This window comes from Bos indicus, chromosome 4, assembly GCF_029378745.1.
Source record: "Bos indicus isolate NIAB-ARS_2022 breed Sahiwal x Tharparkar chromosome 4, NIAB-ARS_B.indTharparkar_mat_pri_1.0, whole genome shotgun sequence".
Lineage (NCBI taxonomy): Eukaryota > Metazoa > Chordata > Mammalia > Artiodactyla > Bovidae > Bos > Bos indicus.
This window is the reverse complement of record NC_091763.1, coordinates 57,090,272-58,243,704: the sequence shown is the minus strand read 5'-3', so window position 1 is coordinate 58,243,704 and position 1,153,433 is coordinate 57,090,272. Positions and strand designations below refer to the sequence as shown.

General features: G+C 37.8%; 2 protein-coding genes and 1 pseudogene across 8 annotated transcripts; 2 read left to right on the top strand and 1 right to left on the bottom strand.

The window, feature by feature from the left end:
• Positions 1 to 183,738: 183,738 nt before the first annotated feature.
• IMMP2L (inner mitochondrial membrane peptidase subunit 2) lies at positions 183,739 to 1,140,263 on the bottom strand. Of its 7 annotated transcripts, XM_070787260.1 has the most exons (7): positions 1,140,193 to 1,140,263; positions 1,139,591 to 1,139,663; positions 1,092,367 to 1,092,503; positions 1,056,245 to 1,056,348; positions 484,747 to 484,812; positions 407,509 to 407,611; positions 183,739 to 184,376 (listed from the first exon to the last, which is right to left on the bottom strand). In XM_070787260.1, the coding sequence occupies exons 3-7, from the start codon at positions 1,092,499 to 1,092,501 to the stop codon at positions 184,251 to 184,253; spliced, it is 534 nt and encodes a 177-aa protein (XP_070643361.1). In that variant the 5' UTR covers positions 1,092,502 to 1,092,503; positions 1,139,591 to 1,139,663; positions 1,140,193 to 1,140,263; the 3' UTR covers positions 183,739 to 184,250. The 7 variants fall into 7 exon arrangements, 5 of the variants coding, with proteins under 5 accessions (XP_070643361.1, XP_070643363.1, XP_070643360.1 ...); XM_070787259.1 differs by lacking the exons at positions 183,739 to 184,376; positions 407,509 to 407,611; positions 484,747 to 484,812; positions 1,140,193 to 1,140,263 and adding exons at positions 853,868 to 873,913; positions 874,325 to 874,454; positions 1,139,915 to 1,139,935; XR_011566113.1 differs by lacking the exons at positions 183,739 to 184,376; positions 407,509 to 407,611; positions 484,747 to 484,812; positions 1,140,193 to 1,140,263 and adding exons at positions 964,531 to 965,763; positions 966,398 to 988,368; positions 1,139,915 to 1,139,935.
• Positions 639,359 to 681,048, top strand: LRRN3 (leucine rich repeat neuronal 3). The gene is made up of 2 exons (XM_019958752.2): positions 639,359 to 639,781; positions 678,038 to 681,048. Exon 2 carries the CDS (start codon positions 678,397 to 678,399, stop codon positions 680,521 to 680,523), a length of 2,127 nt encoding a protein of 708 aa, XP_019814311.2. The 5' UTR covers positions 639,359 to 639,781; positions 678,038 to 678,396; the 3' UTR covers positions 680,524 to 681,048.
• On the top strand, positions 1,050,462 to 1,051,791 carry LOC109557433 (HIG1 domain family member 1A, mitochondrial pseudogene; annotated as a pseudogene).
• Positions 1,140,264 to 1,153,433: the final 13,170 nt, after the last annotated feature.

The following is a 1,153,433-nucleotide window of genomic DNA, read 5'->3' as shown; positions in this document are numbered from 1 at the left end:
GAAGCAACAATTAGAACTGGACATGGAACAACAGACTAGTTCCAAATAGGGAAAGGAGTACGTCAAGGCTGTATATTGTCTCCCTGCTTATTTAACTTATATGCAGAGTACATCATGAGAAATGCTGGGCTGGATGAAGCACAACCTGGAATCAAGATTGCTGAGAGAAGTATCAGTAACCTCAGATATTCAGATGACACCAATGGCAGAAAGCAAGTAAGAACTAAAAAGCCTCTTGATAAAAGTGAAAGAAGAGAGTGAAAAAGTTGGCTTAAAACTCAACATTCACAAAGCGAAGATCATGGCATCCAGTCCCATCACTTCATGGAAAATAGACGGGAAACAATGAAAATAGTGACACACTTTATTTTGGGGGGCTCCAAAATCACTGCAAATGGTTACTCCTTGGAAGAAATTAAAATATGCTTGTTCCTTGGAAGAAGAGCTATGACCAATCTAGACAGCATAATAAAAAGCAAAAACATACTTTGCCAATAAAGGTCCATCTAGTGAACGCTATGTTTTTTCCAGTGGTCATGTATGGATGTGACACTTGGACTACAAAGAAAGCTGAGCACCGAAGAATTGATGCTTTTGAACTGTGGTTTTGGAGAAGACTCTTGAGAGTCCCTTGGACTGAAGGAGATCCAACCAGTCCGTCCTAAAGAATGGGATGAAAAGGGGATTAGAGAGGATGAGATGGTTGGATGGCATCACCAACTCTGTGGACATGAGTTTGAGTAAGCTCCAGGAGTTGGTGATGGACAGGGAGGCCTGGTGTGCTGCAGTCCATGGGGTTGCAAAGAGTCAGACATGACTGAGTGACTGAACTGAACTGCTCTTCCCAATATTTTCAATTGCTCAGTTTTGTCGGACTCTTTCTGAGACCATTTACTGTAGCCCACGAGGTTCTTCTGTCCATGGAATTCTCCAGGCAGGAATACTCTAGTGGGTTGCCTTTCCCTTCTCCAGGGGATCTTCCTGATCTAGGGATCAAACCTGGGTCTCCTGCTTTGCAGACACATTCTTTACCATCTGAGCCACTAGGGAGCCCCAGTTTTCATGTGAGCCTTGCTAAACTCTTTTCCATTTTAAAATTATATTGTTCATCTATTATTTTGAGTTATAAGAGTTTTTAAATATCTAGATACAAGTTTTTTTGTCTGATATTTGTGTATGTATATGATGTTTGCATGTGTATAAATATCAGCTTGTATATTCCTGATACATGAACATTGGCTTTTTAACTGGGAAAACTGGCATCTTAAAAATATTGAGTCTTAACAATACTGATACATTAAATTCATATGTATTTCCATTTATTTAGTCTCTTAAGATATCTCTCAGCAATGTTTTATATTTTCAGTATATAGGTTTTATACATGTAGAAAATTATCTGTAAATATTTTATCTTTTGGATGCTATTGGAAATTGTATCATTAAAAAATCTTATTTTCTAGTGTATAGAGTTACAGTTGGTTCTTATATTTTAGTCATAAATACAGTGTCTGAGACCTCAGTAAATTCACTTAGTTTAGTACTTGTTTCGCATTTTTCTTTCTATACATACAGTCTTAGTTGCTGAGAATAGTGACAGTTTAATTTTTTTCTTTCAATTTTATATGCTTTATTTTTTTTCTCTTCTTGTATAATTATAGTCGCTGGAACCCTCAGTGGGATATTTGAGTGCTGAGAGCAGACTTCCTTTTCTCTCCAGGTTTATTGGCATATTACACTGAAATGCTATATAATTTACAATAATGATTGACACATAATGTTATGTTAGTTTAACCCTGTTGATTTGATATACTTATATTTTGCAAAATGATTACCACCATAGTATTAGCTAACACCTCTATCAAGTTACTTAATTACCACTTCTTTTCTATTATGAGAATATATAAGATCTACTCTCAACATCTTTCAAGTATAAAATACAGTATTATAATATTAATTATAAATGCCTTGCCATACATTAGCTCCTCAGAACTTATTTATCTTCTAACTGGACATGTGTACTGTTTAACTAAGCAGACTTTTACTTGCCTTTCTCCCAAACCTGGGGGGCAAGGGACAGTCTTTCACTACTAAATATGGCATTAATGTGATATTTTTCATAGAGGCCTTTGGTCAGATAGAATTTTCTTTCATTCTCCATTTGCTAGTAAACCTATATAAGTGGTTATCCAGTATAATCACATACATTTATAGAGTTAATCATATTTTCTTCCTTTATTCTGTTAAGATAGGGAATAACATTCGTTTTCAATTGTTAAAGCATCCTCAAATTCCTGGAGTAAATGCCCCTTGGTCACAATATTTTTTTACATATATTGTGGGTTCAGTTTTATATTTTGTTAAGGATTTTTGCATTTGTGCTCATGAGGGATAGTGACTTTGTAGGTTTCTCTTCTTGTAATGCTCTTGTCTAATTTTAGCATTGGAGCACTTCTGACTTCATGTGATGATTTTGTAAGTGTTTCATCCTTCTCTATTTTCTAAAATAATATATATATAGGATTAGCATTTTTGTATAAATATTTCATAGACCACTATAATGAGTTATCTGGGTCTGAAATTTCCCTGTAGAGATTTTAATTATCCTTTCAAATTCTTAATAGACATATGGCTATTTATACTTTCTTTATCTTATTTCAACTTTGGTAATTTATATCTTTCCAGGACTTTATTTTGTTTAATGAACTGACATAAAATTGTTCAAATTATACTTTTAATTTCTGTAGTATTTGCATTGATATGCTATCTTTTATTCCCATTATGGGTCATCTGTTTTTTTTTTTTTTTTTCTCGTTTAGCCTAGGTAGAGGTTTGTCAATTTAAATGATTTTTCTAAAGAATCACCTTTTATTTCATTAATTTTTCCTTGATTTTATTTTATCGATTGATTTATATTTCCTTAATTTGCTCTTCTTTTGGAAGCTTTTTAAGATTGACTCTTAGGTATTTTAATATTTAGATCTTTATTTTTGAATATTAACAACACTCTCCTAGATGACCCATGGATCAAAGAAGTCATAAAAGATACTAGAAAATATTTTGAACAAGTGATGATGAAAGAAAACATGTAAAACAAATTGTGAGATACAAATAATGTAGTACTTCTCACAATTTTTTTACATGTTTTCTTTCATCATCACTTGTTCAAAATATTTTCTAGTATCTTTTATGACTTCTTTGATCCATGGGTCATCTAGGAGAGTGTTGTTAATATTCAAAATATTTGGCAATATTCCATGAAATTCTTTAAAAAAAAATAGATTTCTAGCAATCATGTTGTGGTTAGAGAATCTAATCTGTTCAAATATTGAAACAGCTTTTAAGGTCAGCAGATGATCTGTTTTGGTGAATATTCCATTTGCACTTAAAATATAATTGGAAAGGACTGTTCTGTGAATGTCAACTAAATCAGGTTAGTTGATAGTGTGATTCAATTATTCTTTGTACTTACTTTTGAATTACTATTTTTAATGATTCCTGAGCACACTGTTGAAGTCACCGTTCAAAAATGGACAAGCATATTTATGTTATTCCTTCTTAATAAATTGCCCCTCTTATTACAATGAAATTTTCTTTTCTATCCCTGATAAATTTCTTGTCTAGAAATCTACTTAGGTGTTAATATAACCACTCCCAGACTCCTTATGATTAGTATTTTTGTAATTTTCTTTGTTTATCCTTTTACATGTGTCTTTATATTTAAAGAGTATTTCTATAGACATGTAGTAGTTTGCTTTTGATTTTTATTCAGTCCAATAATTTCTACTTTGATTACTTTGCTTCATGTATATTTAGTATAAAATTTTGTATAGTTGAGTTGAAGTGCAAAATAATATTTATTTTCTGTTTGTGCCATTTTCTGCTGTTGTTCCTTTGTCCCTTGGTTCCTGCCTTCTCTTGCATTAATTACATTTTGCCTTTCATTTTATATACATTACTGAAGTATAAGTTATAGCTTTTTTATTGGTGGTTGTAGAGTTAACAGTGAGTGCCCTTATCAGTCATCCTGAGATAATATGATATCCCTTCAGACAGTTTCAGAAACTTAGTTTACCCCCTAATTCTTTCATCCTTTATGCTGTTGTTGTAAAACATTTTATTTCTACATAATTTTGTAATATATTTTTATTTTTTATCATGTTATCTTTTTTTATTTTCTCTCATCCCTTTTATTTTTTATTTATTTTATTGAATGTTGAATTTTATTTTATTTTTTTAATTTAAATTTATTTATTTTAACTGAAGGCTAATTACTTTATAATATTGTATTGGTTTTACTATACATCAACATGAATCCACCACTGGTGTACACGTGCTCCCCATCCTGAACCCCCCTCCCACCTCCCTCCCCGTACCATCCCTCTGGGTCATCCCATCTTTTAAAGAAATTTTAAAATGTGGATATCATTTACATTTACACACATCATTACTGTTTTAGAAGCTTCTGATGATATATGCAGATCAAAGTTGTCATTTGGTACCTTCTTCCTTCTGCCTGAAGAACTTTCTTTACCATTTCTTATAGTGCATATTTGCTGGTAACCTTTTTTTTTTTCTTTTGGCTTTGTTTGTCTAAAAATGACATTTTTTACCTTCTTTTTTTTTTGCTGAGTATAAAACTTTAGAATAACAATTTTCAGCACTTTAAATAAATTATCTTTCTTATTGATAGCATTGTTTTTGAACAAAGCTCTGGTCCTTCCTTTCATATATATATTTGTGTGTGTGAAAGTCACTCAGTTGTGTGACTCTTTGTGACCCCCTGGACTATACAGTCCATAGAATTCTCCAGGCCAGAATACTGAAGAGGGTAGCCTTTCCCTTCTCCAGGGGATCTTCCCAATCCAGGTATCAAACCCAGGTCTCCCGCATTGCAGGAGGATTCTTTACCAGCTGAGCCACAAGGGAAGCCCTTCATGTATATTTAGTAGGTCTTTTTTTTTTCCATGATTGCCTTTAAGATTTTCTCTTTTTGATTATGCATGCCGTTGTATGGCTACTTTATACTTTATTTTTTTATTTCTTTTGAGTCATTGAGTTTCTTGGATCCATGGGTGTATAGATATCAAATATACACTTTTCATCAAATATGAAAAAATTTTGGACAGTTTCTCTTTACATAATTTGCTTCTGCTGACTCTACCTTTTGTCACTTAAATTACATATCTGTCAGACCATTTTAAGTTGTCCCATAAGTCACTTTGGCTCTGTTCAGTTTTTCTCTTAGTCACTTTCTCTGTTTCAATTTGAATATTTTTCATTGCTATGTCTTCAGAAGTACTAATTTATTTTTTCCATCAGTGTATAATCTCCTATTTTGCCTATCCAGTGATATATATGTGTGTGTGTATGTGTGTGTGTGTGTGTGTTTTTACCAGAGTTTGCATTAGAGGAATCGGCAACTTCATGTTCTGATTTAATTCCCTGATAAGTTGGGTGTGGTTTGTTTCAATATTTACATCACTTCTGTCATGTTTCATAATATTAGCTTTGATATCTGGTCATATTTTGATGCTCTTTTAACCTCTGTTTATACTTTGAATAACACAGAGTTATTTTTTCTGGGGATTCGTGGTGGGATCAATAAAACTACTGAGAAATTTAGAATATTGCTTTTTCTGTGGACCATTTCTCTGGGGGTAAGAGAATCAATCACAATAAAAGATTTTCTAACCACATTTATCTATAAACAGAATGTGCTGAATTGGAATAAATCTTGGGATACTTTACCTTGGAAATTCAGTAATTCTGACCTCTGAACTTTTATCTATGAAAGCTTTCCCATCCTCTTTGCCTATTTTAATTATTATCCAGGGCCCAGCTAAAGTTCCATTCTGTCCACTCAGTCTTTGCTCACCACTTCAGTGCACGCTGGTGTCTTTGCCCTCTGAATTCTTAAACCATTTTATGACTTGCATATAATTAATTAATTAGCTATTACATATTATTCATGTAGTGTTCTGTTCCCTGTCTTTACTCTGTGAAGGTAATCACTATTTACTTATTTTGCTTTTCATTCAAGTGTTTATTAAGTGTCTACTCTGTGTCAGGCACTTTGCTAGGAGGTGATATACAATGGTGAATAAAAATATAATGGTATCCACTCTGAAGCAGCTTGCAGTGGCAGGAGAAATATGTGTCAGGCAAAATATACATAAGTGTTTAATAATAAATTGTGGTAAACTCCTTGACAGAAAGGAACTGAGATCCATAAAAAAATATTAGATGAAACCTAATTCACTTTGAGTGGTTAGGGAAAGTCTCACTGTGAAAAGGATATTTGATCTGAGATATGAATAATGAAAAATAATTATCTAGGCAAAGAATTTAAGGAAAAACCTTGTAGTTGTTAGACATGACCTGATAGAAACCTATGGTTTGAGGAGCAGCTTGACACAGGGAAGAAAGTGGAAGTCAGACTGTGGCTAGAGGGCTGCGGCTGCTGCTGTTGCTGCTAAGTAGCTTCAGTTGTGTCTGACTCTGTGCGACCCCATAGATGGCAGCCCATCTCTGGGATTCTCCAGGCAAGAACAATGGGGTGGGTGGCGAGGGCAGCTGACTTTAGTAAAGGATGGATTCGGAAAGGAAGGCAGAAGTCAGATCTGCAGGGCCATGAAGCTACATCATGAGTTAATTAATTGTATTCTTGTAATCTATACAAGCTGCTTGATCACTTTATTCTGAATGAAAATGAGTCCAGGAGGCAGAAACTTGCTTAAAAGGGAGAATCGTCTAAACCCTCAGAGTATAAGGCAAAGGTAAAGGTGTGCTAGAATAGTAGTTCTCAAACTTGAGTGTTCATCAGAATAATCTGTGTGCTTATTAGAAATGTAGATTTCTGACGCTCAGCTGCAGAGATTCTGAGTCAGATTTTCTCTTTTTGTAAGCAACCAAGTGATTTCTTTCTGATATAAGTAGCTGTGATTCCATTCTGTAAAATATAGATATAAGCAGTTAATCTTTTCCTTCAAAAAAAAAAAAAATGTTACAATAGGAATGAACCTGAGTGACACCTCAGTGGAATAAAAGGTATAAGGCAGGTTTGTACTTTGTTGCTGTATAATGGAATATGGATATTAAAGTCCTGAAATATTAAAAGTTCAGCTGTTAAAGTCTAAGTTATGGAAGTCCCAATTTCTTAACATCAATGAACAGGTAGTAACATGTGTTCCCTTGAAGACAGTAACTATGCCTGATAGCACTTCTCACCCTGCCCAGTATTGGCCATAGATTTGGTGATTTACAACTGTTGAATACACGAATGAATGCATTAATGAGTATTTTCCTGATTCTTCTTGCTCTAATTTTTCCCTGCACGCTTATCACCTTGTACCTCACAGTTTGGGAAAGAGGTAAGGGGCTGATAGTTCTAATAAATGATATACTGCTATTTGGAATAATTTAAATGAAATAATGTCTGGAAGAGAGCAATGATTAACCAAAAGAAAATGACCTTCATTCTCTATCCTCATCTCATCATCATCATCACTTCAGTAGCTCAGTTATGTCCAACTTTTTGAAACCCCATGGACTGTTCCCCTCCTAGGCTCCTCTGACCATGGAATTTTCCCAGCAAGAGTGCTGGAGTGGGCTGCCATTTCCTCCTCCAGGGGATCTCCCCAACCCAGGGGTCGAACCTGTGTCTCCTGTCTCTTATGCATTGTAAATAGACTATTTACCTACTGAGCCATCAAGGAAGCCCTATATCCTCATAACACTCCATAAATGTTTCTATTCTCTGCATCTATGAAATAACCATAAAATAGTACAATATACCTTATTTCTTTCTACTTGAACTGTGAGCTCCTCAAGGGTAGGATATAGAGTTACCCATAGTATCACTTTTGGCTAGTGCTAAAATAATTTGTGTTGAGTTGAATTATAATGAAGATATTGCAAATAATTTGGCACCTGGATTGGGGCAATTTTTGAGATAAAGAACTTTCTTAATAATTCTTATATCTGTGCTCTTTTTTCCTCCTCCCAAGTTACAGTGGGATCCAAGGGCACAGATCATTGCACCATTGAGGGGGAAGAGCAGTACTCCCCAACTCTATAGACTTTGGGTGGGTGACAGACAGGGATATATAACAGACACTGCTGCTGCTGCTGCTGCTGCTAAGTTGCTTCAGTCACGTCCGACTCTGTGCGACCCCAGAGACGGCACCCCACCAGGCTCCGCCATCCCCGGGACTCTCCAGACACTAGGATGCTGCATTTGGGTGACCTTGAGACTCATTTAAGATCTCAGATGAACTCAAACTAAAGATATGTTGATTTCTTGACAACTTGGTGCCAAGAGCAATAGAGAAAGTCATTATTAGATGGGGCTTTCCCAGGTGGCACTGGTGGTAAAGAACCTGCCTGCCAATACAGGAGACATAGAGATATGGGTTCAATCCCTGGGTCTGGAAGATCCCCTGAGAAGGGCATGGCAACCCACTCCAGTATTCTTGCTTTGGAGAATCTCATGGACAGAGGAGCCTGGAGGGCTATGGTCCATAGAGTTGCAAAGAGTTGAATACAACTGAAGAGACTTAGCACACAGCACACATTATTGATGGATACAGCCTTCTTAGTTTGTGGATTGAAGAGAGGAGAAAACCACAAGAGTTCATAAAGAATGATCTCATAATTGAGAGCTGGGTGGTCCAAAGCAACAATATTCAGGATGATTTGGGTTTGGATTATCTGAACCCAGAGCTCTAATCTGGATGATGGCAGTGGGAATACAGTGAGCAACGTATGGTGGTGTCCAGTTCATAACTCAGGCAGATGGTATTTGACCAATGGAGATTGCTCCACATACACATGTTAGAGAGTAACCACACTGGAAAGCATGGTAATAGAATGTAGCTCAAGTGAAAATGGTTTGTTAGGACGGAGGCCATAAGCTCTGGTCTGTTTGGGGAAAATCAGGAAACTGGGCAATTTGAGCTAGAAATTATGCCAAATCGGTGTCTAGCAAAAAACTTCTGGTTTTTCTTGCTTCCCTGGTATATTGATATGAGAGTCACTTTGTGTATGTAGACAGCAATAGAATGTGCATAAACATTTCACTTCAGCTGCCCTTGATTTGATCAGTTTATGAGACTGACCTCACCCATTTTGAAGCAGGCTTTAGACAGAAGCAATATTAACTTGCTTGGTTAAGAAGTGCATCGCCTTGACAGCCTTAGTATTATTTTACAGAAAAGCTTCTCGCTCTCTCTTTTTTTTTTTTTTTTTTTTTTGATGCCCCTAAACCTTATTTATGAAGAGCATTTTCAGTTTCCCTTTAAGAACATCTTCAATGGACGATTTTATGTCAGCTGGTGCCTGGCTCTTCATCAGCTTCTTTCTAAATTTAATTTCCCTGTTTCTTTTCCTTGCTCCACTGAGCCCTTCCTTAATTATCAGATTACAGTGTTCAGCATGATTCCTGGAATTGTTCGTTTTGTCAACCAGAAAGAAAACAGACCTTTGATATATGTAAGACTGTGCCTTCTGGTTTAATGATTCTTCAATTAGTGTCCCAGTCAATCTCGGGAATTGCGTCTGAAATAACTGGTGAACCAACTTTCCTTCTTTTCTGCTTCCTAATTCTCTTCCACTGCTAGCTTTATCCATAAATTGTAAAACTGGATTTTGGTGAAATAGTCGTTTAATGTCATGTGACTATCAGATCACTGTTGTTAGCTCTCTTACTCAGTGAGTTTCTTCTAATCTCTTTTTGTGTAGAACTCAGGGTGTACATATCCCGTGTTTTGCCCCTAAGCATGGTGAATTTTAATTTTTTTAATTAGATAAGCATGTGTTTTAGGCTGCTGAGTGCACTAGAAAGTACTTTGGCCAAAAAACAAGGCAGTGTGTCCAGGCTGGCTTCATGGAGGTACAGCCTAAGTAGACTTGTGATGAGAAGGGCCCTGCCTTTGTTGAATGCTTTGGTGTTATTTTGAAATTCTTAACAATTTTCTTTTTCAACTTGTATTTCGTAAGTGCAGTTCAATAGGACAATGGAACATTTGTGTAAGCAGAAGGGATTAGCACAAAATGTGTGCTCACCTTTTGAGCCACCTCATTTGCATATAGTGTTTAGGATGCCCCAGGAGCACAATGTATGAATGCTCAGCAAAACAGAAAGTGAGTCCAAGGGAAGCGTGTGCTATCTGCACCTGAGAAAGTGGGTGAACTGACAGCCTGGGGTTCTGTGTTTTCTATTTGAATCAGAATTTGCTTCAAATGTGAAAAGAAGGCAGAGGTGTTCTAAGAAATATGAACTGTGAGATAATTGAAAATAAGTTGGTCTCTGCCTCCAGCTCCTAGCACAGAGCTCCTTGCTGCTGCTGCTGCTGCTGCTGCTGCTAAGTCGCTTCAGTCGTGTCTGACTCTGTGCGACCTCATAGACGGCAGCCCACCAGGCTCCACCATCCCTGGGATTCTCCATGCAAGAACACTGGAGTGGGTTGCCATTTCCTTCTCCAATGCATGAAAGTGAAGAGTGAAAGGGAAGTCACTCAGTTGTGTCCGACTCTTCGTGATCCCATGGACTGCAGCCCACCAGGCTCCTCCGTCCATGGGACTTTCCAGGCAAGAGTACTGGAGTGGGTTGCCATTGCCCTCTCCGACAGAGCTCCTTAAACCCTTGTGATTTCCTGAGTGATAAGAGTACTAACAGCATTTTTCCCCTTGTATTTTATCTTTGATCCCAATTCCTGACACAGAGCTTCTAAGTTCCTTGCAATTTCTCAGGTGATTGCAATGTCTTTAGTTCTAAAGGGTAATCTGGGAATGTTCAGCTCAACCTCTCACTTTCCAAGAAAAGAAGAGGAGCTGGAGACTGAGTTAGCCATCTCTCACGCCTTTGTGCACAGAAGGCAATGGCACCCCACTCCAGTGCTCTTGCCTGGAAAATCCCATGGACGGAGGAGCCTGGAAGGCTGCAGTCCATGGGGTCGCTGAGGGTTGGACATGACTGAGCAACTTCACTTTCACTTTTCACTTTCCTGCATTGGAGAAGGAAATGGCAGCCCACTCCAGTGTTCTTGCCTGGAGAATCCCAGGGACAGCAGAGCCTAGTGGGCTGCCATCTATGGAGTTGCATGGAGTTGGACACGACTGAGATGACTTAGCAGCAGCAGCAGCATGCCTTTGTGATAAAAATCCCAAGTGTAGGGTTTGGAGAGCTTCCAGTCTGGTAAACATCCATGTGCTGAGAGGGTGGCCCTCCCCTACTCCACAGGGGTGGAAGGTCCTTCCTTGGGACCCTTCGGACCTTGCCCTTGACATCTCTTCCATCTGGATGTTCATCTATATTCTTTATAATATCTTTGTATAATAAACCAGTAAACATAAGTGTTGTCATGAGTTCTATGATCCATTTTCAGAAATTGTCAAACCTGAAATGGGATCATGGGAACCCAAGATCAGATCAGATCAGTCGCTCAGTCATGTCTGACTCTTTGCGACCCCATAAACTTATAGCCAATTAGCCAGAAGCATAGGTGCCAATCTGAAATTTATAATTACCTTCTAAAGTGAAAGTAGGGGGCAGTCTTGAAGAACTGAGCTTTTTTAACCTGTGGGATCTCCAGATAGATGGCATTAGAATTGAGTTAAACTGTGGGACATCTAGTTGATGTTGGAGAATTGTTGGTTCAGGGAACCTTCCGCATATACCAACATGATCAGAAGTGTCAGAGAGTTCTGTGTGAGTTGATGTCCAGTCACTCAGACATGTCTGACTCTGAGACCTCATGGGCTGCTGCACACCAGGCTTCCCTGTCCTTCACTACCTCCCAGAGTTTGCTCAGACTCATGCCCATTGAGTTGATGATGCCATCCAACCATCTCATCCCCTGTCACCCCCTTTTTCTCCCACCCTCAATCTTTCCCAGCATCAGGGTCTTTTCCAATGAGTTGGCTCTTCACATCAGGTGGTCAAAGTGTTGGAACTTCAGCTTCAACATCAATCCTTCCAATGAATATTCAGGACTGATTTCCTTTAGGATTGACTGTTTTGATCTCTTTGCAGTCTAAGGGACTCTCAAGAGTTGTCTTCAAAACCACAATTCAAAAGCATCAATTCTTCGGCATTCTGCCTTCTTTATGGTCCAACTCTCACATCCATACGTGACTACTGGAAAAACCATAGCTTTGACCATGGAGATCATTGTTGGCCAAGTGATGTCTCTGCATTTTAATACACTGTCTAGGTTTGTCATAGCTTTTTTCCAAGGACCAGGCATCTTTTAATTCCATGGCTGCAGTTTGTATGAGTAGTCTAGGAGAAACACCAAGAGTACTTTTTCTATACAATCACCAAGGAAGCGTATCATATCCTTTCTTACTCATGTTACTTCCCTGTATTAGCCAGCCACTTATGCTGAAAATGATGACACAGAAGGGAAAGGAAATAGGAAAACCATAGTTCCTTTTCCCTTCATTCCTTCTAATTTGTCAGTAAACATAGAGAATGTTGGTAGAATGTGTTCATATCAAGAAGTGAAATAAAAACAGTTGAATTTTGAGCAGTATTTCCACTGTTCTAAGAACAACATACATATGCATGTACAAGGCTTCAAAATATGAATTGTGTAATTTTGGTGATGCTGCAATTGAGCTAAATGCCCTTTTATTTGCATTTAAAATAGGCATTGCAGAATCTAAACAGCAAGGGTAAAATTCATGCTAATAATTAAAAAATTTAAGTTCTTCTTAGAATGACATTTAATAGCAAATTAAAAAGTCAGGAGGAAGATGAGGAAGAAAGGAAAAAAGCTTTGTTTTAGCACTTTTAATGGCACTTGGTTCCAGCTTTTTGCAGCAGAAACACGAGATTTTCATTTTACTCTGGGCCCTGCAAATCTTTGGGCCGCCTTGCAGAATGTCCTCAGGCTCACTTTTATTTTTTCTTTCTCTACCATGGATTTCCAAAAAGTGTTTTTGGCTTGAGGAAGAGGCTGACAGACAGACCTCCCTGTGTAAACCCCTACAGTGCCAGGCTATGTCATACAGCCTAATGGCTCTGATCCATGGGAATGGCAATCTTTGTAGAAAGTCTATCTACCAGAGATGGGACCTCCATCATAGGAGAGGTCTTACTCTGTGTCTTTTTGCCTTCCCTCTCTGATCATTTTCTTTATTCACAGTTGATCGTGGCCCCACAGCACCTTGGTTGCCAGACACATTTACAGTCAACAGTGAAGAGGACTTCTTGCTTGTTTGGAATGCTGCGACAGTTCTAGGTTACCAGCAGCTGCTAAGTCGCTTCAGTCATATCCGACTCTGTGTGACCCCATAGATGGCAGCCCACCAGGCTCTTCATCCCTGGGATTCTCCAGGCAAGAACACTGGAGTGGGTTGCCATTCTTACCAGCAGCTAAGAACACATAATTGGACGTTTACAGTTATTCTGGTACAGCGCAGCTTTTAGATGTCAAGCCACTGGCCCTATAATGGTATCACTGTGTGAGTGAGTGAGTGTGTGTGAGAGAGAGACAGAGAGAGAGTAAGCTAGGGGAAGAGGGAAAGATGGAGAGACAGGGAGAGAGACAAAGAAAGTGGAGGGAGACACGTTGTATGTCTCCCTGCAGTCATAGCAGAAGGTTATGGGAGGAGAGGAGGGGAAGAAGAGGGTAAAATCTTTTTCTTCATTCCTACTTCTCTACAAATAGCCATCCCAAACTATGAGACATTTCTGAAAATTATTTTCATCATTTGAAGGCCATAGAGTATATATTCTAACTTCTAAAATGCTGATTTCTTCTCATTATAAAGAATGAAGATGAAAGGGGAAAATGCCTATAATTCCATCAAATATTTAGCCAGTGTTAACATTTCAGTGTATTTTCATTTTGTCTTTTTCTCTCTTCTTTCCTCTTATCTCCCTCTTTCTCTCCTACTTTCTAGTCCTTTCCTTCGTCTAGTCCTTTTATGTATGTATGAAATCCCTCCGAACAAAGTGGCTTTATACTCATTGTATAGCTTTGTCATCTGCCCTTTCCCTTAACATTATGTGAACATTTCCGATGTCATTAACTTGTCTCTGAAAACACTATTTAAAAAGTTGCATCAGAAAAGCGCTTATATAGATGTGCTGTGTAACTTACAAGTCAACCTCTTATAGTTGTACATGTAGGCTATTTGCAAATTAGTCTTCTGTGGTTGTAAATGTATGGATGTCTACATCTACTTAAAAAAAAAATTTAGAGAATGTCATAGAGATAATTTATGTCTATATTGGATTAAACAGTGACCAATCTGGTACTTTCTACAGGTTTAAGATTTTGATTACAGTACAGTCAATGCCATCCGTTGTGTAGTGACAGGGAATTTAAAGTGACCAAAAATAGGATGGATTCAGTCAATTTGATATCTGTGAATAGAATCAGCTTCAGTCATCACAAGATTAATCAGGAAGGTGTTAACATAAACCAATAAAGCAGAGAGACTTCAAATTAAGAACTTTCTATCTTTTAAAGTCTCACCCCATTATCCTTTCCATGCAAGTGCCCTCAGGCTTTTGAATTAATTGTGTGTGGTTTAAGAAGATTTAAGATGAGGGCGATCCACTCAGCAGAGAGCAAAGTTGACCATGGCTATCTTACTTTAATTAATCTCTTTATTCTCTCTCTCTCTCAGTTCACTCAACACCCAAATCAAGAAAAAGTAAAATCGTGTTCTTTTGAGTTGAGGAAACAATTGAGTTACAAAGTAATCTGATACAGAGTGATCAAGGACTGTAAAACTTAGAATTCCTAACAAGTGGACCTGAATTGAAAGCTCTTTTACACTGGCTTTTTCATGCTTCAGTAGCAGACTTTTCTTCAGGTTCCCTGGATCATGCCCTTAACCCCTTGGGGTTGGTGAACATAAAGCTTTCTTCCTTTGACTTACAGCCTAGGCTAGCGTTGTAAAAATGATTGGGTTCAAAAAGTTACTCCTTTTTTAACTCTGTAAGAATTTAAGGCTCTTTTAGAAACCAAATCCTCTTGAGACACCTGGAAAGTGTTCTCATTTTCCATAGCAACCCTTTTATTGCATGTTGCAGACTTGGTTAGTTTATAAGTGCTTTTGCACCTGCAGTCATTCATTTACCTGAAGAGGATTTATTGACTAATTGACTACCTACTATTTGTCTACTGTCTACACCCTCTTGGAGCCTATTCTTTGGGGGAGAAACAGACATTAATCATATGACCAAAGTGAAACAACAAATGTGAAAGATACTGATACTGATACTTAATTGGTGCTATTAATATAAATGTTCATAGTAGAGGATGGTCATCTGGAGAGTAGGCAGTTTCAATGAGATTGAAAGTTGAGAAGGTATATGCCATAGGGAAGGGACAGGGGAAGAAAGAAAATTTCAGAAAAGGGAACCACACTGTCAAAGACTGTGAGGAGAAGCAGTACAGCAAGCACATAAGAGTGTATATGACCTGAACAGATTCACATTTACAAAAGATCACACAGGCTACAGTGAGCTAAATGGATGGGTCTCTAGGTCCTAAAGCTGTGATCTCTGGTTTGGTGGTGAAATCACTACTATAAATCAGCCATGAGATGGCACAGATTAATCATACAAAAATATTATTAAGCCATCCAGTAGTACACTGTATTATTCACAATTCATTTTACTCAAAGATTGAAAAAAAAAACAAAAAACATTGCATGACTAAAATCTTTATAGAACAGACCACATTTGATAGAGAAATAGCTTCTAAGTTCTAATAAGGAAAAGACAAAGCAATTTCAGAAATGTTCCATTCAATAACACAGTATGTCAGATGAGGATGCAGGTGGTGACAAAGACTTGAGAGAGGCATTGCTCTAGATGCTAACGGTACAGAATCACTGCCCTCGAGGAACTGAGAGGCTGGTGGTGCAGACGTGTGATCAAGCCCCTTATGGCACACTCGGACATATTCTAAGACAAATGAGCACACAGAACAGAGTGTCTGCCCCGATGGTATGAGCCATCAGCCAGGTTTAATGCAGGTTGGAAGCTAAGTCTGAGTGCCTAGGAGGGAAAATTCTTGATGTGAACATGAGAAGGGAAAACAAAAATGTCAAAAAGGGACAGAATGAGCGAAGGCATTATGTTATGCTAAGGAAATTTCTCAGTGCTAAAGAGCAGTGCATTCCTCCAGAAGCTGGTTTGGGATTTCATTGTTATGAGTCCATCACAAAATGAGGAAAATGGGGATGATAAAGAGCACACACACGTTTTCAAAGACACAGATTTCCCAGGTACTGGGAATACAACAATGGACAAAGTCTGCCTTTATGAAGCGTATGTTCTACTGGAGAGCCAGCCAATAAATACATAAGTGAAAAGTGTTTTCAAATAGAAGTGCTTTGAAGAAAAGTAAAACTGTATGAAAGAAAGTGACTGGGGGAAGTATTTTAGATACTGTGATAGGCATTTCTGCTGAGGTGACAGTTAGACGGAGACAGGCATGAAGTGGGAGAGTGAGCCCTGCCATTATCTGGACAAATAACTGTTCTTGATAGAGGGAACAGTAAGGACAGATGCTCAGAGGTAGGAACATGCCTGGCGTGTTTAAAGAACAATATGAAGAAGAGGTGAACTGGAGTAAAGGGAGCAAGAAGGAGAGGCATAACATAGGAGTATGAATAGATTGGGCTTCCCAGGTGGTGCTATTGGTAAAGTACCCACCTGCCAGTGCAGGAGATGTGAGAGATGCAGGTCCAATCCCTGGGTCAGAAGATCCCCTGGAGGAGGGCATGGAAACCCACTCCAGTATTCTTGCCTGGAGAATCTGATGGACAGAGGGACCTGGCAGGCTACAGTCCACAGGTTCACAAAGAGTTAGGCATGACTGAAATGACTTAGCATGCACACATGCATGAATAGACAGCTGGGGTCCAGATTATATAGGTCATATCTCTGCATCACATTTTCTTGTAGGAAATCAAAATAGGCCACTCAGATTTTATTCTATGTTGAGAGAGAATAAATCTAGTTCTGTGTTTCCCTGAGAACATTCTATGGAATACCCTAGATAAGAAATGAATTTAAAAAAAAAAATTCCAGTATATTTTAAGGTCCAGCCTGCTGTGTCTTCCTGGGGCAGACTTGGTATGTCTCTTAGATGGTTCTTCTTAAAAGAAAACCTGGGTCAAGGATGTAGCTGCTGATTGTTTTTTAGACAAGTGAGCCCAAGGAACTGGAGTGAAGCACTGGGAAAGGTAAGAAGAAATGTGAAGCCTAAGAAGCTATGTTGAATTGATAGTCAGAAAACAGTGAAAAACCCCACTGGGGTATGACCGATGGAACATGTTATTTCTTTAATGCTCAGCATTATTCTTTGTTAAGTATTTGCCTTAAAATAACATCATGTTTGGAGTCACTTCACATTTTCAGCTTAGAGACAATTAAAACTGCCCAGTCATTGTCCGTGGTCATGTGGCTGCTCACAGACGTGAAGCTGGAGGTGCTGAGAGAATATCCTATGCAACTACCAGTAACTGAGTCATTTTGGGAAAGTCATTCTTTGACTTGGAGCATCTCATTCCTGTTTAAACTTAAAGGGCTTGGACAACTCTTAGATTGCTTTTATTCATTTAGAACTTACATGTTTATATTCTTGCCTGGAGAACCCCATGGACTGAGGAGCCTGGTGGGCTACAGTCCACTGAGTTGCAAGGAGTCAGACATGACTGAAGTGACTGAGCACGCAGCACATTTATATGAATTATTTTTTTAAAATATATGTATTTATTTTTGGCTGTGCTTGGGTCTTCATTGCTGTGCAGGCTTCTCTCCAGTGGCATTTTTAGGGCTTCTTCTTGCAGTGGCTCCTCCTGTTGTGGAGCAAGGCCTCTAGGGGGCATGGACTTCAGTAGTTGTGGCTCCCGGGCTCTAGAACACAGGCTCAGTAGCTGTGACGCACAGGCTTAGATGCTCCACGACATGTGGTATCTTCTCGTACCAGGGATCAACCCCGTGTCTTCTGCATTGGCAGGTGGATTCCTTACCACTGAGCCACCTGGGGAGTCCCTATATGAGTTACTTTTCATGTGCAGCTCCTCTTCTATATTTGTACAGTATTTTAAAATACTTGAGTAAAGTACTTTTAACCTAACGAAGCTTTATGTTGTTAGAACTGGGACATTCACTGAGGGCTTTGTGGTCTTTTGGATCCTGACTGTCTACGGATTGTTGTCCCTCTTAATTTCATTATATATATATGTGAAAATCTCATCAAATGCCATGAATATCTCCATATAAGATATTGATAAACACAGGGCATGAAACTTCTTTCGTATTTTTGCCCCGGGGGAGAAATCTAAATGACAGAAAATATTACATTGCACAGTCCTATGTACTATGATCGAACAAATAATGAAATTAAAACAGGCAGACATGAATATTTCATGGAGGAAATCCATGTATCTAAATATCAAAACAAAGGGAAACAAAATTTTAAAAAATCTTCTATTAAATAGTATAAGATGCAATGGGAGAGCAATTTATTTTTTATGAATAATGGTGGCTAACATTAAGACATAATCCAATAGTTTAAAATCTAAGAATTTCATTAAACATTTCCTAATTGATAGTAAGATTTTTTCAAAAAAGTTTATAGGAGTTTATTCTTCAGAGCCTAATATCTGCCAACCAGCTCACTACTCCTCTAAATTTGGTAAAACTCCCTGTGGAGTAGTGATATGCCACTTTTGACCTCCATTTCAATGGAAGGAAGGATTTCATTAATACCCTTTCTTAACTACTCTAATTAATATGTACAAGTCAAAGGAGTTGATTTACACTACCTGGATTTCATAAAGAAGAGGAACTAAGAAATCATGAAATAAAAGCTTTATCTAAATACACAGGAAGACGCTCAACAATGCATACTAAAAGTGAATTTCTCATCAGGGAGCATCCAGCCAGAACTCTAGTGCCGAGCAATTCCACTGGCAGAATGTGAAGTTGTGTTTTCTATCATCAGGAGGCTCCGCTGAAAAGGGAGCCCAACAAAATGAGAAGAGGTTGAATGAAGGCCAGGTGAAGAGAAATGCAACTTCTCTTTCATAGGGACTGTCTTCAAGTACTCCAACACTATTTAAAGGTATTTCAGTCACTCTGGATTTATTTGAGAGGCTTCTGTTTGCCTCACAAATAAGTAGGAGAAAGATTGGTTACCCTTATTTCTTTTATACCAATTTCTTAGGAATGGCATTTAAGATACAATCCTTTTCTTTTCCCCCTGAAAGTCAGTCTGTGACAAAATCAATCAAATAGACTTAAAAATACTAAAAATTTCCAAATCTCACCTTCATTTTGTATTTAGAATTATAGCAACATCTGCCAAAGAAAATCCTGAATATAAAGAAGATAAAGAAATATGGGCTGTGATTACTCAGTGGGAGTAGAATCGTACAGACTTTATTTTAGGGACAGTCCCTACAGTATTTAGTGAAGAAGCTACTATATATAATTTCCCTTCATCTATCTGCTGAGAACAAAGTTTGTAACAATTCCAAATTCCTCTTCTCTTAGTTCTGTCAACCTCATCTGGTAATCTGTGAAGGAGTCTTAAATTAGTTTTCTGTCTAAGATGATACTCTCCCATGAAATTTTCGGAAAAAATCACATTAAAAACTCATTTGACTTAATTCAAAAAGGTGTGATGCTAGTTGCTGGGGATGATTCATATGGGATGAAAACACGATTCCTTTTCTCATGAACTATACAGCTACACCTAGCAGTTGGAAGGGGATTGTGAGGAAAGGGAGTTGAATCAGAGAATCTTCATGAAGGGAAGGACATTTGAGTGGGTCAGAAAAGGTTTGGAGGGAGAAAGGCTAACTCAAATGAAAGGATCTCAGCAGAGGCAGAGATATTGAAAAGTGTTGACTCAGTTCAGTTCAGTCGCTCAGTCGTGTCTGACTCTTTGTGACCCCATGAATAGCAGTACCCCGGGCCTCCCTGTCCATCACCAACTCCTGGAGTTCACTATAACTCATGTCCATCAAGTTGGTGATGCCATCCAGCCATCTGTCCTCTGTCGTCCCCTTCTCCACCTGCCCCCAATCCCTCCCAGCATCAGAGTCTTTTCCAATGAGTCAACTCTTCGCATGAGGTGGCCAAAGTATTGGAGTTTCAGGTTCAGCATCATTCTTTCCAATGAACACCGAGGACCAATCTCCTTAAGAATGGACTGGTTGGATCTCCTTGCAGTCCAGGACTCTCAAGAGTCTTCTCCAACACCACAGTTCAAAAGCATCAATTCTTCAGGGCTCAGCTTTCTTCACAGTCCAACTCTCACATCCATACATGACCACTGGAAAACCATAGCCTTGACTAGACGGACCTTTCTTGGCAAAGTAATGTCTCTGCTTTTGAATATGCTGTCTAGGTTGGTCATAAACTTTCCTTCCAAAGAGTAAGTGTCTTTTAATTTCATGGCTGCAGTCACCATCTGCAGTGATTTTGGAGCCCAAAAAAATAGTCTGATACTATTTCCACTGTTTCCCAATCTATTTCCCATGAAGTGATGGGACCAGATGCCATGATCTTATTTTTCTGAATTTGAGCATTAGGCCAACTTTTTCACTCTCCTCTTTCACTTTCATCAGGAGGCTTTTTAGTTCCTCTTCATTTTCTGCCATAAGGGTGGTGTCATCTGCATATCTGAGGTTATTGATATTTCTCCCGGCAATCTTGATTCCAGCTTGTGCTTCTTCCAGCCCAGCGTTTCTCATGATGTACTCTGCAGATAAGTTAAATAAAGAGGGTGACAATATACAGCCTTGATGTACCCTTTTCCTATTTGGACCAGTCTGTTGTTCCATGTCCAGTTCTAACTGTTGCTTCCTGACCTGCATACAGATTTCTCAAGAGGCAGGTCAGTTAGTCCGGTATTCCCATCTCTTTCAGAATTTTCCACAGTTAATTGTGATCCACACAGTGAAAGGCTTTGGCATAGTCAATAAAGCAGAAATAGATGTTTTTCTGGAACTCTCTTGCTTTTTTCATGATCCAGCAGATGTTGGCAATTTGATCTCTGCTTCCTCTGCCTTTTCTAAAACCAGCTTGAACATCAGGAAGTTCATGGTTCACGTATTGCTGAAGCCTGGCTTGGAGAATTTTGAGCATTACTTTACTAGCGTGTGAGATGAGTACAATTGTGCAGTAGTTTGAGCATTCTTTGGCATTGCCTTTCTTTGGATTGGAATGCAAACTGACCTTTTCCAGTCCTGTGGCCACTGCTGAGTTTTCAAAATTTGCTGGCATATTGAATGCAGCACTTTCACAGCATCATCTTTCAGGATTTGAAATAGCTCAACTGGAATTCCATCACCTCCACTAGCTTTGTTCGTAGTGATGCTTTCTAAGGCCCACTTGACTTCAAATTCCAGGATGTCTGGCTCTAGGTGAGTAATCACACCATCATGATTATCTTGGTCATGAAGCTATTTTTTGTACAGTTCTTCTGTGTATTCTTGCCACCTCTTCTTAATATCTTCTGCTTCTGTCCAAGGTAAGTGAAACCCAAGTAAGATGGTAGGTGTTGCAAGAGGGCATCAGAGGGCAGACACGCTGAAACCCAATGATAGAAAACTAGTCAATCTGATCACACGGACCACAGCCTTGTCTAACTCAATGAAACTAAGCCATGCCGTGTGGGGCCACCCAAGACGGGCAGGTCATGATGGAGAGGTCTGGCAGAATGTGGTCCACTGGAGAAGGGAATGTCAAACCACTTCAGTATTCTTGTCTTGAGAACTCCATGAGCAGTATGAAAAGGCAAAATGATAGGATACTGAAAGAGGAACTCCCCGGGTCGGTAGGTGCCCAATATGCTACTGGAGATCAGTGGAGAAATAACTCCAGAAAGAATGAAGGGATGGAGCCAAAGCAAAAACAATATCTAGTTGTGGATGCGACTGGTGATAGAAGCAAGGTCCGATGCTGTTAAGGGCAATATTGCATAGGAACCTGGAATGTCAGGTCCATGAATCAAGGCAAATTGGAAGTGGTCAAACAGGAGATGGCAAGGGTGAATGCTGACATTCTAGGGATCAGTGAACTAAAATGGACTGGAATGGGTGAATTTAACTCAGATGACCATTATATCTACTACTGTGGGCAGGAATCCCTTAGAAGAAATGGAGTAGCCATCATGGTCAACAGAAGAGTCTGAAATGCAGTACTTGGATGCAATCTCAAAAACGACAGAATGATCTCTGTTCGTTTCCAAGGCAAACCATTCAATATCACAGTAATCCAAGCCTATGCCCCAACCAGTAGTGCTGAAGAAGGTGAAGTTGAACAGTTCTATGAAGACCTGCAAGACCTTTTAGAACTAACACCCAAAACAGATGTCCTTTTCATTATAGGAGACTGGAATGCAAAAGTAGGAAGTCAAGAAACACCTGGGGTAACAGGGAAATTTGGCCTTGGAATATGGAACGAAGCAGGGCAAAGGCTAATAGAGTTTTGCCAAGACAATGCACTGGTCATAACAAACACCCTCTTCCAACAACACAATAGAAGACTCTACACATGGACATCACCAGATGGTCAACACTGAAATCATATTGATTATATTCTTTGCAGCCAAAGATGGAGAAGCTCTATACAGTTAGCAGAAACAAGACCAGGAGCTGACTGTGGCTCAGATCATGAACTCCTTATTACCAAATTCAGAGTTAAGTTAAAAGTAGGGAAAACCACTAGACCATTCAGGTATGATGTAAATCAAATCCCTTATGATTATACAGTAGAAGTGAGAAATAGATTTAAGGGATTAGATCTGATAGACAGAGTGCCTGATGCACTATGGATGGAGGTTCATGGCATTGTGCAGGAGACAGGGATCAAGACCATCCCCATGGAAAAGAAATGCAAAAAAGCAAAATGGCTGTCTGGGGAGGCCTTACAAATAGCTGTGAAAAGAAAAAAAGGGAAAAGCAAAGGAAAAAAGGAAAGATATAAGCATCTGAATGCAGAGTTCCAAAGAATAGCAAGGAGAGATAAGAAAGCTTTCCTCAGTGATCAACGCAAAGAAGTAGAGGAAAACAACAGGATGGGAAAGACTAGAGATCTCTTCAAGAAAATTAGAGATACCAAGGGAACATTTCATGCAAAGATGGGCTCGATAAAGGACAGAAATGGTATGGACCTAACAGAAGCAGAAGATATTAAGAAGAGGTGGCAAGAATACACAGAACTGTATTTTAAAAAGTGTTGACTAGTTCTACCCAATAGAGAAGAATCTTGATGGTCTGAAGTGTAGAATTTGAGAGGAAGATTTGGGGAATAAAACTGCAGAAACTGGCTGAGGTAAGAGCTCGGAGTGGAATGAAGCAATGGTGTTGTGACTGCAGTGATGTGTGAATGTGTCTAGTTGCTCAGTTATGTCTGACTCTTTGTGACTCCATAGACTGTAGCCTGCCATGATAGTACATGCAAATGTTTCCTCAGAGAAATGGCATGAGCAACGATATGTTTAGGAAGATCAGTCTGAAATGCACAGTAGGGTGGATTAAGGAAAAGAAAAGACTATAGCAGGGAGAATGATTAGATATAAATACAGTGTATGGGCCTGACAGCTTGATTCTAGAAATGGACTTGTGAACCTTGAGAGGTTCTTTTTTTAATTCTAGAGGGTAAAAAGTTTTAAAGATGAAAAGTTCTTTAGTTGCCATCCCCTCTCTCCTACAGATAATTTAAAAAAAAAAAAAAAAATCTCATTTTTTTCCAATTGGCTATTTATATAAAAAATACAGCCCAAATATGTCTTCAACTATTCAAAACATTTGTATCCAAGCTCTGATAAAATGTAGGCCTTTTACTGTTTTTATGGATTTTTTTTCTACTTCAATGCAGAAAGTGTGAAGTACTCTGATGATCACATCTTGTCTTTGTAAAGAAGGTCTCCTTTTTGTCTCTTCTAGGGCTGATCATAGTATTTGAGGTGTTTTTTACACAGTACCACTCAGTGAAAATCATATGTTATTGGGAGTCCAAGTGCAGCAATTCAAGTGACGTTGATTGATTTGATACAGGTTACTATGAAGAAAATACTTCAGCCAACTCAATGTTCTGCTAATATTAACTTAAATGCTGATACTTACAACATTCACAATTTAAGCCTAAGTGAAACATCCCCAAGTTTCATTATGTAACACAATCAAAGAAATATAAAAGATGACTGATGCCCTACGTTTCTATTTAAATATTTGTATGTGGATAATCATTGAACTAAATCTATTCCTGCTATTACAATGTGACATAATCATAATTCCTCAGAAGTTCCTGTTAAAAGACTGGAAGTGAACTGTTAAGCTTTGGCTCAAGGGTACAATAACCTTCACGTCAACAAAAATTAATCATCAATGCAAGCTAATGGAAAATTAAATCTGATGCTCAATACATTACAATTCCTTCCTCATATATCCCATGACTATAGATTTTCTAAAATGGATGAATTTTATATGATGAAATATCATACTCGACAGAAAAACTCTTTTTCTTTTATAACTTTTTTATTTGGGAGTAGAAGTTATCTCATTTCTCCTCTACCTAATTGGTAAATGATTTTTTTTTTTACTATGCTTGAAAATAATTCTTTAATAATTTGTTTTCATAGATATACATGAGAATTAACAATTGGAAATTGGAGAAATGGAGTCAAGTTGTATTTTGTAGCTTATATAATATTTCATTTACTTGTCATAACAAGTGTACTAGATTGTACAGTGTTCTTCTAAAATTCATATCAACCTAGAACCTATAAATGACACCCTATTTGGAAACAGGGATATTGTAGATGTAATCAAGTTGAGTTTAGACTGGGTTCAGGTGAGCCCTAAATCCAATATAACAAATGGCTTTATAAGAAAAGGGAAATTGTGGACTTCAATTGTGGCTCAGCTGGTAAAGAATCTGCCTACAGTGTGGGAGACCTGGGTTCGACCCCTGGGTTGGGAAGATCCCCTGGAGAAGGGAAAGGCTACCCTCTCCAGTATTCTGGCCTGGAGAATTCCATGGATTGTACAATCCATGGGGTCCCAAAGAGTCGGACATGATTGAGCAACTTTCACTTCACTTTCACTGGTGGTCGAATGGTTGGCGATCAGCCTGCCATTGCAGGGGACATGAGCTCGATCTCTGGTCCAGGAAAATTCTACATGCTGTGAGGAAATTAAGACCACTCACCACAACTACTGAGCCCATGAGCTACAACAAAAGAAGCCACATTAATGAGAAGTCCATGCACTGCAACTAGAGAGTAGCCCTCACTTGTCACAACTGTAGGAAGCCTTCATGCAGCAATGAAGACCCAGGACAGTGAAAAGTTAATAAGTAATTTAAAAACGAAAAGGGAAATTTCCATACAGAGACACCCAGGGATGATGCCATATGATGATGGAGGCAGAGACTATAGTGACGCATCTCCTTCCGCATTAAGAAATGCCAAGCAGCAACCACCAGAAGCCAGGAAGGCAGCTAGGAGTAATTCTCCCCTAGGACCTTTAGAGAGGGCATGACCCTTCCAACATCTAGATTTGGAACTTCTAGGCTTCAGAACTGTGAGAAAATAAACTTGCATTGTTTAAACCTACCAGTTTGTGGTAATTTGTTATAGCAGACCTAAGAAACTAATACATCTGGAAAAAAAAAAAATTATCCAAATAGATTAGTAAAGCATCTATGGAGGAAATGAGTATTTCTGACTGCCTAATTTGTAAGAGAATTTTATATAATTTATTGTGTCTTATTTTCATAATAATCTGCAAGGCAGGTATTAGTAGCTGCATTTTAAAAACTAAGCAGACTCTGGATAGGAAGGGAGTTTGGGGGAGAGGGGCTACATGTATATGTTTGGCTGGGTCCCTTTGCTGTTCGCCTGAAACAATCACAACATTGTTAACTGCCTATCAGTTCAGTTCAGTTCAGTAGCTCAGTCGTGTCCGACTCTTTGTGACCCCATGAATTGCAGCACACCAGGCCTCCCTGTCCATCACTGGCTAAACTCTAACACAAAATAAAAAGTTAAAAACAAACAAACAAACTAAAGAGTCTCGAAAAAGTTCAGAACATTTGCCATAGTTACTCGTATCTTTTCACTCAAGCCTTGAGCTCTTTCCTTTACCTCAAGCAGCTTTGTGAAGTGGTACAAACTATTAGCAGGAGTTTCAGCTCCGTCCGAGCACCTCTCTCTGCAGGAGTTAGTGCTCAAAGGATTTGTGGATTTGGTGAGGTGTTAAGTAAGCCAACATCTAATTCTTTTCCAATTCTGAGGTCCTAGAAGAGGTCCACCAGGTCCCTCAGGGTTCTAGAATACCACTGGATTGTAGAGCGCCTGCTAAAACCCAGGCTCCCAACCAAAACGCTTAGGCTGCCTCCATCCCCACAGAACACAGGAAGTAGAGCAGTAGCGCAGCTGGGAACTAGTCACTCGGCTCCTTTAATCCCTGACCACTTTGCTGCATGCTGTGAAGGCACAGCAGGTGTTCTGGGTTGCATTGCCAGTTGAGCTAATAACGTTTAAAAGTCATCAGTTTCTAAATGGAAATTCTCGTATAGCTAAATTCATCTTTATTATGTATGATACCTATATCAAAATTCTTGTATCTGTGTAATATAAAAAGTAACACTGGACTATGAGTCAGAAGGCCTAGATTCTAAGTTTGGATTTGCCATAAATGAGCAAATGGTGCAATCTCTTTACTTCCGTAGCTATCTATAAAATGAGAGAGAGCATGACTTACTCAGCAAACATTTGTTGAGCTTTAATATGGATCAGGTGCTGAGAATAGTCCCCTTAACGGTAGAATAGAGAAGACAGATATGTTGATTGGTGTTAAGTGCTATCTGTATTTTCGTTAAATTTTTGTATCATTTCCTCTCCTGACATTCGGTAATGTTTTGTATATATGAGAAAAACATTTCCTAAACTATAATGTCCTACTGTTGTTTTATTTAACCAGACCATTTCAAACAGATCTTTCTCTCCATTTACTTTTCATTCCCGTAGATATTTGAATAAGAAGGATAGAGCAGACCATAACTCACAGACAAACACAAAGAAAACTGTTCAACATGGGGGAGTTTTCATTTTAAAACCATCATTTGAGTAAGTACCAAGTGTATTTAACTTTGTAGAATAGCCCAAGTAAGAGTGGTAGCAAATGACACACTTCCCAGATCAAAACAAAAGCAAAAAAGAAGTTTTAATCACATCTATGCTGCTGCTGTTCAGTCAGTAAGACATGTCTGACTCTTTGCGACCCCATAGACTGTAGTCTGCCAGGCTCCTCTCTTCATGGGATTCTCCAGGCAAAAATACTGGAGTGCGTTGCCATTTCCAACTCCAGGGGATCTTTCCAACCTAGGGATCAAACCTGAGTCTCCTGCTTGGCAAGTGGATTCTTTACCACTGAGCCACCTGAGAAGCCTTGTCACATCTATAGGCTCAAGCTAATTTACAAAATGAAAGGAGAACTTGTAAAAAGTTAAGTTGACATTTCAAGTCAAGTTGGGCCAAACTGAAGGACTATGATAATGTTTAGAGGACATCTTTCCTAACAGTTCTAAGATTCCTGGCATATGAAGAGATTGAATTTCTGGGTGCCTTCGTGGAGCTAAGAGTAGTATCAGAACAAGAAGGAATGTGAAGGAAAAGTCATCTAGTTTAATTCCTCAGATAAAATGTCTGAAGTCCGGAGTGGTTTAGAGACTTGCTGTGTCTTTACCTCCTAAAAATCCCAGAATAGTCATGAAGAACACTGCACATGCCCATCTGTGATCAGGTTGAATATAATAATCTATTTTCTGTCCATTAGTCTTGTAAGAGGATAAACATTTTTTTTTTCTCTCTTTTTTGGCCACTTTTTACATATGTCTGTACTTATCTATTGAGTATTACACATTTTGGTATAAAATTCAGAGAACTCTTTTAAAACTCTTCCCAGTACTGTTTTTTGATCCTTCAGTCCTACTATTAGGTTGAATTGGATTGAATTAGGTTGTGTTAAGATTGAGTTAGGTTGAATTAGATTAATGTAAGAGATTTTCCCTCCCTCTCTCTCCCTCTCTCGCCTTCCTTCCTTTCCTCTCTTCTTCTGTCTCCTTTCTTTCTGTACAAATGCAATTGTATATATTTCAGAGCTACTTCTTGGCTTCTTTCTTACTTTATATCCATTTTGGGCAGTTTACACTTTTAACTGCTTTAGATTTGATGAAATATCATAAGGAAAAGCTATTAAGATTTTTCTCTTGCCTTTTGATGGAAAAAAATATCAGAAATCATACAGCAAAGTCTATCTTTTTAAGATAGTTTGCCCTATTAATCAGCCCAAAGTATTCAAATGGCTCAGTAGTTGATGGTATATTTTTCAGATCTAAGGCAGTCAGTGACTACATCTAGGCTGGGGTCAGCTTGAACTTACTTCATAAGCCAGTAGCTACATTTCACAGACAGATGAAAATCCAATTACGAAAAATAGCATTCCGTAAAAGGTATTACTTGAATGGACGCAAAGATTGTATTGACTAAATGTTTACATATGTATCCTGGTAAAATGGCATACTGCCAACAAAATGATCTGGCTCTGTTTTCAATTTGTCTGTCTTTGGAATTTCTCTAATCAACTGACTGAAAGATTATTAAAATAGCTGAAGTTTTTCAGCTATGACTGAAATTTTTATTTAAATTCAGATTATAAAGTAAATATTAAGTAATGAAAATGTATATAGATTGCCCAAACCAGGTGGGAAATCATTATTAAACTAGCCTTTGAATATATGTTATGTATATGCAACAAAGTGATAGCAGATTGTAGTTTTTACATCAGTAACATCTTTGCTGCATTAAATGTTTCTAATTCAGAAGGAGAGCATAAAGTTAACCCTAGTAACCTTGGTGATATATGGGTTAGAAAAGAAAATCCAAGGCCTACTGAAAGACTTGAAGATTTTATTATAATTCACATTCAAGTTCTGTCACTTGGAGTGTCAGGCAAAATTCCATAAATTTCAGGATGCTTCATTTTCCTCTTTGCAGAAAAGATTTCATAATAATTCTCACCCACCTATTATATTGTTATTACAAGACTTATTATGACACCTGACACAACATAGGTCCTTAACAAAAGTCTGAGAAACTCTGGAGAACATGTGTATAAAGGAGTAAGTTCAGTTCAGTCGCTCAGTCGTGTCTGACTCTTTGCAACCCCATGAATCACAGCACACCATGCCTCCCTGTCCATCGCCAATTCCCGGAGTTTACCCAAACTCATGTCCATCGAGTTGGTGATGCCATCCAGCCATCTCATCCTCTGTCATCCCCTTCTCCTCCTGCCCCCAGTCCCTCCCAGCATCAGGGTCTTTTCAAATGAGTCAGCTCTTCGCACCAGGTGGCCAAAGTATTGGAATTTCAGCTTCATCATCAGTCCTTTGAATGAACACCCAGTACTAATCTCCTTTAGGATGGACTGGTTGGATCTCCTTGCAGTCCAAGGGACTCTCAAAAGTCTTCTCCAATACCACAGTTCAAAAGCATCAATTCTTCAGCACTCAGCTTTCTTTATAGTCCAACTGTCACATCCATACATGACCACTGGAAAAACCATAGCCTTGACTAGACGGACCTTTGTTGGCAAAGTAATGTCTCTGCTTTTTAATATGCTGTCTAGATTTGTCGTAACTTTCCTTCCAAGGAGTAAGTGAAAGCAGTATGCAAATCATGTGTCTATCCACCTAAATGTTTATCTATTTTCTAAGTATCAAGCCAGACATATATGCTGCTTCAGATCCCCTGTGGCCCTTTTGAGTACATTTTCACTTAATTTCATTTCTGAAGCAACAGCTGGATATCCCTGAAGAAAAATTTAAGGGATGTGTGCCTGCATGACCACCCACACAGATCCAGGCAACACCTGGTTTCTTTGAACTTTCACGGGACCATGTGCTCAAGTATAGAGTTCAGTGATTTGTAGCTGAGGGTAATACACCTATGTCCGTAAGACAGGTAATTCATCCCTTGACTTTTACAATCTCAATAGACACACATTTTATCTTACTTGCTTAACCAAGTGAAAATAGAAGTCAAAAAGGCTGAGGAGAGATTTGTACTGTATTTGAAAACCAAGGTAGTCTGCTCGAGTTTCATAGACGTTTTGTTGGTGCAAGACCTATGACTTCTGAGTCAGAAACTAAAATGTTACAACTCACAGCACAGCAGGCACCATGAGTTTTTTGCTCACACTGGTCCTCAACTCCTTGTCCCCAAGTCCTAGAGGAGTGATTCAGTGCAGGTTCAGGTGGAGGCTGGGTGCACAATAGGCTTGTGTCACAGTTGAGGGACATCAAACTTTAATAAGAGGACTTCAAGCGAATCTGGTTAACTTTAGTCTCAAAGGGAAACATTGTCTGTCTTTCAAGGCTGTTCACTATACAAACATCCTTGAAAAGATAGTGCAGAAAAAAATCCGTTCGTGTCCAGGCTCTCAGGATGTTTAGAAATGGAGGCCCCATTGAGAACTGTGTTGTGAGAGGTCACAGGCCTCCTTCATCTCTAAATACTTCAGTGTGCATCTCCTAAGATTGAGGACATTCTCCTTCATGGCCATATTGCTATTATCACTTCTAAAAAAATTACCATTAGTTATCAACTTTTAAAAAATTTCTTGTTTAATTTCCTCTTTTGCTAGACTCTTTGGCACATGCAAGTATATGTAATGGTGACTAACTCACAAGTATTCTATTCAGAATTCTCTAGAAGCAATCATTTATCAATACATTTAAGATCTCTGCTGTGTCCTATGGCATCATGAGAAAGAACTGAATAGGCAAAACTTGTTTTTGCTAGAAAATAAATAAAATGAAATAATGAAACATGGTTGCAAATACAATAATAGCAACATTAATAATCAGATCAGATTAGATCAGATCGGTCGCTCAGTCATGTCCGACTCTTTGCGACCCCATGAATCGCAGCATGCCAGGCCTCCCTGTCCATCACCAACTCCCGGAGTTCACTGAGACTCACGTCCATCGAGTCAGTGATGCCATCCAGCCATCTCATCCTCTGTCGTCCCCTTCTCCTCCTGCCCCCAATCCCTCCCAGCATCAGAAATAATAGCTGGCATTTGATAAAGCTCTTTTTATGCATTGGGCCCTGTGCCAAGACTTTACATCATTTATTTCACTCATTTTTGTTAGCAATCCCATGAAGTATTCACAAATAAGAAATTAAAGTAAGTTTCTCATGGTCAGTGAGTAAACAGCAGAACCAAGACCTGGGTTCAGGTCTAGATAATTCTACAGCCCTCGCCCTCAACCATTATGCCATCATACCACTCACCCTCCATTGGTGTCATTTTGCCAGTGTGCACTTGCTTGTGCTCCATTAGCACCAATCATTTCCACAAAGCTATCCACCCTTGAACACGGGCCTGTATATCTGTTGACTTTGGTAGCTTCCCACACTATCCTAGAAGCATCACCATATTCAAGACTTTAACAAGAGGGAGGCAATGCAGTATCAGAAGGGACTGTTTCAGGGTCATCAGAGACCTGAGGCCCAGAGTGAAACTTAACCCATTCAAACCCCCACTGATCACCTACTCTGTGGGAGCTGGGCAGGTCACCTAACCTCTGCATGGTGACTCTTCTGTAAGATGTGGATGATGGTGCCACTTCAGTCCTAGAACAAAGTCAAAGATAAAAACTTGTCATGGATGATTCTTCACTTAGCACCTCCCTCTGGGGAGGCCCCAAACCCAGCTTTGTAAAGGGAGAGTAAAAACAGCAAGAACAACCAGGGATGCAGCTTGCTCTATCTCAAGACAGATGAGTATGTATGAGGCCCTAGAGACAGCATCTCATTTGCTCCCTTCCAGCAGCACTGATAATAGGTAAAAACCACAGATAGGAAACAGCATTGTTTATTGGCTGAACTGCCCTGACTCTGGGTGTCCAGTGTCACAGGTGCCCAGTGCTCAGAAACACTCCTGAGAACATCAACTCAAGCATTTCTCTTTCATGACTTTATTCCTTTTCTGTGTTAAATACATTTTAATGAACTCCCCAGCATCTGATCCTGTGGAGTGGATGCAGCCACAATTGACTTAGCCTCTAATTACTGCTCACTTCATTTGCCTCCATCTTGGCTCCTAATACCACAGCCTTAAGACCTGGGAGCACCGGGCAGGGAGGAGTGGGCACTCCCACTGCTATTAGCATATGGGCAGTAGAACTCCAGTCTGAGCCATCTGACTCCAACCATGTTCTGGCCTTTCCTTGTCTTTGTAGTTGGTCACTTTTATCTACTTACAAATTACTGACATTTAGAGGAAGGTAAAAATATCCACATTATCTAGCTACTGCTAGATTCCCCCACCCATTCCTAATATTCAGGGATAGCTGCTTCTGCTACATTCCCCCACCCATTCCTAATATTCAGGGATAGCTGCTTCTGAAGACTGTTCCCTTAGGGGTAATTTCAATCTCCTACAACTAAGGGTCCTAGGAAGTGCCTCCTCAGAGAAGAGTCCCTAATAGAGTTCATTGTTTTCCATGATTGCTAAAAAAATTCATGATTAATGCCAAAATTGGGGTGACTCATGTCTTCTCTCAGTCATACTGGCCTCTCACCATTCCTGAAAATCAGATGAGGAAATCCTTCCACAAGAACCACATAGGGAAATATCATCATAAGTTCCACAAATTTCTTCCATGAAATTCAAGAACACATGAAATATACCATACCCCCCAACACTAATTTCCCACAGCAACTTCAGTTACATACATGCTTGGCATACACTCAATGACTTGAATTCCAGGTATGGACTTTTAAGAGAAAAGTAAGAGCAGTGCTGTAAATTTACAAGTGAAAGTGTGACCATCTAATACTGTAGCTAAATGTTTATTAGACCATACTTTCCTTTATTCAAATAAACTGTTATGTGGAAAGTCAATAGAAAAAAAAATTGAGGAAGAAATGCTCCAGTGGAGACAGGGTGACTGTGGTTCTGGTGATACGCTTGCCCTGTAAGCACTCTCCCATTCAGTTCAGTTCAGTTCAGTCGCTCAGTTGTGTCTGACTCTTTGCGACCTCACAGCACTCCAGGCCTCTCTGTCAATCACCAACTCCTGGAGTTCACTTAAACTCATGTCCATCAAGTCGGTGATGCCATCCAGCCATTTCATCCTCTGTCGTCCCCTTCTCCTCCTGCCCCCAATCCCTCCCAGCATCAAGGTCTTTTCCAATGACTCAACTCTTCGCATGAGGTAGCCAAAGTATTGGAGTTTCAGCTTCAGCATCAGTCCTTCCAATGAACACCCAGGACTGATCTCCTTTAGAATGGACTGGTTGGATCTTCTTGCAGTCCAAGGGACTCTCAAGAGTCTTCTCCAACACCACAGTCCAAAAGCATCAATTCTTCAGCGCTCAGCCTTCTGCATAGTCCAACTCTCACATCCATACATGACCACTGGAAAAACCATTGCCTTGACTAGATGGACCTTTGTTGGCAAAGTAATATCTCTGCTTTTCAACATGCTATCTAGGTTGGTAATAACTTTCCTTCCAAGGAGTAAGCATCTTTTAATTTTATGGCTGCAGTCACCATCTGCAGTGATTTTGGAGCCCATAAAAATAAAGTCTGACACTGTTTCCCCCTCTATTTGCCATGAAGTGATGGGACCAGATGCCATGATCTTAGTTTTCTGAATGTTGAGCTTTAAGCCAACTTTTTCACTCTCCTCTTTCACTGTCATCAAGAGGCTTTTTAGTTCCTCTTCACTTTCTGCCATAAGGGTGGTATTATCTGCATATCTGAGGTTATTGATATTTGTCCCAGGAATCTTGATTCCAGCTTGTGTTTCTTCCAGCCCAGCATTTCTCATGATGTACTATGCATATAAGTTAAATAAGCAGGGTGACAATATACAGCCTTGATATACTCCTTTTCCTATTTGGAACCAGTCTGTTGTTCCATGCCCAGTTCTAACTGTTGCTTCCTGACTTGCATATAGGTTTCTCAAGAGGCAGATCAGGTGGTCTGGTATTCCCATCTCTTTCAGAATTTTCCACAGTTTATTGTGATCCACACAGTCAAAGGCTTTGGCATAGTTAATAAAGCAGAAATGGATGTTTCTCTGGAACTCTCTTGCTTTTTTCATGATCCAGCCAATGTTGGCAATTTGATCTCTGGTTCCTCTGCCTTTTCTAAAACCAGCTTGAACATCTGGAAGTTCATGGTTCACGTATTGCTGAAGCCTGGCTTGGAGAATTTTGAGCATTACTTTACTAGTGTGTGAGATGAGTGCAATTGTGTGGTAGTTTGAGCATTCTTTGGCATTGCCTTTCTTTGGGATTGGAATGAAAACTGACCTTTTCCAGTCCTGTGGCCACTGCTGAGTTTTCCAAATTTGCTGGCATATTGAGTGCAGCACTTTCACAGCATCATCTTTCAGGATTTGAAATAGCTCAACTGGAATTCCATCACCTCCACTAGCTTTGTTCGTAGTGATGCTTTCTAAGGCTCACTTGACTTCACATTCCAGGATGTCTGGCTCTACGTGAGTGATCATACCTTCGTGATTATCTTGGTCATGAAGATCTTTTTTGTACAGTTCTGTGTATTCTTGCCATCTCTTCTTAATATTTTCTGCTTCTGTTAGGTCCATACCATTTCTGTCCTTTATCGAGCCCATCTTTGCATGAAATGTTCCATTGGTATCTCTAATTGTCTTGAAGAGATCTCTAGTCTTTCCCATTCTGTTGTTTTCCTCTGTTTCTTTGCATTGATTCCTGAGGAAGGCTTTCTTATCTCTCCTTGCTATTCTTTGGAACTCTGCATTCAGATGTTTATATCTTTCCTTTTCTCCTTTGCTTTTCCCTTCTCATCTTTTCACAGCTATTTATAAGGCCTCCCCAGACAGCCATTTTGCTCTCTTGCATTTCTTTTTCATGGGGATGGTCTTGATCCCTGTCTCCTGTATAATGTCATGAACCTCCATCCATAATTCATCAGGCACTCTGTCTATCAGATCTAATCCCCTAAATCTATTTCTCACTTCTACTGTATAATCATAAGGGATTTGATTTAGGTCATACCTGAATGGTCTAGTGGTTTTCCCCACTTTCTTCAATTTAAATCTGAATTTGGCAATAAGGAGTTCATGATCTGAGTCACAGTCAGCTCCCAGTCTTGTTTTTGCTTACTGTATAGAGCTTCTCCATCTTTGTCTGCAAAGAATATAATCAATCTGATTTCGGCATTGACCATCTGGTGATGTCCATGTGTAGAGCCTTCTCTTGTGTTGTTGGAAGGGGGTGTTTGCTATGACCAGTGCGTTTTCTTGGCAAAACTCTAATAGCCTTTGCCCTGATTCATCCCATACTCCAAGGCCAAATTTGCCTGTTACCCCAGGTGTTTCTTGACTTCCTACTTTTGCATTCCTGTCCCCTATAATGAAAAGGACATCTTTTGTGGGTGTTAGTTCTAAAAGGTCTTGTAGGTCTTCATAGAACCATTCAACTTCAGCTTCTTCAGCATTACTGGTTGGGGCATAAGCTTGGATTACTGTGATATTGAATGGTTTGCCTTGGAAACGAACAGATATCATTCTGCATTTTTAAGTCTGCATCCAAGTACTGCCTTTAGGACTCTTCTGTTGACCATGAGGGCTACTCAATTTCTTCTAAGGGATTCCTGCTCACAGTAGTAGATATAATGGTCATCTGAGTTAAATTCACCCATTCCAGTCCATTTTAGTTCGCTGTTTCCTAGAATGTTGACGTTCACTCTTGCCATCTCCTGTTTGACCACTTCCAATTTGCCTTGATTCATGGACCTGACATTCCAGGTTCCTATGCAATATTACTCTTTATAGCATCTGACCTTGCTTCTATCACCAGTCGCATCCACAACTGGGTATTGTTTTTGCTTTGGCTCCATCCCTTCATTCTTTCTGGAGTTATTTCTCCACTGATCTCCAGTAGCATATTGGGCACCTACTGACCCAGGGAGTTCCCCTTTCAGTATCCTATCATTTTGCCTTTTCATACTGTTCATGGGGTTCTCAAGACAAGAAATCTGAAGTGATTTGCCATTCCCTTCTCCAGTGAACCACGTTCTGTCAGACCTCTCCATCATGACCACCATCTTGGGTGGCCCCACATGGCATGGATTAGTTTCATTGAGTTAGACAAGGCTGTGGTCCGTGTGATCAGATTGGCTAGTTTCCTGTGATTATGGTTTCTTGTGTCTGCCTTCTGATGCCCTCTCACAACACCTACCATATTACTTGGGTTTTCTTAGACGTGGGGTGTCTCTTCAAGGCTGCTCCAGCAAAGTGCAGCCTCTGCTCCTTACCTTGGATGAGGGGTATCTCCTCACAGCCACCCCTCCTGACCTTGAATGTGAAGTAGCTCCTCTTGGCCACCGCCCTGACCTCGAGTGTGGGGTAGCTCGCCCATTAGTGTGTTCTAAAGAGTTCTGTGGAGCACAGTTTAGAAATTCTTGATCTAATCAACCCTCTGTTCACTTATAAATCACTGAATAGTTGTTGAACATCTACATTACTGATACTCCACTAAGTGCTTGTATGTGTGTTAGTTGCTCAGTTGTGTCCAACTCTTTGTGACCCATTGACTGTAGCCTGTCAGGTTCCTCCATCCCTGGAATTCTCCAGGCAAGAACACTGGAGTGGGTGCCATTTCCACTGAGTTCTTAGAATACGGGAAAAAAAAAAAAAACCTGTGGTCCCAACCTTCACAGCCCTTACATTCTAGAGAGAATTTATTGCATAATTTAATGTGCTCAACATTTTGATTGACTTGTTGGAAAAGACCCTGATGCTGGGAAAAATTGAAGGCAGAAGGAAAAGGGGGCAGCAGATGATGAGATGGTTAGACAGCATCACCAACTCAATGGACATGAATTTGAGTGAACTCTGGGAGATAGTGAAGGGCAGGGAAGCCTGGCGTGCCACAGTCCATGAGATCACAAATAGCTGGACATGACTTAGCAACTGAACAAAAACAAGAAAGATGTTTTGATTAATGTTTGCTTGGCATTTGGGACTGCAGAAAAGCACAGTCTAGGAACTGTAAGGAAGGACTCTCTGTGAAAGTTGATCTGGATGGTTAACTTGTTGGAATAAAACCACACTGGAAACATAAACAGGACCTATAATTTAACTGATTGGTGTACAGTTTAGAATCTTGGTTTTGGAGGTCAGACTGACTGGGCTTTACTCCCAGGCTGCTGTTTACCAAGTTGGTCAACTTGGGCTAGAGTCCCTTAATCTCAGTACTCAGCCATAAAAGGATGATCATACTTGACTCAGGGTGCTCCAAATTATGTCTTCAGAATGCTGGGTCTCATGCCCAGAGCATGGTAGCTACTGAAAAATCTGTCTTCTACCCTTCTCCTGCCTAAAGCATGTGATGTTGATGAGAGAAAAGCTAGTTTCTATGCATAGTGCCACTAAAGAGGAGACTGTGGTTTGTAAAAAATATTTTAAGTTATTACTGTTTCAAAATTTGCCACTTCATGCCCTTTTGGGTTGAAGAATAAATGCTTCAAAGAGTACAGGCTTCTGGAATTGCTACTGACACTGCAGAAAAGCTTTTTAGCATTTAGATTCTTTTACCTATCCTCTAAGCTTGGTTGTATGAGAAGATGCCTGATGTCATGAGTCATTTCTGCAATGTTTTCTTCTATAATTTAAGTGGCACATAAATTCAGGAGCAAAAGTGATCCACAATGAAATGAGATACTAATTGACACACACCCAAAAACACACGCATGCCATTGTTGCTTAATATGAACACATGTGCATCTTCCATTACAGTGCAGTTTAAATTCTTTATATATTTTAATCGTGTCTGAAAGAGATAAAATGGTTGAATTACTATCAACTTCTCTTTTTAAAGAACCTATTTAGAGATAGGTAACAGGTGGAAGTCTTGGGCTGTGTTTCAGACTGAAACAGTTGTTGTTTTCTTTTCAGTTATTCTAAATTTATTTCCATGACTGAAAATAAAACTCTGTGAAAGAGACTTGCCCTTATCTCTGTGTATGCAGAAGATGAGTGATATTTCCATGTTGCTACTTTTCATATTTCTTATGATTGACTGATGAGGATTTCATTTGCTGTTGTTTTTTTTTTTTTTCTTCAGCTCCCATCCATTTGAAATAGATATTGAAAGATGCCCCTAGGTATATCATAATTATTTCCTGTCCACCTTTTTTTTTTTGCCTTCAGGTTTCCATGCATGTCTTTATTAAATAAATGTTTGTAAAAGTAACCTTATCATTCTGATTTTCCACTGTAGATTTGCTAGATAGATTCTTCATCATTTATTATCATCTACCGAACATGCCTCAAGCCTTTTATTTGAATCCAATGATGCTTGCTCAGGGGAGAAATAAATGAACCTACTACTAACAGAAGCTTTAAAAGAATTTGGTTTTCCTTGATACATGATTTCTTCTTCTTTGTGTTTTTCAAGAGGAAGAAACAACCTGTTCTGGAGGGATTTACCAGCTAGATTTTAATTTGCACCTCTTCCCATAGTGCCTGAAATTCACACATCCTCACCCAAGTGTTCTTAGCTATATTTTTAAAGCTTGGCTTAAAATATTCTTTACTTGCATTTTCTCTTCTGCATCTGCTGTCTGACCTAAATGACACAGAACAATATCTTAAGTGGCTGTACTCTCGGGTTCATTTCACAATGGAGTATATTTAGCATCCAGTCCAATGACATTTCAAAACTTCTTTTCATATTGATCTTCCATTTGGGATCATGCAGAAACAGTACAACTGGGTTCATTCTAGCCTGTTCCAGGAAATGTGTCTCCTAAGCATAAGTGGGCAACAAAATACCTGTTTACAGTAAAGGCATATTTTGTGAGTAGTTCATAAACACTGTCAAAAACAGAAAAACAGGCTAATGAAAAATCTTTTATCCCAGAGAATTCTCTTCACTTCTTATAATTTCCACTGGGGATGGTTCTGAGAACTAAATTCATTTACTTCGTGTTTGTCAGACACTTTCACACAGCAAAATTGTGAGCCAGACTTAATTTTAGTTTTCAAGGGTTCATAAGTAAGTACCTGCCCTCAAAGAAGCAGTTTCTTAGCTCTTTCTCATGCAGCACACTCCATTAAGTCTTATTGTTGATGCTGTGTTTGTTGAAAACATAGATAAAAGTCAATCAGGACATCCTTTTAAAAATCTACGTAGACATTCTATTTGTTTGGCAAATCATTCTACAATGAGCCTGTGTAGCCTCTTACAAACCTTGAAGGTAAGATGTTTTTCTATCATGTGATGACATTTTTAATATACTCATGCATATTTTAATGTTTTCTCTTTTATCCTTATACTAATCTGTTCCCTTTTATCCCAATATAAATGTTGAGATAAATAACTATGACTCTCTTTAGGACTTTATACTAATATGCTATGGTAATGAAAGGACACCAGTGGAAAGGAGTATACATTAACATAATTAGGCCCATTCCTTCATGTTGCATTAAATTATGTCAGATTATGTTAGGTGCATACTATGTACTACACACTATACAAGATATGGAGAGACTAGGGGTGCATAAGAAGATTTTTTTCTTCAGGATTTTCTCAGTAAAAGGAGACCAACAAGTGAGTCAACAGTGATCAAATGAAGTGAAGGATGTTTTGTCAGAGCTATGAATTTTTGCTCCAGGAGCACTGCAGGAGTAACTAACTCAGCCTGGGAGTAGCATCTCAGTGGAAAGACAGCTAACACTGATCATTGAAAGACAAATACAACTTTTAGGGACCATTGTGGATAACAAGCTTTAGATGATGTAAACTAGAATCTAGATGCAGTGAAAGAAATTGAAAATATATAGGAGGTAGAGTTGTGATAGATGAGACTGTAGAAAGAAACAAGAGCCATTCATGGAAAGACACCAATTTGTTTTAAAGACTTTGTGTGTTAGTCTGAAAGCTCTAAGGAGGCACAAAGGACAGTCTCTTCCCCCTTCTCTCTATTCCTCTTTCCCTTTCTCCCTCAATCTAGTCTAATCTGGTCTACTGTATTCTCTCCTCTTTCTTTCTGTTTCTCTTATATTATAAAAACCATGCATCATTAGAAGGTACAATCTGAAAAACTTTTTCAAGAATCCACATACTCATAAAACCATTCAATACAGTCACAATAATGGACATATTCATCACCCCCAAAATTTCCTGCTGAAAGTTTGTAATCTGTTTCCTTGCTATAGATTAGTTTGCATTTTCTAGAAGTTTATAAGAAATGACACAGTTATGTATGTTTTAAGTCTAGATTTTCATTCAGAATATTTTTATATTCATCAATATTGTGTAATATTCTATTATATGAATATGCCACAATTTATTTATCTGTTTACCTACTGATACCAATTTGTGTTGTCTTGGTTTGTTGCCATTATAAATGAAGTTATAATAGCTGTCTTAATGTTCTTGCCTAAGATTTCTATCATCTGTATAATACAGTTTTTCATTTATTAATTTTTCTCTTCAGTTCAGTTGCTCAGTCATGTCTGACTCTTTGGCACCTCAGCATGCCAGGCCTCCCTGTCCATCACCAGCTCCCAGAGTTTACCGAAACTCATGTCCATTGAGTTGGTGATGCCATCCAACCATCTAATCCTCTATTGTCCCCTTCTGCTCCTGCCTTCAATCTTTCCCATATCGGGTCTTTTCAAATGAGTCAGCTCTTTGCATTAGGTGGCCAAAGTATTGGAATTTCAGCTTCAACATCAGTCCTTCCAATGAACACCCAGGACTGATCTCCTTTAGGATGGACTGGTTGGATCTCCTTGCAGTCCAAGGGACTCTCAAGACTCTTCTCCAACACCACAGTTCAAAAGCATCAATTCTTTGACACTCAGCTTTCTTTATAGTCCAACTCTCATGTCCATACGTGACTACTGGAAAAACCATAGATTTGACTAGACAGACCTTTGTTGACAAAGTAATGTGTCTGCTTTTTAATATGCTGTGTAGGTTGGTCATAACTTTCCTTCCAAAGAGTAAGCGTCTTTTAATTTCATGGCTGCAGTCACCATCTGCAGTGATTTTGGAGCCCCCAAAAATAGAGTCAGCCCATCTATTTGCCGTGAAGTGACGGGGCTGGATGCCATGATCTTAGTTTTCTGAATGTTGAGCTTTAAGCCAACTTTTCCACTCTCCTCTTTCACTTTCATCAAAAGGCTCTTCAGTTCTTCTTCACTTTCTGCCATAAGGGTGGTGTCATCTGCATTTCTGAGGTTATTGATATTTCTCCTGGCAATCTTGATTCCAGCTTGTGCTTCTTCCAGCCCAGCATTTCTCATGATGTACTTTGCATATAAGTTAAATAAACAGGGTGACAATATACAGCCTTGACGTACTCCTTTTCCTATTTGGAACCAGTCTGTTGTTCCATGTCCAGTTCTAGCTGTTGCTTCCTGACCTGCATACAGATTTCTCAAGAGGCAGGTCAGCTGGTCTGGTATTCCCATCTCTTTCAGAATTTTCCAGAGTTTATTGTGATCCACAGTCAAAGACTTTGTCATAGTCAATAAAGCAGATATAGATACTTTTCTGGAACTCTCTTGCTTTTTCTATGATCCAGCGGATGTTGGCAATTTGATCTCTGGTTCTTCTGCCTTTTCTAAAACCAGCTTGAATATCTGGAAGTTCATGGTTCACGTACTGTTGAAGCCTGGCTTGGAGAATTTTGAGCATTACTTTACTAGCATATGAGATGAGAGCAATTGTGTGGCAGTTTGAGCATTCTTTGGCATTGCCTTCTGTGGAGAAGGCAATGGCAACCCACTCCAGTACTCTCACCTGGAAAATCCCACGGACCAAGTAGCCTGGTAGGCTGCAGTCCATGGGGTTGCACAGAGTCAGACACGACTGAGCGACTTCACTTCACTTTCTCTTCAGTTTGAGTTATACATTCCTGTTTACTTGTATGTCCAGTAATTTTTATTAGATGATAGAAATTGTAATTTTACTTTATTGGTGAGAAAAAAATTTTTTTCATTCTTAAAAAGTTTTCTTGAACTTTATTCTGGGTCATAGTTAAGTTCCATGGAAATCATGTAATCTTTTTGGAATTTGATTTACATCTTTGTTAGGCAGGGTAGGATTAATGTTTACTCAAACTCTTTATTTTTTTTTTTTCTTTTTGCCCATTAATGAGATAAAGGGCTTCCCTAGTGACTCAGATGGTAAAGAATCTGCCTGCAATGCAGGAGACCCAGGTTTGATCCTTGGGTTGGGAAGATCCCCTGGAGAAGGGAATGGCTACCCATTCCAGTATTCTTGCCTGGAGAATTCCGATGGTCAGAGAAACCAAGGAGCCTGGTAGCTACAGTACATGGGGTCACAAAGAGTTAGACATGACTGAAACTATCACTTCAATGACGCAAAAATTTTTCTTTCCTACTTTTTTTGGGTAAGATTTTGTAGGATTTTTCTACTAACTTCTACTTTACCTGATACTCTGAGAATTATGGGGTGTTCTATTCTGGCCCATGGGAACAGTACTATTTCCAGATCTATTTGTGCTGCAAAAAAAAAAAAAAATTCCCCTTATCTTTTCAAGCAACTCTTTCCTTAGCCTCAGATAGTGTCTTTCTATGTGTGTGCTAATTAGAACATTGATGAATACTCAAGGGGTTTCCTCTAAAGATATCCAGAGTCTTCTTTTCAGCTGTCTTTTCTTTAGTACTCTATTCTGTAAACTTCAGTCATACTGACCTCCCTGAACTCTCAACTCCATCTACTTCATTCTGTAAGATCTCCAGAGTTTGCTTGGGTTTCTCCATCTTGGGTCACAGCCTGGAAACACTTCCCAAACAATAGAATTGGGCAATCATAGGGATTAGTCCTTTTGTTTCCCTATCATGGGCATAACTGTTTTGTCCAATATCATGTCCAGTGTTTTAAAATATGTTTTACATATTCTATTGAGTGTTTTCACTTTTTCAAACAGAAGAGTTAATTAGTTACCTTCCTTCTATCTTGGTTGGATACAAAGGTTTTTTTAAGAATGGCAGTGAATCATTTTTGAATTTGAATGCTGACTATAGCTCAATGTGTGAGCCTGCTAAGTCACTTCAGTTGTGTCCAACTCTGCTTCCCCATGAACTATAGCCTGCCAGGCTCCTCTGTCCATGGGATTCTCCAGGTAAGAATATTGGAGTGGGTTGCCATGCATTTCTCCAGGGGATCTTCCCAACCCAGGGACTGAACCCTTGTTTCTGGCATCCCCTGCATTGCAGGCAGATTCTTTACTGTTGAGCCACTGGGGAAGCCATAGCTCAACGTAGATTACAGATTTTAGAGGACACAGGATAAAAAAAAAATTTTTCATAATAATGCAGAAAAAGTAAATGGACCTGATGGCAGAGTGTGGCAGTTGGAACATTAGATAATTAAGAATTTTATAGCCATTTAAAAATAGTTTACAATGACCAAATGGCATGATTGAAAACAAGTTATGATATAGCATTAAAATTTTTAAAGCAGGGTACTAAATCATTTATATATTTACTAAGAAGAAAAAAGAAGCCTTCCATAGAGGTCTATATTTAGGAAAGAATAGGACTAGCAGTAAAACATGGCATTTTATCTATTATATAGTAAAATCATAAGCAATTATATTTCTTATTGTTTTCCTATATTTTCCAAATTTTATTTGATAGCATTACTTTTATTATAAGAAAACAAACTTTTTAAAAAGTTATTTTTAATTGGAGGATATTTGCTTTACAATATTGTTGGTCTCTGCCATACATCAACATGAATCAGCTGTGAGTATTCATATGTCCCCTCCCTCCACCTCCCATTCCATCCCATCCCTCTTGGTTGTCACAAAGCACCTGATTTGAGCTCCTTGTGTCATACGGCAAATTTTCGCTGGCTATATATTTTACATATGGTAATGTATATGTTTCAATGCTACTTTCTCAATTTGTCTCACCCTCAACTTCCCCCCCTATGTCCACAAATCTGTTCTCTATATCTGTCTCTCCATTGCTGCCCTGCGAATAGGTTCATCAGTATCATCTTTCTAGATTCCATATATACACATTAATACATGATATTTGTTTCTTTTTTTTTTGACTTACTTCACTGTGTTTAATAGGCTCTAGTTTCATCCACCTCATTAGGACTTATTCAAATGTGTTCATTTTTAGATATGTTCATTGTTATGACTGAGTAATATTTCATCATATATATGTACCATGACTTCTTTATCCATTCATCTGTCAATGGACATCTAGGTTGCTTTTATGTCCTAGTTATTGTAATAGTGCTGCAATGAACACTGGAGTACATGAATCTTTTCATTTATGGTTTTCTCAGGGTATATGCCCAGTAGTGGGATTGTGAGGTCATATGGGAGTTCTAGTCCTAGTTTTTTAATGAATCTCCACACTGTTCTCTGTAGTGGCTGTATCAATTTATATTCCCACCAACAGTGAAGAGGGTTCCGTTTTCTCCACATCCTCTCCAGCATTTATTATTTGTAGATTTTTTGCTGACAGCCATTCTGACCAGTGTGAGGTGATTCCTTACTGTAGTTTAATTTGTATTTCTGTAATAATAAAAACAAATTTTTTAAGATTTTTAGAACTTAGAATAAATAGTATTAGATACTGATTGATAGTAGTGAATAAGTATGGATCAGGGGACTAGGTTAACTCTTTCATTCTTAATTTGGGACTAGGATGGATAACTAGTCTAAAATGTACTGAGGGTAAAGCAGCTCTATGCGAGAAAATATTATGTTTATATTTGAACCTTTTGAATTTGAAATGCTTGAGGACTATCTAGTAGAAATGTCTAGCAGGGTGTTTTCAAGTTTCTGAAACTCAGAAATAAACCTTTGGGCAAAAATATCTATTTGGGAGTCATCAATAGCATTTGAAGTTACAGGTTTATATGTAGTAACCTAAATGTCATAATTATTGTGATTTTATCATGATATTTTAAATTTAACTCCCTAAATGGACAGAGTGCTCTATTAAAATAATTTAGCAAATGTCATGCCTATTTGCCTTATAATAAACATATATATATATTATATATATAATTATATATAATATTTAATTATATATATAATTATTATATAAAATAAATATATAATTGCTTTCAGCATCACAGTACAGTTGGTTAATTTGATCATTCCCCTACTTTCACTTTTCAAGTATTAAAAAGATTCCAAATTTAGAAACTGAGGAAATATTGTAAGATGATAGTGTCTGCTTAAGAACTTATGTATATCAAACTTTGGATGCCAACTGTATCCTAAGCTGTTTGAAATCAATCAGTCAATGGGTCTGAATCTGTCTAGCATAAGGGTAGGTACATAGTAGAAACTCAATAAATAGCTGTTAAATGTGTGACAAAGACTGTGTAGCAACTGAACAAGACTAGGCTTCCCTGGTGGTGCAGTGGTAAAGAATCTGCCAGCAATGCAGGAGACGTAGGTTCCATCCCTGGGCCAGAAAAACCCCTTGGAGTGGGGGCATGGCAACCCACTTCAGTATTCTTGCCTGGAAAATCCCATGGACTGAGGAGCCTGGAGGGCTGCAGGCCATAGGGTCACAAAGAGGCGGACAGGACTGAAGAGACTGAGCATGCGTGCACAAATGGAAACTAAATATGTACAGAAAATAATGTCTACCAGGCTATTGTTTCTTGATCACTTTTTCTCTTTCCTTCCTTCTTACATGCATTCTCCTTAACCATTTCATGTAAAGACTGAAAAATTGAAACAGGTTGTTTCCAACATTTTATTTTGTGTGTTTTCAAACATATGGTGAAGATCAAAGAATTTTACTGTTACCACACATGTGTCCACCATTAAATTGGTTTTTACTGTCTTATCATTGTTTTATTACATTTGTTTATCATATACTTATCCACTTATCTATCCTTTTGTTAATCCTTACTTAGTTCATCTCATTTCTTGATGCACTTAAAATAAATTGAAGATATCAGTTCACCTTCTATTAAACAGTTCAGCAGAAGTATCTTTTAACTAGAATTGTAAACACGTAATAGTCTTTTTAAGATAAAATCTACGTACAATGAAAACCACGTTAGTGTGCACTTGCTGCTTTTGTACAAGTATACAACTGTGTAACCCAAACTTTCATCAAAAAGTAGAACAGCGCCATCAGTCCAGAAAGGTGTCCCAGGCTCCTTTTCCAGCAAGCCCCTCTGCCACTGTTTCTGAGGCAAGTGGTGTTCTGATTTGTTTCTACTACAGATTAGTTTTATCTATTCTAGACCTTTCTCTAAACAGGAATGCACATATTCTTTTATATAAGGATTCTTTCGCTGAGCACATTCTGAGATTTATGTTAAATTATCAGTGTTTTCATTCTATTTTATTGCTGAATAGAATTTCCTGGTATGTATGAATAGTTTGTTGATCCATTCTCCTATGGAAGGTGCTGAGGCTGTTTTCAGTGCCAGGCTGAAATGATTAAACTGCTCTGAATATTCCTGTGCGTGTTTTTTGGTAGGCATATATTTTAATGTCTCTTTGGTAAATACCTGGAAGTGAGATTGCTGGATCATAAAGCATATGTATGTTTACTTTTTTAAAAAATAAAACTCCAGAACTCCCTTCTCTGAAGTAGTTGTTTTACATTTTAAGTGTAAATGTAACTACAATTAAAAATTAAAGTCGTTATTTTACCACTTTACATTCCCACTGGAAATACACGTGAGTTCAGCCTGTCTATGTTCTTCTTTACCTTGTCAGGCTTTTCCATCTTAGTGGAAGCTGTAGTTGTATCTTGAGATATTTATTTGTGTTTCCCTGATGATTAACAGAGTCCAGCACCTATTCAGATGCTTATTGGCTATTTGTATAATCTTCTGTGGAGTGTCTCTTCAAAATTTTACCCATTTCTTAGGGAGCTATTTATATTGTTTATTGAACTGTGGGAGTTTGAAACTAGATAACAGATATTTGAAAGAACAACGTTTTATGTGTTGTATTTCTCCCTGAAACTAGTGTAGGGTGTTGTGCATGAGTGCTCAAAATATTTGCTACTTACTCGTGTTGCACTGAAAAGGAAAAAAGAGGAATGAGTCTTTCTCTTTCCCTTTACTTAGAACAAAGAAGATAAAGAAACAGTGAGCCCACCTGAACGTTCCTAGTTTTTGTTTTCTCTTTTACTTTAACTGCTCCTAACTCTGCATGTCTATAACTAAGCTTGCTCTTCTTCCCCCTAACTCTGCAAGAGCTACAATTCACATTTTTCCCTTTGACTCTGTGCTAAATACACCCCCTATCTGGTGTTTACCCTTACAACACCCTTCCCCTTGTAGTTACATATCAGAAAAAAGCCAAAGAGCCACCGAACTGCAAGACTCAATTACTGGGTTACTGACCTGGTTTATGTCTGTCTTTGACACAATGCAAGAGGAAGAAATCAAGATCATATCACCTTTGTTCCTCATCACTGACTGCTGCCTCCTTGCCTTATATAAATCCCTGGACTCCACATGGAGCTGGGGGACAGTTGTTGAGGCATGGGTCTACTGTGTTCTCCTCTCCACCGACTGAGAATTAAAGCCACCTTTATATTTCCTCCAAACTATGTCTCATTCAGCTTCAGGGGGCAGAGAAGGCAAAGGTTTTGGCTAGTAACACTTGTAATTTGAAATTGACACTCCTAAAAAGATAGGCATAACCCAGCACTTGAAACTTTGAAAAATGCTTCATATCAATATTGTACCATTTACCATACTCTTCTCTCCACAAAACAAAGAATTTGATTGGCTTGCTCTCCCACAGTTTGACAGATTTTTTTGTTTGTTTGTTTTTTCTTTTTGTTTTTAGTTATCACTTTTGTTGAAGAGAGCACAAGGTAGAGAGAAGCAGCTTTTTATGTCCTGGAGTAGACTGTGCCCGGGGTCATAATTTCAATGCTATTAAGACCACAATCACAGAAAACTAACCAAATTGATCACATGGACCACAGCCTTGTCTAGCTCAATGAAATATGAGCCGTACCATGTAGGGCCATCCAAGACGGACGGGTATTGGCAGAGAGTTCTGACAAAATGTTGTCCACTGGACAGGGGAATGACAAATCACTTCACTATTCTTGCCTTGAGAACCCCATGAACAGTATGAAAAGACAAAAAGATAGAACACTGAAAGATTAACTCCCCAGGTCAGTAGGTGCCCAATATGCTACTGGAGATCAGTGGAGAAAAAACTCCAGAAAGAATGAAGAGACGGAGCCAAAGCAAAAACAACACCCAGCTGTGGGTGCAACTGGTGATGGAAATAAAGTCCGATGCTGTAAAGAGCAATATTGCATAGGAACCTGGAATGTCAGGTCCATGAATCAAGGCAAATTGGAAGTGGTCAAACAGGAGATGGCAAGAGTGAGCATTGACATTTTAGGAATCAGCGAACAAAATGGACTGGAATGGGTGAATTTAACTCAGATGACCATTATATCTACTACTGTGGGCAAGAATCCCTTAGAAGAAATGGAGTAGCCATCATAATCAACAAAAGAGTCTGAATACAATGCTTGGATGCAATCTCAAAAATGACACAATGATCTTTGTTCATTTCCAAGGCAAACCATTCAGTATTACATAATCCAAGTCTATGCCCTGACCAGTAATGCTGAAGAAGCTGAAGTTGAACGGTTCTATGAAGACCTACAAGACCTTCTAGAACGAACACCCAAAAAAGATGTCCTTTTCATTATAGGGAACTGGAATGTAAAAGTAGAAAGTAAAGAAATACCTGGAGTAACAGGCAAATTTGGCCTTGCAGTACAAAACGAAGCAGGTCAAAGGCTAACAGAGTTTTGCCAAGAGAACGCACTGGTCATAGCAAACACCCTCTTCCAACAACACAAGAGAAGACTTTACACATGGACGTCACCAGATGGTCAATGCCGAAATCAAATTAATTATATTCCTTGGAGCCAAAGATGGAGAAGCTCCATACAATCAACAAAAACAAGACCAGAAGCTGACTGTGGCTCAGATCATGAACTCCTTATTGCCAAATTCAGAGGTAAATTGAAGAAAGTAGGGAAAACCACTAGACCATTCAGGTATGGCCTAAATCAAATCCTTTATGATTATACACTGGAAATGACAAATAGATTCAAGGGATTAGATCTGATAGAGTGCCTGAAAAATATGGATGGAAGTTTGTGACATTGTACAAGAGACAGTGATCAAGACCATCCCCAAGAAAAAGAAATGCCTAAAACAAAATGATTGTCTGAGGAGCCCTTACAAACAGCTGTGAAAAGAAGAGAAGTGAAAGGCAAAGGAGAAAATGCAGGATATACCCATTTGAATGAGGAGTTCCAAAGAATAGCAAGGAGAGATAAGAAAGCCTTCCTCAGTGATCAATGCAAAGAAATAGAGGAAAACAACAGAATGGGAAAGACTAAGATCTCTTCAAGAAAATTGGAGATATCAAGGGAACATTTCATGCAATGATGAGCACAATAAAAGACAAATTGTATGGACCTAATAGAAGCAGGAGATATTCAGAAGAGATGGCAAGAATATACAGAAGAAGTATACAAAAAAAGATCTTCATGATCCAGATAACCATGATGGTGTGATCACTCACCTAGAGCCAGACATCCTGGAATGCAAAGTCAAGTGGGACTTAGGAAGCATCACTACAAACAAAGCTAGTGGAGGTGATGGAATTCCAGTTGAGCTATTTCAAATCCTGAAAGATGATGCTGTGAAAGTGCTGCACTCCATATGCAGCAAGTTTGGAAAACTCAGCAGTGGCCAAAGGACTGGAAAAGGTATATTTTTATTCCAATCCCAAGGAAAGGCAATGCCAAAGAATGCTCAAACTATCGCACAATTGCACTCATCTCACACGCTAGCAAAGTAATGCTCCAAATTCTCCAGGCTAGACTTCAACAATACATTAACCGTAAACTTCCAGATGTTCAAAGTGGATTTAGAAAAGGGAGAGGAACCAGAGATCAAATTGCCAACATCCGCTGGATCATTGAAAAAGCGAGAGAGTTTCAGAAAAACATCTATTTCTGCTTTATTGACTATGCCAAAGCCTTTGACTGTGTGGATCACAATAAACTGTGGAAAATTCTTAAAGAGATGAGAATACCAGACCTGAGAAATCTGTATTCAGGTCAAGAAGCAATAGTTAGAACTGGACACAGAACAACAGACTAGTTACAAATAGGGAAAGAAGTATGTCAAAGCTGTATACTGTCTCCCTGCTGATTTAACTTTATATGCAGAGTACATCTGGAGAAGGCAATGGCATCCCACTCCAGTACTCTTGCCTGGAAAATCCCATGGATGGAGGAGCCTGGTAGGCTACAGTCCATGGGGTCACTAAGGGTCGGACTCGACTGAGAGATTTCACTTTCACTTTTCACTCTCATGCATTGGAGAAGGAAATGGCAACCCACTCCAGTGTTCTTGCCTGGAGAATCCCAGGGATGGGGGAGCCTGGTTGGCTGCCATCTATGGGGTCGCACAGAGTTGGACATGACTGAAGCGTCGCAGCAGCAGCAGCAGCAGCAGAGTACATCATGAGAAATGCTGGGCTAGAGGAAGCACAAGCTGGAATCAAGATTGCCAGGAGAAATATCAATAACCTTAGATATGCAGATGACACCACCCCTATGGCAGAAAACAAAGAAAAACTAAAAAGCCTCTGGATGAAAGTGAAAGAGAAAAGTGGAAAAGTTGGCTTAAAACTCAATATTCAGAAAACTAAGATCATGGCATCCAGTCCCATCACTTCATACCAAAAAGATGGGGAAACAATGGAAACAGTGAGAGACTTTATTTGGGGGGGCTCCAAAATCACTGTAGATGGTGACTACCACCATGAAATTAAAAGATGCTTGCTCCTTGGAAGAAAAGCTATGATCATCCTAGATGGCATATTAAAAAGTAGAGACATTACTTTGTCAACAAAGATCAGTCTGGTCAAAGCTATGGTTTTTCCAGTAGTCATGCGTAGATGTGAGAGTTGGACTATAAAGAAAGCTGAGCACCAAAGAATTGCTGTTTTTGAAATGTGGTATTGGATAAGACTCTTGAGAGTCCCTTGGACTGCAAGGAGATCCAACCAGTCAATCCTAAAGACAATCAGTCCTAAATATTCATTAGAAGGGCTGATGCTGAAGCTGAAACTCCAATACTTTGGCCACCTGATGCTAAGAACTGACTCATTGGAAAAGACCCTTATGCTGAGAAAGATTGAAGGTGGGAGGAGAAAGGGATGGCAGAAAATGAGATGTTTGGATGGCATCATCAACGTGATGGACATGAGTTTGAGTACACTCCAGGAGTTGGTGATGGACAGGGAAACCTGGTGTGCTACAGTACATTGGGTCGCAAAGAGTCAGACATGTCTGCGTGACTGAACTGACTGAACTGAAAACCTTGGAAACAAGAGATTTTGCACTCAGGCTCCTACATCCTTCAGAGGATTGGCTGAGTTGTTAGAAATCTCAGAGAAGCCTGAGAGTTTTTTGTGATAAGGCCACAGCAAGACAGAAAGGCTTTTTAAAAAATGAAATTTGCTAATCTTGACTGAATGTGTAATTATAGCTGTCATAAGCAGTGTTACAAGTGGGGCACGCTTTAGAGGAGGAGGTTGGACTATGACAAACATGTTAGGCATTGATGCTCATTCCATAGTGGCAAGTTCTCAATAGAGGGTAGATTTGCTAGCTGGCTTTTGCCTCAGAAGCCTGAAGGACCAAGTACGACCTCATATTCAGTGATTCTGGTCACACTGAGCTGGGGCAGCAGAGCTAGAGGACTGGGTTTAGATGGCTACAATATTGCGCTACCACTTATTTGCTTGTTGGCCTTTGGGAAGTTACTGAATCTTTCTAAGACTCAATTTCTTGAGGATGGGGATGGTGATTGTGCTTATATCAGAGCAACGCGTAAGAACTACTTGGATGATAAATGTAAAAACGCAATTACATGCAGTAAAGTCAGGCAGAGAAAGACAAACATCATATAGCATTGCTTATATGTGGAATCTTTAACAAACGGTACAAATAAGCCTATTTACAAAACAAATTGAGTCACAGATACAGAAAACAAATTTATGGTTACCAAGGGGAGCGGGAGTGAGGGATAAATTAGGAGATTGCAATCGACATATATACGCTGTGTGTGTGCACATTGCATGCTCAGTTGTGTCCGACTGCCATCCCGTGGACTGTAGCTCACCAGGCTCCTCTGTTTATGGGATTTCCCAGGCAAGAATACTGAAGTGGGTTACCATTTCCTACTCCAGGGGATCTTCCCAACCCAGGGATCAAACCTGCATCTCTTGTCTCTTGCACTGACAGACAGATTATTTACCATGGCACCGCCTGGGAAGCCTCTCATATACACAGTGTGCTGTGCTGTGCTTAGTCATGTCTGACTCTTCGCACCCCATGGACTGTAGCCCGCCAGGCTCTTCTGTCCATGGGGATTCTCCAGGCCAGGATAGTTAACTTAAAAGGACCTACTATATAGTACAGGGAACTCTACTCAGTACTCTAGGATAACCTATATTGGAAATGAATCTAAAAAAGAGTGGGTTTATGTATATGTATAGCTGACCCACTTTGCTGTACAGCAGAAACTAACACAGCATTGTAAGTCAACTAGATTCTAATAAAATTAATTTTAAAAAAGCTTGGTTATAGGAATCAACTCTGTAGATAGTAACTACCATTATTACTTTTACTGATCCTCCCTGGTGGCTCAGTGGTAAAGAATCTGCCTGCCAGTGCAGAGATCAGGTTCAGTCCCTGGATTGGGAAGAGTCCTTGAAAAAGGAAATGGCAACCCACACCAGTATTCTTGCTAGGAAAATTCCACGAACAGAGGAGCCCAGTCAATTAGTGTCCAGGGTCACGAAGAGTCAGACAGGACTTAGGCACTAAACAACAACAACAGGCAGAAGTAGTAGCATAACCGCAATCATAGTACTCCTACTTTAGGAGGGAGGTAAACACCAAGCCTTTCCCAACAATAAAAGCATGGTAACTGAGCATTTTTATCTTTCTCTTTAATTGGCACTGACTTAGATAGAGATACACTGGTTCCTTTTGAAGGCTTTCTCCCTCTTCAAGTATCCAAATCAGTTGCCATGGCCACGCTTTCTTCCTCACCACAATTTTAATTCTTAGCTTTTCTCTGCCTTCCTTCCTTTAGAAAAATCAGCACTTGGAGAGTCAGCACCTCTGGTCATTGATGTGCACTGTCAGCACTTTCCCACCCTTGAGGATCATAAAGCCTGGGGGAAATGAAAAACTGTACCTTATCAGAAAAATGCAGAGGCTCCTGTCACAATACTTCCTTCAGGTTTGCAATTAAACCTGGCTGGAGGGGAGAGGGATGTTTTGCAGGAACCAGGGACAGGACTGTGTTTTTCTTCTGCTCATTGAAAGCAGAGACAAGAGAATTCAGAGCAAGTATAATACTTTGAGTGACCAAGAGGCAGTGAGAAGCTACTATTCCAGAGGCTTCTCTGCTTTCTGGGCCAGGGTGTTCATTTGTGACATTGTTGAGACTACTGATGAACTGACCATGTAGGTATCTTTCCTTAACCGCTAAGGAGGTAAGCTTGTTATCTGTAGCTCATGCTTGAAGTTGGGCTCAGCATGAAATGCAGCAGCCTGGACATCCATGTCAGAGGTCAACATGATTCTGTCAGAGTCATGCCACCTTCAAGTGTATGCTCACAGAGGGAGAGAGGAAGCAGGGGTAAATAAGCTTCTGCTAACTTGCTCTCCCAAGTCCGGGTCGATACTGGGCTGTGCCAAGAAATTTTTCCTTCCGGATTCCTTTTGATTCAGGATGTTAATATAAAGCAAGACTCCTCTAAGAACCCAACTAAAAATTATCATGGCCAATAAAGGAAGAGGTTAATTGAACAGATTTCTTCCAATCAATAAAACTGCTAGTAAAATTGTGTTTTCTTTCTTGATATCTTTTAAAAATAATTAAGAGATTTTCTTTCTAGCATTTAATTATGCCCTATAGAATTAGGAGCAAGAAATGCTATTTCCTTTTGTGACCCAAAATTGGCTATTATAGAATAACTATGAGAAAGAAATATTAATATCGAATGATGAAGAAAAGAGTAAATTACATGTTAATTTGGCCCTGTGCTTTCATAGCTTTGCCTGAAGGATTTTCAGCTTAAAATAAAACAATAATTCAGTCATTAATCTAGTTTCCTTCTCCATCCTTTACCCCCTGCAAGGTGGAATAAGATTTACTAAAAGTGATAAAGTTGTTGAATTAAAATATTTGATAAAGAATAATCCAACTGGAAACACAATATCCCAGAAAATGATTTTATTCCAAAAAATAACAATTAAGAACTTAGTATCCTTGGAATTAAGATGATCAAAATTTTACTTGGCATCACTGAATACTTTCTGGTCTATAGTAGGAAAGACTATCAAGGAAAGTCTTTTTGGTGATCAAAACAGAAATGCATTTAGATCTGAAGGAATGGTCAAATTCCATGACAACATTGCATTAACGACTTTGTTTCTGAAGGGCATACTAGAGGCTGCTGGCTGCCATGTGGATGGTATGAGTCATTTATTCATTTATTCAGCATCTGGTGTTCCCAAGATAAAGAAATCTTTGAAAACTGAAGATATAGGAGTGAGACCAGAGTGAGAAAGAGACAAGAAAGTGCAGTTGTGCCCAGAGGTAGTGGAAGCTCTGTTGAGCCTCAGGTCTCTCTTCAAATGCATTATTTTAAAGCTTAAAATACAGGTCTCAAGGATGTAGATCTCAAGGAAAGGGTTATAACGCTTTTATTTCTCTTCTTGGGGTTCTAGTAAGTGCTGTCATTTTTCATTTTACTTTGGTGTTCAGAAAATACTAAATTTTAAATGTACAGTGGCAACTGGGATTACCATTGTTCTTTATCTTGAGAATTCAGGAGAAGACTAATTCCTATAAAAGACAATTTAGTCCAGTCACTCAGTTATGTCTGACTCTGTGTGACCCCATTGACTGCAGTACACCAGGCTTCCCTGTCCATCACCAACTCCTGGAGCTTGCTCAAACTCATGTTCATCGAGTAGGTGATGCCATCCAACCATCTCATCCTCTGTCGTCCCCTTCTCCTCCCACTTTCAGTCTTTCCCAGCATTAGGGTCTTTTCTAATGAGTCAGTTCTTCCCATCAGGTGGCCAAAGTATTGAAGTTTCAGCTTCAACATCAGTCCTTCCAATGAATATTCAGGACTGATTTCCTTTAGGATTGACTGGTTGGATCTCCTTGCAGTCCAAGAGAGTCTCAAGAGTTTTCTCCAACATCAGAGTTCAGATGGTTGATATACTTGTGACATGTTACTCATTTGTTTCATTTGGAAAGAGTGGAGTTTCATTCTGACTTTTAAAGTTTATTGTGGAATTTATGAAAGATTCACAAATACATTAAATAGAATGAAAAAAATCATAATTTATCAGCAATAAATATCTGTTGATATTTTGGTGTATATATACATCAAGCCTTTTAAGTTCTTTGCACATGTAGCCATTCTGCTAAGTAGCCCAAACTTAGTAGAGCATGAATGTGAAAATGTTTGTCTTTCTTCTATTAGTCTCTATCTTCTAGACTATGTGACTGAACCACTTAACAAAAAGTTGCGTAGATTCCAAAACTTTCTGATCATTTCCCTTTTTTCAAGCATATAAACAAGAAGAAGCAAACACAAAAGTAGACCACTGTCTTCTCTAAGTCATGTCTGACTCTGCGACCCAATGGCTGTAGCCCACCAGGCTCCTCTGTACATGGTATTTCCCAGGCAAGAATACTGGAGTGGGTTGCCATTTTCTTCTCCAGGGGATATTCATGACCCAGGGATTGGGTCCAAATCTCCTGCATTGGCAGGTGGATTCTTGACCATTGAGCCACCAGGAAAACCATGTATATATAAGGAGTGAACGTAGTGCATGAAAACATGTTGCTGTACTTTTCTCATTTGCCTGTTCATACATGCTCTTCGCCAGTCAGCTTAAGGCATCATTCTGCTATTCTTGATGGTGAAGTGTGTATTTGGTGGGGTGAGGAAGGGGTGGGACAAAGGGGTACAGCAAGCATTCAGTGAAAAACTTTTCAGCTTCTAACTTCCAAGATAGAATTCTACAACAAAACCCCAAGCTTGAAACCCAGGCATTAATATAGAGAGAATGCTAGAAAATCATTATATTAAGAATCAGGTTATAAGGACTCAGATTATGGGATGTCTGGCACAGTAGAGAGATAATCCCCCTTCTGCCTGTCATGGCCAGAGCATGAGAGAAAATGACATAGGCAGAGTAGGAAATCTAAGAGAAAATCTAGCCCTAGCAGAATCCAAAGTATGCATCATATAGATGGGGAGAAAAGCAGAAGGGGATAAAGTATGTGGCTCCCAATCTCTTTTCCTCTGTGACTTAGAAAGTCAGAAGAAATTCAGATAAATTGAGATATGTCTGGAGTTTTTATCCCAATTCCTGTTTAGAAAAAGATTGTCACAGATGGGACCTCCAGAGATAACCTGGAAATGACCACATCAGGTAAATTCAATTGTGCAGTCTAGTTAGGCAGGAGAAAGGCAAGACTTTCTGGGATGTTCCCAGTTCTTACAGGCCAGGTTTGGGAGCCATACTTTCCCACAGTCCTCTAACAATGTCTGAGAGTAGCTGTACTGAGAGATGGTGGAGCTTCTTTGAAGCTGCCATAGATAGAAGCAAGTTGATTTGGAATAGCTTCTATGACACATACAGTATAGGACAGAGGAGACAGAGCGGGAAGAGTAGAGAACAGAGGCCTCTACCCTTTATCCAGGGCCATGAAGATTGATGTATGATCTTCATTAAGACCAATCAAATAAACAGGGACAAAACCTTGAATTCTGCTTGCAGGATACACAGTAGAAACCATCACTGTGGTAGATGGTAGCACCAAAGGTACACATACCCAGAACTCCCTCTCCCGAGCCACCAGGAGGACACACAAGTCCCATAGATACCACACAGATCATCATGAGCAAGAATGGGTAAAGGAAGGTGGTTTAAATTCCTAACATTTAGCTAAAGACTTGAGCTAATTAAAGAGACAGTTGACATTAGAGAATACCAGACACTAAACCTAATATTTTTTCTACTGCTCAATGTGTGTGTGTATAGGAGGTTTGAATTTTAGACTTCAAATTTATTTTTAGTCCTTCTTGTAAAAAAATGCTATAAAAAATTGAATTTTATTCTTCTGTCTATTCACTATTACAGAAAAAGCTATGTTTAATAATCTCCTAAACATGCATGTATGTATACATAAGCAAGTATGTTGCAAAGATATATTTTCAGATATAGAATTTTTCCGCTAAAGCTTAAATGCATTTTCAATTTTGATATACTTTACCAATTCTTTATAATGAAGAAGAAAGCCTCAATTTTCACTGTTCACAATAGAATATGAGAAGGTCTACCTTCCCATACCCTTAGTCTTTTTGGCAATATCTAGGAAAGCTGAAAATGCTCATAACCCAGAACTCATGTTTAATTTTTGAGATCTTTAAGAGAAAAATTATTCCTTATGTTAACCAGAAGTCATACTAAGAGATTCACTTCAGTTCTTGAAGTGTAAAATGTTTATAATATGAAAATTTGGCTATAAATCAAATGTCCACCCATAGTGATGGGTAGACTATGATACATTCAAATGACATGTTATATAAAAGTTAAGATGAGTGCACTAGGACAACTAGCACAAATTGAATTCAAAAACACATGGAAATACAAAATCATGTTTCAGAAAGCAACACACCATGTGTTATTTATAGATATATATATTACTAAATGGTTACAAAAATTTACTGGAGATGTATTCACCCAATTAATGATAGCAGAGAAATAGAGTTTAGGGTGGGAAGAGAAGGATTGGAGGGAGTGAAAACAAAGATTCTACTTTACTATGTTTTGTTTCTTTTATTATTACATGATATTGTTAGTCATTAACAAAGTAGCATTAACCAATTCTGTGTAGTATATATTATAAATATTGATTTTTTTCTCATACAGTTTTGCATTTTTTTCAAAGAAAGAAATCCAGGTCTCTTGGTTCTTAGCCTGTTAAGAGTACCTTAACCCAACAGCACCTAGATTTCATGCCTATTTATTAAATATTAAATATTAATACTAAACATATAGTTGTTGTTGTTTAGTTGCTCAGTTGTGTCTAACTCTTTTGAGACCACATGGACTGTAGCTCACCAGGCTCCTCTGTCCATGGAATTTCCCAGGCAAGAATAGTGGAGTGGATTGCTACTTCCTTCTCCAGGAGATCTTTCAGACCCAGGGATTGCACCCATGTCTCCTGCATTGGCAGCTTGATTCTTTACCTCTGAGCCACCTGGGAAGCCCGAACATACGGTAGTAAAGCATGAAATTCTAAAGTTCCAAGGCTAATATTAACAACCTCATTCTCCTAGATTGCTCTATTTTCTAGACTATTTTTCTTTGCCTAAGTGAAATTCAAAAAAATATTTTGAGAATGGTTGGTTGTTTTCCATTACATCATATGTTTATTTCCTTTGTACTCTGAAAATAGTAATAAAGCATTGCTTCTTCACACAGTAGGTAGTCATATTCTGACTGATTAATAGATTGAGTGAAAATTTTAAAAGAAATTTGTAGTCAACCAAACCAGTTCTGGACTGGAAACCAAAATATGCTGGGACTTTGTAAAGTGGGTATAGACTCTGGCCTTCATATTGCCTGTGTGAAAATTCACTTTGGAGTTACAAATAAATTGCCAGTTGTCTGTCCTGTTCAATTACATTTGACAAAACCATCTTGTTATACGTACATTGTTGAAGCTGGTGACTGAGAATTTAACCTGAAAATGCTGAAGAGGGAGCCTGCAGAATGATTCTCAGCTGGTGCTCTCAGGTGGGCTTCTTACCAGTGCCTTATTGAGCCCCCCTGTGAGGATGGTATCAGGTTTGTGGGGTCCACAGAAAGAAATGTGTTAATTTGTTTTGTAAAGGAAAGAGCATGGGTCTGTGAAGTATACATGTAGCTGTAACTAACCATCTGTTCCAGCAAACCCTAATCCCCATCCTCAGCTCTGGTGGGCTGCTATGCAAAATAGTGGTCCAGTTTCACACTCTTGCCCCTGGAGTGTGAGAGCTCCTGTTGGCTACTACTTCCTTAGCATTTGACATATTCAGACTTTTAAATTGCGGCAACCAGAGGTATTTCTTTATTGTTTTATTTGCCTTTCCCTCATTACTAATGAAGTGTAGCATCTTAGAAGTTTATTGGCTGCTGGAAAACGCTTCTGTGAATTATAGCTTCATATACTTTCTTCATTGATTTGACCTTTTCTTATTGATTTGTAGTTCATTGATATTCTGAGTGAAGGACTCTTGAGAGTCCCTTGGACTACAAGGAGATCTAACCAGTCCATTCTGAAGGAGATCAGCCCTGGGATTTCTTTAGAAGGAATGATGCTAAAGCTGAAACTCCAGTACTTTGGCCACCTCATGCGAAGAGTTGACTCATTGGAAAAGACTCTGATGCTGGGAGGGATTGGGGGCAGGAAGAGAAGGGGACGGCAGAGGATGAGATGGCTAGATGGCATCACTGACTCGATGGACGTGAGTCTGAGTGAACTCCGGGAGTTGGTGATGGACAGGGAGGCCTGGCGTGCTGCGATTCATGGGATCACAAAGAGTCGGACACGACTGAGCAACTGATCTGATCTGACTGATATATATAGTGGTTTATTTGCTAAGTTGTGTCCAACTCTTGCGACCCCATGGACCTGCCAGTCTCCTCTGTTTTGGGGATTTCACAGGCAAGAATACTGGAGTGGGTTGCCATTTCCTTCCTCATATATATATTTATATAAATATATGTATTTCCAAATGTTCTTACAGGACGTTTAGCCTTGTTTATGGGGTCTAAAGCTGAATTTTAAAATGTTGTTATTGTCAAATTTATCAACTATTTCCTTCATTGATTATGCTATTTGAGCCCTGTTTAAGTTCTTTTCTATGTCAAGGTCACAAAGATAATCTTGTATAATTTCTTCTGGTGGTCTCAAAGGTTTTTATTCTTTGTAGGTTTTTTTTTTTTTTTTAATTAAAGTCTCTAAGATATCTGGATCTCATTTCAAAATACAGTTTTAGATAAGGGTCCAATGGTTCCATATGAATATCCCAATTACTTATGCCATTCACTGAATATCTAACATTTTCCCATGATATTTAGTTCCATTTCTATTATATATACTAGGTTTCTATGTCTTTGGTGGTCTATTTGATATTTGTTATTATTTTGTTCTAAATATACAATTTTTAATAATTTTCATTATCATGTATTCAACCCAGGTACTTTTCAGCAATGTGACTTTTAGTTTCACTCATATTTTAAAATAGTTCTGATATTGGCCATTTCTGATTTAACAGTTATGGAGCAATACAACATGGCTGTACAGGAGTTCTTTGGGGGGATTTGCTGAGACTTTATGGACTACTGAGTGGTCAGCTTTGGAACATTTTCATATGCACTTGAAAATTAGTTGTGTGGAATTAAAAACATATCTAGTAAATACAGCATGTTAATTTGTGTTGTTAAAATCTTCTGTAGCTATAGTAGCTTTACTAGTATTTGAGCTATCAGTTTCCAACAGATGATTTAAAATATTCTGCTTGAATGTCAGATTACTAAATTGCTCCCTATAATTCCATCAGTTTTTTCCTTATATGTTTTGCACAGTGACGTTAGTTGCATAGGAATTGGGATTTCTGTATCTCCACTGCACATTACTTTCTTTGTTATTGTACATTGGGTGCTTATCTTCAGTGAATTTTTGTTGTTATTTTGTTTTGCTTTGCAAGTTGTCTGGATATGAAGTCCATCCTAGATGGTGGTTTTCCATTTCCCTCTATCTGATCCCATGGATTCCATGATTTCTGATTTGTTTTCTTGTTAACTTCTTGGCTTTTGTTCTTAGTTAATTACTTTAGTGTGCAATTCCAGTTTCTTATGGTTGGTTCTACTTTTCATCCACAGCCCTGTGTGAATCATAAGCAGTTAGTTTATTCTCAGAATCAGTTGGTGGACTTTCTCATTTCACACATCAAGTCCCTCTTACTAGCCTTTTGTGTTTCTCAGTATTTTGCTGCTAGACCTGCTCTAGCACTGGGAGTGATTTGGGCTGTTAAAAGTCCTTTTCCACAACCCTCAACATTAGGGTTTCTATGCACCTGTAATAGCTGCAAACCATTTATCTGCACCCTTTGATCACCACTCTGTGTATTTATCTTACGTTCAGTTCCCAAGTTTTCAAGGAACTCTTTTCAGTTTTAAGTTCAGCTATGCATTTTCTGTTTTTAAAGGTAACTTTATTATATTTCATCTTGAAAGTCTATGTGCGTTTGTGTATGTGTGTGTGCATGCATGTGTGCATGGGGGAGAATAGATGATAATTCCAAGGGAGTTAATCCCTTAAATCAACTGCTAAGCTTCAGTCATGTATGAATCTTTGTGACCCCATGGACTGTAGCCCACCCAGCTCCTCTGTCCATGGGATTCTCCAGGGAAGAATACTGGAGAGGGTTGCCATGTCCTTCTCCAGGGAATCTTTCCAACCCAGGGATCGAACATAAATACAAATACATATGAGCATTTTTTTGCCTCTAATTTTAATGAAAAAGATATCATTCAACCATTAATGATTCTTCTGATCATTGGTTCAAAATACATACAATCTAAAGTATGTGTTTTGAATAGTCATATAGTAATGCATAGTGGAGACAAAAAATACATCTACCATTGCTCTATTAGAGGTTTACTTGATTTTATTGTATTACATGCAATGATATAGTAAAAATAACTTTACTTGGTATTCCATATTTGTACGTTTAATCTAGAGTAGATAACCAAAAATAGAATTTCTTGATTTAAATGCGTATATTTTATTTTACTCTGTTTTGGTACATATGTTGTTACTGCTGTCCAGTCACTCGGTCATGTCTGATTATTGTGACTGCATGGACTGCAGCACGCCAGGCTCCCTATCCTTCACCATCTCCCGGAGCTTGCTCAAACTCATGTCCATTGAGTTGGTGATGCCATCCAACCATCTAGTCCTCTGTCATCCCCGTCTCCTCCTACCTTCAATCTTTCCCAGCATCAGGGTCTTTTCTAAAGAGTCTACTCTTCACAACAGGTGGCCAAAATATTGGAGCTTCAGCTTCAGCATCAGTCATTCCAATGAATATTCAGGACTGATTTCCTTTAGGATTGACTGGTTTGATTTCCTTGGAGTTCAAGGGGCCTCTCAAGAGTCTTCTCCAATACCACAGTTCAAAGGCATCAATTCTTCAGTTCTCAACCTTCTTTATAGTCCAATTCTCACATTCATACATGACTCCTGGAAAAACCAATCATTTGACTATATGAACTATACAGACTTTTGTTGGTAAATTAATGTCTCTGCTTTTTAATATGCTGTCTGGGTTTATCATAGCTTTTCTTCCAAAGGACAAGCATCTTTTAATTTCATGGCTGTAGTCACCATCTGCAGTGATTTTGGAGCCCAAGAAAATAAAGTCTGTCAGTTTTCATTGTGTCCCCATCTATTTGTCATGAAGTGATGGGAACAGATGCTATGATCTTAGTTTTTTGAATGTTGAGGTTTTCTTTTTAAAATTAATTTATTTTTTAATTGAAAGGTAATTGCTTTACAGAATTTTGTTGTTTTATGTCAAATATAAACATGAATAAGCCATAGCTTTTTCCCTCTTCTCTTTCACCTTCATCAAAAGGCTCTTTCAGTTCAGTTCAGTCACTCAGACCTGTCTGACTCTTTGCAACCCTATGGACTGCAGCATGTCAGGCCTCCCTGTCCATCACCAACTCCCAGAGTTTACTCAAACTCATGTCCATTGAGTCAGTGATGCCATCCAACCATCTCATCCTCTGTTGTCCCCTTCTCCTTCCGCCTTCAATCTTTCTCAGCATTAAGGTCTTTTCCAATGAGTCAGTTTTTTGCATCAGGTGGCCAAAGTATTGGAGTTTCAGCTTCAACATCAGTCCTTCCAATGAATATTCAGGACTGATTTCCTTTAGGATGGACTGGTTGGATCTCCTTGCAGTCCAAGGGACTCTCAAGAGTCTTCTCCAACACCACAGTCAAAAGCATCAATTCTTCAGTGCTCAGTTTTCTTTATAGTCCAACTCTCACATCCATACATGACCACTGGAAAAACCATAAATAGCCTTGACAAGATGGACCTTTTTTGGCAAAGTAATGTCTCTGCTTTTGAACGTGCTGTCTAGGTTGGTCATGACTTTTCTTCCAAGGAACAAGAGTCTTTTAATTTTATGGCTGCAATCACCATCTGCAGTGATTTTGAAGCCCCCAGAAATAAAGTCTGCCACTGTTTCCACTGTTTCCCTGTCTATTTTCTATGAAGTGATGGGACCATATGCCATGATCTTAGTTTTCTGAATGTTGAGCTTTAAGCCAACTTTTTCACTCTCCTCTTTCACTTTCATCAAGAGGCTCTTTAGTTCTTAGCTTTCTGCCATAAGGGTGATGTCATCTGCATATCTGAGGTTATCGATATTTCTCCTGGAAATCTTGATTCCAGCCTCTGCTTCATCCAATCCAGCTTTTCTTATGATGTACTCTGCATATAAGTTAAATCAGCAGGAAGACAGTATACAGCCTTGACGTCCTCCTTTCCTGACTTGGAACCAGTCTGTTGTTCCATGTCCAGTTCTAACTGTTGCTTCCTGACCTGCATACAGATTTCTCAAGAGGCAGGTCAGGTGGTCTGGTATTCCTATCTCTTTAAGAATTTTCCACAGTTTATGGTGATACACATAGTCAAAGGCTTTGACATAGTCAGTAAAGCAGAATTAGATGTTTTTCTGAAATTCTCTTGGTTTTTTGATGATCTAACGGATGTTGGCAATTTGATCTCTGGTTCCTCTGCATTTTCTAAATCCAGCTTGTACATCTGTAGTTCTTGGTTCATGCACTTTTGAAGCCTAGCATGGAGGATTTTGAGCATGACATTGCTAGCATGTGAAATGAGTTCAGTTGTGCAGTAGTTTGAACATTCTTTGGCATTGCCTTTCTTTGGGATTGGAAAGAAAATTGACCTTTTCCAGTCCTGTTGCCACTGTTGAGTTTTTCAAATTTGCTGGCATATTGAGTATAGCACTTTAATAGCATCATATTTTAGGATTTGAAATAGATATGTGCATTTTCAAATTTTTTTTATGTAAAATTTACATCACTCTCAACAATATTTGATTCTGTTAATTTCTCTATGTCTTTTCAAATCTGGGTATTATTGCAAGTATCAATTTTTGTCAGTCTGATAAGTGGAATATAGTTTCAGTTGGCATTTACCTGACTACCTTTAGGATTGGGCATCATTCCATAGAAGTCATTTGGATTTCTTTTTCTACAATTTGTCTTCCCAGTAAAGGAAAATTTATCCTTTTCACCTTGATCATTTTTTAAAAATAAACCAGTCACTCTTTGTGAAATGATGCTGAGCATGTTCATGTGGACAAATGTGCATGTTTAGTCATGTCAGACTCTTTGCAACCCCACGGACTTTAGCCCACCAATCTCCAGGCAAGAATACTAGTGTGGGTTTCCATGCCCTGCTCCAGGGAATTTTCCCGACCCAGGACCTGAGCCTGTGTCTCCTGCATTGGCAGGCAGATTCTTTACCACTGAGCCACCTGGGAAACCCAATGTGGTCAAATATGTGTTTTTATTTTATTAAATCATATTTCTTATTAAAGAAATTATTTCTAACACTGGTTATTCATATATAAGTTTATATCATTTGATTCCTATGTCTTTAAATATATATGTGTGTATATATGCATATATATTTATGTATATATGTTGTTAAGGGTCTTTTTTGGCACTTCCCTGGTAGCTCAGCTGGTAAAAAATCTGTCTACATGGCAGGAGATCCCTGTTTGATTTCTGGATCAGGAAGATCTCCTGGAGAAAGATAGGGTACACACCCCAATATTCTTGGGCTTCTATAGTGGCTCAGACAGTAAAGAATCCACCTGCAATTCAGGAGACCTGGGTTTGATCCTTGGGTTGGGAAGATCCCATAGAGAAGGGAATGACTACCCGCTCCAGTATTCTGGCCTGGAGAATTCTATGGACAGAGGAGCCTGGAAGGCTATAGTCCATGGGATCACAAAGAGTTCAACATGACTTGATGACTTTCACTTGCTAAAATTAGGGAACAGTATGATGTAGCTCTAGAACTTACATGGGTGGGAAAAAAGGTGAGGGAAGGAGGAAAATGGATGAAAATTTAAGTCTATTCAGGTGAAATAATAATTTACTTTTTGATAGCACCAAGTGTTGTAGTCAAAGTCAGCTTTCTTATTCATAAGAAATAAATGATGCTATTATAATTGACTGCCTCATCAAATTTCCAAGCCAATAAGGGTCCTCTAAATTAGATCAGCCACTTCACTAAGAGCAGTGGTTCTCAAACTAAAATGCATCAGAATTATCTAAAATGTTTATTAAAACACAAATTACTGGGCTCCATACACAATTTCTGATTTAGCAGGTTTAGCGTCATTGTTTCAGGTCAAACAATTTGCATTTCTTATAAGTTCTCAGATGCTGCTGCTGCTGCTGCTATTCCAGAGACCACACTTTGAGAAGCATTGACTTAGAAAAATGGCCTTTAACTTCAGAGTCACCTAGAGAGCTAGGTGACTAGAGTTAAAGATTTGGAGGTCTAAGTCCTCCCAGAGCAGTTAAATCACCTTCTAATTTAGATAATGCTTCCTTGGCTTTATTCTAAAGACCAAGTCCACTGTCAGCTCTTTTAACTTGTGAGGATGGGGAGTGGCCTGACTGCCCAAGCTTTCTGTAAGCTGACTTTCTAATCAGTTTATTCTTAACACGTTATTTTTTAAGCTCTGTTCTTTATAGTTGTTCCCTCTAAATTCAGAATTTCTTACCAGCTTCATTTGGTGGAATAGCTCACACCTTTGTCAGTCTTCTTGTACACGCATTAGAATGTGTCGTGCTTTTGTTTTCAGCATGTCTGAGTCCATTTGGTATTTTAAAAATAGATTTGTTTATATTTGAGACTTGGAGAAAAAATGATAATTAAAGACAACAAAAAATAATAGCTGCAAACATAGGTGCTCTTATTATTAATTCATAAGTGAACTCAGTCTCCAAGAATGTAAATAGTATGTTCAATTATGAACTGGTATAATTATGTGTCCCAGTTATATACCCAGGCAGAGTAACTCCAGGCAGGTACATTGAATTCTCCCAGTAAACCTGGGTTCACTGTTAGAGTAGTGAGATCTATTTCTCACTCTTGTGTGAATTTATTTACCAGGTAGCAGATACATAAGCTGGTGGGTTCACTGAATGGGATCAGGAGAGAGGCAAATATACTCAACATGAACACAGATATAAGAGGCAGAGAAGCTCATTTATATCTTTTAGAAATTTCTCAGCATTTCTGTCCTGTTGATGATACTCTCTCTAGAATCCTAGCATAATTATAAAATTATAATTCTTACATGTTTCCCTTTACTTTGTGATTTGTTGGGAGGGGCAAAGTTAGATTTGTATTCAGTTCACCATCCTGAAAGGAACGAGACCTGGATTTCTGACTTTAATTCTACAAAAACAAAATAGTTCTGTGACCTTGAAATAAATAACTTTATCTTACTGAGTCTGGTTTTCTTTTTTTCTTCTGCAAAAAACATGAAATAGGAGATTTTTTTTTTTTTTTAATTTTTTTTTTGAAATAGGAGATTTTTAAAATTATTTCTAGTTCTAACATTATAAAGTCGAATGATATAGCTCCACCCACTTGTGACAAGTGAAGTCTTACAATGAACTGTTCCCACATCATTATTCTCAAAATATTTATGTGTCTCATTACAGAGATTTATTGTGATCATGCAATAATTCTCAGTCCCCCAGAGAACAATTTGTTTATCTGGTTTTTATAAAAACATTAGAAAGAACAAAAATCACTCCCAAGTCAAAACCAAAATAACAGATAGAGAGTCCCTGATCTCGAGATGCCGTTAGTCAAACAAATGAGAAAAAAATAACCCCAACTCTGTATTTCAATTTTACTGGAATTTATTAATGCATAGATAAAGTGTTTTGTGCTGCATAGTTAAAATTGCTACATCTGTGTCATATATTATCAGAGTTACTGCTGTTACCAGAATACATTATATCATAAACCTTTCTTCTGTTTCCAGGGAGATGAACTGACAGTTGCGTACAGATGTCTCCAGTGGCAGGCAATGATTTTTTGTGTAAAAAGTACATTATGAAAGAACTCCCAGTCTAAGCATATTTACCTACACATAGGTGCACCTTTACACACACATGCACACACACACACACACATAATGCTCATTTCATTAGTGGCAGAGTATCTGAGGAACTTCAACAACAATTTCAGATGCAGCTGTCTTAATCTCCTTCCAAGATATATGCATGCTCAGGTAATTGTCATATGCTTCTGACTTCTAAGGACACCTGTCTTTTTAATTCTTCATGTATGTTTTCTATAGCTTACAGAATAGGAAATACATTTTGTATAAAGGTAAATAATTTTCTCTTGGAAGTTAGTCTTTCATTTTAAAAGTCTTTTCCAGAAGGTAAATAATGAACTGAAACAGTAAGAAATTTGGGGAGTAGATCACAATTAAAGCTTAAAATAGTAGTAGTTAACATTCATTCCCTTTGAGTATTCATTATTTTACTTAGGTGGTTGATACTTTGGGTGTATCTTTGGCTGCAGTATTCAATTTCATTAAATAATAGCTGTATAAATAAGGTCATGATATCTTAAGTTGGGTTCCAGGAAAACAGGCTCTGAGACTGAAATTTGCATGCAGTAAGTTTATAGGGTGAGTGCTCTCAGGAACAATAACTGTGAGGGAGTGAGAAAGGCAGGATGGGCAGAGGAAGAAGTTGAACCATAATGCAGCTACAGCAGAGGTCACGGTCAAGGCCACAGGGAGCTCCAGAGCTGGCAGGGTCCTCCAGAGTTGTGAATCAAGGCAGAGGGGCTGTGACTTCATACCAAACATGGACCAGCCATTGGTTTTGTGCTACCCCTGGGAGGGAATACAACCTTACATCAGGGAGCTCATTTCTGCAAAACATAACTTCCAAGTGAAGAGCTGCGGGTATTTTGTCTGGGACTAAAAACTAACCTTATGAGACAGGTATGGCATAGGAGGACCAGAGATTTGTAGTGTTTTCCACAAATTATGACAGACACGTGAGAAATTTTATAGAGACTGTGAGTATTAATGCCAATGATGGATTTTCACTTAGTAATTACACTGAAGTTTGAAAATGTATTTTTCATGTTTGAAGATTGAAACTTTGCAAATGTATAATTATTTGTATATAAAATATGCTTTCCTAAAGGAGTTCAAAGTTTAAGTCATTATATTTGTTTTATTCAAATGTTTCTAGTAATGAAGTAACAGAATGAATATGCAACCTGGGTAGAGAACTTAAGTATGGAGAATGTATATGAATTTGATCTTTTTACTACATGTGTTTGCAGAGGACATGATATGTTCTCTGTACCATATGTGTGTCTGAAAGACTTTCTGATGGTTGTTGGCTTGATCTCATATTAAGTTTGACTGAAGCAGTCTATATGCCTATGTCCAGAATCCAGCCATGTCTTGCAGGTACACACCATCAACAGTCTGAGACAAAACCCATCACCTCTTGACTGGATTATTGAAGTAGCCTCTTTCCTACCTTTTTCTTCCCATCCTTGCTTCTAACATTGTTTGCTCTCGGCGCATCAGCCTGTGACAATTACAATGCAAGATGATCTAACTACTTTACTTACAAGCCTCTCCTGACTTCCTGTCTCACTCAGTATAAAAGCAGAAGTCCTTACAACAGCCTCCAGGGGCCTGTATGATCTGACCCCTGACTGTTCCTCCTACTCTGCCATCACATGATCTGCTCTGGGCACACTGGCATTTTTGCTTTTCCCTGAACATGCCATATCTCGGGGATTTAAAACTTGTTCTTTTGTGTGTCTGGAGTACTCATCTCCTGATCTTTGTATGGCTTGTTACCTCACCCCCTTTAACCATTTACTCAGAAATCATCTTCTTTGCAATTCTTCCTGGATATCCTGCCTGAAATTTCCATAATCCTTTCCTACTCCATCACATCTGTCTTTTTTGCCTCCTTAATACTTACCATTACTTAGCAAGGTACATATTTTACCTATTTCTCTTGCCTGTCATCAGTCTCTCTTGCTGGAATAAAAATCCATGAGGGCTAAGATTTTTGTCTTTTTCATTTATTCCTCTAGCTGTGGTATTGAAAATTAATGCATAGCACATAATAAGCATTCAATATATTTTTAAGGAATGATAGTAGATTTGAATGAGAATTGTGAGTATATACTTACTGCTTTCATACAGTTAGTCCCCAGTGTCAAGTTACTACGTGACACAGTTAACAGTAGAAGAAGGAAAGACTTTCTATGGGATCTGCCTCTTTTTTCATAGAGTGAGGGTTTCCAGAACAGCAAGAGACCTTCTTTAATTAGTGTTAATTATGCTCTGGGCTTTCCCACATGAGCTGAGCAGAAAGCCTAAAGGAGAGATAGTTCTCTAGACTCATGGAAGCTTGTTCGTACCTAGCAGTGAATCCATCAGACAACACTGCTATCCCATGAGAGTCAAGAAGAAGAAATTTGGGACTGATGAGAACAATAAGACTGTCATATTGCTTATTAAGGGGCTTCTCCAATGTCTCAGTGGTAAAGAATCTGCCTGCAATGCAGGAGACACAGGAGACGCGGGTTCTGTCCCTGGGCCAGGAAGATCCCCTAGAGGAGGAAATGACAACCCACTCCAGTAATCTTGCCTGGAAAACCCCACGGACAGAGGAGCTTGGCTGGCCACAGTCCGGAGGGTTGAAAAGAGTTGGACATGGCCGATTGAGTGCGCACACACACACACTAATGCTTATTAAGAAACTATTTTTCTTTCCAAACTAACTGTTCCCCAGTTCCTATTCAAAACAGCACATGATACTCCAAGGTCAATTTTAAGACGATTAGCTCTAGATCATAGTCAAAGTCTGCTTTCTATGAACTTCTCTCTGAAATGTGTATCTAAGTAGTGTTTCAATGTCATTTGTGACATGAATGTAGCAGAAATTCTTAAGGAAGTTGTAAGAGATATGCCTTAGACTGTCAACTTCTTTTCTTAAAGGATGCTAAAATTTGGCTCTCATCTTGCATTAAAAGTGACTTTTTTGTAACACCATTGGGTATCACATGCAAAGCATGCTTTTCACATGTGATATCTGTCAGTTTTATAAATCCCACAGGATCTGTGCTATCAAATGTCAGCTCTTCCCCTATCATACTTTTAGAGCTTACACAACATCAGAAGATTGATGTCTGACTACTGGTAGGCCACCTCGAGGCACAGGGGAAAAGTGACTGAAAACAAAGAGCATGGCTGTTGACTTTGTTAAGGTGCATGTGAGTTCTACCTTCTCCATGTGTTACCGATGGCCATCATAGTTACAATCACCTCAGGACTCCTAACAATGAGGAACTCTGAGACAACCGTCAAGAGCGCTGTAGGCATTAACCAGTCTGTGGCCTCTTCCTTCAACATCACTTCGGATGCTATTCTAAAGCAATCCAATATAACAGGCTCCCCCTGCAAGTCTGTGCTGACAGCAAAGCATAAGAGATGGCTTACAGTGCAGTACTTCTCGGTCCTGAATACTAAAGATGGAGCCTGCTGCGTATCCTCTCTACTTCCAGCGAAGCCTCAGAAAAACCAGAATAGCTTATGGCCCATTAGGATGCAGGTGGGATAGGATGCTAAGCACCTCATCACTGTGGCTAAGTACCCAAGAGCAAAATCATGATTTATACATTTTCCAGTCTTCTTTGGCTGCAGAGTTTTGAAGTTTGGGGGCTTGGCAGAGACTAGGTTTGGATAAACACAAATGCTGAGGCCGTATTTAGATGTCCCAGATGTTCAGATGTCCTTCCTATTCTCTCAGGAAGGGGACATGAGAAAGCCAATAAACAAGTTAATTTAAAGTAAAAAGGAAAAATCATCAAAAGGCTATCTGGCTTTATTAAAAATGGAATTACATTAAAAAATAGGATTTCAGTGCCCAAGTGTGGCACCAGGATGGGGTGGTCCATTGCCTTCCTGCTTGTGGAGGGAGAGCCCATCCTGGTCTGTGGGCACTGCTGTAGCATCATCACAGCCTATGTGGGCTGAGGGCTGTAGGTCCCTGAGACGGGAAAGGAGGCCCACTGTGTCCCACGTGGCTGCTTGAGGCCTTCTGAGTCTGAAAGCATTGCAGGTAGACATTTGCCCATAAGAAGCTGAAGGGGAATGGGGATGCTCTTTGGATTTCACTCTGCTCAGCCATCTGAGGAGTTCCCATCCCTGTGTGGGATGCCAGCATGTCCCAAAGGAAAGTGAACATTTCACCCAATCTCATGAAAGTTTGTCAGTATAACTCCAGAATCCTAGAGCTTGAGATGATTTGTTTACCTTCTGCTCTCAATGTTTTTCCATCAAATGGACAAAGTCTAATGTGGCCAAATGTGTCAGGGTTCTATTTGAATATTAAGCCAGAAGTAACAGAATGCCCTCTGCCTGTACCAGATCATCTGTTGCTTCTCTACAAAGCCAAGGTTGTATGAGCAGAAGCCACTAACCCCTCTTCCCTCTTTCTCTGTTAAGCCTGTGTGTATCAGAATAGCACAGCTATAGCATTCCCTCTTTTCCCCTAGTCACAATATCTTGAGTGTGGGATGATTAGGTATCTTAATGGCAAAGGGCAGTGAGCATGGAAGACTGGAGACACAAACTGTTCAGAGGGTTCTACACGCTCTATGTGCTTTGGACCAAAAGGGAAGAAAAACATTGACAGAACAGGGATGCTGTGAGGATTAGGAGGGATCAAAGCAAAGCCTGGCTGGAAAGATTTGCTAGCCACGTGACCCTCTGAAGGTGCTAAGAGTTTCTCAGATAAAAAGGTAAGACGGTCAAAGTATCTCTCTGAGAATACTGTTTGTCTCGTAGGCCATTTAACTATATTTCCATGTTACAGACTGTGTGGAAATGATGGGAGAATTTTCCTATTATCTGCACAAAGAAATAAGGAGTCAGTTTTCTAGTATAAAGAGATTAGCTTGCAGCTCAGCTTCCCATGCCCTGCCATTTTATGCAGCAAGCCTAAGGTCTGTCATCCTTGTATCTATGGAGGGGCTCAGCTAGAGTCTAACTTTTCTGTTGAACATCTCACTGTAGCTGCTGATAAAATCCACAAAGGAGACAAGGACAGTCTCATGAAAAAAAAAAAAATTATTCTGTGTATCATAGACCAGGTGAAAGGCAGAGGCATACATTATTCTTTGTCCTGCCTTTGAATTGCTAGCCTATCAAAAGTCCAAAGCTAAAAATTGTATCTGTATTCGTGGTAACTTGGGAATGTTCCTTGCATTGAGGCATCATTTGACAAGGAGATAACAACCTGCATTAAGAAAGTGAGAGCATCTCTTGGGAGACTGGCAGGAATGGTAATGGAGCAGTGTGCCGTGCAGATGAAAATCAACACTTCAAAGGGAGACTGGTATTGAATTCTCTTTGGAGACAGGGTAAAATTCTTAGTAGATTGCTATTGCATTAGTTTTGTTTTTTTTGTCCAAAATCTGATAGACGGTACTAGACTATTGTGGATTCCTCTAAGGCTGGTCTTCCTTTCTTGCCGGGCACATGCCATGCTCATCCCCAGCCCCTGGCCATTGCTAGTGCTGTTTCCTTTCATAAAATTCTTGCCCAGACCATCCTTTCATGCAGCTACCATCCATACTTCGTACTATGAGCCAATGGTAGTTACACTGTGGTAGTTAGTTAACTGTGTCCCACCACTAAAGTAAATTTGTGTGTGTACATATTATTCATGTTAATCCTGATCACAGCTCTGTAAGATAAATACTATTACTATTCTCAACTGACAAATAATTAAATTGGTGCCATAGACATCCAGTAATTTGTCCAAGGCTGTTCAGTTAGTGAATGGAGAAATCCAAATTTGAATCTAGGTCCTCTGACACCACCTGCCATACTCTTAGCCACTATGCCACACTGCTCCCTATGGTAAATCAAGTATCTTTACATGTCCATAAAGCCATAACCATCAATTCCTGTTCATAGCCATATGCTTTCTTTTCATTCCAATTGCATTGTTTGCAACATTCATTCCAGCACTTGACCTTATGTTATCATTGATGATTATCTAAGGTGTTTATTAAAGGAAAATTTTTCCCTATTAGATTACATAGTCTTTAAGAGAATATGTACACCAGGGAAGCCCCAGTATTTTTTGTATCATACCATTTTATTTTTGTATTATACTAGCCTGGAGAAGGCAATGGCACCCCACTCCAGTACTCTTGCCTGGAGAATTCCAGGGACGGGGGAGCCTGGTAGGCTGCCGTCTGTGGGGTCGCACAGAGTCGGACACGACTGAAGTGACTTAGCAGCAGCAGCAGCCTGATAGTGCAAATGCTCAATACCTAGTAAATGAACTAAATAAGTCACTTAATATAGTTGCACTAAATTTATTAAAGGTAAAATAAATACTACAGTCATCATTCAGAGACCCACTTTGCTAAGCATTACAAAATCAAGACCATGGCAACTTTCACCACATGTCTATGATCACCCCCTGTGATGTGTTGGCTGATCAGAACACTATAGAAATTCAGCTCTATTGTGTAGGCAGGGCAAGTGAGTACATTTCTGAACAATTCAATAGTGAATAGGTCAGAGGGCTGTCAAGTTAAGACACTAAAGCGATGTGCTAAAAACAAGCCAGAAGCAATGCAGAAATCAATAAAGACATCTAAGAAATAGCTGGGGTTGACCAGACTTTCTAGGCAGGTCTGCCAGCAAGATGTGCTCTAGTTTATCCATAAACCAACCACTACTACGGAGATAAAACAGAAGAGATGTAACTAGTGTTAGGTTTTCTTTATTGAGACTTAAGGGAGACATATCAAGATAATCGCTTATGTATAATTGATGCTTCTGAGGATGCTGGCTATCAGTAGGCCTGTAGGCTAATTCTGAGCCTCCTGGGAAATACCCTTGGCATGAATCATGTAAGAGGACAGTTTCCATTACAGAAGATGCTCCACAGTCGAGTGATTAAGAGGATTGTCTCTAATATGAGACTGCCTGCTTGAACATCATTTACAGATGTGAGAACATGCACAAGTTATTCAACTGCTCTGTGCCTGCATCTTCATCGCAAGTTAGCATGTAGTAAAAAGAAGGCGTATTGATTAGCTATTTTAAATACGTTGATGCCTACACCTTTCTTAGCACAGTGCCTGGCTGTGATAAGTATGAGCTCAGTAATGAAGAGATGGGAGAGTGAAGGATGTATGTTACAAATGTGGACAGAATAGGGTGTAGCCATTAATTTATTCAGTGAGTGTTTATTGAGAATCTACTTTGGTGGATGTTGGGTATGGAATCTACACGAAATCAACCTGATCCCTATTTATATGGGTCATAAACAAGCAAAGATATAACTATATCATTCTCAATTATGAAGAAGTGCTCTGAAAGAAATCTAGGAGACTGAGATAGAGAGTAATGTAAGAAGATCTATTAATATTTAAAATTGGCTGGCTGAGACAATTGCCTTGAGAATAACATCTAAGGTGAAACTTTAAAGACCAAGAGAATACAATGATGTCAACAGGATAGAGTGGAGAAGTCATCAGGCAGAAGGAGTCCCAGCACATGAAGCCCTAAGGAAGGAAAAATCTTAACCTGATCTCTTTGCTAGATTAGGAAAGAAGGTTACAATGATGGAACCAAGATGAAGAGGGAGAGAGCCACTCAGGGACAGGTTGAAGGCAAGAGAACTGGCAGGACAAGTTAATTCAGAGCTTTGTAGGCTACGGTGAGGAGTTTGGAGTTAATAGGAAGGGTAACAGGAGGTTATTGAAAGGATCCAACTTTCATCTAACTAGATTCAACTTTTATCCAACTAGATCATCTGCTCTATGGTGAATATGTTGCTGGAACAAGAATAAAAGCAGGAAAACCAATCGGGCAGCCATTCTAGTAGTCCAAGCTAGAGATAAGAATGGGTTGAGCTTGGGCATGGATGGAAGCAGTGGGTAAGAAGAGAGGTAGACAGGATTGAGATGCATTTTGAGGCAGCATCTATAGGACAAACACATAAAAGCACATTTATATTTGATATAAAAAGGGATATAGATTGATGATCCCTGTCAAATCTATGTCAGTTTTAAATAGTGTAATATAAAGACAGCTTAAAAGTCACTGTTGATCTGTAGTCAATTGTATTTAAAGGTTTTATCAATTCTAACATGTGCATTAAAAAAAAAGAAAAACTCTCTGAAATCAAGATTATTGTATAATTGAAGACAGATGAAAGGAAATGCTATATCTGTCGTTTATTTAATGGCATGAGAAATTCCCAGGTAACATTTTTCCCATGTGTGACTTTAAATTTATCCATAGATCAGTCTTATGGACTCTGTGGGAGAGGGAGAGGGTGGGGAGATTTGGGAAAATAGCATTGAAACATGTATAATATCATGTATGAAGCGAGTCACCAGTCCAGATTCGATGCATGGTACTGGATGCTTGGGGCTGGTGCACTGGGACGACCCAGAGAGGGGAGGGGAGGGAGGAGGGTGGAGGGTTCAGGATGGGGAACGCAGGTATACCTGTGGCGGATTCATTTCGATATTTGGCAAAACTAATACAATATTGTAAAGTTTAAAAATAAAATAAAAAAAAAAAAAAAATAGTATCCTACCGGTAAAAAAAAAAAAAAATTCTTCAAGCTCAAGCTGATTACGACCCTAAAGCTGTGAAATTTAGTTTCTGATATCAAAGCATACAACAGGGCACAAGAAGAATGGTGTTGTATACCAAGTGTTTCTGCTATAAATTAACTCCCCTCAGTTGAGAAAGTGGGGCAGAGATGACCAAGAAAAAAAAATGTAGCAGAGCCCATAAACTAAAGGCTGTTATTTATTTCCTGTTACAGAATTATTCAGAAATGAGTACATTTTCAAGGCATTTGTGGGAATTGGGCAGTTGAGTCCCCTTGTGATATTTTAAAGTTTCACCCAGAAGAGTTTATCTACATTTATAATAATACGGTTGGAGAAAGAGATGGCAACCCACTCCAGTATTCTTGCCTGGAGAATCCCATGGACAGAGGAGCCTGGCAGACTGCAGTCACAGGGGTCACAAAGTGTTGGACATGACTGAGTGTATGTGCATAATAACACTGTAATTATTTTCTGACTTCAATCTGTATTTTAATTGTATAAAACTGTATTTTATATGATGATTAACAGTTGCCCATGCACAAGCTCACAAGTCCTGTTGATGTAAACCTTTTCCCCTTGCCGCACCATTAGATGGCATAGCTTTCCGAGTGGGAGATTCCACCCATGCATCCCTGCCTAAGAACTCACTCTCCTATGCCAGATGAGCTTTGTGTTTCTGCTGAGTCACTACAGCTGACGGACCCATCTGGCCGGTAGCCGTCACAGATAGAGAACTCATTTTGAACAAATGGACCAAGTGATCCAGGTGGCAGTGAGCTGAAGTGACAACCCAGAGCCAGCCATACACATAGACTGAGTAACCAGCTGTCTCTACTGGGATTTGAAATAACCTTGAAGAACACACTCCCCAGGCTTGGCTCTCTAGCAACTTTTCTCACTCGATGCTACCATATTGGCTTACTTGACAACATTACTCACTCCTTTGAATTATGTTACTAAAGATGCCACTAAAATGCATGTTTCTTAGAACTGTCTTTAGGTTCCTATGCCCTCCCTATACCACACAACCAGCCCCATAGAAAATCATGTTTCTGGCATCCTCAGACTGTCCATAGGCACTTTTCTGAACTCTCACCTAGGTGACTTGCTCTCTGCTTCCTTTTCTATGTTAATCTATAAATTTCAATTTAGGTGTTGTGGTTGACATAAGAACATCTTTAAAGAAGCCTTGAACATCTAGAAAAAATTATGAGTGACTTTTGTTGTTTTAGTCTCTAAGTCATGTCTGACTCTGTGTGTGTGTGTGTGTGTGTGTGTGTGTGTGTGTGAGCCAGGCTGCCAGGCTCCTCTGTCCATGGGATTCCCCAGGCAAGAATACTGGAATAGGTTGCCATTTCCTTCTCCAGGGGATTTTCCCAACCCAAGTATCAAATCTGTGTCTCCTCCATTGGCAGTCCAATTCTGTACCACTGAGCCACCTGGAAGGACCATGAGTTACTCTATCAGAGATAGAGGAAGGAAAGCCACCAAAAATGAGGTACTTGGGGACTCAGATTCAGGCAATAGAGAAAGTAAAGGATGAAGGTGGTGGATTGGGACAGTTAGAGGTTTAAAGGTAAGCACATAGTGGTTGACTGAAGGAAGGGTTGTTTAACACAGAAGTAGATAGGTTAGCTTTACTTTTATCACCATTGGGGCTACGGAAATATTTATTAGAGTTCTACATATAGATGGGTAGTATCTTCTAAAATGTGTTATGTGGAACATCAATCCCATGAGATGCTTTATGAAAACAGGATTCCATGGATTAATAAAAGCAGGAAATGCTGCATGTTCAATTCTCCTCTCAGAAATTCACTTGACATGTTAGCATATTGGAGGCTTTTCATTAAAAAAAAAAAAAAAGTGATTTGACTTGTTTAACTTCTTTTTTCCCAAATAAAAGACTAGAGAAACATAGTTTGATAAGTTGTGCTTATGCAATTTAAAGAGGCAAAAAATAAATAAATAACCTTTATGAGTAGGTATTCAAATAACAAGAATCCAAACCAAAGGTTTCCAAAATTTTGAGTTCTCTGCTCTAATTAACCTATTATATTTATTTAAAAGTTACATACATATAACTATGCAATAATTTATTATGAACATTATAGCACACATAAAATAGAAATCTAGATGAGAAAAATGAGAACAATTGTCATGTTTACTCTCTTTCTTTATATTTTACTGTTTAAAAACATTTTTCTCTTGCCAAAGTATTAATGACACCTTTTAGTGAACAAAGTAATTAAAGTTTTTAAATATATTTTTGATTATTGACCCTCTGGGTTTATATCCTGGTTTAAGAATTATGCTATAGTGAGTCAAAGGGGGGCGGTTTCCAAGTGGAGTTTGTTTCCATATTAGATTTAAGTAATTAAATTACATGAATAAAGGTAACTCAATATATAAAGTAATACAAGTGAAAGATGGCATTGAATTACATTAACTAATACCTAAAAGGTGTAATTATATACATGGGATTGCCATGGAAGCAACCTAGATGTCCTTCAACAGATGAATGGATAAAGAAGTTGTGGTACATTTATATAAATGAAATATTAGTCATAAAAAGGAACAAATTTGAGTCAGTTCTAGTGAGGGGATGAACCTAGAGCCTGTTATACAGACTGAAGTAAGTCAGAAAGAGAAAAACAAATGTATATTAATGCATATATATATGAAATCTAGAAAAATGATGCTGATGAACCTATTTGCAAGGCAGGAATAGAGATTCAGACATAAAGAAAAGCCTTATGGACACAGCAAGGGCAGGAGAACATGGAATGAATTGAGAGAGTAGTATGGAAATATATATATTACCATATGTAAAATGGGCTTCCCTGGTGACTCAGACGGTAAAAAATCTTCCTGCAATGAAGGAGACCCAGGTTCAGTCCCTGGGTTGGGAAGATTCCAACCACTAGTGGTTAGATAGCTAACCACTCCAGTATTCTTGCCTGGAGAATCCCATGGACAGAGAAGCCTGGTGGGCTACAGTCCATGGGGTTGCAAAGAGTTGGACACTCCTGAGCAACTAACACACACGTGTGTAAAATAGACAGCAGTGGAAATTTGCTGTATGACACAGGGAGCTCAAGTCAGGTGCTCTGTGACAACCTAAAGGGGTGGGATGGGGTGAGAGGGAGGTTTCAGAGAGAGGAGACATATGTATGCCTATGGCTGATTCATGTAGATGTATAACAGAAACCAAAACAACACTGTAAAATGACTATCCTCCAATTAAAAATAAATAAACATTTTAAAGCCCTAAAACAAATAAAGGGAAAGGAAAAGTGAGAAAAAGAACAGCATTAGTAATGGTGGACATGGATCCATATTTTAAGTAAGCTTCTAGATTATTTACTTAGTTTGGGTTTCTTGTCTGATCTGGTAATATCATTATAACATTTTCTATGGTATTTAGAGTGCTGTACCCAACTCCTCTCTGTGGAGGTGTCTTATACATGGTTCCTTAGTGGGACTCTTGTAAGACTTTCCAGACATTTCAAAAGGATTAGCATAGATAGAATTAGACAGTATAATTATCTGTGAACTTGGTGTGAAAGTAAAGTAGCTCAGTCGTGTCTGACTCTTTGCAACCACATGGACTGTAACCTACCAGGTTCCTTTGTCCATGGGATTTTCCAGGCAAGAATACTGGAGTGGGTTGCCATTTCCTGCTCCAGGAGATCTTACCCAACCCAGGGATTGAACCCAGATCTCCCGCATTGTAGACAGATGCTTTACCATCTGAGCCACCGGGGAACTTGATATAATAAACTGCAAATCTTCATAATATGCCAAAAATCAGGTGAAAGAGATCTCAGTCATCAGCTATCCTCACCTTTCCTTCAGAGTACTCTAGATACATACATGATCTAGGACCATAGAACTTGGCAGGGTAACAAAGACCAGAACCCATCTGAATATCAAATATTTGCAAAACATTCTTACATTAAAATATGCATTCTATTATACAGAGTGAAGTAAGCCAGAAGGAAAAACATAAATACAGTATACTAACGCATATATATGGAATTTAGAAAGATGGTAACAATAACCCGGTGTACGAGACAGCAAAAGAGACACTGATGTATAGAACAGTCTTATGGACTCTGTGGGAGAGGGAGAGGGTGGGAAGATTTGGGAGAATGGCAATGAAACATGTAAAATATCATGTAGGAAACGAGTTGCCAGTCCAGGTTCGATGCATGATGCTGGATGCTTGGGGCTGGTGCACTGGGACGGCCCAGAGGGATGGTATGGGGAGGGAGGAGGGAGGAGGGTTCGGGATGGGGAACACATGTATACCTGTGGCGGATTCATTTTGATATTTGGCAAAACTAATACAATTATGTAAAGTTTAAAAATAAATTAAAATTAGAGAGAAAAAAAAAATAAATAAAATAAAATATGCATTCTAGCATTTTTCTTCTTCTTCCATCCTCCAGTGGATTGTCTTGCTTATCTTTTGGGCTACATGAAGCTCATTTTGGAGACTTGTCCATATTTTTAAGAATTTCAACTTCAATTCTAACCTATGTCAGGCCTGTTCCACTTCTCAGGAGAGTATTGTTTTTAAGCACATGGGCAGATGAAACCACAAATCAAACTTCCTTCAGCCACCAGTACTCCTTCAGGTGTGTTTTAAAAGCCCCTGGACATCGAGTACTCTGAGTTCATTTTTCAACTGAATTTCACAGAGAAAGATTTCTGAAGGAAGTACTTTAGACCCTTGATGTGCAACCAGATAAAATGACAAGATTGTCAAAAAGGAATGATATTCCAGAAAAGGAGAGGAACTATCAGAGCTATTTTCTCTTACATGACAATGACTTTATCAGACATTATTACTTTAGATTAATGTGTGTGTATATGTATGTATGTGCACATGGAAAGAGGAGCCTGGTAGGTTACAGTCCATGGGATCACAGAGACTCAGACATGACTTAGCAACTAAATCAAACAGAATACCTTTGCTAAAATGTCTGTTGCTTAATAAATCTTGCAATATAAATGGATTTATTTTTCCCCAGAAAATTTAAAGCAATAAGGTTCTTCAGTAAGGCTTGTAAGGAAAGAAAACAGAGATATGCAGTAAAAAATGAACCTCTGATTTATTAAGGGTGGTCTGAGAGTCAACTGTGATAGGTAAAAGAAATGCTTAGTGCAGTGCCAGCCGCCTGCTTTCAATAGATCGTAGCTACCATACCTGTTACATCACCACCTTGTGTTGTAGGAAGATCACAACCCCTTTACAACAATGAAGAAAATTTCCTTTTAAACGAAAGTGATATTGCTATATAATAACAATAATTAAAATTGCAAGCAAAAGTAATATATTCAGCAACACATATTTAAGTGAGAAGTACAGTAGGCCTTTGGGAATGAAATAGGAAATTAGAGGATAGGAATCTTTAATAAAAGAAAGATCAAGCAATCCCCAGGAATACATAGGAAGGGCCAAAAATCTCTTATTAATCAAGTAGGACATTGTGGATTGCCAGTGAATAAAATCTTAATAATTTGCATCATAATAAGTGAAGCTGAGTTATTGGTTTCTAAGTGTCTCCAAGACACTGACTGATTTACTATGTATCACATCAATGATTTTTAAGGAAAATTTCCCAGTGTTAAAATATATCACAGCTGGTTTAAAAATGTTTCCATCTGGCATCATAGTTGGAGTTTATTTTTGTGCTAAGCCATGGATATGATAAAGAAGAGTTTTCCAAATTGCTTGAAAATGATAAAGTGATAGCTAAATGAAAAGAGAATAGCCATCAGGAAGGCAAAAATTTAACACTGCCATATAGTGCTGCTAGGAGTGAAATTCACTTAAGTGCACTGGAAAAACTTTCTGGGGGTATCTGCTTAAGTTCATGGGATGTTGATCTCATGACTCAGAACTTTCACTCTTAGATTTATGTCTGGCAGAGTTGTATACACATGTGCTCCAAGAGACTTATAAAAGAATATTCTTAGAGTAATTATTAACAAGAAAAAACTGGAAATGATCTAAATGTACATTAACAGTAGAACAGAAGGTAAGTTGTGATATATTTATATAAGAAAATACTATATAGCAGTGAAAATGTATGAACTATAGCTATTCGCAGCAATCTGAATGATATTTTAAACACAATCTGAAATGAATGAATGGATCTTGTAATTCCATTTATATGAACTTCCAAAACCTCAAAAGTGATCTATGGTTTGAAATCAGGATAGTTGTTGGGAGGAAAAGGGTTGTATAATGATTAGGGAGACATATTTGTAAGTCATGACCTAAGTGGAGGAGGACTTACATTTTTTTGATCTGTTTTATTTTTTAAATTGAAGCTATGGTTTTTCCTGTGGTCATGTATGGATGTGAGAGTTGGACTGTGAAGGCTGAGCGCGGAAAAATTGATTCTTTTGAACTGCAGTGTTGGAGAAGACTCTTGAGAGTCCCTTGGACTGCAAGGAGATCCAACCAGTCCATTCTGAAGGAGATCAGCCCTGGGATTTCTTTGGAAGGAATGATGCTACAGCTGAAACTCCAGTACTCTGGCCACCTCATGCGAAAAGTTGACTCATTGGAAAAGACTCTGATGCTGAAAGGGATTGGGGGCAGGAGGAAAAGGGGACGACAGAGGATGAGATGGCTGGATGGCATCACTGACTCGATGGACATGAGTCTGAGTGAACTCCAGGAGTTGGTGATGGACAGGGAGGCCTGGCATGCTGCGATTCATGGGGTCGCAAAGAGTCGGACACGACTGAGCGACTGATCTGATCTGATCTGATAGTTAATTTACATTGCAGGCAAATTCTTTACTGCCTGAGCTACTAGGGTTTCCCTGCAGGAGACCTGGGTTCTACCTCTGGGTTGAGAAGATCCCCTGGAGGAGGGCACGGCAACCCACTCCAGTATTCTTGCCTGGAGAATCCCCATGGACAGAGGAGCCTGGCAGGCCCTAGTCCATGGGGTTGCAAAGAGTCAGACACAACTGAATGACTAATCACAGCACAGAATAGTTAATTTACAAAATTATATTAGTTTCAGGAATACAGCATAGTGATTCAGTATTTTTATAGATTGTAATTTATTAAAAGTTATTATAAGATAATAATTATACTATGCTAACTAATATATGGGAGAAGGCAATGGCACCCCACTCCAGTACTATTGCCCAGAAAATCCCATGGATGGAGGAGCCTGGTAGGCTGCAGTCCATGGGGTCACTAAGAGTTGGACACGACTGAGCAACTTCACTTTCACTTTTGACTTTCATACATTGGAGAAGGAAATGGCAACCCACTCCAGTGTTCTTGCCTGGAGAATCCCAGGGACGGAGAAGCCTGGTGGGCTGCAGTTCATGGGGTCACACAGAGTCGAATACGACTGAAGTGTCTTAGCAGCAGCAGCAGCAACTAATATATATAGCTTATCTTATAGCTTATCAATTTTATACATAATAGTTTGTATTTCTTAATCCCATACCCTTAATTTGCCCCCTCCTCTCTCTCCCCTTGGTAACCACTAGTTTATTTTCTGTATCTGTTCATCTGTTTTTGTTTTGCATATACATTTGTATTATTTTTTAGATTCTGCATTTAAGTGATATTATACGACACTTATCTTCTTTACCTTTAGAATAACAGGATCAATACGTGTACATTTTATCTTTGAAAAAAAGGAGAAAGAATACATCCAGATGCTTAGATTTTGTCTAGAGTTCTAGACTTTTAGGTTTTTAGACATCTTGTTCTAGGTTTTTAGGAAATCAGTTGTACTGGATTCTATATCAACTCAGCATCACTGCCAGTGATCCTGGAATTCTCTTGCTCAGAATCCCTTCCCTATGTAATTCTGGATAATAGTATACCAATGAGAGGCACTTGCTTTGGGAGGGAGAAGAAAAGGAAAAACTAATGTCTGCAGTTGTAGAATCACCCAGTTCGGTGCCTTATTAGGTTGCTTAGGCTGTCATAACAAAATATCACAACATGAGTGACTTAAACAACCAGCACGTTTTTTTCCTCTCACAATTCTGCTGCTGCTACTGCTGCTAAGTCACTTCAGTCATGTCCGACTCTGTGCGACCCCATAGACAGCAGCCCACCAGGCTCCCCTGTCCCTGGGGTTCTCCAGGCAAGAACACTGGAGTGGGTTGCCATTTCCTTCTCCAATGCAGGAAAGTGAAGTCGCTCAGTCGTGGGCGACCCTCAGCAACCGCATGGACTCTAGAGGCTGGCAAGTCTAAGACCTGCAGCATGGGCTGACAGGTTGGAGATACGAGAGCCAGTGGTACATGTGAAGTCTGAAGGCAGTCTGAGGACAAACTCTTTGCTCAGGGAGGACAATCTTTAAGTTCTAAACAGGCCTTCCACTGATTGAATGAGGCCCACCCACATTATGAAGGACAATCTGCTCTACTCAGAGTTCAGTGATTTAAATGTTAATCTCATTGAAAAATACCTTCTAAGTTAACATGTAAAATTAACCATCCTACAAATAACATAACTTATGTTTGGGCGTTGATGTCGAATTCCTACTCACAGAATTGGTTCTATGCTTGGACAGGTCTGACTAAAAAGATGTGTTTATCTCATCCCTGTTTTTTGCACCCTAGCTTTGCTTCATCTTTCTACATCTTCTATGAACAATAACAAAATTTCACTCCCTATATGGTGTATGATACTGATTGCAAGGAATATGTCTACAGTTATGAGGTTCACGCATTATTTATAGTTTTCATCAGCTATTTATTTTTAAACCTCCTGGGCAATCCACGTTACAGTAATTATGGCACAGCCCTATGACAAGCTAGAGATCAAGGAAGTGCTCAAACATCTGTGATAACGCCTTCTATGGTTTCTCATTACTGGAAGCACTAGTAAAGTGTGCCTTTATTTTCTGCCTCTGTGTTGTGATTATAAGAAGCATTAACTATTTTAGCCTGTCTTTGACTGAAAAGAGAACAGTTTTTCTAAGATGACTTGTGATTACACAGTCACCCTTTTTTCTTTCTTACTCTCTGAGCCACCAGGGACTTTGCTATATAGTATGGAGAACTCAGTTGTGGTTCTAATAAGAGCAGTCATGGTAACCTGAACTCATTTCTGTCATGGGATGGATTTACTAACTTAGCAAATTAGGAACATGTACTATTGTATTTTTTGTGAAATACTTGTGAACAAGAGAAATAAACGAGGGCTGGTTGTAAGCATCAGTATAAGAAATTGCAGTTGATTGAAAAACCATGAATAAATAGCATTCATTAAGGAATTGATGTCATCCCAAAATGCATGCTGTATGTATGATTTGTCATAATGTCTCTTGGTCTTCTCCGGTTCTGTAATTGCTTTGCCCATGAATGGAGGGAAATGGTTTAAGATGCTACATCCTATTTGGATTTTAATGGGAGACACTACATACAAAAGAGAGTGAGTTAATAATGTTGTGGCTACAGTGATAGAGACAAATGTGGGGGTACTATGGCCGCACTGAAGAAGGTACCTCCTCCACGTAAGCAGAGTTGAGTAGAGAGGTGAGGGCCAGTTGGGCTTACTTCAGTATGTCAATCCCAGTTTGATCCTTAGTTTTTATATTTTGGCCACTTCTTGTAGGTACTTTTAATTGGGTGCCTCTTTTGAGAAAACAATAGGAGAGAAAATGGCAACCCACTCCAATATTCTTTCCTGGAGAATTCCATGGACAGAGGAACTTGGTTAGCTACAGTCCATGGGGTCACGAAGAGTTGGACATGACCACACCACTAACACACACACACATCATTTATGTACTAATAAAACCAAAGCACAACCAAAAACCCTTTCCTTCTCCTCAAAAAACTCAAGGCTGATACAAACATACAAGATTGGAGTAAAGACAATGGGAATATTCAACACTAATATCTGACAACAAGAATGGGGATAGGCTTTTACTTTCTAAATTTCTAAATTATTAGCATTTTCTCTTCAGTAAGCATATATTACTTTGATAACATCAAAAAATAATCTACTTTTTGATTTTGTAGAGAAGTAATCTCTTCCAACCACATATTGGATTAGAGAGAAATATCCTCCTCCCTCAGTAAAAACTCTATAAGCTACTTGACATCTTCCATTTTCTTTGTGTCTGTGGGAGGGTGAAGGTTTGGCAGCAGACAAATCTTATCAGTTTATCCACTGGTAATTGGGATGAATTTTCTAATTAATTTCAGAAACCACTGAAATGTGTGATTCTTTAGAAAAATTGCAGCACTGAGCTATGGACTCCTGGTGACATTTTGTGAACCAAATATTATTATTTTTAATTGATCAGATGCAATCCTTTTGCTTCTTTTTCTAAATCAGAGTGCTTTGTGTGTCTTTGAAGTAAACTTGATAAGCTTGGAACTTTCATTGTGTCTTAATGCTACTAATAGTAGCTTTGCTGAAAACTATTATAAAATGAAATAAATTTATTCAAAGTAATATGTCATTTTCGATAGTTTTCTATAACATCTTGTTTACATTTCTCCTTCTCTTTTTTTGCTTGGATTCACTAGATTAGCACCAAGGAAAAAAATAGATTTGACAGACATATGGGTAATAATTGATGACAGTCAAATGCAATTGAATTTCATCCTTTTGAAATTTATAGGTAGCAAGGTACTATTCACCACTGTTGTGATTTACACAACTTTTTCACTTGACTTAAGAGCTCAGGTATCAGCTCCTTTTCCTTCTCATAACTCACTTCATCTCACACATCCAGAATCTACTTATTACAATTTGTGTGGTTAAAAGCCTTTCTGAAGGAAAATTCACTCGGGCATAGTGACTTCCTCAGGTCCAGTTTGGAAGCCTGGTTCTCCACAACTTCTAGACTAGGATTTCCAATACCAAATGCATGGAATTATGTAATGAAGTAATGGACAACCTCTGCCATATATCTCAGAGGATAAAGCAGAAATCCCAAGATATTGTTGTTCAGTTGCTAAGTAGTGTTAAAGACTCTTTGTGACCTATGAACTGCAGCACTCCAGGATTCCCTGTCCTTCACTGTCTCCCACATTTGCTCAAACTCATGTCTATTGAGTCAGTGATGCCATCCAACCATCTCATACTCTGTCACCCCCTTCTCCTCTGCCCTCAATCTTTCCCAGCATCAGGGTCTTTTCAAATGAGGCAGTTCTTTGCATCAGGTGGCCAAATTATTAGAGTTTCAGCTTCAGCATCAGTCCTTCCAAAGAATATTCAGGACTGATTTCCTTTAGAATTGACTGGTCTGATCTCCTTGCTGTCCAAGGGACTCAAGAGTCTTCTCCAGCACCACAATTTGAAAGCATAAATTCTTCAGTGTTCAGCCTTCTTTGTGGTCCAACTCCCACACCTGTACATGACTACTGGAAAAACCATAGCTTTGACGAAATGGGTCTCTCTTGGCAAAGTGATATCTTTGCTTTTAAATATGCTGTCCAGATTTGTCATAGCTTTTCTTCCAATAGCAAGCATCTTTTAATTTTGTGGGGGCAGTCACCATCCACAGTGATTTTGGAGCCCAAGAAAAAATCTGCCACTGTTTCTACTTTTCCCCCATCAGTTTGCCATGAAGTTTGGAGCCCAAGATATTAGTGGAGACTACAGATAAAAGTCATATGTTTCTATCTTTAGTGTGCCTAACAGTGTTCTCCAGGAAGATGTGTCCAAGTTCTAACACCAAATACCTCTCAGCATGACCTTATTTGCAAATAGGACCTTTATATTGAACACTGCAAGATGAGATTATCCTGGACTTAGGGAAGACCTTCAATATTCTTATAAGAAGGGGAGAGGACATAGACATACAGGGAAGAAGTTTTTGCAAAGATGGTGAGGAGATGTGTGGGGGAGGAGCATGCAGTCCCAAGCCAAAGAACCATTCAAGACACCAGAGGCTGAGGGGCAAAGTGGGATTTACTTCTGGAGCCTTTGGAGGTAGCATGGCCCTATTGACACCTTGATTTTGGAATTCAGGCTCTAAAAACTGTGAGAGATTCCATTTCAGTTGCTTTAAGCCACCAAGTTGTGGTCATTGGTTAGAATAGTCCAAGGAAACCAACAGACACTTTGATACTAGGAAGCAGGCTGCTTTTGTAACAAATATATAAAAATACGCAAGTTGATTTGGAATTGGACAAGTGGTCCACTCAGTTGGACCATCTGAGTGGTGGATCAAATGGTAAAGAATGTGCTTCCAATGCAGGAGACCCAGGTTCAATCCCTGGGTCAAGAAGATCCCCTGGAGAAGGGAATGGATACCCACTCCAGTATTCTTGCCTGGAGAATTCTATGGATAGAGGAGCCTGGCAGGTACAGTTCATAGGGTCCCAAAGAATTAGATACAACTGAGTGACATACTTTCATAGGCTGGAAGAACTTTGATATGTATGATAGAAAAAGCCTGCACTGAAGATCTAATTAATGAAAATAAATACACTAAAGGCTATTTTGGTGAGGGCTCAGAAGGAAATAGAAAGTACAGTAGAGAAAGTGCCTTTTATCTGAAAGGATACTATATTGTCATAAACAGAATGGTGATAGAAATGTGAATGTTGAAGTTATTTCTGTAATGACTCAGTAGAAAATGAGGAACATGTTATTGGAGGTAAGGTGATTCTCATTATAAAGTGGCAGAGAACATGATTGAATTGCATTCTACTTTTGGATGGAAAAGAAATGAACTTGGATATTTAGCTGGGGAGATTGCCAAACAAAGTGTTGAAGATGTGGCCTGATTTTCCCTTGTTTATAGTAAAATGCAAAGGGAAAGAGAAGAATTGAGGAAGGAAGTGCTAAACAAAAAGGAAGCAGCACTTCATAATTTGGGATGTTTTCAGGGTACCCAGGTTGCAAAGGATGCTAAAATGAGGAAATTCATTGTTGGGAAAGCAGACTCTGAAGTGAAGCCCAGGAACATGGCTGGGAAACCTTTGGCTGAAGAGACTAGGTGTGTGGCTCATGGTTCTGCTCAGCCACTTCAGCAGGCACAAGTAATAGAGATGGGGTTATTCAGGAAAGATCTGTGGAGCCCCTCATGTCTAATGATACACAGTAAGCCTATGAGGTTTTTAAGAATGTTGAAATGCTGCCAGCTTGGATTGAAGGGGACAGAGACAGGGATAGAGAGAAGAAGGCTCTGTGAGGATGCACACGGAGACTGGGTTTAGGCCACCACAAACCAAGAAATGCTAGGGGCCGTGTGAAGTTAAAAGAAGCCAGGAAAGATTCTCCCTTAGATCCTTGAGTGGGAGCGTGGTCCAGATGACACCTTGATTTCAGACTTCTGGCCTCCAGAACTGTGAGAGAATAAATTTATGGTGTTTGAGGCCACCAAGTTTGTGGTAATTGTTATGGCAGCTCTAGGAAAGTAATTTATTATCTAGTACTCTTTTTTTCTGATTCTGTCCATGCAGATGAAGGAATCATACACTTAAGCTCTGGCTCTGAGTTCCTTTAACCCAGTCCCAGTCGTATTTATTCTACCTTTGGATATTCCAAAGGAATAAACTCCCCAACCCTCTCCTGTTAACTGTTTCTGGGAACAACATGCAAAGCTTTATACATTGTACAAAGCCTCATTAGCATCTAAATCTTATCATCTTGGCAACAATGAATTGGAGGTCATTTTAAGTGTTTTGAAAGGCTTTTAAAAACATACTGTCATGATGGTGAATAAAAAACTACAGCTTGTTGTATACACATATAGATAGGATAGAGAAATGAGCAGGAGAAAGGGCTGGGAATATTGGAGAAAACCAGTGAAACTTTCCAGTAAATTTTATAGATGTTATATTCACACTCTTTTTACAATATTATATATTTATGCATGTATAATCTTTTTAGCTATTAAGGTTTATGGAACAACAAAGTACTTAATGATAGTTCGTTTCCGCATTCCATCATGTGTCTTATCCACATGATAATTGTAGCAATAATGATTCCCACTCATATTTAACTTCACAGTCTGCAGAAGGCTTGTTAGTAAACTATGTAGCTGATGTCTACAAAAATAAGTTCTTACAGCAGTTCTGTGGTACACAGGGGACTTGTTCTTATCTCACCTTACAAATAAGGAAACTGAGGCCGGACTTTCCAAGTTCATAGAATAAGGATCAGAACATTGACCAGAACCCAAGCCCCCTGATTCTAGTCAGTGATCTTTTGGTTTCTTTCTGCTGACTTCTGAAAAGGTGACTGTAGTAAAGTTATAAGTTTATATATTCTACCTATTCTTATTTTATGATTGAGAATTTTACACCTAAAAAAAAAAAAAAAGTGTGAATCTCTTTGTTTAATGGCTTGCTTTTCTGAACATATGCTTTGAGACTTTTTGCATTGATAATGAAATTAAACAAGGGATGGAGATAAGGTGCATTTAAATTTATTTGTTTCTTTGTCAAACTATGGTATTCTACCAGTAATGGGTGTGGTTTAAGGAGAAAGTGCTTATGCTGTGTTGGACATAGGATGGTGACTTTGTTTTTTTTAACAATCTGAGAGTATTGTATTTTTTTAATGTTATCTAGGACCTATGGGTGGAATGAGATTGACCCAGAAGGGCAATCTGTTATCACTAGAAGGCCAAGGAAACTTCTAGGAAATAATTTTAAAATATTTATACACTGAGTTCCCCTAAATCTTTAAGGAAGGAAAATGAATCAATGCAATGAAAGACCAATGTGTTTTATGCTAGTAATTTGGCAGATGTACAAAGGTCACCATGAATAAGGATACATTTTGAGGGAACATTCAAAAAAGTCCTTTAAATTTAATTATTTAGTTTTTTAAAAAGAACCATTAAGGAACTAATAGTTTAGCTGAATTGATACCTGGAAAATAATCTCCGTCTAATAGAAATTTGCTTCAAAGGCAGAGTGCTTCTCAGAAAATTGCTAAAAATAAAATAAATTAAGCATACCAGAGTCAAACCTATTTTCTCCTTGCTGCTGTTGATGTTGGTACAATCACATATTTCCAGAATAACAGCTACTTAGGGTCCCCGCAACATCAGGGAACTGAAAATACTTAAATACTTGTCTTTGAAAAATGTATACTCAGGAACCTGAAGGCAGTGGTTAGTCATGCAGTGTGATATATTTTTACATACATAGGTAAATGCACATAAAAGCAAGATGAGAACACTGGGGTCATTTGGATGTTTAAATTGACAATATAGACTTGAGAGTCCAGAAATATGAATGTTAATATTGTTGTATCAACCTTGACACACACAATGCTGGAGAGGGAGCTTTTCTGAGATGACTGTGACTACACACACCTCTCGAGTGGGAGGTGAGAGTACCCACTGATCTCAGGAGGGCTTACTTTGTGAGTGTCATTGGGCCTGAAAATGTAGGAGGTATCCTAGGACTGCCCAGAGATACCAGGGATGTGGGGCAATCATCTTGCTTTTCCTTAATTCTAATCTGGGCTTTCTGTCCCTTCCGTGATGAATGACAAGCTGAACATTCTCTCGTTGAATTATTATGCTCCGTAAAGTAAGTGAAAATTAAGAAATGTCAGCTTATTCAATTAAGTCCTTGAGCATAGGAAAAAGAGAGTCAGATCATTTGTGTTCATGGGTTCAGTTGTTTTAAAAGACTGCGTGTGGCCATCCAGGTTTTGGTTTTGGTAGTCATTGTGTAGTTTCGCTTTGCAAAATGATTCCAAGTTTCAAACTCAAAGCCATTAGTGATCACTAGTTGTCATTCCTATTTGAGTATGCCAGTAGAAAAGACAAAAGCCCTGGTTAAACTACCTAAACCAGAAGAATCCAATGAGATTTAGAAATTCCTTTCTCTAAATTGTCTACTATCCCCTCACTAGACACTGAGGCATGCAGCGCTGTGTCATTGTTTATTTTTCTTACTTCTGTTAATCCATCTATCTTATTTTGGGCACAAGGGTATTGCTTAGGGTCTGTTCTCTTCTTTCTGTTTCTGTTTTTAGATCCAGAAACTTCTCTCAAGGGCATGTCCTTCCTTTTTCCCTTTGCCAAAGGTTGATGAGTGCATACCCATACACATAACTCTCAGGGCAGTTTTGCCCAGTGGGTGAGGGGCAAAATTGGCAGAAATGTGTTTGGTAGGGAAAAAATAGTAGCTGCGCAGTCCAAATCACTCTTAAAAGATACCGAGTTGGCTGTCACAGAGCTTAAGCTCCTGATGGACAGAGAATACCAAAAGTACTCATAGAGGCCTATGAGCTCATAGGGAAGACTGACCCTCTTCCAGCCTGTCATCCTGAAGGAACTGATGGGAAACATCCAGAAGACGCCCATGTGCTCCTCTTTGACCTCAATATGTGATGCAAGTGAAGAAGTGACACACAGAGTTACATGTACTGCTATGGAGATGCTTTCCTCCAATATCACAGACACTGTCACCCTCAGAAAATGCCAGTATTACCACACTATGCCCTATATCTGAATTTCTGTCAGTCACGCAAGAAGCCCTCAGTCAGTGAAGAATCTGCCTGCAATGCAGGAGACCCAGGTTCGATTCTTGCACTGGGGAAATAACCTGGAGAAGGAAATGGCAACCAACTCCAGTATTATTGCCTGGAGAATCCCATGGACAAAGGGGCTACAGTCCATGGGGTCACAAGAGTCAGACAGGACTTAGTGACTAAACCACCACCACATGGATGCTCGTTCTCAAGCAGCTTGAACTATCCTGTAACTAGCTCACATCTCCCACTTTTTTCAACCCCCAAACCTTTCTTCTTCACCCACAGGGAAATATCAGTCATCAGAAACATCCCCTTCTACTTCAGCTCTTCTCAGATTATTGCCTTCACCCTCTTTTTCTAAAATCTGGCTCTTTCTAGAGGACACTTAAAGAGTTGTCTTCTCAAGTTGTGGTGGTTTTCTCTCTCATGCCCTTCATACTACTGGGTCTGGAGTTTAGATAATTTTATTTCCTGATTCTTCTCATCTCTTTCAGACCTTTGTTCCTTCTTGTCCTCCAGACCCCCTGATTTCTTTTGAAATTGTTACTAAGAGATTACCCTCTACCCAGACTGGCTGCAGTTATCCAACCAAGCCTCAGATCATTTTTCTTCATTTCTTAAAGATTTTATCATATGATTCACACCATTACTACTTTGTCACAATTTTTGGTGATTCTATATTCATGCAGAAAATCTGATCACTCCTGGCTTTTTAGTTCCTTATTCTCCTTTTTGGCTAGAATCATATTCCCTACTGTATCAGCTGCCCAATCTCATGTGGTTATCCTAGACTTCGTCATTACTAGTAACAGCTCTCCTTCCATAACCTCACTTTTAAGTACCCCACTCTCCAATCTACTCTTCATATCTTTCTAACACATTCCTGCTGTTTCCTTCCCCAAACAATTCATCAACTTATCTGAAGTCTTTAGTCTATGGGTCATATGGATTTTTCATTCCAGACATTTTCTCAAATCTTTAAAATTCTCATATTCCTTCATCTAAACTTAGATTCTGTGGTCCATATTTATGTTTACCTCTTGTTTACATGTTCAACCATTTGGTCTTTTTCATTACATCTTCTCATATGCCTGCATAACCCAGCCCCAGTCACATTCAACTCTCAGTCTCTTCTGCATCTACTCATGTCTGGACGAAAGTACACACAAATATTCTCTTATCTTAAATAAATGCACCTTATCTTCAAGTTGGATCTTGGTTCTGTCCTCTGACTCTTTGAATTTCCTTCGTAAATTTTCTCTTACTCTCCTAGATGACTATTTCACTTCTTTGTCTAACATCCATCTCTACCATTCTCTTCTTTTGCTCTTTTTGAGCTAAAAAAAAAAATTGCACTTTTAAAAAAAAAAATTTTTGTATGCTTAACAATAGGTCTTTGGTTATGGTTTTTCCTGTGGTCATGTATGGATGTGAGAGTTGGACTCTAAAGAAAGCTGAGCACCAAAGAATTGATGCTTTTGAACTGTGGTGTTGGAGAAGACTCTTGAGAGTCCCTTGGACTGCAAGGAGATCCAACCAGTCCATTCTGAAGGAGATCAGCCCTGGGATTTCTTTGGAAGGAATGATGCTAAAGCTGAAACTCCAGCACTTTGGCCACCTCATGTGAAAAGTTGACTCATTGGAAAAGACTCTGATGCTGGGAGGGGTTGGGGGCAGGAGGAGAAGGGGACAACAGAGGATGAGATGGCTGGATGGCATCACTGACTTGATGGACATGAGTCTGAGTGAACTCCAGGAGTTGGTGATGGACAGGGAGGCCTGGCTTGCTGCGATTTATGGGGTCACAAAGAGTCAGACACGACTGAGCGACTGAACTGAACTGAGATGTTCTTGGCTCCTGTCTGTCTCTTTTGCTACATCCTGTAAATCAGTACTACCTCTTGTGTCTATTGTTTCCTGCTGCTGCTTAGTTCAATCCTTTATTAACATCTCACTGGACAATTTGAATAGATTCCTATTGCCTTGCCCTTTCTCAGTTCTCTAGCCCAGACAAGAGAATTGGGTTAAATCAACACATGATGAATACATGCAGATTTTAAGAGTTGAATCTTTTATGAATTCTTTGTTAGGTTTAGCATCTTAGGAAACAGCTTCTATTATATCATATTTTTCAAAAGTTTCATAAGATTACATACTGCTTATTGAAGAAAATTGTGATTTCTTACTCTGGTAATAAAAATCCACAGTGATACTTTCTGATTTATATATCTTGAGGAGTGCTGAATTATTGACGATTTCTTCAATATGTACTATGAACTTTCTCCATTCTCTTCCCATGTATGGAAATTTGATCAATCCTTTAAAAAAGTAAGTGAGTAAAATAATTAGTCATATAATAAGCATCCATATTCTTGCCACTCAGATTGAGAAACTGAATTTACCATCTTTTTTTCTTTTCATGAGTTATTTTAGTTCCCTGAGCAGGGATTGAACCTATGCTCCCTGCAGTGGAAGTGCAGAGTCTTAACCACTGGACTGCCAGGCAAGTTCCAATTTATCATCTTTTATTACAGAATTTTTATTTGTCAAAAGGAAAAGAAATCATTGTGGAAAGAGTAAAAGGGTCCTTAACCACCACCTCTGATTGTGTTCTTCTATACTTTTACTTCCATAGTTTATACTCTTGTCAGTATTTGTGGGTATTCTTCACTCTACTTTTGTTTTGCATCTATATATATATATGTGTATATATATTGGAGAAGGCAATGGCACCCCACTCCAGTACTCTTGCCTGGAAAATCCCATGGACGGAGGAGCCTGGTGGGCTGCAGTCCATGGGGTCGCTAGGAGCCGGACACAACTGAGCGACTTCACTTTCACTTTTCACTTTCATGCATTGGAGAAGGAAATGGCAATCCACTCCAGTGTTCTTGCCTGGAGAATTCCAGGAATGGGGAGCCTGGTGGGCTGCCATCTATGGAGTCACACAGAGTCGGACACGACTGACGCGACTTAGCAGCAGCATATATAGATAGATAGATAGATAGATGGTTGAATGCTTTCTCAGCTTTTCTCTGGAGCAGAGGCAAAGGATGGGGGAGTACTAGGGCAGATTTTTTGAAGAACTTGTCTTTCATATGGGCAAAGAATTTTCTATCCAACTTTTAAGACCCAGATTTACCTGTCCTTTAAGATCCATTATCCTTCTTGTTATGTAGAACTCCAATGCCAACATATTTGGAAATCTTTTTTATGCCTTGTATCATGTGAGGTTTATATATATATGCATAAATATGCTTCTTGATATTGGCATTACTTTTTATCATCTCTGAGACTATCTTTACATCTGCACCTGCAAAATGTGTTGCAGAATATACACATACAGACATTTAAAGCCCCATGCATGCATGTATATGTGTATACTTAATTATATCCCTCTGTTCCCTTTTTTTTTTTTACTTCAAATATAAAAAAATAAAGGAATGAATGATAGAATGGTTGACTAAGGAGCATCTAACGCTTCAGATTCAGTAGGTGCTCATTATCTAAGTGATGTACCATACTGCTAATTCTTCATTCCTTTATTACACATGGCACTAGTAAAAAAGTAATAAAGGGCTCTTAGCTACTTGAAGTGTTCCCATAACCTATAGGAGCATCATTTGTCTTGGTGGCAGCTAGGAAAGGAGCAAAGAACAATTTGTCTTTTTTTGACTCATATTTCCACTTAAATGTAGAGAGATAAAAAGCAAGAGACAGCTTGTACTAATTAGGAGGAGAAAATTTAAGAGAATATTGCTCTTGGCAGTGTTCAAAATACCAAGGTCAAACACGTACATTCTGTAACTCTTTGCTTCTCCACAGAATAGTGTGTTGAGAAAGAGGATTGTATGGTGGCATCTTTTTGGATTCTACAACAAGGGCCTAGCAACATGGAGTCAAAAGATTAAAAGTCAATTTCTTAAATGGTCACTGGGAAACCATAAGATCCTGTTTATTCATTAAACATCGTTCTTAAGAACATTAATCTAAGCCTGAAAGATTAATTCACCCGGGTCTGCTGCTCCCTTGGGGTACCATTTATTTGCTCTGTCACTTAAAAATGGCTTAGACAATGAGGTCCAAGGACTCTTTCTCCTTTCACTCCCACCCCCTTATATATCATATAATTCAGCACTGTCATGACTTTTTGACTGACTTGTGGTTCATTTGTATGGAATTACCAGTTAGTTTCTTGCTTCCATAGAAAACCACACACATATACCTCCTGGAAAAAATCAGTCTGTTCAGTGTCCTTTTTTCATTTGTTGGCAGATTAAGAAATAAAATAGATGTCTGGTAAAGACTAAGATTTCCTATTTTGTTAATCTGAAAGTCCAAGTATGCCCATTAAATTGCTCATCCATGCCATTAATTTCCCAGGAAAGAGTTAATTAGCCAATTTTCTGAAATGTTCTATAAGATCAGTAACACAATACTACTAAAATGACCTTAACTAATTGAAACTAATTTGCATCTGTCAAAATAAATAAAATATGTTTAGGAATGCAATTTCTTTAATTTCTACTGTACATATTCACTAAATTTCTAATTTTGATTTCTTAGGGTCTCACTTTTCATTGTCAGGTGGGGATCATTAAATTCTAACCAGAATTAAAACACATTTACTCTCTATTTGAAACTGTTAATAAAATCTATCAGTCCTCTTTGTTCAGAGGAGACTTTCATTCAATTCCCTTACTGCTTGTTTTTCTATGTGGCAATGCAAAATAATTGCATTATACTTAGGGCAATTATATTTAGGGTCCCACATTGATATGGTTTTGGGGGGTTTCCCTGATGGCTCAGATGGTACAGAATCTGCCTGCAGTGCAGGAGACCTGGATTCTATCCCTGAGTTGGGAAGATCCCCAGGAGAAGAGGACGGCTATCCATTCCAGTATTGCCTGGAGAATTCCATGGACAAAGGAGCCTGGCTGGCTATAGTCCATGGGGTCGCACAGTCTAACATGACTGAGAAACTAACACTTTTGCTTTTCACTACTTTAGGACAATTGCACATTGTCAGGACAAAGCCCTTTTATTTTAATATAGTTAGGTAGACATCTCAACATTGAAGCACAAAGAGAGATCCCATGACAGATGTCTAGTATGATGTTCCTTAAGAATTACATTTTATTCTACAGAGTGTAAGTTCCATGAGGGTAGTAGTCCTTTTTAAGCTTATTCATAACTATATACCATTGCTTTGCCTAGTGCTTGTATAATAAACACTCAATAAATGTTAGCATTTATTGTCGTAAGTCATGCTGCTGACCTTGTTTACTCAGACTAAATTATGCAAATTCTAACATAAATATTGTATATATCTGACCTTCAGTGGTATATGCAAATAACAATAGCCCTGTTTTAGGTGATGTTTTATGAGTGTTTTACTTCTTTTATAAGGCTAATCCAAAGCAGTTGACCTTAACCTTCTACATAAAGCATCGCTTAAAACTATATTTTAGATTCTGTCATAATTCATCCACATAAACCCCACATGTGATAGATTGGATTTTTTAATATAAATCAGGAATAAATAAAATCATGCTGCTGCTGCTGCTGCTGTTAAGTCACTTCAGTCGTGTCTGACTCTGTGCAACCCCATAGACAGCAGCCCACCAGGCTCCCCCGTCCCTGGGATTCTCCAGGCAAGAACACTGGAGTGGGTTGCCATTTCTTTCTCCAATGCATGAAAGTGAAAAGTGAAAGTGAAGTCGCTCAGTTGTATCCAACTTCTAGCGACCCCATGGACTGCAGCCTACCAAGCTCCCCCATCCATGGGCGGGTGCTATTCCTTCCTCTCTCTATAGTTGGAAAACTAATGTAAATCCTGTTTTGGTGGGCCAACAAGAAAAAGAGATTAGCTCGTGACTGAGAGCTATTGCTCTTCCTCACCTCTTCATTATCCTTGGATTCTTCCATTTGAGATACATTGGAATTTTCTCTTCTTAAAAGGCTTTTATTCATGTCTCAAATCTCTGTATCAGGTGTGTGGTGCAACAGACTGTCATTTCGCTTTTTCTTTAGGGAAGCAACTTTTGAGAATACCACAGACGCCAGCTTTTCATGCTATATTTAGAAGATAATTTGCTGTACCTTCTTGGATCGATTTTGCCATCTCAGTTACTTTGTGAGAGATAATTGACATTCTTTGTGCTGTGACAACTGTATGTGATGGATTAGTTCTAGTGGTTGACACTGGTTAGTTTCATATCATTTGCAGAATTTCATAAGCTACAAGATCCAAATCCTATGCAAGACACAAGAGATTTCCAGGAATATAGTGGAACTTTAGTAAAAGAGCAAACATATTCTCTCTTTAAAGAAATTTTGAATCATTCAAAGTCGTGAAAAAGATGAAAACTCAGTAGACTATTAGTAAAACAGTATTTAATGGTCAGCATATATTATAATTGAAAATTTTCAAGGTATAACTGTAACTATTGTGGTACTTTTATATCAAAGCATTAGAGCCTTAAAAGAAGTAGCTAAATGACTTTTAAAGAAATTAATTGCTTACAAATTAGCCTGCAAAAGTTAAAAATTCTTTCAAAAGGATTCATAACTTAGTTATGTTTAAAGGAGTACATGATGGGGATATATTCTGGAGATAATTTTCTCTTATAATCTTGAATATTAATTAAATACTGATAGAAATAGTAGTATCTATTAAAACATTGAATGATAGAAGATGTATCCATAGAGGGATTGAGAGATCTTAAGACTTTGAGTTGTATTTTCTTTCGTAATGACTTATCTAGTTGTTTACCTCCTTACATTTTATACTCTCAAAGCTTATTTTCCTTTAAGTATTCCAAGTTTAGATGTAATGTAAAGATGTAGTCTCTATTTTGTTCAACATAAATATTATTCATTCTCCTTCACTTAAGTGATTTAATTTCTTGTAGCTCCTCTATATTGATCTTATATTGTTATATTTAACCTCACAATGTTTTTTTCACTGATAAGTGAAGGAGGCTTAGTAATATAATCTACATGTTAATGGCTGGGAAGGAATGACTTGAGCCTGAACTAATGTAAACACAAAGCCAAAATACCCAATTGCAAAGTATAATTTACATGTCTAAAATGTTCAAACAATATAGAAATTAGTTTACTAATACACAGACTTATTATTTAAAATGAGTCAATGCCACAATGCCACAATTCATTGATCAAGTTCTAACTGTGTACATTTCCGTTTCACTTTCTAATACACTTCCTAATACACTAATACACTTCCTATTACACAGACTTATTATTTAAAACGAGTCGGTGCCACAATACCACAATTCATTGGTCAAGTTCTAACTGTGTATGTTTCTATTTCACTTCCTAATACACTTACTATTATACAGGCTTATTATTTAAAATGAGTCAATGCCACAATGCCACAATTCACTGGTCAATTTCTAACTGTGTATGTTTTCATTTCACTTCCAAGTTGGCCAGACGATCCATCTTCACAAAACTTAGAACCATCTCTCTATACTTTATGCAAAACTATTTATACTCAGACTTGATGGGTCTTGATTCCTCTGAGTGTCTTTGGGCACCAACCATATTACTCTTTATTGAATCTTGCCCATCTAACTGAACCAAATCACCATAAAAGATTTTCCTTTCAAATACTGTTTATAGTAGTTTTCAACGTAACTTTCCTGTTTCTTCTTATGTATATCTTCTTTACTCCCTCCCTTCTCTCTCCCATGCTTATTTTTCCCTTCCCTCCCTATTTTATTTCTTCTTTCTTTGCTTTCCTCCTTTTCTGTGCCTTTCTTCCTCTCCTATCTTTCTCTTCCTCTCTACCTCCCTTTCTTCATTAGCTCTTCCTTATTCAGTTCATTTATCCTTAGGTCGGGGCCTTTTTGTACCAAGATGTTTTTCCCAAAACTAAATCTTCATTCGCAGATTCCCAGAACTATATACATGGAGTATCTTTTCTGTGTTCCAGGAAACTAGAGATACCAACGTAATCTACTCAAAATTGCAGACTGTGAAATTTAGCCCATGGTAGCTAAATGATGCTAAACACTGATAGGGTTTATTTGCTGAAAGTTCTTTCCTTGGTAAATACTGATTTTCTTAATTTTATAGAACAGTCACTATGGTGAATTTTCCCATTTTTAGGGACAGGTCTATTTTAGTCATCTCAGTTTTTTTTAATTAATGGAGGAGCTATTGCTATAGGAGTCTATTAAATATGTGTTATATAGAGTTGTTTTATAAGATAGCAATTACCTAGGGAAGATTTTGGTAAGAGAACACAGAATTCAGATATAACATGAATAGGTTTTGCAGATCTAATGTACAACATGGTGACTGTAGTTAATAGTGTTGTACGCTTAATTTAAGAGAATAGATCTTAACTGTTCCCCCCACATACACACATGCACACACACACACACAAAACTATGTCAAGTGATGGATGTGCTAATTAGCTTGGTTGTAGAATCATCTCACAATGTAAAGGCACACCAAATCATCATGTTTTACATCTTAAGTGTATATAATTTTTATTTGTCAGTTAAACCATAATAAAGATGGGGAAAAATCGCTTAAGTGTATATAATTTTTATTTGTCAGTTATACCATAATAAAGCTGGGGGAAAATTACTAAATATTAAAGAAGCAGGTTTTGTGGATGAATGAAAAGAAATGTGCTCAAAGAAGTAACTGTGTGTGTTAACTCGCTTCACTGTATCTGCCTGTGACTCTATGGACTGTAGCCAGCCAGGTTCTTCTGTCCATGGGATTCTCCAGACAAGAACACTGGAGTGTGTTGCCATGCTGTCCTCTAGGAGATCTTCCCAACCCAGGGATCCAACCCATGTCTCTTAGGTCTCCTGCATTGGTAGGCAGGTTCTTTACCACGAATGCTAACTAGGTTAAAAAAAAAAAAAACTCTAGAATACAGAGGGATAAGTCTTAATTAAGAGACCATTGTTGAGAGTTGGTATTCTTTATTCATTAGTAAGAACTGGAGAAAATATTTAAGTACTTTGACCTAAAGGACCTAGAGAGAAAGAATACTATAAAGAGCACAGATAGCTACACATACACACACTATCTTACACTTGTGTATATACATTCTATGTGTACATCAAGAAAGCACAGGGGAGAAATGGTGAGTTGTCAGTTGCTGAGGATAGTTTCAGCCTCAGTCTAAACTAAACAGTCAGAATAGACTGGGCTTCCTTAAGAATTAGGAATTCGTATGAACAGAATTAGCTTAGGTGATCTAGCTGTTGTCACTGTGATGAGAATTTAGACTGTTCTCTGTAACTTGCCTGCCCTCAGATTCCTCACTTGGAAAAGCAGGTAAATTTCTACAAGCTAAATATGAGGTGAAACCACCAGTTGACTCTAGAAGTGAACAAAATTCAGACTTCTTAGTTTATCTTACCTGCCCCAAGATTTCTTACCTGGAAAATAAAGCAGATTGCTGTATGCTGAATATAAACTGGATTTGGGGTTAAATCAGCAAATTCAAAGGAGAGGAGAAAGTGATGGGGTTCTAAGGCTTTAGTGATGAAATATATATATATATATAAAATCTTTAATTACTGGGGATATGATAGAAGGGAAATTCTCTGGTGGGCCTGGATGGAAGGCTTAGGTTGGACATGCTTGTAAAGGTTCATTAGAGAAACAGAACTGGCAGGTAACACAAAGCCATTTATGCATTATTTTTGTTGAATATGCCTAGATTTTCTGGATTTGTTAAATAACCTCAGTTTCAGTTTTGGACTACTCTAGATTATTTCTTAACATTATTTCAAGGTCAATTTACAAATAAAGATTAAACATCTATAGAAGTATATTCAACTTTAGGTCTAGAATTTTTCTTTCACTAGTGTATTTTTATTTGTAAAAAAAAAAAAAAACTAGCACAAGAAATCCTTTTAATCTCACATGGGATGAGCAAAATTTGTTTTTGTTAGGACTTTTGAATTGTTACCTAAAAGACTTTATTTTCCTGAAATTTGCATATTCTTTCATTTGCATAAGCATCAAATTTGCATACGCTGCTGTGCTTAGTCACTCAGCCTGCCAGGCTCCTCTGTCCATGGGGATTCTCCAGGCAAGAATACTGGAGTGGATTCCCATGTCCTCTTCCAGGGGATCTTTCCAACCCAGGAATGGAACCAGGTCTCCCACATTGCAGGCAGGTTCTTTACTGACTGAGTCACCAGGAAGCCCCATTCTTTCATTTAGGGCTAGCAAAAGTAGCTAGATACATTACTATGATTTAAATCCTAAGACAAACAGAAAGAGATATTTGAGAATATCAAAAAAGCCAAGAATACATATATGCTCAATTATGGAGATCTTATATATACTAATATTTCTATTCCTTTTTCTATGATTTGTTCATCCTGGAAATGAACTGATAATACTTATGTGTGTAAAAATGATGAGGCAGTAAGTGAGTTTTACTGGATGTTCTTTGCTTCCTCAGTGTTTGTGCTGGAATTGGAACTTCCAAGCCCAGCAATCCTGCCTGTGCCATCAAGTACTGAGAATGACTTGATGACTTTTGTTGTTATTTGCTCTTTCTGTTTTACGCAGACATCATTCTCTCAGACATTCATTACTGCAATATAAATAAGCATCCTTTAAAAGTTAAAGCTTCAATACTTTCATTTGATTAGAAATCCCTTGGCTTGGGGTTGCTACGTTGTGTCTGACTCTTAATAGTGAAAAATTCTCTGGCTATCCAGTGGTTAAGACTCCATGCTTCCACTGTAGAAGGTATAGGTTCGATCCCTGATCAGGGAACTAAAGATTCCACATGTCCAGCAGCCAAAAAAATGAAAGAAATCCCTTAGTAGCAACTTAACCTGGATTGCAGAAGTTGACTCAGCATGAAAACCTGTTTCCACCATTCAGTGCTTGCAACCTATGTCCTAAAAGGAGCACTCAGTTACTAGTACAGTCCTATTTTCTAACTTGGCCGCTGTGAGTCCTTCAATATGAAGAAAGTGCAATGTTCCAAAGAGGAAATAGTGAGTTTGAAATGTATCCATCAAGAGTATTGTAAGCTGCCTGACCAGCTACAGGTATAGAAAAGGACAGCTCCCTGCCGTGCACTCTTGTCTGAGAAAAGAGTTGCTGACATCTTTTAGTCTTTTCTCCATGAGAGTTCATTTCCTTTTTCTCCATCTATAGTGTCTCTAAGATCCACTTCCTAAGAGAAAGGAAAGAAGAAAAAAGACAGGTGTGAAATGCAATCGTAAGCCACATCTTGAAATCTATACTTTACTAGCAAGAGCCTAATAAGGCAGAGGTTCTATGGCCTCCTATCAAGGTTCACTTTCAAAAGGTGACCGGACATGCCTTAGACTTTTGCTACAACCACGATGATCCGACTCATCAATTTCCAGCATCAAAACTGCGGCCCTTTCTCTGATCTCAATAAGAAATGACTGGGAGGCAGCTTATAAAATATAATTGGCAACCTGTGCTGAGGATGAACACAGTAGTTTGCAAACCTTTGTAACCCTGAAGTTTATGACAGGTTGCCTTCCTGTGCTAGGGAGCAAGAGGACACGGGTCATGGTTAAATGCCCTGAGCATAACAAGTCAACCTCACACCTTTATTTTAAACATTACTCTTCCTCCACTTTTACTCATCCCAGTGAACGGAGGCCCAATAATAACCTGGAAACCAATGGTAACTCTTCCCTCTGCCCTGTTTTCTCACATCCAAAGTCTAAATCTTATTATAATTAATGTGTCCATTTATTTCTCTGCAAACTCATGCCTCCTATGTACCTTGCCTGGATTCCTAAAACTGTCCTCAGAATATCTTCCTGGCTTCAGTTCTGGTCCCTTGTGGTGTATACTTCACTAAGTCAGAATAATCTTTCTGAAAGGCAGAAATCCTTATAATTCTCAATGTCCCTATTGTCCTCAAAAGCCCAGAATCCTAAACATCTTTATCTCTCACCAGTCCCCCTTTCTCTGTACTGAATTAAATAGTCCCTGATTCTCCTATTCTCTCCTCTTATGTTTTAACATATGTTCCTGTTTTCTCTGTAACATTTTCTTGCCTTACTGGCTTGCTCCCATGTATCTTTTAAGCCTCGGTCTTCCTTGATTAGGCTCTTCTACTCCTGCCCCTTTAGTTCCTTCTTGTAATCCTCATTTCACATCCCTGTGATAACTGTAGGTATATCTTCATCATGAGAATGGACATTCCATGATAACTGTAGGGGCAGAAAAGGTACCTCAGCTTTTACTCAGCTTTTATTTACTCTCATATGCCCATGACTCCATAATGTTTGCTGAATGAAAGAATGAATTAACTTTCCTACACTCTCTGAGATCCAGGGCCATAAATGGCCAGCTGAGAAGTAGATTCTCTTTTCCTAGCCTACCTGGAAATTGAGAGAGTGGTTGACAAGATGAAGCACAGACGTATCCCCCCAAAAAGGGAATGGGCTTCCACGGTGGCTCAGAGGTAAAGAATCTGCCTGCCAGTGCAGGAGATGAGGGTTCAATCCCCGAGTCAGGAAGATCCCCTGGAGGGGGAAATGGCAGCCCATTCCAATATTCTTGTCTGGAAAATCCCATGGATAGAGGAGCCCAGCAGGCTACAGTCCATGGGGTCACAAAGAGTCGGACACAGTTGAGCATGCATGCACAAAGAGAAGAAATAGATGAAAATTGCTTGTTCACAGAGAAGACTGGGCTATTTGGGGGGAACATTATCCCTTTCCTGGGTTTGACCTGAAAGCTTCAAACTGGGGAAAGAAGTGAACATGGGATAGGAACTTTAATTACAACCTGATGTTTGTAGAAAACATGTAGAATTAAAATGTAGACGTAGTTTAAAAAAAATACTGGGGCAAAGAAAAAAATGTCCTAAGCTTTCAGGAAACCTGAGAAAATACAGGGTCGGCAGAACTGAAAACATAGAATCTTCTTTTACATTTCTTCTCCCATGATCAGTCTTTTAAAATCCCTAATTCTGACCTGCCGACACTTTCTTTCCTTCCTTCCTTCCCTCCCCACTGGCCACACAGTTGCTGTGAGCCTATAACATGCCAGGTACACTTCTAGGTGGGGAGGATACAATGGTATCCACCATTGTAAAAGCAAAACCACCAACTTCATGGAGCTTATATTTTAGTGGAGACAATAAGTAAATAAATGAGTAATATTAATAGAATGTCAGGTAGTGATAAGTGCTCTGAAGAAAAACAAAGCAGACTGAGGCATAAATAGTGACTAGATTTAGGTATGGGGAGAACAGAGGGAATAGGCTATTCAAGACATAGGGGTCAGAGCAGATTCTCTCTGTCAAAGAGGTGTCAAAGAAAGATTGCATTGGGCAGAATTAAAGAGACAGGAGATTTTATTCAAGACTACTATAGGGAGGTCAACCGAAGAAACAGATTGAATTCTGATGACACAAAAGGCAGGAGAATTTTTAATTACTGAGTTGAGCTAGTGGAAAAGCACTAGAGGAGGATATTAGGGGTAGGCAGTCAAGTGATTTAGCCATCTGCGTTTGCTAATTCTCCCTTAGAGAATTTAGGCTCCTGTCCTCCCATAGAGACTGGAAGACAGTGGTGCCATCTTCCATGATGATTCCATATCAAAGGGATGGCTCCCAGGTCCCTGAAACACATTCCTTGGTGGTAAGACTGGCAAGAGGTAGGAAGATTTACACCTCAAATGGGACTGAGAATTGAACACTGCCAGTTTTCTAAAGGGAGAAAGAAGGGGTCTATAGTTAGGAAGAAACTCATGTAAAGCTTAGTCAAGCTAAGAGGAACATTAAAACCATGTTGGTCACAGGTAGCATTTGGGCAGAGAACTAGAGGAAGTGAGAGGGAGAGTCCTGAACAGATCTGAGCAAACACTGGAGGCCAAGGCAAGAGGAAACACAAAGGCTACCAGAGAACATCAAGACTGAGATTGGAGAAGCAATCGAAACAGGCTAATAGGGCTATAGTGGAGTGAGCAAGGAGGGAGCTGGGCTGTGGCTGAAGCCAGAGAGCTGTGCCCAGACCAGACCAGGAAGTTTGGCAGGGAAGAAGTTTGGAATTTACTGTGAGGACCCTGGGAAGGTGTTGATGAATTTAAAGAAGAGAGTTTCATAATCTACACTTAAAAGGACCTCTAAAGCTACTGTATGAGAAGGGAATTTGGGAGTTGGTGGGCAGAAGCAGGGAGACTAGTTAGGAGGCTGCTACAGAAATGTGAGTACAAATCTTGGACTAGGGTGGTAATAGCGGCCTTAGGGAAGTTTAACATACATGAAGATGTATGTTCCTTGCTGAAGAAATAGATAGAGGTAAAAAATAGGATGAAGGAAAGCTCAAAATTTCTGACCTGAGTGACTAGGTGAATATTGTTGCTGCCGTGGGATGGAGAAGCCTGGATAGAGAGCAGGTTTGGAGGCTAGGTGACAGATATAAAATGAATATCTCAGTGTTGGCTATGTTATATATGAAGAGCCAAGAAAGTATGTCATCTAGACCATTGCATATATCACCCTGTAGCTCAAGGGAGAAGTCAGAGATGGAGGAAATTATTTGGGAATCACGAGTGTAGGTAGTACTTAGAGCCAGGCCAAATTTCCTTCAGGGTATGACAGTGAGAAGAAAGTACATTTATTTTTCAAATTTACCTTTATCTGGCAATTCTGTTTACTGACTCATCCCAGCTTTTTTTCCTTTTTTTTTTTTAATCCATTTGGATTAATAGCTCCTCACTCTTTCTTTCAGTAAACATTTATTCTGATGCACCCAGGCTTTCAGGCAAAAGCAAAGCAAGTGTTTTAGTCTGCTCAGGCTGCTATAACAAGGTGCCATAGAGTGGGTGTCTTAAAAACAATAAATATTTTAGAATTCTGGAGGCTGGAAGTCTAAGGTACTAGAGCACAAGCCGTCTTGTGACTCATATAAGGACCATAATCCCTTTCATGAAGTCTCCAACCTCATGCTCTGTTCCAATCTTAGTTACTTCCCCACCTCCTAATACATCAGAGGGTAGGATTTCTACATATGAATTTTTGGAGGACACAGTCTTTCCATAACATATTAAAACATATTCAGCACCCTGAATATGTTTTAAAGAATACATTTGATGTTTGTTTCAAAAGTTTATATGAAATAGGAAGAATCAGAAAAAGCAGAATTGTGTTTGATTTTTATAACCTTTGACTTCCCTAGTGGCTCAGATGGTAAAGAATCTGCTGCAATGCAGGAGAACCAGGTTTGATTTGTGGGTTGGGCAGATCCCTTGGAGAAGGGAATGGCCACCCATTCCAGCATTCTTGCCTGGAGAATTCCAAGGACAGAGGAGCCTGGCGGGCTACAGTCCATGGGGTCATAAAGAGTCAGACACGACTGAACGACTAACAGTTTCACTTTTACTTTTATAACCTCATTTTAAAATTTAGTATTTTTTAGAATATGCATACACTTTGAGAGAGGACACAATAATTTTCAGTCTTAATACTGCCATGGCCAGGCTCTGAACTTGGTATCAGCCTCTATAAAAAACAAATGTCAGCTCATTTTTTTCAAATGTGTTTTTGAATCCTCTTCTAAGCATTAAATAAAACAAAAATGACTGCATAAATTAATAATAACATTGCACTAACTGGTGATGCTTTTACTTCTTTATTAAATTTCTCTTCACAAAGAGAAAATCTCCAGACAATACTTTACTATTGTGTCCTAAAATTTTTTTTTTCACTTTTTTTTCTACACAGTTATTGTTGTTCATTGTTCAGTTCCTAAGTCATGTCCAACTCCTTGTGACCCTGTGAACCACAGCACACAAGACTTAGGTGTCCTTCACTGTCTCCCAGAGTTGGCTCAAATTCATGTCCGCTGAGTTGATGATACCATCCAGCCATCTCATCCTCTGTCACCCCCTTCTCCTCCTGCCCTCAGTCTATAAGGTTGCAAAGACTCAGACACAACCTAGAGACTAAACAACAATTGCAATAATATAGGTAAAGTGATGATTAGCAATGACAATGGACCATGGGATTAGCGATGGAGGTAGTAAGAGTTGACTAGAAATATTTTGAAAATTCAGCTGGTAGAATTTGAAGAATTGTATGTGGATTGAGAGAGAAAAGAGTTGAGGGTAACCTCAAAGTTTTTGGTCTGTACAATTGGAAGAATGGTGTTACCATCTACTGAATGGCTGTTGAAGGAACAGGTTTGAGGATGAAGATAAGAAATTTGTTTTAGAACATTTTTTTTCTTTGAGGTGTAAAATAAAACTAAAATATACTAATATATATTAGTAAAATAAACTAATATATATTTTAAGAGTAAATTAAGAATGTAATTTCCCCCTTGTCATTTTAAAAAATATTTTATTGAAGTATAGTTACTTTACAATGTTGTGCTTCTACTGTGCAGCAAAGTGAATCAGCTATGCATATACATATGTCCCCTCTTTTTTGGATTTCCTTCCCATTTAGGTCACCAAAGAGCATTGAGTAGAGTTCCTGTACTATACAGTAGGTTCTCATTAGTTATTTTTATATATAATATTAACTGTATATATCAACAGAGAATGAGATGGTTGGATGGCATCACTGACTCGATGGATGTGAATTTGAGCAAGCTCCAGGAGTTGGTGATGGACAGGGAAGCCTAGCATGCTGCAGTCCATGGGGTCACAAAGTCAGACACAACTGAGTGACTGAACTGAACTATATATTTATATGTCAATCCCAATCTCCCTATTTATCCTACCCCTCCCTTTCCTTCTTGGTATTTGTACATTCGTTCACAACATCTGTTACATCTTTGTCTCTATTTATGCTTTGTAAATAAGATCATCAGAGAAAAACAAATATCATATATTAATACACATTTGTTTCAGGACATTTTAAGTTTGATATACCTACTAGAACTCCAAGTGGGGTTATCAAGAAGGCAGTTAAATTCATGAGTCTGGAGTTCAGGGTTGAGGTCTAGGGCTATCTGTTTGGGATCATCTACCTCTAGCTGGTGTTTAAATGAATGAATGAGCACCTCAAGATTGATGCTTTCTAACTGTGGTGCTGGAGAAGACCCTTGAGAGTCCCTTGGACAGCATGGAGATCAAACCAGTCAATCCTAAAGGAAATCAACCCTGAATATTCATTGGAAGGACTGATGCTGAAGCTGAAGCTCCAATACTTAGGCCACCTGATGCACAGAGCTGACTCATTAGTAAAGATCCTAATTCTGGAAAAAATGGAGGGCAGGAGGAGAAGGGGCCGACAGAGGATAAGATGGTGGGATGGCATCACTGACTCAAAGCACATGAGTTTGAGCAAAGGACAGGGAGGCCTGGTGTGCTGTAGTTCATGGGGTCACAAAGAGTTGAACACGACTTAGCTATCGAATAACAACAAAGTAGACAGTGTCTAGGGACCAAAGCCAGGGATGTTGCCTCCATGTTTATAATTGGAAAGATGAGGATGAACCTGTCAAGGAGAATGAAAAGCATGATATAAAGAAGAAATTCAGTAGAGTGTTGTCCTGGAAACCAAGTAAAAGAAGCATTTGAACGAGTAATCGACTGTGTCTGATGATGCTGATAGGACTAGAAATAAGGACTGATCATACAGCGTTGCATTTAGCAACATGGAGGCCATTGGTGACCTTGGCCAAGCAGTTTCAGAGCAATGGTGGGGCAGAGAATGTGTTAGCATTAGTGAATATAGAGAATTCCTTTGAAGAATTTATTATAAAGAAGAGCAGATGAAAGAGGTCTTGACTAGAAGAACTGAAGTCAGTAGAGTTTTGTCACTTTTTTTAGATTAGAGAAATGCATGTAATGGCTGAAAACTGGTGGTCAAAGACAGAAGTTTTGATACTACAGGAGAGAGAGGGGAGAAGGGAGAATTGCTAGAGCCATGTCTTTGAGTAGTGAAGTAGGCCTGGGATTATACTCAGAGAAGATGCCCTTAGCTACAACGTGAGACCAAGGGTCTCTCTCTCTCCCCTCCTCTGCTCTTTCTTCTTCTGCTCTTCATCCCAGTCTCTCTTTCCCTCCCTCATTCTCTATATTCCATGTCCACGTCTTCTCCCCAACACACACTTTTTGTCAAAAAATAATTTGAGATGTCTTACTGGCAATTTTAATTAATTGATTAAAATATGAAAAGATGGGGTGAAAAATCTATCAAGAGCTTGACTTCTTCAGCAATAAGTAAAAGTGTTGAGCTTAATATCTAAGATCCCTAAAATTATTAAAATCTCAACTTGCAATATATTAATTTCATAACTTTATTAATTAGTTAACTACTGATTCAAAGATGACCCATTTTTTTATGTTTGACTCAAGTATGTGATGCTGAATCCATTTATTTTTTATGTAGAACATACTATTCATTTTCAAAATGTTTAGGGTAAATACTTTTGATATTCCATCATAGTATGGCTTACTATGATTTTTAAGAATGTTTAATAAGGAATAGATTTGCATGGGATTTAAAACTTTTTCTTATCAGCTTTATTTTTTCTAAATAAAATGAAGTATACAAAATAGTGGTAACTACAAAACTGAATTATACATAAAAAGAAACTACACTTGGAACTTTTAAATAATCTCTTAAACATTTTTATTCCATTATCGTCTTTAACCCTCTAGGAAAACGAAGCTAACGTGCATGATATTGGAATTGAGGTTCCTCTGAAAATGAGAGTGAATGTGTAAATTGTTCATTATATGCTAAAATATAAAATAGATGAATTTTTATCATCCTTATCATCCTTTAAGTGTTCTAAATGGTCCCTCTGGAGATATCTCTCTCTCTCTTTCTTTGGTCCATAATGAGCTGTGAATCCTATTATGTCTCTTAAAAACTTTCACTTTCTATGAATTTTCTGAATTTTCTTACAAACTTAACACTTCCTTAATTTACTGCAATCACAAGAAAAAAAATCAATTTTAGATTTTATTAGTAAAAATTCCACATTGCCCCCACAGATTTTAAAACACATCTGGTATATGTGTGACCCCGACGGGTTCTCTATAGAATGAGTGGACAGTCAGCAAGTCTTTGATTCTATACTCACAACACCCAGTAGAGTGAGGCATATTGCCTCTTTTAAGCATAAAAATTGAAATACTTCAGACTATTTTTGTCAACCCAGCATATAAATGCCAAATAAGTGGTGTCATCATTTCAAGACTGGACTAAACATTGGGATTGGTTCTTAAAATGTGTTCTGTGTCATTTAATGATGTTTAGTGATCTCATTAAAATCAAATCAAACTAAACCAAACGAAAATCCTCCATCAAAGTTATGTTTGAGTCTAGCTGTCACTCTGTTTTTCCCCTTCAAAACCAGACCCTCTCCCGGCACACCGCTCACACTGCTTTCCCCACCTTTGAGCTCTGAATTCCAAACCGAGGGAGGACTTTTTGATCCTTTTCTCTCTCTCACCCTGGCCATTTCATTTTTTTGTCCAAACCCCTCTAACCAAACTCTTCTCCCTTTGCTCTTATGACATTATTCTCTCAGTTTTATTCCTGTGTTTACACCTCCTTTCTTTTCAGGGCTCCCTAATACTACCTTTGCTTTAATAGTGATATTTCTCAGAATTCTTCCTGACCTGGCAAAGGAGTGACCTTAAAAGTGCTGACTGCTGGTCAAAGACATGAGAGCTATAACTTTAATTGACTGACATTTTAATGTATTTAGAACTTTGGTTATAATAGGACAAATATAAAAATAATTGAAAAGGTAGGAAAGCAATAACTTGATCAGAGAAAGCTCAGCATATGATATGGACAGAGTATAGGTCACAGGCCCTAACATGATGTGAAGATAATAAAATGCTTGACAGTCAGTGGCTTGGACCATTGGATACTCATCCCCTTAAATTTTGGAATTCATGATATAACAAGCATTAAATACTGTCCTCAGCTTGATTAGTTAAGATGATAAATGTCTCCTATTAGTGAGTCTTTTTCAACCCTGGAAATATATACAACTAAGAATAGGAATGTTTAGAAGGTCATAGCAATATGTGATTGTTTTTATGATAGAGAATGTGATATTTATTATTGTATATTACTTACACTATTTTTTTTAATTCTTTTTTTTATTTTTAAACTTTACAAAATTGTATTAGTTTTGCCAAATATCAAAATGAATCTGCCACATTACAGTTGGTATTGAAAATGGATAAATAATTATGTTGACTTGTAATTTTAAGTTGAAATCTCTGGCACAAATTGGGTTTGGCTCATTCACTACTCATTCTGAATCTGTTCTACGTATTAAAAATAGAGGGCTAAAAGTTACATTTTTTCACACTCCCTTGCAGCCACAGTTCTATGTATAGATTGAATGCACTTGAATAAGACTTGGATTCAGAACTGAATAGCCTGAGGTTAAGGGAGTCCATTATGGGAAGTCAGATTATTGCAGAAGCATCATGGTTCTAGAGCCAATAGTTGTAGAGGTAGCTTCCTGATTCAGCAGGCAGTAGATTCCTAATTTGACATCTTCCTAATGGTGTGGCTTCCTTTAAGAGTCAACACCAGACTGCATCTTCCTGATTCTTCACCAACCACCTGCAGCAGAAGGAACAGCATCCTATGGTTTTCATTCTCCTGTATTTTTGAGCATGCTGCCTTCTGCATTTAGGAGGCCTTTTCTTTCTCTGCCTGAATCATATAAACTTGGTTTTTCTGACTCAGTCAATATATCAGTTTATTGTGGAAGATTTTCCTAATATCCCTTACCCTCACACCCTGCTGCCCTGGCTGTTAGGTCACCCATACATACATTCTCTTTTATACTTTGTTTATCTCCAGCTTACTGAATGACACACTTCACTACTGGTTTACTTGCCTAGTTTTTCATCATATAGTAAGAACCTTGTGGACAGAAACTCTTTGTTTTTGTTTCAACCATGAAACCCTAGCCCTACATGTGATATCTGACACATAGTAGGCACTCAACACATGAATAAATGAAATAATGAATAAACGGATGACTGAGTGCCAGTCAGGGGCTTCAAATTGCAATTTGCCCTTTTCATTAAAATAGCTATTTCTAAACACATATGTGAAAATATTCCCAAAAGGAAGAATCTAATTACTCTGTGATTCAAATGAAGTAGCAATCTAATCTGCTTTCGTACAGAGTTTTCATGATTATCAGGCCCATAAAACACCATTGAATTCCCTAATTCTTCCTTTTTTGATAAGAGCCCATTAACTTAACTGAAAAGAAAGAAGGCTCAGTGCCAGGTTTTGTTTTGGGGTGAGGCAAACATATAAAGTGTTCACCAAATGTTTGAAAAAGGCATAGCTAAGGTAAAATGAAGATTTGTTTCTTTAGTAACGTTTGTTTTTGGTGTTCAGCAGCTAAAGTCTCTCCTAATCTGTGATCCCATGGACTACAGTATGCCAGGCTTCCGGGTCTTTCACCATCTCCCAGAGTTTACTCAGATTCATGTCCATTGAGTCAGTGATGAGTGTAGGATTTAAAAATTCTGTCTTGTTTGTTTAATTATGACCGAAGGAGAAACAGAACATGGGCTCAGGTGGTTGGAAGAATTTCTTAAAATGTTAGATTCAGAATATAGAAATCTTAGAATTATGGCACACTAAAAAGCAGGATTTTTCATTCACAGAACTTCTGTGTGTGATTTAGGTAATGATTGTTAGGTTTTTATACCAACAATATTGCTGCAGGGGAAGCAGAAAAATGTAATACAAAAGAAAATTTTGGTACTTGTATCTTCTCATTACAATACATGATAAATTGAGTACAGTAGAATTTTAATATCTGAATTTATTAAAATTGTTTATGTCTTCCAAACATTTAACTAAACAGGTATAAAGATAACTGATAATCTTCTAGTTTTTTTATGATGAAGTAGCCAGAATGTTTGTACGTGCCACATTACAGAGTAGTCAGGAAAAAGGCTGAAAGAGTTAAAATAGTTTCACACTGCTAACCCATCTGTAAAGCCAGGTCAAGGAAACCTTTAACCTTTTAACCTCATACAGTCTATAGTACAGTGAAAATCTTGTTTGCAATAACAGAAAAATAAAAAATAAAACTTCTCAGTTTCTGTTTCTTCAGTTCAGTTCAGGGCTCAGTCATGTCTGACTCTTTGCAGCACACCAGGCCTCCCTGTCCATCACCAACTCCCGGAGTTCACTCAGACTCACGTCCATCGAGTTGGTGATGCCATTCAGCCATCTCATCCTCTGTCCTCCCCTTCTCCTCTTGCCCCCAATCCCTCCCAGCATAAGGGTCTTTTCCAATGAGTCAACTCTTCACATGAAGTGGCCAAAGTACTGGAGTTTCAGCTTTAGCATCAGTCCTTCCAAAGAACACCCAGGACTGATCTCCTTTAGAATGGACTGGTTGGATCTCCTTGCAGTCCAAGGGACTCTCAAGAGTCTTCTCCAACACCACAGTTCAAAAGCATCACTTCTTCGGCACTCAGCCGTCTTCATAGTCCAACTCTCACATCCATACATGACCACAGGAAAAACCATAGCCTTGACTAGATGAACCTTTGTTGGCAAAGTAATGTCTCTGCTTTTGAATATGCTATCTAGGTTGGTCATAACTTTCCTTCCAAGGAGTAAGTGTCTTTTAATTTCATGGCTGCAGTCACCATCTGCAGTGATTTTGGAGCCCAAAAAAAGAAAGTCTGACACTGTTTCCACTGTTTCCCCATCTATTTCCCATTTTCTTAACTGGCTGTTATTGGATATAATGGTTTTCATCAACAAACGAAGGAACCACAGTTTCTCATTCAGCATCTTCTAGCTACAGCCATGAATCCACTAACATATGCTCTTATTTTTACTGATGTACACTACTCCTAACATTGCTTTGGGCACTATTCATTCATTTAATAAATACACTTTTTGTGCCTCTTCTCTACCTGGCACTGTTGCAGGAATTGAGGAGCCAGTGGTAGAAAACCAGAGACATAACACTGGCTTTTTTGATTTATAGTTGCCACCTGGAAAAGAGATACATACAAATAATGTTAAACAAAGTAAAGATAGTAATAAGTACTGTGACAGAAACTAACAGAATAATGTAGAGAAGATTAAGAGTAGACATGGTCTTCATGGGCTCCCAGGTCACCACGTCCTTGCACGCTGCTGGGCCTCTCCAGGCTGCCCCACAATTTCCCTGTGATGTTGACAGTGTCCCCTTACCTCATGCTGAACAGAATTTTCTGGGAAGATGAGCTCCAAGCTGTCTTATACTTTGCTTTCTAGCACCTGATGTCCTCCAAGCTCCTTTCCCCCTTAAGAGGCCCTTATAATTATTGAAAGAATACTTAATACCCTAGACTGAAGTATTTGAATTTGCTTTTGCATAACTTGAATTGCTGGACTTTCCTGAGAATACATGTGAATATTTACCCAACTGTTTTGAGACTGAAAGAGTCACTGTGGTAGTCGCAAATAGAGAAACTAGCTCTTCCCCAAACAGTGAATATACTACTTATTTTATGTGGACAAAAATAAAGAAATAGGCAGATAATTTAGGTTTGGAATTTTTACAGAACCCCATTAGCACCATTATATGGCCAATTAACTAAATAACAGAAGTATGGCAGTATTCTGGTTTTATCTCAGGAAAATGAGTTCACGTCTAGGTGCTGGTATTTACCATACTTCCTTTATGACACTGTGCAAATTATGTTTCTGACAGGTGGGCTCACCCCCAATCAATCCAAACAGAAACAAATGCTCTATCTTACTCCCCGGAGACTTTGATGTTAAAATGGAAGTGTGCTGTAGAATTATACATTGATATTGTTTTTCCTTAAATTTAGAATAAACTGGAGAAAGCAATGGCACCTCACTTCAGTACTCTTGCCTGGAAAATCCCATGGGTGGAGGAGCCTGGTAACCTGTAGTCCATGGGGTCTCTAAGAGTCGGACACAATTGAGCAACTTCACTTTCACTTTTCACCTTCATGCATTGGAGAAGGAAATGGCAACCCACTCCAGTGTTCTTGCCTGGAGAATCCCAGGGACAGGGGAGCCTGGTGAGCTGCCATCTATGGGGTCACACAGAGTCGGACATGACTGAAGCGACTTAGTACTAGTAGTAGTAGTAGTAGTAGAATAAACTAATTTTTTATAAGGACCAACTAAATGTCAGGAATTACCCAGTGTAGACAAAACTATCTTTATGTTGCCAATGGACAAAAAACAGAAGGTAAAAAATTTACCCCCAGTCACATTGGTAATAAGTATTACTGAAGTGAATAAATGAAGTCATTTGATAGGATGCCCTATTCTTTTTCTCTTAAATCAAGCAGAAAAATTTACAATGTGACTTGTGCTATATATTTTTTGAAGATTGGTATTCAAATACCTATAGTCAGTGTTCTTTAAGAAGTGGAGATCTGAATAATTTGGTTCCTGCTCTTACCCCCGGGTGGGTCTATTTTCACTTGGTGTGCACACTGTCCTCTTAAAATTTATTTTAAATCAAGAGTTCTTAGATTAACATGAAAGAGTGGATGAATGACCCTCATTTAGAGAGTCATAAATTGGCAAAATTATTTGCAAGCTAGCCAATGTTTTGCTCTTAGAAAGAAGGCTGTGTAGACTCCTGTGATAATTTTCCAAAATATTTGAAAAATACTCAAACAAAGGCTTAGGAATGTTAGTTGGTTTATTCAGTATTGTCTCCAAGGAAACTACTCTCTCTCTTTTTTTTTTTTTTTTTTTTTTGTAGCCTGAGAATGACTGTGTAGGAGGGATCCTGTGAAAGGACCTGTTAAATTATGATAAATATTCATTTGCTCATTTTAGCATCTGGATAAAGACTTTTTTATACTTTGAAAGATACATTCCAAAAAAGACTTTAATTGACTTGGTGAACTATCTTTCTACCAACAAGAAGGATAAGTAAACTGGGGCCATATATTTTTTCATATTGCAAAAACATAAAAAATATCATAAAGGGAAATCAAAGTAGTAACCAACCGGTAGAACTGCTGAGATAGTTGTAATATTTTTTCAAACACTTTAGCAGAGCAATATTGATTTTCTATACATATGTATGCAGAAATATACAGGTGTTTACAGTCTTGGTATAGTTTGTAATGAATTTTAAAGGTGTTGCGAACAACAGCAGCAAAGCATGAGTGATTAGCATTTCAAATCCAAGATGGATAGAAGGTATGATGAAACAGCAAATTATACTTTTTAATAAGTGTATTGTTCTGCTGAAAGAGATTATTATATTCACAGACAGCCAATTTTGTAGTGATGAATTATTGTTTAAAAGCGTTTTCCCTATGATATTTTTGGTAAGCAGTTAACAAATAACTGCTTAGCTGATTTTTATGTATGCATTTATAAATCTTTGCTATTGTTAAATTTCATACCAAGTAAACTGATATGTTTTTTATTGTATATGTACCATCTTCATTTTTTCTTTCATTTGAATTTTCCAAAACAGCGTAATTTTTTCAACCATGAAAGTGAAGCATGATATGAAAAAGATGACAAGGTTGAGGGCATAATCTTAGGGTTATACCTGATGTCCTTTTTAACCAGAAGCTCTAATCAACATGTAGAATACCATTGTCACCTTGTCTTCAAATAGTGAAACATTTGCCATTATTCCCTCAAACTGTGAGTAATTGCAGGGAAATTTTTCTCTTATCTGGCACCTCTTTCAATCTTCTGGTCTTTAAAAGTCAGTCGATGTTGGGCAAAACTAATACAATATTGTAAAGTTTAAAAAAAAAAAAAAGAATACTGGAAAAAAAAATTAAATAAAAGTCAAGGAAACTTATTCTACTTACTATAGATTTTTCCCCCAAAGTAGATTAAGCATAAGAGAAAACTAGCTTGTTTATTTTCAAATTGAAATTAATGAATAGTTTTACATAGTATTGAAGTTTTATGTTTTAAAATTTAATATTCTCATTTTAATTGTTATAACCATCTCAGGGTTCTGGAGTCTATTACCAATAATCATTATGATTTTCTGATTAATCAGTAGTTTTAGTGTTAATCACTCCTATAAGCTGCTTATCTGAGTGATAGGTGAAGGCAGGGATGATTTAGTTATGGAAATGTAAGGTATGCAGGAAGATGGCCGCCAAATAAAATAGTCTCTGTCAAATACCTGAAAAATAAACTTCGGATATTTTCTTTGAAAGGTTAGACAGAATCTAAACAGTTGTACCTTAAAATGTTGCCTCCAACTACACTGAAATTTTAAATATAATGCCATATTCTTGGATGAATCATGCCATCCTCTTACTCACGTCAAGTTGTTTCAGCTTAATTTTTCAAAATACTTCACTTGTAATGAACTTCCATTTTTTTACCTTTGGGTGATTTCTACCTTGAGTTAATAACAGGACAACGGTAATTGTGTTTTTAGTAAGATCTTTTTTTTGTCATGTAGTTTTAAACAGTAATGACTAACATAAGGCGTAGATACTTGGAATAGTTTATAACTTTCTGTCCTCCTGTGTCTTACCAATACCTTTACATTCATATTTATTCACAACTTCCCTCCACCTGCAGAGGCAAGTCTGGAACAAGAGCTATTTTGTCCCGTAGCTTTAGTAAATCTATATCCTACTGAGAAATAAGAAAAAATTAAAGGCAGAATAGTCTTTTGTTATCTGAACACCCTGTCCAATTTTCTCTCAATGTTCTTTTATCCATTTTACTCATTAAATGTCAGTAAATTATCACCCCCACAGAAAGCAATGACTAAGTACAATACAAAAAGGTTTTTCTTTGAAACCCAGTTCTGTATAATTGCGCTTACCTTTGAAGATTCAGGTCTTCAATGAAGATTATTTATTTCTTGGGTAGTAAGGCTTTCTTTTTTGGTCCTGCATGGGGTAGTTTGGAGCTCTTCTGTGGATTGTTGTTCACCTGGAAATATGCTGGACTAAAGTGGAAAAGAGTCCGAAATGCAGTACGTGGATACAGTCTCAAAAACAACAGAATGATGTCCCTTCATTTCCAAGGCAACCCATTCAATATCACGGTAATCCAAGTCTGGGCCCCGACCAGTAATGCTGAAGAAGCTGAAGTTGAACAGTTCTATGAAGACCTACAAGACTTTCTATAATTAACACCCAAAAAAGATGTCCTTTTCATTAAGAGGGCTGGAATTATATGACATCAACAAACACCTGGAGTAACAGGCAAATTTGGCCTTGGAGTACAGAATGAAGCAAGGCAAAGGCTAATAGAGTTCTGCCAAGAAGGCTCATTGGTCACAGCAAACACCCTCTTCCAACAACATAAGAGAAGACTCTACACATGGACATCACCAGATGGTCAATACCATAATCAGATTGATTATATTCTTTGCAGCCAAAGATGGAGAAGCTGGACAAGACAGCTTGTCAGTAAAAACAAGACCAGGAGCTGACTGTGGCTCAGATCATGAACATTATTGCCAAATTCAGACAAATTGAAGAAAGTATGGAAAACCACTAGACCATTCAGGTATGAGCTAAATCAAATCTTTTATGATTACACAGTGGAAATGAGAAATACATTTAAGGAACTAGATCTGATAGAGTGCCTGATGAACAATGGACAGAGGTTCGTGACATTGTACAGGAGACGGAACAAGACCATGCCCAAGAAAAAGAAATGCAAAAAAGCAAAATGGCTGTCTGAGGAGGCCTTACAAATAGCTGTGAAAAGAAGAGAAGCAAAAAGCAAAGGAGAAAAGGAAAGATATTCCAATTTGAATGCAGAGTTCCAAAGAATAGCAAGAAGAGATAAGAAAACTGTCTTCAGTGATCAGTGCAAAGAACTAGAGGAAAACAATAGAATGGGAGAAACTAGAGATCTCTTCAAGAAAATTAGAGATACCAAGGGAAATTTTCATGCAAAGATGGGCTCAATAAAGGACAGAAATGGTATGGACCTGACAGAAGCAGAGGATATTAAGAAGAGGTGTCAAGCATACACAGAAGAACTGTATAAAAAAGATCTTCATGACCCATATAATCATGACGGTGTGATCACTCACCTAGAGCCAGACATCCTGGAATGTGAAGTCAAGTGGGCCTTAGGAAACATCACTATGAACAAAGCTAGTGGAGGTGATGGAATTCCAGTTGAGCTATTTCAAATTCTGAAAGATGATGATGTGAAAGTGCTCCACTCAATATTCCAGCAAATTTGGAAAACTCAGCAGTGGCCACAGGACTGGAAAAGGTCAGTTTTCATTCCAACCCCAAAGAAAGGCAATGGCAAAGAATGCTCAAACTACTGTACAATTGCACTCATCTCACATGCTAGTAAAGTAATGCTCAAAATTCTCCAAGCCAGGCTTCAGCAATACATGAACTGTGAACTTCCAGATGTTCAAGCTGGTTTTATAAGGCAGAGGAACCAGAGATCAAATCGCCAACATCTGCTGGATCATGGAAAAAGGAAGCAAGTTCCAGAAAAGATCTATTTCTGCTTTATTGACTATGCCAAAGCCTTTGACTGTGTGGATCACAATCAACTGTGGAAAATTCTGAAAGAGATGGGAACACCAGACCACCTGGCATGCCTCTTGAGAAACCTGTATGCAGGTCAGGAAGCAACAGTTAGAACTGGACATGGAACAACAGACTAGTTCCAAATATGAAAAGGAGTATGTCAAGGCTGTATATTGTCACTTTGCTTATTTAACTTATATGCAGAGTACATCATGAGAAACGCAGGTCTGGATGAAGCACAAGCTGGAATCAGGATTGACGGGAGAATTATCAATAACCTCAGATATGCAGATAACACCACCCTTATGGCAGAAATTGAAGAGGAACTAAAGAGCCTCTTGATGAAAGTGAAAGTGGAGAGTGAAAAAGGTCGCTTAAAGCTCAACATTCAGAAAACAAAGATCATGGCATCCAGTCCCATCACTTCATGGCAAATAGATGGATAAACAGTGGAAACAGTGGCAGACTTTATTTTGGGGGGCTCCAAAATCACTGCAGATGGTGATTGTAGCTATGAAATAAAAAGATACTTACTCCTTGGAAGAAAAGCTATGACCAACCTAGACAGCATATTAAAAAGCAGAGACTACTCTGCCAACAAGGTCTATCTGGTCAAGGCTATGGTTTTTCCAGTAGTCATGTATGGATGTGAGATTTGGACTATAAAGAAAGCTGAGCACCAACGAATTGATGCTTTTGACTGTGGTGTTGGAGAAGACTCTTGAGAGTCCCTTGGACTGCAAGGAGATCCAACCAGTCCATCCTAAAGGAGATCAGTCCTGAGTGTTCATTGGAAGGACTGATGTTGAAGCTGAAATTCCAATACTTTGGCCACCTGATGCAAAAAGCTGACTCATTTGAAAAGACCCTGATGCTGGGAAAGATTGAAGGCAGGAGGAGAAGGGGACGACTGACTGAGGATGAGATGGTTGAATGGCATCAACGATGTGATGGACATGAGTTTGAGTAAACTCTGGGAGTTGGTGATAGACAGGGAGGCCTGGCATGCTGCAGTCCATGGGGTCACAAAGAGTCGGATACTACTGAGTGACTGGACTGAACTGAAAGTGGAAAATTATTGTCTCTGCACAGAATTCCTCTCTTTTCTGGGCTGTACACTCAGCAAGAGAGCTACTTCCCTTATTTCCCTTTCTTTCTTGTGGATCCCTTACTGGGATCTGGAACTGGAATGGAGATAGCATCTTCTGTCAATTCAATCAAGCTTTTCACTTTTGAGGTGGCTGTATGAGGTTGGTCTAGACAAGAAATGCCTGAGGCCAGTTTATCACTGTAGACAATAGTAACAACAGCAGTTCAGATAATGTTTTGGGTTTGTTGGTTTGTTTGGGACCATATCTTTCATAGTCTCAATGCAAAAAATGCATTGGACAGAATTAAAGAAGGAAGTGAAGTAAATCAGAAAGATAAATGTCGTGTACTAATGCATATATACAGAATCAAGAAAGATGGTACTGAAGAATTTATTTGTAGGGCAGCAGTGGAGAAACAGATATAGAGAAGAGACTTATGGACCTGGGAAGTGGGGAGGAGAGGATTAGATGTATGGAGAGAGTAACATGGAGACTTGCATTACCATATGTAAAATAGATAGCCAATGGGAATTTGCTGTATGTCTCAGGGAACTCAAACAAGGGCTCTGTATCAAACTAGATGGGTGGGATGAGGAGGGAGATAGGAAGGAGGTTCAAGAGGGAGAGGACATATGTTTACCTATGGCTGATTTATCTGAGATTTGACAGAAAACAAAATTCTGTAAAGCAATTATCCTTCAATTTAAAAATAAAGGAACTCTGTTTGAAGAGCAACAATGATTTATGGAGATGATAAATTTGGGAGAGGGGGAACTGAAAATGTCAAACCTCTGGCCTAAAGTTTTTGTAAAAGTATAAAAGAGAATCTTAAACTTGGAATAAACAAGCAGTCCATAGAAAATAAATAAATAAATTTAAAGAAAAAAAGCAAGGAAGACTATTCTGACTCTTGCTATTGGCAGAGAAACTGAACTCAGATCCTCTGAAACAAATGATGTGTTTTTAAGCACTGAAAGTGAAAAGTGAAGTTGCTCAGTCATGTTTGACTCTGTGACCTCACGGACTGTAGCCTACCACACTCCTCTGTCCATGAGATTTTCCAAGCAAGAGTACTGGATTGGGTTGCCATTTCTTTCTCCAGAGGATCTTCCTGACCCAGGGATTGAACCCGGGTCTCCCACATTGTAGGCAGATGCTTTACTGTCTGAGCCACCAAGGAAGTCCTAATTGGTGCCTATCTAAATTAGGCTTCTACCCTCCCACAGAAACTGTGAGCTAAGGGCACTATATTCTAGATGAAAAACATTGCAAAGAGTGGGCTCCAGAGTCTTAGAGAAAGTCATTCTAGGTTATAAAACTAGCAAGAAGATTTTTTTTTTTTAAGGGGCAGAGAAAGAATTGACAATGACAAGTTTTCTAAAGTAAATGTTCTAAGAAAAGAATCACTAGAGGCAGAGATAGGAAGAAGCTTTATCTTAATGAAACTGAAAGAGGAGAGTGAAAAAGTTGGCTTAAAGCTCAACATTCAGAAAACTAAAATCATGGCATCCGGTCCCACCACTTCATGGCAAATAGATGAGGAACAGTGGAAACGGTGGCTGACTGTTATTGGGGGCTCCAAAATCACTGCAGATGGTGATTGCAGCCATGAAATTAAAAGACGCTTACTCCTTGGAAGGAAAGTTATGACCAACCTAGACAGTATATTAAAAAACAGAGACATTACTTTGCCAACAAAGTTCCGTCTAGTTGAGGCTATGGTTTTTCCAGTCATGTATGGATGTGAGAGTTGGACTATAAAGAAAGCTGAGCACCAAAGAATTGATGCTTTTGAACTGTGGGGTTGGAGAAGACTCTTGAGAGTTCCTTGGAATGCAAGGAGATCCAACCAGTCCATCCTAAAGGAGATCAGTCCTGAGTGTTCATTGGAAGGACTGATGTTGAAGCTGAAACTCCAATACTTTGGCCACCTCATGTGAAGAGTTAACTCATTGGAAAAGACCCTGATGTTAGGAAAGATTGAAGTTTGGAGGAGAAGGGAACAACAGCAGGTGAGATGGTTAGATGGAATCACCAACTCAATGGACATGGGTTTGTGTGGACTCCGGGAGTTGGTGATGGACAGGGAGGCCTGGTGTGCTGCAGTTCATGGGGTTGCAAAGAGTTGGTCATGACTGAGTGACTGAACTGAACTGAACTGAAATGGAGGAAAATATTCAGGCTTTTTTAGTCAATGACAGACATAGTTTCTGCTTATACTGCTCCAGCCATGAAGTCTCATTAATTCTCAAATAACCAGTTTAAAAATCTGTATTATTTTGGCCTAAGTTTGAACTGATGTGCATCTCTATGGTCTGTCTATAACAGACATAGAATATAACATATTCTAAACAAGTGAATAGTTGAAGCCAAATGTTTCAAAATATTTAAAATTAATTGAAAAAAATTTAAATTACATTTTGTTCTTAAATTATACCCAATTTCATATCACTGTTGTTTTAGAAATTATAACTCTTTTCTAGTTATTAAAACAAATCCCCTAACATCTCTACTAGATTTTTTTTACCACCTCATTCATCAAAGAACTAGTGATTTTAAAGAGTAATTCTATAACCTCTATTTTTTTGCCTATAAATTAAAAATATAATATAAGCCTGTGATCATAATATAGCTATATCAGATATTTTCAAATATTTTAAACAAAATATTAAGTATAATTTGAAGACAAGAGCAAGTGAGCAACTAGTCTATGAGAAAGTTTGTGTCTGGATAGAGGACAGAATAAATATTGTTATTTTAACTCTTACATTAGTATTCTCGGAGAAGGCAATGGCACCCCACTCCAGTACTCTTGCCTGGAAAATCCCATGGACAGAGGAGCCCGGTGGACTGCCGTCTATGGGGTCGCGAAAAGTCGGACATGACTGAACACCTTCATTTCCACTTTTCACTTTCATGCATTGGAGAAGGAAATGGCAACCCAGTCCAGTGTTCTTGCCCGGAGAATCCCAGGAACGGGGGACCTGGTGGGCTTCCGTCTATGGGGTCGCACAGAGTCGGACACGACTGAAGCGACTTAGCAGCAGCATTAGTATTCTATTAGAAACGTTGTCGTTTTTCATCAATACGTAGGACAAATATTACCCATCAATGGCTAAGTTTGTTGTGACTCTTTGAGTGGAACAAAGGTTTAGTATGTTTAACCTTCCCCTCACACTCTCCCTTAGTCCTTGGAAGCAGCTTCTGTATGATACTCAGCATTCAATATAGTAGTATTTTCAGTACCTTGTTATAAAGAAAAGTTTTCTTTATAAAGTTTTCTTTATGCATGTTTCAATCAGAGTGAAATTCAGGTCCCTGTAGTCTCTTTTTCCCTAGTTTTTTAGCTATATCTTATTGCTCCTAGGGTTACTTATACCTACAATTGACCCTTAAACAGCATAAGGGTTGGGAATACTAATCCTCTGTGTAGTTGAAAATCCTCATAAAACTTATAGCCACCGAATAGTATCTGAGGTTCCTCCATGTCCGTAGTTCTACATCTGCAGATTCAACCAAATTAGGATCATGTTATACTGTAGTATTTTTTTTTTAACTTTTCATTTTATGTTGGACAATAGCCATTAAGCTACTTGTAATAGTTACTATTGAAAAACATTTACAATTGAACCCATGCAGATCAAATCCATGTTTTTCAAGGGTTAACTGTATTTTTTTTTCTTTCTTTGATTATTAAAATATTTTAATCCCATTATCGTCACTTATCAGTTTGATACACATTCACTTACTATATCAAACCAGATAAATGTGTTTTGCATACTTAAAAAGAATTGTTAGTGTGGTAAAATATATATAAATTTTACCATCTTAACCATTTTTTTTCCATCTTAACCATTTTTAAGTGGACACTTCAGTGACATTAAGCATTAATAGTGCTGTGCTACCATAACCGCTATACATGTGTGGAACTCTTTTTATCCTGAAAATCTGAAATTCTATGCCTATTGAATAAGTTCCTATTCCCCTCTCCTTTCAGCCCTTGGAAACCACCATTCCTCTCTCTTTGATTTTGATCACTCTAAGCTCCTCATATACGTAGAATAAAAAATTACTTGTATTTTTGTGGCTGGCTTACTTAACTTGGCAAAGTGTTATCAAGATTCATCCATGCTGTACAATATGTCCTAATTTTCTTCCTTCTTGAGATTGAATAATATTTCATTGCATATATACACACACAAACACACATACATACACCATATTTCACTTATCTATTCATCTGTAGGTGAGTACTTGATTTGCTTCCACATTTTGGCTATTATGAATGATACTGCTATGAACATGGGTTTACAAATATCTCTTTGAGACTGGGATTTTAGATCTTTGGTGCATATACTCAGAAGTGGGATTCCTGAAATATTGTAATTCTATTTTTAATTATTGAGGGACAATCATGTTATTTTTCCCACAGTAGCTATACTTGTTTACGTTCCCACCAATAGTGCACAGACTTTTGCCACATCCTTGCCAACATTTGTGATTTTCTGTTCATATGTATATTGTTATTCAGTCACTAAATCATGTCGAACTCTGTGACCCCAAGGACTGAAGCACGCCAGTCTCCCCTGTCTTTCACTATCTCCTGGAGTTTGTTCAAACTCATGTCCATTGAGTCATTGGTGCCATCTAACCATCTCATCCTCTGTCACCCTCTTCTCCTCTTGCCCTCAATCTTTCCCAGCATCAGAGTCTTTTCAAGTGAGTCAGCTCTTCACAACAGGTGACCAAGGTATTGGAGTTTCAACTTCAGCATCAGTTCTTCCAGTGAATATTCAGGGTTGATTTCCTTTAGGATTGATTGGTTTGATCACCTTGCTGTCCAAGGGACTCTAAAGAGTCTTTTCTAGCACCACAGTTGGAAAGCATCAATTCTTTGGCACTCAGCCTTCTTTATAGTCCAAATCTCACATCCATATGTGACTACTGGAAAAACCATAGCTTTGACTATATGGACCTTGTTGGCAAAGTGATGTTTCTGCTTTTTAAATATGCTGTCTAGTTTTGTCATAGCTATTCTTCCAAGGAGCAAGTGTCTTTTAATTTCATGCCCGCAGTCACCATCCTCAGTGATTTTGGAGTCCAAGAAAATAAATTCTGTCATTGTTCCCATATTTTCCCCATCTATTTGCAGTGAAGTGATAGGAATGGATGCCATGATCTTAGTTTTTTGAATATTGAGTTTTAAGTCAGGTTTTTCACTCTCCTCTTTAAACTTCATCAAGAAGCTGTTAGTTTCCCTTCACTTTCTGCCATTAGAGTGGTGTCATCTGCATATCTGAGTTTATTGATATTTCTCCTGGCAATCTTGATTCCAGCTTGAGCTTCATCCAGTCCAACATTTTGCATGATGTACTTTGCATATAAATTAAATAGGCAAGGTGACAATATACAGCCTTGATGTACTCCTTTCCCAATTTGGAAAACCAGTCCATTGTTTCATGTTCATTTCTAACTATTGCTTTTTGACCTGCATACAGGTTTCTTAGGAGATAGGTAAGGTGATTTGATAATCCCATTTCTTTAAGAATTTTCCACAGTTTGCTATGATCCACACAATCAAAGGCTTTAGTGTAGTCAGGGAAGTGAAGTAGATGTTGTTCTGTAATTCCCTTGTTTTTCCTATGATCCAATGGATGTTGGCAATTTGATCTCTGATTCCTCTGCCTTTCCTAAGTCCAGCTTGCACATCTGGAAGTTCTCAGTTTATGTACTTTTTAAGCATAGCTTGAAGGATTTTGAGCATTACCTTGCTAGCATGTGAAATGAGTGAATCTGTGGGGTAGTTTGAACATTCTTTGACATTGCCTTTTGGGGATTGGAATGAAAACCGACCTTTTCCAGTCCTGTGGCCACTGCTGAGTTTTCCAAATTTGCTGACATAATGAGTGCAGCACTTAAACACCATCATCTTCTGGATTTACAAAAGCTCAGGTAGAATTCCATCACCTCCACTAGCTTTTTTTGTAATAATGCTTCCTAAGGCCCACTTGATTTCACAATCCAGGATGTCTGGCTCTAGGTGAGAGACTATACCATCGTGGTTGTCAGGGTCATTAAGACCTGTTTGGTATAGTTCTATGTATTCTTGCCACCTCTTCTTAATATCTTCTGCTCCTGTTAGATTCATACTGTTTCTGTCCTTTATTGTGTCCATTTTTGCATGAAATGTTCCCTTGAAATGTATCTTTTATTTTCTTAAAGAGATTTCAGTCTTTCCCATTCTATTATTTTTCTCTATTTCCTTGCACTGTTCACTTAAGAAGGCATTTTTATCTCTTCCTGCTATTCTTTGGAGCTCTGCATTCAAATGGGTGTATCTTTCCTTTTCTCCTTTGCCTTTCACTTCTATTCTTTTCTAAGCTCCTTGTAAGGCCTCCATAGACAACCATTTTGCCTTTTTGCATTTCTTTTTCTTGGGGAAGATTTTGATCAGAGCCTCCTGTACAATGTTATAAAACTTTGTCCATAGTTCTTTAGGCACTCTGTCTCTGATCTAATACCTTGAATATATTTGTCACTCCTACTGTATAATCAAAGGATTTAATTTAGGTCATACCTGAAGGCCTAGTGGTTTTCCCTACCTTCTTCAATTTAAGTCTGAATTTTGCAATAAGGAGCCCATGATCTGCGCCACAGTCAGCGCCCAGTCTTGCTTTTGTTGACTGTATAGAGCTTCTCCATATTTGGCTACAAAGAATATAATCAATCTGATTTTGATATTGACCATCTGATGATGTCCATGTGTAGAGTCATCATTTGTGTTGTTGGAAGATGGTATTTGCAACGATCAGTGCATTCTCTTGGCAAAACTCTATTAGCCTTTGCCCTGCTTCATTTTGTACTCCAAGGCCAGACTTGCCTATTACTCCATTTATCTCTTGACTTCTTACTTTTGCATTCCAGTCCCCTATGATGAAAAGGACATCTTGTTTTGGTGTTAGTTCTAGAAGGTCTTATATGTCTTCATAGAATTGTTCAACTTCAGCTTCTTCAGCATGATTGATTGGGTTATATACTTGGATTACCGGGATATTGAATGATTTGCCTTGGAAATGAACCAAGATTATTCTGTCATTTTTGAGGTTGCACCCAACTACTATATTTCAGACTCTTGTATTGACTATGAGGGCTACTCCATTTCTTCTAAGGGATTCTTGCTCACAGTAGTAGATATAACGGGCATCTAAATTTGCCTACTCCTGTCCATTTTAGTTCACTGATTCCTAAAATGTCAGTGTTCACTCTTGCCATCTCCTGTTTGACCACTTCCAATTTACATTGATTCGTGGAACTGACTTACCATGTTCCTATGCAGTATTGTTCTATATAGCATCAGGCTCTACTTTCACGACCAGACATATCCACAACTTCAACTGGCATCATTTCTACTTTGGCTCAGCCTCTTCATTCCTTCTGAAGCTATTTATCTGCTCTTATTAGACATTAGGTTTACATTTTATAAAAAATATTAAAAATGTATAAACATATAAAATATTTTTAAAATGTATATATTTTTCTTTGCTTTCAAAATGACTCAATGTGGAACAGTATTTTTATTTCCAGTGTATGGATAAGGAAACTAAGATACAGAGAATGTTGTCCAAGGTCACAAAGCTAGTGAGTGGCAGAACCAGTTTTGAAATCTAGGCAATCACTCTCCAGATCAATATACTTAACAACAGTGTCAAACAAATAAGTATAACAGTAAATCAATATTGCAATATTTGATAAATGCTACAAAGGAGGGGAAAAAAAAAACAGAATGGTTTAAGAGTGGAAAACATTATGAATCTCCTTGAGAATGGGTAGTCAAGGAAAGCCACTCTGAATGAGAATGTACGTTTTAGTTGATGCCTAAAGCTTAAATACCCACGGGATCACAAAAGTGACTAAACAACTTAGTAACTTGGTGACTAAACACCAGCAACAAAGCTCGAATAGGAGCCATTAGTTGAATGCCTGGGGCCCCAGCAATCCTTTGTAGAAACTAATCAATATAGTTAAACCCCTCCAGCCACCCCACGTTTATCTTGCTCACTTCTGCTTTCATGCCTTTGCCTGGGCCCTACTGTTCTTTCCTGTGTTGTAATTTTTTTCCACCTAAAAATATTTTTTTGACTGAATGTAAAACTTACCTTATTTCTCTAAACTCTTTTGACATATAACAAGTCATGTTCAAGCTACCTAATAGTTCCTTGTCTTATTTTATTGGTAGCTATGTTTATATTCAATATGCCATGCAAACCATTGGCTAGTGACATGGGCCCTCCCTTATTGTGAGGAGTTCATTACCTTTATAAGTCAGAACATGTGATACATGATACACGATACACACCATGTGATCCTTGACATGACTTTACCCTAAGGCTACAGGCTGAACCAGGCCTGGATCCCTGAGCTGAGAGTGATCAGTCTTGAGGCTGGCCTATGAGGAGGTATCATGAGGAATCTCCCTCATTAGATCATGCTTTTCTGATTGCTATTTAAACCAACATAGTTCTTTCTTTGAGAGTTTAAATAGGTAACAGAAATTAAAAGAGATCAGAAGTATTTGCCTAAACCCTCTAAGCAAAGGCAGGAGGAATCTTTGTGAAAACATTTCTGATAATCAAAGTTAGGAGACACAGCTTAGTATAAGACCAGACCTGAGAGAAGAGATAAAGACTTTCTGTTTGATGTAACTGATACTTTATCCTATGTGACTGTCATCTATCCTGTCAGGGAAGTGTGTAATTTCCTAAGTTCTGTCTCATCACAACAAAAATTTGAAAGGATGGATGTTAAAGCCCTTGGCGTGTCAAGCTCTCGGACAGATCAGTGTTACGGCTCATGTTACAGCTCAGTTTTATTTAGAAGATAAAGGAAACTACATCCTTGAGGCATGAGAGCATGCTGACCCAAGCATGCCAACCCAAAAGACACGAAGAGAAGAGAGAGAGAGAGAGAGTGCATGAGAAAGAGCAGGAGAGTGGGAGAAAGGGAGAGCAGGAGAGTAGGAGAGAGGGAGAGGGAGAGCGGGAGAGAGGCCCCTGGCCCTTTGGCTCCTCTTTCTATATGTTTTTTTCTCCTTCCTCTGGCCTGCCCTATGTAAATTGGGCTAGCCAGATGTGCTGTTTGTTCTACCTGAAGTCCTCACTCTGGTCCTTGGACCTTCCTTTGTTCTATTTTCACAGGCTTTTCCCTTTCTTGTCTTTTAGCCACCGCCATTCTGGACTCCTTTTTCCTATTCTAACTACCTGACATTCCCCTCTCAAGAGATATAAGGCCCAATTCTTTGGGAATAGGGGTGTCGAGGTCATTCTGGCTACTTCCTGCTGAACTGGTATGGCGAGGGGCTTGGGCCTCCCCTCTCTTCCTAATCTCAGGCCTCAGAGTGCTTATAGCAGTGTCCGTCTAAGGGTGAGTGATGTTTTCCATGGTCAGCTGTAGTTTCATATATCCTTGTTGAACTGGCACTGCAAGTTGTAGCTTGTTGACCTGGGTAGAGACAAAAGGGGTTAGACAAATGATAATACATGGAGCAATCATACACATCATCAATATGCCATAACAAGGACTAGTAGGGGCATTAGCCAACTCCAAATTCCCATCACCAGGATGGCTTAAATTCCTCCTTGTTAGGGATCAGAAGATCTGTCTCCTGTCTGTTTTGGAGTACAACCCCTGCCAAGCTGTGTTGGCTCTTTAGAGCTGTCCTGAGAAATCTTATCCCCAGAAACTAGATTTTGGGGGTGTTCATTAGAATGGCACTCATTTGTAGTTCTGAATAGGTATCTGAGATCTCCCAGGGGCTCACAGGTGTATTGAGTGTCCTCTTCTGTTTTCTTCCATGGCTTGATTTGTGAGTAGTGAATCCAAGAGTCGTCCTGGTACCTTGACTGCTGTGGGGGTAGAAAGTATTACAGGGTAGGGATCCTTCCATGTGGGCTGGAGTTGAGCCTCTGGGGACCCACATTTCCAGACTTTAATTAGGACTTGAGTCCCTGGAGCATATAGTGGTGACTCCTTAGAATCTTTTGGGTCCTGGTTCACACCCCACAAGCATATATCCTGTTGGAACTGCCCAATGTCCATGGTATAAGACTGGAGGGTCTGAGCCTCTGGATCTAGGAAGAGGTCATTGACATAAACTAAAGGTTTCCTATATAGCATCTCATAAGGACTAAGACCAACCTCTTCCTTAGGGGCAATATGGATGTGGAGGAGAGCTATTGGTAAAGCCTCCTTCCATCCCAGGGAGGTCTCCTGGGTTATCTTTTTTATCACTGATTTTAAGAATTGGTTGGCTCTTTCTACTTTTCCTGAAGACTGAGGCCTCCAGGCACAATGGAGATAGTAAGTAATGCCCAATGCTTTCGAGACCCCTTGGGTGACCTTAGAAGTAAATGATATCTCATTGTCTCTTTGTAAAGACCTGGGCAGACCAAACCTCAGAATGATTTCATGGAACAGTTTTTTTACCACCTCCTCAGCCTTAGTCCAGGTGGGAAAGCCTTCAATCCATCCTGTGAATGTATCTATCATGACTAATAGGTATTAATACCTTTGAGAAACTGGCATCTGGGTGAAGTCCATCTACCAGTCCTCTCCTGGGTAGGCCCCACGTCACTGGACAGGTTGGGCCAACTGGGGTCTTTGAACTCCTTGGGGGTTGTTTAATTGGCAAGTGGGACAAGTGGAGACCACTTGCCTTATAGTTGTTTGGAGGTCTGTTCTTCTGAAGGACCTTTCTAGTAACCTTTGGAGGGCCTTTTCCCCCTAAATGAGTGGTGGCATAAAGGAGTTAACCAACTTTCATTGGAGGTTCCCAGGCAGAAAAAGGAGTCCCTCCTTTTGGAACTACCCCATATGACCTTCTTAAAAACCCTCACTGTTAGCTTTAAGATTCTCATCTTCAGTATATGAAGGAGTTCCTGGCAAATTAGTCTGTGGAACTAAGGTGACAACCCCTATCAGGTCATTGTTCTGTAATGCTGCTCTCTTAGCCGCCTGATCAGCTGATTGGTTCCCTAGTGCCACTTCCGTGCTCCCTTTTTGGTGTCCTTTGCACTGGGAGACTGAAACCTCAGCAGACAGATGGGTTGCCTCTAAAAATCTAAGGATTTGATCACCATATTTGCTTGGGGACCCTCAGGTGATCAAGTGGCCTTTCTTTCCAAATAGCAGCATGTGCATGTAGCACCAGAAAGGCATACTTGAAGTCAGTGTAAATGGCTACTCTTTTTCCTTTTCCCAGCTCTAAAGCTCAAGTCAGGGCTATGAGCTTGGCTAATTGAGCTAAAGTACCTGGTGCCAAAGGTTTAGCCTCTATGGTCTCAAAATTGGAGACTACTACATATCCAGCTCTTCCTTTTCTATCCAAGACAAAGCTGCTTCCATAAGTGTATCAGATTTCCTCAGGATTGGTCAGAGGATATTCCAACAACCACTCTCAGGGTTTTGTCCAGTGGTCCAAGGTTTCTAGGCAAGAGTGAAAGGAGATAGAGGGTGGCTGGGTTAAGAACCTCACAAAGGGATATAGTAAGGCCTGGATTTTCCATCAGCACTACTTGATACCTGAGGATTCTTTGATCAGACATCCATAAATGGCCTCTCCCATTTAGGAGTGTTTCACTTGGTGGCTGATAAAAATACTTTGTTTGCCCCCAAAAGAGAGTTTTAAAGAATCTTCTATCAGGATTGCAATAGCTGCAAGATTTGGAAGGCAGGGAGGCCAGTCTCGGGTGGTTGGGTCAAGCCTCTTGGATAAGTAAGCTACAGGCTGGGGCTCAGATCCCAACCTTTGAGTTAACACTCCCAAGGCTATTCCTTGTCTTTCGTGGACATAAAATTGGAATGCTTTTTCTGGGTCTGGCAACCTCAAGGCAGGTGCTTGAGTTAAGGTTTGTTTTAGTGTAGCCTCTGCCTTCTTTTGAGGAGTTCCCCACATCAGTGGGATTGAATCATCCCATCCCTTTCATATAATGGCTGGGCTATTAGACCATAGTTGGGTATCCAGATTCTACAATACCCAGTTAGCCCCAGGAAAGCTCACAATTGTTTTCAAGTCGTGGGGGAGGGCAACTGGAGGATTCCTTGTACCCAATCAGAGGACAGCCTCCTGGATCCATGTGTAATCTAAACTCCCAGGTAAGTGACCTTTGTCTCAACCATCTGTGCCTTAGCATGGGAGACTTTATATTCCCTCTCTGCCAAAAAGTTTAGAACCTGAATTGCCGTTGGGCATTTTTCTGATCTGGAGAGCAAATTAGTAGCTCATCTACATATTGTAATATTTTCCCATTAGGCCCCAGGTCCAGGTCTAGGAGATCCCAGCTAAGGGCCTGTCCAAACAGGTGAGGGCTATCTCTGAACCCCTGAGGTAATACTGTCCAAGTCGTCTGTTGGTGTTTTTCTCCTGGAGCCTCCCACTCGAAGGCAAAAAGGTATTGGGTTTCTTTAGCCAGAGGTATGCAAAAAAATGCATCTTTGAGATCCAAGACTGTAAACCATTTGACACCGGGTGGGATTTCTCCCAAGATTACTTAGGGATTGGATACTGTGGGATAGAGAGGGACTACAGCTTCTTATATGATCAGGAGATCTTGAACCATTTGCCAGGTTCAGTCCTTTTTCTTTACTGAGAGTCCTTTACTGAGAGTCCTTTTTCTTTACCAATAGCCCACAAGCAAGGAATTTATTTATTAGAGACTGTAGTCCCTCCCGAGCCTCTCTTTTGAGGGGATATTGTTTCCGGTTAGGAAACCGAGTGGGATCCTAAAACTAATGATGAGCAGTTCAGCTTGGTGGGCTCATCCAGGAGTCCCCTGGTCCCATACCTGGAGGTTAACTTTGTCCTCCCATAATTTTTGGTCCCTCTCTATTGGAGAGGGTGTAATGGGTTCTTCAGCAGTAACCAGAAGCTGTGGGGTTCTAGGGGCTGAAAAGCTTCCCATCACAAAGGTGGTCCCCAGTTTAGTGAGTATATCTCTTCCCAATAAGGGAGTAGGGCACTCAGGAACCACCAGAAACTGGTGGGAAAATATTTGTCCATCCCAGCAACAAAGAAGTGTTTGGGTGAATCTTTTAGTAGTCGTTTTTCCTGTAGCACCCAAAATGGTACAGGTTTGGGAGGAGAAGGCTCTGCAGTAGGACCTCAGGACAGGGTAAGTAGCCTCTGTGTCAACCAAGGAATTCTCAGACCTACCTGCCCCATCCAGTTGCACCCTTAGCTCTAGCCCCGTGATGGTTATCTGTGACAGGCGGGCTGGCTGGAGCAGGCCACTTCAGTTCTGTTGAACCATCGTGAGGGAAGGCTTGGTGCTTGACCTTGAGGCTCTTGGGTCCCAAGGGCAGAGTGCCTCCCAATGTCCCAATTTATAGCATTTATAGCAAGCCATTTTAGGAGCCTTGTCATGGTTTGGTCACTCTTTGGCCCAGTGCCCCACCTGTCTACAGATTAGACATTGTCCTTCAAGGACTCTGGGTTTCCCATAGGGCTTCTCTGGAGGGTGGCCAGTTTCTGGGCATCCTTGTCTCTTTCCTTTTCTCCCTTTCCTGGGCCTTGGCCTCCTTCTCCTGTACTCTGTTATAAAAGGTATTGATGGCTGTTTGGACCATCTCATCTAAAGAAGCAGCAGGGTCCTGCTGCTGTAGCTGTTGTAACTTTATTCTGATGTCTGATTCACATTGGGACAGGAATTTGTCTTTTAAAATCACCTGTCCCTCATAAGAGTCTAAGTCCAGATAGGTAAACTTTTGGAGGGCCTCTTTTAGCCTTTCCAGAAAGGCAATGGGTTCTCATTGGGCTTCTGAGTTATTGCTGAGACTGGGCACAGTCCCACAAGTAATAGGCTTCCTTCTATTTCCATGGGTGGACTTCCTTAGGGGTGAGTTTTCTGAAGCTTATCCTACCTAGTACTGTTGTAACCCAGGCATCCCTGGGTCAGGGTGCAGATCCCCAGGCAGGCTGAGGTGTGACAGCCTCGTGCAGATTAAATCCCCAAGCAGGTCGAGGCAGGTCAGCCTCCCAAGAATTGGGTCCCTGGGCAGGTTGAGTTGTGATGACCTTCTGAGAACCCTGGACTGGCAGATCCCCAAGCAGGTTGACGTGTGACAACCTTTCGAGGACCAGATCCCCAGGTAGGTTAAGACAGGTTGACCTCATGGGACCCCTGGGCTGGAGTTGGGTGTCTCCAAGGTCTCCAGCATGACCAGTGCTGGGTAGGGTTAGGGACTGTAATTTTAACTCATTGCCAGTTTGTTCACCGCAGATGGGAATAGATACCATGATGTAAAGCAATCCAAGGCTGTGCCCTGAGACTGGGAACCTGGTGAAATAGTCATGAGCCTTGTCCTTTTACTGCTGTAAGGGACTATAAGTCACTGATTTCCTCCCCTAGTCCTCCATAAGAGCAGGTTAGGGTGTCTCCAATGGTAAACATTTCATTGTTATAGACCCACTTTAGGCAACAACAGAAATAATGACAAAGGAGTGGTTTATCTGGCCTTCTTAGGGGCATTAAAGTATTTTAATAATAGGCTGGGTGGAGCAATGTTGCCTACAAGGGGGTTGTAGGAGTTAGTAATTGGCTTAAGAACAAATTGGTAAGAGGCAACAGACCAGTTGTTCCATAAAAGTGGAGTGGAGATTTGATCTGGGGATATGTTTATAACTTTAGGAGAAGAGTGGTAAGGATTTGGGCCTGAACAGCCTGCAAGGCTAACTGCCAAACATTATCCCTGGAAGCCCATTTGCCTTTGAAGGGATGCCAACAGATGGACTTCTAGCAGGCATTGTGTGCCTGTCGCCCGCCCTAGCCGGTTCACTGAGAGATGCTGTTGTTGTACATGTTGTAGGAAACATGGAAGATGAAGGCCTGAATATCTAGAGGGGTTGGATATTATACAGTATTTCCCTCCCAAGGGTCAGCTATTTTCTGGTTGTCCCTCCAGAAGATTGTAGAGGCAACAACGTGGGCCCAGATTGGGGCTCAGGAAAAGAGCATGAAACAGGAGGGAAGGGGGCAGGGCACAACGTTTGAAAGAATGACATAGCACAAGGGCATAACATAAACCAATGAAAATCAATTGGGTCCAAGATGACAAGTCAAATTCAAGTAAACCTTAATCCCCAATCTGTAAGCTAAATGACACACCCAGATGTGGCAGGACAGCTCCAAGACACTGTCAAAAGAGGGAGGAGTGGGTGGTTCCCCAATGGCTGGGATGATTCTCCCACTCATTAGCATATGAATTCACCCAGCTTGAAAAAACTAGCCAGACCAGGGTCAAATTCCATGGTCAAAGCCCTTGCCCTCTGCAATGGCCCACAACCTGCTGAGTGTGTTTCTCTCTGAATCCTAACAAATCCACCTCTTATCTATCGCTGTGTCTCTCACTGAATTTTTGCAATGAGACATCAGAGCCTGAGCTTCACTAGGTCCTGAAGCCAGGCATCATGGGTTTTGGCTGGGCTCAAGTCCCAGGAGAAAGGAGCTGAAGGACGGGAGGAAAAAGCAATGAGAAAATGTGCCAAGGAATCCCCTTCATAGCCTGCTGGAAAATCTGCTAAATACCTGACCTGTGCTCATAGTTTCCATTGGCCTGATCCTTGGCATAAAGAAGATTAAGGACAGAAGAACCCCCACCGGCTTGGGTAACAGCTACTGGGGCTCAGCAGATAGTGAAGCCTTTGGGACATATTGAGGCGTAGCCTCTCCAGAGTCTCTCAGTTGTACCCACTGCCACTTGCCTGTTCATGGGAGGGTCGAGAAAACAAGAAAGGAGAGATTGTAAAGGAATTAAGATTTTGTTAGGCATATGTCCTTCCAGCCATAGGAGCAAGGACCTCCTACCTTAAACAGAAGTCTTCTGGAACCTGAGACTGAGTTGCTTGAGCTTTCTGCTATGTTTGTTATTCTTTGTCCCAGTTTCTAGCATGCTGGGCTTCTTGTCACTTCCCCTGAGCTGGGTTTTCTTCGTGTTCCACTTCTACTGCGAGCTTTCACCAAGTTGGGCTCCTGCTGTGCTTGGCCTCCTCCTTGCAGGGACTGCTAAGGTTGTTTCAGCCAGATTAAATCTGAGTCACCATAGATGTCAGGGGAGTGTGTAATTTCCTTGGTTCTGCCTCATCACAACAAAAATTTGAAGCAATGGACGTTAAAGCCTTCAGTGTGTCACAGCTCTCAGACAGACTGTGTCTTAGCTCTCAGACAGGTCAGTGTTACCACTCCGTGTTACAGCTCAGTTTTATTTAGAAAATAAAAGAAAATACATCCTTGAGGCATAAGAGCATGCCAACCCAAAAGTCGCGAAGAGAAGAGAGAGAAAGGAAGAGCAGGAGAGAGGGAGAGAGACCCCCGGCCCTTTGGCTTCTCTTTCTACATGTTTTTTCTCCTCCCCCTGGGCCTGTGCTATGTAAATGGGGCTAGCCGGGAGTGCTGTGTGTTCTACCTGAGGTCCTCACTCCAGTCTTTGGATCTTCCTTTGTTCTATTTTCATGGGCTTTTCCCTTTCTTGTCTTTTAGCCACAACCACTTTGGACTCCTTTTTCCTGTTCTAACAACATAACAATTCCATGGAAGGAGCAAGTCATGGAAAGAGCTAAGATGATAGAAAGAAAAGTCCCTGTGCCCAAAATAATCACTACATTATGGCTAGGAACCTGAGAAAGGCCTGGTGAAAGTGAAAGTCGCTCAGTCATGTACGACTCTTTGCAACCCCATAGACTTAGTCCATGGAATTCTCCAGGCCAGAATACTGGAGTGGGTAGCCTTTCCTTTCTCCAAGGGATCTTCCCAACCCAGGGATCAAACCCAGGTCTCCCACATTACAGGCGGATTTTTTACCAGCTGAGCCACAAGGGAAGCCCAAGAATACTGGAGTAGGTATCCTATCCCTTCTGTAGTGGATTTTCCCCACTCAGCAATCAAACCAGGGTCTCCTGCATTGCAAGCAGATTCTTTACCAACTGAGCTATGAGGGAAGCCCTTAGGAGAACCAAAGGAAAGACAAATGTGGTTTCTTGCTGAAATGGCACTTAAACTGAGAATTTGGAACTAGAGAATGGAAGGAAAGATGTTTGCTTGTACATACCATTGTTTTGAAGAAAACAGATTAAATATCTAAGAAATAATATGAGAAATTTGTTATCTGGTCTGTATAAACATAAAATGACAGTAAGGCTGTTGAGAGATGCGTTTAGGCATTCATCACCAAACCAGAACAAGCTCTCTCCATCAGATTCAACAAACATCTTTCTAACTTAGATGGCTAGAGAACATTTCTTTTCAAGCTTAATCTCTATGACTTAAACATTTTTGTCTCTCATTATTTGTGAGCAAGATCTGGGTTCTTGGAGTCATATTCATGGAGTTTGAATGTTGCACTTAAAAAAAAAACAACTACAAAAATTGTCAATCAAGAGAGAACTGATTTTCCTTTCACTGAACATTTTCAAGCAGAATCTGTTGCTTTTGAAGAGATACTATAGAGGTTATTCATTAAGCTTTAGGTAGAAGTTGGATTAATTGACCTCTTAAATTCTTCCTAGTATGTAACTATATTTCCTTGAAACAAGAATTAAAACAGAAAAGGAATTAAATCATTTTATTATCTTTTAGAACTCAAGCATATTAAAGATGATTAGATTAAGACCCAGTCTTGTCCTGATACTTTATTTACAAAGGATTAGAGATAATAACAGCAGCAGCAGCAGCAGAGATAATATAACTGTATGTTTTATTCTACTTTATTTCTCAAAATTAGTGAATTTTATTCCCTCGGAAAATTTTCCAAGTTGATTACATCAGATAAATTTGTAAACCAAGAACTCAGGGGCTTACTAAAAACCTTGGTTTTGTTAAAAAGTGTTAATTCACAACCTCCTTAGGAGCTTCCCTGGTCTTATCTGAAACTGGCCCCTGGACACAGAGGACAGATAGGGACCAAAGAAGGAGGCAGACACTCTAGGTTAGTGGCTGGCAGATTTAATATGCAAGAGAACTTATGAGGTTTGTCTTGGGTGGTTGCAAGGCAAATAGATCTCCATGCCAGCCCACTACAATCTTGAAAGTTTATGTTAAGGCCTAAACTGGATTCAGTCACATACCCAGTCAGATAGTTTCATCACTAGATCAGAGCTGTATCTAGGAGCAGCTTCTGACAGTAGGAAAGGCAAACAGATCCAAAAACAGAAGAATGGGTGAGGAGCCTTCAGTTGCTTGGGCCTAGCAGACCGGTCAAACCAGCAGTCACATCCTCTCAGTGACTTCCAGTAGGAAGTCAAACATAATTTAAGAATTATTTGCTAGATTAAATGTGCCATTAAATTGCAGAAAATAAAATGTGTAATTTACAAAGCTCATTTTTTTTACTCTCATGTTTGTGTTTTAATGTTTTCGTAAGAGCATTTGCACAGAATATTTACCTTCCTTCATAAGAGGAAGCATGATACTGACAGCTATTCTATAATTCATACTTTTAGGAAGTTTGTGAGGATATTTCATCTCTTTCATCTCTGTATTCTCAATAAGCGAAAAAAATCATTGGCAAAACATAATTAAAATATTCAAGCAGCATACCTCTTAGAAAAAAAATTAAAGCTAAAAACCATTGATGAAATACAAAAATACAAAGCATAACCCATTGATATATTAGAACTTCCACTGAATAAAAATGACTAGTATTATTAGGGGTAACATTTAGAGATAGTTAATTTTGTTTGGGGTAAAGAAAGGGATTTATACTGAAACTAGAAAGATACTCATCATGTATAACTATAATGCAAAGCTATTGAACATTATATGGGTTAGAATTAAATAATATACTGGATACAGATTTTAGAAATTGCTTTTTCTTACTCTTATTTGTTCTTAGTCTCATTCTCTCTCTCATTATATTACATACATGCATATAAAGCATGCACCACAAGCATACATAGATACACGTACTTTGTATGTGCACACACACACAAAACTGAAGAACAGAAATGTTTTTGTGTATGTGTATGATAGCTCAGAGAAGGCAATGGCACCCCACTCCAGTACTCTTGCTTGGAAAATCCCATGGACGGAGGAGCCTGGTAGGCTGCAGTCCATGGGGTCGCTAAGAGTCGGACACGACTGAACGACTTTACTTTCACCTTTCACTTTCATGCATTGGAGAAGGAAATGGCAACCCACTCCAGTGTTCTTGCCTGGGGAACCCCAGGGATGGCGGAGCCTGGCGGGCTGCCGTCTATGGGGTTGCACAGAGTCGGACACGACTGAAGCGACTTAGCAGCAGCAGCAGCAGCATGATAGTTAGCTATACACTTTCAACGTTTTCCTGATTTTAGCAAAAGAGATTGAAGTGGCAATCTAGAAAACTAAATTTAACTAGCTCTTAAGTGCAAATCTAGAAAACTAGATGATTTGGAAGTAGGTAAGGATGCTAAAGCTGAAACTCCAGTACTTTGGCCACCTCATTCGAAGAGTTGACTCATTGGAAAAGACTCTGATGCTGGGAGGGATTGGGGGCAGGAGGAGAAGGGGACGACAGAGAATGAGATGGCTAGATGGCATCACCAACTCTATGGACATGAGTTTGAGTCAACTCTGGGAGTTGGTGATGGACAGGGAGGCCTGGTGTGCTGCAATTCATGGGGTCTCAAAGAGTCGGACACGACTGAGCGACTAAACTGAATTGAACTGAAGGAGCATTTGTGGGCTTCCCGGTTGGCTCAGCAGTAAAGGATCCACCTGTAATGCATGAGTCGCTGGAGATGCAGCTTCTATCCCTGGTTTGGGAAGATCCCCTGGAGGAGGGCATGGTAATCCACTCCAGTATTCTTGCCTGGAGAATCCCATGGACAGAGGATCCTGACAGACTACAATCCATAGCATTGCAAAGAGGTGGACACGACTGAAGCAAATGCAAGGGGCGTTTGTAGCCCAGGTAAAAGTACTAGATTTCTCAGGGCCCAATCTTTGAACTCACACTCAAGGAGGAGAAACTGTGGGTTGATGTGAAAGATAAAAGATATATGATACAGAAGCTGCAACCCGAATTTGGGGTTCTAGCAGGAATAGACAGATCTCTGTCCCGTAACTCTAGATCAGTTAAAATAATCTCTTTTCTGCAATTTTAACAGGGTAACCAAGTTTAGTTCCTTGAAGGAAAGACATCTCTTCATCCATAAAGATGCAAAATTATTCTATCAGCAGTAAAGTCTGTAAATGTTACATATATCTATGATATATTCAATGTTATGGCAGAAGTATCCTTGAATCTGCCTATATAAGTTTGGTTTTAGAATATCTGAAATGATTAACAAAAGTCCATAATTGTTTGTTTGTTTGTTTTTGTAGAGCTGAATTTATTCAATGGATCAAATTTGTAAGGCAGACTAGTTAGAACAACTCCCACTTCTCTAAAATCAGGAACAGAATTGAAAACCAAAAGAGGTTCTGAAATGTCTCTACCTGGAAATCTTTTAGGAAATCACATTGCCAGTCCCTTTAGAGAAAGTCTTAACAATAAAGCAGAAGGAGAGAAATTCAAGTCAGGGATTGATATTCATCCTTATAAAGCCCCGGCTGACAGGAATTACTTTTCTTTCCCCTTCCTACTTACAGCTTTGCTGCTAAGTCGCTTGAGTCGTGTCCGACTCTGTGCAACCCCATAGACGGCAACCCACCAGGCTCCCCCGTCCCTGGGATTCTCCAGGCAAGAACACTGGAGTGGGCTGCCATTTCCTTCTCCAATGCATGAAAGTGAAAAGTGAAACTGAAGTCGCTCAGTCGTGCCCTACTCTTAGCGACCCCATAGACTGCAGCCTACCAGGTTCCTCCATCCATGGGATTTTCCAGGCAAGAGTACTGGAGTGGGGTGCCATTGCCTTCTTGACTTACAGCTTTAGTGAGGTATAACTGACAAATAAAAATTAAAATTCTATATTTGAGTTTTACAGTTTGATGCTTTGATTTACATGTAACATTGTGAATAACTGCAACTAAACTAATTAACATTATCAATTACCCAACACAGTTACCAATTCCTTCCTTCTTTCTTTCTTTCCTTCTTTTTCTGTGGTGATAAGAACACTTGAGACCTACCCTCTTGACAAGTTTCAATGACACAGTATTGTATTGCTAACTATAGTCACATTAATGTATATTAGATCTTCAGACTTTTTCATCTTGCATAACTGAAGTTTTGTCAAAAGGCCAAGATTTAGAGTGCCTAAAGGGAGTAGTATTTCAGCTAACTGATTTAATGAGACTTGAGGTAATACAGTCTCACTTGCACAGTGCCCTCCCAATCCACGTGGGCATTGGCATGAGACAGTCTTACTTAGTGAGGATTAGAACAGAGGGTGCAAGTGAAGCTCTTCAGTGCAACAAATGTTGGGCACAGAGTCCATATACTCTGTGGACGGGTGGTGACACTGATGATAAAGACAATGGTGTTACACACACAGGGAGGCTTTACCAACCAAGGGACTAAGGGGCTGATGAATTGCATCCTTGTCCTCTGCTTTATCGGGACAGAATTCCCATGTGGACCAAACTGCTCACCTGCATGTGAGTGCCTTATTGCAAGAGCAAGATCAGATGTGTTTGGTAGAAATGGATGAGATTTTCTGTTGGGTTATAATTCTTCTAAGTCTGCCAACTTTACCTTTCCACACTTTAAGCTTTATGCCCCATTATAATAGCTTGTATCTCTCATTTTAGGATAGTCCTTTAAACACCTAATCAGCTACCATTTTCTCAGTTTCTAAGTTACTTTCTTTATTCTCTTCACAGAATCCCTAAGAATTGCTGAACAACCTACATGGTCAAACAGTATTTCCAAGATTTGCAGTTGCTCGTGAGGTAACCCCTTGGCAATCTATGCAAGATAAATAACTTTCTTCCCTCTGATGTTTCTGTACAGATTCTCATTTTGTGGGAAAAAAAATATCGTGATCAATTTTTGTGGTTTTACTCTTGTTTTCTAAATACTTTTCTTAAAAATGGCCTTCGCATTATAAGATGTCTTTATCTATATAGCATCCAACACAGCTTCATGCAGGTAGTGAAGCTCCATAGATGACAGCTGAAAGAAGGTAAGCAGAAAAGAAAAAGGAAAGGAGGAAGAAAGATGGCGGTGGGTATAAGTGTTTGCTTGTTTTGTGTGGCTTATAGGATTTGGAGAAGGAGCTCTTTTTAAATATATCTCTAAAATATCTGAAATTTCATCATGAATATTTGCTTTTGAGTATTGTACACTGGTACTTTCACATACACCTAGAATGAGTCCTTACCATCTTAGAATTAGTTCAGGGGGACATTTTGTTTTTCCTTTTATAGAAACAACTATAATAATGCTAGAATACCTGCTTGTAAAATGACTATGATCTTGATGTCACTTATAAATATGAGAATTATGTCAACATAAAGGTGAAGTTAGGTTGGTTCATATGTGACCAATTCTAGGCAAAAAGCTGGTGTAGCAATAATTAGAAATTTCTGGAGGAAAAGAAAAATCCATTAGGCTGGATCTTATACAGATAGGAGTCCTTTTTGTTATATTTTAAGACAACGGAAAATGAGCTTTTAACTGGGGATTCCTTTCCAGAAAGCCAAACCTCTACTTTAACCAGCTTTCCCCTTCAGGCAGTTTGTTCATCCCCTGGTCCAGAGCACCACTTTTGTCTGCACTGTCTCTGTATCTGTAAGCCAGCATTTCTACTTCATGGCTTTATGTGACTCTTATATGTCCTTGCAGTGGCCTTCAGTCAAGCTCAGTGCCTGCCTAGCTGCCCAAGTGATCTCTGGAGGTACCAATTATGGTTTAGCTCAGTCTCTGGTTACCAAATAGCTTAGATTTGAATGATCTTCCAACTCTATTTTTCCCACCAGCCCTGTTTCTTTAGTAGGGTTTTCAAGAACATGAATTTTGGGGGAAATACATATTTTGGACTATAGTAGAAATTAAATGTTACCAAGGTGTTAGTAGGGGACTGTGGAATGGTGTTTTGAGGAGAATAAAGGGAAAGGAGAGGTGCTGAAGTTAGAGACAAATAAAGCTGGACTTTTCAAATTTTAAATGCATTGGAATCAGACCAGGATCCTATTTAAAAGGCAGATTCTGATTCAGTAGGTCTGAGAAGGAGCTTAGATCTTGCTTTCTAACAAGCTCCGAGTGATTCTTGCTGCTAACTGGGGATGATACTTGAAGTAGCAGAAGCCTGAAGGACAGGTAGCAATTTGAAGAGGCACCATCTAGCGCTGGGCTACTGTGAAGCTTTTTTTTTTTTTTCAAGTTGTGATGTGTTTTCCAGTCTCCCAAACAAATCAGGATCATTACTAAAATCTTCAGTTTGAAACTAATCAAGAGCTTAAAAAAAATAAAAACGTTTGACGAACACCCATGTTCCTTTTATTTTTCTCAAACATGCACTTAGAAAGCTATGTTTATCATCTGGTTGTTAAAATATTAATACTCAGAAAGAGGTTCTTTCTTTTATCTTGTGTTAGAAGCAGCTTAAGTTATAACCTCCAACTGTCTTCTGGGCTAATGAAAGAGGCAGGAAAGATAACCAGGTCCAATCACTTTTATTGACTAAACAAAGTGAGTTGTCTGCATTACTTTTATTTCTTGACATTTCACTTTTACTTGTCTGGATTCACAATAACTATGATGTGATTTCAGTGACCTTCAGTGCTGCTAAAGGATGCCAGGGTATATTGTAAGTTTGGGCTAGCAATTCAAAAGCAAACAGGGCCTTTTAGAAGTTTAAAAATTAATTTCTTCTGTAAATTAACAATTTTGAAACCATATAAAATGTAGATAGGTGATGCATAGATACATGATTGTACCAAATAAGATCTACTCTTGACAAAAGACAAAATAATTATTTTTAAGAAGGCTTTTAGCTATCATTTGTTGTGTTGTTTTACATATATTATCTTACCCAACTCATGAAAAGTTTATTAGATGTCATTAACCTCATTTCACAGAGGAAGGAACCAAGGCTGGGAGAAAAGAACTAACTCAATGTCACACAGCTAGTGAGTGACATGCCAAGATCTAAACCTAGATTTGCTTAGGTCCAAAATTCATGTTCTTAATCACTAAGCTCTCAATCCATTTGGAGCCACTAAAATTTACATAGAAATTATGTGTGATTTATATGTTATGACAAACAAGAAGACCATGAAATTCTCTTTGGCATGTGTCCCTTCCTCTCTGGCAGTTACCTAAAGTCATTTTTGGAAGTAAGTGGTGTGTAAATTTTAAATAAATAAAAACTTAAAATGCCCTTTACTCACCTCAAAGACTTTCTAAGTACAGTCTGTGTTTTGGAGGAATAAGTCAGTGCCATTAGCCCATGAACCCCTGATGTACTATGAGTCCTTTGGGAGGGTCTCTATCCTGTGACTGTTGAAGCACCTGAATAAATAATATTCTCAGGGTTTGTATTAGCTGTTCTTCACTCTAGCTTTGATTTGAACCACATCATGTGCTATTGGTAAATTAAAACATAGTGTGAGTGTGAGGTAGAGGTTATGTTGGTTCACGCACAATTATGTCTAGCCTGTTAATGTTTTGAAGCAACTGGGGGCAAGCTTCTCAAAATTAAAAGGACCATCTTTTCAATATATGAAGACCTTTTTTAAAAAAAAAGGCACAAATATCTCAAAAATGCCCTCTTTTACAGCAAAAAGTAGCTATTTGCTTCAAGAGTTGCTAGGCTTTCCTCTATGTTCAGCTGTCTGGGAAGCACACATGTGGAGACATTTCATCTTGAATTAAAATAACGTAGTAAAAAAAATTCTGATGAAAAGTCTTTTATCAAAAGTGTATGCCTTTATATAGTGGAAGTGAGAAATAGATTTAAGGGCCTAGATCTAAAAGATAGAGTGCCTGATGGACTATGGAATGAGGTTCGTGACATTGCACAGGAGACAGGGATCAAGACCATCCCCATGGAAAAGAAATGCCAAAAAGCAAAATGGCTGTCTGGGGAGGCCTTACAAATAGCTGTGAAAAGAAGAGAAGCAAAAAGCAAAGGAGAAAAGGAAAGATATAAACAACTGAATGCAGAGTTCCAAAGAATAGCAAGAAGAGATAAAAAAGCCTTCTTCAGCGATCAATGCAAAGAAATAGAGGAAAACAACAGAATGGGAAAGACTAGGGATCTCTTCAAGAAAATCAGAGATACCAAAGGAACATTTCATGCAAAGATGGGCTTGATAAAGGACAGAAATAGTATGAACCTAACAGAAGCAGAAGATATTAAGAAGAGATGGCAAGACTACACAGAAGAACTGTACAAAAAAGATCTTTACGACCAAGATAATCATGATGGTGTGATCACTGACCTAGAGCCAGACATCCTGGAATGTGAAGTCAAGTGGGCCTTAGAAAGCGTCACTACGAACAAAGCTAGTGGAGGTGATGGAATTCCAGTTGAGCTATTCCAAATCCTGAAAGATGATGCTATGAAAGTGCTGCACTCCATATGCCAGCAAATTTGGAAAACTCAGCAGTGGCCACAGGACTGGAAAAGGTCAGTTTGCATTCCAATCCCAAAGAAAGGCAATGCCAAAGAATTCTCCAACTACCACACAATTGCACTCATCTCACACGCTAGTAAAGTAATGCTCAAAATTCTCCAAGCCAGGCTTCAGCAATATGTGAACCATGAACTTCCTGATGTTCAAGCTGGTTTTAGAAAAGGCAGAGGAAACAGAGATCAAATTGCCAACATCTGCTGGATCATGGAAAAAGCAAGAGAATTGCAGAAAAGCATCTATTTCTGCTTTATTGACTATGCCAAAGCCTTTCACTCTGTGGATCACAATAAACAGTGGAAAATTCTGAAAGAGATGGGAATACCAGACTAGCTGACCTGCCTCTTGAGAAATTTGTATGCAGGTCAGGAAGCAACAGTTAGAACTGGACATGGAACAACAGACTGGTTCCAAATAGGAAAAGGAGTTCGTCAAGGCTGTATATTGTCACCTTGTTTATTTAACTTATATGCAGAGTACATCATGAGAAACGCTGGACTGGAAGAAACACAAGCTGGAATCAAGATTGCCGGGAGAAATCTCAATAACCTCAGATATGCAGATGACACCACCCTTATGGCAGAAAGTGAAGAGGAACTAAAAAGCCTCTTGATGAAAGTGAAAGTGGAAAGTGAAAAAGTTGGCTTAAAGCTCAACATTCAGAAAACAAAGATCATGGCATCTGGTCCCATCACTTCATGGGAAATAGATGGGGAAACAGTGGGAACAGTGTCAGACTTTATTATTTTTGGGCTCCAAAATCACTACAGATGGTGACTGCAGCCATGAAATTAAAAGACACTTAACTCCTTGGAAGGAAAGTTATGACCAACCTAGATAGCATATTCAAAAGCAGAGACATTACTTTGCCAACAAAGGTTCATCCAGTCAAGGCTATGGTTTTTCCTGTGGTCATGTATGGATGTGAGAGTTGGACTGTGAAGAAGGCTGAGCGCTGAAGAATTGATGCTTTTGAACTGTGGTGTTGGAGAAGACTCTTGAGAGTCCCTTGGACTGCAAGGAGATCCAACCAGTCCATTCTGAAGGAGATCAGCCCTGGGATTTCTTTGGAAGGAATGATGCTAAAGCTGAAACTCCAGTACTTTGGCCACCTCATTCGAAGAGTTGACTCATTGGAAAGGACTCTGATGCTTGGAGGGATTGGGGGCAAGAGGAGAAGGGGATGACAGAGGATGAGATGGCTGGATGGCATCACTGACTCGATGGATGTGGGTCTCAGTGAACTCTGGGTATTGGTAATGGACAGAGAGGCCTGGCATGCTGTGATTCATGGGGTCGCAAAGAGTCGGACACGACTGAGCGACTGATCTGATCTGATCTGATGCCTTCTAGGATCTATATATGGAAGGAGGAAGCACAGGGAAAACACTGCAAAAAACTTTCCAAGAGTGATGCTCTTGGAGACTTAACTTTACTAGGATCCTTTATTAGAGGTATTATTGTTTTTGTGAGTGTTTTGATCACAAAGTTCTAAGCTAGCGCTGATTCTCTTTTTCCATGAGTCTTGTTTTTTTTAGTGCTCAATTTTGCAAAATGTAATACTGTTTAAAACAAGGTTGTATTATATGAAGCTAGGTTGAAGCAAAGAATGAATAGTTCTCAGAAGTGCATCATTTTTCTTTCTCTAGGAGGTACATGAAATGTGTTGTATGCTTGACTTACAACCACTTTTCTATGCAGCAATCAATAGCTGAAGCATTTGTTTGAACATCTTGTGGGTGAAGCCTAGGAAAAACACTTTAAAGGATGACTTTGTAATATAGGGCATATGGAGTTAATAAACTAACCTTTCATAAAGAACATTCTTGACACCATTACTTTTGACATCAAATTAAAATATTTACATTTAATATTGGATTACTCCAGAAGCCACTGCGCTGTGCTTAGTCGCTCAGTCATGTTAGACTCTTTGCTACCCCATGGACTATAGCACACCAGGTTCCTCTCCTCTGTCCATGGAAATTCTCCAGCAAAAACACTGAAGGAGGTTGCCATGCCCTCCTCCAGGGGATCTTCCCAACCCAAGGATCAAACCCAGGTCTCCTGCATTGCAGGTGGATTCTTTACTGTCTGAGACATCAGGGTACCCTCCAGAATCCATTAAAAAGACTAATTATATGTATGTTACATATATACATATGTGTATACATGTATATGTGTGTGTATGTGTGTGTGTGTATAGTAAAAAGGGATCTGCAAAAGAAAATATTTTAAAAATTAGAGTTGTTCATGAATGGATTGGCTAGCCTTTTAAGCTAGTGTGTGTGCTGTGCTAAGTTGCTTCAGTAGTGTACAACTCTGTGTGACCCTATGGACTATAGCCTGCCAGGCTCCTCTGTCCATGGGATTCTCCAGGAAAGAATACTGGAGTGGGTTGCATTTTCTTCTCCATGGGATCTTCCCAGTGCAGGGATCAAACCTGGGTCTCCTGCATTACAGGCGGATTCTTTTCCACCTGAGCATCTAGGGTTAGCCTAATGAAAATCAGAAATAACACAGCAGTGACACCTATACTGTGTGGGATACAGGATGAGATAAATAAAGAGCTCTTTTCCAAAGTAATAATAGGTATGATTTCTTGAAATTAACTAGATGTTAAGTCCTGCACTAAATTTTTACATTCATTTTCTACCCAAGGGATAGATATTTTTATCTTCCGTAAATAGATAAGAAAAATGAAGCCTAAAGAGGTTAAGGAACTAGTCCAAAGTGATAAGTACCAGCACCAGCATTTGAATTCATTTCAGTAGAACTTCAGTTAGGCCGTGACGTTTTTCAACTTTAAACATATGATTTTATGTGCTCTATGTAATTAAGGTCATCTTTGAGGTGAGATATGAACATTCTATATTTGTTCATCTATTATAAGAAATTTTAAATAGTTGACACAGTATGGTTGATATTAACTTGCTTTATTTCAAAAGGTGCAAAGATAAAGAAATTCAATAACTAAGGACTACATAAGGGAAACTAGAAACTAGACAGTGGCTATAAAATTCCTCAGAGCACAATTGAGAATAAGTATTTTTGCATGAATGAATGATTTGATAGTTTGTGCTAACTCTTTTAAAAGTATTCCCAAGTAGTTCTTAAGATTTCATATTTCAAATAAATTCAAACTGACCTATAATTTTTGCTCAGATTTCCATGCCTTGTTATGCCACTGATTTGTCCTTCACTTTGATTTTTGACCTCGACATAGATTATGAAGCCTTTTAGATTCCTACATTTTTATATATAATAATTGACCATCTTTCATTCTTAGACTCTGCTCTTGTCCCTGTATATTATTTACGGTTTACCTATTCCTCTCTGGTACTGTGTTCTGGACACTTTGTGATACATAAGGCCTCTGTTAACCTCAGGTAAAAGTACTCTGCTTTGAATGAAAGTAATCATCAATGTCGTTTATGGTCTAGGGACTGTTAACAGTTTTATTACAGTTTGTTCAAAGAGTGTGAAATGCATAAGAAATCCAGGAACTTCTTAGGGTATGTAAATATTGTGTCACATATATATCAATTTTGATGATGAACGTTGATATTCATGATAAAAAAGCAACTGGAATTGGAATTTTTCCTAGAATATCTGAATTAAGCACATAGGTTAATCAAATCTACTGAATTATTTGGTATAAAGCCACTACATTACTTATTCATATTAACAAAAATGGAAAAAGATAAATTTGTAATTGATATGTTTACATGATTAGGCTTTACACTCAGGATTCTGAGGTTTTCACCCATAATCATTCAAAAAAATCTGTGATCAGTCTAGGATATTGAAACCATGTGAAGATAGTGAAGTGTTGGAAGTGTTAGTCACTCAGTCCTATCTGACTCTTTGCCACCCCATGGACCGTAGCCCACCAGGCTCCTCCATCCATGGGATTTTCCAGGTAAGAATACTGGAGTGGGTTTCCATTTCATTCCCTCACTAGGGGATCTTCCTGATTTAGGGATTGAACCTCGGTCTCCCACATTGCAGGCAGATTCTTTGCCGTCTGAGCCTTCAGGGAAGCCATGTGAATATAGTGATGTTCATCAAATACCTCACCTGTATTTCCCAGTCTCCTTGAAATTAAATGAGGCCAAGTACATACGGGTTTGGCCAGTGGTTTGGGAAGGAAAGTGATTGTGTCACTTCTGGGCTGAGGTTTTGCATTTCTCTTTCACTGGTATAGGGTTCCAGGCATGTCTTCTGGTTCCACTCTTCTTAAACTTTAATGTACAGACAGATCACTTGGGGATCTTGTTAAAATGCAGATTCTAACTTGGGTCCAAGGTAGGCACAAATACTCTTCATTTCTAATAAAATTCCTAATGATACCAGTGATGCTGGTGTGCAGATCATACATTGCGCAGCAAGACTGTAAATGAAATACTTTCAATATAATAGAAACTTCCCCAGCCAAGATCCCTGAATGACTGTGTGGAATAGAGCCTTACATTTGGCATGTAGTATGAGTGTGATATAAATGTGGTATGAGCTATGCAGAATATCAAAGACAGTGTTTTTTTTTTTTTTTTTTTTTTTGTAGAAATGAACTTTTGTGAGTTAGTATAGATACAGAAGCTAAGTATAGATATGGAAATGAAAAAAATAAGTAATTTGAGTTCACAGGTTCATAAGTTATAGGAAATGAACCACACTAATGCAAGATGTTAATAATAGGGGACACTGTTTGGCAAGGTGAGGGTCTATATAGAAAATCTCTGTATTTTCCACTCAATTTTTCTATAACCCTAAAACTGCTCTAAATATTAGTCCAATTATTAAAATTTTTTGATTAAAACCTCCTTATCCCTCTTTTCCCCACTCCAAAAAATAAACTAATGAATAAATAAAAGCCAAATGCTACTCTGATAATGGAAGTAAAAAGGAAGAGACAAGTTCAAAGAACATGGTTTTCTTAGGAAGGCAATAAATTCAGACAGTTTAAAGAACAACATTCAAATTTTACTGTAGATTAAACCTATTATTCTTAGCCCAATATCTACTTCATATACAAAACAAGAAGAGATTTGTGCAACTATCCTTTTGTAAGAATATATTCCCTCAAAATATTATGAAAATTAAGACAAAGAGATAAAAATTCAGTTAAAGTTGAAAAGAAGTTAACTTTGTTGTGTAAAAGCCTATGTAGAGAAGATGGCAGAGAATAAGACAGGGAGACCACTTTCTCCCCCACAAATTCATCAAAAGATCATTTGAATGCTGAGCAACTTCCACAAAACAACTTCTGAATGTAGGCGGAGGACACCAGGCACCCAGAAAGTCAGCCCATTCTCTTTGAAAGGAGGTAGGACAAAATGTAAAAGACAAAAGAGTTATGGATGGAGGTCCATCCTGAGGAGGGAGTTGTGAAGGAGTAGAAGTTTCCAAGCAGTAGGAAACCCTCTCACAGACGGGTCTGTGGGGAGTTTTGGAATCTCAGAGGGCAACATATCCAGGAGAAAAAAAATAATAATGATAACCCACAGAATATGCGCCTAACAGCAACTGCCATCAAAGAAGTAACCCAGAGGCTCATGTCCACCACCAGCGAGCAGCGGCTGGACAGGGAGGCACAAGCTGCATCATGGGTCCTTAGAGTGAGGACCAGGCCTGAATGCCCTGAGGACCACCTGAGGGAGCTAACTTGAGATAGCAACCCAAACTGTGGGATCGCCAGAGAAAGAAAAAGGAAGAGAGAACTTTCCTACGAAAGCCTCTAATTCGCAGCCTGGCCTGCTCCCAGAACAAAGGATTGAGTGAAAACCAAAGGTGAGCTAGCCAGATGTATACAGGCCCCTCCCTCTGCTGGAGGCAGAGAGGCAGGCATGCAATAGCCAGAGCCAGAAGGCAAGGGGCTGCTGCAGTCTCAGCCCCAGAGACTGGCATCCTCCACCAAATTGTGTGTGAGCAGGCTCCCAGTTGCTAACCACGTCTTCCTGGGGTCCTGGACAGTTGACATCCGCCAGGAGGGTCGCAGCCTGAGATCAGTTCTCAGAGGAGACATACGGCACACCTGAGATGGTGCTCTTACCGGCACACCCGGGAAACCGAGTGGCCGGGACTGGCGAGGTGATTGACGCACAGTTCACCTGGGACAGTGCGCTCACAAACACCTGGTCACCTGAGCTGCCTGGACCTGAGAAGGGAACAAAATGCATGCCCAACTGAGCCTGTGTGCTTGCAGATTACCTGAAAACCTGAGCAGCTTGGACCTGGGAAGTGCACAAAACACAGGGCCCACTGTGGACAGTGCCCCTGCAGAGCACCTTGGAGCCTGAGCAGTGTGGACCCAGGAAGCACATGCCGCCTTGAGCTGGGGCAAACCCAGTGCAGTCCATACAGTGCAAGCACTCCCCCACACACGCCAGCTATATTTGTTTGCAGTATCCTTCCCTCCACATGACACGGCTGAACAAGTGAGCCTAAATAAGTGACCACCTTTCGCCCCCATGTGTCAGGGTGGAAATTAGACAATGAAGAGACTTGGAAACAGAGGAAGCCAAAATAAACAAAGAACACAGAACTGCTCTGGAAGTGACAGGTACAACTGATTAAAACCCTGTAGTTAACATTGTCCAAGTGTTGGAGGGGACCTATAGACCTTGAGAACAAGTACAAGCTGGAACAAGGAACTATCTGAAACTGAACTGACCCCACACTGCCCACAAAAGTTCCAGAGAAATACTATTATCACTTTTTAATTTTTTTTTAATTTAAGTTCTTTATTACTCCTTTAATTTTCATTTTTATAACCTACTATTACCTTACCAAAAAAAGACCCTATTTTAAAGCAAATTTCATATATATTTATATATTATAATTTTGTGGGTTTTTTTTTTTTTTTTTTTTTTGTATTTTTAATATCACTTTTTTGAGAATCTAACCTCTACCCTAGATCAGGGAGGCCTGGCGTGCTACAATTCATGGGGTCGCAAGGAGTTGGACACGACTGAGCAACTGAACTGAACCTCTACTCTAGATTTTTAATCTTTGCTTTTTGGTATTTGTTATCAATTTTGTACCTTTATGAATCTAACCTTCAGTATCCATTTTCACTTAGGGGCGTGATTACTGGCTTGATTGGTCTCTCCCCTTTTGACTCTTCCTTTTCTTCCTCAGGTCACCTCTATCTCCTCCCTTCCCCTTCTCTTCTCTACATAACTCTGTGAATCTCTCTGGGTGTTCCAGACTATGGAGAACACTTAGGGAACTGATTACTGGCTAAATTGCTCTCTCCCCTTTTGAGTCCCCCTCTTCTCATCCTGATCACTTTATCTCCTTCCTCCTTCTTCTCTTCTCCATGTAATTCTGTGAATCTCTCGTGGTGTCTCTCACTGTGGAGAATTGTTTCACCATTAACCTAGATCTTTTATCATCAGTGCAGTATGGATGGAGAAGTCTTGAGGCTACTATAAGAATAAGACTGAAAGCCAGAGGCAGGAGGCTTAACTCCAAAACCTGAGAACATCAGAGAACTCTTGATTCCAGGGAACATTAATAGACAAGAGCTCACCCCAAACCCTCCATACCTACAATGAAACCAAGCTCCACACAACAGCCAACAAGTCCAAAGCAAGACTTCTCCAGCAAATCAGGAGCACCATCCTGAGCATTAAAAGACAGGCTGCCCAAAGCCATGCCAAACCCATAGGCATCCCAAACTCTCTAATGGACACTTCATTGCACTCCAGAGAAAAGAAATCCAGCTCCACCCACCAGAACACAGACACAAGCTCCCCTAACCAGGAATCCTTGGCAAGCCACTAGTCCAACCCCACCCACAGGGAGCAGGCTCCACAGTAAAGAGAAACTATGAACTTCCAGCCTACAGAAAGGGCACCCCAAACACAGCAATCTAAACAAAATGAAAAGGCAGAGAAATATTCAGCAGGTAAAGGAACGTGATAAATGTGCACCAAACCAAACAAAAGAGGAGGAGATAGGGAGTCCACCTGGAAAAGAATTCAGAATAATGATAGTACAGATAATCCAAAATCTTAAAAACAAAATGGAGTTACAGATAAATAGACTACAGACAAGGATTGAGAAGATGCAAGAAATGTTTAACAAAGACCTAGAAGAAATAGAGAAGAGTCAATCAATAATGAACAGTGCAAAATTAAGATCAGAAGCACTCTGGAGGGAACTAACAGTAGAATAACTGAGGCAGAAGATAGGATAAGTGAGGTGGAAGATAGAATGGTGGAAATAAATGAAAAAAGAAAAAAATAAATGAGGACAACCTCAGAGACCTCTGAGACAATGTTAAATGCCCCAACATTCAAGTCATAGGAGTCCCAAAAAAGAAGACAAAAAGAAAGGGCATGAGAAAATACTTGAGAACATAATAGTTGAAAAAACTTCCCTAAAATGGGGACAGAAATAGCCACCCAAGTCCAAGAAACCCAGAGAGTCCCAAACAGGATAAACCCAAGGTGAGACAACCCAAGACACATAGTAATCAAACTAATGAAGATCAAACACAAATATTAAAAGCAGCAAGGGAAAAGCAACAAATAACACACAAGGAGATCCCCATAAGGATAACAGCTGATCTTTCAATAGAAACTCTTCAGGCCAGAAGGGAATGGCAGGAAATACTTAAAGTGACGAAAAAGAAAAACCTAAAACCCAGATTACTATACCCAGCAAGGATCTCATTCAAATATGAAGGAGAAATCAAAAACTTTACAGACAAGCTAAAGCTGAGAGAATTCAGCATCATCAAACCAGCTTTTCAACAAATGCTAAAGGATCTTCTCTAGACAGGAAACACAGAAAAGGTTTATAAACTCGAACCCAAAACAACAAAGAATCAATCTCAAAAACATACAAGCAGCTCATGCAGCTCAGTACCAGAAAAATAAATGACCCCTTCAAAAAATGGGACAAAGAACTAAACAGACATTTCTCCAAAGAAGACATACAGATGGCTAACAAACACACGAAAAGATGCTCAACATCACTCTTTTCAGAGAAATGCAAATAAAAACTACAATGAGGTACCCTCTCACACCAGTCAGAATGACCGCTATCATAAAGTCTACAAATGATAAAAGATGGAGAGGTTATGGAGAAAAAGGAATCCTCTTACACTATTGGTGAGAATGCAAACTAGTACAGCCACTATGGAGAATAGTGTGGAGATTGCTTGAAAAACTGGAAATAGAACTGCCGTATGACCCAGCAATCCCACTGCTGGGCATACACACAGGGGAAACCAGAATTGAAAGAGACACGTGTACCCCAATGTTTATCACAGCACTGCTTGCAATACCTAGGACATGGAAGCAACCTAGATGTCCATTGGCAGACTAACGGGTAAGAAAACTGTGGTACATATAAACAATGGAATATTACTCAGCTATTAAAAAGAACACCTTTGAATCAGTTCCAATAAGGTGGATGAAACTGGAGCCTATTACACAGAGTGAATTAAGTCAGAAAGAAAAACACCAATACAGTATATTAACACATATATATGGAATTTAGAAAGATGGTAACAATGACTCTATATGCAAGATAGCAAAAGAGACACAGATATAAATAAGAGTTTTGAACTCTGTGGGAGAAGGTGAGGATGGGATGATTTGAGAAAATAGCATTGAAACATGTATATTACCATATGTGAAATAGATGACCAGTTCAAATTCAATGCATGAAACAGGGCCCCCAAAGCCAGTGCACTGGGACAACCCAGAGGGGTACGATGGGGAGGGAGGTGGGAGGGGGGTTCAGATGGGGGACACTTGTATACCCGTGGCTGATTCATGTCAATGTATGGCAAAAATCACCACAATATTGTAAAGTAATTAGCCTCCAATTAAAATAAATAAAATACTTTTTTTAAAGCCTATGTAGAAAGCATGACAATGGGAACAGTTTGAAAATATTTTTGTATTTCTCAAAATATACATTCTAAAAGTTAAGAACTTCATACTTACAGCAGTAGGTATGCATTTGAGGTATTATGAATTATGAGATTAACAGTTTTTGAAAATTCTTATTATAGCAGTAATAGATATACTTGGATAAAAGTTATAAAAATGTAGAAAATTATACACTGAAAGCTAAAAGCCTTTTCTACCTTCACATTAAGTCTAGCCCCAGTTTTACTCTTGAGTTTTTGAAGATTACACTCCTGACACTAAATAATACATGTGTATCTCCATTGATTGTCAAATTAAGGTTGAAGATTTTATTATGGTTATATTGCTTCTCTTCTTCCAAAGCTTCTAGTTTTTTTATATTACTATTTTATTTCTGATTGAATATAAATTTCATATGGTTCAATCTAACCATGAGAGTTGAGGGCTCATTTCTATATAAATATATAAATTCACATGTTATATTTCTTAACTTTAAATTGAACATGGACCATAAAATATTTAATTTATAGTCTAAACATTAATAATGTATCTTGGTTCCCTGTGTGTAAAATTAGGAGATTCCCACCCTCATATGCTTCACCTCTCCTTTTTAATCCAACACTGCATGATATTTTTAGCCATGATGATATCTTAGCATGGTTCAAATGGATAAAATTGCCAATCTATTGTATAACTGTAACAAAATCTATGCTATAACTAAATATATCCTGTAGTTTAACTCTATAACTTAAAATCAAATTAATAGATTTTTAATAGAGAAATTCTGCATTTACTCTGCAGTATTTTTATCCCCATAAAATATGTTACAGCATATTTCAAGCATAAATTTAGCTATTATCTCAATTTAAAAAATGCAGAAGTTGAAATTTAGACATTTCTGGTATTAGATAGTTTAGTGGTGGAGCAGAATAAAAACCAAAGTCTGTCTCCCTCTAAATTGTATGCTTTTAACTACTCCATGTACTTAACCCTTTACTTCAAGAACATTTTTTCTGATTCTTTGGTTTACTTCATTTCTCAACCAGCACAGCACTAAAATGTTGGTAATCTCTGAATTCTCTTTCTGTTTCAACAGTGTGTAGCTCTGATTCACTGCTTACTGGGATTAAGAAATAGTTACTGTTTCAGCATTGCTGTAGACTAAGCTTGATACTATGGGACTGAATAGCCCCTTGAAAAGTACAACATCACCACGGTAGGATCACCATGGTAGGATGGTTGGATTTCTTTTTCCTGACGGAACACATGATACACAGTCAAAATGCATCATACTTTTCATAGGCTGTATTTATTGCACAAATATAGCTACAAAATAATTTTTATTGTTTCTACTTAACTTCCAAATATAAAATCATTTATATTTTTCCTTGAGATAAAGGGCCAGCAATATATTATATATTAAATTTTATTAACAGGGACACATTAAATCAATGGTCAAGTTTTGGACATAGGCAATATTGGACCTTTTTGATAATTTCCTATCTTTTAAAAATATTTCCCCTTGATGTTTTTTCTATATCATGGAAATTTTAGTGTGTGTTTTCATTTTGAGATGGAAAATGGAGTAAAATGACAGCAATAATAAACAAAATACAGTTTTACCCATAGGAGATGGGGGCATGGCATGAGCCAGGTGGAGACTCTGTCCAATTCTTGAAAGAGCAACAGCAGATAAGACCCTACCAAACTGACCATCTTAAAATATACATGTGAATTCTGTGTTCTCTTTATAATATAGCTATAACCATTTTAATATAAATGTACACTTTAAAATACTTTCTATTAAATAAAACTAACAACCCAAAGGGGTTCCCTGGTGGCTCAGATTGTAAAGAATCTGCCTGCAATTCAGGAGACCTGGGTTTGATCAATGGATCAGGAAGATCCCCTGGAGCAGGAAATGGCAACCCACTCCAGTATTCTTGCCTGGAGAATTCCATGGACAGAGGAGCCTGGCGTACTACAGTCCATGGGGTGGCAAAGAGTCGGACACAACTGAGCAACTAACATACACACACACAACAATTCAAATGTATGTGTCATATTATGTTGTGTTTTTTATCCCAGAACACTTGAGGTACATTCCAGTTTGAGAACTAGAGAACCAGGGTCAAGAACAGTTTTTCACATGCTTAATCTTGGTTTGCTAAATGATTTTTTATAGAGTCTGTTTCTTACAACTGCATAGCCTGGGTTCCTTTCCCTTTCATATTTCTCAGAGATTCTTTGACAGTAGTCTACTCTTTCCCCGTGATCTTTATCAATGTTGCTTTTCCTAATTTAATTGCATGCCATTTCACATTCCAGGGTCTGTTTATTTTAATGTATTTGTTAAACGAATTTTTTTGTCTTACACCTGTCCCTTCTTTTTTCTGCCATAGCTAGTTTTCCCATTCTTGTCTAGTCTCTATTGTGAACTCTGAGCTTCACTCCTCTGTTGCTAATTAGCTCCTGGAACCCTAGGCTAGCCATTTATCATCTTATAGCATCATGATGCCCCTGGTAGATGCTATCTAGATTGCTCTTTGGTTTATTGCAGTATCCCCACAGTACAACACAGAGGTACAGAAAATGTAATAGGGCGTGATGAAAGTGTAAAACTTCCTGGGAGAAACTACAATGTAGTTAAAAGAGCATTCTTCATATTGGATACTAGCTATAACTTTTCATCTGGCTAAAATAAATCCATACAGGGTTCCCTCAGTAGAGTGTTCCTGTTTCTCTCCCTCCAGTTCTAACTAGCTCCTTACTTGCAACACTCTGCCAAAACAGGAAAAATATTGCAAGACAGTAGCATCGTTTTTTAGATCTACTCTTTTGTTTGGTTTGATAGAAGACAGCTGGAGTCTCATATCTATTTTTGCTTTTAATTTGTTGTAATATCATACATCATATGGCCTCTGGAAAACTCCACTGAACACTCATGAGAGAATAAAGACTGAAAACATCAAATGATGTATTACTATTATCATGGAAATAGATTGGGATGAGGAGATCCCTAAAAAGGTCTTGGGGGTAAATGAACATGTACTGTACATGATCACAGTTTGAGAACTACTGATGGAGAGTATTTAAAACAGTGCCTGTCACAGAGTGAATCTGGTTGAATGAATTAGCTATTATTATTAACTTTATTTCCAAAGATAATGAAAGTACCTAGCTTACATCAGTTCACGTTTTCAGCTCCCCTTGCATATATCGGTTCCCCTATTTCCTTTGCTTCCCTAGTTTCTCTGTTTTAGCCTCTTTCCAAAACTGGAGACTTTCTTATAAGCTGTTCTTTGTTGAACTTTGGTCACCTTTTGAGCAAAACATCTGTTATTTACTCATTCTGATAAATAAGCACTTTGCATTGCATTTCATTATCCCCCTGGTTCTCAAGAGAGACTTGCCTCTCACCTGGGCTTCCAGCTAGGGTTAGAAAACCCAGATCATGAAGTAGGTCTTAATATGTCACCAGAATGAAAAACTGGAAGCACAAATAAGGAGCTACAGTGGACTCAGATGAAGACATAAACTTTGCCCAGGACTGATATACTGACTCTATTGTCTGATACACAGGCTGAGATGGGACCAGGTGGTTAAGAAATGGAGGAAGGAAATGGCAGAAAGGGAAAATAGGCAAGAAGAAATTGAAATGCTGACTATATAATGGAATAAGAGGAAATGAATAATAACATTAATTATTCATGACCTAGGATTAGGCAAAGATTTCTTAGATATGACATCAAATGCATGATCCATAAAATTAAAATAAATTGGACTTCATTAAAAGAAATGAAGATTGGTCTGCAAAAGATCCTGTTAAGAGGGTAAAAAGGCCTCAGCAACTGGGAGAAGAAAATATCAGGCAAATTGCTTGCATATGGAATATCTATTGAGCTCTACCAACTTAATGGTCACAAAACAATTCAGTTAGAAAATAGATAAAGTAACTGAACAGATACTGTATCAGAGAAGATGTATGGATGGCAGATAAACACATGGAAAAATGTTCAACACTGCTTGCCTTTAGGGAAATGAAAATAAGCTATCACTACATACCTATCAGAATGTGTAAAATAAAGAATACTAATACTACTAAACGCTGGTGAAGATGCAAAAAACCCTGCATCTCTCATACACTGCTAGTAAAAACAAAAAAAGTACAGCCACTCTGGAAAAGAGTAAGGCAGTTTCCTAAAAACTTACCAATGAGACCTAGCACTTTCCCCCTTCCCTTTCCTCTTCCACTTCCTTCCTCTTTTCCTTCCTCCCTCCCTCCTTTCCTTCCTCATCCTCTCTTCTTTCCTTCCCTCTACTCTCTTCTCCCTTCTCTAATCAATCCATCCATTAGTTTTGGTTTATTTTATCTTGGGCAGGGAGGAAGGAAAAGAGGAAGGAAGTGGAAGAGGAAAGAGAAGGGGGAAAGTGCTAGGTCTCATTGGTAAGTTTTTAGGAAACTGCCCTATTCTTTTCCAGAGTGGGAAATAGATGGGGAAACAGTGGAAACAGTATCAGACTTTATTTTGGGGGGCTCCAAAATCACTGCAGATGGTGACTGCAGCCATGAAATTAAAAGATGCTTACTCCTTGGAAGGAAAGTTATGTCCAACCCAGATAGCATATTCAAAAGCAGAGACATTACTTTGCCAACAAAGGTCCGTCTAGTCAAGGCTATGGTTTTTCCTGGGGTCATGTATGGATGTGAAAGTTGGACTGTGAAGAAGGCTGAGCGCCGAAGAATTAATGCTTTTGAACTGTGGTGTTGGAGAAGACTCTTGAGAGTCCCTTGGACTGCAAGGAGAGCCAACCAGTCCATTCTGAAGGAGATCAGCCCTGGGATTTCTTTGGAAGGAATGATGCTAAGGCTGAAACTCCAGTACTTTGGCTACCTCATGCGAAGAGTTGACTCATTGGAAAAGACTCTGATGCTGGGAGGGATTTGGAGCAGGAGGAGAAGGGGACGACAGAGGATGAGATGGCTGGATGGCATCCCTGACTCGATGGACGTGAGTCTGAGTGAACTCCAGGAGTTGGTGATGGACAGGGAGGCCTGGCGTGCTGCGATTCATGGGGTCGCAAAGAGTCAGACACGACTGAGTGACTGAACTGAACTGAACTTTAAATAGGTATCTATTCAGCATGTATCAGAAAGAGGTTGGCTTCAAGTAACTGAATTATTTACTTATGTAAGTGTAAGTCTAAATGGCAGATGACTTAAGATCAGCAAAAATTCAATGGCTTTAGCTTCATTTCTTTGTGGTCTTTGGTTTTCCATTAGCTGCTTTCCTATGGCTTTATAACCATACCTCATGATGCTGAGAGGAGGAAACAGAGTTGCTTAGATAAATTCTCTCAAGTGTGAGAACAAACCCTTTCTAGAGGAACCCAGGAAATTCAGCCTTGGGTCTCAATGTTCTGGAACAAGTTATATACCCATTTCTCAATAAGTGCCTGCACAGGAAACTTCCACGTTTGTACATACTGCTGCTGCTGCTGCTGAGTCGCTTCAGCCATGTCCGACTCTGTGCGATCCCATAGATGGCAGCCCACCAGGCTCCCCCGTCCCTGGTATTCTCCAGGCAAGAACACTGGAGTGGGTTACCATTTCCTTCTCCAATGCATGAAAGTGAAAAGTGAAAGTGAAGTTGCTCAGTCGTATGCGACCCTCAGTGACCCCATGGACTGCAGCCTTCCAGGCTCCTCCATCCATGGGATTTTCCAGGCAAGAGTACTGGAGTGGGGGGTCATTGCTTTCTCCGTTGTACATACTAAAACCAAACAATTTATTAAGGTACATGAGACTATCTTGACTGCCTTAGGTTAATCAGAGTTCACCTCTGGATTGGTCAGCCCCCCAATCTGTATATTTACAAATGGTGGGCATAATTGATACAGATGTAGAGAAGAACACCACAGTGTCAGATGCACAACATGTATATCCTTTCCTGTGCACATTTTTAGAGGAAGCAAAGCCATTATACCAATCGTGTATTTTAGAAGATGACAAAAACATTTAAGCTTGCCCTACAAGCTGATATTAGTTCTATTAAAATACTACATTTGCTTATATCCAGCCAAAAAAGTCACATTAGAGAATGAATGTGAAACATTGAGCCATTTGTGACTATTGTAGTATCTATGCTATCCACCTTAGTTCAGTTGCTCAGTCGTGTCTGACTCTTTGCAATCCCATGGACTGCAGCACACCAGACCTCCCTGTCCATCACCAACTCCCAGAGTTTACTCAAACTCGTGTCTATTGAGTCAGTGATGCCATTCAACCATCTCATCCTCTGTCATCCCCTTCTCCTCCCACCTTCAATCTTTCCCAGCATTAGGGTCTGTTCAAATGAGTCAGTTCTTCACATCAGTCGGCCAAAGTATTGGAGTTTCAGCTTTAACATCAGTCCTTCCAATGAATATTCAGGACTGATTTCCTTTAGGATGGACTGGTTGGCTCTCCTTGCAGTCCAAGGGACTCTCAAGAGTCTTCTCCAACACCACAGTTCAAAAGCATCAGTTCTTTGGCACTCAGCTTTCTTTATGGTCCAACTCTCACATCCATACATGGCTACTGGAAAAACCATAGCCTTGACTAGATGGACCTTTGTTGGCAAAGTAATGTCTCTGCTTTTTAATACGCTGTCTAGGTTGGTCATAACTTTTCTTCCAAGGGGTAAGGGTCTTTTAATTTCATGGATGCAGTCACTATCTGCAGTGATTTTGGAGCCCCCAAAAATAAAGTCAGCCACTGTTTCCACTGTTTCCCCATCTATTTCCCATAAAGTGATGGGATGAGATACCATGATCCACCTAGGTAGCATTTAATGTTTTTGACAATTGAGATGTCATGTTTGGTAATATGTATAATATCATTTTTTAGAGTAAGTGTAGCTTTCTGGCTAAGATATCCATCTGTAGTCATTATTGAATGATAATAAAAATTGCTTTGTAATAATAAGGCTAATTTCTAATTCATTGGTTTCACTTTTCTTCATGTAATAATAAATATATTAAAAAAATTTTTGCCTAGATTTCAGTTCTGGTATAAAGTTTGACTAAAGACTTTTTTTCCTTCATTGACTATTCTTATTTAATGACCCAGGCCATCCTTGCTTTGTGATTCAGTGTCAAGACACAGATTTCCTATTGGGTAAGACAACAAATCAGACAAAAGTAGACTTGAGACAGTGAGCTGGGTGAACAAACCTGTATCCACTTGCAGAAAAGCTCTGCTCTCTAAAGATCCTTGTAGTAACTGTGCATACACACATAGACAATAAATTGTGAATGAGACTTGATAAAAGAACACCTTTACAGCAGAAATTGTGATGGTCTTGGAGCTGCTCCAAGGGAATCATGGAAATGAAATGAGATCTTTCTCCTTGTGACTGTCAGCATTTTCAGCATGGTCACCTCCCCTCCCTGTAGCCATCTGTTCTCACCTTACCTCCTGATTGTCTCATTTTCCACTTTGGCGCTACTTCTTCAGTCAGTCTCTCAACTCTGAAAAGAAAGACCATAAATCTAAATGAATAACTTTTTATTTTTTATAAATTCCAGTATTATCTTCTATATTAGTGAGTCATTCTATCAATATTTATTGAGTACTTCTATATACAAGGCTCTGGGAGGTATTTTAGAAAACATAAATATGAGACATAAAATTTCAAAAAGCTTAGCTAGAAATGGCTTGTTTCAGGCTTAAAAATAAGCACTATGGTCACTCAAAGGAGTCAGTGTGAATGCCTACATGGGGAGCCAATGGTATAGAAATGGACCCTATGTGGTCTCGGGCTGTGGTAGGGAGAAAGCTTCTTGCCCCGAATTTTTTTTTTCCCCCCATCTACTACTTGATGCTTGTGTGCATTGTGTCACATAATTATCACTCTTTATAGGTTTGATCTTTACATAACTACGCATTAGCCTTATATCATTCTACCTCAGGGCAAACAATTGGGTATTACTTAAGACCACTGTTTTCTTCCTTTTCTTTGGCAATCAGCGAGTGCTCTTGAAACTGTGCTGCTCCAACTGTTACACTCTCTGCTTTATAAATATCTTTAATGGAGTGGTTTCTTATTCCTTTATGCTCTGATAGCATTCTACATATTTCTCTATTATAGAATATAGAGTGTTTTAGTATGGTTACTTATCTGTACATTCCTCTTCCTTATTATATGGTGAGGGACTAGATACTAAAATAGATATTCAGCCAGGGACTAGATACTAAAATAGATATTTAAAAATGCTTTGTATACTATAAGAGCTTCACAGGTGGCACTAGTGGTAAAGAACCCGCCTGCCAATGCAGGAGACGTAAGAGACCCAGGTTCAGTCCCTGGGTTGGGAAGATCCCCTGGAGAAGAAATGGCAACCCAGTCCTGTATTCTTGCCTGGAGAACCTCATGAACAGAGGAGCCTGGTTGGCTACAGTCCATAGGGTTGCAAAGAGTTGGACATGACTGAAGCAACTTAACACATGTACTACAAAGTGTAATAAAGTAATTATAAATATAAAAAAATGTAAATGTATTGTTTATTACACATATTGTTTATATATGATTATAATTAATGGATTTTATGCCAAAAGAAGATGTTAAAAATATAGAAAGGAAAAAGAAGTAAAAAAATCACTAATAATTGCATAATGGAGATCTTATTTACATATAGACACATATCTACCCAAATTTATATATGAGGACTCTCACACAGACTCCTGGCATCATGCTATGTATGTGATGTAGTACTTTTCATTTTTTTCTGCTAAATGCTTTATTGTGCTCTTCTTACCCTAATGAGTACACAATGGTCTATTTCATAGTTATGTCACAATTTACTTGGACATTTAAGTCTAAATGTAGTTTCCAGTATTTCACAGTATTCAAAACACACATTGATGATCCCTTATTAATTAAAATGTGCTAAACCTACTGTGAGCAGGGTACACCTCTAGACACTGAAATTTATGTACACAGAACTGGGTATGCATTTTGATGATTTTGTAGCATATATTAATAAAATTATAGGCCAAAGGTCATGCTGACATTTTAGAGAGTTGATACCTCTCTAGACATGTAATAGTTAATGCTTTCATAGTGATATATAAGCAACTCCTCTCCTTACTTGTGTAATTTTAAATTAAAATATAATGTTAGACTGACACTTATTATTTGTGATGGAAATAACAGTAAGGATAAGGGCTGAGAAAGAATAAAGTCATTTAAGAGTTGGGAAAATGAGGTGCTGTGAAGGGTTTTATTTCAAGTTGCAGTTTTATTTTGCTTAACCAAAAGTTTGAGCACTTTTCTTGAGTTACTTTTGTTTCTTTAATTTTTTCAGATTTTTTTTCGTACTTGTTTTTAAAAATAAGATAGAGTTATATGTCATAATCTCATACTTATTGTTATGCCCCTTTATCATTATGTTTTTTCTCAATACAAAGTACACTATTAATAATCATATATAATCCTGATATTATTTAGAGAGAATTCTAAAATTCAGTTAGAAAACTTGCTTCTCTTTCTATTTCTCCAAGGTGTTTATGGGTTCTACCCATAGTATGTTTCAGTAATCAGAAATAAAATCCCCTTCAAATGAGATAAAGATTTAGCTAATTTGCTGCCTAAAAATACAAAGACAAATTTGTCATTGAACCAAATTGGATTAGAGACTATATCTTCTTTTTCTCATTTTTCTCTCAGTAATGAAAGAGAAACTCCAGAAGCTATACTTAAAAAGTAAAAGTTACATGAAAGTTTCTCCTTCAGGGGAGGTTTGAAACATACATCCCTTGACATTTTTCTCTCCATCTCCCAGTATTTTTAGTTACTCCAGGGCCTGAAGGGAAACCAAGGCCTAGGGATTCAATCTTAACCATGTTCACATTTGCCAGAGGTCTGCCTTGTGTAAATCTCTTCAAAGAACCAGTGCATTTATTTATTGACTGTATTGCCTTTTTACTTTTTAGTAGATTAATTTAACCTTATACCTTTATTTTTCTTCTTGTTTTGAGTTAAATGCTTGGTAGGTTTCCCCCATACCCCTTATTTTAAATATTATAAACAGAGTTTTAATTTTTTTTAATTAAAAAAATTTTTTTTCTCTAAGCACACCCTGGCTGTATTCATTAATTTTATGTATATTATTTTCATTTAATTATATTCTCAAGTGTCTGTATTTGTATATTTAGGTCACTAACTCAAGAGTTTAAGGACTTTTTTTCTTTTTTGTTATTTTCTTTTTTATTATTTTTTTAAATTTTATTTTATTTAACTTTACAATATTGTATTGGTTTTGCCATATATCAAAATGAATCTGCCACAGGTATACATGTGTTACCCATCCTGAACCCTCTTCCCTCCTCCCTCCCCATACCATCCCTCTGGGTCGTCCCAGTGCACCAGCCCCAAGCATCCAGTATTGTGCATCGAACTTGGACTGGTGACTCATTTCATATATAATATTATACATATTTCAATGCCATTCTCCCACATCATCCCACCCTCTCCCTCTCCCACAGAGTCCAAAAGACTGTTCTATACATCAGTGTCTCTTTTGCTGTCTCGTATACAGGGTTATTGTTACCATCTTTCTAAATTCCATATATATGTGTTAGTATACTGTATTGGTGTTTTTCTTTCTGTCTTACTTCACTCTGTATAATAGGCTCCAGTTTCATCTATCTCATTAGAACTGATTCAAATGTATTATTTTTAATGGCCGAGTAATACTCCATTGTATATATGTACCACAGCTTTCTTATCCATTCACCTGCTGATGGACATCTAGGTTGCTTCCACGTCCTGGCTATTATAAACAGTGCTGCGATGAACATTGGGGTACACGTGTCTCTTTCCCTTCTGGTTTCCTCAGTGTGTATGCCCAGCAGTGGGATTGCTGGATCATAAGGCAGTTCTATTTGAAGTTTTTTAAGGAATCTCCACACTGTTCTCCATAGTGGCTGTACTAGTTTGCATTTCCACCAACAGTGTAAGAGGGTTCCCTTTTCTCCACACCCTCTCCAGCATTTATTGGACTTTTGGATCACAGCCATTCTGACTGGCGTGAAATGGTACCTCATAGTGGTTTTGATCTGCATTTCTCTGATAATGAGTGATGTTGAGCATCTTTTCATGTGTTTGTTAGCCATCTGTATGTCTTCTTTGGAGAAATGTCTATTTAGTTCTTTGGCCCATTTTTTGATTGGGTCGTTTATTTTTCTGGAATTGAGCTGTAGGAGTTGCTTGTATATTTTTAAGGTTGTATTTTTAGGTTTCGAGTTTGCCCTATATGCATGTGTGTGTGTGTATCTTTATGTGCAAATCTGTTAATGGCTAGCTTTATTACATTATTGTCAGAAAAATGTGATTATCATAATTTCCAGTTAGGGAATTTGTCAGTGTTCTCTTTGTCATCTGTTATATGACTAACACTTCTTGGAAATTTGAAAATAATTTTTGTTTTTCACTGGTAGAGATCAGTGTTTGGCCTATGCTTTGTATATTTTTTAAAAAAAATATTTTCTTTAAATTCTATGTATTTCAGTATTCCATTTCTTGGCAAATAAAGATATAGACTATCAAGTGTCCATTAGGGCATGCCTTCTCTAAATATAAAACAACAGCAAATCATTTAATATTTTGAAATCTTGTACTTCGTGTAAAGATGATGATCTGGAAGGTCTGGGTATTAATTTACTGGAGTGACTGCTGTGTGCACAGTGCCCCAGGGAGCTGGCAGAAGAGGAGGGGTGAGGGGAAGAGCCCCGAAAGGCCCACTAAAGGATTGCTTTGCTAGGTTGACTCTTCAGTATTTTCCAAAAGTGATGGGCCTCATGAGATAATAAAAGGAATTAGGACAAAATCTGCTTTTGAGGTATATTTTGATGGAATTTTAATGGAGACTCTTAAAAATATCAATATTTTGTCAAATTTTTGCAGCAAGGAAAACATTCAAACATTTTCTATCACAGTTCTCTACTCACAGTATCTTGAGCTTTCTTCACTATTAGAACTATATATATATATATATATATATACACACACACACACATATATATATATGTATATATTTAGAAACTCCCAGTTTTCTTCCCTATAATTTTCCCACTTTTTTTTTTTATAGCTCACAACTACTCAGATGCTTTTACTTTACAGAACCCTAAACTGTCTCTTCTACAATTATAATATCCTGTTCCATGTGTTCACTGCCAGTTTCTCAAAAGACCACCAGGAAAACCTGACTAAACAAAGATGTACTGCAGTAAGGGAAACTATCATTTTGCCAAAATTGCAGTGGTAACATCTGAAAATAGGGAAATTAGGAAAGGGTGTCTGTGGGAATTCAGGACCTAGGACGTGTCACATAGGATGAATCTGATGAGAGAGACTTCTTGAGATTAGATTATGTGTAACATAATAGCGTTGGATCAATGGTCAAATTGAGGGAGAGTCTCAGAGTTAGTCTTGGTGGAAAAGCTGTTTGGTTGTGTCACAGGTTTAACTTTCAGAGTAGTGTTTCAGATGGGTCATTTTGCTTAGTCTCGGTACTGCTCAACACAGGAATGGACGAGTATGCCTCTGGACCTACTAATGTTTAACCCAGAAATAGGGTGTTACTCTGGTTTTGGTTCTTATCATTCACAATGCATTTCCCAGGTGGCGTTAGTGGTAAAGAACCCCCGTGCTAATGTAGGAGATGTGAGAGACATGGGTTCAGTCCCTGGGTTGGGAAGATTCTCTGGAGGACAGTCTAACAACCCACTCCAGTATTCTTGCCTGGAGAATCCTATGGACAGGGCAGCCTGGTGGGCTACAGTCCCTGGAGTTGCAGAGTCGGACACAATTGAAATGACTTAGCGTACACATACGCACTACTTAAAATATCACCACTGGGAATTGCCTGGTGGTCTAGTGATTAGAACTCCGTGCTTTTACTGCTGTGGCCTGGGTTTGATGCTTGGTGGGGTAACTAAGATCCTGCAAGTGTGGTCCCACCAAAAATAAATAAATAAAAAATAAACATAAAGTGCCACCACCAACTTTCTTTTGAATACCATCATCTCCTCTTTTTCTCTAACAACCTCTAATCTTGCTTTGCTCTCAAGATCTTTCCAGCTGCTCTTTCTCTATACAACCTTTAATGTCCGTTTGCTCTCAGGAAAACTGAAACAGTTTAGGGAAGACAGAGGTCTTATGAGTGAAGGGATGATTTGTAGTCTCAAAAAAGACTTCTTATAGCCCCACAAATTGCCAAAATCGCTCACTTTCCTTCTGACTATACTTCTCAATCTGTTACTCTTCTCACACATTCTTTTACTTTTTCTCTTCTCAGTTTCTACTCACTACTGTGTTCTTTGGATATAAATTCTAAGACCCGACCTGCCCCAAACCACCCACAAAACAAATGAATGGCAACCAGGCCAGAAGAGAGAGTAAAATATTGATTTCAAATACAGTCATGAATAGTAAGCATACTAGAAGCTTTAAAAAAAAAATTTTTTTTTCTTTCATGATGAATTGCTGTTTCTGTTTCCTCTTTTGATTTTTCTTGCAGGTGATATATGAAAGTACTTGGAAAGACTTATTGTTATAAAAAGAGGAGAAAAAGCCAAAATATAAACTAATCCCTAAATAAACAGCACTGAGGTTGTACTGAAATAAATTGCAACAGCATTGTCCTGGTTTTATTTACATGTTTTTCAAGGAAGATATAGAAGGAAAGCAGTTAAGTGGAGAGCCATTGCTTTATCCTTACTATTCTTATATCCTTTTCTCATTTTTAAAAAGTTGAAAATTTTCAAACCTGTAGAACAATTGAAAGAATGATGTAATAGGTCCCAATATGCCCCTCCCTTATTTGACAAATGGAACATTTTTGTAAAATACTTTTACCTGATATACTTCCACATATATCCTAAAAATAATTAGACCCTCCTACATAGTCACAATACATCTATCACCATTGTCATTATATTGATGGTTGGTGGGAGTGGATATAGAATTAGGCTCATTTATCTATTCCACAAAAAATATAGCTTACTAACTAAGTCAGTGGTGCTTGGTGCTTACATTTAATTAAAATTTTAAAAATATAGTAGGAAATTCACGTTTCTTCATTCAATGAATATTTTGGAATGAACTTTCTCTGGAAATAAGATTTGAGAATATTTTCCAGGGGATTTTGATACTCACAGCTAGTTTTGAAAAGTGAAAGCCATATCTTCATTTTTTTTCCAGCTTCATTAATGTATAACTGATAAACATTGTATACAGTTAAGGTGTACAATGTTATAAATTGATATCCATTGTGAAATGATTATCATAATCAAGTTAAAAAGCAAGTAGGACATCAAACTACAAAGTTTCTGCAGAGGAAAGGAAATAATCAACAAAAGAAAAAGGTAATCAATGGAGCAGGAGACACTACTTGCAATGCAATATTTATCTAGTTTTGATTCTCATATGGCTCCAGGGTTCAGAGCATTCTGGACAGAAAGCTTCCTCTCCCCAAGGCTCAGTAATCATGAGTGGAATGACTGTAGATAAAAGAGGCTGAAATATCCCTAGAGTATGCTAATATACATTGAGAAAGAACCAAGGCTAATGAGTAGGAATTATTCGTGAACTACAGGGACACCAAGAAATAGTCACTCCCCAGGAGGCAAGTGAATAAAATCTAAGGGAAAGAGTAGAAAGCAATATCAAATGTTGTTGAAAGGTCAATAAAATGAAGGCTAAGGAGTTGATAGACTTTATGTTGGGGGGCTCCAAAATCACTGCAGATGGTGACTGCAGCCATGAAATTAAAAGATGCTTGCTCCTTGGAAGAAAAGTTATGACCAACCTAGACAGCATATTAAAAAGCAGAGACGTTACTTTGTCAACAATACTTTGACTAGCTTTCTAGTCAAAGCTATGGTTTGTCCAGTAGTCATGTATGGATGTGAGAGTTGGACCATAAAGAAAGCTGAGCACTGAAGAATTGATGCTTTTGAACTGTGGTGTTGGAGAAGACTCTTGAAAGTCCCTTGGACTGCAAGGAGATCCAACCAGTCCATCCTAAAGGAAATCAGTCCTGAATATTCATTGGAAGGACTGATACTGAAGCTGAAACTCCAATACTTGGGCCACCTGATGCGGAGAACTGACTCATTTGAAAAGACCGTGATGCTGGGAAAGATTGAAGGCAGGAGGAGAAGGGGATGACAGAGGATGAGACGGTTGGATGGTATCACCCAGTTGATGGACTTCAGTTTGAGTAAGCTCCAGGAATTGGTGGTGGATAGGGAGGCCTGGTGTGCTGCAGTCCATGGGGTTGCAAAGAGTCGGACATGACTGAATGACTGAACTGAACTGAACTGAAGGAGTTGACTTTGGTATATTAGAGGTCTCTGGTAACCCTGACACAAAAAGTTCTAGTTGAGTGGTGGGGTCAATGCTTGAATGGATTTGAGACAGAGTGTAGGCAATTCTTTTGAGGAGCTGATTTATATAGAAATAAGGCATGCAAGGGAGTGACTGGAATAAAAAGGGGGCATGTGTCAAGGGAAAGGGTTGTGAGGTGGGAGAAATGACAGCATACTGACACGCTGATGGGAGAGATGGCGAGAAAAGAAAAAGTGGTAATGTAGAGACAGGGGTCAATTACTATAGTAATTTCCTCAAGTAGGAAAAAGGGCTTGGGTCTAACAAAGAGTGGACTTATGAGAACTCTTACACATACATTTTTAAACCAATTTGTACTGCAGTCTGAATATATTTTCAAACTTATCTTCCTAGTCATGGATTCAACTTTCTGAAATGGAAAGTTGCATTTAAATGGGTTTATCAGCAGTCAGGAAGCAGAATACATGGATACAGGTACACATAGCCCTCTTAGACATGGTTCTGGCAAGATGCTGAAGTCCTTTTCTTATTCTTTATATATTCTCTAAATTGGAAGTAAAGTCATTAGTTCAGGGTGAGCATTAGGAAAAGATGTAACATCATTCTGAACGGGAAATATAAATTAATCTTCAAAGAAGATGAATGGATGAACTAGATAAATATAGTGGGAAAGGGATAGAAACATATTGAGATTTTGAATCTGGACAGCATTTTTTTAAAAATCCATGACATCGCCCAGAGAGAGCAAAGCTTTGTATAAAGACTGCAGAATTATAGGAATAGGAGAAAATTGGTGAGAAATGTTTTATTCTTGCAAAAAGGATCAGTGGGGTTAGAATGATCCGAGGGGAAAATATGTATGCCGAAGGCTCCCATGCTCTTCATAGAAGTAATGTTTCACCCAAAATAGAGGATATACATGTTGTGAGAAGACTGAAAAGAGTAGCGTAGAGACCTGTGTTGGAGCAGGTCAGTGGGACCTCCTGCTTGTCAGCCCTTGCTTGTTGTGTTTGGAGATGAACCCTCTTGTTAGGTCTTCAGGTTCTTTGTGGGTGGATCTGGACTCTTTGCAACTGGGGATTGGATACCACCCTGTTAGTAGAACTGATTAGAGACTTGCTAATCTTGTGATTTAAAGCATTTAATGTAATGAAAAATTACTGTAGCTTCAAATTAAACGTCAGTAAGATCAAACTAAAAGCCCAAATTGAATCTTATCATGAAAACTATTTAACATAACAAATTCCTCCTGAATTTGATGTATTTTCCCGAGTGAATTTAATAACCTTCCCATTTTGCTCTGCCAGGTGAACATTTCCATTCTATAATCTGTATATATTAGAATGGTTCATAACAGTGTCTTGTCTACTTGAAGATCAAAAAATAAGTAATCAGTTGATTTTGATACTGAAATGCATATGAAGTTTGTTATCAAATTTTAGAAATAGAGATCTTAACCTTTAAAAGACAGAGGTAATAGTCTTGGCTCAAAGAAGAGCTAACCCAAAGACAGTCCTTTAAGCTATACTAAGGAGTCCTCCTCTGTGTGATTGTTCAGTTACTAGGTTGTGTCCGACTCGGCAACTGCCTGGTCTGCAGCATGCCAGGCTCTTCCATCCTTCACTATCTCCTGGAGTTTGTTCAAATTCAGGCCCACTGAGTGAGTGATGCTATCTAACCATTTTATTCTTTCTCTATAGGAATCTCTATTAATTAACCTATGTTAGTTGTGCTAACAGACTTCAACATCTCAATGAATTTACAGAATAGAAATGTGTTTCTTGCTCAACTAATAGTCCAGGGAAAATGTTTCAGTTGTGTTGGCTTTTATTCAGGTGGTCACTCAGGGACTCTCACATTTTCCATCACATGTTTCTCTTAACCTTTAAGGTCTTATAATCATTAGCTTCCCACTGGAGACATGGGACGAGCCTAGAGGAGCCCATGAGAGGTTTTATGTGCCAGACGCATTAATCATTTTTAGTCATAATCTGAGTTGTCAAGAACTCAGAAACTTGGTCATAACTAACTGCAGGAAACCTGGAAAACATAACTTAGTGTTATTTCTAGGAAAAAGAGGAAAATTATTTTGGTGAACTACTTAAAACTTCTACCATCCTAATGAAGGAAAGCAAATCTGACAAAATAAGGACATTGCTGAAGATTTTGTTTATGGGAAGCCAGTTGTAAGAGAGATGCATGAGAGATTTCTGACTTTTAAAATATAAAATTTTAAGAGGTTTATTCTCATGTGTTTAAGGAGAAAAATGGGTAGTACAGGAAAATAGCTTTTGGTGAGAAATTTATAGCTGGAGTCACTTTCACTTCTTGAATTCATCAGGAAAGGAGAGAATTTAAAAGATATTAAGAGATCAAAACCCAAGGTAGAAAAAGGGTATCTCCAAATTATTTTTTTTATTGAGGTATAATTGACATATAGCATTATATTGACTTTAGGTATGCAACACAATGATTCCATATTTCCATGTATTATGAAATGATCACCACAGTAAGTCTAGTTAACATGTATCACCATACATAGTTTTTTCCTAGTGGTAACTTCTAAGCTGTATTCTCTGAAGTGCTCGTATATGTAACACAGTGTAATTAACCAGAGTCACCATGCTATATATCACATCCCCGTGACTTACAGCTGAAAGTTCCTGCCTTTTGACCTCCTTTACCCATTTTATGCCTCACCCCTTCACCTCTGGCCACCACCAATTTGTTCTCTGTACCTGTGAGCTTCTATTTTTCATCTTCTTTCTTTTCCTTTTTTGGTTTTCATATATAAGAGAAATCATACAATATTTGTCTTTTTCTGTATAAATTATTTCACTTAGCATAAGGTTCTCAAAGTCTGTGTTGTCATAAATAGCAAGATCTCCATTTTTTTTTTAAATGGTTGAATACTGTTCCATTGGATATATATCCCATGTCTCTTTGTTCATCTTTCATTGGATACTTAGGTTGTATCTATCTATGCCTTGGCTACTCTGTTAGGGCTGCAATAAAAATGGGGGTGGATGTATCTTTTTGAGTTAGTGTTTTTGTTCTCTTCAGATGACATTCCCAGAAGTGGAATTGTTGGATTATATGGGCTTCCCTGGTGGCTCATATGGTAAAGAATCTGCCTGCAGTGCAGGAGACCTGAGTTCGATCCCTGGGTCAGGAAGATCCCCTGGAGAAGGGCATGGCAACCCGCTCCAGTATTCTTGCCTGGAGAATCCCATAGACAGAGAAGCCTGATAGGCTACAGTCCATGGGGTTGCAAAGAGTCGGACATGACTGAGTGACTAACACAGCAACAGTATATGGTAGTTTTAATTATTTGAGGAACGTCTATATATTTTCCATAGTGGCTGTACCAATTTACATTCCCACCAACAGTGCATAAGAGTCCCCTTTTATCCATATCCTCCCTCTTCTTTTCTTTTTGGCAGATGTTTTATCTGGTGTAAGGTGATACCTCATTGTGATTTTGATTTGCATTTCCCTGATGAGCGTGATGTGAACGTCTTTTTATGTAACTGTTGGTCATGTATGTCTCTCCTTTGGAAAAATGTCCAAGAGGCTTTGGATTTTTTTTTTTCTTTAGCAATTGAGTTTCATGAGTTTTTTTATATGTTCTGGACATTAAGCCCTAACAAGATATATGATTTGCCAATGTTTCATCCCATTTGGTAGGTTGATTTTGCTAAGTCTCCTTTGCTGTGCAGAAGCTTTTAGTTTAATGTCGTCCTACATGCTTATTTTGCTTTTGTTGCTTTTGCTTCTGGTGTCACTTCCAAAAAATCATCACCAAGACCAATGTCAAGGAGCTTGCCACCTATGTTTTCTTCTAGGAGTTAATGATTTCAAGTGTTCAAGTTTTTAATCTATTTTGAGACATTTTTTTGTGTATGGTGGAAGATGGTGGTCATTCTTTTTCCTGTGGCTGTCCACTTTTCCTAACATTTATTGAAAAACTGTCCTTTCTCTATTGTATATCCTTGGTCTTTGGTCATTAACTAATTGATGACATAGGCATGGGTTTATTTCTTGGCCATTTTGTTCCTTTGATGTATGTGTCTGTTTCTATGCCAGGACCATTCTGCTTTGATTACTATAGTTTGTAGTATATTTGTTGTTTGGTCACTCAGTCCAACTCTTTGTGACCCCATGGACTGCAGATGCCAGGATTCCCTGTCCTTCACTATCACTTGGAGTTTGCTCAAACTCATATCGATTGAATCAAAGATGCCATCCAAAAATCTCGTCCTCTGACGCCCCCTTCTCTTCCTGCCTTCAGTCTTTCCCAGCATCAGGGTCTTTTCCAATGAGTCAGCTCTTTGCATCAGGTGGCCAGAGTATTGCAGCTTCAGCATCAGTCCTTCCAGTGAAGAGTCAAGGTTGATTTCCTTTAGGATCAACTGGTTTGATCTCCTTCCTGTCCAAGGGACTCTCAAAAGTCTTCTCTAGCACCTCAGTTTGAAAGCATCAATCCTTTGGTGCTCAGCCTTCTTTATGGTCCAACTCTCACATCCATACATGACTACTGGGAAAACCACAGCTTTTACTATACAGACCATTGTGATATCTCTGCTTTTTAATATATCATCTAGGTTTGTCATAGCTTTTTTTCCAAGGAGCAAGCACCTTTTAATTTCATGCCTGCAGTCACCATCCATAGTGATTTTGGAACCCAAGGAAATAACATCTGTCATGTTTCCATTGTTTCCCCACCTATGTGCCATGAAATGATGGGACCAGATTCCATGATTTTAGCTTTTTGAATGCCGAGTTTTAAGCCAGCTTTGTCACTCTCCTCTTTCACTTTCATCAAAAAGTTCTTTAGTTCTTCCTTACTTTCTGCCATTAGAGTGGTGTCATCTACATATCTGGAGAAGGCAATGGCACCCCACTCCAGAAACTGAGCAACTTCACTTTCACTTTTCACTTTCATGCATTGGAGAAGGAAACAGCAACCCACTCCAGTGTTCTTGCCTGAAGAATCCCAGGGACAAGGGATCCTGGTGGGCTGCCGTCTATGGGGTGGCAAAGAATCAGACCCATCTGTGGGGTGGCACAGAGTCAGACACAACTGAAGCGACTTAGCAGCAGCAGCAGTATCTACATATCTGAGGCTATTGATCTTGTTTCCAGGTTGTGCATCATCCAGCCCAGCATTTCACATGATGTGCTCTGTATAGAAGTTAAATAAGCAAGGTGACAATATACAGCTTCAACGTACTCCTTTCACAATTTTGAACCAGTCCATTGTTCCATGTCTGGTTCTAACATGTCTTGCTTCTTCACTTGCATACAGGTTTCTTGGGAGGCAGGTAAGGTGCTCTGGTATTCCTCTTTCTTTAAGAATTTTCCACAGCTTGTTGTAATCCACACAGTCAAAAGTTTTAACATAGTCAATGAAGCAGAAGTAGATGATTTCTAGAATTCCCTTGTTTTTTCTATGATCCAATGGATGTTGGCAATTTGATCTCTGGTTCCTCTGTCTTTTCTAAATCCAGCTTGAATATCTGGAAATTCTCAGTTCACATACTCATGAAGCCTAGCTTGGAGAATTTTGAGCATTACCTTGCTAGCATGTGAGATGAGTGCAATTGTGCAGTAGTTTGAAAATTCTTTGGCACTGCTCTTCTTTGGGATTAGAATGAAAACTGACCTTTTCCAGTCCTGTGGCCACTGTTGAGTTTTCCAAATTTGTTGGCATATTGAGTGCAGCACTTTAACAGCATAATCTCTTAGGATTTGAAATAACTCAGCTGGACTTCTATCACCTCCACTAGCTTTGTTCATAGTGATGCTTCCTAAGGCCCACCTGACCTTGTACTCTAAGATGTCTGGCTCTAGGTGAATGATCATCATGGTTATCTAGGTCATAAAGATCTCTTCTGTATAGTTCTTCTGTGTATTCTTGCCACCTCTTCTTAATATCTTCTGCTTCTGTTAGGTCCATGCCATTTCTGTCCTTTAGTGTGCCCATCCTTGCATGAAATGTTCCCGTGGTATCTCTCATTTTCCAGACAAGACCTTTAGTCTTTCCCATTCTATTGTTTTCCTCTATTTCTTTGCATTGTTCACTTGAGAATGCTTTCTTATCTCCTTGCTGTATTATCTCTCCTTATAATATATTGGGTTGGCCAAAACATTTATTTGGGCTTTTCTGTAAGATAGTTTGGAAGCACCCAAATGATCTTTTTGGCCAACCCAGTAGTTGAAGTCAAGGAAGATGGTGGCTTAAGTTTTGTACTTTCTCAAGATTGCTTTTGGATATTCAGTGTCTTTTGTGGTTCTATGTAGACTTTAGGATTGGTATATTTCTGTGAGAAACGCCATTGAAATTTGGTAGGAGAAATTTTCTAATTTCAATCTACATGTAAGTGTCCAGTTTTCCCAGTACTACTTATTGAAGAGATTGTCTTTTCTCTATTGCATATTCTTGCCTCTGTCATAGATCAACTGACCATAAGGGCATAGATTTATTTCTGGGATTTCTACTGTGTCTCTTCTTGTGCCAGTACCATACTGTTTTGATGACTGTAGCTTTGAGTATAATGTGAAGTCAGGATGTGTGAAACCTCCAGCTTAGTTCTTTATTCTCAAGACTGCTTTGGCGATTCAGGATATTTTGTGGTTTCACATTTTGGCAGTATTTGTTCTAGTTCTGTGAAAAATGTCATTCATGCATCTTTCATAGGGATTACAATAAATCTATAGATTGCTTTGGATGTATAGACATTTTATTTAGATAATATAGACAGTCTCATTGTTGTTGTTCAGTTGCTAAATCATGTCTGACTCTTTGCAGCCCCATGGACTGCAGCCTGCCAGGCTTCCTTGTCCTTCATTATCTTCTGGAGTTTGCTCAAAGTCATGTCCATTGAGTCAGTGATGCCATCTAACTATCTCATCCTCTGCTGCCCTCTTCTCCTTTTGCCTTCAATCTTTCCCAGCATCAGGGTCTTTTCCAATGAGTTGGCTTTTCATATCAGGTGGCCAAAGTATTGGAGCTTCCTCTTCAGTGTCAGTCCTTCCAATGGGCATTCAGGGTTGATTTCCTTTAGGACTGCCTGGTTTGATACCTTGTAATCCATGGGACTCTCAAGAGTCTTCTCTAGCACCACAATCCAAAAGCATCAATTCTTTTTTAATCTTGGGTATCCTTTAATTATTGTAGCTAGTAGTTATTTTTCTTAGCATTGTCTTTTAACCTTCATACTAGCTTTATAAATGATTCATCTACCACCTTTACATTAGATTATTCTGAATTTTACTATATATTTAACTTTACTCTGAGACTTATACTTTTACATTTTCCTGTTACTAATTAGTACCATTTCATTTTAGATTAAAGTAGTCTAACTTTTCTCATAAAGTTGGTTTAGTGCTGATGAACTCCTTTACTATTTGCTGGTATGGAAGACTCTTTCCCACTCCTTCAACAACTTTGCCAGGTAGAATATTATTGGTTGGAAGTTTTTGTTTGTTTTCTTTCAGGATTTCAAGTATACTGTGTCACATCCTTCTAGCCTACAAAGTTTCTGTTGAAACACCTGCTAACAATCTTGCAGGATTTCCCTTGTATGCCATGTTGTTTATCTCTTGCTGCTTTGATTTTCTTCTCGTCGTTACTTTTGATAGTTTAATTATAACATGTTTTGGTCGCTTTAGGTTCATCTTTTTTGGAACTTCTAGGTTTCCTGCATCTGGGTGTCTGTTTCCTTCCTGAGGTTTGGAAAATTTTCAGCCATTGTTCAAATAAGTCATCTATAGGACCCCTATAATGTAAACATTGGTCTGCTTGATGTCCCATAATCCCTTTCAACTATCTTCACACTTTTTCACTCTTTATTCTTTTTGCTGCTCTGATTGTGTGAGTTCCACTGCTCTGTTTTCAATTCCATTGATCCTTTCTTCTATTTCATCTAGTCTGCTATTGAATCCCTCTAGTATAGTTTTCAGTTCAGTTATTGTATTTAGCTCTGTGACTTCTCTTTCCTTTACTTTCTTATATTTTCTGCCTCTTTGTTGAAGTTCTGTGGTCATTTATTCTCCCATGTTGGTGACCATCTTTATTACCACTATTTTGAAAACTTTTTTAGGTAAATTATTTATCTGTTTCATTATTGACTTTTTCTCAGGTTTTATTTTGTTCTTTCATTTGGAATATATCCCTATTTCTTCATTTTCCTTGACTCTCCATGTTTCTATGCACTAAATAAAACAACCATTGCTACCAGTCTTAAAGGAGCAGCCATGTGAAGGAGATACACCTTATCGTTCTGCTCTGCCTTAGTGCTTGGTTGCTCCTCAATCCTTTGTGATTGTCCCTGCAGTCTGTCTTATATTTAGTGGCTCTTGCTAGCTGAGGATGTGCCAAGACCTATCAACAGAGAGGAGGATCTCAGTCAGCACCTGGATTCAAGTGGTTTGGAAGCTAGGCCTTTATGCAGCAGCTTTTAAAGTATGTAAGTGCATATAGTCCTGTGGGATCACAAATGTAAATCTTACTGTCCTCCAGTCATGCAATCTAGAGGGGTCTCTTGTGTGGCAGTCACAAAAATCAGAGTGTCATACAAGCTTTCTTCTGGAAGATGTTGGCAACCTGGAATGAGGCAGAGGGAGAGCACAGATACGGCATCCACCTACCTCCATCCTGGTGTCCTTACCTCAGAAGGCCCCTAGGTGTGTGCCAAACCAGACCTCTGCACCTCAGACCAAAGTTCCAGGTCAAGCAAATGGGCCACTTTCCCAGAAAGAGTGGGCATCTATTTTAGGCACCCATCTGTGCCTTGCCCGGGGGTGACAATCAGCCAAGAAGTGACTCTCCAATTGTTAGTTCTATGGGACACAAGAATGCCAGCACTGCTGGCCATCAGAGTCAGGTGATCAAAGGGTGTCCCACGAGTGGCAGTCACAAAAAACAAGGGCACCAGACATGAGTAAGGTTCTTCTCTGGGAGATACTGGTGCTCTGGACTGTAACAGAGGGAGAGTGCAAAGATAGGACCTGCCGTCTGAGGTCTCTGGAAAGGATTACAGTCACCTCTTAGACTTGTGTTTAATTAGAAGCCTGCCCCTTGGATCATAGCTATGAATATAAGCTAATAAGCCTCTTTCACAGAAAGACTGGGCTCCTGGGTCTATGACTTCTTGCTGTGCCCTGGGAGTGGTGGACAGTTAATAACTCTTTCTTCTTAATATTTAGAGTGATTGATGGACTCATGAAAGTACATACTAGGTAACACAGTTATAATCTCTGCCAAGAGTTGCATCTTTGAGGAGGTAGCTTATGAGCTGACTTGTTCAACAAGCATCACATATTAACTCAGTTGGTTATATGCTAGATGGTTTGAGAATACAAAAGTAAACAGAAGGAGCATTTGTCTCCTGTCTTAAGATTTACAATCTTGAGTTAATAGTTGGAATAGGAAGATATAGTCAGTCAATAAGGTAATAAGGCTGACAGACAGTTTGCTGAACTGTTAAAATACCAAATTCTTCCATAGCAGGATAAAGTGAAAAGTGAAAGTGAAGTCGCTCAGTTGTATACAACTCTCTGCAACCCCATGGACTGTAGCCTACCATGCTCCTCCATCCATGGAATCTTCCAGCAAGAATACTGGAGTGGTTTGCCATTTCCTTCTCCAGGGGATCTTCCCAACCCAGGGATCAAACCCAGGTCTCCCACATTGCAGGCAGACACTTTACCACCTGAGCCACCAGGGAAGCCATAGCAGGATAAGTAGCAGCTAATCCAGGTACCCCTTTATTTGTTCTTTGTCTCGCCTCATTATCTCCCCCAGTCCCATCTTCCATAGTCCCTGGACTTTCCTATGCTCTAGCAACTAAAGGGTTAATACTTTTATGCACTCAATATTTTACATATAATCCTAGGGGATGCACTTTACCAAGGGAAAAAAGTTACAAGCCTTGAAATAGCAATGAGAATTTGGTAATTTGCAGTTAAAGGCCAGAGTGTGAAGCTTAAGTTGGGGAAGAGAGGGAAGTAGAAAAGAAGAACTCATAAGGATAATACAGATTGATCAAGAGATATTAAGCAGACCTTTTTTTTTAAATGATAATTTTGACCAATCTTAGTGTATAAGTATTCACTGATGTGTGCTGAACTAGCTATTATGATGCTAATGAATTATTATTAGTAACATATGCTCTCAATATGCATATGTTTTTTGTGGTTGCTCTTTCTGTTTCTGCTAGCTAATAATGAGTTTGTATCCACATTTGCAAGATGGTTAATTCTTGTTTGGTATCTTATCTGTTGATGAAACAAAAGCAAATGAGACCAGGCATACAGAGGAGATTGATCTAGAGATGTAGTTCCCATAAGCACAAACCTCCAACCAATGGGAGAAAAAAAAAAAAAAAAAGAAAGGTTTCATAAATGCAGGCTTGCATAAAGAGAATCTACCTTCTTAGCTATACAATTATAAAACCTGTCAGTATTGCCCCCCCACCCCTGTTTAGTAGGTGATTTCAGAACTATAGATAGGAGCACTGAAAAATCACTAGGACAGGAAAAAAAAATCAGACTTGGTTGAAGTGATTTTTTCCATTTCACTCAGAACATTTTACCAAATAGTGGCCAAATACTGAAAAATAAGTTTACTCATCAGTGTGAATAGGCATGAGATCACTAAGAAATTTTGGATTAAAAGTGGGCCAGTAAGAAAGATTTGGTTGTGTAAAAATACTGAGAGACCCGGTTCCCCAATATTTTAATTCTTTACTTCCAAAAGAAAGAATATATTCCTTATTAATGGACTATTACCAGTTTAGTGATAAACACCCAACACAGTACCTGAACAAATCAATGTTTTATTTTTGCATCATAGTTTGCTGTTCTTCCTAGCTGGCAGTCACTGCACTGTAGATACTGTCAATTATAATGTAATTCCTAATGTTTCTTCATGTTCCATCTTAAGAGTAAATGAATAGTTATCTACTTTCATCAAATATTAGTTTTCATATTCTTCCAGCAGAAAGCTCCAAAATCAAAATCTAACAATGAATAGAACATGTATGCATAAAAATCCAAAATGTATCCCCTTTGAGACATTTGGGAATAAAATTTTCATATTTCCAAAAGTCTGCATTTTGGGGACATGAAACAGCATTACAATTTAACACAAAATCAGGTGCCATTTAATACTGTTTAATATTTTAAAACTCTCTCTAATAATACAGATCATCTTAATGTGATAGAAATATTTCTTGCAAGAAGCTTTGCCCTTTTCAGTGTCGTTCTTCTCCATCCCACTTCCTGTGATTGGTGGCAGTGGTGCCTCTCCATGGCAGCAGCTTAGGGGGATCCTTACAGGCAGTCCTCTTCACTCTGAACCAGCAAGCGCTCTGGAGGAAGAACAGACTCTAATTTCTGCCAGCGCTTTGGAGGCCACAGGATATGTGTAGCATGGGCATGCAGGAGTCCTAGGGAAACCTGAACCCAAGAGAGACACAAAGAAAGCAAGAAAGACATTCTTTTATATAGGAACATCATTAACATCTTAAAAGCAGAATTTGATCCAGGTCTGATATTTCATGGAAAGATGATGCTTAAGAGAATAAACACTTATTGGGATTTTTCTAGGTTCTTTATATACGTAAATATGCTTAATACAACCATTTGAGGTAGGTACTGATATTATCCCCTTTTTTGCATAAGAGAATACCGGAGTAGGCTGCCATTTCCTTAAGTCACAAAGCTACCAAGCTACGGAGGCTGGCTTTAGGGCTTAATAGTCCTGCTTTTAGAGGCTAAAAACCCCAGTGAGTATGAATCTGGTTTACATTCTCAGAGTTTCTGCCAGAGCTCCCAGTATCTCAGAGAAACTTTTTTTTGGGGGGGGGGGGCGGGTGGGGGGGGACAGACATACCCTTAAAAAAATCTATATTTTGTTAAAAAAAGAATACTGGATGCTTGGGGCTGGTACAATGGGACGACCCAGAGGGATGGTAAGGGGAGGGAGGACGGAGGAGGGTTCAGGGTGGGGAACACATGTATACCTGTGGCAGATTCATTTTGATATATGGCAAAACCAATACAATATTGTAAAGTTAAAAAATAAAATTAAATTAAAAAAAAAAGAAAAGAAATACTGTCCCACCTACTGGATGAGTAGCAGGAGTTAGGTGTGAGATTGGGTAAGGTGCTTCCACAGACAGTATACAGAACAATGTGAATTTAGTGCTCACGGAGAGAGGTGGGAAACAAGGAGAAAAAAATCCAGTATATGGTCCTTAACTGATGATGATGGTTTGACTCAGGATTTTTTTGAGTATATGATGGTGTGAAAGTGAGATGTGTTCAGTAGAAACAATACTTCCAATTTTGATTTTTCCCAGGCTAGCAATATACAATATGATACTGATACTCTCTTGTAATGTGACACAATGAACTGCAGCATGCCAGGCCTCCCTGTCCATCACCAACTCCTGGAGTTTACCCAAACTCATGACCATTGAATCGGTGATGCCATCTAACCATCTCATCTTCTGCCATCCCCTTCTCCTGCCTTCAATCTTTCCCAACATCAGTGTCTTTTCAAAAGAGTCACTTCACATCAGGTGGCCAAAATACTGGAGTTTCAGCTTCAACATTAGTCCTTCCAATGAACACCCAGGACTGATTTCCTTTAGGATGGACTGGTTGGATCTCCTTGCAGTCCAAGGGACTCTCAAGAGTCTTCTCCAACACCACAGTTCAAAAGCATCAATTCTTCTGTGCTCAGCTTTCTTTATGGTCCAACTCTCACATCCATACATGACTACTGGAAAAACCATAGCCTTGACTAGATGGACATTTGTTGACAAAATAATGTCTCTGCTTTTTAATATGCTGTCTAGGTTGGTCATAACTTTCCTTCCAAGGACTAAGCGTCTGTTAATTTCATGGCTGCAATCACCATCTTCAGCAACCTTGGAGCCCCCAAAAATAAAGTCAGCCACTGTTTCCACTATTTTCCCATCTATTTGCCATGAAGTGATGGGACCAGATGCCATGATCTTTGTTTTCTGAATGTTGAGCTTTAAGCCAACTTTTTCACTCTCCACCTTCACTTTCATCAAGAGGCTCTTTAGTTCTTAACTTTCTGCCCTAAGGGTGGTGTCATCTGCATATCTGAGGTTATTGATATTTCTCCCAGCAATCTTGATTCCAGCTTGTGCTTCATCCAGCCCAGCATTTCAACTGGTATTGTACCCATCCCATTTTATCACATCAGGAGGCACAAAATATTAGTTAATCCCATTGTTGTCATGTGAAGTTTGATCATTTGATTAAGGTGATGTTGATCAGGTTTCTCTATTGTAAATCAGTCATTTTCCTTTTGTAACTAAAAAGTAATTGAGGGGATGATATTTTGAAACATGTAAATGCCCCATATGTTAATAACATATCTCACTGCTCTCTGGAGGAAGATGGTTTCTAAAGCATCTAAAATAATTTTAACAGCATTTCTCATGATGTACTCTGCATATAAGTTAAATAAGCAGGTGACAATGTACAGCCTTGATGTACTCCTTTTCCTATTTGGAACCAGTCTGTTGTTCCATGTCCAGTTCTAACTGTTGCTTCCTGACCTGCATACAGGTTTCTCAAGAGGCAGGTCAGGTGGTCTGGTATTCCCATCTCTCTCAGAATTTTCCACAGTTTATTGTGATCCGCATAGTCAAGGGCTTTGGCATAGTCAATAAAGCAGAAATAGATGTTTTCCTGGAACTCTCTTGCTTTTTTGATTGTTCTTTATTTTTTAAAACTTTATTTTATTGTTTATATATTATTTATTTGGCTGTGCTGGATCTCGGTTGCGGTATGTGGGCTTCAGTAATTGCAGCAGGTAGGCTTAGTTGCTCCAAGACAGGTGGGATCTTAGTTCCCTGACCAGGGATTTAACCCATGTCTCCTGCATTGCAAGGCAGATTCTTAACCACTGGACATCAGGGAAGACCCCCTTGTACTTTAAACCTGTTCCATCTGAAATTAGACATCTCTTTAAGGAGGCTTTGATGTCTTTTACCAAGGAATGCTGTTTAGAAACCAAGACCAGGTGGAGATGTGCTGCTTGCTCCTGGTGGTGTCAATCTATGCCATTTCAGGGGATGGACATAAAAAGCCCATACCACAGGCATCCTTCTCACCTTCCTGCATTCCAAATTTATGTCTCTCTTATTCCATAGTGAATGCTCTGTCTCCCAGTAACAACGTTTACACTACCCTATAATACATACAAAAAGGTAGTTTTAAGTTCACTATAAATAATACCTACAACAAATTTATTCAGTAAAAATCGAGATTTCTTTATAATTATTTCGGTCTTTAAAATAATTCCAGTATATTAGCAAAGTCCTGTGTTCAAAAAAAGCTTGCTTGAATCTAGTCTGTATCCTCCCCAATACAGTTATGTTTCCTTTCGATATATGGTTAAGCCCATTTGTTTCTATTTGTATTCAATTTTAGAGTTCACTTTTGTTATCCTTTTTGATTCAGCTTTATTTGTGAATAAACATTTAAATGGTTCAGAAGGTATGGCATGCAGAATATGCCCCCACACACACCAAAGACGTACACACACCAGTCCCCCAGACATGGTGAATATGGGATATGTCAGGACAAAATGGAAATTAAAGTTACTAATCAGTTGATCTGAGGATAAGAAGACTATCCTATATGAGCCCATGGACATGTGTAATCACAAAGGTCTTAAATGTAGACCAGCTAGGTAGAAGGATCAGATTCAAAGAGAGATTTGAGGATGCGGATGTCAAACAGGGCCATGAGCCAAGGAATGCAGGTGGACTCTGTAAGCTGGCAAGGAAACAAATTATCCCCTAGAGCTTCCAGAATGAAGCCAGCCCTGCTGACACCTGAATTTTAGCCCAGTGAGACCCATTTTGGACTTCTGACCTCCAGAACTGTAAAATTATACACTCATGTTGTCTTAAGCCACTAAACTTGTGATTTATTACAGCAGCAATAGGAAACTAATAAACTAACAAAAATGCACACAGAGAAATTCCAGTATCTGCTACCTTACCTCTCTAGTAGGATAACTATATTAATTTCTGGCTTATCCTTCTTTTCCAGTAAAGAAAACCAAATACACATATTTATCAGTTTTTATCTATCTGTGTATATCTATATTTTTATGTGTACATATTGTGTCTATATATATTATGTGTACATATTTTTATACACACACACACATACACATTATTTCCCTATTTCTCATACTGAAGGTAGCTACTGTTATGCATATTCCCTTTTGATGGTACTTTTATTCTTAACAGCACATCCTGGAAACCACTTCCTATCATTTCATAGAAATGGAGCCTGTGGTTTTTACAAAAGCTCTACCCCCACACCCAGGCAATCCTGATCAACCCCAGGAGAAATCTAGATCTGGGTTTTCCACTTGGCTTCACACCAAGAAAAGGTAAACCTAACCAACTCTAAAGACTTCTAAGTATATTTGGAACATCCTAAGTAACCATTCTAACCAAATTAACTGCAGAAGCCTAGCTCTAAATGGTCTGCCACACTGCTGTTCTTATCTATTTTTGTTCTTGTCTGGGCTCAGCTAAGCTAGAGAACAGCTGGTCTCCATCCCCTCCACAGTAACCCTTTTTAGATTTGATAGCTGCTGCTCGGTTGTCCCTCAAGCCTTTATTTGCTTTTCCAACTTGTTTAACTTTTTTCCTAAGGTTTGATCTGCCAGTCTTTTAACTTGGCTGAACTCTTGCCAACATATTTGCCTGATTTCCTAGTTTTGGAGCTCAGTTTTAACATAGTGATTCAGTTTTTTTTTTCCTTTTAAATCATTCATTTTACCAAAACGTATTATAATTTTATTCCATTTATTAAAGATGCTACTCTCACTTCCGGAAAAAAATGATTCATCTTCATAATTATAAATAATGGTGAAAATTCCCACAGATGGATAATGTCAGTATCATGTTCAAACATGGTATGTGAATGCAGAATATATGTTTTTTAAAGACTGTGATTAATATAGAAAGTGCCTAGTCACTCTCTTAGCTATCTTGTCATATGATCTTTTTTATTGGTATGTACATAGACATGCAAAGAACACAGTGAATTTAAAAGGGCATAAAAATCCAGAAATACATTAAACTTTTAAAAATTATAAGTTCTTTTCAGGTGCAGCTTTGGTGTCCACACATACTGTGTTAGGGGTGGTCCTCCAGAGAAACAACTAATAAGATGTGTGTATATATAGAAACAGAATTAAGAAATTAGCTCACACAGTTATGGAGGTTGGTACGTCCAAAATCTGATACAGAAGACCAGTAGGCTAGGGGCTCAGGAAAGAGTTGAAGTTCAAAGGTAATCTGCTGGTAAATTCTTCCCTGGTTGAGGGAATGCCAGCCCTTTGTTCTCTGCAGGCCTTCAACTGACTGATCTCCAATATGTGAGTGTGACTTATTTAACCTGCTTTCAAAGTCCACCATTTAAATGTAAATTATATCCAAAACGACTCTCATTGAAACATCCAGAATGATGTTTGACCAAATATCTGGGCACTTGGGCCCAGCCAAGTTGACACACAAAATTAACCATTACACCTGACAACTACAGTCACACCTGATAAACATGTCCTCTGTGCTTCCTCAGGGTCACGCACACAGTGCTGACTATACTCAGGGCAGGGTTCCGAACGATCCTACATATGGCCTCATTTAATCTCTTAATAACCCTGATGCAGGTACTACTATTGTCTCTACTTCATAGTCGAGGAAACCTCGGTCCAACCACAGTTTTTGGATATATGCCTTCTGGCTCCGAGAACTCTACAACAGGATTACAATATAATTTATCACACAATATCATTTATCATACAAATGAGAGACTTCTGACAGCCAATGGGGGCACTTTTTAAATTAAGTCAGGATGAAAATTTGTTCAGGACCTTCAGGGACAAATCAAGATATGATTACCCTAATCATACTTCTTGATATTGCTGAGTCCCACATACTTTCCTGTAATAGATTTATTAAAAAGAAATGCACATTATGGACTGAATTGTGTTCCCCCAAATTGCTATGTTGAAGCTCTAACCCCAAACACCTCAGAATGTGACCATATTTGGAGATAGGGCCTTGGCCCTAACCCGATCTGATGGTATGATTGCAAGAAAAGGAGATTAAGACACACAAAGAGATAACAGAGTTGCATGTGGACAAAGGAAAGACTATGTGGGGACATAGCAGAAGGATAGCCACTTGCATGCTAATGAGAGAGACCTTTGAAGAAACCAGACCCACCAACACTATGATCTTGGACTTCTAGGCTCCAGAACTGTGAGAAATTTTGTTGCTTAAGCCCTGCAGTCTGTGGCATTTTGTTATGGCAGCCCTACCAAACCAATACAGACATAAATAAAAGAAACATTGCTGGAAGCCAGTTCCTGAGATAGCCCAATATTCACCCAAAATAGGGGAACTAAGGAGAATGAGAAAAAGGGGGGAAAAAAAAGTCTGTTATTTAGGGGAGACAGAGAGAGATGTTTATGCATACACAATTTTTTTCAATAGCTTAAATACTCTGACGGACCAACCTAATATTTTATTGGTACCCGATTCTCCTGTCTCTTTGCTCTTTCGTGACCCTATGTAGATGTGTCTCCTCCAATAGATTCACAATATTCTTAGGCTAGAGGAATTCACTTTTATAGTAAATTTTAAAACAGAGCACTAAAACTATATTAAATAAAACATTATAAACCCTTAGCAGATTATTGTATTTTTAGTATCTACTGAATGAGAAAATAGGTCCATTTACATGTATTAAGGAGCATTTACAAAACTCTGTTGCCTAAAGATGGAGAATCAAGGATCTAGAATAACAAACAAACAAGTTTGACTGTGTACCCCACCAGCAAAAATACTTGTATTCACATACTTAAAATTATCCATATAATATGTAAATATAAAATATATAAAATTATATCAAAATAATCTATACATATATTAGTATTAACACTCTATAAAAGCAAATGTTAAATAAAGCTCAAATTGTTATTTTTTAGATCCAAAGTTCTACTTTATTTTGTATCCAGGGGATCATTATAAACATCCGCTGTATAGTCCTGCTCCTTCTTTAGCAGCAATCCCCTCTCTGGAAAACACCAGGATTACTAGTTGGAAAGTGATCAGTGTTGTCAGTCAATTGGTTTATTTGGTCCACATGATGCCAAGAAACCACATGGACTAAAATTACAGTGAATTGACTGTCTTTGATTGACTTGGCTCCACTGAGAAGTTATTTTGGCATCTGATAGACACAGCCTTCATGGGCCCAGATTTTGATTCAAGTGCCAGGGGCAGAGATGTGTTACTCTGGTTCCTTTCACTCCTTACCACAGGGCTACAGTTTACAGAACACTCTTCCAGCTTTTGGCTTTAGGACACCCTCCCTTGAAATAAGAGCTTGCAAGAAAAAGCTGTGAGTACGGTGGTAAAATAATAAAAATAAAATCAATTACTTTGTACTGGTCATTGCTGACCAAGGACTAACATAAGCACATAAGTCTAGAGATAGGGCAGAAAGAAAGTGAAAGTGAAAGTCACTCAGTTGTGTCCAGATTCTTTGCAACCCCATGGACCATACAGTTCATGGAACTCTCCAGGCCAGAATACTGGAGCGGGTAGCCTATCACTTCTCCAGTGGATCTTTCCGACCCAGGCATGGAAGCAGTGTCTCCTGCACTGCAGGTGGATTCTTTACCAGTTGAGCTACCAGGATAGGGCAGAGGGGAAACACAGAAAAGAAACTAAGAAAGAAAGAAAATGACTAATCATGCAACTCCTTTTTAAAAAGATGTTCAGAACTAGAACATCTAGATGTTCAGTTCTAGAACAGGGTCAGGAGAGAAATGAGTAATGAGATGAAGCACAAAACTCCCAAGGTTATTTGATAAAAAGATTTTCTGAAAAGAGCAGTGTTTGTACAAGATTAGGAACTACTTGTCAGCAACAAATATTTGTTGAATGAGTGAATGTTCATTAAGGAGGAAGTCTTCAATCTGGAAATGCTACATTTTCTGATCTGGTCATCAAAGAAATTCCCTAACTTAAGAGAAACATCCACAGTTTTCTGGAAAACAATATTATTTAGGCATGAGAGCTTCACAGACGACATGCCACAATGGACTGACCATCAACTAGTGCTACCAAATGACTGTGATACCGTTCTCAATATAGATCTTCAGTGCAGTCTCAAAATAATTTTTAAAAGGTACAGTATGGAATTTAAAAACATACATATGTAATGCATAGATTTTAAATTTTTATATTCACTGCAGATTAAGAATTTTTAAAATATATTACACAGGCAAAGAAAATTGGCTTGGATTGCCTCTGGTGACCCCCATTTACCTCAAAAACAAATGAACAAGATTAGGAAGGAGAGAAACTTATAATGCCTGGTCTTCATTCTCCTGGGATAAGTATCATTGATGTTTTGAGTAATAGACCAGAATCCTGGCTGTTTGTCCTCTTCCACATATGACAGTTTCCCTGAACACAGCATCTGCTCTAGTCTGCTCACAGTGGCAGCCAGGGAACACTACTCAGCGGTGCCCTGACAGAGCACTTCGGCTGTTTCTGGACTGGAGCACCACAAGAGAGGATTTTGTCTCTATACCTACTGCTAAGACCAGGGATGGGACGGTACGTGGAGAGCAGGCCACTAGGAACATGGGGCTGCCCTCGGAGCCAGCTCTTTGGTGCTGTGGTTCAATCTGATGCTGCAGGTGGGGAGTGTAGGGCAGAGTCCCATGCACTGGTGACGAATCCCGAAAGAGCAGGGCATTGTACACAAGGTACTAATCCCCTGGAAGGACTCTAGCTAGATGGAGGACAGCAGAGATCATCACAACGCCAGCCACCAGGAAGAGACATCTGACACCTCGCTCACTGCATCTTGGTGTCAGAGTCATGAAGGAAAACACAGCGCCATCAAGCACTGGATAGAACGGTGTATCACAGAGAAGAGACAGAGCAAGATCGCTTCCTTCATGGGTGTCGGTGACACTCAGCTCCACAGAGGATGCCCCGGCTGTGCAGGGACGCCTTCCTCAGCCTACCTCTGCGGTCACCACTTTCTGGTCATGTCAGTATTACACAACAACATCAGCACTAAAAGCAGTCTCTTCAAAATAACCTACAAGACTGAGAAAGAGAGAAAGGTTGAGGAGAGCAAGATATTTCCCTTATCAGGTAGCATAGAAGTGAATTTTCTTGAATATATGAACAAAAAAGCAGATGTACAGCCTAAGTAAAGCAAACAATTAGAAATAAAGACAGGCAAAAATGTATCATATGGAAAAATAAGCAACAACACTGTTTCAAAATATTATGAAAAAAATATTTTTTTAAAAGTCTGAAGGATAGAAATGCTGCGACCTACTTGATTCTTACACATGGATTAACATATACAAATTTGACATTTCATTAACACTGTCTGATGCAGTAGACAAGGGTCATGAAGAGAGGAGTAGTGGCTTGTCATCCAGCACACATTCCCAAGATGCTTATCAACACAGCACCGAGCAGATAAAACATAGTTCTCCAAACAAAAACATGCAGGGAGACTGCTTCCACTCTAAGCAAGCACTGATGGACATCTACTCCAAGACAAACAAATAACTCAGTGCTTTGGCTGTTGAGGTGAATGAGAGGCAGGAGGGCTGTGTGCCAAAGAATTATGCGGAAGACAAACAAGGAAAATATCAAGACTCCTAAGACCTAAGCAAAAAATATATTTACTAGTAAATGAGGAGAGAAGGAAAACTAGAAAAATGGAGAAGAGGGGAAGCAGTAGCTGATAAAGTAGAAGGCGCAGAAGCAGCACAATGAGAAAGCTTTACATGTGGGGAATGAACCACTTCCATTACCTCCTCCCACAGAGCCCCAAGAAGCAGCACCAGTTATGAGGACACATCGCCATCCAGAAAAGAACCCAGCATTGCTCTTTTTGCTCCTTGAAATGACAAGAGGAAGGGTCCTTGTGTTGGGGAATAGTTCCCTTAGATGAGAACACTTCTCTTCCTAAAGATGCAATACAGGCTTTATACACCTAAAGATGCAATACAGGCTTATACACCTTATCTGCAATTCCAAAATCCAACAAGCTACAAAAATTCACTGTTGTGTAATCTCTAGTAGCAAAAACCAGACGTGACCCAAACTGTTAGAAAACCATACCCTTTATTTTTCCCCTCAGTGTGCCTTTCATAATTTTTGCTCCAGAAATATTAATGTGCTTGATTATAGACATTACCCCAGACTCTACTGGGAGCATTACATTACGGTATAGATATCATTCAGCTGCTGTTTGCACACACTGACACTACCTTCCCAAAATCCAAACAATCTGATTTCTGAAGTATCTGCCCTCCGAGGTTTCAGATCTGGTATTACTGTCTTTAAATATCTGCAAAAATGAATATTTACCAAAGAGGATAAATGTCACCAGAGTTTTGGCTCAGTCCTAGGTGGGATGGGACCCCATCTGGGATCTCACTATCTGACGAGAGAGAGAGAGATATTTAAACAGAGCATCAAAATACAACCCGATAGAGCAGACATAAGGAGGAGCCTGGCAGCAGAGGGTGTGGTCACGCCTTGGGAAGTTTCCTCTGAGCCCATGCATCTAAGCTGCCTCCCAGAGATGCTGGCGACCTCTCTCCTGAGGGTAGATCTTTACCCAATGACATCTCCTGCCAGATTTTTGTCTAGAGCATCCTCCTAATCCTCCATACCCTCCACTGAGGTGCAAATTTGAGACGATGTGATAGGTTGATACAACCCAATATTTTGCCATTGAAAAGGAAAGCCATAGTACTTTACAAAAGATTCCAAATGAGATTCTCTCATCTAAAGGCCTCATTCTAGGACAAGTGTTTTCCTTCATAACCAACAATTTTAACTCTAATCATTTCAAAGCAATTTCCTTGTTCAAGACTGAGCTTCAATCAGAATGCATTTTCAGGTCACTTCATGGCATCTTCACAATTCTGTCTAGATAACTATAGAATCATGCATAATCATTCTAGTCCCCCCTAGACTCTTTGAGTAAGTAGTTAGTTCAATTTTTTTGTAACTATTTTATGCAGAAATAGATACAAAACAGGCCTCTAGGGATATCTCCAGCTAATTTTCATGAATTAATTTCCCAGGATTAATGTTTATGCACCAGTCTCTTCACCACATAATCAAATCACTGGAGTTGAAGTGGTCTAACTCTTTATTTTGCAGCTTGATTAAGCAGGTGATGAAATACTTGAATATAATTTGGAGAGTGAGAAACTCACAGTATCCACAATAAACCACAGTGGAGGATGACTTACTGACGATGCCTTGGATGTTGACTGGTGTTCTCTCTAGTAGCTCATGTTTTCCAGGCTATTTTTATGTAGGAGATAAAACAGTTTGCATAAATACATGCGGGGAGAGGCATAAAAGTCTTTACTGTTGTTGACATTGTTTTAAACCATGCTTAGACCATTGGGCAGACAGCACTGAGACAACCTAGAGGGCCATTGGTAGGAGAGGATTCGGGACAAGAAGGTTTCAATAGCTACTGCCAGCCCTGCTGCCATGGTAGATGCAGCCACTCTCGGCCATGGTAAACTCTGTCTTTCCTGCCAGATGGTGAGATCCTAGATGGGTCCCATCCCACCTAGGACTGAGCCAAAACTCTGGTGACATTTATCCTCCTGGTAAATATTCATCTTTGCAGATGTTTAAAGACGGTAATACCAGATCTAAAATGGTGGGTGGTTTTCTGGCATCCAGCCTCTTTCTAACTATCTCTCCCTACTTCCACCCCTCTTTTATTCCTTTTTTCCAAAAGAAAATGAGGAGGCTTTCAAAACAATGAACCAGAAACAAGAGAAGGTCCATAAAAATGACAGCTCTGAGGGCCCAGATGGTTGCTGTGGAGAACACACATGGTATGTTTTCATCTTCCTGGTGACTCTCGGATAGCTAGCTTACACAACCCTCAAAGGAGGGGAGGGAGAATCCCGGTTTTTTAAGGGAAGCTAAGTTTTTGTCTGAGTAAATTTCTACAAGCTCTCAGACGTGGGCTTTGCCACAAGATACCTAAAGCCTCAAAATGGACAGTGTGCATGGAAGTAGGTTCCACCCAAAAGACTGTAGAACAATTCAATTTGCTGGCAATTAGTTGAATTCTGTTCTGTAAGAGATTAAGGCAACGTCATCTTGTATGTAGTCTAGTTGTTCAGTCTCTAAGTCATGTCTGACTTTTTGTGACCCTATGACCTGCAGAGTGACCGACTTCCCTGTCTTTCATAATCTCCCAGAGTTTGCTCCAACTCATGTCCAATGAGTTGGTCTAACTTATTCCAGTGATAAGTACTTGGATTACCTGGAAGCACAGATAGATAGAATGCCCTTTAAATGGTCTTTTAGAAATATCATTTCTTTCCATTGTGTTTCTGATATACAAGATCTGTTTTGTGTGGTTTGTGGCTGGAGATAATTCCTGACCCCCAGAATCTTGCTGTGTGTCTACAAGTGAGTGATGAGTGGAATTAGTGATCTACTGAACTCTGCCCTTCTCCTCATCCCAGAACAATATCTTAGTGGTCAGAGCTATAACTACTGTTCTTAAATTTAAGCTTACCAAAATCTAAAGAATTGGGTTGACAAGGAAAAAATAAAATACACAGTATGATAAAAGATAACTGAGAGAATGGCCTAAACCATAGCAAAACTGGCTTTTCTAGGAGAAATATCTGCCAGGTATTTGAAGTATTAAAGGTACACATAGTGAAGTAAGATCTTAATGATCAGTGAGACCATTATAGGTGTGGGCATGGTATTCACAGGCAACCACCCATCTTAAGCACCTTTGTGTGTCTGTATCAGTCTTAGAAGCAATGCGTCATCCACTGCCTACTCCCCAAGTTGGGTGGTCCAGATGTTCCTTCTTTCCACTGCCAGTAGCTAAGGGAAGGCACCTGAACAGGGCTCAACCATTCAGATACCCACATCCAGGACTATGAGTGTGGAGTGAGTTAAGCAAAGACACAGGAATAGTAGATTTCTGGCAGAGACAAGAGTGCCATGAAGTACCCAGTGATGCCAGTTGCTGAACCTGTCATCCTGCTCCTAAGTGTGACATAAGGACTTCCTATGTTACTAATTTTCAAGCCTTCTTTCCATCCCATTCATTCAGTGATATCGAATATCAATATCCTTCCTATGACATCTTTTCTACCTAAATTAGTCAAGATGAGTTTGTGTTATTTGCAACCAAGATACCTGATTGATACACTGCCATAAAGATACATGTATAAGAATAATGTTTATAAGTATATTAGAAATTAAGTCTAATCCCCAGTCCCTCAGGTGAGGAAATTTAGGCTCAGAAAAGCTGCCTAGCTCAGTTAGAGTTCGGATGCAGCACTGGCTCCTGGTTCAAAGTTGTTTTCACCATACCTGTCAGTGATACAAAGTGTAGAGCCCTGGAAATCGTAGTGTTTGGCATAGGGCTCTGCTTTCTGAACCCGCTTTTACCCCAGGGAAAAGTGAGGCCTTTCATTTTGTTCAGGGAAGGAAAAAAACCACCAAACATTGCACAGTGAAGTTTGTACACATCCATACCACTCTGTCTGGGAGCTGTTACTGATTTGCAACAGCAGGGCACGTTACAAGTCACTGGGCTGTAAGGAACGCCTGCTGGCAGTGACAGGAAAGCAGAGCTTACTACAGCCATGCAGTTATGTCCACATGCATGAAAGAGCCTGCAAAATGAAGAAATAGGGGAAGACTCTAAAAGATATTCCCACTCAGGGGTTTCCCTGGTGGCTCAGATAGTAAAGAATCTGCCTGCAATGTAGGAGACCTGGGTTCCATCCCTGGGTCAGAAAGATCCCCTGCAGAAGGGAATGGCTACCCACTCCAGTATTCTGGCCTAGAGAATCCCATGAACAGAGGAGCCTGGTGGGATACTGTCCATGGGGTTAAAAAGAGTCAGATATGACTGAGTGACTTAACACTTAACTCCACAGGACTTATAGGTAAAAGCCTACTGTGTGCAAAGCACAGGACATGGTGTTCTAAATGTACTAAGATATATAACCCATAAATCTGAACTTGAGGAGTTTACGACTCAGAGGGGAAGATGGTTGGCACAAGCTTGATCCACAGGATATGTTTGGCACAAGTGGAGGTTGCAGGGAATGAAAGTGACCTGGTGAGTAACACAGGCCATTGAAGGCTCAAGAGGAGTAACAGGGATGGCCACCTCTGACCACAATCTGAGGAAAGAAAAGAAAAGAGTGTGGAAAGCAAGAGAACGGTCAGGAGATTTTTACGATGGTGCTACCGAGAGATATGATTGTGGGTAAGAGAAATGGAGAGAAAGGAACCTTTGGGAATGAAATCCACATTTCCTAGCATGGTGGACCTGGCTCCCCGCTCCTCAACTTGTGCTAGAATCAGGCTTACACCTCCGCACAGCTGCACAGACTGCTGCTTCTGCCTCCTGAAAGGCTCTGTTTCACCCTTTACCTGGAAAACTTCTCTTCATCCTTTCAGACACAGCTTACATGTTACTTTCTCCTGGAAGGCCTCCAGGTCCTCTGCCCAGTCTCCACAGTCCAGACTTATTATGATAACTAGTGATTACCACCCTGTACAGGGAGGGGTATATTTAACTCTTTGTATCTTATGTGGTATGAACTTCCTGAAGCAGGTATTATCTCATATTCTATTGATAAACCCATGGCATGAAAGTAGAAAGAAGCTCAAAAAATGTTGATTGATTAAATAAATGAAACCCAAGAGCATGTGGATTTAGACTGGTTATAGTTTAGCAACTGGTTAGACCTGGGAGCTGAGAAAAGAACAGGATTTGGAGATGGCTCATTTCTCACCTGCTCGAAAGATGGTAATGCTATTAACAATAATAGACAGATCACAGTAGAAGGAGCAGATGTGGGAAATAACAAATTCAGTTTTGGATTACCAATCTGAGGATTCTATTGAATATGATGGGAAGACAACCCAAGTGCAACTGAAAATTCTGTGCAAAAGTCTAGGCAAGGGTAGGAAGTAGACATTCAGGACTCACCCAGTTGTACCCTGGGAATTAATGTGCTCACCTAGAGAAGAAGAAAGACTGCTAAGGACACAGCCCGGGGGGCATTGCATTTCAAAGGTAATGTTTGGAGGTTGTCAGCTACATGCAAGAATCAATACATTTTCTCAAGCAGTAACACATCCACCTCCAGACTAGAGCTTGTGAAACTTTTGCACGAGTAGAGACATACTGTTCTCAGCTTGTAAAAGGGTGAGCATTGAGAAAAAAGCACAGATTAAGGGAAGAAATACTTGTAAATCAGCTTTAAAACTATAGTTACCAGTTTTTTTTGTTTGTTTGTTTGTTTGACTGAGCCTAGAGAACATATAAAGATCTGGGGGTGGGGGGAACTATTAAAATTCTAAAAATGATATTCACCTGGTATAGTTATACATTTGTATATATGTAATGACTCATATGGAATAAATATGTAATATAATAACAGATCAGTGGGTTGATCAAACTATATCCTCTAATGGAAAGAAATGTTTTGTTATTTTTAAACATTTTGTTTTCAGAAGGTAAGTAAAATGCTTTCTAAGAATTTTAGCTGAGTTTTAAATGTGTTTCAGACTGTGTGAACTAAAAATGCTACTTAAATGGCTGTATTATTTATGAGAAATAATACTGTTTATGAGGAATAATAATAAATCTTTTAGTTTAAATATTATGATCTATTTATTTACTTTTATTCAGGTTCACTCCTAAGTGAATAAAAAACAAAAATTTATTGAATAGATCTTTGTCCTACTTTTATTAGTTGTAAAAAATCTTGTTGCCTTCTTGAGAAGACATCTTGATAGTATAGTTTGAATCAACAAAGAAATGATGATACTGTGATCATGTGAAAAGCAGACACACAAAGAAAAAGTTAACTATGTGATGTGATGGGTGTGTTAATTATCTTGGTCTTGGTAAACATTCCTCAGTATATATGCATATCAAACCATTCCATTGTGCACTATAATTATATATTTGTCATGTATTACTCAATAAATTTGGGAGGGGGAAACATATTGGCCCATCATCAATTCTAATATTAAGTCCTGAATATATAGTCCTAATTATTTTGTGCATTAGGGAGAATTAAATTAATGGAGTCATCTCAGCTTTGCATGCTTTGTATTGCTGCTATGATTTTTTGGTTGTTTTGAGCTTCTACAAATAATAGTTGTCTGGCTTTTGTACTTTGATTACAGTAGTTAATTCAGAGAAATCTCTTGAGGACTACTCAACATTCAATCAATAAACATGCTAACACAATGCCAGGAGCTGGGATGCTGTGTGAGACAGCAATTGCAGTATATTGAAATCAGGGTAAGAGTAAACAACATTTAGTCTTTTGATTTTTAATATGCACAGTTATTATCTAAATAACAGACAATATTTAAAGTTGAAGTTTGTATAATGATAGATAATCCATGTCAAAGATGGTGTAGTAGCAATAAGACAAATAGTGGCTGGACTACTAAGAAACAAAAGGAATCCCCAAGAGCTAACTATAGACTATGTGTGAATTATTTACAGAAACTTTCTATATTCCAAACTATTTGCTCAGTTAGCATGAATGATTCTAAGTCATATCTCCTTTCTCTAATATTAGCTGTGTGTGTGTGTATGTACCTTGGAAAGGTGGATAATTTCAATAGTGGCCTAAGGAAATTTAATAAGGAAAAATTTATTTTTCCAGTGCAAAATTACAAATTATCTTTGATCTGGAACTATGCATTATACATGACTTTACTCCACTGACTCAGATAATTGAACATTGTCTAATGTATGAATCCTCTTAATGTTGTACCAAGCAATTTTGTTGTCTTATATGTTAATGTTGACAGTGCAATAGGCTGATATGCACTGTTAAAACTCTAGATGCTTTATATTAATAAATTCATAGATTTATGTTACGTCGTCAGGACTTAAGCCTAAGGAAAGACTGGGCTTAGCCCTTGTGGCCCCAGAGCTAGGTGGAAATATTTGCTGTCTCGGGGTGAGGAACAGAGATTTGGCCGATAATGATGGTTTGCACATATTGGGCGCTCTGTCTTCACGGCTGCTCTGTGCCACCTTGTCAGTGTCAGGAAAGTGTCATCAATCATTACCAAAGTAGGTGGAGTACACAAAACACTGGGAGTAGAGCTTGCCCTGCCTCTGGATAAAGTCTTCTCATGAAGATCCTGGCCTTATTTAGTCTGTCACACATTCAGTGCTGATAGCAACAGTTCCAATTAGCTTTCCCTGTCCTGTTAGTATTCCCTCCCTGCCCTTGGCTGGCTTTTCCATGTCTTAAACTGGAAAAGCCAACTGCTTCATTACTTTAAAAAGAATGTTTAACTTAAGGAGATGGAAGGGATATCTCAACCCAAACAAACCTGTGAAAGACAAGAGTCAAAAAAGATCCTATCTAATCATAAAAAATCCTGATGATTCAGCATCAATAGCACACTGTCCATGTTGCTGGTGTAACATGATACCTGGATGGTCCACGGAAAAGGAGTAGAGTGAACATCAGTAGCAGAGTGCTGAGAGCAGAAACTCTGGAGTCAAGAAATCCCACGGGGTGGGATCCAGACTGGAAAAATCAATAGCTGTTCATCTTTGGTAAGTACTCCATTTCTTTCAGCATTACTTTTTCCATTGTCAAAATGGGAGCAAAAATAATCCACCTTGCAAGGTTGCCATAAGAACTAAAGGGCAGGAAGTACACAGGTCTAACAGAGCCTGTTACATACTAACTACTATGCTAGCCCCATGGTAAATCAAGTGCAGAGGAAGCCTGAAGTATATAATAAAATGATGACAAAAGAGAAGAAAATGAAGTTTGTAATAGCTACATTATATTGCATCCCACTGTTAACCGTGAGTAGCGTCCAAATATAGGTTATGCCTTTGAGAAAAATTGTATTTAGTTAGTTTATGATATTGGTTTATAAGTTCAAAAATTATTGCAAGAATTCTGTCCCAATAAAGTTACTTCTTAGGAGCTCCATCAACAATAGCAATAAACATGGTTGCTGTTATGCTTAATTTTTTTTTTGATACAGGGCTAAACTTTGTAGGAGCTTTTCTATACACTGAGATGAGCTCAATAAAATCAAAATCCTCTGGATTAAGGTAACATCCCTAAGAGACCTCTGGCGCTGGTACAGGCATTTGCAGTAATGAACAAAAGAGGAACAGAGGGCTCTGTTGTTGCTTTAAATTACATGTGTGACAGATCACAGAGAATTGCTCTTAGGTAAATGAGCAATATTTTCTTGATTTTCTCCCAGCTCTTTAATACCAGCTGAATGAAGGTCCCCAGGAAGCAAGCATTTTCTTAGCAAAATAATGCTGCACTATAAATGATACCAGTTTCTGACCATTGACTCATCCCTTAACCTTTGCTGACTTCTGTTTACACAATGCTGTGGAACAGTGAACTTAAACATCAGTGGCCTGTCTTCAGTCTCCATCTTCCTCTGTAATTTTCAGCCCTGCTGATCACTCCTGGCTAAAAGCCACCCCCAGTGATTCGTTCTCTTCCTAGTGCTCTAAATGTACTCCAGTTTTGCTGGCTTGTCATCATCCCGATTTCCTGCATATAGGTATTCCCTGGAGTTATATCTTCTGTCTGTATATGTATTCCCTTGGTAAGATCATTCATTGCCATATCTTCAGTCCCCACCACTCTGTCAATAATCCTCAAATCCCTATTTCTAGCCTTAGCCTCTCTCCTGACCTCCAGACCTGAATCTCCCCCAAACAGGGAGTCCTCATTAGGCAAACACGATGTACACAACATACCAGCTCATCAGCAGTCCCCTCAAATGAGTGCCTTACCCTGGGTTCTTGATTTGGAGATCTCCTTATTGCCCAGTCTTAACTATAATCTTGAAGCCATAATTAGATGTCTGACTTTGCCTCACCACTGTCTTATCAAATTCGTTGCCAGATTCTTCCTTGCTTGAGTCCCTCTGCTCCTTCCTATTCTCACCACTGTCACCCTGGGACAGGTTCTGATTTCCTGTTTCCTGAATAAACACAGCAACCTCTATCCCAAACTCCCCAGTTCCAACCTTGTTTTATTGCAACTGCCATCCATACTGGTACCAGATTGCTTTTCTAAAGCTTGGCTTCCATCAGGTAATTCCCAGGATTATCACACTTCAGTGATTCTTCACTGCCTCCTCATATAAATAAGAGAAGTACAGCATAGCATTCAAGACAATAACAGGCCCACTTACCTACATTTCTATTCTTTTCTCTCACTCTTCCTTTATCATGTATCTCTTGGTACATAAGGTACCATGTACCTCCAGCTCCAAATGAGTTCTTCAGGGTGACTTTAGTGTCCATCAGAGCTTGAGAATTCCTGCCGTAAATTATAACCAAACTGAAATGGTCACAACGATTGCTTGGTTCGTCTGCACCTATGCCTGTACTCTTGCCTCCTCTCAGTATCTTCATCATCGCCTCCACATTCTCATTCTACCAAGCTTTTGACTTCTAGCAACATTTCTTTACAGATTTTTAGAAAAACTCTCTTCCACTCTCAGTTCCATATATTTCTCTCTCATTCAGTTCGGTCGCTCAGTCATGTCTGACTCTTTGCGACCCCATGAATCACAGCATGCCAGGCATCCCTGTCCATCACCAACTCCTGGAGTTCACTCAGACTCATGTCCATTGAGTCAGTGATGCCATCCAGCCATCTCATCCTCCGTTGTCCCCTTCTCCTCCTGCCCTCAATCCCTCCCAGCATCAGGGTCTTTTCCAATGAGTCAACTCTTCGCATGAGGTGGCCAAAGTATTGGAGTTTCAGCTTCAGCATCAGTCCTTCCAATGAACACCCAGGACTGATCTCCTTTAGGATGGACTGGTTGGATCTCCTCGCAGTCCAAGGGACTCTCAAGAGTCTTCTCCAACACCACAGTTCAAAAGCATCAATTCTTCGGTCCTCAGCTTTCATTACCTTATTTATAATTATATAGTATGCCTTTATCTTCCCTAGATGACTGTATGGTCCTCTAAGGCAGAACCTGTGTCTAATATATCTTTTCATTCCTTAAATTACTCTGTAACATTTTATCCATAATGGGCACTCAACACATACCTTCTTCATAAACAAATAATAGAATGTCTAAAATAACCACATTTCCCTAGACAAGGCCAGTTTAGGAAAGAACCACTAACTACGTATGGCTGACAACATGAAGTGCATTTCATAACATTGATTACTTTAAAATATAGATCTTTTATCAAGCATAGACATATATCTTTAAAAATAAACTTTTGAGCTTTTACTTCTTGGAAAAACACCCAAAGTTGTATACATAAAGGATTCTAATTACTACTTTATATAAACAAACTGCCTATGGCATATCATCTTTTTCAAAGATGACCACAAAAGTACCTCACAACCCAAATGCTCTTCTGCAGTGTCATCTTGCCACCTCACTTTCCCTTTAAGAGGTGAAGTCTATTTCTTCATCTGGTTGGGAGTGGGTACCTGTGACTGCTTTGATCAATTCTGGTCAGAGCACTTAAAGTGCTCTGGCAGCTTATGCTTCTTGGAAACTATCTGTCATATGAGAATTGTGACTCTGTGAGATCACCATGCTGTGAGCAGCCCAAACCACACTGAGAGGCCCTGGAGAATGAAATGTCACATGAGAGGAGAGAGGGAGGTAACAAAGAACGCAGAAGCCACCAGACATTTCAGCAAAGATGCTCAAAGTGGGTCCTCCAGCCCTTCCCACTCTAGTTGATGCCACATGAGTCAGACACAAACCACCTAGCTGAGTCTTTTCTGAATTCCTGATGCATAAAATTGTGGGCAAAATAAAATGTTTGTTTTATACCACCAGGTTTTGGCATATCTTGTTACGCAGCAATATATAAACACTACTCATCATTGCTTTAGACACGTAGAGCTGTGTCCATGCAAATGCAAAATTAAACTAGTATGCCAATAAAGCAGCACCTAATCTTACAAACTGATATCCTGTGCAGCCTAAATGCTGAGAAAACCCAATACTAGCCAATTAGTACCAATGCTCCTTTATTATGTCCTTAGCAAAAAATTAATAGGAAACATGAATTTCTTTTGTTTTGTTTTGTTTTGAAACATGAATTTCTTATCTCTAATATTTTCCAAGTCCAGCCTCTATTACAGAGGTACATTAAAAAGTAAGTTAAAAAATAAGCTGTAGAATATCAAAGAAACATAGCTGAAGAATATTAAAGAAACACAAGATGTAGGTAAATAATTAGAAAAGTTGTCAAATGTATTCTGGTAAGTCCATTCTTAGTTTATATGAATTATGATGTATCCCAATACTAAAATTCTAAAGATAGCCATTAAAAATAATTATAGAGCTACACTGGCAGTAAAAATGTTCATAATATGTTAAAGGTAAAAAGCCAAATACAAAACTGTGAAGAACACAGTTGTCTTTTTGTAAAGTTATGCATTTGTCCCCTTTTCTCCTAACCCCAACACATATATTTTTTCCTTCAGGAAAAAAAAAAAGATTAAAAGGACACATATCAATCTGTTCCTTGGACAGCAAGTAGACCAAACCAGTCCATCCTAAAGGAAATCAACCCTGAATACTCATTGGAAGGAATGATGTTGAAGCTGAAGCTCCAATACTTTGGCCACCTGATGAGAAGAGCTGACTCATTGGAAAAGACCCTGATGCTGGGAAAGATTGAAGGCAGGAGGAGAAGAGGGTGACAGAGGATGAGATGGTTGGATGGCATCACCGACTCAATGGACATGAATTTGAGCAAGCTCTGGGAGTTGGTGATGGACAGGGAAACCTTGTTTGCTGCACTTCATAGGGTGGCAAAGAGTCAGACACAATTTAGCAAGTAAAGAACAACAAATACATTCTCTACAGTGACAGCCTGGACCTTCTTTTGCTTTTTGTTGTTGATTTGTTTTTTGTTTGTCATTCAGAGTCCTGAAACAGAACAAACTACCCACAGTATTAGGAAACAACTAAACAACTAAAGTTTGCTGGTTAGCCTTTCCCTGGGGAGGTCAGGCCTTTCACGGCCCAGGCCTTCTATGGAGGTTTCTGTCTCAATTCTCACACACACCTCAGCTTTCACAAACCACACTTCCTGCACTAAGACAGGCCCTATATATAGCTTGGTAACCACCCAGACTGCAACACCTTCACGTGCTGAGTTTACTTCACTTTGTTTTCTCAGTTTTTTTCCTCAAGGTCAACTTTGGTCTTTTTAAGTGTTTATAGAAAGAGGGAATTTAACATTCATTCAGCCTGCCATATTGATGGCCCTTCTTTAATTTTCATTAAAATTGATGGCATTTTCTTTAATTTTGTTATATTGCTCTTGCAATTAATTTAAAAAACCTCAGTTATTGAAAATGGGCTAAGCTTAACATAGTATTTTAGATTCTTATATATAGATTATTAAAGAGAATCATAGCACTTGATTTTAGGAACTGAAAATAATCTTTTTTTAAAGAAAAGTCTCAAACCTGGATGATTATATAAGATTTGTTATTTAATTTTTCTTTTGGTATAGATTATCACTAGGTGTATAAACAGCTCTTTCTAGGAAGAAAATTCTGAGCAATCTTAACCAGTGTGAAAACAGCTAGAAGCAGGAAATTAAAATATTGCTTATTCCTATGAAAGGCAGGCGATTCCATTAGACAATGTCAGTGTGATCAGTTAGTGATTTATTAAACAGTATAGTACAGAGGAACCCATACAGTTCAAGACGTAGGACAGGGTAGGTTTGAATGCTAGACCTGCCTGATACTAGCCATGTGAACCTGGACAAAACTTTTAACCTAATATCAAGAATACATTCTGTTAAAGTTGTGATGATCAGAAAGGCAGAAAGTGCTTAGTAACTCATTTTATTGCTTTTGTTATTGAGAGCAGTTTGGGACTTAAGGGAGATTGGGACTATAAATAGTTTTTCTCAAAATACAGCCCAAGATATCTGCATAATACCCTGCCAGGGTGCTTATTCAAATTTCCACTTTAAACAGTCCTTACTGGTGATGTTTCTCCATGTTTCAAGTTTGAGATCAACTGGTTAAGTATATAAAAGTAACAATTTTTGTGAGAGAATACAGGGCATGTAAAAAAAGAACTGAAGTTCCATTTGAGACAAAGAAGAATGAAAACTAAAGACACCTTTTATGAACTACAGGATGTACACTAACTGGTCTGCTTCTCAAGAAGAGCAAGGGTTTTTGTGTGCTCTAATGCAAAGTGTGGAGAAGGCAATGGCACCCCACTCCAGTACTCTTGCCTGGAAAATCCCATGGATGGAGGAGTCCATGGGGTTGCTAAGAGTCGGACACAACTGAGCGACCTCACTTTCACTTTTCACTTTCATGCATTGGAGAAGGAAATGGCAACCCACCCCAGTGTTTTTGCCTGGAGAATCCCAGGGATGGGGGAGTCTGGTGGGCTGCCGTCTATGGGGTCGCACAGAGTTGGACACGACTGAAGTGACTTAGCAGTAGCAGCAATGCAAAGTGAGCTCCCAGCAGAAGAAAAATCACAGCCATCCCAACCACTCTAGTCCAAGACACCAGCATCTTTTACTAGGACTATTTCCTCAGTCCCCTGGCAGGCTCAAAGGTCACCTTATCAGAGAAGCTTTCTATGACTTCAATATTTAAAATAGCATCATCTGGTTCTCCTTATGCTATGCTACTTTTCTTCACAGCACTTATCAATTGTCATATGTAATTGATAAACTACACATCACAGATTTATTTCTTTGTTTTGTAGATACATCCACTCACTAGACTATGAAACTATGAGAACAAGGACTTTGTTTGGCTAGCTGCTATATCCCTAGTGCCTCGAAGACTGCAGGGCACATGTCAAGAAATACCTGTTGATGAATGAGCCTAGGGAAGCCCTCTCTTTCTTTTGGTTTATTAGAATGGGGAATTCCTAGAGAGAATAGGAAAAAATAGTCGAGTTGGACCAGAAAGGAGGATGTATTGTGGGTGGTGGGCAAAGCAAACCAGTGTCATGAGTTTGAAATGAGGAGGAATCTCACACCAAAGGGAAAGAAAGGTAGAACTTCTGAGCTCCTGGAACTCTTGACAGAAATCAGTTTCTTGTAAGAGACGGTCAAACCGTTCCTCTGGAACAGCAGCAGTAGCAATGATGCAAAGGAAGCTATCGAGACCCTAGCAAGTGGGAGGTCCTCTGCTTATTATGAAGCTTCCCTTTTGAGGGTCCCACAGATGGACTATTATCTCAACCAGGTGCTATGTTTCCTACCTTGGATGAGTATCCCAAATACAACAGACTTCAGACATCACTATTTCTGATGAATGGCCCTGGACGAATAAAAATATAAAACTATCTCCCTACAGATTTGTGAAATTCTGGAATACATAAGATATTAAGCTGCTTTTTTTTTCCAGTTCAAGCTCTGGCCTTTGAAAAAAATCACATAAAAGTGAAAAGCTGGCTAAAAAAGAGAAATATAGTAGAATTTGTTTCTCTGGATAGTGACTTACAATTTTGGAATCATTGGCTCCTAGTAGGGACAGAGCAAAATTGCAAGAAGATGAGAAAGAAAGTGTTTGGCAGCCTTGCCCACTGGATAAAGATGTTCTAAACCCAGATCAAATAAGATACAAAAAAGAACAATAGATGTGATATAGAAAAAAAGAACCACAGTGGTAGACAGTCTAGGAAGTGTCAAGGGAATGAAGGGCAAGGGGAAGGGAAATAAAGTCTAGTATTCAGGCTGATAACTGTGAATCAGAGCATAAATTCTGACACAGGGGAGAAAATGTGATCTCTTAGATATTCTTAAGGCATTATGAGAAAGGTACTCAAGACTGAACACACCATTGATTAAGAGAGAGTGTGTGTGTTTAGTAGTTCCTCAGAAAGTTAAATATAGAATCACTATATGACCCAGCAACGCCTATTCTCATTATATATCCAAAAGACTTGAAGAATGCTCATAGCAGCACTACTCACAATAGTCCAGAGTGGAAACAATTCCCAAACCACCTGAATGGACTATATATATATATATATTTATATGTTGTATATACACACACACACACACATATATATGTGTGTGTGTATATATATATACACATACACACAGAGAGACATACAACAAATTATTCAGTTATAAAAAGGAATGAAGTGCTGGTACATGAACATGGATAAACATGGATAAACCTAGAAAACATTGTGCTAAATGAAAGAAGCCAGACACAAAAGGTCATACAGTGTATGGTTCCCTTTATATGAAATGTCCAGGTGAACCCTAGAAAATATATCATTGCCAGAGGCTTGGAGAGGAGGAAAACAGGGGATTAGTTCCTTAATGGGTATGGGATTTCCTTCAATATCTTAAAAATGTTTTAGAATTAGCTGGAGATGCCAATTGCACAGCATTGTACATGAACCGAATACCACAGAGTTGTTTGCTTTAAAATAATTTCAAATTATGTGAATTTCATCTCAATAAAAAATATACAATCTCAAAGGTGAAAATATATCTTAAAAGTGTTTTTAAAAGACAGTGAAGGGTGGGGAGGGGAGGAAAGGGACTGGCGGGTGGTACATGATAGAAAGAGATATGCTTATAATGTGGGGTACTTCACAAGACTAACAGTGTCAGATCAGATCAGATCAGTCGCTCAGTCGTGTCCGACTCTTTGTGACCCCATGAATCGCAGCACGCAGAGAAAGGCAGAAGCCACCAAATTATGAAAGGAAGACAGTCAACTCAGAAAGACCATTAAGAACAATGCCTTCTAATTAAGAATGAAAAACAGAGACAAAAAACGAATGATGTATTCAGATGGTGACATATACTCTGAACACTGCCAAGGTTAGTAAGGGGCACTCTGTCTCTCTAGGCTAACACTCTAATATAGCTGTGACTTTCAGAAGAAGACCTATGCCATGATGGAGAAAGATGGAAGAGTTAGGATCATTCAGAGGAAGAAGAAAACACTTTTCAAAAGCGGGAACAGCAAAAGCTTCATGAACATTTGCACTGTCCCTTGCTGAATGGTCAGAGATGGGGGTAGGAGAAGAAGTGAACAAGCACACAGAACACAAGGCATGTCACACGCTCTGAAGGCTCTCTCAGCACCAAGGTCAGCGAAGAGGGCTGTCGCTAGACTAGGGCCTGACTGCCAGGCTAAAGAGTCTAAATTCTATTTATTAGTGGGGAGCCATGGAGGTCTGCGAGCACTGAATGACATGAGCTGTGCTTCAGGAAAATTAATCTGGCAGCTATGTGTATGGCTGATTAGAGAAACTAGGGACTCATGGTAGGGTGAGCAACAAGAAGTCGATTCTAATAGTCCAGGCAAGAGGAAATTGTACCTGTACTGAGATAATGGCCCTGGGATCAGAGAAAAGAGACAGATAAAACAGGTATTAGAAAGCTGACTGGAAGTAGGGGACAAAAAAGGGATACTCCAAGAATTCGATTTAGAGAGACCAGGAAGGTAATTTGGTCATTAACTTAAAAAAAAGAAAAAGTAAGTGTTGTAGGTAATTAGATAGAAGGTGGATATGGAACAAACAAGAGTTCCATTTTGCATGTATTATGTTTGAAATGCTAGCAGAGACTCCAATAGATAGTAATAAAGCCTGGGGGAGATGAGAGGCCTGGGAAATAATCATAAAGGTGTTAAGTGTTGAAATGCGATTGAAGTTTGTTATGCAAATGGTTGGTGAGCAGTTGGGGAAATGAAATTAACCAGAAGCAAGTACAAGTTTTCTGCCAACTAGTTATGCCAAATTAACCTCAATTCCTTTGTGACAGGTAGCTTGACTGTAAATCAGAGAACTGTTCTAGACATGGTATATCTTGATTGCAGCTAAATATGTGACAAATATTTTATATCCTTGGAAACATATCAAGGACAAAAGCAGATATAGATGGATTCGTAGTGGATTGAGCAACCGTACCTGAATCACATTGATTATGACATGATTGCAAACACAGGAAAGCCTAAAAAAGCTCTAACTTTACACTAAAATGTTCATTACCTTAAAGAAATGGCTTATTTATCTCATTTAGTGGTTGAAAGGAAACTCCAATAGAACCCTAACAAAACATTTTGTTGGTTTAAAGTGCCATTCCATGGTTTGGCATTTTAACTAAACTTGAACACAGAAAGAATTTCTAAGAATTTATTTAAAATGAGTAATATACCTGTTACTTGTGAATATTATTTGGAAAGAAACTGCTAAACACAGCATGTTGTTTTTGTACAGTGTAAACATGGAAGCTTTCCTGTTTCATGATTTGGAAAGCTTACACATTTTTTTGTTCTAAAATACCATTGCCAAATGAACATATCACTATATGTTAATCTTTGTCAAAATATTTGTTATAAAGATGTTGCCTTTCAATATTTTGAATCATCAGTAATTTCCATATGAGGAATTTATTAGTAAAATTCCTTGAGGAGTCATCAGCAGGACCTGGGTGTTAAGCACAGGGAAGATGAAGAAATTGAGTTTCTATCCAAACTCTCCAGCATAGTCATTGACTATGAGAGCCAATATATAATTTGCAAAATACACTGAAAATAAAGTATTAGAAAAGTGCCTAACAAAAACAATATGTTCTCTGCAAAGAGAAATCCATCATCCATAACTGCTGCTTAGCGGAATAAATAGGTTTAGTCGCTGAGATATTAATGTTATGTCTCAATATAAAACATAAGTTATAGTATCCTTACTAATGACACTTACAAAGCAGTTACCCCTCAATATAAGAGTCATCTTATTTCATTATAATTCTACCTTTAGAATCCAGAATTGTGAAGGATAAATGGATGAATGGATAAGCAATCTTTTCCCCAGTTTAGATACCACTGCAAGATTGCATTTGTAGTATGTGGCAGAGACTGCTACTTGCAAAACCAGCATGCCTCCTCTCCTTATTACAGTACACTGACTTTCTTCCTGTGGCAATATGCCAGTAGAGACTGTGCTACCCAGCCTCCTTCATTACCAGTTTGGTCAAGGAGATGAAAATGGAAGTTAATGTCCACAAAGGCTTTTAAAAGGGGGCTTTCAGAGAATACCCTCTCTCTTACCCTTGACTGTCTTCCTCTTTCTTCCTTTCTAGAATTCAGAAGTGATGGCTGGTATCAGAAGCTTTGAAGCCATAGAAACTGACATAGAAATTTCAGCTCCCTGCCATTAGGACCTAAAGCTGTGCTAAAAGGATGGCAGCGCCAGAAGACAGAGAGCGTTCTGGACATCTTAAAAGTGGAAGAAAGCCAAATGGATTTTTCATCGTATACAGTTAACTTTAACCACAACTAATAACTTCGTGTATCCAGCATTCATCTTTGCACCTTTTCACGCCACCTTTCCAGGCAAAACATGTTGTCTAATTCAAAGCTAGAATGTTTACAATTCATTTAAAGGCTTTTACAAATAACGAAGTATGGAAAGACACCAGCACATGCTTAGATAGTTTTTGGCCTTGTGTCCAGCTAAGCTACCTTGAGAATTCATATTGTTTAATACCTTGAATTCATATTGTTTTAAGTAAATGCTAATGCATGGTAATTGTTTTTTTCTATATTTACAATGAAGGGTGAAGTGCTTTGACAGCTGTCAGTAAAGTGTCGAATAGACTGTGGCAGTGAAAGGTGAGGGGATTTAAAAGCCCTTATTCTTGGTGGTCCTTAACTTGGCATGATATCAAGCTGTTAAAATTGGCACCCACTGAAGAAAGAGTTTACCCTTTCACAGAGCTGCCCCACCTCCTGTTACTTCTCTTTGCCTCAGCTTCCCCAACCCTCTCTCACTTGTACTAAAAGACAACCACTATTGCAGAAAAGCTTCTACCCTAGACCCTGTGCCATTCCCATCTGACTCTTGAAGTACCTGTTCTTTCCCATATCCCATTTAATGGGACCCAGAATATCAGGACTTTGGGCTTTTTACACCAAGAAACATTACTGGGCTCATTCCCTGTGGCAGGAAGAATTCTGAGATGACCTCCATGATCTCCACCCACCCAGGATGGCTCCTCTCCCCTTTAGTGCAAGTGATTTTATTCTAATCAAGAGAATATGGAAACAGTGATAGGATGTCACATCTATGATTATGTGTTATTAAGACTCTGTCTTAGCACACTGGCATGCACGAGATTCTCCTGTGGATCTTGAAGAAGCAAACAGCCATGCTGCAAACTGCTGACAGAGGGCCTTGTAGTAGAAACAGCCTCTTTGACCTAATGGGGCCTCCAATTAATAGTAAGAAGCAAGGCGCCTCATTTTTGGGGGGGAGGAGGGGCCTCTTTTAAAGCCACAGGGAAATGAATTCTAGGAAAAAACCTGAATGAGCTTGGAAACTTGATTCTCCCTCAGTCAAGCCTCCAGGTAAAGGCATAGTCCAGACAACATTTTAATTACAGCCTTCAGAGACTTTGAGCAAAGAATCCCATTAAGTCACATTTGTTATATACATGCAATGGAATATTATTCAGTCATAAAAAAGAACGAAATAATGCCACCTGCCGCAACATGGATGCAACTAGAGATTACGATAGATAGAGACTCATAGACATAGAGAACAGACTTGTTACCAAGGTAAGAGGTCATCCCAACCTAGGGACTGGACCAGTGTCTCCTGCACTGGCAGGCGGATTCTTTACCACTGAGCCATCAGAGAAGCCCCTACTGTATAGCACAGGAAACTATATTTAATATCCTGTGATAAACCATAATGGAAAAGAATATGAAAAAGAATCTATATATAAGTGAATCATTTGCTGTACAGCAGAAATTAACATTGTAAATCAACTATACTTAAATAATATATATATTTTTTTAAATGTTTAATATGGGTAACATATTAGTACTCCTATGTGCTGATTTTGTATGTATAATTTTGTATGTATGTATAATTTTACACCAGTTCAAGTTAGGGGAAACTGGAATTGTAATGTCAAATAAGTATCTGCTAAATATCTGAATCCACTTTAGAGACCTTACACCATATTTTTAAAAGAGATCCAAGTGATTTTTAATAGATCTAAAGTATTATGAAATAGTATCATCAAGGAATCTGTTTTATGAAATGTGGTACATTTTATCTTGAGGCTATTTTGAACAAGAACATAACAAACACTTATATAAAATTCCTATGATAAAGTTATTATATATCTACTTTAATCTACCATACTGTAGTTTTAATAAATTAATTGTAATGATCATTGGATATTTTCTGTATTGTAGTATATATTATGTAATGTGTAGTATATAGTGTTTACTGCCTCTAATATCAGGTCACCATCACTATCAAGAATAATAAAAACTATTGGACTTCCCTGGTGGTACAGTGGATAAAAATCCACCTGTGATTTCAGGGTACATGGGTTCAATCCCTGTACCAGGAAGATTCCACAAGCCGTGGAGCTTCTGAGCCTGAGCACCACAACTACTGAGTCCATGCTCTAGAGCCTATGAGCCTCAATGACTGAAGCCTGTGTGCCTAGAGCCAATGCCCCGCAACAAGAGTAGCCACTTCAATGAGAAGCCACCTCTCACTGCAACCAAAGAAAGCCTGTATGCTGCAAAGAAGACCTAGAGCAACCAAAAATAAATAAAGAATTAGCTGGAATCAAGATTGCCGGGAGAAATATCAATAACTTCAGATATGCAGATAACACCACCCTTATGGCAGAAAGTGAAGAAGAACTAAAGAGCCTCTTGATGAAAGTGAAAGAGAGTGAAAAAGTTGGCTTAAAGCTAAACACTCAGAAAACTAAGATCATGGCATCCTGTCCCAATACTTCATGGCAAATAGATGGGGAAACAGTGGAAACAGTGGCTGACTTTATTTTGGGGGGGCTCCAAAATCACTGCAGATGGTGACTGCAGCCATGAAATTAAAAGACGCTTAGTCCTTGGAAGGAAAGTTATGACCAACCTAGACAGCATATTAAAAAGCAGAGACATTACTTTGCCAACAAAGGTCCATCTAGTCAAGGCTGTGGTTTTTCCAGTAGTCATGTATGGATATGAGAGTTGGACTATAAAGAAAGCTGAGCACCGAAGAATTGATGTTTTTGAACTGTAGTGTTAGAGAAGATTCTTGAAAGTCCGTTGGACTGCAAGGAGATCCAACCAGTCTATCCTAAAGGAGATAAGTCCTGGGTGTTCATTGGAAGGACTGATGTTGAAACTGAAACTCCAATACTTTGACCACCTGATGCAAAGAGCTGACTCATTGGAAAAGACCCTGATGCTGGGAGAGATTGAGGGCAAGGAGGACAAGGGGACGACAGAGGATGAGATGGTTGGATGGCATCACCAACTCAATGGACATGAGTTTGGGTGAACTCCGGGAGTTGGTGATGGACAGGGAGACTGGTGTGCTGCAGTTCATGGGGTCGCAAAGAGTCAGACACGACTGAGTGACCAAACTGAACTGAACTGAAGTAGCAGACATCTTAAATGCTTTAGATAAATTATCTCATTAAATCTAGGCAAAATATGATGACAAAGCATTTCCCATTTTATAGATAAGAAATTAGAAGATTAAAGAAACTAGATAAATTTCAAAAGATAACACCATTGCCAACCAGGATTTAAACCCAAGTTTTTCTGACACCATATTTAATCCCCTATTGTGATGTACCAGCTCGAATATTCTTCCTATACCTACGTAGTCAAATAAACTGTTGCTGAAAGATTTCTAAAGTTTTATTGAAGGATAGTATATGCAGTTAATTTAGGACATGAATTTGGATTCTGTTTTAGCTCACATCTTATTTGGCTTTACTGCATGCATACATATAAAGTGTTGTGTGTGTATACACGTGTATGCATTCACAGAATTTTTTGGTTCAATATTTACCTACAAATAAATATATCACAGGCAATAGTTTCAGGACAAAGCTAATGCAAAACATGAATATTAAAATTTAAGTGACTGGGATTACATTGAATCTGTAAACCAAATTATGGACATCTTAACAATATTGTCTTCCAATCCAAGAATATAGCATATTTTTAAAATTTATCTAGGTTTTCTTTATTTGACAAATATTTTGTAGTTTCCAGAATTGAAGTGTTGCATATATTCTGTTTGGAGAAGGCAATGACATCCCACTCCAGTACTCTTGCCTGGAAAATCCCATGGATGGAGGAGCCTGGTAGGCTGCAGTCCATGGGGTCGCTAAGAGTCAGACACGACTGAGCAACTTCACTTTCACTTTTCACTTTCATGCATTGGAGAAGGAAATGGCAACCCACTCCAGTGTTCTTGCCTGGAGAGTCCCAGGGACGGGGGAGCCTGGTGGGCTGCCGTCTCTGGGGTCGCACAGAGTTGGACACGACTGAAGTGACTTAGCATAGCATATATTCTGTTAAATTTATCTCTGAGTATCTCATGGGTTCATTGCTATTGCAAATAGTACTATTAATATTTTAAAAATTTAATTTCCAATTATTCATTCCTAATATTTAGAAACACAAGATATTTTTATATTGACCTTATATTCCTTAACCTTATTAAACTCACATCTTAGTTCTAGTAATGTTTTCATACATTCCTTACTATTTTCTATACGTATAATTATGTTATTTTCAAAACTTTTTTACATTAGGCTTACTATCTGTATGCCTCTTATGTTTCTTGTAGTGTTTGTAGTATCTAGGATCGCTAATAAACAATAAAACTGACGAGATAGGATATCCATGCCTTGTTTTCTATCTCAGAGAAAAAGAATTATAATGCATTTGATTATGCAATTCTTTATGATTTATGAAAGCATAGTTAACTATGATGTTGCAGTAGGTTTTTACAGATACCCTGCGTCAGAATGAGGCAGTTCCCTTATATTCTTATATTTCTCAGAATTTTTATTCTGAATGGATATTGAGTTTTGTCAAATGTTTTTTCTGCATTGATTCATATAATCATTTGGTTTAGCTCCTTTATTATATTAATATGAAAATTTACATTGATTAACTGCTGAAAGTTATACAACATTTCATTCCTGGGATAATCCTCACTTGGTTGTAACATATTACCCCTTTTTTATATTGCACTAAATTCAATCTGCTAATATTTTTAGAAGGACTTTTGTGTTTGTTTATAGAGACATTGGTCTGTAGTTTTCTTTCCTTGTAATGTCTTTGTCTGCTTTTGATAAAGTAATTCTTGCCTTCTCAACTGATTTAGGAAGTATTTTTCTTCCTCCTCCTCCTTTTTTATATATTATTATATTGAAATATAAAATGAAGTTTCAGAACTCGTTAGTTTTTCTGCTTCACCTTCCCACATATCCATCTCCCAGAGATAATTTCTTTTACTCAGGTGTTCCAAAACCTCACTGTATAGCTCATTCACATTTTGAAATAGATCAATATACAAAATCAATTGACCTTTTAGGAACAACTTTGTAGAACTATAAGCTATGAGGAGCAGAGGGGAGAAAATAAATGATTAGAAATGATACTGAGTTCAGAAAATAAACGATGTTTTCAGATAAGGCTATATGTGAAGAAAGCTACACTCACATATTGACTAGGTTTTAAATAAAAACGTATAATAGTTAAAATCATTGAATTCTAACTATATACAGCAGGGCAGTTTTCTAATTGCTACCTCCTTAAATTCCTAATATTCCCCACTGGGGTTTTCATGCTCTCAAAAGAAAAGAGTCAAAGTAACTATACTTGTGAAATATGTGTAGTGGGAAAATCAACAATTTAATGTGTTAATAACAGCTCCCACATTGCTGAATAAGAAAAATCAAGTCTGAGTTACCACAGATTAGATTATTTCTCTGAGGAGTATCCATCTTTCCTAACACTTCCAAATCTCTCTTACAATATTATCACACCTATTAAAGACCACAACATTTCAATGCAATGTGTAACTATAAACTATTCCCAGTGATGTTTACAGTTCTCTTAATTGCTAAGAGACTCTATCCTAACCACTTTGATATGTGGGGAATATGGCATCTTTGAGAACCACTATTGTGGCAATGCTCCGAAATAGTCCCTTCCAAAGCTCAGGTGACACCAAGGACCATGAGACCACATGGTAGCTACTCATTAGACTATCAACTTTGTCTAACCCAGTTTGTCAAGTTTTTGTATTCTAAATGTCAATTGCTATTCATTTAATTTCTTTTCACTTGCTTTTTGCCAAACTAAGAATAAATTGCCTTTTTTCAAGGAAAAGAAAAGGAAGTAAGACTACTAGGAAGACTAAACTCACAAGTCTCTTAGGGAAAAAGTCAAGAACTGGGGTGAATCATCTTTAAGTTAATTAACCAGTTTGGGAGATTATTAAGATTCTTCCTTCATCTTGTTTATCTAACACTGCTCTTCTGCCCTGAATTTAACACTTGGGTACTCACTGCTGTTTACTTTGATTTTATAGCATCTGCCAATGTGAGAAAACTTTCCAGTAAAGCATTTGCTTAGACCAGATCAAATCACTTCCTTTTTGGGGGGTGGGGGGAAGCTTATTTCATAATCCAATGATAAAAGTCAGTAGTCAGTTTTATATATAATCAGCTCATTATTATTATTTCCATCAGAAGGCATGATAGAGAACTGGAAAGAGATTAAACTAGACATATACTTTCTGCTGTTTATTAACAGGCATTATGAGCGATTTAGTGATGGAGGAATTTATAGGTACTGGCTAAGAAGACAGTTTGAAATGATCTGTAAATGTCTTTCATCCATGCTGATCTATTACCTAAGACAATCAAGAGATCAAGAGTGGCTAAAATACCTCTAACACCTCATAAAACACATTATTTTCAACAGTTGGTTGGGTTAGCAGAAACAGACTGTTAAATGTGTCTAGTAGTGTTCCAGTTATGAACAGAAAGTAAATGTCTTGATTAAATCCCAGACTTAAAAAAAAACAAAAACAAAAAACTGCAACTTTAAACTTACTCTATGGTATTTTTGTCATTTACTTAAAAAACATCATACCTGCCTGCTGTGAACTCATTTGTCTAAGCCCTAAGAGATATTCTCTCAGGTAATTAATGTCACTAACTTGGTATAAGTTTATAAAATGTCTTGAAACAAATGCAAATGGCTGAAGAGGATCAAAGTATTTTCTTCCATTAATTTTCACTGTTATGCTCATCCAGTCATTTTGGGGGGGGAGTCCCAATATTTCTGGTATAAATATTATCAAAGAAGGGAATGATCTATTCAGGAAAGAATAAAGTTTTTAGAAATGTGAAGGATAAAAGATAAATATAATCTGCAGAAGTTTTCTGACTGAGTAAGTGTGATTAAAAACGGAGGAGGATGAAAGGATAACTCCCAAATTTCTGGTATAAGATGATCGTACTGCTCATTGAAATTGGAAACCGAAGATAAGTAAGCATTTAGAAATATGGAATTATAACTCATGACGGATGTGAGAGTCATAAGAACACAAGGAATACAAGTTGGTGAAGACTTGGCTAAGTTCATTTTACAGACTACTTGGAATGAAAAAGAAGGCAGAGGATGAAATCCCACTGGTTGGCAATATCTAAAGATTTATTTGAAAGATGAGGCAGCATCTAAATAGTCAAAAAGGCACAGTCTAAAATATAAACAGCACACAGCGTAAGCTCTCAAAGGGCAGGCACCATGTCTACACCGCTTGTCGTCTAGTTGAGTATCCACAGCACCTTATGAGACTTCCCAGAACACAACAGGAAGTCACTTGTTAAGTAAATTAACAAACCAACCAAGAGATTGATGCTATGAAAACCAAACACACAGAACATTTCAAGGAGGAAGTCATTTACAGTGGTATGAAGATACGACTGTTAGATCTGGCAAATTAGAAAGTCATTCAAAAACCTTATCAAGAACAAAGTCTGTGGAGTGTGGGGAATGGAATCCACTGAGGAGCAGATGCATAATGAAGCAGTGATGTTGAAGACGGGTTTCTCTTTCAAAAAGACTGGCAGAGAAGAGAAGGAATTATTAGTAGATAAAAGAGAGGAGGAAACATTAGTGAGAACTTTAAAAAAAAAATAAGTTGGGGAGATCTGAGAAGGTGTATGTACTGGGAAATAAGCCAAAAGAAGGAAAAACTGAGAAGGTAAAACAAGAGCAAATGTGGTAGCTAGGACATGGAGGGGATACTTTCTACAGCAGAGATGGAAGAATCAGTCTCTGACTGATTCTTAAATAGAGAGGCAAATCCTCTCTATTTAAGTAGTGATTAAAAGTTGAGCGTGAGGCTTCCGTGATCTATACCTCTTATCTCACACCTCCAACAACAAGTAAGAATAGGAACAAATACAGGCATGTTTATTGGTGTAAAAATAGGAAGTTTGAGGGCAATTATTTCTCATATTTTTCACTGAAGTAGCAATGAAGCCATTCTTTTAGGAGGTTAAGGATAAAGTAGGGATTTTGAAGATACTTGGAGCAAACTCTGGTATTGGATTAGGGAAGATAACGGATACATGGAAAGGGCTGCTACTGTGCAGCTGAAGAGGAGATGACATATTTGGGTTGACTGTACCAATCAGCTTAAACAGTTTGGTTTTCTCTAGTGGCATTCAGCAGTGCTGGGATAAGGATCCAAAAGGCAAAGGGCAGGTCTGACAATCCAAGGCGGGACATTGGCAGAGAAGTATGATAGGATGGGTAGGAGCTGAAGAGTTGACAGTGCTGAAATCTACACATTTGAGAATCAGGCTGCAGAGAGAGAAAGGAAGGTGGCAGTGTCTTAAGTTTAAAAGGAGGGGATGGAAGAGATTAAAAGACTTAAAGAGTATGAAGAGGAAGAGGAATTAGAAGGAATAAGGCCTAATATCTGTGCCTAATATCTGGGTGATATTGAACTGTGGTGTTAGAGAAGACTCTTGAGAGTCCCTTGGACTGCAAGGAGATCCAACCAGTCCATTCTGAAGGAGATCAGCCCTGGGTGTTCTTTGGAAGGACTGATGCTAAAGCTGAAACTCCAATACTTTGGCCACCTCATGCGAAGAGTTGACTCATTGGAAAAGACTCTGATGCTGGGAGGGATTGGGGGCAGGAGGAGAAGGGGACGACAGAGGATGAGATGGCTGGATGGCATCCCTGACTCAATGGACGTGAGTTTGAGTGAACTCCGGGAGTTGGTGATGGACAGGGAGGCCTGGCGTGCTGTGATTCATGGGGTCGCAAAGAGTCGGACACGACTGAGTGACTGAACTGAACTGAAAGAGACACAACTGAGCGACTGAACTGAACTGAACTAAATATCTGGGCCTGTGGATATCTCAAGGATGAGAAAGGATTATTCTCCTGAATCCTTCCCTCAAGGAGGGAGAATAAAAGGCAGATTTAACTGGGTTTGGTTCCAGACTGGGTGGGATCTTCAGTGCACTTGGTAGGTCAGCTCAGGGTTTACAGGAAAAAGGCAGAAGCAGCAAGATAGGAGGATGGGTGTAAACACCCTCTGTTAGTCAGGACACACATTAAAAATGTTGACATTTGTCTGGCACTCTTGAATGAAAGAAGGAGGCTGCCTGAAGCTGTCAGTGACTGCTGACAAGGGGTCCTTCTGCCCGAACTCATCCCAAACACCGATAACTCACTCTCGTCTATTCACTGCCTGGGCAGCAGAACACACTTGGTTTAGGAAAATTATGCCTTAGGAAACATTGAAGGTCAAACTCAGGGAAATCAAATAACTACTGACATAGCTCAGAAAGGTAAGGATGAGAAGTTCAAAACAAAGATAATAGGATCTAAATCCAGGCAAACATTGAACTGGACGTGGGAAAAGAGAGCAAGGATAGGCTACAGAGAAAGAATCTATGACTTATGTGCGTGTTCAGTCATGTCCAACTCTTTGCAGCCCCATGGACAATAACTCGCCAGGCTCCACTGTCCATGGAATCTTCCACGCGAGAATACTGGAGCAGGTTGCCATTTCCTTCTCCAAGGGATCTAACCAACGCAGGGATCAAACCCATGTCTCTTGCGTCTTCTGCATTGGCAGGGGGTTTTTTACCAGCTGAGCCACTGGGGAAGCCCTATGACTGTTGTACTGATGGCCTTGACATTTAGAGTCAAGGTGATATTTAGAGTCTGTGGATTCAAGAATGAGTATTCTTGGCGTTAAGTATTCAAGGTGTTAAGAAGTAAGGCTTCTAGTAATTTTAATTACTCATATAATACACAATCAAGTATTATAGGCAATTAATCAGGATTTTTTTTTAAAGAGAGGTAATTTAAAAGCTGTAGAGTTTTTACAAATAAAACAATAGTGCTCGGTGGTGGGGGGTGGGGGGCATTGTTTAAATACAAAAGTTCACTTCTCAACATTTATCCCAACATTTTTCTCTTTGGCAACAGCACAAACTAACATAAAGTTCTGTTAGTCTGGGATTCTTATAAGAATAACCTTTTTTGTGTGTCAGTAGAATATTAGATGCTTTATTCTGCTTGAACATCTTTGAAGGAATGATCAAAGAAGCAGAATGTCATCTGCATTGTCAAATGACCTTGGTCTGTGATCTTCATAGAAAACAAACAGCTTAAATGAAAAGAAGCTGTCAATGTGGCCATATTACAATAACGAGAGTTCATCACATGCTCTATCCTGTGATTCTGAATTATAGCACTCTTTCATGTAGTTACCCTGTAAATCACTAACCACTATTTATGGTATTTCTGCACTTCTGGCCAAAATATCCAGTAAATCAAGTTGGAGATGAAATATTTTTGGCTTAAACTGATTCAATATGTTCTAGCTCCTGACAGCTGTAAAACTCGAGAGTTATTTTACATCTCAGTGTTTGAAATGTAAAAAAAAATCACAATTTTGGATGACCGGATCCACTTCAACCAAAATCCTGGAAATCTCATGATGTCTGTGAATTTAGCTAAAAGAGGCATGAGCAGATACTGTTACTGGATGAAACTCACAGGAGAATCATAGTAAGAGGTCATTAACTAAGAAGCCAAAAGTAAGAGATTATGAACAACAAAATTTTAAGAGAGACCTAAACTGGAATGAAGGTGTGGCTATTACAAGATGCTAAAATACAGATAGATTGATTTATTCTAGAAAGTCAGCTAAGGTAAGAGTCAGAGCCCCAGGTGAGTCTGGCAATTATACTAACAAAACATTTACGTAGAAAGTAATCACTCTTCTTTAAGCCTTTTGTAACAATTAGTAAAAGAAATAAAAGAGGACTAAAGGGATGAGCTCAAGCAAGAATATAAACACTAATGAAACAGTTCAGCACCAATGGGGAATACTGTTATGATTGTTTGAGGTTTTGTAGGTAAAAATGTCTCTGTCAGTATTATTATCTTAAAATAACTTAATGAAGCCACTGGATGATTTACACATACACCAAAACAATTTAAATTCTGGAAAATAAAAGATAATGTAGTCTTTGCTCCACTGTTAACAGCAGAGAAATATACTAACAACCAGAAGTGGGGGGCTGAGCTCATGGCACTTCTGTTCATATGTGAGCAGTCTTGTATTGATGGGAATGTAACCCCTGGAAACTCAGAATTTGTGCTGAATATTTCTGCAATCTTTTAAGTGCATTTCTTTTAGCAGTTATGACTACTATTATAAAACAGCAGAGAAATACTTTTTGATTCTCACCACCCTGTTTTACAGCATAGGCTGAATCCAAAGGTGAACTTGCATTCACAAGTACCTAGGAACTCAGATTTCTCCTTTTGATTCTGTGAAAGTCACTCACTGTCTGACTCTTTGCAACCTCATGGACAGTAGCACACCAGGCTCCTCTGTCCATGGAATTCTCCAGGCAAGAATACTGCAGTGGGTTGCCAGGCCCTTCTCTAGGGGATTTTCCCTACTCCGGGATTAAACTCAGGTCTCCTGCATTGTAGGCAAATTTTACCAGCTGAGCCACAAGGGTAGCCCATGAACTGCTTACTAGTAAGGAAAAAACCTTACAAGATATCTTCATTTCCTACAACTTTTCAAGGTTACTATTGTCCATGTTTTCTACTGGATAAGCTATTTGCAAGGAAAAATTGAAAGAAACATGAATACAATCACTAACAATAATATTAAAAATGACTGGCCTTGACTGAGTACTTCCTACTTGCCCAAGCACTTCACAATGTGCTATTTCATGTAGTCCTTGCAACTAACCTAAACAATCTGAGACTTAGGGAGGTTAGAAGTTTCCCAAGGTCACACACATAGAAAGAGGTGGTGTCAGTCCCTTTTAGCTTGTTTCTGGTATGTGTCAAAGTCCATCTGATGCCTCAGTTCAGTTCAGTCGCTCAGTCGTGTCCGACTCTTTGCGACTCCATGAATCGCAGCACGCCAGGCCTCCCTGTCCATCACCAACTCCCGGAGTTCACTCAGACTCACGTCCATCGAGTCAGGGATGCCATCCAGCCATCTCATCCTCTGTCGTCCCCTGCTCCTCCTGCCCTCAATCCCTCCCAGCATCAGAGTCTTTTCCAATGAGTCAACTCTTCGCATGAGGTGGCCAAAGTACTGGAGTTTCAGCTTTAGCATCATCCCTTCCAAAGAAATCCCAGGGCTGATCTCCTTCAGAATGGACTGGTTGGATCTCCTTGCAGTCCAAGGGACTCTCAAGAGTCTTCTCCAACACCACAGTTCAAAAGCATGAATTCTTCAGCGCTCAGCCTTCTTCACAGTCCAACTCTCACATCCATACATAACCACTGGAAAAACCATAGTCTTGACTAGACAGACCTTTGCTGGCAAAGTAATGTCTCTGCTTTTGAATATGCTATCTAGGTTGGTCAGAACTTTCCTCCCAAGGAGTAAGCGTCTTTTAATTTCATGGCTGCAGTCACCATCTGCAGTGATTTTGGAGCCCAGAAAAATAAAGCCTGACACTGTTTCCACTGTTTCCCCATCTATTTGCCATGAAGTGATGGGACCAGATGCCATGATCTTCGTTTTCTGAATGTTGAGCTTTATGCCAACTTTTTCACTCTCCTCTTTCACTTTCATCAAGAAACTAAAAAAGTTCCTCTTCACTTTCTGCCATAAGGGTGGTGTCATCTGCATATCTGAGGTCATTGATATTTCTCCCGGCATTCTTGATTCCAGCTTGTGCTTCTTCCAGCCCAGCGTTTCTCATGATGTACTCTGCATATAAGTTAAATAAGCAGGGTGACAATATACAGCCTTGATGTACTCCTTTTCCTATTTGGAACCAGTCTGTTGTTCCATGTCCAGTTCTAACTGTTGCTTCCTGACCTGCATACAAATTTCTCAAGAGGCAGATCAGGTGGTCTGGTATTCCCATCTCTTTCAGAATTTTGATGCCTAGGTCCATGTATTTGACCAGTATGCTACACTGTCACTCAGTGATGACACCAGATACAGGAATGGTCGAGGACAGTGATCCATTGGATGTGAGGCAAGGGAACTCTTCTTGAAATGGACTGTGTTTAAAAAACACTATTTGTATGTATTGTGTATGAATCCTGATGTTGTTGGATGGAGGAGAGCATGAGACAGCTGGGAGAAAGAGGGAAGGCCAAGCCATCCCAAAGCAGTAGTTGATTCTACAGTTGCTGCAAATCCAAAGTCAAAGCAACTCCCTGATGGCTCAGCTGGTAAAGAATCCGCCTGTAATAGAGGAAACATGGGTTCAATCCCTGGGTCAGGAAGATGCCCTGGAGAAGGGAATGGCTAACTGCTCCAGTATTCTTGCCTAGAGAACCCAATGGACAGAGGAGCCTAGCAGGCTTACAGTCCATGGGTCGCAAAGAGTCAGACACAACTGAGAGACACAACTGAGAGACTAACACCTTTTCTTTCAAGCAGTACCTAGTATCCCACAGGTACTTTGTATTCTATTACTCATTTGGAAAATCTCATGTGTGAGGAATCATAGTACCATAAGTTATATTATTATCAGGGGGACTAATTATCAGGAAATGAGATTTTCTGGAAAACAGAAAATTCTGACTAGAAAATGAATTGTCATCTGTTATGGACTGAATTGTGTCCTCCCTAATTTGTACACTGAAGTCCTAACAGCCAGTACCTCAGAATGTGACTATATTTTGGTGTGTGTGTGTGTTAGTCGCTCAGTCATGTCCTACTCTTTGCAACCCGCCTGCCAGGCTCCTCTGTCCATGGAATTCTCCAGGTAACAATACTGGAGTGGGTTGTCATTCCCTTCTCCAGGGGATTTTCCTGACCTAGGGATTGATCCCCGGTTTCCTGTATTACAGGCAGATTCTTTACCATCTGAGCCACCAGGGAAGCAACTGATGGCATACTGGATGTTGGGCTTTTCAAGAAGTGATTTACTTAAAATAAAGCCCTCTGGATGATCTCTAATCCACTCTGGCTGATGTCATTGTAAGAAGAGATTAGGACAGAGAGAAACCCAGGGTGCATGAGCCCAGGGGGACAGCCATGTAAAGCAGCAGCAAAAGGGTGGTCATCTTTGAGTCAAGGACAGAGGCATCAGAACAGACCAGTCCTGCAAGAACCTTGATCCTGAATTTCCAGCCTCCAGAGGGATGAGAAAATAAATTTCTGTTTAAGCCACTCAGTCAGTGATATTTTGTTAAAGCAGCCCTAGCAAATTAATACATCATCTATGGGTGACTGACTAGCAAAATAACAATATGACCAAAAAAAACCACACAATTCTAAAACACGGTTAAGGTTATTTGATTATTTAGCAAATATTTCAGTCTCTTATATTGTCTCAGATTTATCTGTAATGACCACCAACTTTCATTTTACCAGCAAAGAGTGGAAACCCTTGCTCTTAGAAAATTCTGGATAACAACTTATTTCAACAAGTATTGATTGCATTATAACCATATGGAAAAGCCTTGTGCTCATAGGAGAAGACTGTATGTAACAGGAGCAAATAAAGATAAGAAAGTATTTCAAATACCTAACAATACAATGCAGGGAGCAGGGCGGAGAAAAAGAGTTGTAAACAACCATAAGAACAAATTAAAGTTCTGTAATAAATGTGAAGACCTAGGGATTTGAAAGCACAGCTGTGTGAAGGATTGATTTTACCCAGGCACACTGATGAAGATTTAGTTGAGAAGACACATTTGATCTGGTACTTCAAAGATGAATAAGATTACAATAGATGAGAAAGACGAGAGCATTCCAAGAATAAGTAGCAGGATAAAAGTATTCTGGAATATTTGTAAAACATAGGGCAATGGTCAAATAAGCAGAATAGAGTGGAGAGGGAGCAATGAAGAAAGTGTGAAAGGGTTTGAGTATTGGTGGACTCTTAACAAGTATTAATAGAAACAGCAGTGGGAGCAGAAGCAGAAACTATTTTAGTAATAACAGGACTAGTTAAGCAGTTAATGCTTATTTAGTACTCACTGCATGCCAGGCACTTAATAAGAGCTTCATGTTCTTTATCTCAATTATTTCTTACAACCACTCCTTAAGACATGTACCATCTCTGTCTTTTAAAATGAGAAACCAGATTCAAGGCAGTTAAGAAACTTGCCAGAAGTAATACAGGTAAAAGTGGTAAGTTGGGTTCAAATAGATCTCACTGACTCCAAAATTCATTTAGTTAATTCACATGAATATTTTCTTTGATATGAAAACTAAGACATCATATAATCCATCTTTTCCACATAGATGAATCTACTGTTTTTCTTTTGTTTGTGTGTGTGTAAGGGGAAGCAAATAGATGTTATATATTGCAATCAGTTTGAAAATATATTCCAACTTGTGTTTTTATAAAAAAAAAGTTTATTAAAAGTTTGAAAGGCAAACTTAAAACATATTATTCTTCTTGACGAGGACATAAAAGCCTATCTTCTGAGTCCTTGCTACAATGATTGAGAGAATAGATCCTAACTCAGCCAGTTTTTCTTAAAATTACCAACTGGGATGGTTTGAAGATGTGGTGAATGCTAGAAGAACAGGGTAGGGCTGTAGAACAGAGAAATGTGTGGGCAAAACACATTCTGAAAATAAAAGCTAATAATTTTTCATTATGGTGCCTCTCAGGCTTCCCTGGTGGCTCAGATGGTAAAGAATATGCCTGCAAGGCTGGAGACCTGGGCGCGATCCCCTGGGTTGGGAAGATCCCCTGGATGAGGGCATGGCAACCCACTCCAGAATTCTTGCCTGGAGAATCTCATAGACAAAGGAGCCTGGCAGGGCGTTGCAAAGAGTCAGACATGACTGAGTGACTAAGCACACACATGGTGCTTCTCATGCCATAAAAGTCTAGAACTTGTTACAACCTGAGCAGTAAGAACTCAAGCTGGAGAGCTGGCAACCTTGGCAAACCTGTCAAAGTTCTCTTTAGCTCTGTGTCCTACTCACCAAGTCTTCCTTAGAAGGAAGATTTCCTGGTGCTAGGACACTGAAATGCATTCTCTAAAAAAAGACATGCCAATTGAAAGCTGAAAAAAACACTTTTATAAGTAATAAATAATAAAATGGCCAATACACTATAGTCTGAAACTTTAGTCATCAGACCATAGATGAGGATGCCAAAATGTATTACAGTGAGGATTTTGAGGTGTTCACAAATAGAGACAGAAGTTATGCATGTGTGTAAACATTCCCCTCCAGGCAACGAAGATGGCTGGAAGTCACTGTCATACCAGCTAATGGAAAAAGCCACCAGCAGTATGACCCCAAACCCTGACCCTAGCTTTTGATCCTTTAGTCTGTATGTGCCTGTCACAGGGCAGTCCTGCTCACAAGCAAACTGAAATCCACGTGCTTAGGAGTGTCTGGTTTTTAATTTTTTGAGATCGGTATTTTCACTCACCAAAGGGAAAAAAAGTAGTGGGTAGTGACTCATTGGGTTTATTACTATTTTTTTATGCTCTTAATGAATCTTTGCCGATTAGCAACTGAAGCAGTACTAGTAGAGAAAGATACTGTCCATATGTCTGGCAATATGTTTTAATAAAATGCTTTCTGTAAAATGTATATGAAAATAAAAAACATTCACAGCATTGAGAGATACTAACTAAAACCTTTACTTTATAGTCTCTGGTTATGGTCATGGGAACAAATGAATTAGAAAACAGAGGTAATTATAGATATAAGCCAGGTAACCCTCAGCTGCCATCTCCAGTGATTCCCACACCTAAGAATAGATGTTTTGGTAACAACAGGAATTTAGGAGGGAAATACTACTCAGCAAATACTTAGCACACAAGTTTGCAAATACTTAGTAGAAAGGGCTTATAAATAATTTATATGAATTATAATAGTAACTAATGTGTTTATGCTAAATTTTGATATCTTAACTTTGACTAATATAATTTCTAATTATTTTGTTTCTTATGCAATTTTATTAACAACTCTCAAAATACTGTAGAACACTTACAATATCTGAAGCGATTTGTGACTGTCAACATATCTTTCATATTTTAAGCAAGCAACATAGTTTGAGATTTATAACTAACAAACAGATTTCAAATGGTCACAATTTGCTTAGTTCAGAGTTTTTGTTGGTACAGTTTTCCATCTGAAATAGACTAATTAGCTAGATCCTTAACCACATCCAACTTTCCCAAACTAAGCTTAATGAAGGGCCAGGGGCTGGGGAAGGGGAGGCGGAGTATAGTTAGAATTAACACTTTAACTCCCAAAATGGATCCTGTCAATGACATCCCTTGCAGAGTATTTCTATCAAAACATTCTACTGGGTTGCACTCAGGAACATTCTGGAACCAAGGTGTCTGTTTGCTACAGTGCAGGAAAGCAATAGGTACAGGGATATACAATAGTATAGATACACTGTTAAAATGTCTTTTATTAATGTTGCAAATTCCCTGAGGAATATTGGTGTGGCCTCTTGAAGGTTGCTAAGGATGAGGGAAAATGTCCTCCACCTTTTTTGTGTGTGTCAGAAAAGAGATAGCTTAAAAATTAGATTCATACAAGAAGGAAAGGTATTCCAATAATTTCACTCATTTTGTAAATGTGGTTTCAGAAATACGGTTCTCACCCCTCAGGTTCTTTGTTAATAACTACCAAATTCACAAGAACTAAACTAAGCCTCCTCCCATCAATAATGGTCTGACCCCTCCCTTTTCAGCCAAGAATTACTAACATTAAAGGGATTCTCTACCTGTGAGTGGCTTATCAAGGCTTGGCAGTGAGATGTTAAAACTTTCACGACCTTGACTTGAGTGAGCACATTTCCAAGTACAATTCATTTAACTGGACCATTATACTGGACGACAGGTCTGTGACTGTGCAAGCAGAATAGTAAAACTCCAAGTCCCTCGGGGTAGACAGAGAAAGTGAGGCAGAACCTGTCTAAACAACACATTTGTTATAACTAGTTGTGATATTTTCAAAGTCTTTGCTTTGAAACTACACCAACTATACCAGGTTTCACCTTATCACTGCTGCCACAAAAGGGTCTCAGACACAGATCAGGCTTGCCTGTCTCTGTTTTATACACAGAAAACCAGAGATGATGCTATGTATCAACAACTGAATCCAAGCTCACATTTTGCATGGACATGTACTCAGCTACCAAAGACATTCTTTTTCTAAATATTTTGCTTTTCTACTTTTTTAAGAAGCCAATATTTGGGCAAATGTTGGCTTTTGTTACTGTATTTACAAAATAGAATATTTTCTTGGTCTAATATTAATTTCAAATATTTGGCAGACTTTATTAATAATTAGAAAATGCTTTTATCTCACATGGTATTTGCCTTCTATACACACATTCTAAAAAGAATATTCTTATTTTATAATATTCTTTAATTTCAATGTTTTAAATTAGAAATGAAACAATAGAAATGTAATAGAAAAAGTCAATAATATATATTATATATATACATGTAATATTACAATGTATATATTTACACACACTTTTATACTTAACATATGTTTGAGTGAGTGAGTGAAATTCTCTCAGTTGTGTCTGACTCTTTGTGACTCCATGGACTATAGCCTGCCAGGCTGCTTTGTCCATGGAATTCTCCAAGCAAGAATACTGGAGTGAGTAACTGTTTCCTTCTCCAGGGGACATTCCCAATCCAAGGATCGGACCCAGGTCTCCTACACTGGAGGAGGACTCCTTACCATCTGAGCCATCAGGGAAGGCTTATATATGTTTACATCACAGTAATAAAAATAAAATTCGATAGCCAATCTTAAAAAAAAGTAACTTTGAGATTTTAAAAGTTAGATTCAACCATTCCACAAAAAGAAGAGGGGAAAGAAACTATTGCTTGCTGACCATGTCTGCTATGTTTGAGCACTGTGTCCAGCAAGAAATACAATGAATGACCTTGAAAGAAGGACTGGCTAGGAGAGAAGTACTATGTTAGCACTAACCTGGGCACCTGTGACAAGGGTGACAGCAAAGCAAAGAAAGCGCTTTCAGACCAAAGATTAAATGCTACCCTTTGGGATAATCCTCAAAGAATTCCCCAAGTGGGAGATATTTAAACTGAATATTAAAAGATGAATAGAAGGGCTACCCTGGTGGTCCAGAGGTTAAGAATCTGCCTGCCAATGCAGGGGACACGGGTTTGATCCCAGGTCTGGGAAGGTCCACGTGCTGTGGAGCCGCCAAGCTGGCATGCCGCAACTACTGAAGCTGTGCTCTGTAACAAAAAGCAGCCACCACAATCAGAAGCTTGCGCACCTCAATGAAGGGCAGCCTCCACTCTATTGCCACAAATAGAGTTAGCCCAAGCACAGCAGTGACAACCCAGCACAGTCAAAAAGTGAATAAATAATTTGTTTTAAGACTAATGGTAGTGGTAGTAGTAATAACAATAATTACATCTATTGCTATTTCCCTTACACAGTTCATGCTATAGGCCAGACATTGTTTTAAGAGTCCTTGATATATTAACTCCTTTAATTCTCACAAATGCTACAAGGCAAGTACTATTATCCCTATAGGTCTTCCCAGGTGGCTCAGTGGTAAAGAATTTGCCTGCCAATGCAGGAGAAACAGGTTTGATCCCTGGGTCAGGAAGATCCCCTGGAGGAGGAAATGGCAGTCCACTCCAGTATTCCTGCCTAGGCAATCCCATGGACAGAGGAACCTGGTGGATTACAGTCCATGGGGTCACAGAGTTGGGTACAAATGAGTGAGCACACAGCACATTATCCCTATTCTTCAGATGAGGAAAGTGAGGTTCAAAGAGATTCAATGACTTGCCCAAGGACACACAACTACTAAATTGTGGAGCTGGGATTTGATCCAGATCATCTAGTTCAGAGTCTGTAACTCACAACTACTATATTGAACTGCCCCTCCTATAAAAGTTCACCAAAGAGGAGGGTCAACAGGCCATCCTAAACAGAGGGAACAATAACAGAGGATGAGTTATGAGACAATCTGCTGTACCTGGGCTGCTTGAACATCTCCTTTGCTATCTGAGTAGATAAGTGAAGTATATAGCAAAGCCTTATTCCACTCACCACACACTGTCAATTCAACTGTCTTAATAAGAGAGAGAGAAAAGGAAGAAAATGGATGAAGAAAAGCACACAAAAGCACGGAAATCCAATTTATCTGAGAGTAAATTATTACACATGTGTATGCACGTTTAGTCACTTAGTCCTGCCCAACTCTGCAATCCCATGGACATAATAGAAGATTAAAAAGAAGAGTTTTGGCTGAAGCACCAAGAAAATAATTAACACATTCCAAAGGAGGAATTAGACCATGTGCTGAATTCCCAAAGGAGGATTCTAAGAGCCAATTACACAATTCTTAAGTGCTACATCCATGTCCAAATTCTAGAGCTGGAAGTTAGGGAGGAGAATTTTGGGGGAGGAAAGGTATTTTAAGCTATGAATTCAACTCTGGAATATAGAAGATATCTCCTCCTCACCTCAGACTGGAGAGAGACTTCAATAGGACCTCTTGGAGACCTCAGTATTTGTTCCCTGCAATTTGATGGGCACAGGTATTGGTGTCTGGCTGATGCATGAGAGTGATTGGTTAATTCCCTTAGAGCAAAAAAGAGATTGCTAAGTCAAGAATCACCAGTTCCAAGCATACACTGGGGTTCCTAATCTTTGAGAGTTTTCTTTGCGATAGATATGGGCATTTTAGAAGAGGGAATCAGAGTGGGTCATATCAAAGAAGACCATCTGGGTAGGGGTAACAGATTCAAAAGCTGGAGAGACCACTGGCTTTCCTGGCCAGAAAAGATAGTTTTGACACAGTTAAAACCATTGCAGCAAGAAGAGTCTACCTAGAACCACTTAAATCTTTCACAATAAAGTTTGCCTTAACCCCCCAAGTTCAGAGAGCAGCAATGCTAGACAACCACTGAAAAAAGTGAAAAGTGAATGTGTTAGTAGCTCAGCTGTGTCTGACCCATGGCCTATAGCCTGCCAAGATCCTCTGTCGATGGGATTTCCCAGGCAAGAATACTGGAGTGGGTGGCCATGCCCTCTTCCAAGGGATCTTCCTGACCCAGGGATTGAACTCATGTCTCTAAAGTCTCCTGCATTGGCAGGTAGGTTCTTTACCACTAGCGCCACCTGGGAAGCTGATGACTAACACTGTGGTATTTATGAACTTTACTATCTTTCCATCCATTCCAGTGCTCCAAATGCAGAGGAGTCAGAACCCAACATCACCAAACAGGATGGAGGAGCAGACAGCCAGGTGGTGAAAGATACTGGAGACCAGAGCAGGGAAAGGGACAGTTCCAGCCTCTGGAGCCCTGAACCTGGAGTCAAGGGAAGCAAGTTTAAATAAAGCTTGGAATATTAAATAGTACATGGCCTGGAGATATAAATGATTAAATTGAATCTGATTTTGCCTAAAAAGTACTACAGGAAATATTATTATCTAAGAATGCCCAGAAAAGTCAGTAGTGTCCAGAAAAGTCAGCCTGAACATGTAATCAATGGGCAAGGAAAGCACTTGCTGCACAGAGTGGATTTAAGGGGATTCAAACTAAATCTGCTTTATCATTACATTTAACAAATTGCACTTAATCAACAAGGCAGCTACATATATGGCAATCTCTGTGTTGAACGTGTGTGCACATGGAAGTCTCCTCACTTCTATTCACAACATAAAAGGCGGCAGAAGGAGCTTCAGGCTCTGGGCTCTAGGACCAATGTGCCTTGAGAACAGAAATAACAACAGTATATACTTCACAGTGTTGGTTGGGAGGATTAAGTGAAGCATATGTGAAAGCATTTACTATAGTGCTTTATCCATAGTAAGCACTCCACAAATGATACTTGCCATGCTAGATGTTGTTACCATTAAGAACAGTAAATGGTTCTTTAAGACACACCTTACCTGTTCAGAACAGCCAGAGCAGGAAGCTCATCACTATTATGTTTTATCTAAGCCCGGGAAATGGCAACCCACTCCAGTACTCTCGCCTGGAAAATTCCATGGATGGAGGAGCCTGGTAGGCTACAGTCCATGGGGTCGCAAAGAGTCGGACACAACTGAGCAACTTCTCTTTCTTTCTTTCTTTAGTTTCTTTTGGAGAAGGAAATGGCAACCCCCTCCAGTGTTCTTGCCTGGAGAATCCCATGGACGGAGGGGCCTGGTGGGCTGCCGTCTATGGGGCTGCACAGAGTCGGACACGACTAAGCAACTCACACACACTAACTACTTGCAAATCAGCAGAAGCAAATACTGCCACTGCCGTTCCTCCCATCCAGCCTCAAAAAAAATAAAATAAAATAAAATAAAATAAAAGTAACAACTACCAATGTTTATTGCCTGCCTGCTACCACCACACACTGTACTCTGGGCTCTGGATACATTCTCTCATCCATCCCTCCCCATATCCTCAGAGGTGGCTACTCTATTATCCCCATTTTTATGATGAGAAACTAGGACTTAGAAAGGTTAAGGACCTTGTCCATGGTAACAACATGTGGTTGAAGACATGTTGAACATGTCTTGAACAACAACCATGTTGTTGAAGCCCGATAAGTAGTTATTGTCAGCATTTTCGTCAACTTACAGCCATCAAAAACTATTTTGCTAATGAAAACTAGTATCTTTAGGGGGCCTGATATTTAATGTGCTACATGTTCAAAGGGATTTCACTAAAGACTACTAGTAACCCAAATTAAAGTGATGCAACTTTTATGAAGAAGCAATCCTTCTTTAGTCATACTGAATAACTATTTCTAGAATATATTGAATATGATGCTGCAAAATCAAACAGACTGCCCTTCAATTTCAAGTGGAAAGTTTTCATGTTAGAACGCATACAAAACCAAGCAGTAATTAAATACATACTACAACTGATGGGTTCGCAATTTAATGGGTATGAATAAGAAGAGGTAGCAATTTAAATGAATTTAAAGCATAATATCCAATCAGGTAAATGCTTCTGAAAAGTCATTTTTATGCCATACCTTCTTTCAACCTCTTAGACTCCAGTCCCTGATATTTAAAATGGGGATTATTTAAATGAAATAAATACACACACACACCCACACACACACACAAAAGGAAAGTATTATATGCATATAGATAAGTTAAAGTATACATATTTATAAAAATTATTTTTTTAGGTATAAAAGGCTGTAAAATGTAAGCATTTCTTTGTTATGAGATATTGCTATTTTTAATATACAGAATATCATCAAAAATTTAAATATAAATATTTAGCTGCCCAAAGGTGTACAATGCTTGACATACAGAAGGTGTTCCAAAATGTTAATTAATAAATGCAGATGCGCTGAGCTCCTTACCAACAGCGGGAACACACCCAGCATTCAGAAATGAGGTGAGCAGTAACCTCAAACATTTGTTATGATAATGAACTCTACCTAGAGCTTCTGTAGTTTAAGGAAAACACAAGAGAGAGAAGCTTACAAAGACACACAGAATATACATTGGTCCTGAATCTGGAATTCAAACTTATGTTTTCGTTTTTGTAGTTTTTTTCCCCCCTCTAAGAGCTTTGGCAAATGTACAAATACAAGCATGATAAGTGACACTAAAAACAATACCTTGCAATAATTAGGTGAAGAAATATTGACATGCTAGAATATTATGGTGTTTATGTCATGAGTATGAGATTGAGAAATCCATTTATTAGAATGAGATAGATAAAAGTGCCATCACTAATAACATATAATATATTCACCATTCCATTGTTATTAAGTACCTACTGTGTACCAGATACTGAATTACAAGAGTGGCCCCTTTGAAGAGTTTTCAGACTAGTTAGAAACACACACAATCAACCAGCAGTTAGGAAAGGGTATGATACCTGCTAGGAATGGGGAAGTAAAGAAGAGGAACCCATGAGAGGGATTTTTTAGAAGAGTTCACGGTGCAAAGTGATGTCAGAGTTGCACCTTGGGGGCGGGGCAAGGGTACCGTAGTAGGAGAACACAGAGGATGGGGAATGTTCAGGGGACTGGACAACATGGAGAATTCAATAACCTGCTAGACTGAGAGGGGGGAGGGACAGATCATAAAACGTCTTAGGAGGTACGACTCCTCAGGAAAAACTTTAAGAATCCTGAATTTAAAACAGCATTGAATACTGAATAAAAATCCTTTTTGTCCAACTTTTTCATTTCTGCTGCTATTATTGCTTAGTCAGTTGCTTCCTTAAAAACTTCAGAATTTAACTAAAAAAGAAAGAGTTTAAGATCTGAAATAAGCCATTCTAAATCCTTTTCTAATCAAAAATAAAGAGATTTTTAGAACTGCTCCTCCCCACTTCTGGCCATGTGTATTAGGATTTGAGAACATGGAAAATGGTACTGATATCACCTTCTCTGAGAAAAAATGGACACGGATTGCAGAAAGGAGACTTTTCCTTTGGCCTTACACTAGTGTGTCTTCATAAACATTTTATACTCTGTCCATGAACACTAGGAACTCATGGAAAAATTAATGTTCCCAAAGCCAAATAATGGGGTTTTAGAAACATGTCAATAGTTTCAATTTATTGATAGATGATGATTTCCTCAGTACTCAAGTATCTAGATTGTCCCTGCCTAATGGCTCAGGGATCTGGTGTGAGAGTTGCTAAATAGAAAGGAGAAACACTCAAGTACAGTGGACTCCAACTTCTTTTCAGTTAAGATTACTGGATCAGTTAAGATCAGTTAAGTTACATATACTGGAGTGGGTAGTCTTTCCTTCTCCAGGGGATCTTCCCAACCCAGGGATCAAACCCAGATCTTCCACATTGCAGGCAGATTCTTTACCAGCTGAGCCACAAGGGAAGCCCAAGAATACAGCAGTGGGTAGCCTATCCCTTCTTTAGCGGATCTTCCCAACCCAGGAATTAAACTGGGGTCTCCTGCATTACAGGCAGATTCTTTACCAACTAAGCTATCAGGGAAGCCCAAGATTGGATTTGGCTGCAAGAAACAGAGCTTCGCTTCAACGGACCCACCCCCCCAAACAGTGATTTAAACAAGATACTAGTTCTAGTTATGCTGGCAGGGGCTAGTGCAACAGCTCTACAGGTTTATCAGGGACTAGTCTTCTTGCATGTCAACTTTCTACCATTGTAGGTGCTAGTGCCCTCGTAGTCCAAAATAGCTGCTGAGATGCCAGGCATCACAGCTGGAGTTTAAGATGTGAGAGAGGAAGAAGGAGAGGAATGGCATTCCTCCTCCCTTTGAAGGAACCCTCTGGGAAGTTGTAAACAATTCTACTAAAATTTTATTTGCCAAAATTTAGTCACGAGGCTCCAACTAACTACAAAAAGAGCCCAGGGAGTATACTTTTTTTCTTTTTTTAGATGTGTCAAAAAGTATCCAACTGAAAAAGTGCGTTTTTCTAAGTAAGGAGGAAGGAAGGAAGGATAGATATTGGAAGGCAATTTTCAAACTCTGCCATAAGTACACATTCGTGAATTTTAAAATGTGAGCATGTAACCCCAGTATATGTTTGTTTATAAATTATATACATATTCTACTATTATTTTATAGAATTTATAAAATCTGGACAAATAATTTTGTTAAAAACTAAAATAAAAATATAAATAAAATGTCCTATACTGTCCTTTAAACCTCAGGGGATTGTAATGTATACATCACTTTAAAAACTACTGCTCTAGGAGGCAATCAGTAAAAACACTTGTATTCTACTGCTTCAGATTGGCAAGAAAATAGTCACAGACTCTAGAAAGTCTATATGGATATAAGTTATCTCCACTGAGAAAAATGATCACTCAGACAGCTGGACTAATTCATTGGCAAGACGAGAAAAAAGTCTAAGTATCACTGTAGGAATCAGAACATTAGCATGCCAAAACACTAGCACTACAGGACAATGTGGAAAGTAGAGACAATATAAATCACTAAGTGTTAGTACACGAAGATTTTGAAGTTATTTTTGTATAATTCCTCTAAATGGGGACTTGTTTCTAAAAATATAATTATACCAGTGTTTTTGGAAAGTACAATGACAATGTGTATCCAAAAGCCTTACAAATGTTTTTACTTCATGAATAAACTTCTAAACATTAATCCTAGGGGAAGAATCTGAGATGTGGTGATATATTTTAAAATAAATGTACAAATAAAGGTATGCACTGAAAACCAGTATTTCACAATATAATAATTAGAAACAGTGTATATATCCAAAAACACAGGTGAAAATAGTTAAGTGAATCATGATACAGCCAAACAATGACCCATTCTGCAAATACTAAAAATTATACTTTCAAAGACTATTATATAACATAAAAATGCCCATGAATATATTCTTAACTGGGGAAAGCAACTTAAGAAATTAGTTTACACACACAGTTCTCCCCTCTTTCTCTCTCACACACACATGTATGTTCCTATCTGGATCACACAGATGAAAGCCTAAATTGAAGCCCACACCTGTTTTAATTTTGCCTAGGGAGTTATATTAGTGATGCTTTTTACCATTATTCATAGTTTTCTGTATTTTCTAAGTTTCCTAGCACAAATTCGTGTTATATTTATATATTCAGAACTCATTATTGAAAATCAATCTCAGTGAAGGTTATCATGACAGAAAACATAAGTATGTAGATACTCAAAGTTAATAGATATTAAATAGAAATCTATAGGTTTATAGTGCTAGACAATGGAGAGACAGATGGCCTCTGCATTGAAGAAAGGGTAGTTTAAAGGACAATTTAGAGAATTAATTTTACTTCACATGGCAGAAAATATCTAAATTATAATTTAGATAGTAATTATTCATATTATGGGCTTCCCTAGTAGCTCAGTTGGTAAAAGAAGCCACCTGCAATGCAGGAGACCCCGATTCAATTCCTGGGTTGGGAAGATCCCCTGGAGAAGGGATAGGCTACCCACTCCAGTATTCTTGGGATTCCCCTGTGGCTCAGCTGGTAAAGAATCCGCCTGCAATGAGAGAGACCTGGGTTTGATCTCTGGGTTGGGAAGATCCCCTGGAGAAGGGAAAGGCTACCCATTCCAGTATCCTGGCCTGGAGAATTCCATGGACAGTCCATGGGGTCGCAAAGAGTCGGACACAACGGAGTGACTTTCACTTTCATTCATATTATAGTAACTGTATTATCAAATAATGCATTTTTGAATTGGAATTTGCAGAGCCTGTATTGTTTCAAAGTAACTTTCAGAGTATTAAGTAAAAGTTAATCAGAATACAGTACGGTGTTTATTTAAACTTATATTAAACAACTGCCATTACACTAAACTTCAGATCAGAGCAAACCTTTCGCAACTAAGATTCAGCTCCCAGAAAGTAATAGTTATACATGGAAAAGCTGGTGGGACCAAATGGTAACCACTCAAATATATCACTAATATGAAAACTTTTCAACAGATAAACACAATAAGGATTACCTGGTTTAAGTTTCCAAGTGCAAATTCAATTTGAAATGATATTGTCAAAAATCTTTATGGTCTAAAGGAGTTTTTTCCCTAACATCTACAAAGAGAATGTACACTTAAAGCTTCTACTCACTGATCTGGGCTTTCAGAAACACATCAATACATGCAGTACATAAGAACCAGCTGTAAGATATTTTTTTGTCAATACAAAGCAAGGTCGCTGCATTATAGGAAGACTCAGCACTGTTTATTTCACTTCCAAAAGGGATTGTTCAAGGGCAAATTCTGAAAGAATGATTCTGAAGAACACTGAAACTCCTGGAAGAGCAGACAACTTTGGGGAAACTCTGAATACCTACTAGGGTATTTTTGGATTATGTTGTAAATAAAAACAAAGAGTTATTTTAAGATATATATTTTTTGCATTTATCTTCATGTAACTAAAAGTCCTTACTACTTATTTCATAACACAGAATTATAAATATCATAAAGAAAATAATAAATCAATGCCAATTTTAGTTATTCACACTGGAAATTTAATATAACACAAAATAAAGAAAACTTGCAACTAAATGCTGACCAAAACCTCAATTCAATTTACTGATTCAATTCAATTCAATTTTAATTCCCTATGTTAGATACCATACTGGTTGATGAGATCCACTGTTAATGCTTCCTAAATAATGTACTTTCTCTCTACAGAGCATATTAATAGGGGATAGAGCCAGTCCAGGGTGAGGACACTTATACATTTACCTCAGGTATCAAATTTAAGGGGCACAAAAACCTCATTAATCAAGATAAACAATAACAAAATATTAAAAAATAGAACTAATGCAAGAAATGCATAATAAAAATATCCTCATTTTAATACAGGTAAGATCTGTCAGAAAACATGTACCAAGTACTACTTATTTTTTAAAAAATTCATGTTACAAATGTTTTCCAGTGCTAAATTTCAAGTTATAAAATAAATAAGTCATGGGGACATAATGCATAGATAGCAAGGTGGCTCTAGTTAATAATGCTGTAATTCATATTTGAAAGTTGATAAGACAGCAGATCTTAAAAATTCTTATCACAAGGGGAAAAAAAATGTACTTATGTATGGTGACAAATGTCAGCTAGACTTACTGTGGTGATCATTTTATAATATACACAAATGTATCAAGTCAGTATGTTGTATACTTGAAACTAATATACACACACACACAATATAAAGTTATATGTCAACTATACCACAATTAAAAAAGAAAATTTAATATTATAGGAAAAATGTTTTTAAAATGAACAGAAGATAGACCTTTTACAAAGATGTCTTTAAGACTTTAAGATCTTCACAGAATTCTCTCTCAAGAACATCAAGATGAAACACCACCCAGAATATTTCAGCTTTGTCCCTCATTAAGAGATGGAAAGGAAATCATGTTTAAGACATGGATCTTCAGAAGAAAGCCATTAACAGAATGTAAAACATTGGTATTTACAAAGCAAATCTCATTCTTCATGAGGGATGGTTAAAAGAAGAGAATTTTTTTTTGTAATTATTATGATACTCCTTTAGAAACATGTATTTAATATTTGGATAACCTCCTTTTTTTCATTGTCTAGACACTGACTTATTTCCCCAAGCCTTTTACAAACAATCTGTTTGAAAGCCAACATCCATGTTACTCTGAGAAGCCTTGAGGAAATAAGATGAAATATACACAAGAAACAAAAGTAAGAACATTGAAGAGAAAAAAGAATAGCCCCTGATAACCAGCTAGTGCTTCAGGAAATTTTCTTTGGAACACTGAACAAGATCTAGCTGTAACATAATACATTGAAATAAGGAAAAGAAAGTACCCCAGAGCTATGGAATATCAAATTAGCAAATCGGGAACTGTGGTATTTAATGAACTAAAGACTAGTTTGTTTAAACCTGTGCTATATTCTTTGAATGAAATTGTTACTTCCAAGTAATTCAGTGATTATATATAACTAAATTCTTCACTTATATTGAATGTTTGAAGATTTTGAAAAGTAAATTAATAGTATTTTAAAATAAATGAATATAGGAATATGACTTCAGAAGATTATACATATACAAACAATATGATTAACTTCTGAGTTGCTGTATTCCACTCTAGATTCTCATATGAAAAATTCTCATCTCCTTGATGAAGTAAGATTATTGAAATATTAAAATGGTTAATTCCTAATTCCATGTCAAATATTCTAAATCAATACTTCTAGAGTTGGGACCTGAGAAATGGCCTTTTTCTTTTTTTTGCCACACCGCATGGCATATGGGATCTTATTCCCTAACCAGGAATCATACCCATGCCCCCTGAATTGGAATTACAGAGTCTTAACCCCTGGATGGTCAAGGAAGTCCAAGTAACTACATTTTTACGAAGGCTTATACATCGAAGGCTTATATGTCAAAGTTTGAGAACTGTTGCTGAGCGTAGAGCTTTAATTTGGATTTTTAAAAACAAGAATGATGGAAATAGTTCATGGGACAAATTTTTAGGTTTAGTACTATAAAATGATCAGCTCCAAAGCATTTTTATAGGATTTAAATTCTGTTTCTTTGATTCAGTTCAACTGAGGTTGACTGATGGTAATTATAATAGCTTGCTTAGGTAATTACAATAGCATAATTGTCCATTACTGCAGGGAAAAAAAAAAAAAAACTAAAAACTGTGTTCTAGTGCTTCAGTGTCTCAGTCTTAAAATGTCTAAATAAAGATTTAAAAAAACACAGAACACTATAATCTGTTAGTGCCTACATTATGAAAGCTTATAAGTACTAATTTCTTCAGTATTTATATGTAAAATTATTTTATTTATATTCTTAAATCTTAGTTTCAATTCTGTTAAACAACAGAAAATGACTGGGACACATGCTACCATTAATGTTGCTATTATTTTCAAGTCTAGTATTTCAGGGTCTTCAGATTCTCAACCCTCCACTGCCATGGTGGCATGGTTATTCTGCCAGCATGAAGATCTTCAGACACATACTTCTCCAACACTCAAGGGAAGCAGACGTGGAAGCTTCAATCAATCATGGAGGTGAGTCTCACCATGAAGAGACCTGGAGAAGAGAAGGGCCAGCTTGTCTAAAGAAGAGGCTGGGCTGAGCATGCATCCCCATCCATCAGTGGGAAACAGAAGGACAACTGAATCTGTAGCAACTCAAGCATTATAGATTATAGACTGTTAATGCCAGAATGGATTTGAGGGGACATATAAACAAGGCCCTTCATTTTACCAGTGAGAAAGTAAAAGCAGAGAGCAGTTAAGTAAATTGCTAGGTCTTTGAAAAGAAAAGATCTTAAGGATCACCACAGTAACACTGTTTATTATGGTCTCCATGAAGTCTCTCTAACCCATAACGGAATATGTGAACTTACTCTTCATAGTAATTACACTCTATGGGCAATGCTTGCTCAATCTTAGGAAAGTTGAAAGTAAAGGGATGGAAAAAAAGACTGCAAATGCTCTCTAAATTGACCACTGTGTGTGTGTGTAAATCAAGCTACTTTTTAAATCTCCTTGAATCTTCCTACCTCACATAGTTGACTTAAGGAGTCAAACTAGCTTTCAGACTATCTACCCAAATGAAAGAATGCTCAAAAAAGATGATAAATGTTAGACAAGGAATAGAAGGGAGTATAAAATGATATAATCCATGGTGGTTTCTCCAAAGAAGACCCATTATTGCTAAGTCACTTCAGTCATGTCCCACTCTGTGCGGCCCCATAGACAGCAGCCCACCAGGCTCCCCCGTCCCTGGGATTCTCCAGGCAAGAACACTGGAGTGGGTTGCCATTTCCTTCTCCAATGCATGAAAGTGAAAAGTGAAAGTGAAGTCGCTCAGTCATGTCTGACTCTCAGAGACCCCATGGACTGCAGCCTTCCAGGCTCCTCCATCCATGGGACTTTTCAGGCAAAAGTACTGGAGTGGGGTGCCATTGCCTTCTCCGAAGAAGACATATGGATGGCTAATAAACACATGAAAAGATGCTTAACATCGCTCACTATTAAAGAAATGCAAACCAAAACTACAATGAGATATCACCTCAACACCAGTCAGAATGGCCATCATCAAAAAATCTGAAAACAATAAGTGATGGAGAGGGTATGGAGAAAAGGGAACCCTCTTGCACTGTTGGTGGGAATGTAAATTGATGTAGCCACTATGGAGACTTAAAAACAAAAACAACTAGGAGCAAAACCACCATATAATCCAGCAATCCCACTACTAGTCATATATTCTGAGGAAACCAAAATGGAAAAAAGATACATGTACTCTAAAGTTCATTGCAGCTCTATTTATAATAGCTGGGACATGGAAGCAATCTAGATGCCCACTGACAGATGAATGGATAAAGAAGTTGTGGTACATATACACAATGGAATATTACTCAGCCGTAAAAAGGAATACATTTGAGTCAGTCCTAATGAGGTGGATGGACATAGAGCCTAGTATACAGAGTGAAGCAAGTCAGAAAGAGAAAAACAAATGCCATATACTAATGCATATATATGGAATCTAGAGAGATGGTATTGATGAACTTATTTGCAGAGCAGCAGTGGAGACACAGAGATAAAGAACAGACATATGGACATGGCTGAGTGGCAGGGAGGAAGGAGAGAATGGGATGTATGGAGAGAGTAACATGGAAACATATATTATCATATGTAAAATAGATAGCCATTGGGAATTTGCTGTATGACTCAGAGAACTCAAACTAGGGCTCGGGAATAACCTAGTGTTGTTGGTGGGATGGGGAGTGATGTTCAAGAGGGCAGGGGCATGGGTAAACCTATGGTTGATTTTTGTTGATGTTTGATAGAAACCAACACAATACTATAAAGCAATTATCCTTCAATTAAAAATAAATTTAAAAGATCTTAAATGTTAGAAAAGAAATAGAAGGAAGTATAAAATGATCCATGGTTTCTTTTGATCAGAACACTTTTTTTTTTTTTTTTCATTTGTTTCAGTTCAGTTCAGTCACTCAGTCGTGTCTGACTCTTTGTGACCCCATGGACTACAGCATGCCAGGCTTCCCTGTCCATTACCAACTCCCGGAGCCTGCTCAAACTCATGTCCATTGAGTTGGTGATGCCACCCAACCATTCCATCCTCTCCATCCCCTTCTCCTCCTGCCTTCAATTTTTCCCAGCATCAGGGTCTTTTCCAAGGAGTCATTTCTTTGCACCAGGTGGCCAAAGTATTGGAGTTTCAGCTTCATTTGCTTATTCATAACCAAAGAGCTGAGCTTCAGTTTTCATTACTGATCCCTGCAAATAGGCACATACCCTCTGACATTTAACTCTTATTGCAAAATTCCACACAATGTCATAATGGAACTATACATAAAGCCCATGCTTCAGTGAAACATAGAATCCTAAACTATCAGAGCAACATGAAGATACCTTGTTTTGTAACAACCATTCATGGAATCATAACTTATTCATGACTGATGGTCCTTAAATGGACATTCATACTGGGACATACCAAGGACGTGTGATAGCATATCATGTTTGATTTTTCAAAGAACAGTCAAAGGAAAATGGTCATAGAGGTGAGTCTTTTGTTTGAAAATGTATGTGTGTCAGTATTTGTGTGTGTGTGTGTGTGTGTGTGTGTGCGTGTAGTTAGGGAAACATGAAGAGAGATGAAATAGAAGAAAACATGGGCAATAGAAGAAAACTTTGTATGAACATGAGCATAATGAACAGTCTTTATTCAGGAGATCTTGAGTCACTTTACAATGGATGTAGTTAGGTAGATGGAGGCCCAGCCATCTCTACTTCCTATCATGAAAGTTTTGGGGCGTTATTCAATCTTCCCAGTAGACTGGCATTGAACTTCTTTCTATAAGATTTAGTGCATAGAATAAAACCACCATCACAGTATTGGAGAAAGTTTTCTGGCTAGAATTTTCCCAAACCTTTCTCCAAGCTTATACATTCCCATCAAATAATGTACCTCTTTCTGAAGCCCATCTTTAAAAAAATGAGGTCAAAGGGTAAAATATATCAACATTCAATTCATAATGCCAGAGAAGAAAAATAATGTAATGGTTTTCCAGTTCTCTTTTGTATATTTTACCATGTTTTAAGTAATCATGATTCAGTTAATATAATTACTGAATATCACTGCTACCCTAAGATGAATAATATCTTATTTCAGAGATGACTGGGGTTAGCTACACTGTCTTTGTTCAGAAAGTCCAGATTTCATAGCCTGGGGATGTAGAATACAGTTTTTCTATCTACAAACTGCATTTTTTGTAGAAATCTGTCAGCTTTACTCAGCAGCTATCTCTACCCAAAGGCCTATCTATTCTGGATTAAATGTCAGTCCTCTCGTCTTTTCTCCCTGCTTTTCTATGGGCACAGAAATAGTTTATAGAAAGTGAAAAGTTATTTTTGGATCTGGTGATATTAGCTTGGATTTTGAATTTTGGAAATTCAGTTTAGGAGTTTTTGCAGTGTACACATCTGCTTTCTGCTCAGTATAAAACTAATAATAATCAAGCTCATAAAATGTTGTAAAAAACTAATTTTTTTTAGTTTAACAAAAAACAAAAGGAAATTTTCAGGGTACCATAATATATTTGCAATAAGAGCCTTTTGCTGGTAATTGGAAGATTCGGCTTCACTTCACTGTTTAATTACCCACAAAACTGTTTATTGCCCTATATATTCCTCCAACAAGAACATAATCCTTTTAATGTGCCCCTCAGAAAACCAGGGAACATGGCATGGGTACAGCACAGGCTATTCTTTTCAAACATCACAGCCAAATTTTAATCTGACCTTCAGACTCTGACAATGCATTCTAAAATTAGTATATGTTTGAACTGAAAGGAGTTATTATTTGAAGCTGAATGACATAACCATGCGGTGCATTGAAACATGTGTAATATCATATATGAAACAAATCACCAGTCCAGGTTCGAAGCATGATACAGGATGCTTGGAGCTGGTGCACTGGGATGACCCAGAGGGATGGTACGGGGAGGGAGAAGGGAGGGGGGTTCAGGATAGGGAGCACATGTATACCCGTGGCAGATTCATGTTGATGTATGGCAAAACCAATACAGTATTGTACAGTAATTAGCCTCCGACTAAAATAAATAAATTTATATTTAAAAAAGACCTAATTAATCATTATACATAAATAATGTGTCAGCAATATTACTTTTAATTAAATATAACTGATAGTTTATACAACTATACTTTTTAAAATTTTTGAGATATTTTGTTTGTAAGTGATTAAATATTGTGTACTTGTGTATATTTATTTAGAGAGATATATTTATCTTTCCTTTTAAAGCTTATAAATAAATTTAATGATTACAAACTACTGATTTTTTGTTTAAAACTTTTTCATAGTCATTAAAAGCAAAATAGGACTAGCTACCTTTCATACTTTCTACGAAAAAATCATTAGAGAATAGTTAATATTATTTACAATATTGTTTAAAAGACTTTAACATTTAAGTATTTTCAATGACAATTGTGCAGTTCTAGACCTGTGGTTTAAATTTATGCACACACGTGCACTTTGTGTAATAGCCAGAATCAAAATGTAGCATCTGTTCATCTCATTTATTTAGCACTGACAATAATATGTGCTGGTTATTGTGCTAGACATGGGGCTAGGGGCTACAAAGATAAGATGTCTCTTCTCCAAAGGAATTTAGAATCTAGTGGAAAGCAAGATATCTAAACCAACTGTTATAATGTGTGATGTGAGACTATCATGGGGTCATTATAAGGTGCTGTGGGAAGAGAGGGAGGGAGGTGGGTTTAGAAGAGAAGCAGAAATTTGCTGGGTTGGATAGACTGGGGAAAGCATTCTCTGTAGGAGGAATAACACTGGGTGCTAAGGCTGCTGCTGCTGCTAAGTTATGACAGTCGTGTCTGAGTCTGTGCGACCCCACAGACGGCAGCCCACCAGGCTCCCATCCCTGGGATTCTCCAGGCAAGAATACTGGAGTGGGTTGCCATTGCCTTCTCCAGGTGCTAAGGCAGGGAGAGACATTAAAGACCATGGAAAAGATTCTGTTCTATATGTGCAAGTCACTTGGGTAAGCAATATATGCTGGTAAGACATCGAGGTCTCAGATAAAACCTTGTAGGATTCTACTTGACATCTAAAGAAGCTCAGGTTTCACGTTATTGATGAAGAGAAAATACTGAAAATATTACATAGGAGACATGGGAAGATCTACATGTAAGAAGGAAAGGATGCATTAGCAGCATAGTAGATAACAGATTTAACAGCATGGTTAAACGCAGCAAGGCTACTCAGGGTACCAACTGTCAAAATGAATGAGGTTAACAAATGGGGAGATGAGAAGCAGATTCAAATATGAGAGGTATTTAGGAGGTGAAAAACAATAGGCTGTGTGGATAATTATATGGTAGGTGAGGAAGTGAGAGAGGTCACCAGAGACTCCTAGGTTTCCTGCAGGGATAATGAGGGATGAAGATACTGTCCTCAGAGGCAAAGCAGGAAGAGCAGGCTGGTGGTTAGAGCGGAGAAGGGAAAAACAGTGATATCTATTCTGAGTGGGTTTGATATATCTATGAGACTTTACAAGTAATGAAATTGTAGTAGGCAGTTGGACTAGACCATGTCCATTTTGAAGCCCAGGTGAAAGATACCGGCTGGAGATAGTGTCTGTGCCTCATCTAAGTGCTATTTTGATCCAGGAGCTACAGACGAGCTTGCTGCAAAGCGTGCATAGTGAGAGAAGTAGGCCAGGCACAGAACTCTGAGAAGCAGTCATTCTGGAATAGACCACAAAGAATAGTAGCTGAGTTCACACCACAGAAATAATCCTTAGAAAACTTGAAAATTATATTCACGCACACATTTCTATTCTAAATGCCAACTGTTCATTTAAGTTAGAGGTCTTGTTTTGATTACTTCCTCTACATAAGAGATTATTCAGATAGATGATCTTAAATACAGAGAATTTAAAAAATGATCCTTTCCAGTGAGAGATACTGGCCTACAGTCAACTCTGGGTTTTGGCTTCTAGAGAGAAGGGCTAGGGAAGGGGAAACAAGCTAAATTAGTAAGTGTGATCCCTTTCTGGAGCTTTTCTTCTTCTCTTTTCCAGGAGTAGCTGTATATATTTACACATGTTAATTGCATTTACTATGTATCATTGAGTGTTTGAGACAAGATGTGCCATATGTAACAAAAGCTACTAAAATCTCTGCCTGGGGAGCTCAAATTGACTGGGGCAGAGAGATGATAAATTAACCAAATAATTTAAATTGTATAGCAAGTGAGATTCGGACAGATGTAGTAGAAAAAATAAAATATGGAAGAAAAACTGGGAATTCAGTGTTGGGGGCAAGGGTTGAAATCAAGACTGGCTTCCTGGGTATGCAGGCGATGCAGTCACACAGGGCCCCAGGTGCAGAAGGGCTCCATGTTGGGTGTAATGTTCCACTGCCAATGTCATAGACTTCTTAATTTTTAAACAAGTGGCCCTTGAAATGATGCACTCAGTCCTGGTTGTAATTGTCAATATGGTGGGTGAGAAAGCCCACTTTTACTGGTATCTTTCCTTTGGCTCACCAGGTAGATTCTCTACATTTCTCTGAACTCTTCTGTCCCAGGAGGCAGACCACATGGACAGTATCAGGGACCTCTTTTGCCCTCTGGCTGTAGATTTGGTTCCAATCATAGGAAGCCCGGGCAGAAGTTCAAGAGGTCATTGTTTCTCTCAAGAGGTCCCGACTACCCACTTCTGTTGACCTAGGTTCTACAGCTGCTTCTATGTCCATCTAAGGCTCTGCTAACCAAGCCTGCCATGTACATACCTAGCTGGTCTACCTGTTCTCTGCCCATACCTTTAATAAATCATACTTAAACTTTTCTCATTTGAGTATGACACGAATGTAATGCCAGTACTCTGACTGAAATATACCTCATTAAGAAGGTGACACTTGAGTAGATCCTGATGAGAGGGGAGTGGAAAGCAGTGGGGCTATCTGGAGAAGACAATCCTAAGTCTTGGAATCGCAAAGGGTCTGCAAACCAGTCTGTAGGACAAATCTGTAGTCTGTAGCCTGCTGCCTGTTATTGTAAATAAAGTGCAATTGGAACAAAGCCACATCCATTTTTGTATGCATTATTTATGGCTATTTTGTGCTACAATGCCAGAGTTCAGTAGTTGTGACAGAAAGCACATGCCTACAAAGCCTGAATTATGTACTGTAAATACCCCACATTCAAACAAGTTCCTTTCAGACATGTGAGTCCAGTTTGTTCATAGGTCCAACAAAGTTAGCCTAGGTACCCAACTAACACAACCAGCTATATAATACTGCACTGTAATGGGCTTATAATGCTTTTCAGACATATGATGCAGGGAGCCAGTGTGAGGAACTCCGCCCATGGCAAAGGTCATGAGGAAGAAGGCTCGGCATACGCAAAGGCGGGATTGAGCCTCAGGAGTCCCCCTGGAAATTCCCAAGCATCTACCCCCAAAACCAGAGTATGCCTACTTTACTGCTTTGTGCTCTCACCTACACCTCTGACTTTACGGGGGGCTGTCCCCCACCACCTCTCTCTGAAAAAGAGTTAACTTACAGCTCCAGTTAATAAAGTTCCTGGGCATAACAAGAGTGTTTCAACCTACAAACTCCTTTGGAAGTTCTCTAGCCTGCCTGAATAGGTTCTTCCAGCCACATGTGATTGTTCACAGCCTCCCAACCGTGAGAGGCATGAGATGTTCTAAACTGTCTAAATACAAATTCCTTTGAGCAGTTAAAAAATTGATTAGAAATTGTATTGGTGAAGGGTTTTTTCACTTGTTGGGCCAATGTTTGCTGCTAAGTTTCCATATCCCTTACCTACTGTGTCCCTGGCAGTGTATTGATTAATATAATTGGTGTATAGGAAAGTAAGTAGTAGCTTTAATGTTTGTAACCTTGGACCCTTGAGTTAATTCTTTTCTTGTTATAACTCACCACACCTTTGCCCTATAGGAATGCAAAATATCTAATGCTTTTGGAGGGCAGCGCCTGACTTTAGAATAATCACCTTTAGAGAAAAATAAGCTTTCTGAAGAAAGGGTCATAAAATGTTAACAGGCCTCCTGGCCAGAAGATGATGTAAATCACCTAAACCTTTGCATATGATAAGTTTGAAAGCCTGGCTTCGATTAGGATCAAGGACTGCTGTCCTTGCATGACTCTACTCCTTCCCCCATTATCCTCTATGCACAACTTAAGGTATAAAAACTACTTTGGAAAATAAAGTGCAGGCCTTGTTCACCGAAACTTGGTCTCCCCATGTCGTTCTTTCTCTCACCTTCTGGCTGAATTCCCATCTGGAGAGTGGAGGCTCGTCAAGCCTACTAATTTTGCCTGGGCTTCTAAGATCTGACCGAGGAGGCCTTAGTGTCCCCTCTCCTTCGGGAGAACGGGAGGGCGCCTGCAGCCTACGTAGGTGATGCGAATTCCTCATCTTGGAATTTTATTAGCTTTCCATGTAAACCAAGTTATTCAGCCTCTTTTCTCCACTGAATTTTCTCACTGAGCTATACTTATTTGATCACTCTTTATATTTTTAATTCTATCGTATCCTGATCACCGAAGCCGTCTCCCCTTCGAAATTCCTGGATCCACCGGGGCTGGACCCCGGTAATATGATACATAAGAAGCAAACACAAAAAATAAAACATTTTTCATCTTAACAGTACAGAACCTTGTAACAACAGCTGGCACACAGCTGGTATCAAATGAATAGACAGAGGAGTTACTGACTGGAGAAGGGAAAGGAGGTGGGAGATGGTAGAGCTGAAGGATCATCATCAACAGGAGATGGAGGGTGAGCTGCAATTTCACTCACACCTGACATTGATTCTGGTTCCTTGCTGGAGCCAGATGTATGTTCGTATCTTTGAAACACTGAAGGTTTGTATGTAGGGGACTTACTGTACTATCTTTTCTGTTACAGATAGCTTGCTAACCCCTGAATCAGGTGAATAGGAAGGAGACCAAAGAGTATGGAGTTTAGTGGTTGATGCAAAGAGTGACAGAAGACAATGTCACAGAAGAAATAGGAGGACAAGTGATTTAGGGCCTCGTTAGTCTTATGAAATGCTTTGAGGGAAGGACTTAAATTTTACCAGGATAACTCTGGTTATTGCCTTAAGACTAGTCTTAAGCAAGGATAAAAGTAGAGAGATGGGGTGGGGGAGGGGACATACTCTTTTAATAAGCCAGAAATGAAGTGATGGCAGCTTCGTAGCAGTAGAGCTGCTGAGAAGTGGTCAGAGTCTATCATAGTCATGATAGAGCCAAATTAATTCACTGATGAATTGAATGTGAAGTGTGAAAGGAGACTGAACCACAGTTTTCTTCCATGAGCAACTACAAGTATGGAGCCATCATGAACTGAGGTGGGAAAGTTTGTGGAAGGGGAGGGGGAGATAGGGTAAGAGTAGAGTGACTATGGCACAGCTCGTGAGTTCAGGGTCAGACTTTGTAAACTTTAAAGTTTGATTAAGCATACAAGTAGCTCTGAGGCAGAAGGACAATGCTTTGTTCTGGGATTTGAGGAAGAAAATGTTTCAAGAAGGCAGGCAGGCCACTGTACCACAGACAGAAAAGGACTCTGGGGCACTGGCCTTTTACGGCCAAGTGCAGCTGCAGGGCCATTAGGATGAGGTTGAAGAAGTGACCATTGAGGTCAACAACTAGGAGTTCACTGCTGACCTTCACAGGAGCAATCTCTGCAGAGTGATGCGGCTACAAGCCTGCCGGGAGCGAACTTCAGAGAGAATAGGAGGCAAGAGGAAACACAGACAGGGAGCACAGACAACTCTCAGTTTGGTAATGACAAAAAGATGAAAAGGAGAAAAGTAGGAGGTTACTAGAGGTAGAAACTAAGAGTTTTTAAGTGATAGAATAAAACCCAGCATGTTAGTATGCTGTTAGGAAGGATCTTATAGACAGGAAGATATTGATGATGCAGGATAGAGGGTAAGAATTATCCTTGTAGGTGAAAGGGGATGTGATCTATTAAGTAAGCATCGGCCTTAGCGACCAGCAGGGAGACAGACATCTCGTGGCCTGTGACACTGAGCTATTTAGTAAATAATCAGTCGATCAATATTGAATTTCAGTCTTCCTACAGTTAAACCTCCTAATACTTTGTGAACAGTTTGGGCATTAGTATATAATCAAGAGCCTGAAGTTCAGTTCACGGTTTTGTCACTGATGAGCTCTGAAGACTCTCAAGCAAGACATCTAACCTTTCTTTGACTTAGTTTGCTTTTCATTAAGAAATACAGTATCTACTGGTCAACATAGTGCCTGGCAAATTAATAAGTTATCTAAATAAACCTTCCCAGGTACCAAATCTCTCTGATTCTTGCTCCTACAGAATTCCATATAGAGAAAAAAAAGAAAAATGACAGGTATTTGTAGACTCAGAGGTCTACACCTGAGTTAGTAAGATCCCCTGGAGAAGGGAATGGCAACCCATTCCAGTATCCTTCCCTGCAGAATTCTGTCAACAGAGGAGCCTGGTGGGCTACAGTCCATGGGTCGCAAAGAGTCAGACACAACTGAGTGACTAACACACGACACACTATGTCTACATAGTAATAGCCACACACAGGTGCTGTCGTAGTGCATTATTGCCATTTGTATATCTTAAATTTCCTCCAAATGAAATGTATTTACTCTCTATGTCATAACACTCTCTATAATTAAGTTTAATTTATGAGAAGACTTACCTTTTACACAAACAGCATATATTTAATCTTCTAGTAGCTATTATTCCCACAAGGCTGTCACACGTTAAGCTTGACCAAATATTTTAAGTACACCCTGTTCTCTTTGGAGACACAGCACAAATATCACCCCCACCGGGAGGCACTCCTGGATCTCCTTGGGGAGAATGCATCCTCTTCTGGCCCCACTGCAGCCTATGCACATCCGTGCTCTGACACCGGCCAGCATGTAATCTGTTGACATTTCTGTCTCCTTTTCCAGATTATAAGCACCTTATCCTGTTCTACCTGTGCTGTCAGTGACTGGCACAGAGTAGACATGAGATAAATATTTGCTGAATGAATTTCATTGTATACACTTCCGAATGGAGGCTGATCAAATAAAATGGCATGATATGCAAGGAAAGAAATGGAGTAAAAGCCTGCTAAGATAGTAGGCTTGTGTAAATGTTCACTAGAAAGGCAGTCTCATAGTACTGCTGCTGCTGCTGCTAAGTCTCTTCATCGTGTCTGACTCTGTGTGACCCCATAGACAGCAGCCCACCAGGCTCCCCCGTCCCTGGGATTCTCCAGGCAAGAACACTGGAGTGTGTTGCCATTTCCTTCTCCAGTGCATCAAAGTAAAAAGTGAAAGTGAAGTTGCTCAGTCGTGTCCGACTCTTTGTGACCCCATGGACTGCAGCCTACCAGGCTCCTCTGTCCATGGGATTTTCCAGGCAAGAGTACTGGAGTGGGTTGCCATTGCCTTCTCTGTCTCATAGTACACATACTTACAATTCAGAGTCTGTGATGAAAAGACTCTAGTTTTCAAGAACTGCTTTGGTAGAGTCCAGAGAGACTTTTTGGACTAGGTTACAATGGCACCCCACTCCAGTACTCTTGCCTGGAAAATCCCATGGATGGGGGAGCCTGGTGGGCTGCAGTCCATGGGGTCGCTAAGAGTCGGACACGACTGAGCGACTTCACTTTCACTTTTCACTTTCATGCACTGGAGAAGGAAATGGCAACCCACTCCAGTGTTCTTGCCTGGAGAATCCCAGGGACGGGGGAGCCTGGTGGGCTGCCGTCTATGGGGTCACACAGAGTCAGACACGACTGAAGAGACTTAGCAGCAGCAGCAGCATTCAGTATTAAAAACAGATTTCTGATCTATTCTACTTCCACTCTTGGTAACACATATTAAAAAGACTTAGGGGTTTATTTTCTTAAGAAAGTACACATATGTCCTTGATCAACCTTTATTTTAGGAGTGTATTGACAACAATGAACTACAGAAGCTATAGATCTAAGACTCTCAAGTAAGAAAGCATATAAATAGAGTTTATACTATGTGAATTTTCAGCACTGAACTTCCTGGCAGAAGGAAGCTGACTTATCACTGTTAGATTCACTGTTTCCCAACCTAGTCGTTCTCTTTCCCTTGCTGTGAGGTCTCTGTCTTCAAATTCTCTATTAGATTTCTTAATGGACAATCTGCTTCAGCACTTTTCTGAGAAAAAAAAAAAAAAAAATAGCTTCATTTCCCTCCACAATGGCAGTTAAACCTTCCATTTCATATGAAATCAAGTGGAGACATCTGTGCTTTGTCATCAAAAAAGTAAACAGTTTTATTTTTCTAATTATTATCTGCTTATCAGCCTTGGAGTAAGAATTCACTTGCCTTTTTGCCACCTTGAGAATTCAGTCTTAATTCCCCAAGTCCAGGCCCAAGATAGACTCGTTACCTTTCTGTTAGTGTTTATCTGCATCTGCTCGGATGTATGCTGTTTATATCCAGTATTGAACCGCCCTTCACATTAAGCTTAAATTAGAAACATTTTTTTCCCAGTAAAGATAATCTATATCCCACTAGTCTTCAGGAAATTTAATCATTCAGCAGTAGATGAAAATGTTTCAGAGCCATGAAGGGCTTTGAAGCTGATGTCTTCCATTATCAGATTCAGTAAATACACTGAAAGTCAGAAATGAAATGCCCACATCAACCACTGAGAAGTCCGAAGCTCTCATCTACTATTCATTGCTTTCAGCTTGTATTGACAGAGAGCGAGCTTTTGCTGTCCCCAAGTCCCAGGAGGGCAACTACTCAGAAGGAATGAAGTGTCTAGATAACAGATCACAATGAAAGGGAGAAAAGAACGCGCTGGTTTTGCTTCTCTCTAGACACACTACAGAACTGGTTTTCTGAGGTTGTTTTCTTTTTGTTCTATAATATGATTATTTGAAAAACCCTCACAGCACTCCATACCCGGGAGATCTCAAAAGGTCTGTTGACTGTTGTAACAGCTCTGACTAAACACCCATTTCTTACGACAAGTGTAGAACGCCACATATGGCGATCACAACCAGTGCCTCACAGGTGTCACGCAGACCCTGAGGAAATCTGGGCCCAGCAGATCACAGGAGCCAGACCTTAAGCCAAACCAGATTTCCAAGTTACATAAACGGGCCTACTGGGGTGAAGGGAAAAGAGAGAGCAAATGTTGCAATGAAACAGTAGCGAGGAAACTAATGAATTAAGAACATTTGCTGGTAAATCACAGAGAAGGGGAACTGGTGATTGCTTTAGCACTGCTCTGTCTGGACAGTTGAGATGCTTAGGTAGTCCAGTGTTTAGCCAATCAGATTTTAAACTGTTGGTCTCTGCTAATATCTCTAACAGTGTAAGAGTCCAGAGGGGACTAAGTGGTCCCTCTGTCTATGGAACACTAGCACTCCACCAGAGAAAGAAGAGACTGCTTAACAGAAATCATGACATCTGGAGGATGGAGATGGTTAATAAAAAGAAAGAAAAGGAAAGGAAAAAAGAAAAGTATAGCCATTCCTCTTTATCCACCTCACATCAAGCCCTCCTGAATAATAAGTACAGAAGAAAGCATTCAAGAAAAATGTAGCCATTCCTTTTTATCTACGTGCTGAATAATAAGTACATAATAAAACTTTCAAGTGATCAGGGATGCCATTTCCATCCCAGAAACATTTTGAACTGTTCACCTGGATTGAGAAATAGAATTAGATGCATTTATACCAGTTGTAAGAAATCTAGAACGATATAATAGAATCCTCCCACATGATATCCAAAATTCAACATATTCTACTGGGAGATCCATATTGCCCTAAAGTTGAAGTAGATACTGCATCCACTAAGCACCTCTCAAAAGACTTTGAATTTTTACAAAAGTAACTCTCTTATTTATCAGATGCTTACTCTATGCTGGGAACACACTATGTGTAAATGGCTAAACTAATTTACACATATTGTCTAATTCCATCATTACAACTACCTTATGGACTACATACAATTATGAATCCAATTTCACAGATGAGAAACCTGAGGCTTAAAGAGTTGAAACAAACACTTAACCATTAATTGGAAGGCTGAGCTCTTAACCTCTATTCTATGTTGACTATCAGTCACAAACTATTCATTTCTCTAACTTCTGACCCCTGGTGTCACAATAGCAATTGTCAGGCCTGTATAACATATCTTGCGTTGTTTGCACCAAAGCTAAAATACTGCTCCTGGCCAGCACTGGGCCTAGCTCCCAGCACCTGACACTCTTCTGAGCTTCTATCTGGACCAAGGTCTTAGAAGCAGAGAACACTTTGAATTCTTCCTGCAATAAAGCTATTGTCTTTTACTTTCCAAAGAATCAGGAAATGTGACAAATATCTGAATGGCTATTTTAAGACATTTTGAATGCTTTAAATGCAACTCATTTCATGTGCCTCCTCATGCAGTTCTAAATTTCATTTCTCCTAAATGCAAAAAAAAAAAAACAAAAAAACTTTTTTTTCAGAGGTTTTATCAGGGAAAGAGACTTTTGGTAAATATGCCATCTTTTTCTTCCATCATTATTATACTTCTAAGTGCTATAAAATGGAAAAAAACACTTGAAATAGAGTACAGCTGAAAATTTCTGAACTGTTAAAATCAAGGGTTTATAAAATGATAAATCCTGATCACTCAATCCATGTAAGAAAAAGGCCACCACTGTCACGGTAGGATCATTACTGGCTGCAAAGTGACAGAGTGCATGGCTGATGCAGACCTTCACTTCAACAGCTTATATCGCCTCAACATCAACTCCCCTTCAGACTTGCCTTGGTGTCTGGGTTACCTTCATTCTCAAAGTCACCTCAGATCTTGCACTTTCGCATCCTTCTTGACCTCTACACAAGCACGGAATCTTATTATTTTTTCTTTTAAGTAGCTTTGTCTGGGAGGGCACAGGTCAGAGGCAGGTCGGTAGCGATGGACTAGTGGGGTCTTCTGGAGGTCTCTACAGAAATCTGATCTGCTGAACTGGGTTAATGTCCATTCGTAATTTGGACAGATGCCCAGAAGCTAGTAGACAGCAGGGTCTTTTAAAAACAACACAATTACAAACACAGAAAGCAAAATAAATAAGTAAATGAAAGTAATGTTTGGAGAGCAAGGGAGACCATAAAAATACATTGTAGTCCATCAGGTATTTGATTTAAATTTTTTTCCCATTTCTATGATTAACCAGGATTTTTTTAAGTTTAATTTTAATTATTCTCTTTTCCTATAACACTGCATGCAATAAAATCATCCTTAGAGCTGAGGAATAGCTCCATGGTAACAGATTCTAAAACATCAGCTCAGGATGGAGCTTTCAGTGTGTGATCACAGTTCGAAAAGGAGGAGAAGGAAATGATGAAATTCCACACTGGTTTTTTTTTTTTTTTTTTTTCCCCTTCCTTGGGAATAATATCCTGTGAAAGAAATCTGCAATCTCAGGAGGTAATTGGAAGCAGGGCAGGGAGGAAAATAGAGTCAAATGGCAGATCATGCTTAAAATGTCATTAAACTAGTTATGGAATTTCTAGCTTTGAAATAAATCCTTTATTTTAGTTCCCTAGAGAGACGAAAATAAAAAGCATTTCCTACTCAATAGAGCAGAAAAGAACTCTCTACCATGATGCCACACTTTTCAGCACATATAGAAAAAGATGAATTCATTCACTCACTCAAAATTCACTGGGAGCCTAGTATTTGCAAACAAATCCCCATGGCAGGTGATGTGTAGAGTCCAAGCCCTGTGGGTTTTTATATGACAAGTTTTTGTGAAAAGCTATTTTACAGTACACCTAGACAATGGAGTATTGCTGCTGCTAAGTCGCTTCAGTCGTGTCCGACTCTGTGCGACCCCATGGACGGCAGCCCACCAGGCTCCCCCGTCCCTGGGATTCTCCAGGCAAGAACACTGGAGTGGGTTGCCATTTCCTTCTCCGATGCATGAAAGTGAAAAGGGAAAGTGAAGTCACTCTGTCGTGCTCGACTCTTAGCGACCCCATGGACTGCAGCCTACCAGGCTCCTCTGTCCATGGGATTTTCCAGGCAAGAGTACTGGAGTGGGTTGCCATTGCCTTCAGGAAATGAGCTATTAAGCCATGTAAAGACAAGAAGGAAACTTAAATTTATATTACCAACTTAAAGAAGTCAATCTGAAAACACTACATACTACTATGATTACAACTATATGACATTCTGGAAAAGGCAAAATTATAGACAATAAAAAGTTCACTAGTTGCTGGTGCAGACGGTAAAAATGAATAGATAGAGCACAAAAGATTTTTAGGGCTGTAAAAATACTTTTCATGATATTATAATGATGGATACATGTTCTTATGGGCTTCCCTGGTGACCCAGATGGTAAAGAATCCACCTGTAATGTGGGAGACCTGGGTTTGATCTCTGGTTTGGGAAGATCCCCTGGAAAATGGCATGGCAATCCACTGCAGTATTCTTGCTTGGAGAATTCCATGGACAGAAGAGCCTGGTAGGATATAGTCCAAGGGGTCACAAAGAGTCGTACACGACTGAGCAACTAAGCACAACATGTTCTTATAACATTTGTTCAAACCTATAGAATGTAGAATGGACTGCATCAACAGTGAACCCTAAGGTAAGCGACAGACTCTGGCTAATTACAAGGGAGTAAAGTAGCTTCATTCTTGGTTTAAAGAAAAGAAAAGAAAGTAACATTTTGGTGAATGATGCGGACAATGGGAGAGCCTTTCCACATATGGAGACAGGGAGTATGTGGAAAAGGAGACTTCTGTATCTCTTAATTTGGTTGTAAACCTAAAACTCCTGTAAAACACTGACATCTTTACAAGGTTTTAATAAACTTTTAAAAAGTACTATACAGAGAATGATTTAAAAGTCCTCATCTCAAATAGTCAGCTGTTCCAGAAGCTGGTCAGCAAAGGTCCACCTGTATGCTGCTCACTGGGAAGATCGCCTCCACTTTAGGATCACTGTGTAACACGGACAAGCAACCTAGTCTGTACACAGACTCAACAACTTGTTTGTCAAGTTCAACCTAGCCTCACAGATTTGGAATAACTGGGCTTAAAGCAGGGGAAGAGTGAATTAGGGGACTATTCCGAATAAGGGCCATTTATTTAAAATTCTCTTCACTGTGGCTGGATAGTGATCCTGCTTTAAGAAACTCAGGATAAATTTTGAGATAGGCTTGAGATATATGGCTAGGTATATGGCTAGATACACAGCTAGGTTGAGATAGACTCTAGGTATATGGATGCTTCGAAAGTGCTTTAGGGTGTTCAACACCATTTGTTCTTCCAATCTTGTTTGCACTATTCATTTGGTTAATGGGTTAGTAATCCTCTCTTTATAGATAGTAGGAAAGCAAACTTCAGCCCAGCACTTTTCTAAATTATTACATCCTCTGAACAAATGGGGTACAGATTAATGAGGTTTTACTCAAAGCTTTGAATTCACATGAGCCTTAAATGAAGCAACACTTCCTTGTTTCCATTTAATGAAAATAACAGTCAAGAAATGTAAATCTGACTTGTATGCAGGGTAACAGAGCTGGATAACTACGTGCCAACATTGAAAACACCCTCAAAGTCTATCCCCTGGCAAAATGAGAGGGCTCTGATCATTCACTGAAAATTTCAACTACACAACCATTTGAAGAGGGACAGAAAGTCACATGTGCTATTTCCCTTTCCTATTTGCAGTCAGGCTTACAATATCACGTTAGTACTTACAACGTTACTGCATATTAACCAAAGAGGGTTTCTGATTTTCAGGATTTTAGTTCATTTAAATCAACTAAGAGTTTCTCCTCCTCTGAAATGCCAAATATTCCATTTTATTTATATCAGCAAAAAGCAAATGAGTAGATGAGATAACATAGTTACACAAAATATTTTTACTCACTACTACATACGAAAAAGATAACTAATAAGGACCAACTGGGAACTCTTTTCAATATTCAGTAATGACTTGGCTAGGAAGAATCTAAAAAAGAGTGGATGTATGTATAACTGCACCTGATGCAAAGAACTGACTCATTTGAAAAGACCCTGATGCTGGGAAAAATTGAAGGCAGGAGGAGAAGGGGATGACAGAGGATGAGATGGCTGGACGGCATCACTGACTCAATGGACATGAGTTTGGGTAAACTCTGGGAGTTGGCGATGGACAGGGAGGCCTGGCGTGCTGCAGTCCATGGGGTCACAAAGAGTCAGACACGACTGAGCAGCTGAAATGAACTGAACTGATGTATAACAATTCACTTTGCTCTACAGCAGAAACTAACACATTTTAAATCAACTATACTCTATTAAAATTTTTAAAAAGATAATAAAAACTATTTTCTACCCTGTCAGCATATCATGTTCAAGCTTTTCAATAACTCTTTGGTTCTGGGAATTCTCTGTATAAGGTGCAATTAATTTCATTTCAACAAAACTTGTGTAAAAAAATGTGAACTTATGAAACCAACAAATACGTATTTTGAAATGACTGCTCATAAAGTAGTACTTAATTACAATAATAAAAAATTCAAATCTAGGAGAAATGAGTATGTCAGTGAAAGAGAATTATGACCTCAAAGAAGGAAAACAAATATCCAGCTTCTTTTCTGTGTTACTAAATTATTTGGGGGAGAAAATGTTAAGATTTTAATTGTAGCATCTCTACCCCTGAATGTGATACTCATGAATCCCTCAAACTCAGAGTAAATGCTACTATTACTTTATTTTTAATCTTCTAGCCAATCAGGATGTTATTTAAAATGGCATAATATCTTTGTGGGTTTTTGTAATGATGCAAAGTGACAATAGGAAGGGACTGAAAACTACACCATTTCAGTAAAGGCTCACATGTGAATTCCAAACCTTTTTTTTTTTCTCTTTAACCTGTAAAATGAAGAAATAGTGCTGACCTAGACATTCTACTGGTATAATCTTAGTCAGCAACCCAAAGGGGAAAAGCTTAATGTCTGTACTGCAATGTAAGATCAAGGTGCCAGATATTCTGTAGATTTGAAAGGTACATCATTGCTACGCAAAACTGGGTAGAATAGTTTCCTCTTCCCTTCATAAGGCATTATATGCCTATAATAAATCATATCACTAAGGTTAATGATGGATAGAAGTTTCTAACTGTAAACGTTATCATAGGAAATTAAATACTTACAAAGGTAAGTGATAGACCTATTTATATCCCAGAAGAGAAGGCAAGATTTCTAATGAGATCCCAAGTTTCCCAAAATTGTTGGGTAGGCTGAAACAGTTATCATAACTCTCAATATATGGCCATTAAAAAAGATGGAGGGAGGCAGTATGGACACAGTTCAGTTCAGTCGCTCAGTCGTGTCTTGACTCTTTGCGACCCCATGGAATGCAGCACACCAGACCTCCCTGTCCATCCCCAATTCCCAGAATTTACTCAAACTTGTATCCATTGAGTCAGTGATGCCATCCAATCATCTCATCCTCTGTCGTTGCCTTCTCCCACCTTCAATCTTTCCCAGCATCAGAGTCTTTTCAAATGAGTCTGCTCTTCTCTGACTTTGTATGGACACAAGAGAAGGCCAAATAGTCTTCAAATGACTTTCCCCAAACTGACATTATCATAATTACTTTTTATTTGAGTACAGATTCAGTATTCAGTGCTTTGTCTATACTTGGGGCTTCCCTGGTGGCTCAGATGCCTATAATTAGGGTATGGTGTCACTAGATGGCAGTAAAGGTTCACTAAGTAAGTAAGTGAAGGTCACTTGGTCATGTCCGACTCTGCAACCCCATGGACTGTAATCCATGGGAGGACTGTAACCTTATTCTCCAGACCCGAATACTGGAGTGGTTTACTACCGGGGATAAAATTCATTCATTCAAGAAATCTCTGAAAGTATCTACTAAACATTCTGTTTATATTATCAATGTATTATATAAATCTTTACATTACCACTAGGGTTGGGAAGATCCCCTGGAGAAGGGAAAGGCTACCCACTCTAGTATTCTGGCCTAGAGAATTCCATGGACTGTATAGTCCATGGGGTCACAAAGAGTTGGACACGAGTGAGCAACTTTCACTTTCACTTTATTCACACAACAAATTACACAATCCTGGAGAACATTTTTTTTTAATTTGAATATTGAGATTTATCTTATTATTGATTTAATCTAATTCCTAATCCCAGGTAGCTCAGCTGGTAAAGAATCCACTTGCAATGCAGGAGACCCCAGTTTGATTACTGGGTCAGGAATTTTCTCTAGAGAAGGCATAGGCTACCCAGTCCAGTATTCTTGGGCTTCCCTGTTGGCTTAGATGGTAAAGAATGCACCTGCAATGCAGGAGACCTGGATTTGATCCCCAGTTGGGAAGATCCCCTGGAGGAGGGAATGGCAACCCACTCCAGTATTCTTCCTGGAGAATCCCCATGGTCAGAGAAGCCTGGAGGGCTACAGTCCTTGGGGTCCCCAAGAGTTGGACATGACTGAGAGACTAAGTGCACACTCACTCTCTCTCTCTCTCTCTCTCTCTCTCTCACACACACACACACACACACACTCATTCTTATATGTTAATCAGAATAGCCTTAAATAACTATTTTGAAATTTTCTTTTGGCCCTTCCTATGATTGATTCTCAAACCTGGGAGCAGTTCTGAAATGGTGTATTTTGGTGTCTAAATCTATTTCTATCAATAATATTCTATTTCTTTGAAGTATTTTTTCCCTATTACCTATTGGATTCTTATACTGCTAAAGTTGTGTGTGTATGCACACACTTTAATTCATCCCACATTTCTTATTTTTCTATGTTTTTCCTTTCTTGGTTCTTTGATTATGTCTTACAATTTCACTTTTTTCCCACTGGTTTGGTAGTTTCCATCTACTTTACATGTACTCCTTTAGTGATTTAAATGGAAATGTAAATATGCCTATTTTATTGATTTCTTCCTTTCCTTCCTTCTTCTTGCCAAAGACCTCTACTACTGAGTGAACAGAAGTGATAAGAGATAACCCTTTTACCTTAGAATGGTATTTGTCACTGGCTTTAGGTAGATACATCTTGTTACAGCCACAGAGCCCCTTTCTATTCTTAGTTTGCTTGGAGAATTTTTAAAATAATGAATCAAGGCAAAATAGCATCAAAGGTTTTCTTTATCTGAGATGACCACATCCTTTTTTCCATTTAAAAAACAAAGATCATGGCATCTGGTCCCATAACTTCATGGCAAATGGAAGGGAGAAAAGTGGAAGCAATGACAAATTTTATTTTCTTGGGCTCCAAAATCACTGTGGATGGTGACTGCAGCCATGAAATTAAGATGCTTGCTTCTGGAAGGAAAGTTAAGACAAACTTAGCCAGCATATTAAAAAGCAGAGACATCACTTTGCCAACAAGGGTCCATAGAGTCAAAGCTATGGTTTTTTCAGTAGTCATGTACAGATATGAGACTTGGAACATAAATAAGGCTGAGCATCAAAAAATCGATGCTTTTGAATTGTGGTTCTGGAGAAGATTCTTGAGAGTCTCTTGGACAGCAAGGAGATCAAACCAGTCAATTCTAAAGGAAATCAACCCTGAATATTCATTGGAAGGACTGATGATGAAGCTGAAGCTCCAACACTTTGGCTGCCTTATGCGAAGAGCTCACTCATTGAATAAGACCCTTTCCCCACATCAGCAGGGAAAGATTGAAGGCAAAAAGAGAAGTGGGAGGCAGAGGATGAGATGGTTAGACAGCATTACTGACTCAGTGGACATGAATTTGAGCAAACTCCAGGAGATAGTAGAGGACAGAGGAGCCTGGTGTACTATAGTCCACAGGGTTGCAAAAAGTCAGACACAATTTAATGACTGAGATTTAGTGACTGAATTGTAAATTACGAATAATCTTACCCAGAGAGGATTAGGCTAAGAACTTTGTAAGCTTCAGCCCTATTATACATATCAAGTTGAGCCTCTATTATATGTTACAAGATTTTCTTGCTGAAGAAAATGTTAGAAAATTGGGTACAAAACAATGTCACATCCATGCCTTTCTGAATATAACTGGTGTAACATATACCACATATACATGTGTATATATATATATATCGGAGAAGGCAATGGCACCCCACTCCAGTACTTTTGCCTGGAAACTCCCATGGATGGAGGAGCGTGGTAGGCTGCAGTCCATGGGGTCGCTAAGAGTTGGACACGACTGAGTGACTTCACTTTCACTTTTCACTTTCATGCATTGGAGAAGGAAATGGCAACCCACTCCAGTGTTCTTGCCTGGAGAATCCCAGGGATGGGGGAGCCTGGTGGGCTGCCGTCTATGGGGTCACACAGAGTTGGACATGACTGAAGTGACTTAGCAACAAAATATATATATATATATATATATATATTCTATTTGAGTAACACCAGTTACTCAGATGCCAGTATAGTCCCTTCAGTTACAGAATGAAATCAGAAAGTCAGAGATATGACATTGTTTTGTACCCAATTTTCTAACATTTTCCCCAGCAAGAATTAGCCGCTAAACATATTTAAATATCGTTACTGTGACGACACCCAATCATCTCACTCAGTCCTTCCTAATTCCTGTTGGCCACACTACCCATCAGAAGGGCTTACTCTTCACCTCTCCCACACACTGCCTCATTTTGTCTTTTTTCATAGTTGAACAGCCTCAGTATTTTCTTTTGCCTCTTACATCAAGCTAACTTCCATTTTTCTTCAACACCAAGTCCTGGATATACTATAATACTCAAGCATTTACGATATTGGAATTTAACAAGTCTTTTAAACTGGTATTCTTACTAGATTTTTTTAAAAAATTGCTTTTGATAGTATTCTGGTTGCAAAGTTGTAAAAGTTTTGAGTGGTCTGTCTCAAATCTATTTTCCCCATAAATGACTATTTTCAGTGTATAGTTTTGCAGATTGTGGGTATTTTTAGGCCCACATATATCACCTTATGGTAGAAATTCTATATTGCTTCGCTATAATGTATTTGCCATATAATTATTGGTTCCAACAATTTTATTAAATACTAGAATTTTTTGTGACTGTATTGGCTATTGAGTTACCTACAAGTGGAACAAATTAAACTTTTCCAAATAACATGGAGATTACATAATTGAATTAACTGGTGAAACACAAGCTAAAGGTGGGCTTGTTCCAACTACTTTTTACTAAATGTATTTGACTCCAATCTTAAGGGCTTTATTTGTCAAGTATTAGTGAAACAATACATTGATAAATGTATGTGACCTAGAAAAGCAGTGTTTCATTTCTTATTTGGGAACAGAAGATTTTACAGTGGGGATGGAGATAGGGAATAAAAATCACACTAATTTTTAAATCCCTTCAAATTATTTTTTAATCCTTATGAAAGTTGAGAATCTACATTTCATTGTTTAGTTCTTCAAGAGAACATGCTTAATGCCCTTGATTTCTAGTCTCCTATAAAGAAAACACAATCATAACTAATTAGAAATTCTGATGAACTTGGAGAGTTGTAATCAGAAACTTTAGGCAGTGCTTACAATGAAACTTCTGGCAGTTTTCATGCTTAATTGGGCCACTGGATCCTGTCTGTGTTAGGGGAGGAAAGAAGGTCTTGTTTCTTTGGCATTTAAAATGATTTGATTAATGATTACCTGAAAGTATTAACATTAGCATCATTACAATACCATCAGCATTTCCTGTTTTTCTTGTGCTAAATATTTATTTTGCAAGATGCAACACTGACCTTTCAGTCTGTCATGTAATTTATTTATCCTATTAAGCCATACTGTTGTTGCTCATGAGTCAGGGAGACTTAACTCAAGGTAACCTTACCTACTACAGGACAGTTTACCTGTTGAAAATTAACCAGAGACAAACAAGCAGACAGGCCTAGAAAGAGACTTCACGCAAAGGTGAAACTTCTCAAACCTAAAATTTTTAAATTTCTTTTAAGATGGGTTTACATTTTTTAAATTTGATTTTGAATTTGTATGTGTACCTCAAGATTTCAGTGCCAACCCTTCTCAGTCTCATTCTTGCCGCCCTCTCCCTCAGCACGACTGCATCCTCTTCCATCTATTTGCTGGTGACTCTCAAATCCAGATATCTCATTATATCTCTTTCTCTCTGCTCAGTTATACAAGAAAAATGCTTGGATATCATCTTGACTCCTCCTCCTCCTTCTTATGCCTATCTAATTAGTCATCACATACAATGTAGAATTGACCCTTGAACAATGGAGGAGACGGAGTGCCAACCCTCCATATGATAGATAAATACTGTATGACCTCATATGTGAAATCTAAAACGTTGAATTCATTGAAACAGAGTAGAATAATGCCTTTCAGAGGCTAAAGGGTGAGGGAAATGGGAAGATGTTGGTCAAAGGGTTCAAACTTTCAATAATAAGATGAATAAATCCCGGGAATCTAATATACAGGATGGTGACCATGGTGGTTAATAATACTGAATTGTATACTTGAAAGCTGCTATGAGATTAGAGCTTTAATGTTCTCTCCTTGAAAATGACAAAATGATAATAATTGAGGCGAAGAATGTGCTAACATTATGTGGTAAACATTTCACAGTATAAAAATGTATCAAGTCATCACATTGTGTACTTTAAATTTGATTTCCCAGGTGGTGGTGTGGTAAAGAATCTGCCTGCCAGTGTAGGAGATGCAGGTTCGATCCCTGGGTCAGGAAGATCCCCTGGAGAAGGGAATGGCAACCCACTCCAGTATTCTTACTTGGGTAATCCCATGGACAGAGGAGCCTGGCGGGCTTAAGTCCATAGGGTCACAAAGCGTCAGACACAATTTAGCGACTAAACCCCACCACCACCATCACCTTAAATTTTACACAGTGTTCTATGTGAATTATATTTCTACAAAGCTGGGGGTGGGGGAAACTTGAAAGGATTCCCTTCAGTTTTTTCCACTTCTTCCTCTCTACTCTTACTGTTCTGTAGCCATTTGGTGTCACAGCGCTCCAGTGCTCGTTCCCCAGGCTTGTGCACAGGCTGCTCCCTCTGCCTGGAGAATCTCTAACTCCATCAGTGCCACCCTTACTCTCTATCTCTCCCTGCTGGCTTCCACTTAGCCCTGCTACCTCTCAATGCAGACATCCTTGCCTGGAGGAAGTCTTCTGCTCCCTCCCAGATGGAGACATATATCCCTCGTTTATGGTTTCAAGTTTCAGCTTCACAGCAGTTATTCCAACATGTTGAGATTGCTTAGCGGTCTATCTCCCTCGCTAGACCATCAGCTTCTTGAAAACTCACATTGCCTAGTCAATTTCTGTTTATTCTGCACCAGTGCAGAGCCTTGATGGAGAGCAGGCATTCAAAATGTTTTCTGAATGAATAAAGCAGCTTTTTAAAGTAATAGTGGCTATTGAATGCTTACAGGTAAAGATGGTTTTATGGAAACAAGAATACAAGTAGGTGTGCTTAAAATGTTTCGAAGAAAATAAACAGAGTATGCACCAAAACTTCTTGTAAATGTCCTGCTATCTCTTTGTCTGATACCACAATTTCTTAAGTAACTCAACATCTTTGATCCAATCTTTTGAATGCATTTTCATTTTCTCAGCACACATTTCTTAAGTGCACACTGTATTCTCCCATTGTTCTCTATTATTTTTCTAAATTATTTTCCTGATTACCAATGCTCTCTCCTTGCTATTTTCTTTACCTTCCTCACTCTTTCCTGGTTGCATTTCCCATTTTACATACAGCCTCTTAACCTCATGAACTGCCACGCTGACTTCTGAACCACTCCATATTCATCTGGCGTGGCAAGAATGACCTCTTGCAGAGAACACTTGCCTGTTCCCTACCACCCTTCATTTGCATATTGGCTTGTAATTTAGTAGTGAACTCATTCCTCGTTAAGACCTCGTCCTTCATTTCCCCACTTAATTTTCCATCTTCTGGCCACAGCATGTTTGTATTTTCACTAAATAAATGCAGAGGTGAAGACAGGCAGTGAAATGCAAATGAATCCATTCTGATCATTTTTGAGTGGGCTCATAATAGGATTTGGTGGAAAATGATGAAATGATTGGTTTAATGCAGAATTTTAAACTGTCGATTGATGTCACTTATCCATGCTATTTCTGGTCACCGTTCAATGTGGATAATTGGAAAGGAAATGGACAGAATGTGGAAATTAGAGAAAAATGAAAAGAAAAGAAAGAGCAAGAAGTGAGAGAGAAGTTAAAGTGCAATAGAGCTCAGCCAAAGACTGAGTGGAGACTGCCCTGGACTTGAAGCAGTTTCCACTGTGTTTTCTGATGGGGAAACAGTGCAAACCTGTGGATAAACATCCATCTAACATTTCACGTATCTGATGTGCTAAGTATGTACTAGACTAAAAATCCAACAGGTTGACTATCTGAACCATTTCGCTTTATAACCCTTCCAGTGGAGATGAGCCACTGAAGACACCCCAGTCCACAAATACTGACACAAATAGAGCCACACACACATACATACCCAACTCAATGGCATATAATTAGCGCTTTCCTAATACCAAAGGGACCTAGAGACTTGCATTTTTAAGAAAATTTAAAAGAAAAAACGGATAGTGCTATGAAGTCTTGGGCACTTACGTAGAGCAATAGCTAACTATTTTCTGTGGAGAAGTCAGGGGATGGAGGGTCTAATCCTTAATTCCAATATAGCTAATGTGAAACCATCTGCATTTATGCAGGGTCATTCCTGCATTAATGCAATCCTCTGAGTGCAATGTGCCCCTCAATATAATGGTACTCATTAGTGAATGTACATTTCTGTGAATATATTAGAAAGTTAAAAAAATTAGCCTTTGTTTATAATTAGAAAACATCAGTGATAATGTATTTTAATTCATGGACTTTTTTGACTACATTAAAATTACAATGAAATACCCCCTCTCCCACCTTCCCCTCAGACCCCATAAAAGTTCAAGTCCTTATACCGGCATGCATTATCTTGTCCCTGTCAAAATCTTTTTGATGTGTTTGGTGGCAGTAGATGTTTTTGGTTATTTATATATATTGTGCTGTGTGCTTAGTTGCTCAGTCATGTCTGAATCTTTGCCACCCCATGGACTGTAGCCCACTAGGCTCCTCTGTCCATGGGGATTCTCCAGGCTAGAATACTGGAGTGGGTTGCCATTCCCTCCTTCAGGGGATCTTCCCAACCCAGGGATCAAAGCCAGGTCTCTTGCACTGCAGGCAGATTCTTTACCATCTGAGCCACCAGGGAAGCCCACATTTACATACACACACACACACACACACACACACACACACACACACACACAATATGGTGAATGTTCCTTTTGAGCCACTCTGTATCTTCAATAGAAGATATTGAAAGTTATGCTTATTTGGGTAATTACTACCTTAGTGGTGTATAGAAAAAGACAATTGTTGGATGACAGAGGTTTACTTGAAGGCATTATATTATTAGGTGGATAGAATATTCCTGGAATATGTGCCCCCAAAGATGATATTATAGGAAAGTTTGGGACTTCTGTGCAACACACATCATTTTATGGTGAAAAGAATATCACTCTGGCAAAATCATCATGTATTAACATCTTATTAACATGCAGGATTTTTAACAAATAAATGGATTATTTGTTATTACAAATTTGCAATAACAAATCTTACAGAGTCAACTTGTTCTTTGTAATATTTACACACTTGCTCCATGGACCTGTGTTATACTTCTGGGCTCCATCAGGGACACCTAAAGTTGGCTTAACCATTGAGACCTGGGCAGGAGACTGAAGGCTGATGGCAAGAAGGGGAAGAAAACATGATAACAGCCAGGGAAACTTCATCTCTGGAGGATCTCAATGGTAAATAACTTGAATTTCCCCAAAGACGGGATTGCTGTTCTTGAGCTTTTAGAGCAAACTTACTTCAGGGAGGAGAAGTTAGGCCAAGAAAGCCTGTGGGACTGAGATACTGGATGAGAATCTCCTTGAGCAGGATCCAGTGGAGCATAACTGTTGATGCTGTTGGTAAGATGGATGAGGGAGATGTCCAGGGCCTCCTTGCTAGGGGGCAGTACCTCAACCAATTTGGCTATATTTTTGAGAAATGAGAAAAAAGCAAGGCTCATCCTAATACACGTCTCTTGAGTCTCCTGCATTGGCAGACAGATTCTTTACTACTGCATCACTTGGAAAGCATATACATACACACACACACACACACACACACATGTGGACGTACATATGTACACACATATATGTACATGTACATGTTTTATATCAGGACTAAGTTTCAAATAACAAGAGCTAAAAAATATTCTTGGTCATCTTGGAGCAAGGTTTCATAAGAGACTATTAAGCAGAAAATGTAGCATTATTAGTCTAGTGTATGTTAGAAAATCAAGGATTTTCAATTGTATAAACAAATGAAAAGGTGAACCTTTCAATATTTCAAGGTCTCTATAACTGACAAAGTGTTCACAACCTGCCTGAGGCTATAATCTTGCAACTGCTTTAAGCAAAGGGCACTAAATATACCTCTTAATAGGCTGAGACAGACAGAAATTTCAGGTGTTTCAGAAAACAGTAAAAATGATTCATTAGATCACTCTGAAGATATTCTGAATGAGCATCTCAACTGAACATTATGGAATACTTTACATTGGGGGTCTTGTCTACAAAATTAAACATCAGTCATTAAATATCAGGTGCAGAAATAGATTACATTTGGAAATTTGGCCAAATGCTATATTGTATTATAATGCTTTAAGATTTTCCTTCAACTATATTTTCAAAGATCCATAAATATAAAAATAACAATCATAGTAAAAAATCTATGATAATATTATTACATCATCTAACCTGGTTGTCCCAAAAGGTATCTAGCAACCAGGCCATCCAAACTGAGAGTTGCAGGTAAGAAAGATCAGCATGATTCAATCATCCATTTCACTTGGGGGTCACACCATTCTGGAGAGCAACCAGGCAATTAAATTTTTTCATTTTTTAAATTTTCTGAAGATTCTGCACTCGTATTTTTAAAACTATTCTTTGCTAGAGTACAAATCATAACATCGGGATCAGATCAGATCAGTCGCTCAGTCGTGTCTGACTCTTTGCAACCCTGTGAATCGCAGCACGCCAGGCCTCCCTGTCCATCACCAACTCCCGGAGTTCACTCAGACTCACGTCCATCGAGTCAGTGATGCCATCCAGCCATCTCATCCTCTGTCGTCCCCTTCTCCTCCTGCCCCCAATCCCTTCCAGCATCAGAGTCTTTTCCAATGAGTCAACTCTTCTCATGAGATGGCCAAAGTACTGGAGTTTCAACTTTAGCATCATTCCTTCCAAAGAAATCCCAGGGCTGATCTCCTTCAGAATGGACTGGTTGGATCTCCTTGCAGTCCAAGGGACTCTCAAGAGTCTTCAACACCACAGTTCAAAAGCATTGGGAAAAATAATCTAAAAATCTCTATGAGTAGCCATTTTAAAAAGGGTAGTATTAGAAACAGATACATTTATTTTCTATATCTTTAGAAATGAAATTATTCCCCTTTTGTCTTTGATAAACTATTGCTGTTTGAGATTTTTTATATTTAACTACCCTTTGAGAGAATACCAAGTTTAAATATGGCATGTATGTCCCATAAAAATTGTGTCTTGAGTTTTGGAGTTTCACCAAGTTCAAAGACAACTAGTCTACAGAAGAGTGGAAAATATTTTGCAAAGGAAAAGAAGGTAGAAGCAGTGATTGGTAAACCTTCAGTTACTAAAACTTTGATCATACTCTTTGGTTAGCTAGAAGTGGAAATTGATAGAGACAGAGTAATGGGGGAAAATAGGTGATTAAATAGTAAATCCTACTAAGGGATCATAAGTAAAGAAAAAGGTATGGGAGACCCCTGTAAGTTAATGATTATCTAGAAAGCAGGCTTGCCTAACAGCAAAACTGAGCGGACTTGCTTAGCAAAAAAAAACCCATGGAACAGAAGCATGAGAAATGACCCCAAACAATAACACAATGGTAAAGAGAGACCCATAACCTGCCCAGTGAGGTCAGTAAGTTAATGATTCCTAATCCATACTCCTCTGTGTTCACTAAAGACAAAATACAGGAAAAATGCAGTATTATAATATTAATAAAACCTGAGATGATTAACAATTTTTACCATATGTTACCCCCCTTCTGTTAATTTAAATAGCACTGTAACAGTCCTGGCTTGACCATGGCAGGACACAAAAACTCCCCCTGCCTGATGTGGAGGAGAAAGTGATCATGGAAACTTGACACATGTTCAAAAATGAGGAAGAAGGTGGTCTTCCTCCTTTCCCAAATTTTCCTTTGATTATAAAATTGTAAAAAGTTCTCAGGGTATCACCCTCTTGCCTACCTGCTTGTAAACCTCACAAGCATCCTATCCTAATAAACCATTTCTTATCTACCACCTTGCCTCTTGTTGAACTCTTTCTTTCCTGAAACATAAAGAATCAGAGCTCCTCGGAACCCATCCCTACCCTGAGATGCATTTTTGCAGTTTCAAAACTGTTTTTCAGCACTGCAAAGCTCACCAAGCAAAGATGGAAAAGGCAAAATTCATATGTAAACATGGTGCAAAGTAAATATCCCCAGCTGCTTTTCCACATCCCACAGCAAATGAAAACCTATAAAAATATTTATTTTATCTTGAGATAAATTGTTATTACTTTTACTAAGATGTAAACAAATTAACCGTCACTACATCATAAAATAATTTAAATCTGTTTCAAAAACTTTTTTTTTTACATTCAGTTTAAACACATATGAATGTATATGCCCACATCTTTAGAGACTAAATTTTAAATTGTAAACAAAAATTCTAAGTGTCAAGAAGAATAGACAGAGTAATGAGGGAAAGTAGGTGATTAAATAGTAAATCCTACTAAAGGATCATAAATAAAGAAAAAAGTATGGAAGACCCCTGTAAGTTAACGATTATCTAGAAAGCAGGCTTGCCGAACAACAAAACTGAGAAGGGAATAAATAAATCATGGAAAATCCATAGAACAGAATATTATGCAGCCAACAGAAATCATCCTTCACTGATTAGTGATAAAAGAAGATGCTCATAGCAGGTAAAATGAAAGATATAAAACTTTACATATTGTATTACAACTTTGAAATAATAATGTATGCATATAGAAAACACTAAGAGGAAACACTAGTGTTAACATCTTCTTGAGAGTGAGATCATGCATGTTTTCTTATACTTTTTTGATTTTTCCAAATTTTTTACTATGAGCATGTAATGCTTAAGTCCGTCATGTGTTATGTGTGGTTCTGATCTAACATTAGCTTGCTTGTTGCTTAAACGTGAACAGTTTCAAATATGAAAATGACAGAGGGTCGAGTTCAATGTTAAGGTTAATGTCACCTGAAATAGAAATATTCTATTTAGATTCCAGGTACATATCTGATAGCAACTGGAAACCTAAAGGAGGTGGCCATTGTATGAAATGTCTTCTAGGCCTGAACTGGTCGAGAAAATGATTAATGGAGAAAAGGCCATGCAGGTTTCATTCTGTCATTCCAAGATATAAAAATATATCTTGAATTTAAACTTTCAAATAAAAACATTTGTCTCTAGTTCAAAGGCACTCCTGGAAAGACCCTCAAATACTTTCCTTTTTGCTACATCTAATGCTATTCTTCTTCATTTGAAAACAAAATATTTAATGTAAAGCAAATACAATTAAAGTAAAGCAGCCACCAGAGATGAAGGGAACTCAGTGTTTTCCTATGGGGTTGTTGTGGGGGGGGCGCACGGTGGGGGGATTATGAGAGCTACTCTTGAGAAGGAAAGGTGTGTCTCCTTTAGTATATTACATCCACACACTACTCTGGTTCTGCACAAGCCTGGGGCAACAAAGTCAAGTTGCTGTTAGAAAAACAAAAACAGGGGCTTCCCTGGTGGCTCAGTGGTAAAGAATCTGCCTGCCAATGCAGGAGACATGGGTTCGATCCCTGATCTGGGAGGATCCCACATGCTGCTGAGCAACTTAGCCCCTGCACCACAACTACTGAGCCTGTGGTCTAGAGCCCAGGAGCCGTAACTACTGAGTCCACATGCTGCAACTACCGAAGCCCCCACGCCCCAGAGCCTGTGCTCCGCAACAAGAGAAGCCGTTGTAGTGAAAAGCTCATGCACTGCAGCCAGAGTAGTCCCCATCACCACAACTCACAACAACGAAACATCTACAGAAAAATAACTGCTTGAGGAAAGAACTTATAAACCTCGAAAGACAGCTAAAAGTCAAACTCAGACAAATAAGAAATTATCTGTATTAATAATTTACAAAATAAATTTCATGATAAATAGTGCCTGTGCATGTGTAAATTATCTTTAATCTATACCATGTGTAAGTTTAATGAGCACGTAAGTACGCCAATCAGAATTCATACCCCAGGATAGTTAGCATCTGAAGATCATTAGCAAGAGTTCACATTCTAGGGATGGCTATGTCATACATTTCAAATATCACCATCTGTACCACAGGGTTGGAGTAATGGTAAAAATAATTATTCTTTAAAAAATGAGTGGTATTTGAGAGGTGGTTTCCTAGAAAGATTACACAGTTCTCTCTGCCCTTCCATGTATGAGATAGAAAAACTCAGCAGGACAAATAGCACTCAAGGTGTAGAACTCCTTTTAGCTGTGTGTCCTTTAATGGAAGACCCTATCAGCTATTTGAGAAAGACGGAGGGCTTCCTGTCTTGCCACCTTAATATCCCTGCATCTTCTTTAGAGGGACCCTTGCATTAAAGCTAATTGTCAGGAGTTCCTAAATGGACAAAGAGTAGACTAGTTTTGTGCCTGCATGCTACTAAAGGTCTGGCAGGGTGCAGATTAACATTGCTTTTATTTTAACATAGGGGTAAAGACCTGTATCTTCCATTTACCCTCAATTTCTAGAAGTCACTGGTATTTAACACAAAAGCCTGGCAACTATATAACTCAGTTCAAGGGTCACTTTCTTTTTCAACATTTTGCTTTTCTCCTTTATGTTTCCCAGCATACAGGCTACTGTATTTATTATATCATACTGCAAAGCATTTACTTTTTTTTTGTATGTATATCTTTTCTGATTGTGTGTTTGTTTCTTTATATTTAAAAGTTTAGAGTAGGGAACATTTTAACTTCATCCCAGGATGGTGCTTTTTAATATTTGTAGCTATAAATTTAACAGTGGCTCTATGTTAAACTTCAGGTTAAAAAAAAAATAGTGAGGGCTTAGCATCACTGGAAATTCCTGGGAATGTCTCAAATTCTGTTCTGTGTGCCTTCTTCTCATTTGCACACCATTATGGGCTGTGGGTTTCTTGGACAAAATTCTGCATCCTTGTGCAAACATCATAGGGGCCCATCTCAGTACATGTGTCTGACAATCACCTGGTCAGGCCACATTTGGAAGCTAAAGACAAAAAATGTATGACTGTAACTCCTCTAGGCTATTGCAACCCCATAGGCTATTGTTTTCCATGAGGGGAAGAATGAGTTTTGTGGCAATATTAATAAGCAAGACTCACTTATTTGGGAGAATTTGGGAGCAATGAAACCTGACACTTACACGTATTTCCTACACTTATTTTTTCCCTAAGAAAAATAGTTTTAAACTTGCTGCTCCAATAAGACCCTGTAAATCACATAGTTTCTTTATCCCATTAATTTAGTGTGAACATTCTATACCAAAAGTAATATTGAGGAATAATGCTGAGAAGTTGGTGATGGACAGGGAGGCCTGGCATGCTGCAGTCCCTGGGGTTGCAAAGAGTTGGACACGACTGAGCTGAACTGAACTGAATGCTGAGAAAGCTGCAGAGCTAGAGAATGAATACTGTTTCTAGAAAAGGATGTCTTACATTATATAAGCTTCATTCTATAAATATGTTTGGCAGAAGTGTCATTCTGCATTATTTTTGCTACAATATGTTATTCTGAGGATCTGTTATAGTGGTGACTTGCAGATCCACTATACTAAAATTTCCATATTGACAGTTACAAGAGAGAAAATAATCTAAATACCAAATAAACTGTCAAAAAGATATGGTTCAGTGGTTGTGGATATAGTCTCTTATTTTAAAATGAATAGATTATTTTAATTTTAAGAGGCAGAAAATAAGTCTTTTCTGTTCTAAGACTTTGACTTGTTTTTCATTTATTGTTCTGCTAGTCTAAAAAAGGAAGTCTAACATTTTATAACTGATGGACAGCATTGAATTCTTTTTCACTGAAACACCCACACTTAAAACTTCTTGCAGTTTTTAAGGCAAGGCTGGGTTAGAAAGAAGATGATGAGAATATGTCAACTTAACTAAGATGAACATCTGGCTTCTAGAGCCACCAAATACAGGCAAAAATGTAGGATGTAAAACATATTTCATTATATGAAAGTTTTCTGATGGAAAAACCTAATGGACAGAGAATCTGAAAGCTTTTGTAGATAAACAAAAATGAAGAGTTGAAATTTGTGTTTCTACATGTGAGTAAATATACATCTTAAAGAAAATAGTTTTTTAAACAGAATTAATAGAAGACATTGAACAATCCAGAATGTTGTCTTCTATTCAAGAAAGACCTACTTAGCACCTGTACCATATATTGAAAGCAGTATTGGTAATATAAAGATGAAGACAATCTCCTAGGATACATATGTACATCATCACTTATTTCTGTTGTAAGTTAGTCAGCTTTTATCCTCATTGCTCTAACTTTACTCTTATTGACCCAGGGATTGAACCCAGGTCTCTTGCATTACAGGCAGATTCTTTATCATCTGAGCCACCAGGGAAACCCCAACTCTTTTTGAAGTTACCATTTTTCAATGCAAAAATAAACTAAAACAGAGCAAAGCAAAATTATTTTCACTTCCTCCATAATTTAGAAGCCTCTGTGACAAAGGTTCTTAAATTTTAGTGGAGAAAATAACTTGCTTGGACAAAAGAACTCTATTGAGAGACTGGGGTGGGACCAAGGAGACTAGTTTTAAACAAGCCCAGGAGAGGGCTGAAACACAGGTGCTATAAAAACCACCAGGTGAGATACAACCACTGCCTTAAGATCTGTAACAGCATGTATTCATTTCCAGCATGTTAGATGACATTCCACAGGCGTACACGGCCTGCACTTGCCTAACTTTAAGACGAAAGAAAGAGCCTGGGGACAGCAATAGAGATACCAGTGGTTTAATAGATGGGCAAGCTTACATGTCTGAAGCAAAATCCTCGAGCAAGGATCCATGTGTGATGGATGGTGGGCAGGACATGGTGGAAGTCATTGCTCCCAAGTGGAAGGGGAAATTTATTACCAGTTATAGGGCAACTGACATCAGGTGGGCTCATTAGATACCAGGAAACCAGTAGAGAGGCACACCCCTCACCACCCCTCTGATAAGAAGAATCACTAGCTGGGACCTGAGGAAAGTGTAGGAAGATCAGTCATGAGCATAGGGTAGGGATAAAGAATCTGCCTGCAGTGCAGGAGACCAGGTTCTATCCCTGGGTTGGGAAGATCCTCCAAAGAAGGAAATGGTAAAATCTTATGGACAGAGGAGCCTGGTGGGCTACAGCCCACTGGGTCACAAGGGTCAGACATGACATAGTGACTAAACCACCACCACCATTGGTGAAGCAGGCACTGGTCAAGCAGGAGATGTACATAAAGCAAGAGAATAGCCATCCTGGGTGGTCTGAACATGTAAAACAAAACTCTGCTATTAAAAAAAAAAAAAAGGTGTGCTGGAAAAGTTTCAAAAACTGGCTCTCAGGGTAGAGTGAAGCTGACTTGTAGGGTCTGCCTATTTCCATGGCGTAAATACTCCCAGCATGGCTAATTTCAAGTGACTGACATGAAATTACTGGATGTGGAATTGGCAAAAGATGCTTAGTGGCACATCATTATGTTCACCAGGTATAACAGTAAACTGGAGTCAGAGAATTAGAAAGTGAGGTTTGGGGAATTTATTACCTTCATTTTAAATTATAGTTATTTTCCAAGTTTATAAAATTTTAACAATGGCTTTTTTTTAACAACCACTCACAAAATTCCTGAAAATTTTTATAATTGGCTCCCCAAAACCAGTATAAGTCAGCTTCGGCACATTGGCTAGACGAGTCATTTTATTTTGACTCTTTTATGTGACTATTTCACATTAGTTTGATAGACATGTAAAAATGAAGAAAAAGATTCTACCAGTTAACCTTATAGCTGCTACTATATGCAAATAAAATCAAGTCAAAGTTAATACTTTTATATGCAGTGACTAACAAATTGTTTTTTTATTCAAACTTCTTTTACACCCAAAAGATACAGGAAGTTACCACAAAGATGGAGGCAAAGCAAATTTGAGTCACCAGGGACTATCCTTACTAATGTGAACACTGGACGTTCAAAGACTGAGAAGGGCATGCCTTGAAGTATGGCATGGGGAATATGGTACTTCTAACTCATGGGCATTTTTGCTAATGTGCTGCTGTACTATTTTTATTTCTATTTTTGCTCATGTGTTAGCTCTAAAACTTTCCAGTAGCCTCCAACCTTTTTGGCACCAGAAACTGGTTTCGTGGAAGACCATTTTTATACAGACCATGTTGGGGGGGGGGGGGGGGATGGTTTCAGGATGATTCTCCAGTGTATTACATTTAATGTGTACTTTATTTCTGTTATTATTACATCAGCTCCATCTCAGATCATCAGGCATTAGATTCCAGGAGCTGGGGACTGCTGCTAAATATGTATCCATGGGCTGTGGTAACAGCAATAATTACCATTCATCTTTCCACAGTAAGGGAAACAGAGGAATACATGTCCTAGGGAACTTTCTACTAAGGAGTTAATAGGAAATCAGAACTTTGAGGTCCAGGTTTTTTTAAGCCACAGGTTGGCTATAAAGGAAATATATAAAATGACTATTTCCTACAAGCTTTTCAGCATGAATACTATTAAGAGCATATCCTCTAGTGCTAATTAAATAAAACTGTTGGTCCTATTTTTATGCCTTTTGTACTGTCTTTAGAGTCATCTTTAATACAGGATTTATCTGGCTGGCCTAGATATGAGTCTCTTTAGGAAGCTCTGTGATCTCCTTGTTCCCTTTTCCACTTCATTATATTTTGAATGTCTTGCACCAAACTTCAAAAACAAGGTTAATACAAATTAGTATTCAGAAATTAAGTGTACTGCTTAATTCCTGAAATTGAGTTAGAAACTGATTCTCTGGATTATTTCTCTATACAATAGATGGAAAAAAGACATTGTGTTTAAAACCCAACTGTTATGGTTTACACTGGTAACAATTCACCATTGGCATAAAGAGGGAAGTACTACTGAAATGAAACAAAACATCTTCCCTGTGTCTTTCTCTGTAAATGTAGAACTCACTCCCAGGTAGACATCAGTAGTATAGTCAGAGGTAAACTTTCAGACTTTGACTGGTCCTGTTATTTTGGACACCTCTTCCCTTCTCATTTCACAATTCTTCAAGCACACAACCTGCCTGAAAGTGAAAGTGTTAGTCACTCAGTCGTGTCTGACTTTTTGTGACCCCATGGACTGTAGCCCACCAGGCTCCTCTGTCCATGGAAATTCCCAGGCAAGAGTACTGGACTGAGTTGTCATTTCCTTTTCCAGGGGATCTTCCTGACCCAGGGTTCGAACCCAGGTCTCCTGCATCACGGGCAGATTCTTTACCATTTGAGCCACCAGGGAAGTGTTAACAACCTGCCTACCCCCTCACAACATCTCTTCCCATTGCCATTGCCCTTTCTGCATTCCCACTGTGGTTTATTCCTCATTAGGAGTCAGTCTATTCATTCTGCCTCCTGAGTTTAGAAGCTGCATAAGACAGAAGCTCCACTAGTGTGGGGCTCAGACAGTAAAGCGTCTGTCTACAGTGCGGGAGACCCGGGTTCCCTGGGTTGGGAAGATCCCCTGGAGAAGGAAATGGCAATCCACTCCAGGACTATTGCCTGGAAAATCCCATGGACAGAGGAGCCTGAGAGGCTACAGTCCATGGGATTGCAAAGAGTCGGACAGGACTGAGAGACTTCACTTTCACTTTCCACTAATGTGGGTTTACTACCTATTAATGCAGGATTTTCATTAGGAGACTAAAGTGTTCAAAGTTAGAGTTTATATGTATTTACCACTTGTTAACCTTGCAAAATGTAAGGATAATTTTGATTATGATTTTATAAGAACTCATGGAACACTCAAGAGGCTTTTAGTTATATATACCAGGTTTAGTATTAATATAGGGCAAACCAAAAAGCTGTAAATTTTCCTCAGTAATGTATTTGACCCTGTGCTACAAAACCCATCCATTTACTAAATGAGCAGTTGAAGAAATTAACTCCTTTCTTTTCTCTAATAATGTAGAACATCTATATTCACTACAGATTTTCACTGAGATTCACAAAGTAAAAATTCTCAGCCTAGTGCAGCCTATGTTTTATTCCACATATTGAAAATATAAACTAAAAAAAAAGTACATTTTCCAAATAATTTTTAAATGAATTAAATGCATTGTTTTCCCCTTAATCTCCAGTTTCAGAGATTGACAAAAAATAAATGGCAAAAATAAATGACCAAATTTTAGTTTGTCATTATGGTGTTATTAGTCATTAATAATATGAAATATCAGTTCAATATATTATTTTTCTTTCTAAAATAAAGACATTTTATAATTTATTTTAAGAAACCTATGCACAAGATATGTTCCTAATATGAACTAAAATATTCATTTTCCACATTCAGATATAATTTAGGTAAGATATAAATGGAACTTATCTGACAACATGCTATGAATTGTCAAAAATCTTCATCCAAAATAAAACAGACCCATATAAAATATTAACAATAGCCTGTGCCTGAAATAAAACTTTAAAGAGATAATTATAAAGCAAGTCAGCCTATCTAATTGTACTTATTTTAATAACAAAAAGTACATATAAAGTTTCACTATAATTATATACCTAAGGTGATCTGCTATATACCCTTAAACTTCTTTGAAAAATTAATAGGCAATCAAAATCAAATTCTTTTTTCCAACAAAGGAGAATGATCACTTTATGCAATTAGTTTAAAGACACCTTCTTTGAATATGAAGTGGGAAAAGATTAGCTTGTTATCCTAGTTTCTTGCTAATCTAGTTGTGGGTGGAAGAGATGAGACCTGAAGATAACTTATAGGGTTGAGTCCATCCTATAAGCACCTCCACTCTGCCTTATTTCTTGGTCATTTCTGGCCTTTAAACCCAAATATATGCAAAAAAAAAAAAAAAGATTCTGAGACATTCACTAGACTTATAATTTATATCTGAAAACATACTTTAAGCCTAAGGTAGGCAGGGTACAAACTCCAATCCTCAGGAAGATTATATTTGCAAAGACAACATACATAAATACTTTCAATTAGAACTAACAATAGTGGGAAAATCTACAAACAGGATATGACAGTCTATCCTGCCACATGATTCTAACAGTTCTGGGAGACTTTACCTTAGCATTTCCAATTTACAGCTTCCTTTCCTGACAAGTTATTTGCTTAAATATATTGATGCAACTTCAATGGGAAAGGGGAAGAGATTAGCAATGGAACCGTACTGGTTCTTTCCAAACTCTTTTTTAAATGCTGTTTTGATAGTTTTTAGGCAATTTGACCCAGTATTCCCCTTAAGGTGTGTTTATTTTAACACGTGATGTCTTTCAATTTTAAAAAATGTATGAGGAAGTTCTATTTATATTGATATAAGCTTAACACTTACGCTAACAGTAGGTACTTAATATGTGCTGGGTACTCATCTAGATATATTTACCTAATTTGTTTTCGAGTACCAGGTCCAGGCTAGAATACTGGAGTATTCTGTTTTCTTCAGGCCAGAGTACTGGAATGGGTAGCCTTTCCCTTCTTCAGGGGATCTTCACAACCAAGGGATCAAACCCAAAACTTGTGCATTGCAAGCGGATTCTTTACCAGCTGAGCCACAAGGGAAGCCCACAGAAGAGGAATAAATAAAGGATAATCATGATTTTTTTCTGGGAGGATATGGACTAGGGGAGGAAGTGTTAGAAGACACTGGGGTTGGCAAAGGGACAGAGAATTTCATAGGAGTATATGGTAATATGTTTCCTTGCTCTCTGTCTTGGGTCTAATTAACTTAAACTCAGCTGTCAGGAATAGACAAAACAGGGAACACCATAACATGCTCTAACTCTGGAACAAATAAATCTCTTTACAAGGACCTTAATGACTCATGAGTCCAATAATTGAAGAATTAACTCTCCAATCTGCCATTCCCCGGATGACTTACTTTTAGGTAACAAAAGTAAAACAGATAATAGTCCTCTTCAGTGATATAATTCTTAAACTCATTCAGTGTTACAGTTAGTGAATAAACACTTTATGGCAAAACCTATAAGCTCCTTCAGCAATGGAAAGGTCCTGTACATTTTTAAGTATCTGGATACACAGACTTAAAACTCATGATATGCAGAAACTTTCATGTTTGCCTTTTAAGACCCTCTCTTCATAATCTTCCTGTGAATGGAGAACAGAAAACAAGTATGCAAAGCTCCTTTCAGGTCTACAAAATGAACAAACGACTCCTAAAGGATAGCATTTAGTCCAAGATGGTGGCGTGGAAGGACATTTGCTCATCTTCTCCTGGGAGAGCTCGAAAATCACAACTCGCTGCTGAACAACCATCACAGGAGAATGTTGGATCCCACCAAAAAAAGATACCCCACATCCAAGGGCAAAGGAGAAGCCCCAGCAAGACAGTAGGAGGGGCAAAACCACAATTAGAATCAAACCCCATACCCACCAGAGATGCTCAGAGGGCTCAAACAAACCTTGTATGCACCAGGACCCAGACACCCCAAAGAGACTGAGCCAGAATGGTAACCGAATGTCTCCTGTGGAGATATGGGTCAGTAGCTAGCTGCTGCAGGGGCAGGGGCTCTGGGTGCAGTACACCTGGGTATACCATACTTCCTCGGGTAGGAGGTCTCCATTAAACCCACCATAGAGCCCCCAGAACTTACAAAGGACTGGGGAAACAGACTCTTAGAGGGCACAAACAAAACCTTGTGTGCACCAGGACCCAGGAGAATGGAGCAGTGATCCCACAAGAGACTGACCCAGACTTGCCTGTGAGTTAGTGTCTAGGACTCTCCAGCAGAGGTGTGGGTCAGCAGTGGCCTGCTGCAGGGTCCGGGGCATTGAGTGCAACAGTGCATGCATGGGAGCTTTTGAAGGAGGTCTTCATGATCTTCATTATCTCTACCATAGTTTGGCCTCAGGTCAAACAACAGGGAGGGAACACAGCCCCACCCATCAACAGAAAATTGGATTAAAGATTTACTAAGCATGGCCTTGCCCATCAGAACAAGACCCAGTTCCCCCCTCAGTCAGTCTCTCCCATCAGGAATCTTCCATAAGCTTCCATAAGTCTCTTATCTTAATTCATCAGAGGGCAGACAGACTGAAAAACACAATCACAGAAAACTAACCAATCTGATCACATGGACCACAGCCTTGTCTAACTCAATGAAACTATGAGCCACACCCTGTAGGGCCACCCAAGAAGGACAGGTCATGGTGGAGAGTTCTGACAAAATGTGGTCCACTGAAGAAGGGAATGGCAATATTCTTCCCTTGAGAACCCCAAGAACAGTATGAAAAGGCAAAAAGATAGGACACTGAAAGATGAACTCCCCAGGTCAGTGGGTGTCCAATTGCTACTGGAGATCAGTGGAGAAATAACTCCAGAAAGAATGAAGAGATGGATCGAAAGCAAAAACAACATCCAATTGTGGAAGTGACTGGTGATCGAACTAAAAGTCTGATGCTGCAAAGAGCAATATTGCATAGAAACCAGGAATGTTAGATCCATGAATCAAATCCAATTGGAAGAGGTCAAACAGGAGATGGCAAGAGTGAATGTCGACATTTTAGGAATCAGTGAACTAAAATGGACTGGAATGGGAGAATTTAACTCAGATGACCATTATACCTACTATTGGGGGCAAGAATCCCTAAGAAGAAATGGAGTAGACATCTAGTTAACAAAAGAGTCCGAAATGCAGTACTTGGATGCAGTCTCAAAAATGACAGAATGATCTCTGTTCGAATCCAAGGCAAACCATTCAATATCATAGTAATCCAAGTTTATGCCCTGACCAGTAATTCTGAGAAAGCTGAAGTTGAATGGTTCTATGAAGACCTACAAGACTTTCTAGAACTAACACCCAAAAGAGATGTCCTTTTCATTATAGGAGACTGGAATGCAAAAGAAGGAAGTCAAGAGATACTTGTAGTAATCAGGCAAATTTGGCCTTGGAGAACAAAGCAAAGCAGGGCAAAGGCTAATAGAGTTTTGCCAAGAGAATGCACTGGTCATAACAAACACCCTCTTCCAACGATACAAGAGAAGACTCTACACATGGGTATCACCAGAAGGTCAATACCGAAATCAGATTGATTATATTCTTTGCAGCCAAAGATGCAGAAGCTCTATACAGTCAGCAAAAACAAGACCAGGAACTGACTGTGGCTCAGATCATGAACTTCTTATTGCCAAATTCAGACTTAAATTGAAGAAAGCAGGGAAAACCACTAGACCATTCAGGTATGACCTAAATCAAATCCCTTATGACTATACAGTGGAAGTGAGAAATAGATTTATGGGACTAGATCTGATAGAGTGCCTGAAGAACTATGGACATTGTACAGGACATTGTACAGGAGACAGTGATCAAGATCATCCCCAAGAAAAAGAAATACAAAAAAGCAAAATGTTTGTCTGAGGAGATCTTACAAATAGCTGAGAAAAGACACAAAAGGCAAAGGATAAAAGGAAAGATATACCCATTTGAATGCAGAGTTCCCAAGAATAGCAAGGAGAGATAAGAAAACCTTCCTCAGTGATCAATGCAAAGAAACAGAGAAAAATAATAGAATGGGAAAGACTAGAGATCTCTTCAAGAAAATCAGAGATACCAAGGGAACATTTCTTGCAAAGATGGCCATAATAAAGGACAGAAATGGTATGGACCTAATAGAAGCAGAATATATTAAGAAAAGGTGGCAAGAATACACAGAAGAACTGTACAAAAAAGATCTTCATAACCCAGATAACCATGATAGTGTGATCACTCACCTAGAGAAAGACATCCTGGAATGTGAAGTCAAGTGGGCCTTAGGAACCCAGATAACCATGATAGTGTGATCACTTACCTAGAGCCAGATATCCTGGAATGTGAAGTCAAGTGGAAGCATCACTACGAACAAAGCTAGTGGAGGTGATGGAATTCCAGTTGAGCTCTTTCAAATCCTAAAAGATGATGCTTTGATAGTGCTGCACTCAATATGCCAGCAAATTTGGAAAACTCAGCAGTGGCCAAAGGACTGGAAAAAGTCATTTTTCATTCCAATCCCAAAGAAAGGTAATGACAAAGAATGCTCAAATTACTGCCCAATTGCACTCATTTCACACTCTAGTGAAGTAATGCTCAAAATTCTCCAAGCCAGGTTTCAACAGTACATGAACTGTGAACCTCCAGATGTTCAAGCTGAATTTAGATAGAGCCAATGGAACCAGAGATCAAATTGTCAACATCCTTTGGATAATTAAAAAAGCAAGAGTTCCAGAAAAACATCTACTTCCATTTTATTGAGTACACCAAAGCCTTTGACAGTGTGGATCACAACAAACTGTGGAAAATTCTTCGAGAGATGAGAATACCAGACCACCTTATCTGCCTCCTGAGAAATCTGTATGCAGGTCAGGAAGCAACAGTTAGAACAAGACATGGAACAACAGACTGGTTCCAAATTGGGAAAGGAGTATGTCACCTTGTTTATTTAATTTATATACAGAGTACATAGTGAGAAATGCCGGGCTTGATGACGTATAAGCAGAATCAAGATAGCCGGGAGAAATATCAATAACCTCAGATATGCAGATTACACCACCCTTATGGCAGAAAGTGAAGAAGAACTAAAGAGCCTCTTGATGAAAGTGAAAAAGGAATGAAAAAATTGGCTTAAAACTCAACATTCAGAAAACTAAGATCATGGCATCGGTCCCATCACTTCATGGCAAATAGATGGGGAAACAGTGGAAACAGTGAGAGACTTTATTTTGGGGGACTCCAAAATCACTGCAGATGGTGACTTAGCCATGAAATTAAAAGACACTTGCTCCTTGGAAGAAAAGCTATGACCAACCTAGACAGCATATTAAAAAGCAGAGACATTACTTTGCCGACAAAGGTCCGTCTAGTCAAAGCTATGGTTTTTCTAGTAGTCATGTATGGATGTGAGAGTTGGACTATAAAGAAAGCTGAGCACTGAAGAATTGATGCTTTTGAACTGTGGTGTTAGAGAAGACTCTTGAGAATCCCTTGGACTGCAGGGAGATCCAACCAGTCCATCCTAAAGGAAATTAGTTGTGAATATTCGTTGGAAGGACTGATGCTGAAGCTGAAGCTCCAAAACTTTCGCCACTTGTTGCGAAGAACTGACTCATTGGAAAAGACCTTGATACTGGGAAAGATTGAAGGCAGGAGGAGCAGGGGACAACAGAGGATGAGATGATTGGATGGCATCACCGAAGTAATGGACATGAGTTTGAGTAAGCTCTGGGAACTGGTGATGAACTGGGAAGCCTGGTGTGCTGCAGTCCATGGGGTTGCAAAGAGTTGACACGACTGAGTGAGTGAACTGAAATGATAGCATAATTTAACTATCACAGTTTTATAAATTATTAAGAGTACTCAATCTGTTTTTAATGTTTCCAATTAAAACTAAAAAAAGCAAAAAAAAAAAAAAAAGTATAGAAAAATCCTGTAACTTTTACATCTTTTTTTTTCAGCATCCTCTGACCACAGTGAACAGCATCTCTGCCCTCCTCCTGCAAATTCAATCTGTAATCAGGACTCTTCATCTACTAAACAACTCCTGATTCCGTCTCTATATACCACGAAGTCATCATCTCTGAGCTGGGCTACTTCCAAATGCTCCTAAAGATTGGCAAGCACTTATATCTACTTTATTTCCCTCACTTCTGTTCTCTGTGATTTCACCAGAGTGTCCTTATAAAAATGTAAATACAGGCATGCCATATTCCTGTTTAAAACTCCTAAAGGTTTATCATTGTATAAAAGCAAAACATCTCAACAAGGTCCTCAATCCACAGGGTTGTGAATCACTCAGAAAACTGTAATAAAAATCCTGATGCCAAGGCCCCACCCTCAGAGATTCTGATGTAATTAATCTGGGGGGTTACACACTGCTATATTTAAGATGGATAACCAGTAAGAACCTACTGTAGAGCATAGAACCTACTGTATAATTCTTGCTCAATGTTATTTGGCAGCCTGGATCGGAGGGGAGTTTTAAGTGAAGTTGCTCAGACGTGTCCGACTGTTTGCGACCCCATGGACTGTAGCCTACCAGGCTCCTCTGTCCATGGGGTTTTCCAGGCAGTAGTACTGGAGTGGATTGCCATTTCCTTCTCCAGGGGATCTTCCCAACCCAGGGATCGAACCCTGGGAGGGGAGTTTGGGGGAGAGTAAATACATGTATATGTATGACTGAATCCCTTTACTGTCCACGTGCAACTATCACAACGTTGACTGGCTATACTCCAATGCAAAAAATAAATAAATAACTAAATAAATAAATAATGTAAATACAATCATGCCATATTCCTGTTTAAAACTCTTTTTAAGGTTTTTCATTGTTCTAACCCTTCAACAGGGTCCCCAGTCCACACACTGTTCCTCATACTTGGCTGCACATTGGAATCACTGAGAAAACTTTAATAAAAATCCTGATGCCTAGGCCCCACTCTCAAAGATTCTGATGTAATCAGCCTAGGCTCGGCCTAGGCAGCTGGGTTTTTGCAAGTTTCAGTGAGAGCTCTCCCGTTAGACCAGGGCTGAGAACTAGTGATCCAGAGTTGCATCATCTGATGTGGTATGGTAGTCTCTTATCACATGTGGCCATTATGCACTTGAAATGTGGCTGGTCTGAATATTGACACGCTGTGACTATAAAACATATAGTAGATTTTAAAGACATCGTAGAGCTACTCTGGTGGCTCAGTGGTAAAGAAACCACCTGCCAATGCGGAGACACAGGTTTGATCCCTGATCTGGGAAGATCTCACATGCCACAGAATGACTAAGTCCATTTGCCGCAACTACTGAAGCCTACTGTGCCCTATAGCCCATTCTCTAGAACAAGAGAGGCCACTCCAGTGGGAAGCCTGTGCACCACAGCTAGACAGCAGCCCCTGCTTGCTGCAACAAGATGAAAGCCTGTGCAGCAGTGAACACCTAGAACCGCCAAGATAAAATAAAAATATTAAAAAAAATAAAGCTGCTGATGCTACTGCCAAGTTGCTTCAGTTGTGTCCAACTCTGCAACCCCATAGACGGCAGCCCACCAGGCTCCCCGGCCCTTGGGATTCTCCAGGCAAGAACACTGGAGTGGGTTGCCATTTCCTTCTCCAATGCAGGAAAGTGAAAAGTGAAAGTGAAGTCACTCAGTCGTGTCCAACTCTTCGTGACCCCATGGACTGCAGCCCACCGGGCTCCTCCATCCATGGGATTTTCCAGGCAAGAGTACGGGAGTGGGGTGCCATTGCCTGCTCCAAAAAAATAAAGACACTATGAGAAACAGAATAAAATGTATCAGTAATTTTAAATATAGATTAAGTGCTGAAATAATATTTTGGAAATATTAGGTTAAATAAAATACTATGAAAATTAATTCCAAGTTCTTCCACTTTTTAAAGTGGCTGCTAACAAAAACTTAAAAATTACCTATGTGGCTCGTATTCAATTTCCATCAGACAGTGCCATAAGAGCTTTATCTAGCACCACACTCCCCCTCTCCTGCTTTGCCCCTCACCTTCTCTTCATTTCTGAGATTTTCCTCCTCCTCACCACAAGGTCTTTGTATGCTCTCTGCCTGAGCTGTATTCTTTTCCTCCTTTTTTCCTGGTTAACTGCAAATTATCCTCCGGATCTCATCTGAAGGGGTAATGGTACACTGGTACACACCCTTCACACAGGCATCTCCCTCACATGCACACATTTCTGAGACTATATAATGTCCATTTCTCTTACTAGTAAGTTCTGTAAACACAGGTTAATATATAATTTTGCATGATGACTCAGATTTAAATATGTGCTGCATAAATGACATAATACCAGAAACAAAAATATAGGAACTGTCACATTAGAAATACTGAATCTACAAAACATTCATCCATGTGCCAGAGAGTCCAAAGTAAAATAAACTTTAAACTTTGTGGACTAGGACAGGTATACTCTTCATTTGTCACAGTGACACCCCGAGAGTGTAAACTAGTTACATATGTTTATATATGTATGTCTATATAAACACACAAATACACATATATACATATGCACATTTCTTTACTCAAGTATACAGGTAAATATATATGTAAAGAAATGTGTATATGTATTTTAATTTACACATACATGCTAAGGTAATTTTGGGCTTCCCTTGTGGCTCAGCTGGTGAAGAATCCGCCTGCAGTGTGGGAGACCTGGGTTCGATATCTGGGTGGGGATGATCCCTTGGAGAAGGGAAAGGCTACCCATTCCAGTATGCTGGCCTAGAGAATTTTATGGACTGTATAGTCCATGGGGTCACAAAGAGTCAGACACGACTAAGTGACTTTCACTTTTCACTTTCAAGGTAATTTTTCATATTTTGATATTGCAAAAAAATCTATTCACAGGTATAAAAATTTGCTTTTAGCATGGCAACAGAAACTGTATTTTTAATAAAGATATTAAAGAAAAATACTACTATCTATAGGAGCAGAAGAAAATCTCTCAAAGAATGCTTCTTGATTCTTCAGAAAGTCTGTAAACATTTCAAAGTGGAAAGCATAATTCTCCAACATTTTAACAGATAATCCTTTTTGCCTGAGTAAAATTTACTCAAGAGTAACCTCCTTCTATGTTCTTTTTCAATGTATATCATTATTAAGTCTGATAGTTTACTGCCAAATATATATATGTGTGTATATATATATATATATATAAAAGTATAAATCCCATTTTATTGTAGTCTGAAGATGTAATGATGACACTCAATGCAAAAAGAAACTTGAACAAGAGCTAACGTGACCCTCATACCCAGTCTTACTCTACAAACCCAGCTGAGGAATCTTAATCAGCTCCTTTCTCTACTAAAGTGAGTCTCCCCTAAGGAAATCCAATGAGGTGTAAGCCTTCTTTATTTCCTTCTTGATTTGTCAGTCTGCCAAGATGCAACTTTTGCTATTTTAAGAGTGTGTGATATAACTCCCAGGAGGGTGATCAAGGCAAAAGTATCAAACTATATAGTCACTGACCTAGTTGGAGAAATACTTTGTCCTATATAATCTCAAATAACTGAATTCAAATTCTCTTTTGAATATCAGAAAATTAACCTTCCAACATTCTACAATAAATGAAATCCAGCTAAATATGATGATTTAGGTCAGAGGTCAGTGAATTTTTTTCCTAAAGAGGCAGATGGCAAATATTTTAGCCTGTGAGGGCCTTACGGTCTCAGTTGCACATATTCATCTCTGTTGTCACGGCATAAAAGCTGCCACAGACATCATGGTAACAAACAAGCATGGCTGTATTCCAATATAACTTTACTGCAATATAGGTGGTGGGCCAGGTTTGGGCTGTAGGGTATTATTAGTTAATTCCAGATTCAAAAGCAAAGTAACTGGCTCTGTAAAATTAACCATGGACTCATCAAAAGGAAACTATGAAGATGACTTTCCAGTTGAAATTTTACTACAGTACTTTAATTCTTAGAGGTTGATGTTTTTTCTTATAACTGCATCTTGCTTTGCAGTTTACATTGTTGCATATTTGTGACCTGATGAATTCTTACGAGAACTTTGCAAGGTAGCTCTCACTGATGCAATTCAATAATTGAAATTGAGGTCACTTACATGAAATGATTCTCTTAAAATCATACAGGCATAGAAAGCAGAGCAAGAAGTCAAACACGGTTCTAATGGCAAGGAGCTGGAAGAGCTCTAATACATAAGATTTTCCACTCGCTTTCCCATTTTATTACTAGACAAATAATCAGAAAATAAATGACTTCTACTATTTATAAAATAGGTAACTAATAAGAACCTAGTATACAACACAGGGAACTCTGCTCAATACTCTTGTCATGAACTATATGGGAATAGAATCTAAAAATGAATGGATGTATGTATGTGTACAACTGATTCACTTTGTTGTACAGCAGAAACTAAAAATTACAAATTGAGTATACTCCAATAAAAATTAACTTAAAAAAAAAAAAGAAGTGACTTCGAAGCAAAGATAGAATCACTGTCTTCCATCCCTTATTAGTCTTTTCAAGATAATATCCTTGGGAAGAAATGCAAATACACCAATGACAGAAATGCGTATTTATCAATATAATGTAACTGTAAACCATATAGGCTTTATTTTATTGTAGCAATGTCTTATCTGTCCAACAGGCTACCACGGTACCTATTATAACTAAAAACTTTTAACGACGGAAATCACTGCAACAAAATGTCTTTATTTTGATCTGTAATAACACTTGTTTGGGTCTGCATAATTTTATCAACTGCACATTGATAGTTCTCTTTGTTCATACATTTGGATCTCGGTTTTCAAAGACAGTCTAGATTCCTTGAAAGAGAGAGGCTATCATAAGTGGGTTTTTTTTTTTTTTTTCACATTTTCCACAAGGCAGCCCAGACCTCAGCACATAAGTCCTTTCAGAAATTATGAACTCAGAGAAGAATGCTTATTAGTATGCTTTATTTCCTTGTATATATTTCATTGCCAGTATATTTTATTACCATCATGCCCCAAAATAAACTCAAAACGGCTTAAAGACTTAAACGGAAGACATGACACCATAAAACCCCAAGGAGAAAGCACAGGCAAAATGTTCTCTGACGTAGACTGTACCCCTGTTTTCTTAGGTTAGTCGCTTAACGTAATAGAGATAGAAGCAAAAATAAACAAATGGGAACTATCAAACGTACAAGCTTTTGCCCAGCAAAGGAAATCATTTAAAAAAAAAAAAAAAAAAACCTAAAAGACAACCGATGGAATGAAAAAAAAATATTAGAAAATGATGTGACACACAGGGGCTTAATCTCCAAAAATACAAACAGCTCACACAACTCAGCAACAACAAAAACAAACAAGCCAATTGAAAAATAGAAGACCATAATAGACTTTCTCCAAAGAAGGCATACAGACGGCCAGTAGGCAAATGAAAAGATGCTCAACATCACTAAATATTAGGAAAATGCAAATCAAAATTAAAATGAAGTACCACCTCACACCAGTCAGAATAGCCATCATTAAAAAGTCTACAAAAAAATAACAAATGCTGCAGAGGGTGTGTAGAAAAGGGAACCCTCCTACACTGTTGATGGGAATATAAGTTGGCACAGTCACTGTGGAGTACGGTATGGAGGTTTCTTAAGAAACTAAAAATAAAGCTACCATACAATCCAGCAATCCCAGTCTTAGGAATATACTCAGACAAAACTGTAATTCAAAAATATACATGCACCGCTACATTTCTACATTGTGTGCTGCTATGAAGAGCAACACTATTCACAATAGCCAAATCATGGAAACAATCTAAATGTCTATTGGCAGATGAATGGTAAAGGAGAAATGGTACATATAACAATGGAATACCACTCAGCCATAAAAAAGAGTGAAATAACGTGATTCGCAGCAACAGATGCAATTAACATACTTAGTGAAGTACTTCGGAGGAGAAACTGGCAACCCACCCCAGTATTCCTGCCTGGAGAATCCCATGGACAAAGGAGCCTGGTGGGCTGCTGTATATGGGGTCGTACAGGCTCAGACATGACTGAAGTGACTTAGCATGCATGCATGCATTGGAGAAGGAAATGGCAACCCACTCCAGTAGTCTTGCCTGGAGAAGCCCAGGGACAGAGGTGCCTAGTGGGCTGCAGTCTATGGGGTCGCACAGAGTTGGACATGACTGAAGTGAGTTAGCAGCAGCAGCAGCAGTGAAGTACTTAACATACTTAGCTAGAGATTAACATACTTAGTGAAGTAAGTCAGAAAGAGAAAGATAAATACCATATGATATCACTAATGCATGCATATATGCTAAGTTGCTTTGGTTGTGTCTGACTCTCTCTGATCCTATGGACTGTAGCCAGCCAGGCCCCTCTGTCTATGGGATTCTCCAGGTAAGAATACTGGAGGGGGTTGCCATGCCCTTCTCCAGGGAATCTTCCTGACCCAGAGAATGAACCCATGTCTCTTAGGTCTCCTGCATTGGCAGGTGGGTTCTTTACCACTGGCAGCACCTGGGAAGTCCAATATCACTTACATGTAATCTAAAATGTGGCACAGATGAACCTATCTACAAAACAGAGAGAGGCTCATAGGCACAGAGAACAGGCTTGTGGCCAGCAAGGTAGGCACATGACAGCTGTGGACGGGAGTTTAGGTGGGTAGATGCAAACCATTCCCTTTATAATGGATGAACAACGAAGTCTTAGTGTATAGCAAGAGAACTATACATAATATTCCGTGATGAATGGTAATAGAATATTAAAGAATTTTAAAGAATATTTATAAGAATATTAAAGAATATTAAAAAAGAACGTGTGTGCGTGTGTGTGCGTGCACGTAACTGAGTCATTTTGCTATACAGGAGAGTTTGGTACAGCATTGTAAATCAACTATACTTCAATAAAAAAATAATAATAAATAAAAACGGAGAAACAACAACAACAAAAAGAAATACCGTCTTTTTTTTTTACATTATTTCTGACTAATATGTTTATTTTAACTACTGTTAAGTTCTCATGCTTGCTCAAATATTGTATGAAGGAAACAGCCACATAAAAAGAAAATAATTATTTTAGTCTAAACAAAATGGCAACCCACTCCAGTATTCTTGCCTGGGATATCCCATGGACAGAGGAACCTGGCGGGCTAAAGTCCACGGGGTGGCAAAAGCCCTAACTTAGCACCTAAATAATAACAATAATGTTTTAGAGTTATTTTTCTAATAAACTGTGTTGAATATAATGCATGGTTACTTGAATCTAAAAGTATATCTTTCAATAAAAAAATCAGGTAAATTTTCAGCTGCAATTTGGCATTTAAAAACATTTACATGCTAGCAAAACATTATAATTTGCAGGAACATCATGCTTTTCTGGAAACACATGAGAGTTCAAATAGAATCTGTTCTACCTTTTTTCCAGAGTGAAGTTGCTAAAAATAGAGTGGGCATAAGCTGGGCCACAGTTTTGTGAAATTGCCATCACTTCACAGGAAAATGGAGGAAATGAAACAAGTCTGCTTTGGTGGGGAGGAGCAGGGAGGCTGCTGTAGATGATGGATGGGCCCTCACCTGCCAGTGCATTAGTGCTGTTATACCAAAGGTCTTTTACAGCTTATACTTAAACTTAATGCTAAGTATAATCTGAATATATGATACCTCATTGTACTTGTATTACTGTATGCAAATATAAATAAAGTTACCACAAATTGGTGAACAATTAATGAGATTCATTGCAGGGATATTTCATCACTGAACACTGTTTTCCTGCCAACTGAGACATGATGTATTTAATTCTAAATGACAACACCTGCTCCCACCTCTAAGTGAAATGAAAAAGCTGCCAAAGGGCATGTTGGGAATTCACTTGCAGACTTCCTTTTAATCAGGCATTTCTCCATAATATTGAAAGCCAAAAACATCATGAAAAATAACACAGTTTTGTAAGTCGATAGTTGAATTTGGAGTGCTCGCTGAAGAAAAGAAACTTAGTGTGTGTATGTGTATGTATGTGTATGTGTATATATATATATATATATATATATATATATATATATATATATATATGATATTCCCTGACAATAGTATTCATTTCTTGTTGTGAAATTACTTTCTTACTCTAAAGGGGAACAAAGAAAAAAAGATATGTATGAAAATACAATATTATCTGACATGACAAATCAATGAGAAGTGACTTATAACAGGAGAGTGGACTGAATGTTTTCATTTGTCATAGTTACCTAGATAACCATGCTGTGAACTTACAGATTGTCTAAGCCAAAGTGTTTCTCTAACATCATTTCAAAATGTTTCAGTACCCTCTTGCCCCAGTGAACTATCAACATGTGATCAAGCATTTTCCTAGCAGGTAGGAGAAGTTAGAGGATGGACAGGTATGTTTTTAAGAACCTTGCAGGACCTTCCTTACAGCTTTTCTCTAGACATTCAGTCCCCTCCCCAAGCCACTGAACTGCTATTCAACATGAGAACTGGAGGGCGTCGGAGGGTACAGAACAAGAGTATATACCAGTTTCTCTTCTAGCGTGTCTATCAAATGAGGATCCGTTTTCCAAAGTCATCAAGTTGCTAAGGATAGTGTAGACAGTATAAGATCTGCTGAATTAGTTTCCCATTAACTCATGCTTTCATCCCTAGACATTTCAAAATAATGTCCCAATTGAAAAGTGATGTCAAAATCACATTTGAACTGCTAATGTTTATAAAATAACTTTAAAAGGCCCTAAGCCAAAACAAAGACTCACATAAAAATAAGTCACTCTTGCATTCATTCAGGAGTCATTCACCCAAAACACATTTTAAAAATATCCTCTACATGCCAGGTTCTAGGTGTTAGGAACAGACAGGCAAAATCCTTGCCCTCAGAGAGTTTACATTCTGACGGGTGATAGGGAAAAAACATCCTCCCATTTGTTCTTTTTTTTAAAAAAGAATTTTATTTGTTTATTTATCTTTGGCTGTGCTGGATCTTCGTAGGCTTTTTCTCTAGTTGCGGAGAATGGGGGCTACTTTCTAGTTACAGTGCACGGACTTTTCATTGCAGTGATTTCTCTTGTAGAGCAATGTCTCTAGGGCACTTCTGCATCTGTGGCACATGGGCTCAGTAGTTTTGGTTCCCCAGCTCTAGAGCACAGGCTCAGTAGTTGTGGCGCATGGGCTTCCTTGCTCTGAAGCATGTGGGACCTTCCAGGATCAGGGATTGAACCCATGTCTCCTGCACGGGCAGGTGACGTCTTTACCACTGAGTCACCAAGGAAGCCCCTCCTGTTTCCTCTTGAACCCACACAAACCTGGTTTTGATCTCCACCACTCAAAAAGATAGCTCTTCAGAGTCATCACTAACTTTCATATTGCCAAAGTTAATTTTTTCTTCTCTTGGTTTCGAGCACACCACTTTGTTAGCAGGACTGGCAACCCACAATCTTCTTGGCTGGTTCCTTCTCGTCTTCCTGACTTGGAACTATGAAGTGGTTTGAGCCTCAGTCCTAGGACCTTCCTTTCCCTATTTATCCCCACTCTGTCTCATTCATGTTTTTAAGTAGATGAATGACTTCCAAACATATCAGCAGCCCAAAGAACCTCTTCAAATTCAGACACTCAACTGCTTTACTTGATATTTCTGCTTTGTTGTCCAATACATATCACAAATAAAATGCTTTCAAATTAATTCTTAATTTTGAGATCTCATACACACTTGCTACTCTCACAGTCTTCCCCATTGAAACAGACTCTGCATTCCAAAGACGGCTTCCTCAATATCATCCATTGCATGTGCCCTTCTTGCCTTGACATGGCTTCCATTGAGTGGTAATGTGTCTGTCCTCTCTTCCTTTAATCTGGGTTGCGACTGCCTTATCTAATAGAATATGGGGAATGTAACATTATGTGATTTCTAAGACTAGGTTATGAAAGTTTCATGTACCTCCATTTGGCTCTCCTGGGTCACTCACTCTTAGGACCTAGCTGCTTTGCTTTGTGGAAGCTGGAATTGCAGATTACCTGCAGAGGCATTCCAGCTACAACAAAGTGGAGGCCCTAACCAAAAGCTGTACATGTGAATGAAGATACTTCCAGATAACTCTAGCTTCCCACCATTGAGTCAACTCCAGGTTTTGAGTCTTCCAAATAGAGGCACCATTTATTGTGGAACAGAGACCAGGACTTCCTCCTGGGCCATGTTTGAATTCATAACCCAATGAACGTGTGAGCAAAATAATATGGCTATTTTATGCCACTAAACTTATTACAACAATAGTAACTAGGATAGATTCACCAACTGCTTAGGAAAAAATCCTTAGAATTGCCTTCAACTTTCCCTTTTCTCATACCCACACCTAAGCTATCAGCAAACTCTATGATATCTAGCTCTTCCTTTGAAATATATCCAGGATTTATGACTTCACACCACTCTCTCTCTCATCTCAACTATTACAGTAGATGCCTAACTAGTCTTTTCTTGCTTCTATTAACACCTTCTTTCTTATACTGTCTACTCTCAACACAGTAGGAAGAATACTCTTCTGAAAACGTAAGATCATGTCACTTCAATGCTCAGAACCTTCCGATGGCTTTCTTTGTTATACAGCTAAAAAGTCAAAGTTCTTAATGGCCTACAAAAAACTCTTCATGAACTGGAACTCCACCACCTTGCTAGCTCTGATACTTCTACTACTCTCGCTGCCTTGATGTTTTATTCTAAGTATGTTGGTCTCCTAGCTCTTTTTTGAAAATATGTGGCATATTCACACCCCAGGGCCTTTGCATTTCCTGTTCTCCCTGCCTGGAATATGCTTCCCTCCAAATAGCCATGTGGCCACGTGGTCTCTATTCTTCTAATACTGATTTACCATCACCTAAACTATTTTACTTTTTTTTACTTATTTTCTGTCTCTCTTCTACATGGAGAAGCTTCCTAAGGACAAAAACTTTGTCTTGTTGAAAACTCTAGTTCCTAGGACTGTAGTAATACCTAGAGATAGCATGAACTTGGCAAGTTAAAGACCATTCCAAGCAGAGGGAAGATCAAGAGCAAAGATCCTGAAATAGGAACTAGCTTGACATGTTAGAGAAACAGGGTGACTATGACAGAATGAATACGGGGGACAGATGAGGTAGCAGAGAAAATCAAGGGCCAGGCAATTTCTTATAGGCTATGACAAAGACTTGTGGGAAAAAGCCGAAAGGCAGTGATATGATCTGATTGGCATTTAAAAAATAAAACTCTTAGGGAGACTGTTCCAGAGGATTTTGCAGTAATTTAGACAAATAAGAGATGACAATGCCTTGAATTATGATAATAATGACAGAGAACTCCAAGGTGATCAGACATATTTTGAAAGCAGAGCTGAAGAGACCTTGCTGGGAGCCAGCATGAGGAACTCCGCCTGTGGCAAAGGTCATGAGGAAAGATGCTCGACATACGCAAAGGCGGGATCAAGCCTCAGGAGTCCCCCTGGAAATTCTTGAGCATCTACCCCCAAAACCAGAGCCTGCCTACTTTACTACTTTGTGCTCTCACCTACACCTCTGACTTTACGGGGGGCTGTCCCCCACCACCTCTTTCGGAGAAGGAGTTAACGTAGAGCTCCAGTTAATAATAATTCCTGGGCGTGATAGGAATGTTTCAACCTACAAACTCCTCTGAAGGTTCTCTAGCCTGCCTGACAGGCTTGTCCGGCCACATGTGATTGCTCACAGCCTCCCAACCGTGAGAGGCACGAGATGCTTTAAACCTTCTAAAAACAGGTTCTTTAGAGAAGTTAGAAAACTATTAGTATAGTATAGTGGGCTGATTAGAAATTGTATTGGTGAAGGGTTTTTCATTTGTTGAGCCAATGTTTGCTGCTAAGTCTCCACATCCCCTGCCCTTATACACACTAATGAATATATAGAAGAAATAAGTATTAACCTTTGATATTAATCATGTTGGACCTTAAGCTAAGTAAATTCTTTTCTTAATTAAAACCCACTACACCCCCACCCTATAGGAATGTAACTTTATCTGGTACCTTCGGAAGGTGGCATCTGTTTTAAGAATAATCACCCCTGGAGAAATAAGTGTTCTGGTTGACTGACCGCAGTCACAAGGAGAGGGTCATAAATTGTCAGCAGGCCCCCTGGCCAGAAGATGATGTAACACCCCTAAGACCTCTGTATACATTTGTATGAAGCAACTGCCTTTAATAAAAGTCAGGACTGCTGACCCCATGTGACTTTTGTATAACATCTCAGTGTATAAAAACAGACCCTGGAAAAATAAAAAATGGGATCAGTTCCTTGAAAGACTGGTCTCCCCATGTCGTTCTTTCTCTCACCTTCTGGCTGAATTCCCATCTGGAACGTGGAAGCTCGTCAAGCCTACTAATTATGCCTGGGCTTCTAAGATCTGACCGGGGAGGCCTTAGTGTCTCCTCTCCTTCAGGAGAACGGGAGGACGCCTGCGGCCTACGTAGGTGACCTAAATTCCTTATTTTGGAATTTTATTAGCTTTCCACATAAACCAAGTTATTCAGCCTCTTTTCTCCAATGAATTTTCTTGCTGATCTATCCTTATTCTATTACTCTTTATATCTCTAATTAATATTTAATTAAAGCTATCATATCCTGATCGCTGAAGCCGTCTCTCCTTCGAATTTCCCTGGATCCACTGGGGCTGGACCCCGGCAAGACCTGATGATCTACACATAAGATAATGAGAACAATCAAAGATTATCCCTAGGTTTTTGCCTTGCAGGCATGTTCGGTAGCTTCAATCATGTCCAACTCTTTGCAACCCCATGGACTGTAGCCCAGCAGGCTCCTCTTTCCATGGGATTTGCAAGTGGTTAAACAGTGGCATCATTTTAGTAGTAGTTTTACTCTAAACAAGGGTCCTCTTTTTATAGGATGAATTCAGCATTGGCAAGCAAGTTCCAAATCAAAGCTCAACTGTATGATGGTTTAGGTCAACAGGAGTTCTAAGAACCAATGCATAAATTCTTTGATTCTCAGAGAGTCCTGGACATAATACCTAAACTTGAATAAAAATATGCCAAGAGATGAATAGAGACCCTCATGTAATAGAGATCAATATGTACCACTGTCTTGAAGAAGCACCCCTGACCCCTGCAAGCACAGATGGCCTAACTGGACTCCCTGAAGACTGACAGGATTGATATGTGGCAGGCAAGTCCTCAAGAAAATTCCACAGACAGATATCTGTCCACAGAGACAAATCTCTTCAGAACACTTACAGATACTCTGGAGGGAAAAAAACAATCACACTAAAATCCTAATACAATAGAACCACTCATATAATAAAGAATTAAGTACTCCCATGTCTTTCTCCCAACATGTACATAAAAGAAAACAAATCTGTAGGACAGCTGCTGACCGGAGTTAAAAAGGAATGTAAAATATTGAAAGAGCATAAGAAGTACAGCTCTGTAGGGAGCACCCATTAAAATGGGCTCTGCAGACTTGGTGCTATCCAAATAGAAAAAGCAAGCTCATCTGGACATCCCTTCTTTTCCATAAACTAGTAGCTCCTTTAACACTGTCATTCAGTGTCCCTAAAATAATTTGGCAGTAACTGTCTCTCTCCTCCAGAAGCAGAAGTGAAAATTATTACTATATCATCTTTAATGATAATTTATATAAAATTTATATATAAATATATACATGTGCACTGGGCATAGTTACTTCAGTCTTGTCTGACTCTTTGTGACCCTATGGACTGAAGCCTGCTGGGCCCCTCTGTCCATGGGATTCTCCAGGCAAGAATACTGGACTGGGTTGCCATGCCTCCTCCAGGGGATTTTTCCGACCAAGGAATCGAGCCTGTATCTCCTGCATTGCAGGTGGTTCTTTACTGCTGAACCACCAGGGAAGCCCATAAATGTATATAAAAATATATAAAACATTTTTAAAAACTATTGATCCTCTCTACTTTGTCCTGTCTATTTTTGAGGTTTCTGGTAACCAAAAGAAAAAATAATTTTATTTTCCCAATTTGGAACTAGCTGAGAGATAGACTAAGAAGATCAAAATGTCAGCTTTTTTACTGATGAAAGTGATCAAAGAATGGGATTTAGAGGTGCCACTCTGGTGATTTCCACTAATATTGCCTAATACCCCTGAACTGCATAGTTCCCAGTGATGTTGGAAATTGCCAACCACTCTCTCAGAGGAGACCCTGGACTTAAAGCTCCCAGAGCAGAGGACCAGAGATGTCTGTCACAGAGAGGAGCCAAAGGGGTGACATAGGCACGGTCATTTTTTTCTGCAAAGCTCCACTGTGAAAAGAAGCCATTCCTCCTGTCCTGGGAGGAGCAAATGATGAGGTGGAGAGAAGAACATATCTTCTTCACATGCATTTCCCTCCTGGACAGAGGAGTGGAAATTACCTCCCTCCATGAAAATGTAAGGAGTTAGGAATAAATGTTCCTTCATCTCACTCTCTGAAATTGGAGTGAACTAAATTTTATCTTTAATTGTGGAGCTGAATTTTTACAAACATCTACATATACTTCCCCCTTTCATTTTTCTTCACATTCATAAATGAGACAGCGGGTTGGGCAGAGAAGCATGAAACCTACTTCTTCCATCTATAGCTTATGGAATTTAGCAAAAAAAAAAAAAAAGGGGGGGGGGGGGTCGTGAGGAGGTACTAGGAAGACAGTTTAACCTGAAAAGTGACTATACTATCTCCTAGGGTTTGTCAGAATTAAATGGAAATAAACTTGAAGGGCTTGGCATATGAGTACTGAATTAATTTTCTTCCTTTCCCTACCTGATTCAGTACTAAGACAGGGATTAAATTTTGTACTGAACCAAAGTCCACATCTGTCTTCTAGACACTGCCACGTGGTTGATCTCCATAGTCATTGGGAGTAAACCTGAGGCTTCTGCGGTCTTGTTTTCAGTGCTAGTAAAAGATTACTTTAAGAAAATACATCTTCCATTGTTTTCATCTAGTGCTTAAATTCAGTCAGCTGTTTCTTTCTTCTTTTTTTTGAAAAAGAAACAGCATGAATCTTTAAAGAAAAAGTAACAAGAGCAAGACAAACCACTACCACAAAACACACCTCCTCAGCATCCTGTGACTATCACAGAAGATGACCATTGCCATCTCCACCTTGGGACAAAGTACTTTCCAGGTTTACGTAGTGGGCAGGTACAAAGGAGAATGTTTTGCTCATAAGATGAAGATCCTACAGAATCATACATATGGAGTTAGAAAGAACTTTATTATAATCCTAACCCTTTAATTAAAAATTTATATTCATATAAAGATAGAGTTTGAATGACTTGAAATTACACACTTAGTAGTCAACGACAGGACTCAGCCTTCTGACTCTTGGCTCCGTGGTCTTATCTCTGGTTCAGACACAGGGAGGAAAGCAGAGAGGATGGGTTCAGGACTCAGGGAGACCAGTACTTTGAGAACAGAGAGGATGAGAAAAGGGATGATTGCAAATAGCAGCTAGAATATGTTGAAAACAAAAGTGGCTAACTTCACAATGGTGTTCCAAACAAAATATGGTTTAGGATTATATTGTGCTCCTGATTTGCTGTTTGTACCCGGCCCTGCTTCTTGTCCTGACCACAGAAGCAAGCTAGTACAGTTGCCCTGGCTGTCGATTCAACATTTATCACCTGATTTCATATTCTTCTACTTACTATGATTAAAAACCTAAAGCAAACACAGCATTTGTAAAAATAAGCATCCTAGGATGGGTTAAATAAGAGATATTGAGCAAGTAGGCCAGAAACAGGATGAGACTTCCTTTCCTGCATCAGTAATGATGAACACTGTCATACAAGTCTCTCTTGAGGACAAGGCAGTGTGCTGACAGAGCTTCTTCCTAACAGCCCTGACAACCAACTCAAGCATAAGCATAGCAGCCATGGAGAAACATCTGCGGAACCAGAAATATGAAGACACATTACATCTATGACCAAAAGAGAAGATAGCTTTGGAAATAAGGGCTCTCTGTAATTCAAGTCTATCCTGCTTTTCAGCCCCAGAACTGAGGCTCTGTGCATTGAATCAGGGAATCAGTCTAAGACCAGTAATATATCTGGGAATCCAATAGGAATTAACTAATATTCAGAAAATAGTGACTAAATTCCAGGGTCTGGGATACAGAGGGCAAGGCACCTTTCTAACCCTCAAGAACAGCACTACAAAGTACTTAGCCTTGCAGTGAGGCAGAGATGGATGAACTTGGAATTCATCCGATGTTTCCCCTAGAAGCCAAGGCATGGAAAGGTAATGAGTTCATGGCAGTGGCTGAAATTGGCAGAGCTCCAGTTTTCTGAATCCTAACTTAGCGCTGTTTTTAAAACTCAAAATGAAAACATACTCTATTTGACCACCCTTTCTGCTCTTCAGGGTCCAAGATCTTTGTTTCTGACTTTTAGAACGAGGTTTGCTAGTCAAAACTTTCTCAGTGAATACCACTGAAACTTGCTCTCATTCTGTGATAGCTTAAAACATAATTTCAACTTGAGAGATTCCACCCAATAATAAAAACAGACCCTATGTTATATCACAGAATACATTTAAAAGCTTACCATTTAAGCTAGGTAAGAAAGAACCTGAACAGATTCTGCATACTAACAGGAATCTGATGTCATAACCCACCACCTTAGTTACTTCATAAGCAAGATCACAGGTAAAAAGACAGCCTTTCTCCACGGAATATTTGATTAAAATTATTGATTTATAGGGTATTACCCCAGACCTCCAGGAAATATCCCGTTTGCAATATATAGAGAGAGTTAAGTGCCTTAAACCACATTGTGCTCAGTCTCTCAGTCCTATCCGACTTTGTAACCCCGTGGACTGTAGCCTGCCAGGCTTCTCTCCCATTGAATTTTCCAGGCAATGCAGTGGGGTGCCATTTCCCACCCCAGGGGATCTTCCTGACCCAGGGATCAAACCCCTGTCTTCTGTATTGGCAGGCAGATTCCTTACCACTAGCACCACCTAGGAAGCCCTAACCCACATTAGCTGCTCTCTTAATGAGAATCATTAAGAGCTCAGCAAATAATAAGTTAATTCATTACAAGCCCTTCCCCCAGAAAAGTTCCCTTCAGTATCTCATTCTCCTTGCTCCCTATAAGTAAACAACTCCAGGTAAGTATTAACATGCAGGAATGTACAGAGCTTGGCTTTTCAATTTCAAAGGTGAAGAGCAAGGTTATCTTTCATGATCCTTTTGCTCAGGGAATAAGTTCTGTCTGCGTCAGTCTCAGCTCATGCAAAAAGAAGAAAAGATGCTATGCAACTTAAATTATCATTATCTTATTTCAACACACTGAAACATCTAAGTGGAAAAAAAAAAAAACAACCTCTAAATGGACCAAGTCAACTAATTTGACTCCTCACCAAAACCACATGATATGCCATAGGAAAAATACCAGAAGCAGCTTGAGGGGGAAAATAATAAATAATGTTAGTTTTAAGAAACTGCCGTTATATAAGGATAAAAGCTAACAGGAAAAGAAAAGTTTAAAAGTTTAGTGTGAATTAAAACATAATTTTCATATCTTTTTTGTCCTTGCTGTAATTCAGAAAAGTAAAATTAACCTTATTTTGAAACATTCAAGTAAATCAAGCCTGAGAAATAGATAAAAAGCAATCGGTTAGATAACACATTTCTGTTGTCCCAGAGTAACTATGTACGTGTGTGAGCTCACTAGGTACTAGTATCTCTCTCTCTCTCTCCAGTCGCTAAGTCGTGTCTGACTCTTGTGACCCCATGGACTGAAGCTTCTCACCCCATGGGATTCTCCAGGCAAGATTACTGGAGTGGGTTGCCATTTCCTTCTCCAAGGTACTAATATAGGAATGCCTAATGTTTTACACACCTATATTTTACATTAGGAACTAATTTATTTATCTGACATTTGTTGGTTACTTACTATTTGAAAGACACTGTGCAAGGCTCTGTCAAGTTATAAGGCAATCCTTGACCTGTTTGAAGTTAAGATCTATTAACAGAAGTAAATAGATTTGTGAATTATATCTGAATGTTTACAATGCATCACTGTATAAGCGTCATGTCTGCCTCAAGAAATGCCAAATTATGGAACATAGTTCACTTGTTTTAAAATGAATTCCTGCATTTGCCTGTGAAAAATTCAATGATGAAGACGACATTTAAAGAATAACTACCATCCCTGAGAATAACAGAAGGACAAACTATGGTTACTTAAGCAAAAGAAATATCAAAGTATAAGGTATGCTTTGCAATTAACCATAGTCTTAAGAATTCTTAGAGGTCATGGAGTTAATGGCTAATTTTATTAAGCAAAATATAAAATATTGTATTTGATTCTAATCCTACTATGACAAAACTACAGAAGAAATGCACACACATTTTAAAGTTTAGGTGCTATAATTAACTATTCAGACATGTGAAAATTCATCCTATTTTAAATTCCCAAAGAAAGCAGGACTGAAAGATAATTACGAGAAGACTCAATCAGAAAACACATTTCTGGTGAACATTCGCCCTCTGCTTGGCTTTATGGAGATACAGAGAAGAATCAGAGGGGAAGCTGCTTGATGCAGGGAATATACCTCTTCACAATTCTATCCATAGTGTTTAGCACTAGCCCAAAGGGGATCATCAGTTAGTGTTCATATTTTTAGGAAATGAACCTAGAGGAATGACCGACTGATTGACTGACTGACTGAATCCCTAACTTGGTCTCAATCTATTCTTAGAAAAATATTGTACCAACTTGCAATTGGAAAGCTAAAAGCAATGCTAAAAAGATAAGAACACAAATAGAAAGGGCTGACAAAAACCACTCAGAGCTGAGGAAAGATGGTTACATCAACTGAATATCATCTTTCTTTCTGAGATCTCTAGCAGTCAAGGAAAGAAGGAAGCAATTTTGCAGTTCTTATTGTCTGGCTAAAGGAAAACACCAGTCTTGAGAGAAAGACATTTTCTTAGAACTATATTACAAGTAAATTTTTTCTTTCTTTCTTACATAGAAGGAACTCTGGGTAACTTAAAGGGCAATGATGTCAAAAACTTCTTGGAGAAGATGAAGAAAGGCTCTTGCTATCTTAATGTATTTTAAGTGACTTTTGATAAAAACTAAAAGAATGGTAATGAAATGTAACCCCCCCCCCCAAAAAAAAGCATTTTTATTGGTAGCTAAGCTTGTTGCTTTCTGGCGATGGTTTTAACATAAAATTGGGGACAATGGAGAGGAGTAAGTGGTGAATATCACCAATCTCAAATGCCAACAGTTTCCCTGAGATTCTATTGGCAAGATATTGGCAAAGAATGCTCAGAGAGAAGACTCCTGTGTTTGTTAATTCAGTGTTTACCACATGTACATCTAAAGCTCAGAGTTAGAAAATAAAGGCCTGAATTTGAGGATGTTAAAACTAGTTTTTAAAAAGGGGACTCTCACTAAAACCAAGTGAAAAGGAACTTTACAGACAATTCAGTACATTTTAAGTGAACAACTTCCTTTTATTTCTGTAAGTCAGGCTAGAATATATTTTTAAGACTAATTTATTGAGGATATTATACAATAAATTAGGACTTTAGGTTTTTTAAAGATGTTAAACATTTTTTTTTCTATTTTTATGTATCAGTGAATGTGTTCTTAGAAGCACTTCATGGGAAGTGTGAATTATCACCCATATTGAATTGTCTATATATTTGTCTGAATACTTTAATAAAGAGGAACATACTAGGATCATGTTTACTCAAGGAACTATGCCTATATATTTTCTTGAAGAAAAAAATAATGATGAGAATTTTTCTTTTTTCTTTACTATCAATAATTTTATTACACTAAACTAAAGGGAGAAAGTGTGCAGGCAAAATCAAAATACCATAGGCCAAGAAGACTGGTAATACTGACGGCTTTGTCTGAATTACCAGTTCTACTGGTTGATGCTTTGCTGCAGTTCATGCAAGAGTCTCTAAAATAAGCAACTTAGCAGTGATAACTGCTAGTCCAACTCCACAGTACATCATCCATGACAATGAGGGTGGATTCTGAAATTCATTTCCATAAAAGTTCCCTGAAGTTGCGCCATAAATTATTTTAACACAAAATTGACCTTAAAGGTACCCTAAAATATTAAATACATAATGTTTAAAATATTTATTAATCATATATTCTTTATTGCAAAGTCCTATCTGTTCAAACAGAATTCATGCACTTGAAAGAGGAGCCTGGTGGTTTCTTCTCTGATCCCTATTTTCTTTTCACTTCCAAGTTTCTAGTTCATTGTGGGTGTTGTTTGTTTCACAAACAAAGCACTTAGCTTTGGAGATCATCATAGAGAAGATCATCAGGAAATGTGAGGAAGTATCAAACCAGTCAATCCTAATGGAAATCAACCCTGAATATTCATTGGAAGGACTGATGCTACAGCTGAAGCTCCAATAATTTGGCCATCTGATGCAAAGGGCAGACTTATTGGAAAAGACCCTGATGCTGGGAGAGATTGAGGGCAGGAGAAGGGGATTACAGAGGATGAGATGGTTGGATGGCATCACTGACTCAATGGACATGAGTTTGAACAAACTTTAGGGGACAGTGAAAGACAGGGAAGCCTGGCGTGCTGCAGTCTGTGGGGTCACAAAGAGTTGGACACGACTTAATGACTGAACAACAGCTAAGTGAGAAATCTGAAGAAACCGATACAACTGTGGATTAGAAACAGTTTGAGAATGAATATGACGTTGTTGTTCAGTTGTCCAGTTGTGTCCAACTCTTTGGAACTCCATGGACTGCAGCACGCCAGACCTCCCTATCCCTCACCATCTCCTGGAGTTTAACAGTGATGCCATCCAGCCATCTCATCCTCTGATGCCTTCTTCTCCTGCCCTTGACCTTTCCCAACATCAAGGGCTTTTCCAATGAACCATTTGTTCGCATCAAAATACTGGCGTTTCAGCTTCAGCATCAGTGAATATTTAGGAGATCTCTCTTAAGATTGACTGGTTTGATCTCCTTGCTGTCCAAGGGACCACAATTTGAAGGCATCAATTCTTTGGCATTCTGCCTTTTTTACGGTCCAGCTCTCACAACCATATGTGACCACTGGGAAGACCACAGCCTTGCCTATATGGACCTTTGTTGGCAGAGTAATCTCTGTTTTTCAACACTCTGTTTAGGTTTATCTTTGCTTTCCTGCCAAGAAGCAATCGTGTTCTGATTTCATGGCTGTAGTTACCATCTGCAGTGATTTTGGAGCCCAAGAAGAGAGAATTTGTTACTACTTCCACCTCTTCCCCTTCTACTTGCCATGCAGTAATTGGGCCAGATGCCATGATCTTAGTTTTTTTAATATTTAGTCTTAAGCTGTACTCTGCTCCTTCACCAGCATCAAGAGGCTCTTTAGTTCCTCTTCACTTTCTGCCATGAAGAGTGGTATTATCCACATATCTGAGGTTGCTGATGTTTCTCCTGCCTATCTTAATTCCGACTTGTAACTCATCCAGCCCAGCTTTTCTCATGATGTGCTCAGTGTATAGATTAAACAAACAGGGTGACAGCAGACAGCCTTGTTGTACTCCTTTCTTGATCTTGAATCAGTCAAATGTTCCATACAGGGTTCTAACTGTTGCTTCTTCACCCACATACAGGTTTCTCAGGAGACAAGTAAGATGGTCTGGTATTCCCATTTCTTTAAGAGCTTTCCACAGTTTGTCATGATCCACACAGTAAAAGGCTTTAGCGTAGTCGATGAAACAGAGATAGATGTATTTCTGAAATTCCCTTGCTTTCTCTATAATTCCGTGAACGTTGGCAATTCGATCTCTAGTTCCTCTTCCTTTTCTAAACCCAGATTGGATATCTGGAGGTTCTTGGATCACATAATGCTGAAGCCTAGCATGAAAGATTTTAAGCATAACCTTACTGTCAAGGAAGACAGAGAGCAAATAATCACACTCCCTCTCATCCACAGCTGAATGGCATGTGCACCTGATCTAATGATGTTTCTTTTCTGTGTAAACTAATTTTTAGAGTTTCCCATGGATCAGTAGAGAATTTCTGAATGGCCTAGTAGGAATGACAACAAAACCAGAAAACATGCAGACACATCTCAAGCAACACAAAATACTAAATCTACAAAATTCATAAAGTATCTCCTGTATGTGCACACCCACAACCCCTTGAGAAATTATAAAAGGAATGAACCAGTTTCTGTCCACAGAGTTGATACACTTGTTAGAATGAAAATATATCTATATAAACCATTTTTCTGATAATAAACTTCCCTAAGATAATACTTGTAAGATTATCATGGTAGTTTTACTCACTGTTACAAAGGACATTTGTATATTTTCTTGAAAACGATGGCAGGCTGGCACCATTTGGCCCCAACTACATTACACCTCCAAGTCTCATGTAGCTGGATATTAACCAATCATAACTTCTTTACATGGTGCAGTTGGTAAGGGTAGAATGCCTGTGATGCAGGGTGAAGAAGTGCTCCCAAGATGAACCTGGTCTGTTCCACAGCTTTAGCCCACTACTTCTAAATGGGAGCCATTGGGCCTAGAACATACCTTAATAGGGAATGTGAATCAAGTATTTTAAAAAATCCTAATAAAACCAAAGCACAAGGCTTACAGTCTATGCTCTGATAGATTCATTTTTTATGTATGGATGGCAGCAGGCTATTACCTGTGACTCCTTTTAGCTTATTTACTTTGCTGTACATAGTTGAAAATGATGCCAGACCTAAGTTTCCACCAGCTTTCTAGATCTGTCCAGAAAAATCAAAGCCATGCACATCCTGACATAAAGCCCACACATGTTACCTGCTATTTACGTAGCTGATACAGTTGCCCTTTTAGGGTTGTCTTGCTGCTGAATCTAATATTCTGCTCGGATTGAGTTTTCCCATATGTTGCTCATGTTAGCTGTATTCAAACTTCCCAAATTAGAAATGAATGCATGTGCTATATATCTCAGTCTCAAACGTGGATTTTTCAACTATGTGCTTGATTTGTACTTTATGCTGTTGAAATTGCTGTTCTTATGTGGACTAACTTGGCTGAATGAGATTCTGAATAAGGACTATAAAAAAAACAAACAGCAATGCCCTTTAATCAGATCCTAGAGCAGGGGTCCCCAACCTCTGGGATCTAATGCCTGATTATATGAGGTGGAGCTGATGTAAGAATAATAGAAATTAAGTGCAGAATGAATGTAATGTCCTTGAATCATCCTGAAACCATCACCTGGTCCCCAGTGCCAAAAAGGTTGGGGACTGCTGTCCTAGAGGATTGGGTAAGAGAATAACTGACATTCCTGCTTATCTATGTTACTTAAAATCTAGCTAGAATTAGAAATTGAATAGGACTGTAGAATGTGAAAATGGACTTCATCTTCAATTATTTCAGCTGCAAACCCTCTGAAACTAATAGAGGAGGAAGGTCACAGTTAGATACAACCAAAGTCCCTTTATGGCTATAAATGGAAGACAGCTAGGCCCTAGACACATGCATTTGTAAAGGACAATCTCCCAGGGTGACACAGCAGGGTTGTCAAGACCTGAAACACAGGATAACAGATACTGGGCTAGTAGCAGATCCTGGATGGCTTTACTTGCTGACTGATAGAATGATTGCCTTATATGTGCTCTCTCTGGCATTGACTCGCTGGGACAGATAAAATACATCAAGTCCATAATCTTAGGATCCTCTTAGTTAATAGTGAGGTCTCATTCTATGCAGCACCCAAGATCACCAAACCTCAGATGTATCTCTTCTAAATACATGAAGTCCTGGGGATACACCACGACTCTGTGATATATATTCTTCATTGCGTTAGGAGTGAACATAAGTAAAATCAAATTTCAAACCAACTCCAAGTCAATGATCTTGCCTGTCTTTGAATCTAGGTAAGATTCCTTGGTCTAGCCTAGCACAGATAGAAAGCATAATTTAGAATGAAAATTAAAGCCAGCTTACATTAGTAAAAATTAGTTTCTGAATTTGCATGAAAGTGGAAGATTTGGGATTAACTTGGTGGTATGATTACATTTGGAGAAGGCAATGGCACCCTACTCCAGTACTCTTGCCTGGAAAATCCCATGGATGGAGGAGCCTGGTGGGCTACAGTCCATGGGGTCGCTGAGAGTCGGACACGACTGAGTGACTTCACTTTCACTTTTCACTCTTATGCATTGGAGAAGGAAATGGCAACCCACTCCAGTGTTCTTGCCTTGAGAATCCCAGGGACAGGGGAGCCTGGTGGGCTGCTGTCTATGGGGTCGCACAGAGTCGGACACGACTGAAGCGACTTAGCAGCAGCAGCAGCAGCATGACTACATTTAAAAGGAATTTTTATTTTAAAGATAATTTATGTATGTAGTTTCATAGGCATAACACCACATTTTTTAATTATATTTTTTCCACATTGTTAGGTGGAATGCTGTAGGTTACTTCAAATTAATATCCCATAGCATTATTTTGTAATTTTATTTATAAGTCTATTGTAAAATATTCAAATTATAAAAAGCTCATCATCTTGGGATACTATAAGGATTAAAACATAAAGAAAAGTATAATAAAATTGTAAAATATGGTCTTCTATTCAGAATACATATTATTAGCATGTTCTTTCTTATGGGCCATAAAACCCACCAACTATATACAAGGTTTCTTTATCCAGTAAGTAGTAATGGAACATCTGCTTTCTACAAAGCACAGCACTAAGAACCATGAGAACATAAAGCTAAAAACCAAAAGCCTGTCCTTGAGAAACATGTAAAGAGAATAAAGTGCAAAGATACATAAGGAGAAATGGTAGAGAAATTACAAGGCAACACGAGCAAACTGCAGGGCCCTTTGTAACAGGACACACTTATGGATTAGTTATGTGTTCAAGGATGACTACAGGTATGATCTTTGCCCTCAGGGAGTTCATTGTCTGGAAGGATAGACAAATGAATATTAAAAATGTTCATTTTTCAATACCACATAATGTTATAGGAAATATGCACAAGTGCAGATTATAAATATTTACTATAAATAATTACTGATTTTCTCAAGATCAGTACTATAGTGCTTTTCTATTGAAGGCTTCTTGAAATAGACAAGTTTGAATCTGAGCCTTGAAAGACACAAGGATTAGGACAGGTAAAAGGAAAGCTCTGCAGCGGTATTTTGGGTGTTAAGAACAAAATGGATAAAAACCTTAAGGCAGGAATTTGTAGTAGGAGCTGTGGAGGGAATGGTGAAGATCAGACAGACAGGAGATGCGGGTTAGAAAGTGGCTGTGAGCCATGAGTTGCAGAGCCTTAGGGATGGTGAGTGGACTTCAAACTTGAATACCAACTCAGAGACGGGACTCAATTTGATGTGCCACAGAGAAACACTGGAGGCTGAATCACTCCTGTTACAGACTAAGGTCTCTAGAAAGGCAGACTCTGAACAGTTTGGTGTTCAGGATGTTTATCAGAAGTGTCCTTGATGTTAACACTTAGGGAGGAGGAGAAATCAGAAAAGCCCAGGGATAAGTCAGCTGACTCCACAAGGAGCTCTGGAGCTGAAATAGCCAGGAAGCCAGGAAAAGTGGTGTTATGTCTTCATATTGCTGCTGCAAGAAGGCACTACCTATGGGCCATTCCAGGAAGAGATGTGAATAGGACCATACAGCTGTCACCAGGGCAATCCCTGAAGTGGCTGACATGCTGGCCACTGGTAGTAAATCCATGCAGGTGTGACTCCTGGATGGACACAGAAATCTTTCTGTGTCCTTTGTTTCTTTTTGTAGGCACTAGTTTTCAGCCTTCATGACCTTCCCTGAGTTCCAGAGAGCAGTTTTTACTCAGGGAAGGGATGAAATGCAGAGACAAGGGAGGAACAGCCTTGTCTACAAAAAACAGTAGTGCAGCCTTGGGGCAGGGTCCTAGGACGGTCCAGATGGTCCTAGCAGTGAAGAACCCACCTGCCAAATTCAGGCGACATAAGAGATGCAGGTGCGATCCTGGGTCAGGAAGACCCCCTGAAGAAGGCAACGGCAACCCACCCTAGTATTCTTGCCTGGAGAATCCCATGAACAGAGAAGCCTGGCAGGCTACACTCCATGGGGGTCACAAGGAGTCAGACACGACTGAAGCAACTTAGCACACATGCACGGGGCAAGGTCCTGGTTCCACCTCAAGGGATACATGTAACAGCATCTTTGAGCTGTTTTATGGAACTAAAAAGCCCTGAGTGAAAGATGTCAGTATTCTTCATTTCAGAGAAGGTCACATTTTGATAGCCTCAAGAAGCTCATCAGGAGAACACCTGAGGCCACAATAATAATAAAGTACAGGCCCTGCACACACCCTGAACCTTATCAACCCTGCCCTTGAGTAGTGTGTTAGTCACTCAGTCGTTTCTGACTGCGACCCCATGGACTGTAGCCTGCCACTGCCAGGCTCCTCTGCCCATGGGATTTCCCAGGCAAGAATACTGGAGTGGGTTGCTATTTCCTTCTCCCAGGAGATCTTCCCAACCTAGGGATCGAACCCAGGTCTCCTGTATTGCAAGCAGATTCTTTATCATCTGAGCTAAGGAGACTCAGGCCTGTCCTTGAACTAGTGCTCAAAAATTCCTCACCAAATCCTACAGTGTTGAGACACAAAGTTTTGAGAGGCACAAGCATGCTGTGTTCCCCTCTTCGCCTGGCAAAGCAATAAAGCTGTTATTTCTACTTCACTCAAAACCCTGTCTCTGATATGCGCTTTGGCACCAGGGCACAGAGGCCAACTTTTGGACATAGGTAGCACTTTCAGCAGCTGGGACAAATCCTTCCTTGAAAGAAAACCTGAGGAGTTATGATTACCAGTTTCATTTAACAGTGCAAAAGGCAGTGGTTCTCAAAGTGCAAGAAGGAGCAACACGCGAAGATGGAAGTACAGCATTTAAGGAACTGAGCCTCCAAATGACCTAAAAGTGCAGAACAAAACTGTCACGCTAGGACAGAACTGTCATGTGAGAGAGAAACAAACCTCTATCATTTTTGTTTGACTGCTTAACCTTTACCCTAAATTGTACATCCACAGCTGTGTCAGAAGAAAGTACTTCTAGTTAAATAAGGAAATTAGGTCATTTATGTCCTTCAAGCTCCTGAACTGCTTGGAAAGAAGTTCAACTTAATTTTCAGTATTATCAGATGCATATTGAAGTATTTCCTATTCGTGAAGATAGTGCAAACTAAGTCGAACCAGTTTTAAGATAGGTAATTCAGATGTACTGTTAAAGTATGCAGGAAGTGCTTTATCTATTACTGACATAATGTCAATTACCTAAAGTTTAATAGAAAACTTACTAAAAATTTTCTGTAAGTAACATTTTTAACACCAAGCCTTAACAGCATGATATCTGATAACTTTTGGTTAATAGTATAAATCACTTCTAGAACATAAGCTTCATGAAAATAATTAATGGTTATTTGTTAAATACACAGAACCTGGAAAATATTCCTGGCATGTAATAGGCATGGTATAAGACTGTAGAATGAATGAGTGTAATTTCTTTTGTGGTCTTAACATTTGTTAAAAAAAAAAAAAGAAAAACAGAACAGATAGCTACAAAGTACTGAAAGATTTTTATTTATCCTGAAACAAACCTTCTCAAAATCAAACCTTCTCAAAATCAACCACAATGAAGTAGTTGTTTAAATTACATAAAGAAAAAAAACTCCATGATTCTATAACAAAACTTTCAGTATTAGACTCACTGATAAAATTCAAGGTTTATGAACAGTTGTGTCATGGGAAAATATAAGCTCCTAGAACTCAAGAAAAATGTAAAATATATGAAATTGTATTTTATTAAATGAACAGTGAGTTCCCTTATAATAATGGACCAATACTGGACTTACAATCCTAGCATGTCTTAAACATGGCTTTTATTATCTACAGTTATGTTTTAGAAATAGTATTTTGAAACTTTTCTTAAATCTACAAATGATTGAAGCGGTATAATGCTAAACCCAGTGCACATACTTTATACCAGGTAAAAAAGATCAAGAAGACTTTAGGTTTGGCATTATCTAGTCTAGGGCTTCAGTCAACTACTCTAGTTGGATCAACCCTTTAAAGTGGGCAAAACTATTAATTCTATAAGTCAGTCAGTGAACCAGTTATCTTTGTTCCATTTTAAGGCCAAAGAATACATTCTTAACTGGGAATTATTGCCATTAGATTGCAGAGGGATCCTACTGAGTAATTTGATAGATAGGTAATCTATAAGACTACCAGGAAAACAGCTCAGCTCCATTGCATATGTTTAAGGCAATGAGCTCAAGTGTCAGTATAAGTTTAAGAGTTGGCTCATGTTCTGGCTCTGTGGTTCATCATTAAGGGTGACTCTGTTTAGACTTCACTATGACATAATTTTTCAGTATGTTTACTGCAGATATTATTTTCCATCCATTTAACTCATAGAAACATTAACAGAATAACATGACAAGATGCATTAAAATAGAATAGGGAATATGGAGGAAAGATACAGTATGAATCCAAGATAGCATTAAACTTATTTTATTACTAGTGAAGATTTATGCATAGTTTCAGAAGTATTTCATGTCTCAGTCATTATTTGTGTGCATTAGAAGATAATCCTCTTCATTATACATTAAGAATGAAGAATTTTTCACAAATTTTCCAAAAAGAAATGGCCTCAAGAAATATATGTCCACTGCAATGTATGCTGCACACTAAAATAGAAGTTACGATAGTAAAATATTTCTTTGCTCAGACATCTGACTGCTAATTTCTGATTAATGTCCTAATACAGAAATATGCTCCAATTCAAATGCTTTTTTAAAATCCCCTCTTCGAATACTCTGGCATATTCCGAGAATGGTGATATAAAAGATGAAAAAATCTTAATCTTGCCAGAAAATATAAGGGAATCTTAAAAAGTAAAAAAAAGTCAGAAAAAAATGTTAAATATTTTCTTAGGACCAATTGCTAGGTAACCAAATAGTCCCCACTCTCTGCATGAGTTTTTAGTCACTGTTGACAAGGCTTGTTTTGGGTCTTAGTTTTATAATTTTTCTGATGTGTACATTAAAGCCAAGTATGGTCCAGTTTTATATATCCCTTGTAGACTCTTACTTTGGTTTCCCTTTTCTGAGCGCCTTTATTCTTGGAGCTGATTCTTCTAATCATCAGGGAGTTCTGCCCCGTTTTAACACTGATATCGTTAGCTCCACTCTAACATGGGATCCTCTTTCCTATTCTCATCTCAGGAGGACATTTCTTTGTTTGGCCATGGAAAACTCAATTTGAAGGGTGTATCTGAATTTCCTGTGTATTAGAAAATCCTGTGTTTGTTTTAACTATCTCCATATCATATCAAACAAAACAAAAAAGAAACAAGCCCCCTACCTCTTCCTAATGATGTCCCTTTGTTAGCTGCATCCTCCTTCTTACAATCAGACACAAAGTCTAATTTCTACCAAGTAAGTATAAGATTATTTGAAATAAGTTACTCAGGACTTAGCATGAAAGCTACTCGTATTCCGCAGTTATTCAGGAAACTTATTATAATACATGTATACATATGTCTTAAAAATGTCTCCATGTAGAAATCTAAATTTATCCACCTAAATTATACCACCTTATTAATCTTAGTTATTTCAGATGTCATCCCACGTAGGAAAAAGCAAATTTTTAAATTTCATATGCAAGTCCTGTTGTCCTCACAAAGCTGACCCCCAGCTACACCACTGATTCATTCTCAACTTTCCTTCAAAACAGATTTAAGTCGCAAGAAATGAGTGCAACTTCCGCCCCAGTTGATGATATGCATTGACTTAATATCCATGTGTTAAGACTGCAATGTTTTCTAAAGCTACACACTACAGAGAGGTTTTTGCTTAAGAAAAAAGTTACAAGTGAGTTAGGTGCAATATTTTCAAGGGGTTTTAATTTCACCTTAAAGTAAGATTGTTGATGTAAGGATGATAAATTGTAAAAATAATGAATTTTCACTATAATAATGACATTTTACTATATGTCTCTCACTCAATTCTGCTTAAAATATATATTTTGACAGAGACAAAAGTGATCTCAAGTAAGGACTGTAAAACTTCATTTACATATGTTCCATTGAGAATAATTTCATTTTTACATTGTGCCAATATCCTGTACACACCTAGGAATTTGGCACGGTGGCATAAGGCTGTATAACTCAGCATCCATCAGGGACTCAGGGTCTTACTACACTTGCTGTCATCCAACATTTCAAATCTTCAGCCTAAAATTATAATAGGCGTAAGGAATAAAGAGTTTCTTTATTTTAGGCAGCACAGTCACGAAAAGGCTAATTGCATCTTCTGAGCTATTAATTGACTTAGCTCCAGGATGACTATATAAAACATATGGTGTAAGATTTTAGCAACTGTCCAGAGCCATGCACAGAGGGCATTTGGCTTCTTTTTGTAGAGAAGAACCGAAGGTAATCCCTTTGCAGCTGCAGTGCAGATGGTTTTCTTTACACCATTTCACTGAATACTAAACAGAAACTGGAAAAAGTTTGAAAACATAACAAACAAACAGCTGAGTGTTAGTTTAAATGCTCTTTGCATCCATCAGAGAGAAGCATTCAGAAACTCTGGATGTTTACCAGATAGTTTGAAAGGAAAACAGAGATGTGAAAATGGAATAAAATGATTTTGAAATTGTACCTAAATATGGTTCTGTGTGGTTTTCTTCAAAGTAACAATATAATTAAATCTCTCTGAAACTTCAATTATGGGTGTCATGATTCATAATCCTCCACATCATCAAAAGTTTAGGTTTCCCTAAAAATATGCTGAGATGAATAAAGCTGAAATCACCTATTGCTAAAGGAGGTACTTGAAAATCATGTCATCTGTTAACCTTCATTCTTGCTCTCTGGTGTGGCAACCTAACATGCTGTCTTCCTTTTAAATTAAAATGTACAGTGCAGCTTGCTTACCATTTCAACTTCACATCATTTATTCTACTGTGACAGAAAGAAAATGCTACATCAAAGACTAGTCAGTAGGGGAAAAAGCAAAGTCATGTCAATGAAGGGGTTTGGCCTGTTAAGATGCTAGGAAATAATAATGGTATATTAAGTCCACTGGAAAGCTTTACCATATTAATACACAAAAAATTCATTTATATGAATGTGCTTGATATTCTTCTAGACATATTGGTTGTTGTAGTAACAAAATATTGTCATATGCTTAGTATTTCATGGGGCTTCCCTGGTGGCTCAGACAGTAAAGAATCTGCCTGCAGTGCAAGACACCCTAGTTTAATCCCTGAGTTGGGAAAATTCCCTGGAGAAGTGAATGGCTACCCACTCCAGTATTCTTGCCTGGAGAACTTCACAGACAGAGGAGCCTGGTGGGCTACAGTCCATGGGGTTGCAAAGAGGCAGATATGACTGAGTGACTGATACTTTCAATTTCATACATAACTAGAATGAACATTGTCAAAATACTGCCACTTTTAGTTTCTAATTACGGATAAGATTATGGCGAGTATTTATGGATAATTTTTCTTAGCTAACTTGTCTCAGATGCTGTCTGGACTTCCTAAAATAAACAACTTTCATATTTAAAAAGTTATTTTAAAAAATGATGTGATATTAATAATAAGCAGGCCTCAATCAGAAGTTGATATTTTATGTAAAAGTAAGTTATACATTTGATAAACAGAATAATTTCCAAACTTCCTAGAAGTCAAGTATTACAATGAAGGTCTCCTCGAAACTGAAATAAACACTGCATTTCTCTAACAGAGCAACTATGGACTTCATCAGTTGGACAGTTCTGGAGTTGTAAACAGCAATATGATTTAGCCAAATTATGTTCTGAAACCCTACTATCCGATGGTATCAAACCTCATGTGACCTAAATGAAAATGAATTCCTCTTCTCCACTGCTCAAGTCTTCCCTATACTTGAGTTCCATAAGGCAAACAGAAATTGCCTTGCATTATGAAAAAAAAAAAAAAAAAAAAGCAAAGACACTGCATGCCAATGCCAGCTCTAAATGGTTGGTCGTTGGTGTGACGTCTTTTTTCCTAAATGTCTGCCATCTGGAGCAGGCATCCTCACTGCTCTGTCTTGCCAGCATCCATCTCATTCCCAACTTCTAGCTAAAACTGTTTTGCATATCCCTTGTTTAGTCCCCTGAATTCCTTTCTTCTCACTTGCTTGCCTTTCACTTAACTTGGTAAAACACTACAATGGCTGCATTTAATTATCTTATCAATGTTCAGCTAAAAAGGACAATACCAAATTCACATATGGCTGCTGCTATCATTTGCAGCCCAATGAGTAAAAAGATGCTTTACATCTGAATCCTTCAACCAGAAAAGTTGTGCTATAACACATTGAAGAAATAATTGGTTCCAACTTGATAGACTATGTTTCCAAAGAAGCTGAGAAGACCGCCTTAATATACTGGGAGGCACTTTTTTAGACACATCAGTTACTAACCAGCCTAAGAGAAATGCTGAAGTGTTGGCATGGGAATGACTGCTTAAGTTTGTGACACACAGCTGCTTGTCAGTCCTCTGGCCCTGAAGAGGGCTTTCATGGGGCTCAGGTATCCTGAGGAAGCTCTTGATTCTCAGCAGCAGAGCCTGAAGCTGGAGGAGAAAGAGCCTATAGCTTGATTCAACTTGAGAATGGGTTAGTCATGATGAGAGATACATGAATCCATTACATAGTACTCGGAAATTACTTGGGTCTCAAATAATATGGTTTCCCTCAAACTAATAATACAATTAAAACAATTAAATCTGTCTGAAACTTCAAATATGAGTGCCATGACTTATTATTAAAAGCTTATGTTTCCCTGTAAAAGCACTGAGCTGGGTAAAGTTGAAACCATTTCCATTTCTATGAAGACTCCAACGCAGAGTACCTTCTATCCTAGGATGAGGAGAGGGGCTCAAGTGCAAGCACAGGAAGCAGAGCCTGGGATGAATGAAGGACATTTCAGACAGGTTTCTTATGACACCACACCCCATATGTTTGGATATTTTTTACTCACTTGGCAGGTTATAATGCTGAGGTAATGAGACCAGTAAAATGTATCAGTTCTTTGTTGGATTATTAGTCCTTTTTCCTAAGGAATGCTATTACTTTTTAGCAATTTTCTCTATTCCTAAAACATTACAAAATACTTTAAATGTTCCATGAATTCCAAAAGGACCATAAGGTTCAAAGGGCAGAAAGACTTTTACTTTGCCAGTTCTAGAATAACCTTAGTGTCTAATAAAGACAATATCACAAAAAACCCTAAAACTCACCTCTACACAGCCTTAATGCCAAGCATCAGTCTAGTGAGAAATGTGATAAAGGGTAATATATTCATAAACAAATAAGGGGTGACAATCTATTATAAATAGCATACTGGGCTTTTTCATCAAAGTGCCTGTATAGATGAAGGGCGGGTGTACAAAAAACTTTATTGTTTATGTTAATCCTTATGATTTGTCATAAGTATTAGTTCAACTCTATAAAAATTTAATTCAAATTGAAAATCTTCCATGTATTTTGTTTTATATATATAGTGTAATATTTATGCTATGTTACCTTTTGATTACTAAAGTGGTACATACTTGTTATAAATAAAGCAAGAAATCTGAAGGGAGTATTATCATGCAAAACTGCTGTATTTACTATTCAGCACCAACTGTCCCATTGGAAGGAACATCCTGGTGTTCCTCATGGAAAAACCACCCATCTCCAGCTGTTAAGACTGTGGTTTGGGTAGATCATCTCCTGGCTTTAGGGTGAACCCACCGAATACTAGCACTCTCATCCTCTGGCCAAAGACACTGGCACGCATATAAGCCAATGACCTAAGCCATTTTACCAAGATCCAACTTTATAACATGGCTGTTGCTTCTGCTTCTATTTCCATTCTCCAGGTATAATCATTGATATCAGTTTGGTATGTTTCTATCCAGACTTATTTCTCTGTTATATATATTTGACAATAAAATAAGCCTATACAGACATATGTGTGTGTGTGTGTGTGTATACACACTGCTATTCATGTATATACGCCTACAAATAAAGTTTCTAAATAGCGTGGTAAAGTGTATGAAACTAATTTACTTTTACTCACATCTTTTCATTTTAGGGCAACAGACATACATTACTTTGCTTAATCACAGCATAATACTCTATCACATAGAAAAGGCATACTTTACATCACTAGTAGGGTATTCTATCAGTGAGCCTTGATAGGAGAAAAACACTGGCTAAAACAATAATCTCATTTGCCACTATCATTAGTTGGCACCTCAGGAATGCCACAGAGAAGGCAGTGGCACCCCACTCCAGTACTCCTGCCTGGAGAATCCCGTGGATGGAGGAACCTGGTAGGCTGCAGTCCATGGGGTCGCTGAGGGTCAGACACGACTAAGCAACTTCACTTTCACTTTTCACTTTCATGCATTGGAGAAGGAAATGGCAACCCACTCCAGTGTCCTTGCCTGGAGAATCCCAGGGATGGGGGAGCCTGGTGGGCTGCCGTCTATGGGGTCACACAGAGTCGGACACGACTGAAGTGACTTAGTAGTAGTAGTAGCAGGAATGCCATAAGATGTAGAAGTAGCCAAGTTGCACAGTGGTAAAGAATCCCCCTGCCAATGCAGGAGACACAGAGCAGGAAGATCCCGTGGGGGAAGAAATAGCAACCCACTCCAGTACTCTTGCCTGAAAAATCCCATGGGCAGAGAAGCCTGATGGACTATACAGTCCACAGGGTCATAAGAGCTGGACACGACTGAGTGACTTGGAATGCATTGCTAAGGGGACAGAGTCCTGAAGAAATTGAGCCTATGAAAAAGGTTAAAGAGACTCAGCAGAACTCAAGGAAAAAGAAAAAAAGATGTCATTTGTACCCAGTCTCACTGCTATCTTCCTCATATTCTCATCTGACAGAGCAGGATCTAACATCAGAAGACTTACTTTCTTTAACAAGGGAAAAAAAAAAATAGAAATCATGCTTTGTTTTTAGTAAAACCAGGCTTACATTAGCCTTGGAATTGAGCCCTAACTCCTGAAATCAGGATTGAGAGTTTGGGATTGAAATCTCAATTGATTCAAAGGAGATGGAAGTTGGCAGTAATGAATGCAGATCTGAGGAAATTACAAGTATGCAAAGACCAAGACCTGGGGGACCTCTGGCGGTTCATAGGTTCATAAGCAAAAATATGCAAAAGGGTTGGCTTTATCAAAGTCCAAAACTGCATGTGTCCATTTAATTGATCATTAAATTAAAAGTTTCCATATGTGGACCATAGCAACTAGTGTATCCTAAGTATTAATTCCTTAGATCAGGAATCATATTCCCTCAATATTCCATACACAAAACATGTTTTTTTTTTATGTACACAGTATATTATATTTAGAGAAGTTACTTAAGATTGATATCTTTTACTCTTTACTTTTTCATACTGATTGAATATTTAATTAACTGCAATGATTTGCTTAAAGACTTTTGTATGAGATTTTCAGTTCCTTTGGGAAAGAAACCACATCTGTTTTATTCTGTAGTATATCTCTGGCATATATGCCATGCGTTTGCCCTAGCCAGTGCATTTTGTTCAGTGTGTTTGCGAGCAATGAGGAGAAAAAGGAGGAGAAAATGGAAAGAGGAGAAGAAATGAGAAAAATGGAGATGAAAGATAAAGAAAAAGCCTAAAGAAGAAAAGAAAAAACTCATTTCTAAATCATGCATATAGTCTGCAATATTACCCCATGAAGACGAGATGTTTTTGCAAAGTAACTAAGAACAGGATGGCTTGAAGGAAGCAGATTACAATGGCTCCCTTTTGTTTTTCATCCATTCATACCTAAAATTCTATACATAGACTATTTCCTTACACATTTCTCCCTTCTCAAAAAGGCAGGTCAAGCAAATGTCAAGTCTATTTTTATTATAGCCAAGTACATGTATACTCACATAAGTGGCATTTCAAATGGTATTGAGTCTTTCCTATGCCAGCTAGAATACTTAATAACCCCCCAGAACACCTAAAGCCGCACAAAACTGAACAAGAGTTATATGAAAACACTCTGAAGTTAAGTGTTTTTCCCCGTATTTAGTACTATCCTCTCTTTTCAGGATTAAGCACATTGTGGAAAAGTTGTCATAAAATCAAAGGATATTGAATGAAAAGAGGTACATGAAGAGGCTTCCTAACTTTTGAAATCATCTTATTTTTATATTTTATTCAATAACTAATTCTCATTCTAAATGGAAACGTCTCTCATTTGAGCAAGAGAAAACAAGGTCAAAGTTTTGTTCCTTTTTGATCCATTTTATCAGGAAAAAGTACCATTTTGCAACATTTACTTCATGTCTGTACTTTGTATGGTAATTCTTAATTGTCTGTAGAGTTTGGATTATCCAAAAACATCAAGTTTAATCAAAATGGAGCTACCAGGGAGAATGGGAGAAAAATGTATTAGTACAGTTAATTGTAGCTCTAACATAAGGAAGCTAAAAATTTTAATTTTGCTTAGAAAGAATAGAAATTCCAAGTGAATACTCATGAATTTCATCATTTCCATATAGATATTTTCCCAATCTAATTTAATATTTATTAAGTCTCTACTCGGAGAAGGCAGTGGCACCCCGCTCCAGTCCTCTTGCCTGGAAAATCCCATGGACGGAGGAGCCTGGTGGGCTGCAGTCCATGGGGTCGCTGAGGGTTGGACATGACTGAGCGACTTCACTTTCACTTTTCACTTTCATGCATTGGAGAAGGAAATGTCAACCCACTCCAGTGTTCTTGTCTGGAGAATCCCAGGGAGGGGGGAGCCTGGTGGGCTGCCGTCTATGGGGTGGCACAGAGTCAGACATGACTGAAGTGACTTAGCAGCAGCAGCAAGTCTCTACTATAAAACATTTTTAGTACATTTTTAAAACTGAGTTCAAAATTTAAAAAAAAAAAAAAACACTTCAAAATTATACCCACAGGGAAGTCATTTTATTGTGCTGTTTCTTCTGATAAAATAATTTCCTCTAAACTACCTTCCCAGACAGAAAAATATTTTCCACACTTAATTCAGAACTCAAACTTATCTTTTATGCTTTTGAGTGTAGATTAACTAAAGGCATTAATCCCCAAAAAACCAAATAGCACTGGATTAGATGGGCCAGATTGGGTTCTCTGTGTTTATACAACTAGCCAGAAAATTGCTACATTTCAATGTCACTTTATCTTTTCAGAACCAGTTCTAGACAAAGAGTCAAGAAACATTGCAAATTCCATTCTGCTTTTCCTCTATGGGAAGTTTTTCCAGTGTCTACAGAAATGATGGTGCTTAATGCCTTTATACAAAATTCAGATTTTGGGGGAAGATAAAATCATTAAGGAGAGCCCACTTGAATTTTATATTTTGATCAGAGTCTTGCATATATTGACATCTAAGTTTATTTCATTATGTCTCAAAATAAATTAAGTAACATTCACTCCCAATTTAATCCTCTCTAAGATTATGCCAGCAAATTTGGAAAACTCAGCAGTGGCCACAGAACTGGAAAAGGTCAGTTTTCATTCCAATCCCAAAGAAAGGCAATGCCTAAGAATGATCAAACTGCCGCACAATTGTACTCATCTCACATGCTAGTAAAGTAATGCTCAAAATTCTCCAAGCCAGGCTTCAGCAATACGTGAACTGTGAAATTCCAGATGTTCAAGCTGGTTTTAGAAAAGGGAGAGGAACCAGAGATCAAATTGCCAACATCCTCTGGATCATGGAAAAAGCAAGAGAGTTCCAGAAAAACATCTATTTCTGCTTTATTGACTATGCCAAAGCCTTGGACTGTGTGGATCACAATAAACTGTGGAAAATTCTGAAAGACATGGGAATACCAGACCACCTGACCTGCCTCTTGAGAAATTTGTATGCAGGTCAGGAAGCAACAGTTCGAACTGGACATGGAACAACAGACTGGTTCCAAATAGGAAAAGGAGGACATCAAGGCTGTATATTGTCACCCTGCTATTTAACTTATATGCAGAGTACATCATGAGAAACGCTGGGCTGGAAGAAACACAAGCTGGAATCAAGATTGCTGGGAGAAATATCAATAACCTCAGATATGCAGATGACACCACACTTATGGCAGAAAGTGAAGAGGAACTCAAGAGCCTCTTGATGAAAGTGAAAGAGGAGAGTGAAAAAGTTGGCTTAAAGCTCAACATTCAGAAAACAAAGATCATGGCATCTGGTCCTGTCACTTCATGGCAAATAGATGCAGAAACAGTGGAAACAGTGTCAGACTTTATTTTTCTGGGCTCCAAAATCACTACAGATGGTGACTGCAGCCATGAAATTAAAAGACGCTTACTCCTTGGAAGGAAAGTTATGACTACCCTAGATAGGATATTCAAAAGCAGAGACATTAGTTTTCCAACAAAGGTCCATCTAGTCCAGGCTATGGTTTTTTTGGTGGTCAGGTATGAATGTGAGAGTTGGACTATGAAGAAAGCTGAGCACCGAAGAATTGATGCTTTTGAACTGTGGTGTTGGAGAAGACTCTCGAGAGTCCCTTGGACTGCAAGGAAATCTAACCAGTCCATCCTAAACAAGATCAGTCCTGGGTGTTCATTGGAAGGACTGATGCTGAAGCTGAAACTCCAATACTTTGGCCACCTCATGCGAAGAGTTCACTCACTGGAAAAGACTCTGATGCTGGGAGGGATTGAGGGCAGGAGGAGAAGGGGATGACAGAGGATGAGATGGCTGGATGGCATCACTGACTGGATGGACATGGGTTTGAGTAAACTCCGGGAGTTGGTGATGGACAGGGAGGCCTGGCGTGCTGCGATTCATGGGGTCGCAAAGAGTCGGACACGACTGAGCAACTGAACTGAATTGAAGATTCATCCACAACTTTGAGAAAACAGTTCTATGTAGCCAAAAAAACATTACCAGAGTATAATATTCTAATAATTAAATAAGATAATGCTTTTGCCTAAAAATGCCATCACAAATCAATAAACTATTTTGGTTGTTAACACATGTCCTGTATTTACCACAAAAGTCTGATTTCTTTTGTCAACAAAAAAATCTGTGAAGTATAGAACTATGTAAATTAAAATTTAATTTCATGTAGATTTCCAGTAATTTATTGCTCATAAAATGTTAATTTCATCATAAATGGGTATTGTAAATATGTAATAAACCAGAAGACACAATGCAGTCACAGTATTTAACTTGCTAACATGCATTTATTATGATGTTTAATCTATCTCCTCCTCATTGAGCTGGGTTCTATGCAGGTTACAGAAATGAAACACATGGTCCTTTTCTTATAGAAGATTAAAATATAATTGAGATGATAGCAAGCCTCATAAAACCACACTGAACCATAATTGCTCAACTGTGAGGTGCCACGAAAAAGTGCTCTGGGAGTATAACTCAGTAAATCAGCAGAGACTGGAGGAGTTCACAGAGGGTTCAGCCGTTAGCTGAGATTTGTGTGGGCCCTTGCTGGAAAGTAGGATGTGGATGAGTGAAGGAAGAGAAGCAGCTTGGTGTCTATATGAGCAAGGCTCAGAGAACTGGGGGAAATAAGGCTGAGGTGGAACTGAGAAAGGCCATCAAGCTGAAGCCTTTGGGGTGTGATTTCGACCTTACTTTGTGTATAAATGTGTGGCATAGGTTTTGACTGATATGCAGAAGTATGTTCAATTTGGAGCAAGTGAAGAGGGCTCAGGAGGTCTGGCAGAAACAAGGTAAATGCAAGGAAAGGGACCTCTTAAATGTGTTGATGAAGGAAGGGTTGCTTTCATCATTTCTTTCTACTCTTTCATCCTTGGGGCAAACCTAAGGCACCAAGATCAAAAGTAACAAAAGCAGGGACCACAGCTGGCAAGGTTGTTAGATATTCATTATGAACTTCTTAAACTACCCAGTTTATTTTTTAAATAAGCAAGTCCTCAATGATTTTACTAAATAAAATGCCCCACTGCAAAAAAAAAAAAAAAAAAAAAAATCCTGGGATTTTAGAGCTAAAGGAGCTCAGAATGGGAACGAAATGAGTGATAGTGCAAATTAAAAGGAAGAAGAGGGTAAAATTTCCAGTTAAGTAATTATAACCAACTCCATCTTCCAAGCAAAGCTGCAAATATTCATTTTCATGGTGTGCTTAAATTAGACTGGATAAAAGTGTGCTCCTTAGATCCATTCCATTTTTCCTCATAATTTCTCTATATCATGTAACTAATTTAGTTGAACACTATTAATTTGTTTTTATTTAATTTGCCATATTTATCTTAATTTTTCATATTTAGGGCCTGACGATTAAGCTATTGTTTGTTTTTGATGACAGAAATGTTTTATTTGGCACCACTTATTACGGACAGATGATAAAAAGCTATGCTCAATTTTTTTTTTTTTTTAATCACCACAGCCTAACTCCTAGAGTAGACTACACAAATCCAAGAAGAATCCAAATCTACTTATCTTCAGGGTACAATACAAAACCTATCTATTCAAGTCTTTGACTAATAGCATTTACATTTATAAATTTCTCTGGGCTCTGCGGGTTGAAAATATTTTATATGAAACTCAAATATTATTAAGTAATATTCTATGATGTTATCACAGTGTTTTTAGCACCTATGTGCAAATATTCAATAACTTTAGCCTGAGGTATAATATTTTAAGTTTGTTAGTTTAGAACACAGGAAATTTTCCTCTGAAAGTATGAGTGTACCTAATAAATCAGAAAAAAAAGATAAAATTGAAGGTGTATCAAGAAATTACTTTATGCTATCTTGGTGTTTTGTTTCCCATTGAATGTTGGGTAGTCTGCAAACCACTACATAAAAACTATTATGTATAATATTATAAATATATATGTACAATATAATGAATTTTATGAATAGTTCATTCTAATGAATGCACACACATACACACATGTACATAAGAGTTAATGTCCAATTTGAACTAATATCCACAAACTTTGAACTTTTGGATATTAGCAAATCATTAATAAAGAATAATATTCATATTATATTGTATATAAAACATACTATCAACTAAAAGTATATGTTTTCTCAACCTTCTCACGAAGGCACAAGGTCCTACTTTAACAAAGAGTGACAACAAGGACGTGAAGCTGAGGAGGACCTCATCTTCAGGCTTGTCTTTCTCTAGGTGATTCCAGGCTTCCTCTTCCCTCATGTACACTGATATGATTATCTCCAACATCCCCTCACTGACTAAAATCGTGCCATTTGATGATAATAAATTATTATGATGCTGCTATTGCCTCTGATGCTGTCAGTTACACACTGTTGCCCAATTATTGGTCAGTCACTACCCTATATACTTTATATGTGCTCAGTCCAACTCTTCATGACCCCATGGACTGTAGCCTTCCAGGCTCCTCTGTCCATGGGATTTCCCAGGCAAGAATACTGGAGTGGGTTGCCATTTCCTTCTCCAATAATTTATACTCATTTAATTTTCACACCAACCTAGGAGGTAGATATTCTGATTATTTCCATTTTAGAAAAAAGGTTAAACAATTTGTAGAAAATTCTTCAAGACATGGGAATACCTTTCCCATGTCCAGACCACCTTTCCTGCCTCCTGCGAAATCTGTATGCAGGTCAAGAAGCAACAGTTAGAACCGGGCATAGAACAATGGACTGGTTCAAAATTGGCAAAGGAGTACATCAAGGCTGTATGTTGTCACCCTGCTTATTTAACTTATATGCAGAGTACATCATGTGAAATACCAGCCTGGATGAAGCACAAGCTGGAATCAAGATTGCAGGGAGAAATATCAACAACCTCAGATCTGCAGATGACACTACCCTTAGGGCAGAAAGCGAAGAGGAACTAAAGAGCCTTTTGATGATGGTGAAATAACAGAGTGAAAAAGCTGGCTTAAAACTCAACATTCAGAAAACTAAGATCATGGCATCCTGTCCCATTGCTTCATAGCAAATAAATGGGGAAACAATGGAAACAGTGACAGACCTTATTTTCTTGGGCTCCAAAATCACTGCAGATGGTGACCGCAGCCATGGAATTAAAAAACACTTACTACTTGAAAGAAAAGCAATGATAAACCTACACAACATACTAAAAAGCAGAGATGCTGCTTTGCCAACAAAGGTCTGTCCAGTCAAAGGTATGGTTTTTCCAGCGGTCATGTATGGATGTGAGAGTTGGACCATAAAGAAAGCTGAACGTGTGCTGCAGTCCATGGGCTTGCGAAGAGTCAGACACAACTGGGTGGCTTAACTGAACTGAAAGGGATTTCAGTTACCAAAATATGTGATTCTTAAAAAAAACCCTGTGAAGAATATTGAATAGTTTTTTTTTTACATTTGCATTTCATTTATGATAATTTTGAGCTAAGACCCAGACATTTAAAAGACCTCCAAAGTTAAGCTGCATTAAATCTCTAACAGAACAGGGAAAGGTATAACTTGTAGCAAAGTCAATGGATTATGCAACACAGCTAGAAACTTCAGATTCCTGACTTCTACTCTTGCCTAAATGTTTAGCATTCTCAAATCCTTTCTGCAATGTAGGTCTCTCTCCTGCCTAAGGAGCTAACAAATCAGAATTGATAAAGTGAAATAAAGTTTATCATTTTCTCCTCAAACCTATTTTTTCTCCTAAATTCCTTCTTTTGATTAATGGTCAACAATTATTAATCCAAAGCAAAATCGAGAAGTCTTTCTCTCTGTTAATCCCACATTGTCACTCATTTCCACAAATTCTACCTTGAAAATATTGCCCAAATCTATTTATATATCTCATTCCCATTGCTATTGCTAAAAGTCTTGAATCATTTGCAGGCTATGAAAGATCCTCTGTGTCTGAGGACCATAAACTCACCATTCTCATTTTTACTCTTCTGTACCCTAGGCATCACCTCATCAAACTATATTCAGAATTCCTTATATTTTTACCACAAGTTCAAAGCTCCTGTGCATAACATTCTCTCTGCCTGGAATTCTCTTGGCTATGCACATTTCCTTATTCTAAACAGTTCCTGCTCTAAGATATTTTTCCTTACCTGTCCCCATCCCCAAATGAATCACTTTCTTTTTTGTCCATGCCCATATTATAGGGCCTTTCATATTGCAGTATTAGGGTAATACATTCCTTCGATGAGATTTAGTTCTAGGTCTTGCATTTTGAATATGTTTAATCCATAAAACAGCATGCAATGAGCATATTTTTTCATTTTACAGATGAAATCCCTGAAATACAGAGATTAGAAAGCTATATAATTCAGAAGTGAAGTCCAGACTTAAATTTTTTTTTATTGCCAAAACTCTATTCTCTTCCTATTTACCACAGCACTTTATTATTTGCTTATATGTCTGTCTGCTTCACTGGCAACTGAACTCTTAAAATACAAGAAATATATCTTATTCATCACCAAGGCCTTAGTACCTGGTACATGATATGGCACTCAACAAATATCTTGTGAGTAAATGAATGAGCCCATGAACTGTTTGACTCACTATATAAAATCTTGTTGTTTTATTAAATACCATTTAAATAGAAATGCCAGTTTCATAAATGTGACTGGTGGGGAAAGATTTTAACAATGTTTATGAGTTTTTAATGTAATTTTTATTGAGTTCCTTACATCCTAACTCATTAATAAAAGAAATAAGGAATAATATTGCTATGCTTTATCTCCCTACATTATTCAAATGCACTTTTTTCTTTCAATAAGATGTTTGGGATAAATTATTAATCTGTTCTTCCAGAAAGGCACATCCATTTTTCACACAATGACCTAAGCCCTGATTTATAAAAATATATTTGCACATACAATCTATAGGTGCAATCATATGTTGACTCTTCAAAAGGCAATACTGGAAACCACTAAGTGATTTTTTTTTTTAAATACAATAAAGTCTGGAATGTTCTCTCTGCTCTTCGCTCTATGTTCTCTTAAGGCAAAATGTATCACTTGTTTCCTAGCCTCAACCTATTGCAAAGATAAATCTATCCTAAGAATAGGGGCCTTCTACTAAGTAAATTATACTTTATGGGACTGGCAATTGTGAGATAAAATTCTTGTCATAAGATTATGAAAGAATGCTTCCTGCCATGGTATAGTACAAAATTAAGTGAATGCTGGCTTATTTGTCTCAGCGGCCCTTCTATACTTTGAGAATAAAATTGAATAGGAAAAGTAAATGCTATGAAAATGGCCAAAAATGAAATTTTGAAAAATTTTAAAGTTTCTGAGGGATATGGAAGACATTTGCTGTAGAACTTTCATTTCAAATACTATGGCTATTCTTTCACAAAAAAAGTAGGATCAAAAGTAATCAGAATTCAACCCTAGAGGTCAATTTGATAAACTCAGAGACAGAATTCTTTCTTGTTTATGATATTTTTATCAAGCTATCCTTCAGTAATTGCTTGGAGAATGTTCTACCTGCCACCACACAAATTCATGATGCTGTCTTTTACTCACCCACCCACTGCTCACAGAGCAAATTACTATAGGTCAGGAGATTTCACATTATCTCAACTAGTTTTCATTACAATTCTAAGTATTATAACCTCAATTTTTTATACAAAAAAAGTGAATGTGTTTAAAAAAAATAAAATTTGGAAAGGTGTGAAATGAAAAATGAATGCCTCCTTCCACCCTTCCTCAACTGCCAATCACTTTTTTCCCCAATAAAACTCTGGTTTCCAATTTCCAGGCATTTATTTCTACAGAGATCCACTAATTATTTACAATGAAGACATATTCAAAATATTTTCCTGCATCCTTTAAAAAATTCTTTAATATTTTAGTATCTTGCAGATATTTTCATAGTTCCGCAGATATATATGAGAATGTCTGTTTCCACCACATCTGCTCAGGACCTCTTCCTATTCTTAAAAATGGAGGAATTTAAAGGGCTTTCATTATGTGAATTCTATCAATCCAAACTTCTCATATTATAAATTAAAATTGAGAAATTAAAAATGTTTAACATTCAATTTTTTCATATTAACCATTTTTAAGTGAAGCATAATTGATGTATAATATTATATAAGTTACAGGTGTATAATATGGCAATTCACAATCTTTAAAGGTTGTACTCCACTTATAGTCATCATAAAATACTCTCTATATTCCCCATTTGTACAACATATCCTTGTAGCTTATTTTGTATCTAATAGTTTGTGTCTCTTAATTTCCTATCCCTGTTGCCCCTTTCCTTTTCCCTCTCCCGACTAGTAGTTTGTTCTCTACATCTGTGGGTCTGGTTCTTTTTTGTTATATTCACTAGCTTGTTGTACCTTTTAGATTCCTCATATAAGAGGTGTCATTTAGTCCTCTTACTTCACCTAGCATAATGCCCTCCATGTTTATCCACGTTGTAATGGCAAAATTTCTTTCCCTTTTTATGTCTGAATAGTATGGAGTGGGTTGCCATTTCCTTCTCCAAGGGATCTTCCCAACCCAGGGATCGAGGAGCCAGGGTCTCCTGCATTATAGGCAGATTATTCACCGACTGAGCCACCAGTGAAGCCATATACATACACGTGTATATATACATGATACATCTGCTTTATCCATTCATCTGTTGATGGACATTTCAGTTGCTTCCATATCCTGGCAATTATAGATAGTCTAAAATATTTTAAATGTTATAAATATTTTTAATTAAAATGATGATTATATATGATATATATATGATAATATGATATATATTATATAATGATGATTATATATTAATATGAATAACATTTTGATGATAACTAACCATAATCTTCATGACTCAGATAATCACGATGGTGTGATCGCTGACCTATAGCCAGACATCCTGGAATGTGAAGTCAAGTGGGCTTTAGAAAGCATCACTATGAACAAAGCTAGTGGAGGTGATGGAATTCCAGTTGAGCTCTTTCAAATCCTGAAAGATGATGCTGTGAAAATGCTGCACTCAATATGCCAGCAAATTTGGAAAACTCAGCAGTGGCCACAGGACTGGAAAAGGTCAGTTTTCATTCCAATTCCAAAGAAAGGCAATGCCAAAGAATGCTCAAACTACTGCACAATTGCACTCATCTCACACGCTAGTAAAGTAATGCTCAAAATTCTCCAAGCCAGGCGTCAGCAATATGTGAACCGTGAACTTCCTGATGTTCAAGCTGGTTTTAGAAAAGGCAGAGGAACCAGAGATCAAATTGCCAACATCTGCTGGATCATGGAAAAAGCAAGAGAGTTCCAGAAAAACATCTATTTCTGCTTTATTGACTATGCCAAAGCCTTGGACTGTGTGGATCACAATAAACTGTGGAAAATTCTGAAAGACATGGGAATACCAGACCACCTGATCTTCCTCTTGAGAAATTTGTATGCAGGTCAGGCAGCAACAGTTAGAACTGGACATGGAACAACAGACTGGTTCCAAATAGGAAAAGCAGGACGTCAAGGCTGTATATTGTCACCCTGCTTATTTAACTTATATGCAGAGTACATCATGAGAAACGCTGGGCTGGAAGAAGCACAAGCTGGAATCAAGATTGCAGGGAGAAATATCAATAACCTCAGATATGCAGATGACACCACACTTATGGCAGAAAGTGAAGAGGAACTCAAAAGCCTCTTGATGAAAGTGAAAGTGGAGAGTGAAAAAGTTGGCTTAAAGCTCAACATTCAGAAAACGAAGATCATGGCACCTGGTCCCATCACTTCATGGGAAATAGATGCAGAAACAGTGGAAACAGTGTCAGACTTTATTTTTGGGGGCTCCAAAATCACTGCAGATGGTGACTGCAGCCATGAAATTAAAAGACGCTTACTCCTCGGAAGGAAAGTTATGACCAACCTAATAGCATATTCAAAAGCAGAGACATTATTTTGCCAACAAAGGTTTGTCTAGTCAAGGCTATGATTTTTCCTGTGGTCATGTATGGATGTGAGAGTTGGACTGTGAAGAAGGCTGAGCGCCAAAGAATTGATGCTTTTGAACTGTGGTGTTGGAGAAGACTCTTGAGAGACCCTTGGACTGCAAGGAGATCCAACCAGTCCATTCTGAAGGGGATCAGCCCTGGGATTTCTTTGGAAGGAATGATGCTAAAGCTGAAACTCCAGTACTTTGGCCACCTCATGCGAAGAGTTGACTCATTGGAAAGGACTCTGATGCTGGGAGGGATTGGGGGCAGGAGGAGAAGGGGATGACAGAGGATGAGTTGGCTGGATGGCATCACTGACTCGATGGACGTGAGTCTGAGTGAACTCCGGGAGTTGGTGATGGACAGGGAGGCCTGGCATGCTATGATTCATGGGGTCGCAAAGAGTCGGACATGACTGAGCGACTGAACTGAACCATAATCTGATCTTTGTATTGAAGTTCAAAGATTAAGTAACCTCCTCTAAAAACAAACAAACATACAAAAAACAGTGAGAGTAATGACTTTGTTTTACATTTTTTGTAAAACTTTTTAATGTCTGTTTTAAGAAAAGACAGCTGAATTTTCATATCTGTATCCAATCTATTGCATTATGCTGTTTTGTTTCAAGTATATGAAAAAAAATTGGCCTCACGTAGCAGCAGGTGTGTGGTTGAAGAGGGAGGTGCACTTCACCAGTCCTTTCACATTGCAGATATTCTTCTTTGACAGCATACCAAAACTCAACCGTGGTAGCTTCTTAAAGAATAATTGCAACATAGAATCTGAAATCCTACCAAAGAACTTAATAATTCTTAATAAGAGAGTCATGACTCTCTTACATTACAATCTATGTATTAGTCCTGAGGCATTAATATACATAATAATGTATATTAACACACTTTGAATTGATCTTTATCTTTGTATGATTTTAACGCATGATTTTGTAACATTGTGCAACTGGTCACTTGGAAAATCCTAGTTTACTAGATTATGCAGATGTTTCAAATATAGTCTTCTTGCATTATATAATAGTTTAAAATAACTTATAATATCACTGATCTTTTCACAAAAGTCCTTAGGAACTAAACAACTCTAAAGTTTATGGTAAAAGATATTGTGCCCAACTCTTTGTGACCCCATGGACTATATAGTCCATGGAATTCTCCAGGCCAGAATACTGGAGCGGGTAGCCTTTCCCTACTCCAGGCGATCTTCCCAATCTAGGGATTGAATCCAAGTCTCCCACATTGCAGGTGGATTCTTTACCATCTGAGCCACAAGGAAAGCTTTCCAAAATTAAAAATGGTGCTTAGAAGCATAATTCAATCATCAGAGACAAATACTGCTGTTGTTTTCCTTGAAGAGTTAAGTTCACTTTATCAACTTTTGGGAAGATATCTGTCAAATACCAAAGTCTGGATAACTATACTGCAATTTATCAGTGATTTGAGCAAAAATGATGTTACCATGTGGGAGAAGGCAATGGCACCCCACTCCAATACTGTTGCCTGGAAAATCCCATGGATGGAGGAGCCCGGGAGGCTGCAGTTCATGGGATCCCTAAGAGTCAGACACTTTCCACTTTCATGCATTGGAGAAGGAAATGGCAACCCACTCCAGTGTTCTTGCTTGGAGAATCCCATGGACGGAGAAGCCTGGTAGGCTGCAGTCCATGGGGTCGCACAGAGTCGGACACGACTGAAGCAACTTAGTAGTAGTAGTAGTAGTAGATGTTACCATGTACAACAGTGGCTTAGTTCAGTTGGCAACTCAATAATAGCACAAGTATCTTTACTCAAGACAGCCATTATATTTCAAAATGCTGCAAAAATAGGTACTTCTAATTTTATCACACAAAATATTAAAAAGGACATTGCACTCAAAGATTGAGACTTAATAAAACTAGTAATTCTACTCCTTCATCCAGGGCATTCATAAATGAAACTGGCATTTTTCTTTGTTTCTGACAGCGTATAATGAAGAAAGCATTAATGCTAGTTCAACTTTGTGCCTTGATTCATGCTAAACCACCAATAGTTTTCCCACCATTGCTTTTGCACCATCAATGAGACTAAGTGAAAAGGGTAAACAATGCCTTAGCATTCTTAAAACACAGTTTTGACAGTCACAAACTTCTTAAAAGATCTTGGGGATGCTCAGTGTTCTGCAGACCATAGTTAGAAAACTGGTGCCTAAATCATTTCTATTTCAAAGTTAAGGAAACTGATACACTAAGAAATCTACATAATGACAAACAGTAAAAACACAACAGGAGAAATTCAAACCTAGGAATTTTAACCCCAAGTCCTGCTCTTTGAGGACTGCAGCACTACTTAGGACATATTGCTGCCAATATTATCACAAAGTTCTTTTTACTGACATTTTGCAGTGGCCCTTTCTTTGCCCTCTGATATTATAATATACACTCATTCATCAAGTATTTAGATTGCTTCTATTATGAGCCAGGGACTGAGCCCCATGATGGGATGCCAAAATGAATAAGGTATTGAGCTCACTTTCAAGGATTTCACATTGACTGGCAAGATAAATGAATAAACAACTACCTGTAATGCAGTGTGATAAATGCTGTAATAGTACTCTTTCCAGCATATTTTGGAGGCACAGAAGACAGAGTGATCAATTCTGTCCGAAGAAGGGAGATCAGGGGCTTAACCAAGAAAGTACATTTGAGTCGGACTTGAAGGACAAATACATCATCTGATCTCTTTATTCACAGAATAGTCCTTCACATACTTGAATACAGTTATTGTGTGTTCTGCATAAGTTTTCACTACTTTGAATTAAGTATTTCCATTGCTTGAAGAATGTATTATGAGGATAAATATAGGAAACAAATCCCCAAATTATGGGATATGTCTTCTGAAAATACATGTCTATCATTCTTTTGCAAATATATTTTTACATTTGTTAACATCCACCTGTAATTAATCATGAGACCCCACTGATTTTGCCTAATATCCAAATAGCTTAAGCCAAACCACAGTTGGGACAAATGCACAAACTGAACAGACTATTCACAAAACGCTGCAACCAGACTTTTTCAGTTATCTTTCCTCTAAGCCAGAGGTCAGAAAACTTTTTCTGTAAAGAACCAGACAGCAAATATTCTATGCTCTGTAGGCCAGATGATCTCTGACATAACTATTCAGCTCTGCCTTACAATGTAAATGAATGGGTGTGGCAGCATTCCAATAAAACTTTATTTATGGAACAGGCAGTGGACCACATATGCCCTCAGGAGAGCTGTAGGAGACTTGGAATCAAAAGACACAGCTTTTAATTTGACCTCACTACTAACCAGCTATGTGATCTTAGGCAAACTGCTTTACTCTGGCCTGTGTTTCTTGTATCATTTCAAGGATCTTTAGATTATATGATCACTAATGGCCCTAAATTCCAAAGAATTACCTCAAAAAAACTCGTGTACCCACAGTATTCTTAATCCATTCCATCATGGAATAAACAGTGTGATTTTGGGTAATATTAATAGAAATGTTTACCTCAAATGAAAAGAGGGCAGGTCTACTTCTCTCTCTAAAAGTTCAATTATGAGTAAAACAATAATAAAATTGTGCAGGAGAAAGCAACCAAGGACCTAAAAACTCTGGAAACTTTAGCAAATCAAATATATTTGAAAGAACTGTATTAAAGGGTAGAAAGCAGAAACATAGTGGACATGATATTCTTCAAATACTTTGTTGTTGTTTTAGTCACTAAGTTGTGTCCAACTCGTTTGCGACTGCATAGACCGTAGCCTGCCAGACTCTTCTGTCCGTGGGATTTCCCAGGCAAGAATACTGGAGTGGGTTGCCATTTCCTTCTCCAGGGGATCCTCCCAAACCAGGAATTGAACCTACACTTTCTGCATTGCAGGAGGATTCTTTACCACTGAGCCACCTGGGAAGCCCTTCAAATGCTTAGAATCAAACAAAGATTAGAACTTAAAATATCCTAGGTCTGAATAATATTTCTGAGTTCTTGGTTCTGACCAATTTTAAATGCTGTGTCTTCTGAACCTTTGCAATATCTTAAGTCTGTGAAATTATTGCTCATAATAATGTTAAATTAACATCACTAACCTCTTATATTTGTACAGCCATTTAGTTTATATATCTTTGTGTAGCAGATCATTTGAACTTCTGGCCCTATGAGATTGGAAAAGGTAAATATCATAGTCTTTTTAGAAATAAGGAAGCCCCAATTCAAAAGGATTGTTCTCCACCTAGAGATTCTTGACATATGTCATAAAAAGTGGAGGGACTAAAGCTAAGCTCCCAGATCAGCTTTGAAAATACATACTAAACACTAAAAACAGACACTCACAAATAATTTGTAAAGCATCACCTCCTTTTTATTCTAGGAGGAAGGAGAACTTGGGGGAGTGGGATTTAGCTTACCAGCATCAAAGCATTGTAAACTTGGAAATAGTTGCCAAGTGTTTCACTTTAGTTTTTAGTGTTCAATTTACCTGGTTGTTCTAAGTGCTTCAAGCAAATGTAAATGCTTTATGACTACAGCTCATAAAATGTACGAGGGGGAGGAGGGGTGTCCTATATTAAAACAACCTTGACTAGGAAGGATTCTAAAAGCAAAGAATATTCCTTTCAGTTTGATTGGCTTCATAGATAAAAGCCATATTCTTATAAAAATAAAATACAAGCAGCTGTGAATAATTCAAATCACTAAATGGCATGAATGGATTAATATTTTAATGTTATACTTGCCTTTTATCCAGACACAGCTTTGAACATAATAAATTTGGTTTCAGAACAAAATCCTCAAAATTCTGAGTTTTTTTTTTAATATGTATAATTAAATTCATCTTTGAAGGCTCCTGAAGGTTGTAGAGGGCAGAAGAAATGTATTTTTATTCAAATAAGCCAATCTGTGGGAGGCCTCCACAGTTCCCTACACAGAAAACTACAAAGAGTTGAGAAAGCAGCAGCAATTCGACGCTCAGTTATCCAAAGAGAAAGACTATCATGGATCAGGAGATTCCTCTCCATCAGCTTGTTTTCCTGGACTTCGAGCATACCAGGAGGGAAGCAGCACTAAGCAAGTCACACGTACGCCTGGTGCTCTTCCCTTTCACTCACCCTTCAATTGTTCACAGATTAAATCAGATTGCTTATCACTAACACCCCAGGTTACCTTCTAAGGAAAAAAAAAGTAAGAAAAGAAAAATTTGTGGAATCCTTGGAAAGGAGAAAGGTACATTTCACTCTTGTGTGGAGCAAGTTGGAGGAATCCATGGACTGACCGTGCATACATGTCAAATGACTTGTAGCAATAGTGCGTGAAACTGCTCCACTTTTTCTTGCAGGCTGCCTCTTCCTAGAACCTCAAGTTCTCCTAAGACTGTGGCTGGGAGAGGTGGTATGCAGCACAATGGTTGCATCTTATGTGGGAATTGGTTTCTAAAATCAGTCTACTAGGAAAAAAAAAGGCTAAAATCAAAATACCCTTGAAAATCTCTTGTATTTTCCTTGAAGTACATTAGGTATGGCTTTGGATACATAATCCATTAATTGTGCATATATATAATGTACTGGATATTATACAATTTACAAGCCAGAAGTCCAATTTGTAGCTGCCTCAAAAAATCCTTTCAAAAATTTAAGGATTAGAATCAGTCTTGTGAGAAACTAATACCATCAGACATGCAAAAAGCCACTCGGGGGTCACAGTCTCCCTAAAAGGAATGGAGGCAAATTATCCCTACTTTGTAATGTTAGACTCCCTTCTCTCTTCTTTCTGTTTTCATTCTCTCTTTCTGCTTTCAGCCATCTCTCTACCCGACTAGGTATAGGCGACTTCAAGTCATCCTGGGCACTAAGGCACTCTTGCTATAACCAATTACACAAACTTAAAACAATTAGATCATATGCAGGCTTGAAACAACACAGACCTTACCTCACAGGTCTGTAGTCAGAGGGTGGGACTGGCTGCTCTAGGTTCTCTGCTCGGGGTTTCCCAGGGTTGAAATCAAGGTGTCCACTGTTTCTGGAGGGAATCCACTTGAAAGCTCACTCAGGCTGTTGGCTGAATTTACTTCCACGCAGCCACAGGACTGAGGTCCTACTTCCTCACTGGCTGTGGGGCAGGGGTCATTCTCAGCTTCTAAAGGCCACACATTGGCCCCGGCCCTTTCTCCATATTTAAAGCCAGAGACAATGGATTGAGTCCGTCTCTTGTTCCAAATCTCTCGACCTCTACTCCTTTGGCTTCTCTCTCCTCTGCTTTCTTCTTAAACTGCATCTCTCTGACTGACTCTCTTGGCCTTTCTCCTGTGATTCTCAAGGCGCATGTGGTTAAACTGAACCCACCTGGAAAAACGCACGTTCCTTGCCCTCTTTAAGACCAGCTGATGATTAACCTTAACTATCTATAAAGTCCTTCCATAGCAGTTCCTAGGTGAGGGTTTGATTGAAAAACATCCTCTTGAGAAGACACTTTTATTATTCTGCCTATACACTGTAAAAACAGATTTCCGACCTCTCAAACACATTCCTTATATACCCTAAATTATATTACACATTTAGCCAAAAGTCACAGGTGGCCAGGTTGGCAATTAAGATTTCACTGCAAAATGAAGAACCAAATGAAAACATATCAAAGAGGACTATTATAAGACATTACAAATATTTGAATTAAACAAAAGAGTTCAAAGAGCAGGTACAAAAATAAGCATGCAATAAAGGAAGACTGACAAAAATTCTAGAGGGAAAGAGCTTGCAGAAGCTTCATTTGTACTCTAGATATTTGGGGTCAGATATATTGAGAGGTGCCCAGATGTTATATTTTGCCAGGTGAAGTCTAAAGTGCTTAGTGCTTTGAAACAAAGAGATCTGTTCAATGCCCAGGTGAAAATCCCTAATTGAATCTAAAGATTCCAGCTGGGGTTTGAGATGCTTCCAAACTGACTTGAATTCAAAAGCACTACGTCATTCTTATTTGGGTATTTGCACTGTACTGTCTTTATCCTGGCATATTCTTGGGTTTTGCTAAATGACATTTGAGCAGAGTCAGCCATCCTGAAAGTCAGGATTCCTAAGAGTTAACATGTCACTTGGGCTTCCCACGTGGCTCAGTGGTAAAGAATCCACCTGTCAATATAGTAGACATGGTTTGATCCCTGGGTCAGGAAGATCCCCTGGAGAAGGGAATGGCAACCCACTCCAGTATTCTTGCCTGGGAAATCTCACAGACAGAGGAGTGGGCTACAGTCCACAACACCACAAGAGAGTCAGACATGATTTAGTGACTAAATAACAACAACAACTTTTTCTAGGCCCAATGGCCAGAGTTTTCACCACTCTCTTCAGCTGACAAGCCAGCGTCCCTTAATTCTTTCATAGTCTAAAAGGGGACTGCTGGTGGCATGTTTGTAGCTTCTCTGTCACTTTACCTGGTCTGGAAGCCAAGGGTTAACTCAGAGCATTGTGAAATCCAAGCGTACTCTGTACATCCCTACATCCACCCAGAACTGAGTTTATATCATGTGACCTGCCAGTGAACCTTGGACAGGCATTTCACGGGTATTTGACACTGACGATGATGAACAGGTCCCCTTTCCCCACAAAACTACCATAAAGCAACTTAGAATTTTTCATAGGAATTCTAGAGACCAAAAATGACTGAGTAATTAGAAAATGGGGGAGAGATTACGTTTATTCTCACCATTTAAAGGATACAACCACATATGATATAAAATGACTTTTTGACCTGAGAAGCTGACTTTGGTAACAGGTCAGTAGGAGAAAGGATTAGACGTGTTTTCTCTGCTTCTTCCAGTGCATTTTCTGATCTGTTTTCCTCTGGAAACTCTACAGATGATGCACAATGCCAAGTTCCTCCCCACCATTCCTTATTGATAATACAAGAGGTAATCAATAAACCTTGAATGGTGCTGCTCTTACTTAACTGAAAGGTCATAGAAAAATTTTCACATTGGAACTCAAAATCATGGGAGATATTCACTTCAAAACAAAGGAAAGAAGATCTCTTAGAAGAACTCTAATCATTAAATCAAAGTATCCTTAATTAAGTACGCCCTTCCACCTACGGGCACTGTTACACCATTTGATGGCATGTCTGATTCCCAGAGGATTCATCAGTTCAGTTCAGTCATTCAGTCATGTCCGACTCTTTGCGACCCCATGAATCGCAGCACACCAGGCCTCCCTGTCCATCATCAACTCCCGGAGTTCACCCAAACTCATGTGCATCGAGTCAGTAATGCCATCCAGCCATCTCATCCTCTGTCGTCCCCTTCTCCTCCTGCCCCCAATCCCTCCCAGCATCAGGGTCTTTTCCAATGAGGATTCACAGTATATTCATTAAGGTAAAACATAATATTAAATCTTCAGCTTTTTCAGAAGTTCAGTATTAGAAAGAAATTTTATGGCAATGGGGTTTCCCTGGTGGCTCGGACAGTAAATGCAGGGGATGCCAGCAATGCAGGGACCAGGGATCAATTCATGGGTAGGGAAGATCCCCTGGAGAAAAGAATGGCTACCTGCTCCAGGATTCTTGCTTGGAGAATCCCATGGACAGAGGAGGTTGGCAGGCTACAGTCCATGGGGTGGTAAAGAGTCAGACACAACTGAACAATCAACACTTTTTAGCAATGGCCATTTATGTGCTCTTTTAATAAAATATTTACATTATCCATTTATTTTATATTACAGAATGCCAAATAGACATATGTGATGTTTCTCCTGTATTTCAATTCTAGCTCAGGAGTTATTAATTGGTATCTATCCCTATCCCCATCTCTGGTTTTAACTGGACAGCAAAGACTCTGGTTTGGTTTGGTTTTAGTTTGAATTTCTTTGGATGGGGCAAACACAATGTGTACCATTCTCCATGGTTCACACCAAGCCTCATCCTCCTTTACCTTCTGGCCTGTGCACTGCAGCCCCTGAGATGAAAGCTCATAAATGAAAGCTCTCTTCAGTTCAACACGGAGAACTAGGTAAACCAAAATATCTTCTTTTTTTTTTTTGCTCTGGTTTTCAATAACTTGAGTTAGGTTTAGTGCTCATCTATATTAATAAATTCATTTGAAGTTGATTCTAACTTTTCTTCCTTATAATTTCATTGCTTGTTCTGAGTTTATTTTGAATTTATTAGATTTTTCCTGCAATTTATAGTTTCAAGTCTTCTCATAAACAATAAATCTTAATTATATTTATAAATAGGGTCTTCCACAAAAACATACCAGATATAGTTGCCTCTGTAGTACACACAATTTATTACAGCCCTTTTCCAGCCTAGAAACAGCCACCAGACATAAAGCAGGCCTCATCTGCCATATTAACACAAAGAAGTTAACAAGGGCTTAAGCCAATATACACATTACATACTTAAGGGGATGAGAACATGCCACTCCAAAACATTCTGATTTGGCTATTGAGTATTTTGAGCTGAAGACACTTAAAAGATAGCAGATGTAGGAAGAGGTCTCCAACCTCTTCCTTTACACTTAAAAGCAGATCATAAAATTTCCCATGGGAGAGATGAACTCCCTGTACGAGGAGAACATTCTTCTCACTGGAAACTGGGAACCTAGAAATGGACCTGTAGAAGCAAATCAACTAAAATAACCCTTGTCTTCCATTAGTTTCCCCCATATATCTCATAATCATATCCCCACAATTTACTGCCCCCATCTGAAACTCCTTTGTCTTATAATTTCTCCACAAATTTATTATTATTTGTTTAAAAAAAAAGTATATAAATTCTCAGTCCTAACTGCTTATTCGAGCCTCCCTTTGTCTTATAAGGAACCTCATGTGCCCATAAAGTATTTAAATGTTTTTCTCATTCATCTATCTTATATCAGTTTAATTCTCAGGCCCAGCCACAGAACCTAAAAGGATAGAAGAAGGATTGTCCCCTCCCACCATGCATATACAAATTAGCGCAAATCAATTTTGCAAGGATGTGTCTAATTGTTCTAGCAACTGATCGTAAGAGGGACCAGTGACAAAATAGCACCTAGGCACAGGAAGGAAGGACGTTTTTGCCTCCTTCCTTCCTTCCAATTGTGTCACCATTATTGTAACAAAGAACTAAATTTTTATGTTTAAAGCTTTTGTAGTTTAGTATTATTACATAATGAAAAACATATCACTGAATTCCAGTCAGGTTGAAGAGAAACTTACAGCATGTGACAGCACAGATTATGAAAACAGTCTAGGGCTGGGCTTGCTTCCTGCTACAGAGAATTGTACAGATTAATAAAAACTTAACAGAAAGCAAAAAAAGAACTGATCACAGTCAGCGGTGGTGAACCTCTCAGATCCTGACTTTGGGAAGCAAAACAGAACACGGTTCTGTGTCACAGGTGCTTTTTGCATCTGCCAGAAGTCCACTCTCTTACCATGTAACCAGTCAGCCTCAGAAGAAGAGATGAGACATAATCACTGAGAGCGCAGAAGTGGCTTCAGTGAGAGCATTCATCTGGAAATTTCTTCCTGATTATAGACCAGTCACATCAGTGCCATGTGGGATCCTAATGTCACTGTATGAGGACCCCAAGAAAGAATAATTACGTAAAACAGATAACTAAGTCACCTCTAGTGCTCAGAGCAGGAAAAGTATTTGCTTCACCAAAGAAATAAAACATAACAAAAAGAAAACAATAAAGAAAACAAATCCTTACTGCTAAAGTATCAAAAAAAATATAGCCAAGGGACCCATCTTAGTAATGATGAGAGAGAACTTCTCTGGATGGGAGTAGTATGACTCTATTATTGTGTGCTGATGAACAAAGGCATTTATTATGTGAGACCAAAGATCTGACCCACCAACCAAATATGGGACATGACAGTACTTTTTACAATTTTTGTCTTCAAAAATCTCAGATTAGCAAGGAAAGACTCTTTGAAAAACTGTCAAGAAGTCTTCCCAAACATCTATAGAGCCTAGGACCAAGGAAAACCATAAAGTAGAGAATACGACCAGGGGTAGCAGAGCCGGGAAAAAGAAGTTAGTTGGTTGTAAATGTCAACTTATTTCCCTGACATATTTTCCTTTGTTCCCCAAAGACAGTTCTGAGCTAAACTTATTAGCTATATTTCTGTTCCTAAATCTTTTTTCTTTCTTTGTGAATTTAACTGGGCAGAAATAATATCTATCATCATTGCATATATGAAACTATATTCAACAAATGCTAAATAATAAAAGATTTAAAACCTTTTTACTATCCTGTGTATTATTCTCAGTGTCTGTTTTTTCTTATTCTTCTCATTTAACAAAGCTTTCTTCAAATGTATCACATTAGGGGGCTGCTGTCTACCCTGATGGGTCATTGACTTTGTAGAGCATGGCATATGGGGAATTGAACATTGTAATTACATTTAGACCCAGGGCAACACCCAATTGTTCACTCTTATTTGTAGCTGGAAGCACCTACAAATGACATGTTTTAATGAATTACAGATCCTGTGGTGAGCTAATAGGATAACAAATCTCAGTCAGTATTGCATCAGTTGGGGTGGGAAGAAGCTGATCTCTTTGTAAACATATAACCTGGCCGAAACAGTTAAGAAATGATAAGGTTGAGTTAATGTTAGTCCTTGTATTCTTACTGCTGTGTCGACCTATTCAGTTGGGTAGGCTGGCTGTTTCCCAGAATTTCTCTGAGGGTAAGACCTGAATTTACAAATATTGCTGTAATTTGGAGAAGAGGTGTGTGAATGTGTGAAAGTCACTCAGTTGTGTCCAACACTTTGAGACCCTAAGGACTGTAGCCTGCCAGGCTCCTCTGTCCATGGGGATTCTCCAGGCAAGAATACTGGAGTGGGTTGCCATTTCCTTCTCCAGAGGATCTTCCCAACCCAGGGATTGAACCCAGGTCTCCCACATTGCAGGGGAATTCCTTACAATCTGAGCTATCAGGGAAGATCTCCCTCATTGCAGGCAGATTCTTTACCAACTGAGGACCATGCATTGCCCTTGCACTTCAGGTGGCTGGTATGGAAGAATGAAACACAAAGCATTAATGAGATTCTATTTTATTTTTGGGCTTCCCTGGTGACTCAGTGGTAAAAAATCTGCCTGCTAATGCAGAAGACTCAGATTCAGTCCCTGGGTTGGGAAGACATCCTGGAGAAGGAAATGGCAATCCACTCTAGTATTCCTGTCTGGGAAACCCCATGGACAGACGAGCCTGGCAGGGTACAATCTGTGAGTCACAAAAGAGTTGGACATGACTTAGCAACTAAACAATAACAATTTTATTTTTACACATCAAATTTGAAAAATGGAAAAGATGGATAATATCCAGTACCAGTAAGGATGCCTAGGAATGCAATGGAACTCATTCACTGCTACTGGCCACGTTTAGAGCTATCACCTTTCTGGAAAGTAACATGGTAATGGAATCTTTCTGACCGAGGAATCAAACCCCTGGTCTCCTGCATTGCAAGCAGACTCTTTACCATCTAAGCTACCAGGGAAGCCCTAATATACATTACAACTTAAAGGTAAAGGTACCTTTTGAATCAGCAATCTAAGGTTAGGGGATTTTTTTCATATACATTTGAAAGAGCATACATAAGGATTTCTGTATAGTCATTTACTATAGTATTGTCAGTAATGGTATAAGACTGGAAGTAACCTGAATGTTGATCAATAGAGGAATGATTAAAGAAAACACGTGACTCCCATATCATGGAATATTATACAAATATTAAAAAGAATGGATTTCATCTATAAGTATTGACATCAGGGGAATGCATGTGATACATTATATAAAAGGAAACAAGTGTTAGAATATATGTATAGTATCATTCCAGTTTAGGGAAAAAAGGGAGAAAAAAAAGAGGGAGAAAGAAGAGTGAAGCAGGCATGGGGTAGGGAAAAAGAAAAAATGAAACAGAAAAGTTAAGGGAAAAGGCAAAACTGTGTTTCTGTGAGTGCTTATCTATCTTTATAAGAGCATGGCGAAGGAATGCTATACTGCAGATAGTTATCTAACAATGGCTATGTTAGGTAAGCATCTGAATGCAGAGTTCCAAAGAATAGCAAGGAGAGATGAGAAAGCCTTCCTCAGTGATCAATGCAAAGAAACAGAGGAAAACAACAGGATGGGAAAGACTAGAGATCTCTTTAAGAAAATTATAGATACCAAGGGAACATTTCATGCAAAGATGGGCTCTATAAAGGACAGAAATGGTATGGACCTAACATAAGCAGAAGATATTAAGAAGAGGTGGCAAGAAAACACAGAACTGTACCAAAAAGATCTTCATGACCCAGATAATCATGATGGTGTGATCACTGACCTAGAGCCAGACATCCTGGAAGGTGAAGTCAAGCGGGCCTAAGAAAGCATCACTACGAACAAAGCTAGTGGAGGTGATGGAATTCCAGTTGAGCTATTTCAAATCCTGAAAGATGATGCTGTGAAAGTGCTGCACTCATTATGCCAGCAAATTTGGAAAACTCAGCAGTGGCCACAGGACTGGAAAAGGTCAGTTTTCATTCCGATTCCAAAGAAAGGCAGTGACAAAGAATGCTCAAACTACTGCACAATTGCACTCATCTCACACGCTAGTAAAGTAATGCTCAAAATTCTCCAAGCCAGGCTTCAGCAATACGTGAACCATGAACTTCCAGATGTTCAAGCTGGTTTTAGAAAAGGCAGAGAACCAGAGGTCAAATTTCCAACATCTGCTGGATCATGGAAAAAGGAAGTGAGTTCCAGAAAAACATCTATTTCTGCTTTATTGACTATGCCAAAGCCTTGGACTGTGTGGATCACAATAAACTGTGGAAAATCTGAAAGAGATGGGAATACCAGACCACCTGACCTGCCTCTTGAGAAACCTATATGCAGGTCAGGAAGCAATAGTTAGAACTGGACATGGAACAACAGACTGGTTCCAAATAGGAAAAGCAGGACGTCAAGGCTGTATATTGTCACCCTGCTTATTTAACTTATATGCAGAGTACATCATGAGGAATGCTGGGCTGGAAGAAGCACAAGCTGGAATCAAGACTGCCAGGAAAAATATCAATCACCTCAGATATGCAGATAACACCACACTTATGGCAGAAAGTGAAGAGGAACTAAAGAGCCTCTTGATGAAAGTGAAAGAGGAGAGTGAACAAGTTGGCTTAAAGCTCAACATTCAGAAAATGAAGATCATGGCATCTGGTCCCATCGCTTCATGGAAAATAGATGGGGAAACAGTGGAAACAGTGTCAGACTTTATTTTGGGGGGCTCTAAAATCACTGCAGATGGTGATTGCAGCCATGAAATTAAAAGACGCTTACTCCTTGTACGGAAAGTTATGACCAACCTAGACAGCATATTCAAAAGCAGAGACATTACTTTGCAAACAAAAGTTTGTCTAGTCAAGGCTATGGTTTTTCCTGTGGTCATGTATGGATGTGAGAGTTGGACTGTGAAGAAAGCCTAACGCCGAAGAATTGATGCTTTTGAAATGTGGTGTTGGAGAAGACTCTTGAGAGTCCCTTGGATTGCAAGGAGATCCAACCAGTCCGTTTCAAAGGAGATCAGTCCTGGGTGTTCATTGGAAGGACTGTTGCTAAAGCTGAAACTCCAATACTTTGGCTATCTCATGCAAAGAGTTGACTCATTGGAAAAGACTCTGATGCTGGGAGGGATTGGGGGAGGAGAAGAAGGAGACGACAGAGGGTGAGATGGCTGGATGGCATCACCGACTCAGTGCACGTGAGTTTGAGTGAACTCCAGGAGGTGGTGATGGACAGGGAGGCATGGTATACTGCGATTCCTGGAGTCGCAAAGAGTCAGACACGACTGAGCAACTGAAATGAACTGAACTGAACCGAAGGGTTTTATTTGATGTATGTATGTCTGACACATGGATAACTGTTGTTGACCCCACCATTGTTTAAGAACAACAGCACAATCCAAAGACAGGGTGATGTAGACCATGTAGGGACCTCCAACTTCTTCTTGGGAAGGAACCAACTTTTAGTTGGATGAAGCTTTAAGATAACTGAAGTGGAATTCAGGTTCAGTCAGTTATTTCAGTCTTTAATCCTATCTTCTTAAAGAATCTTTGAGCACGCCTTCTTAGTAAATGTAAATTTATTTTAAGCCAATATGTATATTCTACTATTAATCAACATTTTGACTTAATTTTTGATGAAAGTAAATAGAAGTAGGTATATTATTTTTTTCTTAATGCATCCCAATGGATCATTCTTTATGTTTCTTGTGAATTGTATACTCTTTGGGATCTATGGCTTTACTGGTCCTAATGATTTATTTATTAAATGCATTTATGAGTTCCATTAAAAACACTGAGGGGCTTCTCTGATGGCTCAGCAAGTAAAGAATCCACTTGCAAGGCAGGAGACGCAGCAGATGCGGGTTCAATCCCTGGGTCAGGCAGGTCCCCTGGAGAAGGAAATGGCACCCCACTCCAGTATTCTTGCCTGGGAAATCTCATGACAGAGGAGCCTACAGGCCATGGGGTGGCAAAAGAGTCAGACATGACTGAGCAACTAAGCACAGCACACAGCACAGAAAAATTGAACAGCTAGTTTGAGTCAGAAAAACATCAAAAGGAGAAATCCCTGTCATCAATTAATGTAGCCTTAAATGTTTTAAGATCTAGTGATTTTACTTCCCACAAGTACTCTAGGTCTATTAGATGTCCTTATCAATATGACCGATTTAATAACACAATCAATGTCACATGAATTCTTCAACAATTCATTTCAGTGTTATTAGCTGTCCCTTAAATCCCTTGATTTAAGCCACTTTAATATACAAACATACAAATTTAAACAAAAGATAGATTAGGAGACGTTGATTCACATAATAAAGGGATTATTTTGTTTAGTGAGAAACAGATCTTGGAATATCTTTAAGTAACTAAGTTCATTAATTATTTTGCGAAATTATGCTATTTATAGATTGACATCAGCAGAAACATCAGGTGAACAAAGTGATATTCATTAGGACATGTAAATAACACTTAACCAATTGAAACAAACAAACAACAAAAGGCCTATTAGACTAATCCAGATTGTGATAAAAAGTGTATAGATTTACCAAAAATCCATACTTATGACAGAAAAGATCAGTCCTTAAAGCATATGTTGGGTGTGGCTCCCTGAACTGCTGCCTTCTCTCACAGCTATCCTTCTACCCAAGTACTCAAATATATACACACCCAGATTAATGATTTGAGAAAGTTCAGTGAAGTTCAAGCCCCAGAATTTAGCAAATATATTTTAGTGTGTTGAAACATTTAAAGATTTCACCATTGTTCCCCATTGTTCACTCATCAATTGAACATCTACTAAGATAGATATTCCCTGTTGGCACACAACCCTCCTTCCCTTGCTTCCATCTCTTCTCTTCCTTTCTCCATCTTTCTCTGTGCCCATAGATGCAGTCTTTGATGGAGTATATTGATAGGCTTCTCTAGTCCCTGGCTGTTTAGGGGGTTTAGTCAGTAATAGGCCAATGAAAAGCATTGTGAAGGCATCAAAGAATGAGGCCGTCTTTCTGCCGGGCTTCAGTTTTACAGTAGCCTGAAGTCCTCTAAGGGCCACAGCTCTTGCCAGCAGTTCTCTCTTAGAGCAAGAAGCTCAGCTACAGCCCTTTTAGATCCTGGTACCCTCTCCACAGTTCCGACCCTCAGGCCTAGGAGTGGTAATAGCTCTCCACTATCGCTTTGTTGTCCTCCACCTCTCATCCCTGCTCACATCTCTATAAATAGTCCCCTCACTAAACACTCCTCAGTTACACCAACGAAATGTGCCATCTCTTTTCATTATGGGATCCTGACCCAGACTTTGACACGTTAAGAATCTATAAGAGTGCTGTTAACACATAGAAATAAATTATAAATTGTTTCTGCTCTCAAACAGTTTATAGTTTTTGAGAGCACTATCTGATATTATTAGTTAAGATTTGCTTAGATAGAGTTGAGAAGGTGAGTGTATTGTCACATTAATGCAGGGGAAAAAGAATGGTAGAACATTGCATGAAATGATTTATTATCTAAATGCTAGCTTGAAATAATTTAAATTTATTATGACAGAATGAAACTGTATTCAGAAACATTATATCAAGACTTTAAAAGATGTCTATCTTTCTATAATTTGTGTACACGCAATGTGATGTTTGTAAAAGCAATGAAAAATTATCTGCCTTTGCCCCAATGGATAATTTCATACACATACTTATGAAAAAATTTCTTGTTTATTTTCTGTATACTGTTTTTTTTTTAAACTTTTGCATACAAGCCCACACACTAAACTTTCTCTCAGAGACTATTTAAAACTATATGGTATTAATGGAACTGTTAATTACACATTTTAGCAATCTGGAGGGGATAAACTCAATTTTGGTAATATTTAATTATAATAAACAATTGGCTGGGTTCTAGCAGTGAGAAGGCACTAAGTGTTCAAGCAAAAAAGATACTATTTAATGCCATTTATTTAATTCAGTGGTTCATTCAATAAAACAGAAAAAAGTAGCACCTTTACACGTATAGTTAACTTTAGACTTTAAAGCCTTGGATTTGAATATCCGTGTCAGAAGGATTAAAAAGAGTATAATACATGCTTCTCAACAGAATAGTTACTTCAAAAATTTCAATTGACAGTTATATGTTCTCAATGTATAAGCAACAGATGAAATGACTAAAAATAAAAAGAGATAGCTCCTCTCCTTAAAATCCTTTCATCGGAAATCTGCATGAAAATTAATGATAGATTACAAAGCAGGATCAGTTCTCTATAGGTATTTATTTTTAGATAACTAGTAAGGCTAATCTAGAATAATTTAGTTTAATTAGACTTTTGACATATATTCCCACATGAATATGTTCATGCTACTTTATAGCTTCCTGGATTTCTTTCATCATAATAAATTTGTCATTCACAGTGCATTTCAAATCAGATTTTACATGACTTCACTAGACATATTATAGAATTAACAAATACGAGAATACTGTTGCTTGAAGTCTTCTTTTAAGAAATGGGGTTTAGGGGGAAATTAATTTTTAGGTAAGAGTTACTGAATGCAAGTTGGATTATATCTGGATTGGCAAAGAGAAGGTGCTTAAGCATTTGCAGAAGTAACTAGAGTGAACGAGTCCATTATCAAATTATATCTAAGAAAAGAATTAAGATTTTGAAATTTGCCTTTGTCCCAGTGGCCTGGTTTTCAAAATGGTATAAACATAAATATATCTTCATTAAAATAAACACTAGGTCAGTAAATTTCAAATTCATAAAGTATATTCAACGTTTTGAACTCTAGAGTCCCAAGTGATATATTAACAGTGCAGACATACATTAAAGCACTTAGCATGAAAACTGTCCACTGTAAAATGGGGCAGAAACACATTAAATATTCTTATGCATCTCAAGTCCAAAAGGATTAGAATTTAGAACATATGTGGGATCAGTAACACAAAATGGATTCAATAGCTTCTCCAATCATTTTCTCATTATTTTGAGTTTTGTTCCCCCTATACTTTTGAATCTAATGAACAGGAAGAACAAAAAGGAAATATTTAAATAATTTATTTTTGTTTATTTGGCTGGAATAGCAAAACACGAAACATGGACTGAACAAAATTAGCTCCTCTGCACTGTGATTCCAAATCTCTATGGATGCAGGGCCAGCTGACCAGATGGTGTGCCTTAGCATAATGCTTTTGAAAAGAGGCGTGAGTTTAGGGCCACAGGCCACAGGACAACAGAGGCAGATTGTGATGGGGAAATGACATATTCAACTAGGAAAGCCTGGGGCTGGCAACTGCTGCTGGGCTCTGAAACCAAAGGGCAAACCACAGGCCACCTTCTACATGCCCCTGCTCTATCTCAGCATGTGGTTGCTCCTGTGTTTTAACCTTTAATTGGGGTTAGAGGGACAAGTGATTTTGAGAGATCAGAGGAACAAAAGAGAAGAGGGAAGAAAATCGGTTTCCAAAATATTCATAACTGGTCATGCAGAGAAAAGGATTTGTGGACAAAGAGTCGGACACGACTGAGCGACTGAAGTCATTCCTCTAAATCACATTGTATACAAAGGGAATTTCTCAACAAAAAATTTGTTCTTAATCAATGAGACTGATTGGCTACCAGTCTGCCTTATGACTAAGACTGACAGAGTTTAATGGAAGAGATGCTTAATTGCAGAAAAGCAATGGAAGAAATTCATTAGCGAAGTCTTGAAACCTGAAAATTATAGACAAGGCAGGCTACCCAAATGGAAATTGAGCAATTTAAGATGTCTTAATTAGGTTCAAAACCAGAGCTTAGAAAAACTTAATTAGCTCTATCGAGTCAGAGAATCAGATAAAAAAATTCTAAGATAAAATGCATAGTCATTATTGGATTATTCATGATGATCTATCTGTACAATGTTGCTCTGGTGATGAGAAAGTCAACTTTTATGAGGAATAACCACAATAACAAAAAGACAGAGGATAGTGAGCACAGACCTTAAATAGTACTGCATTCATTCCTAACCTTGAAGGTTTAAGAAGATGATTTAATAACTGTCTCCTGCCAAATTATCTTAAAGAAATCCAAAAACGGTATGCAGAGGAGAACTTAATTTCAATTTTGTTGGCAAAATATTAGAAGAAAAAAGAAACCAAATGTTCCAATTTATTATTCATTTGAGAGCTATAAATTTACATAAACCTATGATTCAAAGGTGATAATGGTATGCATATGGAGGTGGCCAGCCAAACAGTTAACAGAATTCTATAATTACTAGATAAGAAGCGGTCATTCGGGTTAAAAATAAAGGGTGACTAGAGGAGTAGAGCAGTATTTATAGTAACTACAATCCTAAAGCTTGTGGCTCATTCAGTCGTGTTTACTGGGCAAATAAGTCTCAAGCACTGTGCTGGGAATACATCTTAGAACAAAATATACAAGGTCCCTGACATAGTGGAGACTAAAGGCTAGTAAACAGGATAGACTTTAAACAAAATGACAGAGGTGAACATAAATCACGCATTGAAATTAGCATCATAAAATGTACAAAGCACCAAACTGAGACTATTCTAGGGAAATGTGATCTGGGGAGGGCCTCAGGGAAGCAGTATCCACACCTAGACCTGGAGTTGGAGGGAGGAACAGCTAACAGCTAATTGGTGCCCAGGGAAGACTATCCCCTGCAGAGGGGTCTGGGGCAGCTGAGGACAGTTTCCAGGGAAGTGGGGGGAGGGGAGGAGCGACAGACTGGAGGAGGAGGAAGAGGCAGCAGGCCAGAAAAGACTGTGGATTTCACACCAAGGCTTGGGATCTAAGTGAAGCATGAAGCCTTTGGATGGATTTAAGCAGAAAAGTGACATGATTAGATTTGCATTTTAAAAAGATTGCTGTCACTGCCTACACTGCCTACAGAGAGGTCTCTGGATCCTCAGAGCACACCGGTTAGTGCATTCATTTAATATTCTTTTGAGAAACATTTTTCAGCATCTGTTGTTTGCCAGTTCCCCTGAAGAGATGGGAAATGTGAAGATCAATAAGGCTTGGATTTTGCTTTCCAGAAATATAACAAATTAGTAAATAAATATGGTTTATTAGAGGTAAATGTATATTTAGAGGCATGTATAAAATGTTCAGGGAAACAAGGGGAAAGGATACAAAAGTGATAAACATTGAACTGCTTCCTATAGGGGAAGATATTCCAGCTGATAGCAATGGCAAAACAATGGAGGCATATGAGAGTATGGAATGAAATGGAGACAAACGAAGTTCAGCAATGTTGCCCTTAAGGGAAAAAACAAACAAAAAAAGGATGGGAAAAAGTAAACCTGTGACAAATGGATGGGATCGACGGGGCTATTTTATGTGCCAAGGGATTTGAACTTTATCCTGTGTGCAGTGAGGACACTTGGATGAATTTAAGTCAGACAAGATATTGCATTTTAGAAAGATAATTACAGATCCATGCAAAAGAGTAACTGGAGCAGGAAGGTACTAGTAACAGGAAGAACAGTTAAGAAAATTCTCCAGTAGTTCAGAGGAGAGATGCTGTTACAGACTGAATTTCTATGTGCCCCCCAATTTATATGCTAAAATCTAATCCCCAATGTTATAGTTACTTGGAGGTGCCACTGGGAGGTAATTAGGTCATGAGGGTGGAGCCCCCATGAATAATATCCATGCCCTTATGAGAAGAGGCAAGAGAGCTGAAAAGTTCTCTTTCTGCCAAGTAAGGACACAAAAAGTCATCAGTCTACAATGTGGAAGAAGGTCTTCACCAGAATCTGATCACACTGGGACCCTTGATCTCAGATTTTCAGCCTTTAGAAATCCAGTAAATACATTTCTGCTATCTATAAGTCAACAACTCTATGTTAGTTTGTTATAGCAGCCCAAGATGACTAAGATGACTAAGACATAACCTCCACAATGGAGTGTGGAGATGCCCTGGATGGATAGAATTGCTCTCTCAATTCCCTCACACTTCTATCTTTGCTTCTCCTGAAACCACCTATGGCCAGGAATTTTACTGGAGAGTTACCAGGTTCCACTGCCTGTTCACCAAAGACAACATAAGAATCTCTGGAATCAAGCTGCAATGAAGAGGATTAGAAGAAGAGTCCCAGAAATGGAGGCTGGAGAGCCCTGGGCATAAATTTCCCTACTTTCTCATTTTGTCTAGGAAATTGGGTAGCTTGTGCTTCCACCTCCCAATTCTCAGCAGCTGAAATTTTAAAGTAATGTGTGCCATAATTTTAGTATTTCAACCTAAAATTCAAGAGAGCAGCTGATTCTGTGCTAGAGTATACTCAGATCTCTCTCTCACCTTCTTTTCCCCTCTCTTTTATTCATTGGTCTTATATATTATTTATTTTTATATCTGTCTTCTTTAGCACCTAGCACAGTGCTTCGCTAGTACATAATATCAGCTTACTGCTCATTTAGGGCTTCCCAGGTGGCACAGTGGTAAGGATTCTGCCTGCCAATGCAGGAAACACAAGAGATGCGGGTTTCATCCCTGGGTCAGGAGGATTCCCTGGAGTAGGAAAGGGCTTGTGCTGGTATTCTTGCCTGGAAAATTCCATAGACAGAGGAGCCTGGCAGGCTGCAGTCCATGCGGTCACAAGGCGTTGGACACAACAGAGCACAGCACCACCACATTGTGACAGTAACTGATGAGTGATGAGTGAAAAATTCATGTTCATTATTTATTTTTGTTTCAGTCTTAGAACTTTGGAAAAGTATCAGCTCCACTCCCCAACTCCCAGGATTAGAATTATTTATGGTGAGACCTGATCATTAGTATTTTTAAAAAGCTCCGAGGTAATTCTCCTCTGTAGCCAGCTTAAGATCTCTTATCCTATAAACTCCTGTTATGTCACATTCTCAAATATTGCATTTCTATACATTTAACAACATGGACACAAAAAATGTTGCTTATCACACAGTCAGAAATATTTGTTGAATTATGCCACCATTTAAGAATCAAAATACATACATTGTAACAAATTAAAATTATAGGATTTTTTCAATAAGATTTAGAAAATTTTAGCCAGCATACAGTGGTTTGTTGTAGAAACAGACTCACAGACATAAAAAAAAAACTCGTGGTTAACAAAGGGGGAAGGGAGGAATAAGGGATAAACTAGGAATTTGAGATTAACATATACACACTACTATATATATAAATAAATAACCAACTAGGGTCTACTGTATATCACCTCATTATATAACTAGTGTACTTTATATATACTATACTTTATATATTATATACTTTGTATATACTATATAACTATACTCAATATCTTATAATAACCTAAAATGAAAAAGAATCTAAAAAGAATATACATATAAATATATATATATAAACTGAATCATTTTGCTATACACATGAAACTATTATAATACAACATTGCAAATCAAGTATATTTTAATTTAAAAAAGGTTTGTTGTAAAACTTTCAAAAATGTACAGGATGGGTGGGGAGAATATAATATATGCAAAGCAACTGACTTTCTCCTTGTATTTTTGTACTAGCATTATATATTTTACTCTATATTTCTTTTAGCCTGATTATAATAAATGTAACACACATTTACTTGAAAAAATTTCAGATAATGTAGAATATACCAAGCAAAAAAGTAAAATTTATTCTTTACTGATCACTGTAAAATATTTTGGTATGTATATTTTATAATTTTTTCTGTAATAGGGCAGTGAATGACTCTTGACCCAGAATTAGGGAGCACGACTGAAAGTTGAGGTTAAGGAGATGCTTTGTTCCCAAGGGCATATCAACCCCACAGCTGACAAGGCTGCATACTGCAGGATTCCGACTACAGCTGACCCTTGAACAACCGTGTGAACTGCACAGGTGCACCTGCATCTGAATTTTTCCACTAAATGCATACTACACTGCCACATGATGCAAGATGGGCTGACTCTGCACATGTGGAACCACAGTTAAGGAGGGCCAACCATTAATATAAGTTATGCTAGGATTTTCGGGCCTCCCTGGTGGCTCAGAGGTTAAAGCATCTGCCTGCAATGCGGGAGACCTGGGTTCAATCCCTGGGTTGGGAAGATCCCCTGGAGAAGGAAATGGCAACCCACCCCAGTATTCTTGCCTGATGAATCTGATGGACGGAGGAGCCTGGTGGGCTACAGTCCACAGGGTCGCAAAGAGTCGGACACGACTGACTTCAGTCACTCACTCACTCATGCTAGGATTTTCAACTGAGTTGGTTAGGAGTCAGAGCTCCTAACCCACTTCTACCTCCCAAATGTTGTCTAAAGTTCAACTCTACATGACATTCTGGAAAAGATAAAACTATGGAGATAGTTAAAGGGTCTGTGGTTGCCAGGGGTTATGAGGGGGAGAAGGGTGAATATGCAGAGCACAGATATTCAGGGGAATGAACATATTCTGAATGTATCACAATGGTGTACAGGTGTGCATGCTCAGTGACTCAGTTGTATCTGACTCTTTGTAACCCAGTAGACTGTAGCATCCACCAGGTTCCTCTATCCATAGGATTCTTCAGGCAACAATACTGGAGTGTGTCTGAACCCGTGTCTCTTGCATCTCCTTGCACTGGCAGGCAAATTCATTATCACTGAGCCACCTAGGAAGCCCATCACAATTGTACAGTCATAATATATATTTGTCAAAATTGATATAAAGTATACCACTAAGAGTGAACCCTAATGAAAGCTATGGACTTTGGATGATAAAAATGTGTTAATGTAAGCTGAAAAATAAAATTAGAAGAGAAATGAGAACTAGAAATCATATGTGCAAACTTAAACACTACTTCTTCATTGTGTACATAGCTAAACCATCAAAAAGAAAAAGGGAATACACCCCATGAAAAAAATAGAAAAATATAAGAAAAACAACTTACTAAAGGAAAATGACAATAACAATCACGTGAAAAGAAGTTCATTCTCAGAAAACAAATTAAATAGAAACAAGGAAAACAAAAACAATTATTTTCTGTTTATCTTTTAGATTGATAGCACTTAGGACGTGGATTTGGGCTTCCCTGGTGGGTCAGTTGGTAGAGGATCTGCCTGCAAGGCAGGAGACCCGCGTTCCATCCCTAGGTTGGGAAGATCCCCTGGAGTAAGAAATGGCAACCCATTCCAGTATTCTTGCCCGGAGAATTCCGTGAACAGAGGAATTTGGCAGGCTACAGTCTATGAGGTCTCAAAGATTCAGACACAACTAAGCAACTAACACACACAGGACATTAAGTCTACAAAACAAGATTAAGTTCTGCGATTCCTTGGTAGAATATACATTGCACAGTGGGAAAATTAGTAATTTTTGTCAATAGACTGCAAAATTTAATATGTACATGTGTGATCATTTTGAGATTTCAATTCTATAACTTATGTTAAGAATATAATTTGGCGAGTACATGTGAATTATTCTAGATAGATGGTTTTCATATAAAAATTCATGACAGTAAGAAAAATATTCAACACCTCTTGTAAGCCACTTCAGATTTACTGAGTCCAAGGTAGAAGTGGCAGTACTCAAGCACGCAAATGATGTACAAAGGAAAGCATGTCCCACAAGGAGACTGAACAATGGGAAATGGGAGTCAGCAGACAAATTACTCTCCCTTCTTTCCTTGTCCTGAGACAATGTTTATGTCACCTCTTAGAATATGGTTCTGCAAGACTGAACAATCAATTGTGCTGTATACTGAGCACTGGGCAACTCAATAAATCATCCTCACTTTGTCTCTCCCACCATCCTGTCTCACTCTCTTTTCTCTCTCACTAACCCCCTAGGACTGGACAAACCCATAATGTTATGATACACAAGCCTTTGCCTTACTCATTACTATCTTAGGAATCCTAAGCTAAAGGAAAGTGGAAATTCTCAGTGTCCATCGACAAGAATTTAAATTATGCACAAGTTAAACAGGATGAGATATCTTCAGTTGTATTGATATACAACTTGTATTGATTATATTGAGTCCCAGTTGTATTGATATTTAAAAATGTGTCCCAGCAATATTTCTGGTCTTAAATTTTCTTCCAGAATCTTAGCACTCTCTTATTAAGAGTTGGTGTCTACTTCTTCTAACCTTGAACTTAGGCCCTTGTGAGTGATTGACCAATAAAATCCATCAAGACTGACACAGCTTGGCTTCTGAAGCTATGATATTCAAGGTGATACAGCTTCCACCTGATTCTGTCTGTCTCCAGACAACTGCCTTTTGAACACAGTGACCACTTTGGAAGGAAACTGTTAAGTCAGGTAATGTGAAAGGAATGAGATTTAACCTTATTTGCAATTAAAGATTCCTAGACTCCACAGTATGTATGTATGTAGTATGTACACTCATAAATACATATAGTATTTTGCATTTTCTTTTCCTTTCTATCTCTCACACACACACACCACAGAAAACATGAGGCCTCAGGATCAGAAACAAAGACAGCTTATTAGTCACAGTAGAAGCAGCAACTAGAGCAATACCTTGCTTGAGTTTCCCAACCCCAGTCCTTGCAGGGCGACACGGTGGCAGCCATCTATAATGAATCCATGCAGTGGGGTGCATTATAGAAGACAGATCCCCACACTAGGAAACTCTGATTATAACATAGGGCTGCTGGTGATGTCCAGTCTTCCCCTAAGACGAAACAGACTTTATTTTGGTTCTTTATAAGTACATCTTGTGGGGAAGGGAAGGATAGGATTTTATCTTTACCACCTTGGACTGGGAGGAAGATGTCCCTCAGTTTTACTATCCTTGAAAATCTCCTTATAAAAACATTCTTAAATTGGCTGTAAATGCCTGTGTTCAGAAAAACTGGACCATGTAGAAACATGAAATATTCATGGGGAAATGTCTCCCAATAGAAACCCAGGCCACATGGAGACCACAAGTAGAAAACATTCCAAAGGATGGGCCCAGCCAAAAGCCAGCAACAACTGCCAGACACTGGAGTGAACAAGTTTCTCCATGATTCCAGCTCCCAAACTTTCAGCCATCCCAGCTGATGCCAAGTGGAATGGAGATGGGCTGTCTCCAGTCTCCTGCCCATGACTGGAGATGCTGCTGTTGTTTTAAGTCATTAAATTTTGAGATGGCCTCTTATGCAACAATAGATTATGGAGCAAACAGGGGGAAATGTCTGTGACAAATTTAATTATACAAGTGGTCATAGAACAAAATTATAACTTGGTTTCATTTGAAGATACATTTCTGTGGTGTTGGAGAAGACTCTTGAGAAACCCTTGGACTGCAAGGAGATCCAACCAGTCCATTCTGAAGGAGATCAACCCTGGGATTTCTTTGGAAGGAATGAAGCTAAAGCTGAAACTCCAGTACTTTGGCCATCTCATGCGAAGAGTTGACTCATTGGAAAAGACTCTGATGCTGGGAGGGATTAGGGGCAGGAGGAGAAGGGGATGACAGAGGATGAGATGGCTGGATGGCATCGCTGACTCGATGGACGTGAGTCTCAGTGAACTCCGGGAGTTGGTGATGGACAGGGAGGCCTGGCGTGCTGCGACTCATGGGGTCACAAAGAGTCGGACACGACTGAGTGACTGATCTGATCTGATCTGATCTGATACAAATATAGACATAGAAATAGGAAGAAGACAAACACAAACATATGCAAACACAAAAACATTATGGTCATAAATCAAAATGGTTCATTCTGGTGGAACTTGAAGTTTCTATTTTATACCTATATATATTAGTTGATTTGTTTTTAAAAAGATTTCCACAACTTCCCTGGTGGCTCAGATGCTAAAGCGTCTGCCTACAATGCGGGAGACCTGGGTTCAATCCCTGGGTTCTGAAGATCTCCTGGAGAAGGAAATGGCAACCCACTCCAGTATTCTTGCCAGGAAAATCCCATGGATGGAGGAGCCTGGTAGGCTACAGTCCATGGGGTCACAAAGAGTCGGACACGACTGACCGACTTCACTTTCACTTTAAAAAGATATGTATTAGTTTTATCACTGAGGACAGTGACTGCAGCCATGAAATTAAAAGATGCTTGCTCTTGGAAAGAAAAGCTATGACAAACTAAGATAGCATATTAAAAAGCAGAGACATCACTTTACCAACAAAGGTCTGTATAGTCAAAGCTATGGTTTTTCCAGTAGTCATATATGGATATGAGAGTTGGACCCTAAAGAAGGCTGAGCATGAAGAAGTGATGTTTTCAAACTGTGGTGCTAGAGAGGACTCTTGAGAGTCCCTTGGACTGCAAGGAGATCAAACCAGCCAATCCTAGAGAAAATCAATCCTGAGAATTCATTGGAAGGACTGATGCTGAAGCTGGAGCTTCAATATTTCAGCAACCTGACGCAAAGAGATGACTCATTGGAGGAGACCCTGATCCTGGGAAAGACTGAAGGCAGGAGGAGAAGAGGGCAACAGAGGATGAGATGGTTGGATGGCACCACCAACTCAGTGGACATGAGTTTGAGCAAACTCCTAGACATAGTGAAGGACAGGGAAACCTGGCATGCTGCAGTCCATGGGGTTACAAAGAGTCAGCCATGGCATAGTGACTGAACAACAATGATTAGTTGATTTGTTTTAAAAAAAGATTTATATTAGTTTTATTGGTTAAAAATTGCTTTTGTAAAATAGTGTAAAATAGTTAAACACTTTAACCTCTGGATTTTATGTTCATGAGTTTCTTTTCTTCCTTATATTTTCTTCCATCTTCCCAAAGTTTCTATAAACAGTAGGCATTGAGTGCAAATATAGTGATGTGTGGTAATTAGGATAGCAGTGGGAATGCTCTCAGACAGTAAAAGTTGGTTTCTTTTAAGGTAGAGTGTCAGGCAATTTTCTACAGCATATGAGATGATGGGACCTTTAGGGGACTTTTAAAGAAGAAAATGCTCTCCTATACATCAAGATAGATAGTGCCTCTTCTATCATTCTTTTGACACTTGATCGTGATTATCATGTTCCTATTTTTCTCTTTAGAAGTACCTTTATAAGATAGACAAGAAAATGCTAAAAATTGAAACTACAATTGTTAAAAATAAAATGGTAGACATAATTTTATCAGATTTTTCATGAAATAAAAATTCAACTAGAGTTTCAAAACCAAATAATGAATAAAATTATTTATCTGAGTTATTACACTGGATCATGGAAAAAGCAAGAGAGTTCCAGAAAAACATCTATTTCTGCTTTATTGACTATGCCAAAGCCTTTGACTGTGTGGTCACAATAAACTGTGGAAAATTCTTCAAGAGATGGGAATACCAGACCACCTGATCTGCCTCTTGAGAAATTTGTATGCAGGTCAGGAAGCAACAGTTAGAACTGGGCATGGAACAACAGACTGGTTCCAAATAGGAAAAGGAGGACATCAAGGCTGTATATTGTCACCCTGCTTATTTAACTTATATGCAGAGTACATCATGAGAAATGCTGGACTGGAAGAAACACAAGCTGGAATCAAGATTGCAGGGAGAAATATCAATAACCTCAGATATGCAGATGACACCACCCTTATGGCAGAAAGTGAAGAGGAACTCAAAAGCCTCCTGATGAAAGTGAAAGAGGAGAGTGAAAAAGTTGGCTTAAAGCTCAACATTCAGAAAACAAAGATCATGGCATCCGGTCCCATCACTTCATGGGAAATAGGTGGGGAAACAGTGGAAACAATGTCAGACTATTTTTTGGGGCTCCAAAATCACTGCAGATGGTGACTGCAGCCATGAAATTAAAAGATGCTTACTCCTTGGAAGGAAAGTTACAACCAACCTAGATAGCATATTCAAAAGCAGAGACATTACTTTGCCAACAAAGGTCTGTCTAGTCAAGGCTATGGTTTTTCCTGTGGTCATGTATGGATGTGAGAGTTGGACTATGGAGAAGACTGAGCGCCAAAAAATTGATGCTTTTGAACTGTGGTGTTGGAGAAGACTCGTGAGAGTCCCTTGGACTGCAAGGAGATCCAACCAGTCCATTCTAAAGGAGATCAGTCCTGGGTGTTCATTGGAAGGAATGATGCGAAAGCTGAAACTGCAGTACTTTGGCCACCTCATGTGAAGAGTTGACTCATTGGAAAAGACTCTGATGCTGGGAAGGATTGGGGGCAGGAGGAGAAGGGGATGACAGAGGATGAGATGGCTGGATGGCATCACTGACTCGATGGACGTGAGTCTGAGTGAACTCCGGAAGTTGGTGATGGACAGGGAGGCCTGGCGTGCTGCGATTCATGGGATCGCAAAGAGTCAGACACGACTGAGTGACTGATCTGATCTGATCTGATCTGATGTGTGTTATTTGGCCTTAATATGAAATAGCCAAAGAAACTATAACTTTCATAGTAAACAATAACCACAAAAATGGATTGACTTTAATACATTTTAAAAATGCTGTTCTCACATTAGGTAGAATAATTTTTCTGTTTAAAGGTGTAGGCTCAATATTTACTAAGAATATTATTAAATCATCTAAAAACAAGAGTATATTTCTTATGTCTTGTGTTTAGTTGTGTCATGTAGTTCAGTCGTGTCCCTCTCTTTGCAACCACCAGGCTCCTCAGTCCATGGGGATTCTCCAGGCAAGAACACTAGAGTGGGTCGCCATGTTCTCCTTCAGGGGATCGTCTCAATCCAGGGATCAAAAAAAAAAAAAAAAAAACCAGGGATCGAACCCAGGTCTCCCTCATTGCAGATGGATTCTTTACTGTCTGAGCCACCAAGGAAGCATATTTCTTATGATCATCAATAAATAGTACCATATTCTTAAGATAAAATTGTGTTACTCAGATACTGCATACACATTTTTTTAAATACATGCATTCTAATATTCTACAAGTTTCTAATAATACAAAAAATTTAGAAGTAGCTATCTACGTTTTTCATTTAGCACATTTATATTTATCTTTTTAAAAATATTTTGACAACTGTTATTATCAGTAGGAAAAATAAAGAATATTATACCTATTAGACTAAACCCGTCTGGAATGAATCCTGTGGAACACTTATTCCGAGTAATTTTTGAAAATTCATAAAAAGAATTATGTAGTCTTTTTATTAATATAAAATGCTAGTTTTTAAGAGTGTTCTACATTAAAGTTTATTGTGTCAAAAATAATACAAATGTGTATTTTTTTTGTCCATCTTAACAATGATGTAACTTGAAACATTACTGAATAGTGTAGACCTTGACTAGCCATAGGACTAAACCTTAAATCCCATGACAAGTAATTAATCTTCCAAATTAAATAATAAAAAGTAATTGATATGTGAATACACTATGATTTTAAGATTATCATTTTAAAAACATATCTAACTCTCACAGACTGAAGCAATTTAAGTAAAAATCAGCTAAAAGGAGTTTTTACCAAATGGTCAGACCTCAAACTGCACACCATATTTTTAAAATAAAATGGTTTGCCTGAGTGTCTAGTATTGTTTGCTTACTCATATCTGTTCCCTACTAGACTGTAAAGTTCTAGAAGTCAGTGACTATCTACATATGATTTTGTATCCTAGAGCGTATATGATGCCTGAAATATAGAACAATAGAACCTATGAAGGGACAGTTATGTTTTTAAGGACAGTTTCATCACAATTTAAGAAAACACACCAGGATGAGACAGTTTAAAAAAAAAAAGTTAGTCAATCTAGCAGTACACATTAAGAAGATAACAGGCAAAATACATAAATGTGGTGGAACAAGGTTAACTGTAATTTAGAAAGAAATCTAAAATGATTACCAAAGTTTTCCCTAGGAAGAAATAGATCATAATAGAAAAAAATAATAATAACGGGCCACTAAGTGACTGATCTGATCTGATCTGAAGCCTTTGACTGTGTGGATCACAATAAACTGTGGAAAATTCTTCAAGAGATGGGAATACCAGACCACCTGATCTGCCTCTTGAGAAATTTGTATGCAGGTCAGGAAGCAACAGTTAGAACTGGACATGGAACAACAGACTGGTTCCAAATAGGAAAAGGAGGACATCAAGGCTGTATATTGTCACCCTGCTTATTTAACTTATATGCAGAGTACATCATGAGAAACGCTGGACTGGAAGAAACACAAGCTGGAATCAAGATTGCCGGGGGTAATATCAATAACCTCAGATACGCAGATGACACCACCCTTATGGCAGAAAGTGAAGAGGAACTCAAAAGCCTCCTGATGAAAGTGAAAGAGGAGAGTGAAAAAGTTGGTTTAAAGCTCAACATTCAGAAAACAAAGATCATGGCATCCGGTCCCATCACTTCATGGGAAATAGATGGGGAAACAGTGGAAACAGTGTCAGACTTTATTTTTTTGGGCTCCAAAATCACTACAGATGGTGATTGCAGCCATGAAATTAAAAGACGCTTACTCCTTGGAAGGAAAGTTACAACCAACCTAGATAGCATATTCAAAAGCAGAGACATTAGTTTTCCAACAAAGGTCCGTCTAGTCAAGGCTATGGTTTTTCCTGTGGTCATGTATGGATGTGAGAGTTGGACTGTGGAGAAGGCTGAGCACCGAAGAATTGATGCTTTTGAACTGTGGTGTTGGAGAAGACTCTTGAGAGTCCCTTGGACTGCAAGGAGATCCAGTCCATTCTGAAGGAGATCAGCCCTGGGATTTCTTTGGAAGGAATGATGCGAAAGCTGAAACTCCAGTACTTTGGCCACCTCATGCAAAGAGTTGACTCATTGGAAAAGACTCTGATGCTGAGAGTGATGGGGCGCAGGAGGAGAAGGGGATGACAGAGGATGAGATGGCTGGATGGCATCACTGACTCAATGGACGTGAGTCTGGGTGAACTCCAGGAGTTGGTGATGGACAGAGAGGCCTGGCATGCTGCAATGCATGGGATCTCAAAGAGTCAGACATGATTGAGCGACTGAACTGAACTGAGGTTACCAACCTCAAGTCCTTTATAATAGACACTTCTATCTTCTCTATAATTCTAAAATGTTCAGGATAATAGAGATCTAAAAATGGAGTGATATAGTACTTCAAGTCCAGAGAAGGCACTGGCAACCCACTCCAGTACTCTTGCCTGGAAAATCCCATGGATGGAGGAGCCTGGTAGGCTGCAGTCCATGGGGTTGATAAGAGTCAGACACGACTGAGTAACTTCACTTTCACTTTCCTGCATTGGAAAAGGAGATGGCAGCCCACTCCAGTGTTCTTGCCTGGAGAATCCCAGGGATGGCGGAGCCTGGTGGGCTGCTGTCTATGGGGTCGCACAGAGTCGGACATGACTGGAGCGACTTAGCAGCTGCAGCAGTACTAAAAGGCAGCATAATGCACTCTGTATTAGAAACTGGGCATTCTGGCTCCACCACCACCACAGCCAGTAGTCTGGGTAGAGAGAAGCCAGATTACTTCTCAGGGCTTTGTTTCATAGCGTAAAATGTGCAAGATGAATGAGACAATCTTCCAAACACCCGATTCTACGCTAAAAACCATTCTGAGCAGAAGCAGACTCTGCAAAAGGAAGATAATTCTTCATGATCCTAAAGGGAACATTTGGTATCCCTTGTATCTTTAGCCATCTGTCGATTTACTCAACTTGAATGATATTTCTATTTTCCCAGTCCAAATTTGTCCCTCTTCTTTCTTCCAAAACTCTGCCAACACTCTTCTCCAAGTTTCCTTGACAAACATCCCACCTTTATTTGACCATTATAGTACAATTAGATATGCCACTTCTTAAAGTTAAAATTAGACATGCACTTGTCAATCTACATTTTAATTTATATATGGGCACTTTCTTTACAAATGATGGGAGCATTCAATTATGGGAGCATTAACTAATCAATCAACTCAATGCTCATAAAATAATATGATAAACCCATCAATGGATAACTGTGTTTATTATAAGCTACATTATTTCCTAAAGTTTTAGAAAAAGTTTTGACAATATGTAAAGTTTCAATTTTCTTTTGCCACATAACTCTTTTAAATTTTGAGCCACTCATTTACTACAGAGACCATTCTTCTGATTAAATGTGCCTTCTTCCAAAGCTACCAAATTTATAGAAATTTCAGTTAAACAAAACAAAACAAAACAAAACAGTGAGAACTGCATCAAAACTACTACTTAAAAACACTCATCATCAAGTTTGTTAAAGTGAGATTGTAAGGTAAAGCAACCTAAGGGACTCTACCTTTTAACAGTAAGAGTACTTTTTGTGTCAAGTTTTTTTTTTTTTTTCTTTCTCTTTAGTTCTCAGCTAAAAAGCATGTAAAGATTTTGAAAGGTTATAAGTACATTTACTTAAAGGCAGAGTGATGCCATTGTCAAGACAGGTAGAAAAATGATGCTAATTTCTAGAAGGGAAACCAATCACCTAGAACATGCCATCTAAAAATTAATGCAAGACAGAAGCAGCCATCCATAAGCCTGCTGATGTACAGTGAAAGTGACTTTATTTTATCTGCTGCAAATTTATGCAAAGGAAAAATCAGAGTATTTTCTTGTAAAAGACCAAAAATTACATGGGTCTTGAACAGCCAGCAAGACCTGACATGTCAAATCAGTCCTCTACTTAAGAGACATTGATTTGGAAAAGGGAGAATGTCCATTTTCTTTCTTTCTGGTATAAAAAATAATACATATGTTAAATGAACATTTACATGAAGATATGCTTGGACTGTTGCCAGTTAATCAATAGAGGTTCAGACCAGGGGTTTTACATTAATAATAAAAAAGTAAAAACTCTCAATACTATAGGCCTCCTAAATGCTGATGAAATGCATGATGCTCATTAAACAGGAGTGGTCTTAAGAGACAAGGAATTCTGGGATCTGCCAGCTGTTGCAAGAATGACTCATCATTAATATAACAAAAACCATTTGATATAACAAAAACCATTTGATATAACAAAAACCATTTGATATAACAAAAACCACTGCCTCTGGCAGACATTCATCTGATCCATATTAAATCGCATCATGTAACAGGTCAATGTGTTCAATTGTCTGAGGAACATTTAGCCTCTCACTCATCCTGGCAGACATATCTGGAGACCTGTACAGGGTCATATTAAGGCTTTTTGGATAGATATGGTATGATATAGGTAACACTTTCTTCAAAGATTTCTAAATAAAAACCATCTCTGACTTGTTGTAATTTGACATTTGAATTCATCAGTGACCCAAATGCCAGAGCAAACTCACAATTGTTTCTTGCAGAAAACCCAGCCTTAACTGTAAGAAACCTCTGGGTAGCTGGTCTGTCTAGCCTAGGGTACCCGTCTCACTCTGTAATTCTTGTAATAGAATGAAAGCCCTACCATCTGTTTGATCCCTTGTAGACCTGCCTTTAATCAGTGCTATAGAATACCTGCCATCTAGGCTGTCTTCAGATAGTATAACACTGAGAAAATTGTTACCCAATTCCTATAAAAATTTTAACTCACATAAAAGAAATCTGATAAAGAGAGTCCAAGTGAGTGGTTTGCAAGGGCTAGACCAGTTGCAGTAGAATCCTATCAGGTACCTGTTAAAAAGGTATGCCTGGATCTCATCATGTACTGCCTAAATCAGACATACCAGGAATAGAGTCAAAAAACCTATATTTTTAACCAGAACTGTATTTGACTCTAATGGATACCCAAATTGAAAACAACCAGCCTATGGGATTCAGAATCTAGTCAGTCCTCAGGGTACTCAAGGTTCTTCTGTCTTTGGGTTGATTAAATCTCTGTAGCGATGAATGACAACTTCACTGTATGAAAAATTTGATTTATAAGTGTTTTGAAGTTATGGCATCATTTTTTTATTTTGATAATGATCACAAAGAGTTATGTGATTTCTGCTACACCCTTTGCCATAAAAAATGTTAAGAAGGACACTGCTAACATCACTCATGGTCAACTCTCTTTATAAGAAATGGGATGAATTCATTTTCCTGACTATAAAAACTATGTTACCTATAGTATCTCTCTTTTCTCCTGGGCTTCCAGGAAGCTCACCACCAAACTGATGCTTAACTGCACCTATCACACTCATCTTCACAGCAATAAGTATTGCTTCCTCCCTTTTCTTCTCTGTTCCTTTTCAATGACATCTGTAATATTTTTTAGGTTTAAAAGAAAAACACTCCCAAAGTTCTCTTCGAAAAAGACAGGTATGAAAAAAATCTCAAAAATTATAATGGTTTTTAAATTTTTATCCTCTTTGATTTAGAATATTCATTGGTATACATTTGGGGATGGCTTTATACTATTTTTCTCCAAACATTTATCTGTACAAAAATGTAGGTCTAGATTAGTCACAAGGCATCCTTAGATGCCTAAGAACTTAGTTCCTAAGAACTAAGTCAGTTCCTAAGTTAGTTCCTAAGTTCTTAGTTCTTAGTTCCTAAGAACTCCAGGGAGATGATTATTGCTTCCAAACTAAAGTTTTTGGAACATTTTAGAATAAATAAAATTCTTTGGAATAGCAGAGGCGGAGAGAATGAAAACCAACTATTAACCAGTTTGAAATCTATGGTCCATGACCAACCCAAACTCATGATTAAGAATTCAGCTTTATGTCTTAGAAATACCTAGAACCTACAAGATTAACTGGAATAAACCTGCTAGAAGCCTATACCAATTTGAGAAAACTAAGAAATCACTAATTTCTGCTTTTTGATCATATTTAAGATCATTAGCAGAGAAGGCAATGGCATCCCACTCCAGTACTCTTGCCTGGAAAATCCCATAGATGGAGGAGCCTGGAAGGCTGTAGTCCATGGGATCGCTGAGGGTCGGACACGACTGAGCGACTTCACTTTCACTTTCATGCATTGGAGAAGGAAATGGCAACCCACTCCAGTGTTCTTGCCTGGAGAATCCCAGGGATGGCGGGGCCTGGTGGGCTGCTGTCTATGGGGTCACACAGAGTCGGACACGACTGAAGTGACTCAGCAGCAGCAAGATCATTAGATCAATCATTTTGTATAGTTAGTTCACAACACATGAACAACTGACTGATGTTCTTTTCTTTTATTGTTTCTTTTTCATTTAACTGGAAATGACTAGTGGGTTACTTCCTTTGATTAATGTAAAAGATAAATGTAGAATTCTTTGGACCACAGTGACAATTTCATAATAAAACTGAGAGTACTCATCAAAATTCTGAGAATTTCAAGGTCTTTTTTAAAGGCTTTTATTTGAAAGAACTGTAGTATTAGAGAATTTAGGGCTTTCCAAAGACAGTCTCTTTTCAGTCTTTAATTATGGCAGCCTCGTATCTTTGACACACAGAAAAAATGAAAATGTTAGTCACTCAGTCATGTCCAACTCTGCAACCCCATGGACTGTAGTCCACCAGGCTCCTCTGTCCATGGAATTCTCCAGGCAAAAACACTGGAGTGGGTAGCCATTCCCTTCTTAGGGGATCTTCCCAAATCAGGGATCGAAGCTAGGTCTCCTGCCTTGCTGGTGGATCTTTTGCTGTCTGAGCCCCCAGGGAAGCCCAGAACAACTGGATATCCATTTGTTTAAGGTGAACCTAGACTCAGACCCTACACTCTTCCCAAAAATCACCTAAAAATGGACCAGAGACCTACATATAAAACACACAACTATCAAACTCCTTGAGGATATCATAAAAGAAAATCTAGATGGCCTTAGGTAGAGTGAGGAATTTTTGATATAATATAAAGGCCATAGTCCGTGAAAGAAATAAATCACTGATAAGATGATTAAACTTCTGCTCTATGGGGGGGGGGCGGGAACTGTCAAGAGAGTGAGAAGACAAATCACAGACTAAGAGAAAATAGGCACAAAACACATATCTTATAAAGGACTATTATTCAAAATACAAAAAATAAGATTAAAGCTCAACAACAAGAAAACAAATAACCCAATTTTTAAAAAGGGAAAAAGACCTCACTTCTCAATGAAGACACATAGATGGCAAAGATGCATATGAATATAAGCTCCACATCATATATCACTTTCAGTTCAGTTCAGTTCAGTCACTCAGTCATGTCCAACGCTTTGTGACCCCATGAACCGCAGCACGTCAAGCCTCCCTGTCCATCACCAACTCCCGGAGTTCACCCAAACCCATGTACATCAAGTCGGTGATGCCATCCAACCATCTCATCCTCTGTCATCCCTTTCTCCTCCTGCCCTCCATCTTTCCCAGCATCACAGTCTTTTCAAATAAGTCAGCTCTTCACATCAGGTGGCCAAAGTATTGGAGTTTCAGCTTCAGCATCAGTCCTTCCAATGAACACCCAGGACTGATCTCCAGTAGGATGGACTGGTTGGATCTCCTTGCAGTCCAAGGGACTCTCAAGAGTCTTCTCCAATGCCACAGTTCAAAAGCATCAATTCTTTGGTGCTCAACTTTCTTTATAGTCCAACTCTCACATCCATACATGACCACTGGAAAAACCATAGCCTTGACTGGATGGACCTTTATTGGCAAAATAATGTCTCTGCTTTTTAATGTGCTGCCTAGGCTGGCCATAACTTTCCTTCCAAGGGGTAAGTGTCTTTTAATTTCATGGCTGCAATTATCATCTGTAGCAATCTTGGAGCCCAGAAAAATAAAGTCTGACACTGTTTCCACTGTTTCCCTATCTATTTGCCATGAAGTGATGGGACCAGATGCCATGATCTTAGTTTATTGAATGTTGAGCTTTAAGCCAACTTTTTCACTCTCCTCTTTCACTTTCATCAAGAGGCTCTTTATTTCTTCTTCACTTTCTGCCATAAGGGTGGTGTCATCTGCATATCTGAGGTTATTGATATTACCCCCGGCAATCTTGATTCCAGCTTGTGCTTCATCCAGCCCAGCGTTTCTCATGATGTATTCTGCATATAAGTTAAATAAGCAGGGTGACACTATACAGCCTTGATGTCCTCCTTTTCCTATTTGGAACCAGTCTGTTGTTCCATGCCCAGTTCTAACTGTTGCTTCCTGACCTGCATACCAGTTTCTCAAGAGGCAGGTCAGGTTGTCTGGTATTCTCATCTCTCAGAATTTTCCACAGTTTATTGTGATCCACACAGTCAAAGGCTTTTGCATAGTCAATAAAGCAGAAATAGATATTTTTCTGGAACCCTCTTGCTTTTTCAATTGTCCTTGCTGCTGCTGCTGCTGCTAAGTTGCTTCAGTCATGTCCAACTCTGTGCGACCCCATAGACGGCAGCCTACCAGACTCCCCTGTCCCTAGAATTCTCCAGGCAAGAACACTGGAGTGGGTTGCCATTTCCTTCTCCAATGCATGAAAGTGAAAAGTGAAAGTGAAGTCATTCAGTCGTGTCCGACTCTTAGTTACCGAATGGACTGCAGCCTACCAGGCTCCTCCGTCCATTGGATTTTTCAAGGCAATAGTACTGGAGTGGGTTGCCATTGCCTTCTCCGGTTCAATGATCCTTAGGGAATTACAAATCAAGACAATGGGATACCACTAGACACCTATTAGAGTAGCCAAAATCTGGAACACTGACAACACCAAATGCAGGACAGGACATGGAGTAATAGGATCTCTCATACAGATCAGGTGGTCTGGTATTCCCATCTCTTCTCTTGTTTAAATCCAAACCCCTCAGATAGCTCTCTAACTCGCCTGACAAGTTTACCCGGACTCCTACGATTGTTTACAGTCTCCCAGCCGTGAGAGGCACGGGAGCTTATGATATTCAAATAGCTTAGAGCCTCTCAGAGAGTTAGAAACTGTCAGAATAAAACTAGTAAAAGATTTCATTGATGAGCCAATGCTTGCTGCCAAGTTTCCACATCCCCTGTTTTGTATCCTTGAATGTGTATTAATTAATATAGTTGGTATGTAGAAAAAATAAGTAGTGGCCTTAGTGTTAGCAACTTTAGACCGTTACGGTAATAAATTCTTTCCTTTGTTGTAAACCCACTGCACCTCTGCCCTATAGGAATGCAACTTTATCTAACACCTTCGGAGGATGGCACCAAACCTTAAAATAATTACTCTTAGAGAAAATAAGTCTTACGGTTGACAAACCTTTGTCAAGAGTCATAAAATGTTAATAGGCCTTCTGGCCAGAAGATGATGTAAATCACCTAAACCACTTGTATACGATAAATTTGCAGAAAAGAAACCCCGGTTTCGATAAGGATCAAAGACTGCTGACTTTGCATGATTTCACACCCCCTATTATCCTCTATGTGCAACTTATGGTATAAAAGCCCCTGTTGAAAATAAAGCTACGGGCCTTGCTCACCGAAGCTTGGTCTCCCCATGTTATTCTTTCTTTCACATTCTGGTGAGTCTCCATCTAGAGCGCAGAGGTCCTCTGCGACCATTTATTTGCTTGGGCTTCTAAGACCCACTCGAGAAGGTGCTTAAGGTTGGGCACCTTCTGCTATTCGAGAGGGCGCCTGAGGCCTCTGTGGTCAGAGCTAACCTGATGTCACAGGTTATATTGATTTTCCCCGTAAACCAAGTTACTCAGCCTCTTTTCTCCGCTGAATTTTCCTACTGAGCTATCCTCATTCTATTACTCTTTATATCTTTTATGAATGTTTAAACTAATCGCCAACGCCGTCTCCCCTTCGAACTCCCTGGATCAGTCGGGGCTGGACCCCGGCAGGTATTTTTTCAAATGAGTTGAAAACTTGTTTCCCCACAAAAACCTGCACATAGATGTTTATAGCAGCTTATTCATAATCACCAAAACTCAGAAGCAACCAGGATGTCCCTCACCAAGTGAATGGATTCATGGTAGTACCTCTAGAAATGGAATTTTATTTAGTGTTAAAAAGAAAGGACCTATTAAATCATAGCATGAAAGAAAAATGCATATTACTAAGTGAACGAAGTTCATCTAAAAAGGTTCCACACTGTATGATTTCAACTATATAACATTCTGTTGCTGCTGCTGCTGCAGCAAGTTGCTTCAATTGTGTCTGACTTTGTGTGACCCCATAGACAGCAGCTCACCAGGCTCCGCCATTCCTGGGATTCTGCAGGCAAGAACACTGGAGTGGGTTGCCATAAAACATTGTAGAGAAGGCAAAACCATGAAGAAGAACTGTGCTTGTCAGAGGTTAGGGAGGAGTGAGAGATCAATTTGGTAAAGCACAAAAGATTTTTAGGGCAGTGTGATGCTATAATGGTAAATACATGCTATGATACATTTAAACCCATAGAATGAATGTACAACACCAGGAAGTGCACCCTAATGTGTAAAATATGGACTTTTGTGACAATGATATAACATGTGTTCATTGATTGTAGCAAATGTACTACTCTGGTATAGGATTTTGATAGTGAGGGAGGCTGTGTGTATATGCGGACAGGGAATATAAAGCAAATGTCTGTACTTTCTGCTCAATTTTGCAGTAAACCTAAAACTGCTCTAAAAAATAAACTCTACTAAAAATAGGTATTTTAGGAGTAAAATTTAATGAAAATAAAATCTTAACCATCTCCTTTACCAGGGGCATAGTTTTTCAGTTTGAAACTTAGACTAAGCTTAGTATCCAAGTTATTAGAGACTATTCCTCATAATCATATAGAATTATGCATTATAAACTTATTACTTGATCTTATCTACCATGAACTTAACTGGCTGTTATATATTTAGCCTAAAATATTAATATGAGGGATGTACAAACTAATCCGCAACATAAATCACTGTTTATTTCTGCCTTTTTTATAATCAACATTTAGTCTGTTCAAACTGATTAAGTAGAGTTCACATCAACGTTTAGGTTGGGCAGAATAAAAAAATCAACTGCTGGGCAGCACCATGTTCTATTTTATAGAATAAGCAAAGTAAATAAACTGGATTGGGGAATAAAGGAAAATATAAGAGAATTAAAACACTTAATTTATAAATACATTTCCACTTTCCCTATTTCTAAAATATTCCAGTCATTTGAATATGCTATGACTAGAGACATAAGTTGATAGTAAATACTAATAGTAATTTAAATTAATATAAATACATTAAAGTATATTAATTACTTATCTTCTATAGAGAGACTCTACCTATATAGTATGTTCTTGGATTCCCTGAGATTAGTTAAAACGCAATGCCAAGTTGAAGGTAGTATTTCTTATTGGCCATTTTAAGGTTGACAGACACACAGATTTGAAAAACGCACTTCCTGGAAGCCAAAGAAAAAAGTTTCTTGTTACCTGAAATCATGTCTGTCACTAAGGTACTGCGTCATCAGAAGCGTGGCTCTCAGATTCTTGAAACTGGATCAGGGGTGGTATCATTTCTTATAAAAATGGGGAAAAATAATGTATTCTCTCACTGATGCTACAACTGTGCTGACAATTCACTAATATAGAGATTACATTTATAGTACCTGCCTTTACATCTGTCATCAACAGCTCCAAAATCATAACATGCTCTCTTTCAAACATATTTGGTAAGTGAACTCATACATCCTCCTGGACTATGGCTCAGAGGGTAGAAGCATCTGCTTGCAATGAGGGAGACCCGAGTTTGATCCCTGGGTCGGGAAGATTCCCTGGAGAAGGAAATGGCAACCCACTCCAGTACCCTTGCCTGGAAAATTCCATGGATGGAGGAACGTCGTAGGTTATAGTCCATGGGGTCGCAAAGAGTTGGACACGACTGAGCAACTTTACTTACTACATCCTTGGCATTTCTCAAAGTCATTTTGGAAAAATAAAAGAAAACCTAATAAAACTAAAACAGAGGTTAACTAAATTTCCTTGCATGTTAAAAAAAAAATCAGAGTACTGCTTTCAATTTTGAAAGCTCAAATAGACATACTTGCATGTAATCATTCAAATAATATTAAGGGATAAAAGCATATATAATGAATCCATCAAGTACGCATAGATACTGATACCAATATTTTCTGATTACAAAAAGTTTACAAATTATTTGAAGAGATTTGTTTTATCTCAAAGCCAAGAGAAAAAATGAATGACTAACATCAAAAAATTGTTTTAGGCTGCACTACTAATGGTTTTATGATTGACAAGAAAAGGGTCTACTCCAAGAGAAAGAGAAAACAGATGAGTAAAATCATTTTGGATAATTTAGTAACCACCAATAGGAGGAAATCAAATGTACTTCCACCATTAAAACACATTTTGGTGATTTTCATTAAGCAGAAAAAAATGATTTTTAAAAAATTAGGAGGGCTTTATACACAAAAACTTGGAGCTTGACTGTTGATAATCTGAAAGTACAATTCAAATGTCACCAAAAGCCTGTGCATTAACCATAGGTCAGAAAGAAAAAATAAATCAGAAATATACATTTCTTATTCCTCAACTAATTCTAAAGAGGTTGACCAACAGTAAGCATATTTCTAATTTAAAAAATTAATATAATGACCAAAGCAATATAATATGAAAATATAAGTATTTACTGTAGTATCCAAATGTCGACAGCAGATTCAGAAGACAAGAAAACTGATTATTAATTCAAATTAACATTATTATATGGGCTTCCCAGTGGCAAAGAATCCACCTGCCAATGTAGGAGATCCAAGAGACATGGGTTTGATCCCTGAGTCAAGAAGATCCCCTGGAAAAGGAAATGGAAACCCATTACAGTATTCTTGCTTGGAAAATTTCATGGAGAGAGAAGACTGGCGGGCCACAGTCCATCGGTTCGCAGAGTTGGACATGATTGAACACTCACACAGAGATTACAAAAATTATATCCACATGACCAGCATGATTTATTTCTAAAATGTTTTTAATGTAATAAATTTGAGTATTAACTTATATTTTAGAATTTTTAAATATCTCCAGAAGACCATATATCTTCTTAAAAAATTTTTGAATAGGTGTTGAAACAACATATATTACACATTCATATACACAAACACATGCATGTATGTATGTGTGTGTGTGTGTATATATATATATATATATATATATATATATGGATTTTAATCTACCCACACACCCTAGGTGGGGGAAGGAATTTCTTCAGAAAAGTAGACTTTTAAAGTAAAGTTCAATAGAGAAAGAAAAACCTCACTTTGGATTCTCAAAAATCACTAAATCTTACCCATTATTCCAGCACGTATAAAGAACTCTGCTTTCTAAACACATGAATTTCTTTTACATAGTCTGCTTTCCAGAAAAGAATAATTCTGTAAATGTACTGAATAATAATGCAAAATAATGGCAAACACTGACTTCTTTTCAGGAGAATATGATCATTTTGATCTATTCTTCCTAATTGACTAACGTGATAGTTTGTTCTATATCCTTACTCTTTGGGATTAAGCAAGAATTATGCAAGAAAGTGGAGAAGGCAATGGCACCCCACTCCAGTACTCTTGCCTAGAAAATCACATGGATGGAGGAGCCTGGTAGGCTGCAGTCCATGGGGTCGCTAAGAGTCTGATACGACTGAGCATCTTCACTTTCACTTTTCACTTTCATGCATTGGAGAAGGAAAGGGCAACCTACTCCAGTGTTCTTGCCTGGAGAATCCCAGGGACGGGGGAGCCTCGTGGGCTGCCGTCTATGGGGTCGCACAGAGTCGGACACAACTGAAGCGACTTAGCAGCAGCATGCATGAAAGTAAGATAGCATTCAGACTGGGGGAAAAATACAGAGAAAAGGGAAAAAAGTGGATCTGATTCTAGCCTTCTGAAACCATAAAAAAGGAAAGAAAACTGATATCATGCCTTTCCTTAAAAGGGGAAAACTCATCCATCAAGTCACTTTGGCATGTTAACATTTTGTCTGTTCTTCTTATCTACCTGTGTCATTTCCTCTACCTTCCTGTTAGAATGAAAGCTCCTTGAGGGCTGGAATAGTTCTCTGTGCTCAACATATACTTGCTGTTGCAACACCATTCAACAGAATACAAGCCTCTAGCTTCTGGTTTACAGGTTCAGATTAGTGCTAGAGGTGCTAGAAAAAACTCGTCTGCTACTCATTGCAGAAAAATTGTGATGATGTTTACTCAAATTGATGATTTTCTGAAATGCAGATTTCTCTGGGGGGGAAAATGTCTATCTGTGGCACACTTGCTGTATCTAATCCTCTTTACCTGCAGACAATAATTTTTAAAAATAGAACCTTATTACATTCCCTACATAGACTAGCTCTTTCTTTTATAAGTTATTTTGTATGATGTTGGTTTTATTTCCTAGCATTTATTATAGTTATCATTTTATATTTATCTATGCGATTATTTATGAATAAATCTTGCCCTCTGTTGGCTGTAAACTCTCTGAAGGCAGATACCACTTCTGCCTTGTCTGCCTCCCAGCTCAGCATTTGGCTGATATGCTTCACATATATCAAAATATAAAATTTCCCCCAAAGCAGCCCAGATTACATGAACTTGTATGAATCAGGCCTTTTGGTATGCCATATACAAACACATCGGAAGGATATACATGTGCACTCTTGGAGGGTTATTTTGTTCTCAAATAGATTCCTAGATTGTTACAGGACTATGCTAAATGCCCATTCTTTTGTTTCTTTGTCATGTATCCTAAATCAGCAGCAGTACTGTTCCAAGTGGATTTTCTCAATTCTAAGCCACTTTCAAAAACCCAAATTTAATTTAACAAAATACATAACAGATATGAAAATGTAGGTTACAGAAACTGAGTGTATATACATCCCATTAGAAAAGAAAGCAATGATTTAAAGGACCAACTTTGTTTAATTAGAAAAAGACACAGAAACACATGCCAATCTAATTCATATCTTCTTTTGTGATAGAATTATTCCATGGCTAGGTTGAGTGGCTTGGCCCCTCACAGTCTCTTAAAGGCAAAATGGAACTCTGAGAGATGGATGACAATCCAGTTGGGTGGATTCATAAATGGCTAAATATTCACATCGACTGAGTATGTATTGATGAATGGATAGATAGCAGCTATGACAAGAATTTTTTCTTGACTCATTATTTGCTGATTTTTTTTATCATAGTGAACTAGAAGCATATTTATCTAATTTAAAATAACTAGTGAAAGGAGTGGCTTAGGGACATAGGTTTTGGTGTCTAAAACACTTGAGTTTGAATCTTAGCTTCTCAGATTAATATCACCTTGGGCAAACTATTTGACTTCTTGGCAGTTTAGTTTTTCTATTATAAACTAAATACTAATAACTGCCTTGCAGAGAGTAGTTATGTATGTTTGAGTCCCTAGTACTGTGCAATGCATGTATATAATCAACACTCAATAAATTATTGGGCCTCCCTGGTGGCTCACCTGGTAAAGAATCTGCCTGCAATGTTGGAGACCTGGGTTTGATCCCTGGGTTGGGAAGATCCCCTGAAGAAGGGAACAGCTACCCATTCCAGTATTCTGGCCTGGAGAATTCCATGGACTGTACGGTCCATGGGTTCGCAAAGAATCGGACATGACTGAGCAAACTTCACTTCACAATAAATTATTGTCATTCGTATGATAACTCAAAAAATTAGAGGTATGATTAGATATGAAATAATAAAAGGTAGTGCATAACACACAGTGTATTTGGTGGCTTTTGCTGGATTATACTGAAATAAGAAGTATTGGGAGATAATTCTGCATAGGTCTCTTGCATTATTGCCTATCTTGTAAGCAGAGGCACAGACTGTCTTTGCTCCAGACTATCTTTCAAGGATGTTTGTATAGTAAACAGCCTTAGAAGATGAAGATAACATCCCCCTCTCTGACAATGGGCAGGTTTGCTGACAGTCTTAGAAGACAGAGATAGCTCCCTCAGAAACCTTGGCTGCCATGCTTCCTCCTCTTGCAAATGATTCAGATTCAGGGCTCTTCTCCTGTAACACAGTACACAAAGTTTGTGCTTGTCGCCTGGGCCACTTTCACATCACCCGGTGGAAACTGGGGCTCAGGGAACAGCACAAAATCTGATATTCTGGCTCTTCATATGGCTTTGAATATTAAACTGTCCTTTGTCGCTGAATCAGGAGCGTCAAGTCCTCTGGCAGTGTCCATGACTCTAAACTGGCTAATCTATTAGCTTGAAAGTAGGGTGAAATTTCAACCTTCTGAGGTTCTTAACAAAAACCTCCAAATCTCAGGGGCTTATCGTAACGTAGGATTATTTCTCCTTTCCACAGACACTGCCCACTTTACATGTTGGCTATGTGTCAGTGTAGGTCAGCTTTGCTCTGCTTCAGGCACCTTTTTCTGAGACTGAAAGAACAGCTCCCATCTGGACATGTCTGTCATTAATGGCCCAGGAAAAAGAGCAGTGGAGGAGCCACCTATGTAGCTTTTAAAATATTTGCTTGGTCATGGCGTACATCACTTTCACATATACTCTGCTGACCACAGCAAGTCACGCTGAAGGCCTGGTATTAGTGGGGTGGCAAATTACACTCTTCTCACAGGAAGAACTGAAGTATTCTCACCCCATATGGAAAAAAACAAGGATGCATAAACTTCTTATGGTTTATGAAGGTGGGAGAATGCATAATGGAAACAGTAATACATTCTTCCACATATATATAACACATGCTCAGTAAATGATAACTATGTTAGGATGAGTTATATTAGGACACGACAGACATAATTAGTTATGTTAAGACAAAATAAAAAATTTAAAAGATTTTCTCCAGGTTTCAAAACTGTCTCTCATAGTTCTGTATTATACCTGTGACAGTGAAGAATATACCAACATTCAATGATTTTTGTAAAAAAATCTTGATAGTAGGAAGGGGTTCAACAAGATGGTATATAAATTGGAGTGAATAGAGTACAATGGGTGTGCTTGTGTTCAAACATGTACAGGGACACATAAACATGAAAAACCTATTTTTAAGAGGGATTGAGAGAAATGTTTCACTACTATTACGAGAATAAACATATAGATAATGCAAAGTTTTGATCATGCTGTCATTTAACAATCAAAACCAAAGCTCCTAGAAGAATTATTTCACAAATATGCTTAGCAACTCCTCTATTCCCTCTTGAAACTTTCTGTTGTTTTTCTCAAAATCACCACCAAGAAATAGAGGTATATGAAGGGTTATTTGTAATTTTTCCACTGGATTGTTTCACATATAATCATCCTTTGAGCCATCTTTCCACTACATAATCTCTTTGAACTCATTACCTGTACACTGCCACATATACAGTCTAACTCAGCATGGAATAAATACATCTTACTTTAAGGCCAACGAACCTCAATGAATCAAAAATGACCTTTTCAGTCTCTATGACTAATTTCAAATCATAAGTCATACTTTTGGGATTCTAAGAACTATAGCAAGCAACTCCAGTCTACCAAGTCTTTTTAATCCTTTACTATTGTCTCTTCAATTTAATAATCCCACATGCCTTGATCCATTGACTACATTTGTAAACTGGTTATGCTCTATTCAAGGGATATTTTCTAAATTACCTAAGTGTTTAAATACCCAAATATTTAATATCTAAATATTCATGTTACCACATTATTTATATAACATCATTTGGGATATTCAATTATTTCACTGTTCTTCTCCATGTTTAACATAAGTGTTTTTATTTCAGCATTTGAAATTTATATACTTAAAAGTAGATTTCAGCTACATCCTGTATTACTTATATGAGACTTTAAGGGCATGAAGTGAATAATGGCACTCAATCGTGCATTTGAGTGCATCTGTGTGCCCGTGCATATTCTTTATTTTTTATTCATTGTTGGATCCAGTAAGTACGTATTGAATGAAAAAAAAAAAAAAAAGACAAATTAAGACAAACACTAAATCTGAACCATCTTCTGAAAGTACAAAATAAGACTGAGACTTTTCTGAAATTTTTCCAAAAAGAAATGTAAATATACTTCCTGTCCTTCAGCATTTTCACATCTTGTCTCAACCTTCCAGTATTATTCTTCATCTCATTCTTATCAACAACATTCAATCCACATTTACTCTGAATTCTACTTCTTAATTATAAACAATTGTTTGAAGCTCTAGCTATGGCTGATGTATTTTTACCTTACAAACGCTATTCTCTTGAACTTCCTGCTGGAAGAATGTTAGTAACAGATGGTGGAGCTTCTCGAGATATAAAATGAGACTCTGCATATCAATGCAAATCTGACAAGTGACTTAATCACAAAAGACACTCTCCTTCAAAAAAACAATCATCTAAGCAGCAGTGATGAACCCAAAGAAAAAAGTCATCTTAGATATAGACTTTTCTGTATTTTTCTATTTTCTTTAATTACACAGGCTAACAGTTGAAGCAGCTTGCTATTTATAGTATTTAACTTGATTTTAGCTTCAGTTTTCATGGGGAGCATAAAGCAAGAATCTTGCATTTATTCCTCAGTTTTTTTAAGGAGTATGTAGGCATCAGTGCACTTAAGTATAGTGTAAAAAATTAATACAAGGCAGAATTACATCAAAATCATCTAGGCATGTCAAGGTGCATGAAATATTCACAGTGATGAGAGTAAAGGGATATAGAGAAGGCAAAAGTATCTTTGGAAAAAAATAATTAAGGGATTCTGCCTAGCAGACAGATTTCTATAATCTTTAGATAATATTTTAAGAACATAATTGACACATTTTAAAAATTGCCTTTTCTTTTCCAATAGCAAAGCCTGATCACAAATCCTTATCTGTGAGTATCTATTATATTTGTTGCTTTGGTTCAGACTTAAGGTTCTTTGGGCTTCCCTGGTAGCTCAGCTGGTAAAGAATCCACGTGCAATGTGGGAGACCCTAGTTCAATTCCTGGGTTGGGAAGACCCCCTGAAGAAGGGATAGGCTACCCATTCCAGTATTTTGAGGCTTCCCTGGTGGCTCAGACAGTAAAGAATCCATTTGTAATGTGGGAGACCTAGGTTTCATCCTTGGGTTAGAAAGATCTCCTGGAGGAGGGCATGCCAACCCACTCAAGATTCTTGACTGGAGAATCCCCATGGACAGGGGAGCCTGGCGGGCTACAGTCCAGGGGGTCACAAAGAGTTGGCCATGCCTGAGCAACTAAGCCCAGTAAGGCTCTTTGCTATCATTGTACTTTGGGTAATTTCTTACTGGGGTAAAGAGAAGAAAAGATGAAAACCATTCACTTCAGCAAAAAGCCTAAGTGACAGAAAGGGGACTGGAGGTGAGCACAGTTTTAAGGGTCATATAAGTATCTGGAAGATGAGAGCGAGGATTAAAACAACACAAAGGCAGTGATTGGAGAATATTCAAACTATAAAGGAGGGGCAGAGAGAAGGAAAACTGTCTGAGCCACAGAGCAGAGAGTGCTGTATTCCAGTCACTCAGAGACAATGGGGTCTTCCTTTGTCACCTGAGCTCTCCCATGGGTGCTCTGGCCTCTAACACCCCACCTTTGTGGACATGTTCTGACCCATCTCCTTATTCTTATCTCTTCTTATTCAGAGTCTTAACCATCCTTCCTAAAATAAAACTTGCCACCTCAAAGATTACTCTATGCTGAGAAAAATATTAATGAAGTATCAATACATTATTTTTTGAGGGATACCAACATTTGACTGAGGGTTTTCCAGAGACAAAAGCCTTAAATCTAAAGGAATGAATCTCAAATCTTGGGCATTTCACATCTATCTATTGGTTCCTGGGAGCTTCCAGGGTTCCCCAAATCAAATCACACATGTGGCTGCTGGTTTTCCTGTACACTGGCCTTGAGGTATTTTATAAAATGTTCAAAGGACTCAAAACGAATGAAAAGAACCTCAGTCTACAATTACCAATTGCAAATACAATGATACAGTATCATATACCAAAAAAATTACACTCCTGTGTACACTATTGGTTAAGGGAAATTTTACGTCAATGAGATTATTTTATTCACACCTCCTAAGCAGAAACCTGGGCTTTCCTGGAGGCTCAGTGGTAAAGAACCCATCTGCCAATGCAGGAGACACAGGTTCGATCCCTGGGTCAGGAGGATCCCCTGGAGGAGTGCATGGCAACCCACTCCAGCATTCTTGTCTGGGAAATCCAATGGAGAAGGAGTCTGGCAGGCTACAGTCCATGGGGTCGCAAAGATTCAAACACAACTTAGCAACTAAACAACAACAACAGTAAACCAATAATCTATTCCCATTGTAATTAATTATTATCATAGGAGTGCATCAGTCTGCTTAGGCTGCCATAACAAAATACATAGAGTGGGTGACTTCAACTGCTGACCTGTGCTTTCTCACAGTTCTGGAGGCCAGAAGTCAGAGTTGCCACCCTGGTCGGGTTCTAATGAGAGCTCTCTTCCTGGCTTGCAGAAGGCTGCTTTCTTGCAGTGTCCTCACAGGGCAGAGAGGGTGCTGGTGTGTCTTCCTCTGCTTATAAGGGAACTAATCCATTCATGAGGCTCTGACTCCCACGTGTGCTAAGTCACTTCAGTCATGTCCTACTCTTTGTGACCCTGTGGACTGTAGCCTGCCAGGCTCTTCTGTCCAAGGGATTCTCCAGGCAAGAATACTGGAGTGGGTTGCCATTCCCTTCTCCAGCCAACTCCCATAGATGTTATCTAAAGCTAATTACACACTGAAGGCTCTATTTCCAAATATAATCATATTAGGGGCTAGGGCTTTAACACATGGATTTTGGGAAGACACAATTTAGTCCATGGCAGTGAGAGAACACTCCTTGAAATTTTAAAAATAAGTATGAACAATAAAATTATGTATATGTGGGGAGATTTTTATTACCCCAAATCTTACCATGTTTTTTTAATAAGAACTTCCTGCGAATTTAACTATCCCTGAGTATCTTTTCTTTGGCCTCATCTCTAGATTTCACTTCAGATCCAGTTGAATGGCAAGGCCATTCCTGTGCACATGGAAACAACCACCACTCCAGGTTCCTCCAGGCTTTTGTTTGAAAGCTCTTTAATTTAGTAGGTGAGCCTCAGGCTCTTAAATTTCAAAAATAAGCAGGATTCCACCCAAGTGCCTTTCTCAGAAGCTGGTTGGTTTCTGAAATGCCTGAACTCATTATCCTCATGTTGAGGTTTGCAAGGCAGACATTTCTTAGCCCCTCACCAGCACTGTCAGTCAAGGGGATGTCACCCTGGGAGCTCCCCAGGGGTCTTTAGGGCTCCAGATGAAAATAATCAACATTCCAAGCCAGAAAACACAGCAATTAATTAAAGGCAACTGACCTTCAAAGAGACACAAACTTAAAGCAAAAAGTTTCTAACCCAAGTTCTTTTTATTTTGACTACAAGATTCTTGTGAGTTAAAAAAAAAAAATGTGTGATAGAGAGAAACATGAGGTATTGGATGAGCAAGACTAAGTCAAGCTGAGAAAAAGAACACCTGGCTTATATTATGTTGCTTAAGGGTTTCTTTGTTTTTTATATGCCCGCCCCCAGCCCATTTTTATGATTGAAATAAGAGGCATGAAATTTGTCTATTCAATCATTATAGCAAGAGCAGCTATGTTGGATCAAGACAACCCTCAGAGCTAGTATATCCACATGAACCCAAATCAATCACCCCAAGTGTAACTATAGCCCAGTAGGTTATATCGTTACAATTTTGATCATTAAAAGGATGAGAGGGTGTGAATCATAGTACTATGATTGCATATTGTATTCTAAACTGCACTAGTCTAATCCAGACATGGATTAACCCTGTGAGTGTTAGGATTTGGGCTAGGCAAAGAGAAGAGATACAAAGGGTACTCAGATGTGCTTCACCTTCGGAAAATCTCTAACAGTAGAGAACATGACATATATATGACATAGGGTAGGCACTGCTCTGTTTATGTAAGCAGTCAGTCATCCCTTGTCTTTAAATTAATAACCATAATGCACAGGATACCCCCACTAAACTCTGTATTTGGTGCTTCTTACACATATAATTTTCCTTGAATCAACTAGTCTATCTCCATTATTCTTTCTACACTCTAATCAATTTTTGTTTTGGAAAATAGCCAAGTTTTAACAGTTTCTGAACTAAATATAAAAAGAAAGTGCAAAAAATGAAACAATTTCTGGAAATCATTTTTTTAAACTAAGAAAAAAATTCCAATTAGCTTAATATTCTCTTGAAAAGGAAGCTTTAAGTTTATCTAAGAATATTTTTCTCTAGGTAATGCAATCATGTTTACAATTTAAATAGTTTCTTCAGGTTTTTTGGTCATACACGAACTGCTTACACAAATAACAGTGGAATTTCTGTTCCCAGAGTTCAGGAATATCACATAGGTAGAAGCAATTGTGGAGGAGGAAATGGCAACCCACTCCAGTATTCTTGACTGGAGAATCCCACAGACAGAGGAACCTGGTGGGCTACAGTCCATGGGGTCGCAAAGAGTCGGACACGGCTGAAGTGACTTGGCATGCATACATACAGAAGCAATTGTATATGGGGCTACTAAAACTAATAAGAGAAAATACATATTCAATTAACATACTTTCTCATTTTTCCCATCTAATGTTATAATTTAAAGTCAGATCCTATACATTCAAATAATGTATAAGTTATCTGAAACTCATATTTTTCAAGACTCAACCAAAAAAGAAAAAGCAGAGTATGCATAACTGTAATAATTAAAACACCCAATTCTTAGAAAGAGACATGTATAGAGTTTCACTATGTGTAAATAACCAACAATTAAATACCAAGCAAAATTTCAAGCACTCAAAACAATACTGAACTTTGTCTAAATGCTACATGAGAATAGGTAAAGCTGTGGGTTCCTCTAAACCACTGTTTATCAAGCCATGACTGACCTTGCACTAGGTGGTATTAGTTTGATTTGGAGAATACTTGCTAAAATACAGTTTGCCAAAACCCATACAAGTACTACCAAATCAGTATCTCACAGAGGATGGGAAAGCTCTATTTTCAATCTAGCATCCCAGTTGATTCTGACCCACTCTAAACTTTGTAAAACAGCGCTCTAAGATTTTAGTTATAGATGACAAAGAATCAGATTAGAGAGCTTCCAAATGGAATCAGAAGCTTTGGCTCTATTGCTCTTTTTATCTTCTCAGGGAGATTTTTTTAACCCCTACATTTCATATGATTCTGTATTAAATAAGACTCTATGGTCTTAACATTCCAGTAATACCTTGAGAGAACCAATATCTTAGAGTTCTACTCTGGCTCTCTAAATATGGAAGGTAAGTTTTGGTTGTCACCAAAGATTCCTACCATCCCTGTAAATACACTCTTCCATTTTTCCAGGTTTCAGTCAGCTGGTCCACTTACTTATCACAAAAGCCCCGTGCTCTATCTGTAAGAAACCTTGGCTGTTTCTTCTTATTTTATTTGCTTTGGTTGAATCACCTTCTTATTTACTTATTTTTTGATCAGTTTGTTTTATTGTTAGTATTAGAGTCTGAATGTTTTAGAGCAAAAACCTACTTAGTTGAGCCTTATTTTCCCTATAATCTTTTAAATTAAAAATTATTTTTAGCTTTGAGGTATAGTTGACAATTAAAATTATAATATATTTTAAGTGTACAATGTGATGATTTGAAATCCATACATATTGTGAAAGGATTCTACTCATCTAGTTATTAACACATTTGTCTATATATAGATAGTTTGGGGGGTAGTTGGTAAGAACATTTAAGTTCTCCTCTTTTAGCAAATTTCAGTTATACATACAGTGTTGTTAACTGTACTCACCACGTTACACATTAGTTCTTAAGAGCCTCTCCATGTAAAGATGTGTACCCTTCTACCAACATCTCCCTATTTACTCAATCCTTCAGCGCATGGCAACCACTTTAAAACTCTCTGTTTCTACAAATTCTTTTTTCTTTAAATTCTTCATGTAAGAGATATCATTCAATATTTGTCTTTCTTTGGCTTATTTCACTTAGCACAATGCCCTCAAGGTCCATCATGTTGCAGCAAATGGTAATATTTCTTTTTTTCTCACAGCTGAATAATAAATATACTTTTGTGTGTGTATGCATATATATATATGCACATAATGAAGAAATTATGGTGTGCACATATATGTACATGTTTATATTACAATATTTTGTACATCTGTATGTACAACATGTATGTGTAATATTTCTTTATTCATTTATCCTCTCATGGACACTTAGGATGTCTTCATATCTTGTCTAGTATGAATAATGCTGCAATGAACATGTACATTTATGTACATGTAAAGATACCTCTTCAAGATAATGGTTTTATTTCCTTTGGATATATACCCAGAAGTGAGATTGCTGGATCATCGCTTTGTTTCCATATCACTCTCTAGAGTCATCCAGTGCTTTCTGGAAAGTACCCCATGCCATGACCCCAATTCCAACCTCCACTGGCCTCTACAAACAGAGTCTCTTTTTTCCAAAGATGTCCTTGGATACGTTCCACTAACTTACTTCTAAACCAGGAGGCATCATTAGAGCTAAGCTCATTCACAGATCAGAAAACCACTTATCCATTAAAAAAAAAAAATGTATTAAGTGCTTGTGATGAGCCAGGCACTGTTTTATATCAGTGAACTGGAAAGACATGGTTCTTGACCTCTTGAAACTTAATTTCTATTAGTGGGAATTAAAAAAAGAAAATAAATAAAGAAGTGAAATAAGATAGTGGCAAGTTATGAAAAAAATAGCACAGTAATAAGAGTGATGGCAGAAGTGTGTGTGTGTGTGTGTGTGTTTCACTTTAAACTGGGTACACAGCCAAATCTTCTCCAAACTGGGGAAAATAGGGAGCTGCTACAGAAAGACCTAAGGGAAGAGAATTCCAGGAAGAGGATCCACCTAGTACAGAAGACCTATGGCCTGTTCAAGTAACTGAAAGACCGGAGTGGTGCAGAGCATAGGGAAGACAAATGCGGGAGCCACGTGGTGCGAGACCCCTGAAGGCAACGGTCAAGCGAGTCAGAGAAAACACTGTAGAGAAGTTTTCTAATTCTAATAGCAACAGGAGGCCACTGAAGTGTTTCTTGTAGGAGAGAGACCTGATTTGTGGGTTAGATGGCCCCAGCTGCTATCTGGATATTAGAGTTTAGAAGATGAAGAAGGAAAGCTTGTGGGCCAGTTAAAGAACCTCTCGTGGTTGGGTGAGAGAGGCAGTAACAGAAGTGGGTGAAATAAGGCAAGTTTAGGATATGATGGTGGCAGAATTACCAGGCTCTGATGGTAGGGTGCAGATGGGAGTGATAAAAAGTGAGACATTAAGGACTCTGAGCTTTTTGGCTTGAGTAACTGGGTAGACGGTGATGTCATCTACTAAAATCTGGGAAATCTGAGGAAAGAAGATGGGAGTGGGAAGGAACAAAGAATTTCACTCTAGACATGTTAAATCTGAGATGCTTATTGACTATCCAAGTGTGATAAGATCAATCTGGAGATATAATTCCAAACACCAGTGCATAAAATACATCTTTTAAAGATATTAGATTCATTTTTTCTCAGGGAGAGCTTTAAATAGGGATGAAAGAATAGGACAGAGCTCAGGGGCAGGCCAAGGGAGAGAAAAATGAAAGTGAAAAGAGGCTGAGAAAAAAATGACTGGTTATACAGTTTCAAGGAAGCTAAGAGAAAAAAATTCTCAATATGTTTTAAAGAGGAAGTGGTCAACTATATAGAATACTGTTGAAAGGCTAAATAAGAGGAATACATGGGAAAGATCACTGGTTTTGGCAACATGAAAGTAACCCTGACAAACCCTAAGCCAAACGAATGAATCATCTCTTCAAAGCCTAGGCATCTAGCTGGGCTGACAAAGAAAATGATCGAAGAAAGGTACAATGGTGAAAAGGAAGAGGATGCAAAGAAAATCTTAGCACAGATTCAGACTCTTAGCAGCTTTTAATCTTAAACTGTCATACAAGAACAACTAACAATAAGATTAAAAACAAAATAAATATCACATACTAACTGGAACACATATTAAATCAATCTAAATATGAATCTTAGAATTTATCAGCACAGGATAAAAATTTTATTGCTCCAAGTTCAGGAGACATAAGGAGACTTTTGAAAAGACTTCTAATTAATTATTGAACAAAGAATAGCCAAGCAAAGTCTACTAATACAGTGCATCTGTGGAAGTACTCCTGGGAGGACTTATCACTCCCCACTCTGTTCAGGGTGAAGCTCCAAAAACCTGATGATTAATATCAATCTCCCATTTGTTAAACAGCCCAAGTCACCCTTTGTCATTTAAATTGTACTGAATTTGAATCTGCATAGACTGCAAGAAGAGAAGGAATCTTGAAGCTACATAAAATAACCTCACTTCAGTCTTAAAACAGAATACATTAATCTTTTCTGGCACTGCTTCCCCACCAAAACCACAGAACTCAGTGCTATTCCTTGGTGAGTCATGCTGTAAAATTTCCAGTTGACTTATCCACAGAGAGATGGCACCACATGAAATAGAGCCCATAGAAACTTGGGAGAGAAGTAAGGCTTCATGTCTTCAACCTTCTGCTTTGGCTCTGACTTCAGATATATTACACCAAAACCAAGGCTGAAATCCAGGGCTCTGAGCTGAGCAAGTTGCAAGGATGAACCAGGACTCTTTCATACTCAGATCCTAAACCGATTCTCCAGATTGCATGCCAAGATCTGCATTTCTCAAAGCAGTGTTCTCTGGCCACATTCACCTGGTGCTTTAAAAAAAAAAAAAGCAAATCTCAAAGCCCCACTTCACACTTACACACCAAAATCTGTAAGGGGCAGGTAAAGACATCTGCATTTCTAATAAGCTCCCTTTAGTGTTTTTTAGGTATGAACTCTTGGCCTAATTTGTGTACTATGGATGATTATACAACATTTTTGCAGGGTAAGGTATTTCACCTTTTGGTTCATTCTCCAACTCATTTTACAGCATACTGTCAGATTAGTGTTCCTAAATTGCTGTTATTATCATTTCTCTACCCTGCCCAAAAGCCTTCTGAGTGCTTCACAGCCCAAAGGATAATGTTGAGACTTCTTTGTGTGATACTCAAGGTTCTTAGTCATGGCTTCAGAATTTGCCCTTCCCACAACTGAGTTTCCATCAAAATATAAAATTGCTCAAATACCCAGTATATGTTGTATAGACTTCCACCTCCCTGCTTCTAACTTGCTCTCTACTTCTAGAAAGTTACTTTCTCATTTGCTCAGAAGCCCAAATTCTGTCCTTTCTTTGAACTCATGGAAGCCTATCCATTTTTTTCCAGCCAGAAGTTCTGTGAACATCATAGTGCTTTATCTCTGTCTCTTGCTACAGGGTGTATGCGTTCTACCTTTTATTCTATGACAGCGTGGCCTATTCGCACCCTGCAGAAACTGGGAACAACAACTCCTTTCTCTACACTGGTATCAGCAAAATAAGATTTCCATGGGACTGTTAGGGGAAGCACACTGACAAACTGCCCACCCTGGCCAGGCACCATAGTAATCATTTGCATGAGTTGTTTTACCACAGGAGGTCCTGGTAAGGAACACAGAACTAATAAGCCACCACCAATTGGAAGAGTTGGGAAAGGTCAAAAGGAGACACCACCTGTTCAACCACCTCCCAGAATCCTTCTCCCTGGCATCCGTCTTGGCTGAACAAGGTGTGCACCACCAGGAAAGACTCTGAATCAGAATGATTGACTAAAGACAATTGGAAACTAATCCCATCACCATAAAACCCCAGACTGCAAGCCAAGCGGCAGAGCTGTTCTCCTGGGTTCCCTTAACTTACTGCTCTCTGCCTGGGTGCCCTTTCCCAATAAAATCTCTTGCTTTGTCAGCATGTGTCTCCTTGGACAATTCATTTCTGAGTGTTAGACAAGAGCCCGGTTTCAGGTCCTGGAAGAGGTCCCCCTTCCTGCAACAGGACTGCCACAATTTTTGTGTAATACTGCCTTCTGGCCACACTAGTTGATCCAGAAGTAGAAGCCTGATGCAAGCTATGGATACCATGGTGTTCCACTACTTGACAAAGATTGATTGTTCCAGGATGGGCATCAGAGGCCCGTCAGTCCTTTCTCATCTAGATTTTGTTCCATAGGTCATAGTTAGTTAGCTCAGGATTGGCACATGAGCAACCCTAGGGACTGAGAGTCTGAGGCACCAACTGTGATATGTATTGTAACTTTGGGAAGCAGAGCACAGCTTTGGACATGGGACTGAGCTTCCCTCAGCTCCAGAAGGCCTTGGGGTGGGGCATCAACTCAGGGTAGGGCTGGGTAAGGAGGCCACTTCAAATTGTTATTCACCATTGCTCTCAGGGACAAGCAAGGGAACCTCGTGATACTTTGAGGGAGCCATCACCACACAAACAATTGCTCTGCTTGCAACCTTATTTCTACTGCTTTATTAGTTTTTCTTTAAACTGAGTGGAAGAGAAAGTTCATGCTACATTTATAAAAAGTTGAAAGTAATACTTGCAAAAGATAGTATTTCTCTCCCCATCTTCCCTGATGCCCCCATCGTTTCTCTCTCTCTCTTTCTCTCTGTCTTAAAAAATTATTAGATTTCCTCCTTTGGGGAGGGGTAGTTTTGTTGTTTAGTTGCTGATGTGTCAGATTCTTTTATAACCCCATGGGATTTCCCAGGCAAGACTACTAGAGTGGGTTGCCATTTCCTTCTCCAGGGGATCTTCCTGACTCAGGGATCAAACCCTCATCTTCTGCTTGTCAGGAGGGTTCCTTACCACTGAGCTATCTGGGAAGAAAATAATTTTGAGAGCAGGTGAGATCTGGACACCGAAGGCAGAAGGGAGGCTTCTACTGTGTGTTAAAAGAAATAGGGGCTAAGAACATAGAATGTATAATGAGCTTTGAAGACATTATAGTTTACTCTAGGCCAGTTTATTTTCAATCAAGCCAGAAGAATATAGAGCATATATCCCATGCATCTGTAAATGATTCTGTTTGGCATGATTCCTGATGTTTTTGGTTGGTTTATTTTTAAACTAGATTGAAGTTATAGGAAAGCACATTCAAACAGATATACTCTGCAAAAGATCATGGTAACAGTCCCTATAGCCATATTGAAGATTTTGAGGAATTAAAAACAGAGAATATAGAAAATAACTGCATACAGAAGGCACTCTTCCTGAACCTAAAGGATAATCATATTTCGATTTAGGGTAATATCCTCATACACAGGTATATCCTATTTAAAACCTTTTCAAAAAGGATATCTTATTCATATTCTTCCTTAAAACCAAATAGCAATTCTCCTTTGCTAAAACAAATAAACAAAAAAGTGCTATAGATAATGAACTCCAAAAGAATTAGTGAGACAGTTAGGGGTAGTGATAGGGTGAAGAAGCACAGAATAAAAATTCACATGGATACAATACGGTATGGGAAATACATAAAGGCTGTAGAGAGACCTCTCTGAAATCAAATAGTAGTTTCATCTAAAGAGAAAAATACTTCAGCTAAAGCATGGTAGGATTTTTTTCCCCCTCCCAAATTAAAATATAAAGTATTAGGTGACTGAAATAAAATCAAATGAAAACTTACTCTTGAAAATTTATTTAAAATGTTTATAAAGTATACTTTTGTGACTCAACAGTAAACATCACTTGAAAAGATATAACAGTTAACTAGCAATGTCCATCTGGATAAAAAGGTGGTTTAAATACCATGCACTTTGATGAATGACTTTTTAAATGGCCTTGCCCATTTTGCACCATTAGTTTTCAGTCATTTCAGGGTAATGCATGGAATATGAAGATAACAGTCCATTGAAATCATGTCTTTAGATTTAAAGAATAATTCATTCATTTAATGGTATTACCATTCCCTATGCAATACATAAATTTTCTTTATTTAAAAGACTCAGCAAATACTTTTTTTTTGGTTTGCTTTTTGCTAATGTCAAAACCAGTATAAAATTAAGTAATTTTGTTTTAAAAGCCTCTGGACCAAATATTTTAAGGTTAGAACATTTCCTAGACCAGAGATTGTATAATTCCATAATGACTTGGAGAAATTACATAATTTATAATCTTATTAGGTTTTTTTTTTGAAGTGAAACTTAATTTATATGAACAACCTAAATATAATCATGGCTCATTTGAGAAGAATCTTTCATTTGACTGCAGCTTCTTAGTAAATACTAGGCAGATAGAGTTTAAAGCCTCTGTAGGGAATAGGCAAATACATTTCACAACAAGAGAGATTTAAGTAGCTTTGAAAATGTTCAGTTAAAGCCCTTCAACTATAAATAAAATCACTGGGGGTCTATGTAAAACTTTAGCCTAATGTAGTTGTTAGTCTAAAGTAAATTCTAGTTAATAATTATTACCTTTATGAAAACCAGGTTTAGTGATTCAGAAAAAAGCAAGGCCCCAAATTCTACAACTTGATGAAGCCATTTAATTTCCCCTTTCCTTCCACTGAACAGAATACCATTATAGAAATACTAAAATTTTATTTAAAGGGATGATCAGTTAATGTAAGTGGAAATTAGTGCAAATACTCTACATCATTCCTTCATCAAAACTAATGATTTTTTCTTGCTTTCTAAAACTACTGAAATGAAGTATATTCTATATACTACATTTCAAATAATAAAAGAAAATTTTAAACCTGCTTTTCTGTTGGCCAACAATCAAAATATTTATTTTACATAATATGTTTCCTTCTCATTAGCCTCTACATTCTTGGATTCATCTTCCACCCTTTGGAATAGGTAAGAACTTTAGAAAAGGAGCAGAGAAGGCCTGTGAAATGGATGAGTAGTTGATCAGCTGACATGGATGCTAAATGTAAAAGAACAGAAATGTTTTTTGTGGGGGGAGAGGAGGGAGCACTCTGAGTGGCATGAGGATCTTACTTCCCTGACCAGGGGTGGAAATTGCATCTCTAGAGTAAAAGCCTGGAGTCTTAACCACTAGACCACCCGGAAAGTCCTGACAACAGAATTTTGATGGAATAATACTTGTCTTTAAGTGCTCAGGAGTCATAAGCAAAACTCAGTTCTCTTTCCTAAGGTCAGAATAGCAAGTCTAATCAGTATGAGCACAATTCTCACCAGGTAGCCAAGACTGCCACAATATCTCTACATACATTTTGCTAACCAAAGAAGCTTGGAGACATTACCTTGTCACTTCCATCTTTTGTTCTTCCATATAAAGATCATCACAAAACTATCATTATGATTAAAGCTCATCATGCTCAATTTTAAGATGTGATCCATCATAGGTGAGCGTGAAGGTAACTGAGTATTTGAGCTGGGAACTTCCCTAACAGATAGAGTGAGTTAATTCTAGTCAAAGGAATCTAACAAAAATCCAATCAATTCTTATTTCCTAAAAACTCAAATCAACACACTTCTTCATATTTCTATTATTGCCACTTTATCATCTTCCACTTAACCAATAATATCATTGAGTAATTGCATTCTCTGCTGCTGCTAAGTCACTTCAGTCATGTCCGACTCTGTGTGACCCCATAGACGGCAGCCCACGAGGCTCCCCCTTCCCTGGGATTCTCCAGGGAAGAACACTGGAGTGGGTTGCCATTTCCTTCTCCAATGCATGAAAGTGAAAATTGAAAGTGAAGTCACTCAGTCGTATCAGACTCTTAGCGACCCCATGGACTGCAGCCTACCAGGCTCTTCCATCCATAGGATTTTCCAGGCAAGAGCACTGGAGTGGGGTGCCATTGCCTACTCCAAATTGCATTCTCTACCTGTGGTCTATTTGCAATCTAATCTCTCATTATTTTCCCAGATCAGTCTTGCTGACATGCCTCTTCTTACTCATTACCCTCCTGAGCAAAAAATTTTAATGCTTAAGTGCTTCTTAAATTTTCATATATGTAGTTTAGGATATGATATGCATAAAGGGTAATATAGACGTTTTTCATGGACAAATATATCGAACTCAAACCCTCAAACTGTAAATAGATATACTTTTATAAAAATATTTTAAAATATTAAATTCTTTGAATACCTAAAAATTCAATAATTTTTATATAATTTTTATGTTCATTAGTAGTCACTTTGCCTTTTGACTTTTAAGAGGTATTTTTTATATTTTCAGTTCAGTTCAGTCACTCAGTTGTTTCCAACTCTTTGAAACCCCATGGACTGCAGCACGCCAGGCTTCCCTGTCTATCACCAACTCCTGGTTTTTTGATGTTTTACAAAAAACTTTTAGAAAAATTTGAAAAAATTACTTTTCCATTTTTTCATTTCCATTTTGATAAATATATATTCAAATTTTCTATACTCTAATGTAATTAAATATTTTAATCCTTTATATAATTATTGTTTAAGTAAAATGCAAATTATGTGAAAATATTATAACAATATTGTGATTTTGCTAAAATGGAGGTCAGAAAAATTTTATGAATAAACATATAATAATTTATGAATTATATGTTTTACATTACTTTTTCAAATATCCCAGGCCTTTCAGTAGAATACATAGACTTATAATAATTAAATTCCATCATCTTTCATATGTTTGCTGGTTTTAGCCATATGCAGGTATAGTTGTCAAGTTAAGAGAAAAGATCAACTTGATTTATAGCTATAAAATATTTAGATGTGTGGCATGTGGACCTCCATACCTCATGACCCAAACCTATTAGAAAGATCTGCCATGAGTTTAGTGTGGCCACTGAAGCCAACTTTTAATATTTATGTAGTTGTTAAAAATATTCCACTTCAGACATACAAAGTATAACGCATAATATAATGAACAGCTATATCATTACCAGCCTGTTTAAGGTTTAAGACAGTACCAGTACTTTGGTGTCCCTGTTCACCCATCTCCACCTACGTTCACTCCATGCCTTCCAAAGCTAACCACTATCCTGCATTTTTTATTGCTATTTCCAATGGCAAGTTCTTTAAAGGTGTTTTCTATTTGTTGATGAAGTCTAGACCTGTTTGTCACCGTACATGATAGCTCTTACACAAACAAACTTGCGTACTTGTCTGAATAATTCTGCAGATTCCTCTTAGGTTTTCTAACTAGACAATAATACACTTGAGAACAAAAAAACTTTGGAATTTTCCTTTCCAATTGCCACATTTTCTATTTTTTCTTGCCTTAATCTGCACTGGCAATGACCTTTAGCACAGTGTTGAACAGAGGTGGTAAGCTAACCTTCTTGTTTTATTTCTGATTTAAGAGGGAAAGAAAGCTTCTAACATTTCTTCATTAAGCACGATAGGTGCTGTCAGCTGATGATATTATTTCAAGAAGTGAAATGATGTGATCAGAGTTCTTTTAAGAAAAACTCTTGCTTACAGGAGGATGAGTTGGAACAGAAATACCTAGGAACCATATTATAGGAATCAATGTTATTTTGTGAAAAAGTGATGGGGCCTGTGATGCCCCATCAGTAGAACACACCTCATGGTTCTGACTCTGACACTGTAATAAAGAATTCCATTTTCACTTGTTTGATTCATCAAGGTAGACAAATGTTAACATAACACAAACCCACATGGGTCTTCCAGTGGATAATATCTAAAACTATGGTTATTTTACTTCATTACAGACTCCATAGATGGCTCATTACACAGAAAAGAATTGTCTAAATCTTTGACAATCAAACTGATCTTTTAATTCTTTTGCAAGTTTTTTTCAGGAAATAGCCCAATAAGATGCTGACACAAATCAAAGCCATTTTTTAGGACTCGGTGGACACGGGTTTGGGTGGACTCTGGGAGTCGGTGATGGACAGGGAGACCTGGCGTGCTGCGGTTCATGGGGTCACAGAGTCAGACACAACTGAGCGGCTGAACTGAATTGACTGAAGAAAAGCTTTAGGAAAATTAAAAATTTCTAAAGAAAGTCATCTCTGAGAAGCTCAGCAGAAGGACAAAGTCATTTACATTGTTTTGCACTTGAAGAGGTAGACAGGAAATAGTACATATTTTATAAATAAATATCTATTGAAATGAGGAAATTCAATCTCAAACCTTAAACTGCAAAGTATTCAAGAGCTGATGTTTTTTTTCTCCTTATATTGTTTAGGCTAGTCAGTAGATTTTTCTTCTCTTTTGAGCTCCTTATATTTTTCATTTTATTTTTCTATGTAGACATGTAATATAGACACTGATTATGTCTTATAAATAATAAGATAATGATTTCAATCCCACTTAAAATTTTTGAGAATTTGTAAAACTGCTAAATTAATAATACTGCATATATTTCACTAATTTTTGTCTCCTGACCCACTGTCAGTAAATATAACATTTCTAGTGTAATGGACATGCTTAATTCTAACTAAATGGCCCTAAGGGATAGTATCTGCCATAGCAATGAAATTTAATGACAATTCTGCTGACATTTCTCCTATCTGAAAATGAAATCATGTGGAAAATGATTTCTATGTAGCAGAATAATTAAAACAAGCAAAATTTGATTTGGTAGAAATGGAAGCTCAGTTTGTCTCTGTTCTCATGGGAAGGAAGATGTACTTCACCACTAGCTCTAGTTGGTATTATGTTTCCATGCTCTTTAAAACAATCATATATATACATATATAGATATAATTTATATAGATGTTCTAATTGTATTATAACTAAATCCAACCAACACTGATGCTGATCCTAAGGGATTTTTGTGGGCTTTTTTGTTTCTTTTTGCTGTATGAACATTTCTCTGTTTTGAATATTGCTCCAGAGAATTGATTCTTTTCTGAGACTTAGCACTTTGGATATACAGATATTTTCATTATTATGGTATTGCTTCTCATTGGCTTTGGCCTTTTTATGAAATACATGCTTTTGTCTATACCACCCAAGTAAGAATTATACCTAAGTAAAATATGTGAGGTTGCTAGATTCTGGCACTGTTTAAAAGAAACTGTGAAAAACAATTGAAGGAAAACACCAAAGTAAGCTTTTATGATTTTTGGAACCAAGGGACTTCTATCACAAATATTCTTCTACAAAGAGAGATCGTTTTAGTTCCTAACAAAAGTTTTAATGAACAATAGCATGTACTACAAGGAAACTGGAAAATACAACCAATTAAAGTCTAAGCAACATATTTCAAAGAAAGTGTGAACAGAACACTTTACTTGAATTCTGTCAACATATTCTAATGACCTTTTTCTTTATTTGAAGATGGCTGATTTTAAATAAAAGTTATTCTATCTGAAGAAGAGAATTTACACAAGGAAAATGCTACACTTAACAATACATAAAATGAAATGTCAATTCATTCTCAAAAGTCCACAAGAATATTCTGTACTGTTCAAACAATGTTTTCAATGCAGCTGAAACATATTAACCACTCCAAGCATAAACCACTTCATTCACAAAACCTGCGGCATCCAGAGTGTTTTTTTGCAGTATGAGATTGTACCAAATAATTATTATTTTCATGGATTTCAGAACACTCTGTTTTACCAAACCCTCTCAGAAGATTTTATAGGTTTTTCTTATGGGTTTTCAGTACACAGATGTCTACTCTTCTAAGAGGATCTGTCTCACACCTCTACTTAAAGTGCTGTGTTGTTTTCTGCCCTATTATTTATCTGCCTCCTTCCAGGCTGGGCTTATACCTCAGTCGTTCTATCTACTGACCCACTTATGCTCTTTCTAGGCATCAAGGCATCTCTTGATGACAGTGGTGAAAGCATTGGGGAGACTCCCAGGTTCAGTGTACTCCTATCATCCACAACTTGAATCTCTGTCCTTACACCCTGAATCTTTCAAACATGTCCCCAAACTCCATTCCAATGCTTCCCTTTGTCAATTGGTCTATAAAATATAATACTCCTTCCCTTACTCTTCCTGTTAGCCTCGTTGTATCTCCAAGAACCTTATTTTGTTGCCCTGATCACATATTGTATTTCTTCTTCTTCTTTTTTTTTTTTTTTACGAAAAATGCATAACATAGGGAGAAAATTCAAAATAGGAATGACTAATAAACCTCTTTCAATGTTCATTTCCCACATATTACTTAATCTAGTACTCTCTTTGTAGTTAATACAATCCTCATCTCTCCTGATCCATTCCAGCCAGCGCAATCCAGGCTAAAATCAATATGGATAACTGAAAGATGTTCAAAAATTTGTCTTGAAGACAGAACAAAAGACTTACATAATAGGAAAACATAAACTTTACTTTTCCTCTCCTTTACTTTTTGGTACTTTTGTAAAAAGTAAAAAATGTTTTGAATTTTGCTAAGTTCAAAAGGAGGTTAATGGAATTTTCATCTTCATTTCAATGCTTTCTTATAGATTATCATTTTTAGATCATCAATCATGTAATTAAGAAAGAATATTTCTAATACTCAATTATTTAAAAACTATTATCTATTAGACATATTTCCTTCAAGAAAACATTTTAGGGGGCTAGTATTTTATTTAATTAGGCATCTATGAAATAAGTGATTGAGTTAGCTTTTTTCCAAATGACTTGGAACTAAAAAAGAATTCATATTTAGTATAATTCCCTGGTTTCCTCTCTTAGATAGAGGCAGTATATCATACATAGTTTCTGCATCCAATTGTTCAGTTCTGCTTCATGGTTCCCACATAGAAATTGTTCACAAGGTGACACTATGACCACAAATCTAAAAGTCAAAACACTTTTATATAGACTAGAAAGGTCATGCCACCTGAAATGTTTTTTTTTTTTCCCTCCTTAATATCCTTTGGTGAATGAAATTAAAAACATTATTTATTTTAGATACTATAACCCAAGAATTTCAATTATGACATACATTCTGACAACAAATCTTTATACAGCAAGTAATGAATGAATTTCAGTGGCTTGTGACTTAAAACTAGATTCAACTGAAAGAAATTGAAAGATAGGGAATGTACAAGCTCAATGGAGGCCATAGAAAGTGTCAATCTATGTTTTCACCAAAAAGAATGGGTATCTATGAAACCATTTCAAATATAAGTAATAAAATGAATATTTATAATAAATCAAAAAAAAAGAACTGTCTTCTTACTTGACGAACAGTCTGCTAATCTGAAATAGTTTAAAAATCACTATTTGAAAATTCATAGCTATGTGCACACACATACAAAAAAAAAGCTTGACTTTTATGTGCTTTCCTTCTAAAGCAAGCAGAAAATTCAATAATATCTATTGTAATCACTTATTTTTGGGTGGTGGCAAAGAACATACCTCAATAGAAATTATATTAATTCCATCTACACAGAAGTAGGGATGGTAAAGGGAAAGGCTATAATGTCTTTCACAGAGCAAAAAATTATTAAGAGAAGTGCTTTCTGAATTTTCTAAGCAACCATTAGCTATCTTTAATGCATACTCCAGTGAAATCAAGCAGTAATATGTACTGAAAAACATTTTCAGACAATAATAAAAACCTTAAAGGATGCTAACAAAGTATATTTTTCACACTGGAAATCTGAGCTAAAGTCATATATTAGTGAATCCATATTATGAGAAGATCGGACAGTTTCTATCATTGTACAATGATGATATATTCAAGAGGTTTGGTACATAGATCTTCCATAGAGACATTCATAATTGAAACATTTTTTACCCAATCACATCTGTGATATAAATATTCTTCCCTTTGGCCATGGCATTATAAACCATTTTTAGAGAATTTAGAATAAAACTTAGAATTCATTACTTTAATCATCTTTATCTTATTTTTTTTTAATATTTAGTTTTCTTCTGATTATAAAAATAATAAAAACTTGCTGTAGACCTTTTACAATATAGTGAAGTGCAAAGGTATAAAAAAGAATTGACCATAATCATAACTCCCGGCTCAATTAACATAACATTGTAATCTATTTTTCAGTTTCATGTACTCACTTAAAACAATACCATGAATGTGCTGTCATTAAATTCTTCACAGATACAGATTTGTAATGACTGCATAATATTTCATCCTATTGATAAAACATACTTAAATTGTATTCCTATTTTAGGTTGCTGAAGATGTTCTTTAAAAATTTTTTCTATATATATATATATATATTCAAAAATACATCACTGTTTCTAGTGAACATCCTCAACAATCTGAAATAGAAGTGAATTAAATAAATTATCAGAGAAGGCAATGGCACCCCACTCCAGTACTCTTGCCTGGAAAATCCCATGGATGGAGGAGCCTGGTAGGCTGCAGTCCATGGGGTCGCTGAGTCAGACACAACTGAGCGACTTCACTTTCACTTTCCACTTTCATGCATTGGAGAAGGAAATGGCAACCCACTCCAGTGTTCTTGCCTGGAGAATCCCAGGGACGGGGGAGCCTAGTGGGCTGCTGTCTATGGGGTCACGAAGAGTCGGACACGACTGAAGCGACTCAGTAGCTCAGTAGCAGTAGTAAATAAATTATATGTGCTGTGGTCCATGGGGTCACGAAGAGTCGGACACGACTGAGCGGCTGAACTGAACTGATGCTCATTATATTAAATAACTATTTAAGATGTATGGATGTGAGAGTTGGACTGTGAAGAAACCTGAGTGCCAAAGAATTGATGCTTTTGAACTGTGGTGTTGGAGAAGACTCTTGAGAGTCCCTTGGACTGCAAGGAGATCCAACCAGTCCATCCTAAAGGAGATCAGTCCTGGGTGTTCATTGGAAGGACTGATGCTAAAGCTGAAACTCCAATACTTTGGCCACCTGATGCGAAGAGCTGACTCATTGGAAAAGACCGTGATGCTGGGAAAGATTGAGGGCAGGAGGAGAAGGGGACGACAGGGAATGAGATGGTTAGATGTCATCACCGACTCAATGGACATGAGTTTGGATAAACTCCAGGAGTTGGTGATGGACAGGGAGGCCTGGCGTGCTGAGATTCATGGGGTCGCAAAGAGTCGAACACGACTGAGCAACTGAACTGAACTGAAATGAAAGATGAATTGAGAGGAGAGGAAATTCTTCCTTTTATACATAAGGAAATGTAGACCATATAAGTTATGTGATTGACGAGGTCCAAAACTAAAGTTATCTGATTTTCCGTTTTACTCTATGTTCGTAAAGGAGTCTACTGGATTCTCTCCATAACATCATTCTCTACAAGTGAAAAGTGCAGATTTCGGATCTTATTCTGTTGTAATGCATTCTATTACTATTACAACTTTGCTATCTTTAAATTTATAACCCATTACTCATCTTTCATCCATAAAACTATTTAATTCCCTCTTGAGCCTACATACAGTGGCAATAAACCAAATCAGAAAAGAAAATTCAAAGATTAAAAAATAAATAGGAAATTTTAGAACACATGAGGGAAAAAATAGAGTAAGATATTCTTTTCTTCTTCTTTTCTAGATTACAGCTAAAAATTTACTTGAATATGGAAAAAGTCAACTCCAACGTGATTACCCATAGGCAAAATTTAAAATAAATTGAAGAGATTCTATGATAAAGTATAATTACAGTTCAAAAAGTTAAAGGATGTTAAACATAGTTGGCTACAATTCTGAAGTTATTTGGGAGGGAAACGAAGGGTAAAGGCTTCAGTCAATTTCTACAAAGTCAAGATAAGCATCCTAGAGACAATTTTGGCTAATTTTAGATAGGGAGCTTACTTTCAGGAAAAGTGCATTCCCTGTTCCAAGGGGGAGAAATAAATCAACAATCCAGAAAGCCTGAAACTTTCTGACCTTCCACACTCTCCAGTATTACTGATGGATAAGTCAAAAACTTCAACTGAGAATTATTGGAAAAATATAACAGCTTTCAAGTCCATATGTATTTTAAGATTCAAGATTATTTTGCTTTTTTTTAGAATTGTAAAACTTTAGTTGTTATTTTTTAGAAGTATAAAAATATTAAAATAATTAAAATATTCAGATAACCATTAATTGGTCAAAAATGTAATACGAAATCTCTGTACTCAAACATCAGAGTTTAGCTTTAAATAAAGATGGTAGGCCTTGGAGAAGGAAATGGCAACCCACTCCAGTACTCTTGCCTGGAAAATTCCATGGATGGAGGAGCCTGGTAGGCTACAGTCCATGGGGTCGCAAAGAGTCGGATACGACTGAGTGACTTCACTCACTCTTTGCAAGCAGTTCATTGACTCTTCTTGCTAAGAAGAAGTAGGAAGAAAAATCCTTCTGGCAGTCTTGGGTATTTCTTTTAAGATTTCTGACAGTGTAGGATGGATGAATGCTGTGCAATATGAACTTCGGGTAAGTTAAAATGGGCCAGCCTTCCATGTTCATCTGTCTACCTCTTAATAAATAAAAAGCCTACTGTTTAAAAAAAAAAATGGTAGGCCTTTAATTCACTTTTTTTCCCCCTCTATTCTTTTAAACTCATTTAGGAGCATCATTACTAATCACTATTCCTAGTCATAAATGCTATTGGAACGTAAATATGAAATCTACTGTAAGGGTAAAAATATATGTACTAAAAGTCATAAATACAAATAGGTTAGTATTTGATGTGACAAATGTTTTCTTTCATTCTAGTACAGGTTCTTCATCTAATTTTGACAAATAAAACAATACAAATTAAGTAAATGGAAATTTATAGTTTATTCCAACTTGTGAACCAAAGGCCATTCTGCATCTATATATTTATATCCATTATAAAAAGAAGAAAATCACTAAATTTCAAAGTGGTTCTATGTCTCTGACTCATGTTACTGGTTCAAGTTGTAAATTCAAGTATATTTACTTTAAAAACTTGATGTAAATCAATGGCATTAAGGTCCTACACAGAATATATTTGTCAATGTTTTGCATATTGTAGTTTCTTATTGTAATAAACCCGATGAGACTGCCCTTCATACGTCTCTCACTTTTTCTTTCTTTCTTTTTTTAAGCTTATAAGTGACAGAAGATATTTTCATTGCTGATATATTTTCAACTTTCATAGGTCTACTTAAAGTTCAATGGTTCACAGTACTACTATGAAGTACACAGCAGGAAAGAGAACCCAGAAAGAACTGAACAATAGATATGATCCTGAAGGTTGGAATTGCAATTCCAAGTATTCTGGCTATCAACTCTATTAATAATTTTTCTCTCCCAAATAAGAAAGTTTCTGGAATACAAGTAACTGACAATAATACTAATTATATAGATAAGATTGCATTGGCTTCATTTGGTAATAAAGAAAAAGCAACTCAATTTCAAGCTTTAGTACTTATTAAATTAGTAATTATTTACCCCACATGTGCAACGGATAAGAGAACAACATTTTTAACACTTCATTTCAGAGTCACTTACCCTCACAATTAAAACCCAAACTAAAACTTACATTTTAATGTGGATTTGGCCAGCATGATACACTTAATAGATTTAATTTTATTGATGAAAAATAAATAAAACTGCTTTTAGGTGATTTATTTTCACTTTCAAGTTGCTACTAAGTTTCTTCATGACAGTCACTTTTACTACACTCTTCAAGGGATCCTCTATAACAATTCCAATCTGTTCATTTCATTTCTGATACACCTTACAACGATTAAATTTTATTTCTTTAATAATTACTATGCAAAAGCAAGAAAGACCTTAGGCATTTTCATTAGTATCACTGCAGCTAGAAAAAGAAGTAGATGTTGTCTCCTAAAGTTCCTTTCCACTTCACACATAAACATTTATCCAGTCCCAAGCCTCTTGTACTTCTAGTCAAAGATGAGTAAAGTGACTGCTCCTGCAGTGATGGTAATAGTGGTTCCTCACAACAGGTGAAGAAAAATGTTTTATATAAGACCACCAACCATTTTGTTTTAGACAAAAGGATGTGAATAATATTTTTGCATACCTATGTAACTAACGGAACTCAATATTATTTTCACATACATACAAGCAAGGACATGTCTAGATATAGGAAAATCTAATGGGTTGAAGATCTAGGATTTTAAAGAGACATAGGTGACTAGATAACAGAACAACAACATTTTTAACACTTCATTTCAGAGACACTTACTCTCTCAATTAAAACCCAAACTAAAGTTTACATTTTAATGTGGACTTGGCCAATATGATACATTTAACAGATTTAATCTTATTAATAAAAGAGAAATAATGCAGTTTCCATTAACTAAAATATTCTTTATACAATGAGTTATTACAAAGGTTCATAAATAGAGCACTTCTGTATGCATTCAAAACTGAAAAAAAATTGTAAAATATGAATTTAGTCACATATTTTACGGAATATAAACATGGTATAAGAACATGAACATTTCTGTTATAAATTAAAAGCTGAAAGATGTTACTTAACCAATATGATTTCCATTATAAATCCCTTTTAAACTACTGACTTATTTCTGTCAAACACTAATTGAAAACATAAGGTACAAAACATATATGTGAGAAAAAAACAAACATTTCTATTGAGATCATAGCAGGCTGAAAGCATCACTTGCCTGAATTGTCTAATATGTATGTCTCACTCACACACACACCTACACACCCACTGACAGCTTAAGTTATCCATATGATATTTAAAAGGAAATTTTCAAACATAAAGTGTTCCACTATAACATTCGTGGACAAGTCTTGACCGGGTTATCTGAGCAACATCTGTGATGTACTTGTGTTCCTATATTTGAAATCCAATCATATCAGTAATAAGATGACTTACCGGCCCAAATGAATTACTGTCAAAACTATGTCCATGATGATCACCTTCAACCCAGATGTGACCACGGGGGACTTTGACATAGCGGTTTTTGTGTCCCATAGTTCTAGAAATTAAAAAAAAAAAAAATAACTATTGAGAAAAGATCAGAAAAGAGCTCAAATAGGGAAGCATACAAACTCAGGAAGGACAAAACTGTTATTATAAAGATGCAATGGATTATTATAGATTAAGTGTAAGGCTACTGTAGAATTTTATTTTTAAATAAGATATGGTTCACTTTTCACTTTCATGCATTGGAGAAGGAAATGGCAACCCACTCCAGTACTCTTGCCAGAAGAATCCCAGGGATGGTGGAGCCTGGTGGGCTGCCATCTATGGGGTCGCACAGAGTTGGACACGACTGAAGTGACTTAGCAGCAGCAGCAGCAGCAGCAGCAGGACCCTGTAAACCTACCCACAGTATTTTGTTTTCATATTTTTGTAGGTAGAATTTTGTGCTTAAACAAGATGCATTAGCACAAGAAAATGGTTTGCTACTTAATTCATAATATCCTGTATTTTTTTTTTATAAAACCCAATAAGCCCCAACAAAATACAGATCTATTTCATTTCTGACATTTGCTTTTACCTCATTGGTCATAAGGCCAGCTGCAGTCTTCACTTTTTTAGTCAAATAAATGTCCCAAACCAAATGACAGAATTTTCATAACCTCTTAATGCTTTAAAATCCAGAATATTTAAGAAAGAAAGCTAGATAATCTCTTCAAAGACAAACTAACAATGTCAACTGAAAATTTTTGATTAGTGCCATTTGATTTTATAAATCATTCTTGAAAATGAGAAACTTTTTAACAATTTTAAAGACAGTATTTGAAGAGCAATGATCAATGAAGTACATTTAATGGGATATTCTATCTTCTGAAATCTGCTGCTGCTGCTGCTGCTGCTGCTAAGTTGCTTCAGTCATGTCCGACTCTGTGCGACCCCATAGACATCAGCCCACCAGGCTCCCCTGTCCCTGGGATTCTCCAGGCAAGAACAGTGGAGGGAGTTGCCATTTCCTTCTCCAATGCATGAAAATGAAAAGTGAAAGTGAAGTCGCTCAGTTGTGTCTGACTCTCAGCGACTCCATGGAATGCAGCCTACCAGGCCCCTCTGTCCATGGGATTTTCCAGGCAAGAGTACTGGAGTGGGGTGCCATTGCCTTCTCCGTCTGAAATCTGACAAGAAAAGAAGTAAGGAAAGGGTCTCTCATACTGTGTTGGTAGCAATGTAAAATGATATAAATTTTTTTCCTATTTTGCCATTTGGGGTAGACTTTTGTCAAATTTATTAATAAACTAAAATGTATGTTCTTTTAATCTAGTTATTTACTGTTAGAAATACATTCCAAGGAAATAATGAGAAATACTAACAAATATTTATTACCAGATATGCTCAACATCGGCCTTTTACAGCAATAAAAAAGTATCTTTTTAAATAATCAATAAGGGATTGGTCACATAAATTATAATATAACTAAATAAAAGGGATGAAATTAGATTAAATATTATCCTAAGCCTATAATAATTCTTTTTCAGAGACTAATTTTTTTCTTCTTTTATTCCCAAAGAATTCCAGAAAATATCTAGCTTAAAGAAACTTTGCAGTAAATGATAGTTGAATGAATAAATGTCACTCCCAAGTCTATAGACTTAACCCCAGAGTCTGAGCTTTACACATAGTTCATGGAGGTAGAGTCTCAATCAGACCATTTTTGTTAGTAAGTTGTATATGTGCAGAAGAATACATTAAAAAGGAAAACTATAGATAAATTGGTGCTATAGAAATTGAAACTATTCATTATCTAGAATGGTTTTTAATTTTCAAGATAATTTCAGTGTTGAATTACTTTGCTTTAGATCAGTAAATCATTCATGCAAGGAAGCAATGTTGTGGCCACTATAAGCCCACAGTAAGTAAATGACTGCTATTTATTTTTAATTGCTACTGGGAAGAAGAGTTTCAGCTTTTTAAAGAAAAGCAAAACCAAGTTGAATATATCTTACTGTCATATAAATGCTCTTCAATTAAAATCAGTCAATTAGTTCTTGACATCACTACTGCTTTTATTATGAGACTCTTTCTAAAAACTACTATCCCAACATCAAGTGTTAATGATGCAGAAAAGACCCTTTTACTTACTTGTTGGCAAAGCACATTCTCCTGATAAGTCCAAATATTGGTTTACCTTATTAAACTGACTATTTTGGATAAGGACTTAGAAAGGAAACAATTACCTATTTTGTCTACTTAAATAATCATTCAAGCAGAATTATGAAATAAAACTAGTCATCTCTGCAATTATAGGATAGGTTTTAAGTCAAGCATATTGTTCTGGAAACCGAATCTGATATAAAACTTAGACTCAGTTTCAATGTCATATAAACCAAGAGGTTAAGATATTTATGATAGAAAATCATAGTATCATAAAATTGCTAGTGATAGTTGCACATTTTCTTGCATTGACTATCTTATTTAAAAATTTTAAATACATGCAAAAGAATGCACGGTACAAAGCGGTCAACAAACATTTGTTAAATGTATGACCAAAGGAATGTATAACTGAAGAATGAAAAATACTGTTACAAAGATTGAATAATATAGTATAAAGTGCATAGAGTCTTGAAATAGACTAAACCAGTTTTAAACTGGATGCTATTAATATTACTCACAAGTAATCCTGTGCAAGTTACTTAGTTTCTACCTCTATTTGTCCGCTTTTAAAATGGGACAGATTAGACACACCCTAACTTAGAAGGAAAGTTATGACCAACCTAGATAGCATATTACAAAGCAGATATATTACTTTGCCAACAAAGGTCCGTTTAGTTAAGGCTATGGTTTTTCCAGTAGTCATGTATGGATGTGAGAGTTGGACTGTGAAGAAAGCTGAGCGCCGAAGAATTGATGCTTTTGAGAAGCTGAGCGCCGAAGAATTGATGCTTTTGAGTCTTTTTGGAGAAGACTCTTGAGAGTCCCTTGGACTGAAAAGAGGTCCAACCAGTCCATCCTAAAGGAGATCGGTCCTGGGTGTTCATTGGAAGGACTGATGCTAAAGCTGAAACTCTAGTACTTTGGCCACCTCATGCGAAGAGTTGACTCATTGGAAAAGACCCTGATGCTGGGAGGGATTGGGGGCAAGAGGAGAAGGGGACGAGAGAGGATGAGATGGCTGGATGGCATCACTGACTCGATGGACATGAGTTTGAGTGAACTCCGGGAGTTGGTGATGGACAGGGAGGCCTGGCATGCTGCGATTCATGGGGTCACAAAGAGTCAGACACAACTGAGCGACTGAACTGAACTGAACTGAACGGGGTTGAGGGCAGGGGAAGAGGGTATCAGAGGATGAGATGGCTGGATGGCATCACTGATTGAACATGAACTTGGACAAACTCAGGGAGATGGTGAGGGACAGGGAAGCCTGGCATGCTGCAGTTCATGGTGTCACAAAGAGTCAGACAGGATTCGGTGACTGAACAACAACAACAATGGGGTTGAGAGAAAGCTTAAGTAATTAGATGACAATATAACAGAGAGGCTGCTATAGAGTACAGTCTCTGCAGACAGCCTATCTTGGAGTTGATGTCTGACTTAACTTTAAAGTTTATGTAACCTTGGGCCAGTTGATAAATGTCTTAACTGTCAGTTACCATATTTGCAGAATGGGGCAAATAATAGTACCTAACTCAAAAAACTGTTCTATGGACAAAAGTGGCATGTATTAAGCACTTGATAAATGGATTCTCTTAGAGTTGAGACTTTCTAAGTAAAGCACTCAATGTATTTCTAATGTATAGTAGGAACTCAGTAAGCTTAGTAAGCGGTAGTTATTATTGCTATCAACTTCTTTGTCCACTATTTTCTTTCATTTTATAATTCCGAATGTGTTCAGTTTCTACTACCTATTAGCATCAGTCTTTTAAAATTACCTGAGCTATGCTTCAATAATTCCTTTTCCCTACATTTGCACTGGTCTTGTAGACTATTTTTAATGGTACAGTGAATCTTATTTTTTCTTTTATTCTTACACCCTTCTGGGACATTCTAAAACTTATGTGTGGAAACACAATATATATGCTTGTGCATATTCAAACACGCAGAGAGTAGTAGGTAAAAGCACAATCTACCTATTTATGCTTTTACTTACTAATCTCTTGCAAATTTGAATGTTGCTATGCTAACAGAATGGTTTACCTAGACACTAAACAGGGTGTGAAAGAACTCTGAGCTATAGAACCCTGCTGAAATTCATCCCGTGTACATAGTGTATATTTTTTCCCCTCAGGTTTCAATCTAATTTTTAAAAAAATAACCCAAAGTGGCTTTGAAAAATATGATGTTAAAATATTGAGCTGGTTCTCTTTAGGACTGCCAAAGAAATATAATACTCCTAATAGAATATCTCTAGAGAAGGAATTTTAAATAGCTTTGTGCTCCTGAATTCACATAAAAGAAAGACAAGATAATCTTTAAGGTGATTTAACAGTTAAGTGAGGTGTCAGCCTACAAGGTTGTATGTATATATGGGTTGCAAATAATTTTGGTTTTGACAGGCAAAAATGAATTCTGTATGGTATTCTAACTATCTATCTACAAAAAGGCATTTTTTGTACTAGTTTTACCAAGACAAGTTACCTAGGTCTTATAAATGGAATGAAGAATGATTGCTTCCAATTTGATTTGACCTTGAAAACAATGTTTTTTTGTCTCTGAATATTTTGAGTCATCAGTTGAACACAAAATTGTCTATGTAATCCCTGATGTCACAAGAAGGAAACAAATCCATATTTAAAGCATCTCATAAGCACACACACATATATATCCTTAATTTAGGTAAGCACTATTAATAAATCATGATTATTTAAGGTATTTTGAATTATTTATTTTTCAAAGAATTCTGTTAATTTATTTTCATTGTGCAAAGTAGATTCTGCCCTGAAAGTGTTCACTGGACATTCCCAGGATCCTAGACCCCTGAGTTTTCATTGTCAAGAAGGGATTAGGAGTGCAGAGTTTAGGACTGTGTAAGATCAAGACCTATAACCAGATCACTTTTATCATCATTAATAGACTGGACTAGAAAAAAGATATCTATCATCAGGAAAGGAAAATGAAAAGAACATTGCCTATCTAAGGCAGGGGTCCCCAAACTCCAGGATCTAATGCCTGATAATCTGAGGTGGAAGAGAAGTAACAACAATAGAAATAAAATGCTCAATAAATGTAATCCACTTGAATCATCCTGAAACCAACCCTGCTCCCAGTCCATGGAAAAACTGTCTTCCACGAAACTGGTCCCTGGTGTCAAAAAGGTTGGGGGCTGATGATGTAGGGTGATTTCTGGAAGGGAAAAGATTCTCCCTTGAGAATCCAATTACCATTCTCAAGGTGTGATGGGGTTAAGATTCACATTGCTTGTGGTTTGGAACAGTTAAGAATTAATTTCAATTGACTCCAAGAATCTGGCAGAAGGAACTATAAATCTTTTCAGGGATAATCTGTCAATTCAGAGTTCGAGTTTTCAAGTTTTCTATAAATAAGTTCCTACCAATAGGCACTTACTATCCAAAGACAGAACTCACAAGGAAGTAGCCAGCATTAATGAGTAAGAAAGTGTGTCAGTCATACAGTCGTGTCCAACCCCATGGACTGTAGCCCTCCAGTTTCCTCTGTCCATGGAATTCTCCAGGCACGTAGGTAGGCTTTCCTTTCTCCAGGAGATCTTCCTGACCCAGGGATTGGGTAACAATAAATGAAAGAAAGAAGAACTGGCATATCTGTCTAAAAGATTGCTTAGACTTTAGCATGGAGAGATAAGGAAATGAAAAGTGGAAGAGATGGAGAATGTGGGAGGGGTGTTCGGGATGGGGAACACGTGTACACTTGTGGTGGATTCATGTTGATGTATGGCAAAACCAATACAGTATTATAAAGTAATTAACCTCCAATTAAAATAAATAAATTTATATTTAAAAAAAGAGAAAATGTAATGTCAGTGTAATTAGAGTCCCAAAGGAAGAGAATAAAAAAGGAACAAGGAAGAGGTAACATTTGAGAGATAGTAACAGAATTTTCTACAACTGATAAAAGCATGACTTACAGCTTCTGTAATCAAAGTAAATCACAAGTAAGATAAATAAATAGAAAGAAATCACACTGTGATATACTGTAATAAAACTGCAGAACACTAAGGAACTCCTCTTCTCTAAAAATTTTATAAGAGCTGCCAGACAAAAAAGTAACGATTACTTTCAAAGGAATAATGACCTGCCAACAGAGTTTCCTTGTTAAGATAGAAACAACATTCAGCAATTTTAAGTATAAAATTCAATGAGTTTTCAAAATCTACCCAAGCACATAATCACCAGACCAATATATGAAACACCTGAATCACCCAAAAATGTTTCCTCATGCCCTTTCCCAAGCAAATCTGCCTCCATCTCCATCCTCGGCTCCCAGTTGAGCTTTCTGTCACTATGTTGTTCAGTTACTCAGTCGTGTCCAGCTCTTTACAACCCATGGACTGCAGCACGCCAGGCTTCCCTGTTCTTCACCATCTCTTGGAGCTTGCTCAAACTCATGGCCATTGAGTCAGTGATGCCATACAACCATTTCGTCCTGTCGTCCCCTTTCTAGAATTGTATATAAATGGAGTTATTCCATATGCATTCCTTTATTTGCATTTCTTTATTTGTTTTTGAATGTAGTCTATTTGCTTTTGAGGTTAATCCATGTTGCTGCATATATTAGTCATTTGTTACTTGTTTCTTAATACTATACTATTATAGAGATATGTCAATAACACAGTTAGTTTATCAATCGTTCATGGACACTTGGGTTGCTTCCAGTTTTTGGCTATTATCAATTAAGCAGCAATGAACATAAAAATATTTGCATGGATACATGTTTTCATTTCTCCTGGGTGAATATCTACAAACGAAATAGCTGAGTCATATAGTAACTGAATGTTTAACCTTACAGCAAATTTGTCAAACTGACTTTCAAAGGAGCTGTACCAATAGTATGTGAGTTCCAGTTGTTCCACAAACACTTATGATGTTGTTATGCAGTCACTAAGTTGTGTCCTACTCTGCAACTCCATGGACCACAGAACACAAGACTTCCATCTCCTTCATGATCTCCCGGAGTTTGCTTAAATTCATGTCCATTGAGTTGGTGATGCTATCTAACCATCTTATCCTCTGTCACCTCCTTCTTCTCCTGTGCTCAATCTTTCCCACTATCAGGGTCTTTTCCAATGAGTCAGCTTTTTGCATTGGGTGGCTAAAGTATTGGAGCTCAGTTCAACCAGAATACTCAGGGTTGATTTCCTTTAGGATTGACTGGTTTGATCTCCCTGCAGTCCAAGGGACTCTCAAGACTCTACTCTAGCACCCCAGTTCAAAAGCATCAATTTTTTGGTGCTCAGTCTTCTTTATGGTCCAACTCTCACATATGTCCATGACTACAGGAAAAATCATAACTTTAAATATAGGGACCTCTGTTGAGAAAATGATTTCTCTGCTTTTTGATTATGTTGTCTATGTTTGTCATAGCTTTCCTTCCAAAGAGCAAGAGTTTTTTAATTTCATAGCTGCAGTCACCATCCACAGTGATTTTGGAGCCCACGAAAAGGAAATCTGTTACTGCTTCCACCTTTTCTACTTTTATTTGCCATGAAACCAGATGCCATGATCCTAGTTTTTTTCAATGTTGAATTTTAAGCCAGCTTTTTCACTTTCCTCTTTCACTCATCAAGAGGCTCTTTAGTTTCTCTTTACTTTTTGCCATTAGACTGGTATCATCTGCATACCTGAGGTTGTTGATATTTCTCACCACACACTAACACTTGGTAAATAACATTCTTTTAACTTTCGGTGGCTATGGTTTAGTTGTTAAGTCACGTCCCAGGGACTGTAGCTTGCCAGGCTCCTTAGTCCATGGGATTTCCTAAGCTAGAATACTGGAGTGGGTTGCCATTTCCTTCTCCAGGGGATCTTCCCCACTCAGGGAGCAAGCTCGTATCTCCTATTTGGCAGGTGGTTTCCTACACTGAAGGTTGATATTTTACTGACTGAGCTAGCAGGGGGCGTACAGTGGTTGTAATGCACATTTCCTAGTGACTAATGATTTGGAGTGCTTATTTATCCTTTGCTTTCTTCATGGGTGAAATATCTATTAAATTTCTTAAAAATTAAAGTTTTTTTGTTTGCCTTTTTATTATCTAGTTGTATGATTTCTTTATACAGTCTGCATAAAACTTACCAGAGTTTTGGCAAGTATTGCTTCCTAATATGTGGCTTTTTTTTTTTTTTTTTTCATTTTCTTAACAGTGTTCTTCTTCAAAGAACAAATATAGTAAATATTGATGAAGTTCATTTAGCCAATTCTTTTCTTTATGGTATTTGCCTTTTATACTTTAAGAAATCTTTGCCTAAACCAAAATCACAAAGATTCTCTCCTTTTTATTCCCCTGTTTTATAGTTTTAGTACTTACAAAAACTATGGTAAGAAAGTTCAAATTTATTTTTCTTTATTTCATCTTACTTTTCTTTTCACATGTGGAAATCCCAATTTTCTGGCACTGTTCTTTGAAAACATTATCTTTTCTTTATTAAATTATCTTGTGCTTTGGACTGACTTACGTGCCCTCAGAATTCATATACTGAACTCTACCTTCCAGTGTGATGATATTTGGAGATGGGGGCTATGGGGAGGTTTATTATGTTTAAATGAGGTCTTAAGGCTAGGCTCCTTATGATGGGATTAGTGCTTTTATTAGAAGAGACCACAGAGGTCACTCATCCCCTGCCTCCTTCTCTATTACATGAATACTTATACTAATAACATGTAGAAAAGGAGAAACATGTTTGTAAATAAATTTTCCCTGGTGGTTCAGACAGTAAAGAGTCTGCATGCAATGTGGGAGACCCAGGTTCAATTCCTGGGTCAGAAAGATCCCCTGAAGAAGGAATGGCAATGGCACTCCAGTATTCTTGCCTGGGAAATCCCATGGACGTAGGAGCCTGGCAGACTACAGTGCATGGGGTCCCAAAGAATCAGACATGACTAAGTGACTAATACTCAACTCAAGAAAGAGTAGGCATATTTATTACCTTTAGACTTTGTTAACTACGTATTTTTAAAGTTTTAAGAGTAATAATGTAGTGTATAACTTCCAAGTCAAATAAGAAATAGTATTTAAAAATATCCATTAAGGCAAAAGAATGCAGGAGAAGATGAGAAAAATGGGGAAAGTAAGATCAATAGAAAGCACAAAAATCAGATGGCATATAAATATACCAGTGGTCATAATAAAAGTAAATGAACTAATCTAGCTGTCTGGAAAAAAAAAAAGAACTGCGCAACTAAGGAAAAATTCTAGTTATGTGCTGCTTATAAGAGAGATACACAAAGCAAAAGGACATAGATACATAGAGAAGTTGACAATATAATAATACACTATAATTAATATCAGACAAAATGCAAACATTTCTGAGATAAGACACGTTGCAATAGAACCTGATCATGGAACACTACTGATGTCTATTTTACCCTGTAGAAGGATTTTAAGCAGGGAAAGTGAGCCTAGAAGTCTTTAATGAATAGGTTAAATTTTGTTCCTAAAGTCCATGGTTGGGGTACTAGTCTAAAAACTACAAATAATTCTGTTACCACAATGAGACAAGCTTTTTGCTATTCAATTCTCTCTTGTCAGTATACATGTTGCCAATCATTATGTTGTTTAGCAATTAAATGCTGAAATGTGGAGACTCAATGCTCCTTTCCCTGGAGCTTGACTTGAATTGGAAATGAAATATATGTAATTATTAGAGGCTGAATTTAAGCAAATTAAGTGATAAAATTTCTAGGAAGTTCAATCACATATAACTAACTATAAGGATTATGTATTTTAGGATCACAGTTGGAAAGACCCTAGCAGTGATCTAACATAACTCCTTTTGCACAGACAAAATGGATACAAAAAGCATGTAGGTGAAATCACCTAATTAGTTAGTGGCAAGGCAAATGCAGGCAATGAAAACCAGATTCCATAATTTCCTTTCCATTGCATGGATCATAAGTACTTGAGATTTCAAAGAATATGTCTTAACATATTTTGCTGAAAAAAATGAAATGTCATTTTCCAAATAAACTATAGCCTGTTGCTAGGTAATCAGAGAAAGTCTATTTAACTCATTTAAATTAGAAATTAGATTTGTACATCTTCACAATAAAGTTACAGAATTAATTTTATAAGTTTAATACGAATGCGCCTACTACAGCTAAGAATTTTTTGAGTGATGAATATTCTGGATATATTTTTTCTAAATTTGAATTATAGGAGTGTGTGACAGAAATGAACTGTGACAATTTCCTTAATATATAGAATGTTTTCTCCTGTTAAACATGCGCTCTGAGAATACTGTGTACATAAAAATCAATGCAACTGTTAGTGAGAACTGGAAAAAAATATCAACAATCAGATTCCACCCATGGTCTATCAGGCATGTATTTAACCCATACTGAGGCCATGTCGATTGATCCAGCAATGGGGTAAGATTTTATGCTATGTTATTTTGTGTATTATGGTTAGTTTGTGAGGATAAGGTTATGAACAGCATAAAGGTGTAGGCCAGGGCATGAAGAAGAATAAGATCCTGTCCCTTCTACCAAGACTGTAACTTATACTATGATTCAAAACATAAGCTACAAAGTGAAAGTGAAGTTGCTCAGTCGTTTCCTACTCTTTGTGACCCCATGGACTGTAGCCCCCCAGGTTCCTCCGTCTATGGGATTTTCCAGGCAAGAGTACTGGAGTGGGTTGCCATTTCCTTCTCCAGGAGATCTTCCCGACCCGGGGATTGGACCCTGGTCTCCCGCATTGTACCGTCTGAGCCACCTGGGAAGTCATAAGCCATAAAGCAGTCTATAAATAAATATATATAAATACACGTATACACATATACAGTCTAAACTACCACAACAAAATTTCACAAGTTGGAAGCTTCTGCCAGAAAATAATTGGTGAGTGGAGGAATATATAAGTGAAGGAACGTCAAATGTTGCTAACTGCATAGGTATTCAAAGTATGGTGTTGTTTTAGCCTCAAATAGTCAGAAAAAGCATTGTGTCTCTTTGAATCAAGATGTGAAGAACAGATAAAAACTAAAAGGTAAAGAAAGTAGTGTGGATTTCAAATCTCATTCACTTACAGACAAAAAAAAATGGATTTCTTTTTTCTTACTACATTATTTTCTGAAGATATGCCACTATAAAATAAGGGAGATATTTTATAAATCACTTTCTCATTAAGACATTCAGTTGTTATAATTATATAGAAAAATGAAATGTATTTAAATTATTTTATTCTAAAAGCATATTATTGATTTTTCTCTTAAATATTCTATGTTATTATAGTATGCCCTAACTTAGATCATATTGAGTCAAAAATTTTAAGGTAAATATATTATTGAATTATAGCATAATTATAAACATTATATAAGCACCCTGAATATATAAATGATAAATCCATAAAGAAAATGATGTATCTAATGCACATATATTTAAAACTAATTTTTTTGCTAAAATGATCATCAATTATATGAAATGTCAAAGGTGTAAATACCATAATCAGTGGATCTTATCACAGAATAAAAATAATGACTTATATTGTTATTCCATGCATGGCTTCCTAGCAAACCAATTTAAATAGAACAGTGAACTTGTAATGCATAATTTTATTTTTCAGAAAAATCAATATGTATTATAAATGGTATTGCTGCACTTGTTTACAAAGTTCTCTTTTGAAATAATTTCCTGGGTGTCCACTTCATTCATCATTTAGTTTCAAAGGTTTTTCCCATATGCTAGTTTTAAAGGGGTGAGGGACACATTTCAGTGCTTTTTTAATGCAAGGTCCAATAACACCTAGATATTAGAGAAACTATGAACAATTTTTCTTCTGTTGCTCTAATCTCAGTTTTATAACTTTAACTTTTTAGTGTTAAAAGAAATGGTTACTATTTTTTCCCTACAAACAAAATGAATGACCCTTTGGATTAATTACCAGTAAAACAAAATATATATGCCTTAGAGCTAAGGAGATCATAAAACAAGGGGTCTTCTTGAAAAGTATCTCTTTAGAATAGGAACAATAGATAATTTTGAAGCTGGAAAGCAGTGTGGCAGAGGGCTAATTAATGTGGGCTCCCCAGCTAGACAGACTTTAGGTTGAACTCCAGGTGTGCCACTTTCTCCTTGCATGGCCTTGAGTTCACCTGTTGTAACAGAGGATAATACTATCTGCTTCACAGAGGCATGATGAGAGATGAGATAATGCATGTAACATTTTTAGAATAGTATCTGGCAGAATAAACTCCAATAAATGGTCACCTTTATTATCAGAATTAAGAAATAAGCTTACCTGTTCTTATGATATAGTAATTAATGCAGCTAGGCAAACAAAAAAGCTTTTCTAAATCAAATTAATTCCACAAATACTTATTAAGTACCCAGTGGTATCTGGAGAAGGGAATGGCAACCCACTCCAGTATTCTTTGCCTGGAGAATTCCATGGATAGAGGAGCCTGGTGGGCTACAGTCTATGGGATAGCAAAGAGTCAAACACGACTTGGGGACTAACACACACACACCCTCCAGTGATTTAAAGAAACTGTTATGCACTAGAGATGTAAACATAAATATGACACAGTCCTTCCCTGGAACAATTTGTAGCTTAGCCAGGTAAATAGACAACTTTTTAAAACATACAATTTCAACTCAAAGTGGTAAGTCAATGTTATAGGGGCAGAGAGGGCAAAATAAGGAGCTGGGTAAGAGATATCCAAGTCAGCTAGGATTACGGAGTAGTTTTTCAGGAAAAGGTGACACTTTTCATACATTATACCCATTATACCTATAATTCTGTTGAAATTAAGTATCAACATCTATGAATCGCATGATGAATACAAATTATCAGCATCCGTAAACCACCAAATTTAAGCCAAGGAATAATTTTGCCACTGTGGATGAAGAACATCATCTGCCACATCAGTAAACAAAGGATTTCAAGCCATCAGCCACTAAGGCAGCCCCCTCCCTGACCCTGACTGTGTGCCCTGAGAGGGTTCAGTATGAGAAGGCAGGATACTGGCCCTAAACAGTTAAAGTATAAATCAAAGAAGTGATTTCAATGAGCCCTGACAGACTCTGCCAACCTTCCTATAAATAGAAAAGCACTAAAGTCATTAACTTGAGATGTCTGGCTTTCTTTAATTAACAGTAATCTTTTGATGTCCTGAGTGTCTGGGTTTTGTTGTGAAACCCCTGTGCATTGACTCCTCCCTTACCTCCTGGGAGTAGTCGCTCAGCATTACCTGAGAGCCTGCCTCCCAGACTTGGGTCTTCAGAAAATCTTCGAATAAAACATAATTCTCAACTTTCAGTTTGTGCTTTTTTTTTTTTCAATTTATACAATTAATTGTATAATTAATAAACAAGTATTTTAAATCATTTTAAAAAAGAATTTGAACGCTATATGTATGTTAGAATTGAGGAGGGCGTTTAAAGCAAGACTAAAGCCAAAATTATAAAATAAAATATACAAATACCTGAATACTTGAGAATTAAAAACTTTTTGTATCATAAGGTTTAAAGTCAACAGATTAACACTACTTTGAAAGGAAACACTGCACAAATGACATACAAAGGGATAATACCTATACCATAAAGGAGCTCTCACAAAGTCACTCACACTAAAAAAAAAAAAAAAGGTAAAACAATCCAACAGAAAATGGGTACAAGATATAAATAGGCAAGTTACAGATGAGACACATGAAAAATTCACTAGCAGTCAGGAAAATACAAATTAAACACAAGATAATACTTTACAATCAACAGCTGAAAAATTAAAAAACAGCTTTAACATCTGTGGGTGGCAGAGGTATAGGAAAAGCATACTCTTTTACTGGCAACAATATGAAGATTTATAATCTTTTTGGAAAGTAATCTGGCAACACTTATAAAATTCTAAAACTTCATTTGTCTGATGACCTAGCAATTTCAGTACTGGGATTCAATGCCATAAAAATGCTTGTATAAGGACACAGGTACAATAATGGTTATTACAACATTGCTCATGATGGCAAAAAAAAAAAAAAAATTAGAAGCAGAGATGATAACTACAAACAGAGGAATGATTTAAGAAATGATGCCAGACCCCATGTCACAGAATGCTATTCAACCCAGAAAAAGAACAAAAATAAAGCTATTCATTGACTTGAGAGATTATTCCAAAAGGACTGTTGAATGATAAAAGTAGAAAAGCACATGTGCTATTTTTACTTTGGTGAAAAAATGATGACAAAATGTCACCGTATATGTAAATGTGAATATAGGAAGTATTTTGTCAGAATAAAGCAAACCATATTCAGAAGAGGCTGTAGATCTGAGAGGCAGGTGGGGAAAACAATACAAAGGAGGAAGAAGGAAGCGTGAAGACAAAACAGCACATGTACAAAGCAATCAAAGGGCATTTCTAAATAAAGCATTATGATATTACCATATTTATGCCTTCCTGAAGACTTTAAGTAGATTCATATAAAAAATAACTAAAATAGACAAAATGCAAATATATGTATATGTGTATGTATATATGCAAAACATAAACATTTAGAGATGAGCTAAATAGCATTGTTTCATAGCAGGGAAACTAGACAGAAAATAACAATAAGGAGTAAAACAGACACTAATTTATAAAAGCCAGAAATGTTAATTGGGTGTAATATTTCCAGAGGTCCTCCCACTTGGGGTCTTTCCTTTTCGGCTGAATGCATCAGCAGATAAATATTGCAGGGCGGCAGGGACAAAGGGAATACCAGTTTACAGAAATATCTTTTATTTTGCTATACTTAAGGGTCTTTAAGTAGCCACTCACCATACTAAGCAAAAGATCTGTCAAATGTTAGTTCCAGTAAGATAAGTCATTTCTACTCAAGTTGTGGTTATGAAATGTCTTTGTATTTAGAAGTCAAAAATTTTAGATTCATCCACAGATACTGAAGGTTAGGGAAGGCAAATTTTCATCTCTGCCCTCTTAGACTGTTCAGCAAGGCCTGTGAAGTAAACTGACTTGAGCATCCCTGGGTTTGGGTATTTGAGGGGGTCCTGGAACCAATCCCCCTCTGATACTAAGGGACAACTAACTGGATACAATTTATGTAAGTTTTATGGTACATAGGAACCCTCATAAGCAATGAAAACCCAAAGAAAGGCAGAACCTACCTACATGTTTTTTATAGTTGGATAAACAAAGAGAGGCAATTATGGAGAAGTAACTGAATTATGTGCAGAGGCTAAAGGAAGATGACTTATTTTAGAAGGTCCATTTTTGTAGAAATCTCTGGGTCTCAGTTTCTTGTCCTTGATATTAAGAATGCTACTTTGCTCCTATTATAGCAAAGTCATCATTCACGTGAGAAGTCCATCTCCTGCTTTTAAGAAAAAGGGAACAGGATTTGCTATTTTTCAAGTCTTTTAAACTCAAAATAATCCTTTTGCCAAGATGGCATATTTTGGAGTGGCATATTCTACCACCCCTCACAGGCAAAAGTAAAACACAAAAATAAAGAAAAACTGAAACAACAAAAAATCCAACCAAATGAGAGCAACAACAAAAGAATATATTTTCTACTTCCTGAGAAATTGCTCCCCATCTGTGATTAAAATTAAGAGAGAAAGATACAAGAGAGGGGATACCTACTGATGGGCTGAGGCTGCTCTGGGTCTTCTGGCAGAAAATTCATAAAGAATCAAAAGAGATCCTCCAGATGCAAAATCAGTTGTTTTTCCTAAGGTCATTTTAGTGAAATAACTTAGCCACAATTCTACATAGTTATTAGATTCAAACTTACTATCCTCTTTGGGGTAGAAAGCTCTGGAAAACTTCTGCCTCTGTATTTCTGTTCAGAGTTGATGATTTAATGTTTTTAAGCCATTTTTAGGCCTTCTGGGATACAAAAACAACTCTTTAATCGAGGCATGTGAACTGACCAATTTGTTTTCCTTTTCCTCTGATCTTCGTGGAAGCCTGCAAGTTTATGTTTTGAGAATGGGTTTCTCTGTTAACTCTACTCATTATTTATTGCTTACAACAGTTATTTGATCTTCAAAATGTAGCCTGATGCAGTATCTTTTGAAATAACTTTTCATTTATTTTTTAATCAGTGTTTCTTTTTAAGTTTTAATTACCTAATAATAACATTTTGATACATAACTATATTACAAGGACCAACTGGACTTTAGTTAAATTCAAATTGAGATTCTTCTTTATACATGATCAATATTGCAAAATAGTAGAACTAACTAATCAAAGTCAACAGGGATTAGTTTAATCATCAATCATTTTCCAACCAAATATTCCTTAATATGTCTCTATTTAATAGTTTCATTCAAACAAACTACTACAGAGAGAGAATATAATGACTTCTTAAAAGGATTACCATACTAGATTACACATTTGACAGCAATAGATTTGTCTTTATAAAATATAAATATGAATAAAACAGGTATTGTAAAGTACCAAACAAGCAACTTGTTAATTTAAGTCCAAATTGCTTCAGCCTACAAGAAATTGTATTATAAATCCACATTATAATGCTTAGAATGCCAGTGTTATATAAAAACGTGAGAGGATTGTTTGTAGGTGACAAAGGATGATGTTTTTCCTGCCCTAGTCATACGACTATTACATGGTGTCTGGGCCCTGACATGGGAATTTTCTGGGCTATAAAACATGGATGAAGCTATGGATCAAGTACCTGTAGGCGAAGTGGTTTGCTGTAAACATAAAGTTCACTTAAGGCTTCCTAGACTACTTTGCTTCATAATTATGTTTGGATATTTGCTACCAACAATGTAAATTTCAAGTAAGTAGCAAGCAATTTTATCAGCTTCCAGGAAATGTGCTCTGGAGTATATGTCTGACTTTTCCATTATGGAGGAGAAAATACAGAGAATGTTCAATTCAGGTAGAAAGAATAGGAAATCACTTTTAATGAGGTCTTATTGAACTTCTAATATAACCCAGAATAATATTAAGCAGCATAAAATTGACTTCTGGATCCACTGAGTCCATATGGTGAAGACTGACCTGTAAGAAACTGAATTCAAGTGGGTAAAGTATATCTTAAGAAGATGTAATTTCTCATATTCTTGTGAAGATACAAATTGAAGTGTAAATTCTCCCTCCATAGACACATCCTCTTGATGTTTTGCCATGTCGGCCAATTGCTGTCCTAAAATTAATTTTTAAATGATATAAATCACCTTGTGACACTTTGAAACCAGGTGGAAAAACTCGTTAAAAAGAAAAAAAAAATCGTTGTTATTTATATGTGGGGGGTCCAACAACTGCTTCCTTCCTCCTCAGCTCCCACGCTGGTCCACCCACCAGCATCTACTTCCTGGACTCCCCGTTACCTCCACATTGGTTTTCATGTCTCTACCTGCCTCCATCTATAGTCATTCTCTACCTAAGTCCAATAATGGCATATGTCTGCCCTGTTGAAAAATGTCCAGTGGCTTCCTCTCACACTTAGAATAAAATGCAAATATCTTACTGTAACCTACGAGATCTTACATCTGAGATTCCGGGTCTTGGAACTATAGATATTATGAACAAGATAATTCTTAGCCATGGGGGGCTGTCCTATGCAATTTGGGATGTTTAGTAGTATTCCTGGCTTCCACCCACTAGAGGCCAGTCACATCCCTTTCACAGCTGTGACAACCAAAAATGTCACCAGGCATTGCCAAATGTACCTCAGGGGCAAAGTCACCCCTTCCAGGAATCACTTCTCTGCGTGATGTGGCCCCTCATGACACCTCCGTCCTCATCTTCTCTGGCTTACTGGACTTTAGTTCCACAAGCCTCATCCATGTTCCTCCCATAAACCAAAAGCCCTCTTGACTCTGGCCTTTTTCTATACTTGCTGTTCTCTGAATAGAATGCTGTATGTGTTCTAATGTCCCTGCTTAAACGTCCTCTCTATCTAAAATAGCTCCTCCTGCCAGCCTCTACCCCTTAGCATACTTTTCTTCATGGCACTTATCTGCTCCTTAGCTTTATAGTCTATCTCACAGTTGACTTAATTTTTGTCTATCTTCCTGACTTGATGAAATTCCACAATGCCAGAGACTTGAGCTGTTTTGTTCAACACTGTCTTTCTGATTTCTAAAACAGTGCCCGTCTATATTTTCAACAGTTGCTCAATATGTTGGCTAAATGGATGAATAAGTATGCATTCTGATAGTAGTCCTATTTATTTATTTATTGCTGCACCATGCAGCATGTGGAGCTTCCATGACCAGGAAATGAACCTGAAAACCCTGCACTGGAAGCATGGAGTCTTAACCACTGGATCGCCAGAGAAGTCTAGTAGTCCTCTTTAGATTACTATAAACATTTGGAGGTTGTTGTGTCTCTTATTTCTATAACAGTTTCATATAATGTCTTTAACCAAAGAGGTTTTTAGAAATCTTCAGGTAACACAGTCATTTTACAAGTAAGAAATTCAAGGCCTGGAGAGATTACTTTGTCAACAATGACACAATTTATCATTAATTGTTTATTTTAGTTGACCTTTAAAAATCAAAAGGATGAAAACCAAATTTCAGGGCTTCTCCTACAGTCTTCCTTGTGGGTATTTTACTGAGATTATTGGACATTTTATGTACAAATTACATTTTTAGAAATTTTTAATTGAATGAGGTTATCGGTATCAAGTACAAGATCATTATTTAAGGAGGCTACTAGTTGAAACATACACCATAGTTCATGATAAATTTTAACATGAATAGTGAGATTACTATCAATTCAACTCAATTTACATTTATAAAAGTGAGCACCTAAAATGTACATTATTTCAGGGGATTAAAAAGTTAAGTACCGCAAAGCCTCTGACCTCAAAAACCTTATAGTATAATATAGTACAAGAGATGAAGTAAGTACATAGAAACCACAACACAAGCAGATTCTGATAAATGCTGGATTCGAGATGTAATCATGATAATTGTTGAGTGTTTATTGTAGTAGTAACAAGTAGTGTACTAAATGATAGTAATTTAGGCTTTGTTAAGCAAAGAAAATAATAAAGACTTTGAATACAGACACAGAAAGCTGCATACTTAATTACTTATTCCACACTCCTTTAAGAAAAGGATTAATTCTGACCAGATTAATGCAGATCTGGGAAATTAGAAAAAATACAAATATGATGAAGAGTGGTACAACATGTGACAAAGGGTAGGTAGATGATGAAGTGTATCAAGTGTTCATGTTAGAAAAACTCTGAATTCTTTGGTTTGGCTGGAGTGTATTGATAGTTTAATAGAAGCCAGCAAATGTAAGTTTAAGTAGCAAATGTAATGTGAGTATGGACTGACCATATAGAAACCTAAACATCATTCTAATCATATCTAAGCCTAAATATCATATATATATATATATATATAAAACATATATATCATATATATATAATATACATATATATGCATGTATATATATGTAGAAACCATATAGAAACCTAAATATCATTCTAATCATATCTAAGCCTAAATATCATATATATATAACATATATATCATATATATATGATATACATATATATATCCATATATATCATATATATATATAATATCCATATATATATCCATATATATATAATATCCATATATATCCATATATATCATATATATATAATATCCATATATATATCCATATATATATAATATCCATATATATCCATATATATCATATATATATAATATACATATATATCCATATATATCATATATATAATATACGTATATATATCCATATAAATCATATATATAACGTATATATACGTTATATATATATAACGTATATATATATGTTTTCTGGGCAAAGAGGAATATCTGAAGGGTGTTGATCAAAAAAGTTGGAAGATCATATGGAATTATTCACACAGGACTACCTGAATGGTCAGATGCCAATGAAAACCATCCCTCCAGATACATTCAACTAATCTCCAGAGAGGAGCCATTGCTACCTACATACACCAAGCTTCCATTGATTATAGGGACAAAAAATCAGTGCATATGTAGTGAGACCACTTCACTTGATGGTTGATGGTTCTGAGAGCTAACTGCATTCAACTCATCCCCCTGATTTGGGGACTTTCAATAGAAAGGCATCAGGGAAGCAAAATATCTGAGAACGGCAGCTTTTCAATTTTTGCACCTTTTAGGTTAAATGGCTTTTTGCCAGTGAAAGTGAGTCCAAAAAAAAGGAAGTGTTCTCTCTTAAGCATCAGAACCACATAATTGACACAATCTCTGTATCTGGAGAAGAGAATGGCAACCCACTCTAGGATTCTTGCCTAGAGAATCCCATGGACAGAGGAGCCTGGCAAGCTATAGTCCATAGGGCTGCATAGAGTTGGACACGACTGAAGTGACTTAAGAGGTGGCAAGAATACACAGAAGAACTGTACAAAAAAGATTTTCACGACCCAGATAATCACAATGGTGTGATCACTCACCTAGAGACAGACATCCTGGAATATGAAGTCAAGTGGGCCTTAGGAAGCATTATACAAACAAAGATAGTGGAGGTGATGGAATTCCAGTTGAGCTATTTCAAATCCTGAAAGATGATGCTGTGAAAGTGCTGCACTCAATAAGCCAGCAAATTTGGAAAACTCAGCAGTGGCCACAGGACTGGAAAAGGTCAGTTTTCATTCCAATCCCAAAGAAAGGCAATGCCGCACAATTGTGCTCATATCACATGCTAGTAAAGTAATGCTCAAAATTCTCCAAGCCAGGCTTCAGCAATACGTGAGCCGTGAACTTCCAGATGTTCCAGCTGGTTTTAGAAAAGGCAGAGGAATCAGAGATTAAATTGCCAACATCCACTGGATCATGGAAAAAGCAAGAGAGTTCCAGAAAAACATCTATTTCTGCTTTATTGACTATGCCAAAGCCTTTGACTGTGTGGATCACAATAAACTGTGGAAAATTCTGAAAGAGATGGGAATACCAGACTACCTGACCTGCCTCTTGAGAAACCTGTATGCAGGTCAGGAAGCAACAGTTAGAACTGGACATGGAACAACAGACTGGTTCCAAATAGGAATAGGAGTACGTCAAGGCTGTATATTGCCACCCTGCTTATTCAACTTATATGCAGAGTACATCATGAGAAATGCTGGGCTGGATGAAGCACAAACTGGAATCAAGATTGCAGGGAGAAATATCAATAACCTCAGATATGCAGATGACACCACCCTTATGGCAGAAAGTGAAGAGGAACTCAAGAGCCTCTTGATGAAAGTGAAAGAGGAGAGTGAAAAAGTTGGCTTAAAGCTCAACATTCAGAAAACTGAGATCATGGCATCTGGTCCCATCACTTCATGGAAAATAGATGGAGAAACAGTGGTAGACTTTATTTTGGGGGGCTCCAAAATCACTGCAGATGGTGACTGTAGCCATGAAATTAAAAGACGCTTACTCCTTGGAAGGAAAGTTATGACCAACCTAGATAGCATATTAAAAAGCAGAGACATTACTTTGCCAACAAAGGTCCATCTAGCCAAGGCTAGATGTTTTTCCAGTAGTCATGGTTTTTCCAGTAGTCATGTATGGATGCGAGAGTTAGACTGTAAAGAAAGCAGAGTGCCGAAGAATTGATGCTTTTGAACGGTGGTTTTGAAGAAGACTCTTAAGAGTCCCTTGGACTGCAAGGAGATCCAACCAGTCCATCCTAAAGGACATCAGTCCTGCGTGTTCATTGGAAGGACTGATACTGAAGCTGAAACTCCATTACTTTGGCCACCTGATGCAAAGAGCTGACTCATTTGAAAAGACCCTGATGCTGGGAAAGATTGAAGGTGGGAGGAGAAGGGGATGACAGAGGATGAGATGGTTGGGTGGCATCACTGACTCAATGGACATGAGTTTGAGTAAACTCTGGGATTTGGTGATAGACAGGGAGACCTGGCATGCTGCTGTCTGTGGGGTTGCAAAGAGTCGGACACGACTGAGTGACTGAACTGAACTGAAGCAACTTAGCACGTGTGCGCGCACACACACACACAGAGCACTGTATGTTCTGATTGGATATCTGTCTCAACCTAATAAAAACAACTCTGTGTCACCCTTATCAAAAATCATTCCACTTAGATAATAAATGCTTGTAATTATATTCTCTTCAAAATTACAAAATACCACTTTGATTAGATAAAATAGGCTTACCAGGGAAACCTCTACAGCCACCCAAACCCTACTTTGCTATTTACTGTCTCAGTTATGGGTCATATTTAGTAACCTGCCTTGAACTACTAACAGTTTTCCCTCCCACAAATTATTGACCTAATCATATCTTAAAAAAAAAAAAAGCAAACAAACAACCAGTTTTTGTAGCTGATTATTCTCAAATCAGTATTTTACAGGATTCCCTTATCACACGAATTCTAGTCATGGGCAAGCCGGTGATTGTCCTGTAGATTCTGGATAGGATATTAGGATTATAAATATTAGTAAATTTATTTCTTATCCTTATAATTATATTTTTTTAAACTATCCTAATACTTCTTTCTCACAAAAGAAACAAATGCAATAAGGATGAATGCATTCATCATTTCCTCTAAAATTTTAATTACAATTTTTTTTCAGGTAGTTGTTTCTAATAGACATTTAGAGGAGAATATAGCCAGTTTGGGGAGATCTGTAAAGATACTGCAGAGCAAGTAATACCTAAAATGAAGAGAGAAATCAAAGGTAGCAAAGAAGATTAGGAAAAGGCATTTCAAGCAAAAGGAAAGCATGTTCAAAGACAGAAAATGAGAGATCAGAAAGTGCCTCATAGGTTAATATTAGAAGAACTCTGAGTTCTGTGCTTTGGTTGGTGCTTGGATATGGTGGTACATATGGTACCATATTTCAAAGAGATTAGAAACCCTCTCATCCAACAGTCCTGACTGACAACTTTTCAGGTAATTCTTTTTAAGTTGGCAAGGCACAGATAATACCAATATATCATATATTCATTTTATTAGTCATATCATTGTACTATACAAAATATAATGCCCAATTAATTCACCGTCATTTGAGATGTCATTCTCTTTGGGTATAAGTCCACAAATTGAAATTCTCAGAAGTGTTTTACAAACCACACTCATGCTACACTGTTTAAATTCCCAGTTTTAGCTTCTTTATGTTGGAGTGAAAACGTAAAGATTATTTGTGACAAAATCTGAATACAGAATCTTTCTAGACATTTACAAATTTTCCCCAGGCTTTCACAGTTGTCTCACCACGTTTGACAACCATTTAAAAAATAAAACTCATTATAAGTTAGTCTTTCAAAACATTTGACTGTTTTTTTTTCCTTTCTTGTTCACATTTCATCAATTTGTGTAACATTTAATTAAATTAGATGCTTATGATAATAGGTATAGCTAGCATAAACATGCATGTTAATAACCACAACTGATGGTTATTTTTTAGGCATACAGTTTAGCTGATGGGAACAAAATACATAGGATTGTAGAGTGTAACCTTTTAGTGGTGAGTATCCTGGGTCACAGGGCTCAGACAACTTTTACAGAAGGAATAGAGAGCTTGAGTGAATCAAGCTTGTTCAGGTGATACTTCATGTAAGAGAGCACCTGCTTAGTTCAGTGTGGCAGATCAGCCAGACAGGAGAATGCAACGTCAAAGAAAATGGAGGTTGGAAAAAAGAGCCAGGGGAGCGCTGTGAGCTAGGCTCTAGACCTAGGGAGCTTATTAGGAACCATCGTGGTGCAGTGCTTCAGAACATGGATTACAGTGTGAATGCTCTCTATTCATTAGCCATGTATCTTTGGACAAGCTCCTTGTAATATACTACCCTTATATAATCATTAAGGTCCCACAATTTTCAGAGTCCTTATTCTTGGGATGTTGTTAGGATTACATGAGTTAATATTGTAATTATGTGTTTAAAATACAGGGGCTCAATTAACATCAGTTTTATTATTACATACCAAAGTGATGACTGGTAAGTTTCTAGATACGCTGTTCCAGGGCATAATCATGACTGAATATATGTAAAGTACTTTGAATATGACCTGGCATGTAATAAAAATTTCTGTATTAATTTGCTATTGTTACAAGCCATTTAAATGTTTTAAATGAAAGAGTGACCAGGTTTGCACTTTAGAAGGAACCATACCAACAGTGAGAGAGCGAGGGATTAAGGAGTGAGGTAGGTGTCAAACCAGGAGAAAATGCTTGGTCAATTACGGGTGCTGAGCTGACACAGTCCCAGGATGGACAGAGAGAGGACACGTAGGAGTCAGGACTTACTCATGTGGCAGAACTGGGAGTGCCTGCTGCTTGACTGGACACAGCTCAGGAGCAAGAGGGTGGAGCTGAAGACATTTATCATGGATGCCTTTTTCCATGCAGCTGCACTCAAATACTACATCTATTTTGGTTTAGGGGTGAACTCAGAGACGTAGTAAGGAAGTCAAAGCAGATATTTCTAAGAAATTCACAAAATCAGCTACAAAAGGGGCAAAAGCCTTATCTTCATGAACAGTCTCTCTGCATCTAGCAACCTCAGTGACCAGAATTAACTGACCCCTTTCTTATTAAGCCATCAAACTTCTCTCTCCCCTTCAAAACTATTTATAGTTCAGCAGCACTAAACCAGGCAGGCAGTCTTTTAAGATCCAAACATGAGAAGTCTTGTGGAATAATTCTTTGAACATCTTTCTTTTAATATGAACTTGCTGGGTAACTGATTCAGTGTTTATTCTGCTGAGAAAACTCTATACAACAAAGTCAAGTAGTAAAATCATTATGCTCCCTCTATTGAAACATGAAAGCCTTTGAGGATGTTTCAGATTTTTTCAGTGTATAATCTTCCCTGGAATTGGGCAAATATTTATTCTTAAAATGTATTTGTGTTTCCCAAAATCCACACAGAGGGAGAAATATACTCCAAAGAACTGCCACCATGTCCTTTTTATTATGTAAAGGACAAAAATTAATATTTGTCTAAAATAGATAACCATGTAACTACAGAAACCCTGTTTTCATCTGTTTAGGATTAGAAGCCTTTTCATATGTATTCAAGTTCCTTCATGTTTTAGAGGGTTTAGATAATAGGATAACAATTTACACAATAAATCTAGGTTTATGGAGTAGTAAAATAACTAGATTTACAGGTGAAAATTAAGTCCTCAGTTCACTTAATTTAATAAACATTTATTGAGTACCTTGTAGGCGCCATGCACTGGGATAAAAATGACAAAGGCAAATACACTCTATTTTTTTCAAGGAACTTCAAGTCTAGTGGGAAGATAAATATTAGTCAAGTAATCATTTAAAATGTAATATCATGTACAACTGACAAGGGTTTAATTTCCAAAATATACAAACAGCTGATATAGCTCAATATAGAAAAATATCAAAAAATGAGAAAAGACATAGATATTTCTTCAAAGATATATAGCTGGCCAACAGACACACAAAAAGATGCTCAACATTGTTAATTAATAGAGAAATGCAAATCAAAGCCACAATGAGGAATCACCTTATACCACTCAGAAAGACCATCATCAAAAAGTCTACAAATAATAAATACTGGAGAGGATGTGGAAAAAAGGGAATCCTCCAACACTATTGTTGGGAATGTAAATTGGTACAACCACTATGGAGAACAGAATTGAGGTTCCTTTAAAAAACTAAAAACAGAGTTACCATATGATCCAGCAATACCACTCCTAAGCATATATCCAGAGAAAACTCTAATCAGAGAAGATACATACACCTCATTGTCAATAGCAACAATATTTACAATAACCAAGACATAGAAGCAACCTCGACAGATGAATAGATAAAGAAGATACGGTGTGGTGTGAGTGTGTATAGTGGAATATTACTAAGACATCAAAAATAATGAAACAATGGCATTTGCAGCTATATGGATGGACTTAGAGATTATCATGCTAAGTGAAGTTAAGTCAGACAGAGAAAGCCAAAAGTATTACTTACATACATTAAGTCGCTTCAGTCATGTCTGACTCTTTCCAACCCTATGGACTGTAGTCCACCAGGCTCCTCTTTCCATGGGATTCTCCAGGAAATATTACTGGAATAGATTTCCATGGCCTCATGCAGGGCATCTTCCCAACCCAAGGATTGAATCTGAATCTCTATGTCTCCTGTATTGTCAAGCAGTTTCTTTCTCACTAGAGATACCTGGGAAGCCCATATTACTTATATGCAGAATCTTAAAAAAATGGTACAAATGAAATTACAAGACAGAAATTGACTCACAGACATAGCAAACAAACTTATGGTTTCCAAAGCTAATGTGGGTGGGGCTACTGCTACAAATAGTATAGATAAACAGCCAGGACCTTCTGTATAGCATAGGGAAAGATATACAATCTCGTGTAATGACCTATGTTGGAAAAGAATCTGAAAAAGAATTACTATGCTGTACACCTAAAACTAACACAAACTTGTAAATCAACAATACTTCCATTTAAAAAAATGTAATATCATAGCTACGCTAAGAATTATGAAAGAAAGGAACTTGTAGACACAAATAATAGAGGAATCTGACCTAATCTGGGAGAATAAAGGGGGCAGTGAAGAGAAAGTTTCACACAGATTGAAAGCATATGTAGAAGTCCTACATCCAAAGGAAATCCAGGACATCTGGGAGCTGGAGAGAAGGCCAGAGGAGCAGGAAGGCCAAAGGAGTGGCAAAACTGAAGAAAATGATAGAAGAGTGATGTGTGTGGACCAAATTGTGCTGCATTCTACCGGGAGAATTAAGAATTACAGTACAATGATTTTGTTTATTCAGTTGATTAGGTACCCAAATAAATAGTTTATTCATGGTAGATGAAATAATTGCATGCTTAATCACAAGGAAATGAGTTCATGTTTCATAGACATGCAGTAACTGATGGCCCTAAAAGAAGTACCTGTGGAGACAGGACTGTGCAGCAGGATAGGGTGTAATGAGGTCACAGAACTTTCACCTAAAGGCACCAGCAGAGATTTCTAGTGCACTGACACCCAGAGAACAACGCCATGAAATTATTTCTACTAACCAGGACACACCACATGAGAGTCTGTTAAGGTAAAATCTTGAAGAAAGAAACATTCGTCTCTCTAGCCTTTTTTGAGTGAACTTTCTTCTCTTTTAGAAAATACTCTCTGGGTCTAGCATGAACTAATCCCACCTCCAGGCCCTCTTTAGCACATCTCTGTCCTCCGAAAACAAACTCCCACTCCATTCATCCAAGCATTTCATCCTTCTCCATCCTTCACCTGCAGGCACCCAGGGCTTACAAACCGTATCTACCACTTGCTCTATTCAATCAACTATAGCTATATTCTCCAAGGAAAGGAAAGGATGGATTCTCACTCTCATAAGTTGGAAGAAGAAGCCTTACCTTCAAGAAAAGTAGCCGTGTTAATAAGCATGATACATTCAATCAACGAGAATGAGGAAATACTAGTATGGGCCAAAGCTGAGAGAACTTGTAAGTATGAATACTTGAGTTAATTGTTGAGGTGAGAGAAAGACTGGACAGGCTGGAGCATTCTAGAGTAAGCAATTCAGGCATGAAAACATGGAATAAAGGAAAGAGGCATGTCAGGCTTGGGATAAAGCATGAGATACTAGGTAAAATATAAAAACTAGGGAAAATATAAAAACTACCATGAGTGCAACAGAGCATTTATAGGGAGAATAGAGATAACAATAAAATAAGGAGAGCAAGATCTTAATGAACCCCAAAGATGACAGTGAGGAGTTTGGTCTTTTTCTCTGTTGTTATCTGAGATCCACAGGGGGTAACTTCTTCTGAGAAATGTATTTTAATAAATTCCTACAATGAACCTTGTAGTGTTTATCTACTCATTCACCATGTGTTTATTTAATTCCTATAATGCCACCAAACACGGAAATAGGTGCTAGGAAGATACACAATAAACCAGTAAGGAGGATGTTCACTAAAACAAGTGTTGAAAAGTCTGATGTAGTTGTAGAAAGGATGTATCAAAAGACTGAAATTTTTATCACAGATTAAATCATTGAGTCAAAAGGAGGGAATTAAAGGTGACTCCACTGCTTGAACTTTGAGGTGATAAGACTATTGCAGCAAGCAGAAAATTAGGTCATATTTGGGGGGAAATTGATTAATCTCATCTATGAAATTTGAGTTTCAGGTGATGAGTGATTTCATCAAGTGGGGAGGTCCCATTGACATATGTAGGGCCTGATAACCCTCACTTTTCATTCATTATTTTTGGTTGACAATGCATAATGCTGGGATGTGGGACACATATTATTACACTAATCATTGCAGGAGATACTTTTGATTTAGAGGAAGCCTTTATATCTATATTCTGATTGCATGTTCAGTTTAATGAGATTTCATAGAAGATACCTAGTGAGAGGATTGAAGGATGTGTGAAAATCAAAGCTATTTAGGGAAGAATATTTTAAATTACCCTTAGATAAATGTTAAAGGGTGTTTATGTGTTTGTGAGCATGTATAATCACATATATGCATATGCATAAATGTGTCTATATACACATACACAAAATATACGTATATTTGTGTTTGTACAAATTTCTTTCAACAGAGATGTGGATAGTAGAGCTTTTCAGAATCAAGCAGTGGAAGAGAACCAAACATCTATTCAGGACCCCATTCCATTAAACCATCAAGAATTTCACATACACAATTCAAACAGCATTTCTGAATATGTTTTACTATTTAAGACAAGTCATAAATGTGGGTTTTTATGACCAACTAGAAATTAAAATGATAATATATACAAAGCCACAGAGGAAATGACTCAAACAAGAATTGCAGGCTTTCTAACCATCATTTACCTAAACTATCTTGCATAGCAAGAAATTTAAATCTAAAAGAAGTCATAAAGATGAATGAATTCAAGTCCAGTCTTACAAGTAAAATTAAAAATACATTACAAAATGTAAATCAAATGGCATTAATTTATGCTAAAATTGCCTTTCCCCCTAAAGGTTTTTAAGCACTCAAAACCTTGATTTTAGCAGTCATGCTCTACTTTATGTAGGAATTATTCTATCTTCATGAACATGAAAACAAAGGAATAAAGAATAAATGACTTGTTACTGATTGAAACACTATATTAGAAACTGTACAAATAAAGGGATTCATACTTGTAAATACTAAGTACTCTTAATAAACCAAAGTGGCTAAAAGATGTGGAAAGGACAGTTTTGAAAAATCTTCTGGGGGTCAGGTATGAAATGGATGCTATTGAACAGAACTGCATATGTTTTTACTTCCCCATCTTGACAGCAATATCCCTATTTTGTCTTCTGGCAATACAAATAAAATATTTTCTCTAGCTCTACCCATATTTATTAAGGAATAAAGTGACAACTGTTATTGCTATCTACTTTAACCTGTCTAATTCTTCAATTTCTATTCAGAGCTTCCTGGAAAATTCATGTGCTTATTTTCAGGCACTTAATGGAATAGTAAATATGTATCAAAATAATTTCCTCTACTGAAATCACAGTAAATGAAATGAGAAATTTATCCTGGAAGGCACAAAATGTTCCTAGAAGAAGGTGGCTTTGTATAGTACGGATCACTACAGTGTTACAAATATTGGTTAGGTACCCACACTGCAAATGTAGGTCTAGCCTTTCCTGAAATCCAGTTAAAATGCAAAAGAAGAAACAAATACACAAACAAATCAAAGAAAATACTCTCAAGTAAACTGAAAGTGAAAGAAGGCTGAATCATTTATTTCTCTCCACTTTTTAAAAAAACACATTATTTGGCTGCACCTATCAGATTTTAACATGTGTGAATTTTTGACCTAATAAATTTGAAAGTCTATCTGGCAGAAGACACATGTATGAACATGATTACTTCAAAATTCTACTGCATAAGGACACAGGTATGAACATGATCATTGAAAAATTATTTGTAAGAGCAAAAAATAACAAACAATATAAGTGTTCAACAATAAATAAATGGCTTAGAAATTATAATGCATTTAAACTGACAAATGCTGTGTATAGATTACAAATGAGTTAGATTTGTGATAATATAAAGTTTATGATGCATCTCAGATTGAAAATATGGAGTTACAGAAAACCAAAGTTCTGGATTAAAGAAATACATATCCAGTTACATACATATGTGTTTCTATGAGAATTAAAAATTATAGATGGAAATACATTTAAATGTTAAGATTGTTCACCTCATGGGAGTAGGATAGTGGGACCTTATTTTAGGGAGAAAATTTCTTACATATTTTTAACTCTAGGAGCAGGAGAGTTTGGAAGTTGTAGCTTTTCATGTTCTGTCACCAAGGAATATCTCAAGTCTGATTTGGATTGCTAGGCTATGTCTAGTTTTCTTCATAGTCAGAAGGAAATTGGAGCAGATGTCTCACTCCTGCTTAGAAAGATCCTGGTAGATGAATAAACTCTGGGTATTAGGCAACAGGTGAGAGGCTATGCATTTACACTGCCTTTCAGTTTAAACTCTGACACTAAGATTCAATGAGCAGTGGTGGGCCCAGAACAAACTACATATCTTGCTGGCTAGCAAAGTCCAAATAGACCTGAGTTACACCTTCCTCAAAAATCCGCAAAACAAGTTTCCATCAGTGAAAATACTGTTACATAAAAGCATAACTTAGAATAAGATTTAGACAAGCTTTAAGGGTGAAAAGTTTAATAATACACTGGAAACTATTTACTAGTGAAAACTATATCATCTTTTAAACCATTCTTATCATATGGGCTGAGTAGTGAATTTAAAAAACTAGTAAGACATTTTTAGCTAGTATGAGGTTAACTGCTTGTGATGGCCAATATTTTTTAATTCTGACAATTAATAAAATGTTTATTGAAAGGATAACATTATATACAATGATACAATGCCTCCAGCATACTACTAACTTTATGGATGTATGGAGTTACTGTAAGTTAATCAAATATAAAAAATATTATAATTAGAATAGGATATCAGTGCATTTGTCATACAATTTGGTAATACACGAATTAAAGAATACTGCAATCACTATGCGGAGAAGGCAATGGCAACCCACTCCAGTACTCTTGCCTGAAAAATCCCCTGGACGGAGGAGCCTGATAGGCTGCAGTCCATGGGGTTGTGAAGAGTAGGACACGACTGAGAGACTTCACTTTCACTTTCATGCATTGGAGAAGGAAATGGAAACCCACTCCAGTGTTCTTGCCTGGAGAATCCCAGGGACAGCGGAGCCTGGTGGGCTGCCATCTATGGGGTCGCTCCGAGTCAGAAAAAACTGAAGCGACTTAGCAGCAGCAGTCACTATAATGATACTGGTAGATGAACTGAAATTTTTATAGCATAAGTAACTCTGTTTGAATGCTTATAATGCAAAAGTCAATTTACTCAAGGCGATGGTTTTTCCAGTAGTCATGTATGGATGTGAGAGTTGGACTACAAAGAAAGCTGAGCACTGGAGAATTGATGCTTTTGAACTGCAGTGTTGGAGAAAACTCTTGAGAGTCCCTTGGACTGCAAGGAGATCCAACCAGTCCATCCTAAAGGAAATTAGTCCTGAGTGTTCACTGGAAGAACTGATGCTGAAGCTGAAAGTCCAATACTTTGGCCACCTCATGCGAAGAGTTGACTCATTGGAAAAGACACTGATGCTGGGAGGGATTGGGGGCAGGAGGAGAAGGGGACAACAGAGGATGGGATGGTTGGATGGCATCACCGACTCAGTGGACATAAGTTTGAGTAAACTCCAGAAGTTGGCACTGGACAGGGAGGCCTGGCGTGCTACAGTCCATGGGGTTGCAAAGAGTCGGACATGACTGAGCAACTGAACTGAACTGAGTGCAATAAAGAATTTTTCCCTTAGAAATGGTTATTTTTTGAAGCAAAGTGATATGGATTTCAAACAAAAAAATTAACATTTTCGCTACTCTTTGTGTTCCAAAAGACAGAAAAAGTACGTCTGGTGCCTCGATGACTTCCATCTCTTTTGCGCCATTAATAAGAATTAATAAGCCATTCTACTAGTATATAAAGGAGGTGGTCACCATTGGGACAAGAAATTTACAACAGAGAGTAAAAGTGACTTTTTGAATATGTGACAAGCCAATTCAAGTTTCGGTTGTCAAGTGGGATTAAAACCCATCAATTTCTTTTTAAATTTCTATTTCCTTCCCTTTTCCCCACACAAATATACCTAAAGACTTAGATGGTGGCAGGGAAACCAAATAATGGTACTAGCAAAAAGGAATTCATATTTTTGTTAGGGCCTGTTTTATTACCATAAATTTAATAATTTTATATTTTATAGGTTATCAATAAATTTTAACTAGGTATAATATTGATATAACTGTTGTTCAGTCACTAAGTCATGCCCAACTCTTTGTGACCCCATGGATTGTAGTCCACCAGGTTACTCTGTCCGTGGAATTCTCAAAGCAAGAATACTGGAGTGGGTTGCCACTTCCTACTCCAAAGGATCTACCTGATCCAGGGATCGAACCCCAGTCTCCCATATCGCATGCAGATTCTTTACTGTCTGAGCCACCTGGGAAGCTTCCATTATCTCCTAGAGTTTACTCAAATTCATATCCATTGAGTCAGTGATGCTATCTAACCATCTTATCCTCTGCCACCTCCTTCTCCTTTTGCCCTCAATCTTTCCCAGCATCAGGGTCTTTTCCAGTGGGTCAGTTCTTCACATCAGGTGGCCAAAGTATTGGAGCTTCATCTTCAGCATCAGTACTTTCAATGAATATTCAGGGTTGATTTCCTTTAAGATTCACTGGCTTGATCTCCTTGTTGTCCAAGTACACGACTCCTAGAAAAACCATAGCTTTGACTATACATATATGTATCTTTGTCTACAAAATGATGTCTCTGCCTTTTAATACAATGTATAGGTTTGTCATCACTTTCCTTCCAGGACCAAGCATCTTTTAATTTCAGGTCTACAGTCACCATCCTCAGTGATTTTGCTGTCCAGGAAAATAAAATGTTTCATTGCTTTCACTTTTCTCCATTTATTTACCATGAAGTGATGGGACCAGATGCCATGATCTTTGCCTTTTTTAATGTTGAGTTTCAAGCCAGCTTTTTCCACTCTCCTCTTTTACCATAATCAAGAGGCTCTTTAGTTCCTCTTTACTATCCCGCTGTTAATGTGGTATTATTTGCGTATCTGATGTTGTTGATATTTCTCCCAGCAATCTTGATTGCAGCTTGATATTATATTGACATAATACTGACAAAAAACAAATGCCAATTGATACTTCCATATTTGCCTTATAATTTACAAGACATTAATAGTCCTTGAGAACACACTTCATATTAATAAACATCACAAAAATAAATGTTAAAAGTTATTTGTAGTATGTGATTGATGTGCCCTCAAAAGATATGTCCACATTCTAATCCCTAGAACCTGTGAATGGAGCCTTATTTGGAAAAGGGTCTTTACAGATGCACACAAGTTAGGGATCTCCATTATCTGCTGCTAAGTCGCTTCAGTCGTGTCCGACTCTGTGCCACCCCAGAGACGGCAGCCCACCAGGCTCCCCTGTCCCTGGGATTCTCCAGGCAAGAACACTGGAGTGGGTTGCCATTTCCTTCTCCAATGCATGAAAGTGAAAAGTGAAAGTGAAGTCACTCAGTCGGGTCTGACTCTTAGCAACCCCATGGACTGCAGCCCACCAGGCTCCTCTGTCCAGGGGATTCTCCAGGCAAGAGTACTGGAGTGGGGTGCCACCTAAATCTAAATAAGTCCTGATAAGAGACACAAGAAAAACAACACATACAGAAGAGAGAAAACCATGCCAAGGCAGTGGGAGAGACAAGAGTAATAAAGCCACAAGCCCAGGAATGCTGACAACCAGCTTTCCAGGTGGCACTAGTGGTAAAGAACCTGCCTGCCAGCGCAGGAGACAAAAGAGATATGGGTCTGACTCCTGGGTCAGGAAGATTCCTGGTCAGAAGGAGGAAGTAGCAACTCTTAGCACAGCACTCTAGCAGAGGCTGGTGGAGGCAAACATAGAATGTCCTTTCGGGTCTCTAAAGAGAGCACAGTGCTCTAAACACCTTGATTTCAGATTTCTGACTCCAAAATTGTGAGATGCCATTCCCGCTGTTTTACGCCACCAAGTTTATGGTAATTTGTTCCGGCAGCCCTAGGGAACTAATACAACATTTTTTCTTTTCATGCCCCTCCGTTCATTCAAGATTATGACTAAGGATAATCATGCTTGCTGAGTATTAGCTGCATGTCAGAAATAGTGATAATTTTTTTTTTACAGTTTTTTTTTTTTTTTTTTTTAAATCATTTGACCTTCTTAACAACCCTGTGAGGATTGTGCTAAGTCACTTCAGTCATGTCCAACTTTCTGCGACCCTATGGGCCATAGCCTACCAGGTTCCTCTGTCCATGGGATTCTCCAGGCAAGAATACTGGAGTGGCTGCCACTTCCTTCTCCAGCTTTGAGGTTGATGTTATTATTAACTCATCATAGAGGAAGAAACTGACAACTACAATTCAGACTCAAGTCAGTCTGATTTCAGTCTATCATCCTCCACTAAAGATACTAAAGAAGAAGGAACAGTATAAGGTACATGAATACTTCCTTATCTGCATGTGCATTAATAAAGTCTCTGGAAGGAGGGGAGGAAGTGGGAGATGAAAGGCAGGGTGGGAGAGTATCTTTCATTCTATTACATTAAAAAAAAAATTTCTGAACCCTCTTAATCTATTATATATTAAAATAATTAAAAAAAACAGCAATTGTCTAGTGAAAGAAAAATGGTAAAATCCCAATTGAAACACAAATTAACAAAATTATAAGTTTATGAGCAAAGAATACAATTTTGAGAATAGAAGTAAAATCATATCAGACTTAGAAAACAAGGAGACAGCTCAAGAAAGTATTAGGTGACTACTGGAGTTTGCTGACTGTAATTATTTAAATAAGAGTCAACCCTTTCCTACAATATGTCCTACTCCCCACCTTCGGTTCCACTTAGAAGCATCCACGGGCAACAGGACAAGAGTGGACAATGATAACCAAATATCTCAAGGTTCAGTGTATAAGTCTCTCCTTCAAGCATCTCTCTCCCTTCCTTTATCGGTAATTCTTAAAAGTTTAAGAATGTATTAAACTGCTGCTGCTGCTAAGTCACTTCAGTCGTGTCCGACTCTTTGTGACCCCATAGATGGCAGCCCACCAGGCTCCTCTGTCCCTGGGATTCTCCAGGCAAGAACACTGGATTGGGTTGCCATTTCCTTCTCCAAGTATTAAACTAGGGGTCTCAAAATATACATTGTGAAATTATTATCAAGGAACTTTTAAATCTAGTCTCTGGATGTTAGTTAAGAAAACTGAAAATTTCTGTCTTAAGTGATTTACATTTATACTTAGAAGGGAATATTTATGATCTCTAATAGCTATTCCTGAACCTACAAGTATAGCATTTTAGTGGCTTTCACCATAATCCTTCTATCTAAACTGGGTGAGCTACAAAAATACCAACACAAATGGGATTCTTATTATTATATTCTTCTTCCCAGGAGTCTTCCTTATTAAGCACTCCTCTTTGCATTAAAAATAATTTCTCAAATAATTTACAAAAGAACAAGAAAATAAATTTTTGTCAAAATAGTGATTCATTTTTAAATTATTATCAATTAGCATTTTATCAAATCTTTACAACTACTCAATACGCCAATCGAAGCCAGTGCTTCATCTTTCCCAGAGACACATGCAAACCCCCAAAGATAACTAAGTAGATTAGAGTGAACACCAATAAAATCTAGGTCAAACTTAATAACCTTCAAAGAGCAGCAGCCACAGTGCATACTAAACACACCAACCATGAACGAGATGTTTTGATAAAGCTGAAACCAATTCAGGGCCTTCTGAGAGTGATGTATTTCCATATGGTGACTTTTGCATGACTTTGCTTTTTCAGTATATTTACTTGCAAATATAACTTTTATTTTGCTACTTTCAATATAGTAATTAAAATGGTAAACTGGTTACTGAGCATTAATCTTTGGTTGACTCACTGAAATGAACTATTAGATACAGAAACTGGCTGGGGTAGAAAATTATGCCCATGGTACATTCAACCCACCTAAACTTTCAAGTAACCAGGATTTTACTATTAGGAATCAAAATGGAACTGAGAAAGAACAGAATCAGCAAATATTAATAAACTGAGCTGACACTACTTAAGGCTTTTCTCATCGCAGCACCACTTGCTTATCCTCAGGATAGCAAGGGCTTCAGTGAAATGTTTATCTCTAGGCTATTCTTCCCTTGAACTCCAGGGAGGTCCCTGAACCAAAGGTGCTCTTACAAAAAAAAAAAAAAAAAAATGCTTTACAATATATATTCTTCCCACAAATTCACTGATCCTTTGGAAAAAAAAATTCTACAAATACTTATAGACTAAGGTATTAGTGAAGATACACAATAATTAGGTTCTGATCTGGAGAATGGTCCCCCAGTTATGGCTGTGCTAAGTGGTGGTGATATGCGAAGCCCAAGGGTCCACAGACCACAGGTCTCTTTGTTCTAGAGAGTTCAGAAACTTTTCATATATGTCTTTGAGGTAGAAAGGCCACGGAAGAGCTATTCTTTTAAAGATTTTAGACGTAATTTGGTTCTTTGCTCCTTTCAGATGAAGTATCTCATAATTTACCCTGTATCCTTGAAGTAGTTGCCAGCTAACAGGTAAATTTGAAAGTTGGAATGCTGGGAATTGATCCTATGCATTCCTATACTTTTGAAATAGTGTTTTTATATTTAAAATGCTTTCCTAAGCTTCTCACTCTCATTGTACTTGTAGATTTTAAAAAATAAATCACCACTGTGGGATCTATCCCACTAATAATCATAGTTCTTACTCATGCCACACCTTTGCCCCAGTAAATGGTCTGAGTTTTTGTTAAACAAAGTATTTTCATCTAATTATAGACTTTGAGTTAGAAAAATAGTAGAGTGCCCATATACCTCTCACCTCAAATTTCCTAATTTAACAGCTTGCATAACCAAGGTATAATCATCAACATAATTGGTTTAATACTGTTAACTAACTGCAAAATTGATTCAGATTGCAAAAGTTCTTCCACAGTTGTCTTTTTTTTCCTCTTACAGCTTGACTTTTTTTTTTTTAATAATTTAATGAGTGACTAGTTATTTGAGAAAGAGAAAAGAAGAGGAATTAGAATTGCCAGCTTCTTAAATGAGACATTCACGATTAAGAATATTTTTGTTTTGGACTTGCCTTATGGCACACTGGATAAGAATCTGCCTGTTGATGCAGAGGACACAGATTTGATTCCTGATGCAAGAAGATCCCACATGCCTTGGAGCAACTGAACCTTTGTGCCACAACCACAGCCAGGAAGCTGCAACGCCTGAGCCCAGGTGCTGCAGCTACTGAAGCTCGCATGCCTAGAGCCTGTGCTCCACAACAAGAGGAGACACTGCAGGAAGAAGCCCACACACCGCAGAGTAGCTCCCACTCACTGTAACTGGAGAAAGCCGGCATGCAGCAACAAAGACCCAGCACAGCCAAAACTAAGGAATCAATAAAAAAGACTATTTTTGTTTTATGCTTGAAATATCAGTATAATTGTTTAAGCTCTGCCCAATGTTATTTTATGCATTACTTATTATATAACCTTGGCTGTACTCTGACACATAATAAATAGATGCACAAAAACATATTTTTCACAATTTCAGTCTCCACTCTCCCCTGTTATTTAAAACTAAAGGTAGTTCGCTACACTGGGGGTGGAAGGCTCAGTGCTGTCTGGTGAGGTTTCACAAGAGAGGAGCATCTAGAAGGGCCCTGTCCTAGTGGGAGAGGGGTAGCTGCAGGCAGTCCCACTGAGATCCACATCTGTTAACAGCACCAGCACCTCCACTGTCTAATGTCAAAGCAAGAGGTGATTTGCTACCAGCACCTATGTACATTCCTCTTTTAACTCTGTATTAGCTCTTCATCCAATTAACCGATGAACTCTGCTTTAAATTATTCTCCCTTTGAGGAATTGCAATGTAAAATGCACATAAGAATTCTAGAAGACCAGGCCAGGGAGAGAAAGGCCTGGGATGACAGTCTCTGCTTGTTTCTTTTTCTGTTCCCCTTCTCAGACTGGCAGCACTAGCTGAGATCACATTATATTTTCATGTATTCCGTAATGTGAAAGCTTGGATCTTGGAATAACAAATGTGCTTAACTACCCATGGCGCACCACCAGGAACATTATTTTGACACATATATGAAAACTGGAAGTATAAATTGCTCTGGCACGAGGAGGATACTCCATCTCTCCTAGAAGTTAACAGCAGACTACTTCAGTAAAACTGGTTGGGGAGTCGCCTTTTAGTAATTCTCGAGTCCTCGGCACTAGTCAGAAATTATCTTTTCTTGCAGTGTCATTTCTAAGGGTACTGCAAGGCACTTGCAGTTCTGCTGAAACCTGAAGCCTTATTATAGCTTTGGTTCATTAGGTAGAAAAAAAAAAAAAAAAACATTAACAGCTACACTATTTCCTTCGGTTAAATAAGAATAAACTTGAGTCCGTTAGTATTTTCCACCACTCCCATACAACATTCACAGTGCCCAGGTGCTATGAAAATAAGAATTCCACTCTGCTCTGGAAATAGAAGTATTTATAAAATTGTGGAAATAATTGTTACTTACTTAAGAAGTGTGTTGGGAGGTCCAAAGCTTGGGAGAGAATGTATGTGCTGATGTTTACGAATTGTACAAAAGTATGCAAACTTCAGGCTTAAACGCAACGTTACTCCTTCCACAGACAGTTGCATATAAAAATTCTAAAATGTTTTGTCACTTGTCTACTATATTTGGTCCAAAAGACCTTGGTAGGATACCAAAGTTATAAATTATATTTAAATACACACACTAAAAATATACATATATATATATATATATATATATATATATATGATATAAAACTCCCAATCAACTTAGTTAGAGCTTCCTATAATTTGATATCAAATTTATAAGGTTTTTTATATAATTTATGTGTACTGTTTAAATCCATCTGACATATTCATATCCTTAAGAGAAGATTTTAAAAATTAAATGACTCAAAACTTATAATGTTCGAAGCTATAAAATGTCATTTTTCTCCTTTTCACTTACTCTATTGCTTGGGTTAGGCTGAGGGGACCACAGAAATCTTAAAAACAAAAAAAACTGTGATCTGAAACTGTGCCCTGTTGTATACACTTCAAGCAGGATTTAGAATTAGGAAAACTTCTATGACCGATTGAGAGAATATAAGGTGGCCCTGGTACTTCAGATGTATAGTATGAGCAAGACATGTGATTTCTCATTAAATTCTGGATCGAATGTATTTCTCATCAGATTGATAGTCAAGGCTTTCATTTAATGTGTAACAAGGGAGAAGCTGGAAGCTGGTAATTTGGATTGATTTTCTGGTTTGGCCCACTGCATGGCACAGTCAATAATTAGATTAGTTGTATCAAAGAGTTTCACCATTCCAAATCTTCACTTGAGAAGAGGAAAGCCTGGGGCAGTTGCTATGGCTAGGCCCTCAGGCATAAACGCAATGCCCCACCAGTATAACCGTCTCTTGAATTTTAGTTATTGGACAACAATAAAGACAAAAAGTTGGAGAAGGAAATGGTTACCCACTGCATTATTCTTGCCTGGGAAATCCCAGAGATAGAGGAGCCTGGCTGACTACAGTCCATGGGGTTGCAAAGAACTAGATATGGCTGAAGTGACTAACTAGCAACAGCAGCAAGGACAAAAATATATAAACAGTGAATCATTTATTGATCATGATTCAACTTTTCCTGATGAAGAAACAATGAATATCATTATTCTTTATAATAGATCTTAATGACCCAGATATAAAAGATCTTAATGACCCAGATCCTCACCTAGAGCTAGACATCCGGGACTGCAAGGTCAAGCAGGGCTTAGGAAGCATCACTATGAACAAACCTAGGGGAGATGATGGAATTCCAGCTGAACTATTTCAAATCTGAAAAGATTATGTTAAAGTGCTGTTAAAGTGCTGCACTCAATATGGCAGCAAATCTGGAAAACTCAGCAGAGGCCATCGGACTGGAAAAGACCAGTTTTCATTCCAATCCCAAAGAAAGGTAATGCCAAAGAAAGTTTAAAATACTGAACAGTTGCACTCATCTCACATGCTAGCAGAGTAATGCTCAAAATTCTCCAAGCTTGGCTTCAGTAGTATGTGAACTGAGAATTTCCAGATGTTCAAGCTGGACTTAGAAAAGGCAGATGAACCAGCAATGAAATTGCCAACATCCACTGGATCATAGAAAAAGCAAGAAAATTCCAGAAAAACATCTACTTCTGCTTCATTGACTGTGTGGAATTTCCACAACAAACTGTGGAAATTCTTCAAGAGATAGGAATACCAGACCCCGCGCTTACCTGCCTCCTGAGAAACCTGTATGACATTCGAGAAGCAATATAGTTAAAATAGGACATGGAAAAATGGACTGGTTCCAAACTGGGAAAGGGGTATATCAAGGCTGTATATGGTCATCCTTATTTAATTTATATGCAGAGTACATCATGCAAAATGCTGGACTGGATGAAGCATAAGCTGGAATCAAGATTGCCGGGAGAAATATCAATAACTTCAGATATTTGGATGATACCACCCTTATGGCAGAAAGTGAAGAGGAACTGAAGAGCCTCTTGATGAAAGTGAAAGAAGAGAGTGAAAAAACTGGCTTAAAACTCAACATTCAGAAAAACTAAGATCATGGCATACAGTCACATCACTTCATGGCAAATAGATGGGGAAACAATGGAAACAGTGACAGACTTTATTTTCTTGGGCTCCAAAATCACTGCAGATGGTGACTGCAGCCGTGAAATTAAAAGATGCTTGCTCCTTGAAAGAAACATTCTGAGAAACCTAGACGGCATATTAAAAAGTAGACTTTGCTGACAAAGGTCTGTCTAGTCAAAGCTATGGTTTTTTCAGTAGTCACATATGGATGTGAGAGTTGGACCATAAAGAAAGCTGAGTGCCACAGGATTGATGTTTTTGAACTGTGGTTTGAAGAAGACTCTTGAGAGTCCCTTGGACAGCAAGGAGATCAAACCAGTCAATCCTAAGGAAATCAGTCTTAAATATTCATTGTAAGGACTGATGTTGAAACTCCAAAACTTGGGCCACCTGATGTGAAGAACTGACTCATTGTTTCCAATGAGACCAGACCCTGATGCTGCACCAGACCCTGATGCTGGGAAAGATTGAAAGCAGGAGGAGAAGGGGATGACAGAGGATGAGATGGTTGGATGGCATCACCGACTTGATGGACATGAGTATGAGTAAGCTCCAGGAGATGAAGGACTGGGAAGCCTGGAGTGCTGTAGTCCACGGGGTTGCAAAGAGTTGGACATGACTGAGCAACTGAACTGACTAATTTTATTCTCAAACATAAGTAATTCTTGTACTACTAGAGAATTTTTAAAAAAAAACATCATTTTTACTGGAGTATAGTTGCTTTACAATGTTGTGTTTGGAGAGAAATGTTTATTCCCTAAGCATAAATACAAGAAAAAGATAAGTTCCTGTTATAAAGTACCATTTTAAAGGACTTTCTTGGTGGTCCAGTGGTTAAAATTCCAGCCTTCTAATGTAGGAGCCTGGGTTCTATCCCTGTTCAGGGACTGAGGATCCAAACGTCTCACAACCCACCCCCACCCAAAGAAAGTAAAAAACAAGTATTATTTTGACAATAAAAGAAAGTATTTGATAGGGTCACTTACTCAGCAAATTACTTTTCTATATGAAGACAAACTACATACGCATTTGGTATCATTATTATCATGAAAAAAGAAAAGGAAATAAATAGAAGGTAAACTTTCAGGAGAAAATAGAAAGTGAGTTCATAAAATATCAACCCTTAAATATAGCTTTTATCTGAAAGTAGGCTTTACTATCACTTCACTTTTAAAGAAAATTCTATATTTTTATTACTAGTGCAACCAAACAGGACCCTATAGGGCCTTCCTGGGACAGACCCTCGCCCCCCCCACCCCGCCCTCCATGTCCTCTGCTATATTCCTTCTCCAAAGTATCTAGGTGGCAGTATCTGATGCACATTTCCTGAGCTGTTTTATGGATGCTAAATCCTCTACCAAACGGAAGATGTTAACTGCTTGATGAGTGAGCACATAGTCCCCAGGCCTATTGCAGCTTAAGGACTGATAATGTTACCCACTATGACACTGCCCTGTTACCTCACCATCAACAAAGCAGGGAAGTGTGCACAAGCTGGTCACACAGCCTGGGTCTTCCCTCCCTTACTTGACCTTTAAAAATGCTCCGCTGAAACCCACAGGGAGTTCAGGTCATTTGCATACTAGCTGCTCAGGATTTCTTGTATGTGTGTGTATATGCTAAGTCACTTCAGTTGTGTCTGACTCTGTGTGACCCTATGGACTGAAGCCTGCCAGGCTCTTCTGTCCATGGGATTCTCCAGGCAAGAATACTGGAGTGGGTTGCTGTACCTTCCTCCAGACTTCTTGTATAGGACCTTATCATAAATGCTGCACTTTCCTTCACCACAACCCAGGTCAGTAGATTGGCTTTACTGCGCATGGGTGAGTAAACCCAAATTTAGTTCTGTAACACTGGGACATTTAATAATAATTCACCAAGCCCACTATATATTTAAGCATTACTTTTTCATTAAGTCTATCAAGTCAACTTCATGCAAATATTTTGGCCACAGTCAATTTGGGACTCCTAACTGAAATATACTGCTAATACATTGTTAATTTGATCTAAATTATGACTCAAAAGATCTCACTTTTAAGTTAGAACACTATTTCTTATCACTTGTAGTGTTACAGTCTTTATTTAAGCTATCCTTTGAGGTAGACTGAAACTGATTTCCCAGAACTAAGGTTAATGCGAGTGCAATATCCCAAAGTACTGGGGAGTATTTCACACTGTAGCCTTATTCCTGCTGATGGACAATAGAAATTCAGGTCGACGCTTGCCCAGGAAGAGTCCCCTATGTATGCATGTACAAAGGAGGTAAAACCTACCCTTCTCTGTGGCTTTAAGGGAGCACCCAGCTCACCTTGTCACTTGGTGGCAAGTTTACCTAAGTGAGTCTTGTGTGTGACAAAGTAACAGTTCACGGGATTATTTTAAATTCTGCCTTCTATCTAAAACTTTTCTTCCCTCACTTTGTGATCTCACATGGAACAATGCTTTATTTGAAGAGTCAGCCTTTATCAGCCCGAAGCCAGGTTTAGGCTGATGAAGACAGGAACAGAACTGTTTCTCTTTCTCCCCAGTGCTTCTACAATCCACTTTAAGCAAAATTGAGAAGAGGCTTCTGGTGACAACATCTGTAGTTCCTCAGGCAGATAAAATCGTGTAGGTAGGGATCAGGATTTATGTATTTTTATTTTTCCCAAAATAATTTAGAATCAATATCCAATCTCAGGGAAAAAGATCTCTGGGATGTTAGAAGGCCTCTGGAGGTTCCAATTTGGCAGAATCTTTGCCAAAGGAGGCCTGAAGAAGATGTTTAAGGGCACCATCCACCTTGTGTCACAGGGCCCTCTGGCTGTAGGTATCACATTTATGTTTCTGTCACTGTGGGAAACCAAACAGATTGATTTTATTCTAAATATCAAATACTTTAACAATGTAAATAAACAGGAGATCATAAGATCCTCACCTGGAGAACAGGATTCTCAAGTTTGAGAAAAATATGAAGATGGTTGTCGGATGTTTCACTTTTGATCCCATCTCTATGCTATAATTATTACTTCATAGTAGAACTGCTATACAGTCAATTAACCAATTTGGAGAAATGCTCTTTTTCTATTCTTCTGCCCCTACACTGCCCCAGAGTCTTTCATATATCATTCAACAAAAGATTGTCTTCTTAAGAGAAAGAAAGCAAAAGGAACAGTTGAAAAAATTTAACTCTTATCTGCCCATTTATGGCTATACATCATAATGAAGGCAAAGAATAGGACTTGGCAGGGAAAAATTCTTGTTAAAAATTGTATTCCTGGGGTAAACAATCAAGAGTAAAAAAAGATCAGGTTTTCTTTTCTGTACAGAGCTATTCAAGCATGTAAACCACGCTGTTTTTAGTAGGTTGAATGAACAGAAAATAAGGAGTTATACATAATTTTTTATATTTGGCCTTGATCAGCAACTCTCACTTCAGGGCATAGCTTCACACAAGGACAACAGTCTTTCTAGGCATAAAGAGTATATGAGAAGGTATCTTTAAAAATGAAAAATCCCAAAGGGTCCAGCCTTCAAATACTCCCATAGCTCCAGTTTGCTATAGATTTTTAGCATAGATGCTACATTCAATTTGCATGTAGATCTAGTGACATTATGTCTGAGATAGAAATAGGTTAGGTTATTTGACAGCATTCAGAAGTTCTTTGTAATTTCCTGTTTTACTAGGTAGCAGTAGGGGAAAAAAACACAATAATTGAGTATGGATACTTAAATGAAAGAACATTAAAAAGCTGGTGAACTTGGCTTTCTATTAAGTATGCCATGTAATTACCTTTTATTCACTCATTCATTTCACAGTCTGTGTCCTATATTACTTAATTGCAGAGAAAAGAGTAGACCGCTCCTGTGTATACTAACTGCTAAATGTATAAGTGAGTGAGTGACCCTGTTCTCAATTCTTGAGAGAAAAAATATATATATTAATGAAGACAATATAAAGGAGACAAAAATCATCCACAAAAATTTTTACTGCCTTCTTAGAAAAATGTGAATTAAGAACAGATCATCTAAGAACTAAGTTGATTAACTTCCACACTTTATCTTACTCATTTTATTCATAAATCTTACTCTAAATTAAAAAAATATATTTCACATCAGATTCAAACATCTGCAAAGAAATATTAATGATCAAAAGCCAATTACTATAACCATTTTATGTGCAAGGATGGGAGCTCAAGAGTAGCGAATGGACATCTGCTAAAAGGCTGTTCCACTGAAATTTGAAAATAACCATCTTCAAGTTGATATGTATTTATCTTCCAGACATTAAAAATGGTCTGTGTTGATTTCTGTCTGAAATTAGTGATTACATGAGGAGGAGCACAATTTATTGATTTCATCTAAGAACTCAACACCAAACTAACTTAAAAACCTAAAAACCTGCCGTGAACTGGCCACAAAGATTATTTTTACTTCTGGTTCTTGCCAAGAAATATATTCATGATCTCTTTTCTGCCTAAGTCGTTTAAATGTTTTATCATAAAATATAATATTCATAGAAGATCAGCTGAAGGATAGTCCATTAATTTTTCTATAGTCTTTAAGTTTTTGATTGGATTCTTTTTAGTCCATTAGAGACTTTGGAATAAAGGCTTTAGAAACTTGTAGAATTTTTTTCCCCAAAAATGTACTTTGGTACTAGCACCCAGAAATGCTATAATAAATTTCTCTATGAATTTTATCATCATTTTTTTGTGCATGCAGACATTTGTGAGGCCATCAATTTTTACATCACACATAGTGTCCTTTTATGAGACCCATGAAAAAAAATATTTACTTGTTATCCCCCAGAAAAGCTGTTCAGGGGACACTGTAAATATTTTAAGGGGCTGTGGTAGTTTTAAAACATGTGTGAAAATTCTTTGACATTCCTTCAATCTAACTCCCATCTCTTGAATTTGGCTTTGCTTCGGTGTCTCAGTTTTAGTCAACAGAAAGTGATTCAAGTGATGCTGCATGATTTAGGAGGCTAGGATAGGAAAGGCAACACAGCTTCTACCATTTTCTTTCTCCTTCTCTCTCTTCCTTGCTCCTTCCTTCCTCACCTCCTTCCCTCCTTGTTTCCTCCTCTCCCACCCCCAGGCCTTGGAGACCTTAGTCATCATACAGAAGTTCAGCTACCTGGGCCTCTATGCTGCAGAAGCCACATGGAAGGATCATATGGACAGATAGAGATGCTCAAGGCATGGCAACTATCCCACCCTCTGCTCTTTGAGTCTTTCCAGCATCAAGTGCCAAGCATTTGAGTGAGAAAACACAGAGACGATTCCAGCCCCAACTTTCCACACAAACTGGCTAATGCCAGGTAGTACAAAAATGAAGTGACCCCGCCTCCATTAAACTGTCCACACTGCAGATGCATGAGCAAAATAAATGTTGTTATTCTCGAGTGATAGGCATGGAAATGTGCCCTCCATTGCCCAAAGATTGCCATATCCTGCCCCCTTGAGTCTACAGGGTATGGTAGGTTATATAGAAAGCAGGAATTAAGGTTGCAGATGGTTTTAAGTTTGCTTGGAATTAGCTGCCCTCAAGATAGGGAGATTATTCTGGATTATCCAATGGTCAGTGTAATTACAAGGTCTTTAAAAGAGGAGGGGAGAAGCAGAAGAGAGTCAGAGGGAGAGTACAGAAGTATGATCAGTGAAATGCAACATCACTCCTTTGAAGATGAAGATAAGAAACTATAAGCCAAGGAACAGGGTAACCTATAGAAACTGGAAAAGGCAAAGAAACAGACTCTCTCCCAGAACTCTGCATAAAGAAACAGGATCTGACTTGATTTTAACTTGGTAAGATCTATGTGAGACTTCTTATATCCAGAACTGTAAAACAATAAATTTGTGTTAAGTCATTGTTTGTTATAATTTATAACTTTAGCAATGAAATGAAGTGGAGTGAAAGTCATTCAGTCGTGTCTGACTCTTTGTGACCCCATGGACTGTAGCCCACCAGGCTCCTCTATCCATGGCAGCAATAGAAAACTATATACTCAAGCCTCTAAGTTTGGGGGTGGGGGGCTTTTTTATCTATTAATTTTGTAATTGGAACAGAGATCTTGCTTAATTCTTAGTTTTGACCTATAGGAAACTCAACCCAATCAATGAGCCATCTTGGACAACTCTGCAGGATCTCATATCTCCACTCTAATTTTCCCTTTCTTCTGCTCTATTTTCTCTCTGGCACTGTGCTTATATTTTATATACTACCTCAAATCCTTTTGGAACCAGGCCAGAAATAAATAAGATTGACTAAAATGATACACTGATATTTATCATAACCTATCAGAAGTAGTGAAACAGACAGAATGAAAAGCATCCTCTTCTTGTCTCTAGCAAAAACCAAACCAAACCTCTAAAGCAGATCAACAGTTTTGGAGAGCATCAACCCAAGACAGAAGCAAACATTTCATTTCATTTAATATTTCCTAAAATTAGGGAAGTATTCAACTCTTCTGTTTTTCAATTTAAGACCATGAAATAAAACTTATCTAAAATACAATTAAAAACTATATATGTGTATACACACATTTGATATAGACACATTTCAGCTTTGTATTGTCTGTTAAGAGAGAATAAAAAAGAGAAAAATATCAGGAGTTGACAGAGAAAAACACAGAAAGAAAAAAGAGATGTTAAAAAAGAATGGTGGGGAGAGAGAAAGAGATCCTCACAGAGACACACAGGAGATAGTCAAACAGACATGCAACAAAAAGAGGTACACTCAGAAGGGAGAGAAAGGCACTTTCATGGCATAATTAACACTCCCAGCATATGCCTTGTTACTGAGTATTTCTGATATTTCACTGGGTTTTAACATGATATCTCTCTCAGCAGTTACTCTCTAAACCTAGTGTACCTGGCCTTTCTCAGGTCTTCTCAACCTCAGAAATCACATTCCTTGAAGGCAGCTCAGCCTCTCCCAGTTCCTGAGCCAGAGGTAACCAGGGCAGAGAGTGCAGAGTAGAAGCCATCACCTGACAAATGGGATCCTTCCAGTTGCTTTAGGTGACTCTTCTGTACCTGCCACCTGGCTGCAACCATCTCCATGTAGATCACATTCTTGTCACTAGGATTCTGCCTCCCTCAGTTGTCCTTACCTGCCCTTAAACTTACCTGCATATGTGGTCTGGACAGCCTTTTAAATGTGTACCTCTGTCTCTCCTATCTACTTAATGCTACTCGCTGGAGTCCTGCTCTAAAACATATGCAAAAGGCAAAGCCACTGCATGAGATGACCTAGTCATAAACTCTCCCTGGAGGCAATTTTCTACTCCCTTTCAATATTATAATTTATAATTTTGGACACCTTCTTGAGATCTCTACAATTTTGCCCAAAAAAGAAATGGCAGAAGATTCCCTTCACATGGAGGCAGATGTGGTTAGGCTGCTTGTCAACTAAAAGCCAGAAAAAAAAAGAAACAAAAACACTGCTGAGGTGTATTTATAGTCCCATCTCTGCAGAGTCCCCTGATTGAACAAAACTATTTGCCTATTGAGAATCAATGTGAAAAAAGAGAAACATCCTGGAAATTCTTAATGATTGTACCTTTGACTTTCTTGTAACTCTGCCATGGTTGGTACTGAATGCCCACAGGATTTAATGGCAACTGAAATTGCTCTCATTACCAAAATCCACAAAACATGGAAACTGGTGAAACAGTGTATAGGATTAAGTAACACTAAGACGTTTACCTCCATTTAAGAAAGTAATATGTGGTCTGGACAACTTTTTAAATGTGTACCTCTGTCTTGCCTATCTATTTATTACTACTGGCTGGACTGTGCTCCAAAATGTATGCAAAAGACAAAGCCACTGTATGAGATGACTGAGAAATAGACTCCCCCTGGAGGAGAGAAAGTAAGGTCCCTTTGAGAAGGTAGTGAAGTCGTTCAGTCATTCTGACTCTTTTGCAACCCATGGACTGTAGCCTACCAGGCTCCTCCGTCCATGGAATTTTCCAGGCAAGAGTACTGGAGTGGGTTGCCATTTCCTTATTCAGGGGATCTTCCCAGCACAGGGATCAAACTTAGGTCTCCTGCCTTGCAGACAGATGCTTTACCATCTGAGCCACCAGGGAAGCCTTTGGGAAGGTAAGGTCCCCTTTAATCTTGGACATCAGTAGGAACTCCTCATTTTCCTTGAGATAGGTTCACCCATGGTTACAGAAATGCTGCCTATAAATTCTATTTTGTATCAGTAGAGTGCTTCCCAGTTTACAAAGCACCTGTACGTTAATCATATAGAATGAAGTCTCTTTGTGTTCAGGCTGTTTCTATACAAGTACAGAGTATTATGTGTAGATAGATGATGTGCTTCACTGAGCCTGCACTGAATTGTTCATGCAACAGCTGTAAATCAAGATTGACTTTTTGAACCTAACTTTGCATAATTCAACAAGTTCCTCAACATCTTTTGCCTAAGCAGGCTCATGACTTGCAAGAATCTGCAGAGCTAAATAGCTACCCATGACTGTCTCAAAACAATTCAATGAAAAAGGTTTTGCATTAACAAATCAGGGATTAGTCACTTACTATCTGATTCTTCACTGATCAAGAAGTGACAGAGAAGGTGCCACGCACAAAGATAAATGTCATAGAATGACTGAACTATGGATTTCTTCTAGTTCTCAATACTAAGAATATGACCACAAAAAGAGGTGGTAGATGGTAGAAGATAACTGCTATTAAATACTAGTTTGTCAAGAGACACATTTATCAGAATCTTCATGGGAGATTTAGTCTTAGCTCAGGAGAAGTCACCAGATCTGTAGTTAATGAGTATATTGTGTTTTATCATTTCATTCTATTTAGGACTGAGCAGTGTAAATCAGAAACCCCATTAAGTCAATACATAGTAAATAGGTGTTTCAACACTGCAGAACAATAAAATTTCATTATCATGCTAAAATCTTTACCTCCTTTTCCTCTGTGGTACAATTACTTGGAAAGATGGTGACCAACTCCTGTACCAATGAGATTCCTTCACTGTGTCCTGCTTCTTTTACCTTCTTCTGAAAGCGAAAGTGTTAGTTGCTCAGTCCTGTCCAACTCTTTGCGAGCTCACGGACTGTAGCCTCCCGGGCTCCTCTGTCCATGGGATTTCCCAGGCAAGAATACTGGAGTGGGTTGTCGTTTCCTTCTTCAGGGGATCTTCCTGACCCAGAGATCGAACCTGGGTCTCCTGCATCACAGACAGATTCTACCGCCTGAGCCACCAGAGCAGCCCTACCTTCTTCTACCAAGGTCATTATCCTTCCACTGTGACCTGCCCTTGGAAGAGAGCAAACTTTTTGCTATTATCTTTTTCCCCCAGCTCCTGGAATTGGCCCATCCTCAGGCAGCTGGTACCTGAAAACACTTTGTTGACAAGACTCGTGTCATCAAAGGATTGTTATGATATCATCAGAAGGAGAAGAGCAAATGTGAATGTGATGAAGGAGAAGAACAAACGTGATAAAGAACGGTAGATTGACTTAACTGCACCTGGGTGAGCGGACCCAAGATTGGTTTGTTAACACTTACACCACAGTTCATACAGACTCATGAGAGTAGAGACACATTGCTTAGAACACCAGTTGCATAGCAAGACTCAATAACTATTTCCAGAATAATAACACACCCACGCACACACACCCACGCCCACACACACACATACACACACAGGAAAAGTCTTCTGTGTTTAAGCCCTCTCTGAAACTGCTGCTTAAGAATTTACTTTTTACGTGGGCTAAATACTTTTTTACACTCACTGATGATAGTAGAGAAAATATTTGGTATGTCTACTGTAGCAAAAAAGGGAGGATATGTCACCTACATTTTTCTTATACACATTTTTGAGTACTGTGGTCCTCCCTATGGGAATTTAACCTCAGAATTATAATGTGAGGATGAAAGAGATAATTGAAATAGTGTAAAAAATTTCATGTTGCCTTTCTGGAGAATGTAACAGCATTTTCTAAAATGATGTATTACGACACATGCCCTTGGTAATAAGGGGAATCTGCAAAAATGTTATTTCAGAATATTACATCAGGGAAGAGCTCTAACTCTCCACTTTTGCCACGGGGTTTTTAAGATTGCTGTTACTGTGCTTACTTGAAACATAATCACAAATAAGAAGTGTGTGGAAACGACAGCTCTATTAACTTTATCACGTACAGTTATGTATTCAACACACTTGAAAGTGCTGCTCCCTCGTTTTCATGGTGTGCTCCCTAAAGAAACAGACTTGGAGGGAGGGCGGGGTGGAGGAGACAGAGCTGCAGTACACTTGAACGGCACAGCCAGATACCCGCAGACCGGAGGCGGGTGACGAGGCCCTGATCAAACACTGGGTTCTCTGGCCCATACCGTGCGAGCAGAGATGAAATAGCTAGACGCACCCCAGGCAGATGACCCAAGAGAAGGTAGAGTTAGGTCCACGAGGCTTGTCTTTGCATAATTTCCACCTCATTTAAAGCCACCCCTCACCCCACCTATTTCTCTCTCTACTCCCAGGTACTTTTCTTTGACAGCGGTAGACACAAAGGGAAGAATTCACAGAATTAAGCCTTCTTGTGATATCAGAAGGGAGAAATTATATGATGCTTTTGTAAAAAGAATGTGCCCTTTTAACACAGGATCTTGAAGATTTTTAAAAAGCTTTCAGTCTTGCTCTATGCTTTTCATCTTTGATGCTAAAATTCCAGGCTCTATGATTATTGGTTCAGGAGATATTTTCAGTCTTCCCTCAAATCTTTCTCTATGGGGTAGGCCCTTGGGCTTTGACTAGATGTAAGGTTGGCCCTGGCTCCAGAGGCTCTTTTTCAATAAAGAGAAAGTACAGATTCTCCCTCCTAAGATTTCTGTTCCTAATTAATGATAAAAACAAATAGAAAAGGAAAAGACAGAAAGTAATGACATATTGATAATGGCATATCCAGTCTGAATAGCAGTATTGAGCTGAGTGGGCCCCTGTGCTCACATGCACCCAGTCTGCAGGTTGGGGTGAAGAGACTCATACAGCAGAGGAGTGCAGCTGAGTTTACATATCTGAGGACAGTTTCAGAGTACCCTAAATTCCAGGAGTGACTTATAGCCCTGAGATTTAATGGCAAGAGTCTCTGTTGATTGATGCTATTCATTCTAACCCTGATTTCAGACAACTGCTCATACCGGACCATCTTACCTACAAAATGGCACTATCATTTGGTTCAGCCACATACAACTGAAGGTAAGAATGGGAGTGGGAAGAAAAGGTTCACTTTCAGACTCCTTACACTTTGCAAAGTCAGTTTTGCTCCTATCACCAGTCTCTCATTTGTGGGTTTAGTTGCTATGTGGGCTTTCTCGAGTTGCAGGGGGCAGGGTGGGGGCTACTCTTTAGTTGCAATGTGTGGGCTTCTCATTGCAGTGGCTTCTCTTGTCATGGAGCACGGGCTCTAGGCATTCAGGCTTCAGCAGTTGCAGGATTTGGGCTCAGCAATTGCAGCTACCCAGCCCTAGAGCACAGACAATCGTTGTGGCACACGGGCTTAGTTCCTCTGAGGCATGTGGGATCTTCCTGGACCAGGGATCGAACTCATGTTTTGGCAGGAAGAGTCTTTACCACTGAGTCACCAGTGAAGCCCAGTACAAAGCCATTTTATACTTTGGCCCATGTCTCGACAGGAAAGAACTTTGATGCTCTCAGAATAACTGGGCCTCTGGCTCCTCCTTCAGTGATTGTTGTCTAAGTGTCAGTTTTACCAACAAGGATGCATACAAAGCCCTGGCTGGTTTCTATAAGAAATCCACAAACACCAAGCATCTGAATTTTAAAAAGCTCTATTGAAAAACTTGGGAACCTTAGGGAGTAGCCTCCTGCCATCTGAATGGTCTTCTTTATCTCACCATCCCCCACCCCCACCATTTCCTGTTCCTTTTCCTGCTCCTGTGGTCTCCCTTGAAAGCCTGCTCCACACCTATCTCCTTGAATGGTATCAGTTCAACTCGTCCTGGCTTCTCATCTCCCAATGTCCATGTTTTCATCTGTTAGGTCGATGGCAAAACAATGCAACAGGATCTACTCTCTCAAAATGCAGTTTGGGTTATCAATACATGGTTCAACACACCTTTATAGACTATTCATAGGTGCTAGCAGGTGAGGTACCACATTAAGCAATGGATCCAAAATGCCTCATGGCGGAGAAATTCAGTCTGGTTGGATAGGTAGACATTTCATCAAAAAAGCAACTTGGTCAAGGGACAGAGAATAAGTGCTCTATGACAACACTTTTTTGAGCCAGACTGACTGAGAAAAAAATATGACAGGATACATGTATTTTACTGAAAAGATGCATAGAATAAACTCCTTACTTTAAATGAAACAACAGGAAATCCAAATAGCCCCTCTAAAACGAATTCATATACACACACACACACACACACACACACACACACACACTAATTATGACTTACACATTTGAATAAAGTAAATGCTGATAGAATTCTGGTTGAAAAAATTATTTGTTTTTCTAATGGTCACCTAAGATGAAAAATATCTTTAAAATGCAATACTCAGTTCCCACTAGAAGATGAGGTAGCAGAGAGTGATACAGCAGAATGGAGACCTAAATGTTAGATGATTTTATATGTGAATCACTTTCCTTAAAGCTATCAGGAAGTCTAAATATACCACTAAATTTAAGCTTCCGATGATACAGATCTTGCAACTGGCACGGAGGTTAACCAAACCACTTCACTCAGGAACATACAAATGACAGGGATTCTTTTATTTGCTCCCGAAGAGCAAAGCTTATACTGCTAGATCCTCTAAGCAAAAGAAATGCTTAGAGAAGGAAGAAAGCTTAGAGGGTTTTTTTTTTTTTTCCCCCCCCACCCTGGGTACATGTGAGAATCCCCTGGGAAGTTTTTAAAATGCTGGATCCTGGGGCATCACCTCTATCAATTTGGATCTAAATGCTTTGACATAGAATCCAGCTTTTTTTTTTTTTTAAGTGTCCCAGGTAAGTAAGTTCTTAAGAATTACAGATTCTTGGACTCTATTCCTGAGTGTTTCCAATTCAGTTGATCTGAAATGACTTCTAGGAATCTTGGTTCTAAAACGTGTCCCTAGAACTTTTGTGCTTGGACAGGTTTTAAAAACCACTGATCTAATGCAAAACTGCAGAAACTGGAGTTAGTTGGTTCCAAAATCATAAACCTAGTACAAGTACAGAGGGGTCAAACTATAATGTACTGGGGATCCTTCTGCTGTGGGACAAAGGCTGGCCTAGGGTCCCTGAAGGCCTCATGATTTCCTGGGTTACCCAGAAAGTAATGTTCATAACACTATGAAGTGTGAGTAAACCTCCCCTCCTTGAACTCTCAGCTCTAGAAAGGTACGACTTCTCCATTCCCACATAAGGGGAGACAAGTCTATCTCCCCCTTGAAAAGCATGCCCACAGTAAATAGCCAGATAAATAGTCATTAAAGTATATCTCAGTGATTGACTTTAAATAAAGTGTGGGCATTTCACTATACTCATTGCATCAACTGAGAACGATATAGTGGGCTGTCAGGAAAGCTGTCATCTCAAAAGCTAAGTGCAACAAAAGAGATTTTACACAGAAGAGGCCATTGAGAGTTTTGACACTGACACCAGACAGAGGGGAATCCTCTGATGAATTCTGTTGAAAGGTGAAACAGAACTTAACATTATAAACTCAATAGGACAAAATAGTAAAACTACAACATAAACACACCATTGGCCCATAGTATTATTTGGAAGTAAAGGCAATCTAACTTCATAAATATCACAGTGGGGTAATCATCAAAAATGTTATAAATACATAAATATTGTGTAATAATATAGGCAAAGAGAAAAATAAGATTTTACATATGCACACTTGGTGCTTATTCATTAGAAAGAACAGAGACTTCCCTGGCAGTCCAGTAGCTAAGGCTCTGCACTCCCAATGCACAGGGTCCAGTTTCAATCCCTGGTCAGGGAACTAAATCCCATGTGCTGCAACTGAGATCTGGCAGAGCCCAGCCAAAGAAAAAATTCACATAACTACAGTATAACAGAAACACAAGGGTTTTCAGAGATTCAACTGCTCATCAGCCCAACAGATCAAATGACAACTGTGGTGAAGTTTAAGATTTGCAATGAGTATGATCCGATCCAGCTAGACTAAGGGTTAGGGTGTTGAATGACCTAACTACATTAATTCTTTAACTAATAGCTACATAAACATGGGAAAGTCACAAAATTTTCAAGTCTCCATTTCCTCATCTATGACATGAGTGAACTGAACTTGGTCTCAGAAATTCTTTGGTCCAGTTATGCAAATGTATATCACTCTATTTTAGTAATTTATTAAGCAAAGATGACAATCTGCCTGCCAATGCAAGAGACACAAGAGATGCAGGTTCAGTTCCGGGATCAGGAAGATCCCGTGGAGAAGGAAATAGCAACCCACTCCAGTATTCTTGCCTGGAAAATTCCATGGGCAGACTTTAGTCTGGCAGGCTAAAGGCCATAGGGTAGAAAAAGGGTCAGACTTGACTGAGCATACATGTACACGCACAAAGATGACAACATCTTTAGCTGCATTGACCCACTCAGCAGGTGGCCTATAGAAACCTGGAGGAACTCAACTATCAGGAAATGTTTCTGGTGTCCTGAAAGAGAAAGAAAAACCACAAGATAGAATTTAGACTACTAGATGACTCAGGGAAAAGACAGAAGAACATAAGTCTTTCTGACTAACATGCCTATAAGTGGGGTTTTAATCATGACCACATAATATGCTGACAGTGTGCCTCATGAAGGAAGCAGATATGGAAAAAAAAATACTCAGGGGACCAATCATCACTGTTTCCATTCATCTGGCATGACAGAGGAAACTGCTATTAAGGAGAGTTTCATTCAGCACAGTGATAATACTGTCTTTAAAATGGAAATCAGAACCTAGAGTAACAGGATCTTTTTAGGTTGACTGCATCTCTCAGAAGAGTGGTTTGCACATGTCACATCTTCAACGCAAGTTAAATATTTCATTTTATCAAGAAACCTACTGGGAGAAACATCCCACCTTCAGAGATTCTACTGATGACAGTATTGTGGATAATACCATATCAAACTGAAGCACCACAAGACAACATACCACACAATGTATGTTGCTCAGTGTAGTTTGTTTTTAAATCTTCATTTATTTGCAGCTATTGTGACTCTCTGGAAAAACTATAGATGGTCTCAAATATCTTCTTATTCTTTGGTGGTTTTCTGAATGAACAGTGCCTCTAATCCTTTTGCTCAACACGAACAAAAGAAATCTTTTCAGTTATGATTAAGTAATGGTGTGAAATTCTTATGATTACATTAATGCATTTAAGTATACAGTTAAAACTTAATTTATTGGTCATACTTCTATTTAGAGAATAAAATAGGACACTTAGTGTTCAATGAGAAACAATGGGTTTCAACTTGTAAATAACTGAAATAAATCCCAATCTGATTTTACTTACTGCATTCCTTCCCAGTGGGCTTAATTTAAACACCTCTACGCTTTGAAAAGTTTCTCCTGTATGCCTTTTTCATTGAGAAGGTAAAATCTATATCTTAAAGTGTTCCTTCATAAAGTCTATGCATAACAGAACACAAAGGAAAATCATAAACTCAATTCAATAATTGAATGCATCTGCAGGTTTCTTAGCGTCCAACAGAGTTGTCAACACATTCTAATTCATTAGGGTTTTTTGTTGCTGTTGTTCCTCCTCCTCCACAGATTTCTGAGTGAACTGTTGAGTTCAAATCTTCTGTTAAAATGGTACAGCTACCCTTTAGTAGTTTTAAAAAAAATCATTTCTTGGTAAAAAGACTTAAGAATAAGTTAAAAAAACACCAGTACTGCTGTATTAGTCTTGCTTGGGGGCACAGAATCTGTTGGTGATCAAATATTTTTTTTTAAAAAACCGATGGCTTGCTCCGGATTATTTTTGTGGCTCACATGACAAATTCTATTTCCGAAGTATAAATCCACCATTTATTTTCATTGATGAATTACATTTCATTCAAGAGTTAGGTTTCTTGCAATAAATATTAAGATAATGTGGGAAGAGCTTATAATTTTCCAACTGACTGGGAAGCCTTGACATCCAAATGCTGCACTGAAATTGTAGAATAACTCATTAGGAAATATGCAACAGCAGTTTCAAGATTTACAACAAATACATTGGTGGTGTTCTAAAAATTAATATTAAGCTGCCATGCTTGGCTTAATTAGTTTTCTTCTTCATTTACAAAGCATATCTGTCTGGTTTTATGAACTTGGTCTCCAGTCCCCTCTCCTACAAACGTGTTTAATTAAAGTTTAACAGCTGTGTATGCTTTGGAAACAGAATAATGATTTTTCTCCTTTGAAATACTTAATCCTTTCCTAAAATATGATCCTCTTGAATATATATTTAAAAAGCAATGGATGTGTAATCATCTACCAAGAGAAAAACACTGACAGCTTAGGGTATAAGCACCATGTATTCAGTGAGTAGGCTGTATTCACTGAGAGAGTAATTTGCAAGCCAGAAAATGCAAGGCCCACAGTAGATCTCTTTCTTCAAAAATGAAATGAGAGCTACACAAAACAACAGAGAAAATTAAATAAATAAGCAGGAGATAAAACATACTATGAAATGGAATATTTACTGGATTTTGCAAAATTTCTGCAACGTATATTGTATGACTCTACACATCCAATACCCAAGAAGTCTGACTAATAAGGTGACACCAGCTATTTTGAATAGTTATCCCTTTATCACTACACATGCACGTGTTTATGAAATAATTATATAGGTGTGTGTATAACATAAATTTCTGAAATGAGCAGAATTAAAGGACAAATAGACATGATGAACCTTTGAGCAGTACACCTTAACATGTGAGATTAAAAAATAATAATTATACAAAAATCTGTTCAGCTATCAGTAGCAAATGCCTACAGTTTCACACTATCAGCTTTCTTTCCTTCAAGTGCTCTTACCAACATATGGACCTGACCGCAGTCTAGAGAAGCATCACAAGTATTGTCAGGCCCTTCTAAAAGATGCTTAAAAAGAGTCTGACTTAACCTTGTGTTCAATCGCTTAGTTGTGTCTGACTCTTTGCGACTCCGTGGACTGTAGCCCTCCAGGCTCCTCTGTCCACAGGATTTCCCAGGCAAAAATACCTGAGTGGGTTGCCATTTCCTCCTCCAAGGGATTTTCCTGATCCAGGGATCGAATCTGCGTCTCCTGCACCGGCAGGCAGATTCTTTACCATCTGAGCCACCTGACTTAACTGTAGACCCTGCTATTATGCTCTATTTGTGATGCATATTCAATTCACATGAATTGAATCAGAGCAAAGAGAATTCATTTACAAGAGAACTCTAAAGGTGGCTTTAGTAGAGTCTGTTATGGTGAAGAATATATGTTGCCCACTCCCGAGGAATGGCTGTATACACAGCCCTGCTAAGAACAGGCGTGGCCCTGTGACTCATTTTGGCTAATGACACGTGGGTGGAAATGATATGTGCCTCTTCCTAACAGAAACCTTCAGGTCCATCCTATGGTTGCACCATGCTTTCTTTTCCATCTCCCCTGTGACTCTAAATACCCTGTCAGCCTGTGTCCCTAAGGGAAGGAAATATGGATCAGAGCTTCACACAGCCAATGGCAAACCAAGTGAGAAAAAAAAAAAAAACTTCTATTACAATAAACTGTTGAGATTTGGAGGTAGTTTTGTTATCACTGGGTAAGTCAGCATAAGATGACTGACACAGGGCCTGTGTAAGCCTTTTCAATAATGAACAGGCACATCCTCATACCCCTTGCTAGGCAGGGACAGGCCCCTGCGGCACTGATACTGCTGGAGAGAGTAAAGGAAAACAGATGGCTGGGATTCATGTTCCTCACCATTTGCTTTCCTTAACCTTCAGCAACATGAAAAACTAATGTTCAGCAATTTAGAGAGCTTGCATTTTTAAAGATAAAGGGTTGGGATTGATGCTAATTGGACTGAGCTGAAAAATTTCCAGAATAAATAGAATCATTTCACAGAGCAAGATGCAGGACTGAAGTTTTATAAATATTGCACAGAGCCTTCTGTAGTCATTACGTATGACAAATCCTTATTGAGAATGTGTCTTAAGGCACTCGATTTCGTAAGACTGGACTCTGCTAGATGCTGGGCTCCAGGAATGACATGTTGCCCTTGACTTCAGGGAGTTCACAGGCAGAAAGAAACATGTTCAAATGGCTGTAATACAATTAGATGAATTTTACACATGTCGGATCAATAAAGTACTATGGCAAGAAAGAAGAGGACAGTCATTTCTGTCAGAGAAAGGGTACAGGATTTCATTAAATGGATCGAGGATGGAGAAGGGTCTGCTGAGCACAGGAGATTATGTGAGCATATGAAGAGAAGTATCGCAATTTTTAAAAGTTTGGAATAGTACAGCTTTAGCACACAGTGTGTGTGTGTGTGTGTGTGTGTGTGTGTGTGTGTGTGTGTGTGTATGCTTATAGAGCCATCCTCTTCCTCTTAACTGTTCCAGAGTGTTTCATTTCATGACTGTACCATCACAACCTTAACTCTACTGATGTGCATGTGGAAGGCTATAGTCCTTTGCTGTTATAAACAATGATGCCTTGGACACACTCCTTTCCACTCAAGTGCAAGTCCACCTCCAGATGAATTCCTAGAAGTGGAGTAGAAGTTACCCAGACAAAAATAAAACAAAGGGAACAAGACCAAAGGCAGGGTGCTTTCTGCAAAGGCAATGGTCTGTGAAAAGGTGTCTAATTGCCAAGAAACCTCAAACTACCAGGGTGGTTAGAACATACTGGAGAGAATGCAGCTGGAGAGACACTAACAGATCATCAGGTCATGAGGGGGCAGTCAAGCTGTGCTCCTGAGTGTGGGAGTCATAGCAAGACTTTGTTGTTCTGTTGCTAAGTTGTGTCTGACTCTTTGCAACGCCATGGACTGCACCCCGCCTGGCTTCCCTGTCCTTCACCATCTCCCGGAGTTTGCTCAAACTCATGTCCATTGAGTCAGTGATGCCATCCAACCATCTCATCTTCTGTCATCCCCTTCTCCTCCTCCTTTCAATCTTTCCCAGCATCAGGGTCTTTTCCAAAAATGAGTTGGCTCTTCACAAGACTAACATTTTAATAAAATCATCCCGGTGGAAGTGTGGGGGGTGAATGCTGCTGCTGCTGCTAAGTTGCTTCAGTCGTGTCCGACTCTGTGCGACCCCATGGACTGCAGCCTACCAGGCTTCTCCGTCCATGGGATTCTCCAGGCAAGAACACTGGAGTGGGTTGCCATTTCCTTCTCCAATGCATGAAAGCGGAAAGTGAAAGTGAAGTCGCTCAGTCGTGTCCGACTCTTAGCGACCCCATGGACTGCAGCCTACCAGGCTCCTCCATCCATGGGATTTTCCGGGCAACAGTACTGGAGTGGGGTGCCATTGCCTTCTCTGTGGGGGGTGAATAGGCAAGGCTAAAATAAGGTAATCAGGATACAGGTGCAGTTATCTGGCATGGGTGGGGGGACAAAGGCCTAGTAACCCATCCTTTAGACACAATCAAAGAAGGTTCTCCCTTGCTTGTCTCCTGTGCTTTTCCCTTTTGAGCACATCCAAGGTCAATGTCTCAGATGCCTCAGCATAAAGCAACAGCTGTAGGGAATGATGGGCACTGGGATCCACCCCTCCACCCTGGGAGGGGGAAAGATTCTTCCAGTGCTAATAAGTCTACAAAAGTTAGGTATGGACTGAATCCTTCTTTCCTACAAAAATTATCTAGTATAGAATTTAAGAGCTAGAATATATGCCAAAAATCATTTGGTCTTATTTAGTCCAAGAATCCTCAAATGTATTTAAGTCATTTTCATCTTCCTAAAGGTTGAAATCCTACAGAAAGCATTACAAATAAAGGGGGAGTGAGTTCCTAAAACCTGACACTGATGTTCTCATCTGGAGAGCACTCTTTGAGAAACATTCTATTAGAAAATTGCCATTCTCCATATGGTAACGGTGTTACCTATAGAATGTACCTAGATATATGTATGTTGTTGTTCAGTCACTAAGTCATGTCCAACTCTTTGCAACCCCATGGACTGCAACACGTCAGGCTTCCCTGGCCTTCACCATCTCTCAGAGTTCGCTCAAATTCATGTTGACTGAGTCAGTGATGCCCTCCAACCATCTCATCCTGTCACCCCCTTCTCCTCCTGCTCTCAATCTTTCCCAGAATCAGGGTATTTTCCAGTGAGTTGGCTCTTCACATCAGGTGGCCAAAATATTGGAGCTGGAGCTTCAGCATCAGTCCTTCCAATGTTGACTTCCATGTTGTCCAAGGGACTCTGAGGAGACTTCTCTAGCACTACAGTTAGAAAGCATTAATTCTTTGGTGCTCAGCCATTTTGATGGGTCAACTCTGACATCTGTACATGACTACTGGAAAAACTATAGCCTCGACTATTAGGATTTTTATTGGCAAAGTGATGTCTCTGCTTTTTAATATGTTGTCTAGGTTTGCCATAGCTTTTCTTTCTATTTTTTTCCCATCTATTTGCCATGAAATGATAGGACCAGATGCCATGATCTTAGTTTTTTGAATGCTGAATTTTAAGTCAGCTTTTTCACTCTCTTCTTTCACCTTCATCAAGAAGCTCTTTAGTTCCTCTTCGCTTTTTGCCAGTCAGTTCAGTTCAGTTCAGTCATTCAGTTGTGTCTGACTCTTTGCAACTCCATGAACCGCAGCATGCCAGGCCTCCCTGTCCATCACCAACTCCCGGAGATTAGCCAAACTGATGTCCATTGAGTCGGTGATGCCATCCAACCATCTCTTCCTCTGTAGTCCCCTTCTCCTCCTGCCCTCAATCTTTCCCAGAATCAGGGTCTCTTCAAATGAGTCAGCCCTTCACATGATGTGGCCAAAGTATTGGAGATTCTGCTTCAACATCAGTCCTTCCAATGAACACCCAGGACTGATCTCCCTTAGGATGGACAGGCTGGATCTCCTTGCAGTCCAAGGGACTCTCAAGGGTCTTCTCCAACACCACAGTTCAAAAGCATCAATTCTTTGGTGCTCAGCCTTCTTCACAGTCCAACTCTCACATCCATACATGACTACTGGAAAAACCATAGCCTTGACTAGAAGGACCTTTGTTGGCAAAGTCAAGTCTCTGCTTTTTAATATGCTGTCTAGGCTGGTCATAACCTTCCTTCCAAAGAGTAAGCATCTCTTAATTTCATGGCTTCAATCACCATCCACAGTGATCTTGGAGCCCCAAAAAATAAAGTCAGCCACTGTTTCCCCATCTATTTCCCATGAACTAATGGGACCAGATGCCATGATCTTAGTTTTCTGAATGTTGAGCTTTAAGCCAACCTTTTCACTCTCATCTTTCACTTTCATCAAGAGGCTCTTTAGTGCTTCTTCACTTTCTGTCATAAGAGTGGTGTCATCTGCATATCTGAGTTTATTTATATTTCTCCCTGCAATCTTGATTCCAGCTTGTGCTTCATCCAGCCCAGTGTTTCTCATGATGTACTCTGCATGTAAGTTAAATAAGCAGGGTGACAATATACAGCCTTGACGTACTCCTTTCCCAATTTTGAGCTAGTCCATTGTTCTATGTCTGGGTCTGTGGCTTCTTGATCTGAATACAGGTTTCTCAGGTTCTCTCAGGAGGCAAGCAAAGTGATATAGTATTTCCATCTCTTTAAGAATTTTCCAGAGTTTGTTGTAGTCTACAGAGTTAAAGGCTTTAGTGTAGACAATGAAGCAGCAGTAGATTTTTTTTTTTTTTTCTGGAATTCCCTTGCTTTTTACTATGATCCAACGGATGTTAGCAATTTGATCTCTGTTTCCTCTGCCTTTTCTAAACCCAGCCTGTACATCAGAAAGTTCTCAGTTCACATACTGTTGAAGCCTAGCCTGAAGGATTTTGAGCATTACCTTGCTAGCGTGTGAAGTGAGAGCACTTGTGCGGTAGTGTGACATGTGTATGTGCTATGAGCTGTGCTAAGATGCTTCAGGCACGTCTGACTCTTTGTGACTCAATGGACTGTAGCCCACAAGGTTCCCCTGTACCTGGGATTCTCCAGGCAAGAATACTGAAGTGGATTGCTGAGCCCTTCTCCAGGGGACGTTCCTGACTCAGGGATTGAACCTGCATCTCTTACGTCTCCTGCATTAGTAGGTGGTTCTTTACCACTACCACCACCTCTTCTACAAAACCATGTTTCTAGATTTTTAAAACCTTAAAATATTGAAGAAACATTTTGTAAACTTTAGAGTGAACTCTCATTTCTCTGTATTTGTTAAACTCATAGATTAGCATTTTTGCACCAACTACTCACAGTAGACAAATGTGTAAAATTATTTCAGAGAATTCAATTTCTAAAGTTCTATTTTGGGACTTATAATTGTCAAAAATAAGATGAAATGACTTAAAAAGACTTACGTCCTTAAATTATCTATGAGAATGAATTAAACTAAATGGCAAATGAAATGTTTGATCTAAATATGACAAGGAGCTAACATACATAAAATATTCAAACTGAGAAGAAAACACTTAATACCTTTGTGAAATGAACAATTCTGGTAAAGACAGCTCTTAGAAAAAGAAATTAAAGGTTAATAATTACATAAAATTATATCCTAATTAGCAATAATAATACAAATGAAAACAGCGATAACATTTTTTCACCTTTTTTGGTAGTAAAGACTAAAATTATGTTAATACTGCTGACTCAAGGCATAGTGAAATTTTCATACCTCGTTAGTGTGAGAATGTGAAAAGTGAAACTTTCATACAAATTTTGTTATCATATCCTCCTTGCCCTCCTCTACATTATTACTAAGGGTGTTGCAAGTTTTAATAAAAAAAAGCATTATTTTTTGAAAGTCCTATGAGAATACTAGAGTTCAGAAACATTATAAAGTTAGGAGTCATTTCAATTCCCATCATGCAGTAAGCATACTCTTGATTTTAATGATAGTTGTATTAGATTTAGAATTCAGGCTTGATTTACATAATCCCCCAAAGATTTCCCAGAAATCCATTAAAGGTCACCTTAGTTTCCCGTATATATACCAAATTCTAATCCGCTCATTTGCTCCCACTTCTATTATCTTATTCCATGCTTTTGTAAACCTTACTGCTTATTATGGTTTCATCTCAAATAGAAAATCTTTCAGTTTGGCTTTCCATCCTACTAAACTCCATCCCAGTATGTATTACTTGCTCCTCTTCATGTTAGAGTAAAAGATTAAATAGTCATTTACTTTTTGATGTATGTAAAATTGAAATTTGGACTCCAGAAATGTTCCTTGGAATTATCAATACACCTGGAGGTTCAGCAGTGTGAGACTCACTGTTTATCACTGCCTGCTCCAGGCTGCATATTAAAATCAGGAATCACACAATAGTCAGGGTGTAGAATTTATTTCTGTAATAAACAAAGTAGAAAATCTCTTGGGTTCCCAGGTGACCAGTTGTGGAAGCCTGAAGTTAATGACTTGCTATTCATCATAAACCAAACCTAAAACTTTCATCATACAATTTCCTCTTCTGAAAGAAAATAACAATTGTCAGTCCCTTAATAATGAAGAAATTTTTAATTATTTTTACTCTGATTCTCATTTGAATCATAACAAGGATGATCAATTTCAAAATCTTATTAGTTCTGCTAGCCTGAACCATTCAGATTCTTATGTAGGATCACTTTCCAGGAGGGAAAAAAAAAAAAACAGAAGATTCCTTTTATAACAAGCAATTTACAATTAATATTTATGTTAACAAATATTTTCAAGTTGTATAAAACTGTGTAGACTTTAATTTCAAAATCGACATTTTAAGTATGGGAATAATTACTGCTTGTACCTAAGATGCTATTGTATACATAAGTGCCTATCATAATGACTTAGATAACATTTGAATATTTTCATTACACAGCGAAATAAATTGAGGAATAAAATTACTTAAAGGAACAGAACCTCTAGGTTATATCAGCTCCTTCCTCTCTGGACTCTCAGTTTAATCCAGCGTAGGCAGATTGAGCTAAAATAAAAGCCTCAGGTACACCTGTGGCGGATTCATTTCGATATTTGGCAAAACTAATACAATATTGTAAAGTTTAAAAATAAAATAAAATTTAAAAAAATAAATACATAAAAGCCAAAAGATAGCTGGACTTCTATGCTGGGCTTCTAAGAGGAGACAAAAATAGGATGAGGGTAATATTTGGATACTGAATTTTTCCAAGTGCAGGGCTGTTCCTTTTGTATTAAAAGAAACTATTTGGGCAATACAATTTATACTACTCTTTTATGAGCATTGTGACTGCTCCCCAGTAAAGATGGTTTGCAGGGTTCTTATAGGATAATAACTTTTCCCCATCCAGATCAAGACAAATATCTTCATTGTCCAGGTGCACTCATGCGACTTCTAGCAATTCAGCAAAGATCTCGGAAGAGCAGCTCAGTATTTTCTCTCCTACTGTCCTTTGATTCAACTAACATATAACCAAAGAACCCATGGATTTTAGGCTAATTCTTCTCTTCTATTTAAAGTATTGGCCAAGACTAGAAGTAAGTTTTGTAATTTTTATTGATTTCCAAGTTATGAGAATAAAAGTAGGCAACACAGACCAAGGATTGGCGAACTATGACCTATGGGCCAAATCTAGGCCAACATCTGTGTTTGTGAATAGATTTTTATTACAGCATTCATTTTGTGGATCATTGAGAGTTGTTTTCTTGGTACAATATCAGTGTTGAGTACTTTTGACAGAGACAGTGTGGCTTGCAAAGCCAAAACTATTATGGGCCTTTGACAGAGAAAGTATACTGATACCTACTATAGTACAATAAGAAACAAATATCAAAATTATGAAATATCTTGCCAACAGGTAACAGTGTACAAAAAAAAAAGCAGGTCAAGATCCTAAAGATAAGGTATAAGATGAAGTCTTTCAGTCGTATAGCCAACCTGGGAGTACGTGAATGGAAAGTTTTAAAAGTGATTTTTCTTCCAACTCTTGGATTCACAAAATATGGTGCTATATCTTAGTCTAGCAGCACAATCAAATTATTTCAACAAAGATAAAAAAAAACAATAAATCTAAAATGGGCAAGACATTCTTCTAAGCATTGGTTTAGCTCTGCGCTAATCAAATTATATCTATTATTTCATGTAGAAAGTTAAATCACATTACATTTTGATAGCATGTTAAAACTCATAAGAGAGGATTAGTACATACACTAATTTACCTCATTTGGTCTTCACAATAACCCTGGAAATAGGTTTTTTTGAAAAACCAAAACTCAGAGAAGTCAATAACTTTCCCAAGGTTACACAGCTTGGAAGAAAACAGAGCTGCCATTGGATCTCTTATCATTTTAGTTCGAGTGTAACATTCTTTCCACTTTATCATGCGACCTCTATGGTTTTTAGGCATTTTAAAGACACTTTGAGATGAAAAAAATTAATAAAAACTTTAGAGCATCCACAACTAATTAAATCAACATATCAAACACATCTGCTTCCTACATGAAATTCTTCCTGCAAACATTTTAAAAGAGAAACCATGGTCAAAGTTAAGTTTAAACAAGGTTAGCTGAAATCTCACAAAAATAGAAGAGCTACCCATTCCATAATTATTAAGTAATTATCCAGGTCGAAATATTCTTGAATCTTCCTGGCATGCTTCTTAAGCTTAGTTAAAAAGGTATTTTAAGACAATCTTTTTAGTTTCCTACTGAGATAATTATACTTATATGTCTTTTCAAAATATTTGACAGACTTATATTATTGTGAGCAAAGGAAAAAAAAAAATCAATATTTCGTTCAAAGAAGTGTACAAAAGTTAGCATTTCTCTCTATTTTAACTGGGAGTCCACAACTTCAGAAAGTAATACTCCTAAGAAATGTAATTAAGCTAGCAGCAAAGAAGGCTAATACACTGATCACTGATAACTCCAGCCAGCTTTAAATGTGATACACTTCCTGTTAGGAAGAATCAGATTTCAGAAGAGCACTTCACATAACCTACCTGTACTGGGTAACTGGATGAGGCTAATGGCAGAAATGAGGAGCAAAGTCCCAAAGCCAGCTCAAGTAGAGAGAACAGGAGCTTAGTGCAAAGCATAGTTAGAAACTGACTACTGTCTTCGAGAGAGAAGCAAGGAGATGTGGACTAGGATGGAGCCACATCACAGCATCCTGCTAGGCTTCCTGGAGCTTCCCAGGTGGCACTAGTGGTAAAGAATCTGCTGCCAGTGCAGGAGAGGTAAGAGACTTGGGTTCGATCCCCTGGAGGAGGGCATGGTAACCCTCTCCAGGATTCTTGCCTAGAGAATCCCATGGACAGAAGAGCCTGGAGGGCTACAGTCCATAGAGTTGCAAAGAGCCAGACACGACTGAAACAACTTACCACAAGCTAAGCCAATGGGTTTCCTACCTGAAATACCGCAGTTATTTCAGTCCATGGACTTCCTGGAGAGGACATGATGGTGCTAATATTTCCTTTTAGATATGGTGAGTTTAATTTGAAGAGTATTAAATAATTAGAATATTAGTTAATATTTATTTTCATGTTCTTGCCTTTAATTTTCTATAAATGGTTTTCTCTAGATCATAAATCACAGCTACTGTACATTACTCCTGGGACTATTACTTATTACTTAGGCCTTATTAAATAAGCAATTCTGGAATTGCCATGTTTACAAATACCTACACAGTGTAGACATATGAGTATACTAGTAGAACATAAATGTACCTTAGTATATACACATTAGGAAACATATACTTACAGAGCTATCTCAAGTATATATTTTTCTTTATGGAGTATTTAGGGAGAAACTTCTGCTATAAGATAAATATTTTTCAAATTATTTCATTCTCCTACTGTGTAACACAGATTAGAAAGATATATACCAGACAAACCTCTGTAAGGCTAATAAGCAAAAAGGGGCCTTTTCTTTTTACTTTATATGCCCAGTATTGTTTGAATTTTTTGTACTAACCCTGTATTACTTTCACAATTAAGGAAGAGGCTGGAAATGTCCTGTTCATCTTAATCTTCAACCTAAAAGTTGTCTCTAACACAGCCCAGCTCCTCAGGTCAACCACATGCCTTCCCTCCAATATTCCAGGGGCCTTGCCACATCTCCCTGGTGGCAATTCTTTTATTACATTGTTTTGTCTTTTTGCTGATTTTGTTGTTTTCAGACCAAACTATAAGTTTAGAAGGCAAAGACTACCTATGACTTTTTATAACCTCAGAATCCTGCAGTGTCTAGAACACTGTAAATACCCATGCACTCAATAAATGATTAAATCATGATACCTACTAATGATATCCGATATTTACTGAACACATACTTATGTGCCAAGCATTGTGCTAACCACATTATATTCACTACTGAATATAATCCTTAAGAAAACTCTATGGAGTATGTATTATTATAATTTCTATTTTAAAGACAGACGAAAGAATTAAGTTTAGAGAATTAAGTAATTTGGCAAAGTAAAACATTAAGAGGTAAAGCTGGGATATGAATCAAGGAAGACTGAATTCAGAGTCTGTATTCATAACCTCTACACCACAGAAGATGAATAAATGAATGACTATGCATGAATGAACAAATATGGAACAGTTTCATGTCTAAAGAAGATTCCTATTCAAGAGACAGGACATTTTCTAAGATAGAAAATGAAACCAGAGAATCTCTGATGGGGAGTGGAGAGAATACCACAAAAATAATATTATTATGGTATGTTAGTAATACCATAATAATACTTAGCAACTGAACAACAACAAATAATAATATAAATCTCCCTACAATTCTAAATTGATCACAGAAGTAATCTGAACTTTAAAAAAAAAAACAAGGTCAACATTTCTACATAGAAACTTAAGGTAACTATCTCTCTGATGTTTAGAAAGAAATACCTATTGCTAAGGCATAGAGTTTTTATTAGCAATTCCATTTTTATTCACAGATATAGCAGTAGTGTGACAAATAATCATCTACAACTATATAAAAGAAATAAATATTTCCAAAACAGTATGAGTTACCTATCAATCCCTAATTCTTGAATAAAGAAGACTTAAAATTCTCTAGCAAGAAGAAGGTAAAAATGTCCAGAATATATTAATAACTTCCCAGGTTCACATTGGAGGGAAGCTGATGATTTTTCACAAATACCTCTAATTTAGTGGTAACTGAACTCTTGGGCAGTCTTTGAAACACATATTTTCATTATTCAAACTCTTAGCTATTAACTAACAGCACTGGTTAGACTCTAAGTACTAAGCATAGATGTGCCATGCTATTTTGCTTTGGAAAAGTTAGTGTTCAAATTAAACCAAGCTAAAGGGCCTTAGAGCTTTCTGAAAACTTTCTGTTCAATTTCCCAACAGCTAGGGCCCAGTGTGTAAACATGCTGCTGTCCTCAGCAGCAACCATCTATCTCATTCCCATTTGAAAATTATAAAATAAACTGTTGTTTTCCATACTCATAGAAAACAATGCCTTCACCAATCTTTATCAGGGTTCTGGACACAGGCTTCTTTACAAGTTCCTTTTTCATTCTATCCTTCCTTTTAGGACATGAATTCCTAATCTACCAAAAATGCCATAAACTAATGTATGGTCTTCAAAGAGAGCCATATAGACACATCATATGCATTTGTGCTTAGTCACTCAGTTGTGTCTGACTCTTTGTGACCCCATGGACTGTAGCCCGCCAGGCTTCCTCTGGCCATGGGATTTCCCAAGTAGGAATACTGGAGTGTGTTGCCATTTCCTTCTCCAGGGGATCTTCCTGGCCCAGGGACCAAATCCAGGTCTCCTGCATTGCAGGTGGATTCTTTACTGTCTGAGCCACCAGGGAAGCCCAATAGACACATTAGGTTCCTATTATTCAGAATATTACACCAACCATAAAAAGAAGTTATTAAACAAACATCATTTTTAACTTTACTGGGGAAAATTCAATTTAGTTCTCTTTTTCTTCATATAAAGCTTCATCATTTGCTGGAATATAATATGTTCCAACCATCTGTGATAGGTTAATATTGATTTTCCTATCTTCAATAGCACATTTAAGATCAACAAGCTTTACAATGTTTAAATTCCAGTGATTCAATGGATTTTTTTTTTTTTTGCTAATACCAGAAAGTTATTTTTAATACATTAGGGTGTTTTGACATTTTACAAAGTAAAAGTCTCCAGACTTGAAGGGGAATTATTATTTAAATATTTTACAGTGAGAGAAGTCTCACAATTGTCTACCTCAGACTACACTGCAGTATCAATACTTGTGAGATCAAGTCTTACGCTATACTTCACAACAGGAAAAACACTGCTGTGAACACAACACCATTGATCCCAACAGATCTAATACATCCCTGGGGCCACAAAGTGATTGTTTTATATGAACACTTCTTGGAACTCTTCTGAACAAGGAAGGCTACAGACTAAATAGAATCCATTTCTGTGACATGAATTAGAAAGTAGATTATATTTTCTGGTAGGGTGACGACTTGTTGCAATTTGGGCAGTACTGTTTATGCTGATTACTCCAATGAAATAATTAACATCATCCCCTTTTGCTCTAAAAAGTGTCCCAGCTTAGGTGATAAAGTATTTGATTTCCCTCTTCACTAGGGGCTACAAAGACTATTCATTGAGTTCATTGAGGTTGCAGACCACACGGAAGCCCAGATTCCAAATGTCTGTAAAGTGTATTTGACCAAGGACAAGGACCAAGAATGCTAGATTTCATTTCTGACCGGGCTGACAACATCTGTAAAACAGAAATTAATGTCCCAATAAAAAATACTGATGCTTTAGAACTGTCAATTGTGGTGGATTCCTATTGACTTGACGTAATTTAGTACTTTGTACTCATTTTATGCTTTTCTAAAACAGGGCTTCTCTGTGAGTCATAACAAATTAATAAGAGAAAAACAAATAACTATGAAAAATATTTTGGTGGAGCTAATGAGTATTGATATTACTTTCATTAGCTTTTGACTGTTAATGTTATAGATAAGCATCCTCATTTGGGTTAACTTTATCACAAAAGCTAACATTCCTAACTAAGCTATCCAGAGAATCAAGCAATTGCTTTGTGATTTTAATCAATGTTAACATCAAGATAGAACATTTGGACCCCTGAAAGTCTCCTCTTTTACAGTCTTAGCAACAGTTGTCTGAATTTTTCGAACAAATACTTCAACTCTACTTATCATTTGTCAATATAATCATAATGACAGTGATTACAGATAATGTGACTACTTCTATGAATCACTCTGAAATAACAAATCAAAGTAGTCATCATTCATGTCATAAATAAGGTTACCTAACTACTGTTAGAAGAAGCTAGATGTGATTTTCTCAAGAGAAAAGTACTTTGACCGGTTATTTGGGTCAGACTGCCTCCCTTTAGCCTATTCTCCTCACAGCAGGCAGAGTGATCCTCTAAAAACACCAATCACATCATACCGCTCCATGGCTCAAAGCTCTCCACTGGCTTGCCATGCTCCTAGAATAAAATCCAAAGTCCTTACTATGACCCACAAGGTTCTGCAAGTCTCTAAAATCTAATCTCCTACATCTATTTTCTTCCTGCATGAAAATTCAACATGCTGACATCTTGTAAACTCATCTAACACGCATCCATCTCAGACGTGCATTTGTTATTTATTCCTTTAGTCTGAACTGTCCTTCCCCAGACACGAAAATGGCTCTCTTCCTCCTCTTCTCCCTTAATTTAGATATCTGCTCAAATCCCTTTTCCTGAGAGAGTTTTACAGTAAACACTCTACCTAAACTAGCAACCAGACTCCCACCATCACTCTATACTTCGTTTCCTACTGTATTTTTTTTCCATAGCACTTCTAACTTGTGATACTGCATTATGCGATATGTTTGTCTGTTTATTATTAGCTTCCATCCACTAGAATGTAAAGCTCCATGAAGGAAGAGACTGTCTCCTTTGCTCAACTACGTCTCTCTAGTGTCTACACTAGTGTTCATTCCATGAACAGTTGTAAGGACTATACTGTCAGTGAACCGCTTATGTTAAATGTAACTTGATCATCTAGAACTATTTTCAGATTTTATGACGCAGTGTTTTGGTTTCTGGACATGATATTTAAGTCAATTTCTTCTGAAAGGGTATTTCATGCAGTGTTGGTAAGAGTGTAAATGATTTGGCTGTATATATTAAAACTAAAACTAACAACAGCAGCAACCGCAAAGCATTTGTTGACTTTTCCCACTTATAGGTATCTATTCCACGAGAATAAACACACAAGCGTATGAAGGCATGTGTGCAAGGATGTTCATGACAGTACTTTACATTTTCCAAACTTGTGTTACTTCTGCAATAAAAACAAAACAAAAAAATCTTCCCTAGAGAGTATGGTCAGAGCAAATACCATGGAGAGCAGGTATAGTCTAATCAAAAATGAGATTGTGAAGGGCAATGCCAAGGAAAGTGACTCCTAATCTCACTGCCAGAATGTGGGAGGCTTCAGGGCATCTGCTATACAAGCTCATTCCAAGAGGTTCCTCATAACTGCAGCATGAGAACCAGGTAAATTACCTGCCTAGACACAGCTGACTAAACCAGGCAAGGGCACCTACTCCAAAGGCAGCTGACCAATTAGTTGACCAGTGGCCTGTAGGGAGGATGAATTCTAGATCAAAGGGGCAAACTCAGACTTCTCTCAGGTGGTTTAAGCATGGCCCACACCCAGGGAAGTCAGAAGTTGACAATGGAGCAATACCAGTGGGAACATAGACAAGGCAGCAGGCGTGCTGTGCCAGCAGACAGGGCACAGGTGTACAGAAACCAGAAGTGCTGCTCCTGGGCTCTGTCACCCTGCCTCCACCAGGTAACTTTCAAACGAGTGCTCTTTAAACTGGATTCTACTCAGGTTCGATCCCTGGAGAAGGGAACAGCAATGCACTCCAGTACTCTTGTCTGGAAAATTCCATGGACAGAGGAGCCTGGTGGACTGCAGTCTGTGGGATCTCAAAAAGTGAGACACAACCCACCTTTAGACACAACTCACTTTTAGAAACTAACACTTTGGGGCTTCCCTATTGATTCAGATGGTAAAGGATCTGCCTGCAGTGAAGGAGAGCTGGGTTCCATTCCTGGGTTGGGAAGATTCCCTGGAGAGGGGAATAGCTACCCACTCCAGTATTCTTGCCTGGAGAATTCCATGGAGAGAGGGGTCTGGCATGCCTCAGTCCATGGGGTCGCAAAGAGATGGACACGACTGAGTGACTAACATTTAACTTAACTGTAATCTGAAGGAGTTTAACTAACAGAACATTAAATTGAGGACTTGATCAAGCTTTTCAAGGGCTTAACCTTTGAAAAGATGATGGTTCCCTTTATAGCCTCTAATTATGTGTAATTCAAAATAAAAATAGCATAGAATGCACAGTAAGTATAGCCAAGTCCTGATAAGTATTATTTTTCCCCCTTTGGTCATTTAGTGAAATAATACTTCTTTTTTTCTAAAAAAAAATTTTTTTTTCTGGAAACCTACATTAGTGCTTAGCTTGCCTACTAGATAATCTGGTATTACCCAGGGTAAAAGTAAGAGTGGAAATTCTAGGTCTGGAAATGGCAACCTATTCCAGTATTCTTGCTTGGAGAATCCCATGGATAGAGAAGTGTGGTAGGCTATAGTCCATGGGGTCGCTAAGAGCTGGACACGACTGAGCGACTTCACTTTCATTTTTCACTTTCAGGCATTGGAGAAGGAAATGGCAACCTGTTCCAGTGTTCTTTCTTGCCTGGAGAATCCCAGGGACAGGGGAGCCTGGTGGGCTGCCATCTATGGGGTCGCACAGAGTTGGACACGACTGAAGTGACTTAGCAGCAGCAGCAGCAGCACAGACAGAAGCACCTTGCCTACTACAAGTTAGGACACTAATGACAAATGATTTCCAGTGATAGTGTGTATACATGCATGCTCAGTCATGTCCGACTCTTTGTGACCCCATGGACTGTAACTCACTAGCCCCTCTGCCCATGGAATTTTCCAGGCAAGAATACTTTTCTTTGTTACCATTTTAAGCATATGAGAATATATAAAATTTTTAATATGCTATGAGTGGTAGACAGATAGCATATTAACTTTTTATATGTTCTCATACACTTCAAAATGCATAACAGAGAAAGGGAGTAAGCACAGTAATAAACAGTATTTCATTCCCTAACTATCCCTTGATGTTTTTCAACATTGTTAGAAAATGATTATAGGAATATATTCAATTACTAATTAAAAGTACAAGAAGGCTAGGATATCTAGGATATGGAAGTTTCAGATGAATAAAAGTTAAATTTTTCTTTTAAAACACCAAATACAGAACTAGCTCTCTTTTAATCAAGTATTAAGCAGTTTTTAGAGGCTACAGAGCAGAAAAGTCTTGAGCCTTGTTACTTTCATGCTTTTATATCATTCATTCCTGCATGATAGAAGAATAGCGAAGAGGGCAGAAAGGGACGTATGTCTCAAGCGTCAGTTTGCAGAATGGAACAAGCTAGAGGTTCAACATGTGGGTGGCAGCCATGGGGAAAGAAGCTGTAAACCTACTGCTGCTGCTACTGCTAAGTCGCTTCAGTCGTGTCCGACTCTGTGTGACCCCATAGACAGCAGCCCACCAGGCTCCCCTGTCCCTGGGATTCTCAAGGCAAGAACACTGGAGTGGGTTGCCATTTCAGCTCCGCCTCTCCTCTGTGAACAGAATATTTATATTTACTGAAGAAAGTAACAATCCTGCCTTTTTTTCAGAAAGGTCTGTTGTAGGGATTTTGAGTGCATATTTTTTGGGTTTTTTTTTTTTTTTTTTTTTCCTGCTCGTTTGTTTTTTAATGTCCAACCAAGCTTTGCAATCTCACATTGTGGACTAGTTATCTAGTGACCAATAATATTACATCAGAATTAAAGTTGTGTTCTCCTTGAATTATACTATAAAATGAGCCCCTTGCCATTCCTAATCCTGTTAGATTACTTTACATAGATGAAAGTTTCCCTGCTTTGTTGATCAATTTTTTTGTTTTTAAAATAGCTTTATTGAGGTGTAATTCATATAATTTACCCATTTAAAAAGTGGAACTCACTGATTTGCATATACTAATAGAGTTGTATGTTCATGTAATCAAACGTAATCAATAATATGAAGGAATAAACTACAGATGCACAAATGGAGAAACCAAAAAAAAAAAAAAAAAAAATGCTGTGCTAAGTGAAAGTAACCAGAGACAAAGGACTACATATATTAAAATGTAAGTAAAATTTCTAGAAAAGGCTAACCCATAAAAAGCAGATCCATGGTTGTGTGGCATTAGCAGCGGGGATTTGTGGGAACCAGAGTTTAGGACAAATCTGGGAAGGGAGTGTTTGAAGGTAATAGGAAGCTTCAAATCTAGATGGTGGTGAGGGTTGCACAACTGTATAGATTTACATTAAAAATCACTGCACAACATATTTATAAAGTGGGTGAATTGCACAGCATATAAAATATACTTCAATAAGGATATGACTGGGTGACTAAACAATAAGGATTTTGGAAGGAAAAAAGACCAAGCAAATACTCATGAAGAGAGACCAAACATATCATACCCCAATAGCTCTACTGATAACTGAGGCCTGGAAGAACCTTTGTTTACGTGGATACTAGCTGTCAATATTTATCACATTAGAAATTATAGTGGAGAATTTTTAGATATGTTAGTTATTCAATATAAAATAACAATAATAAGCCTGTATGTTAACAAAAAGAACAAGTTGAATGGAAAGCACAACTGTTTTTCAAAACAAGAGAAAAAATAGTGAGAAGGGAGGCTTTTTTTTTTCCAAACATGTTTACCAATCTGTTTAGTATCTGGCTTAATAGAAGATAGCCCTTTCTGTTTCTACTTCTGCCTTCAGTCTGCTGCAATATCATACATTATATAACCTCTGGAAAACTCCACTGTACATTCAAGAGAAATGACAGTGAAAAAGCAAATAATATCTTAGTATTATCGGGAAAGTAGTTTTCATCTTAGAGACCCCCACAAAGGGTCTTGGAAACTCCCGGTGCCCTTTGGGTCATCATTTGAGAACTGCTGGTCGAGATTTTACTCTAGATCATTTTAATGAGATTGCTTAAACTGTACTGTCATTAATCAAATAGTCTAGGATCAAGCTTTTTGGGAAAACAGGATCAAAAAACTTTCTAAATATAGTTTCAAAGCATAGTGAATCCCACATTGTATAGACGTGGCTGTAACATATAATAAAGTAAGCAATCAACATGAGACATTGCACACTACATCAGTATTTACTTGTTGAATCTCAAGCATTATTCTAGATTTATCAGCAAGCAGAATAAATAAAACATTATTACATATTGTCAAAACAGCTGATTGTTACAATGTTATTTTCTTTTATTTTGGCCAAGTGTTCTATGGGATCTTAGTTCCCTGACCAGGGTCAAACCTGTGCCCTCTGTATAGAAGCATGGACTCTTAACCTTTGGATTGCCAGTGAAGTCCCAATGTTATTTTCTAAAGCTACTGTTTTTGTTACTGATTCAGAAGTTTCCGTTTCACATTCATTTACATCTTTCTCCATCCTTTTTACAATAAAATCTCCCCTTTTGTTTCTGTATTTGCTTCTAAAATAATAAAGTATTATTGAATTTTTCTAAATTGAAACTTGATATAATAATCTGAAAAATGATGCTAATTTAAATATATGAAATTCAGTTATTTAATGGTCATTTGACAAAATGTGGTTAATTTCACCTTAATTAATATCTATTTCAAATGTGTCTCCCAGTAAAGGATAAGAGTACCATCAGTCAGCTTATGGACCTGTTGCTGATACTGCTAAGTCACTTCAGTCGTGTCCGACTCTGTGCGACCCTATAGACGGCAGCCCACCAGGCTCCCCCGTCCCTGGGATTCTCCAGGCAAGAACACTGGAGTGGGTTGCCATTTCCTTCTCCATATCCTATCAAATGATTGATGATACTCACTAAAGAGGTAGTAGTTCATTTAGAAAGTCTCCAAAGCTTTGAAGCCATCAAATACACCTCTCTAGACTGAGATATACATTCCGTGTAATGTGATTTAAAACTCAACAAAAATCTAGACATTTATAACCTGAACTCAAAAACCATAGCTTAAGTACTTACTTTACAATATCTCCTTCAAGAGCAATCACTCTCTTAATGATCTTCTGTTCTGGGTTTTTAGGGGACCTAGAAAAATAAAGTTATATAATCAGTTATGTCTGTTGTTTTGAGAAAATGGAAATAAATATTACAAGAAAATAAGCTATATTAAAGTCATTACAGGACCCTTTGCAACCATGACATGACATCAGTCCTACTTAAGTCTTCAGTGAGAAGGAATTATCAAAGTACCTGAAGGAAAGAGGAGTCATGAAACAAATCATTTCAGATATTACCTCCAAATGGTAGTATTTATACTTTTAGTTTTAGTCTGTCTTAAGGATGATCTAATATTCTATTTATGTAAACATCATCTTAACTTTTTAAATACTTCCAACACTAATATATTCTACTCTAAAAAAATAAACCTGAGTCATAAAATTAAGCTTCAGCTTTGAGTCCCTTTTTGAAGTTTTCATTTTGATGGGCTAATTTTCTTCTTCAGATGTGGATTTCCTTATCTTTAAAATGGATACAGGGTTGTGCAAAGAGGATCTTGGGAGAATTACAAATTAAGATACTACTATTAAATTAAATGAGGCAATGTATATAAAGCAACTAATTACATAAGAAAGTAATGAGGCATTTCTTAAATAACATACTTGTTTCATTTTATTTAAAATAAACAAAGGAGTTTGATTTTAAAAAGAAAACACTGAAGCTGAATTATTTTGAAAAAACAAAGAATTTGGAGTCTTTTTTGTTGTTTTTTCCATGTTGGTTTATTTCTAACAAAGCACTTGGACCAAGCCCACCCAGGAGAGAGGATATCACTTCCTCAAGGACTTGAAGTTTGGGGCTATTCTTAACCCCTTGGTTCCTTGCCACATTTCTTAGTTAAAGCTGCTCTGTTTCTTGTGCTAAAGGAGTAGTTGTGGAGGGGCAGAGCCCAGCTTTGCTGGAATCTTGTCATTGATACTAGCATTATTCTATCAAAACGCAGAGGGGACAGTGTTTGAGGTTCCTGTAAGCTCTGGGTTTTCCTTCCTCCAAGAAACTACCATCTTTTTGATATAATATCGGACACTCCTGGAGGGAGAGGCAGATGGAGGGAGAATCCGGGGTCTGAGTTTTAGGAAAGCTAAGGCACAAAAGGAGGAAATTATTTGAAAGTACACTTAGGTTTAGCCATGTAAAGATTATGTAATATAGAGTGCTAAGGTAAGGCTATTAACAGTTAAAGGAAACTGATACATTCTGATATGCTTAATGTGGACATCATTTATTTTAACCTATGATTAATAGCTATGGTAAATGTTACAAGGTAATACTATTTAATAAATACTCCCCTCCCCTTCTCTTTCCTCCTCCCTGCTCACTTTGTCTCTGGGATCCCTCACTCTGGGAGAAGCCATGTCTGTCCTCAGCAACCTTCCTGTGAGTGAGCTTAGAAGCAAATCCTTCAACAGACTCATAGATACAGAGAATAAAAGAGTGGTTGTAGGGAGAGACAGGCGTGGCGACAGATTGGTTGAAATAGATGAAGGGGATATAGGGGTACAGATTGCCAGTATCAAAATATATAAACCACCAGGATCTAATATATAGCACAAGGAATATGGTCAATAATATCATCATACTTTTGTATGGGGACAGATGGTTACTAGACTTATTGTGATCATTTCCCAATGTATGTAAATGTTGAATCACTATGTAATACTCCAGAAACGAACACAATATTGTATATCAAATACATTTTTTTTAAAAGTAGATCCTTTAGCCTCAGTCAAGTCTTCAGAAAGTACAGCTGTAGCCAACAGCTTCACCGCACCCTCATGAGAGACCCTGAGCCACACCACCCTCTGAAGATGCTTCTGGCTTCCTGATTCCTAGAAAATGTATGAGCTAATGAGTGTTTTCAGCTGCGGGAGGTTGGGGCACTTTGTTATAGAGCAATGGTTATCGCAATCTTAATATGTCCAATTTCCTGGCAGTAACATTTTAATTCTTTTGATCTTAAAAGACCTATTTCAAAAAACATCTCACACGTCACATAAATGATCATTTAATATGGATTTGAAAATCAGCGATAGATAAAAAAATAATTCCAATTCAAGTCACATTTTGAATTGAATTACCTTTAAAAAGGAAGCTAAATGCAAAAATACTAAAAAGATTAAATACATTCAGAATTTAATACCTCATTAAGGGAAACATGCAGCTTTAATAAGGTGTCTATTTCACACGATATATTGCAGAGAAAAGAAAATCATCTGAACCACTTGTGGCTTAGATGTCATACTTACTGACACAACTTTTCACTAGATTGATTATTAACATTCTTTATTTTAAAATGGAAATTTGATCAGAGTTTTTGAGTGATCTGTCCCCTTCATGAAATGGAGTAAATCTACAAATTTAATGTCATTCATGTATAGCTAGAGTGAGGGATCTGGCCCATTCAAGATGATGGAATTCATATTTTCTGTGCAAAGTTACTTATTGACATTTAGGAAAATTTGCCCCCATGTCTCTCTGTTTAACCAGAAATGTATAAAAAAATTTTCAGCCTCAGTGATCATTAAAGAATTGTACATTAAAACAACAGGACACTGTTTTCCTGTTTTTTTCAACAAAGGAATAGTAATAATACCATTAATGCAATTTGTTATTGAGTGTTTAGGGACACGGGTACATGTCCTAAAGTATATGATCATGTAACATACCTTTCTGTAAACATGTCAAGATTTTATACTCTCTTTAACATATCACACTTTTAGAAATTTATTCTTATGAAATAGTTGTGTATATATACAAAATTTTAGCTACATGGATTCTGTCTATTTTTAAAGAGAAAAAAATCAACAAGATTGTTATAGTTCATCATATAATAAAATATCATTCAAACATTAAAGATGTTATAAAAGAATTTTTAATGATGTGTAAATATCAACAGAATATATAGATTAAACATGCGAGCACATGTATACCTGTGATGGATTCATTTTGATATTTGGCAAAACTAATACAATTATGTAAAGTTTAAAAATAAAATAAAATTTTAAAAAAATTTAAAAAAAGAAAAAAAAAAAGAAAAATGTATGTGTACCATGACTTTGCATCAGTAATTATAAAAAAGAAAATGTGCATGCAACTGTACTGGGAAAATTTAGGAAGGATATAAAACCAAAGTGGCAAGCATAGTTCTGTGTGTGATAAAACACATGTCCAGATTTTTGGTTCAGAGTACTGGAAAATCCATTAGAAGAGGACAAATGTTTGTATCACATGACACTACCTGAGAAGAAATGCTCTAAGACAGGGGTGAGAACTGAACTAATTCCAAGTCCCCCATCTAATATTGATGCAATGTTAATACAAAAAGCAACCTTTAACAGCATAAAACACTACTTATGCTGACAAATTTTAAGTTTCTGAGATATGTGCAAAGTATTTTATATTTTAAAATAATCTATATATTAAGATCATGAGGCAAAACAGAATATACAAAGTAAGCTACCTATATAATTAAAATTTTATAAATTACCACTTCAAACATATCTATAAATTTTAATGTAATATTAGTCTCATGAATCTAATCATATTATGAACATTAATCCCATTACTGCTCAATATCTATATTTTAATCATTAGGCTGCTGAATGCATTACAGGGACGTAAGTAGACATGTTATGAGAGTTATTACAGATTTACATTGTGAACTTCCTTTTGTCTGCATTTTCTTGGCCACTTGCCTATCTTCTAGAAGTGTGAAGGATAACAAGTGAAGGCTTACGCCTTACTTTAGGGGCATGATGTGTACTGACCAATAAAATTTGCATTTAAATTTGAAATTTAATATTTTCATAATAAACACAGTTTTATAGTATTTCTTTCTGGAGCCTGGATTTTAAGCATTCTGCTCTATGCTGAAGATTTAATTAGGCAAGTTTCTCCAGAGGTTTGGACAAGATGCCTAGAATGGTCTCTCTACCATGTAGGTCTCAGTAGATCAGTTTGATGTGGCAGAATTTATCTCTAATGAGAATGGTAAAGGGAAAAGGTAAAGGGTTAGCATAGTCATAATAAGATTTCTGTGACACTTAACATTCTTGAACTTCATTACCTATCTTAAGAGAAGTGTTGTCATTTTTACCCTGTGACAAGCCAACAGAGCCATGTCTTCGGTCTCATAATCTCTGTCGCTGATTTCATGTTTTTCATGTTTCCAAAAGGTTGTAATTTGAATCCTGTTTGGAACACTGGGAAGGTACTCCGGAATACTCAGGAGAGCCCCCGTGTGTTCTCGAGAATAGGGAGATTAGCAAGTGTACCTACCCTCTCTATTCCCAAACCCAGGGCTCATCCTGATGTCAGATCTCTAAGCATGCTCACCCTTCTCCCATTAATAGTAAAATTCTTATACCTTTCTGGGTGGGTTGTGTAGATTTTCATATTTAAAAGCATCAAGATTGCCCCAGATTATTTTAGAATTAACTTCAGGATTAGAAGTTACCATGGCATATGCCACAGAAAGATCTGAATTTTAACTCTTCATTAATGAGATAAAAACTAAAAACTAATATCCTGGGGATGGCTTATATTTCATAGGCTTTTTTTTTTAACTGTCTAAAAGAATGTGTTATTGTTTCACTGCTAAGTCATGTCTTGACTCTTTGCGACCCCATGGACTGAAGCCTACCAGGCTTCTCTGTCAGGATTTCCCAGGCAAGAATACTGGAGTGGGTTGCCATTTCCTTCTCCAGATGGCCATGCATTAAATTATCTAACTTTACATCATCATAATGATAAAAAGTATTGCTGTTTTAATCATCAAAATGAGAATTAAAAGTCCACACAACAATAAAAAGTTACATTAAAAAAATCATAGCAAATGATAACATCTTTTATTTTTGTAATTTTATTTTTTTATTTTTTTAGGAAGATATTGAACATTTATTTTACAATGAATGCCATGTTATCTACCACATAAAGCATCTTAACTGTACAGTATATTTTATAAATATGTTATAGCTTGAGTTGTCTAATAAAAATATTGCTCCCTTATGACTCATTGTTTTCATTATCTTTAAACTCTTTTATGGTTTTCTACTAATGTGGGTATCCAGGATTATAGATCGATTTTTGACCCAATTTCAATCTTTTAAAATAGGAATATTTAACCAGTTTGAGTGTGGTAACTCAGCAGTACCTGTATCAATCTATTTTATGCCAATTTTAATGCTTCCTTGCTGTCTTTCACCACTGCCCCTACAATTTGAATATGTCCTCTCTATTTGCAGCATTTATTGTCAAATTTACCTACAGTGATCTACTACATAAAGCTGTAGGTACTGATTTTCCACAGGCAAGATGTACTTTAAATAAGGTTTCAATCCACTACCACCCCAATCAATAATTTACAGTTTCCTTGTACACTACTAGTATTAGCATTACAGACAAATTTGCTACTTTCCCACTCCTATAATTAAAACTAGAGGAAATAAAACTGTACTACTGGTTTTCCCATTTTGTTAGGTTAACATTTGATATGCCTTTATTCTACAGGTTCTGTCCACAGTGACAAAGTCCTTTTATTTTACATGTTTAACTTAAGAACATGCATATCTTTACACGCTAAAAATAAAGCAGTATTTTTTTTGTTTTACATATTGAACATTTAGCATGCCTTTTAAGCTTATAAAGACATAAGCTGAAATTTTAGACCCAGTTTACATATTTATGTTTGCATTTAGTTTTATAATTCTATATAACACTGTAACCTTAAGGCCGTTTAACTAAACCTTACCACCAATTCTTTTATACCGTTGCCTCCTTACTCTTATTTTAATCCATGTTTTTTGTTGGATGCAGTACATCACTTAACAAAGTTTTCAATGGCAGTACTTAAAAGATATACTTTCTCAGCCTCTGCATATCTGTGAATGCTTCCCATTGCCTTGGTACACAAATAACTTGTCAGGACATCTAATTGGTTCAAAACTATTTTCCCTTAAAACCATAGATGGGCTTCCCACATGGTAAAGAATCCACCTGCCACCAATGAATGAGGCAAAAGAGACAACTCTTCCATCTTTGGGTGGGGAAGATCCTCTGGAGGAGAAAATGGCACCCCACTCCACTATTCCTGCTGGGAGAATCCCACGGTCAGAGGAGCCTGACAGTCCATGGGGTCGTAAAGAGCAGGATAAGACCGAGCCTCTGAGCAAAAACTGTAGATATTGTTTTCTGGCATTTACAGTTGCAAGGGAAAATTTTGAGGTCAGGCTAACTTTCATCCTTTTATAAGTGGCTTGTCTTCTCTGGGATACTTGTGGACTTTTTTTCTTTATCCTTCCAATGGCACCCTGTGAGCCTTTTCTACTTGTAGATCTAGTTTGTTAACTCTGAACATTTTTCTTCAGTTGGTTCCTTAATTACAATTTGAGCTTCATTTGCTTTGTCCCCTGTTTCAGGTATTCCTATCATGCGTAGATTTTATCACCTGGACAGGTCATCGAGGTCTTCCTTCTTCTCTTGATTCCTTTTTCTGTTGTTTTTTTTTTTCCCTGCATGCTGTGAAAATTTCTCGTTTTGCATTCACTTCAGTAATTCGATTTTGTGCCCCATCAGACTTGAACATTTCTGTTCTCTCAGCTCCCTCACATTTTTCAAGTGCTCCGACAAGAGCAATTTTTATCATTAAGCATAGGTCTTTAAGCTCTGATGCGATATGATACTTAATCCTTGCTATCTCTTCTGTTTCCACCGCTATACTCGTTTCAAGAGGCGGCATTTTCTCAATTAGCTGTTTTCCTTTGGACCTGCGGTATCAGGACCTTTTGAACAACTCTTCTGAACAATGGCACCAAAAGGGAAAGGTGTTTTGATTAATGAACAAAACAAACGTCCAAAACGGTTCCCCTCTACATCATCTCTATTTTTGTAATTTTAGAAAATGTTGCCGGAGTTTGACATGATTTTCATAGGTTACAGCTAGAAAAGGCCTATGAATGTACCTACTCTTTTCCTGGCAATATTCAATCTCACTCATTTTCCATGGCCTAAGAACTTCTGCTTTTGTGTCATACAAAAGCATGGACTGGCGGGCAGTAGAAATGGAGTCCATGATCATGGTCATGGTCTACCTCTGGTACAGACAGCAGCTGACTGTAGGCAAGCTACATAACCAATGTGGGTCTCATATTCAAAGAGATAAGGCCAGATCAAACCAGAAGCCAGACAATCAAACCTAGCTTGTAGACATCTTTCGTTTGGTCCATACATCATTTATTTCTGTACTTTTAAATCTGGAGCTGGCCAAGCAAACAAGAGATCTCACATTTCTTGTTCCTCTTAGACAAATACAAAGATCTAGCACCCTAAAACCCACATTCTGGCATGAAAGGGAGTCCACTGGATCTGAGAAGCAGATCTTGAGGATTTGCCACAGTGCCAACAGTTTGTTTCATGTGGGTTTAAGGGTCTGAGGACATGTGAGTTTGGGAACCTCTAGAAATCCTGACAATTTCTTCTACCTCTATCATCATATCACAACTGAGAAAATATGTATGAAATCTCCATCAGAGAGTCTAACATGAATTAAAATGAAAAGAAAGAAATTCAAGTCACTCAGTCGTGTGTGACTCTTTGCGACCCCATGGACTGTAGCCTACCAGTCTCCTCAGTGCATGGAATTTTCCAGGCAAGAGTACTGGTGTGGGGGAGTGGGTTGCCATTTCCTTTTCCAGGGGATCTTCCCAACCCAGGGATTGAACCCAGGTCTCCCGCATTGCAGGCAGACGCTTTACCATCTGAGCCATCAGGGAAGCCCTAACATGAATTAGGTTCTCAGTAAATCTTAGTGCCATCTCTTTCTAAAATAAATTTCTAAAGGAGGTCAGTTAACTGAGCACAAGAAAATCATTAGGATCCTCTATTTTTAAGAGTTACATGGATTGATTTATTTCTTTCATAAATGCTCCACTGATTTCAGTCAGTTGCATTAGAGGGTAAGAATGGCATTTTAAAGGTTTGGTCACATTTTATTACACAATTAACTAAAGAAACACGAAACTAAATATAATTGTATTCATATTGGAAAGTCACAGGTCAGTTTTAAATTAAATGGGTATTATCTGATAAAAATGAATAATTTCCATGTTGGATTCTGTATGCTTGCTTCACTATCAGTAGTAGCGTGAACTTTGTGCATTCAGCCCCTTTTATAATGATTCGTTTTCTAAATTCAATGCAATTTTATTAATTAGTACTCTAAAAGTTTTTACTTAGGTCAGCATTTCAGCTACATTTTTGCCGCTTGCAGACTTCTCTTTGTATTATGTAAGTCTTTAATATTTAAACAAAAGAAACTATCAAGATCTTTTTATTGCTCTTTGGGTTTATTCTTGAAATCTTCACAAGTGTGAAGCCTATGACTACAGATAGAGTTTCACAAAGTGTGTGTGTGTGTGTGTGTGTGTGTGTGTGTGTATGTATAAATGCAATCCCTAATAATTACTCTTGTCCAGATACTTCTTAAAATGCTCCAATCCAAGGGCCTCATTATTAGAAAAGTGAAGTAAAGAAGAGGTGGCAAGAACCCAGGTAAATGCTTCAAATTTGTCTGCTGTAATACCATATGGTCTTGCATAGGAAATATGTCTTAAGGAAAAGGGAAAACCTGGGAAAGGATCATCAGGAAGGTGCAGAGGGTTGTTCTATATATAGAAAAACCTGGTGAGAAGTGAGTAGAATTTCAGAGCACTAAGGCCACTGCTCCTGGGCAGGCTTGTTTCCTGGGTGGGAATGGAAGAAATGGCTTATTCTCTCCAAGTAAACCCCACCCAAAACAGGCTCCTGAGCAGTCGGAATAGACTCCTTCAGAGACTCCTGATAAAATCTGTATGCAGGTCAAGAAGCAACAGTTAGAACCAGACATGGAACAGTGAACTGGTTCCAAATTAGGAAAGGAGTACATCTAGGCTGTATATCGTAACCCTGTTTGTTTAACTTAAATGCAAGTACATCATGCAAAATGCTGGGCTGGATGAAGCACAAACTGGGATCAAGATTGCAGGGAGAAAAAGAAAGATTGCAGGGAGAAATATTAATAACCTCAGATATGCAGATGACACCATCCTTATGGCAGAAAGCAAAGAGGAACTGAAAAGCCTCTTGATGAAAGTGAAAGAGGAGAGTGAAAAAGCTGGCTTAAAACTCAACATTCAAAACACTAAGATCATGGCATCTGGTCCCATCACTTCATGGCAAATAGATGGGGAAACAATGAAAACAGTGACAAACTTTATTTTCTTGGGCTCCAAAATCACTGCAGATGTTGACTGCAGCCATGAAATCAAAAGACACTTGCTCCTTGAAAGACAAGCTATGACCAACCTAGACAGCATAATAAAAAACAGAGACATCACCTTGCTGACACAGGTCCATCTAGTCAAAACTATGGTTTTTCCAGTGGTCATGTATGGATGTGAGAGTTGGACCATAAAGAAAGCTGAGCACCAAAGAGTTGATGCTTTTGAACTATGGTGTTGGAGAAGACTCTTGAGAGTCCCTTGGACTGCAAGGAGATCCAACCAGTCCATTCTAAAGGAAATCAGTCCTGAATATTCATTGGAAGCACTGATGCTGAAGCTGAAACTCCAATACTTTGGCCACCTGATGAGAAGAACTGACTCATTGGAAAAGACCCTGACGCTGGGAAAGATTGAAGACAGGAGAAGGGGACGACAGAGGATGAGATGGCTGGATGGCATCACCGACTCAATGGACATGAGTTTGAGCAATCTCCAGGAGTTGGTGATGGACAGGGAAGCCTGGTGTGCTGCAGCCCATGGGGTCGCAAAGTTGGACAGGACTGAGCCGAACTGAGAGACCTCCAGAGATTTCAGTCAGAGTTCGAATGATCCAAGAAGGTAGCAGCAGGAACAAGAAGTTTATGTTTCAGATTTATGACTAACAATTTCTTACACAAGTAAATACATTCTAAAAGTACTTATGAAACAACAAAAGCGTGAACTTTAAACAATTAAACTGTTGTTATTGATAAACATTTTCTTGGTTATATTTAAAAGTTGTCCGGCTATCACTTACTACAATTAGAAGACATTTAATAAGCAAATAGTGACAACTGTTCTTAATAGTAAATCAGCCTTGATTATGTAAAATCAATTAAATGTGTATTATGACTAACTTCTGTAATTGAAAAAGCTGAAATAGTTCGTAACTGACTGTTTTGATTCTGAAAAAAACAAATGTCCTTAATTGTGAAAACTCTAAGAAATACAGTGTAATCATAATGAGTTAATTTCTACCAATGTTTATTAATTCAGGCATTTCAAAACATAAAACACCGCGTCTTCAGGTGGTGAACAGAACTGCAAATATACTTCACTGTCTAGAATTGTATGTAAATGAATATATATAGTATATACATAAAATATATAGCACATATGTAATACACATATGTGTGTACGTGTGTGTATTCTACCATACAATATGGAATCATACTATTTAAAGAAACTCCTCTGAACTATAAAGAAACTTCTGGGCTGAAAATACATCCCCTTATTTATTTTGTTATAAATTTGGGTTTCCACACATTGAATATGCTTCAAGTTGACATATCTGTGGAAGTGGAGGTGATGAATAGCTAACATCAATATAAATATTGACTCTTCTTTCAGTATAGATTTTCAAAGTGCAGATGTTCACATAGAAATACTACCACTCTGTCCCTAAAGTAGAATATGCACTCAGGAGTATCTGTGTGGTCTTTTGCTATAGTCAAGACAGGTTTTGCCCTTCTAGCCATACTATCTCATTGAGTATGACTTTTTAGTACAGTGCCACTTAAGGCCATAGAATAAAACAAAATTAACTGATCTCCAAATGAGTTAAAGCTATCTACCTAGTATCATAACCCTAACATTGTGATTAAGCTAACTGGGCTTATGCTTTAAGCTTTAAACAAGTAAGGAAATAGTACCACATATGCGTGGTAGGTTTGAAGGGGAATATAGACACCACAAAACATGAAAGTGAAAGCTACCGGTATTTTCCATACCGACCCATATCCATATGCGTCAATATGACACAGAAAAAGCAGACCAACTGAAATGCAAAATTAATACAGTAAGTTCTCTGCATCCCTGAGTTCTGCATCCATGAATTCAAGCAACCACAGATTGAAAATATTTGGGGGAAAAAAATTCCAGAAAGTTCCAGAAGGCAAAACTGGAATTTGCCATGCATTGAACACTATGCTAAATCCACTGCATGGTGTGATATGAAGGCTGCTATAGCCTCCTGCCTTCCCACAGATGCTCAGTCTCTGTTCAGTGCCTAGTTGTATGAACATTGTTCACCTCGCATCTTGTATATGGGCTGCTTATGCTGTATATACTCTTTGTTTCTATGAAGAAAACGGCTCTTAAAAAGCAATTAAGTGGTCACAGCATCCCTCAAAGGTTAAGAGAGAGCATAAAGTGCTCTCTTTAGAAGAGAAAATGAAAGTCTGAGATCTTTTGAAAACATAGCATGCTGCTTGCCAAAGTGGGTGGAAAGGTAGGCAAGAAGGAATCAAGCATTTGCACAATGCAGCAGAAAGAAGCTACAGTTTGTGGAAGTGTTAGTGCTTCCTACAGTGGCAACACCAGTGTCTCCAGTTGGTGTTAACTTCTTGCCAAGACTGAGAAAGCATTAAGTGTGGGGCTAGAGGAGACGTCACAGGAGCATATCCTGGCTGATGGCAAACTTTTGAGTGAAAAGCACCTCATTTGCAGGAGCACTGCTGTGCTCTGTGAGGGATCACTGTGAGGGAGCTGAGGAGTGCGAGAGGAAGGAGTGGAAGGCTGGTAAGCGATGACTGGTGAGCTACATAAAGATCACAGGAGAATTAGCATTGGCTGATGCCAAGGCAGCATTAGTGTTCCCAGAAAACCTCGAGAAACTTGTGCAAGAGAAAGACTATCTTCCAGAGCAAGGCTTCATTTGTGATGAAATGTGATGAAAACCAAAAATCGTCTGCCTGTGTTCTAGCAATACGACAAGGAGGCATGGGTGATGGCCATCTTGTTCCTGGAATAGTCCCACCAGAGCTTCATTCCTGAGTGAAAAAAATTCTCAAAAAGACAAGGCTGTCATTCAAGGGCCTCCTCATTACTGGCGATGTCCCCAGCCATCCCCTATCTTTCTGCTTCACAGACAATTATGCGGATGCAATGTCCCTGCCCCCTTAATACTATGTCTATGCTGCAGCCATTAGATCAAGGCATCAAGTGTACTAAGGCAACTTGCCTCACATTCTGAAGGACTTGTGGATTTATGGAAGAGCTTCACAATTACAGAGACCACAGATTCCCCAAAGCCCAAGACAGGAGTGCATGTTGGAAGCCATGATGGAATGAGGCTGTCTATGATTTCAGGGGCGTCCCCACTACTGATGCAAAAGTCAGGAATGTTCCAAGGAATTTGGTGGGGAAAGCTTCTCAAACATGATCAAGGACAATGTTGAAGCACAGAGAAACCCTTACCAAAAGAGAACTTGAAGGTCTACTGAAATCCTCTACAGACAATGATGATAGAGATGCAGAAGACTTAGAGCAGTTTTAGACTTAGAACCATCAGTTTGGACACTTGAAAAATCTGCAGCAATTTTTTAATAGTTTCATGTGTTAAAGGATATGAACTTCAGTATGATCCTTTGATGGAATGAAGCCTCTGTGTCACCTGACAGATAACAGCATACCTAGAACCCCCGCAAGATCTATTTGATGAAGAAACAGTTTTCTATAACAATGTTTCTAACTAAAGCACCTGACCTGCGATTGTGAAGCCTTGACTTTCAAGCTTGAAGAGCCCTGGCCTTCAGCCTTCATAGACTCTGACATTACCATCATTGAGCCTCCGCCAAAGTCTCAACAGCTGTAAGGGAAACCCAGTTGACCCTTCTAATGTTCTGCCAGAAGATTCTGCCTGATATCTCACCACTTACCACTACAGTGTCAGACATCTCATCCTCTCACCCCATGAGCGCTGTAACATCATAAAACAATCACCACTGTCATCACCATCACCACCATCATCATCTTATGAGGGTTATCAAGAGAGAAGAATCAGGGTTTCGGTGAGGGTTAAAAGACCCTGATGTGGAAAAGACTGAGGGCAGGAGGAGAAGGGGGCAACAGAAAATGAGATGGTTAGATGGCATCATTGACACAATGGACATGAGTTTGAGCAAACTCCAGGAAATAGTAAAAGACTGGGAAGCCTGGGGTGCCATGATTCATTTGGTCTCACAGAGCCGGACACAACTTAGAGACTGAAAAACAATACAGTGTGTGCATCTGAGAGAGAATGAATTTATATTTTCTCTGTTTATAATTACATTTTATATACATACTTGTATTTTAAATATCCTGTTTTATTCTATGTATTTCTCTTTCAAGTCATTAAATGAAAGCAATCTGTAAGTATTCAAAGAAAGAAAAATGTTATTTGTTGCTGATGTAGTCAGACCTATGGTGGTTGTGATTGTACTGAATATATACAGATGTTTCCTTGTCATTAGTATCTAAATAATACAGTATAGCAACTACATGGCATTTGCATTGTATTAGATATTAGAAATAATCTAGAGATGTTTTAAAGAATACAGGAGGATGTGCATAAGTTATATACCTTTTATATGAGGGACTTGAACATCTGTAAATTTTGGTATCTGAAGTCCCCTGTGGATACCAGGGGACAAGTGTATTAGTATGTAAAAGCTGAAATGAGGATATTTACATGGGCAGTCATACAAGATAATAGTGGTATTAGCAATCAGCTGGAGAAGACTACTGGAAACATGACTCAAGGGTTATCCTGTTTCTAACTGAGCTCACTCACCAGTTTGTCAGTGTTGGTCATATTGTAAGGAATGACATGCTAAGTTCAGGACAGGGGAAATCCTGGTAAAAGAGAATAGTGTGTGTGTAGTCATGTCCGATTCTTTGCAACTCTATGGACTATAGCCTTCCAGGCTTCTCTGTCCATGGGATTCTCCAAGCAAGAATACTGGAATGGGTTGCCATGCCCTCCTCCAAGGGGTGTTCTTGACCCAGGCATTGAACCCATCCATGTCTTCTGCATTGCAGGTGGATTCTTTACCACTGAACCACCTGGGAAGCCCAAGTGAACAGAGAGGAACAAGACAGTCTCGACCATTTTTAACTGGAGCCAACATTTAGCACCCAACCCCTTTTTTACCCAGAATTCATTTCTAACAAGGATGAACGACCAAATATCTGAAAAAAAAAGAAAAAGAGAGAGACAGAATTTTCATTCTTAAAAATACAAAAAATGCTTATTTTATCTATGGTGAATTGAGCTCTTTAAGTTTGCCTAATTGGGCCCACTAGGTGCTTGCGATGGACAGAAGCCGTAGAATTCATACATGCCCATCTGAGGTGTGTACTTCAAATAACACAGCCAGAATGTCTTCGGTGTAACTTTCTGTGTCCAGATAAAAATGTGATGTGTAAACTGATATACCACCTTCCAGACCTATTGTCTCATGATTCTGGCTACCATGGAATAATTTTCAGGGTTAGGCAGTAAATAAAAAGAGGTGGATGGGAATGGGGGCATTTCAATGGATGCCAGCATGAGAGTGGAGGGTGTCAGTGGTGAGGGGTTGACAACTGAGACCCAGACAGGTCAACATAGGTCTCAATAGATACCAGCAGGCACTGAGGTCCAGCTGTTCCTCCCCTGAGGCTATCACAATATCCCCAAAGCAGAGATGCTACTCTGACAAGATGCAGAATTATAAACAGACTTAATTTGCCTTGAATTGCCTCAGAAGGTTCTTAGGTTTACCTCAATTTGAAAAGAATAGGTTTTGCTAGCAATAAAAAACCTAAATCCAGAAATGGCAAAATAAACGTATATATTTTGCATACCTGGATTTTATGGCCTGAATATTTGCATGCATTCCATTGTATTTATTCTTACTGCATATATCTGTGCATTACCATCTCTAGTTACTGTGGTGACATGCATTATTAATGTACCTACTGTGCCTTGGATTCAAATTTTCCTAGTAAAACTGAGTTAGGTATATGTGTGAAGATTCAAACTTTCCCAGTAAAACTGAGTTAGGTATATGTGTGAGAAGAGGTGATATTCCACAGGATCATGGAAACTATCTTAATTTCCCTAAAATATTTGCCTCTCATGGAGGATATTGACATTGTAGAAGTTAGAATATAAGTACAATATAAAGCTTTCTGGCTCATTTCTGTCCTAACCCTGTTGGACTTACTAATTTTTAAAATACAGTACCATTGTTTTACAGAAGAATTCTGTGGCTCCAATAACCACACACAATTGGCTCCTTTGAAAGGAGCAACTTTATGCCCCTCAGAGTTCACTGAATAGTATTTACAAACTGACTTCAGGAAAAAAAAATATGCATGAGGTTTGAGATTTAACAAAATCCAACTACAACTGGTCACCTCTGAAAGCAGCATTGTCATTGGTGTTCTCAGCTTGACAGTCACTAACACAGCTCTGACAAGAATCCGCCTGCAATGCAGGAGACCCCAGTTCGATTCCTGGGTCGGGAAGATCCGCTGAAGAAGGGATAGGCTACCCATTCCAGTATTCTTGGGCTTCCCTGGTGGCTCAGCTGGTAAAGAATCTGCCTATAATGCGGGAGATGTGGGTTTGATCCCTGGGTTGGGAAGATCCTGTGGAGAAGGGAAAGGTTACCGACTCCAGAATTCTGGCCTGGAGAATCCTACACAGTCCATGGGGTTCCAAAGAGTCGGACACCATTGACCAACTTTCACTCGCTGCTATATTATCAGAAACTTCTTCAAAGTATTTTATTTCCTGCTATTTATACTGCAGTAACTTATTACAATGATAGCTTATTTATAAAATTTTAAACTAAAAAAAAAAAACAAAAACCTTCTACCATTAAATCAAATGTCTAATTCCTGTTTGTTTCTACATTTCCTAGTATTACCTTCCTCTCTGTTGGATGGAGTACATAGAGTTATAGAAAGGGATCAGAGCTAGAGGGGCTTAAGTTTTATATGGATTTTTAGTGGCCAAGAATAAATATCTTTGGAAAAAGGAGGCAGGGTGAGAATAGTAATTTTATTAGGGGTTAAAAGAATTGTGAGAGACCGTAAGGGAATCTGGGGTACCATAGAAGGAAAAGAGGGGAGGATATTTCTAAGAACTAAAAGAAACTACCTTCTTAGGGTAAACCAAGCCAAAGAGGTACAGAGCAGTGGCTAGAGAAACATAGCCAGGTAAGGAGGAAGAGCGTGCAGGGCCAGTAGATCCACCAAAGAGACCATTTAAGACAAAAGACCCTTAGAGTTGCTCAGTTTGGTTTCCAAAAATTTATCAGAGTCTCAGAATAAGACAGTTATGCTGTTATTACAATGTCATGATTGTCCTTTCCCCTATTAGGTTATCCTGGGAAAGTTTTATTCTTTGTAAGAAAATTCAGAGGTCAAAATTTACCTACTTGCAAGTGTTTTAGATATAGAACACCAAAGGAATTCCTTTTCAAAAATTACAACTATATCTCAACCTGTGATGCATTGTCTTGCTATTTTTAGTTGGCCGTATATAGTCAGCAATAACTATAAAATGTGTTCAGGTATGTCTTTTTAAATAAAAACTGAGTATGTTGAGGCTACAATTTGCCAGATGATTTACCCTTTTCTATCATTCTTTAGTATAAATATATAGCAGACATTTTTTTCTAGTCCATAAAGTTTTATTGCAAATACTGGGAACCCACTTAAAATGGAATAAACAGTGTCTACCCACATGTGTTTTTCCTTACAGGAAGCCACTTTGATTCTGGGTTAAAAGACATTGATTAATGTGAGAAGGCTCGCCTGCTTCTGTGAGCACTGGTCCTCTAATTCTGTACACACACAGAATGGACTCTAATCTCTCCAGCTGTCATGTTGATGCTCTTCGTGAGCTGTACATTTCACAGGCTCTGGAACCACTCTGCAGCTCAAACACGATCAACAGCTTTCCTCAAAACCAGAACAGCAGTGAGAGATTATTAAATCAAAATGGAAGCAAACTCTCCTCTTCATTTATCCAAGAAACTCACAGGGGAACCTGATTTCCATATGGTTCCCACAGCTGATGCTTAATGACTATCTTCCAGACACAGGTAAAACCTTCATAATTCTCAAATACCTCTACAATGAAGTAAAACAAGGCCAAACAGAATGAAGGGAAATCATCTCCAACTGGTCTTACATGACTATAGGTTAAAATGCATGAAGGAGGCTTTTGATTTAAATAAAAGCAGATTCTCAGAAACATATGCTCACCACCCACCATTCTTCATCTGAATGGTAGAAATTTATGAGTCTCATTTCACTGTAGCATGGGACCTTTGCCAAGACACAAGAGCCCAAACATCAGTGATTAAGAAAGATGTCCAGTAAATAACATGTTTTCAGGGGGCTAATCTACTTTAGAGAGAGTTTAAAGGCAATGGCATCATATTTTGGATTGACCACATGAAGAGATGTTTTCACTTACACATTATTAAACTTTGCTTTGGACTTTTAACTAATGTAAGCCTACTCCCTGAAATAAAATGTCATTCTTGAAAAGATATAACAAAATCACAAAAATACTTCTCACAAAAATCTTCTGATTCAGCTTCCTTGAAAAATGTAGAGCCCCAAAGCCTTGCTGATACATACTACCATATCTCTCCCACATTTTATCAGCTCTTTCTTGCCACTGCCATCTGTTTGCTTGCTTTTCCCACCCATTGCCTATCCCTGTAGGCTGTTCACTGGCACGCAAATGCCTCCCTCTAAATTCTTTAATCACATCATCCAAGCAGTGTTCCAGGTCTTCAATTCTTCTTCCCAAAGATTTTCTTCAACACTACCCTCCGTATAGTTTGGACACTATCCTCCTCAGATAATTTTTTTTCAAGTAAACACTATGTACATTTCTTCTGGCCTTCTGTTTCAAAAGCAGTTATCTGCCTTATGATCCAGCAATCCCACTGCTGGGCATACACACTGAGGAAACCAGAAGGGAAAGAGACATGTGTACCCAATGTTCATCGCAGCACTGTTTATAATAGCCAGGACATGGAAGCAACCTAGATGTCCATCAGCAGATGAATGGATAAGAAAGCTATGGTACATATACACAATGGAGTATTACTCAGCCATTAAAAAGAATACATTTGAATCAGTTCTAATGAGGTGGATGCAATTGGAACCTATTATACAGAGTGAAGTAAGCCAGAAAGAAAAACACCAATACAGTATACTAACGCATATATATGGAATTTAGAAAGATGGTAACAATAACCCTGTGTACGAGACAGCAAAAGAGACACTGATGTACAGAACAGTCTTATGGACTCTGTGGGAGAGGGAGAGGGTGGGAAGATTTGGGAGAATGGCATTGAAACATGTAAAATATCATGTATGAAATGAGATGCCAGTCCAGGTTTGATGCACAATACTGGATGCTTGGGGCTAGTGCACTGGGACGACCCAGAGGGATGGTATGGGGAGGGAGGAGGGAGGAGGGTTCAGGATGGGGAACACATGTATACCTGTGGTGGATTCATTTTGATATTTGGCAAAACTAATACAATTATGTAAAGTTTAAAAATAAAATTAAATTAAAAAAAAACATTAATACATTAAAAAAAAAAGCAGTTATTTCCTGTTACACTGTCTTGTGTGATACAAAGGAGGAAAACTTCCTAAACATTTCATCTTTTACAATCATGGTTCCCTAAGTCCTTATCATCTCAGGCTTTAAAGACTTCAAGACAATACTCAGCAGAGTCCTACGATGGAGACGTAGCTAATTCAAGTGTTTCTGGAAAAGTCATATTTTCTTTTTATTAACTTTTAATACATAAAAGTCTAACTGTTCATAATTACACTGATCTAATCACATAATCAATATCCTAGAGTAAAACTGGTAGTTACAAATTTAAAACAAATATGTAACATGATTTAATAAAATAAAAATCAAGGAAATGGAACTCAAAGGTCACATCTCTACATAACTAAAAAGATTAAAAAGTAAGGTAAATGATCATATTGTTGAAACTGATAGTATCTTTCTAACTCTACCACTCCCGTTCTAAATTAAAATCTCATTTTAAATGAGTTCCCAACAATCCAGCCTAATCATTTCAAGACAAAGCCGCAGCTGTTTAGGATGCAGGCAGTGTGATTGCTGTGGCCCTGTGTACTTGACCTCGTGCCTGTTAACAAAGAGAGTCAATTAATTATTTGCTGTTTTGAATGGTTATTTCACTTCACCTCCACCTTTCTTTAAGTGCTAAAAGGCTCAGTTGCTTTATCACCTTAACCTTAGCTTTAGTGAATGCACGCAGAATTTCTTAACTGCTAACAAATAAACCATTTTGACCCAGAAAGCTAATTTTCAGGACCACAGTGCCTACATGTCTTATGCTGGAGTCAGCAGAAGTGACACAGTAACCCAGTGGCTCATCCTCTTCCAGGAGAACCCCTTTGTTTTGAAGGGTAGCTTGGTGGCAAAGTTGTTTCCTGGACATAGGTGAGGAGACACACTAGTACTGCAACAGGTTTTATGGTCACAGTTACAGTGAAACACTGGTTTCATTAGAGTTTTTACCAAACACAAAAATGGAATTCTCTCAGTGTAAACTGAAAGTCTGTTGATTAACAGTGTATTGGTTTCTCCTGCATACGGTTAGTTTTTCCTATATACTCTTCAGGTTACATTAAGTTCAGTTGCGTAATCTCATAATTAAATTCTAAAACACTAAACTAGAACAAGAAAACAGCTTCAAAATAAATATGAAAATGGTTTTTTGCAATGTATGGATATAGTAGAACTGATACCATTTAAGTTTTAAATGTGAAAAACTAGCCATAAAGACAAAAGCTAGTCTGGAATCTATCAAGAATATTCTCACTTGTCTTGAATTCCTTTAATATTAATACCATGAAACATTTTAGAAGTTCCCAATTGCTATTTATTTATTTTTAGTCTCCTCCAGTTGAAGGGAAGATGGGATAGTAGTGATTGTCTTAACCTTCTCATTGAATACAGCCCGAAGTCAGTTACCAGGGCTTAAAAAAAGAACAGAAAAGTACTATTCCATAGTGAGTAGTTCATAAGAAACATACCAAGATGTTGCTATTAGTTAGCCCACAAAAGTGAAATCATATCATATTCTTTGTGTCTGGCTTATTTTAATTGGCATAATGTTTTCAGGTTTATCCATGCTATCTCATGTATCTATATTCCATTTCCTAATTGTCATTTTCATGACTAACATGAGTCTTTGCTCATGAATGTGCAAAATGATTTATCAACCTAATAGCGATATCTTGGCATATTTTTTATGATCTAATAAAATGGCAACTGAAATTTTGGGAAAAAAGACTCATAATTCCTCAATTCTTTCCAAGAGAATTTATATTGACATGAAAATGATTGATTTTCTATAGTCTATAGATCTTAGTCTACGGATTAGTAGTTCTGAAACTTTAAAGTCTAGGGTTGAATCTTAGGATTTTAAAAAGCATCTAAATGATGCTGTTGGTGGTGGTCCTAGCCCACCTTTGACAGACACAACTGGAAATCCTCACATACAAAGTCTATGAAATTCAGCATATTGGATCCTCAGATATCCAATAAGACATAAGCCACAAAGAACAGTCACAAAGAATAGTCACAAAGTGCTTCCAAAATGAACAGGACACAGAATAGTGATTTCAGAGCATGTACAAAATTCTAAACTGGTGGGAAAACCCCATTTCCCACTAGGAAAAAAAAAACCATTCTAATAATTCCATATTTAACTCCAACCTGGAATTGGACCTACAACTAGTATGGAACAATGTAACTCAAGTAAGAAAGAGCAAAATGTTCCTTTTCCAGGGTTCCTTAGAGTACAAAAACCTCATTCAGTGTAAACAATGATCAGACACTATGGTGTAACAGAGAGGTTATGGTATTAGATACAGATAACTTATTTTTTACAATCATTAGATCATTCAACAAATATTTGCCAAATGACAATTAGGTACCAGGCACTCTGAATGACACTAGTTTATAAAACAGACCTTATAACAATTCATGGCACTCATGGTATTTTTAGGATTCAAGCCCATATGTAAGCAGTAGCATCTTGAGCAACTCATTTACTGCTCATAGCATCTTTTGTGGTATGGGGCATGACAATTGGCACCACTGACCCCCAAATCTTGCTTCAGAGAGCAAATGAATTTCTAAACAAAAGCTTCTGAGCATCTGCTTTTTATAGAATGAACCTTGGGAAATAGTAAGTTGTATTGACCGATGCCAAGGGTTCAATTCCTACTTTAGGGAAGAAGTTATAATCTCTGAAACTGAGACCACAAAATGCACTTCTCACCACAGAGATCACTATGTAACACTCTATAAGGCGTGTGCTCTGGTCTGTTACATGCAAAGATTCGCCACCAAGGAGAAATCTCCACTCTACTTCCAAACAAATGTCAAATGGCTTCTCTCTCTACAGATTCCCGCCTCTCTCTCTCCCGCCTCTCTTCTTTCTATACTCCCGCCTTCCTCTCTCTCTCTACCTGACTTCCTTCTTAGAACCTCTTCATAAAACCTGTTAATAACTGAAGATGGTGTAGAGATTAAGCTATTTTTAGGACCAATAATTTGTTGATTTTTTTTTCATTAGTCCATGAGCTGTTAAATTTGTAGCTAAATGTATTCTTACTGGGCAATTTAATTGCTCCAGTGAAATGCAAAATTTCCATCAACCAATTCTGTGGAGAAAGTGAAGGGAATCTAATTGTTCTGTCTATTGTATATTTTAATTAATTATCCTTCAGTGAAAAACCAGGTAACAAAAACAGTGATACTGTATTAAAAATGTTCAGGAAATTCATCAAATGGTTCACAAAGCATCCTTAAAACAGGTACAAATAGAGAAATCCAAGGCCTCAGAGATTCAGAATAAGCCACCAGAAAGTTGACACATGACAGGTATTTGCCTACATTTTAGTCTCATGTTTACTGATCCCTTTCTAGGATAATGGACTAGGCCATTTATTGGTAGGTTTTCTAGGCTTTTATCCTGAGTATTTTAAAATGTCAAAATTGACTTAATTATGGTAATACTTTTAAAGAGAAACACAGTAAGTTCCCTACATACAAACTGCCAAGATGCAAAGTCTTCACGTGTCCAATCACATAAGTTAGTTCACCTGTCTGGTGTACACTGTCATGTGAGTGCATGCTCTACAAGTGTACTTCTGTGCTTTTGTGTACCTTACTGTAAAGCACTGTACAGTATAGAGTTCAGTACACCATAGAAATGCAGTATCTTCAAGCCCAGGATGTCCAGAAGCAAGTATAAGTGCAGAGGTGATACAGCTGGTACTACTGTACTTTTCAAGGTATTATATTGTAAGATTTAAAATGTTTTCATTTTTTATGTATGATTTGTGTGAAAATATATTATAAACCTATTATAGTACAGTATTATACAGCCGATTGTACTAGTTGGGTACCTAGTGCTTCCCTGGTGGCTCAAGGCAACAAAGAATCCTCCTGCACTGCAGGAGACCTGGTTTCAATCCCTGGATTGGGAAGATCCCCTGGAGAAGGGAAAGGCTACTCACTCCAGTATTCTTGCCTGAGAATTCCGCGGACAGAGGAGCCTAGAAGGCTACAGTCCATGGGGTTACAAAGTCAGACATGAGTGAGCAACTAACTTTCACTCTCAAGTGAATTTTGTTGAATTTAGGAACAAACTGAACTTATGAAACCACTCTCAGAACCGAACTTGTCTATATGCAGTACCTACATACCTTGTCTAAATGAGTACCTACATTTTACAATAAGAAAGTATGTCATAGACAAATATTTTCCAAAGAGCACAAATCAGATTGCTAGAACTGAGACTAGGACTATGTGTATGAGACTCTTCATTTATTAATCAGAATATTTTGTTATAATTTCTCATGGTAACCATTATTATTTTCATTTTTAAGAGGTCAATATAAAAACCTGTAAAGTAACACCAAAGAGAAATTAATGGTGACAGTCTAAAATTATTTTCATTCTTTCTAAAATGTATATTCACTATGAACAATGGTATGAAATAAACAGATCAAGCTGTTAATTGTTGAAAAAGACAAAATCCTACTTAAGATTATCATTTAAACTAAGCACTCCATATTTCTATAATGAAAGATAAAATCATTGAATCACAATATGTATAGATTAATGATTGATATAAAGTTCCTGTAGAACCCTCCAGTTATTTTTCTGATGCTTTGATTTCTAAAATTCTTTGATAAATCTTTCTATGGTTTATATCTAAAAAACACTAATCCCTCTCTTAGAAAAATCTACAATTTTGCTAAAACATTTTATAATTCGTGACTTTAAAAACAGATAACTTTAAAATGTAAATATAACGTTAAAGATACATACAGCTTTTCCAGAACACATATATGTACAATATATCCTCATGAATCCATATAGCATATGCTAATTTTGTCTGGGGTGGAAGGTACAATGTTGTCTGGCTATCAATACAAATTGCTCCAAAGACTTTTCTATTACTTTTAGTTTCCAATTATTTTTTAAATTTTTTTTCTGAAAATAACCTTTTACTCATCACCCAGAAATAATTGCTAGTAAAATATTGGTATTTACATTTTTCCATTTTTTCTAATTCCACACATAATTTTTAAAAATAGAACTATATACTGCATACTGTTTTGTAATCTGTTCTTTTCAAAATTTAATACTTTACAATGACAAGATTTTCCAGATCCTAACTCCCAACAGAATGAGAAGTTTCAAGTGGGACTAACACAAATTAACAGTTATCCATGATTATCTGATTAATTCTATCAATACTGGTCTTCAGTGAGACACTAGCCCAAATTAGAACTTTGAGAGAATTGAATTATTGGGTTTGGGAGCAGTCACACTGCTAAAATTATGTGGGTAATTACCAATTCTTCCCTACAGTTAGGTCTATATTTGGCAAATCAAAACAACTGGTCGTGCTTTATGCAGTATTTAGGAAAACCTTGTTAAACTTACAATTAAGATCAGGACTGACAAAATAAACAATTAAAGCTAGTCTCCTGGGAAATAAAAAAAATGTTTAAAATAAAATTTGAGGATATCTTATTTAAATTTTTAGCAACTTTTCTTTCCCTGCATCTGGTCTTCTTCCACTTCTGCTGCCTTCCTTATTTTTGTTCTGTGGAGACAAGCATTATACAAAATCAACACCTGCCACCTTCTCAGTTAGGAGAGCTGAAACAACACTATTCAATGTTTGGAATAATAACTACCTTCTCTTAACCTCTATTCTATCATTTCTTGGGGAAGAAAAAGAATGGGGAAACTAAATATAAAGGGATTAATTTAAAAACTGATAGTAGGATATTTAAGGTGAAACATACACTGCAAGATCTTTTTCAAAGACTTTTGAAAATATTCCAGTGACGATTGCTCATGTATAAAATGGTCATATCTATTAATGTGTATGTGCATGCATGCTAAGTCACTTTAGTTGTGTCTGACTCTGCGATACTGTGAACTGTAGCCTGCCAGGCTCCTCTCTCCATGGGATTCTCCAGGCAAGAATACTGGAATCAAATGCCATGCCCTCCTCCAGAGAATCTTCCCGACCCAAGGATCGAATTTGCGTCTCCTGTATTGGTAGGCGGGTTCTTTACCACTAGTGCCACCTGGGAAGCTCACATCTATTAATACCTGCGTCTGATTTCAATTTCCATTAAAAGACCCTAGACAACATAGTGATTTTCCCTGTGTTTTACTCTCAAGGTATCAAAAATAACACAGATATATTCGAGCTGCTGCCTTCCAAAGGCTAGACCCTGCTGCGTCATTGAGGCAAAGGAATAAAACTGAATCAGGTCATGTATCCAAGTACACACTCCATGAAGGAGCCATTGATTTGGAACTCCCTATTTAGGGCAACATTTTGACCCTGGCTAGATTACTAGTTACTCAAAGTCAAGTAGTTTTAGTTGAGTTCTTATTGCATAAGTGCTCATATAGGAGGAAAAATATACATAGAACATCAAAATTTGCACCTCTGTAGGCAGTCTCAGTAGAGAATCCTAGGACTGAATAGACATGAAGATCTAGTAACTCTCTGATCCCTGGAGGTGGTTCCCTTAGGTCAGAAATGAAGCAAATTGCCTGGCACCATTGAAGGAACTAACACAACACGGTCCATGAATTACCTAAAAAGACTCTGCTGTTATTGTGCAAGTATGCTTTGTGAGAACTAACGGATATTTGAAAAGATATGAGCAGTACATCCCAACTGCATTTATTTGTTCTTATAAAGTTTTCTTAATTATAATAATTAAATAATCTAGCTGCAACATCATCTAGATAAAGGTATTTTTTTAGATAGGATTTTGCAACTCAAATCTCTTATGGAAATGGTAGTTGATGAGTTTCCTTAAGTCAAACAATTTTGCTCATCTAATTTGAAAAGTCATGTGATTGAACCATTAACTATGACCCCATAATCACAACAGAAAGCCACAGGTTAAAGATCCTAATGTCTTAAAATTAACTATAACCTCTTAACATCCTCCCCTTTCAATTTAAGTCCCTATTTTTAAAATCATTCTTATTATGATGAAATATCACAAAATGCATAATTTTGATTCTATTTATACTCATGCAATTATCAACAAATAAATCCTCCTTGAAGTGAAACATCTGATAAATTCCACACAAGTAATTTTTTTAAGAACTATAAATAAATTGGTCAGCTCCACCATTAAATTGTAATTATTGACAGTTATTGTATATGAAACAAAAAACAAAAGTAAGTATTGAGAGGAAGTAGCATTTGACCCCAGACTTCAAGGAAGCCCAAGAGCCTAACTGTCCAGGTAATGAAGACACAAATAAAAGATCTATCTTCCTTTCTAAAAATAATAGTCCATCTAGTTCTAATGCTCAGAGAAGACAATGGCAACCCACTCCAGTACTCTTGCTTGGCAAATCCCATGGACGGAGGAGCCTGGTAGGCTGCAGTCCATGGGGTTGCTAGGAGTTGGACACGACTGAGCGACTTCACTTTCATTTTTCATTTTCATGCATTGGAGAAGGAAATGGCAACCCACTTCAGTGTTCTTGCCTGGAGAATCCCAGGAACGGGGGAGCCTGGTGGGCTGCCGTCTCTGGGGTCGCACAGAGTCGGACACGACTGAAGTGACTTAGCAGCAGGAGCAGCAGTCCTAATGCTAAGATTTCCCATGTGTCTTGCAAATCCTGCCATAGAGATGGTCCTCTACTCTCCCCAGAATGAAGCCTGCCCCAGTTAAGAGAATTTTGAAAAGATAAACCAAGAGGAACAAATGCACCTTCAGAATACAGAAACTTAGTTTTGATTCCTGGTAAAATCTCAGAGCTTCTCCCTGGCCCCGGTGGTTTATTTGTAAAACACAATCTCCTCAGCACCCCATCCAGTGCTGTGACACTGTGACTAGGGTAGATTGAAAGACATTTTAATGAATCTTTTTTAAGTCACACAGTAACATAACACTTCCTTCAGGAAAACAAGCTAGGATTTTATATAACACTCCACATATTTTAATTATTTTTCCTCTTAGATTATCTACTTTTCAAAGGAGAAATAAAGTACTACATAATGTTATGATTGGGATCTCCAGTTAACTTCCACGCTGAAATACTCACAAATTCTTCATGGAAATGACAAACAGCAGAGTATGAAAAACACGTGTCAAACTAGTGGAGTGAGAAAATAAAAAATTAAAAGTATCATAAATGTTCTTTACATGATCACTCCGTCATTTTTATGTTTACTTATAATGTTTGGGTAGGTAACAAGTTAAAAGTCAAGAAAGAGACACCTTGAACAACTAACTTAACTGCATTAAATAATCTATACTATTTATAAAGATGTCAAGAAAGAAAATAATACTTGAATTCTCACAGAACAAGTCTTCTCGTTATTATTAAGGTCTTGACAGAGGAAAGGATAATCAGAGTTGACAGGTGTTTACCATGCACTGTATTCCACTCAATAAACCTGTTTTTCAATATACAGTGACAACTCTTATTTGAATTGGAACAGCTATCTTTTTAAAACTACAAAATTTTAAATGGTTCTTTCTATTTGCTTGTTTGTCTTTTCGAAGGTTTATTTGACTCTAATATCCTAGGATATTGCTCACCAAACTCTGTTTTATGGAACACTAACTTTAGGGATTTAAAAATATTAACAGTACAACTTTAAGGCAAGGGTTCTATGGAAAATTAAGCTTTGGAACACTAGGTTAGAGAAGAGAGTTGAGTTTCTTTACTGCAAGGCTTCTCAGAGTCAAATGCTAACATGAACTGCACATTGCAAACAGATGGATATAGTATGCAGGTGTCCAAAATGTCTTTCAGAATAGAGTCTCTTTTTGCCTAAGACAAGTTAACATCTCACAGATGGTATGGATAACACTTCTTTATGATTTAGTTAAGAAGCATTACATTCAAAGATATTAATTAAAAATTACAGTTGTTCCTGACAACTAAGATATTAATTAAAAATTACAGTTGTTCCTGACAACTAAGAAGTGTTATATTCAAAGATATTAATTAAAAATTACAGTTGTTCCTGACAACTAGGGGACAATTAAAGCTGTCCCCTAGTCTCCCAGAATATTTCACTAAAATAAAAATACTCTTAGGAAAGATGGAATATTAGCCCATTATCTATCTCTAACAGCTTGGTTCTAGATTAGTTTAACAGAAAATGCCAGAAAAATAAGTGGGAGAAATGAAAATAAGATATACTTAAGAAGCAGAGTAAGCAGATTATGTAGGGCAAAGCAGAGCCTCAATTCTGTCTTTGGAGGCTTAAGAAAGAAGTTATTAGGGCTCTTATTAAGTGTACTCTAACTGCTCTAACAAATTGAGTGATCCCCAAAATGCATCATGGTTCAAACCTAAGTAAAGTTCACTTATGGCTCAGATAACTGTCAACAATCTGAAGCTTCGGTTGTTAGGAGCCACAGAGTGCACGCACCTCAACTCTGTTGTACTGTCAATAGCTTTTCCACAGTCAACACGTGGCTTCCAAGGTCACCTTTGGAAGGTCCATTCTAGCCAGTGGAAAAGGAATAGAAATTAGAGGTGCATGCAGGAGGATATTTTAAACTAGAAATCTGTACTTGGTGTGCATCACTCCTCATATTTCTTTGGCTAAGTAGAGTCACATGACCACAATAACTACAGGAGAAGTTGTGAAATGCGATCCAGCTGGTGCACAGAAGATGAGGAAAATATACATTTTTGTTAACACATAGTAGCCTTTGCTACATATATATAAGGAAAAAGAGGTTAAAATGAGATTCCACAGTAGGGAAATGTCACAAAGCACAAGGAAAACAAAGACAAATGTGTTCTATGCCATTGCCCAGTGCTAGAAGTGTTTGCACCATCATAAACAAACAAACAAAAAAGGACACAAAAAGCTATTTGGAAAAGTTAAAATTAATCCAAACATCAAAAATAGAACAATTAAATGAATTATGATTCCCTGGTGGCTCAGTGGTAAAGAGTCTGCCTGAAATGCAGGAGACACAGAGACTTGGATTTGATCCCTGGGTTGGGAAGATCCCCTGGAGAAGGAAATGGGAACCAACTTTAGTATTCTTGCCTAGAGAATCCCATGGACAGGGGAGCCTCATGGGCTACTGTCCATGGGGCTGCAAAAAGTTGGAGACAACTCAGCAAATAAACAACAACAGATTCATAGAATATCATGTAGTCAGTAAACATCATGTTGCAGAATAATGCCATAATGTTTGAAAATTTGCAAGATTTTCACAGTATTAAGATGTATAAATAGAGTATGTTCAATCTGACCTAATTTTTCTAAATATATATATATATATATATATACATATATACAGTTATAAGCATGTGGGGAAGAAAGCCTAGAAAGACAGTCGTTAAGGTATTATTTCTGAGTACTATCCTTGGGTATTAAAATTATGGATATTTAATTTTTAAATTTTTATCTGTAATTTCTTATTTTAAAAAAATGAATACATAGTATGTTTATCATAAATAATATTTTCAAATAAAAATATAATAATGTAACTAAATATATATCAATTATAAAATTATGAAGCTGTTGATAGTAAAAAGTAAAGACAAAATAAAAAAACATGTATTTGATCTCTTTCCCCACATATCTGATGGGGACATTATATTAAGACATGAGGTAAAAACTGTGAACATGATTGCTGGTAGAGAAAAAAATAGCTTCAACTATTGCTGCAATCTTTACTTTATAATTTTAACAAACAACAACAAACATTTCTGAGCTTTCATTATGAACCTAGATAGACAAAGGCCAATGTTATTTTGTGCCACCAATTATCTCTGTTGATCGATGGACCAGCAATTACTTTCCATCCAGAGCTTTGCTCAGTAAAAACTCATACATTATTTTCTGTTTATTGATTCTGATGCATGCACCATTCTGTTGCATACAGCAACACAGAGAAAACAAAAGCTTATAAAGCAATTATTCAAATATATACATATATATCTACATAGCCACACAACTACGGAATTTTAGCAATATATATGGTGACAATATCCTTAATACTTTGCAATTTTAAATTAATTTATAATTATCTCCAATAATTGTAAAGAGATTAAATTACATTTTAAGTAAGTATATTTGTGAACTTCTTTCTAAACATTATAAAATTCATGGCCACTGCCCCCACAAATAACACTAGGCAAAAGTGTAAATATTCAGGTATAATAGGTCAATAAGAAATATGACTAGGCCCATTAAGATCACAGAATAACTAATTTTACACCTGCCTCTACCACACTCTGTACTCCTAGGTAGCACCATTCCTCTAAAGATTTCATCTCAATTATTTTAGCTATATCCTAATTACATGGTTAAGTACTAAAAGGATAGAACCAATACTTATCTTTCATAAGTAAACTGGAGTAGTAGAAAGATCATGGGCATTGGGTCAGGATTTTTTACCTTGGAAAGCCTCCTTATCTTTGTCACTTTCTAAATCCAAGCCTTTATTATCTGGTACCTGCAATATCGCATAAACCTCATTACCAAGCCCCCTAACTCCACTGCTGATGTGCTCTTAGCTACCAAACTACCAAAAGATGGCTTTTAAAAAACAAGCCTGGGGACGTCATTTCTTGCTTGAGAACCTTGTTGGTTCTCCAGGTATGTGATATATAGAAAGTTAGATCTATTAGATCTGACCTTACTTTCCTTGGCAATATGGTCTCTTAATGGAATACTCTGATGTGTTGCTGGACAAAAATAGACTCATATTCATATGTGGCACCTTTTTCTTAATGGCACATTTTAAAGTTTTTCTTTTTTCTCTCTTGGAAAGTTATCTAATTTTCATGCAATAAGATGAAAATGTGTGTTTCATAATTAAAAGTAAATTTCATGAGTTATACTGGATTAGCACAAATCCTATGAACTGTTTACATAGTACTGGTATTTCAAACCACAATACTTAGGATGATCAAAGCAAAGTCTACAGAAGATTAATAAATGATAATGTTTTGTACATACAAGAAAATGTTATGGTCTTGACAAAACCTCTCAGAGGTTGAGAAAAGACCAGGATGCTTTCATTTTTTTGAGCCTCTCAGTATATTAAAAAAATAGAGAAGGGACAAAATATAATTGAATATAGTATGACTTATTCTAAGTGTTTATATTTAATAGATTAACATGTTCAACATTTAAAAATGTGATGCACTATAACTGTGCAAATTAACTGTGCACTATAACTCACAAATTAAGATTCATTATCACAATGAATATTCACAATTTATCAAAGGTGGTGTGGTTCAGTAATAGAAGCAAAGCTTAAAGGTTTTTGATGACCAACTTTCTGCAATCTTGTCAGGATGTCATTACATGATAACATCAAAATAATCCACTAAGGCCTCTTCTGAATGGAAACCTGGATCCACAGGCCACCCTGGCCCTCTTCGTCTGGTTTTTGTCCTCAGACACAGACTGTCAGACCCTGATAATTACATAGGAAGTACCTGGCTCTTAAAATAACAATAATAACCACGACTGCAATGGTTCCTATTATCTGTGAATTGAAATACTAGTTCAGTTCAGTTCAGTTCAGTCGTGTCCAACTCTTTGCAACCCCATGAATCACAGCATGCCAGGCCTCCCTGTCCATCACCAACTCCCAGAGTTCACTCAAACTCACGTTCATCGAGTTGGTGATGACATCCAGCCATCTCATCCTCTGTTGTCCCCTTCTCCTCCTGCCCCCAATCCCTCCGAGCATCAGAGTCTTTTCCAATGAGTCAACTCAAGCATCTTCAATTGAACATGGTTTCCACAATCACCTACCTATCACACTTCATACTTACTTTTTGCACCTAGCCTATCTATCCAGCTGCGAATTTAGATCCTGCTGTCCTCTTTGTTTTTGCGAAAGCTGTTCATTCAGCCTAGAAAGCGCTTTCCATTTCTGCCACCAAAATCCCACTGGCCAAGCCTTTTCTTAAATTATCTGCTCTTTTATGAAACTGTCACTGTTCCTGAATTTTGCTTTTTTTAATCCTTGATTGATTGCATTTCACATATGTTCACTACATAAATTATGTGATAATATTATATGTACATTTATTTCCCAAGCAATTATATGTCTATTCGGGGCAAAGAAAATCCTGTATGCATCTCTACATTATCTCTGTCCCCTGGCCCAATATATCACACATGGTAAACATTTGATAAATATATATTAATTAGAATTACAATAGCCATAAGCTTTTGGCAACACACTTATTTGAGTAAATATTTCCAGTGGTTTCATAACATAAATACCCAACTACGTATTTAACAGCTAACTTATTAAATAACATGTATAATAATTATAGATTTACTACTCATTTCAAGTATATTAGGCATAAAGTATATACATTATAAATATTAAACAAAGAAGAAAGTATAATGATACTGCATCAATTATGTTATCAGCCCTCAAAAGTAAGATAAATCATAATCACATTCTAGCTTAATTTTCAAAACAAAACCTCAGCCATATTTGAAATTCAAATAAAGATGTATTGCTTCTTTTTAAAACTTAACTGACTTCCGAAATGTCTTGGCAAGAGTTTTATAATATACAACAGATTCATTAGGAAGTTTAATCAGATCACTGAAGCATTTGTTCATATGGAAAGTTCATCCAAATGTATCAAAACTCTTAGCCAATATCAATATAACTATAATTAAGAATATATTCAGAAATAATGCCATAATTAATGCTTACTCAAATTGCCAACTTCTTGGCAAATACATTAATGTTGTCCTTGTAGGCCACTTGTATTCAATCCTGGGAGTTAAGACAACTTGGCTGGACCCCAGTGACAAATTACTTAGGAGGGAAAAAGATAATTTCTTTAGTGAGAATTTATTGCATCAAAGGGAATACATACTGTAGGAAATAATAACCTACTTGTACTGACTGAGTTCTCAACCTTATCTTGTTTTATAAAAACAAAAGTATACATTTTCAAAATCATAAGGATACTAAAGCAACTAATGGAGAAAGAACTGATATTATATCATATCACATAACAAAGAAAAGGGTCAGGCTTTCCTAAGACCCTACTGCCTTTCAGCCTTTCAACCTATGCCAGCTCCTTACAGCTCACAGTAATAGGCAGACACACGCCATGCGAATGGCTGCAATGAAGAGGAAAAGGAAATGTTATCACAGCACCCTCCTCTCCTTCCTCTCCATGGCCAACTCTGCACATTAGTTAATTGTGTGGCTCGGACTCATGCTCCTATTATTCTACTAAAACTGGCCTCTTCAAAGTTATAATGATTTCCCAGTGAGTAAAATCAATTGGGTTCATTTCCTTGCCCTTGCTCTAAAAATTCTACCCTGATAACTGAGCCTCTCCTTCATGAAAATCTTTTCAATGTTAATGAAGATTCAGGGTTTTTTTTTTTTAAGTTCCTTTTTGAGCCCTTCCTGTCAGACCCCCCCAGGAAAGAGGATACCCCCAAAGCTGACCTTATCTCTCTTTGCCTTGGTATTCTCATGTGTTCAACTACTAGGCCCATAAAAATGAGAGGAAGGTCTAAAATCTCTTTTCCCCAAAGTCCTAGAGTTCTCCTTACTTCCCATCCAGTAGGTTGACTTTCTTGTGAACATAGCCACCTAGGTGTTGCATTGATACCTCAAACTCAAATGGTCAAAAACCAAATATACTTGTCTCTCTTCTCCCCTACTGCCACAAAAAACAAACCACAAAACCACAGAACTGGAACCCTCCTCCTGACTTCTCTATTTCTTTGGCTGAAGACACTCTTTTTCTAGAGAATCGTGTTGGACACTGGAGTCAGATTCAACTTTTCCATTCCCTCTCTGCCCATTTCAGGGGAGCCTGCCTTGCCAATGTCTCTGGTGTTGGTCTTGTCTCTGTCCTTCTCACTATAAACACTCCAGAGCTACTTCTCGCTGGTTCTTATCTGGAATTTTTTTTTTTTTAAGTCTCTATTTGTCCCTATGCATTCCATCTTCAATGCCATTTTCTTAAATTTTGACTATTATCCTCTCTCCAGGTCATTTTGCATAGAGAAACCACATAGCTGACTTTTACTGACAACCCCAAGTGATCTTTGCTCAGGTCCAAAACAGTTTCCTGTGATCTCACCTTCTTTGCCAAAGCCATAGGAACTCAGCCTACTAGTTAACCTGGCTCTCAGGGTTATTTCCCCCTCAGTTCAGTTCAGTTCAGTCACTCAGTCGTGTCTGACTCTTTGCGACCCCATCAATTGCAGCACGCCAGGCCTCCCTGTCCATCACCAACTCCCGGAGTTCACTCAGACTAAAGTCCAACGAGTCAGTGATGCCATCCAGCCATCTCATCCTCTGTCGTCCCCTTCTCCTCCTGCCCCCAATCCCTCCCAGCATCAGAGTCTTTTCCAATGTGTCAGCTCTTCTCATGAGGTGGCCAAAGTATTGGAGTTTCAGCGTTAGCATCATTCCTTCCAAAGAACACCCAGGACTGATCTCCTTTAGAATGGATTGGTTGGATCTCCTTGCAGTCCAAGGGACTCTCAAGAGTCTTCTCCAACACCACAGTTCAAAAGCATCAATTCTTCGGCTCTCAGCTTTCTTTACAGTCCAACTCTCACATCCATACATGACCACTGGAAAAACCATAGCCTTGACTAGACGGACCTTTGTTGGCAAAGTAATGCCTCTGCTTTTGAATAAACTGTGGAAAATTCTTCAAGAGATGGGAATACCAGACCACCTGATCTGCCTCTTGAGAAATTTGTATGCAGGTCAGGAAGCAATAGTTAGAACTGGACATGAAACAACAGACTGGTTCCAAATAGGAAAAGGAGTATGTCAAGGCTGCATATTGTCACCCTGCTTATTTAACTTATATGCAGAGTACATCCTGAGAAACGCTGGGCTGGAAGAAGCACAAGCCGGAATCAAGATTGCTGGGAGAAATCTCAATAACGTCAGATATGCAGATGATACCACCCTTATGGCAGAAAGTGAAGAGGAACTAAAAAGCCTCTTGATGAAAGTGAAAGTGGAGAGTGAAAAAGTTCGCTTAAAGCTCAACATTGAGAAAATGAAGATCATGGCATCTGGTCCCATCACTTCATGGGAAATAGATGGGGAAACAGTGGAAAAAGTGTCAGACTTTATTTTTGGGGGGCTTCAGAATCACTGCAGATGGTGACTGCAGCCGTGAAATTAAAAGACATTTACTCCTTGGAAGAAAAGTTATGACCAAACTAGATAGCATATTTCCACCTACCCCCACATTAAGCCTAAATAAAAAATGAGATAAGCTGTCCTGAATGTCTACTCTCAGCTTCTTCTTTTTAGCACTAGGAAAAGTGTACTCCTCAGCTAAACACTATATTTAATAGCCTCTTTTATTGCTAGGTGTGGTCATGTGACTATATTTTGCCAATGGGATATGAGGAGAAACCACATGCACAGCTCTCAGACTGTGCCTCTAAAAGAAAGCAGCAAGCACTCCACTTCTTTCTCCCTTTCCATCTTTAATCTCGCCAATGCCAGAAACACCTTAGGGGCTGGGGACTGACCAGGATTCTGGGTCCTAAACAACCTCCTGGAGCAGCACCATGCCTTCCCATCCTTCTTTTCCAGGTCTCTGTAATTTGGATATTTATGTGTGAAAGAAACAAGCCTTTGTTATTTTATTCTGTTATTTGGTAGCTGATAAAACTGGTTATCTAATAAATAGACACAATCTCTCCAACACCTCTTCTCCTTGTGAACGACAAGGACATGTGTGGCTCCAGAGATATTGTAGAGCAAAGATTCAAACAGTAATAGTCCTCAGCTTCTAATGCCAACAGAAAAGTCTAATTGGTATTACACAGAAAGGAACATAGTACAAAAAACAGAGGAACATATTTTCAGTTTGAGCCCTAATAAGAAAATAAATCTTCCTTGAAAAAGGCCCACAGCTACAAGACATTTGAGGCAGATAGAAAATTAGAGAGCTGCAACAATCACACCATTGCTATTAGGAAGAAAAGGAGACATTCTGAAGAGCACAATAGAGAGAAGGAAAACTAACAGGAGCGTGTCACTGGCTCATACAAAGACTCAGAACTTGGAGATAAGGGTCAGGAGAAATAGAAGCTGCAGTCCCAATGCAGGCTGACTTGGAGTGAAAACATTCTAGGGTCTGTTAAAGAGGAGCAATCCAATTGAAAGAATCCACCTGCAATGCAGGAAACCCCAGTTCAATTCCTGGGTCGGGAAGATCCACCGGAGAAGAGAAGGGATAGGCTACCCACTCCAGTATTCTTGGGCTTCCCTGGTGGCTCAGCAGGTAAAGAATCCGCCTGTAATGTGGAGACCTGGGTTCCGTCCCTGAGTTGGGAAGATCCCCTGGAGAAGGGAACGGCTACCCACTCCAGTATTCTGGCCTGGAGAATTCCATGGACTGCATAGTCCATGTGCAGAGTTGAATACAACTGAGCGACTTTCACTTTCTTAAAGGAATTGAAAGAACACAAAAGCGTAAGGGAGATTCAGAATAGATCACAACAGATGCTAGACCCTAAGCTAAAATTTAAGACCTTCTCTGTAGAAAGGACGGAGAAGGCAATGGCAACCCACTCCAGTTCTCTTGCCTGGAAAATCCCATGGATGGAGGAACCCAGTAGGCTGCAGTCCGTGGGGTATCTAAGAGTCGGACACGACTGAGCGACTTCACTTTCATTTTTCACTTTCACACATTGGAGAAGGAAATGGCAACCCACTCCAGTGTTCTTGCCTGGAGGATCCCAGGGACAGGGGAGCCTGGTGGGCTGCCGTCTATGGGGTTGCACAGAGTTGTACATGACTGAAGCAACTTAGCAGCAGCAGCAGCTGTAGAAAGGAAAAATCCTGGGTTCATACCTGAACTCCACTGAAACAAATTTATAGTTATCTAGTTACTGATCATATTTGGATTTATGTTAAATAATAGTTGTAAGAAAACTGTTTCCCCCAGATGCTGACCAGCAAGAGGCAAAAGGTCATCAAGGACACAGTGAAATTACTCTGTTTCTTCTCTGAGATAAGGAAGTGAGTTGTGGTTACTGAGTTTGGTCCAGTGACAGGGAGATTCCAACCTTCACAAACAGTCCTTGAAGCGGACATGTCTGGTGCACAGATTTTGTATTTCAGTTCATTCCGGTTCAGGTTTCTAAGAATTAGCTGTTTTTCCAGTTCTAGCAAGACTATATAGTCTTGCAGCATCACAGGCAGCTGTGAACCCCATTAGGGATCCTGGATAAAGGAAAACCAGTGCTACATCTCTTCCCCAGCTTTTGCCAGTCTATGTAGCTTTAGTCAAATGAATCACAAGCTCTGTGTGTGTGTGTGTGTGTGTGTGTTTTCTAGCTGTCTATAAGCCACCAAAAATATTGGACTAATAAAGAAATATACTTCTATGGGTTAGGTCACTTTTAACAAATCCTTTTACAACATTCATAACATGCAGAAGTAAGAAATCCCTTCAGATGTAATACTCACAGGATGCCTTAGAACATAGCATTAATTGCATGGATTTCAGTATCAGAGAGGCCTGGGGTTAAATCCTAGCTTTACTGCTGGACTTCATGTATAACTTATAAATCATCTCCAAACTTCAGTATATTCTACTGCAAAATTAAGATCAAGTAATAACACAGACAAGTGTACAATTGCATGTATGTTAAGTGCTATTACAAATCAAAATACTGCAGAGAGATATTACAGGAGGTCTGACCTAGTTTAGGAAATCAGGGAATGCTTCCCTAAAGAAGTGAATTTCCAGTAAGATATAAAGGATGAAGAGGGCTAACCCAGGCTTAGCAAAGAGTGTTCCAGACAAGAGGAAATGTCTTCAGTTCTTAGATATCTGAGCATGTCTCCAGGCTGCCTTTACAGAATGGAAGGCAAATACCACTGAACGTTGCAAAGGAGATTTTCCTTCATAACTCTGTCTTCTGATGTCCGGTGTCGGGTCTGAGAAACCAGATGCAAATCTGATTGATCTATGTTTTTTAAGATTTTTTTTTCTTCTCTTGAAACTTTTATGATATCCTGTTTATCTTTGGTGTTCCCAAAATTCAATATCATGGTATGGATTACTATATGGGAGCAATCAAATGACAAGTTTCCTTCTTCAGGTCTGGGTTATTGTCTTCTAGTATTTTCTTGCTAATTCTTTTTGTTTGCTTTTTCTATTTATCTGAGATTCCTATACTGCACTCCCTTTATTGGTGCTATGCCTTATTGCTTTATTTTTCATATTTTCATCTACTTGTCCTCTTGCTCTATTTTCTCCATGATTTTCTCAAAACTGTTTCCTAACTTTATTGATGTAAAATTTCCACAATAATTTTTTTTTTTTATCCTTTAAGAATGTTCTCTAGTTCTCTAATGAACAGGTCCTTTATCACAGTATCCCTAATTCTTATTTTAGATACATTATACTCTCAAGCTTTTCTGAGTATACGAGATTAAAAAAATAAGAGACTTATGCTCCCAGAATTATTATATGTTCATCTAGAATCAACTTTATTCCTTGTTTTTTTTTTTTTTCATCTTTTACTTTCATGTTGTTGGGTCAGAAAGTGGAGTTGCTAATATAGGTTTCATTCACTGTTGTTTAAAAAGGACTTTTTCCTAAGTCTTTTCCTTGAGTGGGAATTCTGACTGGGACGCTTGTGTGGCATAGGGGAGCATCAGGGGAAGGAGCTGAAGGCAAAGAGTGAAACTTTCCAACTAGTTTGTTTTGCTGTTTAGTGGCTAAGTCATGTCTAACTCTTCCACAACACCATAGATTGCAGTCTGCCAGGCTCCCAGTCCAGGGGATTGCCCAGGCAAAAATACTGGAGTTTGTTGCCATCTCCTTTCCAGGGGAACTTTCTGACCCAAGGACTGAACCTACATCTCCTGCAATGCAGGCGGACTATTTACCACTGAGCCACCAGGGACGCCCTGAAGGTTAAGGGATTAAAAGGACAGGGAACCACCTGACAGATTTCAGATGGCTGGATTTCAGTCTTCAGATTTGTTATGGCAGTTGACATAACAAGAAGACTTTACTTTGACTTAACAAGAAGACTTTACTCCTTTCAATCTGAGGCATTCATATCCATCTAGAAGCCTTAGCTTCCCCAAGTCAATTCATTCAATTTCTTTACAGAAGAATCAGCGGTTTGGTTGTTGTTAACTGAACACCTGCCACATGACTTTCTCTAAAAACAGAAGTTAGGCAGAAGTATGGAAAGTCTCTCAATTTCTATTTATAGCCACCCTTCTTATCAAAACCTCTATAGACCTTGTGAACTCAGCCTAGAGTTCCTCTCCTCTGTTAAAGCTTTATTGCTACAATATTGTAAAGTGATTAGCCTCCAATTAAAATTTTAAAAATAAAATAAATAAATAAAATGTTTCATTAGGTATGTAAGGCAAGCCCCCGCTTCTGGTCTACTACTTCTAACTAAAAGTTCTTAATAGTCTTGTATGTGTAGTCTCAACTTAGCTGGGGTAATAGCTCTTGCCTTTAGAAGAACAAAATTCAAGGGATCACCAGAAGACGATATAACAGAAAAGGCAATTAGGTGATAATGAATTTGGATGAAGGGGCACTTCATTTTGTAAAAACCTTTTATTATATATCACTTACAATATATTTAGTTCAGTTCAGTTGCTCAATCGTGTCCCACTCTTTGCGACACCACGAATTGCAGCACACCAGGCCTCCCTGTTCATCACCAACTCCTGGAGTTTACTCAAACTCATGTCCATTGAGTCGGTGATGCCATCCAGCCATCTCATCCTCTGTTGTCCTCTTCTCCTCCTGCCCCCAATCCCTCCCAGCATCAGAGTCTTTTCCAATGAGTCAGCTCTTCTCATCAGGTGGCCAAAGTATTGGAGTTTCAGCTTCAGCATCAGTCCTTCCAATGAACATCCAGGACTGATCTCCTTTAGGATGGACTGGTTGTATCTCCTTGCAGTCCAAGGGACTCTCAAGAGTCTTCTCTAACACCACAGTTCAAAAGCATCAATTCTTCAGTGCTCAGCTGTCTTCACAGCCCAACTCTCACATCTATACATGACCACTGGAAAAACCATAGCCTTGACTAGACGGACCTCTGTTGGCAAGGTAATGTCTCTGCTTTTGAATATGCTATCTAGGTTGGTCATAACTTTCCTTCCAAGGAGTAAGAGTCTTTTAATTTCATGGCTGCAATCACCATCTGCAGTGATTTTGGAGCCCCCAAAAATAAAGTCTGACACTGCTTCCACTGTTTCCCCATCTACTTCCCATGAAGTGATGGGACCAGATGCCATGATCTTAGTTTTCTGAATGTTGAGCTTTAAGCCAACCTTTTCACTCTCCTCTTTCACTTTCATCAAGAGGCTCTTTAGATCCTCTTCACTTTCTGCCATAAGGGTGTCACTTTCTGCCATAAGGGTGGTGTCATCTGCATATCTGAGGTTATTGATATTTCTCCCGGCAATCTTGATTCCAGCTTGTGCTTATTCCAGCCCAGCGTTTCTCATGATGTACTCTGCATATAAGTTAAATAAGTAGGGTGACAATATACAGCCTTGACGTACTCCTTTTCCTATTTGGAACCAGTCTGTTGTTCCATGCATTAGTTATTAACAAACACTCTTTAGAAAACATATGGGTGAGCCCCTGGGGCAGGCTGAAAATATGGGACTTCTCACCAGTATTTTGAAACATGTTTGTTTGTTTTGTAAATATACAAAAAAGCTAGAAAAGCCACAGTTAGTAGTAAGAGCACTGAACAAGAACTACTTATAGATGTTCTATGTAGACAGTGATATTGATTAGCCAATTCATCAACATGTCACAAGATGGTGGTAATACATGAACAGAGCATTATCAATAGAACACAAGTAAACTTCTGCATGTCCAATTATAGCATAAGGATTCCAGTGTCACAAAAGATATGCAAAGACATCATTTTTTTAATCCCTAACACAGGTGCCAAAACACCTGTCAGTTGCTACTGTACAAAGGATTACTTTGCTCCTATAAAATAAAATAATGTAATGTTTAATTATTTCAAACATCCTTTTAAGCCAGTCTTCTATGAGGGTCCCAGTGTAATTAAAATCCATTGAAGCATAACTTCAACTTACATAATTTTCATACCTTATATGATTGTATTCAATCAAGTATGAAACCATGATAAAAATATAAAACTATTAAATATACCTATTAAATATAGTGTCCTTCTTAAAAGCTTTTGCAGTTTAGTTTCAAAGATATTAAAGAAAACTTGAGAGAACAGGTTAAAATCAGTTGTTTTTATGCCAAAAAGGAGATCTTGTTTCATCATAACTATTTGAATTAAAACTATTATGAAATTTGGTAGATAGTTAATTATACCTCACATGGCTCAATTAAAGAAACATTTAGGAGAATTTCTCAATTGATATTCTGGCAAAATCCTTCATTGCTAAAACATAATGAAAATTACATTGGAACGTAAGGCCAAGTATAAATATGAACATTTAGGGGTAAACTAAAGTCAAATTATAATACTCAATTTATAATCAGATTACACTCTTTCTTTACCAAAAGATTTCCATCTAACACCACTCCCAAAATCAATAATCAAGAAAACAGACATATAATCCACTTTGATGTTTATGAGAAAGAAGCAAGCAATTAGAGGTAAAAAATTTACTACAGCCCAGGGCTACAAAGTTGACCATACCCTGATTCCTCCAACGTGCCAATACAATGTAAGGAATTACAATGGAACAGAGCAAACTAAAATAGAACTGCAGTGCCCATGGTACATACAACATTAAGTGAACTTCCTAATCCTATGAGAGTGAAGCCTAAGCAGAGAAGTATGAAGATGAATGAAGAGACCCTGTGAAGCACAAGCAGAATTTGGAAAATAATCTTTCTAAAATGAGCATAGATAAGAACTAACATAGGTAAAAGTTACTCTAAAGTGACAGAATTCTTTGCAGGCCCAAAGAGGGAGGATTAAAGCTTACTATTATCCAATCAAGGAGATTCCCTGGTGGCTCAGATGGTAAAGCATCTGCCTGCAATGCAGGAGACCCGGGTTCAATCGTTGGGTCGGGAAGATCCCCTGGAGAAGGAAATGGCAACCCACTACAGTATTCATGCCTGGAAAGTTCCACAGACAAAAGAGCCTGGTGAGCTACAGTCCATGGGGTCACAAAGAGTCAGACATGATGGAGCGACTTCACTTTATTATCCAATCAAAGGCATAAATATCCAGAGAAGGAATGTGTTAACTACCAAGGAGGCTGGTCAGGAAAAAGAGCAAGAAAAAAAGTTGAAGGAGCAATCAAATTGGCCAAAGTCTTATCCAGCAAAGTCGTCAGGGAAAGGGATGAAAAATTTGGGGGAGTTGGGCCACCTGCCAATTTCATGAAAGATACATGCCTGATTTAAAGTAGAGATACTTTGAAAAAATTCTCTAGAGCACAGATGAGTGGTTTCAAATCTCAGGACTTGAGTACTTGCAGCCCCTTCAGAAGCTGGAATGATAAGGGATGGGGTACTTTGCCTGGAAAATCCCATGGATGGAGGAGCCTGGTAGGCTACAGTCCATGGGGTTGCTAAGAGTTGGACACGACTGAGCGACTTCCCTTTCACTTTTCACTTTCATGCATGGGAGAAGGAAATGGCAGCCCACTCCAGTGTTCTTGTCTGGAGAATCCCAGGGACGGGGGAGCCTGGTGGCTACCGTCTGTGGGATCACACAGAGTCGGACACGACTGAAGTGACTTAGCAGCAGCAGCAGGAGGAGAAGACACAAACTCCATTCTGCTTCCATCTGTTACATGTTTGAGCAAAGGACACGGGTCTTAAAAAATGGAAAAACTCCTGACTTAGCTGAAATTATTTTTATTATTCTGACTGAAGGTTCAGCACACAGTATTCCAGACAGTTTTTCGGGTCCCATGCATCCTGACTCTGGAGATGACCCCAGACAGCAGAATCAGCAATTTGGGTCACTAGAAAGAAAGAATCCTTTAGGAAACAACACCGTTGCCCTCTGATTATTTTGTTTTGTTTTCATCAACTCTTGTGAGTTTAGTGAGGGTGAGTCAAGGCACAGGAGGCCGAATAGCTTGGGAAAGGCAGGTAAAAGTTTTCCAAGTTTTCCAAGCTGCACATTCCAGGACTGCGGTAATGACACCATGCAGGTAATCCTTCCATGTATGTTCTCCTCTGAGAATTCAGAATGCTCTCGTAGTGACACTGCATCTAGAACCCTCACACCATCGGTGACCTTTAGGAGGATTTTCTACTACTGTGTGCTTATTGTTGGTGGCTTCCCAGGTGGCACTAGTGGGAAAGAGCCTGCTTGCCAATGCAGAAGACATAAGAGATGCAAGTTCAATCCCCGGGTCAGGAAAAATCTCTGGAGAAGGAAATGGCAACCCACTCCAGTATTCATACCTGGAGAATTCCATGGACAGAGGAGACTGGTGGGCTACAGTCCATAGGGTCACAAAAAGTCGGACACGACTGAGGTGACTTAGCATGTGCGCATGCACATACACACACACACACACACACACACACACACCCTTGCTTTTATTATTGTTACCTGATGTGAAGAGTTGACACATTAGAAAAGACATGCGGGGAAAGATTGAATGCAGGAGGAGAAGGGGACTACAAAGGATGAAATGGTTGGAGAGCATCACTGATTCAATGGACATGTGTTTGAGCAAGCTCCAGGAGATGGTGAAGGACAGGGAAGCCTGACTTGCTTCAGTCCATGGGGTTGCAAAGAATTAGACACAATGGAGCAACTTAACAACAACAACAGATACTTTTTCCTCTCCATCTTAGATACTTGTATGAGACAAAGGCAAATAATATATTCTTTATAATACAATATATAAAGTATAAAACTACTTATCTTCTTGTTGTTTAATTGCTCGGTCATGTCTGACTCTTTTTTTGTGACTCCATGGACAGTAGGCTCCTCTGTCCATGTGATTTCCCAGGTAAGAACACTGGAATGAGTTACCATTTCCTTCTCCAGGGGATCTTTCAGACCCAAGGATCGAATCCACATCTCCTGCACTGGCAGGCAGATTCTCTACCACTGAGCCATCAGGGAATCCTTTCCTTAATTACCTATTCATCCACTTAATCAAAATATCCCTTAGATAAAGCCAGAAGCTATAATAAAATATTTTGCTTTTGTAAACTATGAAGTACTATGCAAATAAAAAATTGTTATTGCCATAAAAATGTTACTGTTCTTAATTTTTTTAATCTAACATAGATTAAAGTATAAAATATCAAATAAACATTAAATTTAGTGAAATAAGAAAAAGATATTTGGGCTAGTCACATAAGTGTATATTCTGAAAAACATATACTTAATAAACTGAGAGATGCTACTTCATATATTCTCAACTAGTTGTTCAATTGCCTAGTTGTGTCCAATTCTTTGTGACCCCATGGACTGCAGCATGCCAGGCCTCCCTGTCCCTCACCATCTCCTGAAGTTTGCACAAGTTCATGTACACTATGTCGGTGATGCCATCCAGCCCTCTCATCCTCTGATGCCCTCTTTTCCTTTGGCCCTCAATCTCTCCCAGCATCAGGGACTTTTCCAATGAGTTGGCTATTCACATCAGATGACCAAAACACTGGCGCTTCAGCATCAGTCCTTCCAATAATTATTTAGGGTTGATTTCCCTTAAGATTCATAAAATACCTAGATCAGTGCTTGTCACTGAGTAAAGATCTGATAACAATCATATTGTGGGGTGCTGTGCTCATTCACTCTCGTGTCTGACTGTTTGTGACCCCATGAACTGTAGCCCACCAGGCTCCTCCATCCATGGGATTTCCAAGGCAAGAATACTGGAGTGGGTTGCCAGTTCCTTCTAGAGGAGATCTTCCCAACCCAGGAATTAAACCCATTTGTCTTGCATCCCCTGAATTGGCAGGCAGTTTCTTTACCACTGAGCCACCTGGGAAATTAACACTTATTACATTACAGTCTCAAGTTTCTAATTCTACCTCCTTGCAAAAGGGGCATTTTAAGGTCTTCTGAGAAACAAATCATTATCCGAAGAATAAAAGCAATACCATGACCCATAAAATCTGATCAGAGCTGAAAAAATACAGAGAGTCCTCAGGCGGCTTACTCTTTCAAGGGATGCAAAGATCTGCAGGTTCTGCATGAAGTATATGCTTTCTGGTTATGTACTCAGCGCCTCTCACATCTGGGTATGGTTATTCCTTCAGTATATGTTATATGAGCAGTTTATTCCCTTACTTTCTAGAAATAATTCCATTAACAAAACTAGGCATTTAGCAATACAAATAAAAGTTGGATTTTGAAATCTCAAGGTAGATGTACAACGAAAAACACACCTACCTTTACTTATCACACAAAGCTATTTAATAAGTGTGTTGCTGCTGCTGCTGCTAAGTCGCTTCAGTCGTGTCCGACTCTGTGCGACCCCAGAGACGGCAGCCCGCCAGGCTCCCCCGTCCCTGGGATTCTCCAGACAAGAACACTGGAGTGGGTTGCCATTGCCTTCTCCAATGCATGAAAGTGAAAAGTGAAAGGCAAGTCGCTCAGTCATGTCCGACTCCTCGCGACCCCATGGACTGCAGCCTACCAGGCTCCTCTGTCCATGGGTGTAGCTCAATCTAATTCAAACTGTCCCAAACTGCAATAAGATCCAATATATGGTATAGCTACTAAGTCATGAATAGCTCGGGAGCCCACCCCAAGAGAAATTACTTTTATCATCAGAAGGGGTGTAATATATGAATTTAGTATTCCAAGAACTTGTGTCCATATTCTTATTTATGTGGCTGTCACTTCAGCACTTCATTCTGTTGCTTTCTTGGTAGGTAGTTACATTTAGAATCCCACCTGCCTTACGGTACGTCTGCTATTGGTCCACCCAGAATGGCTGGCATATATATGCTGCTGCTGCTGAGTCGCATCAGTCGTGTCCGACTCTGTGCAACCCCATAGACAGCAGCCCACCAGGCTCCCCTGTCCCTGGGATTCTCCAGGCAAGAACACTGGAGTGGGTTGCCACTTCCTTCTCCAATGCATGAAAGTGAAAAACGAAAGTGAATTCGCTCAGTTGTGTCCGACTCTTCGCCACCCCATGGATTGCAGCCCACCAGGCTCCTCAGCCCATGGGATTCTCCAGGCAAGAGTACTGGGGTGGGTTGCCATTGCCTTCTCCAGGCATATATATATTGCCTGGAGTCAAAATTGTTTCATCATTATGCTATCTCTCATATAGGTTAAAAAAGAAGAAAACTAGATACAGTGTTTCTTATTAGCAAGAATACTTACACTGTTTCATACAGGAGCTCTTTATTTTGGAAAGTAGCTCTTTTCAAAATTAATGTTCCAACCTATACACCAAGCTAAGACTGAGATCACCCAGAGAGAACAAACATATACATATCATGAGATGATAAAGTTCTGGGAAACTATTTAAATCTAGCATACACATCACCAACATACAAAACAATTAATCACATTCAATCAGAGTACAGTTGCCTCAAATAGGCAGATACTTAGTCTACACAGTTCACCTCTTACTAATGTCCCTGTACAGAGAGCCACAATTATGAATGGCCTGATCAGCTTCTTTTCTGAAAAAGCCTAGTCTCCTGCAATTAAACTGTTACTAAAGGACTCCTTTATTCCTTTATTCAGATTTGATAATAAGACAACCACTCAAGAGAATGCAACTGTACTCTTTGAAAAGAAGGTCTTCTTTTCTAGTCACTAAATGCTAAAAACTGCCCTTCAGAATAATCCTTTCTAGCTTTAGGATGCATGTGAACTAAACTAACAGATGGATCACTACTCAGTGAACAACATAATATGAAGCAGATCATGGAAACAAATTTCAGCTTGGGCAGTGATTTTTTTAAGTTCTTAAAGTCACAGACCCCTTGGTCAAGTGACCAGCGACCACTGAGCTGCTCTCCTCCCTGTACGTACACTTTCCCTCTCCTGACTCTCAAGGGGATCGTCCAGGTCTGAGTCTGGGAGCATGCCATGCACATGTTTTAGGCTGAGTTTTGGCTACAGCTCACACATGGTTTAGGAAAGACTTAATTGTTGCTGTCATCTAATAAATCTACACTAGTGATGATACATAGATTTGACTTTGAATGCCAAAACAAATAAAAAAATAATGACATGGAAAAGATAATAAGGACAATTGATTCAGTGAGAAAAGAAAAAAAAAGTGTACAATGACATTTACAAAGATGGATAAGGCCATAACAAAGGAAAAATGATGACATTTGTATCATATATTTTGTCTTTGCATTGTGTAAAGGGCTTTCTTTTTCCATATGCTCATAGACTTTTAATATTAGAAGTGATTTTTAAAAAACAGCTGAATCCCCTAAAGTAAAAGCACAGTTCCCTACAACAGCTATTTACTTTAACATTTACTCATTCACAAGATATTTAGTAAACACAAATCTGACAGATACAATATTGGGGGAAGCATATTTTCCTGCTTTTTTGTTTCTTTCAAGATCAATAGTTTCTTACTTCTCCTTTTGTCTTATCAGCTGTACCTTTTCAGTCTCCTTTGCTGACATGTCCTCCTCCCCATGACCTCTAAACGTTAGAGTTCCCCAGGACTTAGGCCTCATATCTCTCTTCAGCTGTACTTACTCCACAGTTAACCCCATCCAGCGCTGTGTGTTTAAATGCCATTAACAGATATATATGTACACATATGTCTACATATATACATACACAACTTTGTCAGTACATACATACATGTGTCTGCATGTATATAAATACATTCATTCTCAACTTCTCTGAATTCAAATTCATACATCCAACTGTCCACTTGTTATCTCTGCTCGGATGTATCCTACATATCAAAAACCTAACGTATTCTTAATGAAGCCTGACTTCTCACTTTCCACCCTGTTCCTCAGTCTTCTCTTCTGGCCTTGCAAACTGCAGTTAACAACTCCATCCTTCCAGACTATAAATCTTAAGGCATCATTGGCTCTTCTCTTTCTCTCTCACTAAATATAATTTATCAGCAAATTCTGTTTGCTCTCTCTTCCAAACACATCCAGAACCCAACTACTTTTCACCACCTCTCCTACCACTGGCCCTTCCAGACTACTATAAGAGTCTCCTGATCCTTTTTGCTATTTTTTTCTCTTGCCTCTCTCTGTTCTCAATTCTCAGCGTAACACCAGTGTGAATCTTTCATCAGGCCAGATCTGTATATTCTTTTGCTGACATCCACCAATGGTTTTTAAGGCCCTACACATTATGACTCCCTCCCTGACACTTGCCTGAAGTCACCTTCCGTCTACCTTCACCTGATCTAGGGTTGCTGTTCTCTGTGCAGAGAAAAGATTGCCCCTGTCTCAGGGGTTTGGCACCTGATGGTCCTGCCAGTGACAAACTGGCGCTTGCCAAGGGCCTTTGTCACCTGCCTCTGTGGGGACTGAATCTGTGTCCCTGCAGCTGTTGACTTCTGACACACCCTGAAGGGAGTTCAGGGTGGAAACTACAGCACTTTGTGCTCCAAGAAAACTGGTGAAACAGGTCCTTACATTGATATTTTCAGGAACCGATTTCATGTGCCCAATCCTTGCATCTGCTCATGTCTAGAAAAGCACTGAATCCCTTCAAGGTGACATCAGCTCCTTGTGACTAGTAGAAAATCTTTTGTAAGATAAGCGTTGATTGCAGGTACTCCCCCTTCACCAAAATCACATATACACTGACCTTCCCCCTGCCTCCCTGGAGCGGTCTCTCAGAGCTCTCTGCGGTGTTATTTCCTGGGCTGCAGTCCTCATTTTGCCCCAAATAAAATTTAACCAGCAAATCTCACACTGTGCATCTTTTTTTAAGTCAAGTCCCTTTGTCTAGATCACTCTTCCTCCAGGATGTCTGCACAATCCCCTCTCTCATTTGCTGCAAATCTCTGGTCAAATGTCACCATATTAGAAAGTCTTCCATGACAGTCACATAAAAGATGCCCATTCCATGCTTCTGGGCACCTATCCCTGTTGTACCTTAATTTTCTCCATAACACTTGTAGACCCACACAACTATATGTAGACACACACAAGCGTTGCCATTACTGTTTATGTTTCTTCCTCCATCTCTACATAAACACAAAACAGTGTAGGTTACATGTTGACAGAGACTTGGACCGGGTGAGTTTACTGCTGTATCCTCAGTGGCTAGAATGATGCCTGGCACATAGTCAGAACTCAAAACGATTCGTTGAATGAGTAGAGAGTAGGAAATAAACACGTGGGAAAGTCCAGCAGTTACAATGGAAAGACCCAATACTGGCCTGTCTTGAGTTACAAAGAGGGAGTCAGAGTTTTCAGAAGTGAAATAGCGTATTTTTAAAGCAGGTATATGCACTGATCTTGTACCACTTTGGGTCGCTGTAGCAGTGAATTATTTATGAAGAACCCTCCCCTACAGACTAGTCTCATTTACAGTGATTGCTCTCATATAGAAATTTCTTCGGCATGTATGATCTATAACACAGAATCTAATGTTTACTTCAGTATTATTTTCTGTGTTTTTCTGATTGTTCTTTTAATAAGATCAGTAAGTATTTATTGTTTATCTACTAGGTGCCTGCCATAACAATCTGCCAGAGTAATTCTCTCTAAAAACAAAATGAAACCAAACCTTGATTATCTGCCCTTATCAAATTGTTCTAGATAAGAAGATTGTACTGTTGCAAATCAGGTTTTTACTTCACCAAAACGGGTGTCCTATTTATTTGGTAAAAAACTGTAATTGCAAGAATTTCATTAACGCTATAATAGCAAATCAATTTAACTTCAGATTATATACAGCATATATATGTTTCTCAGTCTTTTTTATTATTATTTTAGTTGTGATCAAAACAATTTTCCTAAGATTTTAAACTCCATGAGGGTAGCAACTTTGTGGTGCTCAGGGCACCCAACAGAGGACCTCACGCAGGGGTGTGTGTGTGTGTGTGTGTGTACACGCTCAGTCATGTCCGACTCTTGCGACTTCATGGATGGGAGCCTCTCAGGCTCCTCTGTCCATGGACTTTTCCGGGTAAGAATACTGGAGTGGGTTGCCATTTCCTTTTCCACAGGATCTTCCCAATTCAGGGATCAAAGCTGCATGTCTTGCATCTCCTGCATTGGCAGGTGGATTCTTTACCACTGTGGTGCCTGGAAAGCCACCTCACACACAGAAAACACTAAAAAAAATGCCAGTAATGATAAACCCCGGCATGAGACACAGATTAAAAAAGAGTATCTTGAAGATGAAATATTTCCAATTTAAGCTGTTACTATGTGAAACATCAAAATTTTGATGAACTGAAAAGCTACATGTTATATTTTACTTTAACCATATTTAATTTTGCGTCTGTGTTCAGTCTGTCTCCAAAGTGAATAAGAAGAAAAAGTTGACTTTTGAATCTAAAGACTCACAAAGCCACTCTCACTTATATTCATATTCCATTCTGGAAAAAGGATTTCGGTTTCTCGGAACATCCTGAGTAGATGAAAAACAAATGCTGTGGTTTTGAAAGCACTGTAAAAGCAAAGAAGAGAAATTAAACAAAGGCTCTGAACCTTATTTGTGTTCTGTTAACACCGCTTCAAGGCAACATTTTTATTTTTAAATGTATGCCTTCATTTACTCAGGAAATTAAGAAATGAACTCCCTGTGCCAGTGTCCCACTATTAAAACAACCTAGCCATGGGCTGATTTACAATGGGCTCCTAATTGAACAGTTATGGTTTTAACTATATCAGCGTATCTGCAGGTTCCTTAGATAAATATTCTAAGCATTTCCCATAGATTTCATAGGCAGAGTAAAGAGAGCCTTGGAGCAGACAAGATTTTCTAGAATACTTACCATGTCATTGGGCTTATTTTTCTTAGTTATATCTCATTTCTGACACATAGTTTCAAAGACCTGCTATCCAAAATATAAATGTTTTCATTAGCACCAAAAAAGGTTTTAGAGAAATCATAGAGTCTTATGTCTTCAGTAACGTAGCAGATATTTTAGTTTAACAATTATTTGTACGGAGACAGAGCTTTCTCCCTGTTATACTGGTTCTTTTTCCTTCTAGCACCAAAAATCATATTTAATCATTTTAGTGAGTTCTTCCTCTATATTCACATGGCAGTTTATTCACTTAGATAACCTTTAGACTAGAAAAATATAAACAACCAAGGAGTGCATGCTCACAGATATAAGGGATCAAACATGGATACTTAAAAATATCAAAAAATGAATTCTTTATAATTCTATAAAGAATCTATAACTTGACTCAGCATGCTGACCTCAGAAAGACTTCCTCCTGATAAAGTTTATAAAAATTTTAGAGTTGGAAGGGAGCCTCCAGGTTTCAGCCAGACAACAATTTGACACAGAAGAAGATTGTGGTTTGTGGGCATCTGATGGATAAGGTCACAGAGCCAGCTGGGTCTTTAACTCCAGGTACACTGAGAAAAATCAGATAAGTGAAGCTCATTCTAGGTAGGGCACAGGGTGGGTTCAGTGAGTATAACAGCAGAGTTGTAAGCACCGCCCATATTTCAAACAAACAAAGAACACTCAGGGCTCAAGACTTCAAATGGAGGGCAATTTCAACTGAAACAAATTGGAGATATGGCTTCAAAGCTGATTACTTAATAAGGCTGTCAGAGTTACAAAAAAAAAAAAGTCAAGAGGTAGGTGCAGGCATTGAATGTGTCCCTAGGATGAGATGTGGCAGGTGACCCATCAGCACAGAAGGCAAGAGAGTGCTCCACAGATCAGTAGATGACGGTGACAACTAGGAACGGGCTGCAGGAGTGAGCGGTTTTGATGAGGGGTAGAGATGGGAAGATGGGCAGTGACTGCAGAAGAAAGAAAAATATCCACCAAAGAGGACTTGCAAATTCATGGGTCCAGTGATCTGTGTAAAGAGAGTCAGTAGCGTGCTGGGTTAATCACATTGTGAAACTGAATTTTAAATGGACTTCCATTTGCTGAGAGCAGTGTTCATTAATACGTAATTCAGTCTTGACACTCTTAACTGTTGACCAAACCGTATACCTGGAGAAAAATGCTCTTGCATTTTTCCTGAAGCCACATGCACCCAAAACAGATAGGTATATGTGCTATCATTAAAGAAGAAAATACTCATAAAGACATTTGCTCAAGAAACATTTTCCTTCAGGGATGGATCACATATGAAAAACAGTTTGCTTGTTCTATTATCCCTCTGAAAGGAAACCTGGGAGTGGGAGGTAATACAGGATGAATCTAGGGGGTCCTTTATCCTTCTTTTGTGGGCCAGGATCATTTCCAATGGTTCAGTAATTACACTTCTGGCCAAGATGTTTCCTTGGCATGATCTGCGAGTCTGCAACTTTGCTGCTTGGCAAGGAATGAATTTTGGCACCGTGTTGTATTAAAGACTGAAGCAGCTAAGAAAGAGTGTCAAGTGATTAAATTCTCCATAAAGAATGAATGGATGAATAAGTAAATGAACAAAAGAAGAAACTCTTCATTGCTTGTGTGATTTTGGTGGGTTATAAATTAATTCTCACCAGGAAGAAAGTATGCCTGGCGTTTGGAAGAGTATGACAAAAGCTTGGAACCGCTGTGTCTCTGGTGAGAGAAGCAGAGCAAAAAAATTTCATGATCACTACTTCCTTTCATGAACATGTCCCTCTGGAACTCTGAAGACTGGGAAGTTTATAACTGGAAATGGCTTTTCTAGTCATTTCTACTTATGTGTGGGACAGCAAGAGAGCAAGTATGTCAATTCTTAAAGCCTCCTGCCTATGCTGGTAACACAGGTACTGAGCGAGTTAGAGCAGGAAAAGACATGCAAGGAAAGAAGATTATATTAAGAAGATGGAATGCAATGCAGATCAAAGGGACAGGAACAAAAGAAATGTCTATAGTTATTTCAGTTAATATTTTATCTAGCTAATTCTAACACATAACACTTCTGATGAGATGTACAAACACGAGTTTTCAGAGTAAACAATACAATTATTTCCATTATTATTTTGAATGTATATTATGTGCTTCCTTTAGGAAACTTCAGTACCTCATACCATATGGCAATTACCCTCAGAAATATCTCACAACAGAGGTAATGGTACCTCAATAATGCAGCTAGTAAAATAAGAGCAAATGCATATTTCATAGAGGCATGCATACATCCATTTCCTCTATTTTATAGTTTCTCAATTTACAGGAAAGGTATTCACTTATAGTAATATTTATATGATACTAACATTGAGACAAATCAAGCCTAAGTTGAAAAAGACATATTTGACACTGAAAAAAGTTTAAACAAACCTTAATAGGGATTAAGCTTAAAAGTGATTAAGTGAAAAAGTTTAAACAAGCCTAAATAGTGATTAAGAAGGTAAATATATGATTAGAACTAATATATATACATAAAATGTATGACCTAAATCAAATCCCTTATGATTATACAGTGGAAGTCAGAAATAGGTTTAAGAGCCTAGATCTGATAGAGTGCCTGATGAACTATGGAATGAGGTTCGTGACATTGTACAGGAGACAGGGATCAAGACCATTCCCATAGAAAAGAAATGCAAAAAAGCAAAATGGCTGTCTGGGGAGGCCTTACAAATAGCTGTGAAAAGAAGAGAAGTGAAAAGCAAAGGAGAAAAGGAAAGATATAAACATCTGAATGCAGAGTTCCAAAGAATAGCAAGAAGAGATAAGAAAGCCTTCTTCAGCGATCAATGCAAAGAAATAGACGAAAACAACAGAATGGGAAAGACTAGGGATCTCTTCAAGAAAATCAGAGATACCAAAGGAACATTTCATGCAAAGATGAGCTTGATAAAGGACAGAAATGGTATGGACCTAACAGAAGCAGAAGATATTAAGAAGAGATGGCAAGAATACACATAAGAACTGTACAAAAAAGATCTTCATGACTCAGATAATCACAATGGTGTGATCACTCACCTAGAGCCAGACATCCTGGAATGTGAAGTCAAGTGGGCCTTAGAAAGCATCACTATGAACAAAGCTAGTGGAGGTGATGGAATTCCAGTTGAGCTATTCCAAATCCTGAAAGATGATGCTGTGAAAGTGCTGCACTCAATATGCCAGCAAATTTGGAAAACTCAGCAGTGGCCACAGGACTGGAAAACGTCAGTTTTCATTCCAATCCCAAAGAAAGGCAATGCCAAAGAATGCTCAAACTACTGCACAATTGCACTCATCTCACACACTACTAAAGTAATGCTCAAAATTCTCCAAGCCAGGCTTCAGCAATATGTGAACTGTGAACTTCCTGATGTTCAAGCTGGTTTTAGAAAAGGCAGAGGAACCAGAGATCAAATTGCCAACATCCACTGGATCATAGAAAAAGCAAGAGAGTTCCAGAAAAACATCTATTTCTGCTTTATTGACTATGCCAAAGCCTTTGACTGTGTGGATCACAATAAACTGGAAAATTCTTCAAGAGATGGGAATACCAGACCACCTGATCTGCCTCTTGAGAAATTTGTATGCAGGTCAGGAAGCAACAGTTAGAACTGGACATGGAACGACAGACTGGTTCCAAATAGGAAAAGGAGTTCGTCAAGGCTGTATATTGTCACCCTGTTTATTTAACTTATATGCAGAGTACATCATGAGAAATGCTGGGCTGGAAGAAACACAAACTGGAATCAAGATTGCCGGGAGAATTCTCAATAACCTCAGATATGCAGATGATATCACCCTTATGGCAGAAAGTGAAGAGGAACTCAAAAGCCTCTTGATGAAAGTGAAAGTGGAGAGTGAAAAAGTTGGCTTAAAGCTCAACATTCAGAAAACGAAGATCATGGCATCTGGTCCCACCACTTCATGGGAAATAGATGGGGAAACAGTGGAAAACAGTATCAGACTTTATTTTTCTGGGCTCCAAAATCACTACAGATGGTGACTGCAGCCATGAAATTAAAAGACGCTTACTCCTTGGAAGGAAAGTTATGACCAACCTAGATAGCATATTAAAAGCAGAGACATTACTTTGCCAACAGAGGTCTGTCTAGTCAAGGCTATGGTTTTTCCTGTGGTCATGTATGGATGTGAGAGTTGGACTGTGAAGAAGGCTGAGCACCGAAGAATTGATGCTTTTGAACTGTGGTGTTGGAGAAGACTCTTGAGAGTCCCTTGGACTGCAAGGAGATCCAACCAGTCCATTCTGAATGAGATCAGCCCCTGGGATTTCTTTGAAAGGAATGATGCTAACGCTGAAACTTCAGTACTTTGGCCACCTCATGCGAAGAGTTGACTCATTGGAAAAGACCCTGATGCTGGGAGGGATTAGGAGCAGGAGGACAAGGGGACGACAGAGGATGAGATGGCTGGATGGCATCACTGACTCAATGGACGTGAGTCTGAGTGAACTTCGGGAGTTGGTGAAGGACAGGGAGGCCTGGCGTGCTGCGATTCGTGGGGTCGCAAAGAATTGGACACGACTGAGCGACTGATCTGATCTGAATAAATTTTATAAATATTTTATTGTATATATACACATATGTATGCATATAACATATGTGGCAGCTACTCTGGAATTTTAGGTAAAGTTAGGTGGCTATGTGTATGTGGGGTCACAGTGTTAAGTTTGCAATGACCTGGTCCACTACCTTTCAATTACAGATTTATCTGCCAAAGCTTTATCCTTTATCTTACAGATAAGGAAAGGGAAGCTTAGAGAACTTGTTCAAGCCTCCTTGGATGACAAAAAATAATAAATATACTAAGTCACTGTAAGAAAATTTGCAGTTAGGAAGAGGACAGCGTTCCCTATGCTTACCTGCACTGCTGCTTTTTTTCATTCAACACACTTTGATCGCATGCCTAACGGAGTATACATCGCATTCGGTGGGCACAAGGGCTACAGCAGTGGGCTAGACTGACAAGATTTCTGACCTCAGGAAGCACACAGTTCACTGGGAGATACAGATTAGCAGAGAGGCAGTTAGAAGAACCTGAGATCAAGGCTATCAGAGGTGTAAGTAAATGACAGTAGATGAGATTGCTGGGGTGAACACGTGCCAGACTGCAGAAGGCTTGTGAGACATGCTAAGAGGATTAGTATTCAAGAGCAACTGAGAATCACGGAAGAATTTTAAGAATGAGGTTGACACGAGCAAAGTATATTTTAGGACAATGACTTCTAATTGAAGTAGGCAAGTCAAGGCAGGTAGAACAATAAGAAAAATGCTACTATGGTACTTAAAGACAGAACATGGCATCTTTGCTAAGGAGAGTGATAGCCGGGATAGGGAAGTGGTTTTAGAATTTTGGAGGTAAAACTGAAATCATCTGGTGATGGGACGTGATGTGTGAGGGAGATAAAGACTGAGGAATGGTATCCAGGAACTTGTTTTAATTAAGCGGGAGACAGTAAGTCATTCACACACAAAAATATACACAGGAGGAGAAAGAAAGATTTTTGAGATTAGGCTATGCCTCGCTCCAAATTAACGCTTCCCACATAATACTCACATATACACGCCTGCAGACAAGTGGGGGAAATAATCCATTTTACTTGCAAAGTAACCTAAGTCCCTGTAACTTGAGCATTATTAGAGAGTTAAATCTTAATTATGCATATCTCTTATTCAAATTTAGATTGCAGATTATCTTAGCATATTAGGCTTAAAATAGCTTTTAAAAAAAGCTATTTTTTTTAAGCAAAAAGCAAATCACATTCACTCCTTTGTAGCTCTGCATCCTACTAAGAAAATTCTTGAAAGAAGGACGTGTAAATCATTTCCTCAGGGGGTTAAGCCATGAAAATCAGACATATTTCCAGCTTTTCTTGAGTCATATATTCATGATAAAGCTTCATTATTTTGCTGCAATTACCTTTCAGAACTGTAGGCACACTCATAAGCAGATATAAACAAAAATTGCATTTTAAATGTAAATATAAATGACTCGGGTTAATCTTTGAATTACTGACCTCAGTTTTTATAATCAAAAGTTGACTGTATATATATATATATATATATATATATATATATATATATATATATATGAATGTGTAAACGGTTTTTGAAATAACTTCTCGAATAGGACACTAATAGCACAAGAAACAGAGCAAAAACTGACAAATCGGACTATATCAAACTTAAAAGCTTATGCATCAAAGGGCACAATCAACAGAGTGAAAAAGAAAACAGAACAGGAGAAAATGTTTGCAAGTCATAAATCTGATAAGTGGCTAATGTCCACAATTTTAAAAGAATTACTACAACAAAAAAATCACATAATTCTATTTTAAATGGACAAAGAATTTGAGCAGACATCTCTCCAAAGATTATATAAAATGGTCAACAAGTTTATAAAAATATATAAAAAGCTCAGAGTCACTAATCATTAAAGAAATGCAAATCAAAAGAACAATGAGATATCATTTTACACCCATTAGGAAGGCACAATAAAAACAAACAGAAAACAGGTGTTGGTGAGGATGTAGAGAAACTGGAATCCTTGTGCACTGGGGGCACTGTTAAATGACGCAGTCGCTATGGAAGATACAGAAGTTCCTCAATAACTTAAAGATAGAGCTACTATATGATCCAGCAATTTCACTTCTGGGTATTTACACAAAATAATTGAAAGCAGGGTCTCAAAGAGACATTTGTACATTCATGTTTAGAGCGCTATTTTCACACTAGCCAAGAGGTGGAAGCTACCAAAATGTTTACTGACAGGAGACTGGAAAACAAAATGTGGTATGTACAAACAATGGAATATGATCAGCCTTAAAATAGAAGGAAATTCTGTCACAGGCTAATACATGGATGAACCTTGAAGACATTATGCCAAGTGAAATAAACCAGTCTTAGAAAGACAAACACTGTATAGTTCTACACATCTCAAGTAGTCAAATACAAAGAAACAGAAAGCAGAATAGCGGTTACCAGGGCCCAAGGGAGGAGGGCCAAAGGAAGTTGTTATCTAATGGGCATATTTCAGATTTACAAAGTGAGAATGTTCTGGAGACCTGTTTCACAATAGTACGAACATACCTAATGCCATTGAACTGTACATTTTAAAAAGGCTGAGATTTTTTAAACCTGTCAGTGTTATATTTTGTGCTTTTTACCACTTAAAAAAAAACACACATATTGTATGATTCTATTTATATGGACTGTCCAAATAGGCAAATCTATAGAAACAGAAACCAGATTAATAGCTGCCTAGGGTAGGGGAGATGGGAGGTCAATGGTGATGGCTGCACAGCTCTAAGTATATTAAAAACTGTTGAAATGTAAAGTTTAAAAAAGACTTTTGATGTCTAGTGATTGACATATGTGTCTTCTTCTTATACAGCCTCTTTTTCCTGCCAAAAATAGACTATTCAGTAATTCCAAACCATTCTGTACCCCCTTCAAACGATAAGAGATATAAAGTAGTTTTTCAAATACCTTATTAATTATTTTCTCTGAGTCACTGCATTCAACTCCCTAGGAATCCTAAGACAACAAACTAGAATGTAGCATTAATAATGCTGTGTTGAAAACAAAGCCATAATGCCAGAGAATTTCAAGGATAAAAATATGAAATCCTCTTGCCTGAGATTGTGCATTGCAAAAACAACTGTATGGATCAGTCAGCTTGACTAAGACGTTTTGACATCTTATTTCAACATCTAAAATTAAAACTACATCTTCAATTTGCACTAAAAGCCTTGTGTTTCATCTAGGTTAAACTCAGATAAAGATTTACTATGAAGAAGATTAGTTATAAGAATATTATTTGTATTCCCCTCTCAAATTTGAAAAAAGTTCAATAATTTGTAAATCTCCCAGAGTAATACGATAACTGTTTTGAGGATGTATTATGTTTACAATTTAATAACATTCTGAGCAGAAAAAAATAAAGTAGACATTTCACTAAAATGACAGCAATCACTTCATCTCAATAGACATTTCATAATGATGATAATTAATAGAACTTCAAATTCTATTTTCTAAATATATTTGCTTATTATAACTCTATTGCTGTTACTTATTTTCCAGTAATCTCAAAAGCCCAGATTAATGTAATATCTCTTGCTTTTAACAGAAATAATTATATGGGCCAGCTGGAAGGAAGGTTAGGTGTTTCTCAGTCTTGTGCCTGTAATTGCAAATACCACAGATCAGTGAGCAAAAAAGAAAAAAAAAGGAGGTTTAAACACCCCATCCTGGTTACAGAAATTGTCGTAGGTCCTCTTCATTTTACACTGTCCTTTCTTTTTACTCTGCATTCAGTTTACTTTCAAATGGACTTTATGTTTGATACAATGCCTTCCTTATCATTCCTACCACAGGTGAAGGTCTCTTTGGTTCTGACCTTTGATGCTGTGCTCATATTCTCTACACCAAGAGCTCCAACTCAGACCCCGGCGTAGTCCTCTACGCAGGGCTCAGGCAGCTTTAGACAGCCCCCTAAAAGGTAGAGAGACATTGCAGGAACCACCAGGAGAACAGACCCAACAGAAACAGTGTCAAAGAAAACAACCACAGAACAGAAAGAAAGGTTCCTGACTTCAGAAAAAAATTCTCAATTAAACAAAGGCTTATTTTCCCAAAGCAAGAAACCCACTTAACCATATCTTTGGGACAAACTGTTATTTTGTGAAATGAAAGAGACAAGAATCTTTAACGCCTTTAGACTCATACGGAATATTGATCACATGCAAGTTACAGCTATTCTTAAACTGTTTGCTTTTCTGTTTTTTCAAATCTGAGGCAGCATCATTATTCTACTATTATTTGAGCTCAAGGTCTTTCTCAGAAGTAGGAAAAATCTAATAATTGTCTACAAGCACATTATGCTGAGAGGTAGCAAGACAATTTTCATTGCTACAGAGCCAGCTTGGATGTTCATTAAAAGTACCAGGCAGAGCGTGGGACCCAGTATTAATGGGACACAGTGTTGTTAGCAGGTCTCAGAAACAAGCACTGATACTGAATGCAAATTGTGCATGATAACATAAACTGGACTCTCTAGACTGTTCACTGACAAAGGGTGAAATTGGGTGTAAAAGATGGGCACCGAAACACAGGGAAGTTTCTAAAGAAAAGAAGTATTTAACCTCAGGCTGTTCCATTGTTAAGACCTTAAAAAGCAGACACACTTTCAATAATGACTAACATATAGCACTTGGTATGCACCAGCCACAATTCTAAGTACTGTGTGTGTGTGTGTGTGCGTGTAAGTCTCTCAATCATGTCCTACTCTTTGTGACCCCATGGATTGTAGCCCACTAGCATCCTCTGTCCATGGAATTCTCCAGGCAAGAATACTGGAGTGGTTTGCCATTTCCTTCTCCAAGTACTTTGCATGTACTCATTTAATCATCAAACAACCATTCCAACAGTCCTAGAAGGTAGGTACTATTGCTCCCATTTCACATTAAAAAGAAAAAAAATAAGGTTCAGAGTAGCTCAATGACTTGCCTGCTATTATACAGCTAGCCAATGGAGAAACTAAAATTTGAATTGCATAGTTTGGCTTCAGAGTCCATGCTTTTAATCAAGTTTTTTTTAATTGCATATTTTCCCACAAGTATTAGTGTTCTTTATAAATATCCATTTCACAGTGGCATCAATTTATTTTTTAATTACATGGATTACACTTACACATACATGGCTCAATCTTTCTAATAAACATGCTTGGTCAATTAATACTGTCAACTGTGTTAGTTTAATATGCTCAGACTAGCAGGGATGTAGACAAGTTAAATGCTGTTGTCCACTGTGATTACAAGTTATTTTGTTCCTAGATACCACACTGATAGTTCCGCTCTTTCAAAGAGATGACTACTGTCTTTGTATTCTGATTACCCAGTATAAACAATAAATGTGTTGAATGAGCATAGAAGGTAAATAAATCAACTCTACACAAAGGAAATGTCTGGCTGCACAGAAGGGCCAGCACACTGTGGAAAGAGGAGGAAGGAGCAACTCTTAATGGAGAGCTCCTCCCTGCTGCCTTTATTTCCCTGCTCTATGATGGTCTCCAGGGCCCAGGTTCTGTATTCCTGCAGGGCTGCAGAGGAGTTCAGAAAAGGGGGTGGCACCCCTGGCAGGGAAGCAGCTGCTGCTGAGTCACCCCCCATCTGGGAGCAATGGCAGGAGGGAGGCACCGGGAAGAGGGTCGAGGGGGAGGCAGGCAGCAAGGCCTCCCCCCTCTTTTTCAAAGAACTAAGAAGTCAAAATGAAAGAAAAAGGATTTCACCTCCTTTTACTCAGGGTCTTCAGTCTTTCTTTGAAAATGATGTTAGAAAGGAAAAGGCAGAGTTGAAAGGGAACACGGAAGAAAGTCAGATTCTTGCCTAGAGAGTTAAAACGTTTCAAGAGCCAGTGTAAATCAGCAGTTAATGCCTTTGGAAGGAACACGCTACCACTGGGTACTGGAAATTGGCCTGCTGACACTGTTAATTATTCCCAGGGAAAAAAAAAATATTGCATGGAAGGACATAAATTGAAAAGAAACTCAATGACCTTCCTTCCCTCTGCTTTCCTGATTCATACTTTCACCTTTTTCTGAAACACTGCCACACATCTCCAAAATGCCATCTTTCCCACAAAGCTTTTCCTGATCAGTGGAATAACACACAGTCTAGGAAGCCCTTGGCTGTCCCTTGCATATTCCATTCACTTATTCAGTGTACATTTATTGCATGCTTGCCATGTGCCAGGCAGCTTTGTAGACACTGGTGATCCAGTGAGAACAAAACAGACACAAATTCCTGCATTCAGGGAACTTAGATTCTACTACAGTATATTTTGTATTAAATTGTAGTTGCTATACTTTGTATTACATATTTTATAAGTCTCTTACTGGACAGTAAACTTGTAACAAGCATCTTTTATATTGCTTATATTTTTGAATTCTCACTGTACCTACAAGGCTGTCTTACACAGAGCAGGCATTACTTTAAAAAAAAAAATTGAGTTCAACTTTTTGAAATCAAAAGGAAATCTCTATTTCCCTACAGTATTAGAACATGTACTTTTGATAGGTTTCCAAGAGAGTATCTTACCTGTGTATTTGGTATAGATCTCGTCAAGAAAATTAGAGATACCGAGGGAACATTTCATGCAAAGATGGGCACAATAAAGGACAGAAGTGGTAAGGACCTAACAGAGGCAGAAGATATTAAGAAGAGGTGGCAAGAATACATAGAGACTTATACAAAAAAGATTTTCATGACCCAGATAACCATGATGGAGTGATCACTCACCTAGAGTCAGACATGCGAAGTCAAGTGGGCCTTAGGAAGCATCACTATGAGCAAAGCTAGTGGAGGTGATGGAATTTGAGCTATTTCAAATCCTAAAAGATGATGAGGTAAAAGTGTTGCACTCAATATGCCAGCAAATATGGAAACCTCAGCAGTGAGTGGCCATAGGACTGGAAAAGGCCAGTTTTCATTCCAATCCCTAAGAAAGGCAATGTCAATGAATTGTTCAAACTAAAGCACAATTGCACTCATCTCACACACTAGCAAAGTAATGCTCAAAATACTCCAAGTGAGGCTTCAACAGTAAGTGAACCGTGAACTTCCAGATGTTCAAGCTGGTTTGAGAAAGGGCAGAGGAACCAGAGATAAAATTGCCAACATTTACTGGATCATCAAAAATGCAAGAGAGTTCCAGAAAAAACATCTACTTCTGCTTTACTAACTATGCCAAAGCCTTTGACTATGTGGATCACAACAAACTGTGGAAAATTCTGAAAGAGATGGGAATACCAGACCATCTGACCTGCCTCCTGAGAAACCTATATACAGGTCAGGAAGCAACAGTTTGAGCTGGACATGGAACAACAGACTGGTTCCAAATCAGGAAAGGACTACATCAAGGTTATATATTGTCACCCTGCTTATGTAACTTATATGCAGAGTACATCATGAGAAATGCTGGACTGGATGAAGCACAAGCTGGAATCAAGATTGCCAGGAGAAATATCAGTAACCTCAGATATGCAGATGACACCACCCTTATGGCAGAAAGTGAAGAGGAACTGAAGAGCCTCTTGATGAAAGTGAAAGAGGAGAGTGAAAAGTTGGCTTAAAACTCAACATTCAGAAAACTAAGATGATGGCATCTGGTCCCATCACTTCATGGCAAATAGATGGGGAAACAGTGGAAACAGTAGCAGACTTTACTTTTTCGGGCTCCAAAATCACTGCAGACGGTGACTGCAGCCATGAAATCAAAAGACACTTGCTCTTTGGAAGAAAAGCTATGACCAACCTAGACAGCATATTAAAAAGCAGAGATAGTACTTTGTCAACAAAGGTCCATCTAGTCATAGCTTTGGTTTTTCCAGTAGTCATGTATGGATGTGAGAGTTGGGACTATAAAGAAAGCTGAGCGCAGAAGAATTGATGCTTTTGAACTGTGGTGTTGGATAAAACTCTTGAGAATCCAACCAGTCCATCCTAAAGTGAATCAGTCCCGAATATTCACTGGAAATACTGATGCTGAAGCTGAAACTCCAATACTCTGGCCACCTGATGTGAAGAACCAACTCATTTAAAAAGACCCTAATGCTGGGAATGATTGAAGATGGAAGGAGTAGGGGACGGCAGAGGATGAGATGGTTAGATGGCATCACTGACACAATGGACATGAGTTTGAATAGGCTCAGGGAGTTGATGATGGACCGGGAGACCTGGAGTACTGCAGTCCATGGGGTTGCAAAGAGTCGGACACAACTGAGCAACTGAGCTGAACTAAACTGAACTGATTTGGTATAAATTCTCATAGTTTAGCACATACTGTTATTGATTTTTGCTAAGTTGTGTCTGATTTTTTGTGACCCCATGGAATGTACCTTGCCAGACTCCTCTGTCCACAGGATTTCCCAGGCAAGAATACTGGAGTGGGTTTCTATTTCCTTCTCCAGGGGATCTTCCCAACCCTGTGATTAAACCTGTGTCTCCTGCTTGGCAGGCAGATTCTTTACTACTGAGCCACCAGGAAAGCCCTTCACCACACATTCTAGACATTTAAAAGTAGATACATGTATACTTGGTCAGAGGAAAGGAAAGCCTTCATTTTTCTTTTCAGGATACTAAAAATGATGTGATAAAAACTTTTAAAGACATTATTATTGAGCTATTTCCAAAAGGGGTGTTTATTAAAATAAGTTAAAGGGAAGGGAGGGAGGAAGCAAGTTGAAAATTTGTGACTGACATAATTCAAATTATTTGCAAAGGAAATTTAAAAAGTGTGTCATGTGTTTCTTAAATTCCTGTTCATTTTGAAGAAGCATGACAATCTGAAATAATAAGAAGAGATGAAGTATTTCCTCATTTGACTGTAATCTCCAAAACCATCAAGTGCATTGAGGGAAACTGCAATATAATGAATACCTCTAATACACTGAAATCACTCATAAATTACATAGTAAGTTATCACACTACTGAGAGATATACTGCTCACTACAGATGATGAGTCTACAACACACCATTATTTACACCAGGAAACCACCATCGAATAGTGGCTTGAGGCTAGAGGGTACCTACTTCCTTGGGGGAGATAAAGCTCTTTCCATGATTCAACCCATCATTTCTGCCTCGTCTTCTCTCTCTTCTCTTTTCCTTTTGTATTCTATTTAGCAAATATTTTCATAAGCCTCAGAAAATTCTTTCTGCAACCAAGCAGGGTATAAATAAGAACTATTCTTCACAATTTGATTCCTCAGTCATCCTAATCCATCAAGAGCATTTCTTAAGTAGAATGACTTGTACTAAGCACTGTGCTATTCTCTTTCCAAATGAACTAAAAGTGGCCCTGTCCACCCCCAGAAAACTCCAGACTGAAGATACAGCCATTGTCTAAATCTCATTTTCCACACCAGTACAGGTGAGCCATGACCTTAGCTTTAACATATCCAAGGAGACTAGGGTGACAGGGACAAAGACAGACTGGTTGTAGAAGAACCTACAGCTCTCTGGCATCATAGTTTTAGGATTTAAGTGGCATCTTTAGCACGAAGACCCCCCACTGACCCAACAAAGGAAACAACGCCCAAGCCTAAAGCTTGGTTCACGTTGCCATTATGTTCTGAGAGATTCAGTGTCACGAGTCAATCTCTATACTTTTCTTTCTTTTTCCAATCTGGGGGTGTGGAGTTGAATAGGCTCTCCAGAGCACTGGGAGGAGATGGAACATTTTCCACTCTCTTCTCTTTAGACATTCTGAGATACCCTGTTCCCTTAAGAAATTAGGTGTTACCTGCTGTTGATGGGACTGTGTCATGCTCCTAGTGAGTGTTGGGGCAGCAAAAAAAAAAAGAAAAGAAAACACAGATCTAAAGTCAATAGAAACCTGCCCCTCCTCAAGGATGATCTATATCCTGTAGCTCCAGGACTCAAAACAGAAGCAGAGGGGTCACCAATTCATATCATGACATCCAATTTCTGGGTCACCAAATAAACTGATCCCTTCCCCAAAGCTCCATGGAACAGACCCAAGATGGCCTTTAAAAGCATACTGGAACTCTGATCAAAAATACATTTTGTTCATTTTTAATGCTGACCATCCTTTTTTTTATGGGAAAATGTTGCAAAGTTATACGAGAAAGACAGCAAACACACAAGGTAGATCCAGTCACTTCTGGGCTCTGAACCAGATAAAACACAAAATCACACTTGCTTCTCTGTATCAACTGCTCATGCCCTCCGTAGAAGAGAGAGACACAACATGTAGCAGTGAAGCTGTTGACAAGGCTACATGGTCACCGAAGACCCTGCGAATTTGCTGCTGTGGACACAGGATGTAGTGTGTGAAGCTGGGCCTGACGAAATTTCACATCTCTTTTAAAGTGCCCTGGAGGCAAGTTCTTGTTTACTTAGCATCTGCAGTAGTGTAAAAGTTCCCTAAAAGTGAACTCTTACGTTCACACATTTTCTATATCAGCTAAACCCATGCATACAGAATAATATTATTTCCTTATTAAATTGATACTTAGATATCCAAGTCCTTACAGCCTTAGTTAAAAAAAAAAAAAAAAATCATGTAGACTATGATATCTCAAAATGCTCCCTTTCAAACAAATAGAAATTTGGAACTTTATTCAAATCATAGGTTCTTAAACTTCACAACTTTTACGGGTGCTGTGGTTAATGTATGGACTTTAGAGGATGAAACCATCAGAAATAAACATGCAGTTCTATGGGCTCAAAGTCCATGACTCTGATCAAATCTGCAAGAGGGTAAGAGACTCCAAAAAGGTTAAGAATCACTAATTTAGAGATATGTGTGAATAGTCAAGGATATTTTCAATTGCAGAGAACTACTGCAATTTTGGTTGCCTATAAGTAATTCTTACCAAATTATCAGAGTTCCCAAATGAGAATAGAGACAGTTCCGAAATCTCATTGCTGTCACTTTCAGATTCATCTACGAGATTCCTTTAGCTCCTTCCACCCCATCACCCTTTGACTCCCACCACACACTCCATCTTGCGTAGCACTCTGAAATTTGTCAGTAACAGCATGTGGGGATTGTGTGATTTTCATCAAACCACTTGTCAAAAACTCAGATGCAGCAGACAGGTGGTATAAATGATCCAGTTTCATTGCCTGTAAGATGTGGTTAATGATGCTATCGATAAGTGAAGATTAAATGAGAAAAAAGGTTTCCTTTGGTAAAACTCAAAGTTTTATGTCAATACTAGGTATTTTACTATAAGAATTACTAGATCAAACCAGCTATTGTCCATGGCATAACCTAGAATGTTAGTGTTGAACGTAACATTTGTTATCCACAAAATTCAGAATGTTTCGCCACAAATACTAACAAATATGTGCTCTGATTTACATTGAATTGTTGGTACTGCCGTCGTTTTGACTTGATTTTTCTCAAATGGTAAAAGTACAGTTAAAATAGTGTCTCATCTATTAAGAATAGGACCAAGAATACAATTGATCCTTGAATAATAAAGGTTGGCTCTGTGCAGGTCCATTTATATGCAGATATTTTTCAATAAACATATCAAAAATGATTGGATATCCACATCAAATAAAAAAAAAATTGTAGATGAACCACATAGCCTAGAAATACAAAAAAAAAATTAAGAAAAATCTAGGTATGTCCTGAAGGCATAAAAAAATATACATAAATACAGATACTGATATATTCTTACAGAGTACTAAGATGAGTGATATTTAATAAAAAAATTTACATATTAGCTTTCTTACTGTTTTATAACTTTTATATCAAGGAATTATATTACTGTACATATGCATCTCTCATAACTGGAGAAACTGTATCAACCAATTATCACAGGTAAGCAGTCATTTAAAAAAATGTAACAATGTTTCCAAACATTTTATGATTCATTCATTAGTGTATGGGCTAGGCTACCATAAAGCAACCACAACTAGTACACTGGCTACCATAAAGCAATCATATTTCTCCTTCTTCAATACTAATGTATGAATTTTTATATTGTTTTGTTGAACAACTAAACAGTTGCTAAGTCCTGTCTGACTCCTTTGTGACCCCATGGACTGTGGCCCACCAGACTCTTCTGTCCATGGGATTTCCCAGGCAAGAATGCTGGAGCATGTTGCCATTTCCTTCTCCAGGGGATCTCCCCAACCCAGAGATTGAACCCACATCTCTTGCATCTTCTGCATTGGCAGGCAGATTCTTTACCACTAAACTACCAGGGAAGCTCATGAATCATTATATCCACAAATAAATAGAAATTTATTTTTACATTATCTTTTCCTTTTTGATATCTAGGGTTCAGTTCAGTTCAGTCACTCAGTCGTGTCCGACTCTTTGCAACCCCATGAATTGCAGCACGCCAGGCCTCCCTGTCCATCACCATCTCCCGGAGTTCACTCAAACTTACGTCCATCGAGTCAGTGATGCCATCCAGCCATCTCACCCTCTGTCATCCCCTTCTCCTCCTGCCCCCAATCCCTCCCAGCATCAGAGTGTTTTCCAAAGAGTCAACTCTTTGCATGAGGTGGCCAAAGTACCGGAGTTTCAGCTTTAACATCATTCCTTCCAAAGAACACCCAGGGCTGATCTCCTTTAGAATGGACTGGTTGGATCTCCTTGCAGTCCAAGGGACCATCAAGAGTCTTCTCCAACACCACACTTCAGAAGCATCAATTCTTCGGTGCTCAGCTTTCTTCACAGTCCAACTCACATCCATACACGACCACTGGAAAAACCATAGCCTTGACTAGACAAAACTTTGTTGGCAAAGTAAGGTCTCTGCTTTTGAATATGCTATCTAGGTTGGTCATAACTTTCCTTCCAAGGAGTAAGCGTCTTTTAATTTCATGGCTGCAATCCCCATCTGCAGTTAGTTATGCATATAACATCTACAGTGTTTTTCATATAAGACTACTGATGTAGGTACTTACAGAGAGATGGTTCATCTTATAAACAGATGACATAAACTTATGGTATCTGTAAATATGGTATAGTACTGTAAATGTATTTTATCATTCTTATGCTTTTTAATAGCATTTTCTCTAGCTTAATTTATTGTAAGAATACAATATATAGTACATATGACATACAAAAGCTGTGTTAATCAATTATTTATGTTATTGGCAAAGTTTTGGGTCAATAGTACGCTAGTAATAGTAAAGTTTGGGGAGAGTTGAAAGTTACACTGGGAATTTTGACTGTGCAGGGGTTGGCACCGCTAACCCCTGCACTGTTCAAGGGTCAACAGTATAATCAAAGAAGACCTGTAGGCAGAAAATACAAATTTAGCAAAGAAGATGCATTTTATTTATAGGAAAAGCCATTTTACTTTATAAAGCATCTCTTATTCTGAAAATAATTGGAATAATTGTAGTAACCCTAGGGAGCTTGTGTTCATATTCATGAATTAGAAAGAATAAGAAGAATAGGGGAAGAAGGTTTCTGCTACAGAAGCAGAAAATAATAACTAGCAAGAAGACAGTATCAGTCTGGTAGTCAAAAATGAAGTAAAATTCAAAATCAAATCTAATAATCTAGTCATGTACATTATTTAAATATTGAATTCTAGGCCAGTATAATAACCAAAACATGATCCCAGAAACATATATAAAAATTGAATCCAATACTGTCCATTTAGGGGTCATGTATTAGAAAGAGATCAACCTAAAACAGGTTGTGCTTCAAAAGATAACTATTAGCTATTTAGAAAAGACAAATACTCAGAACCATGCAGTTCTTGAAAATGGGAAATACTTAAATTTTTAATGTAACTTTCACTCAATGATATATTGGGTTGGTCAAACCCGACTGAACTTTTTGGTCAATCCAATAAGTTACAGTTCCAGTTACAAGAAGCTGCTCTTCATGACAGCCATGTGAGTCTCCTGTTTGCTATTGTACTCTCAGCATCCAGACCAGTTCTTAAGCCTAGCTGGGCATGATTTACTATTTACTAAAGAATGAATGAATGGATAGATACCTGAATGGATGGCTAGATGGCAGCATGAATAATAAACCTTACTTTAACTAATTTAGTATGAAACCTTTTAAAAAAAATATTGCTTGCTCCAGAATGCAGCTGGGATTCAGACTCCCCCCACCCTAGGCTCCTTTAATTTTAAACATCTCATGGTTGATAATAGGCATATAACAAGTTCCTACAGTATCTGTGTATGTGTGGTAGTCTCAGTTGTGCCCGACTCTTTGTGACCCCGTGGACTGTAGGCCACCAGGCTCCTCTGTCCATGGAATTCTCCAAGCAAGAATACTGCAGTGGGTTGCCATTCCCTTCCCCAGGGCATCTTCCTGACTCAGAGGTCGAACCTGGGTCTCCTGCATTGCAGGCAGATTCTTTACCTTCTGAGCCACCAGGGAAGCCTACCTGATAGGACTTCTGGCTAAGGTTGTCCCCAATAAACACAAATAAGGAAAAATGCATAAACAGAACAACTGCTTCAGTATCAGCTACCAAAGTCTCAAGCAGAACGCATTCTTTAAAATAAAATTCAATATAACAAAGTCTATTACAGCCAGAAAAATTGTGCAATTTTACTTTTTTTTCATCCTACTACCTGAAGCAAATCATTTGAATTCCTATTCCAAGTAGTTAGAAGTTAATGATATCTTTTTGCTCCCTATAAAACCTGGCAGCTCTGTCTAAGATGGTGTGTCACAGAAAAATTTCACCATTTAATCCTTAAAACAAAGTTTCCCTAACCTTTCCCTTATTGCAAAGGAGAGTGATGTTGACATAAGGATGAAACTGTTTGCCCTCAAATGCCATTATGAATGTATAACAGAGAGGGGGGAAAAAAGTGCAACTTAGATTAGATTACTGGGCTTCTGGCAGGTTTTCCCTATGCCAATTACAGAAGACTTTCTATTTACATATAAATAGCTCAGAAATTCCAACACAAATGTACTTGAAAATACTGAATCAAGTAGTTCAGAAAAACATGGATTAGGTGCATTTCAATTTAATTTTAAGGTGTTTACAACAAGCATGCCTTCAAGTAAATAAAAGGAATCAATTTTTATTACAACCAGGAACATCTTTTTAAATTATTGAAATTATTCCCACACTGCTCTTAAGACTTTTAGTCAAGGTTTCATTTACCATGCTTTTAGGTTTGATTTTTTTTTTTTTTGCTAGGGGAAAAAAAAAGTGATTGAATATTGTACAGAGTTGTGAAGTTTGGGATTATATAATGCTGTTTTTTAAATTTTTTTCTCTTAGTTTTTTTTCTGTCTATATCAGAGATAGTTCTTGAGCTGGCTAAGGCCTTATAAGAGACACAAATGAAACAAGATGCATTTGTCCAACTTAAGTTGCTTTTATCTTTCTATATAACTCAGTTTACATTTTTAGTCCTTGTCATGTTCTTCACCCCTGGATTGCTAATTCATCATGAATTAACCACTCTATTTATTGACCTGTTGCTTATAAAGAGCCACTTCAACTTCTACTGCAGTTTCACAACTGGATTTGATAGATGGTTTAAACAAACAACTCAGTGTGGCAGAAAACAAACAGGTCTGGATGTGGCCAATATGTGCCGAGTTCTCATTTTCTGAATTTACTTGTGGATCTAGATTGATATACAGAGAAAAGGAGTCTACTTTTGTTAATGACTTGTACATTGAAATAACATTGGTGATGGTTTTTAAATTACAAATGAGATCACAAGGATTTATTTTGTGTAGATACCTGAAAATACTGAATTCACTGAATTTCACAGATAAAATGTCACAAGCTAAAATGGCTAAAATGTCTCCTGTTATTAATGGGGGATATGTGGGCGTGGAGGGTAGAGGGAGAGAGAGAAAGAGAACAAGAGCAAGAGGAGCCGCTGAGCCGTCTGTAACCGAGATGGCCAAGGATGGTTAGTGGGAACCCTTGGTCCAGTGAGAGCTTCTGGTCAGTGCACAGCACTACTGACCTACAGACACAGCTGAAGGACCGGCAAAAACGATGACTCTGATAAATTTCATCTTCAGTTGATAAACCACATACATTATTGAGTATCTACCATGTGCAGGGAAGTCTAATACTGTTCATCTATGAGTTCAACAGTATTCAGACACAAACACTGATATATGTATAGAAAGGACAAAAAATTCTAACTTTAATTTCATGAGGCAGAAATTTGATTACGATGAAATCTAAATTCACAGACTAAAGCAGACTGTTGTCGTTGTTGTTGTTATTATTATTATTACCACAAAAGCTTCTTAGGGTGGAAAGACAGACTAGGAGGAATGATTTCTTAAAAGGCAAAGGCAAAAATGAAACAGATATTTGGCTAACAGATTTGAATACATGGGGACAAAATAAATCTTGAGTGTTTCAGAAAATTAATTTCTTAAAGCTTACATAGTTCCATGTTCTTAAACATTTAAGAAGCTCAAAAACACAGAGCAGACAAATCTTTAAAAAATAATAAAAATACAACAATTGTTGATCAACCTCTGCTGTTTCTTTATATAGACATCCGAAAAATTGTGAGGGGCAAAATTAACCTTTATTCATGTGTTGCAAATAAGTCACCAAATTCAGCATGAAAAATCAGATTTTTTTGGTAACACTAGCCAAAGTTTGGCAAAATGAATTTGCAGTGTCAAGTCCAGTAATCATAAACTCTGCAGCTCTGCCATTAGCTTACACATCAAACACCCTCATACTGATTACCAGGGCCAGTGACAAACTGAAAATACATTGTTTGGCGTGTGTTTTTTCCTTGTACTCCACCACATTCTCTCCGTCTCTCGCTTTATAAATTATACAAATTAGATTTCGCAATCAGCATAGAGAAATCTCTATGTCTGCCATTACTGCTGAATATACTTAATAATCACCTTCTTTCTAAACAAAGACAAAAGCAAAAGGCTGTGATGAGATTTTTATGCAATGGAAAAACTGTGCAATTTATTTGTAATGAATATGGTACAACTGCCTGTGAAGCTGCTTATTAAATATACCATCAAAAAGAGATTCTCTGGGAAAAAAATAACTCTGCTGTATTTCAATACGGGCCTCATTATTTCATAACTCGTTTCTCTGATATGCAGTAGATGCTGCTAACATACTAAGCTTTTTGTTAGTATTCCATGGTTTTCGTTGCTCTCTCTCATTTTCTCTTAATATCACAATGTGTTGCCAAAGAAAAACTATGTATTAAAAACATAAACAACATATATTTGCAATCTGAAATGATTGCATTTGGAATAGGGGAAGAAATCTTATGGGTAATATTGTAGAAACTAAGTTATAAAATCAGATTTTCTTCAAACATCCCTGGAGTCTGAACCTTCCTCTTAAGAAACCCTGAGATATACCTAATGGATTAGGATACACTGTCCATCAATTAAAATTATCTGATCTTGACATAAAATAACTATTGCTCTTTAGTATTCAAGTGAGTCAGTGAATGATAATTACTCAGTCATGCCTGACTCTGCAACTCCATGGACTGTAGCTTGCCAGGCTCCTCTGTCCATGGCATTCTCCAGGTATGATTACTGGAGTGGGTTGCCATTTCCTTCTCCAGGTTAATATTCAAGGGGCATGCTAAAATCACTTTTTAAAGTATTTCATATAAAATTCTAGTAAGCAGTTTCTATCACACTTCTGAAAATTCACTATTTAAAAGACACTAAAGAAACTATACAGAATTATTTTAAAGTAAGCAGATATGATTTTTCGATTTTTTGAAGTAGTTAGAGCTGATCAGATGTTATTGTAAAATAATCACTTATTACATGAGTTTTCAACAGACTAAGAACTCATGGACATTGAATCAATTTCCATACAGCAGTGGCCTAATGTAGGTGCAATACCAGAGTTTAACGACTTCCATTAGGCATAGTTCAGGGAAGGTCAAGAAGAGAATTACATCAGGGAGAGCTGTGGTTTCAGCTCAAGCTTCCTCCGGAATAGCTGACAGGAGACACAGTCTACATTTTGCTGACTGTTCTTCTGAGCAGTGAGGTCCACTGGGGAGGTACTCTCTTCATTTCAGATGTGAAGAAATGAAATACAGAGAGGTCGAGTAACATGATTCAAACAAGCTACCAATAAGCAGCCAAAGAAAAAGAGCTACCTGTCTTTCCCTCAGGTGGCTCTGGCCAGCAGGAGTAAACTTTGTAAAACCTGTTTGTCCCAAGAACCAAAGACTATAATTAAAATCACCTAACCTCAGCAGACAGAGAAGGCAATGGCAGCCCACTCCAGTACTCTTGCCTGGAAAATCCCATGGACGGAGGAGGCTGGTAGGCTGCAGTCCATGGGGTTGCGAAGAGTCGGACACGACTGAGCGACTTCACTTTCACGCATTGAAGAAGGAAATGGCAACCCACTCCAGTGTTCTTGCCTGGCGAATCCCAGGGACGGGGGAGCCTGGTGGGCTGCCATCTATGGGGTCGCACAGAGTCCGACACAACTGAAGTGACTTAGCAGCAGCAGCAGCAGCAACCTCAGCAGAGAACTAAACATCCCAAAGTAACCTGTCATATCTAGAGACCACTAGCAATGCTAAATACCATATGACCCTTTAGCCATGAATCTAATTATATAAATGGTTTATATATATATATATATATATATATATATATATATAAGCCTATCATGTTGGAAAAATAAAATGACTGTTATACTTGGAAAATAAGGTATTTGGGCATTTCAATTTATTGCTCACTGCTTTCCATACCAGCTATAACCTTAGCCACTTCAATTCAGCAACATATTTCTGACACAACTGAAAGAAAGAGAGAACCTGATGGTCCTTATTTTTAAGAAAATCCTTGTTAGTCAAAGAGAACAGCTTTTAAAAAATATTCACCACCTGAGAGTGGTTTCTGGAATGATTCCAGATCATGTTTCTCAGGCAAGGTGAAAAGAGAACAAAAAAGGCAGTCACTCTAATGGGACAGTGACAGAATCACAGTCACAGAATTTTAAACCTTAATCTGCCAGAATCACTTCTTCTCCCAAGTTCCTGATTCTTATAGAATCTAGCTCATTCCAGTTCATTACTATTAATAAGGCTGGATCCTGCCAGGTGAGATTCTACCTCAATAGCCAAATGGTGTGAAAAACAGGTGCAGAGCTTGAGATTGAGCCTATTGCATCTGATCACCGAAAAGGAATTAGAGTTGAGGCAATCACTTAAAAAAAAAAAAATCAGCTGCATTCCTCAATTTCATCATCAAAAGTGAAGAAGTTAAAAAAAAAAAAGAAAACCATAAGTATGCTGAAAATTCTGTGACTTAATTAAAAAATTTTTTTCTTTCATTAGACAAACTTATTTTTTCCAAATTTTTCCATTTATTTGTGAAAGCATATAATTATATAATGAATATTGGTAGACTATACAATTCATTTTGTTACTAGGGAACATCTTTGCTTCTTTTCTTCACATGAGCTTTGTACAGTTGGAATGATCTATAGAGCAAACATGGAGAAGTCAAAGATGATGACTTGGAATAATGGTTTAGTTTTGCAGCTCCTAAAAAAATTGCCTTTTATATTGTTTATGGGGTTATCCTGGCAAGAATGCTAGAGTGGCTTGGGAGACAGTGAGGGACAGGGAGGTCGGGCATGCATCAGTCCATGGAGTCACAAGGAGTCGGACACGACTTAGTGACTGAACAACAACAAAGAAATTGCATTAAGTTGCTGTCATTAAGACTCATGCTCAGAAAAAAAGAAAAGAAAGAAATACTGAGGGGAAACATAAATCTAATAAAATACATACAAGATCCTATATGAAGAAAATGGTAAAACCGAGATGTAAGAAATAAAAGAAGATATAAATGATCTAAATGACAGCTATTCCATGTAAATGAATAGGAAGACTCAACATTGTTAAGATGCTCCTGATGTGATATATGGATTCAACACAATTCCAGTGAAAATCACAGCAAGTCATTTTGAGGGTATCTACAAACTCACCCAATTATTTAACTTATATGCAGAGTAAATCATGTAAAATGCCAGGAATGAAGATTGCCAGGAGAAATATCATAACCTCAGATATGCAGATAACACCACCCTTATTGAATAAATTAAAAGAAGCTTACTCCTTGGAAGGAAAGTTATGACCAACCTAGATAGCATATTTAAAAGCAGAGACATTACTTTGCCAACAAAGGTTCATCTAGTCAAGGCTATGGTTTTTCCTGTGGTCATGTATGGATGTGAGAGTTGGACTGTGAAGAAGGCTGAGTGCCGAAGAATTGATGCCTTTGAACTGTGGTGTTGGAGAAGACTCTTGAGAGTCCCTTGGACTGCAAGAAGATCCAACCAGTCCATTCTGAAGGAGATCAGCCCTGGGATTTCTTTGGAAGGAATGATGCTAAAGCTGAAACTCCAGTACTTTGGCCACCTCATGCGAAGAGTTGACTCATTGGAAAAGACTCTGATGCTGGGAGGGATTGGGGGCAGGAGGAGAAGGGGACGACAGAGGATGAGATGGCTGGATGGCATCACTGACTCGATAGACGTGAGTCTCAGTGAACTCTGGGAGTTGGTGATGGACAGGGAGGCCTGGCGTGCTGCGATTCATGGGGTCGCAAAGAGTCGGACATGACTGAGCGACTGATCTGATCTGATCTGATCTGATCGCATAAAACGAGGAGGAACTACACTAAGAGGATGAGTGAAAGAGGGGAGTCAAAAAGCTAGTTTAAAACTCAACATTCAAAAAACTAAGATCACGGCATCTAGTCCCATCACTTCATGGCAAACAGATGGGGAAACAGTGGAAACAGTGACAGACTTTATTTTCTTGGGCTCCAAAATCATTGCAGATGGTGACTACAACCATTAGATTAAAAGATGCTTGCTCCTTGGAAGAAATTCTATAACAAACCTAGACAACATAGTAAAAAGCAGAGATATTACTTTGCCAACAAGGTCCATATAGTCAAAGCTATGGTTTTTCCAGTAGTCATGTATGGATGTGAGTTGGGCCATAAAGAAAGCTGAGCACCAAAGAGTTGATGCTTTTGAACTGTGGTGTTGGAGAAGACTCTTGAGAGTCCCTTGGACTATATGGAGATCAAACCAGTCAGTCTAAGCATACTCTTTCAGTACAATTCAGCTATTGCTTTCTTTGGTACTTACTCTCAAAAGTTAAAAAGTTACACCTACACAAAAACCTGTAAAGGATGTTTATAGCAGCTTTGTTTATAGTTGCCAAACTTGTAATCAATCAAGACATTCTTCAGTGCTTCCCTGGTGGTCCAGTAGTTAAGAATTCGCCTTGCAATGCAGGGGACACCAATTCAACCCTTGGTTTGGAGGATCCCAAATACTGTGGAGCAACTGGGCTCGTCAGCCACACCTGCTGAGCCTGTGCTCTATGGTCTGCAAGCCACAACTACTGAACCCATGTGCTACAACTACTGAAATCCACGCACCTGGAGCCTGTGCTCCACCACGGAGTGGGCACAGCTATGAGAAGCCTGCACACCTACTAGAGAGTGGTCCCCACTCACCAAAACTAGAGAAGGCCCATGCACAGCAACAAAGACCCAGTGTGGTCAATAAACAAATAAAAAGATGTCCTTCAGTAGACAAATGCATAAATAAACTGCAATATGTCTAGAAAACGGAATATTGGTGTTAGAAAGAAATAAGCTATCTTCTTATGAAAATACATGAAGGAATATTAAATACATACTATCAATACTAATGGAAAGAAGGCAGTGTGATGTTACACAATGTATGATTACAATAATATAATATTCTGAAAAAAGCAAAACAGTGGAGGCAGTTAAAATATAAGTGGTTCCAGGGACTAGGAGCAAGGGGAAAGGAAGAAGGGATAATAGGTGGAACACAGAGCATTTCCAGGGCAGCAAAACTTTTCTGTAGGACACTGTCATGGTGGATATAGGCCATTATACATTTGGAAAAACCTACAGAATGTACCACTCACAGAGTGAAATCTAAACTATGGACTTTATTATTATTTTTTTTTTTTGAAAACATTAAGTACAGTTTTCTTTTTTTTTCTTTTTTTATTTTTTTTAATTTTATTTTATTTTTAAACTCCACATAATCGTATCAGTTCTGCCAAACATCAAAACGAATCCACCACAGGTATACATGTGTTCCCCATCCTGAACCCTCCTCCCTCCTCCCTCCCCATAAACTATGGACTTTAATTAATAACAATGTATCAATATTGACTCCTCAATTTTAACAAATGTACCATGTTAATAAGATGCTCTGAAGAAGGAAATGACAATCTACTCCAATATTTTTGCCTGGGAAATCCGATGGATTCCCAGTGGAGCTTGGTGGGCTATAGTCCATGAAGTTGCAAAGAGTCAGATGTGCCTTGGTGACTAAACAATGATGAGATATTAATAACAGGGGAAATTGTGTTTGTGGATGGAGGGTAAGGATTATAGGGAACTCCATACTTTCTTTAAATGTATATGTCAATCTAAAACTCCTGTAAACTTAACTCTACCAAATTGAAATTATTACATATATGGTAATGTAAGTTAAAAGACAATACCATATAAACTCTAATACATTGAGCAGTAGGGATTATAACTTGTAAGCAAATTTAGAGGTAAAAATCATTTCCAATAAGGTTGATCAGGAAGAAATTCAAGGAGCAGAAATATGAGCTGGTCTCTGATATATGGTAGTATTTTAGATTAAAAAAAATAATGCAGTAATAATTATTAACATGTAATCTGCCTGAAACAAAACTAAACTACATTTCTCTCGACATGCCTCCAATATGCTTTGAAGTCATAAGATGTTATTTTGATAGATGAGAATCATTTTACTTTATGATGCCACACTACTACTACTTTTCATCAACAGTTCAGTCTTGATATAGCAATTCATGTTACATTAGAAAAGTGATTAAGAATTACGTGTTTTCATGAAGTTATACAAAAGTATATACATAGTCTTAGGTCTAGCTACACACCTCCTCTCTCGCAAAGAGCAGCCATGTTATCTACATAATCCAGCCTGTTATTTTACATATTAATTCCTATAATATATCTACCTAATTAGATTTCTTGTGCATTGTCAAAGTAAGCATTGGTATATATTTATTAGTAAGAAATGTTGACTGACAAAGTTGATCTTCTTTAGGAGAAGACAGGGGAAAAGTATGAGTATTTACCAAGAGAGTGTAACCTATCACAAAGTTTAGTGAAATTCTCAACCAATATAGTTTCTCTTTAAATATACTGAATAAAAGAGTGAATTAAGACATCTTTACCTCAGATTTCTTTTTTTTTTTTTATTTTAGATTTCTAAATCTGACTCTTTTAGGTGCTCCAGCAGAGAAGGCAATGGCACCCCACTCCAGTACTCTTGCATGGAAAATCCCATGGACGGAGGAGCCTGGTAGGCTGCAGTCCATGGTGTCATGAAGAGTTGGACATGACTGAGTGACTTCACTTTCACTTTTCATTTTCATGCATTGGAGAAGGAAATGGCAACCCGCTCCAGTGTTCTTGCCTGGAGAATCCCAGGGATGGAGGAGCCTACTGGGCTGCCGTCTATGGGGTCGCACAGAGTTGGACACGACTGAAGCAACATAGCAGCAGCAGCAGCAGCAGCAGGTGCTCCAGAGCAGTGTTGACCCGTAGTTCAACAGAAGGTGGACAGTGCAATGTTGAACAGAAGAGTGAGGACATAGTACTAATCTTTAAAGAGAAGTGCTTAATCTCTTAGCACTAAGCAGTACGATGTTACCTGTAGATTTTTTTTTCATAGACTCTCTTTGAAATTGAGACTTCAGCATTTCTTGTCTATTCATAGCATGCTGATAGTTCTCATTATGAATGGGTATTATATTTGGTCAAATACTTTCAGCTCAGTTCAATTCAGTCACTCGGTTGTGTCCAACTCTTTGCAAGCCCATGAACCGAAGCACGCCAGGCCTCCCTGTCCATCACCAACTCCCGGAGATCACCCAAACCCATGCCCATCAAGTCAGTGATGATGCCATCCAACCATCTCATCCTCTGTCATCCCCTTCTCCTCCTGCCCTCAATCTTTCCCAGCATCAGGGTCTTTTCAAATGAGTCAGCTCTTTGCATCAGGTGGCCAAAGTACTGGAGTTTCAGCTTCAACATTAGTCCTTCCAGGGAATACCCAGGACTGATCTCCTTTAGGATGGACTGATTGGATCTCCTTGCAGTCCAAGGGACTCTCAAGAGTCTTCTCCAACACCACAGTTCAAAAGCATCAATTCTTCAGCACACAGCTTTTTTATAGTTCAAATCTCATATCCATACATGACTACTGGAAAAACCATAGCCTTGACTAGACAGACCTTTGTTGGCAAAGGAATGTCTCTGCTTTTTAATATGCTATCTAGGTTGGTCATAACTTTCCTTCCAAGGAGTAAGCGTCTTTTAATTTCATGGCTGCAATCACCATCTGAAGTGATTTTGGAGCCCAGAAAAATAAAGTCAACCACTGTTTCCCCATCTATCTGCCATGAAGTGATGGGACCGGATGCCATGATCTAAGTTTTCTGAATGTTGAGCTTTAAGCCAACTTTTTCACTCTCCTCTTTCACCTTCATCAAGAGGTTCTTTAGTTGTTGTTCACTTTCTGCCATAAGGGTGGTGTCATCTGCAAATCTAAGGTTATTTATATTTCTCCCGGTATCTTGATTCCAGCTTGTGCTTCTTCCAGCCCAGCATTTCTCATGATGTACTCTGCATATAAGTTAAATAAGCAGGGTGACAACATACAGCCTTGACGTACTCCTTTTCCTATTTGGAACCAGTCTGTTGTTCCATGTCCAGTTCTAACTGTTGCTTCCTGACCTGCATATAGGTTTCTCAAGAAGCAGGTCAGGTGGTCTGGTATTCCCATATCTTTCAGACTTTTCCACAGTTCATTGTGATACAGACAGTCAAAGGCTTTGGCATAGTCAATAAAGCAGAAATGGGTGTTTTTCTGGAACTCTCTTGCTTTTCCAATGATCCAGTGGATGTTGGCAATTTGATTTCTGGTTCCTCTGCCTTTTCTAAAACCAGCTTGAACATCTGGAAGTTCACAGTTCACATACTGTTGAAGCCTGGCTTGGAGAATTTTGAGCATTACTTTACTAGTGTGTGAGATGAGTGCAGTTGTGCAGTAGTTTGAGCGTTCTTTGGCACTGCCTTTCTTTGGGAATATTTACAGCAGTGTTATTTAAGTCACTCACCTCAGTCATGTCTGACTCTTTAAGATGATATGGATTGTAGCCTGCCATGGAATTTTCCAGGCCAGAATACTGAAGTGGGTAGCCATTTCCTTCTCCAGGGGATCTTCCCAACCCAGGGATTGGACCCATGTCTCCTGCATTGCAGGTAGATTCTTTACCATCTGAGACACCAGAAAAGCCACCAGGAGTGTTATTTATAATAACCTAAAACTGGAAATAACTAAGTGTCCATTAACAAAATAAAAGATAAAATGTGGTGTATCCATATAATGCGATACTGCTGCTGCTGCTGCTAAGTCACTTCAGTCGTGTCCGACTCTGTGCAACCCCATAGATGGCAGCCTACCAGGCTCCCCCATCTCTGGATTCTCTTGTTCTCCAGGCAAGAACACTGGAGTGGGTTGCCATTTCCTTCTCCAATGCATGAAAGTGAAAACAAAGTGAAGTCGCTCAGTCATGCAATACTACCCAGCAATAAAATGAAACAAATTCCTGATAGAAGCCAATATGAGATAATTTTCTGAAAGTACTATGTTAATTCAAAAAAGCTAAACATATAAAAAGAAGCCAAACACATGAAATTCATATAAAAAGCTAGAAAAGGGAAAACTATGAAGTATATCAGCAGTTGCCAGAGGCCAGGGTGACAGAGAATGAGTAACTGCATTGTGGCACAGTTGGACTTTTTGGGGTGATTGGAATGTTTTATCTTGGTTTTGCTATAACTTACTGAACTGTACATTTAAAACTGGTGAATATTATTATAGGAAAATTATGTTTAAATAAAGATTATTAAAATTGAAGGGAAAAATGAATGCTCAGTTTGGCAATAACATACTCAGTTTGTGCTTGGCGCAGGCAGTATATGGAAGGTGAAGGACAAAAAGGTATTAAGGCACAATTCTTGCTCTGCAAGGAATTCATAGTTCAGTCAGTGAAGAATACAGATATGTATACAACAAATACTGGCTTCCCAGGTGGCTCAGTGGTAAAGAATCTGCCTACAATGCAGGAGATGTGCGTTTGATCTCTGGGTCGGGAAGATCCCCTGGAGGAGGGCATGGCAACCCACTCCAGTATTCTTGCCTGGAGAATCCCAGGGAGAGAGGAGCCTGGCGAGTTAGTCTATAGGGTCACAAGAGTAGGACACAAATGAGCAACTGAACACACAAACATGCATATTAAAAGTATAATACAACTATGTTAAGTCAAGTAATAAAGATATAAACAGAATTTTGTAGGCAGAGAGAAAAATGATTTACTTGCAAGGTTTAAAGAAATCTTGACAAAAAGATGAGAGCTATGTTGGCCCTTAAGATGCAAGTAGGATTTTAACAGATGATGTTTCCTAACCATTCAGAAGGTACATTACATAGTCATTTCCCTATATTATTTACCGATCCAGCCATCCATCCATCCACCTATTCCCTCATCTTCCAATTATCGATCACTGTAGTCAGATAAATAGTAATATGCTAATATGTGCCCTTTAGCTAAATAGGTTCACACATGATATTTGTTCATTAATCACTTCATCTCTGAAATGGAGAAAATAAATCTTCAGATTTAGATATAATTAGGGTTACCAACTCTCCTGGTTGCTCAAGACTGAAGGGTTTCCTGAGATTTGAGACTGACTCCTAAACCTGGAAAAATTCCAGGCAAACAGTAAAGACTCAGTCATCCCAGATATATCAAGAAGGCAATTATAGTGACAGATACAAAATTTATGAGCACAGAAACCTCTGTATATCTGCTTATTGAACTCTCATGTGTTTTGGTATTAGCTTACAAAACATTATTCCAAACTTTGAGTATACTTTGATCATAGCAGATTTTTAGAGTTTACTGAACATGTTCTCTAGATATTACCAAATGTTCCGAATAATGGTCTGTTTTTCACTGGCTAGAACTAATAGAAAACCTGTTTAATTTATAGATCTAATTTAACATTTTTTCTAATGATTCTGTAATAAAAAGGAAGAAAAGTAGAAAGGAGGAAAGAAGAAAAAACAGAGTCATAGACAAAATTCTGTATTGCACAATAGCAATACTTCAGACTTTGTATCATACAAATTTATTATCTTGTGCTTTATGTCTAATAATTCCTGCAGAACAGCTAGAATAAATTTAGGCTGTATAACGCTATGTATTTGCTTTACCTTGGCTGCAAAAACTTAAATCTGATCCAATGAGAAATTTATCTACTTCAATATGTATCCTTGAGTAATAACAGGCTAATGGCCACAGTAGCACCCACATGCCCCAGCACCCACAATAGTACCTAATACCTAGTGGGAGCTGAGTAAATATCACTGAATTAAAACAGAGTGGATAGATTGTTAATTAAAGCTTATCAAACTACACACAGGAAAACTCCACAGATAAATAAATTGTACTTCCATCACAAATCCTCAATAGTTATATGTATTTATTTTCACCATTTTATTAGTAAAGTCGATAATAGAATGTTAAAGGAAACTACAGAACATTAAGGAATCCAATATTCATTTGAGCAGATTTGCATCAAAAGTGAAAGTAAAAGTCGCTCAGTCGTGTCCTACTCTTTGCCACCCCATGGACTATACAGTCCATGGAATTCTCCAGGCCAGAATACGGGAGTGGGTAGCCTTTCCCTTCTCCAGGGGATCTTCCCAACCCAGGGATCAAATCCAGGTCTCCCGCATTGCGGGCAGATTCTTTACCAGCTGAGCCACAAGGGAAGCCCAAGAATACTGGAGTGGGTAGCCTATCCCTTCTCCAGTGGATCTTCCTGACCCAGGAATCCAACCAGGGTCTCCTGCATTGCAGGAGGATTCTTTACCAACTGAGCTATCAGGGCATCAGAAGGTATCCGCTTCTCCAAGCATACAAATATAGGCATTTTACTAGATGTACTACTGTTTCTCTCTTTGGTATCCTTGGCACCACTTAGACCAATAACTGTAGTTGATGCCTAGAAATGGAAAGGCAGGACAAGAATAAAAAGGTATCATCAGTTACTCCGTTCACATCTTCTCACATAAACAGCTGGTGTTCAATAAACTGGAATGAAAAAGCTAAATAAAATTTTCTAAAGCAAGGAAGAGATACAACTCTAAACAAAAGAGTGGAGCAACGTGAATTAGTAGTTAGCCCTTAGAGCTTTCAGAAATGGCCTTGCTTAGTTAAAATGAGACCTTGAACCCAAGTCTATAGCTCACGTCTACCAAGGACAGCCATTGAGTCCTAGGTAAGTCACCTTCCATTTGGTGGCCCCAGCTTACTCATTCCTAAAACAAAGTGTTTTCACTTGAGAATTGCTAAGATCCCTTTTAGTGCTAAAATTCTGATTCAATAAATCCCTTAGAGATCTTTAATGTATTTATATGGCATTATAAATTTGACATTTGGCACTTTAGAATTTATCTCTAGACACTTAACTACATTATAAGCATCAAGATCCTCTAGGACAAGATTTTTATTCTTCCTTTCTCTCCACAGCACTTTGCTCATTTGGAAATTAAATCATTACCCAAAAAATGTCCAAGGAGAGAAAAATAAAGAATTAATACAGCCATCAGTACCTCCAGAAGCAATCTAGAATTTTAGTGATGTTATACTTATCTTTTATTAATCCTACTGCTTATCAAAAAGCTTTTTAATTCTATCATGCAAAAGGACATTTTTATGGATAATGCACCCATATAAAAGGGTGTATTCAGGGTATTCTACAAACCAGATAACCATATCATTTCCATAGTTTTTGAAACAAAAACAAACATTTTTGTTTATTAATGTTTCAAGTGATACAGTATTTTGCAACAGAATAAATATGCATAGAAACTAAATGTCAAGAACCAATAATAAGCAGTTGTAACTATTTGAGTAAATCCCTGACTTTCAGTAACATTGTTGTATAAGCTCACTCAGACTAAAAATGAATCTTTTTACAAGAAAAAAATTAACATTTTGTTGTGATGAAAGTGAAAGAGGAGAGTGAAAAAGTTGGCTTAAAACTCAACATTCAAAAAAATAAGATCATGTCATCTGGTCCCATCACTTCATGGCAAACAGATGGAGAAACAATGGAAACAGTGGTAACTTTATTTTCTTGGGCCCCAAATCCACTGCAGATGGTGACTGCAGCCATGAAATTAAAAGACGCTTGCTCCTTGGAAGAAAAGCTATGACCAACCTAGACAGCATATTAAAAATCAGAGACATTACTTTGCTGACAAAGGTCCATCTAGTCCAAAGCTATGATTTTTCCAGTAGTCATGTATGGATGTGAGAGTTGGACTATAAAGAAAGCTGAGCACCAACGAATTGATGCTTTTGAACTGTGGTGTTGGAGAAGACTCTTGAGAGTCCCTTGGACAGCAAAGAGATCCAACCAGTCCATCCTAAAGGAAATCAGTCCTGAATATTCATTGGAAGGACTGATGCTGAAGCTGAAGCTCCAATACTTTGGCCACCTGATGCGAAGAACTGACTCACTGGAAAAGACCGTGATGCTGGGAAAGATTGAAGATGGGAGGAGAAGCAGATGACAGAGTATGCGATGGTTGGATGGCATAATTGACTCGATGAACATGAGTTTGAGCAAACTCTGGGAGTTGGTGATGGACAGGGAAGCCTGGCATGCTGCAGTCCATGGGGTCAGTAAGAGTCAGACTCGACCGAGTGACTGCAGTGAACAGATAACATTTCTTATAAGATGATTTTTTCTATTAAGCTGATAGGTGCTTGTATACCTAAAAGGCTAAAATGACCTTAAATACCATAGTCTAGAACATTAACCTTAAGAATTAAGTGTTCAAATTTATACAGGTCTAAAACTCTTGAGAGTCCCTTGGACTGCAAGGAGATCCAACCAGTCCTTCCTAAAGGAGATCAGTCCTGGGTATTCATTGGAAGGACTGAGGCTGAAGTTTAAACTCCAATACTTTGGCCACCTCATGAGAAGAATTGACTCATTGGAAAAGACCTTGATGCTGGGAGGGATTGGGGGCAGGAGGAGAAGGGGATGACAGAGGATAAGATGGCTGGATGGCATCACCGACTCGATGGACGTGAGTCTGAGTGAACTCCGGGAGTTAGTGATGGACAGGGAGGCCTGGCGTGCTATGATTCATGGGGTCGCAAAGAGTCAGACACGAATGAACGACTGAACTGAACTGAACTGAAAGGTTTTCAAGGCTGCTGTAAACACAGTCTTTCTGAAATGGAGGTTTCTAAAAGATCTGGAATGCAACCAATATTATAAAGTCAAAGAAGAAACAGGGGAAAGGAAGCAGGAGAATTGCAAGATGTAACTGAGGCCAAAAACAGTAGTCATTAATTTCACAACTGTGTCTTGGATGGGTTAAAAGCCACTTCAGATGCATTAGTAGGATATCATTTTCTGTATCAGGAGGAGGGATATCAACCAAGGCTGCTTCATGGTAATGAAACTGACAGCTGAATTTTGTGAAAAAGGTGTCATTTTAATTTCTGGGTCTTTATTACCAGCAAGGTAACTAACTGAACTGTGAAATAATATTTACAATATAAATAAACTCAGGTGTCTTCAAAACAAGTAGTTATTATTCAAGTATTTGCTTTTTGGGTTCTCTCATGTATTAAGATTTACATAATAGAATCTTGGCCTTTTCAGAATGAGACAGAAAGTAAACTTTACAAAAGTAATTTAAGGTAATTAATTATGGATAATTTAAAATAATAAGGAGGCAATGAAAACAGACTAAACATTTGCAGAAAATACAAAAGAAAAATTTAAAAAGAGATACAGAGGGGTAGCCAAGTATCTATTTCCAGATGACAGTTTAACATGCACTGTATTTTATTAAGAAGTAAAAAGATTGTGTTGATGTGCTCTCCCTACCTAATATCTGTGGCCAAAAAAGTCTATCATAGGAAAACTCTCTTCCATAGGTCAGCATGAGATTATTAACAAACTGGTAAAATAGCAACCACACCCTAGCTAATAAGTGTTGCAATGAAGAACCTTAACTTGAAGTTAAAATATTTTCTTATGATTGGCAGTAGGTAGTCACACTATAACCTAAATTAAAAGACTAGCTCATGTCTATCCAAAAGGACTTACAAAACTTTAAAAGTAAAGAAAGGGAGTAGGATCCTAAGATTCTTATCTTATAAAATCTAAGTGTGATTATTCAGATATCCTTGGAGGCAAAAATAAAAAAATGAGCAATGGATCAGTGGATAGTAATCTGAAAGAGCAATAGAGAGTTGGTACACAGAACTAATTTGGTTTAGTTAGTTTTGGGACTTTAATCCTTATCAATAACTAACCATAAAAGGGAGGTAGGGGAAATTAGGGAGTGAATGCTACCTTCTTTTAACCCCTGCTAAAGCCATCTGCTTGTTAGAAATAAACAAGGTAGGTTCAAAGACCCTAACCAAGGTTAGCAAGCTCACCAAATTCAATTATGATCCTGAATGGTGTGCACCAAGCAGTCACAATGACCTAGGCTCCAGCATTTAAACTAAAATGGAGAGGTAACGAGTTCTAGCTCATTCAGCACAAGGAATGCACAGGCATACAACTGCACTGCTTCTATCACTCAGGTAAGTGGAACTCTAATGAACAATAAAAAGGGTATACTGGTTCTTGGGTGTGTACAGAAGAGGGGACCATTTCTAATACTTTCCTGGAGTCATTTTTTTTTATCTGAAATAAGTTGAAATAAAGCACAGTTAAAAATCAAAGGGGATCATTTCCATAGATCATGCCTTTACAAGACAAGTTAAAAACTCTGGGGAAAAGGATATTGGGAAACTTCTCAAAGCTTAGGCAATAGTTAAGGTCAACCTTGGGAATGGTAACTCACTAACCACAACTAAGCTTTCACTTGTGATCTAATATAAATTAAAGGGTAACAGAAATACATTTCTAAGCCTTAGAATTCAGAGAATTGTTTTGCTTTTCATCTCAAATTTAAAATATATGGGAAACAGGTATCATTTCCTTTTGAATGGAATTTCTGTTCCAAACCCTGATAACTACAATGTACACAATAGGAGAGTCTGCATTAGTAATAGGAATGTAACTTTGATCTCATATTTTTCATGATTATTTTTGAAAGTTATTTAATTTTTTTGGCCATGCCATGTGGCATTCAGGATCTTAGTTCCCTACCTGGGGATCAAGCCTGTGTCCCTTGTGGTGAAGTGTGGAGTCTTGACCACTGGACTGCCAGTGTCAACTGGGATAAAAAGTATCGGGATGTTCCATTTAGGGAATCATAGAAACAACTGTTTTTCAATAAAAATAGAATATAACTCTCTAATAAATTTGCCTTAAATTCTCATTAGTGGAAATAAATTTAAGGCAAATTCCCTAGAATGATTTATTTGTAGAGAATTTGATACTTCCATTAACCAGCTAAACTCCTTACATAGTTATAGGAGTTAGAAAAATGATCAACAATATTTCACCAACTAGGAAATGTCCGTATACATAAAGCGGTAACAAGAGTGGCATGGAAAACTTAATTCAAACAACCTGAGTTTTCATTCTTAACTGAAGTCAATGACCAGTTTAGGGGACTTTTCTCCCAAGTTTAAAATAAAAGGTATTGCATTAAACACTTAGAGCAAAGAATATTTCATCTAATCTACCTAACATTGGATTATATATCCTGAACTATCTTTTAATGTAAAACTCTCTCTTTCCTTTATTAAAAAGAGTTATTGCTTTTCCTGTGTTTTCAGGACATATTCCTCAAGAATGACATGTAACAAAGATGTACAAGACTTTAACTACAGCAATAAAGCACAGTATGATAAATCAAGTTTTAGTCACATCAGAAAATATCATAAATTAATACTGATGCCATTATTTGACTCAATATTGCACTGAAGGGAAATATTCAAATCACTCACTTTACCACACATTCAATTACAAATGCATAATGTCATCACGTAATTCTGGTTGTTTCGAATTATGATTCACAGCTGGTATTTTGGTATAATAAATCTTCCAAAAGATAATCCTGCTTAAGGATTAGAAGCTAACTCTGATGACCATGTACCACCTAAGGAACTTAAATTATTGTTTTCCTGAGGCTCATACATTTTTTATATTCTTTTTTCAAAGAAATATCTAAGTGCCTACAAGGTACAATGTGTTTAAATTAAAGTATATAAGCATGTACCTATGTTTTCTTAAGATGTGTCTATCTTCTTCACTAGAAACATCCAACTCTAGGAAAAGGCAGCAATGACCTCTTAACTGCCAGCTATAGCATCTTTTTCAGCCTGTATTCTTTCAACCTATGAGGGGTACATGGCAAAGTTCAACCTTGTTTAAACTCTATCTTTCCTGACTTCCAAGATACCAACATCCTGAATTGCTTCATCCTCAGTCAGTCTTTCTGATTGTTCTTTTTTCACCAATAACTTAAATGTTGCTAGATCCTAGGGTCATATATTTGAGAGTCTCCCTTCTTTATTCTATCTGTCTTCTCCTAATGGAATTTTATGTACTCCATGGCTTCAATCACCATATCTATGCATGTGAACTCTGATCTGTTGTCATCCCAGGTCTTTCATATGAATTTCCAGACGTGTGGATATCCCATGCATAGTTATAGGAGATGAAGCAACCTACTGGTGTTAATGCTAAAAGCATAGGTTCTGGAGCCAGAATCCCTGAGTTTGAATCCCAAGCCCATCAGGTGTATGAACCTAAGCAAGCCACTGATCCTTCTGTGCCTCAGTTTCCTAATCAGTAAAAGAGTAGGTAATAATAATAATTTACCTTTTAGGGCTGCTCTAAGACTGAAATGAACTTAGAATGCAGCTTGTCGTATAACAAGGGCTAAACAAAGTCATTTGTTAAATAAAAGAATTCATGCTATAATAATTTAAGATTCTTAAACTCTTCCCTATGTACACTATGTATTTGTAGAGCCATCTGTCTTGATTTTTAGTATGGCTTCCATGTATAACCTTTAAATATTTTATCTCCTGTAAAGATCAACCTGTTGATACTATCTAAACTTGAGGCACTCAGGAAAACAATAAACTCAAGCAAAAAGCTAGATGCTGGCAAGAGTCATGTGGTCCCTGGGTAAACAAAAATAAACAGAGAGGTTAGGGCAGGCCAGGTAAGAGAATGATCTCTTTAATCCTCTGATAAGGATCTTAGTAATTACCATGTCACCATAAAAGCATGGTCTGCCCTGTTACATCAGATAGCTACTATATAAACTGTGACTTCAGGATATGAAAGAAGCTTAGAAATCTCAACTTTCCTCTATTCCCTCAAATCCATGATAACCTTGTTTCCTTCCAAGCACTGGTTTTCTAAGCCTAGGAAAAATGATAAAGAAATGAAAGATGGATACAAGTTTTGAATGGGGTCCATATCATGTTCACTATTCCCCAGCACCTACCAGGGTGCCTAGCATATAACTGGAGTTCAATAAATACACATATTGAATAAAAGTCAAAAGTGAATGAGGCAAAAGAAGTCAAATTCCTATTTCAAAAGCTGATATTAATGACTATACTTGCTTCCAAAATAATCACATAACACAGTACCATTCACCTCATTCCACCCATGTTCACCCATCTGCATTCACCCATTCCTACAATTCTTATTGGGAGCTTCAGCAAGTGCCAAGGGCATTCTATTATATCCTCCTTTAATCACTAAAAGATGGTTTCTTTAAGGTCTCTTGAATTAAACACATCCAACAAGGTGATTTTTTAAAAGCTATGAGAAATTGACAAAAAAAAGTATTAATATAATAAAACTAATTGATATAATTAGCTCTGCCAAGAAACCTAGATTTCATGGTTATTTAATGTCTCACCTTCTTGTTCTTCCTCCCCTCAACATTAACATCTTAACAGATTATTTACACAGTACTCCAAAATGCCTTATAGAAAAAACATAAACAGGAAAGGATGTGCAAGTTCAAAACTTGCCAGTTCAGTCTTTTAATATTCTCCATCTTAGCCGAATTGGAGATTTTCTTTACAAATGTTTATAAAATGTTTCTTTATAAACGTTATGGGTGGAAAATTGGGTTTTTAAAAAAGAGAACAAATGGAACAGTAAAAAGGTGGTGTTTTAACCCCAGAAAATGCTAATATTATTGTGTGATATAATAGTTTTTAGTCTAAAACAAACAGGAACCTCTGTGGCCTTCTTCATATCATCTCTGCAGAGACAAAATGAAGTTTTAGTTAATGTACTAGACAAGAAAGTTACATAGAAGGAAATTCTTTAATTAATAAGTATGAGACAAAAAAAAAGTTGTGGACAGGAATATTAAATAGAGATCATTACTCTACCTTGAAATATGAAAGAATGACTAATAATTTGTCAGCTGTTCTGTCAGTGAAGGGATTTGATAGAGATGTCTAAGAAAGTTCATAGTCCAAGAGGTAGTGATCCTTTAACAAAACTAATAAAACACTGAAGCATTCACCAAGTTGATTCTTGTCCTTTCAGTATCAATCAAAAGATGTTATATCAAGCAACTGTGTTCTCTGAACCACTCTTAGTAGAGTGAGCCTACTGTTTCCCAGATGCCTTCTGATTTGTTTGCAAGTTTCCTTACCATCATCATTAAAAGCAACATTATCATCACATCTTTACACAGCATAGAATAGAAAGAATGGACAAAACGAAACCTACAATGTCTTCAACATCTATAGACTTAGAATCTAATATTGTAATTTTGGGTATTAAGAACAAACCAGATCAATCATTTCACTCAAGTAATGTCTTACTTCTTAACTATTCAAAATGGGTTGATGAGCAAAGGAACAACAATAAATTTAGACAACAGATGCAGAAAGGAAAGACTAACAAACAAAAACTTAACAATTGATTAAATCTTATTTAACTTACATGCAGAGTACATCATGAGAAATGCTGGCCTTCATAAAGCACAAGCTGAAATCAAGATTGCCAGGAGAAATATCAATAACCTCAGATATGCAGATGACACTACCCTTACGGCAGAAAGTGAACAACAACTAAAGAGCCTCTTGATGAAAGTGAAAGAGGAGAGTGAAAAAGTTGGCTTAAAGCTCAACAATCAGAAAACTAAGATCATAGCATCTGGTCTCATCACTTCATGGCAAATAGATGGGGAAACAGTGGAAACAGTTGCTGACTTTATTTTCTGGGCTCCAAAATCACTGCAGATGGTGATTGCAGCCATGAAATTAAAAGACGCTTACACCTTGGAAGGAAAGTTATGACCAACCTAGACAGCATATTTGGAGAAGGCAACAGCACTCCACTCCAGTACTCTTGCCTGGAAAATCCCATGGACGGAGGAGCCTGGTAGGCTCCAGTCCATGGGGTCGCTAAGAGTCGGGCACGACTGAGTGACTTCACTTTCACTTTTCATTTTCATGCATTGGAGAAGGAAATGGCAACCCACTCCAGTGTTCTTGCCTGGAGAATCCCAGGGACAGAGGAGCCTAGTGGGCTGCTGTCTATGGGGTTGCACAGAGTCAGACACAACTGAAGGGACTTAGCAGCAGCAGCAGCAGACAGCATATTAAAAAGCAGAGACATTACTTTGTCCACAAAGGTCTGTCTAGTCAAGGCTATGGTTTTTCTAGTAGTCCTGTATGGATGTGAGAGTTCGACTATAAAGAAAGCTGAGTGCCAAAGAAGTGATGCTTTTGAACTGTGGTGTTGGAGAAGACTCTTGAGAGTCCCTTGGACTTCAAGGAGTTCCAACCAGTCCATCCTAAAGCAGATCAGTCCTGGGTGTTCATTGGAAGGACTGATGTTGAAGCTGAATGGCCACCTGATATGAAGAGCTGATTCATTGGAAAAGACCCTGATGCTGGGAAAGATTGAGGGCAGGAGGAAAGGGGGATGACAGAGGATGAGATGGTTGGATGGCATCACTGACTCAATGTACATGGGTTTGGGTAGACTCCGGCAGTTGGTTATGGACAGGGAGGCCTGGGGTGCTGCAGTTCATGGGGTTGCAAAGAGTTGGACACGACTGAGTGACTGAACTGAACTGATATTTTTTAATACCATCAACAAGTTAAAGTATATGTGTGTGCATTGTGTATTAGATACACTAATAAATGATGATCATTTTTAAGGTTACATATGTAGACAGTTGGCTATTGAAAACTCAGGTTGCTATCTGATTGTGATTTATTTCTGTTTATAATTTATTTATACTCTGTCCTGATTTAAGGCAGCTTACAGAGATGTGAATAATGAGAAAAATAATTAAAAATTGAGAAATATGAGGTAGAATATAACAAGGAGATACTAATGAAGTTTTCATATAAATTTCAGTAATGAAATTTTGCTAGAAGAAACTATTAAAAGGAACTCACAAAGCTTCATTCTTAGCTTCCAGACACAAAGACCACAACTGCTATAAGATAAGGCAAAACTTGCTTCTTTGTATAAGCACAACTATTTGGGCAAGGAGAGAGAAAGATGGCACAGCGGGAGGATCGTGAGCTCACTTCCTCTTACTAGCAAATTGAAATCACAATGGCTGAACAACCACAGATTAAAAAGACTGGAACTTACAAGCACAAGTATTTAGCTTGCTTGTTAACCTACTCAGCCAAACCAACAAGAGTCATCCCGGATTTTTCTTTTCCTCTCTCCAGATTTTTCCATTAGTAAATCCTGTTGGTATTATTGCCAAAATATATCCTCAACAAATGCTCACTCTTCTTCATTTCCAGTGCTACCACACTAGTCCAATACCTTCTCTTATCCAGATAAGAGAACATAATACCTTCTCTTATCCAGATTATTCTAAACACTTCTTTTCTGGTCTCTCTACAACTTATTTGATCAGTAAAACACTGATCAAATCTGGTCACTTCTCTGTACACAACTATCCATGGCTTCCTATTTTTCTTTCAATGACTTCCAGCCCTTTTCCACAGCCTTTGTGATCTGTACCTTGACTCCCTCTTAGAATGCTTCTCCTTTGACTCTCACCTTGGCCCACTATGCTCCAGCAAGTACTTTTTATTTTTCAATATATGCCACACCCATTTCTGCTTCACAACCTTTGCACTTGCCCAGAAAGCTCAGTCTTTGAACATTTAGTAACCTCCATGTGACTAACAAATTTTGTCAGAACTCACTTGAAATATCACCTCTTTAATAAAGTCTTTACTAGAAACCCCAAAAATGAGTGCACGCACACCACACATTCACACCCATACAATCATATAACCTAGTTTCATTTTCCTTATGACATTTCTTAGTGAAATCATCTTATTAATTTCCTTGACTGTTGTTGGTCTCTTTGCCTGTAAATAAAATGTATGTTTTGTGCCAGAAGAGAGTCTGTCAGCCCCATAATATGGAACTGAGCTCAAGACAGTGAAAATTCCAGATACTTGGATCAAAAACTTCTCCAGAACAAACAGTATTCCCCTAAAACAGAGGCCAAGATCGATACAATAGCATGTAATTCAGTAAGGTAACTGTAGAGTAGAGGTGAGCACCTACAGTGTATTTAATTCCTATATTCAGTTCCCTGTGGTCTGACAAGTATCTCAAAGGAACAGTAAAACACATATACTCCATAAACTTCTGTTTCCCCCAACCAAGATTCTGAAAGGAGAAGCAATGTGTTTGAGAATCTAACTTTCATTACTAATTGAACCCAGGAACTGACAAATATGTTTCTTAATAGGTAATCTGAAGAAGTTTTCCAGCCAAGATAACATTGTGACTTACACTTTAAGGCCATGCCTCTGTTAAGAACACAAGCAACAAAAGATAAATATGAGAAAAAAACTTAAAAAGAAGTTGTCATTGTTGTTGTTCAGTCGCTAAGTCTTTGCAACCCCATGGACTGCAGCTGTGTAGTGCTGGAGCAACTTTAAGGAGATACCCCACATCCAATGGCAGAGAAGCCCCAACAAGACTGTAGGTGCTCGAGTGCAGGCTGCATGGTGCTGGAGCAACTTTCAGAAGACACCGCACGTCCAAGTGCAAAGGAAAAGCCCCAGCAAGATGGTAGGAGGGGCAAAATTGCATTTAGAATCAAACCCCATACTTGCCAGAGATGCTCAGAGGGCTCAAACAAGCCTAGTGAGCACCAGGACCCAGAGACCCCACAGAGACTGAGACAGAACTGTGTTTGAGTGTCTCCTGTGGAGGTACAGGTCAGCAGTGGACTGCTGGAGAGGCAGGAGCTCTGGGTGCAGTAGACCTGGGTGTGGCATAAGCCCTTTTGGAGGAGGTAACCAATAACCCCACCACAGAGTTGCCAGAACTTACACAGGACTGGGAAACAGACTCTTGCAAGGCACAAATAAAACCTTGTGTGCACCAGGACCCAGGAGACAGAATCAGTGACCCCACAAGAGACTGATCCAGACTTGCCCATGAGTGTCCAGGAGTCTCCAGTGGAGGGGTGGGTCGGAAGATGGCCTGCTGCAGGGCTGGGGGCACTGTGTGCAGTAGTGCATGCATGGAACCTTTTGAAGGAGGTTGCCATTATCTTCATTACCTCAACCATAGTTTGGCCTCAGGTCAAATAACAGGGAAGGAACACGGCCCTGCCCATCAACAGAAAATTGAATTAAAGATTTACTAAGCATGGCTCTGCTCATGAGCACAAGACCTAGTTTCCCTCTCAGTCAGTCTCTCCCATCAGGAAGCTTCCATGAACCTCTTATCCTTCTCCATCAGAGGGCAGAGAGAATGAAAACAGCAATCACAGAAAACTAACCAATCTGATTACATGGACCACAGCCTTGTCTAACTCAATGAAACTATGAGCCATGCCACGTAGGGCTACCCAAGATGGACGGGTCACGGTGGAGAGTTCTGACAAAATGTGGTCCCCTGGAGAAGGGAATGCAAACCACTTCAGTATTCTTGCCTTGAGAGCCCCATGAACAGTATGAAAAGGCAAAAAGTTAGGACACTGAAAGATGAACTCCCCAGGTTGGTAGATGCCCAATTGCTACTGGACATCAGTGCAGATATAACTCCAGAAAGAATGAAGAGACAGAGACAAAGCAACAGACAAAACAACACGCAGTTGTGGATGTGATGAGTGATGGAAATAAAGTCCGATGCTGTAAAAAGCAATACTGCATAGAAACCTGTAATGTTAGGTCCATGAAACAAGGCAAATTGGAAGTGGTCAAACAGGGGTTGGCAAGAGTGAACACAGACATTTTAGGAATGAGTGAACTAAAATGGACTGGAATGGGTGAATTTAACTCAGATGACCATTATATCTCCTACTGTGGGCAAGAATCCCTTAGAAAAAGTGGAGTAGCCCTCATAGTTGACAAAACAGTCTGAAATGCAGTACTTGGATGCAATCTCAAAAATGACAGAATGATCTCTGTTCATTTCCAAGGCAAACCATTCAGTATCAGCCAAGTCTATGCCCCGAACAGTAATACTGAAGAAACTGAAGTTGAATAGTTCTATGAAAACCTACAAGACCTTCTAGAACTAACACCTAAAAAATATGTCCTTTTCATTATAGGGGACTGGAATGCAAAAGTAAGAAGTCAAGAAATACCTGGAGTAACAGGCACATTGGTCTTGGAGTACCGAATGAAGCAGGGCAAATGTTAATAGAGCTTTGCCAAGAGAACACACTGATCATAGCAAACACTCTCTTCCAACAACACAAGAAAAGATTCTACACATGGACCTTACCAGATGGTCAATACCAAAACCAGATTGATTATATTATTTGCAGCCAAAGGCAGAGAAGCTCTATACAGTCAGCAAAAACAAGACTGGGAGATGACTGTCGCTCAGATCATGAACTTCTTATTGCCAAATTCAGACTTAAATTGAAGCAAGTAGGGAAAACCACTAGATTTAAGTTATGACTTAAATCAAATCCCTTATGACTATACAGTGGAAGTGACAAATAGATTCAAGGGATTAGATCTGATAGACAGAGTGCCTGAAAAACTATGGATGGAGGTTCATGACATTGTACAGGAGGCAGGAATTAAGACCATCCCCAAGAAAAAGAAATGAAAAAAGGCAAAATGGTTGTCTGAGGAGACCTTACAAATAACTGTGAAAAGAAGAGAAGCGAAAGGCAAAGGAGAAAAGGAAACATATACCCATTTGAATGCAGAGTTCCAAAGAATAACAAGGAGAGATAAGAAAGCCTTCCTTAGCGATCAGCGCAAAGAAATAGAGGGAAACAATAGAATGGGAAAGAGTAGATATCTCTTCAAGAAAACCAGAGATACCAAGGGAACATCTCATACAAAGATGGGCACAATGAAGTACAGAAATGGTATGGAACTAACAGAAGCAGAAGATATTAAGAAGTGGCAAGAATAAATAAAACTGTACAAAAAAGATCTTCACAACCCAGATAATCACAATGGTGTGATCACTCACCTAGAGCCAGAGATTCTGGATTGTGAAGTCATGTGGGCCTTAGGAAGCATCACTACGAACAAAGCTAGTGGAGGTAATAGAATTCCAGTTGAGCTATTTCAAATTCTAAAAGATGATGCTGTGAAAGTGCTGCACTCAATATGCCAGCAAATTTGGAAAACTCAGCAGTGGCCACAGGACTGGAAAAGGTCAGTTTTCATTCCAAACCCAAAGAAAAGCAATGCCAAAGAATGCCCAAACTACCGCACAATTGCACTCATCTCACATGCTAGCAAAGTAATCCTCAAAATTTTTTAAGCCAGGCTTCAACAGTACGTGAACCGTGAACTTCCAGATGTTCAAGCTGGATTTAGAAAAGGGATAGGAACCAGAGATCAAATTGCCAACATGCCTTAGATCATCGAAAAAGTGAAAGAGCTCCAAAAAACTATCTATTTCTGCTTTATTGACTATGACAAGGCCTTTGACTGTATGGATCACAACAAACTGTGGAAAATTCTTTAAGAGATAGGAATATCAGACCACCTGACCTCTCTCCTGATACATCTGTATGCATGTCAATAAGCAACAGTTAGAACTGTACATGGAACAACAGACTGGTTCAAAATTGGGAAACAAGTACATCAAGGCATATATTGTCACCCTGCTTATTTAACTTATATGCAGAGTACATTATGAGAATTGCTGGACTGGATGAAGCACAAGATAGAATCAAGATTGTCAGAAGAAATATCAATAACCTCAGATAAGCAGATGACACCACCCTTATGGCAGAAAGTGAAGAAGCACTAAAGAGCCTCTTGATGAAAGTGAAAGAAGTGAAGTGAAGTGGCTCAGTTGTGTCCGACTCTGCAACTGCATGGAGTGTAGAAAACCAGGCTCCTCCATCCATGGGATTTTCCAGGCAAGGATACTGGAGTGGGTTGCCATTTCCTTCTCGAGGGGATCTTCCTGACCCAGGGATCGAACCCAGGTCTCCCACATTGTAGGCAGACGCCTTTACCATTTCAGCCAACAGGGAAGTCCCAAAAGTGAAAGAGGATAGTTAAAAAGCTGGCTTAAAGCTCACAAAACCCAAATCGCGGCATCTGGTCACATCACTTCATGGCAAATAGACGGGGAAACAATGGAAACACTGACAGACTTTATTTTCTTGGGCTCCAAATTCACTGCAGATGGTGACTGCAGCCATGAAATTAAAAGATGCTTGCTCCTTGGAAGAAAAGCTATGACCAACCTAGACGGCATATTAAAAACAGAGCCATTACTTGGCCAACAAAAGTCCATCTACGCATTTTCCAGTAGTCACATATGGACATGAGAGTTGGACTATAAAGAAAGCTGAGCGCAGTGAATTGATGCTTTTGAACTGTGGTGTGGGAAAAGACTCTTGAGAGTCCCTTGGGCAGCAAGGAGATCCAACCAGTCCATCCTTAAGGAAATCAGTCCTAAATATTCATTGGAAGGACTGATGCTGAAGCTGAAATTCCAGTACTTTGGCCACCTGATGGGAAGAAGTGACTCATTTGAAAAGACCCATGCTGAGAATGATTGAAGGCAAGAGGAGAAGGGGACAACAGAGGATGAGTTGGTTAGATGGCATCACCAATTCAATGGACTTGAGCTTGAACAAATTCCAGGATTTGGTGATGGACAGGGAAGCCTGGTGTGCTGCAGTCCATGGGGACAGAAAGAGTTGGACAGGACTGAGCAACTGAACTGAACTAGACTCCACATGTCAAGCTTCCCTGTCCTTCACCATTTTCAAGAGTTCGCTCAGAATCATGTCAACTATTTTGTTGTTACTATCTAAAATAGCATTTAAAAATATAAAAATAGTTTTAAAAATAATAAAAACAGCATCTCAACACTAATCAACCCTCTTAATCCTTCCACCTATACAAACATCTCTACCACCAAAAATAATAAGCTGCACAGCTTAAATGTAACTGGTTCTGAGCCACCAGAGAAGTCCTTAACTAGCTGCTATGAGAAGAAACACCAAGCAGTCAAGGAACATGAGTTAGACTGCAAGATGCAGAGGACTGGCCGGACAGACAACAAAAACAGTGGGGATTGTATAACAGACAGGAGAATGCCCTCCATGATATCCATGTCTTAATCTCTGGAACCTGAGAAAATGTTATGAAAGAAAGTGAAAATTTTAGTCACTCAGTCGTGTCTTACTCTTTGCAACCCCATGGATTGTAGCCTCCTCTGTCCATGGAATTCTCCAGGGAAGAATACTGGAGTGGGTAGCCATTCCCTTCTCCAGGGGATCTTCCCAACCGAGAAATTGAACCCGGGTCTCCTATATTGCAGGCAGATTCTTTACCACCTGAGCCACCAGGGAAGCCCTGGAAAAATGTTACATTACTGAGTAAACGCCTCTCAGGTTGCACATAAAGTAAAAGTTGCTAATCAGATGACTTTAAAACAAGGACACTATTCTGGATTCTCTAGTCATCCTAAATAATCATTGAGGCACTTAAGACAAAAAGCAGAAACAGAGGAAGAGTAAGCATCAGAGCCATGTGATGTAAGAAAGACTCCTCAGGCTTAGATGAATGGGACCCATGAGCCAAAAATGAAGGCAGCCTCTAGAGACTAGAAAATGCAAGGAAACAAATTCTACTTGAGAGTCTCCAGAGGAATGCAGCCTTGCAGACATCCTGATTTCAGTTGAGTATAACATGTCAGATTTCTGACCTACAGAACTATAAAATAATACACTTGTGTTGTTTAAGCCATTAAGTTTGTTGTAACTTGTTAGAGCAGCAATAGGAAAAGAATACAGATTAGTTTTATCTCCCACATGAGATAAGAACACAGTCAAAATTCCAAAATACATTTTAAAATAATGATAAGGAAAGCAAATAAAATAAGGTTTGGGATAAGTATTCATTAGAAAAATAATAATATAGTCTAAAAGGATTTGAACACAAGAATGGTTTTAAAACTAAGAAATGATAAGAGAAAAAAATACATAAAATAAAATGTAAACAGTTTGAAAAAGTATAAATTAAACACTGCCAAGTATATATGAAAGAGAACCAGCTAGAAATTTGAGGATGAAAATATATAGTTATTGAAATAAAAAATAGGTGGAATAATGTGTAAAATTTCTGTAGTCAAGGAGAGAATTAGTAATTAGTAAATTCCAAAGAGTATTGCGCAGGGACTCAAAATGCATCCCAGAAAGAAAATGCAATAAGAAATAATGACAGAGTACTTAAGCGACATGGAGGAGAGACTGAGAGGCTCCAACATACATCCAATAGAAGTTGTACAAGATAAAGTGAGAAACAGAGAGAACAAGAGGAAAGAAGGTGGACAAGAAGTTCTTAGAACTGAAAAAGTTATATGGTAAACTATACACTGAAGACCCAGCAAGAAAACAAAAAATAAATCAACCTGTAAATCTACCACACGGGTAACTGTAGAATGCTACCAGAAAGAAATGACTATCTATAGAAGAAGACAATTAGATTTGCGGCAGATTTCTTATTAGTAATGCTACAGAAGACTGCTGCTGCTGCTGCTAAGTCACTTCAGTCGTGTCCGACTCTGTGCGACCTCATGGACTGCAGCCTACCAGGCTTCTCCATCCCTGGGATTCTCCAGGCAAGAACACTGGAGTGGGCTGCCATTTCCTTCTCCAATACAGAAGACCAAATATTAGCTATACTATAGTATACTAAATATTATCTATAAAATGTTGAAGGAAATAGAACTCAATATGACCTAAATTATAAATCAAGAATGAGCCAACCTAAAGTGTGTATGTCAGAGGCAGACATAATTTAAACAAATGAATCTTAAGCTGTAAACACTCCCCCACCCCATTTGCACAGGCCCCTAACCTATAATGCTGAAAGCTGTTGGAAGTTGAAGAGTGTCCTAGACAGAGTGGGAAAATATATCCATGAGGCATTTCTGGAGAACTGTCTACAGAGATTTCAAAAGGAAAGGACCTGAGTCTTCAAGGCTTCAGTAAGTATTGGGTCCTCTTTCCCTGTTTAAAAAACAGAGAACTCCATTCCTAACTTTGTATTTTATTAAAAGAAGGCCCTAAAGTGTATTAGTTGCATACTGTACAAAATCAGATCTGCTCTTGACTTTAGCAATAAGAGAAATGAAAGGAGTTGGATAGAAACCAATACAATATTGTAAAGTTAAAAAATAAAATAAAATTTTTAAAAAAATTGGTAAAATGTTTCCAGAAGCTGAAGTAATAGAGTATCAAAAATATATAAATTTTATAGTAAAAAGACTATATTAGAATCAAAGATTTTAGTTGAGATTAACATGGATAGTTCAGATAATCAAAGGCCTTTGTTAAGGAAAAAAGTGTAAAAGTATAAAATCATTAACCTCAAATGTCTAGGCTTATAGTTTATATAGCAAAAAAAGATCTGACACAGTTTTAGATGGGATAGCTATTAACTGACTCTTTTTATAATCTGGGGGTAATGAAGAGCTGACTCATTGGAAAAGAGCCTGATGCTGGAAAGATTGAAGGCGGGAGGAGAAGGGGATGACAGAGGACCAGAGGGTTGGAAGGCATTCCTGACTTAATGGACATGAGTTTGAGCAAACTCCGGGAGATGGTGAAAGACAGGGAAGCCTGGCGTGCTACAGTCCGTGGCGTCACAAAGAGTCGGACACAACTTAGTAACTAAGCAGAACACAGCACAACACAAAGGAACATTACCAAGACCTACCCAGGATGGTCTGGAATCTCTTCATATATCATATGAAGGACGCTCTTCACAGACAAAGTCTTACATTAACAACTTTTCAAAGTTTATATCACTTAATAGAAAAAACACTGGCCTATAAAGAATGTAACCCCGTATTCTTTCACATCTGCTACAATATTTTATGTAGATTCATGCTAATCTTATCTAGAAAATGAAATGAAGATAACTACCCCAGAGAAAGTATTATAAATTAAATGAGAACCATAAAGTGAGCCTAGCCTTTTAGAGAATATACTCTGTCATTTTAGATGTACACAGAAAATGTGTGTGAACCGACATGCTAATAGATAACAATGTTACCAGTGTTGAGATTATATTTAAGCCTCTCTCCTCAGGGGACTGCTGATCAGTTTAAAGAAGAAAAGAGATGCAGTAGAGTTATGCATATCTCTGCCTGAGGACAGTGAAGTAACCTGCTGAATCCAATTTCAGAAAGGGAGCACAAGAACAAGTGTTCATGGCCTGCTGAGGCACTTTCCCAGTGGTCATATTAAAAAAAAATAATCAGCATCTGTATTTACCACTATCTTAGCATTCATCATAATGAAATAGAATAGTCCCTTGAGGCCAAGGGCTTGTCTTATTCATAAATTATATTCCCAGTACCTACCACAATACATGGTACACAGGAAGTGCTAACGACACTTGCATAATGGATAAACAAACGGAACTGAATCTCTAGGTAGCTGAAAAAATCCTTAGTAAGGACAGGTAGTTGCTCACTGCAATATGTTTGGTTGCAGATGTTTCTTGAGCTGATTTGAGGGGAGGAGGATCTATGAACCTCTAGTAACTTCTATAGCCACAAGTCAGTGGCACTTCAAGAATTAAGAGTGAGTCCAGTAGGAGAGGCTGTTAGAATGACTACAAACAAGATAGCTGGCAGCCAGGAAATCCACATGTGATGACTTGTCAACAGTCTTTATGAATAAGTATTAGTGAGCCAACCCATACTTATTTTTTATAGGTACTTAGAGATAAGATGGATAATGCACATTCTCAATCAATTGCATATTTATTTAGAATACTTAGTAAATTAGTTATAGACCCAACTATTTGGACACTACTTAATAATTGACCAAATGACTAGTTATTGGTTTTAATGAAAACCTCATTTTTAAGAAAGATATCCAATTTAAGTTTTCCTGAGACAGTGGCTGGCAATCTGGTCCATACTCTAACCTAAGCCCCAATCTCAAATGATCCAATTTGACCGGTGTGAATTGGAGTTTAAACAGAAGTATTATCCAAAGTACCCTAGAAGATTCTAAAGCAGTGATCCCCAAATTGTGTGCATATTGGAATTATCGGAATCTTTTAAAAATTCCAAACCCAGGTCACACTCCCAGATAATTAAATTGCCCTTGGGAAATGAGGCCCAGGTATGAACACTTCTTGAGGTTTCCCAGAGCATTCTAATGTGAAGACAAGTTTGGGAGCCACTTAGGTAAGAGCTTAAATCTTGGTGAAACTTTCCAACCATCTAATCACTCAACTGGTAACTTATCAGATACCCACTATCCCAAAAATTAGCTATGCTAAAGATAAGAGCCCAGAGCAACCAAAGGAAACAAGATAGAAAAGAAACATTTCAAGAGCCATGGAGAAATCTTTTTACTGTATTTTAGTAGAAGAGATGGAAAACATCCTCAGTATAGAGTTATTCTAAATGTTTCTGACAGTTGGTAATGTAACATGATACAGACCTGTTCAGCATTTTATTGGAATATACTATGTATATTCCAACTGTTTTAAATTTAAGTCTGAAAATCAGGACACACATCTGATGAATATTTTGTTAGTCCCTAAATGGCATTTCTTCAGCAATTTGCAAGTGAGATTCAAACGTCAATGTCCATCCAAGGGAAAGTAAAGGAGCCAAGGAAAAGACAGCCAGTATCAGAGAAGTTGACAAAGAAACAGGAAAATGAAATGCAGGTGTATTTCACTTTGCAAGTTATCTGATTATTTCCCTTAGGACAATAGTGATTTGGTATTGACAGTGATCTCATGGTGGGAGCTAAGTGACTAGCCCCTTATTAAAAGATCATAAATGATTCCTTTCTTAATTGAGGAAATCATGAGGCACAAAGTGAATTGGGATAATGCTAACCAGAATTCTCTTCCCAGCTCCTGGGTTTGCTCAAGATATTCAGTCCCCAAACTCTGCAATCTCAGAGGACTGCCCTGACTTCTATTTAAGCTGAAGGTCACCTGCTCCACAGTAAAAAAAACTCCAATAACTCTGTCTTCTTATTCTCACTTAAATCTAAAACTTTTTCTATTCTAATATTCAAAAAATTAAAAAACATAGATTTTTATTTATTTAAAATGAACAAAGATGGATATTTTTAATGATAATGAGTACAATTCACAAAGAAGTAGATATCACAAACCATTAGACAACTAACAACAAAGAAACAAAGATACATAAAGTAAAAGTTAGAATGGAAAAGAAAAAAACATATAATCATAGTGAGACATAAACATTTCTCTGAGAATATTTTATCAAGTGCAGAAAAAAATAGGAAGAGAAGCATCTTGAATTATGTCATTAATAATTTAAATATAATATTTAATAATTTAAATATATTTATATTTAACTAATTTATATCAATCTTATATACTATACAATATATTTAAAAGTTTGTATCTCATACTTTGTTATTAGATGTCCGTAGGACATTTAGAAAAATTGGCAAAAAGATAATATTACTAAATTTCTCCCTGGTCAAATGTTTGAGCTTTGAGTTTCCCTTGAACCAGGTATGACGATTGACTGGATTCCCAAATCATAAGACTTTTGTCATTCAAATCATGCTAGGAGAGTAAAATGATGGTGTTCCAACAGTTTTGTTTCTAGAAATGAATAATAATACCTATCAATAATAATGAATACTAAGCATTCAATAAGCACGTGTTGGATAATCTTGAGTTGCCCATTCATAAAAACCGTTTTTTGAATTCCTCCAAAGCTTTTACTACACAGAAACTGATGCTGCTAGGGCCATACAGTAAAAAAAAAAATTACATATTTTGAAGTCAAATTCATCATAATTCTATTAGTTACTGTCACCTTCCCTTTCTAACACTTTGGGGCAAATAAAATTACCATATGTGACCTCAGTTCCCTCATCTGTAAAACAGGGATGAGAAAAAAGTGAAAGGGTTAGTCTCTCAGTCATGTCTGACTTTTTGTAACCCCATGAACTGTAGACCACCAGGCTCCTCTGTCCATGGGATTTCCTGGGCAAGAATACTGGAGTGGGTTGTCATGCCCTTCTCCAGGGGATCTTCCTGACCCAGGGATGGAACCTGGGTCTCCTGAACTATAGGCAAACTCTTTACCCTCTGATAGCTAAGTTGGTAAAGAATCTACCTGCCTTGGTTCGATTCCTGGGTCAGGAAGATCCATTGGATGGGCTACCCACTCCAGTATTCCTGGGCTTCCCTTGTGGCTCAGCTGGTAAAGAATCCACCTGCAATGCGGGAGACCTGGGTTTGATCCCTGGGTTGGGAAGATTCCCCTGGAAAAGGGAAATGCTACCCACTTCAGTATGCTGGCCTGAAAAATTCCATGGACTGTATAGTCCATGGGGTCACAAAGAGTTGGACAAGACTTACTCCTTGGAAGGAAAGTTATGACCAACCTAGATAGCCTATTCAAAAGTAGAGACATTACTTTGCCAACAAAGGTTCGTCTAGTCAAGGCTATGGTTTTTCCTGTGGTCATGTATGGATGTGAGAGTTGGACTGTGAAGAAGGCTGAGCGTCGAAGAATTGATGCTTTTGAACTGTGGTGTTGGAGAAGACTCTTGAGAGTCCCTTGGACTGCAAGGAGATCCAACCAGTCCATTCTGCAGGAGATCAGCCCTGGGATTTCTTTGGAAAGAATGATGCTAAAGCTGAAACTCCAGTACTTTGGCCACCTCATGCGAAGAGTTGACTCATTGGAAAAGACTCTGATGCTGGGAGGGATTGGGGGCAGGAGGAGAAGGGGACGACAGAGGATGAGATGGCTGGATGGCATCACTGACTCGATGGACGTGAGTCTGAGTGAACTCCAGGAGTTGGTGATGGACAGGGAGGCCTGGCGTGCTGCGATTCATGGGGTCTCAAAGAGTCAGACACAACTGAGCGACTGGACTGAACTGAACTGAACTGAAGTGACTTTCACTTTCACTTGCCTTCTGAGACCAAAACCCAAAATCCCAAAAACAGGGATACTAAAACCTAATCGAAGGAGTGCTGTGTCAAATAAAAAAACAACCAGTGTGAAGTATCCTTATAATACCAAGAAGTACTAAAAATGTTAGCCCACTCTCTTACCTCCTTTCTACTGATACATTCTTTCCGTAGGTGTGTTAATGTTATACAATCTGGTTTAGAGTGAGAATTTCTTTTTCTGTTTTTTGCCTGGCAGATTGCCACCCTTTTTGAAGTGATTGTGCCAGACTTGTGAATTATCTACTGTGTGTGGATTTTAGTAGCTTAAGTCTCAGTTTTACAAATGACTCAATGTTGAGCATAATTACTGCCTAACTACTGATGCAAGCCTAGAAAATATCCCCTTTTAGGTTCAGCCACATTTCTGTCTACTATGTACCATATTCTTTCAAAAGTTTTTTTTTTTTTTTTTCCCTCTCATAAAGACATGCATCTGTGTATCCATGGGTTATGTCTAACAGATCTAAGAAGTAGGTTAGGTTAGTTTGAAAAGCACAGGATATACTCAATCTGTGTTAGTCATCAAGCCTCTTGTCTGAAAAACCTTGGTGAAAGCGGAAGTGAGCTGATGACAGGAAAGGAAATTAACAAATGAGAAAGCTGACTTAAGAGTTATGGGGAAAGGATGCATTAAAGAAAAATTTTCAGCATTCTACAAAGGTAGAGGATGGGGTAGTGTTTTTTGTTTGTTTTTTCATGGTCTCAGTGTTTTTACGCATCCCTCGACTCTCAAAACAAAGGCAAAGAACGTCTAGTATGTCACTGCTTATTTCTATTTTGTCAGCACTTTTACTAAAATGATGTTTTGTTTTTCTCCTATGTCAGTACGTTATTTTGTTTCTGAGACCACTGAATATATCCCCTGGGGAGCCTGAGAAAGCCTTCAGGAACTTTTCTGAGTAAATGCATCCAGTGAATGGAACACAAGACAAAGAAACCTGAGATCAGCCTTGGATCTGTGCCTTCTGAAGAGGCACATCTATTCTTATGATCATCAGGAAACATTTCTAAAATGTTTAGGATGTTCTTAAATAAATTTTTTGCTACAAATATAAGGCTGCTGATGTCAATATAAAAACTCTCAGTCACAAGAACTCAAGCTTTCACACTTTAAAATCTCCTTTTGAGATAAAGTCAGCAGCAAAACTTAGAAACAGTGAACTATATCATACTACAGAATATTAAAACCTGTAATTGCTAAACAAATTAATCATTTTGTATTGAGTATTTTAATTCAAATTAATCAAGGTCTTTATAGTGGTGAGGTAAGGGAATTCAGGAAAGCAAATCATTTTCAAAGGGAAGTTAGATTTATGTGAAGCATTACAAAGGGAAGAATCAGTGAAGTGGCAATCTGTAATAAAAAGAAAAGAAAAAAGTGGGTCACTAGGGAAAGAAGCAAATCAGTGCTAAAATCTTCAAAACCTCCATCTTCTTAGTGGACCCATTTTTTTAAGACTGCAGTAAAAAGAATTCTATTTGAAGTATTTTAATACATAGGCATTTAGAAATTCAACTATACATAGATAATTCAGTAAAAAAAAAAAAAAAATTTATGCCCTAGAGATAAGATTTTCTAATCACTCTGTTGTTTTGACTTTTAAAGTGTCCTTTTCTCTCTTTCAGCTACTCGTTAACCATGATAAGAGCTTCCCTATCTTAAAGACATTTAAAAATACTTCATTTTGAAGAAACCATCAAAGGGACTTCAGCTGGCATATATGCTTGGCATCAGGGCACACCAAATGGCCCAAGTAAACCATTTGCAGATTTTGTAACATGCAATTTAAATGTACCCAAGAAATGTCAAATGGTTTCTTTTGCAGAATTATCTTTACCAATGAGCTAAGTCTCAGGAACAGAGCACATGAATCCCCGCAGATGTTTGCCTCAGACACACACTTTTGGGGGCAGAGTGTGTGAGAAGAGACTTTTCAAGTTGAACATGATGGTGGGAATTGCCTTCTGGAGAGGTGGTGTGGCCAGAGGAAATGGCCTGCACCTCCCTCTATAATAAAGAGTATTTCCTGCAGCAGAACCTAAAACACGACAGTGGGGGAGAAAACCTTGATTCATTTTCCTTTCTTCACTAATTCTTCAAAAATCTCAGTATGATAAACTTGAAGAAGAACACAGTAAAGGATAGAAGAGAATTATTAGTAAAATTACAGTCTCAATGTACAGGTTCTCTATTTGAAAAAAGTAAAAAAAAAAAAAAAAAGGCAATAAATTGACAAAAAAAGTTGAGCTGGCTCAAAAGTAGCCACCAGGAGTAGCAATGACCACCCTCGCCCACATTTCCTTTCTCCAGTCAAGAGCTGGCCTGTCTCTGCATGTGGTCCTAGGACCAGGACCAGAAGCCCACACCTCAGAAGGCAGGGGCTCCGATTAATACCTCACTGGCCTTACTTCCTCTTCAGAAGTGCTTTTCTGTTGCTAAGATACTTGTCAGAAACCCTGTATAACTTGTTTCCAAGCTATGCCTGGATCTATTCTCTCAGCTGTACTTTCTGGCTGTCTGCTGGGGGCTGGCTCCAATTCTATTCAGACCCCTGCCTGGCTTAGTGAAGCACTCAACCACTTTCTTGGACTGAATCCTTGAAACACAATTCTGTACCCCTCTGCACACACTTATTTTTCATGGTCAGGAATGTATAATAATGTCCAACTGAAAAATGACCCATTAGGCTCCAAAGGATACAGTGGGCAAAGGAATGAGGAAGTTCAGGGGAGGGAATGGATGACTTGCAAGCCTGTAAGCACCAGCGTCACCAGCAGATACTGGTATTTAGACATTCCTTCCTATAATCTCGGCATCAGTTCAGTTCAGTCGCTCAGTCGTGTCTGACTCTTTGCGACCCCATGAATGGCAGCACGCCAGGCCTCCCTGTCCATCACCAGCTCCCGGAATTCACTCAAACTCATGTCCATCGAGTCGGTGATGCCATCCAGCCATCTCATCCTCTGTCGTCCCCTTCTCCTCCTGCCTCCAATCCCTGCCAGCATCAGAGTCTTTTCCAATGAGTCAACTCTTCACATGAGGTGGCCAAAGTATTGGAGATTCAGCTTCAGCATCAGTCCTTCCAGTGAACACCCAGGACTGATCTCCTTTAGGATGGACTGGTTGGATTTCCTTGAAGTCCAAGGGACTCTCAAGAGTCTTCTCCAACACCACAGTTCAAAAGCATCAGTTCTTCATCACTCAGCTTTCTTCCCAGTCCAACTCTCACATCTATACATGACCACTGGAAAAACCATAGCCTTGACTAGATGGACCTTTGTTGGCAAAGTAATGTCTCTGCTTTTTAATATGGGTAAATTTTAGAGGCTTACACATGTTAATATCAGATATTAATAGATTGATGTTTGTGTGGGAATAACATGCTTAGGCTGGTGCTTCTGAAATTGGCACATTTAATAATAACTCCTGACATTTAACTTTTTTAAAATATTCAGCATGATTTATAGTTGGTCAACTAAAATCTAACCGATCAATAGCTGTTATTTTAAATCCATTTCTAATTTTATATCTAAAGATGGATTTCAGAATGAGCTGTTTATTTTAGAAAGTAATGTGTCTTTGAGTATATTCAGACCTATTTAGTATAGCAGATCATTTAACATAATTAATGTTATTAATAAAAATCTTCTAGTAAAAATAAAGCAAATAACACTAATGCAGGCTTCATCATCTACAGTATATGCAATTACATAAAACATTCTGACAGATTTACATGGTTGACATTCTGCCAACCATGTAAATCTGAACCATGGCATTCATAATTTTGCTCAGTGTTATCTTCTTTCTGCCTCCTAGGCCTGGAGTCAAGATGAAGCATGAGATATAAAAGCAGAAGAAAAGGAAGCTCTTATATTCCTATACTATTTTAACTATTGGCAAGATAATCATAGGGTTAAATATCTCTCAAAATGTTGACACATCAGCATTGTTCCATAGTTATAAATTTTAGTCACTTAAAATGTTTAACATGAAGTCCTTTTATAATAATTATAACAGAACTCCAAATCTGCTTAATAGAGTTAACCTACTTAATATGAAATCCATATTCACATTTAGGTATACTTACCTTGAATCATATCATTTTTGCTCACATATATAATTTTTCCAAATTGTAAATAATACTTTTTTTAGCTCAAAAAGGACATGACATTTTGACTTCAAGGGATAGTAACTAACTTAAGAATGTTTGCTCACCAATCCTATTTCCCCTTCTCTGCATTTCCCAGAGCCCACTTTCTAGACCTAACTCATTAGCATAGTACTTTCACCTCGTATAGACTGATGGCTTCCATGAGACAGGCACTAGCCATCTACCTCTTCCACCTCCCCAGAAGATCAGAGGGACTGATAATGCTTTGGGTTAACCATCCTCAGAGCAGAAAAGGACACAAAGTTTATTTTAAAATAACCTTTCCAACTGTAATTCTTACTCATTATAGCTAAACACTAAAAGAAGTCTCAGTGAAGAAAAATTTAAGAATTTAAAAAATAATGTGACAAATAAAAAGTGATCCTTTGATTAATATTCTATAGACAGTTATTTTAAAGAGGGTTTAATAATATTTACCATTCATAGGAAGCTGCATACATTTTAAATGGAACTGAATGAGGGGTAACCTACAAGTCAAGACTTTTCAGTGAAGTAATACTTGTCGATGGCACTAATATGCATAAATCTAATGAAAGTATCTTTTGGGATCATAGATATTAGGCTTAACCCTCAGGTCAAAACTCTCATCAACTTAATGTTCATTAAGCATTATTTGATCCTTTCAAGCCAGATGAAATGCCACCTTTAATTACTCAGCAATAGAAAGAAAATAATCTCTGTAAAACTTCCTTCTTTAACATAAAACATGTGATAATTGTAAAACATTCTTATCCATGAGAAATGTCCTCACTTTTGTAGAGCAGACATGTGTGTAAATTACATGTATTCTTTTTTTTTTTTTAATTTTTAAACTGTACATAATTGTATTAGTTTAAATTACATGTATTCTAAACAAAAGATCCTTTTAAAGTTTGCACGACAGGTTCTTCAGTAGCTTCTCTCACCATCACAATATACAAGTGCAAAGTAACATTTCAATCTCTGCAAAAGGCAGAACTTGGGAAACTAAAACAAGCATGCCTTGAATTTCCACAAACACACATATCTCCTTTTTTCTATTAATACAAAACCATGTAAAAGTCAGTATGGACACCCCAAAGAGAGAGAAAAGCCGCATTCTTTCTAACGCATGCTGTCACCTCAAAGATAACTTCCAGTTACTCTGAGTTCAAGTAAAAGACAACTAATAAATATGTATCCATAAAAAAATATACCATGACTATACAAAATTATAATGTGCATTTAAGATTTCGTTCTTTTCTAAAAAAAATTTGAACATTTTAAAATTGAAATATAGTTAAGCTACAATATCGTGTTAGTTTCAGATGAACAGCAAAGTGATTCAGTTATAAATATACTGACTTTTTATTCTTTTTCATTGTAGATTATTGTAAGGCATTGAATATAGTTCCCTGTGCTATACAGTAGGTCCCTTGTGTTTATCTATTTTATATAGACAAGTTTCTTTTTTTATCTATGTCTGTGACTTGATTTGTTTTATAAATAAGTTCATTTTATCATTTTTTAGATTTCACATATAAGTGATATCATATGATATTTGTCATTCTCTGTGTTTGATTTACTTCACTCAATATGATAATCTCTAGGTCTATCCATTTAGACTTATTTTTGAAATGGGCTAGGCTATTTGAAATAATTCAAATTTCAGAAATGAAAGAACAGTTCTTGTAAAGAACAAGCTTAGACTAAGAAGAATTCTGTGTATTTGTAGGACAGTCTGTTCCCAATAAAAATAAACTCAGGAAGGAATCACAAATTTTATTAAAATTAAAGACAACATGATTCTTTATATTTTTTTTAATTAAGTTCTCAGCATCTATGAAAATGAGAATACTAAGGGTAGAAAAGTAAATCTATCTATTTCAGTTGGTCACACTACCTTCTAACCCATTTTTTCTTCAGTGTGAAGCTTTAAGAACCCCCAAAACACATCAGCACATAGAAATCCAGGAAGTATCACAATTATTGTCATCCTCCTTACCCTTCAGAGAAATTAACGAGTCTTAAGGAAATATCCATCTTCAACAAATGACCCAGCATAAACTTATTAAGCCTTACCACAAAATTTCTGCTTTATAAAAACTAAACCCTTGAAATCCAAATAACTGAAATCATAACCTTAACCTTTCTTTTTAAAAATTCATTATATTTTCTCACAAACATGCTTTCTCACCATGTTTCTTCCCTTTTTATGCCCTTTTCTCACAGCTTACCAGTGATCATTAAACAGGCAGTACCTTTGCAATAGAAAATAAAACCATAAACTAAAATGAAATTAACTATCTTGTTTAAAGTATTTGAATTTATATATTTAAACATAGGATTATGAAAAACTTAGGCCTTTTCTAATTGTTCTAGGGAAAATTTAAGCATATCCCCTCTACATCCCACTATAATAGTCCATAGTATTCAGCTTTTAGTTAGCACTGTAAAAAACTTATTTACAGACCTATTTCTTCATTGCTGGGAGAAATATCAATAATCTCAGATATGCAGATGACACCACCCTTATGGCAGAAAGTGAAGAAGAACTAAAGAGCCTCTTAATAAAAGTGAAAGAGGAGAGTGAAAAAGTTGGCAGAAAGTTCAACATTCAGAAAACAAAGACCATGGCATCTGCTCCCATCACTTCATGGCAAATAGATGGAGAAACAGTAGAAACAGTGGCAGACTTTATATTGGGGGCTCCAAAATCATTGCAGATGGTGACTGCAGCCATGAAATTAAAAGACACTTACTCCTTGGATGGAAAGTATTGACCAATTAAAAAGCAGAGACATCACTTTGCCAATAAAGGTCCGTCTAGTCAAGGCTATGGTTTTTCTAGTAGTCATGTATGGATGTGAGAGTTAGACAAAAAAGAAAGCTGAGCACTAAAGAATTGATGCTTTTGAACTGTGGTATTAGAGATGACTCTTGAGAGTCCTTTGGACTGCAAGGAGATCCAACCAGTCCATCCTAAAGGAAATCAGTCCTGAATATTCACTGGAAAGACTGATATTGAAGCTGAGACTCCAATACTTTGGCTACCTGATGAGAAGAGTTGACTCATTGGAAAAGACCCTGATGCTGGGAAAGATTGACGGTAGGGGGAGAATGGGATGGCAGAGGATGAAATGGTTGGATGGCATCACTGACGCAATGGACATGAGTTTGAGTAAACTCCAGGAGTTGGTGATGGACAGGGAGGCCTGGCGTTCTGTAGTCCATACGGTCGCAGAGTCGAACACAACTGAGCGACTGAACTGAACTGAACTTCCTCTGCTAGACTAGACACTTCATGAGGGGAAGGCTCTACCTTGGCATCTCTTCTCTCAGGGTATAAAATAATGGCTGTAACACAGAGGGCACTCGATTAAAGTTTCAATGAATTGATTTTACACACTTTGGTGCAGATATTTGGCATTTATATATTCTGCTGACTACATGGGACAGGCATTGAGCTATTATTGCTCAAAATTTTATCAGGAAATCACGGGGCAAATTCTCTCCAAGGATAAACTTAAAATTCTTCCCTTTTCCTATTGGTGACTTCAAGTATCTAAAGTTATAGCCATCTTCATGCCACAAGATCATAAAGCTTTTTCATTTAGAGCAGGTATATATATGGGATTCCCAGGTGGCATGGGGGTAAAGAATCCACCTGCAAATGCAGGGGACACAAGAGATTCAGGTTTGATCCCTGGGTTGGGGAGATCCCCTGGAGTAGGAAATGACAACCCACTCCAGTATTCTTGCCCAGTCCAGAGGAGCCTGGCAGGCTACAGTCCATGGCGTTGCAGAGTTGGACACAACTGAGCAACCTACACACACACACACATGTACATATATGTTTGGCTTTATAGCATACAGTAATAACTTTAAGATTAAATACCTAATTGTGAAAAAAGAGCTGCTCTTGCCAGAATCCAAGTCCTTTGAAAGTAGCCAGTGCTGTCTTATTAGTCAGTAAGCTCACAGAAATGTTGCCAGCATTTCTTTCACTGTCTAGAAAAAAGAGTCTGTGAAGTGCCAAGTCTGTAGTGATTTATGTTTGTAAATAGCAATGTAAGAAACTCAAGGAAGCCAAAAAAGCAAATTTTTAAAAAATAAATATTGCTATCAAGATGGATATGACCTTTTTGCCCTAGCCTATTACTGACAATCCAGAAAGACTATGTGAAGTACTCATTTGTTTATCTTAACTGCATTTTCAGGTACCGCCACTACTCCAGGCTTAACATGCCCTCAACCTGCATCCTGTGGCTTTTTCTATAAGGAGTCATATTATATTACCCACGTACTCTATTATTTTTCTGACCTTTCAGAAAATTCGATAATAAAAAATTTACAAAATGAATAATACTCAAGAATTCTACTTTTCTCCCTCAGCATGTCTGAAAAAAACCCTCAGTTTCAGATTCATTGTATTGCATGGGGATTATACATAGAGGCACTGTTGCGGGGCTGCTAATCACAGGTGCTCCAAAGTCAAACTGGTTTGAGTCCCAGGATGGACAGTGGATTGGTTTTAAGACTCTTGGGCAAGTTATCTCAATTTTCTAAGCCTCAGTCTTAAATCTACCAAATGGAGACCATTTAGCACCCATCTCATTGTTTTCTTCAAGTGATTAAATGAATTAACTCATGTAAAGTGCTAGGACAATGTTTGTGACACATTAACAACTCAATAAATTTTTATTATTACTATACATCAACATGTATCACTGTTTTAAATTAAGATGCTTGGGTAAATGAGTACTGAGTATATTTTCAGTGGCTGCTTTCTTGTTCTGATTTAGATGCTGCCTTAAAAGTTGGCTTCCCTCATAGCTCAGTTGGTAAAGAATCCGCCTGCAATATGGGAGACCTGGGTTCAATCCCTGGGTTGGAAAGATCCCCTGGAGGAGGGAAAGGCTACCCACTCCAGTATTCTGGCCCAGAGAATTCCATTGACTGTATAGTCCAAAGGGTCACAAAGAGTCGGCCATGATTGAGTGACTTTCACTTTCACTTTAAAAGTTGAGGTATTTCACTTAGATGCATTTCACTCTCATAAATTTTTAAGAAACCTACAGCATCAAGTTTCCAGGATTTAGACTAGTCAGGATCCAATATCCTTTTATAAAAATATTTAAATGTCTATATGCCTAATACAAGATTAAAAACTTAAAATAGAATGGTGTTTGTTTTCATGTATCTGGCTGCATTTCTAAAGTACATGCCTGTGACTGTTTATATAAACATGTTTAGTCTAGTTCTTTAATTACACGGGGATGGTTGGGTATATGGGCAGTTTATACAGGATATGAAAAAGCAAATAAGATTTCAATGGTAAACATGGCAGATAGTCTGAGCTAAGCCAGGTTCACAGACTGGAGAGAAGTTAGGCAAGCCATTCAGAGCACAACTAATCAGACTACCTAGTGAAGCATATATACTAGTGAAGAATTGATCAATAAAGCATGAAAGGCCAGGATCAAATCACAGTGGGCCTTGACTAACTGCCTGAGGTTGAAATTCATTATCCAAGTGATGATGACTGTTGGCCTTGGATAGCTGGAACTCCAAGTAGGTTTGTCAACAGACACTAGAAATGATGAAGCTCTGAATCCATGGAGAATCCCTTCTAGCTCAGGAACTGGTCAACTTCTCAAAGAGATGGGGTGAGTATGGGTGGCTGGGAATCATGATCCATTCCTACCCCGACTCCCACTATCCTCATCTGCAAATCCTATGAAACCTACTCCCAATATATCTCAAGTCCACAGGCTTGGGACCCACCATATTCACTGCCACCTCAATATTTAAGCCGCTCTCATCTCGTTTGCTGCCAAATAGACTTCTAAGAATTATTCTGGGTTCCAGTTTGCCCTGTTACTACCTAGTTTCCAAGACCTACCCACTCTTAACAGTGCATCCAACATAATAAAGTGCTAACAGAATGATTTTATTTATTTGCATAAAGACCTTTTAATAATTTGCCTAAAATCTATGTTCTTCTTCATTGCTCTTACTTCACTATATATTCTAGCCACACGCACACACACACACACACATATATATATATATTTTTTTCATTTACTCTTCATATCAAGCTGTTTCCTGCCTCAGGAAACACTATTCCTTCTATATGGAATGTTCTTTGACCACAAGCAAATCATATTAGGATTGGCTCCTCTTCAGCCTTAACATCTCAGCTTTAAGATTTTCTCCTTTCTGATTCAATGAGGTTGCACTGTTATTCTCTGACTTGACACCTTTTCTTTTCTTTTGAGTACTTTTTGCAATTTAGAGCTATTCTATTTTTTACCAGTGTGTGTATTAAGGGCATCCCTGGTAGCTCAGACAGTAAAGAATCTGCGTGTAATGCAGGAGACCCGTGTTTGACCTCTGGGTCAGGAAGATCTCCTGGAGAAGGTGTAGGTATGTGTATCTGTGTCTCTGTGTGTCTTGTGTGTTTGGGTATTTTTCTTTGTTTCCCATGCCATAACTTCTGTGTGGGTAGGAACCACATTAGTACCAGAATAAAGTAAGCACCTGGTAAATTCTTAATGAAAACAATGATGAAAAAAGACTAAACAAATGAATGAGAATCAAAAATATCATTAATAAATAAATGAAAAGTCATAGGAATATGTTATTTTTGAAGTAAAAGGAGAAAAGAATCAAAGAAACTGCTTAGGAAGACAACCTAAGTACCTCCATCCATAGTTCTTCGGGCACTCTATCAGATCTAATCCCTTTAATCAATTTCTCACTTAAACTGTATAATCATAAGGGATTTGATTTAGGTCCTACATAAATGGTCAAGTGCTTTTCCTTACATTCTTCAATTTAAGTCTGAATTTCACAATAAGGAGTTCATGATCTGAGCTACAGTCATCTCCCAGTCTTGTTTTTGCTGACTATATAGATCATCTCCATCTTCAGCTACAAAAAATATAATCAATCTGATTTCATTATTGACCATCTGGTGATGTCCTTGTGTAGAATTGTCTCTTGTGTTGTTGGAAGAGGCTGTTTGCTATGACCAGTGGGTTCTCTTGGCAAAACTCTACTAGCCTTTGCTTTGCTTTGCTTGGTACTCCAAGGCCAAACTTGCCTGTTATTCCAGGTATTTTTTGACTTCCTACTTTTGCATTCCAGTTCCCTATGATGAAAAGGTAATTTTGTTTTAATGTTAGTTCTAGAAGGTCTTGTAGGTCTTCACAGAACCAGTCAACTTTAGCTTCTTCAGCATTAGTGGTTGGGACATAGTCATGGATTACGGTGACATTGAATGGTTTGCCTTGGAAATGAACGAAGATCATTCTGTCATTCTTTGAGATTGCACCCAGGTTCTAAATTTCGGACTCTTTAGCTGACTATGAGGACTACTCCATTTCTTCTAGGGGATTCTTGCCCACAGTAGTAGATGTAATGGTCATCTGAATTAAATTCACACATTCCTGTCCATTTTAGTTCAGTTCAGTTCAGTTGTTCAGTCGTGTCCAACTCTTTGAGACCACATGGACTGCAGCATGCCAGGCCTCCCTGTTCATCACCAACTCCCAGAGTTTACTCAAACTCATGAACATTGAGTCGCTGATGCCATCCAACAATCTCATCCTCTTTCATCCCCTTCTCTTCCTGCCTTCAATCTTTCCCAGAATCAGGGTCTTTTCAAATGAGTCAGTTCGCATCAGGTGGCCAAAGTGTTGGAGTTTCAGCTTCAATATTAGTCCTTCCAATGAATATTCAGGATGGATTTCCTTTAGAGAATAGAAAGGACTGTTTGGATCTCCTTGCAGTCCAAGGGACTCTCAAGAGTCGTCTCCAATACCACAGTTCAAAAGCATCAATTCTTCAGTGCTCAGCTTTCTTTGCAGTCCAACTCTCACATCCATACATGACTACTGGAAAAACCATAGCTATGACTAGATGGACCTTTTTTGGCAAAGTAATGTCTCTGCTTTTTAATATGCTGTCTAGGTTGGTCATAACTTTCCTTCCAAGGAGTAAGAGTCTTTCAATTTCATGGCTGCAGTCACCATCTGCAGTGATTTTGGAGCCCCAAAGATAAAGTCTGTCACTGTTTCCATTGCTTCCCCATCTAGCTATGACTAGATGGACCTTTTTTGGCAAAGTAATGTCTCTGCTTTTTAATATGCTGTCTAGGTTGGTCATAACTTTCCTTCCAAGGAGTAAGAGTCTTTCAATTTCATGGCTGTAGTCACCATCTGCAGTGATTTTGGAGCCCCAAAGATAAAGTCTGTCACTGTTTCCATTGCTTCCCCATCTATTTGCCATGAAGTGATGGGATCGGATGCCATGATCTTAGTTTTCTGAATGTTGAGTTTTAAGCCAACTTTTTCACTCTTCTCTTTCACTTTCATCAAGACGCTCTTTAGTTCTTCTTCACTTTCTGTCATAAGGGTAGTGTTATTTGCATATCTGAGGTTATTGGTATTTCTCCTGGCAATATTGATTCCAGCTTGTGCTTCATCCAGCCCAGCATTTCTCATGATGTGTTCTGCATAGATGTTAAAAAAGCAGGGTGACAATATACAGCCTTAACATACTCCTTTCCCTATTTGGAACCAGTCTGTTGTTCCATGTCCACTTCTAACTGTTGCTTCTTGACCTGCATACAGATTTCTCAAGAGTCAGGTCAGGTGGTCTGGTATTCCCATCTATTTCAGAATTTTCCACAGTTCATTTTGATCCACACAGTTAAAGGCTTTGGCATAGTCAATAAAGCAAAAGTAGATGTTTTTCTGGAACTCTCTCGCTTTTTCAATGATCCAACGGATGTTGGCAATTTGATCTCTGGTTCCTCTGCCTTTTCTAAATCCAGCTAGAACACCTGGAATTTCATGGTTCACATACTGTTGAAGCCTTGCTTGGAGAATGAGTGCAATTGTGCGGTAGCTTGAGCATTCTTTGGCATCGCGTTTCTTTGGGATTCGAATGAAAACTGACCTTTTCCAGTCGTATGGCTACTCACTGCTGAGTTTTCCAAATTTGCTGGCATACTGAGTACAGCACTTTTACAGCATCATCTTTTAGGATTTGAAACACATCAACTGGAATTCCATCACCTCCACTAGCCTTGTTCATAGTGATGCTTTTAGTTCATGATTCCTAAAATGTGGATGCTCACTCTTGACATCTCCTATGTTTGATCAAACATCTCAAGTATTTGTTCACTTCCAATTTACCTTGATTCATGGACCTAGCATTCCAGGCTCCTATGCATTATTGTTTTTTTACAGCATCGAACTTTACTTTTACCACCAGACACATCCACAACTGGGCATTGTTTCCACTTCAACTCAGCCTCTTTATTCCTTCTGGAATTGTTTCTGCACTCTTCTCCAGTAGCTTGTTGAACATCTACTGACCTGGGGGGTTCATCTTTCAATGTCATATCTTTTTGCCTTTTCATACTTTTCATGGAGTTCTTTTTTTTTTTTTTTTTTGATTGGAGGCTAATTACTTTACAATATTGTATTGGTTTTGCCATACATCAACATGAATCTGCCACAGGTATACATATGTTCCCCATCCTGAACCCCCCTCCCACCTCTCTCCCCATACCATCCCTCTGGGTCATCCCAGTGCACCAGCCCCAAGCATCCTGTATCCTGCATCAAATCTGGACTGGCGATTCATTTCATATATGATATTATACATGTTTCAATGCCATTCTCCCAAATCATCCCACCCTCTCCCTCTCCCACAGACTCCAAAAGATTGTTCTATACATCTGTGTCTCTTTTGTAGTCTCGTATACAGGGTTATCATTACCATCTCTCTAAATTCCATATATATGTGTTAGTATACTGTATTGGTGTTTTTCTTTCTGGCTTACTTCACTCTGTATAATAGGCTCCAGTTTCATCCACCTCATTAGAACTGATTCAGATGTATTCTTTTTAATGGCTGAGTAATACTCCATTGTGTATATGTACCACTGCTTTCTTATCCATTCGTCTGCTGATGGACATCTAGGTTGCTTCCATGTCCTGGCTATTATAAACAGTGCTGCGATGAATATTGGGGTACACGTTGTCTCTTTCAATTCTGGTTTCCTCGGTGTGTATGCCCAGTAGTGGGCTTGCTGGGTCATAGGCAGTTCTATATCCAGTTTTTAAAGGAGTCTCCACACTGTTCTCCAGAGTGGCTGTACTAGTTTGCATTCCCACCAACAGGGTAAGAGAGTTCCCTTTTCTCCACACCCTCTCCAGCATTTATTGCTTGTAGACTTTTGGATCGCAGCCATTCTGACTGGTGTGAAATGGTACCTCATTGTGGTTTTGATTTGCATTTCTCTGATAATGGGTGATGTTGAGCACCTTTTCATGTATTTGTTAGCCATCTGTATGTCTTCTTTGGAGAAATGTCTGTTTAGTTCTTTGGCCCATTTTTTGATTGGGTTGTTTATTTTTCTGAATTGAGCTGCAGGAGTTGCTTGTATATTTTTGAGATTAGTTCTCTGTCAGTTGCTTCATTTGCTCTTATTTTCTAAAGGCAAGAATCCTGAAGTGCCTTGCCATTCCCTTCTCCAGTGGACAATGTTTTGTCAGAACTTTTCACAATGACCCATCCATCTCAGGTGGTCCCACACAGCATGGCTCATAGTTTCACTGACTTATGCAAGATTGTGGTCCATGTGATCAGTTTGGTTAGTTTCCGTGACTGTGGTTTTCATTCTATCTGCCTTCTGATGGATGAGGATAGCAGGCTTGTTCAAGTTTAGCCTGAAGCCAAACTATGGTAGGAGTAATAGCGGTAATGTTGACCTCCTTCAAAAAGACTTATGCCAGCACACCAGGCCTCCCAGGACTGTCATAGTCAGTGCCCCTGACTCTGTGGCAGGCCATCTGAATGCAGAGTTCCAGAGAATAGCAAGAATATATAAGCAAGTCGTTAACAATAAAAAGAAATGGAAAGCAATAGAATGGGAAAGACTAGAGAGTTTTTTCAAGAAAATTAGAGATAACAATGAACACTTCATGCAAATATGGGCACAATAAATGCCAGAAATGGTATGGGCCTAACAAAAGCAGAAGATATTATGAAGAGGTGTCAAGAATACACAGAAGAGCCATACATATAAGATCTTAATGACCCAAACAACCACAATGGTGTGATCACTAATCTAGAGACAGATAACCTGGAGATAAAGTCAAGTGGGCCTTAGGAAGCATCACTGCAAAGAAAGCTAGTAGAGGTGACAGAATTCTAGCTTAGCTATTTCAAATCCTCAAAGATGATGATGTTAGAGTGCTGCACTAAATTTGGAAATGTGCCAGCAAATTTGGAAAACTCAGCAGTGAACACAGGACTGGAAAAGGTCAGTTTTCATTCCAATCACAAAAAAGGGCAATGCCAAAGAATGTTCAAACCACTGCACAATTGCACTCATTTCACATGCTAGCAAAGTAATACTCAAAATCCTTCAAGCTAGGCTTAACAATATGTGAACTGAGAACTTCCAGATGTTCAAGTTGGGTTTAGAAAAGGCAGAGAAACCAGAGATCAAATTGCCAACATCTGTTGGATCATAGAAAAAGTTAGTGAGTTCCAGAAAAAACATATACTTCTGCTCCATTGACTATGCTAAAGATTTTGACTGTGTGGATCACAACAAACTGTGGGAAATTCCCAAAGAGATGGGATTCCAGTCAATCCTAAAGTACCAGACCACCTTACCTGCCTCCTGAGAAACCTGTATGCAAGTCAAGAAGCAACAGTTAGAACGGGACGTGGAACAATGGACTGGATCAAAATTGGCAAAGGAGTATCACAAAGCTGTTTATTTAACTGATATGCAGAGTTCAGTTCAGTTCAGTCACTCAGTCGTGTCTGACTCTTTGCGACCCCATGAATCGCAGCACGCCAGGCCTCCCTGTCCATCACCAACTCCCGGAGTTTACCCAAACTCATATGCAGAGTACATCATGTGAAATGCAGGGCTGGATGAAGCACAAGCTGGAGTCAAGATTGCCAAAAGAAATATCAATAACCTCAAATATGCAGATGACACCACCCTTATGGCAGAAGAAAATGAGCCTCTTGATGAAGGTGATGTAGAGAGTGAAAAACTTGGCTTAAAACTCAACATTCAAAAAAGTAAGACCATGGCATCTAGTCCCATCACTTCAAGAAAATAGATGCGGAAACAATGGAAACAGTGATAGACTTTTTCTTGTATTCCAAAATCACTGTGGACAGTGACTGCAGCCATGAAATTAAAAGACGCTTGCTCCTTGGAAGGAAAGCTATGACCAATCTAGATAATGTATTAAAAAGCAGAGACACTACTTTGCCTATAAAGATCTGTATAGTCAAAAGCTATGGTTTTTCCAGTAGTCATGTACAGATATGAGAGCTGGACAGTAACAAAGGTAGAACACTGAAGATTTGATGCTTTCTAACTTTGGTGCTGGTGAAGACATTGAGAGTCATTTGGACAGCAAGAAGATCAAACCAGTCAATCTTAAAAGAAATCAGCCCTGAATCTTCATTGCAAGGACTGATGCTGAAACTGAAGTTCTAATCTTTGGCCACCTGATGCCAACAGCCAACTCATTGGAAAAGGGAAAGATTGAAGGCAGGAGGAGAAGGGAACAACAGAAGATGAGATGGTTGAATGGCATCACTGACTCAATGTTCATAAGTTTGAGTGGACTCCAGGAGACGGTGAAGGATAGGGAAGCCTGGCATGCTGCAGTCTATGGGGTTGCAAAGAATTGGACATGACCAAGCAATTGCATAATGCCAACAAAATATTCTAGGCACTGCAGGAAGTGATTTAAATTGGATATTTCATTTAATCTTTGAAGTACTTCTTAAAGGCAATGTTCCTGACTGCTAACTTTTGCCCCTCTATATCCACTCTCCATTCTTTCAACTGTGTAGTAAAAATCTAACACTGGCCTTCACCTTGAACATCGGGCAAGTAATCTCTATACCCTGGAAAAGTTAAGACTGCTTTCAATGGCCTGTGAGCCTTAGATAATGCTGGATGTTTTAACTGTAAAACTTAGGGAAGGGGTTCATCATGGCAGAGAAAAACAACAATGTAATTTAGGGTATGGGCTTTGCATCACAGAGTGTCAGTTAACTGGGAGACTAAGATAAACCACATGGGCAATCAATCAATCTTCTTTATGTAATAGACACAATAAAATATAGAATGCCAAGGCTCAGGTGAGCTTCCATGTTAGGCAATACTACAGCCATACTGTCACACATGGATGCCAGGGAAATAATGCATCATAATATGACTCCACAAGGATAAGATAATAGAAGCTTTGCATTTGTACTTTTTCAGTGCGCCATGTGCTTTTTCCACTGGTCAATTTTAATTTGTATCCTTTCCGTATGATAAACCATAACTGAGAGTCTAAGAGCTTTCAGTAAGTTATGTGAGTCCTTCTAGCAGACTTTCGAACCTGAAGGTAGCCTCCTCACCAAATGCAGTTGGAGACAGAAGTGCGGGGAATATTGAGGGTGGTTCCCTCTAACTCTGTAGTTGGCTTACACTCTTGCATCCACCATGATCTCAGACATGGGAGCTGAACTGTATGTATTACACAGATGAGCTCAATTCTTAACTGAAGGCTAAGTATAGTCAGTGAGGAGCCCAGATGAAGGCTAGAGAGAGGGAGGAGAGAGAAGCTGGCATTTATTCACGTGGTTCTCTCCCAGTAGGACTGCCTCAGATCGGCTGTGTCCCTCCCTGATAGAAAGTCCCCACTTCTATTAAGACAGCATGTTCTACATGATTCAGCTTTTCATTCTAGAATCCAGTTAACTCATCCCTCCCCTTTGCCCTTTGGATAGAGAAGGAAGATGCAGACGTGAAGGTGAGTGACAGCACTTTCAATGGATTCCTGAACATCCTCCCCAGTTACTCCTCAATATCCCACATTCTTTCACAATTAGTCCTATAAATAAATCCTTCTTAATTTCTCCTAAACTGAAGAGGTCTTTTCTTTCTTATCAGGAGCCTCACTCATACAGGAAAGCACTATAATAATTTACAGATGAGGAAAGAGAGGATCAAAGAAATAAAAAATCACTTGTTTAAAGTCACATACTAAGGGTATAAGTGAGACTGGAACCTAGTTTTGTCTAACAGCAGAGCATATGCTCTTTCCATGATGACAGGCAGAAAACAAGCTGACAAAGGAGATAAAGAAGGGAAAGCAAGAGACTAGGCAAGGAACCAGAAAGATGCAGCTTCTAAGGGAATTTCAGCCAGAGACTGAGGATCGGGTGGGGAGCAGTGTGAAGACGTAAAAATGTTTCAAAGAAGACTGAGTGCTCAATTAACCCTGAATTAAAGCAGTGTGACACCAGGGCATTTGAAGAATAAAGAAATAAATATACAAAAAATAAATATTATATAAACACTAAGCCAGTCAATTAATGATAGTGAAACATACAGTGTATGAAAGTGTGTGTACATGTATATCAGTGTACATACACAAATTTACCTACCTACATACACAACACACATACATAAAGAGACCATAGAGAATACAGAATAAGAGACAGTATGTGAGAAGACAGATGACCTAATTTGTTTCATGTATCACTAATAATTTTGAAGAAATGTTTGTGACTGATGGGGAGCATTTTTCATTGTGGAAAAGGAACATTTCACACTAAACTTTGGCAGAGAAAAATGTATTTGGTATGAAATAATTTCTCACATTTCCAAGCTGGTATAAATTAATATGCAAAAAGCACCAAGAAAAAAAATGATAGATTTTCATATTTTCATGAAATCAATATGCCGTTTAAATGTGTCATTTTATGCATATTTTGTAAAAAAGTACTACTTTCCAATTCTAGGGGGCAAAGTGACAGAATGCACTATGTATACGCTCTAAAATTGAGCAAACTTTCTTAAACAGAACAAATAAATTAAGAAAAAACATCAAAAAATAAATTATGATCTCCCCAAGTTAATATTGTTTTTAATTTTTAACAGCATATATATCAACTTTAGGCAATTGAAAGAAAAACCTCTTAGTGCTATCAAAAGCAATTAAAAAGATGCCTTTATTTTCCAACTAAAATTTAATATAGACAATAGCAATGTCGAAAGATACCTAATTATTATTCTCTAAATTTTAAACTTCCCAGAACAAACCATGAGGTCATTCTAATTTTAGAAAAGACATCTCAAAAGTCTAACTCAAATCTCTTCTGTTCTTTTGTTCACTGGATTAATGGGCTAATCAGGCAGTGAAGCCAGCTACCTCTGCCAATAACAATAAAAGAGGAATTCCTTGAGAGAGCTGCTTTTTACTCAGCTTTCAGTCTGGTACACAGCCATGACAGAGGCTGGGTGCGTGGATACGCTCTGGCAAAGTAGAGTGGATGCTATCCCAGGAAGCGAGAGGGGGCTGCTCAGCAAATGTTTTATTTTTGCAATCTAAGCAAAGAAACTCACTATGATTTTTCTTTAATCGCCTCTTCTTTAACCTGAAGGAAATGGACTGGATTTGGGAAGGCAAAAAGATTCCTCAGCTTGTAGCAACACCTTTTCACTGGTAATGATAGCTGGGCATGTAAGCAAGAGGCTTTGTGCTCTGTGGGAAGGAGCGCTTGGATCTATTAGCAATGTCTGCAGAGGGGTGAGTCATTGTGGACATGCTCTTTATTTCCTAGATGACTGCTAGATTTCCTTTGAGGACAAACATTTGTTATAATGAGGAATAATAATAAACTAGTCCATAACACTGGCCTTGAGTCTTTTCATCCAAAAAAATTAGAAAATTATAATTAAGAACATCTAAGGTCTCTTAAAACTAGAATATTCTGTGTTTTTAGGTAGAAAAGATTTTTTAAAGTGTTTTAATTGCTATTTGCAGATTAATAATTATAATGAACACTGATGATTATATTCCCCAATGTTAAGTAGCACGTAGATTCTAAATGTATATATATACAAAACAGTGATTCTCCTGGGACTTTTGTTGTACTTCTCACTAATCCCCAACCAATCGCCATGTAGGGCCCAGATGCCTAATGGAGATGGGGCCACCTAGAACTGGTTTCCTTCCTGCAGAGATTGCTAAGGTGGAAAGACCACACAAATTTCAAAGAAACAATCACCGGACTCTCTTCAGATCTGTCCAGAATGGATAATCAAGCCAGTTTCCAGGGCCAAAGACAGGACACTGTCCCCCCAAACGTTATTTTTTATTTGCAAATATATCATGAAACAAGTGACGCTTCCGTCTCTAATACAGTCATACTGGAACTTTCACAACCAGAATCTCTGCCATCCCTACCCTTCTCCAAAGACAGTTTCCTAGATAACAGAAATGAGGTAATAAATATTATCTGGAACTTCACAACACAGATTTATAGGTTGAAAGGTAAACAGTTCCTAGCAACAGTGAGTCACATTTTCTGTCAGAAATATAAAGCTAGATGTAAAACTAGAGTGAGAAAAACACCTGCCAATGGGTAAAGTCCAGAGGAACTTTGAATAAAGAAAGTTAGGAATTCTATTGGAAAAAAATCATAAGCACCACAAAACTGTAAAGGGTTGCAGGCTCCACCTCAAAAGGCAGCCTTGGCATCTGAAAATGACAGCAATTGACATGCTGCAAAACGTTCCACCAAAGTTTAAAGCAGTATGTCCCAAGGCTGCACTGCTGATAACTGTCATGACAAATAGTGATTGGTATTCAGTTGATGGATACTAGTTTAGGGAAGTAATCATGCATGGAGATGCTAGCTAGAAAAATCTGCTGTTCTGTTGTTGTTAAATAAAAAACATTATCTGATAAGAAAGGAACTGGTGACTGGAAAATTTTTACCAAGAAGATAAGAAAATTGGGTCATCAAAACTTGGCCAGAGTAAGTTGTTTTTGCAAACTAGACTTTACAAGTCTGCCACATTGAGCCTCATTGGGTAAATACTGAATGTAAAGTGATTTTCCCTGATGAGTTGGACTCCTGATTCACTGGGGAACCCAAAATTCTCTGCTGCACCATCATAGCTACACTGAAAGAGCCATGGACAGCAGGCATATCATATAATATTTTAACCAATCCCCAGATAGAATAAACCTACATTTCATAGTTGTATAAATAGACATATATTTGAATTTCAGTTAAGCAATTAAAAAGGATTATCTATTTGACCTTTTTCTTAAACTACTCTTAATTCAATTCTCTCAATTTCATATCAGAAAAAATCATGAGTTTAAAAACATTTGTACTTCTTAGTTTCCATATAAAGAACACTTACAAATTAACAACAAAAAAACCAAACAACTCATTTCAAAAATCGGCAAAGAACATCAATAGACATTTCTTCAGAGAAGATATACAATTGGTCAAAAAGCATAGATACTTAAAATAATTGGGCTTAAAGAAATACAAATCAAAACTGTCAGATATTACTTCACATCCACTAGAAGGGTGAGAATTTAAAAACTGGAAATAAGCATTGGCAAAGATGTAGAGAAACTGTAACCCCCAGTTAGTGGAAATGCAAACTAGTATGGCAGCTGTGAAAAACAGTTTGGTGGTTCCTTAAAAAGTTAAATAGTGAATGACATGTAACCCTGCAATTCCGCTCCTAGGTGTACACCCTCCAAAACTGAAAGTAGGTATTCAAACAAATACTTGTATGTGAATGTTCACAGCAGCACTATTCACAATAGCCAAAAGGTAGAAAAAATCCAAACGCCCATTAGTGGATGAATAAACAAAATGTAGATATGCATACAATGGAATGTTGAATAACATTTTATGGTTGAATAACCATAAGAAGTGCTGATACATCCTACAATGAGAATGAGCCTAGAAAAAATATATTAAGTGAGAGAAACCAACACGAAAAGGTCACATATTGTATAATTCCCTTTATATGAAATATTCAGACTATTTCCAGAAAGGTAAATTCATAGAAATAGAAAGTAGACAGGTGGTTGCAGAGAGCTAGAGTAAAGGGAGAACAAGGAGTGATTACTTAATGGGTATAGGGTTTTCTTTTGGAGTACAGAAAATGTTTTGGAATTTGATGGAGGTGGTAGCTGTACAACACCATGAAGGCACTAAATGCCACTTACACTTGAAAATGGTTAATTTTATGTTATATAAATTTCACTTCTTTTTTTAAGTTTATAGCAGACTTCCCAAGACTTTGCTGATGTCAAGTGTCCATAAAAAATGATGGGGTCATTACAAATGAATGAAAGAATTTTAAAAGGAAATATTGCCCACTGCCATGTCTGGGACAATGGAATAATCTCGATGAATAACGATGGTTATGACTCACTCAGAGGAAGATGAAGCCATTAGTCCCTACTTGTACTAAACAAAAAGAAAGAAAATAAAGCTATTCATTATATGAGGATGCCAACTAATGAATATATTATGGACCCCCCATATTCAACCAGAGCTACTACTGGGCTTCCCTGGTAGCTCAGCTGGTAAAGAATCTGCCTGCAATGCCGAAGACCTGGGTTCGATCCCAGGGTAGGGAAGATTCCCTGGAGAAGGGAAGAGCTACCCACTCCAGTATCCTAGTATTCTGGCCTGGAGAATTCCATGGCCTATGTAGTCCATGAAGTCACAAAGAGTCGGACACGAATGAATGACTTTCACTTTCACTTTTCACTTTCAGGCGACAATCATCACTGAATGCTAAACCTACTGCATGAGTTGACAATGAATACATTATTTGACAATGAAAACATATTACCTAATATCAAAAAAAGTTAGTACTACAGTGGATAAACCTAACAGACACTGCCTTTGCTAAGGGATCATCCTTGACATCATTAAAACTGAAGCAGACTGATATTGTTTACCTCCTGCTATGATGTGCTAAGGTTGTATTACTTTCAAATGCAAAACCTCAATCCAATCATGAAGAAAATTAGAAAAACCAAAATTAAGGGACATCATACAAAATTCAAAAAATGTCAGTGTCATGAAAACCAGTTCAATGCAACATAACAACTAAAGGCAACATGTGATGCTCAACTGGATTCTTAATTAAGACAAGCAAATGGCTATCAAGAACACTATTAGAACAACTGATGAAAATTGAATACAAACTATACATTTGATAACAGTATTGTTCTGTTATCAAAAATCCTGAATTGGACAGCTGTTGTAGGATTATATAAGATAAAATTTCTTAGAATTTAACACTAAAGGGTCATCATATCTACAATTAATTTTTATGTAGGTCAGCAATAATGATAGCAATAAAAATGACAATATGTGTGTTGTCTATATACATATATATGTATATAGAGAGAGAAAGATCAAGCAAACACACAAAGATGCTATTAATTGTTGTGAGTGGGAATTCACTGTAATATTCTTATAATTTCTAAGTTTGAATTTTTTTTAATTTTTTTAAATTGTGTTTTTGAAGTAAGTTTGTTTTCATTCAAGCCTATATATTTGTTCTGATCAAAGACTATGTTCTCAGCCATACTATCACTTCATTGCCATTTTCGTCTTAGAAGCATGGCAAACAGAAATGAGAAACCCTATTTATCAAGTCTATCCACTTGCCACTGCAAGATTATTCCTCATGGCATCATTTCCACTACTATTTGAGGTTCACTTTTAGGAGGCTCAAATTCTGGGGTTCCACCATCCCCTTGAGAGGTATTAATATCTTCTGTTAAGTGTTGTTTGCTGAAATATAGGTCGTCCTGAAATGCTTATTAATAATCGTGTTACCAACTATGTTGCAAAATTTGCCACTAAGGAAGATAATACTTATTTCCAATGGTCTGTGCATCAACCTTCTTTAATTATTAACCTTTGGCTTCTGCACAGGGAAAATAGAAAAATGCTGTTATTTGGCATACATTATTATGTGTAAGGACATAATTATTTCCTAGCCTGGCTTTGGCCTGTCCTTAGGACCCTGGACAATATCCAATCTCTGATAACCAACCACTCAAATAGCAAAAACTTTTGTGCAGAAAACACCTCCTAGTTTCTACCTAATGACTTTGACTGTTGAACTATTGTCTCAATAAACAACAGAGCTGAAAGGGACCTCAGAGAAAACCAGGTTTAATTCTCTCATTTTGGAGATAAAGCACAGGGTCCAAAAAGGTTGAATGTCCTATCCAAACTAATACAGTAAATTGAGGTCAGAGAGAGAGTAAGAAACCTGGTCTTTTCATTGCCTGACCTTTCATCTCTCCATCTACCATGATACCTCATAAAACAGTTCAGTCTTTCTCTCAGCTGATTACTACTTTAAATGTCTAAGAAAATTTATAGAATACTGACTTGCTTTTCATAAACACCACATGTCCAATAATCTTTCAAAGCAGGGTTTATTTTAACAAAGCTAAAAGAGCTTTATTTCTCAAGGTTCAGAGCAAAATCCAGTTAGTTCCAGTCCCATGGAAAATACATGGTCCCATGAAGCATATCTTTAGTTCTCTCATTTTTGGACACAGTTCTGTCTAAATGCTTGTTCCTCTGCCAATTATCTAGAATTCTCTCAACAATATTTAGCACACTTTGGAAAGGGAAGTTGGCTCATGGAGATTTCATCCATACAGACACTACTGGGAATCAACATTCTAATTTTCTTGCTAATGAGCCTTGATTACAAAAGAAAAAGGTGACAGAGTCTTAAGTTTTCTTAAAAATACAATGTTTTTTTGCTTCCAGAAACATTTGAATGGTTGTTTTTTCTTGCATTTCTGGTTCTGACCAAGACAGTAAGCACATAACAAATTTCAGTGTAGCTCTGTAGTACTTTTCACTACAAAAAAAAAACAAACAGATACTGAAATGCTTGAGAAAATGTAGTCATAGAGAATCTGTAAGAAAAAAGAAATCTGGGGGATTTCTGGGGCAAATACAAGTGACCGATAACAATTCAATGGAAGGACCAAAATAAAAAACCAAATAGAATGGAATGAAATATCACAGCAAGTCAGGAAGTGAGGCTATGGCTATAAGGCAGTGTTTTCTAGAATTTAGATTCTAATAGGAGCAGAATATTCTAGAAGTTATATTTTTAAACAGCTTACTTTCAAACTCTTAAAAAAATTCTTAATATACCATCATAAATCTCTACTTGTAGGGGCCAAATCTCCTGATCAATATTTTGTTTTCATAACCCTCAAAATCACACGAGCATTAACACAGCTAGCCACTCCATTCTTCTTTGGGTTTCCCTAACACTGAGCTCTTCTGGCTTCCTTCTTGCCAGTTGTCCCTTTTCCCTTAGCAACTTTTCCACCTGTGGTTCACATTAGATGATAGAGGGCCTCAGGTCAGATCTCTGGATGTCTTTGTCTCTGTACACTCTTTTCCCAGGAGGTTTCATCTAAGGATATGTGGATGACTTCCAAATTTACCTCTTCAACTCTGCTCTCTCCTCTGGGCTCCAGGTTCACACATACAAAATTGTGATGAAGATTACTATCTAGCTAAAAGATAACCCTAGCCTACCTCACTATTCTGGAATACACAGCGAAAAAAACAAATGAATACTTTGCTTTTATTTATAGCCAATGAAATTGTTCTCCCAAGCCTTATACCTACTGGCTATAAGAATATCAAATGAACAAAATATGCTACCTTGTTTAAACTTGGCCTAGTCTGATAGTTTGAGAGAGCCTTCAGATAATATTTAATTTTGCCTCAGGGGGAAAAAAGAACACTTCAAATATCTGCCCTCATGACACTGGAGGGAGGGGTCCATTGGCTTTCATGATAATCCTTCTTATGTACTAGCTCCTCGCTCCTCTAAATGTGGTCTTTGCACCAGCAGCATTGATGTCCCCTGGGAGCTTGTTTGAGATGCACAGCCCCAGTCTCCACTCCAGCCCTACTGGATCAGGAGCTGCATTTTAACCAGACCCTTAAGTGATTGACTCTGCTGATACTCTGAGCTTCAATCTATGATTACTACAATGTTTGCGAGATTGTGGTTGGTTAGTTTGGCTTGGTATTTTGATTTTCATCTCCATCATTTTGCTCAGAGCCTGGCAGTTCTGTGTAGCCCAATCATCTTCAACCCAGGTTGCACTAGTGGCAAACTCCAGAATGAATGGCTTGTCCTCCATCCAGCGTGGAGCTCAGGTACCAGCCCAGCCTCTGCTGTATGGACTCGAGCCACCAGTCCACTGTGTCTCAACCCAGCTCCTGTGGCTCAGGAAAGCGAAACCTTTTGGCTGACTGTATGGTGTGGCCAGATTGTTCTGGGTCAGCGTAAGAGTGACAGGAGAGCAAACGTGGTTCTTCATCGGAGATATAAGAATGATTCTATTTGCTTAATGCATTCCTCCATCTCTAGAAGGACATGTTGAAAGACATCTCTCCAATCACCTTATGCTCATCTCTCTCCCCTCTTTTCTTCTCACAAATCTTCAGACTAGGCCAAATAAAAAGCTTTAATTTTCCTTCCATGACATCTTATTTTTCTTTCTTCTGATTATATGGAATAGTGGATTGTCTTTCTTCAACTTGGGGAAAATGACATGGGCTGAGACACCTGAGCTCAGATGGAATCAGGGAAATCTTCTCTCTAAATGAAAGCCTACCTTGTCATATCCATCTAGAAATCCACATCTTAGAGCCTTTGTACTAATTGTTTCTTCTGCTTATTGCAAAATTATTTATATAAAGACAGAGATGAATATTGTACTGACTCCTTTTTGGAATTCATTCTGTGAAAAATTTTAATCTTCCTTCAGGGAAGTGAATGAGTAGACTCGATGAGGGCAAAGGTTTTTTGGTTTTGTTTTTTGCCTTACATAGTCAACCAAATATGAAAGCATTTTAAGCATTTTGTAACATTATGCTTCTATTTCCATTATAGAGGCCAAACAGAACTCTAGAGATGGGGCACTCTGTTCTTCCTGCAGAATCATACATCTCCCTTAATATCATCACCACCTGTCCACCAAGACAGTGACGCCACAATGTAGGAGTCTTGTGTAAATTGTTTTTTCCTATATCCTTTACACACAACTAGTCAGCAGTCTTTTTCATGTGTATTTCAAATATCTCTGGAATCCTACCATCTCTCCCCACTACCCAGCTATCGTGGAAGTCAAGCCTTAGCGTCTGTCTCACCCCTTAACTCCTATTTCACTCAAGTGTCTGTGTAGTACCTTTGTTGTTTTTGAAGCAGTGCATAAAAATGATAAATCCAGTAATATCTCTCCTCTAATAAAACCATTTAATGGCTGCCCATTACAATCAAAATCCAACTCCTTGACATGGTTTGTAAGGCCATGAATGATCTCATTTCAGGGTGCCATTTGGGCATCATGTTCTACACTTCCTTTTTTTTTTTTCATTACACTTAGGTGCACTGGGCTTTTTCCGTCCCTAAGACACATTAACATTTGTGTCTTAGGACCTTTGCATGCACTGTTATTCTTCCTGAAACACTGGGGCCTGACCTTCCTTTTAACATTTAACAAATTTCACCTTCTCAGAGGGAATCACCTTTAAGAATGTATGTTAAATGTCCTTCTTTGTTATTCACCATGCTATTATTGGGCTTTAACTTTAAAAAAAAAAAAATATGTATACCAGTCTCTGGAATCAACATGTTATATACTTGCATATTTGTCATTGCCTGTTTATCATCTACTTCCTAAATTTCCCCAACAAATAAAATTTCTAAAATCAGTGACTTTATTTTTCACCTCTGTATTCCCAGCACCTAGAGCAAATCCCTTGGTGTTCAAATGTATTTCTTGAGTCAATAAATTCATGAATACTAGCAAGGGCGTGGTCGGAAGGAGACTCACACATTGTGTGTGTGGTTTCAGAAAAGGTAGCTATCATACATATCAAGAGTATTAAAATGACTAAAACCTGCAGTTGAAAAGCCACTGACAGCAATCCTATCCTGTGATGTGTGTGTGTGTCTGTGCTCAGTTGCTCAGTTGTGTCCTACTCCTGTGATCCCATGGATTGCAGCATACCAGGATCTCCTGTCCATGGGATTCTCTAGGCAACAATACTAGAGTGGTTGCCACTTCCTTCTCCCCTGTGATGTTTATCACAGCATTATTTACAATATAAAACAATGAAAAAATTTTAACAGATATCTACTATTCAGGGAAGACATGACTGAAGCAACTTAGCAGCAGCAGCAGTATTCGGGGAATGGGTCATCTGTATGATATTAATATATGTGCTTAAAATAAAAAAGATTATTTTATTTTTATATAATTTTTATAGAAAAGTTATTCTATTTTTATATAATTTTTAAAAATGGATTTTTTCTAATACATAAGAACAAAAATATGACCAAAAGTATGCCAAAGTATATACCTTCTTTGATGGCAAAGGGTTTTACATTCTTCTTGATCCTTTCTAAATTTTCCAAATTTTCTAAAATAAACCTGAGTTCTTTTGTTAATAAACAACCTTAAACAAAGAATATATTCAGTTAAATAATTTAAAAGGAGTATGGAATCAATACAAGTTTCATTTAGTTAAATACGGCATTAAGTTTTTTCTAAATTCACTCAAAAAACAACATTGTATGAATGGGTATTCACTTGTATTTAAATTCACTATATTTTAATCACTCTCACAATGTTATCTGTCCTGGTAAAGTAAGTTTTGACTTGGGTCTTAACACAACTTCCTAAATTATATTTAAATACTTCATGATTCAAAATGTATGGCTGAAGATGCATAGTAAAGACTATAACTTCCCTAAAAAAAATTACAAAATGAGCTTCTGACTTTACCAAATCATAGATATTGTTAAAATAACTAGTACATAATTGTAAATTCTCTATTTTTGTTCAAATTAAAATCTCTTTGGTCTACTAACAAGTTTAAGTCTTCTAAAAGGACTTTCTTCTCCAAATAAAATGATTCTTGGTATTAACTGAAATGTATGATTGTTACAACAGACTGCAAATATATTGTTGCAGGCAGAAACAGAATTATAATGAATATCTGATGATTTGCAGTACCTGGAGACGTTTTGAGAATTCTCCCATTAAGAGAATGAAATACAAATATAACTAGGAGGCTTGAAACAAAGCAAAGGCTGTATGACAGATCTGATTCAATACTTCCAGTGAAATTTTATAACTCTTATATTCACAGAAAAACATATTTCAAAAAGGACTATAGGTGATTAAAGGGCCATGGAAAAATTAGACTTTATTAAGCTCAATGTTAAATCAAGTTAAACATTCAATGTTTCCATCACTTCACACTCAATTAGGCTAGGCTAAGAGTCATTTTAAAATGCTGAGTTTGCTGTATTTTTCTCATATCAGACAACTCAGTTCAGTCTCCTCTACTGGATGCTTACTATACGCCAGGCCTCATGCTGAATATCAAAAATAGGAAGATGCCTACATGCTGATCTCTGCCAAACCTTGAGGGGATAAACTATAAGGAACCTAGTGTATATTCATCTTGAAAACAAACTTCTAATAAGTCTGAGTATTAGAATTTTTCTTGTCAGTAGCCACAACAGCTAAAGTGCTAAACATACACTCTGAGTAAAAACTCTATAGTCACCTCAGATCAGAAACAAATGGCAGCTTCAGGCTGTTCATTTCAAAATGAACTGAATTCTCATGATCAGAATCAGCGAGGAGATTATTGATAGAATAAGTTCTTATGTACTTTCACAAGAATAAGCTTTCTTTCAAATCTAGGGTCTTTTATGTGGTATTGTCATGCAACTGAATTCTAGAAATAACTCAGTTTATTGGTATTTCTTAAACTTGGTCAGGCAGGAAATCTGCAAATGACGTCTACTCTAAAACATGTTTAGTAAACATGCATGATCTGAGAAAAAAGAAAAGATCTTAAAAAAAAAAAGACCTTTTAACAATGCTGTTGGCTTTTTGCATGATTAGTAAGCAAATAAACCTGTACATGCCAATTTCTAGGTCTTAGACTTGTGAGCACCTCTTTGTCACACTGGTATTCCAAGGAGAAGCCTTACCAGCCTGTATCCACAATGCAAAATTAAAACTTGACGCTCCAAGTCCAACACCTCATTCAGCCACTGACTGTCATGCAGATATGTTATCTTCCTGCTATGAGCATGAGCAAAACAGTAAAATGGCAAGGAATCTATAAATACGTGTTAATTTCTACATTTGTGGATTAGTTGATATATTGATATATCTCTTGTTTGCTAAATGCCTTAAAGGAGCTGAAAATGAAGATAATAATGCCTCTCTTCCCTGTATAATGGACTTCTGGTAGCTCAGTCAGTAAAAAATCTGCCTTAGTGCAGGAGATCCGGGTTCCATCCCTGGGTCGGGAAGATCCCCTGGAGAAGGAAATGGTAACCCACTGCAATATCCTTGCCTGGACAAATCTCATGGACAGAGGAGCCTGGTGGGCTACAGTCCATGGGGTCTCAAAGAGTCCGGCATGACTGAGAGACTAACTCTTTCTTTCCCTATAGTGATGGCTCTTGACTTTATGGGTTTAAAGGTGGCAACCTCTGGTGAGGATGCCTGTACAGCACTTGACATACATTGAAGAAAATCAATACCCTTTATCAAAGAATTGAGAGTAGGATGATAAAGATTATACTGCAATCAAAGTCTCATAAACCCTACTTTCCAGGGTAAAGAAGAAAGAAGACCATCTGATTTTTCAACTGGAGCTAGTCTCTTTGCTATGAGTTGCCAGAAGCTAGAGAAGGGAGCAGGAGGACTTCTAGAAGCAGTATTTTGTCACACAGACTCTGAATGGGAAGCTCATTAAAGAACACCAAGCACTAGTTTGCAGTAGCCATTCTGCATTTAGCAGTGGCAAATGGGAGGCTGCAAATTTTGAGGTCTGACGCTGAACATGTGTTTGTTTATTGGCACAGAGATAACACTACACCATTTAGTTCCAAGGCACAATGGAGCAAATCTAGATTAATATGAGAATCCATATTTTGTCCTTCCTGTGCCGAGTGTCACACTTCTGAGTGAGATCCTAACAAGAGCAGAGATTAAGAATAGGTCAGAAGAACATCTGCTTTGCTTATTTTGATTACGTGAGCAGGCAAAGGAATTTGCTTTTATGACACGAAAATAACTTGGAATACAGCAAAAATAAATGCACCTTCTGTCTCATGGAATGTTATTACAGTATGAGGCTTTGTGAATGCTTGGCGGCATTTTCAAGCATTTTTTGTTCCCCTCATTTCCTTCTCAGCTCCATAATGCAATCTTCATGGTTTGAGCACTAGACTTCAAATGAGACATCTATTCAGAGCATGTTCAGACAAAACGAGTGGTTTCCTTAGTAATGGGAACTATGTGAAAGAGTTCGGCACAGCCCCTCTGGCCAGGATTCTCCCCTCCCTGCAGTCCAAACATAGGCTCTCAGTGAGCACCATACATCTGGGGAGCACCCCCAAAGTCTAACACAGCTAAAACACTGAATAATCATTCCTTTCTAATAAAATATACCCTTCAGAGAAGGTGAAGGATGTAAGAAGTACTCAAACTGCTGCGGGTTAATTTACTCATTTTTTTTCCATCATATCTACAAAATGGAAAGAAAGATAAGGGATTTCACAAACAGATACATGTTGTCCTTTCATCTGAATGTATTTTAAAACATTTTCTTAACCTAAAGCCTAAGCTTGTCTTATTATTTTTCTGTCTGTGCCTAAAGTCTGCTGCTTCTGATTTCCCAGTTTTCTGCATAACAATCACCTTTGATCATGCTTTGAAATTCTGTTGTTAGGAAAAAGGATAAATTTGGCCTTTTGATAGTCTCAAATATATTTTTAAAAAATAGTAGTTTTATGATAGCAGTGTTGAACTTTTATGAAGGTGTTTCTATTTAATCATTTACTTATCCATTTTCAGATAGTAAAGAATCTGCCTGCAGTGCAGGAGACCTAAGTTCAATCCCTGGGTCAGGAAGATCCCCTGGAGAAGAGAATGACCACTCACTCCAGTATTCTTGTCTGGAGAATTCCATGGACAGAGGAGCCTGGTGGGCTATAGTCCATGGGGTTAAAATGAGTCAGACACAACTGAGTGAATGATATTAACACTTTTTAGGACAACACAACAATTAGGGAATAAAAAGTGGCTTCTCTAATAGAGTAATACAACTGTCATTCACCTCAAATATTGACTCAAAAAGGCAGGTGAATACAGACACTATCCTAGAGTAAAAACCAGCATAAAAAAATGTTGTTTTTTTTTTAATTATCTGAGTTGATATAATGCTTACCTTTGAGGATAATTGTTTAGAGTGTCACAATATGACAAAAACATCCAGTTAGAAAGACGGAAACATAGTCAAAGAGAGAAAAGTGAGGCACAGCTAAATTACTGCCAGCATTCTCCTATGAGTGTGTCGTGTCAATTTTGTTATAAATAAGCAAACACAAGAAGCAAAAGCTGTTCTATAGAACATGCTCAGAAGAAGAGAATGAGAGACTCAGAAGATATCTAGAGGGAAGAAAACACAGCTTTAAAAGTTGTGGCTTTGGATTTCAACTTGTATTGCAGCCTGATTTCCTCACAGCTTCTAGGATGGCAGAAGTTAACCAACCTCTGTGAAACTCAAGCTTCCTCATCTGTGAAAAGGGGCAGGTGTGTGAACGTCTCACAGTACTGAAGGAATAAGACTAAACATGCACAGTAGACCACACTCCAGTGTCTGGTACGCAGTTAATGCTCAACACATGCTATTGATTATTCTTCTATTATTATATACTTCATCTGAGCGCAGGTCATTTCCACATTTGCAGAGCAATGCATTTCTAATTCTGATCTATTTCACTGTGTTTTGTGGACAGTTCAAGGAAAATCATTTGTATTTCCCTAACCCATAACAATGGGTTTCCTTGGTGGCTCAGTGGTAAAGAATCTGCCTGCCAAGCAGAGATGCAGGTTCAATTCCTGGGTCAGGAAGATACCCTGAAGAAAATGGCAACCCACTCCAGTATTTTTGCTTGGGAAATGCCATGGACAGAGGAGTCTGGCAGGTTATAGTCCATGGGGTCGCAAAGAGTCGGACATGACTGAGCAACTGTGCACAGCACAACAGTGAAGAGTTGAATGTAGGGCATAAGATAAAAGAAAAATAAATTCCTGGACTCCGTGAGGTAACTGGGTAATGCTACAACTGGGTAATACTACAACTAAAATAATTTTTTTTTAAAAAAGGAAGAAAAGCCACTTTATAGAGACAAGCTTAAAGGTCAATTTTAGACACAGAGAGTAGGAGGCACCTGTGCTCATACAAGTAGAGATATTTGTCGGACAGTCTGAGGAACATATCTAAAAAGATACAAAAAATAATTTTATTTCCAAGAGCAGTGGTGATGTATATTGGAGAATAACGAATATATAAAGAAGAGATTACATTATCTAAGAGAGTGTATGACGAAGAGTAGGCAAAAGAAGAAACCTAAGATAGATATTTAAAAGGTAGATATGTCAACAATGATAGCAAAATGAATGTGGAGGTAGCAGGAACATGACTGGGAGGCTTTGATGTACAAGGACCAAATTGGGAGGACACCGATGAGATTTCAAAGGCAAATTTCAGTAGCCTGGTTGGAACAGAACCTAGAAAAACATGAGCTGGAAAAGTAAGTAGAAAGTGATGATGAGGTAATACCAGATGTTGATAGCTCTCCTGAGAAATTTATATGAGGAGGACAGATAAAGAATAATAGAATAGGGTCAAAGGTTAAGAGGAATACCATTATTGTTGAGTATGAATAAAAATTAAGCTTGTCTATGGATTTCATGACAACATGTCAACTACCGGGTAGAATGGGGACAGAGGCTTCTAGAGACCAGTTCCTGAGAACACAGAAGTAGGTGAGTTTGAGGGAAAAAAGGGAGGGATATACTGAGAAAAAAAGCCTCATCCATTAAGACTACAAAAGAAAGACAATGATGAGTGTGGATAAAGATTCATTAGTAGGTTGGGAGGCTGTGAAATAAAGACAATCCACACCTACAGGCCTGAATTCAATGGGGCTAAAAGTAAGGGCATGTCCCTACGAATACTCAGAGACTAACAAGGGATGTAAAGAGAGTGTTCAAGTTTGGTGCCATCTCTGAAGACTACTAGATAAGGAGCTGACTTAGGAGAAATATAAGGATGTGAGGGACATGCTGAAGACCCAGATGAGACATGACACTCTGCACTTACTGTGATTTTCTCTAGGACCAATTTACCTCATGGAGATAAGAGCAGAGAACAATCATGTCTTGTCCAGAAGTTCCAACTCAGCAGGTATGGTGGGAGACTACAGCAAGAAAGCCAAGGTGACTGAATGGTGAGTAGTTTAGATGACCACTCTTAGCAGGTAGGAAAGGGAGAGAGATGAGAATGACTAAGAGAGAAAGAGCCTCAGATGGATTATATACACCTCAGTGTTCACTGCAGCAGTATTTACAATAGCCAAGACATGGAAGATACCTAAATGTCCACTGACAGATGAATGGATAAAGAAGATGTGGTACATATATATACAATGGAATATTACTCTGCCATAAAAAGGAATGAAATAATGCCCTTTGCAACAATCTGAAGATTGTCATACTAGTGAAGTAAGTCAGAGAAAGACAAATATCATATGATATTGCTTATCTGTAGAATCTTTAAAACAATGATACAAATGAACTTATTTAAAAAACAGAAACTCAGAGAATGAACTTATGGTTATGAGAGGGAAGGAAGAGAAAGAGCAATTGATTGAGAGTCTAGGAACAAAAAGAGAGAGAGCCAAAAAATCATCAAGACCTGAAATAAGATTCAATTTCAGCTAAAGGAGAAAATAGAAGAGGCCCAGAATATAGTTTAAAAGATGGGAAATCTGCTTACAAATGACAAATAAGAGAAGGAGCAAGAACTGGGAGGATTTATGTAGAATGAAGCATATAGCAGCTAGATGCTGCCATGTAGGAGGGTGTCTTGATGTCTGATGTCTGTTGAAGAGAAAACCATGTGGAATGAGGGGCAGAATGGGAAGAGGCTTGCCTGAAATAAGACTGAATCTGAGAGTGTGACTTGACAACAGATGGCAAAGGTTACAGAACTCTGATCTCAGTTAAAGGTTATTCATGATTCAGAGGAAGGGAAGACAGGGTTCAGGTCGAGCAGGGGCTTCTAGGCCCACACTGGCTGCCTCCTAATACTTCTAGATGGGATACACGGTGGTCTTCAGGTCCTCAACCACTGGCATGGTGGCTACTGATGGCAAGAAGCTCAGACTGACTGGCTGTCCAATACCGCTGTGCTGAAGAAAAACATTAAGTGTGTGCTCTGTGGACGCTGCTCAAAGTTTCACTGGATGACCACATGACACTCAGCCCAATGAGTGGTCCTAAACTCAAGCCTGGGAATCAGACTGATGTGGATTCCAACCCTGGCTGAGTCATCATTCACAAGCCATGCCACTGTAGGGAGTGGGGTATAATCTGCTTCCCCCTTTATCTGTAAAAGGAAGAAAGCATCTGCTTACAAACCAACCCTACTGTATCAAAGAGATGCTGTAAGGAAGTGCTTATTTAGATCAGTATCAGGAACACCACACTCCAGAAATGATACCTAATATTATTAAGTCTTTATTGCTTACCTAATGGACATCTTTCTTTTCCCGGCGTTCTGCTCCTTGTCCCCTATCCTTTAATTTGAGCAGGAATGACAGAGAAGTGCTTTATCCAGGAATAAGCATTTGGTCCAAGTAGAGCTTCCCTCCAGATTTTTCAAACTGGAAATAAGAGAAAGGGATAGTCTCTCTAGAGGTAAAATTGGGAGGTGAAGAATGTGAGAGCTGCTGGTGCGAAAACTTTCAGACATTGTAAAGAAAACTGGCCAGCAGTAAAAGAGAATAAACTCAATACTCCATGACAAGCAGACACAAGACAGAAAAAGAGTCTGTAAGCAAATGTGAGTTTACCACCAACCTGTCTCTGAGATCCAGTTTTCCCCCTTGCCCATATTGTTAGTGCGTTTAAGGCTATACCACCCTCGCTATAGCCCCACCTTTGCACTTGAGCTGGTCTAAACCCAAGTTAGTTTTAACCTAAGCTAGTTTAAATAGTGTTTGTCTCCCTGGCATTTAGTATGAACAGCTATTTACAATTTCAAAATAGAAAAGACTGGCAGAGACCTACTTGTGATTCCTTGAAGAATGCTCTATACATAACCAGAGGTCAACAGATGCCATTGATAGGCAGAACTCAAATTCTGTGAGGCAAAGCTGGCAAACTTATGCATCTGCATTTGACTGGATTTTAGCATTCTTATGCTACTCAGAACTTCTTTTACCCTTCCAAGCTCCTAAATCAGAAACCAGGTGATAAACAGGCTGACTCCAAAGAGAGTCAGGCCTGAATAAAACATACAGAGTGATAGCTAGTACATGGAAGCAACATAGATGCCCATCAGCAAATGAACAGATAAAGAAGTTGTGGTACTTATATGCAATGGAATATTGCTCAGCCATAAAAAGGAATGAATTTGAATCAGTTGTACTGAGGTCGATGGATCTAGAGCCTGTTATACAGAGTGAAGTAAGTCAGAAAGAGAAAAACAAAATATCATGTAGTAACACATATATATGCAATCTAGAAAAATGGTGCTGATGAACCTATTTGCAGGGCAGCAATAGAGATAAAGACATATAGAATTGACTTGTGGACACAGAGAGGAAGGAGAGGGATGAACTGAGAGAGCATTGACATATATATACTGCTGCTAAGTCACTTCAGTCGTGTCCGACTCTGTGTGACCCCATAGATGGCAGCCCACCAGGCTCCCCCGTCCCTGAGATTCTCCAGGCAAGAACACTGGAGTGGGTTGCCATTTCCTTCTCCAATGCATGAAAGTGAAAAGTGAAAGTGAAGGCGTTCAGTCATGTCCGACCCTCAGCGACCCCATGGACTGCTGCCTACCAGGCTCCTCCATCCATGGGATTTTCCAGGAAGGAGTACTGGAGTGGGGTGCCATTGCCTTCTCCATATATATACTACTATATGTAAAATAGCTCGTGGGAAGCATCTGTTTAGCACAGGGAACTCAGCTTGGTGCTCTGTGGTGATCTAGAGAGGTGAGATAGGACATGGGGGTGCGAAAGAGGCTCAACAGGAGGTGATATATGTATAACTATAGTTGATTCATGTTGCTGCACAGCAGAAAACAACACAACATTGTAAAACAACTATCCTCCAATTAAAAATAGCAAACTAAAATAAATAAATTTTATAATGCAAAAATGAAAAAAAAATACAGTTTTAAGAAATGAAGCAGTAACTGTCAAAAATAAATAAGTACTGAGTGCCTACTATCTGCTCAGAACTACCTTTACCTGATCATTTTATTAACTCATTTCTGAAAATATTCTAAAGACCAAACATTAGAGCAGAACCCCTTGTCCCAAATAGTCCTAGTAGAATACAGTAGGGTAAGAAAGAGTCAAAAAAAAATTTAACATCTAAAACTGAGAACTCAGCATTGGCTTCAGTATAAATAATGACAACAAGAATCCCCCATGTCTTCTGCATCGTTGCTAGTTGTAGTAAGTGGTTCCATCCTGAAAAGACTTTCCCTACACTACAAGGAAGGACTCTGTGAACAACCACTGAACAATCAGACAGCGAACTTTAGCTCTGGGCCTCCTAGACTCTCCATCAATGAAGGAAGAGAACCGGATGAGAATGTTAACAGTCATCTTTGTTCTCCCATTTAGTAGACATCAAGCAAAAAAGACATAAAACATTCATGAAAATTCAAACAACTCTAACTTCCCTGATGCAATATATCTGCTGCTGCTGCTAAGTTGCTTCAGTCGTGTCCGACTCTGTGCGACCCCATAGACAGAAGCCCATCAGGCTCCACCGTCCCTGGGATTCTCCAAGCAAGAACGCTGGAGTGGGTTGCCATTTCCTTCTCCAATGCAGGAAAGTGAAAAGTGAAAGTGAAGTCGCTCAGTCGTGTCCGACGCTTAGCGACCCCATGGACTGCAGCCTACCAGGCTCCTCCGTCCATGGGATTTTCCAGGCAAGAGTACTGGAGTGGGGTGCCATTATGCCTAAATATTTTACTGACAAAAAAGTTTATTTTCTCTTGCTCAGAAATCACTGTCTTGATCTCTTGCTTAGACATAAACTTACACCTTTCATTAGTCCCCTTTACAAAAGAACTCATGTAAAGGTAAGAAAATACCAACAGACTTTACCAAAGAATATTGTACAAAATATTATCTCATGCCAACTTGGTTCTTAATTTATGCCTAGAATTTTTATGAACTTACCTGCCATTTGGTTCTTGGAGTTTAATTTCTGCCTAGAACTTGCATGAATCTTAGTGGCTATTTGACCCCAACTGTGTTTAATATGTACTAAGTAATCAAAGAAGATCAAAAGAGGAAGTAGCCACCACTACCACCACCACCAACAAAAAAGAGTAAAATGCAGTCAGGCCAAGACATGCACTTTATTCTCCCATAAATAAGAGCTCTTTTATGAATAACCTCAACTGTAACTGAAGTCACTGATCTGACAAAATTGACCCCTGAGGGGCAGGCTTTGTTTAACTAAAAAATTCTCTGATTTTACTCAAATGCTTAGAACAAAATCAGCACAAAGGAGAGAGTAGTCAATTACTCCATCAGTCACTCAATTGAATTTAATTAATCAAACATTGATTTTTAATATGTAAATGCACTATTGAATATAGGAAGCAAATAAGACATATTTTCTACCTTCAAGTTGCTTACTATCAAGGTTTAGGAAAAATTAAACTGTAAAAGATAGTATGTATTAGAATAAGAGAAATATAACAATAAAAACTAAATTTAAGCTATGATAAAATAAGGAGATACTTATCTCATTGAGATGGAGGTACTACTACTACTAAGCTACTAAGTTGCTTCAGTTGTGTCCGACTCTGTGCGACCCCATAGATGGCAGCCCACCAACCTCCCCCGTCCCTGGGATTCTCCAGGCAAGAACACTGGAGTGGGTTGCCATTTCCTTCTCCAATGCATGAAAGTGAAAAGTGAAAGTGAAGGCGCTCAGTCATGTCCGACCCTCAGCAACCCCATGGACTTCAGCCTTCCAGGCTCCTCCATCCATGTGATTTTCCAGGCAAGAGTACTGGAGTAGGGTGCCACTGGAGGTTCTTAAAAGATGGGGTTTTTGAGCAGAAGCCCTATAGAACTGATTAAGAATAAATAAACTGCAAAGAATCCAACACAAAAAATACTTTCAGGAAATGATAAAGCACTTGATGTAGCTGAGGGATAGGATGTGAATAAGGAAGACAGACAATGACTGGACAGGAATATGGGAAACTTATCACAGTTAGTGATCACAGTAGTCACAAATGTCAGCCTTAGAGTCTGACAGACTTTGGTTCAATTGCTGATGCTGCTTAATAAGCAACTATTGTGAGATTTTGCACACTCAGCTCTCAGTTTTCTGATTTGTAAAATGGGAGTATTAGCTACCTGGTATTCTAATAGGGAGGACGGAAAGAGACAATTCATGAAAAACTCTTAACAGTCAACTTGGCACAGTTGCTGTGTATGTTGTGTGTATGCTCAGTCATATCTGACTTTGCAACCCCACCAGCTGTAGCCTGCCAGGCTCCTCTGTCCATGGGACTTACCAGACAAGAATACTGGAGTGTGTTGCCATTTCCTCCTCTAGGGGATCTTCCAGACACAGAGAGATCTTCCATGTCTCTTGCATCTCCTGCATTGGCAGGTGGATTCTTTCCCACTGCAGCACCTGGGAAGCACTCACAGAACAGAACTCAATAAATGGCATCTACCAAGTCTATGCCCCGCCCAGTAACACTGAAGAAGCTGAATTCAAACAGTTCTATGAAGACCTTCTAGACCCAACACCCAAAAAAGATGTCTTTTTCCTTAGAGGGGACTGGAATGCAAAAGTAGGAAGTCAAGAAACACCTGGAGTAACAGGCAAATTTGGCCTTGGAATACGGAATAAAGCTGGGCAAAGCCTAGTAGAGTTCTGCCAAGTGAATGCACGGGTCATAGCAAACACCCTCTTCCAACAACACAAGAGAAGACTCTGTACATGGACATCACCAGATGGACAACACCGAAATCAGATTGAGTATATTCTTTGCAGCCAAAGATGGAGAAGCTCTATACAGTCAGCAAAAACAAGACCGAGAGCTGACTGTGGCTCAGATCATGAACTCCTTATTGACAAATTCAGACTGAAATTGAAGAAAGTGGAGGAAACCACTAGACCATTCAGGTATGACCTAAATCAAATCCCTTATGACTATACAGTAGAAGTGAGAAATAGATTTAAGGGACTAGATCTGACAGACACAGTGCCTGATGAACTATGGATGGAGGTTCGTGACATTGTACAGGAGACAGGAATCAAGACCATCCCCAGGAAAAAGAAATGCAAAAAAGCAAAATGGCTGTCTGAGGAAGGCTTACAAATAGCTGTGAAAAGAAGGGAAGCCAAAAGCAACAGAGGAAAGGAAAGATACCCATTTGAATGCAGAGTTTCAAAGAATAGCAAGGAGAGATAAGAAAGCCTTCCCCAGTGATCAATGAAAAGAAATAGAGGAAAACAATAGAATGGGAAAGACAAGAGATCTCTTCAAGAATATTAGAGATACCAAGGGAACATTTCATGCAAAGATGGGCTCAATAAAGGACAGAAATGGTATGGACCTAACAGAAGCAGAAGATATTAAGAAAAGGTGGCAAGAATACACAGAAGAACTGTACAAAAAAGATCTTCACAACCCAGATAATCAACGATGGTGTGATCATTCACCTAGAGCCAGACATCCTGGAATGTGAAGTCAAGTGGGCCTTAGGAAGTAACACTACAAATAAAGTTAGCAGAGGTGGTGAAATTCCAGTTGAGCTATTTGAAATCCTAAAAGATGATGCTGTGAAAGTGCTGCACTCAGTATGTCACCAAATTTGGAAAACTCAGCAGTGGCCACAGGACTGGAAAACGTCAGGTTTCATTCCAATCCCAAAGAAAGGCAATGCCAAAGAATCCTCAGACTACCACACAATTGCACTCATCTCACATGCTAGTAAAGTGAGGCTTAAAATTCTCCAAGCCAGGCTTTAGCAATATGTGAACCATGAACTGCCAGATGTTCAAGCTGGTTTTAGAAAAGGCAGAGGAACCAGAGATCAAATTTTCAACATCTGCTGGATCATTGAAAAAGCAAGAGAGTTCCAGAAAAACATCTATTTCTGCCTTATTGACTATGCCAAAACCTTTGATTATGTGGATCACAATAAACCGTGGAAAAGTCTGAAAGACATGGGAATACCAGACCACCTGACGTGCCTCTTGAAAAACCTATATGCAGGTCAGGAAGCAACAGTTAGAACTGGACATGGAACAACAGACTGGTTCCAAATAGGAAAAGGAGGACGTCAAGGCTGTATATTGTCACCCTGCTTATTTAACTTATATGCAGAGTAGATCATGAGAAACACTGGGCTGGAGGAAGCACAACTAGGAATCAAAGTTGCCAGGAGAAATATCAATAACCTCAAATATGCAGATGACACCACCCTTATGGCAGAAAGTGAAGAAGAACTAAAAAGCCTCTTGATGAAAGTGAAAGAAGACAGTGAACAAGTTGGCTTAAAACTCAACATTCAGAAAACGAAGATCATGGCATCTGGTCCCATCACTTCACAGCAAATAGATGGGGAAACAGTGGACATAGTGGTTGACTTTATTTTTCTGGGCTCCAAAATCACTTCAGATGGTGATTGCAGCCATGAAATTAAAAGATGCTTCCCCCTTGGAAGGAAAGTAATGACCAACCTAGACAGCATATTAAAAAACAGAGACATTACTTTGTCAACAAAGGTCCGTCTAGTCAAGACTATGGTTTTTCCAGTGGTCATGTATGGATGTGAGAGTTGGACTATAAAGAAAGCTGAGTGCGGAAGAATTGATGCTTTTGAACTGTGGTGTTGGAGAAGACTCTTGAGAGTCCCTTGGACTTTAAGGAGATCCAACCAGTCCATCCTAAAGGAGATCAGTCCTGGGTGTTCATTTGAAGGACTGATGTTGAAGCTGAAACTCCAATACTTTGGCTACCTGAAGTGAAGAGCTGATTCATTTGAAAAGAACCCTGATGCTGAGAAAGATTGAGGGCAGGAGGAGAAGGGGACAACAGAGGATGAGATGGTTGGATGGCATCACTGACTCAATGGACATGGGTTTGGGTGGACTCCGGGAGTTGGTGATGGACAAGGAGGCCTGGTGTGCTGTGGTTCATGGGGTCGCAAAGAGTCAGACACAACTGAGTGACTGAACTGAATTATTATTGTTATCGTGTTGCTATTTAAATTGCTATATCATAGGTAGAATTGAATACTAAGTTAAGAAGGTTAGATATTTCACTAAACAATACAGCTTCAGGTATAGAAGTAAAATTTCACCCTAAAAGAAATATCTATATTTTTTTCAAAGAAAAATTAAACATTGACTTAGAAAGTCTGAGAAGCAAAGAAGTTAATAAAACCACTCATTATCATGTGGGAAAAAAAGAAATCTCCTAACACTGTTGGTAGGGATGTAAATTGGTGCAGCCATTAAGGAGGACAGTATGGAGATTCCTCAAAAGCTAAAAATAGAGTTACCATGTGATCCAGCAAGGCCAGTCCTAGGCATATATCCAGAAAAGATGAAAACTCTAATATGAAAAGATACATTCACCACAATGTAAATAGAAGTGCTATTTACAAGAGCCAACACAGGGAAACATCCTAAATGCCCATCAACAGATGAATGGATAAAGAAGATGCAGTATATATATATATATATATTTCATTATATATATATCATATATATATAATGAAATATTCAGCCATAAGAGAATGAAATAATGTCGTTTGTACCAACATGGATGGATGGAGCAAGAGATCATTAAACTTAGTGAAACAGTCAAATATCGTATGATATCACGTAAATGTGGAATCTTAAAAAGATAATATAAATGAATATATTTACAAAACAGAAATAGACCTACCAACATAGAAAACAAATATATGATTATTAAAGGCAGGGGTGAGGAGGGATAAATTAGGAATTTGGGATTCACAGATATACATTTCTATAAGTAAAATGAACTACAAGGGCCCACTGTATAGCACAGAGAACTATAGTCAATATCTTGTAATAATACATAATGGAAAATAATCTGAAAAAGCATACACACACACGTAACTGAACCACTTCACTTTGCTGTACACCTGAAACTAACACAATATTGTAAATCAACTATACTTCAGTTTTTTTATTATTTTTATTATTATTATTTTTTTTTTACTTTACAATATTGTATTGGTTTTGCCATACATCAACATGCATTTAAAAATGATGCCATATACAGGTCAGAACTTTATCAAAAACAAAATCCAACCATTATCCCATCAAAGATAACTACTACAAACAGTTTAGAATATTTTCTTTTTTGATAAATTCCTTTTCAGTTATTTCTGTGCAACCTGAAAACCACCTATCAGGCTACTTACCTATTTCCCTGCTATATAGTTTCTAAAAAGTGTATTTTATTCTCTCAATATTTTTCACATGTCTAGAGAAGAAGTTAAAGTCAATCCCCTGAAAGCAAAGAATAAAGGAAGGAGCAAGTTCCTCACGTTTCATCTTATTTCCAACTTAAAAGCAAATTTGCTATAGAATAAGAGGAGGAAGGACAAGCCACTGAAGATCTTCTCTGCTCAGTGTCAGCACCCTTCATCAATGGCCATTCACATGTATTTAACACATCACTTCATCTTTCCAACCAGGCACTTCATCTCTTCAGTGCTCTAATTCTCAAATTGTGCCAGCAATACAAAATTCTGTCATTAACACTCAACAACAGTAACTATATAAAAACATCCTCTGTCTAGTGCATAAAATGTATTCCCTTTTAAAAATAGTATTTCTATTTTTAGCATCCCTTGTTGCGAACTACATTTAATTGGTTGACTCAGTCATCAATCAAGCATTCATTTATTTTGCAAATGAATACTGAGTGCCCTGTGCAGTAAAAAGAGCCTTGACTCTTAAGGCAGACCAAACCGAGTTCAAATTTTAGCTCCATTATTTAATAGTTTTGGGACACTAGAGCAAGTAACCTAACTTCTTTGAGCCAATGTTTCTACACTGTCAAATGAGGATAAAAATATCTTGAGATGTTGTGAAGATTAAGTAACTCTTAAAATTTAAATACTATGAAAGAACAATTTTTACATGTTATGGATACTAAAGTTGAATAAGATATAGACCATCCCTCCTGGAGAATCTTATAAACTATAAAGCAAAATTACAGAAACAATTACAATGTATTTTTTTAAAGTGATGTCATAGGAGGGATAATGAATGCTAGTATGGGTCAAATGAGAGATCATATCTTGTTAGAGGGTCAGAGAAGATTCCATGGGGGAAGCAGCATTTGAACTGAACTAACCTAACTTATTTCTGATAAGTGAAAGGCAGGGACTTAGAATAGAAGGTAGAAAGGGCACCCCAAAGGACACAGTGGAACAAATAATGATGACTATGACAATGATAATAATGACAAGTAATGGTGATTTCAAACATCCATTTAGACTTACTATGTTTCAGATACTTTTCTAAGCTTTTATATATATTAACTACTTTAATTCTCAAAACAATCCTAGGAGGAAACCGAGACACAGAGATGCTAAATTTGTACTCAAGGTCACAAAACTAGAAGTGAAAAAGTCAGCATTCCAACCCAGGTTGTCTGTCTCCAGAAGCTGTGCTGATTCACTACATAAATTACTTCTCTAACGAAAGCTCACAGGCAAACCCTGTCTAGGAGTCCATGAAATAGCAATAAACCTTCACAAACGAGTAACTTAAATTCAACCATTAAATCAACAAATAAATATTTATTGTACCCATATATTCTCTTATTTGATGATATAGGCAGAACTCTGTCAACATAATTTAAGGGCTACAATTACTCATTTATGTTTAAAATTATTTCAAAACATGTTCATTAGAACTAAGTACTCATTCAGGAAACCCTGTATACATTTATTCTGAGGTAGCTGACATGCATATGCAAGTAATACAGTATATTTGCAGTGGATTCTAAAGGGGGAAAAAAACAAAATAAGGGGGAAAAAAAGAATAAGGAAAAGAAGAAAAAGCAGAAAATCTATCAATCATTCAGTAGATGAGAGGGTCTGGAATCAAGATTGCCAGGAGAAATATCAATAACCTCAGATATGCAGATGACACCACTCTTATGGCAGAAAGCAAAGAAGAACAAAATAGCCTCTTGATGAAAGTGAAAGAGGAGAGTGAAAAAGTTGGCTTAAAACTCAACATTCAGAAAACGAAGATCATGGCATCCGGTTCCATCACCTCATGGCAAATAGATGGGGAAACAGTGATAGACTTTATTTTCTTGGGCTCCAAATTCACTGCAAGATGGTGACTGCAGCCATGAAATTGAAAGACTCTTACTCCTTGGAAGAAAAGTTATGACCAACCTAGACAGCATATTAAAAAGCAGAGACATTACTTTGTCAACAAAGTTCCATCTAGTCAAGGCTATGGTTTTTCCAGTAGTCATGTATGGATGTGAGAGTTGGACTATAAAGAAAGCTGAGCGTGGAAGAATTGATGCTTTTGAACTGTGGTGTTGGACAAGACTCTTGAGAGTCCCTTGGACTGCAAGGAGATCCAACCAGTCCATCCTAAAGGAGATCAGTCCTGAGTGTTCATTGGAAGAACTGATGCTGAAGCTGAAACTCCAATACTTTGGCCACCTGATGCGAAGAACTGACTCATTTGAAAAGACTCTGATGCTGGGAAAGATTGAAGGCAGGAGGAGAAAGGGAGGACAGAGGATGAGATGGCTGGATGGCATCACTGACTCAATGGACATGAGTTTGAGTGAACTCCAGGAGTTGGTGATGGAGCAACTGGCGTGCTGCAGTCCATGGGGTGGCAAAGAGTCGGACATGACTGAGCAACTGAACTGAACTGAACTGAGAGGGTGATGTAACAGAAAAATCCTGAAAGACCTCGCGAGTTCTAGTCTTGCTCTCTCTAACCAGATGTGTATACATATTAAGTCTCTTAAACTTTAGGACTCAAGGCATTTGAGCTTAAAAGTTTTATGTTTCTCATTTGATGACCATTCACAATCATGCTAATTCAAAAGCCCTAAAATCTTCATCCTGTCACAATTTAAAGTCTTCACATGGTACTGTATTACGTAGACGTGATAATTAAATAATTTAATGTGTCTTTCTGGAGACCTCTCATTACTAATAAATGATTGATGCGATGGAAAAGTAAATCTAAAACATACAGTGCTTCTACTCAGCAGCTGTTGTTCTTGTAGCAAAAAGGAAACTACAGCCAAGAAACAAAATCCTCATCTTTTCATCCAAAGTCAGTTACTTTCTCTCACACTGAAATCTCATTTCTAATGTCCCATGAAATCTTTTGAACTTATCATGTACCTACACAAAAAGGGCAACTGCAAGAAAAGCCATCTCATCTCCCACATGTCAAAAAAGGTAATCAAAGGAAGTTAAAACAACTTCCTATGATAGAGCATAAGGTAGCATTTAAAATATTCCACTCTTGCTAAATTAAAACTTAGATTTTTTTGATATCTGAAAGAGACTAAAATTTATAATAGTTACAATTGTTGGTTTTATTTATAAACCATGAATGTAGTTTAATCATCTATCTGCTTGATTATCACTACTCACTCTCATTATGGGAGGCCATTATACTTGGTTTGATTATTGGATTTGTCAATTGTATGGTCAACACCAATCAACCAAAATGAAATGCTTAAGGAACCAATGGTATAAAACTCAAATTCCTTTTTCAAGTATTTAACACAGTTTTAATATAAGTTTTCCATAGGTAAAAATAAAAATCTGCCAGTGGTGAAATTATTTTGAATAGGCAAGAAACTGGAGCTGGAGAGAATAAAACTGGGGGGAGTTACTATTATCACAAGTACATTAAATTAAGTATAGACACAGTGTATCACAACATCCCCAACACTGGACTACAAATTCCTAACATTTACAGAGAAAGTGCTAGATTGCCTACTGTAAAGAATAAAATCTTGCAGTAAAATTCTGAAATAAGTGCTATTAGGTTAATGGAGAAGCTACTTTTTTCTTGAACTTAGTTTTATTCAAAAGGTTAAGAATTATTTGAATACAGTTTCTTAAAAGGAAAAAAAAAAACAAACATTTGGGAACATTTTAAAGAACACCACAGAGCGAAAATATTTAGTAGTTAGAAACAAAGTTGGTATTACAATTATAATAAATGTAAACTGTTGGTCTATGTCATTTCAATAAACACTTAAGGAGTAATTAGATGTGAAGCTTGCCCCCATCCCCACCCCCAGTAAATCCAGTAACACGTAAATGCCATTTCTTTGTGTTCCACTAGAGGGTAGTCTCTCAAAACTAGGGCTGGAGTCATGAATCTATGCTGTTTTTGACCTGTTGCTAAATTAATCCTCATGTATCATTGTTTTCAACAAAATGTTTCTCTAGTATGCTAATTAAGGTTTTAACACATGCATTTTGAAAAACTGTCTATTTGCTCATAGATGTCCTTGTAGAAATAAACACCGTTATGCTTTCACTTTTCACTTTCGTGCATTGGAGAAGGAAATGGCAACCCACTCTAGTGTTCTTGCCTGGAGAATCCCAGGGACGGGGGAGCCTGGTGGGCTGCCGTCTCTGGGGTCTCACAGAGCCGGACACGACTGGAGCAACTTAGTAGTAGTAGTAGTATGCTTTGCTGTGTTTCTTTTCTAAATTTCAGATAATTTAGTGTTTTACATATGTGTACAGAGTATATTTTTCTGGTAAATATAAGTTCAGACTTAGCAAGTCTAAGAACAAACAGAAATCATTTTCTCGAGGATTTAATTTTATTTCAGGAGAAATGCTTTCCCAGAGTAGTAAAACATACACTCTAAACACACATACACACAAACACCATGGCACATGTACTCATTCATATGTGGCTGGCAAATTAACTTCATCACATAAGGAGAAGTGGTTGAATGTTAACTGGAAGAATATATACCCCCTTAATATGCCAATGTACTGAAAGGTAGTGAAGCAAATATATGTGTTACTTAAAAAAACAAAAACAAAAACAAAAAACTGGTCATTCCAGGTAAGAAAAGCCATTGCTTAAAAAAAATAAAGATTATTGAACAGCAAACGCATATCCTAAATTAAGTAGGACTTACAGAAAACCAAATGCCACTCAAAACAATTTCAAGCTGTTCTTAAATTATACTGCCTTTGGTGAACTTCTCAGAGGAGTCATTGGAGGCTCTGCATCTCTCCCAGGTGCTTTTAATATTTGGGAAATCCTTGTTAGTAATGTGCCCTGCTGTTTTCAGAGAGAAAACACAGTGTCTGAGCGACTGAGAACCCCAAAATGAGAAAACTTGTCAAAAATCCCTCTCTCTGAAAAAAAAAAAGGAAGGAAAGAAGGAAGAAAGGAAGGAAGGAAAGGAGGGAGGGAGGGAATGATACCTAAGAAAACAAGCAAGTCTGTTTCATTTATTTGTATCCTAAGCAGCAGTGTCATAGAACAGACAGGTTGTTTCAGCCAACCAGACGCGAGCAGCTGCGAGTGCTACATCTTGGCAGTCCGAAGCGATTGGCTCCTCTCTGGGGAGTGGAGGGTGTTCAGTTATTAATGACCGCTGAGCAGGCAGCACCATGTCAGTGTGACAACTGATCGGGTGAACGACGCACCACTAACCACCATGGAAACCAGGAGAAATAAAGCCAGCTCCTAGGATCTCTCTTCACTGGATTGAAAGGCTCAGCCTGCCGCTGACTGAGAGAAAGAGTTCGGGGGAAAAAGAAGGAATCCTCGCTGTAACCTCTCGCCTTCGTTTATATTTTAGAATACAGAGATAAGCTCGCTTGGTCGTGTGAATACCTATAGTACACGTTTGTGTATACTTTGGTACACACACATATGCACCAATTTCCACCCGGGCAAGAACACAACCATGTGATTATTGCAACTAAGGAATTGAGGAATCCAGCACGCAGGGACACGGAAGGGGGTGTAGCACTGAGACGCTTTTGCAGGGTAAGTTTGAAATATACATTTCTATTTAAATATGCTCTCTTTCCTGTTCAGTTGATGCTTTTTTTTTTTAAAACACTTAAATTCTCTTTTGATGTTGTCTTCTTGTGTGAATTCTGAGAGCAGTTTTCTTTCCATTTCACTTTTGAGACGAAATTCAAATGCAAAAGCCCTCCGGCTCTGTGTATGCTTTGCTGTGTTTGTGGGATTCTCCAGCATGAATTTTACTAGCTTGAACGCCCATCAGAGGATGTGAGTGGGAGAGAAAAAGCAGTGCTGGGGGTTGGGGGGAGTAGAGAAGGGGAGAGAGAGAGAGAGAGAGAGAGAGAGAGAGAGAGAGAGAGAAAGGGGACAGCAAGAGAGAAGACCAGAGGAGAAAAGGAGACGAAGAGAGGGGCTAGGGGATTTTTGCTTTTTCTTCACATTATTTGAATGAAAAGCAGATCACAAATCATTCTGCGCTGTGAAACCAGCCTCAGAGATGGGGCATTTTTCTCCCTTTTCACCTAGTGGTTGGAGATAAAGGCAAATGCTGCTGTTAAGTCAAGAGTAAAACCACTAAGCAGAGTGGCGAAAAGAGCATATCACAAACAGTTATTGAATTTCTGCCAGGCTACATCTTACAGATTGGGGTAAAGGACTTCCCTTTAATAACATCCCCTCACTGGTCTGAAGGGACAGTGCAAATGTCTGATTGCTAATGCAGCTGCAACTGACACACTCTAGGTAAAAGGATCCCATGAACCAGAAGAGTTCTAATCTTCTTTGGTAATTAACAGGATCGCAGCAGGATGGCTTTAAAGTACATCTCCTATTTAAGAAGATTGTTTGTTCAAACGAACTGCTATATTCCCTTTGCTCTTACTCAGCTAGCAGGCTTAATTCACCTCTAATTTATTCATTTTTAACAATATGTCCTTGTTTCCGTGCCTCTAATTTTCGTGAAAGCAAGCTATGAGAATGAGTCGAACCTTCTTCATTTAGTGAAATGGGGACAATGTGAAAACAAAACAAAAAAAAAGGAAGAAATAAGGATTCACAAAACCTACCTAGAACATACTGTGCCCTCTCACAATAAATACTGCTTACACCCTGTATTTCTCTTTAGTTTCAGAAGCAATGCCTTTGAGACAGAATTACTCTCAGTAAACTATGAGCGTCCATGCGGTGATGATTCATGGAATACAGTGTGGGTTACTTTATACTTCCAGGCATGTAAAAGGAAGCCAGCTACTTAGAACATGAGTATGTTCATGGAAACATTCACTGCCCCCCTTAAAGGATCCTGTAAAGACAGTAAAAGAAACCAAGTATTTACATTTTATCTCTAGGAGCTCGCTCTCCTTCCTTCTTCTAGTTCAGCTAACCAAATAGTTAATGGAGACTGCTTCTTTTGAACTGCAGGTTATTTTTTTCTACCACTGTGATTTCAGAGTTATTATTGGTTTTCTAGTTTATAATATGAGCCGAAAGAAAAAGACAATAACCAGCCACTTAGATCCTGCCACTTTCCCATTAATGTGTCAAAAATGAGTCACTTTACAATGTGTAATGTAAGAAGTCAATTAATTCCAGTGACCTTTGTAAATGATGACAGTAAAGCAGCTCTGACAACATGCCATAGGCTTCGATTTTCCCTCTGTAAAATGAACAAGTTTAAGAAGAGGTTTCCTGCCTAGAGTGAAAAATGAAAGATGCTGAAGGATTAGCTTGAAATATCGGCAGGCTTGCTTGCTCTGCCTCAAATGCCACACGCAATCTATAGAAAAACAAAATGATTTATTACAAAGAGGAAAAGGTGTAGCATTTGCTTTTCTGCTATTTACTAGGAGTGTACCTTCTGCCACAGAACAGATCTGATATTTTGGAGGGACCTCCTAAGTTCCTAGCCAAGAGAAAAGCCTGAAGCTGATATTCAACCTCCAGATTTCAAACTCCTGTATAGTGTAGCATTGCAGTATTGATTTCAGTTTTTCTCAGACCTTTTCTGGGGAAACTTTCCATACCAAACACATACATTCTTAAATCCTACCCAACCTCTTTTAAAATTACAATCAATGACACCTAAGAACAGTGGATTCACTCTTTAACCTTGGTAAAGCTCACATACATATCTTGTGGATTACAGAGATCAATAATGTGCCCACTTGAGTCTGAGAGATACCATCACTCCAGGCCCCCAGGGTTGTCACTCAGTGTGTGCCAGGGAGTTTAGTGATCTGACTGGCATCTACCAATGCCAATTGATGGACATATCAGCATGCCTGGAAGACTAAGCTACAGTCTCCCCACATCATGTAGCTATACCAAAAATAATAGCTTTCTGGCAAGACAAGCATCAAAGGACCATCTTTTCAGAGTGTTGCTTGTCACAGGCAACACGCTGAGTTAGAATGCTGATGAGTAGGTGGAATTTTTACCTTTGGTTGTTGTTACTGCTGTTAATGACTTAAAACACCATGTTATCAGTTTTTTAAGCCAGCAATTTATGGACCTATGAAAACCATAATCAACTTATAATTCACTAATTATATTTTATTATTTTTGTTCTTTTTTACACCAACTCTATTTTTTTTTTGGTCATAAAATGGTTTAATATTTTACTTTCTTCTCCTCCACTCTGAATTTTTCCTGGTGCAAAATGCCTTTGTAAAGTGACATTGTGATGTTTACTACAAAATAATTATGTTGAAGAGAAAGGTTTGTAATCTGAGTTACAAACTAACACTTATGTAAATGAAATAGTATTACTTAATTAGCAGCCCTTGAAGATGGTCATAGATGAGATATTTGTTGGGGAATCTGAAGGAGATCATTTAAAAGGAAGCTAGTTGCATGCTAAAAAAATGAGTCCCCATTTCTAGCTTCAGTGAAGATGCCCCCAAAGAATAATTTAAAATATTGTTGCCCCGACCTGTCTGGATAAACACTGGACACATCTGCAGCCACCTAAATGGACCATGGAGACCTGGATGTGAAGGTTTACCCACTCAGGTGTCACTCCTTGGTCCCATGCAACTGAATAAAGCAGGCACACATGAGGCAACAGATCAGCATCTTATCCACACTGCCAAAGATAAAACTCTCTGAGGCTGGCTACGCGACCAGCACGTAGGCATGCTTCTCACTGTAGCAACTGAACACAGGTCCCGCGCAGAGCGCAGTGAACACCTTCCTGCCTCTCTCCTGATGAAGTGATGTCTGGTTGGACACCTAGCAAGGAGATTGTGACAGCAATTGTTCCCTCAGCCACAAACTAAAAGGCAATCAAACTTCACATAAAGAAAGTAGGTGGTGCCAGAGGATAAAGAAGTAACAGGGAGAAATACAAATGTTTTATGTTGATGAGAGGAGTAGAACTAAATCTCAGCAGACGCTGTTTAGAAATTGTTAAGACTAGGGAGCAGAGATTCCAAATGCTCATCTCAAACTTTGTGAAGAAATGCAGTGCCCACTGGGCTATCTATTATTATATATTTGCATAATTGTCATATTTGTATTTAACTGAGGGCTATTTTTTAAGGTGTCATTCATAAACATACATTACTCAACCTTGGTGTGGGGAAATGAAGACGGGGAAGAGGTTTTCATGTAATAGTAGTACAACCTTCGGAAAAGGCTCTAATATGCTCATTTCACTGGTGAAGAAACTGGGGCCCAAAGGGTTTAACATCTTTACCCCAAGACACTCAGCTCTTTATGGAGGTCTAGGGCAGAAGCCCTACAGTGATCCCTCCAACAGTCTGCTAAAGATCTGCCTACACCCTCTTCCAAAGATAATATTCTTTAAAAAGTATAAGTAAAGGCTGATAGATATGAGCACCCACCCACCCCCCAAAAAAATCCTTAAGTAGATTTTTCTCCAGATAATCAAGTACTCTTAAAGTTAGAGCAGATAGTCAACAATAGAAGCAATAACTATTTATCTCGGGCTTCCCTGGTGGCTCAGATGGTAAAGAATCTGCCTGCAATGCAGGAGACCTGGCTTTGATCCCTGGATCGGGAAGACCCCCTGGAGAAGGGAATGGCTTCCAGTATTCTTGCCTAGAGAATTCCATGGACAGAGGAGCCTGGCAGGCTAAGCACATGGGGTCGCAGTCAGAGATGACTGAGCAACTTCACTTGATTGAAGTATCTCACAACCAATATTTCAAATTCATAATCTGCCTTTGAGATATAGTCTACTGTATTCTGTAATGAGTCATAAAAATTAGACCCTTGCCCTGGTTTTAAAACATCTTAATAATAATGCTGCTATCCTTCACCTATTCAGCTATTGGTCTTCTACTATAATTCAGAGTTCCCAGGAATTCTGAAGAGACTCTCCAATCCTCTTTTACTGGGTTAACTGTAATATTTTAAGGCACTTACAGGTGTCCTCTTTATATGCAGTGTCCATTCTCATGTTTTGCTTCTGCACCTCACAGAGGAGATGCTCAGAATAGTTATACCTACCTTCATCTCGCCATCTCCCCCATTCTGCGTTACTTTTACATTTCCATCGTTAGGGTGAGAAGCACTGTAGACAATAAGCTAATGCCTTAATTTCACAGCCCTATTTTTTTTCTTCTTAGCAAATTTCTTTCTCGGTGTGCTCTCCAAATTTTGCTAAGATAATAGTAATGAACTGACTTTAAAACTTTGGGGAAATAAAGGAGAATAAATTAAAAAAAAAAAAAAAAAACAGTAATCGTGACTCCTCTAGAACTATCCTGTATACAGAGTAAATGACGTTTCTTCCTCCCAACAACCTGCTGGGGGAGTAATGATGATGATCATTTTTCTTGTAGGACTGAAGAATGAAGCTCTGTGAGGTTAAAGACCTCACACAGTAAGGGAACTAACACATGGAGGGTGTGGGTATCCTGACTCCAAAGATGGCACAGCACCAATCACAGTACCTGGCTCTTTGTGAGCTGATCAGTAAATGTCCATTCTCTTTTTTCTGAAATCACACTCTAGCCTAATCCTTTCAAGATTTGTGCCCTTTGCACCATACCACAGTATGGGTGGATAGATCATTCCAATTAAAAATCTGCACTTCTTAATTTAAATCATAGCTAATAAAATGCCCAAGATAAATTAAAGAAACACACACACACAACCAACCTCTATTCTTGGAGGAAAAGACTGCATGTCTTCAACCTACTCACCCATATGTTTGTCTGACAGCATTAGCGCTCTGATAAACAGATACTTGGCAAAGGTATCAAAAATTGGATAAAATGTGATGAGTAAGTTTTTCAGGCGTGTTCAAGATTGTTGGAAAATTATGAGCAAAGTCTTCAAAGTCGTTTGAAGCACCACCAATGGATAACGTCTATTAGAAAGGCAGCCTGTTTGACATCTCTTTTCTAGTTAGTCTTGGAGAGAAAATGGCACACTAAGAATTCAAAATGCCAGTAAATTTATTCAGATTATTCTGAGGGCCCTGAGGGAGATTTTTATCTTTCATAAGTAATGTCATCCTTGGAATAAATGAAAATTCCTAAAACACATGTTCCAAAGGTTATCTTGCCAAGCTTTACTTTCAGAAAGTAAAGCATTCCACACATAATAGCTACTCTGTTTAGGAAGGAGTGTAAACATCACCACTTTTTTCCAAGTCTGCACTGAAAAGGCCCATGGACTCCCCAATGACCCACTGAATCAATTAAAGGCTTAGCATCAACAAGAAATATTTTCTCTTCCCAGAGGCCTAAAACCTCTGGGATTTAATTCCTTGAGGAGTGAGAGAGGAGGCAGTTTCCTGACTTGTACAAAGCCATGACTCCAGGAATGGGAGAATGTATTCCCCTGGGATTGAGCCTGCTAATGTGCCATGGCTAAGCAATGGCCTTCAGGAAGTCTCTGGACTCACAACACTTACCAGTGGCAAAAGTAATATTGAGTACTTTGATTCCAGGAAATACTTAAAGAGGCATTGTGGTAGAGAGGACTGGAATGAGCTTTATTACAATGCTCTCTAAAGTTAGGAAATTATATTAATAAAATTACTATAAAGAAACAAGGGCAAATGTTCCAGCAAATTTATTCCACTGATAAAATTTGGTCCATGATATGTTTCAGTCTCATCACATTGAAAGGTCAAGGCATTTAAATTACATTGTCAGAAATTTACTTTTGTTTCAAAACAAAATAAAAACTCAAAAAATGTTAACAGACATGTATTTTCTGAGATACAATTCACATTGGCCTTTATGTCATTAGACTGTTATTCTCACCGCTTTATTCATATGCCTGAGACATACCAGTCTTATTGCTATTTGCTAACAATGTCTCTGGGCTCCGTATTTAATTTTGTTGAAAAATCAGTCAGAAAAATAAAAAAATCAGAAACACCAAATAGACAGAATATGGGATCATAATGGACTTTTCTGAAATTTCAGTAGTGGTAGGAGGTAATTTACATCTAAACAAACGGTATTTTGATTTCCAAGACCAAGGGGTTAATGGCCTTATACTACGCATGCCTAAGGCATTGAGAGTAAAACAAAAGAGCAGGTGAAAATGAACCTGAAAGTAGGTGGCAATGCTGTTATCACTGAAGAGAAAATGCAAGAGCATGGAGTGAAAAGAACAATGCAACCGCTATATCTGAAAAAGAAATATATTCTAAGCACTTATAAAACTTGGACACTATTTTCCTAATAATTATTTGAATGAAAAGCATATAAAATGCCATTATAAGATAGAGCTTAGACTATTCATCCAAGTCAATTCTTTGTGTGAATAGATGAGCTGATTCACTTACCAAACATATAAGTTATATCTGTTCCACTTATTGTAGTTGATCATCCACACATTTTTTTACACAGACACTACAGCTGCTCAAAGAGTGTCATAAAGTGAGTTTCAGCAAACTTTTGAAAATCAATGAGACATTTGCCAAAGTGCCATCTCCTTAATCAGTTACTTTACTTTTAATGAGCAAGCAAATTCCATGTAAATACCGGTCTCATTTTTCATTATACTACAAACTGTGTCTGTCACAGTCTTCTGCTATAGGACAAAATGGCCAAAGGAATGAAGAATTACATGTTTTATGACCTAAAATACTGTTAGCAGAGACCTTATGAGTTAAAATTGCATTATGTCTCTTTGATAATCGTTACTGGCTAAGGAAATGATCATGATATTAGCAGAACTCATTTATTATGCTGCACACAGGCATTTTCTGTGCCCAGCAATGCTAAACACTTCATGGGCATGTTATCATTTACCCCTCACAATAATCATATCAAACTATTATTAGTAATTATTCTAATAGTAATTAGTATCAATCCCACTTTACAACTGAGAGAATAAGATTTAGTGAAGAAAAAGCAACTTGCCTCACTTAATTAAAGACAGACAGCTTGGCTGTAAAGATCATGCCTTTGTACACCAGGCAACACTGCTTCCTTGTTGGAATTACCTAAATATAACTGGTCTACACTGCCTTCCAGATCTCAGATTCTCTATCCAAATACAATCTCCCAATTTAGCATTTCACAGAATGCATTCTTCTTATACTAGGGTATCATCTATTGGCAGCATTCACTCACATTTTCTTCTTTTATTTGTTTCTGAGAAAAAAGTGATGATTTACTTAGTTGTATTTGAGTATCATCCACTTGCTCAACTAAAATGATTGCTGCAGTGCACAGCCAGATTATTTAACTGGCACCTTATGGGCTTACAGTCTTCTTCCTTCACCATTTTTCCATCAAGTAGAACTCAACATGCTTCTTTAACTGAGGTCACCCAGCACAATAACCGACACAAAGAAGAAATACAAAGCTTAGTCCGTAAGTCTCAATTTTCATTATTTATAACAAGCCTTCTGGGGTCCAGTTCCAGTCTGTGGATCCTTCCTTTCTTCATGCATTCTCCTTTAAACAAAGAAGGTCAAAACAGTCTGAACTCTATTTCACTGCTAGTATGACCATCAGTTGTCAATGAAATTAATCAGTCCTCCTCATCATCAGTAAGCTCCTAGCTCTGTAAAGATAGTTGATGAAAGCTGTAATCCATTTTCCAAACAGAGCATGCTGAGCCAAACCTAAAACTTCAGCAAAACTCTTCTATCCCAGCTCTTTGCAAAACTTCAGAGTTTCTCGCTGAGTGACCTCCTCAAAGAACTATCAGGGGAGTCCTTCAATCTGGCTGTCCTACACAGAAAAAGCTGAATGTGAAATTAGGGCCAAATGTTACTGAGGATTCTCCCAATGATAAAGAATAATGTTGAAAGAGCTCACATTCAGCTGTCTTTTCTTGTCAGAGTCAACTATTTTTAAAAAAATTATCATTAGGCAACTGAAAAATGAATTTAAGCTGGAGGTGATAAAAGGTAAAATATCTGTGCATCATGAATAACCTAACAGATATGAAATAAAATATTTTTAGAATTTTAAATTAATTAAAAAAAAATTTTTTTTCCTGCTATTTCTTACATTCATACGTAATGATGAGGAGGAAGAGGAGAAAGGGGGGATGCTGGCCAACAGTTATTCAACATTAAGATTTTTACATACCTCATCTCACCTAATATCTCAGCTCCATGAGGGAGCAGAGGCTTAGGAAGGGGAAGCATTTGTCCAATTTACCATTGTACCAGGGTCCTGATTTGAATCCTGAATGTTTGACTCTTAAAATCATGCTATTTGCCTCCCATAACATATATAAATGAGAATAAGCATAATATATTTCTCCTTTGGGAAGCATTTTACTTTTCATGCAGAAGCATTCAACAACAGTTTCTTTCTATAGTAGTAATTTTCTCAGCAAAGTTCAGAAAACATATAATAATCAGTCAAACTTCAGTTTTAGCACATGTCTGACTCAATTAGTATTTCATGAACAATATAATAGCCCTTATTATAATACAACTAATCTAAAAGAAAATTATTACTTGTAGATTTTCTATTTGATTATTGCCATTAATTTGTGCAATTTCAAAAGTGTAATGAAAAAAAAATGATTATAGTTGAATTCCAAAAGGACTTGTGAACATCTAAGATCTTTACCATTTTTTAGGGAATGGATATAAGGAATAAAACAAGGGAAGTTTTCCAGGTCATAAATACCTTGCAAACTGACCATGCAGAAAAATATTTCAACTCTTTCCTTCCTCCTTCAATATAGCTCACCAGATTTGAGAACTATTTGAAACTTATTTATATTTTTATACATTGTGTACATCCAGGAAAAAATGACAAACACTTATAAATTCAAATCTAATCCACAAAAAATGTTTTCCTATCTAGAATAGTAACTCCTCCTCAACCACCATATCCTGCCCCCTTGAATATAGCTTACCAGATTTGAGAACTATTTGAAACTTCTTTATATTTTTCTACATTCTGTACACCCAGGAAAAATGACAAACGCTTATAAATTCAAATCTGCCCCACAAAGAATGTTTTCCTATCTAGAATAGTAACTCCTCCTCAACCACCACATCCTGTCCCCACTCTCCTTTCCACCCAACCCTGAAGGTAGTAGTAGTATATTCCCATCTTAACTTCACTTAAGCATGAGGTTTTTCTTTTCAGATAATTATGTTTAATTATAAATCAATGTACCACTCTATCTACTTACTTGATAGAGAGTTCTATGAATCTTTGAAAGGAAAGATATTCTAAAATAATTTATGATTTAGTCATTCACTTAGACATGCCCCATCATGGCTATATAATCAATGACTAAGAATGCATCCAAAGTCAATGAAAAGAACCTTGAGATATGCATAAGAAATTATGTACAGCATTTATTTGCTGGTATATAATACAACAACCAGAACCATATCTATCTAAATGTTCTCATCTTAACAGGTGTCATTCTATTAAGATTTTACAAGGCATATATTCCAAAAGTATTTTGAAGCATAGTGCCTAGATGTAACATATACATTTATTTTTATATTTTGATTCACTTTTAACATTAAAGGAAATTTCAGTAAGGTGTAAATGTGATGATTGACATCAAATTCACAGTGTTTATGTTTAACACAGAATCTTAGAATCTCTAGGAGTGACACCTAATGATTTTTCAAAGTTTCAGAACAAGTGGTTAAAGATTCAAATCTTTTTTCATTGTTCATTTTCTGCCATTTTTATTTTAGTTTAGAAAAATTGCTTATTATTGATGAACAACTACTTGCTTGAATGTATACAGAATATACATGCAGTAGGTATATTGTGTTGTATTTTTCCCAAGAAAAGACCAAGCATAGGGTAGAGCTAGATGAGACAGGGGTTTGCTTGACAGGGATATGACTGAGATGTTTAAGTAGACATTCTTAGTTAATATGCCTGTGAGACTGTGGTAAGAAGAGTCTCCAGTCTAAAGAGGAGCACTACCTATAGTCATTTCTTGGTACTGAGGGGTACCCAGAAGCCACCGCTGGCATCATTAATGAATCAATTCTACACTCCCTTTGCATTTGCCTTCAAATTCCATTGAAGAATACAAGGAGTCAGATCTGGTATAACAGAATCATGAAATTGAAAGAGATTTTACAGATATTAAGTCACTTGCTCAAAGTGACCTCACTACTTCAAAACATAACTGGAACCAGAAGCCAGGTGATTCAATCCTGCCCAGCAGTTAGTTCACAGCACACTGACTGTGATGGCAGAGCTTCAAAAAGACTGGACCATATGCTCCCATCAAATCATTCCTTTTCTTAAGCACCATTATGACCGAAAGTTCCCAAACTCAACCTTGTAGAGAAACCCAGCAGTTTCTTCCCTGGGAAGGGCCCGTATTTGTACAACTCTTTGCTGCTGGAGTCTGGCAGAAGCCCAATATGCCATCATACAGTCACTCCTCAAGACGCCTCTTTAGATTGACATTTTACTGACATTAATGTGTTGCTGCTGCTCTGCATCAAGCATGTTAATTACTTGGGACCCAGATTTTGAATTTGTGCTCTAAAGTGGTTTTAGCTGAAGAGTTGTTTGTTTCATTTTTAAATCAAATAAGAGAGAGAGAGAAATTATTAAATGGAAAGTCACAAATTAAAAAAATGGCAACCACATAAAAACCAATTTCATAATTATCCAAAATGGAAATAGAATGATACAGTTCTTTGTGTTATTTTATTGGAATTTTATTGGAAATGTCTACAACTTTTGGATATTCCATCCCAAATTTAAAAGCCTCTAGGTCATTCTGTCCTAATCCTCTTTGCTGGGACCTAAGAAGCTTTGTAACGTACAAAATAATTACAATCTTTGAAATTACAAATCTCATTTTAAACTTATATTTTAACTTTTTCTAAAAATCCTATCATAGATTTTCTTCCAAAAGAATGCATGGTATCGATTAATGAGTACTTAAAGTCCTGAGTTGCTAAATTAAAATGTTTAAATTGCTAATGATAACATGAACTTCTTTTAAAGAACAGTGTCCATTTATCAAAATGACTTCAGATATAGTTTTTATTTTCTCTCATTTGAAAAATCCTTCTTATAAGTACTGCTGCTGCTGCTGCTGCTGCTAAGTCGCTTCAGTCGTGTCCGACTCTGTGCGACCCCAGAGACGGCAGCCCAGTAGGCTCCTCCGTCCCTGGGATTCTCCAGGCAAGAACACTGGAGTGGGTTGCCATTTCCTTCTCCAATGCATGAAAGTGAAAAGCGAAACTGAAGTCACTCAGTCCGACTCTGTGCGACCCCATGGACTGCAGCCTACCAGGCTCCTCCATCCATGGGATTTTCCAGGCAAGAGTACTGGAGTGGGGTGCCATTGCCTTCTCCTTATAAGTACTAATGAATGACATTTAAGTTACATTCTAACAATCTCTTTAAGATATATTTCCCCCCAAGTATAACCATATCTTAAGAAATGACCGCTGTCCTATCCCATCATCTCAAAAAAGTTATGCTAGCATTTTTGCAGATTTATATTTAACCACTGTACTTCTAGTACTCTATCAATTTCAAAGCCAACTTAATACAAGCATTCAGGCACATACGTATATACTTGCCCACACACCAACACTGGACTTTTTCTTAACATCTGCCAACTGTTAATAGTTTTTACCAGCGTCTAGCTGTGTTTATTTGTACCTGGTTTCTAATAATTTTTCTTCTTCTAAGACATGCCATAGAACTGAGGTAACAAATACTATATTGAATTTTAAGAATTATTCTCACAGGGATAAAAAGCAAACAAACAAACTGCAAGGCAAGTAAAATTCTATTACCTCGAATGCAAATCAGCCTAATGTCATTCAGGTAGCTCTATTTTGCTCTGCTACTTCTCCTATTCCAACATCGCCACCTCCAAACTAAATTTAAGTTACAACAAATTCTAAATTAATTTGACCATTATTTTGAGTATTAGTGGACTTCCCAGGTAGCATTAGTGGTAAATAACCCGCCAGCCAGTGCAGGAGACGTAAGAGACTTGGGTTCCAACCCTGAGTCCAGAAGATTCCCTGGAGGAGGGCATAGCAACCCACCCCAGTATTCTTGACTGGAGAACGCAATGGACAGAGGAGCCTGGCAGGCTATAGTCCATAAGGTCACAAAGAGTAGTATATGACTGAAGCAATTTAGCATGCATGCATGACTTATTAATTTCGTAATAGTAATCACTTCATGGGAAATAGATGGGGAAACAGTGGAAACAGTGTCAGACTTTATTTTTTGGGGCTCCAAAATCACTGCAGATGGTGATTGCAGCCATGAAATTAAAAGACGCTTACTCCTTGGAAGGAAAGTTATGACCCACTTAGATAGCATATTAAAAAGCAGAGACATTACTTTGACAACAAAGGTCCCTCTAGTCAAGATTATGGTTTTTCCAAGTCATGTATGGCTGTGAGAGTTGGACTATGAAGAAAGCTGAGTGCCAAAGAATTGATGCTTTTAAACTGTGGTGTTGGAGAAGACTCTTGAGAGTCCCTTAGACTGCAAGGAGATCCAACCAATGCATCCTAAAGGAGATCAGTCCTGAGTGTTCTTTTGAAGGACCAATGCTGAAGCTGAAACTCCAATACTTTGGCCACTTCATGTGAAGAGTTGACTCACTGGAAAAGACCCTGACACTGGGAGGGATTGGGGGCAGGAGGAGAAGGGGACGACAGAGGATGAGATGGCTGGATGGCATCACTGACTCGATGGACGTGAGTGTGAGTGAACTCCGGGAGTTGGTGATGGACAGGGAGGCCTGGTGTGCTGCGGTTCATGGGGTCGCAAGGGTCAGACACGACTGAGCCACTGAACTGACTGAACTGAATAGTAATTACTGTGTTTCCCAAGCAGTTAATATTAACATTTTTTAACTAAGAACTTCTAATGCATTATTTTATTTTCACACCATCCCTCTGAAGTAGGTACTATTGTGCTTGTGTTTGTGCTCAGTTGCTCAGTTTGTGTCTGACTCTTTGTGACCCTTTGGACTGTAGCCTGCCTGTCTCCTCCGTCCAGCAGGACTACTGGAGTGTGTTGCCATTCCCTCCTCCAGAGGATCTTCCTGACCCAGGGATTAAACCTGTGCCTCTCTGTCTCATGCATTGCAGGTGGACTTTACCCACTGAGCCATTAGGGAAGCCCATAGGTACTATTATCCACCACCATTTATATAGATGAGAAATCACTGACAGAGGAAGAAGAAGAACTAGAGTCCGTGTCTGATCCTTTAATCACTAGGCTGCCTCTAAGGAACATAGCTGAGAGTGCCAGAGAACAAGAGAATATGAGAAAGCATTTGCACTGGCTACTTGAGAAGTATTGGGGAGGGACTTCCCTGGAGGCCCAGTGGTTAAGATTTCATCTTCCAATGCAAGGTGTGTGAGTTTTATCTTCGTTTGGGGAGCTAAGATCCAACATGCCTTGTGGTCAAAAAACCAAAATATATAACAGAAGCAATATTGTAACAAATTCAATAAGGACCTTTAAAATGTTCCATATCAAAATAAAAAGAAGTAGTAGTAGTAGTATTGGGGTTAAACATGGGGCAAAGTAGGAAAAGTAAAGTTACACGCCTGTAATATGGGTTTGGAGGAAAGGCTGCAATTTCACTCTCACTTACCAAGTGTAACACTACTCGTATCTCTGGGTTTGAGCCTATATTCAAGCAACCACTCTGAAAGCCAAATTTGCTAGAAAAATGTCTCCTGCTATTGAAGAATTCCTTCTTTCCTTCCTTCATGCATGCGCATACACACCTCCATTTGTCACAGCTTGAGCTAGTTTCGTAGAGGGGAAATGATGAAACCCCAGGTAAGGATGAGACAGTGGTCATGCAATTGTCTTTCTCTCCCTCTATGTCCTGCTTTCCCGTAAATGTACAGTGCTTTAAGCCGCAATTCAAAATTATTCTAGAGAATAAAACAATGTCTGCTGCCATCTACTTTAGATTTACCAAATGCCATCTTTAGTTCTAGAAATGTTTTCACATCTGCTGCTAATGTTCTAAGTTTATACATCTTCATGTATCCTTATGCTGTCAGTGTAGTAAGGCACACCATCACTTCAATTGCTGCTGATAGCAGTTTTAAAAGGAAGGAGGGGATATTTTAAGTGAAACTACTCCATCTGGTTGCCAGCAATTGTTTAAAATAGTGCTAAACATTAGAAATGTCTCATCATAAATTCCCCCACCTAGTCTTTTCAGGCTGTGGCTCTTTGGAACAAATGCTAAAGATTATTAAATGTAGGAGAAAGGAAGATTGTTATTAGGAACAGAAAAGGTGAAGGACTTGCCAACAGGCAGCAAGGGAAAAGATACAAGTGTATCCTAATAAGTTGTAAGCTGCACTACCTATCAAATTACTATCAAGTTAAAAACTATGCACACAAGTACTCAGGCTCTAATTCCATTGGAAGCAGAGGCAAAACATCCTCAGGATGAGGGGATCGTGACTTCTGGAATATTGAGGAAGAAAGTAAAGGCAAGAGCCTTATACACAAGAAAGGAGAAAAGATAAAAGGAAGGTAGAGGAAGTACAATAGCTATTTGAAATAAGTTGGACCCAAAATGTGAGCCCACTTGCCAGGATACAGAGAGCAAAAGCAGGGCCTTTAGACTTCCAACAGTTCCAGCCTAAAGCAATTGTTTCCACAGCAAAGGATTCATGGAGACAAAAGCATGCCCATCTCTGTAGACTGAAATTATGGATTTCCAAGTAAGAGTCACAACAGCTTTGAAAATGCCCTATAAAAATTAATTTGACTCCTCTCCATGAGATAAACCAAAGAATTCATGGGTCAATATGCTGAAAAATGGCACAACTGATGTCAAATAACCTTCATTTTTCAACAGCAGCCTTCTATAATTCTGCCATCTAGGTATTCCAGTTAACATTATATATGAAACTCAGAAATTATGCAGCCAAAGAATAGAATGCTAATTCCTGACAGCATGTGGAAAGGAACAGATGAGAACAAAACACCACAAAAGTTTATAAATTGACCAAATAAGACCGCATATGTTACCATCTTCTATGAGAAGAGAGATTTATTGACTGACAATTTACATCTGGTTTGCTCCCGTATTCTGCAAATCACAAAAATGGGTTGCTGTGGCAACTGCCATGTGCTATTTAGCTTGTTGAGAAGGAAGAGAGAGAGAGAGAGAAAGAGAAAAAACCTCAAAGTACCTTCTAAAACACAAATACAACATGAATTTTTATTGTTCCTTGCACCCCAAGTGAGCAAATCTCCTGACAGAAGTTCTGTTCTTTCATAATTTAAAAAATGGGCTTGCTTTCTGTTGTTTGCAGTTTTATTATATATACTACCAATTTATGCAAATGGGAAAGAAAAAAAATCCACTGATATATAAAAGAGATGGATACAGATTGCCTGAGTCACAGGAATGTGATCAGGCCATTGTCTTTTATAGCATCCCCGCTTTTATCATTGACAGCTCTTTTAGCCAATTTGACTCTATTGATGTATCAAATCTATGCATGATACTCCAAGGAATACACGAGAGCTCAATACTTAAAGCATCAGCAAGGACAGGCTTATTTTTCTGGACTGAAAACAAACGCAAGGTGCAAACAGATGATTAATTTTCTCAGAAGCATATTCTTAACCTCAGGAACACAGATTAGGCCCTGTTCACAGGATGCTGTGCAGGACCCCAGAACACATCACGTTACCCACATCTGTGCATGCTGGAGAAAGTATATTAACATCTCTACTATGAATAAAATGAGAACACTCATCCATTACTTACATACTTACTTTTCCACTTAGATCTAAAAGCATGGACACAAATCTGTAGATCCGTTAAGGTCTTGAAAATAAAAACTCGAGTTGTTGTCCTTATTCATTGGCAAGTCTGGTAACTTTTTAAACTCCTGATGTTGTTCAGACTGGGAAAGTCAACTTTTTTTTTTTTTTTTAAATAATAAAGCTCAATTATCAGCCTCAGAACAATCCAAGTTTCTGGAAGTTCACTGATTTTCAGAATGCTCTTTTAGAAAAATGGCCCATTTAAAAAGCAAATAAACAAAACAAAACAGATATGTCCGCTATCACCACCATGGCAAAAGTTCCTGACTGTATAGACATGTCTTCTGTTGCTCCAGTTATTCATACAGAAGATTAAATGAAGTGAACTCACAATTTTTTTTCACTTTCCTTCAGCAACAATAAAGAACAATCAATTTAAAAATAATTGGAGAAATTTGTGTTTTGTTCATAAGAGAAAAGGAGAACATTTATTCAACAGTACCACATAGAATCATTTGCTTAATAGCATTTCTAATATGTTATGCATTTATTCAATCTACTTCTTACTATATTAGAATGCAAAAACAATTACTCTGGATGTAAATCCTAGAAAAACAATCAAATTTTCTATTAAATCAGAGAACAGACAGTTAAGCTGCAGTGTGAGTTGCAGAAGCTCATGAATAGACAATACTTAGAGTTTCTCTCACTAGAAAGTGAAAAAGGAGAGTGGCAGAGACCCAGATTCTCTCCCATCTTTCCTTCCTTCTTTCTCTCTTTTGTCCTTCTCTCCTTCTCTTCCTTCCTTTCTTCTTGGACTTGGATTAAGGAGTCTTTATTTAAAGTCTAATAATTTAAATTATGTAGGCATATAAAACATATTATAACACCTTACATTATAATACCAACCCCAGAGCAGATAGAAACTTCCTTTCACATTCTATTGTAAACAGTTTATATTCAACTGAGCAGTCACAGGGGAATATGGGCAGTTTCAACCTTCTAGGTCCTTTGTTACACACAAAGCAGTTTTTGGTTTGTTCTTTGTATACTTACATTACAGCCATTTCTGTTCATTAAAAACTCAGAATAAGCATGTTTAAGAAAAGGCAACTGAACATGAAGCAAAGAATAAAATGAATCTGTCCAAGTAAAACAAACATTGTGCATTTTACTTTATTTGAAAGAAATTTTTAAAATCCACATGTTTTTAATTGGGGCTCTACTGAAATAATCATCTCAAATATGAGATTCAATAAATGTGCTCATGCTCTGATTAAATGTCAAAGCCATAGATTTGTTATTTCAGATATAGTGAGCAATAATTTTATTGGATAATAATGAACTTTCAAAGATTTATTTGCAACACTCGCTGTCCATTTCAAAGCTCTGAGTTATAATATAGAGTTATATGTATATATATATATATATAAATATATAATATTATAGAATCTAGTAATAGAGGGCTGCTGCTGCTGCTGCTGCTAAGTCGCTTCAGTCGTGTCCAACTCTGTGCGACCCCATAGACAGAAGCCCACCAGGCTCCCCCATCCCTGGATTCTCCAGGCAAGAACACTGGAGTGGGTTGCCATTTCCTTCTCCAATGCGTGAAAGTGAAAAGTGAAAGTGAAGTCCCTCAGTCGTGTCCGACTCCTAGTGACCCCAAGGACTGTAGCCTACCAGGCTCCTCCATCCATGGGATTTACCAGGCAAGGGTACTGGAGTGGGTGCTACTGCTGACATTTAAGTAAATTTTACTCATTTTAACATGCACTGCATGGATTCTGTGTACTTCTGCTGAAAAATTGGTACCGACAATCATTGTCCAGGCTTGACTAACAGCAGATATTGTTATGGTTTGTATCAACATTTTTCTCTGGGTGTATATGAATCTTTACAACAAGGGTGTTTTTATGCCCCAAAGTATTTAGGGAAATACATTATTTTCTGTAAGTAATATTATTCCAGTTCAGATTCTTTATTAAAAATGCCAACTTATCAGATTGTTGATGTAATGACCACTTCCCATTTGATCATTATCAGTTGGCCATGAGTAAGGTGTGCCAGTCCTTTCAAACCAGTTTAGTATAAGACCATCTTAATGTTTATTATTATCCTTTTTATTGCCATTATAGCATTTTATATTTTTTAAAGTCTGTGACAACTCCAGATATTAAGAACATATTATGACCAAATTCACATAGCTTTCTACATTCTTCACATAGAAATGCCACAAAATTTCAGAAAATAATATATCTACCTTACACCCTCACTATACTATACTACTACATAGACATGACCTATAAAAACAAACTGGAAAAAAATATATCTTAAGTGAAAAGGTATGTTCATAAAACACTACCGTCATTAATTCTCTCCAGACAGATTTATTCAACATACTATTATGAGGGTGAAAACTGGATTAGAGGCACTGATTAGATTGAAGCAATCTGTATTTAACTATACTTTTACACCTGCTACTAATTATAAGTGACTTTTGCTACAGTTTCCTTGAAAGTGTTAGTTGTTCAGTCATGTCCAACTCTTTGTCATCCCATGGACTGTAGCTCACTAGGATCCTCTGTCCATGGAATTCTCCAGGCATGAATACTGGAGAAGGTAGCCATTCCCTTCTCCAGGATACCTCCCCTACTCGGGGATCGAACCCCAGTCTCCTGCATTGCAGGCAGATTCTTTACCATCTGAGCCACCAGAGAACAGTTTCCATAGTTACCCAAATTACAAACACATACATATTTAATTTTCAGTTTGCCAATTTTATGTTATCACTCAATACTCCATTCATAGAAGCTGTTGTCAGGAACCCAGCATTCATCAGCAAAACTAAGGTCACAAATGAGTATCTTATATAGTAAATATGTCTTATAATGCTATGTTGGGAATTTACAGTTTAAATCAACTGATATTCATTCATTCATTCATTCTTTTGGTAATTTATTAACTAGCTAGGCACTGTTCTAGCAAGACATTAGAGACATAGCCTTGAACAAAACAGGAACTGCTTTAATAAAGCTAACTTTCTAGTTGGAGGTGATGGGAAACAGGCAGTAAACAAAAAGTAAATAGTTTCTAGTACTCTTGAATGCTATATAAAGAAAACAAAACAGGGAAAATGATTTGAAGCAGTACTTTGTTAAGGTGGTCTATAAACAAGGTATCACCAAATGGGACAATCAAAAGCCAAATTAAAGAACAAATGTCTAAAATGCCTAAAATAATTTCAGTACAATATAAAATGTTCATTGCCAACTATGTAATGAGCCATTAACTTTTCCTTCATAAGTTTTAAAAAAGGACTATCATTTAATTTTATTGTACAAAAGGTGGCTCAGACAGTAAAGAATCTGCCTGCAATTCAGAGTACCTGGGTTCAATCCCTGGAGTGGGGAGATCCCCTGGAGAAGGGAATAACAACCCACTCCAGTATTCATGCCTAGAGAATTCCATGGATGGAGCCTGGTGGGCTACAGTCCACAGGGTTGCAAAGAGTTGGACACAACCAAGTAACTAACACACACACATATCATTTAATTTTATTGTACAAAAAGGAATATTCAGCTTTGTGTATGCTGAGGAAGTGAGTAAGACATTGGTATACTAGAAAGTATTTCAGTAACAACTAACAAAGGGGCCAATCAAGTACGTGTGTATCTACAACACAAAGCTTTATACAGCACGGCCTAACAGAAAGATGACTGATGATGAAGTCAGGGATCCGAGATCAAGCCCAGGAGCCGTAACTTAACCAGCCCTTTCGCTTAGACTAACTCACTAAGTCTCTCTGAACCTCATTTCATTACCTCTTCAGCAGGTGTAACAACACATGCTGATGGGATTATTCTGGTGTGTGTGTGTGTGTGTGTATATATATATATATATATATGAAACTGAATTTAGCATGTTATGACTCCTACTACTTCATTGTTTTTGTTATTTGTTCCTACTGTTATATGATAGAAAACAAAATCTTCATGGAGATGACCAAGACCTTTAGGAAATTTTATGATCTTTAACTCCATATTTTTCATCATCCTGACACAGTTTAATTATTCTTCTCATACACTGAGGACAACTTTCATTCACTGAAACAAAACTATACCTTCTAAGAAAACCTATACAACACCAGGAGTAATGGAAAAGATATATCTTACTAAAGAGCATTATATATTACAATTTTAAGAGTTCACACACAAAGAAATAAGCCTATTTGAAATTTAAATCTTAAATTCCAATTGCATACTGGCTTAATGCAAACTTTATTACATGGCTATACTTATGAAAACATCTAAAATGTAAGCATGATATGAAAAATGTAAGTATACAAATAATACAAAAAACATTAAGCTTCAAAGAAAGTTTCTCCTTAACATCAAATTAATATTGAATAATTCTTGACTTAACAATGTGAAATATTCCTGCAATACAAAGTAATGGTAAATTAACTTTACTTCACAAAATAATTGTTGGGGATACAAAGTGTTAGTTGCTCAGTTGTGTCTGACTCTTTGTCACCCCATGGACCATAGCCCATCAGGCTCCTCTGTCCATGGAATTCTCAGGCAAGAATACTGGAGTGGGTTGCTATTTCCTTCTCTAAGGGATCCTCCCAACCCAGGTCTCCCACATTGCAGGCAGGCTTTTTACTATCTGAGTTTGAGCACAAGGGAATAGTAAATTTTAGTCAATGTCCCAGATCAAATTTAAAAGATTTTGAATCATCTAAATGTGTGAAGGGAAATCATTCTCCTAACTCAAATCCGGTATCAAAAATATATAAAAACATTAAATTCTACCCTGTGAAGCTATTGTAAATAATATAAAACTATTTGCTTTTCTAAGCCTAAAATGATAGTTTGAAATGTATTCCTGTATTTTCTGTAGAGAGTTTATTACTAAAAAATTCTCCCAAACATGAGATTTGTTACCTAGTTTTTCACCTAATCCACATATGAGATGAATACCAGGCTTTTAAGTGTAAAGTGGATAAAAATTTACAACCTTGTTTTGAAAGAACCCTTTCTCTCAATTAAGATTTAGAATCACTTCCATGACAAGATCTCCAGCCAAAGTGGAACCTCAAAAAAAATATGCTAAGTTGGCATAATGCCCAAACTCTTCTCGAGGTAATTGTTGTAAAAAGAAGTCATGTTAGCAAGAGCCTGTGCTGCCTGTTAACATAAAGTTAAAATTTGCAAGCATTACAAGTTGTACTACTTTCCCTTTCAAAGAAATGGCCATTTGCTCTTTTTTACTTCCTCTGTTAACTTTGACCCTTTCTACTCCCCACTTAAAGGCAACACAAATTCTTTTTTTATGTCACTGTTTTTGGGCATCTCATATCCTCCAAATGTTCACTACCCAAAAGTAGTCTAGTCTTTATATGGTACAGTTGTTGAATATTACTAGAAACATATTCAAGTAGCAAACAATGAAATCACTCAGTTGTGTCCAACTCTGCAACCCATGGGCTCTAGCCTACCAGGCTCCTCCATCCATGGAATTTTCCAGTCAAGAGTACTGGAGTGGATTGCCATTTCCTTCTCCAGGTGATCTTCCCAACCCAGGGATCCAACCCAGGTCTCCCACATTGCAGGCAGATGCTTTAAAATCTGAGCTATTCAAGTAGAATTCATCATAAATGATGATGAATTACATGAGCAGGTAAAATATGAATCAAATTGTGTCCCCTTTGTCAATAATAATTTTAAATGAATTCAAGGAGGTTTTAGGCAACCAAATTTTGCAAGATTGTTTACTGAAGGTAGTCCCACAAAATTAATTCCAAACAAAGAGCGATTGGGAGGCTCTGGAAAGATCAGTGGCTATAAGTGACAGGAAGAAAATTCAAAGCTTTAAGGTGCATACGGCACTTTTTATTTCCACACATGAGGTAGATAATAAAGCCTCATTGACTTTGGGTGCGTTGAGAACTAGCCTTGTCTGCCCCTTCAGATTTTCTCAAGGTACCACCAGATCATCTCACAGTGATCATCTGTCAACACAAGTGTTAGAGAAGGAGCCCATGACCTGTCAGTAACAAGCTTCTTCTTACTGAAAGATGCACGAAGATGCACGCAGGCGTGAAAACTACCCCTGTTCCTTGTTTAGATGGATACTTTTGAAACTCGAAAGCATAATTCAGAAAAGTTTTCCCAAGCTTTCAATTGACTTTGTATTATTGTTCTATTTTAACATCTTTGTTGTAGTCCCCGGGCTCAAAGAGAACACTGCTGTCTTAAGCAGTCTGACAAGAGTATGAGGGGACAATCAGAGAGCATGAGGGAAATCAGACACACTTTTCAAATGAAAATGGACAAGCAATTCCACGTTCATTATAAGGAACTAATAATACAGACCCTATCTGTATTACCCGCTCCCCCAGATGCAGTAACAGAGCATCACTCATCACTAACCTCAGTGGCAGACAAGCACCGACTCATGGCACCTGAAATGTGCTGCTGTGATTCAACCCTTTGTTCACTGCATTTGAAGAAATTGTTTGACCACAGAAGCCCATTTTGTGTCAATTCCTTTCAAAACTTGTTTTATTTTCACAATTCAAAGCAAAAACACAAAACACTGATATTCATGCTGTATTGTTTAATAGCAATGAAAACTTTTTTTTATAATTATATGCAAAACAGAAGCTGAACTACTCAGAGACCCTGCACTCTGAGTTCTTGTCAGAAGAACAGCCCTTTCTGAAATTTAATTTTCAGTTTTCTGTAATAATATTGCCACTGAACTATTCTTCATTCTCTGTCTACAGTACCTCATTGGACTCTTGTTCAGAGCCTTCCTTATCTTCTTCACAAACCAATGACTTTCTGTTCTGCCAAAGTAAGCTAATGAAAGAACACAAACATGATGAAAATCTTTTACCTGTCATCCTTTTATGGCATATCTCTGCTTCAAACACCCTCCTGAGATCAGTAAGAAAGCATTTACTTGTACTTGTGGCAATCAATATATAATACATTTTTTTGTGTGTGGGGGGTGGTATATATGCCTATTGTGACCTCCCATGTATAAGACCCTAGGGAGAGCAGTGCTTGTGATCAGAAAGCACCAGGCAGCATGCATGCACCTGGTCCATAGAATCAACTCAAGCTGGAATCATTCTATTTCTTTTAACTACACCAGGGAGGTGGACAGTCCTCAGATGAATCACTAATGGAAACTTCAAAGACTTAGTTTAGGGTATATGACTAGCTTTAATGAAGAAGAAAATATTTAAAAATTGAATTGCCTGGAAAATTATCCCAGACATTTTTATCTGAAATGGAGGGAAACTGAAAGTAGGTCTACAAGAAACCTTTTCCAAACCATTGTACTGCAATGCACCACCTAGGTATTTCTCATGTCATACACTCAGAGGAGTTGGCTAGAGAGGCTGTCTCTAAATGTAGCTGGGAATGCCTCAGAAGACAAAAGGATGGCTTCATTTACAAATCATCCCACACCCTAGCTTCTCAAATAAACTGGAACTGGACAATAAAAACAAGCTTTCAGAAAACAAAAGCATCAAAGGAAAAAGGAAAGCTTATTTAGGCAACCTGTCGTCTCCACCCATGTGAAAATTTTCAAATATAAATTGATGCCTAACTAAATCAATCACCCAAAACATCTACTGATAAGAATAAAAATTGGACCAAAATGGGAAACCTTAGTACGTAAGTTTTGTCAGTCACATTTGGAATTTTCTGAACTAAAGGATCTCACACATGTGCCTATACACACACATTTTGCAAAGAGAACAATTATGGTTTACACATATATAAGTTGTTCCTGACATAAAAGTAAAAAAAAAAAAAAATCTCCAAGTTTCCTATGAATTGTTCAGGTCCTAAGAATCCCTTTATGGACTACCTCTGATTCTAGAAAAATTCCCACCCTATCTATATGCCATAGTTTGACACACAAGTAAATATGTGGATAAACCTCATATAAACCTGAAAATATCATGAAATCTTCATGCAAATTTTGTCAGTACCTGTTAGTAATGTTTTTTTCAGGAAACAGAGTCAAACAGTTTTGACGTTATTTAAAATTATTACAAAAATTATTTAATTGTAGAGCATGGAGGACCTTCTCATTATAGAAATCAAGTCACTAAAGGTTGTGAGGTCTTCTCCCAATTTCGGAAATCTTCTTGCTTTCATAATACCCTTCTGCTAAACTACTATTAATCAACCAAAGAGAGATCTATAGTTTAATTATAACCAGAAGCAAAATTTCCATTATTTAGTTTTCGATATTTGGAAAATAAGATGCTTATATTAATACTTCAATCTAAGATGAGTGAATGTTAAGGATAATTCATAAATGAGCACTTTTCCTCACAGACACCTACACTTGAGACTACACAAATGCTAAATTAACAAGGGAATGATGAAAAGGAAGTTAAAGAAGCCAATTAGGCAATCAAATTCCTTTGGTAATTACACAGTACTGAATGAAGTACTGTTATGTTATAGAGTTCCCTAATACATGGAGTGATGCTTTCTAAGGCCCACTTGACTTCACATTCCAGGATGTCTGGCTCTAGGTGAGTGATCACACCATCGTGATTATCTTGGTCGTGAAGCACTTTTTTGTACAGTTCTTCTGTGTATTCTTGCCACCTCTTCTTAATATCTTCTGCTTCTATTAGGCCCATACCATTTCTGTCCTTTATTGAGCCCATCTTTGCATGAAATGTTCCCTTGGTATCTCTAATTTTCTTGAAGAGATCTTTAGTCTTTCCCATTCTGTTGTTTTCCTATATTTCTTTGCATTGATCGCTGAGGAAGGCTTTCTTATCTCTTCTTGCTATTCTTTGGAACTCTGCATTCAGATGTTTATATCTTTCCTTTTCTCCTTTGCCTATTGCTTCTCTTCTTTTCACAGCTATTTGTAAGGCCTCCCAAGACAGCCATTTTGCTTTTTTGCATTTCTTTTCCATGGGGATGGTCTTGATCCCTGTCTCCTGTACAATGTCACGAACCTCTGTCCATAGTTCATCAGGCACTCTATCTATCAGATCTAGTCCCTTAAATCTATTTCTCACTTCCACTGTATAATCATAAGGGATTTGATTTAGGTCATACCTGAATAAAGGTGAAAGTGGAGAGTGAAAAAGTTGGCTTAAAACTCAACATTCAGAAAACGAAGATCATGGCATCCAGTCCCATCACTTCATGGGAAATAGATGGGGAAACAGTGGAAACAGTGTCAGACTTTATTTTTCTGGGCTCCAAAATCACTGCAGATGGTGACTGCAGCCATGAAATTAAAAGACGCTTACTCCTTGGAAGGAAAGTTATGACCAACCTAGACAGCATATTCAAAAGCAGAGACATTACTTTGCCAACAAAGGTCTGTCTAGTCAAGGCTATGGTTTTTCCAGTGGTCATGTATGGATATGAGATTTGAACTATAAAAAAGCTGTGTGCTGAAGAATTGATGCTTTTGAACTGTGGTGTTGGAGAAGACTCTTGAGAGACCCTTGGACTGCAAGGAGATCCAACCAGTCCATTCTGAAGGAGATCAGCCCTGGGATTTCTTTGGAAGGAATGATGCTAAAGCTGAAACTCCAGTACTTTGGCCACCTCATGCGAAGAGTTGACTCATTGGAAAAGACTCTGATGCTGGGAGGGATTGGGGGCAAGAGGAGAAGGGGACGACAGATGATGAGATGGCTGGATGGCATCACTGACTCGATGGACATGAGTCTGAGTGAACTCCGGGAGTTGGTGATGGACAGAGAGGCCTGGCATGCTACAGTTCATGGGGCCACAAAGAGTCGGACACAACTGAGCGACTGATCTGATCTGATCTGAATGGTCTAGTGGTTTTCCCTACTTTCTTCAATTTAAGTCTGAATTTGGCAATAAGGAGTCCATGATCTGAGCCACAGGCAGCTTCCAGTCTTGTTTTTGCTGCCTGTATAGAGCTTCTGCATCTTTGGCTGTAAAGAATATAATCAATCTGATTTCAGTGTTGACCATCTGGTGATATCCATGTGTAGAGTCTTCTCTTTTGTTGGAAGAGGGTGTTTGCTATGACCAGTGCGTTCTCTTGACAAAACTCTAGCTTTGCCCTGCTTCATTCCAAGGCCAAATTTCCCTGTTACTTGAGGTGTTTCTTGACTTCCTACTTTTGCATTCCAGTCCCTATAATGAAAAGGACATCTTTTTGGAAAAGAACATCTTTTTTTGGGCTCCAAAATCACTGCAGATGGTGATTGCAGCCATGAAATTAAAAGACGCTTACTCCTTGGAAGGAAAGTTATGACCAACCTAGATAGCATATTCAAAAGCAGAGACATTACTTTGCCAACAAAGGTCTGTCTAGTCAAGGCTATGGTTTTTCCAGTAGTCAAGTATGGATGTGAGAGTTGGACTGTGAAGAAAGCTGAGCGCCGAAGAATTGATGCTTTTGAACTGTGGTGTTGTGGAAGACTCTTGAGAGTCCCTTGGACTGCAAGGAGATCCAACCAGTCCACTCTGAAGGAGATCAATCCCGGGTGTTCTTTGGAAGGAATGATGCTAAAGCTGAAACTCCAGTACTTTGGCCACCTCATGCAAAGAGTTAACTCATTGGAAAAAACTCTGATGCTGGGAGGGATTGGGGGCAGGAGGAGAAGGGGACGACAGAGGATGAGATGGCTGGATGGCATCACCGATTCGATGGACGTGAGTTTGAGTGAACTCCGGGAGTTGGTTTTGGACAGGGAGGCCTGGTGTGCTGCAATTCATGGGGTCACAAAGAGTCGGACATGACTGAGTGACTGAACTGAACATGGAGTTATTCTCATAGAAGAAATAGAAGCGTAAACAAACAGAACAAGTTCTGGCTTAGAAATATCGTTTGTTTTGCTAATTACATACAAAAATCAACCTCACATATAATGCTATTAATGAAGTACTCAGATGAGCAAAAACTATAATTAAAAATAAATACAAATCAGAATCCTTTTCAAGATGAGAAATGACAGTATCACAACAAGCTATTATTTATAAGTATACAGAAATCACTACACCAATATGAAACCCTCCTGAGACTCAGATGGCATTCCCCACCCTCTAAAAGAATATTACAAATAAGGAATTTATGCACTATGAATTATCCTTCCTGATTCTGGCAATGCTATAACAAGCTTCCACAGATCTGCTGTTTGGGGGTGCCATGTTTGGAATTATTTTTTACAGAAAACTATCTTGATCCTTTTTTTACTTTATCCCTATGGATTTCCCCACATAGCACAATCCCCAAATTCTGAAAACAGCAGAAGACACAAGATAAAAAGTCCAAAGACTCTCTCAAAATCTGCCCAAAGCGTATTTTAAGATTTAGGGGGGAAAAAAAAGACTTGTGCTATTTAAGTTGTTCCTGGTTTCTCTAAAAGAAATTCATTGCAAGGATTACATTTAAATCTAAGGGAGTCAGCTGAGCCTAGTTTCATGAGGTATGAAAATAGTACATGACTTGCTTTAAGAGTTGCACTAATATTCTCTGTTCAAACAGAAGGTCCAGGATATGACAAGGACACAAAATGATATCAAATCTCTCTTTTTTTTTTCCCTACTTTTTAGCTACAGCTATTCCTATCATAATTCAAAAGAGAATTTTAGCCAGTTTGAAAATAGATGATTTGAGATTCTCAAAATATAAGAATCTAAGGAAATCATCCTCAAAGATAGTATAAATTAAATATATGAGATTCATCATATGCATTTTAGTGCATAAGTCCTATACAATAACAAAAATAATTGTGCTCTAAAAAGGGAACTTCTTTATAACAGTGACTCTATAAGAAACCTTTATGGGATATTCCAGAACATTATCAATTTGGAAATAATAATGAAAATGTTGTCCAAAATCCACATTTTGTGGGAAACTAAGACTCAGAGAGTAATATGATTTATCTGAACCACACAGCAAAACTAGGCTTAGAACATAAGTTTTGCTTATTCTAGTTCCCCTTCTGTACCACTCAACTGCCTTGTATATTTCATCTGAGTAAAACTTTTCTTCTTTTTTTTTTTTTTTTTGAGTAAAACTTTTCTATCAAAGAAGGAGAAATAAACAACAACAAAAGTCAGTGTGCTCATCCAGTTGTAGGAAATAAATTTCTGAATAGTTACTAAGATGAGTGGTGCTATATTAGTAAACATTTGGGACGAAGTAGAGTTCATTGGTCTTCCCTGGTGGCTCAGATGATAAGGAATCTGCCTGCAATATAGGAGACCCAGGTTTGATCTTTGGGTCATGAAGATCCATCCCTTGGAGAAAGGAACGGCTAACCCCTCCAGTATTCTTGCCTGGAAAATTCCATGGATGAGGGCTCAGTGGTAGTATAAGATTAACTGAGGAATATTGAGATTTTAAGACTTTATTTGAGCAAAAATCAATTTGAATAGAATAGAGTCAAACTGGAAGTGGTTAGGAGGCCCCATTGGCAGGAACTCAGAGAGAGGCTTTAAGAGAGAAAATGTAGAAGCAAAGAAAGGGGTGATTGGCTATAGCTTAAAATCTGCTTAGCTATTTGCCTTGCTGTCCTTAGCAGTTCGATTTTGTAACCTTGAGGCATTTACAGGCTTAGATTTGGGTTTGCTTACAAAGGCCACTGCAAAATTAAGAGTCCTATCAGTTAATGGCCTCTGTGTTTAATTAATTTAGCAGTGGATTAGAGGCAAGATAAAGGGACTTGAATCTGAGGGGGAATAAACTTATTTTCCAAAGAGTCGTGTAACCACTTTGGCCTTAATGTGAAAATGAAGAATGATATCGGAGTCTACAAAAAGATATGACATGAGGAATACCTGTGGCAATGTGCATAAGGCATAAGACCAGCACTACATGGGACAGGTTTGCCATTGATGTGTTGTTACTAACTGCTCCTACCACACCCACTCTTCTCCAGAGCACATGCTTCTTCCTTGCCCCATCCCTTATGCAGCTCCTAATTACCTTGGAGACTCAGTGCTATCATAACACACTTAGATATTCTTCCCACCTTGAAAGGACAAAGGCCAATTAAGAGTCAGTCAAGGCCAAGGGCTTCCCTTGTGACTCAGTTGGTAAAGAATCCACCTGCAATGTGGGAGACCTGGGTTCAATCCCTGCGTTGGGAAGATCCCCTGGAGAAGGGAAAGGCTACCCACTCCAGTATTCTGGCCTGGAGAATTCCATGGATTGTATAGTCCATGGGGTCACAAAGAGTCGAACATGACTGAGTGACTTTCACTTCACTTCAAGGCCAAGGAAGAGAAACCTCACTGAGGTAGGTCCCTAGACTGAGATGGCAGTGGGGGAATTTGCATTAGAAAGAATGCCTAAGTCAAAGTGTTAGTCACTCAATCATGTCTAAGAACATAGTTGTTACTGCTTAGTTGCTAAGTCATGACTTCTGAGACCTTGTGGACCCCATGGACTGTAGCCCACCAGGCTCCTCTGTCCATGGGAATTCTCAAGCCAGAAAACTGGAGTGGGTTGCCATTTCCTCCTCCAGGGGATCTTTCCAACCCAGGGATTGAACCCACATCTCCCGCATTGCAAGCGGATTCTTTACCACTTGAGCCACTAATGTCTCTGCATATTTTCAACACCCTTCTAGAATGAACCACTTTGCCTGAGTCATTTCACCTCTGAGGACCTTCATTACCTTACTTCTAAGAGAGGATGTGATAGATGGTTCAGAAAACCATGGTCTTTGGAGCCTCTTCAGGATCAGATGTAAAACCAGACTGGGTGGCATTTAAATATTTCCACAAATCTGACCCTCCTCCACCATCCACCTGGCATGTTAATCAGAATAGATCTTCCTTCCTATGTTTGACCTACTGTGAGTCTAGGTTAGATGTTATTTGAACAAAGGGTTTCATAACTGAGATGAGGTTGAGAATCAATAGATCTCTATGCCCATTTCTAGCTAAAAATTAGTATGACATCAAAAATACACTAATTTAATATGATGCTAAGTTTACTGAGGTGGCTGAAACTTTGATATTATTAAAAATCCATATCCTTCAGATTAGCAAAAAAATCATAAGGCATATATTGTTCATATACCAATATTAATAGTTACTAGCAACTCATTTTTGCTTCATTTATTCCATCAAGGGACCTAATTCAGGCAATTTACTTACCCAGTGGTTAGTGTATCTCAATATGATGACTAAAGTAACTCTCTTCATTTACTGACTAGATATAAATATAAAATGAAATAGAAATAATGGCAGGTAATCAATCTGATAGCATTAAAAAAAAACCATAATGACCAAAATTCAGTGATCCTAATATAAACAAGTGATCAATTAAATACAAAGGTTAAAACTATTTACCCACAGCTATTTTTTAGATATTTTTAAAAATATATTTCATGTTCAGAGTAGTATCATATAAGCTTAGAATATGAAAAAAACCTTAATGATCATACAACCAATTTCTAAATTCTAATGATCAATAACTTGGGGCATAGGAAAGTAAGAAGCCCTGTCCTCAATCACGCAATCACCTAGTAAACTTGATCCACATTTCATAATGCAAAGCAAATTTTCTTCACATTTATCAATTTTTTTATTAACATCTAAATATTTTAAGTTGGCATTCATTAAACTACTCTAAATAGTCACCATTATCCACTCCCTGAATGTTGACATAGAACAATTATGTTTTGAAAAACTGGAAAATATATTTCTCAAGGAAAAAAATAATAACCTTTTATAGGGATGCATTTGATATAGTCCAACAATACCTTTGGGATACAGAACCTTCAATTAGAATTGAAGAAAGACTGAGTCTTACAACAAAGGAATGTAAAGTCAGATAATGGAAGAATAGAATTTAAGTTCTTTACACAAATGAACTTAGCTAGCAATTTGCTATAGAAGAAAAGGAAAAACTGGGCTTTGATGTAGCCATAGCAACCTCCTATCTTTAACAATTTTTGAACTTAAGCATCCAAATGTTTCACTTCTTCAGACTCTGCAGTCTTTATAATACACATAATGAGGTATGGGGAAGAAGCCACACTTTGTTCTTAAGCTTCAGGATTGTAAAAATTCACCCGAAAGATACTGGATATTAAATCTCCCTACCCACGTGTTTCCCCACTACTTCAGTTGAGTTTTTATAAGCATTATAAAAGAATACAGAAGACCCAAGTTACTCGTGCTGGGTAGAGAGACCTATGAATTCCTCCTCTGTGCATCTGCAGAGCAGTGCACATACTGCTGTTACAAGTCAGCTCTACAGTGCAGCAGCCTCTGCTCTTTTCTCCTTCAATAACTGAGAACTTGGTGAACAGACAATTTATCTTATCTATTGTTGACTTTGCAGTGGCTACGACAGTGTCTGCCGAAAAGGAGGTGTCTGGTCAATGTTTCAGAAACGTAGAAAAACAGAAGGAAAAATAAATAAATAAATAAATAAATAAAATAAAAAGAAAAAAGAAAAACAGAAGAAGCTAAAGAATTAAGATCTTTTTACAAAGGAAAAAATAGTTTTTGGTCTCAAAAATTCCATATATAATTATAGATAGAAACTATTTCTATTTTTATTTTGAAGAAATCTAAAGTTATGAGTGTCCACAAATATTAAAAAATATCCTTAAGATATGAGAATTCTTAACATTGCTTTCTTTTAATGGCCAAAACTGGGAGCTTTTACACTGCTGGTCAGAGTCTAATTTGCACACATTATTTAATTTAAAACATATAAAACACTTTTTTTTGGATTTAAAAAAAATTAATTTCAATTGGAGGCTAATTACTTTACAATATCATAGTGGTTTTGCCATACATTGACCTGAATCCACCACGGGTGTACATGTGTTCCCCATCCTGAAGCCCCCTCCCACCTCCCTCCCCATCCCATTCCTCTGGGTCATCCTAGTGCACCAGCCCTGAGCACTGTGTATCATGCATCGAACCTGGACTGGAGATCCATTTCACATATGATAATATACGTTTCAATGCTATTCTCCCGAATATCAGGCAAAAATTGACATGGGGAAGCCAACAGAAAAAAAATAAAGATACTATGAGAAAAATTACATCTTAAAATGCCTTTTAAATTGAAAAATTAAAAGTCTTCTGAATTTGCCAACCCCCAAAAAGGCCTTACATACACTGCCAATTACACTTTGTCACAGAAAAGTCACTTTTAATCTTTCAATTGTTAAAAATCTTATGAAATGTAATGACTAGAAATGAAAGCACATTGACTGATGCAGTAGGCTCTCAGCAAATACTTACTGAAAGACTGAATGGAAGAATAAATGAAGAAGTAGATAGATGGTAAACTCTAATAGGGTTTGCCTTTAGACTTGTATGAGTCATTCATTCAAATCATTTAAAAGAGCCTTGATATAATACATTTCATTGAGATGTCAGTTTTCATTCCTGGTGACATTCCACTAACAATGTCTTCTGAAATTGTATAATATTCAATTACAGCTTACCTTTGCTTTAATATATGGAAGATTCTGTTGCCTTTAAAACTAAAAGGAAGTATAAACATGACCTTACGAAAGAAGCTTTAAATGAAAAAGCAACTGAAATTAGCAATAGTTAAGTATCAACCAGTTATTAGCTCCTAAGTATGACCATATATATGATGTGTACACTAATAACAGGAAATCATTTAATGAAGATGTATCTACAATTATTAAGTTTCATTGCATATGGCTTACTTTATTTTGAAGAAGAGAAGGACAATGTTTTATCTATATGTTATGTACTTTATAAACATCCATCCATTCATACATTCATCCATCATAAAGTATTTATTTGAAGGCTTATTATATCCCAGTCCCAATACAAGGTTCCAGATCATCTTCCCAAGCAACAGTCCTAAAATCTTTAAACCTAACTTGAAATACTGATATTTTCAAGTATACTTTTCCCATTCCTTAGGAGAAAAAAATAAAATCCAAGCAAATTGATGGAGTATAGGAAATTAAGTAAGTATATCAATAATTGTATAATACAAGTTTTCTAAGTTTAAAAAACATTTTCAGAGAGTTTCTCTTTTTACTCCAATATATTAAAAGAGGAAAAACAGAGGAGGGAAAGATGAGGGAGAAGGAGGATAAAAGTAAGAGGATTTAGGGCACATACATTAAAATTCTCAAAAAGTGAAGATGGGATGCTGGTCCATTTATTTTTTAATGACATAACTAGTTTGTTAGTTAAAACAAAAAATTTTTACACCAATGCATATAAAGAACAAATGACAAATTCTCCTTCTAAAATCAACATCACCAATATAATTGCTATCTAGCCCAAGTCTCAAAATTGCCACCAACAAACACCATTTTCTCACTGATAAAGCTAAGGTGTACCTAAAGACCAGCTATGTTTTTAAATTGGTGCTAGTAAAGTGAACCATTTTCTGTTTTCCCAATGGAAACTTTGCAGTATAACTGTGATATTTCTACTTTCTAACTGTGAAACAATAAGAAAAAAATTCTATAAAAATCTGGGGGCATATCTTTTCCTCTTTATTTATTTTTTTCTATGTTGCTAATTGTTAAGTTGCAAGTGAAAGCCGCTCTGTCATGTTCAACTCTTTGCAACCCCATGGACTACAGAGTCCATAGAATTCTCCAGGCCAGAATACTGGAGTGGGTAGCCTTTTCCTTCTCCAGGGGATCTTCCCAACCCAGGGATCGAACCCAGATCTCCTGCATCGTGGGAAGCTTCTCTACCAGCTGAGCCATAAGGGAAGCCTAAGTATGCTGGAGTGGGTAGCCTATCTCTTCTTCAGTGGATCTTCCCGACCCAGGAATCGAACTGGGGTCTCCTGCATTCTTTCAGGTGATGACCTTGAAATAGATTACAGAGGGATTTTAACCACTGTTTTTGGTGTTTTAAGTTACTTAAGGACAAAAAGTCATTTTAATCACTAGTCCATATGCTATCATCCAACACAAGTTATACAAAGATAATTGTGAATTATCATGTAGCAAACATTTGTTTAATGACCTATATACTGGCCTAGGTACTAATCAATCAATCAAATACACTAATATAATCAAATCAAAAGGAAGCTAAACACAGTTTCTAACAATAATAATAATGACCTCATAATTTAGAAAGTAATAACCTAATAATCTTATATCTAGTAAGGAAATAGTCTAATAATCTCATGTCTAGCAATAATCTTTTGTCTAATAATTTTCTGGCAAGTAAGGGGAAAAAGAAGTGTAAACAAATAATTATCATGACACAGATGAGAAGTGACCAAGAATAAATCTGGAAAAAGTTTCCCACAATAAGCTTTTGGGGGCTGAGGCCATGCTAAAGGCCATGAGGCTCAGGAGGTTCAGTTTCCTGTGATGATATATGCTCTTTACTAAAGCAAGCATCTCAGACTATCATTTCTGATGACAATAATAAGAAATCTCACCTAAATTCCCTGCTCCGACCTATATTCACAAACAAACTGCAGGTTCATAATTTGTACTGCCAAGTATATTTTTAAAATGAAGCAAAAGCATTGACTGGCAGATTCAGATATTAACATTTGTACTCTTGATAGTCATATTTCTCACTGTAATGTGTTGGGATTTGGGTCTTGTCTCTTATGAGTCTGGTTAGTGTGGATCACACCCTGCTCACTATTAGTAGGTTGATAATATTAATATTCTAAATTTGAAAAGCTGAAGACAAAGGTAATGCCAGCCCATCCTAAGACATAAATCACTGCAATACCTTTGTCAATATGATTTTATCACATGTTTCCATGTATAGGCAATGTGCCTTACTAGAAAGAGCTGCAGGCCTAAAGATAAAGCCTGAGTTCTAATTCCTCCTCATCAATTATTAGCTGTGTGATTCCAGGCAGATAGATTGTCAATACCCTTGTCAAAAAAAAAAAAAACAGAAACAAAAACAGCTGGTAAAATCCCTCTGCAATCTGTTTCAAGGTCATTATTAACATAAAATAAACAATGGATATCAAAGGTCTTTGAAAACTGCAAAGCACTAATATGTAAGATGTTATTACTGCCTTACTATCCTGCAAACAATCCATGCCAAATAATCCATTAGTGAAAGTATCATCATCATCATTTCCAAAGACATGAGAAAAAAATCAATGTTACAAAAAAGGCACAATTTACATATCTCCCATTGTACTCCCCATACTGACAATTTCTTCCTACAGACCTGGAAAAATAAAACTCAAATGTGTTCACTACTTTTAGAACTCTCCTTATTTTCAAAAGCTTACAGAATAAATGTAGTTCAGATTTGGTTGTTTTGGGCATATGACTAGGCCAAAATGATGAAATGAGGTCAGAAAAGAGTTTCTAATTAAAGGTAAATATAAATTTAAGAAAACACAAAAATTTTAAAAACAAAAAATGGCATTAGGTTAAGATCCCCCCCAAAAGAATGTTTTACCTTGAACATTTCTAATCCTTTAGTTAACATAAAGGAGAACATAGGTTTCTCTTTGCTAGAGAAACTGGATCTAACTGATTAATTGGCCGAAATTATGATTGCTCAGTTCGCAACTGAGTTATTAACATTTGTGGCAACACACTGAAATATCTTTTATACTTTGTACCTAGGCTTTTTCTTCATTTTGAAAATAGAGATGCAATAGCTTTCTATTTAAAATTCTATCCTGGTACCTCTCCCTATTTACTTGTGTCACCCTTGAAAGACTAAAAACTTATGAAGGGAAGAAATCATATCTAAGTCATCCTTTTATCCTCCAACTATTAACCCAAAATGGCACATAATAGGTGTTCATTAAATTTTGACTGAAAAAATTAAGGAATAAACTAAGATATAATATTAGATGACTTTTCTTTAAAATCTAGCTCTTTTGTATTACATTAAAATTTAAACCTTGAATTTTAGCAATAAAGGTAGCACATACTCTGTATAGTAGATTTATGTGCATTAAACTGGCTAGATTTGAAATTAGGAAATTAAACCAAGCTGCTTAAATTGTATATAGAAAGATGAATATATATATTAATGTAATTCATTTATCAGTTCACTGAAAACCTTTCTTGAGCATCTACTGTGTTCTAATTATCATGCCCAGGAGCTGGGATTGCAAAATCAGGCAGATCTCAGGCATGAAAGGAAGTGAGTGTCTGATGAGGGAGAAAAACAACTAAAAATTCTGACAGAGATGTGTGCTGGGGCCCTGGAACCACCCTGTACTAGCAGGAAGCTAAGTACAACTTGGGGGGAGGAGTTATATGGAAGGCTTCCTAGAGAGGTGATGCTTGAACTGAAGATTGACAAAACAGCAAGAATTAACTTAAAACAAAGAAACAGGCAATCCAGGCAGAGAGAAGTTGCGCCATCTACAGTTCTATAGGCAGAGAGAAGGCTGCATGCAGGAGAATGGCAGAAGATGACAAGAAACAGAGAAAAAGAGGAGGGACCCCAGATCATGGATGTCTAAGGATTTATGAGGCATCTTCAGGGAAGAAGCAGTTGCATTAAATTCTTTCAAGGGGCTTAGAGCCTACTTAAAACAGATTAAGAGTAATAATATCTGAAGAGTATTTTATAAAAAAAAAGAATTCTGATCATTAAATAAGTGAAGTAATTTTAAAAAAAAGAAGATAATTCAGGATAACTTAGTAGTTATCTGAATTTCATGATCCAGTTTTATCAGATGTCTTAGTGGATAAGAGGAGGACAAGCTGTGACAGAATTGTAAATTTTTCACAAGTTTTAAAACCAAGGAATTTTAAAAATTAAATTAAAAAGTTTTGTCTCTCTGTGGAAGCTATATCTCCAAATATATTTATCTCTGTCATTGAAACACCAATGTTAGAGTCAGTCAGCAATGCCATTATGAATGTCAACACTGGGCAGAGACGAAAGAACAGTATTCACAGACTGATTATTCAGCAGAGTGGCTCAGACAGTAAAGCGTCTGCCTACAATGCGGGAGACCTGGGTTCAATCCCTGGGTCGGGAAGATCTCCTGGAGAAAGAAATGGCAACCCACTCCAGTATTCTTGCCTGGAAAATCCCATGGATGGAGGAGCCTGGTAGGCTACAGTTCATGGGGTCGCAAAGAGTCGGACACGACTGAGCAACTTCACTCACTCACTCACTCACTCCTGGTAGGCACCAGTCTCAGAATGAACAGGGCAGCCGTGCTCCAGCTGTCCTGTACATTTGCAGGGAGAACTCACCAGCAGTATAACAGGTGGAGTGAACATCTGAAAGTTGTAGGTATTTTATAATATAGCAAATATCAAAATTGCAACTTGGCTTTGCAGTTGCTTATTATTACAACAAAGACATCAATAACCGTTTAAAAGAAGGTACAGCTAAGTGTCTGTTTTACTGATGTGATAAAGTTACTTTTTCATTGTTGTAACTAATGGAATATAAGTTATTTTCAGGGGATAATAAAACAGTCTAACATTAATCTGAATTTCAGCTAAGCATAACAATATACAAGTGCATCTACAGCAAGTTAGACAATCTTTTCCAAAGACTACAAAATTCAAGTCACTTTATACAAAGGAGACTTTGGAAAGAAGTATGAATGAAAATGGAAAATTCAGCTAAATACCACAATTTCTACATCATTTTATAATTTTGTTTCTAAATGTCGTCTCCTGGAAACCTGAGGAATCACAGATTAATTCATTTGATTTTTAACTGAACAGCATTATTTATTTATCATTTATTTATAACCTTTTAATTTTGCCTCTCTAAGAGAAAATAAAAAAGCCATCACTGAAAGGTTTTCTCCCCTCCCCACCGTAATTGTCAAATAGAACAACAAATAATAGCTTGTAATAACAAGCAATAAAATAACCAAAGATTGGAAAAACAGAGAAAAATTCTTTATGTTTAATGTAATTTAAGTTTTCTAAAGATACAGTTTCTCAGCCTGTCCAATTTCTGGGCCAATTACTATTGGCCCAGGGAATAAGGGAATAACAGGGAATAAGGCCATCAAAACATATTGAATTAACTGTAAAGTAAGACTATTATATATAAGAATCATAATTAGTTAATGGGTATTGTATTGTTTCCTTTGGACTAATTATCTTTCTTTTTTCTTTTCTATTTTATTATAGTTAGCATCATGCTGCTATTCCTGCAAGTACTGAACTAGCACGGGATGTGAATATTATACTCCTAAATAAATGAATTGCCTAATTTCCTGTGACCATCTATACATACTCCATCTTCAAAAGTTACATCCATATCCTATCATAAAGGAGACAGAAGCCTTTTCTCCAATATGCATGGCATTTCTGGACAATGCAACTGTGGCACCGGCACTTATTTCCATGAAGAAAATCTTTGCCGTTCTCTGGCATTCATCATTTGACAAAAGCAACTATTTTTTTTATCAATCAGCTCTTACTGATCTTACTAGCAGTGACCGTGGAATCCTTAAGGGCCCATTAAATTTCTGAAGAAGAAAGCTAAGATGAAGGACCTGCCACTCCAAATTCATGTGCTACTTGGCCTAGCTATCACTACCCTAGTACAAGCTGTAGATAAAAAAGCAGATTGCCCACAGTTATGTACGTGTGAAATCCGGCCCTGGTTTACACCTCGATCCATCTATATGGAGGCATCTACCGTGGATTGTAATGATTTAGGTCTTTCAAATTTCCCAGCCAGACTGCCTGCTGACACACAGATTCTGCTACTACAGACTAACAATATTGCAAAAATTGAATACTCCATAGACTTTCCAGTAAACCTTACTGGCCTGGACTTATCTCAAAACAATTTATCTTCAGTCACCAACATTAATGTAAAAAAGATGCCTCAGCTTCTTTCTGTATACCTAGAAGAAAACAAACTTACTGAGCTGCCTGAAAAATGTCTGTCTGGACTAAGCAACTTACAAGAACTCTATATTAATCACAACTTGCTTTCTACAATTTCACCAGGAGCCTTTATTGGCCTACATAATCTTCTTCGACTTCATCTCAATTCAAACAGATTGCAGATGATCAACAGTAAGTGGTTTGAGGCTCTTCCCAATCTGGAGATTCTGATGATTGGGGAAAATCCAATCATCAGAATCAAAGATATGAACTTTAAACCTCTTATCAATCTTCGCAGCCTGGTTATAGCTGGTATAAACCTCACAGAAATACCAGATAACGCCTTGGTTGGACTTGAAAACTTAGAAAGCATCTCTTTTTATGACAACAGGCTTATTAAAGTGCCCAATGTTGCTCTTCAAAAAGCAGTAAACCTCAAATTTTTGGATCTAAATAAAAATCCCATTAACAGAATACGGAGGGGAGATTTTAGCAATATGCTACACTTAAAAGAGTTGGGAATAAACAATATGCCTGAGCTGATTTCCATCGACAGTCTTGCTGTGGATAACTTACCAGATTTAAGAAAAATAGAAGCGACTAACAACCCCAGGTTGTCTTACATTCACCCAAATGCATTCTTCCGGCTGCCCAAGCTGGAATCACTTATGCTTAACAGCAATGCCCTTAGTGCCCTGTACCAGGGTACAGTTGAATCTCTGCCAAACCTCAAGGAAATCAGCATACACAGCAATCCTATCAGGTGTGACTGTGTCATCCGTTGGATTAATATGAACAAAACCAACATTCGATTTATGGAGCCAGAGTCACTGTTTTGTGTGGACCCGCCCGAATTCCAAGGCCAGAATGTGCGGCAGGTGCATTTTAGGGAAATGATGGAGATCTGTCTCCCTCTTATAGCTCCTGAGAGTTTTCCTTCCAATCTGGATTTAGAAGCTGGGAGTTATGTTTCCTTACACTGTAGAGCTACTGCAGAGCCACAGCCTGAAATCTACTGGATAACACCTTCTGGTAAAAAACTCTTGCCTAATACTCTAACAAATAAGTTCTATGTCCATTCTGAAGGCACACTTGACATAAGCGGCATCACCCCAGCAGAAGGGGGTTTGTATACCTGCATAGCAACTAACCTGGTGGGTGCTGACTTAAAGTCTGTTATGATCAAAGTGGATGGGTCTCTTCCCCAGGATAACAATGGGTCCTTGAATATTAAAATAAAAGATGTTCAGGCCAATTCCGTTCTGGTGTCTTGGAAAGCAAGTTCTAAAATTCTCAAATCCAGTATTAAGTGGACAGCCTTCGTCAAGGCTGAGAATTCCCATGCTGCCCAAAGTGCGCGAATACCATCTGATGTCAAGGTGTATAATCTTACTCATCTGAACCCAGCAACTGAGTATAAGATTTGTATTGATATCCCCACCATCTACCAAACAAGCAGAAAACAATGTGTAAATGTCACCACAAAAGGTTTGGACCCTGATCAAAAAGAGTATGAAAAGAATAACACCACAACATTTATGGCTTGCCTTGGAGGCTCTCTGGGGATTATTGGTGTGATATGTCTTTTCAGCTTCCTCTCTCAAGAAGTCAACTGTGATGGTGGACATAACTATGTAAGGAATTACTTACAGAAACCAACCTTTGCATTCAGTGAGCTTTATCCTCCTCTGATCAACCTCTGGGAAACAGGCAAAGAAAAAGGTACAGCACTGGAAGTAAAAGCAACTGTTATAGGTGTGCCAACTAACATGTCCTAAAAACAACCAACTAAATCTACTTCAAGGAAAAACTCAAGACTGTGGTTATACTTAAAAAAAAAAAAAGGCAGAGAAATATTACTTTGCAGAAAGAAGTTTAAGCTTCACCAGTGCTGCTCCTGACCAATGGACATATGTACAAGTTCGGCATTTTAATTAACTGGCTTCAAAGGGTACTGTGGCAACCAAATAAAATAAATCCATTTTCTAGAACTTTCATGTAACTTTTCTGTCTGGACTACAGTTAAAGTGGACAAAAACATTTCTGTATTTTTTTTAAGTATATAAGAATAGTTGAACTGAGCAATACCTCCTCCTGTGTTGTATTACACATATTAGCCACGAGTTTTTGCAGTGACCCGATAAACTTGAATTGACAGGTGGTGTAATAAAATGGACAAATTCTGTAGAGTAGACACAGTGAGTATGTGGACCTCTTTTATAAGGAAAAATACATTTTGGATTAAAATCAGTTGCTTTTGTCTTGTTTTTGTTTCTAAATAAAGAATAATTTCTGGGAAATACCATCTGACCAGATATTTAAATGACAGTGTTTCCAAAAGTGTTTTTCTATAATGAAATTTGGAAGGCTAAGAGTAAGACACTTTTACTGGGTGTAACTATATATTTATAATGCACAAAAATGGATCTTGGAAGGCACTTTATCAATATTGAACAGCAATAATAATATTGTATTTAACCCCTTATTGACAAAAACAAATCCTCTAGGAAATTATGTATTCACTTAAAGATTTTCTTAACAAGAAGCTTTTGGAGTAGATATAATTATTAGGTTCATGTAATATAAACCCAATATTTAAGGAACTGAAAGTCTTATTTTAATAATTGGCAGTAACTCAATATTAGGCTGCTTGCTTTGTAGAAAATATCACCAAATCTCAGTAGGACTTACCTATGTGTAATTTTCAAATCTTGTTGTGGTTGTAAACAGTTAATGACAGTTAATGACACTGCAATAACAAACAAATAACCTAACACTCTTCTATATTGCAAATACAGCAAGAAAACAATATACTCTATATGACCCCCAAAGAAGGAGGTTTATATAATTGTGTAGCAACTTACCCAGTTGGTATGGACTTAAAGATAGTTATAATCAAAGTGGATGATTCTTTATCCCAGGATAACAATAGATTTCAGAATTTTAGGAGACTACAATTTTCTGAGACTAAAATTTTAAATTTAATCTTAAGATATACAGAATTGATAGTAGAAGAAGTTCCACAGTTAAAGAGAAATTTAAGAGAACTGTTTTACTAATGAAAAGATTCTGAGACTAATTTAGAATAAAAGAGAAAAAATGCAGTTCTCTATGACTATATTTAAGGCACCTAAAGGAATGCAGGTTAAAAAATCGAGAATCATTGAAATACTAATATTTGTAATTTAGAATCTTATACAAAAAATACAAGAATTTCACCTGGAAAAAACTACCAAGATTTTTTAAGGCTTTAGTCATATTTACAAACAAAAATCCATAGTTCTACCCCCCAAAATGTATCTATGTACAAATAAAACATCCTGAAACTATTAAAAAAAATCACCAACAGGAATAAGCCTTACTTTCTACATGCAAATTTCTTATCTCTACAAGGCTTCCTTGTTAATTGCTACTTTAACTATTCAAAATCAATTGCTTAATTGTTCTTATAGAAGCTTCCTTCCTCTTACCAATATGTCACTGGCCTGTAATCATTTCTAGCACTGAAGTCATATCAACGTATTTGTTAATACTAGGCATTTGCTTTTGTGATAGCACTAACAGTATCTAATTAAATCCAAGCTGTTAATGCAATGCTTTAAAGTAATTGTTATGAATTCTTTAAAACAAAAGGACAAACTGTGTTAATTTTACCACAAACAAAATATGAAACTTGCTAATTCAGTGTGTTTCCCAAACACAAATTTTACAACCTGATGAATCACTATCACAGAGAGGCTGACATTAGAATTTATCAGCAAGGCATGCTCATACATCACAAGAGGTTTCAGCACCATGGACAGAGCTTTTTAAGAGCCAGGCTATTTATCAAAAACATAGGAGCTGAAATATGACCTAATAGGATGCAGGTACTGTATAGGTCAGCAAGAACTTGCTTAGGTGCCTTGTATATGTCTATCTGCATGAAGAACTATAACAAACATATGGGGAAGCTGAGAATCCATTTCAAGCTACATTTTTCTTAGAGAAATTGCAGTAAATACATACTCTGAATAGATACCTTACAGTGAGCACAGAAATGAAGTATTTCTGTTACAGGTGAATAAATACAGATGCTCAAAGCAAATCATGATCCTACTTCCTTGCTCAAATTTTAATCTAATATTCAGAAAATCAATTTTTTTCATTTGGTCTAAAATGTTTTATTTATCACATGTTGATATAGGAACTTAATTCTATTACTGCTCTTAATACACATACACACTAGCCTAACACCCTCCTCAGACTAGTTAACATCAAGATGTCTGTCTACTTACCATAAATTATTTCAAAGCACAGAAACATAGATAATTATCTTTCCCCTGTTCCCAACATACATTGATTGCCCAAGAAATATGAGGAAGTTAAATTCAAGAAGGTAAATCTACCACTGCCAAAATGGTTATGTATTTTATGAGGAAGACCAACTTACCCTATCCACTCTTATAAAATCTTATAACAGCTATGAATAGCATTTTCATAGGTTAGCCTTTTACATGAAAAATTAGAAGTGATAGGTGAGTAACCAATGAAGCAAACAAAACAACTAAAATTATATATCCCCTTTAAAAAATGTTCTCACAGCTATCACAAGTAGCTGAAAAGAATTCTCATTGTATATATAACTATCAAGAATATCTTTAGGTTCACCACAATGCTGACTTTCTAGGAGATGGGGATTTACTAATAGTAATTATATTGTGGCTACATGTTCTTTGATTCATTCTCTTTCTGTATCGCTGTAAATTGCCAAAACAAATTCTAACAAATAAGTAAAACGTTTTTTTTCCCCAAAAAATATGATTATCACAGGCAATTTAGAATATCAAACACCCCAAATGGTCATTTGGGAATAAATCTAAACAGAAAGACTAAAATGATTTTCTCTTTAAATGTTAGTATTTTCACCCTTAGTCTTGCAGTCTAATCATTATAATATTATTTTACCCCAACAGATGAATTGCTAATTAGGCTGTTGCTTAGGAGCACGGCAGTATTATACTGGAAAGAAATAGCCATGAATCAAAATCAAAAACAGCCTAGAATCAAAATGCTATCATCAGTATCATGGAAGTCTGGAAAAAGAAAGAATCTGACTCTAATTTCAACACAATAGTGACCACTTTTCTGTGTTAATTTGAAAAGTGAGAACTTGATCTATTGTTAAGGCTGACCACCAAATTAATTTATATTATTTCTCTGAGGCAAGGGAAAAATAAAACACTGTTTATCCACAGAAATACAATGGAAAAATCTGAGTTAATTTTTATTGCCATGGTCCATATATCCACTAAAGTATCCAAAATTAAAATACAAATTTTAATTCCAATTAAAATATTAAATTATTAAAATACTTTAAATTCCAATAAGTATTAAAATACAAACTTTAAAGAATAGTCTATTAAAATATAGATTATTACCAAAATCTGGCCTAAACATTCCATTAATGATATAGCAAAGGTCCTCTTGAATTGACTAAGAAGCATTCAGCATTCCCAAGTGAGAAGACACATAAAATTTGGAACACATGAAAAGGATACATTTCCTTTTTATTCTTACTGAAAATAGACAAACCCATATAGACATGAATTTACTTACTCTAGTTCAGTTACACATACATCAGAGAACACTTAGCTTATCTTCAAAACAAGCCATATGGTCAACATCAAATAAGGGGTTAGGTATATCACAGATACATTGATATAGCTTTCTCTTAAAAGTAAAGTGAGGTATTTAAATAAGTAATGACTTAAGAACAAATTTATCACATATAACTTCAATATTAGTGTAATATGGTCCAGAATAACAAAGCATAGAAATATGAATTGTGGCTGACCTCAGCAAGGCTTTCAGAAGGATGAACTGTTACAGCATTTGAAGTTTTCATAGTGGTTAGTGTGTATATCTGGAGAAGGCAATGGCACCCCCTTTCCAGTACTCTTGCCTGGAAAATCCCATGGACGGAAGAGCCTGGTAGGCTGCAGTCCATGGGGTCACTATGAGTCGGACACGACTGAGCGACTTCCCTTTCACTTTTGTCTTTCCTGCATTGGAGAAGGAAATGGCAACCCACTCCAGTGTTCTTGCCTGGAGAATCCCAGGGACAGGGGAGCCTGGTGGGCTTCCGTCTATGGGATCGCACAGAGTCGGACATGACTGAAGCGACTTAGCAGCAGCAGCAACAGCAGTGTGTATATCTTTACTAATTCTGAGACATCTTCAAGAAACTAATGGAATTCTGTGATCATTTTAAGAAAAATACAGCTTCTCACTAAAACATATGGTTCAGTGTCTGAAGGTATTGATTCAACGTTCGGTTGTGATATTCATTTACAGTGTTTACCAGCCTCTGGAACAAATAATGGAGTAAACCTTGGACATAAGTTGACACTCCTAATCCTAGAAGAGAGAGAATCAGACAGTAATAAAATAACCTCTCTGTCATCTGTGGTAACAGATTCAAGGTTGATAAAGACAAATAGTTCTTAAACCAACAGAGGTATCATTATTACAGGAATATGATCAAAGAGTTTACCTTACCTGCAGGTCAAGAAGCAATGGTTAGAACTGGACATGGAACAGACTGGACCAAATTGGAAAAGGAGTATGTCAAGGTTGTATACTGTCACCGGGCTTATTTACCTTATACACAGAGTACATCATGTGAAATGCTTGGCCAGATGAACCACAAGCTGGAATCAAGATTGTCGGGAGAAATACCAATAACTCAGATATGCAGATGATACCACCCTTACGGCAGAAAGTGAAAAACTAAAGAGCCTCTTGATGAGAGTGAAAAGGCTGGCTTAAAACTGAACAGTCAAAAAATGAAGATCATGGCAACTGATCCAATCACTTCATGGAAAATAGATGGGGAAACAAGAGAAACAGTGACAGACTTTATTTTCTTGGGCTCAAAAATCACTGCAGATGGTGACTGCAGCCATGAAATTAAAAGATGTTTGATCCTTGGAAGAAAAGCTATGAGCAACCTACACAGCAACTAAAAAGCAGAGACATTACTTAGCAAAGGTCCATATAGTCAAAATTATGGTTTTTCTAGTAGTCATGTATGGATGTAAGAGTTGGACCATAAAGTAAGCTGAGCACCAAATAATTGATGCTTTTGAACTGTAGCGTTGGAAAAGCCTTGAGAGTCCCTTTGACTGCAAGGAGATCCAACCAGTCCATCCTAAAGTAAATCAATCCTGAATATTCATTGGAAGGACTGATGCTGAAGCTGAAACTCCAATACTTTGGCCACCTGATGTGAAGAACTGACTCATTGGAAAAGACCCTGATGCTGGGAAAGATTGAAGGCAAGAGGAGAAGGGGGTGACAGAGGTTGAGGTATTTGGTATCACCGACTTGATGGACGTGAGTTTGAGCAAGTTCCAGGAGTTGGCGATGGACAGGAAAGCCTGACATGCTGCAGTCCATGGGATCGCAAAGAGTCGGACATGACTGAGTGACTGAACTGACTGATGTTCAAAGACACCAAAAGAGTTCTTCAGAAGAATACTATATAACACTGAAGTTCACTATCAAAACTGGGATTAAAGACAGATATCTCTGGTAAATAATGATTACAGGGAGGAGTCACATGTTTAAGAAAAGAAACAAAAATCATGTCTAGAAATAACTTTTTAAGGTTTCTGGAATTCCCATCCCTGTTTCTTAGGTAGCTGTCAAACAAACCAACATTCATATACTGATATGATTTTCATATTAAATTCCTTATTTTACTAGAGTTTAGAAAACATATTTATATATAAAATATATTAATTTATATGATTATGTGATTCTAACCAACCCAAACCCGTGAGTATAAAAGAAAGAACCCTTCAATAGAGAAAAGAATCCACCTGCAATGCGGGAGAACTGGGTTCAATCCCTGGGTTGGGAAAATCCCCTGGAGAAAGGAAAGGCTACCCACTCCAGTACTGTGGCCTGGAGAATTCTACGGACTGTATAGTCCATGGTGTCACAGAGTTGGACACAACTGAGCAACTTTCAACTTCACTCAATAGAGAAAAGATTAAACATAGAACAAAAATCATCTATTTCTTTCTCTATCAAAATCCTTATATGTATGCATTCATAGAGATTTAATAGGCTGCACTGAAAAATTCAGTTACATCAAAAACAACTGTGTCAGGGTAAGGGAAGTTAGGTTTTTCAAACAACGGATTATGTGCATCTCAGACCAGGCTCAGGCCTGAAATCACAATGTGATGCTTGAGATATTTTCCTGGCAGATATAATGTATAGCAACTAATGGAAATATCATTAATAACATCATTGCATTTGAACAGGTATACATTCATAGTTCCTTGAGTAGAAAGATAAAAACTGGAAAGGAATACCATTTACTGAATGGCGAATATGTACCAGACTAAAAATGTGCTATGGTCATAATAAATCCACTCTGGATCTAAAGGGGAAGTGGTGTGGGGAAAATGAACATTTACCATCTTTCTGTGTATCATGCATACTGATGGATGTACAGGCTCACTCTCCTGCTGTGTCTCCATATTTATGTTCCTCTGTCTCTGTCTCTCTCTCACACACACACATATTTACATTAATTCAATTTTCATGAAATACTTGTGGGTTCAGTGCTAACACTCCCGCTTTATAAATCATTCTCAGATAAGTAATTTTCTTTCCCAAGATAATAATGATATAGACCAGAAAAAAATAAACAAAAGATGCGATATCATGTGAAAGAGTAACAGTCAGATACTTTTCTGGCATGCCATAACTCACAAAAACAACTCAAAGGTGTTATTTTGAGGAGGGACTATATATCAATAGTACACCAGATTCATTAATTGTGCTTATCATCTAACTATCTCCATAAATATATTCATTTTAATATTCCTTGGAGAAGGCAATGGCACCCCACTCCAGTACTCTTGACTGGAAAATCCCATGGACAGAGGAGCCTGGTGGGCTGCAGTCCATGGGATCGCTAGGAGTCGGACACGACTGAGCAACTTTCCTTTCACTTTTCACTTTCATGCACTGGAGAAGGAAATGGCAACCCACTCCAGTGTTCTTGCCTGGAGAATCCCAGGGACGTGGGAATCTGGTGGGCTTCTGTCTATGGGATCGCACAGAGTCGGACACGACTGAAGCGACTTAGCAGCAGTTCATATTCCTATCGCAGTTTTTGCATGAGCAATTGGTGTAAAGGGCTCCAATTTGCCAACTGTGTTACTGCTTGCCAAAGATAGACTGTGAGCACTGGTTTATCAACCACACATACACAAACAAAAACCCAAAGACCTGTATATATTCTTATAAATTAAACTATAAAATCAGCATATTCACTAAGTTCTCACTGGCTGAAAGATACTTCTGTGGCTTTTGTTCTTGCTTATTTGTTGCTAAGTCATGTCCTACTCTTTTGTGACCCCATGAAGTACAGCCTGCCAGGCTCCCCGTCCATGGGATTTCCCAGACAAGAATACTAGAGTGTGTTGCCAATTTCTTCTCCAGGGGATCTTCCCGACCCTGGGATCAAACTCACATCTACTGCTTGGCAGGCGGAATATTTACCACTGAGCCACTTGCAAAGCCTGAAAGGTAAAGGACTTTCCTATAATTATTTCCATGCATCCATTTCATGATCCTATGTACAGTCCTCTTTTTCTATCCCATTACAGAAAAGCGCACAATAGTCAGTTACCTGTGTTATCTGCTTTCTGACTCTAGCTTAGGTTTGTCATACATGATAACTCAGACGACACCACCCTTATGACAGAAAGTGGAGAAGAACTAAAGAGCCTCTTGATGAAATTGAAAGAGGAAAGTGAAAAAGTTGGCTTAAAGCTCGACATTCAGAAAACAAAGATCATGGCATCCGGTCCCATCACTTCATGGAAAGTAGATGGGGAAACAGTGGAAACAGTAGCTGACCTTATTTTGGGGGGCTCCAAAATCACTGCAGATGGTGACTGCAGCCATGAAATTAAAAGACGCTTACTCCTTGGAAGGAAAGTTATGACCAACCTAGATAGCAGAGACATTACTTTGCCAACAAAGGTCTGTCTAGTCAAGGCTATGGTTTTTCCAGTGGTCATGTATGGATGTGAGAGTTGGACTGTGAAGAAAGCTGAGCGCCGAAGAATTGATGCTTTTGAACTGTGGTGTTGAAGACTCTTGAGAGTCCCTTGGACTGCAAGGATATCCAACCAGTCCATTCTGAAGGAGATCAGCCCTGAGCTTTTTGGAAGGAATGATGCTAAAGCTGAAACTCCAGTACTTTGGCCACCTCATGCAAAGAGTTGACTCATTGGAAGAGACCCTGATGCTGGGAGGGATTGGGGGCAGGAGGAGAAGGGGATGACAGAGGATGAGATGGCTGGATGGCATCACCGACTTGATGGACGTGAGTTTTGAGTGAATTCCAGGAGTTGGTGATGGACAGGGAGGCCTGGAGTGCTACGATTCATGGGGTTGCAACAAGTCAGATACAACTGAGCGACTGAACTGAACTGAACATAATTCTGACCCTGAAAGGAGGTACATATAGAATAAGGGGTAAATCTTTTCAACTTTCTGCCAACATCCCATCTTCATGTATATTGATGCCATAAACATCAGCAGCTTAGGGGCTGTAAGTAAATGGACTCTGACAGAGTTTAGTTTAGTTTTGCTGGACAACTTGTAGTCTATTACAAACCTCTGGTTCTGAGGAGTTCTAACTTATGAATTAGGATTTATGAATTGGTTCTGAGGAGTTCTAATAAAGAATTTGTTCTAGGGGATTAAAAACTACTTAACACAAATTAGGTAACATGGATTGTTTGTTGATAAATGGGGCAGCAAAAAATATTAAGCAAAAACTTGACACTATCAATTTTAACCATGAGATTAAAATCTTCGTATGTCCATTTATGAAGTGGATCTTCTGTATGTCCCAGTGGAAGAAATAAAGTGATTCATTAAAACAAGTGAACATTGTATAGATTAGTGAGCTTCTATGGAATTAAATTCGGATGCAGATTTTATATGTGGAGAAGTATCTCAGAAATTCAATGAGTACTAATTGTGCTTGCAAATATATCACAGTCATTATGCTGAACCACGTTCTCATTCTACAGATAATACTCCATTTTGATTTTCTTTTTTAATGAATCATTTTATGTAAGAACTCCTTTGCTACTATAACAATAGCAAACTTTCTATACAGAGAAGGTGTGGCCCATGTTTTCATTCATACATGAATCTTACCCATGCACTCTTCATTACTGAGGATCTGCTATGTGCCAGACATGGTATTAGCTACTAGTGATGCAATATTGCCTATGATAGACAAATTCCCTGACATTATAAAACTTATAGCCTATAGGTTGGAGAAGGAAATGGCAACCCACTCCAGCATTCTTGCCTGGAGAATCCCAGGGACAGAGGAGACTAGTGGGCTGCCATCTATGGGGTCACACAGAGTCGTACACGACTGAAGCAACTTAGCAGCAGCCTATAGGTAGATACCAACAAATGAATCTGGTAATTGCAATACAGGTTAATAACATTATGATAGGCATGGGGATATCTTACACATACGTTGGGTATGAATTATTATAAAGAAGGCAAGAAAGGGTTCTAACAACTAAAACTGCCTTTACACAATCTCCCAATTAAAGAGTGGAGGAATGTTGGAAACAGGCCAGGGACAGTGTAAAGATCACAACAGGCTGAGGATTTTGAATAGCAACAGCATGCTAAGTAGCTGGGAGAAAGTTCTAAGAAGGAAAAAAAAGCTGGAGCTAGCTTCAAAAAGATAGAAGAAGATATGGGTTAAAAAAAGAAATTAAACTTTATTTGGTACCAAACATGATGGAAACTAATATTCCGGGAAAAAGTTTTGGCCAAATTTAAAACACCGGAACTAATTTGTAAAGTTACAAATGTTAGTTTTGCATGTTTCACTACTCTCTCCCTCTATAACAAAGCCACAGTTTCTCATTCAATGCCTTTCTTAGTCCTCCATAGTTGGGAATACTGAGAAGACGTGGGAAATAAAAGAGAAAAGGAAACAGAGATACAGGAACATTCCCTGTACCACTCCTCAGTTATCCCTAATCTGAGACCATACATATACACACAGTGTCTCTCTCAAGACACAAGCACACACTCAGGCACACAGTATTCATGTTCAGAGTAAGTATAGTCCATTAGATGCAAGGTATCCTATTTTCAGATATTAAAAAAAAAAATACACCTCTGAAATTAACAAAGGGTCAAAATGTTACTCCAGATCTCCACTGTTTCCCTAAAGAGCAAATAAATGAAAGACAGTTTTATACACAGAAACCCATGTAATGTAAAATTAGGGTTTATTTGTTTGAATTTAAGACCAATACAGTTCTATTTCCACTGTCAGTTGTATTTCTCAGAAATTTCACAGATATGTTACATAGAGTTTAATAAGAATAAAAACAGATGTAGGAACACCAGGAAATAACAGTGGTCTCAATTCAATGGATTATGTTTTCTACCATATCATTCATAGTTCTAACTGGATCTCATAGATATCACTTTCCTCAGATAACATAAAAAGGAATTACTCTCTTATATGTTTCCAGTTGAAACTGTGAATTCAAAATAACTTAAAGTAAGAAACAGCACTGTAGGTAGAAATACTGACCTACATGAATTGGACACTCATTCTACAACTGAGCACTCTTAAGGAGAAAATTTTATGAAGATCGTCTAATACAAGTCTCATCTATATTACTATAAAAGTGAACTATGTCAATAAATTAAAGTTCAACCTTGAAGATGTACTTAAAATTTAAGAGGAGGTAAACATTAATAGACATAGACATAATAAATATAAAATATATGCATTAGCATAAAATTTCAGAAATAGTTTTGCTATTAAACTTTCTCAAAAAGGTTTTGGGGAACTGTGATACAAATACTATTAAGTTTTCAATCCTTAAACATCTTTTGCTTGAAAACTTTGTTGGAAGTTTTTAACCTGAAAATGAGGGGAATATTCCAAATATAAAATAAAATGGGTAAAAACACATCTACCCTCCCATGATATGTTAAGTATTTCTGGGTATGCCCAGAAAGACTTCCACAACACTCTGAAGTGAGCTCCTAATTATGACGAGGACACCGACTCACCATGGTAAAGGTGTCTGTTTCATTTCACTCTGGTATGGTTAACAGAGAAGAGACATATAGCCTTTAAACAAAATGATAATAAGTGTAATGACAGAGTGATGTCTGTTTTGTTGATAAGAGTAAACTCTGCCCCAGTGCTAGCCTGTAGTACTCAGGCCAACTGTTTTTCAGTGGGAATACTCGTGCTGGGTAACAATATGTATGTGGTTCAGCACAAACTCTCATCTCATTCTGGAAAAAATAAGTCAAGTTTTAGTTTCATTGAAATCAGAATGTATGAAATACTAGAAGCTTTATGAGATCAGTAGCCCCAGATGTTGGAACTGAAGTTACAATATTATATTTATGAAGATATCATAAACCTCTGATTACATATTTGTCAAGTACTTTTTAAGACATAAGATATTTTCATGTGTATTATGAATTATATGTATTATGTATATTCTAGCATTTGAATATATCATCCACAGCTACTCTGATGTTATAAAAATTATGCTAACCTACTTTGATAAATTATTGGTCCTAGCAATGGAGATATTAAATAAAATTATTATCAAACTTGCAAACCCATTGCATCTTTCCCCTGATCCAAACTGTTAAACACCTGTTAAACACGTGTGGGTGCCTTTCACAGTGGAAATGGGCTTATAAATAAATATTTTTGCTATAGTGGGAAAAGCCAACGCTATGATCTTTAAATAATCCGGTGTCAGAAAGGAGTTTTTATATTAAACCTCTCCTAAATATCTCCTTGATTTGAAATTCCAAACTCATCATAATGTCACATTATTCTTTAAAATATTTTAAACTACATAATTTTATATTATTTACCTTAATATGTTTTATTACTAAAGTATCATGTAGTTATTAGTTATTATATAAAATCAAAAAATTCAGAAAAGAGAGCTGCATATTCATGACTCCCTCTTACAAAAACCTGTCATTCTATTTTTCATGAAGTTTATAGCATCTCTGACTCTACTATCTTGACTGTTAGTACAGACTAAAGGTGCCCAGACACGACTGAGCAACTTCACTTTTACTTTTCACTTTCATGCATTGGAGAAGGAAATGGCAACCCACTCCAGTGTTCTTGCCTGGAGAATACCAGGGACAGCAGAGCCCTGTGGGCTGACATCTATGGGGTCGCACAGAGTCGGGACACGACTGAAGTGACTTAGCAGCAGCAGAGGTGCCCAGACTGGAAAAGTGCCATGAACAACCTCCAGTCTCAGGATGAAAGATGACTTCACTGCTCATTCCATCATCTCCTCACCCAGCCCCCACATCTCCCAATGATATAATTGACAGATGTTACCATCCTCCCTATATCAGTCCCTATATAGCAGCCTATTACATTTTTGTCAAGCTTTAGGAGTAAAAAGTTTTTATGCTCATGTTCAACTGAGAATTCCCTTCTTTCTACTTTTTATCAGTTTTATTTTAGGAGGCAAAAAAGGAAAGAATTTAATATATGTATTACAGGGCAGCCCTGCAAAGCTGATCATGCTATCATGTCCTATGTATTCTTTGCTCCACACTGAAGAAATCTGTGTCCTTAAAGCTATTCAGGTCACTCTATTATGGAGATGATACAAGTTATTAAAGTCTCTCATAAAATATAGTACCAGAAACAGAACATGACCATCTAGATGTCCTAAGCTATCTTCATTTAGTTGGGGAGCAGTATTACTAAATTCCTGCATTCGTCTCAATTGAGAACAGTGCTGATTCTGTGTAGATAAGGGTCATCATTTCTGAAGCCAAGTCTGGTAGTTAGCAACACCACCAATACACCATCACCAGCATTTGGTAAATGCTAAACCTTAGCAGAGGTATAAACTAATGAATTCCTATGAGGAAGATATTATCAGCAGCCAAATTTTGTATATAGGTGGGGACATTCAGGCTTAGAAAATTTGACTTATCAAGTCTTTACTAGTAAGTTTCATTGGGCAGTGGTGTGAGGGATTCAGTCTCCATGTAAGAGCAAACTGACAGATTGTCAGCTTGGTATTCAAATCCTGAAAGATGATGCTGTGAAAGTGCTGCACTCAGTATGTCACCAAATTTGGAAAACTCAGTGGTGGCCACAGGACTGGAAAAGGTCAGTTTTCATTCCAATCCCAAAGTAAGGCAATGCCAAAGAATGCTCAAATTACCACACAACTGCACTCATCTCACACGCTAGTAAAGTAATGCTCAAAATTCTCCAAGCCAGGCTTCAGCAATACATGAACCGTGAAATTCCAGATGTTCAAGCTGGTTTTAGAAAAGGCAGAGGAACCAGAGATCAAATTGCCAACATCCACTGGATCATCGAAAAAGCAAGAGAGTTCCAGAAAAACATCTATTTCTGTTTTATTGACTATGCCAAAGCCTTTGACTGTGTGGATCACAATCAACTGTGGAAAATTCTGAAAGAGATGGGAATACCAGACCACCTGACCTGCCTCTTGAGAAACCTATATGCAGGTCAGGAAGAAACAGTTAGAACTGGACATGGAACAACAGATTGGTTCCAAATAGGAAAGGAGTACATTGAGGCTGTGTATTGTCACCCTGTTTATTTAATGTCTATGTGGAGTACATCATGAGAAATGCTGGGCTGGAAGAAGCACAAGCTGGAATCAAGATTGCTGGGAGAAATATCAATAACCTCAGATATGCAGATGACACCACCCTTATGGCAGAAAGTGAAGAGGAACTAAAAACCTCTTGATGAAAGTGAAAAAGGAGACTGAAAAAGTTGGCTTAAAGCTCAACATTCAGAAAACGAAGATCATGGCATCTGGTCCCATCACTTCATGGCAAATAGACGGGGAAACAGTGGAAACAGTGTCAGACTTTATTTTTCTGGGCTCCAAAATCACTGCAGATGGTCACTGCAGCCATAAAATTAAAAGACGCTTACTCCTTGGAAGGAAAGTTACGATCAACCTAGATAGCATATTCAAAAGCAGAGACATTACTTTGCCAACAAAGGTCCATCTAGTCAAGGCTATGGTTTTTCCAGTGGTCATGTATGGATCTGAGAGTTGGACTGTGAAGAAAGCTGAGTGCCGAAGAATTGATGCTTTTTGAACTGTGGTGTTGGAGAAGACTCTTGAGAGTCCTTTGGACTGCAAGGAGATCCAACTAGTCCATCCTAAAGGAGATCAGTCCTGGGTGTTCATTGGAAGGACTGATGATGAAGCTGAAACTCCAATACTTTGGCCACCTCGTGTGAAGAGCTGACTCATTGGAAAAGATTCTGATGCTGGGAGGGTTTTGGGGCAGGAGGAGAAGGGGATGACAGAAGAGGAGATGGCTGGATTGCATCACTGACTCGATGGACATGAGTTTGGGTAAACTCCGGGAGTTGGTGATGGATAGGGAGGCCTGGCGTGCTGCGATTCATGGGGTCGCAGAGTTGGACACGACTGAGCGACTGAACTGGAATGAATGGTAAACTTTGGAATTTATCATATAAACTGATATCATCTCTTAGATAAGAGTCACAAAGGAGGTAGTAAAAGTAAGTATTATGATAACTTAATTAACATCAGCAATTATCATGTCAAGTTAAAAACAGTCACAACCTAAAAGTTGAGAGTTGTTTTATTCACTGGAATTTTTAGGACTTTAAGCCTGGGAGACAGCACCTCAAGTGACCCTGAGAGAACTTTTCTGAGGAGGTGGGGGAAGGGAGTCAAGTTATATAGAAGTTTGTAGCAAAGGGCAAGTAGTCTGAGTATCAAAAGTGTTTTGTGAATTAAAGAAAACCAGATATCCCAACTTAAGGAATTTAGCACTTTTCTATGTATAGGTAGCTGCAGAATCCTAGGCTCACTGAAATTATGCCTTTCATATATTCCTTTCACATGTATCTCAGCTGTCTGGGGCCAGGATCTTGTGTTTTTCACTTCCTGTGTCCCTCAGTGCTCACCATGGGGAGTGGCTGCAGCCGGGTGGCCGCCTCATCAGAAGTATTGTTCTCCATCATGGGTGCCCTTAGGACTCAGGAAGTCACATTTGGAGGGTGGATATCACTGAAGACTGTGACATCCTTGTGTACTCATAAGGCAGGAATACTGCATTTCTCAATCTTAAGAGCAGAAAATTAAGAATCTCTGTAGTTAGAAATAGTATTTTATTGATAGCATACTTTTAGAAGTAAAGCCTGACACAAACTAAGAAATTGAAAATATGAACAGAGCAAGTGTACCTCCTTGATGCCATGGTCATTAGAGAAACTGATAGAATTACAAGACTTTCAGTCACCACAGAAAAGACAATCGCCAAAAGAAAACTAATGAAAGGTATTCTGACAGATCATTGTTATTTCATCACTTAACCTACTTACAGCAATCTAACCCAGTCATGAGTTAAGAGGATACTGAGGAAGAAATTATAAATGAGAACAAGTAAAGTTGTTTTTGTTTAGCTATTGACTTCTAAACTTGTTTTTAACTGTGTTCCATATTAAAGTAAATATAATACATTATGACACACACATAAACAAAATGTAAGTTTCATGAAAAGAATTTGAACTGTGCAATTCAAACTCAGTATATTTTCTATTCTAGTTCTTTTTTTAATTAAAAAAATTTCTGAATGATTATTAATTGATTTTCAGTTCAATTCAGTTCAGTCACTCAGTCATGTCCGACTCCTTGTGACCCCATGAACCGCAGCCTGCCAGGCCTCCCTGTCCATCACCAACTTCTGGGGTTCACTCAAACTCATGTCCAATGAATTGGTGATGCCATCCAGTCATCTCATCCTCTGTTGTCCCCTTCTCCTCCTGCTTCCAATCCCTCCCAGCATCAGAGTCTTTTCCAATCAGTCAACTCTTCACATGAGGTGGCCAAACTATGGGAGTTTCAGCTTTAGCATCAGTCCTTCCAATGAACACCCAGGACTGATCTCCTTTAGGATGGACTGGTTGGGTCTCCTTGCAGTCCAAGGGACTCTCAAGAGTCTTTTCCAACACCACAGTTCAAAAGCATCAATTCTTCAGCGGTCAGCTTTCTTCACAGTCCAAGTCTCACATCCATACATGACCACTGGAAAAACCATACCCTTGACTAGACGGACCTTTGTTGGCAAAGTAATGTCTCTGCTTTTGAATATGCTATCTAGGTTGGTCATAACTTTCCTTCCAAGGAGTGTCTCCTAATTGCATGGCTGCAATCACCATCTGCAGTGATTTTGGAGACCAAAAAAATAAAGTCGGACACTGTTTCCGCTGTTTCCCCATCTACTTCCCATGAAGTTATAGGACCAGATGCCATGATCTTTGTTTTCTGAATGTTGAGCTTTAAGCCGACTTTTTCAGTCTCCTCTTTCACTTTCATCAAGAGGCTCTTTAGCTCCTCTTCACTTTCTGCCATAAGGGTGATGTCATCTGCATATCTGAGGTTATTGATATTTCTCCCAGCAATCTTGATTCCAGCTTGTGCTTCTTCCAGCCCAGCATCTCTCATGATGTACTCTGCATATAAGTTAAATAAGCAGGGTGACAATACACAGCCTCGACGTACTCCTTTTCCTATTTGGAACCAATCTGTTGTTCCATGTCCAGTTCTAACTGTTTCTTCCTGACCTGCATATAGGTTTCTCAAGAGGCAGGTCAGGTGGTCTGGTATTCCCATCCCTTTCAGAATTTTCCACAGTTGATTGTGATCCACACAGTCAAAGGCTTTGGCATAGTCAATAAAGCAGAAATAGATGTTTTTCTGGAACTCTCTTGCTTTTTCCATGATCCAGCGTATGTTGGCAATTGATCTCTGGTTCCCCTGCCTTTTCTAAAACCAGCTTGAACATCTGGAAGTTCATGGTTCATGTATTGCTGAAGCCTGGCTTGGAGAATTTTGAGCATTACTTTACTAGCGTGTGAGATGAGTACAATTGTGCGGTAGTCTGAGGATTTTTTGGCATTGCCTTTCTTTGGGATTGGAATGAAAACTGACATTTTCCAGTCCTGTGGCCACTGCTGAGTTTTCCAAATTTGGTGACATATTGAGTGCAGCACTTTCACAGCATCATCTTCTCCGTTTTGAAATAGCTACCAATTGGTTATAATTTGAATTGGAAAAACATTAAACACCTCCTAGTACCCATGGTTAGAAATAAATCATAAATGAAGAATTATTACGGAATTGACATTTAGCTCCTCTTTTTATAGTTATTAGTTCAAAGTTTAATTTTGTTTCTTCAGTCAAGATAATAAGGGAAAAGGAGAAGAGAGGAAAAGATGGCAACGCAGCTATTGAAAGGTTGCTATGCGAAGAGATGGAGGAGGGAAGAGCAGGTTATGGTTACATATACATTGAGGCTCAGAAAAGTTTAATAACTTGCCCAAGGAAAGGTTGGGCTTAAACCTGAACCAAAGTTTGTAATTTTACATGGATTAAAGAATAGTCTAGAGGAATATAGTTAATATTTCTAAAATGTATCTGTCTGATAATATTGTACTAAAAAACTCTTAAAGGGCAGGAAAAAATAAATCTTAAAATAATTAAATCAGTATATTACCAGATAACCTTCATATAGATTTCTAAAAAAGAATGCATGCTGGTAGATTCCCTGGCTATCCCTGGCAGTGTTTTCCTGAGGTCCATTCTAGGAGGAGTGGTACATTCATTTCCTTGCACTGCCATAAGAGAGTACCACACAGCCGTCTCCTCTGTGTCTATACCCAGATCTTCCAGTTTCTCCTATGAAGTATCAGTCATTGGACTAATCTGATTACATCTGCAAAGACCTTATTTACATTTACAGGTACTGGGGTTAGGATTTAAATATCTTTTCTAGGGACACAATTCAATCCACTACAAGCAGATGGAAATGGATAAATCTAGGATGTGAACTAAGTAACTCTTGTCAAAATTTTAAAGTTGTAAATATATAGGGGGTAGGTTCAACTTTGAATGGCAATAGGGTATGGGTAAAACACTGTGAAAATTAATCTTGGTTCTTGATAACTTTTACTACGGTATGACAAATATGCAAACCAAAATAAAGTTCAATTAATTTTCAAGAAGGATTTATTCTATGTTTAATTTATATTAATTATCATGCTGAAAGAGCCATTCAGATGCCTTAATAAATTTTTTTTCTGTTTTAAGTAAGGAATTTTTAAAATCTTTGTTTATTCAGTTGCTGATCATCCATTTCACCATTTCCTAATCATGGCAAAAAAAGAAAAAGGTCTTAAGCTAGAATTACAATTTTCCATCATGCAAAACAAAACTTATACAAAATACTGGCACGTAGCTTTATATACTTAGGAAGATCAATTTTTTTTTTTCCATTTCACTTTCAGACCACATTGCTCAAAGTAAGAAAAGGCAAATGTAATCAAGCTTGATAAGCCAAGACACAGGCAAATGATAGGAAAAAAAAATTTGATTTGAGGAGTAAAGATATTAAATTACCACCTCAATGCTGTGAATAATAAAAGCACAGAGTCAAAAGCAGTTCAGTTTCTTAAGACCAAGAGGTATTTCAACAGCTTTCCCAAAGATCAGAAGTCAGTGTTGAAATTTTGTTAGAACTTTAATATGAATGAGTTAAGAAATTATACTTTTAAAAATCTCACTTTGAAATACAGTTGGAAAACAGATGGATTCACTGCACCTTTGTATAAACCTACTTTAAAACACAAAAATGTACTCCATTCATTCTTTTCAATGTATTTGGTGAATGTGGATAATGTCATATTGCCTAGAGTAATCTTGATGCCTGTGTTCTGTTGGAGGAAACAGGATCCCTCTGGCTAAAGGTTTTCCTTTGCTTTTGTCTGTTCAGCACTAGCACAAGTAGGGTGACAGTCTCATAAAGAAAATACCCAAAGGCACTCACTTTACCCAGTGACTTGGCATCTCTCCAGCACTGATACTTCATGCCCTACGTTAACGGCTGGTGCCAGAGGACCAAAGAAAGAGGGAAATAGTGAGCCTCTCTGTTTATTTGTGGTAGGTACTTTTTATTACTTGGCAATATAATTCATTGCTCTTTATATAAATGCTAACCCATCTTAAATTTTAATAGTCATCCATAAACAAACAAATGATATCACTTGCTCCAAGTTAGGTGTAACTTATAGATGGAAAACACTGCAAAGTGACTTGCAGTAAATTAAAATAGTCCAGAAGGAAAAATGGAACATAGCTAGAAAAAGATGAGAGATAAGAGATAACTTACTTGTAAAACCCTTTAAGGCAAAAGAGAACTGCTTGCATCTATGTTTTAGGGGGAAAAAAAATCTTGAAAGTTAGGATGCATTCAAGTACCACAAATATAGAAGAACATACCATTCTGCTAAATACATTTTAGCTGATATGGTTTTAAAAATGGAACTCCATCGAAAACTTTATGTAAATTTCTATTTGGCTATTGTGAGGGGAAAAAAATGAATACAATGTTCATTTGATGTCAAGTATTTCATGAAAAGGATAAATCTGGTATTTTCATCTTTTTCCTATTTACATTGTACACTGAAGAAAATTTTTTGGAACTGAGTTAATAAAAGGCTAAATTAAGACAGAATTTTAGTGCTCTGGGAACCTCAGCAGCACTATTACCCAGAGGCAAGAAGCCTAAATGATTCTATAAACAGGTAATAAACCATAACAATGGCCAGAGACTGGGCTAGGTTGGTATTTCTTTGTTCATTGGTATTTACTAAGAAATTAAAATGTTAAAAGCTTCAGGATATACAAAGATGAACCAGATACATACTTGCCCTGCAAGAGTTTAGGAAATTATCTGTGGTGAGAAAAACTATGCAGGAGGAAAGACAGGTAAGAAATACTACAGCAATTAAGTAGCTGCCAGATATATTTGGTGAAAATTCCAAGGTAATAGTAATTAAACTGATCCTGATATGCAAGATAACCATCTCCCCTATCTGAAAATTTGTTCTTTTGTAACAGAAGACACATAAAATAGTACCTGCTCTCTTTAAATCTTCATTTTCTATAATACAAAAATAATTTTTCCTCTGAATTAAAGTATCCTATTTTAAGCTAGGAAAAAAGAACACCTATTAAGATATATTTCACCTGCTGAAAATGCTTCATCTCACAATTCCCCAGCAAAAGGAAAAACTAGATAATTCTTTTATCTGACAAGATGGCCTTATGCTATTGACACTATTACTTCAAAAACTGAAGCTCTCATTTTATTTCTTCAGTAACCTTCCAGCTTCCTATTGTCTCATCTACTAAACACCAGGTACCATTACAATTCAATTTCCTATTTTGTGATTTTATTAGTACAATGGGCTTCCCAGGTGGTGTAGAGGTAAACAAGCTACCTGCCAATATAAGAGATTCAAAGGACATGGGTTTGATCCCTGGGTCAGGAAGATGCCCTGGAATAGGAAATTGCAACCCACTCCAGTTTCCATGCCTGGAAAGTCCCATAGACAGAGAAGCCTGGCAGGCTACAGTCCGTGGGGTTGCAAAGAGTCAGACATAACTAAGCACGCACACATGCAAGTACAATGAACAGGAATAAAGAAAAAATAAAAGCAGAAAAAGGGAGGAGAAACAAGAAGAGAGCACATCAATGCTGAAAAAGTGAAACACAAGAGACCAAAAGGCAAGGTAAGAAAAAAGGCACCAGAAACAGGCAGAGCTGGAGGGAGAGAGAGAGACGACTGAGACTTGGAACGCTGGAAGGACAAAGCCCTCTGTCCACTTGACGTGTTAGCTTGTTTGCCCTAATTAAATGTTGGCTTTTCTCTGTTATCACCTGCTCTCGACTGCCCTTTAGAAAATTGGTTGGCAAAGGCAGATATGACAGTAAGTGGCAATGACCAAAGGCTAATAGGAACCTTTTGGAAAGGATCACATATTCCTCAGCCCCAAGTGGGTCAATACTAGATGTTTTCTGCTTGTACATGCGATCTACAGGGTTCTGAAATATAAACAAAATTCAAAGTCACAGCTGCGTGCCTTTCAAAGATACTACACTTTACTTAATATTATAGATTTGCTGTTGGACAAACAGAAACTTGGAACACAAATGATGAGAAAGCTAAAATATATATAATTAATTGGTCAGGGTTGAAATAAGTTAACAGGGGCATGGCATTTTGGCCAGATGGCATTTTGCAATTTTGGAAATATTTGAACTTCTCACAAATGTTACAGGATGTGAGAACTGAAAATATTTCCATCTGCCTAAATTAAAGGAACTATTGCTCTTCTTCATGCTAATGAAGATTCCATGCTGTTCTCCAAGTTATTAAAACTATTCGGCTGCTTGAGAAGAAAAATTGTCTATTCTTCCTGTGAAAGGGTAATTTTAAAGACACTTGGGTAAATGGCTGAGTGACAAAGCAAAGCAAAATTTAGTATCGTTGAAGGAACAACTAGAAATTTTCTCTTATCTACTCTGCTTACAACAGAGGAATATATCTATGACACATAGTACAGAACTTGGATGATAAAATGGAATAAGAATCATGGTGCGTAAAAAGTATGCCTTTTTATTGACATGTACACAGTGCAACGGAGGCAGCATAGGACTAGCACTCAGCTCTTCTGACTGTTACTCCAATAATCTTGACACTGTGTACCAGTACCCATAAATTCTGACATGTTTACTGAGAGGAAGCAAAAGAGAGAATATTAACTCAACTGTTTTTTCTAGTGGTACTACTATATTCCAAACCTATACCACTAATATTAAATGTTAAAGTCTTAGATATAATTAACTGATTAGAAATAATATTTTAAAAAATGAGAATTTTGCTCCCTTATATACCTCCACATCCCCAAAAAGTTTGCTCAAAATATAATTTTATAACAACTTTGCTAAATCACATACTGAACTTTTCAAGCAGAGTTAGTGGTAAACAACCTGTGTGCCAATGCAGGAGATGCAGGAGACACTGGTCCAATCCCTGCATCGAGAGGATGCCCTGGAAGAGGGCATGACAACTCACTCCAGTATTCTTGCCTGGAGAATCCCATGGCCAGCGGAGCCTGGCACGCTATGGTCCGTACGGTCCTAAAGAGTTGGACACAACTGAAGCAACTTAGCACTCACGCATACACATATTATAAATTTTAAGTGCTGAAGCACATAGTATACTATGACTATGATTATACTGTTTCCTATACAGTTTTGGACTCCCTTCAGATAATTACTGTCTCTCTTTTTTTTCAATTACTTTATTTTCAATGTACCTAGAACATTTCATTCTCAAATTCTATACAGAACAATAAATCTGCTAACATCTCTTGCCTAATATAGTATCCATTCCATTCTCTGTATCATTGTGGGTTGATGTTTTCTTTTTATTCCTTATTGGTATTTTAGTGACATTTCAAGGAGAGAAGATAAATGCATGTGATCAATCAACCATATTTAATAAGGAACTAGAGATTGATTTTTAATGCCTGCATGCAATACCGAGATATTAACAGATGTTAGCAAATGCCAAGAGCCATGAAAGATAGAGTATCATTACAATAAGTAGGTGTGGAAGAATTTACTGATTACAAAAGGGTTTAGATTACTGAGGAAAATAAGAGATTTAAAAAAAAAGCCAGAATTTTCATCTTCATTTTTTCAAGAGAACAGTCTAGATTTTAGTTTAATATAAAATCTCATTATCTCCAAATTTTAGATTAACATTTCTCAAATTTTACTGTGCTTATGACTCATCCCGGGAGCTTGTTAAACTATAGATTACATTTAAATCTTCTTTTTTACAAGCCCCCAGATGATACCAATGGTTTTGGCCTAAGAACTATACCCTGAGTAGCAAGCTTTTAGAAAGTATCATTTAATCTTGTCACAAAAAGGGTAGAAACTGGAGGAGATCTACTCAAACATGGAAATATATTCTTAGCACATTTCTTAAGTTTTCCAATTCATGGTTCTGAACACAAGTTCTTTACTAGAGAAAGCACAATTGCCATCCATAGGAAGAGGAACAGACATTGCAGGTCACTACTCACAATCCATGGTCAACTTGACTCACACCTGACCAGTTTTTTTGCACCAATTCAGTTATCAACAAATAGATTACATGAAGTCCTGGTAAGTGGTATGGCATGTATGTTTCAATGGTTCTATTCTGACACCAACCCCAACTGGCACTTTGCAATACATTTCAATTCTGATGCTAATCATGTAAAATTAGCACAGACCCCACAAGTTAAGGACTTCAGGGCTCCACCAGACTGCTGTCATTTCAGAAGCCAGCCAGAAATGGGCTCCCAGGTCACCTGCATATCTGACCAAATAGACACAAATATGAGAGCTTCTAATGACCACCCTCAGGTTGGTCACTCTCTAGAGTGATTAAAAGAACTTAGAAAAGTGCTATACTTAATATAATTGTATAATAAAGATAATACAAACCAGACCATCCAAATAAAAAGAAACATGGGTTAAGGTCCTAAAAGGTCCCAAACACAGAGCTGCTCTGCTCTTTCCCCATGAAATCAGGCCATGTACGTTTCCAGCACATCAGTGCGTTCACCCAACAGGAAGCTCCACTGACCACAGTGTCCAGGGTTTCCACCGGGTCATGTGATTTAATTCAGTCTTTAGGGAAGCCAGACTAATACCACATGGCACAAAGCCTTAATTTAATATTCTCATCATGTGATTGGTCTTATCCACTGACCAGCCCCTAACCTGATCTATCAAGGGGTCCATCATCAGTCACTTTATCAACATAAACTTAGACATGGTACAAAGGACTCATGAATAACAAAGACCTTCCTATTTATCCATAACCCAGGACAAAAAACAGTTAAGTCACTATAAAACAGCTTCCATGTACTCTATTTGATAAATTTCAGTGCATTCTTTTATCTTAAGATATAAATACATTCTTATTAGAAGTGAGTTAAGAGAAAAAGCAAGGTGATAAAGACAAAAGAATTTTAAAAACAGAATTCTAGTCTGGCTTTTAACTAACCTGGCAAAATGTACTTGACGAACCACCATGTCTTATTAAGTCTTAGTTTCCTCAAGATATTAGAAAGAGATTGAATTGAATAATCTCCCTAGCACTTTCCAACTTTAATATTCTATAATCCCATGAGTTTACAAAATCTACTTTATTCATTATGAAGTGATTTTGCTAGCTGCCAACAATATCACCCCTTAGGTTGGTCAAAATGAGAGCTACCAGAAACATCTTTGTGGTGATTATAGTGAAATGATATTCCAACAGTCATGTTAAATGATGGGGGGGAAAGGCTAGAGTATTGGCCTACCCTGAGCGACGTATTTTGTTAAACCCTATTCCATAAATTATCTTCTTCCTTAATTTAAAAAGCTAAAAATTAACTCTGTCAATGAAGTATGCAGATTTAGGAATGCATTTATAATTTTCTATTAATAGGATTTTTTATGCGTGTCTGCTCAGTCATGTCCAACCCTTGGTGACCTCATGGACTGTTGACCATCAGACTCCACTGTCCATGGAAATTTTTCAAGTCAAGAGTCCTGGAGTAGGTTGCCATTTCCTATTCCAGAGGATCTTCCTGACCCAGAGATCAAACAAATGTCTCCTGTGTTGGCAAATGGATTCTTTACCAATTCATCACCTGGGAAGCTTCATGGACTTTACTGCAAACATCGTGGATTTGAAGTTAAATCCAAATTCCATACCCACCTGTGTCAAAGATGGCAAAATAATATGAGAATATTTAATTCACTGTAAATTAAGAACATAAAATTATATAGAGTCCTGTAAACTTAATTATCAGTTTTTCTTCATCTGTCATTCTCTTTCCAACTCTAATAATTACTATTTGAACAGCAAATATCTTAATATTTGAAGTGAGAAACTCATGTATTATCTCTAATATCACAAGTATGACAAAGCTGTCTGTGAAATTCCAATAAATGGAATGATTTTCTACATATATTGAAGAAATCAGAAAATGTGCAACAAGCAGGGTTCATTTTGATATTTTTCCTTCCTGAACAATACAAGTAGATCACTACAATGAATGTCTATTGCAAATTTACAGGGGTTCAGTTGGAAAATAATTCATGTTAAACAAAGGTTCTCAACATCATTAACAGAGACTGAGAAAGTGGGCCAGCATGCATGAGAGCATAAATCATAGAGGTCATGCGTGTTAATGAGAAAAAGAGCATTTATTAGCTTGCAATTTAAAATATAAAGCCCTTCTCCCTCAATGATTTAAAATGGAACAATATTCTATACCTGAGGACAGCAGAAGGCGGTGCCCTCAATTAGATGAACAACTCTCCTGGCCCCCAAACTTTTATTGTTGTCATTGAAATTTATCATTCTGATTTTATTTTTAGATTGTGACATTTTTGTTGCTGTGGACAGAGAGTAGAACATAACCCATCCTATATTAGTGCCTACACTGGCAAGTTGTATATTTTAAGTTTTAATTAGAATTTGCTAAATTCTAATTTGGAGAAGGCAGTGGCAACCCACTCCAGTAGTTTTGCCTGGAAAATCCCATGGACGGAGGAGCCTGGTAGGCTGCAGTCCATGGGGTCGCTAGAGTCGGACACGACACGACTGAGCGACTTCACTTTCACTTTTCACTTTCCTGCATTGGAGAAGGAAATGGCAACCCACTCCAGTGTTCTTGCCTGGAGAATGCCAGGGGAAGCCTGGCGGGCTGCTGTCTATGGGGTCGCACAGAGTCGGACACAACTGAAGTGACTTAGCAGCAGCAGCAAGTTCTAATTATTAAGTAGCTGAAACATCGTATTTCCTAACTTTTATGTGAGCTCCGATCAATGTTTCTGTTTGAATGTTTATTTTGACATCAAAGAAGATGGTAAAAAGTTTGCAAATATAATTTTATAAAATCAGAATGTCATTAAAAAGTTGTCCATTATAAACTGCTCTTTTATTATACAAATGAGAAAAAAAGCAAAAGCACTGACTTTAAAAAAAAGTGACATTATGTAATTAGGGTACTATATAATAACTTCTTAAATTATAGAGAAACAACTTTCTTTTCTGATACATCCCCCACGTATCCCCACAACCTCTTCCCAGGCTAAATAAGTAGAGTAGATTACCATGACTAAAGACCACACAGCATTGACTCTTAGGTCAAAAACTTCAGGAATACATCCATGATATCATGGGTTACCTTTAAAATACTGAGAAGCCATTCCCTGTAAAAGGCCAAAATTGTTGAATTACATTTTTTAAAAGGAAAATAGAAATGCTTTATCCTGTCTACATTTAAAAATCTTACCTTGGGTCATTTTACAAGTATTTATTTCTTTAAAATGTATTTCTTTATTTGTGTATTTCCTGTTCCATGATTTCAAATGAAAGCATTGTTTACAGATACTTCTGAGATCAAGAGAAGGAATAAGACCTTTAATGAAAATGACTCTCAGGACTGAAGGACAAAAAAGTAAACTGAAACCACACCCAAGGACTTTCCCAGGGCCTTTATGAGACTCAGGATATCTATCTTGCCATTCTCTGTGGGGAAAGACACTATTTTTAAATGATAACAGTAGCAATCACGTCGTACCTTAGAGAGCAACCAACCAGTGTATATTCAAAACTACTCTTATGAACAAACTAGTGATGTAACAAAACCTTTAAAATAGCTTTATTTTATTCATTCTTTATTCTGACTTGCTTTGTAAAATTTTTTTAGAAATTATTATTTAATTTTCAGTGTCACAACCTGTACACTGCAACCTTGTCAAATGAGGAGACTTAGTTGTTGGACTAACAAAACCTCCATATTGTAAGAATTTTACTTGCAAAGCAAACCCACCATAGTTTGATTAAGTCCATGACTTTTACTATATAAAAACAGACCCCAAACTAGGAGCACAAATAACATTTCTCTATGCATCCCCACTATCTGCCTTAAGAGACAATGTGCCAGAGTCTCCCTGAATAATTATTTGTTTCTTTCCACACAATATTTCAAAGTCAATACACAATGCAGTCACATTTAAATTTCAAGTTAGCAAATATTTATTTAGCGTCCATTTCCCAGACACAATAATAACTATAGTCTGACATCCGTATCCACAGGTTCTCCATCTGCAGATTCAACCAAGTGCAGAACATATACTATGTTTCAGATCCATGGTTGCATCCCATGGATCAGGAAGCCAACTAAGGGACTTGGATGTCCACAAATTTTATATCCATGTAGTAGGGAGGAACAGGAACCACCACCACTACCCTCCCGCCCCACACCCTATACCAAGGGATGACTGTGCTGCGCTGGAAGCATTGAGCAAGACAAATGACAATTTTGCCCTCTTGGATCTTACAGGTGAAAAACCACACAAAATGGGAGCTGGATATATTTAGACAGTTTGCTAAGAGAAAAATCACACCTTCCACAGAGAAGTAGATCATAATACTGACTGGTAAACTAGCTTAACTACAACTTGTCTACTCCTAGAATCACTTTCCTTTGTGCTACCATGGTTTTTACTCCTCTTCCCCTTCCTTACTATCCAAAATACTTACTGCTGCTTATTTGAGGGTTACTTAGGTAAATAAATGCACAGAGGGTGGAAGTTGTGGAGGACCAACTGTGTGTAAATAACTGTAGACAAGAAACAATGGGGTGAGAGGGGTGTTTCCCAAAGGCAACGGAGTCCTTTCAAGTGGGCTTTTGACTATTCATGCACTAATACTGAACAGCAACATGAGCAAAACACAGCCTTCATGGGACTTAGAATCTTGCAAAGGCAAAAAGAATTAACCAAACCATCACTACCTATATAAACACAAACTGCAATCAGTACCCTGAAGGCTAAATATGAGATCCTGCTTCAGAGAAGGTCTGATCTGGACTATGGAGGCCATGAGGATTCCCCCGGGAAAATGCAGTTTACCTTGGAATATTACAGCTGAATGGGTAGAATATTCCTAAATGAAGAGAACCTTCATTTACACAGCCTGTGTAAAGAGTTTAGAGAAAGCCAGGCAGGGTCAACAACTGAAATAAAGTATGAGGCACAGTGTGGTTGGAGGGAAGGGAACTAACGAAAGTGCTGAAAAACACAGGTAAGGAAATAAATTCAGGCAAGCGTATCAAGCAAGATGGGAAACGCAGAGTTACAGATTTAAGTCTTACTCAGAAAGAAGTTGTTTTGCTAAAATATGCACATGATGTCTGAAGGGAATACTAGCAGTGCCTCTGAAAAAAGGAACCAAGAGGCTCTAGAGGACCGAGGCAGGAAGGAGATTAACTTTTCACTGGACAGCCTGCTGTGCCTTTTGAAATTTATCTTTGTACTTTTATTACCTGTTTAAAAGAAAACAACGGTAAATATTTTGAAATCACTGGCTCTGTTAGGAAGAAATGATTAGTGGGAGAGTGAAAGCTAAGAGAACAAAGAGAAGCCTACCATAGTGGCATATGCAGGGTTAGGTGCCAGCAAAAGAATGAGATCACAATGAGAAACAGTCAACAATTCTTTCTAACAGATCGCATCATGAAGGCCAAGACGGAAATCTGTCAAAAATGAATCTTAGGTCTCTGACTTGTACCTGTATGGATGGCAGTATCATTTACTCCAAGGAAGCAGTAAAAGAGATTTGAACTGAAAGTCAGCTTTTCACATGTTTACATCTGAGATGCTTTTAATGAATCCAAACAGAAATGTCAAGTGTAGATACTGGGAGCTCAAAGAAAAAGCTGGGCTAAAGTCACACCTTTAAACTACTAATATATTAACGATTATTAAGCCATGGGAATAAATGACACCACCTAGAGCAATCCACCATTGCATGTTCTTTTAACACATAGCATTAAATTGAGAATATCTATTTCTTTTTTTAAATAATTAAATTTTGATAATATAAACTCCTCTTGGAAAAGTCTTATCAAAAGTAAAATGAAGAAAAAAACAGATCTAGGTCTCTTGGGCAACACAAAATGAAACAGTGTATTGAGTCAGCATGGAACTGACTTTTTGGATGGCTGAATCTAATTATAAACAAGTCACAGATGGCAAATATCGACTTAAGTGTTCACATGGAAGGAATCACCCAGGATGGATATATGAATCAGTGGGACCACTCAAACTAGGACTTGCCAAATAAGGAGATATCAGAGGATTGGTGTGTCTCCTAGATGAGTCATTAGGTGAACTCTTCCACTCACTCTCAGGGTGTCAACTGAGCATCAGGCAAATGCCAAGTCTAGTAATCACAGACATTAAAACAATATTAAGGGACTGTAAGGATTACGAGCCACTTCTTATGAGAAAGCATAAATCTATGAAGCAAAATCTGGGGAAGCAGGAGAAACAATGTGTAAAATTCACAGGCAATTAAAAATAAATTAATAAATAAAAACTTAATTCCAAAGGATGGCTTTGGAAAATGTACTATTAGAGCAAATGCCAATGGACAGCTGCTCTCCGGACATGCTGGCTCTAAAGTCATTCCAAGTCAAGTCAGAGTAGTTATTGAAAAGCATGGGAGCCAGAATAGTTGAGTTACTAGGAGATATTAAAGGAATACCAGTCAAAAATATTTTTTATAAAAAATAAAAAAAGCAGAGGAATAGAAAAATAAAACGAAGAGAGGTTACAATGTGATATACCCATGTTAGGTAGGTAGAATAGGGAAAAGGAGTCCAAAATGGCAGTGGCTAAAAGACAAGGAAGGTCCGAGGACCAGAGTGAAGACTTCAGGCAGAACAAACAGAACAAACAGCACTCCTGGCTAAGCCCAATTTGCATAGGGCAGGCCCAGGTGGAGGAAAAAACATGTAAAAGGAGGAGCCAAAGCGCTTTCTCTCGGACTCTCTCTCCCGCGTGCATGTGCGTGTTCTCTCTCTCTCTCTCTCTTTCTCCCTCCCCACGCACTCCTCCACTCTCTTCTCTTCGAGTCTTGGATTCTCCTGCTATCTTATAAATAAAATAGAGCTGTAACACTGATTTGCCTAAGAGCTGTAGCACAGTTTGTCCAAGACCCAAGAGCTGTGACGCTCCGAGGGCTTTAATGTCCATCGCTCCAAATCTTTGTTGTGACGAGACAAAGAACCGAGGAACACACACTTGTGTGACATCTATGGTGCCGTGACTCGGATTTAACCTGGCTGAAACAACCTCTGCGTGGAAGAAGCCAAGCACAGCAGGAACAGGAGCGCTTCACGTGACACCCACAAATGAGTTTAATGGCTAAAAATATCTTTCAGGTAACTAGAAATTTTTAAATTTTTAACTGAATACATAAAAGCCTTTTAATTCAAAATGAGTGGATCTGTACCATTCTGGTTACTATAACAAACCATTTTGAGAGAACTGGAAGCATCATGTCAATGTGCATGGGAAAAATCAGAAAATGTGTTGGTAATATTTATCTGTCCCAATGAAAAGAGCTCAATCCTATAGGTAGCTACTGTGCATGCTTCCCTTAGGCACAGTTTCTGTCTCCTCTCTTTTCTCTCTTGTTGTGAGTTCTAGAGACACCTCAGTCTCGATCTTGCCTTACTCTCAGGGACTGAAGTCACATTGGAGGTCTTACCCATTCCTGGGCCCATTGTTTCCACTTTAGCAGATGCTGGGAAGCGTTTATGGACCAGCAAATTAAGGACGTCTGAATACCTTCTCTTCCATAAAAGCAATCGAAACACGATTGCTAAAACACACTCTTTCAGAAATCTACAAATTAACCAAAGGTTTGAAATAATCTGAGAAGCACCTACTGAACAAAAACGGATGAATCTTGCTAAGAAGAGTGAATTTAGTGGCATTTTAAACTGCCAGTTGGTAAGCAATCTGGTAGTTTCTGAAAAGGTTAAATACAGTTACACTATGACCCAGCAATTTCACTCCTAGGTATATACCCAGAGAGATGAAAACATAATGTCTACACGAAAACCTGACACCAATGTTCACAGCAGCATGTTCATAATAGGCAAAAGGAGAAGTGACCCAAATCTCTACCAACTAACAGATGAATAAATAAAATATATAGTATATCTATACAATAGAATTTCATTTGGCAATAAAAAGAATGAAGTTCTGACACACTTCAATATTAGGGACCTTGAAAAAGCATGCTGAGTAAAAGAAGCCAGTCATAGTTGGTCAAATATTATAAGATACCATTTATATGAGGTGACTAGAACAGGCAAATCCATAGGAAAAACAAAAAACAAAAGTAGATTAGTCTGTGCTAGGGCTGTGGGAGAAAGGAAAAAGGAATGAATGCTAAAGAGTATGGGTTTCTCCTTGGGGTGATGAAAATGTTTTGAAATTACAGAGCAGTGATAACTGCCAAAGTTTGTGAATATACTAAATCCCACTGAATTACACATTTCAAAATGCTGAAATTTATAGTATAGGAATTGTATCTCAATAAAGTTATTTTTAAAAACATTTCAGTAGATGACAGCTTTCTCCCGGGGCTAAAATACCACTTAAAGAAGACATTTTAGCATGAAAATGTGAAGATAATTCTGTATTTTTAGCTTAGCAGAAGTCACCTGACAGATTTATTGGCTTCTAACTTTATTCATTCTAGAAATTACATCTGCGAAAATAACCTCACAATTGGAAACGGCGGATATTGTTGGGGGGGGGTTGGGGGAGTGAGAGAGTGTGTAGAGTGGTATTATTACTAAATGCTTATGTTGGTTTATTTATTATCAAATGCTTACACTTAGTCATCAAACACATACAGTTGGTTTAACTGTTTCATGTGGAATAACAATGAATTCTCAAAGCAACTCTAGCCAGCTGGACGATTATTAACTCTATAGGAAAACTAAAACAAAGTTAATTAGGCCAAGGTCACAGATGTAGTCAGTGATGGGGCTGAAATCTGAATCTAGACTGACTGGTTCCAGAGCCTGTGCTTTTAACCTCAAGCCATGCAGCTTCTGTAATAAGAACTTCTGAGCAGTATGTTAAAAGCAATACAATAGGTAGTTATATTGTAAATTTGTATCTGTATCACAAATACAAAACACAGGGAGAATGAAAGGAAAAGAACCAAAAACAATTTCCTCATGCTTTATAAATAGGTTCTTATAGCTTGGGGTATAATTTCCAGTTAGAACATCACACGTAATTCAACTTTCACAGAAGGGAAGATGATGTTCTCTGAAACTGTTAATGACTTAGAGAGTGGCTCTAGTAATAAAAACACTGATGATGCAGATACATGCGAAAACTCAAACTTTCTTCATGACAGGTAACAGCAGAAAACAAGAAATATATTTAAAATAATAAATTATTATTTATGAAATTTTAAATAACTATTGTAACAAAACTCATAAATTGTCAAATAGACATGTGAGTTGTCTACAATTGTTTCTAAGAAAAAACAGGAGATCACTTTATGCTCAAGGTTACTTTTCTCTAAGAGACTAGAAGGTGTAAACAACTAATTACTCTTCTATCTAAACCATCCAAACAACTCCTAGCTATTCTAATACTCCACGAAGGAACACACTGTCAGCTAACCAGTAAATCTGGGTCACGTCAGAAAGCCAAGCCTTAGCAGTATTTTAATTCACTTTTTATTTTACTTTCAGAACTACTTTGCTTTTGTAATCCTATCACTCCTGCCCTTGTCAAGTGATAACTTTCAAGAAAATTTAAAATCTCATCCAGGACATGGAAAAGACAAGACAATGAACTCTTTTCAGGGTTAAATGTTAGTCAATACTTAAAATTGACTAATTTAGTATTAAATTAAATACTAGTTAAATATGGACTACATTAGTTAAGTGTTGACTAATATAGACACTTGGAGAAGGAAACGGCAACCCACTCCAATACTCTTGCCTGGAGAATTCCAAGGACAGAGGGGCCTGGTGGGCTACAGTCTATAGGATCACAAAGACTCAGACACAACTGTGCGACTTTCTTTCTTTCAATATAGACACTAATATTCAAGTCTGACAAAGGCACTGATATAAACCATGAGATGCATGCTCTCTGTTTCGCATTTTTTAATAAGGCCTCTCATCACATCTTCAAGTAATTCCTTAATTTCTCAAGCATGTTCAGAACACATGATGTGTTCTCATCCCTGAGTGGTCAGTCCACCGGCCCTTGTTCTGACAGGCTGACAAACCTTCCCTCTGTAGCTGTACCCTTTCAGCACAGGCAAATGAATTTCCTGGCATTAAAAATACATTACCTGCTATTACCTTTAAGATCATGTAACAAACCATTCATCTTGACAGTGCCATCTTGGGCCATACTTCCGACTGAGTCCTTAGGACTAGATCTGACAGACTTTTGCTTTATCTTGCTCTGCCATGGGGGTGTCTTGGCATGTTTCAAACAGGAAACAGACAAGTCAAGAGAAGCAAGGTTTGCATAATTTCCTGTGCTTTGTTTTACTATCAAATACTCAAAATATTATTCATAATTTTGCACTCGAAGTAACAAGAATACCTATATAAATATTTATGAAAGTGTGTCTATAGACATGTGTATGTATATATTCATTTTATGGCAGACAGCGTACTATCTATTTCAATCACTCTACTAATCTTTCTGGAGCTCAGTTTTCTCCTTGGGTCTCCTAGCAGATGACGTGAGATTACCTGTTCTTCTGCTCAGCATCTGTAGGACCAACTGTGCCATTTCATTAGTCACAATCCATTCCTGATGCCTGAAGAGATTATAAGCACTGATGGCTTTCATGTCTTAGGAAAAGCTATTTCCCACCAGAAAGCTGCTCTGTCTGCCTATGTTAGGGTCAGGATGTTACAGAGGAAACAGTCCCAGGGAGTCTTGAGCAATCTGGCCAGCTTTGCTGCTGTATAACAGGGAATGATTATAAGCACTTGAATACAGAACTTGAATTTTATTGATTTGCAGAATGCCTAGGTCATGTGTCAGAGAACCTCAGCATGGAAAAGACTCAATCAGCATTTATTAGACTTAAATAATAATTGCAAGAGGGAAGGTCTTAGTTTTACTGACACTTACATGGGATAATGCAGGTAATTTTTCATACATTTCTCTAGATCTTTAAAATTTCTGCTGCTGCTGCTGCTAAGTCACTTCAGTCGTGTCTGACTCTGTGAGACCCCATAGATGGCAGCCCACCAGGCTCCCCCATCCCTGGGATTCTCCAGGCAAGAACAGTCTAGAAAGACCTAATAACTAGCTTGTATAAATATAGGCCACAGAGAACTAGGTTCAATAACCACACAGGGATTTAATCAGCAAAATCCAACATGTGAGAAACTTTACCTAGGACAACTGACTTGGTTTCTTCAATACGTTAATTGTAAAGAGAGAGAGAGAGAGAGAAACTGACCAACCCATGGATTTTAAAATCTATGTAAAGAACATAAACAAAATTCAAAATGTGGATTTTTTTTCTTTTTAGGATTCTGATTTGAACAAACTAAATGAAAAAATAAATAAATAAAACCTAAACAAATATCTATGAGGCAATCATGGAAACTTGAACACAATTTTTGATATTAAGGAATTACGACCAACATTTTAGAAGTGACAATGGTATGATGGCTATGTTTTGGTGACCTTATATTTTATAGATAGAGATGGAAATATTTACAAATAAAATAATTTCATGTCTGGGATTTGTTTTCAAATAATCTAGGAAGAGAGGAAGCAAGTGGAGTGATTGAAAGGTTAGGTATTAAGTACTGAGTACTTAATGTTACCATCCCAGTGTATTTACATTTACACCACTTGGCCTCTTAATTTTTCCTCAATTGAGCAAAGCATGGTGCTTGTCCCACCCATTGCATGCTACACTCATTCTATTGCTGCAGGCATCACACATTAGCGTGGTTTGTTTCCCACGCTGGCAACTTTTTCTGCAGAAAATATTTTGGGAAAGTGAAAGTGAAAATTGCTACACAGAGTCATTTCTTCATCATCCTCGCTAATGAAGAGAATTACCACTTCCTTAGTTTCAGCTCTGCCCCATAAAACTTTCTAGGAGAACATAGCAAATGCTAGCAGGATGTTCTGCATTCTTTATCCACACCTCAACTCCTCCCTACTAACAGACCATGATTTCATCTTCTCTGGGGTTTAATTACAAAAATTTTCTATCCCTATTTACTTTCTTCTAGTCCCACCTGTTCAATTTCTCTTTGTAAATTATTATGCATCACTCCTGGATTGTGAGCTAACAAGTTTGGAACTGGATTGCTCTTCTTAGTATCCCACGCTTAGCATGGTATCAAGTAAATAGTGGATAATGACAACAATTTTTAAAAATAATTTGAATGGTTGGATACCAAGCTCCAAAGAAATATTCTGTGTGTAACTTAAATGCGGAAACCTGCAGTTTTATTGTAAAGAATTCTGAAGATCTTTACATAAACCAAAAGAGAATATATAATATTACAATAAGAGAAAAGAATCATATCTCTTCAAAAAGAGCATTTTATGTGTTTGGGAGTACTGCCTTATGACAGACAACTAGATTTTCAATATTTTTTTTTAATATCTTGTCAAAGCAATGTAGCTATGTCTAAAAGTCATGATGAATCTGGGAATTTTAGAGCAGATTAATTTGCAAGTACTCAGACTTCTCTGTCATTAAAATGTCAATGCAAGGCATTATATCTACTAAAGGTAAATCATTTGTGTTACGAAGTGTGACACCCTCTAACAATAAACACTATGCTACCATGTAGAATTAGTGCTGCAGCCTTATTTCCAGCATAATAAATAGTCATTCTGATGAGTACTCTGAACCTTGTAACCTTTTGAACTGCTAAAGGATGTCTTGATTTGCAATATGAGCTAAACTGCACCTAGTCTCTCTTACTAAGGATGGCAATCAACCAATTTATGTATAAACTCACTCATGACTAAGAAAATGTGGACTCTAGAGTCATGCTATTTCTCTTTACCTACACTCTTCTTAAAACATAGTAAGAATACCCAAAATTGCAAAGAAACCTGCTCAAACTTTTAAGAAATATCTATCAAATCCAGGGAAAAAATGTATTCACCTTTTAATAAGAACTATATATTTTCTTTATGGTACTTGCACAGTAAGCATACAAATCTCCAAAAGTTACCAAGTCTAGGACACTATGAAAATCAATTTTTCATTGAATGACTGCTCATATCCATTCAGCATGAATTATTGCCTTATTAAGTACCAGAGACTTTTCTCCCTAACTGTACACCCCATTGTACCAAATCTAGTTAGATGAAGCAGAAACAAATTCATAATTCCTAACACTCATTCAAATTCTTTGGACTAGAAACTGCACTGGAGATAGTCTCATTTCATCACATTTTTCTCTCAGTCAGATTCATACTAACAAGGCTCTCATGTATCATTGCTTTTTGCTTTTTATGAAAAAGAAAAGAATCCCCACTAATTTCACAGTACAATGATTCATTCATTACTTAATCTTGTTTCTTAGTCTATTAAAATTAAAGATGCGTATGCCCTGTTGTGCCACAGTATTATATTCAACAGTTGGCTAAATAATATGAAAAATGAAATTAAAACTATTCTACAATATCTTTAATGGATATTTTTAAAACCTTGCTGCCTTATCTTTCCTGATTTATCCTGGACTGAATAGCTGACTGCTTTTTTCTCACTGAGAGTTTTAAAGTTCTGTTAGAAAGATAAATCACAGTTGAAAGCTTGGCATTAGCATTATTATCCATTGTTTAGGATTTGTCCAGTGAGACTTATACGTAGCACATTAGCAAACAGAATTTTTTTTTTAAAGTACAGTAAGGAAAAAAACACCATGAAAGTCCACATTTCAACATGAAGAAAAAAAGTCTCTTTCTTATCACTCAGGTTATTAAATCAGACTTTCAAATTAATTTCACAAAGAAGAAAAATGGTGGCGGTGGACCAACAGAGATAACAGCATCTACAGAAAGGGATTTCAGCTGGAATACAGAGCCTCATACTCTGAATGCCAATTGTTGTGAACTAGGGATAACCAATACCGCGCTTAGTAGCTGCGTTAGTTCACCGTTCGCTCAGGAGACTGTCCAGATGCAAATATCACTATAAATCAGTCATCATTAAAATTCTGTTGGTGCAAGAGATATATTTAGAGATGTATGGGCGATAGTTCTACCTTCTTCTCCAGAGTCAGGGTGAATACGGTCTGAATCTGTTTCAAGAAATAGAAGACTCCAAAATTTGTGATAACTAACTTTGTCTCATGTAAATAGAAATACACAATATGTACTTTTTGTGTCTAGGAATTAATTACATTCACTATTCCCAGACCTTGGTATCTTTCATTAGTTTGAAAAAATGTATAGCCAGTACCTCTTCAAATATGTCTTTTGTCACATTTTTTCTTTCCTCTCTTTTTGGAACTCAACTACATAATTACTAAATCTTTTCAGCATGTCCTTTATATCTTATTTGGTTTGTATTTTCCAAAGTTGTTTCCCTTTGTGCTCAAGGTAGATATTTCTTACTTATATTTTTTAGTTAGAATTTGCATTTGATTTTTTTTTTTAGAGTCCAACTTTCTGATGACATAGTCAATATTTTCATCTATTTTCTTATCATGTTAATGATAGCTACTTTAAAGTATGTATTTGACTTTTGTAATGTCACGATCATCTTTTGCTATTGCTTTATCCTTATTTGGCCATAGTCCCTGGGCATTAATTGCAATTTTTCAAAGAATGCTAGACAGTAAACATAAAAACTATACAGTATAGTATCTCCCTAAAAATAAGATATGATATTTTTGCTGGCAAGTAAATAAAAGACTGAACATTACCTTGGATCCCTTTGAAGTTAGTATATTTCTGACTTACTTTGATTCCTAAGGAAAAGCCTTTTCAGAGGATCCAATAAAAAGTTTGAGATACAATTAATCAGGACTTTTCCTAGCTGGTCCTGAAATCTAACTTTCAGGTCCTATGAAGCTACATGAATTCTGCTTGGTGTCTGGGAGTCTCACTCTCCATACATGCACTAAGAAGTGAGTAAATACTTCAAAAAGATACTGTAAACTAAACACTAGGTTGCTTTCCCCTGTCTTTGCTTCTTTCTCTAGGACCAGAAGGTTCTGGCTTTCTCAGAACCCTCTACTTCAATGTTTGATCCCTAATACCAGTAACTTTGTTCCTATGAGCCACTGTTTTCTATTCCTCCAGGCTGCTCTCTGAGACTTTCCAAATGTTCTTGGGGGGCGGAAAAGAAAATTGCTGAGAAGGCCGTGTTCACACATCTACCCTGATCTCTTCTCCACAACATTGGATATCTTGGTTTTACTGCAATGCCTTCAAACAAGCTCTTCTTGTTATTTATCCTGTTATTTTTTGGTTCCTTTAGGCAGGAAGGAGAGATTAGTATCAACTCATCATCACAGGTGATAATGAAGTTCCTTCACAATTTTTTTTTAATGAGAAGAATATCTAAACTAGAAGGACTCTTAAAATTTTAAGTCTATATGAGCACTAATTGCAGTATATTTAGAGAAAAAGTCAGATGATTCGATGCTATTAGCCCTGTATAACTACTATTTGCTGTGTAATTATAGGCAAGAGACACCACCTTTGGAGTTGAATTCACTTACATGCAAGTAAGGAATCATCATATTTCTTTATATATTTCATAGAATTAAGTGAGTGAATGACTTGCCTGGGTCCTACCCCTTGATGATTTTTCACTAATAATTAACCTTAGAAACAAACTTATTTCACATCAATAAAGTTTAACTATATGTCTCACTATTTTCTTTTGTATAATCTACAAAGAGAAAAAAAAAAAAAAGACATGGTGAGAGTTCTCTGTGGTGTAGTGATAATACATTTATCTGGAAAACAACTGCATATAGGTTGGCTATTCACTTTCAATTCTTGTTATTGTTGTTGTTGCTTTTATATAAAACAAGTCTGGGGCCCAAGGGTTCCGTCTTCTTTATCTTTGTGTCCTCCCAGGACATGATATAGAGTAGGGAAATAATGCATGACTCCTCAAGAGAATATGGCATAAATGTGTTCTATGAAAAGTAAGGAGGAAACAGAGACCTACAGCTCAAGATTCTAACCTTTAAGAAATTCACAGCAATATGAACTGGAATCTTACTTTCACCACCAAAGGCTAAGGCCACCCAGTTACCTGGTGACTGAAACTGAAATGTAGAGGCAGCACAACCTATTACAGCTTTTGGTTTTAGAAATAATACTTATGGTGACTGACTCTGATTACAGAAGTAACTCAAAATCCATCTGCACAAAATTTCAAGAACACTAGTAAGTCAAAACAAGAAAAATATTACGCATACTCCTATTGCTTCAGGATAACATATCCAATATCAAGGCTGAATAATTAAGATATATTTGGTGCAATTTTTTCTCATATAAAATTTATACTAATCAAGATACATTTATGGTTATCATTTTATTTCACTTAGCATTTAGTTGTACCATTTAAAAAACTATCAGACAATCTTTAAAAGGACACTAGTAAATAGTCACATAGTAATCCATTACATCTGCCTGCTAATGCAGGAGATGGATCCCTGGGTGTGGAAGATCCTCTGGAGAAGGAAATGGCAACCCACTCCGGTATTCTTACCTGGAAAATCCCATGGATAGAGGAGTCTGACAGGCTACAGTCCATGGGGTTGCAAGAGTAGGACATGACTTAGCGAAGAAATCATCACCACCAATCCATTAGATTAGAAGTCCCATATATTTTTTAATTCAATCACATTTTTCCTGGAAGTTACATTGTTTCCAACTGATTACCACTTAGAAATAAGTGAAATATAAATTCTACTGTATACTAAATCTTTGTACAATATTTATTTCCATAAAATAAATTTCTAGAAGTTAATATTAGTCTTAATGATATTGCTATCCTCCTGTCTAGAAAAATTGTATCAGTTTAGTCTGGAGAATGTTTCAGACTAAAAATAAAAGCAGATTTGCAATGAAACATTATGGTTTTAAGTTTAAATGACAAAATTATGACAAATACTTTGCACATACAAGATGTTCTATTCACAAACAATGTTTTCTTGCTCTTGAAAAGGTTTGATCTCTTGGGTCCCAGATACATTATGGGATAAAGTATCAAATCATTGTCCTATACTAATTCAGCCCAATAGCACTAAAACACACACACACACACACACACACATACAAGTAGTTTAATATTTCATAATAATTTATAAAACAGATCACAGAAGCATGGAAACCACTTATTTTTCATCATGAGTAGTGAAACACGTGTTTTCTCCCCCTCACACAGCACTAAGTAGTATGCATATAAGACTTTTATCCTCTGGCAGATTTACCCTTCAATACACAAAATAGATTTGCAGTATATTTTAAAGTCCATAGAACTTTGAATGTCAAAACTCCTTACGGATAAGAACCACAAAATTGCTATCCTTAGAAATAATTAGGAATGGTCAGAACCCAGTCTGTCTTATAGGTGGATTCTCTGCTGCAGCTGAAGGAATGGACTTTGGCAGAATGCTACAATTCGAAACAATTACTCAGAAGCATTTGTATTAGAGTTCTGCCCAATCTGTATCTCCTGCAGAAAATTATTTTAAAATTCTCTACTATGAATAATCTTAAGCATTCATTAATGAAAATTGATTTTCCCCACATGATAGAACACACATCCCAAAGGGAGGAAAAGATAAAAGTTTATAAAGTGACACTTTACAAATGCACTTCATTTTTGAGAGAACATTCAATTACAGAATTTTAAGTTCCAAAAACTAAGGAAAAGCAAAATGGACGCACATTGTCTAGAAACTACTGGTTATTAAATGTGTATTAACTTATTCTGTTGCACAGTAGGACAAGCAGGGGGAAAACCTAGCCTCCGTGATGACAACATTAAAAGACATTGTTGCAGCACCACTTGTCAGAATTTGTATGACACTTTTCTAGACTGAGTGTTCTCTGGTCCCCTATTCTATTTACAAAATGAACATCTTATTGTAGTTTTTTAACTATTCAAGAAGCAAACATGTGTTTTGGCACATAATTAGACAATTCTAAAAGGAATTTATAAGTACTGCTGCTTTTCTGTCCATAAGAACACATTCCAGTTTTTCCAGCTCTTCAAAGAGTTCTGATGACTGATAGATATAGGTACATATACACACGCACACACAATGTTGCATTCAATATAAACTCAATGCCAATGATACATAGTCAATACACAATTCATAAAGGTGAGATTTTTTAATTGTACAATATAATCCATTATAGCACTTATGACTAAACACTATCCCTTCATACAGAAGGTAGTGGCAATTGAGCTTGGAGGTAATGACGTGCTTTGACAATCACTAAGTGTAATTTTAGGATGAAAAACTGTTAAGAAATGCAAATTCAGCTTCTATCCAAAATGTTGATTTTTCAAATCACACTGCTTCCAGTTATTCAGGGCACTGCTGTATTCACAATGCTATACAATTCTTGTGATATTTTTTCTAAACAGGTAAGGCGCCATACTGGGTATACATTTTCTCAAAGATCCACACATAGGTATGTGCTCTTGGATAATGGAGATACTAAATTGAACTGTTTATTCCAGATTTCTTGAATTATCCAAAAGAAGAACAATGAAAAATTTATGTAGAGTAGAATCTAAGCCTTCATTTCAAACTATTCAGCCTGTGGATAACACAAAATCTAATGTGAAATCAGAAGTTAGTTTATCCTTTCTCCAAGAGATATTTTGTAGATCCACATAAATTTATACTATCTATGAAATAAACATGACCAAAATTAAATTGAGATTGTTTTTATCAGTATATGCTTAATATCTATATTATAGATATTATAGTATCTATATTATAGAGTTAATCTCAGTGTAATAATGTAACTTTAAACATTCTAAACTCAGTCACTTAAAAGTACAATTATTTTGAAATTTAAAATGTTTCTGGAAGCATTCTACTAAGAAAGAGTATTTTCTGTTAATATTGCTGCTTGCAACGTTTATAATTTATAACTTTTATCTAATTCATGTGCTTTATTTGAGGAAACAACAGCTTTTTTGGTGATGTTTTATAACTTCTCCAAATTAATAAAACTCCCAGTCAGCAAAAAGTAACTCAATAAACAAAAAGGAAAAGAAGAAATTGTTGAACTGCTATAGGCTTGTATTTTGTTTCTAAATTCCTAACTAGTTAACCATGAAGGTTTACATAAAGAAGTAAACTCTTAGACCAGCACTGTCTAATAGAAATTAAGATTATCCACATATTAATTTTAAGTTTTCTGATAACTATATTAAAAAGTAAAAATAAACAAAATTATTTTTTATAATATATTTCTTTTGATCTGATATAAACAAAATGGTCATGTTAATATGCAATTGGTATAAAATTTATTAATGTTTTATATTCCTTTGTTCATACTAAGTTTTCAAAACTCAAAGCATATTTTAAACATGAAACATCTTAATTTGGACTAGTTATATTTAAGATGCTTTATAGCTAGTATTATCATATTGCACAATGCAGCTTTAGGCTTTTGGTTCTTCATTTACTGAATAATATGACTTGTAAAGGGTCTTTACACACTTAGTTTTCAAAATTCTAAGTCTGGTTGAAACACACTAATGATGAATGCAAAGTTCTTCCTCATCTCATAAATGTGCACAGACAAGATAAATCATTATTAAATATCACCAAACAAAACAGCAAATTAACTAAAGGAAAATTTTACTTATATTCATGTAATTATATCATAATTATGGTTATATTATTGCATTCATTCAAACATTTTTAAAAGTTAGAAACAAAATAATCAATAGAATTGTCACATGTAGGAAAAATGATAAATTTCACTAATAAATCTCTGATCAGTGTTTTTGTTGAGATTGACACATATCAGAGTAGTCTGCTGAAATTTCCATATTCTACCTCTGAAATTTACAAAAAAAGCAGCTTTTATTAACACTCAAACTTAAATCATAAGACTTTTAAGGGTCCTATGGTAAGACACTTTACTTATAAATAAGCCAAGCAAACCAGTGAAAATATATAAACCAACCGGCTCATTATCATATATTAAGAGAACTGTTTGTCAAAAATATAAGGACATTTAACTTGTTCATTAAATCAAAAGCAAGTCACAGAAATACAGATCAATGGGATAAAATAGAAAGCCCAGAGGTAAATCGACGCACCTATGGACACCTTAACTTTGACAAAAGAGGCAAGAATATACAATGGATTAAAGACAATCTCTTTAACAAGTGGTGCTGGGAAAACTGGTCAACCACTTGTAAAAGAATCAAACTAGAACACTTTCTAACACCATACACAAAAATAAACTCAAAATGGATTAAAGATCTCAATGTAAGACCAGAAACTATAAAACTCCTAGAGGAGAACATAGGCAAAACACTCTCCGACATACATCACAGCAGGATCCTCTATGAACCACCTCCCAGAATATTGCAAATAAAAGCAAAAATAAACAAATGGGACCTAATTAAACTTAAAAGCTTCTGCACAACAAAGGAAACTATTAGCAAGGTGAAAAGGCAGCCTTCAGAATGGGAGAAAACAATAGCAAATGAAGCAACTGACAACTAATCTCAAAAATATACAAGCAACTCCTACAGCTCAACTCCAGAAAAATAAATGACCCAATCAAAAAATGGGCCAAAGAACTAAATAGACATTTCTCCAAAAAAGACATACAGATGGCTAATAAACACATGAAAAGATGCTCAACATCACTCATTATTAGAGAAATGCAAATCAAAACCACTATGAGGTACCATTTCACGCCAGTCAAAATGGCTGCGATCCAAAAGTCTACAAGCAATAAATGCTGGAGAGGGTGTGGAGAAAAGGGAACCCTCTTACACTGTTGGTGGGAATGCAAACTAGAACAGCCACTATGGAGAACAGTGTGGAGATTCCTTAAAAAACTGGAAATAGAACTGCCTTATGATCCAGCAATCCCACTGCTGGGCATACACACCGAGGAAACCAGAAGGGAAAGGGACACGTGTACCCCAATGTTCATCGCAGCACTGTTTATAATAGCCAGGACATGGAACCAACCTAGATGTCCATCAGCAGATGAATGGATAAGAAAGCTGTGGTACATACACACAATGGGGTATTACTCAGCCATTAAAAAGAATACATTTGAATCAGTTCTAATGAGGTGGATGAAACTGGAGCCTATTATACAGAGTGAAGTAAGCCAGAAAGAAAAAACACCAATACAGTATACTAACGCATACATATGGAATTTAGAAAGATGGTAACAATAACCCTGTGTACGAGACAGCAAAAGAGACACTGATGTATAGAACAGTCTTTTGGAGTCTGTGGGAGAGGGAGAGGGTGGGATGATTTGGGAGAATGGCATTGAAACATGTATAATATCATATATGAAACGAGTCGTCAGTCCAGGTTCAATGCATGATACTGGATGCTTGGGGCTGTTGCGCTGGGATGACCCAGAGGGATGGTATGGGGAGGGAGGAGAGAGGAGGGTTCAGGATGCGGAACACGTGTATACCTGTGGCGAATTCATGTTGATATATGGCAAAAACCAATACAATATTGTAAAGTTAAAAAAATAAAGCAAATCTATGAATTCATGGGCTAAATATAAGACTTTATGAAAAATAAAACTAAAGTTAGTTGAAGAAAAGTAATAATGAAGATAACAAAAATTAAATAGGAAAAAAAAAGATTGAACAGGTATCAGTAAGCCTGAAGGTAATTATTTGGGGAAAAAAAATGAAAAAAACTCAGATACATTTGTGGTGTACAAAAATTAAATTGATAAAGAGAAAGAGGTCAAATAAATATTAGGATTGAAAAATAATATAATCAGAGAACCAACAAAACTAAAGTATATTAAAGGAATTCCATGAATTTTTGTTTTTTGACCATGCCATGCAGCTTATGGGATTTTTATTCCCCTACTAAGGATTGAACCTCGACCATGTCAGGGAAAGCATGAATCCTAACCACTGGACAACTATAGAATTCCCTCTATGAATAATTTTTATGCCAGTAAATTGGAAATTTTCTATGAAATTTAAATATCTTTATAAAAGTATAATCAATCTCAAGAAGAGATAATAATGAAAATCCAGATATATTTAGAACTATTAAAGAAATGGAACTACTGGCTTAAAAAAAAAATCTTTCCACAATAAGTATACCAGAATCAGAGATCTTTAGATGTAAATGTTTTCAGACTTTCAGTAAATAAAGCATTTCAATCATGTACTATTCAAAGAATGGGAAAAAGGGAGGGGAAAAAGGAGAGAGTGACTTGTTTCCCAGCTTTATGAAACCAACATAATCTTGACAACAAAACTAAAAAAATGGCAAGAGAAGAGAAAATAATATGTCCATCTCACTCACATGTCAAGTTATAGATATACTGAATAAAACACTGAAAAGCAAACACAACACATAAAAACATATCTACTGTTGTCTTTTAGGAATCCTAAGAAAATTGCTATTGAAAGATCTAAAAATATCATTAATTCATCACATCAACAGATTTAAAAGAGAAAATCATAATCATCTCAACACCTAGTCATAGTAAGAATTTTTAACAAACCAGAAAATGGAAAAGGTACCTACCAAGAAAACTTCAGGAATAACTGTTAATGATGAATTGTGAAATGCTCTATCATGTAATATTCAAATTGAACAAGTATTTCAGGACATATCTCTCAAGAATTCAACAATCTGAGCAATTAGTATTCTAAACAAGTGAACAGTATGGATGAACTTTATAATACACACCAATTTGCTTAGCATAGTGGTGGACAGACCTCAGACATTCATTAGTTAAAAAGTGTGATTTTTTTTTTTTACTTCTATCAAATAAATTGTTTATTGTCTTTTGGTAGCAAAGAAGCAATTCATGCATTTTACTTGTAAATACTTTCACTGATCTATATTTGAGACATCTTGACAAAATAAAAGGTGTGTACTTCAAGTAAAGCACTCAATCTTCCTTTTTTTTTTTTTTTTTTCCAGTTTTACATTAGTATATTGCCTTAAATAGAATTACTCTCTATAGTTTATCAGTATGTGCTCAACAACTGTTAGATGTCTTACTTCAGTGTGAAGGATTGCCGAATGCTCTGGGCCAGCATACTTGAACTGTTTATATCAGCACCCTAAAATCAGTTATCACAAACCAAATGAAATCAATGACCACACACTAGTATTTTTACATTTGTTAATTACTAACAAACTGATGACTACGACTGAGCGACTGAACTTTTTGTAAACTGTTACATCTTAAACATCTCTCTAAATGTGCATATGCACATGGTTACAAGAGGTTTTACAAATGTCCAAGACTTGAAGAATATTGGGAAAATTTTAATAAATTTTGATTCAGTTATACTTGTATTAGAATGTGTCCCAAAAATCACGTCAAGTAGCAATGAACTCAAGTAACCACATGCTCTTCATAGATTGTACAGGATAAGTAAGTTTGGAATAATTAAAGAGAGAAAAGGGGGTATTTAAAAATGTAGCTGAGTCCAACAGACAAAACTTTGTAAAAGTATGTCACCAAACGTGCTCAGCTAAAGAGGACACAGTCTCCATGGGGATTAATTTATTATCTGATGTTAAGTTGTTTTTTTCTTTTACAGTAGTCTTGTCTGTGAAGCTCAGAAGATTCTAGATCTTGACTTAGTCTCTTTCTTTCTAGGACCCACAGTGGGTACTCTCCAAGCCCCAGAGCTGGCATGCTTCCTCCTTTACCAAACCCTCACCAGGATTCTCTGAGCCTTCTTCTCAACTAGCCCTCAGTTTTGGCCTATAAGAACAGCACTTTTGACATAAATGATTTTGTCTACCCCGAGCACTGCACTACCTCCACGCCTCCCCTAACACACACACAGGGAGAGACTTGAACAAATATTAACATCATTTCTAACAGCTCAAGGGCACATCTAAGGATGACTCCCCTCCCTTACTATGCCTGCCTTTTAGTTCAACACTGCCAGGAAAAGGTACTGTTAATGAAAAATAAAGTTTTGTTCTTTGTAAATTCATTTAAGAATATTTAAGAAATGTCTTTATGGTGAAATCTAAAACCTGACTTTCTGTAGGCTATGTTTTCTGCAAAAATAGATTGAATTCTGAGTGCTAAATTTAGGAATATAGATTTGCCAAGAAAAAAATCTTGAAAAAGTTATTTGCATATGATACATGATCTAATTATCTGTGATTGGTTCTCACTTGTGGGCTTTAAGCTCTTCGTTTTCTTTTTCCTTTTTTTCCTCCAACTGAATGTTGTTTTTCACTTGAGCATTCCAAACTCATTTAGCTGGAAAACCAAATTCCCTGAAGTCCCATTAAGTATGTTGCTAAGCAAACTACCTAGCAGCATCTATGAACAGGAGTTCTGGATATAAGTCAGTCTTGCAAGTTGAGAGTAGGTCCAACTCTTTACGACCCCATGGACTGTAATCTGCCAGCCCCCGCTGACCATGGGATTTTCCAGGCAAGAATACTGGAGTGGGTTGCCATTTCTTTCTCCAGGGGATCTTCCCAACCCAGGGATCAAACCCGGGTCTCCTGCATTGCAGGCAAGTTCGTTACCATCTGAGCCACCAGGGAAGGTCAGCAAACCATTAAAGAAGAAAGGAGTGTTGATGCTTAGCTGGCTTATATTTCTTTCTGGGCCAATAGACACACTTATTGACCTATGGTAAATTTACTTTTTTTTGTACTCCTGCCTTTGAAACATCTTCCATAAGGCTATATAGATCTGCCTTAACAAGTGCTTCCTTAATTTGAAAAACAGATCTAAAGATTACCTTAAAGATTTACCTTCTAAGCCAGGTTGTAAATGATGGTTGAAACTTCCCCTTCATTCTTTCTATAGGAAATAAATTATCATGAGGAAATAACCTAGATTCTATACCTGATAGGAAAAATTAAGTTACTACAGGTTTTTTTTTTTAATGGATATTAGATCACTTGTTACTGAATTAAGTCTGATTAGTCTTCTAGGGCTATTGTAACAAAGTGCTACAAACCAGGTGGCTTAAACAGCAGAATTTGTTTTTGTTTTTTACTTCTTTATATATGAATACATTCAGGATTTGTTTCAAAAAGCAACCCAAGAATTAACAGTGAAACTGTTGAAACTGAGTCACTGTATTTTGGCACTTATTATGGATGAGCATTAGGAAGGAAAAAATAATTCTAAGAATGCTCTCCTAAAAAATAAAATAAGGTCTCTTTCTTTGTTAATTTGGGTCCAGCAGGCCCACAGAAAACACAACTAAACTCAGAAATCAAGACATCTTCCACACCAGAGAATTTGGATATGCAGCAAACAGATGGATTCGCAAAGAGTTTAAAGCCAATTTAAGAACAGAGTTGTTTGTTTCTGCACTTTCTCTAGATGACCATGGCAGGGGCAAAAGTCCAGAACAACTGGCAAGAACAGAAAGGCCATAAACATGATTTTTTGAAAGAAGGCTGAGGCCTGAAAAGAAGCCCATGATATTAGAGTTTAGGCAAGTGCATTTTAAGAACTAGAGCCTAGGACACTCATTTTCAGAAGAAATTGATCTAACTGGAAATACACATAAGAAGTAGAGAGAATGTACAGGATAGCTCCAGCAATAACAGTCCTACAAAACCACTCACTGACTGGCATGTCTAGATAAAAAGGTCTGAACTATGGAAAACAGTATGGACGTTCCTCAAAAAACTGAAAATAAAACCACCATATGCTCTAGCTATTTCACTGCTGAGTATATAGCCAAAGAAAATGAAGACACTTAATTGGAAAAGATAGGCACACCTCAACATTCATAGCAGCAAGATTTACAATAGTTAAGATATGGAAGCAACCTAGGTATTCATCAACAGACAAAAAAATAAAGATGATGCATATATATGCACACATAATACAATGAAATACTACTCAGCCATAATGAAGAATGAAATCTTGCCAATTGCAACAATGTGGATCCATCTGGAGGGCATTATGCTTAGTGAAATAAGTTAGAGAAAGACAAGTACTATATGTCATCATTTATATGTGAAATCTAAAAAAATATACAATAAGCTAGTGAAATGGCACCCCACTCCAGTACTCTTGCTTGGAAAATCCCATGGACGGAGGAGCCTGTTAGGCTGCAATCCATGGGGTCACTAAGAGTCGGACACGACTGAGCGACTTCACTTTCACTTTTCACTTTCATGCATTGGAGAAGGAAATGGCAGCCCACTCCAGTGTTCTTGCATGGAGAATCCCAGGGGCGGGGGAGCCTGGTGGGCTGCCATCTATGGGGTCGCACAGAGTCAGAAACGACTGAAGTGACTTAGCATAGCACAGTGAATATAACAAAACAGAAACAGACTCTCAGAAATGAAGAACTTGTGATTGCCAGTGTAAAGAGGTGTAGGGGAAGAGTAAGATAACATGAGGGCATTAAGAGGTACTAACTACTATGTATAAATTAAATAAGCTATAACGATATACTGTAAATCACAGGCAATACAGCCAATATTTTACAATATCTTTAAACAGAGTATAATCTATAACTATAAAAATATTGAATCTCTATGTTGTATACCTGAAACTAATACAATATAGTAAATCAACTATAATTCAATCAACAAATCAATGAATAAAAGAATCTGAGATTTCCCATCATTATACTCCTAGCTACTATTTACCAAAGGTATCATTTCACCTATATTGTTTTCTTGTACTTGAAAAGATTCTTAAAACAGAAAAATTAAGCTACAGACACATGAGCATGAAATAGGAAAAGAAGTGATCTTACTGCATGATCAGGCTATTCAGAATAGTTCTGGTTGTTTCAAAAGGGAGAGGAAAGTTCCAATCATGTGTTTGACTGTATTTCATAGGTACATTTTTACCCCAGTATAAAAATCCAAAACTTTTCTAAATATCCAGCAATGAATACATAATTGTTTTTCACAAGCACTGCAAACAACCCTTTTCTAACAGAAATATATGCCTATAAGACAAACTGATAGATAGACAGACACATACACATTCACTTAAGGGAGACAGGAAGACAGAGAGAGGGAGGGAGGGAAGGAAGGAGGGGACGAAGGAATGGGAAAGAGAGAGAGCACCATACAACATACATTTATATTTAAAATCACCATGTATTAAACTTTCCCACAAGGCAACCCTGGTCTCCCGCACTGCAGGCAGATTCTCTACCATCTGAGCCAGCAGGGAAGCCCCTTTCAATATTGCACCACCTCACAATCATTAGAAACTCACTAGGGTAACATAAAGTCAATGTTGGGAATCACTGATTTCAAGGGAAAAAATTCTAACTCTATACATATCACAATGAATATCTAAATATTTGTCTTTAAATCCCAGAGAGGCAGAGAGAACCATTCAGAGATAATCTGTAGAAGAGAAATAATTTCAGCCTTTCTTGCCTTCAGTCCCAAAGTTCAAGATTCTTCTGATGCAAAAAAAACATGATCAACCATTTATGGAAAATATATTGCATAACACTGAGTGTTTCAAGACTACAGTCACACAGTTTACAATAAATAAATTTGGGGGTGCCCAAATTGGAGAAGGAAACTTACCAACTTTCTGATCAAGTGAGGTTTGCTTAAGATAAATCTTAAGATGCCCATTACACTAGAAGTAACATGAACATTGTTTTCTTTTCAATTATAATCCTGATCCCCAAACAACAACAACACTACCAGGCAGTTTCACTAAAAGCAGGTAGAAATGTAACTTAAAATATATTAAATCAAGAATTAAAAAGATAAAGGCCAAGAAATAAAGTAAGGTTAGGGATGGGAAACAACAAGGAATCATAACTTGAAGGAAGAATGAGTGAATATCATGGGTTTGATGAAAAAGGGCACAGGCATTTGTTAATTTATTTTCTGGTTTAATAGAAACCATTATTAATCTCAATCAAGAAAGTAATGTATGCTTAGAATAATTTTTTCTATATTGTGAACACAAGCATTGTTAGACTGTTTTGAAGATAAACAAATCATGTATGTCATCTGCTAAATCTGTTAGCTAAATAGTATGAAATGTAAGAGACTTTCTAAATACAAGTAGCATCATGGCGCTAGTTCCTAAGCAGAATCCATGTAACTTCAAGTTCCCTGGAGAAAGAAAAAATTAAACTTCCAGCTTTCTTTAGCAATGATATTAGATCCATATTAAATTTAATCTCTAAATTTAAATACTCTAGGAGGCAGTTTCTTATTCTCTGTAAACATTTCTTCAATGTGGAGTTGTGTATGTTTTAAAGGTATTTTTAAAGGCAACATACCATTAAATTAATTAAAATCAACTTGAAGTTGGCAAAATGGCAGAGAATGCACAATAAAATGCTGGAAAAACCACTGTGAGATAATATATGGCAAAGAGGGAAATGTAAGCTGAGGGACTGTGACAGCACCATATGCTCCAGACAAATGAACAATACGTGAAGTCAGTAAGAATTCCAGCAGAGAATAACTGAGAACTCCAGTCATAAAAGCCCTAGGAGATTCTAATCTCCTGGAAGTAGTTTTCTCACAAAGCTTTAACATCACCACCAAAGTGCCATAGTCAGAGAAAGGGAATTTTTAATAATGGAATTTTCTTTTTCAGAATTTTATAAAACTAGATAATGGCACCTGAAAACTTCTCTTTTGATAAAATACAAGTCTATCTGTCAAAAGTACCATTTTCTGATAAAATTTTAATGACTTTTTAAAGATTTTTCTACACCATTTTTCCTACAAGAATAAAAATTTATTAACACACACAAAAAAATAACTGATTTGAAAAAGAAAAAAATTAAAAACAATCCAGTATCTAAATGAGGTTCATTAGGGTTACATCAGGTAAAAGTATGCTCACTTAATTTTTATCGTACTTAATCATGTTATATTTAAAAAGTATTATAAATTACCAAATGTAATATAGGCAAAATAATTCCTTCATTTTATAAACCAAGAGTCTGATGTCCACATAACAGATTAACTTGCCAAAGGCCGCAATGCTCACCTCTAGGCTGTAAGTTGCTCTGACATTGTATAAATCTCCATTATGTTTTCTAAGTTTGGAATAGTGCCTGCCATCTAGTATTACCAATGCAGGATTCAGCCAACTGTCTCATTGGTCAAGTTGCTCCATCATAGAAAGAATAGTGAAAATACCATTTACACCCACTGCAAGCAACTTTCCAAACAAATTCTGAGTTGAGAAACTAAAAAGGTGCCATTGTGTTGCTTCTACATGAGCAGACACTGTATTGAATACACACACTCACAAGTTGACTGGTAAACCCCATGGTCTAATTTCCCCATTGGTGACATGTAGGGTAACTCATATTTTCAAGAGAAGTATCACTTGACTTAATGAATGATTTGATAACTGACCAGAAGGGAATATAACATAGTAATTAAAAGCTTGGACTATAGACAGTTTAACATGCAGCTCGGCTACTACCTGTTTGAAAAGTTATACAACATTCTTTGCCTTAGTTTCCTCATCTGTAAAATAATAGACAGATGATATGGTTAGTTACAATATTAAATGAGCTATTCTTGTACACTATTTCTACATTGGACTTCCCTGCCATGGAAGCACTGTGGATCAAGTGCTACAACATACATACTATCAGGGGCATGTTGGCATGTCTACTATGAACAACTTCTATAGAAAGTTTGAATAATCTATAATAATCAATAGACGACTGTCTACAAATACTCATAGGGGAGAAAACATTGCTGTTGCAAGAAGTAAACTAAGGTCACATCAAGGATTGAAGTACTCGTCCAGGCTTTGGCCATTCATATGTATTCTCTTACATACTGCTTATGAGCTACTTAGTAAACTTTCTAAAGATGCTGAAGATGGCAAATCTATCTGTAGAACACAGATTTGTTCTACACAGAGGCTGTGATTTTTATGCATGGCTTGAAACACTGGTGACCACAGTGGTGTCGGGATCCACACATGCATTCTTTTTCTCATGTTGGTAAATAGTGAACTAGTATGTTCCCTATCAGAGAGCTAGGTATGAGTGTATTTCTGGCGTTTAACAGTGTAACTTTTAATCCCTAGTGGACTAGCAGAGACAGTGTGCATCCTGGGATGTTTGCCACACTATCAGAAGAACAAGGCATGACGGAAATGTAATCCATACACTAAATGAGAGTAAGAAGAATTTAAGATCTATTGATTACAGAGCCTATCTATCAAGAAAATGGAGATTATTGTTCACTGAAGCACTATTTACAGTACCTAGAACATGGAAGCAACCTAGATGTCCATCAACAGATGAATGGATAAAGAAGTTGTAATAAATATACACAATGGAATATTCAGTTTAGTTAGTCGCTCAGTCGTGTGTGACTCTTTGCGACCCCATGAATGGCAGCACGCCAGGCCTCCCTGTCCATCACCAACTCCCGGAGTCCACCCAAACCCATGTTCATTGAGTCAGTGATGCCATCCAACCATCTCATCCTCCATCGTCCCCTTCCCCTCCTGTCCTCACTCTTTCCCAGCATCAGGATCTTTTCAAATGTGTTAGTTCTTCGCATCAGGTGGCCAAAGTGTTGGAGTTTCAGCTTCAACATCAATCCTCCAAATGAACACCCAGGACTGACCTCCTTTAGGATGAAATATTACTCAACCATAAAAAGGAACACATTTTTATTAAATTTTTATTTATTTAATAAATTTAATAAATTTATTAAAACCACCTCAGTTTTAATGAGGTGGATGAACCTAGAACCTATTATACAGAGTGAAGTAAGTCAGAAAGAAAGAGATAAATATCATATTCTAATGCATATAAATGGAATCTAGAAAAATGATATGGAAGAATTTATTTAGGCTACAATGGAGAAACAGACATAAAGAATAGACTTATGGACACGGGGAGAAGGGAGAAGAGGGTGAGAAATATGGAAAGAGTAACTTGGATGGAAACTTACATTACCATATGCACAATAGATAGCCAACAGGAATTTGCTGTATGGCTCAGGAAACTCAAACAGCGGCTCTGTATCAACCTAGAGGGGTGGGATTGGAGGGAGACGGGAGGGAGGTTGAAAAGGGAGGGGAAATATATATACCTATGGCTGATTCATGTTGAGGTTTGACAGAATACAACAAAATTCTATAAAGCAATTATCCTTCAATAAAAAAAATTAATTTTAAAAAAGAATATGGAGATCAATTATTATGAAAAGAGTTTCTAAGATTATGTTATCTTTTAAAAGAACCACAAGCAATAACCAACCAGCCTTTCTCTGTTTTATCACTTCACGATCTTCTCATCTCCAAAAAGAAAGAAACAAATCTATAATTTCAAAATACTCTAAAAATGTCTAACTTACAATAAAGTTAAAGGTATTAATGTAACAGTGCTGACTTATAAGCTTAAACATCTCTTAAAATGAATTCTGAACATCAACACTTCTCACAAAAACAAAAAAGTAGAAAACCCTGTGCACCCATTAGTGTGAAAGAGCATCCATCAATTTTTACTATCTGAATATCATACAGAAAAATTACACACCCATTAAGGTCCATCTAGTCAAGGCTGTGGTTTTTCCAGTAGTTATGTATGGATGTGAAAGTTGGACTATAAAGAAAGCTTAGCACCAAAGAATTGATGCTTTTGAACTCTGGTGTTAGAGAAGACTCTTGACAGTCCCTTGGATTGCAAGGAGACCCAACCAGTCCATTCTGAAGGAAATCAGTCCTGGGTGTTCATTGGAAGGACTGAAGCTGAAACTCCAATATTTTGGCCACCTGATGCGAAGAGCTGACTCATTTGAAAAGATGCTGATGCTGGGAAAGATTGAAGGCAGGAGGAGAAGGGGACAACATAGGATAAGATGGTTAGATGGCATCACTGACTCAATGGACATGAGTTTGGGTAACTCCGGGAGTTGGTGATGGACAGGGAGGCCTGGTGTGCTGCGGTTTGTGGGGTGGCAAAGAGTCAGACATGACTGGGCAACTGAACTGACTGACTGATACACATTCATGTAAGGTTTAATAAATCTTGGGATCCTAGCCTTAGACTCATTACAATGAACTAAAATCAACAGTGAATTGGCTATAAACACACAGGCTCATAACAATACTATTTCACAATTTAACAACTCTAAAATTTCCAGTCCTTTCACATAGTAAATCTCATTGCACAGTTAAAAAATGAGATGAGGCAGGTATCAAGAATAAGAAAAAATAAGAAACTAAGGCAGACACAGATTAATGACTTCCTACAGTTTTATAGCCAAACATCATCATCTTCCTACAAATGATGTTTATAACTAAAGCCTTTGACTGTGTAGATCACAACAAACTGTGGAAAATTCTTAAAGAGGTGGAAATACCAGAGCACCTTACCTGCCTCCTGAGAAATCTGTATGCAGTTCAAGAAGCAACAGTTAGAACTGGACATGGAACAAGAGACTGGTTCCAAATAGGGAAAGGAATATATCAAGGCTGTATATTGTCACCCTACTTATTTAACTTAGATGCAGAGTACACCATGCGAAATGCCAGGCTGGATGAAGTGCAAACTGGAATCAAGATTGCCAGGAGAAAGATCAGTAACCTCAGATACGCAGATGACACCACCCTTATGGCAGAAAGCAAAGAAGAACCTAGAGTCTCTTGATGGAAGTGAAAGAGGAAAGTGAAAAAGTTGACTTAAAACTCAACATTCAGAAAACTAAGATCATGGCATCTTATCCCATCACTTCATGGCAAATAGATGGGGAAACAATGGAAACAGTCACAGACTTTAATTTTGGGGGCTCCAAAATCACTTCAGATAGTGACTGCAGACTTAAATTAAAAGACGCTTGCTCCTTGGAAGAAAAGTTATGACCAATCTAGACAGCATATTAAATAGCAGAGACATTACTTTGCCAACAAAGGTCCATCTAGTCAAAGCTATGGTTTTTCCAGTAGTCAGGTATGGATGTGAGAGTTGGACTATAAAGAAAGCTGAGCACCGACGAATTGATGCTTTTTTTTTTTTTTAAGTTACACAGATTTTTTATTTTTTTTTTATTATTATTATTATTATTTTACTTTACAATATTGTATTGGTTTTGCCATACATCAACATGCATCCGCCACGGATGTACACGTGTTCCCCATCCTGAACCCCCCTCCCACCTCCTTCCCCATACCATCCCTCTGGGTCATCCCAGTGCACCAGCCCCAAGCTTCCCATATCCTGCATCGAACCTGGACTGGCGAATTGATGCTTTTGAACTGTGGTGTTGGAGAAGACTCTTGAGAGTCCCTTGGACTGCAAGGAGATCAAACAAGTCAATCTTAAAGGAAATCAGTCCTGAATATTCATTTGAAGGACTGATGCTGAAGCTGAATTTCCAATACTGTGGCCATCTGATGCGAAGAACTGATTCATTGGAAAAGACCCTGATGCTGGGAAAGATTGAAGCTGGAGGAGAAGAGGACCACAGAGGTTGAGATGGTTGGATGGCATCACTTAAGATGGACAATGTTTGAACAAGCTCCAGGAGTTGGTGATGGACAGGGAAGCCTGGCATGCTGCAGTCCATGGGATCACAACAAGTCGAACACGACTGAGCAACTGAACTGAACTGAACTGAATAACTGATGAGTGAGAAAACCTACTCTTCTGAATCTTGATTCAATGCCTATTACCATACACACTCAAGCGTATTTACACACACACTGCCTAGAGCCATAATCTATATTTTTATTATACATTTTATTTTTGAAGCTACTACCTCACCCAATGCAAAAATATACTGCTGGTTTCAAAGATCACAGTGCTTATTAAAAATATACAGCCTGAATCTTTTGGCCCTTATTTGCTTATTTTTACATTTTGTGATTACATTCTCTCTGCTTCAGAAAATTCTATTACTGTATGAAAAACTATTAACCAGCCTCCTATTGACTCTGGTAAAACAATTATTGAAAAAAAAAGAACATAGCCCCGTGTACATGGCAACAAATACAATTCCTTCTTGGCACAGATGCAGAAATTCAAATCACCGGGAATGAATCTGAAAGATGTTTTGAAATCAATACATGTGCAATAAACGGTCAGAGAGAAATATGAAAATCAGGACAGGTAGACATATATCAAAATTAACATTAAAAGAATTCCTCTAAGTAAGCTGGACTTTCCAATAAAGAATAAAAAGCGAAGAAATAATTCAATAGACAGTTACCATATAACCCAGCAATACCATAGCTAGGTATATACACAAGAGAGCTGGGAACATATATCCACACAAAAACATATACACTACTCTCCATAGCAGCAGTATTCACTGTAGCCAAAAAGTGAAGACAACCCAAGTGTATGTCAATAGGTGAATGGATAAGCAAAATGTGGAATATCCATATAATAATGTATTAGTCATATAAAGGAAGGAAATTTTGATGTACACTATGGCATGAATGAACCTAAAGACATTTTGCTAAGTGAAGTAAGCTAATCACAGAAGGCCACATTTATGTGACTCCATACATATAAAATGTCTGAAACAGAGGATTCTACATAGAAAATATATATATATGTGTGGTTGTTTAGGGCTGGGCTGGGAGAGATGAGGGATAGGAGGAGAAGGCAAAAGCTAACAGGTCCTAGCTTTGTTTTGGATGTGATGCATGTGTTGTAACACACACTGCAGTGATGTTAAAACCATCTGTGACTAAAAAAACCATTGAATTATATACAGTACATATACTGCATGGTATGTAAATTAGCTCAATTAAATTTGTTGGAAAAAATGGCATTAACAACTTGTATACCAAAGAAAATTCTATATGAGAAATAAGCCTCAAGAAGTATTGATCAGTACAAAGGGGTGTGAAAGTCAGTCAGTCGTGTCTGACTCTTTGCAACCCCATTGACTTATACAGTCCATGGAATTCTCCAGGCTAGAATACTGGAGTGGGTAGCCCATCCCTTCTCCAGCAGATCTTCCCAACCCAGGACTCGAACTGGGGTCTCCTGCATTGCAGGTAGATTCTTTACCAACTGAGCTATCAGGGAAGCCCATACAAAGAGGAGGTGGGGAATAAGTAGCAAATTCAAGCACTTTATGGTAACCTTTTACTCACATAATGATCATCAATTCATTATTCTCAGAATTTATGCATTTGAGTTTTATTTTTTGAGGTATCTGAACTGTATGACATAACAGTTACTTCAAATCTTTCAGAAGTTTCTTTCCCTGAGGCATAGAGTGTAAATTCACTAATGTTTATCTGGATTGTGTATTATTTTAATTCCTAAGTTATAAATGCACTTTTGAGTAATGATATACAATGGGGTAGGTAGGAAAGAAATTGATATAGACCAACCTAGGTTTGTTGTAAAGAGGAATCTATAATTTGTACTCCATTAGGAATCACATGATTCATAAGATCAGAAATAATCTGCAGAAACGCAAAATGGATCTGCAGTATAGAACTTCAAAAGCAAAAATGCACCAGATAATTTAAATAAGAGGTGAAATATTTTAAGTGTAAGAAACATACCATTTTATTTTATTAAATCAGGGTATTTTACTTTATATTGAGAAATATACATATACACAAGTCAACAGAAGAAATGTATTTACCCCATTACAATCAAAATGTATCTTTCATCTTTGAAGTAACATATATACATTAATATGAGAAGAAGGATCAGAAAATTGAGTCTTGTCATACGGATATCATTTGTCAAGTATATAGCATATTGTAAAACTACTTATAAATGTCACAGAGAAAAAAATCACTATACTTCCCCCTTTTTCTAATCATGAAAATTAAAATATGTTGCTTAAAAATAATGTAAAATCATTTAAAGCATACAGAAAAATAAATGGTCCATTGCATGGACTTCTATTGCCTATGGTTTCCCAGTGACTCCCTTCCAGTTACGGCATATTGCTTAACATAGTGCATTATCAAAACAATGAAAATTAGAAACTAAAGAAGAGCAAGGAGAGATAAGAAAGCCTTCCTCGGTGATCAATGCAAAGAAATAGAGGAAAACAACAGAATGGGAAAAACCAGAGCTCTCTTCATGAAAAGTAGTGATACCAAGGGAACATTTCATGCAAAGATAGGCACAATAAAGGACAGAAATGGCATGGACCTAACAGAAGCAGAAGATATTAAAAAGAGGTGGCAAGATTACACAGAAGAACTATATAAAAAAAGATCAAAATGATCCAGATAACCATGATGGTGCGATCACTCACCTAGAGCCAGACATCCTGGAATGTGAAGTAAAGTGGGCCATAGAAAGCATCACTATGAAAAAAAGCTAGTAGAGGTGATGGAATTCCAGATAAGCTATTTCAAACCCTAAAAGATGAAGCTGTTAAAGTGCTGCACTACATATGGCAACAAATTTGGAAAACGAAGCAGGACTGGCCACAGGACTTGAAAAGGTCAGTTTTCATTCCAATCCCAAAGAAAGGCAATGCTAAGGATGTTCAAACTACTTCACAATCTCATTCATCTCACACACTAGCAAAGTAATGCTCAAAATTATCTAAGCAAGGCCTCAACAGTACATGAATCGAGAACTTCCACATGTTCAACCTGGATTTAGAAAAGGCAGAGAAACCAGAGATCAAGTTGGCAATATCCGCTGGATCATCAAAAAAGCAAGAGAGTTCCAGAAAAACATCTACTTCTGCTTTATTGACTGTACCAAAGCCTTTGACTGTGTGGATCACAACAAACTGTGGAAAACTCTTGAAGAGATGCGAATACCAGACCACCTTACCTGCCTCCTGAGAAATCTGTATGCAGTTCAAGAAGCAACAGTTAGAACTGGACATGGAACAAGAGATTGGTTCCAAATAAAGAAAGGAGTATATCAAGGCTGTGTATTGTCACCCTACTTATTTAACTTAGATGCAGAGTACACCATGTGAAATGCCAGGCTGGATGAAGCACAAGCTGGAATCAAGATTGCCAGGAGAAATATCAATAACCTCAGATACGCAGATGACACCACCCTTATGGCAGAAAGCAAAGAAGAATTAAGAGCCTCTTGATGAAAGTGAAAGAGGAGAGTGAAAACGTTGGTTTAAAACTCAACATTCAGAAAACTAAGATCATGGCATCTCATCCCATCACTTCATGGGAAATAGATGGGGAAACAATGTAACCAGTGACAGACTTTATTTTTGAGGGCTCCAAAATCACTGCAGATGGTGACTGCAGCCATGAAATTAAAAGATGCTTGCTTTTGGAAGAAAAGCTATGGCCAACCTAGACAGCACATTAAAAAGCATTACCAACAAATATCCATCTAGTCAAAGCTATGGTTTTTCCAGTGGTCATGTGTGGATGTGAGAGTTGGACTATAAAGAAAACTGAGCACCAACGAATTGATGCTTTTGAACTGTGGTGTTGGAGAAGACTCTTGAGAGTCCCTTGGACTGAAAGATCAAACCAGTCAATCTTAAAGTAAATTGGTCCTGAATATTCATTTGAAGGACTGAAGTTGAAGCTGAAACTGCAGTAATTTGGCCACCTGATGCGAAGAACTCATTGGAAAAGACCCTGATGCTGGGAAAGATTGAAGGTGGGAGGAGAAGGGGATGACAGAGGATGAGATGGTTGGATGGCATCACTGACTCAATGGACATGAGTTTGAGCAAGCTCCAGGAGTTGGGAAGCCTGGTGTGCTGCAGTCTATGGGGTCACAAAGAGGTGGACACCACTGAGCAACTGAACTAAACTGAACTGATCCCGTTAACATCTTCTCGTTTATTCATACAATTTTTTTCTTCTAGAATATGCACTTCATTTGATGACTAGCAAGCCCTCAAGTTTATTGATGAATGTGGTCAGGGAAATACGTAATTTGTCACTACAACAAAAAAAACTAATTTAATTACTGAGTTTGAAACTGCATTATTTTTTGAAAATCTGTCCTCTTTTCTTTGCCCTTCTGTTAATTATTATTTTCTGTCTTTCCACATCTCCAACTTTAAAAGGTGTAGTTGTCAAATAGAGTAATATAGAGAATATGAAACTGCAGATCAGTCAATGTTGTTATGAAGTAATTGTACATCCATTAGTCCAGGAAGTAACTAAAATCATTGTTACAAGGACCTTTGGAGATGACCCACAAATTCAATTTACCTAGATTAGTCTTAGCCATAAAACTCAGTGAAAGTTAGGAATCTGTGAGATTTCTTTTATGTACACGTGTGTATAGCAAACATGACAGAAAGATGGGGTGGGAGGTTTCATGTCCCAGAGAGTGTGAAGAGCCTGCAAGGTACTTAGAATCAGAGGGCAGAAGGTTGAATCCTAGCTTCCTCATTCCCTAAGTTTTTTTGCCTGGATCTTCACTTTCTTTCACTGTAAAAATGGGGTCCTACTGAGGATCGAATGGAACAAGAAAGCATCTAATATCATGAGAGGAACACAGTATAAGATTTAGTATGCTAAATGCTTTTCATATTACTGTTTCCAGCTAGTTAGCAGGTATCTACATACTCCCAAGAACCAGCAAGCATCTTTCCCATGAATCACAGAACCAAAAAATAAAATTTTGCTGAAATGAATGTATTAATTACTTTCAATTCAACTATGCACAAGTATTAACAAAACCTCTACTTTTTAATCCTGGATGCTATATATAAGATATATGCTTCATTTTATAAACTAGGAAGAATTTTGACATGCTGTTTATTAGGGTCCTATGATGGTTCCAGGATAGAAAAATACTATTCTTTAAAGTTAAATTGAGCATTAAAAAAAAAACATATTATAGTGCTTAGTTGAAGCTATTGAAAAAATGATATTTAGTTTTTACAACCACCAAGTACCATACCATTATTTCTATACTATCTTTCTATTACACAATTATGACTATATTAGTTCACCATTATTATCACTACATGTAGACCTATTTAAATATAATTAGGAGCACACATTACCTGATTTCCTTATTACCATACTATTTTCGTTGCCAATAGACAATTTGCACGTATGTTTGAGATCCACACAATAAGAATGTCTTAAGATCACTGAGCCCAATTTCCCCTGCTGCGATTTACTGGAGAATACGTAAAGCAGTATCTTCATGTGCTTTTCTCAAGTAGGAATGGATAACAGTTCCCCTAACCACATACTGTAAACAAGCTTCTAACGAACACTCTGCTACTTCTGTCACGCTTATCGCCATGCTGATTCTTTATATGTTTGATTACTAGAATGTAAGCTCTGTGAACAGGGATCTTGCCTGTCTTGTTCCTTGTTATATACATGCAATCCTCTATACACTCACTGACATATCGTAAGTGCTCAATACATGGATTAGATGAAGGAGTGGATCATGTATATGAGCATCCTGAAACACTGAAATAGGTCATAGTTTGGAAGGGAGACATGGAAGAACGAATACATCCATTCTAATGGGTGTCTCCAGCTAAACTCATAGGCTACAGCCCCACATACACAGCTAATAGTTGGCAGCACAGTGAAGCCAAACCCAGGTGATCAGTAAGAGCCACAAGGAAGGCTCGGTTGCCTTAAGGCACAGTGTTGAACTTTCTGGTTTTCAAAGTGGATACTGGGATAAATGTGAAGGTTTTACGTAATACTAAATAAATGACCAGCATTATTTAATCCAGTTGCCTGCCAAAAACAATAACAAAGACTGACCCTTAACGTTTCTCAATAGTATGATAAAAGCTAACTCAAGAATGAAGTATACTAAGGTCTTCTTCTTGTCACTTCCATGCTGTTCATTACCTCTTACTGCTAAAACCTATAGCTATAGATTTTGTATCTAGCTAATCTGTCACTTTAGATAGGCTCTGACCTTGCTTACATATTGAATACGATTCTTTGGATTCAAAAGCTTTAAGAATAAACATTTCAATACACAGTCATTTCGGACTTCAATAAACTAAGCAGGGAGAGAAAAAAAAGATTTTTAAACCTCTTCCCTCTAAGTGGCTGAAGAGGGAATGAGTGTAGAATTGATATATAAAATACAGAATCTTACTTTTTCCTTCCATGAGCCATCCTTAGTATAGTCAGTTCTGTTCAAGTGTCATCCCTTTTAGGCTTTCCGGACTCAGCGTACTCAAAGGAACTCTGGGACAGATTCCCATTTACTAGGCGAATGGAACTAAATCCATTCTTCTTTCTGTCCTTCTCCTGCCTCCAGGTGTTTACCACTTCTTTGACTCGAATAGATCTGAGGAACGCAGACCTGCCCCGTGGTTTCAACATGATTCAGGCACAGAGGGGGCAGGCTGCTTCTGCATCCAAACTCTATGATAGATTCCACTGAAAGAATCTTCAGATTCCTTGAAACTCAAGAAAGCAGTCATCAGGGATTCAGGATAGAGTTTGTCAGTTGATTTATCAACTGAAAAGGAAAAATAAAGGAAGATATTAAGTCTGAAAAATGAGAAGTAGAAATAGAGCATAAAGTACCCCCAGGGATGAAAAAGTTAAGAAAATGACTCAAGGGGATAAGAAAACAAAACAGTCAATCGTGTTCCTCAGGGAAAACAGCTGGGAGTGGAGGGTAGAAGTGAGAGTGTGTTGGGAGTTGAAAGCAGTCATGATTTTAAGAATAGATTTAGGTGGATATAAAAAAACAAACAAAAAAACCTTGATCCAGTAGTTATATTCAATGGACCTAGAGGCAAAGACAAGCAGAAGAAAAATAACTCAGGCTAGTTTCCAAATAATTTGGATTCTCTCAAGTCCTTATGTATATTGTAAATTTAAATTTAGAAGTTACAATTCATTAATCAAATTAACTACAATTTGTACCATGACTTGAATGCTAAATCTTACATAGATTGGCAGTTCTCTCTTAAATTGATGCCTTGCTAGATTATATAAACTTTTATACTACTACACCCAAAATTTAAACTATCATGTATATTAAATGCTAAGCCATTAAGTATTTATAAGTGCATCTTAAATGTTTATATTGTGGCTGCATCTAAATTTTATGTTCTGCTTAACCCCATTATGTTCGGCTTAACCCCATGCTGCCTGAAAAATGAATGATGTTAAATTTCAAATAAGTAGTACTGTATATAAACACTATGCTTTTGTAAATGCATGTTAAAATTACGCTGATAAAATATCACCATCCTGGAAGGGAAGTGAATCATTTTGATGCATGTTACTGTAAGCCTTTATAAGGGATATTAGTCACATACTCAAATTTAGTTCTGATTACAAAACAAAAATATGTTGGAAATTCCATAAAGATCAAACTAATTAAAGTACTTAATTGCCTCTGACTAATTATGGAAACTGGCAAGCTCAGTAAGGAAACAGGTTTTTTTTTTTAAGGAGTTTATATTTTAGGCCATACTTCCTAGGCTTTACTTTACTGGGAGCCACTTCTATCATCTCACATCTGATATTACAAACTCTGTCCACAGAGAGTTATAAAGGGAAATGACTACATATGCATTCAGAGTTTAACTGGGACAAGCAGAAGCTATATTCTCAGACTGAGCAGCCAGAAGTTGTGTTGGCACTTTCCTTAACAGCTATATTGTATCTTGCTTCTCATTAGCATGACCTCTCATGTCTAAGTTTGTGGTGGTGGTTGTTAAAAGAGCAATTTCTTCTATGGGGCATATTTGGAGATCATGGTGGGTCTTTAAACTCAAAAGAACAAAGTGCCTGAATCAGGAAATTGCAAATCCCTGTGAAATATTTAACATAAAAGATAGAATTTCAGACATAAAGGAAAGAACATGGACTCTTGAGTTCAAGTGATACTGTCTGGTTTTGTTTTTTTTTTTTTTTTAAAGCCAGCTCTGCTTCTTAATAGGTATGCCCATGAGAATTTGAGGAAGTGACTTTATTTCTCTTGGTCTCATTGTCTGCATTTATAAGATGGAAATAATAGCACCTAATTTGCACTGCTGTCACAATAATAGGGAAAATATAAGCAGTATAACTTATTTATAAAAATTGAAAGTGCTCATGAATGGGAGTTTTTATATTTTATATTCAATGAAAGACAATTTTTTTGTCATTTGTTTTGTTCACTCTTTATTACAAGAACAGGAGTAGCCATGAAGAACCAGAGTGCTCTGGGGTCTTTCTGAGAGAAATTATACTTCTGCCTTAAGAATCAAACAGAAACAGGGGGAGGGGATAGTGAAAATGGAGTCAACAAGTAAATGGCCTATGTTCTTTAATCTTTACTTAAAATTATTTGCAGTGCCAACTTCCATATAAAATGACAGCGTCCATTTATAGGAAAACTATATTGCATAAAGTCAATTATCTATAGTATTCCAAGGCACATATGTATTAATAATTTGAAGTCAGTGACAATCACAAATACTCAATTTATCCTAATTCTGTTAAACAAGGATATAATCCATTCATTCTCTCAAGCACTGCAAAAGCTTCCCTTTCCTTCTCTAAAAGCCCTCTCCTTCTATAGAGCATCTGGGCTCAGTACAGAGACCATGAGGAGCACTTGTCACAAGCAGGACTGGAAAGGCCGTTCTTTCCACCCTGCCTCAAGACTGCCATAAGCACACTGGTGAAGGAAGCCTCCTGTGCTAATTGTAGAACTCAAACAGCAGTGGGACTTTGGGTGTAACCCTAGAAGGTCCCAGACACTGCCTCTTAATGACTATGCCACCATTCAAAACTATCCCTAGATATGAATGTATGTATGCATGTTGGGGGTGGGAGGTGGTGGCATGTGTGTGTATGACATAAAATCTGAATTTAGGAGTATTCAGTTAGTGTATAGGAAACCAGTATATCTATACCCCCATCCCCACCCCAATTACTCTACAATAGTATCTATACAAAATCTGTAAAATAAGACAATATGTGAAAAAAACAGTTGAATCCAATAAAGACAGTGTTAACAATACTCTCTTTCAGGCCCTATTAATAAGTATATATTAAAATAAGTCTCTGTCTAGATGGTTACTGGTTTGCTTTCTTTCAAGTAGCTTTACTGCTGATCCGTACATGAATGTCATCACTGAATGGAAACAGTCCAAGGACTCATATCACTCCCACTACAAGGAGAAGCTTCAATAAATTTCAAAAGCTATGGCGGTGGTCCAGTCCCTGTGCCATATGGCATTCCACCTGCCCCAAGAAGTTTCGTTAATGTCCTTTAAAGCTCCAAATAAAAATACTGAGACATAAACAATCAAGTTTGCTTTGCAGTTGGGTTTTTTGAGCTCTGTGTGGTAGCTGCAAAAATTCCCCATGCTGTGTGTGTTAATGAGACCCTCCATAGGCACCATTAATACATAAAAGCAATCACCCATAACTCACAGGCTTTTCCTCCTGACTATGTCTGACTGTGTTCACTGCATTTAGCAACCAGAAATATACCAGGAAAAGTCAGTCTGGATGTCAGGTGATAGGAGGAATGAAGATCTAAAAGTGACAACAAAATTTTAAAAATCTAGAGGTTCTAGGACATCACCTCCAAAGATTTATTTCTAAAAGAATTTAGCAATGAAACACAAAAATACATTAAAAGTGAACAAGGGATTTCCCTGGTTGCCTAGTGGTTAGGATTCCGGGCTTTCACTGCCAGGGCCAGTGTTTGATTCTTGGCTGAATAACTGATATCCTGCAGGCTGAGAGGTGCGGCTAAATAGCAACTAGCAACCAGTAAACAGCAACTAGCAAAACTAAAAACCCACTGTAAGTGTATTCTTAGAGGTCAGAACAAGATTAGGAAATTTTCATTTCTATAATGTAATGAAAAGAATAGCAAGGAAATGGAAGCCAAATGATTGCTAGATCCCTTTGCATTATTGTCTAATGACTTTGCTCATCCAAATATTTCTTTCAATAGTTCTAAGCATTTTGTATTAAATAGCAAGAATAGTACAATCAGAAATGAGTGGGCTCGCCTAGCTGTTTTAAATGTAAGGGAATATGCTTTAATCTAAAAAATTGTAATGAGAATTATATATTTATTTATTTACATCTATATAACAGAATAGACAAACATAATCCTAAATTCTTTTATTATAATATTACATACTCAATGATTAAGTTAAAGATTATTAAAAAAAAAAAAAAAACCCTCTCATCATTTCCAACTCTTTGAGACCCCATGAACTATAGCCTGTCAGGCTCCTCTCTGTACATGGAATTCTCCAGGCAAGAATACCTTGAGTGGATACCAGTTCCCTTCTCCAAGGGAATCTTCCCAACCCAGGGATCAAACACAGATCTCCTGCATTGCAGACAGATTTTCTCCAGACAACCCCCAAAAGATCATAGGTTCTATCAGTTTTATAGGTAGGTAGAGGCACTAAAATGGAAAATGAAAAGGGCCTTGACAATTTGAAGAAAAATTTATTAAAAATCATACATTTTTCATTAAAAAATTAAAATGGAGGACAAGTCCCCCTTACCATATCAGCATACAGAATCTTCCACTGTCTTCACATATCTATCATTATACTCCCCACCTTGGCAGTACTGCCTTCAGTGCTGCTTTTAAACAGTTCTCTAACCAGGCCTCACAAACCCAGGGGTCCATACATTGAATTCAGAGACATGTATAAACCTGGGAGGAATTTCTTTCTTTTTTCTTTTTTTGCTAACCTCTCCCTGTAACTTAGCATTTTATTCTACAGTGAACATAGGAAAACACCAACCACCACAGTCATATTAGCAGTCACCTATACCTTGACATATTTTTTTTTTCCTTTTAAAATCACCTTGAGATTATAACCATTTTTACACCCAAAACTGGATCACAGCATTTAGTACATTAAAATACATTATGAAGAAGCACATACATAGTACATCACAAACTTTATATATTTTGATGTTTTATATATATATATATAAATAAAACTGGTTTCCCTTGTAATCTATATATTTTATTCATTTAAAAATTTATTCTAAGGGGTCTATAGGTCATAGAAAATTCCCACCAAAGGTATCCATGATACAAAGGAAGGGTACAAGTTCTCTTTTTTAAAGGCAACCCCACACAGCAGTGATGTCCATATATAAGTTTCTGGCACAGGTCTGTCACCACAACTGGAGTTACAGCCTTGAGATACCCCCTCACGTCTACTCAGGCCTGCATCATTCCTCTCTTCTGCCTACAATATATCTTAATATCATTCCATTCTATCGTTTTAAGCATCCAGGACCATATCTCAGCTTTTATCAGGTAGGTTGATGAGGAAATCAATAGCAATATATAATCTCAGAATGGTTCTCACTACACAGTTCTTCAAGAATCTCTGGGATCTGTGTGACAAGGACAGGGTCAGACTGAGCAACACTGGGAAGAAGCCACTTGTGTTTTTGGAAATCTCTGACAACTGTCTATAACCACACCCTTTTATTTTATTTATTTATTTTCAGTTTTTGTATCTTCCTGTCTCCCCAGTAAATCAGTTCACTTATCTCTGGGAGTAGAATTAGTAGTAGGCTCTATTTTCCCCCTAAAGGTATGCACTATTATATAGGAAAAGAAAAGACCCCAAAAGTGGGGGTAAAACGTAAGTAAACATTAATGTTGTGGGGACCAGTGAACACATATGATATGTGACATAAGATCATTCTGGAAAAGAGGGAGTGAGGCAGGTTTGTTCCAACAGCCGGTGGGCCCCAAGGAAACTAGGTCCTTTCTTCTCTAGTTAAAGGGAGTCTTAACCCGCTTAATTCAGTGAGCCTCCGGCAGCAGAGCAACGACACGAACAAGGGGAAGTTCCGCTGGCTGAGGCTATAGGGCGGTGGTCCCCAGCCATCTTGGCGCCAGGGACTGGTTTCGTGGAAGACAACTTTTCCATGCATCAAGAGTGGGGGATGCTTTTAGGATGATTCAAATGTGTTACATTTATGGTGCACTTTATTTCTATTATTGCTACATCAGTGCCACCTCAAATCATCAGGCATTAGATCCCCAAAGCTGAGGACCTCTGCTCTAGGCCCACCAGGCTCTTCCTATTAGGATCAGCCGAGTGTGATCCTGCCACTTAGCAAGAACTCTCAGACATTCAAGCCAATGCTACCCAAGCCCAAATTAGGCACTTAACCTTTTTAAAAAGGTTAAAAAGGAATAAACGCCATGTGCACTCTCAGATTTCACATACAGTATTGGGACAGAAATTCAGACTGCTGTAATATAATTGGGCTCAGGCCACACTCATAGAATGGAGCCTACTGGAAATGAGATAATACCATGCCTAGCACATAGTATGCCCTTAAATATTTGTTGAATGAGTTGAATGAATGCTATAGTCAATAGGACAGGATAGAAGAGAGTGCCTTTGTCTTCTTTCATGATTACATTTAAATCATCATGATAATAGCAAACACTTAAAAAGAGCTTATCATATGGTAGATACTGTTTTAAGGGCTTTATACATACTAACTCATTCAGCTGTCTTGATAAGGCTCATGAGTGTTATTTACAGAGGAAGCAAGTAAAGCCCAGGGATCTTAAATCATCTGTCCAAAATCACTTCGTCAGTAACTACAGGTCTGGGCAGCAAATTCAGGCAGAGTCTGGGGCCTTCACCTCTCCCCTATACAACACAGTCAGAATGCAGTTTACCTCTACATTGATGACTTTGCATTGAAAAGGAAAAAATATATATATTTTTAAGGGGGTGAGAGATGAAAGAGACCAGGTAGATGTACACTTGTCAGAGAAGGAGAGGCTACCACAGGAAGGGTCTGTGGGGAGGGTCCCTCTGGGGAACACAAGGGCAGTTCTGCTTGCCCTCTCCCACCTCAACTACCAGCGGGATTTGCCTGAAGTTGCCAGACCCATTAGCTCAAGGGAGGTATAGCTAAGTCACTTCAGTTGTGTCTGACTCTTTGCGACCCTATGGACTGTGTAGCCCACCAGGCTCCTCTGTCCATGGGATTCTCCAGGCAAGAATACTGGAGTGGGTTGCCACACCCTCCTCCAGGGGATCTTCCTGACCCAGGGATTTAGCCTGCATCTCATGCATTGCGGGCAGATTCTTGACTGCTGAGCCACCAATGAGAAGGCAAGGGTCAATCTCCTGGTGAAACAGAGAGTTGGGCACATGTGAGTGATGGGAAGGGGTTCAGAGAGTGGCCACTTGATAAACTTGCCATTTCTGACATCCCCCAAAAGAGGGGGACTTAGTGCATTACCCACACTAGCTAGTTATTTAGTTAATAATCCTGTAGAATAACTTATACTCATTCAATAGGAAGGCTTTCAAATTTTAAACCTATTTTGAAGCCAAACTTCATACCAAACAGCTAACTTCAAGACCAGATCTATAAAAATAGCTTACAAAAACATGAGAAAATTCACATTCTATTGTGGCCACTTAAATCAAAGACTTATCTCAAGGGGGATAAAAACAGTAGAGAAACCTATATCAAGAGCAAAAACTTTGCTTCTGTGGCCCCAGAGACCTGAGGATCCTCTGTTCAATTTTAACTATTGAAAGGCATCAGTGCTTTCACAGAACCCACCTTTTTAATAAAAAAAAAAAAACAAAAAAAAAAGAACTACTACAAGGGCCTGCCAAAAAGAAAATTAGCTTAACGTTAATGACCAGAAAAACCATGCTAATCCTTAATAAATATGGCAGAGTTATTTTCACAACAGCTTTCTTTTAATGTTTCTCACTCTACTCATGAACCATCCTTTAACTTTGCTTTCCCTGAGAACACACAAACAGAAAGTGATCAAAAGAAGAAAGATGCATTGGTCCACATTCTCCAAAACCCTACAAGTACTGAAGAAATGATGGAATCCTTCAGCAAAAAAACTAGGGCAAAGATGAAGGTAAGAAAATAAGGATGATATTTTTAATACAGTGAAGTTTCAGAGAATTGCCATTCTTTATAGGTTATATGATATCGAACTGAAATGACTGAAGGTGATTTCTCCATTTCAGCCCTGTGATAGAAAGTAGACAGGCTTTGGGGTGGGAAGAGAAGGCTCACTATACCTTTTAAGATGAAAGGATGCCTTTCCAGGCTAAATGCTTGTTCAAGCCAACTGTTATCACAGATTAGCCCTCATATATCTGTTCAAGTATAATAGGGTTTTTTTTTTTAACAGGACAATCCATGGGGGGGAGGGGTGCTGATGTATAGATTCATGACATAATTTCAGTGGTACTAGAAGTGAAAATTAAAATGGGTCAGTATATAAAAATAAATAGTGACCTAAGAACTGCAGATACACGGTTTAAAGCAGTTTCTCACACCATTTTTTTTTAACACTAAATTAAATGTCTGGCCAACAGCTAAAATCACTGATCACTGAGCTGGTAGGTGTATGCTTTATCATTTCCTTTTATTTCCAGAGCAGCATGATGGTTATTATTTTTTATTCCTCTGAGCTTTCTAACTACTTGCTCTATTTTTCATGCTCAAGGTAAACAGTGACATCTAAGAAAAAACAAGGTTTCCACTGATTCTACTAGTCCTTCAGGCTCCAATGTAATATTAAATCTAGCATCACCGTATTACCAAACTCAGACTACAGAGCTTCTTCATTTATCATCACATGTACTTTTTAGACTCACCAAAAGTGAAAATTATTTTTGTTTTGCATAAAAATGTGACATATGTAACAAAAATGCAGGATTTCAGGAAATATTTCACTCTTTCATGCAATACTAGAATAAATAGAAAAAGAGGGTGGAGAGCAGTGACTGAAAGTAGTTGAAAGAATGAGTGAGTGTTGGAGTCAATCACTCATAGGTCCAAATCCTTCTAGTAGATATGTCACTAATGATATGTGACCTGGGGCAGGTGCAAAGCTCTGGTTTCCTCAAGTAGTCTGGCTTCCAAGGCTACACTCTTTACCACTACGAGCATCCTACTTCTTTATACAGAACAAGATTATTAATCTACATCAACAGGTAGATATATAGGTATTTGTATATACCATCATGTGATGCAAATAAAGTTCATAACAATCTTAACTGGGCGGTTTAACTAAAATTTGAAGTCGAGGAAGGAGAGCTGGTGTCACAAGCATGATTGTTATCGTAGTTAATGAAAATACATGTAAAACTTCTAGTACAAAGTCTGACACATAGCAAACATCAGTGATGCTTCTCCTTTTTCCTTAGAGAAAGCTTTGAAGAATAGAAATGAACTGACCACAGCATATTTAAAATGAGAGAGAAGAAAACATTGAAGAGACAATAAGAGTGAGCAAGAAGCAAAAAAAGCATACTGCTTTGCTCACAACTTTTTGCAGAGCTAGCCTGGCTTACAAGTTTCCAGTTTAATATTGTTCAGTGACTGACATAATTTACAGTATATTATTTTGCATCTTGAATTATATTCCTTTTTAAAAAAATGTTCTTTGCTATATTCCACCCCCAAACTGCAGGTAAGAAAACCAAGGCAAAAATAGAGTAACTCTTTTACTTAGCCTCTTAGAGCAATTTAAATTCCATTACTGCACGTAAAATGCATTTGTTACATCACAGTTACATTTACTAACAGGATGCTTTCAGAAATAAAGTTATCATCTCCAGCTCCGTAAAATGCAGCTGTTTACACACACACACACAAACACATGCACACACACACACCGGCCATCTGTATGCTTTTACTTTTAAACAGTGTCCTGACTAGAACTGACTTGACATGGACTCTTAAAAGCAAAAATCAAACACCCTAAAGGCAAGTAACTACATATCCCTTCCTCCTGACTTGGAAGTATTTTTAGGTTAGTAGCACAATGCAGCTTCTTACAGTAAGAAGAGTCTAGCATCTCTTACCCTTAAATGTGTCATGGTGCCAGAGAAAGCCTTTAGAAAATGAAGTCAGGCCAAGTCAGGTGATTTGCTATAAGCTAAGCAAGAAAACCTTTTTTAAAAGGGCACCTCACATTTCACACTCTTTCTGTACACCCCTTTCCTCATCATATCACCCTAGTTCTCCAGTGCTATTTAAGGAGAATGCTGTTTAAGGTGAAATTCTGCAATAGAAGGCAACTTGGTTCTCTTTCTACAACCAGGAGCTGTGCAGCACGAGGAGGTGAGGAGAGTTGTCAACAAGAGGCAGAGGAGGGAAGTGGCCACATGGGAGTCTGTGTTCATCAAGATCTGTCAGAAGGCAACTGGAGCAGATAGAAGCTGCTTACACAGAGCAACCTCATGTCTGGTAACACCAAGAGTGTGGCTGATCAACTATGTATCTAAGTGGAAGAAGTAATTTTCTTTCAGACTTACCCAGAAGCCAAAAAATTCAGAATACAGCAATGAACTTTCATAACACCATTCAACCATGATCAAATTAGCTTAAGCCTTTAAAACACAGATTAAAACACGAATAAGGGCATTAAATCTCATGCCCTTATGTATCACTGGAAAAGTAAAAACACTACACCATGATGAAAGTATAAGGAACTTCAAAGTTCTTGGTTTCTTCTGATGACTTTTTAAAATATCCTAGGTAAATTCTTTTAGAAAGTTGAACTGTTTGTTTCCTGCTATACTACTGTCCTAACTTTGTATTTACTCTGTAAAATGAACAATCTAATATTGTGACCAACCATAATTTCTTTCTTCCTTCTTCCAATAAAGTTTAATATGTGCAATATTTCATAATAATAAAATTGTGTGTATTATTTGTTTTGAAGGAGAGAAGTCTCAGTTCTGGATAACAGATACAAATCAGTGAAAGGCTGGAACATTCCAAGTTGGGGGTGCCTGATCCCCCCAGATGCGGCTATGAGTCTAAAACTCAGGAGGAATCTGGATCGGATTTGGGAGTCATATGGGCAGTTTAATCAAAGAAAAGTGGATGAGAGCCCAAGAGAGTGCACAGTGTAAAAAGAGAAGATCAAATTCAGAGCTCAAGTGAATAGCCACATTTTAAAGCAGGATAAAGAGAGAAGAAACCACTAACCAAAAAGAAGTCACAGAGGTAAGAAAAGAGGAGTGGTAGCTGATGAGGCAAGAGAGGAATTTAGAGAGGGGATGGCTGACCAGGTAGATGGGGCAGTGACCAATACTATGAGGAGACTTTGGCAACCTTAAGTCCATGTCAGTCTTAGAGAGCTCTCCTGCAGTAAGATGGTAGGATGCTTTGGCCAGTGGATGGAGCATTAATAGGAAATGGGTAAAGAGAGATGGTGAGTGAGAACAGCAATTTAAAGATGAAAGTAGAGAGAAAAAATATTTTGAGAGGAAAGAGGTATGAGGAATTTCCTAAATTTCCTAAATTCCCAGATTACCTAAATCTGGGATTGAGCACCCAGATTTTAGAATTCTCTGAAGAGTGAGCTCCCTTAGAGCAGGTACCAGATCCTGGCAGCTTTTCTAGCCCCTTGGTAGCTAACATAGGGACTTATCCCTTGAAGCTATTCAATTAGCATCTAATGAACTGAGTATTGTTCTCCTGCATTGGGTATTCTTTCAATACTGAAGTAAACATTCACCTAATTTCTGTCTATTTATGATCACCATTATCCAATTTCACTTTTAACATTCCTATTTATCATGCTTCAAGCACAGCCTCTGAAAAGAATCCAAGATCCCCAACAGAATCAATTCCTCCCATTTCTCTCTACATCTGTTTACCAAACACTTGTTACTGGATATCACAATTATTTGTGTTTAATGTTCTCTCCCTTTGAACAACAATGAGCTCTATCAATGCAAGAGCCTCATCTTATTTATCCCTACACCCACTCCTGCACAATGTCTAGTACACACCACACACTCAGTAAATGTTTGGGAATGAATAGTTCTTATCTCACAATCCAATAAAACCATATGGACTTGATAAAAATATTATTCAGTATGTGTTAGGGCTTCCCTGGTGGCTCAGATGGTAAAGAATCTCCCTGCAATGAGGGAGACCTGGGTTCGATCCCTGAGTCAGGAAGATCCCCTAGAGAAGAGAATGGCAACCCACTCCAATATTCTTACCTGGGAAATACCATGGACAGTGGAGCCTGGCAGGCTACAGTCCATGGGGTTGCAAAGAGTCTGACATGACTGAGACTTCACTTTTTTTCTTCATTTTTAAATAAAAGAGTAATACCTAAAACATAGTATTTCCTTTATAAAGTTTATTTTACAAATTATTATCACCAACTCTGAAAGGCAGGAGATCTACCATTATTTCCAACCTTAAATCACAAAATTATTTATATAGAACAAAATTGATTCAGTCAGCATCAACTTCTTATAACTATATTTAAGTAAGGAGTCACTAAATTTTCAGTTTATCCTGCCATACATGTAAATTGCCCCCTTGCAATAAAACAATTTTTACTAATTATTTTCAGATGCCGAACTATATACTTTTCTACATATAATAAGCTTCAAATAATGCATTTTCATGAATTATTTAAACAGCAAAATTCTGTAAAACAATTATCCTTCAATAAAAAATAAATTAATTAAAAAAATAATAAATTAAAAATACAAAACTGCTGAGTTTGGTATGTTAGTAATATTTACAATGTCTATCTTTAAAGATTAATAGCCATCACATGTAACTTACACTGTAAATTCTATGAAAGATATATCAAGTGATATTTTTGGGTTTCATTTATACTTATAGAATTATAAAGATTTTTATTAATCTGCTGAATTAATAGAATTTCTCTAATTTAAAGTAATAAGGACAGTAGAAATCTAAATCCTATTAATATCTTTGGAACATACAGTAAGAAGTTAGGAACTTTTTTATTTTAAACTTATCAGTTCTGTATCAAGTGATGTGAGTTTCTATGATCTCATTACAAACTGAACGGACACTATCAATTGCTTCTGAAAACTAATTTCACCAAAGCATAAAGTTGCAAGGAATAAAAATGAGACAGGCTGGAAGAATTTAAGAGGCAACACTAGCAGAAATCATTATATTAAAAGTAAAGTGTCAAAATTCAGTGTAAAATTTCAAATGCATTACTTTACTGATTGCCACACTACCTTTCATACAGTATACTATTTTTATTAAGAAGGAATTTTGTTTCTAAAAAGCAGAGGCATACAAACATTTTTCATTGAAGTTCTGTTATGTGGTCAAGTTTTTCTTCAGGATTCTTACGTATGTTTTCTCACTTACTTTAATTTTCACTATCCATGAGGACTTTTTACAAATACACAAGATTTCAAAATTCATATTCTTTCCAGAACATTTATGCACATAGTGTTTAGAAATTATCAGAAAAATGTGAAATAAATTAAAATTAACACACAGAAGAGTCTGTCTGAATTCTCTCCAAATCTACTTTGGCAATATGAATGGAATGCTGCAATGTTCAATCAAACCTACTTTTTAAAACCGAGCTCAATACTGGCCTAATGAGAACTAAATAAGATAATTAATCTTCGAGAATGTAATAAAAGATTACATTGCTCATTCTAAAGAACAAAATGCTTTAGGGTAGTAACTTTTCAAGGGCTTCCCAGGTGGTACGGTGGCAAAGAATCCACCTCCCAATACAGAAGACACAGGAGATGTGAGTTTGACCCCTGGGTTGGGAAGACCCCCTGGATAAGGAGTATCCTTGCCCCACTATTCTTGCCTGGGAAATCCCACGGACAGAGGAGCCTGGCCCGCTACAGTTCACGGGGTCACAAAAGGGTTGGACACAACTTAGCGACTGAACAACAAAAGTGACCTTTTACGTGACACCTTACAAGTAGAGGCGTAGCCTGCTCTTCAATCTCAGAATCAAACAGTAACAGCAAATTAGGGGGGGAATTTCTCAATAAAATGAACTACTCAACACTAGATGTTTTAAATGAAAACCAATGTGGTATTTTCCCTAAAGCTTTCTTAAAAATCATTGTAAATTAGAAGATAATCAATTTTCATTTAAAAAAGGTTATGGAAGACACCCAAAGAATAATCTCCTATTCTTTGTTTACTAAGTAAATGGGCACTGTTTTTCTAAAGTTTTTCTGTTTTAAAAATAATACATGTTCATTATTTTTTTAAGCCATAGAAACAGAGACCAAAAAAAAGACAAAGGAGAAAAATCAAAGCAGTGCAGAAAAATAGGAAATTAATATGAAAATGTAAATCCTCATTTTCCCTAGTTTCTTTCCCCAAAAGTAACTATGGTTAATAGCAGAAATCATTTAAAAATTTTCTCTGTATATATGTTTATGTATGTATCTGTACATCTTTAGTGTTACACAAATATACTCATACTATTTGCATTCTACATTTTATTCATTTTGACTTATGTATGTTATATATCTCTGTAACAGTATATACAAAGCTAGCAGATTGGTTTTCATAGCTGTGTAATATTTCACTGAATACTTATTTCACAATTTATTTTGTGCCTATTGAGGTAGACTTGAGCTGCTTCCACTTTCTCACTATCACTAACAAAACTACTTTAAATTTCCATGCAGTCTCTAGAATTCATAAATAAGGGCTTAAAATAAGAGCTTCCCTTGTAGCTCAGTTGGGTAAAGAATCTGCATGCAATGCAGGAGTCCCAGGTTTGATTTCTGGGTCATGAAGATCCTCTGGAGAAGGAAATGGCAACCCACTCCAGTATTCTTGCCTAGAGAATCCCATGGACAGAGGAGCCTGATGGGCTGCATTCCATGGGGTCCCAAGAGTAGGACATGACTTAGCAACCAAACTACCACTCTCATGTGGACACAGTTGTTTCCCTGAAATGAGATTTTTTTTTAACATGACCTGAAGAACACTGAAAAGGTTGAGGAAATACAGCAGCCATCATGACGTTTCAACAAACCAATCAATTACTCTGTAAATTAACTAAGCATTTATAGGGAAATAAATCTGAGAATATACTTTATCATCTGATGAAAAAGTCTCCATACATCTTTAAAAAGGACAAAAAAGTAGAAGTAATTATGGAATTGGGGTTCAATATACCAAAGTGAAATATGTCATCAGTTAAAAATGAAAGAAGATACTGGTTAAATATAAACCCCAATTCCAAGAAAATTTAAAAGTATCAACTGGAAGGATGTGAAAAATAATCATGTTAAAAAAAAAAAAAAACTAGTACACTATATTATAGCCTTCAACCTGCTTACTTAGTACCGTTACATTCTATCAAGTGATAAATTAACCTAAGGCTGAAGTTTAAGTTTCAAAACTTTAAAATTATTTTGCTCCCTTGAAAATTTCTGCTACCAAATCGTTACTTCCAAATTAAAAGATTTCTCAAACTTTGGCATTTTCACATGTTGGAAGGGATTTAGAGACAACTATCTGCTTTATGGTAACAATGGCAATCAACAAAAAGGAAAGAACATTGAATTTAGAAATCAGATGACAGTAAACAGAATAATAAAGATTTCTTTTAGGGGAGCTAAGTTGAAGAATATTTAGGGATTCCAATACACTTTGGGGCAAGTACTCTTACTCTCCAGAACACCAGAATGCAATTACTAATCAGAGAATAAACAAGGATTCCCTTCTGCTCATATTTTTTTTTTTTTTTTTAAAGAAAATGTTCTCTCTGCTCGGCATAAACTGGCCAAAGTTTTGGCCTGACATGACAATTTCTCTAAACAAGGCTCCAGATCTGCTCTCAGAATCATATAATTATTTATATGTTGGATGTGTGTTAAGAAAGGAATTAGAATAAATCCACTTTTAATTTGTCACCATCTACCAGAAACTTTGTCTTATTTTCTGAATAAATCAATACAACCTATGCATATTAACTTAAACACGTCAATTATCTCATTTAAACATTTAAGTATCTCTCTTTAAAAGTAGTCGATTCTAAAACTAAGAGTAACTGGACCACCTGGCTATCACTTCATTGGGTTTTCCTTTTGCATTTTAAAAACACTGCCCCTAACATAACCATGCTTCTCTGGTGGTTCAGACAGTAAAGAATCTGCCTGCTATACAGAAGACCCCAGTTAGATACCTGGGTTGAGAAGATTCCCTGATGAAGGCAATGACAACCCACTGCAGGATTCTTGCCCTGAGACTTCAATGGACATAGGAGCCTGGTGGGCTACAATACATGGGGTTGCAAAGAGTCAGACATGACTGAGTGATTAACACTTTCACTTTCAACACAACCACAGTCCATTAAAGTAATATCGAAATACGTGTATAGAATATGCAAAATAGAATGAACTGTGGAAAATGTAACCGAAAATCTTTGAAAAGCAGCTAAAGTCTAAAAGAGAATGATTCTCCTGTACCACATTAAAAACATTATTGTACCTGAAAGGAAAAAGAGAGGCCAAAGGTAACCAGTGGAAAGTCATTATCCTGTGACAGTGTTAATCTACATAATTTGACTTGAGTAAGAATTTTACAGTATGATAGGATGATATAACACAGCAATTAGTAGAGGCATAAGCTTTATCTTTCACAATTGTTCTGTTTCTTCAAGAAACTTAGAGTAGTAAGAAATTTACTGGTCATTAATCTGGTCTGGGTGCATTATTATCAGAAGCTACAAACTCAGCTACAGCAAAAGTTCTAATCTTTTAACATGAATGGATATCCATTAGGGATCATGTTAAAACCACCAACCTCATTTCAGTAGATATCTTATCTCACGGAAAGTTTGTTGCTAGACATAAAGTGTCACTGATTTACCTCTAAATGATCCAGCCCCTACAGGAAACTGGGTGTAGTTTTAATAAAATGGGACTCGTAAGTCTTTATTACATTTATAATGAATGCTTTTCAGTTTTATAGGCTCTTTGAAGGAGCAATTTAGTTTCCCTATTAAAACATGACTTTATATCCTTCACAACTCTCAGGTTTTCAATTTTATGTTGCTACCACTCTAAATATAAATGAAGACACTGAAGTTTTAATAAAGGGATAGAGTTATTTTTACTGACATGTATGGGATGCAACCTTACAAAATTACAGGGAAAAGTACAGAAGATTAAAATACCTTTCTAGTCTGATTCCTTCAATATCCTTTCCATCATACAGAACCTTTCAAAACCAACCAATGAATACTTCAAAGTATATAACATATTTAGGTATTAATAAAACAGGACTCATGATATTGCCTTTTCTGAATAAAGTATAAAATCCTTTTAAATTGACTTACGATGCAGTGGAGAGTGTAACTCTGTTTAATTTAACTTGGAGGATCTTTAATCAGTCTCTTTATGGTATCTAGAAAATCCATATAAGATTTTCAGACATAGTGGCTTTATTTACACCACCGAATTCTAATTCAGGCCCCAAAGCAGGGATTGTTACAAATAAACTCTAGGTAGAGGCAAGAAATTTTGTTTGTTACTTTCCCAGCAAAAGAACCTACTATATATGGGGTCTTAATTAAGGAACTGACATTAAGATAGTGACTAAGGCATCATCTCTGTCCAGGAAAACTATCTTCTGGGAAAAAAAGACATAAGTAATTATAATACATTGTGATATGGCTATAGTAGATATAACAGATATCTATATTTATAACGGGGCTTCCCTGGTGACTCAGCCAGTGAAGCATTTCAGTCGGACACAACTGAGCAACTGACATCACATATTCATAATAGATAATTCAGCGCAGTAAAAGGACCACTGAGAAAGAGCTACCAACTATGCTTAACAGAGAGAAAAAGACCTCATGGAGGTGATGTGCCACCTGGAACTTGAAAGATCACTAGGAGTTCACTAAATAGATAAAAGACACAAAGTCATTGCAATCAACAGGAAGAACCCTATGTTGCATGATTGCTATTCAATGTTAATACCCTTGCACCAATTAATACTTTAATTTATATTTACTTTAGTCAACAACTAATCTCAAAAAATATAGTATTATAGAGGGAGGGGAAAAAACAATTCTTTCTATATATTTTCTTTCATAAGAGCAAAATTAACTCCTAATAATGCAATATTGATTGCCACCTTAGCTTCTTCAGGTTGTTGTTCAGTCACTAAGTTAAGGCCGACTCTGCAACCCCTTGGACTGTAGCCTGCCAAGCTTCTCTGTCCATGGAATTCTCTAGGCAAGAATACTAGAGTGGGCTGTCATTTCCTTCTGCAGGGGATCTTCTTAGGTCAGGGATCGAACTCATGTCTCCTGCATTAGCAGGTGGATTCTTTACAACTGAGCCACCAGGGAAGCCCACAGCTTATTTAGGTGCTTAGAACAGTTCTTATCTACTCTTCTAAGAAATTCATATAAAAAAATCTAGCATCACATACAGCTGCTTGGAGGGCCCACAGACATCTTTTAAACAGCAACAGTTCATTAAAGGAATATGCAGAGCATGCCTAAGTCCTACAACTACATAATGAAAATCAATGTGTTGTCCCCAACCAACATTTATCATGTCAAATCCACAGGCAATTGCCTCAATTTCAGGAATGCAATCTCCATGCAATTTCTGGAGATTTACACTACTCAAACTACATGAAAAACTAGACACTAATCTGAAAGCACATCTTTCTAGAAGTAGCTTCTTTACTTGACTAAACCTGTTTCACATGTGATAAATATATCACTCTTAAAGAGAAAGCAGAATTGTCACTGAGAAACAATCAGTCAAATAAAGGATTTCTATTTACTTTAACACCAGGTTATTAACTTCCATGATCCCCACTCTTGGCAGAAAAAGTCAGTGTAATTAAAATCCATTAAGGGAACTTAAATTTGTCTGAAAATGGGAGCTATTAACTGAAGTGCTGGCCCCAAAGTCCACCTGTCTGATAATTCTCTGATGACAAGTTTCAAGAATTAAAAATAACTTCATCTGTCACACACTCAGAGTTTCCCATCCCGTAGAATTCATTGTTAGAGAAGTGTCTTCCATTCTCCCATGGAGGCCCATCATTTAAGCTGATCTACTCCAAATATATCCAAAAGGGCAAAGATGAGTATCCTCACAGTGAGTTTCACTCGTGATCCAGTCAGCGATTCAATTGTCACTTCTTTGTTCTAGGTGGCTGCACTCTAACGATCGACAGTAAAGAGGATATGTAGAACTGACTCTTCACAGACACTAGTTGAAATATGGCTAAAAAAAAAAAAAATAGCATCAAAGGAAAACATTATCCGAGCAAGAAGCGAGTTTGGGGAAATGGACTACTTCGCTTTAAGAACGGGATAAAGAGATAATAAGCGATTTTATTCTATGAACTCTAGCTGACCCAACACTGATTGATTAGTAGGATAGAAACAGAGATGAGTGTGTATGGAACTCGTGGATTCACAGACAGTTGGCCTCCTGAAATGCATTTTGGAAAGTGGTGGGTAGAAATAAGCAAACAAGTAAGCAAACAATTCAAGAAATCTGTAAGTGCCCGATGCCCACCATTTTGAGAGACCAGGCAAGTACCAAAGACTTGAGAGGTGGTCTCCTGCCCTAAATTGTAAACACTGATAGTCATGGGGAAGCAACCTAGCTTTCTACAAAAAGGCCCTTTGCTATCTGGAAAATCAAGAGTAAAAGTTAAAACCTCCCAAACTAGGACTACATATTCAGCCAGATATCAGGAAAAAGAAATGGCTAATGTTAAAGGTATATTTCATTTAAGATTATTGAAATAAATGCTTCTGTAAAAGAACTTTTCAATCATGTAAATAAACAAGGCATAATTTTTCTTCTGTTTGACTTCATTCATGCAATACATATTTATTGCCAGCATCCTATGTGTCAGGTGCTGTTCTTGGCACTGGGATGCATCAGTAAATAAAATAGATACATGGCCCTGCTCTTGCAGAGTTTTTATAATAAATGTTAGTCACTCAGTTGTGTCTGACTCTTTGCAACCAATGGACTGTAGCCCACCAGGTTCCTCTGTCCGTGGAATTCTCCAGGCAAGAATACTAGAGTGGGTAGCCATTCCCTTCTCCAGGAAATCTTCCTGACCCAGGGATCAAACCCAGTTCTCCCACCTTGCAGGCAGATTCTTTACCACCTGAGCCATCAGGAAAGCCATTTATAATAAAGAAGACAGATAATAACATGAAAAATACATAGTAAGTCAGACAGCAAGAGTGTTAGGTAGAAAAGTAAAGATGTACAGAGGGATAGGGAATATTAGGGACGGTGTTATTTTCAATAAGGTGGTCAATGAAGGTAAGGCATATATTTTTAGAGAAGAAAATTAATGATGTTTGCAAAAGAATAGGCTAGGATTACATTATTAAACATTAGTGTTTTTCTTTATATTAAAGCTGGAAGACCAAAGAAACCCAAGAAATTAGATTCAGAGTGCTACTTGTTCTACTTCTGTCAAACATGAGGTAAAATAATTTATCTCTGGCTTCCTCTTTTTCATTGTTTGTAAGAAGCAACATGGGTTTGACACAAAGAACCATAAAAACTGAACATTTTTAGTATAAAAATTTTCAGGATATCACGAAGTATAATCAGTGGCAGGGCAATGTAAACCCTAAAACATATCTCCCAATTGTTTGAAAAACCACTAAAATCTAAAAGTTCTCTTGGAAATGATTTCTGTCTTTGAAACCACATTACATGTGCTATGCTTGTAAGAATTTGATTAGAAATGAGTTTTAAATGGTTGATTTAATAATACGGAGGATCCGCATACTATAGAACTGAATAGATCAGATTCACTGATCAGTCATGCTCTTCAAGTCTAACCACTCCAATCTACACCCAGAAAGGAAATAAATCTCACTTTAGAATAGCCATCTATCATGCTTTACAGGATCTGCATTTTAAAATATTATTCTAAAATAATATCATTTCTCTAGTGGATGAGAAATTATGTCCTGTCCAAGAATTTTTCAATGACTCAAATTCTGCTGTGAGCACTTTTGAAAATACTTTCAAAAGTCCACAAGGCTCAGTGATGCAAATGTCTTATGAGAGGCATCTCCTTTAAAATGCAGTTTCAGCTCTCTTCTACTTAAATGAATTGCAATAGGAACTGCAAAGCATAAAACGAAAATTTCATTTTAGTCTTTAATAAGTCCCAGAGCATATACTCACCTCTGTCATTATAATACATATTTTTTAATCTGATTAAAATATAATATTCAGGACAATTTTCCATGCATACAAAGTATTCAGTGATGCTGACTGATATATGAGTATTAACATACAAACATTAAGAAGCTATATCAATTAATATTGCAATGATGGATAAGCTCTTTTTCCCATAAAAATTCTATAATACTATACTTCACTATTTAGGTTACAAAATAACAAATTATTAACACACACACACACACAAACTTCTTGGAAGCTACCTACATTCAGGTACTATGCTGAATACTTTAATATAATAAAGCATTTAGTCTTCACAGCAGCATGTGAGCTGTGTTTTGCTACCCCTGTTTTAAACTTGGAGAAACTGAGGCTCAGAGAAGTTAACTGCCCTCCCCAAGATCACAGTAAGAACTAGAATTCAAACCCCAGGTCTTTCAGATTCAACTACTAGAATCCTTCTAGAGAAAATGAAAACAAACTTTAGATCAGAATTATACAAATTGATGTTATTTTCTCATAGAAATAAAATTATGAGACTATGCTGCTGCTGCTGCTAAGTCACGTCAGTCGTGTCTGACTCTGTGTGACCCCATAGACGGCAGCCCAACAGGCTCCCCTGTTCCTGGGATTCTCCAGGCAAGAACACTGGAGTGGGCTGCCATTTCCTTCTCCAATGCATGAAAGTCAAAAGTGAAAGTGAAGTCGCTCAGTCGTATCTGACTCTTCAAGACCCCAGGGACTGCAGTCCACCAGGCTCCTCCATCCATGGGATTTTCCAGGCAAGAGTACTGGAGTGGGGTGCCATTGCCCTCTCCGAATATGAGACTATAATCCTTATCAAAGGCTTAATGCTAAAGGAATCTGGAAACACAGAAGAACTATATAAATTGATGTTATTTTCACACAGAAATAAAATTACAGTAAGAAATTATAACTCTTACCAAAGGCCTAATGCTAAAGGAATCTGGAAACATAGAACATGTTTTATTCTCTATTTCACACACTATAGTTCTGAGACTTCTTTAAATTAACCTAAAAATAATCTCTATGTTACTTATTTTCACCACAATACAAAACTAAATTTTAAAGTACATAAAAAGAAAAAAGTAATAATCTAGATTTAATTCCATTTATTTTTCCATTCTAAGTTTCCACCAAGCTACAACCACCTTCTAAAAGTGCACTTGATCTATTTTTATAGAAACAAATAGAAGGAAAAAGTAAAAGAGACAAAAAAAAAAGGACACCATTTAGAAAGATTTTTGCAGAGAGAGTCAGATGTTAATCAAACACAAGTATTCTGAGCACCTCTCTGTACCAGACAAAATGCAAGGCAGGAAAAGTCAAAGAAAAAAAGAGAGAGAGAGAGATGAAAGCAAGGTTCTTACCTTTGAAGGAGTCCTTGTTGACATAAAAAGGGCAATAAAAACAAATAACCATAATATAAACTATTAAGGACTATGAGTTTGTAAGGACAGAGGCTTTAGAGGAGATTCTGAGTGAAACAGTAGTCCCTGATGCTTGTTTTTATTTTTTAAAAAAAAACCTACTTAAAAGTTTGTTGTACCACTCTCATTTTTCCAAGTAAATTTCCCTGGCCAAATAGCTAGTGTCCAAGAGTGTCAGGACAGCAGCACTTGAACTCACAACTTGCCCTTTGCTGACATGAAAGAACTTTATGCACGAATCAATGCTCAACTGCATCAAATTGTCCTTGCTTTAGATCTCTGTCATATGATTCCTTCACAATATAAAAACAAACCAACACAATAAACCTTTAAAGCTGTGATTCGAATAATGGCAAATATACTAAAGGCACAAAATTGACACAACCCAGTCTTTCTATCCTAGCCCAAAAAAAAAAAAAAATAGGAGGGTAGATTGGGATGTGAGGTGTGACTATAGAGCTCTGAGACTGAGTTCTTCTCATAAATACATCAAATACAATACATACATGTAAGACATCAAGATCTCACGCATCAAATGAGAGCAGCCTTTCAAAGGATTTTCCTAGACAGGCTATATATTTGTTTCAAGGGCATTGTCATTGCCGCTTTTAGAACTTCCCCATGGGAACTGTCACAGAGCCAATTTACCAACTGCTCTGGGAAATCAGTCCCCCTGAATGTCACAGGACACTGTAGGTCAAAAAGGTCTCTCCTGCTAGCCAAACACAGTCTTCTCCCTCCTTCCATCTTCTCTCTTTGATTTGATTTCATGAGTGAAATGTATACACTAACCATTTTAGTAAAAACACAATAAATAACCTTAAGTTACAGAAAATAACAAAAATGCAAGGTTTTACACTTAAAAAAAATGATCACATCAGGAAGTGTGTGGGGACCCTGCTATTTCACCCCGCTCTCTGCTCTCTCAGCTGCTGCTGCTGCTGTGGAGCTGGGTTTAATCCTGTAACAGAGTTCCACCCGGGAGCCCAGGGGAACACGCTGAGGCAGTCGATGAGGGGGCCTTATCTGATTCTCATCAGGAACCAGACTACTGGGGTGAGTTCATTTGTGCCCTGCTTGCATTAAGTGCCATTCCATAACAACATGGGCAAAACTGGCTGGAAGCCTTTCTGCGCTGTCTAGAAGCGCAATCACTCTAAGTAGAGAACTGCCTAGACAGCTCCCAAGTCAAGAGCGTACAATTAAAGCAAGCTACAATACACAGTGTTAAATTTCGAAAGACAGCCCGATGGCGCTAAATTGGTTTTCCTAATGGTATACCAGACCACTTTAAAATCACCTCTTATACTATCTTATTCTTACACCATCGTAATTTTTTTAAAAATCTATAAACTCCTTGAGATCTCACTACCAGTAAAACCGGGAGGTTTCTCCTTATATCTTATCTTAGAACACTGGGCTCCACTTGATTTAATTTAAGCCTATTTCTTCTGTATTCATCCTGAGGAAACAAACAAGAACATGTATCTTTTAATATCCCTTCATACAAGTAAGTCCCCCTTAGTGCCGCAGCTCTAAGCTACATAAGCCCAGATTTGCTTGCCAATTTTCCAGTCTTTCTGTTCAATCCCCTAAATCAGTTTCTTAAACTATAGTCAACATAGGGTCATGTTCATGTTCTTTTTGCTGTATAGTAACACAATCAGCAACTCTGATCTTAAGATACTTTTTATTTTTTTTTTTAATTTTTTATTTCTTTATTTCTCATGTGTTCCCCATCCTGAACCCTCCTCCCTCCTCCCTCCCCATACCATCCCTCTGGGTCGTCCCAGTGCACCAGCCCCAAGCATCCAGCATCGTGCATTGAACCTGGACTGGCATCCCGTTTCATACATGACATTTCACATGTTTCAATGCCATTCTCCCAAATCTTCCCACCCTCTCCCTCTCCCATAGAGTCCATAAGCCTGTTCTATACAAATACTTTTTAAGTAAGAGCACAGCCTTAGAAGTTTATTTTCATCTCACAAGAGACCAATAAAACAAAACAGAACAAATAAGCAAACAGTAAGGAGACATCTTTCCTGAGGTATTAATCTTACAGGCCAGATGTGCATAATTAAGTGAACATTTCAAGTAAGTACATAAAAGATCAACAATCTAGTTCTTTAATCATTTCTGAATAACTATAATTTTCACATAAAAATGTTTTAAAGATTATCCAGAAAAATCTGTTCTCTGAGCTAAGCTTTGCCATGGGGTGGGATAGAAACTTTCCTTATTAGGATATAACGTCAAACTTTCTACAAAGTTCCTATCCAACCATGTTGTTGTTTAGTCCCTCAGTCGTGTCCAGTTCTTTGAGACCCCATGGATTGTAGCCCACCAGGCTTCTCTGTCCACGGGATTCTCCAGGCAAGAAAACTGTAGTAGGCTGCCAGTTCCTTTACCAGGGGATCTTTATGCCACAGGGATCAAATCTGTGTCTCCTGCCCTGACAGGCAGATTCTTTACCACTGAGCCAGCAGGGAAGCCCCATCCATCCATGTTGTAATAGCCATTAAAAAAACCATCATTAGGATACAGCCCAGGCTGAAATGTTCTTAAAACATCACTATCAATAAAATTTACCCTGGAAAGGATATACAGTGGTAGCCAAACATCCAGGCTTTGGAATTGGGCTGCCTGGGTTAAACACCTCAGCTAAATCACTAATAAAACAACACTGTGCCTCAGTTTCCTTGAGGAAGTCTGACCTATTTGACAAGGGTGTAGGAAGAATTGAGTTGATAGACTAAAGCACTTAAACTGCAGCCCCTAGAACAAAGTAAAAGTTCAATGTCAGTGATAATCATGTTGAGATGTAACTCATTGCTCACCCTTAACCATTCCCAGGCTTCAAATAAAGCTTTTAAAATATGCAACCAATCAATTAATTTCTAGCAAAAGGTAGAACTTTTCTGTTTTGTTTTTTTGTTTGTTTTCTTTTTCTTTCTTTTATTTTTGGCCATACCTCACGGCTTGAAGGATCTCAGTTCCCCCACCAGGGATTGAACCCAGGCCACAGCAGTGAAAATACCAAATCCTAACCACTAGATCACCAGGGAACTCCTGAGCTTTTCAGTTTTCAAAGATTGATTTTTACTACATCAGCCTTTCACTTTGTTCTCAAAATTTACTCTTTCCCAAACTGGTTAATCAACCTTTAGCACACCTCATCATTACAGTACCCTTCACTTTACACACTCATCTTCCTCCTACTGCTCTCAGCTCAAAGGACTCCTACGGAACAAACTCTGATTAGCCTCCAAAATTCAATTTCCCACTTTTTTTTAAGCCTTCAATCAAGAAGTAACGGCCTCCAACAGAGTCCATTACAACATATTATACATTGCTTGTATCACTCAGCTTTGCTTTTAAAGACTCACAGCAAAACATTCATTTTGACCATATCTAATTTGTTGATACTTTAACAAGATTCTCTCAGGTGATTAATCATTCAGAAAAATAAAGTAAAAAATTTATTGACACAGTTTTATTTAGTATTTTTAATAGTCCAAGTAATGGAAATGGTGAAAGCAAGATTTTTTCCATAACACAGCTCATTACTGATTAGAATTCCAAAATAAAAGCAAGTTCTCAATTAATAACCCCTTTAAAATGATTTTATTTTGTAGCTGAATTACCACAGTGATACTTATTTAATTATACATTGGTCCAAAGAATGGACATTTTTATTGGCAGGTTATAAAATGTTTCTTAACGCTGTGAAGTCTAATTACAAAAGCTTTCTTTCAGAGGTTCACAAAAGGTGGAAAAGAGGGAGAAAATTACCTCCCTAGTGCCAAAGGAAGAGTTATAAACAAATGAAAACAAACAGAGGGAAATTAGATGAATGATGCCTAGCGTAGGAGGTTTAATGTTGATACGTATGAGAGGCTGGGCACAGAATACAGAGTAAAAAATGGAAAGATTGGTCTAGAGTCATTCTTTAGTTCTTTGTAGAAAATACTGCCAACTTATTTATTTATTTTTTCTTCAGTGAGGTTGGCTATGAACTATGAAGTTTCATAGTTGCTAATATGTGATCATTACTCAAAAAACTAGACTTGGGAGCAGTAGGTTTTTTTAATTAGCCATCTCAAAGCAAGTACCATTATAATCATCTAATTATCCTTTGAGGCACTGTATGCCCAGATGCCTTAAACATTCACTAACTTACTGCCATAGGTGCTGCCTCCATGTTTATAATTTAAAACTAACAGCATTTAAGAAAATACAGTGATGAGAATGTAAGGAGCACAATTTATTTCTTAAGAAATTTACAAGTTATTTTTGGAAAATAAACAATCATTAATTACCTTTAAATTCCAAAATTAGTATGTAATTTCAGCTATTAAAAGTGGTACAACTAATAGTCATTTTAAATTTACTCAATTTCAATAAAGCCTAAAGGAATGCCTTAGCCCAAATGCCAAATGTTCAACTATATTCAATCAACAAGGTTTGCTGATCTAGATAAACAATTACCACCTTTATCAGGGTAAGATGCCCTCAAATAGTAACACAAAGTATGGTCCAATGCAGCTTAGTTGTGCAGATGACACCACCCTTATGGCAGAAAGCAAAGAAGAAGAAGAAGAACTAAAGAGCCTCTTGATGAAAGAGGAGAGTTAAAAAGTTGTCTTAAAACTCAACATTCAGAAAACTAAAATCATGGCATCTGGTCCCATCACTTCATGGCAAATAGATGGGGAAACAGTGACAGACTATTTTTGGGGGCTCCAAAATCACTGCAGATGGTGACTGCAGCCATGAAATTAAAAGACACTTGCCCCTTGGAAGAAAAGCTATGACCAACCTAGACTTCAGAGACATTACTCTACCAACAAAGGTCTGTCTAGTCAAGGCTATGGTTTTTCCAGTAGTCATGTATGGATGTGAGAGTTGGACTGTGAAGAAAGCTCAGCGCCAAAGAATTGATGCTTTTGAATTGTGGTGTTGGAGAAGACTCTTGAGAGTCCCAAGGAGATCCAACCAGTCCATCCTAAAGGAGATCAGTCCTGAATATTCGTTGGAAGGACTGATGCTGAAGCTGAAACTTCAACCGTTTGGCTACCTGATATGAAGAAGTGACTCATTTGAAAAGACCCTGACTCTGGGAAGGATTGAAGGCAGGAGAAGGGGACAACAGAGGATGAGATGGTTGGATGGTATCACCAAATCAATGGACATGAGTTTGAGCAAACTCTGAGTGTTGACAATGGACAGGGAGGTCTGGCGTGCTGCAGTCCATGTGGTCACGAAGAGCCAGACACAACTGAGCAACTGAACTGAACTGAACTGAACTGATGGTGCAATGCTAGAGTGAGTTGTCATTTCCTCCTCCAGGGGATCTTCCTGACCCAGGGATGGAACCCTCATCTCCTACATTGCCTGAGTTGGCAGGTGGATTCTTTACCACTGTGTCCCCCTGGAAGCCCATACTACCTGACTATCAACCCAGCTCCAATCTGAAGAGGGAGGCTTCATGGTCTCCTTGTCATTTCAGATTCCAAAGTGAACAATCAAGCCAGTCTACTTTTCCTCCCTTCCAAGTAATACCTTTTGACTGAGACTTTATTCTGTCTGTTCTTGACTCCCTGCCTCATTTTAATTAAAATTACCTCAGCCTCAGCATTTTCATAGGAAGGGACTCCTGACATGAAGATTACTAGAGATTTCGGTGGCGTATCTGTCTTTAAAAGTAGAGTTCTTCTTTATAGATAGGGAACACTTCCAACATAATTATGTGGTTATCTCTACTTTGTCAGTTTGAAATTTTCACACTGGGTTTGTTTTTTTCACATATAAACTGGAAAGCTGCAAAAACATAAAATTCATCTAATCTATTTCGCTATTTCTAGATGGAAGCCTCTTCAACCAGGCAGACTCTAAGGACTATCTGGGAACTTATCTGTAACCCTCTTAAGGTGTTTTCTTACTGTATAGGCAAGAAATAGTTCTCTTTTTCTATGCCTGATATATTTAACCATCACTCATTTTAAAGTGTGCCTCCTCTTCTAGGTTCACCAGCTGGTAAAATACTCTTAATCCTGGTATTGCCATTTAAGGAAAAGTTGAAAACAAAAACTGCCCTCGTACTATTACAGCATTGTGAGTATTGAAGGGAGAAACTCATTTATGAAATCTTCAGATTTACTAAGAATAATGTTTTTCTTAGAATGAGAACTGTAATACTAATCAAAATGGGAAATATCAGAACTTGAGAATCTTATGATTAGTCCTCCAACTGTTTAACTATGGATAGGGCCTCTGGCCTTCCATGGACAAACCTTGGATGAAAAGGGAAAGAGAAGCAGAATAAGAAGTTTTACTTGGGCAGAATTTATATACTTTTTTATACAAAGAAACAAATATTCAGCTCATGCTCTTCAACAATTCATTTAAAAATATTTGTTCAGTGCATTCTTTATACAAGACCTCATGTAATACATGAAGGATAGGAAGAAATATAAGAAAACTATAAATACTTCATAGCAATACCAGAGAGTGAGAGTGCTCCAGAGGAAAAAAGCCATGTATGATTGGTCTGCATAAATATGAAGGCACTTCAGATAGGCCCTACAAAAACAGTTGGATTTTAATCCAAGGAGATAAGACAGAGAACATTCCAGGGAATACTTCAGTATGGAATTATAGGAGCAAAGATGTGCAAAGATGAAAGCAATGGCTTGTTCATGAAAAGAAAGAAATGAGAAAAGGAAGGAAGCATCAAGTGATTCAACGGGAATAGAGGGAAACAGGACTGGATCACAGGTTGTACCAGATCAAAGAGGTGTTGAGTATTAGGGTCAGTCCATTTTTCTATTCTCCTCTGAAAGTAATGGGCAGCTTGAGAAGGCTTTTGATCAAGGGCACATGATCACAAGCTTGGCAAAGAAATATAGTTTTAAAGCATATTACATAACAAGGGAACAATTGGAGGATTTTTGAAACACAAATCTTAAATGAAATTAGAAAAGAAAAGTTTGGAACATAGAATGATCTGGATCTTGGACTGGATAATATTTTCATGAATTTTCATTGTGTTACTATGCCTCATACACACACACACACACACACACACACACAATTTATACTGTGTGTATCATGCCTGGTTTTGTGTTTATTACACATAGTAACATTTAACTTTAAGTTATTTGGAACATATTTCAGAATTGACATAATTAGAAAAAATAAATAAATATTAAAGGGAATCCAAGATATGATAGTGATTCCAAAGTATTGCCCTGTGTCTGGGAGATCATACATTAGGTAAAATGAAATAGAAGATGTCTGGTGAGGCATCAATGAGGTGGAATAAGTGCAGTTTAAGAAGCTGAGCAATACCAAAAGTAAGGAAGTTATATTAGATATAAGCAGCTAAAAATAGAACTTGTAAGAAAGACTAAGAATGGGAAAATAAACATTTAGCAAAAGTTCAGCAGACCATTAGTATAGAATCATTTTTTTAAAAGGGATAAGATAAAAAAAAGAAGAAATTGGAGGGGGGATTGAAAAAAAAAAACAAACAAACTTGGAAGAGAATCTAGGACATCAAATACATAGGAAATCCAAAACAGAGTCCAAGCAGAAAGATGAGCAAATAGGGTGGTGAAAAGAGAAAGGAAGTGGACGCAGAGAGCCTGAAGCCAAAGAGAGCTGAATTAGAAAATGCTGGGCAACAAAGTAAATATCACAGAGAGCTCATAGAAGAAAAGCAGCAAGGAAAGGCCATTGAACCGGACCATCTGTGACTTCAAAAGCAAACATTTTGGTGGAGAGGTGAATCTAGAAGCCACATGACCAGAACGAGAGGGTGGAAGAGAAATCAATTTCCACAGCTACCTCCCTTCCCTTAAAGAAATCTGACAGTGGGTGATAAGGGTAAGATATGAAGTACTGAAATAAAGGGTAGAAATTCTGCATATTGGCTGAGTCAGAGAAAAGGAAGCAATGGAAGATACAGGAATAAGGGGAAAGCCATTTCTTAAACAAGATAATAGAAAAAGGTGAAAGGAATAAGCTAAAAAAAAGTTCCAAGGACATTTTTTGGAAGAAAAAGAATGGTGAAAGATGTACCAAAAAGCTTAGCTGCTTTTGAGACAATTGAAAGAGTCAAGGTGGTCTGCTAATGGCAAGTAGAGGGTAAAAACTTAGAGTAGAAAGAGTTGAATATTGCCTTTGTGAGATTCTGAGAATGATTTCTCAAGAAGACACATTCCAAAGAGCAAGATTTAACTAGACACATCACAGCACCTCTGGACTAACTTTTCTGCTGTCCAGTTCTTCTCTAAATGGGCTACAATTGTTATATAAGAGTTGTCACTAGTTAATATGGTGAAAGAAAAGCAGCCTGCAGTGGAACTTTACGTTTTACATTTTAGAAACTCATGCTCTTGGAGTAAGGGTTTTTGGTTTTTTTTTGTTTTTTTTTTTTTTGATCCCCGGGAATATTGACAGAATTTCCCTCAAATGAATTACTGAGAGGGACAAGAACACCAGACAGGGAAGTTTGGAAGCGGGAAAGGAAAAGTTCAGAATGCAAACAGGTAGGTAGTCGTACAATAAAACAGAAGTGGGAAAGCCCTGCTCATCTGCCAGCAGACACGGAAATAAGAAGATTGAGCAAATAGAAGGTCCAAAAATTCAGAGTAGAAGACTGAAATCCTGCTTAATGTTGCTCTTGCTTTTTCTCATCATCAAAAGAACTGGGATAATCACTAAATCATCTCAACCATTCATACCCCTGTTCTTCATCTTGCTGTACTGAACCAGATATTTCTCTCTCTGTCTCTAAATTTCCAGGCAACTGTAACAATGAGTCAGGTCTGGGAACCCTTATCTAGAAAGTTAATTCCACTGTACAGAAGAATATATCACAGATTTTCCTTTAAAAAGCAAGCAACTTTTGTTCCCTAGTTATATATTATTCCTGCCATCACAAAATACAGGTGCTTTATTAAATTCAATGGTTAAATAAAATGATGGTAAAAGTCAACTACAGAAAAATATGACTATTGCCCAACTGAGGGTTCAGGTAAAGAAAGGAGAGTAATGGTGGCAAAAGTAAAAGACCCTCCAATGTCAGATGTGTAAATATCATGGGACACGTGCTGCCCGGTTTCATTCCCATTTTCTGCTCTGTCCTTGGGGTGGACTTCCCATTCTCCCAATTCACATGCTCTGGTAGGGTTCTCAATCCCTCTTACTTGAATTCTGCCAAAGGCCTAGCCAATTACACAGATCTTTGAACCTTTATCCACAGTGTTTAAGCCAATGGTTGGCCAGAGGAGCAAAGCAAAGTCAATTAGAGCCGTTCCCCAGGATTCAATGAGAGAGAACAACTGTCTTCTGGAGAATTTAACTAAAACAATGTGTGTAGTTAAAAAAAGAAATACAGAGAGGCTTAGCTGAGAAAGATGGAACAATGAGGGAGAACAATGTCACAGCATCATTTGAGTACCTTGATTTCTGAGGTCAGTTTCACCCCTGGACCTCCAGTATCAGGCATCATTGAACCATTCTCCATGCCCCTTGATCTGTTCCTTTTAATTCTTTACTAAAGCTAGATTGATGTGTATTTCTGTCATTTGCAATCCAAAACCTCCAGACAGACAAATACAATGGCCAACCAGGAACAAATCAGTCGGTACCATCTAAATGTCATCCCCCAGTTTTTGAGAACCTTGGTGGTAGAGGGGCTATGGGAAAGAGGGTGAGGTGAGGTGGAGGGCAGGAGGAAGACTCACATTAGCTTCACTAGAGAAGAGAAAAGAAATGCAGTATCTGTTAGGGAATCCATCATCCCTACTGTAGGCCACTCCCACTGTTCCAAACGCATAGGGAAATTGCAGATTGTTAGAGAGGCCCTGTATTACCTCACCAAAGGCATATCTTCAAAAAATACTTAACTATACAAACTCAAACTGATCAGTGTCTCACATTCTGTACAGCACATTTCTCAAGGGTCAACTGGAAATCACATTTTGAAACTGAATTCTTCAACTTGTACTCAGCTTCACTTCTAATCTAGTCATTCAGGCAATTATTATGAAACAGCCAGTTATTCCTGAGAAAGGCAATTAAATCGACAGGCTAAACAATGATCTGGAAGGCATTCTCATTAATGGAAGTAATATAAGACAGAAAAGACATCAAAAGCTCAAATGGAAAAAAAAAAAAATAATAAGCACAGATCTTACCTTTACTCTAAAGAGCTTGAAAATTCAGTGTTAAGAAAAAAGTAACCATCTTCACATTGAGCTTTCTTTAATGAAATTCTTAAAACTCCAGAGGTGTTAACTATGTTTATTACCTTAACACCCAAGCCCAAAATGAAGTAGAAAATGCCTTAATTTACCAATTCACTAAATCTTTACTCAATTAAATAATTTCTATTGTTGATGATGAGTTTCTTTATTACTTTTCTTTTTGTATACTTGCTAACTTATGAAAAAGTCACTCGCATTACAACAAAATGTTTCATACGTTGACAATCTATGACAACATATATTAAGCATTTGGTATGTGCTAGATACTCTCCTCTGTGTTTTCCATGTATTCACTCATTCAGTCTGGTCAAGAACTCTGTAACAGAAACACTCATGATTTCCCTTTTACAGATAAGAACACAGGCAAAGAGAGATTATGCAACATCTCTAAGGCCACAAAATAAGAAGTAGAGACAGAAACTTAGCAGTTTGGCTCTGGGACCAGTCCTCAAATCACGGTGCTTAAGAATAGATAAAGTTCTATTCTACTTCCTCTTGAATGAGAGACTATACGTGTGATGGAAAAACAAACAAGCAAGCAAATCATGGCAGAATGGAAGAAGTACCACCTTAAAAACAGTTTAAAAATATATGGGGGTAGAGGGAGGAGGAAGCCAGGAGATGGGAATGGAATGAATAGGGGTGCTGAGAAGGAAAAGGGTGGAAGTAGTCAATGGCTGAATTTGGTGCCCTCAGAATCGTCACAGGTGAGTGTCGGTCAGAAGCAGGACAGGAGACTGGAACCTCACGTTGGTTGTTGTTTATTTGCTATGTCATGTTCAACCCTTTGCGACCTCATGGACATGCCAGGCTCCACTGTCTTCCAGAGTTTGCACAAATTCACGTCCATTTAGTCAGTAATGCTATCTAATCTTCTCTTCCTCTGTTGCCCCATTCTCCTTTTGCCTTCAATCTTTCCCAGCATCAGGGAAAGTATTAATTAGGCTTCCAAGTATTAATAAGGCTTCACTGATGGCTCACTGGTAAAGAATTCACCTGCCAAACAGGAGATGTGGGTTTGGTCCCTGGGTTAGAAAGATTCCCTGGAGAAGTAAATGGCACCCCACTCTAGTATTCTTGCCTGGGAAATCCCATGGACAGAAGACACTGGCGGGCAGCAGTCCATGGGCTAGCAAAGAGTCAGACATGACTGAGCAACAGACTTTGACTTTTTCACTTCTCAAGTATTAATTAGAGATTTAGTGGTAATTTTTTGAGCAGCATGATATGATTTTCTCCTTTACTTTATGAAAAATGATTTGAAATGCTGGATTGGGAGAACTGCATTAGAAAGCTACTTTGAGGCTAAATCCCATGATCCAAATGAAATAATAAGGATTCAACACTGGGTCAGATGGGATAGAGAAAAGGGAGGGCTTGAGGCTGTAAACATGGTTGACAGGGTATAAAGAGGGACAAACTAAGAGGGCGTAAGAAGGATGGGGGCAAAAAATAGAGAATCAGTTCCAGGAAGGTTTTTTTAAAATTCCATGGTTCTGGGGGTGAGGAGAAAAGGAGTCAGTCAAAGATTTCTTGGAGGAAAAGCAATCTTGCATGAGACTTGCTGAACCACAGAGGGAGTGGGAGACAGTAAAGGGGAAAGGAGAAGGGAAATTGGATTAATTCAAGAGGAAGGGCCAATATGGGCGAACACCTAGAGACAAGAAAAACCCTTGTGACTGAAGAACCAAGAGAGGCTTGACAGAAGGTGAAAAATAGATCAGGGGGTGAAGGGTGGGAGGCAGCTTAGAGCTCTCAGCCTTGAGCATTCATGGATCTTCATCCTGGTTCTCTGCATTAATGTTGTCCAGCTATTCCTCATCTGACTGCTCCCTGGAGCAGAAATATTGTCTTGGATGCTTCTAGAACACTCCAGTCCTCACTTTTGCATGTTTTCATGTCTCTCATAATGTCTGCATCCTCATCTTATCCACAGCATGTTTCATTATAAATTTTGGACTTTCTATGATCCCTCATGGCCATCTGCTACTCCATGACATTCAGCTTTGTCTCAAATGTTAACTCTTTCTCTTGATATGTCAAATCCACATGTATTTTTCAGTCAGGTTGTACACAGGACCTGTGTACAACACAGGTTGTACATCTTTGAAACAGATGCCCATTCTGAAGCCAATCACCCATAAGGGTAATTTGATTCAAACTACTACAGTTTCCTGTACTTCCAGAGTTTTATGTAAACCAAAAGGTTATCATATAGCCAGAATTCTGTTATTGTGGGAAAAACAGAACGGAATCACACAAATAATGAAGGGTTGTATTATCTATATTTTTCCAACAGAAAATATACTATCATTACTTAGCTTTGGTAACCCTGAAAATAGAGACATCTTTTAAAAATATATATATCAATTTAATACTGCAGTGAGGGTTTTATTTGAAGAGACTTTTTAATAAATATTCATCTTTTACCCCTGAGTGTCCATAGTGTCTTTCAAAGATACCTTTTCTTGATTATTTAAAAAATTCTATAAGAAATATTGATAACAGTTTATGGTAATAACAACAAAATTAAAGAAACTGATTATCTTTTCTTTTATAATCCTTCCCACACTCCAATAACATGTGTACTGTTAGGAACCTTATTTTCAATTTAAGTAAAATTTTAAACATCACCTAAGTAAAAAGAGAAGGCAATGGCACCCCATTCCAGTCCTCTTGCCTGGAAAATCCCATGGACGGAGGAGCCTGGTAGGTGCAGTCCATGGGGTCGCTAAGAGTCGAACACGACTGAGCGACTTCACTTTCACTTTCACTTTTCACTTTCATGCGTTGGAGAAGGAAATGGCAACCCGATCCAGTGTTCTTGCTTGGAGAATCCCAGGGACGGTGGAGCCTTATGGGCTGGCGTCTATGGGGTTACACAGAGTCAGACACGACTGAAGCGACTTAGCAGCAGCAAGTAAAAAAATCGCCTAATAGGAATTTCTTAGAATATTGAAAGAAAGTCTAGTATAAAGCTATGCAAATTATCATTATTTCAATAAACATCTAAGAAAACCAGAAAGAAGAAAACCTAAACTGTAGCAATAGGGCAGATCTGGCTCAAAGACTTGTTTTGTTCAACTCACACATAAGTGTAACAAAATCGCTTTTTAATTAACTACATATGCGTGTGTGTGTGTGAAATTTCACTGAAAAATGAAAATTTCAGGCTTCTAAAAATCAGAACAAAACAAAAACTGCAAATTCTGGCAAAACTGCATTCCCACATGTCAACAATCACTTTGAGCTGAGTTAAAACCTATAATCTGGCGTCCAGATCAGTCTATCACAGTCTCCACCATTCTTCACAGTTTACCATTGGTTAAGAGAGTCTGTGGTTGCCTCCACACAGAGACATTGCATGTGTACAGGAAAAAAAAAAAAAGTACTATTTCTTCTGCATTGCAGACACTTTCTAGATCACATACAGGAGCCATTCTGTTCCTTAGAGAGCCTTCCATCCATACATCCAACCATACCCTCTGCTTCAAGTCATTAAGCATCTCGCTCAGACTGAAAAAAGCTGCTAAATAACAAACTTTCATGTTATTCTCCATGTTCAGACCTAAAATATAGTGTTTTTTCAGCCTTGGCACAGCTAACATGGCTAGCAATGAGTGACACATTTCTCCCAAACAAGATTTAGGAAGATATTCCATTCTATTTGAATATAGCCAATTTTGCATCATCAAATAAAATTTACTACACACAACAGGCAAAATAAGGAAGATACTCATTTAGTTTAACTTCAAAAACCATATATATTCTCTCCTCTCTGAATTTTCACCTTATGTCTCTCAACAGTAAAAGAAATGTCAGATACAGAAACCCTCAGACCACCCACCAAAAGGCAACTATGAAAGACAAGGGTGTCCATCTTGAGGAAAATCTCAGAATAAACTTTGGCAAACCATTATTTTTCTCCTTCTTTCAGAAACTTCTCTGCTCAAATTCTACTTTCATTCTTTCTAACACAAACCAAGCCCCGACTCTCACATAACACTGTTGGAATCATTCTTTTGTTACTGTTGCATTCCTCATCTATAAAAGTGCTCATCAGCTTGTCAGCCAGGCTGGGAGAATTTATACTTAATCTTCCACACTCCCTCTCGGCTGAAATTTTCTCCCAAGCCCTTAATAATTTCCTGTCTTGATTATTATAATTTCTTTTTTATAGTCCTCTTGAAATTCAAACTCTTTATGTACAACCAGAATATGTATCTAAAATAACATTTCCCCCCAACTGTCTTTTCTTCACAAATTTAACTTCACTTTCTCTTGGAAAATTCCAGTTCCCCTCGAAATCACTCTGGAGACCTTGCTGCGATTATCTTCTCTGTCACAGGAGTGCGGCATCACACACTACCAGTTTTGCCATCTCACCTTCCAGGAGGCCCCAAGCAGATATTCTTAAAGCTATTCTCTTTTTTAAGAACATTGTTTTAAAATGCCTATCAAGACGGAAAAACAGGAAAACATGTGAAGGACTACCTGTAGCTGTATTTTCTTTCTTCTGTAAGAAAAAAAGGAATGCTTCAAAGTGCATCCCATATTTTACATTTGCATTGAAATTTAATTTTAAGGATATGATTTCTAATAAACTGAAATTTGCAAATAAATGGTTTCTCAGGTTTAAACATATTTTGGGCAAAAGATGAGAAGTCCAATTCTACCATTTGAGGCACCAAAATATGCAAATATTAGAAAACTAACTGTATCATCAAAAGAACATCATTTTAGGCAATAAACCTTTCCACTTCAGAAGGCTTGGCTTTATGACTTTATATCCAGTCATCCACATGAGCGTTCTGAAGTTTTTCAGTGAATAAAAATAAGCATCTTTGAGGGGGAGGGGAACAGAAAAAAGGACATTTTATCAAAGGCATGCAGATGATGTGGTTTATACAGGACTTTAAAGTAGAACCACAAATGGCACATTTTAATTTTCCCTGTAAATTTCTGGGGGAAAAATGCAGTTGTACATTCTTATCCAGGATGTTCCTCATCTATTGATACCTGTCTCTCTCATTCTTTCTCTCCTTCTCTCTCTCTCTCTCTCTCTCTCTCTCACACACACACACACACACACACACACACAAATGTGCATGTGCACTCACAGGGGAGTTACAAGGTTCCTAATTGGGAATGTTTTTCTCTGCTCTTTAATCCACTATGAATGTTTATCACTAAGCTAGTTCTCCTTTGGCTTCAGGAAGCAGCCAGTATCCCAGCAGGGGAGAAAGAGAATCAGAGAATCAGTTCTGGAAGGTCTCCAGGTGAGGATTAAAAAGATTTTTCCCAAAAGGCATCAGCAGCACTGCATTTAGCATCAGTGAGTTTAGGAATTCACCTGACCCTCTTCATATGACTCTGCTAGAGGTATGAAAGAGGGCATTCACTTGAGACAAAGCAATCCCACTACTGGAGCTGGCATAAGGCTCAGCTTTTCCTGAAACATCTGTCAGGATGCTTTGGAAAGCAGAGCAGCTGCACAAAGAAAGTAGGAGTACAGAAGGGAAAGCAGCAAAGTGAAATGGATACTGAGTAGACAACTAACCGAGGTCTGCTGATCAGAATGAAAACATTGACTGAATTATTCTACTTCCTTTGCACTTCCCAGGTGGCACTAGTGGCAAAAAACCTGCCTATCAATGTAGGCAGACTTAAGAGATGTGGGTTGGATCCTTGGGTGGGGAACATCCCCTGGAGAAGAAAATGGCAACCCACTTCAGTACTCTCACCTGGAGAATCCCATGGGCAGAAGAGCCTTGCAAGCTGCAGTCCGTAGGGTCGCACAGGGTAGTTCACGACTGAATTGACTTAACATGCACATACTTATTCCACTTCCTTTACTTTTTCCATTTAGAAAACAACAACAAAGCCAGCTACATATGATTAGAATTTAATTATAGTAACCAGTCCATTCTAAAGGAGGTTAGTTCTGGGTATTCATTGGAAGGACTGATGCTAAAGCTGAAACTCCAGTATTTTGGCCACTTCATGCGAAGAGTTGACTCACTGGAAAAGACTCTGATGCTGGGAGGGATTGGGGGCAAGAGGAGAAGAGGACGACAGAGGATGAGATGGCTGGATGGCATCACCAACTCAATGGACATGAGTTTGGGTGAACTCTGGGAGTTGGTGATGGACAGGGAGGCCTGGCGTGCTGCGATTCATGGGGTCTCAAAGAGTCGGACACAACTGAGCGACTGAACTGAACTGAACTTCAGGAAACCCTTCACCTCAAAAATCATCAAACTGGAAAATAAGCACTTGAACAAAATTCTAATATAAGGCACAAAAAAATTAGAGATGATATAACTGTCAACATTCCCCCATACTCTAAAAATCATGTATTTCTACATAATAATAAAATAATAGAAGTAAATGTAATATTTTTGACAAGTTTAGATCTCTACTCTGAATTGAAGGTCTTCAAGACTTCTCTTGGGGCAAGGGTCTTACAATGCTGAAATTCAACAGTATTTTTCATTTTTCTCACTTTCCCTTACAAAATAATGAGCTACAGAAATGCTCTTGCCTCTGTACTTTAATAAGCAGCAAAATTCAAAGGACTGTGGTGGACAGGAAATTTGAATCATAAGCACAATAATAAGAATGTTCTCTCTTAGTCATCCTTTCCCTATGTGAAAATAGTTTTGCCTAGCATCTATGATCTTATAAATAAACAGCAAAGTATAAACACATGTTCCAAGTTGGGAATTAAGTCACTGTGTCTGTCCTAACGTTGCCTTGCACAAGTCATGAACAAGGCATGGTAAACCAATGTTTTACGGGTCCTACCAATTTCTGTACATACACTTTGAAGCTATTCAATCCTTGTTTCACATTTCTTGTGAAAATAAGCATCTTCTGTTTGAAAGAGCTGCAAATCAAGGATGCATGTAGCAGTGCTACTGAATGTTATATTTGCTACATTTAATAAAACAAAGAGGCAAAGTTTCAGTATAGTTTCAGAACTTTTATCAGTTGCTTCTCCTATAGTGTTCAAGAGAACTGCAGCAATAAATCCCAGGCAACAAATAAAATGTCTCCCATACAGTCTTAAGAGAAATCACAGACCCATCCAAGGCTTACACATTCAGTTAGATTTAAGATATTTTTATTAACCCAACAGCCATTGTGAAAGTCTCTACTGACAGAAGATCTCCAATTAACCTACTTCATAAACTGTAAGGATGGAATTCAGTGTTACTAAAATAGTTGTTGTTTCTGATTAATTATTTCAGGCTGGCCAGTTGTAGGCCAGAGCTATGTATGTCAAAGTCATTTACTTAGTTAGCAATGACACCACTGGAAATTACTTTCCTATGAACAGTTCTTGAAATCTGGGCCCTTGGCTAAAGCAAGTTATTGCAAAAGAATAATAAATCTTAGAAACTGGTGGCCTGTCTCTTCTAATACAAAATAATGAATTTTTAAAAAAATAAGCTTCTTTTTAAAAGTTGAAATAACAACATTTTTACAACTTGGAATATGTACACAAGTTAAAAAGTCATCTATGCTGAGCCACTGAAACTAATTAAGTTAATAAACTAATGAAAAACTAAGGAGGTTATAAAAATACTAATAAGCATGGGTATTGGGCTGGAATGGAAAAGACTAGACCCCTGACTTACTAAATCAACTATAATCTATGTTCTAATAGTTCAGTTCAGTTATTAATATTTAGCTGTTTATTAACTACCCTGTTACTTTTAACAAGAATTTCTAAAAATTATTATACTTTAAATATGAGATTACTGGAAGAATTTTACTAGCCTCTTTATAAACTCTAGGCTTGATCCCTAGGTCAGGAAGATTCCCTGGAAAAGGGAATGGCTACCTACTCCTGTATTCTTGCCTGGAGAATTCCATGAACTGAGGAGGCTGGCAGGCTATAATCCATGGGGTTGCAAAGAGTTGGACGTGACTAATACTTTGACTTTATAAAGTCTGCAATACTGACCTGATCACAATAAAATTACAAATTTTATGTTTTTGTTTGAGATACTCTTTCTCAAAGTGTGATCCAAAGATCACCTGTGATGTTCCCAGGCTCTTCCTAAGACCTAATGAACCACAATCTCTGGAAATTGAGACCTGTGACCCTAAATTGTAAATAAAGTTCTAAGTAAGTCTGCACTGGTTGGAGCTATTGTTTTTACCAGAGCATAAATTTTCAATAAAAAGAGTTGACTTAGCACAAAATTAGCCCTCTTGATGTCATGCAATTAAGTTATAAGCTATTTGAATTAAGTGAGCTTCTATTCTTGCTTAAATATATTTTATTAAGCACTTATAGGATTCTTTGTCCTATGAAACAAAGAAATCATGTCTAATTCAACATGGTTGTCTCTCTGGTTTAGCTGCTGATTTTCTAGGACCTGAATGCAATATTCAACTATCAAGATGAAATGGTACCACCAAGTTAATCATGATTTTTAACTTTTTTGTCCTGTTTTATTGTGTTTAACTTGAAAAGCTTTCTCTAATCCTTAATAGAAGTGAATGAGGTATAAACTAATCAATAAGTGATTTCAGACTAGTTCTCGATTGATTTAGGCAACGGGAATACCATTTTAACTTCTCTTCTCAAAAGCCAACCAACAGGAATTTCTTTTCCTGGCTAATAAGAAAAGAAATTTAACAAAATAAATCCTGAATCTAATATTTAGACTATGAATTTATGCTCACAAGTATTTCTTCAAGTTCAACTGAATATCTAAGTCACTATATATTGAAAGAACAAAGGAGTAATGAAGTTATAAAATCACAGTTTTCCAACTACAGTAGTAAAACCTGATTTAGGCAAGCACCATCAATGGATGCTAAATCTAAGGGAAAAGGTTTTATTATAAACAGGATATTTAAAACATCTCAAGGTATTTCCCTTTACTTATTAATTTCCAAAGGAGAAAAGTAAATATGGAAGAGAAATTGAATGACTCTTGAACCAAATAATAAAATAATGTCAACAATGCCTTTAATTTTTATTAAAAATTAAAGTATAGAAGAATAATTTATATGCAACTCAACATTGTTTTAAAGTGGTTTTCCTATTCTGATTAAAGCTTTATATTTAAAATGCCTACATGATAATGTGCTTCACAGGCTTGAGACTATCAAACATTACCACAAAGGTGACTGTATTAGCAGCTGCGTAACACTGTATATTTGTTTAGTTCAGCCTGTCATAAAGTGCTATTCATAGATGGGAAAGTAGCAAATGCTGGACTGGATGAGTTACAAGCTGGAATCAAGATTGGTGGGAGAAACATCAACAACCTCAGATATGTGGATGATAACACTCTAATGGCAGAAAGCAAAGAGGAACTAAAGAACCTCTTGATGAGGGTGAAAGAGAAGAATGAAAAAGCTGGCTAAAGACTAAATATTAAAAAAACTAAGATCATGGCATCCAGCCCCATCACTTCTTGGTAAATAGAAGGGGAAAAAGTGGAAGTAGTGACAGATTTCCTCTCCTTAGGCTCTAAAATCACTGTGGATGGTGACTGCAGACATGAAATTAGAAGATGATTGCTTGTTGGCAGGAAAGCTATGACAAACCTAGACAGTGTGTTGAAAAGCAGAGACATCACTTTGCCAACAAAGGTCCATACAGTCAAAGCTATGGTCTTTCCAGTAGTAAAATATCGTTGTGAGAGCTGGACCATAAAGACGGCAGAGTGCCGAAAAATTGATGCCTTCAAACTGGTGCTGGAGAAGACTTTTTAGAGTCTCTTGGACAGCAAGGAGATCAAACCAGCCAATCTTAAAGGGAATCAACCCTGAATATTCATTGAAAGGACTGATGCTGAAGCTCCAACATTTTGGACACCTGATGCAAACAGCTGACTCATTGGAAAAGACTCTTATGCTAGGAAAGATTGAGGACAGAAGGAGAAGAGGGCAACAGAGGCTTAGATAGCTGGATGGTATCACTGATGCAATGGATGTGAACTTGGGCAAACTTCAGGAGATGGTGAGGAACAGGTAGGCCTAGCACGCTACAGTCCATGAGGTTGTGAAGAGTTGGATATGACTGGATATATATATATAACACAGTTAAGAATTTTAGTCAATTAAAATATGTAAATGCATTCCAAAATGATTAATGCTATCAATGCTAATAAATAATCCTTGAGAAGGATAGGTCATCACTAAAATATTAGTTTTTTCTCAGCCAAAAGTGCATATAATCTGAATCTAATCATGAGAAAATACTGCTGCTGCAGCTAAATCGCTTCAGTCGTGTCCGACTCTGTGCGACCCCAGAGACGGCAGCCCACCAGGCTCCCTCGTCCCTGGGATTCTCCAGGCAAGAACACTGGAGTGGGTTGCCATTTCCTTCTCCAATGCATGAAAGTGAAAAGTGAAAGTGAAGTCGCTCAGTCGTGTCTGACTCTTAGCGACCCCATGGACTGCAGCCTACCAGGATCCTCCATCCATGGGATTTTCCATGCAAGAGTATTGGAGTGGGGTGCCACTGCCTTCTCCAGAGAAAACACTAGATACACACAAACTGAGAAACACTTAACTTCCTCTGTTCTTTACATATATCAATGTCCCAAAAACAAAGGCTAAAGAATCATCCATATTTAAAAAGCCTGAAGAGATGTGATGGGTTAACACGATGTCATCCTTGACTAGGGGAAATAAAAACTTCTATAAGGATATTATTGGGACAACTGACAACACTACAATAAGGACATGAGTATTTTCAGTGTTAAAGTTGAAAACTGTACTGTAGTTATGTAAGAGAACGTTCTCAGTTCTAGGAAAGACATGCTTAAGTATTAAAGGGTGAAGAGATATGATCAAAGCAACCTAATTCTCAAATGGTTCTGGTGAGAAAAACAATACTTTATACACACACGAACACACACACACAAAATAGAAAGACAAAGTGTTAAGATCTGGGCAAAAAAATTAATTTCTTAAATCTGTGTAAATGGTTTCTGAGCATTCTTTGTACTACCATACAACTTTTCTATAAGTAAAAAGTGTTTCAAAATAAAAAGTAAAATCTGATCTTTACAATTTAAAAAAAAAGAAAGAAAATAATTTGGCAGTAGGACTTAACAAAGCTGAAGAAGCATATTGAGCAGACTATAAGGCAATTCTACTATATATCTTAAAGAAACTCTTAACCATGTGCACAAGGAAATATATGTAAGAATGTTTCTTGTGACTTTGTTTCTTATAGCAAGAATTGGAAGCAGTCAAATTGTCATCAAAAATAGAATGTAAACATGAAAGCAAAAGTGTTAGTTGCTCAGTCATGTCCCACTCCATGCGATCCCAAGGACTATAGCCTGCCAGGCTCCTCTGTCCATAGGATTTCCCAACAAGAATACTGGAGGGGGTTGCCATCACTCCTCCAGGAGATGTTCCCCACCCAGGAATTGAACCAGTCTTATGCATTGCAAGCAGATTCTTTACCATCTGTGGCACCAGGGAGTCATGAATTACAGCATAGTCATTAATAAACACTGTGCATTGAATACTTCAATCAGAGCTACATATGTTAAGACGGATAATCCTAAAAGCAATGTTGATGTGAAAAACTGTTTGTTGTCAAATGATATACAATGATACCAAATTTTGTAAAGTATTAAAACATAAAAAGTACTAGAGATTTATCAGTGCAAATATATGTACCTATATATAAAAACAAGCATGATGAAAACTGAATAGTAAATTCTACATAATAATTAACCTTGGGGAGTGACCAGTGTAAACTAGGAAGGCTACACACCAAGCTTCAATTGCCTCACAGTATTTTATTTCTGTAAGAGAAGAAGCAAACCAAAATGCTAAACTATGAGAAATTTAGATAGTGACTACATGGATACATATTATCATTGTCTATCATTTTCAGTGTTTCAAAAATATTACCTAACAAATTTTGTTTAAACATTTTAAAAGTTCTAATTAAACAAAGTAAATGCAGAGAAGCTCAGTTCAATCTTCTTGGACACGAAGGAGAACCTTTGGCCACAATAAAATATAATAAACTAATGTTTAATTAATTTCTATAATATGCAAACACTCTTTGCCACTGTAAACTCATCAAAACACTTTTTCATTAATTCACAGTACTTCAGCCTTTTGTATTACAAATCCCATCATATGGTTATAGATTAGTCAGTCAACTTGATTTTCTAATACGTTTAACTACTCAGCAAATCTTTGTTCTCTTCTTGTTCTGCCTCACATTGGCTGTAGAGTTTACTTAAGTTGTTTTCTACAGTTCTCCTTGAAGCTGGAAAATTCATACCTGGGTTGGATGATATTTATTACGGCTAAAAAGGTATTACCCTTCATGGTTACAACAGAATTCTGAGCAGCATCGGGCCTTCATTGAGATCACAGAGCCTACGGGTCGTGGTCATTTCTTTAGCTGCACAGTATTTTTATCAAAGTTAACAGCCTGTGCAGGCATCGTATGATATGAAATGCTAACAGAAATGTGCTGCATAGACCAGGGCAAAAAGTATGAAATGTACTTTAAATTATTACAAGAAAAGAAACAGGGCTCTACAGTGGAGGAAACTGGAGATTGAAAATAGAGCATCTCAGTTTTGTTCTGCCACTCATTCCTTGTGGCCTTAAGCAACCCACATCCCCTCTCTCAACCTGGGATTACTCACACAGAGATAATGACAATGTCCTGCCAACCTCACAGTATTGGTGTGAGGCCTGAAAGAGATGACACATGCAGAAGTGCTTTGTGAACGATAAAGCATTCAAAAACCACAAAGTGTGACTGTCATTATTCTGATCCTTTCAGAGTCAAAAAATATCCTCACAAAATGAATACAATAAAATTCTCAGAAACAGACAAGGAATATTAATTTGGTAGTTTCTGGAAGCTATGGTTTGTATGTGAGTGAGTAGATCTGCTGCAAGAAAATATCCAAGAAAATATAAATAACTGTTACATCATAAAGATATCATAATGGAGCTCTGTTCAGAGTAGGATTATACAAGGAAGATGAAGGAAGGTGACTGAAGTACTTCCTTCCAAAATTATTTAGAGACTGAATTAATTGGTGATTGCACGAGCTGAAAGGGGGTGGCAAGATGGAAAGTGCCAAGAATGTTTGCTTTCTTCAAAGCGGCGGTTTATAAAGTATATTCAGTGGATACCTAGGGTCCCTCAGAACCTTCCTGGAATTCACGATGGCAAAATTATTTTCATAATAACACTACGATGCCATTTGCCTTCTTTGCTGTGTGGAAACTTGCACCGATAGTGAAAAAGCACTGATGGAGAAATCGCTGGTGCCTTATCACAAATCACGGCCAGGATATCAAACAGTATTAGTCATCTTTATACTCTTCACTGTCACATACTAGCAAGTTTTATAACAAATGTTTGTCTAAGAATGTCCCTGATGAAGCAATTAAAAAAAAACTTAATTATATTATATATAAACCCTTGACTCAAATTTTTTTTTATTCTGTGTGATAAAATGGCAAGTAAACAGAAAGCAATTGCTGCATACTAAACGGTAAGAGGCGTTTTAAGGAACAGTACACTTATGTGCGTGTGTTAACTGTCAACTGAACTAGCCATTTTTCATATAGCATCATTTTCACTTGAAGGAACAACTGACTGACAGACTACAATTTTTCAGGCTTGGGTTTTGGGCAGACATTTTTGGTAAAGAATCTGCCTGAAATGAGGGAGACCCAGGTTCGATCCCTGGGTTAGGAAGATCACCTGGACAAGGGCATGGCTACCTACTCCAGTATTCTTGCCTGGAGAATTCAATGGACAGAGGAGCCTAGTGGGCTACAGTCTGTGGGATTGCAAACAGCTGGACACAACTGAGTGATCAACAGAGAGGTAATACTGTTGCTTCAAGGAAAACAACTAAGAATATTCATTGTCAGTAATAACATTAAGGCTTTCAAGCAGAAGTTAGAAGTTTGAAAAATTTCTAATAGCCTCTGAGAGCGTTAACAGCTTCCCAGTGCTATATTTTCTGATTAGATTGGTGGTGATATTAAAAAATGGGATTTGTTTATGCTGTGTAATGAAGTGCATCAACATCTGGAAAATCTACAGAACTCAGTGAATGAATATTTTCTAAATGACCAATAAATGACATTACAGTATTATGCTTGGGTAAAGTAACTGTTCAAAGTACATGATAGATCAATGGATTTTAAAACCAGGTACAAAAAGTTCATTAAAATGTTTATGAATAATCCTTAAGAAAGTATCACTTGTTGAATTTCAGTGCAGAACTAAATAAGAATGTCCATGTCTTATGAAAATACTCCTGACTCACTTCTCCAATCAATGAAGCGGGCTAAAACCAAAACATAGAAAATGATGTAGATTTAGAATGGAGTTGAGTGACGGAGTGGAAAGAGAAGAAATTATCCAATTCTATCACATGATTCTTCAACAAGACTTGTGCACATTACAGTACATATTGCACCTCTCACACTTCAGTGTAATTTTGCTTCAAAAAAGAGCACTCAAAGATGATGTTCTGTCCTAAGGTTAACTAGACCCCTTTTGTCCAATTGTGGCAAGCATCCACCCTCCCTTATCCTCTAGTCCTGTGGTCTTTTGTCAGTGTTTGACAACTATAGAAGTATAAATGTCCAGTTCATTTAAGTTGGGTTGAAACAGTAGCATAACTCATACTACAGAAACTCCCACAAAATTTTAAACTTCAGTTGCAATTAGAGAGACTTTGCCTGAAATCACATCTCTTCTTTCCTTTCCCTGTCCTGCCCTTTCCCATTTATTACTTCCTAACTCTTCTCTCACTTTATTATTTGTAAATAAATCCTCAGTGTAGCATTCTAGAGAATTCTAGTGTGGATCCTAGTAGATTCTGGTGTAGATTCTAGTGTAGCTTCTCTAGTGGCTAGAGAATCCAACATCAAACAGCTAGTTAAAAGCCATTTACTTATTTGATCAATGCTGCTCTTTGAATTCCTGGTATATGATAATCAACTTGATTACCACAGTAAGAAAAAGGTTAGTGTACAACTTCATTTTCTATCAACATAATTCTAGCTAAATATAAAGTGAATGAATTAGGAAAGGAGAAAGTATAATTCTACCAACAACAACAACAACAAAATTCTGGTTATGGTCTTTGGTTCATTTTTTTCACATGCAACATTTCTGAGTCCTCGACATTAAAACATTCTTTTAGAAAACAGGCTACAAGGAAAAGGAAATACTAGAACAGTCCTGTGATGGGACAGAAGGAATCGAAGTACATAGAACCATATGAGCAAAATGTAGGTCAAGATAATAATCAGTGAAGAGGAAATGACTGAAAACAATACCAATGTCCAGTGAGAAGTTGACTCCTGAACTGATTTCCCTAATGAAATGCGAAGGATCAGGATAAAAAGGAAGGTGATGGATAAGAAGGTGAATGAGCACCCAGAAAATACTGACATGGAAAAAAAGGCAGGGGAGGGACTGACCAGGGAGAGGTGAGGTGAGCAGGCAACATTCAAAGGTTCCAGACATCTCTCTCTGGCGCTGACAGCACAGAGAGCAGTACTCTAGACGGTACAGCCAGTTTCACAATGTAAGTACCCACACTGCCATTTCCTTCTCGGCAGTATTCCATCTAGACCAATATGCATTTTCTCACACTCTTCTGCATTATTCCATTAACATGTGTTTTTATCCTCTTCCCTTTTATCTACATTTCAATTACTCCCTAAATCATTACATAAAGAGACCACAAACTTCGACTCTGGGCAACACACAATTCCCTAAAAATCAATACGCAAAGAAGAAAGTGGGTAGGATATATTACACATTTTCCACCTATTCTGTTTTAGGCTTACCTTAAGAGCCAGTTTCTTTCTTTCTTTTTTTTTTTTAAGCACCCAAGAGAAAACACACATCATAGAAACCTGTTCTGAACAAAACTGTTATCTACCAACAATTTCCTTTGCCAGTCTCAAAGGACAGTGGGAGAAAAGAGTTCCAGGCATGTATGTGTCTATAAAGTCAATATCTAAAGAGACAAAAACTGGGTAGAGACCTTCAATAAGACTGTTCTGATAACTGTGCTTAAGTCAGGAATACATCACTTTTAATACTTCAAGCATATAACACACATCTGATCATGACTATGCATGTTTGTCATCTTATATCTCTTTATGTTTCAGTTCAGTTCAGTCCCTCAGTCGTGTCTGACTCTTTGTGACCCCCTGGACTGCAGCATGCCAGGCTTCCCTGTCCATCACCATCTCCCGAAGCTTACCCAAACTCATGTCCATCGAGTCGGTGCTGTCATCCAACCATCTCATCTTCTGTCGTCCCCTTCTCCTCCCACTTCAATCTTTCCCAGCATTGGTCTCTTCAAATGAGTCAGTTCTTCGCATCAGGTGGCCACAGTATTGGAACTTCAGCTTCAGCATCAGTCCTTCCAATGAATATTCAGGACTGATTTCCTTTAGGATTGATGGTTGGATCTCCTTGCAGTCCAAGGGATTCTCAGAGAGTCTTCTCCAGCACCACAGTTCAAAATCATCAATTCTTTGGTGCTCAGCTTTCTTTACAGTCCAACTCTCACATTCATATACAACTACTGGAAAAACCATAGGTTTGACTAGACAGACCTTGGTTGTCAAACTAATGTCTCTGCTTTTTAATATGCTGTCTAGGTTGGTCATAGCTTTTCTTCCAAGGAGCAAGCATCTTTTAATTTTATGGCTGCAATCTCCATCTTCAATGATTTTGGAGCCCTCAAAAATGAAGTCTGTCACTGTTTCCATTGTTTCCCCATCTATTTGCCATGAAGTGATGGGACCGGATGCCATGATCTTAGTTTTCTGAATGTTGAGTTTTAAGTCAACTTTTTCACTCTCCTCTTTCACTTTCATCAAGAGGCTCTTTAGTTCCTCTTCTTCGCTTTCTGCCATAAGGGTGGTGTCATCTGCATATCTGAGGTTATTGGTATTTCTCCCGGCAACCCAGTTTGTACTTTGTCCAGCCCAACATTTCGAATGATGTATTCTGCATCTAAGTTAAATATGCAGGGTGACAATATACAGCCTGAACATACTCCTTTCCCGATTTGGAACCAGTCTACTGTTCCATGTCCAGATGTAACTGTTGCTTCTTGATCTGCATACAGATTTGTCAGGAGGCAGATAAGGTGGTCTGGTATTCCCATCTCTTTCAGAATTTTCCATAGTTTGTTGTGATCCACACAGTCAAAGAATTTAATGTAGTCAATAAAGGCTTTGGTATAGTCAAAAAAGCAGAAGTAGATGTTTTGCTGGAACTCTCTTGCTTTTTCTATGATTTTTATGCTTAAATGTTATCAATAAAGCACTCTTATAGGCAGAATTGTAGGACATATGAGAGAAAAAAAAAATCACATGGTAGGTAGCCCATTTTAAAATTAACCCAGATTATTATTTATAACAGTTCAAATGAAACAATAGTTTGGAATGATATTTGAAAATTTCCTTCTACTATTAATCTGTTTTATTAGTTGTTTTTGTTAGAGAGCCTAACATGACAAGCATAAAGTGATTTCTAAACCGCTTCTATGGAAACACAGCCCTAGGACACAGAAATCTCTCAGAAATAGCATCAGGATGGACTTTAGTTGGGCTAACCAAGAATCCTCTCATTAAGAGATGATCTGTTATTGAAATAGCTTCACCTTTGAACTTTATTTTTTTAAAGTTTCTTGAACACAAAATAATTCTCTTCTCCTGAATTTAAGACTAAGTACCAGCTGCATGATGCCAGCATATAAATAAAGTCACAGAACTAAAAAGCTGTCAAGGTGAGGACAGGAGCATTTGGGACATGTGCCAGGATACAGCATGGGTCTAGCATCAGAGTACATAATGCAGTTAGCTGCATTAATGTATTTCAATCAATTTGTATCATTATCATTAAAAAAAAAAATCAAACTCCACAAAAAGAACTTACCTTTTATGGTGAGGGAAAAAAAAAAAAAAGGCAAAAAGGTCTTGATCTAGAAATATCTTCGAAATGCCAGGCATCATGGAGCTCCAAGCACAAATATCAGGGTAGCTTCCTGATTGTGGGGACTAAAATGACCAAGACCAACACAGTCCCTCAGGTCATCTCTCAAGTATGTGTTGGAAGTGCAGAGGACTGGGGAACAAGTTGACGTTTACAGCTGTATTCATCCCCAGAAATGACCATATATTGGGCAAGTTCAGAAGTTTTGTATGAGACTTCTTAACTTGAGCAAAGACAGCATTCCTGCCACTAAGATTTTGTCCAAAATGCATAAACATTTTCTATTTATTTACAAAAGGAAGACTACAATTAAATATAGCCTCTGCTCTTACTGAAATCAATTTTTAAAAAGAAATTTAACAAAGGACCTCAGCCATTTTAGGAAAGAGGCATTTTATTATATTGTAAAAAATAGCAATAAATATATGGAAGGCAAAAGGTAAAATAGTTTATGCCTTTCATAAATGACCAAGACATAAGAGTATGCATTAACGTACAGCACAGGTAAATCAACGAGCACTAGCAATACTGGCTTTTCTTTTAATGACCTATTATTAATATAACCTGTGGGCTTCCCCACTGGCTCAGACAGAAAAGAACCCACCTGCCAATGCAGGAGACCTAAGAGAAGTGGGTTCAATACCTGGGTTGGGAAGATCCCATGGAGAAGGAAATGGCAACCCATTCCACTATTCTTGCCTTGCAAATTCCATGGACAGAGGAGCTGGCAGGCTACAGTCTATGGGGTCACAGAGAGTCAGATATTACTGAGCACATACACACACACAACATCGCACGAAGCCCTGATGTGTCATATATCTGACACTAACAATTTACCAACACACCAACAGTGCTTCAGTTCTTCTACTTAATCACATTTATCACAAAAAAAATTTCTCTCCAAACTGATGACAGATATACTTCAATGGAAACAAAATCAATTCTTAATAATTACATGTTTAATTCCTTTAAAAGTGATTGATTTAAACAGTCCTCAACTTCTGTTTCCAAGGAAATACTGAAACATTATTTTGTAAAAATCCTTTCCCTTTTTATATTGTAGAAGACAGTTGACTTACAATATTATTCATTTTATATCTATTTATCTTATACCTAGTAGTTTGTATTCGAAATACTGAAATTATTAAAAGCATGTTATCTATGGGTTAGGATAGTGATACATATGTACCAATTATGATTTAATCAGCTCTGGGTATGAAAATTATCATCAGGTGATCAAGAAAACTACTTTTTCTTAAGAGTTGAAATCCTCCCTGCCTTCTTATAGAGAAGATTCTGCAGAACAAGGTACACATATTCCAAATGCTCCCACACCACTTCCCCATTCCCCTCCCAGCCATCTTCCATCTTTCTAGGTTAATATGTGTCATTTAAGTGCCTAACTTATCATGGAGAATGACCTCAACAAGGGATAAAATTAGATTTAGTGAGGAATTTCCAATGTGTTTGACTAAAAGCGACAAAGAATTATTGTATATATTAAACACTCCATGCCATTAGGGTGTACTAGGCTTTTGCATTTTAAAGACAAACGTTTGATAAGGTTCAATTAGACATATTTTTTCATTTACTACGTCTAAATGAGAAGGAAATGCTACATTGGAAAAATGCTCAGAAAAAGCCCAAGTGTACAGAACTGAAGATTATGCATGCTTTGGTAGAAATCTCTGCATTACACTTTTTCTAGATGTAATTTCAAGAAGCACCCTAGACAGTGTGGGTTGGGCTAGCATATAGTTTATTTTGACTTCTATGGAACAACAGGGATTTTCATGTTTCAATAAATTTCTAACCATAACCACAAACGATATCTTTGGACTTCACCAAATAGAAAGCAAAAAAAAAAAAAAGCTAAATGGGGCACCAAGACCTTTATTTACAATGGCAAAGAAAAGAGAAAGGAGTGCTGAAGGCATCTGTTTTGATGATGAAAATGGAGTAGTACCTGGTGCTCAGTAATCCTCATCAATGAATCATTCTACAACCAATTTAATACACATGAAGGATACTTTCCTGTTTGTAAATAATTCACTTCTTCACTTTACAAGCATCTACTGAGGTCTGATATGAACTTAAACATTAGCAAGTTCCTCTATACTCTAAACCACACAGGGATTTGAGGAATAATGAAAAAAAAAAAAATTCAGAAGGAAGGTCAATAAGATGAAGTACTTATTTTAAAAGCAGTTTTGATAATACTGTTAATATATTCATAAAAGTGTTGTATAATTTCAAGAAACCTTAAACTTCATAGTTTATCTTCAAAGAAAATGGATATGGGACAATGCTAGCTCTGTTTCATAGAAAACTTCAGGCTGAAGTAGTGTTACATATATCCATTGATTTCCACACATTTTTTTCACCAAATACTCAGATGCCAAGCTCTGGGTTGAGACCTGAAGATACTATAATGCTATATCATATCTCTTTCTCAGTTTAGTTAATGGTTAAGAGAAAGACAGACAAATAGTAATAAAACAAGTTACTAAGTATGCAATTACGAAATAAGGTATGATCCAAAGAAAAGAAATGCAGAGCTAGCCATATCTGTAACAAATTACACGAACCTGGGCTTGGGGTAACTGAAGATAGGGGACAAAGAAGGCTTTATTTAAAGAAATGCTTGGGTTGAGAGTAAAGAATGGCTGGACCTCAACAGAAAGCAGGTGAGATCTGACAAAAGCAACAAAATGCACAGAATCCCTATCATGGGCAGGGATTGGGAGAAGGAAAAAAGAAGAGGTCACCAAGGAGCAAAAATAAACAATGAAAATGGAATATCAACAGTCAAGTAAGCAGAGGAACCTGAAAAAAGACTTTTACCCCAGGTTACATAGGAACCAACTCTTGAGGACACCTTCAGTGGTCATACAAGCAGACCCAGTAACAAGACAGTTTTAGTGTACTCTGGTAAGGGAAATCTCTAAGGAAAATCAATCTCTCACTCTGATCATACTATTTTTTTTTTTTTTAAGCAAAAGTATATAAAAAGAGAACCTTCAGGATAGTGTCTACATCTCAGCAGGCAGACATAATGATAATAAAGATAGTGAAGAGGCACCCACAGGGAGATGTAGTGATTTTTCATTTGGAGCGCAGATTCATATTTGTTCAGTTTATTTGTTTTCTTTTTCTTTTGTTTGCTTGTTTTACAGAATACAGGGGTTTTGCATGCATTATTTTATTTAAAATGATACGTGAAAATGGGAGGCAAGGGTGGAGAGGAGGCAGGTAACAGACCTTGTGGGGACATTTAGGCAACATTAATAACTACGGTCTCCATCTTAAAAATCAATGAAGATAATGAGGGCTATTCACATGGGAGTAAAATTGAATTTTCAAAAGATCACTTTGGATGAAGTGGGGCAGAAGGTTATATGAAGCTGAGTAGATGCAGAGACCCTGGTTAATCAACGCTTGTAGTCTTCCAGGACTCAGATGCTGTCACAGGAAATGGACGGCAGTGGATGAACATAAGACCAATAGGACTCTGTGGTAGAAGCAACATGAGGAATGAGGTAGCAAAAGGTTTCAAGGATAAGTTTGAGACATGGCTCTTATACAACTGGATGTGTTGTGGCTGTTCTTCACTAAGTAAACACTGGCAGAGAAGCTGGTTCAGTCTAGAGCATGCTGAGTCTGAGGTGCCCTTGAGATAGACAAGTGGAGATGTCAGACAGATAATTAAATGAAGCCTGGAGTTCAGATAAGAAATCTGGCATAGCAATCAGATAGAATAGCAGAGTGGCAAAAATGCCATTTTTACGATAATATGTCTAGCGTAAAACAGTACTTAAGAAATAAGAATTAAGAAAAAGTTATGAAATATGTATATATTCTAGAGATCTTAAGTTCAATTCATAATAATACTCTATTGCATTTGTTATTCCTTTGGTTTTAAAGTAGTGTTAATTAAGATACAAGACATTAAACATTAATTAGCAAATGTATTCTCCTTCACCAGTTTATCAGATTAGTCACCTAGTAATATACTGGAGTTTGGAAGGAATAAAGTGAAAGTGAAAGTTGCTCAGTCGTGTCCGACTCTTGGCGAACCCATGGACCGTACAGTTTATGGAATTCTCCAGGCCACAATACTGGAGTGGGTAGCTATTCCCTTCTCCAGGGGATGTTCCCAACCCAGGGGTTGAACCAGATCTCCCGCAATTCAGCATTTCAGATGGATTCTTTACCAGCTGAGCCACAAGAGAAGTCCTTGGAAGGAATAAACAAAATACTGAATATATTTAAATTTAAAAATTTAAACCCAAGCAACAAAGAATTTCAAGTAACCTTGAGGGACAAAAACATTCATTCTCAAGACCACACTTGGGACCACAAAGCAGAACTTAAGAGGAGTTAGTTTAACAAATGAATGCAACTGGAATCTTTTATAATAATAATAAATATCACAAAAAGGCAGTTAATAATTTGGGGTAATGACATACAAAACACAATAAACAAGTTACAATATACACTCACTTCCAGAAGCTCTTTGATTAAAATATTTAGTTTACTCTGTTCAAGGATCACACTATCCCTGAAAGAATCACATTTACGCACACCTACAAAGGCAGAGGTTAATGTGTCTTTTGTTCTTTTGTTTTACTTTAGCAGTTTAAAACAGTAATTTGGAAGAAGACTTTGGGTTTTCATTTTGCAATATGCTACTGCTGATGCTGCTAAGTCGCTTCAGTCGTGTCCGACTCTGTGCGACCCCATAGACGGCAGCCCATCAGGTTCCCCGGTCCCTGGGATTCTCCAGGCAAGAACACTGCAATGGGTTGCCATTTCCTTCTCCAATGCATGAGAGTGAAAAGTAAAAGTAAAGTCGCTCAGTCGTATCCAACTCTTCGCAACCCCATGGACTGCAGCCCACCAGGCTCCTCCATCCATAGGATTTTCCAGGCAAGAGTACTGGAGTGGGGTGCCATCGCCTTCTTCGTTTGCAATATGATAACTCAGTAAATCAAAAGTGGAAATTATCTCCACCCTGCCTTTATGACGATAATATGGTAGGTAAATAAATCATTTTAATATCTTCCTAAACACTTTAATAAATAATATAAGAAATATCTTTTTAAAAGAAAAGCAGCTAAATAAGCGGTGTATGTGTATACATACACAAAAAAAGCAAAAATACTTATAAAACAAAACCAAAAATTGTTCACAACTCTTACAACAATAAAAGTACTTGGTCCATCTTTCCAAGTATTTAAAAACTGATAACTAACCTAATACTACCTGTCTCCATTTTTCAAATGGTTAAGGTAAATTATTCTGATGTTTAAAAGTGAAAGTGTTAGTCGCTCAGTCATGTCTGACTCTTGCAACCCCATGGACTGTAGCCCAGCAGGCTCCTCTGCCCATAGGATTCTCCAGATAAGAATAGTGGAGTGGGTTGCCATGCCTCCTCCAGAGGAACTTACAGATCCAGGGATCCGACTGGTGTCTCTTATGACTAACCTGAAATGGCAAACCTACACTAGCACCTTCTGGGAAGCCCAAGCTTTTTTAAGCTTTTCTGCATAAAAGCTTAGTAAACTTCATACTTACAGATGAAAATCAAATGGCAAAGCTTATATTTTGTAAATTTAACCTTTATTCTTAACTGTCACGTAGGTCTTTGGTTCTTCCAAAAAGTCCAGTTCTTTCCCTCCTTAGGGTACAGTTTAGTTCAGTTCAGTCACTCAGTCATGTCCGACTCATTGCAACTCCATGGACTGCAGCATGCCAGGCCTCCCTGTCCATCACCAACTCCCAGAATTTACTCAAACCGATGTCCATTGAGTCAGTGATGCTATCCAACCATCTCATCCTCTGTCGTCCCCTTCTCCTCCTGCCCCCAATCCCTCCCAGCATCAGGGTCTTTTCCAATGAGTCAGCTCTTCCCATGAAGTGGCCAAAGTATTGGAGTTTCAGCTTCAACATCAGTCTTTCCAATGAACGCCCAGGACTGATCTCCTTTAGGATGGACTGGTTGGATCTCCTTGCAGTCCAAGGGACTCTCAAGAGTCTTCTCCAACACCACAGTTTCAAAGCATCAATCCTTTGGCGCTCAGCTTTCTTTATAGTCCAACTCTCACATCCATACATACCTTAGGATACAGTGCTCCACAATATCAGCTGCAGATTGCTTCTAGAATCTTCATGGTTAATAAAATCTGCAAATCTCAAGTCCAGTACCTGTATATAAAATGACAGTACAGTAGTCCTTCCTTATCCCCAGATATAAAAATCTGTGAATACAGGCAGCTAACTGAATTTACATAGGCTTTCTTCTAAATCTCTATGAAGCTAAATAACTCTTAAGCATCCATCAGGTCTCTGCTCAGTTTTCTTAATATTCCCCACGTAGGGGAATATTAAGCAAGCCCTCCCTGCTTGCTGCCTCTCTCATCGTGAACTGTTCTTTTCCTCACGCCAGTTGTCATCTTTCCCGGAGTAGGAAATGTCAGCCTACTCCAGTATTCTTGCCTGGACAATCCCATGGACAGAGGAGCCTCGCTGGCTGCAGTCCACAGGTCACAAAGAGTTGGACATGACTGAACATGCATGCATGTAAAAACTGTCACTTACTGTGCTTCTTTGTTTAATCTGGCTTCCCTAACACAATATAAGAGTCATAAGGGAAATATTCACGTCAATTTTATGTTTCAAGAGCAACACATATTTTAGGGGCTTAGTAAATATTTATTAAGTGAAAACAAATGAATCCAAGATGACTGAGTAGATGAGTAAAATAAAGTCAGAGAACCACAAATAAATATGCATTACAATGTTCATTTAAAAGTTCTTTAAGTGGAGACACTTTGAAAATAAGTGAGATACTTCTCTGAGAATTTCTCACTCAGTATCATAGGATATAACTGTCAAGCATGGTGATTTTTCAATAGGGAATACTGCCAGATTTCAGAGTGCCCTCTAGGAAGTCAATTTGAATTTTAAAACAATTCAAAATGGAAAACAGGGAGAAAAACTAAAAAAAATAAAATCCTCGACTAAACAAAATCATTTCCTCACTCCTGAAAATTTAATATCACACACGATACAAAATAAATAATAAATGTGGAATGAATGAATAAATGCCTAATATTCCTACAACTGTTCTCACAGTTTTAAGTGTAGACAGAAAAAAAGTGAATTTATATACAACACTTCAATATTCTTACAAAATTTACAGAAAAGTTAGGATATAGAATTTTTGCCAGCATATTTGTTTCTGTGGACCTGGAAAGAATTTAGAATGTCAGGAACAAAGTATCTTCAAATTGAAGGATTCACAAACACCAATAAAAATAACTTACAAATCTCACAGAAATGCATACATTCTTTCCTAGTTAATTCACCATACTGGCTCATTTGGGGGGCTTTAAAAAAAGAAGAGAAAAATCACTTAGCTATATATGAACTCAGGAGCTGTCACCTGGGGAGACCTCAGCTCAGGGGAAAGTAATACCAGCATAGCAGAAACAGACTGGAAAGGCAGGTTCTCAGGTAACCCCAGCATTTCTCTGAAATGCTCAATTTCCAAAAACCAATGAATTTTTAAACATAATTTTAAACTTTTTATTTTATATTGAAATATAGCCAATTAACAATATTGTTATAGTCTCAGGTGGAGAGCAAAGGGACTTAGCCATACAGATACATGTATGCATTCTCCCCTGAATTCTTCTGCCATCCAGGCTGCCACATAACACTGAACAGAGTTTCTTGTGCTATTAGTAGGTCTTTGTTGATTATCCATTTTAAATATTGTTGTTCACTTGCTAAGTCGTGACACCATGGACTGTAGCCCATCAGACTCCACTGCCCATGGAATTTCCCAGGCAAGAATATTGGAGTGAAATGCCATTTTCTTCTCCAGGGGATATTCCTGACCCAGGGATCATCAAACGTGTGTCTCCTGCTTGGCAGGCAGGTATTTTACCACTGAGCCACCTGAGGAAGCAATTTTAAATACAGCAGTTTGGTTTTTTTTTCCCCCCAAACCAACAAATTTCTTTTTTCCTTCCTTTCTTTTTCTTCTTCTTTCATGATTTATTAATACTACATATCAGTCTTATATATAGCAAACACTCAATAATTAATATTATAAAAGCCAGGGAGATTGGAGAGGCATGAAGGTATCACATTCTTGCTTGCAGAGACAGATAAGACAGGGCAGCACTGAGTCCAGGGTCAGTCTAGAAACAGAATTCCAGCAGTTGCCTGTCTTTTCAGCCCTCACCCCATATAACCTAAAAGAAGGGTTTGACTGATAAGGATCTATTAAAAGGTAAAATATTTCTGTGAGAAAATGATAAAAGCTAAACAGAGAGTTGAATCAATATAGACATGTTATGGAGGAAAAAAAAATTTTCTTTTTGGTAATTTGTAATAGTGTATGGTACGTCAAAAAATCAAGGGCTTGTGATCAGATGGACCTAGTGTGAGTGCAAATCGTGCCACATATGAGCTGAATGACCGTGATTAAGTTCCGTATATTCTCTGAATCTTAATTTTCACAACTGTAAAAACAAGAGCAACAACTATCTTTCAGAATTATTCTGAAAATTAAGTTGGAATGTGTGCAAAGTACTTGCTGTAACTGCAGTTGTTGTAGCTTCCATTATTAGAGTGGAGGAGGAGTAGAGAAGATCAAGACGCACCCCCTCCCGATCGAGCTGAAGAAGATGAATCAGCCTTGTCACTAAGCCCAAAGTAGCAGCAGCCCTTCCAGTGCCTCCGCCTTAGAACATCTTTCTCATATGAAAATCTGGACTCATTCCAGGTCTCTGCCAATTGGAACGACAATGACTGGCTCAAATCTCCATTACAATCAACACTATTCTATAACCAGTTTGCTATTCAAGCTACAGCTGTGAGTAAATACTACCTGCTGTCCTGAAACCACCTCCCTCACTTATTTGCCTTACGCAAATAGACTTTATTGTGAATAGCTTTCAGTATGATCAGATCTCAAAGCCAACATTCAGTATCCTAGACCCTACTTTCCACATGACCTAATTTATGCAAATGACACACTGTACCACTTTCCGCCATTAATTTTCACATACTTTTAATACAATTTGAATCTAAGGTTCTGACATTTAATGACAAGACAAAGACAAGTCATGCAAGAATTACAAACACCTTCTTTGTGGAATCCACCATATTTATCAAAATCTGGAAAATAAAAATAACTCTCTCTTAAGGTGAGGTTTCTAAAATTAGGTCTAGGTGACTGTAACTGAGAACAGACAACTTATGATGCATCTTGTCAACCCAGAAGACCAACTCTTTTCGTACTCTTTCCCTCTGATGACCCTCTCTGAAATTCAGAAAACTTAATCTCCCACATTTTCAACTGCTTATTTTTTACTGCCAAGTCCCATCAATTTGGCAAGTAGATGAGAGCAGTAATCACTGGAGAAAATGTAGGAGAAAAAAAATGAGCCAAATCATCTGATTTTGTTTCAATAGTCTATTTAATCTGCACAATGAGTCAGCCCACGTGTTCCTACTAAAGGTAATTATGAGTATTTTGTAATTTTTGCTAAAAAAAAAAAAAAAAAGCTCTTGTCTATAATAAAGCACGCTGTATCTTGTGTCCTTAAGGAAGAGGGATAGAAATAGTTGCTAAGGTAATAGTCTGGGATTAGCATCTTATTTTCATAATAATGAATGTTTTGACTTCAACAATGAATAGGTTTCCTTATTAGTACAATCAAAATTCAATTTGAATTAAGCTTTGGTAGTGGCTTTTAAGGAAACAAAGTACATCGATAATATAGAATGTTTCCTTAAGAATACAGAGTTACTGCTGTTTCCTTTTCTTCTAGTCAAAAATCAATGTCACACTATGCCATAATGAATGGCTGCTTGCCAGCTGCACTTAACTGACTGAAACTCATCATTCCTTTAAAATCTATTCTCCTAGCAAGAGTAATTTAATAACCTGACTTGAGTTTGTGATTTGATTCAGACGTAGCATCTAACCATGGTTTGGAAAACATTAAACACATAGGGGAAAAGGCTGTCTTGATTAGTATTACAGATGTTTACAACATAGCCAATTTTTAAAGGAAGGACAGGAACTACAGCCAATTATTAGTACAGATTCACACCTGTTGTCTGTCATGCTTCAAACTCCTAGGTGTGAGATTTAGTCAAGGCAAATGGAAATGAAGAAGGACCAGCTGCAAAACCTGATTTTGTTCTCAAACAGTAATTAAAAGGAAAAACTGCACAATGTGTCGTCTATATGACAATCCCATTATTTCATGTCAGGAATAGTTCCATTTTTTTTTTTAACAGATTTATGTTGCTGTCAAGTCTGTTATAAAGGCTAGTACTCATAGGTCTAAGCTATGGACCTAATTTATAGTATTGGTAGTCACTCCAATTAGCTTTGCTAAATTTCTCTTTCAAGCATGTTAGTCTGATGTCAGAAAAATTAAACATCATCACCTACCCCAATCCCCACTCCTAAATCTCTGCCACAGTGAACTATGTATTAGATATAAGACCTACTCAGACCTTAGGTCTTATAAATACTCAATGCTTTTAAAATGTAAACCATCAAGCACCGAAAACACACGTGGTAAAACTGTAATCCCTGAGCACATCTGGGGCAAGTCAATCCTACAGTTTTATCCACACACTCTTGCTCGAAACCCCTTAATATAACAATACCTTATGTTTTTATGTTTGAATTATACAGACATTTAATATTTGCATCTTATTTTCTAAGACAATGATATACGCTTTTAAATATGACCAATAAGATTATATTCATCTGAAATATCTGTAAATATACTCTAAGTTACCATGGGTATGCCTCACTTGTGGAAAATAATTCCAATGTATAAGTAGATCTTTGCAAAAAAAAAAAAAGATCACCTTAAACACACTCATCATTGTTTTGTATCATGTATCAAATAGAAAATACGATCAGCTTCATCAAAACTTTATCTCTACAGAAGACAGTAAGTTGAATGCAAAGATGAAATATGCAAGCTTTGGAGCTAGACAAACACAGATGTAAAATCTGTGTCTACAACTTACTAGCTGTGTGATTTGAGGGTAAGTCATTTAACAGTTCTAAATGTTAAATTTCTCATCTGAAAGAAAGGAGATGATATTTGCTTCAAGTTAAATAACACATGTAAAGCATCAAGCATGAATAAAACAATTAAAAATATTAATGCCAATTAATGCCATTATCCGACTTACAAGAAATGATTGTTACTGACAGAGTATAACTGACCACAGCATTTATGAATCAAAAAAGCAAAGTGTTACTTATTATGGCATTTATAGTTAAGGACCAATGTCTAGTCAAATGAATACTGTTTTTCACTTTTAATATCTTCATACAAAAGTACAAATTACATTTATACACACACATATAAATATGTTTATGCATACACATACATATATACATATATATATATCTTTTCCACCAAGGAGGAAACCACTAGATTTTCTATGTCTCCAGATGATTTCTAGCATCAAATAACTTGAAACAAAATAAATGGACAAAAAAAAATTTTACAGTCAATGAAAATAGGTATTCACAATTATTGTTTAAGTATTTGAAGCCTGTAGGGAAAACAAATTTGTGAAATTTTAAGATGTCCTAACATTCTATTTGGAAAATATGATCCCCCTGACTCTACTATGAAAAATGCCCTTAATCAATCTGTGAAACAGATTTCTTTCCAGATAATGAAGAAGTGTTTACTGAGAGGGTTGTGCATTGTAGAACTATTTTGTTTTGAAGTGAAGGCTAAATTAAAAAGGATAATTGAGAAAATAGAATATTTGTTTCCCTTACCATAAATTATTGCTGAATATACTTTAGGGAAAGAGACAGCAAAAGAGAGCAGGATGAGGACGGGCATGTGCTGCTCAGCTATCACTCAGACTAGCAATAAATCAATCTCTTTGGGATGCTGATTTTAACACATGGCTAAAATATATCAGCAAAGAAAGAATCCAATCTCTTCCAAGATTATTTATGACAAAGCACCCCTAACTGAAGTCCAATTTGTTTGTGGAACTGCAGTCATTCTGATTCAACTAAACAATAAATGAAGCTGCCTTTCACAGTTCCAACTCTGGAGCATAAAAGAAAACAAAAGAGAAATGCATGATGACAATATTTCACAATCCGGGGACCCAGATAGAGGACCAGTGGGGAAAGCAGTTACTGAAGCAGTGGGAAAAATCTAACAGGACTCAAAGAACAATTCATTAACCTAAACCACCCGTGTTCTTTGTGTATCACTGAGTGAGTCACTCGTGTCATGCAAATAAGCTAGCTGGGGGCTTTTCATTTTTTTTTAATTGCTCTTCCTTCTGAAGGCCTCCTGCATCACCAAATTGCCAGACATGTCAGATGACCACTCTAAATGTTCTTTCAACTCAACCAACGACAAAAGCACAGCTAGACCATGACTACCAGATAGAAGAACAGCAAATACGAGCAGCTAAGAACAGAGATACGTTAGAATTTCTCCAAAAAGCAAACAGAAATAATGTGCATGTTCCTCAGCTAATTAAGTTTGGACTCTGACATACTGTTATCTTCCACAATGACTCAATTATTTAGAAACAACCCATCATCCTGTTTTCTATAATCATTTCTTATTTTGTTACATTTAGTAAGGTGTATTTTACTAGGGAAGAAAAAGAAGACCATATGATATTTTTTGTCCTATAACAAATCTCTTTTTGTGCACTTTTCCTTGTGACTCAAGTGTCTAAAAGTGAAAAAGAGTGTTACCAAAAAAAAAAAAAAAAAAAACCTGCCATATTCTTTTTACCTCAAGTACATAGCAGTTTGCTTCAGAAAAACAGCATTTTTTAAACGACGTCACATTGTTTACTTGCCATTCAATCATTCTAGAAATATTTATTCTTTTATTATGAAATATATATTTATTAATATGCTGAATTACGAAATACTTAACATGCTGTAAGTGTTCACCATCACTAGTAATCCTCAATCTAAACCTCTTACAGAAGTAAAACCTGTAACATAACTGAAGCACCCTGTCAGGAGTGTACTCTGCACTAGCAAATTTCCAAGCTGTCAAGGTTGATATTCTTGCATTCAGTAGTTATTTCAACAGTTCTTAAAGTCCTCAGTGTATTGGGCTACAATTCTATATGACAGGGAGCTTGTATCTATTACAGAATTAAAACTTTCAATGTTAGAGAAGTAAAAACTCAACTCCATACATCTGCTTCTTATTAAAAATTGACAACCTGCTTCTAAAGATAAAAAACCATCTAAGAGGATAGTACTATTTCTATTGAACTTCCATCTTCCATATAAAAACATAATGCCACTCTATCAACTGCTTTCTTCGTGAGTTGTGTTCCCTAAAACAAGCTCTGTTCCAAAGGCCCACCTAGTACTCTCTCTCCTAAAAAACATCTCATATCTGTAAAAAGCTGTCACAAGAACAGAAAAGAGAAACAGAATTTGCTTTAACAAAAGGAGAGGAGAGCCTATCTCAGGATCTCACAAACCGTCACTTCTTAAAGTAGGTCATTCAAGAGTATGAAGAATGATCTTCCTTTCTATTCCACACTCACATACAGGATTCTCTCTATCAGGAATGAGTTCAACTGAAGCAATGGTTTATTCATCTGGTGGTAGGAATCATTACATATCATGCAACAGGTAGGCATCATCAACCAACAAAGCAAATGAAGTCAAAGAGTGTGCAGGTCTGTGCATGTGTGCACCGTGTTTATGAGTGTTTATGGGCTATTAGAAATATGCCAGTGAAAAAATTCTCAGTCAAGGATAAACTCAGATTTGACAAACAGATTACAGAGATATGAAGTAGTATGACTGATGAGCAAGCATCCTAAATGTTGTCACAGGGGTATTTTAAATGGTTGTCACACAATTTGAGAAGATAAAAGTTACTGGACCTTGCCATTGGAAAAGGGAAAGGGGGTAGGGAATAATTTGGGATGTAAGGCAGGAGAGAATAAGACTGACCAGCCTCTGAAGAATCATATGAGGCTCCAATGTTGCATTAGGCTTGAAGCCAACGCTAAATTGGACATTTTAAGCATTTAAATTAAAATCCTATTTTTAAGAATCCATGAAGTATCTATATAAGATTAGTAACACTGGCACAATATGCAGATAATTATTCAGAGATATCTTTTGATATTGTTTCTGATTCATGATGTTTTTTAAGTCTTAAGCATTAGAAAATGGTGTTTTCTATTGAGCATTATTCTAAAATCTTAGTCTTGCTGAAAATATGTTTAAAAAGTTACTAGTTTCCAAGATTGACAATGTCATTATTTACAAGAATGAATATTTAGAATTTGTATAAAAATGTTTTTTTAAAAGTAAAAATATGGTAAGCATCAAAACCTTGCAAAGCTTTTACTACTATCACCTATGCTTCCTCTAATTTATACAAATAATTTCAACTTTAAGTAGAAAATACGGTAAGAAAGAGAATATGGAAGATAAAAGACATTATAATCCAATAAAATTCTTTGCAATAAAAGGTCTTGCCTAGAGTATTTACGGGAAGCAAGGAAGGGGCTTAAGGGGAGGAGAAGGGGGTATGTGGTAGGGCATGGTTGGGGGAGATCTGTCACTTCTCCACTAAAATGAAACATTTCCCCAAACATAAACTACCTAAAGTTCAAAGATATGAGGGAATTATGACACATAAATGACACCAGAAAAACTTCAGAATCATTTATTTAATGAATATTCACCTGCAGAGAGTTGATGTAAAGGGAAACAAAGATGGTAGCTGCCGGGTCTTAAAGTGCCCTCAGCCAGGCATGGCAAGCAAGCTAAGAGGGAGATGAGGAAGGCTGTCCATGGAGGAGAAGGACAATGTGAAGCCAGATAAACGAGGGTGGGAGAGTGCTCCAGACAGGAGAACATGCAAGGCTCAGAGGTAAGAAGTCAGATGTGATTCTGTTTGGCTATGGGGACTGCCAGAAAATAAAGCCCTTTAGAGAAAGGCAAGGCCAAGGTCATGGCAAGCAACATCAATGATATATGGATGGAATCCCTCCAAGAGCTTTTGTCAGGGTGATCTAAAGATTGTGTTTCAGCAAAATCATACAAACTAACTGGGTCAAATTTACCAAGAATCACAAAGTCTGTATCAATTTGTATTAAAGCTCTCAAAACCTGCTACATCCAACTTTATCTAAAAGCTCACAAAAATCAAATGCTTTCAAAAAGCCAGGCAAGTAATATCAATATAAGCAAGTGAACAGGCCCAAAGGGGCCCGTAGTGAACTCAGAAGGTCTATGATAACTCAGCCTCCCAAACCACTACCTGACAGAGTTTTAGGTGCAGCATGCCCTGACTTAACATTTATTTAAAGAAAACCAGAAATCAAGATTCACAGGCAAAATACATTAATTTTTAATGGCAACTAAACAAATGTTTCTCAAAACGTTAAAGTACCATACAAAAATATTTTCAGAAATTATCTAACTCCACAGATTGCAAGACTGTTTAGAAGAAATTTATTAAGACACAGAGTACAGGTAACAAGTTATCTCAGATTTGAGCTAACATATTTCCCCAAATAGCTTCATTGGAAGAAATTTCTGAGTGATAAAAATTTGCTTTGGTGGCTATTAATGGTAGAGAAAAGTAAGGCAACCTGTTGTGTTCTCATTTGGGCAGAAATCTGCCTTAGTTTGGTTTGAATTTTCTCATCTCAAAGTTGATGGTCCTATGTATTCCTGAATGATCTTAAAAGCCTTTGAATATATGCAAATCTGCAAAGAGGAAAGCTTACAAATACAGACCGTAGCCAATATGCAACATTTTTTAAATTCGCCTATCAATCTCTGATCTGGTAAACAGAAATGAACACAGGATCCTATTTCATGGATGAAAAACTCCTCTGAAATAGGACATTTCACTCCCTAGTACTGTACTCACAGTACTATTTTAATCCTCCCAATGGACTGCCAGCATACCTAATACTAGTTTATAGTATAATTGACGAGCTCAAAGTATTAACATTTTATATACCAAAAAAAAAAAAAGATCAAGTTACTTACAAATGCTTATCTAGTCTGTAAATTTTGTTTCTAGAAAACAACCTTCAGTTCTTATCAATGCGGATTTCACATACCAAGCTTATACACAACTCTCCAATGAAATTCGAGTAATACGATGTCAAAAATTTTAATGATCCCATACTCAGATATAATCACTTTCTATTTTTAATCTATGTGCTTGTGTGCTATGTCACTTCAGTCGTGTCCAACTCTTTGCAATTCTATGGATGTGGAGCCTGGTAGGCTCCTCTGTCCATGGGATTCTCCAGACAAGAGTACTGGAGGGGGTTGCCATGCTCTTCTCCAGGGGATCTTCCCAAACCAGGGAATGAACCCACGTCTCTTAAGTCTCCTTCACTGGCAGATTGGGTTCTTTACCACTAGTGCCACCTGGGAAGCCCATTTTAAATCTATATTCCAAACTAATACATTAAGTAATTCTGGACTGATCAAACTTCTAGATCTATAAGCAATTCCGCCTGTACTCTAACAGCCCCTACTATTATAAACACCACCACAAGTACATCTTTTTTCCATTTCCACACACTTTTTAAAAACCCAAAATATAATAGTAACTGGATTTTTCTAAATAGGTCTACTAATGTGAACAATGGGATTCTTCGTTAGGAATTCATATTTCCCTTAAAACTGGGATTCAAAGCTTGTTTTGCTTATAATTATAGTTGATTGCAAATGTTGCAATCAAGTACCTTGGAATTCACCCAAAGTAATAAAAACCTTTGTACACACAAAAGCCTCATGAACTTTATTCACAATTGCCAAAACCTGGCATCAACCAAGACATCCTTCAGTAGGTGAATGAATAAGTATACTGTGGTCCATCCAGACAATAGAATATTTTTCAGCACCAAAAAGAAATGCACTTCAAGCCATGAAAAGACATGGAAGAAACTTAACTTAAAAGCTTATTATCAATACATTTTTAAAGCTTTTGTCCCATAGTGATCTACATGGGTGCGGATACTGAGACTAATTTCTCTTTCAAAAGTACTGCAAGTATCAAAATTAAAAAAAAAGATAATTCAACTACAAATTAAATATCATATTTTCCATGAGGTTAGAATGTTTTCTCAAACATATTACAAGTACAATATTTACAGCCACAATTTTAAACACAGTGTTTGAAAATTTCAGAGTGTAATATTAGGGGAACAAAGGAATGGTGAGAGAGAAAGGAAGGTGGAGATCACTATACAAAGAAATTCTCCACTTAAAATGATTCATTATATCTTTATAGAGTACCGTCTAATAATATATAATAATATCATAGTATATAATTGACAAAAACGTTCACATATGTGCCACTTTGCCTTAATAAAACTCTGTGGGTTATGAATTATGAACACAAATTTTCAAGTGAAGAAAAAAATCAGCCTCAAGAAGGGTAAGCCCTAAGGTCCAGGATCTAAAAAATAAAGGAGCCACAGAGAGACAAGCAAGGATTTGAAAAGAGGTCTACTAATTTCAAAGCTCAGGCTCTGGTTCACATGAGCATTTCTAGGACAATCAAAGTACAGAGAGCATCCTGTAGTAATCATTGTTCGAACCGAACGTTCTAACTAAACATTAAAATTCTTTTCAAGAAAAGGTTATCTATATGCTGTTTCTAACTAGAAAATAACTCCCACATACTAGCTTTATCTGCATTCTATTATTCAAAGCCACAATTACCAAGGTATGTTTCTGGAGACAAGAAAAGCTTTTGCCTTTTTTTTTTTTTTTCTTGTATTTTTAGAGATATTCAATAGTTCTAACAGTGTAAAGCCTCATCACTGAGAAGAATAAAACCATGAAAAATTTTCTCTCCAAAAAGAAACTAAAGCACAGTGATTTACACACAGAGATTAAACACTACTGTGCTGTTTCTTTGGAAAAACAAGATTGTTTTTACTTTAAACAAAAGAGTTAGTCACTTGATTTAGATAATATTCTAGCAAGCTCATAAAAAAATATAGCTTCTACTCTGCTTTTTGATTTAAAGTATTATGCTAATTAAGTTCTTAAATACAAAAACAGTTATTTACCAAAGTTACAGAGTAATAAAACAGCATTTGTAAAACTTCATTTTGCCTTTGAACCAAACAGATTTAAGGCCCCACATCTCCAACTGCTGCACATGTGAACTGTAATAATTTTTGAATTTGCAAAATAATGTTTGACTCTAATATTCAGTATTATATAAAAATACCATACTTACACAATTGTGTGGAATTTAGGCTCAGAAATATCATAAAATGCCTAACACTAAAGTGGTTACAAGTATGACCCTTGGGACACATTTTGGCTCATTGTGTAAGATACTATACGTTATTTCTTCTAATTCAGTTTGGAAACCAACTCCAAATGAGTAAAATATATCAAGGAAACCTCCCATTAAAGGAGGATTAAGACAGTAAAATACATTTCACTTTCACAAATAAACAGTTTCATTTTTTAAAGATACTTGCAGCTTCTCATTATCACATAGATGCTCACTTTATGTCCATTGTTTATAGAGTCTGCCTAGAGTGAAAAGTTTTTTAATTTGAGTAATAATATGAAGTGTTTTTCCATATCACAGGAAACTCATAAAACTGAGTGTCCCTCAAGTGATGCAAAGCAGCCCTTCAAGAATTTAACTCTCTGCCCTGTATTGCCCAAACATATCATGGTACACTGAATTCACACCCACTGAGAAAGAAGTTTTCAAAATTCCTGAATTCTGATGCCTCTAAAAGAAGGAAAACACAGGGCAAGAAGCTATTTCAGGTATTTAACATAGAAATACCTGAGTAGACCATCAACTCCACAGATCTGTCTAAATATGAAAGGAGTCTATCATTTTAATTTAATCACCTTATACTGTCTATAATTAATAAAAATAGACTAGACTTACACAATTATATTCCAGAAAAATACCACAAGTTTTTCCTTCAAGGGGTTTATTAGATTATGATCTTAATATAATCCAACCAGAAACACAAAGCATTGCCAGATTCTCTAAGGAAAAAAAACAAGACTTAATTTGGTTAGCAGCGTTTCATGTAGAACTTATAATTCCTCCTGAAAGATGCCATTTCTCTTACTAAAAGAGAATAATGTGCAATAGTCTATAATATATATTAATAAGGGTGGTTATTCAGTTATTTTGTTTTAACTGAAAATTAATCCAAAGCCTGTCATTCTGTAGGACAGATTGATTCAGGTCACCCGTTACTAAATTAAACATTTTCTGCTTTCACTGCATCTCATTAAACATGCTACAGCAAGTTTAAATAACTCAGTGCTTTCATTTGCACAGTCACCCATTTTGTTATTGTTTACAGCAACCTAATTTGGCACATAATAATTCAGGCAGCATCGGTTTCATATTACACTGAAGTATTCATTTTTAATATAATTGCATTCTTTCGTCCAACAAAAGCTAGTTCAGTGGGGATTTTACTCAAGTGATTCTTCAATTATTATACAAGGCAAATTCTTCTAAGACTTTGCACCTCTCTTTGCCCTACTGATTCATTTCTCTATAAATTAAAAACTCATTATGAGCTTATTTAAAGTAACTTACTTGCTTAAACAACACAGTGAATGATTACTCTGGTACAAAATATACGCCCCTATACATATCTAAAACACGTTTTTCCAAAGGCCATTTGAACCAATAATTAAACAAAGCATGGGGAGGCGGTCCTAAGATGGTGGAAGAATAGGACAGGGTGACCACTTTCTCCCCCACAAATTCATCAAAAGAACATTTGAACGCTGAGTAAATTCCACAAAACAACTTCTGAATGCTGGCAGAGGACATCAGGCACCCAGAAAAGCAGCCCATTGTCTTCTAAAGGAGGTAGGAAAAAATATGAAAGACAAAAAGAGAGACAAAAGAGGTGGGGACGGAGCTCTGTCCCGGGAAGGGAGTCTTAAAAAAAGAGAGAAGTTCCCAACCCAGGGATTGAACCCGGGTCTCCTACAATGCGGGAGAAGGAGAAGGCAACCCACTCCAGTACTCTTGCCCGGAAAATCCAATGGACTGAGGAGCCTGGTAGACTACAAGTCCATGGGGTCGCAAAGAGTCGGACGCGACTGAGCAACTTCACTTTCACTTCCAAACACCAGGAAACACTCTCACTGCCGAGTCTGTGGCGAGTCTTGGGACCACAGATGGCAACATAATCGGGAGGAAAAATAAGTAAATAATTAAAACTCACAGATTAGGAGCCCAGTGGTAACTCTCCTAGTGGAGAAGCAGCACAGAAGCCTGCACCCGCCACTAGCAAGTGGGGGCTGGGCAGGGCGGTGCGGGCTGCATTGCTTAGAGTAAGGACGGGCCTGAATGCCCCAAGGGCAATCTGAGGGAACTAACTTGGGCTAGCAAACCAGAATGTGGGATAGATACGACACGAAAAGCCCTAACCTAAAACACCGCCAGGCCCACTCACAGAACAAAGGACTGAGCCAGCTGCAGACCAGCCTCTCCTCCTTCAGTGACAGGCAGGCAAGGGCAGCCAGAGCCTGAAGGGGGCAATCATGGCCCCAGAGAGGTATTATCTATCAAACTGCAAGCAGGCTTCTTTGCTAACCCACTTCTTGGGATTCTGGATGGTAAACATCCTCCTGAGAAGGTGTGCCAGTTGTACATCCAGAAAACCAAGCGGCAGGGACGACGGAGGCAATAAGTTGCAGCAACCGCACTGGCCAAACACCTGGTCACCTGAGCTGCTCAGACCTGGGAAGGGCACAAAACGCAGGCCCAACCGAGTCTGCGCCTCTGAGGACTACCTGAGTGCTTGAACCTGAGCGTCTTAGACCTGGGAGGTACATGCAGCCCATGGCCAGCCTCAGACAGTTCCCAGAAGAGCAACCTATAGCCTAAGCAGTGTAGACAGGGAAAGCGGGGGCAAACCCAGTGTGGCCGAGATACTACAAGCACACGCCAGGGTTATTTGTTTGCAGCGTCCCTCCCTCCCCACAGGACGACTAAACAAGTGAGCCTAAAAAAGTGTCCGCTACCGCCCCCTTGTGTCAGGGCAGAAATTAGACACTGAACAGACCAGCAAACAGAAGCAGCTAAAACAGAGGGAACCACCTTGGAAGTGACAGGTATAATAGATTAAAACCCTGTAATTAGTACCAACTACATAATGCCAAAGAATGCTCAACCTACCGCACAATTGCATTCATCTCACACGCTAGTAAAGTAAAGCTCAAAATTCTCCAAGCCAGGATTCAGCAATATGTGAACCGTGAACTTCCTGATGTTCAAGCTGGTTTTAGAATAGGCAGAAGAACCAGAGATCAAATTGCCAACATCCGCTGGATCATGGAAAAAGCAAGAGAGTTCCAGAAAAACATCTATTTCTGTTTTATTGACTATGCCAAAGCCTTTGACTGTGTGGATCACAATAAACTGTGGAAAATTCTGAAAGGGATGGGAATACCAGACCACCTGACCTGCCTCTTGAGAAATTTGTATGCAGGTCAGGAAGCAACAGTTAGAACTGGACATGGAACAACAGACTGGTTCCGAATAGAAAAAGGAGTACGTCAAGGCTGTATATTGTCACCTTGTTTATTTAACTTATATACAGGGTACATCATGAGAAACGCTGGACTGGAAAAAACACAAGCTGGAATCAAGATTGCCAGGAGAAATATCAATAACCTCAGATATGCAGATGACACCACCCTTATGGCAGAAAGTGAAGAGGAACTCAAAAGCCTCTTGATGAAGGTGAAAGTGGAGAGTGAAAAGGTTGGCTTAAAGCTCAACATTTAGAAAACGAAGATCATGGCATCCAGTCCCATCACTTCATGGGAAATAGATGGAGAAACTGTGGAAACAGTGTCAGACTTTATTTTTCTGGGCTCCAAAATCACTGCAGATGGTGACTGCAGCCATGAAATTAAAAGATGCTTACTCCTTGGAAGGAAAGTTATGACCAACCTAGATAGCATATTCAAAAGCAGAGACATTACTTTGCCAACAAAGGTTCGTCTAGTCAAGGCTATGGTTTTTCCTGTGGTCATGTATGGATGTGAGAGTTGGACTGTGAAGAAGGCTGAGCGCCGAAGAATTGATGCTTTTGAACTGTGGTGTTGGAGAAGACTCTTGAGAGTCCCTTGGACGGCAAGGAGATCCAACCAGTCCATTCTAAAGGAGATCAGCCCTGGGATTTCTTTGGAAGGAATGATGCTAAGGCTGAAACTCCAGTACTTTGGCCACCTCATGCGAAGAGTTGACTCATTGGAAAAGACTCTGATGGTGGGAGGGATTGGGGGCAAGAGGAGAAGGGGACAACAGAGGATGAGATGGCTGGATGGCATCACTGACTCGATGGACATGAGTCTGAGTGAACTCTGGGAGTTGGTGATGGACAGGGAGGCCTGGCGTGCTGCGATTCATGGGGTCACAAAGGGTCAGACACGACTCAATGACTGATCTGATCTGATCAGACATAGGAAGAGGCCTATAGATCTTGAGAAATATAAGCTGGATCAAGGAACTATCTGAAAATGAACTGACCCCACACTGCCCATAACAAACCAGAGAAAGTCCTAGATATATTTTTACTATTTTTACTATCATTCTTTAATTTTTTTTAGTCCTCTATTACTCCTTTAATTTTCATTTTTATAACCTATTTTGCAAAAAGAAGGACCCTATTTTTTAAAAGCAAACTTCATATATATATATATTTTATAATTTTTGTGACTTTGTTCTTTTCTTTAATATTGTATTTTTGAGAATCCAACCTCTACTCTAGATTTTTAATTTTTGCTTTTTGGTATTTGTTATCAATTTTTTACCTTTAAGAACCCAATCTTCGGTACCCATTTTTACTTGAGAGTGAGATTACTGGCTTGACTGCTCTCTCCTTCTTTGGACTCTCCTTTTTCTCCACCCAGTTGCCTCTATCTCCTCCCTCCCCCTTCTCTTCTCTACCCAACTCTGTGAATCTCTTTGTGTGTTCTGGATGGTGGAGAACACTTAGGGAAATGATTACTGGCTGGATCTGTCTCTCTCCTTTTGATCCCCCCCTTTATCCTCCTGGCCACCTCTGTCTCCTTCCTTCCTCTTCTCTTCTCTGTATAACTCCATGAACATCTCTGAGCGGTCCAGACTGTAGAGTGCACATAAGGAAGTGATTACTGGCTAGCTTGCTCTCTCCTCTTTTGATTCCACCTCATCTCATCCTGGTCACCTCTATCTCCCTCCCCCCTCTTCTCTTCTCCATGTAACTCTGTGAACCTCTCTGGGTGTCTCTCACTGTGGAGAACATTTCATCTTTAACCTAGATGTTTTATCAACAGGGCTGAATAGATGGAGAAGTCTTGAGGCTACTGTAAGAATAAGACTGAAAACCAGAAGCAGGAGGCTTAAGTCCAAATCCTGAGAACACCAGAGAACTCCTGACTCCAGGGAACATTAATCGACAGGAGCTCATCAAACACCTCCATGCCTACACTGAAACCAAGCACCACCCAAGGGCCAAGAAGTTCCAGGGCAAGACATACCATGCAAATTTTCCAGCAACACAGGAACACAGCCCTTAGCTTCAATATACAGGCTGCCCAAAGTCACTCCAAACCCATTGACATCTCATAACTCATTACTGGACACTTCATTGCACTCCAGAGAGAAGAAACCCAGCTCCACCCACCAGAACACTGACACAAGCTTTCCTAACCAGGAAACCTTGACAAGCCACCCATAAAACCCCACCCACAGTAAGGAAACTCCACAATAAAAAGAACTCCACAAACTGCCAGAATACAGAAAGGGTACCTCAAACACAGGAATATAAACAAGATGAAGAGATAGAGGAATACCCAACAGGTAAAGGAACAGAATAAATGCCCATCAAACCAAACAAAAGAGGAAGAGATAGGGAATCTACCTGATAAATAATTCTGAATAATGATAGTGAAAATGATCCAAAATCTTCAAATCAAAATGGAATCACAGATAAATAGCCTGGAGACAACGATTGAGAAGATGCAGGAAAGGTTTAACAAGGACCTAGAAGAAATAAAAAAGAGTCAATATATAATGAATAATGCAATAAATGGGATCAAGAACACTCTGGAGGCAACAAATAGTAGAATAATGGAGGCAGAAGACAGGATTAGTGAGGTAGAAGATAGAATGGTAGAAAGAAATTAATCAGAGAGGAAAAAAGAAAAACGAGTTAAAAGAAATGAGGACAATCTCAGAGACCTCTGGGACAATGTTAAATGCCCCAACATTCGAATCATAGGAGTCCCAGAGGAAAACAAAAAGAAAGACCAATACTTGAGGACATAATAGTTGAAAACTTCCCTAAAATGGGGAAGGAAATAATCACCCAAGTTCAAGAAACCCAGAGAGTCCCAAACAGGATAAACCCAAGGCGAAACACCCCAAGACACATATTAATCAAATTAACAAAGATCAAACACAAAGAACAAATATTAAAAGCATCAAAACAACAAATAAAACACAAGGGGATTCCCATATGGATAACAGCTAATCTTTCAATAGAAACTCTTCAGGCCAGGAGGGAATGGCAGGACATACTTAAAGTGATGAAAGAAAATAACCTACAGCCCAGATTACTGTACACAGCAAGGATCTCATTCAAATATGAAGGAGAAATCAAAACTTTACAGACAAGCAAAAGCTCAGAGAATTCAGCACCACCAAACCAGCTCTCCAACAAATGCTAAAGGATCTTCTCTAGACAGGAAACACAAAAAGGGTGTATATACTTGAACCCAAAACAATAAAGTAAATGGCAACAGGATCATACTCATCAATAATTACCTTAAACGTAAATGGGTTGAATGCCACAACCAAAAGACAAAGACTGGCTGAATGAATACAAAAACAAGACCCCTATATATGTTGTCTACAAGAGACCCACCTCAAAACAGGGAACACATACAGACGGAAAGTGAAGGACTGGAAAAAGATATTTCATGGAAATAGAGCAATACTCATATCAGATAATAAATAAATTATTACTAAATAAATACAGGAGTAGCAATACTCATATCAGATAAAATAGACTTTAAAAGAAAGGCTGTGAAAAGAGACAAAGATGGTCACTATATAATGATCAAAGGATCAATCCAAGAAGAAAATATAACAATTATAAATATATATGCACCCAACATAGGAGCACCGCAATATGTAAGACAAATGCTAACAAGTATGAAAGGGGAAATTAATAATAACACAATAATAGTGGGAGACTTTAATACCCCACTCACACCTATGGATAGATCAACTAAACAGAAAATTAACAAGGAAATACAAACTTTAAATGATACAATCGACCAGTTAGACCTAATTGATATTGAGAAGGCAATGGCATCCAACTCCAAAGTTCTTGCCTGGAGAATCCCAGGCAAGGGACAGGGGAGCCTGGTGGGCTGCTGTCTATGGGGTTGCACAGAGTTGGACACGCCTGAAGCGACTTAGCAGCAGCAGCAGCAGCAGCAGCAGCATAGGATATTCCACCCCAAAACAATGAATTTCACCTTTTTCTCAAGCGCACACAGAACCTTCTCCAGGATAGATCACATCCTGGGCCATAAATCTAGCCTTGGTAAATTCAAAAAAACTGAAATCATTCCAAGCATCTTTTCTGACCACAATGCAGCAAGATTAGATCTCAATTACAGGAGAAAAACTATTAAAAATTCCAATATATGGAGGCTGAACAACACACTGCTGAATAACCAATAAATCACAGAAGAAATAAAAAAAAAAAAATCAAAATATGCATAGAAACGAATGAAAATGAAAACACAACCCAAAACCTGTGGGACACTGTAAAAGCATTGCTAACGGGAAGGTTCATAGCAATAAAGGCATACCTCAAGAAAACAAGAAAAAAGTCAAATAAATTACCTAACTCTACACCTAAAGCAACTAGAAAAGGAAAAAATTAAGAACCCCAGGGTTAGTAGAAGGAAAGAAATCTTAAAATTAGGGCAGAAATAAATGCAAAAGAAACAAAAGAAACCATAGAAAAAAATCAACAAAGCCAAAAGCTGGTTATTTGAGAGGATAAATAAAATTGACAAACCATTAGCCAGACTCATCAAGAAACAAAGGGACAAAAATCAAATCAATAAAATTAGAAATGAAAACGGAGAGATCACAACAGACAACACAGAAATACAAAGGATCATAAGAGACTACTATCAGCAATTATATGCCAATAAAATGGACAACGTGGAAGAAATGGACAAATTCTTAGAAAAGTACAACTTTCCAAAACTGGACCAGGAAGAAATAGAAAATCTTAACAGACCGATCACAAGCAAGGATATTGAAACTGTAACCAGAAATCTTCCAGCAAACAAAAGCCCAGGTCCAGACGGCTTCACAGCTGAATTCTACCAAAAATTTAGAGAAGAGCTAACATCTATCCTACTCAAACTCTTCCAGAAAATTGCAGAGGAAGGTAAACTTCCAAACTCATTCTATGAGGCCTCCATCACCCTAATACCAAAACCTGACAAAGATGCCACAAAAAAAGAAAACTATAGGCCAATATCACTCATGAACATAGATGCAAAAATCCTTAATAAAATTCTAGCAATCAGAATCCAACAACACATTAAAAAGATCATACATCATGACTGAGTGGGCTTTTTCCCAGGGATGCAAGAATTCCTCAATATCTGCAAATCACAATGTAATACACCACATTAACAAATTGAAAAATAAAAGCCATATGATTATCTCAATAGATGCAGAAAAAAACCTTTGACAAAATTCAACATCCATTTATGATAAAAACTCTCCAGAAAGCAGGAATAGAAGAAATATACCTCAACATAATAAAAGCTATATATGACAAACCCACAGCAAACATTATCCTCAATGGTGAAAAATTGAAAACATTTCCCCTAAAGTCAGGAACAAGACAAGAGTGCTCACTTTCCCCACTACTATTCAACATAGTTTTGGTGGTTTTGGCCACAGCAATCAGAGCAGAAAAAGAAATAAAAGGAATCCAAATTGGAAAAGAAGAAGTAAAACTCTTACTGTTTGCAGATGACATGATCCTCTACACAGAAAACCCTAAAGACTGCACCAGAAAATTACTAGAGCTAACCAATGAATATAGTAAAGTTGCAGGATATAAAATCAACACACAGAAATCCCTTGCATTCATATACACTAATAATGAGAAAATAGAAAGAGAAATTACGGAAACAATTCCATCCACATTGCAACAAAAAGAATAAAATACTTAGGAATATATCTACGTACAGAAACTAAAGACCTATACATAGAAAATTATAAAACACTGGTGAAAGAAATCAAAGAGGACACCAATAGAGGGAGAAATATACCATGTTTGTGGATTGAAAGAATCAATATAATGAAAATGAGTATACTACCCAAAGCAATCTATAGATTCAATGCAATCCCTATCAAGCTACCAAAGGAATTTTTCACAGAGCTAGAACAAATAATTTCACAATTTGTATGGAAATACAAAAAAACCTCGAATAGCCAAAGCAATCTTGAGAAAGAAGAAAGGAATTGGAGGAACCAACCTGCCTGACTTCAGGCTCTACTACAAAGCCACAGTCATCAAGACAGTATGGTACTGGCACAAAGACAGAAATATAGATCAATGGAACAAAATAGAAAGCCCAGAGATAAATCCACGCACCTATGGACATCTTATCTTTGACAAAGGAGGCAAGAATAAACAATGGGGAAAAGACAATCTCTTTACCAAGTGGTGCTGGGAAAACTGGTCAAAGAATCTTGTAAAAGATTCTTGTAAAAGAATCAAACTAGAACACTTTCTAACACCATACACAAAAATAAACTCAAAATGGATTAAAGATCTAAATGTAAGACTAGAAACTATAAAACTCCTAGAGGAGAACATACGCAAAACACTCTCCAACATAAATCACAGCAGGATCCTCTATGACCCACCTCCCAGAATATTGGAAATAAAAGCAAAAATAAACAAATGGGACCTAATTAAACTTAAAAGCTTCTGCACAACAAAGGAAACTATAAGCAAGGTGAAAAGACAGCCTTCAGAATGGGAGAAAATAATAGCAAATGAAGCAACTGACAAACAACTAATCTCAAAAATATACAAGCAACTCCTGCAGCTCAATTCCAGAAAAATAAATGACTCAATCAAAAAATGGGTCAAAGAACTAAACAGACATTTCTCCAAAGACATACAGGTGGCTAACAAACACATGAAAACATGCTCAACATCACTCATTATCAGAGAAATGCAAATCAAAACCACAATGAGGTACCATTTCACGCCAGTCAGAATGGCTGCAATCCAAAAGTCTACAAATAATAAATGCTGGAGAGGGTATGGAGAAAAGGGAACCCTCTTACACTGTTGGTGGGAATGCAAACTAGTACAGCCACTATGGAGAACAGTGTGGAGATTCCTTAAAAAACTGGAAATAGAACTGCCTTATGATCCAGCAATCCCACTGCTGGGCATACACACTGAGGAAACCAGAAGGGAAAGAGACATGTGTACCCCAGTGTTCATCGCAGCACTGTTTATAATAGCCAGGACATGGAAGCAACCTAGATGTCCATCAGCAGATGAATGGATAAGAAAGCAGTGGTACATATACACAATGGAGTATTACTCAGCCATTCAAAAGAATACATTTGAATCAGTTCTAATGAGGTGGATGAAACTGGAGCCTATTATACAGAGTGAAGTAAGCCAGAAAGAAAAACACCAATACAGTATACTAACGCATACATATGGAATTTAGAAAGATGGTAATGATAACCCTGTATGCGAGACAGCAAAAGAGACACAGATGTATAGAACAGTCTTTGGGACTCTGTGGGAGAGGGCAAGGGTGGGATGATTTGCAAGAACGGCACTGAAACATGTATAATATCATATGTGAAATGAATCATCAGTCCAGGTTCAATGCATGATACAGGATGCTCAGGGCTGGTGCAATGGGATGACCCAGAGGGATGGTATGTGGAGGGAGGTGGGAGGGAGGTTCAGGATGGGGAACACGTGTACACCAGTGGCGGATTCATGTTGATGTATGGCAAAATCAATACAATATTGTAAAGTAATTAGCCTCCAATTAAAATAAATAAATTTATATTTAAAAAAATAAATAAAGCATGTTTTTTTAAAACAATTTTTCCTAGTACAATAATGTATCAGTATTAAACCCCACCACTTTGGCATGAAGACTACTAAATAAACATCAATAAAATAATGATAACTAAGATTTGTTCTTATGTGCTTCTTTCTATCACAATTTGAATGAAGCAGATATTTGGAGAAATGAATTAAAGATCAGTTCACTTGTCATCCTTCATATGTGGGTTGATCACAAAGAACTACAAGGTAAATACTTGAGAAGAAAAAAGGTGAATTGATTCAAAATAAGAAGATCAAGGGTAAAATACTCACAAATATGTGTTAACAAATGTTCACAAAATAGCAGGAAGTCTTCAATTAATCACTAAGCACCCTCTCATGTTTGTGTATCTTGTATCTTCTATGCAATGGCTCATATTTATAGCAATGTCTTCAAAAATACTGGTTTTATGAAAATAAGAGCATATTTTTAAGTTAACATGTTAAAATTTCATTTTACAGTACTTAGAGTTACTAGCAAATAACTGAGGAACCAAAACATTAATTTTCTAAACTGTAACCTGAATTCAGGAATATTGAGATCAAACTCTACTGGTCCTATGGCCAGTTCACTACACAGCAGAATCTAGTATTAAGGTAGACTGTTTTGGACTTGGTCTAAAAAGACCATATTAAATTAAAGCAAAACAGATTTTATATTTTGGGGGAACACCTATAAGTCAAGTGAAGATTTATATTAACAAGAATCTTTTCATAACAATATTTTCTATACCTTATAAACCTATTTCCCAAGACATTTTAAAAGAATTAGTTGTTTTTATGTGAAATATATGAGAAAGGGATTGTTTTCTCTAAAGAACTAAGCAATTGCAACAGGTATTACAAATTACAGGAATATAAATTATATACGTGTGTATGCTAAGTCGCTTCAGTCGTGTCTGACTCTTTGCAACCCTATAGACTATAGCCCACCAGGCTTCTCTGTCCATAGGATGCTCCAGGCAAGAATACTGGAGTGGGTTGCTATAACCTCCTCCAGGGGATCTTCCTGACCCAGGGATCGAGCACATTTCTTCTGCAGCTCTTGCATTACAGGCATATTCTTTACTGCTGAGCCACCCAGGAAGCTGTAAATTATATATAGAAATTTTCTATTTACCCAATTAATAAAGTTTGCCATGTAACAAGTTTAATAAAAGCCATGCTGCTAAGTCACTTCAGTCGTGTTCGACTCTGTGCAACCCCGTAGACAGCAGCCCATCAGGCTCCCCCATCCCTGGGATTCTCCAGGCAAGAACACTGGAGTGGGTTGCCATTTCCTTCTCCAATGCATGAAAGTGAAAAGTGAAAGTGAAGTTGTTCAGTCGTGTCTGACTCTTTGCAACCCCATGGACTGCAGCCTACCAGGCTCCTCCATCCATGGGAATTTCCAGGCAAGAGTACTGGAGTGGGGTGTCATTGCCTTCTCCGAATAAAAGCCATACCAGCCTAAATTAGTGAATCAGTAGATAAAAATTGCAATTTAAAAATTATCACTTATTAATCTTTGATTTCAGTGTAAACACACATGGAGATGATAAAGCATGTGGTGGAAATGACAAATTTGATATTTGGAATCAAGAATAAAAATTCTAAGAGGCCAAGAGTTGTGAGTCTTGGTAGAAAATGTGCCCTCTCTAGTTACCAGCCTAAATTAGTGAATCAGTAGATAAAAATTGCAATTTAAAAATTATCACTTATTAATCTTTGATTTCAGTGTAAACACACATGGAGATGATAAAGCATGTGGTAGAAATGACAAATTTGATATTTGGAATCAAGAATAAAAATTCTAAGAGGCCAAGAGTTGTGAGTCTCGGTAGAAAATGTGCCCTCTCTAGTTAACACTTGACTTGTAGTGTAATATAATAATTTCGTGGGTCAAAAGATTTCCATTAACTTCTTTAACTTGACCTATTCTATAAAATCACAAGGATTCATAGTGGCTGATTTCTCCAGGGCCTTTAAGGATGGGGTAAAGATGAGCAAGTCTCTTGCTCAAAAGGCCCTTCTCAAAATTTAGAACTTAGAAGTAAATGCACAGCATAATATTCCCTGTTCATTATCCAACTCTCAGCAATGTCATTTCCCTCCTAGACCTGACCCGAGGAAGGGTACGTACTTAGTTGCTACTCTCTATGATTACTGCCTTGTATATTCTACAAGACCTGATTAAGGAGATAGTCTTCTGTGTCTTGTGTAATCAAATTAGAACTCTTTTTTTTTTTTTTTTTTTTTTTAAGCTACTCCCTATCTAAATGTCCCTTTTGCCCTTTGGTTTAGAGTTTCATATAGTCAACACATTTTGAGGGTCTATTATGAATCAAATTACCAAATGTCTTAGAGATATAAAATGAATGGAACTCAAGAAGCTTGAAGTCTAATGAATAAGACATATACGTTTAAGGCCAATTATTATATAATGCAAAAATGCTGCAGCAAAGACAGGCATGGTTGCTATTGGAGAAGAAAATTTAACCCAGACTAAAGGGAATAAGGTGAAACATTACAGGAAAGAGCCTTAGGCTAAATCATCAGGAACCAGTTATTCAGATGATTCAGACAGGCATTTCAGGTATGAAAATCTAGGGGCAAAATGAGAAGGAAAGCCCGTAAGTATAAGTGAGAGGAAGACTGCAATGCGGTTGGAGAGTTAATCAAGCCTCAGGTGTCATGCTAAGAAAGATGGAATTTCTCCTGAAAACTGTGAGGAGCCACTGAAGGATTTTAAGCAGGAATGAGATATTCTCACAGAGCAGCTTCAAGTTTTAGAAGAGAACATTGGGAACGGTATGCCAGAAGTCTGTTAGGAGATGACCACAACAGTCAACATGAGAAGAGATGAGATCTTCAGCCATCTTAGTGGTGTAGGGAAGGAGAAACAGTAATCCACGCGAGAAGCACAGAGAGCCCACCACTGCCATGTACCGTCCTAGGAATTAGGGGTACAGCCATAAGCATAAATCTCAGCCCCCGTGGGACTTCTTTTCTAATGACACAAACTATCTATAAAAAAGATGACTAGTGAAATAATACTATTTCAAACAGGAATAAGTAGAGAAGGGCAAAGGCTGGGAAAAGACTGTATCTGGGAATGCGGTTGACATCTCATCAAGAAAGGTCAGTGTAGAAGAGCTGAAGGAAGTTAAGAGTAGCCTGTGAGAAGTCTGAGTCTAGAGCACTTCAGGAAGACATAAGATCAAGCGCAACCAACAATAACAGGACTGTGCTTGCCTAAGTGGGAGGAAAAAGTGGGGAGGTGGAATGGGAAGGGATGGAAGAAGATAACAAGGAAAGCAGTTAAGTCTCTAAATCTTTTGCTATTTGTCATTTCTACCACTTAGACTTCTGAGTAGTAGATGAATGGTGTTTATCCAGGAAGAAGAGACAATCTCTGAAATGCCTATAGCAAGATGTATCTAGCTCAGGATTATCTAGTGAATAGAACCTTAGATGTGTGAAGGATGTCTCCTTGAATAACAGCTTATTGGATATGTATCTTGTCTCTATCATATACAGATATAACTCTAGAAGATAAAAAGGAGATGTCTTATAATTTAAACATTCCTCTGTCTGAGATAATCTTATCTATTCTAAACCAGAGGATCAGCTCCAATGTGGGAAGGACCTTGAGAGGTGCCTTCACCAACCTGGACATCTCTCTAGTTTGTCTAATTCTTTTGATTGCCTATATCCAGTAGTCATGTATGGATGTGAGAGTTGTACTATAAAGAAAGCTGAGCACCAAAGAATTGATGCTTTTGAACTGTGGTGTTGGAGAAAACTCATTGGATTGCAAGGAGATCCAACCAGTCCCACCAAAAGTGAGTCAGTACTGAATATTCATTGGAAATACTAATGCTGATGCTGAAACTCCAATACTTTGGCCACCTGACGTGAAGAACCAACTCATTTGAAAAGACCCTGATGCTGGGAAAGATTGAAGACAGGAGGAGAAGGGGATAACAGAGGATGAGATGGTTGGATGGCATCACTGGTTCGGTGGTCATGAGTTTGAGTAAGCTTTGGGAGTTGGTGATGAACAGGGAAGCCTGGCAAGCTGCAGTTCATGGGAGTCACAAAGAATCAGACACAACTTGAGCAACTGAACTGAACTGAGTGGGTAAGATTTCTGATTCACGTTTCTGTGATTTGACAGTCTAGTCCTATTTGTTTGCTCAGAGAGTAATAGCAAGGAGGCCAGTGTGCTGAACATTATGATTGGGAAGGGAGTCATAAAATGGTGAGTTCAGAGTGGTAAATGAGAGGCTGAAAGTACAGTACCATGTAAGCCATTATAAGACCTTTCCCAGTTACTGAGAGAGAGATAGGAAACCAAAGAAGAGTTGGGAGTGAAAAAAATGGCACAGTAATTGTGACTGGTATTGTGAGAAAAGAAAAGGGTCCCAAAGGTAGAAAATGGAACACCAGTTAGGAGGTTGGTATAAGAAGTAGGTAAAAGATGATGACTTGGAGAGGTAGAGGTAGTGAAAAATACTTATTTTCTGGATATATCTTGAAGAAACAACCCACAAGATTTGCTGACAGATTAGATGAGGAGTATAAGAAGAGAAGAATCAAGCATAAACCCCAAATTTTCTAGCCTAAGACCCTGGAAGGATAAAATGGCCATTTACTGAGAAGAGGAAGACTATGGGAGAAGCAGATTCCATAGGGATAATCAGGAGTTCTGCTTTGAATATTTTGGACTTTATCTAATCAGGCATCTAAATGGAGATGACAAATGGCCCACTAGATAATTGAATCTGCAGTTTAGGAGATAAATCTAGAATCAAAAGTCAAAGTGAAGTCCCACAGTCATGTCTGACTCTTTGAGACCCCATAGACTGTAGCCTACCAGTCTCCTTCGTCCATGGGATTCTCCAGGCAAGAGTACTGGAGTGGGTTGCCATTTCCTTCTCCAGGGGATCTTCCCAACCCAGGGATTGAACCTGGGTCTCCTGCATCACAGGCAGCCGCTTTACCTTCTGAGCCACCAGGGAAGCTGGTGTAAATCTGGAATAGAGATGTAAATTTGGGATTCATCAGCATATAGATGGTATTTAAACCATTGGCCTGAATGAAATCACCAGGAGACTTTGTTGTTAGAGAAGAGATCCAAGCACTGAGCACTGGGGGACTACAGTCATCAGAGATCAGAAAGAGCAAGAAGAACAAGAGAAAGAACTAAGAAGTGACTAGGGAAAAAAGGGAGACACCAGAAGAATATGGCTTCCCTGGAAGCCATGTGAAGAAAGTTACCTTACCTGATAGTCCAGAAAAATGAGGATTAAGATTTGTTCACTGTATTTGGCAACATGGAAATCACTATTAAAGAAATCTCATTTTAGGAAGAATGGTGCTAAATGAAGGGCAGTGAGTGAGTCTGTCATCAAAATTATGCAGGATTAAAAGCGCTCTAAGAGAAGAGATCCAGATTTGGGTCTATTAGCTCACCCCATAGAGTCTAATCCTTTAGGTATAAAGTGAAAGTGAAAGTGAAGTCACTCAGTCGTGTCCGACTCTTTGCGACGCCATGGACTGTAGCCTACCAGGCTCCTCCATCTGTGGGACTGTCCAGGTAAGAGTACTGGAGTGGGTTGCCGTTTCCTTCTCCTTTCCAACCCAGGGATCGAACCCCGGTCTCCCGCATTGCAGGCAGACGCTTTGCAGTCTGAGCCACCAGGGAAGACTCTTAGGTATAAAAGATGCTTCCAGATAATTTCTGCTGAAGACAGCGGATGAAGATTTCATTTGTTTTCTTTTATATGTACCCTCTTGGCAAGTACACATCTGAAAAATTTGCCCAGAAGAAACTAATTCTCTAAGCAGGAATTTTCTTTAGGTTTCTGCCCCAAAGGAATTCAGTTATGAATGGGAACTTTAGGGCTGGATACTAGCATTAGCCATGGATTAATTACAAACCAGAAACCAAAACTGACAGACTAGAAGTGGGCCAAGTTTATACAGAAGATTAGACAGTAAGGTTGATATCCAAGCAAAATTCATGTGACCTCCAGGGAGGTTGCCCCTCCATCCTAAGGCTGGGGACACTTTGTATCGAAGCATCCGTCTACTCCCCATACTCCATCTGCTAGTGAAGCAGCAGCTCTTAGGTCATGGCAAATGTAGACTGGGGAGAAAATGATAAATCTCCCAGAGGCAAGTCATTGGTACCCACAGCTGTGCAGCCTGATACTCAGGATAGGAACCAATGGGTTGAGGACCCAGATATCCTGAATTGACCCCATCAACTTCCAATCTTTTGTTATCCAAGTCTTTTATACAAATAAGTAAAAAGGTTAATTATTTTAAGCAAGCTCGTTTACAGATCATTGGAAACAATTATTAAGTTGATGAGCTTCAGAGAGCTGTGGGATAATTTAGCACTAACCTAAAGAGATAGACAACATTTCTAAAATGTTGCTTATTTTAGCAGAAAACAGTTTAAGGCAGATTCATTTTCACATGGTTCAGCTGACAGCCAGCTTCCCACATAAATTCACGTGAATTCATTCTCTCTGCAACTGTCCCTGAACATAGAACAGACTACATTACTGAAAGGCTTTTTCTGTTTGAAATATATTCTATTAAGTGTTTTTTTTTTTTTTTTCCTACATCTTGGCTACATTTCCATGAGCAGTATTTTTAATCCAAATTGAAACTTCAACTTTTGTTGGGATTTCTGATTCCCAATGGAATCTGATAAGTATCATTCAACTTTTCAACAAACCCTTATGGAGCAGTTACAATGTACCAAGAACTGTGCTAATGAAGAGCTGATTTAAGAGGCCAAGTATTTCACTAAAAGAGTGAATGGGAACTTTTTGGGGGGTGGGGGTGTGGGGAGATCAGAAACTCTCTGGAAAGGGACAACATTTGGGACAGACTGTAAAAGATCGTCAGAGTTTCAACTGGTAGAAGAGCATTCAATGAGCAAAAACAGAACAGAGGAAGAAAGCAGCCTGTCCAAACAGAAGGGAAGATGGGGCAGGAGAGGTGATCATATCACAAAGAGTGAGTCTCCTGGTGATGAGGCTGTCTTGAAGGAGGAATCGGGGAAGCTTCAGAGGCAGGAGAGGGTGACAGAATTCTGGTCTGGTTTCTTGAGGCTGGATGCAGGATAATGGATGCCTTAGCTTATGAGACCAAGAGAGAATATGTGGTCAAGTAACAATAGAGGGAGTGTTCTGTTGCTCTTCCGGGGAATGGGAAGAGAAATGCAGATGTTGTAGGCATGAAGGAGCAGATGATATACGATGACTGGGGAAATGACTGATTACAGAGTCAGCAAGGTCCTCCCTGACCATTCTATTTAGAATGACATCAGGACACTCACACACACAACTCCACTCTTTTCCATTTTATCTTTTTTTCATGGCACTTAACCACCATTTAACATAAACTAATTTAAAACATACTTTAAATCATATCTTACTCATTTAGTTTATGGTCCATCTTCCTCAACTATAAAGTAAGATTCCTGAGAGCAAGGGCTTGGATCTGTTTTACTCACGCTACCACTGCAGGGATTTACTAAGTATTTGTTAAATTAATGAATACGTGAAAAAAAGACCCAAATGACTGAAGTATGATGGTGTCATTATCAGAAAATTAATGGTTTTAATGGGGTCAGGGTTTTCTTTTCTGAGTCATGAAGTTATAGATGATTATAGCAGGGTCAAGAGACCTGGGTTGTCTCCTCTCTGGCACTAAGGTGATCTGTCAATTTAGGCAAGTCATTTTTTTTCTATAAACTGTGTTTCCCTCATCTGTAAAATTGAGGCTTAATTAAACTTATATGTCTACTGCAGGATTAAACTGAGTCCCAATTTATTTAGCCTGGGATATAGGACCTTCCTGGCGAAACTGTGAAACAGCCAAATTCTAATCATGTCACTGCCCTTTTATACATATGGTCAAAATCATTTACCCAGAAAGAACTTATGCTGCTATAGACATGTTTCCATTTAAAGGATGTTTACAAACGGCATTTTTCCTAGTTCTTGGATCAAGCTCAGTGCGGGCAAGGTCACAGCCTCTTCCACAAGGTGAAAGCGGAGCAGGGCCCGGGTGTCCTTGATCTATGTCTCTGCCCTAGCTTCCCAGTGTTCCAGAAAACTTGTTTCTCCAAAGACCACCCTTAACTGATTTAACGCCCTGTTATCTGAGTGGTTTTCATAATGAGTTTGGTCCAAGGAGCCCAATTACAAATTAATTTCCTCCCAACCTCCAAGATCTCTTTTAGTGTTAATATGCTATATTTCTATAAGTTTTAATAAGACCTCATCCAGTTGTGGAGTTTTATAAGACCTCATCCAGTTGTGGAGCTGGATAACCTTTCTTCCTCCTAAATACAAATTTACCATCAAAATATGTATGGTCCCACCAGATAGCTGTTTCTTTAAGCACTGAAAAGAAGCGTAGTGATTTTCAATGAGAGGAATTTCAAGTGGTTTGAAAGATTTATAAATATAACTGTAAAGTCTTTGGAAACAGGAAGCTATAGAGATATATTCAATGTCATGATTTTAACAGAGCCTAATTTGTTGTTACTTAACATTCCTATATCACTTGGTTAGCATCATGGCTCATGAGCTGTAGGGTAACAGAAGAAATGTGCCATCTGCTTCACTGCTGGGAGCACTGGTCTCCTGAGGTCACTAACTGTGATTATAAATGTGGCCTTAAAGTAAACAGTGACTCTGTGCCCTAAGAGGCCAGAAGCTCAGATGTTCTCCTTGCAGTTCTCTCACTGATTTACTGGGCAACTTCTTAGCGGGAGACTCTTAACCTTGAGTGATCTCTCTAACCCGATCTTTAACAGACTTGATAAGGGCAATCTTTTTTTCCACTCTCAAGCTTTCAGATTAGATTACATTTTTTCTATATACCATTCTCCAGGGATAATATTACTTATCACCCACTAAGGTGTTGGCTGAGTTAATTAAAATATGATTCCAAGATAGACCACAAATTGAAATGCTAAACAAGGATCATTCCCTCATGTCTATGAGTTCATGAGCCATGGTGTAAAAATAGTCTCAATTTACTCTTTCTATCACTACAGAGTATCTTCTTCAAAGAAGAGTAGGGTAATGCCAGCCCATTCATGCCTGTATATTACCACAGTCAAGTATGATAATTCAAAGGATTCTGGAGAATCCCATGGAGAGAGGAGCCTAGCTGGCTATAGTCCATGGGGTCGCACAGAGTCGGACATAACTGAGGAGATTTAGCATGCACACACAATCATTAATAACCCCAGCTTTACAAAAAGAGCAGAGGAAGCAGCCATTTATACACTTGCTTTATACTTAGAAGGTCTCTGCCCCACAGTTTCTGACTCATCAGCCCCCTCAACAATGATGTTTTGTATTTTGCCATTAGAGGTTTACTCCTTTCTGTTATGTATTATTCTCCCCAGATAGTCTCCTAAAAGCCGATATCCTTGGAAGACGGAGATATTAGGATGCAATCAATCACTAACGCTGTGTGAATCCCCCTAGGCAGGAGGAACTCCAGAGCCTTAGAGGTTTGGGAGCTGGCAGAGTGAGAAAAGGGAGGAAGCAGATGTCTAAGACAAACTTCACCTATCTCACAGTTTTGCCCAGGGCAGGCTTCCAGTAATAGGCTTTTGCTTTGTGATGTAGCAATGGGAAAATACAATGGTAATTTGCTGATTTCAAAAATTCAACCTCACAAAAAAAGAAAAATGAAAAGAAAAGACAAAAACAAGCAACAAACAGAAAATGATAACTATATCCGTAGGGTACTTTTGCTGATCCTTGGTAACTTTGAAGTACCTGCAAATCATGCCTATTCTTTATTATTTCTGAAGTAGGTAGAGTAACCCAGTGACCACGTAAGGCACAAAAGCCAGGACCTCAGAGGAAGAGAGTACCTCAGCCTCGGAACCCTGGCATAAGGACTATGCTACGTCTATATGCAAAGTCGTTAGTGTCTACGATCACACGCCCAGGCATGATTTGATTACACGGCAGAGCAGAGTTTGTGAAGACAAAGGAGGTTTTCATGTAATATTTATGTCAAAAAGCAGCATTTGCCCATATAAGGCAACCTTTACACGATTCATTTCCTTGTCAAAACAAATATCAGTCTTTAAGTTTTTGTATTATTACATTGTCTCATCCACCAAAAAAAGAACATAAACATGAAGAAATGTTATCTGTGTACAATAAATTCATTCACAGGAGAAGACTGAATAAACGACAAGATGTTTAGGCCAAATCAAGTACATATTACCTTGGAAAACACACAATTATGCCAATTGTAAAACTGAATAACAAATATTAATACAAAAACTATAAATGTTTGATATAAACTTTGGCCTCTCCAAAGAGTCACTTATTTCCTCTTATAGTTGAAGAATGAAAATGATTGTTGTAAATATCCTATGGTGAATATAATATTTTCTTCTCTATGTGGAAGAGGATGTTAAATATGAATTTTAATTTCTCGTAGTATGTACTACAGTTTAAAAAAAAACAATAACCAGTGTTGACATCAGGAAAGAAGGAATTATTTTATCAAAATATGGACTAATGTGTTTAAATCCAGCTAACCCTCCATTATCTCTTCTAAAAGAAGACTTACAGAATACCAACCCACCACACAGAAATGCTTTCCTAAAGAGTATAATCCAAGTCCACTTAGAAGTTTACCTGGCGCTATAGCTTGGCTACTTACACCTTCTCTGAGAGCAAGCACATCTGTTCTCCTCTATCACTGACCCACCACCTTGGTGCTGGATCCCATCCAATCTACTTCCCTCAAGTACGTCATCTATCAGTGTTCCCTGCTCTCCTCTAACTCTTTAATCTCTCACCCTCCCTCTCCTGCACTTTAACCTAACACATAAACCTCCTGCAATTGAAAACCACTCCTCTCACATAATACTGTTTCCTACCTATGTCCTTTCCTCCTTTTCTGCTCAACTATACACCCCCAACTCTAATTCTTTAGCTTTTAATTAATCTTCAGCTCTCAACAATTCCACTTCTGCCTGCCCCCCAAGAAGCCTCTCAAAACTGCACTTTTCAAACTGACTGGTGACACTTCCTTTAGAGAAATTTTAGTCCTTATCCCACCATTAATATTTGACACTGTGGGCTTCCTCTTCCTATTTCAAACTCTCCCCTCGTTTCACTTCTGAGTCACAATCCCATATCTAAAAACGTGTTGTGTTTTTCTTCTATCTGTGTGATCCAATGCTTCTCTGTGATTTTCCCTGGGTCTGTCCTCAAGTCTGTAACCTGTACAAGCAGCAAACTTTGTTTGAAAAATAAAGAAATGGGCCAATACACAGACAGTCAAACCTATGGCTTGAAGCAAAAACCTAGGAGCCATCCGTGCCTATCTCAGGTTGGTCCCTCCTGATACACTAACATAATATTATGCAATGATCTTTCTAAAATGCAAATTTGAGTTTATGACTTCCTACGTTAAAATCCTTACATAGAAGCCCAAAGCTTCAAGATCAAGGTCAGAATTCTTAGCATTGCACAGGAAGGTATTTGCCAGCAGGTACTGAGCTATTTCTCTAGCATCACTGGACTGCAACTCAAGCATCTAATGCTCTGATCATGCGATCTTGGACACCTGCACTGCCCTGAATGTGCCATGGTCTTTAATACCTCCATCCATCTTCCATGTCCCCTGTATTCTGATTCTAGAATACCTTTCTTCATTGGTATTTGCTTTGAATCTGTGTGATTCCTGCTCCTACCATCTGTGATTATGTGTGTATGTGTATGTATCTTCCTCACTCAACTGAAAAACCACCAGTTTGCCTTTTCTAGCACCTACTATGTAGCTGCCCATCAAATGGGGATAGAAGGAAGCCAGCTTATCTTTTACATTAAAAAATAAAAAAGAAACTTTTTCATTCAAAGAAAATGTGTCAAGCAAATGTACTATAGCATACATTCCATCACTTGGAAGTTATCATTACCTGCCTCCCATTATGATAAACTTCAGTGCCACCTTAAAGAAATCTCTTCTACTGATCCGCTTTCCATTTTTTCATGATGTTCCATATTATTCTTGAGCATAGTGACAGAATGCAATCCCAGAACTGAGGAGTCTAAATGCATTCCGTTTGTCATGAGTATTGTATTTAGCAAGTTGAATTCTTTTTATGCAGATGTAGTCCATCAATTATCTCATATATTTATCAGAGTTCATTATAATGGAAAAAAAAATTCTCTTTTGAAAAATATGAAGCACAAGAGGAGAAACCTTACGCTATTATATGAACAAATTAGCTGTCAAAAGCAACTTTAAAAGACTCACCAAGTAGCATCTACCCTTTGGAAAGTAGTTTCCAAGGTTTAATCTAAGTAACTCCTACATAATACCTATTTCAACAATTTACATACTGTAAGTTTGCCTTGAAGAAACCTCTATCTAATGAAAACACAAGTATTTATCCCTTATTCACTTACTAAAAGCAGTTTTTCCTCAGTCCTCCAAAAAGGACAACAATTGAATTTCAGGTTATGCATACAAAAAAGGCATCTCTAAAAAAGAGCACTTACCTCTTACCTTACATGAAAAAGCTCAAAACTCTAATGTAAAGTAAAATTCCAGGACCATATGCTGCTGCTGCTGCTAAGTCACTTCAGTCGTGTCTGACTCTGTGCGACCCCATAGACGGCAGCCCACAGCTCCCTGTCCCTGGGATTCTCTAGGCAAGAACACTGGAGTGGGTTGCCATTACCTTCTCCACCAGGACCACATAGATCCTGTTAAAACTGCTTCATTCTCCACTGACACGCCCAGATGATAGAATGAAAAAACGTATAACATTTGAATAACATAAAGTTCATCATAAACTAAACTGTTTTGGGAGTAAAATAACAAATACACATAAGCCCTACGTAGACCCACTTTTCCCCCGCTCAGTCTACCTTTCATTACCTTAGGTAGTGGTTCTTAAGCTTCCAGGTACATCGGAATCAGGTGAAAAGCTTATTAGTACAGGTTGTTGGGCCCTACACTCAAAGTTTCTGACACAGTCAGTGCTGGGGCCTGAACATCTGCATGTCTAAGTTCCCCAGTGATATTAACGATTCTGGGCTAGGGGGTCACACTTTGAAAACCACTGGCCAGGTAACTGCATCCACACAGATGCCTTCCAGGAGTCATCCAATCTCGTTATCAGGCTCATTACCCATATGATGTCTTAAGGGATCCTGAATGCACCATCCCTACACTGAATTGCTACCAAAAACCTATCTCGGGGCGGGGGGGGGGGGGGGGGTGGAAATGCTACTACTATATATCAGGTTGTTCAACTGCAAAGCTTAGAAGTCATTATTAACTATTCTTTCTCTGGCCACATCTACCAAAAGGCCAAAACTGTCTCATCTATTCCTGCACATCTTTCCAATCGATACACTTTACTTCATCCCCAATACCACCATGATCAGGCTCAGCATCATCTCATGCTTGGAACAAGTAGCAGACTTCTAACCAGACACTCCACTTCTACCTTTGCTCCCTTTCTTCCCCATAGTGCAGCCAGAGCCACCATTTTAAAACATAAGCACGGTGATGTTAAAACATTCCAATGACTTCTAGACCTTTAGAAACAAGGTCTAAAGTCCTTCCTATAGTTTCTTATAGCCTCTAAATAAGGTTTCTACTCTCTCTCTCCAGGCTTATCGAGCGTAGTCCCACTTCACCATGCTGGTGTCACGTCTCTCTCTATCCTATCTCAGGGCTTCTGCTTATGATGGCACCTCTATACATCTTCTACCTAACTTTTTCTAGCAAATCCTTCATTCCTTGATTCATGAGAATAAATTAAACAACCACATTCTCCCAAGTCTCTGTGCACTGTCCCTTCAGTATGATCAATCACATTTGAAATTGCTTGTTCCTTGTAAATTGACCTCACTGGTTATCTCCACAAGGAAACATTATGTCTTGTTCACCATTTTAATCCCAAGCTCTGTTTCCTGCTTATTAACAAGCAGTAACAAGCCCCAAAGTAAGCACAGATTGGTTGATAAACATGCAATTGCAAAAATTTTGTTATTTGAATAGAGATGAGGAGTGAGAAAAAGTTGAAAGTGGCTGGCCAAGCTTGCCGTGATGCCTGGCCATGGTTTGTTCTCACAGAACAGCTCCAACTTTTTCAACAGGTCTCACTTAGCCCTCCTTTTAGTCCACATACCTCACAATCTAGACCAAGCCTTGCCACTGGCAGAAAGAAAATAAAGCCTCCAAGACAGCATCTTATTTGCTTAGTAATCCTCTTGCACTGCCTACGTGTTCTAGCCCAGTTTTGCAAAAGACAAGCTTCCATACGGTTGCTGTGACTGTTTCCTTCATTTTGCAACTCCCTGCCAATTCTGCAAGACTGTGCTTCAGCCTGATCCTCAGTAAGTACTTTTCTGCCTCAAAATCCAGCATACTTCTGAGCCCCAAATAAAAGAGAAAATCAGGCCATCCCTTTAAGAGTATCCCCAACAATAGCCACCTGTCTGAATCTTGAACAGTCACCTTTTCTTCACTAAGCATCTGCCTGCCCCAAATGGACTCTTAAGCAGAATCAATACAGGTCTTCCACGAGAGCTACACTGCTAGCCCTTATCTTTTCAGAGCCATCTCTTATGTTGGAAGCTATCAACAGAATCTTTGTCATAAGACTCATGTCTTGATTTCACTAAGATTCATTCTCTTGTCTTTCATATGGCCTGTGGAGTGTTGTTAATCTCTGTTCTTTCATACATTCATTTAAACACTTACTGAGAACTTAGTGTGTGACAAATACAATGCTAAATGTTGAGGATATAATAATAATTAAGAAATCACATTGCCCTGTCATTTAGAGGTTGCATAAAGAGATCACTAAGATTATTACATAGAAATATGTACTGAGATGCTGCAAGAGCCCAGAGGTTAGTTAACTGATCTCCTCTTGCTGAAAGAGGAGATGATGGAGTCTTGATGGATAATCAGAAATTAACTATGTTTTGAAGAACATTACAAAAAGAAGGAGCGCCTTGAGCAAAGTTCATAAGTATAAAATATCAAAGGCCTCAGGGTGAAATAAAAATGGCTCAGCATGGCTGGAAAATGAGGTATGGAGCCACAAGTAGTGGGAATTTGGGTGGGAGAGATGGACGGAGGTCAGATCATGGGTGGCCATATTCGACTTGACATACTAAGGAGGTTAGACTTTGTTCTCAACAAATGACACCAGTGTGAAGTCTCATGGAGGAGACTGGCACAGTCAGATATGCCCTTTGATATATATTTTTAGAAGAAAGTGTGCAGAAGAGGTTCGAGAGTACAAGACCAGGGATAGGCACAAAGGGGTCACTGCAGCCATCTCAGATGGACAAGGAGGAGCTATGCCAGCAAAGCAGCAGGAGGAATGGAGAAAAAAGGCATGAGAAGAGTTGGAACTCATATGGAGAGGATCTGGAAAACTAAATGGACTCCAGAGTAACAAGCTCTAAATACAGGACATGCTGGAGGACAGAAAAATAGGTACTTGCTGTGGGAGCAGGGTCCTCATGAACAGTTTGAGCTTCTGCCTTGAGGATACAGGAGGTGCAGGTATCTGGTTGTGGGACTTCTCAGAAGACACTCATTCTGCCTGATTAGGGGGTGCTTCCTGAGGGAGTTGGGTCCAAAGGTTTCCCAAGCTTTGCTCATTTGGAAGGTGAAGTTAGGAGCAGTCAAAGCTGAGGGAAAATCATACCAAACCCTTGGAGGTGCACTAAGTAGTCCGAGAGCTGACAATTAGGCTCAGTGGGAGCATGAGTGGAGTACCGAGAAGGGCAGAGCTCAAAGTAGGTGTGAACCCAATGCCAGAAGGATAAATACACCTGTGTCATCAGTTAGATTTATTAATATAACCAACTCATTTTTGCTTGTATACTATAGATATTGCTGGAAATTGATGAAAATTACTATCTTGTCTAGAGTTTCCTCAACCAATACCCAGTTTTGCAAGTCTTTTCATGGAAAGAAAATGTGCTTTCTCTGGCTTTTCCTTTATGTGCATGCTCGGTCACTCAGTTGTACCTAACTCGTTGTGACCCTACGGACTGTGGCCCAAAAGGCTCCTCTGCATGAGAATCTCCAGGCAAGAATACCAGAGTACACACTCTACCAATGCCACCCAAAATTATTACTTGTGCCTGGTTTTTACCTATACCAACTTTCCCCAAAGAAAAAAATAATTACAGCCAAAATACAACATGGTAGGTAGCTCTAAGATGGAAAATTAGTGTGAATAGCCTGGCAATTCCTACAGGAAAAATTGACAAATTCCTAATTGGGTAGGATAGCCTTTTAAAAAGCAATGAAGTCATTATTATATAATATGAAATCTTAAAACTTCCATTAAAAGGAAGGTTAGACTGATTCTTAAATAAGATGCACTCATACTAAGAATTTTTTTTACAGTAACTGAAAAGAGTCTTAATTATTTCACTTTCTTTATTTGAGCCTCTCTTAAAACCTTATTGCCAGTTATTTGGGCTGATGAATGTAGTCAATAAAGAAGAGCCTTGATTTTAATACTCCGCCCTCAAAGCCTGTGCCTCTTGTGGTTTTCGGATAGGCTATTGTTAGATTCATTTATAGTAAAATAATTACCAGCTCCGTAAGCCAGACACATTGCAGGTTATCTATTGTCCCTTAGAGGACCGTTGGACTGTTCTTAACAAGCATTCTAAATTACAGTAGCAGCTTTATTGCAATTAACAAACAGACACGAATCACCAATCCAGTTATATCTCAAAAGAGAAGGATTTTCTGAAGTAGACTGCTATGCTTGTTTTCTGAACAACTGTTTTGCAACCCTGAAATCAAAGACCAGTCTTTAAGCAAATAGGCACATGTCCCAGGAGCAGGGAATACAGAGAGACTGGCTGTTTTTGCTATTCCCAACAGTTGAAGAGTAACACTACAGTGGTTTAGAGAATTAACAGAGCACAGACAGGAACAGATACCAACATTTCCATCAGTATGTAAAGCACTCACGCATCAGTATTTACAGCCCTATCCCCTGGACAACTCTCAGCCTCAGACCCCATAGCAGTAGTACCAAGGCACAATGCCATTCCATTTACACGTTCTAATCTTGACATGTGTCAAAATCAAACTTGGCAAGCTTCCAGTATACTTGAATGCCTTCATGTTCTGAAAAAATGCAACTGCTCTGCACATATTTATAAGAATCCCATAGAGGCTCTGAGAGGATCTGCTAAGAGGGACATGGAGACCACAAGTCAGTGCCTGCAGGTCAATAGACCCACAATGCCCACTAACAGAGGGGCACCCTCTAACGAGATCTGGACGCGGCCCAAATGCCTCTTCCTCTGTAATAATGGTAAAGCGCTCTGACATAAGCAGGTCTACCAACAAACTCTAATATCTCTGAAGGGAATCACCTTGTTAAAAAGGATGGTCAGGTTATGGAATGAATTCTTAATGTCTTTGGACCAGAATTCTTGTCCTTCCTCCCTTTGCATGTTTAACTAGAACTACTTCCCATAACTAATCCCACACTCCACAAACACATGGGGGAGACTGGCAAGGGAGACAGCAATTCTATTGAAATTTTAATAATGAAGAGTCTACTTCTAACAAATTAGAGAGACCTTAATGAGACTGGTGGGTGGGTGTGTCCGAGTGTGTGTGTGTGTGCATGAGTGATTTACAAGGCAACACAATTCAGCCTTCAACATACATTATGCACTACTTCTCTGTCCTTTCTACCCTAGCACGTGTGAAAAAAATCGTGTTCTTTGCATGGAACATGGGCAAACATATAAACCTACTCCTGCAGATAGAGGTCACTGGCCTGGAGGCTACAGCCACTCTCTGTCTCCCTCACCATAAACCTTGTATTTGAATTGATAAAATGCTATATTGTACATTGCTATATTGTAAATTTAAAAATTCCATCACAACTGATGATTTCAAAAATCAAAAATCGCTGGAAATCCCACTAACTCAGAGATAAGCACTGTGAATGCTTCAGTAAACATTATCCCACTTATCGCTATAGGCATATACAGAAGCATATGACTTATGCACATCAGGTGTGAAGCTCTGTAATAATGCATGATTTATATGTATTTGTATTAAATCTCAAACTGAATGCTTTTTCATCTTTAAGCTATGAATTTGAACATGAAGAATGAAAACCAAATAAAATATGGTCTCTTATTCATAACACTTTTATCATTTTCTAGCTTATATGCATTGAATTTACTCTACCCGTCTCACATGTACCAACAATTTAGTTTTTGTGTGTGTGACCAAAACTGTTTCCTTGGAACCTATGCATAACTTGCCCCCAGAAATTAGACTTCAAACTCTACCTCCAGTCCAACATTTAAGATGTTTCGTTCTTCTTAACAGAAGTAGAAAAATTCATTTCCAACAGTTTCTGGGGTCACTGAAACAAGTCTCCATGAGAATAAAATATTTGTCCTGATTATTAAGAAACAGAACATAAAGGAGGGGATTTGAACTCCCTGAATAATCAATAAGGGCAAGGTACATAAGTTGTCTATAAGGAGCAAGTCTGTTGTGCTGTTTTTATATCGATAGTCAAATATATTTTTGTAATTGATTTTACTTGAAGAGGAGAGCAAATCACATAGAGTCAGAACTATTTTATATTTAAGCAACACAGAAAGACTTAAACCAGACTTTGGCATGTATCTAGGAGTTACTAAACATCACAAGGGGCACAAAGCTGGTCCTCCGAGTGGTCCTAGGCAGCTGCAGTGAGCTGAATGGTGATCAGCTTCCCACAATGGGTTGTCCATGTCCCAACTCCAAGAAACCGTAAGTGCGACTGTGTTTGCAGAAAGGGTCTTTGCAATTAAGCTATCCTGAGATAAGAGCATCTTGAATTAAAACTGGTCCTAAATTCAAAGACAAATCCTTAGAAGAAAAGGGGATACAAACAGGAACACAAAGGCGAAGACCATGTAAAGATGGAGGCAGAGATCAGAGCTCCTTCTAGAGGTCAAAGAACTCCATTGATTGCCAACAACCACCAGAAAACTAGGAGGAGGGCAAGGAACATATTCTCCCCCTGGCAAGAACTAACCCTGATGACACCTTGATTTTTTTTTCTTTTTATGGGCACTACATGGAGGCTGTTAAACTGCTAATAAAAGCTTCATTTTTGCTAAGTCATTTAATGTTATTTTGACCATTTTAACACTTCCAAAAGCACCACCAAAAGTTTCAGCATTCAAAACTGTCCAAAGTAGAAAATGTTTGAGAATCACTAACCTGCAATATTTCAGAATCATTGTGGTAGGTACTGGGCAAATAAACATGAATAAATCACTGCATCATGAGGCTTGTAAAACTTATCATCTGTTAAACACACACATACACAAAAATTATAGAAAAAGGCATATGGATCAACTTCTTGCCTAGCAGCATGAAAAGTTCTGCTGATCTGGTCTCCAGCAAAAGTAGTAAAAAGTATTTAAAAAAACCAAAACATAAAGACTTTCAGGAAATGGTTCTGAAGGTAAACAGTAAATAAAAACAGTAAGAAAGTCTATGGAAATTCTGTAAGAAAACAGGAGTCTGTGGAATTTGAACCAAACCTTTACCCTCTCTCCTTAGTACTAGCTCAGAGATAAAGAGGGACATTTTAAAATGATAAAATAATTAATCCATCAGGGAGATATAGCGATTTTAAACACGTCTGACAATAGCCTGCTAAAATATATGAAGCAAAAACTAATAGAAATCAACAGAAAAATAGACAATTCAACAATAATAGTTGGAGACTTCAATACTCTACATAATGGATAGAACAAATAGCAGATCAACAATAGAAGACTAGAACAATGCTTAAAACCAACTAACCAACTAACAGATATGTACAGAACACTCCACACAACTAAATATGCATTTTTTTTCAGGTGCACATGAAACATTCTCCAGGACAGATCATATGGTAGGCCATAAAATAAACCTCAGTAAATTTAAAAGAATAGAAATAATACAACATATGTTCTAGAAACACCATGGAATGAACTTTAAAAATCAATAAATGGGAAATTGTGGGAAACTCTGAAATATATAGAAATTAAACAACACACTTCTTTGAACTGAATGTTTATGTTCCTCCAAATTCATATGTTGAAACCATAACCTTCTATGTGATGGTATTAGAATGTGTGGTCTTCAAGAGATGATTAGAATAACTTATGAGAACCTACTGTACAGTATAAAAAACTCTACTCAGTGCTCTGCAGTGACCTAAATGGGAAGGAAATTTAGACAATGGGGGATATGCGTGAACATATAGCTGATTCACTTTGCTTTACAGAAGAAACCAGGACAACACTGTAAGGCAATTATCCTCTAATAAAAAATTAAAAACAAAAGAGGTCAGAACACTCATGAATGGGATTAGTGCCCTTACAAGAAGTGACACAGAGAGCTTACTCCCAGACTACAAGGAGAAGATGGTCATTTTCAAGGCAGGATAAGAGTCCTCACCAGGACCTCACCATGCTGGCATTCTGATCTCAGATTTCCAAATTCAGAACCACGGCAGATTTCTGTTATTGATAACCACTCAGTTTATGGTATTCTGCCATAGCAAACCAAACTGACTAAGATACTCCTAAATAACCAAAGGGCCAAAGAAGAAATCAAAAAGGCAATCAGAAAAATAATGTGATAAACAACAGAATGGGAGTTAGCAAGGAGCTAAAAGAGCACACAGAGAGTAGACACTAAATCTCCACGGGAAAATGCAAGACATCTCCACAGAGCAAAAGCAGCAGCTTTTACGGTGGGTCTCGAAAGATGAGAACGCAAAACAAAGGAAACAGAAGCAGCTTACCAAAAGCAGGGAGGTACTGAAGTGCATGCTATATTCTGGAATGAAGAGGCAGATCAATGTGAATGGAGGGTAGGGCACCTCACAGGACAAATGCAGTAGAGAAAGATGAGGCTTACAAGAGAGGTTAGGGCCAGGTGGCTGATGATCAAGTACACTATTCTATGGAATATCAACATTATTTGGCTTTGGTTTTTTTAAGGATTTTCTATTTCTTTCTTTCTTTTTGATGTGGGCCAATTTTAAAGTCTTTATTGACTTTGTTATAATATTGCTTCTGTTTTTCTATGTTTTGGTTTTTTGACTGAGGCATGTGAGATCCTAACTCCCCAGTGTGGGATTGCATAAACATGTCCTGCATTGGAAGGCAGAATCTTAACCCTTGGACAGCCAGGGAAGTCTCTGAATTTTATTTTGGGTAATAGGACATCATTAACCTTTTTGTAAGAAGAAAAGTCACATGATCAGATTTGAGTTTTCTACAACATTCTATAGGACTTCCCTGGTGGCTCAGATGGTAAAGCATCTGCCTACAATGTGGGAGACCTGAGTTCAACCCCTGGGTCAGGAAGAGCCCCTAGAGCAGGAAATGGCAACCCATTCCAGTATTCTTGCCTGGAAAATCCCATGGGCAGAGGAGCCTGGTGGGCTATACAGTCTATGGGGTCGCAAAGAGTCGGACATGACTGAGTGACTAAACTTTCAAACTTTCATTACATTCTGTATCACAGTGTTCACGTGTATATCACCATTTTCTCTTCAATATAAAACATAAGTTTTTGTCATCAGGTAAAATACCCTGTATAGGGCTTCCCTGCTGGCTCAGTGGTAAAGAATCCACCTGCCAGGCAGGTGATGTGGATTTGATCCCTGGGTCAGGAAGATTCCCTGGAGTAGGAAACGGCAACCCACTCCAATATTCTTGCCTGGGAAATCACATGGACAGAGGAGCCTGGGGGTTAGAGTCCATGGGGTTGCAAAAGAGTTGGACACAACTTAACCACTAAACAACAATAACAAAACACCCTGTACTTCCTCTGGCTCCACCACAATTACTGGCACAGTGCTGGGGACACTGCAGCAACTTAATAAAATAGTTACTTCTTTTTTTTTTTTTTAACTGCATAAAGAGTGCAAAATTCCTAGAGCTATTTTTGCCCATAAACTGAAGATTGTTTCTTTTATTTTTTTAATTTCGTTAGCCTTGCTGGCTATTCAGTATAATTGAACAAATTAGACCTGAATTGTGTTTCTTTACCCTTTAAAGCTACTAGGAAAGACGACTTAATACCCACTTGACTTTCTTATGTGTAGCAATTTTAAAGCAACAGAGCTTAACAGGGAATAAGATCAATTAAGATACCAGATCTTTGTTACTGTTGTTTATATCCACAAGAAGGTAAAAGCCATCTGCATCTAAAGACCATAATAAAATCTGCAACAGAGCAATGTGCCAAATATATTAAATTTATTTTAACTGTTCTAGAAAAAAAAATTGTAATGATATAAAAGCACAGCAATTTAGGAGCCTACGAGCAAATTTAATCTCAAAGCATAAAGCCTTACCATCATTCACTAGGGAAAGAGTATCTCCCACCTTGCCTAAGAAACTAAAAAGATATACACAGGATTGGGGACCACGGGAAATACATAAGAAGATAGTGGGGCAGAAGCCATCCAGCTGAGGTTATAAAGCTCAAAATTTAATATGACTCAATCATCTTGGTTTCACAGTTCTCTCAAGCGAAGCTTAATAGCCTGAAAACAAAAGCGGATAAAGCAGGCAGCAGGAGGCAGTCTTTATTTATTTTTATATTCAAGGATGCAAAAGTCAAAAAGAAAGAACTTTTCAAAGATTCGCATGAAAGCTCCACTACAATTGCTCACTGCAGTGGTCAGGCTAAGGAACTCAAGACGTGATGAAGAGAAGAGGAAGGCTGCAGCTTACAGAAAAGAAACTGTAAGGGAAATTCAAGATCCTTGAAAGTGGAAAGGTTTGGGGAGGTACAAGTGGGAAAGTGGAAGCGATGATGATGACTTAAGGCGAGCCAGAGGGAAGAGGAAATAAAGGTCAGTGAAGCTGAAAATGCCACAGACAAGAAAAGTAGCAAAAAGTAGCCTTGAGAGAAAGTAAAAAGAGAAAGGAGCTGCCATTGAGGAAAGAGGGGGAAAGCCCAGAAACAGAACAAACATCAGGAATGAGACTGGGGAAAATAAGAATGGATAAAGAAATATACACAAAGAAGTGTTATCATAAAAGAAACCGTTAATTCATTTTGCATAACAATGTTCTGGAAATCATAATGGGCGGGGGGAAAATGTGGCATACTTCTCTTCTATTTTCACGAGATAAGTGGGAGTAGGAGAGTCATCCACTGAAGGGTTTGGAGAGAAGTCAAGGGCAAATGTCAGAAGGTGTAAGGAAGCTCAGAAGAGCTTTGTATGCAGAGACAATAGGCATACTAATAGAATTGGCCATATTCCAGCAAATACTACTAAAGAGGCATTTTGAAAAAAGAATAATACTGTGCATTTATTCTAAAACTAGAATTCAAGTTAAGTTAGCTTCAGGAAGATGATGCAATCTAAATCAATGCTCTTCAGATTTTAACATTCATAGAAATCACCAGGGGATCTTGTTAAAATGTAAATTCCTATTCAGTTGGTCAGGGATTGGACTGGAATGTCCAGATGGAAATACAGCACAAGCTCCCAGATGACACTGATGTGATGGTATGCAGACCACTAAGAGTAACAAGAACCTAGATTTCAGTACCTTTGAAATCTGTGTGATGTGTATGCGTGTGCACTAGAGGAACTTTTCTCAAACTCTGCTGTGCATGGAAACCACTTTGGAATTTTGTTAAAATGCAGATTATGGTTAAGTAGGTCTAAAGAGGGACCAAATATTGCACATTTCTGAATATCTTAGGTATACAGATGCTCCTGGTTCACTGAATACACTTTGAGCAGCAAGGAATTAGAAAGCACACAAACCACAGTTCAGCTTAACATAATTCCTACTGGCCAGGCTTACTTCCTATCAACCAAAATTAACTGGATAAAGCAATATAGATTCAGAGTTTTCTTGACACTTTTCAAAAAATCAAAATGTTTGCAAGAAAATACTGTAATCACAATAATAAAATAATTTGCTTCGTTATACAGTGTATAGGGAAGACATCATAAAATAATCCCATCATAGGGCTCTGAGTCATTGCCTACCTTGTGAAAATATCAGGAGAGTACTCGATATCTAACTATCAGGGAGAATTAAACCAAAGAACTATTTATGGAAACCAGATGTAGGAATTAAAGAATTTGCAAACAGTCTTGCTTTCTAGCTTGCTGTAAATTCCCACAGCTTTACTAAGAATTTCTTCTGATCTGCAAAATAACTGAAGGCAAAAGACAGAACCAGATATGAAATGAATTTGCACCCAGCTTACAGTGAACAAATACATAAGAAAAATACAAAAATAATTATAAAACATTTTTCCTGTTAGTACGTGATTCTCACCCAGATACCTCAGTTCAGTTGAGTCGCTCAGTCGTGTCCGACTCTTTGCAACCCCATGAATCGCAGCACGCCAGGTCTCCCTGTCCATCACCATCTCCCGGAGTTCACTCACACTCACATCCATCGAGTCAATGATACCATCCAGCCATCTCATCCTCCCTCGTCCCCTTCTCCTCCTGCCCCCAATCCCTCCCAGCATCAGAGTCTTTTCCAATGAGTCAACTCTTCGCATGAGGTGCTCAAAGTACTGGAGTTTCATCCTTAGCATCATTCCTTCCAAAGAAATCCCAGGGCTGATCTCCTTTAGAATGGACTGGTTGGATCTCCTTGCAGTCCAAGGGACTCTCAAGAGTCTTCTCCAACACCACAGTTCAAAAGCATCAATTTTTCAGCTCTCAGCTTTCTTCACAATCCAACTCTTGCATCCATACATGACTACTGGAAAAACCAAAGCCCTGACTAGACGGACCTTTGTTGGCAAAGTAATATCTCTGCTTTGCAATATGCTATCTAGGTTGGTCATAACTCTTCTTCCAAGGAGTAAGTGTCTTTTAATTTCATGGCTGCAGTCACCATCCGCAGTGATTTTGGAGCCCCAAAAAATAAAGTCTGACACTGTTTCCACTGTTTCCCCATCTATTTCCCATGAAGTCATGGGACCAGATGCCATGATCTTTGTTTTCTGAATGCTGAGCTTTAGGCCAACTTTTTCACTCTACTCTTTCACTTTCATCAAGAGGCTCTTTAGTTCCTCTTCACTTTCTGCCATAAGGGTGGTGTCATCTGCATATCTGAGGTTATTGATATTTCTCCCTGCAATCTTGATTCCAGCTTGTGCTTCTTCCAGTCCAGCGTTTCTCATGATGTACTCTGCATAGAAGTTAAATAAGCAGGGTGACAATATACAGCCTCAACGTTCTCCTTTTCCTATTTGGAACCAGTCTGTTGTTCCATGTCCAGTTCTAACTGTTGCTGCCTGACCTACATACAGATTTCTCAAGAGGCAGGTCAGGTGGTATGGTATTCTCATCTCTTTCAGAATTTTCCACAGTTTATTGTGATCCAGACAAAGGCTTTGGCATAGTCAATAAAGCAGAAATAGATGTTTTTCTGGAACTCTCTTGCTTTTTCAATGATCCAGTGGATGTTGGCAATTTGATCTCTGGTTCCTCTGCCTTTTCTAAAACTAGCTTGAACATCAGGAAGTTCACGGTTCACGTATTGCTGAAGCCTGTCTTGGAGAATTTTGAGCATCACTTTACTAGTGTGTAAGATGAGTGCAACTGTGCAGTAGTTTGAGCATTCTTTGGCATTGCCTTTCTTTGGGATTGGAATGAAAACTGACCTTTTCCAGTCCTGTGGCCACTGCTGAGTTTTCCAAATGTGCTGGCATATTGAGTGCAGCACTTTCACAGCATCATCTTTCACGATGTGAAATAGCTCAACTAGAATTCCATCACCTCCTCTAGCTTTGTTCGTAGTGATGCTTTCTAAGGCCCACTTGACTTCACACTCCAGGATGTCTGGCTCTAGGTGAGTGATCATACCATCGTGATTATCTTGGTCGTGAAGATCTTTTTTGTACAGTTCTTCTGTGTATTCTTGCCACCTCTTCTTAATATCTTCTGCTTCTGTTAGGTCCATACCATTTCTGTCCTTTATCAAGCCCATCTTTGCATGAAATGTTCTCTTGGTATCTCTAGTTTTCTTGAAGAGATCTCTAGCCTTTCCCATTCTGTTGTTTTCCTCTATTTCTTTTCATTGATTGCTGAGGAAGGCTTTCTTATCTCTTCTTGCTATTCTTTGGAACTCTGCATTCAGATGCTTATATCTTTCCTTTTCTCGTTTTTGTTTCGCTTCTCTTCTTTTCACAGCTATTTGCAAAGCCTCCCCAGACAGCCATTTTGCTTTTTTGCATTTCTTTTCCATGGGAATGGTCTTGATCCCTGTCTCCTGTACAATGTCACGAACTTCAGTCCATAGTTCATCAGCCACTCTATCTATCAGATCTAGTCCCTTAAATCTATTTCTCACTTCCACTGTATAATCATAAGGGATTTGATTTAGGTCATACCTGTATGGTCTAGTGGTTTTCCCTACTTTTTTCAATTTAAATCTGAATTTGGTAATAAGGAGTTCATGATCTGAGCCACAGTCAGCTCCCAGTCTTGTTTTTGCTGACTGTATAGAGCTTCTCCATTTTTGGCTGCAAAGAATATAATCAATCTGATTTCAGTTTTGACCATCTGGTGATGTCCATGTGTAGAGTCTTCTCCTGTGTTGTTGGAACATATACATAAACCATGGAAGAAAAATACTAACTTCCTGATCGGAAACAGTCAGACACAACTGAGTACCTTTCACTTTCCATAAGGAAACATGACATCTGACCAACCTACTTGAATATCCCAAGGGGGTGTCCATAGACAGAGAAACATCAGATCAAGTTTTACACTAAAAAGATTTTAAAATAAGGTTAACATGAGATTAGAAGTATTGGGGAGCATACAAACAGGTCAGGGCTTTGCCTAACGTTACTGAGGGTGAGCAGAATATAGCTGCTGTCTTCCAAAATCAATATGATTAAACAGCCTTGTAGTTGTTTTTTTTTTTAACCCAAGAAATTTCAAAAAATAATACAATAATTCATTTAACAGTATTTACCTAATGCTCTATTAATCACCACTATTTTAAGGATAAGAAAAAAAAAAGGTTGTAATGAATGGAAACTTTTCTGATAAAAGTAATATTAAACTAGTGCTCCTCAGAGATGTTTTCTAATACAGTGATTGCTTAACATGTTTTTAAAGAAGTGCAGAGGGAAATTTCTAGCTCGGCCAAGACAATAAGCTCTATGAGGCAATGAAAGTTCAAGAGATTTTTCATACACTATAAGATTACGGCTAGGCAGGCAAATGCAGGGAAATTCAGTCTACCAAGCATTAAAGAAAGTCAAGTAAAATGCAGCCCTGGCCTTCTATGAGCTCAAGTCTAACAAAGTAGAAATGTAAATTATTATCTGCAATCTGAGAACTGGAGGAGTTGTGTGTCTACAGTGATAAGCTGCAGGGATGAAGTGACTATGTTGAGGGGTCAGGAGAGGGGGTTCACAGGTGAACAAGCATCATGACTGATGGAAAGGAATTGGCATAGACAGCATGAGGCAACAAGCGCCTTCCAGGGAGAGGCAGAAGCTAACATTATGACATGTTATGAGGAGCAAATGAAGGGAAACATGCTGGAAAGGCCATCAGGACAGAGACCACCAATGGCCTTTAATACTTGACCTACAGAACAATCCCCAAATCACAGGATCTTCTAAATAAGATGCATTGTGAGAAAAGTAAAAATACAAACAAAATTACAAAAGCAGCAGAAATCATCACATATAAAACCACGGTTTAAGAAATGTTTTCTTGAGAAAGATCTAATTAACTTGAGAAGGTACAGAGAAAGCTTTTCAAATGATCAGAAAATGAAAGGAAAAGGTTAATGTATCCAGACAAACCACAAAGATTAAGGGTCTAAAGTCTGGAACTAGAGTAGACTGAAGTCTACAAAAATCATAATACCAGTAAGAATCAGTAAATTCTCCACATCTCAGAACACTAGCTTAAAGGAGAATCCTTGAAGCTTGAGGCGAAAAGAACATAATTTTGGATCATAGAAGAATTACATAAATTTCTCATACAAATTCAATTTTCAGTGCTAAGAATGGACTTGCCCAAGGTAGTCTCCCCCGGTAAAATGCCAGTCATCCTTCCAGACCACTTAATGTCATCCCTAGACTAACACCATCCGAATTCATTTTTTCCTCTCCAAGATGCCTATAGCATGTGACAACTCTTAACACAATCTTCATTTTCTCTCTCTAAAATGTAAATAAATTTCCTAAGAGTAGGGGCCATATTTTACTCATACTGGTATACTCAACAGCATTTAGCTTCAATAAATTCATATTTATTTAATGCAAAATATGCATGGAGAGCCCTTAATGCAAAGAACTGTTCTTAATACTGCATAATCAAGAAATGTTTACCCAGAAAGATGTCACATTTGGTAAGCAGATCAGGTAAGGAAGTGTGTGTGTGTGCTAAGTTGCTTCAGTCTTGTCAGACTCTTTACGACCCTATGGACTATAGTCCTCCAGGCTCCTCTATCCACGGGATTCTCCAGGCAAGAATACTAGAGTAGGTTTCCATGCCCTTCTCAAGGGGATCTTCCCGACCCAGGGATTGAACACAGGTCCCTTATGTCTCCTGTATTGCAGGAGGGTTCTTCACCCCTAATACCACATGGGAAGCCCTAGGTAAGGGAGTAGGTCACTACAAAACAAAATCAAGGAACAAAGTACTATCAAAGCACACATATGTGTAATTTTTTTTTCATTCATTCCCAATCTCACTTCAAAAGCATTTTTTACTACTTACAGAAATATACTATAACACCAAAAAGACGGGTTACTGGGATAAGGGCAAAGTAATACTAATTTTTTAAAAAGATAAAGTCAGTGTATGCATGTATGCTAGGTCACCTCAGTTGTGTCTGACTCTTTGCAACTCTATAGACTGTAGCCCACCAGGCTTCTCTGTCCATGGGATTCTCTAGGCAAGAGTACGGGAGTGGGTTGCCATGCCCACCTCCAGGGGATCTTCCCAATGCAGGAATTGAACCCGAGTCTCTTATGTCTCCTGTATTGGCAGGTGGTTTCTTTACCACTAGTGCTACCTGAGAAAGTCAGTGTAGTTCACAAAAAGTTTAACAGAAGCTTAGTTAGAGGAGGGCAACAATATCATTAGTTAGAGGAGTCTCAGCAACAGTTGCTGAAGGGAAGTTCAGTCTCTCCTAACACTGAGAATTTCGAGAACTTTCTTCATGAGTGTTCATAAAGCAAATGTTGTGCGTTGAATGGACCTTCTCCTTACCCACTGCACTGTGATGAATCCAATAATGACTTTCCTGAGGATGCTTATTAATAATGACTCTCAATCTGGCCAATGACAAAGCATCACAGTACAACTCAGTATAAGCAATTTTCTAGGGAGGCAAAAGGTAGCTCTCCAGTGGCCTGGCTTGAATTAAGGAAAAGATCTAATTTCTAAAAGAATGGATAAATTACATATTCCTCAGTAATATTCCACAAATACTATTTATCAGGACTGAGTTCTGATAAGAACAAAGAAGCACAGAGCTTGAAATTGTCTCCAAAAAGAAATGGGAATCAATTAAGGGCATATTGAACTTGCTCATCAGCTAACAGGCAGGATTGCATCATCTCATGAAAACCTAACAGCTGCCTGTGGATATTATCCCAATGATAAACAGAGGAAGACTATTTTTCTCAGAAAACAGTCACCAGTCATACTCATCAACAGGGGTGTGAGGTTCCAGAAACTTAGAACCTGGCCCCAATGCTTTAGGACAACCAGTTTCCAAAGGAGGCACTCCCAATCACTTTCAAAGACTTGTTAAGATACCATCTATAAAAATAATTCATGTTGAGGAATGCTTCAAGTTATCTTTCAAGATAAACTGGCCGCAATATGTACTCTCGGGAGATGCGTGATAGAACACGCTCTACAGGATGGTCCGCTACAAACCAATAAAACATTAAGGGGCATCTGCATCCATATTAGAGAAAGTGCTATGACACCATTCTTAAACTTGACAGTAATTAGATGTTAGAAACAATTTTGCTTAAAGACTACCACCTCTTGAAACTCCCTCCCACCCCCCCCAACCCTCTAAGTCATCACAGACTACCAAGCTGAGTTCCCTGCGCTATACACATGGCTGATTCACTGCGTTATTCAGCACAAACTAACATCACTGTAAAACAATTATACCCCAATAAAATATTTTTTAAGTTAAAAAATATAAAGACCACTACCATCAAGCACCTGAATTCTTGTTTGTGGTAATTTACAATGCCAGCATAAGAAAGAACCTGACTTCTTTAGTTTCCAGGTGGGAAGTAAACTGAGAAGGGGCATATAGCCTACTTACGCAGAACTGTATTAAGATATAAAATGCAATTCCTAACATATTCCAGTTTTAACTGCTCCAAAGTATCTACTAAGCTGTCAGGAGAACATCTACAAATCCTGGTTTTGACTGTGGTACTAAGCACAGTAACTATTCTGTACAGGCACCATGACTGGGTGGAAGAGAGAAGGACACTCAAATCACAGACATAAATGTAACTTAAGAGTCTTCTGTTCCCCAAAATCAAGCCTCCCCCACCAAAACAATTTTAATAGACAAAAGCTGCACTGTTAAGAAGATATTTCCCTCAAGGCATTGAACATGAAAACTGCAAAGGCTGCTTGCTTCAAAGTTGAAATGAATTTAAAAGCTGCCATTTTTCACATTTGAGTCCAGAGTTAGGAGGAAAAAGGATCATTCTTTTAAAAAGCGTATAGACTGTGTGCCCAATCACACCAAAAACGTAGAGCTGACCAGGGTGAGGTAAAGGAGCCTGCCCTTTGAAACGGTCCTCAAGCAGTTTCACAGACCAGGCAAATTCCCTGGGTCACCTCCTATAAGAGATAGTTAGGAGAAAGCAAGAAGGCTTGGCATCTAACAAGTCTGTAACATTTGACTGTCATCTGTGAAGCTGAGAAACATAAACTAACCAAATTTCAACAAAACAGAATCTAGGTTTTCATAAGCACGAAATCAAATTCATTCCATAGATAAACATACTGAAAACTGCCCATTTTACATTTCCAAGAGTCACTTGAAGTTTTACCTGTCATTTATTTTGGATTTTTTTTCCTATTGTTTTCCTCATTACTGTTGTTTCTGACACAGTGAGATATCTACATTAAACAAAGAGTGATGGGCGTTTCAAAGGCGACATCACTTCCCATGTAAGCAGGAGTAAAGATGTGTCATTGTGGGGGACACTACATTTTGTCAAAAGAAAGACAGTATTCTGAAACAGGCAATTTCTGTTTACCTGGACTTAGGCGATTTGTTTAAAGGTAGGGAAAAGCCTGGAAAGACAAGTTTCTGACAAATTCTAAATAGCCTTGAATGTTGTGGGGTGGTTTGGGCAGTGATGATGGGTTTGAACTGAACCTGGACATGAAATTACAACATGTTATTCTTTCAGAGATTTTGAAATATCCCTTTGAAGGGATATACAAACCAGAAGACCAATTCTGGGAATTTTAAGAAAAACAGCTAACTATTTCAGAGCTTGAGAATGAAATAGAAAAAATATCCATCTCTTTTATCCTTGAGTGCTAAGACTCTGAATTTAAGTGTTCCGTACCCACAGAAGAATCCTGAGGTTGACACAGCTATAGGTTTTAGCTCATTTTAAAGGCCATTTGGATGGGAATTATATTAAAGAACATAAGAACTATTAGCACAGTTAGTTGTAGTAGTAGTATTCGCTCAGTCATCTCTGACTCTTTGTAACCCCATGGGCTGTAGCCTGCCAGGCTCCTCTGGCAGGGGATTAGCACAGTTAAATATCTCCTAACATCCAACACCTCAAAAGTAAAGTTTTGAGTTGAATCACATCCTATTTAAATATATCCACTGAAAATTATTAATTTAAACCAGTGATTATCGCCAAGTTCTAACCTATACCTTATCTCTTAATACCATCCCTTCCCCAACTTACCACTACACAAAAAAGCCAAGGATATACTTCAATTACTTCCCATGCTTATAGCAGTAATTCCACATCATTCTTATTTTTGTCTTAAAAGGCTTTGCTTGTAAGATAAAGGTTATGCTATTGAACATCAGTGATCATGTGGGCTTTCTGAGTATGGCTGTTGAATCCTTTCACACTCCATTGCCAGATGACCTTTGCAAAAATCACAATTGCAAAACACAACATAAAATGAGACATAAAGTGAGGGGACATATTTCTCTAAATATACTGACAGAGAAAAAAGAAAAAGACTGCTTTATGACTGCTAAATTTGGGCCATATTCATGGCCATCAGGATGTTTTAAATGTCTTCAGAGGTTATTTTTAAACATAATTAGTGTTTATTAAAACATGATGGACTTCTTTTTTAAAAAACAAGTAAATGACTTAAATCTTTCAGGCTCTGTTTCTATCAGAGGTCAGCAGTTCTACAGAAGTGAGGTGCCTAGCTACTGCTTCCTGTCCTGGCAACCATGGGCAAGAAGGAGGCAGACCCAGAATAGGCAACAGAAACATCCGTGGTGCCTAGGTATGTGAGGTCTTCCTGACAAATCTGTTTCAAATTGAACTTTGGGTCCTATATAATGACATGTGTCACCATTTATCACACTATAGATGTGATTTTTTATCCACCTCTCCAAGGCAGATAGTCTTGACTGGTTTGTATCCCCAATGCCTAGAACAGTACCTAGTACGTAGCAGGATTTCAGTCACTATTCATGGGAGAAAGGAGGAAAGAAAGGAAATCCAAACAGAGATCCTATATTAATATTTACCTGCATTTCATAACTTTATAATGAAAGTTATGATGTCACTTTAATTAGAAACCAACCCTCCACTAAAACCTAGATGAGACTAGACAATAGAGGAAAGAATGTTCCTCCAGTTATAAAGAGGCAATGAAAAGGCACAGATGGTATTCTGCAATCTGTTTTCAGTGAGAAAACAGCATTTCAGTCAGAAATGAGGAGATCCGTGCAGGTGACCAGTGTCACAGCAGCTCATAGCATCTAAACACCTTGTTCTCAAAGATCAGGACCTCCCTGGGCCTTAGCCCCAATCAGAGGGTGCTTAAGCGGGCCTACCAAACTGAACTAAAGCTTAAAATTGTAACATGAAGATGTCTATCATCCAGCCTTGTTTTTGACAGGTGCCCTTATGCTTTTATAGAGCTCATAGAGAAAGTATCTAAAAAAAAAAAAAAAAAAAAAGTGTGTTTACCTTTAAACCAAGAAAAAAGGCCAATGCAACATTTTTTCCTCCTTTCAGTCTAAAATCTATTCCCTAAATTTTGGCAGTGTACACACAAAATTACAACTCTTGAAAAAATAAAGTCTTTACTGAAGGAATCTCCACCAGCTTCCAGGATAGTTGAAAAGTTCTCAGAGTTCTCCCTAAATCACTCCTCTGGTGATTTAAGCTCTTTCTTGCTTGTCTCCCTGCAGTGAACAAAGAACAGCTGCTCATCATCACTCATATAATATCCTCTCATGCACGGTGAAAACCAAGAAAACAATCATATATGAAAGTGCCTGTCAAAAGACAATTCTTCTGGGAAATACTCAAGGCCTCTATGTCTATGATTTCACTGAACTTGAAGACTGTAATTAAGTCCCTATGCAGACCTCCCTTCTCTAGGCTAAATAAACCCAGTTTCTGAGACTTACATCATAGATTTCTCAAACCTTCTAATAATTTCTGTTGAATTCCTCTGGATTCTCTCCAAAGTCTATATAATAAAGTCATGACCAGAGCTGCAGGAGAAAAAGAGAACTGCCGGGCAGCCTCTTAATTTTTCATTCTTGTTTTCCTCCCTATGTGAATTCCCCTGCATGCATCTCTGCTTAGCTATCCTCTGTTTACAGTTACTAGTTCTTCCAATTTGCCACGGGTTCTTTTCTTTTTTGAATTGTAAACCTTTTTCTGTTTTTCAGAATCCTAGCCTGGTTTGGTGATACTGACATATAACGTGTCATTGATAAAAGTGAAAAACACAAGGGTAAGGACTGTGATCTGGAAGAATTATTCAGAAATCGCTTCCACAAACTTCTCAGGAGTCTGAACTAATGTGACGAAGACACTAATGAGTTTAAATTTCAAGGCTGTCATTCACTAGTTTTGAGACAGTTCAGCAAATATTGAACTACTCTGAGGATAGAAATGCCTACTTTTCAGGCTATCATGAGAAGTGACTTGAGTTAATAATGGAAAGAATATAGCAGAGGAGAACTTCCCTGGCAGCCCAGTGGTTAAGAATCCATGCTTACCCGTGTACCCCAATGTTCACTGCAGCACTGTTTACAATAGCCAGGACATGGAAGCAACCTAGATGTCCATCAGCAGACGAATGGCTAAGAAAGCTATGGTACATATACACAATGGAATATTACTCAGCTGTTAAAAAGAATGCATTTGAATCAGTTCTAATGAGGTAGATGAAACTGGAGCCTATTACACAGAGTGAAATAAGTCAGAAAGAAAAATACCAATATAGTATATTAATGCATATATATGGAATTTAGAAAGATGGTAACAATGACCCTATATGCAAGACAGCAAAAGAGACACAGATGTAAAGAACAGACTTTTGGACTCTGTGGGAGAAGGCAAGGGTGGGATGATTTGAGAGAACAGCATTGAAACATGTATATTACCATATGTGAAATAGATTGCCAGTCCAGGTTCGGTGCATGAGACAGGGTGCTCAGGGCTGGTGCACTGGGATGACCCTGAGGGATGGGATGGGGAGGGAGGTTCAGGATGGGGAACACATGTACACATGTACATTCATGTGAATGTTTGGCAAAAACCACCACATTATTGTAAAGTAATTAGCCTCCAATTAAAAAAAATAACTATAATCCATGCTTCCAGTGCAAAGGGCGTAGGCTCAATCCCTGGTCAGGGAACTAAGATCTCACATGTCTCATGGCCAGAAAAAAAAAGAAAAATTATATGATAGAATAAGAAGTACTTTGCCTTAACACTGACATGTATTTTTTACCTTTGTTAAACAACCATCCAAATCCTTGTGAGCTACTTTCACAGCACAATGGCCAAAGTCAAGAGGACTCATTCCTCCTCAGAATGAAACTCAATGTGGAGGATGCAAGGCTAATCAAACTAACAAGTCAAAGGGCTTAACTCTCCATATACACCTCACCATGTCCTGCTTTTCAGGCAGGACAACAGTAATGAGACGTAGAATGCAGACAACAATGCATAGGTTAGAAACATAGGGAAATTCAGAAAACAGTAATCTGACACGGCAAAATTAACTGAGGAGCCAAACATCTGAATCAGACTACTTACCTCAGTCATTATTGAGTATTAGCTCAAAGGCTGTGCAGATACAAATTTAACATCTCATTTTATAAATAAAGTCGATTACATTGATTTAGTGATTATCAAAATATTGATGCTTTGACTTTACCAAAATAATTTTTGATTCTAATATTTCAAAAGGGCATCAATGCTTCAACATCAAGAGGCTACATGTTATTTTAAATGCAAAACAAGATGAAAGTGTTTCAATGTTTTTAAAAATATAAGTGAATAGTAAGCAGGATAGGGCAAGAAATATCAAAATAATGCATTTTCAGTAATGACATCCCTTACATTTGGCTTCTTCGTGGGGAACTCAACTCAGCTGAAAAGCCAAAGATTTTTCTCTCTTATAGGTGTCGTATAACAACTTAACTACTGTTTCTCCAGGCATTTCTGGATATGCTTTAAAACTGCTGATTGACAAGAATACAGTTTTATCTCTAATTTTGAAAGGTCTCACAATAATGTGGAAAAAACTTTTAATCAATTATATTCTGTGTAATATAATTTTAGAAGAGGAAAACCATGTTTATGGTATAAGTAATGAGAATAACTAGCACACAGTAAGTTCTTCCATTCACCAGACATGATAGGAAGTGCTTTATAGAAATTATCTTTTTAATCCTCACAATATCCTTACCAGAGATGGATGCAGAAATGGAAGTTTAAAGGAGGTGAGTCAGGATGACATAGCTAAAGCTAATACTGGAGAATATCTGAATCCAGATACAAATCTCAACCCAATACAGTTCTGGTCATGAAATCAAATTAGTAGGTCATGACCAGCATGTCGTTTAATAGGATGTGATAGAACATGCTATCAATAATTACATCTGGAACACAGGCATAAACCTGAACTGTCCCGAGCAACCCAGAAGGCATCATATATGGCTTTAGAAACAAACTAAAATTTGTCTATCAAACATGGTGTGGAAAAATATGTTCAGTGATAGACATTTTTTTAAACAAGGCAGAATAGTTTGAACTCACACATAAAGCTATTTATATAAGCAAATAATATCTATGCTGTGATTTTTCCCTTTTTTCCCAATATTTACATAATTTAAACACAAAACTACCAGAGCAGTAGGAGGAAAAAAAAATATATGCTTCATTCACAGGAAAGAAATATCAAGACCTTGTCAAAGGTACTCAAAGATTTCTCAATATTTTCCAGTTTTGACACCAAAACTGGCAAGGACAGATTCCAACTAAATTGCTGATACTGTGAAATAACACTCACCAGATGCAAGCAACATTTAATGCAAGTGACAGTTTCTATAAATATAATTCGAAACTAATATTAGTACTGAAAGAACTTGGCTGAGAAAACTAAAAAAAGAAATCTTTCACTTTTACATGTAATTTTCTCAGTCAGTATTTCAGGTTAAATGTTAGTCCAGGTATTTCTTACTCCAGCTAAGTGTTGTGTAGCAGTAAATGAACTTTTCCATCAGTGAGAAAACAACTAATATTTTAGCCCATAAAATAATTATGTAAATTTAACTGGTTTATACTGGCATCCTTAAGACTCTAAACATCTGTTCAATACAGGTTTTTCTTATAATACATAAAGTTTCCAGGTGCATATTACAGCTTTTCCCAGCATATTTTTAACATGATGGCTTTCTCCTTTACATAAGAGACTTTTAAGATATGACCCATGTTGAGGTACTGAAGTTATTGCTCACATCACCATCTGCTCATAAATATTTTCACCTTAAACTCTAGAGCCTTCATAACTACATCAAAAATTATTTTCACACAATTTGGCACTTAATTATATATATTAATATCTCATATACCTGAGGTCACCAATTCAAGATCATGAAAAATAAGGACAAAAGGTGAGAACCAAAAAGGAGATGAAAGAGTGGTCAAGTTGGCAAAAAATCTATCACAACACCTATGCACTGAACTAATAATGGTACAGAACCTAAGGCCTTCACTCTCAACCTGTGTAGTCATAATTCGGACACAACCTAGGCCAGGAAAGAGTACTGGTTCACCCTTTCCCTCCACAAAAGATTAGAATAAGTGAATTAGAACATAGTCACAGATTGTCATCAGGAAGCATGCTGAGAAGCACATAATATGAAATCTGAGTTCAGAAACAAGTGAAGGAAAAATCTTGTAGCTATTCACAAGTCAAAATAAAGAAAACAGGGACTCTCCCACCATGCTGATGGGAAGATAAACTTGTGCAACCATTCTGGATATCAATTTGCATACACTTGATATGTGTGCGCGCGTGTGTGTATTTGATTCACATATATATACACCTTACCATTCAGAGATACTTTTATACATAGTCACAAGGAGCCATATAAGACAGTGTGTTGTCAATGTTTTTTTATGCTAGTAAGCCTAAGCAACAAATAATAGGGGATAGAATAATACAAATATGGCACATGAACAAAAATTAACTGCCAAACAGGACTTAGACCTAAATGTAAAACCTACAACTATAAAATTCCCAGGAGAAAACTTTCATGACCTTTGAGTAAGCAAAGATTTGTTAGAAAGGATGTAAAAAAACACTAATAATAAGAAAAAATGGACAAATCAAAATTTAAAACTTCTACTTCTCAAAAGAAATTTTAAAAATGAAAAAGGTGAGCCACACAATGATAGAAAATATTTGCAACACATGTATCTGACAAAGCACTGGTATCCAGAAATAAAGAATTCTTGTAACTCTAAAACAGATAAGCCAACTTAAAAAACAGCAAAACAAATCTAAAGAGACACTTCACTAAACAAGACATAAGATGACCAATACACATATGAAATGATGCTCAACATTATAATTTATCAGGAAAACAAAAATTACAACCACAGTGAGATGCCAATACACTCCACTAGAATGGCTTAAAATTAAAAACTGGTAAAACTGTACATTTCACCAGAGAGGATATACAGATGGCAAGTTAAGTACATGAAAAAAATGTTCAATACCACTAGCCATTAAGGAAATGTAAATTAAAAACTAAATGATGTAGTATTACTTAATGATTACAATGGCTAAAATAAACAATAATGTCAATAGCAAATGTTGGCAAGGATGTGGAGAAACTGGACAAATCATACCTTCCTGGTGCTGGTAGGACTGTAAAATGGTACAACCACTCTGAAATATAGTCTGGTAGTTTCTTAAAAAAATAACAAAAGCAACAACTTAACATATACTACTGGGCATTTATCCTAGAGAAATGAAAACTTATGTCCACATAAAGCACATACACATTAGTTCATAGCGTTTTTTGTTTTTTTTTTTTTGCCAAAGCCAAAAAGTGGCAACAATTCAAACGTCTTTCAACAGGTAAATCATTATATCTGTATCACTCAGTAATGAAAACGAAAATAACTATTGATACATACAAGTCAATACCATAGGTAGATATTAAAGGAATTGTGTTGAGTAGAACCAGCTAATCTGATGGGACTGTAAGTATATTATTACATGCTAAGTCACTTCAGTTGTGTCTGACTCTTTGTGACCCTATGGATTATAGCCCACCAGACTCCTCTGTCCATGGGATGCTCCAGGCAAGAATACTGGAGTGGATTGCCATTTCCTACTCCAGGGGATCTTCCCAACCCAGGGATTGAACCCGCTTCTTTTATATCTCCTGCATTGGCAGGCAGATTCCTTTCCACGAGAGCCACCTGAGAAGCCTCTATTATTACATTTACAGTTATATAGCATTCATGAAAATCTATAGGAATGGATAATAGGTTAGTTTTTTTCTGCATGATTTCACAAAGGGAGTGAGAAGAGATGGAGGAAGGGAGGAAAAGGGGATATGTGTGCCTCTAACAGACTAGTGTGAAAAATCTTAGCAGTAATGAGATAGTTCTGTACCTTGAGTGCAGTGGTAACTACATGAATCTAACCATATAAAAATCCCATAGAAATACATAGAAATTACACAGAAAGTAGTTTATGTAAAGCTGGCATACAAAGGACCTCCTGTGTTATTTCTGCAATTATAACTCTATAACTATTTCAAAATAAAAAGCTGAAAAAGGCTGATAAAACCAAGAGTTGTCAAGAATGTAAAGGAAGCTGAATTCTTACTCATTACTAGCAAAAGTGCAAAATGACACAAAACCTTTGTAAAACATTTTAACAATTTTTTATAATGTTAAATATATACCTATCACAAGACCCAGAAAGTTCATTCCTAGGTATTTGCCTAAGAGAAATGAAAACATATATTACTACAAAGAGGTATGCATACAGTTCCGTGCCAGCTTTACTCATTCTTGCCAAAAACTGGAATAAACCTGAATGTCCATCAACAGATGAACAGATACACAAATAATGGTGTATCTATTCAATATAAAACTACACCATGATAAAAAAGTGAACTGCCAACTCAAGCAACAGTAAGAATGAATCTCAAAATATGCTGAATAACAACAAAAGCCAAAAGCAAACTGCATGTATAATAGGACTCCATCTATAAAAATGCAATACAGGAAAAATGCATGTGTTGTGACACAAAGATAAACGTTTTCTTGGGCCATGGGTAGGATGAGTGGGAAGGGGTGCAGGGTATCTCTGGGGGTGAAGGAAATGTATGTATTGATTGTGGTGTTGGTTACAGGGATATATTCATGTGTTTAAACTCAGTTAACTATGTATTTTAAATGAACTTATCACACAGTGTATATTACCTCAAAAAACTTGATGTTTAAAATGTAGTATATGCTCATAACAGAACATCAAGTAGCAATTAAAGGTCATGAATTTGAAGTATAAATGGCAACACGGAAAGAACCAAGTGAGGTTTACAGCAGAGCACCTTGTATGCCGAGAGGGGTGGGTCGCTGCAGCGGCTAAAGGTGTGAACTCCAGAGCTGGATGAGCCGAGCTGAAGCCCTGACCCCACACATGTGCGGTATGTACCCGTGGGGTATTACTTAGCCTTTTGTGACAACAGGGATAAAAATATCTAACTTGCAGGGTTATTGTAAACATTAAATAAATTCGTGTTTGAAAAAGATTAAAATGGTATCTGAAATATTAAAAGTGTTATGTGTTTGTTAACAATAAGTAAATACAATGAAACAAAAACAGCATAATCCTTTTTCAAGGATACATATATATCAAAATAAGCTGAAGGAGAGCAAATTATAAGGACAACCACTAAATACATGGATACTTACAGTGGAATGTCAGGAATGCAGGCAATAGAAAAAAGTAATTAAAATAAAATAGAGGCTATGCACTGAGCAATAACAAGAATTGCCATGAGCAAACAAATTCTATACACTTAAAGGAAAAAGGGGAACAAGTACAATCAAAAGGGAAAATTATTTGGACCATACTTGATTAAAGGAACAGTCTACAGATTTCCATTGTTTGTCCTGAATTACCAGAGCCATAAACATCAGGTCGCTAATAATGACAGTGAGACTTTATCAAGAAGATGAGAGACAAAGAAGAAATAGAAGGCATCAGGCTAGTGTACAATTCAATACAAACACACACATACACACCCAAGTGCCAAGTTTGAAAGAGTTTCCATCATGTTCAACAAGTGAAATGTTCTAACAAGTTTTAGAGCATCTTTATTCATAATCGCCAAAGCTTGGAAGCAAGCAAGGTATCTTTCAATAGGTAAGTGTGGAAATAATCTGTACATCCATACAATGGAATATGAACTATCAAGCCATGAAAAGATATGGAGGAAACTCATAAGCATATTAGTAAGTGAAAGAAACCAATTTGAAAAGCTACATATTTTATGATACCACCTGTATAACATTTTGGAAAAGGTTTAAATATGAAGATGTAAAACGGTAAGTATTTGTGAGTAGTTGTGGGGAGAGAGAAATGAACAAGCATAGCAAAGAGATTGTAGGGCACAGAAACTGTTCTGTATGATACTGTAGTGGTAGAAACATCATCATACATTTGTCAAAATCCATAGAATCTAAAACCCCAACACCAAACTGTAAGGTAAACTCTGGACTTGTGTGATAACAATGTGTCAGGGTGGCTTCACTGACTGTAACATGTACCACTCTGGTAGGGGATGTTAACAGCAGGGGAGGCTTTGGGGGCCAGGGAGGGAAGGAGAAAACGTGTCGGTATTCTCTCTTCTTTCTGCTCAATTTTGTTGTGAATCTAAACCTGTACTGGAAAATAAAGTCTATTAAAAAAAATTAGTTGGACATATTGGTGTGGGTCTATTTGCAGGTTCTCAGCTCTGTCCCACTGATCATTTTCTATATTTATGTATCTCACCACAAATTTGAAAGCTATATGCAGACAACTGTCTACAGTGCTGAAGTGCTGATACACAGCAGTAACCCTTAAGTAGTTGTCAATCTTATTTAATAACAATCACTGTATACCTACTAAGTGCTAAGCATTCTGAACTCCACATCAAAAAAATAATCTTCAGAATGCAACAGAGAATTAAGTGGCCAATATAAAATCAAGAGTCTGGCAAGTCCAGGAACAAATAGAAACTACTAACAGTGGGATTTCACCAGAATATTCTTTAAAAGCGTAGCTGAAGCAAAGAAAAATGAAATGTATGCTTCTATTACTGTAAAAAGACAAAATAAAGTGGTTCTCATGAAAAAGCATAAAACTTATAAAGTAAGTTTACTGTGGTTTCTGATCATAAGCAGCAGGCACTCAAAAGAGGAACTCCAAATTTGAATCAGATGCTGTTATTGTTTTTAAATAGATTCCTACAACTACCATGCAAAAAAGACTTGCATGAGTTGTGTTTACACACAGGATTTTACTGCCAGCCAGGGCCCATATTCAAGAGAAGTGGCAACAAAAGGATGAAGAGCAATCTGCAGGTATGAATAAGCAGTTCTGGCATCCTTGCTGACAAAATTACAGTAACTACAAGCTATGAAAGGACCTCAACAGGTGTTCAGGTGTCTGAAATAAAAGCTGAATGGACCCTGGAAAAAACAGTAAAGTGTACTTTGAAGAGTAAAATAGTAAGATATGTGTAGATACATATATATGTGCATCTTACGTATTCTTAGATGGTGGTCTCAGCTGAGAGAGTGACACAGGTCCCCCAAGATCAGGTCCTAGACATATAAAGTCAAATTGTAGGTATCACAACCTAAAGAAGGCATGAGTAACAGCCTGCATGCAAAGCCCAGGGGGATTAATGTACAGCTGTGCAGAGCTCCAGCATCCTGTTTGCATATAGCATCACCTGAAAGCCTTCCTAAAAGTACAAGACAAATATCCTGTTTCTGAGCAGTTAAATCAGAAGAGCAGTTAAATCATAATAACAAATATCTTGTTTCTGAGCAGTTAAATCAGAATAATGGGCCATACATTCTCTAGTGATCAGCTGAAATAATGGGGTTTTTCTTTAATTAAACTTATTTTGAAACAACTGTAGATTCATATGCAGTTGTAAGAAATAATACAGATAGATGCCATGTACCCTCTGTCCAGTTTCTCTCCGTGGTAATATCTTGCAGAAGTGAAAGTAAAAGTATTAGTCACTCAGTGGTGTTTGCCTCTTTGTGACTCAGTGGACTACAGCCCTCCAGGCTCCTCTGTCCATGGAATTCTCCAGGCAAGGATGCTGGAGTGGGTTGTCATTTCCTCTTCCAGGGGTCGAACGCAAGTCTCCTGCATTGCAGGTAGACACTTAACTGTCTGAGCCACTAGGGAAGCACTTATTAGCAAGGTGAAAAGACAGCCTTCAGAATGGGAGAAAATAATAGCAAATGAAGCAACTGACAAACAACTAATCTCAAAAATATACAAGCAACTCCTACAACTCAACTCCAGAAAAATAAATGACCCAATCAAAAAATGGGCCAAAGAACTAAATAGACATTTCTCCAAAGAAGACATACAGAGGGCTAACAAACACATGGAAAGATGCTCAACATCATTCATTATCAGAGAAATGCAAATCAAAACCACTATGAGGTACCATTTCACACCAGTCAAAATGGCTGCGATCCAAAAGTCTACAAATAATAAATGCTGGAGAGGGTGTGGTGAAAAGGGAACCCTCTTACACTGTTGGTGGGAATGCAAACTAGTACAGCCACTATGGAGAACAGTGTGGAGATTCCTTAAAAAACTGGAAATAGAACTGCCTTATGATCCAGCAATCCCACTGCTGGGCATACACACTGAGGAAACCAGAAGGGAAAGAGACACGTGTACCCCAATGTTCATCGCAGCACTGTTTATAATAGCCAGGACATGGAAGCAACCTAGATGTCCATCAGCAGATGAATGGATAAGAAAGCAGTGGTACATATATACAATGGAGTATTACTCAGCCATTAAAAAGAAAACATTTGAATCAGTTCTAATGAGGTGGATGAAACTGGAGCCTATTATACAGAGTGAAGTAAGCCAGAAGGAAAAACACCAATACAGTATACTAGCACATGTATATATGGAATTTAGAAAGATGGTAACAATAACCCTGTGTACAAGACAGCAAAAGAGACACTGATGTATAGAACAGTCTTATGGACTCTATGGGAGAGGGAGAGGGTGGGAAGATTTGGGAGAATAGCATTGAAACATGTAAAATATCATGTATGAAACGAGATGCCAGTCCAGGTTCAATGCATGATACTGGATGCTTGGGGCTAGTGCACTGGGACGACCCAGAGGGATGGTATGGGGAGGGAGGAGGGAGGAGGGTTCAAGATGGAGAACACATGTATACCTGTGGCAGATTCATTTTGATATTTGGCAAAACTAATACAATTATGTAAAGTTTAAAAATAAAATTTAAAAAAAAATAAAAATAAAAAATACATAAATTTTTTTTTAATTAAAAAAAAAAAAAAACTGTAGCTCAAATTCATAGCCAAGAAGCTCACAGTGATACAGACAAGATATAGCAGGATTCCACCGCTACATGGATCCCTCCTGTTATCCATTCATAGGCATAATCTCCTCCTTCCTCTTCCTACCCCTAACCCCTGGTACTGACCCCTGGCAACCATAAATGTTCTCCACGTCCTAAACTGTATTTTCAAGACTGTTCTATAAATGGAATCATTCGATATGTGACCTTTGGGGATTGGTTTCTTTCACTCAGAATAACTGCCTCAAGACTCAGCCCAGGTGTCTCATGTATCATTCATTTTTGGTGCTGAATAGGATTCCATGGTACACGTGTGTCACCATGTAACACTTCACCTTTGAGGGACACCTGGACTATCTCCAGTTTGGGCTGGGACATTCAAGTACCGGTTTCTGTATGAACATAAGTTGTCATTTTCCCTGGGATAAATGTCTAAGAGTGCTTTTTCTGGGTCATACAGTAACTGCTGTTACAGTCATAAGAAACACTGCACTGTTTTCAGAGTGGCTGTAACAGTTTATATCCTCCCCAGAAACATGTGAGGGAGGCAGTTTCCTCACATCCTCGTTGGTATTTGGTGTTCTTTTGTACTTCAGTCATTGTGACAGGTGTGCAGTATTAACTTACTGTGGTTTTATCAATAATTTACTTTTCCCTAATAGAAAATGATGCCATTAGAGACAAGCACCTCTTTTCAAGTATTTATTTGCTCTGTGATGAAATGTTTCTTCAAGTTTTTTGCCCATTTCCTAATTGGACTGCGTGCTTTATAAGCTACATTTCGAGTTATTTACATATTTTAGACACTAGTTTTTTTGTCAGGTAAGTCTCTTGTAAATATTTTCTCCTAGTCTGTAACTTATCTTTTCATTCTCTTACGCAGGTCTTTCACAGAACAAATGAGATCAAATTTATTGACTTTTCCTTCTGTGGATTGTGCTTTTGGTAATATAGTCTATTTACCTAGCCCTAGATCCTAAAAATCTCATCCTGTTAATTCATTTTTTCTAAAACTCTTTTACTTTTATGTTTTGCATTTAAGTGCAAATGATTCTTTTGGAGTTAATTTTATTTACATTAAGAGTTTCACGTCAATTTCATTATTTTATCTGTGAATGCCCAGTTGCTCCATCACCATTTGCTGAAATGGTTATCCTTCCCCCATTGAATTGCTTTTGCCCTTTTGTTAAGTTCAACCTGTCAAAATTCTCTGCAGGTCTTTTTCTTGGGCCCATATTCAGTACCACTTAGTTATGTGTCACTGTTCTGATTATAGTAAGCCTTAATGAAAATAGTTATAAAAAAAATAGGTCATGCCAGTCGTGTACTTAAAAACCAAGTTTCCAAGAGCTCCCTGTTGCACAGAAAAATGATATCCTAAGTCCTTATCCAGACTCACAGAACCTTACAAAACCAGATCCCATACAGCTTTTCACTTTGTACCTTATACTGCTCATGCCCAGGCTGCTATTCATTTCCACCATCAGTCTGCTCTTGTTTTCTGAGTACATCTTAGAAACTTTACCAGAATGCTCTTTCCCAAATTTTCATAATATTTTTTTTTGTCATCAGTTCTTAACTTATCATCTCCCTTAAAAAGCCATATGTACATATGTTCATTCAGTTCTGACAACATCCTAAAAGGTTTTATTATTGTCCTCATTTTATAAGTGAGAAAACTAAGGCACAGACACACTGACTATCTAACCGAGGTTACCCTTGGTTTGAAACGGCAGTGCAAGGATTCAGCTCAGGCGGTTTATGTGCTTAGTCATCATACTAAAAAAAGAGGTGAATTAAAAGACTGTTGTGTTTTTTTTTTTTTTTTTTTTCCTGTTTGGCTTCTCTGATAGAGATTATGACAATTGCCAAAATCTTTATTACTTAGCACCTTTTATTTGATTACTTGTAGTTCTAGCTCCAAGGAAAAATATTGCTATCTCAGGAAAGGGTATGACACAGAACAAATTTTAAGAGAAGTTCTTCAGTGTGACTCACTTGTGAGATAATTACAGGGCTGCCACATTTCCAGCTTTTCACTCGACTCCAGTGACCTAAACCCCAGATAAAGCATTCACTAAATTTCCCCCTCAAACTTAATTGGATCTTAACAACCTTAAGAGAGCTGACTATACTGTCTTCTAAAGATGCCCCTATATAAACATCAATTGGAAATCTGAAACAATTCAACTTTTGAAACCAGTTTCAAAATGTGAGACCAGACATAAACTTTAAAAAGCCCAAATGCATTTCTAAGTAAACATTTTCTGCTTTGATTGCCTTGCTCTGCTCCTTACTAAGCATCCTCAAAGTACTGCTTTTTTTCCCTTAAGCAAACTATAGAAATCTGAAAAATTAAAACATTTACTACTTATAAATTACTTCTGTAAATATTATCAGCTTCAAGTATGACTATGTCCTCAATCATTCCTTCAACAGAAATGACAGATTCACAGCAAAGAATCTCTGGCTGAAAAAATTAAAAAGCTCAGCCTTGTAAAGCAAATCTCTATGTACTTGCACACACTCACTGTTTGGAAGCAGCCAATATCTATTATTTATTTCTGCAATGTCTTTCCTTATCTCTAGAAAGTGCTTGGGGATTTCAATTCTATGATTGTGACTATGCAAAGTTAGGATATCCTGTATTTTATTCTATGACACTCCTTTCTAATTTGGGGAAGAAATAACTTACGTTTGAATCTCCTGTTCCTTACAACTATACCTGATCCCTTTGTCAGAAATAGTAACGGCATAACAGAGGCAATCTTTCACATCTGGGTAGACAGTTTTTGAATATTAAGCTTCCCAAAGATATGGGCTTCTCAAATTTGAGAATTTTTTTTAAAAAAGAAACACACACAATAAAGCAATCTCAGCACCTTCCCAAGGGTTCTTCACAAATGGCTTTTGATGAAGCCTCATCATTATCCATGCAATAAAAGAAAAAGGTGTGAGAGAAGGAACAGGGTTGAGGGAACAGCTATAAAAACCACAATCTCCCCCAAAAGAGATTTAGTCAGAAGAGAATAAAACATTCTGTTGGATACTCTAATCAGCAGCTATGTAAGGAAGAAAAAAAAAAAAAAAAAACTTAAAAGTTAACCTCAGACATTAATGGAAAGTTTATTGCATCAGGAAGAAAATGAATTCCCATACAGTATTAACTTCATACATTAAAATGAATTGAAGAAACTTATTATTCAAAAACAAAGAATGGCCTTTGGGAAGCTCTGCTGCCTAAAAGGATTTAATGGTCAAAGCTTGTCTGGATATTATCATGAATTAAACTAATGAGAGGATGAAGATATTGTTAACAGGAGAGGAGCTCTCCTGAAATGCTAGCCTTGCCATTTCTGTCATATGATGAGAAATCAATGACCAAATAAAATGTGCAGCTAAAGCTATTACAGAAAATAAATGCCACAGTATTTATGGAGATAGCTTTTTCCAAAGCAAAAATATACTCGGGTGGTAGGGTGGAGAAAGAGAAAAACACTCTGGAGAAGAGAATGACAACCCACTCCAGTAGCCTTGCCTGGAGAATTCCATGGACAGAGGACATATTGTGCCACAAATGGGAAGGAAATTAAGGCCCTGAGAATAAACTGGGAAGAATCAAAAGGTAATGTTCAGTCATTTGCATATTGTGAGCCAAAATACATATACCTTTATATACATACACACATGCATATATACATACACACACACACATATGTGTGTGCATAGATGTATAAATTTTAAATGTATACTTTATTCAATATTTTACATTATAATAAATATAGGATATATGTATATTTTCAGAAAAAAAGATCAGGAAACAGAACAAACTATCTGGCCATCAATATCCAAAATCAAAATAATGCACATGTAACTTTAAAAAGCATGAGAGAAGGACCATATAAAAAAGCTTAAACATGACCCTTCCTATTTTTCCTTTAAAAAAAAAAAGTAATCTAAGAACAATGATCTACATGACATCCATAAAAGGAAAGCCCCAGAAATAAGAGTTTGAAAGTATGACTAAGAGAGAGTCTTCTATTGAGGAAGGTGGCTCCATATTGCAGATGTTGGCTGTGAAAGGAAGTAGAAGAGAAGAGCTCCATGACAACTGTAAGAATACAGGAAAAAAAAAAAATCGTTCTACTGTGGGAGGTTGTTTTCTTTGGTTGTGCTATGAAATGGGGTCTCCAGAGGGTGGCAAGGTGGGTGAAAAGGGGAGTGGAAATTTGGTTATGGAAAAAAAAAATCAGAGTATGATTAAATAAAGAAGAGGGACAGGTTATTGGAAAAGAATTGGTATTTTGTCAGCAACTTAGAACAGTATAAAGGAATTTCAGGTCTTTAAAATACTCACTTCCTTAGGGTTAGAGTGACAAATTAATTGTAAAATTATTAAATGCATATTTATTAATTTATTCGGTGGGTATAGCTCATAAAGACTGACGAACTTGCAGACACTGAAGCATCAACTTTCAGGAAAAAGCTGAGAACTAAGTCCTTGAAACAACAGCCTCCTGAGACTGCCACTACCCTGGATGAGGTCTCCATTCCATTGGTGTCTACCTGCAGTGTTTTATACAAAAGGTACTTGAGAATTTATGAAGCAGCTTCTAGGGAAAAGTGGTGAAAGAAAGACTAAGATAGGAAAGAGGATAGTAGATACCTTCTACAAGTATCAAAAATTTCAGGCATATAGATCGCTAAATATCATCAAGTATAATAAAGGAGTATGACAATTTTCACAGATTGATATTCTTGTTTAATTAATGAAATTGACTTAGATCAAAATGCGTGTAATGACTCTTTTCTTTTTCTTCTTCATTTTATTTAACATTCCAAAATTTTCCAAAGTGCATGTCTATAATTTGAATAAGAAACAATCATTTAAAAATTCTGGCACAGGTCTGACTTGACTGGCATTAGCATGAACACATTTTCAGAAGGATTTAAAATCTTCTCATTTTTCTATAGGGAATCATATTGATGATACTGGGATGGAGTTTTTTCTTCTTTAATTCAGAGAAGAGGCTACAGGTGCTATAATGATGGGCTCTTCTGATAAAATAATGTGGCAAAGCTGATCTCTGGAGTGTAACTCAATTACAGGGATGGCATATATGGACAAATACTACATTTAATCTTCAGCCTAACTAATGATTTGGAAAACCTGTAAGTGTTCTATTGTTGATTCCTTTGATACTCCTAGAACTAATGCCTTTTCATAATTGACACAGGTTTTAAAAATATTTTTCCCTTTACTGTTTTAAAACTAGCATAAAAAATAGAACTTTTTCTTTTATTCCTCTCAGTCAAAATTACAGAGATTGCTATTCTTGCTACAGAGTATCCTTCAATTCGGTGCCCCCAAACTTCCTTCTAAGCAAAAGGCCTGTTTCTGAAATACAGGCCTACTTTCAATGTTATAAAAAATCTAAGCAGAGGAAGCCAAATTTGGGCCTTACCAAATTCAAATCTTTTCCTTACAAAGAATAACATTACATCACCCATTCTTCGCCAGGAAAAATGTTCTTACATATTTTTCACCTCTTTTTTTAAAAGGGTGCATTGGATTTTATATAATTTTACTTCAACAATGTTGATTTTCAGTGATGAAAAGACATTTAAAATACCCATTGAGAGAAGCAAATTTACAAAAAGAAAAGGTAAGTGACCTAGAATTGCCCCACAGAACTTTGTTTCTGACAGTACTGCAGCACTTACCACACTGAGCTGTGGTTTCTTTTGCCTTATCTATCTTTCCCAATTCAACACGAGAGTTGGGAGAAGGCAAAAAATACACTTCACTCATCTTTGTACCCAAACTAGCAAAGGGACTGAAATGTAGTTATAATAATTGATCTAAAATTTTCAGATGCAATTTCAGTTACTTCATCTTCAGAGATTCCATATGACTCCATATTCCATATGACTCCATCTTCAGAGAATCTATCAGATCACAAATTGGTATTAATCTTCTACTTAAAATTCATTTAACATCTCTCCCACCAATTCACATGATGGCACATGGCCCCCTTTTCCTCTTCTACGTGCTGAATTCCTACACATCCTTCAAAACCCAGGACTGTATCCTGTACACAATACACGTTTGTGCATGTATGTGTGCATGCATGCATGCATGTTCCCCATTGTCTACGTACACAGACAATGAAAACCCAAGGGTTATTCATCTCTGTGTTCCTACCAGAATATCTATCACATAATAGACTACCGAGAAATGCTTATTGAATGAAATGATAGCTGATACCTAGCAAGTTTGCTGTTCCTTGATCTTGATTAAAAATAGAGCCAATTATTCTCAGTTGGGCTACAAGTTGGCGCTAGTGGTAAAGAACTTACCTGCCAATGCAGAAGACATAAGAGACATGGGTTCGATCCCTGGGTCAGAAAGACCCCCTGAAGGATGGCAATGGCAACCCATTCCAGTACTCTTGCCTGCAGAATCCAATGGACAGAGGAGCCTGGAAGACTGTAGTTCATAGGGTCACACAGAGTCAGACTTGACTGAAGCGACTTAGCATGCATGCATTCTCAGTTGTTTGAAGTGATTTTGATGTGAATTTTGGGGAACTGGACAAAGCACAATTAACTGCCAAAGTCTGTTACTAATTTAGTTGTAAGGTGGCTAAGATCAGAATCTACAATCTCATGAAAGCAAATGGAAAGAAAAAGGCAAGCAAAGCACAGTCTATCACCCTTCTGCTATAAGTCTTTCATGGTTAAGTGGAACTCACAATCAACTGGCTATTTTTTTGGACCATGCTCTTAATCAGCAGTCTCTGATTTCACAGAACACAATTTCCCATGGACTGAAGGGAGGGAGCAATTTGGGATGATTTGAGTATATTTTATTGTGTACATTATTTCTATTATTATTGCATCAGCTCCACCTCAAGATTATCAGGCATTAGAGCCTGGAGGCTGGGGAACCCCTGTGCTAAACAATAGTCACATTGGATGTTGACCGCTCCTATCTTTTATTTCAGGGAGTAATGATCAAAGCTCTGGACCAATTTACCCCACCAATTTGCTGATGTCTAACTTTTATCCCTCAGGCTGAATTAGTGAAAATGAAGTTAACAGGATTATGAGCCTGCTACCCTCAGCAAGATGAAAAGAAAAACTGTATGAATTATCAGAGTACACTAGCATTATACTTTCAAAACATATGTTTATGGAATTGATCACTCATTATTAAAAGAGCTTTTCTGGTATTTAAAGAACTGATTAACTGTAAGAAGTATTTTTTTAAAACATTTTTCATTTAGTTCTTAGTTTATCATTTTAGTCCATTTTTCACATGTGAATAAGATGGAAAACTCAAAAAAGGAAAAGAAATAGCATATACCCATCATCTTAAACTATGTTACAAAAACTTAATACATTATAATGTTTAACCCTAAAAAGTATTTTATTGATATATCTCACAATTTAAAGATTTTAATATTTTTAAACATTTGTTTATTTGGCTGAGAGATATATCATATGTGTTACTATTTGGTGTTTTATTCTGATTTCATCAGCATTTACTTTTGTTTTTGGTAACTGAGTTTTGATTTTTGGTTCCATTCTTTCTAAATTCACTTTAGTATTTTAATCCTTAATTTTACCCAAAACATGTTCATATATGCCATATTCTGTTTAAAAAAAAGAAAAAAACACTTAAGAAAAGCTTTGATTATCTACCTCACAGAAGGTCAAAATATAGAAGGTCCCAGAGTAATATTCATCTTCTCAAATTATACACACTATATATAATATATAAAGTTTAACTCGGTATGAACATTACCATAAAATATAACTATACATATAATATTGTTTATTAATTAAAAAATAACTATCAAGTCACAAGTCTCAAGTTTTACCCACTCTCATAATTTACACAGCTTACCTTTACTCTTTGACAAATTCATTTTTTACAGCTATTTCCTACATGTTCTCATTGCATTTCTAACTTCCTTTAAAAGCCCATAGCAGTACAAACTTTTATTGGTATATCAGTTCTTGGGACAGTGTTTCTAGCTGTTAGATCTAAATCTAGTAATAAGACAAGTGAAGAGTGAAAGCATTAGCTGCTCATTTGTGTCTGACTCTTTGCAAACCACAGACTGTAGTCTGCCAAGCTCCTCTGCCCATGGAATTCTCCAGGCAAGAATACTGAAGTGTGTAGCCATTCCCTTCTCCAGGGGATTGTCCCAACCCAGGGATGGAACCTGGGTCTCCTGCACTGTAGGCAGATTCTTTACTTTCCGGCAAATAAAAAAGAGTACAACCAATCAAAATCAGATCTGCTATCCAGAGACTCCAGAAGAAATATACAGAATATACTTGAACATTTTAAGCAATACCACACATGCTAAGAAACAGAAATGCAGACTGAGTTGTTTTACTAAGTAGAACAATTACACATCAACACAGTCTTCTAAGTTGTAACTATGTTCTGTATCTCTATTCTTTGTCTTTCCAACCTCAGTTGTGATCACTATCTACAAGATCATATGTTTAAGTCCGTAAATATGCAGCAAAGGGTTTCACATAAAAAGGCAGATATAAGATGTAGACATGGCACAGTGTCCCGCTTCACAAGATACTGTGATAAAATGGAACCACTGGAAAATATGAAACATTTCATGAAAAAATGGAAGTTACATAAAAAACAAGGGCAAACAAAACAAGGAAATCTTATGAGAAAGCTTCATTTGGTATATACCATACAGATGTCAAAGGAAAGGAACTGATTTTTAGTGGTGGTGTAGTAGTTGGGGGCTGGATCCAACAAGCAGTGAGGATGAGCCAGTAGTGAAAAAAAGAAAAAGAAAACAGTCATATAAAATTCTTTTGAATTTCCATCTACTTTATGCTATGTTAAGCTACGTTTTGAGTCATCATTTATATCTGTATACAAAGAGCCACAGTTTTTTCTAGACAGAAAAACATAAAATTGATAACACAAAAAGGGCACCATTATAATTTTAAAACATTGGACTCTTCCTGTCCAATCTTATTTTAATGGTATCATCATACAAAAGAAAGAAAATTACGTGGAACAATTGAAAAAAATATTCCTCTGTCATAAACTTTGAAATATAACATTATAATGAAAAAGAGTCTCAGGAGAGATTTTGGGGAAAAAGATGTATTCAATAATAATTTAACTTGGCCTGAATTCATAAGAATATCCCTTAGTTTTGCAAATTGCCTCCAATTTGCCAAGAGCCATTCTTTTATGCTGGCTTAAAATAAGCAAAGATTACGCAAGTACCATGTGCCATCCTAAATAAGGAAAGAGGAAAAAAACAAGTACAATATGGTATTTAAACAGCTGTGTGAAGATCACTGGTTAAAACAAGAATCATTTTTTCAGCTGAGCTTGTTATGCTTCATTTTGCTAAATATAAACCAGTGCATCATTAAATTAACCACTGATTTGTAGACCAAAGTCCAGAGCCCCACCTGCAAATAATCCAATAAACATAATAATTTTTCAAATGCTAGTTAAACTGTCATAATTTGGGTCTGAAAATGAGGAGAAAGAAGGAAAAGATGCAGAAATTATTTTGTAACTATAATGAGCAAAATGCAATTGTTTTCATTTTTTGCAGTTTTATTTGTGTGAGCCAACAGTATACAACAAATAATACTTCTGTAAATACTCTAGTAAGGATTTCACACCAGTCAATTAGTGCAGATTACTGAAGAAACTCAATCTTTCAGAAACAAAAATTTTATATACTATGCAGTCAGTCTAGCGAGCATTGCAAGTACATGAGCTTGAACCAGTTGATAACATAGAGGAAAACAGAGCATAAGTTTAAAATAATTTTACTTCAAAAGGTCCATGAGGCACCATCTAATTTATTAGAGGTGTTAATCCACTATGTGGTAATTCATTGACCAAAAAGTTAGTACTTATTCACATAGACTCATTTTAGTCTCTTATTTCCATTATGTTAGAGGATTTTATTTCTCTATAAAGTAAATGAAACATTGTAGTAAAATATGTGACTAAGCAAATACATTCAAAAGATAACAAATATTCATTTTTTTCAGAGCCATTGTGTCATATAAACCTATTCAGAGCAGAAGTTCCTTAAGTAAGATTCATGTAGCCCTCCCTCATCCACCAAAAAGTTCAACAGAGGGAATTGGGGGAGGAGGGTCCGTGTATTTGGATGGAAAAGAAATCATACGTTTATTTTCACTCACATCCAACTAAATGTTTAAATTTCCCTCTGTTAAGATGGCAGACAAAAAATGACGATAGTATTAGACTAACTGTGATCAATAGAAATCACAGATGAAATACTGTTATACTCATCACTAATTCCAAAACTGAAATATTTATTAATAATACTAATTTTTATTTATTATTACTATAGATATATTACTATACTGGAGATTTTAAAATATTTTGTTGAATATAGAGAAGGCAATGGCATCGCACTCCAGTACTCTTGCCTGGAAAATCCCATGGATGGAGGAGCCTGTTAGGCTGCAGTCCATGGGGTCTCTAAGAGTCAGCACAACTGAGCAGCTTCACTTTCACTTCTCACTTTCAGGCATTGGAGAAGGAAATGGCAACCCACTCCAGTGTTCTTGCCTGGAGAATCCCAGGGACGGGGGAGCCTGGTGGGCTGCTGTTTATGGGGTCACACAGAGTCGGACACGACTGAAGCGACTTAGCATAGCATAGCATATTTCAACTTAATTGACTTGCATAATCCTATGCAATCTATTGGACTTGAAAACATTGTGACATCCACAGACTTCAGATTGCAAAGGAGTCTACTATGTCTCAAAAAAAAAAACAAAAAACAAAAAACAACTGTTAACCACCTCTGATTTTTAATCTAACAAGTAAGAAAAAAGGGTAAGAAGGCAAGATATTCTGCACATTAAAATTATACTTTGTGTAAGTTTTTGGTTTTGTTTAGTTTTGCTTTACTTTTTAATCCCAAGAAAACAATCATTCTAGCTGAAGCCCATCAAATAAATACTGCTTTAAGCATTAACAAACACCTTCCTCTTCCACCCCTCATTGGTTCTATGAAATGATCTTTGGTTTAAAAGTTTACAGTAATAATGGGAAAAGTATGAATTTTTTGCCTTACTTACTCATTTTAAAAATAACTTCAAGGTATACTAGATTATGATAGCAGATTGTTTATAACCCTGACAGTATAGTGCTTTCTATGCCAGATGAATGTAAACAGCTTCCTGTAATCCTGGTTGATTGATATAAGGAGGGGAAGGATTTGCAAAATCAATTGCTGTATACTGAGGACTAGACATTAGAATGACTAGTTCTCCAAAAAAGATCACATCTGGAATGGTAGTGGAGTTGGAAGCACAACCGGATTAAATTTACAATAAAACAACTTCCAAGGCCCATTCTCCTTCTGCACAAGCCAAGAAGCTGAGTAAAATGAGGACGTGATTTTAAAAAATCTCTATTTTTGAATTTCTCACACATTTCATGGTGGCTCTAATCTCTACAATTCCTGCGACACAGTACTTTTTGATTACTCTGCTAGACGGGAGAACATTTCCAGGACTTTCACCTGGCCTCCTCCCATAATTCCCCTCACTCTATGGGTCAGAGACAATATAGCGTTCTGCAGGGCAAACACTGAACAAATAGGACAATGACCACAAGGTGGATACACAGACTCCCTGGAACTCCAGTGAGATAAACTCAGAGGGAAGCAGGGAAATCAATTTATCATCCATTCACCATTTTTCCAATGTCTCATTTTCCCAAAAACAATGGTAGTGTTTTGTTTCCCTCAAAAGATTAGCTTCAAGTAAGGGTTATGTCTACTAATCCTTAAAAGAGCTGAGGACATCCCTTTCCATAATGTTCAATCAGTCTGGTAAATAACTGAGATCCTGCTGGGAATACCCTGAGGGAAGATCTTCAGTATATATTTACAGCAATAGCAACAGCTTATTCTCAGAGGGATCTAACTCTCCCACCTTATTTAAGGATTGTGGACTTGTGAACTGGCTTAGGTTTAGAAATTTAAGAGACCATGATGCTCCATGATGGTGAATGAATTCAGGTTTCTGGTCATGTGACCCAACAGTTTCTATGCCCTAAATGTGTACTTTAAGGATTTAGCCACCTTAATGATAACAATCCTGGGGTCACAAAATTCTGATTGTCACTGTGGCTCTTCTGCCCATTACAGTAACTGTACCCACTTTTCCTCTGACAATTATACCTAGACACCCAGGCTCTGTCTCTAAAGGATTCCATGATTCCATTTAAATGAGAGCCCATTTCAGTGGGCTTCCCTGGTAACTCAGACAGTAAAGAATCTGCCTGCAATGCAGGAGATCTGGATTCAATCGCTGGCTCAGAAAGATTCCCTGGAGAAGGGAATGGCAACCCACTCAGTACTCTTACCTAGAGAATTCCATGGACAGGGGAGCCTGGCAGGCTACAGTTCATGGAGGGTGCAAAGAGTTGGACACTACTGGAGACTACTAACACTTTCATTTCTTTCCATTTCAATAGTGGCACATAACATTCCAAGGCTATGAGAGCATAGGGGAAAATTCCATAATTTTTCCAGGACTTGAGTGCTCCCTTCACTGACACATTTCCCAATGTCTCAACAAAGGAAGTACTTGTGGGTCACACAGGATACATCCATTCTTCTCCCTCAATTTTTTTCCTAGCAAAATAGAGGCCATTATACAGTCTTCAAGCTGCGAAAAATTAATCCCATCAGAGATACAGGAGGGGCTGGCTCCACAATAAAGGATGGGTGAAACTGCAAGGTTTAAAACTCTCAGATTCATCAGAGTTTATCTAAGTATATTCATGTCAATTCTCATGATCCCATGTCTACTTAATCAATTCTTATCTTACATCACTAAGCTTGGGAGGCTGTGAATTCAACTTAATGTGTAATACTACAAATCTCAGAGTCAAATCTGGGGTCTTACTTTCAGCTGCAGAAGAATTGCAACCATGAGGAAGACAATCTTAGTGGACCGACATGGAGCTCTGTTTCACTCACCATACCTGAATTGAGAGTTTAAAGCCCTCAACTCATCATTTCCTTTCTAAAATTTTTCTATGCAGTCAAAAGCAACCAACTCCCCTGAGAATCCTAGGAGACTTTTTCCCACCATAATAGTCAATTAAACCTTCCATTTGATTTCCCAAAGCTTTGATTTTAGAAAATACTTTCAGTAAGAAGGCTGATAATATGAGTAACTAACAGGGCATGCCAGGGCACTTCTCCATTGAGAGTAAGACCCTACTATGTTTAACCCCAATCAGTTAAGTAAATTTTCATCTTTGAAATCTCTTTTCTGAGACCACTTTTGATTATTATTCACTAGGATGGAAGTATTCTAGGTATTTGAGCAGGGAATTGATTATATAGATGTTGAACAAGTTAGAAGAAAAAAGTGGGAAAGGGGGGCATAACCAAAGGCACACAACACAAACTGGGGTGCCTATCAAAGACAGGGCACTACTACCCTGGGCTGAGACCACAAGCCTGAGATCATTGCTCAACTCCTGGAAACACTGCCACAGTGGCCTCTGGGACTGTTCTGTTCTTGCTCAGTGGAACCCATATTACTCCACAGAAGCTGCATGTTGAAGTACCCCATCCAGTAAAAGGAAATGAACAGTTGCTTCTCTCCTCTCACCCTCCCGTTTTTCACCACTGCCTTCCTCTGACTGTACCTGACAGAACCTGCTTTAGCGATGGGGTCTGGCATTCATGGTGCACATGTTTTGTATCTCTGCAATGGAGTAGAAAAGGGCAGGGATGGAGTTGAGAGATGATAGCCCTAGCTGGCAGGAAACCAAACAGCAATGGTTAAAGTATGACCATTTTTATCCTTCATTAACCATATAAAAAGTAATCTGAATGGTGAATTGTACAGAAAAACAAGTAGCAAAGAGGTATTCAAAATGCTGGTTTCATTCTATCTTACCTTTCCTAATATTCAACAAGTATTTATTGTGTTTATTGCACTTGACATTGTGCTAAATATGCAAAATCAATGACAGGAGTTTTTACTCTGGGGAAAGAAACAAAATACTATATAATATGAACTAGCCGATTTGTACCAGGGATAAAGAAGAGAAACATGACTAACGGATGAGTCTAGGAAGGCTTCAGGAAAGAAGCGACTCTTGCAAGAAAATTAGAATTGGGGCAGAATACAGCAAGAATGGGGTATTCCAGGTCAGAAAGACAGTGTGTACAGAGGTAGACAGACAAGACAAAGCAGGCCTGGAACATGGCAGAATTTTATGTGGTTGCAATATTAGTGAGGAGTTGAGGGAGTTGAAGGGGGTATGCTAGAAAAAAAGGCTGAACTGGTTGCAGTGAGCAAAGTATGAGTCTGTAGCTCCTACAGCTGATCAGATGGTGTTTTATGGATTTAGACAGTAGTATTATCAGATCTGTCTGATATGTCAAGGCTGTATGTTGTCACCCTGCTTATTTAACTTCTATGCAGAGTACATCATGAGAAACGCTGGGCTGGAAGAAGCACAAGCTGGAATCAAGATTGCTGGGAGAAATATCAATAACCTCAGATATGCAGACGACACCACTCCTATGGCAGAATGTGAAAAAGAACTAAAGAGCCTCCTGATGAAAGTGAAAGAGAAGAGTGAAAAAGTTGGCTTAAAACTAAACATTCAGAAAACTAAGATCATGACATCTGGTCCCATCACTTCATAGCAAATAGATGGGAAAACAATGGCAGACTTTATTTTTGGGGGCTCCAAAATCACTGCAGATGGTGACTGCAGCCATAAAATTAAAAGAGATTTGCTCCTTGGAAGAAAAGTTGTGGCCAACCTAGACAGCATATTAAAAAGCAGACACGTTACTTTGCCAACAAAGGTCCATCTAGACAAAGCTATGGTTTTTCCAGTAGTCATGTATGTGAGAGTTGGACTATAAAGAAAGTTGAGCACCAAAAAATGGATGCTTTTGAACTATGGTGTTAGAGAAGACTCTTGAGAGTCCCTTTACTGCAAGGAGATACAACCAGTCCATCCTAAAGAAAATCAGTCCTGAATATTCATTGGAAGGACTGATGCTGAAGCTGAAACTCCAGAACTTTGGCCACCTGATGCGAAGAACTGACTCATTTGCAAAGACCCTGATGTTGGGAAAGATTGAAGGTGGGAGGAGAAGGGGATGACAGAGGATGAGATGGTTGGATGGCATCACCGACTCAATGGACATGAATTTGAGTAAACTCCGGGAGTTGGTGATAGACAGGGAGGCCTTGCGTGCTGCAGTCCATGGGGTCGCAAAGAGTTGGACATGACTGAGTGACTGAATTGAATGGAACTGAACTGACTGTCAGATCTGATTTGCATTCTAGAAAGATAACTGCCAGAGGAGTGGAGGACTGATGAGAGAAGATAACACTGAGGGGATGGAAGAGTAGTTAGCTGTTCAAGTGAAAGAAAACAGAACTAAAGGTTCAATAAACTGAATTAATCCCCACTTGTCCTACATATGCGTAGCCTAAAAAAAGCTCAGCTCTTCTCATCTTTCCTTTTGTAAGTTCCCCAGTTTCTAATCAATCTGTCAGTTAAGTTCATTTCAAAACTATTAATGTATTTTCACTGACCACTTAAATACTTCTATTTCTCTGTTGAAATTAATAAAATCACCCTATAGACTCTTCCAAACAAAAGATGGAGACAGGTAGAATGTAAATGTAATGAGTAACTAGTAAAAAGAATGTGAATTAGGCTGTGATGTATATTCTATCTTTTATTTACCTATTTTGTCACAATCCTCTTACAGCAAATCTAAGTCTTCAAAATATTGCTCAGGTTATCATTTACATTTTGCCATATTCTTTCATACATAATCACTAGACAAACTAGAAGTTGCCCAAAGCAAACCAAAAGGATTTTTAAATACAGTGGCAAATCCCACCCACAGAAAAATTAGGAATCAATTGTTATTGCTTGAAAGGTTGCCATCCCTCAGCACAGCACTGACTTTTTTATATCATAATAAAAGGCAATCATTTGTGACACTATCACAGCCCGTTTTATTCTGCCAACCAGGAAAGTGGCCCTCTCCAATCGCAATTGATAGTTCTGCCTGAAACCTTATGTTAACTTCTTGCTATGGAAAATTTGGGCAGTTAGGCAGAGGGAAGTCCAAGCAACAGGGTAAGAAATAGAGAACTAGCCTTGACAAGTGACAGGAACACAGAACACGAGTATTTCCTTAGCATCTTGCTATTTGTATTACAGTACTTACAATACTTGACCAAAAATTTATCTGACTTCTCCACTAGCCTATGAGAGTCCTTGATGGCAGAAACAATTATAATTCATTCTTCATCGCACAAAGCACAGGACAGACACACAATAAACATTCAATAAATGCTTAAAGAAGAGAAGTGGAAAGAAGTAGTGAAAAAGGACACATACTGAAAGATAAAATAGGGAAAGGTCAAAGACAACATATGCCTACTCCTCTGCATTGCCTAGGACAATCTGATCTCTAACTAGTCCTTTTCAGGTTTATCACTCATAAATAATTATTGCTTTTCATTTCAAGTATCAAAGATTAATTTAATTTTTTTTTCAGTGGGATTCTGGACATAATGCATTCCTTAAAAAAAAAAAAAAAAAAAAGACTTTGATTTTTAAAGTATTTCCGAGGCTCTTAGGTTTCTTAAAAATTTACATAGACATTTTTGGTGGGCGGGGAATGTTGTCACATTAGTACATAACGCAGTTTACTCCCCCAAATAAATCCAACCCCGGCTTCAGAGTTAAGCTCTGTTTAATCTAATCCAGCGGCTTCCCTGGTAGCTCAGCGGTAAAGAAAGCACCTGCCAATGCAGGAGACATGGTTTTGATTCCTAGATCAGGAAGATCCTCTGGGGAGGGCTCGCAACCCACTCCAGTATTCTTGCCTAGAGAATCCCATGGACAGAGAAGCCTGGTGAGCTCCAGTTCACCAGGTCTCTCCTGCAAAGGGTTGGACACAACTGAGCACACACGCACACCAGGCACGCGATTTAAACATCATGGTAATACCTCCTTACCGCCAACTAGTACTTCAGTAATGAATGACACTAGGTCAGTTTAAGCAAATTACACACATGAAAAGGTTTCTTAGACTCTTAGAAAAAGGGGGGAAAAAAAGCCTTTCTTACTAGCCAACTAATGAAAACATGAGTGCTAGAGCTAATCACTCCTTCCGTAGGACCGTAAGAAACAGAATAACCACTCTGGCTAGAGTAGTCTTCAAAGACGTCGTGGAGGAGCTAAGACTTACGCCATGCCCCATGCCTCATTGATAGGAAAGTACCTCAAGAGTGGAAAGTAATTGTACACAGGTGGAAAGAAAGTAAAAGCCAAAGTCAAAGCAAAGTTGCTCAGTTGTGTCCAACTCTTTGGGACCCCATGGACTGTAGCCCATGAGGTTCCTGCATCCATGGAATTTTCCAGGCAAGAATACTCTAGTGGGTTGCCGTTTCCTTCTCCAGGGGATCTTCCCAACCCAGGGATTGAACCCAGGTCTCCAGCATTGCAAGCAGACAATTTTACCATCTGAGCCACCAGGGAAGCAAAGCCATAAGCAACAAAGTCAGGTAAGTGTTGAATGTACTCAAAGCACAGGCCAGCCACCCTAACTGAAAGACTGATAGATGAAGACGACATGGGAAAAAGTCAGTAGGAGCAAGAATCTAAAAACAGTATACATATTTCATTGCATTAAGAGCCAACAAAATAAAATTCTTTGTTGTGATCTAAATGCATCATATAGGGACAAATACAACAATAGAGGTAAAAGAAAAAATTCTTCAAAAATTTTAGCAACAAATAAAACCACTATAGTAGTTCTTATGATTCTTTAAGACTCCATTCTGAACAGGTACAGCTTAGAATACTCCAGCTACTAGGGACTTCAACTTAACAAAATTCTTTATAAAGAAGAAAAAATAAGCAAGTGTTTTCAATAGATGATGGAAGAAAGGGAAAATTAAGAAATGCATGAGTATATCTGATAGTATTATCTCATATATTTGTATGCTCAAGTAAGAATTGAGCGTATTTATAAGCAATTATAAAGGCACATTTGTAAAGGACCTCACATATACCATCTCTGTCAATTCTCCCAACTTGGTGACAGAAGAATTGTTGCCTCCTCATCCAGGCGTGAAAACTGACTCAAGGGCTTAATTGGACATGGAAGACCCAAATTCTTATTCAAGCCTCAGACCTTAAATTCTTTAGCCACTCCTGAAAGTTATCTAAAAGATACATATGATATAAAATTTAACAATATCTAAAGCCACCCTGATCTAAATGATGACTAATTATCAGTGCATCATTATTGATATTTAGAACTATTGTACAAAGAAAGATTCAGCCAAGTTCAATGTGATTTGGCTGAACATAAGATTTACATGTTAAGATCCAACATTAAATATGTGAAGAATGTTACACAACTCCCTGGAAATTGGGGTTTATCACTCAGAGAGACCCTAAATATTTAGCATTTTGAAGGCCTAAAAGTAATAAAGCAAAGGAATAAACTAGTAATAAAATATTCAAAGGCCTCAAAATTAAAAGCAAACATTCTTAGTAAAGAGTGTATGAGATTTTATGTAACTCTTTAATTTGGAAATTTAAAAAAAAATCATAGAAATCAACAATTCATCTTCACTCTCTCAAGTCTAATTACCATGGCCTAAAAAGACCATTATCAGGCTGCTGGGAACAGCCTGTCAATCACTGATTTCACAAGGTTAGTAAAAGCTATTTTTTTTTTTTTTTTTGTCAAACTAAGGAAAATTCAGTCTCTTACAATTCTTTAAGCCTATTAAAAATAAGATTTTTTATGTTTGTGAATTTAACATTTCATTACTTCCTAAACTACTCAGAGTTAAATAAAACTAAAAATGTCAAGAAAGGCTGAATACAATTTGTTATAAGTTCCATACATTCTGTTTCTTTTTTTAAAAAAGATTATCAAGTAGGCAGTTACACTATAAAAATATTCATTTTTTCCAACCTGCCCTTTGATGAGCACCATATTAACTATTTATAGAATTTAAATGGTATTTTTAATGCAATCCTTATAACGCTATACTTATCCAAGCTACAGAAGACTAGAGAAATGGAAACCATGTTAGCATGTGATTCTGCAGTTGTGCTTTCCAATATTGGCCAGAAGCTAAACAGTTAAAATGTGAAAGAGGGCCACAGGTGCCAGGAGAGGACCTTTAAGGGGCCTGAGTGTCAGTGGATTGAAAAGCAGATGGATTCTGCCCACAAAGCAGATGGCAGCCTTACCCCAGGCTGCCTGGTTAATACAGATGTGAAAGCTGAGAGGGTACTTGGGTTCCTTACAAAGGCCAACAGAGAGTTTGAGTACACAAATAAAATTTCAAATTGAGTACAAGGGAAACAAGGGTTGAAATCTGGTAGTAACAGATAGCAGCTATAGACAGATCTCTGAAGGAAGCAGAGAAAGGGAGATCTGTGAACACACTCTTAATGAAAACATTTCATTACAAAAGTTATTGCCAAGAAGCCTTGGATCAGACATGAAACAACAGCAGCCTTCAACAGGACTAAACCTCAACCAAAATATTCATTGTAGAACACTGGTATGGCTCAGATCCAACCAAAGATCAGTTTCCTAGTTCTGATATGTGGCAAACTTGAAGATAGCACTTAGAGAAAATAATCCACAGATACTGGTTCTAGGAACTCCATAGATAACATGATGCAGCACAATTAGTTCTCTGTATTCACAAATGGACCCATGGATATGGAGGACTGACTATACCTATAACACAGTTAAGATTTCTCTTAGTTAACATTGCCATTGTTGTTTAGCTGCTAAGTCATGTCCAACTCTTTGTGACCCCATGGACTGAATGTAGCCTGCCAGGTTCCTCTGTTCATGGGATTTCCCAGGCAAGAATACTGGAGTGGGTTGCCATTAATTAATAGATTCTTTTAAAATATTTTAGTTACTAAACTAGAACTATGAACCTATTATTTACATTTCAAGTGTGGAAATAATTCTTTCAAACCTACTACAGACCAAATATATTCTCTGTTTTTCACAAGATTCAGTGTTATGCAGACTACTGAATAACTGTAAGATTAGTTGGCTAGTCAGCCAGAAGTTAGCCATCTATAGCAACTATTTCTTTGTATCATTATTTTAAATTTTGCCCACACATTGTGGTAACTAAAGAAGAAAATATCCCTCTCCCATGCCATTATAGTAATAAAAACATCACCATGTGCCTTAAGGTAAGAGACTCCATTAGACTTTGAGAGTCTGAGTAGAAGCTACCAAATCTGTCTGCGGGAGAGCAAGGCTGAGGGCATCCTGACACTTTCAGGACTTTGTGAGGAATCATTTGTAATCGTGTCACACTCAACAGGGTGCTGAGAGCATTCTTTTTTCACCCTCACAGCATCCAGAGAACTGTTCAGCAATATCAAGCCATGACCCTGATGTTTTATGGCATGAAGACCATAGTTTAAGTCCTCATAAGTGCTAAACGCCATCTCTACACAAGAAGTAGAATATCCTTCTATACTAATGTGCTACATATTACAGATTTCTCCAACATGTTCAAAGGACTCTCCTAGTGGCTCAGTGGTAAAGAATCTGCCTGCCAAGCAGGAGATGCAGGTTCCATCCCTGGGTTGGGAAGATCCCCTGCAGAAGAAATGGCAACCCACTCCAGTATTCTTGCCAGGGAAATCCCGGCTACAGTCCCAGGGGTAGCAAAAGAGCTGGACACAACTTAGTGACTAAGTAACAACATGTTCCAAATGTGATACATTGTCATTTCCAAAACAGTAAAAATTTACAGGAGAGCAGATTCAAACAGGACTCATTCTGCCTTGTGAGACAGAATGGATTGGCATAGGAGGTTAGGAAGCAAGTCAGAGGAGAGTTATCAGTGAACCATTAAAATTCTCATCATCTTTCACAGTTATATATATTGTCCGAATGATCAGCCCTCAAGAATGGTCCCATAATCTGTTTCAAGGGTGACTATATTCTACAGGGATAGGTACTATTTTAAGCAAGAGTTTCAGTTCCAGTGCTGATCATTTAAAACCTAAGGTTGCCTAAAAAGCTAAAACAGCATATAGCATAAAAAAGGACACAGAGCAAAGAAAGGTCAGAATGCCAGCTGAAGATATACTTCAGGGCCCTCTTTCAGGCAATGCCCAAGGCCTACTGGGGAGTAACTAATGACTAATACTTCAGTTCAGTTCAGTTGCTCAGTCGTGTCCAACTCTTTGCGACCCCATGAATAGCAGCATGCCAGGCCTCCCTGTCCATCACCAACTCCCAGAGTTCACTCAGACTCACATCCATCGAGTCAGTGATGCCATCCAGCCATCTCATCCTCTGTCATCCCCTTCTCCTTCTGCCCCCAATCCCTCCCAGCATCAGAGTCTTTTCCAATGAGTCAACTCTTCACATGAGGTAGCCAAAGTACTGCAGTTTCAGCTTTAGCATCATTCCTTCCAAAGAACACCCAAGGGCTGATCTCCTTCAGAATGGACTGGTTGGATCTCCTTGCAGTCCAAGGGACTCTCAAGAGTCTTCTCCAACACCACAGTTCAAAAGCATCAATTCTTTGGCGCTCAGCCTTCTTCACAGTCCAACTCTCACATCCATACATGACCACAGGAAAAACCATAGCCTTGACTAGACGGACCTTTGTTGGCAAAGTAATGTCTCTGCTTTTGAATATGCTATCTAGGTTGGTCATAACTTTCCTTCCAAGGAGTAAGCATCTTTTAATTTCATGGCTGCAGTCACCATCTGCAGTGATTTTGGAGCCCAGAAAAATAAAGTCTGACACTGTTTCCACTGTTTCCCCATCTATTTCCCATGAAGTGGTGGGACCAGATGCCATGATCTTCATTTTCTGAATGTTGAGCTTTAAGGTACAGCATTTTATAGGCAGTAACAATGACTCTATAAGAAAATTGCTTCTATTTTTTATTTCATTTATATTTTTAACTTAATGAAACTCTTTCATAAGCTATTCATTACTGCTTATATTTAGTAAAAGGTCTCTTTTAAAAAGTACCTTCATCACCACAGCATCCTCCAGCCTGAGAAGACATCTACTCAGAAAGAGAGGACACGCTATTGATCCTCAGGCGTAAGACTCCTGAGGCTTCACCAACAGTGCAATCACACCTGGCCTGCGCACTGCTGCAAAGTGGAGAACATCTGCTCAGGCAGTCATTTCAGGACAGAAGCTAATTCTACACTATGAATCCAAACAGGCCCAGGCCCTCACACTGCCCTGTCATTCATTCACCTCAGACAATGTCATCACCTTTACACATCCACCTTCTCAACCAAATCAGAAACTTAGGAGTCATCTCTGCCTCTCCTTCATCCCACAGTCAGAATTTTTGGTAGCTCTATTGTCTCTTCACTTGCCTCCAATTGACTGTCTTAGTGTTTACTTAAGTGTTTCTAACTCAGGTTATTTAATCAGTTTCCTAACTGGCTTCTCTACCTCTGGTTTTACGAGCCAAAAATTCATGTCCTAAAACATGGCCAGAGTAATCTTCCTAAAACTTTTAAGCAGTTCCCCATCACCTTCAGATCAAGTTCAAACCCATTAGCACAGCTCACAAGGTCGTTTATGATCTCTTTATTCTCAAGCCTCCTCTCTTACCACTGACGCTTTTCATATGGCACAATACTAAAATATTTGAAGTACTTCGACTGATAATATATCGAGAACAATCCATACCCTCTCAGCAGCAGGTCCCACATTGCTCATTCCCTAGTTTCATTCAGTTTGTAGCCCTCCAGGAAATGTTCTCAGACCTCTCACATTTGACCCATCTATGTAAGGACCCTGAAATTACAATTATCACACTATATCGTATTGTTCACATTTTTTCCTCCCGTCCCCTACCCAGGCTAAAAAGGAGAAATGACCTTATCCATGTATGTTTGGAACACATGATACTCTCAATATTTACTGAATAAAAAAATACATAAATAAACATAGGGATGGGAGGATAGGCAAATCTGCGCTTCCTTCAAGAAAAAAAAATGGCTACCAAATGTACATGGACTAGGCTATGCTACTCCACCCGAAGAAGAAAATAACAACTAAGAGTTTGCCAGAAATTGCATGACATTCCTACTGATTCCACCAAAGTTTTCTGATGGAGAAGCTACGGAAGGATGCTGGCCTATAGGTCTGCCTTATCCTTGTTTGTCTCCCATCATACCAAATAAGCACCTGTTCAAATTGTGAGAGTTTAAGTCAGCACCCAACTGGCTCAGTGTCAACAGATCAAAACCTCTATTGAAAGAAAGGGATTTTAATCAAAATCCTGCTTCATTACATGATTTAATCACTGCACACTGATTTAAAAAAATGACAGTAATTATAAAAAATGTTTTCCATCCATTCTGAGTGCTTCTTGGAAGCTCACAACTGCTCAGATCTCTGATTTGAGATAATGTAGTCAATGTCTTCAATGCAAATATTCTCGACTGGGGGAAAAAAAAAAACTTACCAAAAAAAAATTTTTTTTCCTAAATGATTTGTCTTTCAGACTGAACTTCTCGGGTGTTTGTGACATATCCTGTAGGTGATATCCTCAAAAATTCTGCAAATGAATACTGTAGTCCTAAATCTAAAGCTCAGGGTAACTATGTAACTCTGCCCTAAATCTTTAATTTCAGAAATCCTTTAATATAAACACCTGAATGTGGTTTTAAGTATCCTCTTAGACTCACTCTTTAAACTACAAGAATAATAGGAAAACAGTAACAGTTTATTTAATTAACAGGTGTAGAAATATACAGTAATTAGTACAGAAAAATTCATCATGCCTTTTCAAATTTCCATAAAACATTTCTAAGACTTTACTTTCATCTTTGCCTTTGTGACTAAGTAACTTACCTTAAAATACCTTCAGTTATGATGATATAAATCCCTAATCCTAAAATGCCTGTGTTAAACTGAAAGCATAGTATGTCGCATTCTTCATTCACTGTACTTATAGTACTTGCCTCCATTTTTGAACCTTATAATTTCTGCAACAGAAAACAATGCTCAGAAACACCCTTGTAGGAATGTAAGATAAAGGCTTCCAATTTGTAGTTCTTCCCGCATAATTAGACCTGAACATGGACACTATGACTCTGGGACTTGATATCTACCAAGCAGTTACTAATAAATAAAAAAGTGTCACAGAGATTCCTTTATGCCTGACCCACTAGGATAGTACATGACAAGATAAAAGATTCGAAATAAATATTCACTGAACTCAAATTAACCCCCAGACCCAATAGATGCAGGGTTTTAGTTTACATTGTAAAGATATTCAAACCTGAAGAAAATACAAGCATAACTTTAGCATAATTTTATAATGGATTATGCAGACAGAAATCAGTCACTTTTTCCTCCAAATGAATGAAATGCTAAGGCAGAAGGAGATAACAAAATAATTCTGGGATATAGTCAGATTTGAAACCAAAGGAGAGAAATCTCCAGGTGCCAAAAATGAAGAAGGAACTCAAACTCTGGTTGGTAATAGGAACTGAATCCAAAAATTAAAGCTGTGGTTTTTCCAGTAGTCATGTATGGATGTGAGAGTTGGATTATAAAGAAAGCTGAGCACCAAAGAATTGATGCTTTTGAACTGTGGTGTTGGAGAAGACTCTTGAGAGGCCCCCGGACTGCAAGGAGATCCAACCAGTCCATCCTAAAGGAAATCAGTCCTGAATATTCATTGGAAGGACTGATGCTGAAGCTGAAACTCCAATATTTGGCCACCTTATGCGAAGAACTGACTCACTGGAAAAGACCCTGATGCTGAGAAAGATTGAAGGCAGGAGGAGAAGGGGACAATAGAGGATGAGATGGTTGGATGGCATCAGTGACTCAGTGGACACGAGTTTGAGCAAATTCCAGGAATTGGTGATGGACAGGGAAGCATGGTATGCTTCAGTCCATGGGGTCACAAAGAGTCGGACATGACTGAGTGACTGGACTGAACTGACCCCAATAGAGGCTATTTTAACTTTATAAACCTTATTTTATTACACTTTGCTTTATTATGGGCTTCACTGGTTGCTCAGATGGTAAAGAATCTGCCTGCAATGCTGGAGACCTGGGTTTGATCCCTGGATTGGGAAGACACCCTGGAGAAGAGCATGGCAACCCACTCCAGTATTCTTGCCTGGAGAATCCCTATGGACAGAGGAACCTGGGGGGCTACAGTCCATGGGGCCACAAAGAGTCAGACACAACTGAGTGACTAAGCACATAATCCTTTTGCTTTATTTGACTTCCTAGATATTATGTTTTCAACAAACTGAAGGTTTGTGGAAACTCTTTTCAAGAAGTCTATTGGTGCCACTTTTTCCAATAGAATTACATTTTTAATTAAGGTATGTATATTAGCTTTAGTCATAAGGCTATTGGACACTTAACAGACTAGCAGTATAATATAAACATAACCTTCCTATGCACTGGGAAATGAAGAAGTTTTTGTGACTTTTAATCTGTAATGTATATAAATCTTCTTTATCTACCTCTATTTAACTTTGCATATCCTTTCTTTTCTTCCTTTCCTCTCAACGTATTTGTTAGTCTTATTTTCATTGTTTTATTCTCCACTTGGCATCTTGCTTTGGTTTTGTTTTCCAGTTTATGCTTTAGTTAGTTTTGTTCTTAACTGGTAGATATAATTTTTGGTTTCCTTTGTTTGCTGGGTCAATCTATTGTACGTTATTTTTGTTGCACTGTTTTGATTTTGCTTATGTGTGTATATGTGTATATTCAGTCACACTTTATATTGTTGTTATAAACCTCTGCCTCAACATTGTGCTTTTGCAGTTCTGTGGAGTTTTCCTTTTTTTCTTCTTCCTTTTCTTTTTAATTTTAATTTTTTAAACCTATTATTATTTTTTCTATATTTATTCCATTGTTTGTTTTTCCTACTGTTTCTTTCCCCTTACAGTGAATCTTTAATGTACATAAATCTTCTTCATCTACCTCTATTTAACTTTGCATATCTATTCTTTATCTTTTCTTTCTTTCCTTTCTTCTCAATATAGTTGTTAGTTTTGTTTTCATTGCTTTATTCCCCACTTGGCACCTTGCTTTAGTATTGTTTTCCAGTTTGTGCTTTAGTTAGTTTTGTTCTTAACTGATAAATATAATTTTTTATTTCTTTTGTTTACTAGGTCAATCTACTGTACTTTATTTTTGTTGGACTATTTTGATTTTGCTGATGGGTGTATATGTATATGTGTATATTCCATTATTTTAATTATTATTTGCCTGATTTTGTACCTGTCATTTGTCTGGGATTTACCTTTGGTTTCTCATTTTTGGGTATTTGTTTTAATCTCGCTTAATGCCATAACAAACTACTTGTAGAATCGTCATTCCTGAACATAGCTCAAACCCTGAGCCTTTGTAGTGGAAGCACTGACTCCAAGACCCTAGACTACCAGAGAACTAACCCTAGGGAGTATCAAAATAGTGAGAACTCACACAAAGGAAATGACTTGAATACAAGACCAGGCATCACCCAACCCTCATCTAAACAACAAACAAAACAAAAATACAAACCCAATCATCAGCAGACAGGATTACCCCCTCACTCAGCCTTGCCCATCAAAGGAAAAACAAACATTAAAAAACCCAGCACAAATCTCACCATATAGGAAGCTTACACAAACCACTGGACCAACCTTAGGAGGGCAGAAACCAAAAGGAAGAAAGAATTCAACCTTGAAGCCTGGGAAAAGGAGACATCGAACATAATACATTTTTTAAAAAGTAATGAAAACACTGAGAAATACTACACAAATGAAGGAACAAACCAGAAACACAGAAGTCCAAATAAATAAAGAGGAAATAGGCAAACTACCTGAAAAAGAATTCAGAATAATGATAGTAAAAATGAAGAAAAACCTTGAAAACAAAATGGAAAAAATGAAAGAATCAATTAACAAAGACCTAGAAGACTTAAAGAATAAACATGCAGAGACAAAGAACACAATTACTGAAATTAAAAATACTCTAGAGGCAATCAGTAGCAGAATATCTGAAGCAGAAAAATGAATCAGTGAGCTGGAAGATAAAATGATGGAAATACCTTCCGAAGAGCAGAATAAAGTAAAAACAATGAAAAGAACTGAGGATAGTCTCAGAGACCTCTGGGACAATATCAAACCCACCAACATTCGAATTATACAGGTCCCAGAAGAAGAAGAGAAAAAGAAAGGGTATGAGAAAATTTTTGAAGAGATTATAGTTGAAAATTTCCCCAACATGGAAAAGGAAATAGTCAATCAAGTTTAAGAGGTGCAAAGAGTCCCATACAGGATAAACCGAAGGAGAAACATGCCAAGACACATACTAATCAAACTCACAAAGACTAAACACAAAGAAAGACTATTAAAAGCAGCAAGGGAAAAGCAACAAGTAACACAGAAGGGAAACCCCATATGCCTAACAGCTGATCTTTCAGCAAAAACTCTGCAGGCCAGAAGGGAATGACACAATATATTTAAGTACTGAAAGGGAAAAATCTACAACCAAGATTACTGTACCTGGCTAAGATCTCATTCAAAATTGATGGAGACATAAAAACCTTTTCAGACAAGCAAAAGTTAAGAGAATTAAGTACCACCAAAGCAGCTTTACAACAAATGTTAAAGGGACTTATATAGTCAAGAAATACAATAGAAGAAAAAAGATCTACAAAATCAATCTCAAACAAGATAATGGCATAGGAACATATATATCAATAACTACTTTAAATGTAAATAGATTAAATGCTCCAACCAAAAGACTGGCTGAATGGATACAAAAACAAGACCCATATATATAAAGACTACAAGAAACCCATTTCTGACCTAAAGACACATATAGACTGAAAGTGCAGGGATGGGAAAATATATTCCATGCAAATGGAAGCAAAAGAAAGCTGGAGTAGCAATCCTCATATCACACAAAATAGAACTGAAAGAATATTACAAGAGATAAGGAAGAGTACTACATAATGATCAAAGGATCAATCCAAGAGGAAGATATAACAATTGTAAATATCTATGCTCCCAACATAGGAAAATCTCAATACATAAGACAAACACTCACAGACAAAAAAGGAGAAACTGACAGTAACAAAATTATAGTAGGAGATTTTACACCCCACTCACACCAATGGACAGATCACCAAAACAAAAAATTAATAAGGAAACACAAGTCTTAAATGATACATTAGATGAGATGAATTTATTGATATCTTCAGGACATTCCATCCAAAGAAAGAATACACTTTCTTCTCAAGTGCATATGGAACATTCTCCAGAATAGACCACATCTTAGTCACAAGTCAAACCTCAGTAAATTTAAGAAAATTGAAATCATATCAAGCACCTTCTCTGACTAAACAATTGCCACAAAAAGAATTAAATATCTAGGAATAAACTTACTAAGGAGACAAAAGAACTGTACACAGAAAATTATAAGACACTAATGTCAAAGATGACATAAACAGATGGAGAGATATTCCATGTTCTTGGGTAGGAAGAATCAATACTGTGAAAATGACTATACCACCAAACACAATCTACAGATTCAATGTGATCCCAATCAAATTAGCAATGACATTTTTCACAGAACTAGAACAAAAAAATTTCACAATGCATATGGAAACACAAAAGACCCCAAATAGCCAAAGCAGTCTTTTGAAAAAAGAATGGAGCTGGAGGAATCAACCTTCCTGACTTCAAATTATACTATAAAGCCATAGTCATCAAGACAGTATGGTACTGGCACAAAAACAGAAATATAGACCAATGAAACAAGATAGAAAGCCCAGAGATAAACCCATGCACCTATGGGTACTTTACATTTGACAAAGGAGGCAAGAATATACAATGGAGCAAAGAGAGCCTCTTCAATAAATGGTGCTGGGAAAACTGGACATCTACATCTAAAAGAATGAAATTAGAACATTTCCTAACACCATACACAAAGATAAATTCAAAATGGATTAAAGAGTTAAATGTAAGACCAGAAACTATAAAACTCTTAAGGGAAAACATAGGCAGAACACTCGATGACATAAATCAAAGCAAGATCTTCTATGACCCACCTCCTAGAGTAACGGAAATCAAAACAAAAGTAAACAAGTGGGACCTGATTAAACGTAAAAGCTTTTGCACAGCAAAGGAAACTATAAGCAAGGTGAAAGCACAAGCCTCAGAATGGGAGAAAATAATAGCAAATGAAACAACTGACAAAGGATTAATTTCCAAATATATAAGCAGCTCATACAACTCAATATCAGAAAGACAAACAGCCCAATCAAAAAGTGGGAAAAGACCTAAACAGATATTCCTTCAAAGAAGATGTACAGATGGCTAACAAACACAAGAAAAGATGCTCAACATAGCTCATTACTGGAGAAATGCAAATCAAAACTACAATGAGATATCACCTCACGCCAGTTAGAATGGCCCTCATCAAAAAGTCTACAAACAAAAAATGCTGGAGAGGGTATGGGGAAAAGGGAACACTCTTGCACTGTTGGTGGGAATGCAAATTGATACAGCCACTATGGAAGATTGTATGGAGATGCTTTAAAAAAAACTAGGAATAAAACCACCATATGACCCAGCAATCCCACTCCTAGGCATATACCCTGAGGAAACCAAAATTGAAGAAGACACATGTATCCCATTGTCCATTGCAGGACTATTTACAATAACTAGAACATGGAGGTACCCTAGATGTCCATGGAAAGATGAATGAATGAAGAAGTTGTGGTACATATACACAATGGAATATTACTCAGCCATAAAAACAAACACATTTGAGTCAGTTCTAATGAGATGGATGAACCTAGAACCTAATTTACAGAGCAAAATAAGTCAGAAAGAGAAAGATAAATATCATATTCTATGCATATGTATGGAATCTAGAAAGATGGTACCAAAGAATTTATGTACAGGGCAGCAATGGAGAAAGAGACATAGAAAATAGACTCATGGGCATCGGGAGAGCAGAGGAGAGGGTGAGATGTATGGAAAGAGTAACATGGAAACTTACATTATCGTATGTAAAATAGATAGCCAACGGGAATTTGCTGTATGGCTCAAGAAACTCAAACAGGGGCTCTATATCAGCCTAGAGGGGTGGGATGGGGACGGAGATGGGAGGGAGGTCCAAAAGGGAGGGGATATATGTATACCTATGGCTGATTTATTTTGAGGTCTGACAGAAAACAACAAAGTTCTGTAAAGCAATTATCCTTCAACAAAAGATAAATTAACTTAAAAAAATAGAAAAACTATAAAACTTATCAAGCAGCTGATTCTTGTTAACAGACACATGGATTTAAAAAAAAGAAAGAAAACAAAAAATAGAGAGCCCAGAAATAAACGCACACTTGTAAGATCAAGTAATTTATGACAAGATGCAAGAATATTCAATGGGAAAAGGACAGTCACAATAAATGGTATTGGGTAAACTGGACAGCCACTTGCAAAAGAATGAAACTAGACCACCATCTTATACCATATAAAAAAAATCAACTCAACATGGCTTAATGACTTGAATGTAGGACCTGAAACCACAAAACTTCTAGAAGAAAGCATAGGTGGTAAGCTTAGGTGGTAAGCTTCATGACAGCAGTCTTGATGATTATTTTAATCTGACTCCAAAACCAAAATCAATAAAAGCATAAATAGACAACTGGGATACCACACAAAAAGGATTCTGTGCAGCAAAGGAAATTTCTATCAACAAAATGAAAGCAACCTACTGAACTGGGAGAAAGTATCTGCAAATCATATATCTGACAAGGAGTTAATACCCAAAATACATAGAAAAGTCATACTACACAATAGGAAAAAAAGTGGCAGAGGGTGTGATTAAACTTTTTTTCCCCAAAAAAGCCACACAGCTGGCCAACAAGTTCATGAAAAGGTGCTCAACGTCACTAGTCATCAGGGAAATGCACAACGAAACCACCTTTAACATAGCACCTCACACCATCGTAAAGTGGCTACTATCAAAGGGACAGGAAATAATGTGTTGAAGATGTGAATTAAAGGGAACCCTTGTGTGCTGTTAGTGGAATGTAACTTACTGCGGCCACTATGAAAACCAGTGTGAAAATTTCTCAAAATATTAGTAATAGAACTTCTAGATGACCCAGCATTTCTACTTCTGGGGATTTATCCAAATAAAATGAAAGCACTAATTCAAAAAGATATATGTACCCCATGTTTACTGCCACATCATTTACAAAACATTTATAAAGATAATCTAATTGTCCGTCAGTGGATACATGGATAAAAGTGAAAGTGAAGTTGCTCAGTCGAGCCTGACTCTTTGCGACCCCATGGACAGTAGCCTGTACCAAGCCCCTCTGTCCATGGGATTTTCTAGGCAAGAGTACTGGAGTGGGTTGCAGTTTCCTTCTCCAACATGGATAAAGATGTGGTATTAATACATATACAAGCAGAATACCATTCAGCCATAAAAAAGAATGAAATCCTGCCATTTATGACAAACATAGATGGACCTTGATGGGATTATGCTAAGTGAAATAAATTAGAGTAACGCAAATACTGTATGTTATTACTTATATGTAGAATCTAAAAAGCTATACAGAAAATGAAAACAACCTCAAAGATAGAGACTAGATCAGTGGTTGACAGAGTGTTATGTGTATTTGGAGTGGCAAGAGGGAGAGGGGGCCAGGGTGTATGTTTATTATTAAAAAGAATACTCAGCATCAACAATGACCTGTTTGCTAACAAAATGTACTTGTACTTTTAGAAAAGCAATAAAAGGTAAATAAGCTGAAGTTGAAGTACCAAAAAATAACATATTAAAGATATTTTTGGAATACTGTGAATCTACTGGAACAACTGCTCAGCATTTGGTTGCTTCACCATCTTTTTTCTTTTTAAATCAAATGAGTCTAGAATAATCCTGTCATATAAATGAAAGCATTAATTGAAATTAATATGCAAATTATGGTGCCTGTGTGGGATGTCATTTCATTAATTTCAATTCACTGACATAATTGTGTTCTCTAAATATGAGTTTTGCAAATGCTATCCATAAAGAATGCAATATTTGGAGAATATTATTTTATTAGCACAAAATTCAACAATAGCTTAGTCAAAAGGAAAAAATAGTAATCTGAGATTTTCGTCATAAAATAATTTACATGCATATTTATAGATATATATTACTTGAGCTAACTAAGGTTTTTTTAATAAATATTTATTTATTTTTAAAGGAACACCAGTTACTTTAGATTCAGGAATGTAAAATAGGACCATTAAAAAATCTATTATCTTAAAATTATAAATATTAATTCTTAACATTTTGGTATACTTCACTTTTGTAGTCTTGTATGGAAATAGATACACTTTAAAAAAAATAAAAATATCAAAGAAAGCAAAACAACTATAATTCATATTCTACTTTTTCATTTAATATTATCATCAGTTCATTTCAATTTTATTTTATTTTTAAACTTTACATAATTGTATTAGTTTTGCCAAATATCAAAATGAATCCATCACAGGTATGCATGTGCTCCCCATCCTGAACCCTCCTCCCTCCTCCCTCCCCATACCATCCCTCTGGGTCGTCCCAGTGCACTAGCCCCAAGCATCCAGTATCGTGCACTGAACCTGGACTGGCATCTCGTTTCATACATGACATTTTACATGTTTCAATGCCATTCTCCCAAATCTTCCCACTCTCTCCCTCTCCCACAGAGTCCATAAGACTGTTCCATACATCAGCATCACTTTTGCTGTCTCGTACACAGGGTTGTTGTTATCATCTTTCTAAATTCCATATATATGCGTTAGTATACGGTATTGGTGTTTTTCCTTCTGGCTTACTTCACTCTGTATAATAGGCTCCAGTTTCATCCACCTCATTAGAACTGATTCAAATGTATTCTTTTTAATGGCTGAGTAATACTCCATTGTGTATATGTACCACAGCTTTCTTATCCATTTATCTGCTGATGGACATCTAGGTTGCTTCCATGTCCTGGCTATTATAAACAGTGCTGCGATGAACATTGGGGCTTCACAGCTGAATTCTACCAAAAATTTAGAGAAGAGCTAACACCTATCCTGCTCAAACTCTTCCAGAAAATTGCAGAGGAAGGTAAACTTCCAAACTCATTCTATGAGGCCACCATTACCATAATACCAAAACCTGACAAAGATCCCACAAAAAAAGAAAACTACAGGCCAATATCACTGATGAACATAGATGCAAAAATCCTTAACAAAATTCTAGCAACCAGAATCCAGCAACACATTAAAAAGATCATACACCATGACCAAGTGGGCTTTATCCCAGGGATGCAAGGATTCTTCAATATCCACAAATCAATCAATGTAATACACCACATTAACAAATGGAAAAATAAAAACCATATGATTATCTCAATAGATGCAGAGAAAGCCTTTGACAAAATTCAACACCCATTTATGATAAAAACTCTCCAGAAAGCAGGAATAGAAGGAATATACCTCAACATAATAAAAGCTATATATGACAAACCCACAGCAAACATTATCCTCAATGGTGAAAAATTGAAAGCATTTCCTCTAAAGTCAGGAACAAGACAAGGGTGCCCACTTTCACCATTACTATTCAACATAGTTTTGGAAGTTTTGGCCACAGCAATCAGAGCAGAAAAAGAAATAAAAGGAATCCAAATTGGAAAAGAAGAAGTAAAACTCTCACTATTTGCAGATGACATGATCCTCTACATAGAAAACCCTAAAGACTCCACCAGAAAATTACTAGAACTAATCAATGACTATAGTAAAGTTGCAGGATATAAAATCAACACACAGAAATCCCCGCATTCCTATACACTAATAATGAGAAAACAGAAAGAGAAATTCAGGAAACAATTCCATTCACCATTGCAATGGAAAGAATAAAATACTTAGGAATATATCTACCTAAAGAAACTAAAGACCTATATATAGAAAACTATAAAACACTGGTGAAAGAAATCAAAGAGGACACTAATAGATGGAGAAATATACCATGTTCATGGATTGGAAGAATCAATATAGTGAAAATGAGTATACTACCCAAAGCAATCTATAGATTCAATGCAATCCCTATCAAGCTACCAACAGTATTCTTCACAGAGCTAGAACAAATAATTTCACAATTTGTATGGAAATACAAAAAACCTCGAATAGCCAAAGCGATCTTGAGAAAGAAGAATGGAACTGGAGGTATCAGTTCATTTCAGTTCAGTCGCTCAGTCGTGTCCGACTCTTTGCGACCCCATGAATTGCAACACGCCAGGCCTCCCTGTCCATCAGCAACTTCTGGAGTTCACTCAAACTCATGTCCATTGAGTCGGTGATGCCATCCAGCCATCTCATCCTCTGTCGTCCCCTTCTCCTCCTGCCCCCAATCCCTCCCAGCATCAGAATCTTTTCCAATGAGTCAACTCTTTGCATGAGGTGGCCAAAGTATTGGAGTTTCAGCTTCAGCATCAGTCCTTCCAATGAACACCCAGGACTGATTTCATTTAGAATGGACTGGATGGATCTCCTTGCAGTCCAAGGGACTCCCAAGAGTCTTCTCCAACACCACAGTTCAAAAAGCATCAATTCCTCGGCACTCAGCTTTCTTCACAGTCCAACTCTCACATCCATACATGACCACTGGAAAAACCATAGCCTTGACTAGATGGACCTTTGTTGGCAAAGTCATGTCTCTGCTTTTTAATATTCTAACTAGGTTAGTCATAACTTTTCTTCCAATTTACCACAATTTATTTTACTAGTGAATAAATCCCAACATCATTTTAAATAAATACACACTGTTAAGCATTTGTACCTACCAAAATATTTTTAACCATTCTATGATTTTTTTGGTGTTTATGTTTTTGTTTTAATATTTTAGTATTAGGAATCCTTCTGTAATAAAACACTTCATGTAATTAGCTCTCTGATTACTTCCTTAGAAAAAATTCCTTGAGGTGGAATTACTGGATCAAAGGCTGTTAATCTTAATGCATATTATCTAATCCCTTCTAAAAAGACTGAATAATCTTACATCCCCACTACAAGGATATAATTTCTAGTCCCTTGAACCCCTGCTCATACCAGATATCACTGTTCAGCACTGTCAATGTGGTAGGTCAAAATAGCATATCACAGTTGATTCATTTGCATTTCTTTATTATAAAGGTTGAACTCCTTGTAAAATTTTACTGTAGTAATAATCTACTGGAATTTGAATTTAAGCTATAATGTAGTTTTGCCTATAACTGAATTGTGAGCAACAACTGCTATTTATAATTTATTATTGCTTGAAGTCACATACAGTGTGACATGCTGTGCTTAAATTATGTACAGTACTGTTTTTTTAAATTATATTTCATAAAATCTCCCAAAGCAAATCAGAGTAAATGTCTTATCTCCTCACTTCTTTCATTCAGGTTTATACAAATATGAAGAAAATTATACCTAAAGTGTTTTTCACGTATTAGATATTTTTAAAGGAATTAGTCCATCATCGGGCTTCCCTTGTGGCTCACCTGGTAAAGAATTTGCCTGAAATGCCGGAGACCTGGGTTCGATCCCTGGGTTAGGAAAATCCCCTGGCGAATGTACTGGCTACCCACCCCAGTATTCTGGTCAGGAGAATTCCATGGACTGTACAGTCCATGGGGGTCGCAGAGTCAGACATGACTGAGCAGCTTTCATGGTCCATCATCACCCCTCAATTAAGAATATTAATTAATATATAATAGTGAGACTATAAAAAAGAGTGCTTACCCAACAACTGTTAAATTTAATGAAAGTTTTTAAAATTTTTCAAAACCACAGAAAATATTTTAATGAAGACCAAAGGCAAGTAATAAAATAGCTCTGTATTTTAGACAAAGTTACAATAGTTCCAAAACTGTAATATGTAATCTCCCTCCAGAAGGAAAGGTTCCAAGATGGTTCCGTTTTCCATTGTCTTCTCTACTGCCAAATAAATTCTCATAGCCATATTTAATTTCCAGTAATATCCCTGTTTAATGAATATGAAATAGCAGAAGTCAAAGGACAAAGTGTAAAGGGAAACAGAAATAAAGAAGCCAAATGACACCATCGCTCCAAGCTAGATTCCACTTCCATCAATACAGGAAGCTAATCAAGGGCTTCAGCATTATATGTCACTATGATTTTGTGGCAAACACTTCCAACTTACTTTTTTTTTTAAAGAGAAAGAATATTCACTACAAGAGAGTCATTTTCTTTATCATACATCAAACAGAAGAAACTAGATTTACAAAGATGTATAAGATATAACAACCTTGTAAACTTTCACTGGTCTCAGTACTGGGGCGGGGTCGGGAGGAAACTATCAAAGAAATTTAGGGGGGAAATTGTGTACTGGATAGCAAAATGACATCACAAATTACTGTTAATTTTCTTAAACATGAAGAGGTAGTCATAGTTTTATAAAGGAGAATGGCTTTACTCTTTCTGTAAGTATGAATATGTTAAGTATTGGTCTTCAAATGTCTAATCCCAAATTGCTCTATTGAAAACCAAGATTAATTAGGAAGAGTAATATTAATAACAATTAGAGTGGTGAAAATGATAAAAATCATTACCTTGTGTATGTGGGGAGAGGACCAGTATAAATGTTTAAATTAATTAATATTAACTCTAAATAACATGTTCATGGCATCCAGTCCCATCACTTCACGGCAAATAGATGGGAAACAATGGAAACAGTGACAGACTTTTTTCTTGGGCTCCAAAATCACTACAGATGGTGAATGCAGCCATGAAATTAAAAGACACTTGCCCCTTGGAAGAAAAGCTATGATGAACCTAGACAGCGTATTAAAAAGCAGAGACGTTCTTTTGTCAATAAAGGTCCATTTAGTCAAAGCTATGGTTTTTCCAGTAGTCATGTATGGACGTGAGAGTTGGACCATGAAGAAGGCTGAGTGCTGAAAAACTGATGCTTTTGAACTGTGGTGTTGGAGAAGATTCTTGAGAGTCTCTTGGACTGCAAGAAGATCAAACCAGTCAATCCTGAAGGAAAGCAATCCTGAATATTCACTGGAAGGACTGATGCTGAAGCTGAAGCTCCAATACTTTGGCCACCTGATGCAAAGAACTGACTCATTAGAAAAGGCCCTGATTCTGGGAAAGATTGAAGGCAGAAGGAGAAGGGAATGACAGAGGACGAAATGGTTGGATGGCATCACCAATTCAATGGACATGAGTTTGAGCAAGCTCTGGGAGATGGAGAGGACATGGAAGCCTGGCGTGCTGATGTCCACGGTGTCCCAAAGAGTCGGACACGACTTAGCAACTAAACAACAACAAAAAACTCTAAATACCAAAGTCAAAATAATATTAAATCATAAGTAGACATCTACAGATAATTGTCTTAGCAAGGAAAACGACTTAGGAAAATTTTTAAAGGTGATTATTGATTTGCAGTTCTTTAACCTTCCTTAATCAGCTGACTAATCAGGTAAGCATTTGGGTACACTATAACATTACAGCTTAAAATTTACCTTTCTGCAATGTATTTCCTATCCCATACAAAACTTATTATGGACATGATCTAAAATTATGTATTTCAAATCTCATATTCCAACAGGTGAATAAACAAAAGCTAAACACATGGAAAAATTTAGCTTATCAATGTACTGTTTCTGAATAAAAGAGTAAAATCTTAAACTATTTTCAGAGTTAAGTTAGAAGCTAGAAAGAAGTCCTACAGTATTTTGATATCTTAAATGCTATCATAAAATCCTCTGGTCTACACAAGATAAATGCAGAGATAGAAGGAGAGAACCACAAATTGCCTGACGTCTGAAATGGAAGCAGAAACACAAAGAGTGTGTAATATGAAAAATTCTGAACTCTCCAGGTCTCATATATATGAAAAACCTCCTGATCTCAGTGTGAAGAGGGATTTAACTGCATATATGATCACCTGTTTGGAGAGGAGAGGTAAATATAGTAATATATACTATATGAAAATAAATATAGGAATAAAGCACTATGACGCACAAGCACTGCTCATATTTTTCCCATCTTTTCATTGCTGAGCTAGAGAATATAAAAGATAACTGTGGTAGCCACTTCATGACTTCTCAGTCATAGTAGAACTAATGAAAGTACAGTGATCCAATCTTACTCAGAAAACGTGTATTAGTTTTAAAAAGAGCTCCAATGGAAGCTCTCTCAGAATATTCTCCTATAAGCTCTTAAAAGTTAGTTTGAAAATTGTCAATACAACTGGGGTTCTTTTCAATTCAGCTGCAGGTTACAAAGGAATACTAAAGATACTTCAAAACTTGATGTGATATCAGAAAATTTTAAACTATATGACATGATATAATGAAAACCATGCCAGCTAAAAATGAAAAGCCCACCAATGATAATTAGAAATGCATTTATAAGATAATTCAGTTTTCCCCAGTAGAAAAAGTATTGTCCTTTTTTGCTTCGTTATTGGCAGAAAATTTATTTCAGAGGCCACAGATTCTTAAAGTATTACAAAGTCTAAATAATACAAAAAAATTGGCCATCAGAATAAGTAATGCTTCAGATTTACAAGCCCCAGTGAAGCAAGATTTAGCTATATTAATTAGGGGTGTGTTACGTCTTAAAGTAGGTAACAGATGGATACTGTGCAGAATAAATGTGCACACCAATGGGTGAGATGTTCATAATGCTGAAGGGCAAGAGAGAGATGTATAGCTTGGGAAGTGATGTGGATAATTACTTGTCATTAAACAGCAGAGTAATTGCTTCAGCACATTCCCACGTAACTATTCCACATGAAATCTCAACATGTCCTTGGACTTGCTAAACATACATAGTTGTCTCAGATAATTTTAGCAAAAAGAATCAGCAGTGAATGATGCATCACACTTCAAAAGAAAATCATTGGTTTATTATTTAGTCTCACAAAACTAGGGACTCTAAACATTAATAACAGAGAGATAAAAAGCCATTGATTTTTATATTAATAAGACCTTGGTAAAACCTCAGAAGACACTTTTTTCTAACCTGCTCAGACTACATGCCTGATAAAACTTATCATATATAAACTTAATTATTTAAAATATCTTCTCTTCTTTTGGAAAACTGTCATATATTCAACACTTGAATTTCATACAAAGCAAAATTTTAAAATTCTAAGTTGCTATAGGATGTTGTCTGAAATCAACGGATACAGAAGATTCTGGGTAGCCAAAACAAAGGGAGTGGCGTAAATTTCAAAGTCTCAACATACCCTAGAAAAAGCAAACAAAAACCAAAAATCAGGAGGAACAAATTAGATTACAGAAACTCATGACTCAGCATAGCTGGAAAACAGAAATTTGTCAACTTTAAATTACCCGTAAGTATAAATGTAAACATTAAATTAGAGCATGCTCTCACTGGAGCTCTTGTCTCACAGAGACCAAGAGTAGTTCAAGAGAATTTATAGAGAAAGAAGAGGGGACTAATGGCAGATCTGAACATGATTTACAACCACTTCTAGAAAGCCAATCCGATATGTAAAAATTGTGAAAAGTCAACAGTTCGATATGAGCACTGACATAGAGAAGGGACTGGAAAAGATACATTGGAGATAACAAGAAATCTCAGCAAGCTTTCATGTTGGAGAGAGAAAAGAGCTTCTTTGGAAACTATACACAGAGAAATAAAGAAACAAAAGGAAATATTTAGATCCCATAAGACAAAAGAAAATTAAAAAATCAAAGGACACATGACTATTCCTAAGCCATGCCATCCAGGAAAGAAGCAATACTTTGCCTGCAGTGATAGAATAGAGTGCACTTCAATTAGGAACATCATAACCACCCTAACACACTGAAAAAACAAACAGACAACAACAAAAAACTCCTATAAAAATAAAATTGAGACTGATAACCCAAACAATTCATCTGATGAAAATTCTACCCCACCCCCAAAATTTTTCAAAACAAGGGAAACTGTAATGTAACACTCAAAGGTTAAATATCCTCAAACTGACATTAGGTTGATGAAAAATAAATTTAAAACTAAGAGAAAATGCATGATCAGAAAAAGAAATAAAAATTGACTGAACTCAGAAAAAATAGATAATCATACCACAGTGGACACTAAATTACAAAATACTAAACAAAAAGATTTCACAGAAAATATAACAAGAGATAGTACAAAAATAACAGAGAAACAACTAAGTGAATAAAATGAAATTGACACAAAAATACAAAGGGTCACAAACAAAGTGGCTGAAACAGAAGACAGGCAAAAGGAAATTCAATTTACATAGAAATCAAATTTCTAAAGAATATTTTAATGGAATAGAGAATGGAATAAAAATAATATTTGAAATACTACTTAAATAAGGTATTCATTATGAAAGACCTGAATCTATACACTGAAAAGGACCACCTGGCATCAAGGAAAAAAAGACTTTCAATGATCAACTCCTAGTAAAACTAGTAAATATTAAAAGGAAAAAATTCTCAGGGTATCCAGGCCAAAAAAAAAAAAAAAATTACCTATAATAATGTACAAAGAAAAGAAAAGAGAATCAAACTAGCAAAGTTTATCAAATACAAAACTCAAAGCAAAATTCTGATAGCATTTTCACAAAACCCCAGGAAATAAAGTTGACCCTAAAGATTTACATCCAGCTAATCTACCTTTGAGTATGAAACCTACAGAAAAAAATGTTTTAAACATGTAATAGATCAAGGAATTCCATGTCTATAAGGCCTTGAGAAATCTACTAGAAGATGAACTTCACCCAACTAAGCAATTACTGGGGAAGTTAAGTCAAAAGTTAACAGTGTGTATTTACATATTTATTTGTAGACATAAGACACAAAGACAGGTCAAACACAGGAAATAATACACTACATAATATATACATAATATATTACATAATAATGTTCTCACAAAGTAGAAAGAATGCTGATAAAACAATGGGGTAAGAAGCAAAGGGAAAGAATAAAGTAGAATAAGCTTGTTGCATAGCAAACAGGTAGGTATACCACTAAAAGTTGACAAACCAGACATGAGAAAGTTAAAATTTTAAGTTGAGAATAAAGGCAAAATTACAAATGTGACTACTTAAACAAAAATAAAGAACTCAGAGATGCCAAAGGCATAGCTAGAGCAAAACCAGTAGGAGACTTTTAACATATTGCTGATAGATGAGGTAGACTAAAAATTGAAAAGATTTTTAACCCTGAAAATATAATTAGTAATAAAGATTCTATGTATATTAAATTTTACATCTGGAAAATGGAAAATAAACCTTTCTCTACATGAAACATCACAAAATGAATCATGTGTTAGGTCACAAGGAAAGTATCAGTAAGTTCTATAAAATACATATAAATACCACTCTTCTTTCAGTGAAACAAAACTAGAAATCATCTAAGCAGATTTGTGGAAGACCTCTCCTAACTGGACATTTAAAAAAAAACTTTTTAAGCCATTTTTGGATAAAAGGGCAAATACAAACAAAAAACTGTCTTTTAAAAATGATAATGAAAACCCTACATATCAGATATTTTTACAGGACTGGTCAGAGGAAAACTCATGGCCTTAAACATCCCTTTCAATGAAACGGAAAGTACAAAAACAAATGAATTATCTTCAGAGCCAGAAATGGCAGCCCAAGTCTCTAACACTCTCCATCTCTCTCTTTTTCTGTTCCACCTCTGACTCAGTCAGAAAAGGCTTTCCACTTTTAAAGATTCATGTGATATATATGTATTAAAATATCAGCTCATAAAGGTGTTCGAAATAAAATTTTATATAACATGGTGATTCATACATGTAAAACTAAAGAAAGACATTGCCCAGCTTATGTTGCAGGTTCTCACTGTTCTTTCTATTTGGTCCTGATAAGGCAAAAGAGTTCCTGGGAATTGAACTCCCTGGAAGTATTAATATATGGCCTAGTGTCAGAGATACCAGACTACTAGACAAGTCTGATTTTTCATACTTCATTTATTTACTCTGTTTTGCTTCATTTTTTTATTCCATTCCCTCTTTTTCATCATATCTTAATATACAGAAAAACAGAAGAAAAAAGTAGGTCAGTTTCAGGTAAAATAGGTCAGGTTCCTACAGAAACCAAATTTTGAGACACACCTCTTCTGTCACATCCCTCTTGTATTTTAATCATCCCATACAGACCTCTTGACAAGCAGCTTTCCTTGGCCTTTCACCCTATGGCAGGAGCAGGTTATCAACCAACTCCTATGAGTTCAGCAGAGATTCACAGTTACTAATGCTGTTCTGGAATTTAAGCTTTTAACACTTGTACAAGAAGTAAGGGAGACAAGAATGGCCTTCTTACAGAAAAAGTAGAAAACTGGAGCAGCATTTTAGCTTCCCTTACCTTCTCTTTTTAATGGATATCTTAAATATTTAAAACATTTGATAAAATGATACACATTCTTATATAAGAACAATTTTAAGGATAAATAAGTATCTAAATTGTGATATAACCCTGGGGAGTTCTAAAAACCCAATGACAGCAAGAAAAGGCAAAATGTCTATAGAGTAGAAAACACCAAACTAAATGGCAAATGGACAGGAAGAAAACATTTAGAGCAGATGTAACAGATAAAGATGAATATTTACTATATAGAACAACTCAAATAAAAACAGGCAGAGATATCAATATCAACTAAAACAAAAACAAATTTTAAAAATGTCCAACATCACAAATAATTTAAGAAATATAAATAAAATCAAGATACTCTTGCCATGAAATTACAAATTGAAGATTTTTGTAATATCTGTTATTAGTGAGAATATGGAAAAAGAATCATTCTCTTAAAATGTTGGTGAGAATGTAAAATTAAACAACTTTACTAGAGGGCAACACAGCCAATGCCCACCAAAATTAAAGATCTACATACCATTTAATTTCCATATCTAACTTTCTCTTATTCTAAACAATCACACTTGTAAATTTTCATATAAATAAAGGAATAAAGGTCTGGAATAATACGCAGCAAATGGATAATGGTTTCCTATGGGAAAGGAATTGTATGTGAGTAAAAAGAGGAAAGAGCTACTTGTACTTTTTAATTCAATATATTCTTACCTGATGTTTGAATTTTTATGTCAAGAATGGTTGCATGCATACTTGCATAATTTCCTAAGTTATTTTTTTAAAAGACCACAGTAAATTAAAGATATCATGTGTGATTAGAATATTTCAGATACTTTTAGTTATAATGGCACTTTTCAACATATTCTCTAGTCTCAGTGTTTTTATACTTTCCTTTGTGCTTTCCTATCTTTGTAATCTATCTTTGATTTTGGTATGGATTCCACAATAATATCTTCCAGTTCAAAAATTCTAACAGTAAATTGTCTAAAAAGTTTATCCTATCTATAATGGTATTTTACTTTTAGTGACATTTTTCATATCTACAATTTCTAATTAGTTTTTTTTTTTTTTTAATATCCACACATTCTTATTTGGTTCCACCTGTCTGACTACATAATTTCTCACTCCAGTCCAGTGAAAGTTATTTTATCACTTACCCTATGGGGAAAAAAAGGATATTTATTTTAAAAATTTTAACAGATCCACACATTAACCTAATTTTATTAACGTATAAAGCAAATTCATGTTTGTGCAACTGATATAGCTGTCTTTCTCAAAAGTAGATTTCTTCATGTTTTTATGTCATTTACAGTGAATACGGTAAAGTGGCCCTGCAGATATTAGATCTGATGAGTTAGACCAAATAACTGAGAATGGTGCCAAAAACAGATCAGCAAGTATCATAAATGTTTAATTTTCATTGTTCCAATCTTGCTTCAACTCCATTTTTAAATTTTCGTGAAGTTATTTAAAAGCAAGACTACATGCTTATTGCTTCCTTTGTGGCTCAGCTGGTAAAGAATCCACCTGCAATGCTGGAGACCTGGGCTCGATCCCTGGGTTGGGAAGATCCCCTGGAGAAGAGAAAGGTTACCCACACCAGTATTATTTAAGTTTGGATATTCAGGCTTCAGAAATTTTGCGGTACTTTCTTTATTAAGATTTATATATTAGGATTAAAGTGCTAAATAATGCAACAAGGATCAGCAATTGTCAGTCAAGTGAAACAGGTTCTTTCTAAGCAAGGGATCATGAATAGAAATATAAGATATTAAATAGTTCATTTTAACTTAGAAATATAAATAAACATTGATTTGTCAATCTTTTGATGTTATTTAAAGATACAAAACAACTATTTAGGAATAGCTAATACCTACTCCAGTATTCTTACCTGGAAAATCCCATAGCCAGAGGAGCCTGGCAGGCTAAGGGGTCACAAAGAGTTGGAAAGGACTTAGCCACTAAGCATGAATGCATGAACAATAGAAGTAATTAGTCTAATCATCCTCTATTATTAATTTATTCCTGTTTTCCATATGTCCTAGCACATACTCTGCACTATTTAAATGAAGGTCTTAAATAAACTATTCACAGAGATGGGTAGATAGATGGACAGATAAACAGATGAATGGAAATGAATCAACTATTCAACAGAAAGCACCAATCTCATCTTAAATTAGTCATACCTAGTATGACCTAGTTACGATCAGAGAAATGGCAAATCTGATTTCAAATTAGTCAAACCTAGTGTGACCTAGTTGTGATCAGAGAAATGGCAAAACCAAGTAGCAAGTAGGTGAGATAGAGCAAGGTGAGAAAATGGAAGAAGTCAAGAGCAGAAGCACAGTAAAAGCACCTCATGGAGGAGGCAAGCCCTCAACTAAGGTAGAGGAGAAGGCTTTACAATCAAATGCACAGCGGCAGAAATGATGACCTGTGGGCCACAGTGACATCTTAGAGTAGGAGAGATGCGTGGAAGTTATGCATGACTAAGAACAGAAGCAAACTGTGCAAGAAAACACATGCTCTTCCTTTTAACCACATCTTTGTTTTGCTATCACTGTAAACATTTTAAATAAAAATATGAGAATAAGAGTTCAACTGTCTAGCCCATCCTCCTCATTCTACCTACAGTAAATTGTCATCAGGCATAACAAAGGGGAGCAGGTATTCCAAATAGTCAATTACTGGTAAAAAGTTAATAGATATAACATGAATCAAAATATAATAAAAACAAAACAGTAAAAGGTGAGTAAGCACATCTTAAATCATCTTTGATAACTTAGACTCATTTAAGTCCTTACAGCACCCATGAAGCAAAGAAAAACTGTTATCAATAATATATATTAAACGTCAATGCATGTCAGGTATTACAAGGTATGCTTCTTGTTATCACTTCACTTAACAGTTACTGTGCACTCTTGTGAAGTATTATTACTCTTGTTTTATAAATAAAGAAATTCAAGTTTGTAACACTGCTTACCCATCAATGAGAGAGTTAGCAATAGGTCTGATTCCACAGCCCCAATACTTTGTCATTAGCATTGTGCGTGTTATACGATTTTTAAAAATTAGTAGTTGGCAACAATCTTCCCCTGAAATTGAGCCAATGTGACTGTATTTACCCAGAGTGTCAAGAATATTGTCCCAGAAGTGATGGACCACCTTTTTCTTGATCACAGTGTACTACTAGTAGGTGAGTTCCTCTAGATTTTATTTGTACAAACAATTCTTCCTTCAAACTAAATTACAGCAAAAACACTTACCACAAAGGAAATTGCTAACAAAATCATTATCTACCTCAGTACAAACTAATGCTATTACCTCCAGGAAACAGAAGCAACTGAATTACATAATAGAAATATTAGTTTAAAAGGTCACTGGATGTCAGGATGCATCATTTTACAGAAGCCTCCGGAGACACCATTCATCAGAAATTACAGTGCTTGAAACACCAAGTTCAATGCCATGATTCAGCAGATCTCTCTCTTCCCTAGCTTATTTAGCACCAGTTATGAAGATCTGGAAGGGAGAAGACAGTTATTCTCTCCCTGAAATATTTCCTTTCACTTATAAAGAAGAGAGAAAACCAGAGAGGCCTCTCTAAGCAACACTTTATTAAATATATATCTAATACCCTATATAAATATATAGAGCCTGTACCCAGAAATCAGCTTAAGGAGGAGCCAGCTAAGTCCCAAACTCTGACTTAATAATGAAACTAAGACTCAGTAAAGGGTTTAATCCAATCAAATGATGATTGAAAGAACCACAAGTAAAGAGGGGTAACAATATTACACCACTGCTCTCAGCTAGATAAAAGCCATTCAGTATAACAAAAAATGAACCAAAGATACTAAACTTAGTGATATTTTCATCCTTCTATGTCATTTAAAAACTTCAGTTTTTTCTTCTGGAGCCTACACTTGCATAGTAAAGGAATTTGGTGAAAACTGAGTCATTAGCGTTTGCAATACATTAAAATACTTTCCTAACTCTACACTTAATGTTAGTGAACCTGAAATAGTATTCAATAATCATATTAAGATAAGGATGCCTATGTTTTAAAATGTTTGGTAAGACCTGCGTATACACTCCAGAGTACTAATTTGGGATTAAAAAGCAATTATAATTGCCAAAGAGCATACATTGATCACTGATCCTACCACTCTGTATACAGAATACTGTATACAGCTCATGTTAAACATAACCAAGAAACTCTAGTAAAGGGAAAGAAACAGAAAGAAAAATTTATTGGACGTCAAATGAACTGAAACCTGCAAATTTGTCTTTTTCTGATTTTAATTCCAAGATTCACTTTTTATAAAATGCACAGGAAAAATTATTAGTACTAGGGATCAAGTACATCTCTGTTAATTTAATATGTGCCCTATTAAATTTAAAAAATTAAATTTTTTAATGTCCTGTTACAGACCTCTTTGTACATTAAGGTTACTATTGCAAAATAATATATTTACCAAGTTCTCTCTGTATCAAATTAAAAAGCTGGAACAAAAGAGTATAAAAAATATTATTTTATTTTTTTAAATTACACACTATTTACATTTCTTAAATTTTAAAACTGAGTATTTTCTGCCACTATGATTCTTATTTTATCAAAACACATCCCTAATGTTCACCATATTCTAATACATAAAATATAATACAACACTTTAGAATAATCTTTAGCTACATCTTTGACAGCTAGACATACATATACCCTATGTCCCAAGCAATTCTATTCTTAAATCAAAAGCCAAGAGACATTCATATATATATATATATATATATATGAGAAAATTTAAGCTGTATCTACAGTTTCCAAAAAATCAGTAACAACCCAAATGTCTATTAACAGTAGAGCTGAAATATAAATTGTCCAGTAATCTTACAGAGAAACACTTCATAGCACTAAAAATGAACTTTCTCTACACATAGTGGGGATGAAGTCATCGACATATTGTTGAGTGAAAGAAGTCAGATACAAAAGAGTATGTATTACATAATTCAATTTACATATACCTTTTAAAACAGGCAAAACTAATCTATGGAGCTAATAATCATTTGGGTGAGACAGTGACCAGAGGGAGCCTGAGGAAGATGATGTTCTCTGCATTCATCTGTGTGGTGGTTACCTGGCAACCACCTGGCAAAAGTTCACCAGGCAGTACTCTTACAATGCATACTCATTTCTCCTTACCTGTTATATTAATACTTCTACTTAAGATCATCACTTCAAACATTAATCATACTTTAGAATTTTCCTAAGACTGCATCCTGGAATAATGAATTCATTCTAGCAATAGTTATCAGAGTCATCAGCTTCTAGTCATGACTTTCTACTAATTAATCATGTGATTTTTAATATAATTTAACCCCTCAGTGATTATTCTAATAGTCAAACACATCTCAGAACTTCTGGAGATTTTTTTTGAAAAATGTTAAATCATTTTTATTTATTTAACAAATATTTATATGAGCTTACTGTTGGGTTGACCAAAACGGTTGTTCAGGTTTTTATAGAGATGTATGGGAAAACCCAAATGAACTTTTTGGCTCACCCAATATATATAAGACACTGTTGTAGAAACTTGTTGCTTTTACTCTAGTGGAAAGAAATTAGAAAATATGCAGCAAACATGAGAAGGGCAGAAGGAAGACATAAACTGCAATTAGTAATTGGAAAGTATGAGTTCTTAGTCCTCCTTCATGTCCTACTCTTTGTGAACCCATGGACTGTAGTCCATCAGGCTCTCCTGAATTGGAAAAGTATAGATATACACACACCAAATGAAATTTTTAATCCAGTATAAACAAATCTGAACACGCAAACACAGAAGGGAACCTCGCTTTCAATAACTATTTCACTATGCTGTGAGGTAATCTTCTCCCAGGGTTAACACTCCAGCATAAATCCTCATGAGTAAGTCTTGATAACACATGAAATGTTTAAGCATTTCCTTAAAATCACAGAGAAAAGAACTGAAACCAAAGAGGCAGATTTTTCAAAGAAAGAGATTAGGTCAATAATTAAGAAGGAACTTTAAACAACCAAAATATTTTAAAAGGCAGTGTTAAAAGAGAAACTTGATATTGGATTGTAAAGAAGCAAGAATTTGTATTTGGGAGGGATTTGACCTACAAGACTTCTCTATGATTTAATTCAAAGAATAGAAATTATCAGTTAGGAGCTTTGAAAATATATTAAAATATGACATATGTTTAAATGTTTATTGCATGTAAACAATAAAAGGCATACACAAAATTACATTCATAATAAATTGATATTTAAAGTACCCTATCATATATCTTAAAATATTATAATTATACATATATGGTATAACAAAAATTAAATTTTATATTCTTTTTTTACTGAGCATTATATCTAAGTATTTTTAATATGTCAATTTTTACTATAATTCTAGCTAGGTTAATAAGAATGTTTGTATCAGTAAATACACCATTCTTAGATAGAAATATATATATATATATAAATTTCTAAAAAAGCAACATTATTTCTTAAAATCTATTTTAATAACCTTCTAGGACAAAAGTGTAAAACACAAGCAAACTAAAAAAAAAAAAAAAATACTTATGTATGGGTATACTAAAGTCAAATCGCCTAAAAATTCAAATAACAGAATAAAACAGCAATGAAACTCATTGAGGCTGCTCTGTTTCTGCCACTCCCTAGTGGCTGCAAATTATCTTTCATCAGTTATACCCAACCACACTGAAAACCCTTGCAACTGCCTATTATACACACTAGACATTTATAGAATATTACCAACAAATATTTATTGTGTAGCTGTAGCCTTTCTAATCCATTCTCCACACTACAGTTACAATGGTCTTCCTAAAATGATAGTTTTTTCAAGTCATGCCCCTTCTAAAAGTCATAAATGCTTTCCCTTCTACCACAGGATCACATATAAGTTCCTTCCAAGGACTCTTTGGGTGTCATGCCCTGGTTACTTGTGTGGCCTTACTTCTCCCCACTCCATCTGGACTTAGTCTTCCAAACACATGGCTCTAATTTCAGGTTCGCTGAACTTTTTGGATTCTCATCTCTAAACATGAGCTGTCACTTCTGCCTAGAACACTATTTCCTGATCTTTCATCCTAACTTCTACTCGGTCTTCAATATTCACTTGCAAGAAGGAAAGATCTTCATGGAGAAGACCTTCTTGGCTCCCCACATACCCAGTGCTTCACCTCTACAGCCATCTCATGGTGGGTTACAGGACTTAGTTGCCCACCTTCCTCACCATCAGCAAGACAGGGACCATTGCTCTGTCACTGCTCTGTGCCCAATGACACTTAGAAAATTCATTATCTGTTGCATGAATGAATGATATAAATGCCAGCTGTTGATACAATATTGGTACTGGGTTCCTGGAACACTACCCAGAATAAGAATATATTTCCCACCCAAATAACTTCCTAGTTGGGGCATTTGCTTAAATTTGAAAAAGTAGACTAGAAAAGTAGGTGACCATGACCAAATTACTTTACCTCTTCAATCTTTATCTCCTGCTACTGTAAACTGGGGAACATTCACCATTTCATCCTGTGGTATAACTATCCATTCACTGATAAAACCAGAAAATCTGCCATCATCCTTGTTTCCTCTCTCTCCTTCTATCATACCTAATCCAATCCAAAAGTCTGTACCTACCTAAAAAGAGATATTGCAATCTATCCACTGCTCCCTATTTCTTTTTTTCTTTCCTCACAGATAATCCAGCTTTTCTATTGGACTTTCAGGTATATTTTCCCATTCTTGCCACCATCCAAGTTATTTGTCACAGAGCAGTCAGAAAACCTTTATCAAGCTATAAATTTAATTGTTGCTCTACTTAATCTCCCTCAATAATGTCCCACTGCCCTATTAAATAACATAGCCCTTAACAATATCTCCAAATTCATCTCATCCAACTATGCCCAAACAAAATTCCAGACATACTGGCCACCTTCCACATCTTGCATCACATCAAGCTTTGTCCTGCCTCAGAGCCTTTGCATATGCTGTTCTCTCTGCCTAGCACACTGTTCCCTTCATGTGTTGTTTACTTCCTTCAGCTTCAATGTTATTTCTCTTCAGAGACATTTTCCCTGAACATGGTATCTAAGTTGTTCCCTCAGCTCGCATTCCTGTTATTCTCTATTATCATGCTTTCCTTCTTTGTATTCAGCACATTCTCACGGACAGAGGCATGCCTTGGTACACAGCAACTGACTATTTCCTTTAGATGTTTTAAGGAAAAAAGAAAAGAAAGGAAGCTGTACACAGGCAGAACACACGCAGTCTATTTTGATGTGATCACAGGTCCCCTGTTTTCTCTAAAATTCACCTTCAGTCTGACATCCATCAGTTAAGCTGGATAAATACCCTCTGTTCTGACTACTACTGTTATTGTATAAGTTACCTGAGATAAGGCAAGGATTGATGTAATTGAGTCAATTTAAGTAGATGGCTATTACCTCAGAAAGGATGAGATATGCCCATGGGGAAATGGAAAATAAAGTGCTTGACAGTTTTGATAAGAGAAACAAATCCAGAAAGTTCTGAAAATGAAGTGCCACTTAAGGGTGGTGGCATTAGGAAGCCACCTTGTGATAAGGCTTTGGAGGAAAAAAAGAAAAAATGAGGTAAAACAACATTTGAGTCCCAGAAACACGTGACTATAAACAGGAATAATACTGATGGGGATAGACAGAGGAGCAAAAATAAACCCTGATTATTTCACATTTCACGTATGGTTTTTTCCCTAGAATTTTCCCTGTAGAGAAATATTCAGCATGAAAATTGGAAATTTCATACAGGATGACCTAGAATGTAATCCAAATTTTATGAGTCAACCAATTCTTTTATAACTCCTAGGCCAATCTAATATTGTTGAATGTGTAATATTACTAATGTGAGGTAGGATAAAAATGCCAAGTAGATCTACTCTAAGGAAAATGTTTCCACTGTGCTTCGTGAGAGCTGGATGCACTCAGGTTCATTTTACATTTTTCACCTGAGGTATAATTTGCTCCCACCACTCAGCAATAAGCAGCTGTGTGCAATAAGCCCCATGTCACAGACGACATTAGACCATCTCCTGGGGTTTACAGGATGTTGATTCCTAAAGGCCAGATTTAACACTTCAGGGGAATATAAAAGCCAGCAAGCAACTACAGAAGGAGAAGTGATACATGGTGTTTGATTATTTGATGACTGCAACTTATTATGGGGATTGGTTACCACAGAAACTATGATCTGTAAATGGCCCTGATGGGATATGCTGAAAAATAGTATGTTGTGCAAAAACTGAATTGACTCACTGAACAACAGAGATGAGTGGCACCAGGGGGGATTACCTGGTGGCAGTTCTGGGTAATAGTCAACAGGTTTGAATGTCTAGTCAAAGCACTAATGTCCCATTTGACAACCCTGGCCTCCACTGGAACACCTGCTATATTGGGTAGATTTTTTTTTAAGGCAGCTCTGTTATAGAATTCTTTATATTAACTGAAAATCTACCTCAACTATTTATACCCATTCGGTATAAATAATCTATAATCCCTAGGGCCAACAGAATAAATCAAAATTGTCTTCTACATCCCTACAAACATTTGGAGAAAGCTATTATTGGGTGGGCCAAAGTCCATCTGCAACATCTTATGGAAAAACCTGAATGAACTTTTGAACAGCTCAGTGCATATGCTCATTTTCCTTATCTTCAGATTAAACTGCAGTAGCTTATTCAACTGTCACCTTGATTGTAGGGCATGGTGTTGAGTCAATTTAATGATCTAACCACTATCTTTTCAGTATGTTCCTATCACTATATCTCAACAATCAAAGCCAAGTGCACTAACCTAACATTAAAAGCCAAAATATATACTAAGTGTTTTGCATGTCTTATGCCATCAACTCCTAATAAGGGAAGAACTATAAGTACCATCTTAGAATGAAGATATTGAGGACTACAGAGATAGAAATGCCTGCTAGAGGCTGTATTGCTAAGTCGCTTCAGTCGTGTCCGACTCTGTGCAACCCCATAGATGGCAGCCCACCAGGCTTCCCCGTCCCTGGGATTCTCCAGGCAAGAATACTGGAGTGGCTTGCCATTTCCTTCTCCAATGCGTGAAAGTAAAAAGTGAAAGTGAAGTTGCTCAGTCATGTCCGACTCTTAGCGACCCCATGGACTACAGCCTACCAGGCTCCTCCATCCATGGATTTCCAGGCAAGAGTACTGGAGTGGGGGTGCCATTGCCTTCTCCAGAGGCTGTATAGTTAGAGACAAGTACAGGAATTGAATACATGGTTGGCTGCAAAGCCTGACTCCTGTCCGAGACTACTTATAAGCTTCTGGCAAGATGTGAGCAGAAGAGAGGGGAAAAGGGGGTAAGAGAAGTTTCTGATCATCTGTTAAATCCTAATTATGTTATTTTCTATATAAACTGACTTGAGCCACCTATGTGTTCAGTTTAACAACTCTTCTCCAAGTAATTGAAAAAAAAAGGGGGCGGGGGGGCTAAACCAGGCAAAGTTGAGGATGGAGTTGTCCAATATCTCAGGAAGTCTGAACTTACCATAGTTACAAGGCCACTGGATATTATAAGTGACAGAATTATACACTTACTAAAGTAACTTTACATTCAACCCTAATGATTGATATGTGTGGATGGATAGAAAGAAAGCCATACTGGAGGCTGAGAGCAGTAAAGTAACTCTCCCAACAGTCCAAACGAACTCTGCACAAAAGTCTAAACTAGATAACGTCACAGGGAGTTGGAACAAGGTATGTGAGTTCAAAACATGAAGACAACCTATAGGATAGGAGAAAAATTTGCAAAATATATAACCAGTAACAGATTAATATTCAAAATAAATAGCTCATACAATTCAACATAAAAAAAATTTTTGATTAGAAAAAGGGCAGAAGAACTGAATAGACATTTTTCCAAAGAGAAAATGCAGATAGCCAATAAGTCCATGGAAAAAATGCTCAATGTCACTAATCAGAGAAATGCAAATCAAAATCATAATGAAATATCATCTCACATCTGTCAGAATGAAAGTGAAAAGTGTTGGTCACTCAGTCCTGTCCAACTCTTTGCAACCCCATGTACTATATAGTCTGTCAAGCTTCTGTGTGCATGGAATTCTCCAGGCAAGAATACTGGAGTGGGTAGCCACTCCCTTCTCAAAAGGATCTTCCCAATCCAGGGATCGGAATTCCTAATTGCAGGCACATTCTTTACCATTTGAGCCACCAGGAAAGCTGTCAGGATGGGCATCATGAAAAAGGACACAAATAAATGTTTGTGAGGCTGGAGAAAAGGGATTCCTCTTATACTGTTGGTGGGAATGTAAACTGGTGAAGCACGATGGAAAGCATTATGGAGGTTCCTCAAAAAATCTAAAAATAGGAATACTGTATTAACCAGCAATTCCACTTCTGGGCATATATCTGAAGAAAATGGAAGCATTAGTTTAAAAACATACATGCACTACAATGTTCACAGCAGCATTTTTTATAACAGCCAAGGTACGGAAGCAACGTAAGTGTCCATCAACAGACGAATGGATAAAGAAGAAGTGGTATATACATATACCACAGAATATCACTCAGCCATTGAAAAAACAAGAAATTCCGCCAACACCATTGATGAACCTGAAGGGTATTATGCTTACTGAAATAAGGCAGAGAAAGACAAATACTCTACGCTACCACTTGTATGTGGAATCTAAAAAATAAAACAAGTGAATGAATAACAAAACAGAAATAGACTCACAAATACAGAGAACAAACCAGTGGTAGCGAGAGGTAAGGCAGAAGTGGCGAGGTAGTAGTTTATATGTCTTAATCCTCTACCCTTAAAAATGCTACAAGAATGTATTATATAGCACAGGGAATATAGCCAATATTTTATTTAAAAATTATAAATGGAACCTAACCTATAAAAATACTGAATCATTATGCTGTACATCTGAAACTAATATTGTAAATCAACTGTACTTCAAATATTTTTAATGTATAGAAACAGAGGTAGATATGTTTATAGTAAGAAGCTGAGGAAGTTTTTTTTCCAGTTTCATATTTTATAATAATCTGAGGTCAATTCCATGGGAGCAGAGGGTGGTGGGGGAATAGGAAGTTGAATTTGAGCATGGCTGCAAAGATTTAGAATAATATTTGAAGGGAATGGAGTGAGAATGACAAGGGAAAGGCATTCCTATAATAAACTTACCTTTCTGAGCCCATTTGTTGCCTGTGATATCCCCCCACTACTTTCTTCTCATAAATAGAACTTTTCTCTCATACAACATTTGATCTAGAAATCCTATTAAAGCATTTATTATGATAAAATAGTTGCATGTTTACTTTCAAACTAGATCATGTTTCCTTCAATGCTAAATTCCCAATCATTCTTTAAAACACAGCAGATGCTCTTATTATGTAAAGAAAGGGAGCCAGTTGTTGATTCATCTAATTATACTGCAGTCCCACACTTCTCCATGTTAGAAGCCAAAGCAGATTTTTTCATAAATAAAATACAGAATATTTATAAAATCTTTTTCTAATAATAGCAAATAGTTCACGTGAATCTGCCTACAAATAAGGCCATTATGTCCATACATTTTTTTTTTCCATATGCCCGAATAACATCATTAGTATCATTAACAGAACTAGAATTCTGGGATAGTCTTTAGAAACTATGAAATTAGCATTAAACTATGCATCATTGGCCATAGGTGTCCTCCTTGTAGAAACTGAGCTGCTGCTATCTACTTACCGGCTGACTTGCCTTCTATGGGTTGTGATATGTGAAAGAAAGGAATATTTATTTTTCTGTCCTTTTTATGTATACATAGCATAAATTCCTAAGGACCTGCCTAGAATGAATTTAAACTAGCAAAGAAATCTTTTCTTCATCAAAAATCCTTTCAACTATTTTCTTCCAAAGTAGACTGATTTGGGTGTGTACTAGTTAATAGTTTATAAGCTTGGTCTTCCATGCTGAACACATCAGAGGCTTTCCCCCCTCATGCCCAGATTCAGTTTCATGCAATTTTAGTAGTGCACCATAAGGAAAAGAGTGATTTTTGAGCTACAACCACATTATCAAAACAGAGGAGCCTCCTAGAGCCCTAATTACCAGAATCAGAACAGAGAATGACTATCTCCATTCTAGTTTTCTCTAATATTTAAGGGGAAAAAAAAGATTAACTGCTAATATTGAGAACAATGTTAGGTTAAAAATATGAATGAGCACCTATATTGGGCAGAAGCTATGTGAGGTATTGGGATGGTAACCAAGCCGCAGGAAATGTTATTCCCACCCTCCAGGAGTTGTACAGGCAAGTGGGATAGAAATTACATGAGAGAACAAAATAGTTTGTAAAGAGTTTTGAGCAGGAAGTCAACAAATGCAGCCAGTTAATTTACAACAAGGTGTCTTCCTTTTTAAATTGCTAAAGTTAAAGATCAGCTTTTTTTCTCCCTTAACTTTAGTAAAGCAAATAAATTTGTCTTGTCTTTCATAGCACCATATGAGTCTTACACAGGTGATAAAACATTAACAGATAACCCTCTACAACAAGCTTTAACTAACAACGTACCTAGAAGGGTGGCCACATGGTACCGGTGACGGGACTAGAGGGGGGACCTTGACTTAAGGAGAGAGAAGCGCCAAACTGCCACTCCGGGAAACAGAGGGAGAGGCAGGCCAGGGAAATATGTGGGTCTCTCCCCAGACAAGGCCAGACACATTCCCAAATCCAGTCCTGGGCCTCTCTGTCTTCTCTCTGCCTGTCACACAGAATGCACTCCCTGTCCAAATCAAAATGAATGCTCCTTCTTCCCTAATGCAGAAAAAAGCTTGTGTACCTAATTGCCCTCCAATGTCATAGTTCTCATCTACTCCATGTGAACTGAAGATGTTATTTACTCAAAGATATTTCCTTAGTAACAGGAAATCCTGATATCAATTGTTAAAGTAATAAAATATATTCCATATCAGTAAATTGGCATATATATATTGTTGGGCTTACTACTATTTTGTACTTACTGTGCACGCTAGGTTGCTTGAGGCATGTCTGACTCTTTGTGATGCTATGTACTGTAGCTTACCAGGCTCCTCTGTCCATGGGCTTCTCCAGACAAGAATAGTGGAGTTGGCTGCCATACCCTCCTCCGGGGGATTTTCCCAACCCAGGAATCGAACCTGTTTCTTACATCTCCTGCATTGGCAGTCAGCTTCCTTACCACTAGCACCATCTGGGAAGTCATGCACTGTTATTATTATAAATTATTAGGTAATGAACTCTTTGAGGACAAGAGTATTCCCAGTGTCTAGAAGTACATAGCAGATGTTCAATACATTACTAAAAGACAATATTCCTCCCACAATTAGGAGGGTCAAGATTACTTATTATCTGAATTTTACCATTATTTTCCATAAGTAATCATACAATGAAGATTCTATATGAAGTGGCTAGTTGATTAGAAGGAGAGATTTCAGCTTCACTTTACCATGAACACTACTCTTTTACTTTCTCTCTGCAGAATATTTTATAGTAAATGGAAACAGAATTTAACACTTTTCCAAAAATAATCCAAAACATGTAACAGTTTAATCACAGTCAATATGAAGATTTTCACCTTTTAGACCTTTGATCTATTTTTAATTTTGAGTCTCCACACAAGACTAATTTCCTCACATAGCTAACAGTGACTTACAACAGAATGATGAACACTGTAATTGTTCAGGATGATGAGATGGGTGAAAAATTGACTGCATTTTCAAATCATTACATTAAATATTGTTAGATTAGATGGCCAACTATCACACTGTAAGAGATTAAAGTACAACATAAATTGATGAGGAAATCATAATCTTAAAATTTTCAACAACAGTCTGGTATTGATTTTGATATAAAACTAAAAAGCTTGCTTAATACATTTTTTACTCAATTCACTAGTGCATGTATGCTGGGGGAAAATGCTATCTTGTATTCTATACCAACCCATTAAGTTAAAATGAATAAGTGTGGCATCTATTTGTCTTCTACTGCATTGTAGATAACCCCCAATACAAGAAGAAAACTAACAATGGGAGCAATTCATCAATCACCAAGATCATTTTGTCAACAAATTCTGCTTCCATTTCTAATAACAACAACAAAAAAAACCCCTGTTACTTTTGACATATATAGATATTAAACAGGTACCACAGATAAAAATTGCTAAATGAGTGGCTAGAGTAACATAAGACTGCAAAAATAAAGTCATTCACTCACTATACTTTAGCATTTGGTCTAATTATTTCATAATGACATTAAGCTGTAACCTGTCCTTTTGAAGTGAGTAAATGCAGACACACTGCCCATTCAGCTTCATCCATGTTGTAGCACACATCCAATGAACCGCCCTTTAGGTAGGTTCTGACTTGTGTATTTCAAGACAGCTGCTACAGAGTACCTCAAAATAGTTCATATGATTTATTAATATAAACCTGAATCTGATTAGGCTGCAGCTTTTCAGTGAAATGACATTCACTTATTTAAACATGGCACTTGACTGGGAATATTTCTTTTCCTGTGTCACTTTTTTAAAGAAGCATTTTTTTATCAGGCTGTCTGTCATTAAGACAACAAATGTGTCCATATCAGCAAGAGTAAAAGGTATAAATGCAATCAATCAGCTAGTTGTTTGCAATCACGAGCACGAACACCTTAGTCATGACAATGCCTACATGAATTGTAATGCTTGGCAGGCTGTGGGAGAAGTGTTTAAAAACAAGACAAAAAAAACCATATGCACAGTACAGAGGTGAAAAAAATCTGGGCATGCAGTTAGAGAAGAAAATATAGAATAAAGAATTAAAAATACATGGCATAGGGAAACTTAACACTTGATGAATGAGTGACTCAAAACTGCTAGGGTAAGAAAGACTCATATATGTATCAATAAATGTGTTTATTTTACCTTGGGGAAGAAAATTAACACTCTTCTCAATCTTTTTCTTACTCTTATTCTTGAATGAGTTTCAAGATAGAATAAGAGAAAAGAAAAGTATAGGCTGTTTACACATAAATATCCCCAATGATATCTGTAATATGACTATCCCTTGAATCAGCCACCTATTCAAAAAGTGTTAGGCACTTAATATAGACAGAGTATTAGAGTGAACAATGTACCTATATATTGTCTCTAATCTTACACATTAAATATTATTCCGATTTTACAGCTAAGGAAAGTGAGACTCAAAATTTGATAAACATACTCGATGTTATTCAGGTACCAGGCAAGTTCCAATCTCTACTTTTACTTTCCAGCCTCCAAATCAGGTGCTACCTCTAATTAGTCTAAGTCAATAATTCTCAAACATTTTGTATTTAGGAACCCTTAACATTTTTAAATCCCATGGGCAGAGAAGCCTGGCGGCTACAGTCCATGGGGTCTCAAAAGAGTCAGACATGACTTAGTGACTAAACAATAAACAACAACATTTTAAGAAGTTCTTCCAAAGCCATTCCTTTATATGGTTTGTATCCATGAAGTTATAACATATTAGAAACTAAATTTGATAACCTGGAACTTTTGTTAATTCATTTGAAAATAATACCATTCATTACATGTTAACACAAATAACATGCTTTGTTTAAAATTATCAGTGTTTTCCCAAAAACAGTTTTAAAGAGTGACATTGTTTTACATTTTTGTGAATCTCAGGAGACAACTGGATTCTCATCTCTCTTAATGTTCTGATGTCTCTCATAGTTTCAGCAAAATTGCCCTGTATATTGATGTGAGAATGAGTTTTTTTTTTAAAGGCAAATAAATTCTTACTATTATTATACTAATTGTTTTGACCTCATAGACCCCTCCCCACAAAAGGATTTCAGGGATCCATCACCATTCCCTCAAATACATTTTGAGAATCCCAGTTTTCAAAGTGTATTACTGGGTCGAGAAGATCCCTTGGAAAAGCGAATGGCTACCCACTCCAGTATCTTTACCTGGAGCATGGACAGAGGAGCCTAGAGGGCCACAGTCCATGGGGTCGCAAAGTCAGACACAACTGAGTGACTAACACCTTCACAGTGTAATCTGTTTTAATGTTCCTTTATATTTAAAAGATTTGTATTTAAGCTTAATTAATAGTACTTTATGTTATTTTTCTAGGAATAGGTCTTTAGATCATCTGAAAATACTGAATTCTGTTAGAAAACCTTACAAGTCTTAAAATATTTGTTTCCATGAATATACAGTGATTATCTGAAAAATAAACCCACAAAGACAATAATTAAGCCACATGGGGTTGAACACAGAATTTAGAAAGTTGGACACATAAACACACTACACAAATATACAAAGCCATGTATTAAACAAAGTATAATCAGCTATAAACTAAATAGACTCAGAGTCCTTTTTATGATAATTGATTCATGCAACATCTTTATGTTGATATTTGATATCAGATCCAGAACTCTCACTTTTTAAACACAGAATTGAAAATTTACAGGCCTCTTTCATGTGGTACTATTTATGAGTAAATTATCTTTCTATATTCAGTTCAGTTCAGTCACTCAGTCGTGTCCGACTCTTTGCAACACCATGAATTGCAGCACACCAGACCTCCCTGTCCATCACCAACTCCCAGAGTTCACCCAAACTCATGTCCATCAAGTCAGTGATGCCATCCAGCCATCTTATCCTCTGTCATCCCCTTCTCCTCCTGCCCCCAATCCCTCCCAGCATCAGGGTCTTTTCCAATGAGTCAACTCTTCGCATGAGGTGGCCAAAGTATTAGAGTTTCAGCTTAAGTGAAAGTGAAAGTGAAGTCACTCAGTCGTGTCCAACCCTTTGCGACCCATGGACTGTAGCCCACCAAGCTCCTCCGTCCATGGGATTCTCCAGGCAAGAATACTGGAGTGGGTTGCCATTTCCTTCTCCTTAGCTGGGGTTAAAAATCTTGACTTTAAAAAAAAAAAAGAAAGATTTGACATTTTAACAGATAACTTATTTGAAAGACTTAGAAAGCACGTATGTACAAACCAGAAGATTACTCTCAACTGGTACAGTACTTCCTAAACTGTAAACTCATCTCCGTAAGCTCATCTATGCCATGAGATTTATCACTAATACTTCAGGAAGATGTGGACCCAGACTGGCCCCAAAGTGGTACTTAAGTTTTTTGCTAAGCGCACATCTATGTTTTTCCACTCAAAAACTGACAAGATATAAAACACATTTAAAATCTTTTTTAAATACTATGCAAAAACAATCCCTTTGAGGCAGCAACGCTAGATGGTACTTAAACAAATAATTCTTTTTTTTTTCCCAACAGTAACAATTTTCTTTAGATTCTTTTACAAAACCTCACTACACAGCATGAAGCATAATTTTCTGGTAAGCAACTATAAAGTAGAATTAACTATCCTCAAATGACTATGAAATTAAGTCAGCCATATCAGATTAAGATGACCATAAATGAAGTTTAAAACATGCTAATTTACATAGCCCCCCTAACTATGTTTAATTGCCACATTAAAAATCCGAAATGCATTCCCTTCAGATGCTGGTCTGTGCTTTTACAACTCAGAATCGTGTCAATGAAATTAACTTGCTTTGTCTAAATGTTGCATTTGGTTTTTTATCTTATACTGGGAACATTCACTAGCTCTAGCTATTGTGTCTAAATATTTTTATTAAACAATTAATGTAATTAAATCCATCAAACTGATTCTCCTAATGAGATGAGCAACGTGTTAAAAAAAAAAGACTCAATCTTCTACAACACAAGTTATCATGAAGAATTTATAGAAAAGATATACATAAATGCTGTTGTCCATTTCTATCTGATGGAAAAGACCCTGATGCTGGGAAAGACTGAAGGCAAAAGGAGAAGCAGGCAGCAGAGGATAAGATGGTTAGACAGCATCACTGACTCAAAGCACATGAATCTGAGCGAACTCCAGGAGATAGTGAAGGACAGGAGTCCAGCGTGCTGCAGTCCATGCGGTTGCAAAGACTTGGACAACTTAGTGACTGAACAACAATCTTTAACCATGTTGGACATACTCATCTTCTCAGGAACTAGGAAACTGAAGATAAGCAAAGGCACCAGTCAGTGTTGGAATTACTGCTTTACCATTGCACACCACACACTTCCCACCCCCACACTCACTAGTTCCCGCAAGCCATAAAAACCCTAAGCTTTTCACCCTAGGGCAGCCCAGACCCTTTAGACATCCTGCCTCAGCTCTGAATACCCTTTTTCCCTGGCCTATCAACCAGTTACTTTTTGATTCAGAGTATAGACCATTTTAAAGAGGGAAATGGCAACCCATTCCAGTATTCTTGCCTGGGAAATGTCATAGAGAGAGGAACATGGAGGGCTACAGTCCATGGGGTCACAAAGAGTCTGACTGAATGATGAGCACACTCACATACACACACACAGAACCATTTGGCTTGTTGTTGCTACACCCTCTAGGGCCTCCAACTCTAGAAAGAATCATTTGATTTGAAGACCCAGCTAGTTTGAATGTGATTTCCTTTCCGCCATTTCATCTACTACCATTTCATCTTCCCTAACTGACACCATGGGCTTCCCAGGCGGTGCTAGTGGTAAAGAACCAGCTTGCCAAAGCAGGAGATGCAACAGATGTGGGTTCAGTCCCTGGATCAGGAAGATCCCCCGGAGGAGGGCACAGCAATCCACTCCAGCATTCTTGCCTGGAGAATCCCAGGGACAGAGGAGCCTGGTGGGCTATATATAGTCCATAGGGTCACAGAGTTGGACATAACTGAGCCGACTGAGCATGCACAGCACAAACTACACATAAGGCATGACCTCATCAACCTCTATTCTCTTGTCCCTCAAAGACCAAGATACCACTCAGAGTTGAGGACAGATGTTTTACTCCACCAGTTATTTAGGCAACTCCCAAGCATTAATCAAAGTATCTTTTCCCATTATCTGCCATATAGAGTCTTCAACATTGGCAGAGCAAAAGAGATAAAAGAAATTCTGACCTGCTCAAGGAAAAACCACAAAGCATAAAATCATCTTGGTTTCCTCCATGACATGATACACTTTGGTTACCATCAATGCCCAAGCTCAGTTAGGAGTGAGAAACCCAAAGCATCCACACTAGATAGCAAAGTGAGAATGATCTAGACTGACTCATTTCAGCTCGTACAGTAGTTAGTTGCACTGAAAGGCTTGTTCAGTCAGTTCACTATGTGCCCCTATCCCCAGAAGATCAGTGAAAAGTTTTCAGACTAGAAGTAGTCTTCTTGTAGCCACTGGAAATGACCAATTCTAACAGTTAGTCTTATGGCCTTAGGGCAACAAGGGTAGATACAGTAAAACCAGGGAAGAAAGGGCAAAATTCTTTTAAAGTGTGGAAGATTAACATGCATAAGGACAGAACGGTGATTTTAATAACCCTGACATGTTTGTTGTCAATGTTTTAAAACATTTCATTTTAGTTTTTTCTTCTATGTCTTTTTCTTCTATTTCTTTTAGTCTTTTCTTCTTACAGGCTTCCCAGGTGGCACTAGCTGTAAAGAATCTGCCTGCCAATGCAGCAGATGCAAGAGACCCAGGTTCAATCCCAGGATTGGGAAGATCCCTGGAGAAGGAAATGGCAATCCACTCCACTGGGTCCCTCAACTCCAAATGTAGCTCCATTCTTTAATGAATGCCAAACAAGAAAGCTAAGCTAGAAAGCTAGAGCTCACTTCCTATACTCCCTGACAGCTAGACTTTGGCACATAATCCAGCTCTTGCCAAGCAGATGCACCAACAGGACTTGAAGTCAGAGTCAGAACACAGCAAGGCAGAGCCCAAACTGACTACTGTGGTTTCTGCTACTTTTACTTGCAGAATCAGTCGGAGAGAAGTTTGATTTTTCTGCAGGATAAATCCTAATGTCTAGCTCTTATTTTCAGGAGTGTCAAGAGCCAGGGCCAGCCATACATTTAACCAGTGTGAATCATAGCTGAGACCATGTGGTCCTAGAGCCAGCAGTTGTGAGACAGTTGCTAAATAGGGAACAAATTGCAGTTCCCCAGCTGACCAGCCAGCTCTAGCGAGAATCCCAGGGATGGGGGAGCCTGGTGGGCTGCTGTCTATGGGGTCGAACAGAGTTGGACATGACTGAAGCGACTTAGCAGCAGCAGCAGCATCCCAAACAGAAACATGCTCCTTGGATTTAGCAACAAATAAATTTCTGAACCACTGCACATTTTCACCTCTTTGATACATAAACTAGTACTTACCCTAAAGTATAAAAAGTCCAACAAATATTTATTGAATGAATTTTGAAGAGGAAGTTGGAAATGAAGAGAAAACAGGGAGGGAAAGCTGGAAGGAATGGAAAAAGATGGACAGATGCATGGAGATCTAGATTATTTTAAAGGATTTATAGGATATATATTTTCTTAGGTTTAGAAATCTTTGGTATCATTACAACCACATTAATTAAATCATATATTTGAATTTCTTTTCTATTGATTTTTCTGATTGAGATAAACACTTGTTCAAAATTGCTATCCTATAGAAACTTATATTGTAATATACCCCATAATTTTAGTTAAATGTTTTTAGGTTAAGATTATAATTTTGTCATAAATTTAATTACACATCTACAAGGGAAAAGATTTTCATAGTACATGAAGCTAAAATCAAATGGAGACAACATCAAAATAATGTATATGCAAAAGCTGTACTCTTATTATGTGCATACAAATTATGAAGGTGTAATATAATGCTTATGACAATATTTTAAAGCTGCACTTCTAATAGTGTGGTTCAAAGACCTCAGGTGGTCCTTAAGAACCTGTCACAGGTTCCACGAGGTCTCTGTTTTCCAAGTATGTATCTGTGCAAGGGTAGATTTTCTAAATACACTTCAAACAAAACAACACATTATGTCAGATTGAAGGCAAGAGTAGATATGGGAACCCAGCTGTGTGTGTTAAGCTACACATTAAAGAGATTTACAAAAATGTAAAAAAGTTCCACTCTTCTAAGTGTTTTTGTTTAAGGAAAAAATTATGTTTCATAGAAATATTTATATTAACATATGATAGGTTTACTATTTTTAATGTTTTTAATTTTCCCAATTTTAATTTCCAATATGCTAAATACTGACAAATCTAACCCATGTAAACAAAAGCTCTTTGGGGCCCTCAATTTAAGACTTTTTTTTTTAACTGTAAACCAATTAGCAAAATCCTATAACACTGCCAGAAATTTTTATAGAAATGATACACTGTATTAAATTTAACCAGCCTTCTGTATGTATAAAATACTAGGCAGTCTTTCTAATTCCTGTAGTAGAAAAAAACATGGTATTGAATACATGAGTTTAAATACCAGTTTCACAACTTATTAGCTGTGTGGACATCTGGTCCTTATCATTCTCACTTATATCAACATGACAAACTCAACAGTAAGCATATCAAAACTAAAATCACTGCATTTTGCAAGCATTCTTGAATGTTAAATTACCCAGTGATTTCTATATAATTATATACATTAATTCAATTATCTGAGTGTATTTCATAGCTAACTCACTGTTCAGAGTTACACATTCTGCAGTAGCAGTTGCAGCATAATTAAGTAGTGCTGAAGCCATCACAAAATTTCTCCTAAACTATCCATTTTATAGAGTCTCTACAAAAGCATTTGAATGCTTACGTGTTCAAATGTATGCCGTGATCCAAAGATTTCTTTCTCAGGAAAATGTTTGTGTAGTCTAGTCATACGCCTACCTTTCAGTGAACAAGTGTTTATCTGAGAGAGCCATCCAGGACACTCATCTTTGCCAGCAGAAGATCAACTTTCTCACCACCTGTTCACCAGGCATCCAAAGCCTAGAAATCTACCCTTCATTACTAACAATCTAATGTGCTCTCCGGAGAAGGCAATGGCACCCCACTCCAGTACTCTTGCCTGGAAAATCCATGGGCAGAGGAGCCTGGTGGGCTGCAGTCCATGGGGTCGCTAAAAGTCAGACACGACTGAGAGACTTCACTTTAACTTTTTACTTTCATGCATTGGAGAAGGAAATGGCAACCCACTCCAGTGTTCTTGCCTGGAGAATCCCAGGGACAGGGGAGCCTGGTGGGCTGCCGTCTATGGGGTCGCACAGAGTCGGACACGACTGAAGTGACTTAGCCTAGCCTAATGTGCTCTCAGTGAATACAATCAATTACTTTGCTATCTAAATTTTACAAAGTCTTATTAAGGAAAGTTAGTGTGAGAAACGTGCTCCAAAGTGGTAGTCCTCATTTTGTCCCTCGTATGTTCCCAAAAGAATTCTCTAAAATTTTGCAGTAAGTACACTTTTCCAGTTGACATTCAAAATGTTTCACTATAAGTTTGAACAGTGGCAAAGAATGTAATTGCAAGTATGTTAAAAATACTCTGATTTTTAAACAGAACCGTCGTATCACTCTTAAGAGTACCAAAGAAATCTAAATTCCACAGCTATTTGATATATACCATCATCCATTTGTAAAATACAATATTTAATAATATGAAATTTTACATGTTTAACTTATTTGCTTGAACTCTTTTATACTCCCTAGTAGCTCAGCTGGTAAGGAATCAGCCTGCAATGCAGGAGACCCCAGTTCAATTCCTGGGTCAAAAACATCCCCCTGGAGAAGGGATAGGCTACGCACTTCAGTATTCTTGGGCTTCTCTGGCGATTCAGCTGGTAAAGAATCCACCTGCAATGCGGGAGACCTGGGTTTGATCCCTGGGTTTGGAAGATTCCTGGAGAAGGGAATGGCTACCCACTCCAGTATTCTGGCCTAGAGAATTCCATTGATTGCATAGTTCATGGGGTCGCAGAGTCGTACACGACTGAGTGACTTTCACTTTCATTTATACTCACTTCCTCACTAAATTTTACCCTTAAGTAATGCATTTTATTTCTGAATGTTTATATTGATCACCCTATCATACTTATATTAAAATATATTATCTATAATAAAAATATCTTAAAATCTTATATATCTATTAATTTTATTTAAATTTATTTTTAATTGGAGAATAATGGCTTTACAGTATTTTGTTGGTTTCTGCCATATATCAACATGAATCAGGCACAGGGTATCTATTAACTTTATTTCCTAAAACTGTTGAGGTAAAACTGAAGATATATATTAGAAATGCATTTCTTAATGAAATAGATGGGACGGTTTTTTTTTTCTAAAATTGTTTATAGGCCTCTGGATATTAAATACTGCTAGTATGAAACAAGCTTACATATCAGTTTTCTTTCCATTTTCTCTTTATGAAAGAATGGAAAAAACCTTGTTCACTTAAATAGCTAGAAAAGTTAGCATTTTTATTTTAGCAATATTAATTCTTCAAAAACACATAATCATACAAATATTTTTAAGAATAGTTATCAGCTGATAACTCAATTACATCTTTCTACAAGTTTCTTAAAAACAACAACAAAAAATGGAAACCATCTGAGCTGCAAAAGAATCTGCTACCTAGAGCTTTTAAGTCATTAATTTTCTCCGTACCAATACTTCTGACTGATCCTCTGCTTGATGCAGGGGATACTTTCCACTTTGGAAAAATGCAGCAAAGTAATAAAGGCATGTGTGAGGCCTATCCACATTTCTTCCTGTTATATGAAAGAGCAATTGTGAGAAGGCAGTTAATAAAAGAAAATATGCTGGAGAAACACTGTCCCAGGTGAACCAGTTTTAGGCAAGACTATGGAGATCTAGGACTCAGAAATGGATTTCTTCAAAATCAACTATGTGTCCCTTGCAAAATGAACCTGTACCAAATCTGAAAACCTCAAGTCGAAAGGACACATTATCCTTTCATTCATCTTAGTATCTCAAACTAACTCCCTTTTCCCCATTCTCCCCACTCCCTCCTGTTCTTTCTTGCCTCTCTCCAAGGCAACCCAAAGCCAATTCATAATCACAAGAAGATCACCTCTGTATTTATTATAAAAGTACTGTCAGTGGCACAATCATCACAACACTACATAAGATCTAAATCCTTGCTACTCCAAGGATGGTCCTCAGAACAGCAGCTGAAGTATCATCTGCGATCCTGTTAGAAACGCAAATTGGGGGGCCCCATCAGAAGCCCACTAAATCAGAATTTGATTTAACAAAATCCACTCTGATTTACATACAGATAAGCACATAAACACTGACATACGAAGGGGAAAATGCTTCTTTGAAAATTCCAATATATAGAAACTTTTTCTTTTGAAAAAATAATCTCCGATTCTTTCTGATCTTGAGAATTAGGTGATCCTCATGTTTCTATTTTTGTCACCTTACTAGCACCATCAGTTTATTTTCTAAGACCATAAGCCTCGAACTAAATGTTGGCAACGCATTTCTGCCTCATTATCCTCGACTTCAAGAGTGTCCTTACCTCCTTCAATCTATGCTCTCCACAGCAGAAAGAGTAGAGGGATATAACAAATCTAACAGGGCACTTTCTTACTTAAAAACCCCTCAATTGTCCCCAACTCAAAAAAAAAAAGAAAAAAGTGGACACAATTATTTGGCCCCTATTTCCCTCTCTAGCCTCATCATGCAACCACTGTCCATCACCTACCATACTATTTGAGCTCCCTGCACACACCATGTGGTAACTGTGCACAGTGCTATCCCTGGCTGGAATACCCTTGCCCTATTGATTCTCTGGTTAATTCTTAACCATCCTTTAAGGCCCGACTCAGGCACCTGCTCCTCCAGGAAGCCTGCCTGTGTGCCCGCACACACACACACACACACACACACACACACACACACACAATGGGTAAAGTTTATTTGTTTTGTACTCTCACATCACTTTTCATATTCAAATAATCTGTCTCCCTAAATAGACAATAACCTCCTCCAAGGACTATTAAAATTAATGGCATGAAACAGGTGGTGAAGATAGAGTCAAAATGAATAAAATGAAATTTAATTCTTAATCATAGCACTGTAAAAGCTGTTGCAATTAGCATATTTGTTTTTCTCCACTCTTACGCTTCAGTATTTTTATGGCATCTGATAGACTAAAAACCAATACATAACAATTTTTAAAAAATAATATACCTCAATTCTTTTTTACCAACTCAGAAGGGTTTGAATATATATATACAGAACACGGCTCTGTGTCTTCAACAAAACCACATAATTTGTCTTAGTTACAGTTTCTTTTTTTTTTTCTTTTTTTGGCAATATCGCATGGTTTCGTACCTCCTCAACCACAGATTGAACCCAGCCCCGGCAACGAAAGCACTGAGTCATACTTACCACATCAATGCCAGGGAATTCCCAACTTTTTGTATTGATTAAACAATAATTGCAAGATCATATTAGATAGGAAGTATCAAATTAGGATGAAATGTGTAAATATACATGTATCTATGTATATATTTAGATAAACTTTAAAAAATGTATATATTTATATAAACTATAAATATTGCATACATAGCATTTATTTCTATTAAAAGTCATATCCAATATATCAAATCCTACTCGTTACAATGCTAAAACAACAAGAAATTGCTCAAGAAACAGATAAACTTTAAATGAGAAGGTCCTAACCTTTGTACTGCTGAACTTTAAATATGTAATTTAGTATAATATTAATATCCTGGAGTGACATTTACACAATTCTTTATTTCTTTAGTTCCCTGTACTTCAAGATGGATGTAGAGAATTAAGTGATTATGTGAAACTATTAAGCTTCTAAAACACAATCTGCTATAATGAGTATTTCATTTGTTGAAAACACCTCACGTTCATCCTTTTCAATACCTGCCTGAGACAGGTATCAATACTGATCCAGTTCATTTCATCACACTAGCAGCTATTGGATGTCCTACAACATGGTGGCCAATCCTGACACTCATGAGGAAAAGTGTCTCAAATACATGAAGGACTATAAAAAACACAAAGAGAATGAAAATGTCATAGATTTTGAAGGATGTATCTTAAGTCAGAGAAACTCAATAAATAACCACTTGGCTTAAAGACAAAAGAAGAATCTCCAACTGATTTAAAAACCACAATTAATCAACTTAGAAAGACAATAAACCTAGCACCCAGATTCCACATTCCGTTTCTCACTCAATAACCATAGCTCCTTGGAGAAAGAGCTGATTCCAGGGATGCGCAGCAAAGGTACACAAGGAGGAGCCTGGAGCATCTTGTTACACCAGAAAGTAAAGAAATACTCAAAGAGTGAGAAGACGTGTCACAGGGACTAAAGATTATAGATCACTGGGGGAGAAACAGGGAAAACATAAAGATAGAAATGGGAAAGGAAGGTTGACAGAACCTTTCAAAAGGCTGACAGAATGCTGAGAGCTGACTGATGTGGATTGCTGCTGGCACTGGATGTTATCATTTTACAACCTCAACAGTAACACTGGGTTCAGGCAAGAATTATCAATAGAGGCCAAGTCAAGAGGAGAAGTTTTTTTATTAGGAACAGGATATATGTATGGCCTCAGAATATGTCCCCAAAACCTACTCACCAGCAACAAGGGGAGAAATTGGACAATACCCTGAACGAACACTGAGTGCTCCCAGACATAACATCTGGAAAGGAAATATCACTTTTGTAATATTCTGTCTGAGAATGTGAAACCTGAAACTAAATTGTGAGAAAACATCAGACTTAAATGGGGATCATTCTATTAAAAAAAAAAAAAAAAAAAAACAGATAGAACTCTGTATTTTTCAAATATGTCAATGATATAAAAAGAGAAAAAAGCACTAAGAATTGTTTCAGACTATAAAGAGACATGACAACCAAATGCAGTATGTGTCCCTATACTGGATCTTGTACAAGAGAAAAGAACAAATATTTACAAAGTACATTATCAGGTGCACTAACAAAATTCAAATATAGTAAGTTAGATAAAAACTAATATTATGCTATTTGGGTAATATTAAAATATACCTCATTCTTAGGAAATGACATTGAAATAATTAACAGTAAAGGAAGGCAATGATATCTCCAACTTATTCTCAAAAGATTCTGAAGAAAAACATGAATGTAAATGCCCACTCTGTATGTGTGTGTACAGTGTATACATAAATATCATTAAACACAGACGTATTCAGAAGTTCTCTGTACTACCCTTGCGACTTTGTGTAATTTAAAATGATTTCCAAATCAAAAGCTTTCTTAAAAAACAAAAGCAGAAGAATGATAAACACATAGTCCAAACAACATGAGAGGCAGAAGAATCAGACAGGGGAATCAGATAGGTGGACGTGAAGTGTAATATCTTCCATGACAGATGCATGACTGTTTTCTTATTACTATGTTTTGTAACTACATATATGTTACTTATTCTCACATGTGTAAAGTAGCATATTACAAAGCAGAATAAAGGTACAATAAAGCTCTTTAAGTTATTTTAATAGTTCAAAACTACTATAAGAATATGAGGAACAAAGTCCAAGCTTGCTGCTAAGTTGCTTCAGTCATGTCCGACTCTTTGCTACCCTATCGACTGTAGGCCACCAGGCTCCTCTGTCAATGGGGGTTCTCCAGGCAAGAATACTGGAGTGGTTTGCCATTTCCTTCTCCAAACTTGGTAGAAGAAGTAAATGAAATGGAGACTACAAAGACAACAGAAAATATAAATGAAACTGAGATAGGTCTTTGAGAAGGTAAATAAAATTGGCAAACCTTTATCTAGCCTCACCAAGACAAAAAGAGAAGGGGCTCAAATAACAGAATTAGAAATAAAAGAGAAGTTACAACTGATACCACAGAAATACATAGGCACTTAAGAAACTTTATAAATTGTATGCCAAAAGTTGAACCTAGAAGAAGTAGACAAATTACTAGAAACATACAATCTTCCCAGACTGAATCATGAAGAAATAGCAAATCTGAATAGACCAATTACTAGCAAAGAGATTGAAACAGTAATCAAAAACCTCTTCTCCCTTCTTACTGCTAAAACCAGATAGCACCATGAATTCAAAATCATGTCTTTGAATTCCAAATATTCCAAGAAGATTTAATACCTGTCCTTATCAAACTCTTCACAAAATTTAAGAGGAGGGAACACTTCCAAACTCATTTTAGGAGACCAGCATTATACTAATACCAAAACTAGACAAGGACACCACCAAAAAGAAAACCTAACACAAGAACACCACTAAAAAATAACACAGATGAACATAGATATAAAAATCCTCAACAAAATATTAGCAAACTGAATTCAACAACATTCAAAGAGTCACACATTATGATTGAGAATTCTTTCAGGAATGCAAGGATGGTTCAACATAAGCACATCATTCAGTCTCTAAACCACATTAACAAAATGAAGGGTAATAGTCATATGGCCATCTCAATATATTCAGAAAAATTACAAAATTTTTTGTAATTTACAAAATTATAAAAATTACAAAATTTCATAAAATTCAACATTTATGATTTTAAAAAAGCTCTCAACAAAGTGACCATAAAGGGAGTGTGTGTGTGTGTGTGCACACACATGCGCATACACACACACACTAAGTCACTTCGGTCGTGTCTGACTCTGTGCAACCCTATGGACTGTAGTCTACCAGGCTTCTCTGTCTTGGGATTCTCCAGGCAAGGATCATGGATGTGGGTTGCCATGCCCTTCTCCACGGGATCTTCCTGACCCAGGGGTCGAACCCATGTCTCATGTCTGTTGCATTGGCAGGCAGGGTCTTTACCAATAGCACCACATGGGAACATACCTCAACATTCTAAAAGCTATATATATATATATATATATATATATATATATATATATATGACAAGCCTACAGATAACATCAAACTCAACAGTGAAAAAAATGAAAGCTTTTCCTCTAAGATCAAGAAAAAGAAAAGGATGTCCACTCTCATCACTTATTCCACACAGTTAGAAGTCCCAGTCAGAGCAATTAGGCCAGAAAAAGAAACAAAGGCATCCAAACTGGAAAGAAAGACGTGAAACTCTCACAACTTGCAGATGACACTATTTCAAATGTACAAAATCCTGAAGACTATACACACACAAATAACAACTGAGAATTAACAAATTCTTTAAGTTTCAGGGTATGAAATCAATTTAAAACATCTGTTGGAAGGGAACAAGATGGTGGAAGAGTAGGTGGTCGTGGAGTATATCTCTCTCCATGGATACATCAGAAATACACCATCAGACACAGAAGTGAATGCTGAAAACCAGCTGAGAGTAGACAAGAGTACCTGACCAGCGGAAAAGAATATATGGATCCATGAAAAACTCAGCAGGATGAAGGAACCAGGGGGGAAAACAGGAGTGTTAGTAGGACTGAACTCGCCCTAGTCGGATGGGGGAACTGAAGCAGGGGTCCGATCACTACATCAGGGCAACTGTCTGAGTCAGAGGAGAAACATTTAAAGCTGAGAGTAAAACAGCTGATTTGTGGCAGCCTAAACAGAATGAGAATCAGATAGTCCTTGAGGCAGCCATACATACTCCAGACAGGCCACAGATGCCCTGGAAGGCACAGCGACTGGGAGCTGGAGTTTAGGGATTGTGGAGCAATCCCAGGGCGAGGGCTGCTCTTGACTATGGAGAGACAGATGGTGGGGATCTGAGAGAGGAGATTGTAGTGGGAACCATCTATGGAGGAAAGCCCAGCAACCATGGAAACAAGATGATACTGCTGAGTCATATGTAGGGGGTGGAGCCATCAGCATAGCCTCTCTCTCCCCACATGCCAGCACCGGCAGCTGAACAATAGAGAGGCTGGCCCATCAAATGCCTGACGTACTTAACTACAGAATAGGACCCCAGTAAGGGTGCCATTTTAAGTGCCTGATGTGCCAATCTACAGAGTAGGACCCCAGCCAGGGGGCCCCTCTATGTGCCTGACACACCAAACAACAGAGAATAACTCCAGGCAAGGGAGCCCTCTAAATACCTGAACAGGCGGAGCTACGGAGAAAGACCAGCCAAAGAGGCCTCTGATCACCACAAGAAGCCTGAAAAAAAGACTGATAGGGCCAAAGCTCCCATGGTGGAGGCAGTCCATGTCCCTGTACACTTGGTACCGCCAGAGTCCCCGCAAACCAAGCAGCTATGCCACCTTCATGCTCAACTCTCACTGGGGCAGAGCAGCTACAGGCAAAAAAGTCTTGCATCTAGGCACACAGGGTCGCTTCGGTCATGTCCAGCTCTTTGCGACCATGTAGACTGTTGCTTGACAGGCTTCTCTGTCAGGGGGGTTCTCCAGGCAAGAATACTGCAGAGTACTGGGCCATACTGGTTACCATACTCTTCTTCAGCACTACATTTTCTGCTACTCTAGCCGACAACCCCGCTGAGTACCTGGTGCTGCCAGAATCCCTGCAACACAAGCAGCTGCACGACCTCCACAACTGGCCCTCACTGGGGCAGACCCAAGTCCTCCAGGCAGCCTTAGGAGCAAAGCCCAGTGGACCACCAACAGGCAGAGGAGGAAATAAAACCACAATTGGAACCCAGGGGCAGTGTGGCTAAGGAAGAAGATCCAAAACCTTCCCACCAGCAGTAAAAGCTGCAGATTAAATCCACACTATCAACTAGGCAGACTCTGTGGCTATGGAATATAAAAAAGGACATTGAGAGTTCCCACAAAAGAAAATGCACTAGTTCTGATAGCTGTGGACATTGGAGGCAAGAACACACAGGAGTAGGACCAGATTAGAATCAGAGCAGCCCCCACAACAGGTCCAGAGATCAGCACATTGCTGGAGGGCATCCGAGGGAGGTGAGGTGGACTGTGACTCCCAGTAATGGAAAGGACTCTGAGAGCAATGATTCAAGAAAAACATTTATTATTCTTACGTTTTGACTTGTTCTGTAGATTCTCTTGGATTTCTTTTACCTTTTTTCTTCCTTCTGTTGTAGTTGTTGACTATATTGGCACTATGAAATCTAATTAAGCTTTTGAGCTTTTATTTTTTTCAGTCATATTTTTTATTGTTGATATAAACCTCTGCCTCTATACTGGGCTTTTGCGGTTCTGTAGAGTTGTTTTTTTTTTTTTTTCTCTTTAATTAAAAAAACTTTTTAACCTATTATTATTTTTTCTACATTTAACTTTTGTTTGCTTTTCCTACTGTTCTTTACCCCTTGCAGTTAATCTTTAATGTATATAAATTTTCTTTACCTACCTCTATTTATCTTTGCATATCTATTCTTTCTTTCTTTCCTTTACCCTCAACATATTTGTTAGTGTTATCTTATTTTTTTCTTTCCTCTTCCCTCTTTTTTTTTCTTTTTTTAAATAATTTTAATTTTTAAAACCTATTATATTTTTTCTACATTTATTCCTTTGTTTGACTTTCCTACTGTTCTTTTGCATTGCAGTTAACCTTTAATGTATATAAATCTTCATCTATCTCTAACTTTGCTTATCTATTCTTTTATTTCTTTCCTTTCTTCCCAACATATTTGTTAGTTGTGTTTTCATTGCTTTATTTCCCACTTGGCACCTTGCCTTAATTTTGTTTTCCAGTTTGTGCTTTAGTTAGTTTTGTTCTTAACTGGTAAATATAATTTTTTATTTCCTTTGTTCACCAGGTCAATCTATTGTACTTTACTTTTGTTGAGCTGTTTTGACTTTCTTTATGGGTGTATGCTGCTGCCGCTGCTGCTAAGTCGCTTCAGTCATGTCTGATTCTGTGCGACCCCATAGATGGCAGCCAACGAGGCTCCTCTGTCCCTGGGATTCTCCAGCCAAGAACACTGCAGTGGGTTTCCAGTTCCTTCTCTAATGCATGAATGTGAAAAGTGAAAGTGAAGTCGCTCAGTCGTGTCCAACTCTTCGCGACCCCATGGACAGTAGCCTACCAGGCTCCTCCGCCCATGGCATTTTCCAGGCAAGAGTACTGGAGTCGGTTGCCATTTCCTTCTCCAAAACCACCATATGACTCAGAAATCCCACTCCTAGGCATATACCCTGAGGAAACCAAAATTGAAAAAGACACGTGTATCTCATTGTTCATTGCAGGACTATTTGTAATAGCTAGAACATGGAAGCAACCTAGATGTCCAGGGACAGATGAATGGATAAAGAAGTTGTGGTACAGATACACAATGGAATATTATTCAGCCATAAAAAGGAATGCATTTGAGTCAGTTCTAATGAGGTAGATGAACCTAGAACCTATTATACAGAGTGAAGTAAGGCAGAAAGAGAAAGATAGCTATCATGTTCTAATGCATATATATGAAATCTAGAAAAATGGTACTGAAGAATTTATTTACAGGGCAGCAGTGGAGAAACAGACATAAAGAATAGACTTATGGACATGAGGAGAGGGGAGGAGAGGGTGAGATATATGGAAAGAGTAACATGGAAACTTACATTAAAATAGATATCCAATGGGAATTTGCTGTATGGCACAGGATACTCAAACAGGGGCTCTGTATCAACCTAGAGGGGAGGGGTGGGGAGGGAGATAGGAGACAGGTTCAAAAGGGAGGGGTTATATGTATACCTATGGCTGATTCATGTTGAGGTCTGACAGAAAACAACAAAATTCTGTAAAGCAATTGTCCTTCAATAATTAAATAAATTAAGAATAAAATCTGTTATATCCCCAAACACCAATAGCAAGCTATCAGAAATAGATTCAGAGAACAACCCTATTTACAATTATATGAAAAGAATAAAATACCTAGGAATAAATTTAACTCAGGAGTTTAAAGACCTGTACAGTGAAAACTATAGACATTAATGAAAGAAATTGAAGGAGACACAAATAAATGAAAAGATATTTTGTGTTCAAGGACTGTAACAACTAACATTACTAAAATGACCATACTATGAAAAGCAATCCACAGATTCAAGGCAATCCCTGTCAAAGTGCCAATGGCATATTTCACAGGAATAGAAAAAACAATCCTAAAACTTGTATGAAATCACAACAGAACACAAAGAACCAAAGCAAGCTGGAGAAAGAAAAAGTTGGATGCATCACATACCCTAATTTCAAACTACACTACATGCTATGAAAACAAAACAGTATGCCATAAGCATAAAAACAGACACACATCAATGTAACAGATTGCCCAGAAATAAACCCAAGCATATACCATAAATTAATTTATATCAAAGGAAGCAAGAATATACAATGTGGAAAGACAATCTCTTTATTAACTGGTGTTGGGGAAACTAAACAGCCACACGTAGAAGAACAAAACTCAATTACATCTTAAACCATTCATAAATATTAACTAAAAATGGGTTAAAGTTCTAATCAGAGGAAAACATAATTTTGAATGGTGATGGATGCTAACTAGATTTATTGTGGTGATCATTTTACACTACAGACAAATATTGAATCATGTTGTACACCCAAGACTAATGTAATATGTCAATTATACCTCAATTTTTAGAAAACTTAAAGAATACGAAAAGCCCGTACAATGAAGCACACCACAGACTAATAAATATTTTTGAAGTAATAATCAATTTGTTTTTATTCCACTGAGTTAAGAGCATAATCCAGTTCTTTAATTCTTCTGCTTCTTCAATTTGGTAAGCCTTTTCCCCTCAACAAAAAAAGGGTGTGGGTGTGGGGGTGTGTGTGTGTGTGTGTGTGTGTGTGTGTTTAGTGTAACAAATAGTACAGTTAACAAGGTATAATGTGAATCATTATATTAGCTGCTAACATTTATTACTTACTAAGTGCCAGGCTACTAACACTACCATGCTAGTAAGTGCTGAATATAGATTGTATCTTTCAGCAATCATAATCACTCTTATGACATAGATCTTATTTTTTTTTCACTACTCTTCAGAAAGAAAAACCAGCAACAGAAAGATGAGGTAACTCATGCAAGGTCATTCAGTGAGCAAGAGTCAGAGTCAAAATTTGAACCCAGGAAAGCTCATTCTAGACGCCAGGCTCCACTGAGTTTTTGTTACCTACCTGAACCTAAGTTTCTGACCTCAAATTTTTCTTGTGCTGAATATATCAGTAAAATGACCATCTAGTACTTTAAATCCAGTACTTTAAACCAGTAGGTAGAAAATAAATTATAGCTATTATTTCTATTCACTGTGGGCAGCAAATGCTGTATATAAAATTCAAAAACCAATGCTACCGTAGATTTGAATTTCCCTGTGTCTTCCTTCCTCTGACCCCTCATGGTGGAAAAAAAAGAAAAAATTGTTGAGTAATTAAAATGCTACCAGAGACAAAGTAATACAGAAAAGGTTTTATAATGGTCTCATTCTATATACACTAGGTAACTCACATTTTAAAAAACTTAGTATGTTATTTAGAAAAGGCGGATTTTACTGGACATAGAACAAGTTTTCTAGCAAAATATGATCACTTGACAGGTGAAGTGAACATATGTCATTTAATGGCAGCCTGGCATCTAGCCCCTTTCCTGATGTTACTTCAACTCTCTTTTAGGGAATCTTCTCCTTCACTATTGGAGAAGGCAATAGCACCCCACTCCAGTACTCTTGCCTGGAGAATCCCAGGGATGGGGGAGCCTGGTGGGCTGTAGTCCATGGGGTTCCTAAGAGTCAGACACGACTGAGTGACTTCACTTTCACTCTTCACTTTCATGCATTGGAGAAGGAAATGGCAACCCACTCCAGTGTTCTTGCCTGGAGAATCCCAGGGACAGGGGAGCCTGGTGGGCTGCCATCTATGGGGTCGCACAGAGTCAGTCATCCTGATGGAAACATGAATCTAAATGCATGCCCTCCAATTACAGAAACCAAAGGTGTCCCTCAGAGGCTGCTCTGGGATCATTTCTATACAATTCCTGGTATCGGCTGGTCAGCACAAAACACAAGGTTAGTCAATAAAACACAATCTCTTGGGACTTGGTTTATTAAACAGACTACGTACATACCATGGAGAAGAAAATGGCAACCCACTCCAGTATTCCTGCCTGAGAATCCCATAGACAGAGGAGCCTGGCAGGCTACAGTCCACAGGGTTACAAAGAGCTGGATACAACTGAGTTACTAACTTATGCACATACCAAAGACTAGGTCAGAATTGATTCAAGTCAGCAACAGAGCCTGGGCAATTTTGTTGACTGTTCCTGTTACCAAAACCTTTGGATATGGCTGATTCCTCCCTGTTTCAAGGAGAGGAGTCTCCCTTCAATCTAACTATGCAGTTTCCCTTCAGTCCTGAGAGCCTCCCTCAGTCTAAAAACTTCAGGTAAATTCCTCTTTTGACTTTAAATCAGTCTGTGTCTTTAGGGGATGAAATTATATAATCTTATTTAGCATTTCTTTGGATGACTTTTACTCTTTTCCATTAGTTTGGTACATATGCTAGCCAAAGAATACGAAGATCTAGATTCTAGTCCAGACTTTCATTAGCAGGCTTTAACATTTCCAGTGTGAATTCATTCATTCTCAATTTTTTTGCTCATCTGTGAATAAAGATGGTTTGAACTGTAAGTTTTCTTGCATTCATAAAATGTTAATGTTTTGTAGAAAAGATCAGAGTCTTACTGACAACACCAATAATACAGACTTTCTTTACAGAAATTAGCACATGGTTGTAATTGTTGAATTTAGTATTTTCTATTCATTTTTAAATATTGTTTTTCATATAAGTAAGATTTACAGCAGTTTCTGACATAAAGAATAGGAATAAAATAATTTCAGATGATTTCCCTAAGGGAATGACATCACATCTCAGAAGATCTACCTGTAAAAAATAAATAGGTTTGAAATACTATTACACAGTAAATACTATTATATTTTTAATATCCACAGGCAAAACCATACAGCTTCTACCAATTTTTACATTTTCTAGTATCACAATATTCTCCTGAAATGTGCTTTCCTTCATGTTTTCAAATGTTCTATAAATACCAACGTAACCTAGAAGTTTCAAGTTCAAGAGAATAAATAATAATTCCTTTTAAAATTTGTTGATGATTTGATAGACATGTTCTGCTAAATGTGTATAAAATTGATTGGTGCACTTACTAAGGAATATATCCATAACAGTACCATCAGTTCAACTTTTCTAAAAATTTTCTAAAAGAGATCTAAAAATACTGGTCAGCCAAAATGTTTTAAATTGTGTTAGTACTGAAACCATTACATACATAGCAAAGTACTATTATGAATTCTTATAAAAATTACAAAGTAAAGTCTTCCTCAAAAGCCATTCAAACCAAGGAGACTAACAATCATTAAGTCATGTCTATAAGAAACATGATTATTCAATATTGATACTTATCAAGGGGCAACTAAATTTGAAAGGCTATGAGATTCTGTTCCTCTCATGAAGGTTTTATCTCCTTAAACCTAATCTTAGGTATACTAATTGTTCCTAACTCTCAACACAATTCAACAAACAAGGAATTCCAACTCAACATAATGTCATACATACTAGAAAAGAGATGGTATTCAGTGCTATCTCTCAAGGATGCAATTAATTCTGTGTGGGGGCACAGAAAGAGCTACAGAGAAGAGGTGACAGATTAACCCCTTATAAAAACCTCAAAAACATGAAAATGACCTCAAAATATGAATAATAAACTCCTATTGTAGATAATGGACTTTGCAGCCTTTCATATCTGAGTTTCAACCCCAGTTCTACCCTCCTGTTGGCCATGTAAAATTGATCAAGTTGTTTAGAAATGTAGAAAGGAGGCCTCATTCTGCCAGGAACTGTGATCTTAGGCAATTCCCTTCGCCTCTCTAGGCATCAATTTCCTAGTCTATGAAAGAAGTCATGAAGTCATGCTTTAAGATCTTTAACTTGCCCTCTGATTCTAACATGAGTCTATATTATATATTATAGAAATTCCTATCCTCTGTTGGATGTGTTCATTTAGCAACTATTTACCCACAATACGTGAGTACAACTAAGTACCCACAATATGTCAGTGTTCTAGCACATGGAAGATGCCAGTGAATGTAATAGTCCAAAATCACATGACAATCACAGAAAATATCTATTGAATAACTTATAATTCAATAGATATTGAGTTATCTCTATATAATTTATTTGCTTTGTTGTCTCCTTGCTCACAATCATTTCCCTGTAAGTATGACATGTGTATTTAAAACAGTTAACACTGGTAAACAAAAGAAAAAACACAAACATTAACACAAAAAGAGAAATTGAAATGAAGATGAAGTATAGTTAGTAACACTGCCATCAAGATGATAGTTTCTCTAAATTCACATTCAATCAGTGAGCCTTAGCAACCTGACAAAAAAAGACAGTATGTTAATGAGCTCTCTAACCAATTTAGTATACAGCCATCTTTTCTTCCTCATTTAAACTATTACATAGTTTCTTAAGAGCTATGATATAACCAGGTAAGTTTTATTTAAAGATAAATAAAATCTGTATATGGCAAGCAAACATAAAAATCTACAATATCACTTTTTCAGATATTTCACTTCTCTATCTGGTATTTCTGGCTTTTAGACCATCTATGTCGTTACACAAGGTCTTTATTTAAGAATCATATTATCAGTTTTCAAAAACTGACTTATTCTTAGGTAAGTAATTTTAAAATTCAGGAATTGTCAGGCAGTTCCAGAAACTCAAGATTTTGTCAGAAGACAGGGAATTTGGATGGTGAGGTAGGTGGAGGGTGTGGATGGCTGAAAGGATACAAGATGAGATAAGACCTGAATTGACCTGCCCTCAGAATACACAGTGAGGAGTCACAGGGCAACTCAGTTTGGACTCCTCTTCTGGGTCTGCTTCTTGCCTTTAGCAAACGACTAGTCCTTTAGTATGCCTCTTCCCATTATCTCATGGCAATGTTGTCTTTATGGCTGCTCTAGCCTCCTGGATTCTGCAGCCTACTTTCTCTTAGAAAATCTGAGTACTTCTATATCATTCTAATAACTGCATCCCTCCTATAAGGAGAAACGATCCTATAGGGGGTGTGGACAGTACACCCTGGAACAGAGTTCTCATGCACAGCCCCTTCCATGATGTGCCCTCTGCCTGCCGTCCTATAGTCAGTGGTCAGGATAATGGGGTCACAGGGTAAGACACATCACCTCATGGCAAATAAATGGGGAAAAAGAGGAAACAGCAACAAATTTTATTTTCCTGGGCTCCAAAATCACTGCAGACAGTGAGTGCAGCCATGAAATTGAAAGACACTTGCTTCTTGGAAGAAAAGCTATGACAAATCTAGACAGCGCATTAAAAAGCAGACATCACTTTGCCAACAAAGGTCTGTATAGTCAAAGATATGGTTTTTCCAGTAGTCATGTACGGATATAAGAACTGGACCATAAAAAAGGCTGAGTGCAAAAGAATTGATGCTTTTGAGCTGTGGTGCTGGAGAAGACTTGAGAGTCCCATGGACAGCAAGATCAAACCAGTCAATGCTAAAGGAAATCAACCCTGAATAACCACTGGAAGGACCAATGCTGAAGCTGAAGATCTAATACTTTGGCTACCTGATGTGAAGAGCAGACTCACTGGAAAAGACCCAGATGTTGGAAAAGATTGAGGGCAGGAACAGAATGGGGAGACAGAGGATGAGATGGTTGGATGCCATCACTGACTCAATGGACATGAGTTTGGGCATACTCTGGGAGATACTGTAGGACAGGGAAGCCTGGTGTGTTGTGCTTCATGAGATCACAAAGAGTCAGACATGACTTAGCAACTGAACAACAATGGTGAGGCAGACAACTTGGCCTTATATGCATAAGGCACCCTTCAGAAGATTATGGCACAGTAGGTACCTTGAAGTTTCTAAGAAAGACACAGCGTGACTGCTAGGCACCTTCAACGGACTATTCACTTCGTACAGATACAGTCTCACCACAGAGACTGTATGTTCAGAGACTGAACCAGTCGTGTTCACAAAGTAAGGCCACTGCTTTACAGAGACAGGAAACAAGTATATATACTTGAAATTTAAAATTCAAAAAAAAAACTGTGACGAAGTGGGTGTTTTTGAAAAAACAAACTCAGCCTGGGAAACTATTCTTTAAAGAAAAACAAAAACATAACATATAAACAGAGAAAACAAACTGTAAAATCACTATTTTTAAAGATGAGCCTGTCAGCATCAAATATGCACTGCAAAGTGGCATGTCTTAGATTTCAGCTACTCAGCCCCAACTGACAGTCTCCAAATTGTGCAGCTCAGAGTACATGAACAAACGGCCACACACTGGGTGAGAGCAGCCAGCCTGGCTGTCCCCCTGCTTCAGTGCTCCACTTTGACCAGTGAGGGGCAGCCAGCACTGCACAACTCCTAGCCAGAGGGCTCTGTCCTGGCCTCATGCATAAAAATTACAAGCCACTATAAAACTAAACAATGGGAACAACTATTACTGTCATTTGCTTTATAAAATTATTTTAATAAAGTAACGGAGGAATATAAAAGAAAAGGACACCCATCTCTTTTCTCTTTCTGATGGCAGACAAGAAAAAACACATCTGTAAGGCGACATGCTTGGCTTACAGGGAAGCAGATACCAAAGAAGGCTTCCAAGAGCCACGGGAATGGGAGTTTGCAGACCTGGTCAAAGGCACTGATCATGACTCACATATACCTGTCCCAGGTCTAGTCTTCTCACTTATCTGTTAAAGATCCTTGGGGCTTTCATACTTGGGATAAGACATGACTTCCCTTCTCCTGGGCCTCCACAGCACAAATCGGTGGGAGGCCCAGCAATTCTAGACAGGAGTAGTCCTTCCAGGGTGTACACAGCCATGGACAGGAAGGAAAACTGAGAACCTTCCTCCTCCTAAGCAGCATTCACATTTTTGGCAAATTTATCATCTCTGAGATCATCAAAACTAATCTTCTTATGTCCTTTATTCCCTCTTTTCATGAGCTCCCAAAGATGTCTCCGATTCTCAGGTCATCTCTATTCCCAGAAGGCTCCAAGGGTAGTGAGGCCACCCCAAGGTCACCAGGGACTTCTCATCCTTTATCTGAATGATTACTTTCCATGATTTCCAGTAATCTTTCCATGATGACTTGCAAATACAGTTGATAATAATGCATCAATATTTGCTCACCAATTACAACAAATGTTCCACACTAATTCAGGTTGTTAGTAATAGGAGAAACTGCAAAGTGAGCACTGATGAAAGGTATATGGGAATTCTGTTCCTCCTGATCAATTTTTTGTAAACCTAAAACTGCTCTAAAAAATACAGTTTATTATTTTAAAATTGAATAAAGGCATAAACAGACCGTCTACCAGCTTTCAAATGATCACTGACATCATCATCTCTTCTGATAAGGTTGTTTTTGTTTTTTTTTTTAATACAAGCTAATTCTGTTTCATAAAGAAAATGGTGAGGGTGGGGACAGAGTAGCAGACAGATAAGGAAGCTGAAGCTGTATGTAACGTATCTCTTCTTCGCTACAAGTCTATCCAAGATGTATGAGTGAGGATGGCAAGAAACATGAGTTTTACATGACTACAAACAAATCAACAATAATTATGAGCAGTCAGAATTCCTAATCATTTTCATTTTCCTATTCAAATGTGGTGAGATCACGAAAATATTTTCACAAAAAGGTCATATATCTACACACTTAAGGTGAACACCTAGTCAGGACAAAAGTGAAAAATCAAGAGTTGATTCCATCTGTTTTGTTACTTAATGAGGGAAGGGGCCTACAAAAGTATACAGGTTTCTCATTTTGGAGAATTAAGTGACTTCCCCCAAAACACTTAAAAGTGGTATGAATGGAAAAATTAAAAAAAAAAAAAACCACTAACTACAGAGGAAAAGAGATCAAAAGCTGCTGACAGAACAGTTGTTAAATAAGCATTTCTTAATAGTAACTGAAATTATATATCAGGGAAAGGAAAACAATAGATTTTCTATGAAAAGCAAAAACAAATCAGATGGTCAGAAAAGTTATTTGGATGGAGGGTGGGGGTATGGTATGCTGCAGAAAGGTTTGTACCACCTGCCCAGGAGCAGTGTTATGAGAACTAGATGAGACATTTATAAATATACTTGGAAAATGCCAGGTCGTAAAACTGTTAAAACTGAGGAAAATACTAAAGGAGAGAAAACTGGCTTTCAACGCTGTCAAATAAGGCAAGGCCAACAACGAACAACGAGGTTAGGATCACTTCCCTGGTCCCTTGGTGTTCCACATGTGGCCACATGAAAAAGTACACTGATATTTGTCCATTTTTCTTGACAACTTTGGTTATAAGCATTGCCTGGAAAATCCCATGGACGGAGGAGCCTGGTAGGCTGCAGTCCATGGGGTCGCAAAGAGTTGGACACGACTGAGCGACTTCACTTTCTCTTTTCACTTTCATGCGTTGGAGAAGGAAATGGCAACCCACTCCAGTGTTCTTGCCTGGAGAATCCCAGGGACGGGGAAGCCTGGTGGGCTGCCGTCTATGGGGTCGCACAGAGTCGGACACGACTGAAGCGACTTAGCAGCAGTAGCATCAAGATGCTTATATGTTCCTCCAGGAGACAAACTGGTTAGTGAAGATTATGAACTAAAGGAAAATGCCTTCAAGAATGAGGTGATGAGGGTAGAATAAATCCTTACCCTGCCCCCAAGAAAGCTAAGAGCTGATTCCACTTATTCTATGCCAAATTAATTTCTCCTCTGCTGAGTAGTAGCTCATCAATCACTTACCTCCTAAGCATGAATGGAGATCTTGGGAAAATACATCAAATTCAAATGAACCCATTTTTAAAGTAAAAGGCACTCACATATCACAAGAATGGCTTATACTTTGAAAAACACTGCTTCGAATCAAATCGAAGTTACAAAATGCTTTTTTTTTTTTTTGTCCCCTGCTCTTTTAATCATGAGGAAAAAAACCTTAATACCTCTTTCTCATTCTTGGCTTGCTCTGACTATTCCTATGTAAGTCTCAATAAAGACCTTGTTCCTGAACAAAACTAAACCCTTACCGTAGTTACTTCAAACTATTTAAAGCTTTGCTGCTGCTGCTGCTAAGTCGCTTCAGTCGTGTCCAACTCTGTGCGAACCCATAGACGGCAGCCCACCAGGTTCTCCCATCCCTGGGATTCTCCAGGCAAGAACACTGGAGAGGGTTGCCATTTCCTTCTCTGATGCATGAAAGTGAAAAGTGAAAGTGAAGTTGTTCAGTCATGTCCAGCCCTCAGCGACCCCATGGACTGCAGCCTTCCAGGCTCCTTCATCCATGGGATTCTCCAGACAAGAGTACTGGAGTGGGGTGCCATTGCCTTCTCCTTTAACTAAGCACAAAGCAGATCTTTTAAAATTGCTCACACGCTAGAATTTGACAGCATCATAAATGCCTATAAATGAATATTGAATAATGCAAATTGGTAACCAGTTGATAATGCATCTATGTAAATCAAACGAACATTCATGTAATAAATTCACATCTGACCTTTTTAACCTTTCCCAGTATTGATCATTCTTTGGTGGATAAGGTCCTAAATGAGGCTAATGATACTTGTTAAAAAAATGGAAAGGAAACAAATGCATTCTACGGGAATGACTAAATAAAAGCATTAAAACTTGGTGATAAGAAGCCAGTTCCCCAGAGGAAAAAAAAATCCAACACTAGAAAAAAGTGACGGGACTTAACAACTTCACAAGATGAGCTTTACCAAGTCTATGCTAACTCCACATTATTATTGCCCTTATATCTAACAATCATAACTCATCTGATGCACAACTTATCATCAGGCTCCTTGCATTTTTTCACAGTATTAAAGGCAAGAATGTCATTCATACACTTCAAATTAAAACCAAAGGACAGTCCAATCCTGAGAGTCAAACAAAGTAAGGACGTAAGTGAGATGGCTTTGGTCATAAATCAAAAGCTAATAGGGCCTGAACACATGAGTCTGACCCTTTAACAACATTCTCTCCCAGCTTGACAACTCAAGTGAGAAAAAGTGTAGGGGTTATTGCCTGTGCTAAGACACTGGATGCTACACTTGATATTAGCTGAAGCTATCACACTATTCAGAAAACTTTTTACATGAAATCAGGTAGAATTGTCACTGGACTTCCCTGATGGCTCAGTGGTAAAGAATCCGACTGCCAATGCAGGAGACACAGATTCGATCTCTGGGTCAGGGGATCCCCTGGAGAAGGAAATGGCAAACCACTCCAGAATTCTAGCCTGGGCATGCCATGGACAAAGGAGCCTGGTGGGCTACAGTTCCCAGATTCACAAAATAGTCAGACATGACTAAGCAACTGAACAACAAAAAAATTACCATTATCACCAAGACTAGACTTTTGTTATCTAAGAAATTATGAAGCTTTTACATCAGATACATTCAAATACAATGTCATGATCTATTAAGAAGACTTCAGTATTTCTGGTTAACATTTAAAATTCCTATCAGAGTTTTGCCTCTTTTATAACAAAGGTCATACATAGGAGGTTCTATCTCCCATCTACTCAGGTGGTGCTGAGCAAGACATTCTTAACTCAATGATTAACTCAGCAGAACTTACAGGGTCAAACTGCAAGACTAATGTCCTATCTTCATGAACAACAAGACCATATTTGCCAACCATCACAAAGGAACAGGATTGTTGAGTGTTGCTGCAAAGAGTCGAGACAGGCCAAATGATAAAAGCTACCAGGAAACAAATGAAGGAACATCCAACAAAATAATGGCCTTGTGAGATGGTGAGATGTCTACCACCAAAAAAGTAGCTCTCCATCTACTTGCTTAAAATTTTGTCTTTTGGGCCTGGTATTCAACTGACTTATGCATGAAACTGGGGGTTAAGCCTGGAAATGTGCATTTCTAACAAACAGCTTATTCTGATGTAGGTAGAAAACAACATACAATTCAAACTAAAAAACCAGACCTTAGCAAACCTGTGGACATATTTATAATTTGGTCAAAAGCAACAGCTGATGGACTATAAGGTCCTTTTGATATTTAATCTTTGTTTCTACAAGATTAGGAAGACAAGTAAAACCACTGAGCCACCTGGAGATGCAAGAGATGCAGGTTCCATTCCTCGGTCAGGAAGATCCCCTGGAGAAGGAAATGACAACCCACTCTGGTATTCTTGCTTGAAAAATCCCATGGATAGAAGAGCTTGGAGGGGTATAGTCTATAGGGTCGCAAAGAGTTGGACATGACTGAGCGTGTCCTACACACACACCCACACACACAGCCAATAAGCAAATAAAAAAATACAAACATCATTAGTAATCAAAGCAATGCAAATCAAAATAACAATGAGATGGCACATCACACCCTCTAGGATAGTTCTACACCAAGACATTTAACATGTTAGAACTTGGAGAAATTTGAATCTCCCTCCTTCATGGTAATAAGGGTGCAATTTGAAAAACAGCAGTTCCTCAAAAGCGAAAATGTAAGAATTATCATATGATCTAGTAATTTCACTCCTAGTAATAGACACAAGTCAACTGAAAATAAGTATTCAAACAAAAACTTCTACACAAATGTTTACAGCAATGTTTTTCATAAGAATCACAAGGTGGAAACAGTTCAAATGTCTATCAACTGATGAGTAGATAAACAGGATGTGGAATTATCCATATGATGGAATATTATTCAGCCGTAAATAGAAGTATTGACACATGCTACAACCTAATGAACCTTGAAAACATTATGATAAGCAAAGGAAGTGAATCACAAAGGACAATATGTTGCTTTAATTCTATTGATATAAAATGTTGGGACTATGTGAATCACAACAAACTGTGGAAAATTCTGAAAGAGATGGGAATACCAGACCACCTGACCTGCCTCTTGAGAAACCTATATGCAGGTCAGGAAGCAACAGTTAGAACTGGACATGGAACAACAGACTGGTCCAAATTGGGAAAGGAGTATGTCAAGGCTGTAGATTGTCACCCTGCTTATTTAACTTATACAGAGTACATTGTGAGAAATGCTGGGCTGGATGAAGCACAAACTGGAATCAAGATTGCCGGGAGAAATGTCAATAACCTCAGATATGCAGATGACACTACCCTTATGGCAGAAAGCGAAGAAGAACTAAAGAGCCTCTTGATGAAAGTGAAGGAGGAGAATGAAAAAGTTGGCTTAAAGCTCAACATTCAGAAGACTAAGATCATGGCATCTGGGCCCATCACTTCATGGCAAATGGATGGGGAAACAGTGGAAACAGCGACAGACTTTATTTGGCGGGGGGTGGCGGGGCGGGGGGGGAGCGCTCCAACATCACTGCAGATGGTGACTGCAGCCATGAAATCAAAAGACTCTTACTCCTTGGAAGAAAAGTTATGACCAACCTAGACAGCATATTAAAAAGCAGAGACATTGCTTTGCCAACAAAGGTCCATCTAAGTCAAGGCTATGGTTTTTCCAGTAGTCATGTATGGATGTGAGAGTTGGACTATAAATAAAGCTGAGTGCAGAAGAATTGATGCTTTTGAACTGTGGTGTTGGAGCAGACTCTTGAGAATCCCTGGGACTGCAAGGAGATCCAACCAGTCCATCCTAAAGGAGATCAGTCCTGAATATTTATTGGAAGAACTGATGCTTAAACTGAAACTCCAATACTTCGGCTACCTGATGCGAAGAACTGACTCATTTGAAGAGACCAATGTTGGGAAAGATTGAAGGCGGGAGGAGAAGGGGATGACAGATGGTTGGATGGCATCACTGACTCAATGGACATGAGTTTGAGTAAACTTCAGGAGTTCACGTTGGAAGGGAGGCCTGGCATGCTGCAGTCCATGGAGTCGCAGAGTCGAACACGACTGAGCAACTGAACTGAACTGAAAATGTTCAGAATAGAAAAATCTATAGACAGTATATTACTGGTTTCTAAGGGCAGAGGTGGGGGTGGCGTATTGATTATGGATGAGGGTAGTAGGGATTCTTTCATGGGTAATACAATATTGATTGTGTAAATGAACGCACAAATTCACATACTAAGTTACTGAATTATAAATTTCAAGTGGGTGAATCATATGGTATACAGATTAAATCTTGAGCTACTTTTTAAAAAGATTTATCTAAAATAATAAGGAAAACACCCCACCATGATGACCTCCATGCCCAGCACCATTTCCTTTAGAGAACTGCCACCACCCCCATTTCCTGTCATTCTAGTGGGCTGTCAACTGCAGGAAGTCCCCAAATGCCACTCTAGCCACAGCAGCTGCTCACAAATTTCTGTCACATAACTCTGGAGTTGTTTCTATTTCTATACTTCCTAAAAGTTAGTCACACAGTCATGTCCTACTCTTTGCAATCCCGTGGACTGTAGCCCACCTCTGTCCATAGAATTCTCCAGGCAAGAGTACTGGAGTGGGTTGCCATTTCCTTCTCCAGGGGTAAGTGAAGTCGCTCAGTCGTGTCCGACTCTTTGCGACCCCATGGGCTGTAGCCTACCAGGCTCCTCTGTCCATGGGATTTTCCAGGCAATAGTCCTGGAATGGATTGCCATTTCCTTCTCCAGGGGATCTTCCCAGCCCAAGGATTGAACCCAGGTCTCCCACATTGTAGACAGACGCTTTACCGTCTGAGCCACGAGGGAAGGCATACTTCCTGAGGCTTACTTATTCAACTCTATTTCCAATTCTGTGATGTACTCACACTTTATCCAACAAACCCCCCAGGTTTCTATGCTTAAATAATCTTTCATTTTAGGTTGCTTGTAATCACAACACACTATTTGGTATATACTCTACATTCTTCCAGTGGTGCTAGTGGTAAAGAACCCACCTGCCAATGCAGGAGATGTAAGAGACTCGGGTTCAATCCCTGGGTTGGGAAGATCCCTTGGAGCAGGGCATGGCAACCCACCCCAGTATTCTTGCTTGGAAAATCCCATGACAGAGGAGCCTGGCAGGCTACGGTCCATAAGTCACAAAGAGTTGGAGATGACTGAAACAAATTAGCACCAGCACTAGCACCTACACTCTTCCATTCCCTTGTCTAGAAGTAAATTCATAAACAACTGACTATAGATCCTCACAACTTTTTCTATGGCTATACCATTACGTGTCCACCTATATAAACATGTCTTAACAGTGTAATAGTATGTATAGCATGATTACATGATAATTGATTTTGTCATTCTTTTACAAACAGTTCATTATCTTATTTATCCATTTTTCTTTTAGCATCAAGGGGAATAGGAAACATCCATCAAAAGTATATCTGGCTAAAATCCAATAAACATTTACTGAATATATTTGGTGGTTGAGGAAAAAATTTTTTTTCATACTTTTAGATGAGAGGAAGGTGAAAAAAAATTTCTAATCAATTTTTGTTTACAATCTAGTTTGACACAGAATATATAACAATTACAAAACAATTATGTATCAGCAAATAAGCAAAACTGCACAACAGTCATCTTGTACCAGTTGAAGTTATGCAAATTCAATTCAATTTTACTAAATATCAACTATGTAATGTTTTTCAGTCCTTCAGGGTGTCCAGAAAAATAGTTTAGTTTGGTATACTCATCCATTAATCAATATTTTGTAATTGTCATATACACAAAGATTGATAAAATTTCCAGCAAAATTAAATATGTTTAGGACAAAAACATCCATGACTCTGACAATTATGATTATAAAAATCATCTACATTTTTTAGTACTTACTAACTCTTATTATCTCATTTATGTCTTCAATCAATCCTAGGAGGCAGGTATTGTTATTATAATCACCCAAGGGCATTATGATCACTTTAACTGGCAAATCTGAGATTCAAAGTCAAATCTTTCTATCACAAGAGTTCCTTTCTTAACCAATACTTCTGTAATATCGTAATGATTTTAACAACCAGCTGAAATATTGAACTGAAGAATTTTTATAATATTAAGTTACATTATGGAGAAGGCAATGGCCACCCACTCCAGTACTCTTGCCTGGAAAATCCCATGGATGGAGGAGCCTGGTAGGCTGCAGTCCATGGGGTCGCAAAGAGTTGGACACGACGGAGCGACTTCTTTCACTTTTCACTTCATGCATTAGAGAAGGAAATGGCAACCTACTCCAGTGTTCTTGCCTGGAGAATCCCAGGGATGGCGGAGCCTGGTGGGCTGCCGTCTATGGGGTCGCACAGAGTCAGACACAACTCAAGTGACTTAGCAGCAAGTTACATTAAAACATTTCTATTTACAAAAATCCTGCAAGCAACAAATTACTTTTCTGAATCAGCCAAAAAAAAATTACTAAACCTGAGTTCTTTACTTCTTGGCACATGAGAAGTTACAATATCAATTTCTTCAGTATTATGATAAAGGCAAAATCAAACTAATTCAAGCTACATACTCAATAGACTTGTGATCTTTACACAGAAAACAGGTTAGTGTAGACTCTTAATGGTGTAATTATTGTCCATGAGAAATAGGTACACAGTTCCATAAAAATACAAAATAGTACAGAACACATTGTAATTACTGCATTTGTTACACAGTAAATCTTTCTATATTTATGCATATCTAATTGAAATGATATTTATCAAAAGGCTAATGACACCATTTTGAATCCCATTTACTAAAAGGCTAATGAGATAGTAGAATACAAGCTGTTTATTAACTGAAGAACAAGATATGTGACATCTGTACATAGTCAGAGAAAACTGAAATTAAAAATAAAGTATCTCATAAACCTTACAGTAAAGAAGTCGTATCAGAGATAAGAAAGACCATGTACAATGTCAGTTTCCCTTGTAAACTGATAAGTAAAGGCAAATTTATATTCTAGTCAAAGAACTTATGTAAGGAGAGTATATAAATTATATGTAATGAGACTATGTAATTATATATCCATTTTTTCAGAAATATCATTATTACAGGTATTTAAATACAAGTCATTTTTTTTTTAATTGCAAGATAGGCCATAATGCTTACATGGTGAAATAAGAATTGCATATACTGCACTTTAAGACAATCTCATGTTAGATTACTGCACCTCAGAAATACCCTATTGATGCCTCATGAGCCAAAAAGCAATTCCCTAATCATATGAATATAGTGGTAAGACACCATGCTGCTGCTGCTGCTAAGTCGCTTCAGTCATGTCCAACTCTATGCGACCCCATAGACGGCAGCCCACTAGGCTCCCCCATCCCTGGGATTCTCCAGGCAAGAACACTGGAGTGGGTTGCCATTTCCTTCTCCAATGCATGAAAGTGAAAAGTGAAAGTGAAGTCGCTCAGTAGCGTCCAGCCCTCAGGGACCCTATGGACTGCAGCCCACCATGCTGAACAGCAAATAAAGTGCAGTCACTTTCTTGAATAATGGTGATACTAATGAATATATATCGCAACACTTTTCAGCTTCAAGAACAGAAAACTCCAGACACATCAAAATGGCACATATCAAACTCTAAATAACAAAATTATTTAACAGGTAATTGCAAACTCTCTGCTCATCAAATAAACAGGAACTCATTTTAAGATTAAGACAAGTAATAAGTCAGTTCAGGTTGAATTTTTAGATGAAAGAGCAATCATGAGCAACTTTCTAAGCCAGGATCTTGATTAGATTTTTTCCTAACATTAACAACAAGATTCATAAATACACAGTAAGTTTAAGCAAAAAATAAAATTCACATATATTTCAAGGAGCAACTGTTTTATATAAATAATTTATCATTACAAACTACCTGAATAAAAATCAAAAGTGAATTACCAGCAGTCAGTAAAAGTAACTCCCCAGCAAAAACTTCTGCGTATATTTCTCAACATGAAGTAACATGAAAGAATTCACTCATGGCTAATATATTTGTCAAGAAAAAAATGGTTTTTTATTACTGCACCTAAATAATTTGAAGGCACATCAACTGTAATTCATGTGTTTTTTTTTTGTTATCATTTATCCAGTGGTATATTTATCAGTTGTCATATCAAGGCTCTGCCAGGAGAGTTTTTAAACATTTATTAAGAAACACAGTCTATAGTCAAAATGAGATTATGCTTATTATCTTCAAAGAATCTGAAATAGCCTATTATATATTTATTGGCTCCTAGGACATGTTCCAGCCAGATAATGATCTTTTGTCAAAATAAGAGTGATCCAGTAATATGGTCCTCTTCACCCAGGCTGACAGCAACTCTCAGAAAGTAATCAAAGCAAAACTATTCACCTAAGTGCAAGTGACAGAACTAGCTCAAACTGCTTAGATTTTTACTTTTGTTTAAAATTTTAGCCCCTTGAAATGTAAGTGGAGCTAATGCACAGGTATTAAAAAGCAGCAGACTTATAATCAATACCTTCACTAACAGCTATTCCCCAGGCTATCTTAAATAGGAGCACTAGAGTTATGCAAGATGGAAAATACCCAATTAGGTTTTCCTGGACCAATTTAACTTGTCTAGCTATTGAATATGTTGACAATAAATACATCCACGCTCTTGAGTATGTGAGAGAAAAATCAGCTCTTTAATCACCAGTAACACTAGTCTAGAAACAAGCCATCTGGCTTATCTCTGATATACTCTGGGATTGTATCATTCTATCTTTTAAAATACCATGCGTAAATTGCTAACCTCAGAACAAACTTAAGTTCAGATCTCTTTACAAAAAAGTACAAGAAACTGTTTCTTTTAAGTATCTGAGAGTGATTCTAAGAGAAAGTCATCAACTGCTCTCCCTGCTAACCACTTTCAATAGTGCCAGAAACAGAGAACAAATCTGAGCTCCTTGTTCAGATACAAGCCAATAAGAGAAGCATATTTTCACCCAGATGCTTGTGTCACAGTCAGCCAGTACTGAAACACTGTACAAGCTGTTGTAGCTAGTTGATTTGGGTGGTTAAATATTGTCTTTGAACACATGTGAACAACTCTTTTGAACCTGAGTCATTCTCTTTCTCTTGCTCTCGCTCTCTCTCTCTCTTGCCTGCAGTGCAGGAGACCTGGTTTCAATCCCTGGGTTGGGAATATCGCCTGGAGAAGGGAACAGCTACCCACTCCTGCATTCTTGCCTGGAGAATTCTACGGACAGAGGATCCTGGCAGGTGATGTTCCATGGGGTTCCAAAGAGTCAAATGTGACTGAGCGACTTTCACTTTCACTTTCTTTCATGTTATAAAGGACTCACTGGGCTCCTCTGGTCAATGGTAACTACAAATGTAGCTCCACAGGCCCGAGTAACTGAGCATACTTCTGTAAAGAATATGTTCTAAAGTCAAGGGCACAGAGTTATCACAAGCCAACTCAACTTCAGTCTACTCCACAGCCATTAACTTAATAGGTTCTAGGACAAGAAACCTCTGGGAAATGATTGTCGTTAAGCTCCATGAGGATTGGAGGGACAAGGAACCCTTCTGCCCCTCTAGGGTTCCCTGCCATGTACATGTGGAGTAGAGAGTTAAGAACAAGTTCCATCCTCTCTGCCTAACACTTCAGCAGCTCCTTCCTGGGGAAAAATCACAGCTGCCACACTGAGTCACACTTTAAGCCTTCTGGGTGGACTTACTGTTCCTTCAAGACAGGAACTCAGGTTCCCTCTTCCTCTACTCTTCCCATTTCTGGTGTTGAAGAGGTGCACATGCATGCCTGGGCTGAATCTGGACCTCTATGACTACTCTGCCTGATCACTTTGTGTAATTTTTTAAAAAATCTGATCTGGCCTTCGTCTCCTCTCTGCTCCAATTCTCCACCTACAACTGGGGAGGTAAGTGTGACTGAGGCTCCCTGGAACAGAAAACACAGTTTAGCCTTCAAATCCTTCACTGGAAAAGCCAGACATGGAAGGTTACCAAGCATTCATCCAGCTAGGAAGCAGCACTTCATTTCCCTGCTGGTGGGGAAACAAGTCATTGTTCAGTCCAGAACCCCACAGAAGGGCTAAAAGTGAAAGACAAAAACATCAAAATCCCACCTTGAAATCCCTTTATCCAAAAGCCCTCAGCAACAGGCAAAGTAAAATTTGCACCAAGTTTTTTTTCTCTTTTTTCATGTGTCTTGACCTCAGTCTAACCCTCCTGAAGTCCTCCCCGCTTCTACTACCACATGTTCAAATTCATGAATTTTCAATGTGTCATCTTCTCAAGGAAATCCTCCCAGCCTGCCCAGTTAGATTTAAGCATCACCGCCTCATCTATCCTCTCATGTACCTTATTTATATCTCCATTAAGCACTTTATTTTAATTAGTTATTTAAATATAGCTCCCCTACTAAATCAGCTGTGCATCTCTGGCCTTGAGCACATTGTCAAGGTTGGTCCCTGCTATAAGGCACGCTCTTCGCCTGTGAACTCCCACAGCACTTTGAGGGGCTCCTACTCGGCCCAGTAGCACTCGATCAGCACTATCCCCTCAACTCCTTTCCTTTTTTTTTTTAGAAGAAATGGAGAGATTGGAAGGATTTTGTATCATAGATAAGCAATCTGAACTAATATGACTGCCCAACCAGGAAGAGCTAAAGGAACAATGTTTTGTCTCAGCGGATCATAGCTCCATTTGGCCCAGAGCTATGGAAATTCTTAAATCATCAGGCTCAAAGGAAGATCCACAGAGAGCTGAAATCAGTCATGACTCAACGTGAATGAAGCACTAATGGAAAAATCAGGCAGGAGAGGCGGAAGGTTGGGTTTCTGGTGGCGGAGGAAGTCCTCAGTGACAAAATGACCTTGAGCAGAGACCTGAAAGGGGGGGAAGAGAACTGAGTGGGTGGTGTCCCAGTGTAAACTGTAACCAAATCTTGGATTTCTACTGCTTATACTCTTTAAACTAAATCAATTGCCTCTAGGAGAGGAAGATGCTGATGAGGAAAATAGCAGGAGAAAGAGCCCCGTTCTTGACATTCAGGGCACATTAGAAAAGCAGTTCCCAAACCCCCAACAAGACACAGAGCACTATCCCCCGCCCACCAGGGTCCTCAACCACAGAGGACCCTTTTTGGCAACCAAAAAGATGCCACGTAGGCATTTTCATTGACAGGAGTAGCAAACCACTCCAAACTGTAAAATGTTAAGATTGTAACTAGAGAATGTTTGATCTTTCGTTGCTGTTTTTAAAGGCTGATGTCCTAAGTGCTTTGTTATGGTTCCTATCATGCAAGTCATTTGACTCTACTCTGAGTTACTCAGCTGTCACAAGACAGGAAATGGGCTGCAATAAGAAGAGTTTATTCACAGCAGTGTGTCAGTTGCTCAGTCATGTCCAACTCTTTGCAACCCCACGGTCTATCCAAGATTTCTCTAGACAAGAATACTCGAGTAGGTTTCCATCCCCTTCTCCAGGGGATCTTCCTAACCCAGGTATCGAACCAGGGTGTCCTGCACTGAAGGCAGACCTTTTACCCTCTGAACTGCCAGGGAAAAGTACAAATACATGGTCCCATATCATGTCTTCACCCAAGGCAAGGTTTACCTTTCCCAGGGAACTATTTGTCTGGTCCAGTTAATCACTCCCTACCAATCACAAGTAAAATATCATTCAGAAAGATGAGGTAAAGGAGAAGATAACCTAACAATTTTTGCACACAATTACTAAGTGACTGGAAGTAATCACCTCTACAACAAATAAATCTTTGTGGCGTGAATGACATCTCCACGAGACTGTCCTTTCCTTTGACCAATTTGTTCCAGTTCTTAAAAATAACTTCTGATTTTAGGCTCTTATTTATTTACTTAATAAACTGAGCTGGATATTTATAATAAACCAAGTACTCAGAGTGATTAACTACTTAAAAATAATATGTGTGTGTGTACACACATCTACACAAAAACACACAGGTCTTATGTGACCTTCATTTGGGAATATTTTTATGCATGTCAATTATTTAGATTCAAGCATGAAGGTATGTTATATGTGTGTGAATGACTCTGTATCAGAGAGAAAGGCAGAAACAAAAAGAAGGGACTGGGATAAGAAGCAAGTAAAATTACACTAGATGAGGTCAGGAGAATGGAGACTCATAAGAAAATGCAAATATGTTTAAAGTAAAAGAATGAACTGAGCCTTCACTCACTTATCTTTCCTCTACAATCATACTGACTGTCCATCAACATGCCCGCATCCTGCATGCTCCCTATGTTCCTTACAGGTTAAACACAACCAAGACCTACCTCTAAAGCCACTTGCAAAAACATCGATCCCACCAACTTTTAGCTGACAAGTAATTATATTTTATCCTCCAAAAGAAAATCAGGCATAAAAACAGTCTCAAGAAAAATAAAAACTAGTATCCTTGCTTCACAAAAGAGACAAAAAGAAAAAGATTTAACCAAGAGAACACCTTCAGTTTCTGTCTTACCATCTATTAATTTTAATTTTGATTTTTCTTTTTATATTACAACATACCTATTCAAAACTAGAAGAATCCCTATATCCATATATTGCCCTGCAAAAAGAAAACACTATTATTTGTATTTTTGGTCAAACACTGTAAGAATAAAAGAACTGTTTTTACAAGAGATGAGGTTCCTACAGATAACATTTACCCACAGGATCTGAGGCTTTTTTGTGACATAAAGTGCACAGTACTTTGAGGATGGTTACAGATGCAATGGCACAGAAAAGGCTTTTAACTTTGGCTCATTTCCTCTGACCACCATGCCTCCACTCTAAATTATAACCTCTCAAAGCTCTAGATCCTTTAAAACTAGCTTTTAAACTACCTTCCCTTGGTATCATTACAAAACAAGAATGCTTTCTTACTTGAAAATAAAAGCACAAAATTATTAGGACTCAGTAACTGTTCTCATTATTGCAAACCAATAAACAAGGCTCAAACATTTTTCCTAATAGCTGCTTCTTATTGAGCTGACAAGAAATAAATCCAAAAGAAACCAAAGAAAGATCTGCCTCTGCAATATAGATGGTTTCTTATTCAGAAACTATCTTTTATATCAGAAACCACTAGCGCAAATCCCACTGCTATCATTATCATCCACAACGGCAAGCTAAGCACTAAAACCCTGTCATTCATACTTTAGAATAATAATTTTAAAAATTAAAAAAAAATAAGGACTTACTGTATTGCACAGGGAACTAGACTCCACATTCTATAATAACCCCATAATGTAAAAGAATCTGGAAAAAGTACATATAGGTATGTGTTCAGTTCAGTTCAGTTCAGTCGCTCAGACATGTCCGACTCTTTGCGACCCCATGAATCGCAGCACGCCAGGCCTCCCTGTTCATCACCAACTCCCAGAGTTCACTCAAACTCATTTCCATCAAGTCGGTGATGCCATCCAGCCATCTCATCCTCTGTCGTCCTCTTCTCCTCCTGCCCCCAATACCTCCCAGCATCAGAGTCTTTTCCAATGAGTCAACTCTTCACATGAGGTGGCCAAAGTACTGGAGCTTCAGCTTCAGCATCACTCCTTCCAAAGAACACCCAGGGCTGATCTCCTTCAGAATGGACTGGTTGGATCTCCTTGCAGTCCAAGGGACTCTCAAGAGTCTTCTCCAACACCACAGTGCAAAAGCATCAATTCTTCGGTGCTCAGCCTTCTTCACAGTCCAACTCTCACATCCATACATGACCACTGGAAAAACCATAGCCTTGACTAGACGGACCTTTGTTGGCAAAGTAATGTCTCTGCTTTTCAATATGCCATCTAGGTTGGTCATAACTTTTCTTCCAAGGAGTTTCTTTTTTCAGGTGGTCTGGTATTCCCATCTCTTTCAGAATTTTCCACAATTGGTTGTGATCCACACAGTCAAAGGCTTTGGCATAGTCAATAAAGCAGAAATAGATGTTTTTCTGGAACTCTCTTGCTTTTTCCATGATCCAGCAGATGTTGGCAATTTGATCTCTGGTTCCTCTGCCTTTTCTAAAACCAGCTTGAACATCAGGAAGTTCACGGTTCATATATTGCTGAAGTCTGGCTTGGAGAATTTTGAGCATTACTTTACTAGTGTGTGAGATGAGTGCAATTGGGCGGTAGTTTGAGCATTCTTTGGCATTGCCTTTCTTTGGGATTGGAATGAAAACTGACCTTTTCCAGTGCTGTGGCCACTGCTGAGTTTTTCAAATTTGCTGGCATATTGAGTGCAGCACTTTCACAGCATCATCTTTCAGGATTTGGAATAGCTCAACTGGAATTCTATCACCTCCACTAGCTTTGTTCGTAGTGATGCTTTCTAAGGCCCACTTGACTTCACATTCCAGGATGTCTGGCTCTAGGTCATGAATAGAGAAGCAGAATTTGGTGGTATTCTTCAAAGATAAAAGACAAAGAAAGACTTAGGAAGAGTTCCAGTTGAAGGAGACCAAAGCACAGGATGATAGATACAAGACATGGTCCTGGATGCCGCACCTATAAAGAACATCGCTGGGTGACTAATGAATTACAAATGAGATCCAAGGGTTAGACGGTAATATTATATCAATATGAATTTCCTATTTTGATGGTTACATGAAGGTTATGTGGGAGAATGTCCTTGCTTTTAGGAAATACTTTCTGAATTACTAAGGGATTACTAGAGCATCATGTTGCAACTTTTACTGTCAAGTCAAAAAAAAAAAATCTTCAAAATAAGGTGTGAGAGTAAAGGGATAGAGAAAAGAGAGGGAATATGATAAGACAATTGTAATAAATGTTAATACTAGGGGAATAGAAGTGAAGAACATATGAGAGTTCTTTGTCCTATTCTTGGAATGTTTCTGTAAGTTTGAAATCATTGTAAAACTAAAAGTTCAAAAAAGAAACATTTGGTCATAAATGTTTATATACTATTAAAAAAGCCTTACCTTTCTATGAAGGGTCACAATCGGCTGTGAATTTTTTTAAAAAATCGTATGCTGTGGCTATAGATAGAAGAGAGCTTACATAATACTAAAAGCCCTCAAACACAATAAGGACATTAAAATGGCCTTTGTCAACTCTAAGTCTAAAAAAATGTGAACAGTAATTCTTATGCAAGACTTTGCTGATTAAAGGTGATATATTTTCTGGGCAATACAAATACTTTAAGGATAAAACTGCAGAAAATCCCTGATATTCATGAAATAAGATGACCTATATAGACAAAGAAATGTGTCACCCAGATTCTGCTTCAAGGATGAACTGATAAGGAGTATGATCAGTAGAGGGTCTTCAGGTCAGCAGACGCGATCACGTCCTCAGCTGCAGACAGAGAGTGGGCAGCCCTTCCTTGGGCATTCCATATCCTTCCACAGAGCAAGGGTGACCCAAAACAATGCCAAGGTCAATATCACCTCCACAGCCCCCTCCACTGGCCTGGCTGGGACTCTCTCCCTCTTGCATACAAGTTTCATCTCTTTCTCGGCCCAGTCCTGTATCTTCTTCCCCTTCCTTTCACAGTAGTTGATCCCTGATATACTCCATGCACCCCCATTCCATCTCACCCCCATTCCATCTCAAAATGATTACTTCTTGGGAATTTAACCTACAACAAGGCCCTCCTATACTGTTTGTAAAAACACAGCTTGATATGGGCACATTTTATAATTTTGTCTTCTGAGTGGGCAACATTATTTCTGATTCATAAGACAGTTATGATTTTCTTAAGGTGAATTCTGCCCGTAACTCCCATCCATTTACCTTCTCATGCTGTGTGACAGAAGAATTGTACTTTCCCCTTTTCATGTTAGCCAAATATAAAAGATAATCATTGTTTAAACAACAAATTTCCCTCTTATGGTCCATTAGCTCCTGTGGCTGTTCCTGTAGTGAAATTGAAATATAACAAAATGATTTCCATGGCAATAGACAATAATCTAGTAAATGTGAATTCTGACTTAGCTACAGAACAAAATAAGACAAGATTACAGGACTGCGATGGAACTAAATTTCAATTTCTGTGTGTGTATTTTTAGTATCACATTTGAAACAAAGAAAATAGACAAATTCATATACACAGAACTAGGAAGAGTGAAACTCTAATTAAAGGCTAAGTTTAAAAAATACATCTCGATCATCAATGTATATTATCACTCCCTACCATTACTACCAGGATACATTCAACTATCACAAAAAATTTTACTTAGAAATTTGATACTTTTTATTTGAGACTCTATTATGTACTATAATTTCAGTTCCAATTACTAACATATCCCATTATGTTCATTTTTACTAATAATTACAAGTATGGTTGTAGATAATATGTAAATGAAAGATTCTCAATCACCTACAGAATCTTTAGTAAAGCATAGGAATAGAGGAACTGCAGCATTTCTGAGCATCACAAATACAGTAGCAGATCTCTTGCCAGACTCTCAGTTAGCCAGCCTCTCCATTTATCCCTGTGAAACATGCAGGCTGGAGCCCTTGGGCAGCCAATCTTTACCACATACCACTTTTCTCCCTCCCAACCCTCTGAGTTGTACACTCAAAGGGTACAACTTTGATTGTTTTGTTCCCACACTTATTATCAGTTGTTCTTGTTGCTATGCAAATTGCTCATAAGCTGATGAAATCAAAGTGCAAAAAGGCAAGAATTATTGTAACTAAGAAAAACAAGTACTTTGCGTCACTAAAATGTAATAAAGATGAATCACTAAAAATATTGGGACTTCCCAGGTGGTGCTAGTGGTAAAGAATTTGCCTTCCAATGCAGGAGACATAAGAGACATGGGTTCGATCCCCAGGTCAGGAAAATCTCCTGGAGACAGGCATGGCAACCTAATCCAGTATTCTTGCCTAGAGAATTCCATGGACAGAGGAACCTTGTGGGCTAGTCCATAGGTTAGCAAAAGGTTGGACATGACTGAAGTGACTTAGTGCACGTGTGCACACACACACACACACACACAAATTAATATAAACATAATGGGTATGAAGAAGCCTAGACTAGGTAATTAGAAAAAAATTATTCAAATCTAAAAGGATTCCACGCTCAGAATGCTTTGTGTCTTAAATTTTCTTTTTTAATAAACCAAACTAATTTATTGCAGATAACACATTGTGTCTGTGCCTTACACAAGAATGATTATGCAAAATTCCACAGTTTTTAAAAGAAAGAGTTTCAGCCTTACAACAGAAACTGGCAAATAGAGATAAGAGTATAAGTTCAAGGAAGCCTGGAGAAGATTCTTTAATATTTATCAATACTACCACACCTCTCTTTCATTTGACTCCACTCATTAGATGGGATTACTGCCATCTGTTCTTAAGGATGACATTGAGCATCATCTCCTCATCCCTGATCTGCCATAAGCATTGCCTGCATCTCAGGCTAATGTCTCCTGGTTTCCAGCGAAGGCTCAGCAAATGTTCTTTCCCTGCTTGCTTCACAGTCTGGCCTTGTTTTGCATATACAGATCCTTCATTACCAACTAGACTTTCTTTGTGTCCAGTGTATCACATCTGAAAATTGTATTTTCTCTTTGGACACCTGCTACACAAGATGGAATTCAGACAAGAACTTATTCTTGGATCCACAGGCACATTACTTAGTGACACATATATCCAACCTGTTAAGTACTCTTGCTTATATTGGCTAACTAGGAAAAAGGGTACCAGGACCACTGAAGGCTCTTTTTATTCTTCCAGCCACATTTTAGTGGTCAATGTTTCCTGCCCACTGGAAATGCTCAAGAGTTATCATAAATAGTTTTCTACCATGGGCCCAGCATTTGTAGCTTGAGATCCCAAAGTACCTAGTCTGACTACTTTTTACTCTGTTCCAGCCCACTTCCTGAACTACCACTCACCTCACTGCCCGTCAATCTATTACATCCTTACCTCCCTTTTTGAACATTTTGGCCTTAAACTCAGTGCTTCTCCTATTATGTTTGAGCTGTTTTTACTCTACACCACTTCTGACATCAGACAAGTGTTTCTCCTCCTGACACCAACGAATTCTAATACCTCTGGGTGTCCTATAATCCAGTCAATTGTGACACTGAGTTCCCTGGGTTAGCTTCAGACTCCCCACAACATGCTTTCACTATAAATGTCAGTCAAAAGTATCAAGTCCCCAGCTTATCCACATTTCTGTCCAACTTGGCAAGGGGTTCCCACAACTGACTCTCCCTGCAGGAGTCAACAGTTCACCAGAATGGCTCACTCAACTCTCAAAGACACTTATATACTATTACCAGCTTGTTACAACGGACACAAACGAACAGCCAAATGAAGAGGTACATAGGATGAGATCCCAAAAGATCCCAAACATGAGAATATACATCCCCTGGAAGTTGGGGTCTGCTCCTCTCCTAGCACATGGGTACATTCAACCAATTCTGAAGCTCCCTGAACCCTGTCATCTAGGGCATTTTATGGAGGTTTCATTACATAGACAAGACTCATTAAATCACTGGTCATTGGTGATCTACTCAATCTCCAGTCTCTCTCCACTAGCCAGAGGGTGTTGGGTGGGGCTCAAAGTTATAAGTTTCCAGTCAAGGCAGGTGCTGTTTTGGTGACCAGCCCTATCCAAATCTATCTAGGGATCCATCAAGACTTGTTACTAGAACAAAAGATGTTCACACCACTTCTACCACTCAGAAAATGTCAAGTGTTTTAGGAGCTCTGTGCCAGAAGGTGGAAACAGAAATCAAATCTCTCTCTCTAGGACCATAATAAGTTAACTCTTTCTTCCTTTTTCTATCGACAACAAATAATAGCTCTCTGTGACCTAGCCTCTTTAACTGCTCCTCTTATACTACCTCTTGGGCTTCCTTTGTGGCTCAGCTGGTAAAGAATCTGCCTGCAATGTGGGAGACCTGGGTTCTATCCCTGGGTTGGTAAGATCCCCTGGAGAAGGAAAAGGCTACCTATTCCAGTATTTTGGCCTGGAGAATTCCATAGACTGTATAGTCCATGGGGTCACAAAGAATCAGACACAACTGAGCGACTGTCACTCACTCACGTACTCACTCACATTGTCTCTTAGGAGAAACTTCTCCCATTTATCCTTTCCTTCCCTCTTCCTTGCCCGTCTGTACCAGGTAACAGCCAAGATTTAGATTATGCATTTTTGATTAGACTTAATCTGTCATCTGCTCTGCTCAGACTATCTGCTGTGTGTATACTCTGCATGCTAGGAGGAGCTGTTTAATTTCACTCCTGACATTTTATATAGGGAATAATTGCTTACAGGTTCAATGTCTCTAGAAACACCATTCCTCTGGGAAGAATATATCTATTGCTTAATGTCCATTGACTGTTTTACTTTGAAAATCCTCCCACAGCCATTCCCAACTGCCAACAGTACAACTTTTCAGTCTAATGTCTAATATGAGTGGAAATTAAAGCTTAGTCTCTGCCTACATAAAAATGTACCCCTACTTGAAGAATTCTTTTTCTCTGATTCTATGCTCACATAAATGGGTTCTATACATGTATCTTTTTCCCAAAAAGAACAGGCCTAAAGACAGCCAAGAGATACAGTATAGACAACTAAACTTCATTCTGAACAGAAACACAATTTTTTTTTCATTGCCATCTTGTCACATTTTCAAAATTTTCTCTCAGTGATGATAACCTTGTTAAAAATTAATCTTTAAGAGAGGGAACAGTAATTGATCAGCCTGCTAGTTCACTCTCTCATCTGCCAACCAATGTATTGCGTTTATTAGGATACAATTTTTAAAATATTCTGTCATCTCTGGAATCAGCATTTATTTTACAGTCAATCACAGCATAGTTTAAGTACCTTTTTCTTTCTTGGTGGTATATAAAAATAAGGATGCATCTCAGATTTGATAAAATTTAAGTTCCTCTCCCAGCAGCCTCTGGTTGGCCACCAGAAATAACCAATGTAAAACACTTAGAATTGGATATGGAATACAGGAAAAGTACTCAAATTTTATTTGCTGTGCTCATCATGTTTCTAAACATGAAAGAACAGAAAATTCAAAAATAAACACAGATTAAGTTAGAGATCTGATGCATTCTCCTTATTCAACTTTTTCTCTGAATGCATTTTGTTTGTTTCTGTCCTAATTTTATATACTTCTCATTTGTCCCCATGTACATGTGAGTCCAGTAAAAAATATGATGCAGTTTCAAAAGGTTATGCTAAATGACCTGGCTCAGAGTATCCAAATCCAATAGACTAGCATCTTTTCATATCAAAGGCTTTTAATATCCTTTGAGATCCAATAAGATCCTTTCACTAGCTACCAAATCAAAAGACTATTTGTATAATGGACTATAAGAAATCTCACTGGATAACAGACTAGAAGACAATTCCTCAGTTAGGACTTTGAAAATGGATCTAATCTTTTCTCTTTTTTTTTTAACTAAAAGTGAAAGTCGCTCAGTTGTGTCCAACTCTTTGTGATTCTTTTGCGAATTTTCCGGGCCAGAATACTGGAGTGGGTAGCTATTCCTTTCTCCAGGGGATCTACCCAACCCAAGGACAGAACTCAGGTCTCCTGCATTGCGGGCAGATTCTTCACCGTCAGAGCCGCCAGGGAAACTAAAAGTACCAAGTTATAATTTCAAATGATATGTTATTTTCCTACCACATCATTCTGCTACACTTTGTCATTTTTTTCTGTCTCCATACACAGTTAGCTGAAATGTTTTTCTAATTCAACTAGACAGCAGTCAGTTAAATTTTTTAATTGTAGCCCAATTTTGCTTTCCTAATATATATTATTATTATTTCTACTTGTTTTTACTGTATACTGTATCATATGGTAACTTCAGGAAAATCATTTTACTTCTTGTTAATGGATGTGCTACTATAAGAAATTGCCACATTTTAAAATAAGCTCAGCATCAGTAATTATTAGAATAATGCAAATGAAAACCACAATGAGGTATCACTTTACACCAGTCAGAATGGTTATCATCAAAAAGTCCACCAATAATAAATACTAGAGAGGGTGCTGGAGAAGGAGACAGCAACCCACTCCAGTATTTAGCCTGAGAAAGTCCATGGACAAAGGAGCCTGGTGGGCTACAGTCCATGGGGTTGCAAAGACTTGGACATGACTGAAGAGACTTAAGATGCAAGTAGATAGAGTATGGAAAAAAGAATGCCTTCCTACACTGTTGGTGGGACTATAAATTGGTAAAGCCCCTATAGAAAATGGTATTGAAGTTCCTTACCTTAAAAATAAAGCTACCATATGACCCAGCAATCCCACTCCTGGGCATATACTTCAAAAAGATGAAAACTAGTTCAAAAAGTTACGTACACCCCAATGTTCACAGTAACAATATTTGCAATAGCCAAGACACAGGCACATCCCAAATGTCCATCAATAGATGACTGGCTTCAAAAGACACAGTGTATGTATATATGCCATATATGTAGATATATATATATATATATATATATATATATATATACACCATATACAGTGGAATATTTCTCAACCATAAAAAATGAAATATTGTCATTTGCAGAAACATGTATGGACCTAGAAAATAACATACTAAATGCAGTAAGTCAAACAGAAAAGACAAATATTGCATGATACACTTTTATATGGAATCTAAAAAGTAATACAGAGTAATCTATATACTAAACAGACATAGGGTCACAGATATAGAAAACAAACATCTTGTTACCATAGGGGAAAAGGAGGCAAGAAGGGATAAACTAGGAATATAGGTTTAGGAGTATCGCAAAGAGTTGGACACAACTGAGCAACTTTCACAGACTCACAGACTATCATATAGAGAAATATTGGCTGGCAGGTTACTAGTAAAAAAAAATACTAGTAATACTATACTATTACTCAACACATGTTACCAGTCTGCAATTGTTAATTTTCTTATTATAATGTTTAAGGCTACAGAAAAAAAAAATGTTTTTAAATTATAAATTACATTTAATACATATATCCACAAAGTCTATATATTATATATTCTTCCAGTCTGGTCTACACATACATACTTTATTTTTCAATTATTGGAATTATGGCAACATTACATAGTTTGTTTTTTTGTTTTGTTTTGTTTTAATAACTTTTTATTGTAGTTCGAAATCAAGGTGTATGATGCCTCTAGCTTTTTTCTCCTTTTTTTAAACATTTTTTTTGTTTTTATTTTTTAATTTTATTTTATTTTTAATTTAAACTTATTTATTTTAATTAGAGGCTAACTGGACAATTTTCCCTCAAAGGATTCAAAAACATAGGAATGCACAGTACTACAGAATTATTGGAAAAACAAATCCTCATGTAAGTGAACTCACCACTTCAAACCTGTGCTGTTCAAGGGTCAACTAATTACAATAGAAAACAAGTCATTTAACCTTTATAGGCCATGGTATCCAATTCAGAAATGGGTCATTTCTTAACAAGATTACCTATTCAGTTCAGTGCAGTTCAGTTCACTCGCTCAGTCATATCCGACTCTTTGCGACCCCATGAATCACAGCACGCCAGGCCTCCCTGTCCATCACCAACTCCTGGAGTTTACCCAAACTCATGTCCATCGAGTCAGTGATTCCATCCAGCCATCTCATCCTCTGTCGTCCCCTTCTCCTCCTGCCCCCAATCCTTCCCAGCATCAGGGTCTTTTCCAATGAGTCAACTCGTCACATGAGGTGGCCAAAGTATTGGAGTTTCAGATTCAGCATCAGTCCTTCCAATGAACACTCAGAACTGATCTCCTTTAGGTGGACTGGTTAGATCTCCTTGCAGTCCAATGGAGTCTCAAGAGTCTTCTCCAACAATTTCAAGATTCCATGATGACATTACTTCTCCTTCCAGAATCTAGTTTTATACTCCCTGCTGCTGCATTTCCAACCTGGTGATATTCTCTTGTGCCCACTTTCCACCCTTCACCTTCTCTACTTCACCCCACTGTCCATTTAAAATGTTCCTACCCTGTTCTCTATAAGTCTTTTCTATATGATCAACTAACTACATATGTAGTCTGAATGACAATACAATTTAATGTACCTTCCTCATGCTCAGTTTATATTCAAGTAAACTGCCTGGCTCAGTGGGAAGATATTAGTGGCATGGAATAGTCAGACATCGAGGGTAGGGAGGAGGTCTCAGCCTATCTGCTTATATCTTTGAAAAGCATACTGCATGAGGCATGACTACATATCTACTAAAATATAATGTCTTCAAAGTGAAGATTATTAGTATCCTTTAAACCAGTCAATCCTAAAGGAAATCAATTCTGAATATTCATTGGAAGGACTGATGTTGAAGCTGAAGCTCCAATACTTTGGCCACCTGATGCAAAGAGCTGACTCATTGGAAAAGACACTGATGCTGGGCAAGATTGAGAGCAAGAGGAGAAGAGGACAAAAGAGGATGAGATGGTTGGATGGCATCACTAACTCAATGGACATGAGTTTGAGCAAACTCCAGGAGATAGTGAAGGCAGGGAAGCCTGATGTGATGCAGTTCATGGGTCGCAAAGAGTCAGACACAACTGAGCAACTGAACAATAACAGAATTTTACAAATCTCATTTCTATAATAATCACCAATACAAGTAACACTTATATTTTTTTTAGAGTTGCACCAAAAAAAGAAAGATTATACTGATAAGTTTTCAAATGTATTCTGATGAGGAAAATTTTGTTTGTGGGGGAAGTTGGTTATGTTTTTATCGTGATGTAATTGACACCTAACATTATATTAGTTTCAGCTGCACAACATAATAATTCAATATTTGTATCTATTGTGAAATAATTGCCATAAGTCTAGTTACTCACCCATGGTTAAAATATTTTTTCAAGTTATAAGAACTTTTAAGATCTCTCCTGATGCTGCTAAGTCGCTTCAGTCGTGTCCGACTCTGTGCGACCCCATAGACGGCGGCCCACCAGGCTTCCCTGTCCCTGGGATTCTCCAGGCAAGAACACTGGAGTGGGTTGCCATTTCCTTCTCCAAAGATCTCTCCTAGCAACTTTCAAAATAGTACATAGTACTATTAAGTATAGTCACCACGGCAGACATTACATCTCCGGGACTTACTCTTAAGTCCAAATTTGTACCTTTTGATTACCTTCACGAGCTTCACCTACCCCCTACACCCAGCCTTTGGCAACCACCTATCTGTTCTCTGTATCTATACCTGTTCAGTATTTTTTGTGTTTTTTTTCTTTTGAGATTTCACATATAAGTGACATCATACACTATTTGTATTTCTCTGTCCAATTTACTTCAATTAACAAATGTCCTCAAGGTCCATCCACATTGTCCCAAATAGCAAAAAAAACTGGCTTGGTTTTTTGTATTTTCTGCTTTTTTTTGCTCTAATCTGCTGCTGCTGCTAAGTCGCTTCAGTCGTGTCCAACTCTATGTGACCCCATAGACGGCAGCCCATGAGGCTCCCCCGTCCCTGGGATTTTCCAGGCAAGAACACTGGAGTGGGTTGCCATTTCCTTCTCCAATGCATGAAAATGAAAAGTGAAAGTGAAGTCGCTGAGTCTTCTCCAACTCTTAGCGACCCCATGGACTGCGGCCCACCAGGCTCCTCCGTTCATGGCATTTTCCAGGCAAGAGTGCTGGAGTGGGGTGCCACTGCCTTCTCCGTTTGCTCTAATCTAGTTTTTCTTAAGTATTTACATAAATTTATGCAATAATTTCATTTTGGACTGAACAGATTTGCTTTTATTTTCTAAGGATTTGATGACTTGTTGAGATTATCATGCAATAAAATTTAGCCTATGTTCCAAATGTAACCCACCAAGGTATAACATGAGTTAAAATTAAGTCAGCAAAATAAAATGCCAACTTCCATTATTATACAATAGTGAATATGTATAATTATTAAGAATAGCAGCGTATGTTAAATATTTTCTGATTATTTACCTGTGCTGAGGGATATGGGGGACCAAAAGCAATTAAAACCAGTTTTCTGTCCCAAGTGTATACTCTGGTAAAACAGAGAGATGCATGCTCAACTAACAATTACACAAGGCAGAATAAAATGGTTCTTTAAAGAAAAGTGAATCCTGTAGCTGCATAAAACAATTTTAGCATTTAAAGGATATATAGGTAAGTGCAATGCAAGAGACCCTGGTTCGATTCCTGGGTCAGGAAGATCACCTGGAGAAGGGATAGGCAACCCACTCCAGTATTCTTGCCTGGAGAATTCCATGGACAGAGGAGCCTGGTGGGCTACAGTCCATAGAGTCACAAAGAATTTGGCACGACAGCGACTAACACACACACATATAGATTATTCACATAATGAAATGAAGTCACCCTTTTCTTTAATATGCTGCTTTGTTCACATTATTTAATAAAATCTTAAACTTCCATTTATTACAAATCAAATTGAAATTTCACAAGGAGACATTAAAAACCTTCCATCTCTCTGAATATCCAATCTGTTTCCTATTATCTTCTTCCCAACAGGAAATGTCTGTTCCAGCCTCAATGCCCTCTTGGTTCCACAAGCACATCATCTTCATTTATGTCTACTGACATCTGTTTTTCCATAGCCATCTTAACACAGTAAATCCTCTCCCTCCTATCCAAACTTTTTCTAGCTCAACTCAAGAAGCATTTCTTCCAGAAAGTCCTCTTGGATCATCCAAATCCCTACTTACTTTCTTCCTTATCATGTATCATTCATTTTGGTAACAAATCTTATTCAGTTTTAAATTATTATCTGCTGTTTTCATACCAACTAGGTTAACATTTTTTAAGTCAGGTGGTTTGTCATTTATTTATTTTGTACTTCCTAGGATTTGAACTGTGGTATTGGAGAAGACTCTTGAGAGTCCCTTGGACTGCAAGGAGATCCAACCAGTCCATCCTAAAGGAAATTAGTCCTGAATATTCATTGGAAGGACTGATGCTGAAGCTGAAGCTCCAATACTTTGGCCACCTGATGTGAAGAACTGACTCATTGGAAAAGACCCTGATGCTGGGAAAGATTGAAGGCAGGAGGAAAAGGGGGAGTCAGAGGATGAGATGGGTGGATGCCTTTATTGACTTGATGGACATGAGTTTGAATAAGCTCCAGGAGGTGGTGAAGGACAGGGAAGCCTGGAGTGCTGCAGTCCATGGGGGTCACAAAGAGTTGGACACGACTGAGTGACTGAACTGAATTCCTAGGATATTTAATATACCACTTATTGGATAGTAAACATTCAAAATGTATGGCCATTTTAAAAGGATGAAAAAAAAATAAATCTAGTCTAACAAATTTCTTCACACATAAAAAAAAAATAAACAGAAAACCCACAAAACATTAAATAACTGTTCCAAACCACAAACAGTTTGAGAGTCAAGTCTGAAAGCTAAAATTCTGTATTCTTCAGGTTGCAAAGAATCCTGTAATGTGTCCTGAAAGGATATGAGCAAAGATCCCTTCCTTTTCATATAATGTTGTTAAAGTCCGGATCCTGTGATTTAAAAAGTAGCTTGAACTCAGAATGTGAAATGACCATCGTAGTAAAATGTAAAGTAATATTTGGGAAAAATTAGTTATTTTGAAGCCTCTTGAAGGGTGTGTGTTCTTTTAACCAACTTATTATGGTAAGGGCCATATCTGAAACAACTCCAAACACATACACTAATTAATACCAAATGACAGTGTAACACACAAGGAGTTTTTACCATGGAAGCATGACCTACCCATCCTATTTTTGCCCTAGCTCACAGAACTTTATCATAAAATACCACATAAATTCACACTAGTCAACTGTTTTTTCTAAAACATTTTGGAATAAAGGACATAAATTTATCTAAAGATGCCTAGTATACAAAAAAGTCAGGTTCATTGTGACACAATTAAAACTGGTTACCACAGTTTGAAATACCAAGAGCTGTAGAAAATACAGAGAGCCTTAGGAGTATTAGGATTTACTGAGAGCCTTTTAGCAAAAGAGGGCTTGCCCAACCACTATTGTAATGACAATGAAAATTTTTCTTAATGATCTCATCTGTAACACATTACATTTGACAGCATGTAAGTGCTATCAAATATAACAGGCACACAAGGAATACCAATTACGACCACATTCACCTGCAAGTAAAAAATGACTTTTGAGCACAACTGTGTTTTTAGTGCTTTTTGGAACTCCCCCCGCCCCCACCATTTAGAAATAATCAACTACATAAAACAGTTCATAGAAAACTCAAGCACTTAACTTTCTCAGTGAAGAGAGGTAGAAAGAAAATCTATATAAACTTCACTTGTGGTCCATTTGAAAAAAAAAAAAAAATTAAATTTGGAGAGAAAACTCACCTCTTCCTTAAATTCCCCACACACTAAAAATAAATTCATTCCACACTTTCATATTTGACAAAGACAATAACATCAAAAAGCAGACCACAATTCCCTGAAGGAATCATGTCAATTGGTATTTCTAAAATTTATTCAGTGACCTATAATAATGTGAGTTTTCTACACATAATGTCTATCAGTAGGAAATGCAAAAATTTCAGAATCACTTCTGGTGTCAAAGTTCCAAAAAAGATATGTCTAAGCAGTTCTTTAATTCCTACTTCACCTTGCAGCTGCAGCTGCTGCTTATAACAGTGTCAGAAAAATTAAAATTTCACCAGGAATAGCTTGTGAGAACTCCAATCTTACAAATTAAATGCAAGTTTAACCAAGATTTCTTATAATGTCTCAGTCATATTTCTAAGCTAAGCCACCACACATCTGTGATGCCTTTGACCAACTATAGTTTGATGATTTCTCACCTGCTTACACAATTCATTCTTTAGTTACTTATTAGGAAATGTGCAACAACATTCTTCAAGACTCCAAAGGTCTTAAAAAATTAAAGACGCTCAAATTTAAAGGATTTATCTGTTATTTTCAAAATCTCTTCCTCTAATTTCACTATTTCTGAATAGACAGCTCTCCCCAACAAAAAGCATGGCTGAAAATTCAGGAAAAGGAAGTTTCAACTATATCATCTTAATAATGCCACATATTAGAGTATTTTTAAAAAATGTACTTGGAATAATGCACCAACTTACATTAATTCTAATGTGATTAGAACCTCACACCCAAATATCTAAAGAATTCTGAGCATTTTACATGATACCACTTCATATGTTCTAGAACATGATTAATAAACTATATTAAAGAAATAGTAATGTCTAAGACCAAAAAATATTAGACTATTTCATATTTATGTTTTTACATTATTTGCCCAATTACAAATGTAAGTTAAGACAAACATAAATTGTAACCTAAACACATTCTTTGAGCTTTCCTTCTACATCACTGTCTTCCTTCCAATCTCCCTGGATCTATGTATTATACTAGCCCCAGGGCCCAGCTAAGGGAAGAGCTAAGATCTCTTCTCATTCTCTATTCACTATCCAACTCAGAGATCAGCAAACTATTACCTACCTGCAAGCCAACTGCAACTGACACTAATTTTTATAATTAAAAATTTATTAGAACATAGCCACACCCACTTAACTATCATTACAGAAAATGCCAATAGAAGGGCAAAGTTTAATGGTTGTGACAAAGACAACTCGGTGCTTCTGACTTTTCAGAAAAGGTTTGTCAACCCCTGCCTAGAAGAACTCACTCAGATCCACAGCTTTTTATCAATACTCTGAGAGCTCTCCAAATTCTATCTTCAGTCTGGACCCAGAATTGCCATCCAACTTTTGGGGCCCATCTACTCTCATATTTCTAGTAGGCATGCAAATTTGATATGTCTAAAACTGGTAACTTGATTTCTACCCACCCCAACCTTTTCTTAAGCTTTTCATGTCTCAATATGTCCATCAGAATTCATCTAATTGTTCAGGCCAAAGTCTTCAGATACATCTTTAATTCTTTTCTTTCTCTTACATTTCTCTCATATCCTTATCCCAACCATCAAAAAATTATATTATCAAAATATACTCAAAATCTGGCCACTTCTTGCCCACTGTAATGCTATCACTCCAACTCAAGTCACAACCATTTCTCACCTGGACCACTGCAATAACTCCTGACTGGCTCCCTGTTGCTGTTCTCTGCCCCTTACATTATATTATCACAAAGCATCTGGAGTGATCATGGAATCCCACTGCTGAAAATTCTTCAAAGGCCACACAGGGCATGACCATCACAGCCCTTCAGGATCTGGCTCCTTTGGTTTCTCCATACAGACCTCCTTATCCTCAAGTATCGTCCTGCCCAGTTTCTTTGCACTTATTGTCCTTTCTGGAAAATTCTTCCCTCCAGATACCAAGTTGCCATGTGTCTTCATTTTATTCAGGTCTCTGTTCAAATATTATGTTAAGCTAGAGGCCACCTTCCTCAGTCACTCTGAGTTATTGACTCCTGTCAACTCTACAACCCAGCTGTAGTCAGATTCCCTGGGAAACAGTGCAAGACTCAGATGTGCATGCATTTAGGGGAGCACTTTCAGGAACGACATCTGGAAGGGAGTGAAGGAAGCAGGACAGGTAGACAGAGAAGTTGAATTGCAATAAGGTTAGAACAGAGACGTCAGTCAATGGAACCTTGAGTGGGAATGGCACTTCAGAATTTCCCAACTGAGCCAAGAACCTGAGTTCTTTGCATGTTATAATGCACCAATATGTGGGCTCAGAGTTCTCCCAGAGAGAGGGCATGATTTTGGATAAGACACATAAAAACATGCTTTAGGGAAACTATGGAAATGTAATACTGCTCTACACAGTGACAGTATACCTATAAAGGTATAGAGGCAAAGAATAACAAGTGTTGACAAGGATGTGGAGAAACTAGAAACTCATACATTGCTGGTGGAAATGTAAAATGGTACTACAGCTGCTTTGGAAAACAGTTAAAAGTTTCTTTAAAGGTTCAACACAAATTTATCAAACAATCCAGCAATCACACACCTAGGAATCTACCAAAAGAAACAGAAATATACGTATATGAAAAGACTAGTAAAGAATATTTATAGCAGCACTCTATAATACGTAAAAAATGCAAATAAACCAAAGGTCCATCAAATGGTGAATAAATTTTAAACACAGACTACATCCACACGAGGAATACTCTTCAGCAATAAAAGTGAATGAAATACTGGTATCTGCTAGAATACGGATGAGCCTCACAAACATTATGTTTAGTAGAAGGAGCCAGACACAAAAGAACAATTTATGATCCCATTTAAATGAAATGTCCATTAAAGGGAGAAAGCAGGTTGTTGGTTACCTGGAGCTGGGGTAGGAAGGAGGAGTGTCTGCAAACATGCACAAGAAATATTTAGGAGTTCACAGAAATGCTCTAAAATTGCATTGAGGTGATGACTACACAATTCTCAAAATATCAGTGCTTTTCAGTCTTAGCATGGGTGAATTTTATGAGATGCAAAGGAAAAGGACAAAAAAGATTGCTGACTGATTCTTGAATTAACTAAAGTAATATAATGACAGTGATAGCTGATACTCACTGAATTTGCTAGGGGTCAAGAATTAGTCTGAGTTTCACATGCATTAACTCATTTAATTTTTACCATAATCCCATCTTCATTTCAGAGGTGAAATAACTGAGGCTCAGGGAAATTTAAGTAACATGCTCATATAGTAAGTAAAAAATATATTAAGAATATATTAATTGGCTCCTACGCATAAAAATAAATCATTCTACCTTGAAATACTAATAGCCTTTAGCTGAATTACCAGCAAAATCAGAAGACATCACAATAGACACCATGTGTGTATAAACATGGCAAGTTTACCATAAAAAGCACACTTAAGATGGTCCAAGTGACACCTTGCAACATATCTAATTATCTCTATTAGCCATTGAAACCAGCAATAAGTATGTTATTACAGGACAGTTTGGTCAGTAACTGGTGCATATTCAGTGAGAGAATTACTGTAAACAAATACAAAAAGCATCTATGATCTTGTCTACTGACCAATATGTTCATACAGATACAGAAATATCACTACAGTTTATGTAAATACAACTTTATTCTCTTAGAGTCAAGCATAAACATACACAAACATACAATGAGCCACATACACTCTATAATAAAAATTTGTCTAGCACAACATGTCACAAAAATGAAGGCATATCACTGTTCCTATAACTGAAATGTATGATGAGACAAGATGAGATGACAATGTATTTTGTCTTTTTCATATAAAAAAAATTTAGTTATAAATTTCACATGGCAGTAAACCAATTTGAACGGAAAACTTGGGGACAATAACTTTTTGTGCATCTACCAGAAAAATAGTCTTAAATTTAGGTATAGATTTAGACAAGAAAGCTGATAAATGAACTATCTGGTAAGTAGTTAATATTTTTTTAAAACTAAAGCACCTTGTATAAATGACCACCACGCCCATATATTTCAAAACAATTTATTTTAAACAGTCTAATAAAACACAATACCCAGACAGTGGAAGAAAGAGAATGTGTAAATAAAACTAAATTCACCTTCAATACCTTTCCAACCTAAGACAAAAATCGACATCAGCACTTTCTGCCTAAATGATATATCGATGAAGGCTAGAATAAAAATGATGCTTTAAAAAATGCCATTTATAACTGAGAATAAAAATTTTTTAGCACTGACTGCTTCTGTCAGTTAAATTGCTTTTATGTGGAAATATTTTTCCCTAAATGTTTCATCTACTATTTTTATTAAAAAACTTTGCAATTAATTTGTGTTCCAAACTAATAATTAATCAACTATTTTTATGTATTGACTATACAAATCAGTAATGTGAATACTTAAACCATTCAAAGTTGAAGAAACCATTCCATAACAGAAAATAATTCTAATCCTTAATTCTCTTAAAATGTAAACATGTCTGCCTAGAAAGCAATGCATCAATAATAAATTTATGATTCAATACGGATATCAGCCTAGACCTAAAAATTTGCAGATTTACATAACCATGCACATTTAGTAGTCCTCCTAGGTAACAAATAACCATGAGTGATTCTCATAACTCAATACGCACTATGGTAAGAACCACTACAACAGCATGTATTCATTCTGAGTCCCAATTCAATTTTAAAAGAACCTGTAGGTATTGTCAATGTAATGAGTTAAATAACCGATGTGCACCAAAAAGAGGGAATGGATAACCTAAAGGGTATTATCCTCTATGAAAAAAATCTCTGTGGATATTATTCTAAGATACTGGTATAACTTTCATTAAATGATCTTTTGGTCTTTATAAAAATTATTTGAAAAGTCTGAAAATAATGTACTACAACATAAAGCTTGCTTCTGAAAGTAACTAGATTCTATATTCAGGTATAGAACAACTACATTTAACACAATACATTTCAGTGGAAAAAGTAACTTTGCTGGACTGCTATAAGGTTGCTCTCCCAATTCTCTATGTAACTACAAAATGAGTAAAATATATAAAGCTATTTCAGATATTGAACAAAAGGCAATAAGCCCTGTGAATTAAGAGAAGGGAAACAAATCAGGTGCTAAGACTTCCCTTATTTTATTCTAAAGGCAAAGTCCAATCTGTGGTATACAGATTGTTGTTTAGTCGCTAAATTGTGTACGACACTTTGCGACCTCATGGACTGACTGTGGCCCACAAGGCTCCTCTGTCCATGGAATTTACCAGGCAGGAATACTGGAGTGGATTGCCATTTCCTTCTCCAGGTATAGCGAAGGGAAATCCAAAAAAAGAAACTTCACAGACCATGTAAGAAACAAAAGTTACTGTCTGGGGCAGAGTACTGGTTGGGATGGGGGAGAAAGAAAAAAGGTGGGGAGAGCTATGTAGGAAAAAAGCTGAAGTAATTGGCATAGGAATCCAGACAGTCTCTGAGTATCCATGTGTTCTGAATAGGATAAATAAATGTAGAAAGTGAAAGTGAAGTTGCTCAATTGTGTCCCACTCTTTGCAACCCCATGGACTGTAGCCCACCAGGCTCCTCCATCCATGGGATTCTCCAGGCAAGAGCACTGGATTGGGTTGCCATTTCCTTCTCCAGGGGATCTTCCTAATCCAGGTATCGTGCCTGGGTCTCCCGCATTGTAGGCAGATTTACCATCTAAGCCACCAGGGAAGTCCTTAATAAAGGTTGTTTATACATATATATAAATAAAGGTTAAATCCTATTTAAAGGAAATAGTAAAATTCAGCTAAAAAATGTACTGGGTTGGCCAAAAGGTTCGTTTGGATTTTTCCTTTCCTGAATGAACCTTTTGGCAAATAAATCCTAGAGTCCAATAAATCCTAATGCTCATTGCCTAATTGAAAAAAAAAGAAAAAGAAACTGGCAAAAAAGAGGCAGGAAAAATGTTACCTATAACCCAGAGAAACACTGATCAATAAAAATAGGTCCAGAATTAAGACAGATTACGTTATCATAAAAGGAATTTAAAAATAGCTTTGATGAAATTAAGACTTGAAGGAAAATATGAATACAATGAGAAAAGAAAATGAAGATATCAAAAAATACCAGATTAAATGTCTAAAGATAAAAATATATAGTACTTGACATAAATATTTCACTGGATGGGATTATCAGCTGATTAAGCACAGAAGAAAAAAAAAAATCAGGGAATTGTAAATATAGCAATACAAATTGCCTTAACCAAAGTATAGATGGGAAAAAAGGCAAAGAAGTAAATATAGCATCAATAACATGTGAGACAATATCAATTATCTAATATTTGTGTAATTAGAGTCCTAATAGGGGAAGGAAAAGAAAACAATGTCCAAAAATGTTCTAAATTTAATTTTAAAAGAAAAATCTACCTACAAACCTAAGACATTCAACAAAGTCCAGGCATAATAGTCATAAAGAAAACACGCACACACAAGACATGTTTTAACCAAATTGCTCTAAGCCAGTAATAGAAAATCTTAAAAGCAGCAAGGAAAATATTAAAGTACATTATATATATATATATAGGCACAAAGATAAAAATCTAGCAGATGTCTCATCAGGATTATGCAAGCCAGAGGAAATATAATACCATTTTTTAGAAGCTCAAAAAAAAAAATAAAAATGAAACTAAAATTCTATGTCCAGCCCAAGTGTCTCTCAAAAATAAACACAACATAAAGGCAGAGACGTTGTCATCAGCATTAAGAGGAAACAATGAAGTTCTTCAAGTTAAAAGAAAAATAATACCAAGATAGAAACTTGCATCTACATAAATGAATAGAAAATAGTGTGAAGAATATAAGAAAAAGTTATGTTTATTATAAATTTTTAATATCCATAAGAGATACTTGTGTACAGTAAAAATAATGTATTGTGGAATTCAAACACATGTAGATGTAAAATGTATCACCACAATAGCACAAAAGATGGAAGGGGCTACTGGAAGTACACAATTGTAAGATAATTATAAGTGTAAAGTCATATAATTATTTGAAGGTATACTATAAAGTGTTACTAATACATATTCTACATAAGGTCAGTTCAGTTCAGTTCATTCGCTCAGTCATGTCTGACTCTGAGACCCCATGAACCACAGCACGCCAGGTCTCCCTGTCCACCACCAACTCCCGGAGTTCACCCAAACCCATGTTCATTGAGTCAGTGAAGCCATCCAACCATCTCATCCTCTTGTCGTCCCCTTCTCCTGCTCTCAATCTTTCCCAGCATCAGGGTCTCTTCAAATGAGTCAGCTCTTCACATCAGGTGGCCAAAATATTGGAGTTTCAGCTTCAAAATCAGTCCTACCAATGAACACCCAGGACTGATCTCCTTTAGGATGGACTGGTTGGATCTCCTTGTAGTCCAAGGGACTCTCAAGAGTCTTCTCCAACACCACAGTTTAAAAGCATCAATTCTTTGGCGCTCAGCTTTCTTTATAGTCCAACTCTCACATCCATACATGACCACTGGAAAAACCATAGCCTTGACTAGATGGACCTTTGTTGACAAAAGTAATGTCTCTGCTTTTTAATATGCTGTATAGGTTGATGATTTTTTTTTTCCTTCCAAGGAGTACTTGTGTACTGATATATATAAATTGTTGTTGTTGAGTCACTAAGTCATGTCCAATTCTTTTGCAACCCCATGGACTGTAGTCCACCAAGCTGCTCAGTCCATGGGATTTCCTAGGGAAGAAAACTGGAGTGGATTGACATTTCCTCCTTCAGGGAATCTTTGCAACCCAGGGATTGAATCTGCATCTCCAGCACTGCAGGAGAATTCTTTACCACTAGTGTCACCTGTGAAGCCCTAATATATATAAACACATCCTGTAAACTCCAAAGCAACCACTGATTGGTTGGTACAAAGCAAAGTACCAACATATAACAACAGTAGAGATAAAATAGCACATAAAATATACTCAGTTATCCAAAAAGGCCACAGGAATAGAAGAAATTACAAACAGCCACCAAAAAAAAAAAAAGAAGGAAAAAACAAAGGAACAAAAAGATGACAGATTTAAGTAATTATATTACATGGAAATTCAACCTAGCCTCTCTAGCAGGGCTCCCCAAAAGAATCAAGCTCTAGTATCTAAGGCATTTATTGTATGCAGTAAATTAACTTCTCCCCTGACCACCTAGATTGAGATGTGTTTAGTCCCACACTCAGGAAAATTGGGAAAATACCTATTCAAATCATTTTCTGTAGACTTATTTCTCTTGCAGAAGTCTAGCTAAGTGAGGCTAGTATATATTCAATTTGAAAGGCTCAGATTGTTTGGATTGTAAGTAAAATAAGACCAAATATAGGCTAAGTTAAATCCAGATTAATTATAAAAATATGTTAAAAGTAAATTTTTTAAAGATTTATCATGCACACACTAATCATAAAAAAGCTTGAGTACTTACATTAATAGCAACATAGATTTCAGAATAAGTAATATTACCAAAGATAAATATGGGCATTTTATTATGATAAGAATCAATTCATCAAGAATACTTAACAATCCATAATGTATATGTGCCTAATAACAGAGAGTTATCAGGACACATGAAGCAATAATTAATAGAAATGAATGATGAAATAAACAAACTTACAGCAACACTTGGAGATTAGCACACTTCTCACAGTAATTCATAGAACAAAAAGACCAAAACATACATAGGTACATAGGATACTTGACTAACACCATCAATACACCCAATCTAATAGTTACAGAATACTCCAGCCAACAATGGCAAAATACACATTAATTTTCCAGTGCACATGAAACATAAACCAAGATTCAACACATGGCAGGCTTGAATTTAAAAAGTCCAATAAATTTTATAATGTTAAAATCACTCAGAATATTTTCTTTGATCACAGGAAATCAAGAAAAAAGAGAGAAAAAGAACAGAAACCCTGAAATATTTGAGAATAAAACAATGTGCTTCTAAATTACCAATGAAGAAAAGAGAGAAATCACAAGGGAAATTTTTAAATATCTTGAAATGAATTAAAATGAAAACACAATCTATCAAATTTTGTGGGGAAGCTAAACTGAGAAGCTCAGAGCAATGCTTCACAGAATGTGCTGCACATCAGAATCAAGAATTTTTAAATATCCCATTGTAGCCCATGTCTACTTCCACAATTAAATCACAGTGTCTTGGGTTGGGAAACAGCCATTAGTATATTTAAAAATTCTTAGATCATTTTCATTTGGAACAGAACTTTGAGATCACTGGTTTAGAGGAAAATGTGTGGCTTTAAAAGTTAAATTTCTACCGTAAAAAATTAGAGAAGGCAAAGCAACTTAAAAAAAAGAAGTAAATAGAAGAGAGAAAATAGTTTTTAAGAGCAAATAAGCAAAGACATTGAAAAGAGACAAGTCAAAGATGCATTTTTTTTTAATGCAAATGCTTTCATACTATGATTCAGTGAATCTCTCAGGTATGGAAAGGTGAATTAGAAGTATATGAGATAGAAAAAAAGGAAGTATTATAGTTCCTGATAAAATGTCAGAGTTTAATGAAAACCTCACTTTTACCATAAAGTGAATTGATTCACCTGAAACTATCATAACACTGTTAATCAGCTACACCCTAATACAAAATTGAATTTGGAAAAACAGTATTTAACATTCAAGTATGATTTATTACTTTTTCCAAAATTCTTTTCATTCATTATTCATAACACACACACAATAATACACAGCACCATAGCTAATATCTAACCTTGAATATTACATTTTCACTTGAATATAGTTTACTAAAGATGCTTTAAAGAAAAAAAGAACTTAAGTGATAAACCTCTAGCTAGAATGACTAAGGGAATAAAAGAGGGAAGATAAAATTAACAAGTACAAGAAATAAAAACAAAGACACTCTACAGATGCTTCTAACACTAAAACAATAAGGGAACATTAAGAATAATTTTCTATCAATATCCTTGATAACTTAAATGAATAAATTGCTTGACAGATGCAAAGTACGAGTGATTCAAAAAGACTCTCATCATCAATCTCAAAAATTGAATTTGTAACTAAATGTATTCTCACAAAGAAGATTCCAGGACCAGAGGCTTCACTGGTAAATTCTATCAAAAATTTAAGGAAGAACTGAGACAAATCCTATACAAACTTGTTCACAAAAAGAGAGAAGAAGGAATACTTTCCAACTTATTTTATGAAGCTACCAAACCCTCCAAAACCAAATGGCATTACAGAAAAAGAAAATCATAGACTACCCATCTTATGGATATAAAGACCTGTATGTAACAAAATATTACCAAATTCAATCCAGCAATACAACTGATTGCTGAACAACTTGCCAGTTTGAACTATCGAGACCCACTTACCCAGACTGTTTTTCAGGAATAAATACAACAGTACTATAAAATCTGAGTTGACTGAATACAAGGATGCAGAACTAGGGATACAGAGGAACCAAAGATACAGAAGACCAAGTATAAATTATACTTGAATTTTGAATTATTCAGAGCGTCAGTGTCCTTAACTCTTGCATTTTCAAGGATCAACTATTTATATATATATATATATATATTCCTTTATATATATATATAAAGGAATTACATCATAATCAAGTATGGCTTAGGTAGGAATGCAAAATCGGTTTCACATTCAAAAATCCAATTAATTTACCATTTTAACAGATTAAAAGATAAGACCATATGACTATCTTGATAGCTGCAGAAGAGCATGTGATAATATTCAATGTTGTTGTCATTGTTTAGGCACTAGGTCATGTCCAATTTTTTTGCGACCCCATGGACTATAGCCATTCAGGCTCCTCTGTCTATAGGATTTTCCAGCAAGAATACTGGAGTGAGTTGTCACTTCCTTCTCCAGGGGATCTTCTTTCAGTACTCATTCCTGATTTTTAAAAAACTCTCAGCAAAGTAGAAACAGAAAGTGTGTTAGTTATCAACTTCTTGCCTGTCAACTCCAAATTTTCCTTCTGCCCTTCACTGTCCTGTATGATACTGAAGCTGTACCCTGTATCTTTTCTTCTTTGCCAGTATCCATAACCTTAAGTTTTATTAGCACAGGGTGCTACAGGAAGATTGCTAGAATAGAGGTCTTCTCTTTCTGGTTACAGTATGCTTTATTTTCTTCTTGTTCCTGGGGCACCCAGGGACAATCACCCCTCCAGAAGCTTTAATCAGCACCCCTATGAGCCCACCCTAACGAGTTTCACCATCCCCCAGGTAGTCTCCCCAGAAAGTCTCACAGATGCCACAAACAGCAGTCTCCCAAAGTTTCAGTAGCACCCCCATAAGCATCTTCTCAGTGGATTCTGTCCACCCCTTAGGGGTTGGCTCACTTCCACCACACACAGGAGGAGCAAGAGAGCAAAGTGCGTTGGAACCAGAAAGAGAAACCCCTTCCTTCTTTTCCAAAGAAGGCTTCCTAGAGACACCTACTGACACCTCTACAGGCCATTTCCTAGCAATACTCAAATAAGATCCAGAGAGCAGCCTACCAGATTAAGCAAACTGTGGTACAACCATACAATGCAGTATTTTTCAGCAATAAAAACAAATAAGCTATCAAGTCACAGAAACACATGGAAGAACATTAAATGCCTATTATTAATTGAAAGAAACCAGTCTGGAAAGGCTATACGTTTTATGATCCCACCTATATAATATTCTGGCAAAGCAGTACTATTAGAGATAGTAAAAAGACCAGAAGTTGCCAAAGGTTCCAGGGGAGAGAGGAGGGAAGGATGAATAGATGGAGCACAGGGGATTCTTTAGGGAGGTGATATCATTTTGTTCGATACTGTAATGGTACATACATGATATTATGCATCTGTCAAAACCCATAGAACAATATGAAGTGTAAACCTTAACATAAACTATAGACTTGAGTTAATAATATAGTATCAATATTGGCTCAGTTTTAACAAGTATACTGCATTAATGCAACAACAGCAACAAAAACCCAGTAAACTGTGTAGAGGGAAAGGGGTATATGGAAGCTCTGTACTTTACGCTCTATTTTTCTGTAAACCTAAAGTTGCTCTTGAAAGTACTGCCTGCTGTTTTTAAAAATATATACAGGTACAATTTATAACTATCACCTAACTTCTGTGTAGTCGACAGTATTCCAAGATGGCCTCCATCTTAGAGGATGCCTGCTCCCTAGGGTAGAGTCTCTGTACTTTCTTCCTCTTGAGTACCGCAGGACTATAAATATGATAGGGTTCATTCTCTGTATTAGATGATATTCTATGACAGAGGTAAGAGGATTTTACAGCTATAATTAAGGTTAAAAACCAGCTGACTTTAAGTCTGTCAAAGGAAGATTATTCTGGGCTAACCAGGGGAGCTCTCAGAAGAGACTTGGCCTTTCCTGAAGGAAGAGCCTCAGAGCCTAGGAGGGATTCTCCTGCTGCCTTTAAGAAAGGGCCTCATACGAGGGGCCTGTAGCAAAACCCTAAGAGGGCCTCTAGAGACGAAGAGCGGTCTCCAGTCAACAGCTAGCCAAAAAAAAAAATCAAGGCCTCAATCAGACAACCCCAAGAAAATGAATTATTCCAACAATAAGACAAATATGCAAGAAGACCCCAAGAGCCCTCAGCCCAGCCAAGACCTTGAACTCAGCCTGTGAGATCCTGAGCACAGAATCCAACTATTCTGAACCTGAACTCTCGATCCACAGAAACTGTAAGATCCGCTGCTCACGTTGTTTTAAGCCACTATGTTTGTGGTAGCTTGTTACTCGGGGATGGAAACTAACACAGTCTGTTACTCACACACTGACAAATCACCAAAGTCAACAAATTAGACTAAAAGAAGTCATTTGAGGTTTCTGTTTATTCTGAAAAATGAGCTAAATTTCACAGTCATAAAAATGTAAATTACCTTATTTTGCATATGGCTGGCATTTGACATTTTGAAAAGCCAAATTACAACGAGCATATATGACACAACCACAGCCTGTTTAAAAAAAAAAAGTGCACAACCAAGAAAGAATGCAAGAATAAATCCATCAGGAAGCAACTTTTTAAGATGCTACTGAGAATTTTGCAAATGGTTACCAAGTGATAATTTTTTAAAAACATAGACAGGTTGTGCTCCTCTAAAAAATACCAAGAGAAAACAAAAGTTTAAAAAATCTGCAAATAACACATATCGTGAGTCCTGAGTTTCTAAAGAGAGATTTACTATGAGCAACGTTCATGTCTTTCTATGTGCCAGTCTTTAGAAAAGTGAGGCCCAGACTAGTGGAACAAGAGATTAAAAACAAAGAGCCCTTACAACATGATGCAATACATCTTATATCACAGATTCAATATGGTGAAGCTCACCATTTTTTAAAGACATCTATATTCACTGATAGGAAAGGGAATATTAAAAATCTAATATCTGGAGATTTCTTTTGACTTTCCTTTAAAAAAAACTGGAGTATAGCCACTTTACAATATTGTGTTACTGTGTTAGTTTCTGCTATACAACGAAGTGAATCAGTTATATGTACACATATATCCTCTCCCTCTTGAACCTCCCTCTCAAACCCCACCACACACAGTCTAGGTACCACAGAGAACGAAACTGAGCTCCCTGTGATATACAGCAGGTTCCCACTAGCTGTCTGTTTTAGACATGGTAGTGTATACATGTCAATGCCAATCTCTCAATTCATCCCACCTCCCTAACCCCCTACTCCATGTCTACACATCTGTTCTCTCCATCTGCATCTCTATTCCTGCCCTACAAATGACTTTCCTCAATGGTTTCATTTTACTGTTTATTTTCTTATCAAATTATAGTTTAAAATATTAGTCTCATAGATCAAATTTTATTTTTCTTTCAGCTTTATCATTCTATGATTTAGAATAAATTTAGACTATATCAGACTATCTCACTAACATTTAAAAATAATGTTAAGAGAGGTTTATAGAAAATGTTTAGCACAAACAGCATTAAAAAATCAGTGAAGGGGAATGTGACTGAGAGTAAAAAATGAAACACTGGTCATATTTCAATAAGCTAAACCTAAAGAGTATTGACTGACTATAAACAAGAAGGTTCATGGTCAATTAAGGCTTAGAACTGATTAAGAAAAATTACTGGAGTTCCTAGTTTCAATTTTATTTAAAAGCTATTCTACATAGCATTATGAATCAACTCTATTTCAATTTTAAAATTTTTAAAACAGTCTAATTGATGAATGGAAAAACAAAATGTGGTATATTTATACAAGAGAATATTGCTGTTGTTTGTTGTTTAGTCACTCAGTTCTGTTCAGTCGCTCAGTCGTGTCTGACTCTTTGCGACCCCATGAATCGCAGCACGCCAGGCTTCCTTGTCCATCACCAACTCCCGGAGTTCACTTAGACTCACGTCCATCAAGTCGATGATGCCATCCAGCCATCTCATCCGCTGTCGTCCCCTTCTCCTCCTGCCCCCAATCCCTCCCAGCATCAGAGTCTTTTCCAATGAGTCAACTCTTCACCTGAGGTGGCCAAAGTCCTGGAGTTTCAACTTTAGCATCATTCCCTCCAAAGGAATCCCAGGGCTGATCTCCTTCAGAATGGACTGGTTGGATCTCCTTGCAGTTCGAGGGATTCTCAAGAGTCTTCTCCAACACCACAGTTCAAAAGCATCAATTCTTCGGCACTCAGCTTCCTTCACAGTCCAACTCTCACATCCATACATGACCACTGGAAAAACCATAGCCTTGAAAGTCACGCCTAAATCTTTTGCAAACCTATGGACTGTAGCCCACCAGGCTCTTGTGTCCAAGAGATTCTCTGGGCAAGAAATCTAGAGTGGGTTGCCATTTCCTTCTCAAGGGGATCTTCCCAAACCCAGGACTGAACATGCACTTCCTTCACTGGCAGGCAGATTCTCTACCACTGAGTCACAAGGGAAACCTTACAATACAATATTCAAACTTAAAAAGAAATAAAGCACTAATACAAAGATAAGCCTTGAAAAAATTATATTAAAATGTAAAAGAAGTCAAGAAACAAAAGTCCATGTGCTGTATTATTTCATTTTTATGAAATATTTGGAATACCTGCATCCATTTTGAATACGGGAGATTTCTTCAGTGATGTTGAAAATGTTTTGAAACTAAACAGAGGTAAAACAACATTGTGAATGTCAATGATTATATACTTCAAAGCAGTTAATTTTATATTATTTAAATTTTACCTCAATTAAAAAAGTCAATCCAGGAATGAGCAGAGCACCACAGAAGGCAGGATATTGAATGACTACTGGTGAGACATGGGTTAGAATTCTGGAGAAGACATAGAATCTCCAGAAATGCCTCAATTTTCTTATCTGTTAAATGGGGATACTAATAGTATCTACTATTAGAAGGATCAAATAAGTTAACACATGTAAAGGGCTTAGCACAGCTTTCAATAAATGTTAGCCCCTATTAGTCATCTTTGACTCATCCTACCTACTGCATCCAGTTCATTACCAAGACTTACAGGTTTTATCTTCACAATACCTCTTGCATTGCCTCCACCTTTTTTATTTCCACTGTTGCTTTCCTGTTCAGGCAGGACCTCATTATTTCTGATCTGAAATCCTGCAGTAAACCTCCACATTGACCTCCTCACCCTCAACTTTCTCTCTGGTCCCTTGTGTACACTGAGACCAAAGTAACCCTCAGAACCATGGATCACGGGCCTCTATTGTGCAAACAGCCGGGTGTGCCCTGTCCCACAGAATGAAGCTCCAGGAGCTAAGGCTGTGCAGCCTGTGGCCCCCAGCAGGTCTCCCCACTATATGGCAAGCTTACGCATGAGGTGCTCATCTGAGCAAAACACTGGGTGTGCCCTGCACCGCCTCCTGTGTTCAGCCTGGGCTGCATCTCAGCTCCCTTCCTCTTCTCTCTCCCCTACTCCCTTCCACCCCATCTGAATGTCTCTGCTTGTTAACATCATACCCAATCTTCATGTGTGAGCTTATATGCCACTTCATCGATGAACCAGCCTCCCTCCATCTCAGCAAACAGATTTAATAGCTCATCCTTGAATCCTTGTAGCACTTTCTGAATATTTCTCTAAAGTAATCCCCCTTCCCTCCTGGGGCACAGTCATGTGTAATCCTCCTTTTGTCATTGTGAGCTTGTTCAGGGCCTGGCCCATGTCTTACTTTGTCTCCACTGCAGAAAAAAAAAATAAAATAAAATAAAAAAATTAAAAAGTCAATCCAGTAAATCTAAATATTAATCACAATTATTACATGCAGATGTACAGAAAACATCTATTCCCAATTTCTATCAACACTCAGCTGTTCAAATAAAATTCACCAGCACATGAATAGAAAATTATTAATTATTCCACTTAAATACACACTGAAATTTTATACACAAACCTTGAAAGGTCACCTGTATACTGCATTAATAACTATGAAAATGTTCCATTCTACATGAGGCATATAATGAATAAAATTTGCAAAGTTTCAGAAAATTGTATGTAATGATAAGCCATAGACATGGTTCCTAGAATTCTACTAAGCAATATTCATGTTTCCCCTTTTCTTTGACCAATTTAAATATTCATTAATTACTGTCAAATGCCAAGTCATAGCAAAACAAGATCTAGCCCAAATCTTGGAATCTTGTTTGGAGCACTTGAATTAGCAAACTAATCAGCCAAAAATAATATTAAACACATCAACCAAATATTACACTTGCCCTCTGTCTTTGGAAATGTTCTATTAGGTTTCTAAAGAAAAATATAAAATGCTTCATACAAAAAGGCTTTAACCATTACTTTGAAAACACATTTCAGCCCATAATATTTTAATACTTCTGATTCAAGATAATTTTCCAGCAAGACAATATCCCCATCAGAAGAAACACTTCTTTCAGCTTAAATTTAAATAGATTTTCAAATATAAATCTTGTTTATAATTAGGAGGATTCCCTACTTTGCTCAATAGGCAGTATCATGTAATCAAGAATTCAGGTTACAATGGAGAGTTTATCTCTAAATAAACTAAGTAAAGCTGAATATGATACATCAATACATAGTATCTTTAACAGGGTTACATGAGCACTAATTTTACATAAAATAATAATAAAGATGCTAGACCTATACTATCCAACACAGTACATTAGTCACAAATATCTCCTTAACTTTAAAGTATAAAATTAAAGATTCATTTCTCTGGGGCACTAATCATATTTCAAGTATTCAACAGGTACATATGACTAGTGGCAACCATACTGGATGGCAGATTTCCTTCACCATAGACACAGCACTACAGAATCCACAGAGGTGATTTTACCATAAATTTGCTTCATGAAGCTTAGGCTTCAGGGTTATTTTCTCATGTCAAATGGTGTGAGTCATAGCAGGCACTTTGAGGTTCCAACAAAGAGGAGAGAGAATTGGTGACACATTCAATTTGGGTTTAGTAGGATGTATGTATCTGGTTCTCACTCATTTCCATGTGTAATTAATTATTCCACTATAGGACTACCTTCTAGTAATACCCCTTTTTTACCCATTGCACCAACTACCTGGAGTCATGAAATGAAAGTTTAGAGACAGAGGTCAAGGAGACATATGATGTGTCCCATGGAAACTAGAACTACAGGTAGGTGGTAAGTCGGGGAGGAAGTCTGAAATATACACAGCTAAAAGACAGTCTGGGGTAAATTCTTCCAATCATGATATAGGAAATAGTATAAGCAGATAATTCAGTCTTTAGCCAATGCCTAGTAAATCAGGCATTTTCTTTTATTAGGAATATATTTGATAACTCTTATGTAATTATAAATGCAGCACACATTTCCTTTTTCATTTTTGTAGGACTCTTGAAATAGAATTTCTCAAACTCTCTTTGTACAGCACAAACATGTAGCATAAGCATACCACAGGAAGAGGCAATCAAAGACTACATATCCTATAGGTGTCAATTTTTTAATTTTAGTAGTTTTAAAGTATGATCAGGAATTCAAAAATTTGGCCATCTTTTTAAAAACATGTCATCCATTTTCTTTTCTCATTGTAAGTATTAAACTTGTATACATTAATCTGTAGTTGCAATTTTGCATTTTTTTCTCAAAAAATGTTTAAATTTCAGGTCCGCAACAAAGCCTTCATGCCTCTGAAACTAGGAAATTTTGTCTTGATCTAAGTATTTACCAATTAGCAATATCTACATTTTTGTTTCTTCATTCCAGGAGTCACAGCATTTAATAACTCAGTTACATCACTGTCATTGAATCCCAGGATTTAAAAAGGTCAATTTGAAAAACATGTGTCCCATCCACTCTGGACCTTTTCTGGTATCTCTTCAACTGTTAATACCAAAAAAAAGCAAAAACAGAAACATCATTATATCTCACTGGCATTCAACAAACATCATTTCTGGTAACTAGGTTACACTGAGTTCCTTTAAACTTTGTACTGCTTATACCAGTGAAATTCTTCATACAATTAGAGTTATGGCTATTCAAATGACTAGGACTTTTCTTTTAGTACTCAATATATTGAACCAAATGCTGGCCTGAAAATATCAAATCATTGAAAATAAAAAACAAAAATTTCAATCATCTAATTACCTTTACAAAATGTTCTAAATTGTACCAATATTAGTAAAACCACCTTTATATATTATGAAAAAGCACTTGCAGTATAAATTAAAAAATGCCCAACAGCTAAATGCCATTTATGCAAATATTCCCTAGGTTACATGTTATTTATCTTTCATTTCGTACCCTTTACACTTCATTAAGCCATACTTCAAATAACCTAAGTTCTAATTATTGCATTGCAAAGATTCACAACCTGAAATCACATCAAATAAATTGTAAATCAAACTTCTCAAAGCCATAGCCATAGGTGGAAATCAAATGAAATGCCTAATATCAAATAAATGGCTAGTTTAAATGCATTACATTTATACAATTGCCTAGGCACATTTATTTCAAAGTGTTTTTGTTGCTGTCTCCACGGCTGTAGAATAAAAATTAGAGAATATGTTAAAACATTAGAACACTTCTTAAACTAAGAGGAATGGGAGGAAAGAGAAAAGTTAGCCCTCTTAACAAAAAAAAAAAAAAAAAAAAATCTTCTATAATCCTAAAGACAAAAGATGGTGGTGTCCAGAGGCGGGAAATTTGGAAAACTCAGCAGTGGCCATAGGACTGGAAAAGGTCAGTTTTCATTCCAATCCCTAAGAGAGGCAATGCCAAAGAATGATCAAACTACCGCACAATTGCACTCATCTCACATGCTAGTAAAGTAATGCTCAAAATTCTCCAAGCCAGGCTTCAACAATACATGAACTATGAACTTCCAGATGTTCAAGCTGGTTTTAGAAAAGGCAGAGGAACCAGAGATTGCCAACATCTGCTGGATCATCGAAAAAGCAAGAGAGTTCCAGAAAAACATCTATTTCTGCTTTATTGACTGTGCCAGAGCCTTTGACTGTGTGGATCACAATCAACTGTGGAAAATTCTGAAAGAGATGGGAATACCAGACCACCTGACCTGCCTCCTGAGAAGTCTGTATGCAGGTCAGGAAGCAACAGTTAGAACTGGACATGGAACAACAGACTGGTTCCAAATAGGAAAAGCAGTACATCAAGGTTGTATATTGTCACCCTGTTTATTTAACTTAAATGCAGAGTACATCATGAGAAACGTTGGGCTGGATGAAGCGCAAGCTGGAATCAAGATTGCCGGGAGAAATATCAATAACCTCAGATATGCAGATGACACCACCCTTTCGGCAGAAAGTGAAGAAGAACTAAAGAGCCTCTTGATGAAAGTGAAGAGGAGAGTGAAAAAGTTGGCTTAAAGCTCAACATTCAGAAAACAGAGATCATGGCATCCAGTCCTATCACTTCATAGCAAATAGATGGGGAAACAGTGTCAGACTATTTTGGGGCGCTCCAAAATCACTGCAGATGGTGACTGCAGCCATGAAATTAAAAGATGCTTACTCCTTGGGAGGAAAGTTATAACAAACCTAGACAGCATACTAAAAAGCAGAGACATTCTTTTGCCATCAAAGGTCCATCTAGCCAAGGCTATGGTTTTTCCAGTAGTCATGTATGGATGTGAGAGTTGGACTATAAAGAAGGCTGAGCACCAAAGAATTGATGCCTTTGAACTGTGGTGTTGGAGAAGACTCTTGAGAGCCCCTTGGACGGCAAGGAGATCCGACCAGTCCATCCTAGGGGAGATCAGTCCTGGGTGTTCATTGGAAAGACTGATGTTTGAAGCGAAACTCCAGTACTTTGGCCACCTGATGCAAAGACCTGACTCATTTGAAAGGACTCTGATGCTGGGAAAGATTGAATGCAGGAGGAGAAGGGGACGACAGAGGTTGAGATGGTTGGATGGCATCACCGACTCAGTGGACATGACTTTGAGTAAACTCTGGGAGTTGGTGATGGACAGGGAGGCCTGGCATGCTGTAGTCCATGGGGTCGCAAAGAGTTGGACACGACTGAGCAACTGAATGGAACGGAACTGAACTGAGAGGCCACAGGGAGGGAAGTATGAGGAGTCACTGAGTTACTATTTAACAAGTACAGACTTTCAGTGTGGAAAAGATGAAAAATTCTGGAGATGGATGTGGGTGACGGTGGTACAACAAACAGAATACATTTAAGGTACTGAAAATGGTTAAAATAATACATTCTATGTTATGCATATTTTCCTACAATAAAAATAGTTCTAAAGTAATTACACTTCAATTTTTATATACACATATTTTTTCTTCTCTGAGATACAGCCTAAATTGGAAAGTACTTCATTGAAAGTAATAGCAACTAAGCACCTAAGTTGTCCCAGGTCATAGCTAATAAAATGGAGAAAATTAGTTTCCTGACTTCTAGCTCCATGAACTTTGTTCTCTAATACTATGCAAATTGAGAGATTACAGAAGAAATTCCTGACTTCCGTGACCAAGAACAGTTCTTTTAAAACCAATAAAAAACTACCTGTAGAAGCAGAGACACAAGTGAATCTTTATTAAAGTAAGAGAGCACTAAATATACAGATGACTGCACTGAGCATGAAGAGTTGATGGGTAGGGCAGGTGTCAATGATAAACCAGGTCCAGTGTTTCAGTTGTGATAAGAAAAGAATTATGTCCACACCACAAATACCGAATCAACTTAGATCACGTATACCACCCTGTTTCATTTTCTACAAAAACTATTGAAAAACTTTAAGAGGCATGATTGCTTTTAAAGTGAGCTCTGACTCATTAGAATTTAATGTTCACAAATCTAAGTACTAGTTTTAGAATCTGATTTACATTAAGATACTTTCTACTCACAGTATCTCCAGAATCTTATACAATGTTATATAGTCAGTGCACAATAAATACATTTTTAAGTAGCAGGAAGGGAAGGAGAAAGGGAAGGAGAGAAATAAGGAAGAGAGAAAAGGTAGGTGGGGTGGGGGTTGGGTGGTGTACATTCTAACAAACCATCAGCTAATATTCAGGCTTTATGCAAAAGAGAGGTTAGAGACTAGAAATAGTGATAAATTGAAGATCGGTTCCCAAACTATGTTCTACTATTTTATAGATTTTAATGGTGATTTCTTTTTCTATTGGCTAAAGTTCAGAATTTAAACATATTAGTGATGGATACAAAGTACATGATTAATTCATTATACCTGCACAACCCTATATGATGTATAACTACACTATTAAAACTATATTTTTAAATACAAAGACTCTTAATACAAAGTGATTTTATACATTCCAAAATATTTTTCTCCATTATACAATTAAAACTTTGTATTTGCATCAATGTTTTATAATAGATTATTTTAAAAGCCCAGTATTTTTAGCTAGCTCAATCACAAAAGCAAAATACTTGAAACAAATGCCATATTTCGACTTTACAACCTTTGTAAAGATATGCGTTTATTTGGGTCATAGAATTATGTCACTCTTGCTGACAACCAGGCAAAAATCTGTCAAGTGACTTTCAGGTTTATATGGTCCAATACCATTATAAGCAATTACAAGATTTAATGGCCGCTACCTGTGTGTCCTTCTGGCATTGCCCTAAATTCGTGTCATAAGTCATCTCATGAAGTCGTTTTAGCTTTCCTTCATCAACTGCCCTCTCAGGTTTTACAGCTGTCATTCTTAAGATCATTTCACACAACAATCTGTCGCCTTCCTATGTTTTCCAGTTAAACATTTACATACGTTGACTCCTTAAAGATGTCATGTTTTGGCAAAACTTACCAAGGAACAGAAAAAAAATCAGAAAAATTGTTTGCCATGAGGTGTGATGGTAAAAGCTGACTGGGAATGGACATGAGGGAACTTTCTGAGGTGATGGTAATGTTATCTTGATAGAAGTTTGTGTTAACAGGTACAAGCATCTGTCAAAATTAGCAAACGTTCACTTAAGACTACGCATGTCCATCGTACTTCAATTTACCTCAAGAAGAAAAAAAAAATGGAAACTATTACTGAATTCTAGATGATGATATGCATGCTAAAGCATTTACCTTTAAATGTATCATAAGATAGATGGAATAGAGGGATGAATAGAGGGACAAACAAATGGACCAGATACTTCACAAATTGATACTTGACAGATAATTGACAAATGTTTGCCCCCCCAGTGGATCAGCAGTAAAGAATCCACCTGCATTGCACGAGACACAGGTTTGATCCCAGGGTCAGGAAGATCCTTTGGAAGGAAACGGCAACCCACCCAGGTATGCTTGGGGACATAGAACCTTGGCGGGCTGCAGTCCCTGGAGTCAGACACAACTGAGCAACTAAACAATGACAACAACAATTGCTAAAATGAGTGGTAGGTAAACTGGTATTCACCAAATTTCTTTCAACTTCCTTATGTATAAAAACTTCCATAATAAAATGTTTTAAAATTCAGAATGTCATTATTCATAACCCTTTTTACTTTAAAACTCACTGGGTAAAGAAAGAGGAATCAGCAAGTGTTCCCAGAGACAATGAACTATGATGGTAGTTGCTCATTTACTTGAATGCTTCAGATATTTATATAAATTGATCTGAATAGCTAAACCCGGCTAAAAATTTTGTTAAATTAATTAAAAGTATAACGTATTCACCCATTCTTTCATTCATTCTGCAAATACTTGTCAATCACCTTCTATGTACTAGATGTCGCCAAGTCCTAAAGAAGGAAGACAACTTAACTGTAATACATCATCATTTTTACTATTTCAGGAATATGGCTGGAAGGACATTTTCTGGACCATGAAGGATAAGCGAAATTTTTCCAGATAGAGGAAGTTGATTCTAAACTATAGGAAAATGTGTACATAAGCATATAATACAAAAACTATTTTATAGCAAAAAGTAACACATTTATGGTAGTTGCTTCTTAAATATATCAAGATATTTAAAATAAATAAATATATATATATATATATATATATATATAAAAGACTCTTCTTTTACTATCTAATATACTTCTATTGAAAAACTCTTCAATCTTTTCAGTCTCCAATAGAATCTAGGCATCTCTTGTTACCATTCAACCCAAGCTGCAAATAATGAATTTTAAATAATTGAAAGTATGTTGCTGTTTAGTTGCTAAGTCAGGTCTCACTCTTTTTTATGACCTCATGGACTGTAGCCCGCCAGGCTCCTGTGTCCACGGGATTTCTCAGACAAGAATACTGGAGTGGGTAGCCATCTCCTTTTCCAGGGGATTTTCCTGACCCAGGGATCAAATTTCCTGCTTGGCAGGCAGATTCTTTCACTGAGCCACTTGGGAAACCTAACTGAAAGTATATCACATCTGATTTTATTACTTCATAGGGATTTTTTTTTCCATTACAAATTTTACCTGGAACTCACTACATGAAACACTTGCTCTAAAGTCTTAAAATTCCAAGAGTATATATTCTGAAATCAGAAAGGTTTCCTAGACCAGGCAGCAAATGAAAATGTTAACTATCTCACACAGCAACTTGGCCCACTATAAAATGCACAAAGGACAAACATCAAAGTACTGTCTAGATTGTATATAATCTACTTAGGCATTTTAAATATTTTAAACCTTTTTTAAGGCAAATGGATAGTCACATTACCTTTAAAGAGCACTCTGCCTCTCTAACCAACTCTAACAAAATTCTAGCATATGTGGGTTTACTTCAATGTATCATATCTACAAAATGTAGGTATCACTAAAATACTCACATGTTTAAGGAGAATTAAATGATATTTTGTTTAGAAATAAATGCAGTTAGTGCTTACTGCTCAGTAAATAGCAATTAATAATAAAAAAATGTTTATCCATACATACTCATGCAATTCCACAGGCACTTTTTAATCTGGGTCATGAACTAGAGTAAATGTAAACCAGAATTCATTATATCTTTTAGGTTTAGCTACAAAGTCCCAATTCTCAGTTTTACTGCATTACTGACCACTTCAGAGTCATAATAGTTTTTCATTTGCTCCCTTTCAGATCCAAACTCCTTACTTCACTGCTCACCCAAGACTGGCACTCTTTACAGAGTTCACTAGCAAAGACCTTAAAATTCTTTTATCATTTATCCGTTAGTGGCCGAGAATAGAAATATCACTGGACCTTCACCTCAAATAATCCTCTAAAAAAATACTGAGTGACTGAGTTGGGCCAGAAGTTCAGACTCAAGATGCTTTATAATTTGTTTCAAACCATTTTCTATAGGTTCCTTCAAATGATCCCCGGGCTGAATGAGATATTTTTGTTCTTAGGGAAAAAGTTAGGTAGGAAAAGTAATATGGAGAGTTCTTAAGACTGAACACTGCATTATTAAAGGAGAGGCAGAATATTCAGAGAGTCTAAAGAAAAGAGATATCTAGGATGAAAAAAATGAAACAGAAAGCCTGATTTCATCCTTTAGTACATATAATAATGACTCACACTATTTAATAAAAAAACTACATTGTCACTTGGAGACAGAAAAAGATCTTTTCTATTGATGAGCTTATTAATCTCCATGCTTTATTTCCACTAAGAAAAAAATAATCTTCATATTTACCATTAAATTACAAATCTACCCCAACATATCAAATATTTCAAAACAGTTAAATTTTCCTTCATACCCTAAGAGCAAAGACAGAACCTAAGGCTTAGTTGTATTAGGCAAGTCCATAACATTGACATTTTCTTCTCATGAAATATGTTTAATTTAAGATATAGGAATGAATCTTTTTTGCTAGAATATTATATTTACTTAAAACCTAAATGCTATCAAAGCTGACTTGTATTTTTTCATCTTTCATGATATGCTCTTGACACAAGTGTTGGCTATGAGGATCCACTCTGCCTGCACTCCTCATTGGCTAAGACTCTGCAGCAGGTTGTACACATGTGAACACACTGCTTTTTCTCATGTGCAGTATGCTGAGAGTGACTCTTTCTTCCCTGATCTTATATTTCAGTCTTAATGAAAATGATAGGGCAATGAGGACCTTATTTAGCAAATAAGTTAGTTTGCCTTCCTTGTCTACATAAAAAAAAAAATAGATGCTTAATTTCTTATCTAGGTGAGAAAGACATGGGCAGTAGAAAAATGAATACTGAAAATAAACATCAAAAAGAAATAAGGTTTCAACAGTAATTTTTTAAAGTAGTAAGGACTAGGAGGAAAACAATTTAATATGAAAATTTTTCATGTGTAAAATTACTGAGGTGAATCCCTACAGTCCTAAAAATACCTTCACAAAATGATTCATATGTGAAATAAACAAATAACTTCAAAAAGAAACTTTTGGTAAAAGGAGTAAAATCTTCATTTAAAACATTTTAAAAACTACTCTGATAGAGTACCTTTCTGAAGAAATGGTCAGATGCCTAGTGATTTTATTTTTACCCAAGAAAATCCTATTCTGCTTTACTAACAATGTATTTTAAAACTAGAGCAGAACAAAAGGTTCAAAGGAATACTTGCCAAAGGAGAAAAAAGAGATGACAGTACACCAAGCCAAGCTAAAATGACTATCTGTACAACTTTCCCAAAGTAATAAATGCTTAAAATTGCAGCATTATACAAAAACAAATATGTGTATATTCTCCACTTGAACAGCTTTGTAGTTGCCATGAATCATCCTTCCATTTTCTGTATTTAGAAAGCAGTCTAGTTCCTGATTTAAGAAGAAAGAAAAGAAAGGAAAAGCAGAAAATAAAGTGTTCCAACAACAACAAAAAAAGCACCTGATAAAACATGGATAGATGGGTGGGTGAATGAACAGATGCTGAAGAATGACAGGTGATTAAATAAATAAGCTGCCTTTTACCCAAGGTGTGGGGTGAGGTGGGGTGGGAGTGGTGGGAACAACATCTTGCTTTCTTCCTTTCACTTAAAACTTGTGTAAGTTCTTAAACTGGAGGTTGTCAATGTACTTCAAGAGGGGATTTATGAATCTCCAGGAACTAGGATGGATGGGGATGCATGCTGATATGAGTATACACGTGAACTGAGGTGGAGAGGTGAATGTGTGTAGACATCCACTCATGCATGTATTTCTGAATTAGATTAAGAGCTTCTAAAAGGAATAGTGACCTAGAAGAAGACTAAGGGCCACAAGTTTAGATTGTTTTGCTTGTTTAATTAAATGGTAGGGCAATACTAGGTAGTCTTCTTTAAGCTGGGGAGCCATACTAAGAATTTCAAGCAAACAAAGACTCAAACTCAGGGCTCTCATTAACTAGAGTTGTTAGCTACCCTAAAAGGTGGGAAATAGTATTGTTTAACATAAAAAGCACTTTTTAAAATATGAAATTAAAAGCCTAAATGGGTAAAAACTCATTTTTAATGTTCTCGGAACTTACTTTTAATGAAACTGAAGTTAGGACACAAAAGCTCTCAGGTGTCAGTACTGAGTTCTCTATGCAGGGAAAATTCTCCACAGTGTGGCCTGAACACACACACACACACACACACAGAACCATCTCTCTAGTTATTAGAGTATATACCAAAGGTCCCTTCTTCTGTCTCCAGAAACATATTAACCCACTCTTTCTTAAAAGTCTACTTCATCAGAGTCTTTCATCTGTCACCAAAAGCAGCAAGACCTGAGTGAAGAGGCTGGCAAGGCAGCCTGAACAAGCAAAGTTTCCCTGCACAGACTAGGCAGGTCTGGTGTTCACAGATGGTGCAGGCATGGGTCCTGAATTGACAGCAGCAGGATACTGTCTACCCAATAGAAAATAAAGCCACTGAAAGTCAGCCAAAAACAAAAATAATTTTTTTTTAATTCCTGATTTCATATTTATCAAGCCTTTCACAATAGTCAAGAAGAATTAAGAATTTAAAGTCTCATCTAACTTAACTCCAACCCAGATGAAACAGTGTTTCTTAAATTGAAACTTCTTCCACTAAATTTTGCCTTTCAATAGCAACAGAACTTTAGGGAAATGATACCTTCTCAGGGATCTTTTCCAGCTTTTCACAAACATTTATCATGGTGGCAAACAATTTCATAAGTTTCTTTACTGGACATGTCAGCTCACACTTTGAGAAATGCAGACTGAAGAATCAAATTCACAGCAGGAGAGGGAAACATGGAAAGCACGCAGGACCAGAATTACATCAGAAGGCTTAGGGGTTTAGCTTTAAAACTAGATGGATGACAGGGCCCCATTTTGGTACCCCAGGCTACGGGGGCCCTCACTTCACTACGCGGTACTCTTTGGTCCCATTCCCTGAGGGTGAGGCCTTTCCCTTGGTGTCTGTCACCGCTCTGGGCTCTCCCATGCATTCAAACTGAGGTGCCTGCTCACCCCAGGAATGGGGGGCAGAGGAAGGGGAGAGCTAGGGAGAGAACTCTGGGGTTTGTACCAGGGCTTCGGGATTAAGTTTTTCATTCACTAAGAAAGGAATTGGGAACACAATGGCTGTGGGGGCAGGGAGTTTGGGGAAACTGGTTGGAGGGAAGGTGAAGTTCAGTGATGCTCTTGACTTTAATTCCCACATCACTCATCACTTTGTTCTTAAACAAAGAAGCCTGGGGCCTAGAAAAAAAAAAATAAATAATATAAAACTAGATGGATGGATGAGAATTCCTAAACATGAATGGTCATAATACATCTGGCTTTAAGTAGCTATTGCCACATGTATACAAAGCAAACAAAAGACAACACACTATACACTTAAGTCACTCTACTTCCTGTCTGGCTTTATCTCATATGTAAAAAGCCCTGTTTGAGGTCCAAATTAGAACATTTTAATTGGGTAAAAAAAAGGTAAATTTTGAGAATATATAATAAGGTCAGGATATTGGAAATTAATACAATGAAAAAACATTTAATATTTTCACAGTATCTGCAATATGCTTCCTGAATAACCTAAATGACATATATCTGACATATATCTGAAAACTACTGCTATTTTATGTAAAAATAACACACACCAAAATATTGTTCTTCCTTTCATTCCTGGTAGGAAGAAGTTTTTAGGCTTCCCTGATGGTTCAGTTGGTAAAGAACCTGCCTGCAATGTAGGAGACCTGGGTTCGATTCCTGGGTCAGGAAGATCCCATGGAGAAGGAAATAGCAACCCACTCCACTAATCTTGCCTAGGAAATCCCAAGGACAGAGGAGCCCAGCGGGCTACAGTCCATGGGGTCGCAAGAGTCGGACACAACTTAGCAACTAAACCACAGGCAGAAGTTTTTAAAGCATGTAAATATACATGTTTTTAGGGAAAGTTAGATATCAAGCTTGCCTTTTACCTTGTTTAATTTTTTAGGGAAAGTTAGATATCAAGCTTGCCTTTTACCTTAATTTTTTTCTTAATCTGGGTTTATAACAGATCTATAATTCTAGAGAGTATCTGTTGCTACTAGCTTATAGAACAGATAAGTAATTGAAGATAAAATTCTTGTACTTTACACCCAATTTTCTTAATTTAGCAGACACTCCATCCTCAAACCAAAAGCCTTACTTAAGCAAGCCAAATATAATGAACTTTCTTTTGGCCGCATGGTGTTGCATAGCATACGGGATCTTAGTTTCTGGACCACACTTCAAACCTGTGCCCCTGCACTGGAAGTGTGGAATCTTAACCCCTGGACTTTGTTTTAAAGAATCTAAGGAGGGTAACAAAGTATTTTCCTGGATGCTGTATGCAAAAACTAAGAATATTTACCAGCTCATGAATATTTTTATTTTCTTTTTTACTCCAGGAAGTGAACAAACAATACACACTATTAAATTTAATTATTACTGTGCCCTATTTTATGTTGAGGACAAAAAATGCTCGATCTCAGTAATAGTTTCTACAAGTGCAGCACTCCTATGGTATGTGGCCAGAATTTATAGTGCTTCTGTTAGATAATAAAACCCAGATAAGTAAAAGAAGAAATGCAATTCATGACAAGGTAACATCCATCAGTAATGCACTTAAGACCTTCAAGATTTCACTGGTCGATGAGAAAGGAAAGTGCTATACACTCACAAGCAAGCTGTTTGGCTACCGGATCTCCAGTTCTCATAGAGCATTTTACTTATTAGTTTTATTAATCTGTAAACCCATTATTGGCAAAGACCATAGAATCCTAACACCCATCCACCCAGAAGTGGCCAGAGAAACAATGCTCAGGCTGCAAACAACCAAGGTTCTCTCTAGTCTGTTTAATCTTCAAAGATTTTTTAAGTCTGATAGCTGGGTGGTAAGTCCATAAAATGTCATCAAACAAATAAAGAGGACAGGAGATCCATAAAAGCATGGTAGAACTGAACTGAAGAGTGTAAGAGAAACAAATGACCTGCACAGTTGAGGATTAGCTGAAGAACTATCTACTTTTATCTTTTTTTGTTAATTAGAAAGTTTTCAGAGGATCCCAAAGACAGAAATTAAGACATGAGAAGATAAATTAATCAGTTAAACTTTAACATTGCTTTTTGAAAAATATAACTGGTGGCAAGCTTTGAATACCCACTTGAGTAAATCGTTGCCTCCATCAGACTTTATCAAAACTATACCAAATACTTTAGTTCTAAACTTTGTTCTACAAAGTATAGTTTCTCTTTCAAATGTTTTTGCTTTGTTTTTTCTAGTTAAAACCTTCCTAGAATGGCTAATCATAATTTCTTACAACCATAAAATGAAAACCTCCTTAAATTATATGTAAAAAAAATGTTTACTTTTTAAAATTTTTTTAAATTTATTTATGTTAATTGGAGGCTAATTACTTTATAATATTGTAGTGGGTTTTGCCATACGTTGACATGAATTGCACTCTTTTGGCAACAAAGAAATTAATACTTAGAAATTCACATTTGGATAACATCCCTTAAGATACTCAACATGCAGAAAAAAATCTGTAAGCCACAAAATGTCTATCACAGAAATACTTATAACAGTGAAATTCCAGTAATAATTTTTAAAATTATAAAAAAAAGAATGAGTATATAAATTACCACATACCTACTTTATCTTCTATTTTGAAGCTATTTAAAATAACTGACATAATATCCAAGTAGCAACATGGAAACACTTTGTGAAAAACAAAAGAGAGATAGAAAGTAGGCTGGGAAAAAATACAGTATTTCCTAAAAAATGAACATTTTTAAGCAAACAATGTTAAGAACACAAAAGCTAAACTGCTCATAACATTTCATAGACATTAGAAAAGTTAAATAAAGATTCATTTTTAACTGAAGACTAAGTTATCTTCCGAGTCTTTTCTTTTCAAGTTTAGATATACATATCACTGAACACTTAAAAAAAAAAATTTCTCATTGTATAAAAACAAAGTTACTCAAATTTTTTTAAACTCTGTTTTATACTTGGAATCTTGTCACTGAGTTAAACTCAAAGAATTTGACATTATATAGTTATTCTTTATTTATGAAAACCAGCCAAAATAAATCTTTTAAAAAATACATCCACTGCTAAAACAGTTTGAAAAAATCCAGAGTGAAACAAAGAACTGTGTCAGACTCAGTATCCTTAGCAACAGAAATACAAAAATGACAATCTTAAAAGATGTATATAAAATAATTTTAACTGTGCCACTTAAAGGTTTTTGCATTGTTTTCTCATTATATTATTTCTTTCTGACCACCTAATCTAAAGTAGCTATCAGGCCACTATCACATCACACTTTTTTGTATAGCCCTTATTTTTATCTGATGTACTCGACAGAAGTATCTACTAGTTTACTATCGCAGTTCAGTTCAATTCAGTCGCTCAGTCATGTCTGACTCTTTGTGACCTCATGGACTGCAGCACACCAGGCCTCCCTGTTCATCACCAGCTCCCTTTACCCAAACCCATGTCCATTGAGTCAGTGATGCCATCCAACCATCTCATCCCCTGTCGTCCCCTTCTCTTCCTGCTCTCAATCTGTCCTACCATCAGGGTCTTTTCAAATGAGTCAAGCTCTTTGCATCAGGTGGCCAAAGTATTGGAGTTTCAGCTTCAGCATCAGTCCTTCCAATGAATACAGGACTGATCTCCTTTAGGATGGACTGGTTGGATCTCCTGGCATACAAAAATATAGACCTCGAGAATAAAATAGTATTTTCCATCTATTCACCCCCAGAGTTGCAGAATACAGACTTGTAAGCTCTATATACATCTCTATAGTTAAGCAATGCACAACCTATAAAACTGAATATGACTTGCTTATAAACGATTATATACATGTCATAAAGCACCACAATCTTAACAATGTCATTGTCTTTCATGATGCAACACTCTCAGCGTGCATACCAGAAAAAACCTGTTCCTCAAAGTTTAACTCCTAAATTTTCTTTAATATATTATTTCACATTAGCATGTATGAATTTGTTTGTTAGGCCATGAAATTTATAAAAGCAAAATATTCCTGAGGCAGAAACCAATCCACAAGATTGGTGAACCAATGCCTTCACCTATTAAAGGTTCATCCATAATGAGCGATGAGAGCACTACATTTTTTAAAGTATCTCTCAATCAAAAATACTCAGTTTCTTACTACTGGGTACATCTCAATTTTAAAATGACCTCCAGGTAGTTTTAAAGAATACTGCTTATACATGCATACATATATACATACACACACACACATACACCATAATCTAATCCATTTAAACTGTAAACACAGAAGGGATTTTTAACATTAAAAATCATAGAACCAGTTACAGAACTACTAAGACTAAGTAATCCTAAATCATTATTTTATTTGAGAGTCCCTTACTGCTTCCAAACATGGTTCTTTTTATAATAATGTCTGGAAATAACCTGGAAAACAAAAACTCCAATTTTAATCAAAGGTAAAGGCTAGAACTATTTCCTGGGAAACCTAGTTAAAGGTAAACAACCTCTCCTTTACTAGACTGTTCTATTCACACAAAACTGTTTGGCTAGAAGAAATGATAATGGAGTATAAAACCTTTGTCTTCTGGGTTGCTGTTTACAATCTGGATGAAGCTGATAGCCAAAAGAAAGCATACAAAGGCCAATGTGAAAAGAATGTGTAGGCTTGGTCACTCATCTTCCTAGAAGACATGCTAATCAGTAAGACCATCAGCTACTAAATAATAACTTTCTCATCTCCCTACACACATAAAATATAAATTACAACCCTTATAACCCACTTGGAAAATATAAACTAAATTCAATATTTTTTTTTAAATGTGTCTACTATGTGCTAGGCAACAATAGGATAACATATGACTAGAAAACACTATCTGCCCCCAGAGGAGCTTCACATTCATATGACAGCATGATTTGGCAACAAAGAAGCAATGGACACAGATTCAAATCAAGGTGGGGTCCAGCTATTAGAAGCAGCCTGGAGATGCACTGACCCAGGACAGACTCATCTCAAAACATGCACCCCAGTATCTACTCCTTTTCTAGAATTGCTTCCCTCTGGAGCTTATTTCCTTACCTAGCTATTCCACCTAGATACTCCACAGCTAATGCTCTCATCTCTGTTTTTCAGAAATGGTTCTTCCCAATCATCCTTCCAATCTCTACTCTACCACCCAGGGTCCTCATCTCAGGCACTCTGTCTGCCTCAATTATTCTCAAACCTCCTCAGAACTGCACTCCCAGACTTGATGACCTGGAGAGAACAAACTTATGTCTGCACATTATGTCAGAGAAAGTCAAGTACACAGCTACCTAGAACACAAGGCAGGGTGAAAATGCATGAGAGCTCTGCAGGTACTGTGATCTGAGCCGGTCATCACAGGAAAGTCCAAAGATGCACAGATAAGTGTTTACTGGAGAGTAGAGATTCCCTTCTGGGAGCCACCTACCATGTTCCACAAATCAGTCCCAAGATAGTCTGACTGCACTTTTTCTACAGGAAGTTTTATCAGAAACTATTTCAAGTTTTCACATTTTCAAAATTGGTTTCAATCACTGGAAGTAGCTTTAGAGACATACATTTGAGAACTTCATCATTTGCAGTTGACTGATTTTCTAGACTTTCCAAATGCTGGATTTTACCCCTTTAATGACCCTCTGCTCCCAATATAAACTTTCATCAAAGCCAGGATATTGGACGAAATAATCCTGAAACCAGGTGTCAGATTAAAGAGGGACACAAGGATGTCTCTAGCTTTCAGTAAAGGCCTGTGCTAATGAGAAGGCCCAGGTGTTCATTGAAATGTATGTGGAGCTACCTCAAAAGATTGCCAGCTACCAACCAAAAAAATCTGGTACAAATAAAGTAGGACTAGATGCAATTAATGAGGCAAAAAACACTGCAATGCTGAATGTAAATATTAACAAAATTTTCTAAAGTTACATGTGAGGAGGTTCCTTGTAAATCATAGGAAGAAAAGTGTTTTTAACCTTAAAGTTTCCCGTATAATTAGCTGCTGCTACCCAAGCAAGTCCTTTGAATCCAAAAACCAAACTGAGCTGGCTTGGTCCTAGTTATAATTACCATTTAAATACAACAGAACAAAAGCCTCTATGTTGACAAGAATATCAAAGGGGAACACAACACAAAATCTAGAATGTCTCAATTACACAACTGCTTTAGAAATACTGAGGGTTGTTCACTCCACTTTTTTTTTTCCCCAGAATATCCAACAAAACTTTTAAATCAGTCAATTAAAATACATACATATAATAACATAGTTTCGGGGGTTTTTTTAAGATGGAAACCAAGATTATCTCATGAATCCTCTTCCTTTTAAAAGTGAGAAAATGAAGCCTAGAAAAGGTAAGTCACATAATACCACACAATATATTAAACAAAAAATTCCTGTGCCCCATGACACAGCCCTTTCTTCAAATACAACAGAGTGAGTTATTTTGTGAGTCTATCCAAGCACTAGGCTACCTTCAGAACAGTATTATGACCACAGTCACAAGAGGAAACCCGAGAGGACTGGTAAAGAACAAAAGCATGACGCTCTTAATGGCATCAACTTAATCCCCAGGAAACCGGAAGTGTCTTGGCTCACCTAAGTGCACAGAATTCAAATGTGTATCAAGGCCCCTCTGAACAGTTCTCAGTATGCAGACATCTTAGAGTGCTGCTTTACATTCCAAGTCCAAGCTTCAGACAACAGAATTCTCCTCAAAATATCTAAGTGGGATTTCACAGTCTACTTTTTCAAATGCTCTGACAAAACATTGAAAAGGCTGAAATTATAAAATCTCAAAAGCTATTCTGTTGAATTCAAATGTGTTCAGCTACTACCCATTTTCCCTCCATTTTTTAAATACGTGGATCACTGTAAACATTCTAAAACTTACTGTATTTTCAACTCTTTCTACAGAGGTACAATGGAAAGAAATGGGGATGTGGTAGAAGGGGAGTAATTTGATTTTCTATCCATTATATCACACATATAATTTAAATGCATTATATGTGTGAAAATTTAACTGTAAAGAATATTGTATATATATCTTGACAGTATCCAATTTTGAAAAACAAAAATGTTTAAACAGAATTTCAAATTACTTCTCTATAAATCATACAACATTAAATGTATAGCCTTAGTTAACATGAAAGTAATTTTTAAATGCAGTAGTTTTATTAAAAAAAAAAAAAAAAAAAAAAACAGTTCCCTTATCCTTTGGAAGAAATAAGCTTGTTATTTACTTCTCTGTTTCCCTATTATCAGACTCATGAATTTGTTTTTCTACATTGCTTTGTCTTAGTCACATAAGACATTTTTTCTTAAACTCTGAGTTGTTATGACAACAATCTTTAAGACTAACTTTCTTTAAGCCCAGAGCTTATGATTACACAACAAAACAACTCATCTTGCTCAAGGGTATATTCTTCCTTAAGCTCTATACTAACAATTATATAACAAGTATCTTGCTCAAGGAAAAGTTTCTCCATCTTAACAGGAACTTTCTGACTAATCTGATTATCTTATATGGGAGTGGGTCTGGGTGAGACCTTTCTATTGTTAGTTCTAATCTTGGACTGTAGCCTACCAGGCTCCTCCATCCATAGGATTTTCCAGGCAAGAGTGCTGGAGTGGGTTACTATTTCCTTCTCCATTAAAGTATATAAGGCCTTGATAAGACTAGAGTAGGACACCCCTTCTGATATCTCTGTCAGAAGCTTTCTCTGTCCCTTTTTGTGCTTAATCGCAGTCATGTCCCACTGTTTGGGACCCCACAGACTGCAGCCCTCCAGCCCTCTTGTCCCTTTTTATACTTTAATAAAATGCTGCTACACAGAAACCTTTAAGTGATCAAGCCTGGTCTCTGGTCCCGAAGCTAAGTCTTTGGAGATGACAAATCTGACATGGTTCACTGTAAGCTATCACTTTCTCTTATGTTTTAACACAATCTGCATGTTTATATATCTATTAATAAACACACACACACATTTCTATTGTAGCTCAGCTAATCCACTGGCAAACGTGTGTAAGCACACACACACACACACACACACACACACACACACACACACACACACACACACCAGTTTAAACTGTTGTAGGCTTCTGAGGAACAACACCATAGAAGGTTATGGTGAATAAAAAGAAGCACAATTTGAAGACTGAGAATAATTTAAAGTACAAATAGAGAATAGGAATTCAAGTGCACTCAAGATATGAGCATTTTCAAATACTTTTTAAAGCTCAAATTAGAAGATCCTTTTTGTGGAATGCTGAAAGGGTTAAGGTTGGAAAACAGGATTAACTGAAGAAAAGGGAGGGACAAAAAAACAAAGTAGGAAAAAAAGGAGGATATAGTATTAAAGGATGAAATCTTATCAAACAGACCAACTGCACAAAGGCCACAAATTAATAGAGCTTAATCAGTGACTGAAACACCTTATTAGCAAGACAAAATGCCCAAATGCTACTTAGTCAAGAAATAAATCCTTCATTTCTTCTGGACATAGCACACATAGCATAAGAAATCAATAAATACTTTATTAAAAGGAAGGCTCAAGCAGAACATAAGATAAAATGTATAGGTCATTGGAAATATAAAACTAATAGTGTCTTTCCACACAGACTTAAAACAATTTAAATCACTAATAGAATAATTGGCAGTGGAACTGAGTTAGAGAGATACTTCTAGGAGATACTAGACCATTCATGTTATTCACAGGGAGGATCTCTAATCCTTTTGTTCACTGACCTATCCCAAGTACCTAGAGCAGTGCCTGAAACATAATAGGCACTCAAAAAAAAAAAAAAAAAAGGAAGAGACTATCACTTTGCCTGAGGCTCTATCTATACCAAATCTCCCATCTGAGATTGCACTAACTAAATACATTCTGGTTACTTAATTTGCATTTGACTTTTCTCACTCTATTGTCATTATAACAATTGGAAGTGTTCTCTGTACAGATCAGCTTTTATTAAAGCTTTAAGGGTACTTCTTTGCTGATTTCATTTTATGGCCTTAAGAAATGGAAGCATCTAATCCTTTAGCTTTATGCCTTTATGTTTACTTTATGCCTCCTCCCCACCTTTACAACAGATTTACTCCCCTGAGTTTTCCTTGATCAACAAAGTCCCTCAACAACCTCCAAGAACACCAATTAACATAAAAAAAGATAGTAATGATTAAATTAAATACCTATGGAGGACCCAAATCTAATATGACCAGTATCCTTATAAGAAGAGGAAATCTGAAAAGAGTCTTGTGCACAGAGGAGAGATCATGTGAAGACACAAGAGGTCAACCATCTACAAGGCAAGGAGAGAGCCCTCAAAAGAAACCAACATTTGCTAACACTTGCATCTCAGACTTCTAGCCTCTAGAACTGTGAGAAAATGTCTGTTGTTTAAGATCAAGAAAAAAAAAAGTTCCTTAGTAAAAGATTCATAGACATTCATAGAATCTATTTAACTTACAAATGGATGTTGTAACATGTATTACTGTAAAAGTATTCAAATTAAGTTGTAGCTTTATTTGATGTCAACTTTAGCCTTAAATTAAGTACATATAGAGGTTAATGTCACCTACAGGACCAGATGAAACAAAGAGATGACCATTTCTATTAATATGGACTCTACAATCTGTCCTTGAATCAGTGAGGGACAAGAAAAAAGACTGGAGGGGAGCTGCCACTAATGCACAGGGTGATTTTGAGCAGTGCAGGTATTAACTGACTGGCTACCAGCTATCTCTTACCAAAGTCTCAAACTAACTAACCTAAACCACTTCCACAAAGTTAAGCCCAATCATTCCTGTTCTTTCAGTTGTGGAAAGGAAAAAACTCCTTAAAATAACATCAGATCAGATCAGTCGCTCAGTCGTGTCCGACTCTTTGCGACCCCATGAATCGCAGCATGCCAGGCCTCCCTGTCCATCACCAGCTCCCGGAGTTCACTGAGACTCGCGTTCATCGAGTCAGTGATGCCATCCAGCCATCTCATCCTCTGTCGTCCCCTTCTCCTCCTGCCCCCAATCCCTCCCAGCATCAGAGTCTTTTCCAATGAGTAAAATAACATGCAATTTACAAATGATTAGTACACAGAAGGCACTCAAATATTTGCTAAATTAATGAGTACCTCCCTATGGTTTGGGAAATTCAGCCCAAATTGAATGCCAAATTTTTTTTAGGTAAAGGGTTATGTCTCAAAAATGTGTATTATCAACATTTTAGCAGATGAAAAAAATGTGTCTGGATGCTCAGTAAGATCTTTATGCATTCGTATATTCAACAGGTAGTTTTGTAACAATAAATTGAGACACTTTTGATTTGAAGTAATTCTCAAGCCACAATTTATGCTCAGTCATACAGTTACCAGAAAATGAAATACCTGTTTCCAAAATTAATGAGTCAAAAACAGTAAGAAACCGCTAATTTATTCTCAATTTTGAAGTAATACATATTTTAATAATTTTCATTCTGCTCTCTACAAAGCACACTTAACTTTCTACTTTTCCATATTTAAGAAGATCACACAAAATATGGAAACATTTTATTCTCAGTTCACTAAAGTATACAAGGTATTAAATATAAGGACTCATTTTCAGATATAGCTAAGTTCATTAAGAATCTGTTGTTTATATGGTTTCAAAGAAACATTTCTAGAAAGTATTGCTAGAAATTTTTACTTTGGATAATTTCATTATTAATAATTATTCTTGGGACAAATATAATTATTTTAACTAGCTAGGCTTTAACAAGCTATGCAATCAGTTAAGTATTCTTTTTTTTTTTTTTTTTTTTGGCCACACTGTGCAGCATGTGGCATCCTGGTTCCCCCACCAGGGATCAAACTCTTTTCCCCTGCATTGGAAGTACAGAGTTTAACCACTGGACCTAACAGGGAAGTTCCAATTCTTAATTTGTAAGTTCTTTTTTTTTTTTTTTTTTACATTTTTTTCTCTACCCCAAAACATAATCTGGGCTAAACTCAATCTACTGACCCAAGATATGAGAAATTAAAAATTAGTAACATTCTGGAGTTTTCTAGTGACCCAGTGGTTAAGTCTATGCACTCTCATTGCCAGAGCCTGGGTTCACACTCTAGTTAGGGAACTGAGATCTGGCAAGCTACATAGGGTGGCCAAAAGGAAGAAAAAAAAAGAAAAGAGTAACATGGAATAATGAGTGATGGAGGAAGAGGCCATAAGATAAGGTACTGATCTTTCTGCTGCTGCTGCTTTTGCTGCTAAGTCGTTTCAGTCGTGTCCGACTCTGTGTGACCCCATAGATGGCAGCCCACCAGGCTCCCCTGTCCCTGGGAATCTTCAGGCAAGAACACTGGAGTGGATTGCCATTTCCTTCTCCAATGCATGAAAGTGAAAAGTGAAAGTGAAGACACTACCGACCCCATGGACTGCAGCCTACCAGGCTCCTCCATCCTAGCATGGCCTAAATGCAATCCTTTCTATGAAATTCAGTAAAAGGCCAGTTGGGAAATCTTCCAAACACTACAATTTCTTAGAAAATCTGAAAGATTTTTAAATATGCAAAAAAGTATTAATGGGTATCCTGTCAGTGTACCCATCTAGATTATCCAGTTACATCAGGGTTTTTAAGACCTTTGGGCTTCCCTGGTGGCTCAGATGGTAAAGAAACAGCCTGCAATGTGGGAGACCTGGGTTTGGTCCGTTGAGAAGATCCCCAGGAGAAGGAATGGCTACCCACTCCAGTATTCTGCCTAGGAGCCTAGCAGGCTACAGTTCATACAGTCACAAAGAGTCGGACATGACTGAGCGACTTTCACTTTTCTTAAGCCCTTTAATGTCTTTCAGCTGCTTCACAACTCTAAGTTATAAAATACATATTGATACAATGACTTTTTTCCCATAGAAATGCAAATTGTGCCCAGTGTGGAATAGGGGGAATCACTAAAGATCACGAGCCACAGGATGGAAAGTAGAGGTTGTACACATGCTCTTTTAACTCTCCTGTGAACAAGTTGTATTATCTTACTGATTCACTCATTAATTAATGAGCTAAATAAAATCTTTGACACATTCATTTTACATTTGAATAATACTCTTGATTTTTTTTAAAAGTAACCTTTAAGAGCATCTGTAAGCAAAAGTATGACTTTTGAAATGACATTCACTTTCCATAAACACACCTTAACATTTCCTCCAGAATGTTAGTCATCTCATTTAAATTACTCAAGCTAAAATAATATAGTGAACCCAATGCTTCAGTGAACCCAAAACACTGGATTATATGATGTACCTTTATTATTTATATACCACCAAGAAAGAAAGAAAGCAATCCATGATGACACAATGCTTATCACTGAAGATTTGTTAGTTTTGTCTCTGTCATATGTTTCACTGCTCTGCTTCTATGCCTTTGTGTACATGTGATTTATCTTTCCAAGGGCAAATCTTAGGATTTGGGAAATATGTGTGTGTATGTGTGCTCAGTTGTGTCCACCTCTTTGCAACCCCATGGACTGTACCCCACCAGGCTCCTCTATCCATGGGATTTTCCAGGCAAGAAAACTGGAGTGGGTTGCCATTTCCTACTGTACTGGGAAACAGTGGTACCTAAAATACACATAACTCAATTAAAACATTGACACTATGATGACATTCATACATGCACAGACAATGCAAACTCCATCAAAATCACCACCTGGTCAATGAGGAATTTAAGAAGGTATCAATTTAAAGATGTACTGAAATATGAACAAAAATGTACATTTTAGAAATCACAAAATACTTATAAATGTAGACATACATAGCACAATCATAAATGACAAATAGCTTACAGTTGGAAACCCGATCACTAGATGGTCATGAAATGAAGAGAAGTGAAGTCGCTCAGTCGTGTCTGACTCTTTGCGACCCTGCCGAGGTCCAGCCCCGGCTGATCCAGGGAGTTCGAAGCGGAGACAGCGTTGGTGAATACACTGGCTTTAATTAGATATTAATTAGAGATATAAAGAGTAATAGAATGAGGATAGGTCAGCAGGAAAATTCAGTGGAGGAAAGAGGCTGAGTAGCTTGGTTTACGCGGGAAACCAATAAAACTTTAAGACAAGAAGTTTGCACCACTTATGTAGGCCGCAGGCGTCCTTCCATTCTTCGGAAGGAGAGGAGACACTGAGGCCTCCCCGGTCGGATCTTAGAAGCCCCGGCATAATTAGTAAGCATGGCGGGCTCCACACTCCAGATGGAAACTCAGCCAAAGTTTGAGAGAGAGAACGACATGGGGAGACCAGTCTTTCGAGGAACTGATCCCATTCTTTATTTTCCAGGGTCTGTTTTTATACACTGAGAGGTTCTACAAAAGTCACGTGGGGACAGCAGTCCTGACTTTTATTAAAGTCAGGTGCTTCATACAAATGTATACAGAGGTCTTAGGGGTGTTACATCATCTTCTGGCCAGGAGGGTCTGCTGACAATTTATGACCCTCTCCTTGTGACAGTGGTCAGTCAACCAGAACACTTATTTCTCCAGGGGTGATTATTTTTGAAACAGACGCCACCTTCTGAAGGTACCAGATAAAGTTACATTCCTATAGGGTGAGGGTGTAGTGGGTTTTAATTAAGAAAAGAATTTACTTAGCCTAAGGTCCAACGTGATTAATATCAAAGGTTAATACTTATTTCTTCTATATATTCATTAGTGTGTATAAGGGCAGGGGATGTGGAGACTTAGCAGTAAACATTGGCTCAAAAAATGAAAAACCCTTCACCAATACAATTTCTAATCAGCCCATTATACTATATTAATAGTTTTCTAACTTCTCTAAAGAACCTGTTTTTAGATGGTTTAAAGCATCTCATGCCTCTCACGGTTGGGAGACTGTGAGCAATCACATGTGGCCGGACAAGCCTGTCAGGCAGGCTAGAGAACCTTCAGAGGAGTTTGTAAGTTTGGAACAATCCTGTCACACCCAGGAATTATTATTAACTGGAGCTCTAAGTTAACTCCTTCTCCGAAAGAGGTGGTGGGGGACAGCCCCCCATAAAGTCAGAGGTGTAGGTGAGAGCACAAAGTAGTAAAGTAGGCAGGCTCTGGTTATGGGGGTAGATGCTCGAGAATTTCCAGGGGGACTCCTGAGGCTCGATCCCGCCTTTGCGTATGTCGAGCCTCCTTCCTCATGACCTTTGCCACGGGTGGAGGTCCTCACGCCGGCCCCCAGCATCCCATGGACTGTAGCCTACCAGGCTCCTCGGTCCATGGGATTTTCCAGGTATGAGTACTGGAGTAGGTTGCCATTTCCTTCTCCATATGGTCATAATTTGCTTAAATATTAAAAGCTAGAATACTCCATAAAGATTGCCAGCCATGTATGAATCTTAAAATTGAGGCCAAAAATCTCAGTGAATTCAAATTATCCTTTAGAGGTAAAAATAAAAGATGGGATCTTTTACTGAAACACAGATATTCAGTCTCTTGCTGACTCAAAGAGTAATTATAGTACTTAGATCTCTAGTAGGAGGACAAGAAAAATGTTACAGAATAAAAGGGGTGGTTTAAAGTAAAACAATGAAAAAAAATATTACCCCATGCTTTCTAAGCAAATACTCTTCCTCCTCCTTTTTTATATACTGCTGACATTCCTTTTCCATCTTCCATCTAGAATTAACAGTTTGCAAAAGTGATTTACTATAACGATGACCTCCATAAACATGGGCTTTTTGCTTAATGGATCATCTCTCCAACTAGTTGTAATCTCCTTGAGGTTGCTGCTGCTGCTGCTGCTAAGTCACTTCAGTCATGTCCGACTCTGTGGGACCCCATAGACGGCAGCCCACCAGGCTCCCCCGTCCCTGGGATTCACCAGGCAAGAACACTGGAGTGGGTTGCCATTTCCTTCTCCAACGCATGAAAGTGAAAAGTGAAAGAGAAGTCGCTCAGTCGTGTCCGACTCTTAGCGACCCCATGGACTGCAGCCTACTAGGCTCCTCCATCCATGGGATTTTCCAGGCAAGAGTACTGGAGTGGAGTGCCATTGCCTTCTCCACTCCTTGAGGATAAAAGAAGACAAAGTCCTGTTCTTAAGAGTCAGGTACTTCTTCCAAGTTACAAACCTATTGTTCTAAATACTTATCAATTATATCAGATTTCCTGGTAAATTTTACTTAATTTCTGGACTTTCATAGTGTTTTACAAAAAGAATATAATTGTCTCTTTATTACTGGGATCTGCAGTACTGTCTGGAAGGTAGGAGGTAGGAGTCATAAATTTGGTAAATGACTTTGAATCTTTCTATAGCTTGATTAATTGATTCTCACAATTAATCTATGAAGTAGATTAATCATGACTCCTATCTCATACATGAAGAAACTTGAGAGTTTAGGACTTTGCCCGAAGTCACACAATTACTGTAAGTGGCACCATCAAAACTGAACCCCAGTCCCTCTGACACCAAGCCCTGAATGTTTTTACTGTCTTGATGTCACTATCACAAACTCAATGTCCCTTGCCTAGGAGCTGTCGCTCCCTTTCTCTTTTCTCACTTAACAAATGTTACTTGCTCTCCAGATCTGACTTGCTCAGTTACTGAGTGAAACCACATCAATGATTTTATTATTATTCATGAAGAAATTCTCTACCTGGTTACAGGGGCATTTTAGCACTAATACTATAATAGGTATAGCAAAAATTATAGGAAATACCTAATAACCTGACAGGTAAAGCCAGTAGGACTAGATCACTTAATTTTCCTGTGCCTCAAATTCTTCATTTGCTAAAGTGAGGTAAAATGTAAATGATCTAAGTCTTACCCTAATTAAAGAACCTAATATTCTAAATCTTTTTGATGATACTAATCAGATCCTGCTAATTTTTACATCTTAATGTTTAGTCTTCCATAATGTGATACCACTCTAATGGCAGAAGGTGAAAAGGAACTCTTGATCGTGAAAGAGGAGAGTGTAAAAGCTGGCTTAAAACTCAACATTCAAAAAACTAAGATCATGGCATCTGGTCCCATCATTTCATGGCAAATAGTGGAAGAAAAGTGGAAGCAGTGACAGATTTTACTTTCTTGGGCTCCAAAATCACTACGGATGGTGCCTGTAGCCATGAAATTTAAAAAGACACTTGCTCCTTGGAAGGAAAGCTATGACAAACCTAGACAGCATATTAAAAAGTAAAGACATCACTTTGCCGACAAAGGTCCATATAGTCAAAGCTATGGTTTTTCCAGTAGTTATGTACTGATGTGACAGTTGGACCATAAAGAAGGCTGAGCGCCAAAGAACTGATGCTATCGAATTGTGGTGCTGGAGAAGACTCTTGAGAGTCCCTTGGACAGCAAGAAAATCAAACCAGTCAATCCTAAAGAAAATTAATTCTGAATATTCCTTGGAAGAACAGATGCTGAAACTCCAATACTCATGCTGGGAAAGATTGAAGGCAAAAGGAGAAGAGGGTGGCAAAAGATGGAATGATTAGACAGCATCACTGACTCAGTGGACATGAATCTGAGCCAACTCTGGGAGATGGGGAAGGATAGGGAAGCGTGGCATGCTGCAGTCCATGGAATCATAGAGTCAGACATGATTTAGTGACTGAACAACAACAACAGTAGTGTGGAAAGGAAAGGGGGAAACTATAAAAACCTAACTGTTATGCTCTACTGTGGGAGGAGAACATGGAATCCTTCGGCAAAAGTTTAAATATATTCCAAACATACCACCTAAGGACGCAGTATTCATTTAAAACTAGAAAGTTGGAGGATCAAAGAGATCTATACAGATCCAACTGCATCGGCAGCCCTTCTGGATATACAGTAGCTGTTATAGTTTACTAGCTTACAGTATTTTTTTGGACATGGCAAAACTACACTTTTCTCATTGCAAATGTCCTAGTTCTACCCACAAAGTTATTGTAAAGTCTTCAAATTTCACAAATTTGTCCCTTAAAGCAAACAAAAAATATTCTGTGACATGAAAATTGGTCATCATGTCCTCTAGTTGCTTCAAGATATAGTATATAAACCACTGAGTTGAAAACAACCATTCTACCCAGATATTTTTTTTTAAATAACTTGTAAAATTTCCCATCTTTTCTTTTTCTCTTTTGCATCTTCAGACCTCTTAATCTGCTTCAGTCTCAGAGATATAAATTTCTTTACAGTAAGTGAGTAAGGTTGGTATTTTTGACTACTTGGTTAGCATGTAACTTTATATGAATTTTCCTTGTATGAGTACATGTTCTTTGTATGAGCAAATTTCTATTAAGACTTAAATTATTTCCACTTATCACTTAAGCCTCTTACTAAAAGTAGTTTTAAAATGGACCAAAAAACTTGTCCGTTTTTATGGAATGGTATTATTAACATCAATATTTATCATACGCTTCAATTTTAATAAGTTACCTAGCATTGTACCAGCCTGTTCCAAAAAAAAAACAAAAAAACTAATTTAAATAACCAATAAAATTACTCCCCCAATCTCTTTCTCCTTTGCCTCTCAGTTCTATTTCCCTCAAAAAATTCTTTCCTCAAAAATTTCCCCAAACTGTAAATTTTCTAGCTCTCCTGTCCCTCTCAACTTTTCATCACTTTTTCCAGGATCCTTTTCATCCTTTCTTCTACAACCACTCCTCTTTGATTTTCTGCCTGCATTCTTCTTCCTCTTAATTCACTTCTTTGAAGTTCATCTACTTCCAAGTTTAACTAACATTTCTAGATTGATGAATCCCCAAAGAACATTTTTAACCCTCATCTCCAACCAATCTCTGATCCCGTATTTCCAGTTACCTACAGGATCTATCTACTTGAATGACTTGACATCCTATCAGAACTCAAAACTTTCTCTCCATCCTCCTTACCTTCCTATCCATTTAATCATACTTGAGTGAAGTCTCTCAGTCGTGTCTGACTCTTTTTAATCATACTTGGAGACATCTAATTCGTCTATGTAATCCTAAAAACTTAAAATCCTCACAATCTTGCTAGCCCCCAAGCTCAGATACAACTATGTTACCTGCTTTATTTCATCAGAGATGCTATAATGGTGACTAAGTCACCACTACAAAGGAAATGACTGTTTTCAGTAGAAACTCATAAATTCATAATATTCCATGAGCAAATTTATTATAGCTATTTCCCTACTGGATATTTGTTGCTAATTTTTCAGTATTATAAATTAAATTATAAAGTTTATCATTTCCCATAGTTTTGTATTTAAGAATATTGCTTTACTGTTGCAATTCAGAAGTGGAATTATGGGGCCAGAAGATATATTCATAATGAAGATTCTTAACTAATATTGACAAGCTGATTTTCTAAATAGTGCTATCACAAGAATATTGGCTCCAGAAGAGCTATATACTGTTTTGTATATATTGCAGGCATGATAATACAACAATGTACAACAAAAAGGATTCAGGTTTAGTTAAATAAATTAACCAACCAACCATACCTATGAAAATACTCTCAAATACTTAACATTATTTTATATACTCACTATACTTTTCCATTTACTTTTAACAGTGATCATGTCATTTGTTTTGACTAATAAAATATGAGCAAAAGTGACCTGGGATACTTCTAGACAAAAGTTTTAAGAGCCATTTGTCAGATTTTTCCCTCTATCATGGCACTGAAAATGACAGGCAAAAGTTTCATTACTTTATTATGATGAATCATTATTATTTTCATATAGTAAAATGCAGTTTTCTTCCTTAAAACATGTCTTCTTTGTTGAGCAGAAAGTCACAGGGAACTTCCTAACAGGGAGCTCAATGCAAGGAGGCCCTTTGACAGGAAGATTGAAGGTGTGCAGTCCCCTCTTCCAAGATAAAATGTGGAGCAATAAAGGCAATTGCTAAAAACTAAAGGATCATTGAAATCAAGCTGACTTCAAAAATTAGAGAATATTTGAATTTAGAGAATTCAGGTCAAATTTTGATAGATTTCAGAAAGAAAAATAAAATGCTTCATAGTACAGCTCTAAGATAGCTTTACTGCAGCTCTACCAGCTCCAAAAAGGTATCTAGAAACAAGACAAAATCCTTCATACTACAATTCAGCTGTATGGGCTGAAATGGTAGCCTAGCATAAGGACAGGGTGATAAAGGAGAGAAAGTGGGCAGAACCTCGGATACAAAACATAATTCTAACTCAACATATCTGAATTGCAAAGAATAAAGCAAATAGAATAAACATATAAAGATGTGCAATTAGAAATTTAGTTTTTAAAGACATTTTAATTGCTTGCCACATACTCTGTCATGTCTGACTCTCTGCAGCCCCTTAGACAGTAGCCCACCAGGTTCCTCTGTCCATGGGATTTTCCAGGCAAGAATACTGGAGTGGGTTGCCATTTTCTCCTTCAGGGGATCTTCCCAACCCAGGAATAGAACCCACCTCTCCTATGTCTAGTCAAGGCTATGGTCATGTATGGATGTGAGAGTTGGACTGTGAAGAAAGCTGAGTGCCGAAGAATTGATGCTTTTGAACTGTGGCGTTGGAGAAGACTCTTGAGAGTCCCTTGGACTGCAAGGAGATCCAACCAGTCCATTCTGAAGGAGATCAGCCCTGGGATTTCTTTGGAGGGAATGATGCTAAAGCTGAAACTCCAATACTTTGGCCACCTCATGCGAAGAGTTGACTCAATGGAAAAGACTCTGATGCTGGGAGGGATTGGGGGCAGGAGGAGAAGGGGACGACAGAGGATGAGATGGCTGGATGGCATCACTGACTCGATGGACCTGAGTCTGAGTGAACTCCAGGAGCTGGTGAAGGACAGGGAGGCCTGGCATGCTGTGATTCATGGGGTCGCAAAGAGTCGGACACGACTGAGCGACTGAACTGAACTGAACTCCTATGTCTCCTGCATTGCAGGCAGATTCTTAAGGAATACTTCTTACAAATACAGCTAAACATTGGGATTACGAATTTTAGTGGAAACTTCAAGACCAATAAGAACTTTAAAGGAAGCCCAATCAGAAATGAGAACCAAGTTTAATGCCAATCAACATTTCAAAAATTAGAGAGAAGAATGGGGTATTTATAATTGTTTTTCTTTGTATTTCATAGGTAACGGTATTTGTGGGAGATTTTTAAATAAATGTTTGCCTTATTTTTTTTTTTTTTTTTTTTTGAAGTGGTAAAGGTAGCAAAAGTAACTAAGAAAAGGAGGGAAAGAGAACATTCAGTTGTACATTTTGCAATCCAGGAAAACCCTATTATTTCTTAGTTGGTATTCTTGTAAGTAGGTCCCACAATTACCATAAATGATTAGAGCCAGGTAGTATGATTATCAAAAGTCAAATATCATGTTTCTTGTTTTTAATCACAATTCAAGTTTATTGCATTCTTCCCATCATAAAACTATGCATGATATGGAACATATTGAACAGCAGACAAAAGGAAAAACAACTCACAATACTGTGATTCAAGTAAATCATTATTTCATATTTTGGTTGATTGCTTTCTCATGATTTCTCCAAGCCAAGCTTTTGTTTGCTTATTTTATTCTACACATCTTTTAAATTCTCATTATTTAAACATAAGCTTTTACTCATGTTGCCTACAACTGTTTACAGGCTTCAGTTTAATACAGCATTCCATCAAATGGACATTTTACAAATTATATTTTGCCTTAGTGCTCGATAGTTGCTTTCAATTTCTTTTGCCATTATAAATAATTCTGTAAGGAACATATTGGGTAAAAAGGTTTTCAATTATTTCAAATTCTTTCCTTGGAATATAATCCTCAAAATTGAACTATTTATCAAAAACAATAATCAAAATTAAAGGGCAATGCGATGTCTGGGATTTGTAACAAAATTATACAGAGTAGCAAAATGGATGGGAGTTACAGATGAAATAAGATTGTATATATTTAAAATTTTCCAGAACAGTATGTTCAAACAAAAATAAAAAGCAGGTAATGTCCTGAGGGAGAAAAATATATATATTTATATATATATACACACACAAACATTATATAATACTAGCAAAGATGAAAGTTAAGACTCTTTCTGCACGTTGTGAAATTGCTTCCCTCGAGGACTGTAATCATTTTTACTTCCAACATATAGCTTAAGGTTTATTGTGAAGTATTCTTTAACTTTGAAATCTTTATTTATACATTGACTTTGGCACATCTCTCCAACCTACTGAAATTTTTTTCTGCTGAGATACGACGCTGAGTTTTCACTTTATTCTGCTGCTGCTGCTAAGTCACTTCAGTCGTGTCCAACTCTCTGCGACCCCATAGACGGCAGCACACCAGGCTCCGTCTGGACACTGGCAATTGCTTTTTTGATGCTCTGTTGTTTATCATGCAAACGTGATCTTAAGCAGAATAAAATTAAGTTATTTACCTATAGGAATATTTATCATATGGTTTTTAGGCTACCTCATATAACAAGAAAATCCTGGTTCAAGTACAAACTAGGAACATGCCAGCAATTAATTAATGCCCCCAAATTATTAACATATAAAAATCTGAAAACTTATAGTGATAAGGCTTTTCTTACCTAAAAGTTGAGCAATGCAGTGTCTAAATACATGTTTTACCTATATTGCTCTAGCTCTGACTCCGCCATTAAAGTCTGTGACCCTGGGAAAGGCTCTCATCTCCAAAAATCAGTGTTTTACACTAGTTCTCATTTCCAAACTCTATATGGCTCTATGATTCTATATAAACTTAAAGTAAAATTTTAAAAACAGTTGGTCAATGAGAAACTTCATCACCATATATGGTATATCAGCTTCCTGGATCTGCTATCACAAAGTACCAATAACTAAATGGCTGAGAGCAATGGCAATGTATTGTGTCACAGACATGGAGGTCAGAAGTGTGAATGAAGGGGTGTGCTCAGCCATATTCTCTCTAAAGTGGCTAGGAAGAGATCTGCTCCAGGCATCTTGCCTAGTTTCTAGTAGATGCAAGTAATCCTTGGCTTGTAAACAGCCATCTTCTCCCTGTGTCAACGTCATCTTTTATGTATGTTCGTTCAAATTTCCCCATTTTATAAAGACACCAGTCATACTGGATTAGGGATCACCCTTATAAGCTCAGTTTATATGATTACCTATTTCCAAAAAGGGCCATATTCTGAGAAACTGAGGTTTAAAAAGTCAATATATAAGGTTTTGGAGTGGGGGAGGGGGTGAGTACACACAATTCGACCCTTATGGGTCATATGGCACACTGGTTAATCCCTGTTGCCCTCTAGATCCATTCCCTGATCTTTTCTGACCTCTACCCCAAGTCTCGGAGAAGGCAATGGCACCCCACTCCAGTACTCTTGCCTGGAAAATCCCATGGATGGAGGAGCCTAGTAGGCTGCAGTCCATGGGGTCGCTGAGAGTCAGACATTACTGAGGGACTTCACTTTCATGCACTGGAGAAGGAAATGGCAACCCACTCCAGTGTTCTTGCCTGGAGAATCCCAGGGACGGGGGAGCCTGGTGGGCTGCCATCTATGGGGTTGCACAGAGTCGCACATGACTGAAGTGACTTAGCAGCAGCACCCCAAGTCTGTGAACTACATCACCCAAGCTTCCTTGCCTTCTAGCTTCCAACTGGGTTCAGCAAATAGGAGGCACCTGGAGGAGATCACAAGCTAATGGAAGAGAGAAGGTGGCAGATCTATTGCCACCGCCAGTCTCCCACCAGGCTGCTGTTTTGGTAGTTACTACATGCAGTCACTCAGGGCCCTGATTCCTGCCCCCTGGCCCCTCTCCCATGCCTCGCACTCTCACCAGTAAAGTCCATTCCCTCTTCCTCACCCTCCAGCACAAGGTCATGACTTCCCACTGCCACTAGTCCCTGGGTACTTCACTATTTCTTTCTCACTGAATCCTGTCCTATTGCCTACCCCTTTGTGAACAGCCCCATTCATTAACCTCTCTTCATCAACCTCATTCATGTACAATCTGTTTCTCACCAAGACCCTGTGTGGTACATAGGGATAAGCCACTTTTTACTTCAGATGATCTACATGGTTTATCAAAACTCTAAACAAGAGTGTAACCTCAGGCATGGATGCCTCCAGTCGATATTTGAAATAAGTGGTAGTAAAGGTATCACTCTATATCATATATGCATTTGTTATTCTTTGCCCTCTCTCTTCCATCTCATCTGGAGAATATACGAGAGAGCTCAAGAGCATGGATTGTGGAGGCAGACTGCTTCCCTTCGACTCTTGCCTCCACAACTTACCAGACTGTGTAAACTGAGCAAGTTACTTAACCTTGCTGTATATTAATAAAATGGACATTAAAGTAATAGTATATAAGTCATAGGGTTGCTATATGAGACAGACAACAAATTACTTAATTTGATGTTTTTCACTTGATCTATGCTTTTAAGTCCATCTAGCCTCATCATTTTATGTGGACCCCAACTACCCATTCAAAGGTATACTAGAAATATATAAAAGCACAGACAACTCTTAAACTTTTACCATCCAAACTACCTACCAAACTCAGAAGGTCAATAAGACCTGTTGCTCCTGCCATACCTGGCTCTCTGACCACTACTGCATACCTTCAATTGTCAGTTTTATTTCCTTACAATTCACTTTTGATGACTTCACATGCTGTCAGACAAGCCCATGATGTTCATCAATCCCCAACCTGGGCTACTCCAGGCTACATGTGAGACATCACGCTCCACCCACTACCCCAAGCTCTATTCAGTCTTTTAAACAACAGTTATCAAAATCCTCCTTCAGCCAGAGAGACAGCCTTTAACAGAGATTTTCATCTCAAGATGTTTGCACTTGGTTTGATAATTGTGGAGATGTCACTCAAAAAAAAAAAGACATAATGTATAGTCAAAACTATGGTTTTTCCAGTAGTCATGTACAGATGTGAGGGTTGGACCATAAAGAAGGCTGAGAGCTGAAGAATTGATGCTTTCCATCTGTGGTGTTGGGGAAGACTCTCAAAAGTCCCTGGGACAGTAAGGAGATCAAACCAGTCAACCCAAAAGGAAATCGACCCTGAATATTCACTGGAAGGACCGATACTGAAGCAAAAGCTCCAATACTTTGGCCACCTGGTGCAAAGAGCCGATTCATTTGAAAAGACCCTGATGCTGGGAAAGATTGAGGGCAGGAGGAGAAGGGGGTGACAGAGAATGAGATGGTTGGATGGCATCATCAACTCAATGGACATGAGTTTGAGCAAACTCTGGGAGATGGTGAAGGACAGGGAACCTTGGCATACTGCAGTCCATGGGGTTGCAAAGAGACACAACTGAGCGACTGAAAAACAGCAACAATTTGTGTTTTTATATAAGTGCTTATTTATTAACACATCAAAATATTTTATCAACATCCCCAAAGAAGCTCAACTTAGAAATCAGAGTACTAGCTTTGACTTGACTGGTAGCTATAGAGTTCATTGTTATAAAACCAGACTGACTGACTGACCTTGTGACTAGTTAGTAGAAAGGCCCAGTGGCCAAGAGCACAGATCTGAGGTGAGAAAGCCCTGGTCAGGGTCCTCACTCCCACACTTAATGACCTTGGGCATGTTAAAGTCGCCATATGCCAGAGGTTCCTCACTATAAAATAATAGTTCTTACCTTCCATGATATTGGAAAGATTAAATGAGATGATATGTACAAAGTATTTAGGACAATCATAATAGGACAATTGCTGACACACAGTAAATGCTCACTTTCAGTTCTAAAACTTCCAATTGTATATAATCAGTCCAGAACTACATACAGTTCCATAAAAGATCATTTTTATAACATTCTGAATAACTCTCTTAATTATTACCTGGGAATGTGGGCCAGTTCTTTGACTTCCCTTAGCCTTGGCATCTTCACGAGTAAAACAAGCATAGTATAGTTTCAAGTGCTCCTTGTGATGTTCAAATGAAACAGTGAATATATAAAGCCCAAAATGAGTACAAGGGGCCATTCTTATTGTTATAGCCCAGACTCTGGACTAGGAATAACATGTGATGGTGGTAAGGAAATAATGTAGGGTCTAAATTTCCACAATAGTAGGAGACAAGGGTTCAATCCCTGGGTCAGGAAAATCCACTGGAGAAGAGAATGGCTACCAACTCCATTATTCTTGCCTGGAGAATCCCATGGACAGATGAGCCAGGGGGGTCGCTGGAGAGTTGAACACAACTCAGCGACTAAAGAACAAAAACATGCTTAGTAATCCTTCACAGGGAACCTGGAACACAGTCTGGGATGTGGGGAAGCATTTCTTTCTCCTTAAAAATTAACAGAAAAAATGGCATGAAGAGCTTAAACTTTGGAGTTAAATAAATTTGAGTCAAATCTGGTTCTGTCACATACTAGGTAAATGGATGGAGTCAAGCAAATTATTTCTCTAAGCCTCAACTTAATTATCTGTAAACAGAAAAATAACAATATCTGCTTCATGATACTTTTTAAGAAAAAAGAGGGATAATGTTTAAAAGGTATTTAGCAGAGTATCTAGAAGACTGTATGTGCCAAATAAATGGTAGTAACTGTTGTTTTTAAAAAAAAAAAAAAGATTAATTTTACTTTAAAGGAAGTATTCTGTGGCAGTTACAGTTTGGGACTTTTTTCTCCTCCTACTTACAACTCTCACTGCTCATATTCACTTTACCATTATATTAGTGATTTTAGAAAATAAGTTTTCACCGATGACCCATGTTTACATTAAAACAATATATGCTGAATCTTGAGTTCATGTCTGAACTTGCTTGGAATTATAGAGATGAGAAGGTATCACTACCATTTTAAATATGATTATTGGCTATTATCTTGCTTTCCTTTTAAGACAAGGGCAAAACATTTTTACTATATGCAGAAACATTCCTGTTGACAATTTATTCATCACTGTTTATGACCTGCAGTTTTCTTTCAAATCAAGCAATTAGATTTTACACAAACTTCCATAAAATAGCAGCAAAAATGACTTCCTCAGCATATTTAGTATTTTTTTAAGGTTTCCCAGATCTAACACCCTCCAATTAATATTTATCTTCTTCCTCCCAACATCAATGACTATGCTGCCTAAGGGAAGCCCCATGCCACCTAAGGCACTTGAGGTTAGTAATAAGATTGGGCTGGATGAAATAATACATTGCATTATAAAGAATGAACATCTCATCCAAATGAAATATGCTAGGAGACTAAAGAGGCTAGGAGACAACTAATTGTAATAATATTAAGAAACAGGTAACAAGTCATTCTTTCTCAATGCAACTAGATCTACTAACTGCCATAGCCACTTTCTACTTACATTAGTATTACCTCAGGGGATCTATTGTTTTCCTATAAAAGTCAGCCAAGCTGAACAGCTTAACTAAGGTATTTCTCTATATTAGTTTCCAAGTACAGAAAGTATATCTGTAAATAAAACATACATCATTCATTGCTGCCAAGATGTTATTAATTCTTGCTGCTCAGAAACTGAAATCGCTATACAGGCCTTCTTTTACAGGGAAGCAAAGAAATCTGATTGTTAACCTAGCTTTGAGTATCACATAAGCAGACCATGTATTTTCCCATTTATTATGAGTGTCCAAGTGCTGTCAAGCCATACTACCCACACTTGATGCCTAGTTTCTTCCACTAATATAAAATTCCATCTTTAAGATAAATTTAGGTCTTAAAAGAGTTTCAGAGGAAAGGAAAATACTGAAGAGTATGTCTAGGGTTAAAGATAGAATAGTAGTCTAGGACTTACATGCCACACAAGAGAACAAATGGACCTGGTAGAAGTTTTGACAGGAAAAGGGTACGATCCGACTGTGCTCAGAACTTTGGAAGCAATATCAAAAATGTATTAGAGGAAACAAAGTAAGAGAGACACCATGTGGGATTTTAGCACGGGTGGGAGGGACATGAAGTAAAACACTGCAAAAAAAGAGAAAATAAAAATATTCAGTATGCACTTCATAGGTAAACCCAAAAATATTGAGTATCTAATTGTATGTAGATAATAAAAAATAAATTAAAAAAGGAAGAAGCTGAAGATTATAGTAAAGTCTCTAACTTTGACTTGTAACCAAATATGGCGAGGTCAAGAATCAAAATAACATACTGTATTGGTGTTTTTCCTTCTGGCTTACTTCACTCTGTATAATAGGCTCCAGTTTCATCCACCTCATTAGAACTGATTCAAATGTATTCTTTTTAATGGCTGAGTAATACTCCATTGTGTATATGTACCACTGCTTTCTTATCCATTCATCTGCTGATGGACATCTAGGTTGCTTCCATGTCCTGACTATTATAAACAGTGCTGCGATGAACACGTGTCTCTTTCCCTTCTGGTTTCCTCAGTGTGTATGCCCAGCAGTGGGATTGCTGGATCATAAGGCAGTTCTATTTCCAGTTTTTTAAGGGATCTCCACACTGTTCTCCATAGTGGCTGTACTAGTTTGCATTCCCACCAACAGTGTAAGAGGGTTCCCTTTTCTCCACACCCTCTCCAGCATTTATTGCTTGTAGACTTTTGGATCGCAGCCATTCTGACTGGTGTGAAATGGTACCTCATAGTGGTTTTGATTTGCATTTCTCTGATAATGAGTGATGTTGAGCATCTTTTCATGTGTTTGTTAGCCATCTGTATGTCTTCTTTGGAGAAATATCTATTTAGTTCTTTGGCCCATTTTTTGATTGGGTCATTAATTTTTCTGGAGTTGAGCTGTAGGAGTTGCTTGTATATTTTTGAGATTAGTTGTTTGTCAGTTGCTTCATTTTAAAGAGTGAAGTAAGCCAGAAGGAAAAACACCAATACAGTATACTAACGCATATGTATGGAATTTAGAAAGATGGTACCAATAACCCTGTGTATGAGACAGCAAAAGAGACACTGATGTATAGAACAGTCTTATGGACTCTGTGGGAGATGGAGAGGGTGGGAAGATTTGGGAGAATAGCATTGAAACATGTAAAATATCATGTATGAAACGAGATGCCAGTCCAGGTTCGATGCACAATACTGGATGCTTGGGGCTAGTGCACTGGGATGACCCAGAGGGATGGTATGGGGAGGGAGGAGGGAGGAGGGTTCAGGATGGGGAGCACATGCATACCTGTGGCGGATTCATTTTGATATTTGGCAAAACTAATACAACTATGTAAAGTTTAAAAATAAAATAAAGTTAAAATAAATAAATTAATTAATTTAAAAAAAAAAAAAGAATCAAAATAATAACCAGGGGAAGAAAAGTTTGGTATGGAGCAAATACTAGGTTGGGTTGGAATAATTCACAGAGTATCATCGTACAGATATATCCAAATCATAGCTAAAAGTATAGGCTTGATTCTTAGGCAAGAAGTCAAGGACACTGGACAAAGGAAACAGAAAATAGATCCAAGAGAAGAATCAGCAAAACACAGAACTCAGGGAATAACCAAGACAGAGGAGTGCCGTATATGACAAGGGACAGGGAAGTTTCAAGGAGAAAGTATTTACAATGCCTGAGTTAGCTATGGTATCAGGAAACATTCATACTGTGGCCACTGTATTTAGCACCAAGAAGGTACGGGAACTTTTTCAAGGAGTTTCTGTCCAGTATTGAATATAGAAGTATGATTTCACTAAACTAAGGAAGTAAGTTAAGGAACTCAAGAGAACTCAGGCCACTGTTTTCTGGATGTTTGAAAATAAAGAGAAAATGTGCCGATTCAGCTCTAAGCTCTGTCACTACGGAACAGAAAAGGGGAGAAAACAAGAGGAATTGAAGGTGATTCTAATGTTCCTAAACTGGATTGATGGGCAGTGATATAAAGATCCAATAATCTCAGCTGCACAGTCCAGTAGAGTAGCCATGAGCTTCCATGAAGCTACCGAACACTGGAAAAGGAGTTAGTCCCGAGTTGAGATGCACTCTTGGAAAGCCACACCAGATTTATAACTTAGCATCTCAAACATGGTAAAATATCTCATTAATAGTTTAATATTAATTACATGTGGAAATAATATTTAGGATACTACACTGAGCTAAATAATTATTAAAATTAATTTCACCTCTTTTTAGTTTGGCAATGTGCCAAGTAGACAATTTAAAATTACATATATAGCTCACATTGTATTTTTATTAGATATCCCTGATCTAGAGAATGAATACTGGAATTGGAATAAGAGTAGGAATCAAAAAGTTTCTGTTGAAACCAGCCCTTCTATTTCACTTTAGGATAAAAGTTTATGATATGGTCACCCAGGACAATGTCATGAAAATGTAACTTAAGAAACTTAGGTCCTAGCTGATGAGGTGGCTTACTCAGGTTCTCTGGCTAGTCAGAAGCAGAACTCAAACTAGAACCCACACATGAGTATTACTTCTATTATTCCACCTCTTGAAATGTCAGTGAAAATTTTAAAAGTCTGAATTTTAAAAAAGGTAATAGCAGCTTGGCTGTAATATATATCCCATTCTATGCCACATCTAATAAAATCACTTACAGCAAAAAACACAACCTCGAAACATTAAAATCATGACCTCAGTAAAAACAGCATCCTATGTTCACCACTCAATCCATATTGGAACTAATCTTTTAAGATACCCATGCTAGGTTTCGCTTTTATTTGGGGCATATATGCACTCCGAATTTATTTCAACACAATTCCACATTAGTTTTAAAGACAGTATCATCCATTCAAGTATATGTCTCTTAAAAAATAGGTTTAAAAAAAAAATTGAAAAAGCTCAAATAATTTACTTCTCAATTCCTGTATTATTGTCTGCCATTCATGAATGGTAACTCAATAAAACATCAGGGGTTTTTAGTGCAATACTCATGAGAAGTTAAAAATTACTATGTTTAAAGCATAGCTACAGTATATAATACACTATATTTCAAATTCTTACAGAATTTAAAGTCCAACTTTGTCCAATGAAACCTTAAAAGTTCATTCAATCTCTATGTTACAGGTTAGCCAGTTTCACCAATAATTATAACCAACCAAAAATCTCTAGTTATAATTTCTTCAATATTCCAAGCTCCTATAAATCTGTTTATATTTCCCATTTAAAAATGGGTGTAATCATATTGTTAATGACCTGTTCTTTTAGAGCTAATTTTCCATAAGAAATTGAAAAAATAAACTTACTGCTTTCAACAGTACATAGTACTAAATTTTGTGAAATAGTTTAATAAGCTATGACTGCCAAAATGATGATAGCTATTTTCATTGTAGAGTTACTGCTCCAAAATGCAGTGCTGAAAAATGAAGATTATTTGATTAGGCAGCATGTTTATTTCATTTTGTATATACACACCCTGTATTTATTTTAACAAAGAAAGCTACTATTGGTATTCCAAAATGACATGATTGAGAGAAATAAAGAATGCCAGCTTCCACCTCTTGTCTATGTGCTGCTCTCTCAATGCACCAGGCTGATAAAAGGCTGATACAAATCTAGCTAATGTCTTCAGGCATGCACATACCAATTGTGTTTTCCAAAGGGGCATTTTCCATTTTGATCCACATGTTTGCATTTCTTTGCTTGCTGTTTGTGACCCCTCTTCACATAACTGGAATTAGTGTGCTCACCTATTTCAAAGATTCCAGATTCCTGTATGGCAGGCTGTCCATCGGCTCCAGATACCACATTTAAAGCAGAGCTTCAGCACATTTTTAAAGACTTTTCCAGTTTGCCCTGCTTGTACTGGCCTCTTTCAGCTTACTACACAGAGCAGATGCTAGGTGTCCACTGTCATCTACTCCTGCAACCGTAACCCGGCATGGTGCTACAGAGGCTCACTGCTCCTTCAGTGCGTGCAGAGCCCGTCACAGCGTTATACATGCCAACCCACTGCACAGGAAGAGAAACTTGCAATTCATGGTGAGGAAAGTGCATAAGTATCTGTGATACACTCAGTATCAATATTCAATAAAATTTTTACTGCAAGCAACATATTACAGGCCTTCAGTTTGGTAAAGAGTCTATATTCTACTGTGGAGGATTTTTATTTCCTTAACTCTCAAAGCATCACTAAGATAAAGTCAAAAAATTCAAGAATGGTCTTCCATTTTTAACTACAGAGCTAGTGAAAACCTGGCCATATTTAGGACTTCTGATACAGCTTAACACATGATTCAGACATTGTTATATTCCTATGAGGTGAAGCTTTGACACCTTGTTCAACAAACCTACTTAACCACTTCTCCCACACAGCTATTCACTCTTGCCTCAAAATTCTTACACATGCCACCTCCTCCCCATGCCTCAAAATTGTTACACATGCCATCTCCGAAACTCTTTTGCTTCTCTGGTCAAGCATTAACCACCCCATCTTTAAAATCAGATTTCAAATTCACACCTACTTTTCTTTCAGTGCCTCTCCCTTCACTAACTCATTACTTTCAGTATCCTATCAATAGCAGTTCCTATGGTTCTATAAACTCACATACACCTGGTATCTCTGCTGTGGCTACTTTAATCATAAGATACATATAGATAGGAACTATGTCTGCCATTTCTGTTGCACCACCTGACAACATTTTCCACAAGTGATATGCTATTAAACCAGATAATTTTAAAACCTGTAAGCCCTCATGTGAAGTGTTTACCAATTTTGATGATATAAATACTCCCACCATGGCTAATTTCAAGCAACCAACATAAAGTTGCTGAATCTTGGGATAGGAAAATATGGGTACTCTGACTCTGGAACCAGAACAAAGCATTGTACCATGCTCACCACAACTCCTGAGTAATACTGAATATTAAGTTTCCCCTTTTGATAGGCCCACCTACTACATTTTCAACAATTTTCAAAAATGTCTCTTTTCAATTTGAGCTCATTCAAAACACATCTATCTAGTGGAATCATAAATTACATGAGGGAAGATGCTTTTCTTGTCTATTTTCTTTACAGCTGTAAAAATGGCTAGTTCTGGGCCCAGAGTAAACACTGAAAAATTAATTGCCAAATGAATTAATTGTCAATAATTTAAATATAGGAAAACACTATGTAAAATCCAGTAGGAGTTGCTATATGCCTCCCATCATAAAATAAATTTAACCTACATGTGAAAATAAAATAATCATACAGAAAAGAACTATCAAGTTAAAAGATACCTTAGAAATTATCGGGTGTGATCCCTTCATTTTATTAAAAAGGAAAACCTTTCCACAGTAGTTAATTGACAAGTTAATTGACATGCAGTCCCACAGTGCCAGAGGAAGCCTAGAACTCAGGTCTCTTGGTATCTGGTCCAAATCTTTTTTGACTAGGTAATCATTAACTGCCCCTTGGGTTATTACCTATTTGAGCTATTAACCTATTGGGAAACTGCTAACATTTTGAAAAGCAGACTTTTTCACTGTATATTAATGTTGAAAACCAACACAGAAAAGCATTTGATAGAATATCTAATAAAAGAAAACCCAAACTAATTGTAAGACTATCAGTGACAAAGACAGATTATAATTATATAGTTCTGTATAAATCAAACGACATTTTCCTCAACATAGCATCATAGGAGCTGAGATTAGCCCAATTTCTATATTCATACCATCTTTAAATTTGGAATCATCTATGAACTTAATTATCTTGGTTACTATTACCTCTGATCATTAGTACAGAGGTCATATAAAATTAGTCCTTATATTGACTCCAAAAATTACCACCAAGATCTTCCCTTAATTCAGAAGCATAAGAAGCTTTAAAAATGGCCAGGAATCTACTGTCTTTAAAAGTTTAATTTATTTATATATATATGTGTGTATATATAATTATACATATGTTATTAGGTTAATTAGAAGTGTATCTCAGTTATGGTCTTATTAAAAACACCTAAGTAAAAATTCTAAATATTGTGTAAAGAAAGATTTTTTCTTCCAAGAATTATAATATTCTATACTGAATTTCTGTGAATGAGTCAAGTAGGCTGATAGTCTCTAAAGTTGTTTCTACTATGAAACAGATGAGTAAAGCAGAATCCAAGTGTAAATAACCAGTAATATATATAGTGAAAATTACAGTATTTTAACAAGTGACAGATGTTACATATGCTTCTCATGAGAAATCCTTTATCCATTTCATTATTTGCTACCATTTTAAAAATCCACAATAAAATTAAAGTGCTAAATGTGCTATTTCCTCCCTGAAAATAACCAAAATCCCCACCCTCTCCATTCCTAGACCAAAAGTGAATATTTGAAGATAACTGCAGCAGATGAAGTTCATTAGCCAATGTTCCCCTAACACCTAAGGCAGTTTTCTGATTTTTTTGGTATGATCTTATTACTGTCTAATTATCCATATTGCTTTTCTTCCTTTTTGTTAAACAGAAATTCACAGAAGCAGTTTAACCTTTCATTTAGAATCATTAAATACACCCCCCTCCTTCACTGATAATTGGCCTCTTTATTAACTGATTTCTCCTGTTGATTTATTACCTATCTTTTTCTTTTTTTTGCCAAATTTGTATCCATTCTGTTAATACATTCTTTACCTTCTTTCAACTCGATTAACACACTGTCATTGTTACCAAAGCTTTCCTATTATTTCTTCAAGTTCTTACTGCTCTTTAAAGATCCTCTAGTAGAATAATGAATTCTTAATAACCTGGAACATTTTGATGATTCATACTTAATTGTATAGTACAATTTACATGAGACATACAACTAACACTTAAATGTTTCCTATTGTGTTGTTAACACTCTACAGTAACTTTGCAGCAATCCAAATACACAAGTCTTTGCAATGTAACTTATGACCTCTAAAAGCACAGAGAGCCATATTACAATTATCATATTCATAGCCAAACCAAACTGAGTCAGCCTCTGTCAGCAGTTTCCATACAGTTTTTAATAAAATGAAACAGATACTTGTGCCTTCAGTAAATATCAATGTGACCTCTAAACGTGAGTAAACTGGTCACTAGATTATGCAAGGAGTAACCTTTCATAATAATGAGTCATTGAGGCTTCTCTCTAATGGAAATAAACAATTGCCAAAAAAAAAAAAAAGGTATTTCTGTTCTTGGAAAGAATGTTTTCCTGAACTCCAAAACACTGATAAAGTTTGGTGGCTGTCACTTTAAGCCCTCTCCCTTTCTTATCAGCCACAGACACATTTCCCAGCAATGCCACCTCCTCTCATCAAAAACAGTGCTTTTGCTTGTTTGTTTTTGTAAAAGGAAAAAAAAAAAAACAAAACAGGAAGGTAGCTATTGACCTTAGATCAAATAAGGTGATATTGAAGTTCTGAGATTTCTTCCACTTTTACAGGACTTAAGCTATGAAATGGAATATGGGATCTAGGATCATTTTTTTTTTTTTTTCTAAGAACAGGTGCACAGAGTATTGACTGGTGCAAAGCAAATATGAAGTCGACAAAAGAGATGGAAGCAACCAGAACTAGATTAACCAGTGGAGCCAAAAACTCAACACCCACGATAAATGACAACAGAGAAAGAAATAGAAGATGTCTATAGCTTTCATATTCTGAATAATTTTAAACAAAAAAAGAATTTTGTGCTCATCCTCTTGTAAAATACCTGCCTGCCAACTTGAGATTTTTCGATTTTCAATCATTTCAACTGAAGACGATCTTAATAAGCATATATTCATCTGACTTCTTAGACAAAAAAAGCCCTGGTGTTCAAAGTCCCCTTATCTGTTATAAAATGTCTGTTTAATGTACCTACAGAGTAGTTAAGAAAACCTCTCCCAGGTCACTCAGCCACTTAGTGACTGAAAACAGCTAAAAGGAGCAATATTTTCTGAAGCCTATTCTTATATCTGGGGCTTCCCTAGTGGCTCAGTTGGTAAAGAATTTGCTTGCAATGCAGGAGACCATGGCTCAATCCCTGGGTCAGGAAGATCCCCTAGAGAAGGAGAAGGTAACCCACTTCAGTACTCTTGCCTGGAAAATTCCTTGGATAGAAGACAGAGATGCCTGGTGGGCTACAGTCCCTGGGTTCACAAGAGTCAGATATGACTTAGCAACTAAACCATCACCACTCTTACATTCTTGTACAAAGCAACTTGCAGGTAGAGGCTTACAGGTTTGTTTTACATAAAAGAAAATAATTTTTAATTACTTAGGCAAGTGGTTAATAAAATTTTTCAAATACTTTGTAAGAGTCTTCTATAAAAGTTCATCTCTTTACACATTCTAAGGGTAGTATTAGAACTATTTGCATCTTTCCATTGCTAAACACAATTTTATATTGCCACTCTAACAAATTTAAAAAAAAATGAAGGGATTTAAAGTTAAAATAACAGCCATTTAAAATTTAAAAAGCTCATGTCCTCCAGGACTGCAGTGTGGCAAATTCAGCTGGGTACTCCACTTGGAGTCTCCAAAGGCCCAAATCAAGCTGTAGGCAACTCTGGGTCCTTCTCTAGAGACTGGGGTAGAGTCCATTTCCAGGCTCACTAGCTTGTTGGCAAAATTCAATTCTGTGTATGACTGGCCTTTGGCAAGAGTTCATTCTTAGTTTCTAGAGGTACCCTGTTTTCTTCTTCTCATGGTCCTTGAATCGTCAAAGCCAGCAAAAGTGCATGGAAGAGTTCCCATTCTCTGGCTCTCTGACTTGTTCCACTGCACTTTCCTCACTTCTGCCTCTGCCTGCTTTTAAAGACTCATGTGACTACATTGGACCCACCTGGATAATCTAGGCTAGCTTCTGCTCTTAAGGATTCCTGAGACAACATGGATTGGGCTCACCTCGATAACCTAGGCTAGCCTCCTCGCTTTAAGGTCAACTGAAGGTCAACCTTAATTACAACCACAAGGTCCCTTTGCCAATACAAGGTAACGTATCCACGGGCACAATATCTCAACATATTCTCTGTCCTAGGTATTAGGCATGGAAACTTGAGGACCAAAATTCTGCCTACTATAGCTAGCACCTATTTTATTGATGTAACCTTAAAGAAATGTGACTTTTTTTTTAAACAGATCATACTGTTCAAACTTAACAACTCTAACAAAAATGTAAATTTTCACCCTTAATATTTATCCATCCATTTCCAAGAATGACTCAGATTGGCCCTGTTTATATGCAGTGCCTACCAGTGAACCAATCAGCCATGGCCTAGATATTTCCTAACTGACCTATCACCCAGTTCATAATCCTCCCCCTGCTGCTGCTGCTAAGTCGCTTCAGTCGTGTCCGACTCTGTGAGACCCCAGAGACGGCAGCCCACCAGGCTCCCCCATCCCTGGGAATCTCTAGGCAAGAACACTGGAGTGGGTTGCCATTTCCTTCTCCAATGCATGAAAAGAGAAAAGTGAAGGTGAAGTCACTCAGTCTTGTCTGACTCCTAGCGACCCCATGGACTGCAGCCCACCGGGCTCCTCCATCCATGGATTTTCCAGGCAAGAGTTCTGGAGTGGGGTGCCATTGCCTTCTCCCAATCCTCCCCCTAGTTGTCTCTAATTTGCATTAAACTGATCTAGCTCTTCAGTTACACTAATTTTCGTCTCTAGAATCCCTTTCAATTCTTCTATATTCTCATTCTCTAATAAACTCTATCTTTTCATCAATTTTTAATATATTGATTATAATTATTTAGAGTGTTTCTACTGTTTCCTGTTTTATATTTTTAAAATCTTGGACCTGGTTTGTGATACGCATGGTAATTTTTTATAAAATGTGAGGTACTGTGTATAAAACTTATAGAGACTCTGCATGATGTCTCCTGCTTCCGGCAATAACAGATAGTTAAAGTGAAGGCAGATTACCTTAAAATCAAGATTGAGTTTATCAAAGGCTGCATTGTAATTTTTGTAACTTAGAGTCTATTTCTAGTTCTCCCTAACTCCTAGGACATAGCCTTTAGGGGATTCCAATTAAAAGTTGAAAATGCTTCACCAGGGTCCTGCATATGCCTGAATTCTACTTCGTGACTTCTTACCCCTGTGAAACTGCCAAAAATTATGCCCAGTACCTCCCATCTTAGCCTCCACTGCTTTGCTTCTCAGCCTCATGGCATGAGCTGTTTATAAAGTGACAAAAACCCAAGATGAGAAGTGGCACTAAATACAGGGCTCACCTCAGTGTGTTGCTCCACTCTGGGATCTTTCCTCCTTGGTAGTACTATAATGCCTTTAGATATTCTTTTTAACGGTGTTTTCTCATTTTCTCAATATGGGCCTTAGTTTGAAATAAACTAGCCTATCATATTTGAAGAAATCAGATACGGATTGATCTCAGTGGTCTCCGTTTATGTGTGCATACATATCTTATTGATTCCAAAAGTATTAAAGATGGGTTGACATACATATGGGATAGCTAATTTTTTGTGTATTATATTTTCTGCTTGAAAGCTCAACTATTTACTTCTTAAATTTTTAAGTTGTTCCTTTGTTAGAATTATTATTTAAGCTTATATTCAAAATGCTTCTCCTTCACAGTTCAACCTGACACCTTAAATATAACAAACAACAAGCATTTAGGAGTGTCTTTTCTGTAAATGCTGTCCTGCACTTTTTTTTTTTTTTTTAAGTAGGGTAACAGTGTCCTCAGAGACTGGTTTTTTTCCACAATAAAAATAAAAAGTTACAAACATAAGTACCACTATTTCATGGACTGCTGCCTATATAACTTCGTTCTTTGACAACTTCTAGTCATCTCTCAGAGAATATAAGATTTATGAAAAGGGTTGAGCAGAGGCTATGGATAGCTCCTATAGTTACATTACCATAAAATCTCAATAATTCAAAATTGAAATTTATGATCACTGAAACATCTCTAAGCTATAATTTGTCTCTTAACTAAGAAAATGTTTTATTGCATAATTAAATGTATAAAAATTGTGAAGGCAATTTATCCTGCTCAAGAAAGGAAATTGCTTTTAAGGACCACCTTAAGGTTACCAACTTTCTATCTACATGCCTCTAAACAGTATTTATAAAATCAATTTAATCTAGATCAAATAATAGCAAACAAAACTTACACTATCTCATTTTTTAAGTATCATTTGTAAATACACTTAGTAATGGATACAGATTATTATGGGTAATTGAAAGTGCCAAAATCTAAATCTCTCATCAAAATAAATTACAGCCCAAGACTTCACTCTCCAGCATTTTGAATACCAGTTAATTAAAAACAATGAACAAAAGCCTAGGCACTTCCTCCTATCTATAGAACCTTTCTCTTAAAGTCATGTTCTTTCTAGATTTGTGTTCCTGAAATGTACAATATTAACTACAAACAAAAAAAAAAGGCTCTCAACCAAAAAAATTAGGAATAAGTACAATGGAAAGACTAGATAAGTATTCACGATTATATTCTCCCAGCTCAACAGATTAAATGGCTTTTCATACAATTATAAGTCATTATTCAGTATTATCATTGCCCTGGGCATTTGTTACAAAACATGAATTTCGTGTTTTAGCAGACTGCAGTTAATTTCCAATGGTGGGTCAAGGGACCTTTAAAGATTTACAAGCACTCAAGACACAAAGGAATTAGCACCTTTCTTTTTTTCCGCAAAGGCTCTTTTCTATTTCATCTATTTCCCTGGCTCACATCTTCATAACTCTTTGCATATTTACTGCTACAGATGTAGCCATCACAGAAAGTGGCAATTAGCTTAGCATATTGCAAACCAGCTGTCAAAATTGTATGCAGATTCTATATTTATAATAAAGTATTATTGCTATTAATGAAGAGACTACATTTCAGGAACAAGTGTATCAGAAATTTCATGGGATAATCCAATTGATGTAGAGATGCAAGGGCTTGTGTGACTTCTTTGCTAAGAATGAGTAAGGATCCTCAACTAAACCATCACCTCTATATACAGAGGCTTTACAGTTTGACAGTCAAGAACACTGGATTTGATGGGAAGCCCTTCAAACCTTCATTCTTCCATTTACCAGTCAGCTATATCATCTTAAACAAGTTACTTGACCTCTTTGTACCTCAGTGTTCTCACCTATAAATGGGAATAAACACATACCTACTTTACTAGGGTTTATTTTAATGAAGATTAAATACAAATGAATATCGAATTCAGTATTGGGACTGGAAAATGATAAACAATCAATAAATATTAAAATTGTTGTGAATCACATAAAAGAGATGCTCAATTATAATTATTAGTAAAATATAAATCAAACCTACAATGGGATATTATATCACACTGATATAATAAAGTGTGAAAAGTGAAGTGAAAGTGAAAGTGAAGTCGCTCAGTCATGTCGGACTCTTTGCAACCCCATGGACTGTAGCCTACCAGGCTCCTCTGTCCATGGGATTTTCCAGGCAAGAGTACTGGAGTGGGTTGCTATTTCCTTCTCCAGGGGACCCTCCTGACCCAGGGATTGAACTTGGGTCTCCCACATTGTAGGCAGATGCTTTACCATCTGAGCCACCAGGGAAGTCCAATTATTAGTAAAATATAAATCAAACATACAATGGGATATTATATCACACTGATCAGAATGGCTATCAACAAAAATTCTACAAACAATAAATGCTGGGGAGGGTGTGGAGAAAAGGGAACCCTCCTATACTGTTGGTGGGAATGTAAACTGATGAACCCACTATGGAAAACAATATGGAGGTTACTTAAGAAACTAAAAATAGAGCTACCATATGATACAACGAAGATCATGGCATCTGGTCCCATCACTTCATGGCAGATAGATGGGGAAACAGTGGAAATGATGGCTGACTTTCTTTTTCTGGGCTCCAAAATCACTGCAGATGGTGACTGCAGCCATGAAATTAAAAGACGCTTACTCCTTGGAAGGAAAGTTGTGACCAACCTAGATACCATATTGAAAAGCAGAGACTTTACTTTGCCAACAAATGTCCATCTAGTCAAGGCTATGATTTTTCCAGTGGTCATGTACGGATGTGAGAGTTGGACTGTGAAGAAAGCTGAGCACCGAAGAATTGATGCTTTTGAACTGTGGTGTTGGAGAAGACTCTTGAGAGTCCCTTGGACTGCAAGGAGATCCAACCAGTCCATTCTAAAGGAGATCAGTCCTGGGTGCTCATTGGAAGGACTGATGCTGAAGCTGAAACTCCAATACCTTGGCCACCTCATGCAAACAGTTGACTCATTGGAAAAGACCCTGATGCTGGGAAAGATTGAGGGCAGGAAGAGAAGGGGACGACAGAGGATGAAATGGTTGGATGGCATCACCAACTCCATGGACATGGGTTTGCGTAAACTCCAGGAGTTGGTGATGGACAGGGAGACATGGCGTGCTGCAATTCATGGGGTCGCAAAGAGTCGGACACAACTGAGTGACTGAACTGAACTGATAAGACAGCAATCCCACTCCTGGACATACATCCAGAAAAGATAAAAATTCTAATTCAAAAAGACACATGCATCCCAAAGTTCACAGCAGTACTATTTACAATAACCAAGACATGGAAGCAATCGAAATGCCCATCAAAAGATGACTGGTGAGATATATATTAATATAACATGTGTGGTATATACACACAATGGAATTTTACTTAACCATAAAAAAGCATGAAATATTGCCATTTGCAGCAATGTAAATGGACCTAGAAAATATCATATGAAGTGAAGTAAGTCAGAGAAAGACAAATATATGATATCACTTTCATGTGGAATCTAAAAATAATACAAATGAACCCATACACAAAACAGATACACAAAACAGAAACAGACTTACAGACACAGAAAACAAACTTACAGTTACCAAAGAGGTAAAAAAGAATAAACTAGGAACTTAGGATCAACAGACACAAACTGCTATATATAAAATAGATAAGCAAAAATAAATGTACTGTATAGCACAAGGAACTATATTCAGTATCTTATAATAGCCTATAGTGGAAAATAATCTGAAAAACATATATATATATAACTGATCATTGTGCTATACTGGAAACTAATGTTGTAAATCAACTATACTTCAATAAATAAATATTTTTTTAAAAAAATAAAGAGACTTCAGTCCGACAAGAAAAAAAAATAATAATAAACTATAATGGGTACTTTTCTCTCTTTGTAAATTACATGTCTTTTTTCCTTTGTCTCTGAACCTGATCATCCCAACACTCACCAACACAGTGTTTACCTCTCTTTGGGAGTGTACTGTATTTCATAGAAACTACATTAGTTTTTCTCCACTTCAGACTTTAGGATCTCATCTTAGTTCACCCTTAGATGAGACACCTTAGACACACTCCAGGAAAGCAGCAGGTACAATGGAAGAAGATTTAGACAGAGCATTTGTCCACTTAAAATGTAATGTGTGTCACATAGGTGATTTCAAATTTTCTACTAGCTACATTAAAAAAAAGGAAAAAGAAACAGGTGAAATTAATTTTAATAAAATATTTTATTTGACTGAATATATCCAAAATATGTCTTTCCCAGTGGTTCAGTGCTAAAGAACCCACTTGCCAATGCAGGTGATACAAGAGACTCTGGTTCAAACTCTGAGTTGGAAATATCCCCTGGAGAAGAATGACAACCAATATTCTTGCCTGGAAAAATCCATGGACAGAGGAGCCTGGGGGCTGCAGTCCATGGGGTTGCAAAGACTTGGACATGATTGAGCACACAAGCACTTGGTATACAAAATACTATCATTTTAACAAGCAGCAGTAGCCACGTTACATAACAAGCACACAGTAGCAGTAGTAAAGAAGCCAGAGTGCCCAAGAATTGATGCCTTTGAACTGTGGTGCTGGAGAAGACTCCTGAGAGTCCCTTGGACTGCAAGGAGATCAAACTGTCAATCTTAAGGGAAATCAACCCTGAATATTTATTGGAAGGTCTGATGCTGAAACTGAAACTCCAGTATTTTGGTCATCTAATGCTGACCCATTGGAAAAGTTCCTGATGCTGGGAAAGATTGAGGACAGAAGGAGAAGAGGGTGTCAGACATGAACTTGGGCAAACTTTGGGAGATGGTGAGGGAGAGAGAGGCCTGGTGTGTCGCAGTCCATGGGGTCGCAGAGTGGGACACTACTGGGCAAATGAATAACAACAAAAGCCACATTTAACTGCTCAATAGCCACATATGTGTACTATATCAAGCAATACAGGTTTAATTGGACCTGTATTAAAATACAGGTTCAAATGGACCTGTATTCACATTCTGGCTCTGCCATTTACTTGCTAAATCTTAGTTTTATCACTTTAACTATGTCTGCAAGATTTAGTGTATACAGAAGTAGAAATATAATGTTTACATATGAAACATATAATGGAGAATCCGGTAGGAACCTGAAACGTCTTGAAGTTGTCTGAAGATTCTTCAATCACTATGTCAAGCGACACAGATATTTCTCTTTCTTCATATGATGAAGATCAGGGATCTAAACTTATCCGAAAAGCTAGAGAGGCACCATTTGTCCCCACTGGAATGGCAGGTTTTGCAGCAATTGTTGCATATGGATTATATAGATTGAAGAGCAGGGGACATACTAAAATGTCTGTTCACCTGATCCACATGCGTGTGGCAGCCCAAGGCTTTGTTGAGGGAGCAATGACTCTTGGTATGGGCTATTCCCTATATCAAGAATTCTGGGGGAAACCTACACCTTAGAAGAGGAGATGCTGTCTTGGTCGTCTTGGTGGTGCTTGCTTTAGTTAGACATCTCATATTGAGGTTATATGTTTATGCTGAAAATAAATTGTTTGGGTCAGACAAGAACATGGTAATTTGAAAATTGGCCTCCTTTCTTGCAGGCTTGATTTGCCTGGTGACCAAGTTACTGGTGACTAGTTCACTAGCTAGGTCATTCACGGGAGTCAGACCAGCACAAAAGAAACATGTCACTTTTAAATACACTTGATAGTGGTACCTGTCCACCTTCTTAAACTCTTCTGTTGAAATTAGTTCTAAAGAAGACAACATGCCAATCCTGAAAATGCTCCCAGCTGCTGCAGAATATCATATGCTTTTGATGTAATGTAGGAATCCTATTTACCCCAGTTAATTTAACTTTCTGACGGCCTTGTGGACTGAGTACTGTTTTAAGGGCTGGTTGGCTCTTGAGGAACCCTTTCAGAACAGTGCATGGAATACAACATTACAAACCTCCCTGGAAGTCTGTGTGTGTTTTTAAACCAACACTAAAAAGCTGGTAACAGAGCCACTTTGAAGTAGTATTTATTTTAGAATCATAGTTATAAACATGAGAGTAACTTAACTTGTGGATCCCTTTTAGCTCTTTAGTAATTGCAGAATTATATTTTGCTGCTGTTATATTAGAATAAATTTAAATTATTTTGAAACATGTATTTTAAGTGCTAATGCAAAGGTAAATGAAAAACACTTTTTAAATGTGTGCGGTATGTTTGTTTTCTCCAAAAGTATCATCAACTAAATAAAATCCCTATAGTGGAAGTCATTGATGAGCAAGCTGGTTTGGTCAGACATTATACAAACTTTGGTATATCACAGAATGCTTTGTTGTACTTATGAATTCTCGTCTAACCTGAATTTACATTCCATGGTGATAACATGGTAAATGTAGTGTTATTAAAGTAAATGAACACATCAAAAAAAAAAAAAATATAATGTTCTAAACCAAAGTTACCTAAATAAAAAGTACATTAAAAAATAAATAAATAATGTCCACTACCCACAAAAATAATAGTAACTATTTCCTGTTACTGTTATGAGAAATAAAATGACAACCCAAAGCACTTAGTGTAATGCCTGACATACAGGAGTGTTCATTAAAGGAGAATTCACTCACCCTTGCCTTCTACTGTAGAAGTGAATGCTGGCTCAGTGTAGTATAATCTGTCACCTAGCCTTAGTTCCTTCCCTTCAACCCTACTATAAATTGTAGCCTTCCCCACCTGCACAGGCCTCCCTCCTTGCTTCCTAGCATCTAAAGAATTGTCTGTGTGGACTTATAGAAGCCATGGGATCTCTTAGTCAGGACACAAATATGTGGTTCCAAGAACCTGAAAAGCTCCATGCCTGACAATTTCCATCTCCTCTGACCTAGTCTTATCCACCTTCCCAACTGTTACCACTGCTGCAGCCTCCCCAACAACTGCCATCAACAGCACCACCTCCCACTGGAGACAGACTGACCCTCAAACATTCAAAGGGATCATTCTCCAAAATATCTGGCCAGGACCCTTCAACACTGTCAAGCTTAAAAAAGATGAAGAGTGACCAAGGAACTGTCACAGATTAGAAGAGACTAGAGAGACAAGAAAAATAAAAACAAAATATAGGATCCTGGGTAGGAGTTTGGTCTAGAAAGAGGACATTAGTGGGAACACTAATGAAATTTAAATAAGGTCTGTAGATTAGTTAACAGTATTGTATCAGTGTCAATTTCCCAGTCTCCATAATTATGCGATGGTTGTGTATGATGTTAATATTTGGAGGGTATAAGAAGAATAAGGTTTGAGAAGCTAATGTATAACATGGTGATGACAGTTAATAAGCTGTGTTATATAACTGAAATTCGCCAACAGTAGAACTTAAATGTTCTCTCTCTAGCTTATGCCCAACCCCCTCCCCGCCTCCCACACACAAAATGTAAACAGGCGATGGGTGAGTTAATTAACTTGATGAGGGAAATTCTTTCACAATGTGTACATATATCAATTCATCCCAGTATACACTTTAAATATCTTACAATTTTGTCAATTTTATACTAATAAAATTTAAAAAAATAAATAAGAGGATATGTGAGAACACCCTGTACTATTTTTACAACCTTTAAGTCGATAATATCTCAAAATGAAAAGTTAAAACACTCTTAAATGTGATTATTTGAAACTTTATTATGAAGGAAACTCTGTCCCAATGGTTCTGTTAATTGATATATCATTATAAAATAGTGCTACTTATGTTAAGTCTATGGCAGTAAGGCCATCACACAGGTTAATGAAAAGTCAATTCCGAGGTATAGAAAATCCACCTTAATCACCACTATTAGTCTGCAAATCCACCAAGAGAGTATGATGTCTCCTGCATACACTCAGTAACACTGAGGACTCAATGACAGCAAATAATGTTTTGTGTGATGTTATTAAACAAAACACCCTTCTATTTAACATTACTGAATAACGTGCTTAAACAGTTGCTGCACTGCTATGGTCTTTTACAGAAAGAAAGTGACAGGAAAAGAGAAGGAAGGGATGCAAAGAAGCATATTCCAATATGTACCTTTCCCCCACCCAGACCTTCCTTGCATTAGGGAATAGTGTTGGTCAATAAACTGAATGAAATAGATGGGACAGTCTGCTTTGCTACATACTGTCTTACTGTAACATGAATTAGTTCATAGGCAGCTGGTGAGAAAGAATGGAGAAAGAAGTCGGTATAAAGCAGAAGCTTCACTGGTTCACATCTGATTTTCTCCCAAAACCATCAATGTCTCATTAATAGCAGTTGAAGGCTGAGTACACTAAAGGCAGCAAGCTAAGAAGGAATCAGTATTATACATTCAACTTTTTTCCTAGGAAACTTATTGCAAGTTTAACCCGGATCTTTGTTTAAAAAAAAAAACTTACAACAAATAAAACAACACAAAACAATGAACTCTACATCCATCTCTGGGATCAGTACATTTTGTACAAAGCCTGCAATCTTTTCTCTTCTTGCAAATTCTGATAATAATAACACTGGCCCTTGAAAACATAGATAGCCTCAAACCTTCCTTATATCTTCTTCCATCAAGCTATCTTCACCTTTATTGTTTTAAGTAAATCCAACATTTACTGCAGTGTTTATTTATTAGAAACTTCAGATGTCTTTTAAACAGTGCTATTGGAATTATTGTTATTTTCATTGGTGTTCTGGTTATGAAGATGCATAAGCCCTAGTAATTTAAGAATGAATTTGCAAACCACAAAGTTTTCCAGAAAGGCATATATAATATTATAGTAGAAGTGCTGCATTTCCACATACTCTGAATACATAAAATTCTGTCCAGGAATGATTTAAAATATAAGCTGTCACACTACTTTGTTACCAAAGATTACTTATGTATCAATAAAATGCATAATTAACAACAATTTGTTATCTTTGTATTTTATATTTAGCCATAAATTCAAAATTTAGTCATGTGTTTCTGTATTAGACACATTTCTTATATTGACAGGATATTCTAATGTAAGGACATGTGTCCAGAAAGCATTTTTGCTCATGAAACTAAAAAGATACTTTAAACAGTGTCTTTTATTAGTATTGCATCATACTAAACAAGTATAAGCCTGGTTGTTCACCAAAAGAAAGCAACAGTTACTGCTTGATGATTATTTGTTGTTAAATAATATGATACCAATCACTAAGCATTTTTATATGTAAATAGCTCCTACTAACAACAAGCATTATGAAAGAAAATTTGTGTTATTTGTACCTGACAGAGATATATCACATAGTTAACTCATTTAAAATACAGTTCAACTGAGGTAGCTATCATTTAGTATATCAACCTCAATTTGAATACACTGTTTTTGAAATTAATTTATATAATAAATATCAATCATTTTAATATTTACATAAAAGGATAACATTCTCTTCTTTTTTAATATAGTCTAGGATATGCTAGGGTACCGTTTTGGATCCATGCAAACTTGGATTTTAAGGAGCCTTTTTTCCTCCCCAATTACCTATTCAAATTCATTTGGTTAAAGATAGTCAGCATGTTTCTCACAGAAAAAATACACCGCACAATCGTCTGCTTATAAGGTGACCTCTTTCACTTGGGTGGGTATCCTCTCCATCACGGGCTAAGTGAGGATGTAACCTTGTCAAACCAAAAGCGAAAGAATAATGAGCACACGACAGGCTAACCCAGCATGGGAAGGTTGTTAAGGAGGTTGCAGAAGCAGTTCCCTGAATGACAAAGTAAAAGGATACTCTGAAGAGTAGGTTAATATTAAAGAAAGCACTCAAGAATATGAGAAGCATTAATCCCCATCCTTGGATGTCTGCCATACAAAACTCCACTCAAATTTATTTCATTAGTTACTGACCAGGTTTAGTTAATATGTTTCCAAATAAATCTTAGTAGAACAGGCTTGACTGAGACACATTTAGAAAATATCTATTTCCACAAAGCAGTAACCAAAGATAAGTAAGAGCAAGTAGATAACGTTTTACTTTTACCAATTATAAATTATCACCCAACAATAAACAACTATTCTAATTCAAGAATCATACTTATAAGTTCCAAGTCTTCACCAAACAGTAGGATTTTACTATCATTAAAACAAATAACAGTAACTACTACATTAATTGCTTCCCTAATGCACTAACTGGCATAACAGGGAATCATGTTAAAACATTTGTATAAGTAGCTGAAAAGAGTAGAAATTAGGCAAGTTCTGTTGCAGTCTTCTCAGTGTAAATTTACTTTTAAAATAAACAAACAAATCTCAAATCTAAATCATTCAAACATAGGAATATCATTGTGTCAGTCATGTACATTTTGACATTCCTTCTCTACACTAAGATTAGAATGAAATTCTTGTTCCTGACCAGTCGTAATACTTTAACAGAGAAACAGTGCCACCTTTTGGTCCCAAACAAAAGCCTCCAGTCTACCATCTTCCAAACTTCCTTTTTTCAGTTAAATCACTGATACATATATATAAATGCCACTGAATTTCATGTCACACTTACAATGGTCTAGAAATATTTCGTAGCTACACAGCTAATAAAGCATGAGAGTAACATACAAGTTGCTTCCAAAATGCAATATTTCAAAATAACTCAAAATACCAGATACATGTACTCTAGATCATCAATATAATAATTTCTAATCAATATTTCATCAAAAACATTTTGCCAAAACCAAGTATGTCAATCAAGTGATAAATTTTAAGTATCATAGAAAAAAATCTTCTTTCATAGTATTGTTACATTTCAAAATAGATTTTGAAAAATGTATTACATTTTACATGAACCTATTAATTTAGTAATTGACAATATGGTATAAACAGGGAATTACTAGCTAAATCAGATAATTCTAAATTGTCTTATATAGGAATATAGTGTGTTTCTGATTTACTTACACTAATGACACAATGTCACCACGTTGTACTTCAAAATTCCTCACTTTCCAATGGTTCAAAAGCACCACATCAGATGACTGGCTCCCCCCAGGATTCAAAGAGGGCTAAAAAATAAGAAGAAAGAGACACATCTGTCATTTGTAATTTTCAATCTTCATGGTTCCTTGCACTTCATAGCTGTAGTGCAGTGCAATAAAACATTTCTAATATAGTAGCTTTCAATAAATTGCTGTTCTAAAATAACTGCAAATGATGAGTTTTCAAAAAGGCTCATCGGGATTCTTCACAGGTAACCAGAAAAAAAAAAAATTACCAATACTCATTTCAAAGGAAAATGTGCTAGACAGTCAACTCTTTACTAAACTCCCTTAAAGAGGCATGGAAAATTGTAAGAAATAAAAGAAAAAAGTGAAATCAAGTCTCCCTATAGAATATTCAGATAGGACCTAATTCCATAGTAAGTACATGTGATTGCTCCATTTGGAGAGAAGAAGAAATAATCTCACATCAACCAGGAAAATACCATAGAAACAGTAAAGAGACCAGAGTAGCAAGTGATGAAATAATCTTGGGAAATATGGGAATTTCCCACTTTGATCTCTCTTTTCTACAGAGAGCTTGCAGGAAGGGTCCTGGCTTTCAGTTTAAGCCTAGTAAGCAGCCTTCACCTTGGATTTAGACAAGTCTAGATATGCCTAAGGACCAATGGGGCAGACACGGAGAAACATTTTCTGTAAGAGTTCATCTGACGGTCAGGAATCATCTAGGCATAAGAAACTGATTAAGGAACCATAAAGCCAATACATCTATCACCTGGACAGAACTGCTGAAAAAGTAAATGGATATCAAGTCTGAAACTTGGTAGTAGAATAAGAAAAAGTAGGAGAGCTTTTTCACACTGACTCTCCAGGGTCTCTGAGAACGTCATTGGTCTAAAAGAGCAATTGCTGTGGTGGTGGGGAAGGTACTAAACCACAACGGAGGCTCCCCCCATTCGCAGATGGTGGGTTGGCAGCAAGAACAGACAGAGCCACAGAAACCAGGGCAGCAGCGAGGAAAACAGTACATGCCCAACAACAGGCTATCCCTGGAGCAGTAGTGCCATGGTGATGTTTTAATCACTCAGTCGTGTCTGGCTCTTGTGACCCATGTGGACTATAACCTGCCAGTCTCTATCTATGGGATTTCCCAGGCAAGAATATTGGAATGGGTTGCCATTTCCTTCTCCAGGGGATCTTCTCAACACAGGCATCAAACTCTTGCATTGCAGGAGGATTCTTTGCAGACTGAGCTACCAGGCAAGCCCTAGTAGTGACATACTATTTTTTAAAGATTCCTGGAATTACTTGTAGGTTTTCTAAAAAGCAGGTGTGGACAAAGGCATAGAAATGTGTGGATGCTATTATAATGACTTTATTTTTGACTCCCCAGATTTTTTGTGACCAAAAACTTATTGGTTATCCTTGGGGATCTCAAACACTCTTATAGCTTCTGCAACTCCTTTATGTGATAATGCCTACACCTCTCTAACTTTAGTTTTGAATTCCCTGTTAATCCTCACTTGACTATCTGACATAAAATTCAATACTATTAAATGGAATTTGTCATCATTTCCTAGCATAAAAGTTTTCTCCCTTTTCTTACATCCTACTCACTACTTCCCCAGACAACCAACTTTAAATCTTACTTACCTTTTTACTTCGTGTCCAACCAGTCACCAAGCTAAAGGGATTTTTTTTTTCATAATGTCTTTCACTTAAGACCCATTTTGTCTATTCTCTCTTCTATCATCATCCTTCAAGCACCAATCACCATATAAGCCTTCACTGCTGTTTCGTGGCCAAGTCATGTCTCTTTTGTAACCCCATGGACTGTGGTCCACCAGACTCCTCTGTCCGTGGGATTTTCCAGGCACGAATACCCGAGTGGGTAGCTATGCACCCATACTATCAGTCTCTCACCTCCAACTCAAAAGTGAATGATTCTATTTCTTTCCAGCTATAAGATTTTGAGAAAGTTACTTAACTTTGTTATACTTCAACTTCCTTACTAGTAAAATGATGATATTTAGTAACTTTTCTCTAATTAGTAATTAAATAATAATAATATCCAATACTCAGCAAGTGCTTACCATGTGCCAGACATTGTTCTAAGGGCTTAACGAATATTTACTTACTTGGTGAGATCATGCATTTAAAGTGCTTAGAATAGCTCTTGACCCCTAGTTAAGCTCTCAATAACTTTTATTAATGATATAACTAAATCACAATTTTAATTAGAGGTAGTTTTGTACCCTTACCCCAGGTTCTTCATCCAGCTTTATCCCTAATAAGAAACAGCTGCAGCGGCAGGACAAATCCAAGGGGCGTTGCTGGGCTGTGGTGCTCGGGAACAGAGCTTCTGGAGTCACTCAGTCAGGTTAGGCGAAAAGCCAGGCTTCCGTATGTGGTTTATTCTCTCATCCATATTTCTCATTCATACTTTCTCTTTCTTCCTCTCCTTCTATATCCTTCAGTTCATTACCTTGCCAGCCCTTTCCCCTTATTTCTTTGTATTTTTCCTCCTTACATAACTGATGTGGTAAAGGTGGCTTGGGGGAAAGCAACTGTACAATGAAAAGAAAAATCTACTTCCCACTGCACTTTCACTGGGTCCATTTCTTTTCCTTGCCATCAGAGAAGTGAAGAACAAAAGTGATTTAATTATTTCCAACTGTTCTTCCTTAGTCTCTTTTGTTGTTTTTCAAAAGTTTGTGATTACAACTCATAATAAAGACATTTTTACTGTATCCAAAGTACAAATGCACATATCTGAACAAAACATCACAAAACAATAATCACCTTTACCACATACCCTAATATCGTAATTTCTATTCTCTCCTAATCCATGTTTTTAAAATCCTGTCTATAATCAATCATATTAATTTCCTATTCACTATTATTGATTTTGATGGTGGTGGTTTAGTCGCTAAGTCATTATTGATTTTGCAACCTAATAATCAATTATAACCCACAGTGCTAACATCATAGATTTAGATGATTCTTCTTTAACTGTTATCCTATGAAGGCTGCTTTTGTCTAGAAGTCTACCTTCAGGTCTTTCATCTCTGTTTTAAATTATTTTCTCAGAAAATCACATGAATATTCTAGGTGCAAATACCACCCATAGACCTATGACTCTTAAATGTGAAGTCCCAAATGACTTGCTCCTCTTCCATATGCAATCCATACCACTTCATACTACAACATTCAGAATGCAGTATGTCATATTTATTTACCTGCCTCACAACCAAGCAAGATGTACTTTTTACTCATTATTATGTCCCTTAATTAAATTTATACTCTACCCTCAATTGCATTTCTGAGATTCTAGAACATGATTCTAACTGGTTGTTCAGCATCAAATCTCATCAAGCCATTCCCCTACTTAAAATCCTTTATAATAAGCTTCCCTGACTACCAACAAGACTGTCTTCAACATAAAAATCAACACACACATGGCATATAGGACCCTACCAATCCCTACTTATATTGTTCCTGCAAGTGACACTCAATCACAAGCAGTACTCTGTGCACAAGTTACTTCCTCACACTCCAAGACATCATGTTGTTCTTGTTCAGTTGTTAAGTCACGTCCAACTCTTTGCGATCCCACTGACTGCAGCACACCAGGCTTCCCTGTCCTTCACTATCTCCAAGAGTTTGCTCAAACTCATGTCCATAGAGTCAGTGATGCCATCCAACCATCTTATCCTCTGTCACCACCTTCTCTTCCTGCCTTCAATCTTTCGCAGATCAAGGTCCTCTACAGTGAGTCAGCTCTTTGCATCAAGTGGCCAAAGTACTGGAGCTTCAGCTTCAGCATGAGTCCTTTCAATGAACATTCAGGATTGATTTTCCTTAGGATTGACTGGTTTGATCTCCTTGCTGCCCAAGGGACTCTCAAGAGTCTTCTCTAGCACAACACTTCAGTTCAGTCACTCAGTCGTGTCCGATTCTTTGCGACCTAGATGCCATGCTCTTAGTTTTTTGAATGTTGCATTGTAGACCAGCTTTTTTTACTCTCCTCTTTCACCTTCATCAAGAGGATCTTTAGTTCCTCTTCACTTTCTACCATTAGAGTGGTATCATCTGCATATCTGAGGCTGTTGATATTTCTCCTGACAATCTTGATTCCAGCTTGTGATTCACCCAGCCTGGCCTTTTGCATCATGTACTCTGAATATAAGTTAAATAAGCAGAGTGACAATATACGGCCCTGATGTACTACTTCTTTCTCAATTTTGAACCAGTCCCCTGTTCCATGTAAGGTTCTAACTGTTGCCTCTTGACCTGCATACAGGTTTCTCAGGAGACAGGTAAGGTGGTCTGGTATTCCCATCTTTTTATGAATTTCCCAGTCTGTAGTGATCCACACAGTCAAAGGCTTTCACGTAGTCAATGAAGCAGAAGTAGATTTTTTTTTTTTTTTTAATTCCTTTCCTTTTTCTATAATCCAATGATTTTGGCAATTTGGTCTCTGTTTCTCTGCCATTTCTAAATCCAGTTCATACATCTGGAAGTTCTTGGTTCACATACTGTTGAAGCCTAGCTTGAAGGATTTTGAGCATTACCTTGCTAGCATGTAAATAAGTACAATTGCATGGTAGTTTAAACATTCTTTGGCATTGTCTTTCTTTGGAATTGGAATGAAAACTGAGTTTTTCCAGTCCTGTGGCCACTGTTGATTTTTACAAATTTGATGACATACTGAGTGCAGTGCTTTAATAGTATCACCTTTTAGGATTTGAAATAATTCACTGGAATTCCATCACCTCCACCAGTTTTGTTCATAGTAATGCTTCCTAACACCCACTTGACTTTGCATTCTGGCTCTAGATGAGTGTTACAGTGACTACACCATCATGGTTATCCAGGTCATTAAGACCTTTTTCATATATTTCTTCTGTGTATTCTTGCTACCTCTTCTTAGTATCTTCTGCTTGTTAGATTTCCTGTGATTTCTGTCCTTTATTGTGCCCATCTTTGTTCCCTTGGTATCTCCAATTTTCTTGAAGAGATCTCCAGTTTTTCTCATTCTATTGTTTTCCTCAATGTCTCTGCATTGTTCACTTAAGGTTTTCTTATATCTCCTTGCTATTCTCTGGAACTCTGCATTCAGTTGAGTATATCTTTCCTTGTCTCCTTTGTCTTTGGCTTCTCTTCTTTTCTCAGCTATTTTTAAGGTCTCCTCAGACAACCACTTTGCCTTCTTGCATTTCTTTTTCTTTGGGGTGGTTTTGGTCACTGCCTCCTTTACAGTGTTATGAACCTCCATCCATAGTTCTCCATCCATAGTTCCCAAGGCATCATATAAGCAAAATTTTTGACTGAAATGTTTCCCTCTTTCCCCTTCCCACCATTTAACTGTACTTCAAAAAAAACACTTGAATTGCGTGAGGCAATCTCCCAGGAATTCTTTCACATCACTCCTCACCTCTCCTCCTCATTCCCATCTTCAGTCTCCATTAGATAAACAAATGTCCCCATGTTCCTCATCAAAACCTGACACTCTTACTGTCATAGAGCGTTTTTTAATATTAATTTATTTAGCTGCATCAGGTCTTATTTATGGCATGTGGGATCCTTTTAGTTGAAGCATGCAAGATCTTTAGCTGTGGCTTGGGAACTCTTGGTTCCCAAGAGTTATATGGATCTAGTTCCCCAGTAGATGGGATCTAATTCCCCAGTAGATGGGATCTAGTTCCCCAAGCAGGGATCAAACCTGAGACCCTACACTGGGAACTCAGAGTCTTTGCCACTGGACCACCAAAGATGCCCAATTATAGCGCTTTTAAGCATTTTTATAATTATCTGATTGTCTCTCTTTCCAAGAGTATAAAAGCATTTTAAGAAGAGATTAGTTCTCAAGTCTGTGTTTTTGATACCTGGGCAAGTAAGGATATTAATACATTTTAATGGAAAGAATTTTTTTTAATAAACTAATGAAATTTCCAAAGACTTTCCAAATTAATATACCCAATACAGAGCCCTTTTTCCATCTTAGACCCAAAGTCTACTTCTATATTACCTTCCTTAGTAAACAGTGTCACAATTCACCCAATCCCCTACTCCAGAAAATCTTGAGTTATTCTGAACTTCTAACTCTCTCTGAGTCATCTATCCTCAGACTTTCCCTCTTCCCAGAATGCCTTTTCCCTACATGGAAAAGTTTTATTTATCTTTCCAAACCCAGCTCAGTTGATGATGACTTCTCTGTGAAGCCTTAAAACAGAACCTGAAGTTTCCTTGAGGAAATTACCAAATTACATGCTGGTGCTCCACAGTTAGGGACAGAATAATCTCTAGAGACTCAAATTTTGACACCTGCATTCATCTTTCCCTTACAGAATCAATCATCCACCAACTTTTCTAATGTTAATTGTTAGAACCTAAAGGTAATGCCTTGTAAACTACAGATTTATGCAGGGGAAAGGAACATCCCCAAAGCAAGCATGTCAAATTCCAAGCAGTAAAATATTAGAATCATCAGTCAACACCTGGAAGACCTTGTTTGATTTTATAAAAGAAACAATAGTTTCTTTTACCTTTGCTCTTCTGCACAAGGCTAACTTAATCATCTCCCAATCTGTGCTCCCTTAACAATTCAGGTAAACTTCAGGGATAGCCCTTAAAACCTTATTATAGGTATCTGCCTATACAAATGAATCTTTCATTCAATTAACTGTAAGTTTCTCAATTACAAGAACCATATTTCATTCATTTTTGTATATGCCCAACCCCAGAACAGTGGCTGGAAAATAGTATGTCTATACTTTTAAGTTTAAAAGATTAAAAGAATTTGAAAACATACTTATCTAAGATGTTTCCCACCGAATGTACATTATGTTAACAATGTATACCTCTCTTTCAAAGAAAACACACTCTGGATGAGTAAGCATAGTAAGAAACCTTTTGTGTTGGGCCAAGCAGTCCATGGGGTCGCTAAGAGTAGGACGCAACTGAGCGACTTCACTTTCACTTTTCACTTTCACTCATTGCAGAAGGAAATGGCAACCCACTCCAATGTTCTTGCTCTGAGAATCCCAGGGACGGGGGAGCCTGGTGGACTGCCGTCTGTGGGGCTGCACAGAGTAGGACATGACTGAAGCGACTTAGCAGCAGCAGCAAGTAGGTAATTTAAGCCTTAGAAATAAAGTTGGACAGTATCCATAATGAAATAATGCTAATCAGAACATCAAAAACTTTTTTCTTTACAGTTCATTTATAAATATAAACAATACTTATGAATATGAATAACATTATTCATAAAGAAAAACTTTCTTTAATTGGGAAACTGTTCCTACAACACTATAAAATCCCATAGTTGTTTGTACTTCAATTAAATTTCATTATAAAAAGAAAAAAATTTTACTTCTTGAGTTTTCTAAAACAACTTTTCAGAAGAAAAACAATGCTCTAACTTCAAAATGAAAATATTATATAAGAAATGAAAGAAACTTCATTTGGATGTTGCAATTTTAGAAAAATTAGTAAAACCATATTATTTCTTAGAAATTTTACATCTTGTTTTTACCCACTGTGGGAATGGCAGTTTGCTTCAGACAGAACAAGCAGTCCTTTTAAACCAAAGAAGTTATATGTATGAAATCTAAATTAAAAGTCATAAACTTTGGGAACTTGATGTAACCAGAAAGTCTATATTTTCTTGTCATGTTTTTAATACTTTAAATCCTAGATTCCCAGAGACTACATCAAAATTACAACCAACAGAAAATAACAAAGTTTCCTGAAGTAAGAAATAGCAGAGAATATTTAATTTAGGAGGTTTTTTTTATTTAATTATAGTTGATTTACAATGTTGTGTTAGTTTCTGGTATACAGCAAAATGATCCAGTTGTATATTTTTTTTAATATTATTTTCCATATACATGTAACAGAATATATTCATTCTGGTTTTTTTATATTAATAGAATACTGTGCTATATAATAGGACCTTGTTATTTATCTATTTTATATATAGTAGTGTATATCTGCTAATTCCAAACTCCTAATTTATCCCTTCCTGCCCTCCCCTTTGGTAATCATAAGTTTGTTTTCTACGTCTGTGGACCTCTTTCTGTTTTGTACATAAGTTCATTTGTATCATATTTTAGAGTCCACATATAAGTGACATCATATTCTCCTTCTGACTGACTTCATTTAATATGATAATCTCTAGGTCCATCCATGTCGCTCCAAATGTTATTATTTCACTCTTTATCCAGTCATCTTTTGATGGGCACTTAAGTTGCTTCCATGTCTTGGCTATTGTAAATAGTGCTATTGTAAACACTGGCGTGCATGTACCTTTTCAAATTAGAGTTTTCTCCAAACAGCTGCCCAGGAGTGGGGGTGCTAGATCATATAGTAATTGTATTTTTCACTTTTTAAGGAACCTCCATAATGGTTTCCATAAGGCCAGCACCCATTTATATTCCCACCAACAATGTAGAACCATTACATTTCGCCATACCCTTTCCTACGTAGGAGTTTCTACCTGTATCTCAAAATGTGTGATTGCATCAAGATGTTCCTACCAGCAGTGGAGATTTCCAGTAGTAAGAGGGAAAACATCACTAGTCATTGGGATTCCTGACAAAACAAACCCAAAAGCAGCCCTGACTTTCTTTTCTTAAATGAAGAAAAGAATTTTCTTTTCTTGCATTCTCACACAATCAGTTCCTAAGCTTTTGTTGTAGAGCACTAGGATTAAAAAACAAACAACTTAGATAAGTCTTTTGGACATGTACACACTGCTATATTTAAAACAGATAACCAACGAGGACCTACTATACAGCACAGGGAATGCTGCTCCATATTCTGTAATAACCTAAATGGGAAAAGAATTTGAAAAAGAATAGATACATGTATATCTATAACTGGAAAAAAAAAAGAAAAGAAAAAAACAACTTAGACAAATCTTTTGGATAGCCCTTACTCTAAAGAAAGAAAACTATGTTCAAATCTGGTCTCTACTTCCTTACTAGCCAGACTGGTTGTGTGTGTGTGTGTGTGTGTGTGTGTGTGGGCACGTGCATGCTCAGTCACTCAGTCATGTTCAGTTCTTTGGACTGTAGCTCACCAGGCTCCTTTGTCCATGGAATTTTCCAGGCTAGAATACTGGAGTGTAATGCCATTTCCTACTCCAGGGGACCTTCCCAACCCAGGGATCAAACCCACATCTCCTTCACCCCTTGCACTGGCAGGTGGATTCTTCACCTACCTGGGAAACCCACTAGCCAGATTATCTGACACAGATTACTTAACCTTTTGCAAACCTCATTTCCACATCTATGGTTGCAGTGCCACCCAGCTCATAGGGTTGTTATGAGAGTTAAAAGAGAAGTATAGGAAATTAACAGTTCATGACACCAGTCAACAAGTACGATGATAATGATAACTATAGCAACAATAGGACAAAGGGAAACAAAATCAAGTACAATATCCTTTCTGTAAGATTCAAGACAAGATCAAGCCTTTGCTTATTGCCTAGAATGTTTTTCCTTTTAAATACTGGCATATCTCTTCTTATTGCTCTTCACTTTATTATGCTTCACAGATACTGTGTTTTCACAAATTGAAGGTTTGTGTCAGTCCTGGATCAAGAGTCTACCAGTGCTATTTTTCCAACAATATATGCTCACTTCGTGTCTCTGTGTCACATTTTGGTAATCCTGGCAACATTTCAACCTTTTTCATTTTTATGATACTTACTGTGGTGATCTATGGTCAGTAATCTTTCATGTTATTATAGTTGTTTGGAGGCACCACAAACTGCACCCATGTAAGACAGCAAATTTAACTGATAAATGTCGTTTGTGGTTTGACTGTTCTACCAACTAGCCACTGCCCTACTCTGGCCTCCCTATTCCCTGAGACAGAACAATACTGAAATCAGGCCCATGAATAACCTTACAATCACCTCTGTGTTCAAGTGAAAGAAAGAATTGCACACAAAAGCTAGAAATGATTAAGCTTCATGAGAAAAGCATGTGGAAAGCCAAGAAAAGCTGAAAGCTAGGCCTCTTAAGCCAGTTACCCTAAGTCAGCCAATTGTGAATGCAAAAGAAACGTTACCAGCAGAAATTAAATGTGCTACACCAGTGAACATACAAATACTAAGAAAGTGAAATACCCTTATTGCTGATATCGAGGAAGTTTTAAGTCTAGAAGATCAAACTAGTCATGGCATTCCCTTTAGCCAAAGCCTAATCCACAGCAAAGGCCCTAAATTTCTTCAGTTTTATGAAGACCGAGAGAGGTGAAGAAACTGCAGAAGGGAAGTCTGAAGCTGGCAGAGTTGTTTCATGAGGTTAAAGGAAAGAAGCCATCTCCCTAACATCAGAGTACAAGGGAACGTATCAAGTGTTGATGTAGAAGCTGCAGCAATTTATCTAGAAGATCTAGCTAAGATAATTCATGATGGTGGCTACACTAAACAACATATTTTCAATGTAGATGAAATAGCCTTATACTAGAAAAAGATGGCATCCAGAACTTTCATAGCTAGAGAGAAGTCAATGTCTGGCTTCAAAACTTTTAAAGGACAGGCTAATCAGGGGCTAATGCAGCTGGAGACTAAGTTGAAGCAGTGCTTACTTACCATTCTGAAAATCATAGGGCCTTTAAGAATTATGCTAAATCTACTCTGCCTGTGCTCTTTAAATGGAACAAAAAGGTCTGAATTACAGCACATCTGTTTACAACATGGTTTCCTGAATATTTTAAGGTCTGTGGAGACATATTGCTCAGGGAAAAAAAAAAAAAAAAATTTCCTTTCAAAACAGTACTGCTCATTGACAATGCACCTGGTTCTCAAAAAGCTCTGATGGCTATGTTGTTGCTTAGTCACTCAGTCATGTCTAACTCTTGCAACCCCATTGACTGTAGCCCTCCAGGCTCCTCTGTCCATGGAATTTTCCAGGCAAGAATACTGAGTGGGTTACCATATCCTTCCCAAAGGGATCTTCTGTAGCCCAGAGATCAAACCCGAGTCCCCTGCATTGGCAGGCATATTCTTTACTACTGAGCCACCAAGGAAGCCCTCTGATGGATGTATTATATAATAAGACTAATGTTTTCATACCTGTTAATACAGCATCCATTCTGCAGTCCACAGATCAAAGAGTAACTTCAACTTTCAAGTCTCATTATTTAAGAAATAGATTTTCAGACCTAAGAATAAAGATCCTCGGTACTTTAAAAACACCCACACACCCAAACACACACACACATATTTTTGTAACTCTATAGCCTTAGCTGTCAGCCTTAGCCACCATAGTCAGTGATTTCTTGGATGGATCAGGGCAAAGTCAACTGAAAACCTACTTTATAGGTTTTCACACACTTTATAGGGTGCACCATTCTAGATGCCATTAAAAAACATTTGTAATTCATGGGAAGAGGTCAAAATACCAACATAAACAGAAGTTTGGGAAAAGGTGATTCCAGCCCTCATGGATGACTTTGAGGCATTCGACTTCAGGGGAATAAGTCATTACAGACATGGTAGAAAAAGCAAAGGAACTAGAATTAGACATAGAGCCTAAAGATGTGACTGAATTGCTACAATCTCATGAAACACCAAAGGATGAGGAGTTGCTTCTTACTGAGCAAAGAAAGTGGTTTCTTGAGATGGAATCTACTTCTGGTGAAGATGATGAGAAGACTGCTGAAATGACAAGGACTCAGAATACTACACAACCTCTGTTAATAAAGCTTTGGCAGGTTTTGAGAGGACTGATTCCAATCCTGCAGAAGTTCTATTGCTATCTAATAACAGCCCAAGCTATAGAGACACTCTTCATGAAAGGAAGAGTCAATCGATGCAGCAAACTTCATTTTTGTCTCATTTTAAGAAATTTCTACAGCCATCTCAACTTACAGCAATGACCCCCTGATAAGTCAGCAGTCAGCAACAATGAGACACAACTTGACACCAGCAGAAAGATTTTTTTTTAATTTAATTTTATTTAACTTTGCAATATTGTATTGGTTTTGCCATATATCAAAATGAATCTGCCACAGGTATACATGTGTTCCCTATCCTGAACCCTCTTCTCTCCTCCCTCCCCGTACCATCCCTCTGGGTCATCCCAGTGCACCAGCCCCAAGCATCCAGTATCGTGCATCGAACCTGGACTGGTGACTCGTTTCATATATGATGTTATACATATTTCAATGCCATTCTCTCAAATCATCTCACCCTCTCCCTCTACCACAGAGTCCAAAAGACTGTTCTATACGTCAGTGTCTCTTTTGCTATCTCGCATACAGGGTTATCATTACCATCTTTCTAAATTCCATATATATGCATTAGTATACTGTATTGGTGTTTTTCTTTCTGGCTTACTTCACTCTGTATAATAGGCTCCAGTTTCATCCACCTCATTAGAACTGATTCAAATGTATTCTTTTTAATGGCTGAGTAATACTCCATTGTGTATATGTACCACAGCTTTCTTATCCATTCATCTGCTGATGGACATCTAGGTTGCTTCCATGTCCTGGCTATTATAAACAGTGCCAGCAGAAAGAGTATGAATAGCTAAAGGCTTAGAAACTAAGTAATAAAGTATTTTTTAATTAAGTAATGCTCATCGATAAAGAATCTGCTTGCCAATGAAAGAGATGTGGGTTTGATCCTTCAGTCGAGAAGATGCTCTGGAGAAGAAAATAGTAACCCACTCCAGTATACCTGCCTGGGAAATCCCACGGACAGAGAAGCCTAGCAGGCTATAGTCCATGGGGTCGCAAAGAGTCAAACACTTAGCAACTGAACAACAACAACAACAAATACTTTATTTTTAGATATAATGCTATTGCACTTAATAGACTACAATACAATGTAAACGTAACTGTTATATGCAATGGGAAACAAACAAAAAACATCATACGAGTTGAGGTGGTCTGAAACCAAACTTTTAATATCTCTGAGCTATGCCTGAACTAATCTGGACGTCTTCAGGCTGAAATTTTTACTACCACCGCACACCTCCCAGGCTTCCCTTGTGACTCAGCTGGCAAAGAATCCGCCTGCAATGTGGGAGCCCTGAGTTTGATCCCCAAATCAGGAAGATCCCCTGGAGAAGGAAATGGCAACCCACTCCAGTACTCTTGCCTGGAGAATTCTATGGACAGAGCAGTGGGACAGGCTGCAGTCCAAGAATCGCAGAGTTGGACATATGCGACTAACTTTCTTTCACACATCCCCACTACTAAATTCTTTGTGCAGTGTTTCATTTCATCTAAGCAAATAAAGTAAGCCTACTTTTTTAGATTTCAATTGTCCTGTCTCTAGGAATTAACCCAGAAAAAACATCAATGTGCATAACTACTGAAAAATATCTTCTTCAGACACATTATGCTCATTATGTTTTCAAGTTTCATTTTTAAAACATACATACATATATAAATAAAGGTACACATTAAAAAATCTAAGTTCTTAGCTCTGGTTGATGAAATATAATTTTCTTTTCCTTTCTTTTTTCTTTTGGAAAAATTTTAAGTTACATGAAAAAAAGGTTACATGTTTTGCTCTGACCTAAGTACTATATCATTCACTCTAAGAAAAACCATATAAGTCAGCAGATTTCAACAGATGTTAGTAAATTATGCTAAAGCTTGAAAACAGCAGGTATCAAACCTGCTTTAGAAACAAATAAAACACAGAAGTTGAGCTTTAATGTTCTCTCTGATCAAAGACGATGTGGAAGGATTTTTATTCCTCCTACAAGCAAATATTATTGTCAAGGTATCCTAAATTCTCAGCTTGTGCCTAAGTTCAAATCATATGACAGTTGGGAGAAAATTTATGTCTTGATTTAGGAAAATAAAATTAAACAGAGACATGATAGATTTCTTGATTTAGGAAAATAAAATAAAATTAAACAGAGACATGATAGATTTCTCACCCTGTAAGATTTAGCCACAGCCATCCATCAGTACATGATATTATTACAGTTTCAATTTTTTCTATAAATTTCTAATTTATTTATTTTCTCTTTCACTTTTTAATTAAAAAAAAAAAGTCCACAGCCACAATTCACTAATGATAATCTACCAACAAAGCCCAGTTTTAACCCCACTTCTTTGGGAGCTGTACTGTCAACCTTTTCAGACCTCTATAAAGAGCACCACCCACTCTGCCCATATATACAATCTAAAATGTTTAAATAGAATTTTGTGTTTTTCTGACTTCCCTGGTAGTTCAGTTGGTAAAAAAAAAAAACATCTGCCTGCAATTCAGGAGATCCCAGTTCAGGGTTGGGAGGATTCCCTGGAGGAGGGAATGGCTACCCACTCCAGTATTCTGGCCTGGAGAATTTCATGGACTGTATAGTGATGGGGTTGCAAAGAGTCAGACACAACTAAGCAGTTTTCACTTGTGCTTTTCAATGACATAGTCCCCAGTTGCAGCCATGAAGAACCAACAGTGACCCTCAGACTTCTTTTGAAGAACCATTATTTTAGAGAAATTATTGGGGTTGGGGGGCGGGGGTGGAGGACTATTAAAGTAAGAGAAGAAACTGATATAGTACTCTGCTGTAAACTTTCAACATTGTAGCACTAGCCAGGAAGCAATGAAGTACAGTTAAGATAAATGTATATTCTGATCATAGACTTATTATTATTATTATTAGATGCCATATTTTTGAAAGAACATGCATAAGATGATGGTCTATTCAGGTGTCTTATAGTTTGCATTATACAGTAGAAGTGAGAAATACATTTAAGGGACTAGATCTGACAGAGTGTCTGATGAACTATGGACAGAGGTTCATGTCATTGTATAGGAGACAGGGATCAAAACAATCCCCAAGAAAAAGAAATGCAAAAAAGCAAAATGGCTGTCTGAGGAGGCCTTACAAATAGCTGTGAAAAGAAGAGAAGCGAAAAGCAAAGGAGAGAAGGAAAGATATACCCATTTGAATGCAGAGTTCCAAAAAATAGTAAGGAGAGATAAGAAAGCCTTCCTCAGTGATCAATGCAAAGAAATAAAGGAAAACAACAGAATGGGAAAGACTAGAGATCTCTTCAAGAAAATTAGAGATACCAAGGGAACATTTCATGCAAAGATGGGCTCAATAAAAGACAGAAATGGTATAGACCAAACAAGAAGCAGAAGATATGATATTAAGAGGTGGCAAAAATACACAAAAGAACTGTACAAAAAAGATCTTCATGACCCAGATAATCACGATGGTGTGATCACTCACATAGTCATACAACCTGGAGTGTGAAGTCAAGTGAGCTTTAGGAAGCATCACTACAAACAAAGCTAGTGGAGGTGATGGAATTCCAGTTGAGCTATTTCAAATCCTGAAAGATGATGCTGTGAAAGTGCTGCACTCAATATGCCAGCAAATTTGAAAAACTCAGCAGTGGCCACAGGACTGGAAAAGGTCAGTTTTCATTCCAATCCCAAGAAAGGCAATGCCAAAGAATGCTCAAACTACCACACAGTTGCACTCATCTCACACGCTAGTAAAGTAATGCTCAAAATTCCCCAAGCCAGGCTTCAACAATACATGAACTGTGAACTTCCAGATGTTCAAGCTGGTTTTAGAAAAGGCAGAGGAGCCAGAGATCAAATTGCCAACATCCGCCGGATCATCAAAAAAGCAAGAGTTCCAGAAAAACATCTATTTCTGTTTTATTGACTATGCCAAAGCCTTTGACTGTGTGGATCACAATGAACTGTGGAAAAGTCTGAAAGAGATGGGAATACTATACCACTCGACCTGCCTCTTGAGAAATCTGTATGCAGGTCAGGAAGCAATAGTTACAACTGGACATGGAACAACAGACTGGTTCCAAATAAGAAAAGGAGTAGGTCAAGGCTGTATATTGTCAATCTGCTTTTTTAACTTATATGCAGAGTACATCATGAGAAACACTGGGCTGGAAGAAGCACAAGCTGGAATCAAGATTGCCGGGAGAAATATCAATAACCTCAGATATGCAGATGACACCACCCTTATGGCAGAAAGTGAAGAAGAACTAAAGATGAAAGTGAAAGAGGAGAGTGAAAAAGTTGGCTTAAAGCTCAACATTCAGAAAACTAAAATCATAACATCTGGTCCTATCACTTCATGGCAAATAGATGGGGAAACTGGAAATAGTGGCTGACTTTATTTTGGGGGGGCTTCAAAATCACTGCAGATGGTGACTGTGGCCATGAAATTAAAAGAAGCTTACTCCTTGGAAGGAAAATTATGACCAACCTATACAGCATATTAGAAAGCAGAGACACTACTTTGCCAACAAAGGTCCATTTAGTCAAGGCTATGGTTTTTCCAGTGGTCATGTATGGATGTGAGAGTTGGACTATAAAGAAGGCTGAGCACTGAAGAATTGATGCTTTTAAAGTGTGGTGTTGGAGAAGACTCTTGAGAGTCCCTTGGACTGCACGGAGATCCAACCAGTCCATCCTAAAGGAGATCACTCCTACGTGTTCATTGGAAGGACTGATGCTGAAGCTGAAACTCCAATACTTTGGCCACCTGATGTGAAGAGCTGACTCATTTGAAAAGACCCTGATGCTGGTTAAGACTGAAGGCAGGAGGAAAAGGGGAGAACATAGGATGAGAGGGCTGGATGGCATCACCGACTCAATGGACATGAGTTTGGGTAAACTCCGGAAGTTGGTGATGGACATGGAGGCCTGGCGTGCTGTGGTCCACGGGGTCATGAAGAGTCGGATACACTGAGCAACTGAACTGAAGCAAACTGTTTGCATGGCTTCTAGAGTTACCATATTTGTCTTACTAGGTGTGCATAATAAAATGGACTATGCTGTACCCAAGTCTGCATGAAGCTTTAAGTTAGAAAAGGGGCATTTTTTCCAGGTAAAAGGTACTTATTACCCATAGCCTTTAATACTTGACCCCCTACAATGACCATCCATCTAATTTAAAAATTATTCAAACTTTTGACCTCAGAGCCCTTAACCTGGCAAGGTGATTAAAACCTAGAGTCACATATACATACTCAGTTACACCTGAGTGCTACCAGGAAGAAATTCAAATCATAAAGCATCTCAGGAAATTTATACTTATTAAGTCCTAGTTACAGCTGACACTTTATTAGTAAGTATAGAATAATGGGCTCCTCACACCTGCTCCATGTCCAGAGGTTGCCCACAGGAGCATTTGGGGATAATCAGTAAGTCCCAGAGAGAAAGCCCTCTTCGTGGAGTTATTTCAGAGCTCTGGCCTAGACCAGTTTCTGCACCTTGGCCAGACAATCCTGGCAGCCTCTCTCTGCTCACATGTGTAGAATTTGTACAGGTTTCACATTATCTAGAACAGAGATATATTTTTATATGTCCAAATTAAAAGACAACAAAGGATGCCTTCATTAAGGAAGTGAAGCTATAAAAATTTATTTGTGCTTTCTTTCACTTGTTCATTCCTTCATCACTGAAAAACTCCTGAATTCCAATTCTGCCAAGCATTGTGTTAGGCAATGGGATTCCATATCCTTGAAAGCCCAGATATGAATCTAATCACATTTTATTCAGAGATTTAAGAGCTTTTAAAAAAATATTAACTTCAAATTGAGGTGAATATTTTCCTCGCCCTTTTGATATTTCTGCATGAAATTTTATTCACATAAAAATAACTTGCATTTCTGTAGATACTAAATTTCTCAACTTTCTTCAAAAAGCAAGCCCTTAAAGCTGTATTAATAAATTTTTAAATGGATACATACCATTTTAACTTAGAAGTAGAGTGAGTTGCTAATTTTTCATTCTCCTAGACTTAACTTATACTCTGTATATAGAGAGTGATACATCAAAGTTTTACAGACACTCCAGGCACTCCCGTATATTGCTTGCACAAATAAAAATCTTTATTAACTATTCAAAAGGTGATTTGTCAAAATATATCTAAGTCTTTAAAGTGGTCTTATCCTTAGGCCTGAAAATGTTATATTTAGAAAGTTATCCTCAGGAAATAATCAAAAACATGTACAAGGATGCTTATCTTGCATTATTTATAATAGCTTAATACTTAAGCCAACCTAATACAAATAACAGAAAACTGATTAAAATAGTAATGGTTAAACCATGTGGTATATGGTTACCAAAAGTGAAAGTGAAATCGCTCAGTCGTGTCCAACTCTTTGTGACCTCACGGACTGTAGACTACCAGTCTACACTAGATACTAGAATTTATTAAAAATCACATTGCAGGGAAATATTTAAGGATATTTGACTACGTTTGGTAAAATAAATTAGGTGAAAATGTGATAAATGGAAAAAAAATAAAATGGGAGAAGGCAATGGCACCCCACTCCAGTACTCTTGCCTGGAAAACCCCATGGACGGAGGAGCCTGGTAGGCTGCAGTCCATGGGGTTGCTAAAAGTCGGACACGACTGAGCGACTCACTTTCACTTTTCACTTTCATGCATTGGAGAAGGAAATGGCAACCCACTCCAGTATCCTTGCCTGGAGAATCCCAGGGACGGCGGAGCCTGGTGGGCTGCTGTCTATGGGATCACACAGAGTCAGACACGACTGAAGCGACTTAGCAGCAGTAGCAGCAGCAGATCAAGTTTAGAAAGGGAAGGGAGAAAAGAAAAGGAGGGAGGCAAGGAGGGAGGAAGGCAAATCGCAGAAAAGGATAGGAGAAATTTATAATGGTTTAGAAATGCAAACTTTTAAGTCAAAAGTCTGGGTTTAAATCTATGTAATCTTCAACAGATTAATCTCTTTGCTCCTCTTTCTTCATCTGTAAAATGGATCAGTAATAGTTCCTTCATCATAGTATTTGCAGGCATTTAAACTACTTTATTTAAAGTGAATACAATACTATAATGTCTGTAACACATAGATCATTCAGTATTTCTTAACTGTGAGTTTCGTACAATAACATCTTAGAGTAACTAATTTTTGAAGGTGGTATAGATTATTTTTATTTTGTCTATTTTTTTATGTTTTCCAAGTTTTCTTCAATCAAAATGTAATGCTTTTAAAGGAAAAATGAAGCAATTAACTTTTTTAAAGGAAAAAGAGCATTTGATTCTTATATCCTTTTATTACAAATACTTTTGAAGTTTTCTGTCTTCTTAACAAATTCTTTGGTGTTTAAGCATCCCCTTTATTTAGATCACTGTAACTAGACTGCAAGGGTACATTCTGCAAACTTTCCAGTTCAATGCAATAATTCAGTTACTACAAAACACTACTATTAAATATGTGTATGGTGTTCCCTGCTAATAAAAACAGATATTGAGATAGCTATTCAAATGAATAGTTTTAATTATGAAATAGATGATATATAATTAATGAAATATTAAATTGAGATAATAAACATGTCTACATATTAACAAGAAGACAGATTACTATACGTAATCCAAGTCAGCTACATAGATATGTCTATGTACTGACACCAAGATACATCTATACACCAATGAATCTTCAACATCCTCATGAAACTGAATAAGGCTTTCTTATTCACTGCTATGTCCTTCCCCATTGCCCAGAAGAAATCACGTTTCCCTCTGATGCATCCTCCTGACCTAAAAAGAAATTCATGGTAAGGTATGTAGCAACATCAAGAAGTTGGCTCAACAGATAAAAAAGATTTTAGAAGGGTGCTGGAATTATTTCCCCAGGCATACGTAACTGAAAAGTCCAACCTCCCAAACAGGTACAGTGCAAAGCAATCTAGTCACTTCACTTTACAATATCAGTAAACAAATCTGTGAAGATAAGACCATGGATTTTAGATCCTTTAGCTCTTCATTGCTGAACCTGATATTGAACCATATGGTGGAGGGGGGCGGGGGGAGGGGAAGACTCCATTCTAGGAGCATGATTGGGTATTGGTAGAAATTTTGGCCCATGGGACTTCTGAATTATATAAATCAAAGCTATTAGAATGGAAGGGATCAAAAACAAAATAGAAGGGATTAGAAAACAAAGAACCTATTGAAAGGAATCAAAAAGCATTGTGGCAGAGGAAAGGGACAAAAGCAAACAATCCTTACCTGCGGCTATAAAACAAACTACTCCAAAACAATACTCAGTTATTTATTCTTGGTTCTGCATTTAGGCTATGCAAAATGACTAATCTGGCTTCCCTGGTGGCTCAGCCATAAAGAATCCAACTGCCAATGTAGGAGGCTCAAGTTCAATCCCTGACCCAGGCAACGAAATGGTAACCCACTCCAGTACTCTTGCCTGGGAAATCCCATGAACAGAGGACCCTGGTGGGCTACAGTCTATGGGGTCACAAGAGTCAGGCACAACTGAGCAACCAAACCAGCACCACCAAATGACTAACTGAGAGGTTAGTCAGCTAGTTTGACCTGAGATTATTCAGGCAACTGCAGTCATAGAGACAGCAGTGATGTCAGAGGACAAGCCCCACTGTGTAAACTTCTAACAAGCCTCTGTTGAATAATGTCTACTATCATTTCTCTAGCCAAAAGGAGTCCTATGGCCAAGTCAAGAGTCAGGGTAGCGGTCTACAAAAGAGCTTGAGAACCAAAAGGCATGACTTATGGGGGTTGGGGACAGGGGAGGTGATGTTAATGTAACACTCTATCGAAGTCTTGCCCTCTGGCCCCAATGAATCACATCCCTCCCACATGCAGACACGTGGGACCCTTTCCAGGATTCCCAAAGTCTCCTCTGACTTCTGCAAAAGGATCAAAGTGTATTACCTCATAATACGCACCAGTTCTAAATATGGATGAGAATCCTAGGGTATAAGTTGAATGCAGCTCATCTTGAATCAGAGGTTTATAAAGCAAAAAGAGAAACTGTCTGTCCCTCAAATAGCCAACATACAATGGAAAGAGAGGGACAGTATAACTGCAATAAATTTTAAAAGGGAAGAGGAGAAACACAGAAGTCTTTTCTCCACAGCAGGTCTAAAATCCAGCAGCAAGTGTTTTGAGAGCCTCCTACCTCAGGGACAGGAATGTTCTTTTTGTTAGGGCCCACTTCTGTTCTCTGGAATGGTTTCCTTGTCTATAACTTCAGGGCTCTTAGCTTTCCCTCTGGGCTTTGCGTGCATGCTCAGTCGCTTCAGTCATGTCCAACTCAGCAAACTCTATGGACTGTAGCCTGCCAGGTTCCTCTGTCCTTGGGAATCTCCAGACAAGAATACTGGAGTGGGCTGCCATGCCCTTCTCCAGGGGAATCTTCCCAACCCAGGGATTGAACCTGCGTTCTTCCATCTACTACACTGGCAGGCAGGTTCTTTATCACTAGCACCACCTAGGCTTTGGGGTTCTTTTTAAACAGAAATGCTTCTATTAGGAAATTGAGGCCCAGAGGCCTTTTTTTAAACTGACCTTCCCTTTTGCTGCTGCTGCTGCTAAGTCGCTTCAGTCGTGTCCAACTCTGTGCGACCCCATAGACGGCAGCCCACCAGGCTCCGCCGTCCCTGGGATTCTCCAGGCAAGAACACTGGAGTGGGTTGCCATTTCCTTCTCCAATGCATGAAAGTGAAAAGTGAAAGTGAAGTCGCTCAGTCGTGTCTGACTCTTCGCAGCCCCATGGACTGCAGCCTACCAGGCTCCTCCATCCATGGGATTTTCCAGGCAAGAGTACTGGAGTGGGGTGCCTATGCCTTCTCCTTTTAGTATAAACCAATTCCAACCCTTTAAAACTTTATAGACTTTCTATTCATTTAACTGAGATTCACTCTATTCCCCCTTAAACTATAACCATAACTCTTTTTCAAACTAGACCTTTCTCTAATTTTGAAGTGTTGGGTTGCTAGGGCACAAAACCCTTAACATTCTTATGATCTTATCATGCTTTTCATCTAGCTAAAAGGATCTACCTTAAATTTTTCTAAGGTCTTAATAAAGAATACTTGATATTTACTCCAGACCACTTCTCACTATGAGAATCTTTTGCCTGCCAGAGACAACTAAAGACAGTTTTATTTTCCAACACAGAAATTCCTGGGCACCCTGTATTTCCTCTAATTTCTGCTTTAAGTTCAGTTCTCTCTCCCCATACCTTACTCAGAGCTATCAGAACCCAACTGACAATTTCAATGTTCTGCCTGGATCTGCAGCCAGATCCACAAATTCAGTACATAGATCTTCTGTATTCTAAGTTCCTGCAGGTAATAGCTTTTAAAATTGTTTCAGTACCATAAAAATGAGGCGCCACCACTCCAATCTCCAAAAGCAGTTTCCTCACCACCTTTCAAGCTTCATTGACAGTTGTTTGTCATTTTTCCAGCCTCTGCCAACAATCCCACCACCATTTTTCTAGCCCCCCACTGCCACCCAGTCCCAAAACCAATGAGACACATTTTAGGATCTTGTTATGTCAGCATCTCACTAATAACACCAGTTTTTGTTTCAGCTACCTAATGCTTCCTAACAAATCATTCCAAAACTGTGTCTTAAAGAACAACCATTTATTTGATTGTGATGCTGCAATTTGGGCTCTAGTCAGTGGGGCAGATCCTCTGCTGCTCTCTCCTGTGGTCACTCAGGTGGCCATATCCATCTAGGGTTCAAATGGAACTGGAAAGCCCAATATGGCCCTAGTCACATGTCAAACACCTACCTGGGGCTTGTTGGCCAAAATGTCTCTTTGGTCCTCCAATGTCCCCTCCAGCAGCATAGCCTGAGTGTCTTGCATGTTCCCAGTTCACAAGTGCTTACCAAGTTTCCACTTGGATAACATCCGCTGATGCTAGCAAGGCACAATGCCAGAGTCAATGAGTGGGGGTGGGGGGTGGGGGCAACTATATAAATCAATGAGGGAGGTTTGATTAATCAAGGGGCAATTACTGTAAAACTCTACAAATCTCCCATCCAAAAATTGACGCTTTCAAATTATGGTGCTGGAGAAGACTCTTGAGAGTCCTTTGGATGGCAAGGAGCTCAAATCAGTCAATCCTAAAGGAAATCAACCCTGACTATTCATTGGAAGGACTGGTGCTGAAGCTGAAGCTCCAGTACTTTGGCCACCTGATGCGAAGGGCCGACTCACTGGAAAAGACCATGATGCCGGGAAAGACTAAGGGCAAGAAGAGAAGGGGCAACAGAGATTGAAATAGTTGGATGTCATCACTGAATCAATGAACATGAGTTTGAGCAAACTCCAGGAGATAGTGAAGGACAGGGAAGCCTGGCGTGCTGGTCACAAAGAGTCAGACATAACTTAGCGACACACACTTTCAGACACAACTGAACAACACAGCTGGTAAAACAAATAAACTAAATTTTAAAAATTAATAACTATAATTAATAGTTAATTATTATTGATAGTTAATAGTTAACTATCATTAATAGATAACTATGGACTTCCCTGGTGGCTCAGAGGGTAAAGTGTCTGCCTGCAATGTGGGAGATCCAGGTTTGATCCCCAGGTTGGTAAGATCTCCTGGAAAAGGAAATGGCAACCTACTCCAGTATTCTGGCCTGGAAAATCCCACGGGTGGAGAAGCCTGTAGGCTACACTCTATAGTAGGCTACAGTCTATGGTAGGCTACAGTCTATGGTAGGCTACAGTCTACGGGGTCGCAAAGAGTCGGACACGACTGAGCACCTTAACTTCACAATAGATAACTAGAAAATGCAGGTCACACGTTTTTAAAGATTTAATAAAATAGGAAGATAATATAAAAGTAAAATTAGGAAGAAGAAATAAAAACAAAGTTTAGAAACTAATTTGAAAAATCAAAAATGAAAATATTATAAATGTATGTAACAATTGGTATGAGGTTAGAAACAAAAATAAGCTAAAACTAGCCCAAGTATATGGTGAATAACTCAACAAACAAACAAAAATATTAAAAAATTACTAAGAGTTAGAATTCAAAAGCTTGACAAACTAAGGCAATCAGGATTTTTCAAGCAAAAGTAGTTCTCATTTTGGCAAATCGCCCAACAATTTGTCATACCCAAGAGCTGGGACTCTATGGGAAAAAAGAACAACAGTTCTCAAACTTAAGTATTTACAGAGCTTTTCACAATGCAGATTCCAAGGTCCCAACAGTGATTCTAATTCCGTAGATCTGAAACTGGGCTCAGGTACCCAAGTAGTGTAATTTAAAAGGCCCAAGGACAACACTAACTACTAAAAGGGCTTTCTCAGATCATGGGCCTCCTTATCCTTTGTGTGTTACATTTACTGCTTGAAGTTCTTATGACAAGCCCACCTTTAAAATTTCAGAATCAAGGGCTAACGTGTTCCATGCCCTTAGCTAATAGCTCAGTTTGAGCAGCTTCACCTTTTCAATCCTCCCTCTTGCAGTAAAACAGCATTTTTCATATTACAGGTCATGAGCAACGAATGAGTCATAGAATCAATTTAATGGGTTGCGACCAAAATAGAAAATATCAGAGGGCATTGCACATAATGATGGCAATTACAGTTTAAGTACTATTACATGAAACTTTTGTTTCAGTCGTGTGTCTGTGTGTACAAAGAAAATCTATGATATGAGTCATAGGTAAAAAGGTTTGAAAATTTCTGCTATAAAGAATATGATGGAGTCATCAAGGAGCTAAAAGTTTTTCAGGTGAAAAGTGCAGAAACACCCTCAAATTCAAAGGAAGAAAAATTTAATGATGATAATTTCGTTTTATCATTATTGCTGTAGGGTTTAATTATTCAGGCACTTCAATGCTTCAAAGAGCAAATTTAATATGCAGTTATTCAGCATCCCCCTGAACAGGTAGGTGAGAGGAATATGGTCCCTATCTTTTAGAAGCTTATAGTATTAACATGTGGTTAAGATGACTAGAGAACAATATACAAAAAAAAAAGTATAATCATAAGTTAAATTTACAGGGCTGTAGGATTTCAAATAAGTGAATGATGGGATTAAGGAAAGTTGTATGAAAACAACAGAATTTGAGTTTAGCTTTAAAGGAAGTATAAAACAAGAAAAAGCAGAGAGGAAAAGGTATGGTATTAAGTTTTATTGTATAACCAAACTAGGCTAACTATGAAAAGAATCTCCAAAGCTCAGTGTATGACACAACGGTAAGTGGATTTACTATACCTGGTCAACGAGAAACTCAGGTTCTTTCTATATGGTAGATTCACCATCTTGCCTGTCATCTGAGTCCTCAACCGGGTCCTCTGTCTAGCCAACAGACACAAGATAGAGCATCAGGCCTGGAAATGGCACCTCACTTTTCTGGTCTTTTTTCACAGGCCAGAACTCATTCACATTTGGCTACTAGTAAAAATGAAAAACACAGTCTAGGACCAAAATGGTGTACCTCCATTCATCACTGGTCCTCTCTCACAACTAAAACATTCCAGACATAATTAACAAATACAAGAAGATTCTGAAAGGTGTAAAGATATACTGGAGCCTGGGGACCTGAGGACATAAGGAATGACATGGTGGTGAGTTCCCTGGGTGTACCTTTTGCTTTCTGTGCATCCTAGATGAGGTGCCAGAGAAACCTGAAACCAGGAAATACCAACAGGCAGGACAAAAAAGCTGAAGAAGAGCCCACTTTCTAGCCAAAAGACTGGAAAAGGATGGCCAAGGGGAACAAAAAATATTTTTATAATACCGGTCCTATCCAGCCAAACACCAAAGGAAAACCTGGCCAAACACCAGAAATGAAAACATGTTTACAGAGTGTGCATGTCTGCTAAGTTGCTTCAGTCGTGTACAACTCAGTGAGACCCTATGGACTGTAGCCTGCCAGGCTGCCAGGCTCCTCTGTCTATGGGATTCTCCTGGGAAGAATACTGGAGTGAGTTGCCATGCCCTCCTCCAGGGGATCTTCTGGACCCAAGGGTGGAACTTGCATCGCTTACGTCTCCTGCATTGTCAAGTGGGTTCTTTACCACTAACGCCACTTGGGGAACCTATTTATAAGACCTGTACACAAATGTCTACAGAAGCGTTATTCACAATAATGAAAATGTAGAAATAATCTAAATGTTCATTGACTGGTGAACAGATAAACAAAATGTGGTATATCCATACAATTCAATACTACTCAGCAATAAAACTTTACAAACAATTGATATATGATACAACAGAGATAGGGCTTCCCAGGTGGCTGGCTCAGTGATAAAGAATCTGCTGCCAATGCAAGAGATGTAGGAGACACAGGTTCAGTCCTTGTGTGGGGAAGATACCCTGGAAGAGGGCATGGCAACCCACTCCAGTATTCTTTCCTGGAGAATCTCATGGACAGAGAAGCCTGGTGGGTCACAAATAGTCGGAAATGACTGAAGAGACTTAGCATGTACTCACAACAGAGATAAACCTCAAAACACGTTGTGGTAAGTAAAAGAAGCCAGACAAAAAGATTACATACTGCTTGCTTCTATTTACAAAAAATATCCAGAAAAGGAAAATCTATAAAGCAGATCAGTGGCTGCCTAATGCAAGATGGAACCAAGAATTAACTTCAAACAGGTATGAGGGATCTTGGAAATGTTCTAAAAAGTGATGACTGTATACCTCCATAAATTTATTAAAAATCATTAAATCACTCAAAATGGGTACAAACCCTTTTTTAAAAAAAGGAAACAAAATAAAATAATGATTCTTCAGGCAAGAACACTGGAGTGGGTTGCCATTTCCTTCTCCAATGCATGAAAGTGAAAAGTGAAACTAAAGTCACTCAGTCGTGTCCGACTCTTAGCCACCCCATAGACTGAAGCCTACCAGGCTCCTCCGCCCATGGGCTTTTCCAGGCAAGAGTACTGGAGTGGGTTGCCATTGCCTTCTCCTAAAACAATGAGCTACCCTGTTATCCACCATCTAGATTCAACATTATGAACACTTGGCCAATGTTGTTTCATCTGTAACCCCATTCCACTTTTCCTCCTCCATATTAAAGTAACTCTCTGTTTTATATATATATATATATATATATATATATATATATATATAATATGGTATATATAATATATTATATATAATAACATATATATTTTATTATATATATATTTCATTGCAAATTTAGAAGATTCATAGTATAGAAGATAAGGATTTTTAACCTAATCACAATTCCATTTCTACATCTTATAAAATATATTAAAGCACAAGTGATTAAAAAATGGTACTTTGCTTGACCATTTTAAATAAGCTTTTGTTGCTTTCACATTATTTTAACTTTCCTTTTTATTTCTTCGAACATGCTACGTTTAACAAATGATAGTCCTAATATCCAAAGTCTTTAAGATCTGATTCTACTAAAGGTTGTTACTAACTCTAGTAGCACTCACTTCATTGTATGATAGTTTTCACTGTGAGATCATGCTCATCAAACTTTGCATGTGCCCAGGAGGACTGGAGATAGCTCCTGCCAGGTGCCTGAGACAACTCTAAACCCCTCGCCACTATAAATTAATATCTTTGTTTATGGTTTTTCAGTTATAGTGAATGTGAATTCAAATCTTAATCCCACATTAGGGCTTTTCCTCTGTACTCAGAACCTAGACAACTTTTCCCTCAGAACAGATTCTGGTTTTAGTTTATTCATTCCCTAACAATGTATCTCTTTCATGATCCTGAATTTATTCAGAATTCCTGTTCCAACTACCTTGTATAAACCCAGGACCTTGTCTTCTGACCTCCTTGTGGCCATTAAAACCAAAACTCTAAGTTACCAGGTATTGACAAATGTCCATAGGAAAGCTGCTTATTTTAATGCATACTTACTACTCTGGAAATGCATTTACTCTTATCTGTGGTCTGTGATCATTTCCCTTACCTTCCAGCAAGGTCACTATGCATTTTTAAAGATTCTTAATGTTTTATTTATACTTTTTAATGAGTTCTGCATGGGAAATACTTTCAATATGTCTACTCTGCCTAATTTTGTCTAATTCCTTCTTAGAAAGTCTATAGCCTTCAGCTTAAAATAGGGTATCTTTTATCAACCTGAGTTTCAAAATTTTAAAATCTTTCATCTCCCACTTATAAATGTAATTTCTATCTTTTTAAAATGCCAAATATACTATAAAACCATCCCCAAATTAAATAACTTACTAAAAACATCATTCAATAAATAAAAATCAAAATGGAACATATCTCCATGAGCAGGAATACTATCAGGAGGCACTTGTAGCACAGCGATAAAGCACAACTTTCGTGGGTTATTATTTAGTAAAATGGAAAGGATTAACAAAGTTGGTTCAAATCATTTCTCAAACTTAATGGCTATGCCACTTTATGTAAATCATCTCCAATGTCTGGCCTCCATTTTTGAAATGTAAAATTTAGAACTTGAATGAATATATCAATGTATCAAATGTTCTATGCATATGAATCTGAATAAAATATTAAATTTCAAATTTTAATCATTTTTTAATTTAAAAACATATAAAAGAAAAGCAGTAATATGCCAATTAGCAAACATCATGAATACACTCAGCAGAGAATACAGAAGTACTGTACACAATCTACTCTCCACTGGTTCAATAGCAATGTTTGTGGGTATATTTATTCATACATTCCAACTGACTCATTGGAAAAGACCTTAAAACCAGGAAAGATTGAAAGCACAAGGAAAAGGGGACGACAGAGGATGAGATAGTTGGATGGCATCACAGATTTGATGGAGATGAGTTTGAGAAAGCTCCAAGAGTTGGTGATGGACAGAGAAGCCGGGTGTGCTGCAGTCCATGGGGTCAGACATGACTGAGCGACTGAACTGAATTTACTCATACATGTATACATGTGAATGGTAAAGAACCAGCCTGCCAGTGCAGGAGACATAAGAGACATGGGTTCAATTCCTGGGTCTGAAAGATCCATGGAGGAGGGCATGGCAACCTACTCCAGTATTGTTGCCTCGAGAATCCCATGGACAGAGGAGCCTTGCAGGCTACAATCCAAAGGGTCGCAAAGAGTTGGACACGACTGAAGCAACTTAACACATACGCATGTGAGTATATACACATAGAAACATAGGTGCATATATTATATGTTATATATTATCTATCATATGTTATAAATGGGGCGGTGCAGAGGGAAGGAAAGAGAAAGAGGAAGAGAATAAAATAAATGTGGCAAAATATTGAAAGCTGGGGAATCCGAGCAGAGAACACATGGGAGTTATCTGTTCTACTCTTACAACATTTCTATAAGTCTAAAAATACTCCAACATTAAAAAAAAGAGAGAGTGCTACGAAGTCAGTGTTTAAATAACAGATCTAACCCTGGCTATATTGAACAGAAGCACCCTGTTATTCTATCATGGGACATGAAGAAAATCTCCAAAGGAACATTTTAAAGTCATCACTCATTCATGGTTTTAGTACCACATATGTTTGTTGCTATAAATGCAAACTGATCTATTTGAATTCTCTATTAATGACAGGTTGCAGAACTATATAAAAATGTATAACATCCTAAGGTGTAAAAACCTCAGGTGAGATTTTTGAGCCAAAAGTAATTTGGGAAGAATGCACACATGTAAGCCAATAAAGGCTTCCAAATATTAACTCCTGGCTTCCCAAAGTCAGCCCTAGCCCACCAAGAGCAAGTAGTAAGAGCACAGAGCAGTCAGCTTCACAGGAAATGTGTGCCAGGCAATTCCCAGCACCTTGGAAGTGCAAATTCAGCAGGTAACAAAAACTCCCTAACTCTACCTTAAACCGTGGCAGGTAAATTATGATACATCTCTTTTCTTGAGAGTCTGTTTATATCTAGTGTCTCAGAATATCAAAGAATAATTACAACTACCACAACCATTGTATATTAAGCTCACAATAGGTTTAAATTTTTTTAATAAAATAAAATAAATAATGTGACAAAAAGAGAGAAAGAGCATCAGTCTCTTTGCTTATTTTTTTGATGGAACTTTTAATTTTAAACTCAGAAGGCAACAGACAATGAGTGCAAAGAGCCAGGCAGAAGTCTAAGAGGTTTATTACAAGCCAGTTTTTTCAGGATCATTATTCTCAGGTAGCTGAAAATCGACAACTTTTGACCAATGAATGTGTGGTATTGATAAATAAAGACCTCAATGCTGATTAGACTCTATTTCCCCTCAAATTTTCTAATTTTCTAATCTATTCTGCATAAATCTTTCTCTGAAGTCTAAGCTGCCGCTGCTGCTGCTAAGTCGCTTCAGTCGTGTCCGACTCTGTGCAAACCCACAGACGGCAGCCCACCAGGCTCCCCCGTCCCTGGGATTCTCCAGGCAAGAACACTGGGATGGGTTGCCGTGTCCTTCTCCAATGCATGAAAGTGAAAAGTGCAAGTGAAGTCTCGAAGTCTGAGCTAAAGAGATAGTATTGTGTACTGTTTTCAAACATTTTCCCCTCTGGTTATGAAAGAAGGAAAACAGCATACTATATAAAAATTATGTGGCAACCACAACAAAAACAGGACAGTGACACAAAATGGTTTCTTTCAGTTGTTGTTTTAAGTCTTACATCTTAATTTTGCATGTAGAAGACATACACCTTTTATGAGAACCGGTGACCCTGCTTCAGGCATTCTTACGCAAATAAATTCTAAAACGTTGGCATGAGGTCATTAAACTATTCCTAGGGCACCTTTTTATTCTAAAAGCCTTTGTAAGCGATTGAACTTCTAATTTGAATAATTGCATCTCACCAACATAAATTCCCTCTGTAGTTTCAACTGTATGCAATATCAGCCTTTGCTTCCTGAGTTAAATTAATGTTGAGTAATGTGGTGCTTCTTGGGAAAAAAAAAAAAAAGTGCATCTACTTTCATGGTAACCTTTCAGCAGCCAGTAGAAGTGATTCATGGGCATGAGGGGGCAAGAGGTCAGTATGAATAATCATTAACCAACAATGTCTGTGTGTGCAGAGCATGGCTAAAGGTACATCTCATCCAGTAAAAGAGACATGCCTATATAACTTGATAAAACAGAAAGGATCAACTATTTCATAAACTGAATCCTATTTTCCATTGAATTACATCATGTACCTTGTTTGTGTTGATGACTTACCTTTAACTAGCTGTGACTCCTCATGATGGACCTCCCCTATCCTTCTAGTCATACTGTAAACTAATACTGGAAAACCTAACCTCAAAAAAGAACTACTGAGTAGTATTTTAAAAGTAAAGAATTATTTCTTATAAGAGAGAATCCTGAAAATGAGTTTCTCCTATTAAACCTCAAGCCAACAGAATTTTTTTTAAGACATAAAAAGAGCTCTAGTGCAAAATTTGTCACTCAAAGCAAATTTCCAGGGTTGCTATAACAGTATTTATTCAATAAACTCCAAAAGATTGGCATTATATGTACTTTTAATGAAATTCAAACTCTCAATTCTTGGATTTTCTTAAGTAACATGTATATAAGTTGCAGAGTGACCTTTTTAAGAAGTCACTTTAAAGATCCAATTGGCCCTGGGCTATTTCAATCCATTCCAGAATTCAGTGACTTAGAATTTCAACCTATTACAATTTTGTCAGACTTGGACTACAAAGATTAGGGTTATTCTAGGTAGACTCAAAGGTTAATACAACTTTTTATATTACCTCTGAAATCTAGCATGTATCTTTGGCATCCTAGTGGCTGTGGTAGATATACCTACCTATTCACAATTCATCCTTCCCGCCTCACCTTGCCATGACTTCCCTATGGGTGGAATACACTTCCATCTAATTGCTTTGGGTTTTTCTGGGTGACTTGCTTCGACCAAGGGAATGTAGACAGAAGAGTAGACTTTCTGAACGGAGGCTCTCAGATGTTCTGAGCATCTTCATTCACTCTGGGTCCCACTATCACCCACGAGAAGAACACACCCCAGACTGTCACTGTTCCTTCAGCAGAGGGCCCACAGTGAGAGATACAGGAAGCAGACTGATCCAAACCCTTAGCCCAGAGTGACTATAATCAGTCTGCAAACCAATGAGCAAGAAATAAAAATGTTATATAAACTACTAAAATTTGGGGGATGTTTGTTGCCACAGTAAAAATAATAGTGTTGAACTATAACAGGGCTCAAGGTATTATTTTTCTGGTACCATTCTGTCTCAAATTAAAATTTCCAAGTTCATTCTCTAAAATAGTATGCTAAAGCAAACAAGTTTTTTTTTTTCTTTTTTTTTTCTTTTTTTTTTCTTTTTCCATTTCTGGATGTACTAGGCACTGGCCACATATCTGACAGCTTGATATCTTCTATATCAAATCTCATCCGAAGATATAGCAATAATCTAGGATTAATAATTCTTAAACCTCTGCTATAGCAAGACGACCTTGAATACAGAATCTGTATCTGACTCCCATACCTCAAGAGCAGTTTTGCACATATCAGCCATTTGATAAATGATTCCCTATTCCAACTCATAGTTGGCAGTGCCTTTATGATTGTCCATACCTGCAAATGTGCAAATGCCCCCTGGGTCACAAAATTATTCATATAGTTGAAATGAAAGAAATGACTACATATGGTTTTTCTACCTGAATACACAGGAGCACTCAGGTACTATGCAATGAATGACGCTCAAGACTGGTTGTTGTTGTTCAGCCACTAAGTCAGGTCTGACACTTTGCGACCCCATGGACTACAGCATGCCAGGCTCTCCTGACCTTCATTGTCACCTGGAGTTTCCTCAAATTCATGTCAGTTGAGTCGATGATGCCATCCAACCTCTCATCCTCTGTTGCCCCTTCTCCTGCTTTCAATCTTTGCCAGCATCAGGGTCTTTTCTAATGAGTCAGCTCTTCACATCAGGTAGCCAAAGTGTTGGAGCTTCAGTGTCAGCATCAATCCTTCCAATGAAGACTGATAACCTATTCCAATAGGAGTTCCCTCAAAATGGCACACAGATTCCTTCAATGAATACTGAGATTGAGAACGGATGGCTGGGTGACAATCTCATGGTGTGATACACAAATATGCAGCAGAGATGGGTCAGCATTCAAGGGTACAATTCCAAGGAAGGTTCCACAAAAGGAGCCATGAGCTCCTTCACTGGAGCATCACTGTTCATCACTGATCCTTTGTGCCACTCTCGTCTCCTGCTCAGTGTCTCAGCTGTTTAATTTTCCCTGTCACCCAACTGATCTATGTTATTTTCCTTCCTCTTCTCCACATATTTTTCTTTCTTGCCTATTGTTTTCTCTCTCTTCCTTTCACACTTTTAAGCCTTGGTATAACAAGACATCACCACACATCCAGAATACTCCTTCTGTTCACAACAAACAACCAACTGCAATAATCCGGGAATAATTTTCAGGCCTCAGAGTCAATAAAAGCAGGTGTGTGCCTTGCAGGAAGCTCAGGGATTTCCAGAGAGTACCACACACCCTGCCAACTATTTAGTACTTGCATCATTACAGAAATTTGAAGATAAGAATTTTTTTGAATTTTTTGTCAAAAATTCTGAACCCCATGGCCTAAATATGTTCAGTTCATCAAAGCTGTAGCATAGCAAAGATATCTTCAAATATGCTGAATTAATTAATAATGATATATCATTACTGCATTTTCTAGTCCAAAATAATTTTAGTATGATTCAGTGAAATCTAATGAAAGTGTAAACAAATTATCTATTATCTTCAAAAGTAATCTAAAATTCTTATAATATAGACAAAACCATAATAAACATACATTTTTTTTTTCATTTCTTCCCAGAATATCCTTTACCCTTTTATTCCAAAAATAACACCTCCTCTTCTTCTGGGAAGTATCACCACTACCTCACCTTGAAAGCCCACAGGAAAAATGTGATACAAATATATGTTGTTGCTTTCTCATTCCTCCTAGCCACAGGCTAGGGGTGTGTACCTGTCCAAAGGTAGGCCAATCATGGCACCCTAACTGTCTGGTCAAAGTTGATCTGTATTTGCATGGATCAGGGCACATGGTCCAAGCTGAGTCAATCACAGTCCTTCTTCAAGATTTTTCAAAGTGAAATTACGGCATAAGGAGAAATCTCCCTCAGACGGTAAAGAAATTGGGCATCTAAAGGCATGAGAGCTGCCAGCAGCCATGTGCCCTGAGTCGAGACGAAAGCTGGTCTGAGAGAACTAAGCCAAGATGCTGACAGAAGCAGATGTTGAAACAGAAAAGACTGAGCATCCTGGCAGCATTCAAGTCCCTGGTTCCAGTTGTCCCTGATGACTGCCACATTTCTGCCTTCTACCAACGTACTCATAAGCCTTCCAGTCAATTTCCCTGTAGATCAAAGTCAATTCAGACTGTTCTCTAACCAACAGCTAAGGAAATCCTACCAAACAAACTACAAGGTAACAAATCTGATTCTTGGGGTAGTGGTCCAGGAATACTGTAAGAAATTCTAATGTTATCTGCAATAAACAGATACTATTTAATCAACAGATCTGGCATTTCAATGACAGATCTTGTCATCTAAAGGCTTTAAAAGACAAGATCTGGCATATTCAAGACTTTCTTCATTGTCTTCTTCACTGGGGATAAGCTTTGTGTTTTCATAAAATGGCTAGATCCTTGTGTTTTTTTTCCCTCTGAGCACAAGTCATGAACATGGTATATACTGGGCTAAAGGCATGAGGATTGCAATACTATGATTGCCATATGATTCTCTGAAATATCATGAGATCCAAGATTATGAGGTTTTGTGTTCTGGAAAAATTCCATCTCAGGATAGTGAGGGTTGTGTAATAAGACAGCACTAACAAAACTGGAAAAAAGTCATTATTTGTGTGATTATTTGTTATAAAAAAATAGTACCTGTCGATGGGTTCAAAGGGATGAAAGGGTCCAAAACAAATTTGGATGGCTGTGGAGAAGGCAGTTTTAATCTCAAATGAGGAATCTGATTCAAAAGCTCAACAAAGAAGGTTTAATTTCCCCAAAGAATTGGGTCTAAGATGAGGCTACTAGGAATTTAAAATTAAAGAGGAAGGAAATGTAAAACCCATCCCTGTTAAATGTATTAAACTGCATTTAGGAATAAAGCCATACACTTAGAAATCCCTCTCCTTTGTTTGCTGTACCCATGCACTACAATATTTCTGCATTCAAAGTAAGTGACCAGTTTGCTTGGAGCTGATGACCCACTCTAGAGTGAAAGTGAGAGACAGGGTTTAACTCGGGAGCCCCAACCCAAGACAAGGCCCCCATCATTCTCAAATGATGGAAGCACAAGTCAGTAAGTAAATATTCAGGCAGCCATGCTTTAGAACCCTAGTTTCACCCCAAAAGCACTCACTCAGGATCTCACTAAGCACCTGAACTCAGGAAGAGACCTGATTATCAGCACAATAGTTACAATTTTAACAAAGCAATTTCATTCTAACTCTTCAAAGCTGATGTCTATGCCCTCACCTAGTTTAAAGACTAAAAAAGGGGGGGAAAGTAAGCTGGTTACTCTCTGTATCATTTTAAACTCTTAGAAGTTTATACATTCATTTTATTTGTTTTATAGAAATATTTAGTATAATGCTTAAACTTAATACACAAAATAATGGAAGAAAACAAATTATATTACAAAATGCAAATTCTTCTTAGTTGATAAACTTACTGAAACAGCTAGGTTTCAGACATCAGCATTAGAATAATCAAGTTTTCTCTGAGTTACTGGAGACTACTTGCGTATAACTTTTGGAAATCTCCACTCCAAAATTCTTCCAATGTAAATGGCATTTAATCTTCTTAATCAGCAACATGCTTAAAGAACATACTAGAATATCTGAAATCAGTGCTGTAGACTTTTCCACCTATCAGAATTCTGTGTGCGCATAAATGTGTGAGTGCATGTGTGAGAGTGTAAAACAATCAGGTAACTGAATTGGAGACAAATTCATCCTGCAACTGAACTCATAAATGTGATCTCAGTCATATATGGATAATTGGAAAAAAAAAAAACTTAAAATCTCAGGCCACAGCCACAGAAAGTGATATTATTTTGTAAAATTTCTTTAGAATCTCAATTTATCATTCCTAAGGGGGCGGGGGGTGATAAACTATAGATATAGAGAACTATCAGAGAATTATTTTTATTCACCATTGCTTATAATATGACTGCATTAGAAGACCTTATAAAGATATTTAGTAACGTTAAAATTTCATTCAAGGCCTTTCAAAAACCTTTCAGTTTCTAGCATGGAGACAATATACAGAAATCTCATTTCTAGTGCTTGAGAAACAACCAAACGTGTATTTCAAAGAAAGGAGTCATATCAGTTTTACCTGCATAGATGCTCCTTCCACTCTTGCCACACAGGCAACTCGATCCAAGAAAGTCACTGCCACAGGTACCGCCACAAAGAAGCCTTTACAAAAGGCCTTGAAGTACCTTCTCACCCAGCCTTGGGACTGCGCCATGCCTAAAAGCACAATAAAAACAAATATGAGATTAGCCCCAAGAAAGGTAAAAAAAGAAAACATAAAAAACAGTGCAAGAAAAACCCAGAGGGATGGTATGGGGAGTGAGGCAGGTGGAGGGTTCAGGATGGGGAACACATGTACACACGTGGCAGATTCATGTTGATGTATGGCAAAACGAATACAATATTGTAAAGTAAAAAAAAAAAAAAATTGTGACTCACATCCAAGGAAAATATCAATATAAGATGCTTTTCCACTGTGATTAAGTAATGGACAAAAATAAATATCTATATATATATATGTTGTTATTAAAAAAGAAAAATAAGAGTTAAGAAAAAGCAACCTCATCTCAATATGTTTCATACTCATCCCTGCTGCTGCTGCTGCTAAGTCACTTCAGTCGTGTTCAATTCTGTGTGACCCCACAGACAGCAGCCCACCAAGCTCCTCTGTCACCAGGATTCTCCAGGTAAGAATACTGGAGTGGGTTGCCATTTCCTTCTCCAATGCATGAAAGTGAAAAGTGAAAGTGAAGTCCCTCAGTCGTGTCCAACTCTTCGCGACCCCATGAACTGCAGCCTACCAGGCTCCTCCGTCCATGGGATTTTCCAGGCAAGAGTACTGGAGTGGGGTGCCATTTCCTTCTCCAATACTCATCCCTATAACCACTGAAATATATCTGACTTGAAATCCCAAAGTCAAATACAATAACTCAGGTGAATTATTTCCCACAGGTCAAGTAGCTTAATAATTTCAATAGAAAACTTCTCCTCACAAAGCAATGTTAGAAAAAAATAAGCATTCCAAAAGTAAATCCTTTTCTGTTGCTGACTATGGTGCAGATGCTCCTTAAGCCCTGGTACCTGTCCTCTTCTGCAGTAATAGAAGTTTTGGGGAAACACATGGCTGCCCAGCCTCCCTTGAAGCTAAGTATGACCATGTGACTAGGACTGATGAATAGCATATAAGCAGAAACACTGTGCCTTAGAAGAATTACGTCCTCCCTTTTGTTCCCATGTTGTGACACTTGTGATGGTGTTTGTAGGAACAGGAGTAGCCATTTCAAGTTAAAGATGGCAAAGCAATAAAACAGAAGGATCCTAGGTCTCCAGCACCATGGAAGCACTGTAACTGCCCTGTGTTGCTTATGTTCAAGTTGTTTAAGAGATTAATCACTTTCCATCATGTTTAAACCAATGTTATGGGGCCTATGTTATGGCAGCCAAATTTATCCTAATATAACCATGAAATATATGAGAAATCAAGAAAAAATATCACAATGCATGTGAATTCAATACAGATAATTATCAACCCTCACTTAGCCCTGTAACCACTTGGTTAATTTTCAGACTTTCTAGGGCTAATGCAGTCCTTTAATGGTCTTATGCAATGAAAAACAAAATAGTGAGAGATCAAGAGATGCTACCCTACAAGACCAAAATGGAGCTAAACACAGTCCAACAGATGAAGAACCTCCTGGCTGGGGAAGATAAATGACCAGTTTGTTTACCAGTTTCTCAAAATAATACTGATTCATACTATGTGATACGCTATAATTTCAGTCTGTTCTATTTCTTGACTGGGACTAGATAAATACAGGAAGACCAGATTATTCTAGTGGGCTAGAGCAAGAGATGATGGTAGGATGGATTGTAGCATTGGTGGCGGTGGTGGTGGTGGTGATGGAAATGGATCAAAATGGGCAAACTTCACATATGCATTTTGGAGGTTAAACAGACAGAAATGAAAATGGATGGGCAAGGATTGGGGAGAGGAGAAGAGATGAGAAAAGTGTTGAGGTAGTTGTGACCTATTCAAGCACTGCTATTTTATTATTTCCTTGGATTACATTCCAAAGTACTAAAAACGTGCTCATAATTCAATTCCTCAAAACTCTAATAAGTACAAGGTCATGGGCTGGATGCTAGAGATACACAAATGAAAAGCAGACACAGTCCTTGCTGTCAAGGAGTTACAAAGTGCCAGGGAAGATTGCCTTTAGACAAGTATTTCCAAGGGAAAATAGCACTGAAAAGGGCCAATGTGCCTGGGGCAAGGAAGTGCATCCATTAGAATGTGATTAAGAAATGTGTCCCCCACTAATAGATAGAGAAATATACCATGTTCATCGATTGGAAGAATCAATATAGTGAAAATGAGTATACTACCCAAAGCAATTTGTAGATTCAATGCAATCCCTATCAAGCTACCAACAGTATTCTTCACAGAGCTAGAACAAATAATTTCACAATTTGTATGGAAATACAAAAAACCTCGAATAGCCAAAGCTATCTTGAGAAAGAAGAATAGAACTGGAGGAACCAACCTACCTGACTTCAGGCTCTACTACAAAGCCACAGTCATCAAGACAGTATGGTACTGGCACAAAGACAGAAATATAGATCAATGGAACAAAATAGAAAGCCCAAAGATAAATCCATGTACATATGGACACCTTATCTTTGACAAAGGAGGCAAGAATATACAATGGATTAAAGACAATCTCTTCAACAAGTGGTGCTGGGAAATCTGGTCAACCACTTGTAAAAAAATGAAACTAGAACACTTTCTAACACCATACACAAAAATAAACTCAAAATGGATTAAAGATCTAAACGTAAGACCAGAAACTATAAAACCCCTAGAGGAGAACATAGGCAAAACACTCTCTGACATACATCACAGCAGGATCCTCTATGACCCACCTCCCAGAATATTGGAAATAAAAGCAAAAATAAACAAATGGGACCTAATTAACCTTAAAAGCTTCTGCACATCAAAGGAAACTATTAGCAAGGTGAAAAGACAGCCTTCAGAATGGGAGAAAATAATAGCAAATGAAGCAACTGACAAACAACTAATCTCAAAAATATACAAGCAACTCCTACAGCTCAACTCCAGAAAAATAAATGACCCAATCAAAAAATGGGCCAAAGAACTAAATAGACATTTCTCCAAAGAAGACATACAGAGGGCTAACAAACACATGAAAAGATGCTCAATATCACTCATTATCAGAGAAATGCAAATCAAAACCACTATGAGGTACCATTTCACACCAGTCAGAATGGCTGCGATCCAAAAGTCTACAAGCAATAAATGCTGGAGAGGGTGTGGAGAAAAGGGAACCCTCTTACACTGTTGGTGGGAATGCAAACTAGTACAGCCACTATGGAGAACAGTGTGGAGATCCCTTAAAAAACTGGAAATAGAACTGCCTTATGATCCAGCAATCCCACTGCTGGGCATACACACTGAGGAAACCAGAAGGGAAAGAGACACGTGTACCCCAATGTTCATCGCAGCACTGTTTATAATAGTCAGGACATGGAAGCAACCTAGATGTCCATCAGCAGATGAATGGATAAGAAAGCAGTGGTACATATACACAATGGAGTATTACTCAGCCATTAAAAAGAATACATTTGAATCAGTTCTAATGAGGTGGATGAAACTGGAGCCTATTATACAGAGTGAAGTAAGCCAGAAAGAAAAACACCAATACAGTACACTAACGCATATATATGGAATTTAGAAAGATGGTAACAATAACCCTGTGTACGAGACAGCAAAAGAGACACTGATGTATAGAACAGTCTTATGGACTCTGTTGCAGAGGGAGAGGGTGGGAAGATTTGGGAGAATGGCATTGAAACATGTATAATATCATGTATGAAACGAGTTGCCAGTCCAGGTTCGATGCACGATACTGGATGCTTGGGGCTAGTGCACTGGGATGACCCAGAGGGATGGTATGGGGAGGGAGGAGGGAGGAGGGTTCAGGATGGGGAACACATGTATACCTGTGGCAGATTCATTTTGATATTTGGCAAAACTAATACAATTTGTAAAGTTTAAAAATAAAATAAAATTTAAATAAATAAATAAAAAAGAAAAGAAATGTGTCCAAAAGGAAAAGGCATTCGAGGTAAGACCTGGGCACTTTGGGCAAAAGCAGCAGTGTGCATGAAGACCTCAGAGCAAAATAAAACGTAAGTTATTTAAGAAACTATAAGAAATTCAGTTTCGTATATATACAAACTTTAATATGCTAATGTTTAATTCAGTAAACATTTATTTATTGCCTGCTAAACACCAATGCTAAGTGCACGGGATATAAAGACAGATAGATATACAATATAAAATCATTTAAAAACTCTCATGAAAACAATACTTCACACTGTTCCGTGATCTGAAAAGTAGATCCCACATGCCGCAACTAAAATCCCACATATGGCGACTAAGATCCAGAGCAGCCAAAAAAAATAGTAAGGGGTCAGATTCAATTTCTAACATTCTTTCCAGGGCTGTCATTCTATATTCCTATGTATTTTTTTTATTGTTTCTCCAAGTCTTTGAGAAGATACTAAAATAAAGAAAGGCACTTAGGTTATTATTGACCAAGAAGAGAAATTATGTTGCCTTTTAGGCTTGAGAATTGTTTTTTTTTAATGTTGAAAGGAAAAAAGACTTTTATTATACAACTAGTTACAAAAGGGAAGCAGAGATAAAGTTGGAACTAGTGCAGATTATGTGAAGGGACATATTAAATACAAGTAAGGCCCTAAAGCCACTGCCCTTTCCCTTCTCAGGCTCACAATTCCACTGCTGACCCAAGCACTGCTACCATCTCCTGCACAACTCAGGACGAATATTTTTCTACTGTTGCTGTTCTTGCTGATAAGCCACTAAGTCACGTCTGACTCTGTGACCCCATGGACTACATCATGCCAGGTTTCACTGTCCTTCACCATCTCCTGGAGTTTGCTCAAACTCATTCCATTGAATTAGTGATGCCATCCAACCATGTCATCCTCTGCTGCCCCCTTCTCTTCCTGCCTTCAATCTTTCCCAGCATCAGGGTCTTTTCCAATGAGTCGACCCTTCACAACAGGTGGCCAAAGTATTGGAGCTTCAGCTTTAGCATCAGTCCTTCCAATGAATATTCAGGGTTGACTTCCTTTAGGATTGACTGATCTCTTTGCTGTCCAAGGGACTCTCAAAAGTCTTCTCCAGCACTTTTCAAAAGCATCCATTCTTCGGCATTCAGCTTTCCTTATGGGCCAACTCTCAGAACTGTACATGACATCTGGAAAAACCACAGCTTTGACTATTTGGATTTTTGTCGGTAAAGAGATGTCTTTGCTTTTTAATAGTTGTTTAAGTTTGCCATAGCTTTCCTTCCAAGTAGCAATTATCTTTTAATTCCATGGCTGTAGTCACCATCTGCAATGATTTTGGAGCCTAAGAAAACAAAATGTCACTGCTTCCATTTTTTCCCCTTCTATTTGCCATGAAAATTATGTGGGAGGTGTATCTATTGAGGGTATGCAGACTCTGCCCAAGCACAGGGGAAAAAAAAGCTCTCTTGCAGATTAGGGGCCATTATTTTCAGAGGCTCAAACCAAAAGTCTCAGTACAGTCTTGTCCTACCTGAATTGTGAATGACACCTTTAATTCATAATAATAAAACCCTCTTTGGGACTTCTATCATTAAAATACTAAAGCTATACACAAAGGAAGAAATGAGCATTACACTTCTATGTCAAGTTATATTAAATAAAATGTTTAAAGTGCTATGGCATTCACATTTTGGTAAAGTTAATGCATTTCCTTTCCTATAAAGAATCATTGGGATGATCTGGTCTTTTGTTCACATCTTAAATATTTAAAACTACCATACTAATAAGCACTGAGCATCTGCTTTCTCTGAGAAAATTTCCTTTAAAACAATAATAATGTGATATCCCAAGCAAAAAAGGAATAATTTTTATCAGTAACCTCATTCTTCCAGTAACCATGCAAGTCATTTAGGTTCAAAACATTGCTCCTGAGAAAATTACTGCTTAAATAGTAGGCATACCTGATTCGCTGCTGAAGTACCTAAACAGAATATTTTTAAATAAGCTTTCAGATCCCGTTGAAATCATATTTGCCACTCTATATACTATATACTACCTGCAAGTAAAATTTTTTTTGGCATTACTGACCTCAACTGCCTAATGACCTTCACTCTAAATACCTTTCTTCTCACAACGTGTTATGGTTTGATCATGCATGAATTCATCCAAAATCATTCTTAAATTCCCATACATTTCATCTTATACAAAGTCACTAATCACTCACCCATAGCAACCAAATGAATAAATATATCTCAAGTCATCCTAATTATAAAAACTCTTTTAAAACTGTGTGGCAGGTTTGGAGGTAAGAGAAAAACAATAAATGACAAAGCAGTATCTTATACAAAATGTAACCTTTCAATCATAGAAATCAGCCCACACATTTGGATAACAAAATCAAAATTTATTTGTAAATTCAAACTGTATATCAAACTACAAATGTCAGAAAATACAAGAGCAGGGATCCAAACAAATCTGACACTAAATTCCTGATTCAGTCATTATATATTTTTTTGATCACCTACTATGTAACTGTGCTAAGGGGCACATACAATGCACAACAGGAAGGTGTGATCCCTGGTATGTGCAGCTTACATTTTCATTCTTATTAAGTGCCTACTTTGTGCTACTCACTATGCTAAGATTTTGTTGTTGTTCAGTTGCTAAGTCACGTCAAACTCTTTGTGACCCCCATGGACTGCAGCATGCAAGGCCTCCCTATGTCTCACTAAGATACCAAGAGTAAAAAGGCACGCAGAGTCACAGTTCCTTCCCAAAGGGCCTGCGACAAGATCATAAGAAATTAGTAGATGACCACACATGATCAGGCTACCCTCCTCCATGAATCTCTCCAGGAGCTCCTGATACCAATAACCTCACTCTGCAAACAGAGCCTAAGCATGCATGTTAGGAGGCAGGAGGCATCTGAACTAAATGAGGGAAAAAATAATAACTGATGAATGAGAACAATTTTGATTCCACTAGAAGCAGATCTAGGAAAGTAATCGATGGATCCTAATCTAGAAAAAAATTGGGGAGCTAACTTCCTCCTTTCAGATTATAAACAAATAATGTATTATAAAAATAGATAATTAATGCTTAAGGTTTTCTCCACAATGCTGAACAATGATAGGGATTTCAGGCAGTTTACTGGACAGGAACCTTGTTGACATGCATAGAACTGGCAGTGACCCCTCGATGGATAGCAACAGCACTTTATTTTTTTTTTAAGTTCCCATGTTTTCTCTCCTACAAAACTGTGTTTTTCTAAAAACAATAGGAACATTTAGCCATCATCTCTAGCAATCTAATTTTTTGGCAAACTTGACAATCAGGAAAATAAAGCCATTGAAGGTGACTGCAAATGCTCTGTTTTCTGTTTCCTGCATTCTTCCAAGAATGGGAGACTTCTATCAACTCAGGAATGACAAAATGCTTCACAGGAAAAGACATTACTTTTTAAAAGGGAAAGTAGAGACCCAAGAGTTTTCAACCCAAGAGACCACAACTAGGCACAAATATAGCAGATTATCTCATAGCTAGGAAATGGCAACCTACTCCAGTGTTCCTGCCTGGAAAATCCCCTGAAGAGAGGAGCCTGGAGTCACAAAGTGTTGGACATAAGTGAGCATGCAAGCACACATCTCACAGCTAACACATTTCATGAATATTAATAAGTTATAATCGTAACAAAATGGTTGGCCTTTTTGGTATTGAGTTCAGACAGATTCCTTTCAATGAACCAGAATCCCTACCAAAAGTGGAGTAATTTGGAGTCTTAATTATTGGTTTAATTCATTAAAATTGCTAGGTATTGGCTGCTCCCAGTATCTGGGTAGATGTGATTTTAAAAGGGTCAGAAAATAGATTTTCCCAGAGTAACATTTATTCCACTGTGCTCTGCCACAATGCTGAAAGTTCTTAGCATTGTACAACATGGGCAGAGTTTCTTAAACTTAAATGATCACAAAAGTCACCTGTCTTGCTTATGGAAAACATAGACTCCTGGGACTCAACCTGATTAAGAGGAGATTCTCAAGGGTAGATGTGTGGATCACGTATATCAGAATTATCTAGAGGAGCACTGCAAATTATATATGTGTGCTTAGTCACTCAGTTGTGTCCAACTCTTTGTGACTGTATGAACTATAGTCTGCCAAGCTCCTCTGTGCATGGGATTTTTTTCAGGTTAGAATACTGGAGTGGGTATTCATTTCCTTCTCCAGGGGGTCCTCCCAACTCAGGGATCGAACCCGAGTTTCCTGTATCTCTTACACTGCAGGAGGATTCTTTACCCGCCCCTCATAATACATGGTGATATTCTGTGATCTCTAGTATTATACTATAGGGAAGAACAAATACATGTGTGTTAAAAAAAATTCTTAGATGATTCTAATATGCTGTCTCTGGTCTTCCTCCCTGTCCACAATCCTCATTCACCCTCATTGGAGAACCACTAGCCCAAAAAAGGAAATCATTTTAGAGGGAAATATTTTTTAGTAGCTTCCTTGAGATATTATTTACATACCATAAAATTCACCCACTGTAAGTGTATACATTTCAAAGATTTTTAGCAAATTTATGCTGTTGTGGAATCATCACAATACATTTTTGGAGTATTCTGTCACCCCCATAAGTTCACCCATGCCTATCTGAAGGCCAGTTCCCATTTCCATCCAAGTCCCAGGAATATACTGCTCTCTTCTCTAAGAGATGTGCATTTTAAAGAAATTTTAGTAGGTTTTTTTTTTTTTTTGGTCTGGCTTGTTTTATTTAACACAATATTTCTGAGGTTCATCCATGTTGTTGCATTTATAAGTAGTTCATTTTTTTATTGCTAAACAACATTTCATTGTATTGGTATGTCATAATTTACCTGTTCATCAGCTGATGGGACATTTGGATTGTTTCCAGTTTTGAGCTATTGTGAATAAGGCTGCTGTAAGTCTCTGCATACAAGTCCTTGTGTGAATATATGCTTTCATTTCTCTTGAGTAGTTACTTAGGAGTGGAATTGCTTGGTTATATGAAAAGTGTATTTTTAGTATTTTGAGGACTGCCAAACTGTTTTCTAAAGTGATTGTATCATTTTACATTTTCACTAGCAATATATGAAGGTTTTTGGCTTCTCTGGATCCTAGCCAACACTGAGCATTCTTAGTCCTTTAGATTATGACCATTCAAATGAGCATGCAGTATGGTATTTAATTGTGGTTTTGACTGGCATTTCCCTAATAACTGATAATGTCAAACATCTTTTCATGAGCTTAGTAGCAAGTCTTGCCTTTATTAAAGTGTCTGCTCAGATTTTCTGCAAATTTTGTAATTGGTTTGTCTTCTTATTGAGTTGTAAGGATGTGTGTGTGTGTGTGTGCGCGCGCGCTTAGTCGCCCAGTCATGTCTGACTCTTTATGAACCCATGGACTGTAGTCTGCCAGGCTCCTCTGTCCATGGGGATTCTCCAGGCAAGAATACTGGAGTGGGTTGCCATGCCCTCCTCCAGGGCTTCTTCCCAACCCAGGGATCAAACCCAGGTCTTCCACATTGCAGGCAGATTTTTTTATCATCTGAGCCACCAGGGAAGACCATGTGTATATATATCGTTTTATATATATATAGATAGATAGATACAAGTCTTTTATCAGATACATGTTTGGCACATATTTTCTCCCTCTGTGTGTCTGGCTTTTTTATTTTCTAAAAGATATCTTTTGAAGATCAAACAAAAAGATAATTAGTAATCTTTACAAATGTGAACTCCAGCATCAAATTATTTATCTTTGAACTGTGTAACTTATATGTACAGTTTAAGTCAAAAATTCTCAGAAGGAATGAAATGGCAACCAAAAATAAAGAATGAAAAACTGTCAAAAGTAATAAAAGGGAGAAATATAATGGGGTTAGACATAAAGTGAATCATGTTCTGGCAAAGAAACCCAACTTTAAAAGTCCACACTGGTAGACTGATAAAGATAAAGGTCCTCTATTTTGACCTAAAACCACTTCTCTGACAGAGATAATTATAATTGTCTACTGGAGAGTGATGAACACCTGGACGCTAAGAGAGGTGAAATTTTAAGTCAGAAATATTAAAATGCAAATGAACTCCAAGGGCATGTTGTACTACACTGATGTAGAGAGAGAACACCATCAGAAATCAATAAGAAATGCAATTTCCTATAAGCTTCCTGAGTTTGGAGAAGGACTCCTTCCACTTGCAAACCTCATGCATTTACCCCCACCTCTCCTTCTGCCTTTGTTGGAGCTGAGGCTGGCAGTGCTCTGCAGAGACAGCGTCACCAAACAGGGAAACTCAGTAGGAAGGTGAGTGAATCCAACCGTGCTCAGTCACTCAGTCATGTCCAACTATTTGCGACCCCATGGACAGTAGGCCACCAGGTTCCTCTGTCCATAGGATTTCCAGGCAAGACTACTGGAGTGAGTTGCCATTTCCTACTAGAGGGGATCTTCCTGACCCAGGGATTTAACCTGAGACTCTCATGTCTCCTGCATTTGCAGGCAGGTTCTTTACTACTAGCGCAACCTGGGAAACAGATCTCAGGTCAAATCATAATCCAATCATGTGAATTTGGGCAAATTACTTCATCTTTCCAAGCCACAAGTTTTTCAAATAAGAAACCTTGTAGGGTGTTTCAGATATTCAAAATGTTCATATTGTGTGTGTGTGTGTGTGTGTGTTTTAGTAAGCATTTGCACGAAGAAAGAAAACACCCATAAAAACTAGCATATTATGTGCGCAATGTATTAGAGAACAATGGTGAGATAATCAAATTAAAGGTATTTCTTCAGATAAAAGCATTAGCCATGTCCAAAGAAGAGGACTAACAATGACAAATTTAAAAAGGGCAAGAAACTTAAGAATGTCCATTACTTATAATTAAACCAATAAAGCCTATCTTCTAAATAATGGGACACCTAATATCCAGAATGATAGTTTTCTTCTGCTTTGAACCTGATCTTTTTCTAAGATTTGATGGGTTAAGGATGATCATAGTTCCTAACACCAGCCAATTAATAAGAATTATGACTGCCAATACCAGCAATGCATTAGGTGTCTTGAGGATTATTTTTAAGCAGAATATAAAAAATATATGACTTAGCAACAAAATTGGACCACAGGAATAAATTATATATTAGATACTGGAAAAAAAGAAAAGAAAGATAAGAGATGGAATTGGAAGAAAAAAAGTCATGAAAGAAGCTTTAAAGAAAAAAAAACAAATTAGAATGTAGGTGGCAGGTTTAGGAATGTTCACTATAAAATTCTCAAAACTTTTCCGTATGCTTAAAATTTTTCATTGAAATGTTGAAAAATAAAAGAAGTATAAATTACACTTAGTAAATGTCTCAGGCAACAGGAAAATGTGATTATGAGAGTAAAGGTACATATGGGCCTACTGAGATAGTGTGAATGCTGGCCAAACCAGGGAACAAGAGATATATTAAGAGCAGTGAGGGATAAGACTGGGTTTAATACTTATTTTTTATTTTGTTTTGCTTTGTTTCTTAGCAATAGGAAAATCTTCATCACTTCAATATTTTTGGAAACCACATAAAACAAAGTCACAACAGTTGCCCTCTCTAAGAGCTGGCTCAGGCCACCCTAATCCTACGGATTATCCTTATCCTTTAACTCCACATAGACACCATTTGACTGCATTTACAACTCAGGCCCAATCACAAATTTCAGTTATTAAGATGCCATAAATTCTGCAAAAAACAGTTTACCATAAAAATTAACAGGACAGCAAATAGTTCTTTATGGAATGAGAAAAATCCTATTAAGTGATAACCATTAGGAAGGAGAAGCTAGGTAAGATTTAAACTGTAATAACCACAAAACCGAGATTTCAACACTGCACTCTATATATTTTTTTTCCAATTTAATAGAAAAGCATAACTGCTGTCATTAAGAAGAAGCTAAAGGCAATGTGGATGTTAAGGTAACAATGTGGCAACTTAAATATATGTGTAAATGAAACAGACCAGGTACTTATCCACAACCCAAACAAAGTAATTGGAGGACTTTGGACTATTTCACCATAAGCCTATTTATTCCTAAAGCAATAATATTTTGAATTAGCTAAAGAACTTATTTCCTGCATCAGAATACTTGCTGAACAGCTAAAAAGAAAATACCACATTATTTAGCATTTAAGCTGTGAATGCAATTGGCTTTTAAAAAGTTAAGCAAGCCTGTAAAAGGAAAAAGCATGCCTCTCAAAAGCAAAATCTCAAAACCCTTCAAAAATTAAAACTAAGAAATAAAAGTGAGAAAGGGAAATAAGGAAAAAATAATGACACTGAGAATGTATAAGAAGAAGGACACAAGATAAACAAGAATATTAGAAAGTAAGTGTCAGGCAATAATATGGGTGATGGGGAAATGGCCCCAGAAACACCATGTGACACATATTTCCTAGAGCACAGCTGTCCTACTGTCTACTACTACGTCATACTCATTTATGCTAGTTACTTTTCACAATACCTCTGTTTCTGCCCTGTTTTTATATGGTACAAGAGTCTCCAATGGGTTGGACAGAAAAGGCGATTTTTTAAAACAAATATGCTATTAGGGTCTCATGAAAATCCTATTCTGACCCCATCTCCCCACCATGCCTCAAATACGTTGCTTTCTTTAACTAGAAAGTGAAAGTGAAGTCGTTCAGTCGTGTCCAATTCTTTGGGACCCCGTGGACTGTGGCCTACCAGGCTCCTCCGTCCATGGGATTCTCCAGGCAAGAATACTGGAGTGGGTTGCCATTTCCTTCTAACTCAAATTCACATCAAGAGATAAGGAGCAAAAACATGGCTTTTGGGGAGGGAGGCAGTGGGACAGATTGGGAGACTGGGATTGATATGTATACACTTTGTTGTTGCTGTTGTTTAGTTGCTGTTGTGTCCAACTCTTTGCAACCCCATGGACTGTAGCCCACCAGGCTCCTCTGTCCATGGGATTCTCCAGGCAAGAATACTGGAGTGGGTTGCCATTTCCTTCTAACTCAAATTCACATCAAGAGATGTTGTGTCCAACTCTTTGCAACCCCATGGACTGTAGCCCACCAGGCTCCTCTGTCCATGGGATTCTCCAGGCAGGAATACTGGAGAGGGTTACCATTTCCTTCTCTAATACACTACCATGTGCAAACTAGGTAACTAGTGGGAACCTGCTGTATAGTGCAGGGAGCTCAGCTCGGTGCTCTGCGATGACCTAGATGGGTGGGATGGAGGCTGGGGGTGGGAGGCAGGCCCAAGAGGGAAGGTATATACGTATACATATAACTGATTCACTTCATTGTACAGCAGAGAATAACACAACATTGTAAAGCAACTATACTCCATTTTTTTAAATGACTTTTCCTTTGATCAGAATTGGAAAGAGGATGTAGGCAAGTTTCTTAAGGTAGCCAAGCCCACCAGACCCCAAAGATGGGAAGAGAAGGTCACAAAAAAATGTGAGACCAGGAAATACAAGGTAACCAGCAAACAGCCAGCCAGCCCAGGGACTTATTCTACTCTTCAGAGAATCAGAAATATAAATTAGAAACACAGGCTCCCACAGCAGGGGAAGCACATTAAGGCTCTGATTAGTCTGTCAAAAATAAAGCCTGTCCAAACTATGGTGGCAATTTTTGGAAGGCTGCCACAGCCAGTCCACAGCAGCTGCATGTCCACGGGGAGCTAACACAGTGGCAGTGCCAGCTCAGAACCAGATAAAGATGCAGCCGGATAAGAAGATTCACGCAATATAAATGGAGAGCAACAGTAACCAAGGTCTTGAGAGCAAGTGGCTGTGGTCTTTTAAGCTTTTAAGTATAAGTGCACCCTCAGGCACACACACTTGTTGAAATGGCAACAAAGGCCAAGCTGGCAACATGTTTTGTTTTTTTTTTTTTAAAGGCAGCCTAGAGGTCAGAGTACAAAGACGCTCCTCCTGTACAGCCTGGGGATTGAGGCAGATGGAGCACAGCACTCTATGGACTCGAAAGTCCAGGGATCGTGACGAGCCCCTGGTGAACATTACAGCATATGGAGCTGAGATGCTTATTTAGATTGCTCCCCGTACAGAAATGCCTTCTTTTGATTCTGCTTCCTTGCTGGTATATTAGAAGATTCTGTTTCAGATATCTGTGAAATTTCATTAACACGCAATGGCCTAAAGTTACAATGTATCTGTATTTAAAATTACTCATAGAAATATGGAAGGGTGTGGAAAAAAATGATTTAATAAGGTAAGCACGGATCTGCAATGAACTATAATGACCCCTACTACATAATTCCAAAGAATTATCAGAAGGTGGAGAAATAAAGCAATTTAAAAAGCCCTCCATTATTATAATTATTATTTTGTGGATCTGTTTCCAAATACTTGACCAGTAAGAGTTGATGGCTGTCAAATATAGCTTAGCAGAGTATTACGGAACATTCCATCAGTTCAATATAAGACTCTTTAAATGAATTACTGTGATATTAGAGAAGTAGTTAGTCAAATACAAGACTTCCCAGGTGGCTCAGTGGTAAAGAATCTGCCTGCCAAGAGGGAGGCATGGATTTGATCCCTGCCCTGGAGAAGGAAATGGCAACCCACTCCAGTATTTTTGCCTGGGAAAGCCCATGGTCTGAGAAGCCTGGCGGACTACAGTCCACGGGGTTGCAAGAGTCAGACACAACTTAGCAACTAAACGACAAGCCAAATACATAAATGGAACTGTCAAGGGACCTATGGGGGTCTAGATATATTTCTGCAAATTCCTTGTCAGGTCTCCCTTCAAAATGAGTAATCCAATTCCCATCTTTTTAAGAGTGGGTTGGTCTTAGAAAGAGACTTGCTTCTAGCAAAGAGAATGTGGTTGAACTGATGTTGTGTGACTTCTGAAGCTAGTCAAAAAAAAGGTAGCTTTCTCTTGCCTCTCTCTGCTTGATGACTACCTCTAGGCAAGCAGGCACCAGGTCCAGAGGACAGCCAGACCTAGCAAAAGTTCAATCAGAGAACAACTGAGGCCCCCTCCCTGCAAGAGCCAGCACCCTCTGGCCAGACATGGGAGTGAGCCACCTGTAAGGCAGACGCTCCTGCCTCAGTTAAGCCCTCATATGACAGTGGTTCCAGTTGAAATCTTAACCTCAACCTTAAAAGAAATCATGAGCTGGAATTGTGGAGCTGAGCTGCTCCCAAATTTCTCACCTGTGGAAACTATGAAAGAGAATAAACGTTTAAAGCCACTGAGTTTGGAGGTAATTTATTTTACAGAAATAACTAACGTAATAGTAAACCCAGAAATAAATACAAAGACACAAAGAAATTGGGTATATGATAAAGACTTTCACACTGATAGAGAGGAGCTTAAATTAACCAATGATGTTAAATAATCAGGGTTTGGAGGGAGAAAAAAAAGGCGGATATTCATTTTACTCATCATAAAAAGATAAATTCCAGATAATTCAAAGATTAAATATAAGAAATAAACATAAATGCAATAAAAGAAAATAAAGGCAGACAGTCTTTTAGGAGTAGAAATAGGCATTTTTAAACATTTTACAAATCCAGGAAACATAAAAAAGATTGATGGATTTCACTTCATAAAAATCAAAACATCTCATAAATAAGATTATAAAATAATCAGCATGATATTAAAAATTGCAATATATATTAATCCCAAAGGTGTAATATCTCTAAAATCACACAATTCTTATTTTTTAAAAAGGCAAATGTTCTGAGAGAAAAGTGAGTAACGTGAAATACATGAAAGGCACTTGACTGAAAGCAAAATAAAATATGGATGTTATACCGAGGTATAAAAAATGTTCAATCACATTAATAATAAAGCCAATACAAATAAAAACAAAATATCGCCTCTTTAACCTATCAGACTGGCAAAGATTCAGAAAACCAAAACCATCCTGTGCAGGAACACAGAATTTCCCATGCTCTCCTGGGAGCATAAATAGGTACAATCTTTCTTGAAAGCAACATTGCAATAAGGACCAAGGTGTTATGCAAACACATACCTCTGATGCAGAGACACCACTTCCTGGGTACAATGATATCTAGAATTTTCAGTACACCACTCTTTATAATAGTGAAAAACTGAAAACAGCCTAAACATCCACAAAAAATAAAGAAATGAACTTCGACATGCATATAGTAAAATCACTTGCAATCACTGAAGAGGACATTGTATAGCTATAGTGTTTGACATTGTCCTAAGAGAAAGTGGGAAGACACTAAGTATAACATGAACTCATTTATGTGAAATATTATATACACACATCATCACGAAAAGAGGTCAGATGAACAGCAGGCACACAGATAATGACAGTAGTATTTACTGGCAGTCAAGGGATTTTTACTTTCTTCTTTATTCTTTCCCATATTATTAAAATTCTCTATAATGTGTATATATTATGTTTATATACTAAAGCAAATTAACATTAGCCTCTTCTGCAACAACAGGTATTTCTTTAATGTAAATTAGTTCACATGCAGGAAAGTCTCATTTCCTGCCTTCAAGACTCTCCACTATAGTAAACTATCCAAGGAAGCTGAGAGTAGCAGATGAAGAAATGAAAAGTATTTCCCCCTGTGTTTAAAATAAAACTGATAAGTCAACACCAGTTGAAAGACCAGACTTTTAACTTTGATGAAAATGGTCTCTGTTAAAAGTGAGTAACTTTAAGGACCAAAAACTCAAAGGAGGAAATTCAGGGTGTAAGGCCAAGGACTGATGGTGATGCTGGGTATAAATGCTAGTTGAGATTTAATCATGCTGTTATTTTTATTGCAATTGTCATTTCTTGGTGCCAGTTCTGTTTACAAAATTCCACTGGTTTCAAACCATCTGTTCCCAACCCTATTTTCCCTAGAAGTTCTATTACGTTTAGCACAAGATTTTGCAGAATTAAAGATTTTCCAGGAATGCAAACACGGCGGGAAGAGAGAACTGCCTCTGCTATTCTGAGTAAAACACAGAGGTAGAGAAACATTCTATAAGTAAAAAAGAAAAATGAAAAGAAACATTAAACTTTATTTTGATTCAGTAAGAGTTTCTAAGAAAAGATGTGAAATACAGGCAAAACAATCTCAATATTCTTGGTTTTGACCACACATTTATATACATATAGCTATGCAAGTCAGAAAAGTCTAAGCAAGATGGAAAATTAAACAGGCATCAATTACAGTGGATGAAGGGGCATTAATTCGATTAACTTTTTTAAGTGGCACAAACAGGATAGTTTTTTTTTTTTTCTGATATAAAAAAATTCTGGAAGTGGGCAGTTTAAACTGACCTTATATTGCCCACCATGGCAGTTCACCTGTCATCTTTTTTTAAGTTATCTTATTAAGCTTATCTTATTATTGATATACCAAAAGCTATACATATTTAATGTATCCAAAACATGTTAAGTTTAGAGACAAGTATACACTCATGAAAGGAGAAAAGGAAAGATATAAGCATCTGAATGCAGAGTTCCAAAGAATAGCAAGAAGAGATAAGAAAGCCTTCTTCAGCAATCGACGCAAAGAAATAGAGGAAAACAACAGAATGGGAAAGACTAGGGATCTCTTCAAGAAAATCAGAGATACCAAAGGAACATTTCATGCAAAGATGGGCTTGATAAAGGACAGAAATGGTATGGACCTAACAGAAGCAGAAGATATTAAGAAGAGGCGGCAAGAATACACAGAAGAACTGTACAAAAAAGATCTTCATGACCCAGATAATCACGATGGTGTGATCACTCACCTAGAGCCAGACATCCTGGAATGTGAAGTCAAGTGGGCCTTAGGAAGCATCATTACAAACAAAGCTAGTGGAGGTGACAGAATTCCAGTTGAGGTATTCCAAATCCTGAAAGATGATGCTGTGAAAGTGCTGCACTCAATATGCCAGCAAATTTGGAAAACTCAGCAGTGGCCACAGGACTGGAAAAGGTCAGTTTTCATTCCAATCCCTAAGAGAGGCAATGCCAAAGAATGCTCAAACTACCACACAATTGCACTCATCTCATATGCTAGTAAAGTAATGCTCAAAATTCTCCAAGCCAGGCTTCAGCAATATGTGAACCATGAACTTCCTGATGTTCACGCTGGCTTTAGAAAAGGCAGAGGAACCAGAGATCAAATTGCCAACATCTGCTGGATCATGGAAAAAGCAAGAGAGTTCCAGAAAAGCATCTATTTCTGCTTTATTGACTATGCCAAAGCCTTTGACTGTGTGGATCACAATCAACTGTGGAAAATTCTGAAAGAGATGGGAATACCAGACCACCTGACCTGCCTCTTGAGAAATCTGTATGCAGGTCAGGAAGCAACAGTTAGAACTGGACATGGAACAATAGACTGGTTCCAAATAGGAAAAGGAGTACGTCAAGGCTGTATATTGTCACCCTGTTTATTTAACTTATATGCAGAGTATATCATGAGAAACGCTGGACTGGAAGAAACACAAGCTGGAATCAAGATTGCCGGGAGAAATATCAATAACCTCAGATATGCAGATGACACCACACTTATGGCAGAAAGTGAAGAGGAACTAAAAAGCCTCTTGATGAAGGTGAAAGTGGAGAGTGAATAAGTTGGCTTAAAGCTCAACATTCAGAAAACGAAGATCATGGCATCCAGTCCCATCACTTCATGGGAAATAGATGGGGAAAGAGTGGAAACAGTGTCAGACTTTATTTTTCTGGGCTCCAAAATCACTACAGATGGTGACTGCAGCCATGAAATTAAAAGACGCTTACTCCTTGGAAGGAAAGTTATGACCAACCTCGATAGCATATTCAAAAGCAGAGACATTACTTTGCCAACAAAGGTCTGTCTAGTCAAGGCTATGGTTTTTCCTGTGGTCATGTATGGATGTGAGAGTTGGACTGTGAAGAAGGCTGAGCGCGGAAGAATTGATGCTTTTGAACTGTGGTGTTGGAGAAGACTCTTGAGAGTCCCTTGGACTGCAAGGAGACCCAACCAGTCCATTCTGAAGGAGATCAGCCCTGGGATTTCTTTGGAAGGAATGATGCTAAAGCTGAAACTCCAGTACTTTGGCCACCTCATGCGAAGAGTTGACTCACTGGAAAAGACTCTGATGCTGGGAGGGATTGGGGGCAAGAGGAGAAGGGGACGACAGAGGATGAGATGGCTGGATGGCATCACTGACTCAATGGACGTGAGTCTGAATGAACTCCGGGAGTTGGTGATGGACAGGGAGGCCTGGCGTGCTGCAATTCATGGGGTCACAAAGGGTCGGACACGACTGAGCAACTGATCTGATCTGATCTGATCTGATACACTCATGAAACCATCACCACAATATATATATCATAAACATAGCACACCCCTCCAAAAGTTTTCTCCCACCATCTTTTAATCCCATTAATTTTTGAATATCATATTTAATTACATGTTCAAGCTGGATTTAGAAAAAGTAGAGGAACCAGAGATCAAATCACCAACATTCATTAGATCACAGAAAAAGCAAGCGAATTCCAGAAAAACATCTACTTCTGCTTCATTGACTATGCTAAAGCCCTTGATTGTGTGAATCACAACAAAAAACCATGGAAAATTCTTAGAGATGGGAATACCAGATCACCTTACCTGCCTCCTGAGAAACCTGTATGCAGGTAAAGAAGCAACAGTTAGAACCAGACATGGAACAGACCAGTTCAAAATTGGGAAAGGAGTCTGTCAAGGCTGTATATTGTCACCCTGCTTATTTAACTAATACGCAGAGTACATCATGCTGGACTAGATGAAGCACAAGCTGGAGTCAAGACTTTCAGGAGAAATATCAGTAACCTCAGATATGCAGATGATACTATATGGCAGAAAGCGAAGAGGAACTAAAGAGCCTCTTGATGAAGGTGAAAGAGGAGAGTGAAAAAGTTGGTTTAAAACTCGGCATTTAAAAAACTAAGATCATGGCCTCTGGTCCCATCACTTCATAGGCAATAGATGAGGGAACAATGGAAATAGTGACAGACTTTATTTTCTTGGGCTCCAAAATCACTGCAGATGGTGACTGCAGCCATGAAATTAAAAGACACTTGCTCCTTGGAAGAAAAGCTATGACAAGCCTAGACAGCATATTAAAAAACAGACACTACTCTGCCAACAAAGGTCTGTCTAGTCAAAGCTATGGTTTTTCCAGTAGTCATGTATGGATGTGAGAGTTGGACTATGAAGAAAGCTGAGTGCCGAAGAATTGATGCTTATGAACTGTGGTGTTCAATAAGACTCTTGAGAGTCCCTTGGACTGCAAGGAGATCAAATCAGTCAATCCTAAAGGAAATCAACCCTGAATATTCATTGGAAGGACTGATGCTGAAGCTCCAATTCTTTGGCCACCTGATGCAAACAGCCGACTCATTAGAAAAGACCCTGATGCTGGGAAAGATTGAAAAAAGGTGGAGAAGGGGACTACAGAGGATGAGACAGTTGAATGGCATCATCAACTCAATGGACGTAAGTTTGAGCAAGCTCTGGGAGATGGTGAAGGACAGAGAAGACTGGCAGTGCTGCAGTCCATGGGTCACAAAGAGTTGGACAGGACTGAGAGGCTGAACAACAACAATAGCTGAGGGAGGTGGAGGAGAAATGCAAACAATGAGGGGAGCAGTTCTGAAACTATTTTACATACATTGTAGAACTGAGCAAAGGAGAAATGGTGTTAGCTGGGAGCCAGGGTGCTCACTATGGAAAAGAGGAGATACAAATACACATAGGAGAACCAAGGAATAACCTTTCACGCACCTAAAAGCAAAGACACCCTAGTAGCAAAGAGTATATCTAGAACTTGAATACTAGGTTCTAATATGATTTGTTACAATAAAGAACCAGGGCTCTTCAAGAAAGGATTGATTCCAGGGCTGGGCAGAGAAGGTATAGAATGGAAAGTAAAATGGAAAAGTGTGTGAATCTAAATGATTTCAAATGTACCGTTTTAGTAATTACACCAGCAGTATAGAATGATTAGACCTTTGCAGGTTTAAGAAACATTAAAATTATCTAAACCTAAAGAATATGGGATGAGGGTGGTGAGGCCGGGGGGAACTGAGTGATGATTACCAAAAAAAGAGAATGGAGCTGGCATCTCTTCCTTCAGCATTTACTCCTTTGATGCCAATAAACATTTATTGAGTACCTGTTATGTGCTAGGCATCATACCAGGGTCTTTACTGAAAGAATGAAGATATATCTGTGTATCTGTATAGATACTGAACATTAAACATTGTTCTTTTGAATTACACTAGCCTCATGATAAGGTTAAAAGGGTCATAAAAATAAGATGAAGAAAGACAGATTTCATAAAGGATAGAGGTGATTGGGAATGTTATGGAAAGACAAACTACACTGTATTCTATAATCTTTGGCCCTTCTACTCTCAGAGAATGACTTTATCACCCAAACAGCTTCCCCAAGGGTCAACATGGTACTTAACCAAAGGGATCTCACCTGAAAAAATACAAAGGGTAACTTTTCTGGCTTGAAGTCCTTTAATATGTTTCCACTTCCTATAGCACATCATGTTCTAGCCAAACCCAGCAACACAGCATTTATCACACTTGATTTTCTCATCCTCACCTCCAATTAGCTGTGAGCTGTATGAGGGCAGGGACACTTGTTCACTGCCATACCTCAGTGCCCCGCAATGAAGTGTTCAATATTCAATACAGCTTTATCAATGAATAAATCATTTCCAATAACATTACTAAAAATAATTCTTCATTTAATGATTTTTAGTACGCTAACCTCAAAATTTCCTGTCCAGGTCAACTATTTATTTATTTTAATATAAATTTATTTTAATTGGAGGTTAATTACTTTACAATATTGTATTGGTTTTGCCATACATCAACATGAATCTGCCACGGGTGTACATGTGTTCCCCATCCTGAACCCCCCTCCCACCTCCCTCCCCATACCATCCCTCTGGGTAATCCCAGTGCACCAGCCCCAAGCATCCTGTATCCTGCATTGAACCTGGACTGGCAACTCGTTTCATACATGATATTATACATGTTTCAATGCCATTCTCCCAAATCATCCCACCCTCTCCCTCTCCCACAGAGTCCAAAAGACTGTTCTATACATCTGTGTCTCTTTTGCTGCCTCGTACACAGGGTTATCGTTGTCATCTTTCTAAATTCCATATATATGCGTTAGTATACTGTATTGGTGTTTTTCTTTCTGGCTTACTTCACTCTGTATAATAGGCTCCAGTTTCATCCACCTCATTAGAACTGATTCAAATGTATTCTTTTTAATGGCTGAGTAATACTCCATTGTGTGTATGTACCAAAGCTTTCTTATCCATTCATCTGCTGATGGACATCTAGGTTGCTTCCATGTCCTGACTATTATAAACAGTGCTGTGATGAACATTGGGGTACACGTGTCTCTTTCAATTCTGGTTTCCTCAGTGTGTATGCCCAGCAGTGGGATTGCTGGATCATAAAGCAGTTCTATTTCCAGTTTTTTAAGGAATCTCCACACTGTTCTCCATCGTGGCTAAACTAGTTTGCATTCCCACCAACAGTGTATTAGGGTTCCCTTTTCTCCACACCCTCTCCAGCATTCATTGCTTGTAGACTTTTGGATCGCAGCCATTCTGACTGGCGTGAAATGGTACCTCATTGTGGTTTTGATTTGCATTTCAGAATGGGAGAAAATAATAGCAAATGAAGCAACCGACAAACAACTAATCTCAAAAATATACAAGCAACTCCTGCAGCTCAATTCCAGAAAAATAAACGACCCAATCAAAAAATGGGCCAAAGAACTAAATAGACATTTCTCCAAAGAAGACATACAGATGGCTAACAAACACATGAAAAGGTGCTCAGGTCAACTATTTATATTAGATTCAGAACAAGATGGCTATTGGAGATGCGTGGGTTGAGAAAAGGCAATTATCCAGTCACATGAAACAAACTGTGAGTTGTATGTGTGTGCACACACAGGTGAGCATGTGTGTATGTTTATCTGATTATCCTCATCTCTCATCTGGTGTGTGTGTGTGTGTGTGTGTGTGTGGTGTGTGTGTGTGTGTAACTTCCAGAGGTTTTTTGCTTTTTGTTTTTTTTAGTGCTTTTTTATTTTTTTCTTCAATAAATCATAGCACAGCACTCATTTCTAAAGGCAGTAAGGATGGGTAACAAGGATCAAGTAACTTTCACAATCCATTCAATTACCAGACAGTAAGAACTTTCTTTAAAGGCTTACTTTTACAAAGTATTTAGCTTGTTTTTCCTTAAAAGCAGTGTTTTTCAAACCATGCTCCATGGTGTCCTGAGGATTCCCTAGGGCCAAAAGAAGCAGGCACTAAGTGAGCAGAGCTCTGAGCCCCGACTCCTGGCTTCAATCAGAGCCACTATGCTTTTATCTTTTTTTTTTCTTAAATAATAATTGAATTCCAAAAACAAATTTTCCTTGAAAAAGCACTCATCATATTAAAATAAGAAGAAAAGAAAAAAGGTCAAAAAAATCACCACCTTAAAGAATCAGTGGTAGATTGAGGCTCACACTCTATAATTCAAGCCCTTAATGTCTTTCATATTTCTTGTTTAGAGTACATTCATCTCTGTCATGTTTATAGGCCCTTATTTGTGCTAAAATGAGAAATACCATTTGAATACAGAAATATCTAGGTAGAAAGAAAATAGCATGAGTTTTGAGAAGTGTATTCAATCTCCGATGCAGCTGTTTCTAAATTTATTTATCTTATAATGTTTAATGGCATTATTTATGTACCAATCTTCAAGTTAACAATTCATAACACAGAATACCAAAATAATCTAATTGAACAACAGAAAACCCCACTGTAAATGCCAGCTGCTGCTGTTTTCATGTACTATCGACAAATATCCCATCTCACTTTAATACTCTTAGGAAAAAGATCATCTTAAGTGGATAAACCCACCAAACTCACATTTAATGAGCAATTTTAGCTATTTTGCCAAGAAACAGAAGAGGAACAAGGTAACTGAAACCAGGCCCTCTAACACACAACATTCAGAAGACCAGTGGGGAGAGTTTGATCTGCTGTTGAACACACTCATAGATGAGAAGCAGAAGTGGGATTCTCTCAAATAGAAGGCTTCTGCTACCTTTGCACAACAGCATGGGGATTGTGGAATGGTACACGCTAGAGAACACATGCTATAAGTTGAAATTGTTAGTCACTCAGTCATCCAACTCTTTGTGACCCCATGGACTGTAGCCCACCAGGCTCCTCTGTCCATGGAATTTTCCCAGGCAAGAATACTAGAGTGGGTTGCCATTCCCCTCTCCAGGAGATCCTCCCGACACAAGGGTCAAACCTGAGTCTCCCGCATTGCAGGCAGATTCTTTACATCTCAGCCACCAGGGAAATCCCAGAACACCTGCTAAACACCCACAATCAAGTCTCAACTCTGTATTAATACTAAATTGTGTGTGTGTGCTTAGTCTCTCAGTCGTGTCTGACTCTTTGTGACCCCACGGACTGTAGCTCACGAGGCTCCTCCGTCCATAGGGATTCTCCAGGCAAGAATACTGGAGTGGGTTGCTATGGCCTCCTTCAGGGGAACTTCCCAACCCAGGGATCAAACCCAGGTCTCCTGAATGGCAGGCAGATTCTTTACTATCTGAGCCACCAGGGAAGCCAAGCAGTAAGTTAGGGGAATCCAAAATCTTTAGAGCTGAACACATATAATTATTGATAAGATCTAATAAGCTGAGAAAGTTTAAAAGATAAACTGAGGCATATTAAAATGCTAACAGTTTCTTTGAGCAAAAATCAATTCAAACAGGTCAGTGCCAAACCAAAAGTGGTGAGGAATGCTACACTAAGAGGAGTTCAAGGAGACAGTTTTAAACCGAAAAGAAGGAAGCAAAGAATGGAAATATTTAATTGGCTTCAGATGAAAGCTGAGTTGGTGGCTGGTGATTTGTTGTCCTTAGGTTTCAATTTTGTAAATTTGAAGCATCTACAGGCTTAGATTTTGGCTTAAATAGGTCACTCCCCATGGCATTAGAGCTACCTCAATCAAATGGCCTCCTTGTTTAACAGAAGCAACCAACCTCATTTTTACCTCTTCTGGGAAAACTTACGTGAGTATTCTGACTCACAGAGTCATCTTCCACCCCTCAACTCCTCTGGCATGTACTAGTCACACCCACATATGCCGGCCAGTATTGTTATATTTTATAGAATGTCCGTTCTCCCCAGCTAGACTGTGAGCCATCAACAAGTAAGCACCATGTTTCACTCCTTCCTATATATCCTAAAAGTCTGAGAATTTTACTATGCATTTGCAGGTGCTAAATAAATATTTCTTGACTGCTTGCTTAATTTTACATATGGTTTGTATTAATACCCACTTACAATGTTGATGGAAAGACAGTTTGGCATGGTTGTATCTGACACTCCATGCTTTTAAACACCTGGGAGCATAAGGGAGTAGTCGGTCAGCCAGAACAGCCTGTGTTGAGATTCACCCAATCAATCTGATAATACCTCCATGCATATATCACTCCCAAAGAACCAAGTACCCAGCCTCTCCTAGAGCCAAACCTCTTCTCCTCTTCCCATGCTCAGTACCAAATTAAAAATCAGAAAACTTGGATTCAAGACCCAATTATGCCAAGGACTAGGCAATACATTTCATCTACATAAGTAGACTAACTCTAAGGTTCTCTGCTCTATCTATAATTCTATGAGACTAATTTCAAACTTTTACCTTCCACTTCAGAAATTCATGGAATGGTCCCTTCCTCCCATACTAAAATTACTTGTCTTTCATGATACCACTCATCATTATCATCATTGCACCTGTGCTCCAACACCTTTCGGACTTCTGTAAGTTAACATACTCATGAAAGTATGTTCATTTCTAATGATGACACTGTTAAATTTCTCATTTGATCTTTATTTCATATCTGTGTTTTATGTAACTAACACACATCAAGTAACTAATCGGATAGTAGAGAACAACACACACACACACTTGGGGAAACCTCTTAACATGTCCCTGCTTTCAGCAGCAAAGACAAGTATACCCCTATTTACAAAGAAGCACCAGTAATAAAAAAAAAAATTAAATTATCTTCATGCTGGTCACCAAATAGGTTCTTTTCAAACTAATCAACAGCTCAGTGGCCGTGATAACAATACTCTGATCCTTTCAATTTTGTAAGAAACTTACTATCTAATCAACATTAAATGATATTAGGGAATGTCAAAATGTTACAGTAAATGACTTAGAAAGAAAATCCAGTAAAATTTTTGATAGATTTGGATGAATATATAAGCTATATAGGAGAAGGCAATGGCACCCCACTCCAATACTCTTGCCTGGAAAATCCCATGGGCGGAGGAGCCTGGTAGGCTGCAGTCCATGGGGTCGCTAAGAGTCAGACAACTGAGCGACTTCACTTTCACTTTTCACTTTCATGCATTGGAGAAGGAAATGGCAACCCACTCCAGTGTTCTTGCCTGGAGAATCCCAGGGATGGGGGAGCCTGGTGGGCTGCTGTCTATGGGGTCGCACAGAGTCAGACACGACTGAAGTGACTTAGCAGTAGCAGTAACATAAGCTAAATAAAAAAAATATACATGAGTCATATAGAAATTCAAAGTAATTTAAATTAATATTTTAAATAATGAATAAGTTTTGCAGAACCTAATGTATCTCTGTACTACAAAAAGACTAGGCATATCACTCAAAGACCTTTCCCTAGCCAAGTAACTTGTTAAGCAATTAATTAAAAAGTAGGGTGGCAATTTCAGTTCTTAGCTAGAAAAAAAGAGCCATGATAAAATCCAGACAAAAGATCCAGTTTTACAAGTGAGATATAGGTATCTGAATCCTCCAGGAAATATTTAAATGTTATTTTTCCTTGGTGAAAATTACACCAACACTCTGTGACATTCTTGCTCAGTAGTAAAGAATCTGCCTGCCAGTGCAGGAAACGTGAGTTTGATCCCTCAATCCAGAAGATCCCCTGGAAAAGGAAATGGCAACCCACTCCAGTATTCTTGCCTGGAGAATCCCATGGACAGAGGAGCCTGGCTGGTTGCAGTCTGTGAGGTCACAAAGACTCAGACAAGATTGAGCATATTACATTTGCGACATCTGAGGTATTAACCTCAAATACCCAATAACCTCAATATTAAACAGTTGCATAAAAATTTTTGACTAACAGAACATGAGTTTTGTTTCATTTTTAACAAAGATAGAGCTATTGGCCAATCATACAATATCAGTAAAAAGGACTCTTCCACAAATTATCAAATCCATAAACCCTGAAAGAAGCCTTAATTGGAAAAAGAAGGAAAAATCATTTTAAAAAAACTTTATGAAACTAATGAAATAAAAATTTTAGTCTAGTGAAGAAAGTTCATTTTGTCTTGTCTAAAATAGTATATCACTGTGTCAATGACAGACACTACAACAAAAATTTTTGTTATTCTATCAACTAATCCCTATATTAACTCTATTTTTATCCCAAAACACAGATGTAAACTGATGCTCAGAGCATTTAGTAATCTCCCTAAGGTCACACAGATACTAGGCAGCAGAGCTGAATCCAGATAACCTGACCCTGTGGCCTGTACACTTAAGCACTAGGCTCCACTGGCTCCCAGTAAATATGCTCCCACTATGTTCCACCACTCCCAGTAAACACAGATCAGGATGGGTTATTGATCTCATAACTGCTATTACAGCATTGAGGTGCAAATTATCGGAAAAGTGTAAGAATACACAATTAGTTCAAAACACCATAACAGTCGGACTCGACTTAGCGACTGAACAACAAATATAAAAGACATGTGCTTAAGTCTCTTTCATTTCTAACAAATGTTCAAATCAGGAAAGGATACAAAAGGAAGTACAGTACATATACATAGAATCAATTAATAGACATTAGAGTTGTCTTTGAACTTAACAAGTACTGAAAACCCGAAACCCGTACTATCTCGCTGTCCTTTCAGCTCTCTGAACTGCCTCTTAGGATTTGAAATTCCACTGCTGAGACAAAGGAAAGGTGGAAGACAAGTGCATTCGAAAGCATTGTGCCCTTTTGCAATTTCCCTTCCACATTTACTACCTTGGATCTTTAAACACTCTACCAGAAGCTAAACCAATTCAAATGTATGTGTAAAATGTAAACCTGGAAATGTCGCAAAATCAACGTGACCTTTAAAGTGTAACATTTCCCACAATCATTTAGTTAATACTAGAAAAACATTTTAGTGTTTAAAGCATAATCTTCATGTGTAATATCTACAGCAAATACAAAAGCAAATACAGAACAAAGTATTTAAAAATCAAGCACGTTTTTTAAACAAAAGCTGCAATTAATTTTAAACTACAACTTCTGTAGTAGTTACATTACCTTTTAAACATCCCTAACCCTATTAGGGTACTCAGCTTTTCAAATACAAAGCTGATGAAACCCCAGGCACCTCCTGCAATTGGTAGGGACTACTAGTATGACTAATTCTCCCCCAATTTACCCATATTCATCTGCTTGAGAGCAAAAATATCTTTCAGGCAAAAGGCCAACTGGGCCCTCTCTGACAGCCAACAAGACCACACTTGATTAATCCCAAGGCACTGGTCTCAACAGCACATTTTCTAACCAACCAGTCTCCTCAGTCAAAGATACTTTAAGCAAAGACATTAATTAGGTAGTCGATATAATCATAAAATTAAATTTTGAATGAGAGGAAATGTAGTCTTCTCACTTCAGATCCAATCATACATTTGTTAAAAGTAAAGATATGCAAATTGATGCTAATGGGATGGCAAACTTTCCCCAAGAGAGAATCACACTTGAGATAAATCGACACTCATAATTTTTTTATTTCATAATCAAGTAGCAATGCTTGAGAATCTCTCTTTCCCTTTTGACTACTTTGATTAAGTATTTTCAATAGAAGCTGATCAGAAAATACATTTTCTCAGACTTTTTTTTCTGCACCTCTCCAAGTAGGAGAGAAAAATTAGCCAGAAAAATGAAATCAGAATCCACCCCATTCCCATTTACTAAACGGGGCAGATGTGTATATCCCACTGCCTTTAACACATGAGAATTAGGAAGAAAAAGACTTCAAGAAAACAAGCTGAGCAATCTAATATCTGGCTAAAGGACAGATGCTCTCTTTAGAATTGAATATAGTTTCTATCAACACTAGGAATTCAGTTCATATTTCTTTAATGCAAAGAGTGAATGAAAAAGGTTACAGCGAAGAGATAAAACAGTGAAACATCAACAAAGGAACTAAATTAGATACCTTCACCTGTCACAGAGAAAAATCAATAAGGCTCAATGAATTTATATTGTACACGGACTTACTCAGGGAAAAACTGTGAAATAAAATGTCTCCATGGCCTCTGGGTGGAGGGCAAATAGGACTCAAGCTATATTTTAACAGAAAAGCAAAACAAGATGGGAGAAAAGCAGCTGGGCAGGGAAGGTTTACATTCAATTTATGTCAAAATCAAATATACTGGGTTTTTTACAGGGAAAGGAATGTAACTAGCAACTCTAAGAATGAAATGGGCAGAATCAACTTGGCAAGAAACAAAACAGCAAGGGGATTAAGTAGCCCTGAGGGTGGTTTACACCCCCAAACAACTCAAGAGTGAGGCAAACTCCAGCAAACCACCTCCTCGTTTACTCTGAGAGATAGGGTAAGATACACCACCAGGAACAAAGTCTCAACCCAGAATTCAGGTGCTCTGGTTCTCTCTCTTTCTCCCTCCCTCCTTCCCTCCCTCACTCCTTGTATCTTTCTTCCTTTGCTTCCCTCTCTCTTTCCCTCTCTCTCATACTCTCAGAGCAAAGGGACGACATATTTTACATTAAGATAAAACCAAGAAGAAAACAGCTTTGCCTGGTTGGTCAGCTCCCCCCACAGAGGCGTCCTACAAACTCCATGAAATTTCTTTTGACCACATCTTCATTTCCCAGAGTTGGCCCTAGAATCTATCCTGATTCTTTTCCAGCATCATCTTGTTCTGCTCTATGATGATACCATTCACTTTCCCTCTTTTCACTTTTACTTGTGCTACTCCTGTCCCAAATTTTTTCTATTTTCTCTACCCTATCAATACTACATCCTAATATCAGCTCAAAGTACCAGCCCCTATTATGTGAAATCATAAGCAATCTCCCTTATCTACGTCCCATCCTATGCCACCCCAAAGCTTCAATTATACCCATTCTGGACACAGATTACATTCTGAATTACAGCCATTTATTTACATATTCATCTTCCCTACCTCTACACCACAGGGTTCTTGGTAGGGGCAGGGGGGAGTTACACTATCTTTTTTTCAAAGTGTGGTATACATGGCATAAAATTTACTGTCTTCACCATTTTTTAAGTATACAGCTCAATAGTGATAAGTATATTTACACTGTTCTGCCATCTTGTAAAACTGAAACTCTTTACCCACTAAACATCATCTCCTCCAATTCCCTCCTACCCCCAGCCCCTGGCATTCATCTTCCTACTTTCTGCCTCTATGAATTTGACTATTCTAGGTACCTTACATAAATTGAATCATACAGTATTTGTCTTCTCATGACTGGCTTAGTTAGCATAATGTCCATCTTGTCACATGTGTCAGAATTTCCTTCCTCTTTAAGACTTAATAAAACTCTACTGCAGGCATATACCACATTTTCTTTATTCATTCATCCCCCCATGGACACTTGTGTTGCTCCCATCTTTTAGTTGTTATGAATACTGCCACTATGAACATGGGTCTTCAAGATCTTGCTTCCCGTTCTTTAGGGCATACACCCAAAAGTGGAATTGCTGGATCATGCGGAAACATGCCGGGAAAAACATCAATAACCTCGGATATGCAGATGACACCATCCTAATAGCAGAAAGAGAAGAGAAACTAAAGAACCTTTTGATGAAGATGAAAGAGGGGAGTTGAAAAAGCTTGTCTAAAAATCAACATTCAAAGAACTAAGATCATGGCATCCAGTATCATCACTTCATGGCAAATAGGTGGAGAAAAGATGGAAAACAGTGAAAGACTTTATTTTCGTGGGCTCCAAAATCACTGTAGATGGTGACTGCAGCCATGAAATTAAAACACCCTTGCTCCTTGGAAAAACAGCTATGACAAACCCAGACAGTATGTTAAAAAGCAGAGACATCACTTTGCTGACAAAGGTCCATATAGTCAAAGTTATGGTTTTTCCAGTAGTCATGTATGGATATGAGAGTTGGACTGTAAAGAAGGCTGAGCACCAAAGAATTGATGCTTTTGAACTGCTGGAGAAGATTCTTGAGAGTTCTTTGGACTGTAAGGAGATCAAACCAATCAATCCTCAAGGAAATCAACCTTGAATATTCAACAGGAGGACTGACGCTAAAGCTGAAGCTTTAATACTTTGGCTACCTGATGTAAAAAGCTGACTCACTGGAAAAGACCCTGATGCTGGGAACAACTGAGGGTATGAGAAGAAGGGGACAACAGAGGCTGAGATGGTTGGATGCCATCATCAACTCAACAGACATAAGTTTGAGCAAATTCCAGGAGATAGCAAAGGACAAGGAAGCCTGGTATGCTGCAATCCTTGGGGTTCCAAAGAGTCAGACATGACTAAGCAACTGAACAACAACGGAAACACTACTTTCATTTTTTCAAGGAACTGTTTTCCAAAGCAGCTGCAGCATTTCACATTCTCATTAACAGTATACAAGGTTTCCAATTGCTCTACATCCTCACCAACACCTGTTACTTTCTATTTTTAATAACAGCCATCCTAATAAGTGTGCATTTCCCTAATGATTAGTGATTTTGAGTTTTTCATGTGCTCATCAGTCACTTATCAGTCACTTATCTATCTTATTCAAGAAATGGTTCAAGTCCTTTGCTCAATTTTTAATTGTACTGTTTGCTTTTGTTGTGTTATAAGAATTTTTTCATATACTCTAGATATTAATCCCTATCAAATATATGGATAACAACTTCTTTTTAAATTTAGTTTTCTATTCTCTAATTTTTCAGAGTTGGCTATAAGTATTATAGAAATATATTTTGAGTTGAACACATTTCTTCTTTTTAGGATTTTTTTCTTTTTTGTATAATACAAAATTCAGGATATCCAAAAAGGGGTACACAGTGGAAAATGAAAGCCACTCCCATCCCAGTTATCCAATATCTGAGTTTCAATCCACAGGGGCATTTTCCATTTTGCTGTAATTCCCTCCAGAGACTTTATATGCATTTAGGAGAAAATATGTATCTTAATTTAGTCTCCTCCAAAATAGTAACCTATTAATATCCACTGTTCTGTACCTTGCCTTTTTGATACATTTCAGTGTATATATGCAGGTTTATTCTTTTTAACAGCTACTAAATATTCTACTACATGTATCATAATTTATCCAGTCCCCTAAGGATGAGCATTTGTTTCAAATTGCTGCCAAGAATATCCTTACATATATACTATTTCACACAAGTACAAGATTTATGGGTTAAATTCTAGAAGGATAAAATAATATGTGCATTTTAAGTTCTGATAACTATTTCTAAATTGTTCTCAGCAAAAACTACAAAAATACCTACATCCATTAGCAATAATGGTATTGTCTATTTCCTCATATCCTCAGTAACTCCTCACGTTTTCAAAAATTTTTGTTAGCCAATTTGATAGGTTAAAAAAAAGTTTCTCACTGAAGTTTTATTTTGCATTTCTCTTTTATGAATTGCCTATTCCTAATCTTTCATATCTTTGCCCATTTCTCCTCTGATTGTTGATTTTTCCCCATTGAGTTGTGGGTATTTTTAATATCTGTATGAAATTAGTCCTTTTTCTACGGTATGGATTGCGAATCTTCCAAGTTTGTCTTTGCTTTTTGTTACAGTTTTCACTTTTTATAGTTTTTTTAATCTATTTTTGGCAATCCATAATTTTAATATAGTTAGGTTTTACTATACTTTTCTTAATGGTTTCTGAACATCTCTTACTTTCCATTCACACAATTATGACAGTGAAAATCCTCACTACCTTGTAAGCAAATTACAGCTTCCCAAATGGTCTACTTCTCATTACTCCTTCTACCTCCAACTGATTTCATACACTTGTCAGATTAATCTTCTTAAAATACTGTAAATTAGTAGGGACACAAAAAGTTGAGATTGCAATATAATAAAGATGCCAACTGTCCTGCAAAGAAGTGACTATTACACTTTTGTCTTGTACTAATTAAACTCTGTCAAGCATTCTCAAACTCAGAAGTGTACAGTTTTGTATAATATCACAGTATCACTGACCATACCTCTATGTATATTAAACAAGAGGGACGTTTTGATTGTAAACTAAGGTTATATTAAATTTACCAGCTGCATCAGGATTTCAACTTCATGGGACTATTTTTATTCTCTCACTCCAGAATCTTTCTACCAAACTCTCCTCTGCCCCAGTGGCTTTAACCACACAAGAGACTGGTCATAAGAGCTTTTCTCACAATAAATAAGAAATAATGTGTCTCTGACTCTGTACAGAATGTGGCACTATAACTCATGCTTTTGCAAGAAGGACTAACATTTCTAGCTGACAGTTAGGTAATAAATATGATCGGGAGCCAAGTACACAAGCAGAATACCCCAAAGTGTATACCTTTCGTTAAGAAAAAATAAGCAGGCCTATCAGTAAGACAAATTCAGATAAAAAATGCAGGGCTTTTTTTCCCCCTCAGGCACAGTTAAATAAGCATCTTTTCAACAGTACTGCCTTCTTAAATCTAAATCATTATTTCCCTTGATTACTTGGGGGAAAAAAATTAAGTTGGAAATAGTAACCAAGTATGACTTATTAACCAAATAAATTTTCACATTTCTTTGTAATAAGTTTAAATTTGCATAGGATTCTTACTAACAGTTTACATACACAGTCCTCAAAATTAACCAATGAAGTATATTTTATCTCCACTTTCCCAAAAGGAAAACGAAATTCAGAGACCAAAAGTTCATGTTCACATAGATAACAGTAGAGCTAGCATTTGAATAAAAGTCTTCCATATTCCATATTCTTTTCACTATATATCACCAGTTTAATGTCTAGAAATTTACATTTAATTCCTATTTTTAATTTCAAAATAAAATTTTGAATAAATTGTTTATAGTATTAATGCCATGCAACCATATACAACAAAGATGCCTCAAACTATTAATATTCTAATGTATTTTCACAACCTATTTGTTCAGATTATAGTACTTTTCTTACCCAGAAGAAAAGTGAGACTCATAAAAAATACAAGCTAATTAGTTTATAAAGTGCTTCAAACTACTGTTTGATAATAGCAACACTAAATAGTTATTATTTAACAAACCAAGTAACAGTTTTTTAGTATCCTCATCTGACACTAATAAAACTCTTATTAAAGTAACTATTAAACAAATAAGCTTTTGGAAAAATACCAAAATGCTTTGTAAATAATCTGCTACACCAGGCAAACTAAAAATTCAGGCAAAATGGCAACATACTATATACAATGATTCCAAGTATATGATGTTCTAGTAAAGGCAAAACTATGGAGATATAACAAAATCTGTGGTTGCCAGGGGTTAGGAAGAGGGATGAATGCGTGGAATACAGTGGATTATTAGAGCAGTGAAACTACTCTGCGTGATGAATCCATAGTGAGTCCAAGACATTATACACTGCCCACACCCACAGAATGTATAACACCAAGAAGGAGCCCTAATGTAAGCTATCAGCATTAGGCATCAGCAATGACATGTCAACACAGGTTTATCAACTGTAATAAATGTACCATTCTGGAAAGTCAGGTTGATAATGGGAGAAGTTCTGCATGTGTAGGGATGGGAAGTATATGGGAAATCTCTGTAACTTCCTCTCAATTTTGCCATAAATCTAAAACTACTCCAAAACAAATAAAGTGTAGTTTAAAAATTAAGGTTAAAATATCTGTGGCAAATATAACCTTTTCCACCAGTGCTTTAGTGGTCCATATTTACCTATTTAGTGAAAAAGTACCCTTGGCCATCAACCCTAACCTTCAGAGATATTCTGCCTTACATACCCTCTGCTCCTTCCAATACTGCTCCGCCCCTCACAAGCAGCTCACCCTCATATATGACATCAGTTGACTAAGTCCAAAGACAGGGGGAAAATTAAATAGAAACAACAGATGGAGAAGACAGGTAGTGACTAAGAAGATAAATAATCCCTGCAGAAAAATTCCCGAGAGAGAGTAGAGAGGAGGAAACAATTCTAAGATGCTCTGAACTTGTCTACATAATGCAAAAATCACATGAAATTAAATTGTCCTTAAAATACAAAACATGATCTTACAAGCATTTCTTTTCTTTAAAAAATGTCTTTGCTGAACACAATTTCAAAGCTTGACCCTGATAATGTGTTGACAATGTGTCCTTCAATCACAGCAAAATGATTTTTCAATAGTAAACCATAAATACTACACTTTTCAACAGAAAGATACATCTAGAAGTGTGTGTGTCAAAGTGCCAAAGACCTAGCTCTCAGAATAAACTTTTGGATAAAACAGCAAAGATTAAATTTTGATGATTTATTATGTGTAAGAAAGATGTACACTTGTATCTTCTGGGTATTCTTAATCTCAGATATCAGAAACATGCTATGAGCTACCAAGTTGAGCAGGAGTTCAAGGAGATCTTGAAGCAGTCACACAGAAAAGACAGTGGGGGTGCTTGTTTGCCTGTTCGCTGGCTTGCTCCATTTACCTATGAGGCGGTCAGGCCGAGCACTGGAAGCCCCAAACACCTGAGTCATTTGGAAGAGGTTCAGGACACCAGGGGCAAAAACAGGGACCCATGAGATAGGCTTAAAAGTGGTTCTGGCAGGAGCCATGACCATCACCATACCACCACCACCTGAGCAAAAATCAGCCTTCTGTATCTCAAGTTTCAAGGGAGGCACAAAGTCTGGAGCTTCAACAGCAATCCACCTCAGTTTAGGAAATTCCAATTAAGCATCAACAAAGTACTAGGGTAAAGATGCAGGGAGACACCAAAGAGACCTTGGTCTCCCATATCACAGTCTGGGGAAGCCTGAGTGGGGACAGCCCCATGGAAAGCCAACTTCCTCATGGAGAGAAACTAACTTGCCAACACTGACTTGCCAACCCCCTAAGCAGGCCACTGTGGAAGAATCTTTTAGACTCAGGCAGGTCCTCCACTAACTACCTTTAACTGACATCTGATGACAACCTCACAAGACCCTGAGCAAGAACCACCTGAATGGCAGACCCACAGAAACCATGAGATAATAAACGATTACTGCAGTTTGCAGCCACTAAATTTTTGACACGTTACAAAGTAACAGAGAATTAATGCATCCAGATTTTACATAGGAGGCTCAGAGAGGCTAGCTCACCTCCTGTCATAGGAGCAAGCACTTAAGTCACATCTGGAAGGCAGTTTCTAGGCTTCAGATTCAATTTCCTTGTCATTAAGTGACACCGCTTCTCAAGTAAAATAATTTATAATACCATAAGAATGATCATTCCTATATGATCACATGATTGGCACTAACACACCAGGCTTTCCACAGCACAGAGATACAGCGCCATGTCTCCGTAAACTCAACAGACATGACAGGACCTGCAATATAATTGAACTTGTGACTCTCCAAGAATCCCATGGACAGGGGAGCCTGGAGGGATAGAGTCCAATGGGTTGCAAAGATTCGGACACCACTGAAGCAACTGTGCACACACATGGTATTTGGGGGGGGTTACTATCTTCCAAAAGAACTGGTTTTTTTTTTTCCAAGGTACAGATTTTTTGAATAAAAATCTAACATATTTATAGAATTTTAACACTAAACAATTATTGATATTGAGAATATTTATACACTCATATACACTTGTATATGAATATATATACAATCTTAATCACAATATGCATTTGTATAATTTTAAACAGAATTCATATATCACACTAAGAAAAGCTCAACTGCTCGTTTTTTTTTTAAGGATTTGATTTTGTGCTTTCGGTCTCCAACTTTTAACATCACACAAACATTGTAAAATGTATTATCAAAATGCTCACGATGGTGAAATCTTAAGTCCCAATGCACCAAATGGCTACTATCTTGCAAGGCATAGTGGCTGGCTCTTAGCCTGTCTACCGCCGGAGGAGGTGAACAGAACATTTCACTGTTACAACCGCATCTGCAAGCAATGTTCCTTTGCACAGTTGCGCCTTTTGACTTGCATGATCTTACAAGACAGACAGGACAGGTATACCACCACCCCCATTTTCCAAAGATGATGGGGCTTAGGAAAGTCTAAGTAACTCAAATAAGGACACATAGTTATTAAAAGAAATTGCAAGAATTCAACCTACAATTTTTTAGCTCCATATCCTAGACTTTTCTTCTGCCTCATGTTTTAGCCAGTGGTTCTCTGCCTTGAATGTCTAGGGCACTCTGAAAATTACCAGTACCTGGACATCATCCCCCAGAAATTCTGACTTAATTGCTTTGGTCTGTTTTAGTCATCTAATATATTAAAAACTGGCTTCCCAGGTGATGCTAGCAGTAAAGAACTCACCTGCCAATGCAGGTAGATGTAACAGACTAGGATTTGATCCCTGGGTTGGGAAGATTCCCTGGAGGAGGCCATAGCAACCCACTCCAGAATTTTTTCCTGGAGAATCTCAGGGACAGAAGAGTGTGGCAGGCTATGGTCCATAGGGTTGCAAAGAGTCTGACATGATTGAAGCAGCTCAGCACACACACATACACATATAATAAACCAGTGGTGATCAATTCACAGAAAGTTTATGCCATGAAGGGAGAAATTGTGGGTATCTCTCCATGGAAGCTAAAATATCCTTATCCCCTAAGTCAAAAAAACTTTGCAACAAATAAAGCAGAACATGTCCAGTAATCATGAATGGATGTGAGAGTTAGACCATAAAGAAGGCTGAGCATCAAAGAATTGATGCTTTCGAACTGTGGTACTGGAGAAGATTTTTGAGAGTTCCTTGGACAGTAAGTCTGACACTGTTTCCACTGTTTCTCTGTCTATTTCCCATGAAGTGATGGGACCGGATGCCATGATCTACTGTGGTGCTGGAGAAGACTCTTGAGAGTCCCTTGGACTGCAAGGAGATCCAACCAGTCCATTCTGAAGGAGATCAGCCCTGGGATTTCTTTGGAAGGAATGATGCTAAAGCTGAAACTCCAGTACTTTGGCCACCTCATGCGAAGAGTTGACTCATTGGAAAAGACCCTGATGCTGGGAGGGATTGGGGGCAGGAGAAGGGGACAACAGAGGATGAGATGGCTGGATGGCATCACCGACTCAATGGATGTGAGTCTGAGTGGACTCTGGGAGTTGGTGATGGACAGGGAGGCCTGGCGTGCTGCGATTCATGGGGTCGCAAAGAGTCGGACACAACTGAGCGACTGAACTGGACGGTAAGAAGATCAAACTAGTCAGTCCTCAAGGAAATCAACTCCGACTATTCATTGGAAAGGCTGATGCTGAAGCTGAAGCTCCATTACTTTGGCTCTTTGATGCAAAGAGCCAAATCACTGGAAAAGACCTTGATGCTGGGAAAGGTTGAAGGCAGGAGGAGAAGGGGAGAACAGAGGATGATATGGTTGTTTGGCATCACAGACTCGATGGATATGAGTTTGAGCAAAGTCCAGGAGACAGTGAAGGGCAGGGAAGCCTGGCATGCTGCAGTCCATGGGGTCACAAAGAGTCAGACACAATGACTGAACAATTCCATGTAAGCTAAAATATCCTTATCCCCTAAGACAAAGAAATCCGGCAACAAATAAAGCAGAACAAGAAGAGATGGGAAAGTCAAAACCATTCCACAGCTTTCATGGAGCCAAGGAATATTTTATTCCCCTTATCCCACTCCCTGAACCTCACCATTCTATACCTTAACTCCACTGCAAGTTTTAACTCAAATTATCATCTCTTCCATGAACCCTTCCGGATCACATCAAATAAAGAAACCTCTTGTTTTGCATCCATCTTACCCTGAACTCTACCTCTAAACAGCATATAGTGCACAAGGCATTTATTTACACATACATTTCACTTACTGGATTCTTTTATTCTCTTAAGGAGCTCCTTAAGGGTAGGGTCCCTATCTTATTCAGCTTTTCCATCTAATACATTTTGTTTATCCAGAGCCTTGAAGACAGAAGATATTAAAAAGCTGAATGGTATGATTTTTTTAATGTTTAGTTTGGTTATTTTCCCCTTGGCCTCCTAGTAGACACTCTTATGAAATTTTTCAACTTAAATAAAAGAAAGGGGACATGCCCCCCATACAACTGGATTAGAGAATAATGTATGCAAAAAGGCCAAATATGGTAAGAACAAGACAATGGTGGAACTCTAGCCCAAGAAAGAATAGGATGAATGGGATAAAATGAGATACTCAAAGTAAGATCAATTATGATTTTTTTTTTTTAAGGGAGGATTAGACCTGCCTCTTGAGAAACCTGTATGCAGGTCAGGAAACAACAGAACTGGACATGGAACAACGGACTGGTTCTAAATAGGAAAAGGAGTACATCAAGGCTGTATATTGTCACCCTGCTTATTTAACTTATATGCAGAGTACATCATGAAAAACACTGGGCTGGAAGAAGCATAAGCTGGAATCAAGACTGCTGGGAGAAATATCAATAACCTCAGATATGCAGATGACACCACCCTACTGGCAGAAAGTGAAGAGGAACTAAAAAGCCTCTTGATGAAAGTGAGAGAGGAGAGTGAAAAAGTTGGATTAAAGCTCAACATTCAGAAAACGAAGATCATGGCATCTGGTCCCATCACTTCATAGGAAATAGATGTGGAAACAGTGTCAGACTTTATTTTTTGGGGCTCCAAAATCACTGCAGATGGTGACTGCAGCCATGAAATTAAAAGACGCTTACTCCTTGGAAGGAAAGTTATGACCAACCTAGATAGCATATTCAGAAGCAGAGACATTACTTTTCCAACAAAGGTCCATCTAGTCAAGGCTATGTTTTTTCCAGTAGTCATATATGGATGTGAGAGTTGGACTGTGAAGAAAGCTGAGTGCCAAAGCATTGATGCTTTTGAACTGTGGTGTTGGAGAAGACTCTTGAGAGTCCCTTGGACTGCAAGGAGATCCAACCAGTCCATTCTAAAGGAGATCAGCCCTGGGTGTTCATTGGAAGGACTGATGCTAAAGCTGAAACTCCAGTACTTTGGCCACCTGATGTGAAGAGTTGACTCATTGGAAAAGACTATGATGCTGGGAGGGATTGGGGGCAGGAGGAGAAGGGGATGACAGAGGATGAGATGGCTGGATGGCATCGCCAACTCAATGGACCTGAATTTGAGTGAACTCCGGGAGTTGGTGATGGACAGGGAGGCCTGGCGTGCTGCAATTCATGGGGTCACAAAGAGTCGGACATGACTAAGCAATTGAACTGAACTGAGGCAAACAAAGGGACAACGTGATTTTTCATTCCCAAGAAAGTGTGACAAAGAACAGTGATTGCTGGCAACTGTATTTTCAACAGAGCTTTTAAAATTCTGGACTAAAGACCAGTGAAGCCAGAAGCTCTAAGGAGAAACCCAGGCCTGTCGACTCTCTCCTCACTCCCCTTCTCCTGTTCACCCCTTCACCCAGGGCAGTTCAATGTCTAGCCCATCACTCCAACCAATGACTTCTAACAGGCACTTTACAATCTTCATTGTATTTGATGATTTGTAGATTTAAATTTTAACTGCATTCGACTTTGTGAAACTCTGCCCTGAATCTTGAAAAGTTTTGCTTTTTCTTTTCTCCTAGCCTATCCAGTCACTCTCCTCTAGCATCCTTGTATCTTTCTTTCTCTTGGTTTGTCCCTAACTTGGTTTATCCTCTAAAACTTACATTCAGCCCTTTCTTCTCTTTCCATGCAGTTCCTCTGAGCATTTTCATCCTTACCATGCTTTCAACTACTCTCCATAAGGCAAGCACTCAGAACCTGTATCTCCAGCCTCTCTCCAGCTCTCATGATGCTCCAGGATCCTATATCCAGTTGCCTTTGAGATGCCTCCAACACACCAATGATATGCCCCACAACACAGTTAACACAATGTCTTCAAACCTGAACTTCCTCCTCAGAACTGCTTCCTCTGCTCTGATCCCTCCACAACCCAGAAACCTGGCAGTCATTCTAGCTGCTCACTTTCCCATTCCCTTTACATTCAAACAATCCCAAAGACCAGCCAATTCTCCATCTTCCTAAATATTTTCCTAAACATTCTCACTTTTGAGCATCACCATGACTTCTGCCTTTGTCTGTGCTCAAAACCTCATATTATCCACACTAATCACACTGTCCATTCTGGCTCCCAATCTTAACACATCCCCATCACACAACACCCCAAGCTACCCAGCACTCTACACTCCTGGTGATCTTCCACTCAGAGTTCTTCAGAGCTCATTACAAGGCATGGGATAGCAAATGCACCCAGGGTTAGCTTTCCACTTGCATCTCCTTTCACTCCTGACTTTGCCCTTCAGACTCTAATAGAATGACCCACGTACAGTTCCAGAACACACAATGCTCTCACAATCCACGTGACTATTCATGCTATTAGCTCCACCTGGAAATGCTCTGAGCTGCTTGTCACCCTGCCCAACTCTACTCAGGTTTCAAGACCTAGCTCAAAAAAAAAAAAAAAAAAAGACCTAGCTCAAATACAACCACAGCTAGAGCCCTTCTCTGGCACTGCCATCAGACAGCAAGCGCTTCTGCTAGGCATGCTTTGCATGTGTACCTATCTCCACTAGAGCACGTTTCACACAGTTTCATCTGTTGGTCAAGATGTCTACTGTCCTACTAGACTATAAGCTTCTTGGTCAAGGAAAGTGACTTTTCAACTTTATATCCTCAGCACTAGTTCAAGGCACACAGCATACTGAGAATAAAAAAAAAGAAAAAAGAAAGAAGAAAAGAAATTAATGAACTACAGACCAATGACAGGACAAGATCAACTGGACTTTGAAGTCAAGTGAAGTGACAGTCGCTCAGTTGTGTCCGACTCTTTGCAACCCCATGGACTATACAGTCCATGGAATTCTCCAGGCCAGAATACTGGAGTGTGTAACCTTTCACTTCTCCAGGAGATATTCCCAACCCAGGGATCAAACCCAGGTCTTCCATACTGCAGGTGGATTCTTTACCAGCTGAGCAACAAGGGAAGCCCCAATAGGACTTTAAGCATTAAAAAAAAAAAAAAAATCCTGATCTTAAGAAAGTACAGACATTATTAAGTCGCACACATTTTTAAAAAATAGAAATATATAGTTATTCATGAATTATGAAGGTGACAAAGAAAAAAAATTGTCATTGGACTAAGCAGGCAATAAGGAGCTAACTGTCTCCAATGGAGCAGCTGACAAAAGATTAACAGAAAGGTCAGAGATAAAGGTGGTTCTTTCTTTGAGTCAAGCAATTCATCAACTTGAGTCCAGAGACTGAGCAAAGGACTGGCACCTTCCTCTCTCAGTTCCCACTCTTCTCCTTTGTCAGGATTCTCTATACCCCTTTCTCCATCCCACTAAGGCCCAGCTTCCAAAGGTAATTCCCTTCAGCTGGAGCCATAAGCCTAGATATAAGAGGGGGAGTCTTTGTTCTCATGGCCAGGACCTAAAGGAATGAAAAGGAACTGCTCTCTACTGAGGAACCTATTCTGTACCAGTTATTGTGTTAAGAACACTAAATCTCACAGTAATAAGTAATGACCCCATTTTACAGATGAGGAATGTGTGTCCAAGGTCACACAGCTAAGCAATGACAGAGCTGGCCCAAGAATCTAGTAATGACAGCCTCCACGGTATTTCTACACCCCTGACCACCTCAAAATGGAGAGGGATGTGGTCCAGACATTCTACGTTGGAACTCAGAATACATTATTCTCCAAAACATTATCGTAAGTGTATGTTAGAGTCTTGCTGTTGTTTAATAACTCAGTCATATCTGACTGTTTGTGATCCATGGACTGTAGCCCACCAGGCTCCTCCATCCAAGGGGTTTTCCACACAAAAATACTGGAGTGGAGTGCCATTTCCTTCTCCAGGGGATTTTCTCAACCCAGAGATTCCACGGATTCTGCTTGGCAGGCAGATTCTTCATCAGTGAGCTGCCATGGAAGCCCCCAGGTTTAGAGTCTACAGTATCACAAACATATATTGGCACACAATGAGTTAACAAAGTTTTGGGATCCTGGCTTGGAAATCTACATACTCTTATTTTATCCTGTAAGGACACTGTTCAAAATGACAAAAGTGGTCTTGAAATCTTATTTGGGGAATACCAGGGGTTCTTCAGTGAGGCTTTTTCTTAAGAATATTTTCTTCCACAAAAAAAAAAAAAAAAATCAGTAAGGATAGAAACCATTTTGCCTTGTTAACTTGTAAGAACAATGACACCAGAAGACACCTGTGGGAAATGTGCTTATCTGACCAGGTGCTCATTGACAGTGTGCTGTCATTTGAATAAAACATCATACTAAACCCTTCAGACTAGAGCTTATGATAGAAATACCACAGACTATAGCAGTACAGCTGATATGCCTGTAATCTACTGACAAAACGTAGTCCTTAGCAAAGTGAAAGCAGATGTCTGGTCTGAAATCAGATGTCTGGGGACTTGTCTCTCTCTCGGCTTCCAGAGCAACATTAGCTACACTAAATACACAGCTTAGCTGTATGTTAAAACCTACAACTTGGCAGAATCATGACAGTTTGGACGTGAAGCATCAGCATTTTTATTGTAATTCTTATAAACCAAAGACATTTCTGAAATAGAAATCCTAACTTTAAGCTAAATGTGGAAGTATGTCTTTCTCCCTTTGGAAACAGTGTCAGAGCTTTTTAAAACACCTGGTGGACACCTTTCCCCTTTACTTTTCAAGCTGACATTCTTTCCTCAGGGCTGTGGAGTGATCTGATAGGGAGAATCAGGTGTTGCTCCTTGTCCCAGAAATTTGAGGACCAGAGAGAACAGGTACTACCTGTGAAAATATAAATACCTGGAGAGCTTAGCACCCTTAGGAAAGTAAGGACCAGACTGCTTTCTATAATCACAAGCAAGATCAAAAGAAAGTTTTGTGACCAGATAGAGAAACAGGGAGGGAAGTCAACAGTATCTGTATGCCAGGCACTGTTTTTATACTTCCTTTTTAATATACTCACTGTTGTGTTTTGATACACAAAGAGTTAAGGGGCAAAGAAGTTTCCTATCTCCTGAGAAACCTATATGCAGTTCAGGAAGGCACAATTAGAATCAGAAATGGAACAAGAGACTGGTTCAAAATTGGGAAAGGCTGTATATTGTCACCCCACTTATTTAACATATGCAGAGTACATTATGCGAATGTATAATGGATGAAGCACAAACTGGAATCAAGATTGCTTGGAGGAATATCAACAATCTCAGATATGCAGATGATACCATTCTAATGGCAGAAAGCAAAGAGGAATTAAAGAGCCCCTTGATAAGAGTAAAAGAAGAGAGTGAAAAAGCTGGTTTAAAACTCAACATTCAAAAAACTAAGATCATAGCATCTGGTCCCATCACTTCATGGCAAATAGATGTGGAAAGAGTAGAAACAGTGGCAGATTTTATTTGCTTGGGCTCCAAAATCACTGCAGATGGTGACTGCAGCCAGACACAAAATTAAATAACACTTGCTCCTTAGAAGAAAAGCTATGACAAACCTAGACAGCATATTAAAAAGCAAAGACATAATTTTGCCCACAAAGGTCCATATAACCAAAGCTATCGCTTTTTCCAGTAGTCATGTATGGATGTGAGGGTTGGACCATAAAGAAAGCTAAGTGCCGAAAAATTGATGCTTTCAAACTGTGGTGCTGGAGAAGACTCTTGAGAGTCTCTTGGACAGCAAGGAGATCAAACCAGGTAACCCTAAAGGAAATCAACCCTGAATATCCATTGGAAGGACTGATGCTAAAGCTGAAGCTCCAATACACTTTGGCCACCTGACACGAATAGCTGGCTCATTGGGAACGTCAGCTGGGAAAGATTGCTGGGAAAAGACTGAGGGCAAGAGAAGGGTGTGGCAGAGGATCAGATGGTTAGATAACATCACTGATACAATGGACATGAGTTTGAGCAAACGCTGGGAGATAGTAAAGGACAGAGAAGCCTGGCGTGCTGCAGTCCATGGGGTCACAAAGAGTCGGACACAACTTGGCAACTGAACAACAGCAGCAGCAGCAGAACTAATACATTCAGCAATAAGAATCAAGATTCACATCCATGTCTAATAGACTATAAAAAGCATGCTATTTTTACACAGGATTTGGAATGGAACAAAGAGCGGTGGTAAACAGCCAAGAATATAGAAGTAAAAGGCAGAAACTCAGAATTGTATCAAGCAGCAGTCATCTGACACTGATTGAGATTAACTTTCTATTGCAATATCCCTAAGATGGTACAGAACAATCCAAATGAATTTTCTGGCCAACCCATTCCTTTTCTATTCTTGCAAGATTTAAGTAACTTTGTTTTAACCTTATATAATCTTTGTAACCCAAAAAAAAGACATTTTCTTTCATGTCCATGTAAAAAATGAGGTTATAGAAATTCCTTGGTGGTCCAGTGGTTAGGACTCGGTGCTGCCATTGCCACAGGCCTGGTTTCAATCCCTGGTTGGGGAATTAAGATCCTGCAAGTTGCACACAGGCGCAAAAAAAAAAAAAAAAAAAAGACGACATATACACACCACTTTATGGGCTTCCCTTGTGCCTCAGATGGTAAAGAATCTACCTGCATACAGGAGATTCAGGTTTGATCCCACAGTTTAGAAGATCCCCTGGAGAAGGAAATGGCTACCCACTCCAGTATTTCTGCCTGGAGAATTCCATATACAGAGGAGTTTAGCAGGCTACAGTCCATGGGCATGCAAGTCAGACATGACTGAGTGACTAAGCACAGCACAGCACATGTAAAGTCACAGAAAACTGGTAAAAGGTCTGACCCCAATGGTCGTCTTCAACATACTTTGCTCATTCCTCCCATCCTACTCACATCAAAGTGCTCAGCACTTTGATAAAAAAGATAAATATCTATTGAATCAATAAATGAACCTATCACAAATACACAACTATTTTCTATTTTTTCATAAAGGAAATTAAGGGGCCATCCACCACTTGAGCACAAACAAATAAGAAGGCAGGTTCAGGACACAGGATACCAATGTCAAAACGTCATGGAGGACCATTCTAGTTTTCCTGTGTAAGCATCCAAGAATGTGACTTACAAACTCCTTGCTTGTGGCTAACATGAATTTTAACTAATTCAAAACATTTCTTTACATAGGACATCAGGGACGCATAAGGTGTTTCCACACTTCTGAGAACAGTTGTGTTTAATTTCACCAATTTGAGGGGAGGAAGGAGTGGTGGATTCAGGAAGGAATGGAAAAGTCCCAGAGAAGAATTTTTTAAAGAGCCCACCCTGAAAATCACAGCAAACTTTCAGAAAGGTCAATGTGCTGTTTGGCAACTTTTCAGTAGTGAAGAGAATGCTGGGGGGTGGGGGGATGGGTATCAAAGTGAAAGTCAAGAGAAAAAGGCCCAGTCTGGTCACTTTTCCCTCCCAAAATACCTTTCTGTATAAGCTCGAGAGAAGATCCGAAAGGAACGTCAACACTTGTGATGCTGCTGTTTACTTTATGCTTTGGAGTTCTAAACGTAAAGATCCTTGGAGTTTCGTGTTAATTATCATGGAGAGCCATGATGCTTTAATTTTACAGTCTCAGAGATTAGTCAAGTGAGCTAAAGGGACTGAAACAGACAACTACAGAACAACCACAAGACAGACAACCATAGAGAGGTTAAGGGTAATCGCAGTTTTCTGCCAGGTGAAGTGGCTAAAGGGGACGCATGCCAGCTGTCAAACTCCCAGGTAACTCTACAGATTCCGAAAAATCTGAAATAAGCTCTTTGAGCTTGGAGCCTGTGACCCTTGAAGGTGCCTCTCAGGTTCCTGCTGAAAAGGTAGAATTTGGCCCCAAGATCCCGCAAGGGCAGTTCTGGATCTAGTCCTTCTCTTCCTGGCTCGCTCTCTCTCAGCATAAAGTCCTAGATGCTTCCACCCTTAATCATTCCTTACTTACCCTTTCTCCCTTTCTTCCTCGGTGAGAAGGGGTAAGTGGTTATTTTGTGCCCTCGCCCAATTTGGCCAAAACCCTAAAAGTAGAAATGACAAACACGTGTTTTAAAACCCTGACGTTCAAGCCTCAGGAACTCCCACCACCTGCCCAACACGTCCAGACACGTCCAGCGTCTCCACAGCGCTTCCTCACAGCCAGACTCTGGGCCCGAGCTGTCCCCTCTGTTCGGGGGTACAAGAGAGGGCGCGATATGGGGCGCCCGCCCGGCGGGGAACGGCTGGCCGGCTCAGGGCCTGGCGTAGCTCTTTCCCGGCTCGGGTTTCCTACCCGAGTTAACGGAAGGAGGAAGGGGCCGAGGGGGCCGGGTCCGCTGCCCCGCGGAGCCTCAGATAAACACGCGCACGCACACATGCCCGCGATCACGGCCAAGGACTCGCGGCCAAGCAGCCCTCCGCCTCCCAGCAAAGCCCTTCCCCTCTGGGGCTAACTCCCCGGGAAGGGTCCTAAGCCCTTGGGACCACCAAGTGGCGGCGGCAGCAGCGCGCCTGCCCACCCCTGCCAACCTCACAGCCCCCCACTCGCCTCCCGGCGCCCGCCCTCCGCACCCGCTGCGCCGCTCAGCCCAAGGGACTTCCCCGCGCGGACCCCGCCCTCCGCCGGCGGCAAGCTCCGCCCCCGCCCCCAGCGAGCGGGAGCCACGCGAAGCTCCGCCCCCGGCGGTAAAGCTGCACTTCCGAATGCCTGCGCGGGTGAAGCCCAAAACCCGGCCTGGATCTTCAGCGGACCAAAAATAACTCCTGCTTAGCGCTAGCTCTGAGCTCTGCACTGTACTATCCGCTACTGCTGCTGCTGCTAAGTCGCTTCAGTCGTGTCCGACTCTGTGCGACCCCATAGACTGCAGCCCATGGGGTCGCTAAGAGTCGGACACGACTGAGCAGCTTCAATATCCGTTGAGAGGGAGACAAAGAGTTGAAAATGTATGAAACTGTGGCTCCATCCTCTCCCCTTGTTTACAGGCGAGGAAACCGAGACCCCAGCAGTTGCTTTGAGTGCACAGCTGCGGGGACAAACTATCTTATGGGGACACTCCCCTCTGGAAGCCTCATTATGGCGTTGTTTCTACTAAAGTGGGCACAGGAAAAGGAATGATCCAGAACAAGTGGTTTACTTGGGAGAAACTGGAATTTCATACCTAAGCTTTTGCCATCAAATGACAAACTCTAACCTGGGTTATTAAAACCTTCAAAGAAAGTGGAACTTGCAATTACGTTTTCCATTTATTCTCTTCCTGGATACTGACAAGCTGATCTGTGCAAATCATTCAATATAAATCAAAGGACAAGACACTGGTACTTTGGGTTCAAAACTAATTCTAAAGATTTAAAAACCTACTCAGAGACTTAGATGAACCTGATAGCTAGAACTTCGAGAATCTCCTGAGTCTTCCCAGGTGGCTCAGAGATTTAAGAATCCAACTGCCAGTGCAGGAGACACGGGTTCAGTCTTTGGGTGGGGAAGAGCCCCTGGAGAAGGAAAGGGGCAACCCACTCCAGTATTCCTGCCTGGGAAGTCCCGTGGACAGAGGAGCTTGGCGGGCTAACAGTCCATAGGGCCACAAAGAGTTGGACACCACTCAGCAACTAAGCAACAACCACAAATTAAGTAGATGGAGTTCCTGGCAACCAGGAGCTGACAGTCTGAAATGGAATGTATGTGAACAAACAAGACAAGTATGTGTGGTTTTTATTATAATGGCATGTAATTAAACATACAAAAAGTTGCTAAGTCTGACCTGTCACTAAGAGTCATCAAATGTACTTAAGAAACTGAAGCGATGGTACCCATGAACCTGTTTGCAGGGCAGGAATAGAGACGCAGACATAGAGAACAGCCTTGTGGACAAGGAGGAAGGCAAGGGTGGATGAACTGAGAATGTAGCACTGAAACATGTACACTACCATGTGTAAATCAGATAGCTAGTGAGCCTCTGTATAGCACAGGGAGCTCAGCTAGGTGCTCTGTGATCACCTAGAGGGATGGTGTGGGGGTTAGGGTAGATGTGGGGTTGGAGGGAGGCTCAAGAGATTAGGGATATACATATATACTTACTTGGCTGATTTGCACTGTCATCTGGCAGAAATCAACACAACATTGTAAAGCAAATATCCTCCAATTAAAAATATATTTAAAAATAAAATATGAATACAAATTCTAAAAAAGAAGCTGAGGTAATCTGAAAAGGTTATGGTATACTGTTTGACTCCAACTATCTGACACTCTGGAAAAGGCAAAACAATGGAGACAGTCAAATGATCTGTGGTTGACAAAGGTTATGATGGAAGAAGGTACGAATAGGCAGAGCACAGAGGATGTTTAGGGCAGTGAAAATATTCTGTATGATATCAAGGTGATGCATGTCCTCATATATTAGTCAAACCCCATGGAATGGATAACACCAAGAGTGAACCTGTTGTAAACTGCAGACTGGGTGATAGTGAGTGTCTTTGTGGGTTCCTCAGCTGTAACAAATGTCCATTTGGGTGCTGAGATGTTGATAGTTGAGGAGGCTGTGCACGTGTGGGGTCTCTGTAGTTTCTGCTTTATTTTGCTATGAACATAAAACTGGTCTTTAAAAAAGAAATAGACTTTTAAAGAAAAAGAAGATGGGGTGAAGCCTCAGAACATCCCATATTCTTCAAATTCATTGGTTAAATTCCAAACTGGATATTTGACTTCCTGTGTGGAGTTGCCTTCCATTCAGCATTAATGTCATCAGGAAGAAAATGAATCATGTATTCCTAAGGTACAAAATTAAACTGTGGTTAGAGAGCATGTCTAATGCACAAGGAGATATTTAAGCAAAGTTAACTTGAAATAAAGTTTATAAATTCTGTGAATATATTTATATTTCAAATCTATTCCTATTCATGCGTGCATGTGTGCTAAATAGCTTCAGTCATGTCCAGCTCTGTGTGACCCTATGGACCGTAGCCTGCTCCAGGCAAGAATACTGGAGTAGTATGCCATACCCTCCTCCAGGGGATCTTCGTATGGCTGACATCTCTTATGTCTTCTGCATTGGCTGGCAAGTTCTTTACTGCTAGCACCACCTGGGAAGCTCATTCCTATTCATACATACTTACAATTAGTAAGCAAATAGTGCAAGATATCATAGAATAAATGTTTTTGAAATTCTCTCTTTACATTCTTAAAAATGAGGACTTTAAAGAGCTTTTGTTTGTGCTGGTTACATATGTCCCTACTTACTGTATTAAAAATTAACATAGAAAATGTAGATATATGGTTATTAACTCATTTTTAAGATAATAAACCCATTTTGTTTACCCCAAAGAATATTTTTTAATGGAGACTACCTTAAAAAAAAATAGTGAGAAAAATGGGTTTCTTCACGTTTTTTGCAAGTCGGTTTACTCTCTGTCATGACAGAGCTGGAAGCTCACTTTAATTCTGCATTCAGTCTGTTGTGATATGTTGTAATAGCTAAGATATGGAGAAAACTGGCCCTCAATCAAACTCCTGGTTGAAAAAGGAAGGACCTTGCAAATCCCGTAGAAGGGTCTCAAAAAACTCCAAGGGTCCTCAGACCTCACTTTGAAAATTGCTGCTAGATAGCATTTTGCATTTCATTGACTTGAATACCATGCATTCCCACACCAGAGTTTACTAATACTTGAAATTATAGCCCTTCACTTATTCCACATTAAAACTCTAACTTGACAGCTAACGTCAAACCCATCCAATTTCTGAAAGTTTTTTCAAGGCTTTTACTATAGCAACTCTGATGAAATTGATATTCTTTTTGTGTACATATAAAAACATTTGAGATTTCATTTATATCCTTCATTACAAATATTTTTGGGAAATTTTTAATATAAATTGTGCCATTTGGAAAAATGAAACCTTGGTATATGGTTATTAACCAATTTAGGTATACTTATAGTGAACAATGCACATCTTTTACATAAGTAATATAAAAGTGAGCTTAAAATAAAAATAAAATAGGCAATTACAGTTTTATTTATTACCTAAATAAATACTAGGTTCTAAAGTTATTGCCTTGGAATAAAACTTTATATGTATAAACTTTCATTTTTACTACAAATGAAATAACTTAAGTCATCCATTGTGGATTTTTAATACAATTTCCAACTAAAAGGCACCTGGGCCACTCTGAAGAGTGCCTGACTTCAGCTCTGGGGAGGATACATACATAAATGTCGTGTGATACAAACAAAGGAATCCATTCATCATAAATAAGTGTGTCACAAGGTGACTGAAACCAAAACCAAAGGGTCTCTTTGGCTAAAGATGGGACAATCAAAAAAAGTAATAAATACTGTTGTTTGAAACACATTTAATCATGCTTCAAAGGAGGGAGACAAAAATAAACAAACAAAAAAATTCACTAGACCCTATTTCAAGTAACTAGGGCACACACCGCTTATTCTAAAATTGTCAATTAAAAGAATTAGAACTTTCACTGTCTTTCTTGATTTAATTGTAATTCAGAAAACCAAACTGTTGTTGAGGGTAAGTTGTTTTTTTACAATATATGAAAGAAATTTCCAGAATTGGAAGGACCTAACAATGTTGTCTGCAGAGGCCTTACAAATAGCTGAGAAAAGAAGAGAAGCTAAAGGCAAAGGAGAAAAGGAAAGATATACCCATTCGAATGCAGAGTTCCAAAGAATAGCAAGGAGAGATAAGAAAGCCTTCCTCAGTGATCAATGGAAAGAAATAGAGGAAAACAATAGAATGGGAAAGACTATAGATCTCTTCAAGAAAATTAGAGATACCAAGGGAACATTTCATGCAAAGATGGGCACAATAAAGGACAGAAATGGAATGGACCTAACAGAAGCAGCAGATATAAAGAAGATGTGGCAAGAACACAGAAGAACTATACAAAAAAGATATTCATGACCCAGATAATACGATGGTGTGATCACTCACCTAGAGCCAGACAATCTGGAATGTGAAGTGAAGTGGGCCTTAGGAAGCATCACTACAAACAAAGCTAGTGGAAGTGATGGAATTCCAGTTAAGCTATTTCAAATCCTAAAAGATGATGCTGTGAAAGTGCCGCACTCAGTATGCCAGCAAATTTGGAAAACTCAGCAGTGGCCACAGGACTGGAAAAGGTCAGTTTTCATTCTAATTCCAAAGACAATGCCAGAGAATGTTCAAACTACCACACAATTGCACTCATCTCACACACTAGCAAAGCAATGCTCAAAACTCTCTAAGCCAGGCTTCAGCAGTATGTGAACTGTGAACTTCCAGATGTTCAAGATGGATTTAGAAGACGCAGAGGAACCAGAGATCAAATTGCCAACATCTGTTGGATCACAGAAAAAGCAAGAGAGTTCCAGAAAAACATCTACTTCTGCTTTATTGATTACGCCAAAGCCTTTGACTGTGTGGATCACAACAAACTGTGGGAAATTCTTCAGGAGATGGGAACACCAGACCACTTTACCTGCCTCCTGAGAAATCTGTACGCAGGTCAAGAAACAACAGTAAGAACTGGACATGGAACAACAGGGTGGTTCCAAATCGGGAATGGAGTATGTCAATGCTGTATATTGCCACCCTGCTCATTTAACTTATATGCAGTGTGAATGTGAAAGTGAAAGTGAAAGTGAAGTCACTCAGTCGTGTCCGACTCTTTGCGACCCTGTGGACTGTAGCCCACCAGGCTCCTCCGTCCATGGGATTCTCCAGACAAGAATATTGGAGTGGGTTGCCATTTCCTTCTCCAGTGGATCTTCCCAACTCAGGGATCAAGCCCAGGTCTCCCGCATTGCAGGCAGACGCTTTAACTTCTGTGCCACCAGGGAGGCCTGTATATGCAGAGTATATGTATATGCAGAGTACATCCCTGTATATGCAGAGTACATCATGCTAAATGCCAGGCTGGATGAAGCACAAGCTGGAATCAAGATTGCCGGGAGAAATATCAATAACCTCAGATATGCAGATGACACCACCCTTACGGCAGAAAGCAAAGAAGTAAAGAGCCTCTTGATGAAAATAAAAGGGGAGAGTGAAAAAGTTGGCTTAAAACTCAGCATTCAGAAAACTAAGATCATGGCATCCAGTCCCATCACTTCATGGCAAATAGGTGGGGAAACAATGGAAACGGTGAGAGACTTTATTTTGGGGGGCTCCAAAATCACTGCAGATGGTGACTGCAGGCAAGAAATTAAAAGACCCTTGCTCCTTGGAAGAAAAGCTATGACAAACCTAGACAGCATATTAAAAAGCAGAGATATCATTTTGCCAACAAACGTCCATATAGTCAAAGCTATTGTTTATCAATTAGTCATGTATGGATGTGAGAATTTGACTATAAAGAAAGCTGAGCGCTGAAGAATTGATGCTTTTGAACTGTGGTGTTGGAGAAGACTCTTGAGAGTCCCTTGGACTGCAAGGAGATCCAACCAGTCAATCCTAAAGAAAATCAGTCTTGAATATTCATTGGAAGGACTGATGATGAAGCTGAAACTCCAATACTTTGGCCACCTGATGCAAAGAGCTGACTCATTGGAAAAGACCCTGATGCTGGGAAGGATTGAAGGCGGGAGGAGAAGGGGATGACAGAGGATGAGATGGCTGGATGGCATCACCGAATTGATAGACATGAGTTTGAGTAAACTCTGGGAGTTGGTGATGGACAGGGAAGCCTGGCATGCTTCAGTCCATGGGGTCGCAAAGAGTCAAACATGACTGAGTGACTGAACTGAACAATCCTTCGTGAAACAAATGATTCAGGCAACAATCATCAATGGATAGTCCAACGTATTAGAAATAAATCTCATATCTGAATTATTTAAAACAATATCAATTTCAAAAATCAAAGCAAGCGGACAAAATAAAAATAAAGGTGCTTATATGATGTTAATGTGCTATAATACTCAATTTCAAGGTGCTTTTATACACACTCAACAATTCAACGGGAGTCAACGGAAAATAAAATTTTCTACATCTAGAATATTTGTTACAAAACAAAGATCAAGATCGTCAGGGCAGTTTATGTTTTCTGTACTTTTGTTTATTTGTTTTGAGAATGATAACTGAAACATTCATTTTTTAGTCATCTTCATTGGGTGTTTAGTGTTAATTTTCTCTTCTTGATTTTTTTCTATTATGAGGTAGAGATCGTTGTTATATGTTATTCAAATATATACTCTTTGTATTTTTTTGTCTTTTTATTAATAAATTAATTTGCTTATTTAATTTTTAGCTGCACCGGGTCTTGGTTGCTGCATACATGGTTTCTCTGGTTTTAGCAAGCAGGGGCTGATTCTTTGAGGTGTACAGGCTTCTCATTGTAATAGCTTCTCTTGTGGCTTGCAGGCTCCAGCACGCCTGGGTTCAGTAGTTGTGGTGCATGGGCTTAGTTGTTCCTTGGCATGTGTTATCCTCCCACACCAGGGATCAAACCCATTTCCCCCTGTATTGACAGGTGGATTCTTAACCACTGGTCCATCAGGGAAACCCCACATTTTTCCTCTTTATTTTTACAGAAAACCTCTGAAACTTTTAGAATAATCCTGTTAGTAAAAAATGATACACTGCTTATTATTATGGTCACTCATCATTATCTAAAAACCCGTAAATACAATAAAAAATTCATAATAATTTATGATTCCTGGAATTCCTGTTTTTTCTTAATCATAAAATTATCTGTTGGGAATTTGAAATCACTGTAAAAATGTGAATGCACAGCCTGATGGCCTTATTAACAAAGTCTTTTTTTTTTTTTCAATGATGTAGACCTTAATCAAAATTTTTTTCTCTCTTCAACTTGTATATCCAAACCTTGTCATTGTAGGCACTCTGATGGAGGGACATCTTGACATATACTTAAACAACCTGAGAATGTTCAGCCTTTAGAAGAAAATGGCTTAGGAGAGAACAGACTGCCTTAAGAAACAGCGATTTCCTGTCAAGGAAAAAGGCTGGACAACCATTTATGGGGGATATTATTAAAGGAACTCTTAAAAGTTTGTGATTCTTTCTGACTCTGTTATCTCATTTTATTCTCTCCATGAGATACATAGGATAAGTGTTAAAATTGTCATTTATGGTTAAGAATAATGAAATTCAGAGAGTTATGTTGGTTAGGATACTTGGTAAATTATAAAAGCAACTTGACCTAGCCTAAGCAAAACTGAAGGACAGTATAAGACAGAGTGCTATTTCTGAGAACCCAAGGCTGTATATTGTCACCCTGCTTGTTTAACTTCTCTGCAGAGTACATCATGCGAAATGCTGGGCTGGATAAATCACAAGCTAGAATCAAGAATGCTGCAAGAAATACCAGTGACCTCAGATATGCAGATGATACCACAATAATGGTAGAGGAACTAAAGAGCCTCTTGATAAGAGTGAAAGAGGAGAATGAAAAAGCTGGCTTAAAACTCAACATTCAAAAAACTATTTACTTCATGGTAAATAGACGGGGAAAAAATGGGAACAGTGAAAGACTTTATTTTCTTGGACTTGAAAATCACTGCAGACAGGGACTGCAGCCATGAAACTAAAAGATTTTTGCTCTTTGGAAGAAAAGCTATGACAAACCTAGACAGCATGTTAAAAAGCAGAGACATCACTTTACTGACAAAGATCCTTATAATCAAAGCCATGGTTTTTCCAATAGTCACGTACAGATGTGAGAGTTGGACCATAAGGAAGGCAGAGCACTGAAGAATTGATGCTTTTGAACTGCAATGCCAGAGAAGACTCTTGAGAGTCCCTTGGAGAGCAAGGAGAGCAAACCAGTCAATCCTAAAGGAAATCAACCTAAAAAATCATTGGAAGCACTGATGCTGAAGCTGACATTACAGGGTTACCTGATGCAAAGAGCCGACTCATTGGAAAAGACCCTAATGCTGGGAAAGATTGAGGGCAGGAAGAGAAGGGGGTGACAGAGAACGAGGTGATTAGATGGCATCACCAACTCAATGGACGTGAGTTTGAGCAAGCTCTGGGAGTGTTGAAGGTCAGGGAAGCCTGGCGTGCTGCAGTCCATGGGGTCACAAAGAGTCAAACATGACCTGGCAACTAAACAACGAGGGTAGTATAATGCAGCTAGGGACCAAAGCCAACAGAACTTTCTCTATGTCTCAACTCTGAGTCTCTGTATAAATTGCTTTGTTCTCTTTTTCTACAGATATATTTTCTGTGCCTCCCAGCCACATGGTAGGTAGAAATTCCACGGCTCCCTAGTTTACATCTCTGTCATTCAAGAGAACAGCCCAGAATGACTGACTGCCTCAATTATTTTGAACTTTATGGTACCAATTCATCACATTGTTCTCCCTTCTGATTCCTGTGCCAATTGATAAATAACGACAGTAAAACTGGATTGGATAATGTGACTTGAACTTGGGGCACAGATGGAGTTTTCTACAGCTTTCCTTTCAATTGAACTCACTTGATAAAAGGCAGATCCTCTTGTCTGAAACTTTGAATTTGAAACAAGTGATACAAACAATTTGGATTTTTTTCTATAACTGTGGCACCAATGACCCTAGCATCTAGTTCTCTGTGACAGTAGTTCCAGCAGCAGCTTCCAATATCTGGTGTTACAGTGATGACTACAGGCCAATGACAGCAGTTACATGTTACCCAGATTCTTTCTGCAGCATGACTTTGACTGTCCTGCTATGGTCTCCTTTAGTTGTTGCTCATTTTTTCCCAAGCCCAGTTTTTCAGGTCTTCTCAGGGATTCTGTGAACATTCCTAAATTCTCTCAATAATTATTTTTTATTTTCAAATATCCCAGAGTCGTTTGGTGTTGTTTACAACTAAGAACTTGCCTGTATTACAATCAGCTATACCGATTGATCAAACTCGTGTAGAGGAAACCTGATTGTCAGAGATCCACCCCATCAATGACAAGACCAATTCCCAGGAAAGAAAGGATGACCAAATACCCCCAAATAAGCATCTTTTGGCATAAATATTCAGTGAGTTGTTAAGGACGATAGAGGAGATTAATATCAGGAACCTAAAAAAAAAAAGTCTTAGCAATCACCATTTAGTTCATTCTTTTATCCCCGTTACCCTTGACTTATAAATTAATAATTAGTAGGGGAAACTAGGGTTTTTGAATAGAAAGACCAACATAAGCAATTTTAGAGTCTCAACAGTTTACTCTTCCACCAAACTTAGAAAACAATTTATAAGAAGAGGCTGAATTCAATTCGACAACTTAATTCTTTCAAACTAACTTGTCACTTAATTAAACTTTGTGTGCATCAACCCACTCCAGTGTTCTTGCCTGGAGAATCCCAGGGATGGCGGAGCCTGGTGGGCTGCCATCTACGGGGTCGCACAGAGTTGGACACGACTGAAGCAACTTAGCAGCAGCAGCAGTGCTAAGTCACTTTAGTCATGTCAGACTTTGCGACCCTATGGACTGTAGCCCACCAGGCTCCTCTGTTCCTGGGCAAGAATATTGGAGTGGGTTGCCATGCCCTCTTCCAGGGGGTCTTCCCAACCCAGGGATCTAACCAGTATCTCTTAGGTCTCCTGCATTGGCAGCAGCTTCTTTATCACTAGTACCACCTGGGAAGCCCCACTTAAACTTTATTGTTTCTTTAAACTGTGTAAGCATAGCCTAAACTCTACTATGGGAATAAAGAAATGAATTACTGTTTAAACACAAGTTTAATTGAAAATTGTGTTTAAAGTATTCTAATACTTTCCATCATGTAATATAAAATAAAACTGTGTGGTCTATTTATTTTTAGTGACCTATTTGATTTCTGTGAGGGAGATAATTTTTGAAATTGAGCAAAATTAAAAAGAAAGGGAAATAATGATTTGAATTATCAGCCCCAAATAAGATTTATTATTTGTATTTTCCTTATACATAACTAAGATTACATTAAAAATTCAAAATATGAAACAAAGATTATTGAGCATGAATAATTAAAATTAATTAGAGTCTTAAACTGAGAACTCCTAGACTTCCGAGGATGTGGAGACTATTAGAAGTCTGTAAAGATTTCTCCTCTTCTTCCATTAGGAATGGCAGAAACAGATCATAAGAGTTAATGTTTAAATGCTTAAGAATGTGGGTTTCAATATTTTTGGAAACACCAAGCAATCCTTTCTAAATGAATGACAAGTCATTGTGTACTTGCAATACAGACTGGCTTTTTTGTGGTAATAAGCCACGTAATATCTGTCTGAGAGATAAGCTATGAGAGAATTGTGAAAGAAACAGGAAATATAATAGTAATCAAGTGTAGATTCTTGAGACAGCAATTGTATAAACTTCAGTGTTGAGAACTGATACATTTTACTCTTCACTTCATGGTTGGGAAGTGTCTGTAATTCAGCTTCCAAATAAGAGAGACAAAGAGGTGTACTACACTCCTATGAAATTGTATTATGTTGGAACTGAAAGTGATCTTCGTGTATTAGTTAGCCAATGCTGAATAACAAGCCATCTTAAAACTCACTGGCTCAAAACAACAAACATATATGTTTGTTAATCTCTGTGGATTAGCTGGGGGTTGATGATCTAGTGTGGGCTCAACTGAGCTAATTCCATTCCATGTGTTTCTCATTCTCCTTGGATCACAGACAAAATAATAATAGTGTTTTTTAAAAAGTGCCACTTGAAGTCTTACTGTGCACCAGATTTTGTGCTAGAAACACTTAAAAGTGTTACCTCTTTTACTCTTCATAAAAACATTGTGAAGGAAGTTGGATTTTCCCCACTCTTTTTTGGTTCTACAGTTCTTCCAGACTACTTTGTAGCAATTTTAGGGCCTAAAGCATTGCCCTCCACTGAAACCCAAAGATCTATGAGGAGCTTCAAGCCCTGACTAGACTCCCAGTAGACTCATCAAAGCTTAACCTAGCCTTGACCCTGGAGTCTCCATCAGTGAAAACTCCCAGAATGCTCTAGCTGCCTCTCAACCTGTCTCTGTTAAAGAAACTTAGTAAGTTGACTTTCAGCCCTAGTAGCAAATTGCCTTCTATTCTACCAGAATATCCACCTCAACAGAGTGGACACAGACTTGGTGAAGGCATACTATGTAGGAGGGAAAGTGTGAGAAGGTTGTTAACTGCTCAGGGAGAAAAAAATAACCCACTATGAAGTAGATACTTTTTTTTTTTAATTTTACAGATAAGGGAACTAAAAAGAAGCTTTTTTAAGGTCATGAAATTAATGTATGATGGACTAGGAATACACAAATAGGTCTGCCTGACATCAAACTTCTTGTTCTTAACCACTCTGCTTTCTTATGCCTCATGAAATACATTGCTCCATTTTCAAATAGCCCTAACAACTAAAAAGTTGCTCTTTTATATTCAGTGAAATTATTTTCCCTGTAACTTTAAGTTATAGATCTTAATTTGGCCCTTGAACACAGACTCATGCTGTTTTTCAGGCACTTTTACTGTATCATCTAATTTAAATAATACAGTAGAAGTGCCTGAAAAACAGCATGTGTTCAATAAAAATTAATTTAAATCATCCCCACAGTAGACATAACAGTCATTGGTAAAATACTCATTGAGGCAGGGCCAGCACTAATTGTAGTCTCACACAGTTTGCATTTGTTCAGTTTATTCAGAAAGCTATAAGAAAATAATAACCTCCAGATATTTATATATTTAACTCAGATAAACAGACAAACTGTTTCTACAACTTTTCCTTAATTACTAGCAGAGTGACCTTGTCCAAAAGAGAAATGACTCCTAGATTTGATAAGCAACAGACAATTAGAATGCTTTGGCAGAGTGGAGAGGGAAGAAGGTGAAATGACATTAAATAATGCTTCTTAAAATTAATAAATGTTTATCTGATTAATAGGTAAATATGCAATATTGACTTTCTTTATAAATGTTGACTTTATTAGTGGAAAAAATGGAATTTGTTCAAAGGTAAAACATAGCTTACGTTAAAAATTTACTTAAAGCCATAAGGGGACTAAATACATAATCAGGATTGAAAATAAAGAGGTTCTTCAAGGATGATTTTCAAAAATGGTAAAATACAAATACAAAGTGAACATATGTTTAAGATTTTATTGAACTCATTAATTAATAAGGGCGATCTTGGGTGGCCTTAGCTTGCAAAGGGCTTGAAGTGGGATTTCGGTTTCCAGCCAGAGATTGAAGTCAGGCCACAGCAGCTAGAGTGCTGAATCCTAGCTACTAGACTAGTGACCAGAGACGAGGCTTTGGCACATCAGCTTTATAGTAACAAATTCCCACAGAGATGGAAAGTAGTGAAATAAGTGTTTATTATGAGGGAAAAGAGTATAAGTGGATAGACACACAAGCAGGCCCAGAGAGAGCCATGCCCTCCTGGTAATTTGAATTACTTATATGGGCATTTCTTCCAGGTTTCCTTTGGTTAGTCATCTCGTTTTTGCTGGTTCTCAGTCTGCATTTGGTTTATCTCTGGGTCCTCCTGTATTTGCATGGACATCTCTTAGCTAAGATGGATTCTAGTGAAGAGGCCTATGGGTAGGTTGCCATCACTCCCTTTTGACCTCCAACAACCCTCTCTGGGAATCTATAGTTGGAAAGACCTCCGTGACTTCCAGAATGAGTAATATGTGGTCTCTGTCTTTTATCTGGGCGGGGCTCAGCTCCACTCTAGTTCCTGCTATTATCTCCATCTTGGAGTATCTATCCACAGGGAACAAATTCCAGCTGCTCAGTCTAGGGCCCATCTATCTCCTTCCTCAAAGGAACCAGTAAGCTATTGCAGCCAGTTCAAAAAATAATCAAAACAGACATATGGAAGGCAATCAGGAATCCTGAAGTAAATTAGCTAATAGATGCA

Coding starts and splice junctions, on each gene's coding strand:
- IMMP2L (XM_070787260.1), bottom strand. CDS start 1,092,501: ATGGCGCAGTCCCAAGGCTGGGTGAGAAGGTACTTCAAGGCCTTTTGT. Junction 407,612..484,746: donor CTTGAAGGAGATATTGTAAA/GTAAGTACTTAA, acceptor TTTAATTTCTAG/AACTATGGGACACAAAAACC. Junction 184,377..407,508: donor ACAGTAATTCATTTGGGCCG/GTAAGTCATCTT, acceptor TCTTGGGTTCAG/GTTTCCCTAGGACTCCTGCA.
- LRRN3 (XM_019958752.2), top strand. CDS start 678,397: ATGAAGGACCTGCCACTCCAAATTCATGTGCTACTTGGCCTAGCTATC.